This window comes from Hemiscyllium ocellatum, chromosome 7, assembly GCF_020745735.1.
Source record: "Hemiscyllium ocellatum isolate sHemOce1 chromosome 7, sHemOce1.pat.X.cur, whole genome shotgun sequence".
Lineage (NCBI taxonomy): Eukaryota > Metazoa > Chordata > Chondrichthyes > Orectolobiformes > Hemiscylliidae > Hemiscyllium > Hemiscyllium ocellatum.
The window spans coordinates 62,106,863-63,260,295 of NC_083407.1; the positions used below are offsets into that span (position 1 = coordinate 62,106,863).

A 1,153,433-nucleotide genomic window follows, 5' to 3' on the forward strand; every position below is an offset into this window, starting at 1 on the left:
GAATTCTCTTTCTGAAAAAGGTGGTCAAAGCAGAAGTTTTGATTGTTAAGGCTGAGGTGAAAAGATTCTCGGTAGGTAAAGGAATATAAGGTTATCAGGAGTTGGGGGAGGATCATGCAAATTTGAGGTTGCAACCAGACCAGCCATGATCTTACTCAATGACAGAGCAAGGCTTGGCTGGGTAAAAGGCCTACTATGCTCCTTGTTCATAAATTCATAAAACTGTAATTCTCATCTGCTGTACTGCACTAAAACTTTAAGAGAACATTGTTGTGATTCAACACAAAACCATTAAAACATGATACTTTCTTAATTTAAGGTAAATTCGCTTATGTAAATATCATTATAAACCTCCAAATCTATGGTCTGAAACGTGTAGAGTTTTAGTATACTCACCTCAGTTTTATTCCTATAATTTGAAGATAAGAAATGACTTTCAAAATTCCTTTTAGCTTTCTTGACTGTGAAAGCAAAACAAAAGGTTGGAGTCTGAGATGTCAGTCCATGTTGCAAAGTAACTAATCATTTCCTCAAACTAACCCATTTTTGCAATAATGTGTTTGCAATAATGTTATATAATAAAACACCAAATCTGTAATGGCAATATCTGACAATGTTTTTCCACTTTATTTTTTTTTATTCTACACCACGGGTAGGTAGAAGATTTGTTGTATACAGATAACACTGTTTCAAAAACACATGTATCAGCTTTTGAATTGAAAATTAACTCTTAGTGACAAGTAAGCTATCTTCAGTTCAGTTATTAGGAATCGATAAACTCAAACTAGCCCAAACTCATTCAAATTTACATCCAGATTAAAATCACCAAGATTGCTCTTGCCCAACAGAACACCATAAATTAAAAGCTTGAATCAACTTCTTTGGAAATAATACTTTGAAATATACCACATTTGTACAAACTTTTCAACTAAGTAAAATGCTAAAATTGCTTTCAACCACAAGGTCTTGCTGGTCTGTCCCACTCATTGAACTCAGATTAAGGACAAGGTTTTATGATACTGCAACATCCTTTCTCCCTGGGTACTATTTGTAGGTCTTTATTGAGCTACAACCATAAGCATATTTTCACTTTTGGACTTCTGTCTTAAAAAATTCCTACACTAAACAGACTAACTGTATGCAATCAGCATATCTAGTTAAAATATCTGAAAATCCAAGAAAATCCATTGAAGGCTTTTACAATTTTTACGTAAAATCTTGGTTTACAGATATATATATATAATGTTCAATAAGTGTAGCAATATATTTCACTTGTCACTTTAAAGGTTGCATAATTGTCCAGACTAAATAGAAATACTATTGCCACTATTATTTTGCTGTATTCTTTGGCTCACATATACACTAAAATACCATAAACATCATTTAGAACTCCTTTGATAGTATATAAATAAAGATACAATACATACAAATTGAAGAAAATACTAGACACCTCTGTAAGACAGTAAATTTCTGGATATAAATAAGCAAATATTCTGTAATATACCTACATTTTTAAACAGTTCTGTTACTGTAAAACTATTACATTTATTTCTGTTCACAAAAAGTCAGTTAACATTAATATACACAATCTACACAAAATGAATACTTTCTAGAAAGACATTTAGTTATATCTGTCACAGAATTATGCAACTCTTACCCCAGAATCACAACTAAGGGGGCAACGTACCCAGAATAAAATGTGGTGCTCACACTCAATAATTTTACATTGTGACAAAAAGCACCAATACACAGTATAGCTACGAGAAAGGTTTCTGCACAGTCTAAGTAAGTCTACAATTATAGAATTACATGTACCTCTATGGGTTAAATTCACTGCACATTGTCCACAGTACTCACAGATCAGAGATTGCTGAGCTCTTTCAAAGAAACATACATGCTGAGGCGCACTCATAAGTATAATATGTATTTAGAGTTTGAATCTCTTAAATAATTACTTCTAATAAATATTCATTGGCTAAAGAATGGGTTTACAGATTGCCTGACAGTACTGCAATGTGTTGCACAGATCTTTAAACAAAACAGATTTGTTGTACATTGTAACCAGTTTCAGGAGAAAACATTAATGGAGATGGTAAATAAACCAAGTTAACGTGTTACAAATCCTGCCCCAATCGTTCTATCTCATCAATGAGGAAGTCAATGTCAGATTTTGTTGCAGCTGGGTTTGAGATGACCATGCGAAAGAAGTTCGCTTTATCTCCTTGAGGCTGATATCCAACCATCGTAGTGCCACATTCCATCATCTGTGCTTTTATTTTTGGTGCAATCTGGTACAAAAAAAAAGGGGCAATGGTTCTTAAAGTTTTCTTGATGGAGAAATTTGTTCAAAAGAAGCATAAATGAAAAGCTATCCACCAATAGATGCTGAATAATTCCAAAGGGAAATGGTAAGACACAAAGGCAAAAATAAGCAAGAATATTTTTTCACTGTATTTGCAGACAATGTCACAAACAATTTTGGATTTTAATTTTCTTTCAAATAGTTTAGTTAATGATCTACAAACTGTTCACTGTGAAAGTTTTTAATATACAATCTTGTTTTGCACCACAAAATCAAAACACTCATAAAATGATCTGTAAATGATATGGAACACACACTTTTACACATATGGAAAATACTTGCACATACTTCAAGGTGACACAATGGTACAATGCACTGGTTCTTCATTTGCATCATTATATTTCACTCCTAAAAGGGATTTTTCATCGCAACTGGATATTGTCAGTAGGAAACAATCAGGTCAGTAAGATGTATGATTAGCAGCTGTTCAAACCAAGTGTAAATTTGAGAAATAACTGAAACACATTTAAATTATTCAACAGTTGGTGTCATTTAAGCATAATGGAGTAAGATTTTAATGTAAGATAATAGTTTCTGAGAATCATTTTTATAGATGCTTTGATTCAAATACAGTTTCTAAAAGGAAAGGCCATTTGTTCAGCAGTTGTTTTCTATGAAGATTTACTTTAGCCTAATCATGATAATTCAATTTGCGGAACAGTCAGGTTTGGAAATAAAGAGGCCATATGTGTATGGAACAGTGAGAGTGGAGTGGACTGACACTTGTTGGCTTGGAAAGCTGCTCAAGTAAGGAACCCATTTTATTCTGACTGAGAGATTGGCAATTACTGACAAGCAGGAAGAGGTGCAATAGAAGGTTGCAGCTAAGGACAGGAGGGGAAGGAATGAATGGGAGAGAAATCAAGGGAATTTGCATTCTAATCATGGAGTATTAGATTATTGGGGTGGGAGATAAAATTGTCGCAATGCGTTCTTGGGATAGAATCACAGCAAGGGCAAGATCGCAAACAAGAATGAGATCACAGAGGGCAGCGCTGGGAAAGTCTGATTATTGGAAGTTTGTCTGATTGCAGAGTGCCAGATCATGACTGTGCAATATTGTATGACAGTCAGATCATAGGCAAGTCAGATTATGGTAGCATTAAATCTTGGTGATAAAGTGTGCCAGATCATAGCATAAAACCTGAATGAGTGGGGATCAGACTATGAGAATCAGATGGAGTTAGAACACAGAAAGTGGGTCAGAGCACAGTCAGGGGTCAGATTAAAGGAAAGTCAAAGTTTACAGGGTCAGATCACAATGAGGTACAAGCTCTTTAACATATTTAAGTACTTACCTTTCCTCCTCAAAAGTAAGGTACTCAAAACTTTGCTGTAAACCCACCTGACTAAAAACTAGGGTCGCCGTGCTCCTGGGGATTTTGTATTTCCAACTTTTAATAATTAATCCAATCCTGTCAAACCTGGAGCTTGTTAATATAACGTAGAAGCAGCAGTAAACAATTCAGCCTATCCAGACTATACCACCATTCTACACCATCATGGCTAATCCTTTATCTCAACACCATGTGCCTTCTCTCTCCGCAGACCCTCAGAAACCTTTAGCCTCTAGAAATCTATTTCTTTCTTAACTATATTCATTGACCTTTCCTCCATAGTCTTCTCTGTAAAAAGAATTCTACAGCATTACCACCCTCTGAGTGAAAACATTTCTCTTCATTTCAGTCCACATATCCTGAGACAGTGATCCCTTGTTCTGGATCTTCCACCCTGGCCAAAGAAACATCATTCCCAGCGTGCAGTCTGTCTAGCCCTTTCGTTTAAGAGTTGCGATGTCATGTTGTGGCTGTACATTGGTGAGACCACTTTTGGAATACTGCACATAGTTCTGGTCGCCCTGCTATAGGAAGGATGTTGTTAAACTGGAATGGGTACAGAAAACATTTACAAGAGTGATGCTGGGGTTGGTGGGTTTGAGCTATAGAAAGAGGCTTAATAGGCTGGGACCTTTTCCCCTGGAGTGTTGGAGGCTGAGGGGTGACCTTATACAGGTTTATGAAATCATGAGGGGCATGGATAAGGTGAATAGCCAAGGTCTTTTCGCAAAGGTAAGACAATCCAAATCTAGAGACATAGGTTTAAGGTGAGCGGGGGAGATTTAAAAAGGACCTAAGGAGCACTTTTTTTCACACAAAGAATGGTGCGTGTATGGACTGAGCTGCTAGCAGAAGTGGTAGAGGTGGGTACAATTACAATATTTAAAAGATATTTGGACAGGTACATGAATACGAAAGGTTTAGAGGGACATGGGCAAAATTCAGTCAAATGGGACTAGTTCAGTTTAAGATACCTGGTTGGTATGGAGAAGTTGGACTGATGGGTCTGTTTCTGTGCTGAATGACCCTATGACTGTCAGAACTTCGTACATTTCATAGAGATCCTTTCTCATTCTTCTAAACACCGGTGAATAAAAGCCAGTTGATCTCGTCCCTCCTCACACCAAGAAACCTGACATTTCGGGTGAACATTCACTGCACTCTCTGTATGTATTTTCTTAGGTAAAGAGACCAAAACTGCACACAATACTTCAGGTGAACATCACCAAGGCCATCTACAATTGCAGAAAGACTTCCGTGTTCCTGTAAACAAACCCTTTTGCAATGAAGGCCAACAAACCATTTCCCTTCATAACTGCTGGTGCATCTGCTTGCAGTGACCAATGTACAAGGACACCTGGTCCCTTCATAAAGTCAACAGTTTCCAATCTATCACCATCAAAATAATACCTTGCCATTTTGTTTACCTACCAAAGTGGACAATTTTACACTTAATCAAATTATACTGCATCAGGCATGTGTTTGCCTATTCCCTCAAGTTACCTAAATCCATCGTGTTCACCACTCAGACTCCTCTCTAGCTTTCTGTCAACAGCAAACTTGGAAATATCAAACTTAATTTCTTCATCCCAAAGTGTTGATACATAGCTAGGAGCAAAACTATTATTCCTGTCCTAACATAATTGTCACTATCTTCCACTGTACACTGTTTCGTGCCTGATAATCAATTCTCAACCCATGGCAGTGTATTATGATAAAACCATATGCTTTGAGTTTGCACAATAAACTCTTAAGCGGAGTTTTGTCAAAACATTTCTGAAAACCCAAATACACCATATCCACTGGTTCTTTTCTATCCAGTCTACTAGTTATATCCTCAAAAAACTCTAGTTGTTTGTCAAACAAGATTTTATATTCATAAGTTTAAACTGATGTTATGCAATCTTGTGGATATTTTCTAGATATTCTTTTATCACATCATTTCTAATGATTTCAGCACTTTTCCTACTACTGATGTTAGGTTAACTATTATTTCCAGTACTCCTCCCTTGGTTAGGACATAAACAGACCCTTCAATCCAACTCGTCCACGCCAACCAGACATCCCAATCTGACATAGTCCCATTTATCAGGATTTGGTCCATATCCCTCTAAACCCTTCCTATTCATATACCCATCCGGATACATTTTAAATGTTGTAATTGTACCCATCCTTACCACTTCCTCTGGCAACTCATTCCATACATTCACCACCCTCTGCGTGAAAAAGTTACCCCTCAGGTCCTTTTTAAATCTTTCCTCTCTCATCTTAAACCTATGCCTTTTAATTTTGAATTCCCCACCCTTGGAAAAGACCTTGGCTATTCACCCTATTCATGCCCCTCATGATTTTATAATAATAACTATTTTTATAGCTTTTATAATTATAGCTGTTTAATAGCTTTTCCATTTCATTTTTCTCTATTAACAATGATCCCAGATGGTTATTTCAGATTAAAAAGGGCCCAACTAATCTCTTTCTTTTTACATACTTAAAGATACTTTTAAAGTCTGCTGTTACTTGCCTTCTTTTATCCTCTTAGTCAACTACTTGGTTCTCCTATGCTGAATTCTAACTTGCTCCTAGACACCAGGCTAGGTACTTTTGTAGCAACTTTATATTGTTGCTCCTTGAACCTAACATCATCCTTAATTTCTTTTGTTAGCAATGCTTTGACCACGTTTCCCATAATTGTTATAACATGTATGTTTGTTGCTTAAACATTAGCAATTGGCTGTCCTCTGTTATGTGTTTTAATGATGTTACCCAGTCTATCAGAGGCAATTGACTCCTCATACCAGTGTAGTTCCCTTGGTTCTGACTTGGGACCTTAGTTTCAAATTGGACTGCTTTATCTTCCACCCGATATTCACCCAACTTCCAAAACAGTGGAAAGGAATGATGATGAGCTTTATCTAATTCAAACACATTGCACGAATGTTCCCAAATTTATTGTTTTATTGCTGAAGGTGGCTGCACATTCTGTTGAATGTTTTTGGTTTGTCTGCATGAGCTGTAATGTTGTGTTATGTCTTGTAACAGCTGTTTTATGTTTATTTATGCACACAGTTAAAGTCCCTTCTGTAAACATGGAGAAACCAGCAAACCAGCCCATGCCAATGGGATTAAAGCAGTTAATGTCCATGGGGAATTGAGAGGATTAACATTAATAAATAATAAGCATGTAATAGCCACCCAGAGACGAGAGGTAATTAATTAGAACACAATTCACCTCCTTGTGACTGTTCCTGGAATCTTCTTCGTTTTCATTTTTTAATTTGCGCTTTATAGTTTGAATTCCAACAGTTTTATTTCATATAGGAAAAAAAAACTCTTCTGATAGATTCCAAAGAGTGATAAGAATGACTGTTGATGATAATTTTTTTTGACACTTCTCTATCTGTTATTTTAATGGATGATGATAATCCAATTACTTTGACACTAAATTCCAAATTTCAAATGTAAAAGATCTTCAGCTCTTCCAGGGTACACTGGAGAAGTACAGTTGGGAATAAAAGATTTCCCATAACTATAAACAGGTTTTCTTTAGTTATTTCATTGAAAGATTCGCATTCATAAATTTGAACACATCCTTATTCTTCATTGTAAATTTGTTGTCTAAACTTAATGATTTTAATATGAGCGTGATTATGGGCTAATACTGAAGGGGCAGTGGGGTCAGGACAAGTATTCACCTGAGGCATTGACTTGTCCAATATTAATTACACTCATAATAAGACTTTTGGTCAGCTTTTGATTTTTTTTTCAGCTGAAAGGACATGTAACTGATGGTATTACCACCATCACCATGAAAAAGGCAAACAAAGCCTCATTGTCAGCCCCTGTACTGGAGCCTTGTTCAAGAAATAGACATGCATTGGTAGGGGGCAGTAATAGGGATAACACTCAGGGTTACACAAGCATACTGCCACTTTAACATGAAAATGTCAATTAAGTTGACAAACAAACATTTTATTTGCAAACATTAAAAATGTCTATTTTAAAGAATTATTGCCTGAAATGAATATTTTTACACATCAAGTCTTAAAACTTGGAAACATTTTCAGAATTCTACCTTGCCAAGTTTTTCCTTTCTCTCCTCACAATCCGGCATATTTCGGAAACTTGGTGGAATGTACCAGAAACAAACATTAGTGTGCTCCGGCTGTAAGAGAAATAAACAATGATAAACTGAAGAAAAATTCTTGCTTTAATATTTGTTTATAGCAACTGCAAGTATGTCAATATAAACATACTGAGCCTAAAATTTCAATAGCAATATTAAACTGCAAGAGAATGAGCTTATCAGAGTTACGTTCTTTCTAAATGTGCATGGTACAATCCTTTGAAGAGCCTCTGTTGGTTGATCACAGAAATATCGAAAGACTCTGGAGGCTTTAGACGTAAAAGCCAAGGCACAGGGCCTATTTTCCAAAATTGGAAGAACTGAAGAAGAAAATGCCAGAAGGCTAGGGCCAAGTATCGAAAGAGGACCATTGCTTATAGAATAGAAATTGTGGGGGACAAGAGTAACTACTTATCATTAAAGAAAATGAGGAGGAAGGCAGCAGCTAATGGCAGTTTAAAGGAGGAAGGGGAGGAAAGCAATTGAATATACACTTACTTCTGCATCGAATACCATTTGATATCCATCCCTCTTTCTAATTTTGTTGTAGAGGTACATTGCCAGATCCAGGCACTTGTTAATTTGGTTTTCGAATCCTACTGTGCCCTACAAGGAAATGTATAGCAAAACAATTAAATATTAACTCAATCTTCAGGGAGAACTTTAAACCATTTTTAATGATCCAGTATACATGAAGCAAGTGCTTTTAAATTACAAAAACATTCCATTATCAGTAATAATGCTTCAAAGGAGCCAAATATTTTATATTTGTAAAGTGGACAGTATAGTGAAACACTTGAAATGATTTATTTTAATGGATTGCTATGCTTACAAGTTTAGGATAGATTCACCTATGAACCAACAAATTATTTATATATAGCACCCATCTTAAAGAAATATATTGCAGTAGATCTGATATTTCCCATTTGCACTAAGTGGACACAGGGCTGGAGGGAGAAAAAGGGTTACATGAGGGGGGAACCAATGAAAAAGATAGTGACTTTAAGAAATGAATTAAACTCAGTAAGAGGCTATGAAACGGTAGAAGAGCAAGAAAGGAGTGTAGGTGAGATAGCAGCTCAATCAAAAATAAAACAGGAAGCTGGCAATGGGCAGCAGTTATTGGATGAAAGGACTGCAAATGGAGATAGATGAACAGATATATTTAATTTCAGAAATGAAAAAGTAAAATGAAGCCTTCGTATTCACTGTTCAAACTAGTAATGGAGACTCCATTGCAGGTATAATTGAGGACAGTTTGTTGAAGCTTAAAAATGTGTTGCTGGAAAAGTGCAGCAGGTCAGGCAGCATCAAAGGAACAGGAGAATCGACATTTCAGGCATAAGTTCTTCTTCAGGAATCCTGAAGAATGCTGCCTGACCTGCTGTGCTTTTCCAGCAACACATTTTTAAGCTCTGGTCTCCAGCATCTGCAGTCCTCCCTTTTCCCTTCTGACAGTTTGTTGAAAAAGAAAGTTCAGAGTTTCAAGGGAAACGATGGTAAAATTTGAGATCCAGTTGCTTGCAAAGTGCATTAAAATTGGTAATTCAAGGATCTGGAGCCACAGGAACTGGAGGAGTTATAGGGGTTGTTCAGTAGATTAGGAGATTAACTGGCATCCATCCGAACAAAGTTATAAAAAGAAGTCCTGATTTCAAGTAATCCTATTACAGTCGCAAAGAACAGGTAAGTTTCATTAAACCTCTGATTTTGATGAGCCATTTCTTCTGTGGTAATGTAAAACATTGCTTCCACAAGATCTAAGCAGGTAATTGACACTCAAATGCTAGGAAAATTAAAAATGTTAATATTTTGTGTATTTGCACTACAGTAAGGACAAACTAAACAAGGAGGCATCACTCCAAAAATAAAGAGTTTTTCATGAGCTTAGGTCATGAAAACTTCAGTAGGAATGAGCTTTTGTTATTTTCCCAATCACAAACATTGATAATGCACAATTACTAGATGAAACAAACCCACATTTTGTATCATTCCTAAATTTGTCCGCAACTTTAAACCTATCTGTTGAACAGAATTAAAATGTTCAACAGGCTGGGGTTTCTCTTTCTGTATTCGTGCATTTGTATTTGAACTGCTATTTTGGGGGCGCAGAGTTTTACTGTTCGCCAGAGGCAGAGATTCTTTCATTTTTAAACTTAGGATCAGATCACATAATACCCTTCATGATTTCAACCATCAATCATGCCAAATGCTGGATCTCCCCCAATGAAAATTGCTACCAACTATCAACAGAAGTCGAGGTATGATGAAATATTTTATTTTTGCATGATTTCTTTCTCGGACAGGAAGCCACAGGAACACTCTCCAAGCTTTGCAAAACATTATGCCTCAATGTCCCATCCTTCCCAAGCATGATCATCTCATCCCTATTCCAGCTCCATTGATGATTTTACTACAAAGGAATGTTCTCTCATGTCTTTAACAACAATCTTCCACTCATTGACCTCCTTGTCGTTTCCACCAATTTCAGGTAGAAGTCCTAGTTAAGTAGTCCACTACAGATTGTGGCATATAAGTCAACCTGATACACAAGAAAACCATTTCTCCAGGCATAAAATAATCATATTTTCTGAAAAACTTGGGCAATCAGTCAGTTGCCCCTGAATTTCAGCCATGATGTTGAACTTCATGCTAGTTGTCAGCCTCAAAGTTTTCTTTAAACCATAATTGCATATTTTACTTGCTTTATAACAGGGCTCATGGGATTGACAAACTAGCACGGTTGTGTTATCTTGAAATACAGGAGTTTAAGACATGCCCATTCTGAGCAAACACTATGTGGCAAGTGATTAAGAAAAATGAGCTTCCTAAGGAGAAATGAAATATAAAGCTGGTTTCAAGCCAGAAGTTGTAACATTGCAAACTCTTCAAAAACCTGCAGTGAGGGAATTTGGTATGAGTGAAAAACAGGTACCAGAATGGAAGAAGGTGGGACATGCCCTGAAAATTCCTAAGCTCAAATACATCATGAAAACAGGGACCAGTCACTGGCCTGATCCTAAGAAGTATGTGTCAGAATGGATCCTTGAAAATTTCCAAATGGTTATATCATCACCATAAGCCAAAGTGTGTATACCTGCGTTAAATCCAACACTGAGTCAAGTAAAGATTTCAGAGCAACAACTAGTTGGTACAGTCACTTTGTGACAGAAGACCAGGATTGATCAGAAGTTACGAAAGGCTCATGATGCCATAATAACTAGTTTCCAGTGATAAATTACCACACAGTGACAAAAGTTATGGCACATCAGCAACGTGGATGAAATATGTACGAATTTCAGTTTCCCCAACAATCAAACTGTGAAGTAGAAAGATTCAAAACAATTCTTGTGCAAACCACAGGACAAGACTCACATTGGTACTAACCTGGATGGCCCTCAGAACAATCCTTTGAATATTTTCAAATGTAAATCCATGTGCAAAATCAAGCCCCCACGGGAGATATTGTGTATGTCCAGTACAATGACTGGATGGATGAATATGGAGTAAAGTTACTGATCAATAATGTGTGGAATAGGCGTCTTTGTGGTCAATGTAAAATAATGCTGTTTATTAATGTGGACATATTCAATCCGGAAGACTGATGAGATTAAAAGAAATAACATCCACTTCGAAGTTTTGCTAGGAGATCTCGCATCCATAGTTCAAGCTTTTAGTGTATCATTCAGTGATAATAATCACATAAATGGAATTGGTGGATGGTTAATGGAAGAAATAAACTTCACAAAGAGTGGAAATATGCAATTTGCTCTGCTTGTTGTTTTGTATCATTGTATCATCAAAAGTATTAATGCACAAATTGTCATCAGTTTGTTCAGAAAATGTGGAAGGTCCAAATCAATGGACACAGGGAATATGATTTGTTGTGGAGGGATGATACCAAAACAGAAAGCAAAACATCTGATGCAGAGTGAGATCCTCGTGATTATATAAACTCCTTCCATTTGATGTCAAAGATAATGACAATGACCGGGCTTAAAAGACTCTTTTACAGATAAAGATATCTCTGTACAATCAAATTATTCAATAAACTGTTCCACATTGACGAGTTACTAATCGTTTTTTTTTCACATTTCAAAATTATGACCACCCAGACCTATACTGCTGGTTCACACTTCATACTTGGCATTAAACTTTTTACCATTTTTGAAATGATTTTTGTAACTTCAAAGGTCAGCTTGTATGGTGTTATGTATACTACATGTAGCCTTAGTATTAAGGTCTCTCAGAACTTGTGCAACAGTGAGAGGATTGGGAGATGTGATTGTTCCTCACATTCCTAAGTCTCAATGCACCTCTTTTAAAATTGACTTCAGAAGTAAGCATTCATAACAATGTTCACATTTTATATAGCTTATTTATTGTTCAGTCATGTGAATTACATTAACTTTTATTATACTGATAGGTACACTACTAACATGTAAGCTGGAATGCCCCTTCCCTCACGCCAACAAGAATTGTGCAGAAGATTTGCTGAGGGTGTGTAATTGGGCATTATGCAACAGGGTTGGCGGGGTTGGAACTTTAATGAGGTGGAGTAGGTGTCAGGTGGCCCATGTGCCCATCCTCAGGCCAACTGAGGCCACTAAGTGACCTCCTGTTCCAGTATCCCCTGCCATTTGGAGTAACCTCACAATGGTGATTATCTCACCACTTGTTTTCCCAAGTTCCCTGACAAACCAAAAATGTCTCACGGACTCACCCAATTTACCAGTCCAGTTTCCTACAACAATCCTCATGAGGAATTGGCTGCAATCCAATCATGACTACTGTTTCTAACAGTGCTATTACAACTGGAAGATGCCGACCCATCACTAAAGCTGGCAGTTCTGGGAGGTGGGATTTTCTCTCAGATTGAGGCAGAAGTCATGACCTAGACCAGTTAGTGGCCATCAAGAGGGTGAGTGGCAGGACCATGGCCTCCACTAAAATTCCATCAACTGTTTTCATGACTGTACAATATAAACTTTTTAAAAATCCTCAATAAACCATCCAAGAACACTGGTCCTGCATATATTGTCCACCTCAAAATTTCAAGCGCATTTTGCATAAATCTACTTCAACCATTGCGGACTCATGTTTGAATTTACTATGCAGTATTATTATGTATTATTATCAATAGATGTGAAAGTTCCTTTATTTGATATAGTGTTTTAAGCACATACCACCTTTACTTAGCATACATTGTAATCTTTGTTAAAGATCGAATAGGATGAATAAAGAACATTAACAAGACTTCTTAAAAACAATGAATTATTAAACAGAGTCTCATAAATATAATCCTGCAATGACAAGAACTCAAAGTTCAAACTGGAAATTTCAGACACTCCATCAGAAGCTTGCAGTATGAGAATAAATTTTCCCATTATGAGTTCAGGAGAGAGAAAAGTGCACAATAGTTTATGTTAGAACTTATTGCATTATTATTACTGTACTGTGTTAGCATTTGCCAATATCAAGCTGGTCATTTTAATACTACATACAAATGCCTGTTCAATTTTAAAATAGCAGTAATAAGGTGTGTCTTGTTTGGATATGAGCAAACCTGTGAAAGCTGGTAACATCTGTTGTGAAAGGACTTTACCTGCAGCATCAACCAATTTATAAGGAAAAGTAAGGAAAAGCTAGGGTCATTCATGCTTTGTCCAATCTTTTGACAAACCTTAATGCAAAGTCTTCAGAAGATGATTAACCTTTTTCTCATGTTCTCTCTGTACAAATTTATCTACAAAGATCAAGTGGGCTTAATAAAGTCTCAAAATAAAATCACTTCACACCTGCCTATGTCTGTTTCTCCACCCCAAGACAGACCTCAAAAAGTCCCTCAATTTCCAAGTCTTCTACTAAGTTTCTTTTTAACACAGATATCTACATTGCACCTGCCACCAGCTAAACCCATAAAGTTGAAAGGAGCCACAAAAACAGGATCATGACTTTAAGAAGTAGGTCTTTGTCTAACAGTATAGAATCAGTGATAACTAGTCAGCAGCCCACCTCACCCAACTCAAAGCAATGGAAGTCAAATAGAGAAGATATAAAGCAGTTCACTGTTACCATCTGCATACTGCAACACAGGATAACTCAATATGATTGAGCCACACATACTTACACAAAATTCACTAGAAGCAGTGCATTTTCTTTACTTGCAATTATCTGATTACTACATGTTTTCACTGGCAACATGATCCAAATGCACTGAAACATTTAGCTGGGTACATTGTTGACTTGGTGTGAAAGTACTGTCGCAATCATGAACAAAGCAGGAAAAGCCCAGTTGGCCTCTGACCGAAGACCTTATGCATCATATAATAACTCATATGGTTCACCTGCCATTTGAGTAGGTAGCCTCACCACCTCTCCCTGTGCTGTCTCCATAAAAACTGCCCAGAAATTGACCCTTGATTCAATTTCAAATGAGTCTCAGATCACAAACATCAGGATTCTGTGTGGCATGAAATAAATTCTCTTCCCTCCCATTAGCAGTAAAGCAATGAAGTTTTCGCTTCTCCGTACTGCCCAAATAGAGTGGATTCTGTAGAAAGAAACTGTTGCCGGTTTGTGGCATTTACACTCTGCCAAGTGTAAGATTCACTTGTTCACAAATTCAGATTTAGCTGAGTCCTCTTCTTTAGGATAATGGTTTGATATTTCCTGAACAAGGCAACCTGGAATGGATGCACCTGGTGAAACATGCTGGACAGGTGATGTACAACTGCTACTACAGTCAGTTCTTCTATAACACAATGGTTGCATTCTTGTGCAACCCTGCATTGTAGAAAAATCGCGCTTTAGAAACAGGGCTTAAAATGTTGGCAATGTAATCGCTTTTCAGCTAACACAGTTTTAAAAGCTTGCACTGTAGAAACAGCATCCTCAACTTGTCGGTCACGTTACAGTAAATTCATATTGATTAGATTAGATTAGATTAGATTACTTACAGTGTGGAAACAGGCCCTTCGGCCGAACAAGTCCACACCGACCCGCCGAAGCGCAACCCACCCACATCCCTACATTTACCCCTTATCTTACACTATGGGCAATTTAGCCTGGCCAATTCACCTGACCCGCACATCTTTGGACCGTGGGAGGAAACCTAAGCACCTGGAGGAAACCCATGCAGACACGGGGAGAATGTGCAAACTCCACACAGTCAGTCGCCTGAGACAGGAATTGAACCCAGGTCTCTGGTGCTGTGAGGCAGCAGTGCTAACCACTGTGCCACCGTGCCGCCCACTTTGCCACCGTGCCACTCACTGTGCCACCGTGCCGCCCACAATGCATATTATAACATAACAACCTGCACACAATTTTCAGAGGTGCAGATTTGATATAAAGGGATTGTTGTATTGCAATTCATGGAAAAATAAATGTACAATTTGCAAATAACACAGTGAATCTGACCGGTCTTGCATTCCTCAAAACAGACACATTCATTTCCAATTGTCACTGATTTTTATGGTTTTCAAGGTATCAGGGCTAGACAAAGGCACAACACTAACTTTCATTTAGAACAGTCAGTGTGTTGGTTGATGAACAAATTGCAGTAAAAAGAGCTATGGGACTTTCATAAAATCCTAGGGGCTGAATCTTAAGGTGATCTGACTAAGAGAAAGTTGCACTGGATTTGGTGGAATGATTCTCATCACCAGGCCAAATTAGTTTTCTTGCCATTTCATAACAAACCTACCACATTAATTGGCATTTCAGCCCTTATGCTGAGTATCACATGCAATTTTGCCCCATCTTACTATATGCCATTCCTGGACTAATGTGTTGCTTACTGGAGATTCCAGAATTAGCCATCATTCCTTGCTCCAGGTCATTGTGCATCCAGACACATGCTATAAAGCCAGAGCTGCCATGCACAGTTCCTGATATTTTGCCGTAAACTCGGCAAACCAAGGGAAAATTGAAGTCCCGCTTTGTGGGCATCACCCTGGAGGCTCTCCTGGAGGGCCTTGTTTAAAGGTGGGACTTCCTTATCCCTCAGGACCAACAGCAGAGACTACCTGGATCAAAGCAGTCTCAGAAATGCCCAGCAACATCGGAAGAAGTTGAATTAGCTCATGCTCCACCACTTTTTCACTACCATCTGCAACACCTTCCGTCAATCACTGAGTGAATACCAACCTCTGATATCACTAGCCCTGCAAACCCTTTACACTGCCTACACTCTCCACCTGCACCAAAAGTAATTGTTGGTCCACCGACTTTTGTCTCCTGTAATATCTGCCTCTCTCTCATTCTAAGAACATAAATCATCAACCACAGGGTAGAAAGGCTCAAGACAGTTGTCATGCTCCTCACCCCTTACTAGCAGAGGATCCTCAGTCTGACAGCCCTCAACAGAACCTGGACTGATATTGGAGCCAGCCTTTAACTTAACTGTATTGGGATCCCTTGAGGGAAGGCTATTTACCTTGACTAGACTGAGGCCTAGTGATAACATGGCAAGTTTCCTGGCTAGATGTCTGCACTACCGAGGCAAATCAAGAGTAAGTTGAACCTGGTATCCCTGATACTGAAGAGACAATATGTAAAAAGTCAAGGCAAGCAAGGCGTGGGTGCTGTCAGCATCCAGAAAGGCTCAGAGTGAATGAGCTTTATGAGAGCAAGCAGTCAGAGGATGCAGCCTGGTCGAGTCCATGAGCTGGGTCCATGTCACTGAGCACACAGCATCCTTCTGGAGTATTACAATGATAGCTGTCAGTGCAATCAAAGGTGCAAAGTGAAGAGCAACAGCACCTATAAGTGGTTCAGAAATGTACCAAGAGGGTTGTAGAGGTGGGACATGTTGGATGCTAATATCAGTGGATATGACGTGCATGTGCCCAAACCCATGGAGCATGCCAGAGATGTATGAGGAAAGGCTGAGGCACTTGGGGCTGTTCTCATTGGAGAAGAGAAGGTTTAGGGGAGATCTGATAGAAGTGTATAAGATGATTAGGGGTTTAGATAGGGTAGATACTAAGAACCTTTTACCGCTAATGGAGTCAGGTGTTACTAGGGGACATAGCTTTAAATTAAGGGGTGGTAGGTATAGGACAGATGTTAGGGGTAGATTCTTCACACAGCGGGTTGTGAGTTCATGGAATGCCCTGCCCGTATCAGTGGTGAACTCTCCTTCTTTATGTTCATTTAAGCGGGCATTGGATAGGCATTTGGAAGTTATTGGGCTAGTATAGGTTAGGTAGGACTCGGTCGGCGCAACATCGAGGGCCGAAGGGCCTGTACTGCGCTGTATCCTTCTATGTTCTATGTTATGTTCTATGTTGATGCCCATTGTCCAACAGGGAGATCTTCTTGAACAAGCACAAGGTGAAAGTGCAAAGAAACCGCTCTTGGTTCAAAGTTGAATTTTCCCCATAGGTAGTTTCCATGGCGTGTTTGGCAAGATTGCAAACCAGGGCAAGTTGGATTTTTAGGAAGGCATTTAATATGCAACAATGAACATCATTTGGGAAATCACTGCTGTCTAGTGAATTTTGTTATACCACTTGAGAAAAGCATGCAAGATACAGTGAGATGATTTTGACTTCAAGATGCAAATCTTAGCAGGACTTATACACTTAACGGTAAGGTCCTCGGGAGTGTTGCTGAATAAAGAGACCTTGGAGTTCATGGCTCCTTGAAAGTGGAGTCGCAGATAGATAGGATAGTGAAGAAGACGCTTAATATGCTTTCCTTTATTGGTCAGAGTATTGAGTACAGTAGTTGAGAGGTCATGTTGCGGCTGTACAAGACATTGGTTTAGCCACTTTTGGAATATTGCATGCAAATCTATTCTTGGGGATATTGTGAAACTTGAAAGGGTTCAGAAAAGATTTACAAGGATATTGGAGGATTTGAGCTATAGGGAGAGGTTGAATAGGCTGAGGCTGTTTTCCCTGGAGTATCGGAAGCCGAGGAGTGACCTTAGAGTGGTTTATAACATCATGAGGGGCATGGATAGGATAAATAGACAACCACTCTTCCCTGGGGTGGTGGAATCCAGAATAAGAGGGCAAAGGTTTAGGGTGAGAGGGGAAAGATATGAGTGACCTAAGGGGTAACTTTTTCATGCAGAGGGTGGTACGTGTATGGAAAGAGCTGCCAGAGGAAGTGGCGGAGACTAGTACAACATTTTGCAATATTTAAAAGGAATCTGGATAGGTACATGAATAGAAAGGGTTTGGAGGGATATGGATATGGGCCAGGTGCTGGCAGGTGGGACTAGATTGGGTTGGGATATCTGGTCGGCATGGACAGGTTGGACCGAAGGGTCTGTTTCCCTGCTGTACATCTCTGTGACTCTACAGTCCTCACCAAGTACCCCAGCTGTTCTACCAATCATCTCATCAGCTGAGTCTGATAAGATTTTGCCCTTCGTGTTTGCTACCATCCACAGCCACTTATATACTCTCATCTTTCACGTGCAACTGACAGTTTTTCTGCCTTGGTAGCAACATCTGGCATTATGATTTTATTCTCTCCTGTTAATACCTTAGTTGCATTGTTACCCTATTGCTGAGATGTTCCATTGCTGAGCACTCATGGATAGTGTTTCAGACAATATCAGGCCTCTGAATAGGTGCACTCATGTTGAGGGCAAAACAGAAATGGAGGTAAGAAGAGACATGCTAGGTGTAGGTTCATAATTCTGTTACTCGGCCATTTTTTTGCTGGAAAGCATTGTGAACCTCACTGCAAACAGTTAACTGCTTCTGCTACATTAACTTTTCTGCTTTTTGTTCTCATCTGGATGCAATATTACAAAGAAAGGAAAAGAGAGAGGTGGTCAATCAGACTCCTGTATTTCCAGGTTGTGGAAGTATGATCTTTGCCAGGTGTAAAGCATCCTGGCTAAAAGAATGAGGGAGGGGGTAATTGTGGAATAAGATAAACTTTATGCTGCTAAACAGAGGATAGGTGATGTCAGCCTTAACAGAAGAATTGGTGGATCCAGATTTGATTTTTAAAACCTGCAGAGCATTACCCCCCAAGCAGTTGTAGGAAAAAACCTCTCTTCCTGTACAGCATCTGGCCAACTGCAGGAACTTGGTAAGTGCAACACCACATGGTCTTACTCCAATACAAGCCACCCAGCAGCTTCCAACAGTACAACATGGAACAACTCCAATTCAGACAGCAGGAAGAGCACCTTGTCTTTCCATGCAGATTCTCTTGACAAGAATAAATTTCCTGGTTTGGACCAAATCGGCAAACAGTTGGGGAGAACAACAAGTCTTATTGGTACCAATCGCTCTCTTTGGAAAGCCAATGTCCAGTATGAATCCTACAGAAAAGTGCTCACCAGATCACTCTGTTATGCATAATAACAGGTCAACAGGCCAATTCCCTTATCTGGTAAGAGAAGCTTCCTACTAAACACTCTGGAGATGCACACTCATCTACTTCTTCCCAGAATTTGTATATCGGGATAGGACATCACAATCACAAGAAACTGAAAATCGCATATTGAACTTAGGAGAAAATTAGACAGTGGCACCAAGACAACCACAGTGATCAGATATTATAATAATTGAGGACAAGAAATAACCTAAGCTGCTGAACATAGAACATAGAACATAGAAGGATACAGCGCAGTACAGGCCCTTCGGCCCTCGATGTTGCGCCGACCGAATCCTACCTAACCTATACTAGCCCAATAACTTCCAAATGCCTATCCAATGCCCGCTTAAATGACCATAAAGAAGGAGAGTTCACCACTGATACGGGCAGGGCATTCCATGAACTCACAACCCGCTGTGTGAAGAATCTACCCCTAACATCTGTCCTATACCTACCACCCCTTAATTTAAAGCTATGTCCCCTAGTAACACCTGACTCCATTAGCGGTAAAAGGTTCTTAGTATCTACCCTATCTAAACCCCTAATCATCTTATACACTTCTATCAGATCTCCCCTAAACCTTCTCTTCTCCAATGAGAACAGCCCCAAGTGCCTCAGCCTTTCCTCATAAGATTTTCCTACCATTCCAGGCAACATCCTGGTAAACCTCCTCTGCACTCGTTCTAAAGCTTCCACATCCTTCCTATAGTATGGCGACCAAAACTGCACACAATACTCCAGATGAGGCCTCACCAGAGTCTTATACAACTGCAACATGACCTCAGGACTCCGGAACTCAATTCCTCTGCCAATAAAGCCCAGTACACCATATGCCTTCCTCACAGCACTATTTACCTGGGTGGCAACTTTCAGAGATCTGTGTACATGGACACCAAGATCCCTCTGCTCATCCACACTACCAAGTAGCCTACCATTAGCCCAGTAATCCATCATCTTGTTATTCCTACCAAAGTGAACGACTTCGCACTTAGCTACATTGAATTCCATTTGCCACATTTCCGCCCAGCTCTGCAACTTATCTATATCCCGCTGTAACCTACCACTTCCTTCCTCACTATCCACAACTCCACCGACTTTTGTGTCATCCGCAAACTTGCTTACCCAGCTTTCAAGTCTTAGATTAGATTAGACTTACAGTGTGGAAACAGGCCCTTCGGCCCAACAAGTCCACACCGACCCGCCGAAGCACAACCCACCCATACATTTACCCCTTACCTAACACTACGGGCAATTTAGCTTGTCCAATTCACCTGACCCGCACATCTTTGGACTGTGGGAGGAAACCGGAGCACCCGGAGGAAACCCACGCAGACACGGGGAGAATGTGCAAACTCCACACAGTCAGTCGCCTGAGTCGGGAATTGAACCCGGGTCTACAGGCGCTGTGAGGCAGCAGTGCTAACCACTGTGCCACCGTGCTGCCCACTTAAAAGTGTGTCGATTTCCCGGTGGGGTAAACAAGCCAAGTTACCGAAGGAAGAAAACGCCGGGCAGCGGCCGTAGTTAACTGGACGCGAACTCGCGGCCAGAAGGATTTGAGTGAAATCGAAGTAACTGCTGAGCTAAAGCCAGCGCCCTTCCTCTAGATCATTTATAAAGATAACAAAAAGCAATGGTCCCAAAACAGATCCTTGTGGTACACCGCTAGTAACTGCGCTCCAAGATGAACATAATCCATCAACTACTACCCTCTGTCTCCTTCCAGCCAGCCAATTCCTAATCCAAACCTCTAATGTATCCTCAATGCCATACCTCCGAAGTTTTAGCATTAGCCTACCATGGGGAACCTTATCGAACGCCTTACTAAAATCCATATACACATCTACTGCTTTACCCTCATCCACTTCCTTAGTCACCTTCTCAAAGAACTCAATAAGGTTTGTGAGGCACGACCTGCCCTTCACAAAACCATGCTGGCTATCCCTGATCACGTTATTCCTACCCAGATGTTCATAAATCTTATCCCTTACCATTCTCTCTAAGACTTTGCCCACCACTGAAGTCAGACTCACTGGCCTATAGTTACTAGGGCTATCCCTACTCCCTTTCTTGAACAATGGGACCACATTCGCTATCCTCCAGTCCTCTGGTACTATTCCCGTTGACAATGACGACATAAAAATCCAGGCCAATGGCTCTGCTATCTCCTCCCTAGCTTCCCATAGGATCCTGGGGTAAATGCCATCAGGCCCAGGAGACTTATCTATATTCATCCTTTCCAATATTCCCAAAACCTCTTCCCTGCATATTTCCAGGGCATCCATTCTAATTATTTGTGATTCCATATTCACATCAGCAACAGTGTCCTGTTCCTGAGTGAATACTGATGAAAAGTACTGATTTAATGTCTCTCCAATCTCCTCCGCCTCCACACACAACTTCCCACTACTATCCTTGACTGGACCGATACCTACCCTAGTCATCCTTTTATTCTTGACATACCTATAGAAAGCCTTTGGGTTTTCCCTAATCCTACCAGCTAAAGACTTTTCATGTCCCCTTCTCGCTTCTCTTAGCTCCCTCTTTAGCTCCTTCCTGGCTACCTTATAACTCTCAATCGCCCCTACTGAACCTTCACGCCTCATCTTTACATATGCCGCCTTCTTCCCTTTCACAAGGGACTCCAATTCCTTACTAAACCACGGCTGCCTCACAAGGCCCTTTACACCATGCCTGACTGGTACATACCTATCGAGGACACGCAGTAGCTGCTCCTTGAACAATCCCCACATCTCATTAGTGTTCTTCTCTTGAAGCCTGTTTTTCCAATCCACACATCCTAAGTCATGCCTCACTGCATCATAATTTCCCTGCCCCCAGCTATAGCTCTTGCCCTGCGGCGCACGATTATCCCTCTCCATCACTAAAGTAAAAGTCACCGAGTTGTGGTCACTGTCCCCGAAGTGCTCACCTACCTCCAAGTCTAACACCTGGCCTGGTTCATTACCTAGAACCAAATCCAATATAGCCTCCCCTCTTGTTGGCCTGTCGACATATTGTGTCAGGAAACCCTCCTGCACACATTGTACAAACACCGACCCATCTAATGAACTCGAGCTATAGCTCTCCCAGTCAATATCTGGGAAGTTAAAGTCCCCCATAACAACCACCCTGCTACCTTCACTCTTTTCCTGAATCATCCTCGCAATATTATCCTCTACTTCTCTAGGACTATTAGGAGGCCTGTAGAAAACACCTAACAGGGTGACCTCACCTTTCCTATTTCTAACCTCAGTCCAAACTACCTCAGATGGCAAGTCCTCTTCCATCGTCCATTCCACTGCTGTGATACTATCTTTGACAAGTAATGCCACGCCTCCCCCTTTTTTACCCCCATGTCTGATCCTACTAAAACATTTGAACCCTGGAACGTGCAACAGCCATTCTTGTCCCTGTTCTACCCACGTCTCTGTAATGGCCACAACATCGAAGTCCCAGGTACCAACCCACGCTGCAAGTTCACCTACCTTATTCCTTATACTTCTGGCATTGAAGTATACACACTTCAATCCACCTTTCTGGTTACAGGCACCCTCCTTAGAGATCACTGCATTATTCCTAACCTCCCTACACTCAAGGTCCTGTACCCTAAAGCTACAGTCCTGGTTCCCATGCCCCCGCGGAGTTAGTTTAAACCCTCCCAAAGAGCACTAGCAAACCTCCCCCAACATGCTGAAGTTCACATGTTTCTTTCAATGGTCCTGTAACTGTTTATAGCTGCAAAAATACATGCCTTGTTACATGTAATCAGTATGTTGCATTTGTTTAAATGGTTGCCCAGGAGATTGTGAATATTCTGGATTCTAGGTTGAAATGCAATGTTCATGAAATTGAGAAGGCCGAAGAAAGATGAAGAACTCTGAAGAAAGATATTCCAAATATGATGGCTCTGGATGAGCTAAGGATTCTCTTCAACAACTTTTTGTTCCTCTGGAAGTATTCACTCCTCCCTCATTGCTTTCTGTTACCTTGCTTTTATACTATATAAGCCCCCTTTCCAAAGGAAAGTTTTGCAGCATTCAGCTCTCAACCTAAATTATTGTTCAACTCCCTAATGCCTTAGCCACCAGAGCTACTGAGACACTTTAAACCTGCTTTTCATATTTGAACAACATGCTCATTTCTGGTATCCAAAAAAGTTGTATTATATCTTGGTTTTACTGGAATGCTGGAGAACCACACAGCTAGCATCAGTTGTAGCTAACAGGAATTTATCACCAGCAGCAAGGTACATATTTGCTTTCTATATTTTAATAGTTCTATTCTTAACAAAATGACTCAAAATAAAATGAACATTTAAATGCATGATGTGGTATGGGACATTACATTGTAGCTGCATGTTGAAGAAATTATATGTTTTCTTGAAATGTGTTGTATTTAATGGTAAATAGAGCATGTGATCAATCTAAAGCCCTTTGCACTTTTAAGAATCCTGTCACTAAAGAATCCTATAGCCTTTTTATTCTGATTCAAACAAATCTAACAGAGTTACTTGCATGGTACTTTCCATGCTCTAAATATTGTGAAATTTCTCTCATCAGTTATTCTGGATACTTCAACTCCCATCCCAAATACCTCTGCATCTTGTGACCAGTACCTCATGCTTCTTGTTCCAGAACTGTCTCTGCTATTCCACCTTAATATCCATTAAATACTTTCACACCCAGCAATGCTTTCACAATACACTTGTATCTGCCACACTCAGCCCAGTGCCTCCACACTCTAATACTTCCTTTTACCAATTTCACACTATTCCAGGGTAGTCTATGCCCTGAAAGTTACCCTCTTACAAAGATCAATTCCAAGCAGCTCTTTTCCCTATATTGTTAAAACTTTACATCTGTCTACTTATTAACGTTCCTAACCACTTGTTCCCACCATTACAAAACTGTTGGACCGGCCTCTCAATACTATAACTCCTTTCCACTTCTCTCTGTATTCTAGGTTTTGAAAAGCAATTAACTCTTTTGAACAGTGGCAGAGAGGTTCCAGAGTTTGTGACAGTTATAGTTGCTGTAAACCTTTATGTTTTCTCTCCTGTTTTTGGCACATGGTTCATCTGCCCCTACTCTTGATCAGAGAAGCTCAGAAGAATACAGGCTCCATATTTTCTATCCGGAAATCATCACAAAACTTTGAAGTAAATCTTTTACACTCTCCTGATTGTTTAAACTGAGACTGTGGATTACTATAAAGATTTTAAGGGAATTGGGATTCTAAAACAAATCGTGTAGATTTATATTTTTTAAAAATTGTAATTACATTATTTTAAAATTTGTACTAGTAGCTGTTTAATGATTAAGTATTCAGACCTTCATAGTCATATGCATTAAGGGTGATGTACCCCACCTTTAATTTCACAGTCAAGGTGCAGGAAGCAATGTTTGGTACTTGTGCACATAACCATCAGATAGCCAATTCCACTATAGCAAATATTTCTAATGTTCTGCAGTGCTGTAACGAGATCACATTTGTTGCCAAGGCAACCTCTTCTGATACTATGCTGCAAACCTGTAAGAGATGATTTTCCAGAATGTTCTGTGTGGGACTGGCAGTCTTTACAGAAGCACCATCCAATGGTGATATTGACATTTAATAAGAAAAAAAAATACCTGCAAACAACATATGACCCAAGTTAATGCATAGCTCACTTTTAACCATAACTGAAACTAAAATCACAAGCTCAAATTCAGGAAACGTGGCAATATGTATTCAAAATAATTTAAAACTTAATGGTTCTAAACAGAAATCTGCCTCTAATTATAGCCAAAATTTCAGGGGTTAGAAATTCTAACCAGTGTTCCCTAGTCCAAATCTCTTCAAACAGATCCATGGACATTTCTGAATTCATAAGCACAGACCCAGAATTCCTATCCTTCATAGTTTGTCTTGGTGGAGTTCAGTAAGTTACATCTGTTTCATTTATCTAACCTCTCATTTGTTGCATATTGGGATTTTGGCTTTCTCTTTTCAATTTTAGTTCAAACTAACCACCCAACCATAAAGTCAGATAGAAAATGTGTTGCTGGAAAAGCGCAGCAGGTCAGGCAGCATCCAAGGAGCAGGAGAATCAACGTTTTGGGAATGAGCCCTTCTTCAGGAATGAGGAGAGTGTGCCAAGCAGGCTAAGATAAAAGGTAGGGAGGAGGGACTTGGGGGAGGGGCGTTGGAAATGCGATAGGTGGAAGGTGGTTAAAGTGAGGGTGATAGGCCAGAGTGGGGGTGGGGGCGAAGAGGTCAGGAAGAAGATTGCAGGTTAGGAAGATGGTGCTGAGTTCGAGGGTTGGGACCGAGACAAGGTGTGGGGAGGGGAAATGAGAAAACTGGAGAAATCTGAGTTCATCCCTTGTGGTTGGAGGGTTCCTAGGCAGAAGATGAGGCGCTCTTCCTCTAGCCGTCGTATTGCTATGGTCTGGCGATGGAGGAGTCCAAGGACCTGCATGTCCTCGGTGGAGTGGGAGGTGCAGTTGAAGTGTTGAGCCACGGGGTGGTTGGGTTGGTTGGTCCGGGTGTTCCAGAGGTGTTCTCTGAAACGTTCCGCAAGTAAGTGGCCTGTCTCCCCAATGTAGAGGAGGCCACATCGGGTGCAGCGGATGCAGTAAATGATGTGTGTGGAGGTGCAGGTGAATTTGTGGCGAATATGGAAGGATCCCTTGGGGCCTTGGAGGGAAGTAAGGGAGGAGGTGTGGGCGCAAGTTTTGCATTTCTTGCGGTTGCAGGGGAAGGTGCCGGGAGTGGAGGTTGGGTTGGTGGGGGGTGTGGACCTGACAAGGGAGTCACAGAGAGAGTGGTCTTTTCAGAACGCTGATAGGGGAGGGGAGAGAAATATATCCCTGGTGGTGGGGTCCGTTTGGAGGTGGCGGAAAAGACGACGGATGATATGATGTATATGGAGGTTGGTGGGGTGGTAGATGAGGATCAGTGGGGTTCTGTCCCAACCCTCAAACTCAGCACCACCTTCCTAACCTGCAATCTTCTTCCTGACCTCTCCGGCCCCACCCCCACTCCGGCCTATCACCTTCACCTTAACCTCCTTCCACCTATCGCATTTCCAACACCCCTCCCTCAAGTCCCTCCTCCCTACCTTTTATCTTAGCCTGCTTGGCACACTCTCCTCATTCCTGAAGAAGGGCTCATGCCCGAAACGTCGATTCTCCTGCTCCTTGGATGCTGCCTGACCTGCTGCGCTTTTCCAGCAACACATTTTCAGCTCTGATCTCCAGCATCTGCAAACCTCACTTTCTCCATAAAGTCAGACAACCAGGTATATGTAACATGTCAAGCTGGTAATAAAAGACTTCAGCCCCGGTTACTGTACCTTCGCCTTCCACATCAACCAAAACTTGAAAATGTCCACATGACGGCCGCACTGTATTGCTTTATCTCCCGTATCATAGGAAACATCGTACTGTTTATCTTGCTGGAACAAATAGCCCGCACACATCTGATTGCATCCTTGGAGAATACCCTGTGAACAAAAAATAACTGATCTTACTCCATGTTACCATAACAAAAATGTAATCATTCAGAATGCTATGCATTTAGGATTCTTTTTTAAGTTAGATTGAAAAAATTAGGAAGTTTAAAAATAATAAGAGGAATAATAGTAAAACAGGTAAAACATAGGATGCACTCAGACTATTAAAGGACACGTGACAAACTATCTAGATCAGGATCATTTGGATAACATAGCCACTATTATTTCTCTTCATTCATTATAATTATCTCCAGTTGATGTGTTCATAAGTTCAGATTAGATTACTTACAGTGTTGAAACAGGCCCTTCGGCCCAATAAGTCCATACCGACCCTCCAAACAGCAACCCACCAGACCCATTCCCCTGCATTTACCCCTTCACCTAACACTACGGGCAATTTAGCATGGCCAATTCACCTAACCTGCACATTTTTGGACTGTGGGAGGAAACCAGAGCAAACCCGCACAGACGCGGGAACCATGTGCAAACTCCACACAGACAGTTGCCTGAGGCAGGTATTGAACCCAGGTCTCTGGTGCTGTGAGGCAGCAGTGCTAACCACTGTGCCACCATGCTGCCCGCCATTTGGCCCATCAAGTCTACTCCACCATTCGATTATGGCTGATATGCTCTTTGCCCCCATTTTCCTGCCTTCTATCCATTTCTCTTCAACCCGTTAGCAATTAAAAATCTGTCTAACTCCTCCTTAAATTTACTCACTGCCCCAGTATCCAGCATACTTTGGGTTAGCAAATTCCACAGATTCACAACCCTTTGGGAGAAGTAGTTTCTCCTCAACTCTATTTTAAATTTGCTACCCCTTATTCTAAGACTATGACCTCTCGTACCAGAATTTCCCACAAGAGGAAGCATTCACTCCATGTCTTTTTCACCCATTCCTTTTATCATCTTGACTATCGCAATTTGATCTCCCCTCATTCTTTTAAATTCCTGAGAGCATAGGCCTAAACTGTTCAATCTCTCTTCATATGACAAACCCTTCATCTCTGGGATCAATCTAGTGAACCTCCTCTGAACTGCCTCCACATCTCTTCTCAAAAAAGGGGATCAAACCTGTGCACATTACCCCAGGTTCGGTCTCTTGTATAGCTGCAACAATATCTCCAGCATCTGCAGTCCACACTTTCTCCTAGCTGAAACAATACTTTGTTATCTCTATATTCTATTCTTTCAGCTATTAAAGGCAATGTTCTATTGACTTTCTTCATTGTCTACTGTACCTGCATGCTTTCTGTGACTCATGAATGAGATACTCAGATCCCTCTGCATCACAGCATTTCGAGGTCTCTCCCCATTTAGATAATAGATTGCCTTCCCATTTTTCTGATCATAATACATGTTCTCACATTTATCCACGTTAAATTCCATCTGTCACCTTTTGGCCCACTCTCCTAACATATCTACATCCAGTTGTAAGGTTCTTACTTCCTCACTGCTTATTTTGTGTCATCCACAAATTTAGCTATAGAGCCTCTATCCCTGTTTCCAAGTCATCACAGAATCACAGAATCCCTCCAGTGTGGAAGCAGGCTGTTTGGCCCATCAAAACCACCCAGACCCATATCCTATCCCTGTAACCTTGCAAATTCCACGGTAATCCACCTAGCCCACATATCCCTGGACATTATAGGCAATTTAGCACATCAAGGACCTTGGGAGGAAACCTGTGCAACTGGAGGAAACCCATGCAGACAAGGGGAGAAAATGTAAACTCTACATAGACAGTCACCCAAGGCTGGATTCGAACTCAAGTCCCTGCTGCTGTGAGGCAGCAGTTTTAATCACTGAGCCACTGTGCTGAACCTTGTGGCACCCCACTAGTTACTTCTTGCCAACCAGAAAAAAAACCTTTATGCTGACTCTCTGTCTTTGTCCATCAGCCAGTCATCTATCCAAGCTAACAAATTCCCCCAATCCCATATGATCCAACCTTATGAATTAACCTTTTGTGCGGCACCTTATCAAAGGCCTTCTGGAAGTACTGACATATTACATCTACAGGATCCCCATTCATCTTCATCTCTTCTCACTCATTACTTCCATTGATGAACATAGCCTTCCAAAGGGAGACTATTCAGAGAAATTGTGGAAACAAACAAGACCAAGGTCGTTATTATCAGTTGAAAACTTCCTTATGAAATAAGAGACTCTGCTGTTCAACACTGTTCTAGACCAAAATACCACAAGATGTAAGGGCAGCAGGCAGCCATTTGGTCCATCAAGTCTTCTCCCTCATATAACGAAATCATGGTTGATCTGATAATCCTCAACTCCACTTTCCTACCTTATTCACAAAGCTATCAATTCCCTTACTGATTAAAAATCTGGTTACCTCAGCCATGAATATACTCAATCACCCAGCCTAGAGAGCTCTCTGCAGTAACAAATTCTGCTGATTCACTGCTCTATGAGAGAAGAAACTCTTCCTTATCCTTTCCTTAAATGGGCAACTCCCAACTGAGATCATGCCCTCAGGTCCTAGATTGTCCCATAAAGGGAAAACAATATCTTACATTTACCCCATCAAGTTCCTTAGTATCTTAAAGTTTCAATGAGGACTCCTCTCATTCTTCTAAACTCCACTGGGTACAGATTCAACCCACTCAATCAGTCCTCATACATAAAACCCTCCGTACCTGGGATTAATCTTGTGAACCTTTCCTGGACTGTCTACAATGTCTGTATATGTTGCCTTAGATAGAGGGACCAAAACATTTCACAGTATTCCAGGTGTCTTGGATAGCTTTAGTAAGACTTCTGTATGTTTATACTCAATTCCCTTTGAAGTAAAGGTCAACATTCCATTGATTTTCCCTATTACTTGTCGGACCTGAATGCTAACTTTTTGTGATTGATGCATAAGAACCACCAAATCAGACTGTGCTGCAGCTGTCTGCTATCTTTCCCCATTTAAATAATATTCAGTTCTTATATCCATCCTGCCAAATTGCATAACCTCAATTTTTTCCACAATATATTCCATCTGCAAAGCTTTTGCCTACTGACTCAATCTGTTTATATCCTTGTCAAGACATTTTGTATCAACCTGACTACTGGCCATTTGTGTCACATGCAAACTTAATGATATTACATTCAGTTCCACAATCCAATTCATTAATAAGTATTGTAAATAATGTGGCCCCGGCACTAATTGCTGTGGGGTTCCAATAGTTATCTATTGCTATCCTGAAGTGTCCCTATTTACCCAATTCTGTATTCTACTAGTTAGCCGATCTCCTATCCACATTAGTATACTACCCCAAATAACATGGACTCATCTTATTTAGTAGTTTAATGTGTGGTACCTTATTGAATGTTTTCATAAATCCAAATATATTATACCTACAGGTTCCCCTTTAGTTATCCTACTTGCTACTTCTTCAAAGAACTGTAATAAACTTGTCAGGCTTCATGAAGCCATGCTAAGCCTGTTTAATTAGATTGTGCATTTCTAAATGTTTTACTAATACTTCCTTTATAATTGACACTAACATTTTCACAATGACAATAGTTACCTATGCTTGTGTCTCCCTTTTTGAATAAGTATAATACATGGCAATCTAGTCCTCTGAGACTTTTCCAGAATCTAAGGACTCTTGGAAAATTACTACCAATGCATCCATTATTTCTGTAGTTACTTCCTTTAAAATCCTAGGATGCATCCCATCATATCCAGGGAAATTATTGTTCTTCAGCACATTAGATTCGCTAGCACTTTTTCTTTAGAGGTAGTTATCATTCTTGATTACTTTGTCACTCTACCCCGACATTTAAACCCTTGATAATTTGATATGTTTGCAGTGCTATTAATGGTTAATATCGTGAAGACAGATATTATGCATTTATTCGGCTCTTATGCCATTTCCTATTTCCCCACTATTATTTCATCAGCCTCCTTCTATAAAGGGCTTATGTTCACTTAGCTCTTTATATATATTTTAAAGAAGTTCTTTCTATTTATAAGTTGTTTGCAAGTTTGCCCTTGTGGTCTCCCTCCTTAATTTTTTTTTGTCCATCTTTTGTTGGTTTTAAGAAGTTTCCCAATCCTTTGGTTTACCACTAATTTTTGCCACATCGTTTGTGTTTTCTTCAGTTTGATACTATTCTTAACTTCCTTGGTTAACTGTGATCAGTTTACCCCTTCTGACAATTTTTGCATGTCACTAGGATATATCTTTGTTGTGAGTCAGGAATTATATACTTAAATGTCTGACATTGTTTCGCTTTTCTGCTAATTCCTTTCCCATTTCACTTCATCCAACTCCGTCCTTATCCTATGTAATTACACTTATTTAATTTTAGCAGAGTTGTTTGCAATCCAAGTTTCTCACTCTCATGCTGTATGTTGAAATCAATCATGCCATGGTCACTGTTCCTCGGGGGATCTCTAACCCTGAGGCGATTTATTAAACCTGCCTCGTTACATATTACAAGATCAAAAATAGCTTCAACATATTTTCCTAGGAAACTGTCCTGAATACAATCTATGAACTCTTCCTTCTGACTGTCTTTGCAAGATGATGATTAAAGTCACATATGATTAACGTAGTGTCTTTTCTACTTCCTCTTGTTAAATCATGATTTATTCTCTTTTCTAAAACAGTTGCTTTTCAGGGACTTACAGATTACTCCCACCAATTTGTTCTTCCTGTTGTTATTTCTTACTGCCAACCATTTGCATTCTACCTAATATGATCATAGGTCATGATTTGCTATTGTACTTATCCCATCTTTGCATTAATAAGGTTATTCCACCACCATTTCCTTCCCGCATATCCTTTTGAAAATTCAAATGCCACTAAATTTGAGTTCCCAGCTTTGGTCACCTTGCAAATATATCTCTGTAATTATTACAGATTATATTCACAATCTCTTTGTGCTATTATTTCATTTATTTTGTTTCAAATGCTATGCACATTTAAATAAGAACCATTAGGTTTGGTTTGTTATTATTTATCTCCTTTTAAACCTAATTGCTCTTTTTTCTTAATGCTTGTATACTCTGTCTTTCCTTGCACAGTCTGGCTATCGTTATCCTCATTCCTGATGAAGGGCTCTGGCCCAAAACGTCAATTTTCCTGCTCCTCGGTTGCTACCTGACCTGCTGTGCTTTCCAGCAACATAATCTCAACTCTGACCTCCAGCACCTGCAGACCTCACTGTCTCGTAACATCAACCTCCTTACCTTCAATGCTGCCTTGTCCTTTTGGCTTGGAAGTCTAAGTATTTACTTTCTGGAACAGTTAAGTTCAGAAGCACTTATGGTTTACAAAATAAAGGTGTTTGGCTTGCTGAAATGATCTCAGAAAGCAGAGTTGCAGAAAACATTCAAAATAATCAAGTCCATGAAAGTTTGCTGACATTAGGAATTACAGTTAAGTTATGGAACAATTAACACCAATAGAAGATGCAATAAGATTATAAATAATAATAAGGACATGACTGAAGAATTGGACAGATTAAGAAAGGATATTTAATCTTTACCTCAAGAAACAAACAAGTATTAAACTCAGATAGATTGTTTGCAGCTCTCAAAGGAAATGGCATTTGCCAAATTAATTAATTTCATGGCAAAGAGGACATCAAATTCAGATTTAAGCTTTTCCTGGAGAGTGAAAAAATAGTGCAAGTACGTGGCACACTGATATAACAAAAATAGCCTGCTGTGTCCTGAGTAGTCCTGATGACTGGGAAATGGCAAATGGGGTAGCCTTTTTTAGAAAGAAATCAGGCAGAATCAATGTCAGTTGTGGAAGAGAAATATAATTTGACAAGTGTATTAGAGTCCATTAACAATATAGAAATCAGACCGGACAAAGGACAAGGAGTAGACAGTGCATTTGGATTTCCTAAAGGAATTTGATAATGTGCTGAAAAAGCGTTATTACATAAGATAAGACCTTATGGTAATGGAGACTAAATAACAGCGGGGGTGGAGGACTGGCTACCTAATAGGAAACAGAGAGTCAGCTCATTTTCACCATGACAAACTGTAACTAATGGAGTGTCACAGGAATCAGTGCTGGGGCCTCAATTATTTACAAACTATATTTATGATTGAAATGAAGGACTGACTTTATTGTTGCCAATATTGCTGACCGGTTTGAAAATCCAAAGAGTTTTCCAAAGGGCATGGATAGGCTAAATGAGTGGCCACAAATTTGGCAGATGGAGTATAATGTGGAAAAACAAAGAGGTTATTCATTTTAATAGGAAGAATAGAAAAACAGAACATAATTTAAATGTAAAACCACTATAAAATGCATCAATGCAGTGTGTGCAGATATCCTTATACACCAATCACAAAATGTCAGTATGTGTGCACGGCAAATAATTAGGAAGGTAAATGGAACATTAGCCTTTATTGGAAGAGTGATAATATATAAAAGGAGGGAAGTCTTATTACAGCTGTACTAGACATTGATGAAATCATACATACAGTGTACTTGGTGCATCTTTGGTCACCTACTTACGGAGGGATATATTTGACTTGGAAACAGTTCAGAGAAGGTTCATTAGACCAATTCCTGGGATGAGGGGCTTGTCTTATGAGGAAAGATTGAACAGATTGCACCCATACTCCTTGAAATTTAGAAAAATATTCAATGACCTTATTGATATATATAAAATTCTGATGGGCTTGTCTGCATAGATGATGAGAAGAATTTTCCTTGTAATGGTGCAGAACCATGGGGCACAGTTTAAAAATAAGGTGATTCCCATTTAAGATGGAACTGAAGAGAATTTCTACTTTTAGGGTTGTTATCCTTTGGAATACTCTTTTTCATAAGCAGTGGAGCTTGGGTCATTGAATATATTTAAGGCTATTACACAAATTTTGATTGACAAGTCAGTCAAAAGCAGCAGGGGACAGGCAGAGAAGTGGAGATAAGACCTCAAGCAAATCATCTATTATCTCATTGAATGGCAGAACTGTTCCAAGGATCCAACTGGCTTCCTCCTCCTCCTAAATCTTATGTCCTCATGCTGAATGAGGATTGAAGTAAAATCTTGGAAACTATAGACCAGTGAGTTAAGGTTCATCTTGGGAGACAAAGCTAAACCAGCAATTGGGCATTGTCTTTTTTTTTCAAACATCTAATCATCTGCCAATTACTCCTGTGGTTTTGGAGAGGGGGAGAAGGAGAGCTAAAATGGTTGCAATCAGTTATGATGAGGAAACTGCTTTTAGTTGACACAAAAACAGAAGTTGCTGGGAAAGCTCAGCAGGTCTGGCAGCATTTGAGAGGAGTTAACGTTTCAGATCCCATGACCCTTCCACAGAACTGGACCTGAATCATTGACGAGAAATCAGAGTTAATGTTTCAGGTCCAATTCTGTGGACCTGAAATGCCAACTCTGATTTCTCTTCTCAGATGCTGTCAGACCTGCTGAGCTTTTCCAGCAATTTCTGCTTTGGTTTCTGATTTAAGCATCCACAGTCCTTTGGGTTTTTTTCCTGCTTTTAGTTGAATTCTTTTAAAAGATAAATGATTTCTTACAGTGCTGAATGAATTGAAACAACTCAAAGCTAATCCTCATTCATGCTTAGAACATAGAGCTTGTAATTTAGAAAGTGGTGGGAGGATAGTTTGGAATGTGGGACATTGGAGCTAAAGTCTAACTTGGGACAGCAGGACTAATAATGGGATCAGAGCTGTGCTCCCAGCTGAAAAGGTTTGGTAGCGGGAATCACAATATTAGCAGCAAAAGCTATGAAACAAGATTAAGTAGCACCTCAATTTGATACAACATGCCCTGTAAAGAGGACAGAAAGGGAGATAAATATAGAAACTATGGTTTAAGGATAGCAAGTAGACAAAGACAAACTTGTTAGAATGCTACAAGGTTAGAGGGTCACAGTAAATCTTTGCTCTGCACAATATGTCGTAGCTTATTTCCCATGGCATTGCTTTTAAAGAGGTTTTCAACAAAGTGTGACGGGAAAGTGTTTCAGGAATAAATATGGGTAACATACAGAAATTATCTGCAAATGTTTTAACATAAGTACAATAGCTGAGGGGTTATGTTACTGGACTAATAATCTACAAGGTTTCGTATCACTGCATTGCAGTTTGAAAAGTGAAACTGGATTTTAAAATCTAAATTTGGGATCAGGAAGTGTGTCCATAATGGGCATTGGGTCTAAAGTCTCAATTGGCTCAGTTAAGAAAAGGAAATTTGTCTCCCCTCCCTGTGACTCCAGTCATATACCAACGTGTTTCATTCTTAACGACCTATAGCAGCGCACACATTTGAATCAAACTGGTACACAAAATGTTTCAGGAAAAGATTCTCAGGTCAAATACGGACGGGCAATAAATGGCAGGCATTGATGCTCATTTCCTGAAAATAATTTTTAAAAGCTATCAGACTTCTGGTAGCATTTTTACAATTAATCAGAAAATATAATGAAGCGTGACATCTAAAGTATGATGGCTAAAGTAAAATAATTATGACACTCACATGAGGCATGCATTAAATTTCACAGGCTAAATTTACTGCCGTGATCATACTGCCTGTCATATTGTGGAGTTCTAATACTATCTGATATTCGAGAGCTGAAATAATGTGACAAAGTCCTGTCATTTTCATTTGAATACATCTACAAGCTCTCTTTCGTATTTCCAGCAGTAAGTCTAAGCTAAGATTTTTGGCAAATAGAATGTTGTTTTAATTTCCCATGTTTAATTATAATATATTGTAGATTTTACTATCTGTCAATTTCATGCTTAACTTCTCACTTTATTTTTCAGGTAACAAAAAAATGAACAGTTCATTTAGTTACAGATAACTTATTGAAAGTTTATAAAATCCCAATACTACTTCTATTTTTAGCTTTGCTGTTTCAGCAGAAAAACCACACAGCAGTCATCACATTTTCCAAAAATACCAAATTCAACCCATTTCCGGTCTTACAGTTTCCTGCATTGCAATACAGTCATGTAAACCTATCACCTTCCTGGATGATTTAAGAATGTGCAGATGGAATTTCTTCTTGGAAACAATGGCATATAACTTGGGTAGACCATAGCCCTCTCACACCACTGCCATCTCTGACCGTAGCCACTTTCTCAGGGTCAGGACCGTTTGAATGAATTTGACGGAGTCTAGCATAGCTGAAACATCTGAAAGGTGCAGAAACACAATACCGTGCACAGCTGGCAAAGTCACCAAAAGTGTCAAAACTTAAAATAACTTTTATTTTAAAGTTTGAGCCTTACTTTGCACTATCACTAATGTAGCACTGGACAAATTCGCTACAGAAGCTTGAAATCCTCTTTGCAGCTCATTGCAACCTTAGGATAGGATGTGTGCACAGCATTCCTAGTTCTTAGCATTATTAACGTGCAAGTGACAGAAATCGTGCATTATCATCATTTGCATCTAATTATAAAATGGCCACAATTATTTGCATGAATGTATTATACTCCTGATCTCAGTTCTAGTGGGAAATCATAGAAGTGGCATCTCATGGCAGGGTAACAGTGAGAGTGCTGAGTGCCTGATTTTTCTCTCGCTGGTCCTGCTGAGAAGAGAATTCTGCCCTGAGTGCTGTTAATTTCTTTGCATGAAGAACCACTTTTTAATCAGCCAGCCATTTCTACCCCATCAAAAATGTATTTTCCACTCTTTTCAGCATTATTATTGCTAACACTAGCTTTAACAGTCAGTTCTTATTCCCAGCGGTAATACCGTTTACCATGACTTGATACTTTCAATTTAGACCTTAATTAGATTTTAACAGCCATAATAACTCCACACATTAAGTTTAGCCTACCAATTTTAGCACTTTAATCTGAGTTTATTTTTACTTAGGGCAGAATTTTCACCCCATTGTCGGGCTAGCGTATGAACTCACTTCGCCATCAGCCTTGCCAGTTTACCATGTTCTTGAAAGTAGGATCAGAGTTAGAAGGGCTATCTTCCAACAGGTCCTTGACCAGACCAGTGCTCCAGATAGTTTTGGAAGCTCACCTCATGTGCCTAGTAGGAGCCACTTTCTGAATGGACGTCCCGTCCACATTGGTGGGTCTTGTGGCCATGTTCTAATTCAATTTTTTTTTCAAGTTGCTGAAAGGATGCCTCACAACAAAGGCTCTGTCCCTTAACTACAGTAGTGGCTGCAGTTCCATTCATATTGGAGAACCTATTATAGATCCTGCTTACTCTTCTTAATTCATTGTTAAATAGACCCCCTGGCCATCAATTGGCCAATTGAGGGAGAATTACTGTCAGCTGACTGGGACTAGGACCCAATTTGACCCTGACCTAAATCCCAATATTCTACTGTTGGGCCTAGGAGCATCAGAATAATCAAAGGTTCCATTATGCTTGTACTTCCATGCCAAACAGCTAATTTGTAACTTCATGAAAAGAGTTGTGTAACTATCACTTTGGTTGAAATGTTTAAAAACAATTAGAAGTAAGGTTAGAACTTTCACAGGAAATACAACCAATCTAGGAATTATGACTTGAAACAGACATCAAAAGTTTATTAAGTTACTTGTCAGTTTTATTTTGATTTACCTTCTATATTCATTGCTACTCTGCATTAAAACAAAATTATAACTTTGGCTACATATGTAAACTTATACTTTGAACCAAATGCAATGGCCTATATTTTATAATCAGTGGCAAAAGTATGGTGCTTGGTCCTTGAAATTCCATGGGATTTGGATGACAACTCTCTGTCATTGGGCATCATACTCTTTGTGATGCCCCCCCCCACAGGATATTGATAGCATGCACAAATTAGTACTGGTAAGGTTCTTCAACCAATCAAATTGAAGAATCCTCATGTAAAACACAAGGAGAACTTGAACAACAAAGAAGCAGGCAGATTTATTTCAAGTGGGAGGTTAAAGTTTGAATCCAAATCCAACCCATTTCCAATCAGCCCTCTTCCACTTTTACTGGAGGCAGAGCAGGGGATACAGGCGGGCAATCAATATGATACCAGAAAGGTGGGTGTTTCCTTAATATTATAATAGGGCTGCATGTCTAATTAATTTGCACCCTCTTCAATTCAACTCTGGATGTTGATACTTCCTCAGCTTTGACTTTTATTTAGAAATGTAGAAATATAGAAAATAGGAGCAGGAGTAGGCCATTTGGCCCTTTGAGTCTGGTAAACCATTCAATCTGATCATGGTTTATCATCCAGCTCAGTATTTTGTTCCCACTTTCCCACCATATTCTTTGATCCCTTTGTATGGGACTTCTAAACTAGCAAAACATCTGAAAGTACTTTGCAAAATTGGACACAAAGTCATGTAAGAAGGTATTAGAATAGGTAGCCAAAAACCTGGTGCAAAAATTAGATTATGAAGAATCACGTAAATGAAGAGAGAGGAGGAGACAGTATTGAGGAGGAAAGCTCAGTGCATTGGCTTATACAGCTGGAAGCTCAGCCACCAATACTGGAGCAACTGAATCAGGAAAGCAGACATGGCTGAATTAGAGGAAAGTCGAGACCTTGGAGGGTTGTCGGGCTTGGCCAAATTACAGAGAAGGGAAGGAGCAAGACCTTGGAATGCTTTGATTATAAAGAACGTTTTTTTATTTCAAAGCAATGCCTGATCAGGAACTAATGAAAATCAGTGAGATCAGAGATCATGGTGCACGTTCAAACATAAGGCAATAGCATTTGGATGATCTCAGGATTACAGAGAGTGCAAGTTGGGGAATGGATCACAGCAGTATGGAAATAAAGATTGATAAGAATTTCCATAGAGCCTTGAATGACCATAGGAAGTCCTAAGACATTGTGAAGTCATTTTTTAAATTAGTCACTGCTGCAATATAATAAATTTACAATCTATTAACATCTTTTCACATATTATCGTTTTTTGGATTGTTGATTGAAAAATAAATATTGGTCATGATATCAAGGCTAATACCCTGCCGTTTGAAATTATACAGTTGGGATCTTTTCTACTCAGCCACAACAATGGTCTAATGTTAAATCCAAACAACAATGCAGCTTCTCTTCAATATTGCACTTTTTTCTGAAATACTTATGTTCTGGAATGGAACTTGAAACCATATTCTTCTGTTTTTAGAGCCAAGACAAATGCCAAGTGATCCATACCTGATACACATAAAAATACTAACTCTCAAACTAATGGAATTCTTGTGGCGCAGTGGTGGCGTTCCTATGTCTGGGTTCAATTCCCACCTTCCCCAGAGGTGTATAATAATATCTCTGCACAGGTTGAATAAAAAATGTTCCATACCAACGAAGTTACAAACAAGGTATCAGCAGCGTACAGCCTGAAGCAGGGTTTCCCGACATGGCTGAGTAACCTAGGCAATGAATCTGAAAATCTATTTAGATCACCTCATACACTTGTAATTATATACCTGCTAAATATTCCAGAAAATGTTAGGGTTTATCCAGTCCTGAAAACTTTATTTTTTAAATGCATAATAAGTTTTAAGTTCTACCAATAGCTTCTTTGGAATTGTAAATTAACTCTTACAGATATGGAGTCTCATTCCTTCAGAGCTAAATTGGAGTTTAACAAATAACAAAAATTAAATTTTTTTTACTATCTCTCCTACCTCAATTCCTTAATCCAACTTCCCTTTCCTGCTCTTCATTCAATTTGAACACCTAATGTAACATTGAATTGAATATTCTAACAGAGACATCCTGGTTCAGACTCTGCATTGCTTATTCAGGACTAGAAGGCAGAGGTTTAAGGTAAAAGGGGAAAAATTTAAAAAGGACCTGAAGGATAAATTTCTCATGTGATGTGTGTATGGAACAAGCTGCCAGAGGAAGTGGTGGAGGTGGGTGCAATTACAGTATTTAAAAGGCATCCAAAGGGATATATGAGTAGGAAAGGTTTAGAGGGATGTAGGCCAAATGCTGGCTAATGGGATTAGGTCAGATTGGGATGTCTGGTCAGCGTGCAACTGTGGGACCGAAGGGTCTTTTTCCATGCTGTATGATTCTAACACTTGATGATTCTTCAATCCTGATTATTTAAGGAGATGCACAATTGCTTATCCTGTTACATAAAGGTCCTAGATTTCCTGCAGACAGTGTTGCGTCATTTTGGTTCTTTAATGTACAGGATATTTGAATGCAAAGCCCCTTAGAAAATCTGCGAGCAAACATAAACAAGATGAACAGGTTGGTGTCATTTGTTCACTAGTGAGAGCAACATCTGGCCCATTGCTTCATATGTTGGAGCTGAATCAAATAATTTTGTGAATTAAAAGAAACCTTTTGTATTTTTTTTTAAGTAATTCCTCTACTGCTTTGGTTGATTGTTTCCAATGCAGGAGGTGCTTGTAAGGAGAAAGCAGAAAAAAAGCAATTCTGACAGTTGAGGCTAGAAAAAAAATCATGTACGGTGTTTGATGTTCACACAAATATTTAAATTAAACTCCGAATGAATTTTCACCCCACCTCACACTGTTCCTAAGTTAAAATCTTACCAAAATATATTGCATTTGTAAAAAGTCAAACATACTAAAGTGGTCAGAACTTCTCTGATAATTTCTTTCAATTACACTTTTTATAATTGGGACAAAGACCAACAGGTACAGAAATGGTGAATTTACAAATTTAGTTGCATCCAATGCTCTCTTTTTCTGCGGTAGAAATATAATTATTCACTAATTTCTAATTGACCGGCGTAACTTAAACTATACAGCACATAGCAGCCATCTGGTGCATTCATCTGTGGATATCTATTGAGTACATAGACATTCTGAATTATTATAATTAGTCACTCAATTTTCTATATATAATGGAAATCGGTCATTTCAAGTACCTCTGCACAGATTTTTAGTACACACATTCTGCCATAATCATTCAGCAGAAACACTGTCTGAAGAGAATTACTCTTCTGGATCCTCCATCTTAACAATTAAATCAATTGAACCAAAAGCCTAAGTTGAATCCTAGCTACTTTGTGTGATTGCTATTTGATAAGTGTTTGAGGAAGGCACTGAAATGTAGTAACAGATGAACTGTGTATCTTAAATCTGTGCTACCTTATGGGTCAGATTGAACTTCATTGTCAAGTGAGCTTGTTTATGCTTTACATTTGGAGATAAAGTGGAAGGATTGTTTATTGTATTGTATATCAAGAATAATATCAAAGTGTATAATTTGCTATATCACGTTGTTAATTTTCAATTTATTTGTTTTGCTTAAATAAAATTATTGCTGGTTTAAGAGCCAGATTCTTAGTAGGATTGGTATATTCATAGTCTACCATTAAAATAGAAGACAATCAAACACCAATGCATGTTTTTTCAGTACCTGCTGCATTGAGGAAAGGCTCAATGTTATGATCTACCAATGCCTTGCTACTAAGGAGAATGTGTGACACTGCTGATCTAGGAAAGGGAATGTACATGTCAGTGGTTTGCTTGTGACTATGAAGGCAAAAGGTTATTAAGTGTAAAGATCTCAAACATTGGTGAAACGGTGGAGGTAGGCCTATTTCAAGAGGCTAAGCAGAGGGTAGAAGTGATTTTGATGGCCCAAAAGACCTGCAAAAGAAGTCCTCCTACTTACCTGACATCAGTGTGTGCAACTAAAACTGCTGGGCTTCACAAATGGTGTGGGCCTCCCCCACTGAAGGTAGTGGTGGCCTGCAGTCCTAGTGGCCATTAGTTGTTCCTCTCGTTACTCCCACTGTAAACTTTCAGATTGTTCAGAGACAGGCAGGTAGATGGTAGAAAGGTAGACGGGGAGCATGAAATCCACTGCCATATTTCCACCATTGTCCTGGCTTTGTACCATTTTCCAACAAACTGTGGTTTCACTAGTTTGAGGTGCATTGGCCCGGACCCCACGAGGCAAACACCTAAACTCCATATAATGCCATTCAGCCGTTTTTGTCTCAAACTTCACTGTTTTCCCATGAGTTAGTTGATGAACAATCTGTCTTTAGAAAGGTGAAATAACCCTGTAGGATTACTTGCAATCAGCCAAATTTTGTATGTTCATACCTAATATTACTAAGTTCACCCAATATCTGCTTCTTAATCCAAGTACCTGTTTAAAAGATGTAAGCAAAGCAAGTGCTTAGCATTAAGCCATCTCTCACCTTTGTGTATTAATAAATAGCTGTCAATGTAAGTTGTTTCTCTTTATATTTTTAACTCATTAACTTGTTTGCCATAAATCTACTTCACACTTTGATCCTGAATCTAAACATAGTGGGCAAAAGAAAGACCTTCTATGTTATGTTTTGGAGTTGGAACCATGATGAAAGCATATCATATAAACCATAATCTGAGTCTTAATTGGAATTTGACTATCATTGCGACAGGTGAAAAAGACAAGAGTGCCCACAATCTTGAGCAAATATTGCGCATTACTGATATGGAAATAAGTCAAAAGTAATGATAAGAAGCAAAGATGAAAGGTTTAGAATTGCCAGGAGTGGAAAGACACTAGCGCTTCGTCAGAGGCTCACTGATTATGCTACCTAGCATGGTGATGAAATGTCTGAGGACACATCTACCAGCTCAGAGAACAAACTTACAACCTGATCCACAACCTGAGCTACAAACCTTTTCCAAAATCACAGTTATTGTTACACTTTTTCAGTGCTCAAAAGATGAATGAAAGCACATTCAGTGTACAATGTGTTTACCAAATACGAACAAGTTAGTTGTAGTTAATGTCTGAAGTAGATGAAAATTGGCTCCATATCAACATCAGAACAATATCCATATGAAATTTTATTTTTGGTGTTTTGTGCTGTGATTCTATATTCAAACTCAGTTCCATCGGGGTATCATTAGCCTGGAAGGGACATTCATCAGCTTGGGCTAGTTTCAAATCCAAATTCTAGTGCAAAACTAGACCAAGCAACTGGATCATCCAACATACTAATTATTAACCCACGTAAATATGTAAAGCTTCTGAGCATGTGTCTGAATATTGTGGGTCGAGAGATAAATTTTAATCTAAAACTCTAAAAAATGTTGGGAAATCTGAGACCAAAAACTTAACTGGATTGAAATTTATGATTCTTGCCCACGGGTAGGTTATTATACAAAACCATGCCCATCAGTGAAAGGTTAATTAGTAAAACAGTGGAGAGTTTCCTCTGTCATACAAAGTTCCACTCAAATTAAGGCAGTGCCCCACCTTCAAGTCACAAGAACAGAACTTGAAAATGTTGCACAAAACATTTTCTCATAGGAGTCCAGCCAGGAGTTTTGAACAGACATAGAAATAGAAGGAGTTGTATGATACTTAATTTATTACAAATATTCCCCTTCATAAGATTTAGAATTATGTTACTTCTGGATGATGAGACAAAGGTACTCTTAAAGAAATTTAAAGTGAAACATAAATGACAATCTTTGCAATTCATACCATTTGCCAAGATAGTTAATAATGTTGGTTTTAGAACTGAATACATGTGCAGAATTGTGTTGTAAAGGAAGCTAAACCATCCTTACTGTGTTGTAACAATTGAACTCAAAGAAAGCTCATAATATCTACATTATGAAAAATAATTCAAGTAGATACCTTTTCTCGGACAAGAATTGCTGAACACTGCAACAAAACTCCCATCATCTTGTGGGGATTCCAAGTGACTGAATTGGCCCTTGAAGAAAAGTCATTCTGTAATTATGTCACATATGCTTAAAGCATGATCAAACAAGTTCAGCATTATTTGCTATCATTTTAATTGGTCCATACAGCATGATGGTATTAATGGTTAGGTGCTAAGTAAAGATCAATCAATACAGTATAATATGATCTGGAAACAGCTATGTTTAAAAATAGAATGAAATACTGTAGTTATTGGAAATCTAAAATAAAAACAGAAATGCTGGAGAAACTCAATAGATCTGACAGCATCTGTGAAAAGAGAAACAGATTTGACTTCTTCAGAACTAAGTCTGAGAGCTGAACATTCTGAAGAGTCATGAAACATTGACTCTGCTTCTCTCTCCACAGAGTCTGCCAGACCTGCTGAATTTCTCTAGCTCTTTTTTTTTGCTATATTTGAAATTGGTGTCATCAATATATGGTCAAAACGATGTTTTCCTTTTAAATGAAGTATAACCAATATCATTTATCACATTGGTTTAACAGATGAACCACCTATTTGCTTTCTTTTCAATATGTTGTAACTCATTGGGTCAGAGAAAATTTGCGACTCAGAGAACAGCTATTCAACCCAAGATAGAACATAGAACATAGAACACAGAACAGTACAGCACAGAACAGGCCCTTCAGTCCACGATGTTGTGCCGACCACTGATCCTCATGTATGTACCCTCAAATTTCTGTGACGATATGCATGCCCAGTAGTCTCTTAAATGTCCCCAATGACCTTGCTTCCACAACTGCTGCTGGCAACGCATTCCATGCTCTCACAACTCTCTGTGTAAAGAGTGCGCCTCTGACATCCCCTCTATACTTTCCTCCAACTGGCTTAAGACTATGACCCCTCGTGTTAGTCATTTCTGCCCTGGGAAATAGTCTCTGGCTATCGACTCTATCTATGCCTCCCATTATCTTGTATCCCTCAATTAGGTCCCCTCTCCTCCTCCTTTTCTCCAATGATAAAAGGTCCAAGCTCAGTCAACCTCTCTTCATAAGATAAGCCCTCCAGTCTAGGCAACATCCTCATAAACCTCCTCTGAACCCTCTCCAAAGCATCCACAAAGAATCCTATCCTTAATACTGTACTCAGCTTTCAAATTCGACCTTCCAAAATGCATCACCTCGCATTTATCCAGGTTGAACTCCATCTGCCTCCTTTCAGCCCATCTCTGCATCCTGTCAATGTCCCACTGCAGCCTACAACAGCCCTCTATACTGTCAACAATACCTCCAACCTTTGTGTCATCTGCAAATTTGCTGATCCATCCTTCAATCCCCTCATCCAAGTCATTAATAAAAATTACAAACAGTAGAGGCCAAGCCCTGTGGAACATCACTCACCACAGACTTCCAGGCAGAATATTTTCCTTCTACTATCACTCGCTGTCTTGTGTTGGCCAGCCAATTCTGTATCCAGACAGCTAAGTTCCCCTGTATCCCATTCCTCCTGACCTTCTGAATGAGCCTACCATGGGGAACCTTATCAAATGTCTTGCTGAAGTCCAAATACACCACATCCACAGGTCAACCCTCATCAATGTTTCTAGTTACATCCTCAAAGAACTCGATAAGGTTTGTGAGGCATGACCTGCCCCTCACAAAGCCGTGTTGACTGCATTTAATCAATCCATGCTCTTCCAGATGGTCATAAATCCTATCCCTCAGAATCCTTTCTAACACCTTGTAGACGACAGACGTGAGACTTACTGGTCTATAATTGCCGGGGATTTCCCTATTTCCTTTCTTGAAGAGAGGAATTACATTTGCCTCTCTCCAGTCCTCAGTACGACTCCAGTGGAGAGCGAGGATGAAAAGATCTTCGCAAGTGGCGAACCAATTGCATTTCTCATTTCCCAAAGCAGCCGAGGACAAATCTGGTCCGGGCCTGGCAACTTGTCAATTTTAATGTTTGACAAAATTTTCAGCACATCAGCTTCCTCTATCTCTATCCATTTCAATATGCACATCTGCTCTTCAAAGGTTTCATTCACTACAAAGTTCGTTTCTTTCGTAAAGACAGAAGCAAAAAACTCATTTAGGGCTTCCCTTACTTCCTCAGACTCCACACACAAATTCTCTATGCTATCCCTGATCGGCCCTGCTCTTTCTTTGGCCATTCTCTTATTCCTCACGTAAGTGTAAATGTGATGTTTATATTTAGTTGGTTGATTAGTTGGTTTCTTTGTTTTATGTGAAGTGGATACAGAAATGACAAACATAAAGAGAAACACAGAGAAGAACAGAGAACAACAAAGAAAAGTAAATTTGAAAGAATTCTCACATGGGCAGTGAGCCATTTACAAAAAAAAACATTTTTATTTTTACTTTTTCCACAAGGGTTGTTAACTCCCCATGGACTCTCCTGCATATTTTGTAAATACGCAGGCCAAACATAACAGGGCTAGTAAAGAAAATTGTGAACTTTTCATTTTCTGTGAACATTTACTGGTATTTATTGGTGATGAAAGTACTGGAGTTGAGCTAAGAGGCTGTTTTACTAGGTGGGGCAGTTCGAGGTGGGAAATCAAGTTGAACTCTCTAGGAATATGTTCAACTATAGATGGATTCCATAAGTATTACAATAGTCAACCAATACATATTCTTAAAGAGTGCAGCATTTACCGTTCAACACCATTCAGTTTATGGCGATGCTTTCTGGACATCAGAAGTCCACCTCCCCATGCAGCCTGCAAGTAAGTGAAAACATGATTACTGGTACAGTTTTTCCATTAATATGTTAGATGAATGATAGAGTTAAAATGGAAAAACATAACTTACATCAACATGGAGCCAAAGATTATACTTAGCACATATATCGGCAATTTCTTCAATGGGGTCAAATGCACCATATACTGTATTTCCTGCAGTTGCATTAACATAAATTGGAATATAACCCTGTAAAGACATGGAAGTTTTTTTGATATGCCAGTGAACAACATTTTAAATCCAGACCAAGGATTTCTATAATAAATAATTGGGCATTAGAAATTGCATTAACAATAACAAAACACAATCTCTTCTAATGTAAGTTACAGTCACCTAGATTATTGGAATTAAACATGGACACATACCTTTTGTTTAACTTCAATAATTTTTGCTTCCAGATCTGATGGCATTACTTTTCCTCTGTAATCATTATAGGAAAAAAACGTATAAAATTTATAATTTTCATGGTTGGAAAATCAGCAGATAATAGCATCATAATTTTCAGATCATTAACATGTGTACATTTGAAATCAACTCTGTGGCTTTATACTGAATTTTACCTTTCATCGCATTTTAATAAAATCACATTGTCTGTTCCAAAACCAAGGGCAGCCCCAGCCTTCTTTATTGAATAATGACTCTGTAAAAAACAAATATGTGCAAAATTACTAATATTAGAAAATACGTGTAAACTTGAAGAAATAAATAATCAATAATAAATCTGAAGAATCAGACAACTTACATTTTCTGATGTGAACAGAATCAGTTTAGGAGCTGCTATCATCCCTTTGGCTTTAACATCTGGGAAATACTTGTAGCGAGCTGCCATTATGCTATACATGTTTGATATAGCCCCTCCTAAAAAGAAATAAATTTAGCAGGAGTACTTTTACAAGTACTTTTTCAAAAATGTTCCATTAGTTGCTGCTTGAAACCATAAATTCAACATATACTAGCAGCTCAATGATTTCTGCTATAGCACCTGCTAAAAATCCCATCTATTTTCATTCATATGGAAAGGTACAGTTATTGTTGACAACTGATTTCTGTGTTTATAGTCATTATCTCTCTTAGGCCAGGACTAAAGCCTGAAGTTAACTTAACCTGTAATTGTAACCATAAGCCTAACCTAATATTACAATTAGTTGAAATACAAAATCAAATACAAATGGGACACAGGAATCAAATTTTTTTGTAAAGCTAGATTTTCTAGATTTCATTTTTAATCTTTAAATATTTACTTTTCATCTGAATGGGTTTTCAGAATTTAATGGTTAAAGTTGTGGACTTGTTTGAAATGTAACCCTATTGAAAAGCATTCTTTTGAATGGAGCAATTAGTGCTACCTGCACACAGCACTGCCCTGCATTCACAATGGAATAATAGCATGATTAACTTTAAAATGGAAAATAGGCAAGCCTAAGAGCAAATAAGGTTTTCAAACTGTCTCACAACAGAGACGATACAAGACGTAATCATCAAAGAATTTTCACATTTTCTGACACTTATTTAGCTATGATTTCTGAGGGTATCCTACAGTCTCAGGAAATCAATGTGAAACAACATATTTGTGTTGATGCTGAAACATCCTAGTAATGACATCAGAAAAACAAAACAATATTACAGGCATAAAAGAACAAAGTTTTCATGATATTGAGCTTCTGTCATTTAATATTAAAAATCCAGATCTTTTTTATTGGATGTCTATAGGAGAGACAGTTTTAAAAATTGCAAAAAAATCTATTTCAATGGAAGAGAGTGATATCCTAAGCTTTAATTTACAACATGTTGCCTAAGCTATTAAATTTAGAGTTCCTGTTTATATTTCACGTGCATTTCTTAATTAAACATTTGTATTGAATTGTCGCTTTGCTAATGCATAACAGCATCATACAAGTAAGGATACAAAAACTGAAAAATAATTTTCAAGTTGGATTTTTTTGCTGAACCTGAAATTGCATGTTTGCTTTCACTGGCTTGACAGAAGAATCAGTTTTGTGTCGTTATATGGTTATAGATTGAAAATCCTACTGAACTAAATGGATAATATAACCTACCAGGTGAAAAGATTCCATCACCATCCCCATTGGGCCAACCAATTATCTCTCGCATTTTCTTCAGTGTGATTTGTTCCATTAGGACAAAAACTGGTGCTATTTCATATGTAAACCTGTGAGATAAAGCATCATGTGTGATTACACTTCTGAGCAACCACCTCATTTTTAATCATAATGCTTTTGATGAAAGGTTGAATGTCATTCATTTATAAGTAATAGATCAAAATTATTCTCAGGTACAAATATTTAGATGACAATGCAATACTTTCTCCTAACTGTGAAATATAGGCATAACTGCCATTTATCTAGCAAAATCCAATTAATTTTATTTTAAAAAAGGTTCAACACCATGATATATCATTCGTAAACATGTCATTGTAAATAATGTGGAATGCCCGTTATTTGAACTCACAGACCATTCACTGAACAGAATAAATATAGACAGGCAGCCAGCAAAGATAATTAAGAATATTGAACTGGATTGCAAAGATCCAAAAACAATCAGTCACGTAAAATTATCTAGGTGATGATTCCCCAAGGGCAGTTTTGTTTCTGTAATCCATGGCAATCAATAAATGTCAAATGTAATTATAAATGATGATTACCAAATAACCAAAGAGAGGGAAATACTCAGCCTTTAAAGATATCCACTGCAGATGTGAATGAAAAATGCAGTGTACACCTTGAGAAGAAAATCACATGTTAGCCTAATTCTTTCAAAGAATGGATTGGTAGGTGCTTTAATGTACAGTGATTTGAGTCAATACTGCCAAGACAGTAATACTTTCATTTCTGTAGAACTATAATATAATAAAACATCCTAAGTTGCCTAATGCATGATGAGCAGTTTCCTAACAATTAAAGACATGAGAGGAGACCAAAAGCATGGTCAAAAATATAGGTTTATATGAGGCTTTTAAAAATGCACATAAAAGAGCCATTAAGATTCTTCGAAACATTGAGAATTCCAAGATTCAAGTCATGCAGAATGAGCTGCCAGAGGAAGTGCTGGAGGGGGGTACAATTACAACAATTAAAAGGGCATTTGGAAGAGCATATAGGAAGGGTCTACAGGGTCATAGGCCAAATGCTGGCAAATAGAATGAGGTCAGATTGGGATGTCTGGTCAACACAAATATGGCGGACCAAAAGGTATGCTTCTCTGCTGTATGACTCTATGACTGTAAGTGCCTAAATGTTCTAGAGAAAATGGTATAGGGCTGTACATAAAATGTATATGTCTGCTGATGTCAACATTCCTATAACTGTGCATGCTCCTGCATGTCAGCAAATGCAGTCCTCATAAAAACCACAGAAAGAGGACTGAAGACATTGATTTAGTGGAGATTACATTCCCTCCAGTATGGAAACAGGCCCTTCCACCCTACAAGCCCACAATGATCCTCCAAGAGTAACCCACCCATACCAATTCCCCGACATTTACCCCTGACTATTGTACCTAACACTATGGGCAATTTAGCGTGGCCAATTCACCTGACATGCACAGCTTTGGATTGTGGGATGAAACCAGAGCAAACTCACACAGACACTGGGAGGAATTGAACAGGGGTCCCTGCTAACCACTGAGCCACAGTGCCACAATACTAAAGTTGGGGAGAATATGCAGTAAAATATTCTGTTCTGTGAGAATACATACTGAGAAAATATCAATTTCAGTGCATTGGGAGACAAGGTATCAATGGAGATGAGCAAAATAAAAAAAAGAGAATCTGTTGAATGGGACATGGACAGCAGAAGTCAGAGTAAAATGGAATTTAAAGGACCAATGAGTATGACATTGACAAATATCAGCGAAAGAACTATCAGACCCACGAAGAAAAATACTAGAGGTGAAGGGGATAAAGTCAGTGTAGAGGTGAATAAAGTTCCAAGAGAATATAGTCTTTTTTTCATGTCACACGGGATGTAGGGTTTAAAATAGGCCATTTGGGACTGGAGCGCTTGCAGCACACAAAGCCAGCAGCCCGGAAATGGAAGGGTTCTGTGAGATGTTGTATTTTTATAGTACCGGGGCGAAATGCTGTGCCCCATGAGAACCTTCAAACAATTCAATGGAATGCTGAGAGAACGGAGCTTTGTGGATATTTCAAAACTCACCTTCACACAGCTCCCATGCTACTACATTTCAGTGAGGATCAGACTCACTTCACTGTCACAGAACGCTGATTTAACAATTATGCTCCAGACTCGTGGATCCTGGTCGCTCGGCGCTGTTCTACACCAACCCCTTCCCCCCGTACTCTGAATGCATTCGATTACTCTCAGCACTAACAACTTTCAGGCATATCGATATTACGTTTGCTCTTCAATTTGAATTCATTCCAACTTGTGCTGATGTCGTAATGTGTATTTAAGTATTGAAGTTTTTACAAATATGTGTGATTTACTCTGTGTTACACTAATGCAATGACCACTGTACTGAGGGACTTGGGAATCTGTCTAATGCCCCAATGAAATGCCCAGGCCTGTCCTGTTTGTTTGGGTTAATATTCGAGACGTGTTCATATGTGACATCAGATAACGTCAATGCTTTGTACTTATCTTATCGTGTTTCACATATTTTACATACCCTATCATCGCATTTTCTTAAAAGGACTATTTTTTTGTAGAATGCTTTGTTTTCTGCCAGTTTCACTCTGTGGCCCAGCAACCTGCCCGAGAGCGCTCTCTAGTGTACGAAGTAAATAAACAGCCGCAAGTTCGTCATTGCACTTCTAAACTCTGGGGCTGGGTTATTTCCAATTTCTAAATGATATGAGAATTTTATGTTGAAGTTAATCATGTGTCCAGGAAAATTGCCCTCGGGGCAGTCTGCGCCACTGTGGAGGAGGACTGGGTGGCTTCAAATCCCTCTGGGTAACCTCATTCAAATCTGATGAGCTGTGAAAAACTCTCATGGAGACATGTCCGAATAGGATGCATTTTCCTTTGTGATGCTGTCCTTAATAATAAAGTGGAATGAAGTGCATTCTCGAACTTACATGTTAGTGTTAGCTGTTGACGTGAGCCACTCTCCAGCCAAGCCGATAATGTCAAGACCAGATGAGAGTTGGTTGAAGAAGCGAGGGTGCCCTGCGGGAAGGGGAAAAAAACAATGTAGCATCAAAAGGTGCAGACCCCAGCGTCTAATCCGTTCAAATGTTTCAGTCCATTTTCTATTGGATCTAAGTTTATGCCTGGAACTGATTGCTTCTCACTAACCTTGGGTAACACTCATACATTGCCTTTATACAGAAACGACCTGCAGTGAAATCGACATCAATTCACCCGGTATTTCTGCATCTGGACAGACATTTACGAGCGGGAAGCATTCATTCCAAAAGGTCGCTCGGGGTAAATATACATCTAGCGCTTTAGGTGCGGTAAATGTACTCTCTCTCTCTCTCTTCGTCTCGCTGATTTGTTCACTTTATTCGCGCACAAAAGCGTCCCAAATCTGAAACTTGGGGATGAGTTGGCGAGGATCGGAAGCGGCTACCTCGCCAAAGGGAAGCGACTGTGTTTAACTGATCTGAGAGACCAGCGGATAGTTTTGTTGGGATTGCCCTTAACCGGGTTCTGGAGTGGCTGTTCTCTGTTGTACCCCTTAACAGTGAACAGGTTTTCTAAATGACTCACTAAATGTCACGATTTTTTTTACAATATGCTAAATGAAAGGTATACTTTTGAAATCCGTTCGGGAATAAAACATTAATTGATTAAAAAGTATTTCCGGCAATTAGCCACTCCGTTACACTAGCAGCATGTCGTGTTTGGTGAACGTTACACGCTAATGAAATGTTTTAAGAGTCTGGAAGCTCGGTCTTTCTTTGTCCGAACAAGGGGACCTGGCGAAGACGGCGGCCTACAAAGTGATTGGGTATTGAAAACTCGAACAGATAGTCAGAAACTCAGCCACTCGCGATTACTGGGAAATGGTCACTGCAAACCATTGTGTCTGTCACATTCACGTTCAATCTTGCGCTTTACTTAAGAGTGCATTGGTGAAAGGTTTGTCCAAACAGGATAACTGTTCAAATCAGCGCTGTGCTGAGTGAGAATCCACATTTCGGCAGAAAGGAAAAGGGTGCGGACAAAGTCAAATTCTGAACCTTCTTTTTCTATTTTGATTGACAGGACTCCTGCATTTCTAGGTCAGTGGCTTAGTGTACAATGAAAAAAAATCTGTTTTTGCATTAAATTATTTTCGAAGATGGCTTTTCATTAAACGCACATTTCGTTCATTGGCCTTTAATGACACGAATCAATAGACTGCGGCAGCCACCTCCGATTTTCACTGAAACCTGGACTGGGGCACAATATTGACAAAGTCCTCGTAAACAATCTGTAAAAACAACTATCCAGCTCTGAGGCTGATTGCATTTGCTTAGAAATATAAACACACAGTAAGAACTTGAAAAATTTAAATTTCAATGCACTGGCAATACGTCAGCCCTCTCCAACTCAAGATTAAATGAGAACGTTTCACTTTATAATATATTTCTTGCAGTATTTATCAATGATGAAAACTGCCGAGTCTTAATATCAATATGGGGAAACGAGGGTAAAATCGTGGTTTTCCTGCCAATATACATGAAGCTTCATTTGTAGCTTAATCGTTTAGCACAAGTGATGGTTATAAAGAATTAATTCAGTCCGTTCGGTTGATTGTGTTGGTTGGAGTGTTATGACTGGAGCTAATTAGCAACGGCGACTTGTAGTGTGTGGGGGGAAAAGTGACGTGAACTATTCGCAGTTTGAAACACACCGAGCAAACAAAGAACTGCGGATGTTGGAAATCAGAAACAAGAACAAAAACTGCCGAAAAAAACTCAGCAAGTCTAGCAGCATCTGAGGAGAGAAAACAGAGTTTACATTTCGGGTCCACTGACTCTTGATGAGAAGGGGTGAAATGCACTGACTGGGTTTATGCTCTACGTAAAAATAATAAACCGAGGGAGTGATTTATTTAGTAGCCAGTATTGTGAAGATCGACAAGAACAGCGTTTTCCTTTCTTCAGATAATTTGGAAATGCTGGATTGGAGATGGGGAATTGTCAGGAAACAATAGCACGGCGCATGAAACAGGTCCAGCACACAAGATCATTCCTTTCTGCCACTAGCTCTGAATGACAGCACCAAATGTTCCAGGATCACGGACACAGGAATACACTTTGTGTAGGAGCCTCATTTTAATCCAAATCAATATCGACATTGCTCTCCTTAAGTGTGTAGAAATGGGGGGAGGGGTGTAATATTCCACAAGATGATTCACACCCGTCAGTTTGAGGATCACACACTAGCATCCGATGTTTGCATCTTCCTGGGTAACTACTCGATGTTATGCATGTATTTATATTCGCAGTAGTAACTAATAGGTCCTGCATCATGGCTGTGGCCCTGGTTGTGTGCAGAACGGGAATTTTATGTTTTGTTTTAAAGAGGCAGCACTTCCACCCCGGTGTCAGGCTACTGTCAGAGTTGCATTAGATGCCGCTTTCAGAAGCGACTAGCTGAAAACTGAACTGGAAATTTGGCCGTGAGATCCTAACCGACCTGGTTAGACATGGAGAACCCCACCGAACTCGATGGTACCTTCTCTCTGGCATCTTTCAGACCAGGATCCTGCCAGCGGCTTGTGTGCATCACCTCCCTGTTATGATCAGTCAAACGGTTGACTGCGTTAAATTAATTACAACGAGATGAGTTCCGGAATGAGGAGGATGTAACTGTACGGGATTATGTCAATGGGGATCTGTGAATAACCAATTATTCACCAGCCCGAAGAACGGTGACCCTCACTCCTGACCGCGAGTAGGCGGAATGGCCAGATTCGAACGTGTTCTCCATAAGTTCATGTTTTAAATGAATTGGCAACGTCTGGAGCAGACACTCAGCGAAAAATAATTGCCTTTCGATTTGATCACGATCGCAGCCCAATATTAGATGAAAATGAAGGTGAAATGTTTGATATGAATATCGTGCATGGCCGTATCCAAATTGACCAAGGTTGTTTATGGAAAGGATTACAATGATTTCTGTTATTCAGTTCTGATTTCACAAATCACTTCTATTCAGTCGGTAGGAAATAAGGTACTGTATTATATTCTAGTCAGTTTTATTGTTCCTACTGTCTTTAGATCTGGTGGTATAAAAAAAAGTCAGGCCGTAGTCAACAGCTAGAAATTAATCACGTCTCGACACACGAGATTGACTCTGCTCCTTGGAGCTAAGTAGGTCAGTAAGTTATGGCAAACTTCAGCAGCAAGGTACTTATCTCACTGACACCCAGGCTATAACCTTTCTGTTCCACCGATTTGCGATAAATTAAGAGCTACTGGAATTGAAACAGAACACCCTAACAGGTCCCAACTTGCACACATTGTATGTTCATCCATTTGACAATGTAGATGTATAGGTTGCATTTTCAGATGATGGAACTATGTTAAGATCTATGTCTGGAATAGAATAAACCTCACTCCCATCACTCAGAACACGATAAATGAAATACCACTCAATAGCAACGCCGGCCCATGAGGAATTCAAAATGGTCTATACAGCACAACCACGAACCTCTTATTATACACTTTGTAAGGAACTGTGGGCATTTTCTATTCAACCAAGAAAAGGCAAAAAAAAACTGATATAAAGAAATTGAGATTTTTGGCAATTTGTGAACAAAAACGTGGTTTTAACCTTGAAGGGTGTTGTGAGATTGTGAACTTTACCTGTACGAACGCCATATTTGAGTGTGTCCCTGCAGTCCACCAAAATCTGCTCTAGAGATTCAGGATTGTCTGAAAGCTCCAGGTTGAAACCTTCTATTCCCTCCAGGAGCTGATGGGGATGATGGAAGTCGAGTACTTTCGTGGACCTATCGAAAGTTTTCTTGATGTAATTGAGGAGAATGTCGACCACTTCCAAAAGGAATTGGGTGGTCTGCTCTTCTCCATTTTTTGCTGGTAACAAGTCTGAGAAGGAACATATTGCAGAGATGTTACACGTAGTTTACCATATACAGCATGAAAACAACATTGTGATGTTCATTGGTTCAATGAAACATACAAACCAGCGAAGTGCTGCACACTGTACCGTTCACTCAAGAACAAAATCCATTCCACTGTTAAAAGTACAAACATTTTAAAATGCAGTGATGCCACCCAGTGTTAAAGAGTAACGCATTCAACAAACACAAATTTCAGAAATAGCTCTTAACGGAACTAGATTTTCGGAACAATAAAACAAAGAGCTGCGGATGCTGAAGATCTGAAATTAAAAAAAACACAGAAACTGCTGGATTGACTCAGCAGGTCTGGCAGCATCCTTTTCTTATCTTTTTCTACAAATATGGTAACATGTCAAATAACTAGAGATTCATAGAGTGCATTGAGCAATGTAAGCATGCTGCCCTAGGGATTGAATAACTAGTCCGTTTCCATTGTACACGAATCGAATATTTTTTGCAAGCTTTCGCCAAAGTCATTCTCTATTATTCAGAACTTACCTCTGGCGTAGAGATTGGAAAAATCCGTCTCCGTGCGCCTGAATATCGAGTCCCTTTCGCTGTTTTCGCTGGTATTCAGATTCCTGGAGGATTGACGATCTTTCATAGAATTTACGTTCCTGCTTTTATCCTCGATGCTGTTGGTCCTTTGCAAAAAACCTATGTTGTTGCAAGAAAGACCGGTCAGAAATGGTCTCTTTCCGCTTCCAAACATATTGTGTTGTTGTCGTGTCGTTTACAAGGATTGCTAGTCAGATAATGTGTAGCAAGTGGGAAGAGTTTGCTTATTAGAGATGCGCTGTGACCCCCAACAGAGAATTTATGAGTATTTGCCTGTGGGAGGGGGCGGTCACGATGTCGTCAGCACAAAACCAACCATGCAAAAAAACAAATATTCGTTATTTAGTGCACTGGTAAATTCTTGCTAAATAAACCCGACACATTGGACGGCCAGAAGCAGTCTCTGGAAGAAAGAAATACACGATCCGGAAAAAGCCTCCGGCTAAAGTTTCCAATCTATCAAAATGAAGGGAGTAATGATGGATGAAAGCTTACTGAAACGTGCTAACTATATCTAATGTAAATCTCGACATCTCGAGATTCATTTCCTATCTAGATCATTGCACGACTGAATTGCTGATATAGTTCCATTAGAGTTGGAGATAATTTTCGCTACAATTACTAGTTCCAGCCACAAACATCATTACTGTCTTGGCCCTGTTCAAATAAAGTCTTTAATCTGAACTTTAAGAGTGATTAACATTGTATCAAAATCATTTTAAATTGGGCAACTTTAACGTTGTCGAAACGATGGGAATACCGGGCCATCGCCAGGAATTTTTTTTTATATATATTCCATCTTTGCCTCTGGCCCGGTTTTGATCAGAGCTCGCTGAATCAGAGTGAGTGCTGTTCTCACTTAACCCCGGGCCTGGTATTCAGCGAGTCCGGCAGAAGCTGATTGTCTATTCGGGTTTGAACCGCTGGCATTTGACCAGTCAGCAACGTGAAAAAAAGTATTTCTTGTGTGAAACGTTCGGCTGACGAGCCAGGAGAACTGTTTCCTTTGTAAACAGCCTTCTCTCTGCTGGTGAGGGCTAATAATGTTCGCGAGGTAACTGCGAGTCAATCCTTTGGAACGTGTGTGCAGAATTTCAAATGTCGTTTATGTGAGCTGTAAGTTTCCCACATGTAACGATTCACACACAGTGCTCACCAGCCTCCGCTAGTTTTGTGTGTTTTTCTAAAGAAAGGCCATATTTTATAGAAATCATTTGTCTTAAAGGTGCCAGCCTTTTGTTGAGAAATATTAACCTAACAAGTAACCCTACACGAACCAGTGCTGCTCTTCATAGGTTGTCCAGGCTAGACTGCATTTATCTAGTAATTTGGGGAGGTCGCGCTTGCTGATGGCGCTATCTCAGAAACCAGCAAGGTGACGAATAGATTTTTAATAAGCTTTCCATTAATCTGTTCCCTGGGGGAAGGCGGTTCTTGGCCAGATAAGAAGTGAGGGACTGCAAACCCACGATAAAAGCACCTTTTTTTCATTCTTCTCGGCAATAACATTTCATTTCTGTTCGTAACATTTAATCCATCCCGTCTCCGAAACAGTGATCACTGATCTGGAAGAGTGATTATCTCAGTAAATAGAATATTTCACATTTAGATATTTATAGGAGTTTTCGCCATTTAACAGCATAACGGGGGCATCTTGTGAAACCTTAACTCTGTTTACACTGCCTGATCCAAGGCTGCGCATTAAAATCCAGCAGCAATTTAATGTCCGAGAGGATACAAAATTATTTTCTGAACTGGCATCTTCGGATGTGGACCACAAAACAACAAAAATCTATTTCCCTTCCGCAGCGACTGTATTAACTCACTCAAAACAGACTGAGTGATCTGCTCACGTGTATATTCCAGACTTGCAATGCAAAGTTTGGAGCTGGTGGAGATCCAACTTGTTATGTATTACCTGTAGTTCGAAACTGTTGAAGTAACGCCATATCCTGCCGCCAGATGGAGCAGTCTGCGAGCTTCCTTTCACTGTCCTTACTCCCAGAGCCAGAGCCCCTTCACCGTTAATCTGTGCCATCAGTAACCCGTTTAGTGGCCGAATTCATTTTGCTCATGAGTAAAATGTTTCATTCTCGGGTGCAAATTTTACACAATAAAGTAATAGTGCATTTGGTGCCGCTGAAATGGAGAGTCAAGGGAAATTGTGGGATCAACAAGATAAATGTCATGCATCATCAGCCCAAAACGGTCAACGCTTTGTTTTTGCAATTAAGGGATACCGAAGAATTAATTATGTTTTCACGCCGATTGTATCATAAATATTAAGAATGATGAATGACAAGTCTCTAAGAGGCTCAGTGGAACAAAGGGATCTTGGGACGATTGTCCATAGATCCCTGAGGGCAGCTGGATACGTTAATAGGCCGGTTAAGAATACACATGGGAACCTTGCCGATATCAGTGGTGGCATAGATTATAAAAGAGTCGGGAGGTCATGTGAGAGCTGTACAAAACTTTAGTTAGGCCACAGCTGTAGTACTGTGTGCATTTCTGGTCACCACATTATAGGAAGGACATGACTGCATTGGAGAGGATGTCGAGGAGATTCAGCAGGATGTTACCTGGGATTGAACATTTCAGTTATGGAGCTGGATAAACTCAGGCTGTTCTCTTTGGACCAAAGAAGTTGGAGGAGCAACCTGATAAAGATGTGTCCGAATATGAGGGGCATGGACAGGGTGAGTAGAAAGTAGCTGTTCCCCCTAGATGATGGGTCACTAATGAGGGGGTATAACTCTAAGGTGAAAGACAGGTCTACAGGGAATGTGAGGGCAATAAAGTCACGGAGCGGGATGTGGGTGGGGGCGGATCTGGAATGTACTGCCTTTTACAAAGTGCTTAGATGAGAAATCGAGTGACATAAGATTCAAAGCAATAGGCCAAGTGCTGGGGAGTGGGAATAGTGTAGATTCAGGGTCAGTTTTACCGGTGTAGACGCGATGGGCCAAAGGACCTTCTTCTGTCTGTGTTTCTAGAATCTGGAGCCATTAAGAATGTGCAGTTATCATGGAAGACTGGGAGATAGGTACCCCTGGAATTACACCTGTGATCTTGGGATGGAACAGCAACAGTTCAATCTGAAAACCTGATCAGGAAAATTGAAATTCCAAATAGATAGCTCCATAACATCGCACGCAGGGTAATAGAATGATGCCAGCAAAGAAGCGTTCAGAACTGAGAGGGGGCAAAGATCTGTGACGTTTAGTTGGGAGAATTTCCCAGGGTTCAACAGATAGCCGATACCCCAGACCTTGAGTTGTTAAAGAAATAATATAAAAAAACGCAATCTAGACAGAGTTTAACTGTTCCCAGTGAAAGCAATCCGATTTCCCCATAGTCAGAACATGGTTAAATTTACTGCTTAGGTATTAATTGCACGAGATTCATCAAGGTGTTTAAAATTCATTTTCGGTTTGTTGAGATTTGCTCATGGTGAAAACAACATCTCCTTCCCACTGTAAAATTATCGTAATTGGTTAGCACAAAGTCACACTTAGCAAAGCTCCGAAACCGAGGCGGATGAAACGTTTTCAAATTGACAGGAGTATCTAATCCAATAGTGTTTAGATCGAAAACTGAGTCTTTTGTCAGTGGAGACAGTTGGATTACGAAAGCAGCATTGTCGTATATGACTCGTATATAATTGTTGTAAAATACTGTTGTTTTCTGTGAAAAAATATGAATGCGTGGAATTGGTAATTTGGAATTATCTAGCAGTTACAGTAATTTAAGAAATTCTTAAGTGCTCACTCCGGGCACTTAAGTAACACTTGCTCCGGGTCGGAATGCGAACTCTACGGGATTCATAGTACTTATTACAAAGTTCAGTAAGGCTTTATTTTAATAACCAGTGTTTAGATCGCACCATTTTGAGTTTGTTTTAACCTTTAGCTGATACCCAAGTTCCAAAACTTCCTCAAGTTGCAAGTGTTAAACTTGTTCCATCCAGTAGGAGGAGCCAACGAGCGACTGAAGTGACTTTTTAAAACCACCTGAGTTTTTTTTACGGAAGGGCATTCAAAAGCATTAATCCATGTCTTCGCAGTCCACCACAAAGCAACTGGATTGCAATGTAAGACAGAAGACATGATTATTTATGGCGTCAGACCTAATTATTTAATAAACCTATTCCTCTTTGAAACAGATCTCTGTAATAAAAAAAGTAGAATGAATGAAGAGAATCTCGTTCATATCATTCAGGGGCAGAAGTCAACCATATTTCACTTGAAACTATATTTTTTTCGGTATTTCACTTGATGCAGCAAGAAAAAAACGCAGCAAAGAAAAGATAAGTGAAAGCAGTCTTAAGACGAAAAGGCGTTCGACGCACAAAGTTATCAATGTGAGATGACCAAAGTTATCATTCATCCAGCTACTCACCTATGTCTTGTTAAAGGTATTTTACCCATTTTTTCTGAAATTTCTATTGTATATGATCAAGCCTTTTAAAGTCTTGACAAACCTATTAAATCGGTTGCAGTATTAACTAGCATATTTGACCCGGGACTCGGATTTGAGTGCAGTACCTAGAAAGTGCTACATTGCCTCATTTTCCCCCCCATGATCAGACATTAAAAGGAGTGCAAGTTGATCCGAAAAGATCCCAAACCATTTTTTTTTTAAAAAGCAGGGATTTTTGTCTTTAACCATCACCACCAAACATGTTTTCATGGAAGACAAAAGTGAGCACTGCAGAGGAAATTAGGGTCTAGGTTAGAGTGGTGCTGGAAAAGCACAGCAGGCCAGACAGCATCTGAGGAGTAGGGAAATCGACATTTCGGTCAAAAGCCCTTCATCAGGACTAACCCTTACGGTATTTGTCTATAAGCCACAAATGAGTACATTTACAGTTAAGTCACTAAAAAAAACCATCGGTTGCTATGCCTTTTGGAACGCCCAGAGTGTGAAAAGCGCGAAATAAATGATTGCATTGAGTCAGCCGTGCAAAGAACTGCCTCTGTTTCCAATGACATTTGCTCAAAAAGTTATTTTAGCATTTCCATTCTAATCTACCGTAGACAACGCCGTTACCCACCAAAACATGCATGATGTAAAATAATTATCAGCTCTCCATGTCATTCCGTGTTGGTGGCTTCCTTATACGATCCGTATATAATATTGAAAACTAGAGCAAAGTTAGGACACGTTCGTTGCTGCATTGGATATTCCTCATCGCGTATTCTATCTATACTACATCTTAAAGAATTCACCAGTTATGCCATTGTGTTATATATATATATGTTTTATATATAAAATATATATATTTTTAATATATATAATATATATTTTTAAAAGGTGAGAAACATTGGCGATCCGCCGATTTTATATTGAATTATTTTTATAATAAAGACATTGGTGTAACATTAAGGATGACCATTGAAGCAAGTTAGGGGATTGACCCATGCTGGGCGGAATCAGGTTGCACGTGTATCGGCTTGCCCCGATAGATATTTAGATTAATCAATGACGTTTTATAGGCCAGTACATTTTAATCTAAAATATGCAAGAACATACCGCAGATCTTCAGACCAAGTTTTCTTGTACATCCGTGAGCAACTCCACACCAAGTGTCATAAGCTGGAACGGGAACAATGAAAAAAACGGTGAACACACACCCCCAGAGTGTATCCTCTCGTAGAGTCTCTACATCTAACCATTTAAGTACGTTCCGTGACTGCATTACACTTCTATTCAGATAACTATACACATAAACTAATAAATCGCGCTCATAAAACTTCTAAAACCCAAAGAAAGGAAATTTGAACAGTGTGTTTGCATAGTATCCTAGGTGTCCTCCGAAACGCAACATCTTCCCGAAATGCAGTAATTAATACTACGCGGGAGACCTGACAATGTTTTCTAATAGATGAAAATCCAAACTCCACATGAAGCAGTCAGAAATTCCTGCACTATTGCAGCCAGGGATTGACACACTTGAATAATTAATGACGGTGGCTCTAGTATTAATACGGGGCAAGGATTCTCTGGTATTCTGTTTTGAATGTTTCTTTAAATTCTAAATAGAATAATCAGTTCGTCCGAGGATTGAATACCTAATAAATGTTGGCACACTTTTGGGAAATTGGAAGCTTAAAACAAACTGGCGTGAAATGAGGTCGGAAGAGTGTCCCAGAAATTAATTAGCTGAAAAATGGTATTTGACTAGCTCGGATCTGCTTGGCTGGAAGTCAACCAGTAAATATTATACTGTTTTACACGAGTCTAAGCATTTCACATCAATCGTTTTTACAAATATCCAGCCATATTTATATATTAAAGCAGGATTGCAGTCATTTTTGCATATTAATGATTTCTGCAACTGTTTATTTCGTAATCTGACCAATTCATACGGCAGTAAGGCTTCTGATCAGTTCTGCGTCGTGGATTACAGGGATCATTGTGTCCATTATACACTCGAGAATGAAATATATTGAGTGACGACCTTTATAAACACGAGACACTTCAATTCCTACACAAAATGCCGTCCATGTGGTCTGCCTACCGTAAGCACACGTTTGTATCGTTTATGTTAATTAATAATATCGAAAGTGCAATAGAAGGGTATATGTTTTGCTTAATCTTAACGGTTGAATGAAACAGCAATTTGAGTGTCTCTGCCTGGTCTAACAGATCTACAGCCCGGCTTGTGGTTCGAATGAACACTAATAGTGTCACAAAGCCTGTGCAATAGCCTCCTATTAAAAAAAAGAGATTTTTAAAAAATGCTTGAAATGTTAAAATACCAAGGCACGTGAGGTAGATTTATTCTAGAAACCATACTTGGAGAAATTTACAGTATGTTAAGGTACTTGTCAACTTTTTAGAGATTGGAATGGGAAGAATCTTTGAAACTACGGATTTAATTTGGCGGAAGATATATTTAGATAGTATTATCCAAAGAAAAATGGTAATTACAAATTTCAGTTGGTTACACCCATAGACGTCATGAGTATATCGTCGAGAGAAGGTTATCCCTTTATCTATGTTGACTAATCATTACGATTCATGTTCCAAATCTGGGATTAGTTACCAAAAAATGTTATTTTTGATATTCTGGGCAGTGCAAAAGTCGAAGCTGCGCAGCTGATTTTCGGTCATTGTTTCTTTTTTAGCGAGGTAAGGACAGCTGCATCCCCAATCTCTGTCCTTTTTGTCGATTTTTGTGAGTCTGGGTAAGCCTCTTTATGACACTTGCGCGCAAAAAAAACCTGACAGACAAATGTGCCTCAGGTCAGTGACTAGGAGATCAAACACGCCATGAACTAATGATGTAGGGCTCGGACAAATATGAAACACAATTACAGGCGAAAGCACAAAAATACACGCCCTGTACGCTCATATTTCCTGACTATTAAATTTGCTACACCGAAATGAGCATTTATTAACTCACTTCCCTATTAATTGAGTTGTAAAACACATTTATATGCTTTACATTGTACATTTCCTTTCAAATCTGGCTTTGCCAAGTAGAATTAAATTGGGCTAAACCATAACCCGTGTGCCGGAGTTATTCCTACACAATCGTTTTCCCAAGGACAAGCACGAACGTGTGAATTTCACGACTACACCATTTTAATACATGTATATGTTATATGCGTAATATACACGCATCAACATATACATGTATGTGTAAGAAAGCATGAAGACATTGAAGTCATCAAAGTGGGGCAGTATGATTCTAAAGTTTGAAAATGGACTGTCAGAAATAAAAACGCATTCTCGGTTAGCCTGTCCGTCTTGGCAGATGGAAAGAATAATTGCGCCTGGAAGCGTCTGAACGCCTTGAGGGCAGGGACATTACACGTGTAATGATCGGAATGCCCGTCTTTATTTCTGATAAGTTTTTCTTTGTCAGTGTCGATTATGTCTTCGACTATTTTTTTTGTACCTGATGTCAAAATTGTTGAGGCAGTGTAGTAAACTGATTAGATCCATCAGCGCCATTCTCATCCGTGCCAGGTCAATAGCTCACTTTCGTTCGCTCTGTACCGTCGCAGCTATTAGCGAGTTCATAAGAGCTACAATTAGCGGCATCATGCGCCTTCGCTTTCTCCTATAATTACATGTGCACTCAGCCACTGTACTAAAAGTGTTTGTTGCGATAATGAGGGAAGTGCATTTCATAAATTGCTAAACCGCGATGAAATTATTGCTTAAAAGACTTATTTTACATACAGCTGTAGGCTTACTTCCCCGGGTGTGAAAAGAATTGCAGCTTCCAGCTGTTGTAAACAAAGAAAAAATACAATTGAATAAACTATCAGCACTTTAACAGGTCTGGCTCGGTAAAGGACCCCATTGTGATACATTTTAACTAGGTAACGGCACTGGTGATTTAACACCGCTTAGCGGGAGTTAGCGTGCACTTTAATTCATCTATTATTTTCCTGGGAGTACTTTCTGTCCACAGAATAACCGTTAGATTGTACAGTCATCGTCGTTTGTTGTCTAAAAATGAGGCGGCAATGGCTTACTTGTGTTTCTGTCCGCCGGCCGTAAATTTGTTGAGTTGGAGTCTTGACTCGCGCTCGAAGATGAAGGAGCTGAAGATGCCATCGGTTCTGACAGACGCGAGGTCCTCGGTTAACTGGGGCTGACGTCTTCCTTCGAATCCTGTCTTTTCAACGTAAGGGCACTGGCTTCTGTAAGGAAAAGAATAACAGGACAGCCTTGTTAGTTTTGCTTTAAGCCCGCTTGTCTGTGTGCTTGCGTGTGTGAGAGCAATGGGCTTTGAGGACGGTCGTGCGTTTTCAAACATTTCACTTTATTAGCATTCAGGGCGCTGTCGTGCTCTGGTGGAAGGTGGATCGCGCTGGCACCGGCATGTCTCGCGTAATCGCAAACAGCAATCGGTAAAGGTGGAAAGATATCAAACAACCTGTTTACCAGTTCTAACGCAGACCAAAGATCACATGAACTGCATCGACTGGAATAATTTCTGTTGCCTTTGCTTTCACCGCTAGGCAACCTACAATATGCATTTGAACGGTAAGCGTTTCAGTAGGGCAGTACCATCTCCCCCACATAGATTACAACAATTGTCAGTCAACAATAGAGTAATGGTCATTGTCAATTTGTATCAGTTTATGCAAAAATATTGATGAATTAACCAACCACAGCGACCGGGGCCAGACAGCATTGTTACACTGAACGTGATTCTTATATTGTCCAAAACGATTTGACCAAAGTACAAAATAAGGAGTGTACTGGTCAGTGAGAGTCTTTGGGGTGGAAATCTTTAAATGAAAAGAATAGATATGACGCAAAGCACAAATCCCCTTTGATAACACAATTATATATAATTAAAATTGCAACTATCCATCCAGAAATAGAACAAAATCCATAATACAAGCGAGCTTCCATACAGTGATTACTCAAGGTTGTAATTCACACTGACAATGTTTGGAGCACTCGATGGCATCGGGACACAATGTGCTTCACATTCAAGTTCAATGCTGTCGGACGTTTCCATTTTTTTTCTCTCTAAGACCGGTTTCACTTACCCGCTGGGATTTTAAACTTCCAAAACTATAATTCCATGAATGCACAGGGACACGGGAAAGTTGGCAGTGAACATGATCAAAATGACTGGTACAGAAGAAGGTAGTCTCTAATAAAATGGTATGTTTCAGGTGAACGATGACGAGGACCTTACCGTCTTGTGTAGACGCCCAGGTAGCAGACTCGACCATCTGACTCCCGACAACTAAATTAGATCCTTACATGCAAGTTTTTGTCAGCATGAAGGGCGCTTTTAATACTCCAAGGGAAACGACGTCTGAATATAAATAGAGTACAAAAATTCCGTTCAGCATGACCTTTTTTTTCAGAAGTACGTTTGATTTGCTGTTTTAAAAGTGTGGATCGTCCGTTTCTCTGACACGACGCGCGAATGACTCACACATCACCTCCTCTACTCCAAAACGTGTTATGACAAGATTGACCAGGTTGTGTTGTCTGCAGAAATCTACCGCCCGCTCCCGTTCCTCTGGAGTGACGTGACTTTTCAGCAGGTATCGCTTGGTGCCTTCAGGGTTTGAGTCCTTGTTTCCGAATTCTGATCATGGAGAGCAGGTGCGACTCAGCAAGGTTGGAGTATCTAACAATAGATTTACTTTTTAGCTGCAGATTCCAGAATTTCTGACACGAAAGCATCCTAAATGGCAGACTTTGAAACACAGATTTCAAACTATGATTCTGTTCAATCGATTCTTTGTTGGAGGCGCGAATCTTACTTCTTAAGGAAGCTCTCGATCGACGTACATCCATTGCATTTCACACATAACCAGATAGAATTAAAAATAAAGTAAGTCTTTTTTGCATCCCCCCCACCCCCTCAACCCCCATGTTCATGTCCATTTGAGGTGTCATTAAAAATTAAATGCCGGACATTGTAGGTTGGTTTGCAATTGCTTTGTGACCATTGTTTTCGGGAACTGTAGTAAACAGAGAGCAAGACTGAGCAGCAGAGGGCGCCGCAGCTCGTCAAACCGATAGTGAGGTGCACCATGAAAAGACACCTAGAGTACAGGTCTCTTTATTCCACTTCTTTCCACTTTCAGTTTACGGGGAAAAAAATGTAAGGACACATTCTGAGTTGTGAACTTGTTGACGGCAAATTACGACTTTTTAAAGCAGGGCGTTATGTTTTAAACAGCGGTGAAAAGAGGGGCGGGCTCAGACACGAAGGAAAAAATTAAGAGTGGTAAGAATAATTGGTCAGAATTTCAATTGCAATGAAGTGACGAAGAATCGAGCGCGAATAGCAGAGTGACAGGGTGACATTGGGAAGAAATGAGAAAGGCGGCAATGGCTAGGAGCGGGAGGGGCTGTCTAACAGTGGATTCCGAACTCAGTTACCATGGGAGGCATGTGGCACACTGATGTAGAAGGCTGCAATATAAACTATTACCAAGAAAAGATGAGTTAGATGAGAAATGCAATTTCATTCGACGATTTACGCAAGACACGGTGTAATACGTTGTAGCAGACATTAGAAAATGTTTCCTAAATCGGCAGCAAACGAAAAACAGGCTGTATGACTACATGCAGACTATTACAATCCCCTCTCCTCCAGCCATTAACACCACTCTACCCCACACACCTACATGATTGAGGAGGCATGAAAAGGCAGGATTAATGACCATGTGACAAAGGAATAAACCAAGACAAGATGGATAGCGAAAGTTCCAGTCGTGACACCTGTTATTGTCCCAAATTTATACAAATACTTCGCAACATGGTATTGCCAGTCTATGTTTGTTTTACTGAGGAATATAATTATTATTTCATGTTGACTTTTTCAAATTGAGGTTAATGAAGGGCGCTTTTAATACTCCAAGGAAAAAAAATCAGATAAGGAGTAAACTGCCACACCACTCAGAGTCGGATAGGTCCATGATGCAAACTTTGAATTTGCAAATGAACGATTCCATTACACAAATGCTACATTTACATGTTTCGCTGCACAACTATTACAATTATCTCGCGGCGAGACACTGAAGCAAAGACTATGGAATTCACTGGCAGAAAGCAAATGAGAAAATATTTAAGTATATGAATTTTAATTGAGAAAATTAGGAAGTTCGGGAAATTCTAACAGATTTGTCGCTTCACACAGAATGTAAACCATCGCTGATGCATTGAAACCGGAACAAACTGATATCGGAAAATTAAACATAAGAAATTGAGACGCTAGAACTCACGAGTGTTGGGCATTGGGGAGGAGTAAATTACTATAGGAAAATACGCTTTCAGCGTTTTAAACAATATTGTATATAGACAACACCGAAGTGGAGATTGTAACTCCATTTTAAAACATTAGTCCTTACATTCAATGGAATAATAAATTTTGATAGCGAATCGTCTCGCATTTTAATTACATTTCATCAACTACAGACAATACTGCGACCTTTACTATTGCAAACAGCAGTGTGTGTATTGCTAAATATAGTTTGAAAATATTGATAATTACAAAAGCGTTTTTGATGGAATTGGTATTCCGGTTAAACCAATTGCTCTCGCCCAACTAAGGGAGCTACTTGTATCGCCCATCATTACATTCTGCAAACCTGGAATGAAATTCTAATCACTTATCAAATCGAGGTTATCAGTTCAAAGCTCTTTTAAATACCAGCACGAGTATCAATGTCCAGCAATATTTATGTATTGTAACTTGTAAGCCTTGAGCACTTTACCTACATTTTGAAGGAGCAGCGTAATTGTTGGACTACATTACAATCTCTAAAGTTGTAAAGATATTGCAATGTATCTCAATAAATACCAATTCATTGAAATTTCAAAGGTTTCGCAACTCTAATATTTTATTTAACAATAATCTGCCAGTCTATCATGTCCATTGTTGTCTTCAATAAGATTGTATTTCTTAAGCTGATATCAGGATAACCGGGAGAAAGTGAGGACTGCAGATGCTGGAGGTCAGAGTTAAGAGTGTTGCTGGAAAAGCACAGCAGGTCAGGCAGCATCCGAGGAGCAGGAAAATCGATGTTTCAGGCATAATCCCGTCATGAGTACCGGACCGGATTTCAATACATGTCTAATGTGAATAATTTCAGTGAGAGTGCAGAGAATCCCATTTCATGGGAGAACTAACGTTAACAGACGTTGGCTTGCCTGTGGTTTCCAGAAAACGTCACGGTTTATAATAGTCTGAGAGCGCAAGAATACCAAGCTACCAGACCTGAGGCTGCTGTTGTCTGTGGAATGCAATACTCAGTTCTTGAAATTGTTAATTACTTTCTCATTGAACTGAGCCAAAGATTCTCTTGAACCAATGATTGCTCCCTGGGTGGCTAATTCTAATGTTCTGAGAGTGGGGCAGCAAGTTTTTCTTCATCATTTTAAGAGGAAAGCCATTGTAACTTTCTTTTATAACATTTTCAGAGGATCCACCGACAATGTAGACATGGGTATGTGTAGGGTTGAGTTGGATTGTGATGTGTGAAAACTAATGTGGTCCCAATTTTCCCTTTGGGCACAGCTCCGCACCATGACCAGATTGACCACGATATGGGTTGGTGCGGAGGAAACAAACTGACCGCTGAAGTGTTAGTGCACAGACTTCCATAGAAGAAATAGAATGCAGATAAACACTTGTTATTGAAAATCTTTGCTGGGAACTTTGCTGTCAATATCTTTTTCCTTAGTATACGCTGATACAAATTTCTCACAGTTTCCAACGTCACGCTATGCTGCCAATCATATATCACCCTCTTAATACCCTAGTAGGCTCTTTCTGACCTCTAAGTTCTTCCTTCCCCTAGAATAATTTGGAGCTCCCTTTCACATTAGCTGCCATTCTATTCTAATTCTCTTTTTGCCAGTCATAGTTTCTTCTTCACCATATATCTCAATAATTTGCACTTTGTTATAGAGTCATAGAGATGTACAGCACGGAAATAGAACCTTCGGTCCAACGTGTCCATGCCGACCAGATATCCCAATCCAATCTAGTCCCACCTGCCAGCGCCCAGCCCACATGTCTTCAAACCCTTCCTATTCAAATACTATCCAATGCCTCTTAAATGTTGCAATTGTAACAGCCTCCACCATATCCTCTGGCAGCTCATTCTATACACGTACCACCCTCTGCGTGAAAAAGTTGCCCCTTAGGTCTCTTTTATATCTTTCCCCTCTCACTTTAAACCTATGCCCTCTAGTTCTGGACTCCCTGACCCCAGGGAAAAGATTTTGTCTATTTATCCTATCCATGCCCCTCATAATTTTGTAAACCTCTATAAGGTCACCCCTCAGCCTCTAACACTTCAGGGAAAAAAGCCCCAGCCTGTTCAGTCACTCCCTCTAGCTCAAATCCTCCAACCCTGGCAACATCCTTGTAAATCTTTTCTGAACCCATTCAAGTTTCACAACATCTTTCCAATAGGAAGGAGACCAGAACTGCATGCAATATTCCAACAGTGGTCTAATCAATGTCCTGTATAGCTGCAACATGACCTCCCAACTCCTGTACTCAATACTCTGACCAATAAAGGAAAGCATCCAAATACCTTCTTCACTATCCTATCTACCTGCGACTCCACTTTCAAGGAGCTATGAACCTGCACTCCAAGGTCTCTTTCTTCAGCAACACTCCCTCGGACCTTACCATTAAGTGTATAAGTCCTGCTAAGATTTGCTTTCCCAAAATGCAGCACCTTGCATTTATCTGAATTAAACTCCATCTGCCACTTCTTAGCCCATTAGTCCATCTGATCAAGATCCTGTTGTAATCTAAGATAATTTCTTCGCTGTCCACTACACCTCCAAGTTTGGTATCATCTGCAAACTTACTAACTATACCTTATGCTCACATCCAAATCATTTATATAAATGACAAAAAGTAGCACCGATCCTTATGGCACACCACTAGTCACTGACCTCCAGTCTGAAAAACAACCCTCCACCACCATTCTCTGTCTTCTACTTTTGAGCCAGTTCTGTATCTAAATGGCTAGTTCCCCCTGTATTCCATGAGATCTATCCTGGCTAACCAGTCTCCAATGGGGAACCTTGTTGAATGCCTTACTGAAGTCCATATGGATCACATCTACCACTCTGTTCCCATCAATCCTCTTTGTTACGTCTTCAAAAAACTCAATCAAGTTTGTGAGACATGATTTCCCATGCACAAAGCCATGTTGATTATCCCTAATCAGTCCTTGCCTTTCCAAATACATGCACATCCTGTCCCTTAGGATTCTCTCCAACAACTTGCCCACTACCGAGGTCAGGCTCACTGGTCTATAGTTCCCTGGCTTGTCCTTATCGCCCTTCTTAAACAGTGGCACCATGTTAGCCAACCTCCAGTCTTCCGGCACCTCACACGTGACTATCGATGACACAAATATCTCAGCAAGAGGTCCAGCAATCACTTCCCTCGCTTCCCACAGAGTTCTTGTGTACATCTGATCAGGTCCTAGGGATTTATCCACCTTCATGCGTTTCAAGACATCCAGCACTTCGTCATCTGTAACCTAGACATTTTACAAGATGTCACCATCTATTTCCCTATAGTCTATATCTTCCATGTCCTTTTCCACAGTAAATACTGATGCAAAATACTCGTTCAGTATCTCCCCCATTTTCTGTGGCTCCACACAAAGGCTGCCTTGCTGATCTTTGAAGGGCATATTCTCTCCCTAGTTACCCTTTTGTCCTTAATGTATTTATACAATCTCTTTGGATTCTCCTTAATTCTATTTGCCAAAGTTATCTCATGTCCCCTTTTTGCCCTCCTGATTTCCCTCTTAAGAATACTCCAACAGTCTGGATTCTGGGTAATCCAAGATGGAGGACGGGAAAAGTTTCTGGCAATAACAGCTGCTCCTTTTTTGAGGTATTTTAGGTGTTGGAGGTGATTTCCTCGAATTCCAGGAGCAGCAATTACTGCTTTATATGTTGTTGCATTGTTCTGGAACTTTGGAAAAAAAAGTCAAAACAACAGCAGTTTAAAAGGGAGAAGAGCAGACAAAGGAAGCACATGGTGAGGACAGTGCAGGAGAGAGAGAGAAAGAGAGAACCTGCACAGTTACCACCTTTGCTGTTTGAATTTGTGTATCGCTCGATATCAGAGTGCATCTGGGAAAATTAACAAACAGTGAAATTCACAGCTAATCTTGGTGGAACTGTTGGGCGAAGTTCACAGCACAGAATCAGATAAGTTAATTGTTGTTTTAAGGCTGTCCAAGAGAAAGGCTGTCATAGTGAATATAGTGGATTCTTTCTTGATTATATGTTTTTTGGAGGTAAGTCTCTTGATTGACCTTAAAATATAAGCCATAGCTATAAATTTAACCTGGGGCAGTGTTTGTAGAGGAATAAGACAGTGTTATTTTCTGGGTCTGTACATTGTGAAGGAGCAAAAATGGCCTTTGCAGTCAAATGTGGGAGTTTAAAGAGAGTTTAAGGGTTACTGCGGATTATATCTGCCATAAATGCTGCTGGATGTGAATCTTATCAGATTGAGTGGCTCAGTTGGAGAGACAGATAGAAGCGATGAAGAATTTGCAACAGCCAATAGTATGTGATGGATGGCAGTTATAGGAAGCGGGGAAAGTCTCAGATACAGTCACATAGATGGGTTAACTCCAGGAAGAGTAAGAGAGGTAGGCAGCTAGTGCAGGAGTCTTTTGTGGATATACTCATTTCAAACAGGTATGCTGTTTTGGAAAATGTAGGGGGTGATGGATTCTCAGGGGAATGTAGCACGAACAGCCAAGTTTCTGGTATTGAGACTGGCTGTAATGCAACGAGGGGTACGTCGGCTTCCAAGAGATCAATTGTGTTAGGGTTTCTGTAGTCAGAGGTACAGACAGGCGTTTCTGTGGCCAGCAGAGAAAAAGCAGAATGATGTGTTGCTACCCTGGTGCCAGGATCAAGGATGTCTCAGAGAGGGTGCAGAATGTTCTCATTGGGGAGAGGGGCCAGCAGGAGGTCATTGTCCACATCGGAACCAACGATATTGGGAGGGAAAAGATTGAGATTCTGAAGGGAGATTATAGAGAGTTAGGCAGAAATTTAAAAAGGAGTAATAGTATCAAGGGTAATAGTATCTGGATTATTTCCAGTGCTACGAGCTAGTGAGGGCAGAAATAGGAGGATAGAGCAGGTGAATGCATGGCTGAGGAGCTGATGTATGGGAGAAGGATTCATATTTTTGCATCATCGGAATCTCTTTTGGGGTAGAAGTGACCTGTACAAGAAGGGCAGATTGCACCTAAATTGGAAGGGGACTAATATACTGGCAGGGAAATTTGCTAGAACTGCTTGGGAGGATTTAAACTAGTAAGGTAGGGGGTTGGTACCCAGGGAGATAATGAGGAAAGAGATCGATCTGAGATGGGTACATCTGAGAACAGAAGTGAGTCAAACAGTCCGGGCAGGCAGGGACAAATTAAACTGCATTTATTTTAATGCAAGGGGCCTAGTAGGGAAGGCAGATGAACTTAGGGCTTGGTGAGGAACATGGGACTGGGATATCATAGCAATTACGTAAACATGGCTCAGGGATGGGCAGGACTGGCAACTTAATGTTCCAGGATACAAATCCCACAGGAAGGTAGAAAGGGAGGCAAGAGAGGAGGGAGTGGCATTTTTGATAAGGGATAGCATTACAGCTGTGCTGAGGAAGGATATTCCCGGAAATACATCCAGGGAAGTTACTTGGGTGGGGAACCGAGAAATAAGAAAGGGATGATCTCCTTATTGGGATTGTATTATAGATCCCCCAATAGCCAGAGGGAAATTGAGAAACAAACTTGTAAGGAGGTCTCAGCTATCTGTAAGAATAATGGGGTAGTTATGGTAGGGGATTTTAACTTTCCAAACATCGACTGGAACTGCCATAGTGTTGAAGGTTTAGATGGAGAGGAATTTCTGAAGTGTGTACAAGACAATTTTCTGATTCAGTATGTGGATGTACCTACTCGAGAAAATGCAAAACTTGATACACAAATTCAAACAGGAAAGGTAGCAACTGTGCAGGTTCTCTCTTTCTCTCTCTCTCTCCTGCAATGACCTCACCATGTGCTTCCTTTGTCTGCTCTTCTCCCTTTTAAACCGCTGTTGTTTTGACTTTTTTTATATAACGTTCCAAAACAATGCAACAGCATATAAAACAGTAATTGCTGCTCACGGAATTCGAGGAAATCACCTCCAACACCTAAAATACCTCAAAAAAAGGAGCAGCTCTTACAGCCAGAAAGTTTTCCTGTCCTCCATCTTGGATTACCCAGAATCCAGTCTGTAGGAATATACTTAAGAGGGAAATCAGGAGGGCAAAACGGCGACATGAGATAGCTTTGGCAAATAGAGTTAAGGAGAATTCAAAGGGTTTTTACAAATATATTAAGGATAAAAGGGTAACTCGGGAGAGAATAGGGCCCCTCAAAGATCAGCAAGGCAGCCTTTGTGTGGAGCCACAGAAAATGGGGGAGATACTAAATGAATATTTTGCATCAGTTTTTGCTGTGGAAAAGGATATGGAAGATATAGACTGTAGGGAAATAGATGGTGACATGAGGAAGTGCTGGATGTCTTGAAACGGTTAAACGTGGATAAATCCCCAGGACCTGATCAGGTGTACCTGAGAACTCTGTGGGAAGCTAGAGAAGTGATTGCTGGGCCTCTTGCTGAGATATTTGTAACATTGATAGTCACAGGTGAGGTGCCAGAAGACTGGAGGTTGGCAAACGTGATGCCATTGTTTAAGAAGGGCAATAAGGACAAGCCAGGGAACTATAGACCAGTGAGCCTGACCTCGGTAGTGGGCAAGTTGTTGGAGGGAATCCTGAGGGACAGAATGTACATGTACTTGGAAAGGCAAGGACTGATTTGGGATAGTCAACATGGCTTTGTGGATGGGAAATTATGTCTCACAAACTTGATTGAGTTTTTTGAAGAAATAACAAAGAGGATTGATGAGTGCAGAGCAGTAGATTTAATCTATATGGATTTCAGTAAGGTGTTTGACAAGGTTCCCCATTGGAGTCTGATTAGCAAGGTTAGATCTCACAGAATACAGGGAGAACTAGCCATTTGGATACAGAACTGGCTCAAAGGTAGAAGATAGAAGGTGGTGGTGGAGGGTTGTTTTTCAGATTGGAGGCCTGTAACCAGTAGAGTGCAACAAGGATCGGTGCTGGGCCTTATACTTTTTGTCATTTACATAAATGATTTGGATGCGAGCATAAGAGGTACAATTAGTAAGTTTGCAGATGACACCAAAATTGGAGGTGTAGTGGACAGCGAAGTTGGCTACCTCAGATTACAACAGGATCTAGACCAGATGGGCCAAGGGCTGAGAAGTGGCAGATGGAGTTTAATTCAGATAAATGCGGGGTGCTGCATTTTGGGAAAGCAATCTTAGCAGGACTTATACACTTAATGGTAAGGTCCTTGGGAGTGTTGCTGAAGAAAGAGACCTTGGAGTGCAGGTTCATAGCTCCTTGAAAGTGAAGTCGCAGGTAGATACGATAGTGAAGAAGGCATTTGGTATGCTTTCCTTTATTGGTCAGAGTATTGAGTACAGGAGTTGGGAGGTCATGTTGCAGCTGTACAGGATATCGGTTAGGCCACTGTAGGAATATTGCATGCAATGCTGGTTTCCTTCCTATTGGAAAGATGTTGTGAAACTTGAAAGGGTTCAGAAAAGATTTACAAAGATGTTGCCAGGGTTGGAGGATCTGAGCTACAGGGAGAGGCTGTACAGGCTGGGGCTGTTCTCCCTGGAGTGTTAGATGTTGAGGGGTGACCTTATAGAGGTTTACAAAATTATGAGGGGCATGGATAGGATAAATAGACAAAGTCTTTTCCCTGGGGTCGGGGAGTCCAGAACTAGAGGCATATATTTAGGGTGAGAGGGGCAAGATATAAGAGAGACCTAAGGGGCAACTTTTTCACGCAGAGGGTGGTACATGTATGGAACGAGCTACCAGAGGAAGTAGTGGAGGCTGGTACAATTGCAACATTTAAGAGGCATTTGGATGGGTATATGAATAGGAAGGGTTTGGAGGGATATGAGCTAGGTGCTAGCAGGTGGGACTAGATTGGGTTGGGATATCTGGTCAGCATGGAAGGGTTGGACCGAAGGGTCTGTTTCCATGCTGTACATCTCTATGACTCTACTGCTTTTATACTTTTCTAAGGATTCACTCGATCTATCCTGTCTGTACCTTACATATGCTTCCTTCTTTTTCCTAACCAAACCCTCAATTTCTTTAGTCATCCAGCATTCCCTGTACCTACCAGCCTTTCCTTTCACCGTATCAGGAATATACTTTCTCTGGATTCTCGTTATCTCATTTCTGAAGGCTTCCCATTTTCCAACTGTCTCTTTACCTGCGAACATTTGCCCCCAATCAGCTTTTGAAAGTTCTTGCCTAATCTTGTCAAAATTGGCCTTTCTCCAATTTAGAATTTCAACTTTTAGATCTGGTCTATCCTTTTCCATCACTATTTTAAATCTAATAGAATTATGGTCGCTGGCCCCCAAAGTGCTCCCCCACTGACACCTCAGTCACCTGCCCTGCCTTATTTCCCAAGTGTAGGTTAAGTTTTGCACCTTCTCTAGTAGGTACATCCACATACTGAATCAGAAAATTTTCTTGTACACACTTAACAAATTCCTCTTCATCCAAACCCTTAACACTTATGTCTATGTTTTGAAAATTAAAATCCCCTACCAGAACCACCTTATTATTCTTGCAGATAACTGCAATCTTCTTACAAATTTATTTCTCAATTTCCTGCATACTATTAGGGCCTCTATAATACAGTCCAAATAAGGTGATTATCCCTTTCTTATTTCTCAGTTCCACCCAAATAACTTGCCTGGATGTATTTCTAGGAGTATCCTCCTTCAGTACAGCTGTAATGCTATCACTTATCAAAAATACCATCTCCCTGCCTCTCTTGCCTCCCTTTCTATCCTTCTTTAGCATTTGTATCCTGGAAGATTAAGCTGCTAGTCCTGCCCATCCCTGAGCCATGTTTCTGTAATTGCTATGATATCCCAGTCCCATGTTCCTAACCATGTCCTGAGTTCATCTGCCTTCCCTTGCATTGAAATAATTTACTAGTCCTACTTTGTCTCTTCCTGCTCTGTTTGACTCCCTGGGTCCCCACCTTCCTAGTTTAAATCCTCCTGAGCAGCTCTAGCTAATCTCCCTACCAGTATATTAGCCCCCTTTCAATTTAGGGTCAATCCACCCTTCTTGTACAGGTCACTTCTACTCCTAAAGAGATTCCAATGATTCAAAAATGTGAATCCTTCTCCCATACACCAGCTCCTCAGCCATGCATTCATCTGCTCTATCCTTCTATTCCTGCCCTCCATAGATCGTGGCACCAGGAGTAATCCAGATATTACTACTCTCGAGGACCTCCTTTTTAAATTCCTGCCTAACTCTCTGTAACCTCCCTTCAGAATCTCAACCTTTTCTCTTCATATGTCATTGGTTCCAATGTGGACAATGACCCCTTGCTGGCCCCTCTCCCCCTTGAGAACATTCTGCATCCTCTCTAAGACATCCTTGATCCTGGCACCAGAGAAACAACACACCATTCTGATTTTACGCTGCTGGCCACTGAAATGTCTCTCTGTACCTCGGACTAGAGAGTCCCCTAACACAGTTGATCTCTTGGAAGCCGATGTACTCCTCATTGCATTAGAGCCAATCTCAGAAACTTGGCTGTTCGTGCTACGTTCCCCTGAGATTCTTGCATGAAGGCTTTATTTGCATATTTATTTTCATCAAACCTTTCTTCATCTAAGAAGCCCTGACTTTCATTCACTTTCTTTTTCAACCTATTTGAATGTACCTAGCCTGAACCTGAAACGTCTTCTTAATGATCACCCATTGTTGTGTTAAAACATTTGCTGAAATTGTTTGGTTGCATTTGACCTAGGTTAGATCCCTTTCTGTTGCATTGAAATTAGCCTTTGTTCAAATTGGATTGTTCCTCACTCTTCTGCAATGCTAATCTAAACCTTATGATATGATCACTCTAATATGAACATTCACTCACAGTCACTTGGTGCTCCTCACTCATCGTAAGACCATAACACATTGGAGCAGAAATTGGCCCATTGGGTCCATTGAGTCTGCTCTGCCATTCGAACATGGCTGATAAGTTTCTCCACCCCCTTGTCTCGCTTTCTCCTTGTAACCTTAGATCCCCTTGACAATCAAGAACCTATCTATTTTTGTCTTAAATATACTCAATGACCTGGCCTCCACAGCCTTCTGTGGCAAGGAGTTTCATAGATTCACCACTCTTGCTGAAGAAATTTTTCCTAATTTTTGTTCTGAAGTGTCTTCCCTTTATTCTAAAGCTGTGCCCTCAGGTCCTAGGCTCTCCTGCTAATAGAAATGTCTTTACAACATCACTGTCCTGACCATTCAGTATTCTGTAAGATTGAATTAGATCCCTGCCCATCCTTCTAAATTCCATTGAGTATCAAAGTCCTCAAATGTTCCTCATATGTTAAGCATTTTATTCCTGGGGTCATTCTAGTGAACGTTCTTTGGACCCGCTCCAGGGCCAATACATCCTTCCTGAGGTATAGGACCCAAAATTGCTCACAAAACTCTTAATGTGGTCTGACCAGAGCCTTATTACACCTCAGAGTATGTCCCTGCTTGTACATTTGCTTGCTCATATTGTATATGCCTTTCCAACTACTGACTCAACCTGCAAGTTTCCCTTAAGAGAGTTCTGAACTAGGACTCCCAAGTCACTTTGCACTTCAGACTTCTGAATTTTCTCCCTATTTGGAAATGTCTATGCTTCTATTTTTCCCACCAAAGTGCATGACCTCATACTTTCCCATGTTGTATTCCAACTGCCACTTTTTTGTCCACGCTCCTAACCTAAGTCCTTCTGCAGCATCTCTGCCTACTCAATACTGCCTGTCCCTCTATCTATTTTTGTATCATCTACAAACTTAGCCAGAATGCTCTCAGTTCCTTCATCTAGATCATTAATAAATAAAATGAAAAGTTATGGTCCCAGGGCAGCATGGTGGTTCAGTGGTTAGCACTGTTGCCTCACAGCGCCAGGACCCGGATTGAATTCCCACCTTGGGCAACTGGAGTTTGCACATTCTCCCCGTGTCTGTGTGGGTTTCCTCCGGTTTCCTCCAACAGTCCAAAGATGTGCAGGTTAGGTGAATTGGCCATGCTAAATTTCCCGTAGTGTTAGGTATAGGGGAATGGATCTGGGTGGGTTGATCTTTGGAGGGTCAGTGTGGACTAGTTGGGCCGAAGGGCCTGTTTCCACACTGTAGGGAATCTAATCAAATCAACACGGAGTCTTGTGGAACACCACTTGTCACCGCTGACATCCTGAGAAAGACCCTTTTGTTCCACTCTCTGCTTCTTGCCAGACAGCCAATTTTCTATCCATGCCAGTGTCTTGCCTCTAACCCAGTGGGCACTTATCCAACAAACTCCTGTGCGGCACTTTGTCAAAGGCCTTCTGGAAGTCCAGCTAACATTGTTCTAACCTGCCTGTTACCTCCTTGAAGAACTCAAACAGGTTTGTCAGGCATAACCTTCCCTTGATGAAACCGTGCTGACTTTACCCTGTTTTACCTTACACTTCCAAGTATTTAGAAATCTCATCCATCACAATGGATTTCAAAATCTTACCCATGACCAAGGTCAGGCTAATGGACTTGTAATTTCCCATCTTTTGCCTTACTCCCTTTTTAAACAGAATGATTACATTAGTGATTTTCTAGTCCTCTGTGACCCTCTCTAACTCCAGTGATTCCTGGAAGATCATCACTGATGTCTCCACTATCTCTTCAGTTATCTTGTACAGAATGCTTGGGTGTTGTCCATCTGGTCCAAGTTATTTATTCAACTTCAGACCTTTCAATTTTTATAGCACCATCGCCTTGGTAATGGCCACCTCTGCCCCTCTAACCCTCTTGAATTTTTGGGAAGAGTGACACAAAGTACATGTTCAGTTCTTCCACCATTTCTTTGTTCCCGATTACTACTTCTCCAGCATAATTTTCCAATGGCCCAATGTCCACTTTTGCCTCTCTTTTGCCTTTTATATATCTAAATAAATTCTTGCAATATTATTTTATATTATTGGCTAGCTTACCCTCATATTTAATCTTCTCCCTCCTTATTTCTTTTTTCATTGTCCTCTGTTGGTCTTTCCCACTGCCCTTTGCCACATTATATGCTTTCTCTTTTACACTGTCCCTGACATTCCTTGTCAGCCATGGTTGCCTCGTCCTCCTTTTAGCATCCTCTTTTTCCAAGGGATAAATTTTTGCTGTGTCTCCTGAGCTACTTCCAGAAATTCCTGTCATTGCTATTCCACTATCTTTGCTGCTCAGCTCCTCTTCCAGTGAATTCTGGTCAGCTCCTCCCTCGTGCCTCTGTAGCTGCCTTTATTTAACCGTAATATTGTTGCATCTGATTCCACCTTCTCCCTCTCAAATTGCAGAGTAAATTCTCTCAACTTATGGGTCACTGCCTCTTAAGGATTCCTTCACCTTAAGTTCCCTTATCAAGTCTGCTTTATTGCACATCACTAAATCCAAAACTGTCTGTTCCTTAGTGAGCTCCACCAGAAGCTGCTCCAAAAAGCCATTTCTTATACATTCCACAAATTCCCTTTTTTGCAATCCATACCAACCTGATTTTCCTCGTCCATCTGCATATTGAAATCTCCCATGATCACTGTAAGCTCATCTTTATTACATTCCATTTCTATCTCCTGATGTATCTCGTGCCCCACATCCTGACTACTGTTTAGAGGCCTGCACATAACTCCCATTATGGTTTTTTACCTTTGCCATTCCTTAACTCTACCCACATAAATTTTACATCATCTGACCCTATATCATTTCTTGCTATTGATTTAATTCCATTACTTACTAATAAGGCAAACCCACCCCCTCTGCCCACCTGCCTGATTTTTTGATAGGATGCCTCTCCATGGAAATTTAGCTCCTAGTCCTGATCCCCTTGCAGTCAAATCTCCATGATGCCCACCACATCATACCTGCCAATTTCAATCTGCATCACGAGCTCACTTACCTTATTCTGTGTACTGCATGCATCCAGATACACCTTCAATCCTGTATTTACCATCCCTCTTCTCACTGTCATCCCTTTATCCAGTGTACTTGAAGTTTGATTCTGAACGCTTTCCAAACACTCTGTCCTGTATTGTGTTCTGGAGACTTTAATAGCCGCTCCTAAGTTATCCTTTTTTTTCATTTTTTCACACTTTTCTATGCAGTTGAATCCACCTCCACAGATATTAACCTGCTGCTTTGTTTCCATTGGTCATTACACTTCTTGGATTTTACCCTTCCATTCCCCCTCACTTTCTAGTTTAAAGTCCTGTTGCTCATCCTATTTATTCTTTTCACTAGAACATTGATCCCAATTTCCATGTGGCTCAGGTAGTAATCCGGAGATTATAACCCTTGAGGACGTGTTCTTTAATTTAGTTCCTAGTTCCTAATAATCCCTAAACAAGTTCTTGTTCCTTGTCTTGCCTATGTTGCTTGTCCTGACATGGATCATAACAACTGGATCCTCCTCCTCCCTGTCCAATATCCTTTCAAGCCAGTCAGAGATATCCCTCACCCTGGCATCAGGCAGGCAACATACCATGACGGACTCTTGATCCTGCTTACAAATAATGCTATCTATTCCCTATGATAGAATCCCCTACAACTACCACTTGACTTTTTGCCCCCTTCCCTTGAATGGCCTCTTGTACCATGGCTCATCTTCCCTACAGCTCTGTCCCTCATCCACACAGGGAGCAAGTACCTTGTACCTGTTGGACAAGGTCAAGAGCTGAGGCTCCTCCGTTCCTGAATACAGGATCTCTCTATCTGCTTCACTTGCAGTCACACCCTGCTGTCCCTGGCCACGGACCGAATTTGTGATACTTAATCTATGAAGTGTGACTGCCTCCTGAAACAAATGGAACAGCTCTCTGTATTAGCATCTGGTGTTAGATTGAAGGACAAGCTCTATCTGTTGAATCTGTTGGATTCAAGAAAATCATGCAGTTTTAATTTCTCAAAAGTTTTTTCTACTTGTCATCGTGATTTTATTTTGTTTCTATGATTTGTTCTGAAATGTGGTCATGACTTCCCAAATGTTGGGTGCTTACATTCAGGATAAGGAGACAGTTTCAACCACCAATGATACATGGCATTTATAACCAAGTCACAAAGATGGTCACCCATTGCATCACCGCATCACCCAGTTCCCCTTTCTGAAAAAAAACTTTGGTGATAGTGTAAAACAGGTACAATGAGACTGACTGCTCCCCAAACCTGGCTCAAATTTAATGGTATTCAATGGAAAATAAATTCAAAGTTTATAATATGTGGATAATTTGATATCACAAGTTTTGTACAATTGCCATACTTCCCCCAATAAAAAGATACATCATGAACTACAAACGAAACAGTAAAATATTGGAATAAAATACACCATGACACACAGTCTTGATAAGGCAGTTCCTCATACCAACTAACTGCTTCTTACAAATATACTGAAACATTCCAGTTCTCAATCCAAAAGCATTTTTCACTAATGAGTCACATAGATACTGGGCCTGCATAGTCTTCATTTGCCTAGAATTGATTAATCTTTAGTTAGGAATGTGGATAAGATTGTCTTGTCTGTAGTGGTCAGCAGCAATAATAAATTCCAGAGAATTTCGTACATAATTTACATAGCATATGCATCAGAAAATACAAGAGTTTATTTACACTGTACAAAGCTGAATTACATACTTTTTCCCTCTATATGAAAACAGAGCATTTGGTCTTGCCTGAATACAAGTCAATTGACCCTGATAAATAAATCAACTCAAGCACAGAGGGAAAACCAGATTTTAGCTTTTGGAAACTAAACCAGCTGGTACAGTATGTTTCTGTTTGAGTGAAAAAAAATTAGATAATTGTGACATGATAGACCTTAAATGGAAAGTATTCATTAATGTCACTATGTACCTTGGTGCCACAGATAGGAAATTTAAGACATACTCATGCAATTCAATGTTGCTAATAACATGAATGATGCAAGATATTTGCTTAGTTTCATTGCACGTAAACAACTTCCCAGTTATTACAAACCTTTTTAGCGTTCACTCTGGATAAAACCAAAGGATTCTGCTGTAATCACAAACAAACTTAAAACCGTTACATTACAACTTTCAAAAGATATTCATTGGAAAATGACATACAAGGACTTGGGATACATATATTTTAGTTTTCATAAAGGCTAAAAATCATAATTAATCTTGAAACTTTCAAATTATAATGTGTAAATGTAACTGACCAATAGAATAGTTCCAAGACATTTTTTAGCTTGTTTGTGGATTACCACATTACATACACACATGCACATTGTACATACATACATGCATGCACACACACATAAATATTTTAATATGTCCTTTTTATACTGAATATTGTTCTAATAGCGTCACATTGGAGAATCCAATGGAGATTTATTTAGCCAGATTCTGCAGGGAGGTAAAGTAACATTCACTGAATTGAAGAGACACTAACTGCTGAAGTTGCTCGGGTTAATAGCTATACCTCTGCTGATATTAATTCGAACAGTCCATACTGTTGGCCTTAATAATTCCTCCAAAGTGACTTTCCTAACATTATTAGCATTCATCATTGTGATACAACGACAAGACAAAACAGAGCCAGAGCATTTGTAAGAATGGCTGCTCGAAATTGAACAGAGTTGCACTCTCCTTGCTCTTAATCAGATTCCACATTTGTCTGTGTACTTGGGTCGCTGCATGTTTTTCAGGCTTAAAATCAGCACTTCTGGATATTCTGGAATATCCACTTCACATATTCCAGAATATTATTTCAATAATGTTGTATTCATAATAGAAAATTTATATGAATGTGTGCACATGTGAAACTGCATGATTGGTGAGAAAAAAAGGTGTGTACGTTAGGTAAGTAGTGCATGTGTTTAGGGATTAATAATTAGTGAGCTTCAGGAGCAGAGTGTATTTGAGGAAGGACACGTGTTTGGTAGGATTAAGGGTAAAGCTGAAAATCAGGGGCTTTCAGAACTGTAGAAATTGAGCAAACATACCATTCCTACTCAGTATTTATTCAGTTAAATAATTTTGTGACGAACAAATTTTTGTTAATTCGCCATCTTACACCCAAAAGGCGTAGGATGTCTTTCCATGTGGATATTGAGGAAACTTTGAAAGACATATTTCTAAAGAATTGGAGACCCTGCATAAGTCGAGATTACATACAAATTGACCATATGTGGATGAATCATAGACAGTTATGATGCACTCTTCATATGAATAAAGTAAACTTACAATAAATGTTTTTGTCTCAAAATCCACTGTAATTCATATAAAATGCTGCTTAGGCTTCACTGGCTTTCTGAAGTTTCTGTAGTTTTGCGTGAAAGAAGGATAATTAGAAATAAAATTATGGATATTATTCTAAAGCCCAAGAATTAGGTTTGACTTTTGTGTTGTGAAGAATCCTCCCTAGAAAGGCATAGTAATAGTGAGAGAACATTGAATTACAGAACGATGTTAAATTCTGAAGTGGAAGGAGTCAATCAAATGACTTAAGCTAAATAACCTACTAAACCTATCTTGTAACGGCAAGAGGTAACTTATACATTATACTTTCATTTGTTTTGATTTTTGTTCAATTTCTGCAAATATACACGGAAGGATGTTTAGGATGGAAGCAGGACTTAAATTCTAGACAACTGGAATAGAATCTTAAACATGATGAGTTGATAGAGTCAACACTGTCTACTAAAATGCAGAGGTAAGAGAGATCTTGGATATTTAACAAAGCTGAAGGGCTAAATAAGTTGAAATGAAATAAATCTTTGTTTTTTAGGGTTCCTTCTATATTCTGTAATAATCTAATGATGTTTCTAATTTTTTAAGAGTTAATTTTAACTCTGTAGCTGTTGCTGAGAAAAAGGAAATAGTGGCAAAATTTGCTATTTTTAAAAGAAAATGGTGGTAAACTTGCTGTTTTTAAAGAGACATACTTTTTATCGAAACCAAAATTATGTACTTTCTTCACTTCCAGATGAGTCATTAGACTCCTCGTCTGAGCTTTCACTTTCATCACTGTCTTCATTACTGCTTTCCTTATCTTCATCACTACTGTCACTCTCAGTGTCATCTTCTTCATTTTGATGAATTGATGCAGCTTCATCTAAAAGTAAGGTGTGAATTCAGTTACTATTAGCCAAATGTATACTTACTGCAAATATACTTTTTTGAATGCATTGGCAAAGCAGGGAAAAAGTGTAAAATAGATAGCAAAACTACAACACACCCATAATATTGTAATTATTTGTACAATTAAATATTCATTACTCTGCAATCATTTTATCTTACACTTTATTATTAATGATTGTTTATAACTGTTATGAATAATGATTACATATTTCATTTCTATCACTATTACAATTTGGCCCCTTCTGTCATGTTGATTTTTCAATAAACTAATTATCTATGTGAGGTAGAACAAACAAAATAGGCCAGTCATAAATATGGGAGCAATCTTTGGTGAATATTATACACACTAAAGATGACCATGATGGAATCTTAAGCTGAAATACTGGTTTAGCTAAAGATGTCCCCTTGATAAGAAATTGAAACCAATGTGGAGAACAACTACTTGTAAACAGCTGATTGTCACTTAAAATATTACTAAGTACTAGTAAAGAGGCTGTACATCATTCTGCTGGTTAGTACTTCAACTAACATCTACTCCTAACAGTAAATGGAAAAATTTAGGTCAACTCTGCTGAAACCAAAATCAAGAAAACCAGATTCCAGCAATGAGTATTGGGGGCAGGCAGATGAAACATGCCTGAAGTTCCTGAACTCAATATTGACTCCAGAAGGCTGGAAGGTGTTGATAGTTCAGCTTGCTTTGGGCTTTATTGTAACACTGCAGCAGACAAAGACACAAATATAAGAATGAGAGCGAGATAGTACACTAAAGTGACAAATGACCAGAAGATCTGAGTTATGTTCAGTGACTTGTGAAGTGTTCCACAAAGCAGTCACCCAATATGTGTTTGGTCTCCCTAATTTAGAGGAGGTCACACTGTGAGCAGTAAATACAGCATTCAGTAGACTAGATTGAAAGAACTACCAGTAAATCACTGCTTCATCTTGAAGGAGTGGTTGGGGCATTACACAATGAGGTGATAAAAGAGCTAGTGTTACAGTTCAATATACCATGGTAAAGGCATGAGGTGTTGTAGGTGAAAAAGAGGAATCAGGGTGTAATTTAGGGAATGGTCCCTTCTGAATGCTGACAGGGAAGGGAGGGAAAGATGTCTTTGTGATGGTATCATGCTGGAATGGAAGAAATAGTGGAAGATGATCCTTTGAATAGGGAAGCTGGTAGGGTGGAAAGTGAGAGCAAGTGGGAAATAGCGTGCTTCTGGAAGGAAGGAGAAACAGGTCTTAGCAACAGTATAAAAATGAGCTTGGAAGTTCAGGATCAAATATGGCACCACAACTGCCAACAACCTGACCTAATTGCAGACTGTTACCAGTGAGATGGATGGAATCCATAGCAAGAGAACAGTTGGAACTGGGATCCAAAAGAATGGTTTCAGTCTTCCCACTCTTTATTTGGAGGAAGTTTCTGCCTCTTCAGTACTGGATGTCAGATAAGAAGTCTGATAATTTAACAAGAGCAAAAGTGTCCAGAGAACTGGTGGTGTTGTAGAGCTGAGTGTTGTCGACATACATATAAAAACTGAAACTGTGCCAAAAGGAGGTGGTGGCTGAGGAGGATCCTTGCCTTCCAGATGGCAGATGCCAGCGCAGGTCCTCTCTAGATAATGCAATTAGTCTTCTTTCCCTTCTTGAATACACAAACAATCACAGTGTCCCCAAGCTACCCAAAATGTGCATATCTTCCCAAGTAAAGAATATGATAACGTGTAACTGTGTCAGGAGGTTATCTCTGACTTGTTTCAGAATTTCAGCAGAGATTCCCATCAGTTCCAAGTGCTATGTTATTTTTCGACTGTCAAATTATTTTTAGTATTCATTTTTATAGGATGTAGGCATCACTAGTTAGGCAAGCATTTATTGCCCTCCCTAATTAGCCAGACAGCAGTTAAGAGTCAAACACATTACTGTAGGTCTGGAATCACATGTAGGCTGACCCAGGGAAGGTGGCAGATTTCCCTCCCTAAAACACATTAGAGAAAAAGATAGGTTATTTTTCCAACAATAATTGATAGTGATTACACCTTTAGGTTAGTTCTTCATTTCAGAATATTATTGAATTCAAATTTACCAACTGCAATTTTGAGATTTGAACATGTGAGCAAAACATTAGCCTGAGGCTGTGAATTCCTAGCCCAGTGACATTATCATGACACCAATGCCTCCCTTCTGCAGCCTTGTTCTAGACTGAGAATATTGCTGAGACTAAGCAATATGGGGTGCTGAGGAATGAAGTTTCCTTTGCCTGAGACTTGCCTTAAACAGAGAGACTAACTTGTATCTCAACTAAGGCAACTTCACTAAGTGAGTGGGAAACTCATTCTCCAAGCCTATATTCATCTTTATTCATATTTAAGGCTGAAAATGTAATATTATACATTGCATTCATCAGCCTGAAACACATCAAGTCACTGACTCTGTTTTGGCAGTGTGGCCAGGTATGGGGCTGCTGAGCTCCTCATGCTCTCACTGCCTGGAGAACTTTCAGGGAAGAATATCTGAACCTTGGAGTGATGTTGGATCTCCTTCAGGCATGTCCATAACTGATGTATTCACCAATTCTCTCACATGTAGTGTCCAGGGACATGGTGGATAAGCCATGGTAAATGTGAGGTTACAGGAATGGGGTGGTGTGGATAGGATGCTCTTTGGAGGGTGGGTGGAGACTCAATCAGCCAAATAGCCTCTATGTGCACTGCAGGGATTCTACAGGCTAGGTAGATGGAAATGGTAGACAAGTAACAGATCAAATTGAATGGAGAGAAATGTGAACTAAAACCTTTCAGTGAGACAGATTCACCTCAAAGAGTATGATAGGAACATACAAATCAGTTATTGTTGAAGAAAAATATATTTTGCTGAAGCTTTACATCTTGCGACCATTAGGACAAATCGGAAGAATTCAACCTGATAAAGGGCAAGTTGAAAAGCTTTGATAGTGTGTCCCTTTTTTCAACAATATTCAGGTTTTGTACTAACAAGTGACTACAAATAGATAGATAACTGATTTTCCATTGTGTTGTAAATGCAGAATAAGAAGATATATTGTTTGATGAGTGAAGGAGAGCTAGATGTCACAATGGAGCTTTGTCATTATAGATCAACATGCAAATTATAAAAAGAATAAATTTCTTACAGCTCATCTACTTGAATGTTCACAGCATCTTTGCCTTCCTTTGAATCTTAAGGCAAACAGAAAGCCGGACAGGTTGTCATGGTTGCCATCATTGAAAAGTCAAAGGGGTCGACATGTTGCCCCTCTGCTATGCCAATGTCATAGCGACAGCATGTGCCAACAATTTACATGGCAAACATACTGCAAGTGCTTCAACCAAATTTGTATGTCTGAAAACATAAGTCCTTCACTGAGTCAGGGGGGACTACAATGAGTCAGGCTCTGCATTCAGTCAAGGGCATTAGCTCAAAGAACAAAGAACAGCATAGCACAGGAACAGGTGCTTTGCCTCATTAAGACTCACCAATACGTGATGCCTTTCTAAACTAAAAGCCTTTTACCTGCCCAAGGTCTGTATCACTCTATTCCCTGTCCGTTCATTTTTCTGTCAAAATGCCTCTTAAAAGTTCCTATTGTATCCACCTGCATCACCTCCTCTGACAGCCCGTTCCAGGCATTTGCAAACCTCGGTGTCAAAAAAAAATGGCTTCTTACATTTTCTTTAAATTTTTCTCCTTTTACCGTAAACCTTTGACCCTTGTAATTGACATTTCCACTCTGGGAAAAAGTCTCTGAATATCCATTTTGTTCACGCCTCTCATAATTTTGTAAACATCTATCGGTTTGTCTCTCGTCCTTTGATGTTCAATTGAAAACAAAACAAGGTTGTCCAATCTCTCCTCATAGCTAATACTCTCCAAACCAGGCAACATCCTGGTAAACTGTTTCTGTACCTTTTCCAAAGCCTACACATCGTTCTGGTAATGAGGCAACCAAAACTGTATGTAATATTCCAAATTAGGCCTAACTAAAGTTCTGTACAGCCGCAACATAACTTGCAATTTTTATACTTATGTCCTGACCGATGAAGGCAAGCATGCCATATGCCTTCTTGACCATTTTTTCCATTTGTGTTGTTACTTTCAGGGAACTATGGATCTGTACGCCTAGATCCCTCTGTATGTTGATGTTACTAAGGAGTCTGCCATTTACTGTATACTTACTTCCTGCAATTGTTCTTCAAAAATGCATCACCTCACATTTGTCTGGATTAAACACCATCTGCTATTTTTCTGCCCAAGACTCCAGCCTATCTATATCCTCTATATCCCTGCTGTTTCCTCTGGCAATCCTCCTCACTATCTGTAGCTTTCTCCAATCTTTGTGTCATTCGCAAACATTTTGATCAGGCTATCTTCATTCCCTTCCAAATCATTTATATATATTATAAACAACAGGGGTCCCAGCACTGATCCTAGCAAAATACTATTTGTTACTGATCTCCAGTCAGAAAAACATGTTTCCACCGTTAGTGTGTATTTTATGACTAAGCCAGTTCTGTATCTAGCTTACTAGCTCACCATGGATTCCATGTGACTTCATCTTTTGTATCAGTCTGCCACAGGGACCTTGCTAAAGTCTACATAGACAACATCTACCATCCTGCCTTCATCAATTATCTTTCACACTTCCTCAAAAAACTCAGTTAAGTTTGTGAGACCTGACTTTCCCCACACAAAGCATGCTGTCCATTGCTAATAAGTTTGTATGTTTCCAAATGTGAGTAAATTCTATCCCTCACAATCTTCTCCAATAATTTCCCTACCACTGATGTAAGGCTCACCAGCTTGTAATTTCCCAGATGATCCCTGTTGCCCTTCTTAAACAAAGGATCAATGTTGGCAATTCTCCATCCTCTGAGAACTCTCCTGCAACTAAAGAGACTACAAAGATTTTGAAAAAGGCTCCAGCAATTTCCTCACCTGCTTCCCTCAGCACCATGAGATAGATTCCATCAGATCATGGGGACTGGTCTATCTTAACGCTTTTCAAAATGTCCAATACCACATTTTTTAAAAATTGACATGCCCTAGAATATCAACATACCCCTCCTGAGACTTACCACCCACCATGTCCTTCTCCTTTGTGACCAATGCAAAACATTTGTTTAGAACCTCACCCACCTCGGACTCCATGCATTAATTCTTTCCTTTGTCCTTGAGGGGACCTACCCTTTCTCTAGTTACCCACTTGTTCTTTATATATGTACAAAGCACCTTGGGATTTTCCTTAATCCCCATGGCCTCTTTAATCATGGCCTCTTTAAGCCCTCCTACTTCCTTATCTAAGTTCTGTCCTTCTATCTTTGTATTTTTTGTGGGCACTGCCTATTTTCAGTTTCCTAAATCTTACATATACCTACTGTTACTTTTTGACTTTTCCCTTTTTCTTTCCTCATCTGAATCCAAGAGCTTGACCTTGGTAAATCTGGCAGAAAGTGGGAAACTCAAGTGTGGGGATTGGAACCATTGCATTGGGTCACAGAGGGGATAATGAGTGTGAAGGGGGGGCATCTCCTAATCTAAGAGTGGGATCTGATATTGCATGGGAGGGCACTGGGTACTACATTATGGGCATCGCAAATCACTATGACCCTGGCATAAAGAGGAATTTTCTGAGATGAAAGTGGCTGGAAGAATTGCTAAGAATGCAGGAACAGAAAAGGTGTTGAGGTGTTCTGGTGAGTGAGTAGGAAATACAGATGGCAGGAAGGATCAGTGCCTCAAGGATAAAGGAGGGATGAGGGCATGAACTGGAGATGCTGCATGTAACTGTGACAGCAGTAGCCTTGGACATGTGTGCAATGGCAGAGTTACAGTGAGTGAGAGGTTGTGGGAAGAAGGTGGTGGCACTTAAACTTGCACAGTGTAGAAGGATGAATATTCTCTATTACTGGGTGTCTCTTATCAGGTATACTGCACTGATCTGGATAGCCATCTCAATCCAGACCGGCAGCACCTGGGGCTGTAGCCTCCTTTGGCAGTGTGGAGAATAAGGGTCACTATCCTGTTCACCAGGGCCTTCAGGATCTTGGCTACGAACTGCAGTGCCAACCTCCCTTTCTCAGCCATCTCCTCTGCAATAACTGTTAAGCAGAATATTCTGAATGGTAGTTCCTACCTTGCAATGCAGTTGAAGGCCAAGGTGGGTCGAGCATTTCTGCCTATGTGACCATTTGATTTGTGCAGGGTGCAGTAGAGCCTGGATGCATAAATAATGAAGTGAGCAGTGGAAGCTTGCAGGAAAGAAAATCATTATGGCCCGTGAAGGGAATCCCTCCATAACACGTCATGAAAATGACACTTAACCAAAACTTGGCAAAATTCAGTTCTGTGCTTTTCATGCAAGTGTAAAAATTAGACATGTGATTGATGCAGGATTAAGTTAGGAATGAACAGTGATTGAAAAATAAGGTGCAGTACAGAGGTAAAGGAAGGAAACATTTGGGCTCTGCAGAAATTAATTGTGGCATTTATAAATAAAATTGTTGCTGGTAAATCAGTGGAAAAACATTGAGTGATAGATTAAATATTGAAAATTTCCCAAAGGAAATGGGAATTTTGAAAATGTGCTACAGATGAGTGCAAACCACACACTATTTTAGTGGAATAAGTTCTGAGCAGGAGTTTGGGTTATTATGATGAAGACAATGAGTGGGGAGAGGGAAGAGAAAGAAAAATCAAGGAAGCAACATTTGTAGGGATATTACATTTAATTCCAGGGCACACCAGTCTGGGACACCTGAGTACTGAGTGTCTCTACCACTGGGTATGCTTGACTACTCCTAAAGGCTGCAAATTGCGCTGCAGTCTTCACAAAACTATCAGTGAGAATCAAGGGGAAGGCTCTCTGTTGGTTAGAATCATAACTGATGGTAGTTGTGGTTGTTGGAGGTCGATCATCTCAAGTCCTGGACATTTCTGCAGGAGTTTTTCAGGGTGGTGCTCAAGACCCAACCCCTTCAGCTGCTTCATCAATGACCTTCCCTTTGTCATAAGGTCAGAAGTGGGGACGCTTGCTGCTAACTGCACAATGTTCAGCACCATTTGTGACTCCTCACATACTGTAATAGTCTATGTCTAAATAGAGCAAGACCTGAACAATATCCAGACTTGGGCTGACAACTGGCAAGTAACATTTGCACCACAAAAGTGTCAAGCATTGACCATTTCCAAAAACTAGAATCTGGCTATCGTCCTTGATGTTCAACGGATAACAAGCACTGAAACCTCAATTTTCAGCATCCTGAAGAGTACGGTTGACCAAAATTTGGATTGGACTAGTCACATAAATACTGTGGCTAAAAGAGCAGGTCAGGGACTAGGAATCCTGCAGCAAGTAACTCACCTCTTGATACCCCAAAGCCTGTCTACCATTTACAAAGCACAAGTGACACTGACGGATTACCCCACTTTCCTTGATCAGTACAGATCCAACAGCAGTCAAGAAATTTGTCACCATCCAGGACAAAACAGTGTGCCCGAAAGTCGATTCGCCTGCTCCACGGATGCTGCCTGACTGCTGTGCTTTTCCAGCACCACACTCTCAACTCTAATCTCTAGCATGTGCAGTTCTCACTTTCTCCTCGTTTGCTTGATTGGCACCACATCCACAAAATTCCATTCTTTCCACTAGCAGCACAGTATTTACCATTTATAAGACACACTGAAGATAATAATTAAGGCTCCTTCGACAACACCCCCAAATCCACCTAGAAGGACGAGGGCACCAGATATAAGGGAACACCACCACCTGTAAATTTGCCTCCAAGCCTCTTTTGACCTTAACTTGGAAACATTTTGCTGTTTCCTCAGTGTCACTGCATTCAAAATCCTGAAACTTCCTCCATGATGACATTTTGGGTATACCCACACCAAAAGGACTGTAACTGTTTAAGAAGGCAGCACCTTCTTGATCTTATTAAGGGCAATTAGGGTTGGGCAAAAAACGTTGACCTGGCTAGCATCATCCACATCCATATGAATGAGTTTTTTTTTTAAAAAGTTGTGCTTAGTATCCTGAGGAAGAAATCTGAAGTGTCTCCAGGAGCTCTAAGTAATTTTTTTAAAATTCCATTTTTTTCCCTCTTTGGCATCCTAGTAATTATCTGGCATTCGATTATCCAAGTATCAGATTATCTGGCAAGATTGCAAGGCCCCAATGCTTGGCTAAACGATGTTATCTGACACTTGAATACCTGGAATTTGATTACCGAACAAAATATTGCCCGGCCCTATCCTTTGGGATAATCCTCTGTATTCCTGGTCTCAACAACAATAATAATGCACTGCATCCTTGTGAGGGGAGAGAATTTTGCAAAGGATAGTTCCACTGCTGAGCCCAAGAGAAGGTGCTGGTTTTGCACTGGTAGGCAAAGAGACTCCAGGGCAGCATTTTAGTGGTGGTGCAAATTAAGAGGCCGCTTCCCGGGCCATCATCCTGTTGAGGATTCTAACCCAATCAGAAGGCCCACAACAACAAAGCTACGGCTAGAGGCGGCCATTTATTCAGGCTACAGAATGAAATAGAAGTCTCAATGCTGAGATGCCCTTGAACACACAAGTGGTTGGCAGGTTATTCCAACACTGGTGACTTACGTACAGAGTCGCTCATTAACCAGTACCTCTTTCCTGTGAACTCACTTGATGACCATCAGGATTTATTTGATGGTCTCCTGATGAGGTGGCAGGTCCAGTTGATGTGGGAGAAATGTCAGTGGACTGCAGGAAATATTTTTAATTGCTCTTATAATGGTTCAATTGGCTACACAGTAGACAGCCATAGTGTTGAAGCTCCTGCAGCTCTCGTTTGGATGCTTTCCCCATCATATTACCAGTTCACTGGGAAAATTCAGCTCATGGCAAAATCTGACTTTATACGAAGCAGGTGAAGGCTCTGGCCTTGGCTCCTGTTCCATCCCCATATATGATTGTAAAAACTGGGGATCCACATTTTGGGAACTTCAAGTATTTATGAAAATCTATTAAAAATAACTAGGAGTGAAGCCAAAAATAAAAGAACAAAGAAAATAGGAGAACAATTAATAAAGCATGGCAGTTGGATGATTAAAGATAGAAATATGGGAGTACATAATATCAAATGTGAAGCAAATTAATATTGGTATTTAGAAGAAAACAGAAATACTTGTCATATGTTTTAATCCAAAACAGAAGACATTTTAATGTCACTGAAAGCAATACACTACCCAAATCTGTTAAAAAGGTGGTTGAGATTTGCATTTAAAAAACACAACAACAAAAACTGGGGCTAAAAACAAATAGGAAATCCACAGTTTAAACCAACAGAAAGCAAGAGTTAACACGGTCAGCTAACCTGTACTTGAAAACAGCAGCACAAAATATAAATATTGGGAGCAGGACTACACAAAACACTGTGGCAAGCAAGTAAAAACCCAGGAGTAGAACTTATAAAAAGTAGAATGTGTTGTGTGCTGTGTTAAAGGTAGATTTCCATCAATTTGACAAACTGAAGGTCACAGCTGGATTACTGAAGCTACATATTAAAATCAAATTGAAGAACACATATAGCTAAAGCATTACACTTAACGGCAGACATATGCTTTAGCCTCCACCTTAGGTGAAGGTTAAGAATTGACACAGCTTTACCTAATTACATAGCTTGCAGTGTGTAATATTAACTGCCCAATAACACTAATGTGAATGAAAAACATGTTTCAGATTCATAATCTGTATCTTATTAGAGTATGGCCAAAAAGAATGCTCTGTTAACACAATTAAGATTTCAACAAAAAAAACTTTAGTAATAAAAACAGAAATTGCTGAAAAAGCTCTGCAAGTCTGGCAGCATCTGTGCAGAGAAATCAAGTGAACACGGAGGGTTCTGAGAAAGGGTCATTTGATCTGAAATGTTAATTCTGATTTCTCTCCACAGATGTTGCCAGACCGGCTGAGCTTTTCCAACAATTTCTGTTTTTGTTTCTAGATTTACAGAATACTCAGTTTTTTTGGTTTTTATGAACTATTAGTAATAGTCGAACAAATCACTTGATAAAAATGAAAGTGTCATTTGACTGGTGTTTTGCTCAGTGCTTTGTCTTGTCCCAGGTCCTAACCTTTGGTTCTTTGGGGCAGAATTATCCCTTCTCTGGAGGTGGCAAGAGGAGTGGCAAAAAGGGGAAGTTATTGGGTGAGTTCACTCTGGAGAGATACTTAACCTTCTCACGACCCCACCAATTAAGAGCTGTGTGAGGTGGGTTCATTGGCACTTTCTCAATGCACCATTATTTAAGGTCCTTAAATGGTAAATTAATAGTCACTTAAGCACTTCAACTCACCACCTCCTGATAACATGTCTTCTCAACATGCTAGAAAAGTAGCTGATTTCCTAAGTGGGAATCCGATCCCAGCGTCAGGGATATCGTGTATTGGGTCTACAGGATTCTGAAGAGGGAGCGTGAGCAGCCAGAAGTTGTGGTATGCATTGGTACCAATAACATAGCTAGGAAAAGGACTGAGGACCTGAAAAGTATATATAGGGAGTTAGGTTGAAAACTAAAAGACAGGATGAGCAGAGTAGTAATCACAGGATTGCTACTGGTGCCACAGGCTAGTGAGGCTATGAACAGAGAGTGGGTGCAGCTGAACATATAGTTGCAGAGTTGGTGTAGGAGGGAGGGCCTCAGATTTGTGGATCATTGGAATATTTTCTGGGGAAGGTGGGATCTGTACAAGAAAGATGGGTTGCACCTGAACTGGAAGGGTACCAATATCCTAGGCAGAAGGTTTGCTAGAGCTGTTCGGGAGAGTTTAAACTAATTTGGCAGGGGGATGGGAATGGGAGCTACGGATTAGAGGAGAGGGTAGCTGGTGAACAGGCAGGTACAGCGTGCAGAGAGTCTGTCAGGAAGGAGAGACAGTTGATAGGGCAAAGTTGCAGTCAGAGTGTTGGGCTAATGTGTGTCTATTTTAACACAAGAAGTGTCAGGAACAAGGGTGATGAACTTAGAGCATAGATCAGTATAGATATGATGTTATGGCCATTACGGAGATTTGGATATCACAGGATCAGGAATAGTTGTTGGATGTTCCAGTGTTTAGATGTTTCAACAGGGAATATGAAGAGAGGTAAAAGAGGTGGGGAAGTGGCATTGCTATAATATCACAGCTGCTGAAAGGGAGGTCGTCAAGGAGGGTTTGTCTCTTGAGTCAGTATGGATATAAGTCAGAAACAGGAAAGAAGCAGTCACTTTATTGGGAGTTTTCTATAGACCCCCAAATAGTAACAGACACACAGAGATGCAGATTGGGAGGCAGGTTTTGGAAATGTGCTGAAGTAACAGAGTTGTTGTCATGGGTGACTTCAAATTCCCTAATATTGATTGGAACCTCCTTAGTGAAAACAGTTTGGATGGAGCAGATTTTGTCAGGTGCCCAGGAATGATTCCTGACTCAACATGTAGATGCACCGAATAGAGGGGAGGCCATATGGGATTTGGTGCTTGGCAACATATCAGGTCAGGTGTCAGATCTCTCAGTGGGAAAGCATTTTTCAGTGATAGCGATCACCATCCTCTGACCTTTACTACAATCATGGAGAGGTACAGGAGCAGATGGCATGGGAAAGTATTTAATTCCAGGAAGGGGAATTACAGTGCTATTAAGCAGGAATTGTGACGCATAAATTGAGAACAGATATTTTCAGGGAATGCACAACAGAAATGTGGAGGTTGCTTCGGGAGCACTTGCTGCAAGTGCTGGATATGTTTGTCCCATTGAAACAAGGAAAGGATGGGAGGGTGAAGAAACCTTGGATGACAAGTGATACGGAACATCTAGTGAAAAGGAAGAAGGAAGCTTACTTAAGGTACTTAGCAAGGATCAGACAGGGCTCGAGATAGATTTTAAGTTGACAGGAAAAAACTGAATATGGACTTAGGAGAGCTAGAAGGAGGCATGAAAAAGCGTTGGTGGGTAGGATTAAAGAAAACCCCAAGGCGTTCTGCACATATGTGAGGAACAAGAGGATGGTCAGAGTGAGGGTAGGGCTGATCAGGGATAGTGGAGGGAACTTGTGCTTGGAGTTGGAGGAGGCGGGGAGGTCTGGAATTAACACTTTGCTTCAGTATTCATTAGTGAGAGGGACCTTGTTGTTTGTAAGGACAGCGTGAAACAGGCTGATATTTTCAAATAGATTGACGTTAAGAAGGGGGATATGCTGAAAATTTTGAAAAACATGAGGATAAGTTCCCTGGGCCAGACGGGGTATACCCTAGGTTATTACGGGAAGCAAGGGAAGAGATTGTTGCACCTTAGGCAATGGTATTTGCATCCTCACTGTCGACTGGAGTAATACCAGATGATTGGAGGCTGGTAAATGTTATTCTCTTGTTCAAGAAAGGGATTGGGATAAGCTTGGGAATTACAGACCAGTCAGTCTTACATCAGTGGTAGGCAAATTATTGGAGAGGATTCTGGGAGACAGGATTAATCACTATTTGGAAGAACATAATTTGATTAAAGATAGCCAGCTTGGCTTTGAGAGGAGCAGGCCATGCCTCATTGAATTCCAGCAATTAATGTGGTGTATATGGATTTTAGCAAGGTGCTTGATAAGGTTCCCCATTGTAGGCTCATTCAAAAAGCAAGGGGGCATGGAATACAGGGAAATGTGTCTGTCTGGATACAGAATTAGCTGGCCCATTGAAGATAGAGGGTGGTAATTGATGGAAAGTATCCAGCCTGGAGTACGGTGACCAGTGGTGTTCCGCAAGGATCAGTTCTGGGACTTCTGCTCTTTCTTGATTTTTATGAATGACTTGGATGAGGAAGGGGAAGGCTGGGTTAGCAGGTTTGCAGATGGCACAAAGATCGGTGGAGTTGTGGATAATGTGGAGGGCTGTTGTAGGTTGCAATGGCACACTGACAGGATGCAGAACTGGGCTGAGAAATGGCAGATGAAGCTCAACCTGGAAAATTGTGAAGTGATTCATTTTGGATGGTCGAATTTGAATGCAGATTACAGGGCTAGAGGCAGGATTCTCGGCAGTGTGGAGGAACACAGGGATCTTGAGGTCCACGTTCATAGATCCCTCAAAGTTGCCACCCAAGTTGATAGGCTTGTTAAGGAGGCATATGGTGTGCTGACCTTCATTAGCAGGAGGATTGAGTTTAAAAGCCACGATATTATACTGCAGCACTATAAAGCCCTGGTTAGACCACACTTGGAATATTGTGTTCAGTTCTGATCACCTCATTATCAGAAGGATGTGGAAGCTTTAGAGGATGTGCAGAGGAGATTTACCAGAATGCTGTCTGGACTGGAGGTCATGTCTTATAAAGAAAGGTTGAGGAAGCTAGGGCTTTTGTCATTGGAGTGAAGAAGGATGAGATGTGACTTGATAGAGGTGTACAAGACGATGAGAGGCATAGATAGGGTGTATAGCCAGAGACTTTTTCCCAGGACGGAAATGGCTATCATGAAGATGCATAATTTTAAAGTGATTGGAGGAATTTTAAAGGGTGACATTAGAGGTAGGTTCTTTACACAGAGAGTGATGGGTGCATGAAATGCACTGCCAGCAGTGGTAATAGAGTCAGATACATTAGGGACTTTTAAGCAACTCTTGCATAGGTACTTGGAAGTTAGTAAAATGAAGAGTATGTACGTTAGTTTGATCTTAGAGTAGGATAAAAGGCCAGCACAACATCGAGGGCCGAAGGGCCTGTACTGTTCCTTGTTCAATGTTCTATGTTCCCGACTGGGTTGAGGGAGGACAATTTGCCCCAGTCTGGGACAATTGGAGGCATGATTGTGAGGCAGAAGATGACTTCCCCATGCCTTTGTTTCTAAACCTATTGACCACGCCTCTCCTGTGCCTCCATCCTGTGAGAAGCAAAAGAAAATAACTTACATTTTTGCCATTGGATCCTGAAGACTACATCTTGACTGACAGTATTTATTATTCAAAAAAAAACAACCATCTAATTGACCAGGCAAGGCAGGACTCCATTGTTAATGTCTGTGATAGAATAAGAAGCATGCCAGTCAGAACTAACCCAGCTCAATGGACCATGATCTAGTGAGCTTTCTTGGGCATGGTAGTTGGGGTGGAAAGTACATCACTGCTAAAGTCACCTGCCCCACATTTTGGCTGTTGGTCAGAAAATCATGACTGAGGTCTTAGAATCACAAAGCGGGTGAGGGGGACTTCCATGGGAACATATTCAGGGCTGTGAATAAAGACAGGGCAAGACCTGGGATGTTTCACTTAATTTGCAGAGTGAGAAGAGTTGGAGTTGCATGGGAGCATGTTCTGGGGTTGTCCCAGGACCTTTCACCTACTTTCCAATGGTGAGTAGAATCAGACCTGTGTGACCTTAACCATACAAGAAACTCAAATATTACTTTTTCTTGGCTTAAATCTTGCTGAAGAGAAAATTAACTGAAGGTATGAAAGGGATGTTTAGTCATGTGTTGTGCAGCCTGCAGTATGTGGGAAGTCTTTGAAGTGCCATTAGTTTGACCAGCTTGAATGCCAAATTTCAGACCCCAAGCCTCAGCTGGAGGCACTGCAATGCATGAGCGAGATGGCAGGGGTTACATCAACAGCACATTTTAGATATGGTCACCCCACAGTCTGAGGAAGTGCAGTCAGGGAAGGAATGAGTAAGTACAAGTCAGAAGAAGGGAGGCAGTAGTCGGGAAAGCCCCAGCGTGCATCCCAATCAATATTTTCTGTGTTGGAAAATGATGAGAGTGATGGTTTGGGAGTCCAGCACAGCTACACAAGGGAACCAGAGAAAAATAAGAACAACAGTGGCAGGAGATTCTCTGTCGAGGGGTAAACACAGGTGTTTTCTATGGCTGCAGACTCCAGTGTGGTGTGTTGTCATCCTGGATATTCAAGAATGCCACTGAATAGCTGAAGGAGATTCTGAAGGGGGAGGGTGAACAGTCAGAGGTCATGGTACACGTTGCTATCAATGACAATGGGAGAAAAAGAATGGGGAGATCCTGCAACAAGAATTTAGGAGCTAGATAGTAGATTGAAAAGCATGATCCTCAAAGGTTATAATCTCTGGATTGTTTTTGGTGCCATGTACTGATGAGTATAGGGATAAACAGACACAGCTGATGAGCATGTGGCTCAGGAGGGACGGCTTTGGATTCCCAGATTATTTGATTCGTTTCTCAGGAAGGTGAGACTTGGACAAGTATGATGGATTCCTGAAACTTCACTAATGCTCTTGCAGGATTGAGTTTGGGGAGTTGCTAGTACTGTAGATGGAAACTTAAACTAACCTGGCACAGAGTTGGGATAGGGAGTGGAGGTACAATAATGGATGATGTGCATACAAATGCTGAAGGAAATCCAACTCAGTCTGGAAACAGAGCATATATAATCAAGTTAGGGCACACGGGAGAACCACACAGTCTGATTACATACATTTCAATGGCAGGGGTCTTGTGAGTAGAGCAGATAGAGTCATAGAGTCACATACAGCACAGATACAGATCCTTCGATCCAACTTGTCACGCCGACCAGACATCCCAATTGCACCTAGTCCCATTTATCAGCATTTGGCCCATATTCCTCTAAACTCTTTCTAATCATAAACTCATCCAGATACCTTTTAAATGTTATATTCCTCTGGCAGCTCATTACATATGTGCATCACCCTCCATGTGAAAAAGCTACTCCTCAGGTCGTTTTTAATCTTTTCCCTCTCACCTTAAACCTGTGCCCTTTGGTTTTGGACTCCCCCACACTAGGAAAAAGACCTTGGTTATTCGCCCTATCCATGTCTCTCATGATTTTAAAAGCTTCTATAAGGTCATTTCTCAGCATCCAATGCTCCAGGGTAAAAAGCTCCAGGCTATTCAGCCTCTTCCTATAAATCAAACCCTCCAGTCCCTGCAATATCTTTGTAAATCTTTTCTGCACCATCTCAGTTTAACAATATCCTTCCTATAGAAGGATGACCAGAATTGTATGAAGTATTCTAAAAGTGGACTCTCCAATTTCCTGTACAGCTGCAACATGATGCCCCAACTCCTAAACTCAGCGTTCTGAATAATGAAGACAAGGGTGCAAAACGCCTTTACCACCCTGTCTACCTGCAATTCCACTTTCAGGGATCTGTGCACCTGCATCCCTAGGTCTCTTTGTTTGGCAACACTCCCCCGGGCCTTACCATTAAATGAAGGACTCCTGATGAAGTGCTCCTGCTTGAAACATTGATTTTCCTGCTCCTTGGATGCTGCCTGACCTGCTGTCCTTTTCCAGCACCACTCTAACCTTCCTACTAAATGTATAAGCCCTGCCCTAGTTTGCCTTAACAAAACGCAATACCTCACATTTACCTAAATTAAACGGCATCTGCCACTCCTCTGCCCATTGCCCCATCTGATCAAGATCCCATTGTACTCTGAGATTCCATTACACCACCTATTTTGGTGTCATCTGCAAACTTAATAAGCATGCCTCCTATATTAACCTGCAAATCATTTATATAAATGACAAAGAACGGGGGGCCCAGCACCGATCCCTGTGGCACACTGCTTGTCACAGGCTCCCAGTCCAAAAGGCAAACCTCTATCATCACCCTGTCTCCTTCCTTCAAACCAATTTTGTATCCAAATGGCTAGTTCCCCCAGATCCCATGTGATATAACCTTACTAACTAGTCTACCATGTGGAATCTTGTTGAACACTTTCCTGAAGTCCATATAGAGAACCTCTACCACTCTGCCTTCATCAATCTTCTTATCACTTCTTCAAGAAACTCAATCAAGTTAGTGAAACACAATTTCCCATGCACAAAGCCCTGTTAATTATCCCTAATCAGTCCTTGCCTTTCCAAAGGCATGTAAATCCTGTCCTTCAAAATCGCATTAACAACTTACCCAACAGTAAGGATCACCAGTTTATAGCTCCCTGGCTTTTCCTTACAGCCTTTCTTCAATAATGGCACTACATTAGCTAACCTGCAGTCTGCCGTCACCTCACCCCTGGCTGTCGATGAAACAACTATCTCAGCAAGGGGCTCAACAATCGCTTCCCTAACTTCCCATGCAATTCTGGGAAACATCCAAACGGGTCATGGGGATTTATCTATCGTTTTTGGTTTTTAAGACCTGCAGCACATCCTTTTCTGTAATACAAACTCCTTTCAAGGCATCACCAAACATTTCCTCAAGTTCCCCAGCTTCCATGTCCTTTTCTACAGTATTTCTGACATGAAATGTTCATTTATTATCTCATCCATCTCCTGTGGTTTTACACATAAATGGCTACATTGATCTTTCAGGAACCCTATTCTCTCCCTCATTACACTTTTGCACTTAATGTACTTATAGAATCTCTTTGGATTCTCCTTAACCCTGTTTGCCGAAGCAACCTCATGTCCCCTTTTTCTCCCTCCTGATCTCCCTCTTAAGTATATTCCTACTACCCTTAGACTGCTCTGGGGATTCACTTGTTCTCAGCTGTCTACGCCTGACATATGCTGAGGGTAGTGATTAACACACAGCTATTATGGGGATATGTATGAGTGAGAGGTAGTACTGGCAGCTCAATGTTCCAGGGTTAAAGATCTTCAAACAAGATATGGAGGAGGTAAAAGAAGAGATGATGTTGCAATATTGATTGAAGTGTCAATTACTGCAATAAGAGGAATTCTTTCTTACCAGATACCTCAATTGAGGCCATATGGATAGAATCTAAAACTAAAAAGGGAGGCAATCACATTATGGAATGTACTATAAGCCCCAAATGATCAGGGACAGATAGAAGGACAGATATGTGAGCATATTTCAAACAAGTGTAAAAAATAATAGGCGAATAATAATAACAGTGGATTTAAACGTCTTCAATATTAACGGGAATTGGCCAAGTGTGAAAAGCTTACAGAAAGCAGAATTCTTAAAACATATGCAGAAAAGCTTTTTAAGCCAGCATGTCCTACACGATGGGGAGCTGCTGAATCCAGTTTTAGGGAATGAAGCCAGGCATATGTTCAAAATGCAGTGGGGGAGTGTTTTGGTGATAATGACCATAACTCAGCAAGACATTGTAGTCTTGGGAAATTAAAATGGTGGATCAGAAATTAAGGTTTTGATTTGAGGAAAAGTAGGTTTTAATATAATTAGACAACAACTGGTCAAAGTAGACTGTGAGCAGCGAATTGTAGGAAAATCTATATCAGAGCAGTGGGGAGTCTTTCAAAAAGGAAATGGCAAGAGTGCAGGGCCAACATATTCTGGTAAAAGTGAAGGGTCGGACTAACAGGTTTAGACTACCATGACTTATGTACTGGATTGGATAAAGAAACAAGGGGGAGCATATGGTAGAGGGTTCAAACACTGGAAGCCCGAGAGGGGTGTTCATAGTGTAGAAGGTTACTTAAAAACCGTGTGGAGCTGCAAGGTACGGATGGTACCTTGCATCTGTATTTATAGAAAATTACAATTGAGAGGGAGGAGTTATTACTGGTTTTAGCAGGCCCCCAGGCCCAGATGAGATGTAAACCAGGCTACTGAAGGAGGCAAGGGAGTACACTGCAGTGCTCCTAACATTAATTTTCAAATCTTCTCTGACCTTGGGAAAGGGTGGTAAGGATAAAAAGAAGTGAGACTAACATCAGGGATAGACAGAAAAAATTCTGAGGAACAGAATAAAATACCACATGGAGTGGAAAGGATTAATCAAGGATAGTCAGTATAGCTTTGTCAGGAGAGGATTATGTCTGACAGGTTTGATTGAGTTTTTTGTGAAGATAACGTGTAAATGAGGATACTGTAGTCGATGTCGTCAAGTGGGCCTTAGTAAGGCTTTTGACAAGGTCACACATGGGCAACTTGTCAAGACAGCAAGAACAGTTTGACAAATTGAATCCATAATTGCCTTAGTGGTTAGTGGCAGACGTGATGGTCTAAGGTTATTTTGATGACTGGAAGCTTGTGTCTGCAGGATTTGGTGCAGGGGCCATTGCTGTTTGTACTGTACATTAATGATCCAGATACAAAGGTAGGAACTTTGATCAACAAGTTCACAGGTTATTGAAAAATTGGCAGTGTGGTAAGTAGTGACGAGGAAAGTCTCAAACACAGGAAGATGGGGTCCAATAGGCAAAACAGTTTCAAAAGGAATTTAATTTGAAAATTGTGAGGTGGTGCATTTGGGGGGACTAATGAGGCAAAGGAACACACAATACATGATAGATTCCTATCAAGTACACAGGACCAGAGGGACCTTGGTGTGCATGTCCTCAGGTCCTTGAAGGCAACAGGACAGATGGATGGTTTTTTAAGAAGGTATATGGAATACCTGCTTCTATAAGTTGAATATAAAAACAGGGAGGTTATTATGGAGCTGTATAAGACACTGATTAGGCCATAACTGTAGTAGTTGTGTGTAGTTCTGGTCACTGCATTATAGGAAGAATGTGACTGCACTAAAGAGGATGCACCTTGGACTTCCGTTGGAAATAATAATAGAGGTCAGCTTTATAGGCAATTGCAAACATAATTAACTCAGTAATGAAACAATGATATCAGGATGGGTGAGTGATGCATTGTCTATGGGTGGGTTTGCAACTTCCAGAAAATGTATCTGCCATTTTTCAGCTCTGATCTCCAGCGTCTGCAGTCCTCACTTTCTCTCAGGAAACATGTCTCCTTCTACATTCAGAGAAGCAGTATACGGTACTTGTTTCATCAAAAGTAAAAACAGTGGGTGACATGTCAACACTTCCATGTTGTAATTAGCTTTCACAGAATGTCAGAGTCAATAACTTATGTCTACCTTAAGATGTGGATGCCATCAGTAAACCCATTAGTGGATAATGCCTATAATAACTTCCACTGTTACAAAATGGGTGGGTTGGCAACTTCCAGAAAACGAATCTGCCAGATTTCCATAGACAATGCATCACTCACTCATCCTGATATCATTGTTTCATTACTGAGTTAATTATGTTTACAATTGTCTATAAAGCTGACCTTAATATTATTTTTTCCAACTGATATTCAAACTGATTGTGACTATACAACTCCTAAAGGTCAGCTAAACATTAATATGGCCAAGTAGATGAAGCCTCAAAATTGTGTATGGAGCAAATTTTTTGGTCTTCTGCATCGATAGCTTAGATACTTGGAATGGGTGCAAGGTAACCCAAAGTATTTTTTAAAAAATCAGCTTAAAAAAGTTTTACTGTGTAAATGTGCTCTTTTAAAAGTTTTAATAGGCTGTCATTGCTTTACGGACTCTCACTCTCTCCTCGTGTTTCCTTTGCTCAGTGGGATCCATAGTGTAGTGACTGTAATGAGGTCAGCCCGGTGAGCCTTATAGAATGAGTTCCCTGATTGGGGCTGTTAATCTGATCCAATCAAGGAGCCCTGGCTGACAGACCAAACCAGGTCTATCAGACTTCCCATCACTCTGAGCTAGATGACCAGTTATCAGCATCTATTGAGTTATTTCACATGGATGGAATGTTTTTGAAACATGCTTACAAACAAGATGGGGAAGTTTATTGGAAGGGTTAGAAGTTGATGAGTTGGCAAATTCCTGATTGTTTAATTCAGCAAAAACATTACCATCCCATTTCCAGGTTTCTGAACAGAGTGTGAGCATGAACAAGACTTTATTTTTACGGGACACCAGAAGGAGCCAGAATGGCCGGAGCAATACTTTAGTGAACTTGCAAGTGAAGAAATGGAAGGAAGATGCAAGATGTCAGCCCTGGGAAGATACAAGACGTTATTCCATGGAGGTCATACTTAGATTACTTACAGTGTGGAAACAGGCCCTTCGGCCCAACAAGTCCACACCGACCCGCCGAAGCGCAACCCACCCATACCCCTACATATACCCCTTACCTAACACTACGGGGAATTTAGCATGGCCAATTCACCTGACCCGCACATCTTTGGACTGTGGGAGGAAACCGGAGCACCCGGTGGAAACCCACGCAGACACGGGGAGAACGTGCAAACTCCACACAGTCAGTCGCCTGAGGCGGGAATTGAACCCAGGTCCCTGGCGCTGTGAGGCAGCAGTGCTAACCACTGTGCCACCGTGCTGCCCTATGCTGGAGACAATGAGAGTCCACAGGGATGTGCAGTTTTTTTTCCCCTCAGAATGGGAGGAATATGCCAGTTACATTGACAAAGTATAGCCGGAAGTAGCTATGGCTGTCAGTAGCAGGGATTATGTGCCAAGGACATTAGTACAGTGTACTAAAAAGGACTAAAGACATTATTAGATTATGAAGGGTGACTGGCATACTAATTCTAGGTATCAGCCACCATTCTCTGACTTGCCCAACATTCCCATGCACATCACTGACTAATACATCTTACAGCTTCAGATATTCTTTTCTTTCTGGATACTGCTGCAAATCTCCATTCCAACTGCCAACCAACACTTACAGCTGCTATCATGCTTTTGCCACTTTGTATACATCCCTCACAAACACTTTCTATTGATGTAATTATTCTTCCTCTCTAAACACTACACCTCTGAATTCTCTGCTTTTTCTCATTGCAAGAAGAGAGTACATAAATCCAGGAATAGAGAAGTAGGAATGGATCTGTAGCTGTATCAAACCTGATTACAATTGAAGAGCACATTTGGAGATTGATAGGACAACAGAGACACTAGACATTAGCAACACAGATATCTCAGCTGTCCAATGACCCAGTAGAATTAGAGAAGGCAACTTAGCAGTCACTCATGCCAAATTGATGTCACCATGAACTTAAATTTTATGATATGCACTTTCTAGACTCTAAACCTTTTCCCCATTGCAGGACCAAATCTTGCCCTTTATCTCTCAAAGGTCCATCATTGGTGACAATGAAGTTGTAACTGATAGGATGCTGAGGGGTTCTCAGAAAAAGGTAAACGTGCTCTGGGCACACATCGCATACCCCACGTATAATCTTAATCAATGCAGATACACATACTTTGGTGAGTACTAGACTAGGGGCAGCTGTGTTGTTACATGGTGAGATGTACATCAGGTGCGAACAGGAACAGTCACTGTTGGAAGAGATAGCAATGTAGAATACTGTCATAAAGTGCAGAGTATTCCAAACAATGCTCAGCTGGATGTGGATATTGAGCCTCGGGGGTCCATCACAAAAGGTAAATTGTGGACCAGTACTGTGAAACATGGATGATATTGGAATCATGATTAAATTTGTAGATGGGGACATCAGATTTTTCAGAGGCAGGTGAACAATGACAGCAGCTACCTACCTGGCAGTGTTAGACAGCTGCTAATTATCAATTATGGTCTAAATGAGGTGGGTGAAAAGGGAAATTTCTGCTGAAGGATTGTATCGTCACTGAATGCTGAGCATGCCAGCTCCGTGGAAGTACTCTTCAGGCAGGAGGCTTTATCCCACTCACACCAGAGTTGTAGATGCCAGAGGGCAACAGTTGCAATTGTACACTAGCATATGGAGGGGCTCCCCCTTCATACTGATGGACAAGCATCTGTGATGAAACATTATATTTTAAAATACTACTATTCTTTACAGGGTACTCTCATGGCGTCCTGCCCGAGAGAGCTGTCCTGATGAGGTTGTCAGTAGTAAATCTTTGCAGCCTCCTGCAAGGTTGAATCACAGTATGCAGATAAATTCTGTGTAACCCTACAATAATCTCTCCTCCTGAAAATATTCAACTAATACAAGATTCAGTTTGTGTCAGCATTTCCAGAGTAGAAGACATTGGAGAAGTTTTCTAGCACAAGTGTCATGTAGCTAAAGTCCTAATATCCACCTCCCTAGAAAAGTTGTCACCTGCATTGAGGCTCAGTCATAGGCCAAAGAGTGCTGCTGGGCCTCAGATATGGCCTGCTCATCCGATCTGTCTGTTTACAAAGGACTGAGGGAAGGTTCACCTTGGTGGCTCAGTGTCTCATTGAAATATGGCAAAGTGCATTCCAGCACTTTGCAAGTTGGTATGACCAATTGTGCCAGAAGAAACAAAATAGAGAAAAGATACCTGGAAGTGTGGATTTTGCTCATGGTACTTACAGTTCTTATTCTTTCTATGCATTAACACTCACCCCACCCGCCTGTCAAACCGAGTCCCATATGCTGCCTCATGTTAAAATGGTGCTGTAAGCCCCTATAAAGTTACAGGTACGACAATCTTTGGCAGATCCCTTACAGGCTCTAAAATTGAGAGGATGTCAGCCCCAGACAGCTGATCTTCAGAGTAGTGGAATTAATTACCTACTTTCAGCTCTGCTGAAACCTTAAGGTGCTGCACCACTTTGGAGTAATTGGAAACAGAAGCAAAATCAATTGTTGCACAGGAGAAATTACATGGTGTGTATAACAATAGTAATGCTAACGTTTATTTCAATGAATTTAATTATTCAACTTTCCCATTTACCTAGCCTCTAATCTGTAGCATCATAGATTCCATTTTGATAGTAACATGCAGCATTTGGGATTGGACTGCCATATGCTTCCACGTTCTTAGATTAGTTGGAGATGTCACCAACAGTTCCCTGGAAGGAGCTACTTGAAAGCCTTGACATTCTCGAGTAATATGTGTCTACCTGGCTTTCTTGGAAGAAAGTGCTGTTTGTGAAGCATGTAGATGTCAGCAATGATCTGCTGTGAAAATGTGTTTCTTGAGGCACCCTATTGCTTTAATTTACTGAGGAAGCAGATCCTCTGGTATAAATGTGTAGTAAACCTCCTTCAAATTGGAGCAGTATCCACTTTCTCTTCCATGTATAAAGTAAGGTAGCTCTCATTAGAAAGAGAGATGACTAGCAGTAGTTTAACCTGAGGTCACCATGTCTCAGGGAAGGGGAGAGATTGCGAAGGAAACACCTTCATGGTAACCTCAGCCAGTGAGATAAGTGAACCACATGGTGGCATTACTCTGCATTGCAAACCAGTTTTCCAGCCAACTGAGCTAACCAATCCTATCAATGACATGGAGCTGCACAGGAAGTAAATATTTCTGGTGTTTTTTCTGTTCCTGCTACTACTGCTTTTGGTGTGGATCTGGATGTAGCTGCTATTGGTGTACTGCACCTACTGTTCCCAACAAGGCATCCATATTAAAACTGCATTAAGTTTTCTTATGTAGCCATGCGAGCTGAAAACATTGGAAGAGTGAGTTAATAACTTCAAAAAGTTGCAAATCATGTTTCAAGGCAGTAAAATCCAGATGCCACATCAATTCCTGTGAGCACAAACTCTTCATGTAGGCAGGGCAGCATCTGTAAAATTTCATTATTTGGCATCCTGTCAATTTCTTTGAACAATGTGTACCTATGCTTTTGTCTTATTGACCATGGAGAATTCCATATAGCTCAGGAACCCATTTGCCAATTGTTGAAAATGTTGAGTTAATTCACACTGAATTACTTGTTTAAATTTTCAAACTACGAATCGACAGTTCAGGAGGCATTTCTGCTAAGATTGGCCAAATAACCCAAAAGAGGGATGCTAATGCCATGGCAGAGATAAAGAGCCATCACAAAGCCTACTAATTAAACATAAATAAAAACAGAACGTGCTGGAGAAACTCAGCAGGTCTGACACTATCTGTGGAGACAGCAAAACAGAGTAAATGTTTTGAATTCTTTGGAACTGAATGAAGTGTTTTTTATGCTATTTACAGAGGGGGAAGAGAAGCAAGTGAAACAAATTTTAAGGGTGTCCAGATAAAAAAGACAAAGGGAGTGATAATGGTGGTAAAGGAAAGAGACTCAAAATGAGTGCAAATGAAGGCATGAAAAGGAGAAAATGGATCCATTCTGCTGAGAGTAAAGTTATGAGACAAAAACACGTTTTGGCCGGGGAAGATTGGGAAATGTAAGAAAACTGGAGTCAGAGGTTATACTGTAAATATTTGAAGTTCACTATTCAGTCCTAGAGGCTACAAAGTTTCCTAAGGAGAAAATATGATGTTCTTCCTCCAGCTTGCATTGAGCTTCATTGGAACACTGTAGCTGACCCAGGTTGGAAATTTTAGCAAGGAGGTTTAATGAAATGTGAAACATGCCCATAAGACTGAAAAAGCAAATGGTTTCTCAGCTTGCTACAGCTCAAAACCTAGAACAGTGCAACAAAGTACAGGCCCTTCAGCCCACAATGTTGTGCCAAGATTTATCTTAATCTAAGATCAACCTAACCTACACACCCCTCAATTTACTGCTGTCCATGTGCTTGTCCAGTAGTTGCTTAAATATCCCTTAAATGTCTCTGACTCTCTTCTCACTACAAGTTAGTGCATTTCAATAAATTTCGGCCTATGTTTTGCATATACTTTTTATTTCTCTTTTATTATACCACCTGACCTTTGTTGCCACTTGTTTGCCAGGTTAATGGTTCATCAACTGTTCTTTCTTTTCACACGCGTACGAGTATGTGTGTGCGCGTGTGGATATGTATGTGCACGCGTGCTCATGTGGGTCACTGGTATTTTGCAAAGGCAACTGTTGTTTCTGTTGCACTGTGTTGGGCCACATTTTCCAAATGGCAACTAATTAAATGGTCTGCGGCCCCCATCCAGCTAGCAGTGTCACTGTGAGAGGCAATGATTGCCAAGACAGGCAGGACGTGGGGTCGATAGTAATTTCAAGTAATTTTAAGAATCACAGGGCTAAGTGGTGCATTTCAGAAATCCCTCCAGGGAAAATCTGCCCACATCCCATCCTTTCTTCAGAAATCTTTTTCCTCTCCCCCAAGGCAGAGAGTGGGAGTCTGCTGGGGGCCTCTTCACAGGCAGGAGACTTATTCAATACTGGGAGGATGACAGTAACACTTTAAAATGGCCCCCAATTGCGAATTTAATTCTGGAAATTAGCTGCTTTGTTACTTGGAATGAACTGGTTCAATGCCTCTGATGGTATGACTACTTCAAGGAGCCAATCTGACATGACTTCCCACAACTCATAGAAACATAGAAAATAGGTGGAGTAGGCCATTCAGCCCTTCAAGACTGCACTGCCATTCAATGTGATCATGGATGATCGTGCAATTTCAGTATCTCATTCACGTTTTCTCTCATACCCCATTTCTTTCCACATCCATTCTATTGGCTTCTGTTTCCCAACATGTCGTTCAGAGCTTGTAAACTTCAACTTTCTGTGAACACACGCACATCATTCATTTGCAATTGTCTCTCAACTCCTCTTTTATCAATGCTGTTCATCTTTAATATTGTTGGGACTAGCAAAGTGGTGATGGTCCTGAGCCAGCTCAGAATTCATATGTAGGTGGACTTCTCTTTTAGCTACATCTTTTCATTTTCCTTTATTCTTAAACTATCAAATGGTGCCAGTTTGTGGTGACAAGCTTTCCACTGTACTTTATCATATTTCATTGTAAAATACATGTGACAATAAATCATTCACTAATATATTCTTGTCCTGAGGATCTTTGATACAAAACTTTGCGAGCAAACAGTATTTTACTGTAGATGACACAGCCTGAGTATTTATAACTTTTTTCGTTTAATACCAAATAATAATACTTTTAACAGATCACATAATCACAACTCTTTTTTGTGCCTAGCTTTCAACTCTCTTACACCAGGTGGCACTGCTAACTTTCTTTGAATTCACTACTCCATGCTTTTTTTCTGTATCAGCATATTTTATCAGTGTGGCTGATTTTAAAGGACATAAAAACTTGTATGCATCCAAGTTTAGGTATTGGGCTGGGGGTGATTGGCTATGATCTCCACACCTGGTCAATACGATGTGGAGTCTGAGGCACTCTCAATATTAAGCCTCAAACTTCAGTTACATTGAATTAGCGTGTTGGAAGAAACTACAATGAACAGCAAATCACATCACTTAGGCATTGGATTGGAAAGGAAGTCGGGGAGGATGACAGGAAGCTGGAGTGAGAATGATTCAGAAAAGATCTAGCCTCAGAAACGGAGAGGCAACCATCTACTATTTACTAGACTGTGAAAGAGAGAGATAACAGGCACAGATTCTGAGAAGGAAAAAGATAAACAGGGAAAAAATACAAAAAGATCAAGTATTGGGCAATTTCAACCTAACCAACCCAACTATAAACTGATGGGACTTAATCAACACCTGTTTTATGCTTCATCCAATATTTACTCTCTCAAAATCAAGAAGGCTATTGTGATGTAGTGGCACAGTCCCTATCTATAAGCCAGGATGTGCAGGTTCAAATCCCATCTGCTCTAGAAGTATGTTAGAACATCTCTGCACAAGTTGATGAGAAAAGCAAAAATCTCAAAATCATATCTTAAATGTTAGTGTCATAAAACTTAAGAAGCAAAGCTTCCTGTTAATTTGACCAATAGCTCCACTACCATTACAATAATTTCACGCTACACTTTGGAATTGGAATACAAGTTTGTTCAAGGGATGGACATGTTGCTGGTAACAGCAAGTCGAATCACCCTTGAGAAGATTGTTGGTGTTGATTGTTCTCCAAACCTACAACTATTTTCCTCTGTGCTAAATATTGTACAGTAATAGGGTTAATATCAGAAATATGTATGATGATGGCATAATGATGATATCAGCATTAAACAAGGTGGTAGCAAGATCAGGAAGGGAAGAAGTTCTCTGTGAATGAAATGTTTATGAGCTTCAACTGTTAATAAACAATTGTTACATAAAAAAGCCATGGACTCAAACAGCATACCTCTGGGATACCAAGAAAAATCACAAACCTGGAATGTACAATAAAACATTATGGCAGTGGGAAAGGCAACAAGATTCAACAAAGCCAACAGTTGAAAACTATCTCATGACCCCGGGGTGGCGGCCGGCGGGGGGTGGCATATATGTGTGTGTGTGTAGTGGAGAGGGGTGACAAAGTAAAACTGGAAAGGTGCTGCAGACTAACTAAGACATCAAACTTGTATCAGCAGCAAACTATTTTAAAAAAAGATCTGGAAACTGGACAGCAATAAGCAACGATCTGAAACCCTGAGTAGTAGGGCAGACTGTAGCAAATGCAGGAACAGTTCCATTGTTCAGAAGAAGCCTCAAAGCTAACCTATCATTTTCAGAAACATTCCAGGCAATCAGGAGACCAGACCTGCTTCTGAATGGCTAGATCGGTACATTACTTTCTGCTGGGGCATTTTTACAAACAATGTACTAACATGGAAGGGCCGGTGGTGAGGTTACAGCTTCCTATGAACAGTTACTATAGGTGAGGTAAAAACATTGACTGCAGATGCTGGAAACCAGATTCTGGATTAGTGGTGCTGGAAGAGCACAGCAGTTCAGGCAGCATCGAAAGTGCAGTGAAATCGACATTTCGGGCAAAAGCCCTTTATCAGGAATAAAGGCAGTGAGCCTGAAGCGTGGAGAGGTAAGCTAGAGGATGGTGGGGATGGGGAGAAAGTAGCATAGAATACAATGGGTGAGTGGGGGAGGAGATGAAGGTGATAGGTCAGGGAGGAGAGGGTGGAGTGGATAGGTGGAAAAGGAGACAGGCAGGTAGGACAAGTCCGGACAAGTCATGGGGACAGTGCTGAGCTGGAAGTTTGGAACTAGGGTGAGGTGGGGGAAGGGGAAATGAGGAAACTGTTGAAGTCCATATTGATGCCCTGGGGTTGAAGTGTTCCGAGGCGGAAGTTGAGGCGTTCTTCCTCCAGGCGTCTGAACAGTGGTGAACGAGGCCCAGGACCTCCATGTCCTCAGCAGAGTGGGAGGGGGAGTTGAAATGTTGGGCCACGGGGTGGTGTGGTTGATTGGTGCAGGTGGCCCGGAGATGTTCCCTAAAGCGCTCTGCTAGGAGGCGCCCAGTCTCCCCAATGTAGAGGAGACAGCATCGGGAGCAACTGATACAATAAATGATATTAGTGGATGTGCAGGTAAAACTTTGATGGATGTGGAAGGCTCCTTTAGGGCCTTGGATAGAGGTGAGGGAGGAGGTGTGGGCACAGGTTTTACAGTTCCTGCGGTGGCAGGGGAAGGCGCCAAGATGGGAGGGTGGGTTGTGGGGGGGGGGGGGGGACCTGACCAGGTAGTCACGGAGGGAACGGTCTTTGCGGAAGGCAGAAAGGGATGGAGAGGGAAATATATCCCTGGTGATGGGGTTTTATTGGAGGTGGAGGTCAACTCATATTAGTGCTTATTAGAATTTAGTTATTGAAAGGGCCCGGGTAAATAGTTGAAAGCAAAGACGAGATGAAAGCATGGATTCACCTTTTATTAATTTTTATAGACTGGCTGAGAAGTATACTCCTGAAAGGTTGAAGGCAGAACTGATTTACAACCAGATCATAGTTTGGGCTGCAGGTGCGATCTTGTTAGACTTTTTGTAGACGAAGGACATTTTAACTCTGGAGAAATCACTTTATTTTGTGAGGCAAACAATCTCAGGAAACAGATTCAAGCTTTTGCTCCAGAGGAAAACAATAATGAACAATTCAGGTTGTAGGTAACAGGGAGATAGTGCATAAAAACCTCAGCTTTTCAAAATGGAAACAAACATACTGACCACAGTTTCAAAATGTATCCAGTATGGTGGGGACAAGCTAAAAAATGTGAAGAATTTCCAGCAGGGAAGCAGATTATCACCACTGTGGAAAGTAAGTCTTTTTAAAGCAGCCTTGTTCATTGTTTTAAAATGAAGCTAACCAGAAGAACAGAAGGGGAAATCCTTAAAACAATACTATATTCAAGAAGTGAAAACCACAAGGTCAGATCAAATCTTTCCTAGGAGAAATAAACAATACTGAGAACAAGAATTGGAGTTTTAAACTGGAAGTAGTTAGACATCCCCATATATTTTTAGAGTGTCAGTTTTATTGAGTCACCTGAAATGATTTGCACAAATTAAATTGCAACTAAGGTTTTTTACAAATACATTAAGGACAAAAGGGTAACTAGGGAGAGAATAGGGCCCCCCAAAGCTCAGCACGGCGAACTTTGTGTGCAGCTGCAGGAGATGGGAGACTTACTAAACGAGCATTTTGAATCAGTCTTTACTGTGGAGAAGTACATGGAACATATAGAATGGTGGGAAATAGATGGTGGCATCTTGAAAAATCTCCATATTACAGAGAAGCAAGTGATGGATGTCTTGAAATGATGGATACATCCCCAGGACCTGATCAGGTGCATCCTAGAACTCTGTGGGAAGCTAGGGAAGTGATTGCTGGGACCCTTGCTGAAATATTAGTATCATCTATAGTCACAGGTGAGGTGCCGGAAGATTGGAGGATGGCTAATGTGGTGCCACTACTGGTGGTAAGGATAAGCCAAGGAACTATAGACCAGTGAGCCTGACGTCGGTGGTGGGCAAGTTGTTGGAGGGAATCCTGAGGGACAGGATTTACATGTATTTGGAAAGGCAAGGACCAATTAAGGATAGTCAACATGGCTTTGTGCATTGGAAATCATGTCTCACGAACTTGGTAGAGGTTTTTGAAGAAGTAACAAAGAGGATTGAGGAGGGCTGAGTGGTGGATGTGATCAATATGCACTTCAGTAAGGTGTTTGTGGGATATAAATAAAGCAGTGTTACTTCTGCAATCATAATTGTTTATGCAAGGTAAATGGACTCACACCAGGCCGGATGAGTTCAGAGATAAACAGCCGGGTTTAGATTAGAAACAGATGTAAACAGGGGAGGAGCAATGGGAGGAGGGAAGAGAAATGAAATACAAAATTCTCTAATACATAATTGGATTCTCTAAAAGTAAACATGCAGGTTGAGTCCGTGATTAAGAAAGCGAATGCAATGTTGTCACTTATCTCAAGAGGGTTGGAATAGAAAAGCAGAGATGTGCTACTGAGACTTTATAAAGCTCTGGTTAGGCCCCATTTAGAGTACTGTGTCCAGTTTTGGTCCCCACACCTCAGGAAGGACATACTGGCACTGGAACGTGTCCAGCGGAGATTCACACGGATGATCCCTGGAATGGTAGGTCTAACATATGAGGAACGGCTGAGGATCCTGGGATTGTATTCATTGGAGTTTAGAAGATTAAGGGGAGACTTAATAGAGATGTACAAGATAATACATGGCTTGGAAAGGGTGGACACTAGGAAAATGTTTCCATTAGGCGAGGAGACTAGGACCCGTGGACACAGCCTTGGAATTAGAGGGGGTCAATTCAGAACAGAAATGCGGAGACATTTCTTCAGCCAGAGGGTGGTGGGCCTGTGGAATTCATTGCCACGGAGTGCAGTGGAGGCCGGGACGCTAAATGTCTTCAAGGCAGAGATTGATAGATTCTTGTTGTCTCGAGGAATTAAGGGCTACGGGGAGAACGCTGGTAAGTGGAGTTGAAATGCCTATCAGCCATGATTGAATGGCGGAGTGGACTCAATGTGCCGAATGGCCTTACTTCCACTCTTATGTCTTATGGTCTTATAAATATTGTGTACTCGTTAAATTCGGGGTGTGTGTGTGCGTGTGTGACTGCCTTGTGGACAGTGGACACCACACCCCTCTTGCCAGAGCGTAATAAACGACACTATTGATTCAGATCTTGTCTTGGACTGAAATTATTGAAGTGAGTGAGCTTCGTTTCTCACAGTGTTCGACAAGGTTCTCCTTGGGAGACTGGTCAGCAAGGTTAGATTTCATGGAATACAGGGAGAACTAACCATTTGGATACAGAACTGGCTCAAAGGTAGAAGACAGAGGGTGGTGGTGAAGGGTTGTTTTTCAGACTGAAGGCCTGTGACCAGTGGAGTGCCACAAGGATCGGTCCACTACTTTTCGTCAGTTATATAAATGATTTGAATCACAGTTGGAGTCACAGTTAGTAAGTTTGCAGATGACACCAAAACTGAAGGTGTAGTAGACAGCAAAGAAGGTTACCTCAGATTACAACAGGATCTTAATCAGATGAGCCAATGGGCTGAAGAGTGGCAGATAGAGTTTAATTTAGATAAATGTGAGGTGTTGCATTTTGGGAAAGTAAATATTAGCGGGACATATACACTTAATGGTAAGGTCGTAGGGAGCATTACTGAATAAAGAGACCTTGGAGTGCAGGTTCATAGTTCCTTGAAAATAAATTAGCACATGGATAGGATAGTGAAGAAGGCATTTGGTATGCTTTTCTTTATTAGTCAGAGTATTGAGTACAGGAGTTGGGAGGTCATGTTGCGGCTGTACAGCCACTGTTGGAATATTGCATGTAATTCTGGTCTCCTTCCTATCGGAAAGATGTTGTGAAACTTGAAAGGGTTCAGAAAAGATTTACAAGGATGTTGCCAGGGTTGCAGGATTTGAGCTATAGGGAGAGGCTGAATAGGCTGGGGCTGTATTCCCCAGGCCATCGGAGGCACAGGGGTGACCTTATAGAGGTTTATAAAATCATGAGGGATATGGATAGGATAAGTAGACAAAGTCTTTTTCCCTGGGGTGGGGGAATCCAGAACTCGAGGGCATAGGTTTAGGGTGAGAGGGAAAGGTCTAAAAGAGACCTAAGGGACACCGTTTTCACGCAGAGGGTGGTATATGTGTGGAATGAGCTGCCAGAGGAAGTGGTATCGGCTGGTACATTTGCAACATTTAAGAGGCATTTGGATGGGTATTTGAATAGGAAGGGTTTAGCGGGATATGGGCCAAGTGCTGGCAAATGGGACTAGATTAGGTTGGGATATCTAGCTGGCATGGACAATTGGACCGAAGGGTCTGTTTCCGTGCTGGCACATCTCTATGATTCAATGACTCTATTACCTGCCAAATTACAAGGACCTGGAGAAAAACATAAAGGCCAGCATGCAGGCAAGATCAAATATAAAGACCAAGTAATCCTTGAAGCTCTCTGTCATACAGAATCAAAAATGTTCTCTATAAGGTAGAAACACACATTCAAAACTGAGACTGATGTGTAAGATTGATGAGATTGCTGACGCAATGAATTATTGTTAATTGTTCATGACCATTCATAACTAAAGAGGTACTGCTGAGTTTTGATCTGATCCATTGCTTGTGGGATAGTTTAGGTTACAGCGTACTGTTGCTGCTCTTCAGCATGTATGTATTGTAGCTTTGCTTGATTTCCAGTTTAGATACAACCGGTAGCAGCTTCTGGCATGCTCTTCTATATTCCTCACTGAAATGGGATAGATTTTCTGACTTGAGGATAATGGTAAAGTGAAGAATCTGCTGTAGATGGTTGATCATGTTGGAATTCTATCCTGTGGATCATTCACAGTGCCTTATTGATTCCCAGTTTTGAGCTGCTAGATCTGTTGTGAGTCGATCCCATTTGGCACAGATAGTGCCACACAACAACATCGAGGGATTTTTTCAAGATTGTTCATTGGTCACTCCAACGAATAAATATTTTGCACTGTGATAGATGGATTGATTAGGACAAGGTGAAGAAAGTTCCCTCATGGTTTTCTTATCAGCTGCTGCAGACTGAGTCTTGTCAGTATCAGTGCTACCAAAAAAATCATATTTTTTGACATTGATATTCCCACACAGATTACACTCTATAAAAACACAAAAAAGAGGAGCAGCAGCAAACCATGTGGCCCTTTAAGCCTGCTCCAGCAATTCCACAAGATCATAGCTGATACTCTAAATTAAGAACATCTCTCCAAAATTACTCTATTTCCTGCTCTTTCTCCATACCCTTGACACCTTTAGCCTCCAATGTCTATCTGGTTATTTCTTAAATAGATTGTGATTTGGTCTTTGCAGCCTTCTGTAGTGGAGAATTCCACAAGTTCACTACCCTTTAAGCAAAGGAATTCTTCCTCATCTCAGTTTGAATGGCTCACTGCATATCCCCAGACTGTGACTCTGAACATTTCTACTTTCAATGTTTCCTCCAGGTGGAGGAAGGACATTTGTTCATCAGCCAATGGAGCTGATGGAGGACAATCACGCGCTCCCAACTGTATACCACTGAATCAATGCAACCTGGTTGATCTGTCTTGTCAGTGAAACAGGACATAACCAGAGGCGATTATTGAAGAGTCAAGACTGAGACTATGAACCTTGTAAATATGACTATGTGACCTCTAAGCTGCACAATCTCTCAGATGCTCTCCACATGGTGTTCTGATGTCGGTCTGAGCATTGAAAACCAGTTTTGAAAGTCGCTGCTGCACATGGACCTGGGATGTCTGCGCAGCACAGAAAACGATTAGAGGGAACATTGAGTATGACTCTATCAGGTGTTGTTTGACTAGTCTATATTTTGGCATAAATCCCCAGACACAAATGAGATGGGGTTGTGGGTTGACAGGCAAATATGTCTTCAGCCTAGGTCAATGCAAGTTGGTCCATACAGTTTTATATTATTTTAGTTTTTTTATAGCACCTTGATACAAAGGAGGAGCTTCCTGGGCCATGTCAGAAGACAAATAAAAGTCAATCACATTCCTGTAGATTGAGTGTCACATAGAGGCCAGACCCACATTTTCACAAATACATTTGAATTAAAAAACACTTTCATTCCAAATTTCTAATAACATATTGTTAGGACAATTATAAAACATAATTCAGGTCATACTTCAGTAAGGATTTTAAAAAATAAACAACTTGATTGTCAAGGTTACACAAGTTATTGTATTGCATGAAATGATCTCATCTAACGATTGATTCAGACACTATCCCACTTATTAAGATCAGAACACCATCAGAATATTGCTCCAACAATCTTATGTTGAGCCATATAGGTCTTGATCTAGCACATTATATTGGAAGAATTTAATTCTATTCTTCCAGACAGAACATGTGATTTTTTTTGTCAACATTTATCCTTTCGAAAACATCTACTTTAACATTATGGGAGACTATTTCTAAATTCAATGCACTTTCCTTAAAAGAATAAGCTTAAATAACCGGATTGCAAGAATGGTGTGATTATTTAAAATTGAAAAAATCTTTTTAAAATTTAGTAGCCAGTTACGAATTCTACACAGCAAAACATAATGTATTAGTTTCTGCAAACTAATTAAAATATGCAAAAACTTAATCAAATAATATTTTTCCTCATAAAAATATAAATTACTTTCTTTCAAGGCAATTCAAACAAGCAAAACAAAAATTAAAAGATGTCACGTAATGCTTTTGTGGTGAAATGTCACTATCAGAAAAAATGTGTATCCTTTGGTACAGAATTTCACATAACACAGTGCTCCTCACAAAACAATGCCATTCAGTCCTACTTGGAAAAAGATGTCAAATAAATTTCACCCAGCTTACCTAACTGTATTTTCATGTCTAGAAGTATTTTGAATTGCTGGGCCTCTGGATTTTCAGGTTCATAAATGAGAACTAAATATAGAATGTCAAAGAGAGAACAAAATGCAATTAATCTCATTACTTTAATCAAATGTTCAAAAGCAAAAGTCATTGTAAATATATTAATGATGCAAAATCTTCTGTTTCAAACTTCAATGCATCATTAAGTAGTGTTTTCAAGTTTCTATTTTCTTTTCCAGTATATAGTTAAAAAAAAACTTACATGGCATCTGACCTATCATTGGTTTCATGCTGCCACTTTGCTCTTGCTGTTGGAATTTTTCACTTTTTTTTGGTATTTGCAGAAGACCACTCAAGAGCAACCATAAAAAAGGGAGAAGAATCCTTCCATTTTGGGATTAAAAAACATGCTGCAAAGTTTTAGGATTTGAAGATTCTGCATCCTGCTGCTGTTCTCAAACTGTATTTTAATTCATCTGATTTTGTATGCCGCTAATTATAGAATCATAGTGATGTACAGCAGGAAACAGACCCTTCGGTCCAAGTCGTTCATGCCGAACAGATATCCCAACCCAATCTAGTCCCAGCTGCCAGCACCTGGCTCATATCACTCCAAACCCTTCCCATTCATATACCCATCCAGATGTCTTTCAAATGTTGCAATTGTACTAGCCTCCACCAATTCCCCTGGCAGCTCATTCCATACATGTACCACCCTCTGTGTGAAAACGTTGTTCCTTAGGTCTCTTTTAGACCTTTCCCTCTCACCCTAAACCTATGCCCTCGAATTCTGGACTCCCCCACCCCAGGGAAAAGACCTTGTCTAATTATCCTATCCATGTCCCTCATGATTTTAGTGACAAACATTTTAGGTGTTTTGAATTCCAAAGTTAAAAAAAAAGAAATTTGGCGAGACTTGATGATCAATCTAAAATCTTGCAGTTAAACTATGGGACTGGGGTAAATTACTTAGATTTAAAGATTTGTATTTTTGGGTAATTCAAGCTAAAACACACTAACACAATGGTGAATGAAGTTCAAGTCATTTTTAAATTGCAAACTCTCATACAGAAGTTTAAAAGGAAGCAATTCAAAGGATGGGCCTGGTCTCGTCTGAAAACACTCCAAGTGGTTGTATCATTCTATACCACCTGTCCATCATGGAGAAATTTGCAAAGGACAACAACTTTGACCACAAAGGCCATTAGGCAGTGATCAATAGGTAATGTCCTTAAAATGTTATGGGAAAAGGAGAATTTTGACCCTGTCAGCTGGTACTCTGAGCAAACTGTCAAAACTATTAGGCAAAATGCCTCATCACTAGAACAGCACCAAATTGTAGCTTGGTTGGCGATGAGAAAGGCACTACCAATCAGATCCCTCATTTATCCCCAGTCTCTCTGTGCTATTTCATGTTGCCCTCAAAGCAGCAACAAGGGAGAAAGCAGTGTCACACATTTCCTTCTGTAATGTCTCTGGGATGCACACTGAGACAAACATTGACTGCACTTGGAAGACCATCAATTCGGTGAAAGATGCTGTTTGATCTGCCTGAAACTTATTGGTCTTCCTGTGTAAAGAGTTGTCCTCAATCAAGAGTGTAGACTGGCACAATCCAAAGTCCAGAAATGCAATCAATGAGGTAGCCTCAAGTCCTTCACTGGGCAGGGAATTCCACTGATTCACAAGCTTTGGGTGAAGAAGTTCCTCCTCAGCTCAATCCTAAATCTGCTCCCCCTTATTTTGAGGCTTTGTCCCCTAGTACTAGTTTCAACTGCCAGATGAAATAACCTCCCTGCTTCTATCTTAACTATTCTCTTCATAATTTTATATTTCTAAGATCCCGCTCATTCATCTAAATTCCAATGAGTATAATTCCAGTCTACTCAATCTCTCCTCATAAGCCAATCCTCCCAACTCCAGCATCAACCCAGTGAACCTCCTCTGCACCCCTCCAATGCCAGTACATCTGTTCACAAGTAAGGAGACCAAAACTGTACATAGTACTCCAGGCGCTGCATAACCTCGCTGTTTTTACATTCCATCCCTTTAGCAATAAAGGACAATACTCCATTTCCCTTAACAACCAACTGCACCTGCCAACCAACATTTTGTAATTTCTGTACAAGCACACCCAGGTCTCTCTGCACAGCAGCATGCTGCAATTTTTCACCATTTAAATAACAGCCCATTTTGCTGTTATTCCTACCAAAATGGATAACCTCACATTTATCAACATTGTATTCCATCTGCCAGACCCTTGTCCACTCACTTCACATATCTATATCCCTCTGCAGACTTTCAGTGTCCTCTGCACATTCTGCTCTACCACTATACTGTAGAGAATCTAATCTAATCTAATATAATCTAATCATCTTGTGTCATCTGCGAACTTTGATACACGACACATGGTCCGCATCTCTATATCGTCTATGTAAAGTGTAAATAGTCCCAGCATTGATCCCTGTGGCACACAATTAGCTACTGACTGCCAACCATAAAACACCTATTTATCCCCACTATTTGCTTTCTATTGGTTAACCAATCTTCTATCCATGTTAATACCCATAACGCTGTGCTTATTTAATCTTATGCAGTATCTGTTGTGTGGCATCTTGTTGAATGCCTTCTGGAAATCCAGATAGATCATATCCACTGGTTCCACAGTTGTCCACAATGCTCATAATATTCTCAAAAGAATTTCAGTAAATTGGTTAAGCTTGCCCTGCCTGTCATGAACCCTTGCTGCATCTGACCGATAGGACAATTTCTATCCAGATGTCTTGCTATTTCTTCCTTAATTATAGATTCAAACATTTTCCTGTAATAAAGATCTCCCCACACTCAATGACATGGCTTGCTGCTTGGGTGTAGAGAATGTCTGTCCAAATCAGCTAGGCATTATGATGTGTATGGTTTTAGCACCACCCTAAACTTTAAAATTTCCAGCATATGCCCACACACTGGGTGTGGCATACTGTGGAGAAGGGGAATACTATGAGTACACCAGTGAGCCTCAATATCATATTGTAATATCTACTAGTGAATGACTCCAGTAGGGAACGGATGAATATAACGAATGCTCCAACTGAGCACTTTCTCAGATAATTGCGTCCCAGGAGGAAGCAAATCCTAAAACTGCTGGAACATTGAAGGAAGAAAAGGAGAGAGGCCCAGGCAGCAATGTAACAGTAAATCAAACAGAAGATCAAAAACTGGGAGGAGATGTGAAAATGAAATTGGATGATGCACAGTCATGGCAAAGAATTTGGAATTGGGGTGTTAAGGTGAAAGCTCATTCTTGGACTAGATTTGCTTTTCAAATACTGGTGGTGTTGCAGGTGAAAATCTAGGTTGAATGCGAAGCTCATTGCCAGCATAAACACTGACATGCTCCAGAAAAACTATCCAGAAGTTGCAGGCAGATAAACAGGGGTTTCCAGGGAAATAAGTGTTATAGCACTGCTAGTGTTGTTCCTTTATTAGAAATGGCAAGTAGGGATAGACCAGGAATTTACAGTCCAGTCAGTCTAAACTCAGTGTGGAGACATTATTGGAAAGAATTCTAAGGAACTGAATAGAGTTACACTTGGAGATATATGGGATTAATCAGTATGCATTTTTAAAGGGAAGGTTACGTTCGACAAATTTGACTGAATTGTTTGAGAACACAACCAAGAGCGTTGACGAGCGTAATACATTTGATTTGGTCTCCATAGACTTTAGCAATGTTTCGATAAGGTTCCTCATGGCAAACTGCTCAAGAAAATAAGACTCCATGGGATCCAAGGCAAAATGATCTGTCAGGAAGCAGATGATGAAGGTAGTAGGATGTTTCTATGACTGAAAGCCTGTTTCCAATGGGGTTTTGGAGGGCTGAGTGCTAATGTCTGGACTTAACTAGAGAAGGTGCCATCAAATGACATACAAGTCAATGGTGTGGTACATCATGAGGAATTTAGTCATAAACTACAGGTGGGCAGAACAGTGGCAAATGAAATTGAACCCAGAAAGGTGTGAGGTAGGGCAGGGCAGGTCCATAAGATTAGCTCAGGCAGAGAAAACAAGAAGTTTATGCTGGAACTGTATAAAACACTAGTTAGACCACAATTTGAGTACCCCGCACAGTTCTGTTTACTACATTATAAGAAGGACATGACTGCACTAGAGAGGTGCAGTGAAGGTTTGCTTCCCAGGCTGAGGGTCTGAGCTTTCATGAAATGTTGTATGGACTTGGGTGGTTTCCTTGTAGCTGCAAAAGTTGAGAAGAGACCAGTAGAGGTGCATACAATAATAGGCAGAATAGACAGCACTTTTTTCATTTGTAGAAGGGTCAATAACTAGGGTGCACAGATTTGACTTAAGAGGTAGAAGGCCAAGAAGAGGTAGCGCAAGCTTACCTGGGTAAGTTGTTTTTTCCCCCCTATAAAGGCACGCAGCTTCAAGGCCTCGGCCTCACTCTCTCAGCAGAGCAGGTAAGGGCTGTTTGGCAGTGGCTGCTTGAAGGCTCGGTGACGTTTGTTTAATGGTTTAAATTTGAATTTTATTTTGAAAATGCGCGGAGCGGACCCGGAAGCTGGTGTAGCGCAAGCTTACCTGGGTAAGTTGATTTCTTTTTTCCCCTATAAAGGCGCGCAGCTTCAAGGCCTTGGCCTCAATCTCTCAGCAGAGCAGGTAACGGCTGTTTGGCAGTGGCTGCTTGAAGGCTCGGTGATGTTTGTTTAACGGTTTAAATTTGAATTTTTTTTTTAAAAAGCGCGGAGCGGACCCGGAAGCTGGTGTAGCGCAAGCTTACCTGGGTAAGTTGTTTTCCTATAAAGGCGCGCAGGAGAGGTTGTTATGGGGGACTTTAACTTTCCAGATATTGACTGGGAAAGCTATAGCTCGAGTACGTTAGATGGGTCGGTGTTTGTCCAACGTGTGCAGGAGGGTTTCCTGACACAATATGTAGACAAGCCAACAAGAGGTGAGCCCATACTGAATTTGGTTCTGGGTAATGAACCAGGCCAGGTGTTAGAATTGGAGGTAGGTGAGCACTTTGGGGACAGTGACCACAATTCAGTGACTTTTACTCTAGTGATGGAGAGGGATAAGTGTGCACTACAGGGCAAGAGTTATAGCTGGGGACAGGGAAATTATGATGCGGTGAGGCATGACTTAGGATGCGTGGCTTGGAAAAGTAGGCTTCAAGGGAAGGGTGCAATTGATATGTGGAGCTTGTTCACTACTGAGTGTCCTTGATAAGTATGTACCTGTCAGGCAGGGAGGAAAGAGTCGTGTGAGAGCGCGGTGGTTTATAAGGAATTGGAATCCCTTGTTAAAGGGAAGAGGGCGGCCTATGTAAAGATGAGGCGTGAAGGTTCAATTGGGGCGATTGAGAGTTATAAGGTAGCCAGGAAGGATCTAAAGAGAGATCTAAGAGCAGCAAGAAGGGGACATGAGAAGTCCTTGGTTGGTAGGATTAGGGAAAACCCAAAGGCTTTCCATAGGTATGTCAGGAATAAAAGGATGACTAGGGTAGGAATAGGTCCCGTCAAAGATCGTAGTGGAAAGTTGCATGTGGAGGCTGAAGAAATTGGGGAGATGCTGAATGAATACTTTTCATCAGTATTCACTCAGGAACAGGACATTGTTGCCGATGTGAATATTGAGTCACAATTAATTAGAATGGATGGCTTTGAGATATGTAGGGAAGAGGTGTTGGAAATTCTGGAAAGGGTGACTGTAGTTAAATCCCGTGGGCCTGATGGCATTTATCCTAGGATTCTCTGGGAAGCAAGGGAGGAGATTGCAGAGCCGTTGGCCTTGATTTTTATGTCCTCGTTATCTACAGGAATAGTGCCAGAGGACTGGAGGATAGCAAATGTGGTTCCCTTGTTCAAGAAGGGGAGTAGGGATAACCCTAGTAACTATAGGCCGGTGAGTCTTACCTCTGTTGTGGGCAAAGTCTTAGAGAGAATTGTAAGGGATAGGATTTATGAACATCTGGATAGGAATAATGTGATCAAGGATAGTCAGCATGGTTTTGTGAAGGGCAGGTCGTGCCTCACAAACCTTATTGAATTCTTTGAGAAGGTGACTAAGGAGGTGGACGAGGGTAAAGCGGTAGATGTGGTGTATATGGATTTTAGTAAGGCATTTGATAAGGTTCCCCATGGTAGGCTACTGCAAAAAATACGGAGGTATGGCATTGAGGGGGAGTTGGAGGTTTGGATTAGGAATTGGCTGTCTGGAAGAAGACAGAGGGTAGTAGTTGATGGTAAAGGTTCATCTTGGAGTGCAGTTCCAGCGGTGTTCCACAAGGATCTGTTTGTCATTTTGATAAATGACCTGGAGGAGGGGCTAGAAGGTTGGGCGAGCAAGTTTGCGGATGATACGAAAGTCGGTGGAGTTGTTGAAGGTGAGGAAGGATGTGGCAGGTTACAGCGGGATATAGATAAGCTGCAGAGCTGGGCAGAAAGGTGGCAAATGGAGTTCAATGTAGCTAAGTGTGAAGTGATTCACTTTGGTAAGAATAACAAGAAAATGGAGTACTGGGCTAATGGTCGGATACTTGGTAGTGTGGATGAGCAGAGGGATCTTGGTGTCCATGTACACAGATCTCTGAAAGTTGCCACCCAGGTAAATAGTGCTGTGAAGAAGGCATATGGCGTACTGGCTTTTATTGGTAAAGGAATTGAGTTCCGGAGTCCTGAGGTCATATTGCAGTTGTATAAGACTTTGGTGCGGCCGCATCTGGAGTATTGTGTGCAGTTTTGGTCGCCATACTATAGAAAGGATGTGGAGGCACTGGAACGGGTGCAGAGGAGGTTTACCAGGATGTTGCCTGGTATGGTAGGAAGATCGTATGAGGAAAGGCTGAGGCACTTGGGGCTGTTTTCATTGGAGAAAAGAAGGTTTGGGGTGACTTGATAGAGGTGTACACAATGATTAGGGGTTTAGATAGGGTTGACCATGAGAACCTTTTTCCACGTATGGAGTCAGATATTACGAGGGGGCATAGCTTTAAATTAAGGGGTGGTAGGTATAGGACAGATGTTAGGGGTAGATTCTTTACTCAGCGAGTCGTGAGTTCATGGAATGCCCTGCCAGTAACAGTGGTGGACTCTCCCTCTTTATGGGCATTTAAACGGGCATTGGATAGGCATATGGAGGAAAGTGGGCTCGTGTAGGTTAGATGGGCTTGGATCAGCGCAACATCGAGGGACAAAGGGCCTGTACTGCGTTGTATTTTTCTATGTTCTATGTTCTAAGAGAGTTGAGGAGCATTGTTTTCACCTAGAAGATGGCAAGAATCTAGAACACACTGCCTGAAAGGATGGTTAAGTCAGAAACTCTGGTAACATTTCAGCAGTATAAAGATATTTGTGTTGCCGTAGCAAGAGTTAGAAAATGGGATTAATGTCATCAGATAATTGATGACTGGGATGGACCTGATGGGTTGAATGGCCTCTATGCGCTGTAAGCATTTCTAAGTCTATATACGATATAGAGACATTGGAATTTGAGAATCTTACCAGCCAACCGGCTATCAGAATTTGGAGCAAGGAGTGAGAACCACCAATGATCATGACTTCCTATGGGAAAAATAGTATGTTGCTTTCCAATATAAAATTTTTAAATTTTTTTTACTTTAGCATGAATGTACCCATGAATGGTACAGGAAAAATGACAGGTCTGACCTTACTTTTTGATTTAGACCCCACGCTCTTACGACAACAGACTTCCTGTATGTGAGAGAACACGTAAAATAACCTAGAAATTATAAAACTGGATCAACAATTTAAAGAACATGAGTTTAAACTATGCCCAGACAATGAGCGAAACTCAGTGAAGTTAAGTCTTGTCTTAATCATCCATGCTCTTATTCAAAGTGGATCAGGCTTGAGTTCAAAAACTCTAATCACGTAATCATGGTTTAACTTCTTATAATTTAAGTTGTGTTTGCTGACACCAGCATATGGTGTGCTTTGCACCACTTTAAAGTGCATGTTCTGTTTCCATACAAAAGGTTTCAGGGGATGTGGCCTGGATTGGGGGAAATCATGACTTAGGAAGAGATGGTAAGTGGGACTGGAGTGGGAGAAGTGGTGGCAATTAGATCCCAGCTCGAGGGAGAAAGAAGATTGGAAGAAGCTAAGGTGGAGGGGAAGAGTTTGGCACCCAGAAAAGGGGGAGACAGGGATAGGAAAATTGTCTCAATTGAGGCATTTGATTGACTCCTAATGCAAACAGCAATTAGCAATAGACAATAAATAGTGTCTTGCAAGTATCACTCTCATTCCAAGTACAAATATTGAAAATGGTTTTAAGGCTAGCTGATTTCCCATTGACAGATAGTGGACAGAATTTCTCCTTCTAGGTGTTGTGAGAGTAATGACAAGACGTGACAAAATAGAGTGAGAATGAAAAAGTCAGATTCTTGAGGTCAAAGAAGAATTTTTTTCAGATTTTTACTCAAACTGTAAATCATGACTTCAGAATTTTGTCATTTAGTGACAACTACCTTATTTCCTTGCACATGCTTTAATTAAAGCCCCAACTGACCCTGTTTATGTACTGTTTCCAACTCTCTGATCCTCAACTCAAAAGCTAGATGGCCCAAATCCCTGATATGCATATCTGAATGGATGCCTATTGGTTGCAGCTTGCCAAATGCCAATCTTGGCTATTATGCAACTGCTTCTTCTGAACAACATCCCTGCATGACCCATATCCACCTTCCTCTTGAACCCTTCTTCCACACCAGCCTTAGCACATTCTCATGCCCGGTCTCATACCAATTCACAAGCCAATTCAGCCCTTCAACACCTAACTTTGAGGCTGATAGCCTCCTTTAACTTGGACGCTTCATCCAGTTTGCCTTGCACACAAGAACAGACATATATCTAATGCATCTGCACAAGATGCTCCTGCACTGACATGGCCATATCAATCTTATTTTGAGTCAGCCTGCTTTCTCAGCACTCTTTCTCTTTAAAGCTTTCTTAGAATCTGCCAGGTCCATCTGCTTCATATTGCTTTCTTAGGTCAAACTGACTTTAGCAGTGAATTATAGGCTCTCAGTCTCTGTGTGAGTCACATTGATTTCTTAACACACAGGGTCTTTAGTGCTCTGTTATAGGCTTCCAGACTCTGCAATTTAACTTGCTTTTCAGTGCAGGAGACACAGACAACTAGTGACAGTGGGGAACACCGAACAGTCAATCTATTAGTCAGATGGGGCGGGGGGGGGTGCTCATGTTGCTGTATGGCATCACACTACATCAGTGTCAAATCTGCAGCATATGCCAGCAGCTGACAGGACAAAAATATTGCATTTGCTTTAAATAAATAGTGATGTGTGAAAAGCAAAAGGGAGCAGTACTTAGTGGGTTGAAGAGGTGCTAAAATCAACCAGGGGTATGGAGGTAGTTAGCTCAGTTGGCTGGATGGCTGGTTTGCTATGCAGTGTGACACCAACTGTATGTGTTCAACTCTCATAACAGCTAAGGTTACCATGAATGTCCCTCCTTCTCAAGCTCTCCCCTTACATGGGGTATGGCAACCCTCAGGTTAAACCATCACAGGTTGTTCTGCTATAACGCGATAGTTGTGTCCTCTGCAACCTTATGCTATAGAAAACCGCTATAGAAAGTCGCGCTGTAGAAGATCGTTAATAGAAAATCGCTATACCCATTCAGTAGAAAGTTTGCTTTATCCAAACAACGTCCACAATTAGTCAATCGCATTATAGCTAATTAGCGCTGATGAAATGCATGTTATAGCAGAATGACCTGAACCAACCATCTCTCTCATGACAGAGCAACCCATGGGAGTATGGCAACTATCCTTTTTTTTAAACTTACTGTCAGTCAAGGATACTGCAACAGTTAGTCAAAGGGTTTGTCCATTTACAGTCCACAGGACTGGCAGATGCTCATACCAGAGATCTTTGTCCTTCCTGTCTAGTGACTGGGGCACAGTCAGCCCTGCAAGGCATGTGTAAGTAGTTTGGACTAAAAGGTAGGTCAGTCAAGGGTGCTGTTGAGACATTAGTCCAGAACGAGGGCTGTGGGTCAGTCAGGACTGTCTTGCTGAGTCAGTCAGGTGGGCCACAGTTAGTCCTGGGGGTTTGATAAATAATCAAGGTTTGTGCGAAATACAAACAAGAAATTGCGCGCCAAAAGTCGTTAATTTCAAAAACCACTAATCGTGAATGGACCCGGGCCATAGAACAGGCTGTCACTATATGACAGAACAGGACAACACACCGCAAAAAAAACAGCACTAAAAGAAAAAATGGCCAAACTAACACACAACAAAGAGGACACTACAACACACACCTGGGTTAAAAACCTCTCCCACAAACAGCTCACAGACATGGAAAGAACAATACTGGCCAAGGGACTCAACTACAACCACAGGGATGCCAAGACAGCAGACTTCCTAGCAGCACTGGAATGCACACTCAGGAACAATGGACTGACAGAAGAGACACAACAAACAGTGAGACAAACGGTCGTACCTATGATGATAAGGAAAAGACAAACACATAACCTCAACACCAAGAAGAGGGAAGCACTGAAAGCACTAAGAAACGATGAGAACATAATCATACTACCAGCAGATAAAGGCAGAATGACGGTCATCCTAGATAAATCAGATTATATGCAAAAAGCACAACAACTACTCGCAGATACCAACACCTACCAAATGAAGGAATTTGACCCCACACCACAACTCACCAATAGAATAAATAACACACTAAGGAATCTACAAAAAAACGGACAGATAACCAAAGCTGACCTACAAAGAATGAAACCGGAAAGCAACATCTCCAGATTCTATGGACTACCTAAAGTATACAAACCAGACATCCCACTCAGACTCATAGTATCACTACCAGGGACACCATCATACAAACTGGCCAAAGAACTACAACAGAAACTGAAACACTTGGTCAGCGGATCCAAACACTCCATACAATCAACACAGGAATTCTTGGACATCATCAGAAATATACACATAGACAAAGAAGAAACCATGATCTCATTCGACGTGACGGCACTGTTCACTTTGATTGACAAAACCCTAGCCAGAGAAACAACAGCCAACCTACTGGACATACAAAACAGAAAACAGGAGACGGAACCTATCAACAAAGACGGCATACTTAAACTACTGGACTTGTGCCTCACTACACACTTCACATTCAACAACCAGATATACGAACAAATCAACGGAACACCCATGGGATCACCAATCTCAGGACTCATAGCAGAGGCAGTTAGAACAAACAGTCCTACCACAAATTCAACCCAAACTCTGGGTCAGATATGTCAATGACACGTTTGTAATCATTAAAAACACGGAAATAGAAAAAACACACCGGATCATCAACGCCACACTCACAGGAATCTGATTCACGAGAGAAGAAGAAAAGGATAGCCAACTCCCATTCCTAGACGTGATAGTACAGAGAACACTGAATGGAGAATTCACCACAAGGGTATACAGGAAAACTACACACACAGACCAAGTCCTAAACTATGAAAGTAACCACCCCAACACACACAAACGAAGCTGCATCAGGACACTATTCAAAAGGGCCACAACACACTGCAGCACACCAGAACTGCAAAAAGAAGAAGAGGAACACGTATACAAGGTATTCGCCAAAAACGGATACCCGCGCAACTTCATCAACAGATGCCTAAGAGAAAGACCACGAAACGAGGACATGCCACAACCCAAAGAACTAGCCACACTACCATACATCAGGAGCGTTTCTGAACTGACAGCCAGACTACTGCGTCCCTTAGGACTCATAACGGCACACAAACCAACAGCCACGCTCAGACCACAACTCACTAGAACGAAGGACCCGATACCCAACATGAGCAAAACTAATGTAGTGTACAAAATACCAGGCAAGGACTGCACAAAACACTATATAGGACAAACAGGAAGACAGCTAACAATCCGCATACATGAACATCAACTAGCCACGAAACGACACGACCAGCTATCCCTAGTAGCCACACACACAGACAACAAGCAACATGAATTCGACTGGGACAACACCACTATCATAGGGCAAGCCAGACAGAGAACAGCCAGGGAATTCCTAGAGGCATGGCATTCATCCACAAACTCCATCAACAAACACATCGACCTGGACCCAATATACCAACCACTACAGCGGACAGCTGAAACTGACAACCGGAAGCGGCAAGGACAGACCACTATAAATACCGGAAGAAACATCAAAGAAGCGCTTCGCAGGAGGCTCCAAAGCACTGATGATATCGCCTAGCCAGGGGACGAAACGTTTGCAACAAAAACTTCCAGCTCGGCGAACAGACCCACAACATTGATAAATAATGGTTAGGGGCTTATCAGGCAGTCCATGGAGTCCTTGGAAAAGCAGGGAACTCAATTTATAGGGACAGAATTCATCATACTGGGCTTCTGAGGGAATGGACACTCGGAGAGGAGGCAATTGCAGATGGTAGCATGTGACTTCAAAATGAATAGGAGCTCTGGCATTGGGAGTTCAAACTTGAGATGGGAAAGACATAAGACAAACGAGGGCATGGGAATTTACAATGTCACGGGCTCTGGGGAAAGATGAATCCATAAATATTTATGATATGGGGCTCCACTGAAATGGGAGGAGGCTGAAAAGTAATTGGGGCCACAGGGACAGCAACAGAAATGGGAATGTGAAGAATGAGAGAACATTTGTGCATAACAGATGGAGGCTGCAAGTCATCCACACTAACATCAAGTTGGAAGCTCATCATGCTGACAGGAAGTCAACTATGAAATAAATTCAAACCTGGCTGCAATTGTGTACAATGTAAGCAGAAGAAAATACTGTTTTCTTCTTCAGGGAAGAGTAAAATTCTTTGAAGCCCCTGTGCCACACTGTGTGAGGTCATAACATGGTGCTTCGATGTTATGGCCCCAAGAGCACAGGATGTCCTTCAATAAGACTAGACTATCTTTTTGACATTGTCTGCTCATGGAGCTCATATGGAGAATGTCATTGCTGGAGTAATTTTGTCTTGGTGCTATCTGAAGGCCAGACAGACGGAAACAGCAATTACATCACTAGCAAGAATGGCATCCTCCAGTGGCTGCTGCACAGCCTCCAGAGGGAGAAGCATCAGGTGGAGGATTCCCCAGTGAGGTGGTGATGAATGATGACACCATGCATCAACAGGTCACGTCGTCATTTTCTCCAATGTATGAAAGACTGTGCAGGCACCAATTAAGAATATTCTGCTACACAATTGCTGGAGGAGGAATTAGGTTCAGAAAGATAGGGCGGCAAACCCAGGCCCATCTTACTGACTATCAAGGTAACAGCTGGCCTGAATTTTTACATCAGCAGCTTGTTTCAAGGGACAACCAGGGACCTTAGCGACATCTCCCAAACTGTGACCCATTATTGCATTCAGATGTGATGTTTGTCATCTTCTCTACAGCACAATGCTTTATATCTTTCTGCCATGACAACAAGAATAAAGCAATTAGAATACAGTACTGGGCTTCTCCACCAATTCTGGCTCCTCCCACGTGTAAAATATGAACAATTGCACCCATCTTGCATTGAGAGTGCCCTATTAAACATAAAGTCATTATAATCTTACCAGAACGCAGGGCAGCTCTTTCATGATTCAGAGATGACTAGTAGTGGTATAACCTGAGGGTCACCATGTCTTAGGAGAGAGAGAGGTTAAGAAGGAGAGAATGGTAATCTCAGCTGGTGTGGGGATTGAATCCATGCTGTTGGCGTCGCTGTAATTGCAAATCAACCATCCAATCAATTCAGCGAACTGATCCCCAAGTGTCCTATTACCAACCTTGAGTTTTTGAAGGCTTCTATCCATGAATATTCAAATTATATGTGACCATCAATGCCAAGTTTTGGAGGTCCACACCAAATATCCTGTGAGCTGCCATGACTTTTGAATACAAGCAAACTCACAGATTTCTGCCTACTTTCAAGTTCTTCAGGCTATGCAGGGAGGCCATTCATACTGCTGGGAGACAAGGGATAATCACCCGAAATATGGCTCATTACATCTTTGTGAAACCCCCAGACTGACACAGAACAAAGATCTGGAATGAAGCTCGCAGTCTGACCAGGTCTGTAGTGAAGCAGACCATAGGCATCCTGATGATGAGGTTTTGATACCTTGCATATGCCCAGGAAGAGAATCCCGCATCATAGTGTCAGGCTGTGCCAATGAAACTGGAACCAATAAAGTGGGGTGGGGGTAGGCGTGGGGTTGGCATGTCCTGAACGCAGATGAAAATCTCTGAGAATGTAATCCACTGAAAATGAAGGTGAGGCTGAGGGTGATAACACTGATCAGGCAGGCCAATCAAGAAAACATGACAGAGCAATGCACAGGAGAGATCAAGAGGCCAGAAAGGACCTAATTGCCACCTGCTTGCAAGACAAACAAGCTAGGGTTGGACTTTGTTTAATTGTTTGGAATTTTGTTCCTAATCTGGCAAGAACTCCCTGCTTAGCACAAAGCACATGTGGAACTCATTATATATGCAGTTCTTGAGCTTCCATGTTGCAGAATAAATGTGTCATTTGCTATATGATTGCACACATGATATCTTTGGGTGGTCCAACTTAAATGTGTCCTACTTTAATAGAAGGGCAAAAGCAACAGTGAAACAGTGCACTAACAACCCCCGGCACTAAGGCAAGGTTGCTTTTAAGGCTTCAGAGACAGCAAATGATATATGAATGTTGCATAGTGAAGTCCTTCACAATAAATAATAAGTTAATAGGAATCATGTGGAATCTCTTTTTGTCCCTTCCCTCATCAGTATCCCTTCACTGTTTCAGGCTATGCGCAGACTGTAAAGTTACTTTGAAATACTTGAGCATTCTCTATGCCAGTGTTGAACCTGACTGAGGCAATGCTTGTTCAGATTTATTGGCAAGAATACTGTACAATGAAAGAGAGTGGATAAGTGAGTTGCCCATTGCAAATCTCGCAATGTTGAATGGAAGTGCGATTCCTTGAAAAGCCGATATATAGAACAAATCTTTCCTTGCAGAAATGTGTGAAATTGGCATCAATTCTGTACTCTTACTCTTAGAGTAAAAATGTGAAGTAATGTTTACAGGCCAGGTTTGGCACATTCCTGAACATTGTGTTTAACCTCAACGTCTACGTTAAAATGCAATGCAGAAGCTATAGTCCTTAATTGTTGTGGTTCAGTTCGCCGAGCTGGGAATTTGTGTTGCCGACGTTTCGCCCCCTGTCTAGGTGACATCCTCAGTGCTTGGGAGCCTCCTGTGAAGGGCTTCTGTGATGTTTCCTCTGGCATTTATTGTGATTTGTACCTGCCGCTTCCGGGTGTCAGTTCCAGCTGTCCGCTGCAGTGGCCGGTATATTGGGTCCAGGTCGATGTGCTTACTGATTGAATCTGTGGATGAGTGCCATACCTCTAGGAATTCCCTGGCTGTTCTCTGTTTGGCTTGTTCTATAATAGTAGTGTTGTCCCAGTCGAACTCATGTTGCTTGTCATCTGAGTGTGTGGCTACTAAGGATAGCTGGTCATGTTGTTTCGTGGCTAGATGGTGTTCATGGATGCGGATCGTTAGCTGTCTTCTATGTAGTGTCCACTACATAGGACAAACAGGAAGACAGCTAAAGATGTGGCTGTAATCTGTGGGCGGCACGGTGGCACAGTGGTTAGCACAGCTGCCTCACAACGCCAGAGACCCGGGTTCAATTCCCGCCTCAGGCAACTGACTGTGTGGAGTTTACCCATGTCTGCGTGGGTTTCCTCCGGGTGCTCCAGTTTCCTCCCACAGTCACAAAGATGTGCGGGTCAGGTGAATTGGCCATGCTAAATTGGTAAGGGGTAAATGTAGAGGTATGGGTGGTTTGCGCTTTGGCGGGTCGGTGTGGACTTGTTGGGCCGAAGGGCCTGTTTCCACACTGTAAGTAATCTAATCTAATATGTGTTGCCAATATTAGAGAGAGACTCAAGGATGTCATAGAATGGCTTACAAGCATTCTGAAGGGGAGGGTAAACAGCCAGAAGTCTAAAATTTCATAGCGTCTGCTCTCTTTCTTCTCCATGCTGGACCCAATGACACAGTAAAGAAAGAGAGCAGACGCTATGAAATTTTAGATAGGAAATTGAAAGGACTTGAAAGGTAGTAATCTCTGGATTATTCCTGGCATCATGCAGGACATGTAGCACTAGGACATCTCTGCAGAAGTTCCTCAGGGTACTGTCCACACCCAATCAGCTTCAGCTGCTTCATCAATGACCTTCCCTCCATCATAAGGTTTGAATAAGGAATGTCCACCACTGATTGCAGAATGTTCCGCGTCGTTCGTGACTCCTCAGATACTGAAGCAACAAGATCTGGACAATTTCCAGGCTTGGGCTGACAAGTGGCAAGTAACATTTGCACCACATAAATGCAAGGCAAGGACATCCAATACAATACAATCTAACCATTTTTCCTCACATTCAATGGTGTTACCATCACTGAATCTCCACTGTCGATATCCTGGAGATTATCATTCATCTGGAGACTTGTTACATATCCACAATAGCTACAACAGCAGGTCAGAGGCTAGGAATACTGCGGCGAACAATTCACCTCCTGGCTCCCTAAAGCCTATCTATCATCTATAAGGTACAAGTCAGGAGTGTCATGGAATACACCAAACTTGCCTGGAAGGGTCCAGCTCCAACAATATTCAAGAAACTTCATATCATTCAGGACAAAGCAGCCTGTTTGATTGGCACCACATCCACAAACACACACTCCCTTCACCACTGACACTCAGTAGCAGTGTGTAATATCTACAAGATGCACTGCAGAAATTCACTAAACATCCTTAAACAGCACCTTCCATGACCATCACTTCCATCCAGAAAGGACAAGGGCAGCAGATACATGGGAACACCATTACCTGTAAGCTCCTCTCCAAGCCACTCACCATCCTGGAAATATATCGTCATTCCTTCAATATTGTTGGGTCAAAATCCTGGAATTGCCTCCCTAAGAGCATTCTGAGTCAGCCCACAGTGCAAGGACTACAGCAGTTCAAGAAGGGAGCTGACCACCACCTGCTCAAAGGCAACTAGGGACAGCCAGTGATGCTCATGTTCCCATGAATGGATTAGTCAGGGACCAAGGATTGATTCCAGCCTGGGGCAACTGTCTGTGAAGTGTGTACATTCTCCTAGTGTCTGTGTGGGTTTCTCCAGTTTCTTCCCACAGTGCAAAGATGTGCAGGTTAGGTGGATTAGCCATGCTAAAATTGCCCGGGGGGGGGGGTCCAGGGATGAACAGGCTAGGTGGATTAGCCAAGGTAAATGTGGAGGTTATGGGATAGGGTGGATCTGGGAAAGATGCTCGTCGGCAGGTTGGTGAGAATTCAATTGACTGAATGGCCTCTTTCTACACTATAAGGATTCTATGATTCTATAAGCAAGCTAAGGGCACGAGGAAATATGATGTCATTGCTATGACCGAGATTCGGCTGGAAGATGGGCAGGTTTGGCAGCTCAACATTCTTTATAGGACGTTCAGACAAGATAGGGTGAAGATAGAAAAGGAGGAATAGTTGCAATATTGATTAAGGAATCAATTATAGCAGTGAGGAGGGATGACATCTTGGAAGCATAATCAAATGGGTGAAATTAAAAAACACAAACAGGACAAACATGCTATTCATGTGAACTATATGGCTCAAGTGGTCAGGGGGAGACAGAGTATCAAATATGGAATTGAATTTCAGAGAGGTGTAAGAATAAAGGACACTAATAGTAGGGGAATTTAAATATGCAAATAGTAACTGAAATAGTTTTAGTGTGCAAGGTAGGGAGAAAGCAAAATTCTTTAGTTGCATCCAAGGGAACCTTTTTGTCAGTATATCGAAAGGCCAGCAAGGGTGGGGGCAGTTTTGAACCTAAAATTTGGAAGTTACCTTGGGCAGATGGAAGGTGTATCAGTAGGGAAGCCTTTTTGTTATAGTGACCGTAACTAGATATTAGGATCGTTAGAGAAAAGGGTAAATTTTGGCTAGGAATAAAAGTTCTAAACTGGCAAAAAACAAAGATATGATTTGTCCGAAGTTGACAGTAACTAATAAAAGTGAGTTAGAAAAGTGGGAGACATTCAAGGAGGAAAGAACAAAAGTAAAACGTAAATATACTCTCATAAAGACAAAGGCTTTGGGACCAAGACCAGAGAAAGCTGGAGAGAGGGGTATAAAGCTTAAAATCAAGAAAGAGAAGATTAGGGTGATATTAAAGGCTCGATCTGGCAGAGTGTCTCTCTAAATATGAGAAGTTCAGCGGGAGCTTAAAAAGGAATTTAGGAAAGCTAGAAGAGAGCATGAGAAACCAATCAGTGGATAGAATAAAGGAAACGCTAAGGTTTTTTTATATTAAAAAAATAAAAAGCAAGATAATAAGGAGGCAAAGATTCAGGCCTATTTGGGATCGCAAAGATAATCTGTGCTTGGCCCTGGAAAGTGGGGGTACAGACCTCAATGAATACTTTATGTCAGTCTTCATTATGTAAAAGGTTGACGCAGGCATAGACAATAGGGTAGAGGCATTAAAATTCAGAGAGAAGGTACTACTGGGCATTATAGGCCAATTAGTCAGACAATGGTGGTGGGGAAGCTATTTGAGAGAATTCTGAAGTTTAATTGGATAATAGTAAATATGGATTTGTTAAGGCGAGTTCTTATTTGACAATGTCACCTAACATGTTGTGATTATGCCTTGATTACCACTGCTATCATTATCATGGTATCTGCTACCTCTATCAGTGTGTAACACAAAATGGTAATTTTGTTACTGTGGAAAGGAAGCCATTAGGTCATCATATCTGCACCAGCTCTCTGAGCATTTTGACTTAGTGCCAATCACCTGTCTTTTCACTGTAACTGTATACTGTTCCTACTTAAGTAATCAACTAATGCCTTCTGAATGCTTTAATTGACCTACCTCCACCACACCGCCAAGCTGCGTATTCCAGTCCCAAATTACATGGTGAGAAAAAATGTTTTTACTTTCCTTGCATGTGTTCTTTTCAGAATATTTTAAAGCTGTGTCTTCTGTTTCTTGATCCTTTAATGAGCAGGAATAATTTCTTCCTATCTCCCTCCTGTACTTGAAAACATCTATTTAAAAGGTTAATACCATTCTTGTTCCAAGGAAAAACAGTCTTAACTTCTCCAACCAATCTTCACAACCGACATTTTCCATTCCTGGAACTACTCTTGTAAACCCCTTTTGCACTTTCTGCAATGTATTCACATCCTTCCTTAAGTGTGGCATCCAATGTACATAATACTCCAGCAGAGGTCTAACCTGTGTACTGTATACGTTCAGCATATCCTCCATGTTCTAGTACTACTATATATACATCTATCAGTGAAGCCAAGAACCATTAACAAATCTCTCCACTTGGCTTGCCGTCTGTAATGACTTACGCACATATGCACCCAGAACTCTCTACTCCTGCGCAACTTTAAAAAGTCATTACTTTGCACTGTTTATTTGTGTTCTTTGTTCCAAAACGTATCATCTATGAACTTCATCTGCTGCCTATCCTTCCGCTTCAGCAAAATTTTGCACTGTTCCCCTCACAGCTTACAATTTTCTGAAGTTTGTGTTGTCTGTAAACTTTGCAATTCTCACCTGCATACCAAGATCATTTATATCTATCAGAAAATCAGGGGATCTGAGTTCAAAAGCCATCACAGAAAATGGTAGAACTTACATTTTTAAAATTCTGGAATTAAAAGACAAATGATAACCATTGTCGATTGTCACAAAAACCCATCTGGTTCAGAATGTCATTTTTGGAAGCAAGTCTGTTGTCCTTACTGGTATGGCTCACACGTGATTCCAGACCCATACCAATGTCGTTTTCTTCTAACTACACTCTGAAATGGCCGAGCAAGCTACAAATAAGGAATGAAACTAGACAGACCACCTAGCACCAGAAACAACAACAGCCCTGTTGATGCTGTAAAGTCCTGCTTACTATCAGTACCATCATGCCAGAGTATCAGCTCTGATTCAATGAAGAGTTCAGAAGGGCATGCCAAGAGCATCACCAGCATTCTTAAAAATTAAGTTTCAATGATGAAGCTCTAACATAGAAGTATATGCCACATAGCATAAGTAGCAAGTGAAACCAAGTTAAGTGATTCCAAAATCAATGGATAAATTCTGAGTTCTCATCCTTTCACATCGACTCCTCAGTTGGTGGAGCAATTAAAGGACACATTGGAAAAGGAGGTTTCACACGCATTTCCATTTGCAATGATGGGGGATCCAAACACATCAGTATAAAGTATAAGGTTAAGTATTTGCAATAGTCTTCAGCCAAATGTGCTGAATGGATGATCCAACTTGGTATCCTCCAGAAGTCAGGAAAGCACATCCGGTCAGGCAGCATCCGAGGAGTAGGAGAATCAACATTTCAGGCACAAGCCCTTCATCCTGACATCAACATTACAGATGCCAATTTGATTCATTTCATGTGACATCAAGAAACAATTGAAGTATCTGGACATTGCAAATGCTATGGGCCCTGACAACATTCGGACAATGGAACAGGAGGCCTGTATTCCAAAACTTGCTGCACTTTCTGACTAAACTGTTCCAGTTCAGTTACAACATAGGCCTCCACCCTACAATGTGGAAAATTGTCCAATTATGTTTTGATACAAAAAAAAGCAGGATAAATCCAATCCCATCATTTACTGCACCATCAGTCTACCAACTAATATTACTAAAGAGATGGAAGGAAACAACAACAGTGCTATCATGCAGTACTTGCTTACCAATAACCTGCTCAATGACAGAGTTTCAGTTTCACCACAGTCATTCAGCTCCAGACCTCATTACAGCCTTGGTTCAAAAATGAACAAAAGAGGTAAGATGAGAATGATAGCCCTTAACATCAAGGCCACATTTGACCAACTGAGGCATCAAGAAGCCCTAGCGAAACTGGTGACAATGAAAATCAGAGGAAAGCCTGGCACAAAGGAAGATGTTTGTGATTACTGAAGCTAGTCATCTCAACTTCAAGACATCATTGCAGAAGTTCCTCAGAATAGTATCCTAGGTCTAGCTATCTTCAGTTGCTTTATCAATGACCTTCTCTCCAGTCCAGGTCTAAATACAACAAGATCTGCTCAATATTCAGGCTTGGGCTGAAAAGCGGGAAGTACTACATAGGTGTCCAGCAATGAAGATCTTCAACAAGACAGCATCTATCCATTGCCCCTCGACATTAAATGGCATAATCATTTCTGAATTTCCCATAGGGATTACAATTGACTAGAAACTGAACTGGACAAGTTTTTTTTAAACACTGAGACTACAAGAGCAGATCATGGGCTAGGAATTTTGCAGGAAGCAATTCACCTCCTGACACCCTCATGCCAGTTCACTATCTACAAAGTGCACATCAGGAGTATGGTGGAATATTCCCTAGTTGCCTGGATGAAAATAGTTCTGACAAAACTTAAGAAGTGTGCAACCATTCAGGACAATCTTTTTGATTGACACATCTACAAACATTCATTTGCTTTACTACTGACACAGAGTGGCAGCAATGTGCACCATCTACAAGATGTACTGCAAAGGTTCAACAAGGTTCCTAAGCCAGCACTTTCCAAACTCATGACCACAACTATCTAGAAAGACAACGATAATAGATACATGGGAAAACCACCACTCAAGTTATTCTGTAAATCAATCAGTATGCCAACTTGGAAATACATTGTCAATCTCACTGTTGCTGAGTGAAAATCCTAGAACTGCTTCCAAAACAGCTTTGTATGTACTGTATACCTAAAAAAATGGAATTGGGTGCTTCAAGAGAGAAGCTCACCAACACCATGCTTCCCTTGCCATCAGTAAAATTGCAATGGGTGGGTGACAGCAGTCACAGGAACTTTGCCACTGTCATGCTACCTTATTTTACCTACCTTATACCTTCCCTTGCCTGTACTGCAGCTCCATCAAAATATTCAGTGAGGGGTTGTGAAGGGGTTGGGAGTATGAGGAGTCATAAAATCCCGGCTATTACATCATTTGTATATTTTAGAAAAATCTTCCCTCAATTCACAATTTCAGTTCATGCAACATATGGCCTTTTCCTTTAAATTTATTCAAACCTATCTAACATTCTTTAAATATGCCAAAACAAAACTTAAAACTTGTAACTCATTCCATGACGAAAACATAATCAAAAATTGTAAATTGAAAAATATTCAAGAGCAATTTTTGTACTTACTCATTTGACAAAGCTTACTTGACAACTTGTAATCTTGATCCATTATTGCCTTCAAGAACTATGAAAACAATAGCAACAGAAGCATTATATTTTTGTGAAGAAATCTAATGACAGCTGCTATTTAAGGAAACATAGCTGCTCCACTTAATTATTGGCCATTTTAACTATATTAAACAATAGACAAGGTTAGATTTTGAATTGCTAATGAGATATAAATAGACTGAATGAGAAGCAAAACTCGGTCATTTGGCCCCTCAAGCCTGCTCTGCCATTTGATAAGGTCATGGCTGATCTGATTGTGTCCTCAACTTCTCTTTCCTGTCTACCCCAATGTCCTTTGACTACCTTGATAGTCAAGAATCTAACTACCTCTGCCTTAAAAATATTCATTAATACTGCCAACACTGCTTTCTGGGAAAGTGAATTCCAGACAGTCATGATTTCCTGACAAAAACAAAATTCTCCCCATTTTAGTCTTAAATGAGACACCTTTTATTTTCAAACAGTGTCTGTGATTGTAATCTGTCCCACAAGGGGAAACATCCTTTCAGCATCTATTATGTTGCCTTTGGGATCTTATGTATTTCAACCAGATCATTTCTCATTTCTCTCAACTCCAATTAATACAGACCCAACCATTCCAAGTACCTTTCCTTATGAGATGAACAGTAGCAATAGGTATTCAGCATGTTAACAAATAATATAATAAAATTACAAACCAATTAATATTGCTTCAATTCTCTGCAAAAGAATCAATAATTAGGTAAATTCAATTGTCTATATAACAATGTTGCAGATAAGAGTTAACGTGTTCAGAAATGGAAACAAAACACTTCTTGACTTCCAAATGGATCTCAGAAAATCCTACAGTAAGGTTGTATTTATTTTTCCCAAAAGAAATTTCACAAAATTCCACATGAAGGGGATTCCAAGCTGTGGAAATTGTGTAAACAGTTTGTGAATGGACAAGAAATTAGTTGAAGGATAGGAAACAACCAATGCTTGTTAGAAGGTCACTGATAAGGCACTGTAGAGTTTAGTATTGCCATCCTACTGGTCTACATTTACATCAATGTTTCAAATTTCCAAACACAAAGTAAATTAATTAGTTTTGCAAATGATACTTATCTAGGAAGAACAATGTAATGGAAGGAGGCAGCTAATTAAAGAATCATGATTTGGAGGTGCTGGTGTTAGACTGGGGTGAACAAAGTTAAAAATCCACAACGCCAGGTTATAGAACATAGAACATCAAAAAGTACAGCACAGAACAGGCCCTTAGGCCCACGGTGTGCCGAGGTTTAATCCTAATGTAAAATATAATAACTTAACCAACACACCCCTCAACTCACTGCTATCCATGTGCATGTCCAGCAGTCTCTTAAATGCCCCTAATGGGTTTGTTTTCACCATCACCGCAGGCAATGCATTCCATGCATTCACAACTCTCTGCGTAAAGAACCTACCTCTGATGGCTCCTCTCCACCTTTTTCCTAATAACTTCAAACTATGACCCCTCGTGCCAGTCAATCCTGCCCTGGGGAAAAGTCTCTGGCTATTGACTCTATCTATTCCTCTCATTATTTTGTATACCTTGATCAGGTCTCCTCTCTTCCTCCTTCTCTCCAGAGAGAAAAGTCAGAGCTTATTCAACCCTTCTTCATAATGCAAGCCCTCCAGTCCAGGCAGCATCCTGGTAAACCTTCTTTGCACCCTCTCCAAAGCCTCTGTATCTTTCCTATATTAGGGCAACCAGAACTGGACACAATATTCCAAGTGTGGTCTCACCAGGGACTTGTAGAGCTATAGCAAAACCTCATGGCTCTTAAACTCTATTTCCCCTGTTAATGAAAGCCAAAACACCATATGCTTTTTTAACAACCCTATCCACTTGGGAGGCAATCTTGAGGGATCTATGTACTTGCACACCTAGATCCCTCTGTTCCTCCACACTGCCAAGAATCCTGTCTTTAATCCTATATTCAGCATTCAAGTACAATCTTCCAAAATGCATCACTTCACATTTATCCAGGTTGAACTCCATCTGCCATTTCTCAGCCCAGCTCTGCATCCTGTATATGTCGTACTGCAGCCTGCAATAGCCCTTGATACTATCAATGGCAGCCCCAATCTTTGTGTCATCTGCAAATTTACCAACCCACCCCTCAACCTCCTCATCCAAGTCATTTATAAAAACTACAAAGAGCAGAGGCCCAAGAACAGAGCCCTGCGAGACCCCACTTATCACTGACCTCCAGGCAGAATACGGTCCATCTACAACCACTCTCTGCCTTCTGTCAACCAACCAATTCTAAATCCAGGTAGCCAAATCTTCCTGTATCCCATACTTTCTGACTTTATGAATGAGCCTACCATGGGGAACCTTATCAAATGCCGAGCTGAAGTCCATATACACCACATTCACAGCTCGGTCTTCAACAACCTGTCGTGTCACCTCCTCAAAGAACTCAATAAGGTTTTGAGGCATGACCTGCCCCTCACAAAGCCATGCTGACTGCCTTTAATCACACTATGCTTTGCCAAATAGTCATAAATCCTATCCCTCAGAATTCTTTCCAAAATTTTGCTGACCACAGACATAAGACTGTAATTGCCAGGGATTTCCCTATTGCCCTTCTTTTCGCCTCCTTCCAATCCTCCGGTATGACTCCCGTGGAGAGGGAGGAAGCAAAGATCCTCGCCAGCGGCTTAACAATCTCCTTTCTCGCAGTCTAGGATAAATCTGGTCTGGCTCTGGGGATTTATCAATCAATGTTTTCCAAAATTTCCAGCACATCAACTTAATCAATCTTGATCTGGTTAAGCCTGTATCCCAACTCCTCAAAGTTCTCATTCACAACAAGGCCCCTTTCCTTCGTGAAAACCGAAGCAAAAAGCTCATTTAGGGCTTGACCTATCTGCTCACACTCCACGCACAAGTTCTCTCCACTATCCCTGATCAGCCATACCTTCTCCCTGGTCATTCTCTTATTCCTCACATTGGAGTAAAATGCCTTTGGGTTCTCCACAATCCTTCTTGCCAAGGTTATAGTTCAACAGATTTATTTGGAAGCACTAGCTTTCAGAGCGCTGCTTCTTCATCAGGTGGTTGTGGAGCAGAATCATAAGACACAGACTCTATAGCAACAGGATTGCAGCGTCATGGAATGTAATATTAATATAATTTAGCTCAAGGCTTTCATCTTTTAGAATGACCATGTTAGTTTTGGTTCCTTCATATGTAAATCCCAGAATTTTAAAGTTACATTCTCAAGATAAAAATTACACAACACCAGGTTGTAGTACAGGTTTAATTGGAAGCACACTAGCTTTTGGAGCGGCGTCGCTCCGAAAGCTAGTGTGCTTCCAATTAAACCAGTTGGACAATAACCTGGTGTTGTGTGATTTTTAACTTTGTACACCCCAGTCCAACACCGGCATCTTCAAATCATTCTCAAGATAGCTTTTAACAATATGTGTCATCTCAACTCAATTAATGCATTGAAGGTATGAAGTTAAAGTCTGTCTGTCCCAATGTTAGGTCAGACTGATTCTATTTCTAAAGTGGGATTTACAGAACCTTACATGGATTTATGCAGTTTTTGAGCAAAATAAAATGTAATTCTGCAAATACAAATTCATCTCATAAACTAATGTAAGTGTGTGTGTGCCAGGGGAGACTGAGTTAGTGTGTGCATATGGGTGTGTTTGTATATGGGTGTGGTGTTGGATGGGGTTGGGGTATGCAGGTGAGGGGCGGTGTTGGACGGGGTTTAGGGTGCGGGTGGGAGGCAGTGTTGGACGGGGTTGGGGGCGCAGGCGGGGGGGTGGTGTTGGACAGGTTTTGGGGTGCAGGCAGTGGTGTTGGACAGGGTTGGGTGTGGGCAGGGGGCAGTGTTGGCAGGCGGGGTTTTTTTGGATGGTTGTTAATGCAAATTCGCTGTAATGTGAATGACAAATTGGTGATGTTGTTTCTAAAGTGCGAACTTTTAAAATGTGTGTTGGCTGTAAAGCAATTACATCACCAACACTAAATGCTGTTTCTAAAGTGCAATCTTTCTATAACAGGGGATTGCACAAAAATGCATCCACCATGTTATAGAAGAACTACCTATAAATCTAGGTTATAGTCTTATACTCCACAACCACCTGATGAAGGAGCAGCACTCTGAAAGCTAGTGCTTCCAAATAAACCTGTTGAACTATAATCCGGTGTCATGTGATTTTTAACTTTGTGCACCCCAGTCTAACACGGGCATCTCCAAATCATGACTACCTACAAATCAAGACTGATCTCCTATGGCATTGTTCTCAATGTGTGATAGGATATATTGTTTAGAACATTAGTGATACAATTAAATCATATTTTGAGACTTTTGACTATATGGTTTTGGAAGGATTTTGGTTTAATTTGGGTTAATTTATATTGTAATGTTGCTCCCCAAGTTACAACTGATTCATAAATTTGACCAACATGCAATCTATCAGGGAATGTTGATTGTTTAGCTTCAGTTAATGGAACCAAAGAGGCTGATAAATTGTATTTTTGACACAGAATGTCAGACAATGAAATCTGTTAGTATAATTCAGAGAGGCTTGGACCAATACTGTTGGGATGGTTTTCCTCAAAGCAGGTTATCTTAGCTGTATTGACCAACATATTATTCGTCTTGTGGAAAAGGATGGGTTTTCTCATTTAGAGTAATTTAGTGATTCACGGTGTTTTGAATCAAAATGCAACATGTGGGAGTGATTCTCCTGGCTTGCTGTAGCCATGTGACATCTAACACGAGGCACTCACTGCAGGATCCATTTTATAGGTAGTTCAATAAAGACAGAAAAAAAACAAAACTGTCATCCTATGAGCTTAGGACATGGTATCAGAGCAGAGCTGAATTCGAGTGTTGAAGGTTTCTATAGAAGTAAACCTACTAAAAAAGGAACACAGGAAGGTTCTAAGCTGCTGCAAACTGCTAAAAGCCAAAGGACACCACAGAAAAAGAAGAAATGGCTACAGCTGAAAGCACTGTGAAAGACACAATGGTTGCAAATTTTGCTTTTCTAGTGTGAGGGAAAATGAGAAGTGACATAAAGCAGAACTCGCATTTTATTACTTGCAACATTTTATGATTGGCAAAACTATGAAATTGCAAAAAAATTGATTAAGAAACCTGGGCAACTGCAAATAGCTACAATCTATCACTGCTGGGGAGTGACTGTTATAAAGTGATGTAAAATAGATCATTCCAAAGAAAACAAGAGACAGCAGAAAATTTGAAAGTCTTGAAGGAATGCTTTAAACCTCAAGTTAATATAGCTTATAAATGAAATGGATTCAATACTCAAGGACTCAAGGGAAAAAGAGCTCATTGATCAACATGTGACTCCATTCACACAGCATTTGGAATCCTATAAATCTGCACAACTAAATGGTGCTCTATTTAAAGAGATATTGTATTACACGTAAGAGATCTGACAATGAGAGCACATATACTGAGAGTGGAGAAATATATTCTCAGGAAAGCAACTGAGATGTGCAGAAGAGTTGAGGTTGTAAATTAGTAGCTAGAAAATATTTGTGGCAGGTCAGAACAGGTGTTGGAGTATGCTGATCAACATTCCACTTTGTAAGGAGACAAAGAACGCAAAGGGCAAGACTATGGAGATCATCACACAAAGGAAAAGAAAGCATGTCCAGTGTGAGGAAAGCAGTATTCCCATTACAAAAAGTTGAATTATTTTGCACAGAAGTATTAATCGAGAAGGGTGCACGGCAAAAAAAGGTACAGATGGTCACTGGAAAATCTTTTCAAGGATTCTGACAAATCACTCCCTACTATACGACAGACTGGTTCAATCAGGTCAATAAACTTTGAACAAAAATTTTTAAAAAACACTTTCAAAAATGGAGGAAGAGAGACAAAGCAGATATCATATGGGAGGTTAAAAAAATGGAGAAAAGTAAACCTGCACAACAGTGAAGCTTCACTGATGACTGTCTCAACTGCTTAGTTTCAAGTATCATGGGACATTGGAGTTAGCTCTAAGAAAAGTGAACACTGAAATTCACAGCTGACCTTGGAGAAACCTGTGTGGGGAACTCAGTGCAGGGGAGCAACTAAGTGTCTAGTTTTAAAGTGTAACCTTACTATTTGTTGTTTTTTTGTAAATCTGCAATAGTGAGTACATTGGGGTATTTTTTAGATTATATACTTTATTGAGATCTGTCACTCGGTTAAATGTTCAAAATGTAAAACACAGATAATGATATCCTGGAGTAGTGTATTTACAGCAGTAAGACTGTGCTATTTTCTGGGTCTGTAGATTGTTAAGGTGCAAAGTAGGCATTTAGTAGGCATGTTCTTCCTGTCAGATGTGGAAGGTTAGGGAGAAATTCAATGGTACTGATGGTTATGTCTGCAGGAAGTGTGTTTGGTTGTGAATCCTATTGGATCAGTTAGTGATCCAATTGGATCAGTTAACTCTCAATAAGTGAGAGTTAAAGACAAATTTACAGGAGCTAGCGGTTGCAGGAAGGGAGATGAACTGCAGATACAGTCGGTGGATGGGTTACCTCCAGCCAAGGTATGAGAGGTAGGCAGGTAATGCAGGAGTCTTTGTGGCTATGCCCATCTCAAACAAGTATGTTGTTTTGGAAAATGTAGGGAGGGGGATAGACTCTCAGGGAAATATAGCAACTACAGCCAAGTTTCTGGTACTGAAACTGGCTCTACTGTAATGATGGGTACATTCCAAGAGATCGATTGTGGTAGGGGATTCTTTACTAGGAGGCACAGACAGGTCTGTCTGTGGCTGACAATGAGACATCAGAATGGCGTGTTACCTCCCTGGTGCTAGGATCAAGGATATCTTGGAGATGATACAGAATATTCTCAAGGGGAAGAGGGACCAGCAGGATGTCATTGTACACATTGGAATTAACAACATAGAACGAGACAAGGACAACATTTAGAAGAGACAACATAGGAAGTTAGGCAGGAACTTAAAAAGGCAGTTCTTGAGGATAGTAATATCTGGATTACTCCCATTACCATGAGCTAGTTAGGCTAGGAGTAGGAGGATAGAACAGATGAATGCATGGCTGAGGAGCGAGAGCATGAGAGAAGGATTCACAATTTTGGGTCGTTGGAATCTCTTCCGGGGTAAAAGTGACCTGTACAAGAAGGGCAGATTGCACCTGGATTGGAAGGAGGTTTATAAACTGGCAGGGAGATTTGCTAGAGCTGCTCAGGATGCCTTACTAAAGATAGGGTGGGGAGCCCAGGGAGGTAGGGGGAAAGATATCAATCTGAGACTGGTACAATTGAGCAAAGGAATAAATCATACAGGGCAGCATGAACAAAGAGAGAACAAGGTAAGACTGATAAATTAAACTGCATTTGTTTTAATGCGAGAGGCTTAACAAGTAAAACAGATTAACTCAGGGCATGATTGGGAACACGAGTCTGGGATATCATAGCGATTACAGAGACGTGGCTCTTGGATGGACAGGACTGGCAGCTTAATGTTCCAGAATATAGACGGTATAAGAAGAGGGAAAGAGAGGAAAGGGAGTGGCATTTTTGATTAGGTATAATATTATGGCTGTACTTGCAGAGGATAATCCTAGAATACGTCCAAAGAAGTTATTTAGGTGGACATGAGAAATAAGAAAGGGATGACCACCTTATTAGGATTGTATTACAGACCCCCTAATAATCAGTGGGAAATTGAGAAACAAATTTGAAAGGAGATCTGTTATCAATAAGAATAATAGGGAGGTTATTGACAAGGTTTTCAACTTTCCATACATTAACTGGGACTGCCAAAATGCTAACAGCCTGCATGGAAAGGAATTTGCTAAATGTGTACAAGAAAATTTTCTGATTCATCATGTGGGTATACCTAAGAGAGAAGAGGCAAAACTTGACTTTCTCTTGGGAAATCAGGCAGAGCAGGTGACTGAAGTGTCAGTAGGGGAGCATCTTGGTGCCAATTACCATAATTCTATTAATTTTAAAATTGTGATGGAAAAAGATAGACTGGATCTAAAAGTTAAAGTTCTAATTTGTAGGATGGCCAATTTTGACTGTATTAGGCAAGAATTTTCAAAGCTTGACTGGGGAGGATGGTCGCAGGTAAAGGGACGGCTGGTAAATGGAAAGCCTTCAAAAATGAGGTAACAAGAGTCCAGAGACAGTATGTTCCTGTAAGGGTGAAGGGCAAGGCTGGTAGGTGTAGAGAATGTTGGATGACTAGAGAAGTTGAGTTTATGGTTAAGAAAAAGAAGAAATTGTATGCCAGGTATAGACAGCAGAGATCAAGTGAATCCCTAGAAGAGTATTAAGGTAGTAGAAGTATACCTAAGAGGGAAATCAGGAGGGCAAAAGGGGACATTAGATAGCTTTGGCAAATAGGGTTAAGGAGAATCCAGAGGGATTCAACAAATACATCAAGGACAAAAGGGTAATTAGGAAGAGAATAGGGCCTCTTAAAGATCAGCAAGGCCACCTATGTGTGGAACCACAATAGATGGGGGATGTTACTAAACGAGTATTTTACATCAGTGTTTAGAAGGATATAGAAGCTAGAGAACATGGGGAAGTAAATAGCGACATTTTCGAAAATGTCCATGTTACAGAGGAGGAGATGCTCAATGTCTTAAAACACAAAAAGATGGATAAATCTCAGGGCCCTGATCAAGTGTTCTCTAAATTTACTGGGAAATCAGGGAAACTATTGCTGGGTCCCTTGATGAGATATATGTATCATTGATAGCTCCAGGTGAGGTGCCAGAAGATAGGAGGTTGACCAATGTGGTGCCACTATTTAAGAAAGGTGGTTAGGAAAAGCCAGGCAACTATAGACCTAACATCAGAGGTGGGCAAGTTGTTGGAGGGGATTTTGAGGGATGGGATTTATATGTATTTGGAAAGGCAAGGACTGATTAGGGATAGTCAGCATGGCTTTGTGTGTGGAAAATCGTGTGTCATATCTTGGTTTGGTTTTTTGAAGAGTGATGAAGATGGTTGATGAAAGCAAAGCGGTAGACCTTGTCTATATGAACTGTAGACAGAGGGTGATGGTGGAGGGTTGCTTTTCAGACTGGAGACCTATAACCAGTGGAGTGCCACAAGGATCTGTGCTGAGTCCATTGCTTTTCATTATTTATATAAATGATTTGGATGTGAACATAGGAGGTCTGGATAAAAAGTTTGCAGATGATGCCAAAATTGGTGGTGTTGTTGACAGCCAAGAAGGTTACCTCAGAATATAATGGAATCTTGATCAGATGGGCAGATGGGCCGAGGAGTAGCAGAACAAGTTTAATTTAGATAAATGCAAGGTGCTGCATTTTGGCAAGGCAAATCAGGGCAGGACTTATACATTTAATGGTAAGGTCTTGGGGAATGTTACTGAACAAAGAGACCTGGAGTGCAGGTTTATAGTTCCGTGAAAGTGGAGTCTCAGGTGGACAGGATAGTGAAGAAAGCATTTGGTATGCATGCCTTCATTGGTCAGTGCATTGAATCTAGGAGTTGAGAGGTCATGTTGTGGCTGTAAAGGACATTGGTTAGGCCACTTTTGGAAAACTGTGTTCAATTCTGGTCTCACTGCTATGGGAAGGATCTTGTGAAACATGAAAGGGTTCAGAAACGATTTACAAAGATGTTGCCGGGTCAGAGGGTTTGATCCTTAGGGAGAGGCTGAATAGGCTGAGGCTGCTGTACTTTGTCTTCTGGATTTTATTTGGTTTTGTTCCTACTGATTCTGGTTGCCAGTTCAGGCTGATCATTCAGGTCGAATTATTGGGTCTAGGTCAATGTGTTTATTGATTGAGTCCATGGATGAGAAATACTCTGGCTGTCCTCATTTAGCTTGTCCTATTATAGTTGTATTGTTCCAGTCAAATTTATGGTCCTTGTATTCTGTGTGTATGGCAAATAGGGACAGCTGGTTGTGGCATTTAGTGGCTAATTGGTGTTCATGGATGCTAATAACTAGTTGTCTGCCTGTTTGTCCTATGTAGTGTTTTGTGCAGTCTTTGCATGGAATCTTGAAAACTACATTTGTTTTGCACATGATGGGTTTTTTTTGTTCTGGTGAGTTGCTGTCTGAGCGTGGCTGTCAGCTTATGAACTGTCATGAACCCAAGTGGTCGGAGAAGTCTGGCTGTTGGTTCCAAGATGTTTTTTATATAAGGTAGCATGGCTAATGTGTTAGGTTGTGGCATATCCTTGTCGCGTTGTTTGTCTGCTAGACATCTGTCAACGGTACTTGGCAAAGACTTTGCAGAGGTATTCTTCTCTTTCTTTTTGTAGGTCAGGAGTACTGCAGTGTGTTGTGGCCCTTTTGAACAGGGTCCTAAAGCAGCTTCTCTTGTGTGTGTTTGAGTGGTTGCTGTTGTAGCTCACGATCTGGTCCGTGTGATGGTGGAAAGAACACAAAATGCTGAATGTACTACAAAAGTGTACAGAAAAGCCACACAAACAGACCTGATCCTGAGTCACAACAGCAACCACCAAAACATGTCTGCAAATTAACGTCCCAGCTCGATGAACATACCCAGGTTTATAAATTCTAGGTGGACATGGGTAGGATGAATAGACAAGGTATTTTCCCTGGGGTAGGTGAGTCCAAAACTAGAGGGCATAGGTTTAAGGTGAGAGAGGAAAGATTTAAAAGGAATCTAAGGAGCAACCTTCTCACAGAGATTGTGGTAATGTATGGAATGAACTGCCAGAGGAAGTGGTGGAAACTAATAAAATTACAACATTTGAGAAGTATCTGTATAGGTATATGATTAGGAAGGGTATAGACGAATATGGGCAAAGTGCTGGCAAATGGGATACGATTAATTTAGGATATCTGGTTGGCATGGACGAGTTGGAACGAAGGGTCTGTTTCCGTGCTATACATCTCTATGATTCTATGACTCTTAGTGATATATGATGAGGAACCTTCTAGCTGCCTTCAGGACCAGCCAGAAAGACAAGATAAAAGAGCTGGAAAAGAGAGAAGAAATTAAGCGATAAGCCCTACATAATGGATTTGCAGCATTGCAGCAGTGAGAAAACGCTGAGAATGTACATCGACGCAAAGGATGAAAATAAATGGCTGAAGACATCTGACTACTCCATACCAATCAACGAAGAAAAATTTGTCACAACATACAAAGGCAAAAAAATATTCACTGCCCTATTTGTGAAGAATAGTTATTGGCAAGGGATGCTGGACGAAAGCAGCAGCTTTACAACTAAATTCTGGATTCCCTTTCATTTTAACTTCTAATTTCATCTCAGCTTCTCTTCCCTCCAACCTTCATTTCAGCTCCCCAGTCCGCTTCCAAACTCACTTAAAGCCAACACAACACCATTCGTGTACTTCCCTGAGAGGATATTGTCCTGCTCCTTTTCAGATTTAATACCGACCAACTTTTACAGACCCCACCTGCCCTGGAAATGGTCATATGCCTCAGGCGTCTAAAGCCCTCCCTCCTGCACCAACTATCTAGCCATGCATTCATCTGTTCTATCCTTCTATTCCTATACTCACTACTGTATGACACTGACTAATCCAGAGATTACTACCTTTAAGTCCTGCTTTCAATTTCCGATCTAAAATTCCATGGTCTGCTTGCAGGACCTAATTTCTTTTTTTCCCTACATCATTGGTCCCAATATGGTCCATGACCTTCAGCTTTTCATGCTGTCAGTTCAGCATGATTTGTGACCCCCTGACCCTGGCACGTGGATGCCTTGGCATTGATTCTGCCTAACTTTGACAGAGGAATCACTTTTACCATTTTCTGAGGTTGACAAACGTTCTGCAAGTGAGATATACTTGGGTGATTCCCTAGCTATTTCCCTGGTCCCGTCCTCTATTTGGCAGTCACCTATTTATTTCCTTGCCATTTGCACTTTCTTAAGCTGCAGGGCTCCTATTTCGTGAAACACGGCTTCCATGAATTGCTCCGCCTCATGAGCTCACTGAGCTGCTGCACAGGCTCTAAAACCCAAAGATTGAATTGTTCCATTTGGAAACACTACCTACACACATGGTTATCCACACTGGCAGGGCATCTAGGAGTTCCTGCGTAGTGGAAGATATGCAAATCAACATGCCTAACCTCTCCATACGTTAACTAAATAGAAAATAGACCCTTCGCGTTTATTTTATCCTTGCTTCAATTTAAGTATAAATAGAAAAATCTTATTCTTGCTTACATCCTGAGTACCACTCAGTCCACCAATGATTTGTCTACTATTCCACAAAGGTCCTCACCTCACCCACTCCTCTCACAGATAACGGCTGACCTTCACAGGGTGCTCACCTGGCCTGCTCCTCTGTTTTTCTTCACACAACGCCAGGTTATAGTCCAACAGGTTTATTTGGAAGTACAAGCTTTCGGAGCACTTCTCCTTTGTCAGGTAGCTGGTGGGGCAGGTTCATAAGACACAGAATTTATAGTAAAAGGTCAAAGTGTCAAACAACTGATGCGATGTATTGAACATCAATCCCAGAACTTCTTTCAGGTCACATTTCTGAGATAACTTAAGGTTTTATTTTCAAAAATGACATCTCAGCTCAGACAATGCATTGCACATGTGAAGTTAGAGTCTGCATTCCAACTTTGAGTCAGACTGATTCTGTTTCCAAGGTAGGAATTTATAAAATGTCACATGGACTGACTGCCAACAGATTATGGGCTTTTTTAACAAAACAGAATGTATCTGCAAATACAAATTTGCAAATGCAAATTGATCCCATATACTTACATGTCTGTGTGTGTGTGTATGTGTGTGAGGGAGAGAGAGAAAGTAAGAGTGCCACACACTCTCTCAGCCTCACACACTTACACGCAGACACACACACACACACACACGCAAGTAAGTCTATGGGGTGAATTTGCATTTGCAGATTTGTATTTGCAGATACATTCTATTTTCTTGAAAAAGCATATAATCTGTAGTCCACCAGTCCATGTGACATTTTATAAATTCCTGCTTTGGAAACAGAACTGGTCTGATTCAAGGTTGGAACACGGACAGATTCTAACCTCACACTTTTAATGCACTGTCTGAGCTGATATATCTTTTTATATAAAACTTGAAGTTTTCTCAGGAATGTGCCTTGAAAGAAGTTCTGGGATTTACATATTAATGGATCGAAACCTGCAACCCATTCTAAGTGATTAAAGACTTAACAGCAATTTATGTTTGTTCAATATATCATATCAATTGTATGATATTTTGATCATATACTATAAATTCTTTGTCCTATGATCCCGCCCCACTGGCTACCTGACGAAGGGGTTGTGCTCCAAAAGCTTGTACTTCCAAACAAACCTATTGGACTATAACCTATGTGTTATTTTCAACGTTGTCCACCCAAATTCAACACTGGCACCTCCACATCATCTCTTTTTCTTGTCATTCAATATTAGCAACCATCTCCAACAAGAAAGAATGCAACCATCCCTCCACAATGTTCAATGGCATTACCATCACTGACTCTTCGACTATCAATATTTTTATGGTTACTATTGACCAGAACTGAACTGAATTAGCCAAATACTATATATATTTATAAAACTGTGGCTATAAGAGCAAGTCAAAGTTTGCAAATACTGCAGCAAATAACTCATTTCAAATTCATCAAAATCTGTTGATCATCCACAACTCTCCACTTGTCTAGATGAGTGTAGCTGAAACAATACTCACTGAACTTGGCACCATCCAACACAAAGTAGCCCATTTGACTGGCATCCATATTACCACTTTAAACATTCACTCCCTCCTACACCAACGCACATTGTTAGGATGTTGTACCATCAGCAAGATGCACTTCAGTAATTCATCAAAGTTCCTTCATAGCACTTTCCAAACCTGAGATCTCTACCATCTAAAAGGACAATGGCAGCAACTACATGGGAACACCACCATCTGCAAGTTCCGTTCCAAGCCATACATCAATCTGGCTTGAAAAAATATTGCCATTCCTTCACCATCACTGGATCAAAATCTTGGAATTCACTTCATAATACCATTGTTGGCATACCTGCCTTTTGGTTCCCACAAATTATCCAATTTTAGATTCAAATTCCTGGAGTTTCAGCATGTGGTTTTCCTTTTGACTATTGGGATTGTCTCCTGGATTGTTGCATTGCTATTAAACTTGTAATGGCAACATAATAATCAGTCCCTTACTCTCAATGAATAACATGACAACATAACTGTTTAAGGCAGAGATTCAAGGAGATCACTCACCATCACCTTCTCTAAGGAAAATAACAGCAGGCAACAAATGCTGGCTTTGTGAGACACTTCCATATCCCATGATGGAATAAAAAACAAACTCAGTTTCACAGGTTTTTTTTTCATGGTATTACCAGATTAAAATTATAATTAACTGCTATTAAAACTTAATAGCTAAGGTCGTTTTACACCTAAACTGAGAGAGAAGGCTTAATTATCCCAAAAGCTTATCTATTCTAACTTTTCTATCACATTACTTTCATTTTGGAATTGATTCCACATAAAACTGCATTAGATCATGAGTTAGAATACAATTTAATACACCTGCATAGGATCTGTTTCAGCTAAAATATTTACTTTGACAATGAGGACCATACCATGCCTCTGCTCTGAAATGATGATTACACATTATTATGTGGTATCTTATAATTACAGAAAAAAGACGAAACAAAAAGTGCAACCCTCAGGCCAGCAGGTGACACTGCATCACTACTCCTCAAGTGGCAAAGTGTGCTCATTGATCAGGTTACCACAACTCACCAGCCTTGCTATATAAAATTGAAATATGAATCCTAGAATCTACTATTTCTTCAAGGACGATCAAAAATTTTAAAACTGCCTAAACTACCTTATGGGAGTGCTGAATGCAGTACATGCACTATCAGAATACAGTTCACACGAATAATTGTAAAAGGAGTGATTTTCCTTTAGTTGCGTGAGCTGAAAGTCATTTTTTCAAATTCAATAAAGACATGTCAGTCTGCTGTCCTTACTTCACTGCTTTAAGCTCTTGTAACACCTTTAGATAGGCAGCACTGAACTTCTGAAATACTAATGTACCTAAACACTGTAAACGACTCAAGATGTGAAATAAAAGGGTTGAGTTCCCCACTTCAGCTTACTGGGTGTCAAGCAGTTACCTGAACAATTGTTAAACTTTTCAAATTTCTTGAGAGATAAATAACTAATTTCTTCATGACACTTTTAATTGCTTGAAACTTGAATATCTCACCAAGTTGAATGTAAATTTCCATTGGACATGACAAGATAGATTTCCTGTGTCAGTTTGCTTTTTGAAGATGGCATGGAAAGAGGTGGATTTGCTTATGACATTATCATTATCTACACCAGCCTACACCATTTCATTAGCCAGCAGTCTTGTCTACAGTGTCTTAACTAACATTTCTGTAAAACTGTTATTTTCAGTGTGTGCTTCATAGTCAAGGTTAGACATCTACTGCCAACCAGGATGGACATTGTACATGATTATATTTCAATCCAAACAGCCCTGTAAACCTGTCCAATTCACCTAAGCCAAGCAAGCTTGTAAAGGAGCCCAAACACAGAAATTGCTAGAGAAACTCAACAGGTCTCACTACATCTATGGAGAGAAAGCAGTCAACGTTTTGGATCCAGTAACCCTTTTCCAACTCTGAAGAAGGGTCAGTGGACCTGAAACATTGACTCTGCTTTCTCTCCACAAATGCTATCAGACCTGCTGAGTTTCTCTAACAAATTCTGCTTTTGTTTCAGATTTCCAGTATCTGATTTCTTTATTTTTAGTTTAGTTGTTCAGGGGCCATTGGGAGTGCATGGAGGGTCAGTTTAGTATTTTCACGGGGCATATGGGTTACATGCTGGGTCAGGGCAGGCCCAATGCATGTAGACAACAATTGTGCAGGAATCCATTTGTGGTTGCCCCTGAATTTGGATGGACCCATAAAAGGAAGAACATGTTGCTGGATGAGGATTATGTAATCACTCAGGCAGTACAGGATCCTGCAAAGGGTCCTTTGCTTCCTTTCACCACCTTTTCGCTATATTCAGCCTTGCTATTAAAACAAGGAGCTCTTATGTCTGGTATCATTATTTACATTGTTGGAAAGATAATAAATTGTGCATATTTGCACATAAGGCAAACTCCAGTAAAACACTCAATTCTCTGTCCAACACATTGGCTTTTGCTCTAGGCCAATTCCATGCAGAACTCCCCTTACAAACTCAGATTAAGTGAAGGTTGCCTGCTCACTTGCCTCTTTTGGGAGCTGTGATATACATACAGTTATCTTCATCCTTGAAGTGCCCACGATAACCTCAGCTGCAGCACTGGTAATGCCAGGGGTCACCTCTGTCATAGGGCCTGATGATCATGATGACACAACATGGGGGTCATTCTCCTTGGCAACTGCTTCAGACTTTGGTTGGCACTGATGGTGGGGACATCACCTCAGGCATAATTGGCATCTATTCTGAGTATCTCAGGGGCATCATTATAGTCAAGGCTAAAGTATGGCATGTGCTCTCCTACATTATTCCAACTGTGCCACATATGGCTTTCCATGAGGTTGGTGAATCTTTATGTAGAGGACCTCATGTACTCAAAGCCCTGAACCATTATAGTTCATATACAGATTGGACAATTTCATTCTTGCTCCAAGACCCCACAATGCCTGAAAGAGGTCTGACATGATTGAATATACCTGTCACTGTTGGTCTATATAAAGCTCATTTCCTATGATTCCCAATTCCCATCTGAGCCTTGGTGAGCAAAGCTATTGTTGTCGTCTATCCTGGGGGTGGGGTTAAATGTCTACAGTTGCCCTTACTTCTCTCAACTCCCACGGCTCATTCTGTTGTGATCACTATTTTCTACCAGATGGACTATGTTCAATTCCTCTTATGTTCAGGGGCAGCATGCACTATCAGATCCATCAGCAGGTGTGCCTTATGACAGTTCAATACCCAAAGGCTTGTAATGAGGGTCAGATGTTACACTCAGCTTGCTCAAGTGAAGATTAAATTGAACTTTTTTCTGACATTGGATCAGGTCCCCTTCATTTCATCTGCTGATGGTTTCAGCAAGCTCAATTAATACCTGTTTGCTTTGGGAGGATGATTTAATCCTGCTACTCTCTGAAGTAGGAGCTCCCTTCTTTCTTTCTCACTGCCTCAAGGAACTACACTAGCTCAACTTTGGCAAAATTAGAGAGAGCACTGGGTGCCAGACCTCTGTCTTTCTGCTGCTTTAATTCACTGAAAGTGACAGCCACAGTGATGGCTGCTATTATTTGTTCAAATTGGGCCCAAACTCTGTCAACTTATCCTCCCTCCAGTTAGCAAATTGCCTCCTTGCAAATTAAGTAAAAAATGAGGTCTGCAGATGCTGGAGATCACAGCTGCAAATGTGTTGCTGGTCAAAGCACAGCAGGCCAGGCAGCATCTCAGGAATAGAGAATTCGACGTTTCGAGCCAAGACTACTTTTTCTCTGGGATTGGAACCCAGAAGTGGTACTGAAACCAGTTTATTGACCCTGGAAGCAATATCAAGCCCCTGGTCTTTGGTAGCATTATCTGATAGTTCTGAGTTTTGGCATGACTAAGGTGGTGACATTTGGAAGCACTGCAGCAATCTTCCCAGCATTTGTTAGGATCTGGCATCACAACAGATTTGCAGCTATGGATCAAAAGGTTTGGAACAATTGAAACATAAAAGATACAACTTATTTCTCTAGTGGATTTCTGTTTGTGGAAAAGAAAGTTCAAAAACGAGAAAATGGGCCAGACAGAATGGAGAATTTCAAGGTGTGGCAATATTGCTTCGTAACTTTTGGTGAGATCTCTAAAAATGCTAAATCTGTTATGCTGTCAGTATTTTGAAAGTGCATCATTCTATCCATCAATCAGTCTATTAATCTATCTATTAATCAGTCCTTCACATTCCATCTGCATTCTTTCCTTCTATCTTTTTATCTTTGAGTGTTTTGATTTTTGAAATGGAAACAAAACATATGATAATTAGAAATTGTATTAGTTTTCAACATTAAAGTATTTTTAAAGAAGCTAAATTACAATGGAAGAAGTCAGAACTCACACAACATCGGGTTATAGTCCAGCAGGTTTATTTGAAATCACACAAGCTTTCGGAGCACAGCCCCTTCATCAGGTGCAGTGATAGAGCAGGGCACACAACACAGAGTTTACAGGTAGAGGGATCAAAGGTAACTGACGAAGGGGCTGCGCTCTGAAAGCTTGTGTAATTTCAAATAAATCTGTTGGAATATAACCTGGTGTCGTGTGACTTCTGACTTTGTCCATCCCAGTCCAAAACCAGCACCTCCACATATAATGAAAGGAACACTGTTTGCCACTCTGAGCTTAATACACTTTCAGAATTCATATAGTACTTATAATTCAGACCAACAAAATCTGGATGAAGTTTACAACAGTACAGCTCATTTTTCTTTTTCAGTCACATTCTGCTAGAAAAAACAAATAACAAAAAAAAGGTCAAATCTCAGATCATTTTTTAGTTAAATGTCAGTTTCATTGAGGGTTTCTCGCCATAAGGCCTAGTGAGATTTCTCACCAGAACCCACCAAACTTCTTTGTAAGTAACCTACACTCCCCTTATAGCAAGTCAGTCACCCAACTGTTGCTCCATTCTATCACCTGCCATTCCAAGAAGTCGCCACTCTGACACCAGAACATGGAAACCTAGTTGAAGATCTGCACATGGATCAGTGCAGCCTCCATGGTCAGGAAGGATGGACAGTAGTGTTGCAAGAAGGTCAGTTAACTTCTCTGCTGCACTAAACTGCGTTCCACACTCCTCTCTCTGCAATCTCATTCTGCGTACTCACTTGCTGAGGACATCACACCACCTTTTGACAACCTGCACCATTACAGACAGCTGTGCCACTCACTTGCATCACATTCAATTCCTCACTTTTTCTCATTCCAGGAGAAAACTGGTCATAACTGGGCAGCCAGGAAGAGTGGAGGGAATCCTATCCCTTGCAAGGGAAGACCGGAATGCTCCTGCTGGGATGCTGAAACATCAATGTCCTGCCAACCAAGTACCATCCTCCATTCCACAGTAACTCTCACATCAGCAGTGCTGTTGATCATTGAACACGATTTCTGAATATTGGTTATATGTCTTCTCTCCCTTGTGTATTTCAAGTACCAGTAGGATGCCCAAAGATCTTGTGGAGAAGTGAATGGCTCTGCTAGAAGCCATCTCCTCAATCTCCTCAGGATAAGATTACAGGCCTAGAAGAAATCATCAGCAAAGCTGCCCCACACACTCCTCATAGGCACAAATACTGACACCTCAGTGGGGATATCACATTTAGAAATTCTGGAAGCATAAGTTTGCAACACCTCACTGTGACAGCTACATAGCTAGCCACGGAACAAACATCCCAGGCCACTGAAATTTAAAGGACTGATGGTGCTAGGTAACTGCTCAGCTCCAGACAGGAGAGGGCATCATGGTGTCAGCAATCAGAGACCTCTTTCAAATGTACAGGTTGAATTAGAGCTGCAGACAGGTACGTGGGCTGCAATGTTCCTCATAGCCCAGAGACTGATGAAATGTAGTTATGCTACAGGCACCCAGCTGCCTCGAGCTTGCAACTGTCTGGCTTCCTCCATGGATATATTGGCAGCTGCCAATGGCAGCCATATCCAGCACCTTCAGAGTCTACTGGATATGTGCACTTGCCTACACTTCAAAGCCTTAGGCATTGGTCCTTATGACCAAAGGCATGGCAACAAAGGAACAGGATGATTGGTGCCCCTTTCTCACAGGTAGACAGTGGTACCCAGTTGGAGGAGGAAACACACCCAGGCCCCTCAGAATCTCTGGACAATCCAAAATGGCTGAACCCTCTATTTCCAGCTTGTTTGTCTCCCTCCAACCCTTGGAAGTTCACGCGAGAGGGTCCAATTGTCCTCTGGCAAGAAGATCCTCAACATATCTGATCTGTCCAGACACAAACAACCCAGGCTACCCAACAAAACGTCCAAGGCCAATAGGCTCCTGCCGAGTAGACTCCTTTCACCTCAACTATGGAACCTGGGACAACATAAGGATGTACTGAGAGGGAAAGAAAGAACAAAAAAGCATTTGAGGCCACTTTGGTGGCAGCCCACCATACATAACATATCATGTTTGCATATATGTTATTGGTTTTGCAATACATTTATTTCCTTTAGTCTCTGTCCAGGTCCAACTGTAAATGTTTCAACATGATACCTAACGTCCATGCAGGACATATACTGGATCAACATACAGACAAAGAATCACACAGCTGTACACCATGGAAATAGACCCTTCGGTCCAACTCGTACATGCCGACCAGATATCCTAAATTAATCTAATCCTATTTGCAAGCATTTGGTCCATATTCATCCAAATACTTTCTATTCATATCCAGATGTCTCTTAAAATGTTGTAATTGTACAGCCTCCACCACTTCAACTGACAGCTCATTCAATATACGTGTGAAAAAATTGCCCTTACATCCTTTTTAAATCTTTCACTTCTCACCTTAAATCTATGCCCTCTAGTTTTGGAAACCCCCATCCTGGGAAAAAGACCATGACTATTCACCTATCTATGCCCCTCATGATTTTATAAACCTCTATTAGGTTACCCCTCAGCCTCCGATGCTCCAGGGAAAATAGTCCCAGTCTATTCAGCCTATAGCTCAAACCCTCCAACCCTGACAACATCCTTGTAAATTATTTCTGAATGTTTTAAGTTGCACAGCATCCTTCCTATAGCAATGCCTCCAGAACTGCATGCTATATTACAAAAGTGGCCTCACCAATGTCCTCTACAGCCACAATATGACCTCGCAACTCCTCAACTCAAAGCACTGACCAATAAAAGTAAGCATAGCGATAGCCTTCTTCACTATCCTGTTTACCAGGGACTCCACTTCTAAGGAACTATGAACCTGCACTCCAAGGTCTCTTTGTTCAACAACATTTCTCATGACCTTGTCATTAAGTTTGTCAGTTCTTAAGTACATAAGATACAGGTGCAGAATTAGACCTGTATTGGAGTCTGCTCTGCTATTTGCTCATAGCTAATATGCTCCTCACCCTCATTTTCCTGCTTTCTCTCCATTTCTCTTCAATCCATTACCAATTAAAAATCTTTTTAACTCCTCCTTAAATGTACTCACTGTCTCAGCATTCAGTGCACTGTGGGGTAGCAAATTCCACAGATTCACAACTATTTGGGGAAGTAGGTTCTCCTCAACTCTGTTTTAAATTTGCAACCCCTTATCTAAGACTCAGACCTCTTGTCCAAGACTGCCCCACAAGAGTAAGCATCTGCTCCATGTCTATTTTATCCACACCTTTTATCATCTTGAGTACCTCAATTTAATCTCCCCTCAACCTTCGAAATTCCAAACAGTACAGACTTAAACTGTTCAGTCTCTCTTGAGCAACAAACCCCTCATCTCAGGCATCTCAACCTTGTGGTTGAGCCCATGAGGGACCAGACAATACTGAACCTAGTGTTGCGCAATTAGGTAGACTTGATAAAGGATCTTAAGATGAAGGAATCCTTCAGAGGCAGTGACCATAATATGATTGAATTTACTCTTCAATTTGAGAGGGAGAAATAGAATCAGAAGTAATGGTATTACAGTTGAATAAAGGCAACTACAGAGGCATGAGGGAGCAGCTAGGTAGAATTGACTGGGACAGAAAACAAGCAGAAAAGACAGTGGAACAGCAATGGTGGGAGTTTCTGGGAGTAATTCAGGAGACATGGCAAAAATTCATCCCTCAGAAAAAGAAGCATGGTACAGGGAGGACGAGGCAATCATGGCTGACAAGGAATGCCAGGGACAGTATAAAAGTAAAAGAGAAAGCAAGTAATGTGGCAAAGGGCAGTGGGAAGCCAGAAGTTTGGGAAGCTTACAAAGATGCATCCCAAGAAAAAAAGAAGCATAATACAGGGAGGATGAGGCAACCGTGGCTGATCCTGTTAGGGTGAAGGACACAGCTGGTAGGTGTACGGAATGCTGGATGACTAGAGAAATTGAAGTTTTGGTGAAGAAAAAGAAGGAAGTGTATGTCAGGTATAGACAGCAGAGATCAAGTAAATCCCGAGAGAGACTACGACTGAGGACACAGTCTTAGAATGGAGATAAGGAGAGACTTCTTCAGCCAGACAGTGGTGAATCAATGGAATTCAATGCCACAGAAGGCTGTGGCGGCCAGGTCATTGAGTAAATTTAAGCCTGAGCTAGATAGGTTCTTGTGTATCAAGGGGATCAAGGGTTATGGGGAGAATGGGATGAAGAACATATCAGTCATGATTGAATGGCGGAGCAGACTCGATGAGCTGAATGGCCTAAGTTTTGCTCCTATGTCTTATGGTCTTATAACCTCCTCTGAATTGCCTCCAATGCCATTATATCTTTCCTCAAATAAGGGGACCACAACTGTGCACAATACTCCAGGTAATCGATTGTATGATTCCTGCTCTGATTTAAAATGCAGTACGTTTCAATTATCTAAATTAAACTCTAACTGCTACTCTTCGGCCCATCTGATCAGATCCCATGGTACTTCTTCGCTGTCCACCACACCTTCAATTTTGGGATTATCTGCAAACTTACTAACCATCCCTCCTGTGTTCACATCCAAATCATTTATATAAATGACAAAAGGCGGTGGACCCAGCTGCGTCCATATGGCATGTTGTTGGTCACAGGTTAAAGAATAACCCTCCACCACTAACCTCTATCTTCTATCTTCGAGCCAGGTCTGTATTCATATGGCTAGTTTGCCCTGTACTCCACATGATCTAACCTTGCCAACGAGTCTACCATGAGGAACCTTGTCGAATGCTTTACTCCAGTTCATATAGATCATATCCACCACTCTGTCCTCTTTGTTACTTCTTCAAAAAATTCAAGTAAGTTAGTGAGACATGATTTTCCACACACAAAGTCATGTCGGCTACCTCTGATCATTCCTTGCCTTTCCAAGTATATGTAAATCCTGCCCATCAGGACAACTTGCCCACCAATGATGTCAGGCTCACTGGTCTATAATTCCCTGGATTTTCCTTATCACTTTTCTTAAATAGTGGCACCATGTCAGCCAACCTCCAATCTTCCAACACCTTATCTGTGGCTGGGATACAAATATCTCAGCAAGGGGACCAACAATCACTTCCTGAGCTTCCCAGAGAGTTCTAGGTTACATCTGATCAGGTCTCAGAGATTTATCCAACTTTATGGGTTTTCAGTTGTCCTCTGTAATACGGACATTTTTTAAGATGTCACTACTTATTTCCCTGAGTTCTCTAGCTTCCATGTCCTTCTCCATAGTAAACAGTGGTGCAAAATACTCTTCTAGTATGTTTCCCATTTCCCGCAGTTCTGCACATAGGCAGCCTCACTGATCTTTAAGGGGCCCTATACTCTCCCTAATTATTCTTTTGTCCTCAATACATTTGTAGAATCCAAATGGATTCTACAAATGTATTGAGGACAAAAGAATAATTAGGGAGAGTATAGGGCCCCTTAAAGATCAGTGAGGCTTGCCTATGTGAACCTGTGAACATCTGCCTTCAATCAACTTTTGAAAGTTCTTGCCTAATATCATCAAAATTGGCCCTCCTCCAATTTAGAACGTCAACTCTTTGATCCAGTCTATCCTTTTCAAACAAATAGTATTATGGTAACTGGCCAGAAGATGCTCCCCTACTGACACCTCAGTCACCTGCCTTGCCTTATTTTCCAAGAGAAGGTATTACAGTACGGGGTAAACCCTCCTGCTTAATTTAAACTAGTGACACAGAAAAGATTAATTTCATGCAGTAATCTGTGAAAATTCGAAATGCCAAGAACTATTTACAGTGAACATTAACAACTTTATTTCTTCAAGGATAACAGAGAATAATTAACTAATAGATATTTATAACTCCTTCCTCTAACCTATCTTTTATTTTCCCTTCTATAATACTAGTCCAATAAAACCCCTGATTAAGATTTCCTGAAAAATTCAAATTTCAAAACCAGCCAGCGGTCGAATCTTCGCTTTAGTCTTCCTCGGTAGATTTGCTCTCCAGGTTGGTGTTGATACTTTTCTTTGAGAAAACTCATTCTCTAGACAGGTACTTCTCAGCGAGCTCTTACTAACATCCTACATCTGTTGGTCTTTTGGCAGTTCTTCCCCAACTGTTCAATTTTTCCCAGTCTTATACCCCAAAGCGCTGGATTGTGTCATTGGCTTTTAATATTGTCAATATACTAATTTCAAACTTGATTGGAATTTGTTTTTTTGTGGGGGGGTGTATAATTTAAACTGATTGGCCTAATTCAAATTTGTTTTTGTCTCCAAGCAATCCAGCTAATCTAGCTGTTTCAGCCAAGTGCTATATTATTTCTTATTCAGAACACTTGGTGCTGTTAGGTAGTTCTGCTAGCTTTTAACTTTCTTAAAGCTATAGTACACCCACACTTTCATAACAAAGATCAAGTTTTGCTTCTTCTCTCGCAGGTACATTCACATTCTGAATCAGAAAATTTTCTTGTACATACTTAAGAAATTCCTCTTCATCTAAACTGTTAGCACTATGTTGGGAAAGATAAAATTCCCTTCCACAGTTCCCCTATTATTCTTATAGATAACTGAGGTCTCCTTACAAATTTGTTTCTCAAATTTCCCACTGACTACTGGCGAGTCTATAGTACAATCCCAATCCCTTTCTTATTTCTCATTTCCACCCAAGTAACTTCTCTGGACATATTCCTAAGAATATCCTCCCTAAGTACAACAGTGACGTTATACCTAATCAAAAATGCCGCTCTCTCCTTTCTTGCACCTCCCCTTCCACCCCCCCCCCCTCCTCCAACCCCGGCCCCCTCCCTATACCATCTATATCCTGGAACATTAAGCTTCCAGTCCTGTCCAGCTGTGACACATCTTTGTAATCACTATAATATCCAAGTCCCATGTTCCTAACCATGTCCTCAGTTCAACTACCTTACCTGTTCGGCCTCTCACATTGAAATAAATGCGATTTAATTTATCATTCCAATCTTGTTCTCTTCTTTGTTCCTGCCTGCCCTGACTGTTTGATTTGCTCCTTTTCCCAAATGCAACAGTCTCAGATTGATCTCCTTCTTCATTATTCCCTGAGACCCCACCCCAGCTTATTAGTTTAAATCCTCCATAATAGGTCTAGTAAATCTCCCTGCCAGTATATTAGTTCCCTTCCAATTCAGGTGCAATCCATCCTTCTTATACAGGTCACTTCTACGTTTTGATCTTGCAATGATCAAAAAATGTGAATCCTTCTTCCCTGCTCCAGCTTCTCAATTACGCATTCATCTGCTCTACCCTTCTATTCCTACTCTCACTAGCTCATGGCACCTGGAGTAATCCAGATATTACTACCCTCAAGGACTTCCTTTTTAAATTCCTACCTAACTTCCTATATTCTCTCCTCAGAATATCTTTTTTCTTCCTATATATTTGGTTCCAATGTGTACAACGAGCTCCTGCTGGTCCCTCTCTCCTTTAAGAATATTCTGGACGCTGTGAGATATTCTTTATCCTGGGACCAGGGAGGCAACACAACATTCTGATGTCTCACTGTTGGCTGCAGAAACGTCTGTCTGTGCCTCTGACTAGAGAATCCCCTATCACAATCGATCGCTTGGAACTTGATGCATCCCTCATTAAAATATAGGGAGAAAGTGAGGACTGCAGATGCTGGAGATCAGAGTCAAGAGAGTCAAGGGGATTTCAACAGTTTCCTCATTTCCCCTCCACCTACATTATCCCAGTCCCAAGCCTCCAACTTGGCACCGCTCTCCTGACCTGCCCATCACCTTTCTCATCTTTCCACTCCACCGTCCTCTCTGATCTATCACCTTCTCCCTCACCTTCATCTACCTATCACTTTCTCAGCTACTTCCCCCCCAACTGTACCCTCAGCCCCCCGGCCCACAAGCCTCATTCCTGATGAAGGGCTTCTGCCTGAAACGTCGATTCTCTTGCTTTTCGGGTGCTGCCTGACCTGCTGTGCTTTTCCAGCACCACACTCTTGACTCATTACAGTACAGCCAATCTCAGTACCAGAAACTTGACTGTCAGTGCCACATTCCACTAAGAGTCCATCACCCTCTACATTTTCCAAAATAGCACGCTTGTTTGAGATGGGGATAGCCACAGGAGATTCCTGCACTACCCACCTTCCTCTCCTATCTTTTCTGGAGGTAACTCATCTCCCTGACTGTATCTGGGGTTTTTCTCCTTTCCTGTAACTGCCATCCATCACACCCACTAGCTACTGCCATCCATCACACCCACTAGCTCATTGCCTCTCACTACTGCTCCAACCAATCCATGCCATCCAATAGAATTTGCAACCAAACACACTATCTGCAGACATAATCATCAGTAACATGCAAACTATGACTAATCTCCCAGATCTGACAGGAAGAGCACATCACTCTACGAAAGGCCATCTTTGCATCTTAACAATCTACGGACCCAGAAAATAGCACGAACTTTCTGCTCTGCAAACACTGCTCAAACACTGTCCACTACACCTCCAATTTTGGTGTCATCTGCAAACTTATTAGCTATACCTCTTATGCTCGCATCCAATCATTTATATAGATGACAAAAATGAGGGAGGATATTCCTGGAAATACATCCAGGGACGTTATTTGGGTGGAACTGAGAAATAAGAAAGGGATGATCACCTTATTGGGATTGTATTATAGACCCCCCAATTGTCAGAGGGAAATTGAGAAACAAACTGTAAGAATGATAGGGTGGTTATGGGACTGCCACAGTAGGAAGGGTTTAGATGGAGAGGAATTTGTTAAGTATGTACAAGAAAATGTTCTGATTCAATATGTAGCTGTACCTACTAGAAAAGGTGCAAAACTTGACCTACTCTTGGGAAATAAGGCAGGACAAGTGACTGAGGGAAGGACTTTGGGGCCAGCGACCATAATTCTATTAGATTTAAAGTAGTGATGGAAAAGGATAGGCCAGATCTAAAAGCTGAAGTTCTAAATTGTAGAAAGGCCAATTTTCTCGATATTAGGCAAAAACTTTCCAAAGCTGACTGGGGGCAGATATTTGCAGGTAAGGGGATGGTTGGAAAATGGGAAGCCTTCAGAAATAACAGAGTCCAGAGAAAGTATATTCCTGTTAGGGTGAAAGGAAAGGCTGGTAGGTACAGGGAATGCTGGATAACTAAAGAAATTGAGGGTTTGGTTAAGAAAACGATGGAAACATATGTCAGGTATAGCCAGGATAGATTGAGTGAATCCTAAGAAGAGTATAAAGGCAGTATGAGTATACTTAAGAGGGAAATCAGGAGGGCAAAAAGGGGACATGAGATAGCTTTGGCAAATAGAATTAAGGAGAATCCAAAGAGTTTTTACAAATACATTAAGGATAAAAGGGTAACTAGAGAGAGAATAGGGCCCCTCAAAGATCAGCAAGGCAGCCTTTGTGTGGAGCCGCAGGAAATGGGGGAGATGTTAAACGAGTGTTTGCATCAGTATTTACTGTGGAAAAGGATATGGAAGATATAACATGTAGGGAAATAGATGGTGACACTTTGAAAAATGTCCATATTACAGAGGAGGAAGTGCTGGATGTCTTGAAATGCATAAAGGTGGATAAATCCCCAGGACCTGATCAGGTGTACCAATTATTGTAGACTTATAAAGAAAGTGTTACACTTTAAAACTGCCCACTTAGCTGCTCCCCTGCTCAAATCTCCCCCTCATAAGTTTCACCAACTTCAGCTGTGGTTTTCTTAGATAAACTGCGACATCCAGAAATACTTGAAACTAAAGAGCAGAGGCAATCAGCTGTGCAGATTTACTTCTTCATTTGTTTCACTTCTCATGTGGTCACTGCTTTGTCTCTATTCCTCCTTTTCAAAGTGACGTTGTTTTGATCTTTTCTAAACTGAAAGATTGCTGCAGATCGTGGAAGCAAGATGAACGTGTGTATCAGATAATGGGTTCTGCTCGCATTGTTGCCTCTTTTGTTCAAACATCCCTATGTTCTCCCTGGTCTGTGGGTGCAAAAGTATTGAATTAAGTAACAGCAATATCTGAGACAGGGAGCCTGCAGGTCTGTGTTTTGGATAATGCATAGGTCTGTGTCTGTGTTGACGTTGGTGTCCTCTAAAGTGCCTCACACAGGTGTCTTGCAGCACTCTCCCTCACAGGTTCAGACCTGGGTATGGTCACAGCCTTTTTCTTTCTATAACCTATGCATTACTTATTACTATTGGGATGGTACTGCTGTCCTCCACCATGAAAACTGGAAGTAAGATATTGATTTAATGACTTTGCCATTTCAGTGTTCCCCATTATTAATTCTCCAGTCCCATTCTCCAAAAAAAAACACCATTCACGTTAGCTACTCATTTTCCTTTTATATACTTACAGATGCTTTTGCTATCCATTTTTATATTTTGCACTGTTTTTTTCATAATTTACCATTTGTCTTTTGCTGACTTGTTAGTAACTTTGTTGATCTTTAAAAGTTTCCCAATCTCTGAGTCTGCCATTTGCCTTTGCAATATGGCAAGCCTTAGTTTTTGTTTTCATATTATCCACCTTCTATGCTCAGCAAGGGATGTTTTCTCCCTCCACTTACAATCCTTCTTCCTTTCTGGTATATATATCCTCCCACTTCATCCAGACCAAAGGGGTAGCCATGGGCATCCGTATGGGCCCCAGCTATGCCTGTCTCTTTGTTAGCTACGTAGAACAGTTCATCTTCCATAATTACACCGGCACCACTCCCCACCTCTTGCAGTGATGACTGCATTGGCACCACCTCATGCTCCAGCGATGAGGTTGAGCAATTCATTAACTTCTTCTAGGAGAAAGTAAGGACTGCAGATGCTGGAGATCAGAGCTGAAAATGTGTTGCTGGAAAAGCGCAGCTGCTGCGCTTTTCCAGTAACACTTTTTCAGCAATTCATTAACTTCACCAATACATTCCACCCTGACCTTAAATTTACCTGGACCATCTCTGGCACCTCCCTCCCCTTCCTGGACCTCTCCATCTCCGTTAATGACGACCGACTTGACACCGATATTTGTTACAAACCCACCGATTCCCACAGCTACCTGGATTACACCTCTTCCCACCATACCTCCAGCAAAAATGCCATCCCGTATTCCCAACTCCTCCGCCTCCACCGTATCTGCTCCCAGGAGGACCAGTTCCACCATAGAACACACCAGATGGCCTCCTTCTTTAGAGACCGCAATTTCCCTTCCCACGTGGTTAAAGATGCCCTCTAACGCATCTCATCTACAGCTCGCACCTTCGCCTTCAGACCCCACCCCTCCAACTGTAACAAGGACAGAACGCCCCTGGTGCTCACCTTCCACCCTAACAACCTACTCATAAATCAAATCATCCGCCGACATTTCCACCACCTCCAAACGGACCCCACCACCAGGGATATATTTCCTTCCCCACCCCTTTCCGCCTTCCGCAAAGACCGTTGCCTCCATGACTACCTGGTCAGGTCCACGCACCCCTACCCACCCTCCCATCCTGGCACCTTCCCCTGCCACCGTAGGAATTGCAAAACCTGCGCCCACACCTCCTCCCTCACCTCCATCCAAGGCCCTAAAGGAGTCTTCCACATCCATCAATGTTTTACCTGCACATCCACCAATATCATTTATTGTATCTGTTGCTCCCAATGTGGTCTCCTCGACATTGGTGAAACTGGCCGCTTCCTAGCAGAGCACTTCGGGGAACATCTCTGGGACACCCGCACCAATCAACCACACCGCCCTGTGGCCCAACATTTCAACTCCACCTCCCACTTTGCCGAGGACATGGAGGTCCTGGGCCTCCTTCACTGCCGCTCCCTCACCACCAGACGCTCGGAACACTTCAGCGTCAGGGCATCAATGTGGACTTCGACAGTTTCCTCATTTCCCCTTCCCCCACCTCACCCCAGTTCCAATCGTCCAGCTCAGCACTGTCCCCATGACTTATCCTACCTGCCTATCTTCTTTTCCACTTATCCACTTCACCCTCCCCCCTGACCTATCACCTTCATCCCCTCCCCCACTCACCTATTGTACTCTATGCTACTTTCTCCTCACCCCCACCCTCCTCTCATTTATCTCTCCACCCTTCAGGCACTCTGCCTGTATTCCTGATGAAGGACTTTTGCCCGAAATGTCGATTTTACTGCTCCTCGGATGCTGCCTGAACTGATGTGCTTTTCCAGCTCCACTCTAATCTAGACTCTGGTTTCCAGCATCTGCAGTCATTGTTTTTACCTGGAATATATTTCAGTTAAAGCAACTAAGTATCGCTTTAAACATCTGCCACAGCTCATCAACTATCCTATCATCTAGTCTTCCACCCAAAATGCTAGGATCAGACCTGTCCTCATGCTTGTGCAATTTCCTTTGTTTAATTCCAAAATGCTACACTAAGGACTCCAGGTTCTTGCCCTCCAACTGAATTCAAAATTTTAGCATGCTATGATCAGTCTTCCCTACAGGATCCTTCTCTGTAAGATTATTAATTAAGTCCCACCTCACTACATAACACCAAATACAGAAATAGTCTGTTCCCTGGTTGGTTCCCCAACATATTGCTCAATGAAACAATCTCTAATACATTCAATGACCTTTCCCTTGAAGCAACCCTTACCAATTTGATTAATCCAGACTATATGCGTATTGAAATCACCCATGACTTTTGCTGTACCTTTCTTACAAGACCCCAATATTTCCTGTTCTATACTGAGTCCCTTGCAGGACTACTGTTTGGGGACCTTTAGATTTCTCCCATCAGGGACTCTTTTCTTTGCTATTTCATATTTATACCCAGACTGATTCTGCGTCTTGATCTCCAATGCTGTTATCATTTCTCACTACAGCATTGATCTCTTTCTTTACTCCACATATCAGTAATCACTAAAAAATTATATATTGTTTCTATTTTCACTGTTAACGCGTTAATTTTATTCCGTGCTTCATGTATTCAGATACAAAACCTTAAGATTGTTCGATTATCAAATTTCCCTATTCCTGTATAATTTCTTGGTATGATAATATGTTCACACATCCTGCCCTTTCCTTTTCTGGTAACAATCAGACTTGTTATGACCTGCACTCCCACATTCTCCTTTAACATTAATTGCCTAATTTTCCATGCAACTGCACCCTACCTCTCTAACTATTTAGTTAAAGCCTAAGCTTAAAATGTGAGCACTAGCATTTCTTATAGGAATTGCTTGTAAATTGAAGTGGGTAATCTGAGATAGAATGTCAGAAGTAATGATGTTGTGCAATTTTAGCCATGCTATCATCCTGCTCTCACTGAAAATGTAGCAGTGAAGTAACCAAAGTCTAGGTTCAGGATTTAAGCATTTGGGAACTTCAGTTCTTAAATATTCATTTCACATTTGTATTGTATAATCATTTAATGTGCTTCTAAACATTCTAATGCTTTCATATTCAGTACATGTGCCTTGATACTGTACTATGGAGAAGGGCTGTGAGAGGATAGTAGTTGAGAGGTTTGAGTCAAGTGTCATGGAATCAGATTTCACAAGTCTCAGTAGTTAATTGATATTAATTGTGCTTAACTGTTTGCAGATGGGTGGAGATTAACTGGGTGTTCATTTGAGCCCTGCATAGATAAAGACAGACTAAAACTGTGGGCTCTTATGGTGTAGTATTGTGTCCCAATCTCTGGGTCAGAAAATTCACTTTAAAGTACCACACAGCATGGAGATATAACATGTTCAAGCGGGTGAATTAAAAATAATTAAAACTATCGTTGTTGGATTAGGAAATGTGCTTTATAAATTGTACATCTGTAAATAAACATAAAGGTGTGCTATAAAACGAGCAGAGGAAGAAAAACAGCTCAGGTGAGAAAAAGGTAACCTCCAATTTAAAATTGAGCAGCTTGACATATAGAAATGGTAAGGGGTGCCCTACAAACAGGCAAGTGGATTGTGAAGGGGAAGCATGGCAAAATTAGAAAATGGGTAAGGAAATCATAATTTCCTTCCCCATTCACTCAGGAACAGGACATTGTTGCCGATGTGAATATTGAGTCACAATTAATTAGAATGGATGGCTTTGAGGTATGTAGGGAAGAGGTGTTGGAAATTCTGGAAAGGGTAAAAATAGATAAGTCCCCTGGGCCTGATGGCATTTATCCTAGGATTCTCTGGGAAGCAAGGGAGGAGATTGCACAGCTATTGGCCTTCATTTTTATGTCCTCGTTGTCTACAGGAATAGTGCCAGAGGATAGCAAATGTGGTTCCCTTGTTCAAGAAGTGGAGTAGGGATAACCCTAGTGACTATAGGCCGGTGAGTCTCACTTCTGTTGTGACAAGGTCTTAGAGAGAATTGTAAGGGATAGGATTTATGAACATCTGGATAGGAATAATGTGATCAAGGATAGTCAGCATGGTTTTGTGAAGGGCAGGTCATGCCTCACAAACCTTACTGAATTCTTTGAGAAAGTGACTAAGGAGGTGGACAAGGGTAAAGCGTAGATGTGGTGTATATGGATTTTAGTAAGGCATTTGATAAGGTTCCCCATGGTAGGCTACTGCAAAATATACGGTGGTATGGTATTGAGGGTGCATTAGAGGTTTGGATTAGGAATTGGCTGGCTGGAAGAAGACAGAGGGTAGTAGTTGATGGTAAAGGTTCATCTTGGAGTGCAGTTACGAGCGGTGTTCCACAAGGATCTGTTTGGGACCACTGCTGTTTGTCATTTTTATAAATGACCTGGAGGAGGGGCTAGAAGGTTGGGTGAGCAAGTTTGCGAATGATACGAAAGTCGGTAGAGTTGTTGACAGTGAGGAAGGATGTGGCAGGTTACAGCGGGAAATAGATAAGCTGCAGAGCTGGGCAGAAAGGTGGCAAAAGGAGTTCAATGTAGGTAAGTCTGAAGTGATTCACTTTGGTAAGAGTAACAAGAAGATGGGGTACTGGGCTAATGGTCGGCTACTTGGTAGCATGGATGAGCAGAGAGATCTTGGTGTCCATGTACACAGATCTCTGAAAGTTGCCACCCAGGTAAATAGTGCTGTGAAGAAGGCATATGGCGTACTGGCTTTTATTGGTAGAGGAATTGAGTTCCGGAGCCCTGAAGTCACGTTGCAGTTGTATAAGACTCTGGTGCGGCCGCATCTGGAGTATTGTGTGCAGTTTTGGTCGCCATACTATAGGAAGGATGTGGAGGCACTGGAACGGGTGCAGAGGAGGTTTACCTGGTATGGTAGGAAGATCGTATGAGGAAAGGCTGAGGCACTTGGGGGTGTTTTCATTGGAGAAAAGAAGGTTTGGGGTGACTTGATAGAGATGTACAAGATGATTAGGGGTTTAGATAAGGTTGACAATGAGAACCTTTTTCCACGTATGGAGTCAGTTATTACGAGGGGGCATAGCTTTAAATTAAGGGGAGGTAGGTATAGGACAGATGTTAGGGATAGATTCTTTACTCAGCGAGTCGTGAGTTCATGGACTATCCTGCCAGTAGCAGTGGTGGTCTCTCCCTCTTTATGGGCATTTAAACGGGCATTGGATAGGCATATGGAGGATAGTGGGCTAGTGTAGGTTAGGTGGGCTTGGGTCGCCAAAGGGCCTGTACTGCGCTGTATTTTTCTATGTTCTATGTTCTAATTTATGAACGATAGAGGCTGGCAGGAAGAATGCTGGAGATGTTCAGAATTGATCTTAAAGGGAGAGAGATCAGGGTCTGCACAGAAATTGGACATTAGCCTTCAATCAAATTTAATATCAAAGTGTAAGCCAAAAGCAGTAGACAAGTCAGATTACTCCAGTATTGGCAAGAGGAAAATAGTTATCGACTATCACCATAGCGAATGGACAATAGTTTAAAGTTATTTCAGACACTGGAGCATTGTCTAGAATAAGCATACAAGTCAAAAAGTAATCCAGGGTTACAGACAAATCTGGGCCAGAAACAGGATTAGAATGTGGGTCAAAACAATTGGTGGCTAGTGCCATAAAATTGAATATGAAAACTAGTACAGACTTAGCATTCAGCCAGGCAAAATCATGCCTTAAAAATCAAAACCATTGGATCCTCTAACCAACATACTGAGCAGTGAGTAATTATCTAACAGTACATTTCAATGATTTCCCATTTTAAACTTACACTGATACTTGGTCAAACCGCGGCCTAAAGATTCAATGACACATATGGGAAGCGGTTGAGGGGGATGTTTGGCTGAGCTTGTGTGTGTTGCTCCAAGAAGCATGAAATATTCCTGTTCATTAACATTACTGAGACATGTAACCATACTACCTGGGTTATATATTATTATCCAATATCCAGTATCAGAATGCAAAAACAAATGGAAGAAATAGAAGATTCTGAAATCAACGTTTGCATCGACTAACTCAGGGCTTTATAATGCGGCAAAAATCATCGTATTAACATGGTGATTTAATAAATACAGAGGACTACCAATCCAGCAAAAAAAAGGGGTATCTCCTCAGTCTCAATGCAAGTCATAATGGGTTATGCCGTGAAATCAGTTGTCCAAACTGAAGAAGGGTACTGCCCTTCTATATTAATTTTGCTGTGGGATACATCACATTCTTTCTTGTGATGTTGACAAGTATCTCCTGCATTGTTTGTAAATCTCGTTTAGCGCCACCATAACCTGATGACCTGTTCTGAACGGTTTCTGAAAAAGGGTCTCTCGACCCCAAACATTAACTAATTTCTCTCCACTGATGCAGCAGACCTGCTGAGCTTTTCTAGAAATGTCTATTTTTGTTTCTGATTTACAACATCCGCAGTTATTTCTGTTTTTTTAATGTGTCTTGGTCTCAATTATTCTACCATCTCATAGCTCATTACAGGCAGAGTCCAAAACATGTTCAACAGATTTTTTTCACTGGAGTTCGACTATAATAGACAACATTGCCAGTCAAACTTCTAAGGTCATATACATCAAGTGTTATCTCCTGTCAAATGAATGATGCTACTGTAGTAAGCACAATGTAGATTTGCCCAATTACTGACAGTCATTATCAATATTAATATGCTGGGACCCTGGTGATATTTGAAGCGAATGACATTTCAATTGATTTGGAATATTTAGCTTCTTTTGGCTATAAAAATAAAGTGTAATAAATTATATATTGTGCTGTGTTTCATCAGTTACAAAGTAATTTGAGTTAAAAGAAGCAATTTGGGAAAATCTTCTCATACCAAAAGGAAGCTGTGATTAATTTTGAAATACAGACATTAGCCTTACCAGTCAGACAAAGTAAGTCATTAATGGCTTGCTGGAATTCAAAGAGGGTATCTGCAACCTTTCATCTTACATTTTCTTCACATCAGGTTATTCTGTCAACTAATGGTACTGCAAAACTGCTTTTCCCAAGGAAAGGTTATCGGTAATCCTAGGAGTAATATGATTCATGCAGTTGAACGTTAGATGCAGGAAACATATTACGCAGGAGAGCTAGCATTCGAGACCAGGGCCTAAAATGTTCATAACATCCTTTAGGCTCTCTCTCACCTGTTGATAGCTAAATTTGGTCTGCTAACCAAATGCTATTGTGCACTAGACACTGCCGAGCATGACTTTGACCTCTTTATTTCTCTACCCATCTGCATAGGAAAGACAACAGCCTCCCCCCAAGTGCCTCCTGATTGTTTTAAATATTAGTTTGACTATTAGTGTTTTACTTCTCCACAGCTTATTTATCAGGTTATATACAATGCTAACTAATAACTTTTTTAAAAGATATGATTTTACCTCCCCCATTAACTCTAGCGGTGCCTTTCGTTCTTCATTTCTGCTGCCTTCATTATCAACATCACTATCATCATCCTCTTCATCTTGGTTTACATCACTGTCTTCACCAGAATCTTCTGAAATTCTGTTTTTAGTACTGGTGGTCGCTAAATTGTATGGTTCAATAGCGGTTGCAGAATTTGCCAATACTTTTGCCCCTTTAGCATCAGAAGAACTTAGATTTTGCTTTGCACCTGCAAAACAGAAAAGAAGTGAAATAATTAAAAAGCAAGATTAATTTTCAAAAAATTAACTTATTAAAAGGTATTTTAAAACTTTTCCAGTTTTGCAATTTATTTTAGCAACCCCCAATTAAATATTGCTTTATAATTTTTCTCTCCTCTTCCTTTTTTAACTGTATGCTTGCAAAGGTGACAGACCCCCAACAGCGAAGCAGCTGATCATCATGTAAATGCCTAGAGTGGTTGTAGACAATTCAGACATGCAGCCACCACAGTTGACCTGAACCCCCACTATCCTCACATGCTTACTTTCAAGCAGATGTCTAGACTGCAATCAGGTACATGAGCATCAGCTAATTGTTCCTCAGGTACCGAGGCCAATTTCAGCCAACCAGACTTAGGTCCAAACTTCATTTTTAGAAATTCAGTACGTTTGATAGTTAAGTTTTTCTTAGATCATCTTTCACATAAAAAAAATCCTGAGTTATTGAAATATTTGCATTTTTAAAGGAAAGCATATTTATGCATATTTTTTTAAAAAGATGGCTAAGGGAACACATAGTGATGTTGTTTACACTACAAGACTGGAAATGATCTTGACTTAGCAATGAATTGGCAGCTCATGTTCATTGTCTTAGGTACTGTTTGATCCTTTGTTCCATAGAAACCGATGAATAAAATTAGGTTTAGGCTGATACAGAGGCTTTTGTGATCAACAGCATTTTCCATTGACTACATGTTCCCACATCTCTTGTGTAATTTTTATAACTACTTTTCTTTTCACAAATTCATGCAGCCAAAATTGCAACTTCATACAAAATACACCTACAAAGCTATTATTTTGGTATATTTGAAATATCAGACAACCATCAAGATTACTGCATATTGATGGTGCTCTACGAGTGAAATAATACATTCTCACAAAATTCCTTAGTGTGCTAAATTTGCATAACAGTACTTAACATGACATTTTATTGTCTTAAATAAGTTTATGCTACAAAGAGATTACTGGCCATCAAAATAACATATTTAAAAATTGTATGCAGGTGCATTGACCAGAGTGTAACAAGCTATGCTCCCCCTGAACAGAAAACCAAAATCCTTGTCTTAATTTATTCTGAATCTTCTTATACTTTACTTTTTGACTTCTCTTTGAAGGAGATGTTACTGAACTAATCATCCAGAGGCTTTGGCAAATGCTCTCGAGCCATGCATTCATATTCTGTCACAGCAACTAGCTGAATCTAAATTTAATTAATAAATCTAGAATAGATGTATTCTATGATGTTGTGGCCATAACGGAGACTTGGGTTTCACAGGGTTAGGAATAGTTGCGAGATGTTCCAGGGTTTAGAACTTTTAAAAAGAACAGGGAGGGTGGAAAAAGAGGAGGGGATGTAGCATTGCTAATCAGAGAGTGCATCACAGCTACAGAAACGAAGGTTGTTGAGCAAGGTTTGTCTATTGAGTCAGTATGGGTGGAAGTTAGGAACAGCAAGGGAGCAGCCACCTCATTGGGTTTTTTTTTACAGACCCCCCTAATAGAAGTAAAGAGTTTGAAGAACTGATAGGCTGGCAGATTTTGGAAAATGTAGGTGTAGCAGGGTTGTTGTTATGGATGACTTCAACTTCCCCAATATCGATTGGAACCTCCTTAGTGCAGGTGGTTTGGAAGGAGCCATTTTTGGCAAGTGTGTTCAGGAGAGTTTTCTTAGTATGTAGACTAGCCAACGAGGGGAGAGGCCATATTGGATTTGGTGCTTGGCAATGGGCCAGAACAGGTGTCAGATCTCGCGGTGGGAGAACACTTTGGTGACAATGACCACATCTGCCTCATGTTTACCATAGCCTTGGAGAGGGAAAGGAGCAGTTACCAAGGGAAGATATTTAATTGGGGAAAAGGAAACTATGACACTATCAGAGAGGAGTTTGAAAGTATAGATTGGGAGTAATTGTTCCACAGAAAGGGCACAGCAGACAGGAGACTGTTGAAGGAACAGTTGTTGCGAGTGATGCACGAATTTGTTCCTCTGACACAGGTAAGAAGGGGTAAGAATAAGGATCGTTGGATGACGAGAGCAGAGGAGCTTCTCATCAAAAGGAAGAAGGCAGCTTAAGGACGGTGGAGGATTAGAGGATTTCAGGCTTGCTAGAAAAGAGCTCAGAAATGGACTGAGGAGACCCAGGAGAGGGCACAAGAAAGGCTTGGCAGGAAGGATTAGGGAGAACCCAAAGGCATTTTACTTATACATGAGAAGTAAAAAAAAATGATCAGGGAGAAGGTAGGGCTAATCAGGGATAGTGGAGGGAACTTGTGTATGGAGTCTGAGCAGATAGGGGAAGCCTTAAATCAGTTTTTTGCTTTGGTTTTCAAGGAAAGGGACCTTGTTGTGAATGAGAACTTTAAGGAGCTGGGATATAGGCTTGAACAGATCAAGATTGATGAAGTTGATGTGCTGGAAATTTTAGCAAACATTAAGATAAGTTCCCAGAGCAGACCAGATTTATCCCAGGTTGCTCCGGGAAGTGAAAAAGCAAGTTGCTAAACCATTGGCGAGGATCTTTGCTTCCCAACTCTCCACAGGAATTATACCGGAGGATTGGAAAGAGGCAAATATTGTTCCTCTTTTCAAGAAAGGTAATACGGAAATCACTGGCAATTACAGACCAGTCAGTCTTACATCTGTGGTCAGCAAGGTTTTGGAAAGAATTCTGAGGGATAGGATTTATGACTATTTGGCAAAACATAGTGTGATTAAAGGCAGTCAGCATTGTTTTACGAGGGGCAGATCGTGCCTCACAAATGTTATTGAGTTCTTTGAAGAGGTGATGAGACAGGTCAACGAAGGTCGAGCAGTGGATGTGGTGTTATGGACTTCAGCAAGGCATTTGATAGGGTTTCCCATGGTAGGCTCATTCATAATGTCAGGAGGTATGGGATATAGGAAGATTTGGCTGTGTTTTGGTTGGCTGACAGAAGGCAGAGAGTGGTTGTAGATGGAACGTATTCTGCCTGGAGGTCAGTGCTGAGTGGGATCCCGCAGGCCTCCATTTTCAGGCCTCTGCTCTTTGTAGTTTTTATAAATGACTTGGATGAGGAGGTTGAAGGGCAGGTTAGTAAATTTGCAGATGACACAAAAGTTGGAGATGCCGTTGATAGTATCGAGGGCTATTGCAGGCTGCAGTGTGACATAGAAGGATGTAGTATTGGATTGAGAAATGGCAGATGGAGTTCAACCTGAATAAATGCGAAGTGAACCATTTTGGAAAGTCGAACTCGAATGCTGAATATAGGATTAAAGACAGGATTCTTGGTGGTGTGGAGGAACAGAGGGATCTTGGTGCTCAAGTGCATAGATCCCTCAAAGTTGCCACCCAAGTGGATAGGGTTGTTATGAAAGCATATGGTTTTGGCTTTCATTAACAGGGGGATCGAGTTTAAGAGCTGCAAGATTTGGCTACAGCTCTACAAATCCCTGGTGAGACCACACTTGGAATATTGTGTCCAGTTCTGGTCACCCTACTATAGGAAAGATATAGAGGCTTTGGAGAGGATGCAAAGAAGGTTTACCAGGATGCAGCCTGGACTGGAGGGCTTAACTTATGAACAGAGGTTGACTAAGCTCAGACTTTTCTCTCTGGAGAGAAGGAGGAAGAGAGGAGACCTGATTGAGGTATACAAGGTAATGAGAGAATGGATAGAGTCAATAGCCAGAGACTTTTCCCCAGGGCAGGATTGATTGGCACGAGGGGTCATAGTTTTAAGATATTCGGAGAAAGCTATAAAGGAGTCGTCAGAGAGTTCTTTATGCAGAGAGTTGTGAATGCATGGAATGCATTGCCAGCAGTGGTGGTGGAAGCTGAGTCATCAGGGACATTTAAATGACTGTTGGATATGCACATGGACAGCAGTGAATTGAGGGGTGCGTAGATTAGGTTATTTTATTTCACTTTAGGATTACTCCTTGGCACAACATCATGGGCTGAAGGGCCTGTTCTAAGCTGTACTTTTCTATGTTCTATGTTCTAATATCCAGCTATTCCAGAACCAGCGGTTACAGTTTCAGGATATGGGGTAGGTCATTTAGGACTGAGAAGAGGAGATATTTCTTCACCCACAGAGTGGTCAGCCTGTGGAATTTGCTGCACAGAAAGCAGTTGAAGCCAATACATTTAATGTTTACGAGGTGTTTGACATAGTTCTTAAGACTAAAGGGATGAAAGGATATGGGGAGAAAACAGAAGAGGGAACAGAGTTGATTGATCAGCCATGATCATAGTGAATGGCTGAGTGGGTTCAAAGGGCAAAACTATTTGCTACGTTTCTGTGATTCAGTGATGGTGACAACTAGTTTAACCCAGTTTCAGAAACCTTTGAATGAGAGGCTGTAAAGAGAGAACTTGTTCAGTGCTGTCTTGTCTGCACTGGAGTGTTGCATTAGAGTGTAACTGGAGTTTGGTGAAACAGGGAGTTAGATGAAAAGATCTGTCCCTCCTTTTCTCTCATTGGTGAATACTCTTGCTCTTTAATATCAAAGGAAGGTATTAGGGATGTTGGGCCATAGGAAGAAAGAGGAATCATTGGGGGAAGAGAGTGAGACCAAGTAGGAAATAAAAATTGAGGCAAGGTTTAAGCCCAGAGAGAGAGGGAAGCCAGGGGGGGAGGAAACTTTTACTATCAGAAACATTGAGAAAATGAGTGACATTGCAGGAATTGCTGTAAGTTCATTGGTTGTTTAAAAAAAACCTGCTAATTTTAGAGTCATAGAGATATACAGCTCGGAAACAGATCCTTCAGTCCAACTCATCCGTGCTGACCAGATATTCTAAATTAATCTAGTCCCATTTGCTAGCATTTGGCCCATATCTCTCTAAACCCTTCTTATTCATATCCCCATCCAGATGCTTTTTAAATGTTGTAACTGTACTAGTCTCCACCACTTCCTGTGGCAGCTCAATCCATTCACGCATCACCCTCTGCGTGAAGATATTGCCTGTCAGGTCCCTTTTAAATCTTCCCCCTCTCACTTTAAAATAATGCCTTTTAGTTTTGGACTCCCCTACCCTGGGGAAAAGACCTTGACAATTCACCGTCTCCATGCCCCTCATGACTTTATAAACTTCTATAAGTCACTCCTCAATCTCCGTCACTCCAAGGAAAATAGTCCCAGACTATTCAGCCTCTCCCTGAAGCTCAAACGCCCAATCCTGGCAACATTCTTGTTAATCTTTTCTGAGTCCTTTCAAGTTTAACAACATCTTTCCTATACCAAGGAGACCAGAATTGCATGCAGTATTCCAAAAGAGGCCTAACCAATGTCCTGTACTGCCACAACATGACCTCCCAACTCCTACATTCTATGCACTGAGCAATAAAGGCAAGCATAACAAATGCCTTCTTCACTACCGTCTACTTGGGATTTCATTTGGATGGAACTGTGAACTTGCATTCCAAGCTCTCCTTGTTTGGCAACACTCCATTAAGTATTTAAGTCCAGCCTTGCTTTGCTCTACCAAAGTATAGCACCTCACATTTGTCTAGATTAAATTCCATCGGCCACTCCGTGGCCCACTGGCCCATCTGATCACAGTCGCATTGTACTTTGAGGTAAACTTCTTCGCTATCCACTACACCACCTATTATATTGGTGTCATCTGCAAGCTTAGTAACCATGCCTCCTCTATTCACATCCAAATCATTTATATAAATGAGAAAAAGCAGTGGATCCAGCATGAATCCTCGTGGCACACTGCTGGTGACAGGCCTCCAATCTGAAAAACAACTTCCATCACCACCCTCTGTCTCCTACATTCAAGGCAATTTTGTATCCAAATGGCTAGTTATCCCTGTATTCCATATGATCTAACCTTATTAACTAGTCTACTATGCAAAACCTTGCCGAACGCCTTACTGAAGTCCATACAGACAATATTCACCTCGCTGCCTTCATCAATCCTCTTTGTCACTTCTTCAAAAAGCTGAATTAAGTTAGGTGAATTGGAGAACTATTTTACAGATTGAAAATGAAAGACCAGTAGAACATTTAAAAATGCAAATGAAAAGTGAATTAAATAATTCAGAGTTGCAGGGTGATCTGTTGTACCTGCATGGTGCAGGAATTGGTGGATTCTATTTGTGATTCAAATGACTACATCTGTTGCAAGTTTGAGCAACTCTGGCTCAAAATTAATGAACCGGGCTCTCAGCTTCAAACCCTGTGATAGAGTCATAGAGATGTACATCAGGGAGGTGGAAAGTTACCCAAATGTTGTGTTTGAAGAAGCAGTCAGACCATAAATATTAAGTGAAATAACTCCACAGAGGCCCGTCAATAAGTCAACCTTTATTTGTATTTCCCTCCCCTCCCCATCAGCATTCTGAAAAGACCACTCCCTCCGTGACTCCCTCGTCAGGTCCATATCCCCCACCAACCCAACCTCCACTCCCGGCACCTTCCCCTGCAACCGCAAGATATGCAAAACTTGCGCCCACACCTTCCCCCTTACTTCCCTCCAAGACCCCAAGGGATCCTTCCATATCCGCCACAAATTCACCTCACCTTCACACACAACATTTACTGCATCTGCTACACCCGATGTGGCCTCCTCTATATTGGGGAGACAGGCCGCATACTTGCGGAACGTTTCAGAGAACACCTCTGGGACACCCGGACCAACCAACCCAACCACCCCGTGGCTCAACACTTCAACTCCCCCTCCCACTCCACCAAGTACATGCAGGTCCTTGGCCTCCTCCATCACCAGACCATAGCAACACGACGGCTGGAGGAAGAGCACCTCATCTTCCGCCTAGGAACCCTCCAACCACAAGGGATGAACTCAGATTTCTCCAGTTTCCTCATTTCCCCTCCACCCACCTTGTTTCATTAAGGATTAAACCAAAGTCACATGGCTTTGCCAGCTGTCTTAACCTTGTCAAAAATCCTGATATGGATTCCCCTGGTTCTTGAACTGCTGAGTAAAACTGATAGCATCTCAGAATTAGAGAAGACATAGGTTGTTACACCCCCTAATCTAAATCCGTCAGATCTTGAAAGGTTTTAGTATCTAGTGCCTTAGGAGTCATTAGGTCCCAATAACCAAATAATTTAAAAGGGAGAGGAACAGACAAAGGAAGGCAGCACATGGTGAGGTCAGTGTGTGGGTGGGGGGGTGGGGGGGTGGGAGAGAGACAGACAGAGAGAAAGAAAGAGAGAGAGAGAGAGAAACCCACACTGCTAACTGACACAGCAGTGAACTTGTGCAGTTACTGCCTTTGCTGTTTGACTTGAAACAGTGAAATTCACAACTGATCATGGAGGAATCTGTTTGGGAGAGATCATAACACAGAGACAGTTAAGATAATAGTTTTAAGTATGGCCTGAGGCCGTGTTTTAAGGCTGCAGTAGTGAATAGAGTGGGTTCTTTCTTAATTATATGTTTTATTGAGATATGTTGCTTGATTAAAGTTAAAAATATAAGACATAAGTATTCAGTTAGCCTGGAGCAGTGTTTCGTAGAGGAATAAGATGGTGCTACTTTCGAGGTCTGCAGATTGGAAGAAGCAACAATGGCCTTTAGTAGAGTGGTATGCTCTTCTTGTTAGATATGGGAGTTTAGGGAGAGTTTATGTGTTACTGAGGATTATATCTGCAATAAATGCCGTTGGTTGCAAACTCTATCAGATCGAATCAAACAGTTGGAGTGACAGATAGAGGCAATGAGGAATTTACGAGGGGGTGTGATGGGTGCCAGTTATAGGAAGGGAGAAAAGTAGCAGGTACAGTCACATAGATGGGTTAACTCCAGGAAAGGTAAGAGAGGTAGGCAGTTAGTGCAGGAGTCCTCTGTGGCTATCCCCATTTCAAACAAGTATGCTGTTTCGTGAAATGTAAGGGGTAGTGGATTCTCAGGGGAATGTAGCACAAACAGCCAAGTTTCTGGTATTGAGACTGGCTCGAATGCAATGTGGGGTATGTCAAGTTCCAAGAGATCGACTGTGTTAGGGGACCCTCTAGTCTGAGGCACAGACAGACATTTCTGTGGCCAGCAGAGAAAAATCAGAATGGTGTGTGCTTCCCTGGTGCCAGGATCAAGGATGTTTCAGAGATGGCGCAGAATGTTCTCAAGGGGGAGAGGGCCCAGCAGGAGGTCATTGTACATATTGGAATAGAAAGGGAAAAAGTTGAGATTCTGAAGAAAGAATACAGAGACTAAGGCAGGAATTTAAAAAGGAGTTCCTCGAAAATAGTAATATCTGGATTACTTCCGGTGCTACAAGGATAGGAATAGGGGAATGGAGCAGATGAATGCATGGCTGAGGTGCTGGTGTATGGGAGAAGGATTCACATTTTTGAATCATTGGAATCTCTTTTGGGGTAGAAGTGACCTGTACAAGAAGGACAGATTGCACCTAAATTGAAAGTAGACTAACATACTGGCAGGGAGATTTGCTGGAGCTGCTCGGGAGGATTTATACTAGTAAGATGAAGCGTGGGACCCAGGGAGATAGTGAGGAAATAGATCAATCTGAGACTGGTACAGTTGAGAATAGAAGCGAGCCAAACAGTCAGGACAGGCAGGGACAAAGCAGAATACAAGGTAGGAATGATAAATTAAACTGCATTTATTTCAATGCAAGGGGCCTAACAGGGAAGACAGATGAACTCAGGGCATGATTAGGAACATGGGACTGGGATATCTTAGCAATTACAGAAACATGGCTCAGGGAGGGACAGGACTGGCAGCTTAACGTTCCTGCATACAAATGCAACAAGAAGGATAGAAAGGGAGGCAAGAGAGGAGGGGGAGTTGCGTTTTTGATAAGGGGATAGCATTACAGCTGTACTGAGGGAGGATATTCCCGGAAATACATCCACGGAAGTTATTTAGGTGGAACTGAGAAATACGAAAGGGGTGATCACCTTATTGTACTACAGACTCCCAGTCAGAGGGAAATTGAGAAACAAATTTGTAAGTAGATCTAAGTTATCTGTAAGAATAATAAGGTGGTTATGGTAGGGTATTTTAACTTTCCAAACATAGACTGGGACTACCATAGGATTAAGAGTTTAGATGGAGAGGAACTTGTTAAGCAAGTACAAGAACATTTTCTGATTCAATTTGTGGATGTACCCACCAGAGGGTGCAAAACTTGACCTACTCTTGGGAAATAAGGCAGGGCAGGTGACTAGGGTGTCAGTAGGGGAGCACTTTGGGGCTAGCGATCATAATTCTATTAGATTTAAAATAGTGATGAAAAGGATAGACCAGATCTAAAAGTTGAAGTACTAAACTGGAGAAAGGCCAATTTGACAGTATTAGGCAAGAACTTTCAAAAGCTCATTGAGGGAGATGTTTGCAGGTAAAGGGACAGCTGGAAAATGGGAAGCCTTCAGTAACGAGATAACGAGAGTGTACAGACAGTATATTTGTGTTAGGGTGAAAGCAAAGGCTGGTAGGTATACAGAATGCTGGATGACTAAAGAAACTGAGAGTTGGTTAAGAAAAAGAAGGAAGCATATGTCAGGTATAGACAGAATAGATCAAGTGAATCATAAAAGTACAAAGCCAGTAGGATCATACTTAAGAGAGAAATCAAGAAAGCAAAAAGGGGACATGAGATAGCTTTGGAAAAAGAGTTAAGGAGAATCCAAAGGGTTTTTACAAATACATTAAGGACAAAAGGACAACTAGGGAGAGAATAGGGCTCCTCAAAGATCAGCAAGGTGGCCTTTGTGTGGAGGCACAGGAGATAGGGGAGATATTAAATGAGAATTTTGCATCAGTGTTTACTGTGGAATAGGATATAGAAGATCTTGAATATAAGCAAATAGATGGTGACATCTTGAAAAATGTTCATATTACAGAAGAGGAGGTGCTGGATGTCTTGAAACAGATAAAGGTGGATAAATCCCCAGGACCCAATCAAGTGTATCCCAGAACTCTGTGGGAAGCCAGGGAAGTGATTGCTGGACCTCTTACTGACATAGTTGTGTCATCGATAGTCACAGGTGAGGTGCCAGAAGACTGGAGGTTGGCTAACGTGGTGCCACTGTTTAAGTGAAGTGGTAAGGACAAGCCAGGGAACTATAGACCAGTGAGCCTGACATCGGTGGTGGGCAAGTTGTTGGAGGGAATCCTGAGGGACACGATGTACATTTATTTGGAAAGGCAAGGACTGATTAGGGATAGTCAACATGGCTTTGTGCGTGGGAAATCATGTCTCACAAACTTGATTGAAATTTTTGAAGAAGAAACAAAGAAGATTAATGAGGGCAGAGCGGTCTATATGGACTTCAGTAAGGCGTTCGACAAGATTCCCCATAGGAGACTGATTAGCAAGGTTAGATCTCATGGAATGCAGGGAGAACTTGCCATTTGGATACAAAACTGGCTCAAAGGTAGAAGACAGAGGGTGGCGGTGGAGGGTTGTTTTTAAGTTTAGAGGCCTGTGACTAGTGGAGTGCCACAAGGATCAGTGCTGGGTCCTCTACTTTTCGTCCTTTATGGAAATGGTTTGGATGTGAGCTGATGAGGTATAGTTAGTAAGTTTGCAGATGACACCAAAATTTGAGGTGTGGTGGACAGCGAAGTACATTACCTTGGATTACAACAGGAGCTTGACCAGACGGGCCAATGGGCTGAGGAGTGCCAGATGGAGTTTAATTTAGATAAATGCGAGATTTTGGGAAAACAAATCTTAGCAGGACTTATACACCTAATGGTAAGATCCTAGGGATTGTTACTGAGTAAAGAGATTTTGGAACACAGGCTCATAGCTCTTTGAAAGTAGAGTCGCAGGTAGATAGGATAGTGAAGAAGGCATTTGGTATGCTTTCCTTTATTGGTCAGAGTATTGAGTACAGGAGTTGGGAGGTCATGTTGTAGCTATACAGGACATTGGTCAGGCCACTTTTGGAACATTGCGTGCAATTCTGGTCTCCTTCCTGTTGGAAAGATGTTGTGAAACTTGAAAGGGTTCAGAAAAGTCTTACAAGGATGTTGCCAGGGTTGGAAGATTTGAGCGATAGGGAGAGGTTGAACAGGCTGGAGTTGTTTTCCCTGGAGTGTCGGAGGCTGAGGGGTGACCCGACAGAGGTTTATAAAATCATGATGGGCATGGATAGGGTAATTAGGCAAGGTCTTTTCCCTGGAGTGAGGAGTCCAGAACTAGAGGGCATAGGTTTAGGGTCAGAGGGAAAAGTGATAAAAGAATCCTAAGGGGCAACCTTTTCACACAGAGGGTGGTGTGTGTGTGGAATGGGCTGCCAGAGGAAGGGATGGAGGCTAGTATAATTGCAACATTTAAAAGATATCTGGATGGGCATATGAATAGGAAGGGTTTGGAGGGATATGGGCTGGGTGCTGGCAGGTGGCACTAGATTGGGTTGGGATATTTGGTCAGCATGGTCGAGTTGGACCAAAGGGTCTGTTTCCGTACTGTACGTCTCTATGACTTTATAAGTTGTGCGTCCACAAGTTAATAGGAGAATTAGTCATTGCTTTTCACCTGCCCCAATGATATTTGCCCACAGAAAAATGACACTTTCAATCGCAGGATCAAGCTTTCCAAATAATAGCATGGTGCCAGAAATGCTTACTTCAACTCAAAGATGACCATTACAAATGAATTTCTCCAGCAGCATTTTTTTTTCCTCTCGTCTACACTGAAATAACTCTACAGAGGTCAGTATCTCATCACTGAGTCACCTTTTATTTACACAATCATAGTATTTAACACTGGGCCAGTTTCCTCAGAGGCAGCACTCAGTGAACAGAACCTCTGACACTCCTGTTTATATCTGTCAGCTAGGACTCCCTGATTGGACCAGATTAACAGCCCCAATCAGGGAATGCATATTCTATGACATCCACCTGGCTTACCTGGTTACAACCACTACATGCAAATTTGCCCAGTGGTTAGGGACTTCAAGTGTGTCAGGTTAATGTAAAGGCTGGGTTGTCTACTCAGCGTCAGAATTGCAGACGCCTCCTTGTACTGGAGACAAATGTGGACTGGGAGTGGAAGAATGCAGCTATCATGGTCATAGTATTAACTAATTACAAAGGTCGAACCAAGAACAATGTTTTGCTGTGAGGTGAGAGGAATTATGGTCCAAATTAAAATGCAGAACCTCAAAAGGCAATAACTACTGGACCGTAACGTGATCATGACACAGGGTCAGTCAGATGAGACAATTAAACATATGGTTCAAAATATTATGTGGAAAGAGGGGGGTTTTGATCAATGGAGCATGACACCAGTATTGGGGAATGAAGGAACTGCCCCATTGCCATGAGTGAACTTAAATTGTGTTGAGATTAGCATCCTGGCATGTCATAAAACCAGGGCTGTTGATGGGGCTTCAAGCTAATAAACTGTGGGAAATGGAGTGGTGATGACAATTTAAGTGTTGAAGGGGTTAAAATGTCAAGCAAATAGTGCAATATAGATATGTGGATAAGTGATGCACAATGGGGGACAGGAAGGGACAAATAATTTAATGTTAGTAGCTCATTACCAAATAGGATTTTAACAGAGTGATGATATCTGAATGCACAAATTCTTTTAAAAAAGATAAACTAAAATCATAATTTCATTATGGGGTCATTCAGCCTATTGAATCCATGCTATCTCTCTATACAAAAATCCAGTCAGTTGAATTTTCCTGCACGACCCCTGCAGAGCAGCAAGTTTATTTCCTACAAACACTCTTCCAATATACTATTGAAATTATTGATCACCTCAATTTCCACCAAACTCATAAGGCAGAAAGTTCTAGGTCATTCTCACTTGTTGTGCAAAAGATTCTTCCTCATGCCTCAACCATTGTGAACAACTGTGATGTTAAGAAAACATAGGAATCTAATTGCAGTGGGATAGAGTTAGCTTACATTTTCCTTTATGGCAGTTCAGGAGACTGGCAATACATACAAGTTATTCCGCTTATTCAGTTATTCAAGATGGCAGCATTAGCATGGTAGGTCCATCTGCTCCAGGCCAGCCCGATTCATTTTTCTCTTCTCTCTCCTTCTTGTCTTTTTTTATTTACTTTCCAGTTCTGCAGAAAGTGGCAATAGCATCGCTGGAAGCGTGGCAACGGCTATAGGTCCCAAGTGGTGTCAGCTGGAGGTCCAGTGTGGAGAAGTGACTATAGGCCTCAGCCCAATGTGGTCACAGCAAACCCCAAGTGTTGGTAAAGAAGGTCCCCAGACATCTGTGCTGTCCACAGCAGGTAGTCTGATGTTTCCCGGAAAGCAGGCCAAAGCTGAGGAGACTGAGCCCTGGCAGGGAGTGCACTTAAGAAAGACTTACCTTTATTCTTTTATTTATCTACCAATACTTTATTTCTTTATTTTTCTACTTATACTAAGAACAACAGTAACACTTTATGTGTAACTTTGTATTTCTATCTTACTACTTGGACCCAAGTAACACCATTGATGGTAAGTTTATCTCTCATTGGAGATAGTCATTGCTTAGCATTTGTGTTGCACAAATGTCACTTGCCACTTTTCACTACAAGCTTGAATATTGTCCAGATTTTGTTGCATTTGAACAGAGACTACTTCAGAAGCTGAGGGATCTTATCCATTTTAATTGTATCACATTTCATACTTCTAAACTCCAGCAGTATTGGTCAAATTTGCTAAGCTATTACTCACAGATATACTTCATCTCAAATCAAGATTCTTAAACTTAACCAAAACCAATAAGATAGGTATGAGTTGGCTAAAGTCAAATTAGGTAAACAGACTCAAAGATATTGCAATAAATACTCAGCGGGAAACATTGAAAGAAATTAATCAAAATGTTCAACAAAAATATGGCTTATTAAAAACAGAAATTCAGTAAAGAAAGGCCCACCTATAGCTTACGTACAAAATAAAGGATAGTCTTTAATTTAAAAGGCCTGTAGTCAGGATTGTTATTGAAGTGTTTGGAACCTCCAAAGGTTCCAAGATGCTAAAAAGTGGAAGAGAACACTAGAATTATCCACTCAGGAGTATAAAACAGATGGAACAGATGTTACAATATAAAAAATTAGCGTAGGTAATTTTTTATGTTGGTTCATTAGAAGCAGAGGCTTCAAAAACTATGAAGGGAATGAGGAAACAGAAGACTGAGCAAATATTTGCTATCTGTCTATGAGCTTTTAATCCCAGAATTTTTAAATTACATCTAAATTTCACCAGCTCTCATCATGGGATTTGAAACCTTGTTCTAAGAGCATTAATTAGTTTCAACCTTTGGATTACTAGTCCAGCAATATTATCAGTATGCCTCCATCTCTTTGTGAATTAGGAGTGAGTGTAGAGGTAGGGTAACAGCTGGATGAGTGTAAGAGTTGTATGACAGTTAAACTGGTGAGCAGGTAGGGTGACAGGTGTAAGTAGGACAGATAGACAGTACCAGGTGGGCAAGAGGAAAATGCCAGGTTGATAAAGGGGTTGATTACAATTGGGTGAAGGAGTAGTGTGGCAGCTAAGTGGGTGAGGTAGTAAATTGCAGGAAGGTGGGTGTAATGATAGTAACAGGTACGTGGATGAGGGGGTTGAGTTAGCCTATTAAGCATGCTCCACCAATCAGTATGATCATGGCTGGTCATCTACTTCAATGCCTTTTTCCCACACTTTCCCCATATCTATTTATGACATTGGTGTTTAGAAATCTGTCAAACTCTGTAAACATATTCAATGATTTAGCTTCCATAGTTCTTTGGGGTAGACAACTTCAAAGATTCACGATACAGAGCAAACAAAATTCTAATTGTTGTCCTAAGTGGGTGGCCTACTTTTTTTAATTGTGTCCCTGGTTCTTGACTACCCAATCAGGGGAAGCATCCTACTGCACCTATCCTATCACTTTACATATCTTGTATGTTTCAAAAATGTTACCTCAAATTCTTCCAAACTCTTGAGAACACAGACTCAGTTTCCCTAATCTCTCTTCAGAGGAGAATCCCACCATCCTGGGCACAAATCTAGTGAACTTTCATTGTACTCCAACAACAGAAATAACATCCTTCCAAAGGCAAGGTACCAAAACTGCACACAGGAATCCAGGTGCAGTCTCAACAAATAGAATTGAAGCAAGACTTAACTCCTCTTGTCCTCAAATTCTCTTGTAATAAAGGCTAAAATTACCAGTCTTCCTAATAATTTGATGCACCAGCAGGTTAGCCTTTAGGTGATTTGTTTTTTTTTAGATTAGATTAGATTTAGATTAGATTAGACTTGCAGTGTGGAAACAGGCCCTTCGGCCCAACAAGTCCACACCGACCCGCCGAAGCGCAACCCACCCATACCCCTACATTTACCCCTTACCTAACACTACGGGCAATTTAGCATGGCCAATTCACCTGACCCGCACATCTTTGGACTGTGGGAGGAAACCGGAGCACCAGGAGGAAACCCACGCAGACACGGGGAGAACGTGCAAACTCCACACAGTCTGTCGCCTGAGTCGGGAAATGAACCCGGGTCTCAGGCGCTGTGAGGCAGCAGTGCTAACCACTGTGCCACCATGCCGCCCATAAATATCCTTGTTAGCAAGGATATTTACATCCATCTGTAAGTCTGCACTTCCTCATCTCTTACTATTTAAGAAAGACCCTGTTCTTCCTACTAAAGTGGATATTCATAATTTTCCACATTGTTTCTCAACATAAATTCTCCGGACTCTGCCTGTAATGGACCCACGTTTGGCTTAGCCAATCATTTCCTTTTTATGTACTTACTGAAGCTTGAACAGTCTATCACTGGTTTACATTTTTAGTCTATTCTCCTTTATCAATTTCTTGGTCCTCCTTTGCTGTAACATCTCCAAATTCTCAAGTTTAATACTGTTTCTGGCAACAGTAAGGTCTTTTCTTTTAATTGCAAACAATGCCTAACTTCATTTGTTGGCCAAGTTGACTGACAATTTTAGGTCTTCATGCCTTGAAAGAATGTATAGTTACTATAAACTATGCAATAATTCTTTTATAAACTATCCATTGTCTATGTCCTGTCAAATCCTTTAATTGATTTTCCCAATCCACCTCAGCCAATTTGATCCTCATATATTCAAAATGTCAACATACGACACTGACCTCCAACTAACTACCTCACTTTCAAACATAACATAAAATTCTATATTATGGTTACCATCCCCAAATATTCCTTTACAACCAGATTATTAATTAGCCTTTTCTCTTTCCACAATACTAGATATAAAATGTCCTGTTCTCTAGTCAGTCCCTCAGCATGCTGCCAGAGAAAATCATCCTTAACTTATTCTAGAAACTCATCATCCACAGCATTAATGCTCATTCGGCTTACCCAACTTATATGCAGATTGAAGTCATCCATTAATACTCCATTATCCATTTACTTTATTCTTTAATCTCCCCTGATTAATACCTTGCCCACACTATCAATACTGTTTGGTCGCCCATAAATAACTCTTATTAATGTTTGCTGTCCTTTGCTATTTCTTAGCTCTAACCAAACTGATTCCACACTTTGTTCTTTCAACTTGAGATCACCCCTTACTAATATACTTATCCCATCCTTATTATCAGGGCTACAGCATCTCCCTTTCCTTTTTGCCTATTCATGCTACATTTTCAGAATCCTTCAATATTCAGTTCCTAATCTTGGTCTCCTTGCAGCTATGTTTCTGCAATGGCAATTAGATCACACCTATTAACCTATATTTGGCTTTTAATCACCTATCTTGTTACAAATGCTGTAAGCATTCAGGGTGGAGTGTCCTTAACTTTTTTTTAATGTTATTCAATATCCGAAATTAGTCAATATTCACCTTAATGTTTCCTGACTTCTAAATTTACTTGCCACTTTGCTACTTCCTGTTACCAACTTTACTTCCTTCAAATTTGAATCACCCTTTAGGTGCCCAATTCTCTGAAAAGCTGGTTTAAACTCCACATCACAGGACCAGCAAATTTCCCTGGGAGTATATTAGTCTCAGTTCTGTTAAGGTGTAACCCTTCCACCTTGTACAGTTCCAATCTGGCCCAAACTTGCACAAAATGTCTCAGAAATCTCATGCTTTCCACCTATATCAATTTTCTAGTTCAATCAATAATTCTCCTATTCATATGCCCACTATCACATGGCAATGGAAATCCTACTGAAATTACTGTTTTTGAGGTTGTGATTTTCAATTGCCTTCTTAACTCTCTAAAATCTGCTTTGAGAACCTCACCTCCCTTCCTATCTATACTACCAGTACCAATGTGGACCAAAACCTTTGAATGCCACTCTCACCCAGAAGGTTGTCCTGTGGCCATTCCTTGACCCTGGCATCAGGGAGACATCCAGGAGTCATGTTTATCAGCACACAAACAACTAATTCCCTGATTTTTGGATTCCACTGTCATAATTTTCTTCCACTCATCTTCCTCCCTTTTTGAGCTACGTATAGTGCCACAGACTTGGCTCTAGTTGTGCTCATCTGAGGAACCATTGGTCTCACCAGTATCAAAAATGAAAAACCAATTAGCAAATAAGACAGACTCAGGGAAATCTGCATCACCTGCCTCTTAATCTGCTTGGTGGACATCAATTCACTGAATTTACCTGTTGACCACCTCCCTAAACACACAATCATGTATTTCTTTGCACTGAAAATGCTCAACTCAGTGACTCCGGCTCCAAGAAAAACAAAAACAAATTGCTGGAAAAGCACAGCACATCTGGGAGTATCTGTGGAGAGAAATCGGAGTTAATGTTTTGGGTTAAGGCACCCTTCCTCAGAAGTCAACCGGAAACTTAACTCTGATTTCTCCTCACAGATACTACCAAGACCTGCAGAACTTTTCTAACAATTTCTGTTTTAGCTTTGGATTTACAGCATGCGCAGTTCTTTTGGTTTTTATACAGTGACTCCAGCTACTGCTCAATTTCCCAAACCCAGTGTTCACAATTCTGCAACTGGTTTCTAAGTCCAGAATTGCCATTTGAATACAAATTAGGAGCAGAAATAGGCCATCTTCAGGTCTGGGTGAAAGTGAGGACTGCAGATGCTGGAGATCAGAGTTAAGATTAGGGTGGTGCTGGAAAAGCACAGCAGCATCCGAGAAACAGGAACATCGATGTTTTGGGCAAAAGCCCTTCATCAGGAATGAGGTCTTCAGGTCTGCTCCACCATTCAATAAAATCAAGACTGATCTGTTTGCGTTCCAAATTCTTATTTCCACCTATTTCCAATAACCTTTGATTCCCTTGCTTAAGAAGGAAACACCTAACGCCACCTTAAAACTATTCAGTGACTCCACTTCCACCACCTTCTGCGGCTGAGGGTTCCAAAGTCGCACAGCTCTCTAATAAAAAAAGTTCCCCTTATCTCTGTCATAAACAGTCAACTTCTAATTTTAAAATACTGTCCCCAAGTTCTGGACACACTCACAAGAGTAATCATCCTTTCCACACCCATCTTGTCAAGATCATTATAAACTTCAATCATAACATTCTCACCCTCAGAACTCCAGTTAGAATAAGCTTAGCACATCCATTCTTCCTCATAAGACAATCCGCTCAATCTAGGTATCAACCTAGGAAACCTCCCACAGGCTGGAGTATGCATGTTTCACTTGGCTGAGCTGACCTACATACTTTTAAGTTTAATAATTACTTACTACAATTGGAATAATTAGAATAACATACCAATTACTTACCAATAAGCATCTTTACCAGCTAACAGTTCACAAAGCTAAACTCCTGCTATATATCCTTCTTGAGCAATTTTTAATTCCTGTTCTGCTCAAGGCTAACAAAATTGGAAAAAGAGTACATCCCTCTCTCCCTCCCTAACTTGTCAGAATTTCAGGTTTTCATTTAATTACAGCTGGGGATAGGTAGCAAGTTAATGGTTATATCGATGACGGGTAGAATCAGGTGGGTGGATGAGGGGATATTGTTGCGGGTGAATAAGGTATATAAATGGTTGAGGGGATCGGGGGCTATTAAGGGGTTATGAGGTAATCAGTCAAGTGGGCAAGGGTATATGATGACAGGTGTGGACCGGAAGGGTTAGTGTGGCAGGTGGGAAATGGGTGAGGGGTTAAGCTGGCAGGTAGGTAAAGAGGTGGTTGGTCAGGTGTCTGAGGGCCTAGGATGGCTGGTAACTGGGTGATAGCGTAGTGTGACATATTAGTTGGTAAGGGCTAAGTGTCAAGTGCCTCAGGTTTGGTTAAGAGAGGGGTTTTCTTGAGTGTTAGGATATGAGATGTCAGTTTTGTGGGCAGTAGTGCTGGTCAGCTGCCTGGAAAAAGGGGCTTGAGTTGGATGTTTGGGCTGGAGCCGATGAGTGAGAGTGTATTTTGGATGTCAATGTAAGTAGTTTGGGATCAGACATGCAGATTGGCTTCACCATGTTCTCTGCTAATAACATTGCTAGGCCCTTTCCCGTATATAAAAATCACAAACAGGTTTCAGCATTGAAGGTGCTCAGGCATGTAATAATCATTCAGATGAAGTGGGTAGGTGAACTTTACTTATTTTTCATCTCAATTTGACCAGACATGGGTGAGTCATGAACCATGATCCTTGTGCCCAGAAAACGCAGCATGTTTTGTTAACAGTATTTTATGCATTCAAATTGCTGTTACCGCTGTTTGCTACTGGCTTGAGAAAAAAGAAAATAGACAGATAAATTCAGCTAAATGCACGTCATACTATGGCTTTGCATGAAACTATATGATACACAAAATAATGCAATATTCTCAGATTGTAAAACAGACATTGGCTGGTACTTTTCAGAAGTTGCAGGAGTCCCATGGCTCAATTGAGGTTGGAGCAGGTACAGCAGCTATCACTTTTCCCAAACTGGCAAAATAGTATAGCAGTAGGAAGGTATTGGGATGTTACCCGGTACCTTGCCCTCCATTTTGCCAGCTTTCCAACTTCAATTCAGCTATCAGGGCTTGAAAATTTTCAGCTGTTGCATGAATTTAATTTGTCCTCAACCTGTGAAAAGAGTATCTAATTTGTCCAGTCAAAAAGACTTTAGCAAGTTTTGAGAAGATTTGTAGCTTAGGTTGAGGTTTTGGATGTACGTTTGCTCTCTAGACTGAAAGGTTCATTTCCAGACATTTCATTACCTTACTAGGTAACACCTTCAGCAGATTTTATGCAAAGCAATGCAGAAACTCCCTGCTTTCTGTTTATATGTTTGGGTTTCTTTGTGTTGGTGATGTTAATTCCTGTGGTGAAGTCACTTCCTGTTCCTTTTCTCAGGGAGTGGTAGATGGGGTCTAACTTGATGTGTTTGTTGATATTTCTGGTTGGAATGCCATGCTTCTAGGAATTCTCATGCATGTCTTTGTTTGGCTTGTCCTAGGATGAATGTATTGTCCCAGTCGAAGTGGTGCCCTTCCTCATCCGTATGTGAGGATACTAGTGAGAGAGGGTCATGTCTTTTTGCGGTTAGTTGATGTTCATGTATCCTGATGGCTAGTTTTCTGCCTGTTTATCCAATGTATTGTTTGTTACAGTCCTTGCTCAGTATTTTGTAAATGACGTTAGTTTTGCTCATTGTCTGTATAGGGTCTTTCAAGTTCATTAGCTGCTATTGGTGGGTTTGTGGGCTACCATGATGCCAAGGGGTCTGAGTAGTCTGCCAGTCATTTCCGAGATGTCTTTGATGTAAGGGAGAGTGGCTAGGGTTTCTGAATGTGTATTGTCTGCTTGTTTGGGTTTGTTGCTGAGAAATCGGCGGACTGTGTTCATTGGGTACCCATTCTTTTTGAACACGTGGTATAGGTGATTTTCCCTGTGCTCTGCATAGTTCCTGTGTGCTGCAGTGTGTGTTGGCTCATTGAAATATTGTTCTGATGCAGCTTCGTTTGTGGGTGTTGGGATGATTGCTTCTGTAGTTCAATATTTGGTCTGTATGTGTTGTTTTTCTGTAGACGCTGGTTTGAAGTTCCCCATTGGCTGTTTGCTCTACTGTGACATCCTAGGAATGGCAGTTTGTTGTTGTTGTTTTCCTCCTCTTTAGTGAATTTTATGCCAATAAGGGTATTATTGATGGTCTTGAAGGTTTCGTCTAACTTGTTTCGTTTAGTGATAACAAAGGTGTCATCAACCAGAACTCTATCAACAAATACATCAAGTTAGACCCCATCTACCACCCCCTGAGAAAAGGAACAGGAAGTGACTTCACCACAGGAAATAACATCACCAAAGGAAATGACAATACCAACCCAAAGAAACCCAAACATATAAATAGATAGCAGGAAATTTCAGCATTGCTTTGCATAAAGTCCACTGAAGATGTTACCTAGTAAGGTAATGAAACGTCTAGAAATGAACCTTTCAGCTCAGCAAGCAAACCTACATCCATCAAAGAGACCTGTTAAATTTTGTGGCCTATCCAGAAACAATCTGACCAGGTGACATATCTAATTTGAGGCATGGAGAGGTCATTGACATGAAAAGAGATTAGCATTACACTTGATGTTCAATGCCAATTCTAAGAATGAAAAAAATTCTAAAGTTTGATCAACAACTGGAACTTGAGATACATTTAGCTATACAACTTCAAAAGTCAATGTAAGTGCTTCATTACTATCTTTCTCCCACAAGCCATTATATTGAAACAGCAAGTGTTTCAAATTACATCTAAGTTATCTAGAGAGAAAATAGAGGAAAGAATGCTGTAAGGCATAAGAGGAGTCTGCTAAAATTTGTTAAAATCTATTAAAAGTAAAAAAGTTCCAAGAAAAATATCCATATTACAGAGGAGAAATTGCTGGATGTCTTGAAATGCATAAAAGTGTATAAATCTCTAGGACCTGATTCAGGTGTATCCTCAAACTCTATGGAAAGCTGGGAAAGTGATTACTGGGCTTCTTGCTGAGATATTTGTGTCATTTATCGCCACAGGTAAGGTGCCAGAAGACTGGAGGTTGGAATATTGGAGATTTACAAGGGTGTTGCCAGGATTGGAGAATTTGAGCTACAGGGAGTGGTTGAATAGGCTGCAGCTGTTTTCCCTGGAGCGTCAGAGGCTGAGGGGTGACCTCAAAGAGGTTTATAAAATCATGGATAGGATAAATAGACAAAGTCGTTTCCCTGGGGTGGGGGAGTCCAGAACTAGAGGTCATAGGTTTAGGGTGAGAGGGGAAATATATAAAATAGACCTAAGGGGCAACTTTTTAACATCAGAGGGTGGTATGTGTATGGAATGATCTGCCAGAGGAAGTGGCGGAGGCTAGTGCAATTGAAACATTTAAAAGGCATCTGGATGGGTATATGAAAGGGTTTGGAGGGATGTGGGCCAGGTGCTGGCAAGTGGGACTAGATTGGGTTGGGATATCTGGTTGGCATGGACAGGTTGGACCGAAGGGTCTGTTTCTGTACTGTACATCTCTATGACTCTATATATGAAGAATGCAAAATATTTCAACACTGACACACAAACATACACAAAAATCGCTTCTTATCTAAGAACTTTATGTCCAAGCCAGATAAAATTCTCCAGATCCCTTGGTTGTCAAGCAAAGGGTAGAATGAACCCTTTTCTCTTGTAAAACATCAGTGATCTTTCAATACTGTAATAAGAAATAACTTGTATCATCCATAATTACACTGCACTGTCGATTTGAAATGTATTCCTTATAAAATCCTACAAAGGAAATATGCTACTCATCAATACTGCAGAAGATTAAAATCATGCATCATAATAAGTGTTGGCAACACAACTTGGAACCTATAGACTTATATACATTGGAAGGTTATCTTGTCATTACTGATAAACTGAGAGAGTATCTGCCAAAATTGGCAATTTGAAAGAAAGGAGTTAAATAATAAATATACTGAGGATTAGCAAGAGTTTAAGTGTCCTTTGGATTCAAATCAAGTCCAGAAACAGGGAGTGAAACCTCTTTCAATCTCTAACTTGATTTGCCTTGATTGAAATAGTTTTCTTAATATCAATTCATTTTTAGCACAACATGAAAAGTTCGTGCATCATATTTTCATTACTATAAGAAAGAAATCTGAATTGCAGCTTGAGATCCACATTTTGCTCCCCGGACCCTATTCCCACCAAACTGCTGACCACTTCCATTCCTGGAACCATGTTAGGAGATATTGTAAACTGTTCGCTTTTCTTAGGTACTGTGTACTTCCCCTTCAAGGCTGTCATTATCTACCTACCTTGATTCTCCCTGATTTTGGAAATTATTGTTCATTCTCCCAACCCCTTTTCCTTTCCAGAGACCTGGGGTACATTGTAACCTCTCAAACTGCCCAGATTTCCCATAAAATGACTTCATGTTTTTACCTCTCTCGTCAGATTCCACCCTACCACAGGACTGAAATGGACTTTATCCTAAATAAGTGCAACCATAATAAATAGTGTGTCCTCAGCCTTCATGACATGTCTGCAATCTTTGAGATGGTTGACCACACTACCCTTCTCCAGCTTCTCTTCTTCAATTGCCCAGTTGGATACTTCCTAAATCAGAACACAGACAAATTTTTTTTTCCTCATATTTGAATCCCATCAAGTCCTTTCCTCTCATTATCCTTGTGCTCACTGATCTAACTTGGCTCCTGGCCTGGCAATGCCTCAATTTTAAATTTCTTAGCTATTTTCAAATCCTTTTATTGCTGTAACTCTCTTTATCTCTGGAATATACAACCTTCTAAGATCTTTGTACTACTTGAATTTTGGCCCCTGGTGAATTCCCAATTTTCAGCATTTCCTCAATGGTACGTATTTCCCCAGCTTCACATTCAGCTGCCTAAGTGCGAAACAATGGAATTCCCTCTCTGGGATCTTTGCCTCTTTTCAATTTTCCTCTTTGACCAAACTTTTGGTCATCTATCCTAATATCTCCTGTTTCAGTAAGACTCAGTTTCCAATAAGACTCTAGTGAAGTTCTTTGGGACATTTTACTATCTTAAACAATCTAAATCAATGCAATTGTTTTTTTTTTCCAATTGATTTACAGAAACTGATCTACATTCAATATAGGAATGAGATAGGGTAAAAAATGAGGTCAGCAGATGCTGGAGATCACAGTTGAAAATGTGTTGCTGGTTAAAGCACAGCAGGTCAGGCAGCATCCAAGGAATAGGAAATTCGACATTTCGGACATAAGCCCTTCATCAGCCCTTCATCATTCAATATAGGAATGAGATAGCTGAAAACAAAATTGCAAGTAACAAAAAAATCTGTGAAGTAATCCATTCGCATGATTTACTTACCAGCCAGGTTGAATTCAACATGCCGCTTCTTTATATCCATGTTCTGTTGTTTTTCAGCAGATTGTTTTGATTCCAGATTTGTTAATTTCTCCATTTGACTACTTGATGGTGCAGTGTGCTCTGAAATTAAATTAAATTTAAATAATTAAAGATTTGTTGTGCTTATGTTTATGTGTTTGTTTTAATTTCCTTTAACCACCCATTCCTCTGAATCATGTGTCACAGCTGAGGGTCCAAGTCAGATGTAAGGTGCTCATTGGAAATTGTGCACATGGGTGATACATCAGTCTTCTGATATCATCCTGTTGGCCCTCTGTTCTCATGCCTGGTCCATTCCTCCAGGCAATGTAAGCACCAAAATGGCTGCCATTTGTTTTTTCAAACATTCCTCCATCATGAGCAAGCATGTAGATGAGGGTAGAGCAGTTGACATGGTATACATGTACTTTAGTAAAGCTTTTGATAAGGTTCCACACGGTAGGCCGTTGGAGAAAATGCAGAAGCATGGGATTGAGGATGATTTAGCAGTTTGGATTAGAAGCTGGCTTTCTGAAAGAAGACAGCAAGTGGCGGTTGATGGAAAATGTTCAGCCTGGAGTCCGGTTACTAGTGGTATGCCACAAAGATCCGTTTTGGGACCACTGCTGTTTGTCATTTTTATAAATGACTTAGACGCAGGCATAGGTGGATTGATTAGTAAATTTGCAGACAATACTAAAGTCAGTGGAGTAGTGAACAGTATGGAAGAATGTTACAGGTTGCAGGGGTCTTAGATAAACTGCAGAATTGGGCTGAGAGGTGGCAAATAGAGTTCAGTGGAGCTAAATGTGTGGTGGCGCACTTTAGGAAGAATAACAGGAAGGCAGAGTACTGGGTCGATGGAAGGTTTCTTGGTATTGTGGATGTGCAGGACTATATTCCAAACTTCTAGCTCAGCACTATCCCATGACTTGCCCGGACTTGCCCTACCTGCCTATCTCCTTTTCCACTTATCCACTCCACACTCTCCTCCCTGACCTATCACCTTCATCCCCTCCCCCACTCACCTACTGTACTCTATACCACTTTCTCCCCACCCCCACCCTCCTCTAGTTTATCTTTCCACGCTTCAGGCTCTCTGCCTTTATTCCTGATGAAGGGCTTTTGCCCGAAACATCGATTTCGCTGCTCCTTGGATGCTGCCTGAACTGCTGTGCTCTTCCAGCACCACTAATCCAGAGTCTGGATGTGCAGGGGGACCTTGGGGTCCATGTATATAGATTCCTGAAAGTTGCCACCCAGGTGGATAGTGCTGTTAAGAAGGCGTTTCATTCCTAGAGGGACTGAGTTCTGCAGCCGTAATATCATGCTGCAACTATACAAAACGCTGGTGTGGCCACACTTAGAATATTGTGTACAGTTCTGGTCCCCATATTTCGGGAAGGATGTGGAAGCATTGGAAAAGGTGCATAGGAGACTTACTAGGATGTTGCCTGGTCTGGAGGGAAGGTCTTATGAGAAAAGGCTGTGACACCTGAACCTCTTCTCATTGGCATGAAGAAGGCTAAGAGAGGATTTGATAGAGACATACAAGATTATCAGAGGATTAGATAAGGTAGACAGTGGAAGTCTTTTTCCTAGGATGATGATGTCAGATTGTACGAGGGGGCATAACTACAAATTGAGGGGTGATAGTTTTAAGACAGATGTCAGAGACAGGTTCTTTACGAAAACAGTGGTAAGGGTGTGGAATGCCCTACGTGCTAATGTAGTAAACTCAGCCACATTAAGGAGATTTAAACAATCCTTAGATAAGCACATGGATGATGATGGGATAGTGAAGGGGGACGAGCTGAGAATAGTTCACACACTGAGGGCTGAAGGGCCCGTTCTGCGCTGTAGTGTTCTATGTTCTATGAGGTTCCTATTTCCAAGGTGTTCTCAGTGTCTCCAATTAGATCATCATCTTCAAAATTCACAGCTTCTTACTACTTCTGACAGTGGTAAGGGGTTGGTACTGGGAAATGATTTGGCCATTTGGCTCCTAATGCTGGATTGAAAATCCAGCCCAGATTCCGACTGGCGACAGACTGTGTGGAGTTTGCACGTTCTCCCCGTGTCTGCGTGGGTTTCCTCCGGGTGCTCTGGTTTCCTCCCACAGTCCAAAGATGTGTGGGTCAGGTGAATTGGCCACGCTAAATTGCCCGTAGTGTTAGGTAAAGGGGTAAATGTAGGGGTATGGGTGGGTTGCGCTTTGGCGGGTCGGTGTGGACTTGTTGGGCCGAAGGGCCTGTTTCCACACTGTAGGTAATCTAAAAAAAAATCTCATGTAGTCCTGATTCATTTCTCAAACTAGCTACATATAATGTGAAGCTTATGGCACAATACAAACAGAAACAATTAACTAAATATGGTGAAAGATGTCTGACTACAGAATTGTATTTCAAAAATGTTAAATTAAGTATTGTAAAACCTTTTTAAGAATTATTTGTTAATAAAATAATTGCAGATGAGTATTCGAAGTTACTGCACTTTGACAGTAGTTAAAATAATTGGAAGATATTGTCTAAGGAGCCTTTGTAAATTTCCAGAGTGTATCTTGTAGATTGTATACACGGCTGCTATTGAGTGTTGGGTGTGGAGGGAGTAGATGTTTGTGGATATGGTGCCAATCAAGTGGGCTGCTTATTCCTGGATGGTGTCAAGCTTCTTGAGTGTTGTTGGACTTGTACTCATCTAGGGAAGTGGACAGTATTTCATCATTCTCCTGACTTGTTCCTTGTTGATGGTGGACTGGCTTTGGGAGTCAGCAGGTGAGTTACTCGCTGCAGTATTGTCAGCCTCTGACCAGCTCTTGCAACCACTGTATTTATATGGCGAGTCTAGTTTAATTTCTGGTAAATGGTAACTCCCACAATGCTGATAGTGAGGGATTCAATGATGGTAATGCCACTGAATGTCAAGGGGGCACGGTTTAGATTGTGTTGTATTGGAGTTTGTCATTGCATGCAATTTTTATGATTGGAATGTTACATGCCATTATTCAGCTCAAGTCTGGTTATTGTTGAGATTTTGCTAGATTTGGAACTTGGATCTGAGGGGTTGTGAATGGTGCTGAACATTGTGCCCTAATTGGTGAACATTCCCATATTTGACCTTATGATGAGGGAAGGTCATTAATGAAGCAGCTAAAGATGGATGGACCTGAGACACTACCTGAATGAACTCCTGCAGCTGAGATGACTGACACCTAACATCCACAACCATCTTTCTATGTGCATAGTATGATGCCAACCAGCAGAGAGCTTTCTTTGATTCTTGCTGATTCCGGTTTTGCGAGGGCTCCTTAATAGTTCACTTGGTCAAATGCAGTCTTGATATCAAAGGCAGTCACTATCCCTTCAACTGTGGTAGCCAGCTCCTGTATCAATGTTTGAACCAATGTTGCAATGAGGTCAGGAGCTGAGTGGCCTTAACAAAATCCAGACTGGTCAGAGGCTGGCAAGCAGGCTGTTAAGAAAATGCTGCTTCATTGTACTGTTGATGACACTTTCCATCACCTTACAAATGATCAAGTGTAGACTCTGAGGCAGTAAAAGGCTGGGTCGGATTTGTCCTGCTTTTTTTTTGTACTGGCAATACCAAGGCAATTTTTCACGTTTTTGGGTTGATCTGTAGATATGATAGATCTAATAGGTAGATCTGGTATGTAAATCTGATATGTGTTAGAGCTATAGTTGAACTTGGCCAGGGGTGTGGCAGGTTCTGGAACATAAGCCTTTAGCACTATTACAGGAATGTAGTCAGGACCATAGCCTTTACAGTAAGTACCAATCAAAACGTGTGGCGCTGGAGGAGCACAGCAGGTCAGGCAGCATCCGAGGAGCAGGAGAATCGATGTTTTGGGCATAAGCCCTTCATCAGGAATATGGAGGGGGAAGGAAGCTGAGAGATAAATGGGGAGTGGGGAAGGTAGCTGGGAAGGCAATAAATGGATGCAGGTAGGGAGTGATTGTGATAGGTTGGTGGGGAGGGTGGAACAAATAGATGGAAAGGAAGATGGACAGGTAGGACAGGTCAATAGGGCATGCCAAAGTGGAGGATTGAATCTGTGATAAGGTGGGGGGGAGGGGAGATTTGGAAACTAGTAAATTTGATGTTAATGCCATCTGGTTGAAAGGTCCCAAGGCAGAAGATGAGGCATTCTTCCTCCAGTTGTCAGGTGGCTTGGATTTGATGGTGGACCAGGGTCAGAACTTGCATGTCTTTGGGGGAATAGGAGGGGGAATTGAAGTGGTCGGCCACAAGTTGTTTGGTATGTGTCCAAGAAATGTTCCCAGAAATGCTCCGCGAGTTGGTATCCTGTCTCCCCAGTGTACAGGAGACCACTTCGAGAGCAACGGACGCAGTAGATGAGGTGGGTGGATGTGCAGGAAAATCCGCCGGATGTGAAAAGATCCTTTGGGCCTTTGATGTAGGTGAGGGGGGAGGATTGAGCGCAGGTTTTCCACCTCCTGTGGCAGCAAGGGAAGGTGCTTGGAATGGAGGGTGGGTTGGTGGGGTTACCTGGCCCTAATGAGGAAATAGAACATAGAACATAGAAAGTACAGCACAGAACAGGTCCTTTGGCCCACGATGTTGTGCCGAGGTTTAATCCTAATGTAAAATATAGTAACTTAACCGACGCACCCCATAACTCACTGCTATCCATGTGTGCATGTCCAACCATCCCTTAAATGTCCCCAATGACTCTGCTTCCACCACACAGCTGGCAATGCATTCCATGCATTCACAATTCTCTGCATAAAGAACCTACCTCTGATGTCTCCAATCACGGAGGGAATAGAATCTGCAGAATGCAGATAGGGGTGGGAAGGGAAATATATCTTTGGTTATGGGGGTTTGATTGTAGGTGGTGGAAATAATGCATGGTATCTAAGATTAGCAGGGTGGAAGGTAAGAATCCAGAGATAGTGGGATGAAAGGTGAGGAAGTAATAAGTAAGCCTCTAATCATTTCCTGATATCACGTGGAGTGAATTGAATTGGCTAAAGACTGACATCTGCAATGCTGGAAACCTCTGGAGTTGGCCAAAATGTATCATCCACCCAGCACTTCTGATTGAAGAATGTTACAAGTGCTTCAACCTTGTCCTTTGCACTGAATTGCTCGGCTCTCCTATCTTTGAGGATGGGGAATATTTGTGAAGCTTCTTCCTCCAGTGAGTTGTTTAATTATCAACCACCATTCATGACTGGATGTGGCAGGACTGCAGATCTGGTTGTGGAATGGCTTACCTCAGTCGAGCACTTGCTGTTTGTCGCACAAGTTGTCCATTCTTTTGTAGCTTCACCAGGTTAACACCTAATTGTTATGGTATGCATGATGCTACACCATGCCCTCCTTCATGCTTCATTGAACCAGGGTTGATCCCCTGGCTTGACAGTAAGGGTAGAGTGCGGGCTATACCAGGCCATGATGTTGCAGATTGTGTTGGAGTAAGACTCTGCTACTGCTGATAGCTCATAGCACCTCATGGATACCCTTTCTTGAGTTACTAGATATTTTTGAAGTGTGTCCCATTCAACATGGTCCCACTTTGCAAGACGTAAAGTATTATCAATGTAAAGATGGCTTTCATCTCCACAAAGGCTGTGCTGTGGTCACTCTGACCAATACTGTTATGGACAGATGCATCTGTGGCAAGCATACTGGGGAGATTGAGGTCATATAATTTTCCCTCACCATGTGGAGATCAGGTCTAGCAGCAATGTCCTTTAAGGCTTGACCAGCTCAATCAGTAATGCTGCTGCTGAGCCACTCTTGGATATTTAAATCCCCCTCTCCAGAGTACATTTTGCATCCTTGCCACCCTCAGTGCTTCTTATGTTGTTCAACATGCTGGAGCACTGAATCATCAGCGAAGGGAGGATGCTAGGTGGTTATCAGCAGACGGTTTACTTGCCCATGGTTGACTTGATGCCATGAGAGTTCATGATATCCAGAGTCAATGTTGAATATTCTTGGGACAACTCACTTCCAACTGTATACCACTGTGTGCCCAATTCTACAGAACAGACTCAGGGACGGTGATAGTGGTAAGGTATGATTTTGTGAATATGACTATGGCAGGCTTTTGATTGATTAGTCTGAGGCACCTCTCCCAAATTTGGACAGTGCAGCAGTTTCGTAGGGTTGACAGAGCTGTTTTGACTGTTTCCAGTGCGTCGGTCAATGCCAGGTTCATCTGGTTTCATTTATTTTTTCACACATTTACAGCTGAATAGTTTGCTAGACCATTTCAGATGGCAATTAAGAGTCAACTACATTGTTGTGGATCTGAAGTCCCATGTAGGACAGACCAGATAAGAATGGCAGATTTCCTTCTCTGCAGGACATTCGCAAACCAGATTTTTTTATATAATTGATAATGGTCATCATTAGACTCTTATTTCCAGAGTTTTACTGAATTCAGATTTCACCATCTGGGGTTTGAATCCAGATCCCCAGAATATTATCTCAGGTTGTGGATTAGTAGGTTATTGCCTCCACTGGTGTATCATTCTTGATTCCATTTCCCCCAGATGTATAAAGTGCAATGTTGCTGCAGACTGCGAATGTCACAGGTCACGACCACAGATCTATTCCAACTGATGGAGCAGGGCATGAAACTGAAGGGGTAGTTAGTCATCCTGCCCTGGAAGCTTCAAAGTGACAATTACACTAAACTTTTATGCAGCTGGCTGCGTTCAAGGATTTGCTGGCAATGTATGTGTGATTTCACAATCCTGGACTCACAAATGTATGAAGGCAATTACGGATCCAATTTGTGCCAAATCACAATTGCTCATCTCATTTTCCTGTGACAAGGAGATGCTGTAGACCAGGCAGTAGATTCTGCCAAAAGATGAAGGGTGAAGGAAGCAGGTGAAGGTTGCTATATATTGTACATGTCACATTGACAGTATTATTGAGTGGATAGCGAAGAAGGTCACCTCAGATTACAATGGGATCTTGATCAGATGGGCCAATGGGCTGAGAAGTGGCAGGTGGGGTTTAATCTCTGTAAATGTGAAGTACTGCAATTAGGAAAGCAAATTTTAGCAGGACTTATACACTTAATGGTAAGGGCCTAGGGAATGTTTTTGAACCAAGAGACCATGGAATGCAGGTTCATAGCTCTTTGAAAGTGGAGTCGCAGGTAGATGGGATAGTGAAGAAGGCGTTTGGTATGCTTTCCTTTATTGGTCAGAGTATTGAGTACAGGAGTTGGGAGGTCATGTTGCAGCTGTACAGGACATTGGATAGGCCACTGTTGGAATATTGTGTGCAATTCTGGTCTCCTTCCTATTGGAAATATGTGAAACTTCAAAGGGTTCAGAAAAGATTTACAACTATGTTGCCAGGTTTGGAGGATTTGAGTTATAGGGAGGGGTTGAATAGGCTAGGGCTGTTTTCCCTGAAGTGTTGGAGACTGAGAGGTGACCTTATAGAGGTTTACAAAATCATGAGGGGCATGGATAGGATAATAGACAAAAGTCTTTTCCCTGGGGTGGGGGAGTCCAGAACTAGAGGGTATAGGTTTAGGGTGAGAGGGGAAAGATATAAAAGAGGCCTAAGAAGCAACCTTTTCACTCAGAGGGTGGTATGTGTATGGAATGAGCTGCCAGAGGAAGTGGTGGAGGCTGGTACAATTGCAACATTTAAAGGCATCTAGATGGGTATATGAATAGGAAGGTGTTTGGAAGGATATACGCTGGGTGCTGGCAGGTGGGACTAGATCGGGTTGAGATATCTGGTCGGCATGAACAAGTTGGACCGAAGGTTCAGTTTCCGCGCTATACATCTCTATGACTCTATGACAATTGTTACTACGTTTAGAGAACATTGCTAGTCATCATGCATAATATTGAGACAAAGTAAACGTAAGAAATGACAAGAAGTAATTTGTGAAGTAATCCACTGCAATATATAATTACCAATAATCATGGATTCAACATGCTGTTTCTTAACACTCATGTTCTGTTGTTTCTCAGAAAACCTTTTAGACTCTGGGTTTACTAACTTTTTTAGTTCACCATTTGATGATGCAGACTGTTCTGAAAGGAAAAGAAAATATAAATAATTAGAAACAAATAGCACATATCCTTTTAGTTACGTTTATCCTTAAGGCTGTGTTTTATTTTTCTTAACTACACCACCTGACTGAACCTTAACCCTTAATTTACTATCGATATTTTCCAAATGAATCACAAATAAAATAACATCTTCTTATGATGCGATGCGATACAAATAAAAACAATTAAGTTAATGTGGTAAACAAGCCAAATGTAGATTACAAAACAAATATCTTCAGACAAACCTAAACTTATTTGTTACATTTGTTAAAACATTTGTTTACATAAACATCTTGGATGTTTTTAGGCACCTTGGAAGTAGCATTTATGTTCTTGTGCAGTGGTTAAAATAACTACTGAACTCCCTGTTTACAAAATAAATGAATCACAAAAGCGTGGAAGTGAGTTCTGTATTTTATTTGATTACTCATCATAAATCCTCTAATAAACATTAGCTCATAATCTGGATGATATGGCAGAGAGGCTGTCTTATCCAATGGGAAAAGATGTCCTTCAGATGAGGTGTTCAACATCAAATATCTCACAGCAGAGAGGAAACTTTGATATAATTTTTCATAATGCTGGAGATGAAGAAAGCCTGTGTATACTATAGTTCCGCAAAGGCTGTACCAGCGAAACAAAATTAAATATACAAATATGGCAGCCATAATTATTTCATTTTTTAAAAACATTGATGTCAAGGTGTTGGATATCACTGATATTGACATTAAAATGTCTTCAACATCTGCAAGCACTTGCAAAAATAAAATAGGAGAAAGTGAGGACTACAGATGCTGGAAATCAGAGTCGTAGAGTGTCGTGCTGGAAAAGCACAGCCGGTTCCAGCACTACACTCTTCGACTCTGGATTCTCCTGCTCATCAGATGCTGTCTGACCAGCTGCCTTTTTCCAGCAACAACTCTTCAGCAAAAATAAAATGTCTGATTCTAGATAATGATCATGAGTTTCTTTATCTCAAGGAATTTGCTTATCTTTAAATTATGGATAAAACTTGCAGTTTTTTTTGTTATAAAAAAGGACCAGTGTAAACAGTACATCTTGTAAACTATCAACAATCTTTCAATGAGCCCAAGTGTTAACAGAAAGGAACTCTGATGAGGTGGCAACACAAGTGGATAAGGTGATCAAGAAGGCATATGGCATGCTTGCTTTCATCAGTCAAGGCACAGAGTACAAAAAATGGCAAATTATGTTGCAGCTGTATAGAACTTTAAGTTACGCCACTTTTGAAGTATTGCAGTTCTGGTCATCACACTACCAGAAGATGTGGAGGCTTTGGAGAGGGTACAGAAAACATTTACCAGGTTGTTGCCCTCCAGGTTTGGAGGGTAATAGCTATGAGCAAAGATTGAACAAACTTGGTTTGTTTTCGCTTGAACATTGAAGGATGATGGGCAACCTGACAGAAGTTTACAAAATTATGAGAGGCACGGGTAGAATGGATAGTCAGAGTCTTTTTCCCAGGGTGGAAACATCAATTACTAGGTCATTTAGGTTTAAGGTAAAAGACAGAAAGTTTAAAGGAGATGTGAGAGACAAATCATTTTTTACAAAGTGAAAGCACTGCCTGAGGAGGTGGAAGAAGCCGATACAATAGGCATCTTGACAGATATATGAAGTGACAGGGAATATTGGGATATGGTCTATATAGAGGTAAAATGTTATTAGTTTAGAAAGGTATCATATGTCGGCACAAGCCTGGTGAGCCGAAAGGCCTGTTCCTGTTCAGTATTGGTCATTGTTCTTTATTTAATTGAAGAACACCATCTAGAAAAATGAGCTATATATGTAGTCCTCCTCTCATGTGTGTTTCATAAACATGATTTGTCTGTAACACAATTTGTGAATTGCAGACTGTTATTTTTATAAAGTGAACTCCTGTTTGCTGGTAAGTGATTCCATTCCTGTATTAGATTTATTCTGCTAGCACATCTATTGCAACAGGTTGTTGTCTGTGTGTGTGTTTTTTTGCTTCTAAGTGCAACTAAGGTAGGAGAAGCAAACACTGGAATATTTTGCTGGAGTGCTTATGAGGCTCATGCATGGAGTTGGGGGAGTTGGGGGCCAAGGAGTGGGAAGAGTGAGGGAGAGAGATAGGTAGCAAAAGGTGCAAATAAACAGATGTCCAGCAAGTGTTGGAAAGTAAGCAGGGCCTTTTTTTAAGCAGAGACTCAGTTGCTGGCTATCTGAAGCTTCAACAGATGGCAACTTTACAAAGGGAGGGTGTATGTGTGTGTAGAAGTGGAAGGTGTGAAACCTCATCTCTCCCCACCTCACTCAACCCCAAGTTATGCCTGATCCAAAGTTCACCCAGTCTCTGTTTGAAAGAGAGGGGTGAGGATCTAAGATTCTCGGACCCTCATTCTCTCTGAAACCTGAGATCCTTCAAAACCTCCAGCCTATCAGAGCGTCTCAGCCCTTTAGCAACCCCCTCAAAAAAATGAAATTTTAATTGCACCAAAACAAAACTTCCAAAAGTTTCACAATCACAAAGTTTAATGGCAGAGAGCCAGGTTCTGGATAAACTCCACTCCACAAGGAGTCGGGAATACAATACATTGGGAAATTTCACTTGTAACAACTTGGTATTTCTGTAGCTGACCAGAAATGGACAGGTTTACTAAACTGGAGTCTGTAACCCTGTTTTTTTTTCTAGGGGTCCCATTACTTCTATTGCGCGATTTTCTATAACACAACGTCCCACGGGAACACAACCACCACATAGAAACATAGATCATTACAGTGCAATACAGGCCTTTTGGCCCTCAATGTTGTGCCAACCTGTGGAATCAACCTATCTTACTCTATTTAATTTTCATCCATATGTTTATTCAATGACCATTTAAATGCCCTTAAAGTTGGTGAGTCTGCTACAGTTGCAGGAAGGGTGTTCCACAACCCTACTACTCTCTGAGTAAAGAAACACCTCTGACATCTTTCCTATATCTATCACCCCTCAATTTAAAGCTATGTCCCCTTATGCTAGCCACCTTATAGGAGAACTAACTGTATGGGCTTAGTGTGCTGACACCCACTGACAGTAATCATCAATGGATTGCTGGTGTCAGCAAACATTTTGTACCATATATTCACTGTCCTAATACACTGAAAACCATTTAAAGTTGGAACAGTTGGGTCACGAACTTAGATGTCCAAACACTAATTCTATCATAACTTGCTCCTGAAATGAAAATCATATAGAAATTTCAATCTTTGAATTAAAATCTGAAGGCTTAAAAGCAAACATACAGAAGTTAAGGAGATCTATATAGAAATTACAATTGATTATGAATCATAGCAGAACTGTTTTGGGGGAATAAAACAAATTATAGATCAAATTTTGGAGAAGATGGTTTAGTGAAACAACAAAATAGATGCCAAAAGGCACTGGTATGTGTCCACAACATCAAACCAAACATTAATTTGAAATATATTACTTCTAAAATCTGATTAAGGAATATAGTATACATCCATATTCAAAAAGATTAAAATTATTCACCATAATAAATATTGAAACTACAACTTAGACTTTACCACGAAGCATTGTCATTATTGGTAAATTGAGAAAGTGTTTACCAGAACTGGCATTATGAGGTGACTTTAAAAATATGAAAGAGTATGTTCTGAGGGTTTAGAGAAAGAATAGGTCATTGGTCTTCTACCTTTGGATTCAAACCAAATTTCAGAAACGTAATGAAACATCTCTCAACCTGTTGTCCCAAAATGTCCCAAATAAAACATGTGTTTTTCAGTTTGAATTCATTCTTCAATTCTTCATTTTTCATTTGTCATTTTGATAAGTTTGTAATGGTACAACTTATTTAGACCAAGCATGAAAACTGAATTGATTAGTTTGACATCACTGACATGTAGATACTTCATTATTATTATTATATTTTTGAAGATTCATGTTAGATGGTGGTGCCTTTGGATACCTGTTATTTCAAAAAAAGGGAATACTACCAGGACATTGGAACTTTCTGAATTAAAAAAGTCACATGGTTTGAATTAATTGCTTGGACTTAATTATTGACGTTTATGCCTTTGTTTTGGATATTGTTTGGTGTTCAATCTGCTGAAAGTGGGAAGCCACCCAGGTTATCATCTGAGAAAACCCTTTTTGAGCATTCATTCTGGTAAGTGAAACTCTGATCCAGTTGGACTCCTGAAAGCTCACTCAAATTTATTCTCAATTCCTATTGATTTCTCATGGATGATATGAATTTGAAGATCCCAGTGACAACTTATCGTTGACAACTATGTTTAGTGATACAGTCAATATGCATGAAATTATCAACTAGAAGCCATCTTAAACATTTCATATCTAATCTTTTCTTCCCTTCACGAGCTAGTAATTATTGGTCAAAATGATTTTTCCCAAGGTTACTCTCTGCAGAGCAATTTTTATTTGTTACTTGGTACATGCCTTAGTGCATGCGTATGTCTATGCGTGCGTGTGCTTATGTATGTGGCGTTGGTTAGAAAGGTAAATATAGATACCTTCATATTTTAACCATGTTTCAGTTTTACGTATTTACTAAGTAATTAAATCATTAATTTTGTTCTAGTTCCTAATAGCCCCTGTGCTCAGTGGGCTATAAATATTCATAGCCTGGTAGAGCCACCATTCCAATCTCTGATGTTCCTTCTCTAACCTTTACAAGGCTCTCCAAGATTCCTGCGCTCTTCCAATAATATCCTCTTGCACATTCCCAACTGTCACAAGTCTTCACCTCCACAATCCTCAAGCGCTGAAATTATCTCACTAATTTGGTCTATGCACATCTATTTTACTTCCTTTAAGGAGGGCTCTTAAACCTTGCATGTTTGATTAGATTTTCAGTCTCTATCGTAATGCCTCGACGTGCGACTCAGGATCTGATAATACTTCTTCACCATTTTAAAGTGCTATATTAACATAACTCTTGTTTTACATCTACAGAGCATCACTAATCATTCTGTGTAATAATAAGTTGATTAAAATAAGCTTAAGCAAATGACAAAAAAAAACTGGGTGAAGTAATCCACTACTAATATACAATTACCCCTCATCTTGGATATAATATGTGGTTTCTTAACATTCATGCTCTGTTGTTTCTCAGAAGACTTTTTTGATTCTGGTTTGATTAACTTCTTCTGTTCACTATTTGATGATGTAGGCTGTTCTGAAAGCAAAAAAAAATGTATATGTGAATATTTTTTGAAATAGTAAATATCCTTTTGCTGTGTCTATTCTTAAGAATGTGCTTTACTTTTCCTCACTCAGGATCCCTCTAAATCAGCATTCTTAATTTGCCCTTCTCTTGTCCAAACTAATGTATATGAAGCAAAATATTCTTATGTACAATAGAAATAAAAGCAATCAAGTTAATGTGGTAAACAAGGAGAAACTGGAGAATTATATGTTTTGTTAAAATAATAAATATACATTAATTTGTCAAAAAAAGTTAATAATTTGTATCAGACAAATGCAAAAACATTGGTTACATAGTTTTTAAAAAAAAAAATCTGTTTATAGCTGTCTTGGATTATTACTATTAATGCTTTTGAACTTTGGTTAAGTAATTTTTCAACCTGGTCTCAGTTTCACTGGCAGTCTCTTATTTGAGGATGACTTCTACTCAGGATGCAAATTTCTGCTGTGGGTCTTGATGTGACTGCACATCAACCAGCAGATCTTCAGACACATGGGGCAGAATGCTGGACAAAATAATGGGTTCCGAATTACAGAATTTTTTCCCACTTCCCTCCTTTTTAGCCACAGCATACAGACTTTTGGATTCAAGACATGACTCAGTGTAATGGCCATGTTGTCACCATTTTGAATACTCCGTATCAAGCTCCACCCAGTCTTGATCTTAACTTTGTAATTCTCGACATTGTTGGAAAAAGAACAAACAGCAAGTGAACATTGACAATACAATGGAGTTCACTGCATTTCTGATGTCCATGGATGTGGCCCCTAAAATTGCCAAGATGGCAGCACAGCAGGATGTTGGTGAGGTCAAGCTAGTATTCATCCAAGAAAAGTACATGCATATTACCATGTCCATGAAGGGGATGGAGCAGTTTGTGCAGTCCTTGCCAATGTGTTAGCTAGCAAGTGCTACTGCATCTTTTCTTAAGCAACTGTTGATAGAGCTGAGTTTTACAAGCCAATATTTGTTATTTTGGACAGTTCCAATGGCAACCTCATCATAAAACAATGCATTAGATTAAATTATTTACAGAGTGGAAACAGGCCCTTCGAACCAACAAGTCCACACCGACACTTCAAACAGCAACCCACCCAGACCCATTCCCCTACCTTTACCCCTTCACCTAACACTATGGGCAATTTAGCATGGCCAGTTCACCGAACCTGCACATTTTTGGACTGTGGGAGGAAACCGGAGCACCCGGAGGGTGCTCACGCAGACAGAGGGAGAATGTGCAAACTCCACATAGACAGTTGCCTGAGGCAGGAATTGAACCCAGGTCTCTAGCGCTGTGAGGCAGCAGTGTTAACCACTGTGCTACCATACTGCTTTGGTGGAAACTTCAGAGAAGATACATCTGAGGCACCGCTGTCAAATGCATGCTCTACCAGCACAGATGATCAATAGTTCAAAATCACACAACACCAGGTTATAGTCCAACAGGTTTAATTGGAAGCACTAGCTTTTGGAGCGCCGCTCCTTCATCAGGTGGTTGTGGACGACACAATTGTAAGACACAGAATTTATAGCAAAAATTTACAGTGTGATGTAACAGAAATTATATGTTGAAAAATACCTTGTTATTTGTTGAGTCTTTCATTTGTTCGAATACCATGATAGATTCACTTCTTTCATATGTATATCACAAAACTTTTTTTGAAAACTTATTTGTATCATCGATAGTCACAGGTGAAGTGCCGGAAGAATGGAGGTTGGCAAACGTGGTGCCACTGTTTAAGAAGGGTGGTAAGGACAAGACAGAGAACTATAGACCAGTGAGCCTGACCTCGGTGGTGGGCAAGTTGCTGGAGGGAATCCTGAGGGACAGGATGTATGTGTATTTGGAAAGGCAAGGACTGATTCGGGATAGTCAACATGGCTTTGTGCATGGGAAATCATGTCTCACAAACTTGATTGAATTTTTTGATGAAGTAACAAAGAATATTGATGAGGGCAGAGCAGTAGATGTGATCTATATGGACATCAGTAAGGCGTTCGACAAGGTTCCCCATGGGAGACTGATTAGCAAGGTTAGATGTCATGGAATACAGGGAGAACTAGCCATTTGGATACAGAACTGGCTCAAAGCTAGAAGACAGAGGGTGGTGGTGGAGGGTTGTTTTTCAGACTGAAGGCCTGTGACCGTGGAGTGCCACAAGGATCGGTGCTGGGCCCTCTACTTTTTGTCATTTACATAAATGATTTGGATACGAGCATAAGAGAAACAGTTCGTAAGTTTGCAGATGACACCAAAATTGGAGGTGTAGTGGACAGCGAAGAGGGTTACCTCAGATTACAACAGGATCTTGACCAGATGAGCCAATGGGCTGAGAAGTGGCAGATGGAGTTTAATTCAGATAAATGGGAGGTGCTACATTTTGGGAAAGCAAATCTTAGCATGACTTATACATTTAATGGTAAGGTCCTAGAGAGTATTGCTGAACAAAGGGACCTTGGAGTGCAGGTTCATAGGTCCTTGAAAGTGGAGTCGTAGGTAGATAGGATAGTGAAAAGGCATTTGGTATGCTTTCCTTTATTGGTCAGAGTATTGAGTACAGGAGTTGGGAGGTCATGTTGCAGCTGTACAGGACATTGGTCAGGCCACTGTTGGAATATTGTGTGCGATTCTGGTCTCCTTCCTATTGGAAAGATGTTGTGAAACTTGAAAGGATTCAGAAAAGATTTACAAGGATGTTGGCAGGGTTGGAGGATCTGAGCTACAGGGAGCGGCTGAACAGGCTGGGGCTGTTTTCCCTGGAGCGTCGGAGGCTGAGGGTTTACAAAATTATGAGGGGCATGGATAGGATAAATAGGCAAAGTCTTTTCCCTGGGGTCGGGGAGTCCAGAACTAGAGGGCATAGGTTTAGGGTGAGAGGGGAACGATATAAAAGAGACCTAAGGGCCAACCTTTTCACGCAGCGGGTGGTACATGTCTGGAATGAGCTGCCAGAGGATGTGGTGGAGGCTAGTACAACTGCAACATTTAAGAGGCATTTGGATGGATTTATGAATAGGAAGGGTTTGGAGGGATATGCGCCGGGTGCTGGCAGGTGGGACTAGATCGGGTTGGGATATCTGGTTGGCATGGATGGGTTGGACCGAAGGGTCAGTTTCCATACTGTACATCTCTATGACTCTATGTGCTTATCCAAGGTTGTTTAAATCTCCCTAATGTGGCCGAGTTAATTACATTGGCAGGCAGGCCATTTCACGCCCTTAGCACTCTCTGAGTAAAGAACCTGCCTGTGACATCTGGCTTAAATCTAACACCCCTCAATTTGTAATTATGCCCCCTCATACAAGCTGACGTCATCATCAGAGGAAAAAGACTTTCACTATCTACCATATCTAACCCTCTAATCATCTTCTATGTCTCTATCAAATCCCCTCTTAGCCTTCTTCTTTGCAATAAGAACAAACCCAGGTCTCTCAGCCTTTCCTCATAAGATCTTCCCTTCAAATCAGGCAACATCCCTGTAAATCTCCTCTGCACCTTTTCCAATGCTTCCACATTCTTCCTGTAATGGACCGACCAGAACTGTACACAATATTCCAAGTGCGGTTGCACGACCATTTTGCAGCATGATATTGTGGCTCCAGAACTCAGTCCCTCTACGAATGAAACCTAACACACCGTATGCTTTCTTAACAGCACTATCAACCTGGGTGGCAAATTTCAGGGATCTATGTACATGGACTCCAAGATCTCTCTGCATCTCCACACTACCAAGAATCTTTCCTTTGACCAGTACTCTGCCTTCCTGTTATTCTTCCCAAAGTGAACCACCTCACATTTAGCTGCATTGAACTCCATTTGTCATCTCTCAGCCCAATTCTGCAGTTTATCCAAGTCCCCCTGCAACCCGTAACATTCTTCCATACTGTCCACTACTCCACCAACTTGAGTGTCATCTGCAAACTTACTAACCCATCCACCTATGCCTTACTAACTTACTAACCCATCACAAAAATGACAAACAACAGTGGTTCCAAAACAGATCCTTGTGGCACACCACTAATGACCGGACTCCAGGCTGAATATTTTCCATCAATCGCCACTCACTGCCTTCTTTCAGAAAGCCAATTTCTAATCCAAACTGCTAAATCAACCTCAATCCCATGCCTCTGCATTTTCTCCAACAGCCTAATTTGTGGAGCCTTATCGAAGGCTTTACTGAAGTCCATGTATACCACGCAAACTGACCTAACCTCATCTACATGTTTGGTCACCTTCTCAAAAAACTCAATGAGGTTTGCGAGACACGACCTGCCCTTGACGAAACCATGTTGACTGTCTGAAATCAAATTTTGCTTGCTAAATGATTATAAATCCTATCTCTTATAATCCTTTCCAAAACCTTTCCTACAACAGAGGTAAGGCTCACAGATCTATGATTACCTAGGTCATCTCTACTGCCGTTATTGAACAAGGACACAACATTTGCAATCCTCCAGTCCTCTGTACTAAATATGTAGACAATGACAACTCAAAGATCAAAGCCAAAGGCTCCGCTATCTCTTCCCTAGCTTCCCAGGGAATCCTTGGATAAATCCCAAACGGCCCAGTGGACTTGTCTACTTTCACTCCTTCTGGAATTGATAACACCTGTTCGTAACTAACATCGATCCTTTCTAGTCTAATATCTCGTACCTCATTCTTCTCCTCTACAATATTCTCCTTTTCCTGAGTGAAAACCATTGAAAAATGTTCATTTTGCACCTGTCTGATTTCTACAGGGTCCACACTCAACTTCCCACTTCTGTCTTTGACTGGCCCTATACCCACCCTAATCATCCTTTTATTCCTCACATGCCTATAGAAAGTTGGAGGATTCTCCTTTATTCTACCTGCTAAAGACTGCTCCTGTCCTCTCTTTGCTCTTCTTAACTCTCTCTTTAAATCCTTCCTAGCTAACCTGTAACTCTCCATTGCCTCATCTGAACAATTCAGTCTCATTGTCACAAAAGCCTTCTTCTTCCGCTTAACAAGAGATGCAATTTCCATAGTAAACTACGGTTCCCTTACCTTATCACTTCCTCCCTGCCTGACAGAGACATACCTATCAAGGACACACAATATACATTCCTTAAACCTGCACCACATTTCCATTATCTGCATCCCCTGCATTTTGCTACCCCATTCTATGCATCCTCAGTCTTGCCTAATCGCATTATAATTGCCTTCGCCCCATGGCATGGACTTATCCCTTTTCATCACTAAACTAAACGTAACTGAATTATGGTCACTCTGTCCAAAGTGCTCACCTACAACTAAATCAAACACCTGGCCGGTTCATTACCAAGTATCAGATTCAGTGTGGCCTCCCCTCTTGTCAGCCCTTCAACATACAGTGTCAGGAAACCCTCCTGCACACACTGGACAAAAACTGATCCATCCATCATACTGGAGTAATAGTATTTCCAGTAAAAAATGAGGTCTGCAGATGCTGGAGATCACAGCTGCAAATGTGTTGCTGGTCAAAGCACAGCAGGCCAGGCAGCATCTCAGGAATAGAGAATTCGACGTTTCGAGCATAAGCCCTTCATCAGGAATTTCCAGTCAATGTTGGGGAAGTTAAAGTCCCCCATAATGACCACCCTGTTCTTTTCACTTCTTACCCAGAGTCATTTGGCCAATCCTCTCCTCCACCTCCCTGGAACTCTGCAGAGGCCTATAACAAAACTCCCAGCAGTGTGACCTCTCTTCTCCTGTTTCTAACCTCAGCCCATACTACCTCAGCAGACGAATCCTTGTCAAATGTTCTTTCAGCCACCGTTATACTATCCTTGACTAACAAGGCCACACCTCCCCCTCTTTTACCGCCTTGCCTGTTCTTAATGAAAGATTTAAACGCTGCAACCTTCAACATCCATTCCTCACCCTCTTCTATCCATGTCTCCGAAATGGCCACAACGTTGAAGTCCCATCGAAGATATTTGAATAGGACCAATAACTTTCTCAAAAAGAGAGGTTTTCCGCAGCAATTTTAAAGGATGACAGTTATGAAAGCAAGTATCAAGTTAGAGCTCAGGGAATCGAGGTTGGGTGATGACCTAACAATATTATCACTGAACTGTTAATCCATAGACCAAGGAAATGTTCTGGGGTTCTGGGTTTGAATCCTGCCATGGCAAATGGTGGAATTTGAATTGAATAAAAATCTGGAATTAAGAGTCTAATGATGACCATGATCATTGAAGATTGTTCCTAGGAAATCTTGCTGTCCTTACCTACATGCGACTGCAGGTCCACAGCCGATTGTCGGGAAAAACTCATCTGGTTCACTAACGCCCTTTAAGGAAGGACACTGCCAGCCTTACCTGGCCTGGCCTACCCCACTGCAATGTGGTTGACTCTGAACTACCTCTGGGCAATTTGGGATGGGCAATTAATGATGGCCTTGCCAACGATGCTGTCATCCCATGAATTAATAAAAACCAATTGAGTTGCAATACACATATGGTTGCTTGGAGGCCTCAGGTTAAATATCCAGAAGACAAGGGTTCTCTACCAGCCATGTAACATCAACCCTGACTATTATGATTCACAGCGAGTCACTAGACAACTTGGATTGATTCTTATACCTTGGGAGCCTCCAATCAGTGAGGACAGATATTGATGATCAAATTTAATATCACTTCCAATGTGCCAAGGCAGCCTTTAGCCATTTGAGGAACAGAGTTTATTATGACAATGCTTTCAAACCAGGGACCAAACTCATACACCACACAGGAATGTAGTGTTACTTTCCCTGGAGATGGTAACATGGAGAGTATACAGTAGACATATCAAATTGCCACAGAAATATCACCAACAATATCTCTGCAAAAATGTATTAATCCATCCGCAGGAGAGGCACTTGAATATCAATGTCCTCATTCAAGTCAATATCCCCAGTGCTGAGACATTGGCTTTAATCAATCAGCTACATTGCGCAGACAATATCAATTATATTAAGCACAGAAAATGCTGGAGAAATTTAGGTCTAACAGCATCTGTGGATAGAGAAACAAAGTTAATGTTTTCAGTCCAATAAGACTCTTCTTCAGACCAGCTGAATTTCTCCAGCATTTCCTGTACTCATCTCAGATTTCCAGCATCTAGAGTATTTTGCTTTTAGATTAGATTCCCTACAGTATGGAAACAGGGCCTTTGGCCCAACAAGTCCACACCGACCCTCCGAACAACATCCCACCCAGACCCATTTTCCTACCCTATATTTACCCCTGACTAATGCACCTGATACTATTGGCAATTTACCATGGCCAATTCACCTAACCAGCACATTTTTGGATTGTGGGAGGAAACCGGAGCACCTGGAGGCAAACACGGGAAGAATGTGCAAACTCCACACAGCCACCTGAGGTGGGAATCAAACCCGGGTCCCTGGTGCTGGAAGGCAGCAGTGCTAACCACTGAACCAGCATGCCACCCTGTTTGCTTACCTGACAAAAATTTCAAAACAAGTTAAAGCATCATGGCCATTCTCCATGTCTCCCTGAAAAAATGCAACATTCCCACCAATAATTAGGGATCTTTTGCCCAAGATTGCACAAAAAGGAAAAGAAACATCCATGAAGATGCTAATCATCTTGATTGTCTCTGACTGGCTGAATGGAGACTAATGCAACACATGCAAAACCTGAGCATCCCATCCCATCCCATGGTTCTTCAAAGACCACCTGCCCCTACCTGTCTGTGACAGTGTGTGGGAATCCAGTATCGGCCCATTTAGTCATCATTGGACCGACGACTTTAGGGCTGAGAAATGTCAAACTTAGTTTCATGGCACTACCTCAAAAAAGGAAAACATAATTGTTATCCTTCATACTTCTTTAGAACACTGCTAAATGTTCAGTATATCAAAGTGATGAATGAAATAAGTTGTGATAGGTTAAAAAAATGCGATGCAGTAATCTGCTGCTAATAATAATTACCATTCATCTTGGATACAATATACTGTTCCTTAACATCCACTTTCTGCTGTTTCTCAGAAGACTTTTTTGACTCCGGTTTGGTTAACCTCTTCAGTTCATTATTTGGTGATGCAATCTGTTCTGAAAGAAAAATGAAACATACCTGTGAACAAATTTTTTTAATTCAAGTAGTGTTTTGCTGTGTTGATGATTGAATGTGTTTTACTCTAAACATAGTGTTTAAATATTAATTTCTTATTTGCCCTCCTGTAACTCAAACTGTACATAAAGCAAAATATTGTTATGATGCATTATAAACTAATCATGTTATTGGGGCAAACAAGATGCACCTGGAGATGGGTATAACAAAAATGTTAACATTTTTGAGATAATTGTAAAGGTATTGATTATACATATGTTTTAATTTTATGAATGTTTCCAAAGTTTTTTTTAAAATCAACCTGTTCGGATTCATTATGACATGGCTGAGTCAGGTGGGACATGGATCCAGACCTTCTGGCCCAGAGGTAGAGGCACTACTACTGCACCACAAGAGCCAGACCAAAGAAGTATTACTGCTGTTGAGCATGAGTTAAAATAACTTTTCAATGCATTTTCAATTTGCAATGTAAATAAAATAATGTCTTGATATATGTTCTTAATTTTATTTGACAGTCTGTAACGATACATGTACTCACGATCTGGACTGATACATTAATGTAATAATGAGGATACATTACTCTGCTGGAAATTATTTCCTTTGCATGTGGTGTTAAATCATTAAACATCACATGAGAAACCTCAAAAAAGAGCAACATTTCTCTTAATTGATCATAATTCTGTAGGTGCAGAAAATCTTTTGCAGGACTTTTCACTACAGCTGATTGATTACCTGATATGTACTCTGAGGGGGCAAACAAAAATGCACATGCAAGAATTGCAACCATAGCTGTTTCCTTAAACAAGAACACATAATACCCAGGATCAATCTTGACATAAAAATATCAAAGACAACTAACCTCTGTTGAAAAATCTCAGAGACAGTGTAATATTGTAATATTCTCCCTCCATAGGCATTAGCTTATCTCTAAGCCCAAGGAAAACTTCTCCAAATCTCTTAAAGTTCAAAACAGGTTGTTGTGATTATGTCTATAAGACCATAAGATATAGGAGCAGAATTAGGCCACCTGGTTCATTATTCGATTATGACTGATATACTTCACATTCCCATCCTCCTGAATTCTCCCCATAATTCTCTGGTGGTGGAGTCTGATTGTAGACGGTGGAAATGGTGGAGAATAATGCGATATATCTAGAAATTAGTGGGTTGGAAGGTCGGGACCGGGCGGGGGGGGGGGTTGGGGTTCTATCCTTGTTGGGACTAGAGGGGTGGGTTCAAGGGTGGAGGTGTGGAAAGTGGAGGAGTTGTGCTGGAGGACATTGTTGATCATGTGGGAGGAGAAACTGCAGTCCTTGAAATAGGAGGCCATCTGAGATGTTGTAGAGTGGCATAGCTCTTCCTGGGAGCAGACAAACACACCCCTCCAACCGTAACAAGGATAGAACGCCCCCGGTCCTCACTGTCCACCCCACTAATCTCAGGATATAGCGCATTATCCTCCACCATTTCCACCACCAATCAGACCCCACCACCAGAAATATATTTCCCTTCCCATCCCTATCTGCATTCTGCAGAGACCACTCCCTGCATGACTTCCTTGTTAGATCCATGCTGCCCACCAATCCAGCCTCCACACCTAGCGCCTTCCCTTGCCGCTGTAAGAGGTCTAAAACCTGCGCCCACACCTCCCCCCTCACCTTCATCCAAGGCCCCAAAGGATCTTTTCACATCCAGCAGAAATATTCCTGCACATCCACCCACCTCATCTACTGTGTCCATTGCTCTCGATGTGTTCTCCTCTACATTGGGGAGACAGGAGTTTCAGGGAACATTTCTGGGACACAAGAACCAAACAACCCCACTACCCTGTGGCCAACCATTTCAACTCCACATGCCACTTTTCCCCAAGGACATACAAGTCCTGGGCCTCCTTCACCACCAAATCCACCGAAGAACGCCTCATCTTTTGCCTTGGGATCCTTCAACCACACAGCATCAACATCAAATTCATGGATTTCCAAATCTCCCCTCCACCACCTCATCCCAGATCCAACCCTCCAACTCGGCACCGCCCTTTTGATCTGTCCATCTTCCTTCCCACCTATCCACTCCATCTTCCCCACCAATCTATCACAATTACCCAGGCAAAAGTGATGACTGCAGATGCTGGAAATCAGAGTCTAGGTTAGAGTCATGCCAGAAAATAATGCAAGTCAGGCAGCATCCAAGGAGCTTCATCAGGAATTTTCCTGCTCCTCGGATGCTGCCGTGCTTGTCCAGCACCACTCTAATCTAATCTATCAGAATTACCCCCTACTTGCATCTACCTATCGCCTTCCCAGCTACTTTTCCTCAGCCCACCCCACACCCTCCTATTTATCTCTCCGCCCTTTCCCCCTCCATAATCTTGATGAAGGGCTTACACCTGAAACGTCGACTCTCCTGTTCCTTGGATGCTGCCTGGACTGCTGTGCTTTTTCAGCACCACACATTTCAACGCTGACTTTCCAGAATCTGCACTCCTCATGTCCACACAGATTCTACACCTACTGACCTTATAATTGTTTCTTTCTTTCAAGTTAATTTCATTTCTTGCCAAGAAGACAACCCCGTTCCCCTGCCCATCTGCCTATCCTTTCAATTGGATAGGTAACCTCGGATACTTCGTTCCTGTTGCAGCCGGGTCATTAATAGATCTGACTTCAAGTGTTAACCTCTTTGCTTCGGCAACAAGGAATTCAAGCAACAGCATCAACAGAATACCACAGAGACCTATTGTGGCATTCTTCTTATTAGTTTTCTTTTTCCTGTCTGTACTACTGATAATCTTGACATTTGTAATTGTTTGTTATCAATTGTGTCCATTTATCTCTGAAGAAAAGAACCTTCAGTAATCAGAAATTAAACAGAAATTGCTGGAGAAACTCAGCTGGCAGCATGTGTGGACAGAAAGAAGAGTTGACATTTCAGGTCCCGTTACCCTTCTTCAGTAACCAGATGTCAGGTCAAACATTGCCAAGGAAACTGCCTGCTATTTCCCAGCTACCATTCTACCGCCTGTTCAGGTGATAGCTCAATACTCCTCCATGTTGAACATCAACTGGATGTAGTATTGAAGTGCCAAGGATAACGAATATACTATATACTTAATATGCATCACTAATCATAGCTTGGTAGCCATCACTACTGACCGAGCTGACTGAATCCTAAAGGAAATAGTTGTTTGGCTGGGTCAACAGTAAATGGTGAGGGAACACATAAGGAAAAGATTTATCTGACCTATTCGTTATTCATTACAGTAATGATAGGAGTGATCATTGCAAAGTCCTTATGGAGGCAAAATCTCACATTCACATTGATATTGTTCACACTGTGTAGTGTGCAAATAACTAGCACACAAAGAGCATAGATTTTGAACAGATCTAACAATTCAAAACTGATAAATCATGAGACAATGTAAGCCATCAACAACAGCAGAATTTTATTTAACTACAACCTGTACATGAAGGGGAAAGCTCTCAGTGCGTTGGAATTAAACTTCGCAAAAAGGAAGATGTTCTTGTGGTGGAGTTCATTCATCTCAGCCCCTGAACAGGAGTTACTCAGGATACAGTCCTACACCCAACCATTTTTCATTATTGGCCTTCACTCTGTCACAAGTGAAGAGGTAAGAAGTTTTCTGATGATTGAATAATGTTCAGTACCATTCATGACTTCTTAGACAGTGAAGCAGCCTATATCCATATGCAACAAGACCTGATCAACAGCCATACAATGTAAGTGACAAGTAATGATCGTATCCAACAAGAGAAAAATTAACTGTCTCCACTTGAAATTCAATGGTATCAGCATCACTGAACCACTCCTCCCCTCCCCTATACACCCCACCACACATCCCCCCTCCCCCCAATCCTCCCATTATCAACATCCTAGAGATTAGGACAGTCTACTGAAACTGAACTGAAACAGTCTTACAAATGCTTTAGCTAGTAGAACAGGTCAGTGGCTGAGAGTTCTGTGGTGACTAACCCTCTTCCTGATTTCATAAAGCCTGTCTACCAATTTACTAGTCACAAGTCAGGATTGTGATAGAAAAAGTACAGTTCCAAATATACTCCAGAAGCTTGACCGACAGCCCCATTAACCACCTAAAAATTCCACTCCTCATTGTGGCAATAGCATATGCCACCCTCAAAATGTATGGCAGCAACTCACCAAGTAACAGGAACTTCCAAATCTGTGACTACTGTTTCACTGTTAATGGATAAAAGTCCTGGAACACTCTTCCTACAGCACCATAACCATACCTATACTCCACAGATTGCTGTAATTCAATGCAGCTCATAATGACCCTCCCAAGGCAAATAAGATTAGATTAGATTACTTACAGTGTGGAAACAGGCCCTTCGGCCCAACAAGTCCACACCGACCCGCCGAAGCGCAACCCACCCATACCCCTACATATACCCCTTACCTAACACTATGGGCAATTTAGCATGGCCAATTCACCTGACCCGCACATCTTTGGACTGTGGGAGGAAACCGGAGGACCCGGAGGAAACCCACACAGACACGGGGAGAACGTGCAAACTCCACACAGTCAGTCGCCTGAGGCGGGAATTGAACCCAGGTCTCTGGTGCTGTGAGGCAGCAGTGCTAACCACTGTGCCACCGTGCCGCCCTTAAGGGATGGGCAATAAATGCCAGACCAGCCAACGAGGCTCTCATCAGTGAATGAATGTATTTAAAAAATCCTTTAACCTATTTAAGCCAAAAGCTTGACTATGGGTCTACTTAAACTTGTACTATACAAATTCAAAAGGGTTAAATGAGCTATATTAATTGACAGTTCACTGGCCACACTGGAAACATGCCTTGCGGTCATGACAAGGATCAGCGTGACATCTCAGTATTTTGTAAAGCATCAACAGTTTTTCAATTGTTAACACAATGAACTCTGACCAGCTGAGGAACACCGCCAACCATTCAAACCTTGTACTTAGTTAACAAACATGAATGCCCAAACTCTGGTTATTTCATACTTTTCTGCTGAGATGAGTTTCAAGATCAAAAATTCTTGAACTGAGGTTGGCAAAAGCCAGTTATAAAAAAATTTAAGAAAATGCACTTAAAACATTGGGGTAACTAAGAATCACAGTGGACCTAACGTTAAGAGAAAGAGCATTTTTGGGATTAAGATGTGAGGAAAGTGATTGGGTGAAAGAGTAAAAGTCATGAGTAAATGTCCAAAACCTGGCAGCAAGTGTCAACTTGAAATACATTACTTTTAAAATCATTATAAAATTATGAGGGGGAGAAATAAGGTGAGTAGCAAAAGTCTTTTCCTCAGGGCAGGGGGGTCCACAGCTAAACAGCATAGTTTTACGTGAAAGTGGAAATATTTAAAAGGAACCTGAGGGGCAACTTCTTCACACAGAGGGTGGTGCGTATATGGAACAAGCTGCCAGAGGAAGTGGCAGAGGCAAGTACAATTACAACATTTAAAAGACATTCGGACAGGTACAAGGATAGGAAAGGTTTACAGAGTTAAGGGCAAAACACAGACAAATAGGAGTAGTTAGGTTTAGGAAACATGTTGACATGGACGAGTTGGGCCAAAGAGTATACTTCCATGCTATATGACTCAATACAGAGAATATGTTACCCAACAAGACTTCTGTAAACTAAAGTCATGTGGCATGATTGTATGACCCTACAACTTGGAATCTGTAATCCTTGTAGAGATTGCCAGGAAGCCATATCATTATTGGGAACAGAAGAACTGGCATTATTAGTCAAAACTCGAATAAAACAATGAAAAAAGTACATTTTAAGAGTTAGGAACAACAGTAGATTATATTTTTTCTATTTCAATTAATATTTCAAATCATCTGAAAAGTTTGTAATTACTCAAATTAATTTTTTCAAGAATAAAAAGTGAATGGCAGAATCAATACATTTATTAAACACTGTCCAGCATTCAGTATAGCAAGTGAACTGGTAAAACTAAGAATTAGCAAGTGACAAAAAATATTATGCCATGGATTTTATAGGGGCCAGATTACTACATCCCACTTCCACCATCCTTGAGCTGGATGTTAGCTAGCACACCATTGGCGGGAAATCTAACTACAATACAGCGATGTGAGTTGTAGGAATGGGGGTGCTCCAATTGGATCAGAATGGAACTTCTGACTTGCAACAGGAAATCCCAGTATAGCGACATGGCGTCCAATTTGATTAGAAGGCAACAGTGGTCACTGCTGGAATTTCACATCAGTGTTCCTGGAAGACCCTTCTGAGAGTTGAACGAGTGGGGGTTGAGGGTAGGGTGTAGTATTACAGAGAGTGCAGAGAGGCAAAAGGGGTGGAAACCACCTTCAGTGGTGATCTGTGCTCATTCAGGCCAGGGACCCACCCTAAAGGAGGTAAACACTTCCTGCTCATCAGTGGTCTGTGCTTTGAAATTTGCCGAGGTGGTCACCTTCCTTTCACCATTAGAAAACCTTACAGCAGAGGCAGAATGAGGCCCTTAACTGGCAGCTAATTATCCATGTAAGGGCCACAACAGGCTTCGGGTAGGTCAAATATCTAACACTTTACTGGTCTCCTCCTTTATTTTACACACTCCACTCATATATCAATTGGCAGACATAAAATGTACCTATGCATGATGTAACTCACTGCAAATATACTATTCATTTTGGATTAACCATGCTGTTTCTTAAACAAAAACAGAAATCATTGGAGAAATTCAGCAGGTCTGGAAGCATCCGTGGAGAGAAAACAAAATTAAGGTTTCAAGCCCAGTGACTCTCCTCTGTACTGACAGTAGCTCGGAAAAGTGTGTGTTGGAGCCCAGAGAGAGAGAGAGAAAATGACTGTTAGGAACACAAGGGCCAGATGGCAGTACCCTCAGGAGACAGGCAAGCTGATAATGGGGCCATAAGTAGGTGTAAATGGGTTTGGTTTTGCTGAAAGCAGCCCATGTCATGACAAGGCCTGGGGTGTGGACATGAGTAAAGCACATGGAAGAAGGTATTCAGGTTCTAAAATTATTGAACATGATATTGAGTATTAAGACATGCTCTTTCTTACTATCCGTGTTATGCTGTTTCTCAGAAGATCCTTTTGACTCCGGTTTTGCTAATTTCTTCAGTCCACTATTTGATGATGGAGTGTATTCTGAAAACAAAATAAAGTTTAAATCAGTAAAAGTAAATAGCAAATACCTTTGCTGCATTTATTTTGCCTTCCTCCAACTCACCACCTTGCTGAACCTGGATTTCTAATTAGTCTTTCTCTTTTCTAAATGGAAAATACCATTGTGGCATAGGAAATACCATTGTGGTGTAAATGGAAGCAATAAGATGTTGTGGAGGAAGTTCAACTGTGAAATTAGACTAGAATACAACTTTGCAACAAAATTCTTTATAATTATTGAAAACATGAAGTATTTTGTCACACTGGTTTAAAAAACAGCCTCCCTGATTCTATCTTATGTATTCCCTTCATAATTTTATTTGTTTTTATAAGATCGCCTCTCACTCTTCTAAAGTCCAATGAGTAAAATCCCAGGCTACTCAATATCTCCTCATAAGCCAACCGTCTCAACCCCATAATCAATCTAGTGAACATCTTCTGCACCTCCTCCAGTGCCAGTACATCCTTTCTTGAGTAAGGAGACCAAAACTATACACAGTACTTCAGGTGTGGCCTCACCAGCATCCTATACAGCTGCAGCATAACCTCCCTAATTTTAAACTCCATCCCTCTAGCAATGAAGGACAATATTCCATTTGCCTTCTTAATTACCTGCTGCACCTGCAAACCAATATTTTGTGATTCATGCACGAGGACACCAAACTACAATTTTTCACCATTTAAATAAAAGTTCATTTGTTATTATTCCTACCAAAATGGATGACCTCACATTTACCAACATTGTACTTCATCTGTCAGATCCTTGCCCACTCACTTAACTGATCTATATCCCTCTGTTGATTTTCAGTGTCTTCTTCACACTTTGCTCTACCACTCATCTTATGTCATCTGCAAACTCTGACACTCTACAATTAATCCCTAACTCCAAATCATTTATATAAATTGTAAACACTGATCCCTGAGGCACACCACGAGCCACTGATTGCCACCCAAAAAACACCCATTTCTCCTCACTCTTTGCTTTCTGTTAGTTAACCAATCTTTCATCCCTGCTAATTCCTGTAATACACACATCTTTGGGGTGGCATAGTGACTCGGTGGTTAGCACTGCTGCCTAATTGAGCCAGCGACACAGCTTTGATTCCTCCCTCAGGCAACTGTTTGTGCGGAGTTTGCAGGTTTTCCCCATGTTTGCGCGAGTTTCCACCAGGTGCTTCGGTTTCCTCTCACAGTCCAAACATGTGCAAGTTAGGTGGATTGGCCATGCTAAATTGTCCAGAGTGTTCAGGGATGTGCAGGCTTAGGTGGGTTAGCCAGAGGAAAATGTAGGTTACAGAGATAGTGTGGGGAGTGGGTCTGGTTGGGATGCTTTTTGGAGGGTCAGTATGGACCCATTGGGCCAAATGGCCTGTTTTCATACTGTAGGAATTCTATGGTTATTATATGCAGCAGCATTTTGTGCAGCACCTTGTTGAATATCTTCTGGAAAATTATACACCACGTGCACTGGTTCCCCATTGTCCACTATGCGCATAATGTCCTCAAATAATTCCAGTAAATTAGTTAATCATGATCTACCTTTCATGAACCCATGCTGTATCTGACCGATGTCAGAATTACTACCCAGATGCCTCACAATTTCTTCCTTGATGGTAGACTCAAGCATTTCCCCCACTACAGAAGTTAAGTTACGGGGCCTATAGTTACCTGCTTTTTGTCTACCTCCTTTTTTAAACAGTTTGAATGGGAAACTGTATGTTAATGAGGTAAGAGTGCTTTTAGGTATCTAAAAGGTATGAAAGACATTGCACCACTGGAAAATGAAGCCAGAGGAGTAGTCATAGGGAAGAAAGAAATGGTGGAGGAACGAAATAGGCGTTTTGCATCAGTTTCAAAGTGGAAGACATCAGCAGGGTACCAAAACTTCAAGAGTCAGGGGTAGAGGTGAGTACAGTGATCATCACAAAGAAGGTGCAGGGAAAGCTAAAAGCTCTGAAGGTGAATACATCACCCAATGCAGAAGGACTACATCCCAGAGTTCTGAAGGAGATAGCAGAGGGGATTTTCAAGGCATTGGTGGTGATCTTTCAGGAATCACTGCAGTCAGGGAGAGTCCCAGAGGACTGAAAAATCCTAATCTAACACCCTTGTTTAAGAAGGAAGGCAAAAGACAGGAAACTATAGGCCAAGTAGTCTGACCTTGGTCATTTGTAAAATGTTAGAGCCAATTATTAAGGATAAGATTGTGGAGTACTTGGAAGTGCAGAGTAAAATACGGACAGCACAGCTTTGTCAAAGGGAAGCTATACCTGATAAATCGTTTGGAATTCTGTTCCTACATCTTATGGTCTAAAGATAAAAGGGCAGAAAGAAAGGGAAGGAACTGAATTCAAACAGAGCTTGGACAGGAAGGAATGCAGTCCAGCACCCACAGTGCCTATCTCTCTCTGAAGACTTTGTGGGACACATCTAGACATTTTTTAATTGGCCCACGTCATCAAATCCCCGGTTTCACCAATTATACAAGTACTGCCCATCAGGATCAGAATATCCAGGGTTTTTCTTTAAAATAAGCCACCACCAAATTATCTGCATCACTAATTAACTTAACAATAGAATACCTAGACATTGGTAATTTTAATCAACCCTGTTTAAACACATCATTGGAGTAGGTGGGATTTTAACCTGGGCCTTTTGGTCCACAAGTAGGAACAGCACTACTGCACTACATGGACGCTTTTCCATGATTTAACAGCCATCACCATTATCATTTCTAACCTTAAATACTTGCTGTATCAAAAGATTCACTTGTTCTCCAAGTAGCTTTTCTATACATATTTTTAAATAGACAAACAATCCTTAAACAGAAACAATGAAAAGATTTTTTTCATTTTCTATATGTTGCATTGCAATACAATTAAACTTCCATTTTCCCCCTTCGTTCTTTAGAGAAAAAATGTTCAATAGTAAATTAATTTTCCATATTCTCATTAAATGTCATTCTTTATGAACATCTAATAATTTCTTGAGGCAAATAGTTCTCTTCAAAGACAATCTGACAATTTGCAACATGTGCCAATGGGTTTTATTTTCTTCCCAACATTTCTTTCATAATGGCAAGGTCAATTTCTTTCTTTGCGACATCCTGTGTCAAATAAAGTGTCCCAAAGAGAATCATCATCCACTGCGACAATGCTGTCACTTTAAAAAGGCTATTTTGTCCAGGGTTTCCTTGAAGAGAGGTCGTAAAGATAGAGGTACTGAAGTGACTGCTGGAGCCTGCCTAATTCAACCATGTATGAGACCTTCTGGTTTTTTTTAGAAACTGTTGTAACAATGTAAATGAAGTGGCCACTTCTCTCAGATCAGGCTTTCCAGTTTTTTTAAGCTGCAGCAGTCAGAAGCTGTTTGGGTCCCAGAAGGTTTAGGAGCTTCAGTGAAGGATTCCTAGCTGCTACTTTCTCTGAAACCTCTCTTAATGCTATTTCCTCCTGGATTAGAGAACAGGGAAGAATCTGTGTCTGAAATTACCTTTTTGCCAAGGTGTGCATTTATGGGATGTTACTATATTGGAACAGTTAATTAATAATTCATACTGTATCTATTAGAATCAGAGAGTCATATAGATGTACAGCATGAAAACAGACCCATCGATCCAACTTGTCCATGCCGACTAGGTATCCTAACCTAATCTAGTCCCATTTGCCAGCACCCGGCCCATATCCCTCCAAACCCTTTCTATTCATATACCTATCCAGATGCCTTTTAAATGTTGCAACTGTGCTAAACTTCACCACTTTCTCTGGCAGCTCATTCCATACATGTATCATTTTCTGTGTGAAAGGGTTGCCCCTTAGGTCTCGTTTATATCTTACCCCCCACCCTAAACCTATGCCCTCTAGTTCTGGACTCCCCTGACCCAGGGGAAATACTTTTTCTATTTATCTTATCCATGCTCCTCATGATTTTTATAACCTCTATAAGGTCACTCCTCAGCCTCCAAATGCTCCAGCAAAAAACAGTCCCATCATATTCAGCCTCTCCTTATAGCTCAAACCCTCCAACCCTGGCAACATCTTTTAAATCTTTTCAGAACTCTTTCAAGTCTCTCAACATTCTTCTGATAGAAAAGAGAACAGAATTGTGCGCAATATTCCAAAAATGGCCTAACCAATATCCTGTACAGCCGCAACATGACCTCCCAACTCCGGTACTCAATACTCTGAACAATAAAGGAAAGCATATCAAACACCTTCTTCACTGTTGTGGTTCTGTTCACCGAGCTGAGAATCTGTGTTGCAGATGTTTCGTCCCCTGTCTAGGTGACATCCTCAGTGCTTGGGAGCCTCCTGTGGGCTTCACAGGAGGCTCCCAAGTACTGAGGATGTCACCTCGACAGGGGACGAAATGTCTGCAGGTTTCACAGGAGGCTCCCAAGCACTGAGGATGTCACCTAGACAGGGGACGAAACGTCTGCAAAATAAATTCCCAGCTCGGCGAACACAACCACAACCACGAGCACCCGAGCTACAAATCTTCTCACAAACTTTGACCTTCTTCACTATCCTATCTACTTGTGACTCTACTTTCAAGGAGCTATGAACCTACGCCCCAAGACCTCTTTGTTCAACAACACTCCCTAGGACATTACCATTAAGTGTATAAGTCCTGCTAAGATTTGCTTTCCCAAAATACAGCACCTCATATTTATCTAAATTAAACATCTGTCATTCCTCAGCCCTATTTGGTTAATTTTGTATTTTGACTACAGTGTTTAAATAAATTGCGTTTTGCTTAACATCAAATAGTTCGACCAGTCGCATCACATTTGGAACACACATTTTACACCTACCTGTAAAATAAGAAAAGTTAGGGTCTAGACTACCTTCTAGAATATTTTGTTGGGATCTGGTCTGGTCCATAACACCACATATTATTCTGCAGGCATATTTTTCTCAGATTTCCCCTTGTATAGCATTTCCTTCCAAATGTTAGACAAGCCCAATCCCATATTCCTATACTAGTGCTAATGTTTCAAATGCTAATATGCATTTCACAATTGTTTTTAATTTCTTAGCTTCCCAAGCTAATTGACAGCAGTTATTATTCTTGTTCACTCAGAATATAGTAAGCCCTGGCATTACAGAATATCCATCTGATGATTGGCATGTGAACTAAACTTACTAATTTCATATCTTCTGGATTGCCTAAGGCTGAAAATGTGAGTGTATATTTTTCTGAATTCAAATTGCTTCACGTTTTACTCATTCTCAAAGACCCCTTGATGGTAGCATGTCTTAACATGGTACTCAGTTCTAATAGATCATAACTAGTATCAACTCTAGTCTGAATACATAAATCAGTTCAACTAACCAAAGGTCCTAATTCGTCAATTTGGCCTTGAATACAGAATCCATTTCTTGGGAAGATCAATTTTTATTATTGGGATGCAACTAACAGTTAAGATTGCTAATCCAAGGTCACAGCACCTCACTAACTCTGTGCCCTCTGATAGTCTGTATAAATGTCCCTATCTGCTTCAAGTCTTCCAATCCCTCCAGCCAATTTGTGTGATCTTCTAAAGCTACTTTAACCCTTTTTCTGTCTGTAAGTTCGCCCAGTCTTGATAATCTTTTCTATCCGTGACCTCCTCCCATTGCTACAGCTCTCACTTTCTCAGAATTCCTCGAGTTGCTATCATCCTTCTGTAAGTGTACCCCCTTCAGTCATTGCTAACCTTCCTATCTTTATCATTTCATCCAGCCACTAGAACCATTCCTATCTCTGTAATTGCCATGATACGAAGATGTTCAACTGGGGTGGACAATGGCAGAAGTTACACAACACCAGGCTATAGTCCAATGGGTTTATTTGAAATCATAAGATTTCAAAGCACTGCTCCTTTGTCAGGTGACTTCCTGACGAAGAAGCAGCACTCCAAAAGCTTGTGATTTCAAATAAACATGTTGAACTATAATCTGGTATCACGTGATTTCTGACTCTGTAATCACCTGCAGCTTCCACATCCTTCCTACCGCCGTAACCTCCTCCTATCCCTCTAATAGACATTTTTTCCACAACCTCCTGGCATTGCTACACCACATCCTTTGGCTGCATCCTCGTTTCTACAACCCTTGTGCACTTTGTGACCTTATCAAATCTCTACAATGCCCTGCAAATTGCATCTTCCTCCAATTCTATCGTTACTCTTGATTGATTTGAATTATTTTCACATACCTCAGTACAGTGAAAAGCTTGTTTACAAGCAGTACAGGAAAATCATAGTAAGCAAGGACGTACTGATCATAGGGTGAAAAAAAGCTTGAACATAGTAAGACATACCATTTACACTGCACAAAATGTATGCAAGGCAAGATCAACATTAACAAGATCAGTATTATTTGAAATTAGAGAATCCATTCATCAGTCTGATATCAGCAGGGAAGAAGCTGTTCTTGAACCTGTTGGTGGGTATGTTGAAGCTTCTGTACCTTCTGCCTGACAGAGGAGGTTGTAAGAAAGTATTACCGAGGTGGGACGGGGCTTTGATGATGTTGGCAGCATTTCCATGGCAACGAGATGTGTAGACAGAGTCCATGGATGGGAGACTGATTTCTGTGGTGGTCTGGACTGCATACACAACCTTCTGGAGTTTCTCATTGTCCTGGGCAGAGCAGTTGCCATACCAGACCATTATGCACCTGAATAGAATGCTTTCTATGGTGCACCTATAAAAGTTGGTGAAGGTCCTTATGGACATGCCAAATTTCCTGAGCTGCCTGAGGAAGAAGCAGCATTGTTGCACCTTCTTGACCAAGACATCTACATGCATCCTTGGGTTGGGGCTCCAGTATTGAGTGTAATGATGGAGGAGATACTGTTATCCACCTTCATTGATTGCAGTCTTTGGATCAGGAAGTTGAGGATCTAGTTGTAGAGGGTGGAGCTGAGATCCCAGTCTCAGAGCTTTGAAATCAGTCTGGAGATGGAATGGTATTGAAGGCGGAGTTATTGTTGATGTGCAGGAGCTTGGTGTAGGTGCCCTTGTTTTCCAAATGCTCCAGGGATGAGTGCTGCACAACTAGAGAAATGGCATCCACTGTGAACCTGTTACATCGGTAGGCAAATTGCAGGCGATCGAGGCAAGCTGGGAAACTAGAGTTGATGTTGGCCATGACCAGCCTCTCGAAGCACTTCATGATTGTGGAGGTCAAAGACACTGGGGGGTAGTTATTGAGATACATTGCATGTGCTTTCTTAAGTACTGGGATGATGATGATCTTCTTGAAGCAGGTGGGGACTTCAGCTTGGAGGAGGGAGAGGTTAAAGATATAAGTGAATACCTCCGCCAGCTGGTACGCACAGGATCTAAGTGCATAGCCAAAGACTCAGTGCTGGCCCATCCTTTTCCTTGGGTTGATTCCCAGGAAGACTGATCTGATGTCTGCACCAGTGATGGAAAGAACAGGTGCATCCAGGGCTGTCAGGGCAACTGACACCCCGCTGCTGGCATTCTGCTCAAGTTGAGCACAGAAAGCATTCAGCACATCAGGGTGGGATGCGTCTTTGTCCACTATCTTGCTCTGCTTCATTTTGTATCCCTTTATGTTGTTTCGGTGTTGGCACCAGTGGTGGGTGTCAATATGGTTGGTTTAGGCCTATAACTTGGTCCAGTATTGCCTATTTGACATATGAACATAAGGACTAGGAGCAGTAGGCCATCTTGGCTCCACTTACCCACGCTCTGACTATGTCCCTTAATTCCTCCGTTGTTCAAAAAAATTCTACCTTAGCTTTAAAAACGTTCACTGAAGATGCGTCAACTTCACTGGGCAAGGAATTCCCTCTGGATGAAAAAGTTCCTTCTCAATTCAGTCCAAAATCTGCTTGCCCCAAATTTTGAGGCTTTGCCCTCCAGTCCTAGTTGCAGCTGCCAATGGAAACATCCTTTCTGCTTCTACTTTATCTATTCCCTTCATAATTTTATATGTTTCTATAAGATCCCCCTAATTCTTCTAATTTCCAATGAATATAATCCCAATCTACTCAGTCTTGCCTCATAAACCAACCCCCTCAACTCTGGAATCAACCTAGTGAACCTCCTCTGTACCCCTCTAGCGCCAGTACATTCTTTCTCAAGTAAGGAGACGAAAACTGCATGCAGTACTCTGGATGTGACCTCACCAGCACTCTGTACAGTTGCAACATAACCTCCCTGCTTTCAAACTCTATCCCTTTAGCAACAAAGGACAAAATTCCATTTGGCTTCCTAATTACTTGTTGTACCTGCAGACCAGATTTCTGGAGCTGCCAGAGGAAGAAGAAACATTGTTGTGCCTTCTTGGCTGTCACATCTACATAGGAAGTCCAGAAGAGATTATTGGTTATCGTCATTCTTTGGAACTGAATGCTCTCGACCCTCTCAATCTCTGCTCCGCTGATGCAGATGGGCGTGTGTTCTCCCCCTTTTTTTCTGAAATCAATTATCAGTTCTTTAGTTTTGCTGACATTGAGAGAGAGTTTGTTATCATCACACCACATTGCCAAGCCCTTTATCTCCTTTCTGGATTCTGACTCGTTATTTGATACCCGTCCTACCACGGTGACGTTATCAGCAAAACCGTACATAGAGTTGGTTCAGAATTTGGCAACACAGTCGTGGGTATACAAGGAGTACAGTAAGGGCCTGAAAATGCATTCTTTGGTGCGGTGGGGGGGGCGGCGATTCTCCAGTGTTGAGTATGATCCAATTTCAGAAATCATATTATGTTTTCTGGCCTTCGATAACTTAATTTCCTTTTGCTGATCCATGGCAATCCATCTTCTGTTCCCTATCTTATAAGCTTAGTAATGTTTGTATTTGCTAGTTCCTTTACCTGCTGTCTCTAAGATGGTGGCATCTCTCTCTTCAATGGCTGCTCCTGGTATTTCGGTTCTTTTGCGAAGACTTTTGACATTTGTCTAAGAGATAAATAGTTCTAACCAGTGTATCAGTATCAATTTGTCCACACTCAGTCAGTACTTTATCTGCCATAAGCTGCTTTGCATAACTGTCCAACATATGTATGGGAAATGCATAGGGCCTCATCACTCTATTACTTGCTCTGATTCTATAAATGTATAGTCAGTGCGAATTAACCTGATAGAATGCACCCTCAAAGTCTGATGGCAATTTTGTAAAATTAATATTTTGTCATCACTACCTTTTCACCTACATAGAGTTAGCCACTCTCTCTGACCTTCTCTTTTGTAATATACTAAATTCCCAGATTAAAATTCATTTCTGATGGCCTCAGACAATGCTATAAGGCTTACCAAGTTTCCTTTGAAACATGAGCCTTAATGCATGCTTTTCTCCCTGCATGAGAAGCATCCAAATGCTCAGAAAACGTGGAGCTAATTGTAGGCTTTTCCCATGCCAGAAGATGATCACACAACACTAAAGACATTTTTGAGTTTTTCCCATAAACCAACTAATATAAACTGTAGCCCTCAACTATTGGTAGTGATGTCACCTCACGAACTGTCCATGCCAAGGCAGATTTTAGCTTATAACCTGGTTGCTCTGCTCAAATTTTGTGAAGCATCTCATCAATTACTGCATGATTACTTCCACAAATTCCATTAAGAAAGGGACTTTCTGCGACTGCATTAACTACAATAATGTTCATATTTTCACACACACCTCTAAACTCATTGCAAACTCCCACTCCCTTTCATCACGGAGGAAATTAGCCAGTGCCCGTATTGAATTCCCTACTCATTTCTCCATTAATTTGTTCACAATCACTTATTAAAACTACAGTACATTACTCCAGACTGTCCAAACTTAGTTGCCCGGTTCACAAAGTGCAAGATGAAAATTTTTTATTTCATTATCCCATACCTTCAAGTCCAATGGTAAAACATTATTGGTTTAATGCTTAATACAATTCTTAAAACACTGTAGCTAATCTAATTATTTAAGTCTCTCCCTAACAGAGGACTAACTATGGTCTTGACGGTGTCATAGAGTCACGGAGATGCACAGCACGGAAAACATCCTTTGGTCCAACTCGTCCATGTCAACCAGATATCCTAAATTAATCTAGATCCATTTGCCAGCATTTGGCCCATATCCCTCTAAACCCTTCCTATTCATATACCCATCAAGATGACTTTCAAATGTTGTACTTGTACCAGCCTCCGCCACTTCCTCTGACAGCTTATTCCATACATGCACCACCCTCTTCTGCATGGAAATGTTGCCCCTTAGGTCATTTTAAAAGTTTTCCCCTCTCACCCTAAACATATGACCTTGAGTTCTGGACTCCCCCAACCCAGGAAAAAGACTTTGTTTACTTATTTTATCCATGCCCCTCATGATTTTATAAACCTCTGCAAGGTCACCTCTCAACCTCCGATGCTCCAGGGAAAACAGCCTCCACCTATTTAGCCTCTCCTTATAGCTCAAACCCTCCAACACTGGCAACATGCTTGTAAATCTTTTCTGAATCTTTTTAAGTTTCTCAACATCCTTCCCATAGGAGGGACGAGATTGTGTTGCTGGGAAAGCACAGCAGGTCAGGCAGAATCTGAGGAGCAGAAGAATCAATGTTTCGGGCATAAGCCCTTCATCACAAATGAGGCTTATGGGCCAGGGCTGAGAGATAAATGAAAGGTGGTGGAGTGGATAGTTGAGAAAGCGATAAGTGGATGAAGATGAGGGAGAAGGTGACAGGGCGGGGCGGGTGGGGAGTGATGGATAGGTCCAGAGGGTTTTAATGAGGCTGGCCCACAAGCCTCATTCCTGAAGGGCTTATGCCCGAAACATTGATTCTCCTGCTCCATGGATGCTGCCTGACCTGCTGTGCTTTCCCAGCAACACACTTTCAACACTGATCTCCAGCACCTGCAGTCCTCAGTTTCTCCTATAGGAGGGAGACCCCTTCTACATTTTTTTATTTTCTCACATATCTCTTAGAAGATGATTATACTTATTGTCCCTTACCCTTGCATCCTTAGTACAATTTTTTACTTTTGAGAAGATGGATGGGCAAGCTGTCAACTGAGTTTTAAGATGATCAGCCGTTTTTTCTTTAAACTTCTGTCCTAGTCTCATTCGTACTTATTTAATATTTTGATTAGAAATGTTAGATCTCATAAAACAGAGACAATTATGTCCAGTTTTTGTAAATTATAAATCCATTGTAAATTCCAGAGAATAGTTGCCTGACAGATGGAATCCAACCAAGTTATCATAGTCTTACCAGACCCTAAGGCTGCTCTGTCATTTGAGAGAGAGAGAGAGAGAGACAATTAGTCGCGATTTAACCTGAGGGCTACTTCACCCCAGGTAAGGGCAGAGTTTGAGTAGGAGAGGTCTTCATGATAACCTCATCCAGTGCAGGAATTGAACCCATGCTGTCGGCATCATAGTGCTTTGCAAATTAACCATTCAGCCAAATGAGCTAAACCATAGAACATAGAACAATACAGCCAAGAACTGGCCCTTCAGCCCACGATGTTGTGCCGAACATTTGGCCTAGCTTAAGCACTTATCCATGTAACTATCCAATTGCTGCTTAAAGGTCACCAATGATTCTCATACTGCCACTCCCATAGGCAGCGCATTCCATGCCCCCACCACTCTCTGGGTAAAGAATCTACCCCTGACATCCCCCCTATACCTTCTACCCTTCACCTTAAATTTATGTCCCCTTGTAACACTCTGTTGTACCCGGGGAAAAAGTTTCTGACTGTCTACTCTATCTATTCCCCTGATCATCTTATAAACCTCTATCAAGTCACCCCTCATCCTTCGCCGTTCCAATGAGAAAAGGCCTAGCACTCTCAACCTATCCTGGTACGACCTATTCTCCATTCCAGGCAACATCCTGGTAAATCTCCTCTGCACCCTCTCCAAAGCTTCCACATCTTTCCTAAAGTGAGGCGACCAGAACTGCACACAGTACTCCAAATGTGGCCTTACCAAGGTCCTGTACAGCTGCAACACCACCTCACGACTCTTGAATTCAATCCCTCTGTTAATGAATGCTAATACACCATAGGCCTTCTTACAAGCTCTATCCACCTGAGTGGCAACTTTCAAAGAGCTATGAACATAGACCCCAAGATCCCTCTGCTTCTCCACTTTACTAAGAACCCTACCATTAACCCTGTATTCCGCATTCTTATTTGTCCTTCTAAAATGGACAACCTCACACTTGACAGGGTTGAATTCCATCTGCCACTTCTCAGCCCAGCTCTGCATCATATCTAAGTCCCTTGGCAGCTGACAACAGCCCTCCTCACTATCCACAACTCCATCAATCTTCGTATCGTCTGCAAATTTACTGACCCACCCTTCAACTCCCTCTTCCAAGTCATTAATAAAAATTACAAACAGCAGAGGACCCAGAACTGATCCCTGCGGAACTCCACTTGTAACTAGGCTCCAGGCTGAATATTTACCATCTACCACCACTCTCTGACTTCAACCGGTTATACAGTTCTCTATCCAACTGGCCAAATTTCCCACTATCCCATGCCTCCTGACTTTCCGCATAACCCTACCATGGGGAACCTTGTCAAATGCCTTACTAAAATCCATGTACACTATATCCACTGCTCTACCCTCATCTACATGCTTGGTCACCTCCTCAAAGAATTCAATAAGACTTGTAAGGCAAGACCTATCCCTCACAAATCCGTGCTGGCTGTCCCTAATCAAGCAGTGTCTTTCCAGATAATCATAAATCCTATCCCTCAGTACCCTTTCCATTACTTTGCCTACCACCAAAGTAAGACTAACTGGCCTGTAATTCCCGGAGTTATCCTTATTCCCTTTTTTGAACAGGGTCACAACATTCGCCACTCTCCAGTCCCCTGGTACCACCCCTGTTGACAGTGAAGACGAAAAGATCATTGCCAACGGCTCTGCAATTTCCTCTCTTGCTTCCCACATAATCCTAGGATATATCCCGTCAGGCCCGGGGGACTTGTCTTTCCTCAAGTTTTTCAAAATGCCCAACACATCTTCCTTCATAACGAGTATCTCCTCTAGCTTACCAGTCCGTTTCATACTCTCCTCTTCAACAATACGGTCCCACTCATTTGTAAATACTGAAGAAAAGTACTCATTCAAGACCTCTCTTATCTCTTCTGACTCAATACAGTCTCCCACTACTGTCCTTGATCGGACCTACCCTCATTCTTGTTATTCGCATGATTTTCACATACGCATAAAAGGCCTTGGGGTTATCCTTGATGCTACCCGCCGAAGATTTTTCATGCCCTCTCTTAGCTCTCCTAATCCCTTTCTTCAGCTCCCTCCTGGCTATCCTGTATCCCTCCAACGCTCTGTCTGAACCTTGTTTCCTCAACCTTATGTAAGCCTCCTTCTTCCTCTTGACTAGACATTCAACCTCCCTCGTCAACTAAGGTTCCCTCACACGACCATCTCTTTCTGCCTGACAGGTACATACATATCAAGGACACATTGTATCTGTTCCTTGAAAAAGTTCCACATTTCAATGACATCCTTCCCTGACAGCCTATGCTCCCAACTCTTCAGATCCTGTCTTGCAGCATCCTATTTACCCTTCCCCCAATTGTAAAACCTACCCTGTTGCACGCACCTATCTCTCTCCATAACCAAGGTGAAAGTCACATAATTATGGTCACCATCACCAAAATGCTCACCCACTAACAAGCCCATCACTTCTCCCGGTTCGTTACCAAGTACCAAATCCAATATCGCTTCCCTCCAATCTACATACTGAGTTAGAAAAGCTTCCTGGACACACTGCACAAACAACGCCCCGTCCAATCTACTTGATCTAAAGAGCTTCCAGTCAATATTTGGGAAGTTGAAATCGCCCATGACTACTACCCTGTGGATTCTGTACCTTTCCAAAATCTGTTTCCCAATCTGTGTCTCCACATCTCTGCTGCTATTGGGGGGCCTATAGTAAACACCCAACAAGGTGACTGCTCCTTTCTTATTTCTGACTTCAGCTCATACTACCTCCAAAGGCAGATCCCCCTCAAACTGCCTTTCTGCAGCCATTATACCATTTCTAATTAGCAACGCCACACCCCCTCCTTTTTTACCACCCTCCCTAATCATACCGAAACATCTGTAACCAGGAACCTCCATTCATGTCCCTCTTCTATCCACATTTCCGTGATGGCCACAAAATCGTAGTCCCTAGTACCAATCCACGCCTTAAGTTCACCCACCTTATATCTGATACTCCTTGCGTTGAAGTATACACACTTGAACCCATCTCTGTGTCCGCAAGTATTTCCTGTCAGTGCTACCTTCTCCACAGCCTCCCTACATTCTTGGACATCCTGAAAAACAGCTAACCCACTTGCTGGACTGCAAGTCTGGATCCCATCCCCCGGCCAAATTAGTTTAAACCCCCCCCTCAAAGAGTACTAGCAAACCTACCTCCCAGGATATCGGTGCCCTTCTGGTTCAGGTGCAACCCGTCCTACTTGTACAGGTCCCACCTTCCCCAGAATGCAGTCCAATTGTCCAAATACCTGAAGCCCTCCCTCCTACACCATCCTTGCAGCCATGTGTTCAACTGCACTCTCTCCCTATTCCTTGCCTCACTGTCACGTGGCACCGACAACAACCCAGAGATGACAACTCTCTCTGTCCTAGCTTTTAGCTTCCAGCCTAACTCCCTGAGCTCCTGAATGACCTCCCCACCCCTCTTCCTACCTATGTCGTTGGTGCCAATGTGCACCATGACTTCTGGCTGCACACCCTCCCCCTTAAGGATTCTAAAGACACGGTCCGAGACGTCTCGGACCCTGGCACCCGGAAGGCAACAAACCATCCGAGAGTCTCGCCCATGTCCACAGAACAGTCTGTCTGTCCCTCTAACTATAGAGTCTCCTATAACTAGTGCTCTCCTTCTCTCCCCCTTTCCCTTCTGAGCCTCAGAGCCGGACCTCGTGCCAGAGACCCGGTCACTGCAGCTTACCCCTGCTAGGCTGTCCCCCCAACAGTATCCAAAGCGATATACTTATTGTTGAGGGGAACGACCACAGGGGATCCCTGCACTGCCTGCTTCCTCTCCTTCCCACCTCTAACTGTTACCCAGCCACCTCTGTTCTCTGGCGTAACTATGTCCCTGTAGCTTCTATCTATCACCCTCTCAGCCTCTCGAATAATTCTCAGTTCATGCAACTCCAGCTCCAGTTCCCTAACGCGGTCTGTGAGGAGCTGGAGCTGGCTGCACTTCCTGCAGGTGAAGTCGGCAGGAGCATTGGTGGTCACCCCTACCTCAAACATCCTGCAGGAGGAACATTCAACTGCATGCGCTGCCATAACTCTACACTTAGTCTCCACAACAAGAACGCGAAGTAGCTTCCCTTTTTTTTAGGTTAGAGGAGGAGGGAGGATGGGAGACACTACACGTGTAGTGTCTCGGGTTCCTTCTCCACTCAAATAACAATCACTTACCTTCCTGACCGGCTTTGTGCTCCGACTTCACTTCCGCCCAGCTCCCGCCACTCTCTGCTGCGAAAAACCAAACCCCAGCAAATTGAATATTCTGTTAATAAGTGGCAAGTTATCCACTTATCCTAAATGGTGAAAGTTTGGGAAATTGACATTCAAAAGGACCTGGGAATCCTCGTTCTGCACAGTGGTTAGCACTGTTGCCTCACAGTGCCAGGGACCTGGGTTCAATTCCTGTCTTGGGTGACTGTCTGTGTGGTTATTGCACATACTCCCTGTGTCTGCATGGGTTTCCTCCCACAATCCAAAGATGTGCAGGTTAGGTAAATAGGCCATGCTAAATTGCCCATAGTGTTCAGGGATGTATTGGTTAGACGTATTAGTCTGGGGTAGATGTTGGGAAATGGGTCCGGGTGGGTTATTCTTCGGAGGGTCTGTGTGAACTTGTTGGGCCAAAGGGCCTGTTTCCACACTGTAGGGATTCTATTCTATGAATCACTAAGAGCAAACACATGAATTCAGCAAGAAATTAGAAAGGCAAATGATATGCTAAAAGGAGATGTAAATATGGAAGTAATGATGCCTTGCTGCAATTGTACGGCGCCTTGGTGAGCCCATACACCTGGTTTATTTTGTACATTTTTGATTTCCTTATCTAAGAAAGAATATACCTGCTATAAAGTGAGTGCTACAGAGTTTTCAGACTAATTCTTGGGATGGCTGGCTTGTCTAATGAGGAGACGTTGAAGAAACTGAGTCCATATTCTCAAGAGTTTCAAAGAATGAGATGTGATCTCATCAAAACTTTGAAATTCTTAGATTGTGACAGGGTGGATGTTGATAGGTTGTTTGTACTAGCTCATGAGTCTAGAATCTGGGAACTTGACCACTGTGGTCAAGTGGTTAGAACAATTAATGATTAAGATCAATAGCCATTATAACATGGATGTAAGTCACAGTTCTTCAGCAATGGGTCAATATCATGGAATTTCTTTCCCATCTACATTGGAGCATCAGCACCAGCAGCAGAAGGATTTCAGAACTTAAAGGAAAGAACACCTCAAAACCTTTCAAGAAAAAATTGTAGTATAAAAGATGAGGAATAAATGTAGCCTTCTTTTTAATAAACAGTAATAGGAACAAACACAGAAGTCCAAGCTTTGCCCCAAAATTATTTATGCCTATGCTGTGGTAAATTCACTTCAGCGTTTTCAATCAAAAGTTTTCATTCTACATTCAATTATGTAATCATTAACCTCATGTGGAGAGTTTGCCCAATGCTTCTGTAAATAGTATGAACTCTGTTGGTTCAGATACCTTTGTTGCTTCATCATCTTGAAACAGACTTTCCTTCATTCAAGGTATTCTTGCAATGTCGATTCAATCTCTACATGTTAACTTGCCTTGGCTTTTAGCATTGATGGTAATCAAGATACTCTTTATGAAAAAACTAAGATCACCTTTATAATCTTCCAGTTATGCCCATTTTGTGAACAGCAAAGTCACAAATCATAGATCATCAGAATCTTTGATACCAATCACAGAATTTAACAGAAGAGTAACCAGTGATGCAGCAAAAAGCTCAACACAAAACAAACATAAACCAATGTATTTATTTGCCGACTATACAAATTGATAAGTCAAAATTAAAGGTGAAGCTGGACCAATATAACATTCATATTGCGTGGGGAAGGAGTGAAGAAGGAAAGTAAATTACACACGTACTGCCTACCACATGTATTTTTTTAAAATATGTATTATACATCTTGATAATCTTTCTGAGACAACGATAAACATAATGTTTCCTACCCCTCCTTAATCTTCAGCAAGTTCGTCAGTAAGAGTGAGAGCTAAAGTAAATACACAATGAAAACTAAAGAAAATTGAACTTAACTTGTTTCATAGTTTTTTAGTATGGCTATAAAGTATATATCAAACATATTTTTGGCAATAAGCAGAAGTATTTTTACAATAGGCAAAAGATGTTTATTTGCGTATTTAAAAAATTACTACCTGTCATTTCCTGCATATAGCAGGGCTGTTTTGTATAGGTGTCCGAAATGCGAGCTTTGCAATGGCTTGTCCTCATTGTAAATGTTGATCGATTCTCCAGAAAAATTCCATTCCTATTGTAAAGTGGATTTCACAGTATCAAATATCACTGTACTCCACACTAACAGCAAATTTACATTTTTGAAGAAGGAACTAAGTCACCAATTTCCTTTCAATCTCTCAAAGATTTATAGGTTACCTAACGTTTAAAGAGATTCTGGGAGAATAAAGCATAAGGAAGAAATGTATTATTCACTTTGCATATGAACTGTATTTGCTGAGTTTACTGTTTCATGGTTAAAATGGCTATTTATCAAACGTAGTCTTAACAACTCACAACTTAAACATATTGAATAGTCTTAATCATTTTATGTTGATAACAGCAATTCTTTCATAGCACTGGACAAAACTTCCAATGATTTCTAGTATCTGCACATGTGCAAATAAAGTGCAGAAATCTGAGAACTGTTATTAGTGATGCTCTGTTCCAGGCACACTGTTTCAGTTTTCACTGTTGGAAATCTGCACAAAAATCACTGTGATGGTGTAATCTTAGGTTAATTATACAATATTTTCACTTTAAAGACATATAAAATATTAAACTTAGTGCAATCATGAGCAACTGATTTTGTTTTAACAGTTTAGTTTATGGTAAGTGCTGGCCTTACATGTTTTACAATTATACAGTCTCATTCCCAAAAACAAAGTGAAAAGTCGAACCTTTTGAGAAAAATTAAAATTAAAATAGTTTAATAACTTCCATTCTGTTTTCGATTTATGGTGCCTCTCAATGTCATGCATGTGCTCCAATCTTTAATAAACACGGAAAGAGTTTTTAGCATCTAAGCAGATGTTAGAAATCAGAGACGAAAACATAAATTGCTGGAAAAGCTCACCAAGTCTCGTAGCATCTGTGGAGAGAAATGCTAGTTCTTCTCTCTCCTTGGGCTCTATCTCCACCTATCGCTTACTCCTTATCCCCACGCCCACCACCCTACCTTCTGCATAAAAAACAACTTTTTCCTACCATCAGTTCTGAAGGTCACTAGACCCGCAATGTTAATTCTGATTTCTTTCCAAGATGCTACCAGATCTGCTGAACTTTTCAAGCAATTTCTGTTTTTGCTCCAAACTTTAGTTTGCTTTCTATTTGACATTATAAAAATATTTCAAGTATAATTTATATTGGTTGTTCATGAGTCCCTGCTTTGCAGTCTGCATGAGCAGGATTTTCAGGCTCCCCAGAGGCTGAGAATGACACCATTTCCCAGCACCAGCCATTTTAGAGGAGTTACATTCATGGCATGGCATGGTTGCTTGTATTTACAAGGCAAACAGCCAGTTAAAACTTATTAAGTCAACCCCCAACTTTCTAATCTGGCAGGAAGGCGCTTGTCAGTGATCAAGACAGCCTAAAGGCCTACCCTACCTCATTATAGCTGCTCCAAAGATTAGGCCAAAGACAATATTTGTTTCACTGTGAATACACCTCCCAACAATGGTAGCCTCTCTTCTTTTTCTAGTTATATCTATGTTTTTGAGACAAGTTGTTAAGAGTGTATTTCCATGTTCAAGCAACCTCCCTGTTCTTTTTACTACAGTTGGATGTTCCTTCAAACTCTCACTGGTCCTCCAGCTTCAAGAACCCACGTGCAACATAAGGCATCCTAGTCAAAAAACTTTCAGTAGTTGACTGCTTCCTGCCTGTTGGAATTGAGATACCCTTTAAACAACAGTACTTCATGTGTAGTATGAAATGTCATTTAACTGTGTTACATTGGTAACTAGCTTCCCACAAGCATAAACAAAAGATTTACCAGGCACCACACCACCCTATTATGAGTACAATGTTTTTGAAAACAAGACGGTTTAGTTATTAGAAGAAAAAAATATTAACTTTCAAATGGAAGTGGAAGTGGGAACAACTATAATCTTGGCATCGTGAATAGTTGCCCATGGGAGTGGCACGGTGGTTCAGTGGTTAGCACTGCTACCTCACAGTACCAGAGACCCAGGTTTGATTCCAGCCTCGGGCGACTGTCTGTGTGGAGTTTGCATATTCTCTCTGTGTCAGCGTGGGTTTCCTCAGGGTGCTCCGGTTTCCTCCCACAATCCAAAGATCTGCTGGCCAGATGTATTGCCATGCTAAATTGCCCATAGTGTTAGGTGCATTTGTCAGGGGTAAATATGGGGAATGGGGTTGGGTGGGTCGGTGTGGACTTGTTGGACTTGTTGGGCCGGAGGGCCTGTTTCCATACTGTAGGAAATCTAATCTGATCTGATTGGCCAAAAGAGTTTAGACAGGTGATTGATACAGTATAGGTGGTGAGCCCATGGCCAGCCCATCATTATGGTGTATATCATGATGGGATAGTTGGGGAAGGATGGGTACAAGTGAAAGGATCCAGGAAAGCGAGCCACCATCTTCTTGGGAGAAGATCAACAGTTCCCCTACATCAGGAAAGGACACAAAAACAGCATTTCAAAACCACTGCCACTGCTACTCCATTCTACAGGACATGTTCAAGGTAAGAGAAGCTTTCTTATCTGTCACAGCAGTGTACTTTCTTCGGCTGATTAACTGATGCATCATATCTAACCTGCTGCTTCTTAACAAACTTGATGAACTATCAGAAAATTGTAACAAGTCATCAACTGCCTATAACAGATAACTATGATCACAAACCCCCAAATATCAACACCCCTTCACTCCAAAGGGGTGGCTTCATGAAATATAGAAACATAGAAAATAGGAGCAGGAGTATGAATTTAGCCCATTGACCCTGCCTTGCCAATCAATATGATCATGGCTGATCTAGAACTCAGTGACATACTCCTTTTCGATGAACCCTTGAAAAAGGATTATTTTTGCACACTCCAATCTGCTGACACTGTTCCAGAATATATAGAAGATGACAACCAACATGTTCATTATTTTCATGGCTGCCTCTTTTAAATTTCAAATTGGTCTGTAATCAGGGACAGGAGGTTGTGACTTGCCGGAAGAATGAGCAAACTGATTGCGGAACGTTGGCACAGAGAACCATTCAAGGTGGGGAGGAAGTACGAATGTAGTAGTAGTTGAGGACAGTTAATTAAGGGTATAGATACTGTCCTCTGCACCAGGAATCTCAACGGCTGTGTTGCCTGCCCAGTGCCAAGGTAAAGGCATCTCCTTGGGGAAAAATTTGCAAAAGGAGGGGTGGGGTCCAGTGTAGTCATCTATGTTGGTACTAATGATATCCATAGGACTAGAAAGGAGGGTCAACTGAAAGATTTTCAACGGTTAGAAGTTAAATTATGAAGCAGAAAACCAAGACAATAATCTCTGGATTACTACCAAGCAATGGGCAAAGTGACATAGTGTCAAGGAATTAAATACGTAGTTCAAAGATTGGTGTGGGTAAAATTGGTTTTCGTGCATAGAGCAATGGTACTAGTACTGGGATTAGAAGGTAGCTATTCTGGTGAGATAGGCTTCACTTGAAACATTCTGGGACAAATAACTAGGGCTGTGGAGGAGGCTTTAAATCAATGATAGCAAGGAGAGGATGATTTGGGGGGTGCCAGTGTTGGACTGGGGTGTACAAAGTTAATAATCACACTACACCAGATAATTGTCCAACAGGTTTATTTGGAAGTATTAGCTTTTGGAGCACTGCTCCTTCACCAGCTGGTTGGATGGTTTGGGAGAGGGATAATGTAGGCTTACAAAGCAGGAGGATATGACATTATTACAGGGCAAGCGTTTGGATAAAAATACCCAGGAGTGGTACATAATGTACAAAGTATACAAACATAGAAAAGTAGCAATAAAACAGTCAAAGGTGGAAAAATTATTAAAAGGTAAAATTAATCTCTTTACTTGTGTGTGCATGCTATTCAGAACAAAATAAATAACTTAGCAACACAAATACAGATTAATAGGTGAGATCTTACAGCCATTATGGAGACAATATAATAAGGAGATCCACTAAAAGCTATATACTGGGATGGAAAATAAATCCGAAGATAATGAGGGTCAAAAAAAACAGTTCATTAATCCTGTGTTACTTTTTAATTTAATTAAAAATTTAATTTTTCTTTATTCATTTGTGGAACATGGGCACACTGGCTGGCTAGCATTTACTGCCCATCTCTAATCACCCTTGAGAAGGTGAGCTGTCTTCTTCAATCACAGCAGTCCATGTGCTGTAAGTAGATCTACAATGCCGTTAGGGAAAGAACTCCAGGATTTTGACTCAGCAATAATGAAGGAACGGCAATATATTTTCAAGTCAGGATAATGAGTAGCTACATAACAGAAAGATTTGGGAGTCCTCGTCCATGAACCACAAAAAGCTAGCAAACAAGTTCAGAGGATAATAGGGAAACAAGTGGAATGTCAGCGTCTATTTTAAAGAAAATAAAGAATAAAAGTATCAAGGTTTTATTAAAACTATACAAGGCACTAGTCAGAACACAGCTAGGATACTAGTTTTATCTAGGGAAAAATATACTGGCATTGGAGGCAACCAGAGAAGGCTGATCCCGTGTATGCAGGGATTGTCTTACGAGGAGGGGTTGAATAACTTGGGCCTATACATTTGGAGTTTAGGAGAATGAGTGGAGACCTTATTGAAACATACAAGATTCACAGGAGACTTGCCAGGGCAGAAGTGGAAAGGTCGTTTGCAATTGGAAGCGGAGTCGAGGACAGAAGAGCATTATCTAAGAGTAAAGAATCACCCATGTAAGACAGAGATGAGGAGAAATTTCTTCTCTCAGAGTGTGGTGAATCTGTGGAGTTCTTTAATACAGAGGACTGCTGGGGTTAGGTTGTTAAGTATATTCAAGACAGTGACTGACAGAATATTTTAAATCTGCAAGGGAATTAAGATTTATGGGAAAAAGTCAGGAATATGGGGTTGAGGATTTGTAGATCAACAATGATCTAGTTGAATGGCAGAGCATACATGATAGGTTCAGAAGTCAGCCATTCAGACTATGTCTTATGGTCCTAGAACATTTTAGCACCCGGGTATAGATTATCATGTGCTGAGGATTTATCAGCTTTCAGTCCCATTAATTTCTTGAGCACTTTTTTTTGTTTTACAATTACCAATTCAATTAAATTCTTCCCTCTCAATATATCCTTGTTTCCCTATCATTTCTTTTGTCTTCTTTGGTGAAAAAAAGAACTAAAATAGTTGTTTAATTGTTCTGCCATTTCTTGTTCTCCACTATCAATTCTGGAAAGAATTCTGACTCCTAAATCCCCATCTGCTCAAAGTGGAAATTCAGCCCTATGACTCAATCAGGATTCTTCAATCTGTCATGCTCACAGTTGACACAGGTCTCCTGTATTGGGTTCCGAACTAAAAGGACACTGATTAAGTGGAAATTTACATTTATAACATTGCAGAAGGAATTTGAGCAACTGTACGCAAGGCGAACAGCTGCTGCCTCACTGCTCACATTAAAATTTGGGTCATGTGTTCTTTGTTCTAGTCATCAGGCATTCGTATATAGACAAAGTAGAGAAAAGATATAGCTTTATTCTTAATGCTCAAGAAATTAGGTATGAAAATATGAATATAAACTTGGAGGAGACATTTCAGAGGAGATCTTAGAGAAGTATTATAACTATTTTACAATGGAAATTATTTAATTGAGATTGCTTGTCGGACACTGACTGTCCACATTACCATTAATGAAAGCAAATTAGCATAAGGGTTGTCTTGCCCATTCATGTAACAACAATGGAAGACCTGTACAATTCCTAGGAAATAGAAAAACTGCATCACTTGTGCTATCAAGATTATTGCAAACTAATTGGAAAAGGTACATGGAAATTCACCAGGCACCTTCATCATAATAACAGTATTGTCAACTGACTTTGTCATGCTGATGCTATTTCTCATAGATAAATAATAAGAATAAAGTAAAACATCATAAGATAAATTTAATGGAACACTGAAAATAATCCATGGCAATACTTTCAGATATGCAATGGGAGGTCATGTTGCGGCTGTACAGGACATTGGTTAGGCCACTGTTGGAATATTGCGTGCAATTCTGGTCTCCTTTCTACCGGAAAGATGTTGTGAAACTTGAAAGAGTTCAGAAAAGACTTACAAGGATGTTGGCAGGGTTGGAGGATCTGAGCTACAGGGAGAGGCTGTACAGGCTGGGGCTGTTTTCCCTGGAGCTCAGAGGCTGAGGGGTGACCTTAAAGAGGTTTACAAAGTTATGAGGGGCATAGATAGGATTAATAGACAAAGTCTTTTCCCTGGGGTCAAGGATTCCAGAACTAGAGGGCATAGGTTTAGGGTGAGGGGGAAAGATATAAAAGAGACCTAAGGGGTAACTTTTTCACGCAGAATGTGATCCGTGTATGGAATGAGCTGCCAGAGGATGTGGTGGAGGCTGGTACAATTGCAACATTTCAGAGGCATTTGGATGGATATATGAATAGGAAGGGTTTGGAGGGATATAGGCCAGGCGCTGGCAGGTGGGACTAGATTGGGTTGGGATATCTGGTCGGCATGGACGGATTGGACCGAAGGGTCTGTTTCCATGCTGTACATCTCTATGAATCTATGACTCTATATGCAGGACTGCAAAATAAGAAAGCCCAAGTTCTAGACTTAGAGGTGCACACAAAGGACAATACTAAGAGGTATGTCATACTGGAGGATGATCAACAGCTTGTACAGGCTCCTGATGGCACAGGTTAAGGCCAGCACACCAGATTTATTCATAAACACTAAATATTGTAATGTGAACACAGTACGTTCAGCATTCTCAAAGGATGAAATTAAACGGGCAAAAAGGGATTTTCAATCATGAACTATCTTGTGAACCTAATTTCTTTTAATGCAATTTCCATTAATTGGAAACAAGTTTATCCACAATCCAAATTTAATAATAGCCTGTAACATAAGTAAAGTGACATATTGTTACCTCAAGAAGTATTTTTATATTTACAAAATCAGCTATAATAAGCTTCAAGCATACTCGTTTAGATTTTCTGTTAATATACATTACAGATTGATTTGTGTGACAAATACCAGAGCATAAGCAATAAGTGATAAATAACTTTTAAGCCAAATATAGTCAACATTCTAAAAATATCAAACTGTTTTGCAAAGTGTTCTTTTTTAACATTTCTGTACTTTTGAAATTTTTCAATTAATATGCTTTGTCTATATACAAGCAATCCCCGATTTACAAATGTCTCACCTACAAATGCTTATACTTATGAATAAGATCCCATATGAAGAGTGTATTAATATTAAAGATCTGACATGTAAACATTTCTTCACACAAGTGGAAATTGGAAGGACTTAAAAAACAAATGCCACCTGGGCTACTCTTATTAATCAACTGTAATCAACTGATCAACTGGATACTACACTATAGGAAAGAGTGAAGGTATTGAAAAGTGTGCAGTGGTTTCAGGCATGTGAAACTTCAGTTATGAAATAGATTGGAGAAGATGGAACTGCTCTTAGAGGGAAGAGTTCTAAGAAGTATCTGACAGAAGTTTTCAAAATCATGAGGGAGAAACTGTTCTTGCTTGTAAAAGGATTAAGAAAAGCAGGGAACATAGAAAGCAATTTGTAAAAGAAGCAAATGTGATGTGAGAAAAAAACTTTTTTACACAATGAGAGGAATGCATTTGTAATGCATTATCGAAAGTGCAGTAAAGGAGTTCTGCAATGGACCATTGATTGGCCTCTCCTCTTGCTGTGTCCTGGCGTTCAATAGTTGCTCATCATGATTCCATGCTATCACACTGGTGGAATGTCCCTAATGACTTCACACTGGTGGAAGAGGAAGGACTCAAGAACAACCTCAACTGGTACAGGAATTGAAACCATACTGTCAACACTAATAAGTACCACATCGAACCATCTGAGCTAACAGGATCTCATGGCACTGATCAGTAAAGCTAAGCAAGGTTTTGAGTAGAACAATAAAGGATTGTAACTTTAATCTAATCCTGCTTTAAGATAAATAGAAATTGCAATAGAACTGGAGAAGAAAACATCTGTGAATCACTAAATGTGGAATGAATAATGGATTTATTAAAGGAAAATCATATTTGACTAACTTGATTAAGATTGTGATGAGATAAACAAAAGGTTGGATAAGGGCAATTCATATATATCCCTGGAATAAGAGTTGGGAGCAGCAACAGGCCTCAAAATAAGTGGGAAAGTGGGAGAAGATAAATTAAGGTTCAGGCTTAGGGCCTAACACTTACCGAGTGCAAGAGTTGGAAACAGCATTGGACCAGAGTATACCCGAGTTTGAAAAAAATATTTTTAAAAAATTAACTGTGACATCACAGCAAGACTGAGTTGATTGGCTGGAGAGTATTGTAACTGTATATCCCTAAATCCAAAATTAGTGAGTTAGTCTCAGGAACTAGGAAATTCAAAAACTGCATTTTGTCTTTCAAGTAAATCCATTTGTTTGGAACACTGTTCCTCAAAAAGTGATGGATGCAAAGTATTTGAATACTTTTAAGGAAAGGTAGGTAGAGTTTTGATAATGAAAGGGGTAAAAGGTTATCAGTGATATTCAAGAATGTGAAGTGATGAGATCTTTTGATTAGCTTGACAGGCTGAGTAGCTTACTCCTGCACCTAAAGTGTATGGTTGCAGAGAGCATCTTAGAATTATTACAGCACAGAAGGAAGTCATTTGAACCATGAACATGTGCTGGCCCTGTGAAACAACTACACTTCTACTGTCTCGATCCCTTCTTCCTTGTCAGGGAGTGCATCCCATATCCTAACTACTCCCTGCATAAAACAAAATAGTCCATGAGCTCCTTATACTGTTGTGGTTCTGTTCGCCGAGCTGGGAATTTGTATTGCAAATGTTTCGTCCCCTGTCTAGGAGGCTCCCAAACACTGAGAATGTCACCTAGACAACGAACGAACAACGAACATCCGAGCTACAAATCTTCTTCCAAACTTTGAGCTCCTTATACTTGTTGGCGGAGAGGGCATAAAAGATGGAGAAAGGGTTTTAAGTAAACAATTTTTTACCATGGTGGGAGTTACTTTGCATTCCAGCATGACCCTGGAATAGTTAAAAGTTTCGGCAAACAAGAGCAGGTCACACAGCACTTCATGTGGACTCATCTAATAGTGAATGGCAAGACTAATTGTCCACTATTGCCTTTCACGTCTTTACTCCTTCAATGTAAAGGAACAAAAATTAGGACTGTATCAGAGAGGGTGATCAGAGTAAGAGACAATAATACTTTTAATGGGGCCTATGGTATCAAAAATGGAAATGAAGGTGTAGCTGCACAGATCAGTAGCTGCAGTAATGTGGGGAAATCAACATTATATAGCAAATACTGAAAATGCTTAAGTTAATAAAAAAACTCACAAGCTGATGTCCAAAGCTGGATATTTAAAAAATAATGCATTAATTTTCTTTGGTGAAAAATAATCAAGAAGCTTCTTTTCAAACAATGCCAGTATGGATATATAACTTTTATATTAAAATTTCTAACATTATTGTAAAATACATTGCACCCTAGATATAACAGCACAATGATCATCCTCCAAATAAAGACAAATCAGTCCTTATATAGTGTGTTATTAATTGGAACATAAGTCAGCCAAGTTTAATATTCAGTACTAGATTAAATTATCAGACAACATTTCATTTCAAGCAGAATCTTACTGAGTGCAAATTAAACTTGGGGATCTTGTGAGTTTTAAATTGTAAAGAGACAAGCATGCCTCACAAACAGACATAATTTTTTTTTAAGGCATCATTACACCAGTATCATCAGAAAACAATCGACAATAAGTTAAGACACTGTATACATGTTGTATATTATGGCGACTTAAGATCACCAAACTACATACTGCCCAGTTTTAAGACTATAAGGTGAAAATGTGTTGCTGGTTAAAGCACAGCAGGTTAGGCAGCATCTCAGGAATAGGGAATTCGACGTTTCGAGCATAAGCCCTTCATCAGGAATGAGAGAGAGTAGCCAAGCAGGCTAAGATAAAAGGTAGGGAGGAGGGACTTGGGGGAGGGGCGATGGAGGTGGAATAGGTGGAAGGAGGTCAAGGTGAGGGTGATAGGCCGGAGTGGGGTGGGGGCGGAGAGGTCAGTAAGGAGATTGCAGGTTAGGAGGGCGGTGCTGAGTTGAGGGAACCGACTGAGACAAGGTGGGGGGAGGGGAAATGCCAAATTTTGTTGGTTGGAATGTAGTTCGGAGTCCATGTGGGATCAGTCGGTTCCTTAGGCAGGTGCTGAGGAAGGAGATGTGGCTGTGGTAACGAGTCTGTTTGAGAACGTGGCTGAAGAGTTTCTGTGCAGAGATGACCTGGGGGGTGCAGTGAGAGAGAGACTCACTGAAATCCTTGTAGAGGGAGGAAGAGAGCTTCTTCAAGGAAGGCATCCTTGCAAGAGGATTCGCAGTAGGTTAAAATCTTCAAGTAAAAAATGAGGTCTGCAGATGCTGGAGATCACAGCTGAAAATGTGTTGCTGGTTAAAGCACAGCAGGTTAGGCAGCATCTCAGGAATAGGGAATTCAACGTTTCGAGCATAAGCCCTTCATCAGGAATGAGAGAGAGAGTAGCCAAGCATGCTAAGATAAAAGGTAGGGAGGAGGGACTTGGGGGAGGGGCGATGGAGGTGGGATAGGTGGAAGGAGGTCAAGGTGAGGGTGATAGGCCGGAGTGGGGTGGGGGCAGAGAGGTCAGTAAGGAGATTGCAGGTTAGGAGGGCGGTGCTGAGTTGAGGGAACCGACTGAGACAAGGTGGGGGGAGGGGAAATGCCAAATTTTGTTGGTTGGAATGTAGTTCGGAGACTATAAGGTGCTTTCTTAAATTGTCATCCCACATTAGTTCATTCAATATTTATTATTATCTTTGAATATTGGTTCAGGAGAACCCCGACATCGATTTAGCCTCCAAGTAAGGCACAATAAAAAGAGCAGCAGGAAATTTAAGTTGCAAGTGAGCAGAATCTCCTTGGGCGATCTATTTATCTTCTGATGGAAATAGATGAACATAAATAGGGGAGGTGATGGCCCCGTGGTATTATCACAAGACAAGATCCAGATAATGTTCCTGCTGACACGTGTTTGTATCTATCCATGGCATATAGTAGAATTTGAATTCATTTTATTGAATTAATAATGGGTGATCATGAAACCGTTGCTAATTGTTGGGGGGGGAAACACATCTGCTTCACTAATGTCCTTTATGGAAGGAAATCTACCATTCTTATCTGGTCTGGCCTACATAGGATTAGATTTTAGATTACATTACCTATAGTATGGCAACAGGCCCTTCGGCCCAACAAGTTGGACTGATTGAGCTATCACAAAACAACTCTCCCAACAGTGCTTTGCCTGAATTGTGCTTTCCATGAATATTTCAAAGTTTAGTACCACTGTCATTACAACTATCATCTGATTGCCTTCCTTCAATCCAATGTTATGGGTCTTGTTTTAATTAAAAATAAGTATTTACATCAAATCCAGATAAAGATTATTCCAATAATTCCATTCCATATGATTGCAATAGCTAAAGCTTTCAGGCAGGATTTGTCCTGTGGGCTGCAGAACTTCATCACCAGGCTCAAGTGGGGGTCAAAAGCTCATACTGTGAGGAAGAGTTGATCAGTGTGACTTTGCTTTAAACAGATAATTTGTGACAGAGGACAGGATCACCATTCCAATAAGGATAGTGGGAGGGCACTCAAGGCTGGAAGATCTCTCATTAAATAAAGCAGGATGCAGTGAAAGGTATATGCAAGAAAGATGCTTCCAAATGGAGCCATCCTCTTGCCAACTTCTCTAAAATTAAAATGGCTTTAATAACTAGGCCACTACTGATGACAGGGGTTTGTTATTTTGTGCAATTGTGTGTACATATGTATGTGTATGTGTTTTGGAGATGGTGTGAAGAATTGGGAGGGGAGGGCAGACTGTAGCTGCTACTGCATCAGGCTGACAGGAAGGCTCTTGGTGCTAGTCCTCCCCAGTCTGCCAAATGTTTCCACACCCAGACAGCTAACAGGCCCCTGCCACCTCTGAAATGTGGAGGCCAATTGGTAAATTGTATGAGGCCTCAGTTAACATATTTTAAATGGCTGTATTACTTTAATTACAAATGCTACAGGAAGGATAGAAAGGGAGCAAGAGAAGAGGGGAGTGGTGTTTTTGATAAGGGATAGCATTACAGCTGTGTTGGGGGAGGATATTCCCGAAATACATCCAGGGAAGTTATTTGGTTGGAACTGAGAAATAAGAAAGGGATAATCACCTTATTGGGATTGTATTATAGACCCCCTAATAGGGAAATGGATGAAACAAACTTGTAAGGAGATCTCAACTATCTGGAAGAATAATAGGGTGGTTATGGTAGGGGATTTTAACTTTCCAAACATAGACTGGGACTGCCATAGTGTTAAAGGTTTAGATTAGATTTTTTTTTTTTTAGATTACTTAGATTACTTACAGTGTGGAAACAGGCCCTTCGGCCCAACAAGTCCACACCGACCCGCCGAAGCGCAACCCACCCATACCCCTACATTTACCCCTTACCTAACACTACGGGCAATTTAGCATGGCCAATTCACCTGACCCGCACATCTTTGGACTGCGGGAGGAAACCGGAGCACCCGGAGGAAACCCACGCAGACACGGGGAGAACGTGCAAACTCCACACAGTCAGTCGCCTGAGTCGGGAATTGAACCCGGGTCTCAGGCGCTGTGAGGCAGCAGTGCTAACCACTGTGCCACCGTGCCGCCCACAGATGGAGAGGAATTTGTTAAGGAGTATACTTAAGAGGGAAATCAGGAGGGCAAAAAGGGGACATGAGATAACTTTGGCAAATAGAATTAATGAGCATCCAAAGAGTTTTTACAAATACATTAAGGACAAAAGGGTAACTAGGGAGAGAATAGGGCCCCTCAAAGATCAGCAAGGCGGCCTTTGTGTGGAGCCCCAGAAAATGGGGGAGATACTAAATGAGTATTTTGCATCAGTATTTACTGTGGAAAAGGATATGGAAGATATAGACTGTTGGAAAATAGATGGTGACATCTTTCAAAATGTCCATATTACAGAGGAGGAAGTGCTGGATGTCTTGAAACGATTAAAAGTGGATAAATCCCCAGGACCTGATCAGGTGCACTCTAGAACTCTGTGGGAAGCTAGAGAAGTGATTGCTGGGCCTCTTGCTGAGATATTTGTATCATCGATAGTCACAGGTGAAGTGCCGGAAGATGGAGGTTGGCTAACGTGGTGTTTAAGAAGGGTGGTAAGGTCAAGCAAGGGAACTATAGACCAGTGAGTCTGATGTCGGTGGTGGGCAAGTTGTTGGAGGGAATCCTGTGGGACAGCTAATGACTCTAATTGACAACTCACTGTAACACAGCTGATTCAGGAAAACGGAGAGAAGATGGAGTTGGGAAACACATTGACTGGTGACACTTTTAGCATCCATCCATCTCAGTACCTGGCCCTAAAAAGAGTTACAGGTCAAGCCGTAGAGTCATAATGGCTCAAAAACAAACTACACAGCACAAGGAGCACCATGCTATCTCTCTATAAAACAATCCAGCATACTAATCACGTCAGAGTCTCCAGACAACTAAGTACTTACCTAATCTAATGCAATGATTCTCTTTAATTTTGTTGATTTGTTCTCATGATGTTTGCTCTGTTTCCCATTGTTCCCAGACTGTCTTCCACTGACTGATACAGGTTTCTTTCTTTCTCCCCTGTAGACTTTCACAGATTAATTCTCTCTCTCTCCTACTGACTTCAGGCATTCATTCTCTCTGTATTCTGCTGACTTCCTCCACATTCACACACTGTCTCTCCCTGATTCCTGCAGGTTCACTTTCTCTATCTACCACTGATTTGTACAGTTCACCCTTTCTGCCTTCCACTGATCCCTGCTATTAATATTGGTTAAAAATCACACACTAGGTTATAGTCCAACAGGTTTAATTGGAGGCACACTAGCTTTCGGAGCGACGCTCCTTCATCAGGTGATAGACTATCACCTGATGAAGGAGTGTCGCTCCGAAAGCTAGCGTGCCTCCAATTAAACCTGTTGGACTATAACCTGGTGTTGTGTGATTTTTAACTTTGTACACCCCAGTCCAACACCAGCATCTCCAAATCATGGTTAATATTGATCTCCAACATTATTTCCTTCAGGCTCTATTGCTTCGTGACTCTAACTGACCGCCCACTGCCACTTTCAGCTATGGGTTCCTGACACTGTTTTTGGTCAGGCTGGCTCTCTCCTCACTAACTCTCTGTTATGTGGGCCATCAGCACCATCCTCCCTCAGGTTCATTCTTTTCATCTCTTTCTCACTTCCTTTTGTTCTTTCTCCTGTTAACTCCCTAAGTTAAAGGAAGTAATTAGGAATCACCCTCATGTAATTCCTTAGTATGTGTCCCTGTGCTTGTTTACTTGTCTTAGTGTTTAAAGTAGATTCTGTACAGTGGCTCGAGCTTTGGAAATTAAACTTCTTGCCTTCCATTGGATCCAGTTCAAATAAGTATGGATGACAATTTCATGAAGTTCTGGATCTTGATCTGATCTAGCTGATAGCCCAGATGAAGGCTAACCAGGGCTTTGTATAGATGAAATATGACTTGTATTGTATCATTGGGAAAGTTAAATATGTGGATTTCTATTGCAATGACCAAATAATTAATGGGCCAATGAATAGCTGAGATCCAACACTGACCCTTTCAAGACACCACTCGTCACATCCTGCCACTTAGAGTACCTGCTCATCATCCCAACTTTCTGGGTACCTCTACTCTGCCAATTTCTAAATAGATCAGTCATCTGCCTTCAATTCTGAGATCTTCACGGCAGCCAACAGTCTCTGGATTGCCTTCTGGATATCCATGTAATTAATGCCTAGAATAATATAAACATTCTCTGTACATTAGTACAGCCATAATTTCAAAAACTATGAGCAGATTTGTTAGGCTTGACCTACCCTTTGAAAATCTATGCTGGCTATCTCTGATGAAAATTCCAAGGTGTTCATTCACCCTATCTTCAATTATAGACTTTAGGAATTCTCTGAAAAGAAAGGTTAACTTATTTATAGTTTTCTGATTTCCTTCTCCCAACCTTTCTTAAAGGACAAAGGAAAACATGATAAGAGATAGGAAGCATTTTTCACTGCTCCCTGAGCACACTGGAATCATTCCAGTGAAAACAGAACACATGAGCTTAGAATAATAACTAATTTCCTGCACAAATGTAATTTTCACAAGTTTACCAAAAAAAATTAGACTATTTTCCTAATCAACCTTTTACAGAGATGTTATTGCACATCCCGAGAGCAGGTGGGACTTGAACTCAGACCTCCTAGTCAAGGGGCTGAGGACACTTTCACAACACCACAAGAAGGCCAAGTTTATAATGTTATTCTCTTAGTCTCATTCGCCACACTTCCTGGTATTTAACTCATTTATCACATGATTTCCTCATTGCATTCACACACTGGAACTTGTAACTATTCAGGATGGTTACAAGGGAATTCCTACTGAGCCTGGCTCAGTGTAAGTTGGGATTTTCTCACCTGTGTAAATCTGACTTCAGGGTATCCTTCAACTTAGTCTGATGAACAGCATGTTCTAGCTCTCTTATGTTATTGATAGTACTGGAAAATTACCTTTAATAGGTTTTGTAGTAAGAGTAAACTATAGTAATGGAAAACTATCAAAGAAGAAAAGTAAAGATGTAAGGTGCTTACAGATTCCACTTCCTAAACAGTTTGAAAAACAATGCCAATAACCCATTCAATATTTAAATTGGAATGTTAAGTTCCATTTTACTAGGTTCAGAGCAAGTCCAAAAACAGTGGCAAGCTTTGAATATTTTGACACCTCATATATTTGTGATAAAAATTAAAATAAAATATATAATGAGGAATTTCTTTTTTGTCCAATCTTTGTACAAAAGGTTATGAAAAGACTGAATTTTCCATCAATTTATTCCCAAGAGATAAAGTTCTATATAAAAGCCTGCAAATTATTGGTACTTGAAAAACATTCCAGGATCCTTTTTTTTTAGATTAGATTACTTACAGTGTGGAAACAGGCCCTTCGGCCCAACAAGTCCACACCGACCCGCCGAAGCGCAACCCACCCATACCCCTACATTTACCCCTTACCTAACACTACGGGCAATTTAGCGTGGCCAATTCACCTGACCCGCACATCTTTGGACTGTGGGAGGAAACCGGAGCACCCGGAGGAAACCCACGCAGACACGGGGAGAACGTGCAAACTCCACACAGTCAGTCGCCTGAGTCGGGAATTGAACCCGGGTCTCAGGCGCTGTGAGGCAGCAGTGCTAACCACTGTGCCACCGTGCCGCCCATATTTTCTACTTCTCACTATTCAACCTTAACTTGCTGTCTATTAGAAATAAGAATCCCGATGTCCAAAGCAAGGAACCAATTTTTATATGGATCGAAAAACAGTAATTGGTGGAAAATCTCAACAGGTCTGTAAGTTCAAACCCAAAACATTAATTCTGATTTCTCTCCACAGATCCTGCCAGAGCTGCTGACTTTTCCACCAATTTCTATTTTTGTTTTTGATTTCCAGTGTCCACAGTTCTTTCCATTTTTATTTCGTATTCCAGCCTCGAGCGACTGTCTGTGTGGAGTTTGCACATTCTTCCTCTGTCTGCGTGGGTTTCCTCCGGGTGCTTCGGTTTCCTCCCACAGTCCAAAGATGTGCAGGTCATGTGAATTGGCCATGCTAAGTTGCCCTTTGTGTTAGGTGCATTAGTCAGAGGAAAATGGGTCTGGGTGGTTACCCTTCAGAGGGTCGGTGTTGACTGGTTGGGCCGAAGGGCCTGTTTCCACACTGTAGAGAATCTAATCTAATAAAAAATCTGACTCTAGACCCAATCTTGTAGCCTCCAATGTCATTCTGCACCAGGTAATTACTTAATTTTGAAGAACTTAACATTGTTACTGTATAGCTTTTGAAGGGATTCTGCTTCACTCATCTATTAATTTGCTCTTTAGTCTAAATGTTCTAACTATGTCTATGTCATCCCAGCCATTCAACATTTTTTCAAAAAACAGATCACCTTCTCCCTTTGTCCTTTTTCCTGCAATAAAATCAAGTTGCACTCCACAAGTTTTCCTCATAACTTTGAAAATACTAATTCATCTTTTATATTCTTCTAGGAAGCATTAAATGCTTCCGCATTTTATTTTAGTGAAAATGCCTCAAATTTGCACACCATATTCAGATAGTCAGAGAATTATATAGAACATACAGCACAGATACAGGCCAATCAGTCCAGTGTGTCTACTTTTGTGTTTATGCTCTAAACAAGCCTCCCCCCAATTTAAATATTCATTTTTGGGTCTGTCTAAAAGCTAATAATTTTGCTTGTAGCATACATTTAATGCATCTAGCAACCTAAGACTGACCATTGCACCACAAAGAGAATGTATACTATTGGTGATGACATCTATTGAATGAAAAATATACCAAAATCCAATTGACTACATTGGTGTATATAAAATATCATATTTTGATAAAGAATAGGGTGTTCTCCTTATTCACCCTTGGTCAATATTCACCTTTCAAACAACATCACGAAAAGAAAATAGAAATTCAAGAAAATAGGAGGGGTAGGCCATTTTGCCCTTCAAGCCTGCTCCTCCACTCAGTATAATCCTGGCTTCTTATCCATCTCAGCATCCTATTCCCTCTCCCCATAACCGATGACCCTTTAGCGCTAAGAACTACATCTAATTTCGTGAAAACATTCAATGTTTTCAAGACTGGAGCAACTGAGCTTGTATAGCCTTGAGTTTAGAAGACTGAGAGGGGATATGATTGAGACGTATAAGAATATTAAGGGATTGGACACTCTGGAAGCAGGAAACATGTTTCTGCTGATGGGTGAGTGCCGAAGCAGAGGACACAGCTTAAAAATACGGGTAGACTATTTAGGACAGAGATGAGGAGAAACTTCATCACCCAGAGAGTGGTGGCTGTATGAAATGCTCTGTCCCAGAGGGCAGTGGAGGCCCAGTCTCTGGATTCATTTAAGAAAGAGTTGGATAGAGCTCTCACGGATAGTGGAATCAAGGGTTATGGAGATAAGGCAGGAACAGGATACTGATTAAGGATGATCAGCCATGATCGTATTGAATGGTGGTGCAGGCTCGAAGGGCAGAATGGCCTACTCCTGCACCTATTGTCTATTGTCTTGGCCTCAAACACTTTCTCTGACAGAAATTTCTCATCATCTCAATATTGAACGGTTTACCCCATACCCTTAGATTGTGACCCATGGTTCTGGATTCCCCAGTCATCGGAAACATCCTTCCTATATTTTCCTTATCTAGTCCTGTTAGAATTTTATAAGTTCCAATGAGATGCCCCTCATTCTTCTGAATTCCAGTGTATACATTCCTAACCACTAATCTCTTTTCATACATCAATGCTACCATTCCAGGAATCAGCCTGGTGAATCTTTGTTCGCTCCCACCATAGCCAGAGCATCCTTTCTCAGGTAAGGAGGCAAAAACTACACACAATACCAAGGCTCTGTACACAACTGCAGCAAGACATTTCTGCTGTAGTATTCTAATCCTTTAACTATGAAGAATACCATTTACCCCCCTTCACCACCTGCTGACCTGCATGTTTACTTTCAGTGACTGATGTACAAAGATATTGATGTCTTATTGTACCTTCTCCTTTCTCGATCCATCACTGTTCAGATATTAATCAATCTTTCTGTTCTTGCTACCAAAGTGGATAACCTCACAATAATTAACATTATACTTCGTCTGTCAGGCATTTGCACGCTCAATTTAGGCAAATTACACTGAAGCATCTCTGCATTCTCCTCACAGTTCACACTCCTATCCAGATTTGTGTCATCTGCAAACCTGAAGATATTACATAGTTCCCTCATCTGAATCATTAACATATCATCCATTATTATCATATTGCCATCTGTGAAAGTTTGCTCTGATACATTTCATAAATTATAACATTGACCAAAATACTTCATAGATTGAAAAGCACTTTGAGATGTTCAGTAGTTGAAAAGTTCTATATAAATATGTCTTTTTATTTCACCATACATTATAAAGCTAGCCCAGATCAAAATGCCAAAATGGAAAACCCTATCTCAACATTTTATAATCGGTAAAACCTTACTTTGGGAGGGAAAATCTCATTTTCCTCACTACGTGAGGTTTCAAATGGCAAAACATTTTTAAATTTGTTACACAATGTTACAATATTTTCATTTAGCACCTGTTGATGATTTATATTTCAATGTTGGTGTCTGCTCCCAACACAAACTTATTTGATGACAGCACAAACCAGAGTTGAGGTCTGGAAATCAGTGCCACTCTTTTTGTTCTAAAATAGGAAACAATGCGACATGGATACACTAAACCATAAGCCAAATTATTCAATCTGTATTCCAATTGATATAGATTCTGTACTGGGATCCATGCCTTGTATCATTTAAAACTACAAGACCATAACAAATAGGAACAAGAGTAGGCTTTTCACCCACTCAAGTCTGCTCTGCCATTTAATAGGGTAGTGGCTGATCCAACATTCCTCAAGTCCACTTTCCTATCCCTTCCCTTAACATTTGATTCCCCTACTGATCAATATTTTATTTATCTCAGCCTGAAATATACACAAGAACTCTGCTGCCATAGCTGTCTGTGGCAAGGAGTTCCAAAGACTGAGCACTCTAAGAGAAGATATTCCTTTTCATCTCAGAATTAAATTAATATTCCTTTATTCTGACACTATGCCCTTTGGTCCGAGACTCTCCCATGAAGGGGAACATTGTCTCAGCATTTAATCTATCAAGCCCCTTAAGAATCCTATATGTTTCAGTGAGATCACCTCTCATTCTTCTAAACTCCAGTGAGTAGTGTCCCAATCTGTTTAGCCTTTGTTCATAATTGGGGATCCTCAATGTTGGGAATCACCTTAGTGAACCTTCTCTGAACTGCCTCCAATTTCCTTAAATAAGGGCACCAAAACTGCTCACAGTACTCTGATGGTCTCACCAAAACCTTGTAGACTGCTAAGACTTCCCTAGTTTTATTTCAAGAGCATTGGAGTATGAGGTCCAACATTCCATGACTCTTCCCGATTATCTACAAGCTTTCTGTGTTTTGTGCACACACACAAGTCTATGGGGGTGAATTTGCATTTGCAGATACATTCTATTTCATTCAACAATCTATAGGCAGTTAGTCCATGTGATATTTTATAAGTTCCTACTTTGGAAACAGAACCAGTCTGACTAAAGATTGGGATATTGACAGTCTCTAAGCTCACACCTTTAATGTATTGTCTGAGCTAGGATATCACTTACTTTTATAAAACCTTAAGTTATTTTGGGACTAGGATTTGAAAGAAATTCTGGGATTTAGATATTAATGAATTGAAACTTGCAACCTATTTTAAGTGATGAAAGACTTAACACCAATCTAGCTTTGTTCAATATGCTGCATCAGTTGTATGACACTTTGAATTTTTATTTTAAATTCCGTGTCCTATGATCCTGCCCCGCCTAGCTGCGAAAGCTTGTATTTCAAAATATACTTGTTGGACCCTAACCCGGTGTTGTGTGATTTTTAACTACAAACATTTCATCATTCTGAACAATGGTAACTGCTCTTCCAAAGGTTTGGGTACAAGGGGGAAAGTATACTATTTTACTCACCGTGCCATTACTTGCAAAGGCTCCACAATAAGTGAATCTGGAAAAGAACACGAAATAAGAGACATTGTCGACAATGATACTGAAAATATTTGTTTATTCAACTGAGACAAATTAAATAATTATTTTAAAATGGTGATTTATATTTGTTGGAAACTTAAGAAATCTTAATTAGCTGAACAGATGACAGGTAAGCATCCTACATATGTGTGCAAGAAATATGATATGAAATAAAATAGATTGAAATGAAAGAGTTCAATGCAAGTGACTGTCCAGAAATATAGTCAGAAGGAATGGTTAGTGAGAACTGGACAAGGAAATGTATTTATAATAATGCAGCACAGCACTTTAAATTCAGGTTGCTTAAAAATGTATGTATCTTTTTAATACCTTTAGTACAGTCATGTTACTGGGAAAAAAAAATACAAATTAAAGAAATAAAAGAAATGTTAAATTGAAGACTGACTTATACACTTAATGGTAAGGTCCTAGGGAGTGCTGCTGAACAAAGAGACCTTGGAGTGCAGGTTCATAGCTCCTTGAAAGTTGAGTCACAGGTAGACAGGATAGTGAAGAAGACGTTTGGAATGCTTTCCTTAATTGATCAGAGTATTGAGTACAGGGGTTAGGAGTTGCGGCTGTACAGGACATTGGTTAGACCACTGTTGGAATATTGCATGTAATTCTGGTCTCCTTCCTATCGGAATGATGTTGTGAAACTTGAAAGGGTTCAGAAAAGATTTACAAGGATGTTGCCAGGGTTGGAGGATTTGAGCTATGGGGAGAGGCTGAACAGGCTCGGGCTGTTTTCCCTGGAGCATTAGAGGCTGAGGGGTGACCTTAAGAGGTTTACAAAAGCATGAGAAGCATGGATAGGATAAATAGACAAAGTCTTTTCCCTGGGATTGGAGAGTTCAGAACTAGAAGGCATAGGTTTAGGGTCAGAGAAGAAAGATATAAAAGAGACTTAAGGGGCAAAGTTTTCATGCACAGGGTGGTACGTGTATGGAATGAGCTGCCAGAGGAAGTGGTGGAGGCTGGTACAATTGCAATGTTTAAAAGGCATTTGGATGAGTATATGAATAGGAAGGGTTTGGAGCAAAATGGGCCAGGTGCTGGCAGATGGGACTAGACTGGGTTGGGATACCAGGTCGGCACGGACGGTTTGGACAGAAGGGTCTGTTTCCGTGCTGTAAATCTTTATGACTCTATGGCTTAATGACTGATGTTGAAAAGCTTTAACCTTAAGATAGAATTTAAAATGTTTATTGAGGGTAGATGGAAAAATGAAGGGGCAATGGGACTTTGGGGAAGAATTTCTAAACAGTAAACTGAAGGAGGTTTTTGCCATCAATATAGGGGCAAAGGGCATGAACAATAGACCAATCGAAGTGCAGAAGAACAGTAAGGCAAGTCTTAAAGGTAATGCAGAGATAAGATAAGATATGACAACAAAATCATATAAATAAGGAGCATGAGTACATTATTTCGCCTCTCCAACCTGTTCCAGCATTTGATAAGATTATAGCAATCAAATTGGGGCCTCAACTTCACTCTTCTGCCTACCTCCCATACCTTTCAATTCCCTTGTTGGTCAGAAATCTATCTAATTTTGGTTTAAAAAAGTATACAGTACAATGAATCTGCTCCACCTACCTCTACAGGGAATACAACCTTAAAGATTCATGATCCTCGGAGAGAAAAACAATTCTCTATGTCTCATCATCAATGAAAAATCTCTTACTTTTAAACTGTGTCCTCCAGTTCTGGTCTCTCCTACTTCCTTTCAGCATGAACCTTCTCATCCTCCAAACTGTCCCCACTAGTGCTTCATCTTGAAGAAAGGTATTAAATTCCACCAAGCAATTTTGATTGAAGAATTAATCCAAAGTAGAGCAGGTTTGTTGTACTCTTTGTGCACAGCTTCAGTGTGTAATGTGAATGTTGGGCACAGCCTTGTCTACAGTAATGCGGTTCAGTGTGAGACCAAATTTAGGGAAGTAGATTCGCTTATCTACAGCTTTACCAACTTTCAACTTCACTTTCTGCCAAAAATCTTGTGTTAAATTATTGGTGTGCAATGCATTCGGCAAATAAGATTGGAGTCTAGATGATCAAATCACATGGTATCTCTTCATGGAGCTTTAGAAAAATTGATACTTCTAATAATTAAACAAAAGCCTTACAGCTCAGTGCCAGGAATCCACTTTCTTCCGCCTTGTTTCAGCATATTAGGATATCAATCTTGATCTAGCTTTTATAAAACATTCACGATGCTTTTACAAACGAGGTTGGAGGAATGCACTATCACTCTTAACCCACAGCCCTACTAGTTACAGAATTAAATAACAATTAGTTTTCCAGTTATCACGATGATCAATTAAATACCTTAACTATATCAAGTTTTAAATAGCAAATCTATGATCCAAGTTTCTTAAGAAACACAATTATTGGTTTATGAAAACAAAATGTATTCAATAAAACTGCAAAAATTGGTTAACATATGCAATCACTAATATAGAAGCATTCTTTAAATAACTCCAACACATACAAACACACGTTCACTTTTCAGAAAAAGGAGAGAAAAAAACAGATTTCTGTGCAGAGATGGGTTTTCTGAAAAATGAATTTGGCCCATGGGCTGCTCTAAGACTCAAATGGGTAAACTGTGAAATGTTCTAGAGACTGTTGTTCTGAGTTCTGCATGATGTGGTCAAATCACTAAACACATAAGCTTATCTCTGAAGTCTTACTGACACAGCTTAGGAAATACAACCTTAAGATTGAAAACAATCACCTTTTTTCAAAGTAACAAATAGATTTCACCCTGCACTGACAAGAAGATTTTTCTTTTCAGAAATGAGAAAGATTAGCTGAGCAGCTTGTTATTAGCAAGTTTTCTTCCAACTCAGCTTGGTTTTTAGCAAGTTTTCTGTAAGTGAACCAGATAAAACAAGCAGTATGTTTTGTAGGACCACACCTGTGAAGAGATGGGACATGAAAAAAACTCCAAGTAGCCAAGAATGATGTCACCAATGTTCCTACCATTCCAATTCCTGTATCCTGAGGCTGAATGAGGCCCTATACTCCTACTACCTTCTGGCCCAGACCCTCTGGTGCAACTCATACAGGATCCTATTATCATCACACCAGTGAATGAGATAGTGAAGAGAAAATGCTGGCAGATATGTTCCAAATGAGGTGGCTCCATGAAGGGCTAGAGATGATTGAAGCCCATCCTCAGTGAGGTAGTAATGGCCCTCGTGTCCCCTACTGAACTTCCCATCAACCCCCTATCAAACTCAGGAGCTTTGAGCTAATGCCTGGGTTATCACAATGAAATTCAAGTGGACTTTAAGGCGGCTCTGATCTTTAGGTCTAACTGTTTTTCTGTAAAGAGAATAAGCATGAGTAAGTGGATGGCTCATTCCGATCGGCAAACTCAATGAACCGCTTAGCCTTTTTCTATACTGTAGACTTCTTTGACACTAAAGGATATTGCTCCATTTGTCTGGGGAAAGTGCTATTTTAACTCACTACAAGTACAATTCCCAGCCCAGTGAGCAACAAATGCACTTCTCTGAAGATGTGTTCCCTCATCTGGATTCTACTGATGTGTACATCATTCTTGGAGGTGTTGTGGGCAAGGGATGGGTTGGCAAATCTTCAAGTGCATTAGAAGAGGAAACCTCTGGTACTTTGGACAGCCAAATGGTGGAGTGGCTAAGGGACTCAGTTGGTCTGAGCTTTCACTGTCACTGCTTTTCTGTAAAGATAAGCATGAGAAAGGGGTCAATTGCTGGAAACTGGGATTAGAATAGATTGGTGGCTTATTTTGACAGGCAGACCCGGTGGATCACATGGCCCTTTTCTGACCTCTTTGACTCTAAAGGACATTGCTCCATTTGTCTGGGGAAAGTGCTGTTTTAGCTCATCTACAAGTTCACTGCCAGGCCAGTGAGCAACAAGTCCGCTCTGCTGAAGATGTGTTCTCTCATATTGACTCAATTGACGTAGTGTACATCATTTTTGGAGGGGCTGGGGTGGAGGGTGGGGAACGGATGGATGGCAAAATTTCAAGTGCATTAGAAGAGGAAAGCTCTGGTGCTTGGCACAGCCAGACAGCATTCAAATTGGTGATCATCGGGCAAAATCCCTATTTTGACACTCGTACATTTTCTTTTGTGAAATCTGAAGGATGGAATAGAACTAACCACCTCTGCATTTCTCAGGTATATGTTGCCTGCTTCCTGACTATGATCTTGTAACCTGATATATACTTGGACCATTACCTGTTGAAGACACAGCTTCTGCTTTTACAAGTATTGACAAGGTCTGCATACTGGCATTTTACAACATGCTGCTCGAGAATAAGCAATTTTGGGAATTGCTCTGTTGAATTTGGGCTGACTGGAGAAAGTAGCAAAAGGTAGTCAATTTGGAATTCCGCCTCTGACAGGCAGTCATTACCACAGATTTGCAGAAGATGTATGAAGAAATGAAGGGTGTGCTGAGGGACCATTAGCTTGTTACATTCTCAGAAATGTCCATTTGGATGTTGTGTTTTTTCTTTCAGGACGAGGAACTGGAATGAAGGCAAAAATATTTAAGAATTTCAGGGTTACTGGCTGCCGATGGATCCCTGGTGTCTGATCTGGAAGTCATCAGTGCCCAAGCCCAGCCTATTTCAGGGTTCTGAACTCTCTTGATCTGTCTAAAAAGGATGCTCTTAGAATTTTGTGGCAAGACCTGCCAGGCATTAAGGATCTTAATTCTCTGTCCAATCTGGTGTAGCTGACTGGTGCTCTCAGGGGGCTACTTGTGGAGTTTCACAGGCCACAGAGTTCTGGGATGTTTTGTAGCTGGTGACAAGGACTGGCAAGGGGCAACCTCTGCCTTTGTAAGAACTGATACCAGGTAACATAGGTTAATGGTCACTGTTAGAGCTATGTCTTCTTGTCCATGGTTAAAAATCACACAACACCAGGTCATAGTCCAACAGGTTTGTTTGGAAGCACTAGCTTTCAGAATGCTGCTCCTTGATCAGCTGGTTCCATGTTGGACTATAACCTGGTGTTGAGTAATTTTTAAGTCCAACACTGGCATCTCCAAATCATTCTTGCCCATGCATCTTTCTGGCCCATATGGTCCACCCTAACTGCACCTCCATGATCATGGGCTGTACAATTTTTCACATCCAACTGGTCTCAAACAGCTGGTGTTGTTCATCTGTTTTTCTAGGTGAAAAGCACATGATATTCAATGAATGATCATGAATATTCATTAAGGAGATACTCCTTTGCACAGATTCTACTATGTTGATTGGTGGGTGTCTCATTTCATTGGCCAAATGATTTAAAGCAGGAATCATTACAGCTGAAGAGTACAGTTCAAAAATTCACCTTTAAAGTATATAACATGCAAATTAACTTATTAAATAGAGATTGCTGGGCAGATAATGTGTTGTAGCTGTATTACGTGGGAACTGGTGGATGCTATTGCAGACAATGTTGGCCACATCTGCAGTAAGTGTTGGCTGCTCAAGGAACTTTAGCTTAAAATTGATGAGTTGGAGTCTGAGCTGTAGATGCTGCAACATACCACAAGCAGGGAGAGCTTACTGTGCCAATTCCTGATGAAGGTCGATTTTCCTGTTCCTCGCATGCTACCTGACCTGCTGTGCTTTTCCAGCAACACACTCTCAGTATTGTGTTTTAGTAGGCAATTAGACTAATTGAGTGAAGCAAGAATGGTGATCCAGAACATAGCTGTGAAGTAGCTTCGATCAGTGCCCTGGTCCAGTAGGTGCAAGGTTCTTGCTCCCATTGTGGATGAAGATACAAGATTCTTGGTCCCATTGTGATTGAAAGCACAAACTGCAGAAAGGATGATCAAACTAACCACAGTACTATGGAATATGTAACTCTTGTCAAATATATCAGTGCATTAATGATGGGCTCCAGTTCTATCCTTCACCAACTTATTTTCTGGATTATAACATGGCAGCAGAGGGCCAACATAAAAGTATAAACAAGTGCAGGAGTAAACCATACGGCCAATGAGGTAAAACAAGGACAGCAGATGCTGGAAACCAGAGTCTATTTCCTGATGAAGGGCTTTTGCCCGAAACGTCGATTTTCCTGCTCCTCGGATTCTGCCTGACCTGTTGTGCTTTTCCAGCATCACTCTAATCTAGACATATGCCCAATGAACCTGATTGACCAATATGATTAAGAATGATCTTCAAAAGATCTTCAACAGACAGGCATACTATGGAAAAAATATATAATGAACTTTAAAAGATTGCATCAAAGATTAATTTAATTTTAATACTGTGATCAGCAGCAGCTTTTAAACTGCTGGATAGTATTGAGTTGTCCGATATTATTAGACTATTGGTTTCAACCAATGTTCAGTTCTTGGAAAGAGAGACATCTGCTGCCTTGAAAAATATTCCTGAGGTTATAATTCCATGTAAAGTAGCTGATGTCAATCATTTTAAAAGTATTGATATAATCTCTACTGAGATCGCTGTGCTGTTGAATGAATCTTCTATTAAATAGGCGCAAACTAAAATTGACATAGCACATGATAAAGTGATTATTTTTGCAAGATCAATGGATTGGTGGTTCCCCTAGTTAAGATATTTATTGTATCTCCATAGTACCAGAGTTTCTCATCAGAGCATTGCACAAGTATTTTCCCCACCAGGCAATCAGAATCAGATTAAAAAGCAAGTTGCCTTAAAGTTACATGAATAATGTTTTCATTCTACTTGTTGAAGGTTAAACCATCCTGCTGTAGGTGTGGTTGAAGTATATGAAGCTAACAGAAATGGAATCCAATATGATTCTCCTTTTCAGAATGCTGGGGTTCCAAAGAAGTGTTATATTGGATTTGAAACATTAGCTCTGTTCCTCTTTCCACACACGTAGCCAGAACTGTTGAGTATTTCCTGCATTTCCCGTTTTTATTGCAGGTTTCCAGAATCCACAGTATAGCATTTTATTGTTGCAATAGAAAAGAATATCAGACTGTTTCTTTGATAATTCTCTTGCACACCTTTAGAGGCTGTAGCTTCAAATTCCATTCCAAAACTTGAACAGATAATCTTGATTGCATTTCACTTAAAGGACCATTACAGAAATATCGAAGCGCATGGAATTGATGCTTGAAATCTGTTCACAAAAGTATCAAAGAATGCCACCATAGCTTATTACACACACTTGGGTTTAACAAGATTGGTGCCATTGATCTAAATGTATGGCTTAAATACAAAGATTGTCATTCTACATTTTATAGACCTGGCAACCAGATTTAGTTTATCCACAATAGTACACTGTAAGGACAAAAGACTTATCATAGATTAAATAAAGGACAAATGGATATGAACTGTACTTGTTTCTGACCAGAAGCAAAAGTGATGTCAAGTATCAGGAGTTTTGAAGAACATCTGTATCTTACTGGAGGATATTAGAGTGCTCTCTCCTCCAGCTGAAAAAGTGATCTTAGAATATCTTTAGCTCTTTCTTTCTTTTGTATAAATGAACATAAACGTGGTATTTACCATTGATGATACGTTTGATGGAGATATTGCTGGAAGTTTTTTTTGAAAAGAAACAGATACAGAAGTAAACTATGGAAACTAAACAAATAAAATTATGAGGGGGCATGGATAGGATGAGGTGGGGGTGGGTCCAGACCTAGAGAGCATAGGTTTATGGTTAGAGGAAAAAGATATAAAAAGGGGCAGCTTTTTCACACAGAGGGCAGTGCATGTATGGAATGAGCTGCCAGAGGAAATGGTGCAGGATGGTACAATTACAACATTTATAAGGCATCTGGATGGGTATACGAATAGGAAGGGTTTCAAGGGATAAGCTGGTAAATAGAACTAGATTAGGTTGGGATATCTGGTTGGCATGGACAAGTTGGACTGAAGGGTCTGTTTCCATGCTGTACAACTCTGCGACTCAATGACTCTAAATGTGTCGATCACTTGACTAGATGCTTGAAATTATGCTATTTTCAGTGACATCCACTTTGTTAAAAAATGAAAATGTTCAACTAAAAACTGACCCTACAATTTTTTATTGGTACCAACAAGGAAAACATTCAGGCATCTTTGTGATACATGATTATTATGATCTAAAAAAGCGACAGTATTTACAAACAAAACAGGGATTGCAAGAGAAACTCAGCAGATCTGGCAGCATTTGTGAAGTCAAAGTAGAGTTAATGTTTCGAGTCCAGTGACCCTTTTTCAGAACTGGTAACAGCTAGAAAAAGATGGTATGAGTGATTGAACAGGTGGAGATAGAGCTTAGAGACAGAGAACAACAGTTAGGCAGCCAAAGGGCTAGGTACAGTAGAACCTCGACTATCCGAATATCAATTATCCAAATTTCAGATTCTTTGAACAACATCTCAAGGTCCAGTAAAAACATTACATCAAAGAGGTAAGTGAATTCAGATTACCTGCACTGAAGAACATATGAAAATGCTGGTAAAAATAAAGAAACACAAGCATCTCAAGCAACAGCGACTGGATTTTTTAAATGTAAGGATTAGATACACAGCCTTTTGAAAAGTAATGTACTCTGTTCCTTTCACTTTACCGTGCCAGTCATGAAAAAAATGGCCGAGAACAAAATACTGCCTGCCCATCTCGTTTGGATTATCAAGGTTCCTCTGTAATAGTATCGGGGGTAGGGGGAAAAGCTGATAGTGGGAAGTGTAAGTAGATGAAAATAGGTTGTCTGTGAATAGTTACAAAGTTTGATTGATCGGGCAAACTGGTTTTGCTCTCAGATTAGACCAAATATTAATTTTAATGTGCTGGTATTAAATGCTAAAGTAAAAGACTCAAGTCAGTAATGTTTTAAGTGCAAATGAAACATTCAGAAATTAAATATAAATAAATCTGCACTTAAGTGACCAAAGAATAAGTAACTAGACCACTTAGCAAGCATTTAGTAATCCTTGACATTCTAATTTCCTTGATAGATAATGGAGTACAGTTGATTTCATCATATTTCTAATGGGTAAGAACAGGAAATGTTTTCTATTAGCTTTGGAAACTAAGAAAATACATTTTGTTGAAAGTACTCTGGCTCTCATGGAGACAGTGAATATGGGATTCTATTTGTCAAATATTTTTAAGTAAAATTTTGTTAAATGGTCATAGTGAAGACTTATACTGATTTAATATTATGTAAATAATTGGTCCTTGTGGGATACCATGCAGTTTATGAAAAGTCTTAAGTTCAAAAAGATTATAAATCGCTTGGTATGAAACAAATGCTGGAGAGAAATTTCTCAAAGTAAATGAATGAATGCAAGTCATCACCTATCGAAGTGAAAACAAATGTGTATATTAAAAAACCGTTACAAATTCTAGACGAACAACATCTCACGATATAATGTTTTGTATGATAGTACAGAACTTTGGTTTAATTTATTTTGCAGTTTTGGTTTGGCATATCAAATATTTTTATCAGTTAGATTGTACATTGTGTGCAGGTACTGAGTGTTAACTGGTGATTCATTTGAATCCCTATAAAAGACAGCCTGGCGGGGCTCTTCTGGTGCAGAGGTAGAGTCCCTACCACTAGAATGAGAGACTCAGGTTCAAGTCCCATCTATTCCAGAAGTGTGTAATAACATCACCGAACAGGTTGATCAGAAAAACAATTAAAAGATAGACTGAAATTCTATTTTTTAGATGCATGGTTGTAATGTGCGGTTCTGAATAAATACAGAATTGCATACATTCCGTGGGGCGGCACGGTGGCTCAGTGGTTAGCACTGCTGCCTCACAGCACCAGGGACTCTGGGTTCAATTCCCACCTCGGGTGACTGCCTGTGTGGGCTTCCTCCGGTTTCCTCCCACAGTTCAAAATGTGCAGGTCAGGTGAATTGGCCATGTTAAATTGCCCAATGTTAGATGCATTAGTCAGGGGTAAATGTAGGGGGGTGGGTTACTCCTCAGAGGGTCAGTGTGGACTTGTTGGGCCAAATGGCCTGTTCCCACCCTGTAGGGAATCCGATCTAAAAAAAATTGCTAGTTCCATTTCTATCATTTGCTAAATGGTTTCCCAAGTATAAAATTAAGCATGCAATCATTCCACTGGTTGGCCAACTCTTCAAATTAGGAATACAATACAATTTAGGGGCGACAATGGCCTTATGGTATTATTGCACGATTATTAGGTCAGAAACTCAGCTAATGTTCTGGGTACCTGGGTTCAAATTCCTCCATGGCAGAAGGTGGATTTTGAATCCAACAAAAAGAAGTCTGGAGTTCCGAATCTACTGATGACTGTGAAACCACTGCTGATTGTCAGAAAAATCCATCTGACTCACTAATGCCCTTTGGGGAAATAAATCTGCCATCCTAACTAAGTCTGGTCTACATGTGACTCCAGACCCAAAGCAATGTGGTTGACTCTCACCTGCCCTCGAAATGGCCTAGCAAGCCTCTCAGTTCAATGGCAACTAGCGTCATGCAATAAATGCTGACCTACTAGCGACACCCACATTCCATGAGTAAAAAATTTTTAAAAACCTAGTACTGTATCAGTTAGGAGGGGAGGAAACAATTGGTTGGAGAAGATAACTTTCACTGACAAGGAAAAGAATATTCTAAAGGGTCAGAATCTAGATTTTTAAGATCCAAACAGATTAGATAATACAGATTAAAGCAATCTGATGGAGGCGTTAATTACTTGAAAGATGCTGTTTTAAAAATTACTAAACAATGACGTTGTACCTTTAATGATTCATCACAAATAAAAAATATGAAACTATTGCTGCACATTCCATTGAACAATTGTACTGCCAATATTGGCAGAAAAGTGGCAATTTGGCAAATTAAGACATCCATTTAATTTTTTAAGGAAGTTTTAAAATGTTCAATATTTATTTAATTACTTTTTCTCAAGGAGTTGGAGGATTGAATTAAGTTTCAACTTGTTACCATTCCACTTATGCCTGTATATAGGGCAGTGGTGGGTTACAAATTGCAAGGATAAAATGGGGAAATGCTAAGCTGGGATCTAGCCAAGGGTGAAAGAAGTCAGGTCAGACAAGTAGGAGTTGTTGGTTCCAAGGAGGGTCAGGCAGGTAAGGGGGGAATGTTTCTCTAGCTTTTGTTGGGTCCAGCAGAGGTTTAGGGACGGGGGTCTGCAAATCTTACGTTTGGCTGTCACCTGGCTGGGTGTAAGGGCTAATGGGTTGGAAAAGTGGTCGGGTCATCGAGACAAGAATGAATTATTATGTCCAGGGAACTGGGTAGGTGAGGAGGTGGAGGTAGTAGGTGTGCCAATTGGGTCAGAGCTTTTCAAGTCCTGCTGCGACGAGAAGAAATGTTAGGTGGGGCCAAGTCCAGTGAGGGATGTATGGTGTAGAGCTCAGGAGGTAGTCAGAACGACAAGGAGAAATGGGGTACTGTTGTGTCAGTTCTGGATGGGTCAGGTCAGAGTTTGTGGTCTGCTCAGGTACAGTTGCCAAGAGACCCAAGATTGTAAGATCTCAAGGGAGGTTTCGCTGCAGTGGGCAGTTAGATCAATTGCAAGATAGGAGTTCAGTTTAATAGTAAGATAGAAGAGTTTAAGTTAATCCCCAACTCTTCCTGGGCAATAGTTAAACTCAACGGAGTCAGAGCTGAGGTGCAACTGCAATCTGCATTTCTCCAGTGATTCTCTGGCCATTGGAATGTCTGGCAATCATTAAAAAAAATTAGATTGCTTATATAATAAAACAACATTTCTTAAATCTGTCTATTCTGTTTCTCATACTATTTCATTCATTCTCCTTATCTATTTTTGGGTTTCACATATCTTGCTATCACCTTTGCTATTCTCACTATTTTGTGCCTCCATCCGTCTTTCCATTTTTTGGAAAGGGCATATAGCAGGAAATTCCACTGCCAAGGGATGATAGCAAATTACAGTTTACTAGTCGTAACATTTCCTTTCCTAGCTCCTCCACTCCTATTGCTTCCCCACTTCAACACTTCTAACAGCTCCCTTAATCCTTCTGCCATTCCCTCAGTGCCATCTCATTCTGTGCCTTTTTCCTATGCATTACCTCATTTCCATTGTATTGTTATGATCTCAGCTGATTGTACTACTGGACAAATCAGATCCCAGAATGAAATTGGCTAGATAGATCACTTTTTTTTTTAGTTAATATAATGGTCATTCACTGAAACATAGTTACATGAGGTTGCAAAGTAACTTCAATCGCATACCAGAAATTTATGAAAGATGAAAACAAAGAAAAAAAAGTTATCTAAATATAGAACACAAAATAAAAATGCCTTTAAAATCCTAGTAAAACAAAGTTCTAATTTATTCTCCGATGCCATCACTTTACAGCAATTCAAATCCAAGCAGAAATTCAACTTCAAACAAAACATAGAGATTTTTATATCTACAAGTGTTCTTACAGAGAACTAAAGACTTTTTATCCTCCCGTCACAAAAATACCACGGTTGATTTGTTCCCCTATTAAACATCATCAGTAAATAACCTGTGTTTTACAATTGGTTCATTTACATGCAAAGTCAAAAAGTATGGCACTGGAAAAGCACAGCAAGTCAAGCAGCATCTGAGGAGCAGGACAGTTGACATTTTGGGCAGAAGCCCTGCACTTGCATGCCCTTGGTGGAGTAGCAGGGGGAGTTGAAGTGGTTTGGCCACAGGGCAGTGGGGTTGTTTGGTGCGTGTGTCCCACAGATGTTCTCTGAAATGTTCCGTGAGTTGTCATCCTGTTTCTCCAATGTAGATGAGACCACATCAAGAGCAATGGACACAGTAGATGAGGTGTTTGAATGTGCAGGCAAATCTCTGCCGGATGTGGAAGGTTCTTTTGGGGCCTTGGATGGAAATGAGGGGAGAGATGTGGATGCAGGTTTTACATCTCTTTCAGTGGCAAGGAAAGCTGCTGGGAGTGGAGGGTGGGTTGGTGGGAGGTGTGCACTTAACTTGTTCTGAGCCTCCTCCACTGCCAAATCCTAGCCACCCATGCGTGGAGGAAGAATGCCTCATCTTCCACCTTGGAACCCTCCAACCACATGGCATCAATGTCAATTTTACCAGTTTCCTCATCTCCACACCACCTAATCCAGATCCAACCCCCCAACTTGGCACCGCTCTCTTGAACTGTCCTACCTGTCCATCTTCCTTTCCACCTCTCCACTCCAACCTCTGCTCTGACCTATTACCATCACTCCCACCTTCATCCATCTATGACCTTCCAAACTACCTTCCCCCCAACCCCACCTCTCCTCCTATTTATCTCTCAGCCCTATTCTGAACCCCATCCCCACCCACATTCCTGATTAAAGGCTTATGCCTGAAAGGTCGACTCTACTGTGCCTTGGATGCTGCCTGACCTGTTGTGCTTTTCCAGCACCACACATTTCAACTCTGAACTCCAACATCTGCAGTTCTCACTTTCTCATTTACTTGCAAAGCCCATTAAGGGGAAGGCAACCATCGAAGGTGAGGGAGAGGTGGGAAAGAGGGAGGTATTGGAAAGGAACATTATCCTTTCATATTCAAATCTTTAAATTTGATGCAACTGATTCTTCCTAGTTCTTTTCTGTGATCTATAACATCTTCTTACAAAAATACTCATAAAACTTGCACTTTAGACCTCTAACCTTTTAATAACCTGCAGATTTTGAACCAAATACATGCGATCAGAATTTGCACAATCTAAACTTTCTCTGAACTGTTCTATGCTCCTTTTCAGGAGAGAAACTACAGCTGCTTTTGACCCAAGTCAGATTCTTCTCCAAACTGCCATAAAACTTTTAATCTCTGGATTTCTAAACTAAAATCAATCTGAAACAAGATCAAGCTAATGGCCCTCAACGTTTACACTCAATTTCATAAAACAGCACAACAATCTTCATTTACCACTCAAAGAGTTCCCATAATCTCTAACAGATACTGGATTAGGTCACTGTTCCAGGCAACTGTTCCAGAAGGACTGTTTAACCTAGTTTTTTTTAAATCCTTCCCAAAAGTAACTAACCCCATATGCACTATTTTAAAACCCAAACTCTAAAAATGACATAGATAAATCAGCCACCTTGCATTAAAGTAAAATCCCCTACCCCTTTGTGCCTTGTTGTACCACATATCATTCACCCTTCCCAAAACTTTAAGAAATGCCATACATTTACATAATAATTATTGCTTGCAGACGATTTATTTTTTGCAAAATTTATTCCTTTGTTAATACCAACCACAGATTTGCTTAAAAAAAAAACAAAAACTACAACCTACCTTCTGGAACAAGTTCTTCCAATCTTCCTGGTGGTCCAAGAGATGAACTCTGTTAAATAGGTTAACAATATGATTGCATACACAAATACATGAAAAAAACAACAGCACAATTATAAGTTGGCAGTCCCAAAGTTAAAGCAATCCAATTTTTTGACTTCCAGTTCTTGAGGGATTGATAGCAAAGGCAGGTCTAACTGCGGTGGAGCAAAAATTTGCAGCTGGCCCACTCCTTTCACCGCAGGAAGAAAAGTTAGTGGCAAGCCAGAAGGCCAAGGACTAGCCTGCACTGCAGCTCTGAGGGTGAAGTGTTGCAGGTAGGATCAATTCGTGCCACCCTGCCTCCTCCACCCAAGTTTAAGGTATTTCCAACCATTGGATTAGCTGACACCTCCAACAATCCTATCTGCATTAAAGCTCCATATGTGGCGCTGCTGAGACTGCAGCCCCATCCACAAAGGAGGCCCAATGGAATCCTGAATCCAGGATTTTGGAAAGGAAAGGACTTTGGGGGAGTGGGGCACTATGATTTGATGTATGGCAGGTAGAAAGAAAGGCGAGGATAGGGGTTATCAATTGCAAAGAGAACCTTCCAAAGATACTACCCACTGCTCCCTACACTGTTAAAACTTTTAAAAATGGGTTGATCCCACCCCTCTGAAAGCACATCCAGAGGGACATACAATATTTAGCCCATTATCTGTAAACAAAAATCAGCTATTTTGTGGTAACTTCCTGAAAAAAATATGCTTTTGTTACAGCAATGACTATCACAGCTGCTTAAACAAATATATATTTTAAGATCCACATAACTCATTTCACCTTCATGAAAATTAAAAACATGAGACAGTTATAGTATCATTCCCATTTCCAAACACAAGCTTCAGCAATTTTTGTATTTCTTAAAAAGTGAATGGTAAAGGAAGATTTAGAAATTTCATTCTTGTAATAGCATGTCTTTCTACTAATCATAAGTAATAGCAGAAATGACCTCAAAAAGCAGTCAATAGTATACTTAGCTATAAAAATATTCTTGTAATATCAAAATGATTTATTTTATTATTAAAATTACCAAAGCAAATAATTGATACTTTACTTACCCAAATAGTTTTCCAATTATAAATAAGCAACAAGATAATATCTTCAATGAATTTTCACTCTGAATAGTCTGTAGGCAAACAGCTGACAGCGAGAGAGATCTGGTCTCTTCGAGAACAGAGCCTCAGCAGCCTCAGACATCCCATTAGGAGGAGGTAAGTTTGGAGTGACAGGTAGCCAGTGCAGCAATGGCTCAAGCTGGCATCATGAGGCTACGAAGCACTCTTTTACTACTTTATCTTGCTGACAAGCAAGAATACTATTTACTTATGGGGGTACTCTTCAATTGGACAGTCAGTTGATATCCAACAGTGCATGTACTGTGCACCCTTCACTCAGTGTTAACATAAATGATAGTCAGAGTCCCATGCATATTTCACATATTAAAAGAGGTCACCAGCTAGCTCTGACAACTGCTACAGCCACTACTCAGGGAAAGAAGGAGATGACCACATTGTGGAGTGAATGATTAACTAAAACTTTACTCTAAGACTAGCTACTGTGTACAAAGAGCTAGGTCATAGCGACACCAAATCAAATTGAGCCAGAGCATGAGTCTACAGGGTTCCTGAAGATCTCTTTTCTTATCATCCCTTATACATTATCATTTCATTTAAAACTGTTAATACCCACTTACATGAGTGTATATCTGATTTTATTAATCATACCAGTTGCAGAAATGGTGCAGTATGGAATTCATTGAATCATAGATAACCTACAGTGTGGAAACAGAACATTAAGCCCAACACGTCCATACTGACCCTCCACAGAGTATCCCACCCAGACCCATTTCCTACCCTACTACTCGACATTTCCTCTAACTAATGCACCCAACCTACACATCTCTGAACACTATGGGCAATTTAGCATAGCACTTCAGCATAGCTAACCTGCACATCTTTGGACTGTGGGAGGAAACCGGAGCACCCGGAGGAAACCCACGCAGACATGGGGAGAATGTGCAAACTCCACATGGGACCGGGGTTCAAATCCAGCCTCAGATGACTGTCATCTGAGGCTGGATTTGAACCCCGGTCCCTGGCGCTGTGAGGCAGCTGTACTAACCACTGAGCCACCATGCTCTCTAATACTTTTGGTACACCTTCACATCATTAATAATGAGCAACATGTAAAGTAGCTTCCCACCTCATTTTTTCTGTATGTCTGCCTTTCTCCTTCCCAGCTTAGCATTTCTTCAAATAAAAAAATAATTTAAGGGGAGCCATAGAGAGTGAATTAGTACATGAATTAGTATGAAATTACCTTCCAAAAGATTTTCATACCAGACCACTGATCATACTTTTCTGAGAGGATTGTGAACCAGGGGTTCTTGAGACATTGACTCAACCATGGCAAATTGCAGGTGATTAGAAGATGCTTATATCTGCAATGGAATTGGCCAGGTAAGGAATGTGGGGTAGGATTTCACTACATAAACTCTTCTACAGCTTCAGCAGTGGAGCTATAGAAGGGTCAGGGGAAGTTTCTGGAATCAGATCCCATCATGTAAGTTTTAAAGGTGCAATCCAACCCAATATCTTCAAAATTATTATTGTCCATCTAATGGAAAAAATTAACTCTGATCAAAGCAGTATCAAATGAGGTCTAAGAGGGGTGACGATCTAAACCATTCAGCTAATACACAGATTTATTGTAAACAATTAAAAATTAACTCCTAGCTAAATGGGAAGGAAATGCCAAGAATGCTGACTGTAACAGAATTATGAGTCAATTATGAGCCTAGCAAAGATGTGATATAAGGAACAACAATTAGAAGGGGGAAGGAATGTCTGGGACAAGAGAGAGCCCAAGGTTCCTTGTGGGACCTAGAAGAATACCATGCGTTTTGGCTCAGATTAGAACATTAAAGACTCAAAATGCTAACTTAAATGGGCCTCTGCTGCTCATGAAAACCAAACGAACTGCAGATGCTGCTGTAAATCAGAAACAAAATCAGAAATTCCTGGAAAAGCTCAGCAGGTCTGGCAGTATCTGTGATGAGAAATCGAAGTTAACGTTTCGGGTCCGGTGACTCTTCCTCAGATCTGATGGTAGCTCAGAAAATGTCAGTTTACAGTTATATGCAAAAGATAGGGTGGAGGCAGGGGATAAGAAGTAAACCATAGGTAGGAATAGAAACAAAAACAGAAGTTGTTGAAAAAGCTCAGCATTTTTTGTAGTATCTGTGAAGAGAAATCAAAGTTCACATTTCAGGTCCAGTGACCCTTCCTCAGAACTGATATTAGCTAGGAAAATGTCAAGATTAGAGTGGTGCTGGAAAAGCACAGCAGGTCAGGCAGCATCCGAGGAGCAAGAAAATCAACATTTCGGGCAAAAGCCCAAGCTAAGGAAGGATCACTGGACTCGAAACGTTAACTTTGATTTCTCTTCATAGATGCTGTGACATGCTAAGGTTTTCCAGCAACTTCTGCTTTTGTTTCTGATTTACAGCATCACATTTTTTTCACCTCTTATTTAGTTCAGGAGAGAGCCCAAAGGTAGAGAAGAACAATTGGACAGATAAAGGAGTTGATAACAATTTGTCTTGGAGAATGAATAGCTGTAAATGGAGACTGTTAGTGGCTAATAATAGGTAGTGCTTAATGGCAGACTATGTGATAACAAGGCCTGGTGTGTGTGGTAGGGAGCCAGGACATGGGGGAGTTCATGCCCTAAAATTATTGAACTTGATATGAGTCCAGAGAGCTGCAGGGTCCCCAAGTGGAAAAAGAGGTGTTGTTCTTCCACCTTCAGCAGTTGCAGGAGTAGGTGCTGTGGGACTGTGGAGGGAAGTGAAGGAAAAGTGAAAAGGGGTGTCCTGGAGAGAACGGTCCCTACGGAAGGCGGACAAGGGAGGGGAGGGCAATATATGTCTGGCAGTGGCGTCTCACTAGAGGTGTCAGAAATGGTGGCTGATGATCTTCTGGATGTCGTTGCTGGTTTGATGGTTGGTAAGGACAAGAGGAATATCGCTGTGGTGGAAGGGAAAGTGAGGGTGAGGGCGGAAGTGCAGGAGATGGATCAGACCTACTCAAGGGTCCTATTGACAACGGTGCTGGAAAATCCTCAGTTAAGGAAGAAAGTGGACATCTTGGAGGCTCCCTTGTCAAAGTTGGCCTCATCAGAACATGTGCGATGGTGACGGAGGAACTGGGAGAATGGAATGGAGTCTTTACAAGAAACAGGTTGCAAGGGTGTATAGTCCAAGTAACTGTGGGAGTCGATGGGTTTATAATGGATATTAGTGGCCAATGGAAACATACATGTCGAAGAAGGGAAAGGAGGAGTCAGAGATAGACCAGCTAAAGTGAGGGCACAGTGGAAATTGGAAGTGAAATCAATTAACTTTTTCAATTTCAGATGCGAGAGGGAAACAGAACTAATAGTATCATCACTTGTGGGTGGGGGCCAGAATAGGACTGAAACAAAAAATGTTCCACAGCCACATCGCACTCCTCAGTGACTGCCTTGAGCTCAGATTGACCCCACGTGGATTCCAACTGAAGGTTTATCCCTTGTGCTTTGAATTCAACCAGGATCATAGGTAACTCCTAGGAGAAAGTGAGGATGCAGATCAGAGTCAAGAGTGTGGTTCTGGAAAAGCACAGCAGGTCAGGCAGGATCTGAGGAGCAAGGGAATCCATGATTCTCCTGCTCCTCGAATGCTGCCTCACCTGCTGTGTATTTCTAGCAAAACACTCTCGGCTCATACGTAATTCCGTGATGTTCAACATTCCACAGACAGCTGCTCTCGCTGTATCTTGACATCTACACTCAATGCCATGCAGTGTCACATATACACTTTCGAACTTTCTCTCCAACAGCATCGCAACATACTGGCTCGGGGCTACATCACTCTGCAGTTCCACTTTGTCCTCCAATTCATTCACCATGCTAACAAGAACATTTTTTTTCCTTTCTGGCATCAAGGCCCACAAGATGCACAACTCAGAAATGCCCATAGCCTTCTGGAACATTCTTCCTTTTCCCTCTGACTCCATCCCCTCCCCCAACCCCACCTCGTCGGGTTTTCACTATCCCTCCTAATCTTCCGCTCTCCGATGCTGAACGTTCTGTACATAGCAAAGGTCTCAGCTTTATCCCTCTGCGTCCCCACCTTCATGAACTTTTCTAATTTCAGATGAGAGAGGGAAGCAGTATCAATGGTATCATTGCTATATCTGAGCAACAGTTGTGGGTGGAGGCCAGATAGGACTGGATCAAAAAATGTTCCACAGCCACGTCTTCAGTGACTGCATCAAACTCAGACTCGCCCACGTGGGTTCCAACTTAAGTTTTATCCTTCATGTACAACATGACATTGAACTCTTCTCTGTTGTCTTCGCCTCCATGCCCAGTTCTTTGGACAAGAGTCCTCTCCCTGTCCCACAGGTCCCTTCGCACAACTCTAACACTCTCCCTCCAACTGGATCCCTCCCTCTGACCTTTCATCTGCACTCAATCTGTTCACTGAGAACTGTCAACGTGACACTGGTCACCTCAATTTCTCTGCCCTCCTCACCCCATCCAACCTATCTCCCTCCAAACTGACTGCACTCCATGTGCTTAGATCCAACCATGACTTTGTTACTTAATCTGCCAATAGGAGTGGTGCAGGTGTAGTCTGCCATACTGACCTCGACATTGCAGAGGCAGAGTGCCAGCTCTCAGCTACCTCCTCATATCTTCCCCTGAAATATGATCCCACCATGGCAGATCAGGCCATTGTATCAATGACAATCACTGACCTCATTTCACCTGGAGATCTCCCACCCACAGCCTTCAAGCTGATAGTCTCACAGCCTCACACAGCTCACTTCTACCTCCTTCTGAAAATCCACAAACAGGATTGCCCGGGCAGCATTGATTCAGCATGCTCCTGTCCCACAGAACTCATGTCTTCTGACCCTGACTCAGTCCTTTCCCCCTGGTTCAATCCCTGCTCATGTACATCTGTGATTCCTCTGATGCTTTATGCCAGTTTCGGAATTCCCAGTTTGCAAAGTCTAGCCACCTCCTTTTTACCATGGACATGCAATCCCTTTACACATCCATTCCCCACCAGGATGGCATCAGGATTCTCCACTTCTTCCTGGAGCAAAGGCCTGAACCGTCCCAACGCACCACCACCGCCCACTGCTTGGCCGAGCTCATCCTCACCCTCAACAACTTCTCTTTTAATTCCTCTCATTTTCTTCAGGTCAGAGGGGTGGCCATAGGTACTCACATGGGCCCCTGTTATGCCTATCTCTTCAAGGGTATTTGGAACATTCTTTGTTCCAGTCCTATTCTAGCCCCCAACCACAACTCTTTCTCTGATATATCAATATCATCAATGTTACTTCCCTATGTCATTTGGAATTGGAAAGGTTAATCAATTTCGCTTACAACTTCCACCCCGCCCTCACTTTCATCTGGTCTATCGGACTCCTCCCTTCCCTTCCTCGACATGTCTGTTTCCATTTCTGGGCACAGACTGGCCATTAATATTCATTATAAACCAACCAACTCCCACAGCTACTTGGACTATACATCCTTGCACCCTGTTTCCTATAAAGAAACCATTCCATTCTCCCAGTTCCTCCGGCTCCATTGCATAAGTACCGATAAGGCCAACTTCGATAAAGGAGTCTCTGAAATGCACACATTCTTTCTCAACTGAGGATTCCCCAGCCCTGTTGTCGATAGAGCTCTCAACCAGGCCTGATCCATTTCCTGCATTTCCCTCACCCCCTCTCTTCTCTCCCACAATAGCAATAGGGTTCCCCTTTCTCCTTACCTACCATTGCACTAGCATCCACATCCAGAAGATCATCAGCTACCATTTCTGCTGTCTCCAGCAAGATGCCACTGCCAGACACATATTCAAAATCCCTCTCCTCTCCTGTCCACCTTCTGCAGGCACGAGTCTCTCTGATCCACTCTTCCTTCACTCCCAACACCCCAGCACAGCCCAAAAGCACCTTCCCCTGCAATGGCTGAAGGTATAACACCTGTCCATTTACCTCCACCCTCCTCAGTATCCGAGGGCCTTCCAGGTGAAGCAACACTTTACCTGCATTTCTCACAATCTAGTCTACTGCATTCACTGCTCATAACGCGGTCTCCTCTACATTGGGGAAATGAAGTATAGACTGGATGGCTGCTTCCCAAAACATCTATGCCTTGCCCTCAAAAAAGACCCTGTATTCCCAGTTGCCTGCTACTTTAACACACCACCTTGTTCCCTGGCTAACATCTCTGTCTTGGGCTTGCTGCAGTGCTCCAGTGAAGCTCAGTGCTAGCTGGAAGAACAATACCTCATTTTCCACTTAGGGACTCTGCAGACCCCTGGACTCATATCATATAATTTTAGGGTCTGAACTCCCCCACACATCAGGCTTGTTATCAGATAGTCTGCCATTACACACTACCTATTGTTGGCCACCAACAGTCTCCATTAACAGCTAATTACCCTCCCAGCCAGATCGTCATCGACTCCTTTTACTTCACAACTCTTCTTCTCCCTCATTGGGCTCTATCCCTACCTGTCATTTATTCCTTACCCCCTCTCCACATTCTATCTTCTGTTTATAAACCAACATTTTCCTAGGTACCAGCAGTTCTAAGGGCAGGTCACTGGACCCGAAACATTAACTTTGATTTTTATTCACAGTCATTGCCCGACTTGCTGAGTTTTTCCTGCAACTTCTGTTTTTGTCTCTGCTGCTCATGATCCTGCTTGCAACCAGCTTTTGCTTGCAACTCCAGCATTAGGCATCATTGCTGCGATCAGTAGTTAAAATCGCATTTGCATTCAAATGTTGTCATCAGACAATATATAACAACGAATAAGGATCCCGCTTGCCTATGCAAATGTTACCTAAAGAAAGGCAGCAAGCATGAACATGTAACAAACACAGCAATAAAAAATACTCAAACATCATCTTAAACACCTGCCTGTACTATTTCAGCAAGCAGGCAGAATAAAATCCAGCCTTAAATATCTTCACAAACTCAAGATCTCTTTCTCAGCTCAGTGCTCCAAAATACATGTTCACTTCTGAACAGGAGATATAACTTTTGTACCAGTTCAGTAGGTACAACCAAGACTACCATGGAAGTTTTGAGTACTTTGTTGCAAGTAGAACAACTATGTGTTTTTCCTGACCTGAAAGCAATGCCATGGATGGTAAAGGTCTGGTGTTAAGTGTACATTTCTTAAAAGTGACACTTAACTCCTTTTAGTCTTACTAATGACACACTTTCTGTAACTTTTGTTCTTCCACACTTAAAACTTGCTACTTTTAACCCTATTTCTTATACTTGCCTTTTTGTCTGATTGTACCATGTGACTCACTCTCAGTGTGGTCCACTGAACCCGTTTCCCACTCTGTTCTACAGTTGCTCTCTCCCTGCATTCTTAACCCAGCAGGCCTGCAAAGCAAAGTAAATTCAAAACTTTAAAACCATGTTTTACAACCTCACCTTACTTCTCGGCTCAACTGCCATTTTATTACCTCTACCTCAACCACGGTAATAGTGAACCAGCCCTACATGCAATTCTCCTGCTCTTTGGATGCTGCCTGACCTGCTGCACTTTTCCAGCAACACATTTTTCAGCTCTGATCTCCAGCATCTGCAGTCCTCACTTTCTCCTACATGTGATTCCTCATTCTCTGCCACTTAGCAGTCACAGCCTAGTCCATGGAATTTCCAAAATACCATTGCTGTTTGTTAGCATTTGTGATTTTAGTGCAAAAATGTAATATTTTACCAATATTAGCATCTTATCTACTAAACCTTCCAAATTGCTGCTTGTCCAAAATAGTCCAATATCCCAATTCTCCTTTTGGTCCCTCACCGTACTGATTATCCTTAATCAATCCGTGCCTCTCCAAATGCCTATCTTTCAGAATCACTTCTAACAATTTACTCATCACTGATGACAGACTCACAGTTCTATAATTCCCAGGCTTCTCCTTACAGCCTTTCTTAAATAAAGGCACAACATTAGACACCCCCAGTCTTCCAGCACCTCACCTGTGGTTATAATGATACAAATTTCTCTGCCAGGGGCACAATTCCTCCCTCATTTCCCACAACATCCTGGGATATACTTGATCAGATCCTGGCGATTTATCCACCTTTATGTTTTTAAAGACCTCCACCATTTGCATTTCTGTAATATATTCTGTTCCCAAAACATCAGTATTTATTTTCCAAAGATCTATAGCCTCCACTTCTTCCTCCAGAGTAAAAGTTAACGTGAAATATTTATTTAGAATCTTTCTCATCTCCTGAGGTTCAACACATAGATGACCTTGTTGATCTTTAAGGGGCCCTATTCCTTCCCAGTTGCTCTACTGCTCTTAATGTAATTGTAGAATTTCTTTGGATCATCTTTAATCATATCTGCCATGACTATCTCATATATCCTCTTTGCCCTCCTGAGTTCCTTCTTAAGAATGCCTCTATACCCTTTATGGTCTTCAAGAGATGCATTTGATTCCTGTTGTCTCTATCCAATATATGGCTCTTTCTTATTCTTGACCAGAACCTCTAAAGCTTTATTCAGCTTCTGTTCCTAATGTTACCAGCCTTACCCTTAACTCTAACAGGAACATAATCCTTGAACTCTGTTATCACACTTCTGAAAGCCTCCAACTTGTCAGTTCCCCCTTTATCTGCGAACAATCTACTCCAATCAACTTTTGAAAGTTCCTGTCTCATACCATAAAAATTTGCCTTCCTCCAATTAACAAATTTAACTTTTATGGAAGGCCTATGCTTTTCATACTGTCATAGAGTCATAGAGATGTACAGCATGGAAACAGACCCTTTGGTCCAACCCATCCATGCCGACCAGATATCTCAACCCTATCTAGTCCCACCAGCCTGTACCCAGCCCATTTCCCTCCAAACCCTTCCTATTCATATACCCATCGAAATGCCTCTTAAATGTTGCAATTGTACCTGCCTCCACCATATCCTCTGGCAGCTCATTCCATACACATACAACCTTCTGCGTGAAAAAGTTACCCCTTAGGTCTCTTTTATATTTTTCCCCTCTCACCCTAAACCTATGCCCTCTAGTTCTGGACTCCCCGACCCCAGGGAAAAGACTTTGTCTGTTTATGCCCCTCATAATTTTGTAAACCTCTATAAGGTCACCCCTCAGCCTCAGACGCTCCAGGGAAAACAGCCCCAGCCTGTTCAGCCTTTCCCTGTAGCTCATATCCTCCAACCCTGGCAACATCCTTTTAAGTCTTTTCTGAACCCTTTCAAGTTTCACAACATCTTTCCGATAGGAAAGAGACCAGAACTGCATGCAATATTCCAACAGTGGCCTAACCAATGTCCTGTACAGCCGCAACATGACCTCCCAACTCCTGTACTCAATACTCTGATCAATAAAGGAACGCATACCAAACACGCTCTTCACTATCCTATCTACCTGCGACTCCACATTCAAGGAACTGTGAACCTGCACTCCAAGGTCTCTTTGTTCAGCAACACTCCCTAGGACCTTACCATTAAGTGTATAAGTCCTCCTAAGATTTCCTTTCCTAAAATGCAGCACCTCGCATTTATCAGAATTAAACTCCATCTGCCACTTCTCAGCCCACTGGGCCATCTGGTCAAGATCCAGTCGTAATCTGAGGTAACCCTCTTTGCTGTCCACTACACCTCCAATTTTGGTGTCATCGGCAAATTTACTAACTGTACCTCTTATGCTCGCATCCAAATCATTTATGTAATTGACAAAAAGTAGAGGGCCCAGCACCGATCCTTGTGGCACTACCCTGGTCATAGGCCTCCAGTCTAAAAAACAACCCTCCACCACCACCCTCTGTCTTCTACCTTTGAGCCAGTTCTGCATCCAAATGGCTAGTTCTCCCTGTATTCCATGAGATCTAACCTTGCTAATCAGTCTTCCATGGGGAACCTTGTCGAACACCTTACTGATATCCATATAGATCACATCTACTGCTCTGCCCTCATCAATATTCTTTGTTGCTTCTTCAAAAAACTCAATCAAGTTTATGAGACATGATTTCCCACGCACAAAGCCATGTTGACTATCCCTAATCAGTCCTTGCCTTTCCAAATACACATACATCCTGTCCCTCAGGATTCCCTCCAACAACTTGCCCACCACCGAGGTCAGGCTCACCGATCTATAGTTCCCTGGCTTGTCTTTCCCACACTTCTTAAACAGTGGCACCACATTTGCCAACCTCCAGTCTTCTGGCACCTCACCTGTGACTATCGATGATACAAATATCTCAGCAAGAGGCCCAGCAATCACTTCTCTAGCTTTCCACAGAGTTCTCAGGTACACCTGATCAGGTCCTGGGGATTTATCCACTTTTAATCGTTTCAAGACATCCAGCACTTCCTCCTCTGTAACCTGGACATTTTGCAAGATGTCACCATCTATTTCCCTACAGTCTATATCTTCCATATCCTTTTCCACAGGAAATACTGATGCAAAATATTCATTTAGTATCTCCACCATTTTCTCCACATAAAGGCCGCCTTGCTGATCTTCAAGGGGCCCTATTCTCTCTCTAGTTACCCTTCTGTCCTTAATATATTTGTAACAACCCTTTGGATTCTCCTTAATTCTATTTGCCAAAGCTATCTCATGTCCCCATTTAGCCTTCCTGATTTCCCTCTTAAGTATACTCCTATTTTCTTTATACTCTTCTAAGGATTCACTTGATCTATCCTGTCTATACCTGACATATGCTTCCTTCTTTTTCTTAACCAAACCCTCAATTTCTTTAGTCATCCAGCATTCCCTATACCTACCAGCCTTCCCTTTCACCCTGACAGGAATATACTTTCTCTCTGGATTCTTGTTATCTCATTTATGAAAGCTTCCTATTTTCCAGCCGTCCCTTTACCTGCCAACACCTGCCTCCAATCAGCTTTCGAAAGTTCTTGCCTAATACTGTGAAAATTGGCTTTTCTCCAATTTAGAACTTCAACTTTTAGATCTGGTCTATCCTTTTCCATCACTATTTTAAAACGAATAGAATTATGGTAGCTGGCCCCAAAGTGATACCCCACTGACACCTCAGTCACCTGCCCTGCCTTATTTCCAAAGAGTAGGTCAAGTTTTGCACCTTCTCTAGTAGGTACATCCACATACTGAATCAGAAAATTGCCTTGTACACACAAATTCCTCTCCATCTAAACCTTTAACACTATGGCAGTCCCAGTCTATGTTTGGAAAGTTAAAATCCCCTACCATAACCACCCTATTATTCTTACAGATAGCTGAGATCTCCTTACAAGTTTGTTTCTCAATTTCCCTCTGACTATTGGGGGGTCTATAATACAATCCCAATAAGGTGATCATCCCTTTCTTATTTCTCAGTTCCACCCAAATAACTTCCCTGGATGTATTTCTTGGAATATCCACCCTCAGCACAGCTGTAATGCTATCCCTTATCAAAATGCCACTCCCCCTCCTCTCTTGCCTCCCTTTCTAACCTTCCTGTAGCATTTGTATTCTGGAACATTAATCTGCCAGTCCTGCCCATCCCTGAGCCATGTTTCCGTAATTGCTATGATATCCCAGTCCTATGTTCCTAACCATGTCCTGAGTTCATCTGCCTTCCTTGTTATTTTAAAACTAATAGAATTATGATCACTAGTCCCAAAGTGTTCCCCTACATATACTTCAGTCACTTGCCCTGCCTTATTTCCCAAGAGAAATTTAGAATACTGTGTCCAGACCACATTTAGAATACTGTGTGCATTTCTGGTCACCACATTACCGAGAGGATATGGACTCTTTGGAAAGGGTGCAGAGAAAGTTTATGAGGATGTTACCTGGTCTGGAAGGTATGTGCTATGAAGACAGGTTGAGTAGGTTAGGTTTGTTTTCATTAGAAAAAAAAGAGATTGAGGGGGTACCTGATTGAGGTCCACAAAATCATGAAGTGTATAGACAGGGTTGATAGAGATAAGCTTTTTCCCAGGGCGAAGGATTCAATAACGAGACGTCACGCTTTTAAGGTGCGAGGTGAAAGGTTTAAGGGTGATATACACGGCAAGTACTTTACACAGAGGTGGTGGGTGTCTGGAACGCTTTGCCAACAGAGGTAGTAGAGGCAGGCACGGTAGATTCATTTAAGTTGCGTCTGAACAGATGCATGAGTAGGTGGGGAGCAGAGGGATACAGATGCTTAGGAATTGGGTGACAGGTTTAGATAATAGATTTGGATCGGCTCAGGCTTGGAGGGCCGAAGAGCCTGTTCCTAGGCTGTAAATTTTCTTTGTTTTCTTTGTTCTAGAAGGTCAAGCTTTGCTCCTTCTATAGTAGATACATTCACATATTGATAAAGAAAATTATCTTGAACACATTTAACAAATTACTCATCATCCAAGCCCTTAACACCTATGCAGTTCAAGTCAATGTTTGGAAAATTAAAATTCCCTACCATTACAATCATATTATTCTTATATATATCTGCGATTACTCTACATAGTTCCTCCTCAATTTCCTTCTAACTACTGGGGGGGGGGGGGGGGGCATTAATACAATTAATCAAGATGATCATCCCTTTCTTATTTCTAAGTTCTACCCATACAGCTTCAATGGATGATGAAACATCCTAAGTACAGTAGTAATGTTTTCCTTAATCAAAAACGCTATTCCCCCTCCTCTCTTTCCTCCCTCTCTATCATTCCCATAGCATCTAAAAGCTGGAATACTGAGCTTCCAGTTCTACCCTTCTTGATGAAGGGCTTTTGCCCGAAACGTCGATTCTCCTGCTCCACAGATGCTGCCTGACCTGCTGTGCTTTTCCAGCACCACACTCTCGACTCTGATCTCCAGCATCTGCAGTCCTCACTTCCTCCTGTCATTCCATCAGTCAAGTTTCTGTAATAGCCATGACATCCCAGCTATGACATGCCCTCAATTCATCAGCAGTACTTGTAAAACCTGTTTTAGTTATTTTAAAGTGCAAATTTCATTAGAAAGTACAACAATAGTGTTTGAAAATCACATAAATCCATCCCATACCCAACAACCGCAGTTTGAAAGAGCAAACGTGGCACACCAATCTGAAACTACAAATTCACAGCTAGAATACTCATGATAACAGCATGTAAAACATGGGGTATCTGACAACATTGCAAAAGACAGTGGGCAATCAGACAATATCCTCATTGGCCATCGTCTTCTAACTGGTAGATTTGGCCTCATAGTACTATCACAATCCGCCTTTCATTCAATCCTACAAATGCACCCATGTATCACAAATAAGTTCTATGCCTGGTCTCCTGAATGCCATCCAGCATATTTATGCTATATCCCATCCTAAAACATTTCAGCCATGATATCTATCCCACAAATCAAAGACCCCTGGATCACAGTTCTATTGTTCATCGTAACAATTCTGCATCACTCTGCATTTTTTCAAAACATACAGACTCCTCTCCCAAAGTGCCCATAACACCCCATCAATACTCTCAAACTGTCAGATTCTCATTCCAGCATGACCATCTTTTTCATGTTCTTCCATGCACCAATTTTCATGCAGATTGAAATTAACTCCCACAATTCCCACACACCCACACAAATACAAATCTGTTCTCACAGATCCTGCAACTAAGATCCATCAGTGTATACAAGCCAACAGTTCATTCTAAGGTTTATTCTAGATCCTAGTATCACTATTTCCAGACTGCAACAAAACACTTTCACTACACTAATGAAACTCCAAATACTAGAACTTCCATTACCTGGAAACATTCTTCTTTTACAACTACACCAAATGACACCCTGGCCAAACTACAGAAACCACCTAGACTCTCCCAGATTCAAGAACCTATCAAAACACTTAAATTTCAACAATGTAGCAATTCCTCCATTAACCTACCACCCGTTACTAGTATTTCCATCTGATACCATCACTCTAAACCATATTGAATACCTCCAACTATGAAGTACCACTACAAACTTCAGTCTTAGTGTAAGCCTTTTTTCAGTTATAGCGCTTTTACTTCTAATTTGGAAATGTTATTTGTTTAAGCCTTACTCGTGTTATTTAAGCACATAATTCAGGCTGACTTCTCAGATGGAATGTCAAAACTGTCCGCTTTCTCTTTTATATGAAAACAAAAGATACTACAGCACTTTGTGAAGAACAGTAAGGGAATCATATCTATGAGGCCTTGCTGTGGCATTTGTTTTTCTATACATGACAATAGTGATTTAAAAGTACATCATTGTCTGAAAAGCAGTATATCAATAGAGGTATTTATGCTTCTTTTGGTAACATTGTACTCCTTCAAATTAAGACTGAGCAAATGCATGAGGACAAAGAGACAAAGGAGGTTAATAAATGGCAAAATAGTTCACCTTACAACTTAAGTTTTTATAACTAGCCTACAAAATGCTTTAAAAATGGAAGTAAGAGGAAGATGAAAGTAAACTCACTGTGCCATCTTAATCTCTGGTCAATTAGGGAGGTTTCTTATCTTCAAAATGGGTATAATGAAACAAAATTTAAGTTTTAAGATATGTAAACGCTAAGAACTTCCAGGTATTTCCAACTTCTAATTGCAGAGAAATTCAATCTTACAAATTAATCATACATTGGCATCTGTCAGATGCCTCTGTTCATGACATATTGGTAAGAGTGAACACTGCATGGCACTTTTGGAAAGAAAATCCATTTTCACATTGAGAATACCTAACATCACATTGATTTCAAACAGACATAGTGACACAAGACTAGACTTACATGTTGCATGAGGAGAAAGTGAGGATTGCAGATGCTGGAGATCAGAGTCAAAACGTGTGGTGCTGGAAAAGCACAGTCGGTCATGCAGCATCCGAGGAGCTGAAGAGTCAACAAGAGCTGGAGAAGCTCTTAATCAGGCATGTGGGGGGGGGGGGGGGGGCAGGAGAGCTGAGAGATAAAGGGGAGCGGGGTGGGGCTGGGGGGTATGGTAGCTGGGAATGAAATAGGTAGATGAGGATGGGGGTGATGGTGATAGATCGGAGCAGAGAGTGAAGCGGATGGGTGGGAAAGAAGATTGATAGGTAGGACAGTTCAAGAGGGCAATGCCAAGTTGGGGGATTGGATCTGGAATAAGGTGGTAGGGTGGTTGTGCGGCGGGGGGAAGGAATAAAGAAACTGGTGAAATCAACATTGATCCCGTTTGGTTGGAGGATACCAAAACAGAAGATGAGGCATTCTTCCTCCAGGCATTGGGTACCTAGAATTTGGCAGTAGGTGAGGCCCAGGACTTGCGAGTCCTTGGTGGAATGGGAGGGGGAGTTGAAGTGTTCAGCCAATTGGCATCATTGACCATGTGGGAGTGGAAATTACAGTCCTTGAAGAAGGTGACCATCTGGGATTTTCTATGGTGGAACTGGTCCTGCTGGGAGCAGATGCGGTGGAGGCGGAGGAATTGGGAACAGGGAATAGCATTTTTACAGGAGGTAGGGTGGGAGGCAGCTGTGGGCATCAGTGGGTTTGAAGTAGATGTCCGTGTTGAGCAATTGGCATCATTGACCATGTGGGAGGGGAATTTGCAGTCCTTGAAGGAGGCCATCTGGTGGAATTGGTTCTCCTGTAAGTAGATGCGGTGGAGGTGGAGGAATTGGGAGTAGGGGACTCCAGCGCATCTCCTCCATCTCCTGCACCTCCTCCCTTGAACCCCATCCCTCCAATCGCAACAAGAACAGAAGCCCCGATCCTCACTTTCCACCCCACCAATCTCCAGATACAATGCATTAACCTTCACAATTTTCTCCACTTACAAACAGACCCCACCACCAGATGTATATTTCCCTCCCCATTCCTATCTGCATTCTGCAGAGACCATTCCCTCCGCGACTCCCTTGGTAAGTCCATTACCCCCACTAACACATCCTCCACGTCTGGCACCCTCTCTTGCCATTGCAGGACATGTAAAATCTACACCCACACCTCCCCCCTCACCTCCAACCAAGGCCCAAAAGGATCCTTCCACATCCGGCAGAGATTTTCCTGCACCTCCAAACACCTCATCCATGTGTCCATTGCTCCCGATGTGAGAACATCCCTGAGACACACACTAAACAATCCCACTGCCCTGTGGCCAAACACTTCAACTCCCCCTCCCACTCCACCAAGGACAAATAAGTCCTCGACCTTCTCCATCACTAAATTCTAGCCACCCAACACCTGGAAGAAGAATGCTTCATCTTCCACCTTGGGACCCTTCAAACATTTGGGAACCATGTCCATTTCACCAGCTTCCTCATCTCCCTTCTCCTCAACTTATCACAGATCCAACTTTCCAACTTGGCGCTACCCTCCCTGTCCATCTTCTTTCCCACCTATCTGCACTACCCTCCACTCCGACCTATCACAATCACCCTCCATCTTCAACTTATTCCCAGGTACCTTCCCCCCAGCCCCACTCCCCTCCCATTTATCTCTCAGCTCCCTTGGACTCCCCCACATTCCTGATGAAAAGCTTCTACTTGAAACGTCGATTCTTCTGCTCCTTGAATGCTGCTTGACTGGCTGTGCTTTTCCAGCACCAAATGTTTTGAATCTTTCATGTTGCACTGTGGACCACCATGCATACTCCAAACAATCTACAACCTCATGGCTCAGCATATCCCCCACCTTACTATTATCATCAAGCCAGATTGTCAACCCTAGTTCAATGAAGAATGTGGGAGGACATGCCAGGAGCAGCACTAGACATATTCCAAAAGAAGGTGCGACCTGGTAAGGCTACAAAACAGGACTATTTATGTGTCAAACAGCATATGCAGCAAGTGACAGATAGAGCCAAGCAATTTACAATGAACAAATCAGATCTATGCTTTGCCGTCCTGCCACAAGCAGTGGTGGGCAATTAAATACCCCACTGGAGGAGGAGGCTCCACAAATATCCCCACCTTCAAATATGGGGATGGAGAGCACAATTGTGCAAAAGAGAAGGCTGAAGCATACACTTGCCTTGCCAAGTGAAAATTAATTATCTTTTTCAGAATTTTCTCCGATAAAGTTTCCACATCACTGTGTGAGGCACACTGGTTCTGTAATCTGATTCAGCTCAACCACCCTTCTTGAAAGATGGCACCACATTAGCTATCCTCATGTCCTCTGGCACCTCCCCTGAGACCAGTAAGGAATTAGTCAATTAAGAAATTGTAATTTCTTTCCTCACTTCACACAACATCCAAAACCTCCATGTCCAACTCACAGTCTTTGTTCTCGAATTCTATACCTACATTTTTCTTCCTCAAAGTGAAGACAGATGTGAAGTACTCATTTGACATCCCACCAATGTGGGCGGCACGGTGGCATGTGGGCGGCACGGTGGCACAGTGGTTAGCACTGCTGCCTCACAGCGCCTGAAGACCCGGGTTCAATTCCCGACTCAGGCGACTGACTGTGTGGAGTTTGCACGTTCTCCCCGTGTCTGCGTGGGTTTCCTCCGGGTGCTCCGGTTTCCTCCCACAGTCCAAAGATGTGCGGGTCAGGTGAATTGGCCATGCTAAATTGCCCGTAGTGTTAGGTAAGGGGTAATGTAGGGGTATGGGTGGGTTTCGCTTCGGCGGGTCGGTGTGGACTTGTTGGGCCGAAGGGCCTGTTTCCACACTGTAAGTCTAATCAATGTCTACCGGCTCCATGTACAGATTACTCCCTCTGTCCCTAATGAGGACTATTCTTTCCTTGGTTATCCTCATCCCCTTGATCTACTTATAGAATATCTTGACATTCTCCCTTACCCTACCTGTCAGAGTTTTTCATGTTCCCTCTTTGTTCTCTTAATTGCTTTCTTAAGGTTCCCCCGCACTTTCTATACTCTACCAGTGCATTTGATTTGCTCTTTTTGTATTTGTTAAAAGTAGCCCTTTTCCTTCTTATCCAATCCTGAATATTCCTAGACTTCCAAGCTCAGTGTGCTTGTTGCTCCTACATTTCACCCTAAAGGGAACATGTTGGACCTATACTCTTCCCAATTTCTTTTTAATTCACCCACTGTTTGGCTGTAGATTTATCCACAAGTCACTGTTCCCGGTCTACTTTCGCCGATCCTGTCTTATTTTAATAAAATCTGCTTTTGCCCAATCCAAAACCCTGTTTTTTGCACACCATCTTGGTCCTTTTCCATAACAAACCTAAAACATTCAGCATTGTGGTCACCTTTACTAAAAGAAAAACTTCCCTACTGCCACCTCGAACACCTGTCTAGCTTCAGTCCCCAGAATTAGGTCCAGCACCACACCATTCTTTGTTTGACCTACATTTTGATATGAAAAGCTCTCCTGAACACATTTCAATTAATCTGTCCCTTCAAAACCCTTTACACTATGACCATCCCAAAGAATGTTGGCAAAGTTGAAATTGCCTAATACGATTGCCCTATTGTTATTTTAACACACTCCAGTGAATTGTTTTTGCTTGGAAGACCAAACTTAATTGGATGGGAAAACCATCTCCATGCTAATTATGGGAGGACTCACTTGAAAATCTTAACCTAACTCAGTTTTCACCTGGATACAGGATTCTGGCCTATTGGCTTGTATTCGTTGTGAAAATTCAACCTTGAATGTTAACACATTCCACCCTGACCTTAAATTTCCCTGGACCATCTCTGACACCTCCCTCCCCTTCCTGGACCTCTCCATCTCCATTAATGTTGATCGACTTGACACTGACAATTTTTACAAACCCACCGACTCCCACAGCTACCTGGATTACACCTCCTCCCACCCTGCCTCTTGCAAAAATGCCATCCCATATTCCCAATTCCTCTGCCTCCGCCGTATCTGCTCCCAGGAGGACCAGTTCCACCACAGAACACACTAGATGGCCTCCTTCTTTAGAGACCGCAATTTCCCTTCCCACGTGGTTAAAGATGCCCTCCAACGCATCTCGTCCACATCCCGCACCTCTGCCCGCAGACCCCACCCCTCCAACCGTAACAAGGACAGAACGCCCCTGGTGCTCACCTTTCACCCTAACAACTTTCGCATAAACCAAATCGTCCGCCGACATTTCCGCCACCTCCAAAAAGACCCCACCACCAGGGATATATCTCCCTCCCCACCTCTTTCCGCCTTCCGCAAAGACCGTTCCCTCCGTGACTACCTGGTCAGGTCCATGCCCCCCTACAACCCACCCACCTATCCTGGCACCTTCCCCTGCCACCACAGGAATTGAAAAACCTGCGCCCTCACCTCCATCCAAGGCCCTAAAGGAGCCTTCCACATCCATCAAAGTTTTACCTGCACATCCACTAATATCATGTATTGTATCCATTGCTCCCGATGCGGTCTCCTCTACACTGGGAGACTGGGCGCCTCCTAGCAGATCGCTTTAGGGAACATCTACGGGACACCCACACCAATCAACCACACCGCCCTGTGGCCCAACATTTCAATTCCCCCTCCCACTCTACCGAGGACATGGAGGTCCTGTGCCTCCTTCACCGCTGCTCCCTCACCACCAGATGCCTGGAGGAAGAATGCCTCATCTTCCGCCTCAGAACACTTCAACCTCAGGGCATCAATGTGGACTTCGAAAGTTTCCTCATTTTCCCTTCCCTCACCTCACCCTAGTTCCAAACTTCCAGCTCAACACTGTCCCCATGACATGTCCTACCTGCCTTTCTTCTTTTCCACCTATCCACTCCACCCTCCTCCCTGACCTATCACCTTCACCCCCTCCCCCACTCACCTATTGTATTCCATGCTACTTTCTCCCCATCCCCACCCTCCATCTAGCTTATCTCTCCACCCTTCAGGCTCTCTGCCTTTAATCCTGATGAAGGGCTTTTGCCCGAAACGTCGATTATACTGCTCCTCAGATGCTGCCTGAACTGCTGTGCTCTTCCAGCACCACTAATCCAGAATGTTAGCAGTTAATGTCTGATATACCAGGCCAGGCACTGGCATACTGTAGGGAGAATGTTGGCAGTCCATCTCCTCCAGGTGATTTGGTGTCATTTGGGCCTGAAATCAGGTGGAGTCCAGCCTTTCGTTATAAAAACTCAAACCCCCTTGGACTATATATTTGAAATGAATTACATGGTTTAAATATGTAATTGTTACATTGAGCAAGGTTGCAGCTTGCCAGTACTCTATTGAAGGAAAATTGCACACCATGTAATGTCAATTTTGAACTTGTGCAGTGTACCTTTATTAATTTTATGTCAAGTACTTTTATTAAATAAATTAACACCGAAACGCTGGTTTTCCTCCAAGCAGGGACACCCCTCCCTATCGCACCCCAAGTGATTATAGTAAAGGATCATGCACTCACCCTGGACAAGGTTGACCTCTGCGCCATGTCCCATGACCTGAAAGAATGAGTGAAAAGGTCAGCGCCGGGACAGTGAGGCTGAACAACACCAACCGTTTCTCCAGCCCCGTACTCACCTGTTCATCTCCTTCACTGTGAACCAAAGTAAGAGGCGACGGCCCCGCGGGAACCGGGAATATCGGCAGAGACCGCGGGCGATCCTCACTGCTCAGGAAACCATTTCAATGGATCCCTGTTTGAAATCGCAGGCGCCCGGTTTCACCCCGGCTCAGGCTCCCGGAACACACACAAAACCCCTCTCCTTGGTAACCGCGGCGTCGTCTCCGGGGCAACCGCTGCGGGCCAGGTTCCAGTGCGTGCGACAGGAAAGCCTGGGCTACCGCTGCAATGCTGCACATTACCTTCCATCGACGGTTGCACCGATCCATTTTCTGTTTTGCACGACAGCGTACAACATGCAAGCATATGCGTTAGGCCTTCTCTATCCTGCTGCACTATTCAAATAATCACATTCACAATGTGTACAAAAATGTGTAGTGCCAGTAGGCAATATCGATCATTCCTCAAGTTATTTGCAGATTTGTATGTGTATTTATATCATTTACTTTTACAAATAAACATAATTTGTTCAATTTGTCTCCAGAGGCCCTCACAACATGCACACAACAGGTTTCGTGCATGCAAAAGATACATGTAATTGGCCATGAATATAAACAAAAATAGAAATTGCTGGCGAAACTGAAGGAGGTACACTGGACTGGAATCAATAATTGTGATTTCTCTCCACTGATGCTGCCAGACCTCCTGAGTTTCTCCAGCAATTTCTGTTTTTCTGTCAGATCTTCAGCATCAGCACTTTGTTTTCATGAATATAGGCAAGTGAATCCAAAGGGCGGGGGTGTTGCTGTGCATGAGGTCCATTACAACAGCAGAAAAAGGGCAAATGAGTGAATTAGAGATTGCAATTACCCAAGGATGAGGAGTTGCTTATTGGAGAGTTTGAGGGAGGGAGGGAAGGATTGCAATGGAATTCTCAGGTGGCGCAACAGTTTGCTTTATCTCAGTCACTGATGAGATTATCTTAACCACTTCTTACTTTTTTCTGCTCATCCTGGTAAATCATGACTGCAAATCACCTACCATTCCACTTTCAGTTTCCCAGTTGCCCAGCCATTGGCCTTTTGGCACTTCTGCAGCTGTTGATCTATTGAATCACTTATCTATCTTCACTGTTCATGGCCGTAGTCTCAAGTATAACTTTTATTGTCTCCTCTCAAAATTGATCCTCCTGGCCTACTCTCATTTTTCTATTTCGACTTCAAAGAACTACGGTCCAACCCGCCCATGCTGACCAGATATCCCAACCCAATCTAGTCCCACCTGCCAGCACCTGGCCCATATCCCTCCAAACCCTTCCTATTCATATACCCATCCAAATGCCTTTTAAATGTTGCAATTGAACCAGCCTCCATCACTTCATCTGGCAGCTCATTTCATGCACGTACCAACCTCTGTGTGAAAAGGTTACCCCTTAAGTCTCCTTTATATCTTTCCACTCTCACCCTAAACCTATGCCCTCTAGTTCTGGACTCACTGACCCCAGGGAAAAGACTTTGCCTATTTACCCTATCCATGCCCCTCATAATTTTGTAAACCTCTATATTGTCACCCCTCAGCCTCTGATGCTCCAGGGAAAACAGCCCCAGCCTGTTCAGCCTCTCCTTATATCTCAAATCCTCCAACCCTAGCATCATCCTTGTAAATCTTTTCTGAACCCTTTCAAGTTTCACACCATCATTCTGATAGGAAGGAGACCAGAATTGCATGCCTAACCAATGTCCTGTATAGACGCAACATGACCTCCCAACTCCTGTACTCAATACTCTGACCAATAAAAGAAAGCACACCAAACGCCTATTTCACTATCCTATCTACCTGCGCCTTCACTTTTAAGGAGCTACGGCCCTGCACTCTAAGGTGTCTATGTTCAGCAACACTCCCTAGGACCTTACCATTAAGTGTATAAGTCCTGCTAAGATTTGCTTTCCCAAAATGCAGCACCTTGCATTTATCAGAATTAAACTCTATCTGCCACTTCTCAGCCCACTGGGCCATCTGGTCAAGATCCAGTTGTAATCTGAGGTAACCCTCTTCGCTGTCCACTACACCTCCAATTTTGGTGTCATCTGCAAACTTACTAACTGTACCTCTCATGCTCGCATCCAAATCATTTATGTAAATGACAAAAAGTAGAGGACTCAGCACCGATCCTTGTGGCACTCCACTGGTCACAGGCCTCCAGCCTGAAAAGCAACCCTCCACCACCACCCTCTGTCTTCTACCTTTGAGCCAGTTCTGTATCCAAAATGGCTAGTTCTCCCTGTATTCCATATCTAACCTTGCTAATCAGTCTCCCATGGGGAACCTTGTCAAACGCCTTACTGATGTCCATATAGATCACACCTACTGTTCTGCCCTCATCAATCCTCTTTTGCTGCTTCCTCAAAAAACTCATTCAAGTTTGTGAGACATGATTTCCCACAAACAAAACCATGTTGACTATCCTGAATCAGTCCTTGCCTTTCCAAATACACATACATCCTGTCCCTCAGGATTCCCTCCAACAACTTGCCCACCACTGAGGTCAGGCTCACTGGTCTATAGTTCCCTGGCTTGTCTTTTCCACACTTCTTAAACAGTGGCACCACGTTTGCCAATCTCCAGTTTTCCGGCACCTCATCTGTGACTATCGATGATATAAATATCTCAGCAAGAGGCACAGCAATCACTTCACAGCTTCCCACTGAGTTCTTGGGTACACTGATCAGGTGCTGGGGATTTATCCACCTTTACCCGTTTCAAGATATCCAGCACTTCCTCCTCTGTAATCTGGACATTTTGCAAGATGTCACCATCTATTTCCCTACAGTCTATATCTTCCATATCCTTTTTGATAGTAAATACTGATGCAAAATACTCATTTAATATCTCCCCCATTTTCTGTGGCTCCACACAAAGGCCGCCTTGCTGATCTTTTAGGGGCCCTATTCTTTCCCTAGTTATCCTTTTGTCCTTAATGTATTTGTAAACATCCTTTGGATTCTCCTTAATTCTATTTGCCAAAGCTACCTTATGTCCCCCTTTTGCCCTCCTGATTTCCCTCTTAAGTATACTCCTACTTCCTTTATACTCTTCTAAGGATTCACTCGATCTATCCTGTCTATACCTGACATATGCTTCCTTCTTTTTCTTAACCAAAATCCTCAATTTCTTTAGTCATCCAGCATTCCCTACACCTACCAGCCTTCCCTTTCACCCTGACAGGAATATACTTCCTCTGGATTCTTGTTATCTCATTTCTGAAGGCTTCCTATTTTCCAGCCATCCCTTTACCTGCGAACATCTGCCCCCAATCAGCTTTCGAAAGTTCTTGTCTAATATCGTCCAATTTAGAACTTCAACTTTTAGATCTGGTCTATCCTTTTCCATCAATATTTAAAATCTAATAGAATTATGGTCGCTGGCCCCAAAGTGCTCCACCACTGACACCTCAGTCACCTGCCCTGCCTTATTTCCCAAGAGTAGGTCACGTTTTGCACCTTCTCTAGTAGGTACATCCACATACTGAATCAGAAAATTGTTTTGTACACACTTAACAAATTCCTCTCCATCTAAACCTTTAACACTATGGCAGTCCCAGTCTATGTTTGGAAAGTTAAAATCCCCTACCATAACCACCCTATTATTCTTACAGATAGCTGAGATCTCCTTACAAGTTTGTTTCTTAATTTCTTTTATAATGGAAAATAACTCATTTATTACAAGCAAGACATACTTTTTAAACAAGACACATCATAATCCAAAACTACTTTTCAAAAAATAACTGAACTGAATTATATCTCCTTAATTCTAAACAAATACAAATGCATGGCAAACAAAATACCACAGCTTGCAGATGTGAGTTTAACATGAAAATAAAATGAACCGTGTTAACCAAGGTCCAAACTCAAAGGATAAAATGAAAGATATCTCACAGTTTCTGAGTATGATGTTACTGAGATTGGAAGCAACAAATGCTTGAGAAATGTAAATCAATTGATATTAAAACTTCTTTTTTGCAGGGAGATCAGCTTCAGAGGGAAATATTTCTTTGCACTCCAAATGATGCACCAAATGCATACTGTCACCCTGGATATTCAATATATGTGTATCTATGACCTAAGGATGCCTCTGGAGTTTGGTACTTCTCAGCAATGTCTAATTTTTAAAAATTGTACAGTCTTCAGATTAAGAGCAAGCCCTGCAATATTTTACTTGCATCTTAATGGATAATTTCCAGGCATTTCGTTGATGCATGGAATTAATTATTTTTATGGTGTGGGAGGAGTGGCTTTGAGAGTATTGTTATAAATGGCCTAAAATCAGAAGCCAGACAGCGGGGTCTTTTAAATACACTGGATTGGAAATCAAGTAGAATGGATTAAGAGTAAATTTGCATCAGCAATCTTCTTTGGAATATATTATCCACATTGCTATTAGTTAAAGGAGGACCTCACAAAAAGATGCAGGATTTTTTCCAAAACTGGAATCGAAGAATTGCAAAGTCAAATCGGACAGCTGAATTGACTGGGCAACCAAATAAAGACAGATGCCAGACTTGAAGTCTTAGAGATGAGTACGGCTCTAAAAAATCCCAAGGTAAAGGTATTAGTTGGCAAAAAAATTAAAAACTAAGTGGAACATTGTGTGTTGAATTTCTAAAACGGGAATCAGCAGGAATATCCGTTGAGTACGACATTGACAGTAAGTTAATGTGGGATAAAGTACACTCGATGAAACGTGTGAGTACAAAATTACTGGGAATCAACATTGTAATTTTGAAACAGGTGGTGCTGAATTGAGAGATCACCAAATTGAAATGGGTGGATCGTAGCAATCAGCTGGTTTTGATTGTTTTTCAAAAAAATTGCAGCAGGTTCCAAGGATCAGTTGGACATACTGAGAAAAGCATGCATGGAACTTTAATGTGCAAATGTGTTGTTATTCCAGCTAATTTGATTGTTTTTATTATTATAGATTGATTTATCTAAAACGAAAACAGGGCAATCTGTTATCTTCTGTGGTCTGAAAAAATGCTTAATGAAATGCTTAATGAAAGCACAATGGAATGAAGGAACAGTTAATGGATAAATTAATGAAGAGCTACCTGGGTTTGGGCTGGTTGTATAAATATGAGAGCTAATATTCAGCTGGGTATAAGTTTTATGAGTATGGCTAACTGAAATAAATTTCTTACAAAGAAGGCTGGTGCAGTTAGTCAGCTTTCCAGAAGAACTTTCCATAGAAAATGTTGAAGTTTCCCCATTTTCTTCTTTTCATAGAACAATTAAGTCATAGAATCACTTAAAAATTTATTCAATTATTTATTTTTCCCTTCACGAGATGCAACTGACTCCAACTCCAACCCCAACCAATGGCACCTAACTGTATTTTCCTACAACATGACTTGTTGGAGTTGCTTGTATTGGCTTGGTTTGCATTCTTTGACTGGCCTGCAGAGGTTACTCTGATTAGTTGATCTGACTATGATTAAAAGTTCCCATTTCATAAAGCATTTAGGCAGTTCTTTCATTTTACTATACATCATTTTAGCAGATAAGAGTAAGAGGGTAACTAGACAGAGCATAGGGACCTTAAAGATCAAGGATCTTTGGGTTGAACCTCGGGAGATGGAAGAGACACCTAAATGAATATTTCATGTTGGTTTTTACTATGGAAAAAGAAATGGAGGCTAGAGGATGCAGTGAAATAAATATTCACGTTGAGCTTGTCATTTGGATACATAATTAGCTAACTGGCAGAGACAGAGGGTGGTATTGGAGGGTTGCTTTTCTGTCTGGAGGTCTGTTACCAGCAGTGGTCCTGTACCAGTGCTGTATATCTCTATGACTCTATAAATACCATACAAATATAAGTATTAAGAACATATGCACAGTGAGAGCATCTATTATTCATGTTTTAATCTACTAACCAAATGACAACAGATTTAAGTCGAGAGCAGAGTGCTGGAAAAGCACAGCAGATCAGGCAGCTTCCGACATTTCGAAAAGGGGCTTATGCCCAAAATGTCGATTCACCTGCTCCTGGAATGCTGCCTGACCGGCTGTGCTTTTCCAGCACTACACTCTTGACTCTGAGCTCCAGTATCTGACTGTTCTCCTAGTCAACAGATTTCTTCTTCCCCACTGTTATCATTCTCCTGAATGGACCTTTCTTATATTAGAGCTGTTCTTTCTTTGCACTTTCTCTATAGCTGTAATACTATATTCTGCATGCTGTTCTATTAGCCTGATGTAAAAACTCTTGTGTATCCAATTGAGTATTTATAAGTAAAGTCCATTATGGGCAGGGCAAACCATCAAAGGTGAGGGGGAGGTGCAGGGAGAGCAGGAAGAAATTAAATCAAAATGGAGTTGGAGGGGAAGATAAGGCAATGTATCCCCCAAGATAGAAAGTGAGGATTGCAAATGCTGGAGATCAGAGTTGAAAAGTGTGGCACTGGAAAAGCACAGTGGGTCAGGCAGCATCCAAGGAGCAGGAGTGTCGATGTTTTGATGAAGGGCTTATGCCCGAAACACCGATTCTCCTGGTCCTTATATCCCCCATCGTGTTTAGCTCTCTCTAAAGTCCTTGAGAGTATTGGTGGACACCACGTAGTCTGCTACTTTTTTCCCTTCTCAACCTCTCCCTTTGCCTGAGGTGTGATGACCCTCAGGTTAAATTGCCATGACTCACCTCTCCCTCTATTTCTCTAAAGGTGAGTAGCCCTATGGTCTGTTAAGACAATGACAGATCTTTTAGAATTTTTTGAGAAGATAATGAGCAAATTAGACAAAGACAAATCTATTTGGATTTCCAGAAGGCCTTTGGCAAAGCGTTGCACAAGACAATGCTAAATAAGAGCCCTTGGTTTTAAAGGCAAGGTCCTAACATGGATGTATGATTGTCTGACTCTCAGAAGGCAGATAATGGAGGAAAGGTAGTCTTTTCAGTTGGAGCCAGTGACTAGTGGAGTTCCACAGAATTCAGCGACACTATTCACATTATACATTAACAATCTGGACGAAGGAATTGAGAGCATTACATTTTACAGATGACACAAAGATAGGTGGAAGGACAGACAGTATTGAGGCTGCAGAGGACTTCGACAGGGTAGGAGAATGGGCAGAGAAGTAGTAAATAGAATACAATGTAGGAAAGTGTGAGGTTATGCACTCCTTAAATGGGGAAAGGCTTTAAGTCTGTCATTCAAAGAGATTTAGGCGTCCTGGTTCAAGATTCTCTTAAGGTTTGGTTGGCAGTTTGGAAGGCAAATGTAATGTTTGCATTCATTTCATGGGGACTAGAACACAAATGTACAGTTGAGCTGCTAAGCCTTATATGGCTCTGGTCAGACCACATTTGGAGTATTTTGAGCAGCTTTTGGCCCTGGGCCTATGGAAAGATGTGTTTGCTTTGGAAAGGTGGTTTGCAACAATGATCTCAAGAGAAAATGGCTTGTCATATGAGGAGTGGTTGAGGACTCTGGGTCTGTACTTAATGGAATTTAGAAGGATGATGGGGCATCACATTGAAATTTACAGAATACTGAAAGGCCTGAAAAGAGTAGATGTTGAGAAAGTTTTGACTAATGGGAGAATCTAGAACCCAAGGGTAAGGTCACAGTGAAGGCGTGACCCTTTGGAATTGAGATGATGAGAAATTTCTTCAGTCAGAGGGTAGTAATCTGTGGAATGCATTGCCACAGAAAGCTTTGGAAGCTACATCATTGATTGTCTTTAAGACAGAGGAAGATAGGTTTTTGATTCAAAAGGAGATCAAAGGTTATGGGAGAATGGGGTTGAGAAAGATATCTGCCATGATTGAATAATGGAGCAGACTCAATGGGCTGAATGTCATAATTCTGCTCCTATATCTTTCTTATGGTCTTATGATCACTACCCAATGATCTCAGCTGGAACTATGGATATGGATTAACTTTTTTCACAGTTAACTAACTAACCAGAACCTACTGTGATAATACTAATTTATGAAAATAAATCCAGGAAAATAACCAGCACATTTGGGAAAGGAAGGTAGAGGACAAATTGCTCAAAAAACTCGATTTGTATTTTTAATAAAGTTTTCAGACAATAAATTCAAAGCATGTGTCAGTAATCTTATAAACTCTGATAATATGACTGCAAGCAGTTATTGTTGCTGAAATTATCTACAGAGAAGATATTAAATACAGTTATCCTATATTGAGAGAATAAAAGAGAAATGTAATCATTCCAATTCCAAGTTTTGGTTAAACCAAGTTACTTAACCATTCTGTATCTTATAACTAGATAAGACTGCTGACATATTCAAAAGCTGCAAATGTGTTGCTGGTCAAAGCACAGCAGGCCAGGCAGCATCTCAGGAATAGAGAATTCGACGTTTGGAGCATAAGCCCTTCATCAGGAATAAGAGAGAGAGAGAGCCAAGCAGGCTAAGATAAAGGGTAGGGAGGAGGGACTAGGGGGAGGGGCGATGGAGGTGGGATAGGTGGAAGGAGGTCAAGGTGAGGGTGATAGGCCGGAGTGGGGTGGGGGCGGAGAGGTCAGGAAGAGGATTGCAGGTTAGGAGGGCGGTGCTGAGTTGAGGGAACCGACTGAGACAAGGTGGGGGGAGGGGAAATGAGGAAACTGGAGAAATCTGAATTCATACCTTGTGGTTGGAGGGTTCCCAGGTGGAGATGAGGCGCTCCTCCTCCAGCCGTCGTGTTGTTGTGTTCTGCCGGTGGAGGAGTCCAAGGACCTGCATGTCCTCGGTGGAGTGGGAGGGAGAGTTAAAGTGTTGAGCCACGGGGTGATTGGGTTGGTTGGTTCGGGCGGCCCGGAGGTGTTCTCTGAAGCGTTCCGCAAGTAAGCGGCCTGTTTCACCAATATAGAGGAGGCCACATCGGGTGCAGCGGATGCAATAGATGATGTGTGTGGAGGTACAGGTGAACTTGTGGCGGATATGGAAGGATCCCTTGGGGCCTTGGAGGGAAGTGAGTGTGGAGGTGTGGGCGCAAGTTTTACATTTCCTGCGGTTGCAGGGGAAGGTGCCGGGGGTGGAGGTTGGGTTGGTGGGGGGTGTGGATCTGACGAGGGAGTCACGAAGGGTCACCAACGTCGAATTCTCTATTCCTGAGATGCTGTCTGGCCTGCTGTGCTTTGACCAGCAACACATTTGCAGCTGTGATCTCCAGCATCTGCAGACCTCATTTTTTACTCGACATATTCAAAAGGTTCAGTTATCATATTGTTTGGACTAAGCCCTTTATATTTCTTTATGTTTGTGCTTTTAGCACAGTGCTCTAAATGCACTTTTAAAAACGTAAGTTATACTGATTTTTGGTTCTCAGTGGTATTTAATGTCGAGGAAAATATTGTGAATATCACAACTTGTGTGCACACCTAACTCATATGGAACTTGTTACTAATGTAGTGCTATTGCTAATTTGATTAAAAGGATTGGCACAATATGCAATCAGATCTGTCTAAATCACAAGGTCATGAAACACTGGGTACTAAAATATTATTTTATTGGCAGCTGTTTGTTCATCCTCAGACAGCATGACACTCAATGCTTTTATCTTCCAATTATTGTTTGCTCACTGAACCACAACATCTATTCAAACAATACAAAAAATGCAGCAAATTGATGCATCCCAACAAACCAGCATTTTTGCAATTGGAAAGCTTATTTAATAAACAACAATCCTTACAAACAATTACTGGTCTTTACTTTCTCTTCAGTGGATGTCATGTTTATGACATTGAAGGAGTGATCAAGCAAGGCTGCCTGGATGGATTTGTGAAAATTTAGACACCAAATATCTGAGAGCTAGGAACTCCCAATTACCCTTTGGATATTTCCAGGCCATACTATTTTGAAGATAAGATTGCAAGAAATAGCAGCATAAATCGTCCATTTGGCATTTTGAACTTATTGCACCATTCAACAAGATCATGATTAATCTTCTACCTCCAGAATGGACTGGATCTTACATTTTTGAGTCAATTTTGTCAAGTTTTGTAGTCAACTAAAAAAAATTAAAGGTGAGAAAAAGTACATAATTGTACAGAATTGGGTGATCGATCATGAGATTTGCCAGAACATAAGAAAAACAAAAATTCACTCAAGATTATTATGGAGGAAGTATGTAAGAAAGCTAGCTGTAAATATAAAAGCAGAAAGTAAGGGTTTTAAACTTATCTATAAGAGAAAAGAGTTAATGAAGCGAACATTGGTGCTATAGCGAGTGAGTCTGGAGAATTATTAATAGAAAATATGAAGATTTCAGATGAATCAAACAAATTTTTGCATCATTCTTCAACACAGTACATGTAGCAATCATTCTTCAATACAGTACATGTAGCATCCAAAAATTGCTATAAATCAGAAACTGGACAGGAGAGAGGAATTCAAGAAAAGCATAATCACCTTGGAAGTGGTCCTGAGCAAATTGTTGGATCTGCAAGATGATAAAGGCCCAGATCCTGATGGACTTCATCTTATGATCTTAAAGAAATGAGTGGTAAGATGGTTGACTAGAAACGAGGAAACTATATGCCAGTTAGATAAAAATCTGTCCTCGGGAAGACATTAGAACCTATTAATAAAAACGTTACAGCAGGCGAAGCTCTAACACAGGACTATTTACAGGCCAAGCAATGTGAGCAGCATGCAATAGACTGTACTACATGATCCTATGGAACAGATCTTAGCTCTATAATCCTAGCATATCTAATTGTGAATAACTGTGAACAATTAAACAACTAACAGGAGAAGGAGGTTTCACAAAGAAACTCATCTTCAATGACTAAGGGTCTAGCACATCAGTGCAAAAGATGAGACTGAAGTATCTACCCAAGGAAGTGGTAGATACAGGCACAGGTACAATATTTAAAAGACTTTTGGACAGGTACATGAATAGGAAAGGTTTAGAGGGATATGGGCCAAATGCAGGCAAGTTAAGGGATTAATTTAATTTGGGAAACTTGGTCAGCATGGACAAGTTGGACTGAAGGGCCTGTTTCTGTGCTGTATGATTCTATGACTGTATTTACATCTGTCTTCAGCCAGAAGTGTTGAATGCATGATTCACCTGGCCCTTTTCCTGTGGTCCCCAACATCACAAATGCAAATGTTCAGCCACTTCCTAACTCACTCCACATGATATCAAGATATGGCTGCAGACACTGAATACTGCAAAGATTATGGGCCCTGACAGCATTATGACAATGGCATTGAAAACTCTAGAACTAGCCACATTCCTAGCTAAGTTGTTCCAGAACAGTTATGATAATGGCATCTATCAAACAACGTTGAAATTTGCCCAGGAACTTGCCATTCATAAAATCAAGATAAATCTAACCCAACCAGTTACTGTCCCTTTTTAATCATCAGCAAAGTGGTAGAAGGATTATCAAATAGCACTTATTCAGCAATAATCTGCTTACTAACAGTTTGAAATCTGCCAGAGCCATCCAACTCCAAGCTTAATATTATCTTAGTCCAAACATGAACTAAAGAGATGAACTCAAGAGCTGAGGTAAGTGATTGCCCTTGATATCAAGCTAGCATTTGACTGAATATGGCATAAAGTAGCCCCAAAAAAACTAGTAAATGGGTATCTGTTAAAAAAAACTCTTCATTGATTGGAATCATAATTGTGGTTATTGGAGGTTAACCATCTCTGTCTTACATAAGTTCCTCAAGGTTGACTCCAATGCCCATTCATCTTCAGCTGTTCCATCAATTACCTCCTTTCCATCATAATGTCAGAAGTGGAGATATTCATTGATGACTGCACAATGTCCAACACTATTCAGGATTCTTCAACACTGAAGCAGTCCATGTTCAAATGCAACAACATCTGGATATCATCCAAGCTTGAGTCAGTAAGTGGAAAAGAACATTTGTGCTACACAAATAGCAGGCAATGGCCATCTCCAACATAGAAAACATATTTAACCGCTCCCTTTGCTATTCGATGGTATTACCAATGCTGAATCTCCAATATCAACATTTTGGGGTTACCATGGACTAGAAAGAAAACTAGAAAAGCCATTAAATACTGTGACTCTGAAAGAAAAGGGCAGAGGTTGGGAACTCACCTTCTGATGCCTAAAATCCATGCACCATTTACAAGGCATAAGTCAGGACAGTGATGGAATAATCTGTTTGCCCAGACCACAGCAGCTTCATTACTCAAGAGGTTTGACACCAGCCAAGGCAAAACAACCCAATTGATTGGTACCCAACCTATCAGCTTCACCATTCACTACCTCCTCTTGATGCACATTGGCAGCAGTGTGTATGATCTACAGGATACACTGCAATAACTCATCAAGGCTCCTTCAACACTACCTTCCAAACTCACAACCTTTATCACCTAGAATATCAAATACTGCAGATGCACTAAAGTACTATCACCTGCAATTTGCCCTCTAAGCTACTCACTATCCTGACTTGGATCTATACTGTCATTCCTTCACTGTTGCTGGATCAAAATCCTGGAACTTTCATCTTAATAGCACTGTGCATGTACCTACATCACATGAGCTACAGTGATTTGGAGAAGTGACTCACTACCACCTCCACATTGGCAATTCAGGATGGGAAATAAAAGTTAGCCTATCCAGTGATGTTTACATCCCATGAAAGAATAATTTTAAAAAGGTGAGTGGAATCAAATTTGCATATGATAGAGGCGAGGTATTTTTGATCCATGTGGCCTTTGTGCCTGTGTGCTCAAACCTCTAGCGATAATGCACTTGGATATTGTGGGTATGTAGTGTACAAAAGTGTGGTTAGCAGCATTCCACATATGTAAGATATGAAGGTAGCAGCATGACAGCAAAAGTGTGTACTGTGTCCTTTCATGTAATGCCATCTGAGCTGCTGACATTGACCCTACAATTCACAAAACCCCTGTCATTCAGCTTGTTGAGAAAGGGAGTGCAGCAGTGGTGCAGTGGCCCACCTAGTTTCATTGATGGCAATGGAAAAGGAAGCCTTGTCAAATGCTTGAGAAGCAACAAGAAAAAGTGAGGGTCACCGGTGAGATGGGGCTTTGACTGGATTCAGTTAAATATAGTTAAGAGAAGACTCGACAAAAACAATTTGCTTTAATTTGAATGCTTATTATGTAATAATAATAAAAATGGAAAAGAAAGGAAAAAAAGCAATAAGTCTCATGCCCTCCTGCCCATCAGGGATGCCTCGACCAACAGCTGGTCTGGAGACTTATGTTCCTTCCTGGCACCATTCTCGATCCCGATCTGAGGTGAAGTTCCACAAGTTTTAACAAAACTCTCTCTCTTATACAGTTTAACAAGCCACAAGTACAGAAAAACAAGCTGCTTGCAAGTACAGAAAAACAAATTGATTGTGCTAACTTCAGCATGTATAGGAATGTTCACAGAACTCATTCAAGGTCATGCAGCTTTCGAAAATCATCATCAATTTTAGCTTATTTTATGCAATCCACCCTGATGATATTTGACAGTGCATATTACAACTGCAAATGCAGACGCAAATCAGCAATAGCTACAGGAGAACGTATAATAAGAGTATGTAACCTTCACCAGAAAGTTAAAACTACAGTGAAAATAATTATCATGAATATGAATTATAAAACAATAGGGTGTACCAGCAAAGTAATGATCACAGTGGTGTTTGGAGACCGACCCTTAATATATCTCATCACTGAAGTATGGTCAAGGCCATGATGAAATCAGCAAGTTGTGTTAAATGCCCACCCTCATATCACATGGTGACTTCCATTTGATGTATACTTCATCCCTGTGTAGCTAATTTCTAAATAAATGGGCATTTTCATGGAGAAAATGTTCCAACCGAGTCAGATTGGCAGGTGGTGGAAGGTTCTGTACCCCAAAAGCAGTATGATAGTGCTATACATCCTTCCATTTTCCTAAATAAAATGATCTGTCTACTTGGGGATCATAGATAGTGTATATATCATTATAACATTCACTAACTGGAGGATCTTTCCAGATACCATCTAAATAAAAGGTGCTGGGATTGGTAATTAAGGCCTAATTTTATCCTGTTGCATGAATAACTGTGTCATTATATGGAATAATTTTCTGCCATGTACACGTTCCTGCAGAATTTTGAAGGGAACACAGTTCAAATTCTGGGATGTGGAATGGATATACCATACCAAATGGCCACCCCTAATAATCAGTCCCACTGTGAGTTTTATTTGCCTCATCAATCCACTTTCCTCTCATCTCGGACAGCCACAATTGCTGACCAAACAAGTGAGGGAGAGTAATAAAGTAACACTAATTCTGTACACAAGTGATATGAATAATGCTCATAGTAAAATTATACAAGTCAATGGATGTAGGTTTGCTTGCTGAGTTAGAAGGTTCATTTTCACATATTTTGTCACCATACTAGGTAAAATCATTAGTGAGCCTCCGGATGAAGCACTGGTGGTATGGTCCGCTTTGTATTTTTGTGTTTAGGTCTCCTTGGGTTGGTGATGGCATTTCCCATGGTGATGTCATTTCCTGTGTTGCTGTCATTTTTGTGTTATTTTTCTAAGGGGTGGTAAATGGGATCCAAGTAAATGTGTTTGTTGTTAGAGTTCCGGTTGGAATGCATGCTTCTCGGAATTCTCGTGCATGTCTCTGTTTGGCTTGTCCTAGGATGCATGTGGTGTCCCAGTCGAAGTGGTCATAGAGTCATAGAGATGTACAGGATGGAAACAGACCCTTCAATCCAACCCATCCATACCGACCAGATATCCCAACCCAATGTAGTCCCACCTGCCAGCACCCAGCCCATATCCTTCCAAACCCTTCCCATTTATATACCCATCCAAATGCCTCTTAAATGTTGCAACTGTACCAGCCTCCACCACTTCCTCTGGCAGCTCATTCCATACACGTACCACCCTCTGTGTGAAAAGGTTGCCCCTTAGGTCTCTTTTATATCTTTCCCCTCTCACCCTAAACCTATGTCCTCTAGTTCTAGACTCCCCGACCCCAGAGAAAAGACTTTGCCTCTTTACCCTATCGATGCCCCTCATAATTTTGTAAACCTCTCTAAGGTCACTTCTCAGCCACCGACGCTCCAGAGAAAACAGATCCAGCTTGTTCAGCCTCTCCCTATAGCTCATATCCTACAACCCTGGCAACATCCTTGTAAGTCTTTTCTCAACCCTTTCAAGTTTCACAACATATTTCCAATAGGAAGGAGACCAGAATTGCATGCAATATTCCAACAGTGGCCTAACCAATGTCCTGTACAGCAACATGACCTCCCAACTCCTGTACTCAATACTCTGACCAATAAAGGAAAGCATACCAAATATCTTCTTCACTATCCTATCTACCTACTTTCAAGGAGCTATGAAACTGCACTCCAAGGTCTCTTTGTACAGCAACACTCCCTAGGACTGACCATTAAGTGTATAAGTCCTGCTAAGATTTGCTTTCCCAAAATGCAGCACCTCAGAATTAAACTCCATCTGCCACTTCTCAGCCCAGTGGCCCATCGGATCAAGATACTGTTGTAATCTGAGGTAACCCTCTTCGCTGTCCACTACACCTCCAATTTTGGTGTCATCTGCAAATTTACGAACTGTACCTCTTATACTTGCATCCAAATCATTTATGTAAACGACAAAAAGTAGAGGATCCTCGTGGCACTCCACTGGTCACAGGCCTCCAGTCTGAAAAACAACCCTCCACCATCACCACCCTCTCTCTTCTACCTTTGAGCCAGTTCTGTATCCAAATGGCTAGTTCTCCATGTATTCCATGAGTTCCAACCTTACTAATCAGTCTCCCATGGGGAACATTGTCGAACGCCTTACTAAAGTCCATATAGATCACATCTACTGCTCTGCCCTCATCAATCTTCTTAGTTACTTCTTCAAAAAACACAATTAAGTTTGTGAGACATGATTTCCCATGCACAAAGCCATATTGACTATCAGTCCTTGCCTTTCCAAATACATGTACATCCTGCCCCTCAAGATTCCCTCCAACAACCTCCCCACCATTGAGGTCAGGCTCACTGGTCTGTAGTTCCCTGGCTTGTCCTTGTCATGCTTCTTAAACAGTGGCACCATGTTTGCCAACCTCCAGTCTTCCGGCAACTCGTCAGTGACTATTGATAATACAAATATCTCAGCAAGAGGCCCAGCAATCACTTCTCTTTCTTCCCACAGATTTCTTGGGTACACCTGATCAGGTCCTGGGGATTTATCCATCTTTACCCATTTCAAGACATCCAGCACTTTCTCCTCTGTAATCTGGACATTTTGCAAGATGTCACCATCTATTTCCCTATAGACTATATCTTCCATATCCTTTTCGATAGTAAATACTGATGCAAAATACTCATTTAGTATCTCCCCCATTTTCTGCGGCTCCACACAAAGGCTGCCTTGCTGATCTTTGAGGGGCCCTATTCTCTCCCTAGTTACCCTTTTGTCCTTAATGTACTTGTAAAATCCTTTTGGAATCTCTTTAATTCTATTTGCCAAAGCTACCTTGCGTCCCCTTTTTGCCCTCCTGATTTCCCTCTTAAATATACTCCTACTTCCTTTATACTCTTCTAAGGATTCGCTCGATCTATCCTGTCTATACCTTACATATGCTTCCTTCTTTTTCTTAACCAAACCCTCAATTTCTTTAGTCATCCAGCATTCCCTATACCCAGCCTTTCTTTTCACCCTGACAGAAATATACTTCCTCTGGATTCTTGTTATCTCATTTCTGAAGGCTTCCCATATTCCAAACCGTCCTTTAAGTGCGAACCTCTGCCTCCAATCAGCTTTCAAAAATTCTTGCCTAATACTGTCAAAATTGGCCTTTCTCCAATTTAGAACTTCAACTTTCTGATCTGGTCTATCCTTTTCCATCACTATTTGAAAACGAATAGAATTATGATCACTGCCCCAAAGTGCTCCCCCACTGACACCTCAGTCACCTGCCCTGCCTTATTTCCCAAGAGTGAGTCAAGTTTTGCACCTTCTCTAGTAGGTACATCCACATACTGAATCAGAAAATTGTCTTGTACACACTTAACAAATTCCTCTCCATCTAAACCTTTAACACTATGGCAGTTCCAGTCTATGTTTGGAAAGTTAAAATCTCCTCCCATCACCACCCTATTATTCTTACAGATAGCTGAGATCTCCTTAAAAGTTTGTTTCTCAATTTCCCTCTGACTATTAGGGAGTCTATAATATAATCCCAATAATACATCCCTTTCTTATTTCTCAGTTCCACCCAAATAACTTCCCTGGATGCATTCCTGGGAATATCCTCCCTCAGAATAGTTGTTATGCTATCCCTGATCAAAAATGCCACTCCTCCTCCTTTCTTGCCTCCCTTTCTATCCTTGCTGTAGCATTTGCATCCTGGAACATTAAGCAGCCAGTCTTGTGCATCTCTGAGCCATGTTTCTGTAATTGCTTTGATATCCCAGTCCCATGTTCCTAACCATGCCCTGAGTTCATCTGCCTTCCCTGTTAGGCCCCTTGCATTGAAATAAATGTAGTTTAATTTATTAGTCCTACCCTGTATCCTTCCTGATCTGTATGTAAGGATACTAATTAGAGAGGGTCATGTCTTTTTGTGGCAAGTTGATATTCATGTATCCTGGTGGCTAGCTTTTTGCCTGTTTGTCCAATGTAGTGTTTGTTACAGTTCTTGAAAGGTATTTTGTAAATGATATTAGATTTCCTTGTTGTCTGCATTGGACTTTTCAAGTTCATTAGGTGCTGTTTTAGTGTGTTGGTGGGTTGGTGGGCTCCCATGATGTCAAGTGGTCTGAGTAGTCTGGCAGTCATTTCCGAGATGTCTTTGATGTAGGAGAGAGTGGCTAAGGTTTCTGGACGTGTTTTGTCTGCTTGTTGGGGTTTGTTGCTGAGAACTTGGTGGGCTGTGTTCATTGGGTCCGCTTTCTTTTTGAATACACTGTTTGGTGATTTTTCATGATCCAATGATGACTAATACTCATGTCTACTTTTTTCTATAGCTTGGGCTGGCCAAATGCACGCCAACTTGAAACACAGATATTTTTCATGACAGCACTCTGCATGCTTCATTGCATCCCTGACAACATAAGAGATCATCCCTACTGTTTCACCTTTGTATAACTGTAACTGCATTAAGTTTTCATTGCATAATAGCCTCCCATTGTGTCTCTGCATGAGCAGAGTTGCAGAGGTGCTGGCTCAACATGTGGCTCACATGGCTGACAATCAGATTTATATGTTTGGTTTCTCTTTGTACTCTGTACAAATTTCAACACATGACCAGTATGTGAGAAACTCTTATAGATGTATAATGGGAGCTCTACCAAATGCACCCAAGGCATCTGAAAAGTGTCTTGAGATGTCCAATGGTCTAATGCTCTGCTTGATTGTTGCCCTGGTGGAGCTGTGACATCTGTAATAATGGTCCTCACACTCTGCTAATGGATTCTAAATGAGCATCATAACCATGCCTTCCACTATTATCCGATTTCACCCAGGATCCCTTCAAAAGGCCTTCCAGTGAGCTGAATAGTTGTGGCACTTGAGACTACCCAAGAATGAGGTGTCATAGCAGCTGCCTGGGAACCTTCTACAAACCTTTGCAAATTATTTATGGTGGTCACAGATGGTTTGAATGTTCAGGGCATGTAGCTCTTCTTAGTAATGAAAGTTTCACCTGCTTAGATGATATCTTAATGAGCACAATAACTTCAATTTTATTCATTCATTCATTCATTCATTCATTCATTCATCGCTGGCTAGCCAACATTTAATGCCCATTCCTAGTTGCCCTTGAGAAGGTGGTGGTGAGCTGCCTTCCTGAACCACTGCAGTCCACATGCTGTAGGTTGACCTGCAATGCCCTTATGGAGGAAATTCCAAGATTTTGGCTCAGCGAGAGTGAAAGAATGGCAATATATTTTCAACTCAGGATGGTGAGTGACTTGGAGGGATCGTGTGCTGGTGCTGTTCCCATGAATATGATGCCATTGTCCTTCTAGATGGAAGTGGAAGGGAACAGATAAGATAGAAGCAGGGAAGTTGTTTCTACTGGTAGGTGAAACTAGAACTAGGGAACATAGCCTCGAAATATGAGGGAGCAGATTTAGGACTGAGTTAATGAGTTAACTTCTTCACCCAAAAGTTGTGAATCCGTGGAATTCCCTGCCTAGTGAAACAGCTGAGGCTACATCATTGAATGCTTTCAAGGCAAAGATAGGTAGATGTTTGAGTTTAGAAGACTGAGAAGGGATCTGATTGAGACATATAAGATTAAAGGATCGGACACTCTGGAGGCAGGAAACATATTTTCGCTGATGGGTGAGTCCCGAACCAGAGGACACAGCTTAAAAATAAGGGGTAGGCCATTTAGGACAGAGATGAGAAGAAACTTCTTCACCCAGAGAGTGGTGGCTGTGTGGAATGCTCTGCCCCAGAGGGCAGTGGAGGCCCAGTCTCTGGATTTGTTTAAGAAAGAGTTGGATAGAGCTCTCAAGGATAGTGGAATCAAGGGTTATGGAGATAAGGCAGGAACAGGATACTGATTGAGGATGATCAGCCATGATCATAATGAATGGTGGTGCAGGCTCAAAGGGCAGAATGGCCTACTCCTGCATCTATTGTCTATTATCTATTGAAAAGTAAAGGAATTAAAGGTTATAGTGAGCGGGCAGGAAAGTGGAACTGAGTCCATGAAGAGATCAGCCACAAACTTATTGAATGGCAGTATGCTAGAGAGGTTCAACAAATTTCCTCAGCCAAAAACAAACTGACATGACTGAGTGACATGCATGTTAAGTGCAACTGTCACCTTCACTGTCGTGGACATTAGGTGATCACCTACATTCTGGGGACCTCATCTAGAAAAGAGCACATGTTTGTAATCATCCTGATTACAGGATCTGGAGAGGCTTAGCCTTTTGCAGCTCCACTGCTTCAAGAGATTTTCTGCTTCCTTCCTCCTTCCAAACAGTCTGCATTACATGCTTCCTGTTGCCTATCCGTGTTGCTGTCCATTGTCCTCTTCTTCCATGAGCACTGAGTAAATGGATCCCATGACCAGTGGTTAGTCCTGATTTCCTTACTGCTTATGTTGGCCCAATCTGACCAACTTCAAATCACAGACTCTTTTCACTGTCAGAAGACCCATTGCATTGAGACTCATCCCTTTTGACTCTCTTCTGTATTTCCATAACAGATAAACTTTACTGCACAATGGTCTACCGCAGTGGATCTGCCTCAGCAGAGTTGCTGACATGCTGGCACAACATATGGCTCACGTGACATTGACAAGATTTAAATTTCTAGATTTTTAACCATCCTGTTCGGATTGGCTGTGACACACCTCCAGACGGGGACTTCAACTTGGACATCTAGCCCAGCAGTAGGGACACTGCTACCATACCACAAGACTTCAAGATCAGATTTCTATATGTCAGTGTCAGTGTCTGGTTACACCTAATCATCCTTTAATTACTCATTATCAGCTACACATGCTGCCAGGTGGATCGTTTCTTCTGTTGGTGACCCATTTCCAGCAAAATTTCCCATTAGTGGGAACCAATCAGATCTCTGAGCCAAAATCCTCATTTACCACATTGCTCCCAGTCCCATGTTTAAGACCAATTCTTTAGGAAAGGGAAGATTTCTCCTCATCAATGCCCTGTATAATTGTAATGCGATCTCTTTATTCTTATAATTCAAATCATTTTATACCAAAAGTTAATATAACATTCAACATATTTTGATTGCTTGCTGTGTCTGCATGTTAACATGCTATGATTCATGTACAAGAATATCAAGGTCCATCTAAACATCAAACATTCCCTATCTCCCACCATCTAAAAAGCAACTTGCTATTTTTCTTCATTTTTCCTACTGAAGTGGAAAACTTAACACTTTACTATATGGTCCATGTCCTTTTGTCTTGCCACTCATTCAATCCAACTCTACACATCTGCATCCTCCTCACTGCTTCCTTTCCTATCTGTGTATTCAGCAAACTTTGATTATTGCATAGTCTTTTTATCAATATGTTTCTTAATATAGGTTATAAATATATATTATGTACTGATCTTTGTGAAGTTGTGAACCAGACCAGACCTCCTCAAAATACTTCAAGAAGGTAGCCTAGACCTTAACTCTTTCCTATTTTACAGGCAAATCTAAAGTGTTCCAGATGCAATGCGACTGGTCAAACTACTCAACATTAAAGCACAATACAATTTATTTAAACACTAATTAAAAGACAACAAAAGGAAGAGAAATTTAGAGTAAGAACTCTTTTGGAAAACTTAATTAGTAATTGTTACCGTATCTATTATTCCATTAACTATTCTAATATAGTAACAACCCATAAACATACCACTCTGCAAAATGACAAATTCAGAAATCCGATTTTCTCACATGTAACACAACAGAGGCAGAGAGGGAGAGAGAGAAATATCAAGCAAAAACTCAGAGAGAAGAGCAGCCAGGAGACCTTACTGCAGCTTCCAACCCCGTTGAGACTCCATCAGCAATTCAAGCTGTATGTCACATCTAAAAAACTAAAAACTATAAATCCTGATCTGTGGGAGCTGGTCACAATCATCCAGGCTGCTTCTATTGTTCCACCTTTAAACAAAAACTCAAGACCTCACAAACTGTTTACCTGCATTCCAACTAGACAGCTCATCACCTCAGTCTTAAAACCTCTCTTTAAGAGGTCATTTGGTCTTTTTTATTTAAAGTCACAGTAATATGCCAGTGCTATTCAGTTCTACTTGCAATCAGTCAATTCAAAAATGTTAATTTTTCCTACTTTCTGTTTTCTACCCATTAACTAAACTTTGATCACAACTAATACTCAATCCCATGAGCCCTAATCTTGTAAAATAGAGCAAGGGTAACAGAATACTGTTGCTATCATTTTCAAATGTCAATACAATCCACTGTGTTAGAGAAAAACTAATGTGTTGCCTTTATTGCATTTCTTGTATTATACTAAGAAATAATTTAAAGTGAGATTTTGTAATCTTTTGTATTTTTTCTACCAAGAATATGATGGGAGTTTTGATTTGTGGCATATGCAATTTATCAATTTGTTTGAAAAATTTAAGTATGTTGCATCTATTGGTTTCATCTTCTCTTCATAGATATCTTAATCATAAGGTTTTTCTCAGGACCATCAACACAGGCATGAGTTTCTAGCATTTTAGGTTAACTCACCTAACGTTTCCAGTATACCTCCCCAGTTTTTTTCCTAGAATAACTAGGCTATGTACGCAACTGTATAATCCTTGGGAAATCTAGAATGGAAGGAATTTGGTAATATCAAAACACATATGCACTAACTCTGCAGCTCCCTCTTGCCTATGCCATAAATCAAAACTCTATACCAAGAATATGATAAAAAGTAAAGATTACAAAAGTCACTCTTTAAATTACTTCTTAGTATAATACAAAAAACACAATGAAGGCAACACATTAGTTTTCCTCTGTCACAGTGGACAGTATTGACATTTCAAAAAAGGAAACCAGCAGTATTCTGTTATCTTTACTTATTTAACAACTATATAATAAGTAATGCTCACCTAAAACATCGTGCATTTTTTAAGCACACTAAATGACAGCGAGAAAATAAGCTTTTTTTTAGTTGGGGATTGGGCTAAAGATTTGACAGACACAGATGTAATCTACTGAAAGTTGCTGGAATACACAACGGAGACTCTTGGGTTCAGTGTTAAAAGCCATAAATACAGAAATTAGTTTAGTCAAATTAAGTCACCCTTGCTACTTTGCTCATTTTTGTACAATTTTAAAAAACGTCAGAAAAAATTGTAATTGGCTAAATGCTGGTTATATTTTTCTATGCGTGGGTGAAAGCATATTTAATGTCATTTGTTATTGGCAGGTAGGTGACATGTTCTATGGGGCTTAGCACAACACAAAGATCCATTGAGATCAAAGGAGTAAAAGCACCATGACGTCTCTTAGTGGCTTGGCATGAATTTTGGCTTGCTCGATAAACAGTTGTGAAGACACAGACTTTTTTTTGTAGGCAGACTACTAGTTACATTCTTATTCGTATGTAGATCTTCCAAATTTTTCATTTAGTATGCAAATGTTCTAGCAAGATTTATTACGTGGAATTTATTACACAAGAAACCACATTTGACACTTAAGATTACTATTTAGCTGTTATTGTATCTTGCAATTTGCATTAGAGGGCGCTGCTGAGAGATATGGTGAGCTGGTGATTAAGGGCAAACACTGACCATTGCAACTATGCAGAGTACTTTTTAGGCCATTTTAAAAGTGATTGCATCGCATACGGAGATTATTGGTCGTCTTCGTGTTAATAAGGCATGCTTCAAAGTTATTCACGTACAAAATATTTGAAAAAACACTAAGGGAAAAAAAGAATATATTCCTTACCGAAAAAATAAGTTTTACCCTAATAGGTACACAATGACAGGTCAGTTGTCAGAAACCTTGTAGATTCGTTGAACTTTGAGAACGAAAAATCAATTTGTTTTGACTGTATTTTGAAGTTGCAATATTTGTTAGACTTGGAATTATGTTTTCAAATATATATTCATAGAATAACATGACTTGACACCATACTTGTGAATCACTTATCAAAGATTTAAAAAGGCAGGTGGGTGGCTGGAGGTTTACACTCTTGGGGAGTGGGGGGGGGGAGCGGGAGGAAGGAGTGGGGGAGGGCAGAAGTCGGAGGGTCACTAGAGCTTGTGAAGTAGCAATAAAGTGTGCAATGCTCAACCTCCTGTCTCTGTAACTGACGGTGAAGTGTTATCTGAAGTGGATTTAATTTACAACTTCCTCTGCTTTAGTTGAGTGAGCTATACAGTCATAAAGTCCTATAAAGACAAAGATAAAGCGAGCCTTACAAGAGAAAACCTCATTTGTTTAACTAAGGATTTATCCCGAAACGGTCAATAAAATGAATAGCAGAATGACATAATAGAGACAAGGAAATGGAAATCGAGATCAAAAGACACTGACAAATGAAGAAGCTCACAAGTCATACAAGGCCCACGTTTACATAAGTTTCCAAGTAGTAGTAACTTGGTCACCATAAAAACTGGATAGAAACACTTTTGATATTGTGCATTTACCTGAAAGTGCGGATTATTTTAGGTGTTCTAAACTGGATCAGACAATTTCACATCGGCAGCATGCATTTTTACTTACTTGAACGTGAAACAGTTCGCAAACACAAACTTAATTCAGTTTTCTGTAAAACATCTCATGTAACCATACTTAGGCGGAAAGGATTTTTAATATATTCAGTTACCTGTCATTGAATAACCTTATTCATCACATTAAACTTTATAAAGTTATGAATATGTTGTCATTCTCTTTACACGATAAGATTTCTGCTCACATAGAACTTTAGTAGAAGTAACTTCTCAGACACCATCAATGCAATCAGCAGTAAAAACGTGTTTACAGACAATAGGGCTGATAATTTCCAATCTATACAATTCTGTCTAAAAATCCGTTTTAATTGTATTAATAATCACTGCGTTTCTCATTAAGTTCACGTTAATCTGCTGACAGCTCTTCAGTGTAGCCAAAAGCAAATTATATTCGATGTTGGTCATGTTTCGATGTTAAACAGAGATGGACGATTTAACCGCATATGGTTTTAAACTCCATAATGCGACTCTTGAAAGGCAAATTGCAAAGCCAATTAAACCTATGCATCCTTGTCACATTTAGACCAGCAAGCTTCCTGTAAAAGGGACATCAATAATTTTAAAGTTAAATAGAAGTATTATAGGGGAAACATAGATGCGTGTAAAGTTGAAAGAAAAGAAAACTTTAGTTTAAATACATTGCATTAATCCTTCAAACTACTTATCTAAGTGTAAAAGATTACTGGCAAATCTTAAGTTCCATAGCTTCCATAGATTTCATGCAGTTACCCTGTTTTCTTCCTGCGCCTAACTAGGGTCACTTATTCCTCAAGAATCAACAATAAAAACTGAAATCTTCAAACGCTTGGCCTCCACACGTTATAACCTATTGAGTAAATAGTGCCACAGAAGGTAGACATTGTGCGCCTATTTGAAGGGATCTTTCAACAATGATTGATACATCCAGTGATGAATAAATGTGCACCTCATTTAAGTGGATGACAATTTCATTTTGCTACTAGACCAGGTATTTATTGTGTAACCTCCATACGCAAAATTGCACAGCATTTGAATAGCAGTGCAAATTGAATTAGGCTGTGATTCAAAAAAGATTTTTGTTTAACAACTTCACACTTTTACTGCTGAGCATTAACTCGGTGAGGAAAATGCGAATATTTTCATTTGTCCAACCCACAGACCAAAAAAAAGTTTTGCTTACCTTGAAAGTTAAAACCGTCAGCCAGACTAGACCCATATATAAAACATTCACTAAACCATCACCAACTATTTAAACCCAGTGTTTCCCCATGCTAATACGGTTGTTACAATTGACATTCTGTAATCAAAACTTGAATCATAGCAATGGATAAACAATTTTCCATTTTTTGACTCGTGAACAGTTTCAAAGGAAATATAAACGCAAATGTGAGCTTTGTGAAATGGATAAGATGTGTAAAATTACTTAAAATGAATCTGTTCAGAATACAAAACGCCTATGCTTAAAAATATCAGGTTTTAGGATTTTCACCCTTTGAGAACACGTTCATAAAAATAACTTCGCGTACCCTGAATAATTCCTGTTGATATGAAACTCTTTTAAAGAGCAAAGACAAGAAAAGATCAAGTCAGACTGACCCAGCAGGGAGGAGTTTAATTTAAGCCAAACGGACTTTTTTTTATTTTCACACAGTAAAAGGTCGTTTCAGTTTACAAGAGTATGGAGTTTAAAAAGCATGCTAGAACTCCCCATTGAGCTTGGATAAAGGCAAAACACTTTCATTCAAATCAAAGCTATTAAATACTCTATGCACAGCAGTTCTTATCTTTCACCGAAGACGCCGTTGAAATCCTCAAGTTAAAGAACTTGTGTTATTTAACGTCCCTATAAATATATACAACTTCGTAACGAAGCATAGCGACCAATTGTGAAGTTAACTGAAGCACGTTATTAGAAAGTATTTACAGAAATACCTTCCGTTCACTTAAAATATTCTTTTTTTCAAGGATATTGCACCACCAAAAGCTATTAGTTGCATCAAAAGCCCACACAGTCCTGTTTCAGTGCCCCACCCCCACTGTTCAGTTGTGCCCTGGCATAATCCCGTCTTCCCTTTTCACATTTTCCACGCTAAGTTTTGTTTTTTTGTTTTGGTGCGTTTTAACGTGCTTCGCCAGATGGTCGCTTCTCATAAATCTCTTGCCACATTCTGGGCAGGCGAACCGTTTCTCCCCAGTGTGAGTCCTCAGATGCCTCTGGAGCTCGTCTGATCGAGTGAAACTTTTGCCGCAGAACAACCAGTTGCAGACGAAGGGCCTCTCGCCAGTGTGCCACCGCAGGTGAGCCTTCAGGTGAGACGTCTTGCCGTAAACCTTCCCGCAGCCCGGAATGTGACAAATGTGCTGCTTCTTCTTGCCGGGCTCATCCCCGCTGCTCGAAGACTGGCAGTTAGGACAGCGGCACCTTCTGCACCTCCTGGCAGTAGCCAGAGGAGACTTCGTGTGGAGAAGAGCCGCAATCTGGGTTTGATACTGGGCAAAGTCTGAGTGACCCAAAACCAAGGATCGTTGGAGAGGGAAGCGATGAGGTGCAATGGATGAGGGGTGGCTGGCGCTGCTACTCTGCTGTATGCTCCACCACGGGATGTCCTCCACTTGGTTGGGTGACACATGCCTGTGTTGATGAGAAAGTAGAGGGGATCCAGTTGGGACAAAGCCTGACATCGCTGAACTGATAGGAGTCGGCGTACCATAGTTGACCGCAGGGACGTAGGTTGGCTGGCAGCTTGAAGCTAAGGTCTGCATTGATGAAGGCAACATTTTGACGGGGGAGAGCTCAAACGGGTACGACGGCTCTGCCGGCGGAGTTAGAGGAAGTTCATGAGACCCATAAGATGCCTGGATATGAGGCGGTAGCTGATGAACCTTCGGAGGAGTTAAAGTTAAACTGGAGTGGGATGAGATTCCCCCTGGGTTAGCCGGGATCTCGTTACTCCAAGGGTGAAAAATGCGGGACGGGGAACTCAGGGTTGGATCGTAAGGGACCTGGAAAAGATCAGTATGCGTTGACCCAGTCTGCCCGATTCGGTTGCATGTTGCAGCTAAGAGGGCCAGTGGAGACTGCTTGGCGGACTCCGGAGAAGAATTTGGCGTACGATCCTGAGCAGTGAAACAAGAGGGGGAAGAAAAAAAGTTCTAATCAATTGAAACTTAGCAGCAAGGGTTCAAACTCTGTAAAAATCCTGATATAACTTTGTGTGGGAAGTACTTCATATACGTTTCAAAACAAAAAAAAACCCGTTCTGTTGTAACAAAACTTAATAAATGCTGAAAAGTACGAACCTGTAGAAAAGCTTGCAGAGAATCATTGCGTAGAACAGCCACAGCAGCCATTCCCTGTATCAATTGTTGAAAGGGAGACTCGATTCAAGGTTTCAAGTTGTACTAAAGGGAATCAGTCGCATAGAGAGCTTTCTTTCCTCCTGCTGCTATTCGGCGATATCCTTGGAATATCTGTGGTGGAGGGATCACTTTCTTAGAATTTGATAAGACTTTGGTAGACCGCCAGCCAGTCAGGAGAAAGATTGATGGCTTTGAAGTTTGCCGCTGCCCAATCATCAAAGAATAGCGGGTCTTTCAGAAGGGAAACCAAATCCTTTGAATACACAAAGCTCCTATGGCGTGTTTGTTGGTATGTATAAAAGAACTGATTATTAGGGGGGATGGTAAAGGAGGAGATAAAGGCGGGACAATTAATGAAGTAATCACTATGTGGGAAATGTATATACACAAATAATTGGATTTACGTGATCAAAGCACGGCTGCCGCCAGGAGACCATTGCATTGGATGTTTAAGTCATATGATTTTTTTGTAATTAAGGATTTGTTGCACAGCCCTAAGTGACAATATGCCTTTGTTATCTTCTTCAAATCTCTCCCAACATTATTGTGTTGATGACTTTTAGCAAATAAAAGCAATTGGAGATGAATCGGCCGACACGGCATCACGAACAGGATGGTTTTGCTTTGAGTGTGAAGGAGTTGCTTGCTGACTTGAGAAAAGTTTAATAACATTGCCGAGATTAAAATATTAAAGACACGCTGTCGACCAAACATCTGAAAAGGAAGAACCCTTTAGAGAAATTTAAAGTAAAATGCCACTTTCATCTGCGTTGGAACAGGAACATACACACACCCTCGCTTCCAGTTTTATAAAGGTGTCATTGTACTGGAAATATGTAACAAAGTGAATAACATCTCGCCGTTCATAACCATATTGTCAATTAAACTACACAGTGCCTACCAGACATAGTCAACACACCATAGTAAGTCCAAGTCATTTGCTTCAAGCCAACGGAAAGGATGATTTATTCCTGTACCAAATTTAACCCATTGTCGCGTCTGTATTTCAATAGTTTAACTAAATGAAAGCAGTAAGTTTTAATACCACCGAATCAAAACAGTGTAACGGTAACGAGAGAAACGTATAACTCTCGAAAACTTTGTCCTGCTCGCTAAAATGGTCACTCTATTGGAACGGCAAAAGCGTGAAGTTTTGAGACCCCGACTGGAGAGATCAGAGGCTGAATGTGAAGGCTGTTGATAGCTCTGTTAAGTCCCTTAAAGTGGTGGCAATGTGAAAGACTGCGGAGGCGGAGCAGCTCGGTTCAAGGAAAGTGGAAACAATTTCACTCTTCTCCGCCTGATCTCCGCCTTAAGCAGCTTTTCAAATACTCCAATCCAACGTTTGCAGCGGAGTCACTAGTTGATATCTTCACAGAAGCAAAATATAATGCATATTTGCATAATTTGTCAAGTCGACTTAATTATGCTAGTTATCATGATGAGATCAAACAAAAAATACGTAGTACTCCATAAGCTTGCTATCTATTTAGTATATCAACCAAAACCAGCGGTTTAATTAGTGGAAATAATTTGGACGCATCCATTTAATTGGGTAGTCTCATTCATCTTTTTTTTACAAATTAAACCAGTTAAACCAGAAATCACTCTTAAATTTATTTTAATGGGGCGTGCTGGTAATCTACATTGGCTGGAGATGGTAATCTGCGGATTGGTCTAAAAAGGACACTATACACTGATGTTGTCATGGGTCATGGTGTTAGCTTTGTGGTACATACAGAAATTTAAATATGAACTGATTACTAACGTTCAAGAAACAAGCTGAGACGCACATGTTAGGTTAACTTAAAAGTGTTCCTTTTTTAAAAAAGCTACGAAGTCTTCCTTCAGGTAACATGATACTGACAGCTGTCGTTAACTTCAATTGTATTCACATTGCAAACGAAATCCTTCTAAACGATAACACACAGAGATCTTTATCATCCTTTCCTGTAGCAACAATCGGTGTCCTCTCAAAGACTTTTGAGACTTGCATAGTTTTAAACGGGCGGCTCTTTTGAAGGGATTAAAGCGCCAAGTCCTCTCCCACGGCTCCAGAATCAGTCGTGGTAAGATGGGAGTTTCACGCTGTGCCAGGGTACTGTCAAGTTAATGCATTTAACTTGGGTTTTGCTCACTTGTTCTTTATTATTTTAAAACGTGCTACACATGAAGTGCTATGAGGACATGAATACGAAACTGAATTCCAAAAGAATTGTGCCACTAATGTTCAAAGGATGTACAGTGAAAATTATTTTAAAGTATCTTCAAACACAAAGCATCTTGCCTTTTCCGATTTCACAAACAAGTTTCGCATAAACAGCTTCACAAGATCATGGCAGTAAAACACAATCAGCTATTATTTTTGTTTATGGGTCAATGTAATTTCAGGCTGTAGTTTCCGCAAGACCAAAATAATATAATATTTAAACTTCGTAGGACGCTTGATTATTTTTTAAAAAAATGATATTAGTTACATTTTAATTTAATAGTTGCGATTTGCTTAGATAGATTGGTTCCTCGAAAGAAAAATGAGCAAGACCTGGATGTTTAAGTCTAAGCTTTTTTTTAATGTTATGTAGTTAAATTGGCCTTCTATCATACGATTTGTGCCTCTAGAAATATCTTAATAAGACCTGCTTGCCGATTTGGAAAATTGAATTGAATATTTGATAGAACTAAATCAGGAATAGCACAACTAATCCGGCAAATGTGGCACTATCGACATTAGGTGATATAAAAATTCAAATGAATAGAAAACTAGATATCATTGCATAGATCATTTTATTGAACTGGATGCTGTTATTGAAACATTGATTAGTACGACCAGCTTTCACACCATCAATAGACTACAAATGCATACTCATTGGAATAATACTATAATTCAAGTTCAATGCTAATATGCTCTGAGACGGCCAACATATTTTACATCACATCATGCTAATTAAAAGTAAATCACTCACCTGGTGAGTAAATCAAGGCATGTTTCAATTTAATAACAAACATGACTGTTGACATTCAAATCTTTGAACATTTGTTGCACAAAGTTTAATTTCAATCAAAAATGCTTTGTAAAAGTAGTTCAGATTTGATTACCATATGAATAGGATAGACAATACATTTGATCTTAGCATACATCAAGTGATGAAATTCAACAAGAAAATAGATTCTAAATGTATTTTGTTTTCATCCAAGTTACCACAAAATGAGACAAAAATTTAGTGTTTTGAATTATGGGATTCATTACTGACCCCATGTTACAAATAGTGCTAGTAATAAACTACTTGTATATGAGTGGCACAAAATGAGTAGCATGTGGCCTTGGATTCCAATTCAACACCAAAAGAAAGCATAATATTTATCACAAAAATCATCAGTTTACCTACTATTCAATACAACAATTGCATGATAATTGTTCAAGCTTACTTAAACATCTAATGCACAATTTGCTCATGTTGCTTGGCTTCAAATGCAAATGGGTAAAAGTTGATCTGAGGAAAGAAGAGAAACAAAACCATTTGGTAGCTCATCTTTAAAGATAAACAAAAAATACTTTGACAAGAATTCAAGCATTTTCTGACTCCACTATATTCAATTTTAATAAAGAATTTAAAAATAATTTTGTAAGAATGCTGTGTTACAATTCATTCATTCACTTCTACGAGAAATTATATTGGAAATCTAAAATAAGACCAGTAATGAAGTTGTAACACCTTTGACAGCTTGCTAAAAACTATCTATATATGTTCTACCAATAGATACAATCCATAATATTTTTAGGTTAATTCACATGAAAAAACATCAGGATTCGAACCATCAACACAAAAATTATTGGCACAATAAATTTCCTAAGGTAAGTACATGGAAGTATAGAAAATATATTCCTATTCCAAATGCAATGTATAATATGGAATCTGAACTTTCTTGCCACAGCAAAGAAAATGTGAAAGCGGATTGTTGTTCCTCTATTCTACTTCAAGGCATTTTATTTTGCTTTTTACTATATGATAAGAGTACAGGTTTTCATAAACACTAATTACTTATGGAATCAATCTATATCTATGTCAGTAAGGTTGGTGAAAATTGTGGGTCATTTTAAATACGTTAAGTGACACACTATCAATCATCATATACATACAATAGTACATGATTATAACTGTTGACTAACTAAGTGAATCATTGCATTTTTAATTTGCTCTTATACTTCAGAATTTGAATGGAATAAATTGTTTTCATGAATTTGGATTCAGGATATCAACTTAGACTTGCTTTAGTAAGGGCTGGTCCTATTTCCTGCTATTTCAAATCAATTAGTATTTATTTTAGCATGACAAACATGACTTGATACAATCATATATGGAATGCACATACATAAGTCAGGTTGTAGAACTAATCAATGATTAAATGGATTTCCAGCATTACCTCTAAAAGGAATATCCAATTAGAATTTTATTTAAAAGTTACAGAATAATCTTCATTTCACTATGGAAAACACTTATGTGTAAAATCAGCAGTTTGGATATAAAATCCCCAACTGCTTTATCTGACATAGAGTCATAAAGGTGTACAGCATGGAAACAGACTGTTCGCTCCAACTCATCCATGCTGACCAGATATCATAAATGAATCTAGTCCCATTTGCCAGCACTTGGCCCATATCGGTCTAAACCTTTCCTTTTCATGTACCCATCCAGATGTGATTTAAATGTTGTAACTGTACCAGTGCTCCACCACTTTATCTGGCTGTCTATTTAACCTATGCATGCCCCTCATGATTTTATACACCATCCAAAGGGTCACTCCTCAGCCTCTGACGCTCCATAGAAAATAGCCCCAGCCTATTCAGCCTCACCCCATACATCAAACCCTCCAACCCTGGCAACACCCTTGTAAATCTTTTCTGAACCATTTCAAGTTTCACCACGACTCTATGATTCTAGGTTTCACAACATCTTTCCTACAGGAGAGAGACCAGAATTGCATACAATATTCCAAAAGTGGCCTAACCAATGTCCTGTACAAACCGTAACATGACCTCCCAATGTTCTGATTCAATAAAGGAAAGCATACTAAATGCCTTCTTTGCTTAATTGTATGAATTACTGTTTATACATCAATGTAAGAGGTGTACTGGAGCGCACAATGTTCCATTGTAATATTAAAGTTGGTGTACAATGCACGATTAACAATATGATTTGGAATCATTTTGATAATCCCAAAACACTGTTCAGTATAGTCACTCCAAGCAGCATCATTTAAGCCACCTCATATGGATTGAAAAGGAAGGAGGTCTTCACTGAAATAATTCATTCTCAATGACCAGGATGATCCCCAAGTTGCTTCCAAAAATCTGCCACATCTACTCCTGTGTAAGTTCACAGGATGCTATAAGAGTCAATTTCCTTCCCTTCCAATGTCAAATGAGTAAAAGCACCCACTTTTACTTTCACAACTGGATCAGAAATTGGCTAGCTGAAAGAAGACAGAGAGTGGTGGTTGATGGGAAATGTTAATCCTGCAGCTCAGTTACCAGTGGTGTGCCACAAGGATCTGCTTGAGGGCCACTGCTGTTTTGTCATTTTTATAAATGATCTGGATGTTAGCGTAGAAGGATGGGTTAGTAAATTTGCAGATGACACTAAGATAGGCAGAGTTGTGGATAGTGCCGAAGAATGTTGTGGGTTACAGAGGGAAATAGAAAAGCTGCAGAGCTGGGTTGGGAAATGGCAAATGGAGTTTAATGCAGAAAAGTGTGAGGTAGTTCTCTTCGGAATAAGTAACAGGAATGCAGAGTATTGGGCTAATGGTAAAATTCTTGGCAGTGTAGGTGAACAGAGAGATCTCGGTGTCCAGGTGCATAAATCCCTGAAAGCTGCCACTCAGGTTGATAGGATTGTTAAGAAGGCATATGGTGTATTGGCGTTTATTGGTAGGGGTATTGAGGTTCAGAGCCATGTGGTCTTGCTTCAGCTGTACAAGATACTGGTAAAGCTGCACCTGGAGTATTGCGTACAGTTCTGGTTACAGCATTATAGAAAGGATGTGGAAGCTTTGGAAAGGATTCAGAGGAGATTTACTAAGACATTGCCTGGTATGGAAGGAACGTCTTATGAGGAAAAGCTGAGGGAACTGAGGCTGTTTTCATTGGAGAGAAGAAGGTTGAGAGGTGACTTAATCAAGACGTATAAGATAATCAGAAGGTTAGATAGGGTTGACAGTGACAGCCTTTTTCCTTGGATGGTGATGGTTAACATGAGAGGACATAGCTTTAAATTGGGGGGGGAGGGGTGATAGATATAGGACAGATATCAGGGAGTATGAAGGGCATGGAAAGACCTGCCAGCAACAGTAGCAGACTCGCCAACGTTGAGGGCATTTAAATAGGCATTGGACATACATTTGGATGATAATAATGGAACAGTGTAGGTTATACGGGTATCAGATTAATTTCACAGGTCGGCGCAACATCGAGGGCTGAAGGGCCTTTACTCCCTGTAATGTTCTATGTTCTATATTCTAACTGCAACCACGAATCATTTCATAATGAGAAGAATTTACTCATCCCACTACTGTACAGCACAATGCATTAATTCAAAATTGTGTTGTACTTTCATAGAAAATGACCAATGGATTTCACTCAATCTACATAAAGATACAGATTGACTCATGACAAAATAGTGAGAAAATAGCATCTCTAAAAATTAAAGCAAATTTAAAAAATCAAAAATGTATTGAAACAGAATGGAAGAACAAAAGAAAATATAATGTTTCATGACAGACTCTGCTAGATTTATTTGGCAGTTTAACTGTCTAATCATACTATTGTACTTAGTAGATAGCTCCTGATATATTTTACAAAGTGGAGAACTAATTTTCTATAAATATGCTATTATATATAATCTGAAGGGATTTCGAGTTCAAAATTAATTTATATTTCCCAAATTACATTGATATCATGGTGATTTTCTGCACATTGACTGTAGTCTACCGAGTCTTGCAGTTGCAACTTCAGTGCAATACTTAAGATACATATATTGAATTATTTTATTAAATAAGCATAACATTTTTTGAGGTAAAACACTACTCTGGCTTGAAACTAGGGAATTCTAAGCACTTTGGTTCCAAATAAAAGATTTTTTTTTGTTGCCTTTTTGTGTAGGAGCAGATAACTATGTGTATGATATGGGTTGGTAATTTAAAATTGCCAAGGGCATGAATTAAATCTGTGCAGCCATTTTAGAAAACATAAAAAATTACGTTCAGTTCAGATCCGTCCCACATGAAGGAAAAGTCAACAAAATCTCAAATAAGTTACTTCTCCATTGCATTTGGTTAAATCATGTAACATCACCACACGCCACCATCAAAAATTAACTGTAAGTTGTCAGGCATTAAGATTGGTTTAATTGTTTTGTTCTTTGCAGTGAAGGAATTTAAGTTATAAACCAAGTTAAGACAGAAGATAGCATAAATCCATTGAATTTGGAAAATACATTGATTTCAATTATATGTGCATAAATATGACTGAAGACATGTTTGAACATTTACAGACCCTAATGAAATATTCAGACTAAAAGTGATGTAACTAAAATCTCTTATCCAGTTATACACACTTGTGCATCTTTCTTGGAAACTGGATGTAAAAGCTAATATTTTAATTCCTGTTTGAGATAAAGTCCTGCCTTTGGAATCCTAATACCATTTGTTTGCATTTAATGGTTTTGGTATATTCTATTGGGCCTAAACTCATTAATACACCAAAGCACACAAAAACTAGCAGTATACAGGTTCGAGTATCAGAAAAGAAAGGCCAGAAAACTGAATTAAATTTGCCTTTGGCCTGCATCAGCTTAATTCACGAGAGCTGGAGTTACCAAGCAGATATCCTAATGTAATTTAGAATGCAGGCCTAACCAACTTTGCTTGACATTGTGTGGGAAGGGAAGCAATTTGGGACCGAAAAGTATGCTGCTTCTGACTCCACAAAAATGAATGACCTCAGTATTATCTTCTGACAATTGGCGGGAGAGGATCAAGTGTGTTAAAGAGTTGAATGCAAAATGCACCTCCCCCAATACTCTATATGAACATGACACCCAAATACCTTGTGGAGAGGTGAAACATTTTCTTAACATAATGGGACTAGGCTCCCCATTTCTCAGCAGGCAGGAAACGTGACAAATAGAAGGGGAACGACAGATTCTGGCATTGCAGGGAATAATTGCCTTTGTCAACACTTCTTTTGGGCTCAGAGGAATGGGAGCACTTCTCTGATTGATAATAGAAGTCTTAGATCTTGCCCATCTTTGATTCCTTTCCTGCCCTTGATTGGGATTCCTCCTGTCATATCCACATTGCAGCTTTTCTCCCTGCCTCTGATTATGGCTTGTCTCCACTCCCCACTTAATCACAGTTTCTCTCCACTTTCCTGATTACCAAGGACTGTCCATAAGTGTCTCTAGCTGTGTTCCCTTATGGTCGGTTGTGTTCCCTTATGGTCCTGTTCAGTATTAGCTACTGGTCTGCCTATTCATTTGGCCAGATGTAGGATGGGAAATGAACCAAAAAGAAATTATGAGATCCAAACAATAATCTGGCAGGATCACCTCATCTCCAGCCTCACTGAATGCTTCACCTTCTGCTTAACTCTGTCTGACTCCCTATAAATAGCCAGGCCAACATTTTGGGTTGTATTTTAGAAAGGCCTGTGGCAATCCCTTTAAGAATCACCAAAATAGCAGCTAAAGACCAGGCATACTAGTTAGATCTTGTGCCTACTTACAGTTCTGAAAATGTTAGTGTCACCACCAACTTCACATTCCCCTCCAAGCTGCTTACTGTCCTGATTCAGAAGTATATTGATGTTCCTTCTCAGTTGCTGGGTTAACATCCTGGAACTCCCTCACGAAGAACATTGTAGGTCAACCTAAGGTTGGTTTACTGCAGTGGTTCAAGAAGGCAGTTCATCACCACTTTCTCAAGGGCAACGAGCTATGAAAAATAAATGCTGGCCAGACAGTGACACCTATGTCCCATGAGTGAACAAAAAAAATTGTCATAAAGTAAAAAAAATCTAGGTAGCTAAAGTACCAACCCTGTAATGTTCTTAGTAGATTGTATGAAAATAGTCAGAGAGAAAACAAAACCTTAGATTCTCTCATGGTCTCTGTCCAAATGAGCAGATGAGATTACAGCGTCATGAACAGGTTGCAAAAGTGAAAGTCAGATCTATTGAAGTATTCAAAGCGTTTCCCTTTAAACTACACACTGTGTGTAATTACTGTATAAACATTGATATGTTGGTAATTTACTCACAAAATCTTCTTTCTACATTGTTTCAGATGTGCTTCTTTAGCAAATTAATGCATTTGAAAACTCTCTTCAACTGTTTTAAACTAGTATTCAGTATACAGCTGTCACATGTGGTGACAACTCATTTGAGTAATAATAAGTTTGTTCAAATAAAGCTATCGTGCATGATAGGTTAAAGTAAAATTAACCTCCCTTTTTTCCTTTCGATAAATTTGACTTGCTTGTTCCACTTGCAACCAGAACCCTCTGGTATCTTAGAAACAGTTATTCATGTGTTATATTATCAGGATGTTTAACTAAAGGATGCATTAATGTAATCCTGTCCTCACCTGAAGCTCACACACAACCACACACTACCAGGACTGGATAAGAAAGGGTCAAATTGAAGCCAATTATCATCACCGATTGCTCTTCTCGCTGAGGTTAATCAACATAACACAGCCCTGGGATTTAATCTGCTATAATCCATTACTTACTATACCATTTGTGGTTATTTGTTTTCTGGATAGAGGTGACAGAGAGAAGGCCACAGTTATTGCCAATCACCAGCTGGTCTGAGAAATTGGTGAAAGCCACTTCTAGAAGTTATTAGCAGCCAACCACAAATAGTTAGATTGGAGTGACATAGTCAAAACATACATGAGTGACAGGTTCAGTTTCTGAATGGAGATTAGAAAACCAATTGGGTTTTAATACACTCAAAGCTTTTACAGTTATTTTCCTGGTGCGACAAATTACCAGAATTATTGAGTTAAATTTCACTATGTGGTAGAATTTGGATTCAAAAACACAATATTGCAGCATAATAAGTATTGTGCTTGTTTTGAGGGCATTAAATACAAAGTTAAAATCACAAACACCAGGTCCAACATGTTTAATTGGAAGCATTAGCTTTTAGAGTGCTGCTCCTTCATCAGGTGGTATACAAAAATATAGAAATGATGTCAGGAGGCTGAAACTACAATTCTATGATCCTGATTTCAATCCTTCTTGAATAACAAAGAATTTATGACAGAAAACAGACAATTTTATCCAATATTCCATACTAGCATCCCCCCCCCCCACTATTAATTACTTAATCGCTTTCCTATTGTTTTTCCCTTATGTGCTTACTAGGATCCTGTTAAATGCATCTGTGTCAGTTGCTTTATTCACTCTATTTGGTAGCAAGTTCCAAATTCTCACCATTTTGTAATTGCAGAAGTACCTAATTTGAAATAAACCACTCTTTGAGAAACATTCTAAATGAGCAATTAGTACTGAACAGTTCAGGTAAATTAAATCTGAAACCAGTCTATGTTATTTCTTTATATATGAATATTTCCCTTTCTCATGATCCCAGTGTAGCCTTTGAGCTATTGGTGGTAGTAGTGCAGAAGTGATATGAATTGTCATAACCTCCAAGTTTCCTTTCTTTTCATGTGATCAAGGATTTTGTCCCCATTACAGACCTTCAACTCATTATACACTGCAACTGGAACCCATAGAAATCAGGAACAAGAACCATGCATGGTCCAGCAACGTATTCAGAAAAATGAGCAAGCACAGCAGGTCACTCTATTTGAAGGCATTAATCAAAGGTTTGGCTGAAGAAAAGTCATAAAATGGTTGAAAGATGGAAGGGAGAAGTCGTTGAAGCTCCATCCCAATTCTGCAAATCTCATTAGCTCCTGAAAACCATAGAACCCTTCTGAAAAGAGCACTTGAACAAAATTATGGCATAAAACCAATCTGTAGTTATTTTATTGTTGCCAAGCAACATCATAAAATGTTAATGTTTAACCTCAGACTTGTTATCCTTCTGAGGGTGTTAAAATCATTTTTGTATTTCGTGTAATCATCCAATTGTTAAGCTTCCTTTTTGATATGCTTACCAGGAACAAATGCTTTCTGAGAACATTTTTCATTGCTCTCAGATTTAACCTTTAACCAGGATGTTCAGTGTTCATTACTAATACATTCCATTTGAGATAAAAATTCTTTGGCAAAGTTTGTATATTCAATTAGATTGTTATGAAAAATGATGCTAATGTCTTGTTAATCACATTTGGTAAGGTTTGTTAATATCTTAATTTAAGGTTAAGAGAAACAGGAGGTGGCAATTAATTATCTAAGCACGTGTAAATAGGAACAGCAAAGACACTGAGGGTGGGATTAGAGGGGTGAAACTGAGGAAGTCAGTAAAATCACTCAACCGAAGAAAAGATATATGTGCCTTTATTTCAATCTCACCACTGGCTTAGATTCTAATAACAAATAAAAGAATAAAGTGTTTGCATTTTCTCTGCATCATTGTTTCAGTTTGTATCCTTGTTTTTCAGTCATTTCAACTGGAACATCTCGAGAGCCACTCAATTCAGGAAAGGAAGATGGAAAGTTACAGTTTTGGAATCAAACAAATTGCTCCAAACCTAATAATTCTTAAGTTTTATCTTCATCTTGTACAAAATGGCCACCACATAGCTTTTATTCAGCTGACTTGAGGAATTCGTTTCTTCCATAGATTTATTCCATGGTAGTAAATGTTTAAAAATAGAAGTCTGTATTTGTGCTCCTTAGTTCTCTTTACTTATGTCCCTCATTCTCAAGTCTATAAATACACCAATCTGGCAGAAGGTTTTGCACTGAATTATCTGAATTGTAAATTTTGACTAATGTTTAAGGAATCAAAGAAAGTAAACATTTATTTTTAAAATAAGTACAAATCTCAGTCCAATGTTATTGCACTGTCAGGCTTAAGATGTGTTGAGGTTTTTACTAACTTTTGTTTTCTTCTAAAAGTAGTTCTCAGCTGGATGAAAACATTAACCACAACTACTATGATTCTATAGAGATGTGGAGATCATTGACTACCAATTTTGCAGGACTTCCTGCATAAAACATTGTTTTACAGATGAAGATGACTTGGTTCTTACTTTATAACTCAAGAAGTATTCTGATTTCTTGCCAGAATCATTATTCTACTGTGAGTGTAATGTGACTGGTTTGAAATCAGAAATGATTGGCTAACAATCACTTCAAGACATTTAATGTGACATAGAACATAGAACATAGAACAATACAGCACAGAACAGGCCCTTCGGCCCACGATGTTGTGCCGAACATCTATCCTAGATTAAGCACCTATCCATGTACCTATCCAATTGCCGCTTAAAGGTCGCCAATGATTCTGACTCTACCACTCCCACGGGCAGCGCATTCCATGCCCCCACCACTCTCTGGGTAAAGAACCCACCCCTGACATCTCCCCTATACCTTCCACCCTTCACCTTAAATTTATGTCCCCTTGTAATACTCTGTTGTACCTGGGGAAAAAGTTTCTGACTGTCTATTCTATCTATTCCTCTGATCATCTTATAAACCTCTATCAAGTCACCCCTCATCCTTCGCCGTTCCAACGAGAAAAGGCCAAGTCCGGGCGGCCCAGAGGTGTTCTCTGAAGCGTTCCGCAAGTAAGCACCTCTGGGCCGCCCGGACCAACCAACCCAACCACCCCGTGGCTCAACACTTTAACTCTCCCTCCCACTCCACCGAGGACATGCAGGTCCTTGGACTCCTCCACCGGCAGAACATAACAACACGACGGCTGGAGGAGGAGCGCCTCATCTCCGCCTGGGAACCCTCCAACCACAAGGTATGAATTCAGATTTCTCCAGTTTCCTCATTTCCCCTCCCCCCACCTTGTCTCAGTCGGTTCCCTCAACTCAGCACCGCCCTCCTAACCTGCAATCTCCTTGCTGACCTCTCCGCCCCCACCCCACTCTGGCCTATCACCCTCACCTTGACCTCCTTCCACCTATCACATCTCCATCGCCCCTCCCCCAAGTCCCTCTTCCCTACCTTTTATCTTAGCCTGCTTGGCTACTCTCTCTCATTCCTGATGAAGGGCTTATACTCGAAACGTCGAATTCTCTATTCCTGAGATGCTGCCTAACCTGCTGTGCTTTAACCAGCAACACATTTTCAGCTGTGATCTCCAGCATCTGCAGACCTCATTTTTTACTCGAAAACTACATTGTAATATCCTTGTATTTGTTCCTCTACATTCATTCTACGAAGTAATGGGCTTTAGACTACACTGCATAATGTAATTGCATCCTTACAGTTACTTTGCTTTAGTCAAATTGATTCTGTCTTTCAGTCTTCTGAGACATTCTCTTTCTCCAGCACTGCAATGCTCTCCTTAATCAACAGTACCACTCTTGCTCCTTTTCCACTTTTACTTTCTTTTCTGGATGCTTTGTACTGATGAATATGTAACACCCCGTCCTGCCTTTCCATGAACTAGGTTTGATGTCAGCATAAAATTATGATCTACATGGCATTAAGCTTTGCAACTCCTCAAACTTATTTACTATATTTTGTGCATTCATGCACATGAAGTGTAACCCTCATTTAGACTTCATTACTGTCTCATTTACTTGATCCTCGCCTATTGACTTTCTATTCTCTAGAATAATGCTAGAGAAAAGAGCTGTCAAAGGGTCAGTTAGACTCGAAACATCAGCTCTTTTCTCTCCTTACAGATGCTGCCAGAACAGCATTTTCTCTTTTGGTTTCAGTTCAGATGCAATCTGACTGGCTTGTACAGGTACTACCTTTCTCAGTGATAGCCCCAGTATCCTTAGAGACTAAAGCCCTCCTCTTGCATTGTCCTTCCAACCACACATTCATTTGCCTTATCTACTATATTTGTACACACTTGCACCTGGCACCAGGAATAAGCTGGAGATTACTACTTTTGATGTGTTTGCTAATTGTATAATGATGATGTGCAACACTATCTCTCATTCATCACACTTAACAAACTCTTCAGTACATATACAAGGCTATGATTATTGTCTATCATCCAGTCTTGGGTAAATGTTAACTTACTTCATCTAACTTTAGGGTTCCCAAAGCAATTTCCATTGGAGCTGCCATATATTCCACTAACTCCATTACTCTCCCATTTTTTTTCCTAATCAACCTGTTCAGAGGTGTTATTACACATCTCTGGAGCAGGTGGGACTTGAACCTAGCCCTCTCACTCTAGGAACAGGGGCACTACCATTACACCACAAGAGGGCTCTACATTACTCTCCCAGCAATTTCATCAAAACAGATCAGATGGTTTGCATCATTGATGTCCTGATTGAACTTGTAGGATTCCAACTGATTGCCCTCTTTTCTCAAGAGTAAACAAAAGCAAAATTTGACACAGAATCATATTGCGGATAACCAGTCTTGTTATGAGTCATGAATGATGATGGGCAATTAAACAACTCACTGAAGGAGGACGTTTCACAGACATTCCCATTGAAAGTGAGGGGAAGTGCAGCACATCCAAACTAAAGTAAGGTTGAACCATTTGCAGCCATCTTCAACTAGAAGGGAGAATGGTCAAACCTGTGATGCCCTGTAATTCAGATGTAAGACTTGAGCCAATTTGATTACCTGCAGGATATCAAGAAAGAGCTGAAGTTCTGGATACTGTAAAGACTATGGGCCCTGACAACAGTCTATCAATAATAGTGAAGGCGTGTGTTCCAGAACTAGCCCAGCCCCTAGCCAAGTTGGTCCAGTGCAATTACAACATTGGCATCTACCCAATAACGTGGAACATTGCTCAGGAATGTCTCATCCACAAAAAAAGGATAATTTCAACCCACCCAATTAGTACCGATCAGCCTATTCTTAAACATCAGTAGAGTGAATGAAGGAATGGTTGACAGTGCCAATGGCATTTACTCAACAGTAATCTTTTCAGTGATGATAGGTATGAGTTCTTCCAGGCCCATGTGGTTCCTAACCTCATTCCAACTTTGGTCCAAAAATGGACAGAAGAGTTGAACACGAGAGGAGGTGAGTCCCTGATATCATGACAATATTTGACAATGTGTCAGCAAAACTGCTTCAATAGGAAGCAAGCCAACACTCTCCACTGGTTGAAGTCACATCTAGCCCAAAGTAAGATGATTGAGGTTATTAGAGGATAAACATCTTGGCCACAAGACGTTGCTACAGGATTTCCTTTGGCTGTTATCCGAGGTTCAACCATCCACAACTGCTTTATCAATTACACAGCTATCCATTCCATCAAATGGGGATAATACTGTCCAGCATTATTCGGGATTCTCCAGATACTGAAGCCATTCATGTTCAAATGCATCAAGAGCTGGATAACATTCAAGCTTTGACTAATAAGTGGCAAACAACATTCACACCACATGGTGCCAGACAATGACCATCTAAAATAAAAGAGAATCTAATCATCATTCCTTGACATGTAATGGCATTATCAGTGCTGAATCCCCCACCTGGGGTTGGGGGAATTGGCAGAGGAGCATGGAGCAAGGTTACCATTGACCAGAAATTGAGCCAGCCGTAGAATTACAAGGACAGGTCAGAGGCTGTGAATTCTGCAGTGAATAATTCACCTCCAGATTCCCAAAGCCTGCTCACCATCTACAAGGCACAAATTAAGAATGAGAGAAAATATTCTCCACTTGCCTGGTTGAGTACTTCTACAACAACACTCAAAATCTGACACTATCCACAGGATTGGTACCCCATCCAAAACCTTCATCATTCACATCTTCTGCCACTGACGCACAGTACAGTGGCAGTTTTGTGTACCATCTGCAGCAACTCACCAAACCTTCTTCGACAGCAACTACCAAATCCATGACTTCTACTAACTAGAGTGACAAGGGCAGCAATTATGTGGGAGCACCATCTGCTTGTTCTCTCCAAGCCACACTCCATCCTGACTTGGAATGGTATCTCAGTTGCTTTCATGTTGCTGGACCAAAAGCCTGGAATGGTGTATATAATAGCACTATGTGTATACCTACACTTTATGGATTGTAGCTGTTCAAGAAGACAACTTACCATCACCTTCTGAAGTTGTATTAGGGATAGGGAATAAATGCTGGCCAAGCCAAAAACACCCACAAGCCTTGAATTAATGAATAAAACTTTTGATGAAAAAGTTAGATGTTAAGGAGTGTCTTAAAGAAGAAAAGCAAGCTCGTGATACCACTGGTTTTATGAAGGAATTTTAGAAATTTGTATTTCAAGGCTGTGCAATACCATTAGAGTGATTATGATCAGACATGGTCAAGAATCGAAAATATGACGAACACAGATCTTAGACAGTTGTGAAACTGGGGGACATAGATTGAAAAGATAGGAAGGGGTGAGGCCAAGAGTAATTTGAAAACAAGATGAAAATTCTAAAAATGAGAGATTGCTTAACCATTAACAAACTAAGTCTCTATCTCTTTTAGTTTTTAAATCAAACATAGGGATGATTGGTGAACAGAACCTTATGCGAGTTAGGATATTGGCAACAAGGTTTAAATCATGTTAATGTTATGGAGGGTTAAACGTGAGTCCAGTCACAAGTACACTAGAATAATCAAAGTCATTGAAGGTTTTAGCAGGATATAATTTGAAGTATGGGTGAAGATGGGTGATGATTTCAAGGTGGAAACAGGCAATCATAGTGATGGTATAAATATGTGGTTGGTCAAGTAAAACACCAAAGTTGAAAATGTTATGGTTCAGCTTCAGAAAGTTGCCAAGGAGAGAATTGGAATAAGTAACAAAAACAGACACTGCTGAAAAAACTCAGCACGTCTGGCAGCATCTGTGGAGAAAAAGTAGAATTAGGTGTTTCAGGTCCAGTGACCTTTGTTCAGAACTAGGAATAAGTAGTTGGTGAATGGAGTTTCTTTTCAATCACATTACCGGGTGTAGACAGGTTAAAAATGATAAACATATATACCTTACAGTTATCATAGTCACAGAATATCATTTCTGACTTTGATAGATCATCAACTGCTCAATGTTTAAGACTATCCCATTTCAGCATAATTATTGTTCAAGCTTATGTAAGCCTTTATTATTAATAGACTCAATTACTCCAATTCTCTTCTTTGTTGTCATCAAATTTCTACTTAACATAATGTCCAATAATCCAAAACTGAGTTGCACATATCTGTCACACATCAAATTTTGTTAACGACCATCCCGTGTTTGTTTGCTGTTCCCCAAAATTTCAAATTTCAAATTTTTATAGATCTAAGTTTGCTCGCTAAGCTGGAAGGTTCGTTTTTACATGTTTCATTGCCATACTAGGTAATATCAGTAGTGAGTCTCTTGTGAAGCACTGGTGCGAGTGACCCACTTTCTGTTTATGTCTTTAGGTTTCCTTGTGTTGGTGATGTCATTTCCTGTGGTGATTTCATTTCCTATTATTTTTCTCAGAGGATGGTAAATAGTCCAGAAACACTAGCCATTCTCCCCTACATCAAAGACATCTTGGAAATGACTGACAGACTACTCAGATCTCGGCATCATGGTAGCCCACAAACCCACCAACATACTAAAATAGCAGCTCACGAACTTGAAAAACCCAACACAGACAACAAGCAAAACTAATATCATTTCCAAAATACTTTCCAAGAACTTTAACAAACACTACATTGAACAAATTGGCAGAAAACTAGCCACCAGGATACATGAACATCAACTAGCCACAAAAAGACATGACCCACTCTCACAAGTATCCTTACATACAGATGAGGAAGGTCACCACTTTGACTAGGACAAGCCAAACAGAGACATGCACAAGAATTTCTAGAAGCATGGCATTCCAACCAGAACTCTATCAACAAACACATCGACTTGGACCCCATTTACCACCCTCTGAGAAAAAGTACAGGAAATGACATCATGACATGTACTGACATCACCACAGGAAATTATATCACCAACCCAAGGAAGCCTAAACACATAAATGGAAAGTGGGTCACTAACACCAGTGCTTCACTGGAGGCTCACTGATGATGTTACCTGGTATGGTGACAAAACATCTGAAAACAAACCTTCCAGCTCAGCAAGCAAACTTACATCCAGAACCTCAACGTCAGCTACAAATCTCCTCAAAACTCATTAAAGTATCATCTCTCAATTCCCTCTTACCTCCTTAGATCTGTAGCATCCTCCAACTCTCTAACACCACCAAACATGTCTCTCCCATTCCACTCCCCACCCCTCCCCGGTGACTGCTACTGATGTTTGCCTTCTTCCCACTTTCTGGTACATAATCCTTACAGCCTTTGTCTCATTGCCTCTTTTGCTTTTTAAGATCCTCTTTAGTAACCATCTCTTTAATCAAACTTTTGTTTGCCCCTGTTAATGTCTCCTTTGATGTGATGTGTATTTTTGGCCTCTCTACACAGCTAGACATGCAAAATGTTAGTATTTATTTGTAAAATTGTAAATATGTGACCATGTGAATCGTGGAACAGTCTGAAGTTTCCAAAGCCATTCTTGTAAAAGGTAATTGGCCTGAAAGGGATAACTCTGAAGCCTTTGTCTGTCTCTACCCACTGAGATATGTATGACAGTGTTTGAGTTGAGCTCGTCAGATCTAGCTGTCTCTTGTAGATGTTCTGATTTGTTAGTCTTACCTGCAAACATATCAATTTGGTTAACCGGGTATCATTCAAGAGATACTTGTATTTTCTATAAGTGTTGTACTGAAGAATCTAATTAGGCTAAAAGCTGATTAGTCCTCAGGATCTGATAATCTATATCCCAGAGTGTTGAAGGAAGTAGCTATAGAAATGATTGATGCATTGACGATTATCTTTCAAACTTCCATAGACTCTTCGAAGATCCCTGCTGGTTTGAAGCTTTCAAATGTTATCCAATTGTTTAAATAAGGAGTAATTGAAGAAACAGCAAATTACAAAGCCATCAGCCTTACACCAGTGGTAGGAAAAATGCTAGGCCGATCGTAAAGGACATGACTTATGGACACTTGAATAAAAATGATCTGATTGGGCAGAATCAACATGAATTTGTGAATGGAAAATCCTGTTGACATTCTTGTTGGAGTTTTTTGACAATGTTACAAACAAAATTGATAAAGGGATGTTGATGAATATACAATGTTTGGATTTTCTGAAGGCTTTTGATAAGATCCTCCACACCAGGCTGTTTACCAAAATTTTTGAGGAGAAAGTGAAGACTGCAGATGCTGGAGATCAGAGTTGAAAATGTGTTGCTGGAAAAGCACAGCAGTCAGGCAGCATCCAAGGAGCAGGAAAATCGACGTTTCGGGCATGAGCCCTTCTGAAGGGCTCATGCCCGTAACCTCGATTCTCCTGCTCCTTGGATGCTGCCTGACCTGCTGCGCTTTTCCAGCAACACATTTTCAGCTGTTTACCAAAATTGCATGGTGTAGCACTAATGTAATGGCAAAGATTAAAGATTAAAGATTGGGTAATAGAATTAGAACAGAGCATCAGAAAATGTGTGTCATTTTTACGTTATGTGGAGGTGCAGATATTGAACTGGGCTGGACAAAGTTAAGAATCACACAACACCAGCTTATCTTTCAACGGGTTTATTTGGAAGCACCAGCTTTTGGAGCGCTGCTTCTTCATCAACTGGCTGTGGAGTAGGATAATAAGTCACAGAATTTATAGCAAAAGTTTACAGTGTGATGCAACTGAAACAATATATTGAACAAATCTAGATTGTTAAGTCTTTCATCTTTTAGGCACAATCTCTCATGCGCACTCACATTCACACACACACACACACTTTCTCTCTCATATGCATGCACACACATATATAAGTCTATGGGATGGAGATCCAAGATGGCGGCGACTCAGCAAGTCTGAGTTTACAGTGCTCTTCCCAAAACCTGGGTAAAGTGAGTTACTCACCCCCACCACACTTACCAAACCACCCAAAAAAATTTTCTAACCTTAATTAGCTGTTTACTATTATATTTAAGCAGTTTAATATTAAGTGGATAATGAGTAAACCAAAGGGATCCCGCAGCTCTCAGAAAACAAAGACCCCTCCCCCACCCTCCTCTCCTCCTCCGGCTGCAGCTGATGTAAAAACAGGCCTTGAAGAGATGATTGCCAGGTTGGAAACGACACTCGTCAATTTCATTGCAGAATCCAGACAGAGATGGAATGCATTCGAAGAAAAGTTACAAAAGTACAGCCAGGCTCTCGAGGAATTACAGGGCCGAGTGAAGGGGGCGGAGCTAAAGGCCACGACCTCCGAGGCTGCAGCACAAACAGCTGCAGAACAGGTGCGAGCTCTGGAGCAGAGAGTCTGGGCCTTTGAAATCTACATCGATGACCTGGATAATAGAAATCGGAGAAAGAATATCCGTCTTCTGGGCCTCCCTGAACAAGAAGAGAAGGGACAGTTAGTAGTATTTCTGGAGCGATGGTTGCCCCAGCTTTTAAACCTGGGGGCTGAAACTGACCGGGTAAGGGTGGAGTGGGCCTACCGGGTCGCAGTACGCGGATCTGGCCCAAACCAGCGCCCACGCCCGGTCCTGTTCCGGCTGCAGAGTTATAGGGAGAGGCAGATACTCCTGGATGCCTCCAGAAATCTTGGAAAGGATCCTAAAGCTATGATTCATGAAGGATCCAAGATTATGTTATTTCAGGACTTCTCCCCGGCTTTGGCACGAAGGAGGAAGGCGTTTGATGAGGTGAAGAAATGTCTAAGGAACTTAAATATTCAATACACCTTACGCTACCCAGCGACGTTATGCTTTACCCACGAAGGATCCGAGTATAATTTTAGATCACCAGAAGAGGCTAAGGAACTTTTAGACTCGTTTAAATAAATCGTAAGAGACAATTTATGTTGGCTTGCCTCTTCCACACTCCGTGGGGAGAAATGGATACTTTACTCTACTTTACTTTTGCTTCTGGGAGCAGGGTTGTCTTCTCTTGCTATTTTATGTTATTATACTTAACTGTAATTTGTTGGAGTTGTAATTTTATAGTTATGTGTGTTTGTACGTGGCATTGATGCTATCAGATATACTCAGGTATGGGTGGGGAGGGGTGGGGGTGGGGCGCTCACTGTCAACTCTAGCTCGGTATTATATCTAAATACTATTAAGGAGCGCCCGGGTCAAGGGTGGGACACTGTTTGGGAGAGGATATGGTGGACCTTTAGAAAGGAAGTAAGGCCCCCTGAGAACAAGGGGGAGGATCTCCATTCAAACATGTTTTATTTTTTTTGTTCTTATTGTTTGGAAATAGTTTCCTTTTTATTATACTGTTATGAGTGTATTAGAGAACATTTTCTCTTGTTTGAAGGATGTAAGTGACTCAACTATACACTCTGGATAATTGTGGATTATATTAGTAGTTAACTGAGTTTCATTGTTTTTCTTTCTTCTTTAGTATCATTCCTTTGAATTTTGATGATTATATATTTAAGATCTATTTTTATATTAATGTTTGTGCTTGAAAGTTCTGTTTATTTTTGTAAATCTGTCAAAATATTAAATTTCTAATAAAAATATCTTTAAAAAAAAATAAGTCTATGGGATGAATTTGTGTTTGCAGAATTGTATTTGCAGACACATTCTATTTTGCTCAGAAAGCATACAATCTGCAAGTAGTCAATCAATTTAACATTTCATAAATTCCTACTTTGGAAATCAGTCTGACTCAAGATTGGGATACAGACTTTAACCTCATACTTTTAATGCATTGTCTGAGCTGAGATGTCACCTTTTTTTATAAGTTATCGTGAGAATTTGACTTAAAAGGAGTTCTGGGATTTACATTTTAATGAAGTGAAACCTGCAACCTATTCCAAAAGATGAAAGGATAAACAGCAATCTAGGTTTGTTCAATGTATTGTTTCAGTTGTATGACACTGTAATCTTTTGCTCTAAATTCTATGTCTTACGATTCTGCTCCACAGCTGCCTGATGAAGGAGCAGTGCTCCGAAAGCTAATGCTTCCAAATAAACCTGTTGGACTATAACCTGGTGTGTGGTTTTTAACATCTTTACATTGGCAGCCTGTGACTGGTGGGGTACCTCAAGGATGAGTGCTTGGGTCTAGCAGTTGACAATATATATTAATGATTTGGAAGGGGACCAAATGTAAAATTTGCAGATGAAACAAAGTTTAGCAGGACTGTATGTTATAAGGAAGAATTTAAACTTTTCAGGAAGATCTGGACAAGCTTAGTGATTGGGTGAGAACATGGAAAATGGAACATAATGTGGAAAAATATGGGGTTATCTTAAATAATAGAGGTTTTCTTAAATAATAAGAGCTTCTAACACAAAAGGATTGGCTATTCTAGTCAATATGTCATTGAAAGCTAACTTGCAGATGCAGCAATTAGGAAGGCTGTTGAATGTTAGCCTGAATTGCAAGAGGATTTTCCTGCAGGAGTAATAAAGTCTTGGTTCAGTTGTATGAGGAGCTTGGTTAGACTTGGTCTATTTTGGTTTGTTTATCTCAGGAAAGATATTATTGCCACAGAGGGGGTACACAGAAGGTTCACTGGACTTGAATACAGGTTTGTAGAACTGTCCTTTGGAGACAGATTGAGCAAACTGGACCTGCATTCTCTCAAGTTTCAAAGAATGTGAAGTGATCTCATTGAGGTCTATAACAGTAAAAGGATAGACAGAGAAGATGCAGGTAATACGTTTACTCTGGTTGGAGAATCTGGAATCAAAGTGTAAAATTTAAACATAAGGGAATGCCATTTAGGATCAAAATGATGAGAAATTCTTTTACATTAAGGGTGGAGAATATTTGAACTTCTTTGTCCCAGAAGGCTGTAAAAGCTCAGTCGTTGAGTATATTTTAAGTAGAGGTTATAAATTTTTGATTATCAATGGTGTAAGGGTTTTGGGATAGTGTGGATCAGATATTGATCAATCATGATTATATTAAATGGCAAAACATTATCAGTAAGCTGAGTGGCCTACTCCTGTTCCTATATTGCTAATATAGTTAACTAGTCATAGTCTAACGTAACCTGTTATGTTAGTTCAGATGAAGAAAATACTGGAAAGATTCAGCAGACCTGGCAGACGTCTGTGTAGAGAGATCAAAGTTAACATTTCGGATCCAGTGACCCTTCTTCTTCACTGGATCTGTGACGTTATCTCTGATTTCTCTGCACAGTTGCTGCCAGAACTGCTGAGTTTTTCTAATAATTTCTGTTTTTATTTCTGAGATCCAGCATCTGCGGTTCTTTTGGTTTTTAGATAAGTTAGTTTAGTTTAGTTAAGGTATATAAGTTATTATGTAATAAAATGCTTATTGTTACTCAAGTACATGCTGCTTCAATCAAAGTCAGAATAGTAGTTCATCATTCACCACTTATTACTGGTAGGTGCTACAGATGATTATTACAAGACAGACTTGTGGCATCATCTTCCCAAAGAAGTTTCTAGAAGAAGCAGATTCAGGTATCACTTATCACATGGTGGCAATATGCTGTGAGCTGGTTCTAAGTTAAAGAAATTGTTGTCAGTGCAAGAATCCACATTCATGCAAAGAGAAATGTGAAGAAAAAGTCTTTAAAACTCAGATTTTCTCTTTCTAGCTTTAGTGAGTCTCCTTGTTTTTATGAGCCTTTTGAAAAAGTGTTACCCTTCTTCTGGTTGTTTTAAGCTTTTAAAGGAAAACTGCTTCCTGCTACAATTCTTTAAATCCAGACTGACTGCTGTTTCTTCTGCTATGGCTGGATTGAAAGCAGACAAAGATTTTACTAAAGTTCATCTTTTGAAGTCAAAACAAATTTTTGTTGTATAACCAAAAACGTTTAAACATTCAAAAATGCCAACACCATTCATCTCTGTTGAAAAGGATGCAAATCATTTGATGAAGAAGCAGGAATGTCTTTCTTGTTGAAACAGACATGAGACCCATGAAGAAGAAAAGTAAAATGACAGTGATCCTCCAATTAGTTCTTCATATCAAGATCTTACATTGAAGAAGAAATCTCAATTTGAAGTGTTTTGAGAGTCTTTGAACACTTGAAAATTAATTTAAGACTTTGATAAAAGATTGTCTTTACAATTTAAAGAATTAAAACACCTTCAGCAATTTAAAATATAAGAAATTTTCCAAACAAGAATTCAAGTATTAAATCTTCATTCAAGTAATAACTCATTACAGTTAACAGATTATAAGAAGATTCATTGTACTTTATAAGTAAGTAAAATGTAATTACAATTTTAAAAAATCATGAGAATGAAAATTCTCTAACAAGCTTTATAGCAATTGAATTACAAGCACAATTCAAATTTGAAAGATGAAATACTGAAGGAACAGCAGAATTTAAAGTGAGCAATCTAATTGAAGCAATGAAATGGGGGAAGTTATTAGAGTTCCAAGGTGCTGAGAAAAAAAAATACAAGCAAAAGCATTGTCCAGCTCCATCACAGAAATTTCACTTTTTCAATCATTTTTAAAAATTGCATGAAAACCAGAAACTATCTTTAAACAACTGAGACATGGTTGGTTATGTTCATAAAGAAGCCAATATTTTATACTAGACACCATTAGATAAAATATACTTCCATTGGAACTTATATTTTACATGCTGATAAACCTCCTTTCAGAGAAATACTACAACCAGTCCAAGGGGAATCCCATCTGAACCAGACAGAGTCAATGAACATCCAACTCAAATTATTGTTGTCCAACATAACACTTGGTTGAAAGTCTTGAAGTTACAACCTGCTTATTTGATGCTACACAGTACATATAATACACCCCTTGTATTAAAGGTTTGCTATAATTGTCTTTAAAACATAAAGGTCATCAGTTGGCAGACTTGCATGTCAGTAACAATCACTTCTAAGCAAGCATGTCGCAATCTAATTTTTTTAAAATTTGAAGTGCAACGTCAACCATGTCAGAAGACAGCACCAATTGATCAACAGGATACTTCCAGCTAGAAGAAGAACTTACAGGATCTTACGCTTCTGTTTGCTGAACCCAGATGAAATCAACTACATTAGTGTTCAATGATTCTTTCTAATGAGGAGGAAATAATTGACTTCACAAGGTTGGAAGAACACTATTTATCCTCCACCAACAAGAGAACCTTCAGGACCTAAACTAATCAAAAATCCATCAACAAAAAAAAACAATATGACAGGCTGAGAGATGCTGAACCAGACCTACTTTGTAACAAGGTTGCACAAAAAAGACTACTACTAATACCTCAGTAATTATCTTCCATCACATATTTCAAAGAAATCAAAGGTCCTCCAGATGTGATAGCGATTAACTGACAACATTAGTATGTCTTCACAGCAAAAGATGTGCAGGATAAAGAAGACACAACAATTTTTCCAGATGTTAATTCTCAACACTCATTATCAAGCAGAAGATGACCTACTCATCAATCTGGTGTGAATTTGTGAAACCAAAGTCTTGGAGGGAAAGGAGATAGGGGTAAACATATATTTGTTTAGACAATTAGAGAATGAGTTAAATAAGGGATACCAAGATTTGAGGTTGTGTTGTGTAAGATGGTTTGCCTGAAAGGATTAACTCTGAAGCCTTTGTATAGCTCCACCAGATATACAGTATATGTCAGTATCTGGGCAGAGACAGTTAGTTCTAGTTTTCTGTTGTAGTTGTTGCTGTCTTGTTAAAAACCATATGTCTTAGGAAATACTCATGTCTTCCATTAGTGTAATACAGTCATACAGCACAGAAAAAGATGCATTAGTCCAACTCACCCACATGACCAGGCATCCCAGTCTGACCTGGTACCATTCAACAGCATTTGGCCCATATCCCTCTAAACCCTTCCTAAACATACACCCATCCAGATGCCTTTTAAATGTTCTAATTGTAGCTGCCTCCATTATCTCGTTCCACACACGCACCATACTCTGTGAAAAAGTTACCCCCTCAAGTCCTTGTTAAATCTTTCCCCTCTCATCTTAAACCTATGCCTTTTAGTTTAGGACTCCCCTACCCTGGGAAAAAGACCAAGTCTAATGTAATCAGTGTTATGATTCTGGCCCAGACCACCAGATCCTGGACAAGGTCATGAGATTTATGTTATAATCTGGCTACAATCTACAAAATAACAAAGATAATCAAGGCAGACCTGTGGATTTTTCAGCAACTCCCTCGCCCTTGATATTTATGATGTTGTGGGTCATCAAATCTCATTGAATGTCACCAGGGATTACAATTTTTCACCATTGCTGATCTGACCTCGAAACTCCCTCTGAAAAGCCAGTTTGTCATGGACTGGCTCAACAACTGCTCTTATTATGATCAATCATACTACTGCCTCCCAGGGTGTACACACTCCTGGATTCCAGCACTGCACTTCAGTAGTCATTCAGAAGCAAGACTCCAGCTTTTCATCAACAGTTAGCTTTACTGAGCCAAATCTGTCCCAGGGTTTTCCCTGAGCTCCAAACCTGCTTAGTTGTATGAAGCAAATAATGTTTGTGGGGTTTTCAACCCTCACTCTCTTAGTTGTACTGAAGTATTAATGATGCAGGATTCTTCCAAGACCTTCACAGCCTCCCCTAACAAAAAGACAGACCCTTCCCACTTTTGTAGCTTCAAGACTTCTGAGTCCTGACTCCAACTCTTAGCTATTTACTAAGTCACAGAACTGATTCTTGAATTTTCTCCAACAGCACAGAGTTATCCTCCTGTTTTTGATTCTTTCCCTGACAGACAACTAAAAGTCAACTTGCCTAATATAGAGTCTGTCCCTGTGGATTTGCATTTGCTTGCTGAGCTGGAAGCTCAGCAAAAACAGCAGCTAATGAACTTGAAAGACCCTATACAGACAACAAGCAAAACTAATGTCATTTACAAAAAACCTTGCAAAAACTGTAACAAACACTACATTGGACAAATAGGCATAAAAACTAGCCACCAGGATACATGAACATCAACTAGCCACAAAAAGACATGACCCACTCTCACTAGTATTTTTATATACAGATGAGGAATGACACCACTTCCACTGAGACAACACATCCATCCCAGGACAAGCCAAAAAGTGACACATGCGAGAATTCCTAGAAACATGGCACTCCAACTAGAACGCTATCAAAAACACTTTGACTCAGATCCCATTTACCACCCCCTGAGAAAAAGAACAGGAAGTGATGTCACCATAGGAAAGGACATCGTCAACCCAAGGAAACCTAAACACATAAATAAACAGTGGGCCATACCACCAGTGCTTCACCGGAGGCTCATTGATGATGTTACCTAGTATGGTGATGAAACGTCTGAAAACGAACCTTCCAGCTCAGCGAGCAAACTTACATCCAGAACCTCAACCTGAGCTACAAATCCTCTCAAAGTCACTAATCTATATCTGTCTCTTTTCCCAACTATTTTGACCCCAGAACTGCTTTTCAGTGACCCTCAAAGTGACTTCTTGTATTTGCAAGGCAAAATTATATATTCCCACCTACGAACTCTTGAAACACATTATGCTCTGAATGTTACATTTCAAAGAATTCTGTCTTCCCTACTACAATTCAATATACAGGAAATGGATTTTATCACAGCTGTTATCTTAATTAGTATATAACTTCTTGTTACTGCCAAAGTCTTATCAGTGATTAATCTTTCACCACTTAATACTAGTCAGCCCGGTAGACTAGTATTACAAGAAGAGTTGGTGACAGCACATCTAACCGAAGAAATTCCGACGATAATCATGTGTCAACTATGAGAATCTCTTACTACTGTCATCAGTATTAAACTCTTTAAAAATGTATGACTTTGAATAGATTTTATCATCAGTAACAAATGAAATGGTTGAATGTCATGTGGCCTTTGAAACGTAGTACTCACATAACAAGCTGACAAGTTATTTGTTGTGATAAAGTATTTAAATTTGCTGTTATAATTTATAGCATTATGAACAATTCAGAGAATTATTAGTTTTCTTACCTACAGAAATTTCCTCCAAATAAATTCAGGAAAGAATATGCTTAGTCTGCGCTACAAGTTTTTGTTCTCTGGACACTGAGGCAACCTTTTTCTTTAGAGGCTGAATAAATCTCATGACACCTTGACTCCAAATTGGGCTTCAAGCCATATATGCCTTATAAAAAGCAAGACTACCTATTACCACTTGATGTAAAATTTGTCCAGCTTCAATTCATCTGCTACTGAAATTCTCACTTATGCCTTTGTTATTTCTTGTGTTAACAATTTCAACACAGTTTGGTCTGGTCTGATCTGATATGTTGTAATCTTTGAAAAATTTAGTTCATTGCAAATCTCTGATGCCCATGTCCTAACTTGTACCAAATCTCATTTAGCCATTCACCCTTATCAGTGCATGCTTGCTCACTTACATTGGTTATTAATTAAGCAATGCCTCAATTTTAAGACGCCCCAACTTTGCTTTCAAATATTTACATGACTTCATCCCTTTCTATCTCTGTAATCTGTTACATTCTCACAACCATTTGAGATACCTACATTTCTCTTTTTCTGTCCTCATTAGTAGTCAACTTCAATCATTCCACTATTGGTGCCAAGACTTCAGATGGCACGGCCTTGATCTCTGGATTTACATTCTTGCATTTCTGTACGTCTCTTTGTTTCTTTCCTCCTTTAAAATGTTCCTTCAAGCCTATGCCTTTGTCCCAGCATTTTGGTCATCTATTCTAATATCTCTTTCTGCCTCCATGCTAAATTTTACTTTATAATCCTCTGCAGTGTTTATAGTTTGTGAGTTTTATGAGTTCTTGTTGTTCCTGTCACTAATATTTCTTTTCCATTGTTCTTATTCTAAGACTTTGAAAGTTGTGCTTGCTCTGCTTGCAAAGAAAATAATTCTGTCTCTGGAAGCATACTCATCAACTAATTCAAATAGTCACTTAATAAAATGGGAAGAAAACAAAAGATCAACATGCAATCAAAATGTACAAGAACCCCTCAGAAACTTTCAAATTGCATAAGAAACCAGAAGCTGCTGTAGGAAATCTGAAGGAAAATGCAACTAATTATATGTCAATTCAAGTAGAAAAATTTTAACTGATTTCTGATTCATCCAAACTTTTATCTATTCTTTCTTGCTGATTTTTGAACACTTTTGAAAATAATTGCTGAAAAATTCCTTGATAACAGAGGACTAAAACTGAAACTGCAGATCTTTACTTACAGACTATAAACTCATTAAATTTGGGCTTATAATTAGATTATTTTAGTCATTTGACAATTGACTGTGTCTCAGGTAAAAATGACCAGAACCCAGCATTCACAGCTCTTTATAATCCATATGTATTAACTGATATGTACTACACTGACGTGCCTCACTAAATTGTGATAAGCAGATCATCAGAACCTTATTGAACTGGTTATTGAGAACACCTGGGGCCAAGCTTTTCAGAAAAATTACTTCCTGCCTGTGTGGCCTGGTAACCACATGAACAAAGGAAAAGAACAAATAGGTCTATCGGTCTGCTGTTTTATGTTTCTTACACTTTGTGACAAATTTAGTCGCTGACTAATGTGGACCTCATGTTATATTTTGACAGCATGATCTGTTTTACTGAGGCAATTGCAACATGCAGTTCTGATCTGTTTAGTATAAAGGAATATGTACAGATCTGTAACACTTTCTTATTTCACTTCCTTCTCAATATAAATAAAAGATTACTAATGCTTTCTTAGTAGCTTCACAAGCTTTATCCACTCCAAACTATGTTAATACTTGATACAATGGGAACTGAAGTAGCAAACAGATGCATTAAATTACAATTCTTTAAAGAAATATGCAAAATATATTCCTAAACAGGCAATGTTAATAAAAAGATTTAAGGTTCAGAAGTAAGGAATGAAAGTAAGAGAGAATAGAGTCAGAGCATCAAAGACATTTTAATGACATGAAATGCCATTAGGGTGTTGTATCTTTTGTTTCAGCTTCCTCACACCTGCAATTTGTTGCATCCTAATCCTCTTTTCACGCATTAAAACTGCTTTCATTTGCATTGACATAGAATGAAAAAAGATCAGGAACTTTAAATGATAACCACTTACAAAAATATACGTATCGTTCTGGTCTGATGGATTTATCAGGCATGTCCCTGTATTCACTAAATAGTAAATCCATGGCTTATCCAAGATATTTGTTTCAAAGATCTACAATTTTGTTGCCTTTATTTGACAATTTGAAAAGGAAGGCAATTTGGGGGGTGGGAGTGGAGTGCAGTAAAAGAATTAATGGAAATTGGGAGGAGTAGGAGTGGGCAGCTGAGTCTATGGCAGGAGCTGTAGGAGTGTCTCAATAAATCAGAGCGTGAAATTTAGATTAGCCCACTGCAGGCTATCAGTCGAAGGGGGTAAAGAAAGAGTTGGCTTGGCTAAAGGTGTAACCTGTTTCTTTTGGCCTCTGAAATCTTCAAACAGATGGTGTGACCAGCTGTCTTTTTCAGCCATTTAACTCCAAGTTGGTAACTCTTTGGAAAGATTATGTGCAATGAATTTTAGTGCAATTTAAAGAAAACAAATAAGCCATCAAATTGTTGTTTTACCAAATATTCAAAAGTTGAAGCAGCCTTTAAAATAAAGAAAATATTAGATGTTTAAATGGTATAGGATATATTTTCTATATTAAAAAATATATACTTTTTGGATTTCAGACCATCATATTGTTTTAAACTATTGATTACACATTTACTACAATTATACCTGTGGGATTAATATGCTTAGCCATTATATATTAATGCTTTATCAATTCACAGATTAACCATGGGCAGCCTTATATTATTATATTATTTGGAACAAAAGACTAGTCTTTGACCACAGTTTTAAAATCTAAATAAGATGGTTTTACTAACATGAGAGAAGACATTGGGAGTAGAATTGTCATTGACAACAGTTGTAATTATGTTCTGCTGGTAAAGTAAATATAAGTTATTTTTCTGCCTACAAGTCCATGAGTGTGGACTATACCAGTCGGTGAATCGGTTTTCTTTGAAAGACTCAATGGCCAACAATGTAAAGACAGATTTTTATTTTGCAAAAGTTTCTCTATTTTACTTTCTCCAAAGTTCATGCACAATCTAAGGATATGAAGTATGTGTTATAATACATGATTCATAATAGTTACAGGTAAATGCAGTGAGGGGTCACATCTGGTTTTGCATTTCAATAAATTAGGGTAACAGGTGCTTGGTGACAGGATTGAAGGGAAGTATAACTTGTATAATAACATTCATAACATAGATTGTTCTTTTACTGCATTGTGGTTGAAGTGGAGCCAATTATCTCATTGAGAGACCAATTATTTTCCTTTTATATAACATCAATTCTGTATATTTCAGATATTTTCCACTCAAAATGTAGAATTGGCAGAGTTATCCCTGACTACTAAATAGGACAATTTTCTATCTTTGTTTTATTGTTTCCCATTAAATCATGTCTTTGTTGTTGCATATTCACATCTAGAAGCACCTGGGTGGGATAGCATTTACCTAACTCACCCAGCAACATTCTGAGAGAGTGAATTTGCTACCCATTTTACACCATATCCAATTTTCCTCTCAATTGATACCTATGCAGATTAAAATTAGAAATGGTTCAAAATAGGTAGATAAACTTCAATTCCATCAATTTCTCATCAGGTGGTGTAAGTTAAAAGTACCCTTATCATCATTAGTTGGACATAGTATACCTACTGATCCTTCTGTGTTTCATTTGTGCCTTGCTGCACATCATCCATTTACATTATGGAGCTCATATGAACCAAATTTAAACATTATCTCTTTATTATGTAAGATTTATCAATTGTTTCTATAGATTCTGCTTTGATATTCCATTTATTTTAAGCTACAATACAACTTTAACAAGTTATAGTTTTATATGTGGAGCCAGACTGTAACCCTGATGCTTAACACCCACATATTTGCATCCTGAAATTACATGGTTCTTCCAGTGGTCTCTTATAATAACTCTGCTGGGAGCTTGTTGGAATAGCCATAAACTCAATTTTGACACAATAGAAACTGAAGCCAACCTTCATCCAAACACTCAAAGTGATTAATATGATGGGGATTCTCTGGGTTGGATTTTCATTTTGGAGTCAGACCCCCAAAAGTTGAGAGCAATTCTAGGCCCCAAACCACATTGCACTGGCACCTGACTTTCAAGGAGGCCAATTAGTAGATGAATGGCACATTATTTATCCTTTTAGAGGTAACAGAGGTGGAGGTTATGTGGAAAAGGAACATGGAAGGCCCAGTTTACCAGGAGCTGAATTATTTTGCCATGGAAGAGAAAGGAAATCAGTGGTCCAGCACCCATGCAAGGGCAAGAGGTGATATAGGAAGTCAGAATTCACACCATTACCAGATAAACTGAAACAGTGCCTGATACAGTGGCAGAGGCATTTCAATAGCTCTGTGAGGACTGGCAAGATGAGTGTCTGCCAGGTGGCAGACCTTCAGGTCTTCAGTCCCAGCATATACATGAACTGCATGGCCTGAGGGCACACATTCCATTCTGAAGTTGAAGCATTTGTGCCCAGGAACATTGCAGATCTGTGGGCAAAGATCAATAGTGTAGGAAGTGACAATATCTTCACACATGTTTGTGCAACTGGAAATAGGGAAGGAGGGCACTTTTGGACCTTTCAGGAGAAAAGTGCATATAACACTTTTTAAAAAGGTTGCTTAGATTGAGGAGTAGTCCATTTACTGATTCTAATGTTTATGGAATGGGTCCTTGATGTAACCAGGGTGGAAGTGGATCAAGAAATGAGTAATAGTAAGACAGTGGTATGTCCAACAAAGGGTGAAATAATCCAGTGGAAAAGGAGGAGGCTGTTGCCTTCTCAGTTTTCTCCATGCCATTATATAAACTCTAATATCATGCTTCAATTCTGCAGAAGGAGCTTCTGACAGTTCTTTTTTTATTTCATTCACCTGTGGGGCATGGTTGTCACTGGCTAAGCCAACTTTTGTTGCCTATCCCTCGTTGTCCCTGAGAAGGTGGTAGGTAGCTGCCTTCTTGGACCACTGCAGTCCATGTTGTACAAGTACACCCATCATGCCATTAGGGAGACAGACAAAGAATAATAAGGTGAAGGAGCCTTGGATAACAAGAGAAGAGGAGTTGTCTACAAAAGGAAGAGGGAAGCTTACCTAAGGTTGTGGAAACAAGGATCTGGCACAGCTACAGAAGATTACAGGGTCGCTTGGAAAGAACTCAAAAATGGACTGAGGAGAGCTAGGAGGGGGCACGAGAAAGCCTTGGTGGGAAGGATTATAGAAAATCCAAAGGTGTTCTACACTTACTTGAAGAATAAGAGAATGATCAGAGACAGAATAGGACCAATCAGCGATAGTGGAGTGAACTTGTGCCTGGAGTCGGAGGAGGTATGGGAGATGTTAAATGAGTTTTCGCTTCAGTATTCACTAGAGAGAGAGAGAGAGAGACCTTGTTGATGTGAGAACACTCTGCAACAGGTTAATAGGCTTGAATAGATTGATATTATGAAAGTGGATGTGCTGGAAATTCTGGGAAGCATCAAAATAGATATGTCCCCAGGGCCAGATCAGATATATTCTAGGTGACTATGGGAAGTGACGAAAGCGATTGCCATGCCTCTGGCGATGATCTTTGCATCCTCACTCTTCACAGGAGTAGTGCTGGATGATTGGAGGGAGGCGTATGTTATTCCTCTGTTCAAGAAAGGAAGTAGGGAAATCCCTGGGAATTACAAACCAGTCTGTGGTAAGCAAGGTAATGGAAACGGCTCAGAGATTGGATTATGATTATTTGGAAAACATAGTTTGAGAAAAGATAGTCAGCATGGCTTTATGAGGGGCGGGTCATGTCTCACATGCATTATTGAGTTATTTGAGGATGCAACAAGACATTGACTAAAGTTGAGCAGAGAATGTGGTGTATATGGATTTCAGTAAGGCATTTGATAAGGTTCCCCATGGTCGGCTCATTCAGAAAGTTAGGAGGTATGGGATACAGGGAAATTTGGCTATCTGGATATAAAACTGGCTGGCTGAAAGAAGACAGCTAGTGGTAGTGGATGGAAAGTATTCTGCCTAAAGGTCGGTGACCAGTGGTGTACCACAGGAATCTGTTCTTGAGCCTCTGCTCTTTGTAGTTTTTATAAATGACCTGTATGAAAAAGTGGAAGAGTGGGTTAGTAAATTTGCTGATGATGCAAAGGTTGGCCGTGTTGTAGATAGTATCAAGGGCTGTTGTAGGCTACAACAAGACAAATACAAGATGCAGAGCTGGGCTGAGAAGTGGCAGATGGAGTTCAACCTGGATAAATATAAAGTGAATCATTTTGGTAGGTTAAATTTGAATGCTGAATACAGGGTTAAAGACACCTAAGTTGATAGGATTGTTTAGAAGGCAGATGGTATTTTGGCTTTCATTAACAGGGGAATTGGGTTTAAGAGCCAAAAGGTTTTTCTGCAGCTCTATAAAACCCTGGTTAGACCACACTTGAAATATTGTGTCCAGATCTGGTTGCCGCATTATAGGAAGAATGTAGATGCAGAAGGATATAGAGAAGGTGCAGAGGAGATTTGCTAGGATGCTGCCTGGATTGGAGGGCTTGTCTTGTGAAGATAGGTTGAGCGAATCAGGACTTTTCACACTGGACAGAAGAAGGAGGGGAGGTGACATGATAGGGGTGTACAAAGTAATGAGAAGCATAGATAGAGTAGATATCCAGACACTTTTCTCAGGGCAGAAATTGCTGTCACGAGGGGTCATAATTTTAAGGTGATTGGAGGTAGGTATAGGGGAGATGTCAGAGGTAGGTTCTTAACACAGAGAGTGGTGGATGCGTGGAATGCATTGCCAATGGTGGTAGTAGAGTCAGAGACATTACAGACATTTAAGCAACCATTTGACAAGCACATGGATGGCAGTAAATTGAGGGGTGTGTAGGTTAGGTTGAATTTAGATTAAGATAAATGTTTGACACAACATCATGGGCTGAAGGGGCTGTACTGTGCTGTACTGTTTTATGTTCTATGTTCTAAATCTTCTGGTAGCGTGGTGACCAGAATTGTATGCAATGTTCCAAGTGTGGTTTAACTAAAGTTCTATAAAGCTGCAACATAACTTGTATATCCTTATACTCAATGCCCCTTTCAATGAAGGCAAGCTTGCCATAAGCCTTTTTTACAGCTTATCTACTGTGCTGCCACCTTCAGTGATCTGTGGACCTACACACCCAGATCCATTGGCATCTCATACTCCTAAGGGTTCTGCCATATGCTGTGTAATTTCCACCTGTATTTGACCTTCCAAAGTGCATCACCTCATATTTGTCCAGATTAAACTCCATCTGCCATTTTTCTACCCATGTTTCCAACTGATCTATATCCTGTTGTATCCTCTGACAATCCTGCTCACTATCTGCAACTTCACCAATCTTTATATCATCTGCAAACTTACTTAATTGTGCCTCCCAATCATTTACATAGACCATGAACAGCAGAGGTCCCAGCACTGATCCCTGTGGAACATCACTAATCACAATCCTCCATTTTGAAACGCATCCTTCCACCACTGTCTGCAAAAAAGATGGAGTGGTGCTTATGAGTAGCCGCTGGAGTGCAGCTACTAGAATCTAGTGTAACACAGCCTCAAGGGAAGTGATTGAACAACTGATACGTAAGCAGTCATTGAGGCACTCCAAGTTGGATTGACCTTTGAGAATATTCAAAGGCTAAATCTTTAGAAGTGAAGATTTAATGTCCCATATGAAGGATACAAAAGTTTTAATATAAGTACTTGGGACTTCATAATTTCTCTACTTTAAACAAAAATGTTTCTTATCCCTCACCAGATCACAATATTAATTTAATGGTCTCATCTGGGATCATAATCCAAAGTGATGGAAGTAAAATGAGTTTCATTTGGGAGATTGAAGGTTGCCTTTCAGGACATTTTTGAAAGCTTAAGGCATTGAAGACCTGCTTTCAAACATCAGCATTTTGGCATAGTTGGTGATGGTTTTGGCTGGCAAGTCAAAATGCAGCCATAAGAGGACTGGTGGAGTGCTGTTACGCTGAGAGAGGACAACCTATTTGTGGCTGAAGAACCACTGGCATTGTGATGAGGCAGCACCTCAACAATCTTATTAATCTGAACCAAGAACCTTTGAGCATTGATATCTATTGCCAAGATGATAAGAATCTGATCCTGCATGGCAGCAAGAATAATTCTACTGTGTTTTATCTGAGCTTTCACTGCAACACCACAATATTTGCAGTGTACCACATTGGAACTGGACTTTCACTTGCTCCTTGACAGTGACAAGAGACTTTCTGGCAAGCTTATTGATGTACAAAACATTTCAGAGTTTTCTAATGTCAGGATTAAGATTCTGTTCTTTCCCCGAATTTGCAGATTTTGTCTGTGATCTCATGTATGCTTAGCTGGTATATGAGCCATCCCTTCCTCCAGCGTGGTTGCAACCCTCTTAAGCCTGATAACAAACCATGTGCAGATTATTAGACAAATAATATTAATAATATATAATTAACTATTAACTTTTGAAAGTTTTTGAATGACTGTTTCTAAGCTTGTGGCTATGAGTATTGAATCAAATAATAGGTATTTCTTTATCAATTGTATGCTTTGCACTCTCTTCTTCCTGAGATTGCTGTGATTGGGCAGGAGACTGTTCATTCATATCTGAAAACAGAAAATCAAAGGAGAGGTTTGGTTGGAGGAGCATAGAGTGGAGATTGAAATTAATATGTCATGTTCACACCATCAACATCTTGCATTTCCTGTCAATATGAAGGTGAAATTGGAATTGAGATTAGGCATAAAGCAGGACTATACTATCATCCTCAATATCTTTGACAGTGCTAAGTAAAACAGACTCTGTCACCACATGATTCATGATGCAGAGAGCCACTTCTTTGGCGGAGCTCAGGAAATGTGGGCATGGTCACCACTTCTGATCCAGTCCTTTCTCTTTCATGCTACCTTGTATCACAGGAATATTAGCTATTGTGTTACACTGATCATAAGATATGCCTGCCATGGATGAATAGCTGCAGGTATGTGGAGGAAACAAGAAACGAGTGAAAGGTGTGCAAGGGTAAGATGGAATATATGAATCTAAGACCTGAATTCTGAGCGCTAGGGAATACTAGTGGGTGAGTGATGTACTTGTGATGCATTGATTATTGTGAAAGGTTGTTAGTGTGAAGAATGACTGGTTAAACACATTGTTAAGTTAATTCATAGTTTAAGGTTAAGAAGAATCAGGTGGTCGTTGCTAATTATCTGAGTACATATATGTAGGAAAGGGCTGTTGTGGACCAATGGTAATGTCCCTACTTCTGAAACATGAGGCCAGAGTTCAAATCCCACCTACTCTAGAAGTGTGACATAATGCATCTGAAAGGGTTGATTAAAATGCAACATATATGTACGAGGGCAATAGTAGTGTCCCTATCTCTGTACCAGGTGGCCTGAATTCAAATTCCATCTGCTCCAGTGGCATATGATATCAAATCTGAGCAGATTGAATAGGAAGTATCTTATTTATGTTGGAGGTACCTGTAACACAGGGAGGTGGAAGGAGCTGTACAATTGAATAGTCAATAAATTCTATCCACAAAGGGAAGTGTCTAGCTTTCTGTCTTACAGACTGGCTTGGATCCTCTTTAGGAGGTATAGGCTATCTTTGGGAGCTCGAGCACTATACTGGTCTCACACTTTGCTTGGCTGCCTGATAGGCATACAACCAACCAGTTGCATATTTTGCATTCAGCTGCACACTATACTCAGGAAAACAAGGAATCCTGTCCAGGTAGATGTAAATCATGTGCCCAAAAATGGACAGACTAGTTTTTATCTACTTGAAACCATGTTCTGGAACATAAGCAAATACTGTGACCAAGTGTACATATTCAAGTTTCAAAGGGAGTGAAGTTCAAAATTAATGAATCATTAAGTAATATTTTTAAAAATTACTGATTTTAATAGATATCAATTAATGTTGAGAGGTATCAAAAGTCCTTTTTTTTGAAAAAGCATGGAATGGTAGTGTGTTTAGTTAGATATTATTTATGGAAAAGTCTTCAAATTAATTTTAGGGCCTTCTTTGATGAAAAACCTAGAAAAGCACAAACAATAATCAACGTGGATTCAGGGAGGGCATATCATGCTCACCTAATTTGCTGGAGTCTTTCTTAAAATATATTTTACCACTATAGTCAGCAGAGCAAATACTGAGTGTTTTCTGGTTGCATTTAAAAGAGCTTTTAATACGTTGTATGATAGAGGTTATTGACTACGAACAGAGGATGCCATTCATCCATTTGAAACTGTACCATTTCCTTAAGGCCGTGGCTTATCTGAACCTCATCTAATTGCTTTGCTCCATATCTTTTGGCGGGCATTCCTGACAAAATTCTTATCAACCACAATCATAAAAGTTTCAATTGACCTAGCCTCCAGTACTCTATAAGGGCGATAGCTCCACATTTCTACTTCCCTTTACTTGAAAAAAGTGCTTCCTGATTTCACTCCTGAATGGCATGGCTCTATTTTTAAGATTATGTTCCTTTGTCCTGTACTCCTTTATCAGAAGAAGCAATTTAGTTTTAAATACCTGATTTAGATCATTCTTAAATTTTCTATATTCAACAAACTACATTTATGCAACCTTTCAGTTTAACACTTTTGGCGGTTATTTTGGTCAATCTGCACTGCACTCAATTCATGACTGAAAAATCAATATTTCTGAAAGGCTTACGTTTGGAACTTTGAGTTGAAAGATACAGGATGAGAATTGAACAAATAAACAAAAATATTTTTGAAACAAATCAATATTTCTCAACTTGATAACAAATGGTATTTTGACTTTTGCTGATAATGCTAAAAAAAACAAAGTCTGTAAACTTTCATATGTTGCATAGAAAAAAAATTTAATTGTTCATGTCAAAATTATGAATTCAAGTGTAAATATTAAATAGGTATAATATTCTATAAATACAAGAGAAATAGCTACAATCTGAAGTGCCCTATTCAACATCCATTTTACTGTTATGACTAAAGTTTGAAATTGTAAATTGATTTGAGTAATGTAGATTTTAAACAATTGTCCATCATCTTTTTTAAATTGTTTGTCTTAATAGGATAACAAAACCAATCGAACAATGCATGCATTACGTGTCAGCAGCAATCAGCCAGAAATAATCAGATTGGTACTGTAATCCAATGAATAATTATTATGCTGAGAAGTAACATTTCAGCGACTCAATGAAATAAGAATAAAAATAAATTAGCAAGAGGTTAGCAAGAGAAGCAATCTGTGCTTGTGATTTTCTCAGATGAAAAATTGGAAATTGTATCATTCTATTAAACATGAGACATATTCAATTCAGTATAAACATGAGTAGTGTCATTGTATAGTGTACAATTGACTGAACATTTGATTCAATTTTACAGGTATGTAAAAATAAATCTTCCTAATTCAGCATTTTGCTAACAATTTGCTACTGTAATAACTTTTAGACCTGTAAAAGCTATTCAGCACAAAAAACTCCTGTTCAATAGAAGAATTACATATTTATAATTATAATTCAGAATAACCAAACAATCATGTTGAATATGCATTCTAACTCAGCCGATGGTATAAACAAGTTCATATTGAATACAGCCTCCAATCTGTGTTCAGAGAGTCAATCTGATACCTTGTATGTTCAGGCAATTCAATTAACTTTCTTGATCCAAATTGAACTCAATTTCCAAAGTAGAATACATAGAATTGTTTCCTGAAACTAAGATTTATTTCAGATTAAACAAAATTGCACCACATCCATTATATTGTGCAGGTGGAAAGAAATAACTGCAGCTATAGCTCCTTTATACTTTGAAAAGTTTGAAATCAGCAATGTAAAATGAGGATATTTATGGAGAAGCAAAGAGGAGAGAAATAGGAGATTAAAATTCACAACAGGTGTAGGTTTACCTCAAAACTGAATAAGCAGCTGATTTGTTAACTGAATAAGAAACAAGGCTGAAGAAGGGCTAGACATGAATATGAGATGCTGCTAATTGAATTTGGCACTATTTTCAGATATAAAAAAGAGTAAATAACCAACTAAATATACTTCAAACATTATTATTTAATATTAGTGAAAGTTTTTTAAATAAATGCTAGCATTTGAAGTGATTTAGTCATCATTTATTTTTTTTGCAGTATTTTAGGTACACAAAATATTAAAATTATCTTGAGAAATTTCAGTTCTAGATTAAAGTACTTTTATAAAAATCTACAATTACATTTCTACTGATCCAAGAATTAACTATTCATACTTATTTTCATTATGTCACGTTAAAGCTTCTAATTATGTATATCTTTCTTATCTTATTTGATGTGCCAAATCATGATTAATCACAATTTTATGGCCACATGCAACTCTGCTTTTTGAGATTGACCTACCACATGCACTGTGCATTTTGGTTGAGGTATAGTGACCTATCCCACCCTGCCTGGCCTCAGGGCAGTAAGCATTACGACATAGACCAACTCAAAAACAGTCAGCCTGCGCAAGCCTCAAAGCCAAAATTGTGGTATCATGTTGCAGAAAATGTCTCCAAAATTAGTGAGGCCAAAGTTTCGATCTCTCTGTTGTTTGGAGTGGTGAACAATGACAGCTTTCTACTGAGACATGACATCAAAGGTCTGCTGAGCGGTTGCTAGAAATGCTGGTTTGTGGGAGATTTCATTGTAAATTCACAGATGTTTACTGTTATGAGATACTTTTTGCTATTCAAGTACATAGTATTCTGAAAAGGGTTATTATAAGACTGCCATAGTCCTGGACCAAATTATCTATGAAGAGTGATGTACAGCCAGCAGACCTGATTTGTACTACTGCTACCTGTACATAGTCATAGCAGGTCATAGTAAGGTCAGCCACAAAGGAGTCCTGTTCATTTGTATTCCGACACAAGCGCAGTTTCTCTGTTTACAAAACACAATTTATCATGTTCAGAAAGTATGGACCCTTTAATTTTTTTTAAAATTCCTAATAGACTGTGGGGAAATATCTAACTACAACTTCATAGTCATTTCAAATGCAACCTCTTTTAAAACAGTCTCCTTGTTCGCATTATTTGGTTTTAGCGCATTCTGATGAGAACCTGACACCAAACTTATACGACTGTTTTTGTTGATCCACCCCTGAAATTGCTTACAATCAGTGTGAAAATGGCCGTATAACTAAAGCTGAACACAGATGTGCGGCCTGTGTTATTCAAAAGATTTAGGTAGTACAGGAACTATTTCATAATTGAACATAGATTATAGGTATAATCAAATCACGAACAGCTGTAACATATGGCATTTGCTGATCCCTAACAGGTGTTCTGGCTGTGAAAGTTTTTAAAAAAATACAAGTGTTACATTAAAAACAAGATTCATATGGAAAACTCATATTTCACAAAACTGAAATCAAAATTGAATATTGTAATAATAGTTCAATTACACTTGGTTTCAAATATCGTTTTCATTCCCTAAACTCATTTTGTTGATTGTAGTTGTATATGCAATGCACCCTCAAACAATTCATTTCCAAATGTCCGTACTTTCCCTTTTGACTGCAAGGTCATCCAAGGTCAGGAAAGAAATGGTCGTGTGAGGGAGCCTTGGGTGACGAGGGAGGTTGAATGTCTAGTAAAGAGGAAGAAGGAGGCTTGCATAAGGTTGAGGAAACAGGGTTCAGACAGAGCAGTAGAGGGATACAGGATAGCCAGAAGGGACCTGAAGAAAGGGATTAGGAGAGCTAAGAGAGGGCATGAAAAATCCTTGGCGGATAGGATCAAGGATAACCCCAAGGCATTTTATGCGTATGTGGGAAACACGAGAATGACGAGAACGAGGGTAGAACGATCAAGGACAGTAGTGGGAGATTGTGTATTGAGTCGGAAGAGATAGGAGAGGTCTTGAACAAGTACTTTTCTTCAGTATTTACGAACGAGAGGGACCGTTTTGTTGAAGAGGAGAGTGTGAAACGGCCTGGTAAGCTAGAAGAGATACTTGTTAGGAAGGAAGATGTGTTGGACATTTTGAACAACTTGAGGATAGACAAGTCCCCCGGGCCTGATGGGATATATCCTAGGATTATATGGGAAGCAAGAGAGGAAATTGCAGTACCGTTGGCAATTATCTTTTTGTCTTCACTGTCAACGGGGGTGGTACCAGGGGACTGGAGAGTAGCGAATGTTGTGACCCTGTTCAAAAAAGGGAATAGGGATAACCCTGGGAATTACAGGCCAGTTAGTCTTACTTCTGTGGTAGGCAAAGTAATGGAAAGGGTACTGAGGGATAGGATTTATGAGTATCTGGAAAGACACTGCTTGATTAGGGACAACCAGCACGGATTTGTGAAGGGTAGGTCTTGCCTTACAACTCTTATTGAATTCTTTGAGGAGGTGACAAGCATGTGGATGAGGGTAGAGCAGTGGATGTAGTGTACATGGATTTTAGTAAGGCATTTGATAAGATTCCCCATGGTAGGCTTATGCGGAAAGTCAGGAGGCATGGGATAGAGGGAAACTTGGCCAATTGGATTGAAAACTGGCTAACCGGTCGTAGTCAGAGAGTGGTGGTAGATGGTAAATATTCAGCCTGGAGCCCAGTTACAAACGGAGTTCCGCAGGGATCAGTTCTGGGTCCTCTGCTGTTTGTAATTTTTATTAATGACTTGGATGAGGGAGTCGAAGGGTGGGTCAGTAAATTTGCAGATGATACGAAGATTGGTGGAGTTGTGGACAGTGAGGAGGGCTGTTGTCATTTGCAAAGGGACTTAGATATGATGCAGAGCTGGGCTGAGGAGTGGCAGATGGAGTTCAACCCTGCCAAGTGTGAGGTTGTCCATTTTGGAAGAACAAATAAGAATGCGGAATACAGGGTTAACGGTAGAGTTCTTAGTCAGGTGGAGGAACAGAGGGATCTTGGGGTCTATGTACATAGATCTTTGAAAGTTGCCACTCAGGTGGATAGAGCTTGTAAGAAGACCTATGGTGTATTAGCGTTCATTAGCAGAGGGATTGAATTCAAGAATCGTGAAGTGATGTTGCAGCTGTACAAGACTTTGGTTAGGCCACATTTGGAGTACTGTGTGCAGTTCTGGTCGCCTCACTTTAAGAAAGATGTGGAAGCTTTGGAGAGGGTGCAGAGAAGATTTACCAGGATATTGCCTGTAATGGAGAATAGGTCGTACGAGGATAGGTTGAACCCAACCACCCCGTGGCTCAACACTTTAACTCTCCCTCCCACTCCACCGAGGACATGCAGGTCCTTGGACTCCTCCACCGGCAGAACATAACAACACGACGGCTGGAGGAGGAGCGCCTCATCTTCCGCCTGGGAACCCTCCAACCACAAGGTATGAATTCAGATTTCTCCAGTTTCCTCATTTCCCCTCCCCCCACCTTGTCTCAGTCGGTTCCCTCAACTCAGCACCGCCCTCCTAACCTGCAATCTCCTTGCTGACCTCTCCGCCCCCACCCCACTCCGGCCTATCACCCTCACCTTGACCTCCTTCCACCTATCCCACCTCCATCGCCCCTCCCCCAAGTCCCTCCTCCCTACCTTTTATCTTAGCCTGCTTGGCTATTCTCTCTCATTCCTGATGAAGGGCTTATGCTCGAAACGTCAAATTCCCTATTCCTGAGATGCTGCCTAACCTGCTGTGCTTTAACCAGTAACACATTTTCAGCTATTACAATGTAGTTGTAAACAATGACTTTAACTACCCAAATGTACAGTGGAACAGTACTAGTACTAAGGGCAAAGAGGGACAAAGATTCTTAGATTGTATTTAGTAAAATCTCCTCCAGAAAGATGAGTCCAGCCCAACTTAAAAGTATGCACTGTTGAACCTGGTTCTTGGAAATGAGATGGGGCCAGTAAATCAAGTATCAGTGGAGGAACATTTAGGACACATTGATCATTGCATAGTAAGGTTTTGGAGGATAATATAAATGGCCAATAGACAATCCAGACTAAGAACGATTAATGGGGATGAGTTGACCTCAATGGGGCAAGATCACAGCTGGGTCAGATAGACGGGAATGGTAGGTTGATAAGAAAAACTGTAACTGAACAATGAACCTTCAAAGAGAAGATGGTTTGGGTCCAGTCAAGGTACATTCCATCAAAAGAGAAAGGAAGACAATTAAATCCAGAACTCCCCTAGATAGAAATCAAAATAAAAACGAAAAGGTTCTTGACAGGCTGGATATGGAGAGGTTGTTGCTGCTTATGGGAGAATCTAAAATTAGGCTCATTATTTAAAAATCAGGAATCATCCATCTAAAGCATAGTATAGATAAATTATTTTTATTTCAGAAAATCTTGAGTCTTCGGAATTGTCTTCCTGATCTTGATGTGCAGTAGACAAATCAAAGTTCGCAAATAATGCAAAATCTTGAAGCATTGTAAACTGTGAGGAAAACACTGTAAGTGTTCAGGTTAATAGGCAGTTAGATGGTAGATGAAGTTCAGTGCAGGGAAGTGGGAAGTGGTGCATTTTTCTATAAAGAACAGACAAAACAAAATAGGGGGTACAATTCTAAAAGGGCTGCCCGGGCAGAGGAAGCTGGGTGTATGTGTGCATGGATCACTGAAGGTTGCAGAACAGGTGGAAGGAGATACCAATTAACAAAGTATATAATATCCTGGGCTTTATTAATAGTGGGATAGAGAACAGCAAAGGGGTTATGTTGAACTTGGACAAGATTTTTTTCAGAGCTCAGCAGGAGTACTATACATCATCCTGGGCACCATTCTACATAAAGAGAATGAACAGATTAGAGAGAATGAAGAATAGCTTTAGGAGGACAGTTTCAGGGATGAGAAACTTCACTTGTGAGAATAGATTTGAGAAGTTGGGATTGTTCTCTTTGGAGTGAAGAAGGCTAAGAGGATATCTGATAAAAGCTTTCAAAATCATAAGAGTTCTGGATAGATGACTTAGGGAGAAATTGACCCTACTCATAAACAGATCTAGAAAGAGAGGACAAGGGTTTAAAATGATTTGCAAATGTTGCCAATGTGGTGTGACAAAACAAACATCTTCTTATAATGCGTGTTTTGCATCTGAAATGCACTGTGGAAATGTGATGCAGGCAACATTAATTGAGGCATTAAGAGAGTATTCGATGACAATTTGATCAGAAACATAGTTCAAAGGTTTGGGGAAAAGGCAGGCAAATGGCACTAAGTCATAACGCTTGGACCGCTGGTGCAGACACGAGAATTCAAATGGCCTCTTTCTACACCATCACAATTACATGATTCTGTAGTGTGGAAGCTGACCACATTGTTTTGAGTGATGTTGTCATGGAGTGAAATCTGAATGAGTAAGACAAGGGAGCTAAAATTAGATCTTTGAGGTGTCTACTGGTGATAGTCCCAATATTGGTAGATCAATGAGTGGAAATTAGGAAAATCAGATCCATGGAGGATGACCAGGTAAGAGAAATATTGCAGGAGACTTGTATTGACTGGGTCACAGTGCAAGGACATCAGGAGAACAAAAATAAATATTGCACAAAAATACACAGACTAATCATTTAGTGGAAATGCAGCACTCGCTCTTCACATTTCCCATTATTTTATGCCACTTTCTTATCTTTAAGCTCTTTCATCAACTTTTTGAACTTTCTATTTTTATGCATTCATTTCCCTTCTGCAGGCAGTTACCATTTGCTCAGCTCCTCTGTTCTGCCCCTGAACCCTAACCTCTGGACCAAGTTACATGATCAGATGCCTTGAAAGCCCTACCTGCTTTAGAACCCACCTCACTAATGAGTAAGCAAAGGAACTGAGTTGGGGAAGTTAAATGTGAGAAAAAGAAAGACTACATTTATATAATGTTCTCAGCACATTTCAAATAACTTTATAAACAATGTTTACTTTGATTCTGAACTTTGATGTGGGCTTCATAAATTTTAATATATTGAAAAAAAGTTGATTCAGAAGAAAACATAAAGACAGATAAGCTTATAAAAGTCAGAAGAAATAAAAGCAAATAAAATGTAAAATGTGAAAAGACAAAAAAAAGGTAACAATCAATAAAGTTTGATATAGAAAATACAAAAGAGTGAAAAAGAAAATGACAATAAGATACAGAGATACTGATTGTGTTTCCTTGACTCCATGGAAAAGGGTTTAGTGATGGAGGACTGCTGGGGGAATTGGCAGTCCAATTTCTGGAGGCAGTCAACCATGAACTTTAGCTAAGAGCCCAATCTTCATTCACCAAAACACACTAGTTTCGACAATCAACGTTAAAGGCCCAAACATCTCTTGGTCTTTTTTTAAAATAAGATTGGCAGAACTTTCTGCCTGAACTTTGAGGAATCTTCATGCTTAACTAACTGTCTCAGCAGCGTTCAGCTCACTCAACAGGTTGTACAGGCTTGGGATCCACAAATGGTTCTTGTTAGGGCATTGGCACCTCAGGGAAAACTTAGCTGACACAGACTGAAACTGTGGTTGGATCTTAATATTTGAAATAGAGGTTTCACCAGCTCGTTACAGAATTGGCAAAATCCCCACCTCAACTTTTTTGAGAGAAGCACTTCGTGGGCTAATATTGGATCTTCCTGAGTTAAGGACCTCAGCAGCAGGAAACTGGCCCCTGGAAGTTGCTGGCTAATCAGACACAGGCGGATTCCCATGCCTGTTAGGGCCACCTGGAGCAGTGGCAGCTGCTGACAAGACATTCACCAACAGTACAGGATCATTAGGGAGGGCTCTTGTGCTGAGGTGGTAATGTGCCTACCTCTGATTCAGAAGGTTCAGGTTCAGGACCAACCTGCTTTAGACATGTGTAATGACACATCTGAACAGGCTGAAATAGAAAGTATCCAGGATCAGGTCAAGTTGAATTAGGTGGGTGAGTATTGCAGTGTGGGGTTCACATGAGAGGTGGGAAAGGGTTCAAAGTTAAGGACAGGAAGATAGACTTCAGAAGAGGAGAAAGTGAGGACTGCAGATGCTGGAGGTCAGAGTTGAGAGTGTGTGTGCTTCACAGCAGATCAGGCAGCATCTGAGGAGCAGGAGAATCGATGTTTTGGCCATAAGCCCTTTGTCAGGAATGAGGCTTGTGGGCTGTGGGGCTGAGAGATAAATGGGAAGAGTGTGGGGCTGGGGGGAAGGTAGCTGGGAATGCAATAGGTAGACGAAGGTGGAGAAGAAGGTGATAGGTCGGAGAGGTGGGTGGAGTGAATAGTTAGGAAAGATGATAGACAGGTCAAGAGGATGTTGCTGAGTTGGATGCTTGGGATTCGGATAAAATGGGGGGAGGAGAAATGGGGAAAGTGGTGAAATCCACATTACTCCAGTATGGTTGCAGGGTCCCAAGGCAAAAGATAAGGCGTTCATCCTGCAGGTATCGGATGATGAGGGTTTGGCGACAGAGGCAGCCCAGGACCTGAATGTCCTTGGTGGAGTGAGAGGGGGAGTTGAAGCCGGGTAGATTCTGGGTGTTGTCAGACCCATGCCCCACACAGCCCTCACCCCACTCCTGGCACCTTCCCCTGCCACCACAGAAAGTGCAAAACCTGTGCCCACACTTCCCCCCTCACCTTCATCCAAGGCCCCAAAAGATCCTTCCACATCTGACGGAAAGTTACCTGTACCTCCACAAATGTCATCTACTATACCTGTTGCACACGATATGGTATCCTCTACTTGGGGGAGACAGGATGCCAATTTGTGGATAATTTCAGAGAACATGTCTGGGACACCTGTACCAACCAACCCCAGTGTTCCATGGCTAAATACTTCAACCCCCCTCCCACTCCACCAAGGACATTCAGGTCCTGGGCTTCCTCCATCACCAAATCTTAACCACCTGACACCTGGAGGAAGAACAGCTCATCTTCTGCCTTGGGGCTCTGCAACCACACGGGATTAATGTGGATTTCACCAGTTTCTGCATTTCCCCTCCCCTCACCTTATCCCAAGGAAGAAACACATGATTGCAAAAGGATAAGGAGCAGGTCCAATAATTAGACAGAATATAAAGAACAGTAAATGATTCATCACAAGAAAAAACTTAAAGTACATGAAAAAAAAGGCTAAAAACGTAAAAATGGCCAGCAAGAATTTCTGCAGTTATTTATAATGAAAAGAATAAGCAAAGTGAATGTTCTGAAGAAGGGTCACTGAACACGAAATGTTGACTCGGTTTTCTCTCCATGGATACTGCCAGATCTGCAGGGTTCTCCAGCAATTTCTGCTTTTAAGTGGAGTGTTGGTCTTCCAGAGGTGAGAATGGGGAATTTATAGTAGATTGATAAGGGTTGCCTCCATCTGAATGATACAAAAATATTCCAATAATAGCTGTAAATCAAGCAGTGGAAGGGAGAAAGGAATCACTAGGGAAATGATAGAGAAAAAAACTGATGGAGCTGTAAGCTGAAAAATCACTGAGTCTGGATAGACTTTATCGTAAAGTTTTAAAAGAAATAGACAAAGATGTAGTGGATGAGTTGGTGCTGACATTCCAAAATTTCCTTGCCTTAGGAAAGGTTCCCTCAGACTCTCCTGTATCAAATAGAATTCCTCCATTCAAGGATGGAAGGAGACAGAAAACAAAATTCTACAGGCCATTTAGCTTGACATCTGTCATGGGAATATGTGTCACAATCAATCAATCCAGAAATTATTGCTGCGCGCTTCAAGGACTCAAAGTAATCAAGAAGAGACAGCATGGTGTTGTGAAAAGGAAATCATATTTAACTAAATTATTGAAGTTTTTTGAAGAATAAATGATGCACTTGATAAAGTTGGGCCTGTAGTAGCCCTGTACTTGGGCTTCCAGAAGGCATTTGACAAGGTTGAACATAAAAAGTTAGAGTGAAAAGTAGAAACTTATGGTGTAGGCGTTAATATATTAGTATGGAAAGAAGAATAGATGGCAGGCATAACACAGAGAGCATGCATAAATGAATATTTTTTTGATTGGTAGGATGTGACAAGTAGAGAGCTGCAGGTGTCTGTGCTGGGTCTTGGTTTTCAGTAATTTATATCAATGACTTAGTGAAGACATCATAGCTACATTTGGAGATGACACAAAGAATAGTAGGAAAGTATGTTAGGAAGAGGACATAGGTTGCAGATGAATATAGGTAGGTTAAGTGTACAAAACTCTGGTGGACTGATCATAAAATGGGAAAACGTGAAGTTGATTATTTTGGTAGGAAGGATTTAAAAACCTACTATTTAAATGGAGAATGACTGCAGAATTCTGAATTGAAGGGGGGCCTAGATGTTCCACTGTATGAGTTACAGAAACCTAGTATGTAGCTACAGCCAGTATTAAGAAGATGAATGAATTGCTATCCTTTGCTACCAGAGAAGTTGAAACTATATGCAAGGATATTTTCCTTCAGTTATATAGGGAATTGGTGAGGCAGTATCTCAAATGCTGAGTATAGTTTTGGTCTTCTTATTTAATAGTGGGTTAAATCCTTTAGAAGCAATTCATAGGAGATTGATCTGGAATTAGGAACAGTTGGACAGACTGGGCTGAACGGGCCTAACAAGGTAGATGTGGAAAAGATGTTTCTTCTTGTGGGTGAATCCAGAACAAGGTGAACTGTTTAAAAAAGACAACTGTTCATTTCAGTACAAGATGAAGAAAATTGTTTTTTTTAAATCTTGGAGGGATGGTTAACTTTAGAGCTCTGCCTCAGATGGCAGTGTACGTGGAGACATTGAGTATTTTTAAGGTGGAGGTAGAAAGATTCTTGTTAGGAGGAGGAATCAGAAGTTATTATGGGGGAGATGGAAAGTGGAAATTGAAATTGATCAGCCACAATTTTATTGAATGGCATTGCACATTCAAGGGGCTGAAATATCTACTTCTACTTCTAATTCATATATTTGTATTATATTTAGACACCTAATAATTTTGGACATCAAGAGAAAATTTTATCCCATAGGATGGGAAGCAAACTGAAGAAATAACCTTATAAAAAGAAAGAGACATTCATACATACAAGCTTTTTTCATTTTAACTTGCATGATGTAAATTAAGTACATTCTAATTTAAAAATCACTGTGAAACTTGCAAAGTAGCTGCTAAAATTCACACTAATTTAGCGTGCCTTTCTGAAAGGAATAAGTGCATTTACAGTTCATGTTGCAGTTGCGTGCACAACTGTGTGATTATTTGTACACACATTGAAGCAAGTTACTGTGCTCATCTGTTGCAGCCGATTGGGAAAGAGAAAGAAAACGCTGTGGAAGCGTGGGAGAAGTTGGCTTGGTTGATTCTTCCATTTGAAATGGGCAAATTATATTTTTTCTTTGTATAGTTTGAAACAATCCTATGAATTTTTCCCAACAAAAATTGTTAATAAACTATAAGAAATATACCACTGATAAGAATTTTAATTTGCATGCTTTCAAGCTACAAACAGCATTAGGAATTTCAGAAACTGTTAATTCCTTCAAAGTGATGTTCAATTTAACTGGCTGCAGTTCATTAGATTGTAAAATACATCATGCAACAAAATTAGTCTAAAAACTGTATACATTGAAAATATATGTATTAACAGCAGCACATAATTTAGTTTTGTACTTATCAAATGAATTATATCACTTAGAGATTAGAAAACAGTTCTAAATAAATTTCAAAAATATACTCAGAAAATTGTCTAAAAATAAATCTTCCTACTTCAACTTTGAAAATTCCAAACATGAACTAATTAAAATTCCTTAATTTGAAGTTATTGAGGTAAAAATGCTTGTACATTATAAAAGACCCCAGCTGTGTTTCTGAAAATGAGGGACGTATGCAAAGTTCTGCAAACCAAATGTAGAATTGCTGAGACTTGAAATAACAACATATAGAAAGCTATGTGTTGGAGTTCCTGGTCACTGAGCGAGTGCTGCAGTATTACATTTGGTTTGCAGGCAACTATGCAAATTCTATTTTTCCAGGATCTGGTAACAGGAAAAAAATGAAGGAAGGAATTTACATTTATATGGCACCTTTCAAAGCTAGTGTTTCCAAAATTAAACTGCAAGCATTTATGGGATATCATCTGAGTACATCTTTGAGGCTGGTTTGAAGTCCATCAAAATCTTTGGAGCCAATACATTATTTTTGAAATGTTGTTAATGTCAAATTAACAAATGCATAGTTAAGTTGTGTTCAGCAATATTTCAACAACAATAAATGATCAAGTTCAATGGTGTGAACTCGAGTTAAACTTAAACTAGATCAATGGAAAAATGTGCTGCTCTTCTTTGTAAAGTTTCCATGTTTTTTCAAAAACAAGGGCTTGGCTTGATGTTGCTTCTGATTAACTTGGGCTTCACAATACAACTTTCCTTCTAAGCTAATCTAGAAATAAATTATGCTGACAAGACACAAAAGAAAAGTGTTCTATTACCCTATCCAATCTTGAATATCTCATCCTAATGAGTCCAAACAAATTGTTAAACAAGCTCAAAGATTTATTTAATGTATTTTGTTTATGCAGTTTCAAGTTGTACAAAATAGTTTTTAAAAAAATCACCAGAAATGGAAGTGTATAAATGTGTAAATTGCAGAATAATTTTATGTTTGGAAGGTGTATGCATTCCAGCTGAATTACTTCCAGTAATGCATTGACCGTAGCAGGCACACATCATGACCTGGAGGCATCAAAGGACACCTGGACAGCCCATTTGTTACTCTGCAAGCCAACACCACAAACATAAGAGGCTTCCATGCTGTTCCCCAAACCCATGCTGAGCTACTAGGGGAAATTTCCTTTAATGACAGGTGGGCAAAGTTGGATTTATTACCTGCTGTAACTTAGACTGCTATTCGAAATAAACCACAATTTTATAGCCCCTACCTAAAGTAAATAATTAGTTTATTCAGAATAGAAAAGAGTTATAGTTTTCCCAAGCTTTCCTAAAATTATCATGTTGAGAAATACTGCAAGAATTTGTGCATAATAAAGGACTAGTTCTAATCTATTCATGGGTTATTGAAGTTGGTTATTAGCCTTCAAATTTTCAAGTTATATTTTACAATGAATGAATCAAGTAATGTTTATTACAGTGTAGTGTTTATTGCAAAACATGTTAAAGTATGGACTAGTTTAGTGCTCAGTTTGTTAGCAAATTAATGCTGAAATTGAGTAAAAACTCATAGATCAATATTGAGAATATTTTGATACTTGCAAATAGAATTAAAATTCCACAAAGTTTGGATTTGGATGAATTGGCAAGAACATGCGGAATTATTTTTAAATATCACCTGCAGACCACTTCAGATAAATAGGTCTCAGCATATAGCTTTTGTCCCCCTTTACAGAGAAAATAACAATGACTAATGAACTGTTTTTCAGAGATTATTTGATTCTTATTTCTCAAACCATTCCATTGTTTATTCTAACAGACTGTTGACAAAACTGAACCATGAAAAATTGACTTGTCAGATTTTACTGCAAGATATGAAATCATTAAATTACCTACAGAATCCATGTTTAGCTATGAGTAAAGGATCCCCTTGGAATAGGAGGAGGGTTCAAGGTATCATCTTCCTCAGTGACAGGCTCAATAGATGACAGTGATTTGTAATATTCATCCTCAATGTCCAGCACTTTGATTTGACTGTGATAAAGAAGAAAATAGTTGATTTATCAGCACACAAAATAAAGCTTTTCACAGAAAGGGCTATCTGTTAACATGTCAATCACATTATTTTAACTAAAATAAACAGTTTGCTTTATTTAGAGTCTTTATATTTTGAAGTATAAAGATGCAACACTCTATAACACAACAGTTTGTTTTTATTTACTGGAAAAAACTAAGTATCTGTTTACCCAAGTTTTCTTGGCTTTCTTTTACTCCCTTGGTATTCTAGGATTCCCTGTGGAGAAGGCCAAGAACACACAGTCAACAGCAGAGCAGCAAGTCGTTAATTTTTAATTCAAAGTGATTTTGTGTTGAATGCAAGCAGATGCTGATAATATCAGAAGTCACAGCATAATTTTTTTGATCAAAGAGCTCAAGTGAGCCTGATGAAGCATGCATCATGCTTGGCTTTGATAAACCACATCAATTATTCACCGTGACGGCAGACATCCTGACATGAAAGCAACAGATAAAGAGCATAAGCACATGTTCACGAAGACAGACAGAAGAAGAGCATGGGGGTGGGGCTGGAGAGGTTGGGGCAGGTATTTATAATGGTATTATCATCTGGACCCAAAGTCAGCAAAAGAGCTTTATTGCTACTTTGAACTCACATTTAACTGGTTATAATACAGGCTGTCCTCAGGGCTGCTCAGCATTTTGGGCTGCTGCATTCGTCGACGAGGTGTTCTCAACTGTCTTTTTTCTATTTCCTTTCCTGATCCTGAAACATTAAATTATAGTGTTAACCACTGAACTATCCAGAGCCACGTCCATTGTCAACTAGTAATGTCTTCCTATATTTTCTTGTCTTCCACAGCTCAGTATTCATATAAATCCCCAATGTTAACACTTGCAGTGCTAAGCAATTATAAAAACTTAGGTTCCAAGAAAAGATATTAAATGATTTCATGCACAATGTTAAATATTTTGCTGTATTTCTATTTAATTACAGGTCATTCCAGGTTTTTAAACTCCTAGTTTCCACAAATCATTTTTGTGAAACTTTGTTTGATGTTTAGTCACAGTCCACAATTCCTTAGCAGCTGTATTCAGATCTCTGCAATCAGATGTTTTAAGTGCATTCAGAAAATAACCTGAATGCTGGGTTTTATTCCCTCCCACCTGGGAAATGTCACCCTCTCTCTCATACATGCAGTCGACACTTGACAGGGCAACAGCAAAGTGAACATCCTGGCACCAGAGCTGATTCTGAATGATACAGGACACCAAACCAAAACAGGCAATGTCCCAGGTGACATTGGTGCCACAAGTGAAAACAGACGTGTTTTATGACAAGTATAGACTAAATGGCTCAGCCCACCCACATAGGAATCAAAGTAATATTATTCCAGATAGTCTGTACATGCCTTGCAAGTCAATCTTGGCACTATTCAAAGATTACCAGAAGTTCTCCTGTGTCTTAATCAATATTTATCCCTCAACCAATATCACTAAAACATATTAGATGGTCATTGCTGCAACTATCATCTACAAAGTGACTATTGCATTTCTCCGGATTATAACTGTGACTACATTTCAAAAGTAATTCATGGCATAGAACCACTTTGCACTCAAAGGTATTAAAGAAATACTATTCCTTTCTCTTTCTTCCTTATGTATAAGTGGCACCCGTAAATGTATCCTGAAGTACAATTGCATAACTTTCGGTTGAACCACTTTATAAATGGAACAAAGCTAAAGGGGTCAGAACTCACTGTAGCAGGTATCTGTGGAAATGGATATCACTGCATATTTTAACAACTCGCCAAGATTGTAGGATAAGTAAGTAATGTCACAGGACTAATAATCTAGACCCCCAGGCTAATGTTCAGGGATCATGGGCTCGAATCCTACCATAGTAGATTATGAAACTAGAATTCAGTGGAAAAAATCTGGAATTAAAAAACTTGGTACTGATTGCCATTGAAAAGCTCATTTGGTTCATAATGTCTTCAGGGAAGGAAACCTGCCATCCTTAACTGATCTGGCCCACATTTGTGACTCCAGGTGCACAGCGGTATGGTTGGCACTTAACAGCTCTCTGGGCAATTAGGGGCAGGCAATAAGTGCTGACCTAGTCAGTGATGCCCACATTCCATGAAAAAAATATATTTTTAAAAGAAGGTGAATCCTCATGGCTGCTTATCATGTTGTGTGGTAGGTTTTCTGCCACCATCTGCTTTCCCAGTAGAGATATAGCTTGCTTGCTTAGAAAACCACTTGGTAGTCTAACATGAAAAGGCTCTTGTCTTAAATAAGATGTAGTTTATTGTATGCTAGCAAATAAGTACAAGTTACATTAATATGATAGACACTGTTACTGAGACTGAGGAAGTCCCAGCTGGCAGCACGGTAGCTCAGTGGTTAGCACTAATGCCTCACAGCACCAAGGACCCAGATTCAATTCCACCCTCGGGTGACTGTCTGCGTGGAGTTTGCATGTTTTCCCCATGGTTACATGGGTTTCCCTCAGATACTCCAGTTTCCTCCCACAGTCCAAAATGTGCAGGTTGGGTGGATTAGCCATACTAAATTGCCCATAATATCTGGGGATGTGCAGGTTAAAGAGATGAGCCTTGGGGGTTGCAGGCATTGGGTATGGGAATGAGTCTGGATGAGATGCTCTTCAGAGAGCTGGTGTGGACCTATTTTGTCGAATGGCCTGTTTCCACACCGTAGAGAATCTATGGCAAGTCCTTTTTCTTTGAGATGCTGAGCTGTTCTTGCTGAAAGTCCACATATCATGATGTAATTGGTGGTGCTTACTATATTGCTCAGTATTAACTATCACTAACCCTTACACCTATTTTCCCAAAGCTTTTATTTACATTTTTAATTTTATTCATTTGCATGTAAAATTTCATTTACCACTACCTTTATGATCCCACTCCAGGTCTCAGAAGACTGGAGATTTCACTATTCCCTTAGAACATGTGCTCTGTCAAAGTTGAAAAGTGGTAAGTGTCTGGTTTGAAGACTGTTTACTTTGTTTATTTTCTTGACAGTGTGAGGTCCAAAGTCCATTTAAATTGGATAACCTTTTACCTCTTGGAGTTTCTTTGCTGAGGGCATCTTTCCTGCCGAACCAGGCAATTGCTCCTTTGTAATATTTGGAGGACCTTTAATCTCATGAATTTACTTCATGAAAGATGGCTGCCCTGTTGAGACATTCATTCTTCTTTCTGCAGTATTCTGGATTTCTGAACCAGAAAACTTCTTCTTGACTGTGTCCTGAATTTGTGGACATTGGTCATTCCATTTCAATGGTAGCTTCCTTAGAGTTAGATGCTTCACAGTTTAAATCACATAGTAAGCCTGTGCTAAAGCATATAGACTCTTTACTTCAACTTACTGCTTCATGTTCCATGGACCTTCAACAATTGTAGTCTGAGAGTCATAGAATCACAGAGATGTGCAGCACGGAGACAGACCCTTCGGTCCAACTTGTTCATGCCAACCAGATATCCTGAATTATTCTAGTCCCATTTGCCAGCATTTGGCCCATATCCCTCCAACCCCTTCCTATTCATATACTCATCCAGATGCCCTTTAAATGTTGTAATTGTACCAGCCTCTATGACTTACTCTGGCAGCTTATTCCAAACACATAACACCCTCTGCTTGAAAAAGGTGTCCTTCAGGTTCCTTTTAAATCTTTCCCTTCTCACCTTAAACCAATGTCCTCTAATTTTGAATTTCCTACTCTTGGGAAAAAAGAACTTGATGATTGAACTTATCCATACCCCTCATGATTTTACAAACTTCTATAAGGTACCCCTCAGCCTCTAATGCTTCAGGGAAAATAGCCCCAGACTATTCAGCCTCTCCCTATAGCTCAAACCCTCCAATCCTGGCAACAATGATGCAGATCTTTTCTGAACCTTTTCAAGTTTCACAATATCTTTCCTAAAGCAGAGAGGCCAGAATTGAACTCAGTTCAAAAATACATAGTCTGTTTGCCCTATTCATACCCCTCATGATTTTATAAACCTTTACGAAGTCACCCCTCAGCCCCCGACACTCCAGGGAAATCAGGCCCAGCCTATTCAGCCTCTCCTTAAAGCTCAAGTCCTCCAATCCTGGCAAAATCCTTTTAAATTATTTCCAAATCCTTTCAAGTTTCACAACATCCTTCTGATAGGAAGGAGATCAGAATTGCATGCAATATTCCAAAAATGGTCTAACCAATGTCCTGTACAACCGCAACATGACCTCAATGCTTTGACCAATAAAAGAAAACATACCAAATGTCTTCTTCACTATCCTATCTACCTGAAACTCCACTTTCAAGGAGCTATGAACCTGCATTTCAAGGTCCCTTTGTTCAGCAACACTCCCTAGGACCTTACCATTAAGTTTATAAGTCCTACTAAGATTTGCTTTTCCAAAATGCAGCATTTTCACATTTATCTAAATTAAATTCCATCTGCCACTCCTCAGCCCATTGGTCCATCTGATCAAGATCCCACTGTAATCTGTGGTAACCTTCTTTGCTGTCCAATACACTTCAAATTTTGGTGTCATCTGCAAACTTACTAACTAGACCTCCTATGTTATCCAAAAATTTTACATAAATGACAAAAAGTAGTGGACCCAGTACCAATTCTTGTGGCACCTCACTGGTCGTAGGCCTCCAATCTGAAAACCAACGTTCCAACACCACTCTCTGTCCCTCAGGATTCCCTCCAATACCTTGCCCACTGCTGATGTCAGGCTCACTGGTCTATAGTTCCCTGGTTTGTCCTTGCTAATTCTCTTAAATAGTGGCACCACATTAGCCAACCTCCAGTCTTCCAGCACCTCACCTATGACTATCGATGATACATCTCAAATATTGTGTGCAGTTTTGGACTCCTTACTTCAGGAAGGACGTAAACATAGTGGAGGTGGTTCACAGACATTTTACTTGATTGATATCTGGAATGAGCAAGCTGTCTTATAAGGACAACTTGGACAAGCTGTGCTTGCTTCCACTGGAATTTAGAAGAGTGAAAGAGTTTTGTTTATCAATCCAGGACTAGAGGGTCATGTTTTAAAATTAGGGGTCAATCATTTAGGATAGATATGTGGAGAATTATTTTTCTGTCAGAGGATTGTGCAATATACAACATACAACTCAACACAGCAGAGGAACAGCCCTTCAGCCCACCAAGCCTGTGCCAATTCCTGTTCCTTATTTAGACCCACTACTTATTTTCCATATGTGGTTTCTATTCCTCAGTTTACCTCCCATTGATGTGTCTATCAAGAAACACCTCAAACGTTGCTAACATGTCTGCTTCCATCAGCTCCACAGGCAGTGCATTCCAGGCTTCCCCACACTTGTCCTTTAAACTTGCCCCTCTCACACTGAACTGTGCCCTCTTGTAGTTGAAATTCCTACCTTGGAAAAAAAACTATTACTGTCCACCCTGTCTATGCCCCTCATCTGTGATACCAGAAAAATCATTTTCACATAACAATCATCGAGTCTGAGATGTATTCTCTGGTAGTGTGATGGAATCAGGTTCATTTGAGGCTTTGAAGATGCCATTGGATGATTATTTGAATAAAACCAATGAGCAAAGATATGGGGGAAAGACAGGAGAATGGTTAAGTTAAGCAATTCATTTGGAGAGCTGGTGCAGGCACGATGGTCCGAATGACATCCTTCCACATCATGACATGTCTGTGAAACTGCGATAAGTGTACGTACACAACATCCTCCTGAAGTGAAAGTGAATAACCAGATCTCCATCACGTACCAGCACATATCTGTCTGAGCACACTCAGAATGTGCTCATTACTAATTACCAGATTTTTGCCTCTTACTCCTTCCTTCCACACAATGTCAATGAATGGTGACACATTCTCAGTCTCTGTTCTGCTCCTCTCATATTGATGAAACCAATTATTGTTGGCTGGCCGACCACCATCTCTTTATTAATAGCGTTTAACAAATTTCTTACATCAGAGTAACTAATTTCAATGGATTCTGTCATCAGATTGGGATCTCCCATGATCTAGAAAGTCCTATGAAATCTTGTCCTAGTAATTCTTTCATTGGCTATTCCATGATTAGCTGATCCTTAGCTGAATGATAATTGCCCAGTTTAGTATGGCTGATTCTTCCTTATCCAGTGTTTTTTTGACTTTAACTGTTTTGAGTCCTTCTAGCATTTGAAGACGATTCAGTTCAAAACGTGCATTCATTCTGAAGAGTTGAGAATTCTTGACTATGACGTACATATAAGTTTTCTACTTTCTGACATGTCTTGTGTTACAGAGTTTCTTCGAAGAAATCTTTAGTCTTTAGAGTTATATCTGCTGGACATTGTAGTTTCACTGATGAAAAAGATTATTCAGCTTACAGTTAGTAAGATGCCTATTGGCATTAATATCTTCTGGCCAAAAGTCAAGTCTGAATCATCTATTTACCTTGAAATACCTTTAGTTTTTCTTCTGTTGTAGCCTGTTGCTCTCTGAGTCTTTTGTAACATAGTATTTTACAGATAAAATGTTTGTTTTTAGTAGCTGCAAACTGTATGTGGCTGTGAGGTTTCCTTGCTCCAATGTTGACAATGGCTGTTAGTACTGAAAATGGGTTGCTGGAAAAGCGCAGCAGGTCAGGCAGCATCCAAGGAGCAGGAGAATCGACATTTCGGGCATGAGCCCTTCTTCAGGAATGAGGAGAGTGTGCCAAGCAGGCTAAGATAAAAGGTAGGGAGGAGGGACTTGGGGGAAGGGTGTTGGAAATGCAATAGGTGGAAGGAGGTTAAGGTGGGGGTGATAGGCTGGAGTGGGGGTGGGGACGGAGAGGTCAGGAAGAAGATTGCAGGTTAGGAAGGTGGTGCTGAGTTCGAGGGTTGGGACTAAGACAAGGTGGGGGAGGGGAAATGAGGAAACTGGAGAAATCTGAGTTCATCCCTTGTGGTTGGAGGGTTCCTAGGCGGAAGATGAGGCGCTCTTCCTCCAGCCGTCGTGTTGCTGTGGTCTGGCGATGGAGGAGTCCAAGGACCTGCATGTCCTTGGTGGAGTGGGAGGGGGAGTTGAACTGTTGAGCCATGGGGTGGTTGGGTTGGTTGGTCCGGGTGTCCCAGAGGTGTTCTCTGAAATGTTCCACAAGTAGGCGGCCTGTCTCCCCAATATAGAGGAGGCCACATCAGGTGCAGCGGATGCAGTAAATGATGTGTGTGGAGGTGCAGGTGAATTTGTGGTGGATATGGAAGGATCCTTTGGGGCCTTGGAGGGAAGTGAGGGGGGAGGTGTGGGCGCAAGTTTTGTATTTCTTGCGGTTGTACGGGAAGGTCCAGTAGTAGAGGTTGGGTTGGTGGGGGATGTGGACCTGATGAGGGAGTCACGGAGGGAGTGGTCTTTTCGGAACGGTGGAAGGGGAGGGGAGGGAAATATATCCCTGGTGGTGGTGGCGGAAATGACAACGGATGATATGATGTATATGGAGGTTGGTGGGGTGGTAGATGAGGACCAGTGGGGTTCTGTCCTGGTGGCGATTGGAGGGGTGGGGCTCAAGGACGGAGGAGCTGGAAGGTGGAGAGCATCATCGATCACGTCTGGGGGGAATCTGCGGTCCTTGAAGAAGGAGGCCATCTGGGTTGTTCGGTGCTGGAACTGGACCTCCTGGGAGCAGATGCAGCGGAGATGAAGGAATTGGGAATATGGGATGGTGATTTTACAGGGGGCAGGATGGGAGGAAGTATGTGGGAGTCGATCGGTTTATAATAAATGTCCGTGTTGATTCGGTCGTCCGAGATAGAAATGGAAAGGTCTAGGAAGGGGAGGGAGGAGTCTGAGACGGTCCAGGTAAATTTGAGGTCGGGGTGCAAGGTGTTAGTAAAGTGAATGAACTGTTCAACCTCCTCGTGGGAGCTGTTAGTATCTAGTCACTCAGTAAAGTTTTCTGTGCTCTTAATGACTTTAGTGGATGAATTCTCCTTCTGTGATTCTATGTAATAATCCCCATTACTTTCTTTTTTTTCTGGATAAATCCCAATTCGTGCCATAAATAAATGCTACCTGTTTTTACTATGGGTTATGTAGTAGGTCTTCCTCCTCTTGCAGCCTCAACAGGCTTTGAACATTTTCCTTCAATTAGAATTTGACTGCCTAGGTTGCCAAATAGTTCCTTTAATGCTTTAATTCTGGCATTGTGATTTGCTCAAGTGTGAGACCTTGTTTTATATTGTTTTGTAGTCCTTGATTTCCCTGATTGTAGTGGTTTGCTTGTTATGGTAGCAACATTCAATCTGAAAACTAGACTTTGCATATTTCCAGCTTTCCCAGTCTGTAAATCGCAACACTTCTTTGAAGCGTTCTCCTTTCTCATGGAGCCTCTGATATTTGTTGGCACTCCAGCTCAACCTCAAGTCTGCAACGATCCTATAGATTATCAGGGAGGTGGTGCTGTAACGGTAATGATACTGGACTAGTAATCCAGACCCCCAGGATAATGTCTGAGGACATGGGTTCACATTTCACCATGACAGACGGCAAAATTTAAAATCCTGTAAATCTGGATTACAATTCCAGCCTATTTTCAACCATGCAACAACCGCTAATTGTCATAAACTCATCTGGTTCACTTGTTCTTTGGGGAAGGAACTCTGCCATACCCACCTGTTCTGGGCTACATGTGTCTCCAAATCAACACCAATGAGCCTGACTCTTAACAGACGCCTGGGTAGTTAAAGATGAGCAATAAATGCTGTCCAAGACAATGACACCCATATTCCATTAACTAAAATAAATGCAGTCTGTAACTGCCTTGGTGTGATGAGATTCCAACTCCATGGGGCGCCTAGCTCATCCTTGCTGTTGCATATCTCTTATCAGACTGGGATTCATTCTGCTATTGTTTCTGGATTCTGCCATATTCAATCCTGCCACAATGTTCTCTGCTATAAATTAAATTATATATTTATCCAAATTCAAAGCATAAGAGTCAAAAATTGCCTTGTAATATATCTCAAGTGTCAGCTTAGCTCAGCTTGCAACATTCTCAGTTAGGCTAAAATTCAAACTTATAACCTCAATACCTAAATTAGGTTGTGTAGAGTAGAGGAAATGTCGCATTGTAGTAAGTGCTCTCTCTTGCATGAAGTGCTTGAATGAGGCCTCCCTCTTTCTGTTTCTGAGATTCAGGTGGGCTTAGAGCACCTCATGGTTCTAGGTGAAGGGCAAGAATTCTTCTATAATTCTGCACAAGAATTTAATTTTATTCTATAGTCTACATCTTAAATATTTGTAGGGAATTTTATTCTATCATAATGAACTGGAGAACCAGGAACAGGACAGGGTGGAGTCTAAATTCTGGAAAATCTGAAATTGGACTACAGAACTTAGTTGTCTGATGAGACTTTGTGGCATCAGGTAAATCATGTGCAAGGCAGCCTCCTGCTGGCTACCACCTACACTCAACCCCAACACCAATCCCCTCACCCTCTCCCACAGGCCTTCATGATGAATATCACTTGGAAGAAACACTAAGGATGACAAGGATACAGAGTGTATTCGGTGGGGTGGGATGGTTGGGGCAGAAGGATAGGAGGAAGGACTTCGATCTCTAATGCCAGGAGTGGCTCACAATTTCCGAACTGACCAGGTTCTAAAAGTCCCAGCTAGTATAATAGATCAGTGGCAGGAATAATAGAATCATATCATAAAATCCTTATAGTGTGGAAACAGACCCTTTGGCCCAACAAGTCCATACCGACCCTCCAAAGAGTAACCCATCCACACCCATTCCCCTACCCTATTATCCTATATTTACCCCTGAACAATGCTACTAACATATACATCCCTGAACACTAAGAGAAATTAATACTGGTCAATTCACCTAACCCACACATCTTTGGATTGTGGGAGGAAACTGGAACACCCGGAGGAAGCTCACGCAGACATGGGGAGAATGTGCAGACTCCACACAGACAGTTGCTCAAGGCTAGAATTGAACCTGGGGTCCTTGGTGCTGTGAGGCAGCAGTGCTAAGCGCTGAGCAACCATGCCACCTCAAGGACGTGAAGGAAAACCTACTTGGTCTGCTCCTCACTAAACTACCTGTTGGAGAGGCATCTGTCCATTACAGTATTGGCCAGAGTGATAAGCACACAGTTGTTGTGAAGCCAAGGTCCTGCCTTCACAGTGAGGATACCTTTCATCATGGCAAATGGGGCAGATGCAGGACAGATCAATCAACTCAAAACTGGGGATCCATGTTTTGTTGTTGACTATCAGCAGCAGCAGAATTTTATTCAATCACAATCTGTAAATTTGTGGCCTGGCATTTTTGCAATGTTTCAAGACCATCATGTTGGGGGATCAGTGCTCCCAGTGAAGAATATGGGAGTGTTTGCATTTCAGGGACTCCAACTCGCACATAAAAACAGGATGTCAATCTTCTGAGCTACAAGACTGAGTTACTTGCAGGTAGAACACTGAAAGCAGCAATATGATTAGCAGAGCTAAACAACCCCACAACCAAAAGATCAGATTTTTATGTTACTTGCCCCACCAAGAAAAATGCAAGCAACTAATTTCCTTTGTGAAGAGAGCTAGAGTGTGTTACAGAGATATGCTATGACTCTGTTCACTTTGAAAATCATGAATACTTAGAATACTGTCTTCAATTCCGAAAAAAATGTTCGAAGAAAGATTGTGCAGCTATTGAAGGTTATAGAATACAGAAAACAGAAGTGCTACGAAGTTGGAATTATGAAAAATGATTATATAAATTGGGCATGTTCTGAATGGAAAGAAAGGAGAAGAAGTACTTTAATTGTTGTTAGGGTTTTAAAGAGTCTTGGGTGATTAAAGTACATGACAATCCCAGAAAGGAACATAGAGCAAAACAATAGTAGACTCATCACATTTTAAGGGCATTTAAATGGTCATCGGATAAACATATGGATGAAAATGGAATAGTGTTGGTTATATGGGCTTCAAATTGATTCCACAGGTCGGCGCAACATCGAGGGCTGAAGGGCCTGTACTGCGCTTTAATATTCTATGTTCCAGGAATAGGAAAATGCAACGCATGATTAATCCAAAATAAAAAAAACTGAAAGAACTTCAGATGCTGGAAATCAGAAACAAAAACAGAGATTGCTGGAAAATCTCAGCAGGTCTGACAGCATCTGTGGGGAGAAATCAGAATAACATATTGGGTCTAGTGACTCAGAACTGATGCGAGCTCAGAAAAAGTTGTTTTTTATACAGAAGAAAGGGGGTGGGTGGGGGTGGGGAATGTGGGGGGAGTGGCAAGGACTCAACAAAAGGTGGAGATAGAGCCTGAAGAGAAAGAGGAACACTTGGACAGACAAAGGAGTGGATTATCGTCAGCCTAGGAGAATGAATGGGAAGGCAATGGCCAAGTCTAGACTATTAATTGAGAGATCCAGATAACGTTCTGGAGTCCCAGGTGAAAATCCCGTCATGGCAGATGGTGGAATTTGAGTTCAATAAAGAAAAATTAAAATCTGGAATTACAAATCTACTGATGACCATAAAACCATTGTCGATTGTTGGAAAAACCCATTCAGAGAAGGATATCTGCCAGCCTCACGTAGTGTGGCCTACATGTAACACCAGATCCACAGCAATGTGCTTGATTCTCAATTGCCCTCTGAAGTGGTTTAGCAAGCCATTCAATTGTATGAATCTGATAAAGTCTCACAGAAATGAAACCAGATATATCATCTGGCATTGACCTTGGCACCGGAAAAGACAACAGCAGAAACAGCCCTGTCGACCTGGGGCTAGTGCAAAACTGGGAGAACTGTCTCACAAACTAGTCAATAATCAGCCTGGTATAGTCATACTCACTGAATCATATAGAGTCATAGAGTCATAGAAATGTACAGCACGGAAACAGACCCTTCGGTCCAAATCATCCATGCCGACCAGATATCCCAACTTTATTTCATGCTCAGAAAACATCCTATTTTTAAAGGCTGGGTTCCAGAGATCAATGTCTGTCCTTAAGAGCCATGGATAGAAGCAATCTCACCCTCCAACCAGCTGCTTCCTGAGACCTTTGTGCCACCTCCACCTGCTTCTGCTCATTTGCTCTCTGAGCTTCACCGAGTGCACTGTTCACAAGTTTATAATTGCTGTTCTAGGCTGAGAAAAGACATGCTTCATTTTGCTGCACAGCATAGCTGAGTGACTCATACAAGTGCATGCTGGAAAATACTCAGCATTGCACACAGTCAGATTCTGGTATTTTGGGAATTGCCAGCACAGACGTAATTGTTACCTCTCTTCAGCTGACAGGATAATAGCTCTCAGAAAAATATCACAAGGTTTGTCACAAGATTGAGGTTTCTAAGAATATATATTAACAAACATACTGAAATGTATAAAAGACTATTGTATTGGTAAATTTATTCCTGTTATTGTAAAATAAATTTTTAGAGTCATAAAGTACAGCATGGAAACAGACCCTTCTGTCCAACCAGTCCATGCTGACCAGATATCTCAAACCAATCTAGTCTCACTTGCCAGCACCCAGCCCATATCCCTCCAAACCCTTCCTATTCATATATCCATCCCAATGCCTCTTAAATGTTGCAATTGTACAGACAATGTCCGAATCACCACCATCGCCAACCCTGGATCTGTCCTGTCTCACCAGAAGGACAGATCCAGCAGAGGTGGCAGCACAGTGGTATACAGTCAGGAGGGAGCTGCTCTGGGAGTCCTCAAGATTGACTCCAGACCCCATGAAGTCTCATGGCTTCAGGTAAAACATGGACAAGGAAACCTCCTGTGGGTTACCACGTACTGTCCTCTCTCAGCTGATGAATTGGTACTCCTCCATGTTGCACAACACTTAAAAGAAGTACAGAGGGCGTTAAGGGCAAAAAATGTAGTCTGAATGGGAGATTTTAATGTACATCACCAAGAGCGGCTTGGTAGCAGAATTGTTGATTGAGCTGGTCGGGTCCTAATGGACATAGCTGCTAAACTGGGCCTGTGGCAGGTAGTGAGGGAACCAATATGAGGGAAAAACATACTTGGCCTCATCCTTACCGATCTGCCAGCTGCAGAAGCATCTGTCCATGACAGTATTAGTAAGAGTGACCACCTCACAGTCCTTGTGGAGACAAAGTCCCATCTTCACAATGAAAATAGCCTCCATTGTGTTGTGTAGCACTATCACTGTGCTAAATGGGTCAGACTTCAAACAGATCTAGCAACTCAAGACTGGACTGAAGCGCTGTGGGCCATCAACAGCAGCAGAATTGTGATCCAGCACAATCTGTAACCTCATGGCATATCCCCCAATCAATCACTACCATCAAGCCAGATCAACCCTGGTTCAATGGAGAGTGCAAGAGGGCTTGCCAGGAGCAGGAGCAGAAGCAGAAGCAGGCATAGCTCAAGATGTGGTGTCAATCTGGTGAAGCCACCAGACAGGACTACTTACATTCCAAACAGCATAAGCAGCAAGTGATAGACAAAGCTAAGCAACCCCACAATCAACACAGCAGACCTAGTCTCTGCAGTCCTGCCATATCCAGTTGTGAATGGTGGTGGATGATTAAACAAGTCACTGGAAAAGAAGGCTCGACAAATATTCCCAACCTCAATGATGGAAGAGCTCAGCACATCAGTGCAAAAGATAAGGCTGAAGCTTTTACAGCAATCCTCAGCCAGAAATGTGAATTGGATGATCCATCTGAACCCTCTCCAGTGGTCCCCAGCATTATTACAGATACCAGTCTTCAGCCAATTTGATTCACTCCATGTGATATCAATAAACAGTTGGAGTTACTGGATACTGCAAATGCTATGGGCCCTGACAACATTCTGGTAATAGTAATGAAGACTTGTGTTCCAGAACTTGCTGTTGCCATATCCAAGCTGTCCTAGGATAGTTACAATATTGGCATCTATTCGACAATGTGGAAAATTGCCCAAGTATGTCCTGTACATAAAAAGCAAGACAAATCCAACCCGATAAATTACCGCCCCATCAGTCTACTCTCAATCATCAGTAAAGTGATGGAAGATGTCATCAACAGTGCTATCAAGTAGCGCCTGCTCAGCAATAACCTGCTCAGTGATGCCCAGTTTGGGTTCTGCCAGGGCTACTCAGCTCCCTACCTCATTACAGCCTTGGTTCAAACATGGACAAAAGAACTGAATTCCAGAGGTGAGGTGAGAGTGACAACCCTTGACATCAAGGCTTCAGTCAACTGAGTGTGGTCTGGAGCCCTAGCAAAACTGGAATCAATGGGTATCGGGGGCAAACTCTCCCATGGTTAGAGTCATACCTGACACATACGAAGATGGTTGCGGTTGTTGGAGGTCAGTCATCTCAGTTCCAGGATATCTCTGCAGAAGTTCCTCAGAGTAGTGTCCTCAGCCCAACCATCTTCAGCTGCTTCATCAATATCTCCCCTCTACCATAAGGTTAGTAGTGGGGATGTTCACTGCTAATTTCACCATGTTCAGTACCATCTTGTGTCCAAATGCAACAAAATCTGGACAATATTCAGGCTTAGGCTGACAAGAAGCAATAACAGAATTTGCCCCACACAAATGCCAAGCTATGACCATCATCAATAAGAGAGAATCTAACCACCACCCTTTGACATTCAATGGTGTTATCATCGCTGAATCTCCCACTATCAACATCCTGGAAGTTATCATTAATCAGAAACGTAACTGCGGCGAGTAACTCACTTTCTGACTCCCAAAACCCTGTCCACCATCTACAAGGCACATGTCAGGATTGTACACTTCCCACTTGTCTGCATGAGTGCAGCCACAACAACATTCAAGATGCTTTATACCATCCAGGTTAAAGCAGCCTGCTTAATTGTCACTGCGTCCACAAGCATTCACCCCCTCCACCACTGATGCTCAGTAATAGCAGAGTGTACACCTACAAGATGCACCGCAGAAATTCATCAAAAGATCCTTAGACAGCACGTTCCAAACCCATGACCGCATCCATCTAGGATGACAAGGGCAGCAGATAAATGGGAACACATCATCTTCAAGTTCCCCTCCAAGCTAGTCACCATCCTGACTTGGAAATAAATATCATTGTTGCTTCACTGTCACTGGGTCAAAATCCTGGAATTCTCCCCCTAATGGCATTGTCGTCAACCCACAGCAAGTGGACTGCAGTGGTTCAAGAAGGCAGCTCACCATCACCTTCTCAGGGGAAACTAGAAATGGGCAATAAATGCTGGCCCAGCCCATGACACCCACACCACACAAAATGAATAAATTTTAAAAAGTGGCAGCTTATGGGGATTATTAGTGGTTAACAATGGCTAGTGAGTATTACCAGACCATGCAGTAACAGGGCCAAGTGTGTGGTTGTTGGGATAAGGACATGGGAGAAGGTGCCTCAAGCCCTAAAATTGTTGAACTCAATATTGAATCTAGAAATCTGTACAGTTCCCAAGCAGAAAATGAGAGTGTTCTTCTAGTTGAGCACTGAGCCTTGCTGGAGCACCGCAGCAGGTGTGAGACAGAGATGTTGGCCAGGGAACAAGGTAGTGTGTTGAAATGACAGGCAACTGGAAGCACAGGGTCTTTTTGGAAAGCGGTCACCCAGTTTACGCATGATTAATCCAAACTGGTTCTCTACAATTCAGGTCGTTGACAGGATCCAACATTGTTACATCCTAACACTATTTACACTGAGACTTCTGGGACCTTCTGAAAACTTACTTGTTTAATCAAGCTTTTAGTCATCTGCACATGCATCTCGTTAGGTGTTTGATGACACCATTTCTTATATAATGCTTCTGTAAAATATTTGGGATGTCTTAATCTGTTAAAGGTGTTGAATAAACACAGGTTTTTTTTTACAAAGGGTTAAATTATGATAATGAGTTATACAAGTTTATCTTGCATTCCATTGAATTTGGCAGATTGATGGATGACCTTATTGAGATATTGAACATGATTAAGAGGTTTGTATAGGTACATACAGAAAAAAAGTTACTTCCTCTGGTTTAGGATCTAAATCAAGGTGGCGTATCCTTAAAATTAGGGTCAGACCATATTGATATTAAATCAGGAATCAATTTTTCATTTAATGAGTAGTGTAAATCTTAAAACTACTTCTGCAAAAAAGTCGAGATGCTAATATTTCAAGATTAAAATTATTAAGTTTTACTAGATTATGCAAGGATTTTGAACAAAAGGGGATAAATTGAGATAAGAATGATGAATTAAAAAAATCCACAGTTCCTGAAGTTTGATTTTAGCTAACAAACCTCAGGAATGATATACTGGTCTTGGAGAGAATCAGTGCAGGTAACGGTATGATATGAGGGACCGATGCCTCAATTTTGAAATTCTCATTCTTGATTTCAAATCCCTCCATGGTCTTATTGCTTCCAAACTCTAAGATCACCTGTGGTCTTGAAGTAAAGCAACTCACAATGAGGTGCAACATAGGGAGGCAGTGGCCTCATGGGATTATCGCTATAGTATTAGTTCGAGAAAGAGAAAAACCTAAAGAACTGAGGATGCTGGAGCTCAGAAACATTGCTAGAAAAACTCAGCAGGTCTGGCAGCATTTGCGAAGGGAAAGCAGAGTTAACATTTTGGGTCCAGTTCTGAAGAACAATGATCAAAAAAGAACAAAGAAAATTTACAGGCCAGGAGCAGGCCCTTCGGCCCTCCAAATCTGTGCCGATTCAAATCCACTGTCTAAACCTATTGCCCAATTCCTAAGCATCTGTATCCCTCTGCTCCCCACCTCCTCATGCATCTGTCTAGACACACCTTAAATAAATCTATCATGTCTGCCTCTACTACCTCTGCTGGCAACGCGCTCCAGGTACCTTCCACTGTTTGTGTAAAGTACTTTCTACATTTATCCCCCTTAAACTTTTCACCTCTCACCTTGAACGCATGACCTCTTGTTATTGAATCCCTCACCCTGGGAAAAAGCTTATCTCTATCTACCCTGTATACACCCTTCATGATTTTGAAGACCTCAGTCAGGACCCCGCTCAATCTCCATTTTTCTAATGAAAACAATCCAAACCTACTCAACCTCTGTTCATAGCTCACACCTTCCATACCAGCAACATCCTCGTAAACCTTCTCTGCATCGTCTCTAAAGCGTCCATATCCTTTTGGTAATGTGGCGACCAGAACTGTGCACAGTATTCTAAATATGGCTGAACCAAAGTCTTGTTAAATTTTAACATGACCTGCCAGTTCTATACTCTTCTACTCTAATTCCTCCATGTAATAATTAATTACTAATAATGTGAGGTGGAATTGTATCAATTGTTTTCTGAAATTCCATGCCGATACCTCCTCAGACATTGCCCTTTGCACTCCCCAACCAGATTATCTCCTAAAAATGTTCAACTGTATATGAATCCCCCACCCACCTCCCACCCTGGACAAATCCATGCAGGCTCAGTATGGTCAGTTGGCTCTTCTCCAAGTAAAAAATGAGGTCTGCAGATGCTGGAGATCACAGCTGCAAATGTGTTGCTGGTCAAAGCACAGCAGGTTAGGCAGCATCTCAGGAATAGAGAATTCGACGTTTCGAGCATAAGCCCTTCATCAGGAATAAGAGAGAGAGAGCCAAGCAGGCTGAGATAAAAGGTAGGGAGGAGGGACTAGGGGGAGGGGCGATGGAGGTGGGATAGGTGGAAGGAGGTCAAGGTGAGGGTGATAGGCCGGAGTGGGGTGGGGGCGGAGAGGTCAGGAAGAGGATTGCAGGTTAGGAGGGCGGTGCTGAGTTGAGGGAACCGACTGAGACAAGGTGGGGGGAGGGGAAATGAGGAAGCTGGAGAAATCTGAATTCATACCTTGTGGTTGGAGGGTTCCCAGGCGGAAGATGAGGCGCTCCTCCTCCAGCCGTCGTGTAGTTGTGTTCTGCCGGTGGAGGAGTCCAAGGACTTGCATGTCCTCGGTGGAGTGGGAGGGGGAGTTAAAGTGTTGAGCCACGGGGTGATTGGGTTGGTTGGTTCGGGCGGCCCAGAGGTGTTCTCTGAAGCGTTCCGCAAGTAAGCGGCCTGTCTCCCCAATATAGAGGAGGCCACATCGGGTGCAGCGGATGCAATAGATGATGTGTGTGGAGGTACAGGTGAACTTGTGGCGGATATGGAAGGATCCCTTGGGGCCTTGGAGGGAAGTGAGTGTGGAGGTGTGGGTGCAAGTTTTACATTTCCTGCGGTTGCAGGGGAAGGTGCCGGGGGTGGAGGTTGGGTTGGTGGGGGGTGTGGATCTGACAAGGGAGTCACGAAGGGAGTGGTCCTTGCGGAACGCTGATAGGGGAGGGGAGGGAAATATATCCTTGGTGGTGGGGTCCGTTTGGAGGTGGCGGAAATGGCGGCGGATGATACGTTGTATGTGCAGGTTGGTGGGGTGGTAGGTGAGAACCAGTGGGGTTCTGTCTTGGTGGCGGTTGGAGGAGCGGGGCTCAAGGGCGGAGGAGCGGGAAGTGGAGGAGATGCGGTGGAGGGCATCGTCGATCACGTCTGGGGGGAATCTGCGGTCCTTGAAGAAGGAGGCCATCTGGGCTGTGCGGTGTTGGAATTGGTCCTCCTGGGAGCAGATGCGGCGGAGACGAAGGAATTGGGAATATGGGATGGCGTTTTTACAGGGGGCAGGGTGGGAGGAGGTGTAGTCCAGGTAGCTGTGGGAGTCAGTCGGTTTATAATAGATGTCTGTGTTGAGTCGGTCGCCCGAGATAGAAATGGAAAGGTCTAGGAAGGGGAGGGAGGAGTCTGAGACAGTCCAGGTGAATTTCAGGTCGGGATGGAAGGTGTTAGTAAAGTTGATGAACTGTTCAACCTCCTCGTGGGAGCACGAGGCAGCGCCGATACAGTCATCGATGTAGCGGAGGAAAAGGTGGGGGGTGGTGCCAGTGTAGTTGCGGAAGATCTATCCCTTAGACATTTCCCAAAAATCCACAAATGAACATAATTTGAAAAGTCTGTTATCATCAGATTTTCCTGCCTTTTCCAAAATAATGGATATTTCCAACTTCCTAATCCATAGGTACTATTCCACAAGTAGAAGAGTGCTGCAGAATTATGCAAAAGCATCTAAATTTCTTTCACTGCTCCCTTCCGGGCCCTGGGGCAAAAACCATCAGGTCATGGAGATTTGTCTATCTTGTCTCCATGGCTCATTTTTCACTTGTACTAAATCTGTTAAGTTTCTCTCCTTTTTTGGTCCCTTTCTATCACTTGTAATTTATCCTTTTCCTCTTCTGTGAAAATGAGTACAAATTGCTCATTTAACTAGACTGCCATTTCCTTACTGCTGATTACAGGCTCATCTGTATCTGTCTTTAATGGGCCACATTCGCTTTTACCACTTTCTTTTTCGAATTTTGTAAAGTTGTTGTTAGGTTTGATAGCAGTTTCAAGTATTTTCATATTTCCTTTCTGCACGCCATTACTTGTCCATACCACTTTGTTGTTTGTTAGAGTTTTCTCAGGCCACAGACTTTCTACTTTATTTGTACTCATATAAGCCTGTTTTTATGTAGTCCCTTTTATTTAAACTTTGTGAAATATGGGAATCATTTACTGTCAGTGATATTCCAAGTGACGTACCTAAAAGTGGGGGACATTAGTGCTTGGAGTGAAGTGGCCAGCTGAAAGCAATTCTGTGGGTCCGTCCAATTAAGAAGACAGAGGCGTGGAGCCCTGTGAATTCAAATGCCGGAGGTGGACGGAAAGGTGGCAATCCTCGTGTCAAATCACGGACAGACTTTATGTCAGATGCAAAGAGGCTGTATTGTCACTGAGGATCGAAACTTGTAACCCCAAAATTTTTTGCCCCTACATTGAAGGTTGTTCCACCTCTGTATTGCTGCTGAAAAAAATCATCAAATGCTCATGAGCATAACATTAAAAATAAAGGATTGCAGAGAATCATGAGAAGGAACATGTCACAAGGCAATCAAAGAGTGGCTTCACAATTTAGTGATTCCTCCATGCAGATTCTGGTCTAGGCTAAACAGGCAAGATGGAAAGTATTGCTCCGTATGGCTTACAAAAAGAGACCCTCCTTCCTGATCAGGATAGCCTGAATGCAGGTAGCAGTTGATACTGGCAGCTGTGGGGCCAGCAGTATACATAGGGACAGTGTCTTGAGCTGGTGTATGATCTTTTTTGTACTACCAGAAGCTGAACCTAGAATGCGAGGCTTTCATTTGGGCAATACATGATGGATTTCCACATGAAAAGGGACTAGTTAAGCATGTGAAACTATTTTCCAAGCATCAGATGCTTTATGAGAAATGACTGTGGGTAGGCTACATGCACTTGATGCTCATGGCCATTGTGCTCCAAATCCCAAGAGGATGGACATATGAGAAAGACATTTAGCAGACCTCATGATGTATCAGAGGGATGCTGACTGAGGATCAACTAATCACATGTGAAGATTAATTTTCCTTTCTACTTGCGGGAAAAAAGGTCACACATCGCAAGAGAGGGTAGAAACAGACGGCGGTGTGCTGCCATCTATTCCTGACACCCACAGAGGGATATGTTCTTAACCTGGTTGGAGAGCAGGACAATGGGCTACAGCCAATGATGAGCCTCATGTGCAGTGCAAAACGAGTGAGGAGTCCTCTCTTCCTTTCTGTCAAGCAGTGAATAGCAAGTGCGCATCAGGCATGGATGGAAGAAAGGAAAAGGAAGGCCTTTCCATTTATTGATTTCTCTCATGCATGGTTCTGCCTTCTGGAATGACAGATTGCAGGCTTGAGTAGGAGGCTGCAGTTCATCTCTGAGGAGAACTGTGACTGCTCACAGCATCACATCATCAACCCACACACTTTCCTAAGTGCAGATGTGGTCACATTGGCGAGGCCATGCTCATGGCTTTTCTCAGGGTCACAAGCCAGCAAACCCCTCATAGACAAGAATAAGCAGCTTACAGAGTGCAACAGCCAACAGCTGGAATGTTAGAGATCAGATCCATGCTAAGTCCAGACTGATGTTGGGCCTCTGTTATTGGCTACACAGAACCTGCTGGAAATGCAACTACAGACAGGGAGCATTTGGGGGAGCTGCCAGAGGTTATGTGCAATATTGGTTTGGCTGGTCCAGTTCAGGATTTGGGTCAAGGTTAACTCCCAGAATGTTGGTAGTGGGGATTCAGCAATGATGATTCAGCAAATCATGGAGAGGAAGATTTAGCAGACGGCTTAGTTACTACCAAATATTCACTCACCATGCATAGAACTGTACAATGTTGGCCATAAGCTCTCTGCAGCAGTAGCCAGTTGATATTGTTGTGTCCTCCACCATCTCTGGTAGACAAGAAGCTGCCATTGTGCAAGGAAAGTGTTGACAATTAGCAGGCTGCTGCATCTGAGTGCTCTTCTCATGGCACTTCTTAGTCTATCTGCAAGTGACTGGATTCCTCAGTAACTGCAGCCATAGAGCAGCCATGTGCAACTATGGAGTCCAGCAGAATGCTTGGGTCCTTTAATCAGCCAGAAGAAAGCCGTTAATGTCATTTTACCCCATATGATAACCCAATCATAAGCCTGACTTCAGTTTGGCTGTGCTTGGAAGCACTGCAATGAAACACTCTGAACTGCAACAGAAGGGGCACTGCTATGTTCAGAGCCAAGGTGAAACTTGGTTTGATAGACCATACGTTTGAGTTTTGCAAAAAAATATAAAATGTTATTACACACACAAGAAACGAAAATCTCAAACTGTGTTACAGAAATAAAGATTCAACCCTTTTGTCCCCAATAACAACTTTCGCAGACTCTCAAATCTCAGTGAAGATCATCTCTGTCTCCATTTTAGAGTTCCTTGTTCAGCTAGCGTGACTGTAATCAGTTTATTTATCCAAATTTTTGCATTCACTCGATTCTCTTTTCTTCAGTTAAAATGTCTTCCTGAAACCCCTAAACAAGTTGTTAACGCAACTCATTTACCATGGGTTCGGTAACATCATATATTCACGAGCATTTGGTTTTTGGTTTTTGTCTTAACCTCTTGGAACTATTTCCCCTCAGCCCTTACTATTTTGGAGACTGCTAAACAAACAGCACTTCTGCTGTTATAGACCTTCTCTCTTCGAATGAATGGACACACTGCCTGACATCTTCTGCATATTTCTATCTGTCTGTGTTGCTGGGCTCCTTTCATTATTTTCCTAATGCACTGAACTATTTACTTCAAGAGTTTTAAAGACCTCGTTTCAATGCAAATAAACTAAACAAATCTACAGACACCCAACTATCATTCACAGAACAAATCTAAATTGAAACTAAATGCCATATCCTCCCCCTAATACACACAATATACAAATACAAATATAAAACAAACTTAAAAGTATTATATCATTCATTTATATTTCAACACAAGATCTCAAGCACTGGTATTGTATAACGAACCTTCATCACAGCACCTAAAAGCACCAGGATGACTTGTGGTCTGTACATCTTTATGATTGGTGGATGCGAGTCAACAAATAGAGTTTGTACATTGATTTGTGTGTCTTTTATGCTGTCACTGGTATTTTCTCACTTGCTATGTGAACCCTTGCCAATATAGAGAAAGGCAGAATATGGTCCTCTCTGGCAGCAATGCAAATAGGATGACTGGCTGGTAAATGCAAAGTGTAAGGGGATATGATGATAATCTGGATTGGAATTCTTAATGTGAAGTCACATTGAGGGCATACCTGCTGGAAGTGGCTATGACACCAGCATCCTTTGTACTTCTCCCCATGATTCGTGTCTCCAGTTCAGGTGTTTCAGTCCACCATCCTAATTGGTCTGTCCCCTTTTTCTAATATCCTCCTTATCAGATGAGTAGTGTGCTTCTTCAAAGTCCCCTTGGTGTAAGGTGCCCACGCCACCCCCCCCCACCCCTCACTCCTGCCGCTGTCTAAGATTCAGCACAATGCAGCACACCATCAGAACTACCTGGGCAAAGGAAGAAGAATCAAATATTAACTCTGTTCCTCTCTCAACAGGTGCTGCCAGACTCGTTGAGTTTCTCCTGCACTTTCTGGGTATTTTTCTGGTACCTAAAAACAAGTTTTTGTTCGGAAAATATTCACACATCAAGGGGCCTAGATTTGTCTTCACTGGCAGGTGGGTACAGGACAGTAGTACAATGGAAATTGTGGCATAAAAGAAACACGGAAGATGGCAGCAGGAGTAGACTATATAGTCTGTTGAAACTGCTTCACCATTCAATATAATCATGGCTGATCTTGAGTTTCAACTTTTCTACTTGTTCCCCCAGCTTTTGATTCCATGGATCAGAAATCTACTTGTCCCTACCATGAATTAACTCAACCATCCTTTGAAGTAGAGTTTTAATGTTGACAAACCTTTGAGTGTAGTATTTTCTTCTCATCTCACTGCTAAATGATCTGCCCTTATCCTGAGCCTATGGTCCACGTTTTAGATTTTTTTAGAAGAGAAAGCAATCTCTTAGTGTCTAAGCCTCACCAGAATCTTGTACGTTTCACAGCAACTTTTTCTCATTCTCCTGGGAATGAAGACCCAATATACCTAATCTCTGATCATAGGCTAATCCTCTCATCCCATCAATCAATATTTTTCCAATCAGCCTTGTAAGAGAAATGACTCGAGAAAAATGACCTGGACATAAAGATACAATTATTGTGATGAATCCCTTGATAAAGAAGCCCAAGGGGCAAATCACAGATTTTAAGCTTTTCACTGGATGGTACGTTGTTGTTGAAGTCATAGGCAAAATGGCACTGCCAAGCAGGGGAAATATACCAGTTGTAGAAAAAGTAAAATATGGAACATAAGCTTTATTGATTGCATTGTAAAATAGTTAAGTAATAATTTTTTTAATATAAAAAATAAATTTAATCAGCTGATAGCTCTTGTGGGCAGCTGGAGAACTAATCCAAGGGTGTGACAAGACACATTTCAAAAATGCTGAGACTGGAATGAGAGGCAGAAAACCCATTAATTGAAGAAATAGGAAAGCACAGGTCTAATAAATGGAAATAAAGAAAATCAGGAGACAGAAAATCTGAAAGTTTTGAACAGGGGGCTGAAATGAGACATAATAGAGGATCATAACAGAAATGTTGTAAAAGAAACAGCAAGCAAAAGGTAGAAAAACATACACGCAGCATTAAATAAAAAGAGACAGACAAGATGAGAGAATCAGTATAGAAGGAGAGAGAATTTGTAAAGTCCCACAAAAATATGCACTACGAGCAATTAGTTTTACTTCATTTTGTCTTAAAATGAATATTCTAATGTATTGGGGCTAATTTCAATTTGGTAATTAAAAATGTAAATTCAACCTTAATAGAAAGCATGCTAACATTTTTCCCAACAGTGGGTGTAAAACTCTGAGAATAACTTACACATATAGAAAAAAAGGCTTGAAAATCTGTATGGCATTTAAAGGTATTATTAACTTGCTGCAGGAAAAAGATAGTAATGATTTACAGTCCTACTCTGCGTAACAGGTTTCCAAATCCCCTGGAAATCAAAACTGTCTTTTGAAACACATAAAAGAACTGCCAAAAAGAGAACTTAAGAGTACAAGCAAAAAGCAATATTGATTTTTAAAAAACAGAGTTTTTTTTACATCACATGATCTTTCTGACCACAGTCGGGCCACTAGGGTTTTGTTTATTCAGATGGAATAGGCCTTTGGGCCAAAAGGCAGGATTACAAGGAAAATTCATCAGTATTCCTCTTTGAAGTACTAGTGGGCATGTGCAACACAGAACCTGCAAAAAGCTTTTGTACTTCAAGGGCTGCTTCTTGTTTATTGCCCTAAACAGAACCATTTGAAAGCACAAAGACAGAGAAAAAAATTTCGAGGAAGCGACACATTTTTAGGATGTTGATTCATTTCTTATGTCTTCATCTTGGAGCATTGCAGTCAAATGAAAACACTCCTCTCCATTCTCATATGATTTCAATTATTTATTATTCTATTTGAGTTACAATTTTAAGTGTCCATGAAATACTATTTGAATATCATTGTGGAACAAATACTAAGATCAAATAAACACATTAAACAGGATTTTTTTTTCTTGTGCTAGTGTACAGTGGATTCAATTTCTTCAGCTCAGCATACAAATATCAATGCTTTTGAATTTTCAGATTAGGAAAGAAATTCTTTAAATTTGTATTTTTATTGCAATGACGTGACTCAGGAAATAAGTTGTAAAGCTACTGATCAAAAATAGGGAATACTACATCCATATGGGGACAATTTAAACTAATCCACCCGTTAGGAAATGGATGGTTTTAGGCCCTGCTCATTTTTTTTTCTCCACTGAAATCTATGGAAGATAGTGATTGGGGAGGGTGAAAAAACAGTGTTGCACCCAATGCCTTTGTTTTTCTGCTCAGCAAATTAAAGTAAACTTGTTCCCTGCCGAAATTAATTGATGAAAAGTTTATGTACATAGCACTTACAAAGTGCAAGACGGACCAAACAATACATAAATTGTTCAAAGATACATGAGTTGAGATGTTTGCTGTAATTAAAGAATTGGGCATTTTTTATACAGAATAAAAAAATGTGATAGTTGAAAACGATTTCATTTTATTTTAATGTAGCAATTCACTTTCACTCTCAAATATTGTAAACATGAAGTGTGTTTTCTTCCATACCTAAACTGAAGTTTTCACACGTGCCCATATGACTTTGGAAATCTGACTGCTGTGAATTAAGCTGAAATTGTGTCGAAACTTGTCCAAGGATCATTTATATTTGTATATCTGTGACAGTGTTTGTATTCAAAATATTAAAGCCATACAAATAAATTTACAAATTGAGATCCAGCTCTAGGATTGCTGGTGGAGGTAAATTCATAAACTGAACTTGACCCACATATAAAAATTGTGGCTACGAAAGGTCAAAGGCTGGCAACCATTGATATGACATAAGTCAGAAGTGTGATGGAATACTCTCTAATTGCATGGATTAATATATCTCCAATAACATTTAGGAAACTCAACATGATCTAAGATAAAGCAGGCACTTAATTGACACCACATCTACCAACTTCTACATTCAATCTCTTCACCATCAATGCGTAGCAGTGTATGCCACTTACTGCAGCAACTCACCAAGGCCCCTCCAACAGCAGCTTCCAAACCTGTGGTCTTCACCACCTAGAAGAACAAGGTTAGCAGATGCAAGGAAGCATCACTACCTTCAAGTTCTCCTTCAAGACTCGCACCATCCAGACTTAGAACTATAACACTATTCTTTCTCAATTGCTAGGTCAAAATCCCTTCTTAATAACGCTTGAGGGCCTACCTACACTGCAGTAGTTCAAGAAGGTGACTCACCACTATCTTCTCAGGAGCAATTAGGGATGCACAATAATGCTTGGCTAGCCAGCAAGGCCCGCATCCCATAAATGAATATGTAAAAATAAACACTTCATTGTTTGAATGGGTCTAAACTGCAAGTGTCTTCTTCATCTTCTGAGCATCCTTTCATGATTGAAGAGTCTGATATTAGATAAATATCGACATCTATTGAATTGGTAATTCATTGTTCACACTTGGGGGAGTTTTTGCAGTTTTGTCATCTCTGGCCTTCCTCTGGCTAGAATGGAATTTGAAGAGTTTGTGCAGAAAGTGCATTAACTATGCTGAATCAAATCTCAGTGCTTGCCTCCACATGAATAGTTGGATGCAGTATTTTCCATAGACAGTAATCTGTAACACCCAAATTTGAATGATTCGCTTTTAAGAGTGTTCTTGTATCATTTATACTGAATATATTGATGTAGTTTTCCCTGAGACAGTTCTCTGCAGAATATCTATTTGGGAATTCTGCAGTCATTCTGTTGGAGACTTGGCTTGCTGATCTAAGCTGCACTTTCTGAAGAACAATCTTCATGCTGTTCAGTGCAGTCTGATGAAGGACCACACAGTTTTAGACTTCTTCCTGCCATCAAATTCTCATGATGGACCTTAGTTTTGTTAGTGGACATAGCATCTGTAGCAGATCCAAGATTCTGTGTTGTATAAAAGGGTGGCAGAGTTTGATTTAATCTTCAACTTAAAACTATTGTGCTTCAATACACAGGCATCCAGTCACACATTGACAGAAAATGCTTTGGGAGTGTAGTGAAAGTTCACTAGGCTGATACCTGGGATGGCAGGACTTTCATACAAGAGCAAATTGGCCTTGTATACACTAGAGTTAGAAGAATGAGAAGGCGAAGGCATCTGATTTGAACATACATATTTCTAACAGGGCTGGATAAACTAAATACAAGGATGATGTTTTCTTTGGTTGGAGAGTCTAGAACGTGGGGGTCACAGTTTCAGATTATGGCATTGGCTATTTACGACTGAAATGAGGAACCATTTTTTTCACTCAGAAGAATTTGCACCCATAGAAGATGTGGACTCTGGATCATTGAGCAACTTTAAGAAAGAGATTGCTAATGTTTTATATTTTAAGACGAGGAGTGGGAATATGGCACTAAGATAGAGGATTGGCCATGATCATAGTAAATGGTGGAGCAGGCTTAAAGTGCCAATTTGCCCACTCTTGTTTCTAGTTTCTACCTTTCTATGTAAATGGGTCTTCTAATACTTGTTAATCAGCTCAACAAGTTGTGCAAGTGCCTGGCTCTTGAGGTTGTTATGAAAATTGCTCCAGAGGGCTCAGGATTCAACATCACACCTGTGCCCATTGTTGATACCACTGGCATTTGAAAACGGAGTTTCTGAAATCAAAGCTGGGCAGTGATGAGAGAAAAGTTTATTTGGTCTTATAGATTCAAACTGATTTTTAAAAAAAATTCTGAAAATGAGTGATCTAAGTATGGGACTGCATTGTAGGACTCAAAGAGCAACTCAGAGTCATGGAGATGTACAGCATGCAAATATACCCTTCGGTCTAACCCATCCATGCCGACCAGATATCCCAACCCAATCTAGTCCCACGTGACAGCACCCGGCCCATATCCCTCCAAACCCTTCCTATTCATATATATCCAAATGCCTCTTAAAATGTTGCAATTGTACCAGCCTCCACCACATACTCTGGCAGCTAATTCCATACACATACCACCTCTGTGTGAAAAAGTTGCCCCTTCGGTCTTTTTTATATTTTTCCCCTCTCACCCTAAACCTATGCCCTCTCCCGACTCCAGGGAAAAGACTTTGTCTATTTATCCTATCCATGCCCCTCATAATTTTGTAATCCTCTATAAGGTCACCCTTCAGCCTCCGACTCTCCAAGGAAAACAGCCCCAGCCTGTTCAGCCTCTCCCTATAGCTCAGATCCTCCAACCCTAGCAACATCCTTGTAAATCTTTTCTGAACCCTTTCAAGTTTCACAACATCCTTCTGATAGGAAGGAGACCAGAATTGCATGCAATATTCCAACAGTGGCCTAACCGATGCCCTGTACAGCCGCAACATGACCTCCCAACTCCTGTACTCAATACTCTGACCAATAAAGGAAAGCATACCAAACACCTTCTTCACTATCCTATCTACCTGCGACTCCACATTCAAGGAGCTATGAACCTGCACTCCAAGGTCTCTTTGTTCAGCAACACTCCCTAGGACTTGACCATTAAGTGTATAAGTCCTGCTATTCGTTTTCCCAAAATGTAGCACCTCGCATTTATCTGAATTAAACTCCATCTGCCACTTCTCAGCCCACTGACCCATCTTGTCCAGATCTTGATATAATCTGAGGTAACCCTCTTCGCTGCAAATGTGTTGCTGGTCAAAGCACAGCAGGCCAGGCAGCATCTCAGGAATAGAGAATTCGACGTTTCGAGCATAAGCCCTTCATCAGGAATGCTCGAAACGTCGAATTCTCTATTCCTGAGATGCTGCCTGGCCTGCTGTGCTTTGACCAGCAACACATTTGCAGCTGTGATCTCCAGCATCTGCAGAGCTCATTTTTAACCCTCTTCGCTGTCCACTGCACCTTCAATTTTGGTGTCATTGGCAAACTTACTAACTGTACCTTTGATGCTCGCATCCAAATCATTTATGAAAATGACAAAAAGTAGAGGGCCCAGCGTCGATCCTTGTGGCACTCCACTGGTCATAGGCCTCCAATCTGAAAAACAACCCTCCACCATCACCCTCTGTCTTCTACCTTTGAGCCAGTTCCGTATCAAATGGCTAGTTCTCCCTGTATTCCATGACATCTAATCTTGCTAATCAGTCTCCCATGGGGAACCTTGTCAAACGCCTTACTGAAGTCCATATAGATCACATCTACCACTATGCCCTCATCAATCTTCTTTGTTACTTCTTCAAAAAACTCAATCAAGTTTGAGAGACATAATTTCCCACACACAAAGCCATGTTGACTATCCAGAATCAGTCCTTGCCTTTCCAAATACATGCACATCCTGTCCCTCAGGATTCCCTCCAACAACTTGCCCACCACTGAGGTCAGGCTCACCGGTCTATAGTTCCCTGGCTTATCTTTACTGCCCTTCTTAAACAGTGGCACCACGTTTACCAACCTCCAATCTTCTGGCACCTCACCTCTGACTATCGATGATACAAATATCTCAGCAAGAGGCCCAGCAATCACTTCTCTAGCTTCCCACAGAGTTCGAGGGTACACCTGATCAAGTCCTGGGGATTTATCCACCTTTACACGTTTCAAGACATCCAGCACTTCCTCCTCTGTAATCTGGACATTTTGCAAGATGTCACCATCTATTTTCCTACAGTCTATATCTTCCATATCCTTTTCCACAGTAAATACTGATGCAAAATATTCATTTAGTATCTCCCCCATTTTCTGTGGCTCCATACAAAGGCCGCCTTGCTGATCTTTGAGGGGCCCTATTCTCTCCCAGTTACCCTTTTGTCCTTAATATATTTGTAAAAACCCTTTGGATTCTCCTTAATTCTATTTGCCAAAGCTATCTCATGTCCCCTTTTTGCCCTCCTGATTTCCCTCTTAAGTATACTTCTACTTTATTTATACTCTTCTAAGGATTCACTTGATCTATCCTGTCTATACCTGACATATGCTTCCTTCTTTTCCTGAACCAAACCCTCAATTTCTTTAGTCATCCAGCATTCCCTATACCTACCAGCCTTTCCTTTCACCCTGACAGGAATATACTTTCACTGGATCCCCATTATCTCATTTATGAAGGCTTCCCATTTCTTAGCCGTCCCTTTACCTGCGAACATCTACCTCCAATCAGTTTTCGAAAGTTCTTGCCTAATACCATCAAAATTGGCCTTTCTCTAATTTAGGACTTCAACTTTTAGATCTGGAATATCCTTTTCCATCACGATTTTAAAACGAATAGAATTATGGTTGCTGGCCCCAAAGTGCTCCCCCACTGACACCTCAGTCACCTGCCCTGCCTTATTTCCAAAGAGTAGGTCAAGTTTTGCGCTTTCTCTAGTAGGTACACCCACATACTGAATCAGAAAATTGTCTTGTACACACTTAAGAAATTCCTCTCCATCTAAACCTTTAACTCTATGGCAGTCCCAGTCTATGTTTGGAAAGTTAAAATCCCCTACCATAACTACCCTATTATTCTTACAGATAGCTGAGATCTTCTTACAAGTTTGTTTCTCAATTTTCCTCTGACTATTAGGGGGTCTATAATACAATCCCAATAAGGTGATCATCCCTTTCTTATTTCTCAGTTCCACCTAAATAACTTCCCTGGATGTAGTTCCGGGAATATCCTCCCTCAGCACAGCTGTAATGCTATCCCTTATCAAAAATGCCACTCCTCCTCCTCTCTTGCCTCCCTTTTTATCCTTCCTGTAGCATTTGTATCCTGGAACCTTAAGCTGCCAGTCCTGCCTATCCTTGAGCCATGTTTCCGTAATTGCTATGATATCCCAGTCCCATGTTCCTCACCATGCCCTGAGTTCATCTGCCTTCCCCGTTAGGCCCCTTTCATTGAAATAACTTCAGTTTAATTTATTAGTCCTACCTTGTCGTTGCCTGCCTTGACTGTTTGACTCACTTTTGTTCTCAGCTGTACCCATCTCAAATCAATCTCTTTCCTCACTATCTCCCTGGGTCCCACCCAACCCACCTTGCTAGCTTAAATCCTCCCAAGCAGTTCTAGCAAATTTCCCTGCCAGTATATTAGTACTCTTCCAATTTAGGTGCAATCCGTCCTTCTTGTACAGGTCACTTCTACCCCAAAAGAGATTCCAATGATCCAAAAATGTGAATCCTTCTCCCATACACCTGCTCCTCAGCCATGCATTCATCTGCTCTGTCCTCCTATTCCTGCCCTCACGAGCTCATAGCACTGCGAGTAATCCAGATATTACTACCCTTGAGGACCTCCTTTTTAAATTTCTGCCTAACTCTCTGTAATCTCAACCTTTTCCCTTCCAATGTGGTTGGTTCCAATGTGGACAATGACCACTAGCTGGCCCCTCTCCCCTGTGAAAACATTCTGCACCCTCTCTGAGACATCCTTGATCCTGGCACCAGGGAAACAACACACCATTCTGCTTTTTTTTCTGCTGGCCACAGAAACGTCTGTCTGTACCTCTGACTACAGAATCCCCTAACACAATTGATCTCTTGTAAGCCGACATACCCCTCGTTGCATTAGAGCCAGTCTCCATACCAGAAACTTGGCTGTTCATGCTACATTCCCCTGAGAATCCATCACCCCCTACATTTTCCAAAACAGCATACATGTTTGAAATGGGTATTTCCACAAAAGACTCCTGCCCAAGGTGCCGACCTCTCTCACCCTTCCTGGAGTTAACCCATCTCTGTGATTTTATCTGAGACGTTCCCCCCTTCTTTTAACTGCCATCCATCACATTCTGTTGCTGTTGCAAATTCCTCATTGCTTCTGTCTCTTCAACTCTCCACTCGACCTGATAAGATTTGCATCCAACAGCATTTCTGGCAGATATAATCCGCAGTAACCCTTAAACTCTCTTTAAACTCCTTTCTCTTGGACAGACTTAAAACAACAATTAACGTATCTTATTCTGTGCAGTGAACTTCGCCCAACAGTTCTTAAAAGATTAGTTGTGAATTTCACTGTTTACTCCCACTCCCACTCCCACTCCCACTCCCACTCCCACTCCCACTCCCACTCCCACTCCCACTCCCACTCCCACTCCCACTCCCACTCCCACTCCCACTCCCACTCCCACTCCCACTCCCACTCCCACTCCCACTCCCACTCCCACTCCCTTCCTTTGTCTGCTCTTCTCCCTTTTAAACTGCTGTTGTTTTGACTTTTTTTTCCAAAGTTCCAAAACAATGCAACAACATATAAAACAGTAATTGCTGCTCCTGGAATTCGAGGAAATCACCTCCAACACCTAAAATACCTCAAAAAAAGGAGCAGCTCTTACATCTAGAAATGTTTCCCATCCTCCATCTTGGATTACCCAGAATCCTCTTGTGATTTGATTTTATAATCACATATATTGGACCATTCCACTTGGAAGAAGTTAATGCCTATTTAATTATATCATCATATCATCACTGGTATTCATAGAGTGCAGGACAGAGAACACTTCATGGGAAAAATAAAAAAAAATCTATTTAGGGTTGTTTGAAGACTTCTGGGAGGGGGTCTGGTCCTTTGCTGTCAGGAAAAACAGCAGCAGGTTGAGGGGCCCAATGTCAGGAACAGTTGAGGCCACTGAGAACACCCCTCCATCCTTACTGTCAAACCCCATCCCTCTCATCCCCCACTGCATAGCTATACTCTTGCCCTGGCTCACCCATGGCTTGGGTCCCTTGACTTAGGGGTTGCATTACTGGCTGCACAAATCACCTCCTTGGCAGTATGATTGAATAAAGAGATATTGGCCTTTGATTGGTGAACAGCTGTCAAGGGCAGAATGTCTGTCTCTGGGGTTTTTGACACTGGTCAAAGACCCATTGCTGTCTGGTCCTGTGCCTGATTGGTATTATTGCATTGGCTAGACTCAAAAAGAGGTAACATTAGGTCCTCACTACCTGTCCAGCTAGCAGACAAGACCCCCATAACCTGTAACAAATTGCACCCTGTAACAGTGGCAACTTGGTTTCCTCTGATTTATCAATTGTACAGTCCCTCCTGTGAAAGACAAATCGCAGCTGTATTGGGGCAGAATGCCTTAAACATTTATTTTGCTGTGTCTGCCAAATTATGTTTGTGATGTTTGTTCATATATCTGTCCTGTCTTAATAAAGAAACAACTTTGTTCAAGTTACTGAAGTATTTGAAGATTGCATCATAGTTAAAGCAATCTTAAAAATGAGAAAGAAAATGCTATTCTAAAATACACTTGTATCGCAGTTACCTTCATTTCTGACTCACTTGATAAATTATGAATATAAACGTATGCGTAATAAGATGTTTTGATGTTAAAAGCTTTCAAATCTGAAACCAGAGTTAATGAAGTGCTTAGGTTCATTAATTGGTTCTTACCGTTTCATTAATAGCAGTTTTCCCAAGCAAAAATGATGAAAGATCTTGTGCTATGATGGTAGTATAGGGATACCTTTGGGCCAGAAGATTTGGCTTCAAGTCCCATCCTGTCATATAGTTACATTGTAACATGACCCAACAGATTGATTCCCAAAAAATAGTCCTGATCCAATTATTACTTGTATTCCTGTCAAACTACACTTGAAGACAATGGGCAGAATATTATCTGAGTGACATCTGAGAGAAGCAACTATTACAGAAGATGAAAATTGGTGGCATAGCTATTAATTTCGGTGGAGGTGGGGAGTAGGCAACACAAACAGCATGCAGGGTTAGTACATTATAGACTGGGATGGCTGAGAGCAAATGGAGAAAATGTTGAAGGCAATTGTGAGAGTAGTAGACCATTAGCCTTGATGGAAAGTGGGTAAAATAGCAGAGACAGAGTGAGTGTGAGGTTTTAGAGAGAGGACGGTGGCACTTTTCCCAATGGCAAGACATTCATCCCACAATACAGAGTATTCTTCCAGATGGTTGAGACTGCTGTTTGAATCCAGATTGCATGCTCAGACCAGGCTGGCATGATCTGATGTCAGGGCTTCCAATGCTGCTCCAGATGCAGAGGAAGTCCTGCACTGCCATCAGGCCATCCAGCAAGACCTCTAGAACCCTGTCTGCAAAGTGGGGAGCTGATTTCCCATTGTCTATCATGTCCAGGGCAAATGTAAGGAACCATACAGGGTAGCTCTGGACTGACAGTGTTTGTCTAAGTACAAAACAGGCCTTTCCAAATGTCCTGGGTGCAATCGATGCTGACAGAATTCCAGGAATATCACTTGGTAAGATGGGGTGTGAACTGGACATGAGGAATGTCATAAGGGAAGTTAGGTATTCAGAAGGCAAGTTCGGTAAGGTACAGCAACTGAACGTGTTGGGTTTCACAGCATCAAACCCTCCAAAAAGCTCAATGCAACTCAAATTTAGCCAAACAAACAGAAGATTCAGCCTTAAGTTTGGTCTTGATTCCGTGTCTGCATGTCATGGGAGAGTAGCCACATATTTGTGAATTCTTCTATCACTGTAGTTTGCAAAGTGGACATCCTACTAATTTCCAGACAATTGTTGACATGGTTTAAATGTAAACTTTACTTTGAAACAAGTATCACAGAAAAAATAATCATTAGGGAGGTCTAAGTTATTGCTAGCTACAGAAAACAGGTTATAATTGCAACTAAGACAAAGCAAATCAACCAAAATAAGTGTGTGTTTAGGAAATTTCCAATGTGAGGCTTGTCAATGGGAAGTAAAAACAATAACTAAACAGAGCCATTGATACAATGATAAGATGTGTTTACTGCAAACAGCTGCAAAAGATTGGTTCAAAGAGATTATTACAGTGATAATGAATCTGCATTGGCAATAAATGACAAAGAATACTTAGGCCTTTCTAATGCTGCCATCCTGAAAGATTTGAAAATGTCTTGGATCCAGTTGCATCAGTTTCAGTTTGTTTTTCTTGTTTTGATCGCAAACTGCAAATTGTAAGGGCAGACTCAACCTTAGTGAATTGCAGGCAAACTTATAGTGTTGTATAATTTATATAACATATTTATATTATGCTATAGATTGTTATAAGTTTCCTTAGTTTCACAAAGGAAATTCTGTATGATCATGCAAATAACGTATCAAGACTGTCTTATTTGATTCCCACACTGACCCATGGAAAACATATATTACATCAAATGTATGGAATTTATAGGGGCACCTAATTCATTCTAACTTAAAAAATATTTTGATTTTAATAGCACCTTTAACAAAGATAAATGTCCCAAAACTCTTCAGAGGAGCATTGAAACAAAGGTAACAAGCCAAGAAGAAAACAAAAGGAGTTTTGATAAAAATCTGAGTGAAAGATGGGTTGTGAGGAAGGTTGTTCAGGCAGAGGATGAGGTAGAAAGTGGGAGAACTTTAGAAAATGACGTCAGGAACATGGGCTTAAACACCTGAGAAATGTAGCTGGTCTTTAGTGGAGTGAAAGGCCAAAGTCAGAGGAACTAGGAGTTTAGGGATGGTCCAAGTTAGCATATCTACATTTGCACCCATCCACTTTGGACCAGCAGGATCTAAAGGTCTTTCCATTGGGTAAATACCCTGGGAGATTTTAACTGCCTACTTGTCACATATCCATTTGGTGGCTACCTTTAAGTCATACCTCTACTTGGAAACTGTTCTGAGAAAAGGTCACAAGCCTAATATTACATTTAATTTCTCTCTCCACAGATAGTATCCGATTCTCTGAGAGTTTCCAGCATTATCTGTACTTCATATTTTGAACAACTGCAGCAGTTTGTTTTTCTTTTTAAACAAACTCTTTAAAAAAATTCAAGAAACTGGGCAAGGAAACTTGATTTCTCAGAAGAATACTCATCTTCCTCCTGGTCAAACAATCCTAACTTTTGTTTGTCCTGGTTGGAATTACCTCCACGATTCTTCCTACCACCCAAGTCAGTGAGCTGCCTGTTACATACATGTAATGTTGATAGCTGGCTAATCAAATTACTACGAGGCCTGACAAAGAAAAAGCTTTAGATCTTTCCCACTACCCACATAATGATTCACCTTAAAGCTAAGTTCTTGATTCTCTGATAAAATATCTGCTTTTTACAAGTTTACTGCAAATTTAGTACCACCAATCAAATGGAAGTATTACAAACGATTTGAATATCACTAAAATTGAGCAACAGATGAAGCTAGTGACAGTTTCATGTCACTACTATGTAGCAATACAAATAGCATCACGACTAACAGGATGTTCTCATCATTTGCCAAACACAGAAATGAATAATGAGATATTTGAATTGCAGTGCTGGTATGATGCTGGGTATGTGGATCATACTTAATGGCAAATCCCTTTGGTTTTTGCAACAAAGAAAGTACTGTACCCACCAGCTTGTGCTTGCAAAATTTACAACACAGTGTTCAATATTAGATGAGATTCAACAATTGGACAGAATTTGCTAGATAATCCTGAGATGTGAAGAATTGCACTGACAACCAATTTAGGATGATCAGGAAGTTTTGAAATGTGGGGGACTTGAATGTGCTGTAATGCTCCATAAATTAATACACAGAACCCTATTTTTTGCAGACAAAAATAGCATATACATGCACTGCACCTGTTTCAACTCACTAAAATAAATAATAGCCACTTGCTGATTCATTTCTTTGGGCAATGCACTGACCAATTGGAGTCAACCAACCAGGCTTAAAATATAAACAAAGCATGGTTGTTAATTGTCAACCATTCTTAATTGGTGCATTCTCTATAGCAACACAACAAATATTTGAAAATCCATTGCAAATAGATGAAATCTCTTTTGACTTCAAGTTCTAAGTTGTATGCAGATAAATTAGTCATTTTACTGCTTACATACGGAGACAATTTCATAAACATTTGTGATTTAAAAACATTCTCATCTCCAGTTATCTTTTATTGTAACATTGATATATATTTGTGTCCTTTGGTGACTGACTGTCTTGCCAGTGGTTATCTGCTTTTCTTATATGCTTTATGAAATCCTCTCAATTTTTGACACCTTTGTTATATCTCTCCCTAACCTTCTCTGCTGCAAGGAGAATCCACGGTTTCTCTAGTTTCCACATAACAGAAGCCTTTCAGCCCTGATATAATTTTGGTAAAAGTGCTCAACAACTTCTCCAAGGATATGTTACCATTCCTAAAATATGATGCCCACAATTGGACACATGATTCTCAGCTAAAGTGCTACCAGTAATTTAGAAACGTTTGCCATAATATTCATGGCTCCTTTATAATAAGGATTCCAAATGTATGTTTTAACAACTTCTCAATTGATTTGACCATCTTCAAATATATGTGCATGTGTGCTGTCTGTTCCTGGATCCAATTTAAAGTCATTCTAGATAATTTATATTCGCTCTCTGCATTTTTTGCTTCTAAAATATGCCACATATGTCTCTGTATTAAATTTCATCTGCCATACATTTTCTCATTTCACTTGTCTATAACCTCTGACACTTGCCAGCGTTCTTCTTGCTTATTATATTTTCAAGCATTGAATCATCTATGGTCTTTGAAATCATGCCCATTGTATCTTGGCCCATGATGTTAATAGTTATTATAAATTAATGGTCATAATACTTGCACATAAAGAATATTGTATATTTCCCTCTAGTCTGATAAACAACTGCCATGATGTTCAGTTTGGATCTTTGGTCACTTTTGTATTCCTGAAGGCACTAACCCATTAACCGTTTGAATTTTCCAACAAATTTATTTTGTGCTACTTTTTATGAGTGCATTCTGGAAGTTCATGTTCATAATATCAACAGTATCACCACTGTGAACTATGTCACTGTTATTTCTTTGACAATTCAATTAATTATGTTAGGTGCAATTTGTCTTAAACAAGTTCAAGCTGACTATCGTTTATTAACCTACATTCTGCCAAGCAACAATTAAATTTGCCCCAAAATACTGCCTTGTATATACCAAAATATTTCACTGCCAATCAACTAAAGTGGTCAATATTGCAATGTGGAGAAAGTGAAGCGATTTGTATATGGTGAGGCCCAAACATAACGATTAGACAAATGACCAGATAATGTGGTTAAGAGTGACACATGAAGATGAGAATGTTTAGGTGGTGTCGGAAGTGTGGGGAGGAGTTTGGTGTAAATTAATGTATAAAATATTACACTGCCTGGAATTGGATTTATCTATTCTTGAAATTGATTGAATTACAGAAGTGTCAAATTCTCCATGAAATGAGTTCCGAGTCTTGGTTTTACCTTCAGTTAAATGTTCCAGATATTACAATATATGGAGGGAGGGAAAAGTGACATAACCGGGTCTTAAGTCAAACATCCAATCATTTTTTGCTCACAGTATAGAATTTGTTGAGACCTTTCAGCTAGGAGTTTGGTGTAAATTAATGTATAAAATATTACATTGCCTGGAATTGGATTTATCTATTCTTGAAGTTGATTGAATTACAGAAGTGTCAAATTCTCCATGAAATAAGTTCCGAGTCTTGGTTTTACCTTCAGCTAAATGTTCCAGATTTACCTTTTATCCCTAATCTGTATTTTTTTAAAAAAAAACCTTGTCTCCGCTTACAGGTCTCTAGGTATTAGATTATATATTTTTGTCAAGGGTGTTGAAAAGTTAATCTGATGTCAGGCCTTTGCTAACCATGATCCTCCATATGACACTGCCTGAGTCATTTTTACTTTGGTTTTTGATTACGGACTTTTTTCAACTAGTGAATGAAATTCCTTTCATTGAACTCATAGCAATTAGTTTCTATTTTTTGGCTCAGCCACAAGCATCCTGCGTTTGAAGATGCTAAGACATTGTATGGCAAATACTACCAAGCAGGAAGAAGCTTCAAACTAACAGTCTACTAATCAAAAACATTTGATCAACTCTGATATTAAGAATGGTTTAAAGCTGCAGATGAACAGAATTATCAAAGAAAGTTCACATTTTCTCATGTACTTTAGCTCCATTGTTCATGTGGAAACACTGAGATTGTTTTACTTTCTCAGTATTTTTAACTTCCTAGATTTCTTCAATAAAAACTTTCACTGTTTAATGTTTCACTTGCAGAAACATAAGATATGTTGGAATCAGTTCAATTAATATTGAGATGTTATCCTATGAGACTCTCATACTCAGTGTTTGGAACAAACATCTCTCAGAACTCTTGCCAACATGCATTACATTTTTTAAATTATATATGCAAATATTTTGATTATTTTTTCTTTACAACTGAGCCAGAAAAGTTTTCCTAATTTTCTATATATTCTACAAAGATTTTGTTAGTATTTATTCCCTCTTTTCATGAATTAAAAATGATCCACTAATGAACTACAATAAGGATTAACACAGCTTCTCTATGGGCTGAAAGCCAAGAATCACTCAGTACAGCACTGGCATATTGGAATACTGTGGACTTATTTCCAAAAACATGTATAAGCAGTTACATTGAAAATCAAGATGCTAAAACACAACATAATATTAATTTATTGCTCTGAACACAATGCTTTAAAAATTTATTTTTCCATTCTCAGGACCTGCTTTCAGAACTCCTGACTCCATTTCCATAATTTCTGATTTTCAATAATGCTATCTAAAGTTGTGGGCTGGTTCATGATGCAAGCGTGCACCCTGCAATCCCAACCCAGCTGCCTTCATTGTGGGGATAGTAATGTTCTATTCCTCTGCTATTTTCATAGAGTTTGGCTAGCTTTCAAATGATTTAAGGTTCACAGTGCCTCAGAGGTTTTCTTTTCTCTTTATTCTTTCATGGGATATGGACAACAGCCAGCAAGGCCAGCATTTTTTGCCCATCCCTAATTGACCTTGAACTGACTGGCCTATTTGGCCATTTCAAAGGGCGATTAAAAGTCAACTACGCTGCTGTGGCTTGAGAGTCAAATGCAAACCAGATTAGATAAGGATAGCAGATTTCTGACACTGAAGGACATTGATGAGCCAGATGTTTTCTCATATGTGGTTTAAAGTATGAGATTATGTATAGCATCTATTTTAGAGATTAGATTTTGAACTAGTGGTATTGCATGTTGGAGGGGAATTAATGATAACTTGTCAGTACTTCTGGGGACATGACCTTCTTTAAACCAGTGTGTCAGAAAAAATGCCAGGGTAATAGTAGGAATTTATTTGGGAGTGTTACAAATGTTGAAGAGCATTAGCTTGCTTTCAGTTAGAAGAATTAGGAATTGATTTTGTTTTGCTTAGGTTAAAAAAAAACCCACAGCTTGGAAAGCTTCCTTTTCCAGTTCAAATAAGTCCTAGTTGGAGTTAGATGTGAAAACACAGTTCTTGCTGAAAAGAAAGGGCATAATTCAGAACAGAAAGGAAGTAGGTTATCTCAACATAAAGATTTTAGTTTGGAAGTTCACGACTAAAGTATTTGGTCAGAATATAAAGGGGTTATTCAGAGCTGAGAAAGTTTAAGCTTAGATGCCTTAAAACTTTAGGAAGAGGGTATCAAACTCCCAAGACCAGGAATTGAAAGTTAAATCAATCCTACAGATGTCTAAGAGAAGTTAACCTTCTCTTTGAATACTGCAAAATGATGATACATAGATGAGATTGTATTTTTACTGTGTGTTTGGAAATCTTAGGTTGGTTTATTCCATTTTATCTTTTGAGGAATAAATTAAAATTCATTGTTAAACTAGGACTATACCATCAGATGGATGTTTTTCAATGAAAGGCCACCTCTTAAATAAAAAGAATAAAATATAATTTGTTAAGTCATGGAGAAATTGTAGTAGTAGTAGTAGTAGAAAAATTACAAATAAAAGAATTACTATGTCCATTGTGACAAGATGGGACATACAAAAACCACTTGCTGTAAGTTAAATGGGAGTCGATTATGGTAATAGGTATGTCTAAGAATTCTTCAGAGAAGATGGGCAGCCTAGACCACTGTAAGTTTTTAAAAAGAAGGCTGATAAATTTTGAAATATCAAGGAGTTGATGGCTATAAGGAGCCTGCATGAAAGAGGAGTTGAGGCCTTCGGTAATCAGTAAATGGTGAGGCAGACTTGAGGAGATGAATGATGAATGAGAGGGATGGCACAGTGGCTCAGTGGTTAGCACTGCTGCCTCACAGCACCAGGGATGCAGGTTTAATTCCTGCCTTGGGCAACTGTCTGTGTGGAGTTTGCACATTCTCCCTGTGTTTGCGTGGGTTTCCTCCAGTTTCCTCCCACAGACCAAAGATGTGCATGTTAGATGAATTGGCCATGCTAAATTGCCCTTGGTGTTAGGTGGATTAGTAGGGGTAAAAGTAGGGGAATGGTTCTGGGTGTGTTGCTCTTCAGAGGGTTGGTGTAGACTTGTTGGGTCGAAGGGCCTGTTTCTGCACTGTAGGGAATCTAATCTCATATTTCTTATGTTTTTAATCTTCTCCTGTTCAATTGCTGGACCTAATGGGACCAGAAATGTATAAGACACTTGCTTCCCCAGTATTTCATTTTCGTCTCTTCGTATCGCAGAAATAAGGCTGATGAACATTGACTTGAAACTTATATTCTGTTTCTCCACAGATGACATGTGCTAACAGACCTCTTGCAAGTCTCCAGCATTTTCTGTTTTTATTTCTGACTTCCTTTCATGCAATGCTTTATCTATTTTTATTATCACTATATAGAGGAAAAAGCAAGTAAATGGAGATGCAGCGAGAGAGAGAAAGACAGTTAGGTAGACAAAGATAACGATAAGCTGGGGAGCAAGAAAATAGGGACCATAAAAAGGTGAAAATGGCTTTGCAGTGTTGAAAGCAACCAATGTCAAGACAGGGGCTGGATAAGAGACATAGAAAAATGTGTTCAAATTCTAAAATTATTAAACTCAATATTGAGTCCTGAAGGCTGCAGGGTCCCCAAGTGGAAAATGGGATGCTGCTCTTCCAGTCTGCACTGAGCCTGGCTGGAGCACTGCAGCAGGCCTGGCCAGGGAGCATGGCATTGGGTCATTTTCCCAGATAGAACATACGTGTTCTGCAAATTGGTCACCCAGTCAGCCACCCCCTCCTGTCTATGTCCTATCTTCAGCATATATACCACCTTTTCCTAGCTACTCAGAGTTCTGAAGAAGGATCAAAGGATCTGAAATATTAACTCTGCTGCCTCTCCACAATTAAACCTGTTGGACTATAACCTGGTGTTGTGTGATTTTTAACTTTGTACACCCCAGTCCAACACTGGCATCTCCAAATTTCGCTTTTCCACAGGTGTGACTAGGCATCCTGAGTTTCTCCAGCAATTTCTGATTTAGTATTAAAATTCTTTACCCTAGTGAGTTGTGAACATCAATCATTAAAGAAATTAAAGATAGATTTTGCCTACCAGGGAAATGAAAGGATATAGATATTATGTCGGTAAGTGGAATTGAGTGAGATGATCAGTTACAATGACAGTACAAGGTGAAGCATGTGTGTAATTCTGTACGGATTTGTTGATATCGCTCCAATGGGTAGAAAAACTCACTGAAGTAACTACAACATCACTTATACTTTGATGAACTAACAGAAATAATGACTATCCCCCAAAGCAAGAATGTGTGTTTGTATTATTTTTGAAGGCAATGCTTATCCACGCGGACTTTTAATAATCATGGACCCAGAAATGGAGGAGTTCCTTTCCACTGATGCAACAGCAGAACTCCCAGTCGCTCACAAAGATGGACACAGACCTGTGAGGTGGATTGGGGGGGGTGGGGCAGCAGGTGAGGCAGGGTTTGTGGTTACTTCTGGGAGAGATGGTTTATCTGATAATGTTTCTTCAGATGCGTATATGCTGGGGAAAGATCTCGGCGCAAGTGGATACTGCAGATGCTGGAGATTAGAGTCAAAATTAGAGTGGTGCTGGAAAAGCACAGCAAATCAGGCAGCATCCGAGGAGCAGGAAAATTGACTTTTTGGGCAAAAGCCCTTCATCAAGAATCAGGAAAGATCTACGACTTCTACTTCAACAGTTGCAGTGATGTCAATGAAAGACAAAGAAAATATCCTTCTTATTTGCTCTTTTTGTCCCAAGGAAGAAAGTGATCTTTTATTTTCTGGAGAAGCCTTGCTATGGCTTTCATTAGAACTCAGGTACCATCCTGTCTTACAAATTTACAGGATGGAAGTGTTTCAGCACTTTGGAGGTGAGGCCAGGTGCAAATTCTGAAAGATACATGTTGGGTTATGAAAATCTTTTCATTATTTGCATTTTCTGTCAGTGGATGGCATTAAGTGGCAGACACTGTTGACTGAGCAACAGCAGGCAGCCAATTAGGGTAAATTGAGGGTTTACTTTGGGCTAATATTTAGATGCCACTGGGATAATTCCAGTGTTGGAGCAGCACTATGATGTGCCTGGACACCCGCAGTAACTAAATATGTCAAAAGCCCAGCAGCTCTTCTTCACTCTAGCTTCACTATTGAGCTACCTTAATCCAAAAGTCACATGCTCATTCCTATGGAGGAATTTCTCTTTTGCACTGATGGTCGTAAGAGCTGTGGGCCTTCCTTATCTTTAAACCTTCAGTAGGCTTCTGAGGGTGCCTTGACCTTGAAGAAGCACTCACAAACTCCCCTACCTGCATCACAAGCAGTTCCTATTATGATTCCATCAGTCCAGGGCTGGGGCGGGTGGAGGGCGGGGGCTGTGATTCGAAATGATCGATTGCCCCCAATTGGATGGTCTCTTAACTGGTTGCATTTTAATAGATACAAGCTATGACTTCTGTGGGGTCCAGATCTGGAAATGGTCTCAATGCCTGAATTCTTTCTAAGAGGAATGTATTCAGCTTAGAAAAAGAGGATAATTATTTGAATCCCTAACATGGGAACACCTTTAGGTGTGCTTTAGATGGTGTGATAGGTAGACAGATGGTGGATTTAACTGTTTCCCCATGACTGGAGTTCTGAATGCTGTTTACAAAGAACAGAATAGTCTCTGTTGCTTGATGCCAATGCTGACAAAAACGTGCACCAATTTAAACACTTTCAGGAACCAATTCAGAACCAACTTTCAAAAACTGCATCTGACCCCATCTCCAATATACTGAAACATTTCCACCCTATACATTTGTAAGACATAATGGTGCATAAGTTCTATTGAAGTGTAGCATGATGGCCATGGTTAGCACTGCTGCCTCACAATGCCAGGGACCCCAGTTTGATTTCAGTTTGTGTGGAGTTTGCACATTCCCCTCCAGGTGCTCCGGTTTCCTCCACAGTCCTAAGATGTGCAGGTTAGGTGGACTGGCCATGCTAAAAAAAAGAATAACCCTGTAGTAATCCAGGAACGCACAGATTTGATGGGTTGGCCATGGTAAGACCCCATGGAGATGTGTCGGTCTGGGTGGGATGTTCTTCAGAAGGTTGGTGAGGACTTGATGAGCCAAATGGCCTCTTTCTGCACTGTAGGGATTCTGTGATTCTAGGATCTCATAATTGCTGACTTCTACCCCAAATTTGGAACCTCTGTAGCTTGGTAATACCTCCAGTCCCCACCCATTCTTTCCTCTGTCTTTTCCAGATTATATCTTTTAACTTTCTGCACTGATTTCCAATTTTCTAACAGCACACATTAGAAATCTCATGGTGAGCATGGTTAAAATATACTTCCATGTTCAGTAAAATAAAACATTAATATTCACTCTATGTATAATTTTGTATTCTATTCATCTTTTGGACCATACTTCTATCTTTCCATCACATTCGCAGCACATCAATAAATTATAGTTGATGAATAGTTCTTTGTGATTAATTATGCAATCATGTGTAATGTTATGAAAATGAAACAACACATGTAGACTGCAAAATAGGAATCAGATGGGGAATAAAATTTTTCAAGTAAATATGAATTGAAGAGAAATGAAGGATAATTAGAAAGCTTTTCTTGTTGTATTGAGAAAAATGAAAAAGAAGGAAGGCTAATGGAACAACAGTTTTTATTGCAAGAAGACTTGAGTAGCAATGACATCTTACTTCAATTATACAGAACCTTGGTTAGACTGCACCTGGCGTACTGTGCACAATTTTGTTCTCCTTACCACAAGAAGGATATTTTTGCTAGAGAGGAACTGCAAAGAAGGTTCACCAGATTGCTCTTGGGATGGCAGGACTGACCTTTGGAAAAAGATTGGATAGACTTGGCCAGTATTCTCTCAAATTTCAAAGAATTAGAAGGGACAATTCACATATTCACAATGTATATAGATGATTTGGAGTTGGGAACCACATGCAGTGTGTCAAGGTTTGCAGATGACACAAAGATGAGTGGCAGAGCAAAGTGTGCAGAGGACTGTGAAACTTTGCGTGAGTGGGCAAAGATCTGGAAGATGGAGTACAATGTTTTTAAATGTGAAGTCATCCATTTTGGTAGGAATAACAGTAAAAAGGATTATTACTTGAATGGTAAAAGGATGCAGCATGCTGCTATACAGAGGGACCTGGGTGTCTTTGTGCATGAATCAGAGAAGATTGGTCTGCAGGTACAACAAGTAATTAGGAAGGCAAGTGGAATTTTGTCCTTCATTGCTAAAGGGATTGAGTTTAAAAGCAGGGAGGTTATGTTTTGGCTGTAATGGATGCTGGTGTGGCCACACCTGGAATAATGTGTGCACTTTTGGTCTCCTTACTTGAGAAAGGATGGACTGGCACTGGAGGGGGTGCAGACGATGTTCACTAGGTTTATTCCAGAGTTAAGGGGGTTAGCTTATGAGGAGAGTCTGAGTAGACTGAGATTATTTTCATTAGAATTCAGAAGAATGAGAGCGGATCTTATAGAAACATGTAAAATTATGAAGGGTATAGATACAATAGAAGTAGAGAGGATTTTTCTATTGGTAGGTGAAACTAGGACAAGATGGCCTCAAGATTAGAGGGAGCAGATTTAGAACTGAATTGAGAAGGAACTTCTTCACCCAGAGGGTTGTTAATCTATGGGATTCCTTGCCAATAAAGTAGTTAACACTACTTCAGTCAATGTTTTTAAAGCTATCGTAGATTTTTTTTGAACAACAAAGGAATTAAGGGATATGATGAGTGTACGGGTAAGTGGATCTGAGTGCACGAAAAGATCAGCCGTGATCTTATTGAATGGCAGAGCAAGCTCGAAGGAGCCAGACAGCCTATTCCAGCTCCTTATTCTTAGTTCTTATGTTATGTTCTTATGAAACTTAAAAAATATTTAAGGATTTTCAGAGTAGATGCAGGTAACTAACATAGAAAATGCTGGAGAAACTCAAAAGAATTGGAAACATCCCTGGAGGGCAAAACAATCTACTCTTCTAGTCCCTTATGACAATAGCACCAACTCTGTTTCTCTCTGTTGGATGCTGCCAGATCTGCTGAGTTTCTCCAGCATTTTCAGGTTGTTGCAGATTTCCAGCATGTGCAGTATTTTGCTCTTCATAGGTATAGGTAAGACATTCCCCCTGGTTGGGGAATCTAGAAGCAGGGGTAAAATTTAAAAAATTTTAGGACCAAGATGACGAGAAATGCTTTTACTCAGAGGGTTTTGAATCTTTGCAATTCTATAACGCAAAGGGGAGTGGAAGGTCAGCCCTTGAGTATGTTCAACGTATAGATTGAAGATTTAAGATTAACAATGGCTTTAAGGTTTATGGGGATAGTGTTGGTAAAATGTTCAATCAGCCATGATTGTATTTAATGATAGAGCAGTCGTGACAGGCTGAATGGCCTGTTCCTAAAATTAGCTATGCAGTGGCATAATTGATATTGGTATCAGTTAACAGATTGACATGTTATACCACAAAAGTTGCAAAAGTACCAAGATTTTTAACCAAAGAAGATGCATTTGATCCTAAACATAACTGGAACATTTTGTAGAGTTACATTGTGACACTACTCATATCACTATCAGCATGTTTGCTGAACAGATGCACATTTTAAGGTAAATGAATCTCAGAGCTGGATAAAGTGCATCCAAAGAAAATTACAAAATCAACCAAAAATCACTGAAATGCCTGGAGACTAGAGAAATGCAGATGTTACTCTTGTTACTTCTAAATAACAACAAAAGTAATCTAGGAATCTGATGCCCAACATGGGTAAATTTATGAAAATCCTTATTAGAAATCATGCAACATCTAGATAAATTTAAAACAAAGATAATGATTATGTATTCACCAAGGTCTTTTCAGTCTAGATTAATAATTTAATTTACGGTAATAAAACAGATTTTGATAAGGATATATCTGTAGATGTGGGATTTTTAAGTTTCAGTAAGGCCTTTGATGTAGTTTGTCTGGAAAGGCTGTAATCAAACAAATGGGCATAAGTGGAAGTTTTTTTGCCATCAATATGTAGTTGTTAACCAGTAAAACTCATTGAGTCTTTGTACAGGCATTCTGAAGCAACCTGTGAGAATGGTATTATTGGTGCTTCATAAAGGTCTCTTTTGTTCAAATATATAGATAAGACCATAAGACATAGGAGTGGAAGTAAGGCCATTCGGCCCATCGAGTCCACTCCGCCATTTAATCATGGCTGATGGGCATTTCAACTCCACTTACCAGCATTCTCCCCGTAGCCCTTAATTCCTTGTGACATCAAGAATTTATCAATCTGTGCCTTGAAGACATTTAGCATCCCGGCCTCCACTGCACTCTGTGGCAATGAATTCCACAGACCCACCACTCTCTGGCTGAAGGAACGTCTCCGCATTTCTGTTTTGAATTGACCCCCTCTAATTTTAAGGCTGTGCCCATGGGTCCTAGTCTCCCCGCCTAAAGGAAACAATTTCTTAGTGTCCACCTTTCCAAGCCATGTATTATCTTGTAAGTTTCTATCAGATCTCCCCTTAACCTTATAAACTTCAGTGAGTACAATCCCAGGATCCTCAGCCGTTCCTCATATGTTAGACCTACCATTCCAGGGATCATCTATGTGAATCTCCAATGCCAGTATGTCCCTCCTGAGGTGTGGGGCCCAAAACTGGACACAGTACTCCAAATGGGGCCTAAACCAGTAGCACATCGCTGCTTTTATATTCCAACTCTCTTGAGATAAATGACAACATTGCATTCACTTTCTTAATCACGGATTCAACCTGCATGTTTACCTTTAGAGAATTCTCAACTAGCACTCCCAGATCCCTTTGTACTTTGGCTTTATGAATTTTCTCACCGTTTAGAAAGTAGTCCATGCTTGTATTCTTTTTTCTAAAGTGCAAGACCTCACATTTGCTCACATTGAACTTCATCAGCCATTTCCTGGACTACTCTCCCAGACTGTCTATAATCCTTCTGCAGCCTCCCCACTTCCTCAGTCCTACCTGCCTGTCCACCTATCTTCGTATCATCGGCAAACTTCACTAGAATGCCCCCAGTCCTTTCATTCAGATCATTAATATGTAACGTGAACAGCTGCGGCCCCAACACTGAACCCTGCGGGACACCGCTTGTCACTGGCTGCCATTCCGAAAATGAATCTCTTATCCCAACTCTCTGCCTTCTGTCAGACAGTCAATCCTCAATCCATGCCAGTAGCTCACCTCGAACACCATGGGCCCTCATCTTACTCAGCAGCCTCCCGTGTGGCACCTTATCAAATGCCTTTTGGAAGTCTAGATAGACCACATCCACTGGGTTTCCCTGATCTAACCTACTTGTCACCTCTTCAAAGAATTCTAACAGGTTTGTCAGGCACAACCTCCCCTTACTAAATCCATGTTGACTTGTTCTAATCTGACCCTACTCTTCCAAGAATTTAGAAACCTCATCCTTAACGATGGATTCTAGAATTTTACCAACAACTGAGGTTAGGCTAATTGGCCTATAATTTTCTATCTTTTGTCTTGATCCTTTCTTGAACAATGGGGTTATAACAGCGGTTTTCCAATCATCCGGGACTTTCCCTGACTCCAGTGCCTTTGAAAGATCTCAACCAATGCCTCCGCTATTTCCTCAGCCACCTCTCTCAGAACTCTAGGATGTAGCCCAATCGGGGCCAGGAGATTTGTCAATTTTAAGACCTTTTAGTTTTTCCAGCACTATCTCTTTTGTAATGGCAACCATACTCAACTCAGCCCCCTGACTCCCTTTAATTGTTGGGATATTACTCATGTCTTCCACTGTGAAGACTGACGCAAACTACTTATTAAGTTCTCCTGCTATTTCCTTATCTCCCATCACTAGCCTTTCAGCATCAGTTTGAAGAGGCTCAATGTCTACTTTTGCATGTATTGTTTCTTATGTACTGAAAGAAACTTTTACTATCTTTCTAATATTACTGGCTAGCTTACCTTCATATTTGATCCTCTCCTTCCTTATTTCTCTCTTTGTTATCCTCTGTTTGTTTTTGTAGCCTTCCCAATCTTCTGATTTCCCAGTGCTCTTGGCCACTTTATAGGATCTCTCTTTTTCTTTGATATATTTCCTGACTTCCTTTGTCAGCCATGGCTGTCTAATCCTTCCCTGGATAATCTTCTTTTCTTGGGGATGAACCTCTGCACCGTTTCCTCAATTGTACCCACAAACTCCTGCCATTTTTGCTCTACTAGGCTCTGCTTCCAGTCTATTTTTGTCAGTTCCTCTCTCATGCCCTCATAATTACCTTTGTTTAACTATAACACTGTTACATCTGATTTTGCCTTCTCTCTTTCAAACTGCAGACTGAACTCTACCATATTATGATTGCTGCTTCCTAAGGGTTCCCTTACTTTAAGATCTTTTATAAAGTCTGGTTCATTACATAGCACTAGGTACAAAATAGCCTGCTCCCTTGTGGGCTCCATGACAAGCTGTTCCAAAAAGCCATCCTGTAAGCATTCCAAGAATTCCCTTTCTTTGGATCCACTGGCAACATTATTTACCCAGTCCACCTGCATATTGAAGTCCCCCATGATCACCGTGACCTTGCCTTTCTGACATGCCTTTTCTATTTCCCGGTACATGTTGTGCCTCTGGTCCTGACCACTGTTAGGAGGTCTGTACACAACTCCCACTATGGTTTTTTTGCCTTTGTGGTTCCTCAATTCCACCCACACAGACTCCACATCATCCGACGCTATGTCATTCAGTGCCATTGATTTAATTTTGTTCTTAACTAACAAGGCCACCCACCCCCCTCCTCTGCTCACCTCCCTGTCTTTTCAAAAGTTGTAAATCCTTGGATGTTTAATTGCCAGTCCTGAACCCCCTGCAACCATGTCTCTGTGAAGCCTACCACATCATAATCATTCACGATGATCTGTGCCATTAGTTCATTTACTTTGTTACTAATGCTACAAGCATTCAGGTAAAGTGCCTTAAGCTAACATTCTTATCATTAGAGATAATGGAAGTCATAAGATGTCCTAGGTTATCCTTCCTTTTTGCTGCAGTCCCAGTCTGCCTCGAGTTTAAATCCGCCTGCACGTATGCTATCCTGTTGCTTATCTTTCCATTTAACTCCATACTCCCTGTCGCTTTCACTTTCCCTTCCCCCCAACTCAGAAGTTTAAAGTCCTACTGACCATCCTATTTATTCTCTTCGCTAGAACATTGGTACCAGATCAGTTCAGGTGGAGACCGTCCCAACGGTACACATCCCCCCGGTTCCAAAACTGATGCCATTGCCCATGAAATGGAATTCCTCTTTCCCACACCAATCCCTTAGCCACGTGCTTACTTCCCTAATTTTTTTATCCTTATACCAATTGGCAGGTGGCTCGGGCAGTAATCCGGAGATTATGACCCTTGAGGTCCTGTACTTCAATTTCCTTCCTAGTGCTTCGTAATCCCCAAACAGGTCCTCCACCCTAGCTTTGCCTATGTTGTTAGTCCCAATGTGGACCACAACAACTGGATCCTCCCCCTCCCGCTCCAATATCCTTTCAAGCCAGTCGGAGATGTCCCACTCCCTGGCACCGGGCAGGCAACACACCATGCAAGACTCCTGATCCGGCTTGCAAAGGTTGCTATCTGTCCCCCTAATTATAGAATCCCCTATAAAAACTACTTATCTTTTTGCTCCCCCCCCCTCTTGAATGGCCTTCTGCACCATGGTGCCGTGGTCAGCTGGCTCATCCTGTCCAGAGCCCTTTTCCTCATCCGTATAGGGAGCAAGAATTTCATATCTGTTGGACAAGGTCAAGGGCTGAGGCTCCTGCATTCCTGAACTCAGGTTCCCTCGACCTGCCTCACTTACAGTCACATTCTGATGTGCCTGATCACTAATTGAATGTGAATTACTTAATCTCCTAGGTGTGACTGCCTCCTGAAACAAAACGTCCAGGTAACTCTCCCCCTCCCAGATGTGCCGCAGTGTTTGAAGCTCAGATTCCAGATCATCAACTCTGAGCCGGAGTTCTTCCAGCAACCAACACTTGCTGCAGATGTGGTCACTGCCATTCACAATGGGATCAGCCAGCTCCCACATCATACAGCTACAGCACATCACCTGCCCAGCCAACTCTGCTTAGTTAATTAATTACTTTATATAGGTTTGAGTTAAAATACTTTCTGATAGCTCTCTGCTATAGTCTTTTTCTAAAAACCAATTAATAGATAAACCATAAAAAGTAAATTTTTAACCATTCACTGATAAAGAATACAAAAACCTTACCTTAACAAACCAGAGTCCTATTTTTGGTTAGAGGAGGAGGTGGGGGGAGGGGGGGGTGGGGGTGAGTGGGAGACACAACACATGTAGTGTCTCGGGTTCAGCCACTGCCCAGATATATTACCGGCAGTCCCCTAGTCGTCGCTCCCGTTCTTCCTACTTATTAAATAGATTAGAGGAGGAGGGCGGGTGGGTGACACTACAGTAGTAGAGTCTCGGGTTTAGCCACCTTGCTGATATATATGATCTAAAGCTAGACATTACAAGCCCAGTGGAAACATTATAGGCAATATGAAACTATTAAAGCGTAGACTCTGAAGCCAAAAAGGATAACCTGTAGAAGAATTGAAATACACTTGGGAACTAGACAGATTTGTGCAGATGGAATTCCATGTGGGGAAAAACAAACTGCTTCAGATTGGGTAAAAATCAAGTAAGGCATGATCATTAAAATCTAAAGGAAATAATGTTTATGGAAAATTAATGTGATCTTGGACTCTCATCATACAGGTGAGAGTCACAAAGACATGATCTATTTATTTTACTTTGTTTTTGACTTTATAAAATTCCCTCATGGGACATGGACATCGCTGCTGACCAGCATTTTATTGTTCATCCCTAACTATCCTTGAGGAGGTTGTGGACTGAAATGAGAAAATGAGTCTTTTACACCAGAAGACTGAGGAAGGAATTGATGTACTTTTAAGAGCAAATAACAAAAATGCAGTTAAGTTGGCTTTATACTGTTGCTTTGTAAGCAATGGGGAATAGTAAACAGACAATATTGCATAGGGAAGTGTGTAAAAAGTGATATTCAACCAGCAACATGTGGCTGACTGGTATTTCCCACTGCTCACCAGTTCTCAACTCAAAGACCATCAGCCTCTGATTGGTTTTATTAGATTAGACTTACAGTGTGGAAACAGGCCCTTCGGCCCAACAAGTCCACACCGACCCGCCGAAGCGCAACCCACCCATACCCCTACATTTACCCCTTACCTAACACTACGGGCAATTTAGCATGGCCAATTCACCTGACCCGCACATCTTTGGACTGTGGGAGGAAACCGGAGCACCCGGAGGAAACCCACGCAGACACGGGGAGAACGTGCAAACTCCACACAGTCAGTCGCCTGAGTCGGGAATTGAACCCGGGTCTACAGGCACTGTGAGGCAGCAGTGCTAACCACTGTGCCACCGTGCCGCCCACAATGAATGGCTGAACAACTTGTGAGTGTGAACTATACAGTGAGAAGTCCTTTTACATCTGGAACAGTAGTCCAATAGAGTAGTTGAAGCTAAGAAAAACCAATTGCTTTCTGTCACCAGTTGCTGTTTGTAATAAGTCTAAGACTTTATAATTTGTGAACTAGTCACTCTCCAGAACTAGTGGGGTTTGATTTCCAACGCAGTAACCTGGTGGATTATGACAGAATGTAAAGGTGAAGAGTTGGTGATGGTCGAAATGGTCAATGAAGGGAGGGGAATTCAGTGATTGTGAGCAGAGATTATGAAAACAGTGGAGTTGAACAGATCATGGGGAATGGTTTATAGGGAACTTACCGAGCTTGGAAGAAACTTTCTTGCTTCTCCTTTGCACAAGCAATGATCCAAGATCTACAAATGTATATATCTCAACCACACCTTCAGGCAGTGTATTCTAGATCCTCATCACACTTAACATAAAAATTTGCTTTTTCACCACTGGTTCTCTTACTGATCACTTTAAAGTATTCTGGAAGATACCATGGTGCCTATATTCTTGAGAACTCTCAAGTTCTTGCTTCATTCAAACTGTTGAAAGCCATACAAGGATGGCTGCTCAGAAAGAAGCACCTGTCTAACCATGGTTGATGACTTACTTAAGGAACCTCCTGACTAATGCAAAATGCAGATATAATGCTGCCCATGATCCATCACCCATCACAGAATGATGCTTGGATCAATCTGGAGAGGCCTTGCAATACGCTTCAGATGGAGCATGCCAAGTAACTCTGGCAAACTGTGCTCTGCACAAATGCAAGATTGGCATCAGTTTTCCAAGGAAGAAGATTAAAATATTAACAAGAAGAACATCACTTACACCATGTTACGGCAATGCAGTATCAAGCACATCAAGCCAGACTGAACTTAATTGACACCCACTTCGAAAATATCAGAGTTGTGTAGCATTCACAGGATGCAGATGTTTTTTGTTGTTGGAAAGACAAGCAGCTCCTGTGTGTGTGCTAAAGGAAATATTGCTTCTTGTGTTGGCTCTTTCATCGTCTTCCTTGTTGTGCAATAAAATATTACTTTATCAACTGTTTGGAGCTTTAAAACATCTAACTGCTTTCACCTTCAAGAAGGACAACATTATCTGTTCTGATGGGTATTAAGAAAGATTAACATTCAGTTAGATAGGGTTCTAATGTAGTTACACAGAAGGTTAGCTTCTGAGACTTCTTTCATGACAAGGAATCCAAGAGCTGCATATTGAGTTCTTCCATCACCATCAGCAATCAGACATCCCAATTCAGACCTACCTCACCCACCAGTCACTGTTTAGCTCTCAACGCCTGTGATCTCACATACATTAAGCGTGTGAACTTGTAGTGCTGTAGAATTCACCACTCCAATGTCTAAGTTACGCACTGAGGGCTTAACGCATCTTTTTCAATTAGAACAATGTGCTATGAAGTACAGCTTAGTTATTAGACATCACCCATCCTTAAACGAGCTCAGTCCCTTGTAAGACATGTAGGTGGAGTGAACCTTTGTCCCAGAGAAGCATGCATTCATAAATTATCACAGGGTCACACATCAAAAGTGACCACTGGTGTGGAAAAATGAGTGAAGGAAAGAATTGCAAGGTTTGCAATCTGTAATATCATCAGCAAGATTGAGTGTCTTGGCTGTAGTCATGAACATAAGAGTTGGTGGATGTTTGAAATCATTAGCTATTCAGAGTATTTCTTGAAAATAAACAATGTCTCACCACTCTAACTTCTATCCTGCTCAGGATGAACTCTGACACAGTCTCCAGTTTCCGATTCTACAGATGAAATGGCAGGCACACAGGCAGGTTGAGATTGAAAGTGCACATATTCACAGGTGTAAAATTTTATTTACCATTCAGAGTAACCCATGCTACCTATATGGCCTCAGAGGGATTTCTTTTGCTTTGTTCTCACACAATATCCTCAGGTCTGCATCGAGGGTGGAGGAAGCCAGTTCTGTAGTGGAGCCTGTTGGCCTAGAAGATTTGGTTGGATGACCAAGAGGGTGTTGGTAGCTAAAGGGCTCAGACATGCTGAGAGTGTTCTACCCAGATGGAGGTTTATCCTTCTTGACAAAGTGTTTGTCCGAAACATCAATTCTCCTGCTCCTTGGATGCTGCCTGACCTGCTATGCTTTTCCAGCACCACACTCTTGACTCTGATCTCCAGCATTTGCAGTCCTCCTTATCCTTCTTGAATGCAACTTTCATGGGATTGACTGTTGCAGACAGGGTGGAGGTGGAGCTACTGATGCCTCTGGAATGTCTTGAGGGGGGACATCAGTGGGACCACACCTGTGTATGATTCCTCCTTAGTCTAGGTATCTGTAGGCCACTGTCTCTGTGAGGAAGGCGCACTTAGAGCGAGGTCAATATTCCTTGTCCCCCCTTTCACTTTGCTGCTGCTGAGCAACAACAGCTAATATAATGGAGTGCAGATCTACGTTTATTCTCACAGTGATCTTTCTGCTGGACCTGGCATTCACCAACCTAACCATGAAGACAACCAGCTGTATGCAGGCTGGAGTCAGCATGGTACTGATAACTTTGATGGATACCCTCAATCTTCAATCCATCTTGCACAAACCTGACAATTGCTCCTATGACTATCTGCATACTTGTATAAAGTTATTAACAACTGATACTATTGATTATTTTCTGCATGAGAGTGAGCAGGTGCCCTTGTCTCTGACAATGCCTTGAGAGCCAGTCCAGGGTTTTTCTTCCTCAGTTAATTAAGGAGACATGCCAGTGTCACCTGATTATCTCCTGAGTCTAACCTAGATAAAGTACTCACCCAGAAGAAAATTGCAGGTCTGGTGGAAGACACTGACTGGTGCATCACCTGGGGAATCTGTAGCTTCTTCCTTAGAGGTGGGGGAGGAGCTGATGAGGGGCTGGCATCTTAGGGACACAGGCTGTGTGGGTGCTGCTAGTGTCTGTGTAAGAGAATTTTTTCTGTAATGGGGCAGACATTTGAGCATGTTACATAAATGTTGCAAATGATGCTAATGGGAGAGCAGTGTGGAGTAGAGCACAATGTAGCCTACTCGGTTGCCTCAACATGGATTTCTCAGCATCTCCATGAGCATTTTCAAATCTCTCCTGTTAGTTCAAGTATCTTCTCCTTGTAGGGGATGAGAAGATGAATGTTAGCTCGCCATGAACCGACTCTGCCTATTTTGGCCAATTATGAGTGAAATCAACGTGGTTGGAGGAGCTGTTCATGGTGGTGCGGGAGCAGCAGAGATGGTGAGATGTTCTGAATGAATGGGCAGAACTGCAGAGGGCAGAAAGAGTTAGTAGTGTTGGAGGATGAGGTGGATAAGAGCCGCTAATTGAAGATGCTGCATGAGACCGTAAGAGCATTAAATCATTAGTTTCTATGGAGATGTGTGCAATGGCAAAGTTTGAGTGAGTGTCAGGTAGTATGCAGAAGATAATGGTCCTTACATTGCAGAATGCCGAAGGTCATTGACCCTCTTTTGGTACTCCTGTTTCCTTCTGCTGACTGTGGAAACGGTACTGATTTGGAAAACAATCTTCATGTTGGCAGCATCTGGTGTCATGGTCTCCAATGGTCATTCTCCAATGGAAAGAGAATGACACCTCTTCTCCATCTTCCCATACATCAGAAGCTCCAAATTCCTGTTGGTGATCTGGGGTAGCAACTTCCCAGTCTTTCGAATGTGGTTGAACAACACACTTAGAACAGTAGCTCTTGGCCTACAGTCTTTTTGTGTCACTAGCATTACGTATGATTTTTACGATAACATGCCAAAAATCCTGGCAGTGGGGAGAACTTGGCCTCTGTGAGCCCTTGATTCAATGTTAATGGCTCATAGACCCCGAGTGCAAGATTAATAGAGTCAGCAATGGAAGAATGTGATAGGCAAGTTGCCATGGCCCACAGAAGAAAACCCTTCATGAAATCATGGAAATTGACATATCCAGAATATGGGAACATTTCACTCATTGGTTTCATTCCTGTACCAAATCCCACTCCTTAGCTACTGACTCGATTCCTCTCTTTGGCAATACTCTGAGTCAAACCATCCTCTTCAGAACCGTAGTATAATATGTGATCCTGAGACAAAGTTCTGACCTTGTATTTGTGCCATCACCAAGTCTGCGTATTTCATCTCTCTAACTTTGCCGATGTGTCAGTCCATCTGCCAGTGAAACCCTCAGACGTGCATTTGTTGCCTTTAGGCTCAACAACCTTTTGTAGACTTTTAGTCATCTAAAACTCTGTTACCTGTGAGTTGACTTGCACCAAATTCAGCTCTGTGACTGCTGACCTATATTCATTAAACAACAACTCCGCTGTAAAGTCTCATCATTATTTTCAAATCTTTCCATGGCTTTGCCTCTCCTAGTTATCCAGCTATCCTATATACTCATGAAGCTTGTGCATCTCTAATACTGGCCGCTTGAGCATTTCTAATTATAACTGTACCACCAATACAGCAGATTAAAATCATAGATTGCATGGTTAATGAAGATTTGGAGACGCCGGTGTTGGGCTGGGGTGTACAAAGTTAAAAATCACACAAGACCAGGTTATAGTCCAACAGGTTTATTTGGAAGCACTAGCTTTCAGTGTGCTCCTCCTTCATCAGGTGGTTGTGAAGAATAAGATTGTAAGACACAGAATTTATAACAAAAGTTTACAGTGTGATGTAACTGAAATTATACACTGAAGAAGACCCCTATTGTTTGTTACGTCTCTCATCTTTTAGAATGTTAAAAATCACACAACACCAGGTTATAGTCCAACAGGTTTAATTGGAAGCACACTAGCACACCGGTATCTCCAAATCATGATCTTTTAGAATGACCATGTTGGTTTCAGTTCTTTCACATATAAATCACAAAACATTTTTTAAAACTTACGTCCTCAAGTGAATTTTATCAACTGGTGTCATGTCAGCCCAGATAATGTATTGAAGGTGTGAGTTTCCCTGTGTGAGGCTGTCTGTGCCACAATGGTCAGACTGATACTAATCTAAAACACAAATTTACAGAATCTTACATGAATTCATGCAGTTTTTGAGCAAAGTAAAATGTAATTCTGCAAGTACAAATTCACCCCACAAACGCATGTGTGTGTCTGTGTGTGAGCGAGTGTATGTATGAGCGTAAGAGAGAGGGTCTGCGTGAGTGTGTGTCTGTGGGAGTGTGTGTGTGTATCTATAGTGCAATATGGTCACCTGTAGTGTGACATGAACCCAAGGTTCCGGTTGAGGCCATCCCCATGGAGACCAAACTTGGCTATCAGCCTCTCCTCAGCCAATCTTTGTTGTTGCCTGTCCCATTGTGTGTCTTGAAGGACGGTCACCCAAGGTCCAAGGTTGAATGTCCCGGACGCTGAAGTGTTCTCCGACTGGGAGGGAACATTCCTGTCTGTTGATTCTGTGCGGTGCCCATTCATCCGTTTCCGTAGCCTCTGCTTGGTTTCACCAATGTACCATGCCTCAGGGCATCTTTGCCTGCAGCGTATGACATAGACAATGTTGGCTGAGTTGCATGAGTACCTGCCACGTACATGGTGGGAGGAGTCCCCATGCATAATGGTGGTATCTGTGTCGACATTCTGACACATTTTGCAGCGTCTATCATGACAAGGTTGTATAGTATTGTCCTGAAAGCTGGGCAGTTTGCTATGAACAATGATCTGTTTGAGGTTTGGTGGTTGTTTAAAGGTGAGAAGTGGAGGTCTTGGCAAGGTGCTCATCCTCATTGATAATGTATTGCAGGCTGCGAAGAACATGGCATAGTTTTTCAGCTCCTGGGAGGTACTGGACAACGACAGGTACCTTGTCGGTTGCAGCACGTGTCTGTCTCCTGAGGAGGTCATTATGGTTCCTCGCTGTGACACATCGGAACTGGTGGCCGATGAGTTGAGCATCGTACCCTGTTCTTATGAGGGCATTCTGAGCACTTCCAGGTGCCCGCCACGATCGTCCTCATCTGAACAGATCCGATGTATGCGTAGGGCTTGTCGAGTGGGGTTGGATGTTATAATGTTTCAGGTGGAAGCTGGAGAAGTGTAGCATTGTGAGGTAATCCGTGGGTTTGCGGTACAGTGACATGCTGAGGTGCCCATCCTTGATGGAGATGCATGTGTCCAAGAATGAGACAGATAGTAGAGAGTAGTTCAGGGTGAGTTTGATGCTGGTATAAAACTTATTGATATCACTGTGTGGTTTTTTCAGTGAATCCTCTCCATGGGTTCAGAGGAAGAAAATGTCGTCAATGTACCTGGTGTATAGTGTTGATTGGAGGTCCTGCATAGAGAAGAAGTCTTGTTCGAACCTTTCCATGAAAATGTTGGCATATTGGGGTGCAAATTTGGTCCCCATGGCTATTCCATGTTTTTGGATGAAGAACTGGTTGTCAAAGGTGAAGACGTTGTGATTGAGGATAAAGTGGATGAGTTGTAGGATGGTACTTGGAGATTGGCAGTTGTTGGTATTGAGTACTGAGGCTGTTGCTGCAATGCCATCATTGTGGGGATGCTGGTGTAGAGTGCCGAAACATCCATTGTGATGAGGAATGTTTCCAGTTCAACTCGTCCGTGAGTGTTGAGTTTCTGTAAGAAATCTGTAGTGTCGTGACAGAAGCTGGGAGTGCCCCTGTACAATGGGTTTCAAGATGCCTTCAACATAGTCAGAGAGGTTCTTGCACAGAGTCCCATTGCCCGATACGATGGGAGGTCCCCATGTGTTGGATTTATGTATCTTCAGAAGGCAGTAGAAATTGCCTACACGAGAAGTACGTGGGATGAGTGCACGTAGGGAACTCTGAAGAACAGGATCCAAAGTCCTGATCAATGTATTTAGTTCACAGGTGTGCTGTTTGCTCGGATCGGCCGATAGTTGCCTGTAGTGTTCCTGATTGTTCAGTTGTTGGTACACTTCCTTGCAGTAGTATGTTCTATTCTGAATGACAATGGCTCCTCCTTTAGCTGCAATTTCCTTGATCACAATGTTGGATTGGTTTTGAGACCATAGATAGTAATGTTCTGCTCTACCTTGTGGGTGCAGCTGATGAATGTGGCATTTACTCCTACACACACACTCTCCTGAAGACACACACACACACACACTCACGCAGATCCTCTCTCATACATTCACACATACACTCCCACACACACCCTCTCACAGACTTATACCTCTTTACACTCACACACATACACATACTCTCTCACAGATACTCATAACACACTCCCATCTTTCTCTCTCTCTCTCACTTACACACACACACATACATAAGTTTGTGGGGTGAATTTTACTTTGCTCAAAAACTGCACGAATTCATGTAAGATTGTGTAAATCTGTTTTTTAGATTAGAGTCAGTCTGACCTTGTGGCACAGACAACCTCACACAGGGAAACTCACACCTTCAATACATTATCTGGGCTGACATGACACCAATTGTTAAAGTTCACTTGAGAATGTAACTTTTAAAAAAAGTTTTGCAATTTACATGTGAAAGAAGTGAAACCAACATGGTCATTCTAAACAATGAGAGACTTAACAAAAAAATCCAGATCTTTTTCAATATATAATTTCAGTTGCATCACAGTGTAATGTTTTGCTATAAATTCTATGTCTTACAATCTTATTCTCCAAAACCACCAGATAAAGGAGCGAAAGCTAGTGCTTCCAAATAAACCAGTTGAACTATTAACCTGGTGTTGTGTGGTTTTTAAAAATGATTAATGAAGGATATCATCAGGTGTGTTCCACAACAAAGCTTGACTACCTAGCTGGCTTCTGCCCATACATTTTATGGTTTTGAAAGGGTTTATGGTTTTCTGCAGATCAATCATCTCTAAAAACTGAAACAAAACCGATTTAACAGGCTGAATTTTGATAATATCTTGCTCACCACATAGATACAGTCTTCTCAATATTCTAGAGTCAAGAGTGGTGGTGCTGCAAGAGCACAGCAGGTCAGGCAGCATCCAAGGAGCAGGAGAATCGATGTTTCGGGCAAAAGCCCTTCATCAGGCATGAGGCTTGTGGAGGCTCCCACAAGCCTCATGCCTATTGAAGGGCTTATGCCCAAAATGTCGATTCTTCTGCTCCTCGAATGTTGCCTAGTCTGCTGTGTTTTTCCAGCACCACACTCTCAACTCTGATCGCCGGCATCTGCAGTCCTCATTTCCTCCTTCTCAATATTCTATCCAAATTGATTGAACACCATCAATACACGTTATAAATCAAGACCAGTACATAAGATGTGGGAAATGGGTCAAAATTTCAGTTTGCAAGCATGACTTAACATTTATCTCAATTGTATCTACTTAAGGTATGAGTTGGGTTCTGATTCAATCCAGATTAGTGTAAACTCAAATTACTACACATGTAAATGCTGGAGCATTTTCTCTTCATTGTTGCTTGCTGGTTGCATCATCGTGCTAACAATGAGGACCGAAGGACCTGTTCTGCGCTGTACTGAATGTAAATACCCAATTCTTATACTGCCCGTATTTGCACGCAGAAAACAAATGGGTTGTAATGGAGAGAAATAATAACTTTGTGCAAATGTGTAATTACCAAAGATCTAGCATATTATTTCCAGATATGCTGTGCGAATGGAAATTTTGACCTGTAGCTCTTTACTCCAAATATTGTCTTACCTTTCATAATTGTATGAGCTTCATGCTGTGTTTCATGTTGTAATGCTTGATTTGCTACTTCATCAGAAGCCTTAAAAAAATTAAACAAAATAAATTGACTAGAAGTCATGTTAAACATTGATGAAAATTACCACGTTCTATGTCTCATTTCATATTAATACCATAGCGAAAAACAATGAGGTAAAAACAACGACTGCAGATGTTGGAAACCAGAGTCTAGATTAGAATGGTGCTGGAAAAGTACAGCAGTTCAGGCAGCATCCGAGGAGCAGTAAAATTGATGTTTCGGGCAAAAGCCCTTCATCAGGATGGCTTTTGCCCAAAACGTTGATTTTACTGCTCCTCGGATGCTGCCTGAACTGGTGTGCTTTCCCAGCACCATTCTAATCTAGACTCAGATCTTAATACTGTAGGTAGACAAAACATAAAGGTTGTGGCAACAGGCATGCACAATAATCCAAGCTAGTGTTTCAAAAGTTGTTCTCATTTATTAAGTCTAAACAAAAACAAGTTCTCATTCTCTATCTCTAACAGATATAACAAGTTGGATAACTCAGGGCATCTCACCCTTGCATCAGAATCTGAAACATTATGTCATGTATTGGATACATACAAAAAAGATTTTAAAAAATGGTTTTCAAAGATAGCTGGTTATACTCTGATAGTTAACGTGTATGATTTGAATATAAATTAACTGGAGAATTTAAATGAACAAGCGCACCTACACTAATTTACATTTTTAACATTAACCTGGTGAAAAGAATATCAAGACAACACAAGTAATTTTTTTTCAATTAATCTGGTTGTTTTTGATTAGAATAATTTGTATAAACCATTGAGTATTGAAACTGGCTAGGCGTTCTCCATTATCTGAACTTAAAACTCAGTGTTTTAGTAGCAACACACTGACTTGCTCTAGATGTAATCTATATTTTTTTAAATAAAAGAACAATAGGAAAGTATTAATCTGTTTAACATTTCTAACTACATACTCCAAAGGGTTTTAGCTTTTAATCTTACATATACTTAACAGAGTTACTGGCAAATCTGTACATTTTCATTTCATCCTTTCAACATCAAGTGGTAAGCAGCAAAAACTGGATCACACATCAAAGACTATGCAGGGCTCCAAGTCATAGAGTGATTCTTCTATTTCACAGATTGAATTCAAGCAGGATATCAAAGTGCTACCAAAGAACCTCAGGTCTTTACAGAGAAAAGGGCTTTAACATCTGTAGAATGTGAAGTGCAAGACAAATCACCTCAGGGAAATGCTAGCGTTTATTCACAGCAGCAAATTTCCAGCCTTTTGATTCTCTTATTCACTGTACCACCCTGTCTCTCCACAGAACCAATTCTATGCAAGCAGCCTTTTGTCTCAATGACTTCAAACATTGCTGTAGTGGTTTTATGTTAAGATAGTTCGCTAAAGCTGCTCTGAATACATCTGAAACCTACGCATTTAGGTTTTTGAAGTGCATGTGTGCATGTGTGGGGGTGGGGGAAGAGATATGTAAAATTACTTTTGGACTATTTTAATTTTACCTTTTTATCTTCCACATTCTTCTCATCAATGTCTCGGTGTTGAGTTTCAATGTAACTGACATGGCTGCGAAAAATAAATAGAAATGTGAAAGTTTCTAAACTCAAAGAAATATCGTAAAATGCAATAATTATATTTTATAAGCAACAGAAGAACACCCCCAATACCACATTAATCAATAAATTGCTATTATATATGCAGAATGTTTGCCAGAATGACTTTGCTGACTTCTTCATCAAGAATAAAAAGGATCATTGATGTGGTACAATTTACATCAAAAGCACACCATATGCACTGAAGCCAATGCTGATCAAACTGACTTGTTTAATGACATTCAGTCTTAAGTACACTGGGTGTTGATTTACCAGCAATACCTTGCAAAAGATTGAAGTAAGTGGTTTTCTAGTTTACTGAAAAGCATTTCATTAAAAGTGAGTTTAGAAACCAGACTTAAATAATTATTTCTGTGGGGGAAGTGGCGGGAAATAGTGTAGTTCAAGCCATGCATTCAAAAATAGCTTTAAACAAAATCAGCTGTGACTTGCACTTACAGGAAACTTTGTTTTTGTTTTATTATGCTCCAGTATTTATACATAAAGAACAGTGGTAAAAGAGAGATTGATCACAAATTAAGCTTAATATTAAATGCAATACAGTGAAACTATAAAATTAAGTTTAAAATTAAACCTAAGGTTACATTTTCTGTGATATCTCTCTCACTTTTACATCAACCAGTATCACGTGCAGTGTCAGAGCCTGGGCATTGATGGGCATTTTTATTTAACAGTTTTAACACTAACTATCATTATTAAAAAGACAATCATTTTTCTGCTCAAACTGTTATTTCAATCCTGGATATGATTTCACAGGCATTTCCTCACCCAAGCTGGGGAAAGGGCAGTATTCTAACTGCGTTTGTCACCCATCTTACATCCACATAGAAGTATTGCTGGCAAGGGTTGCTGAATAACAAACACATACAGGAACACTGCCTGATTTGTATCCCTGTAACCTAGTGCACTCGGATAAATAGAAAAAAGCTCCACCATTGCCCTAGGTTATAGTGAGCCAATTCCACACCTCCTACATGTTGTTCGGTTAATCCTAGAATTCTAGGTTTGTTCAATATATTGCATCAATTGTATCTGTTGCTTTAAACTCTGTGTCTAATGATCCTACTCCACTAATGACCTGATGATGGAGCAGCGCTCTGAAAGCTTGTTAAACTTCCAAATAAACCTGTTGGACTATAACCTGGTGTTGTGTGATTTTTAACATTGTCCACTCCAGTCCAACATTGTCACCTCCACATCCTAGAATTCATAAACAGTTTTCTGAGAGCACAAGCATTAGAAGGTCCCAAGGTCTTCTAGCATATAAAAATAAGGCATACCACTAATATAACTAGGGATGTGCAACAGGCAAATGCATCCTTGTTGCCGCAGCCCACATCCAAAAAACTGACATGTTATGATCCAAGCTGTTGGTAATACAGGACAATTCATAATAAAACCTGGCTTTTGGTTTTCAGCCTATTGACCAGATGTCATTCTCCCATCTTTCCCAAAGACACACAAATGCAAACTAACTTACAGGTTCCTTCCAGACCTCCTTACTGGACTGTTGAAACAACTTAGAGTCTTCTACCATCTAAACTCACAATCTCCAAATTTCTATAAAACAAAAAAAGCCCTTTTGCTAATATGCATTATCTTCTTTTGAAGTCAACCTGTTAGTAGCCCTTGACCATGTGTTTCTTTAGATCACAAATCTCAACTTTATAAATATTTTGCAAGTAACTCCCCAGTAATCTAATGAAAACTTGACTCGTAGCCTGTTCTGGAAATGATGTCTATATTCATTGATCTAAGTTAATCTCTTACTCTTTTATAAAAAGTCACCTTTACAGAGATAAAGACCAAAATTTATTTTACTCAACTCTTGAATCCAAGTTCAATGATATAGCATAAACCTTCACCACCCTGCTCCCCTGCAAAGAATGAAAAGCGACCTTTAGGAGGCATTTTTATTTTCTATTAAATTTTCCTCTGATTGCCAACTGCATTTTACTTTCACAACAATAATATATTTACACTGTCATGCAAAGATTTTCACCGCAATCATATTCTATGCAAATGCATGTTGCTCTTAATAAAGCGTCCCCTATGATATTGTCTTTTCCTATTACATTAATGATTACTAACCTACATGGTTGTTGAATCAAACTCCAACAAAACAGTCTCAAATTCATATCACTGAATACCTCCAACAAAAAGTAAAGGATTGTGGTCTGTACAAATAACAATCTCTGTAGAATTGTTGGCTATGTAGATTTTGTAACTTGTACAGTTAATATCAGGTTCAACTGGATTTACTCCACTGTTGAATACTTCTGTTGAAACACATTCAATTTCTTAAGAGTAAGAAGTGACTGGCCATTTGATATCCATGTCATTCTCTGCAAAAACACGGCATCAACACTGTAATGTTACTGACAACAGCCAATTTAAATCTCTTGTAGTTTGGAGCTGCTGATACCAGTGTTGTAGCCAGCATATCTTTTACATTGTCAAAGGCATCCTAACATTCTTGTGTCCTTTCAAATTTCTTGCCTTTCTTTAATAAGTCGTCAAAAGAGCCACTAGCATGTTGAAATTCGGATGAAAATCTGATAAAGCCCGATCATAACAATACATTGCAGAATTTTGTGCATTTTTTCAGGCAAAGAAAAATTCAACAGAGCCCTTATTTTGTTTCACTAGGTGTTACTTGCCCCATACTTGTCCCAAGTCAGTCAGTTTTGTTTTCCCAAATTCACTTTTAGCCAAACGTATGTACAAATTGTGATCAATCTTTGTGATCAACAAATAACTTGGAGTCATAGAGTCACAGAGATATACAGCACAGAAACAGACCCTTCAGTCCAACTCATCCATGCCAACCAGATATCCCAACCTAATCTAGTCCTATTTGCTAGCACTTGACCCATATCCTGTTAAACACTTTCTTTTCATATAACCATCCAGATGCCTTTTAAATGCTGCAATTGTACCAGCTTCCACTACTTCCTCTGGCAGCTCATTCCATACATGTACCACCCTCTGTGTGAAAAAATTGCCCCTTAGGTCCCTTTTCTATCTTTCCCCTCTCACCCTAAACCTATGCCCTCTAGTTCTGGACTCACTGACCCCAGGGAAAAGACTTTGTTTACTTATCCTATCCATGCCCCTCATGATCTTATAAACCTCTACAAAGTCCCTCCTCAGCCTCCGATGCTCCAGGGAAAACAGCCCTAGCCTATTCAACCTCTCCCTATAGCTCAAATCCTCCAACCTTGGCAACATCCTTGTAAATCTTTTCTGAACCCTTTCAAGTTTCACAACATCCTTCCAATAGGAAGGAGACCAGAATTGCATGCAATATTCCAACAGTGGTCTAACCAATACCCTGTACAGCTGCAACATGACCTCCCAGCTCCTGTACTCAATACTCTGACCAATAAAGGAAAGCATACCAAATGCCTTCGTCACTATCCTATTTAACTGTGACTCCACTTTTAAGGAGCTATGAACCTGCACTCCAAGGTCTCTTTGTTCAGCAACATTCCCTAGGACCTTACCATTAAGTGTATAATTCCTGCTAAGATTTGCTGTCTCAAAATGCAGCACCTCGCATTTATCTAAATTAAACTCCATCTGCCACTTCTCAGCCCAATGGCCCATCTGATCAAGATCTCATTGTAATCTGAGGGAACCTTCTTTGCTGTCCACTACACCTACAATTTTGGTGTCATCTGCAAACTTCCTAACTTTATCTCTTATGCTCAACTTGTTCAAATATTGAACTTATTCAAATATTATACATGTTATTTAAATCAGCCTGAACACAACCAAATCATCAGCACTGCTGCCTCACAGCACCAGGGACCTGGTTTCAATTCCACCCTTGGATGACTGTCTGTGTTGACCAAGTTAAAAATCACACAACACCAGGTTATAGTCCAACAAGTTGAATAATATATCATTTCAGTTGCATGACACTATAATCTTTTGCTGTAAATTCTGTGTCTTACGGTCCTGCTCCACAGGATGAAGGAGAGCGCTCCGAAAGCCAGTGCTTCCAAAAACATCTGTTGGAGTATAACCTGGTGTTGTGTGATTTTTAACTTTTGCCACCCCAGTCCAACACCAGGTCCTCCACATCATGTCTGTGTGGTATTCGCAAGTTGTCCCCATGGTGCATGGGTTTCCATCGGGTACTCCAGATTCCTCCCACAGTCCATAGACGTGCAGGTTAGATGGGTTGGCCATGCTAAATTGCCCATGGAGTCCACGGATGAGCAGGCTAGATGGATTAACTATGGGAAATGGGGGGTTAGAGAGACAGCATGGGAGGTGGGGTCTGACTGGGATGCTCTTTGGAGGATTGGTGTGGTCTCAATGGCCAGCTTCCACACTGTAAGGTTTCTATGAAGGATTCTATGATAAACAGCACAGTTGCATAAGTCTTCAATGCCCCCACAAGGTCATTAAAAATTACAGAGTCATAGAGATGTACAGCATGGAAACAGACCCTTCAGTCCAACTCGTCCATGCCCACCAGATATCCCAACCTAATCCAGTCCTATTTGCTAGCACATGACCCATATCCCTCTAAATCCTTCCTATTCATATACCCATCCAGATGCCTTTTAAATGCTGCAATTGTACCAGCTTCCACCATTCCTCTAGCAGCTCATTCCATACATGTACCACCCACTGTGTAAAAAGGTTGCCCCTTAGGTTCCTTTTCTATTTTCCTCTTTCACTCAAAACCTATGCCCTCCAGTCCTGTACTCCCCCACCCCAGGGTAAAGAATTTGTCTATTTATCATATCCATGCTCCTCATGATTTTATAAACCTCTACAAAGTCACCCCTCAGCTTCCGACGCTCCAGGGAAAACAGCCCTAGCCTATTCAACTTCTCCCTATAGTGCAAATCATCCAACCCTGACAACATTCTTGTAAACCTTTTCTGAACCTTTTCAAGTTTTACAACATCCTTCCAATAGAAAGGAGATCAGAATTGCATACAATATTCTAATGTCCTGTATAACCACAACATAACCTCCCACTCCTATACTCAATACTCTGACCAATAAGGAAAGCATACCAAATGCCTTCTTCACTATCCTATCTAACTGCGACTCTACTTTCAAGGAGCTATGAACTCCAAGGTCTCTTTGTTCAGCAACACTCCCTAGGACCTTACTATTAAGTGTATAGGTCATGCTCTGATATGCTTTTCCAAAATGCAGCACCTCGCATTTATCTAAATTAAACTCCATCTGCCACTCCTCAGCCCATTAGCCCATCTGATCAAGATCCCATTGTACTCTGAGGTAACCTTCTTTGCTGTCCACTACACCTCCAATTTTGGTATCAAGTGCAAACTTATTAACTATACCTCTGTGTTCACATCCAAATCATTTATATAAACGACGAAAGGTAGTGGACCCAGCACCGTTCCTTGTGGCACACCATTGGTAACAGGCCTCCAGTCTGAAAAGCAATCTTCCACCACCACCTTCTGTCTTCTACCTTCAAGCCAGTTCTGTATCCAAATGGCTAGCTGTCTCTGTATTCCATGAGATCTCACCTTGCTAACCAGTTTCCCATGGGGAAACTTGTCGAACGCCTTACTGAAGTCTATATAGATCACGTCCACTGCTCTGACCTCAAAAATCCTCTTTGTTACTTCTTGAAAAAACTCAATCAAATTTGTGAGACATGTGTTCCCACGCAGAAAGCCATGCTGACTATCCCTAATCAGTCCTTGCTTTTCCAAGTACATGTAAATCCTGTCCCTCAGGATTTCCTCCAACAACTTGCCCTCCACCAGTGTTGAAACATTGAAACAAAGTGTTTCCACTGTTCCAGAAGCAGATAATTCTTTGGCTCTATCAGTCAAAGGAATTTGCCAATATCCTTTTATTGAGCCAATCTTTATAGACTGTTTGATATAGCTCTCTCAATTCAGGATCAGTCATTTCTATTTTAGAGGATGAACTAAACAATTAGCCTCATTCTCTTCATCACTATCCTTCTTACTTAAAGATTTGAAAATTTTACCAGATAGTTATATTTCTAAGTCATCTCCCATTTTCATAGACTCTCTACTCTGTCTAATTAAATTATCCTCTAGTCATAATAGTCAGGAAACAATCCAAGATGCTCTTGCTACAGTATCTCAGTTTCTTTCAACTCTGCTGGTTTTTCCAGCACCCCTAAGAGGTCAACACATTTTGAATCAGCCATAGAATAAAATAACACGAACATAGACCCTCCGGCCCATCTACTCCAGACCAACCATGTTCCCAAAACAAACTAGTTCCTCTTGACTGCATTTGATCCATATCCCAAAAACTTTTCCTATTCGTGTACTTATCCTAATGTCTTTTAAACATTGTAACTGTACCTGCATTTACAGCTTCCTATGGCAGTTCATTTCAGACACTAACCACTCTGTGTTAAAAAAGTTGCCTCTCATGTCTTTTTAAAATTTTTCTCCTCTCACGTTAAAAATATGCCCTCTAGTTTTGAACTCCCCTACCCTTGGGGAAAGACCCTGCCATTCACCTTATCTATGCCTCTCATGCTATTATTAACCTTTATAAGGCCACCCTTCAACCTTCTACACTCCAGTAAAACACATCCAGCCCATCTTTATAACTTAAACCTTCCATTCCTATCAAAACCATGGTGAATCTTTTCTGAATCCCCTCCAACGTCATAATATTCTTGCTATGGCAGGGTGACCAAAACTGTATGCGGTAGTCCAGAAGAGGCCGCGCCAACATCCTGCACAACCTCAACATAACATCCCAACTCCTATACTCAAAGGTCTTCTTAACTATTCTGTCTACATGCGATGCAAATTTTAAAAAATTATGTATCTGAACCCCTGTTCTACAATACTACCCTCGGCCCTACGACCAATTGTATAAGGCCTGCCCTTGTTTGCTTTACCAAAATGCAAAACCTTGCATTTATCCAAATTAAACGCCATCTGACATTCTTCAACCCATTGACTAAATTGATCAAGGTCTCTTTGTAATCTTAGATAACCTTCTTCACTGTCCACCACATCCCATGCATCATTCATAAACTTAATAACCATGCCCCCCAAATTCTCAACCGAATTGTTGAAGAACAACCCTCCACAACCACCCTCTGTCCTCGACCATCAAGCCAACTTTCTATCCAATTGGCAAGCTCTATCTGAATCTTATGTGATCTAACTTTACTGATTAGTTCACCATGTGGAACTTTGTAAAAGACTTTACTAAAGTCCACGTGAACAACAGCTATTACTCTGCCCTGATCAATCTTTTTGGTTACTGTCTCAAAAAACTCAACCAAGTTTGTGAGACATGATTTCCTACACACAAAGCCATGCTGGCTATTCCTATCTTTCAGAATCACCTCCAACAGCTGAACTACCACCAATATCAGACTCCGGGTCATCCCAGGCTTCTTCTTGTAGCTTTTCTGAAATAAAGACTCAACATTAGCCTCCCTCCAGTCCTCTGGCAAAACACCTGTGTTTGTAGATGATACAAGTATCTCTGCCGGGGAATTGCAACTTCTTCCTTAACTTCCCACATCCTGGGAGATACTTGATCAGGTCCTCAACATTCATACACCTTTATGTTTTCTGAGGCCTCTTGTGCTTCCTCTTCTGAAATATGAACTGTTTTCAAAACATCAATATTTATTTTCTTGAGTTTTCTAGCCTCCATTTCTTTCTTCACATAAAAACTGATGCAAAATATTTATTTAGTAAGACTTGAGAGTTACTGCAATTCAGAATTAATCGATAATCATGATTTTTCTTTTGATTCACAATGTTTTTCTGTAACATCAGTGACCAAAACTGCTGATCCCATAACACTTCTGTTTCTCTTGTATATTCCACAAATGTTTGAGTAAGTTTCTTTCTTAAAATCCTAACTATTAATTGATTTGGGGATTAGCTCATAAGCTCCGAACATTTCTCTTTTTACAGCTTGATCATCTACAGATTGCTATTCTTACAAACCATTATACACATTCAGAACTGTACCCGACAAGATACAAGTCCAAACATCTTTTGGCCACTTCATCTTCTCAGCTACATTTTCAAATGAAGTGAAACTTCTCTCTACTCCATCTACTATCACTAAATGTAGATCTCTCGTTCAATCATATCCCTCAATGGAATCAGAGTCATCCTTTTAGTTATCACCTTTCCTTTCTTCCTCTACTCTAAGCTTCTCTCTTGCCAAGTCATGTTCCCTGAGTTCTCTCTCTCTTTGAAAGCTGAGCTTTTTAAAATTCTATTTCTCAGCTTTTCTCTCTCCTCAATGTCCAATTCAAGCTTATTTTCATGCCTCTTTTCTATTTTTCTCTTTCTTAACCATTGCTCATTTGTTTTCACTGTTTCCTCTTCCCACCTTGTTTTTCTTTTTCTTCAAATTCAAGTTTTATTCATTTCTTTCTGTTTTTCCTCCTACTCAAGTTTTATTGAATTCCAACTGAATTGTATCTAATAATCAATTTAAGAATCTGAACTTTGAGTGATTTGTTTTTATTTTTACTTCCACAGAACCTGCTAACCTTAGTCAAAGATTTCAAATAATCCACTTCCATAATTCCTATTCTCAGAAAACTGTTTGAAACATTCCATGCAATTTTGCAAGTCCATTATGTGTATGTCCAGTAACTTCATGTAGCCTCACATGAGTACCCTCTACTTCATGTAGATTCACAAGCCTCTGTTTAATTCAATGAGGTCCAATTCAGTCAATAGCACCCTCCTAATGATTTCATCTGAAATTAATACTGGACAAGTCTGATCACAGCTTGATAGATATAAGTCTTATCTTTGCAATCTGATTACCATACTGGGCAGGCATTGGCTGTGTTCACACAAGGATGTCCATGTATTTTAACAAAATAACATAAGTTTATTATAATTTTAATCATTATTAAATTAAAAAAATGCAGAAAGCTACAAATGACAATTTAGGAAGCTATTAAAGATCTTAAAGTTAACTGCAAAAAAGATTCAAGCATTTTCTCAGCAACATTCTTTGCAGGCAAACAACCCCATGGAAGTATCTCCACCTTAAGATTTTTTACTTACCTGACTTTCTGGTCATTCACCAAATGTGATTCTTGCTGTCCCTGCCAGAGACCCATAGTACAGACTAATTTACTTATCTTTTATCAGTATCTTAAAATAATATACTGATAAAGGATCAGTAAATTAGTCTGTACTTTAAATGTAGATCTCTCCTTAAATCAAATCCCTCAATGGAATCCGAATCATCTTCTTAGTTATCACCTTTTCTTTAAGTTAAGATACTGATTTTATCTTAACTTAAGATATGATACACAATCACAAAATTATTCTGAGTAAGTTCTGAGGAAGGGACACTCACCCTGAAACGTTAACTCTGATTTCTCCCCACAGATGCTGTGTTTTTATTATCACGGAATAATTATTGTGCAAAAAGAGGTCAACATTCCATTGTATCTGTGCTAGTTTTATTATCTAGTGCAAATATCCTATTGTTTCTCCATAGCCCTACACACCCTTACTATCCAAAAAAAACCAATGCCTCTTGAATGCCTCAATGGAACCACCCCCCCACCATCCCCCCCACCCCCCACAACTCACTACTTGAAAAAGCTTTTTTGCATATCATCTTTGCATTGTTTGCACATTAGTTTAAGTCTATGTCCTCTTGTTCTTGGTTCTTTTACAAGCAGAAACAACTTTAACCCATCTACTCCATCCTCAAGTGCGGTAAGTAAGGCAAAAATATTTGCTGCAAACTTCAAACATCCTTAATGAGATCAATTAAATATTCCACATTCATTTCAAAATGGATTTCTGTGAGGAGTGAGTAATGATTTATTAGAGGATAATTGGACATTGATAATAGATATTAGTAAGTACGTGTTTTCAAAGCAGAAAATTTATTAGGGAAGAGGTAAGTATGAAAACAACTAATTGTGAGATCTGAGATAGAATAAATAAATGATGGTATTAGAGAAGTTAGTTTAGCTAAAGGAGAACAAAGCCTTGGGATTTTAGCGGAAAGAAATAATGGAAGGCTTAGTAATTATATTTCAATATTCTTTTGGGAACTGAGGCATACAAAGTATTGGCAAATGATTAACGCAATTTCCATTTTCAAAAAAAGGGGAAAAAAACTAAATTGTAGATATTTGATAAACATCTATTTGGCAATTTTTAATTACTGCTGAAATGTCTAAATACCTAGATGCTGGGAAGTAATTAGAAATAGACACCACAGAATTCAGAAATGAACAGCATGCATGACAAACCTGGTAGTGCATTTAGAGGAGGTAACAGATATGATGGATGTGCGTAACACTGTTTAATGTTATGTACATGAAACCCTTTGAGAGGGTACTATGCAGCAGAGACTACTGAAGAAGAGTAAAAGGTTTGAATTCTGTGGAACTGCTGAGAATGGGAATAAAAACTGGGAGCAAAAGAGGCTACAAAGAACAGCTGTTTTTTAAAGTGTGTGGAAGTATTTAGGAATGGTCACAAGTACCTGTTCAGAAACTGCTTTGTTCATTTTGTGATATACAGCTAAATGGAGCTGGGTCTAAATTTGCAGAACACATTAAAATAGGAGTTGCACAAAATAATTGAAAGCCAATTTCTAGATCTAGTTGCTCTCTTGGAACTAGTATAAGAGACCATATCTTTTTATTTTTGGATTCTGAACAGCAAATGAGAAAAATCGGCATTTTTAAAATGGATTTTTTAAAAGGTGAGAATGTAAAAGGAGACTGATCACCACTATGCAGATGTCATTGAGGCTTCATCAAAAAAACCAACCCATCCAGTTTTGTAACTTGGACTAGTGATGCACTGTATATAGTTGAGTAAAAGTTGATCGCATGTAAACGCTATTTTTGGCCAGAAAATCAGGAATTAACCATATATCTCACGTAAACGTCGACCCTAGTTCTTCACAGATAACAGGTCAACATTTGTGACTTAAGGTATTATCCTGTACATAAATGTTATGATGAGGAAATAACTCTTCTTCATGCTATCATGTGTTAAGATGTACAATTCACACCAACGCTAGGCTATGGATTTCTTAAGTACTATAATTAATATAATTAGTATGATACAGAGTTTATCACACCATAATTTCTTACATAAGATAGGCCTTTATACATTTACTTCACCATAATTACCATGCAGCTGTTGAAGATTTCTCATAGCTACGATGATCGATAGGACTGTCAAATTTCTGATAACGTTTTAAATGGACACGGTGCAGTTGACAAAATTCCTGCCTGATATAAGAAATAAAGTGTATTTTCCAGACCAGAAGAATGATTTGATAGAGTCTTTTTTAGTTTGAGGGGATGGGATAGAATTGACAGAAACATACTGTATCTATTCTGAGGAATCTAGAGGAAGGGAACATAGGTATAACATTTAGGAGAGATAAGGGAGATGATAAAAAGAAATTAGGCTACACAGATGATTGTTAGACTGTGGAATGCATTACCTTGTTCATGTGTGAAATTCATATGTTAATAATTAACAATAGTAATTAATTTAGGTAAAAGAAAGAGAAGTAGATTGATATAGTGTCAAGGCAGTCAGATGAGTTTTGGACAACTACTTTCGTGAAGATAAACACCTATCTAGATTTGATGGGCCAAGCATCTTATTTTCAAGCTTTATTTCAAGTCAATGCAATTTTGGAATTTTGGGAGACTCAATACTCAATATGCTGAACTAATGCAAACTATTACAAAGATTTGAATTTATATTGTGTCTTTTATAACCTCAAGATGTCCTAAAGCATTTTACTACCCAGTTGCATACTTTTGAAATATAGTCACAGTGATAATTTGGAAAACATGATTATCTTTGTTTTTTGCAATTACTTACAAGTCATTGGTATCTCGCTAGCCCATTAGTTTCAGACTTCACCAAAAACTCTGCATCTTTATCACTGATTCCATTCTCCTCTTGCAATGCATATTGAAATAGAACAAACATTCTGTTTGTTCCAGAGTTGAACTTCATACCTCACATACTGTTTTTCAATAAGATATTAGATACATTTTAAAGAAATTTCCCAGCTCAGGCCCTACCTCAACTGCCCACCGTTAGAAGCCTTATCCATATTTTGTCATCTCCAGAATTTGTCCAGGATACAATGCTACAGAAAGGATAGAAAGAGGGGCAAGAGAGGTATGGGGTGGCATTTTTGATAAGGGATAGCATTACAACTGTGCTGAGGGAGGATATTCCCTGGAATACATCTAGGGAAATTTTTTGGGTGGAACTGAGAAATAAGAAAGGGATGATCACCTTATTGGGATTGTATTATAGACCCCCTAATAGTCAGAGGGAAATTGCGAAACAAACTTGTAAGGAGATCTCAGCTATCTGTAAGAAAAATAGGGTGTTTATGATAGGGGATTTTAACTTTCCAAACATAGACTGGGACTGCCATAGTGTTAAGGGTTTAGATGGAGAGGAATTTTATGAAGACAATTTTATGATTCAGTTTGTGGATGTACCTACTAGAAAAGGTGCAAAACTTGACCTACTCTTGGGAAATAAGGCAGGGCAGGTGACTGAGGTGTCAGTGGGGGAGCACTTTGGGGCCAGCGATGATAATTTTATTAGATTTTAAATAATGATGGAAAAGGATAGACCAGTGCAAATGATTACCGTGCAAGGACCTCGGAAATACACACAACAGTGGCAAAATGAGAAGAATCGTCATCTACAGGCTGCCACAATATGTGTAAAAACTCAATTAGGTCACCAAAATAATCAATTTGTCTGGCTGATTGCCATTCAGAACAAAAACAATTCACACCAGCTATCATCATTTACAGAAAATAACTATCTATTGTAAGCACACTTAACTAACAAATGGCAGAGAAATCTACTGCTATGTGACTTAAATTATGTCTTTAAGACTCAAAATGCACACACAGTCATTCACAATCAGACAGGCAAAAGACAGACCATTCAACACAAATATCATGTATAGAAAAATATAGACAGAGGAAAAACAAAATTCTGAAGATCAAAAGTCCAAGTCTCAAGCATGACTTAAATTGTCTCTCACAGTTCCTTCTGATATCAGCAAGGGAGCAATGATTGTTCCTCACATTGATAGTTCATCTGGTGGATCTAGGTCAATGCTGTATTGGAATTCTTCTTTAAAAATTTCTTGGCTTTCCTGTGTTTCACTCACATCAGAAAAAGTGAGAGGGAGAAATGTGTTCAGTTTGCCAGCTCTGGAAGGTCTACGACTGCTCTGCATTTACAGATTTGGAGGAAATTGCAGCTCAACTAATCCGAGGACTGTGATCAAGCAGTTTACCTTTAACTCAAAGACTCCTGGTTCTACTTTGCCTCTAAGAAATGATCTCACTGCTTTGAAAAGTAAGATTATCTTGCATAGCTAAAAATGTGCACTACTTAATTTTGCCAAGTTACCAAACTCCCCCAGTATTTTTGCCACGTAGGAATTTCTAATTTCCAACATATTTATAGTCCGAAAAGAAAAACTATTTGGCCTCTTACAAAAGAGTGATGGCTATGGTTCTTTTGGGAGACAAGGTGTTTAAAATTCCAGTGCACTGTTCCTTCTGCCATGCTATGACATATGACTATTACTGATATGGTACACATTGGCACCATTCCTAATAAGATCTTGGTCAACACTGTTTGGCCTGGTTCCAACCTTTGTCAAGGTTTTTGTGTGAAACAGGCAGTCAGTCACTTATTGCTGATGAAATTCCACTTCTTTCTGGAAAGTGCTTTTTGAATCCATGAGACTCACATATACAGTCAACTGTTCTGAAAGAATAGGGAGTTGATTTTTGGTTTTCTCCTCATTAATAGTTCAAATTAATAGTTCAGACGTTTCTTCAGAAGTTTTGAAGAGGGGTCACTGGACTTGAAATGTTAACACTGCTTTCTTTCCAGAGATATTGCCAGATCTGCTGAGTTTCTCCAGCAATTTCCATTTTTGTCTGTTTCAGAACTCTAGCATCTGCAGTTCTTTGTTCTATTTTAAGACAGTAGTCATTACCTTCTTTCATGGTTATGTGCGGTGCACGTTTGAGGAAACCCAAATCGCTCTGGCTGCAAATTTCTGTCTTTTCCTATTTAAATAATATTCAGCTCGGTTTCCTGGCCAAATGTGTAACTTCACACCTCCCACATTATATTCTATCTGCCAAGTTATCCCCCATTCATTTAACTTCTCTATATCCCAATGCAGAGATTTGGTGTCATTTCATGGTACTTGCCAATTTTGTGTTACCTTCAAGCTTGGTTATAAGATATTCACTTCTCTCATCCAAGTCATTAATATATATTATCAATAATTGTGGCCCTAGCACTGATCTCTGTGGCACTCTATTAGTACAGGATGCCAGCCTGAAAATGCCTACTTTATCCCAATTCTGTGTCTTATTTTAATTAGCCAATTCTTTAACCATGTAAATATACTACCAAAACAACATGGGCTCTTATCTCAGTAAGAAACCCAATGTGTGGCATTTTATTAAACAGCTTCTACCTTATCAGATTTCTCAGGTGTAATTTCTCCTTCATTAGTCCATGCTGACTCTGCATAATATGATATAATCATGCATTTCTAAATATTCTGATAACACAATAAACTCTAATATTTTCCCAATATCAGATGCTAAGCTAATTGGTCTATAGTGAGTACAGGGAATGAAGATAATTGCTGAGTGGGATTGATTAAATTTTGTAGGCTTCAAAGTAAAAGTTAGATCTTCAGTTTGTGTTTATTTTTCTTCATCTCTTAGAAAAAACCTGATTAAGTATAAGTAGCATTTCCTCTCTTTTTTTCCTTCTGTGCAGATCTTCGAGGCGTGTGCATGGCAGTGACCTTAGAAGTTAATGCTATGATTCGCATCACTATGATAATTGCCATGTGCAGAACAAGAGTGAATGTTGCATTTATGATTAATGCTGGTGGTTTATTGAATAAAAAAATGTACAGCCAAGTATAAAGAGCAGGGAATCTTGGGCAATTATTATTAAATTAAAGCAAATATGATTCTGGTGGGAGGACAGGTGATGTATTGCTGCTGCAGCGTGTGGAAGCTGCTGGACACCAAGTTGGTTCAGATCAAATGGATCCGTTAGCAGCTCAAGGAACTTCAGTTCCAAGTGGAGCTTGAACCCAAGCTGCAGATATTATACTAAAGCAAGGAAGTGAAAGTTACCTTTGTTCTGGAGGTGGTTACATCCCTCAGACTGCATAATTCAAATTTGGTCTGTGGTCAAGGATAACTAGGTGTGACTGCAGGTGAGGCAGATATGTGAACCCAAGGGGCTGCATTTGAAAATCCTCAGCTCAATTGACCAACAGTTATGAAATTCTTCAAAGGAAGTGGTAATTGCAGGAGTATGAGCAAATTAACCATAGCATTATGGTCTAGGGTACCAGTCAAGTACGGGGTAGGGAAATATAAAACGTGGTGGTAAAATAGGACAGTATAATTAGGGAGATAGACACTGGTCTCTGAGGCTCTATTGCCTGCTCAGTGCCAGGATTCAGGATATTTCATCTGGGCTGGAGAAGAGTTTGGAGTGGGAGGGAAGTGATCCAGTTGTAGTCAACCACATTGGTTCTAATGACATAGATATGACTAGAAAGGAGATTCTTCTGAAAGAATTTGAACAGCTAGGAGCTAAATTGAAAAGCAGAACTTGCAAGGTAATAATCTATGGATTATCACCTGAGACATGTGTAAACTAGCATAGGGTAAATGAAGCCAAGGAGTTAAATGCTTAAGATTGGTGTGTATGGAATGGGTTTCAGTTCACTGAGGAAGAAGGAATAGGAGCTAGTGGGATGGGCTTCACTTGAGATGCGTTGAGATCTGTGTCTTGGCGAATCCAACATCTAGGGCGACAGAAAGGGCTTTGAACTAATTAGAGGGGGGAGGATTTGGGAGAGGGGAAACGTAGGCTTACAAAGTAAAAGGAATTATGAACATGGAGATGAGAATCAAGATACAGGAAGAATTGTTAAACCACCTAGCTTTATACACACTGTTAAAAGTTTAAATTCTTCAATTCTTAAACTTGCAAATAGAATTTTACTTTTTGCATAAATAGCTTTTGTTAATCACCACCGATGTCACTGAATGTGCCTGAGATTTACCATCTTCACAAGTGCAGCGTGGCATCTCTTACCATTTTTCATACATTATGATAAATTGAATACTATTGTGGAATACTAATTAACATACTTCATGCATAAGGTAGATAGGTAGTTCATATGAAATCTCACTTCTGTATTAGGCATGAGTAAAACATATTGCAAAAAAGCTTAGTTGGCAATATCAGTTGAAAACAGAGTTATTTCTGGCAATAAAACAACTTGAGTGTTTGGAGCTTCGTATTTAATGGTGACAAACTTTGTGTGAAACACACTTTCCTGAAAGCAGTGCATTAAACATAGCAGCAGTATGGTTTGTGTCATCTTTAACATACTTAATGATATCACAAATAACTGACCTTATTTGTTTACAATTGTTGCTGGATTTACACTCTGTGCTCTGAATCTCTTGTCTTGTGGCCGAAATATTACTTCCTTTCATGGTTTTATATTGTTTGCGAGCTAGATATCCCCTGACACCTGTAAAGAATCATGTACAAACATAATCAAGCTCATTTATTAGAATCATATGGTTAGGATGATAACATGATCATTGCCATAAAAAACACACAATTCCAAATCACCCTCACAAGACAGGATTGCCAATAAACATTTCAAATACAATTTATTTTTTGGTTACTTACAATACATGGACATATTTAAGGCATTACCAATTTTAACCTTGGACAGAAATTGCTAATGCGAGTTCCATTAACAATGGCCATTTGGACACTTCAAACTAGAAAAAGACATACCTGCCAGACAGGTCAGGATGTATAAGTAATAATCCTTACAGTTCTGTCCACACATGTGCTCAAACACCTGTGGAAACACAATGCTTTGGCAGACACTGTTGGTGGAATCTTCTCTGTGCAATGATTGTTGAACCAGCAGACCCTCTTTGAACACAAAAGCATAAGAACAAGAAGCAGGAGTAGGCCATCGGGGCCTTCAAGCTTGCTCCACCATTCAATAAAATCATGCTGTTTACGTGGCCTCAACTCCACTTACCTGCCCTCTCATCATAATCCTTAATTTGCTTACTGTTCGAGAATTATCTATCATAGCTTTAAAAACATTTACTGAGGAAGCCTCAACTACTTCACTGGGCAGGGAATTCCATAGATTCTTCTGGGTGGAGAAGTTCCTTCGCAATTCAGTCCTAAATCTGCTTCCCCTAATTTTGAGGCCATGCCCTCTTGTACTAGTTTCACCTACCAGTGGAAACATCCTCTCCACTTCTATCCTATCTATTCCTGTCATAATTTTATATGTTTCTATAAATTTCCCCCTCATTCTTCTGAATTCTAATGAATATAATCCAAGTCTATTCAGTCTCTCCTCAAAAGCCAACCCCCTCAACTCTGGAATCAACCTAGTGAACCCCTCCTGCATCCCATCTCGTGCCAGTACATCCTTTCCCAGGTTAGAGACTAAAACTGCATGTAGGACTCAAGGCGTTGCCTCACCAGTGCCCTATAGAGCTGCAACATAGGCTCCCTGCTTTTAAATTCAATCCCTTTCTCAATAAAGGACAAAATTCCATTTGCCTTCTTAATTTCCTGTTGTACCTGCAGACCAACCTTCTGTGATTCATGCACAAGGACACCCAGGTCCCTCTGTACAGCAGCATGCTGCAATTTTTTTACCATTCAAGTAATAGCTCTTTTTATTGTTATTCCTGTCAAAATGTATGACTTTACATTTATTAACATTGTACTCCAGCTGCTAGACCTTTGCCCACTCACTTACACTATCTATGTTTCTTTGCAAAGTTTCACAGTCCTCTGCACACTTTGCTCTACCACTCATCTTAGTGTCATCCACAAACTTTGACACACTGCATGTGGTCCCCAACTTCAAATCATCTATATAAATTGCGAACAATTGCAGTCCCAATGCTGATCCCTGAGGCACACCACTAGTTACTGATTGCCAATCAGAAAAGCATTCATTTATCCCCATTCTTTGCTTCCTGTTAGTTGACCAACCCTCTAGCCATGCTAATACATTGCCTGTAATGCATTGCATCTTTATCTTATGCTGCAGCCTTTTTTTTGTGGCACTTTGTTGAATGCCTTTTGGAAATCTAGGTACACCATAGTTACTGGGTCCTTGTTGTCCATTGTGCTCCTAATGTCTTCATAGAATTCCAGAAGATTAGTTAAGCATACCCTGCCCTTCACCAACCCATGCTGCTTCTGCCTAATGGGACAATTTCTAACTTGATGTCTTGTTATTTCTTCCTTGATAAACAGACTCAAGCATTTTCCCCACTACAGAAGTTACGCTAACCGGTCTATAATTCCCCAACTTTCGTCTACCTCCTTTTTTAAACAGTGGTATCACATTTGCTGTTTTCCAATTTGCTGGAACTGTGCCAGAGTCCAGTGTATTTTGGAAAATTACCACAAGTGTATCACAAGCAAACTTGAACAACTGTCTAACTCTTAATCAGGAACATTCTTCAGAAGTCTACAAATCACAACATACAGTATTACATTTTCATGCTTTGCCATGGGAAAAGGTATGCCAAGGTAATCAGGATTCCCTGCTTGGCAAAGAAAAATAAACTATCATTTATTTTAGCGGTATATGGCAACACTCCCAGGGAATGACAGGTTATAACCTATCTTTTTAGTCTGGATCAGCAGATAGGACAATGCTTAGATTTCTCATATGATACAAGGACAACCACGATCACTGGACTTGCAGGGTCAGTAACAGTCATGATCACTAACATAAGAACAGTGTTATAGAATGACCTGGTAATTATACTGAGGATTAACATGCTGATGTACTGAAAATTAATTTCATTATGATGTTGCTGCATATATGAGCCAGAACAATTCTTTCCACATTGGCATCTTCTAATCAAGATGTTTACAATATTAAACTGCTTTCAGTAAAATGCTTCACTCTTTAACCAGCCACAATAAACCCTGTAATGAAAATGAACACCACCACAGTAGTACAATAATGTTTACCTTAGATTTGGAAAAATTGTATCATGACATTATACGGAAGTAGACACAAAACAAAAAATAAGATTGGCTAAAACTGAGAGAACTGCCAGATCCAGTTGCTCCTTTTTTTACTTCACTGTTGAAATGGAATATTAATGGCCAAGATTTTGCACTTCAATGTTCGTATTTTTAAATTTGCCGTGACATGTTACTGAAAGTTAAAGATGCAGAATTTTGATTTTCATGCAGAATTTCTAAACATTCTTCCCTTTGTTTTGTTGACCACCTTTTAATCAAATGTGACCTGGAAATTCCACACTGTTCTTGATGTAATTTTAATGTATGATAACTTTTTGGCAGCTATTAATGCTATTTCCTGCCCCAAAATCTATCTCCCTAAATTATCTTGTGATTTCTGGCCCTTCCCACAATCTGCCCATGAAGTCCCGAGTGAGCTCATTTACATCTATCATAAGTCTTCTGCTTTTACACATGCAATGCACTAGGGGCAAGTTAGAATGTGAATTAAAACAGCAGCTGTTGCCAGAATCAGAGAAAATTGGAAGTGAGGAATTTGTGAGCCTGAAAAGAATAGAAAGTCTTAATAGCAATTTCTGCAACTGGGAATTAGTTTTGTGGTAGTTTTTTTTTATCATTCTGCACAGTCCTGGGCTTGTTTCAGACTGCTTCTTTAATTGCAACATCAGAGAGCTTGTGTGCCATGGTCATCATACACTGCACCAACCACAGTGGAAGCTTCTTAGGATCAGGTATGTCATTCCTTTTGGATTTTATTGTTGTCTATCATAGAGTAGGAGTAGAGCAGCATGGAACAAATGAGCATCAGACAACGTTTAAGGAACAAGGGCCTCATTTGATATTATTTGTCACTGACTACGCAGGTAACATAAGTCAAGTAACCTTACTGATGAGTTGCAGAGAGGCAGAATAAATTTCATTAAAATGGTCATGAGGGTGATATGTCATAAAAAGTATGAAAGTTAAAAGAGAAAGCATTTTTTCTGAACCGCTCTATGTGACTATGAAGATGATGACTACAATCAATATAGTTTAATACACATAGTGTACATTCAGACTGTCATAGGGAAATTCATATAAAATTAACTAGGAAGCAATATGGATATGCTTTTGTCATGTGATTTACATACTTCAAATGAGATCTGGGAAATATACACCATTTTCTCCATGGCGAGGTGGGAGAAAGGAAGAGCCACCCAGTGTTCTGGTTATAGTTCTCTTAAGATCCAGGTATAATCAGGTTGCATCCAGATTGCTTTGCAAGCTCGAAGAGAAATGATCCTCAAATTTCTCAACAGAAACAACTCATGGGATGCTCAGATTTTATATAACAATGCACAAAGGATCATGCATGTCAATAAGTGATAGGATTAAAGGTGCTCCAACATATTGGCACTTCAAAATTCAGTTCTCCTTGGTTTCTTCATGTCATTGGGTATTTTATGAGTTACAAGATCTAATACCTAATTTCACAGATTATGATCCCATTCAAATTGCCTGACAACCAGAAGAAGAGTGCCACACTGCAACACAAGTCTCTACAATAATTTGACCTCTCATCTCCCACACCATCTAATCTTTTCCTAGCCTTCCCTTCTATTACTCCTTTTTCTCAATAGTGTAAAAACCCATTGCTTGTCCAACTCTCGTCAGTTCTGAAGATGAGTTATATTGGATTCAAAACATTAAATTTGTTTCTCCTTCCACTGATAGTATGAGATCTGCTGAGTTTCTCCAGAACTTGTGTTTTTGTTTCAGATTTCAAGCATCTCCTAATTTTTATTTTGTCTTACCAGAGATAAGAGAGGGGAAGGTGGTGGCAGCTGGAAGATTGGCAAGTGCTGCTTTCCTGAATGAATCAGAATAACTTGAAACCTTACCAATCTAATGGTGTCTGGAATTGGCTTCCAGGATAGCCAGTCTAATAGTCCCTAATCCTGAAAGCCTTAGGAAACAGAAGCATGCATGATGGTTGTCATGGACTAGAAGCTCTCTAATTCCATTAGAGATTCAGTTTTTAGTTTTGTGAAGGTGGATATACTGCTTCCAATATGGTCTTTAGGAGGACTCTGCTTCAAATTGCAACTACATCACAACAAAACCTAAGAAAATAGGAACAGGAATAGGCTATTCAGCCCTTAGAGCATCCTCTGTCATTCAGTGAGAGAATGGCTGATCCATATAACACAATTTTCCTGCATATCCCTTGAAGTTATGCCAAGATTGATCAATCACATTCTTGAACATTCTCATGGCTGACCCTCCACAGCCACTCTCGGGCAGCGAACTCCAAAGATTGACCATCCTCTGAATGAAGAGATTCCTCTTCATCTCAATCCTAAAACTGTTTCCCTTTGTTCAGAGATTGAGTTCCCTGGTTCGAGATACCTCAGTCATGGGAAACATCCTTCCTGCATTTACCCTGTTAAGCCTTGAAAGAATTTTTAAATTTTAAAAATGTATTCGAGGTTGTGAATTTTCTGGCTGGGCCATCACTTATTGCCCATTTCTGCCCTTAAGAAGGTGATGAGGTGCCTTCTTGAACTGCTGCAGTTCACATAGTGTACAAACACCCTTAACGCTATTAGGGAGGGAGTTTTGACCCAGTGACTCTGACAGAAAGATGATGTATTTTTATATATATTGCTTGGAGAGGAACTGGAGGGTGGTGGTTTTCCTAAGCTTTTGCTGTTCTTGATCAGCCAGATGGTAGGTGAAGGTTTGTAAGAAGCCTTGGTGAACTTTTGCAGTGAATATGGTAAATGATTTAGAGATGCTGGTGCTGGACTGGGGTGTACAGAGTTAAAAATCACGCAACACCAGGTTACAGTCCAACAGATTTAATGGAAGCACTAGCTGTGGAGTGTTGCTCCTTCATCAAGTAGTTGTGGAGTTCACAATTGTAAGACAGAGAAATTATAGCAAACGCTTACAGTGTGATGTAACTGAAATTACACTTGAAAAATACCTTGACTGTTTGTTAAGTCTCTCATCTGTTAGAATGACCATGTTAGTTTCACTTCTTTTATATGTAAATCACAAAACCTTTTTAAAAAGTTACATTCTCAGGTGAACTTTAACAATTGGTGGCAGCCCAGATAATGTGTTGAAGGTCTTAGACCCCCTGTATACAGCTGTCTGTGCCATAATATTGAGACTGATTCTAATCTAATGAATTAGCAGAATCCCACATGGATTCATGCCGTTTTTGAGCAAAGCACAATGCAACTCTGCAAGTGCAAATTCACCCCACAAATGTATACATCTATGTGTGTATGTGGGTTTGTGTGTGTGTGTGAGAGAGAGAGGGGAGGAGGGCATGGTTTCTGATTGTGTCAGTGACAGAGAGAGTGTACATGCATGTGTGTGTGAGTATAAAGGAGTCTAAGTCTATGAGAGGGTGCATGTGTGAGTGTGGGAGTGTGTGGTAAATGGTACACACTGCTGCTACTGAGTGTCGGTGATGGAAAATTTGAATGTTTATGGATCTGTTACCAATTAAGTTTGCTGTTTTTTCCTGCATAGTGTGAAGCTTCTTGAGTGCTATTGAACCTGTACTAAAGCAGGCAATGGGGAGTATTCCATCACATCCTAACATGCCATGAAAATAGAAGATAGGCTTTAAGGAGTCAGGAGGTGAATTATTCACTGATGGATTCCTAATCTTTGACTGGTTTTTGTGGCCAATGCATATAGATGATCGATTCAATTTAGTTTCTGGTTAGTTATAACCCCTAGAATGTTGATAGTGGAAGATTCAGCAATGGCAGTTCTATTGAATGTCAAGGAGCAATGGTTAGATGGTCATAACTCAAACTTGTGAGGCACAAATGTTACTCTTCAATTTTCAGCACATACCTGGATGTTGTCCAGGCTTTGCTGCATTTGGACATACATACGCTTCAGTATCTGAGGAACTACGAACACTACTAAATGTTGTACAATCATCAGTGAACATCTCCACTTCTGACCTTAAGATGAAAGGAAAACCATTGATGAAGCAGTTGAAATTGGCTGAGCTGAGAAAATTATCCTGAGAACTTCTTGTGGTGATGTCCTGGAGTTGAGATGACATACCTGTTCCAAGTATGACTTCAACCAGTGGAGAGTGTTCTCCCGATTTCTGTTAACTCTAATTTGATCACTGATGCAATACTTGATACAATCTTGACACCAAAGACACTTTACTTCAACTCTGGAGTTCAGTTCTATTGACCATGTTTGAAGCAAGGCTGTAATGAGGTCAGAAGCCAAGTGGCTCTGGAGAAACCCAAATTGAACATCATATAGAGGGTTATTGCTGAGTAGGAGCTGCTTGATAGCACTGTTGATAATTCCATTTGTCACTTTCCTGATTGAGAGTTGTCTACTGGGGTAGTAATTAGCTAGGTTGTATCTTTTCTCCTTTTTGTGTACAGTTTATAGCTGAAGAATTTTCCACATTGCTGGATAGATGCCAATGTTATGGCTGAATTGGAATAGCTGGTTTAGGGGTCAGGTAGTTCTGGAGCATGAGTCTTCAGTATCATTGTCAGAATATTTTCAGGGCCCATAATTGTTGCCATGTCTGGTGTCTTAAGCCATTTCTTGATAGCACATGAAGTGAATCAAATTGACTGAAGTTGGCATTTGTAATGATGGGGATCTCTGAAGGAAGCTGAAATGGTTTATCTCGTCAACATTTCTGATTGGGAGTTGTTGCGAATGCTAGAGGCTTGTCTTTCGCACTGATGTGCTGGACTCCACCATTATTGAGGATGGGGATATTTGTGCAGCCTCCTCCTTTGGTGAATTGTTAAATTGTTTATCACCATTCATGAATGGATGAGGCAGGGCTGCAGTGCATATGTCTAATCTATTGGCTGTGGAATCACTTAACATTGTCTGTCACTTGCTGCTTATGTTGCATGGCACACAAGTAGCTGTTTTGTAGCTTCACAAGGTTGACACCTCCTTTTTAGATTGCCCTGTGCTGCACTGGGCATACTCTCCTGACTCTTCACTAACAGAACATCATTGATAGCAATGGCAAAGTAAGGGATGCGCTGGATCATGGGGTTTCAGAATATATTTGAATATAATTCTGCTGCTGCTTATGGCCCACAGCCACTCATGGGCACATCTTAGGTGCTAAATCGGTTTGAAATCTAACCCATTTACCACAGTGATAGAGCCACACAATGTAATGGAGGGTATCCTCAAAGTAAAGACAGTCTTCATCTTGATAAGGACTGTGTGGTGGTTACTCTTACTGGTACTATCATGGAAAGATGCATCTGCAGCTGGCAGATTGGTGAAACTAAGGTCAAGTATTTTCTTTCCATCTTGTTGGTTCCCTCACAAGCCCACCACACAGCTGATTTAGTAGGTATGACCTTTAGGATTTGACCAACTCAATCTGTAATTCTACTGCCAAACCACTCTTGGTGATGGACTTTGAAGTACCACCCAGAGTGCATTCTGAGTCCTTGCTTCCTCCAAGAGCTATTAAACATGGAGGATTATGGACTGATCAGCTGCAGAGGGGTGTAATGCACGATTAGAGATTTCCTTGTCTATGTTTGAGCTCATGCCATAAAACATCATGGGGTCCAGAGTCAATGTTGAGGGCTTCCAGAGCAAATCCATTTCAACTGCATACCACTGTGCCACCATCTCTGCTGGATCCCAGCGGATTAGGGCGTATACAAGGATAGTGATGATGTTGCCAGGGACAATGATTCCATAAGGTATGATTCCATGAGTATGATTATATGATGCTGTTGCTTGTTCTGTCATAGTTCTTCCAACTTTGGCACTAGCCCCCTGACGATAGTAAGGAGGATTTGCAGCATCAACACAGCTGAATTTACTGTTGTCGTTTCCAGTGTCTAGGTTGCTGTCAGATGGTCCATCTTGTTTCATTTCTTCGAGACTTCTTAGCGGTTTTGATACAACTGAGTGCCTTGCTAGGTCATTTCAGAGAGCAGTTAACCACATTGCAGTGGGCCACGTGTAGACCAGGTCAGATAAAGACAGCAAAATTCCTTCTTTAAATTACATGAGTCAATCAGATGTAATTCTGCAATAATAGACAAGGGTTCCATAGGCATCATCTGAATTTTTTTATTCCAGACTTTTTGAATTCCAAATCCACCATTTACCATGGTGGGATTCAATACAGGTACCCAGAGCATTACCTGAGCTTCTGGATTATTAGTCTGGTGACAACATCAGTACAAAATCGCCTTCTGGCTAAATGTATTAATGAGGTCACTGCTTATTTTTCAAAATTCCTGAGAATGTAGGTCCAGTTGATTTAATCTTTCCTCATATGACAATCCCTCCATCTCAGCATTTAGTTTGGTGATCTTTTATTGAATTCCCTCTTTGGCAAGTATATCGTTATGTAGGTAAGGAAACCAAAACTGCACATACTACTCCAGATGTGGTCTTATTAAAATTGAAGCCTTAGTGAGATACCTTTTCAACTGTACTGAAATCTTCTTGCAATAGAAAGTAACATGCAATTTTGCCTCCTTCATTGATCGCTGTACTTGCATGTAAGCCTTCAGTGACTCATGAATGAGGACAACCAAAATCCTTTTAAATTTAACACTTCCCGGCCTATCATCACTTATGAGATATTCCGTCTTTCAGTTTTCCCAAAAGTGGATACCTCACATTGCTCCGTATTGTATTCCCTCTACCAAATCTTTTTCCCACTCACTGAACACCTCCAATTCCCCTTGAAACATTTTTGCATCCTCCTCACAACTCCCATTCCGATCTAGTTTTGTGTTATCTACGAATGTGCAAATATTACACTCAGATTAATTTAGATTGTGACTGGTTGGAGGCCAAGCAACGATCCTTGCAGTACCTCACAAGTTACAATCTGCCAACCTGAAAATGATCCATTTATTCCTATTCCATTTTATGTCAATTAACCAGTTCTCATTCAATGCCAATATATTTCCCCAATCCCAAGTGCTTGGATTTTGTTTACATACCTCCTGTAGGGAACATTATCAAAAGTCTTCTGAAAATCTAAATACATCCCGCCTCAGGCGACTGACTGTGTGGAGTTTGTACGTTCTCCCCGTGTCAGCGTGGGTTTGCTCCGGTTTCCTCCCACAGTCCAAAGATGTGCAGGTCAGGTGAATTGGCCATGCTAAATTGCCCGTAGTGTTAGGTAAGGTGTAAATGTAGGGGTATAGGTGGGCTGCGCTTCGGTGGGTCGGTGTGGACTTGTTGGGCCGAAGGGCCTATTTCCACACTGTAAGTAATCTAATCTAAGTAATCTCATCTAATCACATCCACCAATTTCAGCATATCTATATTGTTAGTTACATCCTCAAAGAACTTCAATAGGTTTGTCAAACATGATTTTTCTTTCATAAGAGAGAAGAACAGACAAAGGAAGCACATGGTGAGGTCAATGCAGGAGAGAGAGAGAGAAAGAAACTGACACTGCCTTTGCTGTTTGAATTCATCTATCGCTGGACATCGGAGTACGTCTGGGAAAATTAAGGTTCCCAATGGGAGACTGGTAAGCAAAGTTAGATCTCACAGAAAATAGGGAGAACTAACCATTTGGATACAGAACTGTCTCAAAGGTAGAAGACAGAGGGTGGTGGTGGAGGGTTGTTTTTCAGACTGGAGGCCTGTGACCAGTGGAGTGCCACAAGGATTGGTGCTGGGTCCACTAGTTGTTGTCATTTACATATATAATTTGGATGCAAGCATAAGAGGTACAGTTAGTAAGTTTGCAGATGACACCAAAATTGGAGGTGTAGCGGACAGATTACAACAGGATCTTGACTGGATGGGCCAATGGGCTGACAAGTGGCAGATGGAGTTTAATTCAGATAAATGCAAGGTGCTGCACTTTGTGAAAGCAAATCTTAACAGGATTTATACACTTAATGGTAAGGTCCTAGGGAGTGTTGCTGAACAAAGAGACCTTGGAGTGCAGGTTCACAGCTCCTTGGAAGTGGAGTCACTGATAGATAGGATAGTGAAGAAAACGTTTGATATGCTTTCCTTTATTGGTCAGAGTACTGAGTACAGGAGTTGGGAGGTCATGTTGCGGCTGTACAGGACATTGACACTGTTGGAATATTGCGTGCAATTATGGTCTCCTTCCTATTGGAAAGATATTGTAAAACTTGAAAGGGTTCAGAAAAGATTTACAAGGATGTTGCCAGGGTTGGAGGATTTGAGTGGGATGATGCCAGGGTTGAAAGATTTGAGCTACAGGGAGAGGCTGAACAGGCTGTGGTTGTTTTCCCTGGAGCGTTGAAGGCTGTGGGTGACCTTATAGAGGTTTATTAAATCATGAAGGGCATGGATAAGATAAATAGACAAAGTCTTTTCCCTGGGGTGGGGGAGTCCAGACGTGGACGGCATGGGTTTAAGGCGAGAGGGGAAAGATATAAAAGAGATCTAAGGGGCAACATTTTCACACAGAGGGTGGTACGTGCATGGAATGAGCTGCCAGACAAAGTGGTGGAGCTGGTACAACTGCAACATTTAAAAAGCATTAGGATGGGTCTTTGAATAGGAAGGGATTGGAGGGATATGGGCCAGGTGCTGGCAGGGTTGGGATATCTGGTCGGCATGGACAGGTTGGATCGAAGGATCTCTTTCCATGCTGTACATTTCTATGACTCTAAGACTCTAAATCTAGGTTTGCCATTTTAGGTCCATTCCTTTCTAACAGTCCTGTTAACACATTCTTTACTAGAGATTCTAGCATCCTTCCTATGACTAGTATTAGGCTAATAGATATGTAATTTTCCAGTACTGCCTTCTTTTTTAAATGGTCAAGTTGCATTTCCTAACTTCAAATCTGAGGGACCATTCTCATTTCTACAGCACTTTGAAAGATGACCACCAACATATCAAATATTGCAGTCACATCTTCCAAGATTCAGGCCTGTCGATCTTAAGGTCCAGGGGACTCATTCACGTTAAGTCTGATTAATTTCCCTAGTATTTTTAATAATCTTAATACCTTGCAATTCCTTGTTTACACTAATCTCTAGATTCCCCAATGGTTTTAGGCTTTTAGTAGTTTCCTTTGTGAAGACAGAAACATTGCATTTGTTTAGTTACTCTGCTATGTTCTTAACACTCATTATAAATTGTCCTGACTCTGTTTGTAATGGATCTACATTCAATTCTGCTAATCTTTTCCTTTTCAAACACCTATAAAGGCTTTTCGAGTCAGTTTTTTTCAAAAACGTATACTGCAAACTTATTCTCATATACCATTTAGCCTTTCTGAATCATTTTCTTGGCCCTCCCTTGCAGAATCCTAAAATGCTCTGGATCTTTGAACATTCCATTTATTTTGGAAATTTTGTTGGCTTCTTTCCTTTGTCCTAATAATCCTTCAGTTATTTTGTTAGTAACGGTTGGAACGCTTTCTTTGTAGGTTTTAAATACATTATAGGAATGTGTTTTTGTTGTAATTTATGCATTATTTCTTTATATGTTAGCCATTGCCTGTCTACTGTAATGTGTTTTAATTTAGTTTTCCAATTCATCATAGCCAGTTTGTCCCTCATAGTTTTGTAGCATCCTTGGTTTAGATATTAATTTCTAGATTCTTATTGAACTACATCACTTTTAAACTTAATGTAAATTGCCATCATACTTTGGTCATTCTTTCCTAAAGGCACCTTCGTAAAATTATTAATTAACCCTTGTTATCTGGTGGCCTGTCTCTTTCAAACATGATGCTCCAACCTTGTCTGCAGTAACTGGAGTAAGTTATATGAGGACTATTTCAGATTATGCGAAAGGAGAATGTAAGAGATGTGGTGGAATTATCCTGGTTAAATGGAGGCAAGAGCTTTTCAGGATTATTTATGTATGTAATTGTTGTTAGAACATAAAGAGAAAGATATCTTACTGTAAGGTCATAATTTAGAGCAGCATCTCATTTCCCCCAACTGCTGCCAACCCAATGATCATTGTAACAGACATCCAACCCTCTCTGTTTCTTCTGTTATATATCAGTGAGTAGTGTTTACAGATTATTCTAAGTGAAACTATGGTACCTTATTTTGCTGTGTTGCTCTTTTCTGTTTGCCAAGCTTTTCTGTGTTAGATTTCCTTGTAAAACAGAGATATGAATCAAACTAGCTCAGAATTTCCCTGACAAGCACATACGTCTCTAACTTGTCCCTCCCTTCGACTGCTAGTCTGGTCTTCAACAAAAACTAGCAATAAAAGGTAGCACTCTAATTTTCATCTATTCCAACATATTATTTTCATTTTATGAGTTTTTTTTCACAAATCGCTACTGCTATAGATATGCAAATTTGTTAATTCACAAAAGTTTGATGTCAATATATCTCCAGGCTATTGGTTGATGAAATTCATTTTCTATTTGGGTAAAAATGGTACATCTCAGCATATGGAATTCTGAGGCTAATGATTGCATTTAAAATATTTATGTGTTAACTCAATTTGAACTTGTTTACTCCTCAAAGTAAAATAGATAGACGTCAAATAAAATTTGTCTAAGTAGAGGTTTATTACTATTTCAAAACAGCAAAAATTTTTTAAAATGCAGTATCTGTGCAGAATCCAAATTTTTCAATTTTTAAAATTTCTCTCGTATTGTAGGACAGATGAAAGTAAGGATGACCTTGTTGAACATTTGGGGCTTTTGAACCATTAAAGATAAATAGAGTTATATTCTGTTTCTTTCTATTACAGGGTACTTTGTTATCTCTTTTTTCAGTCAATTACTGTGGCAGTAATTTTTGTGTGGTTATTGAGCTGACTTGCAACAGAATTATCAATGAACAATCACATGCTTATCTCAGCTTTTAGTGATAAAATAGCAATTAGACAACTGAATAAAAGTGTTATCTGACTAGTGCAGTTAGAGTGACTAAAAGAATGCTCATGAAATTGGTGAGAAATGTGATGAATCAAACAGATGCATTTTTTACATGTAATTTTTGTGGTTGACTATTTGTACCTGTGACTCTCAGAGACTGTCTACATTTAAATTAATTGACATTTTCTGAAAACAAAACTCTAATTGCACTTCGATTGAAGACTCATCTCCCCAGATTGTTGAAGACAAGAGGTTTTAAAAATTCAGAATAAGTAGATTTGCATCTCCTCTCATTTTCTACAGCCATCAAATCTCAGCACATGTGTGGGGACTGGTAAAATAATATTGTCCATTCAGTACCGCAGTTAGGATAAACATGAGGAAATTGCATTTAGTTAGCATAAAGTTGATCCTTATTTCTGAATGCTGCAGTGTAAAAATGGTGTAAGATTTGCTAAATCATTCTTGTAAAAGTATAAACTATTAAATCTGAAGAAGCAACTATCTCCTAAATAGGGTATTGTTATTTTTTACCCTGCTTTTGATGGATCAACGGATAGGGAATAGACTACGCCAACTGAGACCTTTGGGCCATCAGCTTCTGTACTTGAAAGAAATGTGTTTATTTTTAAAATGCTAATGTAGTCTACCTCAAAGCAATAGCTACAACAAATGAACAAAATAAACAAGTCACGAGTTTTCCATAAGGAGCTACTTTTCCCTACCCTCTCCACCTGTGAGCATCTGCTGTCAGGATCACTGAGCAACATGATATATGCAAAATTAATAAAGTTACTTACAAATCAATGTAGCAGGTTAAGGAAATCAAGAATTATTCAGTTTAATCTTTTTTCTCCACACTGTTTGGGCTTATGATAAGGTCATTTACAAAACAAAAACAGTGCCTTTGAAATGTTTGTTCTTATAGAGGGGTTCTGCCTGGAGGAGGGCCATGGTTAACAATTAGATTGGCCTTCTTACACTACCCTCACAATATTTGGCATTGGTTCTGTTAAAAGAAAGCCTACTAAGGTTAACATCCCCACTTTGATCTCTGTTGAAGCGTACCAGAAAGAATTAATTTACATTTCAGATTGAAAAAATGTTGACAGTATGAAAAGGCATCTTGTTTCTGGTATGTGAATGTGCTGCAACAGAATGAAAATGGAAAGAAAAATGAGGAGGCAGAAAGGATAACCACTGTTGCTGCCTTTATGGTGGAATAGATGAAAGAAGGTTAGATTTCAATGTACAGTATCTAACAGAAGCACATAAACCAAATGCTGCTAGAAGTTCAATCTTTATGGAGAATTAAGTAATACATGAGATTCCAATGTGAGCAGTCAAATATTTAACAAGTCATTTCTATAATTAAATATCTGTTGGACATAACTTCAAACAGTAGTCCACAGGAATGGCCAGAATCTACTTTCTGGCATGGCCTTCTGGGCAGTGAGTCTGAAGGAAGAGAGCATTTATTCGTAAATGAGGGTGCAAGATGAGGACACTGCCACTCTCTAGTCTCCGCCCAATTAAGTTGAAGATTTGTGGACAGCTTTGCCACCTGAAAGCTATGTAGGCAAGGGGTCATCATGTGTGAAGTTGAAACTGCAGTATCCCTGGGATCTACCAATCAAGGGATCTCAGTGTCTGATTGAGGGACTTGCTATTTGGAGGGCAGAAGTAAGGCTGGACGAAAGCCAGATGCATGTTTAATACGACCTGCCATCGCCAATCAAGACAATGTGAGGCTCTCACTGGTCCTCCAGCCAAATGATGAGACCCTGTCACATGAATTAAACTCTGACCTGTGTTACTGCCTTTTTCTAAAAAATCATGTATGTAAAGAAATGGGGCAACAGAGCTCACTTAGAGGCTTTACTCAAGACATTTTAGCACAACTTAAGAAGATTGCTAAAAGAAATCATTATCTCACTGGTATGAACGCACTTTAAAATTTATTTCTTGTGACAGAAGAGCAGAGCATGAGCAGGCCATCAGGAAGCCAGGTTTACATAGCACCACTGTGGAAGGTCAAAACTCTTTGATACATCGTCACTTACTGGTGTGTATTTCCTTTTTATTCAGTTAGGGGACATGGCTGTTGCTGCTTAGGCTGGCATTTATCTCCAATTCCTAACTGCCCTGCAGAAAGTGGTTGTGAGCACAGTGTGAAAGAATGGCGATCCATTTCAAGTTGGGATGGTGAGAGAATTGGAGGGTGACTTGCAGGTGGTGGTCTTTCCATAGAGGGTGGTGGGTTGTCAGACTTCACTGCCAGTGGAGATGGTGGAAGCAGGCACTTCTGCAACTTTTAAGGTGTATCTTGATAGACACATCAAAGGGAGGCAACAGAGGGATAGAAACCACAATAAATAAACAGGAGTCTAAATAAGGAATAGGAATTGGCACAGGCTTGGTGGGCTTCCTGTTTTATATTGTGTTGTATGTTTTATATACAGGAACTGAATTAGGCCATTCAGCTCATCAAGTTTTTTCTCCCATTTGATCATAGCTGATATGTTTCTCATCTGCATTCTCCTGCATTCTCCCTATAACCCATGATCTCCTTACTAATCAAAACACTATCTATCTCTGTCTTAAAAACACTTAATAATTTCACCTCTGCTGCCTTCTGCGGCAATGAGTTCTGTGGATTCACCATTCTCTGGCAGAAGAAATTCCTCCTCATTTCAGTTCTAAAAGGTCGTCCCTTCACTCTGAGACTGCCCTCAGGTCCTGGTATCTCAGACTAGTGGAAGTATCTTCTCCTTGTTCACTTTTATTCAGGCCTCTCAGTATTTTGTAAGTTTCAATGAGATTCTCCCTCTTCATCCTTCCAAACTCCATTAAGTACAGATCCTGAGTCCTCCACCGCTTCTTATATGCAAAGCCTTTCACCCCTGGGATCATTCTAATAAACTTCCTCTGGACCCCCTCCAACTTCAGAACATCCTTCCTTAAAGACAGGGCCCAAAACTGCTCACAATAGTTCAAATGTGGTCTAACCAAATCCTTATAAAGAATCAACAGTATAACTCCACTCTTGCATTCTAGCCCATAAACAATGCATTTGACTTTCTAACTGCCAACTGAACCTGCATGTTAACCTTAAAAGAATCCTGAACTAGGACTCCTCAGTCTCTTTGTGCTTCAGCTTTCCAAAATCTTTTCCATTAGGAAAATAGCCTATACCTCTATTTTTCCTAAGATGGTGCATAACCTCACATTTTCCAACACTGTATTCCATCTGGCATTTCTTTACAAACTTTCCGCCACTGTCCATGTCCTTCTGCAGGAAGGACCACTCACTCGCCTAGGAGCTCTGAACACCTGACCTTATGAGGTATTAAACTTCTTGCAATGGAGGAGAATCCTAAGAATGATCACACATTGCCCATACTTTAATGTTTTTCTGCGTCTGCTTTTGCAAATCTTTATGCACTCATACCTTCTATTTAATCCATCCTTTGTTCAGTTTGACTTTGTGAATTTCTGATATCACCCCTAAAAATTTGAACACTTTCATCTTACTGGTTCAAATTGTAGCATTTCATCTCACTGCTGTTTTATGATCTTCCAGTTAATAGCTGAAAAGATGACCTAACAACATTTCACATTTTACTGTAATATTACTAAAAGCATTATTATGTCTTGCTGAAATAGAAATAATTTCAAAACTTTTCATCCTGCCCTCATCCGGACAGATGCAGAAATGCTGGATTTCACAGAGGTCAACAACTTACGCTACATAAGAACAGGATGTTGATTAGTTCAGAAGCAGTCTCTGATTGCTCATGATGTTGCCATGGAGAGTGCACCCAATGCTTTTATTTAATTCAACTAAGGTACAATGCTAGGACAAACTAATTTTATTTGCAGATGACAGGTCCCTGCTTAGAAATATGTGCAGCTTCTAACAAATGAGCAATATTGCAAGCCCTATTGACAATCTTAAATTAGCTGTCTGAGCACACATTGGAATGTTCAACAATTGTCACCCAATCACGGGATCGTATCTCACATTAATTATCATGCCAGGAGTTTTGCAAGCATCAGCCAGTAGTCTGTCTATCATAGACAGCCACAGCAACATGCTGTTTCACACAGTCTGCCAGTTATTTGGACTGAAGGTGTCTGTATCTGGCATTCTCAGACTGGGAAATTTTGATCTCCGAATTGTCTTTCACTGTTAGGTATTTTTTTTCTCTCATACAAGCTAGTTGAATTTCACAGCCTCAATTTAATTCCTCATGGTTTTGGTTTTTTCAATCTGGTTGCCAATTCCACCCATTTTCTTGTGTGGTGCACCACAATGTCTTGTTGCCTGTAAGTGCTCTCTGTGTCTTGGATCCTCACAAACTAAACTTGTCTGTCTGACTTTTGTGGATACCTTAGACTCTTTGTTTCTCAGAGCCCATCACAATGGCAATGTGATCACATGGGTCTTGTCACTAAGGAGAAATGCTGATTTGCTATCCTTCAAACTCCAAACTCCAATGCTCTCTATCTTGGAAATAAGAGAAGTTTAAATCACAACTATTTACATTGCAACTTTCTCAACATTTTCTGGGATGTGGAGACTCAGTCTATCTACTGCTCGGACACAGGCAGTTGTCATTATTACCAAGTATTAAAAGCTTGCATTTTATTTCCAGTATACCCTTTATTTTCCAAAAAGCAACCCCACAGGCTTGCTGTTAGGCATATGTAAAACTAGATCATATGACCCATTTTCATTTCACCTTAAATTAATTGCTAACCCTCAGAACATAACAACTTTCTAAACCTCATAATTGTAACAGTTGCATGCTCGTATTGTTTTAACACCAGTTAAGCCTTTACTACAATACTTTTACTTTTATAAAGGCTTTGTGAGTTTACAACTGCACCACCTATCTACCTACCCCACTATCTACCACATCACCTTTGAGCCACTAGAAATTTACTGGAACTTCTCACTTAACTGCAACTACAGAGAGGGCATGCTTCTTTGTCCTACTCAGGAATATTATAATTAGTGGACATTACAATTACTGACAGGATTATTGCTGGGGGCATTGGGCAGGTCAAAATACTGCTTTATTCCTGTCAGCAGGTGGTGGACTTCAGTAACATTTAGGACCAGATTCATGAGTGTAACTTAACAGTAAAGAAAGTTGGAAAATTCGATCATCTTGATCACAACTCAATTTATGAAGGATAACGGAAACTAGTGACTGTCTTTATTGCCTGAAACATGTAGCAAAGAATGAGATTAAGGTTCTTAAGCTATGAACTTAACTTTGCCATCACATAGGCCTTAAATCAGTTGATGGTTAAAAAAAACTAAAAGTTCAGGGATGCAAGATAACCAAGCAGGTAACACACACCAGGTTATAGTCCAACAGGTTTATTTGGAAGCACTAGCTTTTGAAGCGCTGCTTCTAATCAGGTGGTTGTGGAGCAGAATCATAAGACACAGAATGTATAGCAACAGGATTGCAGTATCATGGAATGTAATATTAAACAAATTTAGCTTAAGAATGCAATCCTGTTGCTATACATTCTGTGTCTTATGATTCTGCTCCACAACCGCCTGATGAAGAAGCAGCGCTTCGAAAGCTAGTGCTTCCAAATAAATCTGTTGGACTATAACCTGGTGTTTTGTGATTTTTAACTTTGTGCACCCCAATCCAACACCAGCACCTCCAAATCATGACTAGCAGGAAACTATATTCAATTTTATTTGAGGGAGGCAGGGATAAAAAATTAGATTTCACATATTCCAAATTTTATACTGACTGCTATAATCAACTTTTCAACCATTTAGTTCTGATAGTAGTGACAGTAAAATCAATCAGGATGTATTTAAATATCCACGTATCATATTCTTTGTCAGGAAAAGAAAATTCTTTGAAACAAGCAGCAGATTTATTGCCATGGTGATGCATTACAATCTACCAAGTCCATGCCTAAATTTAAATGAAATGAAATAAAACTAAATTGCAAACTAATATTTCCTTTGTGCATCAAAATTTCAGTATATATTGCTAAATCCAGCATTATAAATTATTGTGTTTGGCAATTTTTGGTATTTCTGTAGAATGGTTATGGCAGCATTCTTTTATTGTCCTATCCTTATACTCTACAAGAAAACACTGGATACAAAGGATGGCAAATAAATGTAAGTACTGAAATCTGAACATGAAAATGTGCATCACGATAACATCTGAATTTGTGCATGACTAAAGCACTTAGATTGAGTTGCTATCTGCAACATTTTTGGTCAGGGTACGTAAAATGATATTTTCAAGCACTAGCTTTACCTGTTTGAATACAAATGGCAGCTTCTCTTTGAGTTTTCAGTTGCTTGTAGATTTTATGAGCAACGTATCCTCTCCAGGCTAAAAGGAAAGAAATAGGAGAAAGTGAGGACTACAGATGCTGGAAATGAGAGTCAAGAGCCAGAATTTGTATAAAAGCTACAAGATTTACTTGAAAAAATATATTTTTCCCCTGACAAAGCAATTTTTATTCTTGGGTGAGGAAAAGAAGTGAACTAATTTTGTAGTCTGTTTATTTCAAATATACCGTAGATTGTAGCTGTAAGTGGGTCTGGCATTTAAGACAATCCAACATTTCTGACTCCTAAAACTATGTATTTGGATAGTGAGTTAAAAATCACGCAACACCAGGTTATAGTCCAACATGTTTAAATGGAAGCACTAGCTTTTGGAGCTGATGGTGAACCTGTCCTGATGAACCTCCAAAAGCTACTGCTTCCAATTAAACCTGTTGGACTATAACCTGGTGTTGTGTGATTTTTAACTTTGGACACCCTAGTCCACCACTAGCATCTCCAAAGCATGACTCTTTGAATACTGTTATGAAGACATGCCCATATCAAATATTAATTTTATTTCATCTTCTGGAGACAGGCATTGCATTTTTCAAAAAACGTTTTTAACTGAAACAAAAACTCAGACTGAAACTAAAAATGTCTGCCATAATTTGCATTACTATGTAGTCCACATTCCACTTTGCTGAGAGTCGATTGCAGGATCTAAGAAGACCAAATCACAGACAATAATTCCCTGGTGGGGTGTAAACAGCTTCCTTCCTGCCTATCAGAAACAAATATTCACAGTTTCAACCATGCAACAATGAGCCATTCAAAAATTAATTGTTTGGGCAATTGGTCTTGACTTTCTTAAAATGCGAGCTAATCAAAATTACCGTTGGAACAATCAAATGATTGTTAAACATCTGACAGCAAATAGGGAAAAGACATGTGACTAAACAAACCTTGTGTGTGTTTACCAAGGACATAATTTAGTGGAAGACCACAGCAGCTGTGAGAGGAAACTGTTGCTCTTTCTTCTGCAATCTCCTTCAAAGATAGCATCCTGTTCGATGAGTTTAATTATGTTGACATTCCCACAAGTAGGAAATTTTAAAAGAAATTTCCACACCAGCAGTTCCAGAAAATGTAGAAAACATCAGCTATAACCTTAAATATCTGGCTGAATACAAAGACCTTTGGACAGCTGCAGGCAAGGCAGAGAGCGACTTACCATCAATCAAACTTTACTAATCTTCTTTTCTTCCTGAAGTTAAAAATCACACATCACCAGGTTATAGTCCAACAGATTTATTTGGAAGCACTAGCTTTCGGAGCGCTGCTCCTTCATCAGTTATGATTTGGAGATGCTGGTGTTGGACTGGGATGTACAAAGTTACAAATCACACAATACCAGGTGATAGTCCAACAGGTTTAATTGGAAGCACTAGCTTTCGGAGCGTCGCTACCTCATCAGGTGGTTGTGGAGTGCACAATTGTAAGACACAGAATTTATAGCAAAAGTTTACAGTGTGATGTAACTGAAATTATATATTGCAAAATACTTGATTATTCGTAAAGTCTCTCATCTGTTAGAATGACCATGATAGTTTCACTCCCTTTATATGTTCAATTTTGTATCGATGTTGTTACTGTCTCCTTTATTCCATGAGTTCTTACTTTATTCACAAGTCTGTGGTGCAGCACTGTATCACTGTGTACTGTTCTGGTCACCCTGATATAGGAATGATATTATTAAATTGCAGAGGGTTCAGAAAACATTTACCAGGATGTTGCTGTGATGAGAGGGTTTGAGGTCTGAGGAGAGGCTGGATAGGTGGGACTTCTTTCACTGAAACATTGAAGGTTAACGGATGAACTTATGGAGGATTATAAAATCATGGCAGGCATAGATAAGATGAATAGCCAAGATCTTTTTCCTAGGCTGGGGGAGTTCAAAACTAGGGGGCATATTTTAAGGTGTATGAAGAAAGATTTAAAAGTGACCTGAGGGCAACGTTTTCACACAGAGGGTGGTTCATATGTGGAATAAACTGCCAGAAGAAGAGCCGTGCAAGTACAGTTACAATATTTAAAAAACATTTGGCCAGGTCATGAATAGGAAAGGTTTAAAGTGATATTGGCCAAATTCAAGCATATGGGACTAGCTTAGTTTGGCAAAGTTATTTGGCATGGATGAGTTGGACTGAAGGGTCTGTTTCGGTGTTTTATGACTTTATAACGTTTTGGAAGTCATGATAATCTAAGATAGAGGATGGGAAAAAATTGTGATTGTAGAGCTGCTCCTTTTTGAGGTATTTTCAGTGTTGGAGCTGATTTCCTCAAAATCTCGGAACAGTAATTACTGCTTCATAAACTCTTGCATTGTTTTGGAACTTCAGAAAAGAATAGAGATCAAAACCTGTACAGCTGTCTGACGAGGCAGTGAACATTCACTGATGGCTACTTCTGCTGTTTAGATTCAAGTTTTTTTTATTTCAAATATATACTTTATTCATAAAATACTTTGATGATATATACAAGCGGACATGCCATACATATGTAAACATTCCATTTGTTTGCATACCGAAACAGAGTAATCGTTCCTATTTACAGGTCTGTACGATTACATTTTTAGCTGAGGCGTCAGCAGACCCCAAATGACTGCATGAGCCCTGTGTTCTTCTTTAGGCAGGAAGATGTTACACAGTGGTCTTTCCCCACCGCGCCTTGGCGGCAGCTGCCCCAAGCTTCAGCGCATCCCTCAACACGTAGAACTGGACCTTGGAATGTGCCAGTCTGCAACACTCAGTCGGGGTCAACTCCTTCAGCTGGAAGATCAACAGGTTTCGGACCGCCCAGAGAGCGTCCTTCACCGAGTTGATGATCCTCCAGGCACAGTTGATGTTTGTCTCGGTGTGCGTCCCGGGGAACAGGCCGTAGAGCACGGAGTCCCGCTTCACGGCGCTGCTCGGGACGAACCTCGACAAACACCACTGAATTCCTCTCCAGACCTCTTCTGCGTAGGCACATTCCAGAAGGAGGTGTGTGACAGTCTCGTCCCCCCGCAGCCGCTTCGAGGGCAGCGTGCTGTGTGGCAGAGAGTCCGGGCATGCATAAAGGATCTCACAGACAGAGCCCTTCTCACCACCAGCCAAGCCATGTCTTGGTGCTTGTTGGAAAGTTCTGGCGATGAGGCATTCTGCCAAATGGCTTTGACAGTCTGCTCAGAGAACCGCTCGATAGGATCCGCCCTCTCCTTTTCCCGAAGGGTCTCAAGGACACTCTGTGCTGACCACTTCCTGATGGACTTGCGGTCAAAGGTGTTTTTCTTCATAAACTTCTCCACAAAGGACAGGTGATACGGAACGGTCCAACTACTCGGAGAGTTCTGTGGCAGCGAGGCCAGGCCCATCCTTCGCAACACCGGGGACAGGTAGAACCTCAGTACATAGTGACACTTGGTGTTTGCGTACCGGGGATCAACGCACAGCTTGATGCAGCCACACACAAAGGTGGCCATCAGGGTGAGGGTGGCATTGGGTATATTTTTTCCCCCATTGCCCAGATTTTTGTACAGCGAGTCCCTTTGGACCCGGTCCATCTTTGACCTCCATATGAAGATGGCCTGGGTCACTGCAGCGGCACAAGTTCTGGGAATAGGCCAGACCTGTGCCACGTATAATAGCAATGACAGTGCCTCACACCTGATGACCAGGTTTTTTCCTGCGATGGAGAGTGACCGTAGCTTCCATCTGCCCAGTTTCTGCCTCACTTTGCTGATAGGCTCCTCCCAAGACTTGGCGCATGCCCCAGCACCCCCCCGAACCAAATACCCAGCACCTTCAGGTGGTCGGTCCTGACGGTGAAGGGGATAGAGGATTGGTCGGCCCAGTTCCTGAAGAGCATGGCCTCACTCTTGCCTCGACTTACCTTGGCCCCCGAGGCCCGTTCGTACTGGTTACATATGCACATGAGTCTGCGCACGGATCCGAGCAGAAAATGGCAACGTCATCCATGTACAGGGAGGCCTTAAGCTGCAGGCCCCCGCTGCCAGGAATAGTCACCCCTCTCAGGCTCACATCCTTCCTGATGGACTCGGTAAATGGCTCTATGCAGCACACAAACATGGCAGGAGAGAGAGGGCAGCCCTGCCTAACTCCAGATCTGACTGGGAAGCTATCTGATTCCCACCCATTGATTGAGACTGCACTGACAATGTTGTTGTAGAGCAGTCTGATCCAATTGCAGATTCCCTCCCCAAAGCCCATTTTGGAGAGAACATCCCTCATATACCTGTGTGATATCCTGTCAAAGGCTTTCTCCTGGTCCAGGCTGATCAGGCAGGTGTCCAACCATCTGTCCTGCATGTAGGCAATCGCATCCCTGAGGAGTGCGAGACTCTCAGCGATCTTCCTGCCCGGCACAGCACAGGTTTGGTCAGGGTGAATCACCGACCCCAGAGCAGACCTGTCCCGGTTGGCAATTATCTTTGACAAAATTTTGTTATCTGCATTCAACAGTGAGATTGGTCTCCAATTTTTGAGTTCCTCCCTCTCCCCCTTCCACTTGTAGATGAGGGTGATGATGCCTTTCCTCATGGATTCACTCATGTTACCCTGCCTGAAGCATACTGACATACACCTCCAGCAGGTCCTGGCCAATCAAGTCCCACAATCAAGCCATCGCTTCTGGGAGTTTTATTCTTTTTGAAGGACTCGAGTGCCTTGGTCAGCTCGTCCAGAGATAGCGGCTGGTCCAGCCTCTCGTGTGTTCTGTCGTCTAAGACCGAGGACAGGAACGACTGGGAAGCTGCGCTGACGGTCGGCTTTGCGTCATACAGACTGGCATAGAAGGATTTACTGATCCTCATGACGTCAGTCTGAGATGACGTTATCGAGCCATCTTCTTCCTTCAGGCTGCTGAGCACAGAGCTCTCTTTGTGCACCTTCTGGAAGAAGAAACGTGAGCATGTCTCCACCGAGCGGACCCTGGACCGGAAGATTATCTTAGAGGACTCCGAGGCAAAGAGTGAGGTTTGCTGGCCCTTTACCTCCTTGAGGTCCTCCGTGACATTGACCACCATCAGCTGCAGCAGGAGCAGGTTCTGCACACTTTCCTGGAGCTGGGACAGTTTTCCCCACCTCTCTCTCGCCTCCTGAACACCTTTGAGGATGAAGAACCTCTTGATGTTCCCTTTTACTGTTTCCCACCAGTCCGCTGGGGACTCAAAGAGGGGCTTCATGGTTCTCCAACCTGCGTAGTCCCTCTTGAGCTCCTCAATATTTCCTGGGGTCAACAGCTTTGTCTTCAGCTTCCACGTTCCCTTACCAGCCCGCTGCTTGTCCTGTAGGTGACAGTCGGCCAGCAGGAGACAGTGGTCAGAGAAGAACACTGGCTTGTCGTCCGTGGATCTGACCGAGAGCGTTTGGGACACAAACAGGTAATCTATCCTTGAGCGGATAAACCCGTTTGTCCGTGACCAGGTGTATCTACGCTGTGCTCCGTCTGCAGGGGTGCTGAAGATGTTGTGCAGCTTGGCATCTTTTACCGTGTCCATCAGGGCTCTGGATGTGGCGTCCAGTTTACTGTCCCCCCCACCAGATCATCTATCTGCATCAATGATACAGTTGAAGTTTCAAGTATCTCTGGATAATGGAGTTCTTCTAAGAAAAGTAAACTAACAGTGAAATTCAGAGCTGACCTTGGAGAAACCTGCGTGGTGGAGCTCACAGCAGGGGAACTGCTAAGTTGCAAGTTTTAAAAGTGTAATTTACTTTTTTGGGGGAAATCCACAATGGTGAGTAAAATGTGTTTTTATTAATTATTTGTTGTATTCAGATCTGTCTTGATTAAACTTTTAAAAAAATAAGCACTAAGTTAACCTGGAGCAGTGTTTTTTGAGCAGTAAGACTATGCTATTTTCTGGATTTGTAGATTGGAAGGTGCAATAATGGCCTTTAGTAGAGTAATGTGCTCTTTCTGCTGGATGTGGAGATTAGAGAGATTTTCCATGCTTCTGATGAGTATGTCTGCAGGACGTATGTTTGGCTGTGAATCGGATGGAGCAGCAGTTAGAGGCAATGAGAAATTTACAGGAGCTAGAGGGGTGTGATGGATGGCAGTTGCAGGAAGACAGAAAAGCAGCAGATACAGTCGGTAGACGAGTTGCTTCCAGGAAAGGTAGGAGAGGTAGGCAGGTAGTGCAGGAGTCTCCCCTTCTCAAACAGGTTTGCTGTTATGGAAAATGTAGGGGGTGAGGAACTCTCAGGAAATGTAGCACTGACAGCCTGGTGTCTGGTACTGAGACTAGTTCTAATTTAACAAGGGATACATCAGGTTCAAAGCAAACAGTTGTGACAGGGGACTCTAGTCAGAAGCACAGACAGACATTTCTGCAGACAACAACAAGACATCAGAATAATGCGTTGTCTCCCTGGTGCCAGGATTAACGATGTCTCAAAGAGGGTGCAGAGTATTCTCAAAGGGGAGAGGGACCAGCAGGAGGTCATTGTCACATTGGAACTAACGACACAGGAAGAGAAAAGGATGAGATTCTGAGGAGACAATATAAGAGTTAAGTAGGACTTTAAGAAGTAGGTTCTCAAGGGTAGTAATATCTAGAATACTTCAGATGCTATGAGCTAATGAGTAGAAATAGGAAGGTAGAGCAAGTGAATACGTGGCTGATGATCTGGTGCAGGGGAGAAGGATTCACATTTTTGTATCATTGGAATCTTTTCTGGGGTAGAAGTGACCTGGATATGAAGGACAGATTGCACCTGAATTAGAGGGGAACTAATATGCTGGCAGGGAGATTTGCAGGAGCTGTTCAGGAGGATTTAAACTAGTAAGAGTTGGGTGATGGGACCCAGGAGGATAGTATGAGATAGGGCTCACAAATTAAACTGTATTTATTTCAATGCAAGAGATCTAACAGGTAAGGTGGATGAATTCAGGGCATGGTTGCAAATTTGCAATTGGGAGATTGTAGCGATTACTGAGATGTGCCTCAGGGATTGACAGGACTGGCAGCTTAATGTTCCAGGATATAGATGCTATAGGAAGGATGGAAGGGGGGCGGGGGGCAAAAGAATAGGAGGAGGGGTGTTTTTGATGAGGGATAACATTACAGATATACTTAAGGAGGATATTCCTGAGAATACCTCCAGGGAAGTTATTTGGGCAGAACTGAGAAATAAGAAAGGGATAATCATCTTATTGGGATTGTACTGTAGACCTCCCAGGAGTCAGCGTGAAATTGAGAAACATATTTGTAGGGAGATCGCTGTTATGTGTAAGAAGAATAGGCTGGAAATGGTAGGGGATTTTAACTTGCCAAACTAGGACAGTCATAATGTTAAGGGCTTGGATGGAGAGGAATTTGTCAAGTGTGTACGAGAAAAGTTTCAGATTCAGTATGTGGATATACCTACTAGAGAAAGTGAGGTCTGCTTCCTGTTCCTTGGATGCTGCCTGACCTGCTGCGCTTTAACCAGCAACACATTTTCAGCTACTAGAGAAAGTGCAAAACTTGACCTACACTTGGGAAATAAGGCAGGGCAGGTGACTGAGGTATCAGTGAGGGAGCACTTTGGGGCCAGTGACCATAATTCTATTAGTTTTAAAATAGTGATGGAAAAGGATCGAGAAGTTAAAATTCCAAATTGGAGGAAGGCCCAATTTTGAAGGTATTAGACAAGAACTTTCAAAAGTTCTCAACAAGTTCTCCTCCTTTAAGAACATTCAAAGGTTGATTGGGGGGAGGTAAATGGAAGGCTAGAAATGAAAAGCCTTCAAAAATGAGGAAATGAGGGTCCAGAGACAATATGTTCCTGTTAGGGTGTAGGTGTAGGGAATGCTGGATGACTGGAGAAATTGAGGTTTTGGTCAATAGGAATATACTTAAGAGGGAAATCAGATAGGCAAAACAGGGGCATGAGATAGCTTTGGCAAATAGGGTTCAGGGGAATCCAATGGGATTCTAGAAATACGTTAAGAGCAAAAGAGTAATTAGGGACAGCATAGGGCCCCTTAAAGATCAGCAAGGCCACCTATGTGTGGAACCGCAGGAACTGGGAGAGATACTAAACGAATAGTTTGCATCACTGTTTACTGCGGAGAAGGATATGGAAGATAGGGAACTTGGGAGAATAGACACCGAAATTTTGAAAAATATTCATGTTAGAGAGGAGGAGACATTGGATGTCTTAAAATGCTATAGGTGGATATATCCCCAGGACCTGATTAGGTGTTCCCTTGAACTCTGTGGGAAGCTAGGCAAGTGATTGTTGGGTCACTTGCTTAAATATTTATATCATTGTTTGCTGCAGGTGAGGTAACAGAAGACTGCAGGTTGGCTAATGTGGTACCACTATTTAAGAAAGATGGTAAGGAAAAGCCAGGCAATTATAAATCAGTGGACCTGACATCAGTGGTGGGAAAGTTGTTGGAGGGGATTCTGAGGGACAGGATTTACATGTATTTGAAAAGGCAAGGACTGATCAGCGATAGTCAACATGGCTTTGTGCATGACAAATCATATTTCACTAACTTGATTGAGTTTTTTGATGAAGTAACTAAGAGGATTGATGAGGGCAGAGGGGTGGACATGATCTACATGGACTTCAGTAAGGTATTCGCCAAGGTTCCTCATGGAAGACTGGTTAGTAAGGTTAGATCACATGGAATACAGGGAGAGCTAGCCTGTGGTTACAGAACTGGTTTGAAGGTACAAGACAGGGGGTAGTGATGGAGGGTTGCTTTTCAGACTGGTGGCCTGTGATCAGTGGAGTGCCACCAGGATCAGGGCTGCGTCCACTGCTTATCATCATTTATATAAATGATTTGAATATGAACATCAGAGATATGATTAGTATGTTTGCGGATTACACCAAAATTGGAGATGTAGCAGGCAGCACAAGAAAGTTACCTTTGAGTACAACGGGATCTTGATCAAATGGACCACTGAGCCAAGGAGTAGCAGGTGGAGTTTAATTCAGATAAATGTGAGATGTTGCATTTTGGAAAGGCAACTCAGGGCTGGACTTATACACTTCATGGTAAGGTCCTGGGTAGTGTTGCTGAACAAGAAGACCTTGGAGTGCAGGTTCATAGTTCCTTGAAAGTGGAGTCCCAGGTAGACAGAATATTGAAGAAGGCCTTTATTGGTTAGCACATTGGGTAGTCATGTTATGGCTATACAATACATTTAAAAGGCATCTGGATTAGTATATGAATAGGAAGTGCTTAGAGAGATATGGGCCAAATGCTGGCTAATGGGATTTGATCAATTTAGGATATCTGGTCAGCATGGACAGTTGGGTGTGCTGTATAGTTCTATGATTCTATGTATATGACATCAATAATATTACCCTCGTAAATGCTTTCTATTGTCTCCAAAATAAACTCCAGAACATTAGTGAAGTGTGACTTATCCTTAACCCACGTTGGCTCTCATTAACCCACATTTGTTCCTGAGACTATTAACTCTATCCCAAATTATTGTTTCTGGTAGTTTCCAAATCAGCTAAGTCAAAGGCAATAGTTAAGGCAGAACTTTAAAAAATCAACATTGATGGGGAAAAGGTTACATTGGTAGATCCATTGGTTACAATATTTCAAATTTTGCTGGACACAGGAAAGAATCCCTACATCATAGAATCCCAACAGTGTGGAAACAGGCCACTTGTACCAACAAGTCCACACTAACCTTTTGAAGAGTAACCTAGCCAGATCCATTCCCCATTACTCTAGATTTACTCCTAACTAAGGCACCTTAGTCACTACACATCCCTGAACACTATGGGCAGTTTAGCATGGCCAATTCACCTAAACTGCACACTTTTGGAATGTGGGACGAAACTGGAGCTCCCGGAGGAAACCCATGCAGACACAGGGAGAATGTGTAAACTCCACACAGCTGGTCGCCCAGGCTGAAATTGAACCTGAGTTGCAGGCGCTGTGAGGCAGCAGTGCCAGCACTGAGCCACTGTGCCACCCCAGTTTCCAGTGGATTGGAAAATGGATAACAAAACACCCTTATTCAAAAAGGAAGGGAAGCAAAATGTAGGAAATTATAGACCAGTTAGTTTAACATCCATTGTTGGGAAAGTGTTAGAATCAATTATCAATGAAGCAATATTGAGACAGTTGGAAAGTCAAAATGTTATCCATCAGACTCAGCATGGTTGATGAAGGGCAAATCATGTTGACTAATTTGCTTCCAATTAAACCTGTTGGACTATAACCCGATGTTGTGTGATTTTTAACTTTGTACAACCCAGTCCAACATCAGCATCTCCAAATCATGACTAATTTGCTAGCATACTTCAAAGATGTAACAAGCAAAGTCAATAATGGGGATCCTGTAGATGTAATCTATCTGGACTCCCAGAAGGCATTTGTTTTGGTGCCACACAGAAGGTTAATACACAAGGTTGGATCATATGGGATTAGGGGTAATTTATTAGCCTGAATAGATTACTGGCTGATGGACAGAGGACAGAGAATCAGGATAAGTATTTTTTTTCTAAGATGGCAAGATGTAATTAGTGGAGTGCCACAGGTTTCAGTCCTTGGACCCCAAACTACTTACACTCTACATTAATGGCTTTGATACTGGGATAGAGGGGTCTATAGCCAAATTTGCAGACAACACAAAAATAGGCAGGATGGTAAATTGTAATGACGAAATAAGAACCTTACAAATAGATATACATAGATTAGGAGAGTGGGCCAAAATGTGACAGATGGAGTTTAATGTGGGTAAGTGCTAGGTCATGCATTTGGGTCAAAAAAATGGGAAGGTGACATATTATCTTAATGGGGAGAGACTTCCAGGTGTTGTGATGCAGAGAGATCTAGGTACTAGTATGCAGGTACAGCAGATAATAAAGAAAGCGAATAGAATGTTGGATTTTATAGCTAAAGGAATAGAATATAAAGGTAAGGAAGTATTGTTGCAACCATACAAGTTATTGGTGAGACTGCACCTGGAGTATTGTGCGCAGGTTTGGTCCTGTGGAAATTTGCGGAAAGATGTACTGACATTGGAGGCAGTTCAGAGGAGGTTCACTCGATTGATCCCAGATGAAAGGTTTGTTGTAAGAAGAGAGATTGAACAGTTTAGAGCTATACCGTCTGGAATTTAGAAGAATGAGGGAAGATCAAATTTGAATTGAGGTATTCAAAATGATAAAAGGTATGGATAAAATCGAGTGGATGTTTCCTCTTGTGGGACTTTCTAGGACAAAAAGTCATTGTCTTTGGATATGGGGGAGCAAATTCAAAACTACTTCTCCCAAAGGGTTGTGAATCTGTGGAATGTGCTACCCCAGAGTACGGTAGATGCTGGGGCAGTGAGTAAATTTAAGGAGGAGTTAGACAGATTTTTAATTGGTAATGGGTTGAAGGAAAATGAAGAGAAGGCAGGAAAATGGGGGTGAGGAGCACATCAGCCATGATCGAATGGTGGAGCAGATTTTAATGGGCCAAATGGCCTAATTCGGCTCCTCTGTCTTATGAACTTAAAAACATAGAAGTTAAATCAACTGGTCTGCGATTGTTCAGCTTATCTTCACATCCATTTTGAAGATGGGTATAATATCTACAATTCTCCTGCTCTCTCGCACCATCCCAAGATTAAGTCTGTGCCATCACAATTTCTACTCTCACTTCTGTCAGTATTCTCGGATGCATCTCATTTGGTCCCGGTGCCATGTCTACTTTAAGTACAAACAGTTGTCCATCCAGCAGCTTCTCAGAAGGTAACAGCATAATTTCAAGAAGCAGAAGACTGCCAGGCAGCCCACAAAAAACAGATTCATGTACTCAATTAAGTCACACAGAGGAAGTTCCTGGAATTATCAAGTCCAGACACAACAGGTTTATAGTTTCCTTGTTCTGTCAGGATCAAAACAGAATATATGAAAACATTATCAGTTTGGTCTTCTTTTTATCTGTAATCCTCCTTGTACTATTTTAACTTGGAGGGAAACAACATAGCTTCTTCACTCACAGTGATGATGTAATTAAACTCAAATTGACACACTTAAAGAGCACATTGGTTTTGACTGGGTATCTCGGATACCTTCTCAGGTGTTAAAAAGAAAACGCAACAGGAATTGAGAGGATTATAAATTTATAAGGGGCAATGGACAGGGTGAATAGCCAAGGTCTTTTTCCAAGGATAAGGGAATCCAAAACTAGAAGACATAGACTTAAAATGAAAGGGAAAAGACTTTAGAAGGACCAAAGGGGTAACTTTTTCATGCAGAGGGTGGCGCATGTAGGGAACGAACTGCGAGATGAATTCATGGAGGTGGGTACAATTACCAACTCTAAAAGGCAGCTGGATGGGTATATGAACAGGAAGAGTTCATATGAGCCAAATGCTGGCAAATGGGACTAGGGCCGATTGGGATATCTGATAAGTGCGGGTGAGTTGAATCAAAGGGTCTGTTTCCGTGCTATATGACTCTATGACTGGGGTACTGATGAGTAACACTGCCAGCCAATTTAATGCTCATCCATCTTGTATCTAATAGCAAGTGGTATTAAAATCAGTCTTTTAAAATTTATAAGGTTTGATAAATATAAACTAGTGTTTTTTTTAATTGTATACATCTAAATATACTTAATTTCACTTTCAAAGCTCTCTTTCTCTATTAATTAGCAGAAATTTGTGCATACCTGATTGGATGATGATGGCACTGCTTTGTTTTTTTGCTTGTGCTTTCTTGTATTTCCTGGCTCCCAGCCAGCCTTTGATGTGGGCTTGAATAACCACAATGCTGGCAATGACTTCTCTGAGCAGTAAATTTAACTGTTCTACTTGATAATACTTCAGAAACACCTACAGGAAACAAGTTGTCAGCATTGAAACGTATATAATTTCCATAATCCTTAGTTAAATGTAAACGCATATTATACCACACAGACTCCTTTGTGGACATGGTATTGGAAACTCAAACTATTATTCACATACAGTTTTGCTAATGAGCACTGACAATACTATGTTATTTAGTTTTATAAAGGACATCAGCTTTATTTCACAGAAAATAGATCAAATGTTTGCTAACATTTAATTACTAATGATTGATGAATGAATTTTACATTTCAATTGCAAGTACAGCATGATTTTTCATGAGTACACCAATAACACCTAGTTTTACTTTGCTATCACCTTATGCAACTTTTGCATTGTTTCTTAATTATCAAATTGCTTCCCTTACAGAAATTCCTGACATACTTTAACAGCATAAGGAGCAATTTGCTTTCAACAGCTTTTAGTTGCTCTTAACCATCCCCTATCTGCCCCACCAGGAATGAGCTCCATCCCCACCACCGCACCCCAACTCCCAATATCCTCCACCATCCCTCACCTAAATCAAAATCCCCTTGCCTCCACCACAATCCACCAGGATTTCAGAATGAAGATAGGCTGTCTTTCAGTTATATCTTTTTATTCTCAAACTATTCAAAATGTTGCCAGATTGTGGCGACAATTGAAGCTTTTCATTGTACTTTACTGTATTATTTACTGTAAAATGCAAGTGACAATAAATCATTCAATTCAATGCATGAGTTTTCCCTGACCACCACACCAGTTCCCCACCCCCGCCCCCAACTCGCAGATTTGCCTTGACCTCCCTGTGCTGGGGTTCTCTCTCAGATCTCTCTCCAATTTCCTGATCAGTCGCCCCAAACACACTTTCGTCCTGATTTCTGTCTCTCTCCCACTTATCCCAATATCCTGTCTCCTCTTTCTCTATCCCCCAATTTCCTATGTACCCCCCATCTTGAGTCCCATTTGTCTAGCCTGCAGCAGTTCATCCAATTTATGCTTCCTAATGCATTCTGAGGCTAGAGCCGAAGGTAGAATTTATGTCAGAGGTTCAAAGATCAAGCTCAAAGTTTAAAAGGATTGAAGAAACAGCTTTTTCTAGAAGCTGCAGGGAATGAGTGTTCAGAGAATAATAGGCACTTGAATTTCAGTGGAATTTCTGTGAAAGGAATCGGGATGGTGCCGGTGGCAGTGGTGGGGTGGGGGGGGGGGATGTGGGTGGCAATCCGCTGATGATGAGTATAGGGATTTGCTTCGGAGTGAGAGAGGCAGAGTTCAGGATCAGCGAGAGTTAACTTGATACATCCCTCCCCATAACTCCAATGAAATGCTGCCTGCATGATTCTCTTAGTTTTTTTTAACTCATTTGCAGAATGTGGGTGGTGCTGGCTGGCCAACATTTTCCTGTTCCACGGGTGCTGCCTGGCCTTCTGTGCTTTTCCAGCACCACTCTAATCTAGACTCCGATTTCCAGCATCTGCAGTCCTCACTTTTGCCTGGCCAACATTTATTGCCCATCCCTAGTTGCCCTTGAGAAGGTAGTGGTGAGCTGCCTTCTTGAACTGTTGCAGTCCACCTGCTGTGGGTTGACCCACAATGCCATTAGGGAGGGAAATGCAGGATTTTGACCCAACAGCAGTGAAGGAATTGTAATATATTTCCAAGTCAGGATGGTGAGTAGCTTGGAGGGAACTTGAAGGTGGTGGTATTTCCATACATTTGTTGCCCTTGTCCTCCTCTACAGAAGTGCTTGTGGAAGGTGCTGTCTGAGGATCTTTGGTGAATTTCTGTAGTGCATTTTGTAGATAGTACACACTGCTGCTCCTGAGTGTGGGTGGTGGAGGGAGTGGATGCTTGTGAATGCAATGCCAATCAAGTTGGCTGCTTTTTCCTGGATCGTGTCAAGCTTCGCAAGTGTTATTGTGGCTTCACTCATCCAGACAAGTGCTGAGTATTCCATCACATTCCTGACTTGTGCCTTGGAGATGGTGGACAGGCTTTGGGGAGTCAGGAGGTGAGTTAAGCTTTGCGGTATTCCTTGCTTCTGACCTTCTCTTGACACCACTGTGTCTATGTGGTGAGTCCAGTTGCGTTTCTGGTCAATGATAATCCCCAAAATGTTGATAGTGGGGGATTCAGTGACAGTAACATAACTAAATGTGAAGGGGCAGTGGTTAGATTATCTCTTATTGGTGATGGTCATAGCTTGGCATTGTGTGGTTTAAATGTTACTTGCCACTTGTCATCCCAAGCCTGGATATTGTCCAGATCTTGTTGTATTTGAATACAGGCTGCTTCAGTATCTGAGGAGTTGCGAAAGGTGTTGAACATCGTGTTGAATCATCGGTGAACATCCCCATTTCTGACATTATGATGGAGGGACGATATTGATGAAGCAGCTAAAGATGGTTAGGTTTAGGACACTACTGTGAGGAACTCTTGCAAGATATTCTGGAGCTGAGCTGACTGATCTCCAACAACCACAACCATCTTCCTCTGTGTCAGGTATAACTCTAACTATGGGAGAGTTTGCCCCCGATACCCAATGATTCCAATTTTGAAAGGGCTCCATGATGCCACACTTGGTTGAATGCAGCCTTGATAGTAGGGGCTGTCACTCTCATCTCACCTCTGGAATTCAGCTCTTTTGTCTATGTTTGAACCAAAACCATAATTAGGTCAGGAGCTGAGTGGTACTGGTGGAACTCAAACTGGGCGTCACTGAGCAGGTTATTGCTGAGCAGGTGCTGCTTGATAGCACTGTTGACAACACCTTCCATCACTTTAATGATGATCAAAATAGACAAAGGTCAATCATTGGTCAGATTAGATTTGTCCTGCTTTTTATGTACAGGACATTCTTGGACAATTTTCCACGCTGTTGGGTAGATGCTAGTGCTGTCACTGTACTGCAACAGCTTGGTTAAGGAGCAGCAAGTTCTGGAGCACAAGTCCAGTACTATTGCAGAAATGTTGGCCTTTGCAGTATCCAAAGTCTCCAACCATTTCTTGATATCACATGGAGTGAATCAAATTGGCTGAAGGCTGGTATCTGTAATGCTGGAGAACACTAGGGGAGGCCCAAATTGATCATCCACTTGGCACTTTTGGCTGAGGATTGCTGCGAATGCTTCAGCCTTACCTTTTGCACTGATGTGCTGAGCTCTTCTATTATTGAGGATGAGGATACTTGTGGAGCCTTCTCCTCCAGTGAGTTGTTTAATTGTCTGCCACCATTCACAACCAGATGTGGCAGGACTGCAGAGGTTAGATCTGATCAGTTGGTTGTGGGATCACTTAGCTACTTGCTGCTTATGCTGCTTGGCATGCACATATTCCTGTTTGGTGGCTTCACCAAGTTGACACCTTATCTTCTGTTATGCCTGGTGCTGCTCCTGGGCATGCCCTCTTGCACTTTCCATTGAACCAGGGTTCATCATGGTTGAGTGGGACATTTGCTGGGCCATGAGGTTGCGGTGCTGAAGTACAATTCTGCTGCTGTTGATGGCCCATACCGCCTCATGGATGCCTAGTTTTGAGTTGCTAGATCTGTTTGATGTCTGTCCCAGTTAGCACAGTGATAGTGCCACACAACACAATGGAGGTTATTCCTAAATGTGAAGGTGGGACTTTGCCTCCATAAACACTGTGCCGTGGTTTCTCTCACTGATACTGTCATGGAAAGATGCATCTACAGTTGGTAGATTGGTAAGGATGAGGTCAAGCGAGTTTTGAGAAGATTTGTAGCTCAGATTGAGGTTCTGGATGTAGGTTTGCTCACTGAGCTGAACCTTCCAGCTCCGCAAGCAAACTTACATCCAGGATAAGGTCAAGTATGTTTTTCCCTCTTCTTAGTTCCTTCACCACCGCTGCAGAGCCACAATAGTAGCTGTGCCCTTTCGAACCTAACCAGCTCAATCAATAGTACTGCTGCTAGGCCACTCTTGGTGGTGGACATTGAAATCCCTCACCCAGGGTACACTTTGTGCCTATGCCATCCTCAGTGCTTCCTCTTAATGTTGTTCAACATGGAAGAGTACCAATTCATCAACTGAGGGAGGACAGTATGTGATAATCAGCAAGAGGTTTCCTTGCCCGTGTTTAATCTGAAACCACAAGATGGTCACCCTCTTTTGGAACAGCAGCAGCAACAGAGGAGGAGATATGGCAGAGGAAGTAGCATTTAAATGCTCAGGCAGCAGAGGATATCACAGTAGAGAGGTGCATGAAGAAGAAAAGGAGGTGGAAGAGGATGTCAAGAGGAAGAAGAGGTGCTCATGGTGGTAGAGGAGTTGGTCAAGGTGATAGAGGAAAGCTCAATGCAGAGGAAGAAGCGATGACAGCAGAGGCAAAGGTCAAGGTGATGGAGACAGAGTTTGAGGAGGAGGTCAAGGGACAGGCACAGGAACGTACAAACATACAAATCTTGGGAACAGAGCAGGTTATTTGGCATTTCATTAAGCTCATAATTGATCTGCTGGTGTTTCAAGTTCCACATTCACATATATCCCAGATAACCTGTGATTCCCTTGCATAATGAGAATTTATCTTGCTCTGCCTTAAAAATATTCAATCATCTCACCCCACCACCTTCTGAAGTAGAGCTCTAAAGTTCACAACCCACTGACAGACAGAATTTCCCCTTATCTCTGTCCTAAAGGTGAAAGCCAAAACTTTACACAGTACTCCCTAGTTTTGGATTCACCCACAAAAGGAAGCATTGTTTCCCCATGCATCTCATCAGCATCATGCAGGATCTTATATGCTTAATCAGATCACCCCTCACTCTTCTGAACTGCAGTGAAAATAAGCTTAGCCTGTCCATTCGTTTCTCTTAAGATAAACTGCTCATTCCACCTGGTAAATCTGTTCAGAAACACCTGCAATATCCTCTCTTAAGTATGAAGAATGAAATGCATAGTATTTGAGACATGAGAGTCTGTGGAACAGCAGGAGATCGTAAAAGTGGCAGAGAAGGAGGCTACAATAGTAGAGGAGGAAACAGTCATGGTAGGGGAAGGGGAACAGGAGAACAAGGCAAGGAGCATGAGGTGGAGAAATGGAGGGGCAGGGTCAGATGAGGCAGAGACGCAGGAGGAGATGGATGTAGTGGAGGAGATCAAGGAAGCACAAGAGCAGATCAAGGTGGGAACATGTTCCGTAGGAATTTAACATGGCCGGGGTAGATACAGGAGATAAGTTTACCATATAAATTTAAGTTATGCATGAAAGGTTCATGAAACAACAATAAAAAAAAGATGAAGTGCTAGTAATCAGTGGGTCAGTGTTTGATTGAACCATCTATGTAAATTTAATTTGGCAGCCCAGGATTCAGCATGATTAGGGTCAAGCATGGTTATGATCAGTTTTATGATCATCAGCAGTTTTATGGATTTTGCTTTTATTGCTCTCATTCTTCTATAATGTTTGTTTTTAAGTCTTTTTAAAATAGTTTTTGTTGTTGCTACAGGTTTTTAAGAATTTATAGGCTTTATGGCACACGGAGCAGAAAAGTACATTGCAAAAAATGAAAAGATTAATAAGTTCAGATCTTACTTGCCATTAATTTCCTTACTGTGCTTTTTTTAATTGCTTTTTTCAATGCATGGGTTGCTGATTGTATTTGATGTCAATTGATGTGTTTGAGAGTTGCCTTTGGATGCTTCCCATGGATGCATTTGAGAATTTCACCAATGCTTTTGAGAGCTTCGATTTAATGCCTAGAGCTTTAATACCAATGAGACCTTATTTGATGCCTAAGATGCATTACCAGCACTTCAATATCTTTGAGCACTTTATTCATTCCAAACAAAAACATTTGATACAAAATACTAGCTGTACTATATTTAACAACATTAAAACAAAAATTATGTTAAACTTTTCTTTTAGGATTATCCGAGTAAAAAGTGAGGTCTGTAGATGCTGGAGATCAGAGCTGAAAACGTGTTGCTGGTTAAAACACAGCAGGTTAGGCAGCATCCAAGGAACAGGAAATTTGAAGTTTCGGGCCAGAGCCCTTCATCAGGATTATCCCAAGAGCCAAGACCAGATAAGCAGAATGTTCCTCTAATTAAACACTGAGAAGGCTGTCGCCTTTATGTTTGGTCTCCGTTTCAAACCCTGTTCCTTAGCTAGTGACTCCATCCCTGTCCCTGACAATCATCAGCAATTAAACCAATCTGTTCACATCTTTAGTGTCTCATTTCCACCTCTGTAACTCAGCCCCTTTCTCAGCTCTTCAACCGCTGAAAATTTCACTCACGCCTTTGATATCTTTAGAGTGAACAATTCAAATCCACTTCTAGTTAGTCTCCCACAGTTTAGCTTCTGTAAATTTGAAGTCATCCAGAACTCTGCTTCCCTACTAGCCCTATGTTCAGTTAGTTACATTGAGTGCTAGTCAAGCAAAGTGTTGATTTTAACATTTTCAGCCTTGTTTTCAAATCCCTGTTAATTAAATAACATCATTAGAATTAGAATCAGAATTAGAATTAGGTTGTATTCAAGTATAGAAATACAGGAGTATAATGAAAAGTCACTACACATGGTGCCATCTTAGGTACAAAGCTATAAGTCACAGCATTAGCTCAGCACCACATCCTGATGGTGCCCATTCATTCTTTTCCCACTCACCAGAGGCAGAAGTACTTGCCACTTCTGGGACCTCCTGGGATTTGTAGCATTGACACAATTTTTCAAGCCCAACTGTGCACCATGTCAAGTGATGCCAACCAGGCTATTCATCTTGCCCACCTTCATCTTGGAAGTGGAAACCAAAACCTGATGTCCCTTAAAGCACACAGGTAGCACAGCTGACACTTCATTTCTGATACCAGTAAGCATTTGCAAAGGTATCACTATTTAAGATACAAACTACCATAGATTTCCTGTCCTTAGTGTCATCCCATCTTAGAATCCTCTCTAAGAGAATGCTTCTCTTTCCCCAAAGGCCAGTTGTAGCCTGACATCTTTTCATTGTTCAATGTGGGACCAAGATACATTGGAGATCCTGCAAGCAGAAGTGATTGCTGGGCCTCTTGCTGAGATATTTGTATCATTGATTGTCAAGGGGAGGTGCCTGAAGACTGGAGGTTGGCAAACGTGGTGCCACTGTTTCAGAAGGGCGGTAAAGACAAGCCAGGGAATTATAGACTGGTGAGTCTGACCTCGGTGGTGGGCAAGTTGTTGGAGGGAATCCTGAGGGACAGGATGTACATGTACTCAGAAAGGCAAGGACTGATTCGGGACAGTCAACATGGCTTTGTGTGTGGGAAATCATGTCTCACAAACTTGATTGAGTTTTTTGAAGAAGTGACAAAGAAGGTTGATGAGGGCAGAGTGGTAGATGTGAACTACATGGACTTCAGTAAGGCGTTCGACAAGGTTCCCCATGGGAGACTGGTTAGCAAGGTTAGATCTCACGGAATACAGAGAAAACTAACCATTTGGATACAGAACTGGCTCAGAGGTAGAAGACAGAGGGTGGTGGTGGAGGGTTGTTTTTCAGACTGGAGGCCAGTGACCAGTGGAGTGCCACAAGGATTGGTGCTGGGCCCTCTACTTTTTGTCATTTACATAAATGATTTGGATGCGAGCATAAGAGGTACAGTTAGTAAGTTTGCAGATGACACCAAAATTGGAGGTGTAGTGGACAGCGAAGAGGGTTACCTCAGATTTCAACAGGATCTGGACCAGATGGGCCAATGGGTTGAGAAGTGGCAGATGGAGTTTGATTCAGATTAATACAAGGTGCTGCATTTTTGGGAAAGCAAATCTTAGCAGGAATTATACACTTAATGGTAAGGTCTTAGGGAGTGTTGCTGAACAAAGAGACCTTGGAGTGCAGATTCATAGCTCCTTGAAAGTGGAGTCGCAGGTAGATAGGATAGTGAAGAAGGCGTTTGGTATGCTTTCCTATATTGGTCAGAGTATTGAGTACAGGAGTTGGGCAGTCATGTTGCGGCTGTACAGGACATTGGTTAGGCCACTGTTAGAATATTGCGTGCAATTCTGGTCTCCTTCCTAACGGAAAGATGTTGTGAAACTTGAAAGGGTTCAGAAAAGACTTACAAGGATGTTGCCAGGGTTGGAGGATCTGAGCTACAGGGAAAGGTTGAACAGGCTGGGGCTGTTTTCCCTGGAGCGTCAGAGGCTGAGGGGTAATCTTATAGAGGTTTACAAAATTGTGAGGGGCATGGATAGGATAAAGAGACAAAGTCTTTTCCCTGGGGTCGGGTAGTCCAGAACTGGAGGCCATAGTTTTAGGGTGAGAGGGGAAAGATATAAAAGAGACCTAAGGGGCAACGTTTTCACGCAGAGGGTGGTACGTGTATGGAATGAGCTGCCAGACGATGTGTTGGAGGCTGGTACAATTGCAACATTTAAGAGGCATTTGGATGGGTATATGAATAGGAAGGGTTTGGAGGGATATGGGCTGGGTGCTGGCAGGTGGGACTAGATTGTGTTGGGATATCTAGTTGGCATGGAGAGGTTGGACCGAAGGGTCTGTTTCAATGCTGTACATCTCTATGACTCTAAGACTCTAAGCAGCTGTAAACTTAAACGTTTATTCAGCTATAGCAAAGACAAAGAAGAAAACAAACACAAGCTCCAATTGCTTTTGGGAACAGAACGGGACTGCTTATCTTTTGGGCAGCAAAAAGTTTACAGTAAGTGATTATTGTTCAGTTCAGGTCTTTTGGAACTATTTTTCAATTAAGTCCTGTCTGGCTCCTTGTACCTGATACTACTCTATTATGCTGAAGGTGGTGTTCCTCTTGCTTGATAACTACATCCTCCTCCTCAGAAGACTGCTGCTACTCTCCCAGCCATTACACATCCATCACATTCTCTCTTTGCCTGCTTCAGTTGTGCAAAGCAAAGCATGTCAGAATTATATATCTTACTCTGTCTCAAGTGTACTGAAAGGCCACCTCAATCCAACCTAAGCATCAGAACTTCATCATCAACAGGCCTATTGTCTGCTATGTGATGGTCTTGGTGGAAGTATGGATAGCACTGTATCAATACGTGGACTCAGTTGGGAGTTCTCTAATGAATTAATCAGGCATGTTTGCAGTGGTTAGCTCTTGTCCTCCTTATCTCCCAGTAACCATTCTTGTAAGACATCAGACCTTGTAAGGAAGCAGTCACTTGAGAGATCTTAAGGATATAGGTTTTATGGCAGCTGTCATGCTATTGGCGGAGACTTCTAAGATTGGTACAATTGATCACAGATTACTTGCACAATTATGGAATGGAATCTTTTTTCTATTCATGAAGTCAGTTGTGTAATGACATGGTGCTCTCGACATGGGATGGATGGCTAACCACTCCTTCATGTTGCTGGCCAAGTCCAGCAGTTGGCATATGTTTGTGTTAGTATCACAGGCCATTCTCAGTCTCTGGAGGCACCGAGCCATGCTCTTATGGAGGAAGTGATATTGATTCTGGGCTTCCTGCATCTCCCGAGGGAACATTCAGCTGTGTTGACTTCATGTGGAGGCTGCTGGAGTTTGTTGATCCTGCACTTGCTGGTGCATCTGGCACTCCTCAATTTCTCTCCACCTTCATGGTATTGCAACAACAATGATGATAATCCCTGCTGCAGCTGAATCTATTGCTCACATTTCTAATGAACTTATGCAGGGAATATAAGAAACATATCCTTAGTAACGAGAGCAGTCAGCATTTGCATCACTCACAAATGATAGATTAGCATAGTCCACACAGTGAGATACGGAAGACTCTGACAAGATGGGTCATGGAACTTTGTCAGTTGGACCTTATTCCAATGAATGCAGCCTAAGTTATGTCATTTATACAAATGCAGTGCAGAAGGATCATTGATATTTTGTTGTCCCACTCCCACACCACCCAAGACAGCCATTGCATACAAGAGTATGGTGATGAAACCTTAGAGTTGAAGGTGACAGGATATTAGCTCTATGCCATTCTGCAGTTTATGAGATCTTAGTTTGGCTTTGTGAATACTGGCTCACAGTTGCCACTTTCAACGGCACCTGTGATTATTTCTGGTTCACAGAGATGACTACCTTCAATCTGCAATGAACAATCTGGCATGTTCAATACCTGTTGGAACCAGCAATTATATCCCACACAGGACCCAGCATGCATATTATATACTGAGTGCTGTGGTTACAGAATACTTCCACCTATGCCGTGAAAGTGCCTGATTAATGCAATTGCATTTGAAGGGCCTCATATTGTTCACATTGTACATCCCACATACTCAGACAGAAAAAAAACACTTATACCTCCCACTCAGCCATTTTTCATTTCCAGTGCACATTTTATTCACAAACAAGACTATCAATACTGAGCTTTCACATGTTTCCATACACCTCTTAGCATTACGACTTCATCTCCCAAAATATTAATCTCCTCAGCCTGGCTTTACATCTTAATCATTGCCAACCATCATGCAATACTGTCCCCCGAAGCAAGGGTGGTTGTGACCATCCATCCTCTTGTAACCCATGCCTTCCAGCACACTATCATCTCCCTCCTCATATGTTGTGCCCCCCTTCACAATTTTTATCCCCTCTTCAATGTCCAGAATTGACTTCCGCAACTCCCATATCACACCAGTGGCCTCTGATAACCCCCCTGACTTTCACTGAGTTAACTCCCAGGTTGCCCACTGCCCCCCTTGACTGACACGAATGAATAACCTTGACTGATGCATGACACAAACCATGACTAAACTTTGTGCAGTTCTCCTACTGACTTACCATGACTCCCCAGATCGGTTGCACTGGACCTGTCGGATTGATTGTGGCTCAAAGCCCTGGGCTGATATTGGACATTGCAATGCCATTTGGTAAGTCAAGGACAATGACAAATATTGATGCAGTCCAGACGTCAGAACTAAAGTGCAGAACTATATTGTAAATGGGTCAGAGATGTGCCCTAAGGCTACAGTGAAGCTCGTACTTTTCTGACACCAACTTTCTTCGATGGAGGGTGAAGGTGGTCACTGCTCATGGATCATACCGAGAAGCTTATGACTGCCATCAAAAATTGCAGACTAGCAAAATAAACAGCCAGCTGTAATCGCCAGGTAACTACTCTAACTTTCATGTCAGGTAATGTCAGGTGGGAAAATTAAGAACTTGTATATTCAGGACTGGTAAGATTATAATCACACTGTCCTGTGAAGTGCTTGAGAGGTTCTATTACATTAAAGGTGCTTTAGAAATATAACTTGTTATTGGATTCAGTGACCTTTTTATCCTTTTGCATCAAACTTAGTCATGATGCCTTCAGCTTGTTTGTTCATTATTTGTGTAGCTACAGCTATAGACAATGAAGTATGGGGTAAACACATGTCAGGGAGGTGATGTCTTAGTGGTCATGTAACCACGATGTCTTAGTGGATTAGTAACCACGAACCCGATGCTAATGTTCTGGGCACACAGTTTCAAATCCCACCATGAAAGATGGTCAAATTTCAACTGAATAAAAAGCTGGTCCAATGTTTGACCATATTATCATTGGCAATTGCCAAACTCATTCAGGTCACTCATGTCCTTTGAAGAAGGAAATCTGCTGTCTTTCTCTGGCCTACATATGACTCCAGAGCCATAGCAATGTGAATGACTCTTAACTGCTTTCTGGGCAATTAGGAATGAGCAATAAATCTGGGGCTTTAATCCATGAAAGAATGTCTATATTTAAAAATGTGACCTTTCTTTAATTTTAGCTATTTTATTCCAGACTGATTAAATATATCAAATGGAGAATTAGGAATTGACTAACGTTTGAGGAAAAAATAATGTTCACTCGAAGTTACAGACTAAAATAATTTTTTTTTGTCCTAACAATTAAAATGGAGGTAAAAATGTAAGGAAGAACTTGCAATTATGCACCAGTCTCAGGTCTGATTGTACTGGCTACATCTAGATAAGGGAAAAAGGGTGAGAAGATGATGGTCTAAAGCATGGCATAGCTGGTATGTGGCAGTATTTCAGATGGACATTGGAATTCTAGCTGGGGAAGTTATGAGTGGATTTTCTTTTGTCTACTCAATCCATTGCAGACTAAAGATATATTTCCTTGAAAGGCTTCAGCAAACAATATTTTGGTCTTCTAAAAGCAACAAATCATGAAAGGGGTCATAGTTTTGAGAAAAACGTTGAACAAAAAGTTTGCTAGTTAATGTGGTTGTAAAGCTGGTGAATGGCCTTACCACATAACATTATATCAGATCACCACTTATATATGCAATATATTTGAAATGTGCCCAGCTTTACTGTAACTTGAATCTCCTCAAACATGTTTCTGTCCCTGCACTGTCAAAGCCCTAACCCATAACTCAGAAATGACATCCTCTTATGACTGACCGTGACTCTGGTGCACCATGCCTTTTCATCCTTTTGTACCTCTCTTCAGTCTTTGATAATGTTGACTACACAAATTTCCTCCAATATTTTCCTTCTCATATCCAGATCAATAAACTTTGTTGGATCACAGCCACAATGGCCTATCTTCACATCTCCATATTATTACTTCCTGAGTCCCAAAAGGAGCTTTCCTCTTATACAGACTGCCCCTTGGCAACATCAGCTGTGGGCAGATAATCAATTTCCCCAAGTAATCTAATAACATTAGATCTCCACTACTTCTCTCAAACTTTCCACTGCCTTCATATTGTCAGACTGCATATCGGAAATCTACTATGGTTGAGTCTTAATTTCCTCTAATTAAGCATTAGGTAGATGTCACAATTCTGAACCTTTGTAACTGATTCCATTCCCCAGACCAATTATTTTTTCAGGATGAAAAAATCTTACTGCTTTCATATAAATTTTCCACATGGCAGAGAACTAAGTGGATAGAATATCAGAGAGATGGTCACCACACAAATTAGGGGCAAGCAGGCAGTCGAGAATGGGTGATCGCCTTCAAGTCCAAGGCAAACAGGTTGTAGTGCGTAAGTTCCCATAGGTACTGCTCTCTAACATGCTTTCTGTTCTGGATACCATCAAGAGTGATGGTTCCTCAAGGTATGCAACAAGAACATGTGATAACACAAGTAGCTGTGCTGTTACAGGTGGGAAGGAAGATGAGTGGGAACGCAATCCTGATAAGAAATTTCTTAGTTAGGAGAGCAAACTGGTGTTTCTGTGGCCACCAACTTGACTCTACCATGGTATTTTATCTCCTTGCTGCTACCGCGATGCGTGTCACAGAACAGTCATAGGATATTCTCATAGGTATAAAATTAGCTAGTAAGATCTCAAAAGTAGTAAACTTCAGATTACTCCTAGTGCCATGTGCAAATTAGTATAGAAATAGGAATGTCAGACAGATGAATATGTGGCTGAAACGATGGGGCAGGAGGGAGGGTTTTGGATTTCTGGGCCATTGGAACTGCTCTGGGCAAGATGGCACTTCTGTACACTGAAAAGGTTACATCTGAACAGAGTTGGGACCTAGAGAGAACTCCACCCAATTCAGCTTTGGTCAAAATTACTTGTGGGGAATTTTGTTAGTGCTGTTGGAGAAGATTTCAACTGATTTGTCAGTGGTGTGGAGTGATGTTTAGAAAATAATACTGAAGTGCACAAAACACTGAGACAGACAGATAGTGCTGGAATAGCAAATAGTAAATTGATACATTGACTTAGAGTAAGAGAGAAAGTAACAAAACCAAAGTCAGTGTAATGTTGTATGGTGAGAAGATACCACTTTGACCAGGACGATGCATCCATCCTAGGACAGGCTAAACAGAGACATGCACGGGAATTCCTAGAGACCTGGTCTTCAAACCGCAACTCCAGCAATAAACATATTGATTTGGACCCCATTTATCAACCTCTGAGAACAAGAACTGGAAATGATATCACCCACCTTAACAGACCAAGATACATAAATAGAAAGTGGGACAGAACACCAGCGCTTCAATGGAGGCTCACTGCTGATGTTACCTAGCATCATTACGAAACATTTGAGAACAAACCTACCGGCTCAGCAAGCAAACTTTCAACCTGGGGAAGACAGAATTCTTCCAATGGGTTGGGGTCCACCTGAATCATGCTGGAACCAGAGTCCGAGCAAATCACATGACTAGAGTTTTACATAGGGTTTTAAATAAAATAGTTGGAGGGGAGAAGTCAGTTGCATGGAAAATGTTTAGAAACTAGAAGCGAAAGGAGAAGGTAGGAGTGTAGATTTGTGATGAAGCTTATTGTTACTGGAAAGATGAAAGAAAGAACAAAGTGTAAGAAAGACTGCAAGAAAGGCAGAGAGAGATATTAATACAGCACACAGTATTCCAGGCTTCATTAACAAGCGCATAAGATTACCAGGGTCGGGAGGTTGAGTTGCACATATAGGATAACAGTTCGACCTCAAATGGACAACTGTGCACCACTCTGGGCACCATTAGGGAAGATAATGATTACACTGGACAGAGTGCTGGAGAAGGATGTAAGAATGGTTCCAGGTAAAATAAACTTCAGTTATCCGGTTAGATTAGAGAACTTGGGCCAGAAAGGAGAAGGCTTAGTGGGGATTTGATAAAAATTTTCAAAATCTTGAGGGGGCTGGACAGATTAGACATGGAAAATTGTTTCCACTCTCAAGAAGATCAAGAACAGAGGGAACAGAGTATTTTGCAAAAGAAACAATTGCAAGATGAGAAAAATCTTTCTTCACACAGTAAGCAGTTCAGAACTGGAGTGCACTCCTGGAAAATGTGACAGAGGGAAGCTTAATTAAGGCATTTAAGAATGTACTGTATAATTATTTAAATCAAAACAACTTGAGGGTTACAGGGAAAAGGTAGAAGATTGGCACTAGACCAGAATTTTCTAAGAGCTAGTGCAGCCACAAATGACCTCCATCTGCACTGTAACAATTCTGTGAAAGGATTGGTTCCAATAACACAATCATCACCTATTACAAATGGCTTGAATTGAAAAAAAAAGTAGAACTAAGATAGATTGTCTTGGAATGCAATAAATTAGCCAGGAAAGAAAGACTGAAAGAGAAAGATTAGATAGTTGAAATGTAGCATGAATTCTGAGAACAGAAACTTGAGTTAACATGGTGAAATGAGACTGACCTAGAGAGAACGCAACCCAATTCAGATTTGGTCAAAAGCACTTATTTAGTACCTAAATAAAATGAGGGAGGGGGAGTAGAGATTTATTTTGTGTCCTTCAAGAAAATAACATTAAGTAATTTCAACATTTTGATTTTAATTCTGATTCCAGTAACTGCAGTATTTTGCTTTTGTAACAGTGGATGATTATAATGTTAGCCCAAGCAACCCCTGCATTGCTTTGTACTCAGGAAAGCTTCCTCTTTTCCTTGGGTGCATCAGGAGAGTGCCGCAGCATTAAGCTGTAGATAAATATTGCTGCAACATAAAATACTTTCAAGAGAGCATCAGAGCAGAGTGTAGAGTCTCCAAAAATTGAAGTAGCACTGTAGGCCATAGGGGCACAGGGGAGATGCCATTGTATCATGGAGGATTAAGAGACCTAAAGGGTTGCCCCCTTAGATGGAGTGGCAGCAGGAGGTTAGGAAGGTCAACTCCTCGAGGCTGTATCTGAGAAACTGACGGCAGTGCCACAAGTAATCAGGTGATTGAGATTGTTTAAACAGACAATTACAGGTCCTACTGTCATACATGATGTGCCTTCAATCAATAACATAGATGCGACCTAGAAGTTCACTACCTAATTTGGAAACCTGGCCTCATATCAGCATTGAGCTTTGAGATGTCAGGATGAAACTGAATTTGAGCCTTCAGACATGCACAAGGAATATTCCCTACAGCTACTCCTACAGTTTGCAGCTCCTACAACAGAGAATAAGGTAGAGTGACACAATACTGCCATAGCGCTGATTGAAAATTTGCTATTCTTTTTCTTTCAATCTTCTTCTCAAAGATAATGCAAGCCAAACAATTCAGCACTCTATTGCTAAAATACAAAATATCTTCTTTTTAACTTTGACATTTGGCTGCCTGAGAAACTAACCTTAATGTCTAATGTATGATGGTAGAACTAATCCATAAAAGCACCCACTGCCCTTCAAAGGATCAATAATTCAATTACCTACCTTAGAGCAAAACCAATGTAGCGAGTCTGACTTACATACCTAACTATTTCACTGCTCTCATGTATACATCTTACAGAAATCATGAATGATTCATAAACAGTATCATGTGATTAATTATCCTGTATTCCATGAAAATTCCTTTTAGATAAATACAAGTGTCATAAACAAATTCTTAAATCTTTTCTTTAAAAGAGCAAGAATGATATAATAGTAATATTCCTGCTTTTGCTGCATTTGCTTTTTAATCAAAGTTTGCAGTTACTATTAGAAGTAGAGTCAAAAATTGTTCTGAGCACTTGAGGAGAGTTCTGAGCAAGGGAACAATAAAGTTGCTCCCACTTACGCTTGTTTTGTATGATGGTATATTAATATTATCACGTATATTGTAACTGAGATGCCAGTGAGGTGTAAGTTTATAAACTGGTTTTCTGCACAGAAGGGCACATGCTCAATTTGAGGGGGAAACCACAATTTACTGCGATTCCATTCCATTTATTTAGAAAATTTCAATCTGGATGTGGATGGGGATATCTCCCATTTACATTTCAAAGGTCTGGAAGTGTCTTGGGAAACCTTTAAATTCCATGCAATTAGCCAAATAAGTCATATTCATGCAAATGGAGAACTGATGGGACACTATCTAAAGACCCAGAATTGTTCATGATAAAGACAACCAATTCCAGCATCTGTGATCCAATCCAACCACTGTTGAGCTCCCTGTCCAACAAGGGAAGCTAGCTCATTCTGTGATTTGAGAAGTCCAGATTTATTGTCTAATGTGGTCAGTGGTTTCACTGCACTAGCAGTGGAGCAAAGGCCAGATTTTGGGGATTCTGAATCCATGATGCTTTTTCTTCCAGTATTAGTAAGGTATTTAATGTTTTCAACTGAACTAGTCTAATGTTCTATCCCAGAGACAACTTGTTTAAACTAAACTCCTCTGATATTTTTGCTTCTCATCAACCTTGATCCAAACCATATCATACAAGCACAGATCCTTAAAGTAGTTACACTCTTCAAATTAAATGCTTAGTTGCATTTTAAATGATATAAGGCTTTCCAAAATCATTGCTCAGGTAACCTTTACATAAAATTCTTGACTATCATCCCACAAATGAAGGTACACCCCCACACATCCAGCTTGAAAACTAATACTTATTTCTGTTGCTTTCAACTCCAGGCTTTTGTCACTCCACAGCCAGAACTCCATTTCCAGTATTTTCACAATTCAGCCTCCTCTCACTCTCTTCCTATTTTCAGAACTTCAGTAGGTTCCATAACCTTCTTTGAGTTTTTTCCTTTTCATTGTGTCTAACCAACACAATCATCTATCTTCATGTCACTGCTTCCACATTTCATAACTCCTTTGCCCTCCTTGATTCCCAGGATACAAACTAAACTACAACCGATGATAATAATCCAACTCCACACCCCAACTTTCCATACTGTTGCACAAAATTGCTATAACTGACTTTTTGTTTTGTTTTCAATTGCCAATTATGCTAACAAGGTATGAGTGTGGTGGGACGTGTGTGAAACATGAACACCATTATAGACCAAGGTCAGTGCTCCAACATTCTATGTAATGCCATGTACCACTTTCCCCTGTGTTGGGGTTTAAAAATAAGCAAGATTAAACATAACTACATGTTTAGCCTAGAGTTACTTTCTACCTAACTTTACACATAAGTATAGAATTCTAGACCATCATTGATACTCCAACACTGTAATAAAAAAAATTAGATTTATTCAAATCTCTTTTATTGCATTCCAAGACTGGCCTTTTTTTACCCTCCGCCCCTGCTAATATCAACAGGAAATTGGGGAAATTAATTACTCTTATCAAAATGCATACAGTTCATTCATATATTTCATATAAAAAGCATTGTTGAATCTGTACTCCTCTTCAGAAAGTGTAATTTCATTGCACCTTTTGTCAATTATTTAGAATGTATTTAGTAGAATATTACAGATTTCAGGAGTGATTCTTTGGCTTATGCTCTCATCCAACTGCTTCTTCATAGCAAAACATACACTCCAGTTTGTATAATTGCAAGGGCCAATTATGGGAGTGAATGATAATAATCAGCCCAAGAGCATATATAGTACAAAAAGTTGAAAATTTTGGGAGAATGAAAGCTTTCATTTTCATGAGTAACAGTGGGTTGCTGTTAGCAGCCCCCAATAGGCACTTGATAAAAATCTAGTACTTCATAAAAAAATGTACTGAGGATGTTGGCAAAACAATATAATTGCCTCCTTTCCACAGAGAAAGTGATGATCGAAATTACAGATCAATTTCTTTTGTACAGTGGTGATTTAAAGCCAGATGTGTGCAGCAAATGTTGTCTGTAATGGGCTAGAAGGATACGGTTACTAAAAAATTAAAGCACTGCACCACCAAGGGCTGGGCTGTACCTCTGGCATATCTCTGGAACGTAACAGAAATCGGAGGCAAGAAGCTGCACTATTACACTCTTCCAGAGAACAGAATGAATTCTCTTCAGAAATTTCACAATAAAAATCCCTGTCTGACTCCTTGGTTCATGAAATACATGGGCTCAAGATTCTGAAACAGAATTGCAGACTATTTGCTCCATCTGCCTGAGTGCCTGTCCTTCTTTCAAATCAGTCACTGATGCTGGAATAGCCATCTTGATCATTATATTTGTTGCTAATGAAGCAGCTGTTGAAGGGCTTATGTGGTACATGGTAGCAGCTCTATCTCTGAGCCAGGAGGTCTGGGTTCAAGTCCCAGCTGCTCCAGAGCAGTGTCGTAACACATCTGAACAGGTTTATTAGAAAAAAAATCTATGAAACAGCTGTTGAAGTCAACAATGACTTGAGAGGACATATTTGCAAAAGGAGTCTTGCCATGTATAAACACAGCAGCAAGTTCTCTATCAAAATACTGCAGAAATAATTCGTAAAAGTGGCATTTTAAGGTGGTATGAACTTCCTACCTAATCATTTAAGATTAAACATCACAAGGCTGAAACATGAAAGTCTTATTGTACCCAAAATAAACAGATCAGTGGTGCTGAAACGGGAAATTACATTGGAAAAAGTGAGGACTGCTGATGCTATGTCTTGGAACTCTCCAACCACATGGGATCAATGTGGATTCGACCAGTTTCCCCATTTTCTCTCCCCCATCTTATCCCACTCCCAACCTTACAACTTGACACCGCCCTCTTGAATGATCCTACCTATCCATCTTCCTTCCTACCTATCTGCTCCCTCCTCCTCTCTGACATATCACTTTCACCCCCAAGTTCAATCCCCCCTCCCATTTATCTCTCAGCCACCTTGGCCCAAAAGCTTCATTCCTTATGATGGCCTTATGCCTGAAATGTCAATTCTCCTGCTCCTCAGATACAGCCTGAACGGCTGAAATTAAGAGATGCAACTTTATCTGGCAAAGTGTGAACCCAGAATTTAGGATTTAACAACACACCATGGTTGAGAATTGGCCCTATAATTTGTAACTTTTCCTTTAAAACTTTGAGGTATTTTTCCACATAATAAATGCAAGTTATTGTTAGTTCAACCATTGCTGGTGAAAGGAAGCAATTTCACTCTTCCTTTACAAGTGATCTTGGGCCAGGTGGGAAACTGATACTTGAAAGATTTGAAAAATGATTTCACCCCAATTTTAAACCTCTGATTGCCCCACTCCAACCTGCTATTTACATGGAAACCAACTGGTCAGTAAAATGTTAAGGAGGTTATGTGCCTTCATTTTACCGATGCTTTATTTTTAGCCCATTTCATTCAGGTTTTCTGAGATTTAGCAGTTAAAAGAACGCTGGGCCAGGAAGAAAAGTGTTTCACCCTGACCCAACTGCTCCAATTAAAATAATCCATGACTTTCTATTGAGCTTCTTTTCAGCTTACAGATACTAATTCTAACTTATTCTTCTGAACACATAGGAAAATCACAGGTTTATAGGTCCTTTAGATATGCAGATTGTCTCGATGATGCCATCAAGGCCTACACCATTTTAATTAGAAGTCTGTTGAAGGAAACTAGCCTTCTGGGAAGAGGATTGAAGAGGCAAAAGAGGTCCCACCAAATGGCTAGGAAAAGCTGGAAAGTTTAGGGCCAGACTTTTCCATTTTTAAGTTACAGTTAGCAGAGAGGAAGGGGAGGGGTTGTCTTTACAAGCAAGACGCTCCACACTACTTCCATTGAGAAAGATTGTAGGGTAAAGAGCCAATGAGACTCCTGCATGATTAATTGGTGGGCTTCTCCAAGAACTACTTTCTGTGAAAGTGATGTCCCCCTCCTCCACTTAAAGCTGCTGATTGGCACTGGAAGGACCACTACCTTGGAGGCAAAGGCTGCTGAGCACATTGACATTGAAAACCAGAAGCAGGCGAGATAACCTTTTGATGCATCACGGGGTGGAAGATGGGGGAGAGAAGATTCAGGGGAGTCAGAGGGTGGGGTAGTGACTTTGAGTAGCTAAAACTAGCCTCCCACAATCCTTGCCCAAACTGGACCTTCTGCAAAATGGGGAGACACGCTACTCCATTTTAACTGATTGACAGTTTTCTTGCCTGCTGTGAACAGTTAACAGGGGAAGTGGTCATTAACTGACTCCCTGAGACTTTAATTGGCAGCCATGGATGACCTTCCCTAACCTTAACCGCCACTCTAATTCCTGAGGAGACAAGAAGAGGGGTATTTCACCTGATTATTTGCTGTTTTGGCCACTTATCCCATTTCTTGGAAGGGGAAAATCCTAAACTTGGGCTTGTTTGCCCTGGTGAACCCTCCATTCAATTGCATTGTTTTTGTGAAATTGCTCCTATTGATTTAACAAGTTAAAACCTTTAATCTTAATAGTGCTGAGGTTGGAACAGTTTATTGTCTATTTCAGCCTCCATATACTTGATTGTTAGTCTGAATTAAAATCTGAGCTAGAATGTGAAAGGCAATGTCGCCTTTCAGAATCTACTCTGGGCACCTAGTTTCCCCTCCTATGTTCCTGGCTATTAACTTGTTTCTTGAGCAAAAGTCTGTTGTAAATGCATTAAGCAATTAAAATAAGATTTTGTTCTTAAATAATGGTTTTAAATGAGGATACATTAAGATCTACACTGATTTGCCCACAGTGAAATCTTTGTGGTTACGGAGGTGTTGGCCACAATCAACTTTAAAAGCACAGGCAACTTCAGACACTCATTGTGGGGCTTGTTTCCAATAGTACAAATGTAAGACATTTATGCATCTGTCAAATGACATACATTTTACAGGGGAGGTGGAACATTTATCAACGTTGTAACTGCAGCTAAACATCAGTAAAATAGGGTTATCCAGCTTTGTTGACTTCCCTCAGTCAAGTGCAGTAGATGATACCCAACTTATTTTATAATCGATGGCATATAAAATCCCAGAGTTCTTCTCCTGGCCTGAATGTAACTACTTTCATATGATAACATGCAAAAGGTCTACACACTAAAATCTTGTATGCTTCTTGTGTGCTGAAAGTCCTCATTATGTTTTTGTCCTTTGAAATTCAATTCTCTACCAATATGACATTCAAATCAATCTGCAGATGACTTTTACGTGACAAAACCAAACACAATATTCCATAGATAATGACTCAATTATCAATGGACTGAATGGATTTTCTACCTCTGTCACAATAAGGCTCCAACCTATCCCAGCCATCAACTTTTTACCTTTGTCTACTTTCTCTCCTGTTGTCCCTCATGTCTCTTCAAGCTCATCTTGCCACTTTCTCCTCTCTCAATCTAATTCCCATTAAGATGCTGATCACCCAATCTCATTTGTGGCTCCCAGATCAACTGATGTTGTTAACAGTTCTCCCGCTTTCTGAATTTCTTTTCTTTCAAATCTTCCATTATTAATCCCCCTTCAAAAAAATTGCTAAACTTTTGCAATATCTTAAATCTTACTTTCTTCTCCAAAGTCACAAAACATATTGCTGCCTCCTACATTCGTGCCCATCATTCCCAGGAGTCCACATTTGACTTTATCATATTAGGTTTACTCTCTTTCCACTGGATGAAGTCATTTCTAGCACAAAGAAAGATGGTTGTAGATTTTGGGGCTAATCATTTCATCTACAGGACATTAATTCTTCAGGGTAGTGTCCAACAGCCAACTACCTTGAGCGGCTTCATCATTGCCTTGCGCTTCAACACAAGGCTACTGATGATTGCACTAATGTTCAGTACCATTTACAACTGCTCAGAAAATGAAGCACTCCACACCAGCTGCAAAACCAAGATAAGATTCAAGCTTGGTGGCAAATGTAGTTTATACCACACACATCAGGGAATGACCATTTCTAACAAGACAGAATCTATCTATCCCCATTTAATATGTAATACTTTTATAGCTGCTGAATAACCAACCATCAAAATCCTGAGGTTACCACAAACCAGAAACTTAACAGGACAAGCCATATAAATACTGCAGTTACAAGATGAGCTCAGGGTCTACATTTAGCCCTGCAACAACTTGCCAAGGGCCCTTCAATGATATGTTCTAAATTCATGGCCTTTGCTACTTAGAAGGACAAGGGCAGCATACATATGAGAACTCCACCAGCTACTAGCTCTCCCCCAAACCCACACATCAGCCTGACTTGGAATTATAACACCATTGTCTTAGTGTTGCTGGGTCAAAATCCTGCAACCACTCCCAATAGCACTTTAAGTGTAAATTAAATAACTCCACAGAGGCTGGTTTCCCGTTACCAAGTCTCCTTTTATTTACACATAAACAGTCCTTGACTTTAGTACTGCCTCAGAGTCAGGTACCAGACTCTCAGTATCTCTGACACTAACACTTTCGACTCTCTACTGGACCAGACATTAATGCTCTCTACTGGACCAGATTCACAGCCTCAATTAGAAAATTCATATTCTGAGGTCCAGCTGATTGACCTGGTTACAATTACTATGTAAACCATAGGCTGGACAATGACACAGATTGCAGCATTTCAACAAAGCAGTTTTGCTGCTGCCAAACCACATTTGGTGACGCATATTGAAGTCTTCAACCTGAAGTACTTTATGTGCCCTTGGTATACTCAACAAATGATTTCTCTGTTAACGTTTCATCTGATGTCATTGTCCAGGCTTCACTGGCCTGGACTCAGTGTTGAGGACTCCCAGAGCTACTCTCTCCTTCTCGGATATATCCAAGGATTTTGATAGAGGTGTACATGAGGTATGGTTATGTGAATCTGTTATTTGAGTAGTCTGAAGGACAGCTCTCCTAATTTTGAATGAAATTTGTCATTTCCAGTGCAGAACAACATGCCAGGTGGCTCATCTGACTTTGTTCTTATTCAACTTTTCTTCAGCAGTTTGATCCAATTGAGATATTGCAGATATAAGTTAACCACACTGTTGTGGGCCTGAAGTTATACATAGGCTAGGACAGCAGATTTCCTTCTCTGAAGAATGTAGGCCCAGAAAGCTAAGAATTAATTGTTGGTAACAGAGATTCAAAGAAAGATTGCAAATCAATTAAATTCAAGTTTATGTCTGTGCTATCCGCTATCGCTTTCAGTCCCCTGCCAGCTGCTCTTGCGGCAGACTTTCTTAAAAAGGCAACTGCATGGGATACTAAACCGAGTGAAATGGTAGTGGATTGAGCAAGGCCATAATATTACTCTTACTTTCTGCTCTCCCACAATCATTAATCAGATAAACAAACAAATAACTGCTTATGCTGAAGATATGAAAGAAAAACTGAAATTGCTGGTGAAACTTAGCAGATCTGGCAGCATCTTTAATCAGATTTTTTTTAAAGGTTGCACTTTAATTATCAAACATTTGCACAATTTCTCCGATGTTAAATTTGTATGAATGACTCCTCCTACTTATGCAAATAAGCAGATCAGCAAAATTTTGGTGCTAACCAAACTATCAGCAAATGCAACTCCTGTTTCTCTGCTGTAAATTCAGGCAGCCAGCTGCTTGGAATGTCACTGCCCAAACATTTACAATCCCTATAAAAAATGTAATCCTCTAAGCAAAGGCTGTTTTGACAATGTGTTGAAAATTTACTTTTGAATAGATTATTTTGTAACCTATTGTTACACAGTCCGAACTAATGAAATATAATTCTTAGTTTACATTATCCATACTATTTAGCAATTGAACTTGCTGAATTTTCTCCTTAAACCTGCTTCTAGGTTGGAGTTCAGAATTTGTGAAAAACAAACTTTTTCCACATAGCAAACACTCCTTTATATTTAGTCTGACCACACTTCCTTACATACTTTCCAATATATTTCTATCTATTTTGAAGTACTCTGACCATGATTCCCAGTGTGTCTGACCAGCATTTATAAAGCTGTAGAAAGTAAGAAGAATGTTACCATGAAGCCTCTTTCGGGTTTTAGAGTGCATTGCTGACTCACATATTGAAAAATAGCTCATAAAACTTCACAGAGTAGCTGAAGTGATCATGAAGCTCAATGCTTTCAAATAAGAAATCTTCCAATCATTAGTACAGATATAGGGTAAGCTAGAAAGTCTAACATTTATTAAACCAAGAGCAAAACTTAGCCTAAAGGAATAGATGTACATGGGAGATAAATCATTGAAATTGGGTAGAATGCATTAAACGGGATGAGGAAATACAGTGCAAATTAAATGACCTCAATAAATGAGATTATCACATTAATACTATGTTTTGTCATAAGGATGTGCACAGTGCAACTCTTAGAAATAAACTGTTTATTTCTAAGAATTGCACTGTGCACGTCCTTATGACTGAAACTTCAAATTGCCACAATTATGGAGACTTTTTTCTAAATTTAAAAAAGTAGACTTGAAACTTTTCTCAAAGCTGCTCGACAAGGAAAATGAATGATGATGCAAAAGCAGAATATTTAAAGTATTTTAAATATTTCAATATAATTTGGCCTTTTCAATATTGTTTTTCCATTCAACATAAAGAAGTTATGCTGGAACAGTACAAATGCTGGTTAGGACTTGGGACCATTCTCATAATGATTATTTCTGTAATCTCACTGAAGCCCTCATATCCCTCCTAAAGTCTGGTGCCCATAACACTCCAGTTGAGACAAAACTAAAACATTATATTGTTTCAGCACAATTCTTTCACATTAGGAATGAATGAGCAGGGTTTTAATGGTCCCAATCAAACTTAAATGGTGGTAAAACCAGAAATAAAAGGCTCCTGAACAGGGTGGCCAAAAATTCTCTCTTCATTTCTAACCTTGGCCATTTTCATAAGGGTAATGAAAGCGACTGGGTTCTGAAATCCTCCCACTCCAATTAACGAGACAACTGATGGTGATGTGGCTCATTCAGTGCCCACCTTGGGCAGGTCGTTTATAATTTTCATGTAGCTGTCAGGGTTTATACCAACTACACAAAAGCGTGATCATTGATTGGAGATTGGAATTTGAAAGATATGTAAACTGATTTTATCTCCTTGATAATTCATCAGTAAATGCTGGAGCTTGAGTGATATCTGTGTTCAGTCAATTGAGTTTTGACAGTACTATGATTGCAGAATCATAGGATCATGAGAAATAGGAACATTGTAGGTCAATCATTCCTACTGATTCTATAAAATCATGGTGGAGTTGGACCAGAGTTGGACAGTGGGACTAGTTGGGTGGCTCTTTCAGGAGCCAGTACAGACACAATAGGTTAAATGGTGCTACAAGATTCTATGACTCTATTGACTGACCTTGAGACCATTTTCCTGCATGGTCTCCAAAACTTTGATTTTATTATTGGACGAAAATCTGTTAAACTCAGCTTCAAGAATACTCAATGGTCTAGCCGCAACTGGTTTCTGGGGAAAAGAATTTGAGAGTTTAACTCAGCAACAGGAACATGGGAGGGGAGCCAGAGTAGGTCGTGCTTGAACCACAGTGCACAAGACCTGGAAAGACTGTATCTTATTATTTTTCTGTACTTTTGATTGTTTTATAAACCAAGAATTGTGGAATGGATTACAGCACTTACTGACACTCATTGTTAGTGCGTCTTACAATGCTGTTTATTCAAGCAATGGCAGAGGTACGTGCAGAACAGCACTAGCCATTGGATGTGTGAAGGGAGATTTGGCTGGCTACAGGTATCTGCTTAGTCTGTGGAGTGGTGATCATTGTCGATGATAAAGGCCTTCTTGCCTGTCAACAGTATGTGATTGTATCCGAATAGCTTGTGGATGGGAATGATATGATCAGAAGTCTCGAGGCCTCTAGAAAGGGAGGCAGTGTTTTTCTCCCTGCAGTAAAAAATACTTAAAGCGTGACAGAAGTCTGTTCATTTTCCCTCACTAGTTGCTGTAACCGATAAGTCAGCCACTTTGTAATTTGTGGACCAATTGCACTATACCTCTTGCAAATGGGGGTCAGTTAGCTGGACAGCTGGTTTACGGTGCAGAGTGATGCCAGCACCACAGGTTCAATTTCTCCACCAGCTGAGGTTTCCATGAAGGTCCTGCCTCCTCAACCTCGCCTCATGCCTAAAGCATGGTGACGCTCATGTTAAACTCACTACCAGTTGTGTCTTTCTGATGACACAGCAGCCCTACAGTCCTCTGGAACTATGATGACTTTACCTTTGCTTTTCTTCCTGCAAACAGATAAAAAGTAACTGGAGAAGAGAGAAATCGGGAACAAGTGCTGGCAAGACAAATGGGGCATCAAAGTTAACTCCATGTACAGGCACTATTGAAATGTTTTCAGTTTTCCCACTACCCATAAAACCAATTTTCTTTGTGTAGCTGTGTTTGTATATGTGTGTAGCAGGAGTTTTATAAAGAGATTAAGGTTTTAACTAGTGGACTTATGCAATGAAAGTTTATAATTGTTTACAGATGGCTAAAATCTATTTATTTGTAATCAGTATTAATTCTTGTAATTACAATGACCTGGCCCATGTTTTCTTCAACCTGGGTCTAAAACATTAAGTAAATTGGAGAAATTTGCAGAATTTTATAAAATCTTTAACTTTTTTGACCACTCCAGGGATAATGAGGCTTAATTTATAGCATGCTACAGGTGTGACACACATAAGCAGTAAGTAAGGAAAAAGAAACTTTTTCAGGTATTGCCATAATCCCAGACTCATACAAAAAGTGAAGGATCTCCTGAACAAAATGGATAAGGTGGATCAAGGTGAAGACTCTATACGTGAACAGCTATTCTGAATCATCCTAGTAGGACAAGTTATTTCTGTTAACACATTGGTAGCTATTGGAACACATCAGATTACCACCAACAAAAATGCACAACATTGACTGAGAGTGAAGACTGACACTTCAAATTCTATTGCTTCCCCTTTCCACATTCTTAAATATGTAAAACAAGGCATAGAAGTTTGAAGTCCGACCCACAAATATTAGGTTTACAGCTTATACTAACTTGATGATAAAGTGCCTAAGCTCCCTAGTCCCGGAATTCAAGTACAATGAGTTAACAGTGATATACTCTACGTTCTACATAGGAAACCTATGAAGATCAGCAGTTGTTGGGCTGCTACATGTATGAACTTATCATGGTCATCACCAATGACTTAACTCAGTTAGGAAGCTACAAGAATGAAACAGGTACCCACCCATTGGAGTGGTACAAAACATACAGAGGTTGTATCCAGATTAGCTTGACATAATTGGGAATTTCCCTGGAGACACATCCCTCCACCTGAAAGGTGTAGCAAAATCATTCATCACTCAAATACAAAAATGCAGAAGGCACATTTCAGAAAGATTGTGGATAAAACTGGATGGAAGGAAAAAACAAGGCATCATTCAACGAGTGCAATTACATGGATTGGTGCAATTCCAAGACTTCCAAAATTAGAAGAATGTTTGAATATGGCTGGGTAGACCTGAGGAAGCTGCACAAAGCTTTAAGGACATGTCCTTATAAGATGCTGAATTTGGAAGAGTTAAATCCAATCTTTGTCAGTGCAAAACACTTTTTAAACTGGAAGCAAAAAAGGGTATTCTTTCATACACTTATCATGAGACTTGGAAGACCAGCAATGTTTAGTACGTTTTTTTGACAGTTGGTGTTTGCTCTGTTTACCATTTAGATTATCAGTCAACCAGAATATATTTGAACAGCATATACACTGAATGATGAAACAAGTCATACGCTTTGTGTGCATTGTAGACAACATCTCTGTAATAAGACATATGGAAGTAGTGTCAGAAACCTACACTTTTTAATACAAACTGCCAGGTGTGAAGGAAGGTTTGGTTTTCAACAGGCAAAGTGTTCTTTAGGGCAGATCACAAAAAAAGTTTTCATACGTCATGTACTCAAGGTCAAGTTTGTACACAGTTCCTGAGGATATCTAAAATACTCAGTCACTGCTGATACACTGCAGGACAAAGACCACCTTCAAATGTGTATAGATCCATTCAACTTCTTTACTGATTATGTATAAAACTTAGAAGTTTGATAATTATTAAAGAAAAGATACACTATTCCAATGAGAGGATGATCATCAAGATGCATTCAATGTGCTGAACTAAATGCTGCTAACCGAGTCATGTACATTGCATCCAATAAGATTCAAGGGGATACCCCAAAAGTTTAATTCCCTCTCTATTCCTAAGGGTGCCAGTGATGCATGAATTGAAATATTCTTCTCCCACACAAATTTTACAGTCACATTCTCAACTCTCTGGTCCCAGAATCAACAGAACAACAGAAATGTTATGATGTAGTCAGAGGCCATTGAGCACATTATATTTGCACTGGCTCTCTGAGTCTTTTAAATGAGTGCCAACACCTCTTTTCCCCAAAATCCTGCACATTGTTCCTTTTTAATTAATCATCCAGCACTCTTTTGAGTCATTAATTGAACCTTCATCCATCATATTTCCAGGTAGTGCATACCTTAACAAATCATTGTGTGAAGATTTTTTTTTCTCACATCACATTGCTTCTATTGCAAAACACTTTAAAACTGTACCCTTTGTACGATTTCTCCCAGTCCACTCTGTTCACCAAATATTTATACAGGTGCTTTCTCTCACAGAACCAGTCCCAGTTTCCCAAGAATCTAAATCCCTCCCTTTTTCACCACCTTTCTACACACAAGTTCATCTGTCTTACTGTCCTACTTCTGCACTCACTTGCATGTGGCAAAGGGAGTAATAAGAGAAGACTTACTTACTAACTGTCCACCAAGTTCCTTAAATTTCCCCTTCCTACCTATATTGATGGTACCAATGTGGGCTGTGACCTCTGGCTGTTCTCTTTCCCCAGAAGCATCCTTGATCCTAACACCAGAGAGACAACAAATCACCTTAAAGTTACACTGATGGTCAAAAATTGCTCATTTGTTCCCCTAATTAATGAATCCCAATCAGTACTGTCCCTTCTGCTCCCCTCCTGCATGCCAAGGTGAAGTGTCATGAGCCCCTATTTATAAAGTCCAAGATCTCAGAAGCCTTTTTGACCACTTTCCCAATCTGCTCTTTTCCTGTCAAGAATATGTGCACATATATTCTATCTCAGATATCTCTTCTGCACCCGCTTCAGAATTGAGTATGTCATTGTATATTATCTTTCCTCGCTGCATGTGCCAAATCGTAGCACTTCACAGTTCTCAGTACTGATTTTCAAATGCCAGATGTCATTTCAAATTTTTTATGTCCCAATCTTTGTCCTCTTGCAGTCTATCACTGACATCGTCACAGTTCACCTACTTTCAAATTTTGCGTAATCATATAATTTTGAAATGATGCCATGTAGACCCAAGTATAGATCATTGATATATGATCCTGAAGCCTGAAGAAGGGCTTATGCCCGAAACGTCGATTCTCCTGTTCCTTTGATGCTGCCTGACCTGTTGCGCTTTTCCAGCAACACATTTTTAAGCAAAAGTCATTGATATGTACCAAGAAAAGCACTAGTTCTAATACCAACCACACTAGAACCCTACTGGACACAATTTTTTCCAGTTGGAAGCACAACCGTTCACTATTACTCTGATTTGTGCTACTCCCACAGTCATAGAGATGTATAGCATGGAAAGAGACCTTTCTCCAACCCATCCATGCTGACTAGATATCCCAACTCAATCTAGTCCCACCTGTCAGCACCCGGACCATATTCCTCCAAAGCCTTCCTATTTATATACCCATCTAGATGGCTTTTAAATGTTGCAAATGTACTAGCCTCCACCACTTCCTCTGGCAGCCCACTCCATACGTGCGCCACTCTCTGCATGAAAAAGTTGCCCCTTAGGTCTCTTTTATATCCTTCCCCTCTCACCTTTAACCGATGCCATCTAGTTCTGGACTCCACCACCCCAGAGAAAATACTTTGTCTATTTATCGTATCAATGCCCCTCATGATTTTATAAACCTCTATAAGGTCACCCCTCAGCCTCCAACGCTCCATGTAAAACAGCCCCAGCCTATTCAACCTTTCCCTACTGCTCAAATATTCCAACCCAGCCAACATCCGTGTAAATCTTTTCTGAACCTTTTCAACTTTCACAACAGCCTTCCAATAGGAATGAGATCAGAATTGCACACAATATTCCAAAAGTGGCCTAACCAATACCCTCTACAGTGGCAACATGACCTCCCAACTGCTGTACTCAGTACATTGAACAATAAAGGAAAGCATACCTAATGCTTTCTTCACTATCCTATCTACCTGCGACTACTTTTAAGCAGCAATGTACCTGCACTCCGAAGTCTCTTTGTTCAGCAACACTGCTCAGGACCTTACCATTATATGTCTAAGTCCTGCTAAGATTTGCTTTTTCAAAATGCAACACCTTGCATTTCTCTAAATTAAACTCTAACTACCACTCCTCAGCCCATTGGCCCATCTGACCAAGATCCCATGTAACCTGAGGTAACCTTCTTTGCTGTCCACTGCACCTCCAGTTTTGGTATCATCTGCAAATTTATTAACTATACCTCATATGCTTACATCCAAATCATTTATAAAAATGAAGGAAAGTAATGGATCCAGCAACAATCCTTGTGGCACTCCACTGGTCACAGGCCTCAAGTCTGAAAAACAACCCTCCACCACCACCTTCTGTCTTCTTCCTTTTAGCCAGTTCTGTATTCAAATGGCTAGTTCTCCCTGTATTCCATGAGATCTAACCTTGCTAATCAGTCTCCCATGGGGAACTTTGTTGAACACCTTACTGAAGTCTATATTGATCACTTCTACTGCTCCACCCTCATCAATCCTCTACGTTACTTCTTCAAAAAACTCAATCAAGTTTGTGAGACACGATTATCACGCACAAAGCCATGCTGACTGTCCTTAATCAGTCCTTGCATTTCCAAATACATGTAAATCCTGTCCCTCAGAATTCCCTCCAACAACTTGCCCATCACCGACATCAGGCTCACTGGTCTATAGTTCTCTCGCTTGTCCTTACCACCATCCTTAAATAGTGGCACCACATTAGCCAACCTCCAGTCTTCCTGTGACTATTGATGATACAAATATCTCAGCACGAGTCCCAGCAATCACTTCCCTAGCTTCCTACAGAGTTCTAGGGTACACTTGATCAGTTTTTGTGCATTTATCCACTTTTATGCATTTCAAGATATCCAGCACTTCCTTCTCTGTAATATGAACATTTTCAAGATGTCACCATCCGTTTCCCTACATTCTATATCTTCCACATCCTTTTCCACAGTAAACACTGATGCAAAATACTAGTTTAGTATCACCCCCATTTCCTGTGGCTCCACACAAAGGCTGCCTTGCTGGTCTATGAGGGGCCCTATTCACACCCTAGTTACCCTTTTGACCTTAATGTGTTTATAAAAACCTTTTTGGATTCTCCTTAATCCAATCTGCCAAAGCCACCTCATGTTCCCTTTTTGTCCTGATTTCCCTCTTAACTATACTCCTACTACCTTCATAATCTTCTGATGTTTCACTCGATCTATCCTGTCTATACTTGACATATGCATCCTTCCTTTTCTTAACTACACCCTCAATTTCTTTAGTCATCCAGCATTCCCTTCACCTACCAGCCTTTCCTTTCACCCTAACAGGAATACGCTGTCTCTGGACTCTACTGAGGCAATTTTATGTTTAATTTAATATAGATAAACCTTCAGTGTTCAAAGAACAACATACAAATGCGAAGACATTTGACAGTCACTGCAGGATAATCCCTTAGCAGCATCTGTCATTCGGTACTCTCAAAACCAAACACTTGATCTCTCTAATTGTTTGGTTATGGGAAAGCCATTGGTTCCTGTCATGATTCCAAGCCCGTCTTTGTAGCTTGATCGCTGAAAGCTGTATGATCTCTATTTACCTTCTACATTTAATTTATTCAGATCTCCCACCATCTTTTCACAGTGCAAGTTAACGATCAACTGACTTATTGCTCTGATGCCTGTTGCAAAACACGGATTTGTGAAAATCTCTTCTTTTTAAAATTTCTGACACCATGATTGTCACTTCAAATCTGTAATCTCTGTTTACTGGTCTACAATTGCTATTAAGCTTGATTTGATTTGATTTGATTTATTCCTGCTGCGTATACCAAGGTTCAGTGAAAATGGTTGCCTTATGTGCTTTATAAGGAGACAGTAAATTACAAGGCCATCAGGGTAACAGAACAAAGTGTAGGACACGGCAATACAGCTATTGAAAAGGTGCAGAGGGAGATCAATGTTTACATTTAAGAGACTCATTCAAAAGTCTGATAACAGTGGGAATGAAGCTGTTCTTGAATCTTGCAAGTTTACAAAAGTTACATTCAAAACTGAATCTAGAAGAAGCTGATTGCCCGTGTGCAAAGTACCTAAGGCTGGGATTACACTCTCACGGGTGAGATGCACCTACTTGCCGCATCCTTAAGGGAGGACCAAGGCAATAATGACCCTTTCACATTATCAAGAACTCCAGCGGGATAGAATCCCATCCAAAAAATACTGCTAGCTAATCAGAGGCCAGCAATTGTCCGTTATTAGCAGCCCGAGTTGGAAAAAGGGGATGTAGCAAAGCTAACAGATCCTAATATAAATAAATAAGAGGACACTTAATGAAGTCAGTTGTCCTAATTGTGAAATCTTGGGAATATTAGGGTTATGATGACAAAAGTCACTATTATGACTATGCCTGAAGAGTTTTAAATAGGGGTTCCGATGAATTTTACAATATAAACCCTTCTGCTCATACTTAGAATGAGTAATGAGAAAACAAATAAAAATTCTAAATTTATTTGATATATTGAGAGGAAGCCTTCTCTGCAACCAGAAAGCTTAATGAGGCAAATCAGGCATAATGCGAAATTTAACGTTGATGCGTCAATGATCATATTAAAACATTTTGATGGCACTTACAAATGTATGCTTTATCATTTGCTCCCAATATCACTGAAAAATGGATGACAAATATTCAACTGTGCATGGTTCACAACACAAACATATGATTGCATCTGAAAGTTTTCTCTGAGGTGGAGGGCCTCCTGAAATTTTCTTTCATAAAGTTAGTGAAAGATTCTTCCAATTTGCACCAGGAAAGAGTGTGAAACCAGCTAGAAGAGGAATAATACAAAATATAATGAGAATTGAACCACATCTCAAGGATAACAAGCTAAGTGTGCAAGATTTATGGAACTGAGGGTAAGGCATGATTTCACAAGAAACAGTGGATAAAAAGATGACTGATGAAAATAACAATATTACTTGGATCCAATTCCCTTTAAAAACCACAATTGCAAGTGGATTTATTGTTCAATTTGTTCCTTTTGTCTTTTAAAGAAGCTGGATCTTATTGCCTTCTATCTCACCAATGTTGGCAGTCTTCCAATATCTTGGAGAAGTGGCCATTCCTCATGTGTTATTTGTTTTCATTGAGACATTGAAATAATGGAACAGAAGGAGAACATTTGGTCCATTGCATCCATGCAGCTGCTATATTGGCAACAAGAGCTGAATAATCTTATTTTATAGCTCTACTTTTATTTCCTTTCTTTCCAATTTTAAAAATTTTAACTGAGCTTCTAGTCATTGCTTCAAAAGCCACTTACTGAAGTCATCAAGTTGAGCGAAAAGATTCCCTCCTACTTTTGTCCTACTAATTATAAACACTAGCTTATGTCTTCTGTGCTTAGAGTATTGAGGCCTTATATTAAACAGGAAACCTAGAATAACTTGATCATTTCCATCAATGCCTTTTAAACCAGACACTGTGTGGCATTCAGCTTTTACAACCAATTAATGTAAGTGTGCATGTTGATGATTTGTATTGAGGAATTTAAACTCCACATTTTCAAGCATTTTGACATGGAAAAGGATTGGTACATATCTTATAAGGGCAAATACTACAGATACTGGGAAATTGAAAGAAACAGAGAATGCCAGAGAAATTTAGCAAGCCTGGCAGTATCTGTAGAGCGAGAAAAAGAATGAACAGTTCAGGTCCAGTATGACTCTTTTTCTGAACTCAGGTGAAGTCATCTGCCAACAACTTATGTGGCTGAACGTCTAAGAGGAGTAAGTCCTTTGTCGAGTAAAGACTGACAATGGTCAGTCAGGGAGTGTCCTGCCACAGTCAATCAGTATCTAATCTTAGTCTAGGGTTGGCCTTGGTTGGTCAGGCTGTGTCTGTCTTGTAGATTGGATCGAACATGTCTGAGTATTAGAGACTTATCAGTTTGGGAGCTGCACAAAAATCAGTTCAGGGGTCTTGTTTGTCATCAATCCAGGTTGTCCTTCTAAGTCAATCAGCAGGGGTGAACCATGGTCAGTCTGGATTTGTGCACTAAATGTTAGTAGCCAGTTCTGTGCAGTCAAGTGTTGGTATTGGAGATAGCATGATGGGATGCACAGAAGACAAGAATTGTGAAGGGGGGTACAGAGTGGGATATGATATAGCATTGGAGGGAATGGGGTACTTTGGAAGGGGATATCATTGACAGTCTCCACTATACTGGCTTTAATGGGAGGACAGTGCATGAAATGTGGCTCAGGGATGGTAGGGACTGGCAGCTTAATTTCCAGGATACAAATGCTACAGGAAGGACAGAAAGGAAGGCAAGAGAGGAGGGGGAGTGGCATTTTTGATAAGGGATAGCATTACAGCTGTGCTGAGAGAGAATATTCCCTGAAATACACCCACAGACATTATTTGGGTGGAATTGAGAAATAAGAAAGGGATGATCATCTTATTGGGATTCGATTTTGGCCCCCTAATAGCCAGCGGGAAATTGAGAAACAAATTTGTAAGGGGATCTCAGTTATCTGTAAGAATAATTGGGTGGTTATGGTAGGGATTTTAACTTACCAAACATAGACTAACACCCATAGGGTTTAGGGTTAAGATGGAGAGGAATTTGTTAAGTATGTACAAGAACATTCTCTGATTCAGTATGTGGATGTACCTACTAGAGAAGGTGCAAACCTTGACCTACTCTTGGGAAATAAGGCAGGGCAGGTGACTGAGATGTCAGTGGGGGAGCACTTTGGGGCCGGTGAACATAATTCTATTAGTCTTAAAATAGTGATGTAGAAAGGATAGACCACATCTAAAAGTTGAAGTACTAAATTGGAGAAAGGCTAATTTTAAAGGTATTATGTAAGAACTTTCAAAAGTTGATTGGGGGGCAGATGTTCGCAGGTAAAGGGACAACTGGAAAATGAGGATTTGGTTAAGAAAAGGAAGGAAGCATATGTCAGGTATAGACAGGATAGATCAAGTGAATCCTCATAAGAGTATAAAGACAGTAGGAGTATACTTAAGAGGGAAATTGGGAGGGCAAAAAGAGAACATGAGATAGCTTTGGCAAATAGACTTAAGGAGAATCCAAAGGGTTTTTATAAATGCATTGAGGAGAAAAGGGTAACTAGGGATAGAATATGATCCTCAAACAACAGCAAGGTGGCCCGTCTGGAGCCACAGGAGATGGGGAGATACTAAATGAGTATTTTGTATCAATGTTTACTGTGGAAAAGGACATGGAAGATATAGAATGTAGGGAAATAGATCTTGAAAAATGTTCATATTACAGAGAAGGAAGTACTGGATATCTTGAAATGCATAAAAGTGGATAAATGCCCAGAACCTGATCAGGTGTACCCTAAAACTCTGTGGGAAACTAGGGAAGTGATTGCTGAGATATTTGTATCATCGATCGTCACAGGTGAGGTGCTGGAAGACTGGAGGTTGGCTAACATGATGCCACTATTTCAAGAAGGTGGTAACGACAAGCGAGAGAACTATAGACCAGTGAGCCTGATGTCGGTGATGGGCAAGTTGTTGGAGGGACAGGATTTACATGTATTTGGAAAGGCAAGGACTGATTAGGGATAGTCAAATGGCTTTGTGCGTGGAAAATCATGTCTCATGAACTTGATTGAATTTTTTTGAAGAAATAACAAAGAGGATTGATGAGGGTGGAGCAGTAGACATGACTTATTTGGACTTCAGTAAGGTGTTCAACAAAGTTCTCCATGGAAGACTTGGTTAGCAAGGTTAGATCTCATGGAATACAGGGAGAATTAGCCATTTGGATACAGAACTGGCTCAAAAGTAGAAGACAGAAGTTGTTGGGAGCTGCTTTTCAGACTGGATGGTGTAAACAGTGCAGTGACACAAGGATTTTTGCTAGGTCAATTACTTTTTGTCATTTATATAAATGATTTTGATGTGAGCAGAAGATATAGTTAGTAAGTTTGAAGATCACACCAAAATTGGATGTGCAGTGGACAGTGAAACAGGTTACCTCAGATTACAACAGGACCATGACCAGATGAGCCAATGGACTGAGGTGTGGCAGATGGAGTTTAATTTCGATAAACGTCAGGAGCTGCATTTTGCAAATTTTAGCAGGACTTATACACTTAATGGTAAGGCCGTAGAGAGTGTTGCTGGACAAAGAGACCTTGGAGTGCAAGCACATGGCTCCTTGAAAGTAGAGTCACAGATAGATAGGATAGTGAAGAAAGCGTTTGGTATGCTTTCCTTTATTGGTCAGAGTATTGAGTACAGGAGTTGGGAGGACATGTTGCAGCTATACAGGTCACTGTTGGAATATTGTGTGCAATTCTGGTCTCCTTCCTATCGGAAGGATGTTGTGCAACTTGAAAGGGTTCAGCAAAGATTTACAAAGATGTTGACCGGGTTGGAGGACTTGAGCTACAGGAAGAGGTTGAATAAGCTGGGGCTGTTTTCCCTGGAGTGTCGGATGCTGAGGGATGACCATATAGAAGTTTATAAAATGATGAGGTGCATCGATAGGATAAATAGACAAAGTCTTTTCCCTAGGGTGGGGATGTCCACAACTGGAAGGCATAGGTTAAGGATGCGATCGGAAAGATAGAAAAGAGACCTCAGGGGCTACTTTTTCACGCAGAGGGTGGTACGTGTGTGGAATGAGCTGCCAGAGGAAGTGGCAGAGGCTCGCCCAATTGCACCAATTAAAAGGGATTCAAAGATTGTGAGAAGAATTGTAGCTCGGGTGCTCGTTGTTGTGGTTCTGCTCGCCAAGTTGGGAATTTGTGTTGCAGATGTTTCGTCCCCTGTCTAGGTGACATCCTCAGTGCTTCTGTGGTCTTTCCTCCGCCATTTGTAGTGGTTTGAATCTGCCGCTTCCGGTTGTCAGTTCCAGCTGTCCGTTGCAGTGGTTGGTATATTGGGTCCAGGTCGATGTGCTCATTGATTGAATCTGTGGATGAGTGCCATACCTCTGGGAATTCCCTGGCTGTTCTCTGTTTGGCTTGTCCTTTAATAGTAGTGTTGTTCCAGTCGAATTCATGTTGCTTGTCATCTGTGTGTGTGGCTACTAAGGATAGCTGGTCGTGTCGTTTCGTGGCTAGTTGGTGTTCATGGATGCGGATCGTTAGCTGTCTTCCTGTTTGTCCTATGTAGTGTTTTGTGCAGTCCTTTCATGGGATTTTGTAAACTACATTGGTTTTGCTCATGCTGGGTATCAGGTCCTTCGTACTGGTGAGTTGTTGCCTGAGAGTGGCTGTTGGTTTGTGTGCTGTTATGAGTCCTAGTGGTCGCAGTAGTCTGGCCAGGGAATTCCTAGAGGCATGGCACTCATCCACAGATTCAATCAATGAGCACATCGACCTGGACCCAATATACCGACCACTGCAACGGACAGCTGGAACTGACAACTGGAAGCGGCAGATTCAAACCACTACAAATGGCGGAGGAAAGATCACAGAAGCGCTTCATAGGAGGCTCCCAAGCCCTGAGGATGTCACCTAGACAGGGGACGAAACAGCTGCAACACAAATTCCCAGCTCGGTGAACAGAACTACAACATTTAAAAGGAATCTGGATGGGTATATGACTAGGTAGGGTTTGGAGGGAGCTGCAAATGTGTTGCTGGTCAAAGCACAGCAGGCCAGGCAGCATCTCAGGAATAGAGAATTCGACGTTTCGAGCATAAGCCCTTCATCAGGGTTTGGAGGGATTCAGGCTGGGTGCTGGCAGGTGGGACTAGATTGGGTTAGGATATCTGGTCAATATGGATGGGTTGGACTGAAGGGTCTGTTTCCATGCTGCACGTCTCTATGACAAGATTGACTAATTCCGGTGAAGCAAAAGTGATCACAGGCAAGGCTCCTTCTGAACTGTATGGCTGCGTGCTTGCATGTTCTTGGACCGAAGGGCCTGTTTCTGTGCTTCCAGAAGTCACTACCGTGTGAAAGACTCAAAGGTGAAGCCCAATCAGCCAGTAAGAAAATCAGAGGGAATGCTGATCACAGGTAGCCTTTAGATTGTCGCCTGTGGTCCGCAATCTCCAAACACATTCCAAAATCTTAAAGGCTGCACAGGAGAATGGAATGGTTTTCCTCTCACGTTGAACTGTAAGCATTCACTAACATACCCTTGTATGCAAAGTTACCTTCCTTGAATGATGTGTAGTGTATGGTGTCAGGGGAAAAGATTTTGGTAATCATACTATACTTTCAATGTCCTCATGCATTTGTATGGCACGGCTTGTGCTGCAACATCCGAATAAAGCCCATTATTTCAAATAGGCATTTAGAGGCATGTCAAGGCCTTCCTTTTGAAAGGTCCTCGTGGATTGAGGACTATGACGAACTCGCATTTGTGTGTGGCTGTACCTGCTGACTGCTCACATTACTATGGACCTGCTTTGTTTCTTATATTCTCCACATAGGCTCATTGAAACTGTCACTAATAGGTCGAGTTTCTGCAACCTTCCTGCCTTATTGTGGGCTATTTTCTCCAGCAATGAGGCAAAAGGAAAGACTGAGAGTGATAAAAGTGGCTGGCAGAGCTGTAAGTTTTGGTGCAGGTGCAGGAAAGATGATGTGGTGTTTCAAGTGAGTGATAGATATGGCAGGGCAGGTGCAGAATGTAGGTGGTTCTGGGTAGTATGCAGTCCCACATGCAGTATGTCGGTGGTTCTAGGCAGTACGCTGTCCTACATAACCACTTTCCAGCAAGTGTCTGGAGCTTGAGGACATTCAATTCAGATTTGTTGAGTTGGATCTGAGCCTAAGATACTGTGAGGCAGGAAAGGAGTAAGTTATGTGGACATTTTGTTCCAGGAGACAGTTAAGTAGAACTTCAGTGGTCATTGATGGTCAGGGACAGAAGAGTATAACTGCAGGTGGTATTCAATGTAATTCATGTGGGCACAATGTGAGGACCAGTGGGAGACCTATATTGTTTTGGAGAGTGGTCTGATCAGATTAAGTGCCTGTAACTAGCAAGCATTAGGCCTTCCTGCATTTCAGGATCCCAGGGGTGGAAATCCCACCATTGACAGTGACTGGCTAATATGAAGCTGGCTGTTCTCTACTTCAGATAATGCCACCATCTTGCTGCCAGGAATGCTCCAAGGAAGTAGCAATGCTAACCACTGAGCCACCGTGCCACCCCAAATAGTGTTGTTGGAAAGTAATGTGTGGAAAGGACAGTGGGTAATTGATAGTAAAATTATATTTAAATGGCTAAGTTATTTCTGTAAAAGCAAAGGGGAACCAGTACTCTGGATTGGAATGAAACACAGAAAATCTAAAAATATTTGTTACAGACACTAGAAGAACTCAGAAGATCGGAGTAACCATATGCTTTGACACATAATTATATTCCAACTCCTAACAATTTTAACCAGTTCAGAATAGTTAACAAGAGGTCATCTCCAATCCAGTGGGTGCCAATTCTTAGAAACAGTCAAATCAGGAGAAGATTGAGCACTTGAAATAAAGGGATACAGCAATGCATTTGGAAAAGTATGGAGATCAGGTGTTTCCCAAAATTTATTGTGGCGCAGATAACAGATAATCTTAACTAAAACCAAGTAATGGGTACAGTTCAGATAGCTTTTTTCAACTTAATTCTTAAATAGTGGTATGCAGGCAGATGGAAGATTTGGAAATTGTCACTGAAAAGGAAAGATGCAAATACATCTTGACAAGAGGTGTCATGTGAAATCACGAGTAGGTTATATGAATACAAATCTTGAAAAAACACTGTCACTATGAAGAATTCTTAGCATTTCCTAAAATGACAATTTTTGCAAAGCATGATATTCTTTACAATTTGTAGTCTATTTCCATATACAACAAAATCTTGATAACATAAGTGGCAAATAGTGGGCCAAGAAGTGGCAAAAAACAATTGTGCCACATAAGCCTCAGGCAATAACCATCTTCAACAAGAAAAAAACCTAACTATCTCCCCATGACATTGAAATATTTCATCATTATTGAAGCTCCTTATATCAACATACTGGAGGTTACCATTGACAAGAAACTGACCTGGACATACTAACACACTGCTGCAACAGCATGCCAGAGGCTGGGAATTTGTGATGGGTAATTCACCTCCTGACTCTCAAAAACATGAGACAGGAATATAACAGATTATTCTCCAATTGTCTGGATGTGAGGTTAGTTGTGATAACACTCAAGAAGCTGAACACCATTGAAGACAAAGGTGTTCTGCTTAATTGACATCTCAGCTTCTTTCACTACCGACAAAAAGTGGCCACACTATGCACTATGATGTGCACTGCAACAGCTCAATGATGCTCCTTCAACAGCACCTTCCAAACCTGCCTCCTCTACCACCTAGAAAAACAAGAGTGTATCATCACCTACAAGTTCCCCTCTAAGCCATACACCATCCTTATTTGCTTCCTGGGTCAAATTCATGGAACTATTTTCTTAACAGCACTGTGTCTTAACTTACATCACAAGGACTAAGGTGTTCAGAAAAAAGAACAGTAGTCAGCCAATCACAACCCACCACCCCACCCCACCCCCCCGAGCCTTGTCCACCATTCAATTGGATCATGGTTGATCAGACATTCCTCACACTTGCTTTAAGTTCAAGAATGCAACTCGCCACAGCCTTTTCAAGGTCAGTTAGGGATGGTCAATAAAAGCTGCCCTCCTAGCTGGTAACACTCATGGGAGGATGTTCTGGGAAACTTGAGGAAAGAGGCATTTTTCCAATTTTTTCTGTGATACGCTTCTATTGAATATTGAACATTATGATGAAAATCTTCAGACTAGATTTTCCCCTCAAGTAAAATTTCATTTGGTCAGATTACACTTAATTTTGCGGAAATCATATGCAAAATCCAATAGCTTTTTTGATAACTACATGTTTCTTTTCTTTCTCTATACCACATCACCTTCCCCTATATCAATCAAGAATGCTGACCTACAATGAGGAATAATTCCCAGGTGCCAACAATGTCTCAACAAGTGGTCATTGTTTTGCTGTGGACCTTTATAGGTAATACAATGGCAGGCTCTCCAACAATATCCAATCCTGCCCATAAACCATGTCTTCACAATAGATATGATTCAACTGCAATTAACCAAGTCCCTCTCTGATTTTTGGTCTCCTTATTTAGGGGGGATGCTGCTGAAATCAATTGTAACCTTAAAATTGAAGTAAATGGGATAATGTACCAGTGGAAAGGTTCTGACAAATAGTACTAAAATCTGCGCACTGAAATGAGATTCCATAAAACATTATAATTTAAAGCCAACATGATTTCTTCTGGTCAACATATCTCAATATCATACCAGACAGTTAACATTTAAGCACTGGATTAAGTGCTGGTGCCATATTTAAAAGGCTGGTGTGCACCAGGTCAAGCACTGGCAGCCCGGAGGTACCTGCCATGTTTAGAGACATTTGCTGTGAACATGGTGGACAAAGGGAAACTGATGGCCCACTTTGTGGACAGGTAGCTGGAGGACAGGGTAGTACAGAGAACAAATGTCCACTTTCCCAGGACAGGCAGTGGAGGTCACAACTCCAGACGTTGCCAGCTTGATTTGAGGCTGCCACCCAGGTGAGTGCAGTTTCTGCTGTTTGGAGTCACAGCAGTGTAGGAAGTCACTCAATAACTTTCTCTGCTCTGTCAGAGTAAGTGCCATCATTTTCTCTATGCCACCTTACAATCACCCTATCACTGCTACTGCATGCACCCATCATGTTCCATCATTGAAACTGACAGAATATTAAACACCTGGACAAAGTGGATGTGGAGAAGATGTTTCCACCAGTAGGAGAGTCTAGGACCAGAGGGCACAGCCCCAGAGTGAAGGAGCGATCCTTTAGAACTGAGATGAGGAAGAATTTCATCAGCCAAAGGGTGGTTAATCCGTGGAACTCACTGCAGCAAAGAGTTGTGAAAGCCAATCGCTGAAAGTACGTAAGACAGAGATTGGTAGATTCTTCATGAGTAACGGGATCATGGATTACATGGAGAAGGCAGAAGAATGGGTTGAAAATCATGTGAGCTATGATCAAATGGTAGGGAAGATTTGATGGGCTGAATGGCCTAATTCTGCAGCTATATCTTGTGGTCATTCATACAGTTATATGCAACCTCTTCCAACACTTGCTTTCATCCCCTTCAAATCCAACATGTTACCAATTTCACACACCCTCTGCGCTACCCACTTATTCACTCAGGACACCTCACAACCTTTCCTCCACCTGGACCACTAATGACTTGTGTCATTCACATTCACCTCATTCAATCTGGCAACACAGAAGAAAACGGCTCTTGATAGGTGTGAAAGAACCTGGACAGATGGTGGGGTTTCAAGTATTTTGGCTCCTCACCCAATATGAGAAGAGGAACTTGGCCCAGACAGACAAAGACTGGGATCACACCTCTGGCAATACTGAGACATCCATGCCGTGCCAACCAATTAAGAAGCTGTGGTCATTGTTTTATTATTCTCCCATTCTCCCCCCCACCATTCCCCCCCCCCCCCCCCCCCCCCCCCCCCCCCCCGCCCAATTTTGAATGTATTCTCATCATACCACAACTTCTAGTCCTTGGTCACAATGCTTTCTTTCTCTTGTGTCATGCAGTGAGATTGCTAGAATGTTAATTCAGAGACCCAGATAATCTTCTGGGGCCCCGGGTTTGAATCCTACCATGGCAGATGGTGGAATTTGAATTCAACAAAAAAGAAAATTTGGAATTAAGGATCTAAGGATCTAATGATGACCATGAGTCCAATCCCAATTGTTGGAAAAACCCATCTGGTTCACTAATGTCCTTCAGGGAAGGAAACTGCCATCCTTACTTGGTCTGGCCTTCAGACCCACAGCAACTGAGACTGGTATAAGAGACCAATCACCTGCTCAACCCTCAACAAGAGAGGACCCCATGCTGCTTTAGAACTTCAGACACATCTGCAAACAGGCATAGGAGCATCAAGGGGATTTGGAAGGAGAACGGGGCAACCTGACACAGAGACTGCAGGACCGCAGTGATGTGGTTAAAACCTCACTGCCTCAGGCATGTGGATGTCTAAAGCCTCGATGGACAGGTTGGTGGCTGGCATGGAGACTCAGAGTTGACTCAGATTTGGCACTCCGTCTCTCTAGCCACTGCTGCTCAGCACCAAAGGCAAGGTGGCAGGGGATAAAAGGTCTTGACCTCACTCCAGGTGCCCTTTTCTCACAAGATGACAGGGTGGCACCAGAGGAACCCAGCCAAAGGAGCAGCCACCACACACAGGTCTCCTCAGAACTCTCCTCTCAAGAATCTTCAAAGGTGGCTGTGCCTTCCACCTCCACCCTGCCTGCCACCTTCAGCCTTGTGGGAAGTCAAGCTGGGGAGGGCACATCTGCCTCTGTGCAGGACATACTTACATTTCTGGATCCTCAAGGCATCAACAACACCACATTGGGCCTAGAATACTGTCTTGACAAACTACTGCAACTATATTCTAGGGCTGAGTTGATAGACCTCTAACATCTGCAGCCATCTTTCTTCATGACAGGTATGGCTCCAGCCAGTGAAGAAGTTTCTTTCTGATTCCCATCAACTTCAAATTTGTTCATGCTCCTTGGTAACACAGAGATGTTGTCTCGATTTCAAGGGCAGTCCCATTCATCGCACTCCTTTCTTTATTCTTTCATTGAATGTGGGTATCATAAGTAAGGCCAGCATTTGTTGCCTGATCTTAATAGTCCTGAATGGCTTGCTATGCCACTGTAGAGGGCAGTTAAGAATCAACCACAATGCTGTATATCTGGTATTTAGAGGAATCAGGTAAGGAAATCAGGTTTCTTCCATAAAGGGTAATCAGTGATAGTTATCACGGCTACCATCACTGAGACTAGTTTCATGCAATCATTCAATTCATATTTCATCAGTTGCTAATGTGAAATTCAAACCGATGGCCCAGAATGATAGCGTGGACCACTAGCCCAGTGACATTACCACTACACCACCATTGTCTTAAATAGAAAAGACGTTGCTACAAATTAATTTCTTAAATAACATACTACAATAGAGGTCTTAGGAAAAGGTAGTGACTCACCCAGTATACTGAAATACTGCCTGAGGTATAACTGCCTTCTTGAGGCTCTTCGGGGCAGAATAGTACAGAAATCACAAAAGTTTACAACATAGACATGGCAAGTAATTAGGAAAGTCAATAGAATGTTATCATTTATTGTGAGGGAATCAAATACAAAAGTAGGGAGGCGATGCCTCAGCTGTACAAAGCTTTGGTGAGATATCTGGAGCATTGTGTGCAGTATCAAACTCCTTATTTAGGGATGAAAATCTGTTGCTGGAAAAGCGCAGCAGGTCAGGCAGCATCCAAGGAGCAGGAGAATCGATGTTTTGGGCATGAGCCCTTCTTCAGGAATGAGGAAAGTGTGCCAAGCGGGCTAAGATAAAAGGTAGGTAGGAGGGACTTGGGGGAGGGGCGTTGGAAATGAGATAGGTGGAAGGAGGTTAAGGTGAGGGTGATAGGCCGGAGTGGGGATGGGGGCGGAGAGGTCAGGAAGAAGATTGCAGGTTAGAAAGGTGGTGCTGAGTTCAAGGGTTGGGACTGAGACAAGGTGGGGGAAGGGGAAATGAGGAAACTGGAGAAATCTGAGTTCATCCCTTGTGGTTGGAAAGTTCCTAGGCGGAAGATGAGGCGCTCTTCCTCCAGCCATCATGTTGCTATGGTCTGGCGATGGAGGAGTCCAAGGACCTGCATGTCCTTGGTGGGGTGGGAGGGGGAGTTGACGTGTTGAGCCACGGTCGGTTGGGTTGGTTGGTCTGGGTGTCCCAGAGGTGCTCTCTGAAATGTGCCGCAAGTAGGCGGCCTGTCTCCCCCATATGGAGGAGGCCACATCGGGTGCAGCGGATGCAGTAAATGATGTGTGTGGAGGTGCAGGTGAATTTGTGGCGGATATGGAAGGATCCCTTCGGGCCTTGGAGGGAAGTGAGGGGGGAGGTGTGGGAGCACGTTTTGCATTTCTTGCGGTTGTAGGGGAAGGTGCCGGGAGTGGAGGTTGGGTTGGTGGGGAGTGTGGACTTGACGAGGGAGTCACGGAGGGAGTGGTCTTTTAGGAACGCTATTTAGGGAAGAATGTAAATGTGTTTACTGGACAAATACCTGGAATGGGCTGTTTGTGCTATAAGGAAATATTAGACTTGCAAGGCTTGCATTTGTTGGAGCTTAGAAATTTAAGGAGCGACTTGACTGAAACATGAAAAATCCTGAGGGGTCTTGATAGGGTGAATCTGGAAAGCATGATACTCTTATGGATGATTCAAGAACAAAGAGTCACTGTTTAAAAATATAGAGTCCCACATTTGTGACAGAGATAAGGAGATAATCTTTCCTTGAGAGTCATGCATTTTTGCCCTTACTCAAATGCAATGGAAGTATAGTCCTAGAATATTTTTAAGGCAGTGATAGATAGATCATGATAAGCAAGGACTGACAGGCATAGGAATGAATGTTGTATAGGCCATTGTCTTATTGAATGGTGGATCAGGCTTGAGGGACTGAATGGCCAGCTCCTGCTCCTGATTTGCATGCTTGTATTGGATAGATGACCATTTTATAGCTGGACTGGAACAGCTTGGTTAGGAGTGTGGCTCATTTGGCAGCAGCAGATGTCTTCAGTGCTACAGCTTGGGTGATGTCAGGCCTAATGCTTTTGCAGTAACCAATGCCTTCAGATGTATCTTGAGGTCACTTAAAATTAACTGAATTCAAGACTGCCAAGTGGATAGTGAAAACCTTACGTGGAGGTCAAGGTGATTCATTCACTTGGCACTTCTGACGGAGGATGGTTAGAGGTGCTTTTGCCTTGTCTTTTACAATGAAATGCTGGGATCCTCCATCATATTAGATGGAAGATATTGTGGAGCCTCTTTCTCCCATGATTTGGTTAGCTCAATGCTAACAATCACAACTGGATGTGACATAAATGCAGAATTTAAATCAGATCCAGTGATTGAAGAATCACTTTACTTCATCTTTTGTACATTACATCTAATGTTTAACTTGCACATCATATGTTGCAGCTTCACCAGCTGGCACCATATGTTTGGTATGCTTGGTTTTGCACTAGCTCCACCTTTTGAACTCCTCCTTGAGACAGCAGTAACCTTCTGGCTTGATAATACTGGTGGAATGACGGATTTGCCAGGCCATAGGATACAGAGTGGATTTGAATGCAATTCTGCTGCTGCAAATCTAACACCATTATTCATAAAATTGTATTATTTAAACAACCTTCAGGGCACTGATCAAAAGGGCAGCTGGCCTTTGAATGCACAACACCACTGACAAGCAAGGTTCCTTACAACAGTGATCCTGATCCTGGGATGTAGCTTGTTAAGTGCCTGAATGACTCATAATTTGTCCTTCCCCAAAGGAAGCAATGCAACACTACTGCCAGCTCTCCAGCTGGCAGACAGAATCTAATTTCCTCCATAAGTACCGCCCAAACATGGTGGCCCTAACATGATGAACCTTTCCATACATTGGTTCAGTTTCCATTGGATGATTGTGTCCAATATTGGACACCAGACATTCAAACAAATGTGAAAGCAGTCAAAAAGGTGCAGTAAAATCTATGTGATGCCAGGTTTTATGGTGATATGTTTCCAGGGATGAGGAATTTCAATTATGCAGACAGAATGGAGAAACTGTTATTGTGCTCGTTAAAGAAGGTTGAGAGGAAATTCGACAAGGTTGTTCAAAATGATGAGTAGTCTAGACAAAGGCAATAGAGGGAAATGGCTCCTGTTGGTGAAAGGGTCAAGAACAAGCAGACACTGATTTAAGATGGTTAACAAAAGTCAGGGGCAAGTGGTTATACAACCAGTTGCTCTGATCTGGGATGTGCTACTTTACAGTGTCGTGGAAGCAGATTCAATGGTGAAATTCTCAAAGGAATTGGAAAGACCTGAAGTGAAAAAATACATGACCATTGAGAAAGGGCAGGGGAATGCAACTAGCTGAATTGCTCTTTTAACTGGTCAAGACAGTTAAGATGATTGGTTTTCTTCTGTTCTGCAAAATCCCATGATTCTGAGGTTACAGCCATGTCTAAACATTCCTCTAGATTACAAAGAAGTTATGTTGAGGCAAACTAGCATAAATCACACATTTTCAGGGCTAATGTCCTAAAGTATGCTTTTAAATACTCACACATGGAGTCAACTAACTCACTTTGCAGTGATATTACCTTGGAGTGTCGTTTCACAGTAACAAAAACACATTCAGTGAATTTCTAAGGTTTGATATATATTACTGACTCACAGAATTGTTACAGTGCAGAAGGGGGATATTTATCCCATCTTGTTTCAGTGCATAGGCACTTCACATGAGCACCTTGCCCAGTGCCATTCCCTAATTTTTCATTTTCAAATAACTATCCAAAGGCCTCTTGAATGCTTCATTGAACCTGCCTTCAACTAAACACTCAGGCAATGCATTCCAGACCCTAGGTAAGTACTTCTCCATAACACTTTTGTTTCTTTTATTAATTACAATAAATCTGTGTTTTCTTGTTGTCAAATATTCCATAAATGTGAACACTTTCTCACTGTTTACTCTGTCCAGGTCTCTCATGACTTGAATACTTCAATCAGATTTCCTCTCACCCTTCTCCTAGGAAAACAGAACTAACATTTCCCAGTTTATCTTCACAACTGAAATTCCACATCCCTGGAATCATTCTTGAAAACCTCTTTTTCATTCTCTCCAACGTATTCACAATATTCCTAAAATCACCAGCAAGAGCTACATGCCGTATTCCTAGTGTCTTATAGAAATTTAACATAAAGTCCTTGTCTTGTATCCTAAGCCCCTATTAACGAAGTCTAGGATACTATGCTGTTCAAAAAACAAGTTAGTTGAACATGTTTCTCCCTCAAGAAATCCACGATGACTTTCCTTACTTAACCCAATAGTCTTATATGACTATTAATTTGTCCCGAATTATTATTTCTAGAAGTTTCCAAACATGAAAGTTAACTGAATGATCTGTAATTGCCCAATGCTCCTTTACACCTTTTTGTGAACATTTGCAATTCTCCAGACCTCTGATATCATCCATGAATCTAAGGAAAACTAGCAATTTTTTTGCCAGAACTTCTGCATTATCATTCTCACTTCCCCAGTGTCCTTGCATCCAGTCCTGCTACCTTGACCACTTTCAATACGGTCATTCTATTCAACAACTGATCCCTATCAATTTTGAACACTTCCCGTCACTGAATTTTCTTCTCGATCATAAATTGACCTGAGGAGCATCCACTTCCTCGGTAAAGACAGATGCAAAGTATTGATTTAATACTTACGTGTGGATATACTAATCAGGAGGAGTAGGCCATTCAGCCTCTTAATTATATTCTACCATTCAATAAATTCATAGCTGTCTGATTGTAACCACAAATCTACCTTCCTCCTATCCACAATACTCTTTTATCACTGCTTAACAAGTATCTACCTACCTCTGCCTTAAAAATATTCAAGCCCTCAGCTTCACCACCTTTTCAGGAAAAGAGTGTCAAAGTCTCATGACCTTCTAAGACTGAAATTTTATCTAATGTCTGGTTTAAATAGCCAACCTCCGATTTTTAAAATGACAACCTAGTTTTAGATTCTCCCATATGTGGTAACATCATCCCTATACCTATCCTGTGAAGACTTTTTAGGAATGTGTATACTCCAATCAGCTTCAAGTTTTCCAAATTCCAGCAGGTAAAACCTAGAGGTCCAACTTAACCTCAGAAGACAAGCTGCTCATTTTAAGTAATGATCTAGGAATGCCTCTATATTCTTTAAATAAGTTTACCAATATTGTGCATGGTATTTCAGATGCAGTCTCACCAGTGCCCTGTATAATTGAAGCATTACATCCTTACTTTTGTATTCAGTTTCCCTTGTAATAAACAACATTCTATTATCTTTACTAATTACTTGCTATAGCTACATACTAATCTTTGCGATTCATATATGTGGACACCCATGTTCGTCTACATCGCAGAGCTCTGAAATTTCTCTTTAGACAATATGTTTCTTTTCATTTTACTGACAAACTGAACAATTTCACATTTTCTCACATTATACAGTACTCCATTTGCCACATCTTTGCATATTTCCTTAACCTATGTCTCCCTGCTACCTCCTTGCATCCTCTTTGACAACTTACTTTTCTATTTATCTGTATATCATCAGTGCTAACCACTGAGCCACCATGCCGCCTCCCGCTCCCCCCCACCCCCAACTCAACCTGCACCAAAACATCTTTAGTTAAACTACTTCGTATAGTTTATTCTTCCCCTTTAAGGAATCTGGCATAAGGACACAGTCTTAAATAAAGTGTCTCAGTTAAGAGGGACATAAGTAGGGTCTTTAGTGTTTGGAAATTTTTTAACAGAGAGCAGTAGAGGCAGGATCACTGAATATATTTAAAACTGAGTTGGACATATTTGTGATTGACAAGAGAGAAGGAATTGGAGTTAAGGCCACAATCAAGCTCAAAGCAACAAATGGCTTAATTCTGCTTCTATTTCTTATATTTTGTGTTCTTATGTAACATTATGTACACAATAAAAACATTCATGAAAAGGTACTTCAAATTTCAAAAACCATGATTATTCTGCAATCTTGAGAAAGGCCAGCTATAAATTCAAATAACATTTTAAAATGCTAAAGACTATTCTTACCTTAGTTTTTCCAAGCACCCACTTCTCTAGTCTTGCTTTCTTTAGAATGGCAGCACAACTTGCATAATTAGCAGGAGGTGTCTGATGTGCTTTGAAGGCAAGGTAGTAATATCTAGCAGGTAAGAGAACAAAGCACAGGTCAATATTTCATTGGAGATAAATTAACAGTAACAAGAAAAGCAACACTAACAAGAAAATTCTATAGGCAGTCAAAATATATTTAAAGCCTTAGGGTGAGACATTTAGTTTTCTTATTTCAAAAACTAACATTTCAACTTAAAAATTCACATCACAATTACTTTAGAGTCACAAAGTAGCAATCTTTAAACAGTTTTTTTTGTCACATTACTTCCTTGGGTAAATTAGTAATAATTGGTTCCTATCACCAGGCCCTAAATCTAATACATAGATCATAAGTTATATCACCAGTGGAGTAATATCATTAAGAGCTACACATTAATTCTTTGTCAACAGCGTCTCTCAATACTTAGCATTATAGTTAGAAACGCCATCGGTATTTACTAATCAATTCCAGAATGAAGATCACATTAGCATGGATGATCTAAAAAAAGTCTCAATTTGGTGGACTCACTGAAGTAAAAGGAAGGAAGAATTGAGGAAGAAGGGCGTAAGAAAGGACAAGGAATGGAAAGAAGAAACAGAAACAAGAAAGGAAATGCATGAAATAAAAATTAAAGATTGTTTCTCTAAGCACCTCAAACTGCTTCCCTGTCTACATATTTCAAAAGCCAGTTACTTACTACATAAATAAACACAGCAGTAATTTGTACAATACAAGTTCCAACAAACAGAATGATCAGATAATTTGCCCCGAATTTGCAAATGGTCAGCCTTTTGGTCATTACAAAAATAGTTCCGGAGACCTGAATCTGCACATCTCCGAGCTATATTTGGTGGTGGTGGTTGTGGGCGTGTTGGAAGTTTGAGCATCTGTGGCTTATTTAAGCAAATACACCTCAGATTAGTCTGGTTTTGCATTTGGATTGTCAAAAGTACACCTTGCAAATTCTAAATAGGTAGATAGGAATATAGAAACAAGACTAAGCCACTCAATGTCTTGAGGTTGTTCCACCAACCAAAGAGATCCTGGCTGATTGTGTGACCTAACTCCATATACCCACCTGTGGCCCCCAGCCCTTAATACTCGAAACAAAAATGCATCTATTTCACATTTAAAGTTAACAACTGATCGAGCATCCATTGCCTTTTAAGGAAGAGAGTTCCATGTATCTACCTCCCTTTGTGTGTAGAAGTGCTTCTTAACATCTATTCTGAATGGTCGGATCTAATTCTCAGACCATGCTACTAGTTCTGGAATTGCCAACCAGTGGAAATAGTTTAGCTATCCTGTCTTTTCCTGTTAATATCTTAAAGACTTCAGTTAGGAAAAGGTCTAAAGTTGCCAAGGGATGGGGTACCCTTTTGAAGAGTTAAGGTTATCTTTTGGATATGGTTCAGTACATCTCTGTGACAGATGCATAATGCCCATTAAAGGCATTGCTTCACCTGCCTACATTCTTAGTACAATTTTTGAGGGTTGACGTGCAATTTGACTCAGCAGCTTCTGATACACACATCCAGGCATCATGAAACCGCTGCAGTGGTATCTATCTCTATTCTTACCAGTTTGTCATTCAATGACAGAGTAACCCAGCATCAGTTAGTGTTGCCAGTAATAGTCATTATGTTAAATATCAGCTAATTTTCAGAGCAAGAGTCTGGGCTGTTCACATGCCTGTTTTATACCGTATAGATTTTCTTCCTGCTCTTTGGTTTTTGTACTTTTGTTGTGTGCTGTTGAAGTTTCTTCATCAAACACGCCCATTTGATGTGCCCTTTCTTTCCCTACATGCAGCTTCTTTACACCAGTAATTTGTTGCCTGAACAACTTGTCTTTCCACTCAAATACCAGTTTTGAGTCTGCATTGGTGATCCACTCTCATCTGCCATTTTATGATTTCTCATGTTTCAACTTATCTGTTGAGTCTGCATTGCATTATGCACTATGAAAATTTTAGCACTACCTCTCTTCTCACTTAAAACAAGGTATTCTTGATGTTGGATCTCCGACCCTAAGACTATACCCTGAAAACATTTCCCTCTGTGTACAGCACTCATTACTCACAGTACTCTTTCAGGGTGGAGCACATAGCACGTTTCTTCTGCACTATTCGCCTCCTCCATGGAGTAAATTCTTTTAAAAAAGCAACAGCGTCTTTTGATTTATTTTGTTTTAATTGAAGGACCTCCAAGATCTGTCATGAGGACCATAACTTTGTTTTTCCTTTTCGATGAATCAGTGGATTGCCTGGGTGGATCGCGGAGCAGCTTGTATCCTTATTGCAAGTCTTTGTTGTGTTACATTTCAGGAAGGACTAAGGGGGCCACAGTGTTTAAAACAATAAGAGCTTTTATTAAAGCGGTGTTGACTCAAGCTAGATTGCGTTGTTTCCCCACCAAAATAATCAACAAGATCATCATGGTGTCATATGATCAGGCTCAAAGTGACAGTTCAATATACTTACACAAATTCACAATATTGCGTGTCCCTAATTTGCTGAGGAATTTGGTAAGTATGGATGTCTGGGCTCCTGTGTTGCTACAGATATATGTCATTGTGAAATAACCACACAGAGGCCAGTATTCCAGCAACAAGCCACCTTTTAGTTACATGTGCACAGTACATGGGCTCAGACCAGCTAGTTCAAAGCCAGTCCCTAGACTGAGGAAATCTTCTGAATCTCCTGCTTTTTTTTTCTTTTAAGAATCCCTGACTGATCCAGCTCCTTCAGTGCCAGCTCTCAGAGTGAACAGAATCACTGACACTCGCGCTTATTTTCTTTCATTTTAATTTTTAAATTTTTTTTCTGATCCAGTTTCCTCAAGAGCTAGCTCTCAGAATGAACAGGATGTTTGACACTCCTGTTCTTTTTATTTCTTTTCCCCACACTACCGCCGAACTGCGGTAGTGCTTATTTGCCGGGCCCCCCCCCCCCCCCCCCCCGCACCCATGTTGTGTGGGTGCTAGTGCAAGACACAATGAAAGATACAAGGTGCACGAATCTTTATTCAATTTCCACTACCAGGAAGAAAATTTTCAGTTTTTCTTTCTAATGCACTGGCTGTGGGCCAGCCAGTCCCAGAATCAGTTCCCCCTTTTCTTGAAACAATCAAGAGGAGAGTCCTTGAACACTGGTCCAGTTCCCACAAGAGCCAGGTCTCAGAGTGATCAGGATCTCGGACACTCCTGGTTTTTTTTTAGCTCTCAGAGTGAACAAGGTGTCTGACACTCTTATTTTTTTTGTCTTTTTTTTCTTTTACTTTTTCCCCAGCACCGATGTTGTGTGTGTGCAGGTGTGAGACACAGTGAAAGACACAAGGTGCACAATCTTTATTCAAATTTCCACCACCAGGAAGAAAGGAAACACCCGAATGGCCTGTGACAAGCAGTGCCCTTCACATCATTGGACAATGCTATGTGTGATCAAATAGTGAAGGGGAGGGCAGGGATTAAATCAAAATAGAGTTGGAGGGAGAAATAATGCACTCCACTCCCTGCGGCGCCCACCTCCCTGAACAACTCCAGGATGTTGGTGGACACCGCGTGCTCCTTTTCCAGAGACACCCGGGCTATAACGTAGAGGGGCAGGCAGTCGGCCTTAATGACCCCCTCCACGACCCGCCCAGGAGCAGACTCACAAGGAGGTCTTCAGACCTGCCCTCCCTCCTCTGTACTGGGTGCACGAAGATCAGGAGTGTGGGACTGAAGTGCAACCAAAAGCAGAGGAGGAGGTTTTTAAGAAAATCAAAAAGGGAGTGCAAACACCAACACCCAATATACATATGGTCCAAGGACTCCACAGTGCCACAGAACAAGCAGTTGGGCTGGGAGTCCGTGAACCATCGCAATCTGCGGTTGCAGGGGACCGCTGCGTGCAGCACCCTCCATCCTAGATCTCCGAGAGAAAGGAGGAGGACTCCCGTGTAGAGAGCCTTCCACTTGGGATCTCCACCGCCTGGTTGCAAATGGGCACGCCAAGGCATGTCTGGGCAGTGGATGAGGGAGAAGAGGTGGACGGCATGCAGCAGCAGTCGATACAGGGCCTGCCTTTTTACGTCCTTAAAAGGGACAAAACTAAAATTCCGATGGCAGCTCAGGTTGTGGGGCACAGGCTCCCGCAGGAAGTAATCTCCTGTTTATATCTGTCAGCCACGGCTCCCTGATTGGCCCAGGTTAACGTCCCTAATCAAGGATCTCTTAGTCAATGAAATCCACTGGTCCTCATCCCAATCACTACAAGTTGCAATTCTAATTCATCATTATCATTCGCATTTGTTCCACGGTGTCTGGAGAAAACATTGTTACTTCAGATTTAAATGAGCAGTACTACATCCTAAATAGCTACTTACAAGAATCCCTTGATCAATTTTATATAAACTAAGATGTGCACACTTACAAATACACTAGAGACACAATATTTCTTGTCTCTTTCTAAGCTCTTTCTTCACGCTGACCTAATAAACTTTTAAACAAATGTAGAAGCAGCAGCAGAAATGATTATTATGCCATTTCTAGCCACACCTCATGCTGACATGGACCTACCTTGAGGCAACTTTTGAAGCAAGGGTGTTGGAGCCATTAATCATTCCCCTTTTCATTAAAACATTACATGCATTATCATTTGCCGTTACAAATTATGCAAGATTCTCAATATAGAAAGTTAAAAGAAAAATGAACAAGCACGTCCATTTCCATCAGTCTTTGCACATACATTTCATCCCTTGTCTCTAAAGCATTCTGATCATTTACTGACATGCATGTGAATTGTTAGTTTGTTTGATTTCACATGGATCTAATCAATAGTCAGTGGATTAGTGACCTGTAAAATACGGCAAATCTCTTCCTTCACGTAGGGTCACTAACACAAGCTTTTACTGAGATGAATGGATTTTATTTATTGTTTATTTGATACTCTGTATCTTCAATCTTCCCATCATATTGGACCCTCAGCTTCATTTGTCTACTGGAGATGAGGATCATTCATCATATTGTTTCAATTTTACTTGTCAGAACCTCATTTTTGGGTCACCATCTTGATGGACTTTGCACAAGGCTGTGCTTTGCACAAAATAACTATCTATTTGGTGCTTTACCATTGATTTGATACTTTCCTTCTGCAGTCATCATTCTAATGGTCACAATTTTTAAATTACCTTCAGTTCTAGCAATATGTACGGTAGTAACTAATTATTCAGGATCATCAGCTGATATCTTCACAGGCTTGCTTTGATTCTTTCTAACAAAAGGAGTTGCTTGCAAAGTGATTTAGCTTCTTGCACTTAGAGGACTGCATCCCCCATGCAGAACATGCTTTTTATTCTTTCTGTCCTCCACAATATTTACATCCACTGATCTTGAACTTCCTACTGGCCCATCTGCAAAAACCTCCCCCTTTTTACTCTAATATATCATTTTAATTTGGTTGGAATGCATCTCTGTATAATGCGATGCTTTGTCTGTTTTCCCATTAATACACACCAGCTGATGATCAACAACCTCAGAGCTTCTTCACATGCTAACAACTTGCCTGACAGTAATTTTCTCCTCCCTCAACAGATGTGTTCGCATTGCGGGATTTCTTGTACCCATGAAAATACGACGTAATGACATAATCTTTCAGTTGTCCAAACTCTTAGACTTCAAGTGCATTTATCAGTACAGTCACAATGACCAATAGTCACCCTCTCCCATTGAGTTCTGATGTTGAACACATACTGTTCATAAGTAACATTAACACTAGGTTCAAAGTATATCTTCAAAGCCTTCATAACTTCTCCCGTCTGAGTTTGCTGCGCATTGGTGAGGTTTAGGGTGTGATACAGCTCCTAGCACTCTTTTCCCACCACTAATGGTAAGGTGGCAGTTCTAATTTGCTCAGCCTTTTTATTTAAGTCTGTAGCTATTTCTCAGTTTTGTCACTGAGAGTGAATAAATTCCAACTCTATTTATCTTAAGCTCTGAAAGTTCACACAATCTGTGTTTCACATTTCTGAAATCAATTTTCAAGTGTTGACTTGTTGCCTCAAACTAAAGTGAAAGGACATTACAGCAGAGGTGGAGGTCACATTACTACTGCAAGCCAGCTGCTAAGTATTCTGAATCAACATGCTCCAGTACAGGTGGAACTTGATCCAGCACATTCTGGCCCAGAAATTCCAACCTTATCACTGTGCCAGAAATCCTTCTAAGCCAGATATTTTATATATTTTTAATCTATTTTCTAACCAATCTGTTCAGCGATGTTAGTGCACACCTCTGGTGTTACTTGAATCCAGGCCTCCTGGTTCAGAGGTATGGACACTATGAGTTCACTGCAAGAACCTTACAGCCAGCTACTATGTGATGAGTAAGTACATTGTTTTGCAAAGTGAAGCAAATCAGCCTCTTAATGGGCCCATTAAGGCCACTGTGCAGACTCCAACAGGAATTTCCAATTCAGGCCATCGCCTATTAGTGGGATCGAGGTGACCTGCCAGATGTATACCAGAGGGACAGCACTCCACTTACCATTTTCAACAGCTTTTCCTGGCACTTTCACCTTGAGGCATCTTCTCTTGCACCTACTTAAATTGGTTGCCCCTGCATCTGATTTTGCTTCAATTTGCAGATCCTTTAGTCACAATTTGCCAATTTTGGTGCGACCAACAAACTTATTAATCAGACCACTTACATTTTCCTCCAAATTATTTATATACACCTCCCTATATGACAAATATCAAAATTCCCAGCACTGACACCTGCGGAACACGACTATTCTGAAAAGCTGTCTCCTACCGCTCCTCACTGTCTTCTGTGACCAAGCCAGTTTTGTATCGATCTGTCCAGCTCACCCCAGATCCTATTTGTACAAGCCTACCATAAGGTACCTTATCAAATGCCTAATTAAAGTCCATGTAGACAACATCGACTGTCCTTCCCTCATCAATCATTCTTGTCACCTCCTCAAAAAATTCAATTAAGTTGGTGAGACATGACTTTCCGTGCACAAACCCATGCTGCCTACCACTAACAAGGTTAGATGATTAGATTCCCTACAGTGTGGAAACAGGCCCTTTAGCCCAACAAGTCCACACCCAACCCTCTGAAGACAAACCCACCCCCCCAGACTAATGCGCCTAACGCTACGGGCAATTTAGCATGGCCAATTCAGTTGACCTTCACATCTCTGGACTGTGGAAGGAAACTGGAGTACTCGGAGGAAACCCACGCAGACACGGGGAGAATGTGCAAACTCCACACAGACAGTTGCCCGAGGCAGGAATTGAACTCGGGTCCCTGGCGCTGTGAGGCAGCAGTGCTAACCACTGAGCCACCGTGCCGCCCCTTTCAAGTCCTTTAGTTTCCAAATGTGAATAATTACAGCTCTTAGTACCATCTCTAACAACTTCCCCACCACTGAAGTCGAGCTTCAGCCTGTAATTACTTGGATTATCACTGTTTCCCTTCTTAAATACAGGAACAACATTGGCCATTGTCCAGTCCTCTGAAATGTCACCTGAGGCCAATGAGGATGCAAAGATATCTGTTAAGGTATTTCTTTCCTTGCCTTCCACAGTATCCTGGGATATCTGGCCCTAGGAAGTTGTCTACCTTGATGCATTTCAAGACACCCAACACTTCCTCCATTATGACGACCTGCTCCAGAATATTCACACATGTGTCCTGAACCTCAACATCCCTTATGTCCTGCTCTTTGGTGAATACTGATGTGAATTCCTCATTAAGGACCTCTCTCATTTCCTCAGGCTCCATATGTAACTTTCTTCCTTTATCCTTGAGTGGGCCTACTCTTTCACTAGCTACCCTCCTGCGCCTCATATACATATAAAATGCCATAGGATTCTCCTTAATCCTGTTAACCAAGGACATTTCATGGCCCCTTTAAGCCCTGCTCATTCCCTGTTTGAGCTCCTTCCTACTTTCTCCATATTCTTCAAGAACTTTGTCTGTTTTTAGTTGGCTTGACCTTGGTAATCTTGTTTTTGACTCATCTTATCATTTCCCCTGTGATCCAAGGTACTGGATCCTGCCATGTCTGTCCTCCATTTTCACAGGAACATGTTTGTCTTGCATTCTAATCAACTAGTGTTTAAAAGACTCCCACATGCCAGATGTGGATTTACCCTCAAACTGCTGCTCCCAATCCACATTCTACAATTCTTGCCTAGTTCAGCTGCAGTTGGCCTTCCCCCAGTTTAACACACTTCCACGCTTGTCCTTACCTACAAGTATCAGAAAATTTACAGAATTATTCACAATTCACAAAATAGGTATATGCACTTCTGTTTTGGCAAGTTGCCCTCATTTCATCTGAAAACATGTTTCCTCTTGGTGATTCTGACAGACCATAAAACTGCATTTGACACAAAGAAAATCCTTGGGGTTTTGAAGATGCTATTCACAAATGCAACCACTTCCTCCTGCATGAACCATGTTGCTTTAATGGTTTCTTCCCATCTATTTTAGCAAATAGTTAATAAAGAATTCTTTTAGAATATTGTAGCAATTGTTTTTATGTTTTCAGCTTGAGTGCAGAAGGGAATAGCTACCTATAAAGAATGCAAAGTTACATTCCATTGTTGTAATTTTCTATTTTTAATTAACATTTTCAAATAAATACTTGTCTGGGCTTTTTTTTCTGTTGCAATCACAAGTTCGTGATTTTCCATCCAGGTGCAAAACTGAAGAGCCAGCTCCATATAGGACATTCACATATTTCTGTCAATCATTTAGGGAAAGTTGATTAAATGATTCAGCAAATAAAATGCCGCTGCAAGTGCAGCCTCAACTTAGTAAAACCTAATTTCTTTTGCATTTTATCAAGTTGCATAAGTAACAATTTAATGGGGAGTACATAATGTTATATCACCTTAAACATAAAATAAATACAAAAGACAGTTATTTTAAAAAAAAAGAAAATGATGTCATCTATCTCTGGCACAGTTTTATATCAAACAAACCTAAATTAGACAAATACTCCATTAATTATCAACATGGAAACCTTTCATGCATGTTTTTCTTATATTTAATCAATCTTAAACTTTCATGTGCTATTTCTTACTGATTTGAAATTTTCAGATTAGAAAATTTTCATTCAATTATATTAAAAATCCTTAATAAATCCAAATTATTAAATGCAGTGGTCACAATTCTGCCTTGGAAAACTGATGAAAAATCAGCCTTGAAAAATAACTTGGTTACTCTCTCCACAGATGCTGCCAGGCCAACTGAGTATTTCCACAACAACGGGGACCTGGTTTTGATTCCACCCTTGGGTGAATGTGTGTGTGGAGTTTGCATATTCTCCCCTTTTCTGCATAGGTTTCCTTCAGGTGCTCCAGTTTCCTCCCACAGTCCAAAGATATGCAGGTTAGCTGGATTGGCCATGCTAAATTGCTCATTGTTTCCTGGGATGTGTATATTAAGTGGATTAGACATGGGCATTGCGGGGTTACAGAGATAGGGTAGGTGGTGGGAATGGGTGGCTTGCTCTTCGGGGTGTCAGTGTGCACTCGATGGGCTGAATGGCCTGCTTCCAGACTATAGGACACTGTGATCTCCAGCAAGCTTTGTCTTCCACTTTTGTCATGTTTAATGATTGTTAGCCATTGCTGAACTCAATAAGTGATGCATATTCAAGTATAGGAATATTAGTTAAAATTATTTATTGCTGATTCCTTTTAAATAACTGTCAATAGTGGCAGGTGCCCCTGAGCAACATTGTTATACATCTTTAAGATGAAAAACCATTATTTGGTATTTCAGTGATTCAAAGACAAAAATGACTGCCATGTCAAAGGAGGATATATCAAGAGAGATGACCAGGAGCTGGTCAAATAAGGGGATTCTCAGAAGTATCTTAAAAAGACAGAAATGAAAACATGAAGGGGTTGTGGGGAAGGACATCTGAATATATTAAACCAAGATAATTGAAAGTAAAGACATTAATGGTGCAGCAAAAATTCGGCGGAATGAACAAATGTCCTGACTTAGTGGACTGGAAACCTGGGAGCAGGGATTAAGAGCCTGGAGGAGGTCACTGATTTTAAAATGATGGGGCAATGAAAGGATGTATACATGAGGATGATAAACTTACATTGAAAACGTTGCGGGTTTAGGGACCCAAAGATTAGTAAGGATAGAGTTGTTAGGTGAGTAGAACATGGTGCAGGAGAAGATATGAAAGGCAGATGAATGAAAATTATTCAATGTGTTATGAGAAGTAGTTGGGAAACTTACTTTGGCAGGCAGAACATCTGTAAGAGAAAAAAGGTCGAATCATTGCTCAAGCAGCAAGGACATGAATGGATCGTTCAGGGATTGCCATAAGAGGCCAGTTAACAGAGATTATAACATGGATATGATGCAACCATCAAATTGAACATAACAGAATTCAGCTTATGTAGTATGGTACAGATTAGAAGATGCTTGTCTGATCATGGGCAAACGTTAAAGTGAATATTTTCTGAAATAAGAAAACATACAGCATAAAGACTAAATTTAAAAAATTAAAATGTAAATAAGACTCTATGTATGCTATGTGAATTGCAGCACTTGTGGCATAATGCAATATCATTTAAGTCCAAACAATTCCAAAGTCTTATTAAATATTCATCAAAGATCACATAAAAGCACAAGAAGTACATAACTAGCTCATGTAGGAAACTCCCTTTCTCCAAGATTTGCAAAACCGCCTGTGAAGTTATCTACACCTGCTTCTGCAAACATGAAACAACTTGGATAATTTGTCAGTTCTGAAAAAGGGGAGAAAGGTAAAAATCAAAAGAAACAAGCTGTGAGCTGCACTGCAAATACAGTAACAACACCTGTAAATAACCAACAGGGTGCCAAATTTACAGGTAGCTTGAAGTGATGCCAGTTTACCCACGGCGGATCAGTAATAAGCAAACTTGTATCTGATGCTCAGATTCATGTTTTAGTCACAAGCAAAATCAAAATGTTAAAATCAAAAGACTAATCCGACTTAGCAAATACTATCAACGTATTATCTGCTACTTGCCCCAACAACGCTACAAGTTGACAAACGTAATACAGACCTATATTACGCAGTCAGTGGTAATCTAGCATTGATTTAAAACAGGAAAGGAGAAATCCAAACCTAGTACTTCGTCAAGGGGATCACGAAGTGTCCAGCAACAGTGCTATTATCAAGCAGGCTTACAGCCAATTAGTTTGAAGAATTATCATGGACAGCAAACCAGGAAGTTAAATGCACTCATGATCCTTCACTTTTTAGTATCATTTTATAGAGAGCAATATAAAGATTGGGAAGTAGATGGGGATTATGGTAGAATTCACAGTAGAAAAATGAATATAACTCAATTATAGTTGAAAAATGAATATAACACAATTATATTTGAAAATTCATAAGCAAACCTTTAAAAATGTGTAATTTCTTACCATGATGGAAACAAATTGGCAATTCACAATCACGTCAGTGCATTTTCAGAACCAAGTAGATTGATTAGGAGTGCTTCCAATTAGCATGCTGTCAAATCTTAGTTACAACTACTTCAGAAAGGTACAACTTATACCAGGATTTTCACAGAAAATTTAATAAATTAGAAGTGGAAACTTTCATTAGATGAATAACTTCTAATTAATCACAGTCTGTCATGGTAAATAAACTTCAAAATTGTTGTCAATTTCAGAGGTACAATAACAGAAAAGATTCACAATTTCAGTTCATTAGAACCCCAAAACCCATGTCACACTTTATAATTATGGGTATTTAACAATCAGATAATTGTTAAATCAGACACAAAAAAACTTTATTAAATCAATTGAAGAATATTCTATCCCTTCAAAGTTAACATACAAAGTAAATGTTAAAAAAAAATCATTTTAAAAATGTTTAAAAATCCTTTTTAATAGAGTTATTTAAGTAAATGTAACTTTAGGACATAAGACAGAATGATCCCATATGCTAAATTGAACCACTGCCAGGATAAAAGTGGGTCATGTGCCTGCATAAATGGACAATGAGAGTCTGGGTAGGATATAACAGGTAGCAGATAATGAAGTAGTTACTACCAGGGCCACAATCCTTGCTTCTCAGAGCTGCTGACCTAGTCAGAGGTCCAACAGCAGCAATGATAATGAGGCCAGGTGAGAATTTCAACTTATTGCACGGGGTCAGGAAAGGCATGCCCCATTAATCAAAGGTAAGGAAGTCCCACCATGGGCCACAGACAATCCATTAAAAAAGGTCCCTTATAACTATGGGGAACCCCACTGGGAAGCTACCATAGTTTTCATGGCAGCCTTGGCACACATTGTGGGATCACCCTGGAGTTGATAAAATGCCATCAAGGATGAGAAGCAGCTGTAAATTTGCCAATTTAATTATTAATTGATAATTTAATTGGCTGCCCATTTCCACTTGGTGGGTAATGATGTTGTTGCAATTCCCAATGTGGAGAATATCAGAACTGACAGAATGCAGCTTACGGAAGCAAGTTTTTAAGGACTGTCTTAAAGGAAGCAAAGCAGTGAAATGGTAAAGAGATTTAAGGAGGAACTTCCAGAATGTAGGATTTGAGTGCAGAAGTAAAGATATGGCAGCTGAAGGCATGGCCACTATTGGTGGAATGATTGAAATCATAGGTCCTTAAGAGGCCTGGATTTGACAGCATGGACTAGCTCACAGGATCTCAAATTGTAGAGTTAGAGAAGATTACAGAGACAAAGCAGGAACAAGGCCAGAGAAATACCTGAAAGCTGAGTTGAAAATTCTAAAATCAAAGTACTCATTAAGTAGGAGCCAATGTTGTAAAGAGATCAATTAAAATAATTATTGAAATATAACAGTTTACTGTTGGTAGTCTTGATTAGACATACCATATTTCAAGCTAATTGCCATAGAATCATAGAATCATACAGCCCACTGAGTCTGTGTTCATAGCTTATACATCAGACAAATCCACTCAAACAATATATATATATATAGGTTTTTTTTGGTTATGTTTGGTTATAGTATATCCTCTCTTTGCTGTTTCTTTGGGTGTCTGAATCATCAAAGGTATACATAGGAAATTAAGGCATTGAGCAGCTTTCTATAGTATCCACTGGCAAGCATCAATGGCATGGTGCAATTTGTCTTTGATCAACAATTGAAGCCTAAGCACATTCATTGAACATACATCACAAATGGGTGGAGAAATTATTGCAAATGAAACTTAGGTGGAGTTTGCAAACACATATTTCATGTTTTTGCTTTTTCAATGTGATGTCCAGCAGATGCAGATTTTTTCTTTCACCCATAAAACTGGCACTGCTTGCCCTGTACCACATTCCAATTTCATCTTGTATCCAGAGAATGGCAAGTATTGGCATATAACGCAACTTCCCATTGATACCTGCTACCCCACCCCTTAGGTGTCTCCATGGCTCCTTGAACTTTCTTGTAACCTGACTGCCCATTTCCATCCATCCCAGCAAGTGGAGATGCACGATAATGAACTTTTCCTCCAAGTACCGTCCCTTCACCAAGAGCCTCAACATTACAATGTAATGATGCCCACTCTGGTACTCTAAGCACCCCCTCTGGAGATCACAATGGTGATCACTGCTAATAACATTATCACCTTCCCCACACTATCCACAATTTTCAGTAGGCTACCATAACCTCTGATGCTGCTTAGTCTACACCCCACACATCTTGAGTTTCTCACCATCATCATCCTTGTCCCCACCTTTCCACATACCTTTCCTTTCTCCCACCCCCTTGTGGCAGTGATCCCCTGGCGCCATTACAGTGTCCCTTGCACTCCCCTCAATGATCAATGGGCATATTGTTGGAAATTGGAGTTGCCTTTCAAACTCTGTCCTTTAAGTATTCCATAGTCAGTACTTCCTGTGTAGTGAGACCTCATTTAACTGCGTTGCAGTAGTAAGAAGCAAACTTTAACAAATGATTTATTGAGCACACAGTACCCTATTGTGAATGCAGTGTTTTGGAAAATGAGAAATATTTGTTCTTAGAAGCAATGAAAAAATCTAATTTTCAAATGAAGGTGGATAAAGGGTAAACTGTCATCCTGGCATCATGAGTAGCTGCCCATGGTCATTGGTCGAGAGGATTTAAAATGGTGATTTACTCAGCATAAATAACCAACTCTCAAAGTAAGGTACATCAACATGGGTGGGGGAGGGAGAGAGGGAAACAGAGTGAGGGAGATGGGGATCATCAAGAGAGAAGGGAGGGAGGAAGAGAAAGAGGGCAAAAAAGTGAGAATTCAGGGGAATGAGTCACCAACTATTTGGGAGAAGACCAGAAGTTCCCCTATGTCAGGCCAATAGAGGAACAAAGACTGTTACCAGCAAAGACTGCATGATATCAAAGATAAACACTCCATTACTTCAATCCTGCACCCCAGGTTCTCCATTCTACAGTAAGGCATTAGCATCAATAAAGCATTCTGATCTGTCAGGGTCATAGACTTTGTCTAATTAACTGATGTAACATACTAAGCTTTTGGTTCTTAAACTCAACAAAATATCAGAAAATTGCTACAAATTGTTGGGCTGAGGGGTGACCTTATAGGGGTTTATAAAATCATGAGGGGCATGGATAGGGTAAATAGGAAAGATCTTTTCCTTGGGTTGGGGGAGTCCAGAACTAGAGGCATAGGTTTAGGGCGAGAGGCAAATGATATAAAAGATACCTAAGGGACAACTTCTTCACGCAGAGAGTGGTGCGTGTGTGGAATGGGCTGCCAGAGGAAGTGGTGGAGGCCAGTACAATTGCAACATTTAAAAGGCATCTGGATGGGTATATGAATAGGAAAGGTTTGGAGGGATATAGGCCAGGTGCTGGTAGGTGAGACCAGATTGGATTGAGATATCTGATCAGCAAGGACGAGTTGGACCAAAGGGTCTGTTTCTATGCTGAATATCTCAATGACTCTATGATTCTATCACTGCTGAGATTAGATAACTGTGATCACAAACTCCTGAAAATCAATAATATCCCCATAAATGTATTGGCCCCATTTCTGCTGACCTTCGATGAGCAATCTCGAAACATACCTGACCAGAACACTGATCACTGTCTAAGCAGCTTCCCAATGGATAATACACAATTCCCCTCATTGCTCCTGAGCACTGCTTCTATTGAACAGATTGTTGTCCACTCCCTGGACTGTATTTAGACAGATTCCCTGACTGTGAGTGGACCAAGTGGGTGACTGACCATGGCCAACCCCTGGACTGTGTGAAGGCTTGTGCCAATGTCTGACGGTACTGGTATCCCTGAAAGATGACAGTCCCCGGCTTTGACTGAACTGACTACAAGTCCCCATCACTTTCCAACATGGCCATGGAGTTGAATACATATATAGTGTGTTTACTGCATCAACAGATGGCATATGCTGCAGGTGTTAGACTGAAGTCTTTGTGTGATGTACAGTAAGATGACGTAGGTTGTTGCTACGAGAGAGCAAGCAAGCAACCTAGTGAGATATTTGCCTTGCTGCTCAGCCAATGCATGACAGAGGGAGTGAGTTTTTCTAATGTCAATGCAAACCTTGTCAAATTTCTCATGCCACAGATCTCACGCATATTGTTAAGGTCCCTATAAGATTCTACCCGAAGTATTTTGGTTGATAAAACACATTTTACACATTATATCCCTTATTGTCTATGGTACTTATACCTTTTAACAAACTCTTCAAAGAGGATGCGATGAGAATATCCTTGAGCCCGAATGCGAATAGTTTCCAAAATGCCAGTGTACCGCAACTGAACCAGTACTCTTTCTTCAAAAAACTTTTCTGCTTCTCGATCGTCATTGGGTTTGATGCAACGGACAAAATGAGGTTGTCCGACCACCATTTTAGACAGTAGATCCATTAAGGAATACTACGGGTAAGAAAGAAAATCCATCTGTAAACTTTCTTTATTGGCTGGGAATCAATCAACTGTTTCTATTCACTCGATAAGACAGGAAGAGTTTTAGTGATAGAGGACTCGATCGTTATGGGAAATGACAAACAGTTCTGTGGCAGTAGACGAGACTCTGGAATAGTATGTTGTCCCCCTGGTGCCAGTGTCAGGATTATCTCAGAGGGCATTCTACGTTTGGGGTGGGGGGGGGGGGGGGAGCGGAGGGGAGGGGGGTGGTGTTAGGGGAGGAGGGTGAACAGCCAGCAGTTGTGACATATGTCAGTACCGATGACATGGGTTTAACAAAAGAGATCCACAAGCAGGAATTTAGAGAGTTAGGCAGTGGATTAAGGAGGAAGACTACTAAAGTTGTAATCTTCTGATTACTTTGAATGTGACACACTACTGGGTACAGGAATAGGAAGATAGATCAGATGAATAATGGGCTAAAGCGATGTTGTAGGAGGGAGGGTTTCAGATTTTTGGATCCTTGGGATAGTTTCTGGAATAGGTGGGGCCTGTACAAGTTGGACAGGTTGCACCTGAACTGGAATGGGTCCAATATCCTTGCTGTGAGATTTGCTTGTGCTTTGCTTGACCTGGCAAGGGGAGGGGGCACAGAGTAGATGTAAAGTTGGGAGCATGGTCCAATCAGACACAGAAGGAATGCTAGGGCGGTCCAGTAGATGGAGAAGACAGGGGCAGGATAAGTCACATGGGATGCCTAGAAAACTAAGTTGTATCTATTTAGTGCATGACATGGAGGAGCCGGTATTTGACTGCAGTGGACAAAGTTAAAAATTACACAACACCAGGTTATAGTCTATTTGGAAGCACTAGCTTTCAGAACGCTGCTCCTTCTTCAGGTGGTTGTGAAGCAGGGCCATAAGACACTATTTGTAGCAAGAGATTACATTGTCATGCAAGTAAAATTCTATATTTAACAACCTAGATTGTTGTTAAGTCTCTCATCTTTTAGAATGGGTTACAGGTTTCAATTCATTAATATGTAAATCCCAGAACTTCTTTTAAGTCACATTCTCAAGATAACTTAAAGTTTTATATAAAAGAAGTTACATCTCAGCTCAGATAATGCATTAAAGGTGTACAGTCAGTGTCTGTCTATATTCCAATCTTGAGTCAGACTGGTTCCATTTCCAAAGTGGAATTTACAAAATATTATATGGATTGACTGTCTACATTGACTGCCTACAGGTTGTGTACTTGTTGAGCAGAGTAGAATGTATCTGTAAATATAATTCTGCAAACACAAATTCACCCCATCAACATACATGTATAGGAAAGAAACAGAGAGAAAGAGAGAGAGAGCGAGGTGACTGTGTGCGTGTGAGTGCACGTGACAGAGTGTGTGCTTGCAGGTGTGGTATGGGCCTGTGAAAGGCTGCGTGCATGGATGTGAGTGTGGAGGGGGTGTATGTATGTGCATATGAGAGACAGTGTGTGTATGAGAGATGTTTGCATGAGTATTTGAGCATGTAAGTGTGTGTGTACGTGTGTGTATACGTGTGTGTGTGTGTGAGAGAAAGAGAGAGAGTCTATGGTGTAGTGGGATCAAGTGTAGTATGACATGAACCCAAGGTCCTGGTTGAGGCCAGCCTCATGGGTACCGAACTTGGCTATCAGCCTCTACTTGGTCAGTCTCTGTTGTTGCCTGTCCCGAAGTTCACCTTGGATGATGGTTACCCAATGATCCGAGGCCTAATGTTCCGGACCTCTGAAGTGTTCCTTGACTCTATAGAAACACCCCTGTCTGGTGATTGTGCAGTGTCCATTCATCTGTTGTTGTACTGTCAGCTTGGTCTCACCAATGTACAATGCCTCGGGGAAACCTTGCTGCAACATATGAGGTAGACAACATTGACCGAGTCACATGAGTACCTGCCGCATACACGGTGGGTGGTATCCCTACGTGTAATGGTGGCATCCATGTCGACACTCTGACATGACTTGCAGTGGTTGCCATGACAAAATTGTATGGTGTTGTGGTCTATGTTGTCCTGAAGGCTGGGCAATTTGCTGTGAACAATGATCTGTTTGAGGTTTCCAGTTGTTCAAAGGCGAGAAGTGGAGAAGTGAGAAAGGTCTTGGTGAGATTATCATCTTCATCGATAATGCGTTGCAGGCTGCAAAGAACGTGGCATAGTTTTTTGGTTCCTGGGAAGTACAGGGCAACAAAGGGTACCTTATTGGTTGCAACCCATGTCTGTCTCCTGAGGAGGTCATTACGGTTTCTCGCTGTGGCACTTTGGAACTGGCGATGGATGAGTTGAACATCGTACCCTGTTCTTTTCAGGGCATCCTCGAGCACTTTCAGGTATCCATCATGTTCTTCATGATGAGGAGGAACATAACAGACACCTGAAAGTACTCAAGGATGCCATCACATTCACATATTCACACACTCATGCAGACCTTCTCTCATACACACGTTCTTTCTCATACACACACATATGCATCCCTCATACTCACACCCACGAACGCACCCTCTCACAGGCTTATAGCCCATCACACTCAAACACACACTTTACCAAACTTGCACACACACTAAAATACAATGTCTCACGTGCACTCACACTCACATGCACACACTCACAAGCACACACTCATTCTCTCTCTGTCTCTCTCCGGCATATGCACACACATGTAAGTCTAGGGTGTGAATTTGTATTTGCAGAAGTATATTTGCAGATACATTCTATTCTGCTCAAAAAATGCAAACCTGTAGGCAATTAATGCAGGCAGTCAATCCATATAATATTTTGTAAATTCCACTTTGGAAATAGAACCATTCTGACTCATGATTAGAATACAGACAGGCTCTGACCTCACACCTTTAATGCATTGTCTGAGGTGCGATGTCACCATTTTTTTAAAATATAAAACTTTAAGTTATCTTGAGAATGTGACTTAAAAGAAGTTCTGGGATTAACATATTAATGAACCGAAACCTATTAACCCATTCTAAGAGATGAGAGACTTAACAACAATCTAAGTTTGTTAAACATATCATTTCAGTTGCATGACACTGAAATGCAGAGTCTTATGGCCCTGCTTCAGAACCACCTGAAGAAGGAGCAGCGCTCTGAAAGCTACTGCTTCCAAATAAACCTGTTTGACGATTACCTGGTGTTGTGCGATTGTTAACTTTGTTTTAGTACAAGGAGCTTAACTAGCAAGATGGATGAACTGATAACTTTGGTCATATATGGGAACATGATACTGTTGCAATCATTGAGTCATGGTGGAAGGAAGGACAGAACTGGCAGGTCATCATTCCAGGGTACAGAAGTTTCAGTTGAGATAGGTAGAAGTAAAAAAGGTGGGAACATTGCTTTATTGATTAAGGAAACCATCAAAGCAGTAATGGAAGACATCCTAAAAGAGTCTTCAAATGTGGTCACCTGAGTGCAGCTCAGAAATAAAAAAGGGGTGATTACCTTGCTGGAATTACACTACTAGCCTCCCAACAGTCAGAGGGAGATAGAGGACCAGATATGTAGGCAAACCACAGAAAGGTCTGAGAGGAATAGAGTTAAAGTTGGAGAGTACTTCAATTAAGATTAGACAAAGTAGAGTTTTTAAAGTGCATCTAGGAAAGCGATTTGTACCAGTTGATAGATGGGGCAGTGCTGGACCTAATTCTAGGAAATGAAATTGGTCAAGTGGTTGAAGTTTTAGTGGTTGAGTATTTTTGGGGATAGTGACCAAGTTTCAAAGTCATTATGGAAAGGGATAAGGATAGTGTAGAAATTAGCTGACTAAACTGGGGAAAGGTTGATTTCAGTATCATTAGACAGGGTCTGGCAAACAGACTTAGCAGGTAAGTAGACATTTGGAAAGTGGGAGTCTTTTAAAAGTAGTATAGCAAGAATTCAGACCTAGTAAATTCCTCTTAAGTCCAGGGAATCCTGAATGCCTAAGGATATCAAGAGTTTGATAAAGAAAAAAGAAGGCAGCATATGTCAGGCATAGTACATTAAAAACAGGGGAAGCCCTTCAAAGGCATAAAGAGTGTTGGACATTGCTTAAAAAGGAAATCAGGAGAGCAAAGAGGGGCCACGAGATAACCTTGGTAGATGGAATCAAGAAAAACTCAAGGCGTTTCATACATATATTTAGACTCAGAGTGCTACCATAAAAATATATGAGAGATCAGAAGATCAATGTGTGCATGGAACCAGTGGACATGGACAAGGTTGGAAATGAATTTTTCTCATCTGCTTTCACAGAAGGGAAAGAGGTTGGAGTTGGGGTATCAGAGGGCATGATGAGGTTCTAGAACATATTATTATTAACAAGAAGGAGGTACTAGATGTTTTAGTAGGCCAAAAGGTGCACAAATCTCCAGCGGGTGCTGAGGTGTATCCCTGACTGCAATGCGAGTCAGAAGAGATTACTGGGTTCCTGGCGGCCAATACTTTATTGGCCACAGCTAAAGTGCCAGATGAATACAGTACAGCAAATGTAGTTTCTTTATTCAAGAAGGGCAGCAGGAATAAGCCAGATAATTACAGACTGATTAGCTTGACATCAGTGGTAGGGCGATTAATGGAAAAAACTTTGAAGGACACGATTAATCAATACTTGGAAATGCAGGGATTGATCAGAGTTAGTCAGCACTAACTTGTTAGAGGGAAATCCTGTTTGACTAATTCGAGGTTTTCAAAAACGTGACTAAATAAAGTGATGAATATCATGCAGTTGATCTGGTTTCATGGACTTCAGTAAGGCCTTTGATGTCCCATATGGAATGCTGGTCCAAAAGATAAGAGGCCATGGGATCCAAGGCAAGTTAGCAAACCAGATCCAAAATCAGCTTACAAATAGAAGGTAAAGACTAATCCTGGAGGATTCTGTTTGTAATTGGAAGCCTAAGACCAGCAGAATACCACAAGGATCGATGCTGGGAACCATGTTGCTTGCTGTGTATATTAACAACTTGGATGTGAATGCAGAAGACATTAGAAAGTTTGCAGATGACACAGAAATTGGTGCTATTGTTGAAAGTGAGGAGGATGGTTCCAGGCTTACATTGATTAGCTGGTAAACTGGGTAGAGTAACGGCCAATGGAATTTAAACCTAATAAGTCGCTGGCTTTAGCTCAGTAGTTACTTGGATTTCCTCAAAATCCGTCTGGTCGCATGTTCGCATCCAGTTAACTACGGGCGCTGCCCGGCACTTCATTCCTCAGTAACTTTCTTTGTTGGGGGGGGGGGGCGACATGATGGCTCAGTGGTTAGCACTGCTGCCTCACAGCACTAGGGTTCCAGGTTCAATTCTTGCCTCAAGCAACTGTCTGTGTGGAGTTTGCACATTCTCCCCGTCTGCATGGGTTTCCTCTGGGTGCTCTGGTTTACTCCAACAATCCAAAGATGTGCAGGTCAGGTGGATTGGCCATGCTAAGTTGCCCGTAGTGTTTGGTGCAGGGGTAAATGTAGGGGAATGGACCTGGATGGGTTGCTCTTCGGAGGGTCGGTGTGGACTGGTTGGGCCAAAGGATCTGTTTCCACACTGCTGGGAATCTAATCTAATCTAAAGTGTGAGGTGATTCCTTTTAAGGATGTCTAATAAGGAAAGGATACATACAATTGATGGCAGATCCTCAGGGAGTACTGAGAAACAAAGGAACCTTGTTGTACAATCTCATAGGTCCATGAATGATTCCTGCCCCACTAGCTACCTGATGAAAGACCAGCACTCTGAAAGCAAGCACTTCTAAATAAACCTGTTGGATTATAATCTGGTGTTCAGAGTCGAAGAGTGTGGTGTGAGAAAAGCACAGCCAGTCAGGCAGCATCTGAGGAGCAGGAAAATCAACATTTCGAGCAAAAGCCCTTCATTTCGAGCAAAAGCCCCAAGGGGGCTGAGAGATAAATGGGAAGGGGTTGGGGCTGGAGGGGAGGGTGGGTGGGGGGAGGTAGCTGGGAATGCGATAAGTAGATGAAGGTGGGGGTGAAGGTGATAGGTCGGAGAGAAGGGTGGAGTGTTTAGATGGGAAGAAAGATGGATAGCTAGGGCAGTTCAAGAGGGCAGTGACGAGTTGGAATGTAGGACCTGGGATAAAGTGGGAGGAGGGGAAATGAGGAAACTGGTGAAATCTACATTAATCCCATGTGGATGGAGGGATGAAGGTAGAAGATGAGGCGTTCTTCCTCCAGGCGTCAGATGGTTAAGGTTTGGTGGTGGAGGAGGCCCAGGACTTGCATGTCCTTCGTGGAGTGGGAGGGAGAGTTAAAATGTTCATTTAAGAAACATCTGGATGAGTACTTACAATGGGTAAAAACAATGACTGCAGATTTTGCATTAGTGGTGCTGGAAAAGCACAGCAGCTCAGATGCTGCCTGAACTGCTGTGCTCTTCCAGCACCACTAATCCAAAATGAGGTCTTACAATACCAGGGCATAGTAGGATATGGATGAAGTGTCGGTAAATGGATTAGTGTAGTTTTGTGGCATGGACAAGCTGGGCAGAAGGGCCTGTTTCTATGCTGTATGACTCTGTGGTACATTCCTAACTATTTACATTCATGAGAATTAGGACAATTTAAATCATTTCTATTCAAATTATTTAATGCTAATTGTTTGCTGCCTGTAAAGAAAATTTCAAGCAAAATAAATAAGAAACACTGCAGCTGGTATTCAAAATCACAAAAGTTCCAGCTAGAAATAAAAGTACTAAAATTACAATTACATCTTTTCAAAGTCTCATTGAGTATGTGCCTTTTAAATGACCTTCTGCCCAAGTTTTTGGCCTGGATATTATTGCAAAATTCCTCAACATATTTTCAACTTTTTTTAACCAATCATTCTCTGTTTACTTTACAGTTTAATAAAATTATTTGGGATCTGTAATTCTATTTTTTTTACTAAAATATATTATCTGGTAAAATCAGAGAGAATAACTTTGGAAAAGAACATCAAAGAAAGACATCTGCACAGGAAGCTTACAATTTTGTCTCATAGTCCCCATATGTATAAATGCACGCCCTTTAACATTTTACAGTGTTAATGACATTTTATGATCTTCAAAAGCCTTTCTTTTAAAATATTTGCAACTAAATTAACACATTACCCTGAAGTAAGAAGCCACAGTTTGTCTTTTCATGTTTGTTGTTTCCTCGGGATGTCGCATAACTTCCAGTGTATCAACCTGAATATGGTACAGTGGAAATGCAATATTTGTCAGCAATTTATGGATTACAAAAAACAAGTTTGCCTTCTACAAATAAGCTGTGGATAGAGTGATAAAATTACAAATGCAAAAAAAATGCAGAGATTCAGCAACTGAAAGTCAATAAAAAGAATCAAAGAAATCAAAGAGTGCTAGCTTAAAGGCATACTGTGGATATTAAAATAGAACACAATTCAAGTTTTTGCCATTAAACCAACATAAAATGTATCCAACATATAAATTCTGTCTTTAAAAAAGCCCTATTAACCCAACAATATTAACATTTTGATGATGTTGTACTTTATAAACAACATATTTCATCAAATCTAATGAACCACTAAAATGAATGGCTTCAGAGGTATGTTTACATTACCATCATAAGCACTGGTATGCGTTTTTGTTTGTTACGTAAATATATTTAGGATGTAGGTAGACATTATGTTTAGCCTATAATTGTTGTTGCATGTTGCCACCTAATCTAACAAAACTGAAGTTACAAATTTGTGAACTAAGAATTGGTTTTATTGCATAATCTCCAGAGAACAACAGAACATGCAAAAAAATGACACATTAGTGAATGGGCTGTAAATGTGCAATGAAAGATAAATTCATTGCAAACATGTAGCAACATAAAAATGCTTTTTAGATTTGAGGAATTTCACATCAATGATGCTTGCAACTCTCAGCATGGCAAATTCCTACAATAAACTGAACTAACCCGGAAATAGATGTCAAGATAGTAACATTTCCCCATAGGGAAACAGGGAAATCGGAAGGTGATTAGAATCTATCCTAAAGTAATGCTTAAAAATATGGAATAGACATTCTGTGATCTACAATAGATTTAATTCACCAGATTGTTTTTAATTATTAAATTTAGCAAGAATTTTTTTGTTATGGCAGACGTGATAGGTAAAATAGAATTTTTACATATTTAATTTACTATTGGTTTGCAGCCAAAGTGCTTGGTGCTGCAAAGTACAATAAATCCAGTGGGCATGAATGTCATTCAGCCTGCCATTAAAATGAGTCATTAAATTTTGTGTAAAGAGTCCAGAAATGTCTAATGCATAAGGATGAATATGAAGTTCTTTATAATTTGTAATTTTTAAGATATTCAATTAATTTTCATCTGTAAAGAAAATATAAGAACTTCAAACTTGATCCCATTCCTTGATTCAACTCTTCATTGATTTCCTTTTTGTTCTATATTTGTTATAATTTGATAACTCACATTGTGATGCAAGTTTTCCTGACACAGTATTGATCTGCCAACAGAAAATGGACTGAATCTTAAAATTAAGCAATAATCCATTGAAACCATTCAGATACACCCGTGGCAGCCAGCTCAAGAGCACTGCAAGGGAACACTTGCATGTAGCATCTGGGAATGCAAAATTGAAGGGACCTAGGAATTTGGGAGCACGGCCCATGGAAATGGAGGTTTACCACTCTGTGACAAAGTAATGAGATTTGAAGCACGCTTGGCATTGTGCCTCAACCCTTATTGACATCGTACTGTAACCTTTCTGAAATAAAAAAAGCAGTTTGAGTTTAGAAAAATCAGGCCTCTATGAGAATCGTGGCAGGAATTTGTTAAGAGTGTTGACAGGCAGGGTCCAAAGTCCACAATTAGATGTCAGATCAGGGTTGGTCAGGTCTAGGCATAGAGTCTTAGATAAGCAGAGAGGGGCTGAGGGGAGTGGGATTTGTGGGTGGGGGAGGGGGGTGCTGAAAAGCTTGCGGGGCATGATGCAGTGAAGTGAGGCTGTGGATGGGTGAGGACTGGTCTTCGTGACTCAGAGTTGGTTTAAGGCCTGAAGTGTTGTGGTTGAAGGTGGTGGCTACCGAGTCAGTGTTCTCAATTGATTTTTGGCTTAAGACCTCAAGTCTGCAATTAGGTTTCAGGACTCCTGAAGCAATGGCGCTGGGAAAAATCAGAAACAACTGAGTATTTTAAGACAGGATCAGGAGGAGTGTTCCTGCTCCAGCTGATTCCTGATTTAGATAATGAACTTCCTAGGGTTCATTTCCAGTAGTGCTTGCTTGCCATAGTGCTAGAGTTGCCAGGGACATCAGTCAAGCATGAAGCCCCTTAAGTGTACTCCAGGGTGTATTATCATGTCCAGAGGTGATTAAAGGGCACCTATTATTTGTTTTTACCAAAGAAAATGGCCTGTGTAGATCTGGCTGGAAGTAAGTGAGTAACTTCCAGCTGCCATTTTGAGGCCTTAATACACCGCATAGCTTATGAGAAAAAGGGGCTACATGGCCAATTTCATGGCTTATGTAATGAGGAGTCATAATTATACAAATTAAATCAGGAAATCAACACTGAAACAGACATTACAAATGTAAAACAATACAAAAAAATACTTATTTTGTGCACAGATAAACTGAACAATTGCCAATGTGTACTGCTCTCACATTTATGTCATTAAATGTTATCTTGTTGTCACTCTTACCTTCAGCAAGTATTTAGGAGACTGTATTTGAAAAGTAAATAGAATAAAAGATGATCAACATATAACAAGATAGATAATTTTTATTCAAGAAATAAAGCAATAGAAGATCAGCACTGTAAGTAAGATTTAAGTGCTGTAAAAGTGAACATTTTGGCAATAATGACAGAATTCTGTTTTAAACCCTCTCAAGTTTTCACAGCGTGTTGTTTTGCAGGTAGTACTTATAACATATTGACAAACTCAATGTCCCTCTCACAAGTTGCATTAAAAGGCATAACTTCAAAGCACTCAAAATCATCACAAGGCTAAATAAATATTGGGAATTTTGATTAGATCTGTAGCAAGAGTCATTATTTAGTCTCTCACATCATAGTATGAATGCAATCACCAACGAAGCTTTTTGGATCAGAAAGCTTGTATTTTTTGCTTTTAGGAAAACTCTGAAATAATTTTAGATTTTTTGTAAACATCATTATTTTACCACAAGCTGCAATTTGTTTTTAAACATCAAGTCCCTGCTTGATGAAAAGGTTACAGCTAAATGTTTGCTGTTGAAATGTAGTAATATGTATGTATTGGATTTGTGCTGGCTGTATTCATTGATTGGCTTGACTTCAGTTCTTTTCTTTGAAGATATAGTAGCCAGAGGGATAGGTATAAGTCTTGGTGACTCACGCCATAGGATGCAAATGAAGAACCCAAGAACTAAGTGCTTTGATGTAAATGTAAGTGTAAAGTGCACGTGAAATGCAGTTTGAGATTATGCAATTAATACAGAGCAATTAAAATTAACCGAATCTAAGCATAAAATTTAAATACTTAAAGGTAAATATTTTCATTTCACAACTGTTGCTTTATTAGTTTAAACTGCATGAGTATTCGAAAAACTTCAAAATAAAGTTTCAATTAATCTATTAATAAATTGTATTCTCCTGAAACAGTTTGTGTGAATTTGTTTCACTCGATCCTATGAAGAACTGAATTCAAATACACTTTTGTAGTTCACAAAGTCAGCAGAACAGATAAGTTGTACTGAAGTAATAAAAAAAGGAAAGGGGTCCCAGGATTATTATCAAAATATATTTAATGACTGTATAAAGTAAACTGTAGCTTAATGTAAATCTCACAATGAAAACTGGATGTTTCTCTGTTTGAATGAACCAGTTATAAAACATACAAACCTTTTTACGGCCTGCATTAAGCTGTGGAGGTAATGACCTTGATGCTGCATTTACTCTTGCTCTTGATTGTGCTAAGTTACCTGAAAAGAGAGAATCCAGTTTTATGTTGGGGATGTTAAAGAGGAGATTGTAAATAAAAGTGCGATATACTCAGGATATGTCAAAGTTTTAGTACATCTCGCACAAGATGTCCAAATGTTTTCTCTGGCTACATCTTCAGAGGCTAAACTGTGATTAATAGCATTGAAAGAAGGCTTTGAAGCAGGATTGGTAACATCAAAGTCTTAATCCATAGGTGGCAGGACTTTTTAATGAGTGGAGCATTTTAACACATTTCAACGGATTTACAGCATAAATAAACAATAGGTCGCTGAAGATATTCCTTGCATCTTTTAGCAAATGCTATGGCCATTCTGAGATATAACTCATAATTTAAATATGGAGACTGTAATAGCTGCATATGTAAGTGTTAAAAAAAAACTTTTGGAGAATCACACTACAGGTGGCAAAAAATTTCTAAGTATGTACTTAACAGGCTTTGGAACAATAATTTTGTGAATAATATTTTATCAATGTTATGGAAATAATGCTAAGTCACTTCAGCGGCACCTTAAAAAGTCAATTTATTTGCGTTTTATTCAATGAAAGTAGTTACAGATTTAAATTAAGCAGTCCTAACATAAATGGCAACCATTTATTGTTTCCTTTGACGACTCTTAAAATTAAAAGCATGATATAAGTGCAAGTTATAGTAAGCATAATTTCTCCATAAAGAAAATAAGGCATGCTCAGTTTTGGATAATATTTTCCATTCCTTTTCAAGAATATACTAACAAAACTGTGAATATCCAAACAACGCACTAAATCTATTATCAGTGCATTGCCAGACTTAAGCCAATAAATAAAGACCGCGATGCGGGGGGTGTTGGGATGGAACAGAAGTTTCAAGAGGGTACAGGATACATGGGCTTGGCAGGGAATGGAATTCTGAGAGGGAATACAAAATGTGGGTAAGATAAAATAGGCATTCTAGGAGTGAATGGGAAAAGGGACTGAAAGAGAATGGGAAAATTGAGCATTGTTGAGAATTGGAATTCTGAGATGAATGGAAAATGTGAGTAGGAGAGAATGGGAAGGGGTGGGAAGTTCTGAGGAGATGGGAATTCTGAGAAGGAATGGAAAATACAGGTGTGGGGGGGAAATGGGAAATCTGAGTGGATATACAAAATATGGTGGTGGAAATCAATGGAAATTCTGAGAGGGAATTAGAAATAGGAGTGGCAGAGAATGGGAGTTCTGAGGGGGAATGAGAAATGGATGAGTGGGAGAGAATGGGAAATATAACTTTGGAAAGGATAGTTATTTTGTGAAACATGGGAATACACACAGACCAGGTGGATTAGCCATGTGAAATGCAGGGTTATATGGTAGGTCGGGTGGGCTGCTTTTTGGAGGGTTGGTGTGGTGTCGATGGACAAAACGGCTTGCTTTCAAAGGGATTCTATGATTCTCATGTTACGTGTATAGGAACATTGGTCCCATTTTAACTCTGCGAAAGTGAGGACTGTAGATTTTGGAAATTATAATCAAGAGTGTGGTGCTAGAAAAACACAGTAGGTCAGGCAGAATCCGAGGAGCAGGAGAGTCGACGATTCAGGCCAAAAATGTCGAATCTCCTGCTCCTTGGTTGCTGCCTGACCTGCTGTGCTTTTCCAGCACCACACTCTCGACCCATTTTAATTCTGCTGAGACTACTTCCCTTAACCTAATAACCTACTTAGTGTTATAAGTTTTCCAAACATAAATGGCTTCAATATTATTGAGTACAGGTAACAAAGCAGATTGACACAGATTTCATTCAAGAAAAATTAGGAGAAGTAGACCATTCAAACTCTTGTGCCCACTCTCCATTTGATAAGATAATGGAAGATCTGATTATTGCCTCAACTTAAATTTTTCAGTCTGCCCTCCCGAATCCTTGACTCTCCTGTCAATCAAAAATCTATCCAAATCAGCCACAAATGTATTCAATGACTGTCTCCATTGCTCCTAGGAAAGATAAACCCACAGTTTGATAATCCTCTGAAAGAAAACAGAACTTTCTTCAATATTTACCTCTTACATTGGAGACTTCTAGTTTTTAACCATGGTCCCTGAGTTCATGATTTATCCACAAGAGAAAACAACCTCATTTTTCTAACCCCTCATGGGTATTAGCCAAACTTTCTCTGCATTTTCTAACATGCATTTTCTCATTAACCCTTCATCCAGGAATCAGCAGAGTGAACCTTTTCTACGTTGTTTCTAATACAATTACATCCTTTGTTGGGGATAGGTGGGAAGCAAATCAACTCTTCTACCTTTGTTACCTTAATTCTGTAAGCAGGTTGATTTTAATTTTTGTTTCAACAGTCTTGCCATTTTTCCTTTAAACCCTCTGTTTGTGAAGTCTAAGTTTTTAAGTTACCTATCACAAACTATATTGAGGGTTAAATCAGAATTATGATTTATTTACGCTTTCAAACCCAGAGAATGATTATTTGGGCAGCATGGTGGCTCAGTGGCTAGCAGTGCTGCCTCACAGTGCTTGGGACCCGGCTTCAATTCCACCCTTAGGAAACTACCTGTATGGAGTTTGCATATTCTCTCCGTGTCTGCACGGGTTTCTGCCAGGTGCTCTGGTTTCCTCGCAGTCCAAAGATGTGCAAGTGAGGCAGATTTGCCATGCTAAATTACCCTTAGTGTTCAGGGATGTGCAGGCTACGAGGGTCAGCCATGGGAAATACAAGGATAGAGGAATGGATCTGGGTGGGATGCTGTTCGGTGTGGACCCGTTGGGCCAGATGGCCTGTTTCCACACTCTATGTTGGGATGCTATGTTGGGTATACAAACAAACTGTGGCACAATAGTCATGTCCCGACTTCTGAGTCAGAGGCTTGGGATCAAGCCCCACTAACTCCAAAGGTGTATCATAACATCACTGAACAGGTTAATTATAAAATATCTACAAAGGAAGAAATAGGAAAATGTTCACAATTAGGAATAAAAATAACCGAAAATACACATATTATTCCTTGTAATTCTCAAAGTGCAGAAACATTCTTTTCAAGAGAAGCTCAGATTTAGGCAGACTCAGCAAACCATGACAGAAGTTGTGAAATTCCCTTTAATATGACAAAGGCGTAGCAATATGAAATTGGCAAATTGGTCCATTTTGCAGTTAATTATAAGATTTCCTTTGGAACTAGGTTTTGATAAGGCTTGCTTGGACATGAGGCAAACCCAGCTATTAACATGTGATCAAGCTATCTATTGATGGTCTTGTAGACTCAACTCACTTAAATGGCAAAGAGCAAACAGAGACAAGGGTTCTGTAGTGCATAATTAAAATGTGGAGGTGCCAGTGTTAGATTGGTGTGGACAAAGCTAAAAATCACACAACATCAGGTTATAGTCCAACAGGTTTCTTTGGAAGCGCTAGGCTTTGGAGCACTGCTCCGTCATTAGGTAGCTGTGGAGCAGCACCACAAGACATTGAACTTAAAGCAAAAGGTTACAGTGTCATGCAACTGAAATGATATAATGAACAAATCTAGATTGCTGTTTAGTCTTTCATCTTTTAGAATGGGTTGCAAGTTTCGGTTCATTAATATGTAAATCCCAGAATTTCTTTTAAGTCACATTCTCAAGATAACAAGGTTTTATATAAAAAAAATGACATCTCAGCTCAGACAATGCATGAAAGGTGTGAAGTTAGATTCTGGCTATATCCCAAATTTGAGTCAGACTGGATCTATTTCCAAATTGGAATTTATAAAATATTACATGGATTGACTGCCTGCATTCTATTGCATTGTTTGAGCAAAATAGAATGTATCTGCAAATATAATTCTGCAAATGCAAATTCAACCCATAGACTTACATGCGTGTGGGCATGCATGAGAGATAGAGAAAGAGAGAGAGAAAGAGAGAGAGAGAGACTGTGCGTGCATGAGAGAGAGAGAGAGAGAGAGAGAGAGTGAGTGTGTTTATGTGAGTGCATGAGAGAGAGTGTGTGCATGTGAGTGTGACTGCACATGAGAGAATGTGTGTTTGCATGTCTGCATACTTGATAAAGTGTGTGTGATGGGGTGTATGTGTGAGAGAGAATGCGTACATCAGAGAGGGTCTGCGTGAGTATGTGAGAGTGTGAGACAGTCAGCGTGAGTGTGAGAATGAGATATTTTATTTATATATATGCCATCCTCATGGGTATTGAACTTGGCTATCAGTTTCTGCTCGGCCACTCTGCATTGTTGCGTATCCAAAAGTCCGCCTTGGAGGATGGTCACAGGAAGATCTGAGGCCGAAAGTCCTGACCGCTGAAGTGTTCCTGACTGGGAGGGGACATTCCTGTCTGGTGATTGTTGGGCAGTGTCTATTCATCCATTGTCATAGCGTCTGCTTGGTCTCGCCAATGTACCATGTATTGGGGCATCCTTGCCTGCAGCATACGAGTGAGACAACGTTGGCCAAGTCTCATGAATTCCTACCATGCACATGGTGGGTGGTGCCCCCACGTGTAATGGTGGTATCCATGTGAACAGTCTGACAGTCTTGCAGTGGTTGCCATGACAGGGTTGCATGGTGTTGTGATTGATGTTGGCTTGAAGGCTGGGCAGTTTACTGCGAACAAAGGTATGGTTAAGGTTTGGCAGTTGTTTAAAGGTGAGAAGTTACGACGTAGAGATGGTCTTGGCGAGGTGCTCATCCTCATCGATAATGTGTCGACGGTTGCGAACTCCTGGTTTCTCCACTACCAGGAAGTACTGGTAAACGAAGGGTATGCTATCGTTTGCATCCCATGTCTGCTTCCTGAGGAGGTCATTACTGTTCCTCACTGTGGCACATCAGAACTGGTGACCAATGAGTTGAGCATCATACCTGTTCTTATGAGGGCATCCTTGAACACTTTGAGGTGTCCGTCATGTTCCTTCTCATCTGAACAGATCCTGTGTTTGCACTGGGCTTGTCCATAGGGGATGGCTGTTTTGATATATGTTTAGGGCAGAAGCTAGAGAAGTGTAGCATCATGAAGTTATCAATTAGTGAGGTACTGAGGTGCCTGTTCTCGATGGACATGCATGTGTCCAAGAATGAAACAGATAGTAAAGAGTAGTCCTTGGCAAGTCTGATGGTGGGATGAAACTCGTTAATATCATTGTGATGTTGTTCAGTGACTCTTCTCCATGGGTCCGAGGAAGAAAATTTGTCAATATATCTGGTGTATAGAGCTGGTTGGAGGTCCAGTGCAGTAAAGAAGTCTTGCTTGAACTTGTGCACAAAAATATTGGCACATTGGGGTGCAAATTTTGTCTCCATGGCTGTTCCATGCATCTGGATGAAGAACTGGTTGTCAAAGGCGAAAACATTATGGTCGAGGATGAAGCGGATGAGTTGTAGGATGGTGCTCAGAGATTGGCAATTGTTGGTGTCGAGCACATATGCAAACACATTCTCTCACACGCACATGCACACACTCAAACGCAGACGCTCAGGCTCTCTCACTCTCTCTCATGTATGCACACATTAAATTGATTCCTTAATGGGTCTATCACATGACTGCAGTTCTTCTGGCTTTTGAAGAAGTTTTAATTATGATAAAAATCACACAACACCAGGTTAGAGTCCAACAGTTTTATTTGGAAGCACCAGCTTTCGGAGCTATGGGATCAATTTGCATTTGCAGAATTATATTTGCAGATACATTCTATTTCACTCAAAAATGCACAATCTGCAGGCAGTCAATCCACGTAATATTTTACAAATTCCACTCTGGAAATCGAACCAGTCTGACACAAGGTTGGGTTACAGACAGACTTTAACCTCACACTTTTAATGCATTGTCTGAACTGAGATGTCACTTTTTTTTTATATAACTTTAAGTTATCTTGAGAATGTGACTTAAAAGAAATTCTGGGATTTACATATTAACCGAAATCTGCAACCCACTCTAAAAGACTGAAGACTCAACAGCAATCTAGGTTTGCTTAATATATTGTTTCATTTGCATGACACTGTAAGCTTTTGCTACAGATTCTGTGTCTTATGGTCCTTCTCCACAGCTACCTAATGAAGGAACAGCACTCTGAAAGCTGGTGCTTCCAAATAAACCTGTTGGACTCTAACCTGGTGTTATGTGATTTTTATCATAATTAAAACTTCTTCAAAGACCAGAAGAACTGCAGTCATGTGATAGACCCATTAAGGAATCAGTTTCAATTTCGCAATTGTATACCCTTGATCATTGTCATATTCAGAGATGGATAGGACTAATATGTCTGCTGCAGGTATAGCAATGCTGATGGCTCTTTCTTTGTTATCAGGCCAGGTTCAGAGATAGGTGATTTGCTGCACTCCGTCACACTGTGTTTGCAGTGTCCTTGCAATTACAAGGTGAAAAGTTCCACTTGGATTTAACCTGTTTACCTTTGTTCCTTTAATTACTGCTGAAATTTCTCAAGCTGCATCCAACTTCCAAATCTTGTGAAATGTCGGATTCATTTTAGTTATTTTAGAATGTATAGTTTAAAACTATTTTATGATGTTTTTCAGGTCTTGTTGACCTGACATCTTTCTTCAGCAAGAAACCAAAACCGTTCACTGAAATAACTCCACAGAGGCCACTATCCCATTACCAAGTCACCCTTTATTTTTTCATGCACAGTACTTGACACTGGTTCGGCTCCCTCAGAGCCAGCTCTCAGAATAAACAGAACCTCTGACACTCATGTCAGCCAGGGCTCTCTGATTGGACCAGATTAACAGCCCCAATCAGGGAACTCATATCCAATGAGGTCCACCTGGCTGATCTTATTACAGTCACTACATACCCAATATTCCAGGTGCAGTGTCAGTAATGCCCTATACAATTGTCACAATACTTCCCAACTTTTAAGCTTGATTCTCACAATATGAAAATATGTATTTCAGCTGCCTATCTCTGAAAGTGCTATAACTGAGGCTGAAGGAGTGCACCATTACTCTCCTCCTGTTATTTCATAGGTCACAACATTAAACAAAAAGACTTATCCTGTTACCAAGAAATCAATGAATGCCTTATCTATATCATGCTTTAACCAACATTCTATTAAGCAGGTTTCCCTCTAAACCCAATTACTGGTTAACATACACAGTCTGTAATAGAGAAGTAAAAATGTTCATCCACTTAAGTATCACAAAACACACAGAAAAACCATACACACTCACTTTTCAGCAAAGGAGAAAATAAACGTATTTCACTACAGAGATTGGCATTCTTAAAAAAAAAGCACATTGGCCAATGGGCTATTGTGTTCCTGCCCAGCCTCTGGATCTTCTCCTAAGGCAGGCCCATTTGTACCAATACCTTGAGCCACACTTCTAAGCAGAACCTCCAAGAATATACTATCAAGCCTTTCCTCGCAAACCTCTATTACCTTAAAGATATTCACCTCAATGTGTATGCTGCTCTAAAGCAGACTTGGGGAATCACATTTTGTTGAGCACAGCATTAAAATAGGCACAGAGCTAGAGGTGGAAAAAATAGCCAAGATCTCTGACAGTTTGAGTATTGCTGGAGAGGTCCCTGCTGATTCCAGTATAGGTGATGAACCTCTGAACACAAATATTAATGAGCTGACAGAAATACAGGGGCAAGCAGTGGAATATCTAGTAGAGATTCCAGAGATCATGCGCACTCTGGCGCAAAGCTCAGAGCAGTCTGCCCAAAATCTGTTGGACGTTGTGGTTTCAGCATGCAAGGTATGGATGTCTCCATGAACAATGGATGCAGTAATTCAATGACAAAAATGAGGACACTGACAGACCTTATCTTGCCCCCAGTTTCCCCAAAGGGTGAGAGAGGTGTGCCTGATATGAAGGATAAATGACAGACAGCATGCAGAGAATGTCCTGTCAGATTGGAGCGAACTAGGCTCACCATTGCACTACACAGACACACAGATATTCCTACACACATACACACTCACATACACACGGACACAGGTACACACAGACGCGCACACAGACACCCACACACACCCTTATAGACACACACACTCCCACACTCACACATGCACTCCCTCACAGACTTAAGACACTCTGCACTCACTACACACACACACACACACACACACACACACACACACACACACACACCCCACCCCAGACAGGCACACACACATAGACAAAGACCCACATGCACACATATATTTTGTGGGGTGAATTTGTACTTGCAGAGTTACATTGCACTTTGCTCAAAAACTGCATGCATTCATGTAGAACTCTGAGCTCAAAAACTGCATGAATTTATGTAAAACTCTGTAATCTCATTTTTTAGATTAGAATCAATCTAAACATCAGGTCATAGACAGAGAACACAGGGGGCCAACACCTTCAACATATTGTCTAGCTATCACCATTGTTAACAGCTAACCCGAGAATGCAACTTTAAAAAAAAGGGTTTTGTGACTTACACATGAAAGAAGTGAAACTATCACTGTATTCTAACAGATGAAAGGCTTAACAGGCAATCAATTTTTCAATGTATAATTTCAGTTACATCACACTGCAAATTTTTGCTATAAATTCTGTGTTACGATCGAGCCCTCCACAATCACCTGATGAAGGAGCGTCGCTCCGAAAGCTAGTGTTCTTCCAATTAAACCTGTTGGACTATAACCTGGTGTTGTGTGATTTTTAACTAGGCTCAACAATTTACACTTGCTAATCTCATCTGATGCAAGGGAGCAGGGCACTCAGCAGGCTTCCTTAAGCTCGGCACTGACTGCAGAAGGTGGTATCAAGATGTGGTTGAAAAATAAATATTAAAGAGCACTAAGGTTAGTTTGGGTCCACTGATGTCAACCCACGCAGCATTACACTTGAAACAAATGAAGCACATTCTTTGACAACCGTATGTTTTTTTTCAATCTGTTAAGACTTCTGTCTACTTAGGTTTTCTTTATAGACCATCTTGAGTGGTGATGATTGTCTGAGATGCCCATTTGCATATCACGTGTAGTAGCATAAAGCACAATGAAACTGTCATTCACTGCTATCCTCATGGAGCTACATAACCTCTCCAAAACAATAAATTAATCTAAACATGTGGGTTTCAAGAGTCAGTCAACATAGCGTAGCTCCTCTACATCTAAGTGATAGCCACAGCAGGACCTTGTCCAGGTCTTGCTGCATCTGGACATAGACTGTTTCCGTGCCTGAGGCATTGTGAATGATACCAAACATTGTGCAACCATCAAACCAGGCAGCATCGGGATGTGGAGAAGTCGACATTTCAGGTGTAATCCTTCTTCAGGGTCTAGAAAAAGTGTTACACCCAAAATGTCAACTTCTCCACTCCCTGATGCTACCTGGTTTGCTGTGATCTTCCAGCCTCCTGCTTGTCTGCCTTGGATTCCATCCTCTGCAGTTTTTATTGTCTCTAACTGTGCAACCATCAGTAAACGTTCTTACTTCTGACCATATGATGGAAGAAAGGTCATTGATAAAGAGCTAAAAATGATTTGGCCTAGCATAATGCACTGAGGAACTCCTGCAGAGTTGTCCTGGAGCTGAGATAGAGAGTATGGTACTGGAAGAGCACAGCAAGTCAGGCAGCATCCGAGGAGCAGGAGAATCGATGTTTCGGGCATAAGCTCTTCATCAGGAATTCCCCTGCTCCTCAGATGCTGCCTGACCTGCTGTGCTTTTCCAGCACCACACTCTCAACTCTGATCTCCAGAATCTGCAGTCTTCATTTTCTCCTGGAGCCGAGACAGCTAAGCTACTGAGCCTGTTTAACACTCAACCTTATGCTATAAGCATTTGGGAAAAGGTACGGCTTGGTTATGCAGGAACCAAGTAAAATAAGAAGACTCTATTGATTGGAGTTTGAAGGAAGAAGTATACTCTTCCTGATACATACCTCACATAATTATTCAGGTTGTGGACACACACATTTTCCATTTCAGGCTTAAGGCATTACTGTAATGAAGTTAAAAAAAATCACACAACACCAGGTTAGAGTCCAACACATTTATTTGGTAGCACTAGCTTTCCGAACATGGCTCCTTCATCAGATGGTTATGGAACCACCTGGTGAAGGACCAGCGTTTTGAAAGCTAGTACTTACAAATAAACCTGTTGGACTATAACCTGGTGTTGTGTGATTTTTAACTTTATACACCCCAGTCCAACACCGGCATGTCCAAATCATGACCACTATAATGCAATAATTCCAGGGGGCTGAGGTATTAATGAGTAGTCAAGACATTGTTAAATAATATAAAAGAAGCTCCCAACCATCAAGTCAGGAACTTTGACCCATCTGAACAAGTTCTTAGAACTTCCCACAGGTATAAACAGTTAATTCAAACTAATATTTGGAGCTGCTCATACTGGAGATCCACTTTGAAGTAAACAAGATGAATGAGACCAGTATGTGATAGTCACAGGTTGTATTTGTTTTTCCTTCTTGAATAATGAAAAAAACTGAACTTTTAACTCCCAACCAGCTACGTTCTACCACCTGCCTTTCTGAAAGCTCTAAGTAGGCCCACAAAATTCCACCCAAGCAACGAAATCTTCTACTTTTTGATGGACGGAGAAAGATACGGATGCCTCAACCGCCATTATCGCAAGCAGGAAGGCACATCTCACTTCTTGTTTATCTGATAGCTTAGTAGTTACTCAGTGGCTACTCATCAGATTATCATTATCAACAATGAGCCCAGCAGCCCCTGTGAGTTGTAACACCATTGGAGACCAAGAACGCTGATGCCATGGCAAACTGAAATCCAGGAGGTGTTGGCACAGTCATCAACGTCTCAAGGGGAGGGGTGTGGTTTGCAGACTCAAGGCTCATGGGGTGAAGGGAAGTCAGGTGTTCTCAGAATCCGGAGCAGTGAGATGGCTTTCAGTGGCCACACCCTGGCCCCAAACCTTGTTCATGATCATCCCCAGATTGGGGAAGATTTGGATATCATTCCCTCCTTAAACCAAGCAGACAATTCTGCTTTACCAATCAGGAAGGGTGCCAGTGTTCTCCCCAGCTGGGAATTGCATAACCATGGCAGTGGTGTTTCAAGGTCATTAAGTGGATATTTATTAACTGCTTAAAGGTCTCACTTGGTGGTGGATGGGAAGGCCAACCAACTCAGACCTTAATTCCTGTGATAGCGGAAAGGCTATTGGTATCTCCCCAAGATCACCTGCCAATTATCTTCCCTTCCTACCAACTTCCTGATGTTTCTCAAGAAGACAACATTTTACTCAAAATTTCCTACAAGGGTATTTTCTGTCCAAGTTTTTTCTCCAGATTCCAATGGTATGGAGTTGTAGATGCTCAACTCATGTCCACAGCAGTTTGCATACAGAAGTGTTCATAAAGCCATATGGTGAGTAGGGGGTTCACAAAGATCTGAGGAGTGGGAGTTTAGGGCCTGAGCACCTTCTCCCATGTACTTACCTCAAGTACCACACATTTACAATTTGCTACTACGAACAACCCATTGCCTACCACTGATGGTCCCAATTAGCAGCATTAGTTCCCCCATGCTGATCTTTACCCATTCCTTTGTCTACCCAACTTCATTTTTCCTCTCCCTGGGCTCCATAGTCACTTATTGTTTATTCCTCCCCACCCCATCTTCACTTTATATAGCAACATTTCCCAGCTAAGATCAGTTCTGAAGAAGAGTCAATACACTTGAAATGTTAACTCTGCTTTCTCTGCATAGATGCTGCTGAGTTTTACCAGCAATTTCTGATTTTGTTTCTGATTTCCAGCATTCACAGTTTTTTTATCAAAACATTTACATTAGTGTTTCAGTTCGTTGAAAGAAGTTGGTTCAGTGCTGGACTTTTATTAAAGATTATACGGCTTTTTCATCATTATATTCCTCTGGGAAGTGTAGAAATAGTCTTTGAACTGTGCACCACTAGTTCAATATTGCACTTTGATTTCTGTGCTGAAATGGAACTTGAATTTAAACCTAAAACTTTGTGACAGAGCAATGATTAGCCCCATGAGGTTATCAATAAGTGTGGCAGAACAAATATATAATTATTTATTCATGAAAAGTACAAATTAGTAATAAGTTATATTTCCTCTGTACACATTCTTGGCAATTAAGTTATCTGTAATATATTAAATTACTGAAATTACTGATTGTATCATAAACTTTATGATGTTGAATGTTATGGGGCAAGTTCAAGAAATTGGGATTAATGCATTTTTACTGGTAATTATGTTGGTGCAGACTTGATGGATTGAAGGGTCTTTTCTGCACTCCCAACAAGCAACTGAAACAATAAGGAAAATGGTATTATCATGAAGTTATTAGAATAGGAGAATACAAAGTTATGTTAATTAAAAATAGTTCCTGTTTTACTTGAGTATATGGTTGAGCAGAATCCATACTCCTGGGCCATTCATTCTATCCAATGGCTAAAACCTTCCAATCTGGGTCAGATTCCCTATTTCCAAGACAGGAACAATCCCAGTCAAAGCAGTGCCGTTGAATACATGAATTCACACAGGAATCAGCAGAGTGGAATGACATTGAGATCGTGCCTCCTTTTTATTGCAGTAGCTGCTGTATTTCATAGATTAAAAGTCATTAGGCTACATTGGCAGTTACTGTGTAGGGTAAGTGAGGGGATGGGGTGCCAGCCGGTTGAGCATGTTGGGTCCAGGTGAGTGGTGGATGAGGGCATAAAGTTGCAGGTACTTGAGAGGTAGCAGTAGAGTGCTGGACATGTAGATGAGAGGGTAAGATGGTACATAGTGAGATGTAAAGGTGCCTCGTGAATGGGAGGTACAGATGCAAGTTGTGTGGAGAGGAGGGTCACATGTAAATGGGGGAGGGCATGGGGCTTTTTGTGTTGGCAAACACCAGAAGGTGGCTGAGTCTTGAGGATTAAGGACGGATGATTAGTATCAGCACTTTGGTGGTTGGGGAATGTCAGGTTTAATTCTTCTAACATTTCCTGTCTAACTATTCAGTTAAGTACATCATAAGCTTCTGAAGTCTCCGACTCGAACTCAGATGTGAGGACTTCCTAAGAATGTTCCATATGCTGTGTAATTGCCCATTGGAAGTATCAACTTTCAGGTAATTATCGTGGGGTCTGCTGCATCATGAATTCTAAATGGTCTCAATGCAGAACTCTAGTCTTCGCTTCAGCAAAAACTATTTGGGACTAAATAATTTTCCGAAACTGAAGCAACATGCTGCATTGTTGTACTACAATTGCTGAAGGACCCCTGCTGGTTGTCCTGCTGAACCACAGGCTGATGAGTTACAGTCAAAAATCACACAGCACCAGGTTGTAATCCAACAGGTTTAATTGGAAGCACACTAGCTTTCGGAACGACGCTCCTTCATCAGGTGATTGTGGAGGGCTCGATCGTAACACAGAATTTATAGCAAAAATTTACAATGTGATGTAACTTAAATTATACATTGAAAAATTGATTGTTAAGCCTTTCATCTGTTAGAATACCGTGATAGTTTCACTTCTTTCATGGGTAAATCACAAAACCATTTTTTAAAAGTTGCATTCTTGGGTTAGCTGTTAACAATGGTGATAGCTAGACAAATGTTGAAGGTGTTAGCCCCATGTGTTCTCTGTCTATGACCTGATGTTTAGATTGATTCTAATCTAAAAAGTGAGAAAACAGAGTTTTACATAAATTCATGCAGTTTTTGAGCTCAGAGTTCTACATGAATGCATGCAGCTTTTGAGCAAAGTACATACGTGTGCACATGGGTCATTGTCTGTGTGTGTCTGTTGGGTGGGGGTTGTGAGTGTGAGAAAGTGTGTGTGTGTGTGTGTAGTGAGTGCAGAGTGTCTTAAATCTGTGAGGGGGTGCATGTGTGAGTGTGGGGGTGTGTGTGTCTATAAGGGTGTGTGGGGGTGTCTGTGTGTGCGTCTGTGTGTACCTCTGTGTGTATATGAGAATGTGTGCGTGTGTAGGAATATCTGTGTATGTGTGTAGTGCTATGGTGATCACTGGTAATGTGACAGGAACCCAAGGTCCTGGTTGAGGCCCTCCCTATGGGTACCGAACTTAGCTATCAGCCTCTGCTCGGCCACTTTTCTCTGCTGTCTGTCCCAAAGTCCACCTTGGAGGATGGTCACCCGAAGGTCCGAGGCTGAATGTCCTGGACCACTGAAGTGTTACCCAACTGGGAGGGAACCCTCCTGTCTGTTGATTGTTGTGCGGTGCCCACTCATCCATTGTCGAAGCCTTTGCTCGGTTTCCCCAATATACCTGCCTCCGGGCATCCTTGCCTGCAACGTATAAGATAGACAAAGTTGCCTGAGTCACATGATTACCTGCTATGTACAAGGTGGGAGATGTTCCCACGCGTAATAGTGGTATCTATGTCCACAATCTGACACGTCTTGCAGCGTCCTCCGTGACAGGGTTGTATGGAGTTGTCCTGAGAGCCGGGCAGTTTGCTACGAACAATGATCTATATGAGGTTTGGCGGTTGTTTAAAGGCAAGTTGTGGAGGTTTGGGGAAGGTCTTGGTGAGGTGCTCATCCTCATTGATAATGTGTTGCAGGTCACGAAGAACATGGCATACTTTTTCAGCTCCTGGGAAGTACTGAACAATGAAAGGTACCCTGTCAGTTGCAGCACATGTCTGTCTCCTGAGGAGGTCATTACGGTTCCTTGCTTTGGCATGTCAGAACTGGCGGTCGATGAGGTGAGCATCGTACCCCGTTCTTGTGAGGGCATCCTTGAGTACTTGCAGGTCTCCGTCACGTTCCTCCTCATCTGAGCAGATCCGATGTATGCATAGGGCTTGGCCATAGGGAATGGCTGTTTTAATGTGTTTTGGGTGGAAGCTGGAGAAGTGTAGCATTGTGAGGTTGTCTGTGGGTTTGCGGTAGAGTATGGTGCTGAGGTGTCCATCCTTGATGGAGACGCATGTGTCCAAGAATGAGACAGATAGCCGAGAATAGTCCATGGTGAGTTTGATGGTGGGATGAAACTTGTTGATATCACTGTGTAATTTTATCAGTGATTCCTCGCCATGGGTCCAGAGGAAGAAAATGTCGTCAATGTACCTGGTGTACAATGTTGATTGGATATCCTGCATAGAGAAGAAGTCTTGTTCGAACCTGTGCATAAAAATGTTGGCATATTGGGGTGCAAATTTGGTCCCCATGGCTGTTCTGTGTGTCTGGATGAAGAACTGGTTGTCAAAGGTGAAGACGTTGTGATCGAGGATAAAGCGGATGAGTTGTAGGATGGTGTTTGGAGACTGGCAGTTGTTGGTGTTGAGTACTGAGGCTGTTGCCGCAATGCCATCATTGTGGGAGGTGCTGGTGTAGAGTGCAGAAACGTCCATTGTGACGAGGAATGTTCCCAGTTCGACTGGTCCGTGGGTGCTGAGTTTCTGTAAGAAATCTGTAGTGTCACGACAGAAGCTGGAGATCCCCTGCACAATAGGTTTCAAGATGCCTTCCACATAGCCGGAGAGATTCTCACATAGGGTCCCATTGCCCGACATGATGGGACGTCCCTGTGTGTTGGCTTTGTGTACCTTTGGAAGGAAAGAAATGTGGCCGAGCAGAGGCTAATAGCTAAGTTCGGTACCCATAGGGAGGGCCTCAACCGGGACCTTGGGTTCATGTCACATTACAGGTGATCACCATTGCACTACACACACACACAGATATTCCTACACACACGCACTCTCACATACACACAGACACAGGTACACACTGACGTGCACACAGACACCCACACACATCCTTATAGACTCACACACACTCCCACACTCACACATGCACTCCCTCACAGACTTAAGACACTCTGCACTCACCACACACACACACACACACACACACACACACACACACACACACACACACACACACACACACACACCCCGCACCCTAGACAGACACACACACACAGACAGACAAAGACCCACATGCACACATATATTTTGTGGGGTTAATTTGTATTTGCAGAGTTACATTGTACTTTGCTCAAAAACTGCATGCATTCATGTAGAACTCTGAGCTCAAAAACTCTGTAATCTCACTTTTTAGATTAGAATCAATCTAAACATCATGGCATAGACAGAGAACACAGGGGGCCAACTCCTTCAACATATTGTCTAGCTATCACCATTGTTAACAGCTAACCCGAGAATGCAACTTTTAAAAAAAGTTTTTGTGATTTACACATGAAAGAAGTGAAACTATCACTGTATTCTAACAGTTGAAAGGCTTAACAGACAATCAATTTTTTAATGTATAATTTCAGTTACATCACACTGTAAATTTTTGCTATAAATTCTGTGTTACGATCAAGCCCTCCACGATCACCTGATGAAGGAGCGTCGCTCCGAAAGCTAGTGTGCTTCCAATTAAACCTGTTGGACTATAACCTGGTGTGTGATTTTTAACTTTGTACACCCCTGTCCAACACCAGCATCTCGAAATCATGAGTTACAGTCAGCCTTTGTTCTCCAGAAGGGACCTGGATTCTTAAATAATTGCACAACAAGTAGGTAATACCTATTTTCTCATGCCATAAAGTTAGCTTCCTTGTAGAATTGCTGAAATAATAGTAATTAAATAATCATGTAGTGATGTTTACTTTAGTAAAACGAATAAATATGCGCTCACCTTATAATGGGCCTAATACTTATGCTACAAAGAAAACACAATCTAAGTTATGTTACATTTTAAATATCCAATATGAACAATAACACAGAAGATAGAACATTTTCAGAATATCAAACAACTGAAACAATAAGAAAGATGTTATTATCATGAAGTTATTAAAATAGGTAATACAAAGCTATGTTAGTTAAAAGTAGTTCCTGTTTATTTAATTGAAAATGATAGACTTATTGATGCATTTATTGTGAGGCATGAACAGTTTAATATCGCAGGGAAAATAAGGACGAAGAAAAATTGCATATTAATGGCAGTGAAGCATTCATATGATGATTTCAAAATGTAACTTCCACCATAATAATTTTAATGCAATAAAGCAAAACTCAAGGCCAAATTTCAAGGCATGCTAACAGCAATTTTCCAATCTGTTTTAACTGTGATAAATGGGTATGAAAGGGTTAGTACTGAGGACCGCCATAAGCATCATATATTATCGTTATGTCACATAGAATTGTGGGCAGAATAGCTAGGATCTCAAAGGAGTAAGACTTAACATGTGGTCCTCCTCATAGTCTCCTTAACAATGGTGCAAAAATTCCAATCAGTGTCAGAAACCCTATAACTAACACCGATCAGACCAAAAAAATACTGTTATATTTAGAAAACTTATACTCTGGAACTTCCTGGACAAGAACCTCTTCTTATGAAAAGGGTTGACAGGAATGTTCATAGCCAGCAGGCGAGAAGATCATTGTGAAAATCAAACCATGTTCCATTTTGCAGCAATGGCCGTGTTCTGTGATTTAAAGGTCCAGTAACACAGCCAACCACTTCGACAGTTACTGCGAAAGGATGGATATGTAAACTAGCGAGTTAGGTTGGCAGGTAGGTGAGGGATTCAGGGTGCCAGATATGTGCGTAAATATTGAGTGGGGTGAAAGGGTCAGGTTTCTGCCGCAGAGGTTGGAAAGGGGAACTGTGAAAGGAGCATGGGGGCCCCTGGGACCAGTAGGGTTGGTTCACACAGAGATGCCAGCTTGTCAAGTCAGAGATGCCAGCAGAGTCAGGTGGGTTCATGTCAGGGAGGGGTGAGTACTGTCAGGATGGGGTGTGTGGGTCAGGTTGGGGGTGTCAGGGGTTTAGGAGTCAGCGGTGAGTCAAGAATTCAATTCAATAGCTACTTTAGAGCAGATCTGTAACCCTCTAATTCTACCTGCAAAACCAATCAATCTAAATGAGTCGGATCCCTCTGAAATCTACAACTTTATGGGCTTTACTTTTTTTACTCATTGGAATTATCCCTTGCAATTCTCTCGATGTTACCTCAGATTCCACATGATCCCAAAGTAGAACACTAGCCTACGCTGCTGCAACAACTATCTGGCCACTGGAATCTCTGAGTTAATGTATACTGTATTAGTAGAACCTGTAACAGATTGCTACATGCAATAAACAATGTCTTTTTAGCTACAGAGATGCTTCTGTTCCTCCACAACATAAGGCCAAGCAGGCCCTCTAGCTTTCGACACTTAGAATGTTCTAAGTTCTAGTAAACACTAATGCACTGGCCTTAAGCAAGAATAATAGCTTATATAGCGCAATGAGCTGGCCTGCCCATATAACAATATTGTGTTTATTTTTTAATCTTTTTAATTTCTTGATATATATCTGAGACAGGTTATTTCTTACTTTGCATTTTAGAAGGTAAAAGTGAGTACACATATGCTGCAAGTAATAATCGCATTGCAGTACCACTGCTGAGTTTAAAACAAGTTTGCAAGGATTGGAAAATATGGAAATTATTTAAACATCAACATTTAAAATGGTCTTCACATCTGTATTCATGTACTTCAGTCCTTTTCTGAAATTTAATTAAATAAATCGTTCAACAGTAATTTTAAATACTGAAATAGATAAATACTAAAATTTTTAAATATTCAAACATATTGCTGGAAAATGGGTTTGGAATAGTTAGATGGTGGTTTTTGACCAGCACAGACTTGATGGGCCAAAGGGCCTTTTTTCTGTTCTGTAGACATCCATGACTCTACGACTATGACTCTACCACACATATATAAGCCAAAAGTCAGTCTGACACTGCAGTTCAGCTAAGTAGGAACTGATGTAACCAAAATAAACTTTTTTATTATCCTATATTAATGATTATATTATGATTTCTGCTTAGAATGGATGAACATGGGGACAGCATGGTGGCTCAGTGGTTAGCATTGCCGCCTCACAGTGCCAGTGACCCGGGTTCGATTCCTGCCTCCGGGTGACAGTCTGTGTGGAGTTTGCACATTCTCCCTGTGTCTACGTGTGTTTCCTCCGGGTGATCTGGTTTCCTCCCACAATCCAAAGATGTGCAGGTCAGGTGAATTGGCCATACTAAATTGCCTATAGTGTTAGGTGCATTAGTCAGCAGTAAATGTAGGGGAGTGGGTCTGGATGGGTTACTCTTTGGAGGGTCAGTGTGGGCTTGTTGGGCCAAAGGGCCTGTTTCCATACTATAGGGAATCTAATCTAACTTTTTAAAAAAACTGTTGCTTAATCATTGAAATTCATTTCAGTCTTTAGCTCCTGCAGTTGTTGGCACTATTTTAATGATATGCTAAATAAGTTCAAATCCAAAAGTATAAAGCTGATGACTTGTTTAGAAATAAGAAAAGGCAGCATTAATGTTTTACTCTCAGACACATTGTGGATATTCAGGACTACATTCTGAGAAAAAAGAAGGAAAATACATTGTGCTTGAAATGTTAACTGTGTTTCTCTCTCTACAGATGTTGCCAGACCTGCATGTTTCTTTATCACTTTCTGTTTTAAATTACATACTAATGTCTGACTGATCCATTCTACTTGTCAACCATAGTAATGAATCTTGTTATGAATTTTATGTAGGTGAGTACTATACCACATTGTGTGCTGAACTACTTAAAAAATGTTACATTTGGTTGACACAGCTAGCTGGTTATGTGTTGTCATGGTACCAAAACAAATTCAAATTTGGCCAATCAGTTCAAATTATGCCCCAGACACCAAAATCCAATCAAAACTGAATTTTACTGTTTGGGATGACATCAAACTAATGAAATGATCCAATGTTTTGGGGTATAAAACCAAATATTTTGAACAGGTAGGGGGAGAATTACCAAGAGCACCAACAAAACAGACTGCTAGCTGAATAGCTCTCTGAAAAGTACCTGTCCATAAGAAAAGCTGTGCCGCAGAAGACCGAAGAGATGACCCAGGAAAGTGCAGAGGAAAATCTACAGAGGAGAATCGACAAAGCTGACGGGTTTTGAAAGGTGATTACTTTTGTGAAAATCTTAATTAGCTTTTTTTATTGGACCAGTATTGTAGAGTGGGAGGTAAAAGATAGGTTTAAGAGAAAGGAGTTGTACATAGCTGGTGTTTTAATGTTCTCTGTTGGACTTAAAGACTAAAATTGTTAATTTTTACTTTAAATAGTGACATTTGGGATAGTTCTTTGCCTCTTGAAATTTAACATATTATGGTGTGAGGTGAGCTTCTCTGTGTGTTGGGTTTAGATTAGCAGAGGGGTTTACCCTGTGTTGTACCAATTTTCATTCTTCCTCAACCTCTGCTGAATCCTCACACATCTCAAACACAATAAGCATCTAGATTCTTATTCTTATGCAGACCCTGAAGCAGTGTACAAACTTCAGACCTTTGGTGAATGTTTTAGTCTTGTTTCATCTCATATTCAGTACATATTCCAGACTTGACATTTAACTTTGTCTTCATTGCTCAATCTGTGCTCCTTACCCTACTCACATCAGAAACTAATGTTCATGTTATCCTGAATTACTACTTCCATCTTCCCTAACTCCTGGCCTAGCTGAACACTTGCTATTCTCATTCCACATTCAGTGTCTTTGCTCCTGTACAGACTTGCCTCCCCCTCCAATTGCTGTCACTCTGCCCAAGAATGTAGCTCTCAAACCTAATTCATTTCTCCACAAACTACTCCTCTTCCCCCTTTATTCATAACTGTTCCCTTCTTTAACTCCTACTTACCACAGACCATCAAGAAGATTCCTCCAATCCTCATTGATCTACGCCATCCTCCCTTTTTATGTTGACCAATAAATGTCCACAAATTCTCCACTTAACCACAATCTCATTTTGAGCATAATCAACATATATTACACAGATGACAAATGCCCCAACTTCACCCATCACCATCATCACACCTTCATTATTCACCATATTCCCTGTCCCGCCCACTATAGTGGCAATGTACCACCATTACCAAATCTTACTTTGTGTCTCTTTTTGACTCCTCTTGGCTGTCCTTCTACAATCAAACTATACAACTTCCTCCATTTCTTCTTATATTTATATACTATCATCATGATATATTTGTTGAATTCTCCACCTCCTTATCTAAGCAAGGTCTCTGCACTTTAAGTTAAAGCTACTAAATTCCACAGAAAACCACCTATTCCTCACCATAGCTGAGTTTCTGACTCTCATTGCTTTTCTCAATATAACCCCCATATTATGTATCACCTCATCTCACCTCCAGATAGGTGAAACCTGTACATTCTTAATGTCAAATATTTCTTTCAGATTATTGATTTTTTTTCCAATATATATTGCTGAAACTGGCTGAGCCACTCCAGGACTACCTATTACGCCTCATGCACAACTCAACATTTGGTGTTTCTCCAGTTCACAACATGTATCTAACCTTTTTTCAATGTCTTTATTCCCAACACTCAGCAATTATTTCTTCAAGGAGGAATGGCACTAAACAGTTCTTCTGTGTATGCATATGATAGGGGATGCCTTGATAATGGCAATTCAGTCACTTCAAATGGGGAAGTAGCTGCTAGAACTACAATGCTAACCACTGTCAGTTGCTTAAAAAAAATCATTTTGGCATTTGACTTGAGACATTTTAAATAAAATAGCTCCAGAATCAGCCACTTGCTCAGAAATTCCATAATGATATTTCACAAATGCCAAAACTAGTCACATGAGAGGACATTGTTATTGTGTCAAAGGCTATTTAGAAAAGCACTTGAGAAATACTAAAATGGACACATGACAATAGATGAACAGTATGACTATTCCCCTATAATGTGGAGGTGCCAGTGTTGGATTGGGTGGACAAAGTTGAAAAGCACACAATACCAGGTTACAGTTCAACGGATTTATTTGGATGCACAAGCTTTCAGAGCAGTGTGTCCTATGATCCTGTCCCATTAGCTACTGACCAAGAAGCAGCGCTCTGAAAGCTTGTACTTCCAAATAAACCTGTTTGATTAAAACCTGGCATCATTTCCCTATAGACAGTGGAAAAATTTAAGGAGATCTGCACCCAAATCTCTATGATCACTTTTTGAAGAGTAATTCTGAAGTTACATACTTCTCATACATGGACAGTGAAGATATTTTCCATGCATGTAGCTGAGATAATAGACAGAAATTTGTTTCTTTGAGACTAAGTGTGGAAGCAGACTCAGAAGCAGGAGATACGTCTGCTCAAGGGTTTTCTTGCAGGATTACATTCTTCTCAACTCGTTTTGTATCCATGCGCAGGAAAAACATCAAATTATATAGTCAGGTGGACAGGAAACTCTGCCCCTATTAAGATGTTCTGGGCTCTATATTTAAATTCCAGACATCCGATTTAAATGACACACAGACAGCCCTTCACTTAGAAATTCAGCGGTATCAACCAATCTCTGCTCATCACCTCTACCCATCTCTGGAAATGTCAAAGACCTGGTAATGAGCAATGCTGTGGTTCAGTGATACTATCCTAGAGGTTGTCCTGAAATCTGTCCAAAAAGAGAAGTGAATAACTTTTTCCCTAGAGACAGCAACAAGACATTATTCCCAATAAGGAAGACAGCTTGGAAAGAGATGGTTGCAGAGGTTAGTGCCTCCTGGGGACTTTAACAGAACCTAGCTCTACTGTCGCAAAAATATGAATAATCTGCTGCACTCTGCCTCAGGTATGTATCAATGTCTACTATTCAATGCTTCATGCCCCTATGAGTGAAAGCTAGCATTGTAAATTTGCCACTGCACAGGATTGTCACACAGAGACTGAGCACCAGGCATCACCAGATGTGTCACATGTAATCAATATCTATCATTTCACTGCAGCCACTAATGCAGCACAACTTTCACCATAGTGCTACTGTCTTTTACACATCGACCAACACTTATATTTAAAAATTAAAGGGAACTACTTCACTCAGCACCTCACCGATCTTTCATCATAATGAGGAGAACATGCACATCTGATAGCTTTTCAATCTGGCTTGCATTAGACAAGGACATCACTCCAAAACATGCCTTTGGCTTATATATATCTCGGACACACACCTCATATAATGTTTTATTGATTCGTGTCAGTGTTAGCTCTTTGACGACTTAGAAATATCTTCCAATCAAAGCCCTTTATCACCTCATTTCCTTCATGCCACATTCTTCTTCCTGTAATGTGCACAGATAATCACAGCTCTGGAGTTAGTATTTCTGGCTATATCTATCATGGAAGGAGAGTACTCATGTAGCCATGTTAATATCTTTTAATGTTTCTGTCCTTCCAGGGAAGGGGGTATGCCAACACATGGCTCCTGACTCATCCTGAGGTGCAGGCTGTCAAGCTATGCTGAAGGATACATTGGTTATCTACCAGCATCTAATGACAACATCTCCCAGCAGCAATGTAAAACCATGGGTAACAGTAGTGACATATTACACTTACAAATATTTATGGGTTTCTATGCAATTCCAAATCCCATTCCCAAGCCAAGATGTCAAAATAAGAGCCTAAGCCCCCAGAATCATCACAATCAACAACAATCAGCACATCACTGAGGAGGAGCAGTCAAAAACTTCACAGGGTGGACCATCCATGCCTTCTTCCCCAACCTCTACCAGCACAGACACATTCACCTCAGTGGGAAACCTATCTCATGTGTGCTCAGGGTCATATTCTGTTCGCACAGCACTAACAAGGCCCACAGCTAAAGGAGAAAGAAACAGCCAAAGTCTCTGACATTCTGAGCAGTACCAAAGAATATACCTGTGCCGAGCAGAGTACAGATCACAAACCTCTGATCTCAGCTACTAAGAAACTGAGAGTCATAGAGTCTTAGATTCATACAGCACAGAAACAGACTCTTTGGTCCAACTCATCTGCACTGACCAGACATCCCAATCTGACTTAGTCCCATTTGCCAGCATTTGGCCCATATCCCTCTAAACCCCTCCTTCTATGTACCCATCCAGGTACCTTTTCAATGTTGTAATTTTACTCACTTTCACCACTTCCTCCGGCAGATCATTCCAGACAGGCACCACCCTGTGCATGAAAAGGTTACTCCTCCGGTCCTTGTAAATCTTTCCCCTCTCACCTTAAACCCATGTTTTGGAACCCTCACCCAAGGAAAACAAATCTTGGCTATTCACCCTATCCATGCCCTTCATGAGGAAGAGGTTAGCATGCGAATGTCTGGCAAAGACATCAAAGATCATGCACAAACCAGAGTTAAACACAGAGGCCTCCAATACATCTCATCCACATTATGTTTTAGATTAGATTCACTACAGTGTGGAAACAGGCCCATCGGTCCAACCAGTCCACACCGATCCTCCGAAGAGTATCCCACCCAGAACCATTTCCCTCTGACTAATGCACCTAACATTATGGGCAATTTAGCATGGCCAATTCACCTGACCTGCACATCTTTGGACTGTGGGAGGAAACCAGAGCACCCAGAGGAAACCCACGCAGACACGGGGAGAATGTGCAAACTCCACAGTCACCCGAAGCTGGAATTGAACCTGGGATTCTGCTGCTGCGAGGCAGCAGTGCTAACCACTGAGCCACCATGCCATTCAGCACCTCCGCCCTCAACCCCCACCCCTCCAACCGTAACAAGGATAGAACGCCCCCCCCCAGTCCTCACCTTCCACCCCACCAACCTCCGCATCATCCGCCGACATTTCTACTACAAACACACCCCACCACCAGGGGTATATTTCCCTCCCCTCTCCTATACACGTTCCGCAAAGACTGTTCCCTCTGTGACTACCTGGTCAGGTCCAGGCCCCTCCCCCACCACCAACAACCCACCCTCCCCTCCTGGCACCTTACCTTGCCACCACAGGAATTGCAAAACCTGCGCCCACACCTCCCCCCTTACCTCCGTCCAAGGCACCAAAGGAGCCTTCCACATCCACCAAAGTTTCACTTGCATATCCACGAATGTATCAGTTGCTCCCAATGCAGTCTCCTTTACATTGGGGAGACTAGACGCCTTCTCGCAGAGTGCTTTAGGGAACATCTCCGAGACACCCGCACCAATCAACCCACCGCCCTGTGGCCGAACATTTCAACTCCACTCCCACTCCGCTGAGAACATGCAGGTCCTGGACCTCCTCCACCACAAATCTCTCACTGCCCAACCCCTGGAGGAAGAACGCCTCATCTTCCACCTCAGAACACTTCTACCCTAGGGCATCAATGTGGACTTCACCAGTTTTCTAATTTCCCCTTCCCCACTTTACCCCAGTTTCAACCTGCCAGCTTAGTACCTTCCTCATGACCTGTCCTACCTGCCAATCCTCCTTCCACCTATCCGCTCTACCCTCCTTTTTGACTTATCACTCTCATCCCTACCCCCATCCACCTATTGCACGCTTAGCTACCTTCTCCCCAGTCCCACCACCCTCCCATTTATCTCTCCACCCCAGAGGCTCCCACTCTCATTCCTGATGAAGGGCTTTTGCCCGAAACATCGATTTTCCTGCTCCTCAGATGCTGCCTGACCTGCTGTATTTTTCCAACACCCTCTAATCTTGACTCTGATCTCCAGCATCTGCAGTCCTCACTTTCACCTTAAAGGCAGAGGAGTCTGTCCAAGTTCTGTCTGATGTCACGACTCCAACATGAAAGTACATGGTTGTGTCAATGGATTGGGTGGCAGTGGCTATGCAGAGCTAGGTCCAGCAGAACAATCAATAGTTGCTGCAATAAAACAAAGAACTGCAGATACTGGAGATCAGAAACAAACAAAAGCAGAAATTGCTAGTGAAACTCAGCTAATCTGGCAATATCTACCAACAGAAAAAAGAGTAAATGTTTCAAGTGCAATGACCCTTCTTCAGAACTGGCAACAGCGAGGAAAGGGTGGTATTTATGCTGATGAAAGGCAGTGGGATGGAAAATGAATGAGCAGATTGGAGGAAAGGAAGCCTAGAGAGACTGAAAAAGAAAATGGGGCATAGGCAGACAAGAGGATTGTTGATGATAAGCTAGGGAAGAAGAGAAGCTGAATTTGATGATCATGGGGATTAACAGCGGGTGAAAATGCCTTCACTGTGTTGAAAGAACCCATGTCATAACAGGACCGATGGTTTGGGGGCAGGTAATAGGTGCAGAAGAAGGTGTTCATACTGTCTAATGTCAAAGCAGCCCTATAGTGTGGTAAGACTATGATGACTTTACTTTTATTGACTAATAAGACACTATACAAATTTCCTTCTATCCTATATATGAACTTGGGTGTTAGCTTTTTGTGATTCATGCATGACCACTCCCAAATCTGGCCAAGCTGCAGCTTTCTGCAGTCTTTCATTATTTAAATAATATTCAGCTCATATACGCTTTGGTGGGAAAAATTATAACCTCACATTTCTCCGTATAATATGCCAGCTGCTAAGTATTTGCCCACTTAATCTGTATATATCCCTCTGTAGACTCCTTGCGCCATCCTCATTACTTACCTTCCCATCTATTTTTGAGTCATTCCCAAGAGTGACTTTCATCATCCAAGTCATTAATATATATTGTAAATAACTGTGGCTTCAGCATTGACCCCTGTAAGATTTCATGATTTATAGGTTGCCATCCTGAAAATGGCCTCCTCATCCCAACTGGTTGTCTTCTATTAGTTAGCCAACTCTCTATCAATGCTAATATTTCAGTTCCAACATCATGGGCTCTTATTTTATTCAGTAGCCTAATCAGTACCTTATCAAATATGTTTTGCAAAACCAAATATACTAAATTCACTGCTTCCTCTTTATTTATCATTCTCATTACTTCCTGAAAGAATTCTAATAAATTTGTTGGGCATGATGTTCCCTGCAATGAAGCTACGCTGACTCTGCTTGATCATACTGCTTGACCAGTAAGAAAAATTGAGCTAACTGGCCCATAATTAACAGTTTTTGTCTCCTTCCCTTCTTAAAGGAAGATATCACATTGGCAATTTTCCAAACCTCTGGGAATTTTCCAGAATCTAAGGATTCTTAAAAGATTACTACCAGTAATTGGTTTTTAAAACTTTCCCAGTTGTCTGGCTTACATGAGTCTTTGCTGAAAATGTGTTGCTGGAAAAGCGCAGCAGGTCAGGCAGCATCCAAGGAGCAGGAGAATCGACGTTTCAGGCATGAGCCCATCTGCTCCTTGGATGCTGCCTGACCTGCTGCGCTTTTCCAGCAACATATTTTCAGCTCTGATCTCCAGCATCTGCAGTCCTCACTTTCTCCTTACATGAGTCTTTGCCACACAGTTTGTTTTTTTTTCTTTCAATATGATAACCTTAATTTTGCTGGTTAACCATTATTGGCTTATCCCCTTCCTAAATCCTTCTTCTCACTGGAATATATTTTTGCTGCGAGCTATGAAATATTTTCTTAAATGTCTGCCATTTTTGCTGGGGATCAATATTAGAGCTGCTGATGTCTATTATAGTGCAAACTGAATAACACTTTAAAGGTAGTACAGAAATATCTTCCAGAGGCCAGTGACAGGTCCAACACATTCTTTTGAAAACAGGCAGATCCTCAGGTTGCAGTTTTGATGTCCCAATTTTAATACGGTATTACATATAGCAGTAGAAAGGATACCATTATTGTTTCCAAGTTTGGGAGTGGATAAATAAACTCGGGTGAGATCTCTGTCCATCAGCAGTAACTAGTGACCCCTGCTGTAAATGTTATGAACAGAATTAGGCTCAGTCATTAACGTTCTTATTAATTCTCACCATCTAAGCTCACATGTTAAGAATGACCATATTAGAAAGGTGGTAGCTGATTGAAAAGATCCTTAGCAAAACTCAGCACTTACAGGAAAGGTGGAGATAAAGATAGAAGTAATTTTATTTTATACAGAGTCAATCTTAACTATAACCCTGATAACCTCTATCAGCTTATGTTGGCTGTAAATCACAGGTATTTCTAGCAATTAGATACTGACAATACAATTTCTTTTCACCTTATTCCAAACTCAAAATTTAGCACACTGTACTGCTATTAATGTTAGCAAGGGTAATTTCCAACTAAATAAAAATAAAGTGCTAATACTGAAGCTAATCTATTGATAAAGTCACAGGAATAGTGTTGACTCCCAAAGTTAGGGAAATCTGTCATGTTCTAAGAAATTAACAATCTAATACTTTATGATAGGGTGGGGACAACTAACAAAAAATTAAATTGGATGGTAATGTGAAGTAATGAATTTAACAGGAAATTGAACAGCTTAGGTGGTGGCTATTTGATTTCTGTTATTGGCAGGTACATTGTTTAATTGAGGTTTGCACGGGCATCTGCGTATGTCATTGTTTGACCCTCAGTGGAAATGAAGATTAAAAACAGCTTAACTGAATAGACACCACATTTCATAGTTTGTTTTATGTAAAGGTCTCTTAGCAACTGTTTAATCTGACTGAAAAAATCAGCTGTCATTCAAAAATAATACAGCATGTTTTATCCATGAACAATCATTTCATTTGGTTGTTTGCATAGAGTGAAGCAAGCTCTCTGCAATGTATAGTTATGAGCCTTTATTTGATGAGAAGTCTCATCAACTTTGAGCAAATATCAGAAATTATTTTCAATGCACACAATACCTTTGATATGTGCACTCAGAAAACTTTAGCAATGATCTATCAATTTAGAGCACAATTATATTTCCCCCTAAGTTTCAAATCTTGACATCCTTTGAAAACACAAGAATTAATCAGCAATGCAGAATCTATCATTCATGAAAATACAACACTGAAGCAGAAGGCCATTTGGTCGATTGGGTCTGCTCTGTCATTCAATGAGATCTGATAATCCTCAGCTCCACTTTCCTGATTTATATTTATATCATTAATTCCCTTGCTGAACAGGAGTCTGTCAGTTTTGAACATGCTTAAACACAGCATCAACAGTCCTCTGCAGTAATGAATTCCACAGGTTCATTACCTCAAAGAACAAATTCTTCCCAATCTTTGTCTTAAACGGGTGACTACTGAGATTACACTGTCTAGTCCTAGACTCTAGGGGAAACAACTTTCAGCATCTACCCTGTCAAGATCCCTAAGAATCCTTTATGTTTCAATAACATCTGCTGTCATTCTTCTAAACTCCAATGAGGGCAAGTCCAAACTAGTTGACAGAGTGAGAGAGAGAGAGTGAGAGTGAGAGTGAGAGTGAGAGTGAGAGTGAGAGTGAGAGTGAGAGTGAGAGTGAGAGAGAGAGAGAATTTAAAAAGGAGATCCTCGAGGGTAATAATACCTGGATTACTCTCAGTGCTACCATATCAATCTGAGACTGGTACTGTTGAGAAAAGAAGTGAGTCAAACAGTCAGGGCAGGCAGGGACAAAGCAGAGAACAAGGAAGAACTGATAAATTAAACTGCATTTATTTGAATGCAAGAGGCCTAGTAGGGAAGGCAGATAGCTCAAGGCATGGTTAGGAACATGAGACTAGCAATTGCATAGCAATTACAGAAACGTGGCTCAGGATTGGACAGGACTGGTAGCTTAACGTTCCAGGATACAAATGCTACAGGACGGACAGAAAGAGATGCAGGAGAGGAGGGGGTGGGGGTGGCATTTTTGCACGCAGAGGGTGGTACGTGTATGGATTGAGCTGCCAGAGGAAGTGGTGGAGGCTAGTACAATTGCAACATTTAAAAGGCATCTGGATGGGTATATGAATAGGAAGGGTTTGGAGGAATACGGGCCAGGTGCTAGCAGGTGTGACTAGATTGGGTTGGGATATCTGGTCGGCATGGACGAGTTGGACCGAAAGGTCTGTTTCCATGCTGTACATCTCTATGACTCTACGAAAATCCCTCCATGCCTAGAATCAATCTAGTGAAATTTCTCTGGACTACCTCCAATGCCAGAATATCTTTTCTTAGATAGGAGAACCAAAATTGTTCACAGGTTTCTGCAGCAGAGCAGAGGCTGGAGGCTGAAAATGTTTAGGCAAAAGCAAATAACTACCCCTTTTCCTTCCTCCATTGACCTCCCTAAAGCAATCAATTCTGGAACTCTATTGTTAAGTTGCACTCATTCAAGATATTTCTATTCCAACAAAGAAAAAAGAATAAAACCATTAAAACTGAAAATATGAAAAAAAAGATAATGCTGTAAAAGAACAGGAACTCAGCACTTGGAAAGAAACACAATAGGCTAATAATTTTGTTGTAACCAAATCTGAATACAGGTTTGAAAAAAAGGTTATTTTCAAACTCTTAACTTGTGTATTCTTTTCAACAGGTGTTGACAGACCTGCGGTGCATTTCCTAATGGAATAACTATCCAATCCAAAAATCAAGGACGCAAGAATCAGCACCTTCATTCCACAAGGGGTAATAGGTCCTAATGACCTCTACTCCTGATTTAACTGAGTCTTCTAGGATCTATTAACTCCCATGAGAATACATGGACGTTTGACCAATGATGACAGGATGGAGGGCTTATGCTCGAAACGTCGAATTCTCTATTCCTGAGATGCTGCCTAACCTGCTGTGCTTTGACCAGCAACACATTTGCAGGATGGACCCAAGGGTCTCTTTCCACACTATAAAAATGTTCTGATTTTATAACCTGAGTTTTTGCCACTAGAAGGACCAATTTGTTGAAGTAATCTCACATCTAACCATCCAGGCCCAAGCAGCTCTCTGTTTCTTGCAAAGAAACCAAGAACAGTGACTGCCATGTGTAACATTCTGAAGCTTTTGCCATAGATGATTCTGAGATCCTGGGAGACAGGTGAATGGGTTGCGATGGGGTTCACAAAAAGCAAGTCACTGGCAAGCAGAGCAAGATGGTTGGATCCAAGACAGGGAAGTGTCCTTCAGTGAGATTCCTGTTCCAGTGCTGACTTTTTCATTAAGCAACGAGTGCCTGTCAATGAGCAACTCCTCTTCCTCAGCAGGCAGGTTCTGTTAAGTTCCTAAACCACCAGTAAATCTCAGTTGACTGAAGGACAATAGACTTTAGATATCTCCTTTATAAGCCTCAATGCCATCTCATAAGGCATAGGGCAGGATTCCCATATATAGACCTTCCGCCCTCACTATTTTAGAGCCAGCTGGCCTGATGCCAGCAATCAATGCAGGTTTTCAAATACATTTCTCCTGGCCTCCCTCACTACTGTGCTCCACTAGGTGTAAATGGCACTTCTGCAAACAGAAAATCTGGAATTCTTGCCCAAAGGAAAATGCTGAGAGTAGACCACTCAAAAACTTTAAAGCTGAGAATAATCTATGTTTTTTATTAACACACTAAAAAACACACAGAAGTAGGCCCTCAATCCACCCTCAAACCATTCAATAAGATCATGGCAGTTAAGAGTCAACCACATTGTTGTAGGTCTGGAGTCACATGTAGACCAGACCAGGTAAGGATGGCAGTTTCCTTCCCTAAAGGACAATAGTGAACCAGCTTGGTTTTTCCAACAATCAACAGTGGATTCATGATCATCATTAAACTCTTAATTCCAAATTCCTTTTTCACTGAATTCAATTTCCACCATCAGCCATGGCGGGATTCGAACCCCAGTCCCTCGTACATTATCTGGGTCTCTGGATTAACAGCCCAGCAATAATACCATCGGGCCATTGCCTCACCTTGATAGGATAAATAGACAAGGTCTTTTCCCTGGGGTGGGGGAGTCTAGAACTAGAGGGCACAAGTTTAGGGTGAGAGGGGAAAGTTATAAAGGGACAAATTTTTCACGCAGAGGGTGGTGCATGTATGGAATGAGCTGTCAGAGGAAGTGGTGGAGGCTGCTACAATTATAGCATTTAAAAGGCATCTGGATGCGTATATTAATAGGAAGGGTTTAGATGGATATGGGTCAAGTGCTGGCAAATAAGACTAGATTAGGTTAAGATATCTGGTCGGCATGGATGAGTTGGAGTGAAAGGTCTGTTTCCATGTTGTACATCTTTATGACTCTGAGTCTATGACACTCATGGCCACACCATTCTCCACCTCTGTAATTTTCTCCTGTTTTAAAACCCTCAGAGATATGTACTCTTCTTCAAATTGTCCCTTGCACTTCAATATTGCGTGGTCAAGTTGTTATCTTGGTAACTTGGATTTATTGTAGCTTGTTAACAGTAGCTTGTTCACAGAATTATCCTTGCAGTTATTCTGACTGCATCTTTAGAAATCTGGCACAAACCACAGCAGAGACCTTACATTGATTCTGCTGAAAAAAGGCAGTCATTTTTTATTGCTATTGATTCTTGCACCAAATGGTCAGAAACATTTGGCATGTCCTCAATTTACAAAATTGACAGACATGTGGAAAACCTTTATTTGCTTCAAATGGCTTATTAAAGGAAACAGTAACAGATAATGGCCCCTAGTTTACATCTGAGGAGTTTATAGCCTGTTTTAAAATTGATCAGTATGAAACACTTTCCCCTCATGTTCTGTTTGAAGCAGGTCATTTGAGATATTTGTTCACTTGTTGAATTACGAATAGTTGGAAAACATTTCTGCAGCACATTAATTGCTTAAAATAATTGTGCAAACCTCTGTCAAAATGCCAACACTTTACTTGTAACATCATTAAATGGCACTCTAATGGAAATTCTGGCATGAAATTACACTTACCAGTTACCAAGACAACAGTAAAAATAACTTATGTACCAAGCCGAATCTTTTGAAACCACTGATAGTTTTTAAGCAGGGAGGGTGAGAAAATGCAACAGAGTGGGAGGCAAAAATTCAGTTTCCAGATGGCAGCTTAAGGACTTAGTAAGTTCTCAGAACTCTTCAGGCAGGTGGTCTGAGTCTCATTTCCACTTACTGGCCTGGCATGAATACTCACCTACACCCTAATTTAACATAATGGATGAAGTCTGAGTGGGTCAACTAGCTTATAAGAGGTTTTAGTCAAATGTAGTCTTGTTTGTAGTTCTTCAACACTTAAAGTTTCAGGGCTGAAGTCTCCCAGGTCAACATGCCTGTCCAAATGTGGCAGCCATGCCAACTGGTGTCAGGAAGGCTGATTATGGCAGGCAATCAGGCCTCAACTCAAGGGGTTACTCAACTCAAAAGAGGGTTCAAGTCAAGACAGAGTGCAGCTCAAAAGGTTCAGAAAAAGGGGTGGGGTTAAATAAAAAAGAACAGTTGGGAATGGAACTTAAAGGGCATGGTCATCGGGGGCACTGGAAGGCTCCTGGGGAATGGAGGGAGCAAACGAGCATGCATAAGAGAGTTACAATGATAAGAAAGGGAACAAAGAAATGTGGCAGTTGTATATTTATGACAAGGAACTCAATGGACCAAATTAGGCAAACTGGGTTGGGGGGGGGGGTAGAGAGTGTGCAGGTGAATTATATAAGGGGCAGTCAAAGTCTAAGGATGGATGTGGGGATATGGAATAACGTGGGATGGGGAGAAGAGCAGGATTTCAGAGGGGACAATGAAAGGGCAATAGTTACACAGGGAGATTGAAGAAAGTCAGAGGAAACAAGTTCATCTACAATGATGGGGGAAAAACATAAGGAGAAGCAGGGTAGAGGGCGAATAAGTCAAATTAAAAATCTACAGCCAGCATGGGTCTCATTATCCACTTCACAAAGAGATCCTCACTGAGAACCCTTTGCACAAATAAGAGGAGGGGCACCAAAATCTGTATAAACAGATCCAGATGAAGGAATTGAAACAGAAACTCAGTTAATGCCTTAGCATCAAAGGGAAGCATTTACTGCAGAATAAAAGTGAATAACTTTATCAGTTTCTAATATCATTATCCCAACCATACCTCATGATTCATTTGACTCCGAGATTAAAAACAGCTGAGACTCACCAACAGTACTGGTGGTGATGGGGTGGGGCTGAGGTTTGGTGACTAGTTATTACACATGCAGTTAGGCAGAGGCATTTACAGGCTGGTAAATTAACGTGATGGGAAAGGAACATTATTCAGACTGTTGGTTTCAAGGGTAGATGTAGGATTATCGTGCACAATATAATTAAAGCCAACAAGGTTCTGATTGAGCTAACAGCTGCGGGCATGGGAAGTAATTTAAAGATTAAAGAGATAAAAATATTGCATCTAATAGAAGAGGAATAGGAAAGGTAAGCATGAGTCATAAGAGTATGTACATTACAATGTAAAAGTGGATGAAGGGCAGATTTTCACTTATCACATGAGCAGCCTGACAGGAACTCGAAGGGCAGCATGACAATATCAAAATTGTAAATGGGAAAACAAACATCTCATTTCTGATATATGTCTTCACAGATCTGTAAAATATTTGAACTTAATCCAGCAGCTATACTTGCACTGCGGAAATAATGGAGGAGGAGGAGAAGAAGAAACAGCTAGCACCAACAGAACCACAGACACAAGCCTCAGGGGACTACAGCAGTGGATGTACATACTGCGGCTGAGGAAGAAAACCAGGATGTTCAGGGCTGTTGAGCAGTGTATTGAGAGAAGGTCTACCAAAGATTTTGCAGCTACCCTGCAGTTAAGTGAAAGGCAGTGCCAGCAATGAGTGCACAATTATGGATGCTGTCACCTACATCTGGCACCTCCAGTGAGCCACATATGCAACGAGGCAATAGTAGAGGCTGCTTGCTTTATACATTTAAAATCTTAAGGAAATTTCATCACCATTAATTACAGGTTGCTTCATTCGTTTGGCACTAATGACCTCTTGTTCAGCTTCTTGGCCTGAGATCAGTTTGGAATTACATAGTGTTACTACGGATTGCACTTTTATGACTCATATCTCAGTCTGCAAGGTGCATTCAATTATTATGGAGACGTAGCTGGGCTACACTATGCTGATTAACACTCAAAAAACAAGCATTAATGTGAATTTAGACAAGAATTTTTACATTTTTCAGAGTGTATGGTGACAAAGTAGAGCTGTGCACCTTCGATGTACATGTGAAATCTAACTCTGTACTTTTGGATGATGTTACCAAGAGGCAATAGATAGGTAGAAACAGGACATAGCCAAGGAAAGATATTTGGAGAACACCAGAGACAATAGCACAGGGGTAGCAGATGGGTCACTGCTGGTGATTTACTGGCTATGACAGGATAGATAAGAATAGAAGCAGACAAGCGTGGTCCACAAAGCTGAACAGTGGTGGTGAAGCATTGGATGAGGATAGTATGGCCAATTAAAGTATGAAGACAGTTACTGCCCTATCAGTCTTCAGCAATATAATAGAAAGGGTTGCCTTCAAACTAATTGAACCTTCAACATCTTCCAAAATAAAACAGCTGTTATTATTTATGTAATTACCAAAAGCTGTGACTCCAAGAGCTGAGTTCAGATTGTAAAATCTGTACATGTGCAGTGTACCTAATTTCCCAGGACAGACCATTAATATTCAAGTATACAAATGAAGTATTTTTAATTTTTGCACCCTCTTCTGAATAGTTTTCCTCCAAATGGTTTTGAAAACAAGAGGACAAATTTTTAAAAATTTTTGTTGCAAACATTATATTGAGCAGCTTTTTGTAAAAAAAACATTGTCGCTATTCAAAAAATACAAAAGAAATGACAATATTCTCATCACATTTTTTCGCTTTTGTCTTCGCTTATAATTTTATGTTATGTATTCAGTGGTAAAAGTAGTTTATGTGGGTGGCTGAGAAGTGAGGAAGAGTTACTGTTGTCAGTAATAATAGGAAATTGCCCATTATTATGAACATCTATGAGATTGAGATTAGCATGAAACTACAAGGAGAACAAAAATTAGACAATATCTTTCCTTATCCTTACTGATTTTATTTTGCACTTGATTTTTCAAAACAAATCTTCATTTAAAGAAAAGGATGGACAAGGAGGGTTAAAGGCAAACAAGATGGGGCAGCACGGTGGCTCAGTGGTTAGAACTGTGATCTCACAGTGCCAGGGATTTGGATCTGTGTGGATTTACACATGCTTCCAGGGTCTGTGTGGGTTTCCTCTGGGTGCTCCGGTTTCTTCCCACAATCCAAAGATGTGCAGGTTAGGTGAATTAGTCATGTTAAATTTCCCACAGTGTTCAGGGATGTGTAGGTTATGTGCATTAGTCTGGGATAAATGTAGAGTGGTAGGGGGATGGGTGTGGGTGAAACTCTTTTCGGAGGGTTGGTGTGGACTTGTTGGGCCAAAGGGCCTGTTTCCACACTGTCAGGATTCTATTCTATGAAAATGAGATATTTTCTTGCTCCTTTATCATTTTAGTGAACGTGGAGATGCATGACATTGAAACAAGGTATAGGCAATACATAGGAGCTGAATGAATAGTTCTAATAAAACAAAGTACAGACAGTGACTGAAACAAAGAGCTGATGGGAAGGAGAGGTGACAGTGTTAAGGTGAAGGCATAGTTAGTGTAATGTTGGGGGTTTAAAATTATTGGGATGGATCAAGGGCTACTGATGCACATGTTTTCTCTATAACAGAGTGGCTTAGCATTTACTGCAATGCTCCCTCCCCGCTCCAACCCTGAGTCTGCTTCTCTCAAATGATGAATCAATACTCCTCCACGTTGAGCACCAATTGCAAATAGTACTGAGAGTGGAAAGACCACACAAAATGTACTTTACACAGGAAAAAAAATCAATTCCATCAGCAAGGATAGCTTGGTAGCTTGATAATTGACCAAATGGACTGAACCCTAAAGGATACAGCTGCTAGACCAACTTTACAGCAGGTAGTGAGGGAACTCATTCTTACCAACCTACTTATTGTGCATGCATTTTTCTAAGACTATGTCGGTAGGAGTGACCATTCACAGACCTGGTGGAGATTAAGTAAAAAGGTAAAAACAATGACTCCAGATGCTGGAAACCAGATTCTGGATTAGTGGTGCTGGAAGAGCACATCAGGAATAAAGATGAAGGGCTTTTGCCTGAAACGTCGATTTTGCTGCTCCTTGGATGCTGCCTGAACTGCTGTGCTCTTCCAGCACCACTGATCCAGAATCTGGTGGAGATGAAGTCCCATCTTCACACTAATGACACCCTCCATCAGGTTGTATGATGTTAACACTGTGCTAAATGGGATAGATCTTGAACAGATTCAGTATCTCAAAACTGGGCATCATGGGCAATCACAGCAAAATTGTGTTCAACCATAATTGGTAACCCCATGGCCAGCATATTTCCCACTTTACCATTACCATCAAACCAAGCTCTCAACCCTAGGTCAATGAAGTGTGCAGGGGGCATGCTTGGAGCTGGACAAGGCATGTCTAAAGATAGGGTGTCAAACTGGTGAAGGTAAAATGACTACTTGCGTGCCCAATTAAAGCATCTTTCGATAAAGCAAAGTGATTCCACAATCAATGGATCAGACCTGAGGCCAACAAATCCAAACATGAATGGTGCTTAACATTTAAAACAACTAACAGGAGATGGAAGCTCCGCAATATCCATTTTGCAATGAGAGGAAAAGCTAACATCTCAGTGAAAAAATAAAAAATTTAAAATTTGCAACTACCTTCAGCTGGCAATGCTGAGTGCATGATTCAACTCAATCTACACTGAGTCCTCAGCATTACAGATGCTAAGCATCTCGTCAGTTAAGTTTACACCATATAATATCAGGAAATGGCTGAAGCCCCTGGATATTCATTTGCTCTGGACTGTGACAAAATGCTAGAAATTGTACTGAAGACATGTGCTCTAGAATCAGCTGCACACAGAGCTAATCTATTGCAATGTAGTATAATGAAGAAAAACTGAATACCTTGGGCCTTCACTTTCAGGAGTTTAGAGGAATAAGAGGGGAATGCACTGAAACAAACAAAATTCTTACAGATCTTGACAGAGCAGATGGTCCATTTGCTGGACAGTCTAGAAGCAGGAGCAGAGACTCAGAAGAAAGAGTTGGCAGTTTAGGACTGAAATGAGGAGGAATGTCTTCACTCAAAAGGTAGTAAATCTTTGGGATTCTCTGCTCCAGAGGGCTGCAGAGGTTCAGGCATTCAGAATATTCAAGACTGATATTGATAGACTTCCACTAAAAACATGAAAAGGTACAGGGACACTGCAGGAAAATTGTGGTGTTATGGAACAGCCACAATCTCATAGAATGGTGGAAAGGCTGAATTATCTACTCCTGCTCCTATTTCTGAAGTTCTAATGTTCTTAGAACAGTTACACCAGTGGCATCTATCCAACAGCGGGGAATAATTCACCCAATTAAGTCCTGTGCACAAAAAGGAGATCAAGTCCAATTTGAACAATCACTGTCCCATCAGACTAATCTGTGATCAGAAAAGTGAGGGAGTGTGTCATTTACAGCACTATCAAGCATTACCTACTTTGCAGTAGCTTGCTTGCTGATACTCCGTTTGGACTCTGCCAAGGTCACTCAGCTCCTGACCTCGTTATAATCACAGTTATAGTTCCAGTTCTTAAAAAGAGACACCAGGCCTGAAATGTCAAATCAGATTTCTTTCCAAAGATGCTGCCAGAACTGCTGAGGTTTTCCAGCAATTTCTGTTTTTGTTTTTAATTTCCAGCATCTGCAGTTCCTTCAGTTTCTCGTTACAATCATTGTCTGGATGTGACAAAAAAATCTGAACCCGAGAAGTGAGGCAAGAGTACCTGCTCTTGACATCAATGCATTTGACCAAACATGATGTCAAGAAGTCCTAGCAAGACTGGAGTGAATAGAAGGCAGCTGTTTGGAGCTATAGTCAGACAAGAGAACAGGGCTGTGGTTGTTGAAGGTCAATCATGTCAAACTCAGGACATCACTGCAAGAATCCCTCAGGGTAATATCTTAGGCCCAAGCAACTTCAGCTACTTCATTAATGATCTTTCTTCTATCATAAGATTAGAAGCAGAAATACTTGTTGGTGATTGCACAATGTTCAGCATCATTCATGATTTCTCTAGTAACTAAGGTGCATGGGTCCAAATGCAACAAGACCTGGATAACAAACAAATGACATTCACAAAACACAAATACTAGGCAATGACCATTTCCAAAAAGACAGAATCTAATCATCTCTCCTTGACAAGGCATTACCCACTGAATTTCTGAACTGCCCCCTGTCAGCAAATTGGGGGTTACCAGAATCTGAACTGGACTAGCCGTATATCTACAGTGGTTACAAGAGCATATCAAAGGGTAGGAATACTGCAGTAAGACACTCTCCTCACATCTCCCCAAAACCTGTCCACCATCTATAAGGTACAACTAAGGGGTGTGATGGAATACACCTCCCTTGCTTGGATGAGTGCAAATCCAAAAACTTGACACCATCTAGGACAAAGCAGCCCACTTGATTAACACTGCATCCTTAAACATTCACTCCCTCTAGCACCAACACACAGTGGCAGTAGTGAGCACCATCACTATGAGTGAGAATGAGAAAGGAAGCAACAAGAGACAGAAAGATAACTTTCAGAATGACAACAGCTTCAAATTGCAAAGTCATGGAAATAAGCCGCATACAGCAGAATCGACAAGGATGGCAGGTCAGCCAAGACCAGGAGATTCAGGGAGAAATAGCATTAGAAAAAGGGAAGACTGTGGAAATGGGAGAGTCAGCAGCAACTGGAAGGTTTGGAGAATAGAAGAGGCCACTCCAAAATAGTGCCAATTGGATCATACAACCCTATGTTGGGGCTGTGTGCAAAGGACACAAAAATGGAGTTGACAATACCAAATCTGAAACATGACTCTATTAACAGACCAACATTAAAGTTGGGGAAGATGATAACGTTGTGGTAATTTACTAGATTAGTAATCCCGAGATACAGACTAATATTCTGAGGATTTGGGTTCAAATCCATGGCAGCAGATGAAATTTAAATTCAGTGGGCGGCACGGTGGCACAGTGGTTAGCACTGCTGCCTCACAGTGCCTGAGACCCGGGTTCAATTCCCGACTCAAGCGACTGACTGTGTGGAGTTTGCACGTTCTCCCCGTGTCTGCGTGGGTTTCCTCCGGGTGCTCCGGTTTCCTCCCACAGTCCAAAGATGTGCGGGTCAGGTGAATTGGCCATGCTAAATTGCCCATAGTGTTAGGTAAGGGGTAAATGTAGGGATAGGGGTATGGGTGGGTTGCGCTTCGGTGGGTCGGTGTGGACTTGTTGGGCCGAAGGGCCTGTTTCCACACTGTAAGTAATCTAATCTAATAAATCTGGAATTAAAAGTAATGTTGACCATGAAGTTATTAGTTGTTGTCGAAACCCATCTGATTCACTGTCTTTACCCTGTATCTAGCCCATATGTGATTCCAGACCCATAATAATGGAGTTGAATCTTTATTGCTGCCCATTTTAAATGGCTGGACAAGAGGCAGCAAGATAAGTTTCAGAGTGACAATGGCCACTTGGGGATGAGTAACAAATACTTGGCTATGCCAGCATCCCAAGAAGGAAGGACCATGAAGACTTAAAATGGGGCAACTTCAAACTTGCTCTGTCGACGTTGTGTTCCTTTAAACTTAGCAACACCAATAAAATTACAATGATGCAATATTATCTATTATTTCTACTCTTAAAATGTTTATTTATTTACATCCAAAAGTAACAAACAGAAGCAGTTGTATTGTTCATGGTCAGAGTTTTATAAAAGTTGTTGTATTTTTAAATACACAAGCAATAGTATATTGTCACTAATTTGTCACGACAGGCCGGTGTTCTTCCTGAAAATGATTCTCCTCTTTGATTGTTTTCCTACCAATAAGTACACTCCTTTATAAAAATTATTACCAAAGCAAACATAGTCTGTGAAAGCTGAGTGCAATTCCAGAGTACCAGGAAATACTACTAGTGAAAATTTTAAAAGTACTAGAAATCAATGGGAATAAATTACACTTCCCAGTTTTCACCTTATGCAAATAATACTAATTAGATGATTCTTGAAAGAACAGGACTGAGAAATTAAAAAATATATGAAGTGACATCATGCAAAAAACTTTCCAAACTGTAACATTTTGTGGAATAGGTAAAACAGAAGCAGCTTTCAAGGCGTATGTCTAAAGGTCAAGCACTTTCTGAAATTGATTAATCATGTAAGAAGAATAGCTGTCCTTGCGGTACCAGGAAAACAACAAAATGGATGTTCAAGGAGAAAATATATAAAAGAAATCCATAAATTTTACTTGCTCTTTTTTGTTTTCATTCCATCACATTGGCTTCATTACATTTCCATGTGCCTAGTCAGAGTTACATAAAATTTGTAGACTGTTAAATATTTAAAGTAACTCAAGAATGAGTCATAGCTGACTAATCATCTACTGTAATAATCATTTTGCAACTAAGATTATGCAAACTGTCAATCCATGTCTATGTATATCATTTGCATCACGCATATTTGTTTTAATGAGGCCTATTATGCAAAATCATTATACAATCCAAATGCTCCATTAAGGAAACTAATTACAGAGTTTGTTAATGTGGACAGCCAAAAGGAGCTATTGTCCTACGTACTGAGGCAAGAGCAAATTAATCTGATAACAGCAACAATATCATAGCAGCACTTCAACAGTTAGACTTCTGTATTCTTTCACATTGCACATGTTCTTTACCTTGAGGTTATTTTGGTGAGAAGATGCTTCATACTTCCTTGTCAAGTGACAGTGGAGCAGATATCAGCAAAATCATTTTATTTTTTAAGTATTTATTTTTCAAATTCTGCTTCTACAGTCCGTTAAACATTTACCTCGTAAATGTAACTAGAAATTGTTCAATCTGTTAAACATCATCATCTGTGCACTAACAGAAAAAGTATTCCCAATATCATAAACTATATTTGTTTCATGTTCACAGCAATTGTGTTTTTTTGGTGTGTAATTATATAGCCAGAAGATTTACTTTTGCTTTACGTAGACATTTACAGGTATATCTACAGATAAATCAGGTTTATTTGATCCAGATTAAACAGCATTACTTCTTTGCCCTTTCACACAACCTCTTTTCATCATCTCAAAGTGAAAATAATCTGGGATTGAAGAATCAATTCCACACCTAGCCCCATGGTTCTAAAGGTTTTGGACACTCAAGATGCTGTACTTCACATACAGCCTAGATTTAATAATTTAATGAAATCCAAAGCCGAGAGAAAAAAATATAATTAGTGATACTCTTCACCCAGAGGCTCAACCAAAAATGGACTGACATCCTCACCATTTTTTAAAATCAACCTGTTCGAAGACATTATCCCACATCTCTGGTGCAGATGGGATGTGAACCCAGGACTCCCTGTTAAGCCATAGGGACACTACCATTGCACCACAAGACAGCCCTGACTGACACTTTCACAATTGAACATATGAATTAGGAGCAGGAGTGGGGCTCTTGGTCCCTTAAACTGTTCGATCATTCATTAAGATCAAGGCATATCTGATTCATATTTAACCCCTAAAGGCTAAATATCATTCATGTAAACCTATGATCCACAATCCCACCTATCACTGATAACATTTTAGCATCTTGCTTATGAAGAATCTAACTGTGTCAGCCTTCAAAAATTCAAATATCCATTGTTTTTGAAGGAAGAGATTCAAAGCCTCGCGAATCTCTATGAGGAAAAATTTATCCTCCTCTGTCGACATTTTCTGCATTGCCTCAACTAACATAATGATTGCAATATCCAGACATTAGTAGACGTTCATCACTTGGCAACAGTCATTTGTCGATCTGGAGCTAGTACATTGCAGATCATTGCACAAATCAAATGACATATGACAGCTGCAGGTTAGTCATGAATTTCTGCTTCAGTTTACTCTCATTATATTGAATTCTATGCCTAAAAAACATTCATTACCACACCATAATACAGTGGCAGCAGTGCGCACCAAATGTACAGCAGCAACTCACCAATGTTGCTATGCCAACATCAATCCATGACCTCTGACACCTTCAAGGACAAGGGCAACAGATGCATGTGAACACGACCACCTACAAGTTCCACTCCAAACCACTCACCATCCTGACATGGTGCCCTATCAACATTTCTTCACTGCTGTTGGATCAAAATCCGAGAACTCCCTTCCTAACAACACTGTACCTATGCCCCATGGACTGCAACAGTTAAAGAAGTGCCACTGTTGGACTGGGATGGACAAAGCCAGAAGTTATGTGACACCAGGTTATAGTCCAACAGATTTATTTGGAATCACACAAGATTTCGGAGTGCAGCCCCTTCGTCAGGTGTAATCACTTGATGGAGGAGCAGCGCTCCTGAAGCTTGTGATTTCAAATAAACCTGTTGGACTATAACCTGGTGTCGTGTGACTTCTGTGAGTTAAAGAAAGTCCTTCGACACCACGTTCCAAAGGGCAATCAGAGATGGACGCTAAATGCAAGTCTAAACAGTGATGACCACATAACAAGAAAGAATAAAAGTCCCATCATAATATGTAGGTAAGTGTAAGGCTTTGGAACTAACTTCGATCGAGTAGATTATTTCTATCTTTTCTCCAATCAGAAACTACGATGGATTCAAAGACACTTTAGGATCCAGTAACATTAATCCTTAAAACATCAAGAACAAGTGCAGAAGATTATCAAATAGGCAAACTGGATGTTGACTTTTAACTATACAGAACTAGAAAAGAAGTGGTAGGGTCATGCCACGACTATAAAAAGCTTGGTTTCAGTCACACCTGGAATACTGATAACAATTCAGGGGAAATCACTCCTCAAGGAAGAAAGGTGGCAGTGTAGTGTAGATTTATAAGAATGATATTTGGACCTCAGGGGTTAAAATCCTCAAAATGATTACACAAACTGACACTGTATTCCAAAGATTTTAAAAGAATTAGGAATGATTTGAGTGAAACTTTCAAAATATGAAGAGAAACAGACTGAGTTGATTGAGGGAAGTTATTTCGACTGGTTTGTCAATTTAGAGCAAGATGACATAATCTTAAAAAAAAAACTATCTTTAAGAAGTGAAAATAGGAAATGCTTATAAATTCAAAGGATATTAGAAATTGCAAACTTTCATCTGAACACTGTTACAACACGGGGTAACCCCCCGCTCCCCCCATCCCCGCTAAATTTAAACAAGTAACACAAAGATTTATCCTGTGCAGTAACCTGTAAAAATTTGAGAGGCCAAAAACTATTTAAAGTAAACATTAACAACTTTATTTCTTAAGGTATAACAGAGAATAATTGTCTCCTGGCAACCCAGCTAATCTAGCTGTTTCAATCAAGTGCTACATTGTTTCTTATTCAGAACACTTGGTCGTGTCAGGTAGTTTTGCTAGGTTTAAAGGTACAGTACACTCATATCTTCATAACACCTCCCCCCTTAAGAAAAGAATTAACCATCAAAGTGAACAGATGGCTTCATTTTTTTCCTAATCTTTAAACACATTACCCTAACATACTGATAACTTTAATCTAAGTTCATCCATATAAGTGTATATGAAACATTAAATTAATACAAGTCCCATCTAAACTTTATCAGTTAAATCTGTGATAATGCATCTGTGATTACATTCTTACAACCCGCAACATGTATGATTTTTAAGTTAAAAGTCTGTAACATAAGACTCCAATGAAATAGTCTCATATTTTTGTCTTTAAAGCATTTTAAGAATGTAAGTGGATTGTGATCAGTGTACACAACTGCCTCCAACATATTGTTTGTGATATATGTATTAAAATGTTGGAAGGCCAGTACCAACTCAATAGTTCTTTTTTGATCGTGGAGTATTTCCTCTGGTGGATGTTAAGCTTCTTAGAAAAGTAACTAACTGGCAGTTCAATCCGACCCTCATCTTCTGGAAGAATACAGCTCCAATTCCTATGTCACTGGCATTGATGGCAACCTTAAAAGGTTTTGAAAAGTTTGGTATAGCTAAAACTGGTTTGGTGGTTAATATTGATTGCAAATGGTCAAATGCCTCCTGGCATGGTTCTGTCCACCGAAATTTTGTGTACTTCTTCAGCAAATCGGTAAACGGTGCCACTACCTGCAGAAGTTTGTAACAAACTTCCGATAGAATCTGCTGAGTCCTAAGAATTGAAGTACCTCTTTCTTTGAGGTTGGTCGTGGAAATTCCTCGATGGCCCTCATCGTTGGTTTCCGTGGGGTCAACCTTCCATGACTGATGTTATGTCCCAAGAATGTCACCTCTGTTTTTGCAAATTCTGTTTTATTTATGTTTATCACTAGTTTTGCTCCACATAGTCATTCAAAGAGCTCTACCAACTGTAACATGTGATCTTTCCAAGACTCACTAAAGATCACTACATCACCCAAATAGACTGCGCAGTTTGTTAACAATACTGCTCATGAGTTTTCAGAATGTGGCGGGTGCATTCTTCATTCCAAAGGGCATCACTTTAAAATGAGACAGCTCATTTGTGGTTACCCATGCACAAATTTCTTTTGCCGACTCTGATAAAGGTACCTGCCAGTAACCACACATTAAGTCCAACTTGGTGATGTAACTGGCTTCTCCAACTTTCTCGATACAGTCCTCCAATCTAGGAATTGGATATGTGTCTGATTTTGTAACGGCATGGACCTTCCGATAATCCACACTGAATCATTGAATCCTGTCCGGTTTGGGTACTAAGAAGATCAGCAAACTCCACTCGTTCTGGCCTGGTTCGATGGTGTCCTCTTTGAGCATGACCTCCACCTCCATTTGGACCTATCTGGCATTGAAAGGATTAAGCCGATAGGAGTGTTGTTTTATCGGAGCAGTATTCCCTGCGTCTACTTCATGTACATAACATTAGTCCTCCCCATCTGATTCTGACATATGTCCTTATACTGCAGTAACAAATCTTTCAATTGCATTCTATGTTCCTGAGACAGATAACTTACTAATCTATCCCACTCTGAAGGACTTGTTCATTTTTTAATCTATTTTGAGGCACATCAAAATCCACATCATCTGGATTTGATTCCTCACTCTGTGGGCCAGTAACTAACACCTGTTTCACCAGTTCTTTCTCTCTAACATAGTATGTTCTCAACATGTTCACAGGACATACCAGATACCTTATTCTTCCATCTGGCATCTTTACTAGATAGTTCACCTGATGCAACATTTTCTCAATTTGAGAAGGACCACTAAACCTAGCTTTGAAGGGATCTCCTATCACTAGTCACAGTACCAACATGTCACCCCCTCGTGAAAACGTCAGAGTTTCAGAGCTTTTATCTGCCACCTGCTTCAATAGACAATAGATAACAGGTGCAGGAGTAGGCCATTCTGCCCTTTGAGCCTGCACCACCATTCATTATGATCATGGCTGATCATCCTCAATTAGTATTCTGTTCCTGCTATATCTCCATAACCCTTGATTCTACTATCCTTGAGAGCTCTGTCCAACTCTTTCTTAAACGAATCCAGAGACTGGGCCTCCACTGCCTTCTGGGGCAGAGCATTCCACACACCCACCACTCTCTGGGTGAAGAAGTTTCTCCTCTCTCTGTCCGAAATGGCCGACCCCTTATTTTTAAGCTGTGTCCTCTGGTTCGGGACTCACCCATCAGCAGAAACATGTTTCCTGCCTCCAGAGTGTCCAATCCTTTAATAATCTTATACGTCCCAATCAGATCCCCTCTCAGTCTTCTAAACTCAAGGGTATACAAGCCCAGTCGTTCCAATTTTTCAACATAAGATAGTCTTGCCATTCCAGGAATTGACCTCATGAACCTCTGCTGCACTCGCTCAATAGCCAGAAGGTCACTCCTCAAATTTGGAGACCAGAACTGCACACAATATTCCAGGTGTGGTCTCACCAGGGCCCTGTACAGCTGCAGAAGAACCTCTTTGCTTCTATACTCAATCCCTCTTGTTATTAAGGCCAGCATGCTATTAGCTTTCTTCACTACCTGCTGTACCTTCATGCTTGCCTTCATTGGCTGGTGTACAAGAACGCCCAGATCTCTCTGTACAGCCCCTTTACCTAACTTGACTCCATTTAGGTAGTAATCTGCCTTCCTGTTCTTGCCACCAAAGTGGATAACCATACATTTATCCACATTAAACTGCATCTGTCCACTCACCTAACCTATCCAGGTCACCCTGTAATCTGCTAACATCTTCCTCACATTTCACCCTGCCACCCAGCTTTATATCATCAGCAAATTTGCTAATGTTACTATTAATACCATCTTCTATATCATTAATATATATTGTAAAAAGCTGCGGTCCCATCACTGATCCCTGCAGTACTCCACTGGTCACCGCCTGCCATTCTGAAAGGGAGCCGTTTATCGCTACTCTTTGTTTCCTGTCAGCCAACCAATTTTCAATCCAAGTTAGTACTTTGCCCCCAATACCATGCATCCTAATTTTGCTCACTAACCTCCTATGTGGGACTTTATCAAATGCTTTCTGAAAGCCCAGGTACACTACATCCACTGGATCTCCCTTTTCTATCTTCAGAGTTACATCCTCAAAAAATTCCAGAAGATTAGTCAAGCATGATTTCCCCTTCATAAATCAATGCTGACTCTGACCTATCCTGTTACTACTATCCAGATGTGTCGTAATTTCATCCTTTATAATTGACTCCAGCATCTTGACCACCACTGAGGTCAGACTAACTGGTCTATAATCCCCTGCTTTCTCTCGCTTCTTTCTTAAAAAGTGGTACAACATGAGCCACCCTCCAATCCGCAGGATTTGATCCTGAATCTATCGAACTCTGGAAAATAATCACCAAGGCATCCACTATTTCTAGAGCCACCTCCTTCAGTACCCTGGGATGTAGACCATCAGGCCCCGGGGACTTATCAGCCTTCAGACCTAACAATCTCTCCAACACCAATTCCTGGCAAATATAAATTCCCTTCAGTTCAGGTCCTTCAGCCACTGTTACCTCTGGGAGATTGCTTGTGTTTTCCCCAGTGAACACAGATCTGAAGTACCAATTCAATTCTTCTGCCATTTCTTTGTTCCCCGTAATATATTCCCCTGTTTCTGTCTTCAAGGGCCCAATTTTAACCATAACTATTTTTTTCCCTTTCACATACCTAAAAAAGCTTTTACTATCCTCCTTTATATTTTTGGCCAGTTTACCTTTGTACCTCATTTTTTCTCTGTGTATTTCATAGAACATAGAACATAGAAGGATACAGCGCAGTACAGGCCCTTCGGCCCTCGATGTTGCGCCGACCGAATCCTACCTAACCTATACTAGCCCAATAACTTCCAAATGCCTATCCAATGCCCGCTTAAATGACCATAAAGAAGGAGAGTTCACCACTGATACGGGCAGGGCATTCCATGAACTCACAACCCGCTGTGTGAAGAATCTACCCCTAACATCTGTCCTATACCTACCACCCCTTAATTTAAAGCTATGTCCCCTAGTAACACCTGACTCCATTAGTAATCCTCTGTTGTTCTTTCCCATTCATCTTTGCTATGGTATACTTTTTCTCTTTTGACTTTATATGTTTCTTAACTTCCCTCGTCAGCCATGGCCACCCCTGCCTCCTCATAGGATCTTTCTTCCTTTTTGGAATGAACTGATCCAGCATCTTCTGCATTATACCCAGAAATATCTGCCATTGTTCCTCCACTGTCACCTCTGCTAAGGTATTGCACCATTGAACTTTGTTCAGCTCCTCCCTCATAGCTCCATAGTTCTCTTTATTCAACTGAAATATTTTCACTACCAATTGTACCCTCTCCCTTTCAAATTGCAGATGAAGCTTATTGTATTATGGTCACTACCTCCTTTTGGCTCCTTCGCTTCGAGATCTCTGATCAATTCTGGTTTGTTGCACAATACCAGATCCAGAATTGCCCTCTCCCTGGTAGGCTCCAGCACCAGCTGTTCTAAAAATCCATCTCTGAGGCACTCCACAAAGTCTCTTTCTTGAGGTCCAATACCATCCTGATTCTTCCTGTCTACCTGCATGTTGAAATCCCCCAAAACAACTGCAGTAATATCTTTGCGACAGGCCAATTTCAGCTCCTTATTCAACTTACACCCTACATCCAGACTATTGTTTGGGGGCCTGTAGATAACTCCCATTAGGGTCTTTCTACCCTTAGAATTTCTCAGCTCTCTCCATATTGACTCTACATCCCCTGATTCTAGATCCCCCCCTGCGCAAAGGACTGAATATCATCCCTTACCAGCAGGGCCACTCCACCCCCTCTGCCCATCAATCTGTCCTTACGATAGCACGTATAGCCTTGGAAATTCATTTCCCAGGCCCTGTCTACTTGAAGCCACGTCTCAGTAATCCCCACAATATCGTAGCTGCCAATTTCCAAAAGAGCCTCAAGCTCATCCATCATATTTCTAATACTTCGTGCATTCATATATAGTATTTTTAATTTGTTACTGCCCTCACCCTTCCTATCAGCCCCTATTTCACTCAACCTTACGGCATGATCCCTTTTTGAGTTTTCTGCTTCATTGATACCGCTGTCTTTCTTGACTTCCCTTGTTCTAACTTTCCCTTCAATTTCCTTCTTAAACTTCCAGTTTGCTACCCCCACCCCAGCTATTTAGTTTAAACGTAGCTGTGTTGCAGTAGCAAACCTGCCTGCCAGAATGCTGGTCCCCAACCTATTAAGGTGCAAACCATCTCTCTTGTATAATTTATGCCTACCACAAAACATACCCCAGTGATCCAAGAATTTAAATCCTTGCTTCCTGCACCAGTTCCCCAGCCACAAATTCAAGTCCATTATCTCCCTGTTTCTGGCCTCTCCAGCCCGAGGAACTGGATGCAAACCGGAGATAAGCACCCTGGACGTCCTGCATTTCAGCCTTCTTCCTAGTTCTCTGAAGTCCCGCTGTAGTATGTTTCTTCTCTTCTTCTCGACTTCATTTGTGCTGACATGTACCACCATCTCTGGCTCTTCACCTTCGCCCTTGAGGATTTCCTGCACTCTGTCTGCGATGTCCTTAATCCTGGCACCAGGAATAAACACACCATCCTTAAATCCTGCCTGTTGCACAGAAACCCTGTTCAGTTCCTCTCACTATGGAGTCCCCTATCACCACGGCTCTGTGCGATGCCCGACTCCTCGGCTCTGCCTCCACGCCAACTTTTGATTGACAGACCCAACCGCCTCACGGACTGGCAGTGTCATTTGCCGCTACTGTTTCCAAAAGATTCAACTTGTTCCTGACAGGTACTTCTCCCACGGTCTCTTGCACCTGTCTCCTCTCTGCCTTCCTCATCATCTCCTGCTCTCTTCTGGTATGGTCGGTGTAATAACCTCACTGAAGGCCCTGTCCAGAAAGATCTCGTTCTCTTGGATGAGCCTAAGGTCCTCAAGTTCTTTCTTCAGTGCTGCAATATGCTCTGTCAGTAGCTGAACGTGCACACACTTTCCACAGATATACGAGCCAGATACACCAGAGTCGTTGACCTCCCACATCATGCACCTCATTTTATACTGTGCCCACTTTAGGTGCTGTTTAGCTAACTCACCTACCCGATTTAATCTCTCCCTCAACTCCGAAACCAAAAGACCATAAGACCATAAGACATAGGAGTGGAAGTAAGGCCATTCGGCCCATCGAGTCCACTCCGCCATTCAATCATGGCTGATGGGCATTTCAACTCCACTTACCAGCATTCTCCCCGCGGCCCTTCATTCCTCGTGACATCAAGAATCTATCAATCTCTGCCTTGAAGACATTTCGCGTCCCGGCCTCCACTGCACTCTGCGGCAATGAATTCCACAGGCCCACCACTCTCTGGCTGAAGAAATGTCTCCGCATTTCTGTTCTGAATTGACTCCCTCTAATTGTAAGGCTGTGTCCACGGGTCCTAGTCTCCTCGCCTAACGGAAACATTTTCCTAGTGTCCACCCTTTCCAAGCCATGTTTTATCTTGTAAGTTTCTATTAAGTCTCTCCTCAATCTTCTAAACTCCAATGAATACAATCCCAGAATCCTCAGCCGTTCCTCGTATGTTAGATCAACCATTCCAGGGATCATCAGTGTGAATCTCCGCTGGACACGTTCCAGTGCCAGTATGTCCTTCCTGAGGTGTAGGGACCAAAACTGGACACAGTACTCCAAATGGGGCCTAACCAGAGTTTTATAAAGTCTCAGGAGCACAAAAGTGCTTTTATATTCCAACCCTCTTGAGATAAATGACAAGATTGCATTCGCTTTCTTAATCACGGACTCAACCTGCATGTTTACCTTCAGAGAATCCTCGACTAGCACTCCCAGATCCCTTTGTACTTTGGCTTTACGAATTTTCTCACCGTTTAGAAAGTAGTCTATGCTTTTATTCTTTTTGCCAAAGTGCAAGACCTCGCATTTGCTCACGTTGAATTCCATCAGCCATTTCCTGGACCACTCTCCCAACTGTCTAGATCCTTCTGCAGTCTCCCCACTTCCTCAGTACTACCTGCCTGTCCACCTAACTTTGTATTATCGGCAAACTTCGCTAGAATGCCCCCAGTCCCTTCATCCAGATCATTAATATATAATGTGAACAGCTGTGGCCCCAACACTGAACCCCGCGGGACACCACTTGTCACCGGCTGCCATTCTGAAAAAGAACCTTTTATCCCAACTCTCTGTCTTCTGTCAGACAGCCAATCCTCAATCCATACCGTAGCTCATCTTGAACACCATGGACCCTCACCTAAATCACTTAGATACATAATCTAAGTGTGAGATCTCTGACTTTGGTCCTGTCAATTTTTCTTTAATTAATTTCAAAGGGCCTCTCATTTCATGTCTAAATGTTAACCTGAAGGGAATGAACTAAGTAGATTCATTTGGAGATTCTCCAATGGCAAACAATACGAATGGGATACCTTTATCCCAATTATTCCGGTAATCCTGACTGTATGCTCTCAACATGGTCTTCAAGGTCTGATACCATCTTTCTAAAGCTCCCTGGGATTCAGGTTGATGTGGACTGAATTTAAAGTGCTGTATACCCAAGCTATCCATAACCTCCGTAAACAGCCTAGCAGTCAAAATGAACTTAAAGTAGTTCTTAAAATTGCTAAAGAGGTTCTGGGATTTGAAGATGATTCTCAAATTTGCAAAGAAAGCTTAACAGGAAAGAAAAATGTCATACTTTCAGAATTAGCAAATAAATTAGATTTGGGTTTAACCAAGGACAAATGTAAAATTGAAATTGTAAGAGAGTTACTCAAACACTTTGGTGTGTCAAAGAAAAAGACATGTGCAGCAGAGGTATAAAAACTTAAATTACAATTGAGGAAAATGGAATTAGAAGATTAAAAAAAGAGAGAGAAAGAGGGTGAGAGGAGAGAGAGAGGAAAAAAAGAAGAGAGAGAAGGTTCTTGGCTGAGCAAAGAGAGAGAAGAGAGAGAAGAAATCAAGAAAGAGAGAGAGAAGAAAGGGAGCGAGAAAGAGATAAAGAAGGCAGAGAGAGAGAGGACAAAGAAAGAGAGAGAAGGATCTTAGCTAAGCAAAAAGCGAGAGAATTTAAACTTGAGAAGTTGTGACTTCGTAGGCAAGGTCAAGTTAACAGGATGGAGATTAAAAGAGAAGGTAATGATATATACAAATATGTCAAAAGGCTGCCACATTTTGATGAGAAAGATGTTGAAGCCTTCTTTATTTTATTTTAAAAAATTGGCTAGACAGATGGCATTGTCTGAGGATTTATGGGTAATGCTAGTTACCCCCCACTATCAACATACAGAGAGTTAATGTAGACCAGAAAATGATAGGATTAGTCATATAAATACAGTAGCCAGAAGAGCAGGTCTAGAAATCCTGCATAATTTGCTTCTCCCCAAAGACTGTTCACCATCTACAAGACACAAGTCAGGAGGATGATGGAATATTTCCAACTTGCCTGGATGAGGGCAACTCCAACAACATTCAAGAAGCTTGATGCCATCCATGACAAAGCAACCCTCTGGATTGGTAACACAGCCACAAACATTCATTCCTTTCACCACTGACATTCAGTAGCTGCAATATACACCATGTACAAAATGCAGTGCAGAATTCACCAAAGTTCTTAACCAACATTCTAAACCCACAATTGCTACAAATGCATAGGAACACTACCAACTGTAAGTTCCCCTCCCAACCACTCATCATGCCAACTTAGAAATATATCATTGTTACTTCAGTGTTATTTGGTCAAACTCCTGGAACTCCATTCCTAATGGAATTGTGGGTATACCTAAAACAAATGGACTGCATCAGTTTAAGAAGGCAACTCACCATTACGTTCTGAAATGCAACAAAGATGGACTAGTGATACCAGCATCACTCACATCCAATGAATGAATAGGAAAAATGATGGAGCATACATTATCATGTATAAAGTGCCTTGCTGGAGCACCTGAGTGGAATATTAGTAACCAACCTCGGATCCTATATCTTAACTACTGGCTATGAACTATGTTCCTGATACGTAGAAATTGCTGCCTGAGTAGGAGTTGAATGATTTGACCACCCAAATGCTTCTAAGTACATTGAATGCCCATTGTTTGGATTATGCTCTCATTGATTCCAACAACACTCAGCTATTTGACACACTACCTGAAACCTGAAGCTGATATGTCAATGAGGATGGATGGCAATTAGTTTTAAGATACTAGTCACAATAAATCTTCTGTCCTTTATCAACTCAGTGACTGAATAAGCAATACAGCCTTACATTTAAAGTGTCATATCCACTTCTCTCATTATTTAGACATTTACAGTATGCACTTATCAAAACCTTTCCTTAATTCAGTCCGATAAGATAGTTTTCTGCTTTTTGAACGACACCAACACCTAGTACACCAAGATACTTTATATAATATAAAATTACTTTCTTGACATCTGACATTCAAACTGCTCATATCTCTATCACTAATTTTATTTATTTCTTCTGTCCGATCTTAGAAAAAGGAGGAAATTATTGACTTTTGGAATGACTAAGGCATCACTTTCCAATAATACCAAAGTCACTATTCCTGGTACAAGAACAATTTTTTTTTTGTCTCTCTCTCTCTCACTCTCTCTCAGCTATATTTTTATTCCTCCTAAGCACTCAACTATTTTCTTTTTTAGCTTTCCTTTACACTGATGCTCCATAACGAATGCATTTAGCACCAGATTCTCTTACATTTCATCTTACAAAGAATACCATCAACCCACAATAGAAGTACCAAAACAAATATAATTATATCCTTATATCTTTGAACACTTTGGCAATTTGCAAAGCCAAGCAGTCTTCTTCAATAATTATGCAACAATATGTTCTGTCTATTCTGACAACTTCAAAGCAACCCACACAAGATGTGAAAGATCAATACCTAAATCTCAAGAAAATTAATGTTTTTGAAGGACAGAAAGTTGATAAAAAATTATGCACAATTCTGAATCTATCAATAATTGCACTAAATTATGTTTGATAATTGTAGTGGGCACTATATACTCATTTAAGTTGATAAAATATGATAAACAAGTGAAGGACTAAAATCTTGACATTACGCAATGCACCTGAGAAGACATGAGAATATCCATATGGTGGGAGATGCCTTTATAAAAGGTGGTGAAAATTATTCAATGCAGAAAGCAGAGATGATACAATCAAGGACCTTTTTAAAAAGTCATTTGTGGGATGTGGGCGTTGCTAACTGGTCAGCATCTATTGCTCATCCTTAGTTGTCCTTGGAAAAATGGTGGCAGTGAGCTGCCTACTTAAACCACTCCAGTCCATGTGCTGTTTGGAAGAAATTCCAGGATTTTGATCCGGGACAGAGAAGGAATGGTGATTTATTTCCAAGTCACGAATATGAGTGGCTCGGAGAAAACTTGGATCTGGTGGTGTTCCCATGTATCTTTTTCCTTGTCCTTCATGATGAAAGTGGCTGCGGCTTTGGAAGATGCTATCTAAGGATCTTTAGTGAAATTCTACAATGCATCCTGAAGATAGGAGCAGCAATGTGTGCTGAGTGTCAGTGATGGAGGGAATGGATGTTTGTGGATGTGGTGCCAACCAAATAGGATGTTTTGTTCAGGATGGTGTCAAGCTTCTTGAGTGTTTTTGGAGCTGCACCAATCCAGGCAAGGTGGGCGTATTCCATCTTGATTTGTGCCTTGCAGATGATGGACAGGCTTTGGGGAGTCAGGAGATGTGTTACTCATTGTGTGAGTATTCCTAGCTTCTGACCTGTTCTTGTAGTCACTGTATTTAAGTGAAGAATCCAGTTGAGTTGCTGGTCAATGATAACCCTAAGGATGTTGATAGTGGGGGATTCAGTGATGGTCATGTCAAGGGCTGTGGTTGGTCTGTTTGTAATTAGAGATGGTCATTTCCCAGCATTTGTGTGGCATGAATCTTACTTGCCACTTTTCAGCCCAAGGCCTAGATATTGTCCAAATCCTGTCACATATAAACACGGACTACATCAGTATCTGAGAAGTCACAAATGGTGCTGAATATTGTGCAATTATCAGCGAACATCCCACTTCTGGCCTAATGAAAGAGGCAAGGTCATTGATGAAGCTGTTGAAGATTGTTAGGCCAATGACACGACCCTGAGGAACTCTTACAAAGATATCTTGAGACAAGGAATATTGTTGAGAAAAGTGCTTCTAAAAGATTAAAAATACAATGACATTATTTATCTCAATCATTTGGGATTAAGGATTATGAAACAATATATACCTGTAGCAAACTGAGCTTTATAAACCATGACTTGGAAACCTAAATTCAAAAACTGTCATTATTTAAACTCACCCAAACACACTAACGTCTGATACATTTTCCGCTATTTTCTCACATTAATTAAAAAGCTGATATAACTATAAGTTAGGAAAGTAGGAAAATATCCACAGTATTCCAAGTATGGAATTACAGGGCATCTGAGTGCCACATACAAAAATAAATTAGCTTATGTACAAATTTGTTATTAAAACATGAGGAATCTAAGTAGAGTGGGCAGACTGTATATTTTATGTTCAACAAAGACATCAATAGCCATGGCCATGCATTCAAATGGGACAAGGATTGGAGATGAGGTGAGGAGTAAACCAGAGGGGGTTAGGTATGGAACTCTGAAGGATGGTAGAGGCAGAAACCTACATCATATTTTATAAAGCGCATGAATACGCTGAGAATGCGGCAACTTATAGAGCTATAGACCAAAAGCTGGGGAATGACATGAGGCTGGATAACTCATTTTCAATTCGTACAAACACAATCAGTCAAAAAGCCTGTCTCTGTAGATTTTCATGATCCCACGTGAACTTGTTTCAGTTAGTATTCAGATACAATTTGGTAGGAATCTGGCATTTGATTAACTTTATTCAAAACTACTGATTAACTTCAGATTAACCAAAAATGTTGATCAACAGAAACACTAAAATGCTGAAGTATACAGCCATACACCCAAAGGAAAATCTGATTGATTGTACATTGCACTGTGCAATGAAGCATTTCTGTCTTTTTAATTCTATATTGATGTATGCTGCATACTCAGGCTGAATCTGGTTTCTGTTAGCTGCTTCGGCAAAATGCAAGAATACAATTTTCAGTTTACTAGACAGAAGTTAATTAATATGCTTTGAGTTTTGAATTGTATCAAGTAAAGGCCATGAATTACATAATGCCAAACTATTGAACAGCTGATAATTGCAGTCCAGAAGTAATATAATGTAAGGGCCAATATCCCACGTACCTTTGTAAGCATTGTTTGCCTGATTATGAGCAATGCAGTGTATTAATTCATGTCTTTTATTCTGATAGGGCTTCAAAATATCTTCAGAAACAAACATATTGGTCACTTTATCTGGTTCAAAAATCAGAAAGGCAAGCCAATCTGGATGCTGATTTTGATTGAAAACAGTGTTGCAGAACTGAGAGAGGAATCAGAGTTAATAATTGCATCCTTTAATGGATAGTTAGGTGTTGAGGCCTTCTAATTTGTGATCCAGTCTATATTCAGAACACTAAAGTCCTCCATTATCACTATTCTATAGTTTTTTTAGATTAGATTACTTACAGTGTGGAAACAGGCCCTTCGGCCCAAAAGTACACACCGACCCGCCAAAGTGCAACCCACCCAGAACCATTCCCCTTTATTTATCTCTTCACCTAACACTATGGGCAATTTAGCATGGCCAAATGACCTAACCTGCACATTTTTTGGACTGTGGGAGGAAACCGGAGCACCCGGAGGAAACCCACGCAGACACGGGGAGAATGTGTAAACTCCACACAGTCAGTCCCCTGAGGCGGGAATTGAACCCAGGTCTCTGGCGCTGTGAGGCACATTTTGGCTTCGTTCCATAACTTCCTTTGAATTTTTTTCATCTATTTCTTTCTCACTTGATGGCAGTCTATATAAAACATACAGTGATGCTTCTATTTTGTCTTAGCTTTAACCTGCCATTGATCCATCTAGACATACTCTCCCTTCAGCATTGTAATATTTTCATATTGCCAACCTTTCGTCCTTTCTTTTCTTTGAAATCACCTTGAGTCCCTTGTAACCAGAATATTTAATACCCAGCTATGCTCTTTGTTGTAGGCAAAAAAAACTGCAGATGCTGGAATCCAAAGTAGACAAACAGGAAGCTGGAAGAACGCTGCAAGATAGGCAGCAGCTGGAGACGTCAATGTTTCAGTTGGAGATCCCCATCACTACATCACATTCGCACATAGTTGCTTGCAGCTGTAGTTCTCCAACCTTATAGACCAAAATTCCAGAAGTTCACATGTATGTCCAACAAACATTATTTAAGCCCTGCTGCATTCTTTCATTCTCTGACACCACCCTTACTATTGTTTTCCTCTCGTGCCAGCTGTCTCTCCAACATCTTTGAGTATCTTGGTTTACCTCCTGGTCCTCATCCTCTGTCAAGTTAGTTTAAACTCATTTCAATTGAGCTAGGAAAACGGTGATGAACATGGGCTCAATTTAAATAAGATTCTGCTTTCCTAAATTGTCTCCTGAAGTGGATGACCCCACATTATATTCCATCTGTCTAACTTCTGCCTCTTTACTTTCTATATCTCTTTATCGCAGTAGATCACATAGCTCCCAACATTAATACAGCCTTGGTCTAAAAATGGACAAAGGACATGAACTCTAGAGGGGAGGTAAGAGTAGCTGCTCCTTATATTAAAGTCTTATTGAACAGTATAGGCATAGAGGGCTAGCAAAACCTCAGTGGGAATCTCTCCTCTCTTTGTGTCACATCTAGCACAAAGGAAGATGGTGGTTGTTGTTGGACATTAATCATCTCAGGCACAAAAAGATCACTGCAGGAGTGCCTCAGCATGGTGCCCTACACACAACCTTCTTCAGTTACTGTATCAATTACTTCCTTCAATCAAAAGGTCAGAAGTGGGGTGTTCACTGACAATTGCACAATGTTCAACACTGTTCACGATTCTTCAGATATTGAAGCAATCCATGCCCAATACAGCAAGACCTGGACAGCATTCTGGCTAATAAGTGGCAAGCAACATTCACAGTGTAAGGCAGTAACCATCTCTGACAACACAAATCCAACCAATTCTACTTGATACTTTATGGCATGAGCAGAACTAAATCCACCACCATGAACATCCTTGGGTTTACCATTGACCAGAACAGAACTCGATTGGCCATGTAAATGCTGTGGCTACAAAAGTCGGTCACAGGCTCAGAATCCTCTGGTGAGTACTTCATATTCTGATTTCCCAAAGCCTGTCTATTAACTACAAAACACTTTCTTGGGTGAATGCAGCTCCAACAACACTCAAGAACCTTGACAGCATCCAAAACAACCCATTTGATTGACACTAGAACACAGAACATAGAACGTTACAGCGCCGTACAGACCCTTTGGCCCTCAATGTTGTGCTGACCAGTGAAACCAATCTAAAGCCCACCTAACCTACACTATTCCATTTTCATCCATATGTTTATCCAATGACCATTTAAATGCCCTTAAAGTTGGCGAGTGTACTATTGTTGCAGGCAATGCATTCCATACCCCTATCGCTGAGTAAAGAAATTATGTCTGACATCTTTCCTATATCTTTCACCCCTCAATTTAAGGCTATGTCCCTTCATGTGAGCCATCACCATCTGAAGAAAAAGGCTCTCACTCTCCACCCTATCTAACTCTCTGATTATCTTATATGTCTCAATTAAGTCACCTCTCAACTTTCTTCTTTCTAACAAAAATAGCCTCAAGTCACTCAGCCTTTCCTTGTAAGACCTTCCCTCCACACCAGGCAACATTCTAGTAAATATCCTCTGAATCCTTTCCAAAGCTTCCACATCCTTCCAATAATGCGGTCACCAGAACTGTATGCAATACTCCAAGTGCGGCTGCGCACCAGAGTTTTGCACAGCTGCAGCATGACCTCATGGTTCTGAAACTCAATCACTCTACCAACAAAAGCTAACACACCTTCTTAATAAACCTATTAACCTGGGAGGCAGCTTTCAGGGATCTATGTACACAGATACAGAGATTCCCCCTGCTCATCTACACTACCAAGGATCTTACCATTCATGCAGTACTCTGCATTCCTGTAGTTTCTTCCAAAGTGAATCACCTCACACTTTTCTGCATTAAACTCCATTTACCACCTCTCAGCCCAACTCTACAGCTTATCTACGTCCCTCTGTAACCTACAACATCTTTCTGCACTATCCACAACTCTACCGACTTTAGTGTCATCCGCAAATTTACTAACCCCTTCTCCTACGCCCTCATCTAAGTCGTTTACAAAAATGACAAACAGCAGTGGACCCAAACAGATCCTTGTGATATCACTAGTAATTGAACTCCAGGATGAACATCTCCACACCGTGTTCTTTCAGCTAGCCAATTTCTGATCCAAACCACTAAACCACCCTCAATCCCATGCCTCTGTATTTTGTGCAATAGCCTACAGTGGGGAATCTTATCAAATGCCTTACTGAAATCGATGTACACCACATCAAATGATTTATCCTCATCTATCTGTTTGGTCCCCTTCTCAAAGAACTTAGTAAGATTTGTGAAGCATGACCTATCCATCGCAAAACTGCGTTGACTATCCCTAATCAAATTATTCCTTTCTAGATGATTATAAATCCCATCTCTTATAACCTTTTCTCACACCTTACCCACAACCAAAGTAAGGCGGACAGGCATATAATTACCAGAGTGGCTCGACTCCCATTCTTGAACAAGGGAACAACATTCGCTATCCTCCAGTCTTCTGGCACTTCTTCTGTAAACAATAAAGGTCTAAGTCTATCACATTTGCTCCCCCCACCACTGAGGGACAGTGACAGCAGAATGTAACATTCATTATCCTGATTCTCTGTTTCTTGTTAATCAGTCCTTGATCTATGCAAATATAGTTACCACCAACACAACAAACTCTTAGCCTGTGTAGCAAACGCCCATGTGGCACCTTTTCTTTCACGGGATGTGAGCATTGCTCGCAATGTCAGCATTTGTTGCCTATCCCTAATTGCCCATTATGGGTCATTCTAGAGGACAGTTAAGAGTCAATCACATTGTGTAAGTCTGGAGTCATATGTAAGCCAAATGGGTATTCTCTCCTAAAGATGATTAGTGAACCAGAAGGGTTTTACAGTCAATATTTGTTTCACCATTACAGGGACTAGAATATATATTCTATATCTTATTCAGTTAAACTGAAGTTCCTCCAGCTGCCGTGGTTGAATTTTAACCCATAGTGCCGCATTTGGGTTACTTGGGTCTGTTGATTACTAGTCAAGTGATATTACCACTTCATCACAATTTCATCTTTTGAGCACCCTTTGGAAATCCAAATACACTACCTTTACTGGATCCTCCTTATCCACCTTCCTTTCTTTATCTTCAAATATTTGTAATAAATTTGAGAACCATGACTTTCCTTGCACAAAACCATGCTAACTGTATAATGATGGATATGACTGCAAAATCAAAATAAATTCAAAAACTGTGGATATTGGAAATCAGAAGCAAAAACAGAAATTGCTGTGAAAACTCAGTAGGTCTGGCAGCATCTGTGGAGAGAAAGCAGAGTTAATGTTTTGGGTTATTGAAAGAAGGCTCACTGGACCCAAATGTTAATATTGTTTTCTCTTCTCTACAGGTGCTGCCAGACCTGCTGAATTTTCACTGCAAGTTCAATTTTTGATATGACTGCTGTATAGTTCAAAATATTTGCATGCTTACCAAGCTACTACAGCACAGAATAAAAATGCATAAAAAATCATTAATTAAGATTAATTTTCTGGACAATGCAAGTATTGACTCTGTATAATGAGGTTAACATGCATGATTGTCTTTCAACATCATTGACAAAAATTCAGTTGATATTGAAGTCCTTGTTCAAGAAAGGATCAAGGCAAAAGATGGAAAATTATAGGCCAATTAGCCTAACCTCGGTTGTTGGTAAAATTCTAGAATCCATCATTAAGGATGAGGTTTCTAAATTCTTGGAAGAGCAGAGTCTGATTAGAACAAGTCAACATGGATTTAATAAGGGGAGGTCGTGCCTGACAAACCTGTTGGAATTCCTTGAAGAGGTGACAAGTAGATTAGACCACGGAAACCCAGTGGATGTGGTCCATCAAGACTTCCAAAAGGCCTTTGATAAGGTGCCACACGGGAGGTTGCTGAGCAATGTGAGGGCCCATGGAGTTCAAGGTGAGCTACCGGTATGGATTGAGGATTGGCTGTCTGACAGAAGGCAGAGAGTTGGGATAAAAGGTTCTTTTTCGAAATGGCAGCCGGTGACAAGCGGTGTCCCGCAGGGTTCAGTGTTGGGGCCACAGCTGTTCACATTATATATTAATGATCTGGATGAAGGAACTGGGGGAATTCTAGTGAAGTTTGCCGATGATACGAAGTTAGGTGGACAGGCAGGTAATACTGAGGAAGTGGGGAGGCTACAGAAGAATCTAGACAGTTTGGGAGAGTGGTCCAGGAAATGGCTGATGGAATTCAATGTGAGCAAATGCGAGGTCTTGCACTTTGGCAAAAAGAATAAAAGCATAGACTACTTTCTAAACGGTGAGAAAATTCATAAAGCCAAAGTACAAAGGGATCTGGGAGTGCTAGCCGAGGATTCTCTAAAGGTAAACATGCAGGTTGAGTCCGCGATTAAGAAAGTGAATGCAATCTTGTCATTTATCTCAAGAGGGTTGGAATATAAAAGCAGCGTTGTGCTACTGAGACTTTATAAAGCTCTGGCTAGGCCCCATTTGGAGTACTGTGTCCAGTTTTGGTCCCCACACCTCAGGAAGGACATACTGGCACTGGAACGTGTCCAGCGGAGATTCACACTGATGATCCCTGGAATGGTTGGTCTAACATACGAGGAACGGCTGAGGATCCTGGGATTATATTCATTGGAGTTTAGAAGATTAAGGGGAAACTTAATAGAAACTTACAAGATAATACATGGTTTGGAAAGGGTGGACGCTAGGAAATGTTTTCTGTAAGGCGAGGAGACTAGGACCCGTGGACACAGCCTTAAAATTAGACGGGGTCAATTCAGAACAGAAATGCGGAGACATTTCTTCAGCCAGAGAGTGGTGGACCTGTGGAATTCATTGCCGCAGAGTGCAGTGGAGGCCGGGACGCGAAATGTCTTCAAGACAGAGATTGATAGATTCTTGATGTCTCGAGAAATTAAGGGCTACGGGGAGAATGCAGGTAAGTGGAGTTGAAATGCCCATCAGCCATGATTGAATGGTGGAGTGGACGCGATGGGCCGAATGGCCTTACTTCCACTCCTGTCTTATGGTCTTATGGTCTCAAGTCACATGTATCACAGAATCAAAGAAATGGGTTGAAGTGCTTAACTAACAAAGTCAGAAAAAGGAAAGAGGATATTGTGTTTTGTGAAGTAATTCTCAGGATGTGGATGTTACTGACAATGTCAGCTTTTATTCAATAATTAGGAGAACAGGTAGATATTTCTGTAGTCACGGATATAACTTTATCATGGCATGTTGCTTTCCTTCTATCAGGGTCAAGGATGTCACAAAGCCGCTGTAGAATATTTTGACTCAGAACACTGCAGGGACAAGAGTGGCTGAAGTCAAAAGGTTCTGAAAATTAATGGTCAAGGATAAATAGGTCTGAAATTTTTTTTGTGGCAGGAACCATGTACACATTCCAGAAAAAGGACTAAACTTTTTGCAACGAGAAGGACCAAAGTTTTATAGTACTTTTTATGATCTGAAAGCTTAGAGAGAAATGCAAATACGTCTGGTCACTTCATCAACCTTGTTTCCTACTCATGGGTTGACAAGGAACCACAATATTCCTGAGTTAGTTTGTCAGATAGGCAAGACAATGGTGTATGTCTAAGTCCTAAGCCAGAAAGGTTTTATCTTGCAAATGTGCAAAGTATGTAAATTGTAACTGAAAATATAACTTGTACTTAAATCATTGAAGTGACAAAACAAAAATATCACATCCCTCATCAGATCAGCTGCACTATCATCAGAATACACCTTGGCTGCATTGACAATAAAGCCATGTCTATTACAAAATGAGCATTTTAACCCATATATTTGCTGGTGGTTGAAGAACTTCAAGTCAAATTGTTCAGAAACATGTTTTATCAACACACAGTTGTTCAGGACAGTAAACTTAAAATTATGAGAATTATTCATATTGTTTATGTTCCATACAAAGGCCATTGGGTGTTTTTTTTTTCTAATTATTTCTGGTTACATGGTTTTCAGGCAGACTGTTGAGGGAAATAAAAATGGAGGGGTGGTGGTGGTTAAGAAAAACAATCTCAGCTGTGAAGAGGGATGGTGTTCTAGAAGGAGCATCAAATGAAGTACAAATGTAGGTTATACTGAGGGCAATCATACTGCTGTCAGTATACATAGAACTTCAAACAATCAGAAAGAGCCAGAAAGGCAGAGAGAGTAGGATTGCCCTAACATAACAAGAATGAATATAAAACATACAGAGAGCACAAAATTCTTAAAGTGTATTTATGATATTCTTTTTAATCAGCATGAAACACAACTAACAACAGAAAAGGCACGACTGGATTAAGTTTTAGGGAATGAATCTGGACGGATGGCTGCAGTATCAGTAGAAGAGCATCTTATGGTAATGATAATAATTGCATTAACTGTAGAATAGTTATGAAAATAAAATCGACCAAGAGTAAAGGTATCAAAACTGAAATTGACATTTATATTAAGGCAAGATAATTTGACAATATGTAGGCAGAGGAGATGTCAAGTGAAGCGAGGGTAAGGTGAAGTTGGGTTTTGTCACCATCTGCTTCAGACCTATTGCTGTTGAGGAGCAGTGTGCAGAAGAGAAATAGGAGGGAACCAGGGATTGATACCTGGGTGACACCAGAAATTCAGAGGAGGTAGAGGAAGAGAAGCTACTACAAGTAATTATTTAGCTAAGACCGATAGCTAAGAATTAAATCTGCCAAATACAATCCCATCCAACTGGCTAATGGCAGTGAGGTGCTGGGAGATGATAGAATGATCCACTCCAAAAGGCTGTTGGCAGTTTGAGAAGGACATGGAGGAATAGTTTACGATGATTACAGTTAGAGATTATATCATTTGTGACTTTGATCAGAGTTATTTTAATACTGTGACAGAGAAAGAAACCTATTTTGAGGAATTGACCTGTGGAGTCCTGGGAAAGGTGGATGTAGATTTGGAAGCACATGTGATAGCTTTGAAGAGGAATGAGAAGTTGGATATAGGGCTATTGTTTGCAAGAAAAGACCAAAGGTTCTTTATTGAGGAGAGAAATTGTGACCCCAGATATAAGCATGACAGGGGAGAGTACTTAAGATGAACCATTAATAGCATATGCTAACATTGGGACCAAAAAGGGAAGTTTGGTTGTCAGCAGAATACCAAGAGTGGGGTTGAGAAGCATGAACTGGGTTTCATACACAAAAGAGTTAATGGAAGACACGAGATGCGATTTAAAAGAAACTGGAGAAAGATGCAAGATCAGTATCAGGGAAGGAGGAAACCTTAGAGGAAACTTGGTCCAATAAGAGAGAGAGGGGCCGAATGGAGAAAAGAAGCCAGGAATCTCTGCATTCTCGGTTGAATCTTTCAAATGTTGGCGGAGGAGAGGTGAACCCAACATTGTTTCATGGGGTCTAGTCATATAAGTAACAATAGCTAAACCAATTATCTGTCATATACATTCAAGTCTGCATCTTTTGCACTTAAGAAAGCAGGTGACAAACGTGGGTGCAACAGACCTGACCAGCATTTATTGCCCATTCCTAATTTCCTCAAGAAGATGGTTTCAACAGCAGAAACAGCAAGGCACTTCATTTGCAGTTTTGAAAGCCACTCGGGTATCAAATACAGAGGTAAGGGTATGACCGAGTAGATTAACAGCGAATCAAGAGTGATTGCTGTGGCTGGAAAATGCAGTTGGAAGTGAATTTTAGAAATCTTTTTGACAGAGTGACAGGTGGAGAATGACTGAAAACAAAAAATGCTGGAAATCGCAGCCGGTCAGGCAGCATCCATGGTGAGCGAGTAAGCTAATGTTTCGAGTCTAGATAACTCACCAGAGTCGACATGTAGTGTGAAGGGCACAGCATTTATGCTATAGTGTGTGTGTGTGTGTGTGTGTAGGAGGGGTATGGACATGGGGTCCTGGAGAGGAAGAGGTTGCTGATAGTGCTGATTAACTGATTAGAATGTGAGGGCAGCAGAATAATGGTGTGTCTCAATGCCAAACAGGAGAAAACAGACTGTGGAGTAGGGGAAGGGGAGAGACAACATAGTGACAGAGATTGCAATGCAACAAACAAAACCCAAAGGAAGGGAAGGAATGGGAGTGGGTTCACAATCTGAAGGTCCAGAAGGTTATAAAGTGCCTAGTCTGAAAACGAGATGTTGTTCCTCCAGTTTATGCTTTGATTCACTGGAGCATTGCCACATGCCAAGGATAGACAAGTGAGCATGCGAACATGATGCTGTGTTAAAATAACCAGCCATGGCAATGTCAGGGTCATGCTTGCACACGGACCAGAGATTTTCCGCAAAGCAGTCACCCAATCTGAGTTTGGTTTCTCCAGTGCAGAGTAGGCCACAGATGTCAAAAGAACCAAAGTTGGAAAGGGGAACAAAGATGTGTGGCTATACAATGATGCAAGGATTTATTGGCCTTACTTGTGATTGACATGTTGGGAGCAGCGAGGCCATGTAAGATAATAAGATTAAGGAAAGACTGAAAACGGTTGGAACGTTTAATTTAAGGAAGGGTAAGGGAGAGAACAGGAAGGCAATGATCTCAGCGGACAAATAGCATGGTAAGTTAAAAAGGAAATTGAAATCACTTAAGATAATGGTTGTTCAGTGCAGTAGCTGAGGTATTAAGCAGAAAAGATATTCTTGTAGTGTAATAGAGAATGAGAATTTCAATTGACATTTGAAGGGATAATAAATTGACATACTTAAGGAAGGAGAATATGACAAAAATGTTGAGGCAGATAGATCAAGGGGTAATTTGCTGACTTGAGCCACTCTGCCACTTAAGACTTCTGCCTTGAAGATTGCAAACTTTTAGGCATCAGAACATGAGGCACTCACAACAGAATACTCAGTCTTTGATCTTCTCTAGTAGATATAGAATTTATATAGCTGGTTCCTGACCAATGCTGGCCTTAAGGTGTTCACATGAAGAGTTCAGTAACTGCTGCCTGATGGTTACCTTACAAATATGTAGTGCAAATATTGGTCACTTACTTGCCCAAGCCTGAAGGTAATCCAGCCTTACTGCCTACAGGCACAGGATGCTTCGTCATCAGAGAAATTGCAAATAGATTTAACACTGTCAATAATCCCACTTTTGACTTTATAAAGTAAGATGGTAATTGATGAAGTAGCTAGGAATACTTGGGCACAGAAGTAGGTTCAAGCTATAAGGTTTCAATGGTGTCAGTGGTGATGAACTAAGAACGAAATATATGAGAAATGTGAACAGAATTATTTTAAAGTAAACCTCAGAACAAGCTAATCAAATGGGCAGCATAATTAATGTGACGGTGGCACAGTGGTTAGCATTGCTGCCTCACAGCGCCTGAGACCCGGGTTCAATTCCCGACTCAGGCGACTGACTGTGTGGAGTTTGCACATTCTCCCCGTGTCTGTGTGGGTTTCCTCCGGGTGCTCCGGTTTCCTCCCACAGTCCAAAGATGTGCGGGTCAGATGAATTGGCCGTGCTAAATTGCCCGCAATGTTAGGTAGGGGGTAAATGTAGGGGTATGGGTAGGTTGCGCTTCGGCGGGTCGGTGTGGACTTGTTGGGCCGAAGGGCCTGTTTCCACACTAAGTAATCTAATCTAATCTAATCAAAAAGCTATGAAGTGGGAATGTTAGAATGAAGCATAAGGGTTAATTAATTTTCTTTTAATTCCACAAATGATGGACAGCTATTTTTAAAAATAGAAATGCTTAAATTACTAATTCATCCAGATAAAACATCTTCATGAATGCTCGAATGCACTTGTTCACTGTCAATTCTTCCCTTTGATTCATACATGTGCACTGGAGTGTCCTCAGTATGATAAAAATGTGCTCCCTAAGGGTGCAGCTCTGCAACAATATTGATTATGTTCTAAGTAGAAAGGGTGTAGCATAGGTGGCTAAAAGGGAAACAGAAGGCTATTAGCACAATTACATGGTTTTACAGTAAATAGACAGAAAACAGATTATTATGTATTATACAATGTTTGAGGATAGGTCTACATACATCCACCCTTTCATTAGAATAATAGGAACAACTTAACTGAGTGAGACCTAGGGTATAGATTGTGGTCTGCAAGACTTAACTAGGAATACTGACTGGCATAGACATTGTAACTAGGCGAAAGTGAGGAGTGCAGATGCTGGAGATTAGAGTCAAAATTAGAGTGGTGCTAGAAAAGCACAGCAGGTCAGGCGGCATCCAAGGAGCAGGAAAATCAACGTTTCGGACAAAAGCACTTCATCAGGAATCAATCCTGATGAAGGGCTTTTTCCCAAAACATCGATTTTCCTACTCCTTGGATGCTGCCTGATCTGTTGTGCTTTTCCAGCACCACTCCACTCTAGACATTGTAACTGTGTCAATGTATGAAGAATGGCCAAAGATTTTGCTTTCCTGTACTCTGTTATGCATTAAATAATTGTCAAATATATTATTTTAGGTTTACTTACTCTGATATTAAGACAATTAATTAGCATGTAGGTTATTTAAAAATGCTGTCTCCCTCTTATACCAGGAAAAAGCACAAGCGGCAAGTGTCATTTATTACTCAGAGTCATGAGTAGATATGCAAATATATACAATTAAAAACCGAAAGAACTGCAGATGATGTAAATCAGAAACGAAACAGAAAGCTTTTCCAGCAATTTCTGTTTTCGTGCAAATACATACAATTGTTTTCATTATCAATCAGGTTTTGTTTGTTCACAAATCAAGAGAAAACATTAAGGAAGTTTTGAATTAATGAGAATTTTGAATTAATTCTTGAAACTAATGCATTACAAAAAGCCACGAACATAGCTGTAAGTTGAACACAAATGTTAAATCAACTTCAGCCAAACTGCTGAGGATCCTAGATTTGCCTTTTTTTAAAGATTCAGAGAGCTGCTGAGAGACTGAGGCAATGCACTTTTTCTGCATCCACAAAAGCATACAGGAGGTGATTTAATATAAGGAAGAGATGGTTGTCAGCCAAAACATTCTTGGATGGAAGAGTAACCACCTCTAATACTGATTTAATATAGTGTAAATAAATAAATTCAACACACTTTTTAGTGCTTATAATATTGCAATTGTAATTAGGAATTTTTGTGTAATAGGGCAAAAAGAATATTGCTTGTTCCTCTTGAGCTGCATAATTGACTGGTAATTTCTAACAACAAAATGAGCAATGCAGTGCAATTACCATTAGTTTGAAAACTCTTGAGAAATAGTCAACCTTGCATTTCATAATTTGAAAATTCCAAAGGGAAAGATTTCCTTTGCCTGCTTTTTGTAAAAATTATATAGTTCTGCTGTGACTGTCGAATATTTTTGCAGAGTCTGTTCACCTTAATCATGTTACAACATAGAGCACATTTCAGCAATAACCATTTCATTTGGAATTTCCCTGGGAATTTCAAAAAATCAAGTGATGAAAATGTTTCAAGCAAATCTTTAACCTTACAATATCCATTACCTTTTTTGTTATGAACATGGACCTAACCATCAACCGTACTACTAATAACATTAAATCAGCTTCCTCATGTAACCATTTACTTGAATTATTCAACGCACATTAGTAGCTAGATCCTTCAGAATGGCTTGCTACCAGTCTGGCTGAGTGAGCTCTAAAATGGCTGATTGGTCCAATGACTTTCCCCTACCACTGCAGGAACTGTAAAACCTGTGCCCACACCTCCTCCCTCACCTCTATCCAAGGCCCTAAAGGAGCCTTCCACATCCATCAAAGTTTTACCTGCACATCCACTAATATCATTTATTGAATCCGTTGCTCCCGATGCGATCTCCTCTACATTGGGGAGACTGGGTGCCTCCTAGCAGAGCGCTTTAGGGAACATCTCCAAGACACCCGCACTAATCAACCAAAACCCCTCGTGGCCCAACATTTCAACTCCCCTTCCCACTCTGCCGAGGACATGGAGGTCCCGGGCCTCCTTCACCGCCACTCCCTCACCACCAGACGCCTGGAGGAAGAACGCCTCATCTTCAGCCTCGGAACACTTCAACCCCAGGGCATCAATGTGGACTTCAACAGCTTCCTCATTTTTCCTTCCCCCATTTCATCCTAGTTTCAAACTTCCAGCTCAGCACTGTCCCATGACTTGTCCAGACTTGTCCGACCTGCCTAGCTCCTTTTCCATCTATCCACTCCACCCTCTCCTCCCTGACCTATCACCTTCATCTCCTCCCCCACTCACCCATTGTATTCTATGCCACTCTCTCCCCACCCCCACCCTCCCCTAGCTTATCTCTCCACGCTTCAGGCTCACTGCCTTTATTCCTGAAGGGCTTTTGCCCAAACCGTCGATTTTGCTGCTCGTTGGATGCTGCCTGAACTGCTGTGCTCTTCCAGCACCACTGATCCAGAATCTGGTTTCCAGCATCTGCAGTCATTCTTTTTACCTATCTGATTGGTCCAATGCACAATTTGCAGATTCTGCCATTTGCAGGACAGGTGGTGCTTGAAGGGTTGAGTAAATGAATTGTTTGTGTACTCCCTGTCATGCTTCAACTTTGCCTCTGCGTATTCCCTACTAAATCTCTTGATGTATTTGGTGCCAACCCAAACGAGCTTTCCCCATTTTGCCAGTTACAAGTCAGGGTTTCCCATAAGTTAGAAGTGATGTTCGACCATATCAAGGATGCGTTGGAGACATGTTAGTGATTTTTTCAATGTCCTCCTGGGAATCTCCATGATCAATTTCAGAGTAGAGCAGTTACTTCAGCAGAATGGTGAAAGGCCTATGAATCACATTAATCCATCCAGTGTAGATAGTTGTGAATGTTTAGCAATTTAAAACTGGGCAAATTCACTTGGGAGAGTACTCTGCTATTGGATCAACTTTCTTGCCACCAGTTTTAGAGGATTTTATGAATATATCGCTCAGTCAGCCAAAGGCATAAATTATGAATTTCATTGTCTATGTCTGCCTTTGTATAAGAGGGACCCTAAAGACATAGAAAGTGGTCCACATTTTCAAGAAGTAGCCTGGTGCTTTTGTTAAGGGAAGGAGGTTAGTACTGAGGCGTTGTGCTGTTGGAGATAGTTGGAAGTGGACCTTGGTTTTCCAGGTCTTTAATCAGGTGCCCGTCTTCTCACATGCTTCGAGAGTGAAGTCCACAGTGACCTATAGTTTGGTTTCTGAGTGAGAGCACACAGAAGTGTCATCTGCATGTTGAAGTTCTAAAACTAAGGTTGCAGTTTTGGAATCAAGGCTATCTAGCAATGTGACCAGTAAGTGTGCCATCAACTAATGGGGCCAGCAGCATCACAAGCCCACCCACCAACGATGAGTAGATAATTAAGAGGTTGCCTAAGATAAACATGTCAAGTTAGATTCACCAGCAGCAGTTGCAAGGTTTGGACCTGCTTCTTGCCCTAACAATAGATCCCAAGGCTGAGGATAAAATTCAGACCAATATTCTTCAAACATGTGACATGAAAATTTTCCTTTTAACTTAATCTACTGTGGCTTAATTTATTGCATTTACTGCTCCTCTTTTGTTTTGGGTTCCTGCTCTCCAAGTCTAGATCCATCATTTGTCAAGGTTATGCTCACTTTTAGTCAAGGTTCATACCTTAGTTTGCATGCTCTTCTTTTAAAGATACAATTGGTATTAAAGTACATTTTGGCTGCTATCAAATTTCTGCCATTTTAGGCTGCCCTATTTGTGTAGCAGTGTCAACTATTTCACTTGATTTATCTTACATGGAGCTGAAAAATGTGTTGCTGGAAAAGCGCAGCAGGTCAGACAGCATCCAAGGAGCAGGTTGTGCTTTTCCAGCAAAACATTTTTCAGCTCAAATCTCCAGTATCTGCAGTCCTCACTTTCTCTTAGTTTATCTTACATGGAGCCTTATTCTGTTTATTTACAGGAAATCAATTGCTCCTAATCAAGTTTTTAATCCAACATTTTTCTTTAATTATAAACTGAATAGTAGTAACTACTTTTCAACACATTTGTATTTTGAGTTAGTTTTAACAAAAAATATTTGTGTTATTTCAAGTTTGACACTAATTTTGCCATTGGCTATAATTTATTTAAAGGAAGAGTTTTTAGAATTTTGCCAAAATCACTACCGTTTTTTTTTAAAACATCAAACATTTCTTTTTAAAAATATGTCAATGTATTTAAATATATTTTGATTCAACCTCTCCAAAAAGCATTTGATTCTAAATAGCACAATTGCCATCTGAACATATTTTTAAGAGCAAAATTAATTTTTATCACATGATTTTTAATTTATTTTCCAATATTATTGTCAAAGTTAACAAGTTTTTTTCAGGTCCTGTACAACATACCCATATTCTCAGTATTTGTACACATAACCACCTTAAGAATGCTGGGGATTTTGTCCTATCGACATGTCAGATTACTCTCATTGTAAAGATCTTTACATGTAGCCAACAGATACCATGTCATATTGGAGGAATATATAAGACAGTGGAGCAGAAATTAGGCCATTCGGTCCATCGAATCTGCTCTGCCATTCAATCATGGCTGATAAGTTTCTCAACCCTATTCTCCCGCTTTCTCCCTGTAACCCTTGATTGCCTTGATACTCAAGAACCTATCTCAGTTTTAAATGTACTCAATAACCTGCCCTCCACAGCCTTCTGTGGCAATGAATTTCAAATATTCACTACTCTCTGGCTGAAAAAGTTTCTCCTTATCACCGCTCTAAAAGATCTTCCTTTTTTTCTAAGGCTGTGCCCTCGGGTCCTAATGTTTCCTACCAATAGTAATATCTTCCCAACATTCACTCTGTCAAGGCCATTTAGTATTCTGTATGCTTCAATTAGAACCACCTCATCCTCCTAACTCCATCAAGTATAGACGCAGAGTTCCTCAAAAGTTCCTCAAATGTTAAGCTTTTCATTCCTGGGACCATTCTCGTGAACCTCCTCTGAACACATTCCAGGGCCAGTACGTCCTTCCTGAGGTATGGGGCATAAAACTGCGTACAATACTCCAATTTCACATACTATTTCATGGGACACCTATCATTAAAAATTCTTATTTTTTTTGGCTTTGAACAAAAGGACAAATATCATTAATACTCAACCTAGCTTGCTCAATGACCATGCAACCAAATTCAAATTATATTAATTCCAGTATATGATGCCTTAAAGACTATAGAGTGTAATGCAGACAATCCAGTTCCAGTATATGATATATTAAAGACTATAGGGTGCCATGCAGACAATCCAGTTCCAGTATATGATGCATTAAAGGCTATAGGGTGTCATGCAGACAATCCAACAGCAATCCTACCTGTTTTAGTGAGTGGATTTGAAAAAAGTTGCTGCAGCAATTTATTTTCTGATGTCCTGAGTACAACTACTATATCGGCAGGAAGTGTGTCTCTATTTTTCTCAAGGAAACCGCATGGATCATAAAAAACCTGTTAAGTATTGAACAGCGACAGAACATTACTGAAATATCCAATATCCTGTGTTATTATATTTTACTGTCAGAAATTAGAAATACCCTGATGGAAATAGAAGCTATTTTATTTTAAAATAAAAGTGCCCAATAGTTTATATCAAGTCATACTTACTTCATTATTTATATCAATGATTTGGATGAGAATATAGGAGGAATGGTTGGAAAGTTTGCAGATGACATTAAAATTCTTGACAAGGTGGACTGTAAAGAAGGTTATCTAATAGTAAAATGAGTTCTGAATCAGGTGAGCCAATGGGCCAATAAGCACCAAGAATTTAGACAAATGTGAGATGTTGCATTTCGGTAAGGTAAACCATGGCAGGGCTTACACAGTTGATGGTAGGGCCCTGAGGAACATTGTTGAACAGAGGGACCTCAGGGTGCAGGTTCATAATTCTTTGAAAGTGACATCGCAGGTGAAGAAAGTGTTTGGCATGTTCACTTTCATTGTCAGAGCATTGAATATAGGAGTTGGGATGTTATGTTGAGGCTGTACAAGACATTGTTGACGCTTCTTTTAGAATACTGTGTAAAATTCTGATCACCCTGCTATGGAAAAGTTGTTCTTATGCTAGAAAGCATACAGAAAAAAATTTACAAGGATTTTGCCTTGCTCGGAGGGTTTGAGTCATATGGAGAACATAAAACATAGAACACTACAGCACAGAACAGGCCCTTCAGCCCACGATGTTGTGACGACCATTGATCCTCAGGTAAGGTAAACTTAATGTACGAACCCTCAAGTTTCTGTGACCACATGCATGTCCAGCAGTCTCTTAAATACCCCCAATGACCTCGCTTCCACAATTGCTGCTGGCAACTCATTCCATGCTTTCACAACTCTCTGCATAAAGAACCCACCTCTGACATCCCCTCTATACTTTCTGCCAAACAGCTTAAAACTATGACACTTCGTGTTAACAATTTCTGCCCTGGGAAAAAGTCTCTGGCTATCAACTCTATCTATGCCTCCCATTATCTTGTACACCTCAATTAGGTACCCTTTCTTCCTTCTTTTTTCCAATGAAAAACGTTCGAGCTCAGTCAACCTCTCTTCATAAGATAAGCCCTCCATTCCAGGCAGCATCCTGATAAACCTCCTCTGAACCCTCTCCTAAGCATCCACATCTTTCCTATAATAGGACGACCAGAACTAGACACAGTATTCCAAGTGCGGTCTAACCAAAGTTTTATAGAGCTGCAACAAGATCTCTCAGCTCTTAAACTCAATCCCCCTGTTAATGAAAGCCAAAACACCATATGCTTTCTTAACAACCCTGTCCACTGGATAGATTGGGACATTTTTAGCTGGAACGTCAGAGGCTGAAGGGCATGGCTAAGATCAGTAGCCAAGGTCTTTTTCCAAGGTTAGAAAAGTCCAAAACTAAACGACTTAGGTTTAAGGTGAGAGGGGAAAGATTTAAAAGGGACCTAAGGGGCAACTTTTTTACATAGATGGTAGTGCATAGATCGAACAAGCTGCCAGAACAAGTCTTAGAGGCAGACACAACTACAACATTTAGAAGACATTTGGACAGGTACATGAATAGGAAAGCTTTGGAGAGATAGGGCATACTGCAGACAGATGGGGCTACTGATCGGCATGCATAGGTTGGACCGAAGGTTCTGTTTCAGTGTGGTTTGACTTTAAAATTCTATTGCACATTTTAATGAAGCTAATATGAAAGAATTGCATTTTAAATATCAATCTTCTTTCTCTCTTAAAAATTGTTTATACCTTGCCAGCATAGTGTTTGATTCCAAAACACAGCTCCACACCCTTTGGTCTCCAAAAGTAACTTGATCGTAGGTTGTCCTCAAATTTATCTGTAATATGAGATGAAATAGACAGCATGTTTTAATATAATGCTTATTTCATTTTGTGTGTCCATTTGAGGATTAAGATGAGTACATTCATAAATAGAGAAAAAGAATACTGCATGCAGTTCTCCATGTTAAACTTCACAAATAATCTTGAATAAAGATTTCTAGTTATGAGATTAAAATAGAAACAATGTACTTATTGAGCCTTAACCTTAATTCATGAATCTGGAATTTTCAAGAGAATTTTAACTAGCCCAATGCTCACAAGAAAGAGCAAAATAGTTAACAATAAGCTTCAGTAGTTACTTTGTCCGAAGCGTATCAGGCATGACAATAATGACGGTCTCAATTTTACAACCCCATGAGACAATGAAGAGGAGTACATACCAAGTGCATACATTGCTCAGTAAGGGCTGGTGCATGCTGTAAGGTCAGGGGTAGGATACCTCATGTTTGGTCACCCTGTTCCCATCAGAGATGCCATTTCCTCCCCTGGAGTTTTACCCAAGCCCATATTTTCCTTTACCTCACCCAGTCATTTTCAGTTGCATCCCTCCTTCTCGATCCAGACAGCATGATTCAGGCAAGGTCTTGGTTTCACCTTGTCCCTGATTAAGGTGTCCCATCTGCAGTGGACTCACTCACATTGACACTGCTGAGACAAAGATTGTTGCACAGCAAATAGGTGGCCACCAACCCTCAAAAACGTGATTTCCTCCCATCAAAGTAAATGAAATAGTTGAAGGCAATTAAATACCAACAGTTTCTGTGAAATTTCTGTACTATATTTGGTGCTATACTCAATTTTCAGGATTAAGTTTTGGAGATTAAGAAAAACCACTAGATTTTGGTTCCTTTGAAGTGGCCTAACACTAATGCAAGATGGTATGTATCATCTGAGTTGGATAGATTATTACTTAGAGTGCATCAAGCTGGTGGCACCTGCCACCATACAGCCCCCTACTCCATCCCCAAAACTTGATACACTGATGGCACCAGCAGGAAACCCAGAATATTTTGATGGTCCAGCCTCATTTGAATTGTGCTGTCAAGTTGCCTATGCTTTTCTGGTGTTAGAGGGAGGAGAATTCCACAGGTCTGAGTTCAAATTAAAATCTCTCTTAAAGCAAAGACATCCTTTCATTTCTTACTTATTACTGGCATACATAATGCACATGTCATGGATCAAGTGCAAAAAACTGTTCAATAGCTTTACTGAGGTAAGAAAGGACAGACTTATGCCTTTCCATTTCATGTTCTTAGGAAGTTGCTTTGTCAAAGCACACAACATCACTCTACTCAATACATACTTCTCCAGTACAAGAAATCTCCCTTCCTCTGTTGCAATTGAATCTTTTCTAATAACAACAGTACACTGCACCAAGTCTCCTTTTTATATAATATACTCATCAACAGCTCCCCTCAACACACAGGGGAGGCAATGGCCTAATGGTATTACCGCTGGACTATTAGTCCAGGAGCTCAAGAAATATTCTGGGGACCTGGGCTTGAATTCAGCTATGGCAGATGGTGGAAATTGAATTTGATAAAAGTCTGGAATTTGGAGTCTAACAGTGACCGTTGTCAATGCACAGGAAGAAAAAACATTTGGTTCACTAAATGTCCTTCAGTTTCCCTTTCCTTTAGGGAAGGATACTACCTTCCTTATCTGTTCTGATCTACATGTGACTCCAGAAAACAGCAATAGGGATGGGCAACATACGCTGGCTGAGCTAGCGATGTCCTCATTACATAAACGAATAATAAAAGATACAAACAACATTTGCCTTTTGACTACAATGCCACGTACTCCTCTCTAGACGACTTTCACATTTCACACTAGAGCCATTTTCTTGCTCACAGATAGAGATCTGAAATGAAGGGATACCTTTCATCACTGGTCATGTCACTGGGCTCCAGAGATTTTGAATTCAACCTATAATTTCTGTTTTGGCCACATTAACTACAGTGATCATCGATCATGCAGACATTAACTGTCTCATTGCTGCTCACATGACTGCCCCTACACAGATAGCTGCCCATGTCCATAGGTGTCCAGCATTGGGAATTGATAGTAGCTGGAACGGTCACATTCATAACACAAAAGCATCTTGCTCAAATAAATGTGGATGCATAAGAAACAATACACAGCCATGCTGTATAGAAGATGAATATAATTCTTTGCCAATGGTGTCACGGTAGTCATCCAGGCCAGTTAACTCAGTTAGCTGGATAGTTGGTTTACAATACATAGATAATGCCAACAGCCTGGGTTCACTTCGTGCAATTGATGAGTTTGCCAAGAACGAGTCTCCTTCACAACCTCTTCCCTCATCTGAAGCATGGTGACCCTCCAGTTAAACCACCACCATTGTCTCTCTCTAATGAGAGAGCAGCCTTATAGTCTGGTAGGACTACAGTGATCTACTTTTTAGTTTACTTTTTTTGATTTCCATGGAGGCCAATAACTTTAAAACAAGAAAGATTTGAATTATTAGCAACTGACTGAAAGGATCATACAAGAAGATTTATTGTTTGAAGGCTTTTTCACTGTAATAAACAAATCAAAGCACCATTTAATAAACACTGTTGAGTAGGCAATGTGTACTTCAAACCACAAAACAAATTATCCTGTTTAGGTGAGAACACTGAATATCTCCTGCTATGACTGGATGTTGTGTTGCACCTTAAATGGATACTTTGCGGACAGTCCAAATTTATTCTCTGTTCCCAATGGCATCCATGCTGTTATTTTCCTAACCAGGGAATTTCTAAACCTAGAACCAACTTTCAACATGAAGGTTACATCAAACATCTCTTCCCTCTCGCCCAAGCTAGGTGAATCTTCCAGCCACCTTTAAATTGTCATAAATCTGCCTTCTTCAAACTGAGTATGAGGCCCACTTATAATCTACATGGCGAACAACAGAGCTAGAATTGAGTCTGCTTCAGGTGGAAGATTGGATGCCTCTACCTTTCTTACCCGACCTCTGAAATGGCTGTGTCTGTGAAGTGTAGTGATGTCTTGGGTACATTACTGTGACACTATAAGTCACTGCTATCCATGGTAACACAAATGCAGTAAATTATTTATATCTTGGAAAGCAAAGCATCAGAGCAACAAAATACATTTGCACTTCAATTTCAAATGACCAAGATGAATCCTGACAATTCCGACCCGGCCAAATATGCAAACACACAATTTTATCAAAATTAAACCACAAATAATAGCTTCCATGGTGTAGTTACATATTACTAAAATAATCTCTGCATAAACACAGTTCAAAATTGAGCAGGTTTGACAATAAAGCCCAGGGCATGAGGCCAAATCACTGAGGGTTAAGCTCTACTCAACAAATCTATTAACCAGCATGATACATTTTATAGTTCTTGCCCAACCTATGACCACTTCTGGTATATATGTGTTTGACACAAAATTTTTCTTCCTGCTATGTTTTAGTAGCAATTCAATAGCTACCTAGACTACACCTCCTCCTACCCTGCCCCCTGTAAAAACGCCATCCCATATTCCCAATTCCTTCGTCTCCACCGCATCTGTTCCCAGGAGAACCAGTTCCAATACAGAACAACCCAGATGGTCTCCTTCTTCTAAGACCGCAATTTCCCCCCAGACGTGGTCACGATGCTCTCCACCGCATCTCCTCCACTTCCCGCTCCTCCGCCCTTGAGCCCCGCCCCTCCAATCACCACCAGGACAGAGCCCCACTGGTCCTCACCTACCGCCCCACCAACCTCCATATACATCGTATCATCCATTGTCATTTCCGCCACATCCAAACGGAATCCACCACCAGGGATATATTTCCCTCTCCTCCCCTATCAGCGTTCCAAAAAGACCACTCTCTGTGACTCCCTCATCAGGTCCACACCCCCCACCAACCAACCTCCACTCCTGGCACTTTTCCCTGCAACCGCAAGAAATGCAAAACTTGCGCCCACACCTCCCCCCTAACTTCCCTCCAAGGCCCCAAGGGATCCTTTCATATCCACCACAAATTCACCTGCACCTCCACACACATCATTTACTCCTCTATATTGGGGAGACAGGCCGCCTACTTGTGGAACGTTTCAGAGAACACCTCTGGGACACACAGACCAACCAACCCAACCACCCCGTGGCTCAACACTTCAACGCCCCCTCCCACTCCACCAAGGACATGCAGGTCCTTGGACTCCTCCATCGCCAGACCATAGCAACACGACGGCTGGAGGAAGAGCGCCACATCTTCCGCCTATGAACCCTCCAACCACAAGGGATGAACTCAGATTTCTCCAGTTTCCTCATTTCCCCTCCCCCCACCTTGTCTCAGTCCCAACCCTCAAACTCAGCACCACCTTCCTAACCTGCAATCTTCTTCCTGACCTCTCCGCCCCCACCACCACTCCGGCCTATCACCCTCACCTTAACCTCCTTCCACCTATCCCATTTCCAACACCCCTCCCCCAAGTCCCTCCTCCCTACCTTTAACTTAGCCCGCTTGGCACACTTTTCTCATTCCTGAAGAAGGGCTCATGCCCGAAACATGGATTCTCCTGCTCCTTGGACGCTGCCTGACCTGCTGCGCCTTTCTAGCAACACATTTTCAGCTCTGATCTCCAGCATCTGCAGTCCTCACTTTCTCCTAATTCAATAGTCCAGACTACTGTATATTTCAAACATCTAACACATATTGTTCAGTCATTCAGTTCAACTAGGAACATCATAATGCTGTTTTACAGAGAAGTCTAATCTCTATCCTTATCTTATCATTATTTACTGATCGAGAACTGGTTGGCAGACAGGAAATAAAAAGCAGGAATAAACAGGTCTTTTTCCAAGCAGTTGGCAGTGACTAGTGGAGTACCACAAGGATCAGTGCCTGAAGTCCAGTTATTCAGATATAGTAATGATTTAGATGAGGGAACTAAATGCAATATCTCCAAATTTGCAGATAACACAAAGCTGGGTGGAAGGGTGAGCTGTCAGGAGAATGCAGAGATGTTGCAATGTGATTTTATCAGTCTGAGTGACTGGGCTAATGCGCGGCAGATGCAGTATAATCTGTGGTTATCTACTTTGGGAACAAAACCTGAAAAGAAGATTATTATTTGAATGACTATAAATTAAGAGATGGGAATGGGCAATGAGATCTGGGTATCATTGTACAACAGTCACTGAAGGTAAGCATGCAGGTGCAGCAGGCAATAAAGAAAACAAATAGTACATTGGCCTTCACAGTGAGAGAATTCAAGTACAGGTAGTTCTTCCTTAACATGATGGTTACGTTCTTGTGCAATGCCACATTATAGAAAAATCATGCTTTAGAAACAGTGCTTAAAGTGTTAGCGACGTAATCGCATTACAACCAACACTATTTTAAAAGTTCATGCTTTAGACGCAGTGTCCCCAATTCGTCAATCGCATTACAGCAAATTTGTGTTAATGAAAAGCTATAGCAGAACGACCTGAACAAGCAGGGATGCCTTCCTGCAATTTTACAGGGCTTTGGTAAGATCTCAGCTGGAATATTATAGGCAGAGCAAAACTGATCGTTATCTGAGGGAGTGCAGTGAAGGTTTACCAGACGGATGCCTCAGATGGCAGGATGGATGCTGGCAGCGGAGGTTGAATCAGTCAGGTTTATATTCACTGGAGTTCAGGAGAATGAGCGGAGTTCTCACACAGATCCATAAAATTTTAACACTAATGGACAGAATAGATGCAGGATGCATGTTCCTGATGATAAGAGAGTCCAGAACCAGGGGTCAAAGTCTAACAATACAGTGAAGTCCATTTAGGGCTGATATGAAAAGAAATTTCTTCACTCAGAGTGTAGAATTTCCCGTTACAGAAAGCTGACAAGGCCAAACATTGTACGATTTCAAGAAGGAGTTGAATATAGCACTTGGGGCTAACTGGATGATCAAAGAATATGAGGGAAAAGTGGAAATAAGCTATTGATTTGGATGATCAGTGATTATCATAATGAATGGTGGAGTAGGCTCAAAGGGCCAAATAAACTCTTACTGTTCCTATTTTCTATGCTACTATGAAATTAAAACTGCAGTACTTGAAACCTATGACTTGCTTAATGGAGAAAAGGAAAGATAATAACAACAAATATTTAATCAATTAAGTAAACTAACACAGAAATGGGATTGAAGACTATCATGCAGGAGCATAATGGACTTCCTTATCTTAAATTTTCTTTAGCCCAAGATAAAAAGCATGCTTTCTTCCTAGTAATTTTAACTAATCATTTCTACCTGAGTAATGTCAGATTTAAGTCTTGTTAATGTAACAAATGCCCACCATATCCAATCTTTTTTTCCTAAAGTAAGAATTATCAACTTTATAGCCAGGTAAAACCACTCCAACCTACATTAAAACATGAAACACAGGACAAATGAGTCAAGCGTTTATGAATAATTTCCAAGCAATGATCTCAGACTTAAAGGTGACTTGTTATGGTTTATTCTTTCAATTAAAATTGAGTCACATTTATAAGACCATAAGACATAGGAGTGGAAGTAAGGCCATTCGGCCCATCAAGTCCACTCCGCCATTCAATCATGGCTGATGGGCATTTCAACTCCACTTACCCGCATTCTCCCCGTAGCCCTTAATTTCTCGAGACATCAAGAATCTATCAATCTCTGTCTTGAAGACATTTCGCGTCCCGGCCTCCACTGCACTCTGCGGCAATGAATTCCACAGGCCCACCACTCTCTGGCTGAAGAAATGTCTCCGCATTTCTGTTCTGAATTGACCCCCTCTAATTTTAAGGCTGTGTCCACGGGTCCTAGTCTCCTCGCCTTACAGAAAAAATTTCCTAGCGTCCACCCTTTCCAAACCATGTATTATCTTGTAAGTTTCTATTAAGTTTCCCCTTAATCTTCTAAACTCCAATGAATATAATCCCAGGATCCTCAGCCGTTCCTCGTATGTTAGACCAACCATTCCAGGGATCATCAGTGTGAATCTCCGCTGGACACGTTCCAGTGCCAGTATGTCCTTCCTGAAGTGTGGGAACCAAAACTGGACACAGTACTCCAAATGGGGCCTAACCAGAGCTTTATAAAGTCTCAGTAGCACAATGCTGCTTTTATATTCCAACCCTTTTGAGATCATGGGTGACCAAGGCTTCCCTTGAACTACTTTACCAAAGTTGTACAAATTCCTGACTGATATGCAATCTGCGATTTCTTCCAGTCTGTATTCCTTCATTTTTTAAATCACCCAATTACCAGCATCCATTGCAATCCATGAAATGGAAATGAAGATCATCACTGAATCTTTAACATAAAACATGAACAGAAATATGTCTAATTGTGCCACAAGGCATCTCACTACTTGAAGGAAATCATTTTGAACACATTTTATACTGAACAACTTTTCTGTTCACAGTATGAATTGTGATTATTATTTCATGAATATTCGTTGGTTGAACTATTTTTACTCATGATGAGATGGTAACTTCATGGCCTAACAATCCTCAGATTACACCTGACCCAGGGCTGGGCAAAGATGACAAAGGAGGAAAGTGTTCCACCTGTCTAGTATTGATTTAGTAAACTTTGATGTGTACCAAATTCATAAATAATAAACAAACAAATGAAAATATGAATTAGGAGCATAAATATGTCATTAAATCCTTGAATCTGTTCTGCCCTTCAATAACATCATGGTTGATCATTTTGTGTTTCAAGTTCTACATTCCCTGTAGTGACTGCAACCAGCTAGATTTTGTTGGCCATGAGATCCTTGATTGGGGCTCTTAACCTGGGCCGATCACAAAGCCCTGGCTGACCAATATAACCAGGCAATGGAGAGTCTCCTTAGCTCAGGGAACTGACTCCGAACTGGCTGGCCACAACCAGTGTACTGTGCACAAGGAATAAAGGGTGACTTGGTGATGGGATACCAGCCTCTGTAGTTATTTCATTCTCAATACCACCATTAACCTTTGATTCTCTTGTTTAATACAAATCTATTTACCTTTGTCTTAAAAATATTCAGTGATTCCATCTTCCAAGGCAAAGAGTTCCAAGATCGAACACTCTCCAAGAAAGAAGTTCTTCACATCTCTGACCGCAGAGGGAGATCCCCAATTTTAAAAACAGTACCTCCTTGTTCTGGACTCACCCACAAGAGAAAACACCATTTCCATGTCCACTTTGTCAAAACCATTCAGGATCTTATAAACTTCAAATAAGCCACCCTTCAGTCTTCTGAATTCTAATGGAAACAATGCGAAAAAAGGCCCTTCGGCCCAACAAGTCCACACCGTCCCTCCGAAGAGTAACCCATCCAATCCCATTTCACTCTGACTATTGCACCTAACACTATGGGCAATTTAGCATGGCTACTTCACCTGACCTGACCCTCATACTTAGTTTAAAACTCATTCTACTTGGAGAAAGTGAGGACTGCAGATGCTGAAGATCAGAGCTGAAAATGTGTTGCTGGAAAAGCGCAGCAGGTCAGCCAGCATCCAAGGAGCAGGAGAATTGACATTTCGGGCATGAGCCCTTCTTCAGGACTGAGGAAGGTGTGTCCAGCAGATAAAAGGTAGGGAGGAGGGACTTGGGGGGAGGGGCGTTGGAAATGCGTTAGGTGGAAGGAGGTCAAGGTGAGGGTGATAGGCCAGAGTGTGGGTGGGGGCGGAGAGGTCAGGAAGAAGATTACAGGTTAGGAAGGCGGTGCTGAGTTCGAGGGATTTGACTGAGACAAGGTGGGGGGAGGGGAAATGAGGAAACTGGAGAAATCTGAGTTCATCCCTTGTGGTTGGAGGTTTCCTAGGTGGAAGATGAGGCACTCTTCCTCCAGCCGTCGTGTTGCTATGGTCTGGCGATGGAGGAGTCCAAGGACCTTGATGGAGTGGGAGGGGGAATTGAAGTGTTGAGCCACGGGTGGTTGGGTTGGTTGATCCGGGTGTCCCAGAGGCGTTCTCTGAAACGTTCCGCAAGTAGGCGGCCTGTCTCCCCAATATAGAGGAGGCCACATCGGGTGCAGCAAGTGATGTGTGTGGAGGTGCAGGTGAATTTGTGGTAGATATGGAAGGATCCCTTGGGGCCTTGGAGGGAAGTAAGGGGGGAGGTGTGGGCGCAAGTTTTGCATTTCTTGCGGTTGCAGGGGAAGGTGCCGGGTGTGGAGGTTGGGTTGGTGGGGGGTGTGGACCTGACGAGGGAGTCACGGAGGGAGTGGTCTTTTCGAAACGCTGATAGGGGAGGGGTGGGAAATATATCTCTGGTAGTGGGGTCCGTTTGGAGGTGGCGGAAATGACGACGGATGATACGATGTATATGGAGGTTGGTGGGGTGGTAGGTGAGGACCAGTGGAGTTCTGTCCTGGTGGCGATTGGAGGGGTGGGCTCAAGGGCAGAGGAGTGGGAAGTGGAGGAGATGCGGTAGAGGGCATCATCGATCACGTCTGGGGGAAATTGCGGTCTTTGAAGAAGGAGACCATCTGGGTTCGGTATTGGAACTGGTTCTCCTGGGAACAGATGCGGCGGAGACGAAGGAATTGGGAGTATGGGATGGCGTTTTTACAGGGTGCAGGGTGGGAGGAGGTGTAGTCTAGGTAGCTCTGGGAGTTGGTCGGCTTATAGGAAATGTCCGTGTTGATTCGGTCGCCCGAGATAGAAATGGAAAGGTCTAGGAAGGGGAGGGAGGAGTCTGAGACGGTCCAGGTAAATTTGAGAGGGGTGGAAGGTGTCAATAAAGTGGATGAACTGTTCAACCTCCTCGTGGGAGCACGAGGTAGCGCCGATACAGTCATCGACGTAGCAGAGGAAAAGGTGGGGTGTGGTGCCAGTGTAGCTGCGGAAGATGGACTGTTCCAAATATCCTACGAAGAGGCAGGCATTGAGCTGGTGCCCATGCGGGTGCCCATGGCTACTCCTTTGGTTTGGAGGAAGTGGGAGGATTGGAAAGAGAAGTTGTTCAGGGTGAGGACAGTTCAGTCAGTCAAAGGAGGGTGTCAGTGGAAGGGTACTGGTTGGTATGGCGGGAAAGGAAGAAGCGGAGGGCTTTGAGTCCTTCGTGATGGGGGATGGAGGTGTACAGGGACTGGATGTCCATGGTGAAGATAAGGCGTGGGGGACCGGGAAAGCGAAAATCATGGAGGAGGTGGAGGGCGTGTGTGGTGTCCCGAACGTAGATGGGGAGTTCTTGGACTAAAGGGGACAGGACCATGTCGAGGTATGCAGAGATGAGTTCTGTGGGGCAGGAGCAGGCTGAGACAATGAGACACCCTCACCTTGACCTCCTTCCACCCATCACATTTCCAACGTCCCTCCCCCAAGTCCCTCCTCCCTACCTTTTATCTTAGCCAGTTGGACACACTTTCCTCATTCCTGAAGAAGAGCTCATGCCCGAAACGTCGATTCTCCTGCTTCTTGGATGCTGCCTGACCTGCTACGCTTTTCCAGCAACACATTTTCAATTCATTCTACTTCCCTACTAATGGGATTAGTCGAACACTGGTCCCAGCACAGTTCAGTGCAGGCCGTCCCAATAGCACAGTTCTGACTTGTCCTAGTATTGACACAAATGCTCCATAAACCAAAACAGACTCCTCCACACCATTCCTTGTGTCACATATGCATTTCACTAATCTTTAGTCCTTTGTCAATATGGACGTGGCTCAGCTAGTGATCCAGACATTATTATCTTTAAGGATCTGCTCGTCAATTAGATGCCTAGCTTCTCATACGATCTGAGCATAATCACTTTCATAGTCCTACCTACGCTATTGGTTAAAAGAAAAATTATTTACCATGGTGATTCACCTGGACACCCTGATTTCAACTTTGGGCAGGCTTTGTATGGTAAGTAGTACTGTGTGCTAGAAATTCATTTGGAAATGAGGTCTGGACTATTTCAACTACTAGCCAACTTGATCACAGTATGGCTCTTGAGCTCAGAATGTGACCCCTTTATCAACAGTGCACTATGATTCTCATATACTCAATATGTTGCCCTGCTGCAAAACACCAAACCTACTCCAGTCCCATGACCTCTACCAACAAAGACAACAGCAGCAATATCTTGGGATTCTGACTTCGACACATATCTCCTGTGCTTCACCATTACTGGGTCAAAGTCCTAAAATTCCCTACCTAAGGCTGTCATGGAAGAAACATTATCATCATCGTAAGGCCTACTATAGAGAAGAAGGCAGCCACCCCATTCTAAAGCCAATTAAACACAGGCATTAAATGCCACTTTTTCAGAGTTATTTTTGTCATTTATATAAATTATCTGGATGTGAACATAGGAGGTATAGTTAGTTAAGTTTGCAGATCACACCTAAATTGGAGGTGTAGTGGACAGTGAAGAAGGTTTGTAGTATTGTGGGGAATATTTAACATTGCATGATGGGAAAAAGATGGCCAACTCTTAAACAGGACTGTGACAAAAGGTCAAAGACAGCTTTCAGGTCCAGGCTGAATGTAAACAAATTCTACAAGCTTGATAAAACTTCAGCAATGTTCTTCATGGCTCCTTGTATATTTTGAACTGCAGATTTTAGCCTAATCAAAACATCCGTACAACAGAAAAATAGTTATGGAATGACGCAAATGATTAGTGTTTTGAAAAATTAATAAGGCAAAGATTCAGTGCTACAGATGATGTACCTTTCATGATAATCTGTAATTTCTCAGCATATTTTAAAGTATATAATGCCACCCTTTTCTTTGCACTTGGAGAGTGCTGAGATCCTTTGTTTTCTCCCTCTCTTTCTCCCTCTACATGTAATATTTCTTTAATAAAGGCCGAACGTTTTTCAGTCCAAAGTTGTTTTTGAATCTTTCTCTAAGTGTTAAGTTGCTCTCACAGACCTCTGCTAATTAAAATCCGATTCGACAGGTTACCTCAGAGTATAACGGAATCTTGATCAGATGAGCCAATGGGCCAAGGAGTGACAGGTGGAGTTTAATTTCGATAAATGTGATGTGCTGCATTTTGAAAGGGCAAATCAGAGCAGGATTTATACATGTAATAGTAAGATCCTGGGGAGTGTTGCTGAACAAAGAAACCTTGAAGGGCGGGTTCATAGTTCCTTGAAAGTAGAGTCACAGTTAGATATGACAGTGAAGAAGGCATTTAGTATGCATTCCTTTATTGGTCAGAACATTGAGCATTAGATTGGGAGGTCATGTTGCATCTGTACAGGACATTGGTTAGGCCACTTTTGGAATACTGCATGCAATTCTGGTCTCTGTCCAACAGGAATGATGTTGTGAAACTTGAAAGTGTTCAGAAAAGACTTACAAGGATATTACCAGGGTTAGAGAGTCTGAGCTATAGGGAGATGTTGAATAGGCTGGGGCTGTTTTCCCTGGAGCATCGGAGGCTGAGGGGTGACCTTATAGAGATTTATAAAATCATGAGAGAAATGCGCAGGGTAAATAGACAAGGTCTTTTCCCTGGGGTGGGGGATATCAAAACTAGAGGGCATGGGTTTAAGGTGAGAGGGGAAAAATTTAAAAGGGACCTAAGAGATAACTTTTTCACGCAAAGGGTGGTGCATGTCTGGAATGAGCTGGCAGAGGCTGGTACACTACCTTTAAAAGGCATCTGGGTGGGTTTATGAATAGAAGGATTAGAGGGATATGGACCAAGAGCTGGCAAATGGGGCTAGATTAATTTAGGATATCTGGTCGGCATGGACGGGTTGGACTGAAGGGTCTGTTTCTGTGCTGAATATCTCTATGACTCTATGTAAACCATGAAGACATAAATATCAGGGGCAGAGCCTTCAACTTTCTAAATTACATCCTTTTGACCATCTTCCCTAAACATTTTTGCATATGCACAATATTTTCAATCTTTAGAAACCTCATAGAACACTATTCCTTTAGGGTTTTTTTGTTCATCTCTTGATCTTTTCCTTCCCAATGTGGCAACCACCTTAGCAATGATAAGGTTTGTGATATATATTGGAACATTTGTGGTGTGGAGGGTTATGTATAAATATAAGTTGTTCCATTGTTATTCTTACCGACAAGTGTCTGGTCAGATGCTTTAGGAAAACGGCTTTCTTCATCAAGCAGAGACAATAAGCCCATTGGTTTCTGAAGAAACATATCCAGTATTGGCCGATTATCCTGATATTCAACAAGTGTGGCATCAATTCCCTCAGTTTGGTATTCAATCTACAAGTGATCATAAGCAAAACCTCATGAGTTACAAACATAAAACAAACATAGCTGTGATTGGTGTTTTTCAAAGTTGAAACAGTACCTGGTCTTTAAACGCACTCTTTTTTTGTTGCAGGACAATATTGTAAAACCAGATATTAACAACTCTGACACAAACCTGACTAAATTATGCAAGGAAATATTATCTATAAAGGGAAAGATAATCAGATTAAGTGTTATTTTATTGTTGCAAATTTTACTGTGTACCACAGAATGTTCAATTTCAATCACTTAATTGCGCCATAATCATTATTTTGCTATTGTTAATTGTAGATAAATTGCATTTTAATTGTATGAAGATGATGGACAATAACTGCTGATGAATAAAAATACTGAGAATTAGACACAGACTGAAATTCTGGTTATTTCATTAGACGGCATTTTCTTTTAAGGTGCAACTCTAATCCAGAATGTGTAAAGATTGTCCCCAGTGCTATTCTTTAGCAAATGGCTTTATTGAATGTAACACCTGACAAAATTGGGAGAGCTGTATCAAAGACTAATAAAACAATAGCATGACATTATCACACTTACAGAATTTTATCTTTCCGTTAATGTCACAGTCTATTCCATTGTAATCTCTGGGTACAATTGATAGGACAGACCTTAAGCATAAACTAGAAATATAGTGGTCACTTTGGGGCATACAGTTTAAAGGGACAAGCCTTTAAAACTGGGATGAGGAAGAATTTCCGAGCCAGAGGATGGTGTATCTATGGAACTCATTGCCACAGAAGGCCACGGAGGCCAGGTCATTAAGTGTAATTAAGACAGAGATAGATAGGTTCTTGATTTGTAAAGGGATCAAAGATTACAGGAAGAAGGCAGGGGAATGACATTGAGAAACAAAAATTGAATGGTGGAACAAAAATGATAGGCCAAATGGCCTAAATCTGGTCTTTAATCTTATGGTCTTATGGTCTCTTATGGGGTGGTCTGAATATCCATAACTTACATTCCCGTCCTCAATATTTCATGGCTAATGTCAAACATGGGGATGGAAACCTACTACAAGGATAGCAAGGGCACAATATGTAATCTGGCTTAAAATTCCTTTAACAAGGGGGATTCACTAGCACAGGTATTGACTAAGTTGGCTGAGTCTTGAAGGACATATCTGCCAGACTGAATCTGCAGTAAGTGGTGATAGAACCAACAAAATGGAACAACCCATTTGATTTTGCCCTCACCAAAGTGCTTTCCACAGATGTGCCTGTCTCTGATACTACTGACAGGAGTGACTGCTGTACAGTCTTTTATATTGAGGCTACCCTCCATTATGTTTATGGCATGATTGTGCTCATCAGGATAGATTCAGAATACATTTGTAGTACAAAACTGGGCACCCATAAGGACCATCAACAGCTGTGCTGAATTCAACCTTAATCTGTAATCTCATGGACCAGTACGCTATTCACTATTTTACTGAAATCAAATCAGCGGATCAATCTTGGTTCAATGAACATGTGAAAAGAAGCTCCAGACATATCTAAAATGTCTGGTGAGACTACAGCAAAGAATTGCATGCGCACTAAAAATGAAAGCAGTATTCGAAAGGTAGTGTTAAGCAATTCCATAACCAATGAGTCAGATCAAAGCTCAGCAGATTTCCAAAGCAAGTCATGAATGAAACCAGTAATGGGAGGAGTCGGGCCACAAAAAGCCCCATTCTCAATGGCAGAGCTGAGACCATCAGTGCAAAATCAAGGTTGTGTATCTACCATCACCTTCAGCCAAAAGTGCCAGAGTCTGATTCATTACAACCTCTTCCTGAGGTCCTCAAATAACTTCCCCAGGTCTTAGCCAATTCAATTCATTTCACTTGATATTAAGAAAGGCTGAACTCACTGTATACAAAGACTGTGGGCTCCAACAATATCCCCCCTGAAATACTAAGAACTTGTGGTCCAGAACTAGCCATGGCCCTAACCAAGTTATTCTAGTACAGCTACCACAGTGGCATCTATCTGCTCACTGATGTTCAGTAAGATTTTCCCAAAGCGACGCAGTTCAAGCTCTCATTGCAGCCTTGCTTCAAACTTGGGAAAAGAAAGAGCAGAATTTGAAAGGTAAGCTGATCTTTACTGCCCTTACATCAAGGCAATTCGACTGAGTGTGACGTCAAGAAGCTCTAGTAAGATTAAAGTTGATGGAATTCAAGGAAAAACTCTCCTTGGAGTCAAACATACCACAAATGTAAAGGGATGTGGTCACTGGAGGCCAATCATCTCAACCATATAACTTCACGACTTCCTACAGGTCATGTCCCAAGTCCAAACACCACAAACAGTGACATTCCACAGAAGAGGAAATTGTTGCTTATGATTTGAGAGTCTAGTACTATTCTCAACTCCTCAGGTAGTGAGGCAGCTCATGTTCATACTCAACAGAACCTAAACAACCTTTGGGGTCTGTGCTGATAAGTGTCAAGTAAATATTTATGTCAAGAGTGTGGTGCTGGAAAAGCACAGCAGGTCAGGCAGCATCCGAGAAGCATGAAAATTGATGTTTCCGGCAAAAGCCCTTCATCAGGAATGAGGCTAGGAGCCTTGAGGGTGGAGAGATAAATGGGAGGGGGTGGGGCTATGGGGAAGGTAGCTGAGAGTGTGATAGGTGGATGGAAGTGGAGGTAATGGTGATAGGGAGGAATGGATAGGTGGGAAGGAAGATGGACAGGTAGGACAGGTCATGAGGGCGGTGCTAAGCTGGAAGGGAACTGGGATAAGGTGGTAGGAGGGGAAATGAGGAAACTGGTGAAATCAACATCGATGCCATGGAATTAAAGGTTCCTGAGGCGGAAGATGAGGTGTTCTTCCTCCAGGCGTCAGATGATAAGGGAGCGGCAATGGAGGAGGCCCAGGACCTGCATGTCCTTGGCAGAGTGGGAGGGGGAATTAAAATGTTCAGCCACTGAAATGGTCTGGGTGAATTTAAGGTCAGGGATGAAATTGCTGGTGAAGTTAATGAACTGTTCAACCTCCTCATGTGACCATGAGGTGACACAAATGCAGTCATCAATGTAGCAGAGGAAAAGGTAGGGAGTGGTGCCGGTGTAACTACAGAAGGTAGACTGTTCCACGTAGCTGACAAACAGACAGGCATAGCTGGGGCCCATGCGGATGCCCATAGCTACCCCTTTCATCTGGAGGAAGTGGAAGGATTCAAAGGAGGAATTATTGAGGGTGAAGACCAGTTCAGCCAAACGAATCAGAGTGTCAGTGGAAGGGTACTGGTGGGAACATTGGGAGAGGGAGAAATGGATGGTTTGGAATCCCTGGTCATTGTGGATGGAGGTGTATAGGGGTTGGATGTCCATGATGAAGATGAAGTGTTGAGGGCCAAGGAAACAAAAATCTTGGAGGGTGTGGAGAGCGTGGGTGGTGTCCTGAACGTATGTGTGGAGTTGCTGGAACAGGAGAATAGGACAGTATCGAGGTATGTGGAGATGAATTCGGTGGGGCAGGATTAGGCTGAGACGATGGGTTAGCCGAGTTAGTCAGGCTCGTGGATCTTGGGTGGGAGGTAGAACCGGGCAGGGCAGGGTTCCTGAACTAGGAGGTTGGAAGATATGGGTGGCAGATCCCCTGAGGTGATGAGGTTGTGTACAGTTTGGGAGATGATGGTTTGCTGATGGAAGGTGAGGTCATGGTCAAGAGGGCGGTAGGAGGAGGTGTCTTTAAGCTGGCACCTGGCATCAGCGGTGTAGAGGTCAGTGTACCTAATATTTGTGTCAGACTAGTGGCACGTCATGACTATCTTCAGAAATAGAAAATCTTACGACTTACATTCATAGAGTCATACAGTCATAGAGATGTACAGCATGGAAATAGACCCTTCGGTCCAACCCGTCCCTGCCGACCAAATATCCCAATCCAACACCTGCCAGCACCCAGCCCATATCCCTCCAAACCCTTCCTATTCATACACCCATCCAAATGCCTCTTAAATGTAATTAGATTAGATTAGATTACTTACAGTGTGGAAACAGGCCCTTCGGCCCAACAAGTCCACACCGACCCGCCGAAGCGCAACCCACCCATACCCCTACATATACCCCTTACCTAACACTAGTGGCAATTTAGCATGGCCAATTCACCTGACCCGCACATCTTTGTGACTGTGGGAGGAAACCGGAGCACCCGGAGGAAACCCACGCAGACACGGGGAGAATGTGCAAACTCCACACAGTCAGTCGCCTGAGGCGGGAATTGAACCCAGGTCCCTGGCGCTGTGAGGCAGCAGTGCTAACCACTGTGCCACCGTGCTGCCCCAATGTTGCAATTGTACCAGCCTCAACCATGTCCTCTGGCAGCTCATTCCATCCTCTGCGTGAAAAAGTTGCCTCTTAGGTCCCTTTTCTATCTTTCTCGTCTCACCCTAAACCTATGCCCTCTAGTTCTGGACTCCCCAACCCTAGGAAAAAGACTTTGCCTACTTACCCTATCCATGCCCCTCATAATTTCGTAAATCTCTCTAAAATCACCCCTCAGCCTCCCACACTCCAGGGAAAATAGCCCCAGCCTGTTCAACCTCTCCCTATAGTCAAATCCTCCAGCCCTGGCAACATCCTTGTAAATCTTTTCTGAACTCTTTCAAGTTTCACAACATCTTTCTGATAGGAAGGAGACCAGAACTGCATGCAATATTCCAACAGTGGCCTAATCAATGTCCTGTACATGACCTCCCAATACCTTAACTCAATACTCTGTCCAAAAAAGGAAAGCATACCAAACGCCTTCTTCACTATCTTATCTACCTGCAACTCCACTTTCAAGGAGTTATGAACCTGCAATCCAAGGTCTCTTTGTTCAGCAACATTCCCTGGGACCTTACCATTAAGTGTATAAGTCCTGCTAAGATTTGCTTTCCCAAAATACAGCACCTCGCATTTATCTGAATTAAACTCCATCTGCCACTTCTCAGCCCGTTGACCCAACGGATCAAGATCCTGTTGTAATCTGAGGTAACCCTATTTGCTGTTCATTACACCTCCAATTTTGGTGTCATCTGCAAACTTACTAACTGTACCTCTTATGCTCACATCCAAATCATTTATGTAAATGACAAAAAGTAGAGGACCCAGCACCGATTGCTATTGCTAGTTCACTCAATAACGTGGTAGGGATACCTTTGACTAGAAACTTAAGTGTTCTGCAATTAACCTGGAGTGATCTGAGAGATGCTATGGATTCAGGAGCAAGCCAGAGACTGGGAACTTTACAACAAATAACTCACCTTCTCAGTACCTAAATTTGTCCACTATCAACAAGATATAAGTTTGGGAATGTAAAGGAATACCCACATGAATCTTGGTGATGCAGTTAAAGGACGTTGATGGGTATTTTCCAGTTATCAGATATGACTGCCTGGAAATAAAAGGCAGGAGTATATTGAGGTCTTCCACACTTGCCATAGACCATCCTGTAGAGGATTACCTACATCCCTCTCTGCCTCACCGTATCATGGCAGTCCGACTATTTTGCACACTTCTGATTTTTTAAAATAGTGTTGAAAGGACATCTCCATATTGAAAGTGTTATCAGAAACTCAGATTTAAGTGCAACCTGACCACTCTCAAGGAGGAGCCTGTTGGAGAGATAGAAAAAAAAGAACGAGGGAAAATTAACCTGAGAATGAGAGTTTTAATTTTGAAACAGTGCAAGTCTGATGGGATAACCAGAATTCGGTGCATGATAGGATAAAGAGAGCAGACATTTGAATAAGTTTAAGTTTATGGAGGGTGGAGTGGGAGAATCTAGTCATATGAAAATCAGATATGTTTATACTGCTGGTGTCAACTAAATAACTGAGCTTCAGTGATAGTGCACTGAGACGGGGCAGAGGGAAGAAATTTGTGGTGATTAAATTAAATTGTGGAGAGGATAGGAAATATAAATGTTTGCTCATGGGCTAAGAATATAAGGAGTGTGTTTCATCCTGAGACATTTATCAGAAAAGGGAATGAAGTCAGGGTTAAGAGTATGTAGTTTACTGCAGGGCCAAAGGTGTTATTACTTCCCAATGATCAACTGAAGGAAACTGCATCTTATTCAAGACTGTATATCAACAAGCTATCTGAAAACACAGAGCTAATGGAAGTACAAGGTCAGAATATTCACCAATGATTGCACAACGTTTAGCATCATTCATGTCTCTCACTTCATGATCAAATGCAGAAAAACAATATCCAGGTTTGGGCTGAAAAGCGGCAAGCAACATTTGCACCAGACAAATGCCAGACATCAATACCATGCCATTCCCCAATTAGAAACAATCTAACCACACTATGGCAATCAAGGTCATTATCATCATTAAATCCCTACTATCAACATCCTGGAGGTTACCATTGACCAGAAACTTAACTGGGCTCACCAACTAAATACAGTGGCCAAAGTACATGTTAGAAGCTGGGAATCCTGCAACGAGTAACTCACCTCCTGACTCCCCAAAGCCTGCCCACCATCTATAAGGCATAAGTCAGGAGTACGTTTGAATACTCCCCACTTGCCTGGATGAGTGCAGCTTCAACAATACTCAAGAAGCGTGACACCATGAAGGACAAAACAGTCTGCTTGATTGGCACCATATCCAACTCTTCCACCACCAACTCTTAGTAGCAGCAGTATGTACCATCCAAACAATGCATTGCAGAAATTCACCAGAGATCCTCACACAGCACCTTCCAAACCCATGACCACTACTTTCTAGAAGGATGAGGGCAGCAGATATATGGGAATGCCACCACCTGGAAGTTCCTCTCCAAGCCACTGACTATTTTGACTTGGAACACAGCATCATTCCTTTAGTGTCATTGGGTGAAAACCCTGAAATTCCCTCGAACTGCATTGCGGGTCTAGCGACATCACACAGACTGCAATCACTCAAGGATCTGCTCATCACCACCTTCTCAAAGGCAAACAGGATGGGCAATAAATGCTGGCTGGCCAACCAGTGACACTCACACCCTACAAATGAATTACAAAAAAGAATTAAAATAAATTATGTGAAGGTGGAACTAGGTGTCGTCAGTGTACAAGTGGAATCTGTAGTTGATGCCACATTGGGATGGCATGCTCATGAGTGCAAAGAAAGAACCAAAGCCAAATCCTTAGGGGACTCTACCAGAAATAACGGTGTGGATGGTGTGTTGGAATCCATGGTTTCAAACTTTATATTTTTTGATCCAGATCACAATTAAAAATGGAAACTCATGTTAAAAATCATGATTTGGAGATGGACTGGGATGTACAAAGTTAAAAATCACACAACAGCACGTTATAGTCCAACAGGTTTATTTCGAAGCACTAGCTTTCAGAGTACCGCTCCTTCATCAGGTGGTTGTGGAGTATAAGATTGTAAGACACAGAATTTAAACTTGTGCTATAAATTCTGTGTCTTACAATCTTATACTCCATCTGATGAAGGAGCAGCGCTCTGAAAGCTAGCATTTCCAAATAAACCTGTTTGACTATAACCTGGTGTTGTGTGATTTTTAAATATTAAAAGTGTGATTAGAATCCAATACCCTTGGAGTGGTTTGAATCTGCTTGAGGTCATATAAATGATAAAGAGCTTTCAAAGCTCAGATGAAGTTAATAATTCTAGTGCAGTGCAAGCAGGTTGGAGAAAACAAATAGGGACTAGATCCAAAGGCTGAGAATATGTAAAGATCCAGACGCTGCAGGTGGTTCTGTTACTCAAAGAGATAAAATTTCTGAATCTACTCCATCCAGATCATCATTAGCAGAGCTGAGAAGGTTCTCCTGATGTGTGACATGTAGCCATACTGGTAGAGCTCAGAGTTATGTGCTGCCTCAAGCTGGGAATCAAGAATAATCCTAGAAGTTGAAGCATTGAAATTCCTTATGAGGAAGACAAAGTTTTGAAGCCCTTTAAGACTGGGATTGATGACATGTATACTGATTATGCTGTTGAGCGAATTCAAAAGCTCTGTCTTAGTTGATCTGCCATTTAATGTATTATTTATAGTTTATAGTCAATGACAGTTTGGCCGTGATTTCTGATTTTAAAATATATTGATTTTCGAATTGTGTGGTTTCATTCCTCCAGTAAAGAACTGGGATCTTGGATTCCTTTTGTAAAACAAAAATGTCTGGAATCATAACAGTGGGGAAAAATATCCAAAGTAGAACAATTGGCTACAATTGGAAAGTTAAGAGTAGAGTCAAGTAAGGGGATTCAGCAAAGTGGACAACGAAGGAAAGGCTATGAAAGAAGGTGGTGTCTTTGACCACCAAGATTTTGCCACAACAGGACCATGTAACTTTGTAACAGTTTGGTAGTCAGTGAGTACTACGTTCATTGCCTACCAATGTCCTACCTTACAGGAATGTACCTTACAGAAGTAAGGTAATGAATGCTTAAGGACAAAGACTACTACATTGCACTCTTTCATGGCTCATGGTATCCTCTGCAAGCCGACCATACATAAACTGCTCAGATACAATCAGAACCAAGGGATCACTAAGAAATACTATATTGTTGAAGCAAACTTTCAGGTGGCTGGATAGGTGTGGGGACCTTTTATAAAACATCCAGAGGTACATACAAAAGTAAAAGGAAAAGAAACATCTAATGCTGTCGCTTTGTAGACTTTTGACCAACTTCTAACTGAACCTACCTGTTCAAGAGCAAAGATGTGCTGATTGAAGTAAAATTGGATCTGCTCATTGGCAATGTTGATACAGAGTTGTTCAAAAGAGTTCTTCTTGAAGTTCTCAAACCCAAAAATGTCCAGAATCCCAACATTCATTATACTTCCAGTATCACTAATGAAAATTTAAATTAAAAATATTAAGCAAAACTTGAAAGAAAATTATCCAATAAAGATCTTATCATGGATACCAAGGGCCATTGAATAATATTATGTGAAGTTATGCTCCCCCATCACATATCTTAAGATTTTTTTGTGTGAGGCTACAAAATATTCAGTAACATTCTTGTCAAACCATTTGTCTATCTTTAATTAAAAAACTCAGATCTCAGGAAATAAAATCATTGTAGGATTTCTTCAAGAATAACATCGATATAAAATTTGACATCACTCAATAATTTATTAAGATTGATCAACCAGAGTTTATGAGACATTGCAAGTGCCAATTGTAACAACCTTGTGGCTAATTTTGTTTTTTTGTGTGGGAAGGCAATTTGTTTCCATTTAGTTTTCTTCTTTAATAATGCAGCTGTGTTGGAATATGAAGGCATGAATGTGTGAATCAACTTTAGAGTAATAGGAATTGTGAGAGCTATACACAACGTGTTGAACATTTGGAATTATTCAACTTCTCTTGTTTTGATGATTGCAACTGGGTAGCACAACAATACACAGTTCTGAAGAATCTAGTAAGGTGAAACATGACTTTTATTTTCCTTTCCATACTCAGCTGCATCACCATGGAAAGATGCTGAGTGGAAAGGGAAAAGAAAGCTAGGAGCAAAGTTGTTACCAGTCAACATGTAGATGTTTTGTTGCTTGTGGCTCAATCAATCTTAATATAAATTACTGAGTGATGTCAAATTTTATATCAACATTATTTTTGAGGAAATCCAATGCCGATCATGATTTTACTTCCGAGATCTTTTTATCTATTTCTTTTTATTGCAAGTAGTGTAAGATTACCTTTATTTAAACTCCTACATGTTGAAGCAGAAGAATAAATATTTACTTCAGTAATAGATTTTTAAAAATCATGCAAGGAATGTGGCCAGCATTATCTAAGATAGTACATAACACTTTTCTCCAATTGTCCTGGACAAAGTGGTTCAGCTGCTTTCTTGAAACTCTGTAGTCCTTGGAGCATAGGAATATACACAACACTAATAGGAAGACAGTTTCAAGATTTTGACACAGCAACAATGAAGGAAAACGATATAATTTCAAGACAGGATGCTATGGGACCCTTGGAGGGGAATATGCAGGTGACATTCCCATGTATGTGCCACCCTTATTTTTGCAGGTGTTAGGAAGGTGCTGTTGAAGGACAGTTGGTGAATTTCTGCTGTGCATCTTGAACATGGCCTATAATGCTGCAATTGTGCATTTGTGGTGAAGACAGTGAATGTTGAAAGTGGTGAACAGGATGCCAATTAAGTAGACAGCTTTGTCCTGGATGGTGTCAAGTTTCTTGGATGTTGTTGGAGCTGCAACCTTTCAGATAAATGGACAATATCCAATCATGGTCCTGACCCTGCGCTCTGCAGAAAGTGGGTAGACTTTCAGGGAAACAGAAGTTCAGCTATTCAGTGCAGAATTCCTGGCATCTGACATGTTTTTGTACATGATGGGAATATATATCTATGGCGAATCTGGTTCAATTTCTGGTCAATGGACCAGAATCAATGGATGTTGAGTGCAACTAATTTATGCAATATAAATGTCATATTATATATTTTTAGGATTAAAAATGTATGTGTAAATGAGAAAAGGCTTGACAGGCATAAGATGCAATGACAGAATTTTAAGGATTTTTAAAATGTTGCTTGATTTTGAAATCTGACAGCTGTTATGAATAGCTTCTAGGGTATCTCTAAGCAGCGACATTTTCCTGAAACATTTTTCTGTGGTGCCCTTTAGAGTTATTCACAACTTTTATAGTTCATTCACCTACCATACACTTTTATCAGCCTGAAGAAGTGTATTGATGCGATTTACAATCCAGCTGAATAGCCTTCCATACAAAGCCTTTGACATGGCATCTCGAACATCAGAAGCTTCATCTACTGTATTCATTCGAATGATAGTTTCTCCCCGTGTCACAACACAGTGAGAAGTAAGTGCTTCCTGAAACTCTTCAGAACCAATACTAAGCAGAGTTGAAGCTAGAAGAAAGCATTTGTAAAGAATTAACTTTAAGCAATTCATTAACCATAAGAATGTAATAAGTGGGGAGTTGGCAACTATAAAACACACTTTTGTAAAGTAACTAATGCAATTTGAATGAACATGACTGTCTTATAATGGGTTTCAATTTTTAAGTTGGAACTACACCAGCAAAATTGCTGGATGTCTATTCCATTCGCAGTGCTTTTTTGGTAGTCTTTGGTACGATGATTGTTAACATCAATAATCAAAAATTCAAATTAAAACCTACAAAGGTCAATCATCTCCACAGATATGTCTAAGTAAAAATAAGCAGACATACTCTCTCAGTGCCTACGTGGGTTTTCTCTGGGTGCTCCAGTCTCCTCCCACAGTTCAAAGATGTGAAGGTTAGGTGGATTGGCCATGCTAAATTGCCCATAGTGTTAGGTGCATTAGTCAGAGGGAGATGGGTCTGGGTGGGTTACTCTTCGGAGGGTCGGTGTGGACTTGTTGGACTGAAGGGCCTGTTTTCGCATTGTAGGGAATCTAATCATAATCTAATCTAGTCTAATCAAATGTAGCATAGTTGTTTCAATTGTTAACCAGAATCTACCAAATAAGAGAGATCGTAAAATATATATATGTGCCCTTTGACTGCAATCAGCAGGAATGTGGTCAGGATTTCTACCTACACAACACTACTACCACTAACCATCCCACTGGGACTGGGATTTTGACAAGCTGCAGGATGCATACATATTTTATTGAGAGCCTGCTTAAAAGGAACCAGAGTAAAGAGTTTCATTTTGAGGCAGGGCCCAAACTTCCTAATTGAAAATGCTAGAGGGAACTACAGCAGAAACAGATATTCAAAGCTTCTTGCTCCAGCCTGGACACTGCATCTTGGAAAGGATTTGTTGGCCTGTGAAGGAGTGCTTTGCAGTTTTGCCAAAAATTACTATTACTTAATTTCTGGAGGAGAAATTTAGCATATTAGGCTTAATTTTCCTTGAATATAAAAGGCTAAAGTGTAATTTGACAGAGGTTTTTTAGAATTTTCAGAAGAATCAACAGGATAAATAGAAAGAAAGAATCTTTTTTCACCGATAAAGGAACACAAATTTCAAACCACCATTGATCCATAAAGGACAGAACTTCAAAAACATTTCTTCACACAAAAAGGTGTAGAAGTGTGAAGCTCTCTCCCCAAAAAACAACTATGTTCATTTAACAAATAATTCTAAACATGAATGAAGGATCTTGCTGTGTATCGCAATAAGATAAAACTAATGTGGACTCAGAGAGAACACCCATTTCTTGAATAACTTTTTTCTACACATTTCCAACAGAGAAGGCAGAATAAGGGAATGTTTGGCTCTTACAATATATTATACTTAAACTCATTTAAATAAATATAATTTATGCATTAAAATTTAAAATAGTACATGCCCATAATTTCAAAGAAGCCAACAACGGTATCAGAACAGGTAGGGTTGCAACATTATTGTTACTGGGCTGTGACTTGTTCATGTTTCTTCTGTTTTACGATACGTTTTTGGCTTTAGAATGCAATTTGTAGCTTAAGAATTGTAGTTTCAGCTGCAAAAAAATGGGGTAATTACAACGTAAACAGACTGTGAGGTGATTACACCTACAAGGTGAGACAGAAGAGATAGAACAGAGATAGAAAAGCATAATGCCTGATCTAACTGGAAGCAGAAACAGAAGAGGGAACCACAACTTCTAAAGAAGTATAAACCAAACCAATTGTAAGTCTAAATATATATATGAAAAATAAAATCAAAATTTTGACAGACTGAAAAGATTGAGGCTATCGAGAGGAGTGCAAAACCATCCAAGTAGTAGCTGTAACTTAGACACTCTGTGGTTTACAGCTCACTAAAGGTAGCCGAATTCATACAAAATAAACTTCTTCACTTAGAACATGAAATGCGGGTAAAGATTAGGCCCTTCTTTTTACTGAGCCAGAAGGGCTTTGCAGGTTTGCGGAGGTAACACTGAAACATGAATCCACATGCCTCTCCCCTATATCAGGCATCAATCATTTCAACATGGCGGGGATGGTAGGAGTGAACAGGATAGAACTTATTTCCCACATACCCTGTTCTCAAAGGCAGTGGCACATTTGAAAATGCAGTTGACATGACTCAGGAGCAATTTCATCAACCAATTTCTGAAACATGTTTACTAGGCTTTATGCTTGCGAGGAAAATGTCTAAGTCTATTGGAGGTCATTCGACATATCAGGTATCTTTCTGGAAAGTAAAGATATCAATATCCCGTTTTCCGCTTGGGGTCTCTGCAACTTTCAGGACTCAAAATCGAGTTCAATAACTTTGGAGTCTGAGCACCTTCTCTCTCCCATGTCCTTACCCAAACCCCCACACACCAGGCCTTGTCATCATATGAGTTGCCGTCACAACCAACCCATTCTCAATCATAATGTGCACCGTTAGCATCTATTCATTCTCCTAGGCTGACCTTTACATACTCCTTTGTCTGCACCACTGTTCTTCTCTCTCTCTCTCTCTCTCTCTGTTTACTCCTCCCCCTCCCCACCCTATTGTCAGCAATATATACTAATCTTTTCCTAGCTCCAATCAGATCTGCAGAAGGGTCACTGGACCTGAAATGTTAATACAGGAAATTTCCCACCATGCACCTGACTCAGGAGTGAAAACCTACTCCTTCATATCAGTTTAAGTTTTAAGAGGTAACAGTATATGGAGGTTTCCTAATTTGAATTAGTTGTAAAAGCCTGAAGTAAGTCTCATAAAGTCTTGTAGGAATGAAAGCAGATTAGCTTGGAAGTGCTGGACCAGTAAGGCGAACAAGTAATTGAGCCATCCACAGTCAAGAGTAGTTAATGACTCCAGAATAGCTGGAACTGGGAAAATGAAATATAGTTTCCAGAAGACCATAGCACATTTATTTTCAGTCCCTAAAGAGGTAAATTACTTCAAGATTGATGTCGGTGATCAGCCATGATCATATAAATTATGTGACTTGGCTATTAAAGTCAAATGACCTATTCCAGCTCCAAATTTTTACGTCACAGCTTTTAAACTTAGATTACTATCAATCTTTTCTGTGAATAAAAGAGAATAAATCTCAAGATGTAATACTGTATTTGTATTATGTAAAAAGGTAAAAACAATGACTGCAGATGCTGGAAATCAGATTCTGGATTAGTGGTGCTGGAAGAGCACAGCAGTTCAAGCAGCATCTGAGGAGCAGTAAAATCGACGTTTTGGGCAAAAACCCTTCATCAGGAATCAGAGGAGGAAAACATCTTCAAGGCAGGCATCCTTGCAATAGGATTCACAGTATTTGTATTATGCTAAGTTTGCAGTTACAATACATTGAAAAGAAATCTTACTATTTTCTAAAGGTTCACCATCTGGAATTTCACTTTTATCCATTTGATGCTTTGAGGCAATGGGTGAAAACTCAATATTTCCATTATTCAGGATTGCAGCAAGAACTCTGTACACTGACCGAACTTCCTGAAAAATAATTCAGTTATGGACAATGAAATAAGCCTTACATTTTGATAGCTTCATACACATTGTAACTCAACTGGGGGTGCTTAAGAAGCTTTCTACCAGAGTATTTTAAAAAAGATAATATACAACATAGTTATTTATTTATAACAAGAAATTGAATGGATTTACCTCTTGACGTTAAGAGTACTCCATTAATTTTGAACACATTTACTGTTAGTAACAGTTATGATTGGGCTGTACTCCAAGCATACATGTTCACATTATAGAAAACAGCTGACACAGCTTCATTTAAAATTCACTGTAAATCAGCCTACTTAAAACTTCCTACAAAAACATAATTCAGGAATAATTTTAATTTGAAGCAATATGGGGATTTGCTTCCAATAATGTAATACCGACTGGTAATACTAATATTCTGTTGGTGCTAAATGTTAACATTGCTTAGGGTGGAATTATTGCCAAGATTACAACATTTTCGAATTTTCAGGACACTGGCGATAAAAAAAAGAGTAACAGTCCCATTTTCTGTCAACCCATAAATAGGTCTTTTTTTACAAACTGGATGGATTTTTAAATAAGTACATAATTTCTCATCAGACAAAATGAACAACTGACTAAAGAAAATCAGGTTGGAACTGTAATCAATTAGAGTCGTACAGCATATAAACTGGCCCAATGCATTCATGCTGACCAGGTTTCCGAAACTGAACTAGACCTACTTGCCTGCATTTGGCCCCTATTCCTCGAAAACTTTCCTCTCCATGTACCTGCCCAAATGTCTTTTAAATGCTGTAATTGTACCCACTTTGACGCCTTCCTCTGGCAGCTCGTTCCATAAACGACCACTCTGTGTGAAAATGCTGTCCCTCAAGTCCTTTTTAAATCTTTTCCCTCTCAGCTTAAACTGATGCCTTCTAGTTTTGGACTCCCTTACCCTGGGAAAGTCTTTGGATCTTACCTTGTCCCTCAAGATTTCAAAAACCTGTATAAGGTCACTCCCTCAGCTCCTATGCCCTGGGGGAAAAAAATCCCAGTGTTTATAACTTTCCTTATAAATCATACATTCCCATCTTGGTACTGTCCTTGTAAATCATGTTTGCACCATTTTGAGTTTAATAACATTGCTCCAATAACAGGGCAAACAGAATTGTACACAGTACTCTAAATGTGGCCCTACCAAAGTCTTCTACAGCTGTAACATGATATTCCCAATTCTTATAGTTAATGCTCTGACAGATGAAGGCAAGCATGTCCAATGCTTTCTTCACCATCCTATATACATATGACGCCATTTCAAGGAACTATGTAGCTGCACCCCTAGGTCTCTCTGTTCAGCAACATTCCCTATGGTCCTACCATTAAATGTGTAAGTCCTGCCCTGATTTGTCTTACCATGATGTAACACCTCACGTTTATCTGCATTAAACTCCATCTGCCATTCCTCGACCCACTAGCACAGTTTATCAAGATCCCATTGTTCTCTTAGGTAAGTTTCTTCACTGTCCACTATACCACCAATTTTAGTATCATCCGCAAACTTATTACCCATGCTTCCTACATTCTCATCCAAATTGTTTATATAAATGCTAGACAACAGTGGACCCAGCAGTGATCCTTGCAGCAAACCAGTGGTCACAAGCCTCTAACCTGAACAACAACCTGATTCAAATTTGAGATAAGACACAGTTTTTATCATTTTCTTATTTTGTCAAAGTATTTAAAAGAGCAACACATAATCTTTGATTGGTTTGTTTGTGGTCTTCATCAAAAAGATTTTGTTTTAAATTTTAGTTAGAATCAGGAAGAGCAGGAGAAAGAGGTTAAATGTTTTCTGTGAAAATACATAAAGAACTGAACATTTCCTTCAGTTCCTGTTGTTAATTGCCAGTATCAAGAGCAATATGCATTTATATCACCTTTATTATGATATTTGTAGTTTTTGTTCCTTCTAGAACTAGTCTATCATCACTGGTGCTAATGCCAACATTCTTTAATACCAACAAATATTCAAAACTTTTCAAAATAATGTCCCATAAGTTCTCAAGTTTCTATCAAATGTCTTAAAATGCAACAGCAACCTGAACTTAAAAGGTTAGGAATTTTTGAATCAGATAACATTTAGTATACTTTCTGTCTTCCTGTTTTTCACACTGAAAATTGTGTCAGTCTTTTAGATACTTTGACAAAATGACACTGATAAAAATTATGTCTTTTCATGCAACTCAGCCAACATTGTCTATCTTATATGCTACTGGCAAGGATGCCCTAAGGCATGGTACAATTGGCAAGACAGAGCAGAGGCTACGGCAACGGATGAATGGACAGTACACAACAATCAATAGGCAGGAGTGTTCCCTCCCAGTCAGAGACCACTTCAGTGATCCGGGACATTCAACCTTGGACCTTCAGGCGACCATCCTCCAAGGCGTACTTTGGAACAGGCAACAAAGCGAAATGGCCGAGCAGAGGCTGATAGCCAAATTTGGTACCCATGGGGATGGCCTCAACCGGGACCTTGGGTTCATGTCACACTGCAGGTGACTCACTGCACTACACACACGCACACACAGACACACACACACACACACACACACAGATAGACACACACACACACACACACACACAAAGACACTCCTACACACACACTCTCCTACAGACACACATACACTCCTACAGAGCCATACTCTCATGCAAACCCTCTCTCAAACACAAGCTCTCTCTCAAACACACACACACACATACTCCCACACTCACACACTCTCTTTCACAGACTTATACCCCTTTACACTCACACTCACACACGTACACACACTCTTTCACAGACATTCATAACTTCCCCCCCAACCCAAACACCCACATGCGCACGCGTGTGTGCGCACACACAAGTTTGTGAGGTGAATTTGTACTTGCAGAATTACATTTTATTTTTCTCAAAAACTGCATGAATCTATGTAAGGTTCTGCATATCCGTTTTTTTAAGATTGGAATCAGTCTGACACAGGGCACCTCACATTTTAAACGCATTATCTGGGCCGACATGACACCAATTGTTAAAGTTCACTTGAGAATGTAACTTTTAAAATGTTCTACAATTACATATGAAAGAACTGAAACCAACATAGTCATTCTAAAAGATGAGAGACTTAACAAACAATCCAGGTCTTTTCCAATAAATAATTTCAGTTACATCACACCGTAAACTTTTGCTATGAATTCTGCATCTGATGATCTTATGAAGGAGCAGCGCTTCGAAAGCTAGTGCTTCCAAATAAACCTGTGCGTGGTGTTTAAGCCATTAATGCTTTCAGCATGTTCTGTTATCATATCTTTTATAACAGACTCTAGTACGTTCCCCACTATTAACATTAGGCTAACTGGTCTGTAATTTAGATTTTTTTTCTCCCTCCTTTTTTAAATAGTGGGGTTACATGCACCACTCTCCATCTGTAGGAACTTGTCCACAGTCTAGTATTTGGTTGGTCCAATATCCACCATACAAAAGTACAAACCAATCTTTCCAGGGTCACATCCTTCAGTGCTCTGGGATACAGAGTATCAGAGCACAGAGATTAATCACTCTTTAACCTCATTAAATTTTCAATCATAATGTCTGGCTATCAGTACTGAACTTCTTCAATTCCTCACTCTCTTTAAACCCTTAGTTCACAAACACTTCTGGGAAATTATATGTTTTGGATTTTGTGATGGCAGATTCAAATGTGTGTTCAACTCCTCTGAGGGAATTCCTGTCCCTCAGGGGCAGAATTTTACATTCATTTTGTGAATCTGCCCTGGCCGACGCAACACTCTCCTCCCACTCCCACCTCCCCCACGACCATCCAAGTAGGATTCCCAATCCTTTAAAAAAACAGCATTGCCAGAAATTCGTATCCTTGCTCCCTTTTTCATGAAGATACTTTGGGCACCAAGTAGTGACAACTACTGAGTTCTGCTGCTGTTGTGATTGCGTTGTTGATGGCCAGATTAGTTGGCAGCTCTAGCAGGCAGAAATTTGTCTCTCAGGGTCAGAAGTCTCACTCTCACTATGTTAAGTCTATCCTCAGTGCATTATTGTTGCAATGCAGATTTTTTAATAGTCAATCAGCTCATGACAAACTCTTCTACTCAGGAAGCAGGTAGGGATGCATGCAAATGCTTCGCAGTAAAATTCAGCCCAAAGTCTGTGAAAGATTCCGCAATACCATGGTTAAACCGACTGACTCATTATTGTTAGGTTTATCATTATTAATATTGAAGTTTTCTTAATTCACTTGTGGGACATTGGCATCATTTGCTGGCTAGCATTTATTGCCCGCCCCTAGATGACCTTAAGAAGGTGGTGAGCTGGCTTTTTAAAATGCTGTAATCCACCTGCTATAGATTGACCCACAATGACATTAGGACAGAATTCTAGGATGTTGATCCAGCGACAGTGAAGGAATGGCAATTTTTTTCCAAGTCAGGATGGTGAATGGATTAGAGGAAAATTTGAAGGTGGTGGTATTCCCATGTATCTGCTGCCCTTGTCCTTCAAGATGGAAGTGGTTGTGGGTTTGGAAATGCTGTCTGAGAATGTTTGGTGAATTTCTGCAGGGCATCTTGTGGATAGTATGTACTGCTGCTACTGAACTTCAGTGGTTGAGGGAGTGGATGCTTGTGGATGTAGTGCCAATCAAGCTGTTGCTGGATGGTATCAAGCTTCTTGACTGCTGCTAGAGCTATACCCATCCAGACAAGTGAGGAATATTCCATCACAGTTGTGGGATATGGTAAATTAATGTTACTTCTGCAATTCTGCAATTATAATTTCTGATACAAGGTGAATGAACTCACATCAGTGTGTAATTGTTTCAGCTAGGAGCTGAGTCAACAAGAATGGGAACTATGTGGAGGAAATGCATAATTGTTTTTTTGTATTAGCTAAAAATGTATGCAAGAAAGAAATGGGACTGTAAGACAATGGTTAAAAGGGCTTAGTGGTAAGATGCCGTGAAGACAGACAGTTAAACTCAATATGCCTGTATAAACAGTAGGTATAAACATCTGTTTCCAACTTTTACAAAAACATAGGAACAAATCCCAATTAAAAGGGCTTAGTGATATGATGCTGTGAGGGGCAGCACAGATGGAAAGAGTAAATAATAGTAAGGCAAGGATGTGACCACAGCAGGATGAGGTCAAAGGGCCTTGAGAACAGGAATGAGCATTTTGTTCACAGACAAGACTGGATAATACACGAGATAAACAGGAGTAATGGGTACCGGTCTTAGGGAAATGGAGGATGTAAACAGGGAGGAAACAATGAAATAAGAAAAAAAATGTAGGAACCAAATTATATAAATATCGAGTATTTGTTGAATTCAGTGTGTTTTGTCCCTGCCTTGTGGGCATCACACCCACTTGCAAATGTGAAATAAAGGGCACTACAGATTCAGATCTTGTCTCGGACTGAAATTATTGCAGTGTGTGAGCTTTGTTTCTCACACAGTCCATAATTGTGCTTTGTAGATGATGGACAGGATTTGGAGAGTCAGGAAGTGAGTTACTTGCTACAGTATTCCTAGCTTCTGATCTGCTCTTGTAGCCATTGTGTTTATTTAGTGAGTCCAGTTGACTTTCTAGTCAATGGTAATCCACAGAATGTTAATAGTGGGAGGAATTCAGTGGTGGTATCACCTTTGAATGCCCAGAGATGGTGGTTAAATTGTCTATTATTGGTGATGGCCATAGCTTGGCATTTATGTTCCACGAATGTTACTTGCCACGTGTTAGCCCAAACCTGGATATTGTCCAGATCTTGTTACATTTGAACATGGGGTGCTTCAGTAACTGAGGAGTCACAAATGATGTTGAACAAGACTCCAACCAGCGAACGTTTGCCTCCTGTTACCCTTTGATTTTAATTTTGCTGGGGCTCCTTGATGCCACACTCGGTCGAATGAAGCCTTGACGTCAAGGGATGTCAATCTAAAATGTATCTTTATACTGCTAACTAATGGTGCATAAAACTCAAATTAAGAATGACAGAATTATTTCCATTTATGTGTCTCCACTTCAATCAAAAAATGTAATCCTTGTTTTTTATTGGGATTAAATTGTGTGCACCAAACAGAATTAGAGCTAATTATTGGTTCGTTGCACCCTTGATTTTCATGAATTCTCAGGAGATGTACCATGCATGTCATACATTGAATGCGATATTACTTTTAAAAAAAATGACAAATACAATTTAGTGAACTGCTAATAACAAAACTAAAAAATAATACATTGGGTCATCTTTTGTTTTACTCACCTCATCAGTGAATCCAATGATTCTGAAGCAGTGTTGAATGGCTTCAAATTGTTCTCTGTATGAGCTGTTTGTTAAGATGTCTTGCATAACTGTGTCTCTTTCATTATCAATATACCTAGACAAGCAGAAAGAACCATGCTGGTACAGAATCTTAATTTTGAAACCACTCAAAGCTTAGAATGCAACTAAATATTAACAGCAATGCAAATACTTGGACAGTTCTCTTTTATACCAAGCATCATGCAGCCAATTTAAAAGCAATATACCTGACCTTCACTGACAAAATCATCTCGTGAATGTATTAGCCAGCAACTAGGATGACACCTGTGTAATCAGTGTTGAAGGAGCTCCGAATTGGGAGAATATGCTGTGCACTACATTCGTATTGGACTGCAATTCAATATTATCGTACTTGCATTAATTATGTGCTTTACTTCAATAATATGCTCGGAAAATATTTGAATGAAGACAAAGTGCAATTTTTGGTGCTTACGTTTGCTTTTCTTGCTTTAGAAATGGAAAGCAAAAGTCCATAAGTTCAGGAGATCTTAAATTATTACTGGCTTTGCTGTTTTATTTCTACAATGTTTATAGATTTTTTTAAAACTACTTTTGTTTTTGTTAAAAATGTAACCATATTTCTGATTTTGTTTTAGTGTCTAATTTTGCAAAAGAAATTCAGACTAGTGTATGTTTATTCCTGTAAGTGTAATTTTAAAAATTCCAACTATAGTATTTCACAATTGAAGTAGTACTAAATGAAAGAAGACAAAAGAGATCAAGTAGGCACCAGAGCATATCTGCAGATCTTGACATACCTAACTGCTAATGACAGAAGACAATTGTCTCAGCATGTTCTAGCTCAACAGGGTAGTGCTTTGCCAAACATAGCAAGAACACCTGCAGGTCGTTGGGATAATTGGGGTAGTGTACTGACATGGATACATAACTGGTTAGCAGACAGGAAAAAAGGAATAGGAACAAATGGGTATTTTTCCAAGTGGCAGGCAGTGAGTGACTGGTGGAATATTGCAGAGATTGGTGACTGGATCACAGCTATTCACAACATACATTAATGATTGAAATGAGAGAATTAAATGTTTGCAGATGACACAAAGCTGAGTGGGATGGTGAATGTGAGGATAATGCAGAGATACTTCAGTGTGATTTGGACAAACTCAGTGAGCAGGCAAATGCATTGCAGGTAAAGTAAAATATGGATAAATGTAAGGTTATTCAGTTTGGTTACAAAAACAAGGGGGCAGTAAATACTGTTGCCATTGTGTATCACTGGTATATGGAGTAAGTATTTGTGGATATGTTACCAATCAAGTAGGCTGTATTGTCCTGGATATTGCAAAGCTGATTGTATGCTATTGGAACTGCACTCATCCAGGCAGGTGGTGAGTTTTCTACCATTTGCCTGATTAGCGCTTGTAGATGATTAATAGGGTGTGTCAAGAAGTGAGTTACTCACTGCAGGATTCCCAACTTCTGACCTGTTCTTGTTGCCACTGGCTATTTCAGTCAGTTTCTGGTCAATGGTAACTCCAGAGTGTCAAATGTGATACTATTATTATATATTTTCTTAACAGTTTCTAAATTGCTTTAAAATATTTTAGATAATCTACAATGAGTTCATAATCAGGTATCACCTTATAAAGAGGGCTTTATTTTAAGATTATCTGCATTGTTTACAAAAAACTCATGAAGCAGATAATATTTAGATGATGTCCATATCAGCTACGCTCATTGTAACTAATACAGCCTGGATAATAAAATATAGTTGTGTAATTTTCACCTCCTGGCAGATGAGTATATTTATATCACAATCCTAACTATTGATCTGATTCCTGTACCCTTTCTGCTGCTTATGACTTTTATCATGTTCTCCAATTTTGCCATATCTTTTCAAACCAGCATCTGAATCTAAACACTTCCTGCACCCTCAATCCTAGAAAGACCTACATGAGTGTGTTTACTCCACCCTTCAAAACCTCTGGACTTCTGTCATGGGGACGATGCTTAAGTCTATTATCAAGGAAGAAATAGCAAAGGCATCAAGATAGAAATTGTCCCGTTGGGCAGACGCAGCATGGGTTCATGAAGGGCAGGTCATGCTTAACTGATCTTTTGGAATTCTATGAAGACATTACAAGCTCTGTGGACAATGGGGACCCAGTAGATATGGTGTGCCTAAATTTCTAAAAGGCCTTCAACAAAGTGCCACAGAAGAGGCTGCTGCATACGCTAACGATGCATGGCTTTACGGGTAAAGTATTAGCATGGATAGAGGATTGGTTGACGAACAGGAAGCAAAGAGTGGGGATAAATGAGTGCTATTCTGGTTGGCAATGCAGATGGAATATAATGTTAATAAATGTGAAATCATCCATTTTTGTAAGATTAACACTAAAACGGACTATTACTTGAATGGTAAAATGTTGCAGATTGCTGCTATGCAGAGGGACCTGGATGTCCTTGTGCATGCATCACAGAAGGTTGGTCTGCAGGTACAACAGGTAATTAGGAAGCATGAAGATTGTGTTGCAGCTGTATGGGGTGCTGCTGAGGCCACACCTGGAGTACTGTGTGCAGTTTTGGCTCCTTACTTGAGAAAGGATGTATTGGCACTAGAGGGGGTGGAGAGGAGGTTCACTAAGTTGATTCCAGAATTGAGGAGATTGTCTTATGAGGAGAGACTGAGTAGACTGGGATTATATTCATTGGAATTTAGAAGTGTCGGGGGAGATCTTTAGAAACATATAAAATTATGAAGGGAATAAATAAGATAGACATTGAGAGGATGTTTCCACTGGCAGGTGAAACTAGGACAGAAGGTATAGCGCCAATGTTAGGGGGAGCAGATTTAGAACTGAATTGAGAAGGAATTCTTCACTCAGACAGTTGTGAACCTATGGAATTCCCTGCCCAGTGAAGTAGTTGACACTACTTCAGTGACTATTTTAAAAGTTAAGATAGTTGTTTTTGAACAATAATGGAATTAAGGGTTACAGTGAGAGGGCAGGTAAGTGGATCTGAAGCCATGAAAAGATCAGCAATAATCTTATTGAATGGTGGAGAAGTTCGAAGGGCTCCTAGTTCTTATATTATGCACTTCTCTTTATATATTTGTCACACAGAAGGCATTATGGTACTCTGAGTGATGTCATATCAACAGTGTCCTTGTCATCTCATCATAGGCCTTGAACTTTACGTCTATACTCCTTCCTGTTATGTCCTATATTTTTCCTATTCACTGTCTGGTTTTTATGTGTCCTTTTTTTAAACTATCAGGATAAAATAGGTTGAGCTTTCTGAGTCTATTTGGGAATACCTTTGGCTGCTGTTCTCGACCAGGGACCATCACTCTATTTTCACTTTTGCGCTATTTTTAAATTGTCTCTCTGTTTACCCTTCCACACATCACTTTTCCACTAGTATGCTCCTTTCATTTATTCACTCTCCAGGTCACTTTCCTCCTAATTCTCCAGTGTCAACATTCCAGCATCCATGCTACAGCCCGAGGCTTTAATTCCTCTTCAATGATTCGGTAGCACTTCCCTCTGTCTCTCTTGGCTTCCTCCAAAATCCTCATCAAGCCATTCAATACTGGATCATTGCAAGTAGCAACCTAATTGGTCAAAATATCAATTTATTTGTGAACAAGACTCTTACTATTCATAACCTCATGGTGGATGACTGCATCAACTGCTTTAGCGTAAATCTGACTAAGGGACGATGACACTTTTCCACTAAAGAAAATGTCCACACTGTGCTACTCTTTCCACCACTTGTCCCATTATGACAATGGTGTGGCATTCATCAGATCACAACTTGGTGCCAAATTCTGAACAAATGACATCCTTCATGACAATGATGAAGACAATCTATCCTCTTCAACCTTTTGACCTTTGGCCATACCATCCTCATCAAAAATGTCTTCATTATCATCCAGCAATCTGAGACTCCTCTCACTGTCATTACCAAAGTATAGTCAGAGGATGATTTAAACTGCCTTCCCATCCCATTCTCATAACAGTACATCCAGTGTTACTTCTGGTTGAAAGATCTATCTGGGGCCCTTTCCTATTTCATAACTAAGTGCAGCACCTCAGATACATTATCCAAAGGCACATTTGTTTTCACAACAAGTGACAGCATCCAGCTTTGCCTCACACCACTCTTGGCTCCTCCACTAACACTGGATGAACATGAATTGCCTTCAATTAACTACCAGGAAAATTAAAATCATTTCATGTGATTAAAACACCAGCTTCTCAAACTACGAGCTCCATCCCTCTCCCTGGCAATTGTCAGAGACTGAATTAGATTGTTTGCAACCTTGACCTCATAGTAAGCTTCCAACTACACACCTGCAACCTCTCTAAGATGCTCTTTCCATCACCACAATTATGTCTAGATCTGTCCCACCTCAACTCATCTGTTACTTAAGATCTAATTCATTTCATTGTTAACCTTTAGATTTGTACCCTTGGTGGAACTCTTGCATCTGCATCCCATAAATTTGAGGCCATCTAAAACCCTGCAATTCCTTCTGCACAGTAAGTGCTATTCAGCTATCACCCTATGCTAAAGTGACCTGTACTGACTCCAAGTCAAACAATTTAATCTTATAAATTCTGACCATTGTTTTCAAATCCAATATGATCTGGTCTTCCTTACCTCTGTCAATTCCTCCAGAATTCAAAAAGATATGTGCTTATCTAGTTCTGGTTTATTATACATTATAAATTTTAATTGCTAAAGCATTGACAGCCATGCCTTCAACTGCCTAAGCTCTCTAAGCTATAGGCTGGATTTTCAATGAGTCTGATCTTTAAAATTGTGGGTGGGCTCCAGCTCCAGAAGTTCCACACCCCACTTCCAGCAGAATCCATTTTTCATGATGTGGAAAGGGAGGCAGGCAAGCATAAAGCGCACTGATGTGAATTACAAATGAATAAGGCAAGCAGACTTGATTTTTATCGAGGAACAATCTCAAACCATAGGAGTTGTCTCATGAGCTTCCAGTGGAAATATAAATATATTTGACTGGGGGACAAGCAAAGTAGCATTGTTAAATTTTTAAAATCTGAAAATACATTGAGTAAAACCGCCTGCCTGTAAGAGAGTAAAAACAATCTGTCATAGCAATTTCAATTTTATTTTTGTTGACATACCCTCAAGTGCTATAACTATCATTATTACCGTGAGAGGGGGATGGGGGGTGGATCGGTCTGTAAATCCATAGTTTGATTGACAGTTCAAATAATCTATTAAAGAATTAACTGTCTTTGATGTGGAGTTGTAATTTTTTTTAATATAAAGGAATAAGTACTTGAGGGGATCTAAATTATCTTTTATAAATGGAACAGTCCTTAATATTGTGAATTCTGAAATATTCATTTGCCATTTAACTTTATTTCATCTCAGCATAAGTCCCAATATCTGCCTACATTGGATATTAGGTGAGTTGGTAGAGACTGCAACAGAAAAAGTGGTGATATGGGGCCTGGATTGGTATAATTTAGCACTGAATTGGCACAAAGGTGGCAAAAAAGTAAGAGTCTATTGGGAAAAATGGTGGAGGGATGGGCCGTCATGAAGGGAGTCTGGGGTTATTGGGGGTGGTTATGGGGTATGGGTTGACTTGGAAGGGCCACTGTGGAGGTGGTTGTGGGTGAGGTTGAAATGAATTAGAATGAATGCAGGATTGAGGAATGAATGGAGGGGACAGGGTGCATTTGATGGTATGTGAGGGGCAAAGGTCCAATATTTAATTATATAACTGGGATAAAGTCCCAGAAAAGCAATCCAGATCTTTAAACTAGCCCATATCACCACTCAGTAGCCCCCACTATAGCCGTGATCTGCTTTCCTAACTTCATCCAACAACCATTCTGCACCTCCTCTTGGGTCAAGGCACTTACCTTTTGACTCAAGCTTACTTTCCCTCTCCCCTTAGTTTTTGCATAACAACAGCCACCAGATTTCAAAAAAATACATTATATGTGAAGGTTTTAATTTGTCTTTGAAAATAAAGATAAACCCAAATATTTATTTCATTTTCACTCTGCTTGTCTGTCACAACCAATGTTAACATCTGAAAGTTGGTCAAGCAAAGCAACTATACATTGAATTAGCAGTATCTTCTAACAATGATAGATAAAATCAACAATCCATCATTATAAAGTATTGCACAATTTCTCACCTTGGTGGTTTGTTCTCAGCAAGCTTATATTCTGTCAGTTTCTTCTGATGATAGAGACCAGCATAAATGTAATAAAAAATATGGAAGTTTTTCTCACCTCTGCAAGTAAATAATGACAATATTAAAGCAGTTTTTGGATTCTTCTGATTAACTTTTAAAATCTGAAATGTTACAAATGTTCTATGAAAGATCCACTTCTGAGAAAAGAATAATTTAAAATTCAAAATTTTCATTGGTTTATTTTATATCACTGGAACAAGCTGACTTTATCATTTTCGCCATTTTTGTAGTATTTTTTGAACTGAGAAATCAAGATAAATAGGAGTTGTACAAAATACAAAATAAAAGCTGGAGGTCAACAAGATATAGACCTTTTCACACATTTTATCTATCCAAACCACTGTTTATGTAATCTAATACTATTCCCCCAACCTAATCACTTCCCGTGGCTCCACGTCTTTCTTTCATTCACTTCCTTTATTAATCTGGTTGGCATTAAAAAAAGTAATGATCTCCACCTCATTCTTTCTTCATAGTAAGTATACATAGTCCAAATACACTAATGGCATTTCTTTGAATCTTTTTCTTCAGTTGTTCCTCAAAACTAAACTTCACTTGTGAATTTATATTGTATGTTCTATACAGCTTCAAAGTCCTTGTTATAACTGACCTCTCAAAACTGAAAATGTGGCTACAAGAGCAAATCAAAGGCTTGGAATTCTGCAACAAGAAACTCAGCTCCTTGCTCCCCAGCGCCTGTGCACCACCTTCAAGGCATAAGTCAGGAATGTGATGGAATATTCTCGACTTGTCCAGATGGATGCAGTGTCAACAACAATCAAGAAGCTCAACATAATCTGGGACAAGTAGCCTGCGCAATTGGCACTCCATCCACCACCTTAAGCATTTACTCCCTTCACCACAAACACACCATGGGAGCAGTGTGTGCCATTGACAAGATGCACTGCAGCATCTTGCCAAGACGGCTTTGACGGCATTTTCTAAAACCACAAGATCTATCACTTGAAGGACAAAAGGTGCAGATATATGTGAACATCATCTGCTAGATCCCCTCCAAGTCACACGACATCCTGACATTGGCCTATATTACCGTTCCTTCATCATCACTGGGTCAAAATCATGAAATTCCCTTCACTGGAAGTGCAATGGAAACTCCCTCCATACCAAAGACCATTTTGGTTCAAGAAAGCAGCTCAACACCACCTTCTTAAGGACAATTAGTCATTGAAAATCAATACTGGCTTCCCATGAACTAATATCGGTGCCAAAATTATGGTATAAACAATATTTGTGCAAATTTATTTTTAATTTTTTGCTCTAGTACTCCATTCCCCACTTCATAAACACTTAATGGCTCTATTCATTGTAATTGCATTTTCAGGGAATTATGTTTCAAGCCCTTAGTCTGTCTGGTTCCTCTGAAGCAAGGAGGTAAAAGGTTATCAGGGATAGGTAGGAATGTAGATTTGAGGTTGCTATGAGATCAGTCAAGACCTTATTGAATGGCAGAATGGGCTCAAGGGGCTGAATGACCTATTCCTGCTTCTTGTTCATACATTTGGCAGTAAATTTCAGAATATTGTAAGTAACAAAATTAAATTTGTCTTATTATCCGAATTTTTCAAGATAACAGTAGGAATGCAAATTTTGTACACCTCAAGATGAAGGATGCTAACGCTTCAGAACACAATATGTTCCAAATAGAAAAACAAAATTTGTATCAAACACACAGAGCAAAGGTACAACTGGGTAATTCCAGCACTAACAAAACTCCTTCATGCATCAGAATTGCATGCAGGGTTAAGAAAATTATTAATTTACAGATACAATGAACGAATATATTTTAAACGAGCAATTACATACAAAGGTTGTTGAATAACTCTTGATTTTTCCAAGAGATATTCAGAGATCTTCGCTCCCATTACAGCCCCTGTCGGAGTGAATTTCATTTCTAGATATTTCCCAAATCGACTGGAATTATCATTGATTGCAGTGCATGCATTTCCAAAGGCTTCCACAAGTGGATTGACTTGAAGAATTTTTTCTCGCAGGACACGGTTATTAGCCTGCAACAACATTAGAATCTGTGCATTAACTAAACATAAATCTTACTAAAAATAAGTTTGACAATTACAATTGTAAGATACTTTCTTGCTTTCAACTTGGTAAAGCAATGGCCAATATGCAGAATTGCAGGCAAACAGCAGTCAGCACAGTTCAGAAAGTGAAAATTGTTAATATCATGGCTGAGAGATTAAAGGGTCAGGTATAGCTCTCAGATCACTCAATGGAGTGATGGTGACACTGGGCACATGTTTGGCCACCAACACAATTGAGAGCAGCACCAGGAGGATCAGCAGCAGGAGATTTGTAATCAGCAGCAGCTGTGTTAATTATCCATTATACATGTCAGAGCAGGTAATCATCAGGAAACATGCTTCAGGACCTTGGTAGTCACTGAACATTGACAAAGGACATCACTGTGTATGGAAATTAAATGAAAATCAGAATGTTTCTCAAAGATGCACAGTTCTAAATTCTATATTTAAATGGAAATTCATATATTATGCTGCATTTTCACCATTATAAAATGCTAAATATTAGACATCAACTACAATGATTTCAATTTTAAAGATGTATTCCATTGAAATAGTTTAATATTAGTAATTATGTGACCATACCTTTCCCAGATAGGTTAAGTGTTGAACAATCAAATGTGCACTCTCTGTCTTCCCAGCACCACTTTCTCCACTTATGATGATGCACTGGTACGGTCAAAACAAATGACAAGGCATAAGAAAGAGAGCTGGTTATGCAGTTTTGCAAATAAGACACACAGAACTTTACAATATTCTCTCTAAACTGTTGGAGAAACATCTAAATCCAACAGAAATAGTGTTCGTCATAAAAATGTAACTTAAAAAATAAGCAGAAAAGTTTGTGAGAAGATTTGTAGCTCGGGTGCTCGTTGTTGTGGTTCTCCTCGCCAAGCTGGGAATTTGTGTTGCAGACGTTTCATCCCCTGTCTAGGTGACATCCTCAGTGCTTGGGAGCCTCCTATGAAGTGCTTCTGTGATGTTTCCTCCGGCATTTATAGTGGTTTGTCTCTGCTACTTTCGGTTGTTAGTTCCAGCTGTCCATTGCAGTGGTCGGTATATTGGGTCCAGGTCGATGTGCTTATTGACTGAATCTGTGGATGAGTGCCACGCATCTAGGAATTCCCTCACTGTTCTCTGTTTGGCTTGTCCTATAATAGTGGTGTTGTCCCAGTCGAACTCATGTTGCCTGTCATCTGCGTGTGTGGCTACTAAGGCTAGCCACGAAACGACACGACCAGCTATCCTTCATAGCCACACACACAGGTGACAAGCAACATGAGTTCGACTGGGACAACATTACTATTATAGGACAAGCCAAACAGAAAACAGCCAGGGTATTCCTAGAGGCATGGCACTCATCCACAGATTCAATCAATAAGCACATCGACCTGGACCCAATATACCAACCACTGCAACGGACAGTTGGAACTGACAACCGGAAGCGGCAGAGACAAACCACTATAAATGCCAGAGGAAACATCACAGAAGCGCTTCACAGGAGGCTCCCAAGCACTGAGGATGTCACCTAGACAGGGGATGAAATGTCTGCAACACAAATTCCCAGCTTGGCGAACAAAACCACAACAATAAGCAGAAAAATCGTAAAACTTCAAAACAAATTGTTAATGTAACAATGCTATCTTAATAAAACAACATAATCCCAACTGGTTTGAAACAAAATTTTATGAAAGCACCATCTGAATATTTTTTGAATGAATTCGCAGCACAACTCATTGTTTTAATAATTTGTTTAGTGCAGACTACCTCGAGATTTAAATGCTTAATTCCTGATGCAAAATTAGTCAACTGTTCACTGAATTGACTATAACTTTGTCAGGTTAATTCATCTATAGAATCATTCAATGTTCTGCTGAAAGTTATACTGAAATTTGAAGATATGTGGCCAACTAAATGTAGGGAAAATTTAGAGCTTTTAAATAGATTTAAAATGCATTTTTCCTTTGTGCTTCAGATCCTGGCATGAGATCCAAATGAAGTTCAGAAAACGTCACTGTGTGGAAACAACCATGAACCTGTGATTTTCTCAAGGTTGTCCAACTAATAACAGGAGGCTACAATCAACATACAACTAAGGTCAGGAGCCCAAGAAGAGACCCTTCAGCTTAGGAGCAACAACAAGACGTCACAGCAGATAAGTGAGAAAAAGAATGCAGCAAAATGGAAGTTATCTTTACTCAAAATTGTTCAATTTTGAAATTAACAAGGGCTTTTCCAGCCAGTTTCCATTGTGACCTTTGGCTGTAGTTGAACGCAGGCAGGGAAGAGGCTGACTTCAGGTGGGCATGCCCTTTACCTCAATATAAGGCCTTCACAGGCTAATCACAAGATTGAATGGCCACCGTCTTGCGATGAACGGATATCCCTTATAACCTATAATCTCACCTCTGGAAAATTAGCACAGGGACAGGAATGGAGCTGTTGAACCAGCACAGTTAGGGGCAAAATTAGATTGCAAATCTAGATGCCTCTGCACATGTCCCCGTCAGGAGTTACAAATTCAACTCCATTTTTGGCTAACAATGTGTGAGCCACTGGAGTAGGATTAGTCCATTTGCACTTTTGTGCATCCTTCCCAAAAGGTGGCTGTGTACCATGCTTGACAGGACCCAGGTTCAACATTGTGTGAAGTAACCAAAATATCCAAGTCCAAATCATTAAAGTGATTGGGTGCTTCAAATAACATAAGGTTATCAATATGTGGTACATTTGAATAGAACAATCTAACTATTCACGTTACATGCCAAACTCTCGAACAGCTAGGGGGAGAAATGTGTTCACATAGCATTGCTCAGGAGACTTACATCAATTCACTGGGGAGCAAGAAATGCCACAGCCTGTGAGGCACTCTTCATTGAAGAGCACCATTCAGACTGCTGTTATTAGACTTCTGAATGGACCTCTCAAATTTTAAATTTAATGCTGTTCTCGCTCTCTGTGCAATTTCTATCGATAGCTGTAACATTGTACTCTTTGCGCTATTTTATTACTCGAATGCATTTTGTCTGGTATGATTTGCATGTACTGCATACAAAACAAAACTTTTCACTGTACCTAGGTACATGTGGCAATAATAAATCAAATCAAATCAAATAGCCCTGCTCCTCCTGGCGGCACAGTGGTTAGCATTGCTGCCTCACAGCGCTAGGGATCCAGGTTCAATTCCAACCTTGGCCGACTGTCTGTGTGGAGTTTGCACATTCTCCTGTGTCTGCATGGATTTCCTCCCAAAGTCCAAAGATATGCAGGTCAGGTGAATTGCCCATGCTAAATTGCTCATTGTGTTAGTTGCATTAGTCAGAGGCAAGTGGTCTGGGTGGGTTACTCTTTGGAGGACTTGTTGAGCTGAAGGGCCTGTTTCCACACTGTAGGGAATCCACTCTAACCCAAGTCTGGCAGCACTGCAAGAATCACACACTGCAAATGAATGTTTCCAACTTCATGTTCACTCATGCCAAAACTGAGACATAACTGCAGCTCTGCTAAAGGGGTCTTATCCATATCCATAGTTGCTGCACAGATTTCATAAGCAGACTCTGACCTGGATAGAAAGGTTTCACTGATAAAGAATGGATAGTGAGCCTTTTTTTCTGATATGTAGAATGGTGAGGTCTATCAACAGCACATTATATCAAAGCAGTACTGCACCATATTTCAGGGACAAGGACCTCTTCCATGTCAACTTAGTCCTAATCTGCTCCCTTTAAATTGCTCAAGGAGTTTATACCATAACGCACATAATGTATTCACAGCAATTTCAGTTATTTTTAATGCTCTCTGAAAAGCTGTAACTTGGAAAATGTATCTAACCAAAAAAGAGAAAAATGTTAGAAATAATTTTCAAAGTCTGAGTAAGACTGCTATCAGCAAAATGAGACAGGAATGCCAACACAGCCCAAGAGTTTAAAAAATGGGTTTTATGATTCCTAGCATAGAGTAATTGAAAGACTGAGTCCCAGAACTTTCACTGTCCTTTCTATCTCATAAAATTGTTAGGTATATGCATTATTAGAAAATCCAATTATAGCATTTTTTTTCATAAACCCTGTAGAACAAGCTTCATTATCTAAATAAATTAAATGGGAATTTGATTAGTTTTTATTCCTTTTTGGGCCTTTTAACTTTTTAAATAAATAAAGCAACCAACCAGCCTGGGAGATGATTCACTATCCTAATCAGTCTCCAATTCTCTTCAGTTTGTCTTTGAATCTGATGAAGTGAAAGTTATACATGGGAGGCCTTTCAAGCTGCTACGTTCCAGTATGCCACTGAGGATAGACAGGTCAGGAAGCAGCTGGGCTGGAACACAGCTGCAAAATGATCAGTCTGACATTTTAAGTTGTAGGTCTGGCAGGTGTTTCACCACTAAAATTTAATTGAACAAAAATAATACAGAAAACTAGCTGATTTCCCATGGCCTAGCTGATGGAGAATCAAAGCCAATGTGAATTTTTCAGGTCAAGCTGGCTGAGAGAATGAGGAATAAGGGAAGCACCGAGAAAGAGGGAGTGGTCAAATGAATTAGAAATGGAGAAGGGGAGGCTGATAAACAGGGAAAGGTTGTGGGTATCAACAACTCAGGAGGAGGAGAGGTAAAAGGTTGAAGAGATGGCATGATTTGAGAGTAGTTTAGGTAAAGGAAAGGTGGAGAGAATTATACTAAATGCAGTCAATGGGAGTGGTTTCTATTAAAAGCCAGAAGGTGCAAGCTATGTGTCACACATGCAACATCACAACAGCAAGTGTAAGGGCTTGGTGAAAATGTGCATAGCGGGGGCTCAAGAAATGATCCCTGGTGTATCCCACAAGTAACAGCATTCAAGTGTAAAATTGACCCATTTATTCCTCTGTTTTCTGTCCATTTGCCAATCATTAATCCATGCATTACATCTCCTTTTATCTCATCTACTTTAATTTTCTGACCAGCCTCCTGTGGGAAACTTTATTAAAAGCCTTCTGAAAATCTAAATGCACCATCATTTCATCAATTTCATCCATAACGCCTTCAAAAGCTCCAACACATTCATGAAATACAATTTCCCATAATCAAATCCATGCTGACTATACCTAATCAGATCATTAAATATTCAAATGTCTATTTATTCAATTCTTTTTCCCTGCCACTCTTGTAAGGTGAATAGGTTTGCAGTTCTCCACTTTCTTTCTTGTTCCATTCTTAAATGGTGGAATTATTCCAGAATCCATAGAATTTTAGAAGATAATTATAACTGCATTGACTAACTTCAAAGCCACATCCTTTAATACACTGTGATGAAGACCATGATATCCTAGAGATATATCAATTTTCATTGCCCTTAATTTCTCCAGTAAAAACTTCTAACTTTTTAATTTCTATTGCCTCTTTCATTCTCCCTAGCCAACTGGATCTTTAGTTGCAGTTGCTTATTGTGTGTATGTAGGGCTATAGTTAATTTACATTTTAATAATGTCAATGTTACCAGTCAATCATACTCTCACCTGATCTTTGCTAAAAGTTACCATTCCTTGATATGCAGCATCTGCAGTGGCAAAAATGTGCGGTGGATTTAAGCAACGCCTGGCACCATGATAAAGCTTAGAAAACTGTGGAGAAAAAAACATGTTAACCTGTCAGAAAAATTATTGAACAAAGATTACTAAATCTCATAGTGACAGATACAATTCATTCCACCTCTTTCAAGGATTAATTTATTCTACTATTGTTCATCTTTCATTGTGATTACAATTAAACTTAATCGATCGCATGAAAAGTTTGGGATATTTCTTTGGAATGTAATAAAATGCTGTATAAATCTACCATTTTTGACAGTTTAGATGCAGTTTTATTTCTTTGCCAATATTTTGATCGTTTTCAAAAACCATTGTCTTACAGCAGCAAGGTTACAATGCGTATTGTAAAACTTTGCCCAAGTCAGCAAGCTCAACGAAAGTAAAAGTACAATGTGTTGGAAAAAAACCCAGCAGGTCATGCATCATCTGTGCAGAGATAAACAGAGGCTGGGATTTAATTTTTCTTGCATTGTGTGGCAGCAGATGTTTTTTAAAAATGAATAATCCTGTTCAGATGAGAAAGTCCAACAATGAAACAGAAATCTGACACTTAAGCAATGACCAGGGCTGTGCCAGAGATTTTCCACACCATCTGAAGATACCAGCCTAATCATTGGCTGGCAGCCTCTGAGAGCTGCAGAGTCAATGAAGACCGGAACCAGTGAAATAGTGAGCTTTTATGGGGGTGGGAAATCGCAGATTTAGGATTACAGGATGAAGAAGATTAGGGAGTTGCAGACATAGATATCAGTGGTGAAATAACTACGCAGAGATCGGTATCCTATCAGCAAGTCACCCTTTATTTACATGAGCACAGCACACTGGCTATGGCCATCCACTTTGCAGTCATAGAGTCATAGAGATGTATAGCACGGAAACAGACCTTCAGTCCAACTCATCCATGCCAACCAGATATCCTAACCTGATCAGGTCCCATTTGCCAGCACTTGGCCCATATCCCTCTAAATCTTTCCTTTTCATATACCCATCTAAATGCCTCTTAAATGGTGCAATTGTACCAGCCTCCACCACTTCCTCTGGCAGCACATTCCATACGTGCACCACCCTCTGCATGAAAATGTTGACCCTTAGGTTGCTTTTATATCTTTCCCCTCTCACCCTAAACCTATGCCCTCTAGTTCTGGACTACCCCACACCAAAGAACTGACCTTGTGTATTTATCCTATCCATGCCCCTCATGATTTTAAAACCTTTATGAGGTCACCCCTCAACCTTCAACGTTCCAGGGAAAACAGCCCCAACCTGTTCAGCATCTCACTATAGCTCAAATCATCCAACCCTGACAACATTCTTGTAAATATTTTCTGAACCATTTCAATTTTTAGATTAGATTAGATTAGATTACTTACAGTGCGGAAACAGGCCCTTCGGCCCAACAAGTCCACACCGACCCGCCGAAGCGCAACCCACCCATACCCCTACATTTACACCTTACCTAACACTACGGGCAATTTAGCATGGCCAATTCACCTGACCTGCACATCATTGGACTGTGGGAGGAAACCGGAGCACCCGGAGGAAACCCACGCAGACACGGGGAGAACGTGCAAACTCCACACAGTCAGTCACCTGAGTCAGGAATTGAACCCGGGTCTCAGGCGCTGTGAGGCAGCAGTGCTAACCACTGTGCCACCATGCCGCCCACTGCCACCGCGCCGCCCACATCATTCTTCCGATAGGAAAGAGACTAGAATTGCATGTAATATTCCAAAAGTGGCCTAATCAACATTCTGGAGTAAAAAATGGGGTCTGCAGATGCTGGAGATCACAGCTGAAAATGTGTTGCTGGTCAAAGAACAGCAGGCCAGGCAGCATCTCAGGAATAGAGAATTCAACGTTTCGAGCATAAGCCCTTCATCAGGAATGAGAGAGAGTAGCCAAGCGGGCTAAGATAAAAGGTAGGGAGGAGGGACTCCCTACCTCCCTACCTTTTATCTTAGCCTGCTTGGCTACTCTCTCTCATTCCTGATGAAGGGCTTATGCTCGAAACGTCGAATTCCCTATTCCTGAGATGCTGCCTGGCCTGCTGTGCTTTGACCAGCAACACATTTTCAGCTGTAATCAACATCCTGTACAACCGCAACATGACCTCCCAACTCCGATACACGATGCTCTGACCAATAAAGGAAAGCATACCAAATGTCTTCTTCACTATCCTATCTACCTGCGACTCTACTTTCAAGGAGCTATGAAGCTGCACTCCAAGGTCTCTTTGTTCAGTAACACTCCCTTGGACCTTACCATTAAGTGTATAGCTCCTGCTAAGATTTGCTTTCCCAAAATGCAGCACCGCACATTTATCTGAATTAAACTCCATCTGCCCATTGGCCCATCTGATCAAGATCCTGTTGTAAACTGAGATAACCTTTTTCGCTGTTCTCTACACCTCCAATTTGGTGTCATCTGCAAACTTATTAATTGTACCTCCCACGTTTATATCCAAATCATTTATATAAATGATGAAAGGTAGTGGACCCAGCACCAACTTTTGTGGCACTCCACTGGTCAAAGGCCTCCAGTCTGAAAAACAACCCTCCACCACCACCCTCTGTCTTCTACCTTCAAGCCAGTTCTGTATTCAAATGGCTAGTCAGTCCCTTAAGTGAGGAGATTCTGAATTGTCTGTCAGAAAGGCTCCCTGCTTGGCCCAGGTTAACAACCCCAGTCAAGGATCTCATAATTAATAAGGTTCATCTGAATCCATTCACTACAGGTGGCTTTAAGCAGTCACTCTCCTGCTCTCTTCCACACCTCCCAGTTGTCCCTTTACAGGAGCAAATGGAGGCTCCTCCCACCAACATGGCTGTCAGGCACTTTGATCTCTGTCAGGTATGAAGCCATTTTTCTTGCCTGCCAGGAAGATTGGTGATCAGGCATGTGGAGCTTGGAGATCTTTAAATCGTTGTTAATTGATAACTCTTGGGCCTTAATTGATGGGAGTCAGGAAGGATACTTATTGACCTGAACTTGATTGCTGAGGTGGTAGGAAGGGGATGAGTACGTTTCTGGTGCCAACCATCTCCATCCACACCCCCTCCCCATTATTTGCCCTTCCTGTTATTTCTAGGGAGTGGATAGTCCGGCCCAGCATTAGTATCGAGTTGACTGACTCATCTTTGAAACCCAAAGAATCATACAACACAAAACATTAACAGTGCTTTTTTTAACTTTATTGATGTGCCCCACTATCTAGTGAGTTTTCCCAGCACTCGCTTTAATTTCAAATTTCCAACATCTGCAGCATTTTGCTTTTTTTATTTCAACACGGTCAGCATTGGATATTAGCAAATTATTTGGAAGTTGAGCTGTTACATCTAAATTCAATCTCATCAGAATTTACTGTCCGCAAATATTCACTTGCAGTATGGGCCATTATATTGTGAATAAGAACCTAAGTCCAGGCTACTTACAGTGCCAGTAATTCAAATAATTGTAACATTCCTATCATCATCTCACTGAAGTCAGCTCATATGCAGAGCTCGGGAGCAACAACAGGAAATTTCTTGAATTAAGTAGTTCAGCTACTCGCAACATAAACTTGTTATGTCTTTATGGTGCAGTTCAGTTCACATTGGTTCACAGTTGAAAACTGCTTTTGGATTTCATAGGACCCACTTGCATAAAATACCAAGGCTTCCATTTTTTTTCCAGTGAGAAATGCTGAAACTTATTATTCAGTAAATGCCATGAATTTAAAGAGTGAAAGAAAATGCATGCGATAATTTGGGAATAGCCAATCTTTGTTGAAAAGCCAGGTAGAAGAAAAATTAAGGTCAAACTTTCGAAATCTTAGCCAGCATGTTAGAAATTCTGTCTTACCTCTGGAGTGTAAATAGGTAGGTCCTGGAAAGGGTTCAAAGCAATTAAAATATCCCCAACATAGGTGTATATCTGTAGGTCCGAGTATCTTTTCTGTAGGCAGTAAATGATAGCTTCCTGAGAAAGGAAAAGAAAAGTAAATTTTACTATGTGCTTCTGATAAAGATAGTGTTAAACATTTGCACTGAATGAAGTATAAAACTGGATATCCTACAGAAAGCCACATTATGTTATAATAAAGAGAGAAGAGTGAATATAATCTAAAAATTTATTATTAAAAGGTTTAAGAGGCAGAAGTAGAAATTTTTACAAAGCCATTGTTAGACTTTTGGACTTTTATACAATTATCTTTCTTTTATCTCTACCCAGGAATGGATCTTGTTCTCTTCATTCTTGAAGGTGTTCATATCCTGTAGTCAGCCTTTGTTCTGGTAATTAGTATCCTATATGTCTTAGTTTCCCAAAAACTGGGAATTATTACAAGTGAATGGCATCTGAAAAGGACCAGACATACACCGGCATTTTCCATTGTGAAGTTAAAGTCTAATGTCAAACATGTTAAATGTCATCAGTTCTACCATGGTCTGGATAGGTTATGTTGCACATGCTTTTCACTGCATTATATATGTAAGCAAGATATTACACAAGTGATGGTGAATTGTATGGGGTAAGCAAGCAGGAATTTCTAACTTCTGACAAGGTCTTCTAGGGTTGTAAGCTCTGGCACATATTTAAAGGCTAACTGTTCACTCTGCAAACCAAGAGCTGTGCAAGGGTCTTTGTTGGTCACCACAACAAACTTAAAGATGTCACAGATGTTGAAGAAGTTCAACACATGGTTCAGTGACACTTCTTCAGAGATTCTGTCAGATGTCATCAGGAAAGATGGTAGATGGCACCATGTGATTCAGTAGAGGGGCATAGCTGGGTTTGAACATATGAGAGCTGAAAATGTGTTGCTGGAAATGCACAGCAGGTCAGGCAGCATCCAAGGAGCAGGAGAATCAACATTTCGAGCATGAGCCCTTCTTCAGGAATGAGGACCTGTGGAGGTGTGTGGAGGTCATTAGCTTGTAAGATTAGTATTGGTGGGGTATGAGATTGTAAGGTTAAGCGAGGGGTGTGAAAGGAGACGATTGAAGGAATATTCTTTATTTCTCTTTATTGGACAGGTGAGGGACACCTTTTGATCTGGTCCCAGGACACTTTTGGTGGAAGTAAGGCATCCAATTGGGAGAATTTAGAGATCTATTAGTAGAGGTAAAGCACCTTTTGTGACTGTGAAAAGGCATGACTTGTGCATAAAAAGCATATAAACATTAGGGCTGGCAAAGATTTCAAGGAACTGGTCTGAAAAAGACATGTGGAAGTTAAAAAAAGTGCTAGATATCTCAGACTGTCTGGTCACACAAAACCATTATACGAATTGTACCTATTTCTCCAAACTATCACTTTACAATCAGGTGTCTATTGATGGACAGCTCCAGTTAATTGAAGAGAAATATTTGTTAACATAATGGATTGGAGGATCTACCCTTAAGTGAAATGTTTGTTTTCATAAGGGATGAGATGAAGCAAATTCAATATATTTAATATTTTTGTATCAATGAGTGTTTCTTTTTCCAATAGTGTCATCATAAATATACTGATAATTTTATTTTCATCAGGTCCTGCACGGTTAATGCCTTTGCTGTTTGAATTCATGTATCGCTGGACATCGGAGTGCATCTGGGAAAATGAACAAACAGTGAAATTCAAAATTGATCTTGGAGGAACCTTTTGGGTGAAGTTCAGAACACTAAAGCAGATAAGTGTATTGTTTTTTAAGTGTGACCGACAGAAAGTCTGCAGTAGTGAGTAGAGTGGGTTCTTTCTTGATTATACATTTTTTGAGATATGTCTCTTGATTAAACTTAAAATATAAGCCATAACTATAAATTTAACCCATGGCAGTGTTTGGTAGAGGAATAAGACGGTGTTATTTTCTGGGTCTGTAGATTTCAAAGGATCAAAAATGGCCTTTAGTAGAGTAATGTGCACTTCTTGTCAGATGTGGGAGTTTAAAGAGAGTTAAGGGTTACTGTGGATTTTATCTGCAATAAATGCTGTTGATTGTGAATCTTATCAGATCAAATGGATCGGGTGGAGTTAGAAGGAATGAGGAATTTGCAACAGCAACTGTATGTGATGGATGGCAGTTATATAAAGGGGGGAATGTCTCAGATAAAATCACATAGATGAGGTAACTCCAGGAAAGGTAAGAGAGGTATGCAGCTAGTGTACAAGCCTTCTGTGGCTATACCCATTTCAAAGAAGTATGCTGTTTTGGAAAATGTAGGGGAACATAGCACAAACAGCCAAGTTTCTGGTATTGAGACTGGCTCTAATGCAAGAGGGGTACATCAGCTTCCAAGAGACCAACTCTGTTAGGGGACTCTCCAGTCAAAGGTACAGACAGACGTTTCTGTGGCCAGCAGCGAAAAATCAGAATGGTGTGTTGTTTTCCTGGTGATAAGATCAAGGATGTCTTAGAGAGGGTGCAGAATGTTCTCAAGGGGGAGAGGTCATTGTCCACATTGGAGCCAATGAGATAGGAAGGGAAAAGGTTGAGATTCTGAAGAGAGGTTACAGAGAGTTACGCAGGAATTTAAAAAGGAGGTCCTCGAGAATAATATCTGGATTACTCCCAGTGCTACGAGCTAGTGAGGACAAGAATAGAAGGATAGAGCTGATGAATGCATGGCTGAGGAGCTGGTGTGTGGGAGAAGGTTTCACATTTTTGGGCCATTGCAATCTCTTTTGGGGTAGAAGTGACCAGCAAAAGAAGGACGGTTTGCACCTAAATTGGAAGGGGACTAACATACTGACAGGGAGTTTTGCTAACGTTGCTCAGGAGGATTTAATCGAGTAAGGTGAGGGGGTGGGAACCAGGGAGATAGTGAGGAAAGAGATCAATTTGAGACAGGTACAGTTGAGAACAGAAGCGAGTCAAACAGTCAGGGCAGGTATGTACAAGGAAGGACTAATAAATTAAACTGCATTTATTTCAATGCAAGGGACCTAACAGGGAAGGCAGATGAACTCAGGGCATAGTAAGGAACATGGGACTGGGATATGATAGCAATTACAGAGACATGGCTCAGGGATGGACTGGACTGGCAGCTTAATATTCCCAGATACAAATGCTACAGGAATGATAGAAAGGGAGGCAAGAGAGGAGGGGGAATGGCATTTTTGATAAGGAATAGCATTACAGCTGTGTTGAGGGAGGATATTCCTGGAAATACATCCAGGGAAGTTATTTGGGTGGAACTGAGAAATAAGAAAGGGACGATCACCTTATTGGGACTGTATTATAGACCCCCTAATAGTCGGAGGGAAATTGAGAAACAAATTTGTAAGGAGATCGCAGCTATCTGTAAGAATAATTGGGTGGTTATGATAAGGGATTTTAACTTTCCAAACATAGACAGGGACTACCATAGTGTTAAGGGTTTAAATGGAGAGTAATTTGTTAAGTGTGTACAAGAAAATTTTCTGATTTAGTAAATGGATGTACCTACTAAAGAAGGTGTAAAACCTGACCTACTGTTGGGAAATAAGGCAGGGCAGGTGACTGAGGTGTCAGTGGGGAAGCACTTTGAGACCAGCGACCATAATTCCATTAGATTTAAAATAGTGATGGAAAAGGATAGACCAGATCTAAAAGTTGAAGTTCTAAATTGGAGAAAGGCCAATTTTGACAGTATTAGGCAAGAACTTTCAAAAGCTGATTAGGGGCAGATGTTCGCAGATAAAGGGACAGCTGGAAAATGGGAAGCCTTCTGAAATGAGGTAACAAGAATCCAGAGAAAGTATATTCCTGTTCGGGTGAAAGGAAAGGCTGGTAGATATAGGGAATGCTGGATGACTAAATAAATTGAGGGTTTGGTTAGGAAAAAAAGAAGGAAGCAAATGTAAGGTGTGGACAGGATAGATTGAGTGAATCCTTGGAAGAGTATAAAGGCACGAGGAGTATTCTGAAGAGGGAAATCAGAAGGACAAAAAAGGGATATGAAATAGCTTTGGCAAACAGAATTAAGGAGAATCCAAAGGGTTTTTACAAATACATTAAGGACAAAAGGGTAACTAGGGAGAGAATAGGGCCCCTCACAGATCAGCAAGGTGACCTTTTGTGGAGCTGCAGAAAATGGGCAGGTCATGCCTCACAAACCTTATCGAGTTCTTTGAGGATGTGACTAGAAAAGTTGATGAGGGTCGAGCTGTGGATGTGGTGTATATGGACTTCAGTAAGGCATTTGATAAGTTTCCCCATGGTAGGCTCATTCAGAAGGTCAGGAGGAATGGGATTCAGGGGAACATAGCTATCTGGATACAGAATTGGCTGGCCAACAGAAGACAGCGAGTGGTAGTAGAAGGAAAATATTCTGCCTGGAAGTCTGTGGTGAGTGGTGTTCCACAGGGCTCTGTCCATGGGCCTCTATTGTTTGTAATTTTTATTAATGACTTGGATGAGGGTATTGAAGGATGGATCAGCAAGTTTGCAGATGACACAAAGGTTGGAGGTGTCGTTGACAGTATAGAGGGCTGTTCTAGGCTGCAGCGGGACATTGACAGGATGCAGAAATGGGCTGAGAGGTGGCAGATGGAGTTCAACCTAGATAAATGCGAGGTGATGCATTTTGAAAGGTCGAATTTGAAAGATGAGTACAGGATTAAGGATAGGATTCTTGGCAGTGTGGAGGAACAGAGGGATATTGGGGTGCAGATACATAGATCCCTTAAAATGGCCACCCAAGTTGACAGGGTTGTTAAGAAAGCATATGGTGTCTGGCTTTCATTAACAGGCGGATTGAGTTTAAGAGTCGCGAGATCTTGTTGCAGCTCTATAAAACTTTGGTTAGACCGCACTTGGAATACTGCGTCCAGTTCTGGTCGCCCTATTATAAGAAAGGTGTGGATGCTTTGGAGAGAGTTCAGAGAAGGTTTACCAGGATGCTGCCTGGACTAGAGGGCTTATCTTATAAGGAGAGGTTGACTGAGCTAGGACTTTTTTCATTGGAGAAAAGGAGAAGTGGGGACCTAATTGAGGTATTCAAGATAATGAGAGGCATAGATAGAGTCGATAGCCAGAGACTATTTCCCAGGGCGGAAATGACCAACACGAGGGGTCATAGTTTTAAGCTGATTGGAGGAAAGTATAGAGCGGATGCCAGAGGCAGGTTCTTTACACAGAGTTGTGAGAGCATGGAACGCGTTGCCAGCAGCAGTTGTGGAGGCAGGGTCATTGGGGACATTTAAGAGACTCCTGGACATGCATATGGTCACAGAAATTTGAGGGTGCATACATGAGCATCAGTGGTCAGCACAACATCGTGGGCTGAAGGGCCTATTCTGTGCTGTACTGTTCTATGTTCTATGTTCTAGTATTTAATTTGGAAAACGATATGGAAGATATAGAAAGTAGGGCAATAGATGGTGACACCTTGTAAAATGTCCATATTACAGAGGAGGAAGTGCTGGATGTCTTCAAATGCATAAAGGTGGATAAATCCCCAGGACCTGATCAGGTGTACTCTCGAACTCTGTGGGAAGCTAGAGAAGTGATTGCTGGGCCTCCTGCTGAGATATTTGTATCATCGATAGTCAGAGGTGAGGTGTCAGAAGACTGGAGGTTCGCTAATGTGGTGCCACTCTTTAAGAAGGGTAGTAAGGACAAGCCAGGGAACTATAGACCAGTGAGCCTGATGTCAGTGGTGGGCACATTGTTGGAGGGAATCCTGAGGGACAGGATGTACATGTATTTGGAAAGGCAAGGACTAATTAGGGATAGTCAACATGGCTTTGTGCGAGGGAAGTCATGTTTCACAAATTTGATTGAGTTTTTTGAAGAAGTAACAAAGAGGATTGATGAGGGCAGAGCAGTAGATGTGATCTATATGGACTTCAGTAAGGCGATCGACAAGGTTCCCCATGGGAGACTGGTTAGCAAGGTTAGATGTCGCGGAATATAGGGAGAAGTAGCCATTTGAATACAGAACTGGCTCAAAGGTAGAAGACAGAGGGTGGTGGTGGAGGGTTGTTTTTCAGACTGGAGACCTGTGACTAGTAGAGGGCCACAAAGATTGGTGCTGGGTCCACTACTTTTTGTCATTTAAATAAATGATTCGTATGTGAGCATAAGAGGTATATTTAGTAAGTTTGCAGATTACACCAAAATTGGAGGTGTAGTGGACAGCGAAGAAAGTTACCTCAGATTACAACGGGATTGTGATCAGATGGGCCAATGGGCTGAGGAGTGGCAGATTGAGTTTAATTCAGATAAATGCGAGGTGCTGCATTTTGGGAAAGCAAATCTTAGCAGGACTTATACACTTAATGGTAAGGTCCTCGGGAGTGTTGCTGAACAAAGAGACCTTGGAGTGCAGGTTCATAGCTCCTTGAAGGTGGAGTCACAGGTAGGTAGGATAGTGAAGAAGGCGTTTGGTATGCTTTCTTTTATTGGTCAGAGTATTGAGTACAGGAGTTGGGAGGACATGTTGCAGCTGTACAGGACATTGGTTAGGCCACTGTTGAAATATTGCGTGTAATTCTGTTCTCCTTCCTATCAGAAAGATGTTGCGAAACTTGAAAGGGTTCAGAAAAGATTTACAAGGATGTTGCCAGAGTTGGAAGATTTCAGCTATAGGGAGGGGCTGAACAGGCTGGGGTTGTTTTTCCTGGAACGTCGGAGCCTGAGGGGGGACCTTATAAAGGTTTACAAAGTTATGAAGGGCATGGATAGGATAAATAGACAAAGTCTTTTCCCTGGGGTCGGGAAGTCCAGAACTAGAGGGGAAAGATATAAAAGGGACTTTAGAGGCAACTTTTTCACGCAGAGGGTGGTACGTGTATGGAATGCGCTGCCAGAGGAAGTGGTTGAGGCTGGTACAACTGCGACATTTAAGAAGCATTCAGATGGGGATATGATTCGGAAGCGTTTGGAGGGATATGGGCTGGGTATTAGCAGTTGGGACTAGATTGGGTTGGGATATCTGGTCGGCATGGTTGGACCGAAGGGTCTGTATTCATGTTGTACATCTCTATCACTCTATAATAATGTTTATGTGAGATAATAGGTGTGTTGACATGGAGAGGAATGGGCAAAGAGTTGTGGTTGGGACTATGAGGTGACATGGGGTTATGAGGACCATCGTGATAACTATGGTATTATAGGATACGAGCATCCATGGGAAGTGGATAGATTGATATTGGGGTATAAGAGGCCCATGGCAGCGTGTTGATGGCATATAGGGGCCTGAAGGGGCATGGGGAGGTGTAGATATGCCAAAGGTGGAATGGGTATTGTGAAAGGCTATGGAATGTGGGCAGAGTAGTGTACGTTGACAGTGCAGGAGCATGGAGAATGAAAGATGTTGTCAGTGCTCAAGCATGAGGCATGTTTTCCACACTGTCTGACCTGGGAGTGCCATCTTAGTCTCTTTCCAGGTATCCAAGACATACTCGCAAAGTGAAAATCAGAAGCATTGGGCAGCTATTTTAAAGGGCAGACTTGCAGATTTGGGATTTCTTTTCATTGGGAACAAAACTGGGGTCTCAGATTTTGTCATTTCCAGCTCATCAGGTCTCAACTTCACAATAAATAAAGATGTGCAGATGCTGAAAATCTAAAACAGATTTTAGAATCCTGGAAAAAACAGAGGTCTGGCAGCATCTGTAGACAGAAACATAGAATTGATGCTTCAAGTCCAGTGACCCTTCACCAGAGTCTTTCTGATGGGCCTCACCAAGTGTCACAACATCCAAAACATTAACACTGCTTTTCTCGCAACAGATGTTGCCAGACTCGTTGTGTTTTGTTTTGTTCAGCACACTCTGTTTTTGTTGCAACTTCATTTTTTATTTCTTTCATTGTCTCATTACCATGCTCTTTTATCTTGCCACAAATAGGATGATCAATTTGCAATGTAGAGTGATGCCAACATTGTGGGGTCAATTCCTGGATAGGCTGAGGTTAACATGAAGGACTCTTCTTCTCAACCTCTCCTTTTGTCTGAGACGTGGTGACCCTAAGGTTAAACCACCATCAGTCATCTCTCTCTAATACGACAGTAGCCCTATGGTCTGATATGACTATAGCAACTTTACCTTTCCTAGCTATTGAGGGAGTGAAGCAGAGTTCATTTCTGAGTTGGTAGAACTATCCTAGGAGCTGAGACTGAGCACATTAAATTTCTATTTTCTTATGTTAGTCAAGTAAAAAGTGAACTCAGAAATTTATAAAATTCTGAAACAGGTAAACAAAAGGCAGGATGTTTTCCCTGGCTGTGGGGATTCAAAGAAGGGATACGGTCTCAGAGTAAAAGTCAAGTCGAAGTTTGAGGGGTGACCTTATACAGGTTTATAAAATCATGAGGGGCATGGATAGGGTGAATAGACAAAGTCCTTTCCCCAGGGTACAGGAGTCCAAAACTAGAGGGCAGAGTTTAGGGTGAGAGGGGAAAGATTTAAAAGGTACTTCAGGGGTAACATTTCCATGCAGAGGGTGGTGCATGTATGGAAAGAGGAGGTGGTGGAAGCTGGTACAATTGCAACATTTAAAACGCATTTGAATGGTTATATGAATAGGAAGGGTTTAGAGGCATACGGGCCAAATGCTGGCAAATATTACTAGATTAATTTAGGACATCTGGTCAGCATAGATGAGTTGGACAGAAAGGTCTGTTTCTGTACTGTACATCTCAATGGCTCTATAACTGAAATGAGGAGGAACTTTTTAATTCAGAGGGTGATGCATCTTTGTAATTCTATATCTCAAAGGTTATGGTAGCTCAACCATTATACCAGTTCAAGAGAGAGATTGAGTCATTTCTAGCTAGTCAACATTAAAGAAAATGAGAATAACACAGGAATATAGTGTCATGTAGATGATCAACATCATCTAGAATGAAGTTAAAAATCACCTAACACCAGGTTATAGTCCAACAGATTTATTTGGAAGTGCTAGATTTCGGAGCACTGCTCCTTCATCAGGCAGCTGTGGAGCAGCATCATAAGATACAAAATTTATAGCAAAAGCCCACAGTGTCATGCAACTGAAACAACATATTGAACAAACCTAGATTGCTGTTAAGTTTTTATTTTTTAGAATGTGTTGCAGGTTTTGATTCATTAAGATGTAAATCCCAGAACTTCTTTCAAGTCACATTCTCAAGATAACTTAAAGTTTTATTAAAAAAAAGTGACTTCTCAGCTCAGACAATGCATTAAAGGTGTGAGGTTAGAGTCTGTCTGTATCACAATCTTAAGCCAGACTGGATCTATTTCCAAAGTAGGAATTTATAACATGGTACATGGATTGACTGCCTGCAAATTGTGTGCTTTTTGAACAAAATAGAATGTATCTGTAATAATAATTCTTCTAATGCGAATTCACCCATAGACTTATATACGTGTGTGCATGCATGCATGTGAGGGGGTGGGAGAGAGAGAGAGAGAGAGAGAGAGTGTGTATGTGAGATTGTGAATGTGTGCATGTGACTGTGTGCGCGTGTGTGTGTGTGTGTGTGTGTGTGAGAGAGAGAGTGAGAGTGTGCATTTGCAACATTTGCAACAGGTAACATTTTATAAGTTCCTACTTTGGAAACAGAACCAGTCTGATTGGGATTGGGAGACAGGCAGAGTCTAACCTCACATCTTTAATGCATTGTCTGAGCTGAGATGTCACCTCTTTTTATAAAGCCTTATTGTTATCTCGAGATTGTGACTTGAAAGAAGTTCTGGGATTGACATATTAATGGACCAAAAATGCAACCCATTCTAAAAGATGAAAAACTTAACAGCAATCTAGGTTTGTTCAATATATCATTTCAGTTGCATGACACTGTGGTCTTTTGCTATAAATTCTGAGTCTCATGTTGCTGCTCCACAGCTACCTGATGAAGGAACAGCGCTTTGAAAGCTAATACTTCCAAATAAACCTGTTGGACGATAACCTAGTGTTAGGTGATTGTTAACTTTGTCCACCCCAGTCCAACACTGGCAGCTCTACATCATGATAGAGAATGGCAGAGTAGATTCAAGGAGCTGAATGATATACTTATATTCCTCTGCTCTTCACGCACACAAATAAAATGCCTTTTCATTTATTCATTCCTGCCTTCCAACCTAAATTAACCTCATCTTCTTTTGTTTTCTCCACTCTCCATCCCTATATAAATTTAAAAGTCGCTAAATCTCCAACTTTTCCAGTTTTGATGAAAGGTAATGTAGCAGAAATATTTACTTTGTTTTTTGCTTCACAATTGCTATTTGAACGGCAAATCATGTTCAGCATTTTGCTATTTTAATTTCAGAATCCAGCATCTGTAATACTTTGTCTTTTGTACTACTTGTAGTCTGCCATCTCAATTTAGGAAATAAAATCCACAAGAACTGTAGATGCTGTGAGTCAGAAACAAAAACAGTAGTTGCTGGAAAAGCTGTTCTGGAAGCGACTGTGAAGAGAAATCAGAGTTAATGTTTCAGGTTTGCTGACCATTCCTCAGAACTGATGGTAGCTAGGAAAATGCAGGTTTATATGGCGAAGATAGGGTGAAGGGTAGTGGTAAGGAGTAAATGATAGTTAGGGGTAGCGTCCAAAGTGAGAGAACAACACTTGGACAAAGGAGTAGATAACGATCTGGTTGGCAGGTTGAATAGCTGTTAATGGAAACTGTTAGTGGCTAACAATAGGTAGTCTGTATTGACAGACTATATGATGACAAGGCCTGGTGTGTGTGGCAGGGGATAGGAGATGGGAGAGTTCTGCCCCTAAATTATTGAACTTGATATTGAGTCCAGAGGGCTGCAGAGTCCCCAAAAGGAAAATTAAGTGCTGTTCTTCCAGCTTGCATTCAGCTTAGCAGCAAGCCGGAGACAGAGATGTTGGCAGGGAACAGGGAGGTGTGTTAAAGTGACAGGTAACTGGAAGCTCAGGGTCTTTTTTGCAGGCAGGACATAGACGTTTTGTGAAGCAGTCACCCAATGTATGTTTCATTTCCCTAACATAGAGGAGACCATATTGTGAACAGTGAATGCAGCAAACTAGATTGTATGTAGGGCAGGTAAAGTGCAGCTTCACCTGGAAGGTATGTTTGGGCCCTTGGATACTGAGGAGGAGGAGGTAAATGGACATGTGTTACACATTTGGTGATTGCAGGACAAGGTGCCGTAGGGCTGTGGTGGGGTGTTGGAAGTGAAGGAAGAGAGGCCTAGGGTGTCCAGAAGGGATTTGTTTCTGCAGAGAGAAGGGGAATATGCGTCTGGGGGTGACATCTCACTTTAGGTAACAGAAATGGCAGCTAATGATCTTCTAGATGTGGATACTGTTGTGATGGTAGGTAAGGGCAAGGGGAACTCTATCGCTGTTGCAGGAGGAAGAGAGGGGATGAGGTTGGAGGTGCAGAAAATGGGTTGGACCTGGTTGAGGACCCTGTCATGGAAGTGCTGTTGTCATCTGGCATACTGACCTCTACATTGGAGAGACTGAGTGACAGGTCTCAAATACCTCCCCCTAACTTCCCCTCGACCATGACCACACCATGGCACATCAGTTTATTGCATCGAAGTGAAGGAGCCATTGGGAAGTAGTGACCATAATACAATAAGCTTCAATCTGCAATTTGAGAGGGAGAGATTATAATCAGAAATGACAATTTTTCAGTTGAATAAAGGGAACTATGGAGCTATGAGGGAGGTGCTGGCCAAAGTTAAATGGTACAATACCTTAGCAGGGATGACAGTGGAGGAACAATGGCGGATATTTCTGTGTATAATGCAGAAGTTGCAGGCTCAGTTCATTCCAAAAAGGAAGAAAGATCCTAGGGAGGAGGCAGGGGTGGCCGTGGCTGACGAGGGAAGTTAAGAAACATATAAAGTTAAAGGAGAAAAAGTATAACATAGCAAAGATAAGTGGGAAAACAGAGGATGGGAAGCTTTTAAAGAACAACAGAGGATTACTAAGAAGGAAATATTCAGAGAAAAAATGAGGTATGAAGGTAAACTGGCCAATAATATAAAGGAGGATAGTAAAAGTTTTTTAGGTATGTGAAAGGCAAAAAAATGGTTAAGATTAAAATTAGGCCCTTGAAGACAGAAACAGGGGAATATATAATGGGGAACAAAGAAATGGCAGAAGAATTGAATTGGTACTTCAGATCTGTGTTCACTGGGGAAGACACAAACAATCTCCCTGAGGTAACAGTGGCTGAAGGACCTGAACTGAAGGGAATTTATATTTGCCAGGAATTGGTGTTGGAGAGACTGTTAAGTCTGAAGATTGATAAGTCCCCGGGGCCTGATGGTCTACATCCCAGGATACTGAAGGAGGTGGCTCTAGAAATCGTGGATGCTTTGGTGATTATTTTCCAGAGTTCAATAGATTCAGGATTACTTCCTGCGGATTGGAGGGTGGCTAATGTTATACCACTTTTTAAGAAAGGTGGGAGAGAGAAAGCAGGAAATTATAGACCAGTTAGTCTGACCTCAGTGGTGGGAAAGATGATGGAGTCTATTATAAAGGATGAAATTACGACACATCTGGATAGTAGTAACAAGATAGGTCAGAGTCAGCACAGATTTATGAAGGGGAAATCATGCTTGACTAATCTTCTGGAATTCTTTGAGGATGCAACTCTGAAGATGGACGAGGGAGATCCAGTAGATGTAGCGTACCTGGGCTTTCAAAAAGCATTTGATAAAGTCCCACATAGGAGGTTAGTGAGCAAAATTAGGGCGCATGGTATTGAGGGCAAAGTACTAACTTGGATTGAAAGTTGGTTGGCTGATAGGAAATAAAGAATAGTGATAAACGGCTCCATTTCGGAATGGCAGGCAGTGCCAGTACGGTACCGCAGGGATCAGTACTGGGACCGCAGCTTTTTACAATATATGTTAATGATATAGAAGATGGTATTAGTAATAACATTAGCAAATTTGCTGATGATACTAAGCTAGGTGGCAGGGTGAAATGTGATGAGGATGTTAGGAGATTACAGGGTGACCTGGACAAGTTAGGTGAGTGGTCAGATGCATGGCAGATGCAGTTTAATGTGGATAAATGTATGGTTATTCACTTTGATGGCAGGAACAGGAATGCAGATCACTACCTAAATGGAATCAATTTAGGTAAAGGGGCAGTACAGAGAGATCTGGGTGTTCTTGTACACCAGTCAATGAAGGTAAGCATGCAGGTACAGCAGGTAGTGAAGAAGGCTGATAGCATGCTGGCCTTCATAACAAGAGGGATTGAGTATAGAAGCAAAGAGGTTCTTCTGCAGCTGTACAGGACCCTGGTGAGACTACACCTGGAGTACTGTGTGCAGATCTGGTCTCCAAATTTGAGGAAAGACATTCTGGCTATTGAGGGAGTGCAGCTTAGGTTCACAAGGTCAATTCCTGGAATGGCGGGATTACCTTACACTGAAAGACTGGAGCGACTGGGCTTGTATACCCTTGAGTTTAGAAGACTGAGAGGGGGAATATATGTCTGGTGAAGGCATCTCATTGGAGGTGGTGTAAATGTTGGATAATGATCTTCTGGAGGTAGATGCTAGTAGGATGGCAGGTAAGGACAAAGGGAACCCTATCATGGTTGCGGGAGGAAGAGATGAGTTCTGTGGGGCAGGAGCATGCTGAAACAATGGGTCTGCCCAGGCAGTCCTGTGCGTGGATTTTTGGAAGGAGGTAGAAGTGAGCTGCATGGGGTAGGGGTACTATCAGCTTTGAGGCTGTGGCCGGGAGATTGCTGGTTGAAATTAGGTCAGTGAATGTAATTAGACAATAGACAATAGGTGCAGGAGTAGGCCATATGTCTTGAGACATATAAGATTATTAAAGGATTGGACACTCTGGAGGCAGGAAACATGTTTCCGCTGATGGGTGAGTGCCGAACCAGAGGACACAGCTTAAAAATACGGGGTAGACCATTTAGGAGAGATGAGGAGAAACTTCTTCACCCTGAGAGTGGTGGCTGTGTGGAATGCTCTGCCCCAGAGGGCAGTAGAGGCCCAGTCTCTGGATTCATTTAAGAAAGAGTTGGATGAGCTCTCAAGGATAGTGGAATAGAGGGTTACGGAGATACGGCAGGAACAGGATACTGATTAAGGATGATCAGCCATGATTAGATTGAATGGTGGTGCAGGCTCGAAGGGAAGAATGGCCTACTCCTGCACCTATTGTCTATTGTCTAATTACATTCACTGACCTAATTTCAACCAGCAATCTCCCGGCCACAGCCTCAAAGCTGATAGTACCCCTACCCCATGCAGCTCACTTCTACCTCCTTCCAAAAATCCACGCACAGGACTGCCTGGGCAGACCCATTGTTTCAGCATGCTCCTGCCCCACAGAACTCATCTCTTCCTCCCGCAACCACGTTAGGGTTCCCTTTGTCCTTACCTGCCATCCTACTAGCATCTACCTCCAGAAGATCATTATCCAACATTTACACCACCTCCAATGAGATGCCTTCACCAGACATATATTCCCCTTCCCTCCCCTCCCTTGTCCACTTTCTGCAGGGACCATTCCCTCGATGACACCTTGGTCCACTCTTCTTTCACTCCCAACACCTTCCCACAGCCCCACAGCACCTTCCCCTGCAAACACCAAAGGTGTAATACTGACCCATTTACCTCTTCTCTCCTTAGTATCCAAGGGCCCAAATATACCCTCAGGGTGAAGCAGCCTTTACCTTCACTTCCCATAATCCAGTCTACTGCATTCGCTGCTCAAAATGTGGCCTCCACTATGTTGGGGAAATGAAGCATAAACTGGGTGACAGCTTCGCAAAACATTTATGTTCTGCCCACAAAAAAGGCCCTGAGTTTCCAGCTGCCTGTCACTTTAATACACCACCCAATTCTTTGTCTCCGGCTTGCTGCAGTTCTCCAGCAAAGTTCAGCACAAACTGGAAGAACAACACCTCATTTTCCATTTGGGGACCCTGCAGTCCTCTGGACTCAATATTGAGTTCAACAATTTAGGGGCAGAACTCCCCCATGTCCTAGCCCTCTACCACACACGCCAGGCTTTGGTATTAAATAGTCTGTCATTACACATTACCTGTTGTTAGCCACTAACAGTCTCCATTAACAGTTATTCACCCTCCCAGCCACAGCAGTAGTCACTACTTTGTCCAACTGTTCTTCTCTCACTTTGGGTTCTATCGCCACCAATCATTTACTCCTTAACCCCTGTCCCACCCTATCTTCTGCATATAAACCAACATTTTCCTAGCTACTATCAGTTCTCAGAAAGGGTCACCAGACCTGAAATGTTAACTTTGATTTCTCTTCATAGATGCTGCCAGACCTGCTGAGCTTTACCAGCAACTTCTGTTTTTGTATCTCAGTTTAGGAGGTGCTTATTAAGTTAAATCAAATTGCAGCACCAAGGAACTTTCTTTATACTTGGCTATTAAAATCAACTATGTAGTCCAGCTCCTTCAACCTCAAGGATGGTATTAACGGTATTTGGCATGTTGAAATGCCAAAATCAATGCACATTATTAAATCTGTATAATTCAGATTGTCAATTTGTCAACAAAAAAGAAAACCTTTCAATTGAATAGCTTAGAAAACATTTAAAAATATTACATGATTCGAACAAATATTAGACATGTCAGTCCAAGAGTCTTTCAATTCGCTCAGTATTCACATTTCTTTCCACCTCTGCAAAAGATACCACTAATTCTAAAAACACTGCATTTCTTTTCATTTTTGGAACTAAATGCTAATTTCTTTCCTTGCTAATATTCCTCATCTCCTTGTGTGCTATTGATTCCTTGCTGGATATAGCTGCAGGGATATGGCTCATCAATTTGCCCATTATTCATGTGAGCTTTTACACAGTATCAGCAGGATATTCAATTGTAGGTAGCATAACAGCCAAAACACACCTGGTATCCATACGTAAAAATTCAGCAGATGTTGCTGGACAGTGATAAAGAATGAATGAGAACTCAGCATTATTTTTCTTTCTCTAACTGAAGGCTGCTAGGCTAATTTTAAAAGCCTTATTACTGTCCCTGCTGTGTTCAGATAACTTTAACAGCATGGTATAATCAGAACAAAGCAATCCTACAACTAACACATCAGACCAAAGCTCTGCAGTCCTACTACATCCAAGGCTGGTGGACAATTAAACAACCAGCTGGAGAAGGCTCCACAAATATCCACGTCCTTAATGATAGCAAAGTCCAAGAAGTTGGTGCAAAAGATAAGATTAAATTAGATTAGATTAGATTAGATTACTTACAGTGTGGAAATAGGCCCTTCGGCCCAACAAGTCCACACCGACCCACCGAAGCGCATCCCACCCAGACCCATTCCCCTACATTTACTCCTTCACCTAACACCACGGGCAATTTAGCATGGCCAATTCACCTAACCTGCACATTTTTGGACTGTGGGAGGAAACCGGGGTTGAAGCATTTGAAGCCATCTTCTGCCAGTTGTGCCAAGTCAAACTTGGTTCCTCTAGACTTGCCAATCTTCAGCCATATGATTCAATATCAAGAAATGAATAAATATACTGGATACAGCAAAGGCTTTGGAATCTGTCAACATCCTGGCTGTGCTCCAGAGATAGCCAACCACTAACCAAACTACAGCACTGGCATCTAACCAGCAACAAGAAAAAGTACTCAGGTATGTCCTGTCCACAGAAAGCAGGAAAAATCCAATCTACCCAATTACCATTCCATCAGTCTTATTTCAATCATTAGTGAAGTGATGCAAAGTGTCATCACAGCATATTCAAGTAGGACTTACACTGCAATCTATTGATCAATGCTCAGTTTGGGAGCTGCCAGGGTCACACAACTCCAAAACATGTTAAACCTTGAACCAAACATAGACAAGACAGGAGAATTCCAAATTTGAGGGAGATCAAGTTAGTATTTGATTAGCGTCAAGGAGTCGTAGCAACATTGACACCAATGGGAATGTAAAAGAAAATTCTTTACTGGTTGGAGTCAAATTTAGCATGTGGGAAGATAGATTTAGTTATTGGTTCAAATCATCTCAACCCCAGGATATCAATACAATGGTTTCTCGGGATGGTGTCCTAGACTCAACCATCTTCACTGATGATGTTCTTTCTATCACAAGGGCAGAAATATATGATTGGGCTGATATTGGAATGATTTACATTCAGAATTCATGAGATGCTGAAGCAGCCCATGGCTGCATCAGTGAGACTGGGGCAATATTCAAACTAGGGCTGAAAAGAGGCAAGTAAAATTTTGGCTACACAAGTGCCAGGTAATGGCCAGCCCCAACAAGAGAATCTAATATTCCACAGCATTATTAACACTAAATCCAGTAACATCAACATTCTAGAAATTATAATTGAGGCCATAACAGCAAGTCCAGAGGCTGCGAATTGTGCAGGGAGTAATTCATCTCCTGACTTCCCAAAGTCCACCCACCAGCAACAATGCACATATCATTAGTGTGATGGAATGCTCACTATCTGCTTGAATGAGCACAGGTCGAACAAAGCCAAGAACACAACATCTCATTTGATCAGTATCCAAGATATCAGCTTAAACATTCACCTCCTCCACCACCAATGCACAGTGGCAGCAGTATGTAGAATCTACAGGACACAATCTATAACTTGCCAAGACTACTTCAACAGCACCCATGATCGTTATCATCTAGAATGACAATGGTGGCAGATGCATGGGCTCATCATCAACAACAAGTTCCCTCCTGAGTCACACACAAACCTCATTTGGAACTATAGTATTGTGCTTTCACTGTTTTTAGGTCAAAATGCTGCAGTTCCATCTCTAACAGACTGTGGGTGTTTTTACACCACATGCACAGAAAAGTTCAAGGAGGTGGTTCACCACCACCTCCTCAAGGCCAATTAAGGATTGGTATTAATTGCTGGCCTCGCCAACAATGTTCACCTCCTATGAAAGAACATACAGAACACTTCGCTGTTATTCAAACCTCGCCAACATGATTGTTGCTCACTCAGAGACATCTCAGTTCAGTTTCGCCCAAAGGTGTGACTGAAGAAAAATGTGATATTGGATCTCTGTATTCGCTGCACAACAGTAGAGCTGCCAAGTTTCCATCAAATAATTGGAGCTGCAGGACAAAAATCTTAAAATGCATTCCAATAATCAAGAACAAAATGATGGGTGATTTTACTTTTGCAAAATAAAAATCACTGTTTCTTAATGCAATCTGCAACAGCTATCCAACTTGGGAAGTTAAATCATTGAATCAAACAAAACATGACTGGTGGGAACAAACAACTCAGTTGTCATCAGCTTCAAGGTTAATATTGCTTCTGAAATTTGCATAGAGCTGGACTTTAAGGTCTGATAACCCCTGTTGAATTCTCTCCACATATCTACATTAAGGGATCATCTTGGATTGCTCCACAGCCTCTCAAAAGAAAGGATTACCTCCTTCAAGAAATCCAGCTATACTAACAAAATTTCAGTTTACCCAATATGATCAATATCCTTATCAAGGACTACCTTCAGAACACTTTAAATAATTCAATACTTTAGCACATGTTAGCCCCTTGTAACTTTCCCTTCACCTCCAATAGCTTCTTCAAGGTGCAACTTCAACCTGTGTGCCATTTTTTCCAGCACCACCAAGAATTGAACAGAAAGCATGGAAAAAGTGGCATTCTCAACAACACAGACAATTCAGTAGCAAGAGCAGGAACAACCAAATATATGAAGCCAGACATTAAACATTACCAGTTATAACAAAGGTATGAAGATCACTTCAGAATTATATCTGGCACATTCCACATTCTGCACATGGTCTATAAATTCTATCCCTCCATGACCAGATGGCTGCTGCAAGATTGCTTCACAAACTCTGGCTATCCACATGTCTGGACAGTAGCACAGGAATTCATTATTATCATCATCAATTTCACAATCAGAGAGAATACAACACAAGGCAGCTGCTGGTATAAACAGCCCTGAAGCGTAAAGTGATACACTTTACCAGCTGAAAGATTCATGGGGAAGTGGTGCATGATGGTAATGTCGCTGGTCTTGTCATCCAGAGACCCGGGCTAATGTTATGGGGACTTGGGTTTAAGTCATACTCTGGCAGAAAATTGAGTTCAGTAAAAATTGGGAATAAAAAGCTGATCTAAAGGTGACCACTGTCCATTGTTGTAAAAGCCCATCTGGTACAGTAATGTCCTTTAGGGAAGGAAGTCTGCCATTCATACCTGGTCTGGTGTATAGGAGACTCCAGACCGACAACAATGTGGTTACTTCTTAACTGCTTTTTGAAATGTCCTGGCAAGTCACACAATTCAAGGACAATTAGAGATGGGGAATAAATGCCAACCTTACAAGTGCATCCATACAATACTAATTTAAAAAATAAATACATTTCAAATAGATCAGAATGCAACTACTCCTAACAACTATTCAGTGTTTAACATAATTGCTAAACGGAATGATGACCATTCTATCTCTGCATGAAAGTGAAAATAATCAAGATAGTCTTAGAGACCTGCTCTGCACAACCTAGCCCCTCCTACTGCATATAATGATCCTAATCACTTGATCAATAGCATCACAATATTTCCACATTATTGACAAAACAAATCAAGAAATCAGCCTGCCGTGCAAATATGAGCGAAATCAGTAGTTAAGACCTATAATGAACTGTTATGGCCAGGTAGCAAGGGATGAATTGGCTACACTCTTTGTAATCTTCCATTCAGCCACAAAGATTTGTGTTCTTTTTGGAGTACAGTTACACCTCTCTCTAATTAAAATGTCATGAACTAACTCCCATTATCGAAGTAAGAGGCTAATTACAGGGTTTTCTTGAATGAAGAAAATAATATGTTTTTTATCTGCTAGCCCCGATCAAAATAATAAAGATGAGACATCAAGCATACACACAAAGTTACAAAGTTAAAAAGTACAAAATTAAGATAAAAGAATATACTGATCAAAATCCACAGGTTGTGCTTGAGGTGCAAGGTTTAACCCCAAATCACACTTGTTTAGTTGAATCCTTAGAGAAAATTTCAGTTGTACTTAGGCTTCAGTGTCCTGTTGTTTCTTTTTCATTCATCTTATCACCAAATGTTTTTCGTTCTTGAGACAGAGTGAACATTTTACAGCTGGTTTTAGTTTCACAATCAAAAATTCATCTCTTCTACTCTGTCATTTAAGAAAGAGTTGGATAGAGCTCTCAGGGATAGTGGAATCAAGGGTTATGGAGATAAGGCAGGAGCAGGATACTGATTAAGGATGATCAGCCATGATCATATTGAATGGTGGTGCAGGCTCGAAGGGCAGAATGGCCTACTCCTGCATCTATTGTCTATTGTCTATTGTCAGATTGTTGAATTGCAAGTTTGTTTTGTGTATTCCAACTGTGGAGATTATGCTTTCTATGATTGCTAATTGTTGGCAAGGTTTCATTTCCAACATGTGAAAATTCACTTAAAGGTGTAAATCAAAACACTTATCTCCTACCACTGTACTAGAACATGGGATTGGTATTGCTGACATCATTGTTACACACCTATTCCTCACTGATCTATTCTCTGTTTCCTCCCTTCACCACCACCCCATTTTGATGCTCCTCTCAACCCCACCTTGGACTTCCCATTCCCCCAGCAACTCCATCTTATCACTGCCTGGCCATCTCATCTCATCACTTTGCTCAAGGAATGGTTGTGAAGCAACAAAGGAGTTTGATCAAGGCAGACCAGTTGATGTTGTCTATAGGGACTTAGCAACATGTTTGATAAGTTTCCACATGGTTAGTAAGGTTAGATCATATGGAATACAGGGAGAGCTAGCCATTTGGATATAAAAGTGGCTCGAAGGTAGGAGACAGAGGGTGATGGTGGAGGCTTTTTTGGACTGGAGGGCTGCAATCAGTGGTGTGCCGCAATGATCAGTGCTGGGTCCACTGTTCTTTTTGTCATTTATTTGAATGATTTAGATGTGAATACAGAAGGTATGGTTAGTAAGTTTGCAGATGACATCAAAATTGGTGGTATAGTGGACAGCAAAGAAGGTTACTTCAGAGTACAAAGGGATCTTAATCAGATGGGCAAATGGACCAAGGCATGGCAGATAGAGTTTAATTTAGATAAATGTGAGGTGCTGCATTTTGGAAAGGCAAGCCAGGGCAGGATTTATATACTTAATGGTAAGGTCCTGGGGAGTATTCCTGAACAAAGAGACCTTGCATTGCAGGTTCATAGTTCCTTGAAAGTGGAGTCCCAAATAGATAGGATAATGAAGCTGGCATTTGATACACTTGCGTTTATTGGTCAGCACATTGAGTGTAGGAGTTGGGAGGTCATGTCGCTACTGCACAGGACACTGGTTAGGCCACTACTGGAATATTGCATTCAATTCTGGTCTTCCTGCTATAGGAATGATGTTATGAAACTTCAGAAAAGATTTAAACGATGTTGCCAGGGTTAGGGTGTTTGAGCTATATGGAGAGACTGAATAGCCTAGGGCGATTTTCCTTGGAGTGTTGGAGGCTGAGGGGTGACCATATAGAGGCTTATAAAATCATGAGGGGCACCAAAAGGGTGAATAGACAAGGTATTTTTCCCAGGGTAGGGGAGTCCAAAACTAGTGGGCATAGGTTTAAGGAGAGAAGGACAATTTAATGGAGACCTGAAGGCAACATTTTCATGCAGAGGGTGGTGCTTATATGGAATGAGTTGCCAGAGGAGGTAGTAAAGGTTGGTTCAATTACAACAGCTAAATGGCATCTCGATGGGTACATGAATAGGAAAGGTTCAGAGGGATAGGGACCGAAGTTTGGGCAAACAGGACTAGATGAGTTTAGGATACTGGTCAGCATGGATGAGTTGGACCGAATGTGTGTTTCTGTGCAGTACTTTGCTAAGACTATGACTCTATGAGTAGGGCAGAAGGGCTCTTCATTAGAGCTCCTTTGGGTCTCTGGTTTTACAATTTGTTTCAGGGACACCAAGTTGCTGCAATAAGTAAACTTATTCTGAAGTACTCAAATGTTGCAACGATCCTGTCAGTGACTTTACAAGCATGACAACTACATGGGTTGTGAACACATCCCCTGCAGTTGCAGTGGCTGTTTGTTTTCGTAGCAAGGAAGAAATGGTGGGAAGTATAAATGAGCACATGGCAAAAAAATATTTCCCCCAAGATGGAATTCGATCTTATTCCATTGATTAACCAATGCATCATGTATTTTTTTTGGCATTTGAACTTTTTCATAGAGTCACATCTAACATATTTGCTTCCTGTTATTGAATTTAAAAAATGAAGAAAATCATGGCTTTCTCGAACTATAGTTAAACATTCCAGGAAACATTAAAGAATAACCAGTAAGGTGCAAAATCTTAACACCCGAAATGATCTTGTGAAAAATCATTGAACACCACATTTAAAACCAACAATACTATTCAGATTTTTTTTTTGTGTAAGGGCTTAAAGAGCCATATAGCTTACTTCTGCTCCTCAGTCCTATTTTTTTTTACCAAACCCAAGATGTCCATCAATATTTAAATAAAACTGAGAGGAGACAAAGTTAACACAGATTGAACTTCCCCTCATTGTTCATATAATTTCTACATAAGGGCCATTCTGCCCTTTGAGCCTGTTTCATCATTCAACAGGATCATGATTGTCTGGTCCACTTTCCAATCCTTTCCCCATAGCCCCTTGATTCCCCTACTCATCAAGAATCTATTTATCTCAGCCTTATATAAAAACAAGAGCTCTGTCCCCAGAACTGTCTGTGGCAAGGAGTTCCAAAGACGCTCAACCCTCTAAGAGAAGAAATTCCTCCTCATCGAAGACTTAAATTAGCACCCCTTAATTCTTAAACTATGCTCTCTGATTCTCGACTCTCCTCCGAGGGGGATCATGCTCTCAGCATTTACCCTGTCAAGCCCCTTAAGAACCCTATTTGTTTCAATGAGATCACCTCTCATTCTCCTAAACTCCAGTGAGTACAGTCCCAACTTCTTTTATCTTTGCTCATCAGACAATCTCTCCATACCAGGGATCACCTCAATGAACCTTCTCTGAGTTGCCTCCAATGAAATGATCTCTTTCATAAACAAGGGAACCAAAACAGCTCACAATACTCTGATGTGGTCTCACCAGCACCTTGGACAATTGCAGTAAGAACTTCCTACCCATAGTCCAACCACCTTGAAATAAAAAGTCAATATTCCATTAGCTTTTCTGATTATTTGCATTCACCTGTGAGCTAGTATTTCATTTTTATCATTAATTGTTCACCTGATTCAAAACTATCACTGAGAAACTTAATGCCAGATACCCAAAGGTTGCCCTGAACTATTCTACTTCTGAAACTATAGCTCAATCCAAACTGTATTTCTTTCTAATATTAAATAAAAAACAAAATGCTGGAATATTCAGCAGATCAGGTTTATGGATAATGTGAAAGGTCAAGATAACTTTTTTGATCAATGATGCTGTCTGACTTGTTCATTTTTTCCAGTATTTGGTATTTTTAATTTCAGACTTCTAGCATCTGTAGTATATTATTCTCTGCTTTTTTTTCTGACTAAACTGTTCATGAAATTAGGACTGTACTATTAAGTTAGTGATATTCACTTGAAACCAAGAAACACTTTGATAACCATACCTCATCTAGGAATTCAAGGGTGACCAAGTCATCAGTCATGTTTCGACTGGTACGCTTTGATGCTCTCATGTGACTTTTTCTCATAAAGATGCTGTCTTGCCTAGTTAAAGCAAATATAAAAGCAATGTCCAGTGAATGGATAAAAATGATTATTCTCCATAATCAAATTTGCACACAAGTTAGCTGACTACGGTTGATAAACTGCATCTTTCACACATAATTTACTTAACCAAAGCAAACAATGCAATCTTAAATAAATAACTACAAGTAAATAAGTATATCAATTTCATCAAAGATTACACAAATTAAGCAATAAATGAAGTTCAAGGTTACAGGATAATGTTAAATAATAGTTGTGTCTCAGTTCATGTACATAACTACCGCACATTCATTAGAATGTTAGCATATATGCCACCAGCAGAAAAAGTATCCTTTGTTCACAGATGAAATTTATAACTGCTGTGCAATCAGCAGCACTCCCAATGCTCCTGAAATTAGTTGAAAAATATTGTGCTTTTGTTTTTATTCATAGAGTCATTTATGAAATAAGACATCCCAAGTTCTTCACAAAAGAATAAAAAAGCAAAACCTGATAATCAAGAGTTATCTCATTGAAGCCTATTTAATAAAACAAAGAACTGTAGATGTTGCAGATCTGAAACAAACAAAACCAGAAATTGCTGGAGAAACTCAGCAGGTCTGGCAGCATCTGTGAATAGAAAACAGAGTTAATGTGTCAACTCCATTGACCTTTCTTCAGAACAGTTGTTGTGTGAAAACCACCAGCAGTATTTCTCACATATAACAGTGATTACACTTTTAAAATTGCTGTATTTGCCGTAAAAAAGTTTGGGATATTTGACAGTTATGAAAGGTCAAATAAATACAACTTTGTTCTTTTCCTGTTGAGGACTTCTCCATGTGTAGCCCCACTACCATTGACTTGGCCAACTTGAACAGCAGCAAAACAAACTCTCAGCACTTCCAAAAGATACAAACAAAGCTGCTAAGAATCAATCAGCAATAAACCTGGAAGTTGTTAATTATCCCTTTAAATCATGCTAGCTGGGGTCCCTCCTGCTGCTGAACTTGGGTCCAGTGGTGCAAGATTTAGAGGGGGCATTTTTTAGAGCAGCAAATTTGAAAATAGCAATGCTACTGTTACATCAGCATTACATGATCTGCCTGTTTGACATAAATCGGGCACCACTCCTTAACCATCGCGCTCATGGCCCCAACAAAATAGTGTCCAGTTACAGATCGCACAAGGGGGGTACTCATGCAGCATGAATGTCACTTTGGCATCAAAACGGCGCCTTCAGCATTAAAACTATGGATACTACTGAGCTATATTTTGCGGTCACTGTGTTTTGAAAAATATCCTTTTGTCAACAACAGTTGCATCCTGCCACTCACTGGTCATAAATAAGCACTGCAAGACAACTGTAAACAAAAACTTTCTGCACCAGCAAATATACAACGGTAATGCAAACAATGCATAGAATTGCACATTTAATCATTTTGAAAGTAATTTTTATATGATTGGCCTGAACTATGTTCCCTTTGCAAATCAAAACATTATGAACTTTGTAATAATGCATTTGCATTACCTGGTTGTGAAATGCAATATATATCAGTTATTACTACTAGTTTTAGATTAGAAAATATCTCAATTAAAATTACATTTATATCATTTATCATACCTTCCATTTGCTGAGGATTCCTGTTGTTGTACTTTGACTAGATTTGCCAACTGCAATTGTAGGCTTCTTTCTTTCCCATGAGATTGTTTAATAAATGGGTGTTGCAACAAGTATGCAACTGATGGACGCTTTTCAAAGTCCTTAATCAGACATCTAAAGAAAAACAGAAAATGACAAATAGAGATATTGAACAAACATATCATTTAAATACTGTGCAAGAACAAACATCCTATTCAAATATCTTACGCAAAATAAGAATGTACAATACAAAGCTTGAAGCTATCTAATCACATTATTGGATTTTAGTAGTGAAAATATTTGTGCTTTTAAAATTATCCAATAAACCCAAATAAAATAAAAGAATCTTGGAAAACTATGTCAATATCAGTTTTGCATCATTTTACTAGAGTCATTAACAAAATCAGAAAGTTGAAGAGCCAAAATTTATGATAATTAAAAGATGGTAAAATATCAATCATAAAATAATTTTAGACAGCTTAGACATTACAACTTGAATCAATAGTTTAGGAAACTAGTATTTCTGAACTTGATATTATATTGCTTTCTAATAAATGCAGATAAATTCAAAGTTGCATGGTTGATTTGCCAGTGATATTTTGGCCTCAATCGGCTGTTGTTTAAGATGGGAAAATAACATTCACAAACATTTCAAAATCTTTTACAAGACAGAATTTGCATTTAAAATAGTTTTGTAGACTGCAAGCTTTTCTGCTAATGCAATTATTATATCATGCTTCTAGCTTTCTATTTCAGAACATGGTTAAAAGTTGAACAAACACAGTTTATACTCTACATAGAAACAGATCTGATTTATATCATTACCGAAGCTTCACCTACCATTAAAGGAGAGTTAAGATCTAGTTTCTTGAACTACGAGTGTACCAGCAAGTGACAAGGAGCAAGCTTCATTAGTTGCTCCTTTAGCCCAATTTCACAATCTCCCTAATATCCTATCCTACACAGATATTCCACATCATCCTCTGTGTGCTTTAAAGCTACAGTTTATGAGTTAGCTATCACTCTCACACATTGATTTCAGCATTTTCCTGGCAGTGATGTAAGCAGGACTTGCTGGGTGTGTTTGTGCTCATTATTGGACACTGCAACTTGCCACAGTAATAGTGAAAAAGTGACTTATCCCATCCACTTTTTCCAATACATTTGATGACATATATCAATAAGTCACAGAAATTAATTATTTTGTTTATTCTTCCCACCAATGTATATTACAGCCTCCAACTACTACATGCCAGGACCAATGTTTAAAGGATATATAAACATTTGAAAAATAATTACATTTAATAAAAAGAGACCTGATCAGCAGCAACTTGCACACAATGGAATATAGAATCAGCTATATTCATTTTCTATCCAACCACAAAATTAGCAGTTACATTTTGGATTCTGTGAATCTTCTAGGATTGTTTTTATTATTTAATTGTCATACAATTTATTGAAAAATATTCTTTCCTTATGAAAAACAAAAATAATGGGTTCTACATTAAAAGAATGGAATTTTAGCCTTAAATTATGCAATATGCAATCATTAATTTGTTTTGTTAATATGCAACATCAGCCAGGCTGTTTATGATGTAGATCACACCACCATCTCGCAATTTGAGAGGTCAGGAACAATCACCAACCAGCAGAAAACAAATAAACTCAAACTCTAGTGACAGTCAATCTCTTATCTTGTTTGACATTCTGGCAGCCTTCATCAGGCTTTCTTAGCTGAAAATTAATTCTCAGAATTCATTAGTGTCACTACATTAACCATAGGTTGCAGCCATTTGCTGCCATCTAGCAACTAGACATCTAAACACCATTTCCATTTTGTCACACTGAGCAGCTATTTGCTGCCATAATTGGAAGCTGAGGATAAGGCATTTATTACCCATGAACAAGAGCAGACGCCCACATATGGTACTGCGGGAAGTGGCTTGAAAAATCTGCAGACAGCTTGCAGTTGCTGATAACATTGTTTGTGTTGCTATGCCTTAATGATGTAAACTGCCATTTTGTTATTAGTAGATCAGAAAACCTTTCTGTTACACTTAGAAAATAATATTCAGCTACAAATAGACAAAGGTAGCATACAGACGAGGCATGTAAAGATCCAGTAGTATTAGCAGCTCCTGTGTGCTAAAAACGGACTGCACTTCAGAGTTCAGATCAGTGCAGGAAATCATCAATAAAAAGAAATACATCATTCTCAAAATTCCACATGAAAAGCTGTCCCAGATTTGTGTCACTTGAATATTCAATGGAGGATTTCTGACACAAAATGCATCAAAACCCATATCGTATTTGACCAAAAATGAACTCCCAACTATATATCTGCTTCATCATTGCAATTGCCATCTTTCTTTAAAAATGTTTGACACCACCACTGCTTCAAGCTCATCTGCTGCCCAAACCCTCACACTTAGTTAATTCTAGACTTGACAGTTGTGCAATGTCCATACTTTTGCCTATAGTTGTCAGTTTGATTCCAAAATGACACATACAGCATGCACACAAAATTCAGGTACTGCCCATACAGGATGTCATTTTGCTGAAAGGGTAAACATGACTGCAGGGAGGACGCACCAAATGTTGCTGGTTTAATGTTAGCAATACCATTTTAAACCACAGAACGTCAGCTAACACCTCTCTTGACCGTGTATCCAGCAGCAGTAAGACCTCTCCCAACCAACAGTTAAAGGGACCATCAACTTCTCTTTGGTTAATTGTTGATTGATTTCTACTTCAGATTACAACAGGATCTGGACCAGATGGGCCAATGGACTGAGAAGTGGCAGATGGAGTTTAATTCAGGTAAATGCGTGGTGCTGCATTTTGGGAAAGCAAATCTGAGCAGGACATATCCACTTAATGATAAGGTCCTAGGGAGTGTTGTTGAAGAAAGAGACCTTGGAGTGCAGGTTCATAGTTCCTTAAAAGTGGAGTCACAGGTGGATAGGATAGTGAAGGAGGTGCTTGGTATGCTTTCCTTTATTTGTCAGAGTAAAGAGTACAGGAGTTGGGAGGCCATGTTGTGGCTGTACAGGACCTTGGTTAGGCCACTGTTGGAATATTGCGTGCAATTCTGGTCTCCTTCCTATCGGAAAGATGTTGCGAAACTTGAAAGGGTTCAGAAAAGACTTATGAGGATGTTGCCAGAGTTGGAGAATCTGAGCTACAGGGAGAGGCTGAACAGGCTGGAGCTGTTTTCCCTGGAACGTCAGAGGCTGTGGGGAGACCTTATAGAGGTTTACAAAATTATAAGGGGCATGGATAGGATAAATAGACAAAGTTTTTTCCCTGGGGTCGGGAAGTCCAGAACTAGAGGGCATAGGTTTAGGGTGAGAGGGGCAAGATAGAAAAGAGACCAAAGGGGCAACTTTTTCACACAGAGGGTGGTACATGTATGGAATGAACTGCCAGAGTATGTGGTGGAGGCTGGTTCAATTGCAACATTGAAGAGGCATTTGGATGGGTATATGAATAGGAAGGGTTTGGAGGGATATGGGCCGGGTGCTGGCAGGTGGGACTAGATTGGGTTGGGATATCTGGTCAGCATGGACGGGTTGGACCGAAGGTTCTGTTTCCATGTTGTACATCTCTATGACTCTATGACTCTACTGGTTCTTCCTGAAATTGTAGAATTGTTTGGTGATTTCAAAAATCATTTATGTTGAAGTCCAAAGCAAATTATTTGGTACATGCAAGAATGGCCCTCATTTCAAAGATTCTGCTCAGACTATTTGCTTCTAGACACAGGTGCAATATTTATCTCCACCTGGCTGTGTAGATTGAGTGAGCAGAGACAAGATAGAGAAGAACGAGCATTTGAAAGAAGGTCTTGGGGATGAAGGGGATGGGGGGGGTGGGGGTGTCGGGGGCCAACCGGACAGAGGGAGATCACTCAGTAAACCGCAGGTCTGAAAGGCGCAATTCTCCTGCCACAACTTCAGAGAGGAACAATATGCTTAAGGTCTCCATTTCACTAAGGAGGTGCCTATTGAAATCCATTACGTATTACAGCTGAGGGTAAGGATAACATGACCAATGACTGTGAAAGTGACTGTGATCATAAACCTTGAGGTAACTAGTTTTTTCTAGGCAGAATATTCGAAAAAAAACAAAATAAAATTGTGCTGATGCCAGAAACAATGTTTAAACAAATAAAGAAAACTAAATGGACCACCTGGTATCAACCTAGACTCTAGAAATTACAATGACAAACATAGCCCGATTCACCCTGCAAAGTCTTCCTCACCAACAGTTGGGGGTTTGTACTAAAAGTGGGAGAGGTGCACTACAGACTAGTAAAGTAACTGACTGCGATAGCCATATTCTCAGAATCATATTTTACAGATAGTGACACACATAAAACCTTTAGCATCACTTGGTGTGTCCTGTCCCAACAACAGGTCAAACCCAGAAGAGTGGAACACCCACAGTGGAACACAGTTGGGAAGGAGTTTCCCTTGGAAACCTCAACATTGTCTCCAACCCAAGAAATTCTCATGGCAAATATAGATGAAGAAACCTCCTGCTGCTTACCACCTACTAACCACAAACCTCACCCCCCAACCTACTGTTGAATCGATACTCCTCCATATTAAAACACACTTTGAGGAAGCACTGACAGTGGCAAGAACACGGAACATATTTTGGATGGGGGACTTTAATGGTCATTGTTATATGTGACTAAGTAACACCACTACTGACCAAACTGGCAGAATGCTGAAGGGCATAGCTTGTAGACTGTGTTGGTGATGGTGGTGAGGGAACGAACACAAGAAAAAAATTGATTTGATCTTATCCTCACCAATCTACCTTTCACAGCTGCATCCATACTTGGCATTATTGTAAGGGTTGACCTATCTCACTTTCCATGTGAAGATGAAGTCCTGTCTTCATGCTGAGGACACACTCCATCATGCTATGTAGTACTATGAGTATGCAAAATTGGATGGACTTTGAACTGATCTAACTACTCAAAACTGGGCATCCATGAGAAGGGTCATCAGTGGCAAAAGAATGTAGCAAAAGTGAGGATTGCAGATGCTGGAAATCAGAATCTAGATTAGAGTGGTGCAAGAAAAGCACAGCAGGTCAGGCAGCATCTGAGGAGCAGGAAAATCAACGTTTTGGGCAAAAGCCCTTCATCAGGAATGAAGGCAGGGAGCCTTTGGGGTGGAGAAATAAATGCCCCAGTGTTTGGTCACAATCCATACCCCTATAGATCACTATATCCCATACTCTACAAATATCTTCACAGCAGGTGATCAACCCTGATTCAATAAAGAGTGCAGGAGGGAATTCCTGCAGCAGCACTAGATGAACCTAAAAGTTAGTTTTCAACCCAGTGATGCTATAACACAGGACTACTTGCATGTGGAACAGTGAAAGCAATGTGCGCTAAATAGAACTAAGCAATTCCACACCAATGGATCAGTTCTAAACTTTGCAGTCTAGCGACATAGCAATGAATGAAAGTGGACAATTGAACATCTCATTGGAGGAGGAGGATCAACAAATATGCCTAACCTCAATAATGGGGAAGTCCAGCACGTTAGTGCATAATACAAGTCTGAAGTATTTGTATCCATCTTTAGCCATTTGAGCCACGTGGATGATTCATTTTGTCCTTCTCCTGACATCCCCAACATCATAGATGCCAGTCTTTGAGCAGTGTGATTCACTCCACATGATATCAAAACATGGCAGAAGGAACTGGATACTGCAAAGGCAACCGACAACATTCTGGCAATAGCACTAAGGACTTGTGCATCAAACTAGCCACAACATGAGCCAAACTGTTTCAGTACAGCTAGAACACTAGTGTCTGTCTGACAATGTGGAAAGTTGCCCAGGTATGACCTGTTCACAAAAGGCAGATCAATTACTGCCCTGTCAGTCAAGTCTCAATCACCAATGAAGTAATGGCTTCAAGTTAAGTCAATGCCTAATTTACTCCCACTGGTCCTCATGATTTCAGAATAATTCAGAATACTTTGCCTTGTCAGTGACAGAGGTCAAAAATCACACAAATCTTTCACTTGGCCTACTTTTCAAACTTACCATGATTCACTTCTTGCCACTGAAAGTACAGTATGGTTTGCAGTTGGATTATGACAAATGGTTTAAGGGTGTTAGAGCTGTCAGCTTAAGCTTTCCATTTATTCACCCGCAACCTTTAGTAAGAGAGGCAAGCTTGGATTTGAAAATGGTTCACATAACCTTTGCATCTAGTACAGATGGTCCCAACATTACTCCGTGAAATATAAAACCAATCTTTTATGTTGAAATGGTGTCGTAAATCAGATTGACTTGGTGTTTAAAAATTTAAGTTTGTTTGCTTGATGTAGATTTAAAAATTGTGCTTTGATACAGCATCTTTTAAGTTTATACAACATCTTAAGGAACTTCACCTGGAACAAATTTCATGATCCATTGATGTTGTTATGTCAGCAAAAGCAGCAGCCATTTTGACTGTTGGATTACCAGCTAATCTGTTTTTGATGTTAATATATATTGAGCCAATGTTGTCCAGCATGCAAAAACAATTCAAACAGCTAGTTTACTCCATTATGAGGATATTATGTTAAATAGGCTGCTAAACTGTACATGCAATGTACATTTATATTTGGGCCGAGTGGCTGGAGTGGCAGGGGGCTGGGAACGAGCAGCAGGTCAGCAAGTGGAGGGATTGAGGGGGAAGACAAATGATAGGACCTGTAATTTAGAAAGAAGGGACAGGCAGAGACAGGTAAATGAACACAATGGTACTAATGGGCTGAAGTGTGTTTACTTCAACACAAGGAGTTTTATAGGTAAGGCAGATGAGTTTAGAATCTCAATCAATACATGGGACTATGATGTTGTGATCATATAGAAACTTGGCTAAGACAGGACTGGCTGCTCAACATTCCAAGGTTTCATTGTTTTAGACGGGATAGACAGGAAGGTAAAAGAGATGGAGGAGATGCATTATGAATCAGGGATAATGTTACATCTGCACTCACAGAGGGTATACTGGAGGGCTCACCCACTGAGGCAATAATGGGTAGATCTCAAAAATAAGATGGGTGCAATCACTCTGATAGGATTGTACTGTAGGGCCCCCAACAGCCACTGAGACATCGAGGAACAAATTTGTGCACAGATTACGGAAAGGCGCATTAAAAACTGAGTTATCATAGTGGGTGACTTCAACTTCCCCAATATTGACTGAGACTCCCTTAGAACATGAGGCTTAAGCAGGGCAGAATTTATTAAATACATTCAAGAGGGTTTCTTGAAACAGTATGTGGATGGTTCAACTAGAAGAGGGGCCATAGTGGACCTTATACTGGCTAATGAGCATGGCCAGGTGACTGACCTTTCAGTAGGACAGCATTTTGGAAACAGAGATCACAACTCCTTAATTTTTAAGTTGGCTATGAAAAGGGTAAGTCAGGACCTTGTGGCAAGGTACTAAATTGGGGAAGGGCAAATTACATCAGTGTTAGGCAGGAACTAAGAAGTGTTCATTGGTAGGAGTTGTTATTAGCAAGCCCACATTTGACATGAGAGAATTGGTTAAAGACTCGCTGATGAGAGTACTGGACCAGCATGTTCCAGTGAGGAGAAACGACAGGGACACAAGGAAGGGACCCTTGGATAATGAAGAAGGTTATGAATTTAGTCAAAAGGCAAAATAATTATATATAAGGTTGAGGAAGCTAAAATCAGATAGGGCCTGTGAGGAATATAAAAAAAGCAGAAGAGAACTCAAGCAGGAATTAGGAGATTAAGAAAGGACCATGAAAAGACCTTGGCAAGTAGGATTAAAGAGAATCCCAAGGCATTTTATAGATATGTTAAGAACAGGAGGATAACAAGGAAGAAAGGTAGGATTATGCAAGGATAAAGAAGGGAACTTGTGCTTGGAGGCAGAGGACGTGAGTGAGATCCTAAATGAGTACTTTGCATCAGTATTCATCCAGAAGAAGGATGTGGAGGATTGTGAGGTTTGTATGGAGCAAATTCTGGGCATTGTAAGATCAAGAAAGAAGACGTGTTAGTCTCTTGAAGAACATTAAGATGGATAAGTCCTTGGCGCCTGATGGTTTCTACTCCAGGTTATTGAGAGAGGCAAGAGAGAAGATTGCTGGGGCTTTGACCAATATCTTTGCATCCTCATTAGCCAGTGGAGAGGTCCCAGAGGACTGGCAAGTAACTAATGTTGTTCCTCTATTCAAGAAGGGAAATAGGGATAATCCAGGAAACTGTAGACCAGTTAGTCTAAAACCAGTTCCTCCACATCATAGAACAAGCAGGTGTTCCAATACCACATAGTATGCATATTGCGATATTGATGTGTCAGAGTCAAAGTACCTTTATAAAGGATGATGATTCAAGCACCATATTCTGATAATGAAAATTATTGTCCTACCTCAAAGCAGGTGGAGAGGTAGTGAAGAGATTCAATTGGGCAGGACAGTACCTGGTGCTGAGCCTGCTGTCTCCCACCTTTCCACTTCTGGTTTAATTAGGTTTGGCATGGAAAGTCATGTGGCAGCCTTCCTACTCTACTGCCAAATCATTTTGCATGAGATGTGGCTATTACTGGATGGGCCAGCATGTATTACCCATCCTTAATTAGAAGAATGGTAAATTTTAGGATACATTTTAGCTTGCTTAAAACTGATACAACTGATATGTTAAACAAAATGGAGTCGGAGCAGGGTGTGGTTAGCTTGGACATGGCAAAGTGTAAACAAAGAAAATAAAGAAACAAAGACGAGTGCACATGACCAAAGGCTTGTCCCAAAATGTCCTAGCAGTAACTGAACTGCACACAAAACTGCAGGAAATGCCTCTTTTTTAAAAAAAAGGTATAAAAAGCCTTGGTTTGTGTAAGCACACAGTAGAGCACTTGCAGGACTGCCTTGTGTATAAGCTCACACTCGGGATTGCTGGGCTCCCCCACCATGTGGTGAGAAGCAATCAATAAAGGATCTTTAATACTTTAATTTTTTCTTGTTCTCTCACTTTTAGTAGGAAAGCCAAGCGAGCTTTAACATTTTGGGGGCTCATCTGGGATCCCGTGTGGAAACTGCTCCTCAAAGAAGTAACTGTGGTGAACCCAGGACTCAGCAGGAATAAAGAGTGCACAACCAAATCCCTTGTGTTCGGGCTCCAGTAAGTTACTCCTGGGGACACTTTGGCCCCTCGCTCGAGGTTGATCTGGTTCCCCACTGGGATCCATGAGAGAACAGGGTGAAGGAAGGATTGGACTTAAGGTAGGAAAAGGTTTTGGTGTTAATTTACAGGAATATGGTGGCACCGTAGGAATTTGTTGTGGGCGGATGACTTGTTCAGAAAATCGGGTCAGAGACAGAGATTTCTTGAGGGTTGGTTGTGGGCGGATAACTAACCTAGCCAAAGATAGAAGTCTCAATATAGGATTACACAAGGAGGACAAAAGAATTAGGAAAAACTAAAAACTAACCTGGTCGGAGGACATTCACTGAAACAGGCTCTGGTTGACACTTGAGGCTATGTAAATTCTTTATTGGGATTTACGAGTAAATTCATCTTACATTTTAAAAGATGGGCCAACGACTAGACAAGAGTGACGGGGATTCCCCAGTACAGTACATGTATGAACAGAATTTGGAAAAGGGAAAAGGGAAAAGACAATGGAGTATTGAGAGCACAGTTGACTAAATATCTGGGCACTGATAATTGGCCAGAAGGGGGTACCTGGAATGTAGTTGCAATCAAAGAGGCTGAAAGGAAAATATGGGATAAAAAGGCAATTGATAAACAGAAGGGATTCATTAGGGAATGAAAACAGGAGGCCAAGAGAAGGCAGGATGAAATGAAAATTAAGAGTTGGCAAGATCATGCATGTAAAAGAGGGATTGGGTTATGTATGTCAACAGGGGAGTTAAAGAAATGGGAAGTTTTGAATTGGCATGGCTGTACATCTCTATGACTCTATAAAAGGAATTAAAACCAGATCCAAAACCTTAGAGCGCTCTCCAATTGGCTGTAACTCAAAAGGATAAGGGTAAAGGCTTAAAATGTCCAGTGAACTTGTCGGGTACGGCTGTATTGTTTTTAAATTCTGATGATGAGGATCCTGTTAAGGATGGATCCTGGGGAAATCCAATATCTCCCGGGGAAATAGATGGGTGGATGAGTTCTCCCGGCAGGGAGCGCAAGGACAACACCTCTGTATTAGCACAGCACCCTTATCACAACTTTACAACACTGCAGCCCTGCCCAATAATGAGAAGGTAAAGAGCTTACAGGGGGACGCCCCTCCAGTCGAAAAACGTGTGTGGCAATGTGCAGGGTGTACCATTGACAGCGCAACAGGTCTTTGGCTAACCCCGAATGGTAAAGTCTGTGTACCTGATCCCTTCCTCTCGACCCTGCTTAATTATGATCACTTGTTAACTCATGCAGGTAAGGGGGGAATGGTAAAATTATGTAACGCAACCTGGTGCCACCCGAAAATGAATAAGGAAACTGGTGAAATTGTGGTGTCTTGCCGCATATGTGCCTAGCACAACCCAGGAAAATCGGAGCCAGGTCCAGGAAGGAAAATGTCGCTTCCGCAAAAGCCTTTTCAATGTATTCAGCTTGATTTCATGGAACTACCATGTGTGCACTGTTAGAAATATTGCTTGGTTATTATTGATGTTTTTAGCTGGTGGATTGAAGTACAGCCCACCACGAACGAGCCTGCAGAAACCACCATTATGATCCTGCTACGGATCATTCCTGTCATTCCGAGATTCAGTCTTCCTGGAATCATCTGTTCTGATAATGGCCCCCATTTTGTGGCAAAGATAAATAAGGAACTATGTGAGCATTTTAATATCAGATAGTAGTTCCACTGTGTACAGCACCCACAGCAGCAGGTGTAGTGGAAAGGGCTAACAGGGTCCTAAAAAATTAAGTTAGCAAAACTGGCTGACGAGACTGGTCTAACCTGGTTAAAGGTCTTACCCCTAGCCCTTTTTGAAATTAAGGCTACCCCGCACTCTACGACTAAACTGACTCCAGCAGAATTGATGTACAGCAGGCCTCTAAGGACTCTCTTGGAAGCCAGACGGAATCCAGAGATCACTTTTAATTTATATGCAATGAATGAGGAACTAACAACATGTGCTCAAGCTCTAACAAAATCTCTTTTAGCTCTACATTCCCAGGTTTAGGAGGCCCAGAAGGGTAATGATGGATTAGAACAAGTGCCGCCCTCCCAAAAGGAGACCTGGTCCCAATAAGGAACTGGAGACAGAAGAAGTTAGAGCCACAGTGGAAAGGACGATTCCAAGTTTTGCTCATTTCTCCCACTGCTGTGAAGGTCGAAGGGCTGTCCAACTGGATTCATCTATCAGATTTCACGAGAGCCGTGGGTACGGTTCCACTATCGCAGACGACTAGGAGAGTTATGACTACCAAGGACTGATTTTAATCATGCTTGTCAGGCTCCTTGTATCTTTTCTAAGATTTTCTATTGTGGATCTGTGGGATAATTTATTCTGGCACACCCATCTTAAAATTCACAGGACAGGAAAGCCACTATGTTATCCCCTACCACTTTCAACCACCTCAATGTTAGTTGCTACCTCCGTTTGGTCAGTAACCAGGGGCCAGCTCTGCATCCTCCTTAAAGTCTCCAACAGTATCAGAGACAAGTGTCAGGAGGGTGTGTGGAAGACCACCCTGGTAGGGAAAACTCCGTGTTGGAGTCTGACATCTTCAGAGACACCTGGGAAAGTGGATAACCTAACTTGTCATAGGGGAACTGAGGTCTATAGGGAGTTAGTGCATATGCCAAGATCCCGAGTGAAGTGGAGAAACCTACAAACAGGCATCCCAACCCCACTTGTCAATGCCACTATGACAATGGCACTAGTTACCCGATGTGCCATGATGGAAAGGGATGGACGTGTGGAACGGTAATTGTACCCCACAACATCTCTTGTGTGCTGAAGCACTGCCTCCAACACTGTTATGACTTAAATAGTGAATATCATTGTTCCTGTACCAAGTCCCAGTGCATAGACCTCACTCGAGGCACTCAGATAGTGATGGTGATGGAAATGGGACTCATGTCCAGGTCGGAAACTGGTCTTTCCTTATTAAAAATCATGATCCCAATGAGCAATGGTCATGTACAGATGCTTGGTTCGAGGTGGGTTATTCTGGGCGAAATTGCCTTGAAATTCCACTTGTTACCAAATGGCCGGTAGATATATGTTCATTTTCAATGGTATCTATGCTACCACTGTTAGGAAGCACTCCACCCGATTTGCCACTCGTTCTGTCAGACCAGTAACCATTCCCTGTCCTTATAATATCAAAATCCCTCATAGACTTTCGTCCCGATCTGTCTCCAAGGAATTCTGTGAGTAGACGGATCCTAAGACCCTTGGATCCTCCATGGGATATGGTTTCCTAGGGCCCTCAGTCTTGGTGGGTCAGCAGGATTGTTGGCTGCCAAGAAATGAAACTTTCTAATCTGTGGCGTCATCATCCGAGGAAATGCCACCACCAAGGCCCTCGATAGTATGAATAAGGAACTCAGGGAATCGCGACTCTTTGCCTTACAGAACTGTTATGCCCTACATTACCTGTTGGCTAAGGAGGATGGCATATGTAAGGTGATTAGTAACATGTGCATTACTAATATCACTGACTCCTATTACAATGTAACCTGAGAGATAGAGACCATAAAAACCTACATTGAAGGAATGCAGGAGGGCGCCTCTGTGGGATGGTGGCCTTTTAATTTACTGGGCAATTTCTGGGGCATGATCAGTCATTATGCCTCTATTATTCTGTTGTTTGTAGGGGTTATACTTCTGCTTAAATGTTTGCGTTTTATTATTTCCAGCTGATGACCTTTTTGAAATGTGATAATGGAATAATCAAAGGGGGAATGTAAGAATGGTAAATTTTAGGAAACATTTTAGCTTGCTTAAAACTGATATAACTGGTATGTTAAACAAAACGGTGTCAGGGCAGAGTGTGGTTAGCTTGGACATGGCCAAGTGTAAACAAAGAAAATAAAGAAACTACTGTGAACAGCAAGATAATGAGTGCACATGACCAAAGGTTTGTCCCAACGTGTCCCAGCAGTAACTGAATTGGGGGCAGTTGCACATGAAACTGCAGGAAATGCCTCTTCTTTAAAAAAAGGTATAAAAAGCCTTGGTTTGCGTAAGCACATGGGAGAGCACTTGCAACACTACCTAGTGTGTAAGCACACACTCGGGATTACGGGGCTCCCCCACCACGTGGTGAGAAGCAATCAATAAAAGCTCTTTCATACTTGAATTTTTTCTTGTTCTCTCGTTTTTAGTAGGAAAGCCAAGCGAGCTTTAATTACCCTGGACAAGGTAGTGATGAACTGCCTTCTTGAACCACTGATGTCCTTGAGTGTAGGACATGGTGGTGTTGGGGAAGCAGTTCCAGGACCTTGACATAGCAATAGCGAAGGAATGGTGATACAATTCAAAGCCAGGACTGTCTGGGGCTTGGAGGGAAGGTGGGGGTGATGTTTCCAAGTATCTGCTGCTCTTGTCCTTCTTGGCAGTAGAAGTCATAAATTTGGAAGACGCTGTTGAAGGGGATTTGATGAATTGTGACAGTGCATTTTGAAGATGGTACACAATGTTATGACTTTGAGATCAGTAATGAGGGAGTGAATGTTGAAGATGATGGATGGGGTGGGAATCAAGTGGGCTGCTTTGTCTTGTTTTAAATGGCAGCAAGATCCTTGAGCGTTGCTGCTGCTGCACTCATCAAGGCGTCCATCACATTCCTTCCATGCCTTGTAAATGGTGGACAGGTATTTGGAAATAGGAGGTGAGTTAATTGCCACAGAATTTCTAGTCTCTGACCTGCTTTTGCAGGCACAACATTTATATGGCTGATCAATTCTGGTTCTGCTCAATAGTGATATCCAGAATTCTGGCAGTTGGGGATGCAGATACAGTAATGCCATTGCAGAGTCGAGATTAGAATGGTGCTGGAAAAGCACAGCAGTTCAGGCAGCATCCGAGGAGCAGTAAAATCAACGTTTCAGACAAAAACCCTTCATCAGGAATACAGGCAGAGAGCCTGAAGATAAATGAGCCAGAGAGATAAATGAGAGGAAAGTGGGGGTGGGGAGAAAGTAGCATAGAGTACAATAGGTGAGTGGGGGAGGGGATGAAGGTGTTAGGTCAGGGGAGAGGGGGTGTGGAGTGGATAGGTGGAAAAGAAGCTAGGCAGGTAGGACAAGTATTGGGGACAGTGCTGAGCTGGAAGTTTGGAACTGAGGTGAGATGTGGGAAGGGGAAATGAGGAAACTGTTGAAGTTCCAAACATCTGCAGTCATTGTTTTTACCTAGTAATGCCATTGCATGCCCAGTACAATGGTCAGCTTCCCTTCTGTTAGTGATTATCATTGTTTGGCACTTGTGTGGTGTGAATGTTACTCCTGGACCAACATGGATGTTGTCCAGGGCATGCTGCATGTAGTATCTGAGGCATCAGCCTAATGAAACCCATAATGCCCAGAGGGGTAAGGCGTGTATTGTTCTTCGGCACCCAGTAGCTGATCAATAAACCTGTCATCTGGAATACACTGTGACTACATGTATGCCCTTACCTCTGACCCTCCTCCCTATCACTCTCCTATCAATTCTATTCCACTCTCACTCACATTTGGCCAAGATCTCTCAGAGATTCTAAAAGCTGCATTGCAAGCAACTTCCAACTGTGTCCCTGTGATGTGGACATCTGTGTAGACCCAATGGCCAATCAGCACCATCAGCTTTTGGGATTTCCATATTAAGGATCAGAGATTTCAGGGAATAGTTGCTGTGGTCACTAAAGTGATTCTTAATATGCTGGCCTTCACCAAAGGAAGCAATGTAGAGCTCTTGCTGGCTGTCCATCTGGCAGGCACAATTCCAGACACCTTGATTAAATATCACCCTGAATAATTTACAGTAGCACCTCGACTTACGAACTTAATCCGTTCCGTGACCCAGTTCACAAACCGAAAAGTTCGCGAACTGAATCAATTTTTCCCATTGTTCGGATAGTGTAAGAATGCTTGGACGGCTGTCACAGTGCACGCGCCAAAGACGAACTGAATGAGATCACGCGGGGCTCGAGTGTTTTTGCGTCCAACAAGCGCGTAGCAAAGCAGAACAATGAAACCACATGGTCGCACACGGGCTTTTTGCATTTGTCCCTTCATTCGTACCTTGAATTTCGTACGTACGTTGAAGCAAAATTTTACGTACAATCCTGTTCGTAAACTGATTTGTTCGTGAACAGGGTCGTTCGTATGTCGAGGCGCTACTGTACTTCCTTTTTGTCTATTATACAGAAAACATTTTTAATTTTATCTTAAAGAATTTGATGAAGTTCAGATGCTTCCACTGATGTAAACTGCAATACCTCAAAGTACCAAGGAAAAACCAATAGTCAATCCTTCATTGATTTAATGGAGCCAATTCATCTAAGCTACTTCAAATCCAAAAATCAGTAAATAAGCCAGATTTCCATCCAGAACAAACTATAACTTGCTTTTTGGACAAAGCTGGACAAGAAAGCTGGAGCTTAAAAGAATCTCAGAATAAGGCACAGAAGCTAGACCACAAAAGCATGTGTGGTGTAAAATGGACAGTGGCAATGTGACTGCGTGATGTAAAACAGAAAGTAATGGTCAATGGTTATTTTCAGGCTAGCGAAGGGTATGTAGTGGATTTCCCCAGCGGTTGACACTAAGACAATTGTTCTTCCTGTATGTTAACAATCTGGATCTTGGCGTGCATTGGGACAATTTCCAAGTTTGCAGATGACACTGAGCTTGGAAGAATTGTAAGGGCGGCATGGTGGCACAGTGGTTAGCACTGCTGTCTCACAGCGCCTGAGACCCGGGTTCAATTCCCGACTCAGGCGACTGACTGTGTGGAGTTTGCATGTTCTCCCCGTGTCTGCGTGGGTTTCCTTCGGGTGCTCCGGTTTCCTCCCACAGTCCAAAGATGTGTGGGTCAGGTGAATTGGCTATGCTAAATTTCCCATAGTGTTAGGTAAGGGGTAAATATAGGGGTATGGGTGGGTTGCGCTTCGGCGGGTCGGTGTGGACTTGTTGGGCCGTAGGGCCTGTTTCCACACTGTAAGTAATCTAATCTAAATTGAGAGGAGAACTGTGTGGAACTCTAAAATGATATTGCCAAGTTGGTGGAGTGGGCAGATCGGTGGCAGATGAGCTGCAATACAGAAAAGTTGAGGTAATGCACAATCTAAATCTAACCACAAGGGATAAACTCAGATTTCTCCAGTTTCTTCATTTCCCCTCCCCCCATCTTGTCTCAGTCCCAACCCTCGAACTCAGCACCACCTTCCTAACCTGCAATTTTCTTCCTGACCTCTCCGCTCCCACCCCCACTCCGGCCTATCACCCTCACCTTAACCTCCTTCCACCTATCGCATTTCCAACCCTCCCCCAAGTCCCTCCTCCCTACTTTTTATCTTAGCCTGCTTGGCACACTTTCCTCATTCCTGAAGAAGGGCTCATGCCCGAAACGTTGATTCTCCTGCTCCTTGGATGCTGCCTGACCTGCTGCCTGCTGTGCTTTTCCAGCAACACATTTTCAGCTCTGATCTCCAACATCTGCAGTCCTCACTTTCTCCCACAATCTAAATTAGACAACCTAAGACAACCTAAAGAAAGACAACCTAAGTTAGAGCCACAATTTGAAAGGGGGTACAGGAGCAAAGGGACCTGTGTGAATATATGCAGAGATCATTGAAGGTAGTGGGGGAGAGAGCAGTAAATAAAACATACCGTGTTGTCACCTTTATTAATCGGGGCATGGAGTACAAGAACAAGGAGGTGATATCGACCTTGCATAAGACACTTATTAGACCTCAGCAAGGGTATTGTGTACAGTTGTGGGTGCCAGATTACAGGAAAGATACAAATGCAGAGGAAAGAGTAAAGAAGCAATTTATTAGAATGAATCCAAGTATGAGAAACTTCAGCTACGAGGATCAACTGAAAAGGGTGGCACTGTTCTTCCTGAAGAGAAGGCAGCTGAAAGGTGATCTGATTGAGGTTTTCAAAATCATGTGTGGTCTGAGCAGAGTAGATGATGGGAAGCTATTTCTGCTTGTGAAAGAAACAAGAACAAAATGGCAAAGACTTGAAGTGATGTTCAAACAAAGCAAGAGTGGTGATAGGAAAAACCTGTCTCACAAGTGCGTTATAAGAGCATGGAATGCACTGTCTGGAAATGTGGTGCATTTGAGGCTTCAAGAGGTACTGTCTTTTGGATAGCAATGCTGTATAGAGATATGGGAAAAACTCAGAAGATTGGAAGTAAATAGTACAGCAGGTGTAAGCAAGATGAGCTGAATGGTCTCCTTCTGGGAATGAAATAATTCTGTGAAATAATTCTGTGTAAAGCAGTTATCGTATATGTAGAAGCATGCCTGATTATGATATTTTAATAAGGTTTAAGCACTTACAATGCAGTAATGTTGCATTCAAGTATTTTATAGAGATAGTGCTGGACATGGCACAAAAGGGGTTCCTGCAGATCATGAATTACCTGTGTACGAAGCAAAGGTGGTTTACTAAAGTTTATACTGCCTATTTGCTGTAACAGCACTATACATTTCAAAACTAACAAAATATTAGAATGCTAACCTAGTTACTGAATATGGACACAAAGGATTAAAATCAGCACTGGGTGCAAATTATAGTTGAGCCATACGAACGCATTAATTCAGAGCAGATTTGATTGTAAACTCAACTCTACACTCCTTCCCAGCCCTGATAACCATGGACTCCATTCTGTGATGGGAGGAAGAAGGTCCAGTGGTTGTCATGGTTTATGTAGTTGCCAACAACTTAGGTAGAATGAGGCTGATGAGTTAGGTGCTAAACTAGAAAGCTGGACTTCAAAAGTTATAACCTCTGGATTATTACATGAGCTGTGGGCAAACTGGGTTTTCATACATAAAATTATCAGGTTGAATGTGTAGCTCAAAGACAGGTATAAGAAAAAATGGGTTCCAGTTCATTGGCCACTGGCACCAGTATTAGGGAAAACAGTGGTTGTCCCACTGGGACAGTCTGTACCCGAATAAGACTGGATTACCATTCTTGTCCAAACAGCAAATTGGGTTTACCTACAGCACGTGGACCGTAGGATGAGGAGTAATATTTTCCCTCAGAAAGTTTTACAACTTTGGAATTCCCTGCCTTAGAAGGTATTGAAGGTGATGTAATCAAATATTTTTAAGATAGAGATGATTGGATTTTTGACAAGCAAGAGAATCAATGATTATCAAGGGTAGATGAGATTATGGAATTTGAAATACAAACAGATCAGCCATGAACTTACTGAATGGCAAAGCAGGCTCAAGCAGTCAAATAATCTACTTCTGCTCCTACTTTATACGTTGGCATGTCTGTATATCCATTTGGCATGAAGGGTGTTCTTATCTGGGTGTGTCCTACACACACTGCACTAGATTACTCTTGTCTTTTGTCCAGACACACTCTAGTGCCCGCCATGCCAAGAGCTAGGGTCCATACTGGGATGGAGAGTGATGTACGAAACAGTAGCATTTAACATAACATTGAACAAGTAACACTTTACTGATAGCAAAACATATTATACTTCACTGAACTGGATTAAATTATAAGTTATATTTACAAATGTAGGCTTTTGAAGAGCCTGCCCTCTTTACTATATAAAGGGATAGCTTCTTCTGCATTTGGCTGCACTTCAGCCAATGTGACTGATCCGTTTGTTTCAGGTTGGTGCAATTTAGATGACAATCTTGTGGGGCTGTAAGTTCGCTAGGCCAAACTAGCCAGCAAGAGGTCTAGAATTTGTCATACTTTCAAGAAAAAGCAATCTGGCTGCCTGCTTCTCTCACATGATTTTTTTTTTGGTCCCAATGATCCTGGAGAGAAACAATCTACTACATACATTCTATGTCTTGCATGATTAGTTGGAACCACAATATGTCTGTTGTATAATTATTACAAGAAATTTCAATTTAGTACTACTTTACTTTTGTTTCGGATTGTTTGGTTCTCATGTTAGGATCCTACTTTATCCTTAAAACACATTGAGGAGGCATTTGGATGCTATTTTCTGCCTGGTGAAACTGGGGTAATCCAGTGCCAACTAAATGGACAATTAAAATAGGCATTATCACTTTAGCTCAGTGTTTATCATGCAGTGATATCAAAACCCAAGAGTTTCCTGAATATTCCTAAACAATTCTGTGCAATTTTCAGATGACTTGAAAATTGAACTAATGTCCTCAATTTTTCAAGGTGCATTCTTACATTTAATGAAAAATAATAATGTGTCCACTAAATAATGTTTTGCTTCGTTTTCTATTTAACAACACAGAGCAGAAGAGATAATTGGGGTTCCAAAGAACTGCAAAATGTTTTCTCGGATTCCTTATCCAAACAAGGCTGAAATCCATTGCTCCAACTTGACTATGTACAACCTGAAATAGGTAAAGGTCTGCTAAGAAAAACAAGTGACATGGAAAGGATGATTTAAAAATATTATCAAAGAACAATTGAGGAGTACTGAAATGTCAGTAAGAGGGTGAACTATACAATCAAGGCAGCACTGGTTTATTCACAATTGGTGCAGAGTTAACTGATCTCAGTGAAGGCAGTGCAATGGGGCTATGGTTAGTTTCAGTTACCCTTGATTAGGGAGAGGTAATCAGCCATGGTTCCCAGGCTATTCTGAAACCCTTCCAGAACTGTGTGCACGAGGTTGTCATATGGATTTTCCTCAATACATGTTGAATGAAATCTGGACATTTAGCAGTATGTAGTCCTATACTTGAAAACAATCGAGCAGTTAAATATGGATGAAGAAAAGTACAAGATCAAGTGTTGTTGTGATGGCTGCCACTTATAGCCAAATAAATCTGCAGTGACTTGCCTCCTGCTCCTGTCTCTCCCTCAACACATGCTCCAACCCTGAAAATCCCACATCTCCTTCATTTACCTTTGTTCTAAGATCTCTCAATTACTCTGATCACTTGACATTGTGTCTGCAATACCATCAGTTGCCAATGAGGTTCCAGTGAGGTCGTGGCAAGAGTAGCTACCAAACTCTGGTCTCAGTGGGTGAAATCTCCCCCACATGTTTCAATGGTGGGGAAGGCCTAACAAGTGGCTGTTTAAACGCCTAAAGGATACTTGATACAATTGAGGCCTCCCCCGGGGAATGGAGGAGGAGTTCTCTATTGCTTCTCCAACTAGTGGGCAACTCTCTATCAGCCTGACAAAATCCCAATGCCTTTAACACTACATTCTTCTATTAGTTCTCTCCTATAATACTCTCAACGTAGCAAAAATAGGACCACATTATAAACAACATTTCCAAGTCTGATTGCAATAATTACACACATAATACATGCCAACTGTTGAACTTGTTTGTTGTAATGCACAGATCCAGCATACAATACTGTGCTACAACTGGCAGATGTTACTCCTCCCTGTCCAGTCTTGGGAGGTATTTTATACAAATGTCTTCAAGTTTGTTTCTGTGCATTTTCTAACTTTCAATGTAGCTTTGATGTCAGAGTTTAAGTACCATAATACAATGTCTTTTGCATTACTGTAACTGTCATTTATGGTTATACAGAGTAATGAATCCTTAAAAAGATTTTAAATTATGCAGTCTTTCATCGATTTAATAGGTTTTGGGGGTAACAACATTTCATCAAATATATAAAATGGACAGTAGCAGTTTGGCCATTTGTTATATCAAAATGTAATATTGCAAACTTGTTATCTTTGACAGGTGAGTTAGATCATGGACATCTATCAAGTAAATTGAGAGGAAATCTTACTGTGAAATGAAGTGGTTGAATCCTGCGCACCATTTTTCTGGATGGAGTAAAGTAGGTGGAGGGTTTCTGAAAAGCAGAAACAAAATGAGAAGACAAATAATTTAAAAATTGTTTAGGATTAGATCTATTCCTTTATCCATAATTAACTGCTCAATTGGTTTCAAGTATCGAACTGCATACTGCTAAACATCCAATTTTCATTCAACAAATAATGGTGCAAGTCCATGTGAAATGAAAAAGCACTGAAAATCACAATGCCCAACAATTCTACATTTTTAAAGCGCTGTAATGGTGAAATGTATTAAACAAAAATGTTCAATGTATTTTGTAACATATTAGCAAACTCCAAATTTTAGTATCATGGTTATCATAAAATAAAAATTGCTGGAGAATCTCAGTAAGTCTGGCAGCATCTGTGGAGTGAAAGCAGAGTTAACATTTTGGGCCCAGTACCCTTCAAATCTGCTTAGTTTCTTCAGCATTTTCTAATTTTGCTTCAGACTTCAAGCATCTGGAGTTCTTTGTTTTATTACCTCAGTTATCATGTCAGAAATGTAAAACTAATGATCAATGCGTCTGATAAAATATTCAAATAAACCTCAATGCCACTTGACATTGCCAAAAGACATTATGGAAAATCACCATCATTATTACAGTAATATTTTAAACAGAATGCACAACTTTTAGCATCACATTTTCAAAAAGGCATTGATACATAGTATAACTCAAGCTAGAATGCACTCAATAATTAAAGCTAGTTCAAAGTTGAATGTTAAGACAACTCAGATTGAATTGATTTTCATTGCAGTTAAAAGAAAAGGTGAGCGTGGCTAATATACTAACAGTGTATGAAGAATGAATCACATAGATGTAATCAGGAATTTTAAATTATGATTAAATGGTGAAGAAATGCAAAATGTACTCTTAAATGAAGCAGGGGAAATATTTGCCATTATTATGTGAAATAAGCTGCTATCAAAATAAGTCAATGTTTAATTCCCTTAATACCAATCTAGATTAATACCTTGTGAAAAATGGAACAGGCAATTATCATGATAAGTGACTAATAAAATACTCAGGGTCATGATGGATTTTATGCTTCTAGGCCCATGGAAACATCAGCTGTGGAAAAAAAAAGTGTTAAGGGTCAAATAACATAAATCATAGCTTGAAAGTAACATCCTTCAGCTCCAATAAATTACCTTAAGGGATCAGACAGAAATTTCACAGACTGTCATTTACCTGGGGTTCTCTACCTTCCTTAAAATATTACAGTGTACATTTTCTAGTTCTAGCATCTGATGTATTGGGTTGGATTGCTTGAGGACACCAGTAAATGAGCCTGCTCAATTTTCTGTTCAATAATTTCAACTGAAGGAAATTTGGGTGGACTCCTTTATGGATGAGTAATCCTTCTAAAACATGTGTTGTGAGCAAATAGTCTAATACAACCAAGCATAGGAAGAAGAAAGTCTATCAGTAAATGTTAGAAAGAACAAACTGTTGTATGCATTGTACATGATTTTCTGGAATGAATGCGGTCAATGATCAGATCTGATTTCAGACTTTTGTTCTTCATCTGTCAACAATGACTATCGGTGAATTATCCGATCCTAAGTAAATTTCTTTCACTGGATATCAACTTAAAAGAGAAAGCTAAAAAATTGTGACTAGCAAAGCAGTTCAAATAATGTGTCAGTTGTATAAGTCTTTATTTTCAGAGAATCAGCTCCTATTTGGTGGGATTCCTCCTCATCAAGCTGATATTGCTTAAATTACCAGACTCTGAAATTTCTGTTGGGGTCACCAGTTCCAATTTCACTGGAAATAAAGGTGCCTCCATTTATATTGCCAACAATACTGAAATTTCCAAGCCATGACATTAAGCAAGTAAATGTAAGACTAAATACTTAGTTCAATTAATAGTTTGCATTAGTAACTAAATATAAATTTTACATAAAAGGGCATCAAGTAAAGTCACATTGTCCCAGAAGACTGCTCCCTTATTAAAACAAGACAACTAGTGGTGGTTTAACCTGAGTGTCATCATACCTCAGGCAAGGATGGAGGTTGAGAAGATGGGCCTTTCATGTAACCTCAGACAGTGCAGTTGAACACTCCTTGTTGGCATTACTCTGCATCATTCACTAGTCGAACAACCAACTGAGCTAACTGACCCGTATAGATGGCTATATTAATGCAGAAATTTAATATTATAATATCAAAACTATTTTGAATATTTATGTATATGAATATGTATATTTAATAAATACTTTTATTCCCATACATCTCAACAATTGTGAAAGGGGAGCTGAGGGATATAACAGAACAAGTTAATAAAAACAAAAAAAAGCATTATAAAATCTCCTGAGATTTTGCGAATTTATGCAACTTACATTTAATAATGTAAAACACCCAAAAGATGCTGAATGAGAGTGATATCAACAAAGACATTGAGCTACAAAAGGGGACATTCAAAGCTGCCCAAAAGTCTGATCAAAGAGATAGATTGAAGGAACATTCATATATGATGACTGCAAAATTGAATTTTGTTTTGCTGGCAGCTAAAATAGCAGGTTTATTTTTACCAGGTTACAATGCATCCACAGTAGTGTTGAAATCTATAGAAATCTCTCAACTGTGGAAACATTTATAAATTAAGAAAATGGATGGTAGTCTTTGAATTACAGTCTGTAAGTGAGACAGGCTTATTCTGAATATAAACAATCTAGAGTGTGGAAGTGACAGTACCAGTTGTGCATATATTATGAACCATCACAAAATAAAGTCATCTGAAAAACAGGTTAAGAAAGCTTCAGGAGTGTATTTGGAAACAGCATAGATTCCTATTCTACTAGAAGAATTTAGATTCATCTAGGAGATGAATCAGAAATTTAATAAACCACAATAGGAAGAATTACAAAGGATAAAAAAAATCACAATGCACTCCTTGTTACATAATACACGACAGGATCACAGAATAGGTATTTCTTACTTATGAATATTTCTGCAAACACACAAACATTCTTCGACCAAAATTTGACCAGAAAAGATATAGAGACCTGTCAGTGATTTGGTGAAATGGAAATTCTTACTCAGACCTCCAGAAAGTAATTCAGTGGTTATTGAAAAATGACACAGGATACAGGAGGTGCCCTACTAGTGGAGGAAATTTTAACTTGCCTAATCCATGGACTCTGGGTCTATCTGAATGGAAGCTTGTGCTTGCAATCAGACTGTAACCCACCTTAGAATGGCCTGACTACACACACAGTTACAGACTTACTGAAAGTTGGTGTTGGCAAAGAGATTTTTCACTCAACTCAAAATCAACTCACTTTTGAAGTTAATTTTCATTCAATGTATCAGTGGAAGAGATGTTAAGGACCTGTTTGTAATGGTCCAGAGGCACTGCAGAGGTGAACACCATTAGGTGCACACAGAACAGAAGATTGGACCTCCACAGTTTTAAGAAGTATATATGAGGCTCTAAACACAATTAACAGCACAGAGGTCGAATGAGTGGACAGTGTCAAGTTCCTAGGAGTGGTCATCCACAACTCGCTTTCTTGGACTCTTCATGTGGATGCACTGGTTACAAAGGCCCAACAATGTCTCTTCTTCCTCAGGCAGCTGCGGAAATTTAGCATGATCGCGAATACCTTTGCCAACCTTTATAGGTGCACCACTGACAGCATTCCAACTGGATGAATCACTACATGGTATGGCAACTGTACCACTCAAGATCAGAGACGGTTACAGAGAGTGTTGAACTCGGCCCGGACAATCACAAATACCAACCACCCATCTATAGAATCCATCTACCAGGCCCGCTGTCAAGGAAAGGCTGCCAGCATTCTCAAAGATCCATTCCACCCTGGCAATGCTTTTCTACAACCTCGACCATGGGGGAGAAGGTACAGAAAGCTGAACACATGCACCAACCGGTTTCGTAACAGTTTCTACCCTACTGTTGTTAGAATACTGAATGGACTCACAAACTCTTAACATTTGCCTGTACCCCTGTTTTAGTTTTTGCCGCTGTTTACCTATTATTTTCTTATCTATGCTACTTAACTGTGTGATCTGCCTGTATTACTCGCAAGACAAGGCTTTTTACTGTGCCTCAGTACATGAGACAATAAATTCAATTCAATTCAAGTCTAAACATTGTCTTCAAATTAAGCATGATTAGGGACATACTTGGAATGAGGCATAATGATATAATTCAGTCCCCATTTTAAAGTCATACATCTAATCATTATATCAATGTAAAATTAGATTTCATCCTATTTATTGTGCAATTAAAACATACTAGATTAGACTTACAGTGTGGAAACAGGCCCTTCGGCCCAACAAGTCCACACCGACCCGCCGAAGCGAAACCCACCCATACCCCTACATTACCCCTTACCTAACACTATGGGCAATTTAGCATGGCCAATTCACCTGACCCGCACATCTTTGGACTGTGGGAGGAAACCGGAGCACCCGGAGGAAACCCACGCAGACACGGGGAGAACGTGCAAACTCCACACAGTCAGTCGCCTGAGTCGGGAATTGAACCCGGGTCTTCAGGCGCTGTGAGGCAGCAGTGCTAACCACTGTGCCACCGTGCCGCCCACTTTCTTACACTACAAAGTGTAAGATTGAGAAAGAGTTGCTTGAAAGGTTCGTGTTTATTTAAAATTTAAGGTTGAGAAGTTAGAAGATAGAGATCTACCATGCTGCCAGTAGGCAGGATCCAAGTACAAAATGATATATTTTGATGGACACTTCCCTATATAAATGTGGACACTGAAATTGCATTGGAAAATGTTCTCAGGAACTATGTAAAGAAACAAGATTGTTAGTATGTTTTTAAAGAATCTCCTGCAGATTTGCATGACATTTTAAAGAGATCCAGCATTAAAGATTTCAGTTTGCTTAGACAAAAATGTTTAATGTAATTAAAAAGAAAAATGCTGCAGATGCTGGAAATCTGAATTCAACATAGAACATTATGGAGATACTCCATCTTCTCCCTTTACAGGCAGTGCTTGTAAACAAAGATGACATACTTCCACTTGGATTTAATGGGTTCTGAAATAGCATACAAATCCAAAACAAATCTGTAGAGTCTGCAGTGGGGCAGATGGAGCTTGAAGAGTTTGCTCTTGTGCTGTTTGAGACCTCCTCAACCAGGGCTCAGTCGTCAATCCGAACATCTTTGAACACCTCCCACAGCATGTTACATGTCACAAGCTCAGCAACACTCCAGCCTTCAACAAAGTCCACTAGCCTAAGAACAACATGGCTGCTTGAGCAGATGGTATCCCTGCTGAGACATTGAAGTGCAGAGACAAAGAGCTCCTGCTGCAGTGACATGCCCTTGTCTGCCTTCTCTGGAAGGAGGAGAGCATCCCAGGAAAGCTCCAAGATACCACAATCGCATTTTCAAAAAAGGGAACACATCCAACTGTGGTAATTACAGAGGAATGTCCCTGCTGTTGACCATTGGAGAAGACATCTCCAAGATCCTCCTCAACCAGGGCTGAGGAACTCCGCCTGGAGTCGCAGTGTGACTTTTGGCCATGGAGGGGCACAACAGGCATGGTTGGGTGATTGAAGAAATATTTATTTGCTTTTGGAGGTGAGTTATTTCCCTTTTAAGAACAAAAAATCAAGAACTTGAAGATACTCTGAATGTTATCAAAATATTGTTTGAGAAGACATTCCATAAAAGAATTGACAGCAAGTACTGGAAGTTAAATACTCATCAATGTGAATCTTTCATTGTGTTTCTACAGAATCAACTGTAATCAGGAATACTTTCTAAAAGTAGAAGAGCATGAAAATTTATGGTTCTTCCTGTACAGATGTAAGTTGCAAATGGTGTTCAAGGCAATGACATTGGGATAGTGGCAACTGTGAAATATGTCCATCAGAATCCTTTGTTACAAAGTATGTTTTCTGCTATTACATTGACTTCCCCATGGAGGTTGCTAAAATAGATTATTGCTAAGATCACACTTCTCCACAAATGTCGATCATGCAGTCTTGGGCTTATTCCTTTGGAACCAAGAAGCTAACTAATCTTTTGCCAGATTACAGGTTCAATTCAAACATCAGTAAAATTGTTCTCCTCAAGATCCTGCAAAAGCAGCAGCTTCAAGCATGGCCAACAATCACATTTCACAGACACAAAATGGTGGCTCATGTTCTACAGCTGTTGCATTTAACATGCCACCTCACCATGCCCATGTCTCATACTACACCAAAAAGAAAAATGGCATGTCCTCAAACATCCAAATTTGTGCTACAAATATTTCCTCACCAACTTCCTTGCTCTGAATTTACAGTTTTCACTGTGTTGTGATATGTCCAAAGGTCAGGATGTCAGAAGATGCTCCAAGGAAGCATTAACTGTTTTCTCCCCATAGATGTTGCCAGACCTGCTGAGTTTCTCCACAATTGCTGTTTATGTTTCAAATTTCCAGCATTCAGAGTTCTTTGTTTTATTATAGTCAGTTTGCCAGCATATCTTTAAGAGAGATATTTTTGAAACATCCCTTGATAAAAGAATGTCACCCGAGGATATAACAATTTCAGACTCCATTTTATTTGGGTCACTTGAAGCAAAATATGCTAATGGAAATATGGTATTCATTTAATTGAAAAGCTTAATTTTAACCCAGCACCCATTGTTGTGAATGTAGTATTTGTGAATATTATTGAGCTGAAATAAACATCAGTTAGGTATTTCAATATCATGATATCAACATCCAAGTTATGTTACAAGGGCTAACAAGCATTGAGTCATTAGGTATAAATACCATGCAGGAGACACAATGCATGTCATACTGTACATTGAAACAAATTGACAATTTCTCATTTTTAATATGGAAGTTTACTAACAAACTTAATTCTGCTACATCCACCAAGAAACATTAAGTTGTAATAATCAACTGAAATAGCCACTACAGTAATAGTATTTGCATGTTTCTAAAAATGCACTATTTTACTAAGTGGATTATATAATGACTTGTATATTGCCTAATCTGAATCAAATATCACAGCTGATCAAAATGAAATAGATTCACTTTATACAAGACCAATAATGTGGCTTATCAAACAGCATTGGTCCAACATGTGAAGCTAATTAATGTACTGTAATAAATTTATGCAAGAGACAAAATTATTTTAACTCTCCATTTTCTATGTGCCCATTTTAATTCCTCTTCACATCATAAATCATGACAAATATTATACCCTGGAAAGAGTTTATCAAGGGCACAAAAGATATTTTTGTTTCAGCAGATCTCAGTTGAACAGATTGGATCATAAAATCCTGCCACTTTGTTACTAATGATGTGAATAATTTGCTTAAACATCAAACACCTGTTTCAGTATACAGGTCTTGGCATGTTTAAAGAGAAACAGATCTTCCCTTTCTTTAACCATTTATTAGGCGAGTATAATTATTTAAAAGAACGGATTCCAAAATGATACTAACTTAATATTTTTCTGGCTTTTTTTTTAGATTTAATTAACTATAATTATAACATGTCTGCTCAGAATAGATGTTTTGGAAAAACATGAAAAATTCATGAATGTGCTGAACCATACTCATTCTGTTATAGTATGAGATACATTTTAAGGAAAATCAATTCAGGTTGATTATACTTGTGATATTGTCCTCCCTTCTTGAAATCACTGACTCTTTCTCTGATTGAAGTCATGTGGGGAATTGTACATCACCTAAGGGGCTAATATCTTACAATGAAGGATATCACAGCAAAGTCAGATTTTTGCTGACTATAAATCAAGAACTGCAATTTGGAATGATTTCCAAACTTTAACACTGTACATGAGGTGAGCTAGAGTCCAATCTAGGATCTTCCTTGTTTCTACAATTCACTAGTAAATATTACCATTACATCATGAAAGGGCCCAGCATGTTATTTTCAGAGTATGAAAAGATTCATATAAACCACAATCAAGTAATTGATAGGACATAATTCTGGCATTGATAAGAAAGAGAATAGAATTGCCGTTATTGTCACATGCAATTTAATGAGTGCAGTGAAAAGTTTGTAATGTTACCTCTCGGTGCCACCTTAGGTACAAAGTACCTAGGTACAGACACTTTAAATGTTGTTACAGAGTAAAAAGAAAGGTTAGCAGGGAAACAGAATTTAAAAAGTCCAGAATGATAATAAAAGTGACCATAATGTACTTCAAGCTCCAGTCCCTCTCCAACAGGCGTCCGCACTTATCAGCCCCAGAACACGAGGCCACGCCACCTCCACATGCCAGCCTCTGTCCAGGACTCATTCAGCTGCTGTTCACAGAATCAGCCAGTGACTCAGACCCCGCGCTCCACTGCCACTCCATGAATTGGCCTGTGCTTACTCTGCCACATGTCTCAGTCCACAAGCTTTGCTCCCACCCAGGCTCCAGCTGCGACCCATCTCCCTTAACTCCTCTCTCCAGGTAGGGCTGGGCAGTCAAAAGTTGGAAGGTGGGGGGGAAGAATAAAAGCTACAAGGAGGGCAGATGCCAGTCTAGTATGAAGTATCTAGTAAAGAAAGCGATCTTAGACACTTCACGCGAGAAGTATATTTGAAAACCCTTGTACAAATGTAAATAAAGAAATGTTACAGTACGTAAGGAGTCAAAGAACATGACTTACTAATGATGATCAAGCAGTCTCTGGAATAGTGTGTGCGCAAACCCCAAAGCCTGAGATACTCCAGACTGGAGTCTCAATATGCAGATCATAGCATTGACTTAACGCACAAGATAATTCATGGTGGCACCTTGGGACAAAAATATCTAAAGTCAGGATTTGAAGTTAAAACAGAGTCCAAAGAACACAGTAAAAAAGAGAAGAATCTCAGAAAATTTCGAAGATGCTGTTGAGTAAACTGGGGGAAGACACCAAAGGCAGGTCAAGATCTTGCAAGGCTTATAGAAAAATAAAACTGGAGAAGAATGATGATATACAAATATAAGATCGTTTATGTTCTAGACAAGGGTAAGTGATGGAAGATACGTTCTCGATGTTGATTGAGATGAGAAAGAAGATGGTATTATGTAGAAGTAGCAGTTCCTTATTCTGTGGTCATTGCTAACCATTCACTAGCAATTGAGAAAAAGTGCAAACAGATTCATGTAGCTCAAAGGACCTGACAAAAGGTGTTCACAAAGGTCAGACAATTTAGTGTGCAACAGTGATCAAAATATGGTCCAGCAAACCAAATGCTTAATATGTACCACAAGCAAAAGCAATACCTGACAACAGTGGAACATTCACTAGTGAATGACAATAGAATGGTTATACCAAAGTTGAAAGAGAGAAATCCAACAGAAACTTCACAGGAGACAGTAAGGCATCTTGAAATACAGAACAAGAGGCCAACAATCAGTGCGCTGGCCCGACAAGATTTTACTTTGTTGTGCTAAACGTGTGCTATACGCAGCTAAATACGTATCGAGTTAATGCCAACATCAAGATTTCCAGTAAGGTCATGAGAAAGGTTAACAGTGAATACATTTGAAGATATATTTAGCCAACAGGTAGTGACAAGACTTCATTCAATCACTGCAAACTCAGTGATCAGAGCACTCTAAAGGAACTTTGCAATACAGAGTTTCCTGAAATAAATAGTATCAGAAAATGGACCTCAACTCAAGAACACAAATTTCAGGAAATCCACTTTGGGGCAAGTATCAATCAGGTGACAGGTTCCCCATTCAATCCTCTCTCTAATAGAGAGGTGTAAAGATCAAGCAAAGTCTGTGAAGTCACTGATGCATAAAAATCTAAACTGAGAATTAGGAATACACAGTTACCAAGTGACACCATTCGCAATAAGTACTTTATTATGGAATTATTTATGGGGAGGAGGTTAAAAAAACAAAATGTACCAGTTTTAGAACACAACCTGAAGCCAAACACTACTTCTAAAGACCATGAGAAAGTAAAACAACTAGAAAAAAGCCTCAGCAAAAGGCAACAGCGGCAATACAACTCTGGAAACAGAGTGAAAACTCTTGTGAAGCTTAAAGGCAGGGCAGAAATTCAGAAGCCACAGTCATCGGAGAAACGGATCAACCGGAATCCCTGATGGGACATTCAAGAGTAATAGGAAAGCATTGATCTTACTTAAGCCAATAAGTGAGACTGGCTATAATTATTACAAAATATGGAACAATCTTGCCTGTACAACTATTTGAGATATGGTACAACATTAGTATTGAACTCAAGCAAACCAGCTCAAACTTTTTGAATGGGTGGTGGTTGTTCATGTGGGAGGGATAGTCATCCACGGAAGGAGAGGATGTAGTGATAATGGTGTTGATAGCAATAATGGAAATATGTTGTTTGTTGGATAAGGCTAAAGATAACAGGAACTGATAAGCGATTTCACAATGGACTGTTATGTGAGTGGAATTAAGCTGAGTCATTCAGGTCTGCTAAGAGCTTAAATTGTAGGGAATTAGTAACTGCTGTCTCAACCAAATAAGGATAAAACATTCGGGATTAGTCACGTGCATGAATAATTCAAAATAAGGCATACATTTGGCACAGACATTGTGTATAAGGCAGCCCAGAAAATCCTTTGTTTTCGGCAAGACTTCAAAGAATAATTCTGCAGGGGGTACCCTACGTCAGAAGGTGGGGTGAAGACATAAGAAGAGTTCCAGCCTGGTCAGCTGCAAACTCTCCCAGGTAATAACATTTGGGGTTACTTACAGAACCCAGGGTAGCGATATCTCTAGTTGTTAGAAGTATGTGTTATTCGTTTATGTACTTAATAAATTAATTCAGTTTTATAGGGTTCTAAGTGTCTCTACTATACCTTCGTCAAAGTTGTCTCTCAAAGACAGACACCATGTTAACAATGACATTTATGATTATAAAGTCCAGCTAAGAAAATAAAAGTAAATGACTGGAATAATGTAGATCAAATACAGAGTATCTTGAAGGGAAATGGTGAATAAACAAGTCGATGCATATAACAATGATGCATCTGATGTCATAGCTCTGATATTAATAAGAGAGAAGCTACCAGCCCAGAATAAGCATGTTAAGAGAGAGGTCTTAGCTACCACACTAAAGAACTATATTTGATAATCTATGTACTGATGTAAATAAAGGTATGTTGTCGTACATAAGGATGTGGAGAGCCTTGCTCGTGATGAGGAGCAAGCAGTATTAAGGACAGTGTATGTGCAAACATCCTCAGGCTGAGATATCCAGATTGATATTTCATGGGGCACGTAGCAGAATTGGCTTAAAGCACAAGATAAATCACTTTTAAATTTTAAAAAATCTTTTACTATGGTAGTTTCTTCTGCCCTTCACTGAACTTTAGATTGAATGGACTAATGCTAGCCTTTCTAGGTAACACATGAATGCAGTTTTTTAAATACAAAATGCAAAAGGAAGTTGTCATGAACATGATACATCACCATAGCATTTATTAATTATAACATATGAGGATTTTATATTTGAAACAGTTTGATATTTTCTACTCAGTCCTTTTTATGCCTCTGGGCAAGAGAGCTAGGCAATCTGTTTCTAGATTTGTGCCAATGATGCCCTGAGCTAATTGTTAGGAAATGCAACTTTCCAGAGAATTCAAATACATGTGCAAGAGCAGCACAGTGTTTTCCTGCTGTTTTCTCCTTCTCAATGGGAAACATTGGTATCCTTTTTTTAAAACATCGCTGACAGCAAGAACTCACTATGAGGATAAAATGTCTGTTTTTCTTTCTTGAGATTAGTGATCTCTCAATGTTATGGGAATCCATTTTTTGAAAAGAATCGCACTCTTATTAGTGATGACAAAATATAACAATTAATTACATTGAAGATGCAATAATAACCCTTTAATGCTTCTCAGGCAGACAATGAGCCAACAAATAACAGATATAAAGCATCTGGCAATGTAGTTTGTCACAACAAACAGAACTTTATTTTAGAGATCAATAGCTGAATTTTTTTATGAGCTCTGATTAGACTATCAGAGATACAACTTCAGCATGGATGGACCCCAATACCTAAAAATAGCAAGTATCACTACATGCCATCAAGATCATTATCATAATAACTGAGCAGAAGACCTGGTTGTAAAATTATTAAAGCCAAGTTAGAAGGCCACCATTTGGGGAAAAAACAACAACTGAAAAGTAGCATCACTGGATTAATGCCCACATTATAAGAAATTGTAACAAAAATATGCAAACATATTAGGCCAGGAATTCCAACAAGGAGATAGTTACCACAACAGCACAGTTTGGAGTTCAGGAAGTAGCTATCCCAATACAACAAACTGTGGGATTTGCCTGGGAAGGTGGAATTTCCTCGGGGGAGCATATTACCTGACATCTGGAACCATCCAAAAAATCCACAACGCTGAGAAAGACTCAGAGGTCTCAAGAGATGTCCTACTCATTTGAGCTTAATAGTTACATAGGAAAAGTTAGAAGGAGAAAACTTACTCCAACACCAGTGTGACTATTAAACTGAACCTCTGACTCACCACTGACCCTACTGGTTCAATTACATTTAAAAGGCATCTGGATGAGTATATGAATAGGAAGGGTTGAGAGGGATATGGGCCAAGTGCTGGCAAATGGGACTAGATTAGGTTGGGATATCTGGTCGGCATGGACAAATTGGACGAAAGGGTCTGTTTCCGTGCTGTACATCTCTATGACTCTGTGACTCTACCTTCCTGCTTCTTTTCCTATAACCTTTGATTCCCTTACTGATTAAAAATCTATTTCAGTCTTGCATATACATAACGATCCAACCTCAACAGCCCTCTATGGTAATGAAAAATTACACAGATTCGCTCCCCTTAGAGAAGCAATTCCTCCTCATGGCTGTTTTAAATATGGAAGTTTTAAATATTAAATTCTGAGATTATGCCTTCTGGTCCTCGACTCTCCAACAAGACAAAGTAACTTTTTGCATCTACTCTGTCAAGAGTGCCCAGAATTTTATATATCAATAAGATTTTCTCTCATTTTTCTGCACTCCCATGAGTCCAGGCCTAATCTACTCCATCTCTTCTCATAACATAGTCCCTGGATTGCCTCCAATGCCAGTACATCTTTTCTTAAATAAGGGACCCAAAATTATTCAATATTACAACTGTGGTCTGACTATTGCCCTGGATAGCTTTTGAAAAACCTACCCATTTCTACACTTCCCTTTGAAGTAAAAGCCAACTTGACTTTCCATTACCCAGTGAACTTGGATGTTAACTTTGTGATTCATGTATGAAGACTCTCAAAACTCACTAATCTATAGCCTTCTGAAGTCTATCTCCATTTCCAAATGTTTCAAAGCTATTTGGAAATAGAAGCAGCCACTAAACCAACAGGAGTGCTAAATGGACATAACATAAATTTCAAGATAACCTTCACTGACGGGACAAGTGTGGGCCATTATAATGGAGAATTTCAGAAAATGTGCAGGTTTGCTGTTTTTAAGCTTCCGAAATATCGATACAGAGTGAAATGATTCCATCAACAATGTTACTTCGGGTAATACAGAAGGAGTCAGTTGGTTCTCGTGACAGCAACAGTCCTCTGTCATTTTAAGCTATTCCTTGCATTTAAAAAAACAACAGCATTTGATTAAAAGACAAATCAGCACTGATAAGGTCCATAAGGGTTAAATGCAGGTGCAAGGCCTTCCAAGCAGATAGTAAATTTGCGATGCAAGCAAGCACATAGCAGTACAATGCAACAAACATAATGTTATGCACACTGTAAGAGAAACAAATATTACATAATTTAGTAAAAATTAATTTGTTTTTGCTCTAATTTGAAGTCTTCTCTATCTAGTCTTTTCTTTTTCGTTAAGAAAATGAAAGAGTATTGACCAAAACCTGGAGGCGCCAAAACTGAGGGTTTGCTGGTAATCACCATCACTAAAATTACATGACAAATGGCTGGGTGGCTTTTCATCCGTCTCATGCAAATCTAAACTTTTAATCCCACTGGTGAGCTTGACATTATTCATACGTAGGTAGTTCAGTTGCAGGGACCTCATTATTTGAGCATGAACAAACTGCAGATTGCACTCCTCCTATGTCCTCTGTAACCATTAGGTATTCTTTTCTTCTTGCTTTAATTCTATTACAAAACAATCTGAAAATAGACATACATCTGTAGAATTAGACAAACCTGTCTCGGATTCATTTTGTCAATGATTTGTGGAACAATCGAATAGGTGAAAGACTGTCAGATCATAAGATATAGGAGCAGAGTTAGGCCATTTGGTCTAGGGAGTCTGTTCTGCCATTCAATCCTGGCTCATATGTTTCTCAACCTCATTTTCCTGCCGTCTCTCCTAACCTTTGATCCCGTTACTGATCAAGAACCTATCTTTCTCTGTCTTAAAGACACCTAATGACTTGGTAATGAGTTCCACAGATTCACCACCATCTGGTGAAAAAATTCCTCCTCATCTCAGTTCTAAAGAGTCATACCATCACTCTGAGGCTGTGTCCTTGGGTCCTAGTCTCTCCTACTAGGGGAAACATCTTCTCCAGGTCCACTCTATCCAAGCCTCTTAATATTCTATAAGTTTCAATAAGAGCTCCCCGCATCCTTCTAAACTCCATCAAGTACAGACGCAGAGTCTTCAACTGCTCCTCTCATGACAAGCTCTTCATTCCTGGAATCGTTTCCATTAACCTCTTTTGAACTCCCTCCAAAGTCTGACCATTCTTCCTCAGATACAAAAGCCACACTATTTACCAAAATATGGACAAATGTCAATCGTTCTGATTCCATGTCCCATTTTTAAACATTGCTACTTAAAATTCATGAAGTCAGGAATATCAGCAAATACAAAATCACATCCTACCAAATCATTGTACAATATGTTCCATTAAGAAACAATTCTGTTAGACTCCTGATTAAACCCTTCTTGCTCGAACAAAATGATCAGATTGGATACAAACTCAAAGAAGGAATTGGTGGGGGGGAAATAGCTGTGAAATGTAAAAAGCGTACTTTGTTTTTTTGAATAATTTCAACATGGATTTGGAAAAAATGCAAAAAGAATTAAAAACTGATTCTAATTCAATAAAAAATTGAACTTCCTAAGTACCAAAACAAAATTCCTATGGAACACATATATAAAAAAAACCAAGGCTATTCAATTAAACCTGCTATCATATGAAAAGCACTTATCCAAAATGTCTTTGTTTATCAATGATCATTGCACATTTTCTTATTATGCATCTATTTGGGGAAATGCATATAATCCATCTGTAGTATCAGCCCTAATGTTTGTAACTAATTGCCTGGAAATGCAGACCAGATGTGCTAAACTTGGTCTTGCATTTACTTGAGTAGGTTCCTCTTGGGCAATGTTATCTCCATAACATTTGAATTGATTTATTTCTCAAAAAGAAGGGAAAATAAAACTTCTTCTCAAGTTACTAAAAGAACAATAGTCCTGACAGAAAAAAAACAGAAAATACTGGGGAAGATACACTTAGACAATTACGATCTAAAAGAGAATTTTATACAGTTTGGTGAATGGAAACATTGAAATATTTTGTTTTATTAGGGCACATTTATCCTGCACATTTAGCACAGCACAATTGAAATGCAGAAAAGACACGCTGGAGTGTTTAAAAGTAGACGGGTGATTATTCAGTCTTTTTTGTGACCCCGCGCTTCTAGTCACCTGTAACACTGTACAAACAAATAATCCATTAATAAAATGGTAACAAACATGTCTGACAGCAGTTGCAGCAACAGGAAAAGTAGATCATGGAAAATGTGACTAACAACAGCATGCAAGTAAAATCAAGAAGTTCAATCAGATTCAAGCAGGTAAGGCATCACCACAGCAGAATATGCTTGACTTAAGAGAAAGCCATTAATAACTGTGTGAAATAAAGAATCAATAACCAGGAGCTCAAGCACGGCCATTAACTTGTCATGTTTTAGGCAGAGCTTTAAGATTGGGACTGCTGACTGAGAGGGTGGGTACTGGAAAATTGCTCCTTCTTCAAGTGCAAGAAAAATGTGACAGCTGACATCCCAGCAACTGAGACTGCATCTGAATACAGGAGTCACTTTTCAAGAGCTGGATTGGGTGAGTGGGCAGGAGCAGCAGACCCATCAACAAAATGCATATGGATACAAATATGTTGGTCAAGAAAGGGACTCCACTCATTAAATGTGTGGCTGGTGTGTGACTATTGAAATAGGTTTTTTCAAATGTTCACAAGTTTTTCTAGCAGCTATTATGATTGTTTCATTCTAAGGCAGCCACAGATGCTGCTTCATCCCGTCAGACTGCCTCCGAGGATGATTGCTGCTCAGCAAAGGATGACTGTAGACTCTTCTGTGGAACTCCCCCAACTAAAGCAAAGGAACAATGCACCCACTGCTACCTCAGCACAACACTGCAGCTTCTCTAATGTTTTTGATCTCACTAGCCTAAACCTGCTACAGATGCTGAGGTGGTGAAGTCTGAAACCAGGCCACCAAGGGCCAAAGCTGCTCATACTCACCTTGACAGGCCATTTGCAGTCACTCTGGCAAAATACATCAATCTTCTATAAACTATGCTTCACACACTTTACATGAAAACTACGACAGGCAAACGTAGACTGACAAGAACAAATGAGGACTGCAGATGTTGAAGAGTCAGAATTGAAAAGGGTAGCACTCGAAAAGCACAGCAGGTCAGGCAGCATCCAAGGAGCAGGAGAGTCGAAGTTTTGGGCATAATCCCTTCATCAGGAATGTGTGGCTGAGGGGGAGGGAGAGATAAATAGGAGGGTGGGATGGGGCTGGGTGGGAGGTGATTGGGAGACAATAGGTGGTTACAGCTGGGGGATGATCGTGATAGGTCAGTGCAAGGGTGCAGCAGATAGGTGGGAAGGAAGAGGGACAGGTGGGACAGATCAAGATGATAATTCATAAAATGATTATTTCATGACTAATGGATGATTTGACTTATGAAGTTACTCTTGGAACAGTTGTTCTGTGTGAGATTCTAATTCAAGAGGATGCCATGATGGACATAGAGGGAAGAAAAGTTGTAAGATTGTGCCAAGTTAGTGCCAGATTTCTCCATGATCATAGACTGTGATCACAGACTTTGTACGGTGCCAATGCACCAAGATTTTCATTGTGCATACCATCAGCACATTTCTGTAAATCACCCCACTAAAATGCTCATGAGTCCTCTTCAGCACAGCTCCAGTGGCCACACCTCCTAAGAAGCTGGTTGCTTCACTAATACTTTCCTTTACCTTGGCTGCAGGTTATTCCTGGTTATCCAATGTGGTCCTCAAAATCATTTCAAACTTAATGCAAAGTGTAGCTTGAAGACGTATAGTGCACATAAAATGTGAAGCCTTCAGAAATGAAATAACGAGAATCCAAAGAAAGTATATTCCTGTTAGGGTGAAAGGAGAGGCTGGTAGATGTAGGGAACGCTGGATAACGAGAGAAAATGAGGGTTTGGTTAAGAAAAAGAAGGAAACATATGTCAAGTATAGACAGGAGAGGTCGAGTGAATCCTTAGAGCAGTATAAAGGCAGTAGGCATACACTTAAGAGAGAAATCAGGAGGACAAAATGGGGACATGCAATAGCTTTGGTAAATAGGGTCAAGGAGAATCCAAAGGGATTTTATAAATACATTATGGGCAAAAGGGTAACTAGGGAGAGAAGAGGGCCCCATAAAGATCAACTAGTGGCTTTTGTGTGGAGCCACAGGAGATGGGGCAAATACTAAATAAGTATGTTGCATCAGTATTTACTGTGGAAAAGGTCATGGAAGATATAGAATGTAGGGAAATAGATGGTGACCTTGTTGAAAAATGTCCATATTATAGAGGAGAAGTGCTGGATGTCTTGAAACGGTTAAAGGTGGATAAATTCCCAGGCCCTGATCAGGTGTACCTAGAACTCTGTGGGAAGCTAGGGAAGTGATTGCTGGGCCTCTTGTTGAGATATTTGTATCATCGATAGTCACAGGTGAGGTGCCGGAAGACTGGAGGTTGACTAAAGTGGTACCATTATTTTAAAAAGGTGGTAAGGACAAGCCAGGGAACTATAGACCGGTGAGCCTGACATCATTGGTGGGCAAATCGTTGGAAGGAATCCTGAGGGACAGGATTTACACATATTTGGAAAGGCAAGGACTGATTAGGGATAGTCAACATGGCTTTGGGTGTCGGAATCATGTCTCACAAACTTGATTGATTCTTTTGCAAAAGTAACAAAGAGGACTGATGAGGGCAGAGTGGTGGACATGATATATATGGACTTCAGTAAGGCGTTCGACAAGGTTCTGCATGGGAGACTGGTTAGCAAGGTTAGATCTCATGGAATGCATGGAGAACTAGCCATTTGGATACAGAACTGGTTCAAAGGTAGAAGACAGGAAGCTGGTGGTGAAGGATGGCTTTTCAGACTGGAGGCCTGTGACCAGTGGAGTGCCACAAGGATCGGTGCTGGGTCCACTACTTTTCGTCAATTATATAAATGGTTTGGAGATGAGCATAGGAAGTATAATTTGTAAGTTTGCAGATGATAGCAAAATTAGAGGTATAGTAGACAGTGAAGAAGGTTACCTCAAGTTACAATGGGATCTTGATCAGATGGGCCAATGGGTTGAGGAGTGGTAGATGGAATTTAATTTAGATAAATGCGAGGTGTTGCATTTTGGAAAAGCAAATCTTAGCAGGATTTATATACTTAATGGTAAGGTCCTAGGGAGTGTTGCTGAATAAAGAGACCTTGGAGAGCAGGTTCATAACTCCTTCAAAGTAGAATCACAGGTAGATACAACTGTGAAGAAGGCATTTGGGTATGCTTTCCTTTATTGGTTAGATCATTGAGTACAGGAGTTGGGAGATCATGTTGCGGCTGTACAGGATATTGATTAGGCCACTTTTGGAATATTGCATGCAATTCTGGTCTCTTTCCTATCAGAAGGATATTGTGAAACTTGAAAGGATTCAGAAATGATTTACAAGGATGTTGCATGGGTTAGAGGATTTTTGCTATTGTGAGAGGCTGAATAGACTGGGGCTGTTTTCCCTGGAGCATCGAAGGCTGAGGGATGACCTCATAGGGGTATATAAAATCATGAGGGGCCTGGATAGGATAATAAGACAAAGTCTTTTGCCTGTGGTGGGGGAGTCCAGAACTAGAGGGCATAAGTTTAGGATGAGATATAAAAGGAACCTAAGGGGCAATCTTTTCACACAGAGGGTGTGCATGTATGGAATGAGCTGCCAGAGAAAGTGGCGGAGGCTGGTACAATTACAACATTTAAAAGGCAATTGGATGGGTATATGAATAGGAAGGGATTAGTAGGATGTGGGCCAAGTGCTGGCAAATTTGACCAGATTAGGTTGGGATATCAGGTCAGCATGGACGAGTTAGACTGAATGGTCTGTTTCTGTGTTGTACATCTCTATGACAATAAATCTAAGTACTGTCTATACTTTCTGGTATTTTCAGACACTCCTTAAAACTAATTTCCTTACACAAGCTTTTGTGGCTCAATGCCAAATTTGATGGCATGTCTGTGAAGTAGATTGGGAAATTTGTGTGTGTTAAAGGATAAATTGTGAATTGTTGTTAAAAATGCACTTATATGAATATATAAAAAAGATTTCATCCTGAAATCTGAAAGAATATAGTGAATGCTGCTGAACTGGATTTGGTACTTTTACGACTAAGTTTGTCGATTGAGTTCTGAGAAATCAGCATCAATATTTGTGAAAGTGAAGCACAACTATCACTGTTGAATTCTGTAGTTTTTTTTTAAGAGATCAAGGGGAAATTCCAACACAGAAGTCAACTTCAGGTCTCACAGCTGCACTGGCAATTTTCCTATCTACAGCAAATTAGTACAAAAACAGAAATTGCTGGAAAATCTTGGAAGAAGGATCACTGGACCCACAACGTCGACTCTGATTTCTCACCCCACATGCTCACCAAAGGTGGCATGCTGAGTGCATCTATTTATCCCCAACGGAACTATTCATGGTGTTGTCAGGTTTTGCAGAGGGTAGTTTTCCACATAGACAAGACAATGGGATGCATTGCAGGGCTCTCCTGGATCTATCCAGGCATCTGAACATCATTTTCAGAGGCAATGACCAGGAAACATGCACAATTCTGTAGGATCATTTGGCAATGGTCACAGACTACTTATACATTCAGTGAATGGAATCCCTTCCTGTTCACGAAGGCACTTGGCTGATCTGCGTGAGTCTCAGTGATCATATACACATGCAGTCAATTATCTCGTGCACCAGAGGAAATTCAGAAATGACCTCAAATCTTACGATTCATTTGGCTTGACTGGCCTGAATGGTGAGAAACCTGTATTGCCCAGCTCTCTGGTACTCATCAGTCGTCACCAGTTTGTTGCAACAATGGTTTGCTGAATAGAAGATCCCAGAGATGTGTCCGAAGGATCTTTGGAATCATTGTGAGGTATAAAAATTGAACACAATAGCCACCTTCACCACCAGAGGCAATGGGTGACCACTGTATTCCACTGAACTCAAATTCTTTCACAGCATTCAGCACAGATATGTTAACACCGGGACATACAGTCTTCTGAGGTGCTGATGCTCCAACATCTCCATCAGGCTAAGCTGCTGAATATCAGCCCTTTCATCTGGATAGGACCTTCTACAAACATTAACCTGCATTAATACCCATATGGACCCTTCTCAACTACACTGCACCCTCATTACATTGGTGTTTCTCAAGCCATTGAACTTCTGCTTCATGCAGCTGATTCGGCCTCCCTCCTATTTTCTGGCTAAATGAAGAAACATTCTGGAGTTAGCAAATTCATAAAGATTTGTAGCCTTCAACATTCAATGCCTCTCAATTCCATTGAGCTGTCTGCATTAATAGAAATAGATCTGGGGGGCATCCTTCGAACACTACCCTCCAATATAGACTCATTTCTGTAATCCTTCCAAATGTTACATACATATATCTGTGTGCACACAAATATTTTGAGCAAGTGAGCCACTTGCCCCATGCTCCCAATGTAAAATCTAAAATTAATTTCAAAATTATTCTCCTTTGCACTCAACTGTCTTTTTGCCAGCAGCGCACCTTTTTTAAAACAAAATTGTTTGTAGGATGTTGGCATCACTGGCTAGGCACTCATTTATTGCCCTTCCTTAATTGCCCAGAAGATGGCTGAGTCAACTGTATTGCTATGGGTCTGGAGTCCCATGTGGGCTGCATCAGGCAAGAATGGCAGATTTTCTTCCATACAAAACATTAGGGAACCAGACGGATTTTTACAACAACTGGCAACGGTTACTATTAGGCTCGCTTTTAATTCCAAATCTTTCTTGAACACAAATTTAACTATTTGTCAGATAGTCAGATTTAAATCCACATCCCCAGAATATGAGTTAGGGTACGACATCACAAGTTCAATGACATTATCACGACACCACTGCCTCCCACCTCCAAGATCATTATTATGAGGTCAGTAAAATACCAGCCAAAAGTTTGAGACAATTATTTTTTATGTGTTAATCCTTTGATTTCATGCCAAACACTTGTGTTTTATGAATTGTCCCAAACAGAGGGTTGCAGAAGAATACAACCTGGCAGGCAATCAAACAGACAATGCCAAATATCAACTTGCCATGGAAAACCCTGAAGAGGTTTGTTAACACAGCTACTGCAGAGAAAAACTGAATATTCATCATCAAAGCCAAACTATACTTCTCATTCCTACTCCTGCAATCTCAGGTACAATAAATTATAATATATCAAAGTAAATGGTACCAGGAATCTGGCCATTATCCTCGTGGTATCATGATGATTATCTATTACACACACGAGTATTTGAAAGGAAATCAAACTTTAGGACTGTACAATTCCAGACAATAAAAAAACCATAATAATAATTTTTAAATTTATTTACCTGACATGCGTCTTGCTGGTAAGGGCATCATTTGTTGCTAATTCTTTGAGATAAGGTCATAATTAGACGATTGGTCTGTCCTCTGGTCCTAGACTATCCCATGAGAGGAAGCATCCTCTCAGAATTTACTCTGTCAAGGCCTTTAACAATCCTACATGTGTCAATGAGATTGGCTCTCATTCTATTAAACTCCAGTGAGTAGAGCCCCAACCTAGTTAACCTTTGCTCATGAGACAATCCCTCCATATCGGGGATCATCCCAGTGAACCTTTTCTGAACCTCCCCAAATGAGGTGGTATCTTTCCTTAAATAAGGGGACCAAATCTGCTCACAATGCTCCAGATGTGATCTCACCATCACCTTGTACAGTTGCAGTAAGACTTCCCTACTCGTATACTCCAAGCCCCTTGACATAAGAGCCTTCGTGATTACCTGCTGCAGTTCTAACTGTCTATTTTGTGGACAACTAGCCCCCAGTTTCTCAGTGCTGCAGTTTTTCTCCTTTTAATAATAGTCTGTTCTTTTATTCTCCCTTCCAAATAAGCCACTTCACATTTTCCTACATTATACTCAATTTGTCAACATTGTCAACTTAATCTTTCAATATCTCTCTGTAAACTGTTTATATCCCCTCCACAATCTGCCTTTCTGACTATTCCTATGTTACCTGCAAATTTGGCTACAATACATTCACTTTCTTCCTCCTGGTCATGATTAGATTCGATTCCCTACAGTGTGGAAACAGGCCCTTCAGCCCAACAAGTCCACACTGACCCTCCGAAGAGTAACCCACCCAGTCCCATTTCCCTCTGACTAATGCACTAACACTATGGGCAATTTAGCATGGCCAATTTACCTGACCCGCACATCTTTGGACTGTGGGAGGAAACCAGAGCACCCGGAGGAAACCCACGCAGACACGGGGAGAATGTGCTAACTCCACACAGACAGTTGCCAAGGCTGGAATCAAACCTGGGACCCTGGTGCTGTGAGCTACCGTGCCACCCATACATTAATATATATTATGAACAGTTGCCATCCCAGTACCAATGCTTGTGGAACCTCACTGGTCACTGATTATTAACTTGAAAAAGAACCTTTCTACCCATTCACTATTTCCGGTCCATTAACCAGTTCTTCATCGATGTCCATATACCACCACCGACACCACAGGCTCTTATCTGATGACTTAAACTTTGTGAGTATGTTATTCAATGACTTCTGGAAGTAAAAGTACAATATATCTACTGATTTCCCCTCTGTCCACCTTGGATGAGGTTTTTCTTGGAAAATCAAGTAAATTTGTCAGACACTATTTTCCTTTCATTAAGCCATGCTGACTCTGCTTGATTACATTATGAATTTCCAAATGTTCTGCAACTCCTTCCTCAATTCATTCCAAATTTTCTTTCCCAACAATACATGTTAAGTTAATCAGTCTATAGTTACCCACTTTTGCCTTCCTCCCTGTTTGAAATGTATGCTACACCGGCAATTCTCATGTTCTTTCAAGGACTTCTGGAAAACTGCAACCAATGCACCCACTATCTCTGAAGAAAACTTTTTTGGATCCTAAGATGCAAGATTTCAGGACCTGGGGACTTAGCTGCTTTTAGCCCCATTATATTATTTTATGTTACTTCTCTAATAATAATGGTACTTAATTCCTCCCCTGTATTCTTTACCATTAATAGGATGTTTCAAGTATCTTCCACTGTAAAGACTGATGCAGAATATCTGTTTAACTCCTCTGACACGTCCTTCCTCTCTGTAATTGTTTCCCCAGATTTAATTTCAAAGAGACTCATATTCATTTTGCCCTATCACTTCCTTTTTTATATATTAAAGGAGCTCTTCAAATATATATTCCTCGCTGGTTGTCCTCGTAGTTTATTCTCTCTCTCTTTATTATCTTTTCAGTTCTCTTTTGCTGGATTCTGAACTTATCCCAGTCTTCATGGCTATCACTGACAATTTCTTCCTTACATACTTTTTCCATTCAACTTTACTCTCCTTAAGGTCCTTGGGTAGCCATGGTTGATTTGTCCCTCTCAGAATCTTACGGTGATATGGGGATGATGATAATATGGTGGTATTGAGCTACCTTCTTGAACTACTGCAGTCTGTGTAGCAAAGTGTTATTAGAGAAGGAATTCCAGACGTTGGCCCAGTGACAACAAATGGCGCAGGACTTGGAAGACAATTTGCAAATGGTGATGTTTCAAAAATACCATTATCCTTTCAGGTTATGGAGGTTGCAGTTTTGGAGGTTGTTGTTAACAGAAACTCAGAGATTGATGCAATGCTTCCTGTACATGTTACACACTGCTGCTACTGTGTGTTGGTGATGGCGGTTGTGAATGTTGAAAACATTAGATGGAATTTTGTTCAGGTGTGCAACTTTGACTTGGATGATGTTCAACTGTGCATGTGTTTCTGGAGCTGCACTCATCCAGGCAAGTGGAAAACATTCCATCACACTCCTGCTTTGTGGATACTATTTGGGGAAGCAGAAGGTGAGTTTTGCCACAGCAAACCCTGACCAGAATTTTCCCACATGGGAATGTAAATAGAGGAAGAATAGCAACCAAAATGGCCACTGAACAGCATGGCTGGAAATCCTGTCTGTTCTCTGTCCCCTTCCCAAAAGCAGGAGAAAGTGTGGGCCTTGAATAGTCCTATCCCTATTAATAAATTAAATTACATCATTATGAGGACTTGTTAAGAGCCTGTGTTCAAAATGTTTTCTGATTTTCAGCCAGGCAGTTAGTGTAAAGCACCTGTCAGTTTCACACCAGCTCCATACAGGGTGGGAGAAAAATTTTTAAAGTTAAGTAATTTTGTAAGCTTTTGTTTTCAGTTTAGATGCCTGTGGAGATAAGCAGTTCTAAACTCAAATTTAACATTTATCAGACTTTTTAAATACTTTAAAGGTTCTTTTAAATTCATTTCAATACATTGAGGTCTTCCCAGTACAAATTAATCTTTGCCACTTATTCATCATGAGATCCAGGCAAATGTATTTGTGACCTTTTGACCTGCCTGCACCAGAGCAAGCCCAGCTCCACTCTTGGGTCTAGTCTGTCAAAGTAGGCTACAAGCCTAATTAAGGCATGGGGAACCATAAAATTGCACCTCCCACTAGTCTGCCAACAGAATCATAGAGATGTACAGCACAGAAACAGACCCTTCTAGTCCCACCTGCCAGCACCCGGCCCATATCCCTCCAAACCCTTCCTATTCATATACCCATCCAAATGCCTCTGAAATGTTGCAGTTGTACGAGTTTCCACTACTTTCTCTGGCAGCGCATTCCATACACGTACCACCCTCTGCGTGAAAACGTTGCCCCTTCGGTCTCTTTTATATCTTTCCCCTCTCACCCTAAACCTGTGCCCTCTAGTTCTGGACTCCCCCATCCCAGGGAAAAGACTTTGTCTATTTATCCTATCCATGCCAATCATGATTTTGTAAACCTCTATAAGGTCACCCCTCAGCCTCCAATGCTCTAGGGAAAACAGCCCCAGCCTGTTCAGCCTCTCCATATAGCTCAGATCCTCCAACCCTGGCAACATCCTTGTAAATCTTTTCTGAACCCTTTCAAGTTTTACAACATTTTTCCGATAGGAAGGAGACCAGAATTGCACACAATATTCCAACAGTGGCATAATCAATGACCTGTACAGCCGCAACATGACCTCCCAACTCCTATACTCAATACTCTGACCAATAAAAGAAAGCATACCAAACGCCTTCTTCACTACCCAATCTACCTGCGACTCCACTTTCAAGGAGCTATGAACCTGAACTCCAAGGTCTCTTTGTTCAGCAACACTCCCTAGGATCTTACCATTAAGTGTATAAGTCCTGCTAAGATTTGCTTTCCCAAAATACAGCACCTCGCATTTATCAAAATTAAACTCCATCTGCCACTTCTCAGCCCATTGGCCCAGCGGATCAAGATCCTGTTGTAATCTGAGGTAACCTACTTCGCTGTCCACATACCTCCAATTTTGGTGTCATCTGCAACCTTACTAACTGTACCTCTTATGCTCAGATCCAAATCATTTATGTAAATGACAAAATGACAAAAAGACAAAAGACCACTCCACTGGTCACAGGCCTCCAGTCTGAAAAACAACCCTCCAACACTACCCTTTGTCTTTTACCTTTGAGCCAGTTCTGTATCCAAATGGCTAGTTCTCCCTAAATTCTGTGAGATCTAACCTTGCTAACCCTTCTCCCATGGGGAACCTTGTCGAACGCCTTACTGAAGTCCATATAGATCACATCTATCACTCTGCCCTTATCAATCCTCTTTGTTATTTTTTCAAAAAATTCAATTAAGTTTGTGAGACATGATTTCCCATGCACAAAACCATGTTGACTATCCCTAATCAGTCCTTGTCTTTCCAAATACATGTACATCCTGTCCCTCAGGATACCGTCCAACAACTTGCCCACTACCGACGTCAGGCTCACTGGTCTATAGTTCCCTGGCTTGTCCTTACCACCCTTCTTAAACAGTGGCACCACGTTAGCCAACCTCCAGTCTTCTGGCACCTCACCTGTGACTATCGATGATACAAATATCTCAGCAAGAAGCCCAGCAATCACTTCCCTAGCTTCCCACAGAGTTCTAGCGTAAACCTGATCAGGTTCTGGGGATTTATCCACCTTCATGCATTTCAAGGCATCCAGCATTTCCTCCTCTGTAATATGGATATTTTGCAAGGTGTCACCATCTATTTCCCTACATTCTATATCTTTTATGTCCTTTTGCATAGTAAATACTGATGCAAAATACTCATTTAGTATCTCCCCCATTTTCTGTGGCTCCATACAAAGGCCATGTTGCTGGTCTTTGTGGGGCCCTATTCTCTCCCTAGTTACCCTTTTTTCCTTAATGTATTTGTAAAAACCCTTTGGATTTTCCTTAATTCTACTAAGCAAGAAACTTTGCTCAAGTTTGGTCCTGACTCACAAGTCATAGCCCCCACAATAGGGAAGCTGGGGCCCTAGTCTCTGATCTATGCTTAGAACCATAGTATTTACTTACCAAACCAGGTAGTTTTCTAGTCAATGGCATTGTCACACTGAGGGAGCGTAACAGTTTGACAGTCAAGAGAATGTTATATTCTCTTTTGGCTGGAATAAAATATATAATACTATTGATGTTTTCAACGTACTTTGCTAATCCCAATGTATATCCCTATGCACTGTTGATCAACTTGTATAAAATCAGTCAAATATTTTCCCAGCTGTTTGCATTGATATGATGCAGAGGCTGTGTTGAATTATGTTGTTTTGCTTCCCACTTCACTTCTGCTTGTCCTGTCACAATTCCCCGCAGAGGATTATTTTTGGCATTCTGAAGTCTTTTACATGCACAATCTGATCAAGACAGCTGTGTGCTCTTTAGCATGGTTCAACGCAGTCTTGTCATACTTGAGAATTTCACAGTTGGAAATTCGTTCCTGTACAGTCATGCACATATTTCACCTCAACTATCATAGATGGAGTCGAACAATGAATTTACGATGGGTAGCCTGCAGCAGTCTTATAGGAGGGTCGTGATGGTAATAATCCTACACTCTTCCAGGTCCATTATGTACTTGATTCTGCCTACTTTTCAAAAATGATTTACCTCTTTTTAAAACCAAAATTGATTTTCCAATTAAAAAAATGCTGTCTATCTATAATAGCATAATTTAATAGCATGATACTCATCTACTTGAACTAGTTCAGAACATTATCAGTTTTGTATATTGCTTTGTTGAAATTATTGCTTGGTTCTGTTACATGAATCCTTTTCAGACCTGGAAGCCAATAATGCATAATTGTAGACTGGGAACTCTCAAACAAGTTCACCAAAAGGTGGATGAGTACCAGGATTTGCAGCATAAACACGAGAACCTGCGAAAGATTCAATCCCCAATGAATCTCAACGTATAACATTATCTTAGTCCCCACTGAAACAGCAAAAATAGATTATCATCACTGTGCCTATTTGGCAATTTTATATTTCCAGGATTCAGCAAAGGTTTGAGGTCTAGCAAAGCAATGAAATACAAACCTGAAAGTCATACTGCATGGACAACTGTTAAATATGTTCATATGCTTATATCAGTGCTCACATATAATGGTATGCTCTGAATTAGTAGAAATGTACAGAATGGATATGAATAGGTTACTGGTCCTGAAATTGGGACACTGCAACATATGATGCAGGAACAGAAAGTGGAGGCTGCAAAGAAGCAAACTGCATATCCAACTGACACCAAGGTCTGAAGCTAAAGGAGTGAATTTTGTTTAAGAATCTCTGTGTACTTGAGAGTCGAAGGATCATCATCAATATCAGAGTAAAATGTGCTACTAGAGCTCTAGGAGTGTGAACAAACTCAATCAGAGTCAGGATTGAGAGTCTCTGAGGACTGTACACAGCAACAACACACTTGAAGCTGAGAAAAAGTTCCTACTTACTTGAAAGTTATGCTCTTTTTTCTGAGAAAATACAACTCTGTACGTGAAATGTAGGAATCAAGGTTTGGAATTAGGTGAATGATGGCCACACAGAGTGCATACAGTGCCAACAGAATGAATTGGGGGAAACAGTGAGAGATGGGGAACCATGATCCTCACTACAAGAAAAAATGAAATTGCTGAATATTTGTTTGACTGGTATAAGAGCTATACATTATTAAAAAGTCATACAATCATTTCCACTCAAGGATTGCATTCAACTTAAAAGGAACAATCTTTTGTTTTCCTAAAGCCTTTCCTAACCTTACGACATTCCAAAGTATTTTACAGCAAGTGAAATACATCTGAGATGCATTCTAAGTTGCTTTGTCAGCAAATAAGATAGCTAATGATTTTCAAATAGCAATATGGGAACTGAAAACTGGTTAACCTTCTTTTTGCCAATGAACATACTTTGAGTTAGAGTAGATATGATCTTGGACCAATACTGACATCCCTCTGGTCTATGATGTATTGCGGCTGGATAATGTGCAAAATCACCAACTCACTATTACATTCCTATCAAATAGCTATTGTACTTTCAGTAGCCTCTCTCATGTACAAATTAAATACTCATGGTCCTATATGCATTATTACATGTGCAGTAGATATTAAGAAACTATATCAAAGAGTTTGTTAAAAAAAACCTGAAATGTTGAGGTATTAGATGCATCTTACAACCCAAAATAGCTCACCTAATGAAAAGATTTCTCAGACTAATTCAAGGTATGGCTGAAAATCCACTCAAAGGCACTGGATTTTCATTATGGCCTGTAGTACAGTACACAAAATATGAAAAGTGACAATGGCCAATGTAAAATAAACATTTTTATAGTGTATTGCTAGAAAATAATACTAATCTCACAAATTCATTAGATATAGAAAATATAAACCTTCACATCAATATTTTCCTGTGAACTGTTAACATTTTTAAAAATAAATCAACCAGCTGTGAATTTGCTCTCAGGACCAGAGAGCACGTCAGCAGTAACCATAGGAACTCTGCCTTAATAGCTGCTATTGGGCATTCTCTGACATCAGCAGCACAAAATAAAAAAGATCAAAAACCCTTGAGTCGCTAACATAAAAACTAGCAAAAGCAAACTAACAATAAAGCTGTAACAGGTCACCAAAACATCATAACCACTAAAAGAAATTAAAAAGCATAATCCACCATGCTCATACTGCTTCAGTGCATTTTCTCTAAAGACAACCTATCAAGTATGTATCGTGAAATGATTGCTGGCACTAAACATCTGCGACACAACTTTATGATACCATGATCCTCACTACAAGAAAAAATGAAATTGCTGAATATCTGTTTGACTGGTGTAAGAGCTATACATTATTAAAAAGTCATACAATCATTTCCACTCAAGGATTGCGTTCAACTTAAAAGGAACAATCTTTTTGTTTTCCTAAAGCCTTTCCTAACCTTAGGACATCCCAAAGTACTTTACAGCAAGTGAAATACATCTGAGATGCAATCTAAGTTGCTTTGTCATCAAATAAGATAGCTAATGATTTTCAAATAGCAATAAGGTAATGATCAGTTAATCTATGTAGCAATGTTGATTGTGGTATATGGTCCAGCACATAAGAAGAACTCACCTGTCCTTCAAACAATGCCATGCAATTGCTTCCAATCTGCTGAGAAGTGGACAGGTCCCAGTCTTGCTATCTTACTTAACAGATGGCACATCTTAATAGTAGAACAGCCCCTCAGACTGCAATGAAGTGTCAGCCAGTGTCAGAACAGATTATGTGCTCAAATCTGGACTGAGATTAAAAAAGCAGTCCTCAGACTTGGAGGCAAAACTGGTACCACTCAGGTAAAACTGCACCTATTTCTTACATAGCACTTTTTACATCTTGAAAATATAAATAGATTGTTCTCTTCACCATAGCAGCCACAGCATTTACCACATTGATTTCTGTATCGGAATGTTCTGAATCAATCCAAAACAAATTCAAAAGTAGTAATTGGAAACATTCATTGTGCTTATGGAGCATGTCATTGTAAATACAGTATTAGATGATCCACTCAAGTTTCATTATTTCAGCAATGAATTTTGCATAAGTCACTTAACATATGTATTTCAGCATGCAAGAGACATCAAAAAGAATATTTGAGAGAGTAAACAGTAAAATGTTGATTTATTTTATCTCAAATGCCCATTGTGATAGTTTACACTGTTTCGCACACTTAAGTAATTTAAGATCACTTACTGTTTTAATTGTTCACTGTGGAATAATTTCTTTTTTTGTCTCTGATTTCAAGTCACATATGGACGGGGACACACAAGGACCTGTCTTCATAAAATTCTCTAAATCAGACTTTAAGTCACATTTTATAAAATTCTTCAGAAACAACTTGAGCTGATGAACATGATATTTAATATATATTTATCCATCCCAACTCTAAACTCAAATAATACATCTCAAGTGACATCATATATTTGGCTTTAAAGATATACAATTGAATTCAAGTTGGCTCATTGACAAGATAAAAACTTCACCTAATTTTAATTATGATTGGACAAAGCAGTTTTAGCAATTAGTAAAATATTCAGTGGAAATCTTGGAATATAATATTTTGTTGTATGTTATCTCAGTTAATATGTCAGTGAGAATGTTGCCATATATTAATATTATTAAGTATTTCCATGTTTAGCATGCACAAATCTCTAGTGAAAGGAGTGACAGAGTCGGAAAAAGATGCTTGCAAATTCCATTGTGCAGAGATACATTAAGTATTTAATTGATCAATATGGCACATGCATCATGAAAAGCTATGAATGCTCAGGGTACCTGTTTCTACTTTAGGGTATACTCTGATACTTACCTACAATGCTAGAGGAATTCACCATGCATTACACAACATCGTTTCTGTTTTTGTCTTCCGTTATATTGCACTATTTAAATTGCACAGACAAGTTGGTTAAATAATTTGCATCAGACTTCACAGTAGAAGACATTACTAACAGTCCAGAATGATTAAATAACCAAGGGAAAAAAGGAGAGGTAATAAACACAATAAATATCACTAGAGAAAAGATTAAAAATCACACAACACCAGGTTATAGTCCAACAGGTTTAATTGGAAGCACTCTAGCTTTCGGAGCATCGCTCCTTCATCAGGTGGTAGTGGAGGGCTCAATCCTAACACACAGAATTTATAGCAAAAATTTACAGTGTGATGTAACTGAAATTATACATTGAAAAATTGATTGTTAAGCCTTTCATCTGTTAGAATACAGTGATAGTTTCACTTCTTTCATGTGTAAATCACAAAACTTCTTTTTTAAAAAATTGCATTCTCAGGTCAGCTGTTAACAATGGTGATAGCTAGACAATATGTTGAAGGTGTTAGCCCGCTGTGTTCTCTGTCTATGCCATGATGTTTAGATTGATTCTAATCTAAAAAGTGAGATAACGGTGTTTTACATGAATTCATGCAGTTTTTGAGCTCAGAGTTCTACATGAATGGGTGCAGTTTTTCAGCAAAGTACAATGCAACCCTGCAAGTACAAATTCACCCCACAAAATATATGTGTGCATGTGGGTCTTTGTGTGTGTGTGTGTGTGTGTGTGTGTGTGTCTGTCGAGGTTAGGGGTTGTGAGTGTGAGAAAGTGTGTGTGTAGTGAATGCAAAGTGTCTTAAGTCTGTGAGGGAGTGCATGTGTGAGTGTGGGAGTGTGTGTGTCTGTTAAGGGTGTGTGTGGGTGTCTGTGTGCGCATCTGTGTATATGTGTGTCCGTGTTGTTAGGAAGCATCATTAAGGTTAGGTCGTGTTAAGAAACTTTATTGTTAGGTAATGCTCACGTAAGGTAGTATTAGCAAGTCTGGAAATTGTTAGCTTCACTAGACAACAGTAAGCCATTATGTTACACTAAGAACAGACTGAAAAGCTGATGGCATGAAGAGGCCCCAGGGAGGGTGAACAGATAACAGGACATTGAAACCGATTTAGATTGCACGTAGCTCATACTGAGGTAACAGAATGTTATCAGCTTTGGGACCAATCCCATAAGAGTATACCGTATCTTACCAAATAAGGATGTAGCACTGGGATGCGAGGGGCTAAAAAGCTAGACAAAGAGAACAATAGTTCAGAAGGCGCTTTCTCCAGTGAGCAGAAAACACCTCACTGTATTTTGTACGGCTCTCTCTCATTAAACCAGCTTATATTTTGAATCAGATCCAGTGTTCCTCTCCTTCAAACAAACACGGGGACGGTAGCCCGTCCTAACAGTGTGTATAGAAGTGCCTGTGTGTGTGTGTGTGTGTGTGTGTGTCTGTCGAGGTTAGGGGTTGTGAGTGTGAGAAAGTGTGTGTGTAGTGAATGCAAAGTGTCTTAAGTCTGTGAGGGAGTGCATGTGTGAGTGTGGGAGTGTGTGTGTCTGTTAAGGGTGTGTGTGGGTGTCTGTGTGCGCATCTGTGTATATGTGTGTCCGTGTTGTTAGGAAGCATCATTAAGGTTAGGTCGTGTTAAGAAACTTTATTGTTAGGTAATGCTCACGTAAGGTAGTATTAGCAAGTCTGGAAATTGTTAGCTTCACTAGACAACAGTAAGCCATTATGTTACACTAAGAACAGATTGAAAAGCTGATGGCATGAAGAGGCCCCAGGGAGGGTGAACAGATAACAGGACATTGAAACCGTGTTAGATTGCACGTAGCTCATACTGAGGTAACAGAATGTTATCAGCTTTGGGACCAATCCCATAAGAGTATACCGTATCCTACCAAATAAGGATGTAGCACTGGGATGCGAGGGGCTAAAAAGCTAGACAAAGAGAACAATAGTTCAGAAGGCGCTTTCTCCAGTGAGCAGAAAACACCTCACTGTATTTTGTACGGCTCTCTCTCATTAAACCAGCTTATATTTTGAATCAGATCCAGTGTTCCTCTCCTTCAAACAAACACGGGGACGGTAGCCCGTCCTAACAGTGTGTATAGAAGTGCCTGTGTGTGTGTGAGAGTGTGTGTGTGTAGGAGTATCTGTGTGTGTGTATAGTGCAATGGTGGTCACCTGTAATGTGACATGAACCCAAGGTCCCAGTTGAGGCCCTCCCTATGGGTACCGAACTTAACTAAGATGATAGTGAAACTAACATAGAAAGGTAACTTATAGGCCAGTCAGCTGAACGTCTTTTATGAGGAAAATAACACCTCTGCTTCTTTGTCTTATGGTCTCAAACTCTGTAGAAATCTTGCAGGTAGTAGCATACTTGTCAATAAAAATTTTATAGGAATATAAAGTAGCATGAAGATATGCAATTCTAAATAGGAAATATTGGGCTACTGCATCTAATTTGCTAAAGGAGATCCCTGATACACTCCACTGCTTTTATAATGAAATCTTGCTCGTCGTTACAAAATGTCACTACATTACGAACTGGTTGATTGAACATTACCAACTGACAATTTGATGGCTTAAAGAAGACAAGAAAAATGTTCCAGTGCTGAAGCAAGTTACGTAACTGCTTAGGATTTCGAAATTACAACAGTTTCTTCGAGCTGATTTGGGATAGGTGATGATATTAGATGTACAATATGGAAACAGACCCTTCGGTCCAACTCGTACAAGCCAACCAGATATCCCAACCTAATCTAGTCCCATTTGCCAGCACCCAGCCCATATCTCTCCAAATCCTTCCTATTCATATACCCATCCAGATGCCTTTTAAATGTTGCAAATGTACCAGCTTCCACCCTTTCCTCTGGCAGCTTATTCCGGACATGCACCAGCTCTGCATGAAAACATTATCCCTTGGGTCCTTTTATATCTGTCCCCTCGCACCCTAAACCTATGCCCTCTAGTTCCAGACTCCCCCAGCCCAGGGAAAATACTTTGTCTATTTACCCTTTCTATGCCCCTCACGTTTTTTAAACCTCTAAGAGGTCACCCCTCAGCCTCTGATACTCCAGGGAAAACAGCCCCAGCCTATTCAGCCTCTCCCTACAGCTCAAGTCCTCCAACCCTGGCAACATCCTTGTAAATCTTTTCTGAACCCTTTCAGGTTTCACAACATCCTTATTCCAAAAGTGGCCCAACCAAGATCCCGTACAACTGCAACATGACCTTTCAATTCCTGTACTCAATACTCTGACCAATAAAGGAAAGTATACAAAGCACTCCCTTCACCATCCTATCTGCCTGAAACTCTACTTTCAAGGAGTTATGAACCTGCACTCTAAGGTCTCTTTGTTCAGCAACACTCCAGAGGACCTTACCATTAAGTGTTTAAGTCCTGCTAAGATTTGTTTTTCCAAAACACAGCACCTTGCATTTATCTAAGTTAAACTCCATCTGCCACTTCTCAGCTCATTGGCCCATCTGGTCAAGATCCCATTGTAATCTGAGGTAACCCTCTTTGCTGTCCACTACATCTCCAATTATGATATCATCTGCAAACTTACTAACTATACCTCCTATGTTTATATAAATGATGGAAAATAGTGAACCCAGCATTGTGGCACTCCACTGGTCACAGGCCTCCAGTCTAAAAAGCAACACTCCACTACCATCCTCTGTCTTCTACTTTTGAGCCAGTTCTATATCCAAATGGCTAGTTCTCCCTGTATTCCATGAGATCTAACCTTGTTAACTATCTCCGATGGGGAACTTTGTCAAACATCTTACTGAGTCCACACATCCACCACATTGCCCTCATCAATCCTCCCTGTTACTTCTTTAAAAAAAACTCAATAAAGTTCACAAGACATGATTTCCCACGCACAAAACCATGTAGACTATCCCTAATCAGTCCTTGTCTTTCCAAGTACATGTACATCTTACCCCTCCGGAATTCCTCCAACAACTTGCCCATCAGCAATGTCAGGCTCACTGATATGTAGTTTCCTGGCTTGTCCTTACCACCTTTCTTAAATAGTGGCACCATGTTAGCCAACCTCCAGTCTTTTGACACTTCACCCATGACTATCGAGAATACAAATATTTCAACAAGGGGCCCAGCAATAACTTCCCTAGCTTCCCACAGAGTTTTAGGGTACACCTGATCAGGTGCCGGGGATTTATCCACTTTTATGCGTTTCAAGACATCCAGTACCTCCTCCTCTGTAATATGGACATTTTTCAAGATGTCAGCATCTACTTCCCAACATTATATATCTTCCATGTCCATTTCCACAGTAAACACTGATGCAAAGTACTCAATTAGTATTTGCCCCATCTCCTGCAGCTCCACACATAGGCCACCTTGCTGATGTTTGAAGGTCCTTATTCTCTTCCTAGTTACCCTTTTGTCCTTATTGAATTTGTAAAAACCCTTTGGATTCTCCTTAGCCCTATTTGCCAAAGCTATCTCATGTCCCCTTTTTGCCCTCCTGATTTCTCTTTTAAATATACTCTTTCTATCCTTTTTTTAAAGATTACATTAGATTTCCTACAGTGTCCAACAAGTCCACACTGGCCATCCGAAGAATAACCCATGCAGACCCATTTTCTTCAGACTAACACTATGGGCAATTTAGCATGGCCAATTCACCTAACCTGCATCTTTGGGCTGTGGAAGAAACAGGAGCACCTGGGGGAAACCTACGCAGACATGGAGACAATGTGCAAACTCTACACAGACAGTTGCCTGAAGTGAGAATCAAACCCAGGTCCCTGGTGCAGTGAAGCAGCAGTGCTCGCCACCGTGCCACCACTCTTCTAAGGATTCACTCGATCTATCCTGTCTGCACCTGACATATGTTTCCTTCTTTTTCTTAACCAAAATCTCAATTTCTGTAGTCATCCAGCATTCCCTATACCTACCAGCCTTGCCTTTCACCCTAACACGAATATACTTTCTCTGGACTCTCGTTACCTAATTTCTGAAGGATTCCCCTTTTCCAGCCGTCCCTTTACCTGTGTACATCTGCCTCCAATCAGTTTTCGAAAGTTTTTGCCTAATACTGTCAAAATTAGCTTTTCCCCAATTTAGAACTTCAACTTTTAGATCTGGTCTATCCTTTTCCATCACTATTTTAAAACTAGTAGAATTATGGTCACTGGTCTCAAAGTGCTCTCCCACTGACACCTGCCCTGCCTTATTTCCCAAGAGTAGGTCAGGTTTCGCACCTTCTCTAACACGTACATCCACAAACTGAATCAGAAATTTTTCTTGTATACACTTAACAAGTTCCTCTCCACCTAAACCCTTAACACTATGGCAGTCCCAGTCTATGTTTGGAAAGTTAAAATCCCCCTCATAAAATCCCCCATAACCACACAATTATTCTGACCAATAACTAAAATCTCCTTACAACATTTTTTCTCAATTTCCCGCTGACTATTAGGGGGTCAATAATACAATCCCATTAAGGTGATTATCCCTTTTTTATTTCTCAGTTCCACCTAAATAACTTCCCTGGATGTATTTCCAGGAATATCCTCCCTCAGTACAGGTGTAATGCTATCCCTTATCAAAATGCTATTCCCCCTCCTCACTTGTCCCCCTTTCTATCCTTCCTATAGCATTTGTATCCTGGAATATTCAGCTGCCAGTCCTATCCATCCCTGAGCCACATCCCAGTCCCATGTTCCTAACCATGCCTGAGTTCATCTGCCTTCCCTGTTAGACCCCTTGCATTGAAGTAAATACAGTTTAATTTATCAGTCCTACCTTGTTCTCTGCTTTGTCTCTTCCTGCCCTGACTGTTTGACTCGCTTCTTTTCTCAATTGTACCAGTCTCAGATTGATCTCTGTACTCACTATTTCCCTGAGTCCCTCCCCCCCCCCCCCCCCTTTACTAGTTTAAATCCTCCCAAGCAGCTCTAGCAAATCTCCCTGCAGTATATTAGTGCCTTTCCAATTCAGGTGCAATCCATCCTTCTTGTACAGGTCACTTCTACCCCAGGAGAGATTCCAATGATCCAAAAATGTGAACCCTTCTGCCATGCACCAGCTCCCCAGCCATGCATTCATCTGCTCTATTCTCTTGTTCCTACCCTCACTAGCTCGTAGCACCAGGAGTAAACTAGATATTACTACCTCGAGGATCTCCTTTTTAAATTCCTGCCTAACTTTCTATATTCTCCCTTCAGAATATCATCCTTTTCCCTTTCTATGGCATTAGTTCCAATGTGTACAATGACCTCCTCCTGGTCTCTCTCCCTTTGAGAACATTCTGGCCCCTTTCTGAGACCTCCTTGATCCTGGCACCTGGGAAGCAACACACCATTCTGATTTTTCACTACTGGGTGCAGAAACAACTGCAGAGTCCCCTAACACAATCAATCACTTGGAACTTGACACACTGCACATTACATTACAGCTTGTCTTGATACCAAAAACTTGGCTGTTCACGCTACATTCCCCTGATAATCCATCACACCCTATATTTTCCAAAACAGCATACTTGTTTGAAATGGGGATAGCCACAGAAGGCACGTGTATTAGCTACCTTCCTCTCCTATCTGTCCTGGAGTTACCCATCTATCTGACTGTGTTTGCAGCTTTTCTCAGTTCCTATAACTGCCATCCATCACATTCTCTTGCTCTTGTAAATTCCTCATTGCCTCTAACTGTCGCTCCAACTGATCCATTCAATCTGATAGAAATCGCAACCAAAAACATTTATTGTAGATATAATCCTCAGTTACACGTAAACTCTCTCTGAACTCCCACATCCAAAGAACAGTATTTCACTCTACTAAAGGCCATTTTTACTCCTTCACGATCTACAGACACATAAATTGGCACCATCTTATTGCTCTAAAACACTGCTCCAGGCTAATTTAATAATTATGGCTTATATTTTTAAAATTTAATCAAGAGACAGATCTCAATAAAACATATAGTCAAGAAAGAACCACTCTGTTCACTATTGTAGATTCACAGCAAGGCTACACTTAAAATTATGCACTTATCTGTTTCTGTGCTGTGCCCTCTCCCAAATAGGTTCCTCCAAGATCATTTGTGAATTTCACTGTTTGTTATTTTTCCTGTTTGCACTCCGATGTCCAGAGATACATGAATTCAAACAGCAAAGTCAGTAACTGCACAGATTCACCATTGCATCAGTTTTCTTTTTCTGTCTCTCTCCTTCACTGACCATGTGCTGCCTTTTGTCTGTCCTTCTCCTTTTTAAAAGTGCCATTGTTTAGACTTCTTTTCTCCAAAGTTCCAAACAATGCAACAGCATATAAAACAGTAATTGCTGCTCCTGCAATTCAAGGAAATCACCTTCAACACCTAAAATACCTCAAAAAAGGAGCAGATCTTACAGACACAAATTTCTCCCATCCTCCATCTTGGATTATCCAGAATACTTTTTTGCTCCCATTAAGATTCCTGAAGAAGGACTTATGCCCGAAACATCGATTCTCCTGCTCCTCGAATGCTGCCTGGCCTGCTGTGTTTTTCCAGCATCACATTTTTCAATTCTGCTCCCCTTAAGATTCATGATATGGACAATGAAATAGTTACTAAGTATAAGTACTTAGGTATTAAAGTAGATGACAAGTTGAAATTTAGGGAGCAGGAGACTGGCATTGTGGCCAAGGGACATACATGAATAAACTAACTCAGAAAAGTAAAATCCTTGAGTTGATTCAGGAATCACAAAACAGTGACTGGTGTGTTGACAGTACTGTTCATCCTGTTGCTGTGGTTTTTGGAAAGTAGTCTCTTTAAGGCTCTAAGAGATTTCTGGATCAGGTAGGAAGGGTACTGTTTTTGATAAGTAGATCTTTCTTAGTGAAAACTTTTCTCTCAAAGGGTCTTGACTAAAATCATGAATAATGAGAATTGCCCTTTGTCTCATTATCACTGTTGGATGCATTCAGAGAAAAAGTTGCAATCCCAGTGAGATAGGATGAATCAGCTCTTGAAACTGTTTGCACCCTTCTCTATGAGAACTTATAATAGCAGATCGATGAATGGCTTAAAGTACGCGCTCAGGGTGGCTAACTATTTTAATGCATTTTAATTAAATTAGACCTTTAACTTTTTTGGCTGTACTTTCCACTTCCTTGCCATTGTGCTCAGATGGAGTAAATGTTGCCATCTGTCCTAACTGCCACCTTCCCACCAACTCCTGACCAATCTCTTATTTTATGGAGGGGTCTAGTGGAGGTCAGGATGCCTGGCTGCCCTATTAATGGCCATGTATGAGTCTCATCTCACTCTCAACACTACTTTATCCATTGCATGCGTAAGCCCACAGTAAGGAGGTAGCCCAGTGACCTTTTCAAGCTGAGTTTAAGTCAGACAAGGGGGCACATCCCATTTTCCAGGTCCAGTGCCCATCATCCCACTTCATCTTCCCCAAGATCTTGCAAAACAGGCTCCTAAATGCTCACTGGGGCATGCTATTTATGACCTATTCATATCTCAGTTCTACCTTCAGTCCAGCCTACATAGCATCTTATATTTGGGGAACTATTGTAGCTCAGTATCACAATAAGCCACTGCTTGAACCAGACACTGCTGAGACTACATAGCTTTAAGACAATCTGAGCAATTGTAGCTCTCTCGGGCAGAACATCCTCCACAGCAGTTTACAAAGGGGATGGGGGAGTGTCAAAGTCTTGCCCTGAGCAAATTAATGCCCTGTCAATTGTAAAGTAGCTGCAGGGCAGCTGGCTGTTTAGTTCAAAGGGCATTCTACAAAGCGCTCCTTATAATTCAACCTGTGAAATGTTTACATCACAGAAGGAGGTCATTCATCCCTTTGTGTTCAAATTGGCTGTCTGCAAGAGTGACTCAGTCCATCCCAGTGCCATGGCTTCACCCTGCAAACAGTTTTTTATAATATGTGAAGGTACAGTATTGATTCAATTTTCAGCAATAATATGTCAGCATTTGGACTATCTACTTACATCACTGTGAATGTCAGAAGTCTGTTGATGGAGGCAGAAACCATAGGCTTTTTTCATCATTAAGAAAAGTTGAATAGAGTAAATAAAAAGTAACTATTTAAATGCATGAAGGGTTTTGCAAACTGGTCAGCTTAGATTCAAGGCAATTGGCAAAAAAAAGACTGGATATTTTACAATAAAGAGACAAGGTTTTGGAATGCATTGTTCAACAGGGTGGGAGTCAGAAACTAAATACTAGCTGTTAATTAAGGATTGGATACATTGTTCAGGGGGAAAAGAAAAATCTGTGGATAGCAGGCCTGCCTCTGAAACAGATGGTTTTAGGAGCAGAGTCTTGAGCATAAAATCCACAAGGAAATCATTTTAATGGGTGCTCTTGTGGTGCAGTATTGCTGTCCCTACCTCTCAGCAAAGAGAGGTTCTAGAGGGATGTCATAACATCTTTGAACAGGTTGATTAAGAAATTATCTACAAGGAAAAAACCAGGTAGACAAACTAATTAGATTTCTTTATGGAATAGCCAGCACAAATTTACATTTATGAAATGACCTCCTGTTATACTGTTCAATTCTATAATTCTATAAAAACTGAACTCTATACATTCCAATCGAAACTTTTTTTGATGAGATGACTAATATATTAATAATGTGTTGAAAAGGATGGATTATTATATGAAACTTATGCTATCCCAGTTGTCACTAAATAATGCCTCAAACATAACATTCAAGCCATTCGGTGTCCATTAAATGACAAAATTCTATTATCTGGGAAAAAACTTCATGACCTGCCCAGGATTATCTACTCTAAATTCAGCACTGAGCAAATTATATAGGCAAATGCCTTTCATATTATCTAGTGATTTAACTTCTCATATGAAATATTTTATAAGTTGACAGCCAATATGTCATAGGATAAAGAGACAATGCCAAACTCAAACAAAGAAAAAATAATACAGTCCTTTTCATAACCACCAGACATCTCAGTTAACTAGATACAGATGTCTCAACATTTCTGCAGAACTGATCCTGGTCTACTCCAGTAAGGACTAGGATTCCCTCCTCAAAGTGGGTAGGGTGCCTGATGTTTGGCACCCTTCCACCTGTCCAGGACCTTTCTGCCTTACCATGTTCTGTGCATGCCTGCAATGAAAGAACAGAAGTGATTGATTGAGATGAAAGTGAGTGGTATGGTTGATAGTACTGATGCAGGTGATCAAAAGGTCCTGGGCAAGTGAGTAGACAGAGCACAGAACAGATAGTGGACTGGAAGGTTAAAAAGTAATGAGAGCAAGCAAGGGAAGATGTTGCAGGCAACAGAGATAGTGGTACAGGATGCCCCTTGATGGGAGATGAGTGCAGTAGCAGTGATAGAGTGAGTGTGAAGTGGCAGACAAAACAAAAGTGGCACTTGTCCTAGCAGAGTGGAGAAGTTTATTGACCTTCTTCTTACACTGCTGGCCATTTCTCCACCAGGAAGACTGCAGTGGCATCTTGGACAAGGTTGCCAGGGTCTGATTCAGGACCTTCTCTGCTGGTCCTCTAGAAAGAGGACGCCCATCCTCCGGATCATCCACCAGGACTCTATTGGAGAATTGTGATGCCATCTTCCTTTTTGCTCACATCCTCTGCTGAATATCCATCACTGAACAAGACAATGTTGAGATGTCAGTATTTATCCTGGTGTACAGCAGCCTTTTAAATATAGTGTGAACATCAGGAATGCTGGACTTTAGACAGATCCCCTGAATGGCAAGTTCTTCTGGGAACGGTGCCACAATACGAAGGGGCAAAAATCAGATAAAAGGAGTAGCATGGGGGAGGAGTACATTGTTGATGACGTGAGTTTGGTAAGATATGGTGAAAAATCTTGCTCGACCTCACAGCATTAAAAGCCTCCAAAACACATGCCTACAAATGTAAGTTTTTGTTCATATTTATGTAATGTTAAACTCAATCTGTTACCTTAATATGAAGATGTTAATGTTAAATGTTAAGTAACACAGATAGCAAGAGTTTTGGATCTTAAGCAACTCACTTTATATGACAAAATGGATCCCTTTCAGCGGTTCGGTATTCAGTCGTTGCCTTAATTAATTTACGGGGCCAGGTGACTATTGGGTAATAGAGATGTGAACACTCAAAATCAAAGGGGTGCGTTACAATCAGGGTAGTGACATTGGTGTTTATTTAATGGCTTTGAGAGTCACGTGTCCAGATTAGGTACCCTTCGCACGAATGCACCTTGCAGACTACAGACAGACATTGCACATTCTTAGTTTGGGCAAGTGAGGGTTTAAACTAGATTGGCATGGGGGGTGGAATCCTTAACAGCAGGGAGGCAAAGGTGAGGCTTGAAGGAGATACAGTAATCAGAAATAGTAAGTTGAAGATACAGTCAGGCTGGAACATGAAAGGGAGCAAGGAATGCCTGTTGGATTAAACTGCATTTATTTCAAGACAAGAGGGCTGACAGGTAAGGCCAATGAACTCAAGGCGCGGATAGGTACATGGGACTTGAACATTATGGCCATTACAGAAACATGGCTAAGGAAGGTACAGGACTGGCAGCTTAATGTGCCAGGGCACAGGTGCTTTAGGCAGGACAGAGGTGTTGGAAGGAGGGGAGGGTGAGTTTAATTTTTGATTAAGGCAAGTATCACAGCAGTAGTCAGGGATTAAATAACTGAAGGATCATCCAGTGAGGCTTTGTGGGTGGAGCTAAGAGATAAGATGGGGACAGTAATGTTATTGGGGTTGTACTACAGTCCCCAAGTGGTCAATGGGAATTAGAGAAACACATATGCAAAGAGACAGGAAAGACTTGCAGGAGCATTGGGTTTATCATTGTAGGGGATTTTAATTTTCCTAACATAGACTGGGATGCACGAGCATGAAGGGCTTAGATGGGATGAAATTTATTAAGTGCACTCAGGAAAGTTTCCTCAAGTGGTATATAAAGAGTCCAACTCAGGTAAGTGTAAAACGTGACTTACATTTGGGAAATAGGGCAGGACAGGTGATGGAGGTTGGTAAGTTGTAAATAGATATAGTGACCATATAGAAAATGGAGCTCAGAAATGATAACTAAAATGGCCCCGGCATATTGGCTGTATTGCCCGGCATGCCAAGCGAAACAAATTGCTAACACAGCAACTTGTAAGGGTCCCTGCACAAGCTGGATAAACATGTCTGATCCCACAGATCCGAGAATGACATAGTACATAGCACCAGGTCAAAGGGCAGCCATCAGAGGAGTACTGGTGCCTCACGGTCTAGCTGTAACACAGTAATGAGGTTTGAATGTTTACATTTAAGAGCATCTCTGAGATCTGACTGTTACCTTGAAGAGCAGGAGAAGAATAATGGGGGCTAATGTCTGACTTTAAAGATAGTGTTAATATCTTAACCAGATGGCTGCTGGTGTCTGTGTGTTAGATTTAGAGCACTTTTGATGTGTAAGCTTCCAATAAAGTATGCTTTGATTAATACACTAAGCGATAGCTTAATGATACCGGACTCTGTATTGCGTACGAAGTTATGTATAAATGTAACAACTTTCCCTATCAACGGTGAGAGAATCCACTCTTTAGTACCCGGCGTGGTCTAAGGTGGCTTTTCTCCCAGGATTGTTTGTATATTCGTATACTGACAGTCTTGAATAAAAACAGTGCTGTTGAAATGTGTTAATCAAGTGGTGGTTCTCTGTTCTTGTACAGGCGTTCACAAGAAGCCCAGAAACTCAAGGCTGAGCTTCCACAAGGTGACAGTGGGGGAGCACTTTGGGACCAGTGACCATAGTTCTATTAATTTTAAAATAGTGATGGAGAGGGTCAAAACTGGTCTACAGGTTCAAGTTCTGAACTGGGGGAAGGCGAATTTTGATGGAATTAGACAGGAGCTTGCAGGGGTTGATTGGATTAGTTTGTTTGCAGGTAAAGGGACCTCTGGCAAGTGGGAGGTCTTTAAAAGTGAGATAGCTGGAGTTCAAGGTCTATATGTTCCTGTGAGGGTGAAGGGCAAAGTTGGCAGGAATAGTGAATCCTGGATGACAAGAGATATTGAGGCTTTGACCAGAACAAAGAAGGAGGCATGACTCAGGTACAGGCAGCAAGGATCAAGGAAGTCCCCGGGGTATATAGGGAATACAGGGGTTTACTGAAGAAGGAAATCAGGAAGGCGAAAATGGGGCTCAAGATAGCCTTGGCTGAGAAGATTAGGGTGAATCCAAAGAGATTGTTTAAGTATATTAAAGAAAAAAGAATAACTAGAGAGAGAATATGGACCCTCAAGGACCAAAGTAGACATGTATATGTAGAACCACAGGAGATGGGCGAGGTTTTCAACGAATATTTCTCCTGTGCTCCCCCTGGAGAAAGACATGAAGACTTGGGAACTTAGTGGGGATACCTTGGGGACAGTCCATATCACAGTAGAGGAGTTATTGAATGTATTAGAATGTATGAAGATGGACAGGACTGGCAGCTTATTATTCCAGGATACAAATGCTATTGGAAAGATAGAAAGAGGGGCAAGAGAGGAGGGGGAGGAGCATGTTTGATAAGGGATAGCAAAACTTACTGCTGTACCTCGGGAGGATATTCCTGCAAATACACCCTGGGAAATTATTTAGGTGGAACTGAGAAATAAGAAAGGGATAATCACCTTATAGGGATTGTATTATAGACCCCCTAATAGTCAGCAGGAAATTGAGAAACAAATTTGTAAGGAAATCTCAGTTATCTGTAAGAATAATAGGATGGTTATGGTAGGGGATTTTAACTTTCTGAACATAGACTGGGACTGCCATAGTGTCAAGGGTTTAGATGGAGAGAGATTTGTTCAGTGTGTACAAAAAAAGTTTCTGATTCAATATGTGGATGTAACTATGAGAGAAGGTGCAAAACTTGACCTACTCTTGGGAAATAAGGGAGGACAAGAACTGTGGTTCAGTGGGGGAGCACTTTGAAGCCAGCAACCATAATTCTATAAGTTTGAAAATAGTGATGGCAAAGGATAGACCAGATCTAAAATTTGAAGTTCTAAATTGGAGGAAGGCTAATTTTGATGGTATTAGGCAAAACTTTCAAAAGCTGACTGGGGGCAGATGTTTGCAGGTAAAGGGATGGCCAGAAAATGGGTAGCCTTCAGAAATGTGATAACAAGAGTCCAGAGACAGTATAGTCCTGTTAGGGTGAAATGAAAACCTGGTAGGTGTAGGGAGATCTGAATGACTACAGAAATTGAGATTTTGGTAAAGTAAAAGAAGAAACGATATGTCAGGTGTCGACAGGATAGATCAAATTGATCCTTAGAAAAGTATAAAGGCAATATGAATACCCTAAAGAGGGAAAACAGGAGGGCAAAAAGGGGACATGAGATAGCTTTGGCAAATAGGGTTAAGGAGAATCCAAAGGTATTTCATAAATACATTAAGGTCACATCGGTAATTAAGGAGACAATAGGGCCCCTCGAAGATCTGCTAGGCAGCCTATGTGTGGAACACAGTAGATGGGGGTGAAACTAAATGAGTATATTGTATCAGTGTTTATTGTGGAGAAGGACATGGAAGATGCAGAATGTGGGGAAATAGATGGTAACATCGTGAAAAATGTCCATATTACAGAGGAGGTGGTGCTGGGTATCGTAAAACGCATAAAAATAGATAAATCCCCAGAATCTGATCAAGTATATCCTAGAACTCTGTGGATAGCTAGGAAAGTGATTGCTGGGTCCCTTGCTGAGATATTTGCATAATCGATAGTCACAGGTGAGATGCTGGAAGACTGCAGATTGGCTAACAGGGTGCCACTATTTAAAAAAGGTGGTAAAGACAAACCAGAGAACTATAGACCAGTGAGCTTGACATCGGTGGTGGGCAAGTTGGTGGAGGGAATCCTGAGGAACAGGATTTAAATGTATTTGGAAAGGCAAGGACTGATTAGGGATAGGCAACATGGCGTTGTGTGTGGGAAATCATGTCTCACGAACTTGATTGAGTTTTTTGATGAAGTCACAAAGATGAGTGAAGAGGGCAGAGAGGGAGATGTCATCTATATGGACTTCAGTAAGGCTTTCGACAAGATTCCTAACGGGAAACTGTTTAGCAAAATTAAATCTCGTGGAATACAGGGAGAACTAGCCATTTCAGTACAGAACTGTCTCGAAGGTAGAAGACAGAGGGTGGTGCTTTTCAGACTGGAGGCCTGTGATCAGTGCTGTGCCACAAGGATCAGTGCTGGGTCCACTGCTTTTCGTCATTTACATAAATGTCTGTATGTGGACATAGCAGGTAAAGTTATTAAGTTTGCAAATGACACCAAAATTAGAGGTGTACTGGACAGCAAAGAAGGTTACCTCAAAATACAACGGGATCTTTATCGGACGGGCCAATAGGCTGAGTAATCGCAGATGGAGTTTAATTTAGATAAATGCAAGGAAATGCAAATCAGAGCAGGGCTTCTACACTTAATGGTAAGGTAATGGGAAGTTTTGCTGAACAAAGAGACCTTGGAGTGCAGCTGCATAGCTCCTTGAAAGTAGAGTCGCTTTTAGTATCTTTTCTTTATTGGTCAGAGCATTGAGCATAGGAGTTGGGAGGTCATATTGCGGCTATACAGGATATTGGTTAGACCACTATTGGAATACTTTGTGCAATTTTCATCTCTTTCCTACCGGAAGCATGTTGTGAAACTTGAAAGGGTCCAAAAAAAGATTTACAAGGATGTTGCATGGGATGGAAGTAGGGGAGTCAGAACTAGAGGGCGCAGGTTTCGGGACAGAGGGGAAAGATATGAAAGGGACCCAAGTAGCAACTTTTTCACACAGAGGGTGGTGCGTGTATGGAATGAGCTGCCAGAGGAAGTGCTGGAGACTGGTACAGCATTTAAAAGGCATCTGGATGGGTATATGAATAGGAAGGATTTCAAGGAATATGGAACAAGTGCTGGCAAATGGGACTGGATTAGGTTAGGATATCTGGTCAGCATGGACGAGTTGAACCAAAGGGTCTGTTTCCATGCTATACATCTCTATGACTCTATGACAAGGTTTGATTCAGAGTTGTCAGCATAGCTTTATGAGTGGGAGACCATGCCTCACAAATTTGTTAGAGTTCTTTGATGAAGTGACCAAGAAGTTTGATGAGGGCAGGGTGATAGATGTAGTCTTTATGCATTTCAGTAAGGCTTTTGATGAGGTTCTACATGGTAGGCTGTTCTGAAAGATTAGATTGCATGGAATCAAGGGCAACCTGGCAAATTGGATACACGATTGGCTTGATGGTAGGAAGCAGAAGCTAATACTGGAAGAATGCTTGTCAGACTGGAAGGCGATGACTAGTGGAGTACCTCAGGGGTCGGTGCTGCGCCCATTACTGTCCGTTATCCATATCAATGCACGATTAGTAAGTTTGCTGATGACACTAAAGTAGGCTGTATTGTGGACAAGGTAAAAACAAGAACTGCAGATGCTGGAAACCAAAGTCTAGATTAGAGTGGTGGGTGCTGGAAAAGTATAGCAGATCAGGCAGCATCCGAGGAGTAGGAAAATTGACATTTCGGCCAAAAGCCCTTCATCAGGAATAGAGGCAGGGTGCCTGCAGAGTGGAGAGATAAATGAGAGGGGGTGGGGGTGGGGAGAAAGTAGCAAAGAGTACAATGGGTGAATGGGGGTGGGGATGAAGGTGATAGGTCAGAGAGGAGGGTGGAGTGGACAGGTGGAAAGGAAGATAGGCAGGTAGGACAATTCATGAGGACGGTGCTGAGCTGAAAGGTTGGAGGTGGGGTGAGGTGGGGGAAGGGGAAATGAGGAAACTGGTGAAATCCACATTGATGCCATGGGGTTAAAGTGTTCCGAGGTGGAAGATGAGACGTCCTTCCTCCAGGTGTTGGGTGGTGAGGGAGCGGCGATGGAGGAGGCCTGGGACCTGCATGTGCTCAGCAGAGTGGGAGGGGGAGTTGAAATGTTGGGCCACAGGGTGATGGGGTTGATTGGTGTGGATGTCCCGGAGATGTTCCCTAAAGTGCTCTGTGAGGAGGCGTCCAGTCTCTCCAATCGGGAGTAACGGATACAATAAATGGTATTGGTGGATGTGCAGGTAAAACTTTAATGGATGTGAAGGCTCCTTTGGGGCCTTGGATGGAGGTGAGGGAGGTGTGGGTGCCGGTTTTGCAATTCCTGCAGTGGCAGGGGAGGGTGCCAGGAAAGGAGGGTGGGTTGTTGGGGGGCTTGGACCTGACCAGGTAGTCACAGAGGGAACGGTCTTTGCGGAAAGCTGAAATAGGTGGGAGGGAACTATATCCCTGGTGATGGGGTCCATTTGGAGGTGATGGAAATGTCTTCGGATGATGTGGTTTATGCGAAGGTTGGTAGGGTGGAAGGTGAGCACCAGGGGGTTTCTGTCCTTGTTACGGTTAGAGGGGTGGGTTTTGAGGATGGAGGGACGGGATGTGGACGAGATGCATTGGAGGGCATCTTTAACCACTTGGGAAGGGAAATGGCGATCTCTAAAGAAGGGGGCCATCTGGTGTGTTCTGTGGTGGAACTGGTCCTCCTGGGAGCAGATACGGCGGAGGCGGAGGAATTGGGAATACGGAATGACATCTTTGCAGGAGGTAGGGTGGGAGTCAGTGGGTTTGTAAAAAATGTCAGTGTCAAGTCAGTCATCATTAATGGAGATGGAGAGGTCCAGGAAGGACAGGGAGGTGTCAGAGATGGTTCAGGAAGGGGAGGGAGGTGTATTGTGAACAGTGAAGAAGGTTAGCAGAAACTGCAGCAGGACCTTGATCAGCTGAGTAAATGTGCCAAGAAATGGCAAATGGAGTTTAATGTAGATGTGTGAGGTCTTGCATTTTGGAAGTCAAATCAAGGTAGGAATTTCATGGTGAATGGTAGGGCCTTAAGGAATGTATTGGAACAGAGAGATCTTGGAGTTTAGATGCACGGTTCTGTGAAAGTGGAGTCATAGGTAGACAGGGCAGTGAAGAAGGCATTTGGCACACTGGCCTTCATTAGTCAAGGTATTGAGTATTGTAGTTGGAAAGTTATGTTGCAGTTATACAGGACATTGGTGAGAGAGCACTTGGAGTATTGTGTTCAGTTTTGGTCACCTTATTATAGGAAGGATGTTATTAAGCTGGAAAGAATGCAGAAGAACTTTACAAGGATGTTGCCTGGACTCAAATGGTCTGAGTTATAGGGAGTGGTTGGACAAACTTGGAATTTTTGTTTTAAGAGACTGAGGGTGCACCTTATAGATAAGATCATGAGAGGCATGGATAGAATCAATACACTCCGTTCTTTTCCCAGGGTTGGGAAATTGAGGACTAGAGAGCAACAGTTTAAGGTTAGTGGGAAAAGAATAACAGAGAACCTGAAGTGTAATTTTCTTTTACACAGAGGGTGGTACTATATGAAATGAGCTATCAGCAGAAGTGGTTGAGGTAGGTACATTAATAACATTTAAAAAGCATTTGGACAAATACATGGATAGGAAAGGATTAGAAGGATCTGGGCCAAGTGCAGGGAAATTAAGCTAGCGTGGATGGACATTTTGGTAGGCATAGACCAGTTTGGGCCAAAGGGCCTGTCTCCATGTTGTGGGGCTCAATGAATCTCTGACTCTATGAATCCAAACAAGATGTCACAGAATCTAAAGCAATTTCGCTATTGGGTAACTAGATTGAAAGTGAACCATGCCCAGGAAGTCGGTAAGGTTCCTCTTTATTGGTCTTTCCTAAAATGATTAATCAGTGAAAGCTATATATCACCTGCATGTATTTTATGTAGAATAGACCAGTTTATTCATTTTTAGGCGTGCCTTAAAGCAATGAAGTGGGATCCATTGCTCCAGTAAGAGACAATCTAAACATCTCCTTGTGACATGTATTTGGAAAGGCAAGGACTGACTGGGTACAGTCAATATGGCTTTGTGCATAGGAAATCGTGTCTCATGAACTTGATTGAGTTTTTTGAAGAAGTAACAAGACGACTGCTGAAGGCAGAGCGATGGACATGAGCTATATGGACTTCAGTTAGGTGTTCGACAAGCTCTTCATGGTAGACTGCTTAGCAAGGTTAGTTCACATGGAATAGAAGGAGAACTAGCTATTTGGATGCAGAATTGGCTCAAAGGTTGAAGACACAGGGTGTGGTGGAGGGTTCTTTTTCAGACTGGAAGCCTATGATCAATGTTGTGCCACAAGGATCATTGATGGGTCCACTGCCGTTTGCCATTTTGTTGTGAACATAGGAGATATGGTTAATAAATTTGCAGATGACACCAAAATTGGAAGCGTAGTGAATAGCAAAGAAGATTACCTTGGAGTACAATGGGATCTTGATCAGATGGCCCAATGGGTCAAGGTGGGGCACATGGAGTTTAATTTAGTTAAATGTGAATTGTGCTGCATTTTTGGAAAGGCAAATCAGGGCAGGACTTATACACTAAATGGCAAGGCCTGAACATACAGACCTTGGGGTGCAGGTTCATAGTTCCTTGAAAGTGGAGTTTCAGGTAGACAAAATAGTGAAGAAGATGTTTGACAGTACGTTGAGTATAGGAGTTGAGAAGTTATGTTGAGGCTGCACAGGATATTGGTTAGGCTGTGGTTGGAATACTGCATGCAATTCAGGTCTCCCTGCTATAGGAAGGATGTTGCAAAACTTGAAAAGGCTCAGGAAAGATTTACAAGGATGTTGCCAGGGTTGGAGGATTTGAGCTATAGGGCGAGGCTGAGTAGACTGGGGCTATTTTCCCTGGAGCGTTGGAAGCTAAGGGGTGAACTTATTGATATTTTTAAAATCATGAGGGGCATGGCTAGGGTAAATAGATAAAGTATTTTCCCTGGTTTGGGGGAGTCCAAAGCCAGAGAGCATTGGTTGAAGGGCAAAGACTAAAAGGGGCCGAAGGGGCAACCTTTTCTCACAGGAGGATGGTGTGTGTATAGAATGAGTTGCCAGAAGAATTGGTGGAGGCGAGAATGATTACTGGCAAATGGGACCAGATATATTTAGGATATCTGGTTGGCATAGCCGAGTTGGTCTGAAGGATCTGTTTCTGTGCTGTATATCTCTCTGACTCTGTGACATTCAAAGACCATTGCTGAATCCCATATCAATATTTTTGAGGTTATCATTGACCAGAAATTGCATTGAACTACTTGGGCACTTTTAATACCAAAATATGGATGTAAGTTATCCTGATTTCACACCCAGTATTTTTCAGTCTGCTTGGCCCAATTTCCCCTGTGCTATTTGACCTGTTTACAGCCTGTGATATAACTCCGTCTGCAATGCCTAAAGGGATCAACTGGATACTTTTTATTTAAAAGGAGGCACATGTGAAATGCCTGTGACACAACTGACAACATCTGATGTGATTTTAAATATCACTTTACATTTTTTCCACCACAAGTTTTAATACAATTAGAAAGTATTTCATCTTTATAATGCCTAGTAGTCTTCAATCAAATTAATTTGTATCCAGACAGCGAGATTGATCTCTCCTCCTGACCGAACCTTTCAAATTTGCTAGTAGCAACCTATTTAACCCAAAGCCATTACCAAAGTGATAGACAACACTGTCAATATAACCAATAAAGTTAGATTGGTCACTGTTCTGAATTCCAATTTTCAAAGTCAATGAATTTTAAATAACTGCAGCTATATTGATCAACTTGATGAAAAATAAGAACAAAGATGTTGAAAACATGCCAATTTGTAAAGTGTCTCTGCAAGGCTAACTCACATTTCCATTGTCTGGTCTTATATTTTATGTTCTTTCTAACTTCCTACAATTGTGGCTGTTTACTTACATCTTTCTACTAACATCAAATGTACTATTTTGTCATCATTCTGCTAGTATCCAAAGAAAGGAACCCAATTTTATGTATTCATATATAGAAATGTGCATTTACTCCGTATACAGTAATGAAGATTCGATTATTGATAAAAGTATGTATGTTATCAGATTATTCCTTAGTTATAGAATTGGAATTTTTGCTGTAAAGGGCTTATAAAATGTCAACTCTCCTGCTCCATGGATACTGCCTGACCTGCTGTGCTTTTCCAGCACCACACTTTTCGACTCTGACTCTCCAGCATCTGCAGTCCTCACGTTCTCTTGGTCTGCAGAGCTTGCCAGCTAAGCCTCGAGTTGCACATTAAAGGTGAGTTCTTTATGCATTGCTGCAATGGTGGTAAGAAGTATACAGACCTAGAAATATAATAGCTTCTAGTATCAGCCAGACCGTAGGGATCATGGGAGATTTGAAGTGAAAGTATACACCAGGAATGTTGAATTACTTATATAATTTCCCCAGATCAGAGAACATTTGAAGGCACCTGGTAAAAACAGGAAGATTTTAGTGTATCCATATACTTTTTAGATGAAAAGCGCAGTTTTAACACAACAGATAATTTCATCTGTATTTCATATCTCAGAGCAGGCCATGTCTATTCCATTGCCAGGCCAGGCCAGGCTGTATAGGTTACTCTGTATATCTAAAGGAGATAGAGCTGAGAGAGGGCAGAGAGCAAATTTGATGAAAACTGTGAAGCAAGTGCAGTTGATCATCATGAATCCAGGGAGCTTCTGATTTGGAGTCACTACACACAAGGATGCAAGTGTGGGAATAACATAACATATAGATCAGGTTGTAAGTTTGCTCGCTGAGCTGGTAGATTTATTCTCAAACGTTTCATCACCATGCTAGGTAACATCATCAGTGAGCCTCTGATGAAGTGCTGGTGTTCTGTCCCACTTGCTATTTATGTGTCTTGGTCTGTTGTGGTGGGTGATATCACTTCCGGTTCTTTTTCTGAGAGGTTTGTAAATGGGGTCCAAATCGATATATTTGTAATTGAGTTCCAGTTTGAATGCCAGGCCTCAAGGAATTCCCATGCAGGTCTGTGTTTTGCCTGTCCTAGGATAGATGTATTGTCCCAGTTGAATTTGTGTCCCTTCTTCACATGTATGTACTTGAAACTTACAACCTGATCCACACAAACGCTATAAATCTTCTCCAAAATCACAAACAACATATAGAATTCCCAAATGTAATCAGGTTAGAATCAATAATAGTAATATGAAAGGAAACAGCGTTTTAACAACTTTACCAGAGTTCTTCAAGGATTCAATAAGCAGGATGGATAAAGAAGCACTGATAAGTATAGTGAATTTGGATTTCCAAAAGGAATTTGATAAGATGCTAAATAAACAGTTACTGCACGAGAAAAGAGTTTATGGTTTCCAGGCTGATTTGTTAGTATTCAAAAATAATTTGTTCACCAGCAGGAACTGAGTCAGTTCTAGGATCACTTCTAGGTTGACAGTTTGTAACTAGTAGACAGTCAAAGGGATCAGTGCTGGGTCCTCAACAATTAATAATTGGCATTAAGGATGTGGATGAAGGGATCAACTGTAATGAGCTCAAATTTGCTTATAAGTAGTAGAGAAATGGATGGGAAGGATATGAAGACTCTGAAAAATGACAGAGATAAATTGCATGAACAAGCAAAAATTTGTCAGATGGGATATAATGTCAGAAAATAAGAGGGTGTTCATTTTGGTAAGGAGAACAGAAAAGCAGAACATTACTTGGAGAGTGACTGCAAATGCTACAGTTCAGAGGGATTTGAGTTTCCTTGCGCATGAATCACAAAGATTTGGCATGCAGATGTAACAGGTAATTTGGAAAGCACCATGAATTTTAGCCTTTTTTGCAAGGAGGGAGTGTAAAAATACAGAAGCTTGCTACACCTGTACAGGGCATTTGAGAGACTGTACCTGGAGCACTGTGAAGATGTTTAGTCTCCTAAGTTAAGGAAGGCAATGGAATTAGTTCAGAGAAGGTTCCCTGGTCTTATTCTAAGATGAAGGCGTGATCTTATAGATACAGTAAAGATTGGGTCTATACTCATTGGAATTCAGAAGAATGAAAGGTTATCTTGTGAAGCATACAAGATTCCAAGTTTGGGGGTGGGGGGATTGACATGCTAGGAGCTGACAGGATGTTTTCTCCTGTAAGAGAATCTATAACTATGAGTAAAGTGAGAAGTCACATGACACCTAGATTATAGTTCTGGATGTAGGGTTGTTCACTAAGCTGGAAAGTTCTGTTTCAAAAGTTTCATCACCATACTAGTTAACATCATCAGTGAGCCTCCAGATGTGGCTGGTGGTATGGCTCGCTTTTTATTTATGTGTTTATGTTTCCTTGGTTTGGTGATATCATTTCCTGTTCGTTTTCTCAGGGGGTGGTAAATGGGATCCAAGTCAATGTGTTTGTTGATAGAGTTCCAGTTAGAATGCCATGCTTCTAGGAATTCTCACATGTGTCTCTGATGGATGTGTTGTCCCAGTCGAATTGGTGTTCTTCCTCACTTATGTATGGATACTAGTGATAGTGGGTCACATCTTTTTGTGGCTAATTATGTTCATGTATCCTGGTGGCTAGTTCTCTGCCTGTTTGTACAATGTAGTGTTTGTTACAGTTCTTACAAGGTATTTTATAAATTACATTAATTTTGCTTGTTGTCTGTATACGGTCCTTCAAGTTCATTAGCTGCTGTTTTAGTGTGTTGGTGGGTTTGTGGGCTACTATGATGCCAAGAGGTCTGAGTAGTCTGGCAGTCATTTCCAAGATGTCTTTGATGAGAGTGACTAGGGTTTCTGCTTGTTTGGATTTGTTGAAAACACAGTCCGCCAATTTCTCAGCAATTGAGGATAATATTCCATTTGCCTTCTTAATTACCTGTAGTCTTTGGAATTTTTTTACAATAATGAAAGCTGGGTCAATGAATATATTTAAGGTTGAGTTGACTTTTTTTTGTCAAGGGAGTCTATGGTTATAGGCAGGGAGGTAAAGTTAAAGCCAAGATTAAATCAGCCAGAAACTTACTGAGTGACAGAGCAGAAACAATGATCCTATTTCTTAATAACACTGGCTCAAAGTTCTTTAAAACTGACCAATTCAGGGTTTAGTAAAGAAGAGTAATTTCAGGATTGAAGCATTAATTCCATTTCTCTCTCTACACATGCTGCCCAACCTGCTGAGTTTCACCAGTATTTACTGTTATTTCTGAATTTGAATTTCTGCTCAAGTTTTTTGTTCTACTAGAAACTACTTTTGTTGCAGTTTGAATTGGTCCATTAACTGTTCATTTACCATCAAATCCTTTAGTCTACTTACACAATCTTTCTCAGTTTACGAAGTGGGTTTGCTTTACAATTCTGTCTTCAGACGAGAGTAGGTTGCTCTCAAACTCAATATGGAATTCTATTCTATTATTGGACGTAAAGATTATAACTTACTGGACCATATCATATCATGACAGAGAAAAGTAAAGATGGAAATTGTGGAAAAATGGTCATAATCTAGAATCACAGTATCCCTACAGTATGAAAAGAGGTCATTCAACCCATCAATTCCACACTGAAGATCATCCCACTCAGACCAAGTCTCCCTACCCTATTCCCATAACCCCACATGTACCCTGACAAATCTACCTAGCTTGCACATCCTAGACATTACAAGGCAATTTATCATGGCCAATCCAGCTATCCTGCACATTTTTCAACTCTGGAAGGAAACAGGTGCACTTAGTAGAAACCCACATAGACATTGCCTATGTGGAGTTTTCACATTCTCTCAATCACCCAAGGCAGGAATGAAACTTGGGTCCCTGGCATTGCGAGGCAGCAATACTGGCCACTGAGCCATCAATATCTTAGTAAATCTTAGATACATGGATCATGCCAAGGAACTGGAGAACTGCAAATGTCAAATCCTTGTTCAAAAAAGGCAAGGATAAGATGAGCAAATATACACCAGTCAATTTAACTTCAGTGGGTAATATAATAAAAATAATCTAAGACAAATTTAACAGTCATTTGGACAGTTGTAGATTAGTTAAGGGCTGCCAAAGATTTGTTAAAACAAAATGATCAGGCAGCATCCAAGGAACAGGAAATTCGACGTTTCAGGCATAAGCCCTTCATCAGGACGAAGGGCTTATGCCCGAAACGTCGAATTTCCTGTTCCTTGGATGCTGCCTGACGTGCTGCGCTTTTCCAGCAACACATTTTCAGCTCTGATCTCCAGCATCTGCAGATCTCACTTTCTCCTAAAACAAAATGATGTCATGCATAACAAACAGAGTTGATGATGTTCATCTGGGTACATGGACAATCAAAGAATATTTGATGAAATGTCACATAACACGTGAACAATTTGAAGCCCATGGAAAAAAAATGGATGGAAGTATTGTGGACATGAAATATAGATGAGTGACAGGAAAGAAACACTGGGGAATGATTTTTGTTTTGGACTGGAGAATATATATAAAGGCACTCTGTGGATCAGTACTACAACACTGCCTACAATCACACAAAACTTAGAAGTGTTGTGAATGGAAAGGGTAATGATAGACTTCATTTTGGTAGGGAGGAATGAGGAGACAAAATATAAAATAAAGCATATACATCCAAAGGAGTGATGGATTGTGGGTGCAAAAAATATTTGAAAGAGGCTGGAAAGGTGAAGAAATCCTGGACTTTATAAATGGAAACAGAGTACAAAAGGGAGTAATGGAGAGTCTTCAGAAAACACTGGCTCAGTCTCATTTAGATTGTGTCCCATCTGGCACTTCATTAAGGATGTACGCGTTAGAGATGGTTTAGGGAAAGAAAATGAAGAGAATTGTTCCAGGGATGAGGAACTTTATTTACTCAGACAGGTTCTGGACACTGGGACTTTATCAGAGATTCAGAGATAATTTGACAGTGAGTTCAAACCCACAAGATGTCTGAACAAAGTAGATAGTACAAAACTGTTTCCACTGGGAGAATACCAAATGAGGTAAAGGTTTTTTTTTAATGCAGAGAATGGTTGGTATCTGGAATTGTCTGCCTTAGATCATATTGGAAACGGATTCAACCATGGTTTTCAAAAGTGGATTGGATACTTATTAGAGAAGAGAAAATTTGCAAGGCTATGGGAAAAAAGAGCAAGAGTAGCAGAACTAGTTGTTTTGCTATTGCAGAGTATCAAACAGATACAATTGGCCAAATGGACCCCTTTTTTTTTGTAATTATTCGAAAATTCAATTTTCCCAGAGTAAGTTAATGAGATTACTAATTAAATTTGCCCTACTTCACAATACTAGACCTAAATCACTTCACAATACTTTATCCCGAGCTGTTTCACATACAGTATATTGTTCCAGGTGGTTTTTGGTAAACATATCTCAACCTATCTTCCAGACTAACTTTGCCAAACATTTTGCTGATGTGAAGATTAAATTTGCCCATAAATATTTTCTTTGTTATATGTTCCAATTTTTTTATTTAACACTTTTTCCAATAGTATAACAATAGTTTGGGACGCCTAGAAAATACACTCAGGAGCATTTTCCTACCGTATTATTCATCATCTCCTCCATACTATTCGACTTCCTTTTGTGACAAGGTTTTCGCTGCTGATTTTATGTCATCCTTTACTATCAGGACCATTCCTCCTCTTCCATTCTGCTAATCTCATTGAAATTTTACTTACTCTGAAACATTTATTTCCCAATCTTAGTGACCTTATAACCACGTTACTCTAATGGCTACAAAAACAAAACTAGCATTAGAATACTGTTCCAAACTTTACGTAGCTGATTTACTTAATACTACGTGTATTAACTCGTTAGCCTCATGGCACATACAGTATGCGTTTGACGAACATTGACTGCATCAATTTTTATTCTGCATTGTTGAACAATCATATGAAAATGCCCATGTTAAATGCCCAGGACTAAGATAACAAAAAGAATACACTGAAAATGTAATCATGAAAGTAGTTTAACTACTCCAAATCACACATGACCCAAAACTGTTTTGGTGATTTTCTATTGCCATGTATCTCGTAAGTAACTTGAGAGTTTAGTAAGAACCAAGAAGTTGATATCAAATTCTTACATTCATGTGATCTGGGTCAGTCATTTTAACAGTAATTTTCACTTATTTAAAATAAATACATTGCATTAGCAAACAAAGGACTAACAGACAATATATTTATACCACAAACTATTATTTCTATGTTAAGGCAAGCCAAAATAGATCAATATTTTGACTAAGTCTGCTCGTCCAGAAAATTTACTAAATAATACAGTATTCACAACATCAAATATGCTAGTAGAGTTTTAGAGATGTTGGTTAAATACCACTTTCTCTTTCAAATTATGGAATTTTTTTGAAGCATGCCTTTATTGTGATATTAATGTACAACTTAAAGACTGTGTTTATATCCAGGATGAGATGAGCTTAAAACAAATACACTGGTATTTTATTGTATTTATTAATCTAATAATATCATCACACATATATAAGCAAAAGGTCTAAAGAGTTCAATTTCAGATAATTTTAACATTGTACTGTCAGCCTCTGTTAGCAGCCATTTTCTTTTATTAAAGTAAAATAAAAACATGCATTGTAACAGATGGGGAAAAGTTCAAGGTATTAAATCCCAAATCACCAACTATGCCAGACCACCATCCTTTCATAATTCAGCCCCTTCTGTTGGAGATCTGAAAATATATTCCAGACAGATGACATGTTAACAGAATCATTTCATGGTTCAGTGTTTTCTCAGTATGATTTATCTCCATCTGCAGGTATTGGAGGGCCTATTCAGGAGATTTATGAGCAGCGTCCAAGAATCCATTTTAATAAGGGAGACATTGTGCCACATGGAGAAACAAACCATTAATGTCTGGTCCGATATGACTATCCGGTTATTATTTATAAAGCGATTTCTTTAAAAGAAAATAAATTTCTTGGTTCTAAAAGAGTTAAATAAGCAGGTTTTCAATATATCTAGCAACCTTATCAACAATCCTTCAATTTAGCTGAAACAAAATTTGAGAAAAATATTTAACAGGACTAAATAAAGATGCACATCCATTTGAAATTGGTTTCTTTCATGTAATACCCTCTCATTTTTCTGGTTTTGAAACATCCCAAAATAGAAACTGATTTTTTTGTCATCATTTAAAGTTTCAACTATTTAATGGAATTTGTCAATATTGCAAATCTGTATTCAGTTCTCCACCATAATTCGCAAGCCCAGTTTTACACAAATGTTGGAGAAACAAGATAAAATACTACTGAATATCAATTTTCACACACCATGTCATGTTCATTTCTAGGTTTTGGGTACGGTGGATGGAGATAACATTGTGATGCAGAGCTCTTGCCACCCTAATCTAAATATGAATAGAAGCCAATTAGAAATGCAAATTGTAACCAAAAGGGCCTGCGATAATAACTATATGATGGTGCAGATAAAAAGGTCAAAGCTTGTATTATTATGGCTTTTAAATTCTCATCAGCAATAAATAGCTGTAGGGAGGAAAGCAGCAATGAAGAACAAGTTATTTTTGATATGCAATGTGTTTGACTCCAGCATGAAAATCCTTGACAGTTAGTTTTTCATGCTTTGCCAATCATTTATTTCCTTAAAGAGGGATGCAAAATTAGTTGCCACTCAGATGCTGAATTGTTAACCACAATGAGTGAAAATTATGAGAGAAAATTAATTGAAATACGTAACTGATAAAAATTAAACTCCTTCTGGCTCTGGAAAATAATGTTCTAATCCTTTACCACTCCTCCATACACTCCCATTCCCATTCCAATTTATCCATTTTGTTTTTGATATTTCCGATCAGTTACACAGCTGGATGAGATGCAAGATCCATATTCTTATTTTGATTGGATTTCTGGTTTGCAATCCTGAGAATGGTCGTCTGTGAGCCACACAGGTATAATACAGAACAAGTTTATATACATGCTAACTGGTTACATTTAAAGATCATGATTAGCACCAAAAAGAAGTCACTCTCAAAAATGAACCCTTAGATACAACATATTTTAGTTACTGGGAACACTTTAATGCACTGAAAGCACCATGCAAGTGCAAATTATCCTCGCCTTTATAAATCTTGAATTAACTCTTAGAGTGCTTTCTCTCAGCAAAGCAGTACATATTTCATGTTATTATTTTAAAAAATAATATCTGCATTGAAGTTACACACTAAAACAAACTAATTAGAGTACTCAGAACATTGACACTATATATTCTCAACTTAAACCATGTTACCTGTAAATATCTCAACAATTAGTGTTTTATCAAAAACCAACATACCAATTCCCATGAACCTGCCCACCATTCAGACCCATTTAATTAATTAAATATTTTCATTATGATGAGCTTTTCCTTCTATTTAGTTTTTTTCTGTATTAATTTTTTGGCTCATTAATTCTCTCCTGTTCCTTCCATTAGATTGTCAATGTTACCACCTGGGCTATGTATTTTTCTACAAAGGGCAGAGAGCTAGGATAGCTCAAACCTGGACCCTTGATTAACACACTCGTCAGAGATCAAAAACTGTATTTATGGAGGGGATTATAATAAAGCATTTGCTCCTTTCAGAGCTGTACTGCAAATTACTGCAATGTTATATTTTGCTTAATGCATGGCTTGAGAGCTTCTGGAACTTGGTCATGCGAGAAATCATACGAACACCATAGTCAAAATGGAGAATTCAAATAAAATCCCCTGGATAGGAAGCATGTGTGTACTCTACCAGATACATCCAATATTCAGAAACTAATGTGTTAATGTCCAATTCTTTGGCAACATCTCATTTAACAAAAATAGCTAAAGCAGTACAGATGAAAGATATTTCATTTAATCTTACTTGCATATTTCACAAAAAAACTTCATAATATGCAATTATTTGCATCAAAAACATTTTTCTGATTTCATCATTGGTATAATCTTTCATACTTCATGTATAGAATTTAATAGGCAACAGTTATAAAACAGAAGTAAGCCAAGAGAGCCATCTACTGACATACCTTGGAATTTTAAAGAGTGCTTTCACAGGATGCAGATCAGACAAAGGTGGTTCACCATCACCAAGCTCAATTGCTGTGACACCTAATGACCATACATCACACCGACTATCATATGAGTAGTCCAACTGCTGTTCACAAGCAATGACCTGTTAATTAACAATATATTAAATTTCACAAGTTTATTTGCAATTTTACTAGTAGTTAGATTCAGGCATGCCAGAATTTTGTGCTTCATCAATTACGTGAAGGAAGTAAAGTCAAATTTCTATTACAGCTCTATGACATAGGTCACTACCATTTACCTAGGAGCATAACATTAATTATTACGTTGGCAAATAACACATATGCAAAATATAAAACCTGATTAGTATTCGTTCTGTCACAGTTCCAGCAGTGTGCAGCATAAAAAATCACTGTCATAAACCATTTTTTTGCCTTAACATTATAAAAATCTACAATTTTTAAAAATCTTATAAAATAGAATTATGTTACATTAATCACAACTATTTATAGTTATAAGGTATTTCTGTAGCACTTCCCTCATATCTTCACAATCATATCAAACAGATTTAATTCATTTATTTCAGTGAATATCAAACCTCTATACAACACACTTAGCTATACAACAATGAATTCAGAGATTACTTTTCAGAACTTTGTTTCAAAGAGATGAATGTCACCATGGAAGGATCTTCTCTGGGAAAATATGTAAAATTCTTAAAGTCAAATGGGAAATTCACATTTTTTTTTCATATGCAGTCATCTCATTGCATTCAGTGTATTCTTTTGTGTAGGTTCAACAAAATCAAACTGTCCTTACTGAAGGCACAGCTACAACATGAATGACCCCATTATACATCTGAAATTCTCACTATTAATAAAATAAATACAACTAATTATTCAACCTTGCTCACTCAAATGTGAAACTCACAACTCATTCTGTGAAAGTATTTACACAATAGGCCAAAATAATTTCTCTCCTAATACCAAGCGCAGGAAAATAGTCATAATTTTTCTGATAACTTTCTTTTATTTTTCATGGGATCAGACTCAAAGTTTCACCCCCACCCTCTGCCCCCAATTGGCAATTGTCTTTGATCTGAGTGGCACACCAGGACATGTCAGAGGACAGTTAAAAGACAATCACACTGTTATGGGTTTGGAGTCACAAGTAGACCAGACCAGGGGAGACCATTAATGAACTAGATGGATTTTTACAACAATCAACACTGGTTTCATGACCTCCATTACAGAGACTAGTTTTTAATTCCTGATGTACTAATTGAAGTTAAATTTCACTAGTTTTCAGAGTGGAGATCGAACACAAGTCCATAAAACTCATTTGAGCCTCTGGATTACTAGTCCAGTGACATTAGCTCCACTCACTATGCCACCACCTCTCCATATGGAAATGGTGCTGTGATGGTCATGCTTATAATACATTTACATCAACTTAAAGGTAGCATCAGAGTTTCCCAAAAGAAAGTCTTTTGATGCAAGATTCAGAAGTGATGAGTTCTATTTAAATATCCGGCACGGTGGCATTGGGGCCGGCACGGTGGCACATGGGGCCGGCACGGTGGCACAGTGGTTAGCACTGCTGCCTCACAGCGCCAGGGACCTGGGTTCAATTCCCACCTCAGGCGACTGACTGTGTGGAGTTTGCACGTTCTCCCCGTGTCTGCGTGGGTTTCCTCCGGGTGCTCCGGTTTCCTCCCACAGTCCAAAGATGTGCGGGTCAGGTGAATTGGCCATGCTAAAATTGCCCCTAGTGTTAGGTAAGGGGTATGGGTGGGTTGCGCTTCGGCGGGTCGGTGTGGACTTGTTGGGCTGAAGGGCCTGGTTCCACACTGTAGGTAATCTAATCCTACTGTTCTTCAAGATGTGCAGATTTGCAAAATGATTTCAAAGTATCATAATGCTATCAGATTTCTGCCTGACTTGAGCATACTGTGCAGTCTCTAAAGACATTGATTTCTTTTTATTTGTTGTGACAGTAATTGAAATTTCTGCACCCAAATTAACATTTTAAACATTTTTTTCAAATCCAAAAAATAAGGTATTATGCAATTAACAGACGTATTGCTTGAAATTCTCTCATTATTATGAATATTTTTGAAAATATCTTTGTTAGGCATTTTTTAACTTGCAAGCTTTCAGCCTCTCTTAAAATCAATTTTTGCCCTTGATATATTTAGTCAGAAAGGTGACTCAACACACTGAAAATAGGTCCTGCACTCTGGGCATGTCTAAATTGCATAATTCCCCAGAAGGCATACAGAACTTTAGTGAGCCAAACAATAGAGTCTGAGAAAATGGCACGAATAAAAACAAATGTGTTTAGTTTCCAAAATTATTTGAAAAACTATGCAAAAATATTTAACAGTTTTATACATGCATTTTTTGTGAAGTGTTTGTGTGTTGAGAAAAAATATAATGCACAGATGGACAGAAAGAACAATCTCGGAAATAATCAAAAACACTCTAAGATCAAAAATCTATGCACCCACCAGAGCTTACAAGCACGGACTGCTCCAGGCTTTTCAGAGGCAGTGGAAGACCAATTTACCTGCAAAATTGTATGGACCAGACCATATTCCTCCCCCTCCCCTCAAAACTACTGTAAAAAGATAGCCTTATTTGAAGGCAAGTGTAAGGTGCTGTGTTCCAGATGTGATTCGGTTGGTCCACCGATAAACTTTAATCAAAACAATCTTTATTCTTAAAACACAGTTAAAATATTTAAAACAATGTAACTTTTTTGAATTACCTAACAAGATAATGTATTATTTAACTACTAATTATCATTTTTCCCAATGTAGGCAACATCCCATAAACACACCATTTGCCCAAGATACAATTCAGCAAAGCAGTTATGATTCTCATGTGCTGTCACACTCCAATCCAGAAGAAACAAACAATCTGCTCCTTTTGATTCTTAAGAGGAAGCCTCACTGTCTAAGACTTCACTCTAACAGCAGGAAATGCAAGCTCTTAGCTCAGCTGCCAGCAGAAACCTTTTCACTAACCAAAGGCAAGACTAAAAGCTTTTTTTGGGTTTGAGTGAACCCTGACCTTGCCCACACATGGACTTTTGTCTCATTTTAAAAAAAACACTCAGGAAGAACTCAAAAGCTGTTTGTCTGAAGGAGGTATTTCAGCGCCATTCTGACAAAACAGCACAGAACATGTCTCTCTTAAAGGCACAGTACCTTCAGAATAACTATTTCACATTCAAGCTAATTTTAGGATTCAAGTGGTTTATAAACCAAAATCTTCATCAGAGTTGAAGTGTGAAGGGGACAACATTGATACTAGTGTACAGCCACTACCCCAGGCACCCTAAACCCACTATCCCCAGGTAGCCCCCCTTCCCACTTCCAAACTATAGCGTAAGTGCTGTCCCCGTCACATTTCAGCGCTGATGAAAAATCATCCAGACTCGAAATGATAGCTTGCTCTCTCTCTCCATGGATGCTGTCTGATCCCCTGTGATCTCAAGCATTTATTGTTTTCAGTACAGATTCCAGCATCTGCAGTAACTTCTTCCTACATTTTACTTAATCTTCTGCCACATCACTTCAAGGAATGCCTACCCAGAAAAAGTTTTCCTCCCCCCTCCAACAAGAATGTCAGTTGACTCTTTCACTGTGTACATCCTCACTGTTCTCCATTTCACTGCTGATATTGGACAAGGCTTTTGCCAAAACTTGCTTCCACAGCCATGTTTCCTTTCTCAGCGACTGCTACCCTCTAGGACACCCTAGTCCATTGCACAACCATCACTACTCCTCTCCACAGCACCTTTCCATGTAACTGCAGAAGATGCACCACCTTCCCCTTCATCTCCTCCCTGCTCACCATCCAAGTTCTGAATACAGCTGTATTTCATCTGTACCTCCTCCAATCTTGTGTATCGTATTTACTGCATCCAATGTGGCAGACTCTACTTTGAAAAAAAAACACTGACTGGGTGACTGCTTTATGGAACACCTGCAGTCTGTGCATGAGCACGACCCTGACCTTCCCATAACTGGTCATTTTAACACAGCATCCTGCTCACATGTCCACAGATCTGCCCTTGGCATAGATCACAGATCATAGAATCCCTAGAGTGTGTAAAAAGGTCATTTGACCCAACAAGTCCACATCGACCCTCTGAAGAGTAACCCACCCAGACCCATTCTCCTACCCTATTACTCTCCCCATGAATGATGCATCTAACCTGCATATCCCTGAACATTATGGGCAATTTAGCATGGCCAATTCACCTAACCTGTACATCTTTGGACTGTGGAAGGAAACCGGAGCACCCAGAGGAAATCCACGCAGACATGGAGAGAATGTACAAACTCCACACAGTCACCCAAGGCTGGAATAAAACCCGGGTCCTTGGTGCTGTGAGGATGCAGTGCCACCACTGGGTCACTGTGCCGCCCTTATTCACTGTTCCAGGGAATCACAACGCAAACTGGAGGAACATCTCATCTTCAGACTAGGCACTTTATAACCTTCTGGACATAATATTGAGTTCAACACCTTTAAATTGTGAACATTTCTTCCCTTCCTTTTAACTTGTTATCATGTCCTCCCCTCCCCTCCACCTTTCCTGAAGAAGGGCTTATGCCCGAAACGTTGATTCTCCTGCTCCTCGGATGCTGCCTGGCCTGCTGGGTTTTTCCAGCGTCACATTTTTCAACTCTAGTCTCCAGCATCTGCAGTCCTCACTTTCCCCTCCACCCATCCCACTTACTATCCTTGCGAATTTGGCAGGAGACACACCATTGTTCTGCTATTCTCACATTCTAATCACTTAAGCTGAACTATCAACATCTGTTTTTCTTCACCGGCACCCTATACCCACTATCCCCAATGCTCATCCTCCCCTCACCCCCCTCCAAAAATCTATATTCTGTTTTATCATTGTTTGATATCTGGCCGACAATGGTGGTGACATCAGCCAACATGTAGGTGGAGTTTGGATGACATTTGGCCACACAATCAATATATTTGTCAAATTTGAACTCTGATATTCAAGTTATAACCAATACACTTATTACATGAATTCATTTTGTTAGCAAATAATTTATAAAGAGCAAAGCTTATCAAATCAGAGTACAACGGGATCTTGATCAAATGGGTCAGTGGGCTGAGAAGTGGCAGATGGAGTTTAATTTAGATAAATATGAGGTGCTGCATTTTGGAAAAAACAAATCTTAGCAGCACTTATATGCTTAATGGTAAGGTCCTATGGAGTGTTGCGGAACAAAAAGACCTTGGAGTGCAGGTTCATAGCTCCTTGAATGTAGAGTCACAGCAAGATAAGATAGTGATGAAGGTTTTTTGTATGCTTTCCTTTGTTGGACAGAGGATTGTGTTTAGGAGTTGGGAGGTCATGTTGCAGCTGCACATGATATTGGTTAGGTCACTTTTCGACTACTGTGTGCAATTCTGGTCTCCTTCCTATCAGAAGGATGTTGTGAAACTTGAAAGGGTTCAGAAAAGACTTACAAAGATGTTGCCAGGGTTGAAGGATTTGAGCTATAGGGAGAGGTTGAATAGGTTGGGGCTGTTTTCCCTGGAGCTTCAGAGGCTGAGGGGTGACCTTATGGATCAGACTGCATCTCAGCGTTACTCACACTCACTTGGTGTCTACCTGGATTCTCACAGCATCCTCCCTTGCTTTGCTAATTTGCACAACCACGCATCTTGTTTTGCTGGTCAGCAGTCCCTAGTCAAGGGGACAGACATGTTGCAGTACAGTAGTGTGCTATGTGAACCTCACACCTGCATCCCATGTGCCACAATGTCTAGAAATCTTGGGGGACAAGCCCTCACTGAAGTCCATGGAGGTATTCATCAGTCAGGGGGTCAATGTGCTATTAGTCAAGTGCAGCCTCAGATACCAGACCACAGTCAGTTACAGATTACGAACGTCTAGTCAAAGTTATCATATTTGAGGGGAGAGTGCTGTTCACATTATCCTGGTGGTTTGGCCAAGCTATTCCAGGGCTTTGGATGGTCCAGACACGCTAACAGTCCTTATTTCTAGAGGTGAGGGGGCCTTCCTCAGTTGTAACTTTCAATGGTTGGAGCTGGGCAGGCAGTGTGGAGATGGTAGCCCTGCTTAACTTTTCAGTGTCCTTGCAGGAGTGCTAATAAGGATGGAGCACCTGGAGTACATGTCAGGCTCCCTGACAAGGAGACAGTCCCCTTGTTTCCATGTCTGTCTCTCGAGGAAGGAACATCTGGACTGAGCATCACATTCCTTGTCCCCCTATTGCTGTGCCTTTGTTCCTGAGGACAAATGATTTGGGTGACACAGTGCAGGTCAGTGCACCTCACTAGCAGACATGGTGGGTGTTGGAACTGGCTTCCTTGGCACCTCCCAACCTGCCCATTGAAGCAGCCAGATGATCATATGTGTAGCTGCACTCCTGCAGCATTTGGGCAATGAGTGGCACAGTGTCCCATATTTCCATCTTATGTTCTTGATCTACCCTGTGCATGTAGATAACTTCCCTGACTGCCAATACCTCGAGGCCCTCTCCTGCCTAACACAAAGAATAAACCATTTATTAAACAAGAGAACAAACTATTACACTGTATAAAAAAGGTTGGAAAGATTTCATTACAGACAAAGAAAATTAAATTCATTCTATTCCTTTTATCCCAGCAGTACCCTTACACTTTATGAGGAGTTGCCACTCTCTCCATACAAAGGTTTCTTGGACAGACTGGCACAACTGCAACCAGTTTCCTTCAAATAAGTTTCCATACATTCACAAGACACTCTGTACTTTAGCTCTCATCTCTCCTGGAGATACCCAAAACAAACTGCAAAGGAAAATCACTATTACTTCACCTTCAGTGCAAACACACAGGGGTTCTAAGCTGACTTTCCTGCAAATTCTCTATGGTACACTGCACAGACGACTGACTGACTGATTTCTTTTTTAGATCTTTCATTTTTTTCTGTGCCCCTGATTCCCTGTCAGTGGATAACAGGACTTTTAAAAATTCTCTTTTAGAATGCACAACTGACACCCACGTTTTGAATGTAAGAGTTGTTAAACTTAAATCAAATCGCATGCACACAAACAGGTCTCTGGTCTTCTCATCACCAAACCCACAAAAAACAGTCCAAAACTATCATCTGTTTGTAACACCCAAAAAAAGCTAGACATTAGTTAAACTTAAAGTTATACATTATGTGACAAAACTGCTCCTTTAACAAAATTATGCAGTCCTTGGCTTTTTTTCAAGAGAGGTCATAAACGATACAGTTCCAAAAGTCTGGAGGTGAAAGGTTTTAGGGCCAATTTGATAATAGCTAACAGATACTGCCTCAGACAGAGGGTTTCAAGTTTAAAGAAAAACACTTGTACAATGAAAGGGTTGTGGCCAGTTCTCCCAGCTCAGCTTTTCTCTGGACCCACAGAAGCAGCTCCAAATTGGTACTCTCTCTGATTTCTATCTTGTAAGAACTTGTATTTGATTTTACTTTTTGTGCCAAAGGGTGTTTATGGGGCTTGTTCCAAGTATTTGGAACAGCATCATTACATTGGGATGATCTGTTGAGTTTTTGGAGAGTTTAAGTTATTTGGTATTCTGTTTTCTGTTGTTTGTGTTTCATTCAGTATTCTTGTAAATAAATGTTTTGATTAAAACTAAGTAGTTTGACTGCTAATTCTCTCCTGGAATATCCACTTTATACCTGCTTGAAACAACTAGCAAAGTAGGGTCTGGCTACTTTCCTGAAATGTTTTGAGAGGTCTCACTTGGTCCATAACAATTGTTCCTAACAACCAGAGCTCTCTGGTTAAAATTGGTATTGAAATACACATTAAATGCAAAATGCAATTGCATAATGATCAGAAATGTGATCTTGAATTTGTAATAAATAGATCTGAAGAATTTGGTTGAAGATGATCATTTTGAGTGTCTCAATTTTTATTTGGTGGTAATTGTGGTTCATCAGTCTGACAACAAAGTCAGTGGAAGAATGTTATCAGGCACCAGAGTGGAAGACACCAGCAGCATATCAGAATTTCAAGAGAGTGGGTGCAGAGGTGAGTGCAATGGCCATCACGAAGGACATGGAGGAAAAGCTGGAAGTTTGAAGGTGGGTAAATCACCCGAATTAGATGGACTACACCCCGGAGTTCTGAAGGAGCCAGCTGAGGAGATTGTGGAAGTTTCAGTATGATATTTCAAGAATCAGTGGAGTCACAGAGGATCTCAGAGAACTAGAGAATGGCTAATGTAACACCTCTGTTTATGAAGAGAGGCAAAAGACAGAAAATTATAAGCCAATTAGCCTGGGCTCGGTCATTGGCAAGATTTTAGAGTCCTTTATTAAGGTTGAGGTTACAGAATACAGTGGAACCTCGATTATCAAATACCAATTATCCAAAAATCGGATTATCCGAAGGAAATCTCGTGGTCCCGATAGAAACATTACATCATAGACGTGTTTAAACACTGATCGAGTCTTTTGTTTACAATGATTAAATAGGCACCATCTCCAAATGACTGACCTCCCACCCTCTCTCACCCACACTTTCCATAGAGTTCTACAGAGAAGTGTACTCTAAACCCCCCACTCCCCGGCCTGCCCCAGATAATCTCTCCAACATTGTCCTGTACAGGGCAGAGGTGGAATCTGTCAAAAAGTTGCAGTAAAAAGTGTGTGCGCGTGCGCTATTTGGAGATTTACCCCACAAAGGCAACTGCTGTTGGTGTCCAGTCCAGCTGTCCCGGAGAGAGGCGGGGGTAGTGCTGGACGGGGATGAGGGGGGAGGGGGAATGCTGGACAGGGATGGGGGTCAGGGTATTGCTGGATGGGGATGAGGGGTCAGGGATTGGGGGCAGGGGCAGTGCTGGACAGGGATGGGGGGAATGTTGGACAGGAATTGGGGGGCAGGGACAGTGCTGGACAGGGATGAGGGGGCAGGGGGAATGATGGATAGGTGTGGGGGGGGCAGAGCTTGACGGGGATGAGAGTGTGGGGGGGAATGCTGGACCGGGATGTGGGATTGGGTGGGGATAGTGCTGGACGGGGATGACGGGGCAGGGGGTAATGCTGGATGGGGGTGAAGGGGTGGAGGCAGTGCTGTACGGGGTGACGGGGCAGGGGTAATGCTGGACGGGGATGAGGGGGCAGGGAATAACACTGGATGGGGACGAGGGGGCGGGGGAATGCTGGATGGGAATGGGGTGCGGGGGACAGTGCTGGATGGGGATGTGGGGTGGCGGATGGTGTTGAAAGGGGCGTGGAGGTGGTGTCGGGACAGGGATAGGTTGTTTTGGGGGTAGAGCCGGGGGTGAGGAGTGGGGGGCGGGGGGCAGTGTCGTGGGGCATGGGGAGGTGTTGGAAGGGGGTAGTGTTGAGAGGAGGGGGGCTCGAGCATGGCGTGCTGCTGCAGTCTCCTGAACGGGGAGCAGACTTTTAAAGCTCTGAGCCCCAGAGGAAAGGCATTTAATCGATTAACCAAATAATCGATTATCTGAATGAAATAGTGCCCGCCCACCTCATTCAGATAATCGATGTTCCCCTATACTTGGAAATGCACGATAAAATAGGGCTGAATCAGCAAAGCTTTGTGTAGGAGAGGTCATCCCTGACAAATCTGTTACAATTCTTTAAGGAGGTAATGAGCAAATTAGACAAAGGAGAGCCAGTGGACGTAATCCTTTTGAATTTCCAGGTCTTTGACAAAGTGCTGTATAGGAGGCTACTAAATAAGATAAGAATCCACATTGTCAGGAGCAAGGTAGTAGCATGGTTAGAGGATTAACTGACTGGCAGAAGACAGAGAGTAGGAACAAAGGAGTCTTTTTTGGGCTGGCAGCTGGTGACTAGTAGAGTTCCACAGGGGTCCTGTTGGGACCACAACTATTCATGTTATACATTAATGTTCTGGAGGAAGCAACTGAGGCCATTATTGCTAAGTTTGCAGACAACACTAAGATAAGTGGAGGGACAAGTAGTGTTGAAGAAGCAGGGAGACTGCAGATGGGCTTAGACAGGCTAGGAGACTGGGCGAAGATGTGGCAGATGGAATACAATGAGAGAAAGTGTGAAGTTATGCACTTTAGTAGAAAGAGGAGCCTGAGTTTAGGATTCCCTTAAGGTTAACATGCAGGCTTAGTTGGCATTTCGGAAGGTAAATGCAATATTAACATTCATTTTGACAGGGCTACAATATAAGAGCAGGGATGTTCTGCTGAGGCTGGGTAAGGCTCTAGCAGGATTGCATTTGGAATATTGTGAACAATATCCTGTATCTAAGAAAGAGTGTGCTGGCCTCGGAGGGTTCCAGAGGAGGTTTCAAGAAATGATCCCAGGAATGGAGGGCTTGTCATATGAGGAGTGGTTTAGGACTCTGGGTCTGTACTTGACAGAGTTGAGAAGAATGAGGAGAGAACTCATTGAAACATATGGAATACTGTGAGGTTTGGATAGAGCGGACATGGAGAAGATGTTTCCACTAGTAGGACAGACCAGTTCCTGAGTGTTAGAGTGAAAGAACAACTCTTTAAAACTAAGATGAGGAGGAATTTCTTCAGCCAAAATCTGCGTAACTTACTGCTGCAGAGAGCTGTGGAGACAGATTCTCTGAGTGTCTTTAAGGCAGAGATACATAGTTTCTTGATTAGTAACAGGATTAAAGGCTACAGGGGGGAAATAGGAGAATGATGTTGAGAAACATATTAGCATGATTGAATGACAAAGCAGACTTGTTGCCAATCCTTAGTTGTCGTCAGGTGGTGGACTTCCTTCTTGAATCTCTACAGTCCATCTACTGTAGGTAGACCCACAATGGAGATAGGGAGGAACTCCATAGGCCAATTCTGACTTGAAGAAACTGAAGTTACAGTGATAGACTTTCATGTCAGGTTGGTAAGTAGCTTGGAGGGGAACTTGCAGGTGGTAATGTTCCTCTCTGCTGCCTTATCCATCTAGATGGAACTGGTCATGGGTTTGAAAGGAGCTGTTTAAGGATCTTTGGTGAATTTCTGCAGTACATCCTGTACATGGCACACACTGAGCATCAGTGCTGGAGCAATTGGATGCTTATCAATGTGATGTCAATCAAATGGGCTGCATTACTCTGATGGTATCAAGCTTCTTGCGTGTTGATGAAGCCACACTCATTCAGGCAAGTGGGAAGTATTGCATCACTCTCCTGATTTATGCCTTGGTGAACAGGCTTTGAGGAACCAGGAGGAGAGTTTCTAATTGCAGAACCTGTTCCTGCTGCCAATGTATTCAGATGACAGTCCAGTTCAGGTTCTGGTCAATGATAACCCTCAGGATGTTGATAGTGGTGGATTCAGTGATGCTAATGCCTGATGAAGGGCTTTTGCCTGAAACGTCGATTTTCCTGCTCCTCGGATGCTGCCTGACCTGCTGTGTTTTTCCAGCACCACTCTAATTTAGACCCTAACACCATTGAATGTCAAGCAATGAAGGTTAGATTCTCTCTTGTTGGAAGTTGTCATGACATGGCACTTGTGTGGCAAAAATGCTGTTTGCTATTTTTCAGGCCAAACCCGGGTATTGTTCAAGTCTTGTTAGATTGGACATGGACTTCAGCATCTGAGTAGTCACAAATGGTGCTGAACATTGTGCAATCATCAGTAAATATGCCCTTTCAGATCACAACCATCTTCCTTTGTGCCAGGTATGACACTAACCGTAGGTTTCTCTCTGATTCCCACTGATGCTAATATTTCGGGTTCTAGATGCCACATTTGTTCAAATGTAGCCTTGATGTTAAGGGGAGTCACTCTCACTTCACCTCCTTTTTTTTCCAATCTCTGAACTAGGAACTGTGTGTTCCAGCAGAACCCAAACTAGACATCATGAGCCATTGTTCTTGAACAGTTTGATAGCACTGTTGATAGACCTTCCATCACTTTACTGATGATAAAGAGTAGACTGAATGTGTCATGAATGGCCAGGTTGGATTTCTTCTGCTTTTTGTGTACAGGAATCATGAGCAATTTCCTACTTGGTGGGTAAATGCCATTATTGTAGCTGTACTGCAAAAGATTAGCCACAGTTGCAGTAAGTTCTGGACAACAGGTCTTCAGTACTATTGCCAGAATGTTGTTAGGACCTATACCTTTGCCATATTCAGTGCTCATAATCATTTCTTGATATTACATGACATGAGTCAAATTATCTGAAGGCTGGCAACTGTTTTGCTGGTGGATCATCCACTCAGCACTTCCAGCTGAAGATTGCTGAAAATGCTTCAGCCTTATGCTGGGCTTCCCCATCATTGAGAATGGGATACTTATGTAACCTCCACCTCCAGTGAGATTTTTAATTGCCCATGACAACACAACTGGGTGTGGCAGGACTGCAGTTTAGATTTGATCCATTGCCCATGGCATTGCTTAGCTCTGTCTAACATTTGCAGCTTATATTGTTTGGCACACAAGTAGTCCTTGTTGTGTAGCTTCATTAGTTTTATACATCATTTTATGTGTGCTAGTGCTGTTCTTTGAATGCCCTACACTCCTGATTCAACCAAGATTGATGATGATGGTAGAGTGGGGGATATGTCAGGCCATGAGGTTGCAGTTCATACACAGAGTGTAATTCTGCTGCTGGTAGCCCCCAAAACTTCATATGCATGCCCAGTCTTGATTTGCTAGATCTAATCAAAGAGTGTCGCATTTAGAATGGTGATGGTGCCACATAACATGATGGAAGGTCCTGTCAAATTGAAGACAGGGCGTCATCTCCTAAAAGACTGTTCTGTGATCACTCATATTGATGTAGTCATAGACAGATACATCAGCAGCAAGCAGATTGGTGAAGATCAGGTCAAGCATATTTTTCCCTCGAAGGCTCCCTCACCACCTGCTACAGACCCAATCTAGCAGCTATGTCCTTTAGAACACAACCAGCTTGATCAGTCATGCTGCTGCCAAGCCACTCTTGGTAATCCCCACCAGACTACATTCTGCCCTACAGCAACTTTCAGTACTTCTTCTCTGCGAGGTACAACATGGGGGAATATTGAAGGTGGCGGAGGTGTAAATGACAATCAGCAGGAGATTTCCTTGTCAATGTTTACATGTTGCCAAGATATTTCATGGGGTGGACAGCTTATATCGATGACTCCAAAGGTGACTCACTCCTGACTGTATACCACAAAAGAACAATGCACCAGTCATCCAGAATGTCATTTTTTACTTCAATCAAGGTAAATCTAATTTTGTGACAAGGGCAGAAAACTTAACAGATCAATTTAAACAGAGAATTGTGGGAAAAGTGAGCAGATTTGGCAGGTGATGAAAACATTGGAAAGGAAAGGAAGGCTGGAACTGGGGTTAGAGAATGCAAAGTCAGAGAAGTCAAGTGTGTGTTTTTTGAGGAGGTGATGATGGTGGCAGATATTGCCAACATTAACTTTGCTGGTTCTAGACAGCATGTTGTTTGGGAGGTTAAAAATTTTTGTGAACCTTGTGAACTTATCAAAAGGTGGTTTAATGGCCAATGCATTACAACAGAGAGCATCACATCAGACAGTGCATCCCAGTTTAACATTACACTTACTGGAGACACTTGTGGAGCATTTCTAGCAGAGGAATTTGTCACACAGTTGTTCTGAAGAAGAGTCACTGGACTCGAAATGTTAACTCTGTTTTCTCTCCTCAGATACTGCTGAATATGCTGAGTACTCCAGCAGTTTTTGTTTCAGATCTCCAGCATCTGCAGATCTTTGCTTTATTTTACTCACATACAAAGTGTTTTTTTTACCATTGTTGTTGCAGTATATCTTATAAGAATATAAACAAAACTCAATGTTACAGTTAGCCAATGCCATCCCTGATCTACTCAGGTTTCCTTCTTCGCAATATTTGTCTCAAACATTCAGAAGTGAATGCATGTTAAAAATTAAGAGTCAGGATCCAAGATGGCAGTGATCTGATAGGTCTGCCATGCTGAGCTCTACACCAAAACCCAAGTAAGGTGGGCTCATTTGTAATTTTTGTTATTTCTTTGTTTCCTTTGGGTAAAAAGTGTGGTTATTGCTTTCATTGAAGATGAATGGGATTGATGCATGGAGGGGACAGGGTGGGAACCCACTTTTAACTCTCACATGTGTAAATAATAGGTTTTCTTTGTTTCTGTATTGCTTGGGTTTGGGGCATGGCCATAGCCAGAAGGAACCAGGATGGTTGAAAGTCTGAAACGAGTGCCATCGATGGGCGAGGAGAGAAATCTCCAGCGATTTGTTGTTTATATGTTTGTTTGTTTAATTTAAGAGTAGTGGTCAGTGTTTTTTTAGTTTTGGTAGTACCTGTAATGGTAGTTTTTAGATTTTATAAATTTTGTAGTGATCACTCGGCACAACATGAGTAAGCTTCTTCCATTCGGGGTGGGGACTACAAGCTGCTCTGGCCGGTCATGATTAGTGGTTCGTTTAGATGGTGCACCTGGAACATAAAAGGGAGCCATTCCCCAATCAAAAGAAAGAAGGTGCTCTCAAACCTCAGAAAGGAAAGGGTTGACATCACCCTGTTACAGAAAACACACTTGAATGACAAGGAACATTTGAAGTTACAGCAGGGAGGATTTGATAGGGTATTCTTCTCCTCTTTCAATTCTAAAAGCAGAGGAGTGGCCATACAAGTACAAAGGAATCTCCCATTCCAGATAATAGAACAAATTAAGGATGAACATGAATGCTTCATCATCTTCATAGGTGCCCTCTTATTAAATTTACCAAGGGTATGGTGGGGGTGGATCTCCCAGACTCTAAGCGATACCAAATAAGTGCCCTATTGTCCAATGTGAGAGATTGGGCGTATAAGGATCCAACGCCGATATGGCTTGATATTGAGGCCTCTCAGGCAAGGTGCCCTCTCCTTTACTTGCTGTTTATGGACTCGATGAAATCTATTGTTGAGCATTGTAAAGACCTGATAATTATGAACACGGTCAAAGTATGGAGAATGATGCGGCAGGGCGAAGGCAATTTACATAAGATGTCATTGTTTCCCCCCCACCCCACCCCTCCCCGACCCAGGTGGGGCCCCAGGATTTAGGCCAGGGCCAATGGAATCGGTCTTTAAAGCATTGTAGGTTAAGGGAGTCTCCTGTTTGAGACACTTATTTGAGGGAGAGATCCCGATGTCTTTCGACCAACTAAGTGACAAATATGGGCTGCCTAGTAAGGACCTTTTCCATTATTTTCAGATTAGGGATTATATACAGAGAAGGACCATACTTATTGCTCAGCCCTATAAGTCTGACATGGAAAGAAGAGTGCTGTGGTGTGCGGGCACTCTCTCAGTCAGTATTCTATATCATCTACAGTGAGGGAGCACCTTGGAAAATATGGAAAGACTCTACAGAGTCTGGAATCAGGAATTAGGAGTAGAAATTTTATTTGAAACGTAGGAGAACATATTGGAGGATGTGAAGAAAATCTTAATATGCAATAAAGTGAAGGCTATGCAGTTGAAGACTCTTCACAGGGTCCATATGACCCCGGAGTGATTAGCAAAGTTCAAGAAAGGAGTATCTCCACAGTACCCTAAATGTAAAATAAGCACAGGCACACTTATTCATGGTCTATGGTCGTGTCATAAGATTCATAATTGCTGGGGTGCAATGGCGAGTGAATTGGAGGGGATCCTGGGAATTGAAGTTATGGTAGATCCAGTATCCCCTCTTTTGAGACTGCCGAACTACCTTCACTAGATGAAGACAGGAAGAAGTTATTCAACATTCTTATGTATTGTGCAAGGAAGAACACTTTAATAAACTGGATCTCAGAAAACCTCCCAGGTCTCATGGGATGACGCAAACTAGTGATGGAGCAGGGCCCCAAAGATTATCTTACGTGGTGCAACAGAAAACAGAACTATTTTATAAGATGTGGCGGGCCTTTCTAAATTACATAGACATGGACCTGTCAGCCATATTGATATAGCCATGAAGGCCGGATTTGGCAGTCTGGGGACCCTGGGGGGAGGAAGCTTGATAAACACCGGTATAATAACTGATGCTCCCATGGACAGAAGCCTCAGTAGGGTGCATTAAGTGGTGTAATTTAGTTTAATTTAATTTACTTTCAGTTAAGTTAGTCCAATGTGATTTTATCTAAATTGATTTAATCTAAGTTAGGTTAGTCTAGTACAATTTAAGTTAATTTAAACTAATTTGCTCAGTACAGTCATGTATTGAATCTTAATGTGGAAAGATTATTTTGTACCTCTGTGATCGTTTTGGTTTGTTCTGTACAATAGGAGGTAGTTTATTGTTAATGTTTTTGTAATATAAGATTACTATATTACTTTTTGTATTTTTATAATTTTGTAAAAAAGACCTTTTTCAATAAAAAAATTTAAGAACAACCCACCTCAGGTGCCATCCAAAAGGGAGTACCCACAGAAGTGTTTCGACGTAATCTAGCATTTGTCAGCTTAGCTGAGACACCTATTTAACAAAAGTACAAAATTAATATTGTAATCCAAAAATACACAATGTATTGTTTTCTTTTCAAATAAAAAAAAGCATTGATGTGATTAAAATACTCACTTTAATATTTATTGTGAGTTTTCAGTCCCCAACAGAGGCAGATGCTTAAACTTACTAACCATTTGAAAGGTTAATCAGCTCTTCGGAACTTTCTTTATGGCAAAATATTTCACCAAATTAAAGAAAAGACACTAAGACTGAGTAACATGCCACCCAAGTAGAACACAGAACTGGTGTGGTGATGGTTGTCATGGAGAAAAATATCAGCCTCACAGGCGGTTGACATGGAGAGGCACATACCACGTGCTTGTTACCTTAAATTAGTAAAATGTAGTTATTACTAATTCTTCAAGGAATTTTTGTTCTACATTTTCCCACTCTGAGCAATTTACCTTCAGGAACTAAGCAATTAAATGGAACAGTTATATTTGGTGCCAAGTCCATTCTACCTAGTCCACAGAGGGACTTGACTTGCCGTAGGCTAATCAGTTATTTCACAAAGAACTATCAATCCCTTTGAGCTGAAAGAAATGTCAGTGCCTTGATACAAAATAAGAAAAATTGCCCGGAAATGGTTTGCTGTAATTGTACTACAAGCTTACCAAAACAGTCAAGTATACACAACACTTATGATAGCATGTGTGAGAGATTATTACATTCACCATTTTAAGGACAGTACTTCCAACATTCTTCAGCGAACAGATTATTTGGTAACAGATCCTTTGGGACTCCATCTGTTAAATCCAATCCAGTGACACAACTAAAACAAAATATACTTTGCCTGCGGAGTCAGAGAAAAGCTCACACTGTCTAAGCAGACAATAAATTGCAGCCTTTGGCAAAACTGCAAACTTCAGAGAAAATGGATGGGAAACAGATATTACCAAAGTCAACCAGCTTGACTCCTCCTTCTGTTGTCAGGAGGATGTTGTTGCCCTTAACATCACGATGAATAATTCTGTTTTTGTGTAAATGCTGAAGGCCCTGTAGAAAATACAAGTAGTTCAAATGGAATTACAGAGAAACAATTCTTTATGAAATAATAAAATATTTCCATCTGCATGTGTATTAATGAAATACTCAGTAACTGTACTGGACTATACTCCAACCATAAATCCATGACTTCTAACTATGTGTAAAATGAAAATATATGTAGCAGAGAACAGTTGAACTCTGTTGTCATTTAGTTCTTACCAAAAGTGCCCCGTATAAAATGTATGAGATTAACGCTTCATCCATGGTTTCATCACGCTTCAGTAGATTTGTGATGAGTTCCGTGACAGAACCTCCATTGCACAGCTGTGAAAGAGAAGCATTTCTGTTAGCTAGAAAAGTCATTTCATTTTTATCCCTGCACACAGCAAGAAAGTGCAGTTAAATGGCAAAAACACTGGCAAATTGCATAACAGGTAAGAGTCAAGCTACAAAATACATTTATTTCATTGCACTAAGAGAAAATGTTGCTATTTTATATAGAAAAGAAACATTTAATAGAACTTAATGTACATGGCTAACTTTGCTTTATTTGGAGAAATTTAATGAATTCTTTCATCTGAATACAGAATATTTAGATATGTACACTACATACTGTCCTCACTATATAACAAATATGGTATCATACAATGTAACTGCCTCAGCAAAATACAGGTCAAATGATTCTCTGACATTTGGTAATATTACAACAGATTACCAGGGCTATACAATTAATTTGATCATTTGCACTGTATTCAAACTTTATTATTCAAAATGATACGCTGGCATAATCACCACCGATTAACATAACTGAGACAAGTACCACTGAATAAAGACAGACTCAACTTTCCATGCTAGAATTCTATTCTCAAGTATATCACTTGAGGGAGCACCATATAAAAACCTGAAAGGTGTTTTCCATGAAGAAAAAAAAAGTTAATCATAGGAAAAATTGTTCCACTTAATTATAATACAAACTGTGGGAGAATGGCACTTGTTTCCGATTTCAGTCAAGACCAAGGAAGAACAGACAACTAAGGAAAATAGATTATCCAGCTCGAAAGATCTCTTCAAATAATAAGACTCCTTCACACACACACACACACACACAAACGTCCTGTTAAACTGACCCAAATTTACCTATTGGGTGGATGATCCAATGTTCAACTTCGAGACCCCCAGTTGTAGAGCAGGTGCAGGCCATACAGCTTATTGAATAGGGAAGCAGACTCAATGCAATGATGATTGATGGTAATCTTCAAATGCACCGTATTTTTGTTCTTTTAAATGCAAGCAGCCTGACCATGGCAGAAAGCCAAGTGGAACAATCAGCCAATTAAATTCATTTTTTAAAGATTTGTGTTATTTCAGTTCACTCATGATTCTTCAACATCCATGTACATCATGTGATTTCAGTTTTGTTTCTTGCACATTAAACTTGAAGGTACTGATGAATTCAGACAGAAGTTTGCAAATAAATAAGCAATATGATGCATAAATGGGTGTGACTACTTTAACAAGAGTAGACTTTCCATTATATTTCCCACAAAGTATCAGAGGTTTCACTTTCCTAAATTGGTATTAATGAATTCCGCGTGAAAATACGGGGAAAATGATATCTGTGGTAAATAAATTCAAGAGTTTATGAAAGTATTGCTGAAAGATGGAAGTGATTTTTTTTTCGAAAGTTTGCTCTTCGAAAGATAGATACTTGTACACATCATAACTAATTGTCTTCTACCTAGAATAGTTAATAAAATGCAACAAACACAGAAACTGATGGAGAACTCAGCAGTTCTGGGATCATCTGTAGAAAGAAAACAAAGTAAACATTTCAGTTTCAGTAAACTGACTGGAGGTAGGGAAAGGCGATATATATGTTGAAGATGGGGAGGGGGGGGTGTTATGGGATGGGGGAAAGTTTGGAGGAGTAAATGATAATGAAAATGGAGCCCAGAGAGAGAGACAGAGAGAAAGAGAGAGAGAGAGAACACAGTTGGGCAGAATGGTGTGTCTGGGAGAAAGAAAAGCTGCTAATGGGAACCAATAGTGCATAAAAATCTGTTGGCTGTGATGAAATGTGATGACAAGGTCCAGGGTGGGTAAAGGACATGGAAAAAGGCGCTCATGCCCTAAAATTATGGAAAAACTGATAGGAAGTACTGGAGAAGATCAGCAGGTGTGGCAGCGCCTGTGAGAAGAAGGTAGAGTTAACCTTCTGATGAAAAGTAACCAGACCTGATTACCAGTATCCTCAGTTCTTTGCTTTATCCAAGAATTATTGAACTAAATATGGAGTCCTGAAGGCTATAGGGTCTCCAAGCAGAAAATGAAATGCTGTTCTTCCAATATGCATTGAGCTTCACTGGAACACTGCAGCAGGCCCGAGATAGAGATGTTGGCCATGGAACACAATGGTGTGTTGAAGTGGCAGGCAACCAGTAGCTCGAGCTCATTTTTGTGACAGTATGTAGGTGTTCCATAAAGCAGTCGCCCGGTTTGTGTTTCATCTCCTTAATGTCGAGGACATCACATTGTGAGCAGCAGATACAGCATAGTAGATTGAGTGCAGTACGGGTAAATAGCTATTTCAACTGGAAGGTGTGTGTGGAGCCTTGGATAATAAGGAAGGAGGAAGTAAATGGGCAACTGTTACACCTTCTGTGATTACATGGAAAGCAGCCATGGGATTGTGGGGAGGTGTTGTGTGTGGTGGAGCAACAGATCTGAGTGTCCCCGAAGAAGCTGTCCTTGCGAAAGACTGACAACAGATCAGAAGAGAAAATGTATCTGATGTACAGTACATCCTACTGGAGAAGCTGAACTAGATCTGCTCCTGTCTCTGATAGGATTTCTGCTCTAAACTTCCTTGTTTTCTTCATTACTTTCGTTGTTACTCCTAGTGTTTGAGAAGGCATTTGCCAAAACTCATTCCCACAGCCATATCGCATTCCTCAGTGAATGCTTCCAGGTCAGAGTCACTCCATGTATATTCCAACTGAATGCTTTGTGTTTTGAATGCACCCAGGATCACAGGTATCTTGGTGACATACAACACTTCTCTTACAACTGTTTTCACTGCATCCTGAGATCAACATTTAGTGTTCTACATCACCATATGCAAACTCTCAGCGTTACTCCATCAGCACCACTTCATGCTCTTTAAGAGCTGCCCTACCGCCAGTTCCACTTCATTCTCCATATCAACAACAAACATCTCCTTCCAGGAACGCAAACTGCAATATCTCAGAGGTACCCACACTCTTCTGAAACCTTCCACCCCTTCCCCTCCTATCTCCATCCCTTTTGCTAAGCTCAGCTGGTCAGGTATTTCTATCTCTTCTGACCTTCCTCTCTCTGATGCTGAACATTTTGTACTCAGCACTAGTCTTAGTTTGAACAGTCTGAGGCCATTCCCTCAATGAATTTCAGACAGAACATGCCATGACATTGCAGACTTCTTCCATCAACCGGTAACTCAAGGTAATTTTTGTGACAGAATGTAGGTGTTCCACAAAGCAGTTGCGAAGTTTGTATTCCATCTCCTTAATGTCGAGGAGACCACATTGTGAGCTGCAAATACAGCAGAGTAGATTGATTACAGTACAGATAAATAGTTCCTTCACCTGGAAGGTGTGTCTGGAGCCTTGGATAATAAGGATGGAGGAAGTAAATGGGCAAGTTTTACACCTGTTGTGATTGCATGTCTCCATCCCATTTCTTCGGACAAGAGTGCTCTCCTCACCCCAAAGATCACTTTACCCACCTCCAACACTCTCCATCCTCCTGGTCCCCTGTATCTGGGTTTTTACCTGCACTCGGTTTGCTCATTAAGAACCACTGGCGTGACATCAGTTACCCTAATTTGTCCAGCCCTCCTTTTCACCCATTCAAACTTAGGTCTCCCCAAACTGACTGTACTATGTGCTCTCAGATTCAACCCTGACTTTGTAATCAAACTTGTGGAAAACTGTTGGAAAACAAAACTTTTGTTGCAGCAAAAACTTCCAGCTCGGCGAACAGAACCACAACAACGGACACCCGAGCTACAAATCTTCAACCAGACTTTTTGTGGAAAACTAACCTCTACATTGTAGAGGCTGAGCACCAGCTCTTGGACACCTCCTCTCTCCCCTAGACCACCATGTCACCACTGAACATCAGGCTACTATACCTATGGTGGTTACTAATTTCATTTTATCTGGTGATCTCCCCTCATTGCCTCCGAGCTCAGAGTCCCACAACTTCATTCATCCAACTTCTGCCCAAAATCCTCAAACAGGGCAGATCCATTGTTTCTGCCGGCTCTGCCACACAGAATGTAGCTTTTCCTAACTCGACTCAATTTCTCCTCCCCTTCTCCTTTAACTTCCCATTTACATCTGCATTTCTTCTGATGCTTTACACCACTTTCAGAATTCCTGCTTACCAGCTGCACCAGCTGCCTCTTCTTCACGATGGATGTGTAATCCTTTTATACATCCAGTCCCCACTGGGATGGTCTCAGGGTTCTCCACCTCTTTCTGGAAAAAAAGGCCTGAACCACCCCACCTTCCTCCACCTGTCTAAGCTCACCCTCACTTTGAACAATTTCTCCTTTAGCTTCTGTCACTTTCTTAAAATTAAAGGTGTAGTCAGGGTTACAGACATGGTCCCAGTTACACCCATCTCCTGTGGGGTTCGTGAAACATTCCTTGTTCCAGATTCTTCCCCAAACTCTTTCTCTGGGGCATCAGTGACATCATCAGTGCTACTTCCCCCTGTTGTCCAGAATTGGAAAAAATTATCAATTTCTTCACCAATTTCCACCTGACCTCACCTGGTCCGTCTGACCCCACTGTTCCCTTCCCCAATATTCTTGGGATGAGCTGGCCACTGACATCCTCTACAAATCCACTAACTCCCACTGTGATTTGGACTACACATCCTCACATCCCGCTTCCTGCAACTATTCTATTCCATTCTCTCAGTTTCTCCATCTCTGTTGCATCTGTTCAGTTGATGCCATCTTCTGCAGAAAGGCCACAGAAATATGCATCATTTTCCCTCAACCGAGGATTCCCCATCACCATGGTTGACAGGCTTCCCAGCTGTGGCCAACCATTTCTGCACTTCCGCCCTGACCCTTCTCTTCCCTCCCAAGCACTGCTAGGGTCCCAGCAGTCCTCAGTTTCCACCCCACCTGCATCCATATCCGAAGGATCATAATCCACCATTTCCCTCACCTCCAGTAGGAAGTCTCCACCAAAAAAAAATTCCCTCCCTCCCCTCTTTGGGATTTTCCTTACTTGGCTCCACTCTAACCTATCCATTGTTGGAAAAGTCTCTTTCCACAACCATATGAACAGCAAGGGTCTCCTAAAGATCCTACTGATGTCTCTTCCCATCTTTTCCTCAGTAATATAATGTTCATTGGTTACAAAGTTTACACACACAAGGCCAATAGTTTTATATATATATATGTCAATGACATGTTGTTTAATGCCTGGCATGGAATTCAGTGAATTCTAACTTCTGTCAAAGTAAATAATAGAAAGATCAAGCTTATAGCTATTTCCCTTTGTCTATCTTCCAATAATCTACTTCTCAATTAGGGGGCAAATAAAACAATGCTGAAAAATTCTTCTATTGCTCAGTGCATGAAGTTTTTTTTATTCATTCACATGATGTGAGCATCACTGGCTAGGACAGTATTTTTGTCCATCCATATTTACCCTTGAGAAGGAAGTGCTGGAGAGCTACCTTCTTGAATCACTACAGTCCATGTGCTGTAGGTAGATCCACTATATTAGTAGGGAGGAAATACCACAGTGGTTTGACCCAGCAACAGTAAAGGAACAATAATATATTCCTAAGTCAGGACTGTGAATACCTTTGAGGGAAACCTGCAGGTAGTGGTATTGCCATATATCTGCTACCTGCCTGGAAGTAGTCATGGGTTTGGAAAGTGCTGTCTAAGCATCTTTGGCAAAATTCTGCAGTACATTGCTTAAAAGTACACACTACTGCTACTGAGTGTTAATGATGGCGAGAGTGAATGAAGTGCCAATTAAGTGGAATTCTTTGGCCTGGATGGTGTCAGGCTCCTATTATGTTATTAAGACCATAATATATGGGAGCAGAAATTAGGTCTTTCAGCCCATTGAGTCTGTTCCGTCACTCAATCATGGTTGATAAGTTTTTCAACCCCATTATCTTGCTTTCTCCCGATAACCCTTGATCCCCTTGACAATCAAGAACCTATCTATCTCTGTCTTAAATATACTCAAATGTCCTGGCCTCCACAGCTTTCCATGGCAGTGATTTCCGTAGATTCACCACTCTCTGGCTAAAGAAGTTTCTCCTTATCTCTATTCGAAAAGGTCTTCCTTTACTATGCCCTCAGGTCCTAGTCTCTCTTTCCAATGGAAACATTTCCCCAACATCCACTCTGTTGAGGCCATTCAGTATTCTGTATGTTTCAAATAGATCCCCCTCATCCTTTTAAACTCCATTCAGTATAGACCCAGAGTCCTCAAGCATTCTTCAAAATGTTAAGCTTTTCATTCCTGGGACGATTGTGAACCTCACTGACTCCACTCCAGGGCCAGTACATCATTCCTGAGATATGGTGCCCAAAACTGCGTACAATTTTCTTAATGTGGTCTGACCAAAGCCTTATAGAGCCTCAGAGCTACATCCCTGCTTTTATATTCAAGTCCTCTCAAAATAAATGCTATCATTGCATTTGACTTCCTAACTACTGACTCAACCTACAAGTCGACCTTGAGAGAATCCTGAACTAAAACTCCCAAGTCTCTTTGCACATTCAGACTTCTGAATTTTCTCCCCATTTAGAAAATAGTCCATGTTTCTATTCTTCTTATCAAAATGCATGACCTCACACTTTCCCACACTGTACTCTGTCACTTCTTTGCCCACTCTCCTAACCTGTCCAAATCCTTCTGCAGCCTCCCTGCCACCTCAACACTATCTGTTCCTCTACCTAACGTATCATTTGCAAACTTAGCCAGAATGCCCTCAATTCCTTCATCTAGATCATTAATGTATGAGATGAAAGGCTATGGTCCCAACAATGAGCTTTGTGGAATACCATTTGACACCGGCTGTCATCCTGAGAATGACCCTTTAATCCCCACTCTCTGTTTTCAGCTAGACAGTCAATCTTCTATCCATGCAAGCACCTCGCTTCTAACATCTTGGACGCTTATCTTACTCAACAACCTCCTGCGCAGCACCTTGTCAAAGGTCTTTTTGAAATCCTGACAGATAACATCCATTGGCTCTCCTTGGTCTAACCTGCTTGTTACTTCCTGAAAGAATTCTAGCAGACTTTTCAAGGATGACCTTTCCTTGATGAAATCATGCTGACTTTGCCCTGTTTTACTATACACTTTCAAGTATTCAGAAATCCCATCCTTCACACTGGACTCCAACATCTTACCCACGACCAAGGTCAGACTAATCAGCCTGTAAGTTTCTGTCTTTTACCTTACTTCCTTTTTTTTTTGTAGATATTTTTATTGAAATTTAACATTTTTGCAAATTTACAAAAATAAACAAAACTCTCAAATACAAACATTGATGTACAATTAAATCATATATACAATAGTCATAATTTAACAAAGAAAAGAGAAAGAAAGAAAACAAAAAAAGAAAAAAAAGAAACGAAAAAAGAAAGAAAAAAAAAACTCAACTTTCTACTAATCTAACCTATAACTAACCAGAGTGTATACCTAAGTCTCTTACATGCTCGGAATGTATAAACATCAAATATGATAAAACCCGTATTCGCGCAGGATTCCTCTCCCAAGGGGCCCCGGAGCAGCCCGGTCTGAAATCTTCACTAAATAAAAGCCCTTGTTAGGATAGCCGAAATATCTGCATTTATATAATTCAAAAAGGGCTGCCATATTTTATAAAATAATTCAGTCTTTCGGTGCACCATATTTGTGAGGAAGTCAAGGGGGATATATTCCATAATTAATCTGTGCCAATTTGAAAGTCCAGGGGGGCCCTCAGCCACCCAGTTCACCAAAATATTTTTCCTTGCACAGAAAGAGAGAATAGAAAATAGTCTCTTCCCATGCATATCCAGAGATGAGAGGTTCGAAAAGCCCAAAAGGAGAGATACAGGGTCCACCCTAATTTCCGTTCCTAAAATTTCTGTTAGGGTATTTGCCACTTTAGTCCAGTATCTGCGGATTTTCTGACAAGTCCACAGACAATGTACAAGAGTACCTACCTCTATTTTGCATTTAGGACACATTGGAGATGCTCCTGCCTTAAATTTTGCCAGTCGAGCCGGAGCTATATGGGCCCTATGAAGTATCTTTAGTTGGATAGCCTGAGTTCTGTTACAGATAGCAATTCTTCTAGCATTTTCCCAAATGTCATTCCACATATCCTCAGAGATTTCTAGCCCCAAGTCCTGCTCCCATGTTTTAAGCAGGTCATCCATGTCTCCTGAGACTCCATTGTGTAGCAAATGGTATATAGTACTAACGGAGGATGCCCCCGCTGGTCGTAAGACATTACGTTCTCTGTCTGACTTATAAAGACTATCTATTAATGTAGTCTTCCTCTGTATATAATCTCGAACTTGGAAGTATCGAAAGAGATCCCCATTAGGTATTCCGAATTTCAGACGCAGCTGCTCAAAGGACATCAGGATCCCATCTTTAAATAGGTCCCCTAAGCATGAGATGCCCCTGGATCTCCAGAGTTTAAAGGTGGCATCTGTAATCCCCGGTTGGAATCCCCATGCGCCTACTATTGGTGCATGGGGGGGATGTTTTATGTGAGTTACCCTCATTTTGCCGCATTATATTCCAGGCCTTAATTGTGTTTAATATTATGGGATTTTTACAGTGGTCTGTAATGATTTTCCTCTTATCTGAAAATAAAAGGTTAATAAGTGGGTATTTTACTTGGGAGGCTTCGATAGCCAGCCAAATTGATTGTGGATCAGATGAAACCCAATCAGCTATGTAACTTAGTAGGGAGCTTAACTGATATTTCCTAAAGTCTGGGAAGTCCAGTCCTCCCCTTGCCTGTGGAAGCTGTAGCTTCTTCAGCTTAATAAGAGGCCGTCTATGGTTCCAAATAAAGGAGCCCAACCAGCCATATAATTTACGTAGGGCTAGCCTTGGCAGCATCAGCGGGAGCATTCTCATAGGATATAAGAGACGGGGCAGAACATTCATTTTAATTAATGCTATTCTCCCTAGCCAGGAAATCGGAAGGTCTCTCCATCGCTGGAGGTCCTGCCTTATCCTTTCCATTAATTGTACAAAATTAGCCCTATACAGCTGATCAAATACTGGCGTGATAAAAATACCTAAATATAAGAAGCCCTCCAGGGACCAACGGAAGGGAAAAGGGGATCCGTCCATTAAGTGGGGTATCATAGCCAGACCACCCATTGGCATGGCTTCCGATTTTGAAAAATTAATTTTATAGCCTGAGAATGCACTAAATGTATTAATAACTTGAATTAGACGAGGCACTGACATTAAAGGATTACTGAGGAATAAGAGAACGTCATCTGCATAGAGGGTAATTTTGTGTTTACCTGTACCAATCCTCGGGGCCTTTATATTAGGATCAGTCCGGATGGCTTCTGCTAATGGTTCGATTATCAGTGTAAACAACAATGGTGAGAGAGGACATCCTTGACGGCAGCCCCTACCCACACTGAAGCCATCCGATCTTAACCCATTAGTAATAACAGCTGCTTTGGGGTTATTATACAATGTTGAAACCCATTTGGTAAACACCTGTCCAACGCCAAACCTTTCCAATGTGTAAAATAAATATGACCATTCAACCGTATCAAATGCCTTTTCCGCATCCAATGAAATTACTACTCCTGGTATCTTTCCCTGATGACAGGCTTGGATCATATTCAAGACCCTTCTGATATTATTGGATGATCTGCGGCCCTTAATAAATCCCGTCTGGTCCTCCTTTATAATATATGGCAGTACCCTTTCTAGTCTTAGTGCTAACATTTTTGAGAGAATTTTAAAGTCTACATTTAGTAAGGATATTGGTCTGTAAGATGCACAATCTTCTGGGTCTTTTCCTTTTTTGAGGATAAGAGAAATATTTGCTTCTTTCAGCGTGGGCGGGAGACAGACCTGACTATGCGCAAAATTATACATATCCATAAGTGGGTCAACCAATATTCCTGTAAATTCTTTATAGAATTCAGCTTGAAAACCATCCGGGCCCGGTGCTTTTCCGCTCTGAAGTTGCCTAATTGCCTCAAGTATTTCTTGGACTGTTAAAGGGGTATTTAGGGCCGACACCTGTTCCGGAGTCAGGCCCGGGAAGGTCAAATTTTTAAAAAATGACTGCATCCTCCTAATCCTATCTTCACAATCCTACTATCTATATAGTTCAGAATAAAATTCTTTAAAGGTCGCATTGATCTTTTTATGATCATGAGTCAGGGTACCTGTACTTTCATTGATGGTCGGAATAATTTGAGGGGCTTTCTTTTTCTTTGCAAGAAATGCTAAGTATCTACCCGGTTTGTCGCCATATTCATATAATCTTTGTTTCGCAAATAATATTTCCCTTTTAGCCGTTTGAGTAAGCGCGGTGTTTAAAGCTGTCCTAAGAGCTGTAATCCTCTGCAATTTTGTGATAGAAGGTCTACCAGCGTATGCTGTTTCGGCTGCTTTTAGGCGAGCTTCGAGCAGACGCTGTTGCTCTCCCTTCATTTTCCTCTGGGTCGCTGAATAGGAGATGATCAAACCTCGTGCATAAGCTTTGATGGTCTCCCACATCATTGACGGATTGCTAGCCGTACCAGTATTAATTTCTAAAAAAGTTTTAAGTTCTTGGGAGAAGTACTTTAAAAATTTGCTATCTTTTATCAGGAAGGGGTCCATACACCAATGCCGAGCAGATGTCCCATTGTTCTTTACCTTAGTTTCCATGTATACAGCGGCATGGTCAGAGATTGCTATAGTACCTATTTTACAGGTTGCTATAGAGTTTAGAAAAATCGATGGGGCAAAAAACATATCAATTCTTGTGTGACATTTATGTGGATTAGAGTAGAAAGAAAAATCTCTACCCTGTGGATGGAGACATCTCCATACATCTACCAATCCTAATTCTTTATTCAGGTCCGCCAGTTGTCTAGATCTGGGAGATACTCCAGCGGCACTCTTGGGAATCCTGTCTATTTCCGGATCCATAATACAATTAAAGTCTCCCCCTATAATTGTATGACGGGCACTAAAGGCCATCAGTTTTGAAAAAGCTTCCGTTATGAATTTAAAGGGGTGTGCCGGGGGGCAGTATACATTTAAGATCCCATATTCCTCTCCATTTATGAGGGCTTTAATCAAAATATATCGTCCAGATTCGTCTTTTATCTGATTTAGAATTTTCAAAGGGAAGTTCTTCCGGACAAGGATAACGACTCCCCTGCTTTTTGAATTAAAAAGAGAAAAAAAAGGCCTGATCAAATCCGCCCTGTCGTAATTTTAAGTGTTCTTTATCCGACAGGTGTGTCTCCTGTAGGAGAGCTATATCAACTCTCTCCTTCTTAAGATTTGATAATATTTTCTTCCTTTTAACTGGCGAATTACTCCCCCTGACATTCCAGGTGCACCACTTAACCGACTGTTCAGCCATAATCATCTGGACAGATCCGAGACCCCTCGGGAGGGGAAACCCTATCTAGAACATCCCGAGCATGAAGCATACAAGATTTACAAAAGTAAAGATTCTCTGATACACTCAAAACAATATAACAAAAAACTCTTTCTAAGTATAAAAAATATAAAACATTCCGAATTGGAGATTTTCTCCCTTGTTCCCAGGGAGCGTCACTTCCTCTCCCACAGTCCATCTTACCCTCTTCCAACCAGTGCCCCACCCTTGACCCAGGTGTTCCTCAATAAAATGAGGAGAATTCAAATATAATATAAAGCTAGAGTTAACAGTGAACACCCCACCCCCACCCACACCCACATCTAAATATATTTGGGAATATTAATACCATATATAACTATAAGATTACAATCTCAACATGTAATACTTAAATATAATACCACAAAATAACAGGGGAAAGAAAAACAACCCCGCTCCTAAAAACAGAAGTAAAATAGAATAAGGTAACCACCTCTCCCCATCAACATTAACCAAACGCCCCAACATTATATATACATACATACATACACACATAGGGGGAAAGATAAGAAAAGATGAAGGGATGTAAACCAAAATAATGGGAAAGGCAGACCAGCGTCCACAATCTCTTACAGTTTATTTAAGAGAGTCCAAGAATTCCTTAGCCTTCTCCGGTGATCCGAAGTTATATATGGATCCTTCGTGGCTAAGGCGTAGCATCGCTGGATATCGTAAGGAGTACTGGATATTTAAGTCCCTTAAACGCTTCTTCGCCTCATCGAATGCCTTCCTCTTTCGGACCAAAGCTGGGGAGAAGTCCTGGAACAGCATGATCCTGGATCCTTTGTGGGTCATAGCTTGGGGATCTTTTCCCAGATTTCTTGAGGCTTCCAGGAGCATCTGCCTCTCCCTATAGCTCTGCAGCTGGAACAGGACCGGGCGTGGGCGCTGGGTTGAGCCGGGCCCACGTACTGTGACCCGGTAGGCCCATTCTACCCTTACCTGGCCTGATCCATTATGCAGATTTAAAAGTTGTGGCAGCCAATGCTCTAAGAATGCTGTCAGCTGACCTCCCTCTTCCTGCTCGGGCAGGCCCAACAACCGAATATTTTTTCTACGACATCGATTTTCGAGGTCATCAATGTGGATTTCTGGGTTCTGGACTCAATTCTCGAGAAAACGGATGTGGTCAGCTGTTGATTTTATCCCAGTCTCTGAGGCTGCGGCCTTCGACTCCACCTCTCTGACTCGGCACTCCAATTCCTGAATGTCTCTGCCCTGCTTCTGCAGCTCGGCTGATTGAGTCTCGGCAGAGCAGAGAAGCACTACGATAAAAGCATCAATCTTCGCCTCCCACCTGGCAAACATCTCCTCAAAGCTCATCTTCATTGGTAAATCTCCTGAAGTAGCTGAAGACACCTTTGTTGCAGCTGAAGAGGGAGAGGGTGGGGGAGGGGTCCCTGCTTTCTTAGAGCCGCCTGTTCCCTTCCCTTTACTCATTTTCCAGCTAGTATTAGACTATTTAAATGTACTAATAGGTAACTATTTAAGGTTAACAACTATTATAAATGGTTTAGTGAGTGTGGTGGGGGTGGATAGCCCACTTTTCCCAAGTTTTGTGTAGAGCACTGTGGACTCAGTCTTGCTGGGTTGCCGCCATCTTGGATCCCCCTTACTTCCTTCTTAAACAGGGGTGTCACGTTAGCAATTTTCCAGTCCACTGAGATGCTCCCTGACTCTTGGATTCGTAAAAGATCACCACTAACCCCTCCACAATCTCTTCAACTACCTCCTATAGAACTCTGGGGTGTAGTCCATCTGGTCCAGGTGATTTTTCCACTTTTAGACTTTTTAGTTTTCTAACACCTTCTCCTTAGTGATGGCCACTATACACAGCAGTGCCCCCTCACTCTCTTAAATTTTTGGAATATTATTCATGTCTTCCACCGTGAAGACTGACACAAAGTAATATTCAGTTCCTCAGCTATTTCCTTGTTTTCCACTATTATCTCTCCAGCATCATTTTCCAATGGCCCAATGTCCACTTTTGCCTCTATTTTGCCTTTTACATATCTAAACAAACTCTTATAATCTTCTTTTACATTACTGGCTAGGTTACCCTCATATTTAATCTCCTCCCTCCTTATTTCTTCTTTTGCTGCCCTCTGTTGGTCTTTGTAAGCTTCCCAATCCTCTGGCTTCCCACTACCCTTTGCCACATTCTATGTTTTGCTTTTATACTATTCCTGACTTTTCTAGTCAGCCACGGTTACCTCGTCCTCCCTGTACCATGCTTCTTTTTCCTAGGGATGAATTTTTGCTATGTCTCCTGAATTATTCCCAGAAACTCCTGCCATTGCTGTTCCAGTGCCTTTGCTGTTCTGCTCCCCTCCGAGGCAATTCTGCCCAGCTTGTCCTTCATGCCTCTGTAGTTGTATTTGAGCTTGATTGGGGAGTATTCCGTCACATTCCTGACTTATGCCTTGTAGATGGTGGACAGGCTCTGGGGAGTCAGGTGAGTTACTCGCTGCAGTATTCCTAGCTTCTGATCTACTCTTGCAGCCACAATATTTATATAGTGAGTCCAGTTGACTTTCTAGTCAATGATAACCCCCAAGATGTTGATTGTGATGGATTCAGTGATTGTAGCTCCATTGAATGCCAAAGAGTGGTGGTCAGATTGTCTCTTATTGGAGATGGTCATTGCTTGGCATTTCTGTGGCATGAATGCTACTTGCTATTTGACAGCCTAAGACTGGATATTGCCCAAGTTTTGCTGCATTTGAACATGGCCTGCTTCAATAACTGAGGAGTAGCGAATGGTGCTGAACATTGCACAATCATTGGCAAAATCCCCACTTTTGACCTTATGATGGAAGGAAGGTCATGATAAAGCAGCTGAAGATGCTTGGACCTGGGAGACTACCCTGAGGAACCCCTGCAGAGATATCCTGAAGCTCAGCTGACTGACCTCCAACAAAAACAACCAACTTCCTATCTGCTAGGTATGACTCCAACCCAGTGGAGAGTTTGCCCCTTATTTCCATTGATGCCAGTTTTGTTATGGGTCCTTAATGTCATTTCAGTCAAATGCAGCCATGATGCCAAAGGCTGTCATTTTCACATCACCGCTGGAATTTGGCTGTTTTGTCCAATGTTTAAATTAAGGTTGCAATTGGGTCAGAAGCTGACAAGAACCCAAACTTAAAACAGCAAACATTCTAAAGTAGCAAAACAAAAGACCTATCTTGAAGATACCAATCTGTCCTTTGGAACTGATTGCACGACTATTTGGTACAATAACAAGTATTGATAGGTAAGGTTTGCGCCTGAACTGCTCGCAGCATTACTGGGGGAAGTAAAAACGGTGAGGCAGCATCCAGGGAGCAACAGAGTTGACATTTCGGGCATAAGCCATGCATCAGGATGAAGAAGTAATGCCTCAAATGTTGACTCTGCTGCTTCTCGGATGCTGTCTGACCTGCTGTGCCTTTCCAGTGCCACACTTTTTGACTCTGACTCTCCAGCATCTGCAGTGCTGACTTTCTCCTAGTCAAAAAAAAGTGCAAAGCCTCGCATTTAATTGCTTGAAATTTACAAGTTCAAGGGAAGATATCATTCAAACCATTGGAGAAATTCCAGCATAGTGCTAGCCAGAATCGATACACAAGTACTCATTCTCCCCTGCGCATTCAAGTTGCCAGACTACTCATATGGTCTGGGTCAAACCTTGCCATGGGTACAATAGCAGGGTCAAGATGAATTTCCTTAGCTGACCACCGCAGGGTCCCAGTAGCCCAAGGGAAGGGTGCCTAATACCTCCATCAACAATCCATAAAGATTCACACAGATCAATGGCAAATTTAGAGATAGCAGGAAGTCAATTTGCTAGGTTTTTCTGAGCTTCCTTACCTTAAAACCACTGGTGCATAAAATTCAACTTGACATTTAAATGCCTCAATAGTAAACCAATTGAAAAATATGACTCCATTTCAAATATTGCTTTTTTAAAATTCACTCAGGGAACATGGGCATCACTGCCTGGGAAAGCATTTATTGCTTGTCCCTAGTTGCGCTTGAGAAGGTCTGGTGAGCTGCCAACCTGTTCATGTGCTATGCGTTGACCCAAAATGTCCCTCAGGAGGGAATTCTAGGATTTTTACCCAACAACAGTGAAAAAACATATTTTCAAGTCATAATGCAGAGTAGCTCGGAGGGAAACTTGCAGGCAGTGGTGTTCCCTTGTATCTGCTGCCTTTGTCCTTCTAGATGGATTTGGCTGTGGGCTTAGAAAGTGTTGTCTGAGGGTCTTCTGTGAATTTCTGCAGTGTAGCTTGTAGATAGTACACTCACTGCTACTGGGCATCATTGGTGGAGTGACAGAACATTTGTGGATCTGGCACTAATCCAGTAGGCTGCTTTGTCCTGGATGGTGTCAAGCTTCTTGAGTGTTGTTGGAGCTGCATCCATCCAGGCATGTGGAAAATATTCCATCACATTCCTGGCTGGTGCCTTGTAGATGGTAGTCATGCACTGGGGAATGAGGTGGTGAGTTACTTTCTGCAGTATTCTTAGCCTCTGACCTTGTAGCCACCGCATTTATATGGCTAGTCCAGTGGAATTTCTGGTCAGTGGTAACACCCAGGATGTTCATAATGCCAAATTCAGTGGCTGTAATGCAATTAAATGTAAAGGATAATGATTACATGGTTTCTTGTTGGTGACTGTCATTGCCAGGGGCATTTGTGTGGTATGAATCTCATTTTTGACATCATTTCTTTTCAGCAAGTTCTAATTCCTTAAGGTCAAAGGCATCAATGGATCCCTGGAACCAAGGAAATAAGAGACATTAGACAGTGAGGTTTGGTGACTTAGGGAGGGTGATAAGACGACTGGATGTTTGTGTTTTAAATCCCATTCAAGGAGGAATGGGGTTCTTATTTCCTGGGGACTGGCGTTGATGTGCAAAAGATCCCCAAATTAGGCTGCCTAAGCCCACCTATATGCCTACTTCAACAATTTTATGGTGTGGGTAAGTTAATATTGGCGTCAATTAAACTTTTACCAAGATCAATTGAGCCTAATTACTACTTAAATATGATGGATAGGTTGCTAATGTTAGCAATGCACCTCACTCCCATTTTAAAAGGAGTTGAGTTCAGGAGTCAGGGGGAATATGTTGGCCTCCCAGTCTTTATTACCACCCCTCTCCTCTCCCCCAAAACACACATTTTGTAGAGTCCCATGCCTCATTTTGGAAAGGCAAATCAGGGTAGGACTTATACACTTAATGATAAACATATAGAACATAGAACAGGCGCTTCAGCCCATGATGTTGTTCTGAAGATTATTCCTAATCTAAAATAAAATGACCCAACCCACGCACTCCTCAATTCACTGCTGTCCACGTGCATATCAAGCAGTCACTTAAATGTCTCTAATGATTCTGCTTCCACCACCACCGCTGGCAATGCATTCCATGCATTCACAAGTCTCTGCGTAAAGAACCTACCTGTGACATCTCCACTATACCTTCCTCCTAGTATCTTAAAACTATGACCCCCGTGCCAATCAATCTTGAAAAGTCTCTGGCTATTGACTCTATCCATGCCTCTCATTACCTTATATACTTTGATCAAGTCACCTCTCTTCCTCCTTCTCTGCAGCAAGAAAGTTCCGAGCTTAGTCAACCTCATTGTAAGACAAGCCATCCAGTCCAGACAGCATCCTGGTAAACCTTCTTTGCACCCTCTCCAAAGCCTCCATATCTTTTCTATAATAGTGTGACCAGAACTGGACACAATATTCCAAGTGTGGTCTCACCAGGGTCTTGTAGAGCTGCAGCAAAACCTCGTGGCTTTAAACTCGATCCCCTGTTAATGAAAGCCAAAACACTATAGCACTTTGAGGGATCTATGCACTTGAACACCAGTATCCCTCTGTTTCTCCACACTGTCTTTAATCCTATATTTAGCATTCAAGTTCAACCTTCCAAAATGCATCACTTCACATTTATTCAGGTTGAACTCCATCTGCCATTTCTCAACTCAGCTCTGCATTCTGTCTATGTTGCAGCTTGCAATATCCCTCGATACTATCAACAGTACCTCCAACCTCTGTATCATCAACAAATTTACTAACTAACTACCCCCCCGCAACCTCCTCATCTAAGTCAATTATAAAAACTACAAAGATCAGAGGCCCAAGAACAGAGCCCTGAAGGACACCACTCAACACTGACTTCCAGGCAGAATCCTTTCCATCTACAACCACTCTCTGTCTTCTATCAGCCAACCAATTCTGAATCCAGACAGCCAAATCTCCCTGTATCCCATACTTCCTGACTTTATGAATGAGCTGACCATGGGAAATCTTATCAAATGCCTTTCTGAGGTTTGTGAGGCATGACATGCCCCACACAAAGCCACGCTGACTGCCTTTAATCACTGTATGCTTTTCCAAATAGTCAAAAATCCTATCCCTCAGATTTCATTCCAAAGTCTTGCTGACCAGACGTAAGACTGACTGGTCTGTAATTGCCACGGGTTTCCCTATTCCCCTTCTTGAAAAGAGGGGCAACATTCACCTCCCTCAAATCCTCCAGTACGACTCCCATGGAGAGTGAGGAAGCAAAGATCTTTGCCAGCAGCTTAGCAACCTCCTTTCTTGCTTCCCAGAGTAAACTAGGATAAATCTGGTCAGGTCCTGGGGACTTATCAATCACAATGTTTGCCAAAATTTCCTGCACATCAACCTCATCAATCTTGATCTGTTTCCCAGCACCTCAGATTTCTCATTCACAACAAGGTCCCTTTCCTTAGTGAAAACTGAAGCGAAAAATTTCATTTAGGGCTTCCCCTATCTGCTCAGACTCCATGCACAAGTTCCCTACGCTATCCCTAACTGGCCCTACCTTGTCCCTGATTATTCTCTTATTCCTCACATATGAGTAAAATGCCTTTGGGTTCTCCCTAGTCCTCCCTGCCAAGCCTTTTTTGTGTCCCCTCTTGGCTCTCCTCAGTACATTTTTGAGTTCCTTTCTAGAAAGCCTGTAATCCTCTAAAGCTGTGCTAGATTCTTGCTTCCTCCTTTTGACAAGAAGTTCCTCTGTTCTCATCAACCAAGGCTTCTTAATCTTACCCCTTCTTCCCTGTCTCAGAAGAAAAAATTTGTGCATCACTCGTTGTCTGTTGTACCCTTTCTGTGGAACAATTGATCCCAATCTGTATTTCCCTATTCCTGTCTGATAGTGTCATAACTTCCTTTTCCCCAATTAAATATCTTCCCTTGGTAACTGCTCCATTCCCTCTCCAAGGTTATGTTTAATGTGAGGCAGTTGTGGTCACTGTCATCAAAGTGTTCTCCCACCACGAGATCTGACATCTGACCTGGCGCATTGCCTAGCAACAAATCCAAAATGGCCTCTCCCCTCATCAGCCTGTCTACATACTGAGTAAGGAAATCCTCTTGAACACATCTGACAAAACGGCTCCATCCAAACCATCTGCACTAAGGAGGTTCCAGTCAATATTGGGAAAGTTGAAGTCACCCATAACAACAACCCTGTTACATCTGCATTTCTCCAAAATCTACCAGCTTATGAGTTCGTCAATCTCCCTACTGCTATTAGGGGATCTGTAGAAAACCCCCCAATGAGGTAGCTGCTCCCTTGCTGTTCCTAACTTTCACCCATACTGACTCAGAAAAACCTTCCTCAACAACCTTTGTTTCTGTAGCTGTGATGCACCCTCTGATTAGCAAAGCTACACCCCCTCCTCTTTTTCCACCCTCACTGTTCTTTTTAAATGTTCTAAACCCTGGAACATCTAGCAACCATTCCTGCCCCTGTGAAACCCACATCTCCATTATGGCCACAACATCATAGTCCCAAGTACTGATCTGTAAGGTACTGGAGAATGTTGCTGAACAAAGAGACCTTGGAGTGCAGGTTCATAGTTCCTTGAAAGTGGAGTCGCACATAAACAGGAAAGTGAAGAAGGCATTTAATCTGCTTGCCTTTATTGGTAAATGCGTTGAGTATAGGAGTTGGGAGATCATATTGAGGCTGTACAAGACATTGGTTAAGCTACTTTTGGAATACTGCATTAAATTCTGGTTTCCCTGTTATTGGGATAATATTGTGAAACTTGCCAAGGTTGGAGGTTTGAGCTAAAGGAAGAGGCTGAATAGGCTGGGGTTATTTTCCCTGGAGTGTTGAAGGCTGAGGAGTGACCTTATAAAAATTTATAAAAGCATGAGGGGCACAGATAGGGTTAAAAGATAAGATCTTCTCCCCAGGGCATGGGAGTCCAAAACTAGAGGGCATAGGTTTAAGGTGAGAGGGAAAGATTTAAGAGGGACCTAAGGGGCAACATTTTCACTTAGAGTGTGATGAATTTATGGAATGAGCTGCCAGGGGAAGTGTTGGAGGCTGGTACAATTACAATATTTAAAAGGCATCCAAATAGGTACACGCATTGGAAGGGTTTAGATTAGATTACTTACAGTGTGGAAACAAGCCCTTCAGCCCAACAAGTCCACACCAACCTGCCGAAGCGTAATCCACCCAGACCCATTCCCCTACATTTACCTCTTCACCTAACACTACGGGCAATTTAGCATGGCCAATTTACCTAACCTGCACATTTTTGGATTGTGTGAGGAACCGGAGCACCCAGAGGAAACCCATGCAGACACAGGGAGAATGTGCAAACTCCACACAGAGAGTCACCTGAGGCAGGAATTGAACCCTGAGTCTCTGGTGCTGTGAGGCAGCAGTGCTAACCACTGTGCCACCGGGCCACCCATATGGGCGAAATGCTGCCAAATGAGACTAGATTAATTTAGGATAACTGGTCGGCATGGGCGAGTTGGACCAAAGAGTCTGTCTCCATGATTTACAGCTCCATGATTCTATGACTATAGAACATAGAACATAGAACATAGAACATAGAAAAATACAGCGCAGTACAGGCCCTTCGGCCCTCGATGTTGCGCCGACCAAATCCTACCTAACCTACACTAGCCCAATAACCTCCATATGCCTATCCAATGCCTGCTTAAATGACCATAAAGAGGGAGAGTTCACCACTGCTACTGGCAAGGCATTCCATGAACTCACAACCCGCTGCGTAAAGAATCTACCCCTAACATCTGTCCTATACCTACCACCCCTTAATTTAAAGCTGTGTCCCCCAGTAACAGCTGACTCCATTAGCGGTAAAAGGTTCTCAGTGTCGACCCTATCTAAACCCCTAATCATCTTATACACCTCCATCAAATCTCCCCTAAACCTTCTTTTCTCCAATGAGAACAGCCCCAAGTGCCTCAGCCTTTCCTCATACGATCTTCCTACCATGCCAGGCAACATCCTGGTAAACCTCCTCTGCACTCGTTCCAATGCCTCCACATCCTTCCTATAGTATGGCGACCAAAACTGCACACAATACTCCAGATGAGGCCGCACCAGAGTCTTATACAACTGCAACATGACCTCAGGACTCCGGAACTCAATTCCTCTACCAATAAAGCCCAGTACACCATGCGCCTTCCTCACAGCACTATTTACCTGGGTGGCAACTTTCAGAGATCTGTGTACATGGACACCAAGATCCCTCTGCTCATCCACACTACCAAGTAGCCTACCATTAGCCCAGTAATCCATCTTCTTGTTACTCCTACCAAAGTGAATGACTTCACTTACCTACATTGAACTTCATTTGCCACCTTTCTGCCCAGCTCTGCAACTTATCTATATCCCGCTGTAACCTGCCACATCCTTCTTCACTGTCCACAACTCCACCGACCTTTGTATCATCCGCAAACTTGCTCACCCAGCTTTCAAGCCCCTCCTCTAGATCATTTATAAAGATGACAAACAGCAATGGTCCCAAAACAGATCCCTGTGGTACACCGCTAGTAACTGCACTCCAAGATGAACCTAGTCCATCAACTACTACCCTCTGTCTCCTTCCAGCCAGCCAATTCCTAATCCAAACCTCTAATGCACCCTCAATGCCATACCTCCGTAGTTTTTGCATTAGCCTACCATGGGGTACCTTATCGAACGCCTTGCTAAAATCCATATACACCACATCTACTGCTTTACCCTCATTCACCTCCTTAGTCACCTTCTCAAAGAACTCAATAAGGTTTGTGAGGCACGACCTGCCCTTCACAAAACCATGCTGACTATCCTTGATCACATTATGCCTATCCAGATGTTCATAAATCTTATCCCTTACAATTCTCTCTAAGACTTTGCCCACAACAGAAGTGAGACTCACTGGCCTATAGTTACTCGGGCTGTCCCTACTCCCCTTCTTGAACAAGGGGACCACATTCGCTATCCTCCAGTCTTCTGGTACTATTCCCGTTGACAATGACGACATAAAAATCAAGGCCAATGGCTCTGCTATCTCCTCCCTAGCTTCCCAGAGGATCCTAGGGTAAATGCCATCAGGCCCAGGAGACTTATCTATTTTCATCCTTTCCAGTATTCCCAAAACCTCCTCCCTACATACTTCAAGGCCATCCATTCTAATCACTTGTGACTCAATATTCACACCAGCAACAGAGTCCCGTTCCTGAGTGAATACTGACGAAAAGTATTGATTTAGTGTCTCACCAATCTCCTCCGCCTCCACGCACAACTTCCCACTACTTTCCTTGACTGGACCGATACCTACCCTAGTCATCCTTTTATTCCTGACATACCTATAGAAAGCCTTTGGGTTTTCCCTAATCCTACCAAATAAGGACTTTTCATGTCCCCTTCTCGCTGCTCTTAGCTCTCTCTTCAGATCCTTCCTGGCTACCTTATAACTCTCAATCGCCCCAACTGAACCTTCACGCCTCATCTTTACATAGGCCGCCCTCTTCCCTTTCACAAGGGATTCCAATTCCCTATTAAACCACGGCTCCCTCACAAGACCCTTTACTCCCTGCCTGACTGGTACATACTAATCAAGGACACTCAATAGGTGTTCCTTGAACAACCTCCACATATCATTAGTGTTCTTCTCCTGAAGCCTGTTTTTCCAATCCACGCATCCTAAGTCATGCCTCACCGCATCATAATTTTCCTGTCCCCAGCTATAGCTCTTGCCCTGCAGTGCACACTTATCCCTCTCCATCACTAAAGTAAAAGTCACCGAGTTGTGGTCACTGTCCCCGAAGTGCTCACCTACCTCCAAGTCTAACACCTGGCCTGGTTCATTACCTAGAACCAAATCCAGTATAGCCTCACCTCTTGTTGGCCTGTCTACATATTGTGTCAGGAAACCCTCCTGCACACATTGGACAAACACCAACCCATCTAACGAACTCGAGCTATAGATTTCCCAGTCAATATCTGGGAAGTTAAAGTCCCCCATAACAACCACCCTGCTACTTTCACTCTTCTCCTGAATCATCCTCGCAATACTATCCTCTACTTCTCTCGGACTATTGGGAGGCCTGTAGAAAACACCTAACAGGGTGACCTCACCTTTCCTATTTCTAACCTCAGCCCAAACTACCTCATATGGCAAGTCTTCCTCCATCGTCCTTTCCACCGCTGTAATGCTATCCTTGACAAGCAATGCCACACCTCCCCCTCTTTTACCCCCATGTCTGACCCTACTAAAACATTTAAACCCTGGAACCTGCAACAGCCATTCCTGCCCCTGTTCTACCCACGTCTCTGTAATGGCCACAACATCGAAGTCCCAGGTACAAACCCACGCTGCAAGTTCACCTACCTTATTTCTTATATTTCTGGCATTGAAGTATACACACTTCAAGCCACCTTTCTGTTTACAGGCACCCTCCTTCGAAATCGATGCCTTGTTCCTAACCTCCCTACACTCATGTAACAACAAGCCCAAACTTTCTTACAATTAATGTTCAATAGTAAACTAATATGTTAAAATGAAGAGTATATTATGTTTTAGCAGACATGTTGTCAACTACATCAGTACTTTATTCACACTTAGTGTTCTTTTGCCATTTGCTTAGCATCGCCAAAATATGATTATACATTTCGAACTCAACATTTTTTTCTTCTGCCACACAAATAACTGTAAGATGATCAAATCATGGTCATTCTGCACAGATGCACAGCAATATCAAAATAAAAAGAAACAGCCAAAAAATGAAAATGAGAACTCAATCACAATTAAATTAACTCAAAGATGATTCAGCCATATATTTCTGACACTGTCCACTTATCAAATTTCCAGCAGGAGGAAAGCATTTATTTTACTTGAATACTCCCAAATCTAGAACTAATTCCCTATCAACAAAAGCAGATATTGCTTGAAAAACCTCAGCAGGTCCAGCAGCACCCATGGAGAAAACAGTGCTTAGATTTCAGGTCCAGTGACCCTTCTTCAGAACTGCTACTTTTCCCACTGTTAGTTTTCAAGAGATCTGAGGAAGAATCACCACATAATCCCACTATAACACAGTTTATTCTTGAAGAATATTATGATAATGTGGTTCTTGCTGCATTCTGGCATTCTGGCACAAACAAGTTGTCCATTAAATAAGTGTTTCTCTAATTCTGATAAACTCAGAAGACATTGGCCCGACTTTTATTATGCTAGGTTTCGAGCAGGTGATCAATGGGATAAATTCAAAGGTTGTTACCCCTGCAGAAAAAAGGTTGAGGGTAATTTAGCTAATTTTCTGTTGCTGGGATAGCTATATTTAATTATGAGTGCATTCAAGTCGTCAGTTACTGATGGAAATCCAGAGCTCAAATCATTTTGGCTGTTGGTATCCATTGGTAAGGTAATTCGTTGGCTTGCTATGGCATGGAGGTCATTAGGGGTCTACTTGATCCACACAAGAGATCTGAGTTATTTCACCTCTAACATCTTGGGAGTAATCTGTGGTGATAAAAGTTAAAACTGGATGTGACACTGACAGTTGTTGTGAATGACATAGATACCAGACCAGACAGGCAAATACATCACTACATGTGGTATTCTGGCATTATAACTACCCACGTTGTCTTGGCTCACTTTTTGAGTTGAAATCATTGTAGTATATTGTCAATTAAATGTGTGAAATGTACAAACCCAAACTGTGTGCAAATTCTTTACTATGAGAATGTAACTAGTCGGTGGCTGATAACAGACACGGTGGTGTACGTGACATGAACTAGCAGATAGGGATGCACGTACTCCACATCATAAAGTAATGATGTTTTATCCAAGAAGCCATGTCAACAGCCACTGACAAAAATTAAGCTTCCTCAACCAATAGTTCATCTGGAGCAATATATCAGAAAGGTTAGCAGTAACCTGTATGATGAAATGCAAGTAGGTACATGTTGTTCCTTTGAAATAATGAAGGAATGATCACAACCTATTGGCCCTTTGGGCTGAGTAAGGCTTTCAAATAGATTTTTAAAAAATATAACGTGCCTTCTAATGTGGTGTACCTAATGCTTGTTCTTGTTGAGGTTTCAGCTTCTCAAAAGGAATAAAGCAAAAACAGCAACTATGATAGACTGTAAATGCTTAACTTAGATAAACAAAGAAGCAAATTGGAAGCTCAGGATTGACTTAGAAATGCATTACTCACAATAACACAAATTCTAAATGAACCAAACACATACAGATGCGTGCCCCTTCAAATGTAGCCTCCAGTTGCGTTAGTCAACTTTCCAAGCTAAGCCAGTTAGGATTTATTTTGCCAGTTTATCAAAGAATGGAGAATTGCCTATTAAAATTGTACTGTGATTTTATTTAGGCCATAAAGATTCAGTTTTAATTTAATCATCAGGTCTCTGCCTCTTTCTGGTTGGTAGATTTCCAACCAGAGTCAGCTTCCAAGCTAAAATGGCAATTAACATGTTTTGAACAGTACTAAACAGTAAGGCAATTTTTGCAAATTTAACTTCTCAACTGTCCCACTCTCAAGTGAAGTTAAATTAAACGGGGTCACTTTTCAATAACAAAAATATCGCACAGAAGTAAACACAACAGAGAACACTGGGTAGATATAGAAATGGAAATTGCAGTACAGCAAAACAGTTAGCTATGCGCTGCTCTCACAAAATTATTAATATCAGCATTCTTGCAGTGATTAATAAAAATCACCTAGCAACTAAATGCAAGAATACAGAATCTATCAAGTCAGTACTTTGATCAATGGCTTTGCTGGGAAGTTGAAGAACTGCAGAATCACAGTGAATGGGCTATTTTTATTTAATTATTCCTGATGCAAATATTTTTAACAAAATGCTGAGGAAATAACCTGATTCTTCAGAAGACTCTACCTGTGTTACATTTCTTGAACATCCAGCAAATAAAACATGAATTGATTGTGTCAGGATTCCCAAGCTTATTATAATTAAAATACAATGTGGGCATTGATAACAAGGCCCCTGGAGCTCATAAGATATCAAAACTTGAATAGCAAGAGGGCCTGATTTCAGACAACAAGCAAACAAAATCACTCATACTTGCATTTTTTATTTAGATTACAGATTTGTGGATGTTAATACATGTTAACAGAGCCACATACATATCCAAAATATGCCTGCAATACACTTTCATTTGGAGACAACTAAGAAAACAAAGCAAGTGATTTTTCAATAACCACACCTCGATGTCCTGAGCATCACAGTAAACTCACAGAAGAGATGTGAACATTGTCCATCTCACACATTTTCAAATAAAGGCTTGAATGTAGAATTGTTTAATGACAAAAGAAAAGAATAAGTTCTATTTATCTGCTCATTACTAGAAATATCAAGATGCACAGAACATATTGTGTTAGGAAATATATGAGTTCGGGATGTTAAGTACTTCCCTGATGCCAGGGAGAAGCATTTCAGAGAAGTTATAGACCATGCTGAAGGAAAGAAGGTAAACAGCCAGTGGTCACAGCACATTTTTTTACAAAAAAGTACTTAATAAGAGGAATGAGTCCTGCAGATAGATTTTGAAGGATCTAATAAAGAAACTAACAAGCATGATCTCCAAAGGTAGTACTCTCTAGATAACTACTAGTCACATACATAAATGAGTATAGAAGTAGACTAGTGTAAATGACTGCTTGGCTGCAGACATGGTGCAGGAAAGTGTGTGTTGAATTCCTGGACCATTGAGACCACACTAATGAGACCTGTACAGACTGCACCCAAACAGAACTGGAAACAATATCCTGCAAAGTGCTACTGAAGTGATTTTAAATTAACTTGGTTGGGAATGAGGTAGCATTTGAGGGAACACAAACAGCACAAAAAAAAATTGGGAGGCATAGATATCACAAGTAAGAAACAGTAAAGTACTAGGTGGAATTGAAAAATGAGAGAATGAAATAAGCCCAAAGTTTCATTTCCCTGCAATAAATAAGGTCGTGAACTGCAAATTAGATCATGGGAATGATGTTGTGGTGAGAATAGATTTGGATGAAAAGAGGGCAGGAATGGGTATTAATTATTCGGAGAAAGAAGGTGTTTAAGAAAGAGAGGAAAGAATTTGATGATTAAGAATAACATTACTGTATTGGAGAGCCAGAATGTCCTCGAAGGGTAAGACCAGGATCTATTTAGCTAGATCTATGCAGCGCCTAAAATACATTACTGATTTTATTCTACAGACCATTGACAAGTGGGAAAGATTGGACCAAAGCCATTCTGCAAAATAACAGTGACCATGATCAGAGCATTTGTCACTGTAAATCACACAAACCCATGAAGAAGCCTAAGACCATCACTTTTAAACCTGTGAAGTGCCCAGCCTAGCTGATTACCCTAAAAGGTAGAATTTGAGCAACAAGTTAAAAAGACAGAATTTTTTGGTTCATTTCTTAAGGCAAGACCTTGACCAATCAGATCAGCTGGCCTTGTTTAAAAGTGAAACAAAGTTTGGCAGTTAACTGCCAGTCATCATTAACTAGCGTATTCTCTATGGTAACTGCCATACCAATCAGATTTTACATGCCAAGCATACAGTACAAGTGTTGTTTTCTCTCTATATTGATATTTCTTAATTGCCCTAATGAATGCAAGATAAAAAGTTTGGACAAGATATGCTTTTTGTTCAGTAGTCCTCAAGTTCTATACTACTAAATGACTACTATTGGTAAAGGTATAGTGAAACACATTTTTAAGGAATTTTACAGAGACACAAGAACTACACAGTTGACAACTTTAGTTATCTTAATTTGGGGTGAGGCAGTAATAATGTAAAAGACAGAGGAGATAAGAAATTCTAAAGTTCATTCAATAGGCCATTCCAGACGCTTACAGGCAGATATTGGTTAATGAAGCAGTTAGCAGCCCGGTGGCTCAGTGGTTAGCACTGCTGTCTCACAGCACCAGGGACGTGGGTTCAATTCCCGCCTTGGGCGACTGTCTGGAGTTTGCACATTCTCCCAGTGTCTGCATGGGTTTCCTCCGGGTGCTCTGGTTTCCTCCCACAATCCAAAGATTTGCAGGTTAGGTGAATTGGCCATGCTAAATTGCCCATAGTGTTAGGTGCATTAGTCAGGGGGAATGGGAATGGGTCTGGGTGGTTTACTCTTCGGAGGGTCGGTATGCACTTGTTGAGCCGAACGGCCTGTTTCCACACTGTAAGAAATCTAATCTTCGCTCCAGTCAAGGAATGTCCCTACTTTGCAGGCATGTTTTGAAATAAAAAATCCCCTCCTGGAGAGGCAGATGAGAAAGCGTAAGGCCTGCCAAGTCCGAAAATTGATCCTCAGTGGCCATAAGGGCAGACAAATTCTGAAGCAGACTGGTTAAGAGGCTCACTCTGTCCCAGTTGTTTTAGATGCCATTTGGTCTTCCAGCCCACATCCTCCACGATAGAGACCACCGGCTCAACCCAAACCCTTCTTGAGATAACTGAAAGTTTTGAAACTGTCATACAGTAATAGTCCTTAAGGACATAATAACAAAGATCTCTACTGAAATTGCAAGAACCTCCCCCTAACAAACAGCAGTCCAGCAGAAGATTTGTTTTTCAAAAGTTTATTCCATGTTTAAAGAGCTAGGGGATTTAAAATTCTTCAGATCCTGACACATAAAAACGTTTATCCTGCCTTCAAATCCAGCTACATTTACACCAACTTGTGACTCCCATGATGTGGCTTATGACAACTGTAAGAGCCTAAATGGCATTTGTGAGATTTCAGTGCTAAATTCACACAGCCATTGAGAGTCATGTCACCCTGCTTGTACAAATAGGATCTGAGGGTAACAGGGATAAGACTTCTACATCTGGGGTCCCAACTGCCCTTTCTAAATGTTGCATGGAGTATTCCTGACTCAACAAAAATACAGCTTATACAGAATGCAAATTTCCTGAACCCTGAATGAAAGGTTTTTATGGATCTCATTCATAGCCATTTTACAAGAAAACATTATTAACTGTTAAGATTGAGACTTCTAAACTCTCATCTGGAACCAATGGCCACTGCAGGCAGTACTAACAAAGAGGTTATGGAATAAAAAGCAAAGTGCTGGCAGAATGTGGATTGAGAGAGGTTATGCAGACTGAACTTGCAGCTACATCTAGGTGTCAGTGGGTCCTGAAGAGCCACTGTTTGAGGATGACTGTGGGGCCTGGTTTCCTAGGCCAGAGGAAGACAGTCATGAGGGATCATGATCTTATTGGTGGGGAGAGGCAATTTGCTTCCAATTAGCACTTGGGCCCGACCAAAGGAGGTCCCTCTTGCACAGCAGCACACAGTAGTTGGTAACACAGTGAAAGCTGCCAGGCTACCTGTTTGAATAGGCCTTCCTTAGCCGTGGGTAAAATAGTCGGGGAAGAATAAGGCACTTAAATGGCCATTAGCTGACTGGTAGCTTCCTTATGCCTCCAATGCCTACCATAAAATGGAAGGCAGGTTGGCCTGGGCAAGGAGGCATTAGGAAGGCTTTGCATTGTATATTCACCAGCCCCACACTTTCAAATATACAGTTCCTGTGAATTTGGAGAGGGTGTAGGTGTTACAATCCAGCCTACATTGCTGGTCCAACAAAGAGGGAGTAAATAAATCTGTTATTGGGATAATCTTACAGAATATGATAAAAGGATATAGTAACAGAGCATTTAGAAATAAATAATTGGATCAAGCAGAGTGAGCGTAGCTTCATGAAGGGGAAATAATGTCTCAAAATTATGAGAATTCTTTGAAGAGGTGATAATGAAGATACATAAACAGGAAGGAATATATTTGAATTTTTGGAAGATGTTTGATAAAATACCACAACTTAGGCTACATAAGAAGAACCCACGGTGTTGGACATACTCTATTAGCATGGTTAGAGGAATTGGCTAACTAACAGAGGCAAAGGATGGGATAAAGGAGGCATTTTCAGGATAACAACCTGAATCAATAAAGAGTCACAGGGATCTCTGTCCGTGGCACATTTATTTATATATTCTCATGACTTGAATGCGGAAAGTGAATATACTAAAAGCCACACTTAGGGATGACAAAATATATGAGAAGGCACAAGCAATCTGCACAGGGACAGACAGATCGAGTGAGCAAAAACTAAGCAGATGGAACACAAAAGCAGGAAAATGTGAAGTTTGCACTTAGACAGGAACAAAAGAGCTGAACAGTATTTAAATGGGGAAAGACTGCAGAAAGCTGTAGCACAAAGAATTGGGGTCCTCATGCATGCACCACCACAAAAAGCTGGCATTTAAGTTCAGCAGGTAACAAATAAGGTAAATAGAAGATTGACCTTTATTTCATAGGAAATGGAGTACAAAAGTAGGGATATCTTGCTAAAACTTTACAAGGCACTGGCCAGATCACAGCTGGAATGCTGTGAACAGTTTTGATCCTCTTAGCTAGGGGTAATATACTGCCACTGGAGACAGTCCAGAGAAGTAAAAAATGAGGTCTGCAGATGCTGGAGATCACAGCTGCAAATGTGTTGCTGGTCAAAGCACAGCAGGCCAGGCAGCATCTCAGGAATAGAGAATTCGACATTTCGAGCATAAGCCCTTCATCAGGAATTCCTGATGAAGGGCTTATGCTTGAAACGTCGAATTCTCTATTCCTGAGATGCTGCCTGGCCTGCTGTGCTTTGACCAGCAACACATTTGCAGCAGTCCAGAGAAGGTTCACTCAATTGATCCTGGGTATGGAGGTTTCCCATATTAGGATAGGTTGAATAGGTTGGACCTGAGTTTATTAGAGTTTAGAAGAATAGAGGTGATTTCTTTTTTAAAACATATAGGTTCTTATGGGACTTGACAGGGTAGATGTGGAAATGTTGTTTTCCCTTTTGGAACAATCTCAGACTAGGGGCATAATCTCAGAATAAAAGATCCACATTTAACAGTACAGTAAGGAAGAATTTCTTCTTTCAGATGGCAGTGAATCTGTGCAATTCTTCACTACTGAAGGCTGTTGAGGCTGAGTTATAAAATATATTCAAGGCAAAGATAAAGTGATTTATAATCAATAAGAGAAGCAGGGATCATGAGGAAAAAGCAGGAAAATGGAGTTGAGGATTATTAGATCAGCCATGATCTTGGAGAATGGCAGAACAGACTCAATGGGTGAAATGGCTTAGTTCCACTCCTATGCCATATGGGTCTAAAGGTAACACACAGTTGATAAGAGTTCTGTGGTTGATGTGATGTATTTTTATTTCCAAAGATATAATGGAATACCATCAGCTACAAGCTTTCCTCCATTCCATTCATCATCCTGACTTGGAAATGTATTCACTGTTCCTTCAGTGTCACTGGGTCGAATTCTTGGAACTCCCTCCCTAACGGCATTGTGAGTCTACCTACACTAAATGGACTGCACTGGCTCAAGGAGGCAGCTCTGTACCACCATCTCAAGAGCAATTAGGGATAGGCAATTAATCTTGGCTCAGCCAGCACTCACATCCCACAAATTAATTTTTTGAACAATTTTTTTTCCCACAGTGAGGAGCTAACATCTTGAATGCTTCAGCTGCCAGTGTGGTAGATTCAAACAATGCCTTCAAAATAGAATTGTGAAAATAAAGATAGAATTATGAAGAGGTAGATTAGAGGGATGCTCTTCCAAACAGCTGGCACCAATTACAACAAGCCAATTGGCCTCCTGTACTGGAACTACTCTATGATTCATCCAACTGGTGCATCCAGTGTTTTTTCAAGCATGTTCATCCATTTCAGGCTAGGGTAATAGTCTTTTCTCACCATTCTGGTAGGGGCAAAGATACCTTTGTATATCTCTTGGGTTGTGTATAAAATTTGCATTAATGCATTAATTAGAATTAGTATGCAGAAATTGACATATTCCTGAGATAGGAGAAAGTGAGGACTGCAGATGCTGGACATCAGAGCTGAAAATGTGTTGCTGGAAAAGCGCAGCAGGTCAGGCAGCATCCAAGGAGCAAGAGAATCGACGTTTCGGGCATGAGCCCTTCTTCAGGAAGGGCTTCCGTTTCCTGAAGAAGGGTTCATGCCTGAAACGTCGATTCTCCTGCTCCTTGGATGCTGCCTGACCTGCTGCACTTTTCCAGCAATACATGTTCTTGAGATACACAATACATTCTCTTATGTAAGGTATATCAAAGCAGATAATTTACAATGAACAGGATCAATCAAATAAAACATATAGTAAATAAACCATCAGCTTCTAAGCTCTAAAACCCAGAGTTAGAGAAAACAATTATCATCAAGTTAAATTATAAGTACTCATGGACAATGAGGAACTAGAGGAGACAGTAAAATTTCAAGACCACAATTAATCCCGAAAATCTAATAAAATATAAAGACAGCTATTTGAATTGCTGTTTACATGCACTGAAAATGGAGTTATACCTCAAATGCAGTCCTGAAGTTGAAAAAAGTGAATCTTTGAAAGTATCAAAATTACATGGACAAAGATGAAACATGCATGGACATGCAATTTCTTTTCCTGTTTGAAAATTGGTTATTGTGTTAAGAGGGGTAAAAAGATTTTCTAACACCGACAGAATGCTTCAACAGCAACACAGTCAAGAACCCCTCTATTCAGAGATAGGAACAAAGAGTGATATGAGGAATTCAGTTGCAGTTCAGTCATAACTGTTCTAAAGAGCAAATTAAGCTTCTAAAGCTATCTGGCGTACTCCTGTTTCCATGTGGAATTATGGTCTTAGTTATGTTATTATATCTTGAGTAACTCTGTACAGTTATCAGTCATCTTTAATTCATTGGGGTAGCAGGCAATAAACTGAGCCCCGCAATTCACAGAGTTATACCAAATGTTAAAAGCTTTTCTTTTAAAATGCGTAGCCCAATTCTAGCTGTCAGTAATTAGTAACTAGACCATAGCTACAGGAAAATATAGTGATAAATCAATGGCTTAAAGCACTGCTAACTAAAATTCTAATCCCATTATAAACTCCCCTTTAATACATACAGGACAAAAAAGGAAATGTAGGTTATTGCTCGAGGCGAAAAAGAGCTGGAAAGTCAGTTCAGTGGTCTTTGCTTCCCAGTTTCAATTTGAGATGATCTTTCCTCAACTTGCCAGACAACTGGTGTTCAGATGGCATCATCTGGATGCTTCCACTGGTCTGTATGATCTACAGAGTGGCCAACTCACTTGGAAAGTGTCTCTGATTTATCAAGTCAAAAGTCAAGGCTTGCGGGAAAGGTAACTTGTTTTCTTCAAGATTAATTTCAGTTTTTGACTGCAGAGAACAGGCAGCTTCTTGGCTGAAAGATGATATGCCCACGTACTTCCTGTCTTCTCCCCATGTCTCTGTAAATTGTTGCCAGCTCTAAGCTGCTCAGCCACCCAAGAACCAATCACATAGTTGTTAGCAAGCATAACTGTCACTAATCCACAAACTGATCAACTTCTCATTGGCAACAAGAACTGTATCAGTACATAGCCTCAAATCAAGATCATCTGTAATTTGAACTTCAATTGCTGTTGGATCGATCAATTGTTTACAATATGTCCCATGGCGATCAGGTTATTTCCTTTCAAAAAACTGCAGCCGCTCTTTCAAACACTAGTTTTTAGAAAGTTCTCATTTACTTTAGTCTCCAGTTTTAAAAACACAAAAATGAAAAATCCTTACAATAAAAAAACTATGGATTGTTCATCCACATACTTTTGCTAGAGTGAAATGCAATGTCTTTGCCATTTTCAATAATTACCAGTCCTTCTCCTAATAATGCACACTATAACTTGATACCAATATTAATGGAGAAATGAATGTAGGTTTGTTCGCTGAGCTGGAAGGTTCATTTTCAGAAGTTTCAATAGACAATAGACAATAGAGAATAGGTGCAGGAGTAGGCCATTCTGCCCTTCGAGCCTGCACCACCATTCATTATGATCATGGCTGATCATCCTCAGTCAGTATCCTGTTCCTGCCTTATCTCCATAACCCTTGATTCCACTATCCTTGAGAGCTCTATCCAAGTCTTTCTTAAACAAATCCAGAGACTGGGCCTCCACTGCCTTCTGGGGATGAGCATTCCACACACCCACCACTCTCTGGGTGATGAAGTTTCTCCTCATCTCTGTCCTAAATGGCCTACCCCTTATTTTTAAGCTGTGTCCTCTGGTTCGGGACTCACCCATCTGTGGATGGGTTTCGTCACCATACTAGGTAACATCATCAGTGAGCCTCCAGATGAATCAAGGTGGCATGACCCGCTTTCTATTTATGTGTTTAGGTTTCCTTGGGTTGGTGATGTCATTTCTTGTGATGATGTCACTTCCTGTTTTTTTCAGGGGGTGGTAAATGAGATTCAGGTCAATGTGTTTATTGATAGAGTTCTGTTGGAATGCCATGCTTCCAGGAATTCTCATGCGTGTATCTGTTTGGCTTGTCTTAGGACGGATGTGCTGTCCCAGTCGAAGTGGTGTCCTTCCTTATCCAGATATAAGAATACTTGTGAGAGAGGATCATGTCTTTTTGTGGCTAGTTGATGTTCATGTATCCTAACGCTAGTTTTCTGCCTGTTTGTCCAATGTAGTGTTTGTTACAGTTCTTGCAAAGTATTTTGTAAATGGCATTAGTTTTGCTTGTTGTCTGTATAGGGTTTTTCAAGTTCATTAGCTGCTGTTTTAGTGTGTTAGTGGGTTTGTGGGCTACCATGATGCCAAGAGAACGGAGTACACTGTTTGGTGTAGGGGAGAGTGGCGAGGGATTCTGGACTTGTTTTGTCTGCTTGTTTAGGTTTGTTGCTGAGAAATCGGTGGACTGTGTACATTAGGTCTGAAAATGTGTTGCTGGAAAAGCACAGCAGGTCAGGCAGCATCCAAGGAACAGGAGATTCAACGTTTCGGGCATAAGCCCTTCTTCAGGAATGCTTATGTCCGAAACGTCAAATCTCCTGTTCCTTGGATGCTGCCTGACCTGCTGCACTTTTTCAGCAACACATTTTCAGCTCTGATCTCCAGCATCTGCAGTCCTCACTTTCTCCTGTGTTCATTAGGTACTCATTCTTTTTTAATATACTGTATAGATGATTTTCCTTTGCTCTGCTTAGTTCCTCTCACTAGTATCCTTATATACAGAAGAGAAAAGGACTCCACTTTAACTGGGACAACACATTCCAACCGGAACTCTCTCAACAAACACGTTCACATGGATCCTATTTACCACCCCGAGAAAAAAACAGGAAATGACATCACCAACCAAGAAAACCTAAACACATAAATAGAAAGTGGGCCATGCCATCTTGCTTCATCTGAAAACAAACCTTCCAGCTCAGCGATCAAACCTACATTCAGAACCTCAACCTGAGCTACAAATCTTCCCAAAACTTGTTAATGGAGAAATGTTGAACAATTGTGATATTTTTAAAAGATTACGTTTAATCTGGTCAATATTGCCAAAGATACTTTTTACTTCACATCATTACAAGTTTCTTCAGTCTGTGTTTTTTTTAATCTATATAGTCTTTTATGAAAGCAATCCTGAGTCAATGGTTCCTTACCTCAAGAACCAACCACAGGTGACCACCAGATTTTAAGTCTGATTTGTAGAACATTCCATAAAATTTAACAACATTTGGATGATTTGGTAGTGACTGCAGGATCGTATATTCTGCTTCAATTTCTTCATCAACAACCTGAATTAATGGTAAAAATAAATGATTACACAAATTAGGACAACACATAACCTGGATGAGATTTTTGTATAACTGTCATATTGCAAGACTATCTTTGGAATTATAATAAATATGTTCACATAATTTATTCAGTTCTGATACCGATCACTATTTTAAAGATTAAAAAGGAAGTTACATTTATTTTCCCCTTTTTACAGAAAAAAGGGGACGTGCTTGTTGATGAATAATAGCTGGGTTTTTTGGCATAAATTGAATGTTATCAACTTGAGGATTGTATAGAAACTAGTCAGGCTCACTATGCATGCCTTTTGTGCACGATCTATTTTTGATTCACATGAATGCAGGAAACCCCCAGATGTAACAATGGATGTTTTCTTATAACATCAAATTCAGTTGCTTTGATATCGCATTCAGCAGAAGCATATTATTTGAGCAATTCTTTCCACAGACTCTGAATTAAATTATTGTGTTGCAGCTACTCACTGACAACTATAATAATAGTCAGACAACAGGTTTCTATATAAATGCTGTAGTTGTATTTTTGAGTGGAATCTACAGAGCAATATCAAGCATGTCAGGGTCTAACAGACGTTCTGAGCCACCCCATGTGTATGGCTGTAAGACTAAGGGTATAAATTTGATACATTCATAATTATCAATGTTCTACTCCTCTTCCAGATTTGGTGACATGGTGTCTCCTAAGTTCTTTGGGCACCTCCTTGTTCTCATCTTTGTGGAGCCCTATGCAACATCTGAAAGCATTGTTGGTTTCATATTCCACACTTCTTGAGACAATGCTTAAAACATATCATTGTCAAAACTTAGTAATCTGTCCTAATGTCTTTTTATGTGGCTTAATTTGATATTTTATGTTATAACAACACTGTGAAGCACCTTGGGACATTCTAGATGTTAAAGGCACTGTGCAAATTGGTGTTGTTGTTGAGATAATAACAGGACCAAAGGCTTCAATTCTATTGACTTTTTGTCTATTCAAAATTTCTACTTAGTTTGGCAAATACCTGGGTCATACTACTACAAGTTTACGTATGCACAGAAGTACAAGTGTAGCAATACAATTAACTGAAGTGCATACATTAGAACAAGAAAATATTGGTAAAATAAACTTCAGTTAAAACAAACAACAATTGAGATGTATATAAGATAGTTAACTATTATAACTATTGTAAATAATGAAGCATCCTGCTTCACACGAGTATTATAAAACAAAATATGACACAACCATACAAAAAGACATTTTAGACCTGATGGCCTAAAGCTTTGTAGAAGAGGTTGAATTTAACAAATGTCTTAAAGGAGGAAAGTGAGGTGAAGAGACTGAAAAGGTATGTTTCGGTTAATCCAGAGTTTGGAGTTGAAACAACTGAAAGCATGGCCACCACAGCTGGAGGAATTGTGATTGGGAAAACATAAGAGTCCAGAATTAGAGCAGCACAGATATCACAGCGGGCTTTGGGGTTGGAGAGATATTGTTTGAAGGCAGGGGTCAAGAGTTTCCCCCACCCCACCGCTGAGGACTGTTTTACAGGCTAAGTTTTGATTTTGGGGCACAATGATTTTGTTTTTAGGGACTCATTTTTTATTCTCACTACCTAATTTATTGCACACAAATACAGAAATTGTTGGAGACATTCAGCTCCAGTTCTGAAGCAGGGTCACTGGACCTGAAACATTAACTGTGTTTTCTCTCCACAGACACTGCCAGACTTGCTGAGTTTCTCCAGCATTTTCAGTTCGTGTTTCATATTTCTAGCATCCATGTTCATTATTCTAATTTCTTGGGTAACACAGTCATGGAGTATAATACCTTTAAAATTTGGGTTGATTTGTAGGGTACATGGATCCACAGATGCAGAAATAAAATAATTCATCACATCTTCAAAAATTATCAAGCCTCAATTGTATTCAAAGGCACAACACACAAGGAAAAAAAGAAATTCACAGAATTTAAACTGGCACAAGAAAATAGGCTTAAGTTAGCAACAAACATTCTTCAAAATAGCTGACATACTCCAATATTCAAAAAATGACTTAAATACATCTTCCACAGACTGGTAAGATCATAACTGGTGTGTCTATTGTATATGTGCAAAGCTGGAAAATTTTAATCGGGCAGTTATTACCTGTTTTACTCAATATCATATTTCAACCTCAAACTAAATAGTAACAATTGTCAGCTTGTGTTACAAAAGCAGCTGCTTCATCACAAACCCCTACCTCCCAATGCAGCTTTAAGCTCGAGATTTGATACTCACTTTCATGAAATTCATTACTTCAGTGATTTCAGGTTTTTCTGGCTCCCTGGTAATCAAGTATTCCTTTGCTGACAGGCTTGAAACCCTGTCTCCTGTGCAGCCTCCCTTTCAAACCCTCCTCCCATTGCTACTTCCCTCTTACCCACTTGCAGCTCCCGCTGAACCCATCCCCTCATACAGCATGCCTTCCCCAATACCCCTTTTGAAACCTCCGTCTTTTCACCCCCCACCCCTCTTGCAACTGTCTCCTCCTCCAGCAGACGCCCTCCCACCCTCTCAGCCCTGGCTTCAACAAAAGGAACCCCCAATGACCAATTCAACATCGCCACTTCAAACAGCTCACTGTTCCTCCAAATCAGTGAACTCATCAGGAATGAAAGTGAGAGAAAACCAGCTTGAGATCGAAAACGTAGCTCCTCACAGATTCTAGCATTCCCTTCCTCTGATTGGTCACCCCCATGATTGAATTTTCCTGGTGAGGTCAACCCTGTCAAAAGGATGCAGACAGGTTGGAAAGGAAATTTGAAGAATGCATATTGTTTATTAGATACAATGCAAATACAGAATTTCATAATACTAGAAAGTCATGAACAAGATTTAAAAATTTCTAAATACTAACACTGATGGGATCCAGCACTTTGACAGCAGCTTGGCTACCATCTTTCTTATTCGAAACTCTGTAGACATTTCCATAGGTTCCTTTTCCGATTGTCTGTATTATTTCCCAGATATCCGTAGGATCTGGCAATGTCTCAAGTCCAATCATATTAGTATTTTGGAAGGAGCCATAAAACAATTTTCTGGAAGAACAAATATAAAGGGTTAATATCTCAAATCAGACTTAAAGCTGTTATCAATTCATGTTGGTCTTTCTCTAGACGTGACTGAGAAACAGTTTACCTTTAGAAACAAAATAAGCTTACTAATATGATTAAATGTAGAAGAATGTGTAGGTTTCTCATTTCACCAGTTAGAGTCAGCAAAGAACATGTCTCCACAATGCATGCTGTCTCACTGCCATTAACACTCCTCGGAGTGCTAAATGGCTGGCAGTAAGACTTCCAAACCTCACCAAGGATTGACTGATGGCTCCATAGTCCTAGCAATACCACAGAGTGATGGCCACTGCTGGAACTAAATGCACTTAGTCCTCAGATTTCTCAGATTTTAAAGACCTACAGCCAAGGAGGAGGTAAATATAAAGGCCTTGAAGTAGGGATAGAAGGGGAGGCCTTGGAGCAAGAGATGGTTAGGGGTTCTTGGTGTAAAGGCTGGGATATTTTAGGAGGTGGTGGTGGTGGACAGGGAGGCAGAAAAGGTCACCGAATCTAGAAAATGTAGGTATTGAGGCAAATGCTGGGCTGATACACCAACTTAGCCCATCCACATGCCACCAGCCTCAAAACTTGAAGGCAGCATGTTCATTAATTTGAATTGCCCCAGGGTTCACCCACCCCATTACGATTGAAAAAGTGTTAAGAGTGGATGGTGAGAAAACTTCCCAGGGAAATTTACAGGTCCTAACATGCCTGCAAACCAAATAGCAGGGGCCCTTAAAATTTTAATCCAAGTTTAAAAGATAGTATTGTACTCTACAATTCACTATTAAAATTAAAAGTTCCCAAAATTCAAATCTCTGAAAGTTATCGTGAATATTGCAAATTCAAAAGCAACATACAGTGGATGTGTGAAATCTGAATTAAAAGACTATCAAAATTATAAAGTATTCAAAAAGATAGATACAGAGAAACTATTTCCTGCAGTGGTGTAATCAAAAGACCACAGGATATAGAACAGTGGTAGATCAAATGAACCTGCTCTATTAAACATGATCATGCCCAATCAGCTTCAACCCCATTTTCCTGCCCACTCCCTTTACCTCTGTGACTCACTGAGCAACCAAAAATATCTCTGGCTTAAATATATTCAGCAATAGAGCATTCATAGCTGTCTAACATAAAAAATCCATCCAAAGCCAATATCATTGCAATTCAATCAGAGTTCCAGTATGCAGATGATATGTGCACTCAGTCAAATGGAGTTCATTGTCGACTCCTTCAACGGCATTTAAGAAAAACACCTAAAAAACAAAGTTCCTCTTCCAGGCAGCATCCTCAGTAACTTAATCATCATAAAGGGACCAGACATTCCAAACACAGAGTGTTGAGACTAATGTCCTACTCAAGATAAAATGGTCTTTAAAAAGAGCTGATTCCAACAACAAGCAATATTGAATAACCAGGAAGACATTGTTAACATCTTCGAATGGAGTGTCATTCACAGTCCCTTGATGATAGTTTTTGCCGATTTGTAGAATAACTATAAAGGTTGTCTCAGAGAGAGAACAATTACAAACACAAATGCTCATCTAGGACATAACAGGAATCTTCCGTGGAAATCGTTATACTGCAGTCAGACTGATCTGCCAGATATTTCCCGAGGCAATTTGAAAACAGCCAAATTGCATAAAACCTTAAGAAATTGACAACTTTCACAGTTCCAGCTACTCCAATCCAAAAGGCTGAAAATTATTGCCAAAACCTGCAAACAGGAAGGGAAATCTGACAGCCATTATTTCATAACGTAAGCTTTCTTTGCAGACAGCATTAAAAATACAATAAGTATGATCAAATCTTACTCTTCTGGTCATATCACTATTAACCTTCAACCTAAAATCTTTTCTGATTTACACTTGCAAATGATCTTAGTGTATCCCACATACTTAACCCTTTCTCTTTTCACAATCAACATTGGTATCTGAATGGAACAAGGAACAAAGAACTGCAAAGTGGTCAGACACTGATGGAAAAGAATTAGAAAACAGAAAGACAGTGATAAAGAAACACCATTATCTCGCTCTCACATTGGTAGCCACTAGTTCAGACACTGAAAAGTCTATTTTAGGCTAATTTGGGGACAGGATTTGCCTTTGGTGAATTACCAGATCAATAAACTCAAACCAGGACAGGGAGCATGGAATATTGGCAGGCATTCTAGAAGACAGTCAATATAAACAAGGAGTTCAGCACCAACACATAGACATAGTTTGGAGCCAATTCTGCCCAGTGTAAAAAAAAGTCATGCCAATGCCCAACACTTACATGACATAGCTAATAGCTAAAGGCTAATGAGTTGGCTTACATTGAGCACAAACTCAAGACATCAAACGTCCAAGTGCCACAGTGGAAGCTCTAAGTGAAGTAAGGCTCAGGATGCTGCCAATGTAACTGCTCATGCCAGTATTCAAGGAGACTTTCAGAGGTGTCATAGCAATATTTGACCTCTAACACATTTCTAGGATCACTGAGGCACTGCCCCAGAAGTAGCAGCACTCCCCCACTGCCCTCATTGTTGCTTGACAGCTGATCAACTTAAGATTGTTATTGCCCAAGGATGTACAGTCCAAAACTGGAATATCCAGAACCACAGCATCTCCTACAAGACTCATCAATACTGCCACTCCACCTCCCCCCGCTGCCAGGGTAATTCACTAGATGAAGAGTCACTAAACTCAAGACATTAATTCCATCTTCTTGTTACAGATGCTGCCAGAGCTGCTCCGTTGCATCATCAATTTCAGTTTTTGTATCAGAATTTTCTACATAGCTGGCTAAATGAACATTCAAAGCCTTAAATACAGTAACCTCTGGATTACACCCTGTACCAAAATGCATTGCAATTGAATGCAGAAATAGAAGGATAAAACGTAACTGGAAAGATTGTGCAGGAGGGATAGGTAAAGATAGCTGGGACATTGGGACTGGCTCTGGGTTTATTGGTACCTGGGTTGCACCTGACTGGAGCTGGACCAGAGTTCCTTGCAGGGGATTTTGCTTGCACAGTTGGCAAGACTTTAACTTGGCAGGAGTGTGGAAACCGAGAGAGAATATTAGAGAACATCACCAGGATTCACAGAATGCTTAGAGAGACAGCCAGGGCTAGCACAGAGAATAGCAAGTTAATAGGTGAAGTTGGAGTAAAAGGAGAAAGTAATGAAATCTAAATCAAAGTTGTACTACATGTATGTGAATGCAGAGAGTATAGCAAATAAGATCGGGAGTTGTAGGCAGATTGCCATCTGAACTGTTGTGATGATAACAGAGACCTGGTTCATAGATGATGAACACTGGATTTTAAATATTCCTGGGTACAAGGTGTTCAGAAAAGAAGGGAAAGGTGGAGGGTAGCAGTATTAGTTAAGGAGCGTAACAGAGTGGAGAAAAAGAATGTCTCAGAGGGTTTGGAGGGAGCAAAGGTAAAAAAGTTTAACTACTGCAACAAGTGGAAAGGATATACAGGAACAAATCTATTGCAAAATTACAAAAATGTCAACTTTATAGAGCTGCTAGAATGGGAGATTTCAATTACCCAAATATAGACTGGGATACTGGTAATGTTAGGGGTGACAAGGTTCCTAGTAGCAAATTACTGCTGATGCCGGAATCTGTACTGAAAACAACCAATGCTGGAGATTACAGCAGGTCACACAGCATCCATGGAGAGACAGCAAACTAATGTTTTGAGTCTAGGTAACTCTTCATCAGAACTGAAGCGAAATGTGGAGGGGACAACATTTATGCTAATAGTTTGTGTGGGGGTGGGGTATGAGGTTAGTGGGTGTAGAGTACTGGTGGAGAAAAGATATCGATAGTTCAGATTAAGTGATTGGAATGTAAGAATGGCAGAACAATGAGGTGTCTCCTGCCAGACTTGAAAAGACAAACAGTCCTCCTGGGTGGAAGGCGAGGGGGACGGTAGTTGTGCAAAAGAGGGCATGATAACAGGATGTAACAAGCTAAAAGGAAAGAAATTGTTCACAATTTAAAGGTGTTAAACTCAATATTAAGTCTAGAAGGCTGTAAAGTGCCTTGTCTGAAGATAAGATGTTGTTCCTCCAGCTTGCGCTGTGATTCACTGGAACACTGCAGCATGCTGAGGACAGACAAATGGGCATGCGAGCAGGATGCTGTGTTAAAATGTCCGGCTACGGGAAGGTCGTGGTCATGCTTGTGCACAGACCGCAGGTGCTCCACAAAGCAGTCACCCAGTCTTCATTTAGCTTTTCCAATGTAGAGCAGGCCACATTGTGTGCAGCAAATACAATACACAAGATTGGAGAACGTACAGGTGAAATACTGCTTCACCTAGAAGGACTGTTTAGGTCCTTGGATGGTGAGCAGGGAGGAGGTGAAGGTGCAGGTGTTGCACCTTCGGTAGTTACATGGGAAGGTGCCATGGAGAAGGGGGTGTGTTGGTGGTTGTGTAATGCACGAGGGTGTCCCAGATGGAACAATCCCTGCAAAATGCAGAAGAGGGAGTAAGGGGAAGATGCATTTGGTGGTAGCATTTTCCTGGAGTTGGCTGAAGTGGCAGAGAATGATCCTTTTAATGCAAGGGAAGGTGGGCTGAAAAGTGAGGACAAGGGGGATCCAATCATGCTGTTGTGAGTGATGGGAAGCTGCAAGGGTGGAAGCACAGATGATAGGTTGAAAGTGGTTGAGGGCCCTGTCAGCCATAGTGGGTGGGAAGCCATGGTTATGGAAGAAGCAAACATATCAGCAGCACTGAAGGTGGCACCATCTCAACTGATGTGATGTAGGCGAAGGAACTTGGAGAATGGGATGGAATCTTTGCAGGGCATGGGGTGTGATGAGGTGTAGTGAAGGTAGCTATGGCAGTCAGTGGCTTTGTAGTGAATGGCAGTTGCAGGGTCCCAAGGCGGAAGATGAGGTGTTCTTCCGCCAGGCGTCAGGTGGTTAGTGTTTAGCAATGGAGGCAGCCCATGACCTGCATGTCCTTGCTGGAGTGGGAGGGAGAGTTGAAGTGTGCAGCCACAGGGCGGTGGGGTTGGTTAGTGCGGGTGTCCCAGAGGTGTTCTCTGAAATGATCCGCAAGTTGGCATCCTGTCTCCCCGATGTCGGATGCAACGAATACAGTAGATGACATTTGTGGAAATGCAGGTAAATTTCTGTTCAATGTAGAAGGATCATTTGAGGCATTGGATGCAGGTGAGGGGGCACGTTTTGCAATTATTGCAGTGGCAGGGGAAGGTGCCCCGAGGCGGGGGGAGGGGGGGCGAAGAGAGGCATGGATCTGACAAGGGAGTCAAGGAGGGAATGGTCTCTCTGAAATGCTGATAGGGGTGGGGAGGGAAATATATCCCTAGTGGTTGGTCTGTTTGTAGGTGGCGGATGTGGCGGAGGATGATGCAATGTATCTGGAGATTGGTGGGGTGGAAGGTGAGGGCTGGTGGGGGTGGGGGTTCTGTCTTTACTGCGTTGAGAAGTGTCGAGTTCAAGAATGGAGGTGGAGGAAATGGAGGAGATGCACTGGAGGGGCTGACTAACCACAGACAAGCCAAGCGACTCCCGCAGCTTCCTGGACTACACCTCCTCCCAACCTGCCTCCTGTAAAAACACCATCCCTTATTCCCAATTCCTCCGCCTCTACCGCATCTGCTCCCAGGATGACCAATTCCACCACAGAAAATCTCAGATGGCCTCCTTCTTCGAAGACCGCAATTTCTCCTTCCACGTGGTCGACGATGCCCTCCAGCACATCTCCTCCATTTCCTGCACTTCTGCCCCTTGAACCCCAAGCTTCCTAATGCAACAAGGACAGAACTCCCCTGGTCCTCACCTTCGACCTCACAAACCTCCATGTACATTGTATCATCCTCCGCCACTTCCGCCACCTACAAACAGACCCTACACCTTGGATATATTTCTCTACCCACCCTTATCAGCATTTCAGACAGACCACTCCGTCCGTGACTCCCTTGTCAGATCCATGCCCCACACCAACCAAACTCTAAAATGGTACAACTACCGTTGACGTAGAATTACACAGTGCACACCTCACAAAGATCCTATAGTTCACTCCTTTGGAATCATTCTGTGCACGCATACTAACACCCTCACCAAAATCCCAACTGTAACTTTATGTCTGTGACATGGATACCTGTTTCGAGGCACAATGTCATGCCTGGCAAGGAAAAAGCAGACAATACGAAGTCAAATTTGAAGCCAAGCTGTGAAAATCAAACTGCAGCAGAGGTGGGTAGTTGGGGAATTGTCCACCTTTTTCCTCAACTGAGGATTCCCCACCATCATGGTTGACAGGGGCTTTAGCAAGTGTCCAACCAGACTCCTGCCCTCATCCCTTCTGTTCCCTCTTGCAACTGATAATGTCACTTTTCATCCCGCCAACATCTGCATTCACAGGATCATAAATTGCCATTTCTGCCACTTTCAGCAGGATGCCACCAGACACATATTCCCCTCCTCATCCTTATCAGCATTTTGCAGGGATTATTCCATCTGAGGGACCCTGATCCAATCCTCCTCCACTCCCAATATTTCCCCATGCAATCATAGAAGGTACAACGCTTGCCCCTTTACCTCACCCTTCCTCACTGTTGAGTATAGAAGCAAAGAGGTCCTTCTGCAGCTGTTCAGGGCCCTGGTGAGACCACACCTGGAATATTGTGCGCAGTTTTGGTCTCCAAATTTGAGAAAAGACATTCTGGCTATTGAGGGAGTGCAGAGTAGGTTCACGAGGTCAATTCCCAGAATGGCGGGACTATCTTATGCTGAAAGATTGGACCAACTGGGCTTGTATACACTTGAGTTTAAAGGCTGAGAGGGGATCTGATTGAGACATATAAGATTATTAAAGGATTGGACACTCTGGAGGCAGGAAGCATGTTTCTGCTGATGGGTGAGTCCTGAACCAGAGGACACAGTTTAAAAATAAGGGGTAGAACAGAGTTGAGGAGAAACTTCTTTACCCAGAGAGTGGGGGTGGATGGAATGCTCTGCACCAGAAGGCTGTGGAGGCCAAGTCCCTTGATACTTTCAAGAAAGAGTTGGATAGAGCTCTTAAGGATCGTGGAATCAAGGGTTAAGGGGATAAGGCAGGAGCAAGATACTGATTGAGGATGATCAGCCATGATCATAATGAATGGTGGTGCTGGCTCGAAGGATGGCCTACTCCTGCACCTATTGTCTACCAAAGGTTCCAGATGCACCTTCTAGGGGAAGCAGTGATTTATCTGCATTTTACTCAATCTGCTCTACAGTACTCGCTGCTCATAATGTGGTCTACCCTACACTGGGGAGACAAAACGCAGACTAGGTATCTGCTTTGTTGAACACCTGCATTCTGACCCAAGCCTGCCATTCTGACACCACCACCAAGCTCCCTTGTCAACATTTATGTTCGGACCTGTTGTAGTGCTCCAGTGAGGCTCAGGACAAGCTGGAAGAACAGCATCTCATCCTGCCCCTGAGAACTTTGCAACCTTCAACTCTCAATATAGAGTTCAATAACTTTAGAACCTGAACACCTCCTTTATTGTCTTTTACCTACCCCACACCCCAGGCTCTGTCATGATGTTGTCTGTTTTCAGCACAGACAACCAGTTTTCACCAATTGTGACTCCTTGTCTCCATAATCAGCTTTTCTCCTTCCCATACTTTATATCAGCCATCCCTTTGTCTGCCTAACCATGTCACACACACACACACACACACACACACACACACACACACACACACACACACACACACACACACAACCCAGCTGCTCACTCCTTTTCACCCCCCACCTGCCATCAGCACATATATCACCTTTTCCTAGCTACTATCAATTCTGAAGAAGGATCACTGGTCTTCAAACATCAACTTGATTTTCTCTCCACATGCTGTCAGACTTGCTGAGTTTCTCCAGAAATTTCTGTTTTTGTTGCAGAAGAGAACACAGTTACAACATTGACTTCCCAGTGAAATATAGATGACAGATCTTCAAGAAAATATGCAAATAATATGGCAGGTCTATTCACACAAACACACACATAATATATATCCATCCCATTGACTAACGGGAAGTGATGGAAGGTCCACCTGTAATGCAGGCAGCTCTGCCTTTTGTTAATTCTTTGGGCATTCCTCCCTGTCCTCCAAACCCCAGAGCATGAGGAGAATTCCAAGAAAAAGACAAACCTGTAAGTTGCTTAAAATAAAAATTAGAATGTGCCACAAAGGAAAAGAAATGAAATAGGTCAGCATATAAAAAAGTTTGACAAACCAACGCATTAATATGTAACAAAGAAAGAAACAGAATAGCCAAAATAAAAATGTATTGCCTTAGCCATTCCAAAGCAAGTAAATATGCAGTAAACACAATTTCTAAAACCACATTACAAAGTTCTAATTGTGGCAGGATTTACTCACCTGCAAGGGTGTCATCACTTACAATGGAAAAGCTATATGAAATGACAGGTACTGATCCTAATAATTTGGGAATCTGTAATGAGTGTGGACGGAACAGTTACCAAGTCTCCAATAGCAGAATTGTCATCTGACTGCCAAAAACATCCATGCATGATCTTGGAGATGATTAAATATTAGACCTATCCTGGATTTTCCATTCATTTTCATACTGCACATGTGCTTGCCAGTGGATAGCACAAAGATTGTCCTTCACTTCTGGAAACATCTAAAAATTAATGACTCATTTAAAACAAAAACTGATGGATTGTACCGAAACTACTATAACCTATAACATATAGTAGCCTTTCAAAATCATTCCATTACTGCCTATTTTGTTCAGCTTCCTTCTTTTGAAAAGAAAAACTCATCACAATATTTGTGTAGAAGGGACTAGAATTTGCAGTGTCTACAATCTTATGTCCTGACAGACTTTTTGTTGATGCTGTGATAGTTGAACAGCAGTATGGTCTCAATGGCTTCAATAGTCACAGCGTTTGTTATAAATCTGTGAAATCAGCATTGCATTGCATGCACAAGGTGATTCAACAAAAACATTATGTGGTATACCATGGAGCAAAAACTACACAAATTGTCAACGGAGATAAAGATTTCAATCCTCCCCCATTTAGAGTAATTTAAAGGCTTTCAAATATGGCATATGCTATTCTATCCAAATTCTACAATTAACCTGTGATGCTTGTGCACATGTAGCACTGCCTGGGTGACGCTTGGTCCATTGAGAAGCAACATCTCATATCACTGTGGTGCCAAAGTTTGATCTTGAAGATGGAGAAATAGATGTTAACTATATTCATATCATAGAATTTCAGGCCTTCAAGTTTGAATAAAATGGAATCAATTAGAGATTATTAGTATTTTGCTACAAGCGTTAGGACCTTTAAATAATTGCTCGTCCTTCTAGGATTACTTTAGGAAAGGAAACTAAATGGGAATCTTAAAAACAAAGTGCTACAGAAACTCAGCAATCTGGTACCATTTGTACAGAGAGAAACAAAATTAATGTTTCAAGTTCAATATGAGTTCTTCAGAGCTCAAGAAATGAAAAATCTGAATTGGAAATATTAAATGATATTTATACGCGCAAGTTTAAAACTAGAAAATTTTAAATGAAACTAAAGGCTATGGATTAAATGTATGAATTTGTTCTGTTAACTTTGAATTTATTATTATTTGCTATTAGAATATGTGCCATTGCACCCAGTGTATGAAATGTTGATTGGACTGTCTAGGATGGCTAACACTGCTCCTTTCCTCCTTTAGGTAAAAACAAGGACTGCAGATGCTGAAGACCAGAGTCTAGATTAGAGTGATTCTGGAAAAGCACAGCAGGTCAGGCAGCATCCGAGGAGCAGGAAAATCGACATTTCGGGCAAAAGCCCTTCATCAAGAGGCTAGTTCCAAAATTGGGAGAGCTGTCTCACAGCTCTTTTCTTGTCACTTTTCTGATGTCAGCCTAGAAATGTCCTCACCTATTGATTCTAATTCCGTAAATGGTTGTATTTGAATTCATGATGCTTTATCAAATCATTAGTCCGACATCATAAATAGTAGGTTACCGTAACATTAACAGTAAATCAACACAACCAACTTTTCAGTAATTCCATTCAATTATAAATTAAAATGTCAGATTTGACATTTTAAATGGTTAAATTTGTGTTCAATTAAAAAGACTATGATTAAGCAATTCTGTCACATTTACTGACTACTGCAGGAAGACAAACATTGCTGTTTCAAAATGCTGCAAACACACCTGTTTAGTACTGTGAGCAACTTAAACAGTTGTATTTATAGACTCAAAAATTTAATGCAGCATCAAGGCCTCTTTACATAAAGTCAAATGGTGCTTTTAGTAGCTAAAATGCCCTCATCTTCTATATGATGATATGTACATAATTTAGCTGCAATGCAAAACAAAGAACACAATATGAAAATAATTGTCATATAAAATTACTAGATAGTTAGCTTCATTACTTCATGCTCACTTCAGAGGTTACAAGTGCAGAACTATTTTCAACAGTAGAGTTATTTATTGCTGCATGAAATATTAGAAATATCAATATTAACAGATGATCTATATTGATCAAAAATGTATTAATTAGACTGAGAAAGTACTTGCATTGTAAGATGTTTACTTTATGAGATCAACTAATTTGCCACCTGCTTCAGGATTAAAAGGGGTATGCGCCAGCAATGTCTTAACAAAAGAATTTGCAGTTCTGGTCTGATTTATGACTAAATGCTAAATAATTGCTACCTTGCTTTAATCTTAATTTGTAATGAAGGCACACTAAAGAATTTCATGTGTTAACCTGTACACCAAGGTGTAATGACATATGATTTTTAAAAATGCTACAGTCCATTGATTTTCCACTTTTAAAATTAGGTATTCAGTGTGGGAGTCTGTAATTACTGGTGGAAACCCCTTTTAATCCTGAGAGAGGCAAAGACCTCGAGGTAGTGTCACTGAACTAGTAATCCAGGTAATGTTCCGGGAACGTGAGTTCAAATTCCACCATGAGAGATGGTGGAATAAAAGTAAATATTCAATAAAAATCAGGACTAAATATCTAATGATGACTATAAATCGATTGTTGGAAAAACCCATCTGGTCACTAATGCCCTTTAAAGGAAGGGTCATCAAAACTAGTTGACTCAACTGCCTTCTGAAGCAGTGTAGCAACCTAAAAAGTAAAAGGAATGAAACTGGGTGCATCAACTAGCATAGACTAAAACACCAGAAACAACAACAGCAAACACAACTCAGTCGATTCTGCAAAATCCTCTTTAGAAACATCTGGAGGATAGTTCCAAAATTGGGAGAGCTTTCTCACAGAATTGTTAAGCAACAGTCTGACAATCATACTGTTGGGGATAATCTGCTATCGGGGTACCTACATTGGGGCTAGGGAGGGGAGCACCATTATTAAAGCAGACACTGTCAGGTACCAGCTAAAACACAGCCATGTAAAGTAAACGCAGCCACTGCAGGCCACATTCCTTGGGGATTAGAACATGTCCGTCAGTTTCAGATCATCCTGTTACAATCTCATTGTTAATAAAGGAAACCGGTAACTATCGGATAGTGTAAATCGCACCGATACTACACTTGATTGATAAAGTACTTGCTAATGCCTCCGCTGACGTCAAACTCATTCAGGTCCTGTGTTAAATGATAATACCTGTATATTCAACTATGGAGAACTATTGTGAACGCCCAGACAGCCAGGCGCATAGCAATGAGGAAACCCTTCCAAACAATAAACTTTTAAATTACAAGATCGGAAACTGCTGAACCCAGGATGTCTACCCATTGTTCAGCACAGCAGGAGCTGGACAGGTATCTCGGGGCAGCCAATAGAGACACTAATCCCTTCACAGACAGGTGAACCGACCAATGAGAGAGCCGAACGAGGGGAACCTGACCGGGAACTCGAGGAAGCGCGAAGTATAACTGCTCCAGGTCCGTAGAGGAAGACAGAACGCCTTCTCCGACGAATTGCATGCTCTTGAATTCGTTGTATAGCTTGCCAGTCTTGATTCTGTAATAAACGGTGTTTTTGCTCCAAACTCTAGCCGGTGTGATCTCTCCTTCCAAAGAACACGTGGAGACGAGGCCCTACGGGTCCGTCCCAACAATACTGACAGAACCATATCCTACACAGAGCATCACCACCATTCATTATGTCCTGTCCCATAGCAGGACAGACTCAGCAGAGGTGGTGGCATAGTGGTATACAGTTGGAAGGAGAAGCCCTACGGATTCTCAACATTGACTCCAGATTCCAAGAAATCTCATGTCATCGGTTCACACCCAGGCAAGGAAACCTCCAGATGATTACCACATAAACCAACCCCAACCCACCGCACCACACCTACCCCACCCCCCTTGATTCAATGCTCCAATGTACTCTGGGTGGGGGTACTTCAACATTCACCACCAAGACTGGCTTGGCAGCACCAATATTGACTGAACTGGATAGGGTCTGCAGCAGGTGTTGAGAGAACCAACAATAAGAAAAAAAAACACATTCATCCTCATTCTTGTCAATCCATGACAATAATGGTGAATGTTACTAAGGCACAGTTCTGCGGAGACCACATTCTATCTTCACTTCGAGAATCCCTTCCACTGTGTCACGTGGGATGTCACAGTGCTAAAATGGAATAGATTTTGAACAAATCTAGTATCTAGTATGGGCGGCACAGTGGTTAGCACTGCTGCCTCACAGCACCAGAGACCCAGGTTCAATTCCCGCCTCAGGCACATTCTCCTGGTGTCTGTGTGGACTTTCTCCGGGTGCTCCGGTTTCCTCCCACAATCCAAATGTGTGCAGGATAAGTGAAGGGGTAAACGGAGGGGAAGGGGTCTGGGTGGGTTGTTCTTCAGAGGGTCAGTGTGGATTTGTTGGGCCAAAGGGCCTATTTCCACACTGTAAGTAATCTAATCTATCTCAAGACTGTGCATTCATGAGGCCTTTAGGCCGTAAGTAGCAACCAAACATACTCCAACACAATCCGAAATCTCATGGCCCAACATATTCCCTCACCTTACCATTGCCATCAAGCCAGAGAATCAACACTGGTTCAAAGAGGAGTGCAGGAGAACGAGACAAGCACAGTGCCAGACACACCTGAAAATGAGGTTTCAATCTGGTGACGCTACACAACAGGGCGGGCTACTTGTGCACCAAATAGTGTAAGCAGCAACTGCGAGACAAAGCTAAGCAATTCCACAACCAAACAGATGTAAGCTGTCAGGAATGGTGATGGATAATGAAATAAGTCATTGGAGGAGGAAGATCCACAAATATCCTCATCCTCAATTAATGACATAGCCCAGTATATCAGCACAAAACGCCAAAGTATTTGCAATGATCTTCAGCCAGTGGTGCTAAATGAGCCTCCAGCAGAGGACCCAAGCAGCTTAGATGTCAGTCTTCAGCCAATTTAGTTCATTCCATGTGATATCAAGAAACGGCAAAACTAGGAACCATATTTTTAAGGTGAGAAGAGAAAGTTTTAAAAAGGACATGAGAGGTAACTTCTTTTTTTACACAGAGCGGTTTATGCATGGAATGAAATGCCTGGAGTAGTAGTGGATGCAGGTACAGTTTTAATATTTAAAAGGCATTTGGATAAGTACATGAATAGGAAAGGTTTGGAGGAATATGGACCAAACACAGGCAAGTGGGACTAGATTAGTTTGGAGACATGGTTAGCGGAGACTAATTGGACCAAAGAGTCTGGCTCCCTGTTGTATGACTTTATGATTTTAAATTGACGGAGGTATCTTCAACAATGCTATTAAGGAGCACTTACTTAGCAGTAAGCCGCTCACTGGCATTCAGTTTGAGTTCTACCAGGGCCACTCTGCTCCTGACCACATTGCTACCTTGGTCCAAACATTTACAAAGGGAAATGGATGTGGTTGCGGGAGGTCAGTCACTTCAGTTCCAGCACAATTCTACAGGTCTTCCTTAGGGTTCTGTCCTTGGCCCAACCATCTTCAGCTGCTTCAATTACTTTCCCATCATCAGGAAGGTCAGAAGTGGGCATTGTTCACTGATGATTGCACACCATTTAGATGCTAGAAATCTGATGAAACCAAAATGCTGGAGAAGCTGTAAACGAAAAGTGACCAAATAATTGTGGATGCCGTAAATCAAAAACAAAAAATTGCTGGAAAAACTCGGCAGGTCCGGCAGCATCTCTGGAGAGAAAGCAGAGTTAACTTTTTGGTTCCAATGTTCTGAAGAAGGACACTGTGACCTTTCTTCAGAAGACTGGGCCCAAAACATTACCTCTGCTCTCTCTCTATAGATGCGGTGGAGAGAATCACAGGCAGCATGGTGGCTCAGTGGTGAGCGCTGCTGCCTCACAGTGCCAGGGACCTGGGTTCAATTCCAGCCTTGGGCAACTGTCTGTGTGCAGCCTGCACATTCTGCCCATGTCTGCGTGGGTTTCCGATGGATGCTCCAGTTTCCTCCCACAATCCCAAGATGTGCAGCTTAGGTGAAGTGGCCATACTAAATTGCCCAAAGTATTCAGGGATGTGTGGGTTAGTGCATTTGTCAGGGATAAATATGGGGGAGTGCATCTGGGTGGGTTACTCTTCGGAGGGTTGGTGCAGCATTGTTGGGCCAAAGGACCTGTTTCCACACTGTAGTGATTCTATGAAAGCAGAGATGCTGCCAGACCTACTAAGATTTTACAGCAATTTCAGCTTTTGTTGCTGGAGAAACTCAGCAGCTCTGATAGCATTCAGGATAAAGAATTAATGTTCAGTCCAATATGACTCCTCAGAAGCTTTTTTTTCTAGAAGTCAGATTGGACTCAAACCATTAATTCAGTTTCTCTCTCCTCAGCTGCTTCAAGACCAGCTAAATTTCTCTGATATTTTTGGTGTTTGTTCCAGTGTAACTAACCTGAAGTTTGTTGAAGAGTTTACAGAGAGGGTTAATGAGACTAATGCTTTGATATAATGTGCTTTCCAAACAGCGTTCTATGGAGAGCCACACATCAGATTTGCAATAAAAGTTACTGCTCATGGAATAAAAGAGGCACTAACAACATGTATCCAAAATTGAACAAGTGACAGGACATCATAATGATTAATAACAACAAAAGGTGTAAGAAGAATTCAGCTGGTTTGGCAGTCATGGAAATTCAATGGTTCAAGTCTGATACGACTTCTTCAGAACTGATTATAACTGCCAATGGATATTCTTCAGGCTGGAGGAAGGTTTGTGACGGATGTAGCAGTGCTTGGCGGGGAACTTGCTCCCCTTTTCCTTCTAGACAGTAGTGATTGGGATTTGGAAGGTGAATTTTTGCTGTGCATCTTGTAAATGGTACACACAGTGCTGCTCCTGACTCAGAAGTAGTATCTCATTTTATTAAAACAAATTTCACTCAGTATGGATTGATTTATTGATAAGATCATGAGGAGAAAAAGGTTGCAAAATCACAAATACAAAAGCATTTCATATTACGGATACTGAAAATTTGAAATAATCTGATGACAGTTCACCCACATGACAAGTTAACCTGCTGAGTATTTCCAATAGTTGTGATTTTTATTGCAGCATTACTAAACCTGTCCTTTCACTCTGAATAATTATATCACTGCTGGTAACAGAACAGGAAATTCCAGAGAAAAATGTTTACTTCACTAGTAAAAGAGACCATTCAACAAGAACAATAATATTAAGTCGAAGTATTCTCCATTTGTGAAATAAAAATTATACTTCATGGCCTAATGTCTGATTAGAATAGAAAACAAATGGTTATCCCTCTTGTTGCTTTGTTAAAGATATAATGCATTGCAATAAAGCATTGCTTTTAGTGAAGGTTACTTTGATGAGGGATAAAATATAATGCAGAGCACCTCAGTTGCCATGGTAATCGTTCAGCCAACTTGCACAGGAGATCAAATTATAAAAATAATTAGCTATCTGTAATTAACATTCAATAGCCTCAAATTTCATTTCTACATATTGGGATTTGCTCAATGATAACTAAGTACTTCAAGATATTTTTAAAGAACATACATATTTCTACAACCACTTCAAATATTTTGGTTTACATCTGCATTGTTATTTTCAAGCTTGCATCCAAACGTTAAAAGTACAATGAAAAATTACAATAAAAAAGCATCAATCTTTCAGTCCAGCGCTGGGTCTTCTTTCAATTATTACCCAATCTACAACTCCTAATGTAAAACCCAACTTTGAGTCTAAACAAGGCAAGACATGAGTTCTAGTTTAGTTTAGGATAGATGTGAACCATTTAATTCTATACTTTGAACATTAGCAAGTCTTATTAAAGGTGATTTTCTGATTGATTTGGCAACCAAACTCATTAATAACCTGCACAAGTATTATATTATCAAACTAAATATTGGCTTTTACTGTACTTCATTATCTGGCTGAAAGGGTATCAAGTTATATCTAGGAATTATTTCCTGATACAGAATGATTTAGCAATATGAAATGTGTACTTTAAAATACTTTATCTTTCTGCAAACAGATGCACATATATCTCAGATCAAACTAATTTAATTCTAATCTTTAAAAGAGTTAAACCTTAATTGGTTTTGTTGTGGGAAAATTCTGCCACCTCCCTTCTCCAAGATCTATTGTGAAGTATATGCTTACAAAGAGCAAAAATTGGGAGTTCATTAAATATAACCAATGAAGAATGTTCCACACAGTAAACAAAATACTTGTGGAAGTATTTTGAAAAGTGCAATGTATATTCTGTTCACTTGGAGCTTTTGTATTTATACAAGCAGAGGAGTATGCTAAAGTCTACAGAATCTGTCTAAAAAGGGAAAACATAATTTGCTCGTAAAGATAAGTCTGGGTTAGAAGCTCTATCATATTGGGCTCAAAATGTTAACTTTGTTTCTCTCTCCACAGATGATGTCAGACCTGCAGAGTTCCTCCAGCACTTTATTTTCCAGTAAAGTCTAATCCTCTGGAGACTATGCTGTAAATTATGTACATTTATGCGATGTGCATATACAAGATGCATTAAGACATTAATGATTTTCTTTTCTGTATTTTAGAGTATTAGGTCCTAACAGTTAACGTTTAATCAGTGTTCTTTGTAGTTTGTTTGTTACAGTAAGTCATAATACCTGATGATATCTTGTGCTATTCCTTTATGTTGGACACTGGAAATTCAATCATTGAATAAAGGAAGAGTGCGCACATGCAAATGCGAGCCACACACTGGAAGGATGGAGAGTGAAGTAAGCAATGTTGCTCACTTTCACACTTAGAGCTTATTTAGTTGTGTATATGACTTCTTGTGCTCATTTATAGATTCTTAATTTTCCTTCTAAAACCTGAGATATTATAAACTTCAGAACTTTCATAACTCTTCATTGAGTGAAAGCAGCAATAACACTGGAATAAAATATTAGGGGTCGAGAACAGACTTATACAGGAATTGAAAGCAATTAGCCGTACTTGGGAGAAGGAGGAGTCAAAGCTACATGAAGAAGACTGTTTTGACAACTGCTTGATAATTGACTGCTTCGTGCCACAAGGACAACTGATTGCCTGCAGAAGAATTTAAGGAAATAACTGCAAAAAAGCCATGAATTCAAGCATACAGTCGGTGCTAAATGTAACAAGAAATTATTTTCTGATAAGAAGGTAAACTTGATGGTTTTAGAAGAACGGCCAACAATTTGGATGAAAGAATCGAAAAGACCATTAATACAGTAACACCATAGACCTGAAGGACAAAAATCTGTCTAAGAATCCAACAGCAGCACAATGCAGCAGCAGAACTTCGAAGAACACTGCACAAGGATCGAACCCTAGACACTTCCAGAGACAGACACTGTTGGTTGAAATGGTAACTAAATTCCACCATTAATCAGGTAATAGCCAAGTTGAGTTGTGAGGCTTAACTTGCTTACTTGAGGACTTATTATGGTTGCTACTTGCAATTAAGAATAAATCATTGTTTCAGTATTTGATTGTCTGTGAGATTTCTTAATATGTCACCAAATTAAAGGTAACTTGTGTGACTTACCCACAACATGTCCACTTTCTGGGCCTGGTTTTCAAGTCCACAAATACTGGGACTGCTGTGACAACAATGTCTAAACTAAATTAAATTCTCTTTTGTATTCATCCAACTCTACAACAGAGTTTGAAATTGGGAACTCTGTTATAGATAGAGAAAAGTTTTCTGTGGACGGTCTCTCCCGTATGCGTGCATTTTAGGTTGTTGTTTATGTAATTTATTTTCTCTCCATTTTCAGCTGTAGAAAAAGTCGAGAGTTGTTAACCCAGAAGAGCCAGTTGTTCCAGGCCTAGAGTTTACTGTAATGTCAGCCACAGGAAGAGTACAGTGGGTTTGAGTAGGAGTGGCATGAATAAAGGTAAACTGTTTAATTGTGTTTCTGGCCATCCGCCCAGCACCTAATCTTTTATTTCTTTAACGGGCATAAAAGAAAGTTTGCAAACTCCTGCTTAGAGAACAGTTTGGTTTCAAACAATCTTTAGATCTGCTCTACTTCTAAGGATAATCTGAAAGCCAAAAATCAGTCTTCAAAAGACTGTTTTGATCCTACAGTGGGAACAGCAATAGTAGAAAATCATCACTAAACTGTAGAACTGATTTACACTAAAAGAAGAAATATCATGGTAAGCTTGGTTGTTAAAGAGTTGGGAGAAGCTTGAATACAGGGAAAGAATTGTATTCAAAGAAGACAAACAGGATTGAAAAAGATACATTGGAAAGAAATGTGGAAGAATAAAAGTAATTGCACATCTGTCAAGTTGAACAAGAGGAAAAGATTCTGGAACTGGAAAACCATATAACACCAAGACTATATAACATCTATACCTTTTCTTCACTGATGGCTGCAATTGGATCAGCATAAAGTCATAATAACAGATTAGATAATTTTGATGAAACATGCTCATAATTAAGTGGAGAGCTAATATATTTCAAACAGATGTTAAGAATAAAATTTAACAAGCAGTCCACAAGTAATTGGAGAAAAGATTAACTTGTTTTAGCATTTCTAAATAACGTAAAAAGAAAGCCTCTTCTAAAGTGTTGGACTGGGGTGGACAAAGTTAAAAATCACATGACACCAGGTTATAGTCCTACAGGTTTATTTTGAAGTACAAGCTTTCTGAGGGTGGCTCCTTCGTCAGGTACCTGATGAAATAAACCTGTTGCACTATGTTCTAAAGTGTGTCAATTCTCATGCTTTGGACAAAGTATTGCATTCTTCACAATCACAGTGGCAAGGTCAGAACTCAAAACCCAATCAGCACTGATCCATAGATTAGGAAGACAACACATTAACATTCAATGTTAAACCATTGCAATTCAGCCTAGATTCAAGATTGCTGTTGCTGAAAGCATCTTCTTCAAGATTGGGAACTTATTGTATTCTCTATTGTAACGGAGAGAGAACGTCAATGTAGATATCTCCATTTTCAGAATGGAGAAAACAATGCGGCCACACTATTTGTTATTATCCTCCCTATTTGTCCTGAGTAAGTGATAGTAAGTTTTCATTGCAATTCACTGTAGTCAATGCACTGGGTGTGCCCTTTATAATCCAACCTTATGCCCAGGGCAGCAGATCCTAGGATTCTAATCAGTGAACTTGAAACAAAATTTTAAGGATGAAGGAAAAAATTCACACTTTTTAAGCTCATTTGATGTCTTCAAAATGATACTGCTGCTATCATCTGCTGCCTTTGTAGGAGGCCAAAATCACAGATTGGATGTTACCAAGACGTCTGGCTCAGTGAATTCAATGCATCCTATAGATAGTTAGAGGGAACATAGCAGGTAAATAGACAGACAGCTTTATATAGGACCACATTTCTTGAGTGCTGTTCCAACACACTCTTCCTTTGTGCCTTGAAAATGGTGGAGATGCTTAAGGGAATCAGGAGGTGAGCCACTAGTCACCACCATAGCACTAAATGGGCATATTAATGTTCTCTAATCTTGCCATAAATAAATCTATTTTCACTTTCATTTTTCAAGACCTACCACCCCTCCCCCCTCAAAGAATTGCATGCCCTATTCAATTTTTTCTCTTCCACTAAAAGGTTACATTTCCTTAGTTTTACTACTAAATTCGAGATGGCTACTGTAGAAAATAAACTGATATTTCCATAGCACCATTTACATTCACAGGACATGTCAAAGTACTTCACTGTATTAGTATTAGTCACCATTATAATCGTGTAAAACAGGGCAGTTATTGCACGGAGCAAAAGTACTTCAATCAGCAATAAAATAGTTAATCAGTTGGTCTGTTTTTCAGATATTGGCTGAGAGATTAACGTTGGTCAAGATACTCTCACCTTCTGCAGAATAATTGTACAAACATATTTGTTTTATCATACTTAACAGCAAAAAATAGGTTATTACCAAATAATCTTGTAAATAAATCAGTGCAGAATTCAGAAAATCAGTGCACTTAAAGATCAGGAGCAGGAGTGGGCCTATGCCCCAATTAGATTCTGTTTTGCCATTCAATCAGATCAGATTGTGACCTATACTCTATTTAAGGTCTTTAAATAAAACTTTAAATATCTCAAGCATGCCCCAATTTTCTCTCCTCTACTAAAAGGTTACATTTCGTTAGTTCTGCTACTAAATTTGAAATGGCTACTACAAAGAAATAAACTTGTATTTCCAAGGCACCATTTACATTCCATACTTAAGGATTATTCCTAAGGACTGTTGCATATAAATATTGATTCCCTTATCAATCAAAAATATGAAAGGACTGTTCCTAAGAATTGTTCCATACAAACTTTGAATCCCTTGCCAATCAAAAAATAGCCACCTCTGCTGAGTAATTCTAATGACCCATCCTCCAAAAATAAAATTATCTAAACATTAATGAGCATCAGGAAATTCTTCCTCATTTGTTTTAAAGTAGCAAATCCATTATTCTGCAACTATGCTCTCTAGTTCTAGATTTCATCATCTGCCTTGTTAAACCCCCTCAGAATGTTATGTATTTTAATAAGATCGCCACCCACTCATTCTGCTGACCTCCAATAAGCACAGAAACCTGATCAACTTTATTTCATGAGTCATCTCCTTCATCCCAAATCTCAACCCAGTGAGCCATCTCTGAACGTTTCCATTATTCTAATATGATGAGATTCCAAATTTGGGCAATCAGTATCTGATGGAGATATTGTGAACATAACACAAAAAGATATTTAATACTCCACATTTGACTCCCCTGCTCTATCGTTATTATCCGTTAAACAAATTACAGACATATGGACAACTTTTGAGATGAGTTAGAGAAGCAAAACAAAAACAGTGGTCAATAAATTAATTCCCTATTAACAATAGAAAAAAAAGTGACAAAACTACAACAATGTCCAGAGCACATGCTGAATCCATCTGTGTGAGGTTTGCAGACCCTGAAGCCCAAGGCATGAGACAGGCGAATTGCGGATTCCTTCTGCGCTTCCTGATGGTACTCTCCATTCAGAGACACAGAAAGACTCACAAGATCGGAGGGCAGACAGTATGTAAGAAATGTGAGCCATGCCCCGCAAAACAACTTGCAGTTTTGTTTTGCAGCCGGGTGCGACACATCTTACTTCACTCAACGCAAGTTTAAAAACAATGTTACTTACCTTTTAACAGACAACTTCCAGCCGTCTTTTGAAGAGGATAACGAGTGTGACATAGACCCGAAAAAAATCCCAAGATCCAATTTACGTTCGATTTGATAGTGTAATTCTAAAACTGATTTAGTGTCCCGATTAGAATAGTCGACGGCGTAATGCCTATTTTACGTTGGTACACTGAACACTTGGAAATTGTTAACTGGAACTCGCTCACTTCCGACATAGACTCGGTGCAAAGAATAATCCTTATCCACACGCACTTTGGGCTAATTTTTCGCACAAAATAAATTGAGTGTTACATGACCAATTTCCTTCCCACCACGGCATCTTTTATATGATTTTTGCAAGCTTTTAAAAAAGTTATCAGTCCTGAACACAGGGTGGAACTTTTTTAAAATGCACACCTTGGTCAGAGTTCAAGGTTGGTTGATAATTAAAATTCAATGAACAGCTGAACCCAGCTTTGATCAGAAAGGTGGTAGTGGAACAGTCCAAAGAAAGTAGATTTGTTTTTTTTAAAAGAGCATCACAGTCTTTCTCACGAGTTGGCACAGGAGGTGGCAACTAACGATTCGGGTTCATTCTAGCCGAGGGTGACTTTGTGAAATGTGTACGTTTTTCCTGCAACTGCATGGGTTTCCTCCCACAGTCCAAGATGTGTAGGTTGGCGGATTGGCCAATACAGAGTTGTAGGGATGGTGGGTCTGAGTGGGTGCTCTTCGGAGGGTCGGTGCAGACTCGATAGGCCAAATGGCGTCTATGATTTTTAAACATCATGAAAAAATGACTTACCTATGGATCTATTTCAAATGGAGAGTTTGCAACAGAAGCTCCTGAATTTATGAAAAATCTCCATTGTTTATTTAACAATCATGACAGAAGGTTTTTACGCAAAAAAAAAATGCAAGTTGCTTGCTCTACCGTACTGCTATCAGAGATTAAATATATTCAAATACCTAGCCTTGGTTCAATTAAGAAAAAGAGCAATAGTTACATAATCTGTTCCTTGCAGGGTCCCGCTGTGACGACTATAAGGTGCATCAAACTCACATTTGCAGGTGAGCAGTGCACCTACAATTACCATTAATGGCCACCTAAGACCGATGTCATCCATCAAAGATGGACTCAGGTCATGCAGTAAGGGCAATGTTCACTAAATGCACATCACAATTATTCTCCTGTGTAAAATTGGCATTGTAATTTTTATTATCCCATAATCATAAGCATAAGCATGTAAGTGGCTGAAGCCATCATATGCAGCTTAAACTCACAGTTTAAAAATAAGGGGTAGGCCATTTAGAACAGAGTTGAGGAGAAACTTCTTCACCCAGAGAGTGGTGGGTGTATGGAATGCTCTGCCCCAGAGGGCAGTGGAGACCAAGTCTCTGGATACTTTCAAGAAAAAGTTGGATAGAGCTCTTAAGGATAGTGGAATCAAGGGTTATGGGGATAAGGCAGGAACAGGATACTGATTGAGGATGATCAGCCATGTTCATAATGAATGGTGGTGCTGGCTCAAAGGGCAGAATGGCCTACTCCTGCACCTGTTGTCTATTGTCTATTGTCTATAGTCTAAATTCTAGTTTAATAGTAATGGAGTGGTTAAGAGTCTGATTGTGAAATCCATGAAAATGGCCTCCATGAACATAATACATCGCGACCTCTCATTTTCTCTGAAATTGCCCAGGTTGTTGAACCTAATTTTCCCCACTAATTTTCTCATATTTATATAAAAATAGAACAAATCTTGAAGATTAAAATTTGTAATAAAAGGAATTTCTCTTCATAATTTTTGAAGAGGAACACAAAGTCAAAGCTGTTTTGGATGCAGAATGCTTATGCTTAGTGGAATCATAAACTGTACCTCGAATTGTGCCATCACAAGACTTTTTTTTCCTTTGAGTTTCCACTATGTCAAAGACTGCAGAGAGGTCAAATAAAGTAGTATGTCATGGTCAGAATAAGAGATAATTTTTCACTTTGGTTAGGGTTATTTCACTGTTTTGACAGACATGCACATTTGTTGAACAGATTGAAACAGAATTGCAGGAAAGTTTGGCACGGATATGACAAGTGACTATATCTTCAATGTGGAAGGGAAAGGAACTCTGACAATGAGATGGTTTGCAAATATGGAAGGGCCAGATGAGGAAGGGTGTGATGATACTGCTTTAAAACGGGAGGAACAGTACCTGAGATGAGGTTATAATACATTATAATACCAGTCAAACAACGGGGGGGGCGGTTCTGGAAGGGAAGTCAGATCATACATCACTTCAATGAACAAGGACTAGTGCAACTGTAGCAGGGTCTTGTGGGCAAAAGGAACTCAAAGAGACCAAGTTGTGACTTTAAGAAAAACTATAAAGATGAATATAAGGCCAGAGATTTTGCAGACACATCCATTGGGATGGCAAAATGCAATCTTAGTGAAATATATAAGTCCCTTGTACTTGTTAGGTATGAGGGTGAATGGATTGGGGAGATGTTTTAGAAACTATTTCAGAATGATAAAGGAAACTTAATATCTTTATCTCCATGAGGAACCTAGAGCTGAGGTCAAATTTGGCAGAGGCCAGTGAGTCATGGTATCACTTTATTTACATCAGCCAGATCTAGTGATACATTTGCTCCAGTCTGAATCACGAAAAAACACACTAATCTGAACTTTATTTCTCAAAAAACTATAATAATCAAGTTGCAGAATGGTCTTAATTGGTTATAACTTATTGTAAGGATTATCTTATGAGGCAAGATTGAACAACTATTCAATTATGCTGTGGATGCACATATTATACAACACAAAGCATATAAAAAGTAGGAGTTTGGTAAATAAAGGCATTCAGTAAAGAGGGGAAAGAGGTCCTTCCTGTTCTTTTTTACATATCTTTTCAGCCTCAAGTCAATGCCTGTTATGGTGGTACCATGGAAGTGGATAGGTGAGGAATTACTTTACACGCTCGAATTGTAACAGCAAAATTTTTATGTTATGGTATGGCATGTCAGCTAAGTAATGGGAAATCACAGGTATACCAAGTGTCCTACAAAACACATCTGCAAGAAGACCACACAAGCTTAAGCTCTGGGTTTCAGAATGCGAGTAGTGACTGGAGCCACTATTGTGCATCTGCATGGCAGAGAACTAAATGGATAGCGTCTTCAGGGAGGTAGTCACACTTCAGGTTAGGAGCATACAAATACAAAGGAAATGGGTGACTGCCAGGCAATCTAAATCAGTGGTTTCCAATCTTTGTAAGCACAAGATCAATTTTGAATTTAAATGCAACCCTGGATATATTCCAAGGTAAAGAAGATGAAAAGATGTAGGAGCAGAAGTAGATCAGTCTACTGAGTCTACTCTGCAATTCCATGAGATTATGGCTGATCTGATAACCCCCAACTCCACTTTTCTCCCTTTTCCCCAAAGTCTTTGATTCTCTTTCTATTCTATTTTGTGTTCTGCTTAGTGCCTTGCATAGGCTTAGCAAAATTCTTACCTTTATACTCCATTCCCTTTGAAATAAAGATCAACATTCTATTTGGAGATGCCTGTGTTGGATGGAATGTAGAAAGTTAAAAAAAAAAATCACACAACACCAGGTTATGGTCCAACAGGCTTATTTGGAAGCACTAGCTTTCAGAGCGCTGCTCCTTCATCCGGTGGTTGTGGCACAACCCACAACCACCTGATGAAGGTACAATGCTCCAAAAGCCAGTGTTTCCAAATAAACCTATTGGACTATAACCTGGTGTTGTGTGTGATTTTTAATTTTGTAACATTCCATTTACCTTCCTATTACCTGCTGAACTTGGATGAGGACACCAAAATCTTTCAATTTGGTTCTAACATTAACTTCCCTAGTGTATGGTTTATACCCTTCCGAGAACTATTCTTCCTCACTCTTTTGCTTGGAGCCATAAACTATTTTCTTAAAAGTCTAACACTGTTTTTCAAATGTCCTGGCTGCTAAAGTCCTTTCCCAGTTGAATCCAGCCAGCTCTGCCCTCATTCCTTTGTAATTACTCTTATTTAAGCTGAGTACAGTTGCTTCTGACCCAAGTTCTTCCTTCTCAAACTAAACGCTAAATTCTACCACGTTATGATCACAATTTCCTAGGGGATCTTTTACGTTGTCATCATTTATTAAACCCTGCCTCATTAGACATCATCGGATCCAAAATAACCTGACCACCTATTGAATGTCTGAACAGGCATGGCGGACTGAATGGTCTACTTCAGCTCCTATATTCGTAAAAGGAGAACTTATTGAAATATCTAAGACTAAGGAGAGGCTCAACAGGGTAGTTGTGAGGACAATGTTTTGTTATGTACGAGTCTAGAACTAGAAGGCATGGCTTTAAAAATAAGGGGTATTCCATTTAATCAGGAGATGAAGAAAAATCTATTCTGAAGGTCTATTCTTTATAAATGCTCCAGACAGCAGTGGAGGCTTGGTCTTTGGATATATTCGAGGCCAGACTGATCAGAGCTGCAAAGATGTTAAGGATTATTATGGGGCAGAAAAATGGAATTAAGGTTATGATCAGATCAGCCATCATCTCATTGAAAGACAGAATGGCTCAAAGAGTCAAATACTCCACTCCTACTCATATTTCTTATGTGCTTAAGTTCTTAATCAGAATTGTCACCTATATGCACTCAAAAGGAGAATACCAAAGCTGAATGCTCTGGGAAAATTGTGGCACAATTGTCCTGAGAGCAAAACTTCAACAAGGATTTCCAACATAGAATCAGACAACTTGCAGGCAACAGAAAATGTTCAGATTTTCCCCCGTCATAATTTCCATGTGACAAAAATGTGCTCATGCTTTTGCAATAAATTTGACAGGAATTAATTTGCCTGCAAGTTTATTTAATTCAATTCAACGATCTAAGAACACCAATTGAATTGAGTTCCTGCTCCTGTTTTTGAGAACATTTGAACAAAGAGCTGGAATAAACCATCGGGCACACTCTACCAATTAATAAGATCATGACTGATCTGATTGTACTCTTAAATCTGCATTCCAGCCTACTCTTCGGGTATCTTACCCTATACTTTTAACATATTGCTTACAGAGGAGCTATCCACTTCTGCCGTAGAATACATCTGAGATTTATGTTCCACAGCCTTTTCAGGAAGAGAGTTTCAAAAGCTCAGAAACATGCTGAAAAATGTTTTGCTTCATCTCTATATTAAATGGGTGTTCCCTTACATTTAAACCAACCTCTAGCTTTAGATTCTTACACAAGAGGAAACATCCTACCTAGCTGGTCACATCTACCCAGTTTAGCACTTTCAGGATCTTGTATGGTTCATTCAAATTGCCTCTTATGCTTTTAACATACTTCTGTATTCAATTCTCTTTGCAATGACTGATAACATTATATTAGTTTTCCTAATTATTTCTTGTACCTGAAGACTAACATTTTGTGATTCATGTATAAGAATACCAAAATCCCTCTGCATCTCAAATTTCTGCAATAACTTTTTTTATAATTCCTGCTGCTAAACTGGAAAATTTCATGTTTTCTCATATTACACTCCATTTTCCATACCTTTTCCCACTCATTTATCTTAACTCTATCTTTTCGTAACTAAGTTCTCATCACTTCTTACTTTTGTACCTATCTTTGCATCATCAAAAATTTAGCAATGATTCTTTCTGTCTTTTCACCTATTGCTTATGTAAAATGTGACCAGTTGAGGTCTATAAAATCATAAGACACAGGAGCAGAATCAGGACATTCCACTGATTGAATTGTGGAGCAAACTCAGTCAAGACTGATATATTTCTTCACCCCATTCTCCTGCCTTCTTCCCATAACTCTTGAGCCCCTTACAGTCAAGAACCTATATCTTAAATGACTTGGCCTCTATAGCAACAGATTCCACAGATTCACCACCCTTTGGCTAAAGAAATTCCTCAAAATCTGAGTGCTAAAGGGTGGCCTTTTCACTCGAAGGCTGTGTCCTAGGATCTTAGTCTCTCCTCCTAATGGAGGCATCTTTTCCATGTCCACTCTATTCAAACCTCTCAGTACTTTTTAAGTTTCAGTCAGCCCCCTGTCATCCTCCTAAACTCCATCATATACAGATCCAGAGTCTTCAACTGCTCTTCAGATGACAAGCCCTTCATTCCTGGAATATTTCTTGTAACTCTCATCTGGACCACCTTCAAAGCCAGTATATCCTTCCTCAGTTACAGGGCCTAAAACTGCTTTCAAAATTCCAAGTCTGGTCTGACCAGAGCTTTATATGGTTTCAGCAGTACATCTCCGCTCTCGTCTTCCTTACTACCAACTGGACCTGCGGGTTAACCTTAAGTGTATTCTGAACTAGGATCCCAATTCCCTTTGTGCTTTCAATTTCCAAAGCCTTTCATTTAGAAAATGGTCTATTCTTCCTATGTAAGTGTATAACTTCACACTTTCAACACTATATTCTATCTGCCACTTCTTTCCCACTCTCCTAGCTTGTCCATGTCCTTGTGCAGCCTCCCTGCCTCCTGAACACAACCTGCTCCTCCACTTACCTTCGTGTCATTTGCAAACTTAGCAACAATGCCGTCAGTTCCTTTGTCCAGATCATTTACATATAATATGAATTGTTGTCTGCTCACCAACATGGAACCCTGCACAAGTTCACTAGTTGTCATCCTGAAAAAGACCCCTTTATCCTCACTATCTGCCATCTGCCATCAGTTCTATAGATGCCACTAAGTTGCCCCTAACACCATGGGCGCTTATTTAGCAATCTCCTGTGCAGCACCTTGTTAATGGCCTTCTGGAAATCCAAACAGATATTGTACACAGGTTTTCCTTTATATAACTTTCTTGTCACCTCCTTGAAGAATTCTGACAAGTTTTTCAGGCATGTCAGGACCAAGCACTATGGCACACACTTGTTACGTCTTGCCAACCTGATAAAGTCCCATTTGTGACTACTCTGCTTTCTGTCACAAAAATAGAAGTTGCTGGTGAAACTCAGTAGGTCTGGCAACATCTGCAGAGTTAATATTGAATGTGGTGATGCTTCATCAGAACTGTTTTCCTCTAGTCAGCCAATCAGTGCACTATGCCAGGACTTTTATTTTCCATGTAACTCTTTATGTGTTACTTAATAAAATGCTGATGGAAATTTAAGTACAATATGACCATCTGTTCTTTTATATCCTCAGCACATAATGAATCCTCAACAACTTAATGGTGCCTTCCCTGAGTCTTGGGAGTTTTGGAAAATTAGAACCCATGCCTTACTAGCTATTTCTTTTAAGGCCCTAAGATTAAGTTCATCAAGACCCAAGTACTTCTCAGCCCACAGTTCCAACAATTCACTCATTACCACTACTTTGTTGGTAGTAATTTTCCTGAGTTATAGCTGCTTCTGGAATGTTAACTGTATCCTCTGTAGTAAAAACTGATGGAAATATCAGTTCAATTGTCCCATCTCTTTGCTTCCCATTATCAGTAGGAGTTGGGTCATTATGTTGCAGCTATACAGGGCATTGGTTAGGCTACCTTTGGAATACTGTGCTCAATTCTGGCCTCCCTGCTATAGGAAGGTTCAGAAATGTTGCCTGGGTTGGAAGGTTTGAGTTTTAGGGAGAGGCTGAATAGGCTGGGCTATTTTCTCTGGAGCATTGAAGACTGAGGGGTAACCTTATTGAGGTTTGTAAAGTCATGAGGGGCATTGGATAGGGTGAATAGACAAAGTTTTACCCCCACGGTAGGGAGTTCAAAACTAGAGGACATAGGTTTAAGTTGAAAGAGGAAAGACTTAAAAGGGGCCTAAAAGCAACTTTTTCATGGAGAGGGTGGTGTGTGTACAGAATGAGCTGTCAGAAGAAGTGGCGGAGGCTGGTACAATTACAACATTTAAAAGGCATCTGGATGGGTATATGAATAGGAAGGGTTTAAGAGGGATATGGGCCAAATTCTGGCAAATGGGACCAGATTAATTTAGGATAGCTGGCTGGCAGGGATAAGTTGAACGAAAGGGTCTGTTTCCATGCTGTACATCTCCATGACTCTAATTCTCCAGACTCACTTTCTATTGGGCTCACAATGACTTTGTTAACTCTGTTCTTTAATCTTTCTAGTTGACGATGGATCTAACCTATGGAATTTTTCTTAATTGATTAAACATATACATGTATTAATACTGAAGGGAGCTTCATATAGTTCCAAATTATTCGGAGGATACTAGCAGCAACAACACAAGCCTGTACCTCTCAAATGTGCGTGGAATACCTCAAGGTTTGACAATAAAAATTATACATCCAGTTTAGCTTTACAATTAAAAGCTTTGTACACTTTAACCTTTATCCAAACATCTGTATCTTTACTTAATCAACAGTAGCTTGTCTGCAGTATACTAATTTACAGCATAACATCAAGAAAGGTTACAATGATCCATAATGACAAAGTTTCATGAAAATCTAACCATGAAAATAAAGCACCATATACAGTATAAACGTTTGTGTAAACTGCATTCAATCTTAATGACAGCAATCTAATGAATTCACTTAATTCAATTGTTCATCCATATTTCTCTGAACCATCACTAAGTAACAGGTGTCCCGGGGGATAGATGTTGATCTCACTAATAAATTATTCACACCCTATTGTAATGGCATTATGAACCTTTTTAAACTATTCAAATGTCTAAACTAGTCTGATAATGACAAAGCAGATGATTATGCTAACTACTCGTTCATGAAAATTTATTCTTTGGAGTTCAGAGCATAAATTTACTCATTGAAAAGTACTGAATAAATGCTGAACATTTTGTCAACACCAAGATGTGCTTAGAAGCCCATCGTTCGATTACAAATTTAAATGATACTATTTTATAATTCATTAAATGAGTTTCAACAAACTTGGATCCTGTTTAGTTCAGGTCTAAGATTGAATCATCTTTGTTACAAATGATATCATTGAATTGTACAGTTCCATTTTCCATTTTGTAAACTAAACAAAAGACTTGCCGTTATACAGCGCCTATCTGACTAGCTGATGTCTCAAAGTGCTTTACAACCAGTTAAGTACTTTTGAGGTAATGTCACTGTTTTAATATGGAAAATATAGCAGGCTGGTCATGTACAATAAGGTCCAATAAACTGTAAAATTACAATGATTCCTTGTTTGAGGGATGAATATTAGATAGGATATGAGCGGTAATTCACCTGCTCTTCTTCAAAACAATGTCATGGAGCCTTTTACATCCATCTGAGATGGCAGGCAGGGCCCTTTTTAATATCTCACCTGAAAGATAGCACTTTCAACAACAGTTCCTCAACACTATACTGGAGTGTCAACATCAATATTTGTGTTCAAGGTCAAGAAGTGGGACCTAGAACCTTCTGACTCAGAGGTAGCGTACTCCCAATGGAATCACAGCCGGTATTGCTCCCAGTGAACTTTGCTTAAGGATCAAAATGTTTAATTTCAAAATATATCAAATAATTCAATCTCAACTATTCACACGTCTGAGCCTCTTTCCATAAAAGTACCGTGACTGCACAGAGATCAATGTTCTGATATCTCAAAACTATTATATGGAAAAAGCATTGGCATATAAAACCATAAAAGTCTTATAGTTCAGTGGTTACTTTTATAGTCATCACAATAGCTTTTTAGATATCCAGATTGCTTGTTTGATTTTGTACAAAAAAACGTTAAAGGCAATGGCATAATATGACATAGGTTAGAAGCCACACGACACCAGGTTATAGTCCAACAGATTTATTAGAAATTGCAAGCTTTTGTAGTGCTCCATTGGGAGTACACTGCCTCTGAAGTCACCTAATGAAGGAGAGTGCTCCAAAAGTTTGTGATTTCAAATAAACCTGTTGGACGATAACCTGGTGCCGTGTGACTGTGATCTTGTCCACCCCAGTCCAACAACAGCACCTCCACATCAATAGCGATTTTTGAAAAGATTGGTAGCTCAGGTGGATGATAAGTATGTAAGTTAGCTCGCTGAGCTTGAAGGTTTGTTTCCAGACGTTTCGTCACCGTACTAAGTAACATCTTCAGTGAGCGTCTCTGGTGAAGCACTGGTGGTATGTCCCACCTCTCTTTTTATAGGTTTGGTTTCTTGAGGTAATTCTTGGTTTTTTCACATCATATTATAACATATCTCAAGGTAACTTTGATTGTCATTTTAAAAACATTTTATAAGAATATGAATATTTACATATTGTCAAACAACTTTTCCCATGTAATTTCCTGTCAGATTAAATTTGCAACTCTACCAATCTCCAACTTAAATCCAATGCAGTCTGATTGTTGAAGGAAGAATGCATTACAGAATGGGAAGTTTATGAAAGCATTGATTGTGCATTCTTCATATCCTTAGGATATCCCAAAATATTTTAAAGTTTATGGAATATTTTGGGAATATAGACATCACAGTAACTAAGAAACACAGCATTTAATTTGTTCCCAAAGCCCCACCAATAGCAGTCAAGTAAACTTCGTTTGGTGTTCACCGAACTATAAGCATTAGCTCAAACTCAAAAAGAACTCTACTTTTCTCTGTATAGTACCATGGAATCTTTTACATCCACCTGAGAGAGCAGAAGGGATCTTGGTTAAAGTATCATCCAGAATACCGTATTACCAGTATTCTCTTAGTCCTGGTCTGAGATACTAATGTAGATTGTGTTTGAGTCTCTGCAGTGATTCTGGTACCCATAACATTCTGACTCAGGCACAAATGCTACTACTGAGCAAGACTCCAAGTCTGACCACTTTATTTTCCCTTCATAATGCAGGAACACTGAGAAATTATCTACTACCACCTGAAAAGTAATTTGTCTTTTATTTCAGTTGAACAAGATGGAGTTGCTAAAATGGACATCCAGGATTGATAGAATAGTTCAGAGCAGCCAGTAATATGCTTCTAGATTGAACACAGAAGATATAAAATGACAAAACGGTAGGATGAAAGACCAAGACATTCTCAGATTAGGAGCTTGAAAAGGAGAAATAGTGGATTCAAGAATTATTAATTGTTGACTTGTCTTGAGGATAAATGAAAAATCAGTGATCAAACATCAAGGCAATTTTGAATTCAGCTAATGGGAATAATGAGGTAGTTCCAGGAGTGCTTCACTAAGTTATCTGTTGGCCACAAATGCAAACTAGCTAGTTAAAGTCAGGCCACAACAACAGGGGTTCTGAACCATTTAGCTTCTGAGACCATCCCTTCCTGTGTTAAAAAAAATGCCTGTGATACAAAGCAGTACTTTTATCAAAAAAAATCACCACACAATTGAATAGATTACTTTTTTAAAAACAAACATCCAAAGAACTGTGGATGCTCGAAATCAGAATCAGAAATTGCAGGAAAAACTTAGGTCTGGCAACATCTGTGGAGAGAAAACAAAGTTAATATTTTGGGTCCAGTGACCCTTGTTCAGATTTTTTTTTCCTTTAGATACTAACCAGAAGATTGATTGCACTCCTGCAGAGCCTAAATGCTTCTCTAATGTATACCTTTGGGGATACTTGTTTTACAGCATCATGTTCGTTTTTAAAAGGTACTCAGTTTTATGGAATGCAAAGCTGTTTAGCATCTGTCTAACTTCAGGCAGCAAGTGAACAATTCAGGAAATAATTATAATTCTATGATATTTTGATTTATATTTTTGAATGAGGAAATGACCTCCAAAATGTACAATTGTTATGTCTATTTCAGAAATTATTTGAAATCCAGCCATATAAAAACTCTAGCTGCTTTAATCAATGACTAGAAACCAGGTACAATGGGCTGAATCTTATAATATTTTGGCTAAGTGAGAGGTGCATCAAACTTTTTGGAGGGTACTTCACCACAAGATCTAGTAAGCTTCCTCATCATATCTTATCAAACTCATTTCATTAACTGCCTGCCCAACGCCAATGCTTCCCTCTTGCTAATTCTAGCCTTACCTTGACACATCCATTCCTGAACAACTCACCTCTCACCAGATTTCCTCGAATTGACACCATTCTTAAGAGATGGTAGTGCTTTTCTAGGTGCACAATCAGTCTGAATGCCTTGCCCAGAATTTGCCCAGAATTGACAGACAGGATTAAATTGACACCTGTCTGTGGGCACTGCTTAATAAGGCATCCTCTTCCCCACGGACCAACAGTGGAGGCCATGATACCAGACCTGGTCCAGGCTGACCACCCAGGTCATTGCAGTCTCAGCCAACTGGAAGAATCGACAGCAATGTAGAAGGGAAGTCAATGATCTACACCACTCCACCTCCATAAGCACACCATTTTCTCTCAATATCTCCATCACTCTTTGCTACTGTATCCACCTCACAGTGAGGCTCACTCTATTGCCTGCAACACCTTCACTCATTCACTGTCACCCATCCAAATCCCTGCATGTCCTGTGTACCATCTACTCATTCACTCAGGACATCTCCCCATCTACAAGGCAACAACTGTGCCACCTACTTTCACATTCTGTAAAACCTGCCTCTCTCTCATTTCAGAAATCAGCTACCATACACCAAAGAGATAAGACAGGTGATGAGCAGCACAACATTCAGCTCCTCACCTCTTATGTGGAGAACATTCTGACTCTGACTGCCTTGAGCAGCTGCCTGGCCAGTTCCAAATCCCTGGACAGGAGAATGCAGTTAGGCTCAGAGTGCGTGCATGCTATGACAGCAAGCAAACTGTCCAGAGATGCAGTCTAGTATACTCCCTGAGCTGGTTACATGTCATTGTATACACAGGTATATTTGCATCAGCGATATAATGATCAGTTTCAAAGAGCCTGAGGTAGAGTGTTAAAGTGCAGAAGCATCCTGTAAGTGGATCAGAAGGTTCTTAGAGGTTGGTACTTGTCAGATGCCAAGTTGATGGACATGGGAGTGGGGGGTGGGAAGAAGGCTCATGCCCGAAACGTCGATTCTCCTGTTCCTTGGATGCTGCCTGACCTGCTGCGTTTATCCAGCAACACATTTTTGGCTCTGATCTCCAGCATCGGCAGTCCTCACTTTCTCCTACTTACATTCTTATGTACTTGTCTTATCTTTCTGCAACAAGTTTATTTTGTTTTGTTATGAAACTAAGACTTTACGTGAACAGTTATGTTTTAAAATGTCTCCAGTAGTTCAAGGTAAAACATGTCATAGAGTGGGAGATGGTGAAATCACACAAAGGGTGGTGCATGTATGGAATGAGCTGCCAGAAGAAGTGGTGGAGGCTGGCACAATTACAACATTTAAAAGGCACCTAGACGGGTATATGAATAGGAAGGGTTTAGAGGGATATGGGCCAAGTGCTGGCAAATGGTACTAGATTAGGTGAGGATATCTGGCTGGCATGGATGAGATGGACCGAAGGATCTGTTTCTGTGCTGTGCATCTCAATGACTCTATGGTAAACAATGACCAAAGAGAGGCTTATGTGATATGTTGTCACTGGGGAAAGAGACCCAGTCAAAAACCTATAGAAAATGGCAGTGTCTGCTGACACCCTCACCTGCACCAAACTGGAAACAGAATTTTGCTAATTCTACACTCACTACGTTATCACATAGAATTCCGACAGTATCATAAGCATAGCAATTGCTCATGTGTAGAAAAGAAGTGGGATATCGAAATGGAATTCAGAGGACAGGGTGGTGGGGTAAATGAGAATGTGGTGAAGTTCTGAGGACATTGGAAAGGGGGGTGGGGGGGTGGGGGGAAGATGTCCCCTCACACCCCCACCTCCTCATCCCTTCACAGCAGCCACACCACCTCCCCCCTTCACAGCCACACCAAATTTAAAGGCAAATACAGTTAAATGCACATGCACAAATTTAAGTTGTGGATAGCACAAGTGTGGTGTTAATATACATGGTCATTAAAAAATAATCAAGTGCCAATTTTCACACCTTGATATAAAAGATGAATCCACTGGTCTTTCTGGGCATAGACTCTCAAACACAGAGAGAAAGATCAAAGCATTTGCTGCTAGACAAAGCAGAAGAAGAAATGGTTTTATGTTAGCTCAAAAGAAGGATGCCAAGGAGAATTGCTTTCTTTCTTGAGGGATAGAACTTGTGTAGAATAAAGGGCCAAGGAATCATCAGAGTGAGTCTTGCTGCCAAAAGTCAGTTTGGTGATACTCAAAAATGACTGAAAGGACATTGGAAAAGGAGTAGTAGGAAGAAAGGAACCTGCTGCAAAGTCAGGAGACATCTGGAATTTAATCTACCAGTTTACATATCAACGACCTATCATCATCACTCCCCACCTTCATCTACCTATTGCATTCCTAGCTACCTTTCCCCCAGCCCCAGCCCCCTCCCATTTATCTCTCAGCCCCCGTGGGCACTTTCCACATTCCTAATGAAGCTTATGCTCGAAATGTTGACTTTTCTGGTCCTTGGATGCTGCTTGACTGGCTGTGTTTTTCCAGCGCCACACTTTTTGACTCTGATCTCCAGCATCTGCAGTTCTCACTTTCTCAGAGTTTACATAGCTGCTGAGAGTGTGGCATAATGTACAAATGGGTCATAAAGTAGTTTAGGTGGCATCAATGAGGAAGTGTATTTTCTGTACTTTAGTGTATTAATTGCCTATTAAATGTGTTTAGTCTGGTGAGTTTTGTTTTCTTGCTCAAGTAGAAGTCTCAAGATGTGAAACTCTGTTTTGCAATTCAGTCATGCGGTCACACAGCACAAAATCTGACCCTTTGATCCAACTTGTCCATGCCAATCAGACATCCTAATCTGACTTAGTCCCATTTGTCAGCATTTGGCCCATATTCCCCTAAAGAGTAAAAAGTGAGGTCTGCAGATGCTGGAGATCAGAGCTGAAAATGTGTTGCTGGTTAAAGCACAGCAGGTTAGGCAGCATCCAAGGAACAGGAAATTCGACGTTCCGGGCCAGAGCCCTTCATCCATTCCTGATGAAGGGCTCTGGCCCGAAACGTCGAATTTCCTGTTCCTTGGATGCTGCCTAACCTGCTGTGCTTTAACCAGCAACACATTTTCAGCCATATTCCCCTAAACCCTTCCTTTTCATATACCCATCCAGATCCCTTTTGAATGTTGCAATTGTACCAGCCTTCACTACTTCCTCTGACAGCTTGCTCCATACACACACCAGCCTCTGCGTGAAAAAAAATTATCCCTCAGGTCTTTTTTTTAATCTTTCCCCTCTCTCATTAAACCTCTGCCCAATAATTTTGGACTCTAGGAAAAGACTTGGCTATTCACTCTATTCATGACCCTCATGATTTTATACACCTCATTAAGTCATTCCTCAGCCTCCAAGACTCCAGGGGAAAAAGCCCCAGCCTATTATACCTCTCCCTATAACTCAAACCTGCCAGTCCTGGCAACATCCTTGTAAAACTTTTCTGCATCCTTTCAAGTTTAACAACATTCTTCCTATAGAAGGATGACTGGAATTGTATGGTATATTCTAAAAGTGGTCTCACCAATGTCCTGTACAACTGCAACCTGATGTTCCACCTTTTACAATGAATGTTATAATCACAATTCCTTTTAAAACGTATTGGTTTTTAAGGGGATCAAAACAGCAACAGTTTCTGGTGAGATGCCATTTCACAAGCTTAAGGTGGAATGATGCAATTCAACCAGCAATTTGTGAGAACCTAGAAATCACACTGTGCCTCTTCCACTTCACAAGTTGCTGTTATTTATAGATTTTTAACAAAGGGTAAGTATTGTACTCCACATTATTTTTTCGAGCTATTCCAGGCCAATGTGATAGCCACATAGCCATCAAAAATCCCCAAAATCGTGAATTTCCAATTCCAGCCTTAGTGTGGAAATGTTGGTTATGGTCCAGGTGAATAAAATTCAGTAATAACACCTAATTGGAATGACTTGATTTGATTTGATTTGATTTATTTATTGTCATGTGTATTTTGTTACAGAGGACAAGAAAAAGTGTTGCCAAGTGTCGTCACTCTTCAGCGCCATCTTAAAACATGGAAAAATAGACTAAAACATAGAATATAAAGGCAGAAGAACAAAGAAATTAAGAAAAATGTGTTCAGCTTTACAGCCCTCCTTGTTAAGTGCTCCATCATGGACCATGCGTCTAGTGGCCAGGCACAAGTCCCTACGCCATGTCACTGCCACTGGAACGAAAGTCGCCACTGTTCGGCGCCATTTCATCGCCATCGATGCTCTCATCTCTACATGTCCTCACTGGACCTCGCCAATGCAGATGTCACCGATGCTGCCAGGTACTCCACCAGCCAAAATTCAATTCTGCCATCACCATGAGACCACCTCAGGCCCACCTCACCTATACAGCCACCACTGATGCCACATGGTCTCATACTGGACCAAAAGTGCCTCCAAAGCAGTAACCATGAGTCAGCACTAGGTCTGCTTCATTGTTGCAGAAGCTGCAGGGAATCCAAACACACCTCTGAGACCTCCACGAGTCAACGCTTGGCCTACTTGTCGCTGTCAATGCCATTCGCGCGACTGATTCTACAAGTAGTAAGAAAAATAAGAGAAAAGATAGAAATAAAAGTAAAGTAGACACAGAGGATGAGCCCCTGCCTCAGATTCTCAGAATGTTCATGATCTGACATTGAAATACTGGCTTGGTCAAACCATGACGATAAATCTCTACTTCACAAATTCACCCTGCTTGAAGTTGTTTTTTGGCTGAGGCCATTTAATTAGTGTTAGGTAGGATTTCCATCAGTCTCCAGGAGGAAGAACCGCAGAATTATATGAACAGAATAGGCCCTTCACATCATTGAGTCTGTACTATCAAAGCTACACAAAATCTACACCAGTTTTTCTTTTCCAGCACTAGGCCTATGCTCTAGCACTCTGCAGACTGGTAGCACCAGCAGGAGGGGGTGGACAGTGCTGGTACAGAAGTTGGCCAAGGAGGTGGCATTGAGCAATAGACCTGGACATTCAAGTACATCCATGATCTCTGTGAGACCAAAATGAAAAGTTCTGGTGGTGGTGTTGGCATGTTGGTTAAGGCAGAACATGAAAGGTGAACATTGAAAAGCAAAGCTGTGGGGATGGGTGTCTGTTGCGACCAGGAGTCCAGAGGGAAGCATCCATCTAACTGGCCAGCAGCCCACAGGACTAAACCTTCCACCTGCAGGCTGAGCGCTAATATCTCTCATTATTTGTTAAGTAAGGGTTATAGTGGGATGTGGCCCTTATTTGGGCTTAATTGTCATCTTGAGGGTCTCAAGTGCCTCCCCCACCAGTACTACTAAATTTGGGAGTGGGGTGGGTGGGCCAGCAATAGGCATGTCATCATTGGCACAGCATCCTAATTTACAGGACTGTCCACTTGCTCTCCTGCGAGCAGACATCCCCCGTGATTTTGCAACAAACAAACTAATAAATAATATAATATTATTATATATTGTGACAGCTTCCGCCAAAATGTACATGCACCTCAGACAATTGAAAACAACTTCTAAGTCGATCATCCCTGGCGTGGGAGGATAAAGACCTCAAAGTAAGGAAAGAACAAGAGAGAGAGAAACAAAACATCCAAATTCTGAAATTCAGCTTTACCGTGATCCGGCAGGTCCTTGCTGGCCCCGGTTTCCCAGGGTTAAACTTGAAACAAACCAGTCGCCTCAGAGGAAGGATTTTGCAGAAGTTGGAACATAGTTCGCAAAGTTTAATTGGAGGAAGGCCCGCTGGCTGGGTGCGCGCGCCCCCGCCGACCGGCGCGCGCCTGTCATGCTCTCGGCTTTGGAGCGTCCCGAGAGCCAACAAGTTCCATTCGAGAAGCGCATCCAACAGGAGGCGAGGCTTGTCTCCTTACCTGTCCTCTGCACGTGACCGCCGTAACCAGCTGCCTTCCAGGTGAACAACTCCACCTTAGATTTAATAATTCACCAGAATTTGATGAGCCCACTAAGAATTCAGTACGGGAGATGCTTGCCGGGGAAGCAATGCAACGCGGTTGGAAATTATAATAATTGCTGGAAGATATGTATAAATTATGAGGGGGATGGAAAGATAAAGAGACAGCTTTACTTACTTTCGAATTTAATCAAAACTTCTCCAGTCATAATATTTGTACATGCCCATCATAAAACACAGAAATGAGTCATAAAAGTCTTCATTGCCCAGTTTATTGCTCAGCGAACAGCTGACGTAAAAATGCTATTCCTGTATAATGGCTGTTGCCCTGTGGTACGTGCTGCGCAAAGTCCATATCAGGAGATTCGCCTTATATATATTGAAGGTAGTCATTTTATGGAAAAGATCGAATGAACAGATTTCACTCTGAGAGATAAGTACATAATTTGGGTTGAGGGGCTTTTATGGCAAGGTGATAGCATCCTTATCTCTGAGCCAGAAGTCCCAGGATCAAGTCCCACCGGTTCCAGGTATGCATCATAACACTTCTGAAAAGGTTGATTAGAATATAGAACATCGAACATTATGGTGCAGTACAGGCTGTTCGGCCCTTGATGTTGCGCCAACCTGTGGAACCAATCTGAAGCCCCTTTAACCAAACTATTCCATTCTCACGGAAATCTCATCTGAACCTTTTCCAAAGCTTCCCCCTATAATGTGGTGACCAGAACTATATGCAATACTCCAAGTGTGGCCAGTGTTTTGTGCAGTTACAGCATGATCTCATGGTTCCAAAACTCAATCCCTCTATCAATAGAAGCGAACACGCCATATGCCTTCTTAACAATCCTATTAACCTGGGTGGCAACTTTCAAAGATCTATGTACCTGGACACTGAGATCTCTCTGCTCATCTACACTACCACGAATCTTACCATTAGCCCACTACTCTGCATTCCTGTTACTCCTTCCAAAGTGAATTACCTCACACTTTTCAGCATTAAACTCCATTTGCCACCTCTCAGCCCTGCTCTGCTTCTTTTATCTATGTCTCTCTGTAATTTACAACATCCTTCATCACTATCCACAACTCTACTGACCTTAATGTCTTCCACAAATTTACTAACCCATCCTTCTGTGCCCTCATCCAGGTCATTTATAAAAATGACAAACAACAGTGCACCCAAAACAGATCTTTGCAGTAACCCACTAGTAACTGAACTCCAGGATTAATATTTCCCATCAACCACCAGCCTCTGTCTTCTTTCAGGTGGCCAATTTCTGATCCAAACTGTTAAATCACCTCAATCCCATGCCTCCGTATTTTGTGCAATAGTCTACCGTGGGGAACCTTATCAAACGCCTTACTGAAATCCATATACACCACAACTATTTTACCCTCAACCACCTGTTTGGTCCCCTTCTCAAAGAACTCAGTAAGGTTTGTGAGGTATGACCTACCCTTTACAAAATTGTATTGACTATTCCTAATCAACTTATTCCTTTCTAGGTGATTATAAATCCTAACTCTTATAACCCTTTCCAACATTTCACCCACAACTGAAGTAAGGTTCACAGGTCTATAATTACCAGGGTTGTCTCTACTCCCCTTCTTGAACAAGGGAACAACATTTGCTATCCTCCAGTTTTCTGGCACTCTTCCTGCAGACAATGACAACATAAAGATCAAAGCCAAAGTCTCGTCAGTCTCCTCCCTGGTTTCCCAGAGAGTCCTAGGATAAATCCCATCCAGCCCAGGGGACTTATCTGTTTCTACACTTTCCAGAATTGCTAACACATCCTTCTTGTGAACCTCAGTCCCATTTAATCTAGTAGCCTGTATCTCAGTATTCTCCTTGACCACATTGTCTTTTTCTAGTGTGAATACTGAGGAAAAGTATTCAGTTAGCACTTCCCCTATCTCCTCTGACTACATGCAGAACTTCCCATTACTATCTGTGATCAGAATTAATTGCAGTACGAACAAAATGCTGCATAGTTGAATGAGAAAGACAGCTCTAAACGATTCTATGCTACATTTCTTTTTAGAAAAATAGATGGTAAGCGATTTTATGATTTGGAGATGCCGGTGTTGGACTAGGGTGTACAAAGTTAAAAATCACACAACACCAGGTTATAGTCCAACAGGTTTAATTGGAAGCACTAGCTTTCAGAACACTGCACTGTCATCAGGTGGTTCTTCATCATGATTTTGGTTAGTTTTTACCCCTCAGTCCTTCCTCCTTTCAGCTGTTGCCATGGTTACATGGGAATCACCACATTCCCTTTTGATCGCTCTTCAAGGCAGCATCATGTCTGGATTTGACAGGTGCTGTTACAGCTGCAAATGTGTTGCTGGTCAAAGCACAGCAGGTCAGGCAGCATCTCAGGAATAGAGAATTCGACGTTTCGAGCATAAGCCCTTCATCAGGAATAAGAGAGAGCAAAAGTCCTTCTTTCCACTAATCCTTCACACTTATCCAAGCTCCGGGCAAGCGCTGACACACACTAGCTTGTGTGCACCTGTGGTTCAGTTTTCAACAGGACTTGGAGCGAGATTTTATGCCAGATCAGAGACAGAAGAGCTATTCACTGAGCCACTAATTTAAAGCTGGGGCAAAAGATGCATGGAGGATGTGAGGTTTCAACTTATTCAGTAAGTAGTAACAGCATTGATATAGGGAAGTAGACCATTCTTCCTATTGAATGTACCATTCAACTAATCATGGCAAATGATCTACCTCAGCACTACTTACCTACATCATCTCCATATCCCTTGGTGTGTTTTGTCTCAGGAAAATATTGCCTTCAGTCTTGGGCATGCTTAGTGATTGAGCTTCCACTCTGTAGGAATTCTGAAGATTCATCACTCTCTGCATTGTTGGATTAGTAGATTAACAGTAGAGAGTGTGGTGCTGGAAAAGCATAGCAGGTCAGGCAGCATCTGCGGAGCAGGAAAATCAATGTGTCAAGCAAAAGCCCTTCATCAGGAATGAGGCTGGGAGCCTTGGGGTGGAGGGATAAATGGGAGGGGGGTGGGGCTAGGAGGAAGGTAACTGAGATGGAGGTGGACACCACCAGAGATATACCTCCCTTCCCATCCCATCTGCTTTCCATAAAGACCGTTCCTCTGCGACTACCTCGTTAGGTCCACGCTCACCCAACAATACACCCTCCCAGCAACTTCTCCTGCCACCACAGAAATTGCAAAATCTGCACCCATTCCTTTCCCCTCACCTCTGTCCAAGGCCCCAAAGGAACCTTCCACATCCACCAAAGTTTCACCTGCACTTCCACACATGTCATTACTGTGTCCCGTTGCGGTTTCCTCTACACTGGGGAGACAGGACGCTTACTCGCACAACGTTTCAGAGAACATCTCCAGGACACCCGCCCCAACCAACCCAACTGCCCCGTGGCCTAACACTTCAACTCCTCCCACTCTGCCGAGGACACGTAGGTCCTGGGCGTCCTCCATTGCCATTCCCTTACTATCCAACACCCAGAGGAAGAACGCCTCATTTTCTGCCTCAAGACCCTCCAACTCCATGGCATCAATGTGGATTTCGCCAGTTTCCTCACTTCCCTTCCCTCCACCTTATCCCAGTTCCAACCTTCCAGCTCAGCACCGCCCTCATGACCTGTCCCACCTGTCCATCTTCCTTCCCACCTATCCACTCCACTCTCCCCTCTGACCTGTCACCTTTACCCCTGCCTCCATCCACTATTGCACTCTCAGCTACTTTGTCCCGAGCCCTATACGCCTCCCATTGATCTCTTCATCCCCCAAGGCTCCCAGCTTTATTCCTAATGAAGGGCTTTTGCCCGAAATGTTGATTTTCCTGCTTCTCGGATGCTGCCTGACCTGGTGGGTTTTTCCAAAACCACACTCTCAACTCTAATCTCCAGCATCTGCAGTCCTCACTTTCACCTTGAAGATAACAGTAAATGATAAAAGACTTTTCTTTGGGCTGTTATGGGAATGGAAGTTTGCTGAGTCATTCAGGTCTGGTAACAGCTAAGTTTGCAAGAAATCAGTCTCTACCAAATAAAGATGAAACGTTTGGGATCGGTCATGTGTACAGATAATTCAAAATAAGGCATACACACAGTACAGAAAAATCTTTGATTTTTCAGCAGAACTTTGAAGATTAACATGACAGGAGGTACCCTACATCAGGAGTAAAAAATGAGGTCTGCAGATGCTGGAGATCACAGCTGCAAATGTGTTGCTGGTCAAAGCACAGCAGGCCAGGCAGCATCTCAGGAATAGAGAATTCGACGTTTCGAGCATAAGCCCTTCATCAGGAATAAGAGAGAGAGCCAAGCAGGCTAAGATAAAAGGTAGGGAGGAGGGACTAGGGGGAGGGGCGATGGAGGTGGGATAGGTGGAAGGAGGTCAAGGTGAGGGTGATAGGCTGGAGTGGGGTGGGGGCGGAGAGGTCAGGAAGAGGATTGCAGGTTAGGAGGGCGGTGCTGAGTTGAGGGAACCGACTGAGACAAGGTGGGGGGAGGGGAAATGAGGAAACTGGAGAAATCTGAATTCATACCTTGTGGTTGGAGGGTTCCCAGGCGGAAGATGAGGCGCTCCTCCTTCAGCCGTCGTGTTGTTGTGTTCTGCCGGTGGAGGAGTCCAAGGACCTGCATGTCCTCGGTGGAGTGGGAGGGAGAGTTAAAGTGTTGAGCCACGGGGTGATTGGGTTGGTTGGTTCGGGCGGCCCGGAGGTGTTCTCTGAAGTGTTCCGCAAGTAAGCGGCCTGTCTCACCAATATAGAGGAGGCCACATCGGGTGCAGCGGATGCAATAGATGATGTGTGTGGAGGTACAGGTGAACTTGTGGCGGATATGGAAGGATCCCTTGGGGCCTTGGAGGGAAGTGAGTGTGGAGGTGTGCAGGCATGGTGAACATGTCGAGAAGAGTTCCAGCCTGGCCAGCTGCTAACTTTCCTGGGTACAGGTTGTTCTGTCATTATATGCGTTTTTTCAACTGTAAAAGTTCACTGTAGCATGATTGACGAATTAGAGATGCTGTTTCTACAGTGCAAACTTTTAAAAATGTGTTGCCTGTAATGCGATAACAGTGCCAACACTTTGTGTGATATTTCTATAATGTGGTATTGCACAAGAACACAACCATCGTGATACAGCAGAACTGACTCTAATAACGCTTGGAGCTAGCTACAGAACTCAGGGTCGTGAAAGACAGTGATTGAGATATCTCTAGAAGTAAAAAGTGTGTTAACATCTAAGTACTCAATAAACTAATTGAGTTTTGAATCCAGGCCTTTTGCTCATAGGCAGGGAGACCTCACTTTCTCACCTCATTCTTAAATGGTCCCTTATTTTGAGATTATGTCCCAGTTCTGAACTCACCATCAGGGAAAATGTCCATCTGTTGACACCCTGTCACACATTGTAAGAATTTTGTTTGTTTTAGTGATATCACCATTCATTCTGTAGAGAACATAGGCCTGGTATTCTCAATTCCACCATCCAAGAGACTAGTCTGGTGAACTTCTGTTGCACTCCCTCCATGGCAAGTATATGCTTTATTAAGTAAGGTACCAAAACTATATAGAATACTGCAGGTATGGTGACACCAAGGCTCTATGCAATTACAAAAAGACATCTGTACTCTAATGTCTTTGAAATGAAGGTGAATATGCAATTGCCTTCTTTAAAAATTGCTGCATTTGCATGTGTCTAACGAACATGATCTCTTCGCATACTAATGTTTTGCAACTGCTGAATACTACTTCCTGTACTTAGTTTTTATGTTCATAACCTGAACATCATAAAGTTCTTTATTGGTTGTAAACAAAATTAAGCATCCTGAAGTTAAATGTGCAATGTAACTGCTGATTCAATACAGTTTGTATGTTGTTTATTGTGAACAATCAAAAGTGCTGTTTGATTCAATCTGCCTACACCTGCAAAATCTAAAATAAAATGCTTACTGTTAGATGTGATTAATAAGTACATGCTGAACTATTCTAAATGTGCTAATAGGTACATTAACAACCAATTTAAGTTGATCAGTTGAGCTTGTAATGTGATAAATTTACACTTGCTAATAGTGACATATGTTCAGATGCAGGGATTCATTTCTGCAAGTAACAGGAATCAAGCCATGCACCTTTCTTGATTTAGTTTCGAGCTTGGGAAGACCCATTGCTTTCACCATGGAAGCACTTTGGTCAATCAGTGTGACTTGCCAACTAATCAGCAACCTTTTATCCTGTAGTAAAAAATATTGGTGAACACAGGGTCTAGTGAAAGGGAAGAACTGAAGGAAATCTGTAGGGAAATGGCATTGAGGAAATTGATGGGATGAAGATGGAACAGTGGCTCAGTGATCAGGATTGCTGCTTCACAGCACTAGGGACCCGGGTTCAATTCCAGCTTCGGGCGACTGAGTGGAGTTTGCACATTCTCCCTGTGTCTGCGTGGGTTTCCTCTGGGGTGCTCCGATTTCCTCCCACTGTCAAAAGGTGTGCAGGCCAGGTGAATTGACCATGCTAAGTTGCCCATAGTGTGAGGTGCATTAGTCAGAGGGAAATGGGTCTGGGTGGTTACTCTTTGGAGGGTTGGTGTGGACTTGTTGGACTGAAGGGCCTATTTCCACACTGCAGGGAATCTAATCTAAAAAGAGTAATCAATCCCCAAAACCCTGAAAATACACATCCCAGAGTACATAAGAAAGTATCTCTCGAAATAACGGATGCATTAGTGGTCATCAAGATTCTATAGACGTTTTAATAATTCCTGGGGATTAGAGAGTGGTAGGTGTAATCCCACCATTTTTTAAAAAAGAGGTAGGTAGAAAACAGGGATTTAGACAGTAGTTAGCCTGACATTGGTATTCGTGAAAATGCTGGAGTCCATTATAGAAGATTTAATATAGGACCATTTAAAAATAGTTACAGGATCAGACAGAGTCAGCATGGATATAGGAAAAGAAAATCATGCTTGACAAATCTACTAGAAATTTGTGAGGATACAACTAGTAGAGTTGAGAAGGAGGAACCAGTGGGGATGGTTTACTTGGACTTTCAGAAAGCTTTTAGTATGGTCCCACATAAAAGATTAGTGTGTAAGATTAAAGTGCACTGATAAGGATAGAAAACTGGTTGGCAGTCATGAAAAGAAAAGGAAGAATAAACTTGTCTTATTTTGAGTAGCAGGAAGTGACTAGTGGGGTACCACAGGCATTAGTGCTTGAATCCCAGTTATAAAATCATGAGGAGCATGGATAGGGGAAATAGACAAGGTCTTTTCCCTGGAGTGGGGGACTCCAAAATTAGAGGCCATTGTTTAAAGTGAGAGGGGAAAGATTTATAAGGGACATCTCTTTCACACAGTGGGTTGTGGTGTGTGTGAAGTGAGCTGCCAGAGGAATATTTAAACATAAAATTATTTAGCTACTTGACATCCTGTTCTGAAGTCAATTGTTTCCAGAAGATTTATGCCAAAGGCTTTTTGGGAATGTTTAAACTGTGTTACATTGTGAAAGGAATGGCATTGGGATGTCTAAAATCACAAAGATTCCAAAACATCTACAAAATGAAAAGAACACAATCAGCCAAAATACCTGACTGCTGTCATAGAGGCAGGCATGGTGTTTGGATGTTCCAGAGTTTAGATGTCACAAAAGGAATAGGGTGGGGGCAGGGGGAGGTTCAGGTGTAACCCGTCCCATCTTTTAAAGGGCTCACCTTCCCCAGAAGGTATCCCAATGATCCACACATCTGAAGCCCTCCCTCCTACACCAGCCCTGCAGCCATGTGTTCATCTGCACTTGCTCCCCATTCCTAGCTTTACTAGCGCGTGACACCAGTATCAATCCTGAGATTACTCTGCTGATATAAATAATTTGGAAAATTAATACAATATTATTGTTTATTGCAAGTAGAATTGAATGCAAAAGAATATTATGTTTTAGTTATACAAGGCATTGGTGAGGCCATATCTCGAATGTTATGTCCACAATTGGTTTCCTTGTTAAATAAAGCATTTAAATGCTTTGGAAGCAGTTCAGAGATGTTTTACTAGACTAATATCTGGGATGGGTGAGTTTTCTCATGTAGAAAGATTGGGCAGGCTAAACATTTTCCTGCTGGAGTTCTGAAGAATAAGAGGGAACTTGATTGAAATGTATAGAGGTCTTGACAGAATGGATGCGGACAGGGTGTTTACTCTGGTGCTGGAATCTCAAATTAGGGTCACGTTCAAAATAAGAGGTCACCCATTTAAGACAGCAATAAGGAGATTTTTTTTGACAGAGGGCTGTCTCTTTGGAACTCTCTTACTGAAAAGGTGGTGTAAACTGAGTCTTTGAATATTTTCAAGACAGAGGTTGATGGATTTTTGATAAGCAGGGGGTAACTGTTATGTATAGCAATTAGATCAGCCAAGATTTTCTTCAATGGTGGGCTTTCTGAAGAAGCTAAGTGGCCTACTGCTGCTTCTAATTCATATGGTATGTTCAGAAAATCAAATCTCTTCAGATGATGCAAACTTCAACTTCGCGTCCTCATTTTACCATGAATCAGGATTCCTCCACTCTAAACTATTTTCAGAACTTCTGCACCCATCCAAATCCCCTCAATCCCAGAATTGTAAAAAGGTTCCCTTGTCCTCAGCATCCACCCACCACCCTCTGCATCAAATGGATCATCCTCCATCAATCCTGTCAACTACGTCATGATGTGACCAATAAACATATCCTCTCCTCTGCTTTGTTTTCTCCACAACATTCTGGTCCACTCCTCGATCATTCTCAATACCTCATGCAACCCCATCTCCATAATTATAGTACCACTGCAAGTCAGGCTGACAGCCAATCCTGTCACTCTAATACAGTCATTAGGCCATGGAACAGCAATGATGTTGGTCAATGGGAATAAGCTGATGCTCCAGAGTTATAATACATTGGGGCTCATTTATAGGATAGTGGATAAATCTGTAAGTCATAGCACAGTTCACCTCCTGAAGCCTGGCCCAGGGGTAAGATCTGGGTTAAAACATAAAATGTTGGAAACACAAATCACCACTTGTAAAGAGAAAGTTAATATTCTAGGTGTTATTCATAATTAGAATTAAATTATCTCAGCATGTTTTACCTTTGTCAAAGAAGTTTGGAGAATTTCTACATTGCTTTAATCCACTCTTTATTTGTGTGGAAATTGGGTCAGTGCTATTATCTAAGCAAGTTTCATTTTCTTTGTATTGAGTTTACACTAATTAAGAATGATGGTCTAATAATAGAGCCTGAATATCCAGCTCCATAATGGAACACTCATCATTGTGAATCACAGTGTCTGCTTTATCCCGCTGCATTAATATTTTCCCTGATTGTTTGATCATTGAGTCTCAACAATAATGGGTACACATTCTTTTAAATAAGCCAGTACTGCACACAAGAATTTTCATACATAGCACTTTTGAAAGACAATTCTAGATGAGAATGACACTGAGTTTTTTTTGGCAAAACAGGACTGATAGATTTCCAAGAGATATTCAACCAAAAAGGATACTTTGGCTGTAACCTGTTTGGTATTATAGCAGTTAAATTGGTACTAAAAGGACTGACAAACTAAGCATACTTTTGCAACTGTTCTTAAAGATGGTAGCATTTTCCAATTAAATTTGCATTAATAAAGTGACTTCTATCTGCAAGCAAATATCTTAGATTACTTTACTATGAGAAAGAAGAGGATGATTTACTCAAGAATGGACAACATGAGCTACAACAATACAGCAGGATTGAAATGGTACACAATAAATTTAGGAATAGTTTTTCCCCACAGATAGACGTTAACAGTAAAAGAACTAATGGCAGCATGGCGAGTAAAGAATATGGAAATAAGGAACTGTGAGAAAGCTATATTCTTTCAGTCAGACCAGTGATCTGATTGAGGACAGATGGCAACTCAAGTGACTGAATGATCGAGACAAGAGTGATCATTACAGCTGCCTGAGAAGCCATTGCTGTAGATTACTATTCCATGAAAGCTGCAGTGACTCCAATCAACATTATTATCTCAGCCATCAGATACTGCATAATCACAGGTTCAACAGTTCACAGGCTGGAATTAGCCAGCCTCCCCATACTGAAGAGAATTAAATTCCAGACTCTACATCAAACCATAGACCAAGGGTGATGATGGATTCCTCTAGCCCCCTTGCTACAACCCACAAGCTTCAAGCAGGCTTACCATTTCACTAGGCATTTGGTTTGTGACCAATGTCAATCTTCATCTGAAGCTTGGACCTATGAGATTTTCATCAGACTCCTCTACAGCACAATTTGTGTATGACATCAAACAAACTACCACCTACCCCACCTCAAGAAAGGTAGCACCTGTAACATCCTGTTGATATTAAGGCTTCACGTTTAATTATGTTCTTGATGAGGAAAATGCCAGAATTAATGTAAAAATACACGAGTACAGAACACTTGGAAACCGTGAACAGGATTACACAAAATCAGCATGGACTTATAAAAGTAAAATCGCGCTGAGCAAATTTACTGCAGTTTTTTTGCGTATGTAACTAGTAGAATAAATAAGAAAGAACCAATGGATATGGTGTGTTGGGAATTCAAGAAGACCTTTGATGAGGTCCCAAATAAGAGGTTAATGATCAAAACTAAAGAGCATGGGATGAGGGTAATATATTGCATGGATTGAGAATTAGTTGGCAGACAGGAAATAGAGAATGGGAAAAAATTGATCTTTTTCCAAGTGGAATTCAGCCTATTACTTAGCATAGTGCTTGGAAGCCAGATGTTCATGATATATATATATATATATATATATATATATGTATGTATGTGTATGTGTGTGTATATATATATATATATATATATATATAGTGATCAGGAACCAAATGCAACATTTACAAGCTTGGTGATGACAAAAAACTAAGTGGGATTATAAGTTGTGAGCAGGGTGCAAAGAGGCATCAAGATGATTTAGAGAAGATAAGTGAGTGGGCAAGCAAATTGCAGATGCAGTATAAGTATGAAATTATACACTTTGGTGTGAAAACAGAATGGAGAGATATTAGGAAACATGGATGTACAAAGCGATCTGGGTATGGCAAACAATGAGGAAGTCAAGTAGTATATTGGCCTTCATCGCAAGAGAATTTCAGTTCAGAAATATGGATGTCTTACAGAGCTTTTCAGAGATCACACTAGAGTATTGCATGCAGTTTTAATCTCCCTATCTTAGAATGGATATATTTATCATTGAGGGTGTGCAGTGGACATTCACTAGGATAACACCATTGGTAAAAGGGCTATCCCATTAGGATAGATTGGTTCAAGTGCGTCTGTATTCACTAGAGTTTAGAATGATGAGAGAGAACCTGATTGAAATGTATAAAATTCAAATAAGGTAAGACAAATGCAGGGAGGATATTTACCCTGATTGGAAAGTCTAGAATTGGGAATCACAGTCTCAGAATATGGGGTAGATCATTTAGGATTGAGATGAGGAAACATTTTTTCATTCAAAGATTAGGCAGCCTGTGGAATTTGCTACCACAGAAGGCTGTGGGGTCTAGGTCACTGAGTTTATTCAAGAAAGAGATGCATAAACTTTTAAATTTTAAAGGTATCAAGAGGTATGAGGAGAAAATGGGAATGTAGAATGCAGATAGAAGTTCAGTCAGCTCGAAGCAGGCTCCAAGTGCAGAATGGCCTACTCCTGTTATAGTTTCTATTAAACTGTCACTGTAGGGGGTCTCCAAGATGGCTGCCATCAAGGCGGATTGTTTTGCAGAGCTCTGCACCGCAGCACAAGCGGAACAACCCGGATCATCACAATGTCCTGGCATTCTGGAAAGATCGTGGAGTCCCAGGAAACTGTGAAAAACCAACTTACCTGCGTTATCACCGTCCAGAGATACTGAAGAAGGGAGGAGGAGTGTCAGATGCTGGGCCCACAGCCCAGCTTGCAGGATCCTCGGACTCGATTATGTACCAGGTCCTGGTGAACAAATTCGTGAGATCTCACAAGATGTTGGGTATGCAGATAGAGGAGAAGCTGCCTCCAATCTCTATCACGCTGCAGAAGCATGAGCAGCAGCTGGGAGACCTGGAAAAAAGTGCGAATGAGATTGAACACAGAGTTGCAGTGGTGGAAACTGATACCAGTTCCCCAAGGATAGGATCCAAGCCCTGGAGTCGCAGGTCTGTAATTTGCGTGACCAAGTGGATGATCTTGAGAACAGGGGAAAGAGAAAAAATATTCGGATCATTGGTCTGCCAGAGGGTAAGGAAGGTGAGCAGCTAGTGGAATTTATTGACGCCTGGTTGCCGAAATTCCTTAACTTGGAGGTGGCATGAGAGGTTTGAAGATCGAGAGGGCGCACTGGGTCATGGTGCAGAGGTCAGGTCTGGGTCAACGTCCTCATCCTCTTTTGGTGCAGTTTCATCACCACAGAGATAAGGAGAGAATCATGGAAGCTTCTAGAATCCAGGGGAAGGATCTGAAGGCCCTAATTTACGAGGGCTCTAAGATCATGTTCTTCCAGGACTTCTGATTGATGGTGATCCAGAAAAAACAATCCTATGATGGTGTCAACAGAAGACTGAAGGAGCTTGGGATCCAATACTCTCTGAGGTATTTGGAGGTGCTTCAGATTACCTTTGATGGATCTGTACATCTCTTTGACACGTCGGAGAAGGCAAGAGACTTTGTGGACAAATTAACTTAATCTGAACAATTTAGTACGTACAAATAGTTGTGTTGTTTGGTTATGTCTTTTTTTAAAAATAGAGAGGTAATAATCTGGTTTCAACTATGTTGGGCAGTGATTGAAATGTGTAATTCCAATTTCTAAGTTGTTATACTAAAGGATGGTTGGGGTATTTACCCCTTTTCTCTTTAAAAAAATTCTTTATTCACATTGCTATTTCATGGTGTTTTTTTTTCTTTTCTGCTTGTGTTTGCGATGTGGCTCTAGCTAGGAGGAGGGAAAATGATTGGGATGGCTAGATGCCTACTTACAGGCAGTTTATACCCTGTTCAGGTATTTAAATGCCCAGGCTGCAGTTTTGGCAGCGAGATGGGAAACTGGGTTTTGGGATAGGTAGTTGTCCCCTTTGGGCAGGCAGTGAATTCCCCTATTCAGGGCCGTTGGTGCTTTATATGTCGGTTTGTTTTTCGTTTTTTGTTGTATATAATTTTTGATAGCTTTGTAGGTTTGTTAAATGTAGTGGTTTTAGGTTATGTAGTTTTTATGTTCGATGGATCTTGTGACACTAAGACTCTGCGATCTATGGTTTGAGTTCCGCCTCTTTGGAATTGAAATGTTACTGCAGAAGATTATGGCTAATGACTTGATTAAGTGGTGTACCTGGAACATCAAGGGGAGTCACTCACCAATTAACAGAAAGAAGGTACTTTTGAGTCTTAGAAAGGAGAAGGTGGATATTGCTTTGTTACAGGAGACATGTTGGATGATAAGGGAGTATTTGAAACTACAGCAGAATGGCTTTGTTCGGGTTTACTTTTCATCTTTTAATAACAGAAGTAGGGGAGTGGCTATTTTGGTTAGGAGGAGTCACTAGAGAGTGTTGAAGACACACATGGGAGGTTTGTAATTCTCAAAACCCTGATAAACAAGGAAGAATATGGTGTTTTAAACGTTTATTGCACTCCAGCCCCCTCTCAAATTTTTGGTAGATGGCTTCTCTAAACTGAGCAGTCTCGAGTCTTGGCACATCATTATAGGGAGAGATTTTAACTGTCTCATGGATCCCACAGTAGACAGATTGCCCAAAGGCCCCCCGAAACCCTCTGTAAAAATGAAACAGTTAGTGGATCTGTGTGTGGAGTTAGAGTTGGTAGAGGTGCCTCCACCCTACATGCAGGGATTTTATGTTTTTTGCCAATCCACACAGATGTCACACCAGGATTGATTTTTTTTTTCTCACCCCCGTGGCAACCCTGGATTTGATGACATCTTGTACCATTGGTAATATTACCATCTCCGATCACGGTCCAGTGTACCTGTTGGTTAAGATTAAGGACATTACAGTGCATCCAAGACACTGGCGAATGGATCCGTTTATCCTCAAAGATAATAAGTTTGTGGAGTATTTCTCTTGGGAATTTCGGGTGTTCCTAGACATTAATTCAGGCTCATTTAGTAGCCCGTCTGTCCTTTGGGAAACTGCTAAAGCCTATGCCAGGGGGTTAGTTACCTCCTACTCTGCCAGTAGGAAGCGGCAGAAGGGTAAGCAGCAATATCTCCTTGAAGCACGGTTGAAGGCAGCCAAGAAGGCTTATTTTGACAGGCTCTCATTGGTCAAGCTACAGAGGATTATGGTGCTGTGGTCTGCATTGAATTCTGTGCTCATGCAGACAGCAAAGAAGGACCTTACTTTTGCAAAGCAAAGGTTGTATGAGACATGGTGACAGACGATGCAAGTACTTAGCATACCTCGCCAGGAAACGGAGTGTGCCTCAAGCCATTATGTCGATTAGGGAAGTGTCTGGGAACCTAACATGTGACTCCAAAAGAATTAATGTGGCATTCCAGAGATTTTACTCTCAGTTATACCAATCTGAGGATTGTGAGGCAGGGCGGGCCAAAATGGAGTCTTTTTTTAAGGATCTGGAATCCCCCGGCGTGACCCCCGAACGAGAGTCTTTTCTCCATGCCCCCCCTTATCAGAGCAAGAGGTGCAAGAGGCTGTGAAACAGCTTCAGAGGGGAAAGGCATCCAGTTCTGATGGACCGCCCAGCAAATTCCTATAAGGAATTCATAAATATATTGTCAGGCCCAACGCTCAACATGTTTAAATACTCATACAGCCAGGATTGTCTCCCGCCACCTCTGAGAAAGGCCAATATTTCACTTATTCTTAAAAAGGGGAAGGTTCTGGAGGACTGTGCTTCATACAGGTCCATTTCACTCTTAAGTGTGGACTTTAAAATCCTCTCTAAGACTCTTGCATTAAGGCTGGAGACTGTGTTACCTTCTATTGTTAAAGAGGACCAGACGGGCTTTATTTAGGGTTGCAGATCCTCCAATAATGTTAGGAGGCTGTTTAATATAATTCAAGCATGTCAACAGCAGTCAATGCAGGGATTGGTGATTTCTCTAGATGTAGAAAAGGCATTTGACCAAGTTGAATGGCCGTACCTTTTTGATACTCTGGAGCGGTTTGGTATGGGTGAAGTCTTCATAAGATGGGTAAAGGTTCTCTACAGTGACCCTCTCGCTGTGGACACCACCAATGGGGTACGATCCAGCAATTGTAACATTTTTAGGGACAGCTAGCAGAGCTGACCCCTTTCACCACTGCTTTTTACATTGGTGATTGAACCATTGCTAGAGGCCATTTGTAGGGATCCCAATATATCAGCTCCAGAAGTGGGGTCAATATTACATATGACTTCATTGTAAATAGATGATGTCATAATGTTTTTGTCAAATCCAGCAGTTTTGATGTCTCACCTGATATAATGTATCAGTGTGTTTGGCGCCTTTTCAGGGTACAAAATTAATCTTGCAACATCAGAGGCTATGCCTATAGGTGGTCTTACGAAGATGCTAGGTCTCGAGGGCAAATTTCGATTCCCAGTTAAGTCGTCACAGAGGGACTTTGTGTATTTGGGCATATTCATCACTCCAGTTCTTGATCGGTTGTTTAAAGCTAATTTTGTTCAATTATTAAGATGAATATTCTCCCTCGTTTGCTATACCCCTATATGGATGCTCCCCCGATTTTCAATAAGCAAACATTCAGGAGACTGAACGGCTGGTTCATATGCTTTATTTGGCATCATAAGCGGCCCCTCATTAAATTAGCTAAGCTGCAATTGCCTCACAGACTGGGAGGATTGGATCTCCCTGACACTAAAAGCTACCAGCTAAGCTCATTTTTATCCTATGTGAGTGATTGGGCCTGTGGGGACCCTCTTTCAATATGGTTAGATAGCGAAGCCTCACAGGTAAGGTACCCCCCTTACTAGCTTGCTGGCTTTGGACAAAATGAAGACAGTAAGGGAATATTGCCATAACCCAATCGTTGCTGAAAATGTGTTGCTGGAAAAGCGCAGCAGGTCAGGCAGCATCCAAGGAACAGGAAATTCAACGTTTTGGGCATAAGGCCTTCATTAGTGTGTCCAGCAGGCTAAGATAAGAGGGAGGAAGAGAGCTTCTTCAAGGAAGGCATCCTTGCAAGAGGATTCGCAGTAGGTTAAAATCTTCGAGGAGAAAGTGAGGTCTGCAGATGCTAGAGATCAGAGCCGAAAATGTGTTGCTAGAAAAGCACAGCAGGTCAGGCAGCATCCAAGGAACAGGAAATTTGACGTTTCGGGCATAAGCCCTTCATCAGGAATGAGGAAAGTGTGTCCAGCAGACTAAAATAAGAGGGAGGAAGAGAGCTTCTCGTCATCAATACTGTTAAAGTATGGAGGGCAATTCGGCAGAGGGAAGGCAATATTGGCAAAATATCTCTTACGCTTATGGTGGGCATGCCGGGTTTTAAACCAGGGATGATAGATTCAGGATTCAAACATTGGGCAGCTAGGGGTGTGTCTTGCATGTGCGATTTATTTGAGGGAGATACAATGATGTCCTTTGATCAGTTAGCACGGAAATACGAGCTATCTAACAGCAACCTCTTTCGTTTTTTTAAAGTTAGGGATTTTATTTTTAAAAACTACACTTTTGACTGATCCCTACAAATCCGACATAGATAGAAGGGTGCTCAGTGCTAAGAATATACTTTCTGTCAGCACTTTATATCATCAGTTGGGGGGTGCCCCCTCAGATGAGTTTGATTGGCTTTGCAGGGTGTGGGAGAGAGAGCTAGGCATTGAGGTACCCTCAGAGGCATAGGAAGATATTTGGGAAAACACAAAAAAGATATTAATTTACAATAGGACCCATGTTTTACAGTTGAAGATTCTCCACAGGGTCCACTTGGCTCCAGACCATTTGTCAAAATGTAAACCTAGGGTATCTTCAGAATATCCCAAGTGCAAGGTTGCTACAGGCACTCTTACCCATTGTCTCTGGTCGTGTGGTAGGCTTCTTACACACTGGAGCACTGTGGCAGGTGCAATGGAGGGGATTTTGGGTGTAAGGGTAGAGAAGGACCCAATCTCTCTTCTTCTTGGCCTGCACAGTGTGTTCCCTGCAGATGCGCTCAAGAAAAAAAACTTTTCAACATCCTCACTTTCTGCGCAAGAAAGAATATCTTGCTAGGTTGGGTATCTGAAAATCCCCTGAGGCTGTTGGGTTGGTGAAAGATTGTTATGGAGCATATTCCCTTGGATTTTCTCACAAATATGGTACACCACAAAACTGAGAATTTTTATGAGACATGGCAGCCCTTTTTGGAATATCTTGACACAGATTTATCTACCACACTAACAAGGGCTTTTATTTAATCGTAATGATTGTGTTTTACAGTCCAACATTCAGGCAGGAGGAACTGCGAATGTATCAGTGTCTTGTTTGGCGGAGTTGAGTTATTACTATCTATTAGTTTTGTTATTGGTTATTATTTATATAGTTAAATGGTTAATTAGGGTTTTTTATTATATATTTTTCTATATATATTTACACATTTATGCATGAGGGCAGGTTGGATTTTTGTTTACTTTTTTTGTGTTCTTTCCTTGAATTGTGTGAGAAACAAAACTCACATATTAATAAATTTCAGTTCAAGTCAAATTCTGAAACAGTGAATTTTATTGATACATACTTGCAAGAACGGGTGCCTAATGAATAAGCACCTCAATCTGAGGGTTACATTCTGATTTATGCTGTTCAGCTGCATCTCTCAGTCCTCCCCTTTCACCCCATTGGTTACTTTTACTGTAGCGCGGAGCCTACCACAAGCTCTAGCTTCGCTCCACCTTTGTCGAGCTTCTCTCCGCCTCTGTTTACTTCTCCCATTACTCTAAACCTGTCGCCCCTTATTCTTATTTATCTCATTCCTTATATGTGACTATCCTGGCACAGTTTGCTGTCTTCGTGCGATCATCCTGCCAAACTAAATTCCATCCGTTGGCCACATCCCTCCTGAGACTGGCACACTATTCTTCTGTTACTGATACATCCCGCTACATGGTCACTCTGGCCTATTTGTCATAGATAATTCTACCTGTTTTTGCTTCTTATGTTTTCCTATGCCTGGTACATCCTGCTACACAGTTGCTCTGCCCTATTAGGTCATAGATAATTCTATCTGTTTTCACTTCTCACTGTTTAGTATTCGCACGCGCAGCCTAATTTTATAATGTAAGCTTTTGCAGAAACAACACCTGTTCCCTTATTCTGCACAATTTTAACTTTATACCTTACAATCCCCCTTTTTTCTTCTTGGCTACTAAATGTTGTCTTCTACATTTGTCTCATATGTTGCCTTCCAGTTCGCTAGCATCATCCCTGAGACTTCATTTATAGTGGCTAATTCCTTAAGGTCACCCATCCCCTCATTGTTCAAGAAGTTGAGTTCCTCTGCCTGATTACCTTTTAGAGACATTTGTTTTGCCAAGGCCATGTCAATTAGCCGCTGGGTTAACCCACGTACAGAAGGTATGATACAACAGCCAATTGCTGTCAGTACCCCTGCTACCACTATCAGGGAGGTGAGGATCGAGACTACCACACCTTTCCACTTCCCAAACCATGATTCCAGCCATCCCATGATGTGTCCATTCCTGAATTCTCAGCCAATTCTTCCGCCAAGGTGGTCAATCCTCGCAAGGCACGAGAGATTGACCCATCAGATGCTGTATTATTTGGAATAAAGGTAGAACAGCTACCCCCTAACATCACATACACCCCCTTTTTCAGCTCGGATCATATCTGAGGCCAGTCTGTTTTCCCAGGCCATTCTGCTGGTTGTATCAAGTTGCTAAGAAATACCTTTGACTGCATCTCTAGTGTAATTGATGAATCTTTGCTGGTTGTACAAAAAAAGTTTATCCAATCCACATTCTTGTTGACCGTTACCCACCAAAATAGGGCCGATTCAAAACCTGTTGCAATCTGGTTGCGGGCCTGGAACTCATCAGGGACCCCTCTAAGAACTCCTATAGAGTCGAGATAAATCCTATCATCAAAGGAAGTATCTAGTAACGACCTTTTACTCTTCCCATTCTTTGTTACTACCACCTTCTCCTCAAATGCCAAGGTGAATGGGATTGCCAATTGGGCGGCACGGTGGCACAGTGGTTAGCACTGTTGCCTCACAGCGCCAGAAACCCGGGTTCAATTCCCAACTCAGGCGACTGACTGTGTGGAGTTTGCACATTCTCCCCGTGTCTGCGTGGGTTTCCTCCAGGTGCTCCGGTTTCCTCCCAAAAATGTGCAGGTTAGGTGAATTGGCCATGCTAAATTGCCCATAGTGTTAGGTGAAGGGGTAATGGCAAGGGTATGTGTGGGTTGCGCTTCGGCGGGTCGGTGTGATCTTGTTGGGCCGAAGGGTCTGTTTCCACACTGTAAGTAATCTAATCTAATATCCCTCTCCAGTCAGAAGGTAGGGTAGGTCGCAATATTCTGCCTCCACAGTACCACCGGAGATCCACCCGGGGAACCCAGAGTGCTGAGTAGTTCCCTCCTTTTTCCGTTTCGGTGTCATTCTGAGTTTCTATACATAACCTCAGCTCCCCCAAGTCTCTGGACCAATTTGATCCTGTCAGCTTATACACGATGCGTGATTCCCGACCGTGGTCAAAAACGGAGAGGCGGGGGGAGCTTTCAATTCTGTCTTCTCCAAGGGAGGGAACATTAGAGATAGGGATATACAATTCCTATCATTCCATGCAGTCTTATCCTGATACAGGGCTATCATACATTCCATGCTCTTCCTGTTTTGGTTCCACCCGAGTGGAAAGGGGGTTATGTGGGCAACTGGTCTACCGGAGGCACGTGCATAGCAATTGCTTTTATTCAAAGTTTTAACAGTGTACTTTACCCATTCAGCCCAGACATTTGCGTCCCCGTATCCAGTTTCTATTTCAATGGTCTGCTTCAAGTTCTTCACCTCTTTAATTTTTACCACCTTTAGGTCACGGGGAGGGGCAAAAGGATGTATCTTATTATCAAGTTGTTTGGCTCGTTTTCTGTTTCCTACGGCTATTCGGAAACAGCAGCCCGAAAAACACTTCCCAGTGGCAGCCATTCCTATCTTTAAATTGTTACTAAGGAGTTGAGACCCGTTTTTACAGGGAAAGGAGTCTTCAGAGGAGGTATTTTTAATGGTGAGATATATCGAGTGGCATTTTCTGTCAGGACAGTCTAAGGCTGGGCAAATGGGGGCTCTATGGATAATGATGCCAGGTGGCGGTTTTTGCTAACCATACATTGTGTCCGGTAGGGTCTTAAGAAGGATTCCGGAGGAAATATACTCCCTCTGATACTTTACATCTGTGCATTCTACTAGACTGCAAGCATCAACTTCTATTACTTGTGGATATTCGGACTCAGGGACCGTTAATAACAAATATGGAGATGACAGCATTGTTTGACAAAATCCCAATACTAAGTAGGCTAATATGGTAACCCTAAGCATCCCCAGCTACCTATAATAGTAGAATGATATTGAAGGACCAAGAGATTTAACATGCAATACAATATACAGATATCAAAAAGAAACTATCCCGCGTCCGCATAAAAATCAGTTACTTAAAGTCTTTTGAGTCTGAGTTTCAGTGATTCTTCTGTTGATTCGGCTGTCCAGACTTCTTTCTTAACCGGGGACTCCACCAGTCCTTTAATCCTGGTGTAGTGAGTCCAGCCTTTCTCCGCCGTGCGTATCGCTGCTTCAGTAGTCAGAAGAACCTGGTACGGTCCTTCCCAATGTGATTGCAATTTAGTTTCTGTCCATGACTTAATTAGGACCCAATCTCCCAGCCGGATGGGATGAACGGTGAATTCAAGGGGCGGAGTCTGTGCCAGTAATCCTTGTCTGCTAAGAAAAGACAAAGAGGAGGACAAGCCCAGTATATACTTCTTTAAGAACAGATCTTTAGTCTCCAGGGTCAGCAGTTCCCCTTTCTTTCCCAGATAGGACAGGCCAAGCAATATCTCATAAGGAGACAGTCCCAAATCTTTCCTTGGAGCCGTTTGCACCCGCAAAAGAGCTATAGGTAAACACTTAGTCCAAGGGAGTCTGGCTTCTACTATTAATTTAGATAACTTCTTCTTGAGTGTCTGGTTCATTCTCTCAACCTTTCCTGATGAGGGTGGGTGCCAAGGGGTGTGGAACTCCCAGGAGACTCCTAACCCCTTCATCACTCCCTGGAGTACCCTGGAAGTAAAATGAGTTCCCTGATCCAAGTCTATACATTCCATTATCCCGTATCTGGGAATTGTGTGTTCAAGTATTATCTTGGACACCCCACTTGCAGTGGCAGTAGCTAAAGGATATGCCTCCACCCATCCAGATCAGTGATCAACCATTACCAGCATATACCTCAGTCTTCCTGGGGTATTTCGGTATAATCTACCTGAATACCCCGAAATGGTCGGAGCCCAGGTTCTCTCCCTCCTGGGACTTGTTTCCTCAGTTCCTTCTTGTTGATTTTCTTGCGTGTTATACATCCCTCACATATTTGTTTGGCTATTGTATAAATCCCTTTGCATCCATTTTTCCTTAAGACCAAATCACACATTGCTTGCACTCCCCAGAGACTCCCCTGGTGAAAGACAGCCATAATTTCTCACATCATCATCTTATTTAGCATCTCCCGGCCATCGGGTAGCATCCAGCTCCCCTCTACTGTCTGCATAGCTTCCAGTTTTCTAACCCTCTCTCTCCCTTAGCACGAAATATCAGTCTCCCCACAAGTTCTTGCACCATAGGTACCAAAATTTATATATTATAGCGAGCTGGGGGCTCAGAGCTGCCTCCTTAGCGACTTCATCCGCCAATCTATTTCCCTTTGCTTCGGCATCATTTCCCTGCTAATGTCCATTTACGTGGACTATTGCTATTTCCTTTGGCAACAAAAGGGATTCCAATACTTGCTTTATCAATTCCTCATGAGCCAATTATTTACTCCTACTGTTTATCAGTCCCCTCTTCTGCCATATCTTCCCAAATGGGTGTGCCACCCTGAAGGTATACTTAAAATCTGTGTATACAGTTCCTTCCTTGCCTTCCAAGGTCGTAAGGGCCCTTCCTAGTGCATAAAGTTCATAAGTCTGTGCTGACCAATCATTGGATAGTCTACTAGCTTCAATAACACTCCCCTCTATTCCATCCACTACTGCATTTCCATTATGCCTTTTACCTTCAATCACTCTGGAGGACCCATCAATGAACAGGCTAGCCCCTGCATGTAGAGGGATGCCTCTAAGATCCATTCTTACTTTAGTCTGATATTCTATAATGTCGAGGCAGTCATGTTCTGGGTGTGAGGGAGCTTCATCCTCCCCATTCCAGAGAAAGGTAGCTGGATTCAGAAAGTGTCTGTGATTAATGTAAGGTCATCCCTCTCTATTAGAATTGCTTCGTATTTTAGAATTCTAGAGTCCGTAAGCCACCACCCTGCCTTCTGGTTCAATATAATCCATACCTGATGTGGGGTGCTTACTATCAAGGCTCCTCCAAAAGTAAGTGTCCGACTCTCCTTTACCAATAAGGCTGTTGCTGCCACTGCCTGCACACACTCAGGCCAGTAATGTAGCTTTTCATTTTTTAATTAACAATGAATTAATGCTGCCATGTTTTAAATTAGCTATGAATCAATATGACAGGTCACTGAGAATGTGTGAAGGAATCCTGTCAATTAAAATTGAGTCAGGCTAATACAATTGATTTATTATAAGTATTAATTATTAATTATATATTATATAAATAAAATAATCATTATCTGTAATTCAGGGTGAAAACACAACAAGTGACTAAAACATTTTAACAACTGTAATCGCGCAGTTCTGTTTGTTTACCAGTCACTTGTGACTTCTCATTCTGTTTCTGTAATTGTTTTGCTCGAGCACATTCATTTTTAAAAACCTCAACAGATTCCATAGCACTATTTGCAGTTAATTCAATCCCCAATTTGGTGGCTGTATCTTGTCATGAGCGCAAAACTGATTCTTCGTGCCTCTCATCATAAAACTGTTGCCATAGTCCAATTAACTCTTTCCTTCCCGCTCCCATGTTACGTTGCCAATTTAACCAATTGAACAGCTTTAGGGCCACCTAATGACCATTCTTCAACACCCAATGTTTTGTTTAAAACTTGACTTTTTTTTTTAAAAATGCAATATGTCTTGTTCCCTATCGCTTCAAATACCAATTTATCAATTTATGCTTGTCTAACTTTAAAGCCTGTTCCTAACTATACATTTTGAAATCTTACATGTAAATATATATTTATATATTGTAAATTCATTTATTCAGTATTAATATTAAAATATTAAATGCATACAGTTCCCAATTTGAAATCCACTATTATTAACTGGTTTTAGTCCCTTAATTTAAATCCAAAATTAGTTTTCTTAAGTAGTCCTGACCAGTCATTGCTCAATTACAATACTATAGGTCATGAAATAACCAGAGCTGTCTTAAAAGGATTTGTCTATTCAAGTTAAAAAAAACTTACAATGCATGAATAATGGCTGAATCCAAGATCACAGATATTAACCATAAGATTGATTTATTACAATCAAATGTTGAACTGAAACTTCAACTGTCATTGAGGGAGGGAACTTTCTGAATAAAGCCACGGCTTAAAATTAAGTGAAAACAAATGAGTCTGAAACACAAAAAAAGCTTATCACATTGTTTTCCTCCGTATTAAGCTGATTTGAAATCGCTTTTATGTAAGGATAAAAGAGATTAGTTAGAAACTGATAGTAAAGCAATCATGACCTGCAAAAAGAACAGGAGTTAACATTTTATTTCATTATCAGTGTTAAATTCTTAACCTTAAAAGAAATCATGTTAAATTTCCATAATAGAAATCAGATTCAAAACAGTCCCGGATCTCAAGCTCCTGGGAACAAAGTACAACATTCAATCACCAACAAACAAATGTGCATTCAAACCAAATCACAAAGGGTTAAACTTTCTACTAGCTGTACAGCTCTTTTCTCTCTCTCTCTATCTATCTATCACACACACACACACACACACACACACACCCCATATCGCATAGCTGTACAGCTCTTTTCTCTCTCTCTTTCTCTACACACACACACACACACACACACACACACACACACACACACACACACCCCATATCGCATAGCTGTACAGCTCTTTTCTCTCTTTCTCTACACACACACACACACACACACACCCCCCATATCGCATAGCTGTACAGCTCTTTTCTCTCTCTCTTTCTCTACACACACACACACACACACACACACACACACACACACACACACAGTATCGCACTGACACTTTTTGAGCTTCCCGCAACAACAACTCCAGAGGCTTCTCACTCCACCCCTCTATCTTTTGAAATTTTTCTTGGATATACCACCCTGCTTGTTGGGGTCTCCACCTCTGTCCTTGTCCCTGTTGACTGGACCCTACGAAAGGTCCTCCTCATCCTCTACCCCTTCCTCTATGTTCTACATGCTGCCACCCTCCACTCTGGTTGCTAGTCACTGATTCGATTCTTTTCTTTGACTACTTCATCAACCATGGCTACCATCATTTTTGCCTACTGCTTTTGCTTCTCATCCTCTCTCTTTACAAACATTTTCTGTGCATCTCTTAACAATTCATCAAGTGATTTCTCACTCCACCCATCTATTTTCAGAATTTTTTTTTGATGTCTGGCCATGATTTAGTTGCAAAGTATACCCTCAGTAACTCTTCAGCTAGTAGCCCTTCCAACGCTAAGCATAATCTGATCCCTCCTGACTGAAAGGCTTTTTTCTGTTGACATATAAATTCAAATATTTACAAACACAGTCTTCATCCAACCCGTACTTTGGCCAGAAGACGGCAGGACTAAGAATGGATTCCTTAGTCCATACAAAGCAATAATATTTAAGCATCTTTTTGCTATCTCGTCCCCTTGTGCAAATATTATTTTTCCAATTCCACAACATCCTGCCCAACCGACTTTCTGGAGGTATGTTGTCACGGACCCCGCCTCCATTTCCATTTTTCTTTCGGAGGCTTATACTTTACCCTCGCACAGCCCATATTGAGTTATTTTGTTAGCCACTTATTAACTACTAGAACTCAATCCCAACCACCAAGGCAGTACTTAAAAGTCAATTTCCCTACCTTGGTCCATGCACGGAGTTGCCAGGCTCCCTGTGCCTACTTACTTTTGCCTGGTTCAGATAAACTCTCACCAGATCTCAATCAGTCAACCAGAAGGGGAAACCCACCGCCGAGGAACACAGAACCATTCTAAAAGGAACGGGATGCGTCTTCCCAGCCATTGACAGTGTCTACCCCACTGCGTGATGATGGATATCCTGGACACGAGCCCTCAAATTTGTGAGAAACAAAACCCACATATTAATAAATTTCAGTCCGAGTCAAATTCTGAAACAGCAAATTTTATTGATACGTACTTGCCAGAACGGGTGCCTAACGAATAAGCACCCCGATCTGAGGGTTACATTCTGATTTATGCTGCATCTCTCAGTCCTTCCCTTTCAGCCCATTGGTTACTTTTACTGTAGCGCGGAGCCTATCACGAGCTCTAGCTTCGCTCCACCTTTGTCGAGCTTCTCTCTGCCTCCGTTTACTTCTCCCATTACTCTAAGCCTGTCGCCCCTTACTCTTATTTATCTCATTCTTATATGTGACTATCCTGGCATAGTTTGCTGTCTTCGTGTGATCATCCTGCCAAACTAAATTCTATCCGTTGGCCACATCCCTCCTGAGACTGGCACACTAGTCTCCTGTTACTGGTACATCCTGCTACATGGTCACTCTGGCCTATTAGTCATAGATAATTCTACCTGTTTTTGCTTCTTATGTTTTCCTATGCCTGGTACATCCTGCTACACAGTTGCTCTGCCCTATTAGTCATAGATAATTCTATCTGTTTTCACTTCTCACTGTTTAGTATTTGCAAGTGCAGCCTAATTTTATAATGTAAGCTTTTGCAGAAATAACACCTGTTCCCTTATTCTGCACAATTTTAACCCTATACCTTACAATTGTATTATTTTGTATCTGTTGTATTATTAAAAAATCTATTTATCAATAAAAATATATTTTAAAAAATGCCACTGAAAGAGTGTTTTTTGTCTATGTTTCCACAAAACCTAAGGGGGTTGATCTTTTTTCTCAGCAGCACTTTTCTACAGTCATGATCGATATATATATATTATCGAATTATTTAAGAGACAGGAGGAATGCCAGGTTTCTTTTCCTCTATCGAGCACCTATGGACCACAACAAAGGGTCAGTCAGCTCAGTTGGCTGGATGGCTGGTTTGTAAAATAGAATGACAGCATGAGTTCAGTTCCCATACCGGTTGAGCTTACTATGATGTTCCCACTTCTTGACTTTGAGCCTTGCCTGAGGTTTGCTGACGTTCAGGTTAAAGCACCATGAGTCATCTCTCTCTAATGAGACGGTAGTCGTATGCTCCTTTGGGACCACAGTGATTTTACCAAGTGAAGAATTAGGTAAGTGTCTACCTTTGTTGCTGCACGGACATTTGTATCACCTGTGCAGAATTTAATTGAGCCATTGGGCTTAATCACTAATACAACATTCCAGCTTCTTTTGAATTTGTTTAATTAGATAGTGGTCAAACATGTACTGTATTTCTGCTTTCACCTGTGCCTGTTTGGACCTAAATGATTAGAATGCTGTTTCACATGAGAGGATTCTCCTATGTTCGTGCAATGAATGGCTAAAGTTGTAAACCCCGGTTTGTGCTTCCAGACTTCTTTAAACCCTGAGTGGCCTTCTCATTTTTTTGCATCTAAATATGAAAGCATGGTGCTTAACTTGCTTACTGGTTCACTATTATATAATCAGATATAAGGTGGATCAATTCGGTAATTGTCTATTTTCCTTCACTAATTCTTATCTTGCACTATCCTTATTACTTGACATAACTGTATTTGCTTAGCTTCCTCTCCAAGGTTGTTTTGTCTCAATATGTTGATTTGACAGAGCTTCCTTTTTTTTTGCCATCTGGGGTATCAATCAAATAATTTTATCATTTCTTTTGACTACTCTATATAGATTGCTGAACTGTGCTTTCAACTGTTCACCTTGTAAAAGTAATACTACTGAGACCTCATTCCCCACACTTGAAATATTTGGGATTTGGAATCATATCTGTCCTTTTCTCATGGCTATTTGTGATTATCTAATATGTTCTTGAGCTACTTAAGGCTGCTCCCACAACACACATATATAGTCTAATGTTGAAGGCTTATCCTTTTGTCTTAAAAACTTTTATTTGATTACTTTCAGGGGCCATTTTACCCTATGTCCATGCACAATAAGTTATTGTGGTTGCCCATGACTGAATATGACAAAGTGGCTGTTTGGTTTTCTGTGTCACATAAAAAAAACTAAGAAAATTTTAGCTGATGTAGCATTTCATATAGAGTCATAAAGATGTACAGCACGGAAACAGACCCTTCGATCCAACTCGTCCATGCTGACCAGATATCCCAACCCAATCTAGTCCCACCTCCCAGCACCCGGCCCATATCCCTCCAAACCCTTCCTATACATAAACCCATCCAGATGCCTTTCAAATGTTCAATTGTCCTAGCCTCCATCACTTCCTCTGGCAGCTCATTCCATACACATACCACCTTCTGCATGAAAAAGTTGCCCCTTAGGTCTCTTTTATATGTTTCCCGTCTCACCCTAAGCCTATGCCCTCTCGTTTAGGACACCCCCACCCCAGGGAAAAGACTTCGTCTATTTATTCTATCCATGCCCTTCATGATTTTATAAATATCTATCAGGTCAGCCTCTGATGCTGCAGGGAAAACAGCCCTACCCTTTTCAACCTTCCCATATAGCTCAAATCCTCCAACCCTAGCAACATCTTTGTAAACCTTTTCTGAACCCTTTCAAGTTTCACAACATCTTTCCAATAGGAAGGATACCAGAATTGCATGCAATATTCCAACAGTGGCCTAACCAATGTCCTGTACAGCTGCAACATGACCTCCCAACTCTTGTTCCCAATACTCTGACCAACAAAGGAAAGCAAACCAAATGCCTTCTTCACTTTCCTACCTACCTGCAATACCACTTTCAAGGAGCTATGAACCTGCACTTCCAGGTATCTTTGTTCAGCAACATTCCCTAGGACCTTGCCATTAAGCGTATAAGTCCTGCTAAGACTTGCTTTCCCAAAATGCAGCACCTCACATTTATCTGAATTAAACTCCACCTGCCACTTCTCAACTCATTGCCCTATCTGATCCTTTTATAATCTGAGGTTGCCTTCTTCGCTGTCCACTATACCTCCTACAAACTTACTAACTATATACCTCTTATGTCTACATCCAAATCATTTATATAAATGATGAAAGGTAGTGGACCCAGCACTGATCCTTGTGGCACTCCACTCGTCACAGGCCTCCAATCTGAAAAACAACCCTCCACCACCACCCTGTCTTCTAACATTGAGCCAGTTCTGTACCCAAATCGCTAGTTCTCTCTGTATTCCATGAGATCTAATCTTGCTCACTAGTCTCCCATGGGGAACCTTGTCGAATGTCTTACTGAAGTCCCTATAGATCACACCAAACGCTCTGCCCTCATCAATCTTCTTTGTTACTTCTTCAAAAACCCAATCAAGTGTGTCAGACATGATTTCCCACACACAAAGCCATGTTAACTATCCCTAATCAGTCCTTGCATTTCCAAATACATGTCCATCCTGTCCCTTAGGATTCCCTTCAACAACTTGGCCACCACCGATGTCAGGCTCACTGGTCTATAGTTCCCTGACTTGTCCTTACCACCCTTCTTAAAGCACGGCACCTTATTAGCCAACCTCCAGTCTTTCGGCACCTCATCCGTGCCTATCAATGATTCAAATATCTCAGCAAGGGACCCAGCAATCACTTCCTAGCTTCCCACAGAGTTCTAGGGTACAGCTGATTGGGTCCTGGGAATTTATCCAACTTTATGCGTTTCAAGACATCCAGCACTTCCTCTTCTGTAATATGGACATTTTTCAAAATGTCACCATCTATTTCCCTACAGTCTATATTTTCCATGTTCTTTTTCAGGGAAATAGATGCAAAATACTCATTTAGTATCTCTCCCATCTTCTGCGGCTCCACATAAAGGCTGCCTTGCTAATCTATGAGGGGCCCTATTGTCTCCCTAGCTACCCTTTCGGCCTCAATGTATTTGTAAAAACCCTTTGTATTCTCTTTAACTCTATTTGCCAAAGCTATATCATGTCCTCTTTTTGCCCTCCTGATTTTCCTCTTAAGTATTGAATGGTGGTGCAGGCTCGAAGGGCAGAATGGCCTACTCCTGCACCTATTGTTTCTTGTCTATTGTATACTTCTACTGCCTTTATACTCTTCTAAGAATTCATTTGATCTACCTTGTCTATACCTGACATATGCTTCCTTCTTCTTCTTAACCAAACCCTCAATTTCTTTGGTCATGCAGCATTCTCTACACCTACCAGCCTTTCCCTTCACCCAAACAGGAATATACTTTCTCTGGACTCTCATCTCATTTCTGAAGGCTTCCCATTTTCCAACCATCCCTTTACATGCAAACATCTGCCTCCAGTCAGCTTTTGAACGTTCTTGCCTAATACCGTCAAAAGTAGCCTTTCCCCAATTTAGAACTTCAACGTTTAGATCTGGTCTATCCTTTTCCATCACTATTTTAAACTATTGGATTATGGTCGCTGGCCCCAAAGTGGTCCCCCACTGCCAATCTCCTTCTACACTGTCCCTTTGATCATGACCTCACTTCCCATTACCAAACCAGCATCTCCCAGACCATCCACAACCTCATCACCTCTGGGGATCTCCCATCCACAACCTCCAACCTCCTTGTCTGTGACTCCCACACTGCCCGATTCTACCTCCTTCCTAAGATTCACAAAACTGACTGCCCCGTTCGACCCATTGTCTCAGCCTTCACCTGTCCCACTGAACTCATCCCTTCCTACCTCAACACCATCCTCTTTCCCTTTAGTCCAGAAACTCCCCACATGCATTCGTGACATCACCCATGGTGGTTTCATCTCCTCCAAGATTTTTGTTTCCCCGGCCCCCAATGCCTCATCTTCACCACGGATATCTAGTCCCTGTGCACGTTGATCTACCACAACAAAGGTCTCCAAGCCCTCAGTTTCTTCCTCTCACGCCACCCCAACCAATACCCTTCCACCGACATGCTCATTCACCTGGCTGAACTGGTCCTCACTTTCAACAACTTCTCCTTTCAATCCTCCCAATTCCTCCAATCCAAAGGGATAGCCATGGGCACCCACATGGGACCAGCTGTGCCTGCCTGTTTGTCGGATATGTGGAGCAGTCTATCTTCCACAGTTACACTGGCACCTCCCCTCACCTGTTCCTCATCTACATTGAGGACTGTATCAGCGCTGCCTTGTGATCCCAAGAGGAGGTTGAACAGTTCATCAACTTTACCAACACTTTCCATCCTGACTTCAAATTCATCTGGCCCATCTCGGCCATCTCCTTCATCTTCCTGGACCTCGCCATCAACGACTCTGGTGACTAACTACAGACATATACTATAAACCCAACGACTCCCACAGCTACCTAGACTACACCTCCCCCCACCCTACCTTCTGTAAAAATGCCATCCCTTATTCCCAATTTCTCTGCCTCTGCCACATCCGCCCAGGATGACCAATTCCAGCTCAGAAAGTCCTAGATGGCCTCCTTCTTCCACCATCGCAACTTCTCTTCCCACTTGGTTGACGATGCCCTCTAGCACATCTCCTCCACTTCACACACCACCACCCTTGAACCTCAGCCCTCCCAATGCAATAAGGACAGAACCGGCCTGGTCCTCACCTTCCACCTCACCAACCTCCGTATCCAATGCATCATCCTCCGCCACTTCTGCCACCTCCAAATGGACCCACCCCCCACTACAGATAGATTTCCCTCCCCACCCGTATCAGCATTCCAAAAAGACCATTCCATTCCCTCTGCGACTCCCTCATCAGGTCCACACCCTCCACAAGCCCACACCCACTCCTAGTACCTTTCCCTGTCACTGCAGGAAGTGCAAAACCTGCACCCACACCACTCCCCTCATCTCCATCCAAGGCCCCAAGAGATTCTTCCAAATCTGTCAGAAATTTATCTGTACCTCTACCAATGTCATCTACTGCATCCGTTGCACCCAGTCTGGTCTCCTCTACATCAGGGAGCCTGGACGTCTACTTGCGGATCGTTTCAGAGAACATCTCTGGGACACCTGCACCCACCAACCCCACCGCCCTGTGGCTGAACAGTTCAACTCTCCTCCCACTCCATCAAGGACGCACAGATCCTGGGCCTCCTCCACTGCCAAACTGTTACCACCCAACACCTGGAGGAGGAATGCCTCATATTCCGCCTTGCGACCCTGCAACCACATGGGATACATTTGGATTTCAACAACTTCCTCATTTCCCCTCCCCCCACATTATCCCACTCCCAAGCGTCCAACTTGACACCGCTCGCCGGAACTGTCCATCACTCCCTCCCTGACCTATATCTTTCTTCCTCACCTTCATCCATGTATCACTTTCCCAGTTACCTCCCCCATCCCCAGCCTCCACCCATTTATCTTTCAGCTCCGACCCAGAAGCCTCATTTCTGATGAAGGGCTTATGCCCGTAACATGCTGCCCAACCTGCTGTGCTTTTCCAAACACACACACACACACGCTTTAGAAATACGGTCAGTCTGACCTAACATTGGGATGACTTGGAGGTGCTGGTGTTGGATTGAGGTGGACAAATTAAAAAAATACACAACACCAGGTTATAGTTCAACAGGTTTATTTGAAAGCACTAGCTTTTAGAGTGCTGCTCCTTCATCAGGTAGTTATGGAAGTTAAGATCATACTCACAGAAGCTATAGTCAAAGGAGTCCAGTGTCATGTAGATGTGATACGGTTAACAATCTTAGATTAAAACTTTCATCTTTTATAATGGAATATGGTGGTTTCTATTCTATGATATGTAAATCCCAGATCTTCTTTTAAATGACGTTCTCAAGGTAGCTCAGGTTTTTAAACAATAGATGTGAAATCTGTCCGTGTCCCAATGCTATGTCAGACTGACAAACTCTCTGTATAGCTTTGCAGAGTTTTACATGGATTCATGCAGTTTTTGAGCAATATTAAATTTAAATTCTGCAATGAAAATTTCATTACATAAGCTTATATGGGAATGCATGTGGGAGCAACAGATTGCGCATGTGAGTGTATGAGTGCACATGATAGTGCGCCTGTGTGTGTGTGTGTGTGTGTGTGTGTGTGTGTGTGTGTGTGTGTGTGTGTGAGAGAGAGAGAGAGAGAGAGAGAGAGAGAGAGAGAGAGAGAGAGAGAGAGAGAGAGAGAGAGAGAGAGAGAGAGAGAGAGAGAGAGAGAGAGAGAGAGAGAGAGAGAGAGAGAGAGAGAGAGAGAGAGAGAGAGAGAAAGAAAAAGAAAGAAAGAAAGATGGGGTATGTATAAGAGGGTGCGTGTGTCAATGTGAGTGTGGGGGGTGTATATGTGTGTGCATATGAGAGAAAGCTTGTGTATGAGGGAGGGTCTGCATGGGTGTGTGAGTATGTAGGGGTGTGTGTATACATATTTTTTATATATATATAGTGCAGTGGGATCACCTGTAGCATGACATGAACCCAAGGTCCCGGTTGAGGCCATTCTCATGGGTACTGAACTTCGCTGTCAGCCTCTGCTCAGCCACTCTGTGTGTTGGTGTCGGGAAAATTCCTCAATGGACGTTTCAGCACTCTCCACCAGCATCCCCTACGATGACGGCAGCAGGGCAACAGCCTCAGTACTCAACACCAACAACTGCCAATCTTTGAGCACTGTGCTATAACTCACCTGCTTCATCCTCGACTGAAATGTTTTCACCTTTGACAACCAGACACACAAAACGGCCATGGGGACCAAATTTGCTCCCCACTATGCCAACATCTTCATGCACAAATTCAAGCAAAACTCCTTTTCTGCACAGGACCTTCAACCAACACTATACACCAGATATATTGACAACATTTTCTTCCTCTGGACCCATGGTGGGGAGTCACTGCAACAACTACACAGTGATATCAATGCGTTTCATCGCCCCCATCACGGGGCGATGAAACGCATTGATATCACTGTGTAGTTGTTGCAGTGACTCCCCACCATGGGTCCAGAGGAAGAAAATGTTGTCAATATATCTGGTGTATAGTGTTGGTTGAAGGTCCTGTGCAGAAAAGGAGTTTTGCTTGAATTTGTGCATGAAGATGTTGGCATAGTGGGGAGCAAATTTGGTCCCCATGGCCGTTTTGTGTGTCTGGTTGTCAAAGGTGAAAACATTTCAGTCGAGGATGAAGCAGGTGAGTTATAGCACAGTGGAGTGGGTGTGGGTGCAGGTTTTGCACTTCCTGCAGTGACAGGGAAAGGTACTAGGAGTGGGTGTGGGCTTGTGGAGGGTGTGGACCTGATGAGGGAGTCGCAGAGGGAATGGAATGGTCTTTTTGGAATGCTGATACGGGTGGGGAGGGAAATCTATCTGTAGTGGGGGGTGGGTCCATTTGGAGGTGGCAGAAGTGGCGGAGGATGATGCATTGGATACGGAGGTTGGTGAGGTGGAAGGTGAGGACCAGGCCGGTTCTGTCCTTATTGCATTGGGAGGGCTGAGGTTCAAGGGTGGTGGTGTGTGAAGTGGAGGAGATGTGCTAGAGGGCATCGTCAACCAAGTGGGAAGAGAAGTTGCGATGGTGGAAGAAGGAGGCCATCTAGGACTTTCTGAGCTGGAATTGGTCATCCTGGGCGGATGTGGCAGAGGCAGAGAAATTGGGAATAAGGGATGGCATTTTTACAGAAGGTAGGGTGGGGGGAGGTGTAGTCTAGGTAGCTGTGGGAGTCGTTGGGTTTATAGTATATGTCTGTAGTTAGTCACCAGAGTCGTTGATGGCGAGGTCCAGGAAGATGAAGGAGATGGCCGAGATGGGCCAGATGAATTTGCCTGCTACATGGACTACCCTTTAGTATCTGTCTCATTCTTATACACATGCATCTCCATTACCCAAAACATATTAAAATAGCCATCCCCCGTGAACAAGCCCTTCACATCCACAGGATCTGTTTGGATGAGGAGGAACATGACAGACACTTGAAAGTGCTCAAGGATGCCCTCATAGAAACAAAATTAAAAATCACACAACACCAGATTATAGTCCAACAGGTTTAATTGGAAGCACTTCTTTCGGAGTGCTGCTCCTTCATCAGGTGATGAAGGAACAGCGCTCCGAAAGCTAGTGCTTCCAATTAAACCTGTTGGACTATAACGTGGTGTTGTGTGATTTTTAACTTTGTACACCCCCGTCCAACACTGGCATCTCCACCTCATAGGAACAGGGTATGATGCCCAACTCATCGACCACCAGTTCTGACATGCCACAGTGAGAAACTGAAATCACCTCCTCAGGGGAAAGAAACAGGCTGCAACATAGGGTACTCTTCATTGTCCAGTATTTCCCAGGCACCGAACGATTATGCCATGTTCTTCGCAGCCTGCAACACATTATCGATGAGGATGAGCACCTCGCCAAGACCTTCCCCACGCCTCCACTTCTTGCCTTTGAACAACCACCAAACCGTAAACAGGTCATGATTGGTAGCAAACTGCCCAGCCTTCAGGACAACAACACCATTCAACCCTGCCACAGCAGTTGCTGCAAGATGTGTCAGAGTATCAGCACAGATACCACCATTACACATGGGGACACCTCCCACCATGTGTGCGGCAAGTACTCATGTAAGTTAGCCCTGAGGCATGGTACATTGGTGAGACCGAGTAGGCACTATGACAACAGATGAATGGACACCGTACAACAATCATGAGGCAGGAGTGTTCCCTCCCAGCTAGGGAACACTTCAGCGATCCGGGACATTTGGCCTCTGATCTTTGGGTGACTATCCTCCAAGGCAAACTTTGGGACAAGCAACAACCCAGAATGTCTGAGCAGAAGCTGATAGCCAAGTTCAGTACCCATGGGAATGGCCTCAACCGGGACCTTGGATTCATGTCACACTACAGGCTACCACACTGCACAATACACTCACTCTCTCTCACTCACACACACACACGCATGCACAGACCCTCCCTCATACACAAGATCTCTCCTATATGCACACACATTCACCCCCTGCACTCACACCGACACACCACCCACTCACACATACCCCATCACACACACACACACACATACACACACACTTAACCAAGTTTACTCACCCACACATACATAGACACACTCTATCACATGCACTCACACCCACATGTGCACGGACATGCACACATATAAGCTTATAAGGTGTTTTTTGACCCACCTGATATTATACCTTTTTAAATAATTGTAATTACATATTGGAGTAAACACATATCGTACAGTAATAGTAGTCTAAATGTATTAGATATTGGGAAATTTAATTTGATTTCTGTAGGCAGTCAGCCATGGACACAGAGATTGTTTTCAATAAATACCCTTTGCAGGAACGTTTTCTCCATCAACAGGAAAGTATAAACAAAATAACCTCATAACACTAGGAGAAAGTGAGGACTGCAGATGCTGGAGATCTGAGTCGAGAGTGTGGTGCTGGAGAAACACAGCAGGTCAGGCAGCAACCAAGCAGAAGGAGAATTGAAGTTTGAGGCATAAGTCCTTCATCAGGAATTTCTCGATGGAATTTGAATAGGTGCTATATGAAATGTATTTGAAAGTATCAAACATTGACTGGGGCTGCCACAGTGTTAAAGGTTTAGATGGAGAGGAATTTCTTAAGTGTGTACAAGACAATTTTCTGATGCAGTATGTGGATGTACCTACTAGAGAAGGTGCAAAACTTGACCTACTCTTGGGAAATAAGGTGTCTGAGGTGACTGAGGTGTCAGTGGGGGAGCACTTTGGGGCCAGCGACCATAATTCTATTTGTTTTAAAATAGTGATGGAAAAGGATAGACCAGATCTAAAAGTTGAAATTCTAAATTGGAGAAAGGCCAATTTTGACAGTATTAAGCAAGAATTTTTGAAAGCTGATTGGAGGCAGATGTTGGCAGGTAAAGGGACGGCTGGAAAATGGGAAGCCTTCAGAAATGAGATAACAAGAATCCTGAGAAAGTATATTCCTGTCAGGGTGAAAGGGAAGGCTGGGTATAGGGAATGCTGGATGACTAAAGAAATGGAGGGTTTGGTTCAGAAAAAGAAGGAAGCATATGTAAGGTATAGACAGGATAGATCGAGTGAATCCTTAGAAGAGTATAAAGAAAGTAGGAGTATACTTAAGAGGGAAATCAGGAGGGCAAAAAGGGGACATGAGATAACTTTGGCAAATAGAATTACTGCGAATCCTCTTGCAAGGTTGCCTGCCTTGAAGAAGTTTTCCTCCTCTCCCTACAAGAATCTCAGGAAGTCCCTCTCCCACTGACTCTATGCTACTCCCTCCCCCCTTCCTCTAGCTTATCTCTCCATGCTTCCAGCTCACTGCCTTTATTCCTGATGAAGGGCTTTTGCCCGAAATGTCGATTTCGCTGCTCGTTGGATGCTGCCTGAACTGCTGTGCTCTTCCAGGACCACTGATCCAGAATCTGGTTTCCAGCATCTGCAGTCATTGTTTTTACCTCCTCAAAGATCAGCAAGGTGGCCTTTGTGTGGAGCCACAGAAAATGGGGGAGATACTAAATGAATATTTTGCATCAGTATTTACTGTGGGAAAGGATATGGAAGATATAGACTGTAGGGAAATAGATGGTGACATCTTGCAAAATGTCCAGATTACAGAGGAGGAATTGCTGGATGTCTTGAAATGGTTAAAGGTGGATAAATCCCCAGGACCTGATCAGGTGTACCCAAAAACTCTATGGGAAGCTAGAGAAGTGATTGCTGGGCCTCTTGCTGAGATATTTGTATCATCGATAGTCACAGGTGAGGTGCCGGAGGACTGGAGGTTGGCAAAGTGGCACCGGTGTTTAAGAAGGGCGGCAAAGACAAGCCAGGGAACTATAGGCCGGTGAGCCTGATCTTGCTGGTGGGCAAGTTGTTGGAGGGATTCCTGAGGGACAGGATGTACATGAATTTGGAAAGGCAAGGAGTGATTCGATTTAGTCAACATAACTTTGTGCGTGGGAAATCATGTCTCACAAACTTGATTGAGTTGTTTGAAGACGTAACAAAGAAGATTGATGAGGGCATAGTGGTAGATGTGATCTATATGGACTTCAGTAAGACATTTGACAAGGTTCTCCATGGGAGACTGATTAGCAAGGGTAGATCTCATGGGATACAGGGAGAACTAGCCATTTGGATACAGAACTGGCCCAAAGGTAGAAGACAGAGGGTGATGGTGGAGGGTTGTTTTTCAGACTGGAGACCTGTGACCAGTGGAGTGCCACAAGGATCGGTGTTGGGCCCCCTACTTTTTGTCATTTACATAAATGATTTGTATGTGAGCATAAGAGATACAGTTAGTAAGTTTACAGATGACACCAAAATTGGAGGTGTAATGGACAGCGAAGAGGGTTACCTCAGATTACAACAGGATCAGGACCAGATGGGCCAATGGGTTGAGAAGTGGCAGATGGAGTTTAATTCAGATAAATGCGAGGTGCTGCATTTTGAGAAAGCAAATCTTAGCAAGATTTATACACTTAATGGTAAGGTCTTAGGGAGTGTTGCTGAACAAAGAGACCTTGGAGTGCAGGTTCATAGCTCCTTAAAAGTGGAGTCGCAAGTAGATAGGATTGTGAAGAAGGCATTTGGTATGATTTCCTTTACTGATCAGAGTATTGAGTACAGGAGTTGAGGGTACAGATGTTGTGGCTGTACAGGACATTGGTTAGGCCACTGTTGGAGTATTGTGTGCAATTCTGGTCTCCTTCTATCGGAAAGATGTTGTGAAACTCGCAAGAGTTCACAAAAGATTTACAAGGATGTTGTCAGGGTTGGAGGATCTGAGCTACAGGGAGAGGCTGTACAGGCTGGGGCTGTTTTCTCTGGAGCATCGGAGGCTGCGGGGTGACCTTATAGAGGTTTACAAAATTATGAGGGGCATGGATAGGATAAATAAACAAAGTATTTTTCCTGGGGTCGGGGCATCCAGAACTAGAGGGCATGGATTTAGGGTGAGTGGGGAAAGATATAAAAGAGACCTAAGGGGCAACTTTTTCACGAAGAGGGTCGTACGTGTATGGAATGAGCTGCCAGAGGATGTGGTGGAGGCTGGTGCAATTGCAACATTTAAGAGGCATTTGGATGGGTATATGAACAGGAAGGAGAAAGTGAGGACTGCAGATGCTGGAGTACCAGAGTTGAAAAATGTGGTGCTGGAAAAACACAGCAGGCCAGGCAGCATCTGAGGAGCAGAAGAATCAACGTTTCGGGCATAAGCCCTTCTTCAGGAATGAGGCTGGTGTGCCAAGCGGGCTAAGATAAAAGGTAGGAGGGAGGGAATTTGATGGAGGGACGCTGGGAATACGATAGGTGGAAGGAGGTAAGGGTGAGGGTGATAGGCCGGAGAGAGGGTGGGAGCAGAGAGGTCGGGAAGAAGATTGCATGTCAAGAGGGCGGTGCTGAATCCAAGGGTTGGGACTGAGATAAGGTGGGGGGAGGGGAAATGAGGAAGCTGGCGAAATCTACATTCATCCCATGTGGTTGGAGGGTTCCTAGGCGGAAGATGAGGCACTCTTCCTCCAGGTGTCCTGTTGCCATGGTCTGGCGATGGAGGAGGCCAAGGACTTGCACGTCATTGGCAGAGTGGGAGGGGGAGTTAAAGTGTTCAGCCACGGGGCGGTTGGGTTGGTTGGTGCGGGTGTCCCAGAGGTGTTCCCTGAAACGTTCCGCAAGTAGGCGGCCTGTCTCCCCAGTGTAGAGGAGACCACATCAGGTTCAGCGGATACAATAAATGATGTGTGTGGAGGTGCAGGTGAATTCTCCACCCCTATCAGCATTCAGGAGAGACCACTCCCTCCACGACTCCCTCGTCAGGTTCACAACCCACCAACCCAACCTCCATTTCTTGCGGTTGCAGGGGAAGGTGCCGGAAGTGCAAAACTTGCGCCCACACCTCCCCCCTCACCTCCCTCCAAGGCCCCAATGGATCCTTCTATATCCATCGCAAATTCACCTGCACCTCCATACACATCATTTACTGTATCTGCTGCACCCGAGGTGGTCTCCTTTACATTGGGGAGACAGGCCGCCTACTTGCGGAACATTTCAGGGAACACCTCTGGGACACCCGCACCAACCAACCCAACCGCTCCATGGTTGAACACTTTACCTCCCCCTCCCACTCCGTCAATGACATGCAGGTCCTTGGCCTCCTCCATCGCCAGATCCTGGCCACACAACGCCTGGAGGAAGAGCTCCTCATCTTCTGCCTAGGAACCCTCCAACCACACGGGATGAATGTAGATTTCTCCAGCTTCCTCATTTCCCTTCCCCCACCTTATCTCAGACCCAACCCTCGGATTCAGCACCGCCCTCTTGACATGCAATCTTCTTCCCGACCTCTCCACCCCCACCCTCTCTCCGACCTATCACCCTCACCCTCACTTCCTTCCACCTATCGTATTCCCAGCACCCCTCCCCCAAATTTCCTCCCCCTACCTTTTATCTCAGCCTGCTTGGCACACCAGCCTCATTCCTGATTCTCCTGCTCCTCGGATGCTGCCTGGCCTGTTGTGTTTTTCAGCACCACATTTTTCAACATATGAATAGGAAGGGTTTGGAGGGATATGGGATGGGTGCTGGCAGGTGGGACTAGATTGGGTTGGGATATCTGGTCAGCATGAACAGGTTAGACCAAAGGCTGTGCTTCCATGCTGTACATCTCTATGACTCTATGATAATAAAGTCCATCCTGTTATCAAATTTCTGTTTTAAACCACCTTCTACCATGCAAAAAGAAGTTGTAAAAGTCAGCTGCCAGACAGAGAGACTGGGCTTGTTTGACTTTTCCAAATTGGATAAAAAGGAAGCTGCTCCCGCAGTTGCTAGCTTTGTCACAGCATCATAGTATCAGGTTTAATTATGTATATCTTTATCAATGTCTTTATATTAGAGATGATACTTCAAAAATTGTAACATTTGGAATCAGTTAATATCCTTTTTAATCTTCTGTACTAAGATCACTAAGGAACATGAATTGCATGACCAAATTTGAAGTCATTAGTAATAAGCAAGTTATTACTAATATATATATTAGATGTACATTATAGATATTAGTGTATATATGTGTGTGTGTATGTATGTGTGTGTGTGTATGTATGTATACAGCAACAGGTAAACTGAATCAATTCAGCATGTAAGTATTAAGCCTGCAGTTGTTCATTCGGAGTGTACAGAAATATTTAAATCCGGATAATTCTCAATTAGCTTAAATTGTGTGCTAAATCCAGGTTTTTACACAGATGTTTCTTATTAGCACAGCACCTGTCTTCACCTTTTAGCCAAAATAAACACAATTTAGTTCACAATTACTGAAAAGAGAGACACTTTGCCAAGCTTTTACACTAATAGCTACACTAACAACCAATTTAAGATAATCAGTCAAGCTAGTTACGTGGCTCATTTATGCCTGCTAGAAGCAGCACACATCAATGCAAGTTTCGGGTTCAGTGCAAATAAAAAAGGGGTATGTTCAAAACTAACACCTTTTTTTAAAAATCTCCCAGGAGTTTGGAGAGCCTGTTGTTGCTTTATCCTTGGCAATATCTCAGCCATTGTGAATTGCCAATCAATCAGCAGCTTTTTCTCCTATGGTATAAATGTTTGAATATTTAAAATTTGGCATTCTTGCATTTTCCCTGAATCAGCAACAATAATTGATTTCAGTAATATTCAAGTTCTATATGACCAAGAGACTATTATTGACAATTAAGATCACAATTGAAAAATTAAATAGTGCAAAATTACTATGTCTTAAAAAAAATTAGAAATGGTTTAAAAACTCTCTTTTCCAGCTCGATGGAAGTTTGCAATAAATTTACAGCTGTATTTAATGTGATATTAATTATTAAAAATCTAACTAGCTTTACATTCAAGATAGTTAAGCATACACACAATGTATGTTTATATAGTGCCTTTAACATAATAAAATGCTCTAAGATGTTTCACAGAAATGTTATCAAATAAAATCTGCCACTAAGCCAGATAAAAAAAACTAGGACCAGTGACCAAATGAGTCATCAATAGATGAACTTTAGAAAGTGTTTTAATTTGGAAAGAAGTTAATATCAAGGGATTTGGTAAACCAATTCCAGACCTCAGAGCCTTGGCAATTGAGGTCATCAACACCAATAGAGCATTCAGTGACCCAAATCTGACATACTCAAGAGGACAGAACTTGAAGAATGGAGCTTTCTTGGAGGGGTTTGGGCCTGCAGAAGGTACAGAGAATGGCACTGCCAAAGAGATATTTGAAAACAAGGAATTGTTTAATCAGGACATCAGTATCTGATGAAATTCAGCAAAGACAGGGGTGATGAATGATATGATAAATGTTAGGAGAAGGCAACAGAGGTTTTGATAACTTCAGATTTATGGTAAAATAGCATGTGCAAGATGGGAAAATAGCCAGGAATACATGACATAGTGTAAAGTGTTGGAGGGGTTGGAGGGGAGGATTGACAAATCATCTCATGTGTAATGTGTAATCTCATGCAAATCATCTTACCCTTCTCTAACCCACATATTTCTGTTTTTACTGCAATGTATTTCAGAGTCACCAAGAAACTCAAGCAATATCTACCTTTATAATAATTTAAAGTTAATGCCTCCTGCATGGGTTAGTCAGGATCATGAAACTTGTCAGTGAAATGGAAATGAGACTGAGCAATACTGTATGGAGATTGTTAGAAGTCAGGGCTCCTGAAATTAATAGCAGATCAGTGTATACATCTGCTTTCTCAGTTCACACTGGGAAACTGTTTAAGTGCTCATTATGAGAAACTTGTACAATTGGAAGTGTTTACACAGAGACCATCATGATAGATAATGTCATGTCTACTTTTGAAATGATTTCAATAAGGAAGATCTGCACCAGAGAGACTGCAGTAGGTCACCATCACTTTCTCCACAGCAAAAAGGATGGTTAGTAAATGCTGGCCTTGCCAGCAACATCTACATCCCATTAATTAACTCTTCAGTTGCCACATGCAGTTATTGGGACTCTGCATGCAAGAAGCTACTCAGATGTGAATTAGGGTGTTTTGTCATCCAGGCTATCCCATTGCAGAGGACATTGGCATATCTCCTAGCCCTAGCAAATAATTCACCTGCTTTAGGTATTTATAGAAACCAAAAGTGAAAATGAGGATTATTTTCCACAGCCAGGGTTAATACATGGTTCAAGGACCTTGGAGCAGTATACATTTTAATCTGCCATATTCATCGAATACCAACTAATTTATTCAATGTTCAACTGATGTGCAAACAAAAAATATGGTCATGAAGGTCTGTGCTAGGTTCACTGGAAGTTGTCCCCTTCACACTTATACAAAGCAGCTGAAAAATGTGTTGCTGGAAAAGCATAGCAGATCAGGCAGCATCCAAGGAACAGGAGAATCGACGTTTTGGGCATAAGCCCTTCTTCAGGATTCCTGAAGAAGCAGATCAGTCATACCTTGTAAGGCCACATGTAATGTTTCTGCATTCCTGTTTAAAATGGTAGAAATATTGGCACCCATAGTTCATCATTGCCAGTTCAAGTTCCACAGAAGGTTGTGGGAGTACATATGGATGGTTAAATAGTTCACATTAGAGAAAAATGTTAGGGATACCAGCATTCCAGACAGCAGTTTTGATAGAGAAGAGAGGAAAACTTAACATTATCTGAATGGACAATAGTTGGCTAAACCATTGCCATATAAACGATATGTTTGTTTTTCAATACATCTAATGACAATATTCTTCAGAAAGGAAACATAGTTTAGTTAATTATAAATTAAACACATGATTAATTTTCACATTGATATGAAATGGGACATTTTTAATTGTCACTAACAGTGAAAGAAATTAACAGTCCAATGTAATGAAATAAAGACTATGTTTAAGTTAAACTTTGTTCTAATTAGCAGTACTTACAGAGATTTGGAAGTTGCGGTTGGTTGTGGGAAATCAGACAATTTTTTTTAACTCTGCAATAATTTGTGTTTCTATTTCGTTACTTGTGCACTGAAAACCTTAGAAAATGACTTCTTTCAAAATTTAAATGCTTTACTATCTTTCATTTCAATCAATTACTTTCACAACCAACAGGCATGAACAATACAATTTTACCATTATATTGCATGATATAAACTTTTCAACCCAGAGCTGAAGCAAGTACCCGTGGAAAATTTATCAATTGCTCGATATTTCACAGGTAAAATAAGTTATTCTACTTTGTTATTAGATACATTTATAATAACTTAAAGGAATACAATTGCAACATCATATTAATTACTATTTCAGTCTTATACTGAAACATATAAACGCTAAACAGTAGATGTGACAGTCTGTTGTGAAAAATGCAAGATGACAAAGATTGCAAGTGTAGGTTTAACAGCTGCATACTGCACAGCTTTTGATATAATTGACAGCATGTTCAAAGTACAGTCACAAAATCCTTTTATAACATCATATGATGCCTGTTACAGGTCTCTGATGATCACTTATCACTTCAAATATGACACATAACCAACACAATCAGGCGGCTCTAAAATTCACATTCTTCAGTCTCCTAGTGTGGCACAAAAATATGAGCTGAATGTAGATGTTTTTGATTTTCATATTCAAAACAGATGTCTGAGAAACTTTCCAATTAATATTTCAGTATACCTCAGCCATTTTTGCTCTAAAATTAACCTCAATAATTTATTTTTCCTCATATTTTTGAATTCCATTTTCACATATGATATATATCATCCCTGAAGTTTGCCCACTCAACTATCTTCAGCTGGAACATATGTCACAATTTGTCCTGTTTAAGACTATTAATCCTACTGAATGATTAAATAATAGTAGACCTGAGTTTCTTTATCCAAGTTATGAAAGAAATGGAATGCTCTCATATTGTTGTACTTTACTAGCATTGCAGCTTAAAAATAATGAAGCTTCCTGAAGCAAGACAGGTCATGGAGATTGATGATAGATAACATATCTCTAATTGAATTACATTTTGATAAGGTGACCTGCTGGTCATATAACTAGAATCTTTTGCCATATTGTAAGATTGATCTGCAGTACTGACAATAGTTGAAGACAAGTGGGAAGAAGATTCCAGAAGTGAATAAAGACAAAGATAGAATGCATTATTCAATGCTAGAGCTTAATAGGTTTTATCTTGCATTGGTATTGAAAATAAAACCAAATGCATTCTAAGTTCTGGCAATCCTTGTGGTTGATATCTCTATAACAACCACTACCTCCTGGATTGTCTCTTCAATATTGTTTTGCATTGATGTCTCCTGGTCTTTACCTCTTTGTGTAGCTCAAATAACCTATCCATTGAACCATTTGCTTTTCTCATAAAAACTTCTTCATATTCCATCAAAGTTTATAGCTCCAAATTACTTAGTGTAAAGTGGTCTGACAAATTCATGTATGGAATATTATTCCCAAATGTTTAACTGTCTCAGCTATATAAACATCTACTTGCTTTCTGTTTAGCTGCACAATATTAGTCATGAATGTTTTCTGATCCCTTTTATTCCAAGGACTTAACCGTATAAGGTACACACTTCCCTGGAATTACATTGACCCAAATGGATTCAACAATGGGGAGTATCAACATACATGAACTTAGTGGGTGGCACAGTGGTTAGCACTGCTGCCTCATAGCGTCTCAGACCTGGGTTCAATTCCCGACTCAGGTGACTGACTGTGTGGAGTTTGCACATTCTCCCCGTGTCTGCGTGGGTTTCCTCCGGGTGCTCCGGTTTCCTCCCATAGTCCAAAGATGTGCGGGTCAGGCGAATTGGCTGTGCTAAATTGCCCGTAGTGTTAGGTAAGGGGTAAATGTAGGGGGTATGGGTGGGTTGCGCTTCGGCGGGTCGGTGTGGACTTGTTGGGCCGAAGGGCCTGTTTCCACACTGTAAGTAATTTAATCTTTCCAGAAACAATAACTGGATAGACATCATGAGCGAGAAGTTTGAATATGTTTTCCTTCATTAAGTCAAAATTAATTAGGTCAATTATGGTGCATTTCCTGCAATCCTGGTTGTGATTAGAAAAGATTATCCTGTGACTATCCTGCTCTGAATGGCTCAATGTCAAACAGAATGATGTGTTTAATAATGTACTGCAGTTCAAAGCTAATGTTGGTCAAACCCAATGAGAAAATTATAGTAAAATTAATTTGATGCTTGCATGTTCCCATTTAATAATTTCAATTTGCTTATACCTGACCTATCACCTCCTGCTCACATAAATGGAAGCTATCTAAAACTGCTGCCTCTATCCTTAAATTGCACCAAGTCCTATTCACCCAAAATTCTTGTGCTCATTGATCTTCACTGGCTCCAGATTAAGTATTTTCTCAAACTCAAAATTTTCATTCTTGTTTTCAATGTCTTTTTTTATTTCCATCTCTGCAATATGAGATACCTGCATACCTCTCATTCTGGCCTCTTGCGTATCCCAGTTGCTAGAATATTCGTGTCAGATCTTCAACTGCCACAGCCATGAGATCTAGAATTCCTTCTTAAACCTCGCTGCCTGTTGAGATCTTCTTATGCAGTTCAGTAACAAATTTTAGTTTAAATGATTTTTTGAAGTGCCTTATATTTATAATATCAACTTGATCTTAAACATCACAAGTAATTGTTGTAGTGACCATATCGCAATGTTCAAATAAACGTGCATTGTAACATTTTAAAGTTAAATGTAAAGGTTCTACATCAGAAATGTAGTTTTAACATGTGTATGTGATTGATGTAAATAAATTACTGCATTCTATTGCAGAACTATTACAGATATGAACAGAATGAATTGGCATTTAGATTTTGATTTCTACTAGGCCTCCTTGAAAAACATAACATGGAAAAATTATAATACAAAAAAATGAATAAGAAAATAAACTCAAATCTCTCCATATGGTGATCTTTATATTCCAAATTTCTATCTATGCCTAACTCATATTGACCAATCTTATTAATGGTTTTATTTGTAAATTAGTTAAATTTGACTTGAACTTATATTACATATAATCTACTGCCCCTTAAAGTAGCTGCCAAAGTGAGAGCAGTGCAAGTGGCTGCAGTGAGGGCTGGGTATCATTTGGAGATTGTGTTAGTGCTGGGCTCTGTCTCTTTCTGTTGGGACTTCTGTGGTTGGAAAGATAATAGTTTTTATGTATTCAAAGTAAAATTATGTATATAAAATTCGGAGTGGAAATTTAGGGTGAGGAAAAAGGGTGTTATAGCAATGGACAATGAAGTCCTTGATCACACTATCTTTACTTTGTTCATCATACCAAATTACATGATGTAGGTGTGCTGGGAGTTCAGAAGGGGCAAAAGGCATTTGTGGAGAGAGAGAAACAGAGTTAATACTTTGAGTCCAATATGACTCTTACACAAAATTCTGAAGAAGAGAGTTGGCTGGCAGCTAATATGACTCCAAAAAAAGATAAAACAAGACCATGGCACTATGTACAAATTAGCTCAATGTCAGCAGTCAAAAATAAAATCCTTCATCAAAAAATATGAGAGAAAAGCAACTAGAAATTACAAAATAATTAAGACATGTCAGCTTGCATTTCAAATGGGAAGATCATGCTTCACAAATCTTGTAAAATTCTTGCAGTAAACTTAGTAGTACTTGGATTTTCAAAGGGTCTTCCATCAGGTGTCTCATGACTAATATCAGAACATATGGAACAAGGGAAAACACAGTAAATTAACGAGCAAACTGGTTACAAATCAAAGAATATCTGCTAAAGGTAATTGCTCAGATTGTAAGGTGTTCCCCAAGGACCACTGTTGAGTCTTTTGTAATGCTGATGCCTGCTTAGATACATACTCATTTAAATATATAATTATGTAGTTGTGTAATCACAAGTAGTGATGCCATGTCATATGCTGCAGCAGCCATTTTAGTAAGTCTGCATAGCTAGCAGCATATAAGAACAACAAAATAACTGCCTTCAACCTCACTTCCTTTCAGCTTTATGTACATATGGAAGGAGACAATGCAACATGGTGACAAGCAATAGTGAGCCAATAATATTGAGCAGCATCTGGAAAGGATTTAAACTGCAAGTCCTAGTTGAAGCATTCTAGTTGGATCACCACTTTCACAATGGAAGACAACTCTGAGACTTGTGTAATTGAGAGCTTTCCTTGTCTTAGTTATAGCCCCTTCGGTCTAACCTGTCCATGCCGACCGGATATCCTAACCCAATCTCGTCCCACCTGCCAGCACCTGGCCCATATCCCTCTAAACCCTTCCTATTCATATACCCATCCATGTGCCTTTTAAATGTTGCAATTGTACCTGTCTCCATCATTTCCTCTGGCAACTCATTCCATACACAATACACCCTCAGTGAAAAGGTTGCCCCTTAGATCTCTTTTATATCTTTACCCTCGCACTCTAAACCTACGCTGCCTACTTCTGGACTCCCCCACCCCAGGGAAAAGACTTTGTCTATTTATCCTATTCATGCCCCTCATGATTTTATAAACCTCTATAATGTCACCTCTCAGCCTCCGATGCTCCAGGAAAACAGCCCCAGCCTATTCAACCTCTCCCTATAGCTCAAATCCTCCAACCATGGCAACATCCTTGTAAATCCTTTCTGAACCCTTTCAAGTTTCATAACATCTTTCCAATAGGAAGGAGACCAGAATTACACGCAATATTCCAACACTGGCCTAACCAATGTCCTGCACAGCCGCAATATGACCTCCCAACTCATGTACTCAATATTCTGACCAATAAAGGAAAGCATACCAAACGCCTTCTTCACGATCCTATCTACAGGCGACTCCACTTTCAAGGAGCTACGAACCTGCACTCCAAGGTCTCTTTGTTCAGCAACACACCCTAGCACCTTACCATTAAGTGTATGAGTCCTGCTAAGACTTGCTTTCCCAAAATGCAGAACATCACATTTATCTAAATTAAACTCCATCTGCCCCTTCTCAGTCCAATGGCCCATTTGGTCCAGATCCTGTTGTAATCTGAGGTAACGTTCTTCGCTGTCCACTACACCTCCAAATTTGGTGTCATTTACAAACTTACTAACTATATATCTTATGCTCACATCCAAATCATTTATATAAATGTCGAAAGGTAGTGGACCCAGCACTAGTCCTTGTGGAAGTCCACTGGTCACAGGCCTCCAGTCACAAAAACAACCCTCCACCACCACCTTCTGTCTTCTACCAGTAATGTAAAGCAACTCAGTTTCAGCTGCAGAGTTTGGTGGAGCATTGTGATCTTTCCACTATCACTACATTGACCTGCAATTAGCCAAGCTCAATGCTGAGGAGCACCTCCCATGTACTTTCATTGTCCACATTGCAATAGCATAGCTCAAAACCTGGTTTCTCCTCAACTTTTGAGAGTGTGGTGCTGGAAAAGCATAGCAGGTCAAGCAGCATCAGAGGAGCTGGAGAATCGGCGTTTCGGGCATAAGCCCTTCAAGATTTCTGATGAAGGGCTTATGCCCAAAACATCGATTCTCCTGCTCCTTGGATGCTGCCTGACCTGCTGTGCTTTTCCAGCATCACAAAGTCAACTCTGATCTCCAGCATCTTCTCAACTTTGCATCATTCACAGTTTGATGTTCTTTATAGGAAATAAGAACATAAGACTAATGGCAGCAAGATTTCCAGAGATAGTCAAGAAAACGTTAGATGTCCTAGAAGACACCAGATTGAACATTTAACTATATTCCCAATATCACAAGGCAGCTAATGATCAGCAAGCTCTGAATTATTAACTATAGGCAATACACTCATCCACAGATTCAATCAATAAGCACATCGACCTGGACCCAATATACCGACCACTGCAGCGGACAGCTGGAACTGACAACCGGAAGCAACAGATTCAAACCACTACAAATGCCGGAGGAAACATCACAGAAGTGCTTCACAGGAGGCTCCCAAGCACTGAAGATGTCACCTAGACAGGGGACGAAACGTCTGCAACAAAAATTCCCAGCTCGACAAACAGAACCACAACATATAGGCAATCCCACTAAAAGTAGTATTTAAAATGTTTCTAATACAAGTTGAAATGTTCCATATGAAAAAGTGTTGTAGTTGCTAATGATGATGTTGCACATGTGTTACTTATTGGTGTATGTTGTTCATAATAGATTACTGATGCTATGATATTGTGCTCATTAACTACTTAAATATGATTATGTAAATAGTTATTTCATCACAGTAAGTGATGCAATGCCAGCAGCTATTCATTCGTCCATTAAGCAATAATACTATGAAGAAATTTCTACTAAAGATCAATATCCAACCTCTATACCTGCCTTCAGTTTTGTTTTTATTATTCTACACAGATAGTAAGTACCCATTGTTGTTCACCATAATTTAGACTCAGGAGGAAACTTTTGTGGAAACATATTGGGAAGATGAAATTAATCTTATCTGGATGAGGGCATTTTGTTCCTCATTCCTGTTTGCCTGTTATTGAATTAGCTGTCTCGGCCATTTCATGGTCAGTTAAGAGTTAACTGCTGTGACATGGGTCAATAGTCACATGTGAACCAGAACAGGTAAGGGCAGATTTTGTTTCTTAAAGGGAATTAATGAACCAGATGTTTTTGATGACCAATAATTGTTATTTTATCACCATTCAAACTAGCTTTTTAAATAAATTCTGGATTTTATTCAAATTTCACAATCTGCCCTGGTAGATTCAAATCCATCTCCCTAGAGAATTAACTTGGGTCTATGGATTACTACTCTGGTGACAATACCACTTTACCACCTCCACACATTCACAGGATGACTGCCACAAAAGACAGGGAGATAAAAATAAACTTGTAACAGGCAAATGAACTTCAATATAAATAATTCTGAGGTGGTACATTTTAGCAAGGCAAATAAGCAGTCCACATATTTCTTGGAAATTGTGTGTCAAAATATAACAGGGAGATAGGGGTTACAAATCACTAAAAACAGTGACACATTAGCAAGGTCTTAGAAAGAAAGCAAAAGAGATGACTTATTACAAGAGGGATAGAATTGAAAAGTGTAGAAGTTATATTGAACTTGTACAGAACCTTAGCTAGACTAGTTAATGTGATCAGTTCTGGTTTCTATCTTACAGAAAGCGTACTGTGCACTGGAATAAGTGCAAAGGTATTTAATAGAGAAATACTAGACTGATGGTGATACATATCAGGAAAGATCAAATAGACACAGATCGAAGTCTTTAAGATTATGAAAGGATTTAATCGTGCAGACTCAAAGAAGATGTTTCTACTTGTGTGCAAGACCAGAACTAGGGTCATAAATATAATATAATCACTGATAAAACCAATAGAAAATTCAGCAGAAATGTATTTGTCTATAGAGTGATTAAAATGTGGAACTAGGACAGGGACGACTTGAGGCAAATAGTTCAGATGCATTCAAGAAGCAGCGAGATAGGCATAAGAGGGAGAATGGAATAGAAGGAGGAGGAAGAGGGTGGGGCAAGCATAAGCATTGGCATAAACCTCTCTGGTTGAGGTGACCTATTCAGTGAGGTAAATATTATCTGAAACCACATCTTTAACTGTAACACATTTATTTAATGATTAACTCGATACGTATTGTTGAATTTCCATCTAAATTCATTAAACTTGATGTTTGCACTAACACGAACGGATCCTATACATTCATTAAATCATGACAATATAGACAGATTAATGATCAGTACAGTGTTGAATGTTTCTGTTCTGAGCTTATCTTTCCATGAAAATAGTTCTATTAATATACAACAGCTACAAACTCTCCTCGTCATAAATCTGTTGAGCTTTATCTGTCAATTATTTGTTTTTTTCTCATACATATTTTGTGAACTTAAAGATTTTCATTCAGATAGCATTAAATATTGGAATCATTCTTGTAAATTTGACAGGTAATATTTAGTCAACAGAAATACAAGTTAAATTGCAAGTTAAAATTGCACAACTGAAAGCACGGCCACTTGGATCTCAATAGATGCTTTCTTAAAATGTGACATGGTGGTGCCGGTGTTGGACTGGAGTGGGCAAAGTCAGAACTCACACAGCACCAGGTTACAGTCCAAAAGGTTTATTTGAAATCATAAGCTTTCAGAGTTCTGCTCCTTCGTCAGGTGATGTGGAAGGAAGCACTTAGGCACAGAATTTATAGGCGAAGAGTTAATTGCAAGACAATTCCACGTAATTAAGAATGTTAAAAGATAAGACCATAAGACATAGCAGATATTAGGTCATTCAGCTCATCAAGTCTGCTCCGCCATTCAATCATGGCCCTGTTAGGCCTCTTGCATTGAAATAAACGCAGTTTACTTTATCAAGTCCAACCGTGTTCTCTGCATTGCTCCTGCCTGCCCTGACTGTTTGACTCGCTTTTGTTCTCAACTGTACCAGTCCCAGATTGAAATCTTTCCTCACTATTTCCCTGGGTCCCACCCCTCCCACCTTACTGGCTTAAATCCTCCTGAACTGCTCGAGCAAATCTCCCTGACAGTATATTAGTCCCCTTCCAATTTAGGTGCAATCTGTCCTTCTTGTACAGGTCACTTCTACCCTAAAACAGCTTCCAATGTTCCAATAATGTGAATTCTTCTCTCATACACCAGGTCCTCAGCCATGCATTCATTTGCTCTATCCTCCCATTCCAGCCCTCACTAGCTCATAGCACCAGGAGCAATCCAGTTATTACTACTCTTGAGGACCTCCTTTTTAAATTCCTGCCTAACTCTCTGTAATCTCCCTTCAGAATTTCAATCTTTTCCCTTTGTATGTAGTTGATTCCTATGTGTACAATGACCTCCTGCTGGCCCCTCTTCCCCTTGAGAACATTCTGCACCCTCTCTGAGACATCTTTGATCCTGCACCAGGGAAGCAACACACCATTCTGATTTTTTGCTTCAGGCCACAGAAACATCTGCCTGTACCTCAGAAGAAAGAGTCCCCTAACACAATTGATCGCTTGGAACATGACGTACCTCTCATTACATTAGAGCCAGTCTCAATACCAGAAAACTGGCTGTTCGTGCTACATTCCCCTGAGAATCCATCACACCCTGCATTTTCCAAAATAACATAGTTATTTGAAATGGAGATAGCCACAGAAGACTCCTGCACTACCTGCCTACCTCTCTTACTTTTTCTGGAGTTAACCCATCCATGTGACTGTACCGGAGACTTTCCCCCTTCCTATAACACTCATCCATCACGTCCCCTTGCTCTTGTAAATTCCTCATTGTCTCTAACTGCCTCTCCAACTGATCCATTCGATCTGATAGGATTCGCAACCAATGGCATTTATTGCAGATATAATCTTCAGTAACCCATAAACTCTCCCTAACCTCCCACATCCAACAAAAAGAACATACCACACTACTAACGGCTATTTTTGCTTCTTTCAATCTATAGTCCCAGAAAATAGCACTGTCTTATTCCTCTACAAAACACTGCTCCAGATGTTAAATTAATACTTATGGCTTATATTTTAAGTTTAGTCAACACACGTAGCTCAATAAAACATAAAATCAAGAAAGAACCATTCTACTCACTACAGCAGACTTATTTTAAGGCAATGCTTAAAATCCATTTATCTGCTTCTTGCTGTGGCCGCTCCCAGACAGGTTCCTCCAAGATCAGTTCTGAAGTTCCCTTTTTAAAAATTTTCCCAGACACATTCCGATGTCCAGCGATACACGAATTCAACAGCAAAGGCAGTAACTGCTAACCCTGTCAGTTAGCAGTGCAAGTTTCTTTCTCCCACTCCTGCACTGACCTCACCATGTACTTCCTTTGTCTGTTCTTCTGCCTTTTAAAACTGCTGTTGTTTTGACTATTTTTTCCTCCAAAGTTCCAAAACAGTGCAATAGCATATAAAACAGTAATTGCTGCTCGTGGAGTTAGAGGAAATCACCTCCAACACTTAACATACCTCAAAAAAAAGGAGCAGCTGTTCCTTTAGAACTCTGGGGCGTCGTCCATCTGGTTCAGGTTTTTTTTTTAAAATCTACCTTCAGGCCATTCAGTTTTTCTAGCACCTTCTCCTTGGTGATGGCCACCATTGTCAGCTCCGCCTCAATTCTCTTGAAGTTTTGAGATATTACTTGCGTCTTCCACTGTGAAGACTGACACAAAGTAATTATTCAGTTCCTCCACCATTTCCAAGTTCCCTACAATTATCTCTCCAGTGTCATTTTCCATTTGTCCAATGTCTACTTTTGCCTCTCTTTTTCCCTTAGTATGTACCTAAAAAAAATCTTAGTTTTTTTTATATTACTGGCTAGCTTACCCTCACATTTAATCTTCTTCCTCCTTATTTCTTTTTTTTTGTTCCCTCTGCTGGTCTTTGTAAGCGTCCCAATCCTCTAGTTTCCCACAGCCCTCCGCCACATTATATGCTTTTTTTTCGGCTGTTATACTATCCCTGACTTCCCTAGTCATCATTCTCCCTGTACTATGCTTCTTTGTCCTTGGGATGAATTTTTGCTGTGCCTCCTGAATTACATCCAGGAACTCCTACGATTATTGTTCCACTTTCTTTCCTCAACTCCTCTCCCAGTCAATTCTATCCCGCTCCTCTCTCATACCTCTGTAGTTGCCTTTATCTTCTCCCTCTCAAATTGCAGAGTAAATTCAATCATATTATGCTAATACAACTGATGTCAATGGAGTGTTGACAGGCTGAAACAAAGTCTTTGCAGGTGATCAAAAGTGTCAAACGTTGTGAGTAAAGTGTCAACAGCTGAATAGCAAGTGAAGGTTGATTGAATTAATTGAGAGATAATTAGAAAAAAAATCAAAAATAAGATCATGCGAGAGACAAAACACATGGCTGGAATAACATGATAGGTATAAGAGCTGCATGATGAATGTCGAACCAAAGTAACAAATAATCCAAAACTGTACAAACTAATTAAAGTAGAGAGATAACAACAAGTTATCAATGCAATAGTGTCAGAACAGTAGGGCAGATTTTGCAAATACATGGTGGGGTTACATTTAGTGCAACATGAACCCAAGATCATCATTGAAGCTGACTTCATGGATATGGGACTTGGCTATCAGTTTCTGCTTGGTGATTTTGCTTTGTGGTGTATCTCGAAGGCCGCCTTGGAGGATGCTTACCCGAAGATTGGAGGCTGAATGTCCTTGATTGCTAAAGTGTGCATCGACTGGGAGGGAACACTCCTGCCTGGTGATTGTTGCATGGTGTTCGTTCAACCGTTGTTGTAGCATCTGCATGGTCGCACTGAGAACAGCGACCACAACCCCTCACAACCCTACCATGGCTGCCATGCAACAACCGCCAGACAGGAATGTTCCCTGTCGGAGAACACTTCAGAGGGTAAGGACATTCAGCTTCTGATCTTCAGGGAAGCATCCTCCAAGACAGCCTTTGCACCTCACAATGATGCAGAATTGCTGAGCAGAAACTAAGAGCCAAGTTTCAATTCCATGAGGTCAGCTTCAACCATGATCTTGGGTTTATGCCGCGCTACACGTTACCTGACTATACTGCACTGTTTGAAAAATCTTCCTTACTGTTCTGTTTTGACACCATCGCATTGATAACTTGTTACCGCTCTACCTTAATTAGTTTGTACAGTTTTGGATTACTTTTTACTTTGGTTAGGCACTGGTCATATGTCTCTTATACCCGTCATGTTATTCTAGCCATTTGGTTTGTCTCTAGCACCATCTTATTCCTGATTTTTTTCTAATTATTTCTGTCTTAATCAATTAGATCATAGGTCATCCCTTTATTTGCTATTCAGCTGTTGCTACTTTACTCATACCATCTGACACTTTTGATCACCTGTTGTGATCGCCATCACTTCATTTCCATAAGGTTCACAACCAGTACACAACTGTCTGCAAACAGGTGAGCTGGTAGCTTGATCTTAACTCTTTGTCAATATTAGTTTTGATCCCGTGACTAAAAGGGGAGGCAAGAATAAACCAAGGAAACTTCATGCAAAATTTATTTCCATTCCTATAGTAGAAAATTCTCTGCTGTTTGACTAAGATCCAAGTTCACTAATCATGAATCATAATTTTAAAGATAGATTTTACAACTAGTGCAGCAGATTTAAGTACCAGCTGTATTTGATTGCCAAACCTATACATTTTTAAAATAAACACCATTTCAAAATTATTACATTCTTTTTTTCATTCTACATTATGTCTCAATCTCTTCAGTTTATTTCTGCTTCACTACAACCTGCCAATTTTAAAACCCTAAGCTTAACTGTCATTAATTACAAAGTGCCTTTGCTCCACCAATTTATAAAGTTGCTTTTCAAAATTAAAATGATCAATGATAATTGTTTGTACATCATCTTTGACTGAATTGCTTTACTTTAGCTACAAAACTAGAAAACTAGCAGAGTTCCAACTAGAGTCATAGAGATGTAAAGCATGGAAATAAACCCTTTCGTCCAACCCATTCATTCTGACCAGATATCCCAATCCAATCTAGTCCCACCTGCCAGCACCCGGCCCATATCCCTCCAAATGCTTCCTATTCATACAACCACCCAAATGGCCTTTAAATGTTGCAATTGTACCAGCCTCCACCACTTCCTCTGGCAGCTCATTCCATACACATCCCACCCTCTGTGTGAAAAAGTTGCCCCGGAGGTCTCTTTTATACCTCTCCCCTCTCACCCTAAACCTATTCCCTTTAGATCTGGACTCCCCAACCCCAGGGAAAAGACTTTGTCTATTTATCCTATCCATGCCCCTCACAATTTTGTAAAGCTCTATAAGGTCACCCCTCAGCCTCCAACGCTCCAGGGAAAACAGACCCAGCCTGTTCAGTCTCTCCCTATAGCTCAAATCCTCCAACCCTGGCAACATCCTTGTAAATCATTTCTGAGCCTTTTCAAGTTTCACAATATCTTTTCGATAGGAAGGAGACCAGAATTGCATGCAATATTCCAACACTGGCCTAACCAATGTCCTGTACAACCGCAACCTGACCTCCCAACTTCTGGACTCAATACTCTGACCAATAAAGGAAAGCATACCAAAATGCCTTCTTCATTATCCTATCTAAGTGCGACTCCACTTTCAAGGAGCTATGAACCTGCACTCCAAGGTCTCTTTGTATGGCAACAGTCCTTAGGACCTGACCATTAAGTGGATAAGTCCTGCTAAGATTTGCTTTCCCAAAATGCAGCACCTCGCATTTATCTGAATTGATCTCCATCTGCCACTTCTCAGCCCATTAGCACATCTGGTCCAGATCCTGTTGTAATCTGAGTTAACCCTCTTCGCTGTCCACTACACCTCCAATTTTGGTGTCATCTGCAAACTTACTAACTGTACCTCCTATGCTCATAACCAAATCATTTATATAAATGACAAAAAGTTAGGGGACCCAGCACTGATCCTTGTGGCACTCCACTGGACACAGGTATCCAGTTTGAAAAACAACCCTCCACCACCAGCCTCTGTCTTCTATCTTTGAGCCAGTTCTGTATCAAAATCGCTAGTTCTCCCTGTATTCCGTGAGATCTAACCTTGTCGAATGTCTTATTGAAGTCCATATTAATCATATCCACTGCTCTGCCCTCATCAATCCTTTGTTACTTCTTCAAAAACTCAATTTTGTGAGACATGATTTCCCACACACAAAGCCATATTGATTATCTCTAATCAGTCCTTGCCTTTCCAAATACATGTACATCCTGTCCCTCAGGTCTCCCCCTCCAACAATTTGCCCACCACTGACGTCAGGCTCACTGGTCTACAGTTCCCTGGCTTGACCTTACCACCTTTCTTAAACAGTGGCACCACATTAGCCAACCTCTAGTCTTCTGGCACCTCACCTGTGGCTATCAATGATAAAAATGTCTCAGCAAGAGGCCAATCACTTCTCTAGCTTCCCATAGAGTCCTAGGGTACACCTGATCAGGTCCTGGGATTTATCCACTTTTATGCGTTTCAAGACATCCAACACTTCCTCTTCTGTAATATAGACATTTTAATCTTGGATTTATCCAAACTATATTTTGAAAATAAATCATATTTAATTGAAACACAACACTTTTTCACATGTCATAATTATTAAACTGAGATAGCGAAATTCTCTGTATGGCTAGATCAAACAATAGGATAATACAACACATATAGTGCCCTTTGGCTTGCTGCACCTGTTTTGAAGCAACTATCCAAACAGCCTCATTCCCCTGATTTTCACAATTCCCTGCAAATCTTTCCTTTTCGTGAATATGTTTAATTCTTTTTTTGCAAGTTACTACACATTCAACTTGCATCATTCTGCCAGGTGTGCATCTAGATAAAGCACCGTATGCAAAACAGTTACAAAATCAGAAATTGCTTGAAACTCTGCAGGTCTGGTAACATCTATGGAGAGAAAGCAGAGGTAATGTTTTGGGTCCAGTGACCCTTCTGCAGAACTGCAGACCTGCTGAGACTTCCTAGCAATTTATGATTTTGTTTCCGATTTCCAGCATCCTCAGTTCTTTGGATTTTTTTTTGTTAAAATAGCTTCCTATCTTCACATTCTTTTGCCAATTCTCATAAAGCTATGTCTTCTTGCTATTGATTTCCAGTCAGTAAAAACAGTTCCTCACAATCACTAAAATTCCCTCAAAACTTTCACATTTGAGGAGGACTAGGTCTGCTTTACATTTGCTTTCATTAAATTTTTTCAGAAATGTTATGACACACCTCTGCAGGCCACCTAGCTTAGATGTAGGCACTGGGTACTGCTTTTTTTCCCCTGCAAAGTAGGGACACTACTACTGTGCAACAATAGACTCCAATGTTAAGAGTTGGCTGTCAAACATTGTATGTATCTAGTGATTATTTATCCAATGAATCTTACTGAGAGATAAAGGTCCATGATATTTCCTAATCAACTTGTTCAGAGATGTTTCATGCAGGCAGGACTTGAACCAAGGGCTACTGGTTCGGAGGTAGAAACTGCTATCACGCACAACTGAGTGACTTTCCTACAACCAAAATCACTTTTTTTTGGTTTGTTTTTAAATTATTAATCATCACTCGTAATCATCCATGTAGCCAATTAAATATTTAGAAACGAAGTCATTTGTCGGCAATGCAAACCATCAAATGCTGGGTCTGATCTTTTTTAAAATCTATTTTCCAACCAACCTGGTCAGCAATGTTACTATACGCCTCTGGAACAGGTGGGACTTGAATCCAGGTTTCCTGGCTCAAAGGTGTATTAACCACCAGAGCCTTTTGGGTGTGTTTTTTTTATTTAACCTATGTTTCCTCACCAACCTGTTCAGGGATATTATTATGCACCTCTGGAGCCGGTGGTACGTGAACCAGAACTGCCAGCCTAGGGGTAGGGACACTTTCCTGAAAAAGCTGATGCTAATAAATTCAGTACTAGAATGACATTGCCAAGTTTTCAATACCAGCCACAAGTACATAATCGGGTGGGGGGAGAGAGGGGGTGAAGAAGAGTTGTCTTTATTTAATATAAGCTTAGAGTCATTGTGATTTTCATTCTAAAAATGGGCACTTTCCCTCTCTTTACTGTGAGAATGAAATATTTTATAAGTGGCAATGCAAACATGCAGTGTCTGATTTGTAATTAGCAAATGCTCTTTTGACATCAGTGGAACCACAACTTGCATTGTTCTTGCAGTGAGGAGGTAGGTGTAAAATTCATTTCTTCTTTCATGGTCATAGATACATTGCCTGGTGCCTAACCCAACACTGTATAATTGTGTGGTATTTTTAATACTGCATAAAGATGATAATTGTTTGATTCAACAGTGTGGTTGTTGAGATAATGTTCCCCTTCATGGGGAAGTCTAGATCCATGGGGCACAGCTTCAGATTTAGGTATCTTTCACTCAACATCAAGATGAATAGGACTTTTCTGACTTAAACGATTGTTAATCTTGGGAATTTTCTACTCAAGTGCAGGAGAGATTGGGTCACTGAATATATTCAAGGCGGAGCTCAGGAAATGTTTGATCAACGGTTATGGAAGGCAGGTAGGAAAGCAAATTTGAGGTCATGATTATTGTCATCCATGTTCTTGTGGCAGAGCACACCCAAGGAGTCAAACAGCTATTTCTTCTGCTCATCCTGACTGCAATACTAATACAAAAAGATTAATAAAGCTGATGATTTAATTTCATATGAAATTATTATGGAATTTTAGGAGAGCCAAGAACAAACCTATATATAATTTGGGACAAACTACACAAAAAGCTGATCATCAAGATGAGACAGATCACTGGATTAAAAACAAGTCAGCATGTTCAGCACTAGTATTGCTCCAGTAATAAACGGTTGGAAATGCTTCAGCACTGGGACTGCCAAAGTATGCCTGCCTCATAATTATTTTCTAGGAAACATGCACACAACTATCAGATCTACTTTTAATGATCACAGATCAGTTGAACATCACAAATGAAAACCATTTTCAACAATGAAGATTGCTGACTGATCAGTGGGAACTATGGCAACATGATAAGTACCTGCAGCTAGGAGAATCCCAGCCCTGAAGTAAGCGAATCTCTCTGACTGCCTCATTGGAAGTCTCAATCTTTGCTGTTGGGCATCAGGAAAGTGTTCCACCTGAGTGGTAACCACTTGTGCACATGAGGCTGCCGACGGGCTCCTTGCCGTTAAGCTCATTACCTGCTTCTTTTGCTGATCCTGAGGTTGCTGAGATCCCATTGCCAATACCTGGTCTGTCCTTCCACTCAATTGCTGCAGCTCTTCAAGGGTCGTCTAATTCATAGTTGAATGAGGCCCTTGGTATCTTTTTTAGTCCAAGGTCTTTCATCCAGTTAGGCATGTATTTCCTGAACTCATTCCTTGGGATTAAGTGCTGCTGTCACTATTTTAATCCCTGCTGCTGTAGTACAGCTAATGCTCTGCCCATTCCTCATACTAGACGAGTACACTGGCTGTCTTATGGCTGAATGAGTAAGCCAACACCAAGCTCCCATCTAAATAAATATAAAGAACTGCTGATACTAAAATCTGAAACAGGAATGTGCTAGAGAAACACATCAAGTCTGGCAGCATTTGTAGAGAAAACAGTGTTAACATTGATGCAGGGTCACTGGACTTACAATGATAACTCTGTTTTAGCTGTACAAGTGTGGTCAGACCTGCTATTGTTTCTCCAGTACACAGATTTTCTTCCAAGCTCCCATTTGCTTGCCACCTTAAAAACCTTTAATTAGGATTTTTGCCCCCTCTTAATATTTCCTCCTTCCCTTGTTGTTAATTTTTGTCTGATTATGTTTCTGTTAAGCCGCCTGGGATATTTTTCTACCTTTAAGCACTCCATAAAGACAAGTTATTGTCTTTGCATTCTGTTCTGATCAACATCACACAAGGGAACCTAAAAGACAAGTTCTGGGGCTCCCAAAAACTTACTGATACCTAAAATTGTAGTAGAGGCAAAAAGTCCAATATCTGTAGGAAAGCAATTAAAATATCTCATGTCAGTGTTCAGGTTTCTAGGGAAAGATAATGTTACTTCATCCAGATACTATATTCTTTGTGACAACATAATAAAATGACACACAAAAAAAGACATTTTTCCAGCTACTAGTGTTTCAAGTTGGTAGCCAAATGACACTGAACCACTTTGAAGTTCATAATGGCAATGTCTTCTATTCATGAACTAAACTAATAGTATACTTCCTTTTGTAAATATACAAAATTACCCCATTATTTGTTAAAAAACTGTGCATATTTCTTGAACCCTAAACAGCAAGCATTGACATACTCCATAGAGTATTTTTGATGATTTTAAAAAAAACTTCAAAAAATTGAAATGTACACACTTAAGAATAGATGTTTATGAAGATTTTTGAATTGTTATGTGGAGCTTTTGAATGTTTCCATTCTGAAGTAGAGATTTCTTAATCTGAGCAAATGGACATAAAAATAAATACTTGACAAAATGTTCCTTAGAACAATTCAACATTGCAGCAGCTTGAGAATAGTTGCCCTAAAGTATGTTATGGAAGATGGCATATTCCCAGTTGAAATCAGCCTCCTGCTTCAAATGTCAGAAGTATGCAGAAAAGTTGTTCATTTGTTAATTTTTTAGTTGGGACATTAATTCTATAAAGATCCATTCATAAAAGTGAACTTTCACTGTCTATCTTTACAATATAGGACAAAGAAGTTGTTAGTTACTGAAAATCTTACTTTAAAAAGACACGCATGATTTACATCCTTTATTAACATATTTTACAGTCATATTTTGATTAATCCTAAGGTTTTCAATGTGCCAGAAAATGTTCAGCATTTACAGTAATGTACTGTACTTAACATTCATTCATACAGGGTAACACACTGGTGAACACTCAATCTTTATCTCAAATTACACACCACTTATTTGAAGATATTAATTTGGATAGTGGGTCTTGGAAAACAGAGAAAACTAAAATAAAAATTCAGCAGCATACATGAATTCAAGTACATTTTCAAATCATCGGCATATCTGGCAATCAAACTGCACTAGAATGGGAACAAAAAGTAAATGAAAGCCAATGACCACCTTTTAGAGTTACAGCAATAAAGAATACTCCATGTATAATTATTGGAAGATGATCCATTATTAAATATCATACTCCCAGCATAGTAGGTATAATTATATACCTGTACTCATTACTGTCTGGTTTTTAAACATATACTGTTGCTAAATTGTTGAATTATTTAATGCTGTTAATTAGCTATAAGTTTAACTACCATTCTGCACTGCACTCAGGGTCTTTCAAATTCTTAAAAGAATACTTGATAAATTTGTCATGAGATATTAAGTCTGTCACTTATTTTTGCATGACAGATGGTGGTATAAACACTAAATCACAATTTTTATAGAATATTGAAGTATTAATTAAATCAGAAATTGTATCCAAGTAAACAAAATACCAGATTACCTATTATACATCAAATTTCAGTAGCTCCCAATGTTTACAAGGATAAATCATTCCAAACAATCTCACAATCCAGTCCATGACAATTCTGACAGGACCAATCTAGTAACGGATCTCATTCCTGTACTTTTGAATTGTAGCATCTAATTAATTACTCCTTTTAATATGTGATTTTATTAATTTTTTTTGTGGTCATGATTTATATTCTGTATTTTCACCTTTTTGTGATTTAGTAGACAGAAACATTTGTTGACAAGTATGTGTACCTTTACATTCGATATAAATATGACTGAAATGCGTTTTTTCTCAGAACACCAAAATCAAAACCAAATTCATTTTATGCAGTTTTGTTCCTAGACATTTGGATTTGTCCAGTCTAGCTATATTTTAATCAGAAGCTGTATATTATTTGCTAACGACTGCTGAATTAAAAAAGGGAAAAGCAAACAAGAAACAAAATTGCTTATCTTCAAATTTGAAGATATTTCTATAATGAAAGGACAATATGTGAAGTGCCCACAACTTCTTGCTGTTAAATTTTGAATCCCATTTGCACTTTGGTTATGAGATTACATTAGGACTGCTGATTTCCCACATCATCTGAATTTCTACTGTTTAGTAAATCAGATAAAAAAGGTGGTAATTACATTGCATAACTGTAATACAAATAAACCTTGTGGTGACAGTGGTTATCTGAAACAGAAATTTGCCAGAGGGAGGGCCCGTGTATTTCCATTCTAATCATTGCATAACAAACCACAATGCCCAGTTTTAATGCTGATTCCATTAAAGTTGGTCAAGGTTGCACATTTGTAGTTAGAACATTCTTTTTATATGGTGACCAAACTTAGTAAACACACCATCTCCATAAGGTGCTTATAAACCTGCAAAGTTTAAAGCTAGGCTCCCAAATAAGCAACTTGTGAAAAAGATATTTATTCTGTTACTAGCAGCAGTCAGTCCAAATATTTCTTTTGCTCAGTTACCTTTAACAAAATAAGAAACAAAATTTCCTGAGACCGAATGTTTTACAGCCTATTTTTGTTTTAATTAGAAAGTTTCCAAAGATTAAAGCCTTTTCTTGTATAATCGTTTTAAATAAACTGGGCATGTTACAGCAAACTTAATGAAAATTATTATGGCCAGATGTAAATCAAAACCTCTTAAAGCAAAGGAGAAAACTCAGCCAGACTAATCAGAAAAAGTGTCACAACAAAACAAACAGTTGTCAAAGAATTAATTTCTAAATAGTGTACTGCCATCAAGTGTATAGGACCAGATTTCACCCTCCTATAGATATGTACTTTTCGTAAGGAAACAAAATCAGCAACAAACCCTTCAAAAATAACACATTAAATCAATCTTGGCCATATTCTTTAAACATTACATCTATTTTACTGAGGAACACACAAATTCAAATTGTGCTTTTTGTATGCATACAATGCTACAATTACTTCATTATGACCTAATAAAGGCTCTTTAGTTTATAGAAGATATTTTACCCCACTTCTAGAGAAAGGCTTTTAGCTTTGCTGGGATTTTTCAGAGTGCCATAAAAGTGATATTAATAGCACCTTTGCAGAATAATGATCTTGTGGTTTGTTTTGTAACAAAATGGCTATTTTTAAAAATAAACTTCATAACATTTGTATGAACTAAAGCTTCTTGATGACCATGTTTCAGGAAAGATGTGCAAGTCAGCTATAATCCATTGTAATGTGGCCCCCATCTTTTATTGATGTGATCAAAGGTATGTGTAACCCACTGTTGCTCCAAAACTTTATAGCGTTCACTGCATAAGTACAGTGGTTTACCACGTCTGTAAATAAAAGGAAAGAACATTAATTGTAATGAAGTACAACATAACACAGATGTTTTAATTAATCATAGCTCTTCAGTACACTATTGAAATGCAAAACAAATGGTTTATCTACTTTAGTATTGAGAGCAGATAAACATTTGGCGGGTGTGAGAAGAAAGGAATTGCACTTCTTCTGGAAGGTCTCAAAATCCCTCTTTGTATCCAGTTATCCTAATTACACATTCCCTTTTGCTATATCCACTATATTCACTTCTGATGCAATGCCAGGAAAAGACCAAGAATTTGCACTGATGTAGTGTTTTTATGATCTTTCAACAGCATATCAGAGCCATTAAGTACAATCACTATTGTAATGTTGGAAACATTGTAGTTTGCACATGAAGCAATGTTCTGAGAAAGATTTCCTCCTGGTTTTTTTCTCTCAATGCTTTCTCACCTCTATCACTAAGGTATTCAGCAATCGAGTTTCAAAAGAGCACAATTGAGGTTACCTGAATATTCAGTGGGATGGCAGGACTCTGTAACAACGAGAGTGAGGCAATTGTGCTGTAATCTCTAGAATTGAGAGACCTGGGTGTCATGGTGGAACAACTGCTGAATGTTGGCATGCAAGTGCAGCAGGCAGTGAGGAAAGCTAATGGCTACTGCCTTCATCGCAAAAGGATTTGAGGATAAGAGTAGGGATGTCTTACTGCAGTTAAACAGGGCCTTGGTGAGGCCACACCTACAGGAACGTGTGAAGTTTTGGTCTCCTAGTCTGAGGAAAGACATTCTTACTATTGAGGGAGTCCAGTGAAGATTCGCCAGACTGATTCTTGGGATGGCCGGACTGAGATATGGAGAAATTCTGGATCAACTGGGCTTATACTCACTGGAATTTAAAAGAATAAGGGGGCACCTCATAGAAACATAGAAAATCCTGACAGGTTAGATGTGGGAAGAATGTTCCTGATGTTAGGAAAGTGCAGAACTAGGGATCATAGTGTAAGAATAAGGGGTAAGCTATTCAGATTTGAGATGAGGAAGAATTTCTTCACTCAGAGTTGTAAACCTGTAGAATTCTCTATCACAGAAAACCGTTGGAGCCAGTTCATTAGATATATTAAAGAGGGAGCAGGACATGGCCCTTGTAGCTAAAGGGATCAAGTGGTATGGAGAGAAAATGGGAATGGAATGCTCAAATTGCATGATCAGCCATGATTGTATTGAATGATGGTGCAGGCTTGAAGGGCCAAATGGCCTACTCCTGCACCTATTTTCTGTGTTCCTAATGTTCCAAAGAATGAAAGGTGATCTCACTGAAACTTATAATTTTTTTTAAACAGGGGATGACAGTATGTGTGAGAGCAGGAAGTTTAATTAGTGCATCTAGAACCCCGGGGACGAATCTCAGATTAAGGGTTGAGCTATTCAAGAATGCGGTGAGGAGGAATGTCTTTGTTTAGGGATGGTTAATCCTTTGAATTTTCAAATCAGAGCGCTGTGGAAGCTGATAGTGTCCTTGAGACTAAGGACACCAAGCAATATCGAGACAGGGCAGGAAAATGGCATTGAGGTAGATGATCAGCCATGACCTAACTGAATGGTGCTGCAAGATTGACAGGCTGAATATTCCTGAAGACTTTGATTAGATCACCCCAATCTGTCCAGAAACTGCACAAGATGTGTGTGTTCTGGTTTTTAAGTCAGCAAATGTAGAGACTGTAAACATCTTTTGTTACTGTCATCAAATAACTATGAAGTGTTATTCCTGCAATTGTGAGGAAGAGAAAATTGAAAAGTAAGAGTTTGAAAATGGTAAATGAGCAACAGCATCAAGTGGCACAAGTATACAATTCACTAAAGGTACATGTTAAATAATGTTTTCTCTTTAGGCCAATATTTTAATTTAAGTTCTCATTTTCACGGATAATTATTCCTTTGCTAAAAACCAGTAAATTAAAACTATTTTTGAAAATATTATTTGCAATTTCAGGATTAATGGTAAATATACACAAATATTTACTAGATTAGATTAGATTCCCTAAAGTGTGGAAACAGGCCCTTCGGCAACTGTCTGTGTGCAGTTTACACATTCTCCCTGTGTCTGCATGGGTTTGCTCCGGTTTCCTCCCACAGTCCAAAGATTAGGAACATCGTACTAAGATGTTATAGCAATTACAGAAACATGGCTCAGGAATGAGCAGGACTGGCAGCTTAATGTTCCAGGATACAAATGCTACAGCAAGGGTAGAAAGGGAGGCAAGAGAGGAGGGGGAGTGGCATTACAGCTGCACTGAGGGAGGATATTCCTGGAAATACATCCAGGGAGGTTATTTGGGTGGAACTGAGAAATAACAAAGGGATGTTCACCTTATTGGGATTGTATTATAGACCCCCTAACAGTCAGAGGGAAATTGAGAAATAAACTTGTGAGGAAACCTCAACTATCTGTAAGAATAATAGGGAGGTTATGGTCAGGGATTTCAACTTTCCAAACATAGACTGGACTGCCATAGTGTTAAGGGGTTAGATGGAGAGGAATTTGTTAAGTGCGCACAAGAAAAGTTTCTGATTCAGTATGTGAATGTACCTACGAGAGAAGGTGCAAAACTTGACCTACACTTGGGAAATAAGGTGACTGGGGTGTCAGTGGGGGAGTACTTTGGGGCCAGCGACCATAATTCTATTAGATTTAAAATACTGATGGAAAAGAATAGACCAGATCTAAAAGTTAAAGTTCTAAATTGGAGAAAGGCCAATTTTGACAGTATTAAGCAAGAATTTTTGAAAGCTGATTGGGGCAGATGTTCGCAGGTAAAGTGACGGCTGGAAAATGGGAAGCCTTCAGAAATGAGATAACAAGAATCCAGAGAAAGTACATTCCTGTCAGGGTGAAAGGAAAGGCTGGTAGGTATAGGGAATGCTGGATGACTAAAGAAATGGAGGGTCTGGTTAAGAAAAAGAAGGAAGCATATGTCAGATATAGACAGGCTAGATCAAGTGAATCCTTAGAAGAGTATAAAAGGCAGTGGATACAGAATTGGCTCAAAGGTAGAAGACAGAACCTGGTGGTGGAGGGTTGTTTTTCAGGCTCGTTGCCTGTGACCAGTGGAGTGCCACAAGGATCGGTGCTGGGTCCCCTACTTTTCGTCATTTTTATAAAGGTTTTGGATGTGAGCATAAGTTAGTAAATTTGCAGAGGACACCAAAATTGGAGGTGTTGTGGACAGCGAAGAAGGTTACCTCAGATTACAACAGCATCTTGATCAGATGGGCCAATGGGCTGAGAAGTGGCAAATGGAGTTTAATTCAGATAAATGTGAGGTGTTGCATTTTGGAAAAGCAAATCTTAGTAGGACTTGGACACTTAATGGTAAGGTCGTAGGGAGTGTTGCTGAACAAAGAGACCTTGGAGTGCAGGTTCATAGCTCCTTGAAAGTGAAGTCGCAGGTAGATAGGATAGTGAAGAAAGTGTTTTGGTATGCTTTCCTTTATTGGTCAAAGTATTGAGTCCAGGATTGAGAGGTCATATTGTGGCTGTACAGGATATTACGCCACTGTTGGAATATTGTGTGCAATTCTGATCACCTTCCTATTGGAAAGATGTTGTGAAACTTGAAAGGGTTCAGAAAAGATTTACAAAGATGTTGCCAGGGTTGGAGGATTTGAGCTATAGGGAGAAGCTGACCAGGCTGGGACTGTTTTCCTTGGAGTGTTGGAGGCTGAGGGGTGACCTTATAGAGGATTACAAAATTATGAGAGGCATGGATAGGATAAATCAATAAAGTCTTTTCCCTGAGGTGGGAGAGTCCAGAACTAGAAGGCATAGTTTAGGGTGAGAGGGGAAAGATATGAAGGAGACTTAAGGGGCAACCTTTTCTCACAGAGCTTGGTACATGTGTGGAATAAGCTGCCAGAGGAAGTGAGGCTGGTACAATCGCAACATTTAAAAGGCTTTTGGATGGGTATATGAATAGGAAGGGTTTGGAGGGATATGGGCAGGGTGCTGGCAGGTGAGACTAGATTGGGTTGGGATATCTGGTTGGCATGGACGGGTTGGACGGAAGGGTCTATTTCCATGCTGTACATCTCTATGACTCTGTGTGCAGGTTAGGTAGATTGACCGTGTTAAATTGTCCATATAGTGTCCAGGGATGTGCAAGCTAGGTGGATTAGCTATGGGAAATGCAGGGTTATAGGGTTGGTCTGGATGGGATGCTTTTTGGAGGGTGAGTGTGGACTCGATGGGCCAAATAGCCTGCTTCCACTCTGTAGAGAATCTATAAATCCTCTTCATGGCTCATCACACTTCCAATTTTTGCTTCATCCTGAAATTTCATGATCTAGGACATTACATTTCAAAGAATGAAACACCACCGTATGCCTTCTTGCAGACTGAAAAGCCAATCATTCAGACAATCCTGCTTCCTGTGTTCAGCCAACCTCATATCTACGCTGCCATTGTCCATTTTGTTACTTTATCTTTGATGTTATTGACAAGCCTGTTGTGTTGCATTTTCTCAAACACTTTTGGAAGTCCCTGTACACCACAGTAAGTCATTAACCTCATCAAAGATAATGGCAAGAGTTAAGTTGATGAGTATATGTAATGAATTGGATTTCACCATTTTATTTCCATTAGGAATGTCAAATATATATATATATATGAAAGATAAAGATTTCTCACAGGCCAAAAGAGCAGTGCTGTGTAGCCAATTTGAGAATCTAGATATAGTTAACTGCATTCCCTGCCTTTAAAACATATTTGCATAAATTGAGAGCAGCACAGTGGCTCAGTGGTTAGCACTGCCACCTCACAGCATCAGGGACCTGGCTTCCATTCCAGCCATTGGTGACTGTAAAATTTGCACATTCTCCCCACATCCGTATGGGTTCACTCCAGATGCTCCGGTTTCTTCCTACAGTCCAAAAATGTGCAGGCTAGATAGATTGGCTATGCCAGACTACCCCATAGTGTTGAGTGATATGCAAGCTAGGTGGATTAGCCATTGGGAAATGTAGGGTTACAGGGGCAGAATGGGGAGGAGAGTCTGGGTGGGATGCTCTTTGGAGGGTCTGTGTGGACTCGATTGGGTCAATGGTCTGCTTCGACATTGTAGCGATTCTTTGAAAAAGTTCCTGAAGGTTTTTTCTTGCCGAATATTCCATTAGAAGCTAAGTTGAGATTGCATTCCCTGTTCACTACAAAAATATGAGTAACTTGAACAGTTTTGATATAAGAACATTTTGATCGTTGAACATTTTACTTCTCTGAATTGAATTATGCATTTTTCTTTAAAGTACGTGTTCGCACGGCAAAACATTTTCTATTAAATTCGGCTGCCCAGGCAAATTGGAGGAACAGCACCTTATCTTCTGCCTGGGCAGCTGACAGCCCAGAGGATTCAACATTGAGTTCTCCAATTTTAAATACCTCCCTTCCCATCCCCCAAATCCCTTTCCAGCCCCTCCTCCTCCCTTCCATTCCATTTCCCGACTCTTCCTTCCAGCCACCAACCAGATTAATTCCTCCCATCCACCAACCAGGCTGTACCCTCTACTTGTGTTTACTTATCACTTCCTCACCACTCCAACCCTCTCCCCAACGAAAACCCTCCTCCACCTCCCCTCAACCCCATCCCCAGTCCTGAAAAAGGGTTATATCCAAAATGGTGACTTCTCCACCTCCCAATGCTGCCTGGCTTGCTGTGTTCTCCGACCGGCAATTGTGACTGGCAATAATTGAGTAAGGTTGGGGTCAAGTAGACGATGGGACCTGGTCAGATTGACTCCAAAATCTATCCTGACCCAGAGTGGGTGAGAAAAATGAGTGTTCGATAGTGGGGACTCGGCAAAGCAGATGATGAGAGAGGTGAGTGGAGGTCAAAGGGATTGTTGGTGGTGGAGAAAGGTGTCATGCGTACTATTATAAGACACTACACTTACAATTTTCTGTCTAACATTTCCTGGGTAACTACCCACATAGGTAAATGGGAACTGTCCAAAGTTTTCAACTCAATTCAGAGCAGGAATCTTTTGCAGACAATCCCAAGTAGCAGAAGAATAATCCTTTGAAGTTCAAACTTCCTGGGCACTTCCCATGGAGGCAGTGTGTCTGGACTTCGACAAATTGGAGAATGGAAGTATAGACCATAATTTTTGACTTCTGCTTGTAACTTTGCTGTTCCTTAACCATCGATTCCATCTCTCTCCAAGGCAAAAGTCTAAGTTTAAGCCAGTCTGTTCACAACCTCAATGTTTTATTTGATTCTGAAGTGAGTTTCTAATTTCATATTTGTGGAATCCCAAAGACTACCTATTTTCATTTCCATAATATTGCTCAGTCACTCCATCCAAGCTGAATGCTCTTTGTTACCTCAAGACTTGAATATTTCAATATATATCTGGCTTGTCTCCCATACTCTCCCCCCATAAACCTGCAGTCATCCAAATCATTGCTGCTCAATCTTAATTTGCAATATGTCCTGTTCCCCTATCATCCTGTGGCTGTTATACTTGTTGATGTACTGTATATTGATGATGACTATGATTACATATTGATTTAAAATTCTCAGCCTTTATTTCAAATCCCTGCATGGATTTGTCACCTTCATCTTTGTATTCTCCTCCACTCCTGGTCCTCCAAGATATCTGTGCTCTTCTAATTCTGGCTTGTTGTGGATTCCTAATCATAATTGTTCCACCAATGGCAGCTGTGCTTTTAGTTGCCGAGATGCTACGCACTGGTGTTCCCCCAATCATCAATTGCCCTAACTCACTATCTTACACTCCTTTAAAACACCATTCTTAAAACCAACTCTTTTACCAAGTTCTTGGCCATCTGACCCAATATACCCTTATGTTGTTCTATTTCATATTTTGTTTTTGAATCATCCTGTGAAGCGCTTTGAGAATGTTTCATTACGTTAATGGTGCTGTACAAGTTGTTATTTCCACCACCCATTGTAGTGCCTCTAGATTTCATTACAGAGTGGAATAACTCCATTTTAAAATTGCATCCCTTTGTTCCAGACTCCTCCAATGGTTCTCTTGTGCCTTACCTACCAAATACATTTTCTATTTTAAACATCTCAATTAGACCATCCCTCATTCTCTAAATTTAAGAGAATACAGACAAACTTATGTAAGCTGTTGTGGCCAGACGGGCTGCTCAATATGATCAACTTATGACAAAAAGAACAATAAATGAGGCATGCTGGGAAAGTGAAGCAAGCCTTGGTCAGAAGTGACTGTGCTCAAAGACATTGAAATAAGACAGTATACAATTGATTCAGCAGCTGCAGAAAAAACAACCCTCTCAAACATGAATTGAATGGAATTGACATAATTGCCATCCACAGGACAAATGGAAACATCAGGCTGTTTACCAGACGAAGGGGCACCTCACACCTTTATATGAAAAGGCCTATCAGACCTACATGCCTCCAACACCTCCAGGAATGGATGCCCAAGGACCACCCTACCATCAACATGTCAATGTCTGGTTGGGTTCAATCAATCACGGTGATCAAGCCCTGATCAATCTATTGGTAGACATCAAAGACCCTCCCAAAAGGGCTGAAAAACTTCTAAGTGTAAGAATCGCTGCAAAACCACCCTCAAGAGTGCTAAAACGAGACCAACTACCATGAAGCAAGAACACCCTTGAGACCACAACAAGATGATGATCAGACGATCTTCACCATGTGAAGCAAGTTCAAGATCTAATGTGGTGATATATGATCACCAGAGTTAAGTTAAAGCACAAGATATTTGATTAGATTTATAGTATAAATTGTTAGTTTGAGGTGTACTTTGTTATTATAATAATATTTATTTCCTTAACACAATTAATATTGTTTGTTACTACAGAGTCGACTTGCAGTTGCTTTGCTGAATGTAAGAGTTAAAACATATTGTATGGCAGGTGCAACACAGTCCTCATAATTTACCCCTTTAACCCTGGACGAATCTGCACTGTACCCCTCTGAGCCAAACATGAACAATAATGAACTAGTACATTTTTAGATTAATTCAAAGATTCAGTCATTTTATTTATCTGAATGGTACGTCAAGGCATCAAATAATCAGTTTAGTAAATTATCACACTACTGCTCCAAATTTAAGGAACACAATCAAAACCTTTTTTACCTTAGATCTCTGTCCTCTTCACCATGAGTATCAAGGTAGACAGATCCCCACAAGCAAAATCGCTGCCCACGAATTATGATAATTACAGAGGCGTTAATCAGAAGGAATATTCCAGTTCCTGCTCCACAGTTCTGGGAATGCTGATAAGTAATTTAAAAAAAAAGAAATAATTCCTGCAAACATTTAATCCTGAATTAACAAAAATTACCAAAGGCAGCAAGATTAATTTTCCCTTTAGATACAGTTATAAAGCTAAAAGTAGCTGGTCTGCCAGTGCTATACAATTCACCCAATTTTCCTTTCATTGATTTTACCTGAACTATCAACTTTCCTGGTTATTCCAAAGTATAAGTTAGTCCCAAAATCTGCTCCAGTATTGTTAAATTAGTTAATTGACCAAGCACAGTTAACATTACTATAAATGGATTCAATTGTGTACACGATAAATCACTTTTATCATTCTTGTTGAACATGCTAGAAGTAGGAAAACATCCAGTGGTCAGAAAACCACCTTGCATACTTAGAGAGATTTTCAATTGTATCAGGTGTGAAGACTCAAAATTTTATGTTGCTGTTTATATGACATATCATTTACATAGCACCTTTCATTACCACTGGACATCCCAAATAAGTAACATCTGAAGTGCAGTCATTGTTGTAATGGAATAAATGAAGCAGCTAATTTTCACAAACATCCACAAATGGCAAGTTGCTACCAAGTAGATTTTTTTTGGTAATTTTTATTGCAAGAAAAATACAGGCCAAGATACCAACAATAGCTCTCCCACTCTTTTTGAAATAGTGGCATGGTATTTTTTAATGTCCACCTAAGACAGTAAATGGGATCTTGTTTTAACGTTTCATCTAAAAGACGAACAGTGCTGAACCTCCTCATTTTTGCCCTGCAATGTCAGCCCTGACAGATGTGCTCAAGTTCTTGAATACATAAACCTTCTGAATTAGTGGTAAGCTTGTACTATCTGAGCCATACCAGATGTCTGACATATGAGTGAGTAACTTGAACTGTTAACAAAAAAAACATCAGAAAGGATAGGGAAAGAAAGCAAGGCAGAATGAATTCATTTATCATCCAAGTTAAGCCATAGGATATAGCACATATTAATCATATCCTATAGCCAGTTAAAGATGGAAATATAGTGCAATATGTTTAACCAAGCAACTTTGATTACAAATGAAAAATAAGAATTTAGAATGCAATTTAAAACAAGTTGTATTTATAAAGTACCTTTAATGCTGGAAGAAATGACAAAAACGTGTTATGAAGTTGAAGGTGTGTACTATACCTTTAACAGAGAGTGAAGGCTGTTTTGGCAGTGAGAGTTTGCAGGCAACTGTCATGTGACTGACTACCAATCTCAGAGTGCATTGGAAAATTGAAAATATGTAACATTGGCTGTAAACTAGATACCTCAGTTGGTCTGACCACTATTTGAATTCAACCAGTTTAAATTATACCCCAGGATACTAAAACCCAATCAAATTTGAATTTTAGTGTTTTGACAACAACGAACCAATGAGATAATCCGATGCTTTGGGTATAAACAAGCTGGCATTTTACGAGTTAACCAGCGAGAGAGTAAACTGCCATCGAGCGAGAGAGACGGCTATTCAAAACACCCTATATCAAAGGTACCTTTCTCACACGAAACATAGTTGCAGCAAAAGACTGAAGATGACCCAGAGGAAGACAGATGCTGACGATGATAGCTGCTGTCTGGTTTTGAAAAATAAGATGATGTAATTTTAATAGGAGCTTTTATTGGATCAGGGTATTGATATTGAGTTGGAGGTAGATTCACAGGATCCTTTAAGAGAAATGAGCTAATGAAGCTTTGCAGTAAATACCTATTACTTATTGTTCACTTAGAGTTAAAGAACAAAATTGATTTTATTTCTTTAAATAGTGGAATTTGGGGAGTTCTCTGTCACTTGTGCTTGAACGGATTACGAGGCGAGGTATGCTTTTCTACGTTTTTGGTTTAGTTAGCAGAAGAGTTCACTGCCATGCCATAACAAATGTATGTCAGGTCAAGAAAAATAATGGTAGAATGGAATGATCAAAAGCTTGGACACAGAGTCATGCTTTAAGGAGGAGTTTATAAAGACGTGAAGAACTATTAAATTTATTTTAAACTGGGGAGTTAATTGCATATGTCTGACAAGGTTCAATTATTGCCCACTCTCTAAATGTTTCAAGGAAGATAACATTTGGAGTTGATTTCCACTGTGGAAAAACCTCAAAATATTAACAAGTTAAATCAAAAATTCTGTTTGTCCAATCTTATCAAATTTCATTTCATTTACTCACCAGGACACATTCACAATAGCTTTGTTGTTTACAGCATTGACCTTTGAGGCACACAAATGTACCACATACTAGACAAAGAGCTGGATCCTTAGGCACCTTTGAACAGTGAACACAGGCTTTACGATGATAGTACTGAAATATGGTATTATAATTTTCTGGTAGCTGAAGAAGACATGGTAAAGACCACTGTGGATCCTGAACGAGTAGATTCTGAAAATATAAAGAACATTTTTGAGTATCAAAATTTTGACACTGTTTACAATCAAACTAACTTTCATGGCAAAGCTTATCTGAGGGACCACTAAGAGCTATTTGAAATCTCCATTAATTGATGTATGAACATGTTAAGGTCTAAAATAATAGATTTAGCTATCCTGATCATAGGCAAACTGTCAAGATGTATTTTTTTGAAAACTCTCAATGTGGGGCACAGGATGTAAAGTTCCTATCCTCATAATGTAATTTGTTGAAACATCTTGCCATAAAGTTGTGTGTAATTCCCATGAACACATGCAGAGTTTAGGGTTATGTCAACCAGTGTTCTATGCTCACTACTGAAGTGGATTCATCTTAAAATTTTCTGCTTTTGAAATCTACTTAGGATCAAAATCCAGGTATGGAATAAAGTGTGGACATCTTCTGCTGACTACAAATATTCATGGGGCTTCCAATATGGATCAGACCTTCATGCCTTCCATCAGAGACTTACCAGACATTCTCGTACAGCTGGATGTAGGAAGAGACACCCACAAATAGTCTGCCCATCATAGTTGATGAAGCTACTACAACATGATACTACAGTTATTCTGTTGGCCCAATGAAATCCATAGTGTTTGTGAAATATACAGAACAACCAACACTTAGTCTTTAAGACCTATAAGTTTGCAGTAAAGCTTTCTCACATGGCAACAAACCTTTGCAAGTTATACCAGTGCCACAAATGGGAGACTGATAAGTGCATAATATGATATTAAATGCAAACACCTGACCATGGATATCACTCGAAAGCAGGGTGACAGCAGATGACGATGCATAATATCCCAAATCTCCACCCACCAGCAGAATAAGAACATTTAAAGAGATCCAGATTTTCAACCTTCACAGCTTATGTTTACTGCTGAGTTTTTAAATGTTTACAGCAGTTTCTGTTAGTTCCACAGAATATCTTTCTTCACAGTCAACAGCCATACAAACTGACACTGAATTTTTCTTTAGATTATTGCTGTATGTACCCAGATAATTGACATATCGATCATAATGTAGAATCAAGGTCACAAATTGCTGATTTCTGCTCCATGTGCCAAAATACAAGCTGCCTTTCAATGAGATGCAACAACTGATTTTGAAAAATGAGGCACCAGAGGTGTCCAGCTTCTAGTCTGAATATTGCTACAATCATGGTTGCCGATTCTATAGTCTCCACTACATGCCCAATTAGATGTGGGTTGCATCTTTTAGGTTTGTTATACTTATCTATCTTTGTTTGAATATTGTGGGTATATTACAATCATTTCTTATGGGCATTATGAAACTGAAGTAAAGTTGGCAATATTTAGTTTACAAACTGGTTATATAAAAACCATAAACATGAATAAACTAGGCTATTTAATTTTATATGATGTTGAAGCATTTTTGCAGGTACTTAAGTTCTATTTGAGTACAGCCAGTTCATTGTGTGCAATGGTTCAGAAGAGTGCTAAACATCCCCGTGGGGCGCACATATTAGAAAACATCTGAACTATCAAATGCTAATAATGTGTTTGTTTTTGTCTACAATAAATATGGTCAATACTGATATTAAGATATAAACCAAGAAACAGGGGTTGATGGGATGGGGCTAGGAAGAGGAGTAGTAAAGTGAAAAATGGCAGAATGGTCCAAGAAAGAAGGGGATAGAGCAGACAGTGAAAGAAGCAAAGTAACTGAACTCTGAGAGGGAGGACAAAACTGGTGCCAACTGAGGAGAAAAGGAAGAGGACTTGTATGAAGTTTGAAAGGAAGTTAGAAGGCGAAAAAGGGTGGAAACCAATCAGGGTGGTGAAGTGAACACAATATCCACCACATAACTGATACCATCCTCACAATCCAATGTCCAAAAACCTCAAAATAATAAATCCATAATTGCCTGCAATGACTCCATGACCTTGCTACTGGCTACATGAGGTACCTTTAATCAGAGAATTATCACAGTATCCACATAGCGTAGAAGGGGGCCATTTGGCCCATCAAGTTTCATTGACCCTCCAAAGAATATCCCTACCCAGACCACCATACCCCTGTAACCATGCATTTCCCATGGTTCATCCATTTAGCCTACATATCCCTGAATACTATGGGCGATTTAACATGGCCAATCCACATAACCTGCACATCTTTGGACTTACGTTAGAACTCCATCAGTAGAATGGAAATTCCACCTCAGAGCTGCAGAAGGCAATTTCAGGCTACTGACCTATAACTAGGCATGTGCCACTGCAATGAGACCCTAATTATTCACAATATATATGAATGATTTGGATGAGAAAAGTGAACGTACTGTTGCCAAGTTTGCAGATAACACAAGTAAGGAAAATGACACAAGAAATCTACAAAGGAATATAAACAGGTTAAACGCAGAGGCAAAAAATTGGCAGATGGAATATTATGTGGGAAAATGTGAGGTTATGCTCTTTGGGAGAAAGAAGAGTTGATTATTAGTTAGAACATAGAACAATACAGCACAGAACAGGACCTTTGGCCCTCGATGTTGCACCAACCTGTGAACTAATCTAATCTCATCCCCCTACACTATCCCATCATCATCCCTTATCCAATGCTTATCCAATGATTGTTTAAATCTCCCTAATATGGCTGAGTTAACAATATTGGCAGGCAGGGATTCCACACCCTTACCATTCTCTGCATAAAGAACCTGCCTCTAACATCTGTCTTAAATCTATCACCCCTCAATTTGTAGTTTTGCCCCCTTGTACAAACTGACGTCATCATCCTAGGAAAAAGACTTCCACCATCTACCCTATCTAATCCCCTGATTATCTTGTAGGTCTCTATCAAATCCCCTCTTAGCCGCCTTCTTTGCAATGAGAACAGACCCAAGTCTCTCAGCCTTTCCTCATAAGACCTTCCCTCCAGTCCAGGCGATATCCTGGTAAATCTTCTCTGCACTTTTTCCAATGCTTCCACATCCTCCCGGTAATGGGGCAACCAGAATTGTACACAATATTCCAAGTGTGGCCACACTAATGTTTTGTATAGTTGCAGCATAACATTATGGCTTCAGAACTGAATCCCTCTAACAATAAAACCTAACACACCGTATGCATTCTTAACAGCACTATGAATCTGAGTGGCAACTTTCAGGAATCTATGTATATGGACTCAAAGATCCCTCTACACATCCACGCTACCAAGAATCTTTCCATCGACCCAGTATTCTGCCTTCCTGTTATTCTTCCCAAAATGAGGAAAAGAGGAAATGAGAGTTAAATGAGGAAATATTGTAGAAACCTGCAGCAGATATTTGGGGGTCCTAATGCACGAATCACGAAAGGAAGAATGTTGACCTTTATTTCAAAAGAAAATTAGTATAAAATAGGGCAATCTTGCTAATACTATGTAAAATACTGGTTAGAATACTGTTATTTATGGCACTGGAAGTAGTCCAGAGAAACTTCACTGGGCTGATACCAGCTATGGAGGGATGTTCTTATGAGTAGAGGTCGAGTAGCTTGGGCTTGTAGTCAATGGAATTTAAAAGAATGAGAGGTGGCCTTATTGAAAGAGCCTCAGATGGCTTGACAGGGTAGATGCAGAAAAGTTGGACCAGACAGCATAATCTCTGAATAAGGGGTTGCCCAGTTAAGACAGAGATGAGGAGGACTTCTATTTTAATTTCTCAGAGTGGTGAATTTGTGGAATTCTTTGCCAGTGAGGGCTGTTGAGGTTGCATCGCTAAGTGTATTCATGGCTAAAAAGGTCAGATTTCTAATCAGTCAGCGAATTAAGAGTAATGAAGAGAGAGAAAAAAAAAGGAAAGTAACGACCTATTTCTACTCCTATGTCTTATGATCACCACTGGATGCACCAGCTGGTAATTCACTTGGTTCTTCAGCCTAGGCTCCTTGAAAGAAAAAAGTAAGTGATGTGGAAGGAGGTTACAGAGAGGTGATTCTGAGGAAGGGACAGTAAATTAACTCTCAGTAAGCCTTCTCTCCTGATATCAGATCCTTCAATGGGCCAGTGTGCTTATGGCGAGGAACCACTGCACCACTCCAAAGTAAGCCACGAGCAAATTAAAAAGCAGGGTTACTTGTTAGGCTTCCTATATGACGAGAACATTGAACGCTGTTGCTTGAATATTTGAGACAGCAGAATGAGACCCTTAAATGGACTTTAATTGTCTTCAATTAAGGGCCTCCCTTCATGCCTGGGGCGGCAGGTTTCTCAATTCTTTTTGCCACAGTCCACATTTCCCTGTCTGATCAAATGCCACCCCAGCCTTGAAACCTCTTTTCAGGGAAGGCATTAAATCCCATCTATCTGTATGGAGCAAGGGCAGATAAGAGTCATTAATGTTTCTCAGAGTAAAAGAAAGATTGATAGGTCAGGTAATGTTTTTGGAATAGATAGTCTCACAAAAATGAATAAAATTTAACTTAAATCTGTAACTTCATTAAGAACAAATTACTTGTGACATTTATGTTTCAACAATTCAAAACTTGTTAAAATGATTTGCTAATCTTGTTCCCAAAAATATTATGTCCTAATATTTACACAGTATCAATTCTCTTTACATACTGAAACATTTTATAGGCATTTTCTTGAAGGAATGTATGTTCTTGCACAGGCATCACATTTTGTATTGATACAGCATCTGCTGCTGTTTTCGCTGTTAAGATCTTTCATTTACTTAAATGTCAGTTGTGTTAGACTTTTCAAATATCCCCCATCACATCAAGTGAAAGCCAAGCTAATCTACTTGGACTACTCAATCAAGACTGATTTTATTCACTGTCTACTGCAGCTCTTCCATCAATTGATTTGGAAGCTGATGTGACCAATACTCAAGTGACTTACTGCCTTATGAATGCAAAGACAATATACTTAGCTGTAAAGCAACTTAGTCTAATAGATCTAAAAGATCAACATTTCAGGAGCATCTTATCTGAAAAAAATCTCTCAGATTCATTTTAATGTAAATTTTAGCAGAAAAATGAAATGTCCGAATGAAACTGAAAATAACAAACCTGAATAATGATATTCATTTCTTTACCATTATATGAATAGTAATGTCAATTATTTCAGAACCAGACCTACACTGAAGAGGAGCTGTCCATACATTATTACTTGATTGCTTGAATTGAAGTTGAGATGGCCTTTATCTAAGTTGAGCATTTAAATAAAGACAATACAATTTAATATTTATGACTTCTCTGGCACTGGGAAGAGGGATACATATATATTATAAAACAGTAACGCAAATATATGTTTAAATAATCTAAATAAACAAGAATCAAAGCTTTCATTTATAATGGTTCTACATTTTATGTACCATTAGAATGGAAACAGCGTGCAAAGGTTAAACCAAAGTATCATGTATGCATGTCTCCACCCTCCCATTGTTTCTCTGTGTTATATTAGACCAAAGGTCTTCAGAACTGGAAACCAGCAATTAACCAATAAATGGCATAAAATCAAAAAATGAAAGTAAATATTTATAAAATATACTAAAAAGATTTGCTGTGTAAAGCCAAAGAGTTAATCTTACTGTAACTTGTTCTGAATGACTTTCTGCAGAAGTTGTTACTTCCAAACACCACTGAGATATAAGATCCAGAGCTGCTATCGGCCAGTCAAGGCAGGCAGAAATACAGAACTCATCATTTGACTGAAGACAGGGCAGCAGTAACCCAAGATAGCTGGCAAGCATCCCAAATTCTTCTGTTCGCTTGGAAATGAGGGAAAAAAGTAATTTGTACATAGACCATCTGTTGTATCAAATTGCTGAGGCAATAAACTATAAAATACATTAATCTGGCATCAGTCATTATCTGCATACATGACAATTTCCTGACAGCATGATTTCATGACAATGATGATGATGCACTAATGAAAAATGAGTAGATAAAGAGAATAATTGACATTCCAATCATTCACAAAATATTTAGTTCGCAAAAACTTTTCAACAAAAATGAATTGTGTATTTTATTTGCTACATTATTTTATTATAATAGTTGGAAAAGTAATGATAGTATAACTGAGGAAATATTTTGAAGATCACTGAAAAGGGGAAAAATTAGACACACATGAAGTAATATACACCTATTTGAATGATTTACCCTGAGATAACTATTTGACGTAGAAATAGTTTTAATGCATCTCATGGCAATTTATTTAAGCACCCTGTGGTTCAACTCAAGACAGAATTTCTTGGCTTATCAACTGTAAATAATTACTCAAATATGAATAGTTTGTGGTATCTGCTAACAGTTATGACACAAAATATAAGCAAGTCAATCTTGCTAAACAGTTACCATTAAGCACTTTCCTGTGGAAATAATTTAAGGTCAGATGTTCAGATGATTGCTGTGAACCAGCATTTTCAGTTGCGTACCAATGCTGTACAGTGGCTCATAAATGAGATTCAAACTATACTGGAATGACATTATGCAAATTGTTCTAACATGACCAGGTACCAATGCAATTACATTCCTGGTGTTGAAATGAAGCAAAGAAAAAAACAACAATTAACAATTTATGAAGATATAATTCATGTCAACAGATTTTGCCGTACCTTTGATTTCCAGGACCAATCCAACCTGGCCAATTACTGCCCTATGATTTTACTCTCAATTGTCAGCAAAGTGATGGAAAGGATCGTCAGCAGTACGATTAAGAGGCACTTAAGTAGGACATGCTTACTGATGCTCAGATTGGGTTCTGCCAAGGCCACACAGATCCTGACTTCATTGTAGGCTTGGCTCTAGCATAGACAAAGAGCTGATTTAAGAGCTGTGTTGAAAGTGACTGCCCTTGGTCTCAAGGCTATATTTGCCTGAGTTTGGCATTAAGGAAGCCTAGAAAAATGAAGTCAATGATAATCAGTAGAAAAACTCTCCACTGGTTGGATTTATATATAACACAAATAAAGATTGTTGTGATTGAGAAGCAAGAGGTTTGCTACTGATTGTGCAATATTTTGCCCCATTCTTGACTCTGCAGGTTCTGACAGAATCTGTGTTCATATGCAGTAAGAAATAGGCAATTCAGGCTTGGGCTGATTCTGATGCTTGTGATAATATATATATATGCAATTGGATCAGCATTTATTGCCCATTCCTAATCATCCACAAGGTGGTGGTGGTGAACAGATATCTTGAATGGCTGCAGTCCATTTTGTGTAGGTACACGCACAATACTGGTCGGAAGCAACTTTCAGGATTATTTAGTGAAGGCACTCCCTGGCGGGAACTCCCTGTGCTCTGTGGAATGAGACACCACTTTTTCTGTTAATTAATATTTACCCCATTATTAAGAATTTAGTAGAGTCATGGAGTCATAGAGATGTACAGCACGGGAACAGACCATTCTGCCCAACTCGTCCATGCTGATCAGATATCCTAAATTAACCTAGTGCTTTTTGCCAGCATTTGGCCATATCTTTCTAAACCCTAAATATTCTATCCGTCCAAAAACCTTTTAAACATTGTAATTGTACTGGCCTCCACCATGTCCTCTGACAGTTCATTCCGCAGACACACAACCTCTGCGTGAAAAAGTTACCCCTTAGGTCCCTTTAAATTTTTCCCCTCTCACTTTAAACCTATGCTCTCTAGTTTTGGACTCACCCACTCCAGGGAAAAGAGCTTGTCTATTTACCCTATCCATGTTCCTCATGATTTTATGAACTTTTATAAGGTCACGCCTCAGCCTCTGATGGTCTAGGGTAAGCAGCCCCAGACTATTCAACCTCTCCCTACAGCAAAAACCCTCCAACCCTGGCAACATCCTTCTTAATCTTTTCTGAACTCTTTTAAGTTTCACAATATCCTTTCTATAGCAGGGAAACCAGAATTGAATGCAGCATTCCATTAGCGGCCTAACCAATATCCTGTACAGCTGCAACATGGCCTCCCAACTTCAATACTCAACACACTGATCAATAAAGGCAAGCATACTGAACGTCTTCTTCACTATCCTATCTACGTGGGACTCCACTTTCAAGGAACTATGAATCTGCACTCCAAGGTCTCTTTGTTCAGCAACATTCACCAGGACCTTACCATTAAGCGTACAAGTCCTACCGTGATTTGCCTTTCCAAAATGCAGCACCTCACAGTTATCTAAATTAAATTCCATCTACCATTCCTCAGCCCATTGGCCAATCTGATCAAGATCCCATTGTACTCTGAAGTAACCTTCTTCGCTGTCCACTACACCTCCAATTTTGGTGTCATCTGCAAACTTACTAACCATGCCTCCTATGTTCACATCTAAATCATTTATATAAATGATAAAAAGCAGTTGTCCCAGCACTGCTTATGGCACACCACTGATCACAGACCTTCAGTCTGTAAAGCAACCCTCACCACCACCCTCTGTCTTCTACCTTTGAGCCAGTTCTGTATCCAAATAGCTAGGTCTTCCTCTATTTCGTGTGACCTAACCTTGCTAAGCAGTCTCCCATGAGGAACCTTGTCAAAAGCTTAACTGAAATCCATATAGATCACGTCCATCGCTCTGCCCTCATCAAACTACTTTGTTACTTCTTCAAAAAACTCAATCAAGTTCATGAGACATGATTTCCCACACGAGGTCATGTTGACTATCCCTAGTGTTACTTTTTTGACTGTGTAAACTTAGTTTTCTTGTTCAAATCTATGGGATCCCATTGCCTTATAACAAGGCCAATGTTGTCATGGCCAATGTTATTTTCTTAACAAATATTTGGAATCTCAAACTTCATCCTAACTACAGGACTCCAATTTAGCAAATCTAACATCAGTGACAGGGAAACTATTGGAGAGAGTTCTGAAAGAAAGAATTAATCACTTGCAGAGGCCAGGTTTCATAAGGGAGGGATCAGAGAGACATTATGCCTAATAAATTTGAGGTACCTCCAAGGTGTGTAGTTGAGGATAATTGATATTGTTATATGGATTTCAGCAAAACCGTTCACAAGATCCCACATGGAAGACCGATAAGGCAGGTTAAAGTACTTGGGATCTAGGGTAACCTGGCAAGATGGATCCAAAACTGGCTTCTAATGGTAGAAGACTCCAATGGAAGTGTGTTTTTCAGAATGAAAACCGGTAACTAGTGGTGTTCCTCAGGGATCAGTCTTAGGTCCTCTGTTATTTGTACTATATGTAAATGATATGGAGGAAAATGTGGGTCGTCTGATTAGTAAGCTTGCAGACAGCATGATGATTGGTGAAGTTGCGGACAGTGCTGAAGACTGTGAAAGAAACAACAGGATATAGATAGTTTTTCACTTTGGATGATCAAATTTAGGTGTGAAATATACTATAAATGGCAGAACCCTGAGGAACATTAACATACAGGTGGATCTGGGCGTGCAGGTCACAGCTCTCTAACAGTGGCAACACAGGTGGCCAAGGTGATTAAAAAGGCATATGACATGCTTGCCTTCATTGACAAAGACAATGGAGTACAAGAGTTGGCAAACTATGCTGCATCTATATAAAATCCCTGTTTGGCCATATTTGGAGTAGTGTATGCAGGTTTGGTCACAACACAACCAAAAGTATGTGGAAACTTTAGAGAGGGTGCAGAGAATGTTAACCAGGACGTTCCCTGGTCTTGATGGCATTGGCTATGATGAAAAGTTAAAAAGACTAGATTGTTTTCACTGGAAAATCAGCGACTGAGAGGAGACTTAATAGAGATAGGGTGGATAGAGACATTCTCCCATGGTTGGAGTTTCAATTACAAGGGGGCACAGGTTCAAAGTGAAAGTGGATAGTTTAAGGGAGATATGTGAGGGAAGTTTTCATGCAGAGAGTGGTAGGAGCCTGGAATGCACTGCCAGAAGAGGTGGTGGAAGCAAGCATGTTGGTAACATTTAGGAGGCATCTAGATGGTTACATGAATATGGAGGGAATAGAGGGATACAAACCGAATAAAGGCAGAAGGTTTGTTTTTGTAGTTTAATTAGGGCATGATGATCAGCATGGGCCTGGAGGGCCAAAGGGCCTGTTCCTCTGCTGTCCTTCTCTTTTGTTTTTTGTTCTTTGTTTGAGACAGAGGTGGTGTAGAAGGCTGCTTGTGTGACTAGAGGCTGGTGTTCAGTGGTGTACCAGTGGGATTCAGTGCTGGGTCCCTTATTGTTCATGATATGTAGAAGAAAATGCAGGGATGGGAAGATGATAAATACATTTATGGATGACTGACTGACAGTGAAGAAGATGTTATGTTCCAGGAGGACATTGATCTGATGGGGAGATCAGTGGCAGATGGAACTTAACCCTGCTAAGTCTAAGTGCTGCACTTTGAAAGAAGTAACAAGATAAGGCAGTACTCAAATGATGGAAGGGCACTAGGAAGCTCAGAGGAACAAAAGGATCTCGGGGGGGGCTTGAGACAGATCCCTAAAGGTAGCAGGTCAGATTATAAGGTACTTAAAAAGGCATATGGGACATTACCTTTAGCAGTCATGGGAAAGATTATAAGAGCAGTGAGGTTATGCTGGAACTGTACAAAACTTTGTTTAGGCCAAATCTAGAGTAGTGTGTGCAGTTCTGATCACTGCACAAAGGATGTGATTACACTGAAGGAGGTGCAGAGGAGATTCACAAGAATGTTGCCTGGAGTGAAGCAATTTAGCTATAAGGAAAAGTTGGATAAGCTCAGGCTGTTTTCTTTACAGCAGAGAAGGCTGAGGAGGGATCCGATAGAGGTTTATAAGATTATGAGAGACACAGGGTAGATAGAAAGCAGCTGTTCCCACAATTTGAAAAATCAATAACAAAGAGGCACAATTTTAAGGTGAAAAGCAGGAGGCTTAGAGGGGAATTTGAGGAAAATATATTCTCCCAGAGGGTGGTGGGAATCTGGAATGCACTGCCTGGGAGGGCAGTTGAGGTGGGAAGCCTCACAACCTTTACACAAAACTTTAATGAGCATTTTAAGTGCTATGACACTTAAGTGCTGGAAAGCGGGACTAGTGCAGACTTAGAATAGTTTTTGAAGATACAGCCTCGATGGACCCAAGGGCCTCTTCTATACTGTATGATTCTACATAAAGGTTACTAGCTCTTCACCAGATTTTAACATGAATGTGACATTCTCAACGGGGATCATAACATGGTTCTTTAAGATGCTATGTATATAAATGATAGTCAATTTAATTAAAAGTAGTATTTTAAAATTTAAGGAAATACATAGTGAAAATGTGGTGCTGAGTCCTTAATGTTTATGTTGTCTCTTCACACACTTTACTTTTGGTCTACTGTCATGAAATCCACAGGAGATGTTTGACACCATCTGAACATGCATGGGAATAGACACATGTGGGTTTATGTTGTTTGTGCCCATCAAGAATATCCTAGGCCTAGCTTATATAGTATAGAATGGGAAATCAACCACCAACTTTCCAGTCTTTGCGGCTTGATTAATTGATAATGCATCTTTAACAATAGAACCCTCAGGAAGCATATAACTCAACTTTTATTTCATTTATTCCTTTATGGAAATAATAAAAGATTAGTAGAAAATAAGTTAAATTGCAAACAAACAATGAATTATTAAATAATCATATTGCCATATTGTATCATGCGTATTGTATCAACACTTTACACATGTTTAATTTTAAAGTTAAGGCTATTAAAATAGTACACCACATCATGTCCAGATTAGAATTTTGGTCAAGGTACCTGACAACTGGGAAGATCATCACCAAACAGGTGGTGTTGAAGAAGGCTTGTAATCCTGAGGAAAGGCAGACAGAACTGCTGGATACTGTATTCAATAGACTGAGGAGACCAGATATTGGTACCAAGCTGATTATTAAAAAAAAACACAAACTCTTATAAGTCGAAAGAAAGCAGGATAGCAAGAAATTTCTCTGTCATTTTTAAATTAGCAGTAGAATCCTGCTCAGAAAAAAAAACAAAAGAACGGCAGATTCTAGAAATCATAAACAAAAACAGAAATTGCTGGAAAATCTCAGCAGGTCAGGTAGCATCTAGGTATGAAATCAGAGTTAATGTTTTGGGTCCAGTGACCCTTCTAACAGTGGGACTGAAGTTCTGAAGAAGGGTCACTGAACCCAAACTATTAACACAAACGTCTCTCCCTAGATGCTGCTAAATCTACTGAGTTTTTCCAACAATTTCTGTTTTTGTTTCTGGTTTTTAATTAACCTGTTTCTACATGCAATAACACACCTCCAGGGTCAGTGGGAATTTAATGTGGAGTCTATCACTGCAACAGAAGAGTTTCAAAAATTTGCAAAGATTTTACACTTGTTCGAAAGATATTTTAAAAATTAACATTAGCTTTACATTTCAATTATAGATGATTTATAGTAGTCATCATATACAAAACATAAAACAAAGTATTAAATTACAATTTGGTGAGGTCCACATTACTAGATATTTTAAAAGTCCTACTGTTCGTTTAGTTCCCAACTTTTACTATGGACTATCATATTGAAACTGTCAACTGTTACCAATAAAATAAATATACTCAAAAAGTTTTCAACAGATTCACTTCTCACACATTAGTTTCATTTACTTTTAGGGTTTAGTGACGATATTTATTTTTTGAGTCATGCGAGAATGGCAGCAGGCTATTACTTGTTTTACCACTGAGCCATTTGCGACTGTTACTAGCAGGATGCAGCTGCTAGAGACTGTTGAGACTGGATTAATGGTATCTTCTTTCACAGAATGGGTATATTAACAAATCGAAGAGCAAATAAACATTTACCCATCAAAAGAAACTAAAATACAAATAAATACTGGCTATCCTCAAACTCCAATCTACTGTAAATAACTTTTAATATAAACTATGGGAGTAAACAATGTTTTCTAAACAATTAATCCAACAAAATTATTCAAATATCATCCATACTGTCTCCACTCCTGCCTCAGCTTATCTGCTGCTGAAGCCCTCATCCAGAATATATCTAGGCTAGCCTACTCTAATGTTTTCCTGGGTGGTCTCCTATTATCCACGTTACATAAACTTGAACCCACTGAAATTTTAGCTGCGCCTATTGTAACCCGGTTGTTTATCCATTACCAGTGCATCTACTGTCTTACTTTGGGCTCACTATTCAAAACTGTTTCATTTTAAAATTCTAACCCATATACTGAAATATGTCTATTATCTTTATCACAACTATCTCTCTGTGACTTTCAGATTTTATCACAAAAGCCTGACATTTCTTCAATTCTGACCAAACATTTGTTTGATGGTGCTCCAGTGAAACACACCGGGATGTCTTTATATATTAAGAGAGCTAATTAAATACAACAGATGTTAAGATAACTATTAAACTTCTAAATATGCTGTGAGGATCATTTTCATTCACAGAATATAGGAGAAAAATGTGAACTCAAAAGAAATGCTATTCATTATTTAATGCTTCTGTTGTTGTAGAAAATAATTTTTAAAAGCTTTTATAAAGGAGATTAAACAGATTCACAACGAGGAAGAGGAAAATTAATGCATAGATTCGATACTCATGATATAGGTAACATTTGTAATATATGTGTTAGTATATAAATATAATAATAAAATATATAATGGAGCAATATGCAATACAGCATTATTATGTAACATGGGCCTGTTCATTGAGCTTGAAAGTGTCTTAGATTTTAAACATGTTAAGCGAAAACATATTCACTCCATTTTGTTTCTGCCAAAAGCAGAGATAGTCCAATGATTTTTTCGTTTCACATGTCCCCAGTTTCACTCTATTAGTTTGTCCTGGTTTTGTGATTTCAAGAGGGACATAGTACAAAATAAGAAGTGATGACACAGATGGATTAATGCAAACTTGATAATTTGTCTAAGGAGGGTCAAACTATGCAACAGGATACTGTAAATGTAGCTTGTTCAAATGTCCATTGTGTGACTGTGTGCAGATTGTGCACATGTGTATCCAAGGTGTGTTCATTTAAAGAGGTGGTTGGTGGGAGGGAGAAAAAGAGAAAAATTCTTGTGGCTATGTTTATGGGTAATGTATTTTTTATTCACGTCTTATCGGGTGCCAAAATATATTGTAAGGTGCAGACATTAATAATGCTGAGAGAAGCCCAGGGCAATTGTATACCTAATTTTCCATTACGCAATCATGCATTTTTTGGGTGGAATACAACTGAAAAAATAATTAAAACCAGGGAGAAAGATTTCAGAGGTAAAGGCTTTAAAAGAGTCATTTGATAACTTTGTATAATTTCAATATCTAAAGCAACACATTAGAGGGGATACTATAATGGTACAACACAGAATTGTTACAGTGCAGGAAATTATTCAGCCCATTGTATCTGCACCAGCTTTTCATTCTCCAATCTTACCTCTGTAACCCTCCACATCATGTTTCTATTGAAATAATTATGTAATGCCTTCTTGACTGCCTCAATTGAACCTGTCCCCATCCACACTTCCATTCAGTGCATTCCACACATGAAAGCAGCTCAGAGAAAGGTTACTAGACCAATATGTGGAATGTGTGAGTTGTCCTATGAGAAAGGTTGGACAGGCTAGGTTCGTAAGTGCTAGTGTACAAAAGATTAAGACAAATTAATTGAAACATAAAAGATCCTAAGGGGTGTGGAGAAGTTTTTATTTTGCATTTGTTTTTTGTGCAAATTAATTTAGAATCGTTTATTCTCATTCTCGATTTATAAGTCACTTAGTGGAAAAAAGTAAATTTTAAATAGATAATGAAGGCAGGAAGAAGTCATGGCTTCACAACTATGAACAACAAATGATCCAAGCTTTTCCTTTTTCTACACAGAACACATGATTGACATCTGAAATGGATGCCAGGAAGACGTGACAAGGTACAGGATTTGAATCACCATACGATTAATTTTGTTCGTTTTCTCATAGAAATACATCCTTCATAAAATCCTCTATCACAACATTTAGCGGTCTCTTCAGTACTTGTTAGAAGACTGTTTATGGCTTTTATCTTTCTTTGTACGAAGATGGCCTTTGACATCTGTCCTAAACTTGACTTGATATCTCTGCCTCTTCTACTGCACAGCTAGTTTAAGTCTATGCATGAGATTAACCATTTTTATTCTATTTAAAAAGTGTGTTAATGTTCTTTTTTATTTTCCTCACTCCAAAACAGTGTAATAGGAGCTACCTAACTCTTCCTCAAATTGAAATTATGACCTTATAGATCAATCTTGTATCTACACTGCTTCCAAGGTTTGAATGCTTCTTTGTGCTATAAACAACTTCAATAGACTAGTCTAGAATTTAGACTTTACAGATTTAGTGACAAATCTTAACTTGTTATCTCATTAAAAGAAAATGATTTATTTTGGAAGGAATAGGAATAAAGGGTTTTCATCAAAACTTATGATATCATATTAGTTAGCTGATATACTTATATTTGGACCTACCATTGATACTTGACCTGTGTTACTTGCACTGTAAAGCCTCCCTTTTGACAATTCACAGATGATGTGGCTTAGTAATACTTCCCAAGACTTATCTGAATTACACATAGTCTGCTAAAATTTAAACATAAAAAAAAGAGATGAAAATAGTTAGTACAGGCCAACGTATAAAAATATTCAATCCCATTACTCTTGGAAAATATATCAGGCAAATATAATAAGAATAAGTTACTTTAAAAGAATTGCTGTTGGTATAGAGAAAGCTGAGATATGAATATGTTGTTAATAACGTTAAAGAAAATTACAAATTTCAGTAACTTTAATATGAAGTTGTGAATATTAGGAAACTGATTAGTTCAGACAATGAGTGTCTCAATAATCATTGGGCAAGGTGCATTAACTGATAGTTAGCAAAATGCAAACAGCCTATTGGTTATGGGACTCTTCAACAAACAGTCATAATACTTAGAGTAAGAAAGCAAACTGTTCATGCTTAGAATCTACAATATCAATTACATCAATTTAAGGATGATTCTTTAGTCATATATTCATGGGATTTAGATAATTCTGACAAGATCAGCATTGGTTTTTCATCTTTAAATACCCATGAAGGCAATAATGAGCCACCTTTACGAACTGGTGGTCTGTTTTAATAGGTTTTGATACAACCAAGTGGCTGGATAGACTATTTTCAAGGGACACAAGAACCATGGAGTCTCACAGCCCAGGCTGTGTAAGGTCAGGTTTCTTTCCTTAAAGTCATTAGTTAAACAGTTGTTTTTACCAGAATCTAGTAACTTCATGATCATGAAACAAGTAGTACTTTGTTAATCTGAGATTTATTTAATTAACTGAATTTAAATTCAGTAACATTTGTATTTATACCTCTAGGATTGTTGCCAGATTATTGATCCAAGGCTCTAGATTACTATATAAAAGCAAAATACTGTGCATGCTGGAAATCATGCCGTAAAATAAAACGATGGAGAAACGCAGGAGGTCCAGTAGAGAGAAGCAGACTTAATGATTTGAGTCCAGAACAGCCTTCTATCTGGTCGCATTCTTATCTATTCATTTGTAGTCAGGTGAATTTCTTGTATGGCTTCTTTTCCAACTCACATATTATCACCTCTAAAAATCACAGGATATAGTCCTTGGTATTAAGGTGCCACTACCTTAATCTCACCCCTTCCCTGAGGCATGATAACTCTTAGATTAACTCGCCAATTGTCTTTCTTCAAAGACAGCACAGTCCTATGGTCCCCTGTGACTATGGAAACTTTACCTTTTATTCTTTGGTCCCTTCCTGCATCATGCTGTCTCTCGAAGACATAATGCTCAAACATGCTAGACTCTAAGTGAGCTGATGATACATGCTTTTCTTTCATCACTGCTTTCAACCCATTACTTCCACCACATTTGTCACACTCCTGTTTTGGCATCTAGCACTGAATCAGCAGAAATGTCCTACAATTAACTTTTGAAGCAACACATGCCATTTTCTTCAGTCTATGACACAAACTCTGTTCCATAGCCACCGTTTTCATCACACTCCCCGGTTACTATCATAGGCTGTACCATACTGTTTTCAACTGTAGCATTCTAGCTGACCCTGAGTTGAGATTATGATAACAGTAATTTCCTTTAGGAAAGAAATCCGTCATTGTTACTGGTCATGCCTACATGTGACTCCAGGTGCACAGCCTGTGGTTCAACTTGAACTGCACTACGAAATGGCCTCGCAGTTCATGGACAATTAGAGATCAGCAACAAATACTGGTATTGAAAAAACATTCCATAAGGGCTCCCTCACCAAAACTCAACTTCTATCTCTATAAGATCATTCATCTACAGGACACCACTGCACCAGCTGATATTTTTTCTTTATTCCTTTATGGAACGTGGGTATGAAAGTGTGCAAACGAAACAATTTTTTTTAAACAAGCAAGCACCTGCATGGTTCCCATTTCTGCTTCTTTTACAAAATGTTTTAAACACACTTGTTAGAATCCTATTCAGGTATTTTTTTTATAAGCTTTTCTTCTCTTGCACAGACAATATTCCGATTGCTTCCTGTTCTTTTGGCAACCCTAACAGCTTCATTTGAATACTGTTCCTATTTCCACAAAATCCCTCACCAATTGTGGCTCAAATCTGACTTGTTCTTCACCTTTGAAGATTGAGTTTCAATGCAGTTTATATATTTTCATATATAATTTAGAGTATGCTTACTTTAAAACATTTCCTCTCTGTAAAGGTTGAAAAGCTTTCTTTTAAACTTACGCCTTTACGAATATCCGCTCTGATGATAATTTTGTAAAGGTCTCCTCTATAAGGTCACCCCTAGCCTCCGACACTCCAAGGAAAACAGCCCCAGCCTGTTCAGCCTCTCCCCATGGCTCAAATCCTCCAACCCTGGCAACATCCTTGTAAATCTTTTCTGAACCCTTTCAAGTTTCACAACATCTTTCCGAAAGGAAGGAGAACAGAATTGCACACAATATTCCAACAGTGGCCCAACCAATATCCTGTACAACCGCAACATTACCTCCCAACTCCTGTACTCAATACTCTGACCAATAAAGCATACCAAACGCCTTCTTCGCTATCCTATCTACCTGCAACTCTACTTTCAAGGAGCTATGAACCTGCACTCCAAGGTCTCTTTGTTCAGCAACACTCCCTAGGACCTTACCAATAAGTGTATAAGTCCCGCTAAGATTTGTTTTCCCAAAATACAGCACCTTGCACATTTCTGAATTAAACTCTATCTGCCACTTCTCAGCCCAGTGGCCCATCTGGTCAAGACCCTGTTGTAATCTGAGGTAACCCTCTTCACTGTTCACTACACCACCAATTTTGGTGTGATCTGCAAACTTACTAACTGTACCTCTTATGCTCGCATCCAAATCATTTATTGAAATGACAAAAAGTAGCGGACCCAGCACCAATCTTGTGGCACTCCACTGGTCACAGGCCTCCAGCCTGAAAAACAACCCCTCCATCACCACCCCCTGTCTTCTACCTTTGAGCCAGTTATGTATCCAGTTGGCTAGTTCTCCCTGTATTCCATGAGATCTAATCTTGTTAACCAGTCTCCCATGGGGAACCTTGTCGAAGTCTTACTGAAGTCTGATCAAACAGATTAGAACATCAGGGCAACAGACATTTGAACATATCCTGCACTTTTTTTCTTTTCACTTCAAGAATAAATCTTTGGCCAAAATATATTCTTCTTTCCTTCCAGAGATTTTCTTTTAAAACAAGGCTTCCTAGAAAACATATAATTGTTGACAACTGCTTGCTTTGCCGTAGATCCTGTTGAAGCCGTTTTGAACACTGACTGCATTTCAGAGGTTCTTGTTTTACCTAGATGATTGGAGGTAAGCTAGCTCAGAGCCCATTGAGTTGGAGGCAAGACTGCTTACAGCAAACAGATTGTAAATGTGCATTATGTGCCTTCACATCTGTGTTTTGGTATTTTTTAAAAAGAGGGATAAGCATTTATACTTCTATATTACTGACTATAAATGTTAACCAATTATTACATCTTTACTGAATAAGTTTAGATAGCAAACATAGAATTTTGTTTATTGAGATTTTCTAGAACAAAACTCAGACTACACTTACTTTTTTCAAGATTCTGAGAAAATCTAACCAAAACGAGTTTACTGACCAAAGAGCACATGAAAAGTGCTTACAAACCGTGAAAACTAGCGCAGATAAAAATACCAAAGCTTAGAATGTTGTTGAAGACAAGGTAATATTACTGTCAGCTGTACCTTAGGGACCAGTAAAAGCAGAGTTCACTGGACTTTATCTAATTGAAAAGAATCGAAGTGGTATGAATTAACTAGTGAGTATTTCAGATAGGATGAAAAATGAAATCAGCAGACGTGTGTCACGTTAATTTGTTAAAGTGATACCATGACAGTATGGATAGCCAAAACAAAAGGATATTTACAACAGTGAAACAAATATGAAATAAAATCAAAAACTTAGAATTCGGAGGGTGAACTTGAAATTGAAAATTCAAAAATTGATCTTCCAGTTATTACATTAGATGATATAGAAGTGCTTAAAATGTTAGATAGAATATTTATTTATCTAATTATCTGCACTAGTTTTCACTGTTGATCACTTTTAATTTTTTTTGCTGTATTAAATTATATCCCAGGAAACTCCTGAAGTTTGGGCAACAGAAGTGGCAAAGTGGTGAAGTGCTGCTGCTTCATAGGGTCAGGAGACAGTGAGATCTACAGATGCTGGAGATCAGAGTTGAGAACGTGTTGCTGGAAAAACACGGCAGGTCAGGCAGCATCCGAGGAGCAGGAAAATCAATGTTTCAAGCCGGAGTCCTTCATCAGGAGTGAGGCCGGGAGCTTTGGGGGTGGAAAGATAAAAGGGAGGGGGTGGGGCTGGGGAGAAGGTAGCTGAGAGTGCAATAGGTGGATGGAGGTGGGGGTAAAGGTGATAGATCGGAGAGGAGGGTGGAGCACATAGGTGGGAAGGAAGATAGACAGGTGGGACAAGTCATGAGGATGGTGCTGAGCTGGAAGGTTGGAACTGGAGTAAGGTGGAGGGAGGGGAAATGAGGAAACTGGTGAAGTCCACATTGATGCCCTGGGATTGAAGGGTCCTGAGGTGGAAGGTAAGGCGTTCTTCCTCCAGGCGTGGGAGTGGTGATGGAGGCGGCCCAGGACCTGCATGTCCTTGGCAGAGTGTGAGGGGGAGTGGAAATATTCGACCACGGAGTGGTGGGGTTGATTGGTGCGGGTCCCCGGAAATGTTCCCTAAAGTGTTCTGCAAGAAGGTGTCCAGTATCCTCAATGTAGAGGAGACTGCATCGTGAGCAACAGATACAATAAATGACCTGTGTGGAGGTAATGTGAAACTTTGATGGATGTGGAAGGCTCCTTTGGGGCCTTGGATGGAAGTGAAGGAGGTGGTGTGGGCGCAGGTTTTGCAATTCCTGCGGTGGCAGGGGAATGTGCTGGGGTGGGGGTGGTGGTGATGTTAGGGGGTGTGGACCTGACCAGATAGTCATAGATGGAATGGTCTTTGCGGAAAGTGGATAGGGGTGGGGAGGGAAATATATCCCTGGTGGTGGGGTCTGTTTGGAGATGGCAGAAATGTCGATGGATGATGTGATTTATGCGGAGGTTGGTGGGGTGGAAGGTGAGGACTGGGGGTGTGTGGGCGCGGTTGTGCCCTGGTTGCGGCTGGAGGGGGTGGGGTTCAAGGGCGGAGGTGCGGGATGTGGATGAAATGCATTGGAGGGGAAATTTCAGTCTTTAAAGGAGGCAACAATCTGGTGTGTTCTGTGGTAGAACTGGTCCTCCTGGGAGCAGATGTGGCAGAGGCGGAGGAAATGGGAACAAGGGATGGCATTTTTGCTGGAGGTAGGGTGGGAGGAGGTGTAATCCAGGTAGCAATGGGAATTGGTGGGTTTGTAAAATATGTCAGTGTTGAGTCAGTCCTCTTGGATGGAGATGGAGAGGTCTAGGGAGGGGAGCAAGGTATCAGAGAATTTAAGGTTGGGTGGAATGTGTTGCTGAAGTTGATGAACTGTTCATCCTCCTCGTGGGAGCACGAGGTGGCGCCGATGCAGTCATCAACGTAGCGGAGGAAGAGGTGGAGAGTGTGCTCGTGTAACTCCACAAGATAGACTGTTCGACATAGTGGACAAAGAGACATGCATAGCTGGGCCCGTGTGGGTGCTGACAGGCATAGCTGCCTGACTTGCTGTGCTTTTCCAGCAACACCTTCTCAACTCATAGGGTCAGGAATCTGGCTTCAATTCTGGCCTTGGCTGAATATCCTTGTGGAATTTGCACATTCTCCCTGTGTTTACATGCATGGGTTTCCACCAAGTGGTCTAGGTTCCCCTCTCAGTCTAAAGATATGGTTTGGCCATGGTAAATGTGGGTTGCAGTTGAAGGTGCGGGAGTGAGTAGGGGTAGGATGCTCTTCAGGGGGTTGGTGTAGACTCTATGACAAAAGCTATTGCAGACTATTATTGTAAATAGATCTGGAAAAATGCCTTTGGCTACAGACATAGGGATAGATAAATCATAAACCAACATTGTTACAGGCTCAAACCCAAATAAAATAGCTCAAATGAGAGAAGAGATCAAGGTCATGATGAAAATTGACAATATTGAACTGAATCACAGTTGCTGGGGCTCGCCTGCTGTGATGGTCCTGAATCCAGATGGATTACAATATTAGAATACTGACAATCACAAAGGCAAGACTGTACCAAAGGCGGATAAATGTCTGATTGCACAATTGGAGAATTGCATTGAAGAGTAGTGGTAAGGCTTCGGTGGATACACAAATTGACACTTGAAGGATTTTAACATGCTCCATTGACTGATACAGCCAAAGAAATGTCAAAGTTTGTAACAGCGGATGGACTTTATCAATGCAAATAAATTGAAAATGCTTCAGCAATTTACAAACAAGATCAACAAAATATGATGTAACTATGTTGGCGCCAGAAACAGTCAGTATTGGTGCAACGTTATTAAAGGAGGACAAAATGATCCAAAGGTCAGCCAGCTATTTTTCTAGAAAATACAATTAATTTCACAAAGACAGTAGAAAAAGAAATACTGAGCCTGATGTTGCTCTACAACATATTAAAATCTATCTACACAACAATTCTGTAGACACTTACTTGTATGAATGATAATTCTTCATTTTCCTTGACAAATTACACAAAATATGAAACTGTTTCTTTGGCGTTTAATACTACAACTATCTAATTCGAAAATCATTCAAGGGCAGCAAGAAACAATATTAGAGCATATCCTTGTCAAAACAAATATAAAAAAAGCTGAATGGCATGAGCAAAGTTTGATTGTGTAAAAAATGATTGTTAGGAAAATCCTCGTGTTTATTGTAAACATATTATTAAAGTCAACAAAAAAATAGGATTGAGGAAATCTTAACAGAAAATAACAAAGCTCTTTAAAGACATCTTCTGCTTTTCTTCTGTGGGAAGTGTGATTATGGTTTATATTATCATCAGGTGGGAACTTGAGTTCTAGAGAGAAATGGGATTCAGTTCTGCGAAGGTACTTAGTCATTCTTCTGAAGGTTAGAAACTTTTTTTTAAGGCAGCAAGTCAAAATAGAATTTTCAAGAGATCATGATTTAAGTTAAATGACTAGATAAACTATCTAGTGAGATAATTGCTAAAGTATTTACTAACTTGAACTTTTAATACCTAAAGTGTGTCCAGAGGCCACAAGCAGGTCCAGTTCAGAAGGGAGGATTCATAGCAGCCAGTGTGCTGTTTGGCCACCTTATAGTATTCAATGTAACTGGCAAAGGCCTGAGTTTTCTCACTGGAGTTCAACAAGAAAAGTCAGTCAGCTAGTCTGTTTTTATTGTCTCAGGGAGAGACACAGAAAAAAAATCCTATCCGAAGAATGTACAGAAAGTCACCAAAAAGAAACATTTACAGCTCAGTAGTGAGTAAGAAATGTAAGGGTGAAAATGGAAATGGTACTTTACTGGGGCCGAGTGTCTGTCGCAGATATTGCTGGTGAAAAAAAAGTACTGAATCTCTCCTTTTTCTGTTGGTTAGGCTCTTACCAAACTGTTCCACATACAGCTTCTTTTTGTCCATATTGTGTGTCCTAAACTCAGAATATTTTAGGAAAGGCATATTGGCTTTTGTTGTGAATATGTTCAGTGACTTAGTAACAAAGTAATAAACTGCAAAAATAAAAAACTTCTCGTCTATCACCTTCCAAACCCATGAACATTTCCATCGAGAAGGACAAGGGCAGCATATACATGGGAATACCACCATCTTCAAGCCACTCATCATCCTGACTTGGAAATATATCGCCATTGCTTCACTGTCGCTAGGTCAAAATCCTGGCACACCCTCCCTAATTGCATTGTGGGACAACTGACAACAGGTGGACTGCAGCGGTTTGAGAAAGCAACTGACCATCACCTTCTCAAGGGCCACTAGTGATGGGCAATAAATGTTGGCCAGCCAGCGATGTCCACATTCCACGAAAATATAGGGTCATAGAGATGTACAGCTTGGAACAGACCCTTCAGTCCAGCCTGTCCAGGCTGAGCAGATATCCCAACCCAATCTAGTCCCACCTGCCAGCACCCGGCCCATATCCCTCCAAACCCTTCCTATTCATATAGCCATGTAAATGTCTTTTAAATGTTGCAATTGTACCAGCCTCCACCACTTCTTCTTCTTTCCAAATACATGTACATCCTGTCAATCAGGATTCCCTCCAACAACTTGTCCACCACTGGCGTCAGGCTCACCGGTCTATAGTTCCCTGGCTTCTCCTTACCACCCTTCTTAAACAGTGGCACCACGTTAGTCAATCTCCAGTCTTCCGGCACCTCACCTGTGACTATCAATGATACAAATATCTCAGCAAGAGGCCCAGCAATCACTTCCCTAGCTTCCCACAGAGTTCGAGGGTACACCTGATCAGGTCCTGGGGATTTATCCACCTTCATGCGTTTCAAGACATCCAGCACTTTCTCTTCTGTAATATTGCAAGGTGTCACCATCTATTTCTCTACAGTCTATATCTTCCATATCCTTTTCCATAGTAAATACTGATGCAAAATACTCGTTTAGTATCTCCCCCATTTTCTGCGGCTCCACACAAAGGCCGCCTTGCTGATCTTTGAGGGGCCCTATTCTCTCCCTAGTTACCCTTTTGTCCTTAATGTATTTGTAAAAACTCTTTGGATTCTACTTAATTCTATTTGCCAAAGCTATTTCATGTCCCCTTTTTGCCCTCCTGATTTCCCTCTTAAGTATACTCCTACTGCCTTTATACTCTAAAGATTCATTCGATCTATCCTGTCCATACCTTACATATGCTTCCTTCTTTTTCTTAACCAAACCCTCAATTTCTTTAGTCATCCAGCATTCCCTAAACCTACCAGCCTTTCCTTTCACCCGAACAGGAGTATAACTTCTCTGGATTCTTGTTATCTCATTTCTGAAGGCTTCCCATTTTCTAGCCGTCCCTTTACTTGCGAACATCTGCCCCCAATTAGCTTTCGAAAGTTCTTGCCTAAAGGTCAAAATTGGCCTTTCTCCAATTTAGAACTTCAACTTTTAGATCTGGTCTATTCTTTTCCATCACTATTTTAAAGCTAATAGAATTATGGTCGCTGGCCCCAAAGTGATCGCCCACTGACACCTCAGTCACCTGCCCTGTCTTATATCCCAAAAGTATGTCAAGTTTTGCATCTTCTCCAGTAGGTACATTCACATACTGAATCAGAAAATTTTCTTGTACACACTTAACAAATTCCTCTCCGTCTAAACCCTTAACACTATGGTAGTCCCAGTCTATGTTTGGGAAGTTAAAATCCCCTACCATAACCACCCTATTATTCTTCTAGATAGCTGAGATCTCCTTACAAGTTTGTTTCTCAATTTCCCTCTGACTATTAGGGGGTCTATACTACAATCTCAATAAGGTTATCATCCCTTTCTTATTTCTCAGTTCCACCTAAATAACTTCCCTGGATGTATTTCCAGGAATATCCTCCCTCAGCACAGCTGTAATGCTACCCTTTATTAAAAAAATGCCACTCCCCCTCCTCTCTTGCCTCCCTTTCTATCCTTCCTGTAGCATTTGTCTCCTGGAACATTAAGTTGCCAGTCCTGCCCATCCCTGAGCCATGTTTCTGTAATTGCTATGATATCCCAGTCCCATGTTCCTAACTGAGTTCATCTGCCTTCCCTGTTAAGCCCCTTCCATCGAAATAAATGGAGTTTAATTTATAGTCCTACCTTGAACCTGCCTGCCCGACTCACTTCTGTTCTCAACTGTACCAGTCTCAGATTGGCCTCTTTCCTCACAATCTTCCTGGGTCCCGTCAAGAAAGCACAGCAACGCCTCTATTCCTCAGAAGGCTAAGAAAAGTTGGCATGCCCATAAAGACTCTTACAAATTTTTATAGACGCACCATAGAAAGCATCCTATCACGGCGCATAACTGCATGGTATGGCATCTACTCTTCCCAAGACAGAAAGAAACTATAGACAGTTGTGAATGTAGCTGAGTCCATCATGCAAACCTGCCTCCCATCCACAGATTTCATCTATACTTCCTGCTGCACTGGAAAATCGACCAATATCTTCCCACTCCAGTTTTTTTCCCTTACAACCTCTTCCATCAGGCAGACAGATTCAAGAACTCTGTGGGAAGCTACAGAAGTGATTGCTGGGCCTCTTGTTGAGATGTTTGTATCATCAATAGTCACAGATGACACGCCGGAGGACTGGAGGTTGGCAAAGGTGGTACCACTGTTTAAGAAGGATGGTAAAGGCAAGCCAGGGAACTATAGGTCGGTGAGTCTGACCTCAGTGGTGGGCAAGTTGTTGGAGGGAATCCTGAGGGACAGGATGTACATGTATTTGGAAAGGCAAGGACTGATTAGGGATAGTTAACATGGCTTTGTGTGTGGGAAATCATGTCTCACAATCTTGATTGAGTTTTCTGAAGAAGTAACAAAGAAGATTGATGAGGGCAGAGTGGTAGATGTGATCTATATGGACGTCAGTAAGGCATTCGACAAGGTTCCCCAAGGGAGACCGATTAGCAAGGTTAGATCTCATGGAATACAGGGAGAACTAGCCATTTGGATACAGAACTGGCTCAAAGGTAGAAGACAGGGTGGTAGTGGAGGGTTATTTTTCAGACTGGAGCCTATGACCAGTGGAGTGCCACAAGGATCAGTGCTGGCTCCTCTACTTTTTGTCATTTACATAAATGATTTGGATGCGAGCATAAGAGGTACAGTTAGTAATTTTCAGATAACACCAAAATTGGAGGTGTAGTGGACAGCGAAGAGGGTTACCTCAGATTACAACAGGATCAGTACCAGATGGGCCAATGTGCTGAGAAGTGGCAGATGGAGTTTAATTCAGATAAGTGCGAGGTGCTGCATTTTGGGAAAGCAAATCTTAGCAGGATTTATCCACTTAATGGTAAGGTCCTAGGGAGTGTTGCTGAACAAAGAGACCTTGGAGTGCAGATTCATAGCTCCTTGAAAGTGGAGTTGCAGGTAGACATGGTAAAGAAGGCATTTGGTATGCTTTCTTTAATTGGTCAGAGTATTGAGTACAGGAGTTGAGAGGTCATATTGCGGCTGTACAGGACATTGGTTAGGCCACTGTTGGAAAGATGTTGTGAACTTGAAAGAGTTCAGAAAAGATTTACAAGGATGTTGCCAGGGTTGGAAGATTTCATCTTTAGGGAGAGGCTGAACAGGCTGGGTCTGTTTTCCCTGGAGTGTCGGAGGCTTATAGAGGTTTACAAAATTATGAGGGGCATGGATAGGATAAATAGGCAAAGTCTTTTCCCTGGGGTCAGGGAGTCCAGAACTAGAGGGCAGAGATTTAGGGTGAGAGGGAAAAGATATAAAAGAGACCTAAAGGGCAAGATTTTCATGCAGAGGGTGTTACATGTATGGTATGAGGTGCCAGAGGATGTCGTGGAGGCTGGTACAATTGCAACATTTAAGAGGCATTTGGATGGATATATGAATAGGAAGGGTTTGGAGGGATATGGTCTGGGTGCTGGCAGGTGGGACTAGATCGGACTGGGATATCTGGTCGGCATGGACAGGTGGACCGAAGGGTCTGTTTCCAAACTGTACATCTCTATGGCTCTATAACAGTTTCTTCCCTGCTGTTATCAGGCTTTTGAATGGACCCCATTAATGTCAATGTTGATCTCTCCCTGCACCTTCTTGGCAGCTGTAACATTATATCCTGCGCTCTGTTCTGTTGTTACCCTGATGCAGTTGTATCATACGATCTGCCTATTAGTCATGTAAGACAACACTTTTCATTGTATCTTGGTATATGTGGCAGGAATAAATCAAACCAACTAAGGGTCAATGATGAGAAATAACTTTTAAAAAATGTGCGTTTTGTGGTAGGCTATACACTGTAAAGTTGTTACACGTTAACGCAAGTCATAATGTCTTTGAAACTGAAGGAAGTGAGATACATTTGTAAAAGTAATTCACTTCTTCAAAGGAAAACTACTTTAAGAAAGGAGTGGCATGTAATTACAAATCAGAGCAACACATCAAACTCCATGGCAAAAGTCCACCTTTTCACATAATTGAATCCTAAATGAGTACGCTGACCTTGAGCTTTCCGGAATTCTTCCAAGCTGCTCTTTCCTCTTCGCTGAATCGAAATGAAAGTGTTGCGACAGCTTGTGTGTATAATAAATTGTACAACACTTTCACAATGCAGGTAAAATGTTCTGTTAAACAAAAAACATGGTTACAAGAAAACTTCTCGACACCTGCTTTTGATGTAGAATAACAGTTTAGATTGCAGACAAAAGAAATAGAAAATACACGTCATATATTTTCCCAAGGGCATGAACTGGAAGCACACACAGACTTTATCTGAAGCACACATTACAACAATGAATAAAAGTTGAATGTACTGCAATGGTTTCTATGAAACACAAAACAGTACTTAGGGAGAAATATTGTGGCATTCATGGTTTTGAAACAAGCCTCGAGGCAAAGGTTCAAATAGTCGGACACTGGACAACTGAAAGCGACTTATTTAATGGACATTTGAGACAACTAATTAAGCATTTGGTTCAATCTTGCCTAATGAATCTTGTAGGTGGACCAGCCTTCTGTGTCACGATCAGTTCCATCTCTTCTGCTGCATTTTCTCTCCTAACCACAGAGTAGAACTGGAACAAGGAATGTTTCATATTTCCCATAGAGAGAGAGAGAGACAGGCAGAGCTGGACAATCTGAGAAGCAGGCTCTGAATTTCATCTTTGCTGCACTTTTCAATATCATAAGCCATATCTCCAATGTGTACTCTCAATTCCTAAACTGCCATCAAATAATGGTGGGACTGTAATTTTGCATTTGATAAAGAAGACAGGGCAGATAGTTCTCAGAGTAATAGGAGTATAACTCTGTTCGAATGCGACAGACTCGTTCTGCATTCAGCAAACGACAGCCCTTCCAGTTCATGAAAGAGGACATTTTTGTACACTAACATTTGGGAAATGACAGAAACTTTTCCCAGCTAGAATTTAACACTAGTCATCATAGTGAATGTGGTGGTGAGTGTTATTCAATCAGGTGAAGAGCAGCGGTTGGGGGATCAAGCTACTTTTCCACCTTTGTCCAAATTAATTCCATGAAGGAAAGGCCTGTGGATGGCCTTCACACCCTGCTGCCAAATAAGGCATGTAAATGTGAGTTATTGCAACTTAAGGCTTCAACCTGCTCTCACTGGCATTTACTCAGCAGGCTTGCCATGTGTGTAGTGAAGATGTGTTTACATGCTGCCAGTGAGGTGTCTCTCTTGTTCAAAGGCCCAGTTGAGGGACCAGCATCTGAATGGGGCAGGGACCACGCAACCTTTGCCTTTGATGTTCATTCCCAATATCCACCTGCAATTGTTCACTTGAGATTTGGGATCTGGTAAATGGATGCCGGATGCCATACTGATAGCAGACACCACTTTACTGATGGACCTGGGCCAGCAGGTTTTCAAGAGACTGGATTGCACTCCCAAGGTCCTTCATTACAGAAAAGGTCCACTGCTCTCCAATCAGGTGTCAAGCAATATTTAATAAGACAGGCATCCACTATAAGAGGCAAGGCAATGCTCTTGCTGGCTCTTTAGGAGGTGGGCAAGATCCCCATTGTCTCAATTACATACTACTCTGTATGTTGCTTAGACTGACACAAAAGTTTGATGTGGCTGATAGCCTTCCCTCTGACTGAACTGGTTCCAGTAAGACTCCAGGAATGTGCAGAATTATTAAAAAGCTTCCCCAGGACTTGCATTATTGTTATGCCTGGCATGACAACTTGTTCATGTACACAGATAGCCCCTAAAACACCAGTGTTTGTTCAACAGGTACAGATATCTGCATTCATAGAATTATTGAGATGTACAGCATGGAAACAGTCCCTTCGGTCCAACTCGTCCATGCCGAACAGATATCCCAACCCAATCTAGTCCCACTGCCAGTACCTAGCCCATATCCCTACAAACCCTTCCTATTCAAATACCCATCCAAATGCCTCTTAAATGTTGCAATTGTACCAGCCTCCACCACATCCTCTGGCAGCTCATTCCATACACGTACCACCCTCTTCATGAAAACGTTGCCCCTTTGGTCTCTTTCGTATATTTCCCCTCTCACCCTAAACCAATGCCCTCTAGTTCTGGACTCCCCAACCCCTTCGAAAAGACTTTGTCTATTTATCCTATCCTTGCCCCTCATAATTTTGAAAACCACTGTAAGGTCACCCTCAGCCTCCGACGCTCCAGGGGAAACAGTCCCAGCCTGTTCAGCTTCTCCCTATAGCTCAAATCCTCCAACCCTGGCAACATCCTTGTAAATCTTTTCTGAACCCTCTCAAGTTTCACAACATCTTTCCGATAGGAAGGTGACCAGAATTGCACACAATATTCCAACAGTGGCCTAACCAATGTCCTGCACAGCCACAATGTGACCTCCCAACTCCTGTACTCAATACTCTGACCAATAAAGGAAAGCATACCAAACACCTTCTTCACCACGTCTACCTGCAACTCCACTTTCAAGGAGCTATGAACCTGCACTCCAAGGTCTCTTTGTTCAGCAACACTCCCGAGGACCTTACCATTAAGTGGATATCTCCTGCTAAGATTTGCTTTCTCAAAATGCAGCACCTCGCATTTATCTGAATTAAACTCCATCTGCCACTTCTCAGCCCACTGACCCACCTGGTCAAGATGCTGGTGTAATCTTAGTAATCATCTTCGTTGTCCACTACACCTCCAATTTTGGTATCACCTGCAAATTTACTAACTATACCTCTTATGTTCGCATCCAAATCATTTACGTAAATGACAAAAAGTAGAGGACCCAGCAATGATCCTTGTGGCACTCCACTGGTCACTGGCCTCCAGTCTGAAAAACAACCCTCCACCATCACCCTCTGTCTTCTAGCTTTGAGCCAGTTCTGTATCCAAATGGCTAGTTCTCCCTGTATTCCATGAGATCTAACCTTGCTAATCAGTCTCCCATTGGGAACCTTGTCAAACGCCTTACTGAAGTCCATATAGATCACATCTACTGCTCTGCCCTCATCAATCTTCTTTGTCACTTCTTCAGAAAACTCAATCAAGTTTATGAGACATGATTTCCCTCGCACAAAGCCATATTGACTATCCCTAATCAGTCCTTGCCTTTCCAAATACATGTACATCCTGTCCCTCAGGATTCCCTCCAACAACTTGCCCACCACTGAGGTCAGGCTCACTGGTCTATAGTTCACTGGTTTGTCTTTACTGCATATAACACTCTGAAAACAAAGTTCCCATTGCGTATTGTAAATAAAAGTACATATGAAAACAAATGCTGTCTCACAAAAGGAAAAGTTCAAGAAATGCCTAAAAGTTAGATTAACAATCATTTGTTTTCAAGAGGTTGCAACAAAAAGGGAGAGAAGGGAAGCAAGGTTTCACAAAATGTCAGAAGCAGTTGATCACTCAACTGTAGATGAAGAAAAGGTGGCAGGTTAAATGCACTAAAAGCCAGATTTAGACAGATGCAGCAGGGAACACATTAATAATAGTATGCAGATGCAAAGCAGAGCAAGGTAATGGTGAGATTTGACAAACTGGTAAGAAAATTAAAGTACAGTTAATACATTTGAAGTTTGTTCTGAAGGAGGGTCACTGGACCTGAAATGTTAACTCTGATTTCTCTCCACAGATGCTGCCAGACCTGCTGAGCTTTTTCAGTAATTCTGTTTTTGTTTGTGAAGTTTGGAACATGTGTAGATCATTAAGGATGGAAGCCACAGGCAAGCAAAACAGGACTTGAAAGCAATGTTCGGGACAAACTGATGAGCAAAACTGGAAAAGGTCTCCAAAGAGAATGATGAAGGGGAGATTTAATAGGCCTACTCAAAATTATGAAGTGTTTGATAAAGTAAAGAAAAACTCTTTCCATGGCAGAAGCCCGATAGACAGAACAGGCAGATTCAAAGTAATTAGCATAATAATCAAAAGGAGAGAATGGAACTTGTTTTTACAAATGTTGCAGGTTATGGTTATCTAGAACATGTTGCCCAAAAACATGGTGGGAGGAGGTTCAAATACAATTTTCAAAAGGGAATCGAACATATGTTTGAAAAGGGTTCTGGGGAAAAGAGAAAGTAAGTGCGACATGTGGATAGAATCAGGAGTTACAATCAGTCAAATTGCCATCGGTTGTGCTCTAAAGCTTTAGAGATTATGGAGGCTGCATTACTATCAAGAATAATTGAGTTTGGAGTCATAGACAATGTTCTCCACTGTAGAAAGGTTAAAGTAAGTGTTGATTTTGTACTGCTTCCACAGCTAAGCCAATGTATTGTTTGATGTATTATTTTGAGTTGAGCACAAAACATGAATAATAATGATGGAGTGAGTGAGTTTCTCAGTATGTTTTCATGACTGTGCAGCATTGAAGGGTCAATAGCAAGACTTGATTTTCCTGCAAGGATTGAATCAATTTCCTATGAGAGCAATATTAGCCACTAATCTGGTGTAGCATTTCTCTGCACTCAAAAGAGATCATTTTAAAGCCAACCGGGCCGGTGTGGGCTGAAGGGCCTGTTTCCACACTGTAAGAATCTAATCTAATCAAAAAAGACATCTCATGAATCATGACAAAAACATTAATAAGTACAGATAAAATTCAGTTCTTCAACTGCCAGCTAGGTAAATGAATGAGTCGTCATCAGGTTTGCAAAATAAAACTTTAATTAGAATATTTTTTCACCAAATTTAAGCATGGCTGGTGTAGAGATGCAATTTGCCTGCTACATAAAACATAGAAAACAGGAGCCAGAGCAGATGTTCAGCCCAGTGAGTCCACTCTGCGCTTCACCATAATCATGGCTGATCCTATACCTCAACATCATACTCCCATGGCTCCTTATATCCCCTCTCAATACCTTAGGCTCTAGAAATCTCTTTTAAAAATATATTTAGTTATTTCACCTCCACAGCCTTCTGTAGTAAAGAGTTCAATGGGTTTATTGCCTTCTGAGAGAAGAAATTTCTCCTCATCTCAGTCCAAAATAGGCTACTGCATATTCTAAGACCCTTGTTCTGGGCCCTTAGCCAGGAAAACGTAACACCTGTCTCCAGACTGTCCCTCATGTCAGAGCTGAGCAACCGTGGAAACATGAATGCAAGCATATACATATACTTTGTTCTGGTAATGCTTTAGATCATAGAATCATAGAATCCATTAGGCCCAAGTCCATATCGACCCACTAAAGAATATCCCTCCCAGACCCATTCCCCTATCGCTGTTACTCTCCATTTATCTGACTAATGAACCAGCCTACACATCCATGAACACTATTGGCAATTTTAGCTTGGACAATTCACCTAACCTCCACATCTTTGTACTGAGAGAGAAAAATGGAGCACCTGGAGGAAACCCAGGCAGACACATGGAGAATTTGCAAACTCCACGCAGACATAAAATCATAGTGAACAGGAGCCAGAGCAAATGAGGCTGGAATTGAACCTCGGTACCTGGCGCTGTGAAGCAGCAGTGCTAACCACTGTGCTGGAAAATATAATAATGGTCGGGTCCTAAAAAATATTTTCCTAAAGGAGGGCACAACAGCTGACACTAGCATCTCAGTTATACTAAGCTGAAGACAGCATTTAGTTCTTCTAAATTCTAGTGAGTGTAGACCCAGATTCCTCAAATGACAAACCAGTCATCCATTTCTTTTAGAGAAATTCCCAACAAAAAATTATTGTCAATCTAGTAATTTTAGATAGGCCATTAGTTTGGCTAGTATGCGAAATGGCTAGAGAAAATGTGAGGAAAGACAGTGGATCAGAAGAATGCTTTTCAAAGGTTAAGTTCAAGACCCATTACTGATCAGATGAATCAATTTTACTTAGCTTCATGCATGATCCAAGAAAATTCAATGCCAGCAATAAACAACAGAAGTGGAAATGTCACTCTTATATAAATCAGGCATGTCACTCGCTTTAACAAGCAGCGAAATTCATTATGAAAATATAAATTGAATAGCAGAATAAGCATTTAACTAAGAGTTCACATGATTACCATAAATTAAAAATGGTTTCCAAGTAATGTTTCATGGGGAAATGCTGTAATACACTTCCCAGAAGATGGTGAGACCAACTTAATTATTGAAATGCTGAAACATGTTATCAAGTGCAATAATGCTGAAGTTATCAAAACACTATGCTCCTCCACCTTCAAACCAGACAAAATGCCCAGGAATGCCAACCTTCTAAATCAGGTAATGGAAAGGACAACGCATTCCTAACACAACGGAAAATTACAAACGTGAACTTTAACATAGGCATTATATCCCTCTGATAGCTAGTTATATTTAATATTGTTTCTATCAGCCAAATATTATCTAGCTCAATATGTCGTGTTCAATGGAGCAACCTTACTGCATTCCAAAATCTGTAGCACACTCCATTATTTTGGAGACACAGTATGGGTATGTGCCAGTGTGACACATCACCATGGCAACAAGGTCACAGATTTTGAAGTGAGATAGCCTGTTTATACTTCATTGCCTCCAAACGTATTTTCTGAAACTTGCTCCAGAGATGGTGTCCATACATCCTGCGATATTCTTCGAATTATATAAGAAAGATAAAAAGTATACACTAATTTTTTTTATGTTGCTTTTAGCATAGCATAACTGAGATGCTGCAGCTCTTGTATTCCTCCTTAAAAAAATATTTTTTAGGACCCGACCAATATTATTTTTTTCCTGATATAAAACATTACCATAACAAGGTATCTGTATATGCCTGCATTCATGTTTCCAGAGTTACCCTACTTGTTTTATCTCCACGTAGAGATCACTATTTGTTGCTAGATCTGTTGGTATATATTTTATTCAAGTGCCATCGAATCTTGTATTCTGCACAACTGGATGCTGTACTAATACCCCAAATGAACAAATATTTTGCAAAGATTTATACCAATAATTATAAAAGAAAAAAAATCGTATCACATAAAACTCATACGTAAGTGGGGGAAAGATTAACTAAATATTTGGAAAATTCATTGCACAAATCTTTTCATTATTTCACTTTTTAAAAAATGAGTTTATTACTTTAATAGGACATATTTTTTAATTCTACTGTGTTTTATTTTTGCTTACAATATTTTAACTTCAATTAGTATCTGTTCACAGCTAATTAAAACCATATTTTTTTTAACAAGTGAGGGATTAAGCATACAGCCCTTTTCACTTCCAATCAAATTCATTTTGGACTGACTGGATGAATATGTCCACTTTTTCTCAGCTGACCGTGTCCTGAACAAAATCAACTCCGATAGTGGACATTATCTAATGGCATAAAGTACTAATAATGTAGTGCAGAACTGAAAATCTCATCCTGAAAAGTCAGAACACTAGTTGTTTTCCAGAATTAGTGTTATATCAGAATAATTTGGACTGTTCTTTGAAATTAGGGCAATATACAATGTGAGAAGAGAAAGTTTTTATCTGTCTCTGAATTGTGAACACCAAATAAAGTTCCATTTCTATTTGGTATCCCAAACTTTGATCAGTTCTGAAGTTCATACAAAAAAATTAAAGTCTCAAAACAGCTAAGAAGTGTAACAATACTCAGCAAAAGACAGAAGCTTTGCAGTAACAGGGACTTGCCGAACATGCATAAATATAAATGTAAAATGCCTATGAGAAACAATGTCCCTGCAATGCAAAGCATATATTAGCATATAAATATACACATCTTTTAGCTGAGATGTAGAACTAAAGTCCAACTGGTTTCTTAGGTGAACATAAAAGATCCCATGGCATTATTTCAAAAAAGCGCAAGGGCTCATTCCCAATGTCCAGGCTAATAAGTATCCCTCAATTAATTTCATAAAACTGATTATTATACTGCTGTTTGTGGGCTTTTGTTGTACACAAATTGGTAATCACATTTCCTACATTAGAAGAGCAGCTACACTTCCAAATCTGCTTCACTGCCTATTAAATGCTTCAAGGTATCATGAGGTCTTGGAAGATCTTTAAAAATGTAAATTCTTCTCTTATCACTTTCCACTAAAAAATGTTTGATGTAGCTTAACAGTACCAACATTCACTCTCCTATACGATAACGTTTTAATCTGAATGAAGAGTTTAAGTATAAAGCTAATCAACATAACTAACTAGATATTTACAATGTACAAATATAGTGTCATGATATCAAAAGATTTTCATGATTTAATTTTCAAAATTTTATTTTCAATGAAGTTCACCTGTTTCATTTAGGTCTCCCTTCCAAGATTACATATCCTAAAAGTCGTCCTCCAATTATTTAAACTTTTTAATCTTGCATGCCAGACCTTTGGATCTGTAGCTGGACTTTGTTTCCTTTTTTGAATTGAGCCAAAGGTCAAGTAAAACTGTGAGTTTTACTTCACTGACTTTTCTCCAGCAAACATACTTCAAACTAAGTGAGTATCACCTGATTCTGATGACAGTACATCTACAGTTATCTACAATTATTATAGGTTACACAAAAAGTGCAGTTAGGCATACAGCATGTCTGCAGACAATTGTTGCCAAGGCTTTTTTTGCTTACTCATTTGATTATTTTCCCATTTTTCACCTCTCCAGCTACTCACCCCCCCCATCAACATTCATGTTTTAGTGCCAACAAATGTTCTGACCTCCATCAAGGAGTCCTTTCTCAAATAAAACACTCAATTTGCAGCTGTGCTGCTTTGTGATGAGATGAGATCAGATCAATTTTCTTTCACTGAATGAACACTGAAACAGCATTCACTTTGGCTTAATCAATGCAGGCTTGAAAAAAACCTAACAATTCTCATCCATCTGCGAGCAAGACAACGTGACTCCCATAGTCCCAATAAGTGGAAAAAGAATGGTCGAGTTCTCTTCTGCCAAATGCTGATCTTTATTTCCAAATATGCCAAATATTTGATGATTTCATTCACATGATACAATTTTATTCAATACATACCCACATGCAAATTCAACATATGTAACAGATTTCTTTCAAATTAGCAACTAATTTTTATCCATGGGAGTTTCCAATTTTAGTTTACTGTTCAACATAAACTGAATAGATTCTTTTGGATTTGATAACTATAACCAAAGACCTTTGTGAGTTGGTATTCATCACACATTCTTCTCAGCCTCAGGCTGTGTGTTGACATTACATGTCGCATCTAGTAAGCACTACTGTAATTATCATTTTTTGTGTACAGTCTCTTATTATACATGATTGCTGCAATTGTGACTGCTAAAATTCAATGTAAATTGCTATCTTTATCCCTCAGGCACTGAGCTAAGATTGAAGGATCACTCAGATCACAGTACTGTTAACAGCTGAAGGTCATTGAAAGGACATTATTTCACAAAATAAAAAAAACAGCTTTCTATGCCTCGTGTCCTCTTTGTATTAGCAAGCTGATAACAAGGTAAAGGAACAGACGATACTGATAAGTATGCCAAGCTCCTACTAAAAACCTTTTCAGTGCAGAGTTGTGCATGTAGATAAAGTATCATTAATTTGCTACATGAAAGCATGCTCTAATTGATTGTTACACTGAAGATTTGATGACAGTCTATCTGGCCTTACAAAAATGTCCACTGAAAGGCTCTATGCAAAACCTCAAAGATATAAAAATTAAACCTACCCTTGTGTAATTCTTGTGGCATAGTTAAAACAAGGATGAGCAAGAGAGATGAAACATCCCGGTACAATAATGGTACCTCTGGTTTCTCATCATCACATATTCTGAAAGCAGAAATTAAAGAGTTACACAAAAGACAGTTGATTGAAAAGTTGTTTTATGCAAACTGATACATTTTGTGTTTCCATTGTGAATCTCAACACTCATTGCTTAGTTATTGTATTTTTCAGAATTCATTCAGATTTCATCTGTTTCAAATTAATTCCATTATGCAGTTCACCTGAGATTGAAAGAAATCATTTCCCACATGAAAGGCAAACTCAAGAAAACAAAGTAGCCCACAAACGTGATAACTTCACAATAATTTCTGATTTAGATACGATTACTAAATAAAGCCCTTTACCATACTTCAATATAACATTTGCAAATGTTGAACGATACTTGCTCTCCTGCTGAGTTATCAATGGAATTTAAAAACCCTTCATTAGTTATCAAAATCTACACACGAATGTTAAGACAGTATCAGATTTCAGTTACTGATGAGCTCCCAAATTAGTAAAATTAACAAATGGCTTAATTGATTGAGCAGTTGGCACCACAAACCAGCTTAAGCATCTCAGATCTTACCACTTTGGTAGTGGCAAAATGGTTATGAATTTTTTTTTTGACCAGGTTCAGAAAAATTGAGGTCGAAAAATGCTCAGCATAAAGTTGAGGATCATACCCTGACAACAACCTGTCATCAACTTATTTGATATAAACCAGCTAAAAGTTTCATTAGGAGAGAAAGATGTAGGGGAAAAGGTGGCAGAACAGAGGGGGAAAATGAGATTGAAAAGAAAGAGATTAGGAATTGCAGGGGGGTAGGATGCAAAGGGTCCATGTGGTGAAACGGTTGCAAGAGATATAGGGATAGGCAAGGGGTTACCATAGGCGTGGCATGGGATCACAAGAAGAAAAAGGAACAGAGAAGCATAAATCTGGAGTTATAGAGAGAAAATCATGCACCTTTAATAAAATTCAAAATTTCATGACTTTTCCATGACCAATTTTAAACTATATTATGAATATTTTTCCCCCACAAAAAAAAAATTCAAACTCTGATATTTGTAGTTTTTCATAAATATTAAGTTACATTTTGTGTCAGTTATTCAATAACCTTAATTTCACACAAATCCATACCGTTTTATAGAATTCTTTTTGTTCTACAAAACGTACTTATGGTGTCAAAAGTCTATTTACTTGTAAAAGAAAAATAAAAAGCAACAAAGGTCTGCCATAGAAACATATCAAATTCTGTTCTACTTTACTTTCATAAACATACAAGCAATCTTGCTCTACTATATCGGGAGAGGCATTGTATGTGTTTTGCACAATCAGCATGTTTGTGTTCTTTCACCTTCTGCTTCTCAATATTCTGCAAGGCTTAACTTCTCTTCAAATGAAGTCACGTGTTTGATTTGGTGTGTCAGGTCAAGTATTTGGCATTCTAAAAATTCTGCTTTCTAAATCTGCATCAGGTTTCAGTGCTTGATATCTACCTCAATTTGAGACACCTCTTTTTTTCCAGCTTTGCACTTCTATCATCTAGCCTCTCCATTTTTCTCTTCTGCTATAGCATTCTTTTTTCTTGGCTGCATCTCCTTCCAGATATCTTTTATAGTGCTGTCTGAGACTAACAGCTAATGGCAAAAGGGAATTTAAAGAAAACAAGAAAAGGAGATAAAAGACAGTGCGAAAGAGAGAGAGAAGGGGGACAAGGGAGAGAAGGCAGATGAGAGACAGATTCTGGATTAGTGGTGCTGGCAGAGCACAGCAGTTCAGGCAGCATCCAAGGAGCAACGAAATCGACGTTTCAGGCAAATGCTCAAAACGTTGATTCGCTGCTCCTTGGATGCTGCTCTAGCACCACTAATCCAGAATCTGGTTTCCAGCATCTGCAGTCATTGTTTTTACCTAGGTGAGAGACAGAGACAGACAGAAGGGAGATGAGGGGCGTGGGGAGCAACAGTGAGACAAAAGACAGAGAAAAGGAGGGAGATGAGTTTCCTCAACACTAACTGCCCTTCCACCTATCTTTATGCCACCTGCAAACTTAGTAACCATACCCACACAGTTTCTCATCCAGATCATTAGTGAATAGGTATGGTCCAAACACTGACCCCTGTGATCTCCACTAGTCATTGGCTGCCATCCTGAGAAAGACCCTTTTATCCCCATCTGCCAGTCAGTTAATCCTCTTTCCATGCCAGTATTTTGCTTCTAACACCATGAACTCACCTCCTATTTAGTAGCCTCCAATGTGACATCCTCTCAAAGGCCTACCAATTTGCTTGTGAGGCAAAGGAAGTAGTTGAAGAGTGTGGTGCTACAAAAGCACGGCCAATCAGGCAGCATCCTTCGTCAGGAATTCTGAAGAAGGGCTTATGCCCGAAACGTTGATTCTCCTGCTCCTCAGATGCCGCCCTGACCGGCTGTGTTTTCCCAGCATCACACTCTCAAGTGTAATCTTCAGCATCTGCACTGCTCACCTTCTCCCAGATAAAGGAAGTATTTAATCCTTCACTTGGTTTGGTTTTATCTTGTTCATAGTTCTTTACCAATTTCAAACAATACATTTACTGGGGAGAGAAGGGAGACTCTTTTGATTAGGGAAATAATAGATATAGATAGAATAGAGTGGGGTAGAGATAAGAGAGGCGAGTGTGTGGAATTAGGGAAGTGTTAATAAAGGCAAGAGATTGGAGAGGTGAGGGGGAGAAAGTTCTAGAGATAAGAGATGGGAAAAAGTAGCCATACGTATACATCAGAGATGGATAAATGTCTAAATATATTCTGAGTTACCATGGTTAATGGCATGGGAGATTGACTGGTCATTTATTAGATTTAGGAAGAGAACATGGAAAATATCATGAGGGTTTGCCACCGTAGAAACGCCTTCCCTTGGTGTTGAGAAAATTACTATGTGTGCAAACAAGAAAATCTAAGACAGTGGATCTGAGTCCTTTTCGGTGAGCTCACTCTGATTTTAAACCACATCATGGTTGTCACCACCCATGCGCTGGATATGGGTGCCGTGACCCCCTTCTGGATGTTCGAGGAGTGGGAGAAGGTGAGTGTCACGGGTCAGGGGTGCAGGGAATGGTTACTTCCTCCGGCAGACAATAGGAGTGGCGTGGTGGCTCAGTGGTAAGTACTGTTTCCTCATGGCACCAAGGACCCGGGTTCGATTCCAGCCTCTGGCATCTGTCTGTGTGGAGTTTGCACATTCTCCCCATGTCTATGCGGGTTTCCTCCGGGTGCTCTGGTTTCCTTCCACAGTCCAAAGATGTACAGGCTAAGGTGGATTGGCCAAGCAAAATCGCCCATCATGTTCAGGGATGTGTACGTTAGGGTGGATTGGCCATGCTAAATTACCCATAGTGCCAAGGGATGCGTAGGTTAGGGTGGATTAGCCATGCTAAATTGCCCTATCATGTTCAGGGATGTGCAGGTCAGAGTGGGGGATTGGCCATGCTAACTTACCCATAGGGTTCAGGAATGTGTAGGTTAGGGCGGATTGGCCATGCTAAACTAACCATAGTGTCCAGGGATGTGCAGCTTAGGGTGGATTAGCCATGCTAAATCGTCCCATAGTGTCCAGGGATGTGTAGGTTAGGTGCATTAATCATGGGAAAATTTAGGGTAGGGGACTGGATCTGGGTGGGTTACTCTTCAGAGGGTCAGTGTGGACTTGTTGGGCTGACGGGTCTGTTTCCACACTGTAGGGATTCCACGATTCTCTAGTCAGAATACTCTTCCAACTATGATGCCATTGAACAAAACTGTGCAGAGAAACATCCTGAGGAATTAATCTGTTTATTTTGTTGTAACTGCAAAAAGAAGAAAATTGTAAATTTAGGACTTACCCATAATCTGTAACCTGTGTCAGCTGTGTAAGTCGTGTCCAGGGATTATAAGCAGAATCAATTCTAAAAAGGCGCATGTGCATGGCTAACACATGCAACAACTGATCTAAAATACAAAAAAGAATTATTAGTGCTATAATACAATATTCTATGATCCAAAATTCTTCATATTCTCAAAGAAGGATTTTTTTTATTATGCAAAAGTTTTATTTATGTACAAAGTCCTTTCAATTAGCAGATAAACATCAATTTGTGGGGATTTTCTGTATTTACTGTTTCATTACTATTGGTTGCAATAATAGTTGGTTTTCCAATTGTATTTAATGAGTATAAATCTCATCATTAAACAAGGTTATGCAAATTAATCTGAGTCATATAAGTCTACAGCACTGAAAAAGGCTATTCGGACCATTGAGGCTGTGCCAGTTGAAATAACCTCTTAATTCTTCCAATTCCATTTTCCAGCACTACTTGGCCCAGGGAAAATGGAAAATGTCATCAGGGTTTTCTACTGTAGAAACTTCTTCCCTCAGTATTAGAAAATTACTGCGTATGCAGTCATGAAAATCTAAAACTGGTTAAAATTAATGCTATACCAACTATGATGCTGTGAGACAAACTGTGTAGAGAAACAAGTGCACATCACAAGTGTACATCTAAATATTTCTTAAATGTTTCTGCCTATGCTACCCTTACAGGAAGTGAGTTTCAGATTCTCATCAACTTCTGGGTGAAAAATATTTTCCTTATTTCTCCCCTAAACGTACTATTCTTTACCTTAAATCTATGCACCCGATCATTGATCCCTCCACCAAGGAGGGAAGTTTGTTCCTGTCTCCGCCCCTCATAATTTTATACATCTCAATCATGTACCCCTTCAGTTTCCTCTGCTCCTTGGACAACCTGTCTATTCAATCTGTCTTCATAACTGAAACTCTCCAGCCCAGCCTAGTGAATCTCCTCTACACCCTCTCCAGTGCAATCATACTTGTTATAATGTGGAGTCCAGAACTGTACACAATAGTTGTGGCCTAACAAACGTTTTATACAGTTTCAGCATAACCCTTCTACTCTTAAGTCCGATGTCTCATCTAAGAAAGGCAAGTATCCCATGTGCCTTCTTAACCATTTGATCTACCTGCTCACGACCTGAAGAGATCGGTGGACATGCATACCAACATCCTCCCTGAGTGTTTCTCAGGCTCCAACCATTAATCATGTATGATTGGTTTGTCCTGCCCAAGTGCATCATCTCACACTTATGCAGATAGAATTCCATTTACCACTGATCAGTCTATCTACATCTTCATGTAATCGAAGGCTATCCTCTAAATTATTTATCACCGCACCAATCTTCATATCGTTCATAAACTTAGTGAACAACCCTCCTACATTCAATTTGTCAATTTTTTAATATTTGCTACAAACAACAACAGCCCTAATATTGATCTTTGCACCTCCAGAGGAGAGTGAGTTTCCAGTCACAAAAACACCCCTCAACCATCACCTTCTGCCTCGTATCAGTCAGCCAATTCTGTATCTAATTTGCCAAATTTCCTTGAACTTCATGTTATCAATCTCTTACATGGGAACTGATCAAAAGCATTGCTGAAGTCCAAGTACTTAGATTTAGATTACTTACAGTGTGGAAACAGGCCCTTCGGCCCAACAAGTCCACACCGATCCACCAAAGCACAACCCATCCATACCCCCACATATACCCCTTATCTAACACTATGGGCAATTTAGCATGGCCAATTCACCTGACCTGCACATCTTTGGATTGTGGGAGGAAACCCAAGCAGACATGGGGAGAACATGCAAACTCCACACAATCAGTCGCCTGAGTCGGGAAATGAACCCGGATCTCTGGCGCTGTGAGGCAGCAGTGCTAACCACTGTGCCACCGTAGACAATGTTGAATGCATTGCAGTCATCTACACGCTTGGTTACATTATCAATCAAGATGATTAGACAAAACCACGCTATGTTTGATTAATCCCTGCCTCTCCAAATGCAAATTAATTTCTGTCCCTCAGAATCGCTTCCAATAGTTTCCACACTATTAAAATTAGATTGACTAGTCTGTAGTTTCCTGACTTATTGCTTGCTCCGATCTCGAATAATAGCAGCACATTGGCAATTTTCCAGTTCTCTGACACCTCTCCTATGGCCAGGGAGGAATTGAAAATTATTGCTAATGCCCATGTTATTTCTTCCCTTGGCTCATTCAACAGCCTGGGATGAATTTCATCTGGCCCTGGAGTTTTATCTACTTTTAAGCCTGTCAAACCATTTGGAAATGACTCTCTGTCTATGCTAACTACTTTTAAGTTTACTTATTTAAATTGAACAAAATCAGTACAGTCTACTAGTTAAAATTTGTACAAATGGAGGAGACCCATCCCAATTGAAATCCGAAAAGCAGATATTATATTTATAGGACAGGACGTAGCATTGCACAGACAAAGTTAGCAGCTGCAAATTGTTGCAACAGTAGAGGGAAATAATTTGCAACTAAAGATTAAGTAGTGTTTAACATAATATATAAAATAGTTTATTGGCTTTCAAGTTCTATTGCATGTTATTCAAATGTAAACATAAAGTGATTGTATCTTAAAGTATTAACATGTATTCAAAGGGTAAACGAACAATGCAAAATCTGAATTGAACATTTGATCACATAATTCACAATTGTATTTTAACTCAATACCATAATTATTTGATAGCCATATCAGGAATTTCCACTAAGGGCATCTCAATCAGCTGCCAAATCTTAGACAGAAACTTCAGGGATGAGTAAACATTATTTCAACCAACTTTCTGAAATTTCTACAATCAGTTGAGAAAATCCCTGAGCAGAATTCCAGCGTTGTTTCGAAGTATTTCAGAGCTGAAAAAGCGCAGCAGGTCAGGCAGCATCCAAGGAACAGGAAATTCGACGTTTCGGGCATAAGCCCTTCATCAGATTCCTGATGAAGGGCTTATGCCCGAAACGTCGAATTTCCTGTTCCTTGGATGCTGCCTGACCTGCTGCGCTTTTCCAGCAACACATTTTCAGCTCTGATACTCCAGCATCTGCAGACCTCACTTTCTCCTCGAAGCATTTCAGCTCTATCATCCAATTCAAAAATGTTGCGTGCACTCTTCATGAACTAAAGTTATCAAACTTAAAAACGTTCTTTTATTTTATGTGAATACAATAGTTTAAACAAGAGATGAAACATCCCCTGTAACCCTTACTCTGCTAATGGAGTAACCGGTAAAACACTCTGCTGCACATGTCCTTGACAGATGTATTTGGAAGATACAGAAGTAGTACGTAGCATCAGGTTGGTTGAATCTCTGTCCACTGCATCAACATCTATGCTACTCAGATGTTTCAAGCCAATTTTTTTTCCCGTTTTTCTGTCCGTTCATGGGATGTGGGTACTTATTTGTTCATTCCTAATTACTCTGAAGCAGATTGTTGGTGGTGAGCTGCCTTCTTTAACTGCTGCAATCCTTTGGATGTCAGAACACCCAAAGGGCTGTTAGGAAGTGGTTCCAGGATATTGACCTAGTGGTAGTGAAGACACAGTGATATACTTCCAAGTGTGGCTTGGAAATGGTATTCCCATCAAAGATGCAACAATGCATCTTTGCCAGTATCTTCTAAACCCATAACCAGTTCCATCTTTAAGAGCAACAGATACTTGCGACACCCTCCAAGTTCCTCTCCAAGCCACATTCAATCCCTTAGACGTAAAGGGTCCAAAAATATTCACAGTATTCCAGCTAGTTGACTGGTTTGGCTGGTATTCTAGCTGGTACAACAACTGCCTTGTATACTTTTAGCAAGCTTTATTTTTAGAGTCCCTCTTTGAACTCCCTCCCTAATGGCATTTTGGTCTATCTACAGAACATGGACTGTAGCAATTCAGAGGTAGTTCACTATCACCCACTCAAGGACAAATGGAGATGGACAATCAATGCTAGTCCTCATCCCATGATTGAATTTAAAAAAAAAAAATCTGTTATCCTTGTACTTCCGAGTTGTAGAGGCCGACAAGACAATCAGGTGTAGGAAAAGAAGTAGACCATTCAGGCAAGCATGCCTTCTCCTCTATTCAATGAGATCATGACTTGTTTGGTAAGCCTCAACTCCTCTTATGTCTTTTTTCTCATAACCCTTGACAAGAAATGCAAGAACTAGGAACAAGAGTAGGCAATTTATCCCCTTGAGCCTGCTCTGCCATTCAATGTGATCATGGTTGACCACATCCTGGCCTCAACTCCACTTTCCTGCCCACTCTCCATATTAAACTGTTAAAATTAACATCTACCTATCCTTCTTAAATTTATTCAATGTCCTAGCATCCATGATACTCTGTGATAGTGAATTTCAACAGTTTTGTGACTTTGAGAGATGTATTTAAATCTGCTACCTCTCACCTAAAACCATGACCTTACTGACTCAAAATCTGATTCTCAGTCATGAATATACTTAATGACCCAGCGTGGGCAGCCATTACTGGTAAAGAATTCCATAGATTAACAACCATCGGCACATCAACAATAAATTCTTCCTCATTTCAGTCCTAAATGGGTGATGTCTTATTCTGATATTATGCCCTCTGGTCCTAGACTCTCCCACTAGGGAAGCAATCTTTCAACATCTATCCTAAGAATCTTGAATGCTTCAATAAGGTCCACTCTCATTCCTCTAAACTTCAATGAGTATGGGCCCAACCTACTCAACCATCTCTCATAAGAAAGTCTTTCCAGACCCAGGATAAACCTAGTGAACCTTCTCTGGACTGCCTCTAATGACAGTTTATTTTTTCTTGGATAAAGGGCCCAAAGGTTTTCTCAGCATTCCATTTGTTGTTTGACTACTGCCTTGTATAGTTTAGCAAGACCTCCCTATTTTTACTTTATTCTCTTTGAAATAAAGGACAACAGTCCATTTCCCTGCCCTATTACCTGCTGAAAATGAGCACTGCCTGACCTGCTATGCTTTTCCAGCAACACACTCAACTAGCTTTAATGTTATTTAATTCCTTCAACCCCACAGGAAACATGTTCCCTATACTGACCTAACTGAATGCCACAGCTTTCAAAACCTTGGTTAGGTAATCCATTAACCATTTAAATAAAATAAAGTTTATGCTCTAAGTACTCATAATTTAACTCCTTAAGCTTAATATTAATGCAATATAAATCTGATGTAGGAAAGGTTGATGAACTTAGAGCATTGATCAGCATGTGGGAATATGATATTATTACAATTGCCGCGAGTTGGCTGAAGGCAGGAGGGGGTTCAGTATAGTGACCCTTGCTGTTGGTTATTTCCATTAATGACTTGGATATGCATGTAGAATATATATGTGAGTATATAATTAGTAAATCTGCAGATGAAACGAAAATTGCTGGTGTTGTTGATTGAGAGGAGAGGGGTCTTGGGCAACAATCAGATATGATCAGCTGTTAAGTTATGGCAAATGGAATTTAATTATGTTAAGTGCAAAGTGATGTATTTTAGGAGATCTAAAAAGGGAAGGACATACACAATGAATGATAAGTCCCTCGAGAGTACTGAGGAACAAAGAGACCTCGGTGTATAAGCCCATAGATCCCTGAAAGTGTCAGCACAGGTAAACAAGATGATGAAGTGAGGATGTGGGATATTGGCTTTAATTAGCCAGGGAATAGAACATTGAGCAAGGAAGTCCTGTTACAACTTTGTAAAATGTTTGTCAGGCCACAGATAGAATACTATACCTAGTTCAGGTTGCCACTCCATTGGAGGGACATGACTGCACTGAAACGGTGCACAGGAGATTCATCAGGATATTGCCTTGGATGAAAAGTCTCAGCTATGAGGAGAGACTGGATGGGCTCAGTTGTCTTCCTTGGAGCAGAGGCGGCTTGCGGGAGGAATTGATTCCTATTTACAAAATCATGACGGATATAGAAAGAGTAGATCATGAGAATCTCTTCTCCATGGCAGATGTGTCTAATCAGAGGGAGGGCACTGGTTTAAGGTGAGGAACAAGTAGTTTACAGGAGATCTGAAAAAGATTTTTTTCACCCAGATGTTGGTAGAAATATGGAACATGCTGCCTGAGGGGTGATGGAGCCAGATATTTTCAATATTTAAAAATATTGGTGTTGAGTACTTGAAATGATAGGGCATGGTAGATTTTAGAACAAGCGCAGGTAAATGGGATTAGCATCATTTGATGTTTGTTGGGTGGCATAGCCATGGTGGGCTGAAGGGCCTTTTTCTATTCTGTATAACTCTTGAGATCTATCTTGCCTGACAGTGTACTGTAGAAGAGCTGCAACAGTTTTAATCTATTATGACATTATATATTTGACTCTCATGATCATGTCAAGTAGGGGTTTCAGAACAGTCACATACAAGTCAGGATGTGTGCACAATCTTGCAACTTGGCTTCAGTATTAGATCTTGTGAGACTATCTAGTTTAATCAAGTCAAGTTTAATGAATTACTACAATTTATCCTATTGGGTACAATGCAGCCACAGCCAACAAAGTATGTCCATGATATCTTGTTTCTTGAATTTTGATCATCATCACAATCCATCCCACTGCTCAAAATCTTTCTTTATAATACTGTTAGAGGTCAGGAAATAAATCACTGAAGATGTCCTCCCTTTTCAACTTAGACAATGCAACTGGTTGAGTTAAACCCTCAGATTATTTATTGATGTTGAGGACACAATAATAATGCTGCCTTGAAGCAAGCAGAATGTGATTTGATTGTTTCTCATGAGAATGGCAATGACCTGGCAATCACCTGTGATGCAAAATTATCTACCACCCAATATATAGGTTGCGGTCTGGCAGGGGTAACATTCAGCATTGCAAAAGGATTGAAACAGAGCACAATCTTTAGCAACCAGCCCCAATGAGAAAATCATTGATCAAACAGCTGAAAATGACTAGGCTAAGGATACTGCTGGGAAACGCCTGCTGCAGCAATCGATTTCAGATGCACATTTTCCTCTTTAGGTGCTGGGGTTCCTTGAAGTCACTTTCTAGCCAAATACTGCCTATGTGTCGTAATGCATTCACACTTAAATCAAGTGTGAGAGTCGTTGAAAGCTCTGGTGAATTTGGAACCAAACATTAACAAGCAGGTTTTGTTTGATGGCTAAACCCTTCAGAACATAGGCTGCTCAATTAATTATGGCATTATTATATACATGCTGTTTGTTTCAGTGCCTTCTCAGAATACTTCACCAATTTAAGAATAATGATTGGCCAGTTGAATGGTAGTACTCAGAAGGTTTCCTTTGCCATGAATTGCCAGTTGAAACACATAGTCAAGTTTTGGTTGCATAGCTGTTCCTTTGCCCAGTTATTGCACAAAAACAGCACAAAGTATACCAAATTTATTTTGGGACAATATTACAAATTTTGTCATTTATAGTCCATAAAGTAAAGTAAAGTAATCCTTACTACTGCTATGAGTACAATTTTGCTAAAGAGGATAGTGCTTTTTAAATGTTCAATGATCACCTATTCGAAATTGATAAATGTCAACAAGAGTTCTGGAACATCTTGAATTGAAAAGTCATTCTGAAAACCTTAGAGACGGAAAGAGTCAATTTTATAATTTCACAAGGCACTGGTCAGATTTGAGAGAAAAATCAATTTGAAAATGCCGAAGAATGGTATGCCAGAGAAAGACATTTGGGAGCAGGAGTCAACACAGATTAACATAGACTCACATCAAAAAGAAAAACAATCACTGCATATATTTTAATGATATTATTTAACAAAGGACTAGCTTAGTTCTTAAGAGTTTCAACCTGGATTATTTAGCCCATTGCAAAAGTTCAAGATTAGACAGTTAGAAATTTTCCTGAGGGAGTTGTACCCAAACTTTCAGATGTAAATGAAGTTGTGGGGGCACGAGGATGAGGGAGACTAGGAAGGCTGGTGACAGCCTTGGGAAATGGCTTGGCTGAAGCCCTACGTATTCCCAATAAAGAAGTCCTCCTCTTGAACTTATACATGCAATTCATTTTAATTTTTGTATTTTTAAAGTCCAAGGAATGCTGTGGATAGGTCAGAGAGACACTACGGCACAGGAAAAAGTCATTCATCCCATCCAGTCAATCCCACTTCATTTTGATTCCCACAGCCTTTAAAGTTTATTCCTTTCAAGTGCCCATCCAACTTCTTTTTGCATCATTCTGCATCCTTATTATTCTCATTCATTGTGTTAAAAACAAATCTTCGTCAAATACCTTCTGCATTTCTTGCCTAGTCTTAATATTATTTCTAAGATCAACTACTGGAAAGGCTTTCTTGTTATCTTATCAAAGTTTGTCATAATCCTGTATGTTTCTATCAAATCTTCCCTTAAGCTCCTTGGCTCCAAGGAGAATAATCAGCTTTTCCATCAAAACCTCAGGACTAATATCCTGATTTCCTTCAACTGTTCTGCTCAATCTTTGCAGCATCTCAAGAATCTTCACATCTTTCCTAAAGGTGGCAACCAGAACTGGAGACAATGCTCTAATTTCCTCACCTGGAGGAAACCCACGCAGACACAGGGAGAATGTGCAAACTCCACACAGTCAGTTGCCTTAGGCGGGAATTGAACCCAGATCTCTGACGCTATGAGGCAGCAGTGCTAAACACTGTGCCACTCACTTGCTATACTCTGGCACCTCAAAGCTTGAAGCATGTACACCCAAGGTCCTGCTGTTCCTGCACACTTTTCAGAATTAAGCCAACAGGTTTATGTTATATTTCTAAATCCCTTCTGACAAAATGTTTCACCTCACTTCTATGTTTTCAAATCATATCATCTTTACAGTTCGTCACACTTTCAACTTTGAAATCCTGAGGAAATTCTGAAATTCTCTGTATTCCAAAATCCAGGTCATAGCAAAGAAAAAATGACCCTAGCACAGAGCCTTCAGGAACATTAAAAGCACTATTTATCACAACTTGCTGCTTTCCACTCTTAAGTCATGCTTTTTTTAATTAATCGTTCACCTCGCCCTTCTATTCTATAAGGCTTAAGTTTTAATAACTTCCTTTTTATGTGGTACATTGTCAAATGCTTTCTTAAAATCCACATAGACAACATCCACTACACAAGACATTTTACCAGCTGGAGACAGGTTTGAAGCATTTGCTGTTTTTGGGAAGACTTGGCATTTAGAAGCACGTGAGCTGAAAAGGTACAGTCTGGGTTTTGGATATGAAAATATGTTTCCTTACACATTGTAGTTAGATAAACAGCTGTGTAATTAGCTTTTCTTAATATTAAAAGAAATGTTTCAAACTGTAGAGTTTAACCATGCCAGACCCCATTTTCGCCCAAGCAACCTTACCACTATGAGGCCACGTTGCTATTAAGGCATTGTCCCTAGTGTTGCAGCCTCAGCGTTGTCCAGTAGCCACGGGTACAACTAGGCAGGTAGAGAGAGCCTCAATATAAAAAATAGGAAAAGGGGTAGTCTACTTGGTCCCTTAATTCTGCTCCATCATTCAATAAAATAACAGCCATTATGTAAATAAATAATTGTAGTCTTTAATCCTCTTCACTGCCCTGATAATTCATAGAATTCACAGAATCCCTACAGAGTGGACCAACAAGTCCACACCAACCCTCCGAACCATAACCCACCCAGACCCAATCCCTTACTATACATTTACCCCTGACTAATGTACCTAAACTACACATCCCTAAACATTACGGGGAACTTATCATGGCCAATTCACCTAACCTGCACATCTTTGTACTGTGGGAGGAAACTGGAGCACCCGGAGGAAACCCACGCAGACATAGAAGAATGTACAAACTCCACACAAACAGTTGCCCGAGATTGGAATTGAACCCAGGTCCCTATGAGGCACCAGTGCTAACCACCGAACCATTGTGCCGCCAATATTCTACTTCTTTGTGGATCAAAAATCTGTCTGCAGTGCTGACCCCCCAGTCTACAACTGGGAAGCTGTCTCCACACTGCTGGCCTGATCTCCTAGCCTTTGAAAGTCTGCAGCTCTGACAACATTAACTTATTTCTATTGATTATAGATTGTTTGGTGGCAGGTAGCCTTTCTGACACCCAGTCTGCTTCTGGGAAAATGGCTCGGGGTGGAACGGTGCCAATAAGCAGTTACACTGTCCAGCCATACAACTTTTCATCTTCATTTCTACATGAGAAGCAAATTCCACTCTTAAGTCATGCTTTTTTTAATTAATCGTTCACCTCGCCCTTCTAATCTATAAGGCTTAAGTTTTATTAATTTCCTTTTTATGTGGTACATTTGACAATTGCTTTCTTAAAATCCACATAGATAACATCCACTACACAAGACATTTTACCAGCTGGAGACAGATTTGAAGCATTTGCTGTTTTTGGGAAGACTCGGCATTTAGAAGCACGTGAGCTGATAAAGTTCTGGTCTGGTTTTAGAAGTCTTTGGGTATGAAAATATGTTTCCTTACACATTGTAGTTAGATAAACAGCTGTGTAATTAGCTTTTCTTAATATTAAAAGAAATGTTTCAAACTGTAGAGTTTAAAACATGCCAGACCCCATTTTCGCCCAGTAAAAAGTGAGGTCTGCAGATGCTGGAGATCAGAGCTGAAAATGTGTTGCCTCACCTTGACCTCCTTCCACCTATCACATTGCCATCGCCCCTCCCCCAAGTCCCTCCACCCTACCTTTTATCTTAGCCTGCCTGGCACACTCTCCTCATTCCTGATGAAGGGCTCTGGCCCGAAACGTCGAATTTCCTGTTCCTTGGATGCTGCCTGACCTGCTGTGCTTTAACCAGCAACACATTTTCAGCCCATTTTCACCCAAACAACCTCACCGCTATGAGGCCACGTTGTTATTGAGGCATTGTCCCTAGTGTTGCAGCCTCAGCATTGTCCAGTAGCCACGGGTACAACCAGGCAGCTAGAGAGCCCTACTCTTTCACATGAATTTCTCAATGAGTATGCATTGTCACCCAAATGTTTTCTGCATTTAATCTCTTTAAAACAAGCTGTGAATTGAAGATAAATTAATATAATTTATATCCAGCTCGTTTCCATGAAGCAGTTAAAATAGTACAGGACTATAATGCCTACTGGCTCATTTTCTAAATTACTTTCATTGTCTTTCCCTATTTGTGCATGGATCTCCCTCTCTTCATAAATGTTTGCTTCTAATTTTTGTTTTTTTTTAATCTTTCCATCCTAGTTTCAATTCAACTGTAGTTAACAATTAAAATGATAGTTGAAATAAAATATAAAACTTGTCACTTGGTCTTGAAATCATTTGGGAAGGAAAGAAAACCTTGCCATAAGACAGAGGCTTTTAATTGCATCAGAAAATCCTAATAGAAAATATTGCCTTGAAGCTTGGAACAATAATTCAAAGTACAAACTTCAAATGCAGGCTGAGAACATATCGTTATATTATATACAACTGGACGTACATAATAGATTGATGCCCAGTTACGGCACCCAAAGTTAGAAATAAATTGCATAATCTTGGATGGTTTTCAAAGGCTCAAATGATGGAAAATGAGACTTTTGGAGGTGAAGGAAGTTGCTAGTGATGAAATATTCAATCATCCAAAGACTTTTAGAAAACAATTATTAAACTTGGCAAGCAGATACAGTGAGAATGAAATATTCTGAGAAGGCTGCATCATCAATGGCTAAAAATGAAGTATAACGTTAGATCAAACCTGCAAAGGTTAGTAGTAGATCAGAGTACTGGTCAGATTTTAAGAACTAGGAAAAGATGACCAAAAACAGGAAGAAAGTATAAGACAGAAAACAGATTGTAAGACTGTCTACAAGTATTTAAAAGGAAAAGAGCAACAAATGCTCTCGTCTAGGGAGTGAGCTGGGGATTTGATAATGAATAGCATTCAATAAGTATTTTATGTCTGTCTTCGTCACAGAAAACAGTGAAAACCTATCCAAAATACTTGAAAAACTTAAGTTAAATAGGAGGTAAGAACTTAAAAATAATGGACTGCAGTAGTTCAAGAAGGGAGCTCACTACCACCTTCTTGACTGCAATTAGGAACAGACAATAAATTGTGGCTTAACCAGTCACATCCACAATAAATAACCATTATCAAGAAAAAGGTGTTGAGAAAACTATTAGGCCTAAAGGTTGATGTTTTCCCAATGCTAGGTGCCCACATCTTAGAGAGTCTTAAAAGAAGTGATCTTCGTCATGGTAGATAACTGGTTATAATCTTCCTGAACTCCTTAGTCTATGGAAGGATTCCAGCAAATTGGAAAATAGTTAATACACTATCTTTACTCAATAAAGAAGAGAAACAGGACACTATACAGCCTAACATTTGTCATAGGGAAAATGCCAGAAAACAAGATTCTTAGAAAAGCCATAATGTGATCAGGCAGTGTTAAAGGGCGTCTGTTCTTAAATCTTATGTTTGCATAATTCTTTACCAGTAATCAATGCCCATGAGTGAACTGGCACCATGGACTCATAGCGAAATACAGAGTCAATGTCTTTCAGAAAGAAGGCTTCAAAATGGTTACAGAAAATTTATCAAGGAAAAAAGACAGTTCAAGCAAGATTGCATTTTCCTTTTTGTAACCTGATAGTATCTATAATAGCTACTGGTCTAATGTAGCCAAATTACATTCTTCACGTACAAAAACAATGTCAACTTGCAACCTGTCTGAACACAATATTTCATTTATATTCTATTCAATATCTATTCTAGAGCACATATTTGCTTAAACATCAAAATTAATTAAAACTGATTCACTTAAGTGTTCAAGAGATGTCTTTCATATTTTCTGTATCCCAGGAGTGGCACACTGCTGTTTAAAAAGGACTGTTGCCAAATCATTTCACCCTCATTTACTCTGCATTCAGGAAGCAGGTGACAGCAATCAATTGCACTGCAATCTCGATCTTCAATTATTTTAAAAGCTGCAGGAGATAATTACAAGCCTGAGGCACTAGCAGTCAGCTGACTACTATACAACTCTGCTGTCAAAAGAATGAGTATAATGATAGCCAATTATTGTGATATTCCAGGAGAAAATAACACTTGATTTAATACTCCCCAAGTAAAATAGGCAGTTCAGCAAACTAGACCCTCCAATACATTGAAAAGGAATGCAACAGGCCTTACAGATTTTTGATTAAAAAAAATCCTTGTTTTAAATGCAGCACCTTTCAAAAGCATCAATCAAGGGCATGACAATGATTTTTTGTCAGCGAAAAACAAAAGCTATGAAACACAATTACAACTAAATGATACTTTAAATTCATAGCTTAGCTGTCTTCTGAGGTTATTCATCATGTTACAATGTAAATCATTAAACATTTCAATCCGCATTATTACAATAGTGCACAAGTTGACGTTAAAACATGAAGCCATAGGCTGCAAGGCTGGACTATGTACAAAATTCCTGGTCTGATGGCCTTTACCCTTTCTCTGCTTCTACCACTGTGCCACCTGACAACCAAACCTCTCTCTAAACGTCAAATACACTAGATGGCTGTTTATTAATTAGTGATCTGTTAAAAGATCTTTTGGGTTTTAACTCCAAAACACAGTTTTCTGCAAACTTCCCTTAATTTAAGAAAAAAAAAGAACACTTCTTTCTTATTGTGAATAGAATTATGAGACAGTGATAGGTGAAGTACGATGTCAAGAAACGTGAAACTATCAATAGACAACAGGTGGAGTAGGCCATTCTGCCCTTCGAGCCAGCATCACCATTCATTATGATCATGGCTGATCATCCTCAATCAGTATCCTGTTCCTGCCTTATCCCCATAACCCTTGATTCCACTATCCTTAAGAGCTCTATCCAACTATTTCTTGAAAGTATTCAGAGACTGGGCCTCCACAGCATTCCATACACCGACCACTCTCTGGGTGAAGAAGTTTCTCCTCAACTCTGTTCTAAGTGGCCTACCCCTTATTTTTAAATTGTGTCCTCTGGTTCGGGACTCACCCATCAGCGGAAACATGCTTCAAGCCTCCAGAGTGTCCAATCCTTTAATAATCTTATACGTCTCAATCAGATCCCCTCTCAGCCCTCTAAAGTCAAGCCAATACAAGTCTAGTCACTCCAACCTTTCAGCGTAAGATAGTCCCTTCATTCTGGGAATTGACCTCGTGAATCTACGTTGCACTCCCTCAATAGCCAGAATGTCTCTGTCAAATTTGGAGACCAAAACTGTGCACAATATTCCAGGTGCGATCTCAACAGGACCCTATACAGCTGCAGAAAGACCTCTTTGCTTCTATACTCAATTTCTCTTGTTATGAAGGCCAGCATGTTATTAGCTTTCTTCACGGCCTGCTGTACCTGCATGCTTGCTTTCATTGACTGATGTACAAGAACACCTAGATCTCGTACTGCCTCTTTACCTAACTTGACTCCATTTAGGTAGTAATCTGCCTTCCTGTTCTTGCCACCAAAGTGGATGACCACACATTTATCCACATTAAACTGCATCTGCCATGCATCCGTCCACTCACCTAGCCCGTCCAGGTCATTCTGTATTCTCCTAACATCCTCCTCACATTTCACCCTGCCACCCAGCTTTGTGTCATCAACAAATTTGCAAATATTACTTTTAATACCTTCATCTATATCATTAATGTACATTGTAAAAAGCTGCGGTCCCAGCACTGATCCCTATGGCACACCACTGGTCACCGCGTGCCATTCCGAAAGGGAGTCGTTTATCACTACTCTTTGTTTCCTGTCTGCCAACCAATTTTCAATCCATGTCAGTATTGTGCCCCAAATACCATGTGCCCTAATTTTGCTCACTAACCTCCTATGTGGGACTTTATCAAAGGCTTTCTGAAAGTGCAGGTATACTACATCCACTGGATCTCCCTTGTCCATCTTCAGAGTTACATTCTCAAAAAATTCTAGAAGATTAGTCAAGTATGATTTCCCCTTCATAAATTCATGCTGACTCTGACCTATCCTGTTACTGCTATCCAGATGTGTTGTAATTTCACCCTTTATATATTTTGCCCCACTGAGGTCAGACTAACTGGTCTATAATTCTCTGTTTTCTCTCTCCCTCCAATTCACAGGAACTGATCCTGAATCTACAGAACATTGGAAAATGATCACCAATGCATCCACGATTTCTGTGGCCACCTCCTTCAGTACCCTGGGATGCAGACCTTCAGGTCCTGGGGACTTATCAGCCTTCAGACCTAACAGTCTCTCCAACACCATTTCCTGCCTAATATAAATTCCCTTCAGTTCAGGTCCTTCAGCCACTATTACATCTGGGAGATTGTTCGTGTCTTCCCCAGTGAAGACAGATCTAAAGTACCAATTCAACTCTTCTGCCATTTCTTTGTTCCCTGTAATAAATTCACCCGTTTCTGTCTTCAAGGGCCCAATTTTAGTCTTAACCATTTTTTTTTCTTTTCACATACCTAAAAAAGCCTTTACTATCCTCCTTTACATTTTGGCCAGTTTACCTTCGTACCTTATTTTTCCTTTGCGTATTACCTTTTTAGTTATCCTCTGTTGTTCTCTAAAAGCTTCCCAGTTCTCCGATTTCCCACTCATCTTTGCTATGTTATACTTTTTCCCTTTTGTCTTTATACGGTCCTCAACTTCCCTCGTCAGCCACGGCTACCTCTGCCTCCTCTTAGGATCTTTCTTCCTTTTTGGAATGAACTGATCCAGCATCTTCTGCGTTATACCCAGAAATACCTGCCATTGTTGTTCCACTGCCATCCCTGCTAGGGTATTGCATCATTGAACTTTGGCCAACTCCTCTCTCATAGCTCCATAGTTCCCCTTATTCAACTGAAATATTGTCACTTCCAACTCTACCCTCTCCCTTTCAAACTGCAGATTAAAGCTTATTGTATTGTGGTCACTACCTCCTAATGGCTCCTTTACTTTGAGATCCCTGATCAAATCCGGTTCATTGCACAACACCAGATCCAGAATTGCTTTCTCCATCTAATACGAAGAACAGAAAAGCCAAATAATTTTTACAAGAGGAGACACGAGTAAAAGTTGGTATTTAGAGCTATTTGGATGATTTTGAAATTAATCAAAGTTAGCATGCAGATGCTAAATAGGAAATTAAATTGCATACTTGCTTAAATTGCCAGGGAGTTGGAGATACAACTGTAAGAAAGTCGTGTCAATTATAATGAGATCAACCCTCAACGTCTGCACATAACTTTGGCTTTCTTGCCTAACAAAATAATTCTTGTCTTGGATGGAGTACAATGAAGGCTCACTAGGTTGATTTCTGGGGTGCTTGTGTTTTCCATTAAGAATAGATTGATTAGAATGAGCATGAGAGGCTCTTGTGGAACAATGGTAGCATCCCTGCCTCTGTGCCAGGAGACCAGGGCTCAAAACCTATCTGTTCCAGAGTTGTCATAACATCTCTGAAAATGTTGATTAGAAAATATCTAAAATAGGCCTATGCATATTAAGAAGGTGGATGCTGAGAGGCTGTATCTCTTGGCTGAATAGACTGGAAGTCAGGGTTGGAGTTATTGAAATAAACGTCAACATTTCAGAATCTAAGCCCATACAATAAAAGGGGAAGCACTGGAGTTCTCTACGATTGATAGATTTCTAGTTCTTAATTATATCAAGGGATACAGAATAAGGCATCAACCATGATTAAAAAATGGTGAAACAGGCTTGAGGGGCTGAATGACCTACGCTCCTATGTTACAATGAGTAGGGAATTAATAAATAAACCATATTGTACACAGCACTGCTTTTACAGCATCAAGAAATGTGCACATACCACCCCAGTAATCAATATAATAAACCTCCATTACACTCCCTCTGTGGAAGTATATCCTTCCTCGGGCAATGGGATTAAGCCACAATTCTTCAGGTGCAGTCTCACCCGAATTCTAGACAATTGAAGCAAGACTTCTTTGCTTCTATACTTGACCCAGCAAAACATTAAAATAATTGTAAGAGTGAATACAAATGAGTACTAAATGGGTACAAATTGATAACGGTCAGAAAATAATTGTGATGTATGCCTGTGTCATTAGAATGAGTTATATTGAGTATTCCCCAAGGTTTAATACGAAGACTACTTTTCTTCTTGATCTACACTCATGTCTTGGACTATGAGGCATAATTTCAGGATATGAAGATGAGGAAAGACCTCGGAAGTGTAATAAAACATGAAAATTGTAACAGACCACAGGAGACACAGCATGTTTTCAGGATGGGAAAATTATGTCTGACTAATTTATTAGAGTTTTTAAAGGAAATTTTAATGAATGTGAATAGGCAGGAACTAGCAGATGGTGCTGTAACTGGACTTCCAGAAGGCATTCAACAAGTTACCTTGCGATAAATGTAGTCAGACGATAAAAGACCATGGTATTGGTGGTAGCAGATTGGCAGGAAACAGGTTAAGGATAAGGGGTTCTCTTTCAAGTTGGCAATCTGTAACCATGGGTATCCATTAGTGTAAGAGCTGGGACTGCAGCTGTTTACAATATATATTTTAACGACTTGGAGGGCGGAGGCGAATATACTGTATCCAAATTTGCAGAAAATTGGCACAAAGAAAAATAGGTGGTAGGGCAAGTTGCAAGAGGGATACAGTTTAGAGACAGGTATTGATTAGTTAAGTAATTGGGAAAAAATGTTGACATATGGAGTATAATGTGGGAAAATGTGAAGTTGTTCATTTTGGAAGGGAGAATAAAAGAGCATTATTATTTGGATAGAGAAAACTGAAGAAAGCTGCAAAACAAAGGGACTTGGGTATACTTGTACACACTTATAGAGATAGCACACTGGTGCAGCAGGTAATCAGGAAAGCTAATGGAATTATGGCCCTTATTTCAATGAGTATGAATTAGAAGAGTAACGAAGTTTTACTGCAACTGTACAAGGTGATGAGACCACACATGGAGTACTGGGTGCAGTTTTAGTCTTTTTTAAGGAAATATGTCATTTCATTGGAGGTAGTACAGAGGAAGTTCACTAAGATGATCCCCAATTGTCTTCTAAGCAAATGTAAAATAGGTTGGAACTGTATTCACAGGAGTTTAGAAGAATGTGAGGTGATCTCATTGAAACACACAGGAATTCTTAAAAGGCTTGTCAGCATTCACCCTGTCATGTTTCCCCTCATGGGAGAGTTTAGGACCAGACAGCATAGTCTCATAATAAAAGGTACCAATGTAAAACTTGAGATGAGAAGGTATTTATTTTCTCAGAGGGTTGAGTGTCTTTGGAAATCCTTGTGAGAGACAGCTGTGGCAGAAGAGTCCTTCTGTATAGTTAAGCCTGAAATAGACAGATTTTTGATCAGCGGGGGAATCAGCGTTGTGTGGGAATGGGCATAAAAATTCTCGTGAGCAAATGTTGGATCAGCCATAATCCCATTTAATAGTGCAGCAGGCTTGAGGGACAAAAGCTGTTCCTTTTCTCAAGGATACTGTGTACTTGGTTTGTTTCAGAGGAATAATAAACTGCTCCTGGTTCTGATTAGTCTGATTTGGTACAGAGATTAAAGGGTATTGAAAAGCCTTTTTACCTGAGGGGGACAAAGAAGTTAAAATGTTCCGGTACTTTCATTGTAATAAAGTGGGCAACACGAAATCAGCTTTGGTTGGTTCAGGAGAAAGCCAGATATAGGAAAACCAGACAGTTAGACTAGTAACAAAGCGCACAAGGGAAGGTAGACAACTGCCTCAGAGTATTCAAGATGATCAGATGTTGATTAAGGAGGAAGAGCCAGATCTGCTTAAAAATATACATGCAAGGGTAAAGTTTATTCACATAGGCCAGGAGTAGCAGGTGTAGAGGTTACAATATTAAGGGACACAGGATCCTCTCAGTCTATAATGCTGAAGGATGAGGAGATATGTACTCCTGAGAGACTATTGCTCGAAAAGGTACTGGTAACAGGAATTAATCATAGACAAAAAGTGCTCAATTATGTAAAGTGAGGCTGGAGTGTCCAGAGGAGAGTTGAGAATTTGTGGCAGGAGTACTGGACAAACTCTCAGCTGCAGGAATACAATTTATCTTTGCAAATGATATAGCTGATTCACCGGTAGGTGTGCTGCCAACTCTAGTTGAAAAGCCAGTGGGGAGACAGGGAACTGAAGAAATGAACAATGTTTTTTTCCTGGAATTCTCCCTGATTGTGTGGTCACAAGATCACAGAGGCACAAAATGAAGCGGGAGAGTTCAAAAGGCACAGATAAAGAAGCTGACATATCTGATCAAAAACGTTTCGAATAAAGTTAACTGGAATAGAGAAGAAGCAAATGTCATGCAAGTGTCTTTCGGTCTGCTAAGCTGATCGTGTTACAGCAGACAGGTGACAACTTAGAAGTTATATCAAAAGGCATGTACAGAGGAGAGTGAACACCTTTTCTGCATGTTATTACTTAATAAATTATGTCTTAATGAGAAAATGGAGACCACCAAACATTCAAGCTGGTGAGAAATGGGCAGAGATTCATCAAATTGCTTTGCCATTAGGGTATAGAAAGGAGGTGCTGTGAGTGGTGCATGAGCTACCACTTGGAGATCATTTAGGGGTGAGGAAAACACAGGCTAAAGTATAAAGACATTTTTACGGGCCGGGATGACACAAAGATGTGGTTGAATTTTGCCAGCCATATCGTACATGTCAGCTAATCAGAAAACTACAGGCAGTAATAAAACCTGCACCTTTAATACCTATTGCAACATTTCAGGAATCTTTCACAATAGTCTTGATTGATTGTGTAGGTCCCCTGTCCTCAATCAAAAAGTAGATATATGTATTTATTAACAATAATGGATATGTCGACTAGGTTTCCAGAGACGATCCTATTATGCAACATCACAGCTAAAATGGTTGCAGAAGAATTACCTAAATTTTTACTAGATATGGACTACCAACAGAGATCTAGTCAGATCAAGCATCAAAATTCACACCCAAACTATTCAAAGAGGGAACGGATAACTTGAGAATAAAGCAATTCAAATCTACTGTGTACCATCCCAAATCGCAGGGAGCACTAGAGAGATGGCATCAAACACTAAAGACCATGTTGAGGGCTTATGGTCAGGATTAACCAGAGAACTGAAATAAGGTAGTTCAGTTTGTACATTTTGCAATCAGAGATGCACTGAATGAATCAACCAAATTCAGTCCATTTGAATTAATATTTGGGCATGAAGTAAGAGGACCTTTAAAATTGATTAAGGAGAAATTAATAAGTCAGAATTCAGAGACCATCCATTTTGGACTATGTGTCAACTTTACAGAACGATTAAATAGAGCTGGAGAGTTGGCTAGACAGCATTTAAAAGTATCACTGCATATAATGAAACCGGAAGCAGATACGAAATCACAAATTCGCAACTTTGCAATTAGGGATATGGTATTGGTGTAACCTCCATGATTTGGAATTGCCGGTGTTGGACTGAGGTATACAAAGTTAAAAATCACACAACACCAGGTTACAATCCAACAGGTTTAATTGGAAGTCCTACCTTTCGGAGCGCTGCTCCTTCACCACTTGATGAAGGAACAGCGCTCCGAAAGCTAGTCCTTCCATTAAACCTGTTGGACTGTAACCTGGTGTTGTGTGATTTTTAACTGTGTTACCTCCAGTAACAGGTGAGCATTTAAAAGCAAGGTTGAGTAGACCATATCAAACCGAGAGGAAATTGAATGAGATGAACTACTTGATAAGGACTCTACACAGGAAGAGATCTCACAAATTGTGTCATGTGAATACGCTCAAAAGGTATTTTGATAGGGAAAGAAACCAAGGGAAGGTGTTAATGATTACAGCACAGAAGGAAGAACCAAGGTTACAGGATTCTGAATTGGACATGTCTCAAATTAAACTGGACAATGAGGAAGTTGTCAAAAACTGAGATAAATTATTGAGTTACCTTCCACAGGAAAATCGAAATGACTTGAAAGAGTCATTACTATCACATGGGGAGATATGTGGAAATAAACTGGGAAGTACTAACCTAATTGTGCATGATGTAGAAATTAATGATGCTGTTTCGATTAAGCAACATCCTTATAGGCATAACCCTCTAAAGTTGGCACAGGTTCAGAAGGAGGTAGAATGCATGCTCCAAGATGACATAATCGAAATGAGTTAGTGACTGGAGCTCAACCATAGTCCTGGTGTCAAAGCCAGATGGTATCCAACGGTTATGTGTGGACTATCGCAAAGTCAATGCCGTTACAAAGACTGATACATATTCAATTCCACGGTTGGAGGACTGTGTTGAAAAAGTGGGATAAGTAACTTGCACAGAGGATACTCGCAAGTCCCTCTGTCAGAGAGAGCAAAGGCAATTTCGACTTTCGTAACACCAAATGGACTATATCAGTTCAAAGTCATGCCATTTGGTACGAAAAACGCTCCAGCCACATTTCAGAGACTGACTAATAAGGTCATTGCCGGATTACCCAACTGTGTAGCGTATATTGATGATCTGGTGATTTTTAGTAACTCACTGAAGGAACATTTACAGCATTTAGCAGACTTGTTCGATTGACTTCGGAAGGTAGACTTGGTGGTAAACCTAGCTAAAACTGAATTTGCCAAAGCCCATGTCACCTTCCTGGGCCATGTTATTGCACATGGACAAATGGCCCCATGGAATGCAAAATGAAAGTAATTGTTGAATTTCCCACACCACTGACAAAAAAAGCAGTACCACGGTTCCTGGGATTGAGTGGATTTTACCGAAAATTTCTGCCCAACTTTAGCAGTGTGGCTGCTCCACTCACTGAATTGTTAAAAAAAGGCAAGTAGTTTCAGTGGACAGTGGATTGTCTAATGGCATTTGACAGCCTAAAAACTATGTTAACCACTGCCACAGTATTAGCCACACTGGATTACATGAAGCCTTTCAAAATGGCTATTGATGCGAATGTCAGTAAGGTCCTCCTATAAGAGGATGGCGAGGAATAGGAAGACCCATCTGGTATTTTTCCAGAAAGTTGAATGTTCATCAACAGAAATACTCAACGATGAAGAAAGAAACTTTAAGCTTGGTTTTGGCATTGCGACATTTCAGTGTTTATATTACCAGCAATGTATCTGAGACAATTGTATACACTGATCACATTCCATTGACATTTGTGAAAAAGTTAAGGACAAAAATGATGGAGCTTGTTGCAGCCATTCAATTTGACAACTGTGCATGCGGCAGGTCATGAAAACGTGATTGCATATGCATTATTGTGACTCGAATGAGATACTGGGATGTTCAGCGGCGGGTGTGCCACGACCTGAATTCGCATGTGGTTCTGCATGTTTATAGTGTATGGCTGTGTGTCGGCCTAACCGGGTTTTCGAAGGGTTTTAAAAATAAAGCCATCTTTTGGTATTGATGGTTCCTTTTTTAAAGGGGGGAGGCGTAACACAAAAGGATACTGGGTTCTTGTTTTTTTTTACTGGGTAATAAACCGCTCCCAGTTCTGATTAGTATGGTTTGATACAGAGATTAAAGGGTATTGAGGGGCCTTTTTGTTTATATGTCAACAGATGAAACTTCAGGCCAAAGTAGTCATGTTTTAGAACTGACCTGTATCATGAAAGAGGAGTGGTCAGCTCACTAGATGAGCAGTTCAGTCCAGAATTATTTGGGGGTTCAGCAGTGGACTGTGCGAACAGCTTTCTCTCTTTCTGCCCTTATAACTTCAACCTGTAAGCATCTTGGTGTTCCACTGTGTAATTTTGTGAATAGATTTTTGTCTGTTTTAAAGTCTAGTAGTCAACTTAGCTACCTCACTCCGGATAATTTTCACTGTACATTTACTGAAAAAATTGCAAAGTTATAGTCTGGGCTGCCTGCTTCAGAATGTTTTGAGTGGTCTGGCCGAGTCCACAACAATGTCCACAAGAACTTTTGCCAATTTTTACAGATGTACCAATGAAAACATTCATTCAATCTGGATGCATCACAGCGTGGTTTGACAACTGCTTTTCCTAAGACCGCAAGAAACTACAGAGAGTTGAGAATACAGCTCAATCTATCAGGCAAACCAGCCTTCCATCCATTGACACCACTGATCACAGGCCTCCAGTCTGAAAAACAATCCTCTACCACCACTCTGTCTCTTATCTTCAAATCAATTTTGTATCCAATTGGCTAGCTCCCCTTAAATTCGATGTGGTCTTACCTTGCTAATCAGTTTACCACACAGATATTTGCTGAACGCCTTGCTGAAGTTCATATAGACAATGTCTTGTGGTCTGCCTTCATTAATCTTCTTTGTCATCTCTTCAAAAAACTCAATCAAGTTAGCCACATCCACACAAAGTCTTGCTGAATATCCTTAATCACTCCTTGTCTTTCCAAATAGGTGCAAATCCTGTCACTCAGAATCCCCTCCAATAATTTACCCACTACTGACGTCAGGCTCACTGGTCAACTGTTCCCTGGCTTTTCCTTACACTTTTCTTGAATAATGTTAGCCATCCTCCAGTCATCTCGCACCTCACCTGTGGCTATCGATGATACAAATATCTCAGCAAGGAGCCAATCAATTCTTCCCTAGCTTCCCACAAAGTTCTGAGATACAACTGGTCAGGTTCTGGGATTTATCTACCTGTATGAGTTTTAAACTCTCATGTACTTCCTCTTCTGTAATCTGGTCATATTTCAAGTCATCACTGCTTACTTCCTCAAGTTCCCTAGCTTCAATGTTCTTTCTGTATCTACTCTAAGACTCCCTGTAGGTTTCTATGAGATTATCTTCCATTCTTCCAAAATCTCGAAAACATTGGCCCAGTCTCCTCAATCTTTACTCACAGAATGGTCCCACCAACTAAGGAATCAGTTTAGCAAACCAATGCTGCACTGTCACTGTGGCAAGTATATCACAATACTCCAGGTGCAGTCTCACCTATGTGCTATATAACTGAAGCAAGACCTCTTTGCTCCTGTACTCAACCTCGCAAAAATATCAAAAAAAGTTCCAAAGGCTCAGCCTTTGAGAAATCCAAAAAGTCTGAATATGGTTCAATTAGAAATGCAGGAAAGTATGCCAACAGCAACACCGTGCAATCCCAAACATGAGAAGCCAACTTGTTAAGGCCACAATACAGGAGTTGATTACATGCACAATAAGTAGTGGATGTGACAGAGAAAAGTGAGACAACACCAACAGATCAGATCTGTTGGATTCTTCTACCAACCATAGAGAGCATTCCAGCCCTATGGGCAAAAAGGCATCGGTTCAGATTTTGCAGTCATGAATAAAATGACTGCTCACCACTGACCTTGAAGAAAGTTGACCACAGAGGGCAATCAGAAACAGGCAATAAATATTGGCCTTGCCAACAAATCTCATATCCCATGAATGAATAAAGAAAATAAAAGCTGTCATCAAGGTATGAATGTCATTCAGTAAAACATCTTAGAAATTAATTTACAGCACTAATATTCTCTGTGTCCTTCTCTTTGCCTTATGCCATGTAACTAATTGTTTTTTCCCTATTAAGCCATGGTATATTGTAGAGCATATCGCAAAAAGGTGACAAGGCTGTAAACATAAAGAACAGTAATATGGTAGTATGTCAAATCAGATGAACTATCACTTCACTATTGAATTAAACATTACAATCTTACAAAGGTACCAGTTTTACATGACCTTTTCAATATAAAATTTGTTACAATGCTCTAATATTTTCGATTAATATATAACATTTTCAGAAACAATATTTCCATTTTACATCTAGTTCACTAATTATGTGAACAAATAAATATTAGTTCCTTATGTCTATAGTTGTTAACATATATTGTGGAAAGCCGACAGCAAATGACACCCAATATGCTAAAGTATTATTGTAAAATTAGTCAGTATTTTTGATTGGCGTTTAATGCAAATATGAATGGACAATCAGCATGCGTCTATGCACGCAAATTAAGTGTACTGATTGCTATTATAAGGCAGCCCAGTTTCCTGATTACTGCATTAATATTATGTCCACTAATCAATGATCCTAGTCAGGCTGGCGCTGTCACCTCCGGATTCAGATACATCAATCATTGCTAATTTCCAGTTCCCAGGAGCAACACTTTCTCAAAATACAGTCACTAAAACACCACTTGACCCATTTGTTCTCATCTCCTCTCTTGATCCCTGTTCCTGTAATGACTCACCTGGGACACTGCATCCTTTTTTCTACAGTATCTAATCAACAAACTTTACAACATTACAAGTACAATATAGAAAGTTATACTTAATCATGGAAAGTCATTTATTCCCAGACACACACCAATTTCAAGAACCTATTAACAGACTGGCCAAGTAGAATGGAACTATACTCAGGTGTTAAGTGTAATACACTGACCAGATCATGAGAACAGTAACGAGAGTGATATTCATGTAATATTTTTGCAAACCTGATGAAGCTGTAACTGGAAAATATGAAAATTCTCTTTAGGCTCTTGTGTGCTAATTTTATAGAATAATTAAATTGATGAATAGCTTATGCTCGAAACGTGGACTCTCCTGCTCCTTGATGCTACCTGACTGGCTATGCTTTCACAGCACCACACTTTTTGACTTCAAGACAACACAGATTAGTCGAAAGAGATGAAATGAGTTGACATACAAGGTGAAAAACAACATTAAGAGGTTGTATAATCAAAATAATATTTTATGTGGGTTGTGCAAGAGCAATGGTATTTGGGGAACATACTTACAGATCTTTGACGTGCTAAGCTTTTCAAATCACTAGCTGAGCCACAGGTGGAGTATTATGTACAGTTCTAGTAAATTTTCTTCAGGAAGGATGTCATGGTCCTGGAAATGTTATAGAGAAGGTGCACCAGAACGATCCAAAGGTGGATGGAGTTTAGTAATATGGAATGATTCGAGAAACTAGGATTGTACTCCTTGAAGGGAAGAATTACTGAAGGTACTTAAAAGTAAGAAAAGTTTTGAGCAAATAGGGAGAAACTACTTCCTCTGACAGGAGAATTGGTGCATTCTAAATCTCATCATCTTAAAGAGTACTGATAACTTTCAAAAATCAATTAGACAAATGGATGAAGTGAACCAATTTCCAGAGTGGCTTGGAAGAAATGAGATACTAATTGAACAACTTTTTGTAAAAGCTCACATGGGTAGGAAGGGCTGAATGCTCTCCTTCTGTGCTATCTATGATTTTATATTGTTGACTATTGAGTCACACAGAAATAAGTACCTCATTATTCTAAACACATCTTTCAGCACTTAGCTCATAGCCTCGTATGTCTCGGCATCACAAGTGCATATCTGAATACTTCTCAAATATTATGAAGTATTTTGCCTCTCCTACCCTTACAAGTAGCGAGTTACAGATTTGCAGACCCCTACCTAAGGAACTGGTATTAAGACTACAGCTTTTTCGGTTATTTAAAAGTGAATTGGGTTTTGATACAGGAAAAACAATGTGAATTGACAGGAATTTGGTAATGTAGTGAATAGTGAACAGCAGACTAGGTGAAAATAAATGTCCTTACATTCCCTCTAAACCTCCTGCCGCATATCTTAAATCTATGTCCCCTTGCCATTGATCCTTCCTCCAAGGGGAAAGGTTTCTTCCTGTCTACCCTAAAAAAACTTCAGTTTATCCAATCTCTCTTCACAACTAAAACTCTCCAGCCCAGGCAACACACCAGTAAATCTATCTTCAAGGTCTCCAATGTATTCACATATATCCAATAATGTGGATTCCAGAATTATGCACAGAACTCCAGCAATGGCCTTATCAACATTTTATACAGTTCCAGCATAAAATCACTGCTCTTGAACTCTTGTGTGTCAGCTAATAAAGGCAAGTATCCCAGATGCCTTCTTAACCACTTTATCAAACTATCTTTTATTCCCTCATAAAGCAGGTAACACTCTCCCATTGTTCCCTTTCTAATAATATTACATCAATAATTTTAACTTTTGCAAAATCTTTCAAGGAAAAACAAGTTCTCCGAATCTTTTCTGTTCTAATTGATTACGTTTTTTTGCCTTAAATTTGCTTAGATTCAGGCTGTCTAATGTCTTGTAAAACACTGAAGAACTCAGTTAGCAATGATTCACCTTCACAGTAGTCAACCAAATGTGTCACTGTTGCTTTTACTTCGATCAGAAAATAATAGAAGAATTGATTTTAATTGCATTTAAACTCAGAGATCAGGCCATCATACCCAATCTAAGCATCTGCGCCTTCATCATTTTCAGATGGACATAAATTTGCACATAAGCTTACTTTCCTTGCAAATTCAATCCTTCATTTTATTCTATTGTTGGTCATAATAGCATAAAATGTAGGACAGGAGGCAGCAATTTAGTCCCTTGAGCTTGCACCACCATTCTATAAATTCATGGCTGATTTTATTGTGGCCTGAATTTCACTTTCCTGCTTGCTCCATCCCATAAGCCTAAATTTCTTTGTAAATCAAGTATCCAGTGTAGCCTCTAATATATTCAAAGGCTCAGCTTCCACTACTCTCTGGGGGTAGAGAACTCTAAAGGTTAAAACCCGCAAACGGAATCAGGCAGATAGTGCAGGGGTCCCCTGGAGTCCTGTTCACAAACCTGCATTCCATTTTGGAAGCTGATGAGGGTGCTGGCTCCTCAAAGTGCAGACACAGCCAGGTTTTTATCACCACAAGTAGCCTTGCACTTGCACAACCCACATAAAATATTATTTTGATTATACTACCAGGAGGGGAGGAAGGAGAAAGGAGGTGTGATAGTGAAAGGGAATTCAGTAGTTAGGAGAACAGATAGGTCTTTCATTGGCTGCAGACTTATCTCCAGAATGAAGTGTCTCCTCTCTGCTGCCAGGGCTATGGGTGCCACCGTGTGCTGAATGACATCCTGAAGAAATGGGTATCAAGACAGAGGGCATGGTACACATTGGTACCAACAATATAGACAGAATGAGGAATGAGGTCTTGCATCAAGAATTTAAGGAGCTGGGCAGTAGGCTAAACAGCAGGACTTCAAAGGTTGCAATCTCTGGATTACTGCTGGTGCCAGCAAGTACAGGAATAGAAGAATAGTACAGATTAATTCATTACTCCAGAGTTAGTGGAGGAGGGAGGATTTTAGACTACTTGATCACTGGAATGGTTTCTGGGGAAGGTGGGCCCGGTACAAGTGGGATAGTCTGTACCCGAATCAGAATGGGGCCAACTTTCTTTCGTGTGTTTGTTGTTGGGAGGAATTAAAACTAGTTCAACGGGGGATGGGACATGGAGTATTAATGCAATATGGACATCAAATACTTTAATAAAGGAACCAAGGCAAGAGAGTTCAGGCATGTTGAGTTTTAAGGGAGTAATGGAGGCAAAATGGCCACTACTTTAATTTGAGTATTATAGGTTAAGACAGAGGAGTTAAGGGTGTGGATTGATACATGGAATTGCAATTTTATTGCCATCAGAGAGTCATAATTGAGAGAGGTCTAGGACTGGCAACTGAGCATTCGAGTGTGTAGGATTTTCAGGCAGGACAGGGAAAGGTATAAAAGAGGTGGTGGTGTTGCACCTCATTAATTAAGGAGTCAGTAACTGCAGTGTGGAGGATGATATCTGGGAAGGATTTTCAAATGAGGATTTTGTGGATAAAGCTTACGAATAAAAAGGGGGCAATCACAATTACCCATGGTGTGTCAAAACAATAAGAGGGTAATTTGATCAGGGCATTTCAACATACCCAACATTTTTATTGAGTCATAGAGATGTACAGCATGGAAACAGACCTTCAGTCCAACTCATCCATGCCGAACAGGTTTCCTAAATTAATCTATCCTATTTGCCAGCATTTGGCCCATACCCTTCTAAAGCCTTCCTATTCATATACCCCTTCAATGTTGTAATCCACCACTTCATCTGGCAGATCGAGGGAGCAGATTTTTTGAAATCTATTCAAGAGACCTTTTTATATCAATATGTAGATGGTTCTACAAGGGATGGCGTTGTGCTGGATCTAATTCTGGGGAACAAAGCCAGAAAGGTATTTGAGATGGTGTTTTAGCAATAGCAGCCACAACAGGATACATTTCGCATTTGTTATGATTAGATTAGATTTCCTACAGTATGGAAACATGTCCTACGACCTAAAAGGTCCACACGGACCCTCTGAAGAGTAACCACCCAGAACCATTCCCCTACCCTATATTTACCCCTGACTAAAGGATCAAACACGATGGACAATTTAGCATGGCTGATTCACTTGAGCAGCACATCGTTGGATTGTGGGAGGAAACCCACGCATACAGGGGGAGAACGTGCCACATAGACAGTCGCCAGAGGTGGGAATTGAACCTGGGTCCCTGGTGCTGTGAGGCAGCAGTGCTAACCAGTTATGGACAAAAATGATCTACAATAAAGGATTTTGCATTGGGGAAAACGGATTTGATCAGAGTAGGCAGGAATAAAAAATCTACAGCAGAGCAGTGAGGTGAGGGAAGGATCAGTTCGCCATGGAATTGGAGAGAGTACAGGCCTGACCTGTTCCCTTTAGGGTGAACTGTAGGTCAGAGAACCCTAGATATCCAGGTATATATAAGACTGATAAAAAGGAAAAGAGTGGAACCAGAGGACATTTGTCAGGTATTAAATGAGTACTTCACATTTGTCTTCACTTTGGAGAAGGAGAAGGATGTAGATATAGAATTTGGGAAGAGGGCCTGTGAGGTTCTTAAACATTTTGACATAGGGAATACACAGGTATCAGAGATTTTATCAGGTTTAATAGTGAACAAACCCTGAGGTCCAGATGTGCTGTATCCCAAGCTGCTGTGAAAGACAAGGGAGGAAATTACAGGGGTTGTGATCTAATTTTTTAATTCCTCTCTAGCCACAGGGCAGATGCCAGAACAGCAAGTGCGGTTCCACTTTTCAAGAAGGGTGGTAGAAGAAAACTAGGGAATTTCAGAACCAGTGTGTTTCATATCAGTGGTCCAGAAACTATTTGAAAAAGCAAGGCTTCATTGGGGATTGTCGGCATGGGTTTGACAAAGGGAGACCATGTCTAACAAATTTGATTGAACCTTTGAGGTGGTAAACAGATGTGTAGACAAGAGTAGTGCAGTTATATTGTTTATTTGGATTTTAGCAAAACCTTCGACATGGTTCCACATGACATACTGATGAACATGGGAAAAACACTGCTTCTTCTATACTGCACGATTCTAACAAGCTCTAAAAAAAATCTCACATCATCTGTCTTAAATGAGAGATACTATTTTAAAAATGTACTCCAATTGTAGACTTCCCCATAAGGGAAACATTCCCTCAACAGAAAATCCCCTCAGGATCTTAGAAGTTTCAATCATATCATTTCTCATTGTTCTGATGCCCAAAGAGTATAGTCCTGTTATGTTCTAATTTATCATATGACAACCCTTCATCCCACAAATCAACCTAGAGAACCTGCTCTGAATGGTCTTCAAAGCCAAAGTACTCCCTCATCATTCTAGGTAACATGAAGACATTCCTTATGGGAAGAGAGTTCAGAGCAATACCAGTAATGCTGCTGCAAGTGAGCTGGTAGTCAACATTTATTGATAGGAGCTGCTTCAGATAGAGGGGCTCTATTGTACTTAGAGAAACCCTTTTATTCTAACATTTAGTTGAGCATGCACAGCCCAGGGCTTCCAAACAAATTATGGCATTTTCTCAAAATTTACAAAACTTTGTTTGCAATTCTCCAGTCTTCTGGTATCACCCACAAATCTAGAGAAAACTGAAAGAGTATCTGCTATTTTGTCTCTCACTTCCTTCCATGTGTACAGATGCATCTTATTTGGTTCTGGTGACTTATCAACTTGCAGAACCAACAGTTTATCCAATCCTTCCTCATTATCGATTTGAAATCTTTGTAATGACTAAATCTCATTCCCTGTATTCGCAACCCTGGATAACATCGATTTTCTTGCTAAAGACAGATGCAAACATTAATTTCCTACCACAGCTATGTATTTACAGATAAATCTCCTTTTAGGTCCCTAATCAGCTCAACTCTTCCTTCTACCACTCTTCTATTATGTTCTCATAAGTCGTCATTGGGATTCCCCTATTTATTAGCTGCCAGTCTTTTTTCATAATCAGTCTGTTGCTCTGATTTACTATTTCAACTTTCTTCAGAAATCTCTTTTTTTTTTTCTCGCACCTGAGAGAGGCATACATTTTCTTCTTTCTCTTAATTTCTATCCTCTTTTGGTCCAATGAACTCTAGATATGTCGGTCCTAACTTTCCTTTTACAGAGAATGTACCTCGACTGTATTCAAAGTTCTTTTTTGAAGGTAGCCCATTGTTCAGCCACTGTTCATCATGTCAACCTTTGGCTCCACTTATCAAGCTCCTTTCTTGCCCATTGAAATCAACTATACCTCGGCAAAGTATTCTTACTTTGGATTGCCCATTGTTGTTTACCGCTGTCATCTTAAACAAAAGTTCTGGTAGTCTTCATTTTCTTGTTAAAAGCCAAGCACTGAAGACACTGGAAATTCAAAATAAAAACAGAACTTCCTGGTAAGTCTGATAGGCATCAGGTTCTGAAGATGTCAGACTGGACTCAAAACATTAACTTTGCTCGTCTCCCATAGATACTGCCATCACGTTCTGCTTTTATCTCATTTCTTGTTGAACTTGACATGTACTGCTGTAGAAAATTCACTTGAACATAATCTAAGAACGCTAGTCTCTCTCTTCCCTTAATGCTACCACTATTCCAGTACATAACCAGATAACTGAAGTCCCCCATATTACCTTTTCTAAAATGCTTGCACTTTTCTTTTCAAATCGGGGATGAATGATCTCCTAATTTTCTCAAATAGTCTTTGGATTGTGCAAGGAAACTGGAACATCCGACAGAAACCCACATAAACACAGGGAGAATGTGCAAACCTAGGACCGGAATTGAACCTGTCCTTGGCTATAAGGCAGCAGTCATGGTGCTACCTGATTCTGACATCCCCATAACTTGAGGAATAAATATTGAAAAAGCACTATTTTCAGAAAAGTCTGAATAATCTAAGTAGAAACTTCAGAGTCTAGGAACTTCATATGTAATATTCCAAGATCATTTGATGGTGAAACTTTTCCAAGAAGAGAACTTGACAAAACTGTTTTACAGTGACATGAATAATACATTAAGCACAATGAATGCAACACACAGATCATTCTTGGTACACCCGGATAAAATGTGCTTCAAATGCCACTCTGCCAAAGGAAATCTCCTGATGGAATGTACACCAATCAGAAGATATCTGTTCAGAACCCGCTTCAGAATGAGATGGTGAAAGATTTTCTACTTTCCATCAAAATAGAACATAGAAAATAGAGGATATGGTTAAAAAATCTTCAAATGCAGTGCTCTTTAAGGAGAAGCTACAATTACAGCTTTCACGGAAAAGACTTCATTCTAGTGTATGTTTTTGTTTTGGCCTGTCAGGTTTCCTGAAGCTGTCTGTTGGCCTTTGAAAATTTATATGAAAGCTTAACATGAAATCACATCCATGCTAAAACATCAGATTAGATTCTTAAGGCTAAAAAGACAGAGAAACTGATTCTCGCATGTAGAGATAAGTGTGGGTGAGAAGCCAAAAAGGTCTCAAAACGTTTAGTGACAGGAATCGTGTACACATTGTGTAAAGCAGCAAGGTCACTGCAGTATGAGGGGTTGGAAAATTACAGCACTTTGCATGACCTGTAGTGAAATGCAAATGTTCCTAGACTATTTCAAAATGAAAAATGGCACTTCATATGAAGATTAAAACTGACATTCAGATAATTTGGCATTGATTGTTAGTCCAATTCTAGAAGTTTATTGACTCCAATTAAGGAGGTTTCAGTAATACAAGCGCAGACAAAACCACCTTACATCTAACTTTACCCAATTACTAATGATTATCCAATAACAACTTTATCAACCAATTGCCTTCCATAGTAAATATTAATGTAACAAGCAACAGCAGGCACACCTAAAAATGAGGTTGCCAACCTGGTGAAGCTTCAACACAAGTCTGCTTGCATGCCAAATGGAAGCAGCATGTTATAGACAGGGTTAACTGATCCCACAACCAATGGATTCAACCAAGACCTTGCAGTTCAGCCAATCCACTCATGAATGGCAACGGACATTTGAACAACTCACGTGGGTTGAAAGTTCCACAAATATTCTTATCCTCATAACGGAGGAGTCCAGCACATCAGTGCAAAGGTCAAGGGTAAAGAATTCGCACCCATTTTCAGCCAAAAGCGTCATGTGGATGATTCATCTCTGCCTACTCTGGAGGTCTCCAGCATCACAGGTGCTAGTTATTTTATCAATTTGATTACTCTTTGTGTTCCAGTATAGTAAACTCTGACCTCTGCCAGACATGTGGAAAATTGGCTACTTTGCTGACAGTGCTATCAAGTGGCACTTTTAAATCACCTGCGCATTGACATCAGTCTGGTTTTTGGATTCTGCCACATTCACTCAGTTCCTTTCTTCTTTAAAAGCTTGATTCAAACATGGAAAAAGGTGGTGAAAACCAAATATGAGTCAAGTGTGACTGCCCTTGACATCAAGGGAGCATATGGCATTAAGAAGTCCTAATAAAACTAGAGTAAATGGCAATCAGAAAGAAATCTCTATGCTAGCAGGTGTCATAACTAGCACAATCAAAGGTGGTTATGACTGTTGAAGGTCATTCATGTCAGCCACAGAATATCAGGTTAGCAGTTCCTCAAGTTAGTGTCCTAGGCCCAACCATCTTTTTCACTCTCCATTCATAGTTCATTGGTTGTCAATCTGTTTCTCCTTACTCCCAGTTCAATGTGTTGTCCATCTGTCTCTCTATTCCCAGTTCAGTGTGTTGTCTCTCTTTCTCTGTCTCTGTTTCCAGTTCAGTGTTTTGTCACTCTGTCTCTCCTATTCCCAACAGAGTGCACTGCTTTGGTCATTTACTGCTGCATTACCAAAGACCTGTCCTTTATCAGGAAGTCAGAAGTAGAGATGTTTGCTAATTTGAAAACAAAAAAGGATCATAAGCTAGGAATTCAGTAGCAATGAACTCGCTACAATCTCTCCTATGTCTGTCAATCATGTACAAGGCACAAGACAGGTGTGTGACACAATATTCTCCACTTGTCTAGTAAGTACAGGTGCAGAAACATTCAAGCTCAACACCATTCAGGATAAAGCAAACGATTGGCGATCCATAGACAACATTCAACTTTAACTGCCTCCACTACCATCACACAGTAGTAGCGGTGAATCTACAACATGCAATATTGGAACTCACCAAGACTCCTAACAACAGCACATTCCAAAGTGCAAACTCTATGTTTTAGAAGGACAGATGTACCAAAATGTAGGGTTCCCTCCCAGTTTCCCACCAAACTGATTTGGAACTATAACATTGTTGCCCAACTGCTGGGTCAAAATCCTGGAACTCCCTTCCCACTCACATTGTGTATGTTCTTATACTCTAAGGACTGCAGTGAACAATTCAAGGCTGCAGTTCCCCACCACCTTCTCCAGAGCAATTACAGGTGGACAATAAATGCAGGCCTACCCATTAATATCCATACTCCCTGAAACATATTAAAAAATCACAGATCAAATTATTTATGGATTTGCTACTGTGATCATACTAATTGCAATCCTCCACATACCCGCAGGATATAAGCTGACAAAACCACCACAGTCTTGATGTAAATTTAAGTTTGTACCATCCTCATAGCAAGATCTCATGACACATTCACTTTGATTGATTCCAAATATCAATACATTTGAGCGCTTTATTTTTTTGGAGAAGGTTGGAAAAACATTTCAAAGCGTGGCATTCCTAAATTGTAGTGTGGTATTCTGTCAGAAAGTGGAAACTTCCATCTCAAACTGACAAGGCTGACTTGGGAACAAGTAAAATGAGGAATTATCTTATCACACACAGGAATCAGCAAGTACGCTTAATTTTGCTGAATGACTACTATCTAATTGAAAACTATTGTTCAATGTGCATACTTACTTAAACAAGATCTTTTTGTTGTAGCACTTGCTCCTCCTAAACACAAGTTTCCTCCTCGATGAACCAATTCAAGCTCCAAATTCAGCCTGTTCAATTAAAATGCATTTACAATTTATAAATTGAAATTATTTCAGTCTTTATGTGCCTCATTTTAAAAAGGTATATATATATATATATATATAAAAATGAAACCATGACAAGAAAAAAAACATTCTATCTTATATTTGAAGAAAAACAGAAGAAAGTATACTTGAAATATTTCCTTTACACTTATAAAACATGTACTGTGTTGAAGCATCTTCTTCAATAACACAGAATGTTTTTCTGTGTGTAGGTTTCAAATTCCAAGAAATTATCAAACATTATCCTCAAGTCATTAGTTTAATCCACCGAGGTCTTAAATGCAGTCTTAATCCTCTCTGTTGCTCCCAGTAATGTAATTTAACAATGATTATTTTTTCTCTGTATGTTGTCATCTGTTTGGTACTGATAAGAGCTTCTCTGTGACAAGAGAATTTTCTATTTTTCAGGCAGTTTGCTACATTCATTGAACTTCCAAAACCTACCAGCGATGATGCGGGAACTGAAATTTCAGACCAGCAGGCAAGACAGTTAAGTAACATGATTCAGTTCACCATAGGAATATAAATGAGGGACAACATATTTATATATGAGTGTCAGTGTACATGCTCTTTAGAAAGATTCTGGTCCATAAAGACCAACGAGTTTCCTATGTAACATTAATCTAAATATTTTCAGAATAACGTCTTAGCCTATTGAAAAATTTATGAAGAACAGCTTCTATTTCAAATTTGTATTCATATATTTTTATGAGGTTTGCTACATTTAGAAACTATGGTTGGTTCAAATTTATGGAATATACAATTTCATTGCTATTAAATTAAAGTTAGTTGAACAAACTGGTGTGTATTTCTAAAACATATTACAACCGAAAATACTTATAAAGACAGCAAATTGTATATATCCTCGATATACTAAAAGATTTCATTGATAAGTAGGTTGATTATTTGCTTGGTTTTTGTATTTCATTATTTATCCTGATTTTTAAGTTGCTTTTAAAAAGTAGTGATGAAATTAATTGGTGCACAAGAGACTGCTTAAGCTCTAAATAAAATTAAGCATGGGTAATACATACTGGCCCAGTCAACAATATCCACATCTCAAACACAAGTGAAGAAATGAAGCTGTTAAAAGGCACTCTGCACTCTACTTACTGCTGAAAGTGGAAGATAATATTTTCAAGCTTCAAATGAACATTACACCTATCGCTGCTCACCACTGCACTGATACCATATTTTAGTAACAAAACTACACTATCAACTCCTTTTTGCCGGTTCTTCCAGAATGTCAAAAACCCTTCAATACTGAGGTCCTTTGTTACCCTGCAATTATGTCTGTATAATATCTACCAAATCATATTCTTTTATATCTGTTTGTGCAGTCAACTCATATACATTATTGTTCAGATAAAGAACCATCAATCCCAAACATTTCTAATTTGCTCACCAATCTGCCATGTGGCACTGTATCAAATGCTTCCTGAAAGTCCAAATATACAACATCTACAGCACCTACCCTCATGCACTGCTTGTGTCACCTCATCAAAGAACGTAATTAAATTTGTCAGACATGACCTGTCCTTGATAAAGCCATGTTGACTGTCTAGTATTCACTTATCTCACCTTTAAGTGTTTATTTACTTAATCCATATTATGGCCTCCATCAATTTTCCCAAATATTAATATCAAGCTGATAGGTCTAAGGTTACCAGAGTTATCCTTTGTTCCTTTTTTAAACAACGGTGTTGCATTTGCAATCCTCCAGTCCCCGCAGACTAATCATGTGTTCAGAGAGGCCTGGAAAATTTCTGTCAATGGCACAGCAATTTGCTCCCTTAACTCCCTTAAATCTGGGATGCATTCTATTCGGGCCTGATGACTTTTCCACCTGGAGTGTTGCCAGCCTTTTTAGCAACTCTTCTTTCTCTATCACTATACTATTCAGTTGCTCAGCACATACGTTTTTTTTATCTTGACCTCTGTCACCATCTTTTAATTTGGTAAAGACAGAAGCAAAATATTCATTTAGTACCTCTGCCATATCCTTTACTTCAATGAGTACCTTACCCTGCTTGTTCATTATGGACCCCACTTTATCGTTCACCAATCTTTTACTATTAATATGCTTGAAGAATATTTTACTACTTGTTTTAATGCAGTCTGCCATCCTTTCGTCATGCTTCCTCTTAGTCTTCCTTATTCATAACATAAGAATAGGAGCAGGGGTAAGTCATCTGGCCCTTCAAGCCTGCTCCACCATTCAATAAGATCATGGCTGATCTTTTTGTGGACTTACCCACGCTCTTACTGTATCCCTTGATTCCTTTATTGTTCAAAAACAATCTATCTTAGCTTGAAAAATGTTTACTGAAGTAGCATCAACTACTTCACTGGGCAAGGAATTCCATTGATTTACAACCCTCTGTGTGAAGAGGTTCCTTCTCAATTCAGTCCTAAATCTGCTCCCTAGTGTTGAGGCTTTGCCCCCTTGTACTATTTTTATCTGCTGGTGGAAACATTCTCTCTACTTCTATCTTATCTATTCCCTTCATAATTTTAAGTGTTTTTATAAGGTCCCTCCTCAATGCCCATCTCATCCTCTAAAAGACCAGTGTTTACTTTTGCCACTCTTTTTCGTTTTATATATTTATAGAAGCTTTTGCTATCTGTCTTTATATTCTGTGCTCGTTTTTTCTCATGTTCTATCTTACTTTTCTTCATAGCTATTTTTGTGGTTTTCCATGACCTTTAAAGTTTTCCCAATCTTCTCGTTTCCTGCTGTTCTTGGCCACTTTGTACACCTTTTCTTTCAATTTGATAGCATCCCTTATTTCCTTAGATACCCATGGCAGATGACCCCTTTTCTTAAGTTTCTTCCTTTTCACTGGAACATACTATTACTGAGCACTTTGAAAAATTGCTATTCCAGCCTGAATCTCTCTCTCTCTCCTGCATTTGAGATATTCTTCCTGATTTCTATTGCTATTATTATTCTGTATGCACCATATGCCTCCTTTTTCTTGCTCATCAATCTCCTTGGTCATTCATGTACTCTAGCTTTGGATACCCTGTATTTATTTCACTAGTGTGTACCTAACTTGCACCTGTCATAAAATTGGTCCCTTTTGTTTTAAAAGCGGTTCCTTTTCTCAAGGATACTGTGTCCTTGTTTTTTTTTCAGAAGAATCGTAAACAGCTCCCAGTTCCATGGTGACTAGTTTGGTACAAAGATGAAAAAGGACTTTGAGAGGCTTTTTGTTTATATGTAAACATATTAGACTTCAGGCCAAAGTTTTATAAGTGACCTGTATAATGAAAGGGGAGTGGTCAGCTCTCTAGCTGAGTAGTTCAGTCCAGAACTAGTTAGTAGTTCAGCTGTTTGGAAACAGGTTGGGAAACTCTCTCTCCTTCTGCCCTTCGAACTTCAACCTTTAAGCAATTGTTCCATTTTTACTGTGTCTTTTTAAGGGGGTTTACTTATTGGGACTGCTGTGTATTTTCAGAACAGCATAATTAAGTCTAGTTAGGAATAAACTGCGTTCTGTAGGGGTTCTTTATTCTGTTCTTTGTTTTATTGTGTAATGCTGTGAATAATTTTTTTGTGTTTTAAAACCTGTTAGTCAACTTAGCTAACTCACTTTGGGTGATTTCCACTGTATACTTACTGAAACAGGTTGCAAAGTTATGGCCCAGGCTGCCTGCTTAAGAACGTTTTGACTCGCCTAGCCTAGTCCATAACACACCCTTCCCACACTTTTCTTAGTTATCTTTTTGCTCTTTAAGTATTTGGAAATGTTGTTGGCTCTTCTTGATTTAACAGGCCGATATTTTCTCGTCACTTCTTTTTGCTTTCGTAGTTTTCTTTTTAATATTGTCCTTGCACTTTCTACACTCCGGATTTTCTGCAGTAGGGAGTGTTTCTGATCAGAAATGAACTTTGTTGCCTTACCCTATACTATATCTTTTGACACTCAGGAGGACTGATTTGGGAATGTTGATCCTCTTTGTTCATTAGAATGTGTTATGAACCCTCTTTGTTGCTTACATGAAGACATCAACTGCTTTGATATTGATTTCTCTTCATGTAGCTTCTTTCAGTTCACAGCTCAGCTTAGTAAAATTGGCCTTTCTCGAGTACATAACTTTTGTTCTTGGCCGACCTTTATCGTATTGTACAACCAGCGTATGTTAAGACTCTTCTGTCCACAACTGAATTATGTCCATCACCACTAAAATATCCTCGAATTCTACCTCTTCAACCTCACCAGATTTATTTCCTAAAACTATATCCAGAACTGTGCATTCTCTTATTCAGTCAGTTACATTCTGGCAAAAGAATATTTTCATGCATTTTAAAGAATTGTGCACTTGGTAGCTTTCACACTAAATGTATCACAGTTACAAGCAGGATAGATGAAATCCCCTAACATTAATGCCCTTTCGCTTCTGCATTTTCTATTATCCTACATTTCATTTTTACTTCTTTATCTCCCTGTGAAAGAATCTATGATGGTCTCTTGCATACATCCTGCAGTGTCATCAGCTCTCTTTTGTTTGCTTTCATGCAAGAGATGTGGGCATTGATGGCTTGGCCAGCATTTGTTATCATTCACTATCTCTCTTGAAAAGGGGGTAGTGAGCTGCATTTTTAAACAGCTGCAGTCCTTAGAATGCATAAACTGCAGTACTGTTCAGAAGGGAGTCCCAGATTTTGACCCAGAGACAGTGAAGAAAACAGTGATGTAGTTCCAAGTCAGGATGCGCAACTTTGAGGAGAACCTGCAGATAAAGGGCTCCCAAGCAATGGCTGCCCTTGCTCTTTGAGGCTGCAAATTTGAAAAGTGCTGTCAAAAGAGCCTTGCTGAGTTCTTGCAGAGCATTTTGTAGATGGTACCCACAGCCATCCTAATGATGGTGGACAGAGTGCTAAACAAGCAGCCTAGTTGGTGACAAGCTTTTTAGTGTTGTTGGTGTTGAACCCATCCAGTTAAGTGGTGAATATTCCATTACAAACCTGAACGTGTCCCTTGTATATGGTGAACAGGCACTGGGAAAATAGGAGAGGAGTTATGTGCTGCAGAATTTGTAGCCTCTGACCTGTTCTTCCAGCTAAAATGCCTGTACGGCTGATGTAATTGTGTATTTGATCAACAGTAACTCCCAACATGTTGATAATGGGAGAATCAAGCAGTTTTAATACCATCAATAGTTAGATTCTCTCTTGTCATTATCTTGCACATAACATTCAAGTAAGTAACATTCAAGCCACACATCAACTTAAGCCTGAAAATTGTCCAGGTCTTGCTGATGGGCATGGGTATGCTTTAGTAGATGAGGAGTCACAAATGGTACTGAACACTGTGCAAATTATGAGCAAACATCAGCACTCCTGACCCAGTGAGGGCGAGAAGGCCATTGATGAGGAAGTTGAAGATGTTTGGCACCTGGACACTATCCTGACAAACTCCTGCAGTGATTCCTTGGGGCTGGATGTTTGTCCTCCAACAAGCATAACAATCTTCCTTTGTGGTAGGTATGACTCCACCGCATCATTGAAGCAAGGTTGATCTCTTGGGCTGATGGGAATAAATTGGGGAAGTACTAAACCATGAGTATGCAGTGGAACAAAATTCAGATGATGGCCTACAGTACCTCATGGATGCCCAGAGGTAGGGAGACTATCACTGCGCCACAACAGCTAAGTAATATAAACATACGTTACCATGTGGGACGTCCTTCAGGTAAGAGGCATTTAATTAAGTACTACCAGGTTTAAAACAGACAAAAATGTATTCACAAAATTTACACAATTAAACACAAAGAACAGAATAAAGAACCCCTACAGAAGTCAATCTATCCAAACCAGACTTAATTATACTGTTCCGAATACACACAACTGTGCCACGAAGCAAACCGCCTTAAAACACAGTTTAAATAAAAAGAACAGATGCTTACAGGTTGAAGTTACAAGGGGAGAAGGGGCGGGGGGTGGGCGAGATTTCACGCAGCTCACTACTGAACTTCCAACTAGTTCTGGACTGAACTGCTCAGCTAGAGAGCTGACTATTTCCCTTTCATTATACAGGTCACGTCTAAAGCATTACCACTTTGGCCTGAAGTCTCATCTGGTTACATATAACCAGAAGGCCTCTCAAAATCCTTTTCATCGCTGTACCAAACTAGTCTAAGCCATGCCCATTTACGACCCCTCTGAAAAAAATCAAGTACAATGTATCCTTGAGAAAAGGAACAGCTTTTAGAAAACAGGGTCCAGCTTTGTGACACCTCCCAAATTTTAAAAAAATGAACAATCAATATCAAAAGATGGCTTCATTTTTAAAATGCCTTTTGACAGCCCACTGAAACGTCTGACATTTTCTAAACAATTTGGTGAGTGGAGCAGCCACACTGCTAGCACGGTGGCTCAGTGTTGAGCACAGCTGCCTCACAGCACCAGGATCCCAGGTTCGATTCCAGCCTTGGGTGACTGTCTGTATGGAGTTTGCACATTCGCCCAGTGTCTGCGTGGGTTTCCTCCGGATGCTCTGGTCTACCCACAGTCACAAAGATGTGCAGGTCAGGTGAATTGGCCATAGTAAATTGCCCATAGTGTTAGGTACATTAGTCAGAGGGAAACTGCTCTGAGTGGGTTACTCTTCGGAGGGTTGATGTGGACTGGTTGGGCTGAAGGGCCTGTTTCCACACTGTAGGGAATCTAATCTAATCTAAAGTTCGGCACACATTTTCATTAAAATCCACACAATCCCAGGAACCACAGTACTACTCTTTTTGTCGACGGTGTGGGAAGTTTGCCAAATACTTTCCTTTTGCATCCTGTGGGGCCATTTGTCCATGTGTAATAACATGGCACAGGAAGGTAACTTGGGCTTAGGCAAATTCACTTTTAGCTAGGTTTACCACCACGTCTGCCTTGCCAAATCGATTGAACAGGTCTGATAAATCCTGTAAATGCTCCTTCCACGAGTGACTGTAAATTACCTGATCATCAATATATACCACACACTTGGGTAATCCGACAATGACCTTATTAGTCAGTGTCTGAAATGTGGCTAGCGTGTTTTTCATAGCAAATGGCATGACTTTGAACTGATATAATCCATTTAGCGTGACAAAGGCCAAAATTGCCTTTGCTCTCTCTGATAGAGGTACCCTCTGAGCAAGTCCAACTTAGAAATAGAAGTTGCTTGTCTGACTTTTTTGACACAGTCCGCCACCCGTGGAATTGGATAAGCATCAGTCTTTGTAACAGTGTTGACTTTACAATAGTCCACACATAATCGTTGGGTACCTTCTGGCTTTGGCACCAGGACTATGGGTGAGCTCCAGTCACTGTAACTCACTTCAATTATGCCATCTCAGACCATGCGCTGTATCTCCTTCTGAACCCGTGCCAACTTTACAGGGTTATGCCAATAAGGATGTTGCTTAATCGGAACAGCATCTTCTATATCTCCATCATGCACAATTAGGTTAGTACTTCCCAGTTTATTTCCACATTTCTCCTCATATGATAGTAATAATTCTTTCAGGTCATTTTGATTTCCTTGTGGAAGTTAACTCAATAATTTATCCCAAGTTTTGACACCTTCCTCATTATCCAATTTGATTTGAGGAATGTCCAATTCAGAATCCTCCGAATTTGATTCTTCCTTCTGTGCTGTAATCAGTAACATCTTCTCCTCTTGCTTTCCTTCCTTAACAAAACACCTTTTGAGTGTATTCACATGACACATTCAGATTTCTTCCTGTCTGGAGTCCTTATCAAGTAGTTCACCTCACTCAATTTCTTCTCGATTTGATATGGTCCACTAAACCTTGCTTTAAGTTCACCTGTTATTGAAGGTAACACCAATACCTTATCCCCATTGCAAAATTGCGGATTTATGATTTCTTATCTGCTTCCTGTTTCATCGTATGCGCTGATACTGTTAAATGCTGTCTAGCCAACTCTCCAGCTCTATTTAATCATTCTCTAAAATTTGACACATAGTGCAAATGAATCGTCTCTGAATTCTGACGCATTAATTTCTCCTTAACCAATTTTAAAGATTCTCTTTCTTCATGCCCAAAAATTAATTCAAGTGGACTGATTTTGGTTAATTCATTCGGTGCATCTCTGATCGCAAAACTAACCTGTAATGGAAGATTGTCCATTTACTGTGAAATTTAAAAACAATGCTTGTTTAAATCAATACTGTGCTGAGCGTTGTAAATGATGCTTTGATGAAGGTTTGCAGTTAGCTTATCTCTGTTTGAATTTTGTAAACATTCTACTCGACCTTGCGATAGTCGAACTCAGCGAAAGCTGAATAACTTATGTCTAGGACTAGGGGATGAGAAGATAACAACTTGAGTTTCCCCAGTCTCTGCCCTTGTGAGTGTGTAAGGAACGCTATAAGGCAGGCGTCTGTCTAGTTTTTCGGTACTCATTGCATTGGGGCATCTGACTTAGTGTAACGAGTCAATCTTGCAAGATTTTTAATAAAGACCCTTGCTTCGCTCTTGCTAATTATTGAGTCATGTCGATTTAATTTCCACGACAGTAAACTTGGGGGCTCGGTTCGGGACCCCGCGACTGGGTGAGATTCTGAAGATTCCCAGGAGGCGCAGGCGCCAGGTCCTTGAAGGTCTTTTCACTTCATCTCGAGTGCTGAATTGGCCCTTTTGCGTGAGAGGACTGGGAATCTGTGGATCACCCGAGTGCCAGGGTTTCAAATCAAAATGAGGTTGGGGTAAGAGTCAGGGGTTAAGTAATCCTGCATAGAGACTCATTCTAAGAGAATAAATACGGCAGGAAAAGGGTTCAGTGAACTCTCGCGTGGTATTAGAGTAAAACCCAAGGGAAAGGGCTTGCCGTCTCAAGAGTATTTAGGAGACAGCAAGGTTAAGGGTGGTTTTAGACTTGGAATCACCACTGGCTGAGTTGGACTCGCCTAAGACGTACCGGGTACGTGGCTTCTTGGTTTACGAAAATCAAGGTATTGAGGCAGACGCGCCCAATGCAAGAGGAGACTTCCGGAGGTAAAAGCAAATCAAATGGAAAAGAGAGCGAGAGAGAGAGAGCTGAACACTTTTCCAGTTACACTAAAAATGGGCTCCGGCAAGGGCAAACAAAGGGAGAGTCCACACAGGTCTTGGAATGACCAACCAAAAATACTAAATAATTATGGCCCAGAGTCTGTGAAGCAGTTAGAATTGTGGATTAAGGAATGTGGCTTTCCGGAGGAAGGAAGTTTTACTAAAAGGCAGCTGAAATTATTGAAGTTTGAGGTTGGAGGAGAGAGAGGAGAAAAGGAAGGGGAAAATAGAACCTGTGAATTAGAGTGCTTATAATATGTGGAAGGCTGAGGCTGACATCGGAAAGGAAATCTCAAGTAAAAGATAGATCAAATACACGTGCAAACATCAACACACATACAGATGCGCGCGGCAAGCAACCTAATGAAGCTGTGCAGTGTCTTAAGTTCCGTTTTAGATCCTGACCTTGATGACTGCCTTCCGAGACCTGCAGCCCCCTACAAGACCCGCCGGGTGAAAGTTCCATGTGAGGCTACCGCCTCAGGGCCAGCTGAATCACAGGTAGCATCTTGCACCCGCAACAGATCGAAGCAAGAAGCCAAGAGAAGTTATAACTGGCCAGCCACAAATGTCCATGCCAGAGTAGCCTACCCGCAAGCGGAACAGAAGGAAGACGTTAATGCTTTTGCTGCAGCGCTGGCAACCGCCTGTAGGGAGCCATTCCCAGTGCGAATGGACATGACCAAAATAGCAATGTGTAAACAACAAGATGATGAGACAGTGTCCCAGTACCTTACGAGCCTCACTGAAGTCCATAATGTCCGTAGTGGACGGAGATCACCTGAAGACATAACGGCAGCAGAAATCATGCCGTATGAAGCACACCTGAGGAACAGCTTCCTCAATGGAATGAAGGATGAAATAGCCAAAAAGATGGTCACCCAGCCATTAGAGGAAAGAACTGCAGAAAAAGTGGTCGCAGAAAAGGCGCAGGCAGAGGTAGATCTGGCGGGTGCTTTGTTTGCGGAGCAATGGACCACTGGGCGAGGCAGTGCCCGCATAGACAGTCCCAATCGGCCCTGGAGGCTGAGTGACAGGGTGACTGACAGGGGAAGGCTGAGGTGGAGGTGGGCAGCCCACAAGGTACAGGTAAGCCTCTTTCCTTTATACTTGGCAACAAAGACTCACTTATGTTAATCTCTTCTACTAACCTTACGGGCACTGAGACATGTCACAGCTCTACATTGAGCGCTGAGATTGCGAAGTGTGGACAGTATGTCCAAAATCACAATGATGCACATAAGTCAATGCCCACCTCTATGTTATATGTGGAAGATACATCAGTTACCTTTTTGGTAGAAATAGGGGCAACATACTCAGTCTTTATATTAAGCCAGTTTAGACAATCGACACAAACAAAGAAAGGTTCCTGAACACAATGGGTGCATCAGGAAACGTGATGCAGGAGAGATTTTCTACGTCCTTATTGTGCGAAACTACTAAAGGGGAAACTTTGCAATTCTCCTTCTTGTTATCGGAATTTTTTCCTTTAAATCTGATGGCTCGGGATCTCATGGTGAGCCTGGGGCTGGACTTGGGCAGTACTCCGACGGGCTTGCAGGTAATGCAGAGCAAAGATTTACCAGCGCAGGCTGTAAAATATGACTCACAACCCCTGAGGTATGTCTATGAGTGGCGATTAAGCCAGAGAGCGATAAGTTCAGTGAGCGATTCACTCGCCCTGGAAGCAAGCAACCATGTTAATCCTATTAACACCGATTTTCTTGCTGGAGATAAGATGCACTGCACACCACAAATACACCATGAAATACACCATGACAGCCCTGACGAACCATATGAGAAGGAGTGGTTCAGGAGATTGGTTAGACCAGATCACTTGTTGTTGTGCGACTTTTATTGGAGTGATCACAGATATGCATGAACTTATCTAAAGGTATCTGTAACAGCAAACAGATCCAATATTTTTGATGTGGAGGGGTCCGCTCCTCTCGTGTCACTGGCGAAGGTGTCTGGTGACAGGTAGCAGGATTTGGGACCATAGGTGCTAAAGGCACAAAGAACGAAAGGTTGGGACTTCAGGGTGTCTGGTTCAATGCAGATATGCGGATATATAAGAAGAGACTAAATTGGCTAATTCAGGCATATCGGACAGTCCAGGTAATCCCTGCTAGCCCTGAAAAGCCTAAGGGGATAGCCTGGCGTTTCCCTAAGATAGACGTCTCAGACCAAAGAGTAAAAATGGTCCCTACTGAATTGAGGGCAAAGGGCAAACATGATGTGAGGCTCATACGGGGCTGTGAGCCTATAAGGATAACCCATAAGTCTGAGTATCGTCCTTGCAGAGCACAATACCTGTAAAAACCTGAGGCCATAGAAGGAATTACTAAAGGCTGGAGTGATAATTCCCTGTGAAAACTCACCGGTGAGAACCCTCATTTTTCCAGTCAAAAAGGCAAACATTCCTGGTGAACCGGAGGAATGGAGGTTTGTTTAAGATCTGCAGGCAGTCAATAGCACTGTTGTTCCGCGCACTCCAAATGTTCCCAACCATTATACTATATTGGCTCAAATTCCACCGGACAGTAAATGGTTCTCTGTCGTGGATTTAGCAAATGCCTTCTTTAGTGTACCAATGCACCCAGATAGTCAATTCTGGTTCGCTTTTTCATTCAAAGGAAATCATATACCTTCACGCGACTTTGTTAAGGTTACTGCGAATCCCCCAACATATATAATGAGGCTCTACGCAGGAGTCTGGAGACTCTTGCTCTAACCCCAGGGTCAGCACTTTTGCGGTATGTAGATGATTGCTTGAAAGCAGCACCGACACAGGAACAATGGGAGAAGGATACCCTTACGTTGCTCTGCCATCTAGCAAGGAAAGGGCACAAAGCCAGTCTCACAAAGCTACAATTTGTACAACAATAGGTGAAGTTCTTAGGTCACTAAATATCTGAACAAGGGAAGGCTATTGGTCAAGACAGAGTTCAAGCAATCCAGCAAATTCCAAAGCCTCACACGAAGAAACAATTTCTATCCTTTTTTGGACATGTGCTTTTACTGTAGAACGTTTATCCCACATTACACAACCCTTGAGGCGCCCCTAAGTGACATTGCCCATGGCAAAGTCTTGCAGAACCAGAGTCTGTTGCAGTGGGACCCCAGAGGCCGAGAGTGCCTTTGTTGAATTAAAAAAGGCGCTCCAAACTACACCTACACTGGGGATTCAGAATCCAAACAAGCCTTTTGTACAAACGGTGGATGAGAAGTGTGGCTGCATGACATCTGTGCTGTTGCAGGATCATGAGGGAAGATTGAGACCGGTAGCTTATTTTTCAGCTAAACTAGGCCCCATAGTGGCAGGATTGCCTAAACGCCTGCGTGCCGTGGCTGCAGCTAAAAAAGCCGTTGTAGCGTGCAGGGATACAGTTGGCTATGGCGAATTAACCCTTCTGGTCCCACATGCAGTATCCTTACTGCTTTCCGAGGAAAGGACCGCACACATGTCAGCAGCAAGTTGGCTCAGATATAATACTGTTATTGGAAATGCTTAACATTACAATAAAGCAATGTAACGTCCTTAATGCTGTTAGACTACTCCCCACAGAAGGAGAAAGAGACCCATATGATTGTGTCGCTGCAACTAATGAAATTTGCAGCCCCAGACCAGATTTGCAGGAGTCACCACTTCAGAATCCAGATATGGAGTTTTTTTGTGGACAGGTCAACATTCAGGAGCAAGGAGACAGGCCAGAATTGTGTTGGTATGCTGTAGTGACTACCTACGAGATAGTCAAAGCGGGATCACTCCCTCCTCATCTGTCAGTGCAACAGCGGAGCTGATTGCTTTGACTGAGGCCTGTAAATTGGCTGAGGGAAAGACAGTGAATATTTACACCGATAGCAGATATGAATTTGGGGTTGTACATGATTTTGGAACCCTGTGGAAACACAGGGGCTTCTTGACCTCCACTGGAAAGCCCATCACACACCGTGGCCTGATTTCTGACCTCCTGGAAGCGGTCCTGTTGCCGAAATCAATCGCTGTGAGTAAGTGTGAAGCCCACACAAAAAATAATGATTTTATTTCTCAAGGCAATCCAAGGGCAGACTCAGCAGCAAAAACAGAAGCCCAGCAGCCAATAAGTGAGCAGATTGACATGTGTATGATGAAAATTTGTACCCCAACAGCAGACATACGGGAGTTACAGTCACAGGCCATACCGGAAGAAAAGCGTGAGTGGACAAAAGCAGGTGGGAAGGAGTATGGTGTGGGCCCAATGGTAAACCCTATCTACCACCTTCATTATTTCCATTCTATGCCAAAATGACACACGGTAAGGACTACGTGTCAAATGGGGGGGATGTACGACAGTATTTCGGCACAATAGTACACTCAGGGATTTACTCATTACTCCCAGAAATATTGTGAGCATTGTGTTATCAGTGCCACTAATAATGTGGAGAGGAGAATACAGATGAGTCAGACAGCACTCCCCCAACCCCAAAAACCTTTTGAACATTTACAGATGGATTTCATTGAACTAACGTCTAGTGAAGGGAAAAGGTATTGTCTGGTAATAGTTGATATGTTTTCCAAATGGGTGGAAGCGTTCCCCATGTCTAAACAGGGTGCCACTGCAGTAGCCAAAGCTTTACTAACAGATAATTCCGAGATGGGGCATCCCTGAAAGGCTTAGTAGCGAGAAAGGGACACCATTTGTCAATAATGCTTGACAGCAGATCAGTGATTACTTGGGAATAAATATGAGACAACACTGTGCTCATCACCCAGCGAGCGGTGGGGCAGTGGAAAGAGAAAATGCTACCCTAAAAAATAAATTGACAAAATGTTGTGAGGAACTAGGGGTGACATGGACAGAGGCACTTCCGATTGTACTGATGTACATGAGATCAAGGAGGAGAGGAAGAGCTAATCTTAGCCCATTTGAGCTTTTGTTTGGTAGACGGCCCAACACAGGAATTGGCCCAAGACCTAAGGTAAGACAGATAACAGGCCTCAGTGAGGATAAGATGTTGTGTTCCTGTATAAAACTCTCTACACTTTTATCTCAAATACAGAATCAAGTGAAAGCAGCACTATCCCAACCAGCAGAAGGGAAGCTGCACGATCTAGAACTGGGAGACTGGATAGTGGTGAAAGACTTCAGGAGGAAAAACTGGAAGGCGAAGAGGTGACTTGGACAGTTTCAAGTGCTCCTTGCAACACAGACAGCAGTTAAGATCACAGAAAGAGCCATGTGGATACACGCCAGCCATTGCAAGCTGGACCTGAGGAGACATCGGACAGCACCGATAACCAATTAAGTGTAAGTAGTGATTAGAAGCCTCATACAAATATGGGGCTGCCCCAGCTCACACTTTAAGCAAGCGCCCTGTTAGGACTATTCGTAAGGGCAGGGGCATTGCGTGGATCCCACCCTACCATGGCTTTGACGAGTGTGACATGTGAACAGAGGATGTGAATAGGGCACACCAGAGCAAGTTGGGTAATGGGATTGTCTCTGGAAACCTAGCTGGCACGTCCATCATTCTTAATAAATACTTATTCCCGCCTTTTGTTTGAGGTAGGGGACTTACAAAATCAACCAAGACTCTTGTGAAAGGTTCCTCAAATGCTGGAATAGGTATTAAAGGTGCATGCCTGTGGTTTTCTGATTAGCTGACATATGTGACGCGTCTGGAAAAATTCAACTACATCCTTGTGTAGTCCAGGCAAGTACAAATGTCATTGTATTTTAGCCTGTGTTTTCCTCACCCCTAAATGATCTCCAAGTGGAAGCTCATGCACCACATGCAGCACCTCCTTTCTATACCCTACTGGTACAACAATTTGATGAATCTCTGCCCATTTCTCATCAGCTAGAATGTGAGATGGTCTCCATTTCCTCATTAGGACATCATTTGTTAAGTAATAATACACGGGAATGCACTCACTCTCCTTCTCTGTAAATGCCTTTTGATATAACTTTTAAATTCTCATATTTCTGCTGTAATTCAATAAGTGTAATAGAGCTAAAGATACTTGCATGTTTATCTAGTTGTTCCTGCTCTGTCCCACTTATATGATCAAAAAACGTCTTGGATAAAGCTATGTCAGCTTCCTTATCTGTGCCTTTTGAACTCTTCTGCTTCAACTTGTGCCTATGTGATCTTGTGATCACACAATCAGAGAAAATTCCTGAATAAAAATCCTTAATTTCTTCAGTTGCCTGAGTGTCCACTGGCTTTTCAATTAGAGTAGGCAGTATGCCTACCGGTGAATTAGCTATATCATTTGCAAGGACAAATTGTATTCCTCCAGCTGACAGTTTGTCCAGTACTCCTACCACAAATTCTCCACTCTTCTCTGGACTCTCTAGCCTCACTTTGCATAACTGAGTACGTTCTGTCTCACCATGAATTCCTGTTACCAGTACCTTTTTGGCAATAGTCTCCTCATCCTTTGGCATTACAGACTGAGAGGATCTCGTGTCCCTTAATATTGTAACCTCATTACCTGCTACTCCTGGTCTATGTGAATAAACTTTACCCTTGCATGTATATTTTTTAAACAGATCTGGCTCTTCCTCCTTAAACCAACCTCAGATCATTTTTAATACTGAGGTAGTTGTCTAACTTCCCTTGTGCTTTTTGTTACTAGTCCAAACAAAACTTCAAGGCTTGTCTGGTTTTCCTACATAAGGCTTTCTCCTCACCCACCAACACTGATTTTGACTGGCCCATATTAAAACAATGTAAACACCAGAGCTTTTTAACTTCTTTGACCCCCTCAATGGTTTCATTTTCATCCTGTGGTAAGTTATCTTTATGATCTTCGCTGAGATCTAGCTTTCCCTTTCCACATGAGGATTTCTCTTTACCCTAATTTCTATCTCTCATGGACTGAAATTGATTCTGGAAGCCAAACCGAGTTTTATGGACCAGCTCAAAATCATCAGCCACCTCAGCTGCTAACCTTACTGTTTTAACTCTCTGTTCTTCCACATGAGTTTGCATGCCTTCCTCACTAAAGTTAGCTTCAGCCTTTAAAGCTGACTTAAGTGTCAGGTTTTGAAGTTCAAACGCTCTCTCTTTTCTTTCTCTTCTACTGCTCTTTTTCCCTCTCTCCTGCTTTTAATCTTACTTCAACTGGTTTCTTTTCTGTTGCCCTTTCCTTATCTCTCACCTCTAACTCAAGGTGCTTCACTGACAATTTAATTCTTGCCATCTCTATAGATTCTGATGGTTTCTCCAGCAAGTTTAATGCTGAGTTACTGCTGTAATTATCTCTCCTTTCCTCACAGAAACAGGCAGGACCTATTCCTGCAGTTTGGTCTTATTCACCTTTTGCAAAGCTTCCAAAATCAGCACATCCACTTCCAGAAAACTTCTAGCGACTGAAAGAGCCATCCCAACCTTTGTCTACCCAACCAAACTAACACCCAAAATAAAGGCATTAGCACTACCACTCACTGTTTAATATCCTGCAAAGAGCCCCCAGTCTTTTGTGGACTAGGGTAGACCACTCAAAACATTCTTAAGCAAGCAGCTCAGACCATAACTTTGCAATTTGTTTTGGTAAGTGTTCAGTGAAAATTACCCGAGATTAGTGAGCTTGACTACCAGGTTTTAATGCAGACAAAAATGTATTCACAGAATTAAACACAAAGAACAGAATGAAGAACCCCTACAGAACTCAATCTACGCAAACTAGACTTAACTATGCTGTTCTGAATACACACAAGTGTGTCACTAAGCAAAGTCCTAAAAATACAGTTGACAAAAAAAAGAACAGATGCTTACAGGTTGAAGGGTGGGGAGGGGAGAGAGAGAGAGAGAGGGGGAGAGAGAGAGGGGGAGAGAGAGAGAGAGAGAGAGAGAGAGAGAGAGAGAGAGAGAGAGAGAGAGAGAGAGAGAGAGTCTCCACACAGCTCAGTATTGAACTCCGAACTAGTTCTGGACTGAACTGCTCAGCTACAGAGCTGACCATTCCCCTTTCATTATACAGGTCACTTCTAAAACATGATGACTTTGGCCTGAAGTCTCGAAAGTTCACATACAAACAAAAGGCCTCTCAAAAAACTTTTCATCTCTGGACCAAACTAGTCTAATCAGAGCTAGTCTAAAAAAAACAAGGACACAATATTCTTGAGAAACGAACAACTTTTAGAAAAAAAGGACCAGCTTTGTGACAATGGAAACTGCACTAAATACTGATTTCAGTAAAGCAAACAATTCTATGACTAAGTTAAATCTTCCAATTTTGCATTAGAATTTATTGTGTATTATATTGAGCAACCCTAAAAAATATCCTTGTTACATCAGTGGCAAATTATTTTTTTTCTTGCTAATTCATTTTTAATTAAAAAGGCTTACGTACCTAGCTACTGAATACATGAAGAGAAAGTCATTGTCTGGTGAGCCAGGGGTCTTCCCGTAATCTATGTACTTCTTTTGGGTTGCACTCCTGATGTCCTTCATCACAGATTCCATCTCCTTGCTCAAGTTCGTTATTGGCTATGAAAAACAAATAAGCACAAGCAAGAGATACATTTACAATAAATAGACCTAAAACAGTGTTTTGCAAATATTAAGAAGAATGCACTTTTTTCACAACTATGAATAATAGTAGAACACATGGCACTCAATTTCAAATAATTAAGTGTAACTGTTTTAATTACTTCCCTAATTTATCAAACTATAATTATTACACTGCCACTATAAAACTACCAAAGGCTGCATTGGCAACAGTGGACTTAAGTGAAAAGCTAAAACGTCAAAACATCATCAGAACCAGCCCAACAGAAAAGATTAATTCATTTCTATAGTTAACTGGCCCATTCAATGCCCTACAATCTGCAAAATCTAATTTAAAAATGATAAAATAAAAACATTGCCAAGCCTTTCACATGTACATGAATGGATCGAATTTGCTAGATACTCTGTGTATTGAGGACAGATAGGTAATAAAATTATTTTATTAAATCTATCTGTCCTCAATACACAGAGTATGTCCCAAATTCGGCCCATTCGTGTACATGTGAAAGGTTTAGCAATCTGGAGGCAATGTTCTGATTTCCTACATGCCAACCAAAACTTATATCACTCAATGAGGTGAAAATAAATTCACCCAACTATTTTCAGAAGCCACATTACTTCCTCACCTATCTATTCCCTACAAATATAATTTTGAACAGAAAAAAAATCACAATTTTCAATCATTCTTTAAAAATATTGTTATTCATCAATTTTTACCTTCCACCAGCTGTTTCACATCACCCTCAGCCTAATCTCATGTTTCCTTCATAGGTCACTGTACAAATGCTGAAAGTTATTTTGCACTGCCACAAATCATCTACAGCCATCTAAATTCGTATCTTTTATAATTATATGTCTATTTATGCAGTCAGTTGTCTCAGACATTGTGATTCCATTACATATAAAAGGACATGCATTTATTCCCCATACAGAAACGTATATTTGTTCACTTTATTCAGTCCAACACTTTCAAATGATGACTACGCCAGTCTCCTTTTCATTTCTACCATTATTTTTTTCCAACAATAAAATCTGAACTTTCCATCACTAGTTATTAATTTATTTCATCCTTTTCCCAAATTGCATAACTACCATGACAACTAGCATGAAGCTAATTATTTCTGTATGTTCTGGGGCCCTGGTTATCAATTCAGGATTCAACTAATGTTGAATGATCCAGAGCACAGCAATGGAAATTTGTTATACAAATAAAGACAGTGATTATTTGGTTATATAGATCATAAACCTACAGCAAAACTCAGTTTGCATTTGTACCTATGTGTATCTCCATTTCTAATCATGGATATGCTTAAGGATGCAAATATCTGGTAAGAAAGGTGATTTTTGACGTTTCATAGGTATTAAGTGGTTTAGCAGAAAGATAATCATAAATGACTAGCAAACCAATGTGAATAGATTACAAACAAGCAATAATGGCATAATGATTGCACTGAATGCTGTTGCATGGTAAATTGAAAGGATTCAATCAACATAACTTGACCAGAAGACCATGAGAAATAGGCACAGGGGCAGGCTGTTAAGCCCCTCAAACCTGCTCTGCCAATCAATGGATCATGGCTGATCTGACATTCCACCTGTCCACTTTCCTGTCCTATCTCTATAACCCTTGATTCCCTTACTGATCAAGAATGTATCTCAGCCTTACATATACACAAGAACTCTGCCCTTACAGTCTTCTGTGGCAAGGAATTTCAAAGCATCATAACCTTTTGAGAGAAGACATTCATTCCTGATGAAGGGCTTTTGCCCGCAACGTCGATTTCACTGCTCGTTGGATGCTGCCTGAACTGCTGTGCTCTTCCAGCACCACTGATCCAGAATGAATATTCTCAACCTGTTTAACCCTTGCTCATAAGACACTCCTTACATAACCAGGGATCATCCTGCTGAACCTTCTCTGAACTTCCTACAATGAAATGATATCTTTCCTTAATTAAGGGGACTAAAACTGCTCATATTATTCCACATGGTTTCATCAATACCTTTATAGTTGCAGTAAAATTTTCCTCCTCTTATATTCTAATCCCTCTGGAATAAGGACAAACATTCTATTAGCCTTCCTGATTACTTGCTGTACCTGTGCACTAGCTTTCTGTGTTTCGTGTAAAGAACCACCAACCCACACCCCATGCAAGTCCATTTGTGTTGTACCTTTCTACAGTTGCTGTTGCTACCTGCAGAACATTTCAGACAGTAATTTGTCAACTATTTTTGAGTTTAAAGGTGTCAAAGACTGAACAGCACTATTCCACTGTCAGTTAATAATGAGAATCTTCTCTCAATAGGTAAGACACTTGAAGTTTTAATTTGTGATTTAACTTAGAATCTACTGAAATATGCATCTTCTTCATAAAATCTTCAAATTACATATTTTAAGTCGCGTTATTTGAAGTTCATTTAAAACCTGAATTACGTAGAGAGAAGTAGCACTGTGCCTAACATATCATTATGTAACTTTCATCCAACTAGCCAAAGCAATATCAAAGGTCAGATATACTCTCGCAATTTCTCCCTTATTCATTTGATTACTTTTACCCTTGATGTCAAACAAGTTCATCCAAAAATAAGTGCTGAATCTCCTCAGTTATATAATTATGATTTTTGAGTGTCCTGTTACTATATCATTAGCAGATCCCAGAATTTTCACACTTTTGATGTAAAATTAACTGCTTTATAGTTTCTTAATTTCCCTATTCCTCTTTTCTTAAAGAGCAAGATTATATTTGCTACCATATAATCCCTGGGAATTGTCCTGGAATCTAAACAGCTACAGATGTTCAAAACTCATGCATCCATTCTCACTCTCGCTCCCTCCTGAGGATACAAATTGTCAGGTCTATTAGATTTGCCATCACTTCAGCTTCGCAATTTTGCCACTAGCACTATTTTTTACTAATATTGATTTCTTTAGTCCCTCATTCTCACTTTAGCCGTAGTCCTTTACTTCTGAAATATTTATTACATCTTCTAAACACAGTAGCTTCTTGCCCACTGTTATCAGACTTCTGAACAGACCTCTCTAAATGTTGATTCTGATCTCTCCTTCTCTGCACCTTCTTTGCAGCTGTAACACTGTTTCCTGCATGCTATCCTGCTACCCTAATGCAATTTGCATGGTTATCTGCCTGTGTAGCACACAATACAGTATTTTTCACTGTATCTCGGTACATGTGACAAGAATAAATTAAATTCAAACTAAACAGATGCTTTGTATCAGCAATGCTTCTACCATTGCCTTATTCACCAGTATAATGTCACCAGTCTCTGCCTCTAATAAGCCCATGTTTACTTTCACTAATCTCTTCATATCTACAAACCTGCAGAAGTGTTCACAACTTGGTTTTGTGACTCTTGCTGGTGTGCGTCATTCCCTTATCAATTAATTTCTTGCTGCTCCACTTGTATGAGCATCAAGGGTGAGAGATATATAAAATATAACAGATTCATCTTCAACATTCAACATGAATTGCATAAATTACTTTCTATGCTTTCTATCCTAGTCAGAGATAATCAGACAAGAAATAAGCATGGCAGCCTCTACAAAGAAAATAACCAAGTTAACATTAATGGAATGTTGAAGGATCAACATCTGAAACTTAGATCTGTTCTCTCATCAAACACAAACTGACCTGTTGAGTGTTTCCAGAATTTTGATTAGGTTTCCAACATCAGTCTTTTGAATGGATTATTTTATTAGAAATTCAAAACTGAATTACAAAAGAAGATTTTTCAACCTTACACAAATGCTTACTGGGAACATTCCCAACTGTTCCTGTTGCTCTTCCACTTCCTTGATGAGGGTTAGCAGGCTCTTGCTGTTGTAAGGTGACCAAATACTCTTTTCCTCACTCTTTTCAGGATGACAAGGAAGAACACTGTTGGCAAATTGTCGACAGAGGGGGCATGTAAACTCTCCTTTGTCCACTGAGAAACTCTGCAGCATCTGGTCATTCTGAAAGAAAGTGACATCACCCTGATTTCAATGAAGAGCATCACTAACTTTTAACAAGCGATAGATCATTTCAGTTCCTAGTTAACGCCAGTGTCAATTAAGGTCTTTAGAAAGTTTATATTTTAAAAAATCATACTTCTCAATTGATGAAATTGCATCAGAGGAAGCAATGCTTCACATTTCTTTGTTTTTCAAATTCACAATACAATAGCATAAATTTTACCAACATTCAAAGCAATCAAACAGACGGAAGATGGAAGTAAATGATGTTCCTGAGAAAAGGGAGCAGTAAACTTGTTTCTACAAAATCTTCCATCAACTTTCTCCCTTTAATACAGATTAGATTCCAAAACAGTCCTACAACCTATTTGATTTCATTCGTCCAAGCTATTTTCTTCCCCTGACAGTATTCAGTTCTTTCTAATGAGTCAAATACCCCAAAGCACATTCACGTTCCTTTATTCACTTTCCCTGACAGTTCATTCCAACAGCTTATCGACCTGTTGCCCTACAAGATTAAAGTATTTTTCAGTTTTCTACTCATCATAAAATGATATAGTACAGCAAGAGGTAATTCTGCAATCCCAATCTATATGCTTCTATGTGGTTCCTTGCTCGAGACATTTCTTACCAAGACTAGAGACAGCCTCACTGAATTTCAGCTTGGAATGAAGCTAACACTGGCAAGGTAAATTTGATTCATCATCCCGAAGTGCTCAGAGACCATGAAGAGACAATCACAAAGTAACTTTTAATATGCTTCCCATGTCTGAGAGTATCTATAACAATACATAACATGATTATAAAATTTTTAAAAACTGAAGATTTCACCATAAGCCTTCTTGTTATTTAGTCTTTTTTCCCTTTGTTCTTTCACTGATAATCACTTATGTTCCTCTTCCCACTCATCCCTTTTTTATTCATTTAAAACCTGTCACCTTGGAACTTTCTGGTTAAGATCAAGATTCATCAATGTCAAAGGTCATCTCTTCACAGATGCTACTAGACCTGACGAGTGCTTGCAGTATTTTTTGTTTATATTTCATATTTCCTGGTTACATATGGGACTAGTCTCAAAAGTATTAAGTTCAATTTCACAGCTTGCCACACTGAGAATTAAACTACCAGGCATTGGGTTATTGGTCCAATAACATATTAATAAACCTAGCTTTTCGCTTTTCTCTGATTTAAAAGATGACAAGGAATAGGAACAGCATTAGACCATTCCCCACCTTCCCCGTCCACCAAGATTGCTCCACCAGTCAATAAGATCATGCTTGAGCTAATGAGATCTAATTCCATCTTCCTACTTGTTTCCCCACAACCCTCAAGTTCCTAGTCAATTGAAATTTTCGCTAATTAAGCTTTGAACATATATATCAATTGACGCAACCTTCAGCACTTGGCGTAGGAGAGAATTTCAAACACAAATGACCTTCTGAAGAAATTCCACCTCATCTCCATATTAACCGGGAACCCTTTATTTTTAAACTGCACCCACCTAGAGTCAGAGATGTACAGCATAAAAACAGACCCTTCGGTCTAACTTGTCCATTTCGACCAGCTATGCTAACTTAATCTAATCCCATTTGCCAGCATTTGGCCCATATTCCTTGACACCCTTCCTATTTACATACACATTCAGGTGCTTTTTAAATGTTGTAATTGAACCAGTCTCCACTACTTCATCTGGCAGATCATTCCATGCATTCCAGCTTCTACGTGAAAAAGTTGCCCCTTAGGTCCCTTTTAAATTTTTCCCCCCTCACCCTAAACTAATGCCCTCTAGTTCTTGACTCCCCCACCCCAGGGAAAAGACCTTGTCCATTTACCCTATCCATGCCGCTCATTTTATAAACCTCAATTAGGTCACCTCTCAGCCTTTGATGTTCCAGGAAAAACAGCCCCAACCTATTCAGCCTTACCCCACAGCTCATATTCTCCAACCCTGGCCACATCCTTTTCTGAGACTTTCAAGTTTCATAACATCATTCCAATAGGAAGGAGACCAAAACTGCACACAATATTCCAAAAGTGGCCTAACCAATATCTTGTACAGCAGCAACATGATCTCCCAACTGTCATACTCAATTGTTCTATATTCTTCCACAAAAGGAATAATTGTCTCAGTATCTACCCTGTCAAGCTTCCTCAGAATCTCTCTTGATTCAGTAAGATCATCTCTCATTCTTCCAAAGTCTGATGACTATAGGCTCAATCTGCTCAACGTATTTTCATAACACACCTTCATCCAAAGAATTAGCCTCGTGACCTTCTATGATCTCTTTACAATGCATGTTTCTCCTTAAGTAAGGTGACCAAAACTGTAAACTGGTTTAAAGAAAGTGGAGTACATATCAAGAATTCATTGACCAATTAGCTACAATTATTAATTTGTATTGTCCAATAGATGCACGGAACACCCACAATTACTGCAGCACCTGTCTTGCAATCTCCCCATAGTGATTAGAATCATAGAATCTCCAGTTTGTAAATAGGCCATTCAGTCCTTTGAGTCCACACCACCCCTCAGAACAGCATTCATCCAAATCCACCCCCCACTATATCCTCATGACCCACATTTCCCAAGGCTAACCCACCTAGCCTGTACATTCCTGGACACTATTTAGCACGCCCAATTCATCTAACCCGCATATCTTTGGACTGTGGGAGGAAACCCATACAGACAGAGGGAGAAGGGCAACTGTGTGAAGTTTGCACAGAAGCTGGAAGCAAATCCAGGTCACTGACGCTGTAAGAAAGCGATTCTAACCATTGAGCCACCATGCCACACTAAAGATTGTAACAAGGTAATTCCTGATGCCAAAACGTCGATTTTCCTACTCCTTGGATGCTGCCTGACCAGCTGTGCTTTTCCAACACCACTCTAATATTGACTCTCGTAACAAGGTCAGCCAGGTGTACCTCATAGAATGAGTTCACTAATTGGGGCTGATAATCTGGTTCATTCATCGTTTTGATGAATTACAGACATAAACTTAAAAATCCATTTACCACTTTGCTGTTCCTAGTTTCACACCAATGAGAAATACTCCAATTGCCTTTCTTGGCTCCAATCCTTACATTTACTATATTGAATTTCAATAGCCACTGTTTTGCCACCTCAAACCATGCCCCCTTGTAACTTCTTGTTCTCATTGCTGGATGCAATATCCTTTTTTAAATATATTTTTATTCAAAAATCTCTTTACAAAATTATAATTACAAAAATATAACAATTTAAAATTATAACAATTACAATGAGCTAATTACTACCTACTCTATAAAACAAATCAAAACTACACTCACTACAAATTTGTAAATAAATAATGCCACTCAGTACAACCACACTGAAGCTCCAAACCTTCAGGAGTATTAATTACACCCGTTTTTATTCAGGATTCTTCCTCCCAGGACACAAGGTTTACTAAACCTAACCATCATGGCTAAACAAATGCCCTAATTAAAATGGGAGCCAAGTCAGTGCCCAGGAAATTCAAAATGGGCCCTCATGTCTTATAAAGAAGTTCCATTTTATGGCGCACCGTGTTTGCGAGAAATTCCTAAGGGTTGCGTTCCATAATTAAGTTACACAACCCAACAGGCCCTGAGGGTTCTCAGACACCCAGCACACCAAAATATGCTTCCTTGCACAGTAAGCGAGAATGTTAGATAGTTTTTTTTCCCCATGTGGGTCTAAGGAAGATAAATTCGGCAAGACCAAGAGAAAAGAAACCGGGCCAACCTTCACTTCGGTCCCCAAGACCCTCTCTATTACTCCTGCCATAGCGCTCCAGTACCAATGAAGCTTGTGGCATGACCACAAACAATGAGTGAGGGACCTATGCTTATTTTGCACTTGGGAACATTAGAGATCCCCCTTTTTGAATGTTGCAAGATGATCTTGGGCCAAATGAACCATATGAAGGACCTCCAACTGCATGGCACGTGTTCTGTTACAGATCAAGATCGTTCTCGCGTTCTCCCAAATGTCCTCCCATGTCTGAGGGGATCTCTACTCCCAACTCTTGATTCCAGACTTCTCACAGATGCTCAATGTTGTTTGAGGCACCGCCCAGTAGATGGTAGAGAATATTAACAAAGAGGGTGCTTGTGACATGAAGCACTCTCCTTTGTGTCAGACCTATTAGGGGTAGGTCAAAAGCGTAGTTTTATTTGGATAAAGTCCCTAACCTGAAAGTAACAAAACAATCCCTGCTACGCAAACCATACTTGTGGCTCATTTGATCCAAAGACATCATGACCTGTCCCTCAACCAGGTCTCCCAAACACGAGACTCCCCTAGTTGCCCACAGTTTGAATCCAGGGTTCATCATCCTTGGACCAAATGTACCAACTATATGGGTAAGAAAGGAGGTTTTAGATAAACTGCCCTCAGTCTGTCACACTGCTGTTCATGCTTGGACTGTATCAATAACAATTGGATTTTGACAGTATTCCATAACTGTCCTCATTTTATCCATAAACAACAGACTAGTAAGGGGGCATTTTGCCTGAGAGGCCTCAAGATCCAAACATATTGATCTCTGGTCCTCACAAGCCCAGTCACTCACGAAGGTCAGAAGGGAGTTTGGTTGGCATCTCTTAATAACCGGAAAGTCTACTCCCCTCTGTCCCTCCAAACCCTTGAGGTAATTGCAATTTGGCGGGCTTAATGAGGGGCCGCATATGACACCAAATAAAAAAAAAACTAAGCCAACCAGTAAGTCTCTGCAACATTTGCGTGGGAAACATTAGGGGGAGCATTCGCAGGGATATAATAGATGTGGAAGGACATTCATTTTGATAAGGGCTATTTGACCTAACCAAGAAATTGGAAGGTCTCCCAGCTTTGAAGATCTTATCTAATCTTGTCAAGCAAATAAGCAAAGATGGCCTTAAATAATTGATCAAGGTTAGAGTAACAAAAATACCTAAGAAAACCCTCCTGCGATCATTTAAAGGGCAATTGTAATTCACCTTCAATATCAGGTACTCCCTTAAGATCCCCCACAGGCATAGCTTCCGACTTTGCAAAATTGATCATATATCCCAAAAAGAGCCAAATAAATTAAAGCATCGTATTAAATGGGGTACAGAAATTGCCAGCTTTGATAAGAGGAGGGGAACATCATCTGCGTATAAAGTAATCTAATGTGCTCATGATCCCACTTCCAGGGTAGCTATGTTCGGGTCCTTACTGATATTCAGCTGCTGGCAGAAGCTCACCAATATAAACCGTAGTGGTGAAAGGGGACAACCTTGACAACTGCCCCGACAGATACTGAAATTACTGGATCTTACACCAATGGGTGAGAACCGCACCAGAGGGTCACTATACAGGACCTCCACCCAACTGACAAAAACCTCACCTAGACAGAACCATCCACCTATTGGAATGATTTCTCTGCATCTAAAGAGATCACTAAACTTTGAACCAACCATTGTTGACACACTTGGACCATATTCATTCATCTTCTAATATTATTGGAGGACCTATGGCGCTTTATAAAGCACGTCTGGCCCTCCTTAACTATATTGGGCAATACCTTCGCCAATCGCAATGCAAGAGTCTTGGATAAAATTTTGAAGTTTGAATTTAGCAGTGAAATGGGTCTATACGAAGCACAATCCTCTGTGGTCTTACCTTTCTTGAGAATGAGAGAGATGTTAGCCTCTCTCAGGGATGGCAGGGGGCAGTCATGACTGTACGAATAGTTGCAATGTACAGAATCGACTCTGACAGGATATTTATAATTCTTTGTAGAATTCATTTGCGACACCATCAGGGACGGGCACCTTCCCAGTATGGAGCTGTCTTATTGCCTCCTATATCTCTTGCACTGTCAAGGGGACATTAAGAAGAGGCTGTTCGGCCTGTTCAGAGGTCAAATCTGGAAGATCCACGTTCTTTAAAAAATAATCTATCTTAGCCAACTTATCCTCATAGCATTCCGACTGATATAGCTCAGAGTAAAAACTCCGAAATACTAAGTGCTGCATTGATCCTTTTACAGTCACATGTATGAATGCCAATGCCTTCTCTGATTGATGCAATGGATTGGAGGGCACTCTTTTTCCTGGTCAGGTATTTGCCTGGCGTATTGTCAGGCTCAAGAAAGCCTTTGTTTTGTGAAAGAGAGTTCTGTCTTCACTGTTTGAGTGAGCATGGACTGCAAAGCAACCCGGAGAGCTGTGACTCACTGCAAGTTAATCACTAAATTGGCCTATTAATATATGTTGTATCGTCTGCCTTCAATCATACCTTGAGCAGACGTTACTGCTGTCTGTTCTGTCACTTCCAGCGAGCTGAATAAGAGATTACTATCCCCCTAATGTAGGCCTTCGCAGTCTCCCAGAGTATAAATGGGTTACTAGCTGCACCTGAATTGATGGCCAAGAGTGCTTTAAATGCACTCGAGAAGTACTCAACAAACTTACTATCGTTGAGAATATAAGGATCTATTTGCCAATGCCAGGAACCTGTTCCGTTGCCCTTAATCTCAACCTCCAAATACCCTGCTGCATGATCAGAAACGGCTATGTTTCCAATTTTACAGGACATCACTGAATCCAGAAAAACCGAGGGTGCTAGAAAAAGGTCAATCCTAGTATGACACTTGTGTAGGTTACAGAAAAAGGTGAAGTCTCTACCTATAGGGTGGAGACATCTCCAAACATCCACCAGCCCCAATTCCATGACAATTGCTTGGATTACGGAGAGATCTTTAGAGACCTATGGACATTCTATCCACTATGGGGTCCATGAGGCGATTAAAATCTCCCCATATGATAGTGTATTGTATTCCGAGGGCAATCAAGAAAGTACATCAGTCAAGAATCTGAGGGTGTATGCTGGGGGATAGTAGGCATTTAGGATGCTATACTTGTCATCACGTATCAAAACTTTAAGAACTACAAACAGCCCATAGTCAACTTTAACTTGATCTAACAATTTAAATGGGAAACTCTTCTGGACAAGTACAGCCATTCCCCTGCTCTTAGTATTAAAGGACGAAAAACAAACACCTGATTAAACCCACCCTGCTGTAGCTTTAGGTGCTCTTTAACATCAAGATGGGTTTTTTGCAACAGAGGAAAATCCACCTTCTCCTCCCTGACACTCAAAAGTACTTTTTTCCTCTTGACTGGGAAGTGACTCCCTTTAATATTCTAGGCGCACCATTTGAGGAGAAGCTTACCCACGTCCCACCATAACATCTCTTAAACTTCTGAGATGAAGAATTCTACTCACAGCCTGCTGAGTATAAATAAATGAAGACTCATAGCATTTAAAAAATGCATGCACTAAAACCGCATTAACAAAACTTTCAAAAACTACCGCTACTAAAAACCAACAAACTAAACCAATTACAACACACAAAAGACATTTCATGGGAGACTCCTCCCCCTCTGCACACAGGGGGCACTTACACTATCCACACACACTTCCGTAACTCTTTCTAGCTTGAGTTGCGCCCCAAACTCAGGCAAAGGATAAACAAAAATCGGTATTATGGACAAAGAAATTAAAAGTAGGCACTTCACACATTCCTAACCCTACACTGACTACAATTATCACTGTTAAAAAAAACCCAACTATTTCTGTAATAAAACAATAAAGATAAAGAAGTACAAGAGGTAGAGGACAAAAAAAGGGAAATGAGAACCATTATTGCTCATGATCTTTGGACCATCTGGTCTATTTCAAAGTGTCCAAATAAGTTCTTTGCTTTTTCTGAGGAGTCAAATTCATGCACGGTCCCTTCGTGATGAAAAGGAAGCACTGCCGGATGCCTGATAGTATATGGAATACCAACATCCCTCAGTCTCTTCTTCACTTCACTAACGAACCTTCTCGCAGAAAAGTCCTGTAAGAACACAAGCTTTGATCCTTTATAAACTGGGCCTGTGGATCATTTCCCAGTAATCTGGAGGCTTCCATTACCTTTTGTTTATCCCTATAGGACTGGAATTGCACGAGGACCAGATGAAGGCACTGGTCTGAACCGGTCCTGCACACCGCCATCTGGTGAGTTCTCTCAATCTGCACCCGACCTCCCAGCCCAGAAATCGCAGCAGCCATTCTTTGAGAAAACTGGCTGGCTACTCGCCTTCCGCTCGCTCTGGCAGTTTGACCACCCGATGTTAGATGGCCACCATCTTGGATCCCCCCCGCAATAACTTTTTAACTTTGTGCTACCTTTAAAATTATTTCAGTCACCTTTAATAAATATTGTGTGCGGTGTACGTGAACCTCAAAGCATCTGAAAAGGTTAATGCTTGATTTGGTTCAGTAACCATCACCCATCGAGATGATATCACGGGGAACTTGTTCAGAGTAAAGAAAGAAATTGAGAGAAATAGACCTGGAGCTAGTGTGCTTCTAACAGTCTTGACAGGGATAGCACTACTTAAAGACTGTTAAAAATTAAAAGATATTATACAGTTTCTGCATTAAAGATGTTTTTCCCCCAAGGTAGAAAAGAACTTGCAGTTTTTCTCTGGAAATTGGGCTAGAAGTTAAATGCAAACTCTAATCAACTTGATAACAGAAAGTGAGTTTTGAAAAATTGCCGAACAAAGCTTTTAGGAAGAAAAGAGCTGGTGTTTACTGCCTATAATTGGGAAAACTCTGGCACTGGAAGAGACTACAAGGTTTCTATGCTGATGGCTGCCAAGCAATCCTTTTTGATTTTAGTTTCTGCTTAACAAACCTAGTATTATACAGAACAGGAAAACCTCTAAAGCTGCAAAAAAGCTAAAACTATCTCTCTTCGTGTCTTGGTTGGAGTATTTGACAACATGATAAAATTTCCAGAACTCAAGTCATTTGAATACCCATAAACCCTGACAAACTGAACTGCATTTGCTTTCTAAAGACTTGGAACTAGCAAGTTTGGAGAAGATTTGTAGATCAGGTTGAGGTTCTGGATGTAAGTTTGCTCGCTGAGCTGATAGGTTCATTATCAGATGTTTCGTCACCGTACTAGATAACATCAGTGAGCCTCCGATGAAGCACTGGTGTTATGACCCACTATCTATTTATCTGTTTTGAATTCCTTTGGGTTGGTGATATCATTTCCTGTTCTTTTTCTCGGAGGGTGGTAAATGGGGTCCAAGTTGATGTGTTTATTGATAGAGCTCCAGTTGGAATGCCATGCTTCTTGGAATTCTCGTGTGTGTCTGCGTTTGGCTCGTCCTATGATGGATTTGTTGACCCAGTCGAAGTAGTGTCCTTCCTCATCTGTATGCAAGGCAGCTAGTGATAGTGTGTCATGTCTTTTTGTCGCTAGTTGATGTTCATCTATCCTGGTGGCTAGTTTTCTGCCTGTTTATCCAATGTAGTGTTTGTTACAGTTCTTGCAAGGTATTTTGTAAATTATGTCATTATTTACAAAACATTTAACTAAATAATTATTCAAGCTGAAAGGTCAGTCATTTAAGCTGCAGCTCCGATCAGGCATTGCCATCATTGTGCGGATACCATGAGGTAGGGCTATAAGAATGAAACTAAGGGAGCCGCAAAAGAAAACCTGCATATTTTGATAACAGACAGTCGAGGAAATTGCTAACCGAACCACTTACAGCATTCAAGTGTTAGGCAATTTAAAGTAGTGCATGACTCTTTCTTAACACAGAAGTTTCTTCAAAAAACAAAAAAGCAGCACAAGTCATTGGAAGACTCCAAAATACAGAACAACAATGGGAGAACTGCCATTACTGCAGTGGAAAAATAAGTAGTTAAATACCTAATCACGTTTGGAAACTGACATCAGAGATTGTATTGCCAAGAAAATTTCAGACTTGAGCCAAATAGAACACAAAACTGAACACCCTGGATAAGATTATTCTTGGGTACATTATAGTTTCTATACTAAGAGCAAAGAACAGTTCAGCATGGGGACAGGCATTTAGGCCCACCAAGGCTGTGCTGTATTATCATTCTTGAGGATGAAGAACCACCCTTATTCATACTTAATTTGTTCTATTATCTGGAATGAGAGATTCCTCTGTACTTGTATTGCCACTGCTCTGCTTTTGGAATTGAAAGAGGAGAAGAATAACCTATTAAATCCTCTCTGCTATAACTTCAAGTGTTCCTTGTCATTCAAGTGTGTTTCCTGTAACAGGGTGATGTCAACCCTTTCCTTTCTGAGGTTTGAGAGCACCTTCTTTCTTTTGATCAGGGAATGGCTCCCTTTTATGTTCCAGGTGCACCATCTAAACGAACCACTAATCATGACAGGCCAGAGCGGCCTGTGCCCCCCCACCCCCCAACCAGAATGGAAGAACCTTACTCATGGTGTGCCAAGTGAAGAAATACCAAAATTTATAAAATCTAAAAACTACCATTACAAGTACTACCAAAACTAAAAAAAAAACTGACTACTACTCTTAAATTAAACAAACAAACACATAAACAACAAATTGCTGGAGATTTCTCCCCTCATCCACACAGGGCACTCATCCCAAACCTTACAACCATCCTGTTTCCTTCCAGCTATGGCCACACCCCAAACTCAAGCAGTACAGAAACAAAGAAAACCTAGTATTTATACGTGAGAGTTAAAAGTAGATGCCCACCCTGTCGTCTCGATAGATCAACACCATTCTTCTTTAATAAAAGAAATAACCACCCCTTACCCACAGGAAACAACGAAATAACAAAAATTATTAAAAGAGAGACAGATTAAAAAAAAGAACATTACATCAAAGCAATGCCAGGCCTAAAGGACTAACAACCACAAAAGGAAATGATATGCCATTGTCAATAGCATTTTTCCCCCTGATCCAGACCATTTATTTCAAAGAGTCCAAAAGATAATTCCTTGCTTTCTCTGCTGAGTCAAAATTGTAAACAGACCTTCCATGGTTGACACGCAGTACTGCTGGGCACCTCACAGAATATTGGATATTCAAATCTCTCAATTTCATCAAAAGATTTGCTTTTCTTGATTTATAGCCCCAGAGACATCTTGAAAAAACAAATTTTTAACATTTGTACAGCAGAGCCGGTGAGTCTATTCCCAGCCTTCTGGAGGCTTCTATTATCAGTTGCTTCTCTTTATAACACTGGAGTGGCACTAGGATTGGGCAGGGGCACTGATCTGACATGGGCGTGCGCATTGCAATCCGGTGATCTTGCTTCACACACACCCAGCCCAACTCGACTCCGAACCCCAGAATCTGCAGGAGCCACTGCTCCAGGAAGCTGACCAGGCTCTCAGCTTCTTCACATTTCGGGAGCCCAATTATCTGCAATTTTTTCCTTCAATTTGATTCTTGAGGTTGTCAACCTGGTCCAGCAGGGCCTGAACCCAGCATTCCATTGTTCAAATTCACCCCTCCGAATTCTCCGTGCAGTCTCCGATGCCACAGTTCTTAGTTCAACTGCCTCAACATGTCAATCCAGCTTTCTAATCTCTTACTCATTCTTTTGTAGCATGGCAGAGATCCATTCCAGTGCCGATTCAATTTTCTCTCGGAGTCTGTAAAACTCTCAGACTAGATTTTGCTGCTCCAATAGGTTTAAAAACACCGTCGCGCAAGTCGGGGCTGTGGCCGCATCTGACAATGTAGGGGAATGCCTGCTTGCAGTGGTCCTCTCACTACCTTTCCTTTGTTCATCTTCATCTTGTTCCCAGAACATTAGAATCAGATCTTAAAAGGTTCTCAGTATTTTGTGTTGCTTTGTTTTATTGAGTTTTCTTATGAATGACTAGTGGGGCGGGTGGGGGTTGTGGGTTTGGTGCAGACTCCAACACAGCAGAACTATCAGATCGCCGCCATCTTGGATATCCCCGTGTACTGTACCTTTAAGACAGAGTGAATGCTGCTCTAAACTGAGCGATTACAAGCACCATATGTGACTAGATACCAGTCCCAGAGTATACTGGAAAATTGAAAATATGTAACATTTGGCCGTGAAACAGATACCTGGGCTTTGGTTGCTGTTTTGACAACAATTTGAATTTAAGCTATCAGTTTAAATTATGCCCCTGGAAACTAAAACCCAACTGAGTTTGAATTTGTGGTTTTGCCAACATCAAAACAATGACATGATCCAAAGTTGGGGATATAAAAATGTGGACATTTTGAAAATTATAGAGAGAGTAACTGCCATCAAGACAGATCCAAGAAAACCTCTCTATCAAAGGTACCCTTTTGAACGAAACATACTCACAGTCAAAAAAGATAATGTCCCAGGGAATTCTGCAGTCGGAAGAGTGAAATCACAGAAGATGAGAGTGGCTGCGTGGTTTTACAATTAAGTTGATGTAATTTTAATAAGTGTCTTATAGGAACAGTATATTGTTATAGAGTTGGAAGCAGGTAATAAGCAGTTAAGAGAAAGGGAGGGCTTGGAGTTGTGAATAGTTGTTAAATATTCACTTTTAGAGTTAAAAAAGTAAATTGACGTTTTCTTCAAATAGTTGAATTTGAGAGTTCTCTGTCAGTCATATTTTAACAGATTACAAGGCGAGCTGAGCGTTTCTGGGTGTTTCATTTAATTAACAGAGGGCTCACCTCCGTGTTGTAACAAGCTGAAAACATTTATTTCACGTAGTCACCTCACACACTGAAAGTGTCCAAGATTTTTACATTGCAGAAACACAATTGAACAAATTTTAATAAAAACATTTCCATTGTTAACTCACCCGTAATGATTCCATATAAGATTTATGACAGTCAATATGTAAAGTGTGTCCACACGTTTGAACATACACACCACCTTCCCAACCTATGGACACTGATTGCAGGCAAGAACTCTAAACAAAGATAAATTATGAACAAAAATTTAGGGCATGAAATTTCATTTCATCATTGGACAAAATAAAACAATACATGAAATGTAAAAGCAAAAGAATCAAGTTATCATGACAATAGACATTACAAAAGATAATTAAGGGATATTTACAGGAAAGAAAATGGAAAAAATTTATTTCTAGCTTACATGCACAATTTTGTAAGGAACTGCTTATTTGTGAAATTTACCACTTCAATTGGCAATTTAAAATATCGTGCAAATTTAAAATATCATGCACGTAAAAAGATCTAATCAAAGGAAACAGGAAAAGCATCAAAGTTACGGCTGTTACAATGCTGCCATCTACAGATCATTTTGTTCTTCTTAAATCAAACCATTTTAAAAATCCGCAACAACTGAGGGCAAATTAATGTAGTGCTACCTCACTAGATACAGTTATATGCTCTTTCTTATGGGAAGATCATCATGGGATTGTCATTTATATCATACAATCAGAAACTCACTGCTGTAGGTTAAACATTTATATTAAATTAAAAAGTTGACAATGTTTTTATCAGCAGGTTAGGCAGCATCCAAGGAACAGGAAATTCGATGTTTCGGGCCAGAGCCCTTCATCAGGAAGGCTCTGGCCCGAAACGTCGAATTTCCTGTTCCTTGGATGCTGCCTAACCTGCTGTGCTTTAACCAGCAACACATTTTCAGCTCTGATCTCCGGCATCTGCAGACCTCACTTTTTACTCAATGTGTTTATCATGTTTGTTTGGCTATTTTTTCAAAAATTATATTTACTTGGAACTTAATTTTCATCAATGCCCATTTTAATCCAAAGCCAGCCTGCAAATTAAAAAAAAGAGAAAATAGTTTGCAGAATAGTTGAATGATTGTACAATAAAAATCATTGTACTGAATGACTGCCCTATGAAACTCAGAAGACGAAAACCATTTCCTTCAGTCTCTACTTCAAACTCAATCCCGCCTAAATACCAACTCCACCCTGCCAACACTCTACAATAAATGAGTCTAGCTTCAACTTTGATGGAAGGCTGCTACTTAAGGTCAGAGCCTATCTTTTAGGGGTCATGTACTGGCATGGGTAGAGGATTGGCTGACTGGCAGAAAGTATGAGTCTCGGGATAAAGGAGGCGTTTTCAGGATTTTAGACAGTGACTATTGAAGTTCTGCAGGGATCCCTGTTTGGATCACAACCATTCATGTTAGACATTAACAATCTGGATAAAGGAACTGCTGTTTCTCTGTTTGCAGATGACACAAGGATAGGTGAAGGGGCAAGTAATGTTCAGGATGTGGGAAGGCAGCACAAGGACTTGGACAGGCTCGGTCAATGGGCAAAGTAGCAGATGGAATTCAATTTAGGAAAGTATGAGGTTGTGCACTTTGGTAGGAAGAATAAAAGTGTAGGTTACTTTCCAACTGGGGAAAGCCTTTGGTAATTTGAATAATAAAAGGGACTTGGCAATCCTCGTTCAGGATTCTCTTAACATGCAGGTTCAGTCAGCAGTTCGGAAGGCAAACTGCAACGTCAGCATTCATTTCAAGAGGGCTACAAAACAAGAGTAGAGACGTACTGCTGAGGCTATGAAAGAATCTGGTCAGCATGCATTTCGAATATTGAGAGCAGCTTTGGACCCAGCATCGAAGGAAGGATGTGCTGGCATTGCAGCCAGTCCAGAAGAAGTTTATAAGAATGGCCCCAGGGATGAAGCGTTTGTCATATGAGGAGCAGTTGAGGACTCTGGGTTCGTACTTGATGGAATTTAGAGGGATGAGAGGGGAACCTGATTGAAACCTACAGAATACTGAGAAGCCGGGATAAAGTGGAAGTGGAGAAGATGTTTCCACTAGTCGGAGTCTAGGACCAGAGGAGACAGCCTCAGAGTGAAGGGACGACCCTTTTGAACTGAGATAAGGAGGAATTTCTTCAACCAAAGGGGAGCAAATCTGTGGAACTCATTGTCACAAAGGACTGTGGAGGCCAAGTGATTGAGTGTATTTAAGACAGAGACAGATAGGTTTTTAATTGGTATGGGGATCAAGGTATTGGGAAGATGGCAGAAGAATGGGCTTGAAAAACTATCCACCTGGTCGACTGGCAGAGCAGACTCAAGAGTCCATATGACCTAATTCTGCTTCTATATCTTATGGTCTCATGTTCTTATAGATTGAATCCCAAGAATGATCTTTTGATCATATATGCATGCAATTTTTAAGACCATCTTTTTCTATCTCTTAATATTGCCCACCTTCAAATGCACCTTAGTTGATATGCTGCTGATATTTTCAGTCATGTCTTTACCAATACTGGATTTGATAATTCCTACCAACTGTTAGTTGGGCTCCCACATTCTAACTTACAGAAATAGGAGGTCTTTTGAAACTCTGTAGTCTGTCTCCTGACTCTCTCAAAGTCCAATTCACCGATCACTCTGTCCTCACTGACCTATATTTGCTCCCATTCAAGAAACATTTTGATTTTTAATTCTTCTTTTTAAATCCCTTTGAGGTTGTGCTTTCAGCCGTCTAGGCCAAAAGCTCGGGAATTCCTTCTTAAACCTCTAGCCTTTTACATCACTTTCTCATTTAATATACTCCTTAGAACCTAGCCCTTTGACAAAACAAAAACTTTTGATCATTTGACATAACATAACTTTATGTGCTGCTGTCATCCTTTGTATTTTCATGTACTTGTGAAGCACAATGGGATATTTTACAATATTAAAGCTACAATACAAACGTAATCTGATCTTGTATTGTACTGTTCATTCGTAGATAAAGATCAGAGTACATGCTAATGTTTCTTTAAATTTAGATTATAAAATTAAGGGAGGGATAAAAGTGTCCACCTTCTGTGCCTTAACAAAGCATCTACTTCCCAACCCTAAAGGCCATCTATTTTTCAATTTCATTCAGTGCAAACACCATTCCACTTATGTATCAGTGAAACTGCCAGTTAGTTCTAAATTTTAGCAAATAATTTGGTGTTGAGTCCACAAAATGAGATAATACTTAGTTAACTCACTATAACTGGAAATAGCACTCAAAAGAAGGAATTTGCATCTAGACACCCATGTCTGAATGAATGTTATGTTAACCTAAAGGAACATTTCAGCCCACACTTATCAACCCTCTACCACATGTCACATTGGGATCACAGAGGACAGAATGTAATAATACCTCATCATCAGGTATATACCATTGAGCAAGACAATGTGATATGTCAACTGAAGGCTAAATCACCCCACTATTTTCCACTCACTACTGATAGCTTGGATAAGGGTGGGAATAGACCCATTCTTCACATTGGACTCAATGTAGAGCAACTTATGGACTTTACAAACAGTAAGTCCAATTGAGTGCAACTATCATACTGTGTTCAAATTTAACTTACAAAATGAAAACACTTTATTTTAAATCCAACAAAAATGACACTCACGTCTTTGAAGTACTGCTGCAAATCTGTGATCCTGACATCATGTGCAGTTCCACAGGTATCCTCAGGGTAAATTTGCTCTTCATCACTGGTTGGCAATTTCTTTGGTTCAGTGCTTCTACGACGGTGCCCAAGGACTGCAATAAATTAACAAGTCAAAACTGGCATGTATAAACATCAGCAGTCCAGTAACAAGAACATTACATACAATTCTATCATTTCTATCAAATATGCAATATCCAAAATCCCAATGGTATGAAATTAATAACAGCAACATGAATTTGGTCCAAAGTAGACAAAAATCAGATAAGGTTACATGTTAAAATAGTATCAGGGGAAATATGCTTTGCTTTAGGAAAAGAATCGATTCCAGGGAAGGTGAGGAATTGAAGTCATCCAGTCAGAGGAATGAGTTAGAGAAAGACATATTACAGACAATCAGAGATGGTGCTGGATTCAGTGCAGCTAATTAAATCGAATTCTTGCTTTACTACAAAGAAAGGAGTCAGCTGTTTGGGGGGGGGTCTCTGTTAAGTCATGAAGGTATTTGCTATCCTTAAATTTTACCACCATTTTGTATGCTATGATAAAGTTAATAAAAAGATATCTAAAAATCAACATACAGAAGTGAACATAAATGATTAATTAATTCTCATTTAGGATGGTAGGAAATAACTGTGTCCTGTTCAATAAGGAGCAACAGATTGCAGTGTTGCCAGCTTGGTGCCAGGCAGGGGTTGGACATCTGCTCAGGATGGGAGAAAACCTTCGGTAGGAGGAGAAGAATACATCGATTGTCATCTTGTCGGTATCAGCAACATATGCAAAGCGAAGAAAGAAGCTCTATACCGGGACTGAGAGGCATGAAATTAAAAAGCAGAACCTTAAAAGGTTATAATCTACAAATTATTACCCAGGCTGCATACTAATTGGCATAGGGCATATAAAATTAGGCAGATTAAATCATAGCTGAAAAACTAGTATAAGAGAAGTGAGTTCTGGCTTGTGGGCCGCTGGCACCAGTGCTGGGCAAATTGCACATACTGGGGCCAGTACTCTAGCAAACTGCATAAATAGGGAAATAGAGGGTTAGAAACTAAATAATAGGGACAAAGGTGCAATTACGCAAAGATTTGGTTTAGCAAAGTGTAAAAACAAGGTATGAGAGGAAAACAGTTATGTGGGACACATTGGTAGAAAAGAAACTAAAAAAAACTTTACAAATACACCAACAACCTAGACTAGGTGTCACAAAGGTACGAACAAAACTGAAGGCTCCGTAAGTGAATGCATGGCATTCATAATAAACTAAACAAACTGACAGAACACAGTGAAATAAAAGATATGTAATCTGATCGCAATGATGGCAATGTCGTTGCAGGATATCAATAGCCCAGAATATTGAGGGGTATATCAAAGTCAAGTAGGAGAGAAGCTATTTTATTGTGGAGGTGTAGCACTGTTATTCAAAGATGCATTTTTGCAATAATCAGAGATGGGAGATCAGGATGTAGAATTGCCTTGGGTGAAGATGAAGAATACAAAGGGAAGAAACCACCAGTGTGAGTGGTCTGCAGGCTCCCCAACAGTGAATACAATGCCGGACAACTATTGGCTGCTGGCGATAAGAGGATGGTAATAATCATGGGAGACTTTACTTGATACATAAACCAAAAAAAAACCAGATTCACCAGTAGCCTGGAATAACATACTCATAGCATGTTTCTGAGACAGCTTCTTAGAGCTACTCATTCTAGAGTTGACCACAGAGCAACTTGTATTCTACTTGGTATTGCGTAACAACAAGATTAAATAGTGACTTCAGATTAAACACTTCCCGAGGTACCAGTGATTACAATATGATTGAATGTCACAAACAGTTTGAAGGAGAGATGATCAGGATGAAGACTAATATTTTAAACCTCTAAAATGCAACTCTGTAAGCATGAAAGTTGACCTAGCTGAAGTAAACTGGCATACTAGGTTAGGAGATAGATCAATAGAAGTGATAGACGTTTATGGGGATATTTCAGAATAATTAGAGTAAATAGAGTAAATTAGAGTAAATATTCTTACTATAAAGAAAAACTGAAGGGAAGACATCAAAGAAGATAGGAATTCATCAACTCAAGGAAAAAGTAGATAACTTCTCAACAGAGAGTGAAAGGTCAGTTGATTGGTCAGAATATAAAGAATAGCAGAGAATGACTAAAATGTTAATCAGGAGGACAATGTTAGACTACAATAGGAAGCTGGTGAGGATTTTTGAAACAGATAGTTGTACAAAGGACAAATATTTTAAAATGAAATCAGTACTGGTCCTTTAGAGCATCAGAATGGGGAGTTATCAATAAATAATAAGGAAATGGTGGATGAAGTGAACAAATATTTCATTTCTGGCTTCACTATAGAGGATACTAAAAACATTGCAGGTAATGGCAGTAAATGATGTGAAAAGGAGGGAGGAATTTAGTAAAATTACAATTACCAGAGAAGTAAGATTAAACAAACTGATGGAGAGGCAGACTAACAAGTTTCTAGGTCTTGATGAACTTTTTCCTAGGATCTGAAAAGATGTAGCTAATGAACAAGTAGACGTTAACAGATGGTGGTAATTTTCAAAAATTCCTCAGATTCAGGAAATGTTTCATCAGACTGGAAAGTAGCTAGTGTAACACTTCTATTCAAGAATGGAAGAGAGCAGGAAATATGAAGATTTGGTCCAGCTAGCTTGCTGGCTATCACCAGGGAAGCTGTTGGAATCAAATCATTAAAGAAATTATAATCGCACACTTTCATAAACTCAAGCTAATAAACAAGAGACAGCATGGTTTTGTCAAAAGGAAATCATGTTTAACCAATTTATTGCAGTAACATGCACTGTGTACATGGATTTCCACAAGACCTTACTGTGAAAATCAAAAACTCTCAGTACATGGAGATGACATGAAGAGAAGAAGCACTGACTAGCAAAGAGTATGCAATAATGAATTATTTTCTGATGGACAGGACATGATGAGCGGAGTCCCGCAGTAAATGCATTGGGTCCTCTACTTATATCAATGAATGAGATGAGAGGAAGAAAGGTATGCCATCAAAATTCACAGAATACACCAAGATAGCTAGGAAATAATATTGTACAGGAGACACACAGATGGAAGACTGATATAGTCAGGTGACTGAATGGGCAAAAATCTGACAAATGGAACATAATGTGGATACAAGAACGCTTGTGGCATGATAGTAATGCCTCCACCTCTAAGCCAGGAAGTCTAGGTTCAAATTCCATTTGCTCCAGAGGTGTGAAACACTTCTCTGAACAGGTTGATTAGAAAATACATATGGGAACATGTGAAGTTGCTCAGTTTGGCAGGAAGAATGACAAAAGGTATCACTTAAATGAAGAATGACTGCAGAATTCTAAGGTCCAGGTAGATTTAGGTGTTCAAAAGCATAAGTTACCAAGGCTAGTATGTATCTCATATAATCAAGATAGTTTATTGGAAGCAATCCATTATTATGAAAGGAATTGAACATAAAAGATGGAAATATAGACCAGCGAGCCTGACATCGGTGGTGGGAAAGTTGTTGGAGGGAATCCTGAGGGACAGGATGCACATGTATTTGGAAAGGCAAGGACTGATTAAGGATAGTCAACATGGTTTTGTGCGTGGGAAATCATATCTCTCAAACTTGATTGAGTTTTTTGAAGTAACAAAGAGGATTGATGAGGGCAGAACGGTAGATGTAATCTATATGAACTTCAGTAAGGCGTTTGACAAGGTTCCTCATGGGAGACTGGTTAGCAAGGTTAGATCTCATGGAATACAGGAAGAACTTGCCATTTGGATACAGAACTGGCTCAAAGGTAGAAGACAGAGGGTAGTTTTTCAGACTGGAGGTCTGTGACCAGTGGAGAGCTACAAGGATTAGTGCTGGGTCCACTACTTTTCATCATTTATATTAATGATTTGGATGTGAGCTGAAGAGTAAGTTTGCAAATGACACCAAAATTGGAGGTGCAGTGAACAACCTCAGATTACCTCAGATTACAACGGGATCTTATGAGATGGGCCAATGGGCTGAGAAGTGGCAGATGGAGTTTAATTTAGATAAATGTGAGATGCTGTATTTTGGGAAAGCAAATCAGAGCAGGACATATGCGCTTAATGGTAAAGTCCTAGGGAATGTTGCTGAACAAAGAGACCTTGCAGTGCAGGGTCATAGTTCCTTGAAAGTAGAGTCACAGGTAGATAGGACAGTGAAGAATGCATTTAGTATGCTTTCTTTTATTGATCAGAGTATTGAATACAGGAGTTGGGAGGTCATGTTGTGGCTGTATAGGACATTGCTTAGGCCACTGTTAGAATATTGTGTGCAATTCTGGTCTCCTTCCTATCAGAAAGGTGTTATGAAACTTGAAAGGGTTCAGAAAAGATTTACAAGGATGTTGCCAGGGTTGGAGAATTTGAGTTATTGGCCAGGACTGTGTTCCCTGGAGTGTCAGAGGCTGAGGAGTGACCTTATAGAGGTTTATAAAATCATGAGGGGCATGGATAGGATAAATAGACAAGGTCTTTTCCCTGGACTCGGAGTCCAGAACTGGAGGGCATAGGTTTAGGGTGAGAGAGGAAAGATATAAAAGACACCTATGGGGCAACAAATGAGCTGCCAGAGGAAGTGGCGGAAACTGATACAATTGCAACATCTAAAAAGCATCTGGATGGGTATATGAATAGGACAGGTTTGGAGGTATATGATCCAGCTGCTGGTAGGTAGAACTAGACTGGGTTGGGATACCTGGTCGACTGGAGGGTCTGTTTCCGTACTGTACATCTCTATGACTCGATGTTATACTTCATTCATAAATGGCATTGGAGAGACTACATCGTGAAAACTATGTGTACTTTTGTTCTCCTTATTTGAGGAAGGATGTAAATGCATTAGAATAGGAGATTTACTAGCTTGATACTTGGAATGAATATTCTTATGAAGATTGGTGGACAGACTGGGCTTGCTTCCACTAGAGTTTTCAAAGAGTAAGTTACATGATTGGAGTGGCTGAGCTGCTGAATGGTCTTGACAAGGTGGATGTGGCAAGAATGCTTTTTCTTGTGGATGACATTAGGCCTTGATTTAAAATTAGCAGTCACCCACGTCAGCCCAAGATCAGATTTTTTTTCCACTCAGAAGTTTGACCGGCTTTGAAACATTCTGTATCAGAAGGTAGTGAATGTGGCAACATTAACTAACTTTAAGGCAGCGGCAGATAAATACTTGTTTAGTAAGGAAATCAAAAGTCAATGAGGGTAGATGGGAATGTGCAGTTCAAACCACAAACAGATGACCTATGATCATAGTGAATGGAACAGCAGGCTTGAGAGTCTCCTACTCTGTAAGTGTATGTTCTACATTGTTGCAACTAAGGAATGAGTGATGGATAATCTTATAAATGTCCTCTTCCTTGCAGTAAATATTTTGAGTGGAGTGAGAGTATTGAAATTTTCTTGAAGCTACAATTGGAACTGATTTTATCAGCCACAACATTCTAACAAAATTTCAGAAATTTAACAACTCTGTTTACAGTGAATTAAATAGAGGCAACAACCTCCCTCTTACATATAACTCTATTGGTACAGTCACCAGTTCTCTGCTTTCTATAGCAAAGGCCAGCAAAACTGAACTATTAAATGTAAGCATGCAAGAGCAAAATATGGATTTCACTTCTCCTACAGAGAAAACACTCAAGCAATATAACGTTAGCATTAATTTTCAATATTACAAAGGAGTTGTAGAGATTGCATGTAGAGGATTTGTTTAAGATGCCAATAATGTTGAGAAATCTATTTTACTATTCGTTCTGAAGATCCTTTCAGTTCGACAAAATTTGGTGTGACAATCAGAATCATTATGTTAGTTTTCTGACCTTCATGGTCAATGCCTTGGGCATACTAAATAGAAATCAGCTTCAAGGAAGAAAGCATTCTGGAATTGTGCATCGATCGGGATTTAGCTAGCTGTGTGTGACAATAATTTATCTTTTGAAATTAGAGTGATATGAAATGCCATTGTTCTGTAAAACAATCTTCTACCTGAGCATACATATATGTGCCAATTAATCAAGATGTGCAATATAAATTTTGCAATATATGAAACTGGTTACCTGATGAAGCCTGCAACAGAACTACTAATCCTGTTGGTCTTTCCTCCGTTGATGGGCCACTTTGTCCACAAATTACACAGTCATATACAGTTTCTGAATCTGGTTGTTCAGTTGATCCTACATCCATGGCAACATCACTATCAGGTGATTCTGAAAGCAAAGTCCCGCATTTAGAGTCCATTCAGGCAGACATGCTTACATAAATTAAAATATGTACATTTTGGGAGAAGCACAACTAAAGTGTAACAAAAATCAGAATACATTCATGCTTTTCCCCATCCTATTTTCAATGAAGCCAGATCACTAAGAAATTGAAGTTTGTCTGGTTTTATAATCTCTTCTTGTAAATTGCACGGACACTTTATTGCTTGCAACCTGACAAAACACTCAATTTTAAGGACAACTAAGATAAACACTAAATGTTTCCGGACTCCCAAAACGTTACAAGTTTATGATGATCATAAAACGAAATCAATGAAAACACCTTTCCAAAAGCAGAGGAACTTGGAATTCTCAAAACAGTTTTGAAGCTGAGTCCATATACTTATGCATAAGAGAAAAGTGTAACATTGCTTAACAGAGATGGATTTCTTTAGATTGTACTCTCATATGTAATGGTAGAGAATGTAGCGATTTAAACAAATACAGAGGGTGAATATTTTAAAAGATTAATCCTGTTGAAGACGCCAATGTAAAACAACGATGATAGTCTGTGGATTAAAGCAATAGTGTTTTGCAGATGGAAGCAGGCCTTGCAATAAATTGTGGTTATGCAGATATTCAAGCACCCAAATACTGTAATCCTATCACCCAGCACTTGGCTCATAGACTTGTTTCCTGTGGAATTTCAAGTGCTCAAACTATTTATTAAGTGTTCCCTGCCTCTACCATCCATTCAGCCAGTGAGATGTTTTCTGAACTGCTTTCAAAACCTCCTGACCCAACAAAAATCTATGCCTCCTGATTACTGACTGCTCTATTGAGGGGAAACATTTCTTTATATCTGCCCAAACAATGCCCAACATTTTATGCAATTTTTGTTTGTCACTGTATGCATGTCTCAACTGTGGCTTCTGGGGGCAAAAGTCATTCATTGACACACCAATCGATATGTACAGATCTCCTCAGCAGATCTAAGGCTGTGCATTATAGAGAGAACATTGTCTGAGCCCATCATAACTGTTTTTCCATCTCAATCAGGTCAGTTTTCACCCTTCTCTGCTCTAAGGGAAACAACCCATGTTTATCTAGTCTTCATCATGACTGAAATTTCCTGCCCAGGTAAGATCCTTGTGAATTGCTTTGCGCCCTCACCAGTGCAATCACATCCCTCATTTAGCTTGGCAACCTCAACTGCACACAGTACTCCAGCTGCAGCCGAACATAAATCTTACAGCTCCATCATGACATCTCTGCTAATTTGTTCAATGGCATGACTCGCAAAAGCAACTATCCCATATGCCTTCTTAACCATCCTATCTCCCTGTTCTGTCGCTTTCAAGAATCTAAAGACACATACACCAAGGTCCCTCTGATCCTCTGTACTTTTAAGGGTCCAACCATTCATGATGTCTTCCCTTGCCCTGTTAGTCCTTCCATATATCACCTTATATGTTTCAGGATTAAACTCCATTTGCTGCTGTTATTTACTGCTAACAAATCTGTCTATATAGTCAGGTAGTCTAAGGCTTTCTTGCTTATCATTTACCACACCACAAATTTTTGTGTCATCTGTGAACTTACTGACCAGACCACTGACAATCATGTCTAGCTAAATACTGTACACTACAAACAGCAAGGGACTCAGCCCGGAGCCATGGTATACCACTGGACACAGATTTCCTTCACAAAAACAATCTTTGACGATCACCCTCTGCCTCCTGGCCTGCCTCCAAATCCAGTGTATCTTTTTTTAGATAGGTTGACCAAAACGGTTCAAAGTATTCTCAGGATAAACAGAGTGTGTGTGTGTTGCAGAAACTCAACAATTCTGGCAGCATCTGCGGAAAGAAAGAGTCAATGCTGAGTCCGACAGAATTCTTCACCACTACAGTACTTTGGTGTGGTCTAACTAGTATTTTCAATAGTTTTACCAAATCTCCCCTATTTTTAAACTCCATTCCCTTTGAAATAAAGACCAACATTCCATTTGCTTTCTGTATTATGTGCTAACGCATGCCCTGATTATTTTATGATTCATGCACAAGGACCAATGAATCCCTCTGTGCTGCAGCTTTCAGCTGTCTTTCTCCATTTAAATACTATTCAGCTCTTCTAGCCTTCCTGGCAAAGTTCTTCACTTCTCATTTTCCCACATTGTTTTCCATCTGCCAAGTTTTTGTCCACTCATCTAACCTGTTTATGTTCCTCTTGTTGGGCCGAAGGGCCTGTTTCCACACTGTAAATAATCTAATCTAATCTCTCCAGATTCCTGATGCCATCCTCAACACCAGCTTTCCCACTTTTTTTTGTGTCATCCATAAACCTGGCTATAGTACATTTATTTACCTCATTAGTAATTAGTATATAGTATTGTGATACCAGTACTAACACTCCACTAGTTACCGTTGCCATCCTGAAAATGCCCTCCTTATACTCACCTCGTCTTCTGTTAGTTTAACAATCCTGTATTCATGTTTATATTCTGCCCCAGCGCCATCAGCTGTTACCTGAGCCTTATGTATAGTGGCTTATTGAATACCTTTGGGAAATCCAAATGTGCTACATCTATTACTGCATCTTTATCTGTCCTCTGGTTAGCTCTTCAAAGAACTCCTATTTGTAAGACATGATTTCCTTTTCATCAAGCCATGTTGACTTTGACTTTCTTGATTGTGTTATTATTTCTAAATGCTCTGCTTATTAAATCTTTTATTATAGAATCCAACGCGTTCCCAATAACAGATGTTAAGCTAACTGGCCTACAGTTCAACTTTTGTTTGTCTCCCTCTCTTTCTAAATAAAGGTGTTACATTGGCAGTTTTCCAATTCTGTGGGCACAACTTAAGGTTTTTTGAAAATTGCTACTAGTGCATGCACTATCGCTAAAGTTACTTCCTTTAATATCTCAGGGGGCAACCCATCAGGTCCCCGGATGCGGTTGGTCTTTAACCTCATTAGTTTTGCTCGCACTTTTTCTCTCATGTAAGTTACCATATTTATTTCCTCCCTACTTTTACTCTTTGATTATTGATGATTTTTGGAATATTATGACAGTCTTCTAAAGTGAAGTCTGAAGCAAGGTAATTATTCAAATCCTCTGTCATTTCTTCATTCCTCATTATTATTTTAACAGCCTCATTCTCAATAGAGCTTCTGTTCACTCTGCCCTCTTTTTACCTTTTTATATATTTAAAGATGCAATGTTCATTTTTTAAAAAAATCCTTGTTAGCCAATCCTCAAAATTGTTCTCTCCCTTCTTTTTGGTCATCTGTGGAAAAGGATATGGAAGATATAGAATGTAGGGAAATTCATGGTGACACCTTGCAAAATGTCCAGATTATAGAGAAGGAAGTGCTGGATGTCTTGAAACGCATAAAGGTGGATAAATCCCCAGGACCTGATCAGGTGTACCCGAGAACTCTGTGGGAAGCTAGAGAAGTGAATGCTGGGTCTCTTGTGGAGATATTTGTATCATCGATAGTCACAGGTGAGGTGCCGGAAGACTGGAGGTTGGCTAACGTGGTGCCACTGTTTAAGAAGGGTGGTAAGGACCAGTGAGCCTGACGTCAGTGGTGGGCAAATTGTTGGAGGGGAAATCCTGAGAGACAGGATGTACATGTATTTGGAAAGGCAAGGACTGATTAGGGATAGTCAACATGGCTGTGTGTGTGGGAAATCATGTCTCACAAACTTGACTGAGCTTTTTGAAGAAGTAACAAAGAGGATTGATGAGGGCAGAGTAGTAGATGTGATCTATATGGACTTCAGTAAGGCGCTCGACAAGATTCACTATGGGAGACTGATTAGTAAGGTTAGATCTCATGGAATACAGGGAGAACTAGCCATTTGGATACAGAACTGGTTCAAAGGTAGAAGACTGAGGGTGGTGATGGAGGGTTGTTTTTCAGACTGGAGGCCTGTGACCAGTGGAGTACCTCAATGATCGGTGCTGGGTCCTCTTTTTGTCATTTACATAAATGATTTGGATGTGAGCATAAGAGGTACACAGTTAGTAAGATGTTGTGGTTCTGTTCGCCGAGCTGGAAGTTTTTGTTGCAAACGTTTTGTCCCCTGGCTAGCCAACGTCATCAGTGCTCTGGAGCCTCCTGCGAAGCGCTTCTTTGATGTTTCTTCCGGTATTTATAGTGGTCTGTCCTTGCCGCTTCCGGGTGTCAGTTTCAGCTGTCCGCTGTAGTGGTTGGTATATTGGGTCCAAGTCGATGTGTTTGTTGATGGAGTTTGTGGATGAATGCCATGCCTCTAGGAATTCCCTGGCTGTTCTCTGTCTGGCTTGCCCTATGATAGTAGTGTTTTCCCAGTCGAATTCATGTTGTTTGTTGTCTGCATGTGTGGCTACTAGGGATAGCTGGTCGTGTCGTTTCGTGGCTAGTTGATGTTCATGTATGCGGATTGTTAGCTGTCTTCCTGTTTGTCCTATATAGTGTTTTGTGCAGTCCTTGCATGGTATTTTGTAAACTACATTAGTTTTGCTCATGTTGGGTATCGGGTCCTTTGTTCTTGCGAGTTGTTGTCTGAGCGTGGCTGTTGGTTTGTGTGCCGTTATGAGTCCTAAGGGTCGCAGTAGTCTGGCTATCAGTTCTGAAACGCTCCTGATGTATGGTAGTGCGGCTAGTCCTTTTGGTTGTGGCATGTCCTCGTTCCATGGTCTGTCTCTTAGGCATCTGTTGATAAAGTTGCGCGGGTATCCGTTTTTGGCGAATATCTTGTATAGGTGTTGCTCTTCCTCTTTTTGCAGTTCTGGTGTACTGCAGTGTGTTGTGGCTCTTTTGAATAGTGTCCTGATGCAGCTTCGTTTGTGTGTGTTGGGTTGGTTACTTTCATAGTTTAGGACTTGGTCTGTGTGTGTTGGTTTCCTGTGTACCCTTGTGGTGAATTCTCCGTTCGGTGTTCTCTGTACTATCACGTCTAGGAATGGGAGTTGGCTATCCTTTTCTTCTTCTCGCGTGAATCGGATTCCTGTGAGTGTGGCGTTGATGATCCAGTGTGTTTTTTCTATTTCCGTGTTTTTGATGATTACAAACGTGTCATCGACATATCTGACCCAGAGTTTGGGTTGAATTTGTGGTAGGACTGTTTGTTCTAACTTTTGCATAACTGCCTCTGCTATGAGTCCCGAGATTGGTGATCCCATGGGTGTTCCGTTGATTTGTTCGTATATCTGATTGTTGAATGTAAAGTGTGTAGTGAGGCACAATTCCAGTAGTTTAAGTATGCCGTCTTTGTTGATAGGTTCCGCCTCCTGTTTTCTGTTCTGTATGTCCAGTAGGTCGGCTATTGTTTCTCTGGCTAGGGTTTTGTCAATCGAAGTGAACAGTGCCGTCACGTCGAATGAGATCATGGTTTCTTCTTTGTCTACGTGTGTATTCCTGATGACGTCCAAGGCTTCCTGTGTTGATTGTATGGAGTGTTTGGATCCGCTGACCAGGTGTTTCAGTTTCTGTTGTAGTTCTTTGGCCAGTTTGTATGCTGGTGTCCCTGGTAGTGATACTATGGGTCTGAGTGGGATGTCTGCACAAAACACTATATAGGACAAACAGGAAGACAGCTAACAATCCGCATACATGAACATCAACTAGCCACGAAACGACACGACCAGCTATCCCTAGTAGCCACACATGCAGACAACAAACAACATGAATTCGACTGGGAAAACACTATCATAGGGCAAGCCAGACAGAGAACAGCCAGGGAATTCCTAGAGGCATGGCATTCATCCACAAACTCCATCAATAAATACATTGACCTGGACCCAATATACCAACCACTACAGCGGACAGCTGAAACTGACACCCGGAAGCGGCAAGGACAGACCACTATAAGTACCGGAAGAAACATCAAAGAAGCGCTTCGCAGGAGGCTCCAGAGCACTGATGATGTTGGCTAGCTAGGGGACAAAACGTTTGCAACAAAAACTTCCAGCTCGGCGAACAGAACCACAACAACGAGCACCCGAGCTACAAATCTTCGCACAAACCTTGAGTTAGTAAGATTGCAGACAACACCAAAATTGGAGGTGTAGTGGACAGTGAAGAAAGTTACCTTAGATTACAACAGGATCTTGACCAGATAGGCCAATGGGCTGAAAAGTGGCAGATGGAGTTCAATTCAGATAAATGCAAGGTGCTGCATTTTGGGAAAGCAAATCTTAGCAGGACTTATACACTTAATGGTCAGGTCCTAGCGAGTGTTGCTGAACAAAGAGACCTTGGAGTGCAGGTTCATAGTTCCTTGAAAGTAGAGTCGCAGGTAGATAGGATAGTAAAGAGGGCATTTGGTATGCTTTCTTTTATTGGTCAGAGTATTAAGCACAGGAGTTGGGACATCATGTTGCGGCTGTACAGGGCGTTGGTTCGGCCACTGTTGGACTATTGCATGCAATTCTGGTCTTCTACCTATCAGAAACTTGAAAGGGTTCAAAGAAGAATTACAAGGATGTTGTCAGGGTTGGAGGATTAGAGCTATAGGGAGAGACTGAACAGGCTGGGGCTGTTTTCCCTGGAGCTTTGGAGGCTGAGAGGTGACCTTTTGGAGGTTTACACAATCATGAGGGGCATGGATAGGATAAACAGACAAGATCATTTTCCTGGGGTTGGGGAGTCCAGAATTAGGGGGCATAGGTTTCGGGTGAGAAGGGATAGATATAAAAGAGACCTAAGGGGCAACCTTTTCACACAGAGGGTGGTATGTGTATGGAATGAGCTGCCAGAAGAAGTGGTGGAGGCTGGTACAATTGCAACATTTAAAAAGCATTTGGATGGCTATATGAATAGGAAGGGGTATGGAGGGATATGGTTTGGGTGCTGGCAGGTGGGACTAGATTGGGTTGGCATGGATGGGTTGGACCAAAGGGTCTGTTTCCATGCTGTACACCTCTATGACTCTTCGTTTAGTTTTTAAAATCTTTCCTAAGCCTCTGGCTTAGCACAAATGTTTGCCCCATTTTTTGTTTTTCTTTCAATTTATTGATATCCTTAACTTTGTTGGTTAACCACGGTTAGTTTATCCCTTTCCTCATTAGGCCAAAACTTTGTTGAGAGTCATCAGCCATGTTTTTAAACAACTGCTACTGGTCATCAACCATCTTTCCTGCGAAACTCTTCCAGTACAGTTTAGTACAGTTGTTTTCAACTGGAGTTTGTTACCTCAAACTGAGTGCTAAATTCTATCATGTTATGGTCACAGTTTCCTAGGCGATCTTTTACTCTGAGATGATTTATTATCTTTGCCTAGTTACATAATGGTCCAAAATAGCTTGATCCCAGGTTGGATCCATAACAATGTTCAAGGAAATGGCACAAATACACTCTGTTCAGTAGTTACTCCTAGCAACACTATCATGAACAAATGCACCTGCAGCTGGCAGACTGGTGAGGGTGAATCAAGTGTGTTTTCCTTGCTTTTTAGTTTAGATTAAATTAGATTAGATTACTTACAGTGTGGAAACAGGCCCTTCGGCCCAACAAGTCCACACCGACCCGCCGAAGCGCAACCCACCCATACCCCTACATTTACCCCTTACCTAACACTACAGGCAATTTAGCATGGCCAATTCACCCTTATCATTGACTGCACACCCAGTCTAGCAGCTACATCCTTTCGGACTCAGCCAGCTCAGCTAGTAGAACTTGCTACAAAACCACTCGTGGTGATTGTCATTGAAGTCTCCCACCCAGAGTACAATCCATAGCCATGCCATTTTCAGGGCTGCCTCCAAATGGTGCTCATAGAGCAATATTGATTAATTATCCACGTAAGGGTGACTGTAAGTGGTAATCGGGAGGTGGCTTCCTTTGCCAGATGATGCTGTGGAGCCTTTTGGGATCCACAGTCAAAGTGGAGAACTCCCAGATTAACTGCCTCATGACCATATATCACCATGTCGGATCTGTCCTGCTGTTGGGTAGGGGATACGGGTGTCTGGATATCGTGTCAGGTATTCCTCTGTGTGTATGACGAAGTCAGCCTGTTGCTCAGCTAGTCAATGAGACAGCTCTCTCAATTTTGGCACTCGTCCCTAATGTTGCAAAAGAGGACTTTGCGAGGTCAACATATCTGAGAATGCTGCTGTCATTTCTGGTGCCCAGGTTGATGTGAGGTGGTCTGTTTGGTTTCATTTCTTTATTGGTACTTTTTAGCATTCTGATGCAATTAAATGGTTTGCTAGGTCATTTTCGAGTGTAGTTAAGAGTCAAAGCAAGTTACTTTGGATCTGGAGTTACACAAGTCAAACCAGGTAAGGACAGTAGTTTTTCTTCCCAAAGGACACTATATTTTTACAACAACTGACAATGATTTCATGGTCATCATTAGACTTATAGACTTATAATTCCAAATTTTACTGAATTAAAATTCCACCATATACCATTCCACCATCTGCCCGGAATCTCTAGTCCAAGAACAACACAAAGTGTCATCACCCCTCTCCACCAATTCTAAAAAACAAGCCAATATAAATTAACTTCAATAACATCAAACTATCTTCTGCACCATTTAAGAGAATCATATGAATACAATGCAAACTACTGTTGACATCCTTCAGTTTAAATCAGCACTACAAAATAAAATTATGAACAAACAGAACCAGGACAAAAGATAGCTGCAAGGGACAGAAAATCCTTCATGTCACATTCCTAATTAATCAATACAAAGGTCAAAATCTGCACTAACTTGACCATGACCTTTATAAACACAAAGTTTTATAGAGTACTTTAAGTACCATATCCATACATTAACTAACTTCTCAAGTTTAATAAAGACCAATTAATTTTGAAAATGGGTCAACAAATTAAATTCTGAATGATTTCACCTTCATTATGGCGAAGTTCACTTGAGACTTTTTCTTTGACATTTCTGAACTAATTTAATGGAGTAATCACACGGTAATAGACAACCAGTCTTACAAAACATCTAATTAGCAATGAAAATATTCAACTGTCAAATATGCCAAATTTACCCAAAAGATGCTTAAGTCATGACTTTTCAAACTAATGAAACACTACTTTGTCACTCAAAGTGACAGATGACTTTTTCCATGAATCAACCATGTCCTTTACGATTTTAAGCCTTCTGTTTCTGGTAAAGCAAAAAGCAGCTTAATTCAAGCTGATACTTTTAATTTGGATTATGATCAAACTTCTTAACTCAGGTAGAATTTGCACAACTTCTTTGGCTGTCCAAAAACTGAAAAATATAAATCCAGCTTCCAATAAATGGCGGAGGAGTAGGGCTCCTGAGTCCAAAGGCTCATCCGCTCTGTCCACTTTTCCTTTTATTCTCTCTGCTCTCATTTTTTTGTCCTCTTCTTTTTTATTCTACTTAGCACTTGGTGAAGAGCTCGATGATGGCAACAGTGGGGCCCAGTGGCGTAGACTCATGGCAGCAGCTCCCGAGGAGTAGTTGTGTTCTCAGCAGCATCTGCTTCAAAGGCAGATTCATGGATGTGCTGATGGAGGTAAACATGGGTCCAGTACAAGACCAGGCAGTATCAGCAATGGCTACATTGGCAATGTGGGCCCGAAGCAGACTCATGGCAGCAACGGAGTCAAGTGTGGGCCAGGGCTGTAGCTTCCATCATTGTGGCATCTGCATTGGTGAGGTTCAGCAGGGACTCAGTGGTGAATATACTGGTGGCAGCAAGGTGGTTCTGAAGAATAACGATTTTGTTCCAGCAGCGGTGGTGCAGTGAAAGGGATTCGTGCCTGGCCATCAGGTCCATGACGGACTGTAAAACTGGACACTTACTTTATTTTTTTCATTTTCCGTCTTTATATTCTATGTTTTTGCATATTTTTCTGTGTTTTAAGATGGCAACATTATACAAACTTTTCACTGTATATTGTAACAAGATACACATGACAATAAATAAAACAAATAATTCAAATACAACCTAAAGGAATAAGCCAAATTTATTTCTAATTAATTTACAACAAGGAAATAAAGAAAAAGTACATATATCAAATGCATTGATTTCATTTTGATCTCCAAACAGATTGTTGCAGTCTTCCTTTTCTGTGGAACTATTAAGATAGAGTGTTCCTGAGAAGAAAAAAATGCAAGAAACTTGAGTGCAGAGAAGCACATCACACAGACCCTCACCAGATTTTCTCTCCACATCTGCATCATTCCCCTCCAAATTCAGCCTATGTTCTATCTTTGCCATTCAACAGCCCAGGAGACCAAATCACCTTTAAAGTGTCAAATTTCTTGAAGAGCTATGAATTTTTATAGTATTGAAAAGGCTGAAGTTCAATTAAAGTTGCTCAACCAATCAAAAACAAATGCTTACTAAAAATAAATCTACCTTTAACTTTGCAGTTAATCGTGATCCAAGAAACAATATTAATTCCAGGTGGCAGTAAAATCCAATAACATTTCTGAAAGATTACATTACAGGTAACAAAATCCTCTACCTGTAACTTTGAAAGCAAGCCCGGCCTGTGTTATTCATTAATAGTTCAATGCCTTACTAGACTGCAAACCGGGATGCTATGTCACAACATAACATGCTCATATCACAAATTAAAATACACAATTCAAATATTTGGTCAGATAAAAGACATCTCTGAAGAGCCACACCAAACTTGAAATTTCTGATCAGTGACACTGAAATTCTCTATCTATAGATGCGGCCAATCCTGCCAAGTGTTCCCAACAGTTCCTGCCTTTACTCAAAATTATTCTTCCTAGTCTCTGAATGTCTATACAAACCACTTATTCGCAAAACTGTAGACAAATAAAAATTGTAAACGATTGCGAACTGCAAAATCTTACAATTTAGGGGCATTAATTCTATTCAAAGAGACTAAGATGGTAAGTATGTAAAAGTTAGCTTGCTGAGCCAGAAGATTTGTTTTCAGACATTTCGCCACCACAACTCGGTAACATCAGTGAAGTGCTGGTGCTATGTTCAGCCTCTCTATGAATAGGTCTTGGTTTCTTAAGGTTGATGTCATTTTTGGTTCTTTCTTTTCCACAGGAAGGTAGATAGGATCTAAATCAATGTGTTTATTGATGGAGTTCTGGTTAGAATGCCATGCCTCTAAGAATTCTCATGCGTGTCTTTGTTTCGCCTGTCCGTGGACGTGTGCGTTATCCCAGTCAAAGTGGTGTCCTTCTTCGTCTGTATGTATAGAAACCAGTGATAGTGGGTCATGCTTTTTGGTGGCCAGTTGGTGTTCATGTATCCTGGTGGCAAATTTCCTGCTTGTTTGTCCGATGTAATGTTTTTTTTTACAGTTCTTGCATGGTATCTTGTAAATGATGTTAGTTTTGCTGGTAGTATCTAATGGATTCTTTAGGTTCATTCGTTGCTGTTTAAGTGTGTTGGTAGGTTTGTGGGCTACGATGATGCCAAGGGGTCGAAGTTGTCTGGAAATAATTTCTGATATGTCTTTGATGTAAAGTAATGTGGCTATAGTTTTTGGTTGCTTAGTGCCTGCTTATTTGGATTGATTTCTGAGGAAACAGCAGATTGTGTTTATTGGGTACATATTTTCTTGAAAAAGTTGTACAGATATTTTTCTTCTGTGTTTTGCAGTTCTTGGGTGCTGCAGTGTGATATAGCTTGTTGAAATAATGTCTTGATAGAGCTCCATTTATGGGTGTTAGGATGATTGCTTCTGAAGTCAAGTATTTGGTCTGTTTGGTTTTCAGTAGACGCTGGCTTGAAGCTCTCCGTTAACTATACGCTCAACTATCACATCTATGAATGTGAGCCTGTTGTCGTTCTCCTCCTCTTTTGTGAATTTTATGCCTGCCAGGATATTGTTGATGATGTTGTATGTTTCGTCTAATTTGTTCCGTTTTGTGATGACAAAGGTGTCATCCACATAGTGGACCCAAAGAGGCATTTGATGATTCTTGAAGTTTTTGAGCTATTGACTGAAAGTCTAAAACAAAGAATTCAGTTGAATTAACCTTTAAGAAAATGCTTAAAAACATACACACAGTCAATAAACCAGTATCTACAATCACAACCTACACACATAACCAATGTTATCTGTGTTTTTGTTTGACGATTATTGCCATGTCTACACGTCTTGAAATCTGCAAGCATGTGATGAGATTCATGCTCTAATACCTTGCAATCTGAGCACTAAACTCAAACTAATTTAATCCTGTAAGTACAGATGCAAGCACTGAAGGAAACATTCTATTTTATCTTGCCACTCACCAATTCAGTCAACCAAAAGGGATCACTAGAATTGAGAGAAAAGTTTGAGTATTTGAAGTCAAAGTGCATTGTGAAAGTTTTAAATGCTAGGACTTCAGTGAGAAACTGATGCAACAACTAGTGCAAATAGTGAAGAAAAAAGGCTGTGAAATGGGAGATTGACTCCAATATTTTTTTTTATGGCAGGGAGAAGAAAAGAGATGACAAGAGAAATGGAAAGAGAATCTTCATTATGGAGATAAAGTGCAATTTGTAGTATATATACATGCTCATAAGACAATAATTCAACACTGGCCTCTGAAAATCATTCACTTATCTGATTTAATCCTCTGTGCTCCACATCCATGGGTGCTGTGAAAACTAGTAGCTCAATAATCCATTATTTAAAGATTAAAATATTGCCATGCTGGTTAGATCTGCTCTGCATAAGAACGGAAGGGGGGGGGTGAGTTGTTGCTGGTTTTTCATGGGTCGCTCACACCAGATCAAGGGTTATCGAAGAAGCAGTTCTGAGGTAAATCAGGTTTAGAAGTACATTGATCTGAAATAGGAAACGAGGACCCATGTAGCTGACATGCTGCTGTTAGTCAGTTGATGCAGATGGGGCTTAGGGAAGTCCATGAGCATGGTAGTCCCATGCTGTGTGGCCTTCGGAAAGCTACAGGGCATTTATTGACTCAGTGGAGTTTAAAGGAAGCTGTCCACTACAGACCTCGTGATTTGCCAAGGAAAGGCTCAATAGCAGCAGCAACCTGGTGTGGTGAAAAGCTGAGATTGTGCCACTAATTAAATGCATGTGAGCTACTCCAGAATCCTGTGGAATCTGGCTTTGGAAAAAGGGACTGAACTACCAAGAAATGGGGTGGCACGGTGGCTCAGTGGTTAGCAGTGCTGCCTCTCAGCGCCAGGGACCCAGCTTCGATTCCAGCCTCAGGTGTGGAGTTGACACATTCTCCCAGTGTCTGCGTAGGTTTACACCGGGTGCTCCGGTTTCCCCCCACATTCCCAAGATGTGCAGATTAGGTGAATTGGCCATGCCAAATTGTCCATAATGATAGGTGCATTAATAGGGAGTAGGGGAATAAGTCTGAGTGGGTTGCTCTTCGGAGGGTCGGCGTGGACTTGTTGGGCCGAAGGGCCTGTTTCCGCAATGTAGGGAATCTAATCTAATCTAATCTAAAAAATGAGAAGTTGTTAAGGCAAGTTATGATGAAGTGCCATTGACAGATTTTCAAGGTTAAAGCATCGATAAAGTAGTATTAGAATCCTTGGTGAAGGAGACAATGTCAGAATTAGATCTTGTAACCCACACTGTCAGTAGAGACTAGGTGGTTAAATTCCTACTGCATCTGTTATTTAATGAGCTCTGCAGGGCGTTCCACTGTGGTTTCTCTGTTAATCCATATTTGCTTCACCTAAATTTTTGAGTGTGTGTTATATGCAATAAGTGGTGTAAAATTATAATTTTGAAATTTAGATTATTTTGAAAATAGAGGCATATAGATATGTTAGAAACTTGAAGGTTTGTTTAAAACAAAGGTCAGAAAGTCTTTCTGGAACAATATCTTAAGTGCATCAATTCCAAAGACATACGTGACTGTATACAACAGTTTCAGAGACACCCTTGGAGTTATAATGGATATGATTTTTTACACTTTTGTACTTAAGGAAGGCTGCATAAACATATTAAGCAATCAGTTTTGTTTTCATTTCAGAATCCTTATTTGGTCTGGCCTACACATGATTCCAGACAACATGGTTGACTCTCAGGTGCTCTCTAAAATGGCCTAACATGCTACTCAGTTGCATAAATTACTTTACATCATTTATATAAATGATTTGCACGTGAACTGAAGTGGGAGATAGCATAGGGCAGGGTACCACTACGCACACAGATACACAAGATGGCCACTGAGCTACAAGTTGGCCACTTGATGCACAAGATGGTTGCTAGACCACAATATGGAGAGAGACAGCAGACCAAACTCAGTCACTGCCTGGGGCCATCAGAAAGTCAGCACAATACACTCACAACCCAATTAATTAGTTTAAGGCGGGTGGGAGAGAGAATACACATGAGTAGCATACAATGCCAGCCGAAGTGGCTGAGTCCAGCCAAAACCTTAGAAATGTTAACAGTTTGATACAGACTCAATACAAAGCGATAATAGCTTGGACTGCAGTAATTGTCCCTTTCAAGAAAAGGGATTAGTGCCCATTACTATAGCAATGGACTTTCGAGCAGACATTAAAACTGACAACGACCGTGTTGAAATTAACAAAGGCTGCACTGGAACTGACAATGACTGCATCAAAACTGTCAACGATTCTGCAATGTTTACAACAAACCATGTGATAAAGACAATAACTGACATCACTGACCTATTGCATTACAAAATGGATAAATGAGTCTTGACATGTGCTCCAGGTTGAGAGAAGACTCGCAGCTGTGCTCTGGGTTGAGAGAAGACTCCTGCTGCTGGTGTCTTTATCTCCCTGGAGCCTCCAGTATTTCTTTGTACATTGAACCCTGACTCTGACTCAGAGACTGGTGAGTTTCGTAAGTTTGCAGATGACACCAAAATTGGAGGTGTAGTGGACAGCAAAGAAGGTTACCTCAGATTACAACAGGATCTTGATCAGATGAGCTAATGGGCTAAGAAGTGGCAGAAGGAGTTTAATTTAGATAAATGCAAGGTGCTGCATTTTGGGAAAGCAAATCTTAGTAGGGCTTATACACTTAATGGTAAGATCCTAGGGAGTGTTGTTGAACAAAAAGACCATAGAGTGAAAGTTCATAGAGTCACAGGTAGATAGGATAGTGAAAATGATATTTGGTATGCTTTCCTTTATTGGTCAGAATATGGAGTACAGGAGTTGGAAGGTCATGTTGCAGCTGTACAGGACATTGATTGGGGCATTTTTGGAATATTGCGTGCAATTCTGGTCTTCTTCCTATCGGAAGGATGTTGCGAAACTTGAAAGGGTTCAGAAAAGATTTACAAGGATGTTGCCAGGGTTGGAGGATTTGAGCTATGGGGACTGGCTGAATAGGCTGGTGCATCAGAAGCTGAAGGGTGACATAATAAAGGTTTATAAAATCATGAGGGGCATGGATAGGATAAATAGACTTTTCCCTGGGGTGGGGGAGTCCAGAACTAGAGGGCATAGGTCTAGGATGAGAGGGAAAAGAGACCTAAGAGGCAACTTCTTCACACAGAGGGTGGTACGTAAATGGCATGAGCTGCCAGAGGAAGCTGTAGAGGCTGATAGAATTACAATATTTAAAAGGCATCTGGATGGGTATATGAATAAGAAGGATTTAGTGGGATTTGGGCAAAGTGCTGGCAAATGGGCTAGATTAGGTTGGGATATCTGGTCAGCATGGACAAGTTGGACCGAAGGGTCTGTTTCCGTGAAATCACTAAAAGAAACAAAACTGGATAGACCACCTGGTATCAATCTAAGCACTGGAAATAACAATGACAAAAACAGCCCTATCGACACTGAAAAGTCCTCCTTCACGAGTATAGAACATAGAACAGTGCAGCACAGTACAGGCCCTTTGGCCCACAATGTTGAGCCGGCCTTTTATGCTATTCAAAGACCAGACTAACCCAAATATCCTTCTTTGTACTAACTTCCATGTGCCTATCCAAGAGAGTTACTTAAATGTCCCTAATGTATCGGACTCTACTACCACTGCTGGAAGTGCATTCCACACACTCACCACTGTCTGCATAAAAACCTACCTCTGACATCACCCCTAAACCTTTCTCCAATTATGCCCCCTCGTGATAGACATTTCTGCCCCGGGGGAAAAGTCTCTGGCTATCCACTCTATCTATGCCTCTCAGCATCTTCTAAACCTCTATCAAGTCACCTTTCATCCTTCTTCACTCCAATGAGCAAAGCCCTACCTTCCCCAACCTTTCTTCCTAAGGCATTCCCTCCAGTCCAGGCAGAATCCTGGGAAATCTCCTCTGCACCCTCTCTAAAGCTTCCAATCTTTCCTATAATGAGGTGGCCATAATTCAATGCAATATTCCAAGCGTGGTCTAACCAGGACTCTTATAGAGTTGCAGCATAACCTCGTGGCTCTTAAAATCAATCCCCCTGCTAATGAAAACCAACATACCATATGCCTTCTTAACAACTCTGTCAACCTGGGTGGCAACTTTGATGGATCTATGAACCCCAAATTCCCTCTATTCCTTCACACTGCCAAGAATCCTGCCTTTAAACCTGTATTCTGCATTCATATTGGACCTTCCAAAGTGAATTACTTCATACTTAAATGCCATCTGTCACTTATCAGCCCAGTTCTGCATCCTGTCAATGTCCGGTTGCAACCCAAAAGATCCCCCACACTACCCACAACTCCACCAACCTTTGTGTCATCGGCAAACTTACTAAAACACTCTTGCACTTCCTCATTCAATTCAATTATAAAAATCACAAAAAGCAGAAGTCCCAAAACTGATCACTGCTGGTCACTGAGCTCCAGGTTGAATACTTTTCATCCAACCACTACCCTATGGGCTAGCCAATTCTGTATCCAGAAAGACAGATTTCCCTGAACCCCATGCCTCTTACTTTCTGAAAAAGCCTACCATGGGGAACCATATCAAACACCTTGCTAAAATTCCGTGTATACCACATCCACAGCCCACTGGCTGTTGAAAACTTCATTCACATCCCAAATACTTCCAAATGATTTATTCTTGCACGAAGTAGTTTTTACAAGTCTAAGCCCAAATTCGACAGCCAAGTTACAGATTGTGTAATATTACATGGCTGCCTTGCATCCTGCACCAAAAGTTTTAGAGGCATCACTCCTTAACAATGACAGCTATCTTTGAAATTCAATTTGCACGGGAGACGTGATATCCTTGTATGGCCAATGCAGGCTACTAATCAAAGGATGTTGAACATTGTCAGCTTTACTGTTGGATCATTCATCAGATTTTTATTGGCCTTACGGGTATCATTCCAGAGGTGTGCCGTTTCTCACTTATCAAAACCTGCAAGACTCAAAGTATTCGTGGAGCCTCAGAAAGGTTTGAGACATCAGAGTTGCATGTCCAGTAGGTTCTGAAAGTCTTCATGAATTGGTCTACGTGTTTTTGCCTCTTGGCACAAGTGAAGAGGAAGGATACTGTACAGGAATGGAGCCATTATTGATTTGACAGTGCCATTGTCCTCAATGCATCAGTATGGAGAAATGAGGTCCAGGTGCGATTTTATCTATCCCAACACAGGGAATAGAAATTTTGCAGAACATCCACAACAGCAAGATTAGCGTACAAAGAGAGCATGCATTGGGTCTCCTGTGGTGCCTGCTGGTTTCTAGTTGTATATTCTAGAATGGAGATGAAACCTTCATGATCACAGCAATGTCGACAAAGTGGGCCCAGGAGATTCAACTCTGATGTTGGTGGATCCAGCAGCAGAGGGGGAGAAGAATCGGCCCAGTGGCGAAAGATGGCACCTGAAGGAATAGACAACGGCGAGGCAGTGGAGGGGGTTGGCAATACAGGCATTGATGACGATGAGCAGGCTCAGGACTGATGGATTCTCTTTAAGCTATAGTTTCCTACTTTTTTTTCTTATTCTTAAACAATTTAAAATGGTGATAGTGGAAAAGCTTTTTACAATATTTAACTGTTTTTCTCACTGTAAAATACATGTGACAAAATCATACATTCATTCAGCTTGTTTTTAAACTGTCATCACATCAAATGTTCAGTCAATTATTGCTCACATTGGAGTAAATGGAGAATTCTTTGCTTTTACTAATCAAGTATGGAATTTATAAAATAAGGAAAGCGTGACTACCTCTAGATTTGAAAATTCCAGTGCACTCTTGAATAGCCACATAAGTTCAGCAAAGAAATGTTGACAGGTGGATACGAGCAGAAGGAGCTGAAACCACCTATGAAGTATGAGTACATACATTTGTATAAAATTATAAACTTATTTATGAACTTCTGGGGTATCACACTTCAAACATGCCCCACTATCCCTCGAGTCATTACAAAGATGAACCAGATTTATTTCTACTACATTTCTCAATTATACCTAACTGTCTAATTCAGATTGCAAGTGTATACACACCAATTTTGTGTACTTAACAAAAAAAAAGTTAATGATCAACAAATTGCATGGATAGGCTAAATAGACAAAGTCTTTTCCCTGGGGTCAGGGAGTCCAGAACTAGAAGGCATAGGTTTAGGGTGAGAGGGGAAAGTTATAAAAGAGGCCTCAGGGGCAACTTTTTCACGCAGAGGGTGGTACCTGTATGGATGAGCTGCCAGAAGATGTGGTGGAGGCTAGTACAATTGCAACATTCAAGAGGCATTTGGATGGGTATATGAATAGGAAGGGTTTGGAGGGATATGGGCCGGGTGCTGGCAGGTGGGACTAGATTGGGTTGGTATATCTGGTCGGCATGGACGGGTTGGACCGAAGGGTCTGTTTTCATGCTGTACATCTCTATGACTCCAAATTGCCTTAAACCGATGGTAACAATGAAATATGTATTACTAACTTCAAACTTTATAATTCTACTAATTTTTGACTACACAGACACACAAAAGGTATGGATTTTAAGGGTGAGAAAACAAAGATATAACAGTTCAAAAGCATCAATCTGGAAGAGATTTCAATAAGTTAATTGAGTTCAATATCTTCTTGCATCTTTCAATCCCCTTTAGTTCTTCAAACAATTTTGTGTTGTCAATTTCAGGCACTGGGGAAGAATGGATCCTTCACATATCCTTGAAGGATTACCTTTTCTCTTACTTGATTGGGGTATGCAAACAAAGCAGTTCAATAAAAAAAAGGTGACAACAGTTAGCAGGAGTTAGATTTGCTGGTATATCTCACACACAGGAGGGAGAGAGAGCTTTTTTTTGGTACTTTCCCTTCAGAGGTTAGGTCCTCACCACTGCAACGCTCATACACAAAAATGGGTGAAGCTATGACTTTCGCTCCAACCAAATCAATACCCAGGAGCAAGTCCACTCTGTCTATCCACTCCTCCTACCACTAGTCACATTCCAAATGCACTCTGTACAACGGAATCAGGATATACTCACCACTTATCCCATTTGAGAATACTTTGGTTTTATTTAACTCTCTGGTGAGAACACTAGATCCTTTTCCAACAAAAAGGCCTGAGTGGCTTCTAGGTCCCTTCAATGTAGGATGGATTTATCTACATTGTTTGAACAAAAAGAGCACATCATCCCTTTTGACAAAAACCTTTTCTCTATCTCTTGTTTACCTTCTTCACCATTCTTGCACTTAGCAATGCTTGCCGCAGATCTCTTAATTTGATCAGTGGCATTTTCATTTGAGTTGCTTTTTCAGATTCACTCTTACAAACCCCAATAAGTACTATAGGTTTTTCCTACAACTTCAAGCATTCTGAATGTGTGCACAAATTTATTACAACTGAAAAACATTTTCACCTTGACTTTCAGCACCTTCTGTTTTGACTGGAGGAGGAGATCTTGGGGCACTCCCAGCTGTCTATTCCTTACTCTGGCTAATTAATTTCCTTTCACACTCCCACTTTCGATCCTTTCCCTTGCACTTTTGAACTTATGGGGCCAACAAAAATTAATTGTTTAGTTCAATGGAGCAGCTCATAATAGTCAACTTTTACCTCTGTCTGTCTGGCAGTCACAATGTTTCAGTTTTCAACTGGATTATTAAGACAAAGTAGATTTTTGTTAGTCAAGAATATCAAAAGAAACAAGATGTATGGGTGAATTTGGGATATTAGTCAGCCATGGTCTCATCAAATAAGGAAACAAACATGAGAATGTGAATGGCCTATTCTTGATCCTACATGGCTGATTAGCAAAACATAATTTTTATATACCATTACACCAAATAATTAATACTAAAGGTTAATAGCTTACAGATATCAAACAAATCCTTTGTTTGCTGCTGACAAAACAATTAGAAGGACAGTACAATACATACAAACATTCCCATACACTATGCCAGCAAGTTATCGATAGTGAATAAACCACTGATAGTTTCTATGTAATAGCATCCTAATCACATATTGAGCAAAGGAAATATTGAAGTTACTGGGAGGTTGAGGGGAGGGATGCCACCTGTCCATACTATAAGGCAAGAATGGTTCATAAACCAAGCCAAAAAAAAGTGACTTGAAGAAGTGGAGAAGGTAGATAGGCATGGAGCGGGTTTTGGAAGGAGTTTTAGAGTTTCAGCTCAGGCAGTTTCAGACATGACTATCAACAATACAGGAATTAAGATCAAGAATGCACAAGAGATCAGAATTGGAGGAGAAGTGACACTTAGACTGAAAGAAATTAGAGACTGGAAGAAGGTAAATGATCTGGTTCAGATTCAAACAAACAATGACCTTTCGTTTGGAAAGAAATGGAATTGATGACTCAGGAGTGGAGTTTGTTGTGGAGACCACAAAAAAATGGTGCAGATCTAATAAGCCAGGGTTTCACTCTGGGATTTGGATATTTTTCCTGAACAAGCTGTTCAGAGATGTTATTACACATCTCTGAAGCTGGTGGGAATTGAACCTGGGTCAAGAACATGGTGCTGGAAAAGCACAGCTGTCAGGCAGCATCCGAGAAGCAGAAAAATCAATGTTTTGGGCTAAAACCCTTCATTCAGGAATGAACCTAGGCCTCCTGTCTCAGAGAGGGAGGAACTCTATCACTGTGGCACAAGAGTCCTATCCATTCTGTGATCTGACTTGATTCGTATTAAGATAAACTGGGATCCTAAATTGTAGCATTATTCTGTTAAGCAAAACCTGAACTCAGAATTTCAACAATGTATTTCTTAAAAATTATACTATTGCAAATGTTTATTTGAATAAAATTTAAACTAATGTATCAACAAGAGACATTGCGGGGCAGTACATTACAGCTGTAGAAATCAATTTCTTATCATGTAATATGCAGTTTCTGATTTGACACAAACCCATAACACAATGTAACAATAAATGCACCATTATAAATTAACTTAAAATGTCAAAACATTTTCAATTTCATGAAAATGTACCAATATTTATTTTGAAATGAAGGTCAAAGACCAACTAAGAATTTGTTCCAGTACAACCCGAAAATGATGGCTTCCATTATTAAAGCTGTATACCATTGCTTCAGGCTACAGAAAGTGTATTACCATTGTGGCCATAATGTATTATGGTGCAAAACATTCCCAAGGATTGGCACATATAAAATATATTTCTGCATCTTACAAAAAAAGATAACGTCAAACTAAAATTAGTTTTTCTTTTAATCTAATAGATTGTCTATAAACAATCATAGATGTACAAAACCAAAGCAATTCAATTTTATTGCCTCTGGCAGCTCCATTTTAACCCTACCACTCCAGTGAAAATCAGGCAAATATGCAGTTACATATGAACATGATTGCAGCTGTACAAATCTTGACTATTTTTGACTACTGAAAAGTGAATCTGCAAAGTTTTGAAAGGCAGTTAAGTATTTGCCTAAAGGAGGATACAGATTAATGCAACTCAAATCCTATTATTCAACAGGTCCCCAGTGCACATAAAGAAGCACCTCTATAGGATTTAAAACTTCCCTTTTGAGAATGTATTGCAGGGCCCCAAAGCATCTGCTTTCCAACACATCATCTCGCCTCCCACATGATTCTCAAAATAAACTTCCCCATCAATTACTTGAAAGTCAACTTTTAGTCAAGAACTATCCAAAGCTTTTGCTGCCAACAGCTGCTGTCTCCCCTCTTCACAGAATTTAGGTGTGTTACAATTCTGGAGGGGCTCAGAAACTTTGTTGTTGAACAGATGAAATTTTAAATCTCGTTACTTATTAAGAGAAGAAAGCAACAAGATTCCATGATTCCTCAATAAATTTTACTACACAAGAGACGACAAAGCGAACAGTAAATTCAATCTGCCTTAAATTCCAACACCTAGAAATAAGGTGACATAAACAGGAATTAACAGTCAAACACACCACAATAGGTGTGTATTAAATATTAGACACTGGCTGGGACAAGATGGCATTTATGCTGATGATGGGGATTTTGAGGGCAGGGGCCAGTGGATTGAGCAGAAAGGTGGAATTGGAGCCCACAGGAAGAGAAAGAAAGTTATGCACAAGAAGAGATAGTTGATGGTCAGCCAGGAAACAGAAAACCGATGAGGCCAATAAGTAGGCAAAAATGGGTTGCTTGTGCTGAAAAGAGTTGGTGTCAAAACAGGGACCAGGGTGCAAGATGTGAAAAGGGACATGGAAGGAGATATTCAGGCTCTAAAATTATTGAATTGAATATTGAATCCTGAAGGTTGCAAGGTCGCCAAACAGAAAACAAGAGAGCCTCAGTGGAAGGCAGCAAATGGTCCAACTTGTTGGCAAAGATCACAGTGTTCTGTTGAAGTGCCAGACAAGTGGAAGTTAAGGGTCATCTTTTGGGCAAAGTATAGGCAATCCACAAAGAGGTCACCCAGTCTGCATTTCACCTCTGAGCTTCAAGGAGACCACATTATGAGCAGCAAACATATTGGACTAGATACAGTGAAGTGCAGTAAGACTTAAGTGCAGTAAATCTCTTCCCTCCTACTTTCATTCAATCCAATCAACACATCCTTTCAGGAGCTTTATCGAGCAGTTGCCTCAAATATTCATTATGTCAGTGTCAGACAGATCTTACCAATTTCTCAGTAATTCATCCAGGCACCAGTAATCACCAAGTCACAATAAGCTTCAACTTGGTCTTTCCTCTGAGGAATTTGAATTCCTCTCTTTCGAGAGCATAGCCTGACTTTCTGCTCCGGTTTCCTCCCACAGTCCAAAGATGTGCAGGTTAGGTAAATTGGCCATGCTAAATTGCCCAGTGTTAGGTGGATTAGTCAGGGGTAAATGCAGGGGAATAGGTCTGGGTGGATTGCTCTTCGGAGGGTCGGTGTGGACTTGTTGGGCCGAAGGACCTGTTTCCACACTGTAGGGAATCTAATCTAATCTAAAACAGCAGTTCCAACTCAACCTTGAAGCCCTTACTTCTTTCATCGGAAATGAACTGTCAGACAACTGAACTCCAGTTTAAACTTTTTCAACAACTTCTTACATTCTAGATTTTCAACTTCTTTGCTTGGTATTGCATCCTAAATGAGATAAAGCTCTATCTCTGCATTTACACGCTTGCAAAATACCAGCTATCTTGCTCCTCTGACACTTCTTCTTGGGACATTTCTATGTCAGAAGCTCCAGTTGGACTTGGCAACAACTCACCCAAAGCTTTTTAGAATTCTACCCCCTGCAACACATAGCTAATGACAGCAAATTAGCTACATAAAGCTGATTGACTTTTACATTTACCTCCAATTCACTTTCATATTCACTGTTATTCTTGCCTTCCCATGTCCTATGGTCAGATTTTGAATACCCAGTCACAATGCAACTTTTCACACAAAACCCCCGAGTTTTTGGGAGGGCTTTCATTAAAGATTTTCAAGCTATCTTTTACAATTGTACAGCTTGTCCGTAGATACTGCCTGCATTTACATTAACATTACAGCTCCGGACATCCAAGGGCTTGGGGCCTTTGCCTTTGCCTTTGCCCCAGTCATCTCACTGATGCCACACAACTAGTCCCCTCTGCCCCTTGTACCTCTTCCCATGACCAAAGCATAGGCAATAGTGTCATAATAGGATACCATTAGTATAGTTTGGTTGAGCTAAGGTCTTTGCCAGATAGAATGCAAAGGGTACTGGAATATTTAAGTTGTGAAGTAATTAATATGGCCAATTACCCTTTAGATGAGCCTCTTCCCTCCCACCTTCATTCAACTCAATCCTTTCCAGTGCTTTATTGCTCATTCTGTCAGTGTCAGCTTCAACTCATTGGGAAGCACTCTTGCTGCTGAGTCAGAAAGTTGAGGTTTCAGGTCTCACTGATTGCTAAACATTGCACAAAAATCTCGCCTGACAGCACTTCTTCAGTTGGAGATATCATCTCTCAAATGAATCAGTAAACTGCTCTCCGTCTGCTCCCTCACGTGCACGTAATATATCCCAGTTTGAAGAGGAGCAGAGCAGTTATCCCTCAAATCAACACTACTAACACAGATTACCTGGTCACTATCATAGCACTGTATGTGGGAGCCGTTTTTTTTTCGCAAATTATTTCTTACAATACAAATATGACAACATTTCAAAAGTAAAGTAAGGGACTCTGTGGAGTACCAACATTGTGAAAGGAGCTATACTAACAAAAATCTGTCTCCTCATAGAGAATTTAACAGTCTAGCCATTCTTTGGATAAAGAAATTTCTTGAATTCTCTTTTAGGTTTATTAGTACTGCATCATTTTGTGGCTACAAGTTCTGTTTTTCTCCCAGAAGTGAAAATATCATCTGTATGCCATTTCAAATCCTCCAGAAAGTCAATTAGAATGCTACTCAATTTGGATGCAATGTGCATTTGAAAGTCCTTGTTCTTTTAGTTAATTTTGTACAAATTACAATGAAATCACAGTAACCTGGCAAAATTGCCAATTGCTATGCTTACTTCCTCAAGTAGGTCTATTTCTTCACCATCCCAATACTGCCAGGCCCTCCCTTATAAATGATAACTTCCAGCAAATGGAAGTAACCATAATTTTTAATTCCAGCGCACAAAACCTGAAACATATTCTATGACAATCAAACAGTGGGAAAACATAACATGCAAGAAACATCGAAGTTAAAATCTGTATAGATACCTTTTAAAAATTACTTCAGTTCCAATTTTTTTTATTAAGCCTATCTGCTGCTAAATATAATCAACTATTGCATTTGTTCTCAATCAACATCCAATCAAAAAATATAAAGGAAACCAATTTCATTATTATCAATCTTAGAAAGACTTGGCATGAATGTCAGTAAATTCCAATTAATTTACCTCACAATTTCAATTCTCTTTATTCACAAAAAAAACGTACAGCTGCATAAATGGAAACTTTGTAAATGAGAAGTCAGGTTTTGTAATTCAAAGATCTTACCTAATTGAATTAGACTATATTCTGCAAAGTGTCTCTCTTTGGTTAAAAAAAACACAATTCTTACCATAGCCAAACATGAGGTGATCACAAAGAATACATCCAAATTGCCTAATACACAATATTTTTCAAGATTTTAGTCAGGTCCTTTTCTGTATTTAATTGCTTTTGTATGCAACATCAAGATAATATCGTTTATAGGCCTAAAGCTAAGTAAATATGCAAGAAATTTGCTGACTGCAGTACAAGTCTCTAATTGCAAAGAACATTTTCCCTCACTAAACAGTGTGTGTCAGAGAAGCTCTCCAGAGGCAGCACAACTATTAGTACTTTGCTACCTTCAGTCTCAACCTTTCACCTCATTCCCCAAAAGACAGTTGGATTCCAATTTATTTTTCTAACCAGGCTCAACAGCCTGATAATGCAAGATTTTTCTAATGTCACCTTGCTAGCACTAAAAAAAATGACTACACTTTGTTCTTATTTGCCCGAGGTATTTCTATTTCGAGGTCTAAGCAATAACATTAGAAATACCTCCCACTGAGAAGCACACAAAATTCTTTGAAACTCAGTTGGTGTTAGTTGGGTGCCTGGCAGCCTTGATCAAGGCCCCATAATATACATAATTTAATATTTCAGCTATTAGATGGAAAAATAAATGTTTCATCTAAGCCTTATACATTAATCTCAAGATTTAGACAAAATAAGGAATGATAGGAAAATATCCTAACATATCCTTAGCCTCTAGTTATTTTCTACACCACTGGCCCCAAAATAAACCAATCATTAGAGGCAGTCAAATAATGGCTGTAAAAACTGTCGATCGTTAGAATGTTAAATAGATACTAGAACTCATATTTGGCAAATTAATAAGCATTCTGTGTCAACTTAATGGTTTTACTTCCAGCCATTAAGTAGCAGCTCAATCCTATCCAGTCTTGAAATTAAGAATGCTTCTTAAGATCTAACAACAAGAACCCCAAACACACATCTATCCCCAGCAAGTGTATCTCCTGGCTGCTAATAAATGTCCAACTTTAAACACTGAAATTAACAAAGAAATAATAAAAGGGGTTTGAAAAAAGTTTTAAAAGCTCGAACACAAAACTGGGGCTCAATACTGTTTGCTGTTTGGGTGCTCATGGACTAAAATGGCATCTGCTGTGGACATGATTCTGCTGTGAATTACACCCTGCGTCAATTCAGCCATTTACAACTATTGTTCACCAGAAGTACACAGAGCAAATATATTTTCTTATTCTTCCATGGGACTGTAGGTGTTCTGCAAAGCAGTCATCCAGTCTGCGTTTGGTTTCTCCAACGGAGAATAGACCACATTGGATGCAGCGAATACAGTGCACAAGATTGCAGGAGGTACAGGTGAAATGCTGTCTGCATTTCAAACAGTTCCCATGAATTAATGCTGTACCACTATTCCTGAAATCCAATTTAATCCCCACTCCCTTTCAATACTTCACAGTCCAACCTACATAAAAATCAGAATGAACCACCATTTTTGACTCTCTGCTTATAGACTTCTTAAAGCCTCGCCACACTATTTTTTCACCCTAGAAGTTAAAGGTTTGCTTTACTCTTTTATAAATGGTGTTGAGGATCTAATTAGGCAACACACAATGTTTGCTGACAACCAAACAGATTAAAGTGATCAGCAACACAAGAAAAAAGCAAAACAGGGGCGACTCTATGAGATTAGATTACTTAGTGTGGAAACAGGCCCTTCGGCCCAACTAGTCCATACCGACCCTCCAATGAATAACCCACCCAGACCCATTCCCCTACATTTACCCCGTCACCTAACACTATAGGCAATTTAGCATGGCTAATTCACCTAACCGGCACATTTTTGGATTGTGAAAGGAAACCGGAGCACCCGGAGAGAATGTGCAAATTCCACACAGACAGTTGTCTGTCCCAGGTCTCTGGCGCTGTGAGGCAGCAGTGCTAACCACTGTGTCACCGTGCCGCCCATAGTGCAGTGCCGCCCTTGTAGTGCAGTGGTAGCATGGATAACCGGGAGGCTCACATTCAAGTCCCATCTGTTTCAGAAGTGGGTTCATTGTACATCAGAAGCATGTCTGACTCCAGATTAGAAGGCTGCGTGTTCAAATTATGTCAGGCTCACTGATTCTTAGTGCAGCACAAATCTTGGATTTAAGCCCGGATGGATCAATTGGCAAAGTATGAGACTTTTAAAGTGAGGGTCAAGGGTTAAAGATTTTATCTGAATTCTTTTAGAAGGGCTCTTTGGATGCAGTGGTAACGTCTCTATCTCTAGGCAGAAGCACTGAGTTAAAGTTGCACCTTCCCTCAAAGGTATGACATAACATATCCGACCAGTTGATTGAAAATAACTGAAAAGCAAGAGCAGCCAATTGTCATACTTGGTCTGATGAAGCCCAAACTCATCTGATCTCAGATAGTAAGCAGACTCGGAAGCTCAACAGACTCAAGCTTGGTTATTACTTAGATAGGAGACTGCCTTGGAACACCACATAGTAGGCTATAGGGATCTTATGGTGCAGTGGTAATGTCCCATCCTCTGAGTGATCAAGTCCAACCTGTTCCAGTGGTGCGTCATAGCAATTCTGAACAGACGGAGTAAAAATATCTAACAGACAAGAAATAACACAGTGTTTCTGTAGTATAAGACATATGTGCAGAAATCAGATCATTCAACCCATCGAGTCTGCTCCGCCATTCAATCATGGCAGATAAATTTCTCCACTCCATTCTCCTGTTTTCTCCCCATAACCCTTGATCCCGTTGACAATTAAGAACCCTTCTATCTCTGTCTTGAATATATTCAATGACCTGGACTTCCCAGCCTTCTGTAGCAATGAATTCCACAGATTCACCACTCTCTGGCTGAAGAGATTTCTCCTTAGCTCTGTTCTTAAGGGCCTTCCCTTTAGTCTAAGGCTGTGCCCTCATGTCCTAGACTCTCCTCCCAATGGAAATATCTTCCCAACATCCACTCTGTCCAGGCCATTCCGTATTCTGTAAGTTTCAGTTAGACTTCCTCATCCTTCTAAATTGTAGTGGTTGTTACATTCACTTCACATACAAATGGCCACTTGTTCAAAACTACACAGACACACTGGGAGAAGGCTTTAGTGGTGCAGAAGTATTGTTCATGCCTCTGCATCAGAAGCTCAGGGTTCAATTTTCACCTGCCATGGAGGTGCGTCATAAGTCTGAACAAGTTGCTTAAAAATAACTAAAAAGAGAGGGGTTCGTGACACAGTACTAGTGTCTCTGTCTCTAGATTGGAAGGCCCAGATGCAAATCCCACTTGCTCTATTAGTATGTTATAGCATGTCAGAACAGGTCTCTTTGGTGAACGAGATTTTTATCAGAAGTTTGCAGATTCCAGCTGTGAACACAGTCCACAGATCAATCTGATTAGGATATTGTGGTTGTCTCCCAACCTTTGGGCCAGAAGTCTAGGTTAAAGTCCCATCTACTGTAAAGGTGTGTTATAGCATGCCTTAACAGTTTGTTTAAAAATATTTTAAACAGCAAGTAAGACATCACTGTAGTCATTCATGTTTCAACTTCTGGGCCAGAAGGTGCCAGTTCAAGCTCCACCTGCCACATGCATATCTCAACAGGCAAGAGACAAATAAGTAGATCCTCATGCTATTTCACATAATTTTATCATACAACTTTTTCTCCATTTCAGGAACAAAAGGGAAGAGTAAGAAGGATTAGCAGGCTCAGCAAGTAAGTCAAGTAGCTGTTTAAAAGCATGGACACAAACCACACCATTTGTATTCACCAGCTAAATACTGATACTTGTATCCTCAAGATTCTCCCTTCTTCCATCAATGCATTCCATAGCCTGTCTCCACCAAGCCCTCACAGTATGTTATAACTTTCCCTCAGTCCTCTGCCATCATTGAAGAGGCACATCTCTTTCTTTCCTTCAGATCACCCAAACAGGTTTTTTTGATTTCACATACCAGTCTTCCATTTTGTAGGCTGAAGAAATCAAATTTAGTGAATTTGACTACGATCACTTTAAAAAAGCCAATATGGTACAAAAATATCAAATCAAAACATATACCAAACATAGCTGCTTGTGCCAATAGCAAAAAATTATTTCTCCAACATGGCATGTTCTCTCTGATTTTATAATGCTCTCTGATTTCTATTTTCCAAATGTTGTTCCTGATTTTTTTTCCTCTCTACAGGTTCTGCAATATTTTTTGCAGTTTTCTTTTTGGCCCAAAATAAATTTGTTATGATATTTCCTGTTGCATCTGTAATTTCTTTTCCTACCAACTCCAGATGTTTGGTTCTCTTTATAATTCCCTAAACATTTGCTCTTCTCTCAACAGTGTAAAACTCCCCTAGGTGTCACAATGCAGTTCAATTAATGTGAAATAAGTAGTACAAGTTAAAAGTCACACAACATCAGGTTATAGTCCAACAGGTTTATTTGGAAGCACTAGCTTTCAGACTGCTGCTCCTTCATCTGTGCTGTATAAGCTCATAAGACACAAATATTATCACAAAAGATTACAGTGTCATACAGTGATATGTTGAACAAACCCGGATTGTTAAGCCTTTCATCTTTTCAAATCCAGGTTTCAGTTCGTTAATGTGTAAATGCCAGAATCTCTTTACGTCACCTTATCGAAACAACTTAAGGCTTTATCACAAAAGGTGACGCCTCAGGTCAGATAATGCATTAAAGGTGTGAGGTCACAGTCTGTCTCTACCCCCAATCTTGAGTCAGACTGGTTGTATTTCCAAAGTGAAATTTATAAAATATTATATGTATTGACTGCCTGCAGATTGCGCATTTCTTGAGCAGACTCCACAACCACCTGAAGGAACAGCGCTCCAAAAGCTAGTGCTTCCAAATAAACCTGTTGGACTATAATCTGATGTTGTGCGATTCTTAACTTTGTCCACCCCAGTCCAACACCAGTTTCTTCACATCATAGTACAAGATAGCAATTCTTCTCAGTTCGGCAGAATTTAAATTCAAGTAATAAATTTAGATTGTACACCTTGTCTCATGAATGGTGCCATGAAACTAACATTGATTATCATAAAGACTCATCTGGCTAATTGATGTCCTTTATGGAAGGTAATCCTTACCTGTTTTGTCCTACATGTGATTGCAGACCCACAAGAATATGGCTCACTTTTAAATATCTCTAAAATGTCCGAGCAAGCAGCTCAGTTCAAGGACATTAGGGACGGGCAACAAATGCTCACCATGCCAGCCGTGCCCACTTTCCATAAAGGAATAAAAAGAAAGATTCGCAATATATTAGAATCCAAAGAACTGTGTTATTCAGATTAAACTGATAATAGGTCTCAACTGGACAAATAGAGTGGGAGAATAAACAAAAGCTTACCAAAATCCATTGCTGTTTCCATGAAACTTTTTTGTCTTGAGGCAAATTCAGCAAGCAACTTCTGTTGTCTCTCTCTGGCTTTCTGACGTCTGTTCAGAAAAAAAAAACAACCAAAATGTAATCATAATTGACAAAATTAAGATTGAGAAAAAATACAATTCTTTTCAAAAATATAGGAGATTTATTGTGATCTATTAAACTGCAGAAATTTCCTCCTGCACAGTAATCAACATCAGCATGATAGAATAAAATTACTGTGATCTAATTAGAACATCCCATTCAGACCTTGAGCAAAGAAAAAATATAATTATAATAGTAGCCAACATTTCCACATTATGAACTTTTAAATATACTTAAAGTTTCAGACAGAATACGCTGTCTCAAATTTCATACCAACTACTCCAGTATCAATCCACTTTATTGAGTTAGATTAATCAGCAATGAATGGAACACATCAGGTTCAACCAGAAATAAGATTTGGAAATTTTATTCCACCATTCAGTATTTCAAAACGTGCACAGACAGAAAGAAACAAAAACACAGAATCGACTGTCCTTCTATAAGGTCTTTCAAAACTTTAGGATATCACAAAAAGTTTCACAACCATTGAGTCAATGTTGAAACTGTCTTGTAGTCAAAATGTGGCAGTCAACTTGCACATGGAAACAGACAAATGACCAGATGATCTGTTTTACTGATGTTGTTTTTGAAGGGTAACTTCTCCAAGGATGTTAGGAGAACATTGTCACTTACTTTAAATAGTACCATTGGATATTTTATGTCCAAAATAACATGACAGACTTGGTTTAACATTTTATCTCAAAGACAGTGCTTCGGCCAGTATAGCACTCCTGACTCAGAGGCAAATATACTCCAACACTTGAGTCAAGGATGACACTTTGCAATTACAGGAGGTTTTCATAAATTTAACTTATCTTAGAATCGTCCAACATTCAAAGTTGTATGCTATATTAACGGATGGTTAATTTGATCAAACAGCTACTGATGGTAACAAAATTGTATCAGATCTAGAATGATCCCTCATTTAATCCTGGTATAATTTCTTCCAATACATCCAAATAGAATTATTTATAGACAGTATTTAGAATAGAAATCAGATACGAATCTGAAGTGTTCCTGTTGGTTCAGAATGGCCCAGTGTGATTAGATCAGTATTCCATTTTTTAAGTTATATTTCAATTATTATAAAATTTTAATATTTTATAAAGCTCGATATTATCAGTCATTTATTAATGATTAAAGATGATGCTGATCGGGGGAACAGTCAAGAGATTTAAAACTTACAGTTTATCTCAATCAATTACATTTTGCAATTCTGTTGCAATCAATGTCATACATTTAACATAGTGACGGGCACAGCATATATACATCTCAGCAGCTCACCATCACCTTCTCAATGTCAACTGTAAATGCTGGCCGAGCCAGAGATGATCCTGTGACTGAAAGAAAAAGTCCCGTCTATTAACAAAATATTGTTTATTGATATAAAGGGACATTCAGTACAGAAAAGTACACCACACTTCAAACCCAAATAACAAGCCTAAATGAGTCCTGATGAAGGGGTTATGACCAAAATGCTGATTTTCCTGCTCTTCGAATGCTGCCTGACTGCACTTTTCCAGCAGCACACTCTCAACTCTGATCTTCAGCATCTGCAGTTCTCACTTTCTCCAAGCCTGAATTGGTCATCAGAGTAATTCTTCATACCCAAAGAATTGTTGGTCTTTCCCAAATCTATTGTTGAAATCTCAAAAATCAATTTGACTGCTGCCAGGCTAGTTATCATTCAAGATCAGAATGGAACCAGTCCTTGGATCTCAACTTTTACCTCAAAATGTAGGAGTATATGCATGGATGATAGTGGCATGCAGATTTCTTATTTACGTGGGATGAGAAATCACAAATTCATTTACCCACCAGCAGAACAGATGAGCTGCAAGACGAGCTCATTTCCAATGATAAACCCCAAACTATGGAAGAATCATTTCTCTTTGAGGAGGCCCTTCCAGAGAAAAGATCTATGTGTCATTCCCTCAGTTGACTTTCTCCTGCATGCCACCCCACATTCACGGTGGCAAAGTTGATTAGCAAGGTGCCTACATTTCAGAGCTGCAATGGTTGGTGTTGGGTTTGTCAATAAGAATCCTGACATTCAGATTGGAAACATAATTTTAATGAGTGGTATATGATTGTTTTTTTTTCCTGCACCACTGTGGAGATCATTAGATGCCAACTACCACTCAGTGTTAGCAGAAAAGGACTTTGATCCAATACAGGAATTTTCCAGATAACTAAAGTCAGGCTCTGTTGAGAAACAGCTATACTTTCTGTGATGATCTATATGCCCACATAACCTGGGGCCAGGAACAGAATGAAACTGAAAATCATTTGAATAAGTGGCAGACACAGCATTAGTTGGAGACTGAAGACTTCCCAAAAAAAAACAGTAGTGCTGATGGTAGATTAACCAGACTTGCCTTAAATGCTGCAGCAGAACGAATTTAGGTCTTGTGGCATTGCCAGTATAATTTAGAGCACAATGTATCTTCCTGATGTTGAGAAGAGTCCAGGAATTTGAAGTAGAGCTTGAAAGAATACGTATCTCAAGGTTTTTTCCCTCCACAGGTCACAGAAGAGGCAGAAACAGGATCTTATTTTGCTTCCAGTGCAAGATGATGTTCAGTGAAGTCCAGGAATTTGAAATCAGGCTTGAGAAAATCTACAACCAGGGTATTTTCCAGATGCTATGTTATGGGATAAGTTTTGAATCATTAGGCAGTGCATAGATTTTTAAGCTAATAAAATGGGCCCATCAGGGGAATTTAACCACCTGAAATGAGGATTTAGAGTGGAGAAAGAGAACAGATGACAGATCACTACACATAGTTGGGTGGAGTGAGGAGCATCCTGGAAAGCTGACTACACAGGAGCTATCTAGAATGTGAAGAACTGTAGTTTATGCAATCCAATTAGATTTGGCACCAAATGGCCAGACCAATTGTCCATTATAGCCATTCAAGTCTGCATCTCCATGAATCCACACTGTTGGCATTACAATGCTCTGCAAACCAAGTAGAAATAAGGATTGTAGTGGAGGACTAGCCAGGTGGAGCTGACAGTGAGACGGAGTACATCCATAGCTAAAAAGTTATGCAGAGAATGGAGCACAAAAGGAATTTTGGAAATGCAACCATAAGTGAAATCAAGGAAAGTTTTTTTCAAGGGTGGACACAAGAGGTAAGTACAGAAGGCCAATCTCTTGCTTTATCCACATACCTCTGCACATTACTTTTATCCTCATAGCCATCCAATGCCCTCATGAATGTCTCAAATGAACCTGCCTCCAACAAACTTCCAGGCAGTGCATTCCATACCCTCAACGCTCGGAGCGAAAAAAAATTACCTGACTTCACCTTGTTTCTTTGGCAGATCACTTGAATTTATGTCCTTTTGTTCTTGTTTCTTTACAAGAATAGTTTCTCCCTATGTATTTTATCCACGATCCTGAAAACCTGTCAGATCGCCTCTTAATTTTCTCTCCAAGGTCAACAGTCAACTGTAATATTATTACATCTGATTTCAGCCTCTCCCTCTCAAACATAGGGTGAATTTTATCATATTACAGTCACTGCTCCATAAGACTTCCTTCACCTTAAGCTCATTAATCAAATCTGCCTCATTACACATCACCAAATCAAGGATTCCATCATTCTGCTATAAAGTCCAAAAATCCATCTCGTTGACTCCCACAAATTCATTTTCTTGGAATTCTCTACCAACTTGCTTTTCCCATCCTTGGTATCATTCTTGTAAATAACCTCTGGACTCACTCCACTACGGTCACATCTGTCCTAACAGACCATAAGCACAGCTCTCATTAGAGACCATAAGCGACTGGTGGCAATTTAACCTGAGGGCTACCAGATCTCAGGCAAGGGAAGAGGTTGAGAAGGAGAGTTCTTCGTGGTAATCTCAAAATGGTGATGGGAATTGAATCCACGCTGTTGGCATTACAATGCTTTGCAAACCAACAATCCAGCCAACTAAGCTAAATCGGTTCCCCTCTGTCCTATAATGTGTACCCACAACGTAACAAACTTTCTGGAGCTTCCAGTGTGGTGAATTACACCACTAGCATATTGTTAATTGTAATTTCCTCTTCAGAAATCCATGTTGACACTTGCTGATCAACTCACCTTCTTTCCAAGTTGCGACTACTTCAATCTCAAATAATTGAGTCCAGAAGGTTTCCCACCACAGAAGTTCACCTGACTTATCTGTAAATGCTGGGCTTATCCTTATAACTGAACAAAGCCACGTGTTTCTAATTTTCCTGTTTTTGCCACCTCTCCCGAGTCTGAGGAAGACTGAAAAATTGTGGCCAGTGCCCTGCAATTTCGACTTTCATTTGCTTCAAAGTCCATAGATGTATTTCACCAGTCCCGGTGCCTTGTCAACTTTAAATATCAACAATCTATCCAACACCACTGGACACAATTTTACATTTTACATGGTCACATAAGACTCTGGGACATCTTTTTATGCTGGCTATTAGCCTTTTCTCATAATTCCTCTTTGCTTCTCTTATTTGCTTTTCATTTCCCCTCTGAACCTTCAATACTCCTTTTGGTCCCCAATTTTATTTTCTATAATGACACTGCTCATAAGCACTTTTCTTCTTTATCTGAATTTCTCTCTCTTTTGTTATCCACTGAGTTCCGAATTTGCTTGTTCCACCTTTCCCATTTGAGGTAACATGGCTTACCTGTCCCCAACTATCTCCCCTTCAAAGGTAGCCCATTGTTCAGTTACTGTGTTTTTCTTGCAAGAGGAAATTCTCCTTCCTGAAGGGCTTATGCCCGAAACGTCGAATCTCCTGTCCCTTGGATGCTGCCTGACCTGCTGCGCTTTTCCAGCAACACGTTTTCAGCTCTACTGTGTTTTTCTGCCAACCTCTTGTCACAGTTAGTCCAGTCCAATTGTGATCTTGCCCCCAACTTTAATAATCAAGTAGCATTTGAGGTCAAGACTAATTACTGAATCTGGAGTGCTTTGGAAGGTTATAATTATTATTTTCTGTTCCCTTAACAACATTTGCAAAACATCCAAAATTACAATTCACTGTTCCTTTACTATCACTCAATAAAAATCCTGGAACCCCCATCAAACAGCACTGTGACTGTGTCTTAATCAGATGATACCAACATTTCAAAACCACGATTCAACATCATTTTCTCAAGCACAATTAGGGACAGAGAATCAGCAATATAAACAAATTAGAGCTCTCTGTATACACACAAACCCTGTGCCCCTAGGATAATGACCAGATAATTCTACCAACTCCCATTCACCTGCACCTCTTTCCATTGTCCAAATCAATTTTCTTCCACCATTGCTTCAAAACTTAGAGTCATACAGTATGGAAACAGACCCTTAGCTCCAACCAGTCCACGCCAACTATGTTCCCAAATGAAACTAGTTCCACATGACTACGTTTGGCCCATATCCTCCAAATGTCTCCTATTCATGAATTTATCCAAATATCTTTCAAACATTGTAACTGTGTACCTGTGTTAACCACTTCCTCTGGCCGTTCATTCCACTCACAAACCACTAGTTCAGTATATAGAACTAACTTGTACAAAAAGATTGTTGAATATTCAGAGTCAAATTAGAAAATAATATCCTTCTTGTAAAGTTTATCTGAAGAAATTCAAAGGACTTCAACTGAACCATTGTTGAAATGAGTTTTGTGTTATTTGACCTGGGACTAATATATTGATTGCTCCAACATCAGGACACCGAAATGAAGCCATTGCCTATTCATTAATTAATAATAATAGCATTTTAACTAATCGATCTCTGTTCTGACGAGTGACAGCACTTACACCATGGAAGAACTCTGACATTGAATAATTCAACATTTATATCTGGAGCTAATTAGGTAGGCTTCAAATAATTGTGATATATTACAGCTAGATGGTCACCATCTCTTTCAATTATTCAAAAACATGATCTTAGCCAGAATTCAATTATCTTTTAAAGCAACAAAGATCTGAACCTCATTTCATCAAAAATCAAGAGGCTATTCTAATCTGGTCCTGATCTACAGCTCTGAAATTATGAATTCCAAGTAGATAATGTGGGAAATACATATGCATCAAATCACACAGAAGGATTTGTGACAAATTGTAAATTGTAAGTGTAAAATGGATCATCTTCGAAAGCACTTCAATGGAGTGTAAGGTTAGCTCCATTAAATAATTTAGAAAACCAAAATTCTCACTTTGATCTACATTTTGTAAATACCATTCAAATTAAAAATTTGATTGAAGTTAATTTGAAAAGTGTGAAATTTCAAGAAAAGAACAAAAAATAAATTAATTTACAGAATCAAAAGACTAAACTAATATACTAGAAAGAAACAAGAGACATTGTTTAGCTCAATGGTTTTGGGGCAAGGTTACAACTGGAAACAGACTCTGGCATTGCACAAAAATCTTTAAGAGACAATGACTAAAATCTATTTCATGAAACTTATTCCTAACAGTCATGTCAGACGAGAAACATTCAGACTATTTCTTTCTCCACAGATGGTGCCAAACCCACTGCGTTTCTCCAGCACTTTGTTTTTATTCCATTTCATCATCATTTGATCAGTCGAACTATGTCTAGAAATTGAACACTGAATTTACATCTTGTAAAGGAATCCAATGAAGAATGAGGTCAAAGAAACATCTGATAATGCCTGCCAGGCAAAGGACAACTAAAAGAAGAAAATGAAATATCTAATGCTCTACTCCACATCACTAATAGGTTACAGACAACAATCAAGGAAGGGGGCTTAGGGCAGGGCTACAAAAAACAAATTGAATGTTTCTGACAGGAGCTGAATTTTCAACTTCAGGGCAGGCATTCCAAATGACATGAGAATTATGGGCAGCGAAGCTTAAATTTTATACGAGAAGGAAAAGGAGGCATTGCGTTTTCCTACTTAGAAGCTAACCACTCATGCCCCGACAGGAATACTTGAAAATCTGAATAACTGGAATGTGGCATACAGTTCTGGTATCACATAGGATGGATGTGATTGCACTGGAAGTGTAGAGCTGACTTACCAGAATGCCACTGGGTCTGTCGGGTCTAAGCTAAGAGGGAAGATTGCAAATGGTGGAGTTATTTTTGCTGGGAACAGTGAAAGTTGAGAGGAGACCTGAGAGGTGGATAAGATTACTAAGGGGACAGATAGGAAGGCACCTTTTCTACTAACAGAGAGCTCAATAACCAGAAGCATAGACTTAAATAAAGAAGAAGAGTTAAAGAGAAAGAGAAATGATTTTCATTTAGAGTGTGGCAGGAGTATGGAACTCACTGCCTGAATGGTCATTGCGACAGAAATTCTCTTAATATTTTGACATATTTTGATACTGACTAATATTGTCATAGCCTCCAGAGCTATGAACCAAAAGCTGGAAAATCAGATTTTGTGTAATCAGATCTTTTTTGATTGGCAAGAGCACAATGAGCTGAATAGCCTTCCTCTATGCTGTAAAGTCTGAGAGTCCCTTTCCACCAACAACATCCTGATTAAGGAAAACTGCCCCTCAGCTATTCCAGATTCACCACCTGTATACTCCACCCATACTCCCTTCTGTTAGGCTACTTCTTTCACTTTATGCTTCCTGTTTCCCATGTGAAGAAACAAGTTGCAGTGTAACACCGCCACCCAACATCTATTATTCCCTTTCATCTTGAGCTAAATGTCTATGCAGCCCTCAGCCATGCTTCCTCAACCCATGTCCATTCCTTCCTTCCTTACACTTTTCCACCATCATTCTATCACTTTCTACCATGCTTGATCTACACATTAGACATTAGCCATATCTCCTTGCATCACTGCTAAAGATCAATTGGTATCTTAAATTATAATTTCACATATACCAAGCACACTGTGACAATTTCTTATGGGCAAATTTTAACTTTACCTGCCTGGCTGGAAACGGAACAGATTGGATTGGCATTAAAGTTAATAGAAAGGAAAACTGGGCTTAGTAAATTAAAATGGTTGGCTGATCTGATGTTAGTTTCTCACCAGACAGAACACATTGACTTTGTATTCTACAGTATGATAATTTTAAAGTAAGTCCTTCTGTATGTTGCAGCCACTGTTAATGCTAAGGCTGTCAAGTCAGGTATTGATGAGGTGGTGACATTTGAGAGTACTATCGATGACTTCTTCCATCATATTACTGGTTTGTAATTGCATTGAGAGAAATGGCTATTTCACAACTTAATGTACAAAAATGAACAGCATACAAGAGAGCTCCTTCAAAGCCTCAAATGACTTTCTGTCTGCATTCATTAAACACATTAATATATTTCATAGCCAATGACAGTCTGAAAGTAGGACAAATCAAATTAATAAGAACAATAAAATAAAACAAAGAAGTACACATGCTGAAAATCTGAAACAAAAACACAATTGGGTCTGGGTTCTGTGTTATGAAGAAAGGTCACTGGACTAGAAATATTAACTCAGCTTTCTCTCCACAGATGATATCAGATCTGTAGAGTTCCTCCAGCAATTTCTGATTTTGTTAACAAGAATAGTGTTGGTCAACTAATGCTTTAATAAGACCTCAAGTGAGATTAAGTAGTTATGAAAATGGGCTAATAGTCAGCATACGATAGCACTATGATTAGAAGTACACTCAGCATGAAACATTTTAGAAAACTGATATTAGTTTGCCTCTATTTCCTGCAGTGCCTATAAATTTCTTTATGGCTCAAGGCATATTTTACTTACACTTGGTGTCATGGTAAACAGATACTTGGTCTCATGGTAAACAGAGATGCCTGAGAAGATGACATCAACAAATCCTGACAGATTCCATTCAGCTCAATACTTTTTTTTCTGGCAGCTTAAGGGGTAGGCACAGTGAGGCTGTAGATAAAGTAGCAATTTGGTTTCTGTGTCACTGCAGCGTTGGTTCCCATGGCAACTTACTATCCTGTTAGAAATGCTACGTTTTCCTTTGTCTACAGGTCAGCAATGAAAAATAGGTCATCACCACCTGCTATTGCCCATTCCATTTTCATCAGCATTTAACTCAACCTGAAATCCAAAATAAATTAAAGCCAGTCTAGTTGAGTATCTCTACTTTGTTTGATTCTATTATTCCTAATTTCAGAATGTTCTTGCTGAAAGGTAAAATTACATGGACTAAAGATAAAATTATGAGCCCACATCCTGTGAAAGAATAAAAAACTGAACAAAAGTCACAGCAATTCCCATATCCTAATATCTATGCAAACTGCTAAATGTATCTATTGCATAAATAAATATACACAAAGTAACATTACATCAAAAACTAGACTTTTTGGTCTCTCATAGGATCATTAGTCTGTGTAACTCAATGAAAAGATGGTGATAGAATTTTAAAAATATTTTTAGGTAAAGATAGATAGATATCAAATAAGAAGTTGAAACATTAGCACGGGTAGGTAGGAATTGGTTTAATTTGAGATTACAGTCAGTTCAGCCATGATCTAATTGAATGTCAGAACAAGCTTGAGGATCCGAATGGTCATCTCCCCACCCTGAATCGTATGCGTCTACATATAACAGCTGCCAGACATTTGGCAAAATACAGACACATTTAAACTGAAATAAGTTTGCTAGTTTGATATCCAACATAACTTGACATTTTAAAAAAAGTACAATGATTGAATCCCTTTTCTATTAGGAGGAGAAAGTGAGGTCTGCAGATGCTGGAGATCAGAGCTGAAAATATGTTGCTGGAAAAGCGCAGCAGGTCAGGCAGCATCCAAGGAACAGGAGATTCGACGTTTTGGGCATAAGCCTGAAGAATAATTCCTGAAGGGCTTATGCCCAAAACGTCGAATCTCCTGTTCCTTGGATGCTGCCTGACCTGCTGCGCTTTTCCAGCAACACATTTTCATCCCTTTTCTATTACAATTGAATCCCTTACAATTGTTTTGAGAACAAATGCTGGTAGAACAGAAATCCTGAAGTGCAATGAAAGTGTGATATCTGAAGAGTTGGTCCTGCTACATTACTTTCTAATTCAGATTTATATCATTGTTGCTCATTTATATCATGGTCAACTCTACTCATGCCTCACTTACAATTTTAAGAGATGTAATGAATTTTTTTTTATTGAAAGTACATTATATCTTAAGTAACACTTGTATTGCTCAAAATCTGAATTAGAATTAATAATTTTGTTGTTACACTTGCTCATAGAATTAGGCATTTCTGGCTAAACCAGCATTTATTGCCCTTCCCTAATTGCTGTGGAGAAGGTAGCAGTTGCCTTCTTAAACTATTGAAATCCTTGAGATGTAGGGATATCAGCAATGCTGTTAGAAAAGTAGCTCCAGCAAACTGACCCAATAACAATGAAGGAGCAGCATATGGCTCAAGCCACAATGCTAAAAGACTTGGTGGAAGTGAACTTGCAGCTATTGGTTCGTCCAATGCATCTGCTGTGTTTGTCCTTTTAGGCAGCAGATGTTACAGTTTAGAATGTGCTGCTGAACAAGTCTTGGTGATGTGCTTGCAGATGGCACATATTGTTGCAACACTTCATCAGTGGTAAAGAGCATGAATGTTGAAGATGGTGGAATAAAGACGGTATTGAGCTTTGAGTATTATTGGAGCTTCACCCATCCAGGCAAGTGGGCAGTATTCCATCATGCTCTTGACAAGTGCCTTAGAGCAGGTGAACAGACATTCGGGAGACAGGTGGAGAGATATGAACACAGAATTCGAGTCTTTGACTGCAGTATCTGGTCAAAGTTTAGTCCAAAAACATTGTTGGGGATATTTTTAATGGTGGTAATGCCGTCAAATGCCTTAGGGCAATGGTTAGACTCTCTAATAAAAGGAAAATACCATAGATGCTAGAGATCCTGAAATAAAAACAGAAAATGCTAGAGAAACTCAGCAGGTCTGGCAGTATCTGTAGAAAGTGAACATTTCATTTCCCATAACAGTTCCAAAGAAGAATCATGGGTCTCAAAATATTAACTCTGTTTCACTGTCGACAGATACTACCAGACCTGCTAATTTTCTCCACCATTTTCTGTTTTTATTATGGCTAGATGCTCGTTTGGGATGGTCATCAGCAGGCATTTTTGTGGCATAAATGTGATTGTTGTCAATTTACCTAGTCTTTCCAAATGTAGATTATATTCACATTTTTTTAAAAACACAAAATGTTTTTAATGGAAGTTCAGTTAATTGAATTTTTTTAGCACTGTTGTGGTTCTGTTCGCCGAGCTGGGAGTTTTTCTTGCAAACGTTTCATCCCCTTTCTAGGTGACATCTTCAGTGCTTGGGAGCCTCCTGTGAAGCGCTTCTGTGTTGATTCCTCCGGCATTTATACTGGTTTGAATCTGCCGCTTCCGATCGTCAGTTGCTGTCCGCTGCAGTGGCCGGTATATAGGGTCTAGGTCGATGTGTCTGTTGATCAAATTCGTGAATGAGTGCCATGCCTCTAGGAATTCCCTGGCTGTTCTCTGTTTGGCTTGCCCTATAATAGTGGTGTTGTCCCAATCGAATTCGTATTGTTTGTCATCTGAGTGTATGGCTACTAGGGATAGCTGGTCATGTCATTTTGTGGCTAGTTGGTTTTCATGGATGCGGGTTGTTAGCTGTCTTCCTGTTTGTCCTATGTAGTGTTTTGTACAGTCCTTGCATGGGATTTTGTACACTATGTTGGTTTTGCTCATGCTGGGTATCGGGTCCTTTGTCCTGGTGAGTTGTTGTCTGAGGGTGGCTGTTGGTTTGTGTGCTGTTATGAGTCCTAGTGGTCGCAGTAGTCTGGCTGTCAGTTCAGAAATGCTCCTGATGTATGATAGTGTGGCCAGTCCTTTGGGTTGTGGCATGTCCTCATTTCGTTGTCCTTCTCGAAGGCATCTGTTGATGAAATTGCGCAGGTATCCGTTTTTGGTGAATACCTTGTACAGAACAAACAGTGAGACAAAGTATCATACCTATGATAACAAGGAAAAGACAAACACACAACCTCAACACCAAGGAGAAAGAAGCACTAAAATCACTAAGAAACGATAAGACCATAATCATACTACCAGCAGACAAAGGCAGAATGACGGTAATACTGGACAAATCAGATTACTTTCAAAAAGCTGAAGAACTACTTGCAGACACCAACATCTACCAAAACAGGGAGTTTGACTCCACTCCACAGCTCACCAATAGGATAAACAACACACTGAGGTAGCTACAAAAAAACGGACAGATAACCAGGACTGACCGACAAAGAATGAAACTGGAAAGCAACAACACCCCCAGATTCTATGGACTACCTAAAGTGCACAAACCAGACATCCCACTCAGACCCATAGTATCACTACCAGGAACACCATCACACAAACTGGCTAAAGAGCTACAACAGAAACTGAAACACCTGATCAGCGGATCCAGACACTCTCCAGTCAACACAAGAATTCTTGGACATCATCAGAAATATACACATAGACAAGGAAGAAACCATGGTCTCATTCGATGTAACGGCACTGTTCATTTCTATTGACAAAACCCTAGCCAGAGAAACAATATCCAACCTGCTGGACATACACAACAGACAACAGGACGCTGAACCTATTAACAAAGACGGCATACTTAAACTACGGGACCTGTGCCTCACAACACACTTCACATTCAACAACCAGATATATGAACAAATCAACGGAACACCCATGGGCTCACCGATCTCCGGACTCATAGCAGAAGCAGTAATGCAAAGGTTAGAAAAAACAGTTTTAACGCAATTACAACCCAAACTCTGGGTCAGATACGTGGACTACACCTTTGTAATCATTAAAAACACAGAAATAGAAAACACACACCGGATCATCAACGCCACACTTACAGGAATCCGTTTCACGAGAGAGAAAGAAAAGGATAACCAACTCCCATTCCTAGACGTGATGGTACAAAGAACACCGAACGGAGAATTCACCACGAAGGTATACAGGAAAGCCACACACACAGACCAAGTCCTGAACTATGAAAGCAACCACAACACACACAAACGAAGTTGCATCAGGACACTATTCAAAAGGGCCACAACACATTGCAGCACACCTGAACTACAAAAAGAGGAAGAAGAACACCTATACAAGGTATTCACCAAAAACGGATACCCGCGCATTTTCATCAACAGACGCCTTAGGGAAAGACAACGAAATGAGGACATGCCACAACCCAAAGGACTGGCCACACTACCATACATCAGGAGCATTTCTGAACTGACAGCCAGACTACTGCGACCACTAGGGCTCATAACAGCACACAAACCAACAGCCACCCTCAGACAACAACTCACCAGGACAAAGGACCCGATACCCAGCATGAGCAAAACCAACGTAGTGTACAAAATCCCATGCAAGGACTGTACAAAACACTACATAGGACAAACAGGAAGACAGCTAACAACCCGCATCCATGAACACCAACTAGCCACAAAACGACACGACCAGCTATCCCTAGTAGCCATACACTCAGATGACAAACAACACGAATTCGATTGGGACAACACCACTATTACAGGGCAGGCCAACCAGAGAATAACCAGGGAATTCCTAGTGGCATGGCACTCATTCACAAATTTGATCAACAGACACATCGACCTAGACCCTATATACCGGCCACTGCAGCGGACAGCAACTGACAACCGGAAGCGGCAGATTCAAACCACTATAAATGCCGGAGGAATCAGCACAGAAGCGCTTCACAGGAGGCTCCCAAGCACTGAAGATGTCACCTAGAAAGGGGACGAAACGTTTGCAAGAGAAATTCCCAGCTCGGCAAACAGAACCACAACAACGAGCACCCGAGCTACAAATCTTCTCTCAAACTTTTTTTTAGCACTGCTGTATTTCAGACTTCCACGATTGTGTAGGTACACAAAAAGTAAAATGTTATATTAATTTCATCTATTACAAATCAAACAAAAAAACTTTTCATTTTAAGCTGTCTTTTAAAAGTTCTGCCAAAATAAAATAATCCAACATGACTTCTTTTTAGGTTACCATCCTTTCGGTCCATTTAATATCACCTCCCACCCTTGGCAGGAATATGCAGGTGGCAGGGTGGCTCAGTGGTTAGCACTGCTGCCTCACAATGTCAGGGACCCAGGTTTGATTTCTGCCTCAGGTGACTACCTATGTGGAGTTTGCACATTCTCCCAGTGTCTGCCTGGGTTTCCTCCGGGTGCTCCAGTTTCCTCCCACAATCCAAAGATGTACAGGCCAGGAGAATTGGCAATGCTAAATTGCCCATAGTGATCGGTGCATTAGTCAGGGATAAATGTAGGGGAATGGGTCTGGGTGGGTTACTCTTCGGAGGGTTGGCGTGGACTTGTTGGGCCAAAGGGCCTGTTTCCATACTAACAGGAATTGAATCTAATTACGGTTATTGTGATTCTACAGTTCTGTTGCCACAACTTCACTGGCCATGTACAAAGCAAATTATTTATGGACTGATTTGGTAATACTGTTTTTAATGGCTTAGTAGCACATTAAAATCCTGAGAGTGCTGTTGCTTTTAAATTATGGAGGATCATTAATATCTTAGAATGATTTTCAGATGCAATTACAGTTTTCAGATATAGTATTCAAAAGTAGGAAGTACATGCAAATATGAGTTTCATTTTTCTGATTATTTCTAAATTACAGTCCATTAAATCTACACATATTTCCAAATAAGATTTACCTTTCTTCTTTATCCAAAGCTTTCTTATCTGCTGAATTACTCTTCTTAGGAGGTACAGGTGGTGCCACCTTCCTACAGATCTCCTCAATGCTACACTTGTTCTGACGACTCCGTGCTGCAGTTTTTAATAGAATTCTTTCTATTGCTGTTATCCCATCACCATGGATTTGTTGCATCGGGTCCAACCTGGATGTAGATTCTGAATCTTCTAACCAAAATGGATAATAAGAGTTTTGTTTTCCTGAGAGTTTATGATGGAGCTTGATTAGTAAAGAAAGCATACTTTCTCTGATTTCCAAAATGGTTGTGGTAAATTGTGGAGTTGAATTAGGAGCAGTCCACTTTGATGTTTTTGGCCTCACAGCTGCAGTTTGAATCGCACTGCCACTGTTGCGATTTATAATCTCCTGAAACTTTCTTCTGCGTTCTGCAACTAAACTGAAGACCTGAGCTGTATTTGAATTCTAAAAGAAAATGAAATAAAATTCAAATTTGTTACAACAATAAAATCTCGAAAGTTTAAATGTCAGTGGACATTCACAATTACGGGTATACTTGACATCAAGTTAGATTGCCAATTTGCTGGGCTTGCGTGAAAATATTGTTGTTAGTCTGCTATCAACTTTATCCCCCATTTCTATAAAAGAACCCTATTTTTTAAAAAAATACATTAAGCAACAACCTGAATTTCCATTCATAATTAAATCTATGAAAGTGGAAAACCTGATCACCAATTTTCACCAACTTACAAACAAGCAGCAAGGTGAAAATCTTCCACATTCTAATTACATTAGCAGATGCACCGCTTTACTTTTTTCTGAAAAGCATACTAAAGCATCAGAACAACGTAACTTCCGTTTACAGAAAACAAGTACAGGTACACTGAACACCAGGTTTCAAGCTGGATGAAATGGGATTGAGAGTAGGAAGGAAAAATAGGAGAGGAATTTTAACTAATTCAAAATCCATGCACTTGGAGAGATAAAGTGAATTACATAACCCAGGCAGTAAATTAATACCTTGAAGATTTTACAGAATTGAAAGACAACATTCCAAACATAATTTTGTTTCTTCTAAAATGTCTACTTATTACATGAAGTCTGCAACACTCCACACAACAACTTTGATAGATTGGTTATCCAGAACAAGAAAGAAACTGAGTACCTCTCTGGTGAGAGCAGTAGCCCTTCTTGACCCCTATTATAAAGGAAGAGAGATGAAAAAGTTGTTGTGAAGCACAGAACTGTTAGTTTGAAAAGTAAAGGATGCCATTTTTCAGTGAAAAATGCAAGCACCCTTGCATGCCCCATGATGCAGCATTTTTATATTTCTTGAGTATAAATTCTGAAAAATCTGAAATAGTTCCAAACTTTCATTGTATTTGCAGCTGTCATTGCAAATCACAGTGTGATGTTAAAAAGAACCAAAGATTTCCTTCGTGTCTTCATTAAGCAAAAAACAAGTTGAAAGATCATGTTATTTCTGGTATTGCATATTTCCAAAATACAAAATGAACTGACACAATTACTTCATTGGTGAATTTCAGCCTACTTCCAATATGCAATTAAATAGTTCAATGCAAACCGAGTGCTACCCACTTACATCTGCCATCCCTCATGGCATGCTTCCTCAGGCCCATTTTGAATCAATAGATTCCAATCAATCCAATTGTTCCTGATAATTTCCTCCCATCAATCTCATTCTTCAAACATTTTTATCAACCTCTGGAATATAACTCCTCCAAATCTCTCATTGGCATCCATGAATCTTCAAGCTCGCTCTCTCAATTGACTTGCACACAAACTTCTATGAAATCATAGCCAGAGAATTAATTGTACTGGTTTCTCTTCCTGTTACCACACCATTACCTTTGGTGTCCCCAAGAACTATGTTTTTCTCTCTTATTATTTGTCGGTTATCTCCTAGCCTCGATTAATGCAGCAGTATGTACCATCTACAAGATGCACTGCAATAATTCACAAATGCTCCCTCAACAATACCTTTGAAACCTGCCACTTCTGCCACCACCACTGTCAAGGTAAACATTTTTTACCTACTTCACAGTGCCTTTGAAGTGAACAACCTGTATTTACTGTGGGTCTGAAGTCACTTATGGCCAGACCAGGTCAGGGCAGCAGAAATCCTTCCCTGAAAGAACTAGATGGATTTATACAACAATATATGTGTTCCATGTCATGGTCACTATCACTGAGATAAATTTGTCCTTCCTGATTTATTAATGGAATCTAAATTCCAAAAGCTGCGATGGGATTTGGACCCTCATCCTCAAATCAATAGCTTAAGCATCTGGATTACTATCCCAGTGACTATCACTATGCTTCTGTCTACCTTCTAACCACCCTCAACACAGGTTGATAATACACAAACTACAGCAGTTCAAGAAGGTAACTATCAACTTCTCAAGGGCAATTAAGGTTAGAAATGAAAGCAGAACCAGTGAAGTTTGTGTCAAAAAAATAAATTTTTAAAAAGTGTATCATTTCAATTCACTCTTGGATATCCTGTCCTACCAGTGGAACAAGAAAAAGGTGGACATTGCCACCAATATTAGGTAAGTGGAGACTGTATATTGGGACAATCTATGCCACAAACATGTTGGGGCCAGTTTTCAGTGATTAATTTAAAAAGTAGAGAGAGTTTTAAATTACATAGTGGGGCAAGATATCCAATTTGGGAAGGTGTGCATGAATCACAAAATGTTCATAGGACAGGCACAGCAAATATTTAGGAATGCTAAATCAATATTATTGTTGATTGTGAGAGAAATTGAATCCAAAAGTAGAAACACATTTCAATTATACAGGACAAGAATGAGATCACATAGTACAATCTACAGAATTGGACCTCCTTATTTAAGGAAGAATGTAAATACACTAGAGAGTTCAGAGAAGATTTACGAGACTCATACCTGGAATAGGTGGGCTGTCTTATAAAGAAAGGTTGCACAGAATAGCTTTGCATGTATTGTGAAAGTAGCAGTGTTAAAGACAACTTGACTGAAACAAAGAATGTTTCTGGGGTGAGGCTAGGGGGGGTGCTACTTGATAGTTAGGTACAGAAAGGATGCTTCCTCTTATGGGAGGATCTAGAAATAGGGACAGTTTGTTAAAGTCAGAGTTCACGTGTTAATGCAGAGATAATGAGAGAGCTTTTTTTCCCCTGACAGACCATAATGAGTCTTAGGAACTCTGCTTCCATTGCTTTTTGAGGGAGAGAGTTTTTGAAAATTTTCAAGGTCATGATAGGCAGATTTGTCACAAGAAAGGATGTAAAACTTTAACAGGTTTGGGCAGGAATGTGAATAATCACATCAATCATTATCCTATTGAAAGGTAGAGTAGAGTTGAGGGATCAAGTGCCCTATTCTGAATAATTCATATATTTATTGGCCATGCAAACCTTGGGAACGGATCAATAGCCAATAAAAGATCAGACATATGGGATTAGTACATGAGAATACATTATATAATTTTGTTATTTCTGATTAACTATTGCAAATGTGAGGCTAAATTATCACAACAAACACACACTAACCTGCATAAAAGAAGAGGTATCTGAGCTTGTGCTAGCAGGTGCTTCTCTGGTCACTTCTGGCGCTGTCTCCGGAAGTCTGACTCGCACATAGTTAATGATATGATGCAGATTTGTTGCTATGTTAGTTCCATGAAACCAACTATCAGAACATCGCTCTTCACCAAACATTTCCTACAAGAAAATTTAATTATAAAGTTAATTAGTCTTTTTGGAGTAAATGTAGTTGAACATGTCTGAGAGTTGTTTTTGTTGATACAGGTAAATAAAAATTTAAAATTATACATAAACAAAAGCAAATGGTCAGAAACTATTGTATCCTAACATTATCATCAAATACTGGTGCCAAAGTCAAAAACCATATTAAAAAATACCTAAGACATACCCATAATTAGGGTTGTAAATATTCTCAATGGCTTGGTTTATCACATGGAGACCACAAAGTTTCAAATGTCTGCTGAAACTGTGTGAAAGCCATCAACATCTTCCAAGAGCTTCATGGAATAGCAAGAATTCTATACACATTTTTGAGTCTTTGCAATTTGTGCTGCTACCTTCAAATATTTCTGTAGATATACAACACAAACTCATGTTCCTGCACCTCCTAACAAATTTTACCATTTATTTTATATTGTTTCATCTTATTCCTCCTGGCAAAATTAATCACTTCAAATTTTATGCAGGACAGCACAATGGGACAATGGTTAGCACTGTTGCCTCACAATGCCAGGGACACACATTCAATTCCACCTATAGGAGACTGTCTGTGTGAAGTTTGCACAGTCTCCCAGTGTCTGTGTGGGTTTCCTCACAGCGCTCTGTTTTGCTCCCACAGTCCAAAGATGTGCAGGTTAGGTGGTTTGGCAATGCTAAGACTTTTGCCCGAAACGTCAATTTTCCTGCTCCTCGGATGCTGCCTGACCTGCTGTGCTTTTCCAGCACCACTCTAATCTAGACTCTGGTTTCCAGCATCTGCAGTCCTTGTTTTTACCTGGCAATGCTAAATTACCCAGTGTCCAGCGATATGCAGACTAACTGGATTAACCACGGGAAATGTGGGGTTACGGATATGGGATGGATCTGGGTGGGTTACTCTTTGAAGGGTTGATGTAGACTCGATAGGCTGAATGACCTGCTTCCATGCAATAGAGATTCTATGACTCTAAATTGTACCTACTATGCATCTACCAACTTAGGCAATCTGCCTTCGGCAAACTAATGTTAGCATCATGACCCACATTTCAAAGTTTTTTATTACTTGTTAATGTTGCATTGCATACCCAAGTACAGGAAATCAATACATCAATAAGTGTAGACCTAATAAAGAACTCAAAAATACCGCAGGGTGTATTTCTTTATAATCAGTCACAATACTTCCCTCCAGTGACAATCTTCATTTTTTAAACCATTCAGCTATACTGCCTTTACATGTGAACATATGAAATAAGAGCAGAAGACCACTATTTGGACACTTTAACCTGTTCCACCATGGCTGATCAGTATCAATTCCACATTCCTATCCCCGTCAATAACCTTCCATTCCCTTTCCTAAAGAGAATCTGGCTTAACAATATTTAATGACTGTGCCCTACTCCTTCTGAAGCATAAAGTTCCAAGACCACACAATCCTCAGAGAAACAAATTCTCATATCTGTTTGAAAAAGGTGACCTCTAATTTTAAAAACATCACCTCCTAATTCTGGACTCACCTACAACAGGAAATGTCCTTTTCATGTCCATCTTGTCGAAACTATTCAAAATCTCAAACTTTAATCTATTCACCTTCACTGGTCTGACATCAGTGGAAACAAGCCAACTTGTTCAACTTACCCTCATTGGACAAGATGTTCATTTCAGATAACAATCTGAGAAAACCTTCTCTGAACTGCCTGCAATGAATTCACATTCTTTCTCAAATAGACAGATCAAGAATGCGTACACAGCTTGACAAAAATGGTCTTGTCAATTACTTGTATAACTGAACCATAACACTTAAGTTATATTCAAATCTCTAAATACAAAAGATTGCATCCCATTAGGCTTCTTGATTAAATACCATATCTGCATTTTAAATTTTTGGTGACTCAGGCACCGGAACATCAAATCCCTCTGTATATCAAAATTGTGTCATCATTATCCATTTAAATACTCAGCGTTTTCATTCTTCCTGCAAAAGTGGACAACTTCACATTTTTTCCACATGCTTCATCTGTCAGATTTTCACTTATTCACTCAAACTGTCTCTCTACAACTTCCTTGTATCTTCTTCATACTTTCATACTAATTGTTGTCATGTATGAATCTAGCTGTAATGCATTTGCTCTCCACATCAAAGTTATTTATGTAATTTGTATAATGCTGGGCCCTATCTCACCATTATTAGACACCATCCTATCAATCAAAGGCCCACTCGTGCATATTCTTTTTCTGGCAGACAACAACCTTCTATCTCCATTAATACGTTACCCTGTGTACCATGCCCTCTATCCAAGCGCTGAGCTATGAGTTTAACCTCTCCTTGCTGATGCCACTTGGATCATTCAGCACTTAGGAGATTATATGGTGACTGTTGCTGGGCTTTAGCGAGGAAGAATGAGACTGCTTTGTGTGCAATATTTATGTCTAATTTATTTACCTGATGTAAGGTGCAAGCTTGTGCAGCATGGAGGAGATCAAGCTAGAGTTCCTTGTGGGAACAGCAAGCTGAACATGGTGGCAAAAGACGTCACCGACATCAATGGCTGTCATCCCAAGCAGCCGGAGAGTGGGAACAGGCAGCTAGAAGTGGCCACCGGTGAGAACAGGAGCAGGCAGCTCTTGGCGAGGACAGGAGCTGGCAGCCCCAAGGTATTTGGGAGCAAGAACGGGAACAGGCAGTCCGAGGTGGTGAGAGCAGGAGCAGGTAGGCCGAGATGGCTGGTGGTGAGAGCGGGAAAAGCAGGCTGAAGCGGCTGATGGTGAAAGTAGGAGTAGGCAGCCCAAGGTGACAGTAGGGATAAGGGCAAAGTCAAGCCATTGCGAGTGCAAGTCCATCATGGCCAGGTGCTTACGGACTGTGACATTGAACTATTAATTGTGATCTTTGGTTTTCTACGTTTGAGTAAAAAGGAGTGTAATATTTAACTTACTAACTTGCTTTTTGTATTTTCTTGCTTTGTATCAAGATTCTGTGCCGAGGTAGATTTGTACCTATTAGTGGCAGCCTGTAAACCATTCACTGTACTCAATGTTACTACTTCCAAGAACGACAATAAATTTGTTAGGCACGATTTCCCCTTTAATGAAACAATGCTGACTCTTCCCAATTACTTCAAGGTTTTCTAAGTGCACAGCTATAATATCTTAAATGATTGATTCTAACACATTACTCACACCAGACTTCAAGCTAACAATTCTATTCCTTCCTGTTGTCTGCCTCCCTCCCATTGTGAATAAAGGAATTTCCGGGTTGAAAGAACCGTTACTGAATGTAAATGGTTCTTAAAAACTTAACAGCAACTCAACTACTCGCTTATTAGCCACCTTTTCTCAGGCCCCAAGGATGAAGTCCATTTGGATCCAGAGACTTCACATCCTGCAGTTACATTAGTTAGCTTAGTGTTTCTTCCCTTGTGATTGCCATCTCATTGGTTCCTCTCTCCCCTCAACATTGTGATTTTACACTATTACTATTATTGTTTCTTTTGATCCTCGAGAATGAACACAGAAGCAAAGTATTTGTGCCTTTCAGCTGTGTTTCCCTATCATCTATTATTAACTCCTAATTCTCTCGCTCTGGAGAGAACAACACTGACTTTGAGTTTTCATTTTTAAGTACAGGTAATTCTTCTACAACTTGAGTTTAGTAAACATGATTTAGTGTAATGTCATTTGTGAACTGCAAACTTTTTTAAAAATAAAGTAAACTCCCATTCACTGTTAAGCGATTCCACCCCCAGCACTGGCTCAACAGCAAAACCTAGCCCTAGGTTCCTCTGTCTGCAAAACGCAATTTCAGTGTATTCAGGTAAAACAGGAATGCAATCAGCTCTGCAAGCCTTGAAACTGGCAACTGTAATCTACATTTAGAAGGAACTTTATTTCAAACCGGGGGAGAACCTTGAGGTGGGCTGGATTTCTGCATCAGCAGCACTTGGTCATTCTGCTTGCACAAATTCTGAAGAGCTTTGTGAAAGGTACAGTGTTGTAGTCAGTGATTTTAGTGTCAAAGTTTAAATTTATTGTATTATTTCATTAAAATATATGATTTAAAGATTTATTTAGAGTGTGCTATCGTTTGTGTTAGACTAACTACTATTTTTATTTCAATTTTTACTAAAGTTTGTGAAGGTTCACCTCAACTCGGTTTTTCCCATAGGCCCCATTATTTGTATTGCATGACTTTAAATAATATGATGTTACACAAGAACATAACCACTGTGTTATAGGAGAACTACCTGAACCGTTGGAAACTCTCACTATCCATTCCTACATTCCTAGCTAGTATCCTCTCATCCCAGATTAACCTGTTAGTCATTCTTTATAATTCTACCAATCATTTGACAGGCCAACCATCTTGGTGCAGATACTGTATATGCTTTTCCTTAAGTTTGACATCTTCCTTAACTTCTTTAGTTAACCACGAATGATGGGTTTTTCTTTATAGTAGCAATATACTTTGAATTGTCCTTTGAAAAGTCAGCTACAATATCTCTATTGATCTATCCACTAGCCTGATAGGCCACTTCATTTCAGCTAGCTTGGGTTTCATAACCACACAGTTGTCCTTATTTTAGTTTAAAAGACCAGTCTTAAGAGCCAAGCTCGTTCCTTTAAAATTGGATGTGAAATTGAATCAAATTGTCATTTCAGGATGCTTTTACTCTAAAGTCATTAATCACTTTTGTCACATTACACAACACCATGTCTAATATA

At 40.5% G+C, this 1,153,433-nt stretch overlaps 4 protein-coding genes across 9 annotated transcripts in view; all 4 read right to left on the reverse strand.

Annotated features, from left to right (window-relative positions):
* Positions 1–1,961: 1,961 nt before the first annotated feature.
* On the reverse strand, positions 1,962–64,206 carry LOC132817462 (glutamate decarboxylase 1). Of its 3 annotated transcripts, XM_060827910.1 has the most exons (17): positions 64,138–64,203; positions 61,998–62,007; positions 61,162–61,224; positions 55,567–55,725; positions 54,791–55,033; positions 51,065–51,155; positions 48,063–48,175; positions 46,748–46,863; positions 46,566–46,645; positions 46,371–46,425; positions 46,078–46,194; positions 45,922–45,986; positions 43,213–43,291; positions 26,517–26,666; positions 8,324–8,431; positions 7,775–7,864; positions 1,962–2,288 (listed from the first exon to the last, which is right to left on the reverse strand). In XM_060827910.1, the coding sequence occupies exons 1-17, from the start codon at positions 64,201–64,203 to the stop codon at positions 2,115–2,117; spliced, it is 1,779 nt and encodes a 592-aa protein (XP_060683893.1). In that variant the 3' UTR covers positions 1,962–2,114. The 3 variants fall into 3 exon arrangements, with proteins under 3 accessions (XP_060683893.1, XP_060683894.1, XP_060683892.1); XM_060827911.1 differs by lacking the exon at positions 61,998–62,007 and having other exon boundaries at positions 64,122–64,206; XM_060827909.1 differs by lacking the exon at positions 61,998–62,007 and having other exon boundaries at positions 61,162–61,235; positions 64,139–64,203.
* Positions 64,207–330,684: 266,478 nt separating this feature from the next.
* sp5a (Sp5 transcription factor a) lies at positions 330,685–332,528 on the reverse strand. The gene is made up of 2 exons (XM_060827912.1): positions 332,318–332,528; positions 330,685–332,134 (listed from the first exon to the last, which is right to left on the reverse strand). The coding sequence occupies exons 1-2, from the start codon at positions 332,366–332,368 to the stop codon at positions 331,058–331,060; spliced, it is 1,128 nt and encodes a 375-aa protein (XP_060683895.1). The 5' UTR covers positions 332,369–332,528; the 3' UTR covers positions 330,685–331,057.
* Positions 332,529–335,820: 3,292 nt separating this feature from the next.
* myo3b (myosin IIIB) lies at positions 335,821–904,309 on the reverse strand. Its single transcript, XM_060827913.1, has 36 exons — positions 904,229–904,309; positions 864,858–865,038; positions 861,828–861,962; positions 826,483–826,587; positions 826,173–826,272; positions 825,170–825,246; positions 808,776–808,921; positions 747,552–747,617; positions 726,624–726,776; positions 724,921–725,020; positions 701,234–701,350; positions 697,322–697,426; positions 692,408–692,491; positions 691,590–691,792; positions 689,706–689,804; positions 683,492–683,606; positions 677,073–677,199; positions 673,479–673,689; positions 671,492–671,639; positions 662,652–662,805; positions 649,557–649,645; positions 647,645–647,774; positions 574,796–574,875; positions 573,615–573,635; positions 571,051–571,128; positions 563,728–563,933; positions 547,970–548,081; positions 497,278–497,440; positions 484,571–484,648; positions 464,777–464,897; positions 448,158–448,221; positions 446,613–446,682; positions 385,798–385,907; positions 385,372–385,418; positions 385,018–385,159; positions 335,821–335,868 (listed from the first exon to the last, which is right to left on the reverse strand). The coding sequence occupies exons 2-35, from the start codon at positions 865,002–865,004 to the stop codon at positions 385,033–385,035; spliced, it is 3,888 nt and encodes a 1,295-aa protein (XP_060683896.1). The 5' UTR covers positions 865,005–865,038; positions 904,229–904,309; the 3' UTR covers positions 335,821–335,868; positions 385,018–385,032.
* A 61,782-nt stretch (positions 904,310–966,091) lies between these two features.
* The window catches only part of ubr3 (ubiquitin protein ligase E3 component n-recognin 3), a 362,664-nt gene continuing 175,322 nt past the window's right edge, over positions 966,092–1,153,433 (reverse strand). For 2 of the 4 annotated variants that reach the window (XM_060827272.1, XM_060827269.1), the window contains 18 exons: positions 1,148,523–1,148,693; positions 1,144,968–1,145,431; positions 1,130,183–1,130,271; positions 1,099,402–1,099,551; positions 1,093,242–1,093,375; positions 1,089,681–1,089,791; positions 1,076,806–1,077,018; positions 1,072,888–1,073,024; positions 1,055,365–1,055,450; positions 1,020,348–1,020,453; positions 1,016,443–1,016,543; positions 1,006,859–1,006,980; positions 994,685–994,795; positions 990,971–991,096; positions 984,844–985,023; positions 979,077–979,286; positions 976,748–976,887; positions 966,092–968,611 (listed from right to left, as the gene is read on the reverse strand). In XM_060827272.1, the coding sequence (XP_060683255.1) occupies positions 968,494–968,611; positions 976,748–976,887; positions 979,077–979,286; positions 984,844–985,023; positions 990,971–991,096; positions 994,685–994,795; positions 1,006,859–1,006,980; positions 1,016,443–1,016,543; positions 1,020,348–1,020,453; positions 1,055,365–1,055,450; positions 1,072,888–1,073,024; positions 1,076,806–1,077,018; positions 1,089,681–1,089,791; positions 1,093,242–1,093,375; positions 1,099,402–1,099,551; positions 1,130,183–1,130,271; positions 1,144,968–1,145,431; positions 1,148,523–1,148,693 (2,769 nt within the window). In that variant the 3' untranslated portion in view covers positions 966,092–968,493. The remainder of the gene's footprint in view (positions 968,612–976,747; positions 976,888–979,076; positions 979,287–984,843; positions 985,024–990,970; positions 991,097–994,684; positions 994,796–1,006,858; positions 1,006,981–1,016,442; positions 1,016,544–1,020,347; positions 1,020,454–1,055,364; positions 1,055,451–1,072,887; positions 1,073,025–1,076,805; positions 1,077,019–1,089,680; positions 1,089,792–1,093,241; positions 1,093,376–1,099,401; positions 1,099,552–1,130,182; positions 1,130,272–1,144,967; positions 1,145,432–1,148,522; positions 1,148,694–1,153,433) is intronic. The other 2 variants (XM_060827270.1, XM_060827271.1) reach the window with 2 other exon arrangements.

Bases quoted from the DNA above. Each gene is read 5' to 3' on its own strand.
- LOC132817462 (XM_060827911.1), bottom strand. From the start codon at position 64,203: ATGGCATCTTCAGCTCCTTCATCTTCGAGCGCGAGTCAAGACTCCAAC. The intron at 45,987-46,077 runs GTAAGTTATGTT...ACTTACTTGCAG, and splicing joins ATCTTTGGCTCCATGTTGAT to GCTGCATGGGGAGGTGGACT. The intron at 7,865-8,323 runs GTAAGTGTATAT...TTTCTCTTACAG, and splicing joins AAATGGTATTCGATGCAGAA to CCGGAGCACACTAATGTTTG.
- sp5a (XM_060827912.1), bottom strand. From the start codon at position 332,368: ATGGCTGCTGTGGCTGTTCTACGCAATGATTCTCTGCAAGCTTTTCTA. The intron at 332,135-332,317 runs GTTCGTACTTTT...TTCACTGCTCAG, and splicing joins CTCTGCAAGCTTTTCTACAG to GATCGTACGCCAAATTCTTC.
- myo3b (XM_060827913.1), bottom strand. From the start codon at position 865,004: ATGATTGGACTTGAGACATTGCCAGATCCTACGGATATCTGGGAAATA. The intron at 826,588-861,827 runs GTAAGGAACCAT...TCTCTTTCACAG, and splicing joins ACCTGTGGTTGGTTCTTGAG to CTGTGCAATGGAGGTTCTGT. The intron at 671,640-673,478 runs GTAGGTGAATGA...AATTTTCATTAG, and splicing joins CAGGCTGATAAAAGTGTATG to TGATACTGGAAGTATAATGA.